The sequence below is a fragment of the Rhinolophus sinicus genome, chromosome 14, assembly GCF_057876585.1.
Source record: "Rhinolophus sinicus isolate RSI-liver-muscle chromosome 14, RSI-T2T, whole genome shotgun sequence".
In the NCBI taxonomy this organism is placed as follows: domain Eukaryota; kingdom Metazoa; phylum Chordata; class Mammalia; order Chiroptera; family Rhinolophidae; genus Rhinolophus; species Rhinolophus sinicus.
This window is the reverse complement of record NC_142514.1, coordinates 148,533,258-149,576,067: the sequence shown is the minus strand read 5'-3', so window position 1 is coordinate 149,576,067 and position 1,042,810 is coordinate 148,533,258. Positions and strand designations below refer to the sequence as shown.

General features: G+C 43.5%; 5 protein-coding genes, 3 long non-coding RNA genes and 1 pseudogene across 34 annotated transcripts; 4 read left to right on the top strand and 5 right to left on the bottom strand.

Moving 5' to 3' along the window:
- Window positions 1–9,171: 9,171 nt before the first annotated feature.
- Window positions 9,172–26,059, top strand: LOC109445524 (uncharacterized). 2 transcript variants are annotated; one of them, XR_012497525.2, is made up of 4 exons: window positions 9,172–9,319; window positions 9,708–9,835; window positions 20,643–20,802; window positions 22,048–26,059. It is a non-coding gene; the product is annotated as an uncharacterized LOC109445524 (long non-coding RNA). The 2 variants fall into 2 exon arrangements; XR_002137049.3 differs by lacking the exon at window positions 9,708–9,835.
- A 5,863-nt stretch (window positions 26,060–31,922) lies between these two features.
- Window positions 31,923–35,273, bottom strand: LOC141572450 (large ribosomal subunit protein uL24 pseudogene; annotated as a pseudogene).
- A 51,947-nt stretch (window positions 35,274–87,220) lies between these two features.
- On the top strand, window positions 87,221–111,853 carry LOC141572238 (uncharacterized). Of its 4 annotated transcripts, none has more exons than XR_016018761.1 (4): window positions 87,221–87,479; window positions 100,705–101,772; window positions 107,499–108,295; window positions 108,425–111,853. It is a non-coding gene; the product is annotated as an uncharacterized LOC141572238 (long non-coding RNA). The 4 variants fall into 4 exon arrangements; XR_016018760.1 differs by lacking the exon at window positions 87,221–87,479 and adding an exon at window positions 100,266–100,568; XR_016018762.1 differs by lacking the exon at window positions 87,221–87,479 and having other exon boundaries at window positions 100,266–101,772; window positions 107,499–107,666; window positions 108,096–108,295.
- An 88,298-nt stretch (window positions 111,854–200,151) lies between these two features.
- Window positions 200,152–206,464, bottom strand: RASSF10 (Ras association domain family member 10). Its single transcript, XM_019729463.3, has one exon. It carries the CDS (start codon window positions 204,774–204,776, stop codon window positions 203,277–203,279), a length of 1,500 nt encoding a protein of 499 aa, XP_019585022.3. The 5' UTR covers window positions 204,777–206,464; the 3' UTR covers window positions 200,152–203,276.
- Window positions 206,465–253,964: 47,500 nt separating this feature from the next.
- TEAD1 (TEA domain transcription factor 1) lies at window positions 253,965–509,553 on the bottom strand. Of its 7 annotated transcripts, none has more exons than XM_074336012.2 (13): window positions 509,138–509,553; window positions 430,561–430,816; window positions 330,609–330,673; window positions 328,161–328,223; window positions 328,009–328,071; window positions 314,302–314,436; window positions 313,064–313,110; window positions 312,136–312,197; window positions 311,044–311,168; window positions 294,185–294,358; window positions 272,019–272,159; window positions 267,815–267,967; window positions 253,965–261,727 (listed from the first exon to the last, which is right to left on the bottom strand). In XM_074336012.2, exons 2-13 carry the CDS (start codon window positions 430,715–430,717, stop codon window positions 261,614–261,616), a joined length of 1,299 nt encoding a protein of 432 aa, XP_074192113.1. In that variant the 5' UTR covers window positions 430,718–430,816; window positions 509,138–509,553; the 3' UTR covers window positions 253,965–261,613. The 7 variants fall into 7 exon arrangements, with proteins under 7 accessions (XP_074192113.1, XP_088647768.1, XP_088647769.1 ...); XM_088791642.1 differs by lacking the exon at window positions 509,138–509,553 and adding an exon at window positions 508,385–508,528; XM_088791643.1 differs by lacking the exon at window positions 509,138–509,553 and adding an exon at window positions 445,287–445,308.
- LOC141572236 (uncharacterized) lies at window positions 329,681–353,357 on the top strand. 2 transcript variants are annotated; one of them, XR_012497518.2, is made up of 4 exons: window positions 329,681–329,819; window positions 329,917–330,052; window positions 330,499–330,594; window positions 351,795–353,357. It is a non-coding gene; the product is annotated as an uncharacterized LOC141572236 (long non-coding RNA). The 2 variants fall into 2 exon arrangements; XR_012497519.2 differs by lacking the exon at window positions 351,795–353,357 and adding an exon at window positions 331,026–333,169.
- Window positions 507,799–669,064, top strand: LOC141572237 (uncharacterized). The gene is made up of 6 exons (XM_088789888.1): window positions 507,799–507,848; window positions 508,506–509,165; window positions 602,231–602,342; window positions 665,121–665,286; window positions 665,948–666,129; window positions 668,576–669,064. The coding sequence occupies exons 1-3, from the start codon at window positions 507,799–507,801 to the stop codon at window positions 602,298–602,300; spliced, it is 780 nt and encodes a 259-aa protein (XP_088646014.1). The 3' UTR covers window positions 602,301–602,342; window positions 665,121–665,286; window positions 665,948–666,129; window positions 668,576–669,064.
- Window positions 622,565–776,682, bottom strand: PARVA (parvin alpha). The gene is made up of 13 exons (XM_019729368.3): window positions 776,264–776,682; window positions 674,144–674,233; window positions 673,992–674,062; window positions 672,292–672,394; window positions 652,085–652,225; window positions 647,890–648,005; window positions 644,306–644,364; window positions 641,886–641,905; window positions 640,432–640,493; window positions 639,447–639,515; window positions 635,779–635,880; window positions 634,959–635,031; window positions 622,565–624,578 (listed from the first exon to the last, which is right to left on the bottom strand). Exons 1-13 carry the CDS (start codon window positions 776,517–776,519, stop codon window positions 624,502–624,504), a joined length of 1,239 nt encoding a protein of 412 aa, XP_019584927.1. The 5' UTR covers window positions 776,520–776,682; the 3' UTR covers window positions 622,565–624,501.
- A 14,265-nt stretch (window positions 776,683–790,947) lies between these two features.
- On the bottom strand, window positions 790,948–994,755 carry MICAL2 (microtubule associated monooxygenase, calponin and LIM domain containing 2). 16 transcript variants are annotated; one of them, XM_074336000.2, is made up of 36 exons: window positions 994,583–994,738; window positions 968,192–968,262; window positions 944,532–944,872; window positions 907,438–907,645; window positions 903,840–903,956; window positions 902,379–902,480; window positions 898,614–898,769; window positions 895,174–895,274; window positions 890,657–890,914; window positions 889,356–889,471; window positions 888,385–888,511; window positions 887,682–887,772; window positions 886,393–886,540; window positions 885,131–885,330; window positions 884,661–884,767; window positions 877,958–878,029; window positions 874,562–874,711; window positions 872,969–873,091; window positions 871,598–871,816; window positions 871,268–871,369; window positions 869,927–870,052; window positions 860,429–860,536; window positions 859,258–859,444; window positions 857,889–857,977; window positions 856,528–856,630; window positions 845,751–845,934; window positions 844,014–844,183; window positions 839,292–839,366; window positions 834,505–834,659; window positions 831,939–833,262; window positions 817,963–818,069; window positions 813,477–813,569; window positions 810,602–810,695; window positions 795,790–795,892; window positions 794,442–794,515; window positions 790,948–791,292 (listed from the first exon to the last, which is right to left on the bottom strand). In XM_074336000.2, exons 3-36 carry the CDS (start codon window positions 944,793–944,795, stop codon window positions 791,108–791,110), a joined length of 5,838 nt encoding a protein of 1,945 aa, XP_074192101.2. In that variant the 5' UTR covers window positions 944,796–944,872; window positions 968,192–968,262; window positions 994,583–994,738; the 3' UTR covers window positions 790,948–791,107. The 16 variants fall into 16 exon arrangements, with proteins under 16 accessions (XP_074192101.2, XP_074192105.2, XP_074192104.2 ...); XM_074336004.2 differs by having other exon boundaries at window positions 795,790–795,889; XM_074336003.2 differs by having other exon boundaries at window positions 831,939–833,259.
- Between the last annotated feature and the right edge of the window lie 48,055 nt (window positions 994,756–1,042,810).

Below are 1,042,810 nucleotides of genomic sequence, written 5' to 3'. Positions count from 1 at the left end.
GTACTTCCTCTCTCAAAGCACTATCACCCTTGTAATTTTTTGTCTTCTCATATACTCTGTGAAGCAGATACCACGCCTGTATAGTTCACTCATGTCTCCTATAGCTATCGAAGTAAGTAGCACATTCACAAAAACAAATATTGTTTGAAAAATGAATAAAAACCAATGAAGAGATGTAAAAGTGAGCTGTACTTGTTCCATGGATACACACAAGATACCTCTTTCCACAGAAAACATAGGAATCACTCCCTTCAGTTACCTGCCCCGCCCCCATCTGAAAAAACTTCCCAAACCATCCTTTCTAAACTAGCAGCCTCCCCATTTCACCCCACCCCTGTCATTCTCTACCCCTTTGTCCGTCTTGAGTTTTTTCTTCTTTTTGACGTTTCTTTGTAACACTTACTACTACCTGATATTTCATTATATATATTCATTCATTTATTATATGTTCCCTGCAATAAGGTCTGTGAGAGAAGGGGTATTTTTACTGCTGTACCTCCCGTACTTAGTATAGTCTCTAGCATATAATAGGTGTATAGATATTAGTTGAATGAATGAGATTGAAGGGAGCAGCACAATTGGGCCACTTTGGACTTCAAGTAGTCTTATCAGACTACAATATAACATCAGAATACAATATAAAATCCACTACAATATAACATAAGGAAAAAAGAATAGACACATTTTTTCTTCATTTTTTTTCTTTCATTAGTTACATTGTTCTTATCACGTATTAGCCATTTTTAGAGTTGCCACTATCAATATTTTTATGTTTTACCCTCTGATAATGAGTAGACAATATGTTTGAATAAAGTATTTCATTGGGTATAAAAAGAAGCAAACTTTTCTGAATATTATAGTGAGAATGTTGCGGGGAGGATTGTTTGTTTTATTTTGTTTTGTTTTGGGTTTTTTTGGTCAGAGAGTCAAACAATAGAGAGTAGGAAGTTGATTTGCCTTTGAGAAAATAAGTTGTTATATCAACTGGATAGTATGCCAGCCTTTAAAATGTTACATATGAAGTTAGACCACAAATATAAAAAAAAAGTTCAAAGAAAATGTTATAAATAATGCTACATGAAAAGTAAGACCCCCATAGTGTACAGAGTGACTATAGTTTTGCAAGATATGTACATAGAAACAAAGTTGTAAGTGTTCATAGAGACATGCCAATCATTTTATTGAAGAGGTTGTAGGACAAACTTTCTGCACTGTTGTTTTTAATAATAAAAATAATTTTTAAAGGAAACCGGGAGAGCCAAATGTCCCAGAACACTTCTTGTGCTCTCCGGCTTCACTTGATGTTATTCAGGTTTTCTCTCCTTCAAGTCACCAGTTATCCACCTTGAAATTGGACAGCCCTTGCGACAACTTGCCCTGGTTGGGCTGGCATCCTTGGAAAATTCCAACATGATCTGCTCTTGAGCCTTGGAGACCTTTTTGGTCTCAATAAACTAATTAAGAAATACCAAGAATTGTATTGTGAAGTTTCAGGTTCAAGATGAAATTCAAAGTAACTTACCGCGTCCCCTTGGTGCTTAGCATTATTTTTATTTTCAGATATTCTCTAGCTTGAATCTCTGCTTCTGGGGAAGACGCTTTGCCACACAGGAACACTGGGAGCTAAGGGATGGCCGCACCCCACACTAAGTCATTGTCTTAATCAAGCGTCCAGTCTGGGCCCCAAAGAGAAAGGTTTATATTTGCCTCGGGGTCTCAGTGACTTCATGCTTCTTAGAGACAGTGGGTTTTAGAGACTGAAGCTGACTAGCTCTTCTGACGTAATCCTTTCCTCATTTACTCCTCTACTCTCTTCCGTTCTCACAGGTGCCATGTTGGCCTCTTGGAAGGTCGATCATGACTCCTGTTTAGTAGCTAACCTTTCCAAGCAGGTGAAGCTAAAAGAGTTGGCAACCTCCCTATTGAAATCACACGTCCTCCCCCACCCCTGCCTAATCCTAAGAGTGAAGGATACATCTGATAAACAACAATTTCATTGTACCAGGGAAAAAGAATACAGGAAGACTCCCAGTCTATTGAATACTTCAGACTGGGTTTCAAGTATCCAGCTGTCTTCATTTGCAAGGCATCAAATATTTTCATATTCCACGAATGGGGCTATTGAACAATGATGAATGAATGAAGTACAATGCAACCATTTTTAGTATGGTAATTGTAATTAAAAGGCAGTGGAATGATAATCTTGTCCCAGCACATCTGAGATCTCCTTTTCATTTTCTCGAAACAATACTTTCTATGTCTGGCTGCAGAGACTTGTTTCTTATTTTCCTCTTGGTGAAGAATAGGTAAGACTTGACACTCTTCTAAAACCAAAGTGCATTTGAAATTGTGGTTTTGGCTAGGCACAATCTTCCCTTTCTCCATTACTTCGTTTGCACATTCTGGGGGATAAAATTTCTGTTCCATATCTAGTGGTAAATTACCATGAACCAAATCTATGTCTTAGGAATGTAATTCTATTATCTATCTATAACTATTTTTTTTTAGTTCAGGATAATTTGTTGTTACTGTTTAAGAAGAGACAGGAAGCATACCTAATAATAAGGACTAACAGTTTTATTGTGCTTACCATATGCCAAGTATTATTCTAAAATGAATGCATGGACTCAACCCAACACAATTGACCCAACAACTCTGGAGGGAAGTCTCTATTTTATCTGCATTTTATAGATGAGGAAAGTGACACAAAGAGAAATTAAATAACTTGTCCAAGATTCCCAGCAAGTAAATGACAGAGCCAGAATTCAAAACTGGGTATCAGATTTCAGAGTCTCTGCTCTCAATCCATGTGCTGTCCTCACAGAAGCAACTATGGGATAGAAGCATTATCCACAAATTTATGGGTGGCCACTGAGGCTTGGGCAGGTAAAGTTATTTGCCCAACATTGCAAAACTGGTGAGCAGCTAATATAGATTTCAACCCAGTCTTCAGGTCTCTTTGGCTCTAATGTCTGTGTTCTTTCCATCCCCCAAATAACGCTGCCTCAGCACTTTTTATTCCAACTGTCCTTTTAAGTATATCGTGGCTTAATTAGACTTGTGTGGGCTAGTGTGAAAATCCAGTCATCTCAAAGAACTTTTTTCCCCCATTACAACATGTTTTCAAACTCCTAAAGGATCGCCTTATAAATGACTGTTTGCAATTCACTACGTCTGAATGTTATGGATTACTCAAAATGAAAAAATAGGATCCTAGTCTAAAATCTTAGGTACCAGTCTTTTGAAAAGGCAAACAAACAGTCCATTTTGTTTCTTATTCTGCAAGCGTCTATCAGGTTGGTTGAACTAGAAAAATGCATGTCCTCTAAAACAAAACAACACAAAACAAGAATAGAAAAACAAAAACCATAAATAACGTTTTAATTTCCCCCCCTGATTCATTACTAACCATGCTTCTAAACTGTGCTTATTCTCTGCAAAGCAAGCAGTGAGAGGCCATTAACTGCAATGCAGAAAGCTTCATTTATTTATTTTTTAAAGCTTCCCTCTCCAAGTTTCTGTTTCCAGGAAAGCTCTTGGTGCACAGTTGAACACACGGGGGAGAGTGCACGACATAAGCTTGCCTTGAGAACGAATCTAAAGATAAAAGCTTCTTGAAAAGCAAGCAGTCAAACCTGATTATCACAGAAGCCCACAGAATAACATATCACTCATATTTTTGTACACATGAAGACCCACAGGGCCTCGTTCGTGTATGTGTTTATTTCTGTTTCTGCAAATTTTAAGCTGAACTGCAACTTCCATGTTCAGCATTAAAGAGGCTTTGCTGTGCTTTGAAATTTGCTGTCATCCATTTCCTGTGCATTATTACTCTTTTGGAGACCGACTCAGCCAATGACAGGGTCCTGCTTGCTCCATCCTGCCTGGGTCATTAGAACCTGATTTATTGAACAATGTTCTTCCTCTCACCATGTGCTGTCCATTAAAAAATATCTATCCTTGAAAACAGCTACAACCCTTACAATGGAAACATTTTAAGTACTGGTGAAAAGACTATGCTTGGGAATCCATTGGTAAAGGAACCGCTCTTATGAGACATTAAAAGGAGCTTATGTGTATTTGAACATTTACTTCACAGAATGCAGACAAAAAAAATTGTAGGACTTCAGATTTAAGAATGCCTGGTATTTTGCCTTTAAATCATTTGAAATCTTATCTATCTATCAATATATATCTATCTATATATCTATATATCTATATATATATGACTAATTAATGTTAATGGAAACATTTCATTTCTATAGCTACATTGTTCAACAAAAAGTTGCTGTTCTCTCTATATATATTTGTTGGTACACTTCTCAAAAATAGTTGTCTATATTTCTGGCCTCTTGTTATTCACTTCAAAAAACTTCCTTATCCTCCCATATACCCATTTTTCTGAATGACAGCCTAAGTCCAATGGCTTTTCTTTAGTCCTCAGTCTCCTTAACTGAACAACACAATGAACAGAGTTTAGTGTTGGAAAAATAATTATCAAGGTTAATTTGACATATATTAGGTGATACGCAAAATAGTATTCTGCTGCGTGGTAATTGTGCATAAATATAAAGCACATATTGTAAAAAGTTTTTCATTGAGTTTTTACAATAAATTTTCATTTTTCAATTGTTCTTTCTGCTTTATTTGATCAAATAGTTAATTTAACTTTATTTAATATCATCTATGTGCTAATCGCCACGCTAAACATTTTTTACATATTATTCCATTTAGTTCTTACACACATGCTAAGATTTTTGTCCTTATTTTACCAATGATGAAACGGAGGCTCAGAATGATTAATTTATTCAAGAGTATATAGCTAATGATGGAGCAAAGATTTGAACCCAACATTGTCAGACAAGAAAGTACTCGCTCCCAGCTGTCAATGCCTACACACAACATCAATTGTGATAGTTTTTCCTGGCACCACAGGCATTTCAATACTCATTAAACATATCCATGTAGCCAATCAGTTGGTCTGGCAGTCAATAAACATTTAAGTGTTATGTGAGATTCCCAGATCAATAAGACACTGTCGCACCCCTCAAGGCAGTCATGGTCATAGACCAATGAGATAGTTATCATAATAGAGAGATGTAGTAAGTGCTTGGAGAGTGCAGAATGATCATAATCAGCCTGGGGAAGTGAGGAACATTGTTAGAAAATGGTTTTGATTTAAATAGAGACTTGAAGGATATATCGTTTGCAAGCAGAGAGGAGATGGACTGGATCAAAGGCAGCTAGGCTCCAGCATCTGGAAGCTGGTGTTACTATGCCTTCAGCTGGCTCTGTCCTTCTCAGATCTCTGGAGTTTGTCTGCGTAACTGGAACACTGGCCAGCCTGTTCTCGTCAAGGAGAACAACATATCTTAGAGATAAGAAGTATCAGATTCTTGGGACTTCATTTTCTGTTAATGCTCTATTCCCTTTCCTCCCTAATACTTTTTCCAGTGGTTCTCAAGGTGGGGCTCCTGGACCGCGGCACCTGGGAACTTGTTAGAAATGCACTAGACCCCACTCTAGACTCACTGAATCAGAAACTCTGTGCGTGGAGCCTAGCAATCTGTTTTAATAAGCCCTCCAGGTGATTCTGCTACGTGCTGGGGTTTGATAACTACTGCTATATACCTGTCTTCTATAAACTTTGGAACAGTAAAGCTAATGTCCCTAAGAAGCGTTGAAGTGTATTGCATCTGTTTTGTTCACCTTGGACACCCAGCATTTAGGCCAGCATGGAACACATAGTAGGTGTTCAATAAATGTTTATGGAACGAAAGAATGAATGAGTAATTAAAAAAGGAATTCCACAAGTGTACAGAAAGCTTCAAGTGCCAATATCCCTAGAAGAACTAACGTAATTCCACTAAATTTTAAATGTGTGATAAGAATGGGAGGGGGCAGAATGTGAGAGTTCCTGGGAGGAAACGAGAATTAACATTTGTTGAGCACTAACTACGTGCAAGGGGCTTTTTAGAGGCTTTCTGATCTTCACCTGAAAGATTAAAACACTGAGGCTCAGAGAGGAAATTTTCCTCGAGTCACACAGCTGGCTGTGGGTGGCACAAACCCAGGGCCCTTACTCTTTCTCCTCTCCATGGTATCTCTAAAGAACACCCCTAGCAGCCAGGGATGGGGCACGTGGAAGCAGAAAGCCCTGAACAGAAAGACAAAGCCCTTCAACCACAACTTTGCCTGTCATCATCACCATCCACCATCCTCTACATATTTGTTCCGGACACTGAGCTAAGCAGAGTCTTTCACCTATTAGCAGTGAGTTCTTAGGCGTTTGATACCATTGCCAGTCTCTTCTTCAGAACCCTCCTTCTCTCCATTGGCCCTGATGTCACACCGTCTCCGTCTTCTCTTGTCTGAATGTGACTTCTCAGCCACCTTCACTGACTGACCTTGAGCGGAGACATCAATTTGCAGTCCTGTCCGCATATGGGCGGGGTGACGTTTCCCCATGCTGGGTCAAATTAAGCTGCCAGCTGCACTCCTGATGTTGCCCTTCATGAATTCCTGTAAGTTTCAGTTTTGCAGTCACATTCACCCCAGAACCCAAAGACTAGTTCCTGGAAAGGGCTTCTCTTTTTCTTCTTTCCCGACTCTTTAAAGACTCCCTGTTTCCCTTAAAATAAAACCTAGCCGGACCATCAGCTCTAATGTGTCTTTTGGAGCAAATATTAATATAAGACTTGATATTATATTATATTAATTATATTATATTATATTATATTATATTATATTATATTATATTATATTATATTATATTATATTATATGCCTGGTATTATAGTAAAATAAGAGTGGGTTTTATATTAATTTTTGCTCCAAAAGACTCATTAGAGCTGATGGTCCGGCTAGGTCTTATTTTCGGGGAAACATGGTTTCTTCCATTCTGGGAGCTTCAATAATATTTTCATGACTTTCCACCTGGCAGTTCCAGCCCTGTGTCTCACTTATCTACCTATTGGATGTTTCACTTGGGTGTCCTGCCCTCACTTTAAATGCAACATGTTTGAACTGAACTCAATTTATTCTCTAACCTTATTCTCCCTCCCAAATTATTACTGGTTCTGTCACTGGCACCACATTCTACTTGTCATCAGGCTTTTAAACCTACCCACTTGAGTACTTAACCTGTCCCTTCCTTTGTAGTTTCTCTCTCTTCTTCCCTCCATCACTCCCTCCTTTCCCCTTTTCCCTCCCTTCCTTCCTTCTTTCTCCTGCCTTCCTCCTTCCTTCCCTCTCTCTCCTTCCTCTTTTCACAAGTATTTATTGAGCACTTACTATGTGCCAGGCCCGCATTGTATTTGCCTAACGGGAACCTACATTTTAGAAGAGAGAGAAAGCCAACAAGCAATCAAATAAGCTAATCATAGCTTGTGACAAGTACAGTAAAATAAATAAACAGGGGGCAATGTAGAGAATAATGAAGGGGGCAGCCAGGAAAGACCTCTCTGAGGAGACGACATTTAAGCTGAGACCTGTGGGTAGCAATGAGTGTGGGAGGGTGGAGTGAGGCTCCATTGGGGGCCGGAGCTTAATGAACTGCTGGGGTAGTGGAGGGGCCAGGAACGAAGTGGGCTGGGGCAGATGATGTGGGACCAGGAGGACAAGTAAGGAGTCTGGAAGCCTTCAGAGAGATTCAGGTGGGGAATGGCCTGGTCTAACTTACATTTAGAGGAATTATAGAGCAGATATTTATCTTTCCAGCTGCTCTCTGGAGAAAGAATTGGAGACACGGGGAAACCTGTGAATTTACCTTTATCTTTCAGCATCTTCCTGATAGGATGTCCTTCTACTGATACTCTCCCTTCCATCAAAAGGGTGAGCGTTAGGTTCTGCACTACTGAATAGCTGTTTCAAAAAAAACAGGGTCTTGGGCATTGGTAATGAGCAACATCAACAACGATAGTAAATCTTATTGAGTGTTACTATGTGCACTCAATATGAGTACTTACATATGTTACAAGTTTTAATGGTCAACGGTACTAGAAGGGGTATCTGATTATTATAATTTCACAAGTAAGAACAGAGAGGTTGATTAAGTTGCCCAAAGTCACACAGTTACTAAGACAAGAAAGACTAAAGAGATCATTTCAAAAAAATAAAAATGGTCAGGCTTTGATTTTTTTCCCCCCCTTAATGTTTTCCATACTCGGAAAATTCAAACTGTATAAAACTATACAAAGTAGAAAGTTAAAGTTTCCCATAATCCTGCCTCTAAGATGTGATTTTTGGACTTTCACTGTGGTTTTGCCCCCAGCAATGTTGGAATACTTCATATTGGCAATGCTGAAAAGTTCTTGAATGCCCAGGTCCTGTGAAGGGGCTGGTCCTCTCTGAGGATGGTTTAGAAACTAAGGGATGTGGAGCCAGTTTCTTACCATCGCTGCTACAGGAAGTAGATGCCAAATTGTTCTGGCTCCAAAAGGAGCCACACCCATTTGGGGTGAAAGAACTTTAGCGAGTTTACATCACTACTTGAAGAATAGGCCAAAAACAGCAGGAGGAGGACAATGAGAGCTTACCTACACCAACAACAGGACATGAAAAAGTCAGAGGCGATAAAGAAAGCAAAACAAAACCTATGAAATATATATAAATCTCTATACTCATCCCCCACCCCTGGACTTCCTGAAACTGCCTCTTTCACGAGAAAGCAATTCACTTCTCACTTGGCCCTCTTCATGTTTTAAAATAAACTTTTAAAAAGGAAAGAAAAAATTCAGATGCGAAATCTGGTAGTTCATTCCTCCTAATTTTCATGTCTCATTAAGAGAGATTATTTGGGCTTCCTCTGTAACGAAAACTACAACTTCAGCAGGAAAACTAATCACAGCACGGCGATATTCTGGTGTCATTGTATAATTCTGAGTAAAAGCTAGAGGTGTTCAAATTTCTAAACCCGACAGTCCAGAGGCAGTTTTCCAAGCGCAGCTAGGCCACGCTCACTGTTGAATAGGAAAACTAATTAGCATCCTGTGTGAACTATCTTGTCTTTTTTTAGGACCGGAAATCAAATGGGAAGGGTTCCCTCCTGTTCCAAGTGAGTTCCAAAAGAATTACTCATGCTCCTTAACCTATGAGTCAGGCAGGAGTCTAGGAGAATGTTTCCAAAACAGGCGGACAATAAGATAAACAAAACCATTGATAATGTGAGAGGCAGGGCTGTCTGGAGCGGCAGGGCTGGATCTGGTCTAGAGCAACAGGACGGTAAACCTGGGATGGCTGAGCTTCCCTGGAGAACCCGTGGATAACGAGCTCAGCAAACCAACTCGGAGCATTTCCTGAAAGTGAATATCCAGGAGGAGGTTTGTTTTCAGATCCTTTATTCAACTTCTTTGACTTATAGAGCACCTTTCCCCCAAGTACAGGAATTATAGCATTTCCCCCCCAAAGTGACTCAAGGGGCTGACTGCCATCACGCTGCACAGCCTGGCTCTCTAAAATCTTTGGCTACCCATGTGTTTTGACATCTCACAACACAGGATATTAATCATTTCTGGACTCTGGGCTTCTTCCCAGTGTCCATGTTTGCCACTGTTGATCTACAGCCAGAAAAATAGCTCTCAAATGACAGAGGCTTTCCCAAATCGAAATATAAAGCAATCGAGAAAGCTCAGCTTCGGAAATAACCCAGCACTGAGCTGGATTGTCTTCTGGGCACGTAAAGGTCAGCCTCCTCTTTTCTCCCTTTAGGAAGGATTCTGAAGCCAGGTCTCCGCTCTGAGCCCCGAGGGCTTATGGGCATCTCCTGAGCAGGGGAGTAAGGAAGAGGACACCGCCCTACCCGCCGGATTCCTCTCATCCCCAGAGAAAATGTCAGGGTGGGTGTGCAGGGTCTGACTAGTGTTTTTCTTCCTCCCCTATTAAACCCACTGGGTACAGAGGCCACGCTGGGGTGAGGGTGGGGTCCGTCCTCCACAACGTAGTCAGCGTGATCGTAAACACTGCTCTGATCAACTCCCTCCTCTTAAAAAGTGTTGAGGGAGCCCTCCCCACACACACCTACAAGAGAAATTCCAAAGTTCTCATCGGCCATCCAAGGCCCTTCACTCCTTGACTCTCTGCCTAACTCTGAGCTTCAGCACCAGCCACTTCCTGTCCCTCTCACCACGCTGGCCTCATAGTTATTTCCTGTGTACTGTCAGCTCCCCTTTCTTTATTCATGCTGCTCCTTCTACCCTGGAATGCCATTCCCCTACCGAGGACCTCCTGCCCAGGCCCTGAAAAATCACTTCTTGGTGCAGGAGGGCCCCTATTCCCACCCTCACTGAATTCCTTGCTTCCTGATCTGTGTTTCCCCTGCACTTATCGGCATGCTCTCTTCTAACAGTTATTATCTGCGTGGGATTGTCCATGTGTCAGCTTTCCCCATTTGACTGTGAGCTCCCTGAGGACAGGCACTCCATCTCCTCTATCTTTGGCTCTTGGAAAACTGACAACGTTTGATTGAATCAAGGGGAATTTTATACATCAGTTATTATACTCTTTGGTATTCAGATAACAGCCCGAAGTTTAAAAGAAGTTGCATTCGAACAATGGTCAGGTTCAATGTGCCCCTTCCTTGAGGCTTTTTGCAATTTCAATCTGACTTGCAATTTCAATCTGACTTTTAGTAACATTCAGCTTGCACCACGAGATTTGTGGTGTTCAGTTTCAAAAGGGTTTCAGAGTGCTCTGATATCTGTGTTCACTTGTTTCAGATAGGGACAGAAAGCATACCTATATTATACTGCAAATTTCTCTTTCACACACACGCACACACACACATACACACACACAGCCCACAGAGATAGAAATTCCGAATGATACATGAATGAGGCTTATGGTATAGAATTTAATATATAATAAAAATTTTAAACGCTATGTAATACAAAAAGCTGATTAGCTAACAGGTGTTTACAGGAAGGCACAGCAGGTCCTCGGCAGGCTAGGTGCTATAACAGGACACCAGAGAAGGCAAATGCGTGGTGTGATTTGGGAAAATGTCACACCTATCTGTCTTCCATCCTTAAACAAGCTTTTGCTCTCCTCAATGTTTGTACATGCTGTTCCTCTGCCTAGAAAGCCTTTGCCCTCTACCCAACCCCTTCATTAAGCAAGTGCCTTCATCCTTCCTCTTTCAGCTTAAACATAACTGCCTCAGAGGGGTCTTTCTAGACACAACCACCTAATATTCTCCATTTCAGCCTTGTTGATATTTCCTTCAAAGCTCTTGCCAATTATTTTATGTTATTATTATTTTATTTTATGTCTGCCTCTCCCATTGGACTGGAAGAAACTTGAAAGGAAAAGGATTCATGTGAGTTTTATTTATTAATGTGTCCACAACACATAGTAGGTGCTCAATAAATACTTTGGGGTGCATGACAGTAGTCTTTTAAACCAACATTTCCCTTGGAACTTGGGGGAGTTGATTTTATTAACTCAGTGCCATTTCCTTTCTGGTCAGCACTGGTCCCACTCCCCCTGAACTTGCTTCCCATGCTCTTATCCTGGGGATACCTCTCATCACCTTCTCCACCGACCACATTCCTATTCAGCTTGCAACACCTTTTCATTCGCCATCTCATTGTGACACTTTCTCTAGGCTGTTAGTTCCTGCTGCTTCTCGCTTCCTTAAACACTTTCATTTTCTTCCACATTTTGCAGTAAAAGAAACAAACATGTTTCTTTGATTACAAAAACTTGAAAATGCTCCTAGAAAACCTTGAGCAACTACCATCTAGGTGTATAAGTTAAAAGTAAAATCCTCCCTTCCCATTCTCATGGTTCCAAGTGACATTTGGTACCACTGAGTTCTTTTCTCTGCATTTACAAATATACATTAAATCCTTTCTTTTCAATAAAAAAGGGGCCATTGTGTACTTTTAGAAAGCAAAAAACAGATCATACAAAAACACTGTGTAGTGACATTTTTCAATTACTATCTCTCATTTTTCACTTCACATTAGAATAGAGAGAGCAACCTTGATTTTTCAATGGCTGATTGTTGGTCCATTGTGTGCTTGTACTGTCACTTAAAAAATCAGTTTCTTGGTGCCTACTTAGCTCCTATTTTTAAAAAGTACAAGCAATACTGAGATAAATCCCCTTATGTATTTGAGTGGCTATCTCTCGGGGATATATTCCTAAGTGTGGAATTATTGTATAAAATGGCATTCTACTCGGTATTTTGATATCTACAGCCTGACTGTCTTCTAAAAAAGGAGTGCCTACAGTCCCATCCATAGTGTGTAAGAAGGTCTTAATCTTCACAGCCATGACTAGGTATTATCACTGTATTTCATGTTTGTTATCTAATTGGTCAAAAACTTTCCTGTATTCAATTGCTGTTGAAACTGAGTGTTTTTCCTATTTAATTTCCACTTGTATCTTTTGTTTGTAAACTATGTTTATATCTGTTGCTTATTTTTAAATTAGTGTGTTCAATTTCATTTTTTCTCTCATTTGTAATGACTTTTTTAAAATTGTGGTAAAATACACATACAACATAAAATTTACCATCTTAACCATTTTAAGTGTACAGTTCAGTGGTATTAGGTACGTTCACTTTGTTGTGCACCTGTCACCACCATCCATCTTCAGAACCGTTTTCACTTTGCAAAACCGAAACTCAGTGCCCATTAAACAACTCTCCATCCTCCTCTCCCCGCCAGCCCTTGATAACCACTACTCTCTTTTCTGTCTCTATGAATCTGACTACTGCCACGACTTTTCCAATAGCATGCATATAAACTTTTGTTTGCTATAGAGGTTAAACATATTTTCCCAGATTTCCAGCTTGCTTTTTGACTTCCCAATATTTCTTGTCATATAGAAGGTGCACATTTTTTAAAGCTTCACATTTTTATGTCAGTAAATATGATCATCGTTTGCTTAATGGCTTTTGAGTTTTATGTTTTGTATGAAGAAACACTTTGCCCTAACATGATCAAGTATTTTCCTGATTTCTTCCAGTAATATAAGTACACTAGTCATGCCTATATTTCAGCACTTCTCCTTTTGTATTCTAATTTATACTAATAACTAGCACTAATGAGAACTGTGTTAAGTTCTATTCGTGTATTATCTCATTTGATTTTTATAACAAGTCGATGAGGTGGGTCCTATTATTATCCTCATTTAATGATGACAAAATTGAGGCTTCCTTGTCACTCCAAAGTGGTAAAGCTGTGATTTGAACTCGAGCCATCTGACTATACTCTAACCACGAAGCTATGAATCTATTTTCTCTGTTAAATGGTGCTTCTCGAGGTTGTTAGTTCTGTCTTATCTGTCTTCCAACTCTAGTGCACAGGTCATCAACAATTATTTTTGGAGTGAATTAATTCTCATTATTTCCACTCAGCATTCCACACACAGCCTCACATACTGCTGTTCCTATCTTTTCCTCCATCATCTCACTGCTCTATGAATTCAGTCTTGACCTTCCTTCTAAGCACAAAGAGCTGCTTCTTTTTCACTGGGAATCAGCTCTGCTGGGCGCTCAGTGAGCTCCTCAAGCAATCCTGCCACTGTCTCAAGGTAATCTGACTGCCTTGTCAAAACATTGCTCCCTTCACAGCGTTCCCCCCTGGGACCACTCCTACTTCATCTTTCTGTCCTCTCTCTTCTTGAAGGAGTAATAAGCATATGCCTTCCTCGCTGGCTCATGGACCATAATTCTATCATTGTCCTTTTCTCTCTGGAGCCCACTCCATCCTTGTATGACTTAATTGATTTCCTGTTGAGTCCCCCTCCTTCCTTAAGACTTTTACAGCCAGGCTCACAGCGTTTATTTCTCCAGCTCCCACCATCTCCCCTAAGGACTCTCACTCTTCTATGGAAGACCTTTTCTATAGTCTGGCCTCAAAACCCTCCATTTTCACAATCAAATATCCTTCCTCTCCTAACATCTCTTACATCAGCCCAGTCCTGACTCCTGATTTAGTCATTGTGAAGATGCTCCTTCCTTATCTGCCTCTCTTGTCTTTCCCCTGCAAGACAGAAGAATTGAATGGGGTCAGCCAGGTTGATGGAGACTCAGATTTCCTGACACCTGCATCTACATGCTGGGGTGGGGTGGGGAGGAGGGCTCAACAAAGAAACAATGGATTCTGCCAGCACTTCTGTCTGGGAGAAAGCTGCCCCTCCAGCCCTCGCCCTGAAGTAGACAATTCAGTTCCTCCCCATATGTCCCTGGTGCCTTTTGAGCTGCTGTCCTGGTGCTGGAGCTCAGAGCGAATGAGTCCATCAGTGAGAAGTCCCTGCATGAGCCCTTTAAGAGGAATGCCTGGGACTCCAGCCACCCTCTGTCTCACTCAGCCACAATCTCCACTGGTTTTCACAGCCAGTGGTTGTGGGGATTTCTCTTCTCAGCACTGGAACCCTGGGCTGGGGACGTGGTATGGGGCTGGGACTCCTCACTCCTCCAGGGGAACCTCCCCAGTGAAGACATGCCTCCTGATTTTTAAACACCACACACAGGTGTGGGACCAGCCCATTCCACATCTCTGCCCCTCGTACCAATCTCGAAGTGGCTTCTTCTGTATATCCTTAGTTGTAGGACTTTGGTTCAGCTAGACTTCAAGAGATTCTCAATAGTGGTTGTTCTGTAGTTTAGTTGTAATTTTGATGTGACCATGACAGGAGGCAAGGACAGCATTTATCTACTCCTCCATCTTGACCGGAAATCCTTCTCATCACCATGTTTAAATTAAGTCTCTAAAGCCACAGTAATCTAGGCCTTTGGAGTTTGGTTTTCCTTGGTCTTCAGCCAGCCACATTTAGCTGCTGCGCTCAGCTGCAGTGCCAATGTCCTGCTTCTGCCTGAAAAATCCACTTTGATCTCATGTCACTGCGCGTTTTTGGTTCTCCTCCTACATCTCTTGCTACTCCTTCCGTTCATTCATTTAACACATTTTTTTATTGAGCATCTATTATATACCACGATGGTGCTAGGTGCTGGGGATACAGTGGTGAACACCACAGGCTTCATCGCTGACCCACTGGCCCCTGAATTGTATAAAGTCTGACAATTAAGTTCGCAAACTTGTTGGAATGATGTTGCTAACATTTTTTTGATATCAGAGGGATTATTCATTATGAATTTGTACCAACTAGACAAACAGTTAACCAAGTTGACTATTTGGAAGTGTTGAAAAGGATACATGAAAAAGTTAGACGACCTGAACTTTTCACCAACAATTCATGGCTCTTGCATCACGACAATGCACTGTCTGTGAGGGAGTTTTTAGCCAGAAAACACATAACTGTATTGGAACACCCTCCCTACTCACCTGATCTGGCCCCCAATGATTTCTTTCTTTACTCGAAGATAAAGGAAATATTGAAAGGAAGACATTTTGATGACATTCAGGACATCAAGGGTAACACAACGACAGTTTTGATGGCCATTCCAGAAAAAGAGTTCCAAAATTGCTTTGAAGTGTGGACTAGGTGCTGGCATTGGTACATAGCTTCCCAAGGGGAGTACTTCGAAGGTGACTGTAGTGATATTCAGCAATGAGGTATGTAGCAATTTTTCTAGGATGAGTTCGCAAACGTAATTGTCAGATCTTGTATGGTCTAAGAGCATAGACATCAGACAAGCAGTTATGTATATTCTCTGTATCAGCTACCGGCTGTGTGTGTGTGTGTGTTTGTATGTGTGTGTGTGTGTTTACATATTTACAGAATGTTATAAAAGCATATACAAAAGGGAGGAAGAGTGGGAGAGGGGAAGTCAAGGAAGGAGAATTGAGGAAGTAATATTTAAAAGCTGAGATCTGCAAGATGTGTGAGGAATGGAGAGATTGGAGAGTTAGCTTCCAGGAAAAGGAAGGAAAATTGTGAAGGCTCTGAGGTGAGAAGGAGCTTGGCAAACTCAATAAACCAAAAGAAGGCCAGTGTAGCTAGAGTGCAGGGAACAAGCTGGTGGGGAAATGAGGCTGGAGCCATGAACGAAGGGCAGAGCGTGCAGGATCTTGTAGGAGCCTGGACAAGGTTTGGGGTTTACTCCCAAGAGCAATGGGCAGCTATTAAAAACCCTCTTTCCCCCTGCCTGTTTCCTCATTTGGGGATGTGCTTCATACACGGGTCTTTGGTGCTCTGTCCTCTCTTGCCCATCCAGTCTCATGTCTGAGTCTCTGGTTGATTCCTGAATCCTAACACCTTCCTGAATTCCAGAACTTTGCCCAGCTACCTGTTAGGATTATCTGCTGGGGTCTCTTGCTGGTACCGCAGACATAAATATTGGAAATCGACCTCATCTTCTTTTTCAAAATCCTTCCTTCTTTTGTATTTTCCATCTTGGTCAATGGCAGCTCCACAGGCCTCCCATCTTCCCGGAATGGAAATGCTGGAATCTCCTTGACTCCCCCTCTTTATTTACTTATTTATTCTGAGGATATAGCAGGGACCAAAGCTGATGGAACTTGCATTTAAATGGGGAGGACCAACAGTAAAGACATCAGGGTATAGCATAATGCCAATTCGTAAATGATAAGTGCTATAAACAAAAACAAAGCAGATAGAAAGTGATTGGGTAGGATACCGCTTATTTGCATCAGAGAAGGTCTCTATGAGGAGGTAGCGTTGAGCAGAAGCCAGAACAACATGGGGGATCTAACCATGTGGATATTTGGGGAAAGACTGTACCAAGTAGAGGGGACAGCGAATGCCCAGGTCCAAGGGAAGCAGCAAAAAAGGTCAGTAGCTGGAATGTATCATGTGATTGGTTGAAAGTAATGAGATGAGGCCAGAGAAGCAGAATTTACAGACTACAGACTATGCTGTAAGGTATGGACAGGGGGTTAACATTTAATTCTAAGTGAGATGAGAAGCCTGCAGAGGGTTTTCCTCAGAAAAGTGACGTGATCTCACATACGAAGACCAACGGGCCCGCTGGCTGCTATGTGACGAATAGATTACTGGGAACAAGGTGAAGCCCTCACAGCATTCCATGTTTTCTCCACATTCACAGGGTCCTGCTCACATCCATCCCCTTCACCCATCCTCAGGGCTACCACCCTAAATGAACCCCTTCCATCTCATACCTGAATTATTACTGGGGTCTCATAAATAATCTGCCTGCATCCTTCTGGATTTATCTTCCAGTTGCACAGATTTGAGCAAGCCATTGCCTTGCTCAAGCCTTCAGTTCCTCCTCACCCTATATGAATGAAGTACAACATTTTTAGCTTTAAATTCAAGGCTCTTCCTTCCTTCCAACCTTATCTCCCACTGCTGCCTTTTACACACCCCAAGCGAAAGTCTTACTGTACTGCTCAGTTCCCCGTTGAAGCTTCTTGCCTTCCACCTCCAAGCATCTGTCCAAGATGTTCCAGCTCCCCATAAAGCATCCTCGCACTATCTCCCATCTCTGGAAGACCCAGATTTCCTGACTCTTTCCTGGTCACCACAGGGAAAAGGGATTTTTCTAGCCTTTGGATTCTTACGACTCTTACACATTTTCACTAACACTACGCATTCTCTACGTGGTTGTAACTCTTTATCATTCACATCTCATCTCTCTCATTAAATTGTAAATTCCTAGACATTAGGGTCCAAGCAATGTATCTATGCACTTTCCATCCACACTGCCTTGCCCAATGTGCATGGGGAGTACATTACAGATGTTTGTCAGATGAATGAATTGCTGGTTCCAGAGTATTTAAGCAGTCTATTTGGAGAGACACAACCAAGTTCCAAACCCATGAAAGTGAACAATTTAAGATAGCGTATAATGGAGGGTAGCACGTAGGGACTGCAGGAATTCAGAAGGGACATCAATAGAAGGTGGACTGATCAGGGAAGAGCTGATAACAGCTGATGTTTCTGGAGTGCATACCATATGCTGGGCTCTAAGCTAAACACTTTACAAGCACTAGCTCCCTCTTCTCAACTATCTTATGCTTGAGGCACTTTATATGATACTACAGATCAGGAAACTGAGGTAGGAAGGTGAAGTCGTTTCCTCCAAGTCATGATACTATGAAATCAGGAGGTTTCATAGGAGGTTTTTAGAGGCAGGACTTGAACCCATGTCTGTCTGACTGGTTAGCCTGTATCAACCACTCCACTTTTCTGTCTTTGAGAATGAATGAAAGACTCTGCTGTGAAAATGGGGTCCGTGTTTTATTTCGTATCTTATTCCAGCATGAATCTGAAGCAACTAAATATGAGCTGAGCCATGCCCGAGAAGATAACTAGGATCTGGAGATGAGATAGGTGTTTCAAGTTAGGGAAGCAGGTATGTGTGGGCTCTAAGGCAGGCCTGAGCAGAAGGAGGAAGCTGACTAAATTGGAGGATGTGTCTAGAGACTCGTTGGGTAGGCAAATGGAGACAATGTGTGAATGGTGTTGAATGCCAACGAGAATTGTTGGGTGTTGATGTGCCAGGACCTAAGGAGGTGTTGTAAGGTTTATGATCATGTCTGGACATAACCCCATTCAAAGAACCTTCACTGGGACAGAGTTTGCACTGAGCAGGCAAAGGAAACTGCGGATTCCCTGAGTAAGCCCTTGTTCCGTGAGAGCTGACAATGTTTTGGGAGCAAAAGCCTATAGGAGGCAAACAAAGCACAGAAAGCTATAACTGGTGGAGAACAGTGGGAATGAAGGAGTGAGAGAACTTCCTAAGGCCGTGGCCATGCAGATGAGTGGGGATGGAGAATAGAGGATGGTGGCCATTTCCAGGTCTGGGGAAGGAGGTTTTTAGAGAAGATTATCCTGGTAATCATATACAGGCTGGGCCATTGAGCAGTCTCTAACATATTTCTGGGGGGTGAGGTGCACTTAAGGCCAAAAAAATCCACCTGCACAGGCAGCAGCATCGTAAAAGAGACTTAGGGGTCTCCGCAGTCAGCAAGCTCAGTGTGAACGAGCTGCTTCACCTTCAAGGAGACAAAGCAACCTGCCTCAAAAGGTGGTCAGTGTCGCACCTCCAGCTCCCAGACTGTATCCCGAGAATTTTGTCAGTTTTGGGGGCCACGCTCTACACTAGCCATTCACAACTGGGAGTGATTTTGACCTTCAAGGGACATTTGACAATGTCTGGAGATATTTTTGGTTTTCACATTGGGAGGGGATGCTACTGACATCTAGTGGGTAGAATCCAGGGATTCTGCTAAACGTCCTACACTGCACAGGGCAGCCTCTTCCCCCCACACACACACACCCCCAACCTCCCCCACCCTCTACACCCTCCCCGCACCCCCACACCACAACAAAGAATTATCCAGACCAAATGTCATTACTGTCAAGCTTGAGAAACTCTGCTCTAGAGAATGAAGATTCCAGAGCATGTAGTGAAGGGAACCATTTTTATAACAGTCATTAGGAGCAGCTGAGGAATCTGGGAGTGTTTATGCTGCAGGAGATTTAGGGAGCTGAGAAATAGCTCAGAAAAGCAGAAAGAACTGAATCGTCCAGAACAACCGCCCAAATTTCTACCATCACTCTCCCTGACTATTGTAATAGGAGTCCAACCAGACCTAATGTCTAGAAGAATAAGAAAGTCATTTTAATCACACACACTTATATAGCATTGACTGTCTTTCAGTCCCTAAGAGCTGTACATATGCCAATATATTTAATTGCCACAACAAACCCATCACAGCCATTTTTCTAATGGGGAGACTGAGGCACCGAGAAGAGGATAAAAAACTTGCATAAGATCACAAATCTTAGTGAGTAGCAGAGCCAGAATTTGAACTCAGGCAGCTGTGCGCTTAACCACTGTGCTGCATTTGAAAGAGCCAGGTCTCGGCTCACATTCCAGCTTTAGTACTTATTAGCTGTGTAACCATGGATATGCTGCTTAACCTCTCTGAGCCTCAGTTTCTTCATCCTAGGGATAATAAGATGCTCCATAGCTGTTTTGTACTGTGATAAATGTAGTTCTCACAACGACTCAAGGAGGTACATATTTATTGCCCTCATTTTACATATGTGAGGACTATATAGCTTAGAGAGGTTGAGGGAATTGCCCTGGGTCACACAGCTAGGAAGTGAAGAGTCAGGATTTAAACCCATCTCTGTCTGGCTCCAGCACGTGTTTTGAACCACAAAGCTATACACTTGCAAGCTTGTGGCGAGGGTGGCATGACAAAGCATATGAAAATTGCCTGGAACATAATAAGCAATTAACAACAGCGGTTTATTATGATGTTACTAATCATAGTTATTATCTTCATGACCAGCTCAATCAGGTGTGCAGATGACAACACAATACTCCAGCCAAAAGAACAAGACTAGCAGAAAATGAGTGGTGCAGTGGTGTGTGTAGCACATAACCCCTCAGCCAGCTATCCCATAATCCTGAGCTTCCGCTTCCCTGCTAAGGTGGTGTCACTTTCGATTCATATGTCTTGCTCTTTGCATAATCTGCTATTCATAGAATAGGAGTGGGAAGAGCAGGGACAGTGTGAGGCTAATCTAATGTTAAGGTTCCATTGCCCATACATTTCATAGAAACCATTTAGTCATAATGTGTGTTTTTTTAAAGATGAATGTAGCGCCTTGTGCAAAACCAGAAGAGTCACCACACACTCCACATTGCACTGTGAATAGAACCACAGCTCACTTGATGGTTAATTCCACCCAGGAAGGATTTAGTTTTAAAACAATTGCCTGATTTCCTTGTAGGGAACACTGTGTGAGTGTTTTCCACAGAGAGGAAGTGACATCTGCTCGCTGGAGGGCTGACAGCACATAGAATCTGCCTGCAATGGATTCTTAAACATGGAATCGTGGCCAAAGGGATATCAGACAGGAAGAGACCAGAGAGCTGCTTGCCGTGATGGAGGTAGGTACAAAGGGCACCGGGCACCCTGGACAGGGGCCCACCAACTGCCTTGTCAGGTGATCAGAGAAACTTTCACAGGAGGGGATATTTGAGCTGGATCTTGAAGGATGAACAGGAGTTTGCCAGGTAAAGGAAGGGGAAAGGTACATAGACAAGCCAGAACAACAGCACTGCAAAAGTTCCGTGCCTGGGAGAACACGGCCACTCCTGAAATGCTTCATGGCTGGTTGTGGCAGGAGCTCAGGGAGTGAGGATGGTGAGGCTGAAAATGTGGGCTGGAGTCAGCTCATGAAGGGCCTGTAGCCCTACGATGCCCTCTGGACAGTGTACTGTAATGGAAAGGATTTCTGGCAGTGCAGGACGAGGAGAAACAACCTGGGGGGTTCGCTGTGAGTCAAACCTGGTTTTGAATCCAAGTTTCATTACGTATTGGCTAGATGACTGAGGACAAGTTACTTTACCCCTCTGAGTCTCAGCATCCACATTTATAAGATGGGGACATGATGCCCCCCCACCTCACAGGGATGTTGTTAGGATGAAACAAGGCGAAGCATAAACTCCTAGCACAGTCATAGCACATTGTAGGCTCTCAGTGACTATTATTTCCCTACTTATTACATAGGTGAGGGGCAGGTATATGGATGGGATTACAAATTATCCAGTTCAACCAGTTGCACACCTAGAGGGAGCAACTTGCATTTGGAAGGTGCATGGGACTAGGAGACAGCTTTTGTCTTGTCAGAGGCACTGATGTGTGATGCTAGGCAAGTCACTAAACCTTCCTGGGCCCCAGCTTCCTTTTCCAAGAAAGAATAAACTGCTCTGTCTACCTCCGAAGTTTGCTTTAAGGAGCAACTGCATATGAAAGCCATATATAAGGAGTAGACAGAACGAAAGTCACCCCTTTGTCCTACACAGACAACAGGCATATTCTAGTTATCTTTTGTGGGGTAGCTAATTTCTGGTACATCTAGGCAAATGTGATTAACAAGGAAAAATTTAATACAGAACCACTCCCTTTTCTGACTCACTAAGTAAATGAGATAATCTTGAATATTGTATTAAAATAAAGAATTTGAAAGTTGAGTTTGATTTTTGGCTGCTCTATGCTAAGCATTTTCATATGCATTTAATCTCCAGTTGAACAAAACGAGGCTGCCAGATGGTTAAGTGATTTGCCTCCAATCACACACAGTTAGTAAGTAGTGAGAATTTGAAACCAGTGCTGCCTGTTTTTACCTGTAGGTGTATTTCCATTGGAGCAAGGGCTGAAACCAGATCCATTTGACTTGATTATAGACGCAAACAATTCTGTCTTCATGGGACCCCATCGTCTCAAGTGAAGTCACCATAACATCCCCAGGAATGCTCCGAACGTCTCGAGGCATCTGAAATACAAGAGTTTCTGGTTTGTCCTGGGCCATGTCACAGCCTAAAATTTAGCAAAACGCAACCTCAGCTAAACAAATGAACCAGTCTCAAATTGTAGAAGGGCCCACAGAACAAAAGATATGGGTGTCACTTGCTGAAAGATAGCTTTCATAGCTTTGAAGCAAAAGAGGAATTCAATTTTTAAAAAAAGTTATGGATTATATTGAGTGGGAAACTTATTTAAATATAAAACAATGACATGAGATGAAAAGGTAAACAACAAACTGAGAAAATATTTGTACCAACGATGATTATTCAACTACATGATATATGAACATGAAGAAGTAACTTGCATGAAAACAAAACAAAAAACAAGATCTCAATAGATCAATACGACCTAGAACATGAAGAAAAAATGTACACAGAACAAAATACAAATATTAAACACTTATCTTGGGAAACATTTTTCTGAGTAGTAATCAAAGAATCATACTGTAAAATAATCTTTAATATCATAGTAACAGGTAATAGTTTTGTATTTCTTAATATTTACTAAGTGCTTAACACATATATATTCACTTAACCCGAAAACCACGTTAGGAGACAGTGCTATTTCCATTTCATAGGGGAGGACACTGAGGCCCTGTGAGGTTTAGAAACTTGCTCAATTCAGACAATAGTTAGGGAACAGCTGAGATTTAAATCCAGATAGTCTGGCTCTTACATCCATGTTACACTTAGGAAATTAACAAAAATAAACATACTTAGAAGTAGGATATTCAGTGTTAGTAAAGTTCTTAAGAGACTCAGTGCCTGTGCCTTTATAAACTGGTACAATTCTTTTGAAAAGCAATATAGTGATAGGTGGCAAGAACCATAAACCTATACCTTTTTGTTCTAGTGAGCTCACTCACTAGAATGTAGATTGAGGAAAGAATTCAACAGAGGCAGAAATCTAGAAGCAGGCAATTGTTCACTGAAGTGTTATCTAAGGCCAGCCCTGTCTAACATAAATATAATTCAAACCACATATGTAATCTAAAATTTTCTAGGAACCATATTAAAAGAGATAAAAAGATACCTGTGAAATTAATTTTAACAATGTCTATTATTTAACCCAGTATATACAAATATTGTAATTTCTATATCAATAATCAATACAAAACACTTTTATTTATTATTTATTAATCATTCGAATTCTGGTGCATATTTTCTACAGTAGCCCCTCTTATCTGCAAGGGATACTTTCCAAGACCCCCAGTGGATAGTACCCCCTGAAACTGTGGATAGTACCAAATCCTATATATGCTATGTTTTTTCCTACACTTACATACCTATGGTACAGTTAATTTCTAAATTAGGCACAGCAAGAGGTTAACAATAATTACTACTAATGAAATAGAACAATCACAAGATACTGTAATAAAAGTTATGTGAATGTGGTCTCTCAGTACAAAATATCTTATTGTACTGCACTCACTCTTCTTCTTGTGACGATGTGAGATGATAAAATGCCTTATTAAGTCAAGAACTTTCACCTTTTCACTTACAGGAAGTGCTTTGTGGCTACTTTTTTGGCATATCGAAATTTCCAGCATCTCCACTCTTGCATTTTGGGGCCATTATTAACTAAAATAAAGGTGACCTAAGCACACGCACTGTGATACTGGGACAGTCGATCTAATACCTGGGAGGGCTACGAAGTGACTAATGGGCGGAGCTCACACAGCTTGGAGATGCTGGACAAAGGGGATGAGTCACACCCAGGGCAGCACAGAGCAGAGGGTGCAAGACGTCATCATGCTCCTCAGAACAGCACTCAATTTAAAACGAATGAATAGCTTATTTCTGGAATCTTCCATTTAATATTTTTGCACCTTGGTGGGCCCTGGGTAACTAAAACCACAGAAAGCAAAATCATAGATGAGGGTGGGGGCTACTGTACTTAAATTACATCTCAATTCAGACTAGAGACATTTCAAGTGCTCAATAGCCACATGAGGTTAGTGGCCACCATATTGAATAGCACAGATACAGAATAGCAGAAAATGGGAAATGGACCATAAGACCTAACAGTGAGGAGAATGGTTTAGAAAACCATGGGATATCAGTCTCTGGAATTGGATAAAGTCATTACCAATAGCAATAATAAAAGCCATAAAGAAATATAGAAAAAGTTTATGCTTTTTTAAGTAAAAGAAAATCTAAGAATATAAAATATTAGGTTAGTAGATATTGAAAATGTGCCTATATGCAGACCATGGTGAAAGATTTTAATGTTGTGTAAACATTAAAATAGTTGTGTTAGCATACTGGGATTTAAGGTTAATTTCTTTGTCCAATTTTCATTTAAATAATCATTCAACATTTATTTCTATTAAGAAACTTTTTTAAACGGAAAAAGGACAATGAAGGAACCTTTCATATACTAACACAAGTATTCAGAGATTCAATTTTTTGTGTTTTTATAAACCATATGTCCTAATACATTTCACAAACTATTTATCATGTGCCTTTATCCATATTTTGGTATTCTCCTGATACGGAATTTGGAATTGGCGATTGCTGGTCTTTTTTGTTTATTTATGTTTATACTCTTAAAAGGGTTGAGTTTCTAAGAAAACCATTCACAAACCTTTGAATAATACTTTATTTGGACAGTGTAATGCTAGGACCATTGTCCACACTTTGTAATATATTTAATACACATTTTTGTGTAATATATTTCTTTTCTTTGAACTAAGTATGAGCTACACTGAAAGCTCACCCGAAGATATCCAGTTTCTGTGTGGATTTCTAGATAGAAACCAATGAATAAAATCCTAGCTACTTCAGAAAAATGTATAAATTTTTATTTCAGCTTTCATTAACACGTCCAGGTCAGAAGGAGAGAAGGAGAGAAGTAGATGAGTTATATAAAGAAGGATGACTGGAACCACGAAAAGGATTCCAAAATAGAATCCAGATTCCCTCCAGAATTCAAATCGACTTCAGAAATGGCTGGTTAGATAAAGAATGCTGACTGGAATCACAGATGGCTGTGATCCTGAACTTGGAGAGGCAACCTTTTCAGAGGCGATGCCATGAGTTTGAGGTCAGAGAAAACAATTCTCTGCCTTCTACTACCTGGTGGAGCTGCGTCTTCACTTCCATATTTGTATACCTGGAGGTCATAATCTCACCCTTAGAGGGAAGGAGGATTCAATAAGAGAAGCTGCTTCTCTAAAGATCTTGGATTCTCAGAGATCATTAGTGGCATACTCTTATTTTACATATGAGGAATGTAAGTCCAGAACGGTGAAAATGGGCTTGGAACCCAGATGTCTTGCTTGAGTCAGGGTTCTTTGAGCACAAATGCTGGACGCCCAGTATCTGGCGTCTGAGTGCTGAGTTCCAGCATTGGCTCTGCTGAGCTCTGACACGGGGACCTTGAAATAGTCGCTTACACTCTCTGTCTCAGTTTCCACACCTGTAAAGTGGGGACAATAACTACCTAATTCAAGACTGAGTGTGGCGTGTGGCGATTAAAAAAAGTCAGACTAAGTATGGTGTCTGGCACCTTGCAAGCTCTCAGGAACTCTTTCCTATTCTTAGCAGTAATTTATGAAACTTTCTTTGAATACTTTCAGAGTTCTCAAACCAATTCTTATAATTGTTCTTATTTTGCACTCAGCATGTATATTTTACTCATTGATTAGTTGACTCTTTAGAGCTTAAATGCCAAGGAACTGAATTTTGGTATTTCATAGAAAAATAAAATAGGGAGTTGGGGAAGGACCATCACTGGACCACCACTAGAGGGAGTATTGGCAGAATTTTGTCTCAGACATTTTGGGGCAGACAAGTTCTGTCTTGGGAGAGGGACTGATGGAAGGAAGGGAAGATGGGGGTTCAGGAAAAAGTTAGGCATGGAGGTGCCATCTTGATGGAGGAGAGCTTGCAAAAAGTGAGCGGGAAGGCAGTGATGCATCCTGGTAATAGCCATCATTTATTGAGCACTTACTGTATGCTAGGCCCTGTGCCGCATCATGATTAGTTTTTGTCTCTGGAAAATGGGAGTAATAATAGTACTTCCTTTGTAAGAGTAGTTGTGAGTACTTAGGAGATACTACGTATCAAATATTGGAGCAGTAGTGCTTGACACATAATATAAAGTTAGTTGTTACTACTATTACTATTAAACCCCTCATGTTCAGATGAGGAAGGCTAACTAGCACGCTCAAAACCATGGAGCTGCTAAATGGGCAGATAGCACCTGTTGTCTGACTCAAAGCCCTTAATTCTCTAGAGTTCCCTAGTCCAGCAGTCTCCCATCGTCCTCCTGCCCACTCCAGCCCCACCTTCAACCTTCAAATAATGGCAGGGTGGGTTCTGCCATCACACAGACCTATATTAGAGCCCTGGCTCTGCCATTCCCTGGCTGTGTGACCTTGGCAAGTCATTTCACCTCCTTACAACTCAGTTTGCTCATCTGTGAAGTGAAGGGTCATATATTTCATAGGGATTTTGTGGGGATTCCATAAATTTTCCAAGTAGCGTGCTTAGCCCAATGTTTGGCACACAAAAAGTACTTGGTGGTATTGTGCCATTATTATAAAGTGGGACCCTGTGTTCTTCTCAAATAAAGTTCCTAACCATTGACGTTTCCATACCTAATGTTTATTCTAAAACAGTCCGCGATAAAAGAAAACTGTTGGAAAGCTGAGCGTGGACAGCTCTCTCCCTCTCTTTGTAATATGCCATTTTCTTAACTCAGCTCTGAATGAAACTATGTGGCCATCTCTTCTGACTTCTGAATTCATCGATGGTGTCAGTCAGTGATGAAATGTCAGAGCACTTGAATCCGACTGTCCCACTGCCATTCTCTGGCTTTCCCTGGGTGAATAGTAACATTTTCAAATGGATAAAAATCTCCAGGCAACGTTACTCTCCTCCTCCAGAGCAGATTTATTACAGAATGGTTGGCATTTCCACATGCTCTGCATTTGTCAGTGTCAGATTCATACGCATTCTTAGGTCTCTATACATATACAAGCATAATTTAAATCTCCAGCGAACAAAGGCTATTTTTCTAACTTGGAGATATTCCAAAAGAGCTTTGCATTTCATCTATCTTTAAATGTTTGTGCAATATAACAGTATGGTAATATCAACTGGTACGGGGAAAGACAGAATAATCAGCTCCCAATAACAGATCATGTGCCGTGTGTCAGGCACTTTTATATACAATATTTTACTTAACTGTGAGATAAGTATGCATTATTCTCAGTCTACAGAAGGGGAAACTGAGGCTCAACAAGATGAGCTACTTGCTCAAAGTCACACTTACATGTATACATGCAAGTCGAACAAGCTAAGAGTGGCAAGGGTGGGACACAAACCGTTCTGATTCCATATCCGATGTCCCTGACATTTTATCACAGCTGCCTCTGCAGGATAGCACTCATTCATTCATTCAAAAACTAATTACTGAGCACCCACTATGTAACAAGCACTATGTGAGGCTCCGATGATATAGCAGTGGGAAATATGAGCAAAATCCCTGCCTCCAAGGAGCTTACTTACATTCTAGTGGACAAACAACACAATTCTGTGACTCAGTGAAAAGTTCGTCTTCGCTGGGTGGAATGGAGGAGGGACAGGGCAGAATACAAGGATGGCTGAGAGTGTGGTTTCTGTTCCTCCCCAGATCACACCAGTGTGGGACATGCCCAGGGTGGGCATTTGGGAAAGGTTTGAGAAGAATGATGGTTCATGAAACCGTGACAGTTCCTAGCAGGTGTCTATTCTCTCTCCCCTGCAATATTTGAGTGGCTGTCATTTTAGGGCTCAGGGTTTTGACAGCACACATTGATTGCTGCTCTAGAGAAAAATATCAATTTATCTTCCTGTTGCTATTATTTTCAAAAACAATATTGCTAGCTACCATTTATTCAACAATTTCTCTGTGTCAAGCGCTGTATTACATTCTTCGTGTGCATTGTCTAATTTAATTTCAAACACTGAAATTGAGATGCAGGGAAGCTAATGAACGGAGAAACTGAGATTTGAACTTGAAGCGCTCCAATTGTAAAGCTCTAGTCCTCTCCCCCCACACCAAGCTGCCCCCCTGTGGTTCCCCACAAGGCTTTGGAACTAATTCATGGTTTGCTCTGTGTCTTCTGTATCTTTGCACCTCAACATGGTCCATATACCAGCAGCATTGGCAGCACCTGGGAGCTCGCTAGAAATGCAGTCTCAGGCCCAGCCTAGACCAACTGAACCAGAATTTGCTTTCTTTCTTTCTTTTTTTTTTTTTAATTTATTGGGGTGACAATTGTTAGTGAAATTACATAGATTTCAGGTGTACAGTTCTGTATTACATCATCTATAAATCCCATTGTATGGTCACCACCCAGAGTCAGTTCTCCTTCCATCACCGTGTATTTGATCCCCCTTTACCCTCATCTCCCACCCCCCACCCCCCTTACCCTCTGGTAAGAATTTGCTTTCTAATGAGACTCCCCACATTCAAGTTTAAGAAACACTCCACGGCATTCCTTGCCAAAAGATATGACATAAACACTCTGAAAGATGGTGGGGTGATACTTCTCTGACTCCAAAAGTTATTTCTAGAATTGAGTTGATGGGTATTGTTAAATTTAATAAGAAGCGAAAGGTTTAAAACTTGTGGTGGCACCTATTAAATAAAATTGGAATGGAAGAACTGCCGAGTGATCTAAGAAGTTAGCTCAAGTAGAAGAGGTGAATTTGTGTTTCACGGATGCTTTCAGAGGCTTTTTAGTGAAGGGGTGCTCGCTGTAAATGACAATTGTTTTTCCCCCAATGGAAATCTAAATCTTATAGACAGAAGTTTGGAGGATAAATAGTGTGTGGGTTGCAGTCCATTAACCTGGATATAGGACAAGGTGTGGTGAACTTGAGCTTTTATCACAGATTTGTCCATTGATTCACTTCATAGTCTTGGGCAAATCATCAGAGCCTTTCTATGTATCTAGTGGTCTTGACCTGGGAAAATTCCGCATAATTGGTGGTTGTTCTTCTGTCATTATAATGATGAAATTGGGAAACTTCTTTTTAAGGCAAGTCTATTAAGTGAGCTAATTTTAAGGAACCTCCCAAATTCATTGGCGCTTCCTAAACTATTTGCTAGTCCCTTCCATCAAGCGACAACCCAATCAATCAAACCATTAAAGAGTATTGGAAGGTTGCCACATGTCTTGGAGTACAAAGGGAATAAGGTTCCTGGGACAGAAAATAGTCATTATGAATCACTTTTCATCTGCTCTTTGTTCTGCAAAAACTAAGCCGGGTGATGAGTAGATAAAGAAGCTGAGATGACAGGATGTGGGCCTCGGGGATTAGGTGGGCGGCAGGGAGAGGACGGTAGTTCTTTTCCTGTTTTCCTACTCGGGTTTGGCCCGACCCCTCTTGCCTGGCAGCCAGAGCAGAATTTCCAAAGGCCTGTCAAGCATCTACCTGTGGAACACAAAGGGAGTTCAGGTGCCACACTAGGAAGGCAGAGGAAGTAGAGACTCAGAGTCATCTTACCTCCTTCTCTCTCCCTTCTATACCCAGTCCTGAATCCTAACCCTTACACCATATCTTTTCTACTCGCCCTCCACATTCCATTCCTTAGTTCGAGCCCTCTATTTTGAGGCCTTCCTAACTTCCAGGACAACTGAAATCCCTTGCTTCCTCCACAATATTTAATGCTCCCCGTTGGTCTCAGAAGTCCCACCACCTTGGCCTAGCATTTGGGATCCTGAATGACATGGCCCCACACCGCCGTTCTAGCCTCTTTTTTTATTGTGGTCCTCTCTTCCCAAGCTCCAGCCATGATGCTGTCATCAGCATGTCCACACCGCCCCACGCGTGTACCCCGCTCCCTGCTTTTGTCCTGACCATTCCACGTAGACTGCTCCTCACCACTCTCCGACCATCAAAATCTTCCTGCTCCCTCCAGTGGGTTTACATTGCATTCGAAGTCTGTGAAGGCTTTCCTAATTTCTACTTATGCCTTATCAGAGTCTGTCTGGCATGATGGCTTATCACAATTGTTTTCTCCTTTGTCAGGCTGTGGGTTCCCTGAGGACAGTGACCATATCAGAACCATTTTTGTGTCATCACAGGCTAACAGAGTCCATGCTTCTACAATGAAGATGATTGCTGGAGAAGGGCCACCACCCATGGGATGCTACAGGGATATACTTAGTATGTATATACCTCACACTAAGGCAGAATGGTGCCATTGCTGTGAGATGCAGGGAAAATGAATTAACCTTTCTGTGCCTGCGTCCTCCTTGGTAAAATGGATAATAATGTCTGCTTCACAGTGTTGTTGCAAGGATGGGAATGAACGAAAGTTCAGGAACATGCAGGTCCTGCTGTGTGAACGTTTGCACTTCTGTGACCTTTATCCTTTCTCTTCCTCCTGCCCCTTCCCTTTGACTTGACCTCCCCTACTAATTCTTCAAATCCCCACTTTGATGTCACATTTTCCTGCAAGTGTTCCCGACTGTCTCACGTCTGTGGGAAGTGCCCCTGACCGGTCTTACAAGACCCTGGCCCTCTTCTGTCACACATTCATGTCACTGTGATGTAATTCCTTGTTAATAAGTCAATAACTAGAGCAAGAACATTAATATTTATTGAGCTTTTACTATGTGCCAGGGATTATGGTAGGTTTTTTTTTTTTCCTGGCACTATTTTCATCCTCACAATGATTCTATGAGACAAGGTTATATTATTTCCGTTTTACAAATGAGGAAACAGGACAAAACAGATTCAGTAAATTGTCCACGATCACTCAGCTAGGGAGTTTCAGGATTGAGCTTCAAACCCAGCTCTGCCTCACTTTGGACTCATATTCTTAATACTGTGCTAAATGGCCTCTGCTCCAATGTACATCGTGCTCTAGAATATGCTACTTTAAAAAAGCAAAAGCTGAAACTGAAACCATGTTTAAAGCAGTGCTGGGTTAATTGATAAGCTCTGTAAGACTCCCCCACCTTTCTCATCGTTCTCTGGTTGGTAGCATGGTCGGGACTAGGAGACTGCTGCAGTTAACTGAGCTCATTAGAAACCCACGGAAGTGAATTAAAGAAACACGACTGGTGCCAGCCTACCTAGCCACATTTTAGGTTCCTGGGGCATATGGGCACCAGCTCATTTAAAAACCATTTTTAACAAAAGCACACAACAGAAATGTTCAGCATATGTTAGAGTAGGTAGAGACTCATGGAATCCTAAATCAACTTGCTTTTTATAGCCATTCAGAGAGGGGCCAATTATCGTGAACCCTTTTTCCTTTCCCTGCATGCACACTGGGGAGAGGCCAGGCTGAGGAGAAGGTGGAGTAGTGCTGTGGGTTGGAGGGTCTCAAGTTCCCAGCCCCCACCCTCTCTCCCACCCACCTGCCACATCGTTTGAAATATGCCGTTACGTCGTCCTTTCTCTCCAAGGCACCACCACCTCTAAACAACACCTCCCAAGAAAGTTTTTTTAAACGATGACATAAGTAATACATGTTAACTAGAAGATAGGTTTTAGTAAAAAAAAAAAAAAAAAAAAAATCCTTACTCCCACTTTCCTAAAGAAAACATTTTGGTGTTTATCTTTCCAGTTATTTTTTTGATAATATATATGATATTATATATATATATATATATATATGATATTATGTATATATAAATACATATTTTTTCACATATGTACCCATACACGTTTACATACATGAATTCCTTTCCTTTCCCAAATTGTGATTATATTAAATATTGTGTAATTTGTTCCCCCATTTACTAGTGCCATTTCTAGTTAATAGAACACATCTACATTGTCTGATTGATTGATATTTTAACAGTTTTTAATGAAAGCTGATATAAGATTACTTTATTCCTACATCTTCTCGATTGTTTCTTCTTTGTATTTGCCCTTTTCCTTTCCTACTTGGAGAGATTTGGCTTTCCGTTCAAGGGTCTTTTGGCAGTCTGTGTCCCGCTTCGATCCAGTGATAACCCCCATGCTGGGGTGAATGCCCCCATGAAGAGTGGTGCCGTTAGCCTCCTCCCACTGCACTCATTTGGCATAGATGACTTATTTCTCCCTGTAACCTTGGATTACTTTGCCAGTTTGCTGCCCTTTGTAATGCCCTTGCACAACCTGAACTTCACCATCCTTCTGAATGAGCACGGATCAAACTTTGTACTTCTGTCTCAGCTCTCTGGAAAGAGAAGAAGACATAATCTTCCTGCGAATGTGGGCAGGTGCATGAAAATACCTTTTAGGGTTCTTGCTCCCGTCAGAAGTCACAAAGGGGTTGAACTTCATTTTGACCATGGGCACTTCAGCAATGGCTGCAGAAGGGAAGAGCTGCATGGTCATTTGTAATGGTGCTATGGCGTTGCATTGTATGGCTCATCATACTTTATTTAACAATCCAGTATTGTTGGATATTTACGTTGTCTGACCAGCTGCTGTTGTCAACAACAGCTCGTGAGACACCCTCAAACACCCCACTCGGAGCATCTGTGCCATTAGTCCTTAAAACAAATTCCCCAGGCACCATATCTTAAAAACAAATTACGAATTACCACTGGGTGTTGTAATCACTCTTTAGTAGCTTGGTGTGAATTAATTTGAAGGCCCCTTTCTGTATAACAGTTATGAGCCTTGAAAAAAAGGATGCTTGTTGAAGGTGAGGGTGGATGGGTGTTCGGGAGAAGTGGGTGGGCAATAGGAGAAAGTATGTCTTGGGGCTTGAAGACATTACTGGAGGAAGGCAGGACTTGGTGACATGGGACTAACTGGGAATTCTAGGGTCAGACAGAGGACGTTGGATTAAAACAAAACAAAATGAAACAAACAAAAATACAGAGAGGAGAGATGGGAAGCCTTCAACATTTGCCTCCTTGGTTTGCAATATCACCAACACCAAACCCTTGGCATGAAATCTTGGAATGGCCATCTTTGTTGGCCTTTTGGAACATATTTTGACAATCAAGAGCCACAAAAATATTCAGACTATATGATTCACTAATAGCCCACCTGGAAATACGTCCTAAGGAATTAACACCAAAGAAACATGAAGCTCTGTGCCCAAAGATGTTCCTTGCAGTTACTTAAGTAACAGAAATGTGTATTTGATGAAAATAGTCAACAGTTAATTATGGTGCACCTACTTGATAAAATAGCATGTAGCCATCTGATACCAGCTGTATGATCTTGGGCAAATTGTTTAATCTCTTCTCTGTTAAATTGGGGTAATAACATTAATTCTTGCACGTGTGTTGTCAGGATTAAATGAGATAATATTGGGAAAGCACCTAGCATGGTGCGTGACACATGATAAGTATTGAACAAATAGCAGCTAAGTACACAAAGAATCTGTTGCACTTATAGAAATGAATGTCATATAAACAAAAAGCTTCCCACATGTACCTGTCAATCATGGAGAACCCCTGCATCTGGAACCTTATATCTATATAACCATATATCAGTGTGGACTTTGTGGGTCCCCAGTTTTAAGACCTGGACACTCAGTTTTGTCAATGCCCTGGGGTGTCAGGCTCTGAGAGTCTGTCCTTACTCTAAATTAACAAAGGCCTGAGGTAGATACTAGAGTGCCAGTATATTGGCTGATTAAGAGTAATATAAATATTATGTGGAACAAAGATACCTGTCTGAGCACAATGATGCTTTTACTCCCCAGAGGCAAGGAGCAGAGGGAGCCAAAACAGAAGCAGAAGCTACAATATGGGGTAAAATTATAGGAAACATCAAACCCTAATGAGAGAAACAACCCAAATGTTCATCAATGTATGAATGAACGAAACAAAATGTGATATACACATGCAATGGAATACCACTCCGCTTTAAAAAGGAAGGGCATTCTGACACATGCTACAATATGGATGAACCTTGAACACATTATGCAAAGTGAAATAAAACAGGCACAAAAGGACAAATACTGTAGGATTCTAGTTATACGAGGGACTGAGAATAGGCAAATTCATAGAGCTAGAAAGTAGAATAGAGGTTCCCACGGGCTGCGTGGAGCATGAATGGGAGTTATTTTTTAATAGGTATAGAGTTTCAGTTTGGGATGATGGTCATGTTCTAAAGACAGATGGTAGAGATGGTTGCACAATATACTTAATATACTTAAGGCCACTGAATTGTACACTAAAAAAGGGTTAAGACAGTAAATTTTTATGTTATATATATTTTATCACAAAGAAAAACTCCCTAAAAACCCAAAACCTAACAAGAGAGGCAGTGCAATGTGGTGGCTAAGAGCATGGGCTCTAATGCCCGACTATCTGGGTCCACAGTCTGCCTCTACCTCTTCACTAGCCATGTGCCAGTAGACAAATTACTTATGCTCTCTGCTATCCATCTGCAAAGTGAGGGCTTAATAACATCTACAGCTCCTAGAGTTGTCATGAGGATTAAAACGAATAGTTCTATGGAAAGTACTTAGTCTTAGAACAATGCTGGGTACATAGTGAGTCCTATATAATTGCTCGCAAAAAAAGAAAAATGCTTTCATGGTTTTTCCTGAGTGATCGTTAAAGTGGGGATCAGATACTCCGTCAGTAGGACTGGCGCGTTATCTTTGTGCGACAGTTTTAGAGAGTCATAAGGTTGCTTGGCAAACATGGAACCAGAAGAAAGGACTTAGAGAACAGTGCATCTAACGTATCCAGCTAAGACAGCCTGCAGAATTGGAAACAGTGAAAACCCAGTGACTAAAGCTCTTTGTCTCCCAAGAGGGCGCTAGGCCGAGTGGCTGGGGCTTGCTCGTGGTCCATTGTCGGCACTTCCAAGGCTCCTCTCCAAAACGTGCGGACATCCCAACTCCCTTGGATGACCTGCCTCTCTCTGCCCCATTCTAACATGGACGGGTCTTTGCAATTTTGTTCCCTGAGCGACTTCTATTTCTCTGGAAGAACACACGGAAAATGACAGCGGCCTGATTTATTGGTGGTTGCAAAACTGCGGGTGAAATATTTTTTCATTCTGTTACTGGAGCTGTAATGGCTGTAAAATTTAAAAAACAGATTTTAAATAAATCATTGTTGCCCAGTATTTTCCCATTTGTAAGCGATTTTCAGTTGGACGTGTCTGCTTGTTCAGAGCACTGCATGCAGCATGAGTAATGAGATGTGAAAGGGATGCTGGATCAGGCCACTGGGTCCCATATTCATTCCAGCCTGTTACCCATCTCTGGATTGTCTTTAAACCCGAAGTGAGTGTAATGAGGGGCTTGATGTGGTGTCGGAATGTCTAATGAGTCCTATTCACTTGCTTTTACACAACGGTAAACAGCTGTTGAACTTCTCCTTCTGAGTGGTTTATTCTTAGTTTTCTATGTCTTGAAGTAACTTTAGAACCAGCAATGCTGTGTGCACACGTGTGTCTGTATGTCCACACCCCTGGGACAGGAGCTGCTGTCACTGCTCTAAGGGTGTGATTCCCAGATGTAGCTCCACCTGAATGAATGGGTGCTCTTAAATCTTTTTTTTTTTTTTTTAATTTTATTGGGGAAGGGGAACAGGACTTTATTGGGGAACAGTGTGTACTTCCAGGCCTTTTTTTCCAAGTCAAGTTGTTGTCCTTTCAGTCTTAGTTGTGGAGGGCGCAGCTCAGCTCCAGGTCCAGTTGCCATTTTTCTAGTTGCAGGGGGCGCAGCCCACCATCCCTTGCAGGACTCGAGGAGTTGAACTGGCAACCTTGTGGTTGAGAGCCCACTGGCCCATGTGGGAATCGAACCGGCAGCCTTCGGAGTTAGGAGCATGGAGCTCTAACTGCCTGAGCCACCGGGACAGCCCTAGGTGCCCTTAAATCTTACCCTACGCTAAACAGGGGCTGATCTTCCTGGATAGTGTTAGAGTCTGAGATGATCTCTACTTCTACGCCTGGCTGGTAAAGAGAGGAAGGCAGCAGCTGAGGCTGGGCTCCCCTAAAGCAGAATAACAGACACTGACAGTCTGTTATTCACACCCCTCCAGGCTAACTGAGCCAAGGTGCTTGGTCAACCTATCTCTGCTTGGGTGTCGGAGGACTTTTTTTTCCAGAACTGCAGCAGGCTGGAAGTGCTGTGGAATTAACACTTCTGGGAGTATCCCTAAAGCAAGGACTCTTGGTAACTGAGGCAGAAATAGCCCAGCTCCCTCACCCCTTGGTTGGGATAATTACAAGACATGTGCTTTATTTTGTTTTCCCAGATGTTTTCCTGTGGGATTAAGTTCCAGTTGCCCACTGTGGTCGCTGGTTCCACACACGCTCCTGACAGGGGGGTCTTCTCCTTGCTGTGTCACTTTCCACACTCCCCTGCTGTCGGTTCTGGAACGTTTCAAATGCACCCATTACAGCTGAATTCCTGTCTCGAGGTCTGCTTCTGGGAGAACCCACCGTAAGATAGATGATATCAGAAAAGAGCACAAGATTTAAAAGTAGAAGATCTGGGCTTCGTCCTGGCGCTGTCACATATCACAGGACTTCAGGTAACCAACTTCAACCTCTTTGAGTTCTAGTTCCCTTAATAATAAAAACCAGATCATAATAAGCCCTATCTCATGCACTGGTCCATGTGTAAAGCCCAAGTGAGAATAAGAAGAGGAGGAGCTGACTAGGAGAAAGTTCTTTAGAGATATTCATCATATTGTTTTAGGTGGCTCTGCCACTTCCCCTATGTCTGCAGAAAGCCCCCCCCCCCCATATTTCTCTACACTCTTCTTCTCCATATTCTTACTAAACCTGTGTACAACTCAGATGAATCAGCGTTGTTATAAAAAAAACTTCAGGATTTTAGCATTTTTTAATGGTTAATTCTTTATGATTATTTTAACCCCGATTTCTTAATATGAAAATTTTCAAACATAAAGAAAAGTTTAAAAAAAAATAAGCCGATAAACCCTGGACCTTGCTTCAATAATTGTAAACATTTTTCCATATTTGTATTAGCTATTGGTCTATCTATCATCGATCTTGCTGTACTATTTGAAATTAATTTCTAGAGCCCATGACACTTTACCCCTAAGCACTTTAGCATACATTTCTCAGCTAGGCCAAGCTCCTGCATGTACAATACCCTTCTTGCACCTAAGCAGATTAGCCTGATTTCTATAATATCATCCAATATTATACCTATATTCAATAGTTCAAATTGTGCCAGGAATGTCTTTTATAGCTTACTTATGTTTTTAGCCAGGATCCACTCTAGGTTCATTGCTGAATACTTTTGCTTAAAAACAACCATCTGGGCTCTGATTCTATGTGTGTGTGTGTGTGTGTGTGTGTGTTATGCTTGTCCCTAAGCATCCTTTTTCAATGAGGCCAGATCAGTGTGTGGCTCTCTGGGCCTTCGGCAACAATGGGACAAACCTGAGCCTTGTCTGGACATGCTCAGCTAGGTCTCCGCTGCCAGCAGCAGAGAGTTCCAAGCAGGTGGTACCTGCCAAGTCTGCCTGGCCATTCACATCAGGGCAGCAATAACCACCTCTGTGGCCATCGGTAGTGGTCACACCTGCCAGACACACACACAGAGGTTCTGCCAGCAGCATCAGTTGTGGGTTGAAGAAGATGGCATCCTGCCCAGCGATTTAACGAGAGATAGATTTTATCCTTTTTGGGGACAAGAAATCATACTACTTGGCAGGTAGAATGCCTATGGAGACAAGTCAGTAGACGCTGTTTTTCCAAATTGCCTGTGTTCCTCTGTCCCTTCCTGTCTTCACAGAGATGTTGAAATAATGGAGACAAAGGATGACGGAGTTTAGAGAGCAAGCAAGAACACAGACCAGAATAATAGTAATAGAGACTAATCCCACATGGAATTCATCTAAATCTTCCCTGCCAAAGCATTCTCCTGTTTCTATACTTCCTATGTTAATTCATGATCCCACCATACAGTCACTCAAACCAGAAATCTTATATCAAGAATGACAAACAGATTTTCACATTCCTGTCAACTCCAGTCAGGTTGTAATGGCTGCCGGGTGCCCCGTGTTGAGGATTCTGAGGCCATGGCAGGGGCAGGGGATGGGTGCGATGGTTAGTGATCTTTGCAAGCAGCATGGGAAGGGGGCTGCAGACACTAGGGCCACATGTATGCTAGGTGACGCTTACGGTCAGCCGAACTCTTCTTTTCTCTCACCTTTCAAATATAGTAGGTCACAGAGTCTTGTTTCTCTAGCTCTGATTCTTTTCTCTCCATCTCTACTGTTCCTTCGTAGTTCTGGCCTCCTTGTTTCTCACCTAGCTGTCTTACTGGGCTCCCTGCCTTTAGGCTCTCTCAGATCTAATCCCTATTGCCCACAGACAATTTTTCTCAGCACATTGCCTCACTGCTCACATCTTCCATTGGCTCCGCACCACTCCCAGGATAAAATCTAAAGTACAGCAAGACATATTAGACCCTTGATGATTTGGTCCCTGTCCATTATTCTGTCTCATTTCCTGTCACGCCGTGACTTCCTCCTTAGGTAAATATTCCAGGCACAACTGCTTTGTACTTCCCAATGGGGCATGCTTCTCCGCGTCCTCCGTGTTTTAACCCAAGCAATTTCCCCTGCCTGATATGCCCTCCTCTGCAGCCCTGGCTCTATGTCTCATCCTTTAACATGCTGATATATATCACCTTTTCTTACTTGGCAAGTGTCTCTCTTTCACCCTCCCAAATCAGATTTAGTGGCTTCTTCTTCCATGTGCTTCTGTAGCATTTCGTGGATCAAGCTATTATTACTTAATTCATTATATTTGCACTTATACATGGTTCATTCATTTATTCATTCAGCAAATGTTTATTGAGCAGCTTCTATATACCAGGCACTGTTCTAGGTGCGGGAGATAGAAAGATAAACCTAACAAAGTCCCTGCTCTTAAGGAGCTTATATTTGTGTGTTTGTGTGTGTGTGTGTGTGTGTGTGTGTGTGCACGTGCATGTTGTGTATACAATATGCAAATAATCAAATCCATAATTTAATATCAGATGAAAGGTTGACAGAAAGTGGGGTGCTGCTTTAGCTAGGCTGGTCATGAAAGACATTTTTGGTCATGTAATCTTTGAGCAGAGATTTGAGTGAAGTGGAGGAGTGAGCCAAACTGACACCTGGGGGAGGTCTGCTGCAAGCAGAGGAAACGGCGCGCAAGTGCCCGGTGTCATTTATGAGGGAGAGCAGGAAGCGAGTGAGGCTGAGGAGGAGTCAGTGTGAGGGACCATATCAGAGTCAAGCTCAGCGAACGAGCAGAGGTGCGGGCTTAGCATGTAGATCCTTCTGGAATAGAATAAGGCCTTTGGAATTATTCTGCCTGAGCACGGCAGTGCCTGATGCATTTTGTGCAGGGAAGTGACATAATCAGCTTTGTTCTTTAAAAGCACCAGGCTGGCTTTTGTGTTGAAAATAGACTGTAGGGATGAGGGTAGAAGCAATACTCCAGGCAGACAGGATGGCATGCACCAGGGTGGGAGCAGTGGTAACAGTGAGGAGAGGATGAATTGCTGGCCGATTTTGAAAGCAGAGCCAGTAGGATTTCCTGACAGCTTGATGGGGAGAGAAAGAATCAGTCAGTCGAAAGTGATTGTAATAAACTGCATGTAAAAATTGGTTCACATGTCACTATGTCTTTCAGTGGTTCTTAACCATCCCTCCCCGACCCCACTTTTCTTAAATGCTGGATACCTTTGAGAATCTAATCAGAGCTATGGATTTTCTCCCTGAAAAATTCACTGTGCGCATACACATAAACAAAAGTGTCTATAATTTCTGAGGGTTCTGGACCCTCTAAATCTCACCCGTGAATACTGAAGTCAGAGTTCCCGCCCTAACCTTTGGGTTCCTTGGAGCTGGCCACGCCATATTCGTCTTTGTTTCCTGAGCCCAGTAACCTGAAGACAGTCACTGCTCAGTAAATGTGCCGGAATGAACCAGTGAAAACTAGCTACTTCTTTATTCTAACTCTTCAATTGTCCTGGCAACAAGGAAGCATGTTCGATGTATACCCTTACCACTAACTGGGAGCTATTATTGCACTGTAATAATAACCAAACCAAACCAACAAACAGAAAAGCTGGAGAGAGGGGAGAAGGAAAATACCAGGCAAGGGAATTACAGCAGGAAAGCATTTTTTAAAATGTGTCTTTCAAAAAACATTGGTGGAGATACATAAGGGAGGAAAACATGTGAGTAAAAATGTAATCATTCTATTGGTAAGGTTGGGACATTTCCACCTGAGCTGCAGGCAGAGGGGGTGGCTTGCTTTAGAATTTCCGTACAAGATGAGAGAGATTCTGGGGTTCTGGCTGCAGCCAAGGCCAGGCCAAGCTCTGAGAAGGAGGGAAGGAAAGAGGGAGGGAGGGAGGGAGGGAGGGAGGGAGGGAGGGAGGGAGGGAGGGAGGGAAGGAAGGAGGGAGGGAGGGAGCACTTTATCCTGAGCTCAGAGCCCATGGTGGGGGGGGGGTGGAGGTGACAGAGAAAGTTCTGATCGGATCAGTGACCCAGAAGCAGGGCAGTTTGAAATGACCACCCTGGCTCTCAGGAGTCAGTTTGGTTGTGAGGACAAATAGATCACATGAAACAAGCGGCCTTCAAGCGGCCTTCTAGAGGGCCCAAGAGGATATTGTCAAGACAATGGCCTTTCTCCCCGTGAATTTAACAGGAACCTTATTTAGAAGTTGAAGGAATCCAGGAGGCAGTCTCCATCTCCTTTTAACTCCTTTTCACAAAAGAGTTAGGAACCATAAAAATAAGCGCAAGCAGCTCTAAATTGTGCAAATTATGCTTGTTATTCCTGAATCTGCCTGTTGAGCATAGCTGATGATTCCAATTTAGCAGGCAGGTATGTAGTCTGGCCCTTCCTCTGCCATAGTTTCTTTCCTCCTGATACTGATCTGTCGCGTTGTTATTACTCCCCTTCCCCTTTACAGGTGAAGGAGATGAGGCTTAGAGAAGTATTCACCGCTAGAAAGTGGTAGAGGAAGAATTGGGACCCAGATGTGGCTGACTCCAGCCTGAGTTGTCTCATTCACTAGGCTGGGCAGCCTTTTTAAATGCCTACATCCTCATCCAGGAGAAAAACAATTAGTCCTTCTTTGTCCTGTGAGTCAGAGGGAGGTTGGAAAGCGCTGCCTGCTCACCCCTTCCCCCCAGCTTACACATCTCATAGAAGAATGCCACAGGAGCCCCACTCCTGGCAGGGATCCAGGCTGGGACAGGCAGCGGCCAGGAAACAGGGCTCTGGCTGCCTGGGTCCTGCTGTTGGCATCTCTTTTGTACCTTCTTTGATAGCTCCTGCTTGAGAAGCCAACTTGGAACATTGCTGCTGTTTGGGGAGGAAGAATGTTCTCATCTTGTCTTTTTCTGGGATGAGGTGGCTGGCCCAGTGGAGACAGCAATCAGAACAGATTAAATTCAGATCGTGTGCATTTTACGACCTACGCCCAGGGGTCCAAGGATTGGTTATAATTTTGGTCTTCATTTTCCAGACATTTTTATTTTGCCTCAAAGTGTAAAAAGACACATGAACTTTTAAAATGATGCACAGCAAAGAGCAAGAGAAGGACATGGGGGCACTCAGGAGAGAAAACTACCTGAGTCTCTAACGCGTCTCTTCTGAGCGTCTTACAGTAAAGACAGAAGAGCTCCCAGACAAGGGGAAAACAAGTCTTAAGAGGCTCTTGTTAGGAAATATGCTGGCACTTGTCATCTACCCAATGGTTCCTAATCCTCTTGCATGAGCTGAAATCCCCTTGAATTGGATTATAAAATTCCTCTTGGTAGGAGGCACTTCTGCTTCAAAATGCAAAGCCCTTGATTGAGAAAGAAAACAAACACTAATTTGAAATTTCTTGCCTTACCAAAGAAGATGTAGGCAGACGCTTGGAAGGAAGCCCGCGCTTGCCTTTTGACCCCTCAGTTCCCAGATGTGTGCTGGGCTCTGAGCCCGCCAGGTGAGGGCAGCATCCTGCCTTCCACGCTCTTCAAGTCAAGCAGCATTTCCACGGGAGCTGCGACTTTGACGTGCTTTAAAAAATTACTTTAAACATTCAGCAATGAGAAAAGAAAGCCTTGTTTAGACACCGAAGACCCTTTTAAACGACCAATTAATTGGATCAAAGCTTCCCTCAGTGCAGGGATAATTGCATGTAACTGGCTAAAGTCTATGACCTGGGATTGGATGGATAAATGTCAGATGGCAACTCAGGGAGATAAGCTGGCAATTGCAAAAGGTTGAGGGCAGTGGCTGGAACATTTTCTCGCTGATGGCAGCTCAGTACTCGCTGTGGAATGTATGATCTTTTCCTAGGCCTGCATCCCACCTCTGATTTGTGTGTCACCTCTGACCTATTTCTGTCACCTCCGATGATTACATCCTGAACTCTATTTCACCTCTTGACTTGTAGTTTGGCAATAGCGTCCCTTAGTTTTCTGAACACGGCTCAGGTATTAGAAGGTGCCCTGGGGCTCTGCTGTGGCTGGAGGTGGGAGAGTTGGGTCTGGGAACAGCTGGGCCTTGGTTGGGAGCAGAGGGGTGTCTCTTAGACCTCATGCCAGCAGCAGGGCACCGGCCGTGGGATGCCATTAAACATCTCAGAGCTCAGCGGTGGGAACAGAGACGTGCTGCTGTTTCGTGGCTTTGTGCTTAATATTGTGCAGGTTTTCTAAAGGGCTGGCGGTTATGTGATTTCTTTTGTCAGCTGTGTTAGGATCTGCGCAAACTGTGGCTGTCTCCATACTCTTAGGGGCCTTTTGATCACAAAGAAAGAGGAATTGTGAGTATCCAGGAGCAGATGGATCAAAGGGTCTCACTCTTACTCAAATCCATGCCACCTACTACCCAGCCTTACCCACCATGTTTCCTGCCCCTGACGCGGACACAGATGTGGCAGGGCTTCCTCAGTAAAGAGTAAATCACAAGCTCATAGTGACACAGTTTTCTCTTGCCTTATCCGGATAAGGATGAAAAAGTTTCTTCCTCTTTCTCAAACACTTGAAAGTTAAGCAAACAGGATTTCTAAACAAAGAGGAACTTCAAACAGAGGATTTGCTGTCATTGCCAGTTCTTTTCTCTCAAAGTGTGTCTACAGCCTTTTTCTGGGAGGGGCAGGGAGACCTGCGTGAGGCCGCTGAGGAGCCACCTCGTCTGTGCCTTGAGAAAGAAAACAGGATGTGGCAGAGCCAGGAGATTCTGGACCCAAGGTTGGGGAGATTCCCAAGTGGCCAGCTCAGATGGGACAAAAATGGATAAGGGAATATAGGCTTTGTTTCAACCGATTCCTGAAAAGAAAAAAAAAGAAAAAGAAAAAGAAAAAAAAAGTCTTTCTCTCTTTTTTCTTATTTTTATAAATTGATAATCCATGTACATGATGCAAAATTTGAAAGCTCCCAAAAAGTAGACAGGGAAAAATCAGTCTTTTTCCCCTCTTCTGGGCCCCAATTAATCTCTGTGGAGGCAACAGTGTGCAGAAGAGACTGGGAATAGGAGACAGTAGTCCAGCACTCAGCTCACAGGCTGGTCTGGGTCAGAGCCTCGCAGGGTGTGAGGAAGGAGGGCTGGCGCTGGGAAAGAACAGAGGAAGCCAGTGCGATGTCATTGGAGGAGGAATGGGCAGCTCATGGGGGTTGACTGGACGTGAGGAGTGGGGTAGGGTGTAAAACGTCAGAAGTGGGGATCCCATGACTAGAGAGTCAGTTAAGAGAGGCAAAGGAGGAGCCTGGCTGAAAAATGGACGGTTGGGACCACACCAGTTGCAGGCTCTGGAAAGTGCAGAGGAGACAGACAAGTACAATGTAGAGTTTAGTTCTCAAAGAGCAGGTGGAGCTTTGCTGGGATTTGTAGGTCAAGTAGGGTTTATGCATGGGTGGCCGTGAAAGGGAGGGCATTCTACAATATGGGAACTACAGGGTCAAAGGGCAGGAGATCAGCTTGAGAGAATAACGGGGACATTCCACTGGGCTGACATATCAGAGTATGCTAGAAAACACAGTTGGACCCGATTATAGACAACTTTGAAAACTGGCCAGAGATATTTAACCTTGAGATGAGACTCATGAATACATTTGGGAAGATGAGGAAAATAAAGAACATGGTTTCCAATGAGATTTTACGTATGTCCTACTAACATCCTATTTGGGCACCTTCTTATCGAAGCTTTCTTTATCCTTCTCTCCAAAAGTTAACCCTTAGTCTTGTGCTTTGTATAAACTTCTGCTTTTCTACTCACTGCACGTGTTGTTAGTATTCATTTACATACCTGGCTTCCCTACTACAGTGTCTTTCGTATTTCTCATTTTTATATGTTTGGAACCACCAACAATAACAGTAGCAACAGTAATAGCTAGTATTTGTTGAGTGCTTACTATGTGCCAGACACAGTTTTATGTGCCTTATTTATTGATAATTCCTTTCAATAACCCTATGAAGCAGATATCTATTATCAGCCCCATTTTATGGATGAGGAGACTAAGGCACAGAGTAATTACTTGCCCAAGGTCATATTGCGGGTAGGAAGGGGCCAGGATTTGAAGCCGAGCAGTTTCACTACAGAACCTATACTCCGCATTATTTTAATAACAATGATTCCCTGGAGATAGAGCCAAGTGTTTTACATGTAATAGGCCACACACTCCCTCAACAACTTTAGGAGGCAGGTCTCATTACTGTTCCCTAGTGGCTGATGAGGAAACTGAGTTTTACGCGATAGCTAAGTCATGAAGGAAGAAAGCAAAGGACCTGGACCCCTGCCCCCAGACTCTTAGACATGATTCCGTACACCCCGGCCTGTGCTCATTAGGTATTTAAGGAATAAATAAATGAATGAAATAGAGGAAGGAGGGAAAAAAATGAAGGAATAAGGGAGGGATGGAGGGAGAAAAAAGGGAGGAAAAAAGGAAAGAATGGAGTGAAGGGAATAGAGGCAAAGAAGTCCAACAGGATATCTCTTACTCAGTTACCTCTTAAAGCCAATCAGTGCTGGTAATGTAAACACTACATCAAGTAAATATTTTGTAAGTGGACTCTGCAATTAAAACATTTAAATCAAAAGACTCCTCACTAATGTGAAACTCCGAAACATCACAAGCTGATGGGGGAAATCCTTGGGGGTAGAAAGACCTTCCTAGAGTCCAGGTATATAATACAGCAATGGACTTAGTTGCCTAAGTCCTGACATACCTCCTTGGAACAGCAAATTATGAGTGTTGGTTACTTAAAAATCACCCATATCTAAAAGACGCCTTCTTTTGAAGCATTTTTTGGTGTTTGGTTGTTCTCAATGGATACTATGAATTTCCTCTATTATTCTATGAGCCAAAGTGACCATCAAGATGAATGAAAACTCAAATGGTTCCCTTTTTTCAGGAGGATGTTTTTTGGTTTTATAAAGTGTGTGTGTGTGTGTGTGTGTGTGTGTGTGTGTGTGTGTGTGTGTCTGCTGCTGTCTGTCTGCCTCAGGAAGAGAGAATTTCTGCAGGGTAGGCAGGCCTGCTGGAGAAATTTTTCTTGGGTTATTCAAGCCATGCCTGGTGGATTTGTCTACCACACAGGAAGGCCTCAGCTTAGCATATTGACAGGAGCCATATTTTCCAAACCCCAAATAGGGGCATGGTGCTGACCAAGCATTGAGTTCTTCTGCTTTATGAATGTAGTCCCGTGAACTTCTCACCAAGACACATCTGTCATTAGTCATTTTACAAATTGCCTTTATGGGAGGTATAATGGCAGGATGTCAGGGCCATACAGGGGTACAGGGACAAGTGACCTTTGGACCCCCCAAAGCCAGGGGTCTTTAAGGAGAGAGGGGTGCGGTCTGCCCCACACAGGGAGCAGGCCTTGGTGACAAAGCATTGCTCAGACTCCTGTGGTTAATGAGCTCACCCTGGGGCCGCCAGGCGGTCTGCTGTGAGCTAGCTGCCAGCCTTTCGGGCTATGAGTCAGCTGTGGGCTGTCATTCATCCAGCGGGGCTAGGCTGTGGGTCCTCAGGAGGCTCCCAAACCCAGCGCGGCAGCCTGCAGCTGGAGAGCAACGGGAAGGCTGCCCTGCCCAGGCCATCCTCCCTGCTTCCCTTCCCTTGATGCAGGGGTGGGGGTGGAGGGGGGAGCAGCTCCGTTGATTAGAATTCAGGGCATTGTGAAGAAGCCCCTTGTCACACCCACAGCCCGCCCACCCCTGCCAGAGAAGGAGAGCACAGCTTTGTAAGGGGACTCCTCGCATACAGAGCGTTTTTTTGAAGCGCTCCAGAGATTTTACTGAATTATTCTCCTTTGTCCTTCATATAATTCCAGTGGCATTAGTCAGCTTAAAGGGTAGCATCTCATCCTACTTCCCTTTCTGCCTGGACATACATACACCCACTAGCTTCTCCCTCCAAACCCTTTTCTTTTTCAGCTCCCAGTTGGTGGTTATTCGGACTGTGCTCTTAACCCTTACATTGGATGAGGTGGAGGGAGGGAAAGAATATACATTGAGGTTTGCTAAGGTAACCACTGTGGCAGGAACGTTTGCATGTTTCATCCTGTTGATTCTTCACCATAGTCCTCCAAGGTAGGACTTATCAGTTTCATAGATGAAGAAACTGAGGGTCAAGCAAGTTATGTAATTTGCTCAAAGTCACAAAGCCACTGAGGGGCAGAGCATGGATTCAAATGGAATTGCTTAAGCCTTGCTAATTCTATTCACAAAGAAGTAGGGTTGTTTGAGGGAATCTCTATTCTTCACATTGTTTTTTGTTTATTTTTTTGCAAAAAAAAAAAAATTCCTTCCCATGTCCCTCACTTGAGAAGACCTTCTCATTGACTGCAGGACCAGGTTCTCGGTCATGGGTTGATTTTTGGCAATGTGATGATACAGTGTTGCAAGTTGCACACAGGGTGTGGTCACCCACTTGACCAGGCTGCATACCAGCCTGGATGATACAGAGAGCCTACAGAAAGCTGAAGATCAGGCAGTCGATCTTTCTCAGTCCTTGGAGTTCTGAGCACAGTCACTGACCAGGAGTGTCCACTCTCTTCTCCTCCACCCCCCCCCCGCCCCAATCTCCACACCTCACACTCCTACCACGGCCTCTAGATCCTCTGCTCTGTGCTCTTTCCTCCATACTCTTCCTACTGGAATTTTCTAAACCAAGGTATATCCACATAGCATCATCTTCTGTTTAAAAACTACCATATGATCCAGCAATTTCCCTCTGTGTATACATCCAAAGAAATGAAATCAGGATTTTGAAGACATATCTGCACTCCCATATTCACAGCAGCATTATAATATAATAGCCAAGGCATGGCTAAGTGTCCATTGATGGATGAATGAATGGAGAAAATGTGGTGAATCCACACAGTGGAATATTATTCAGCCTTAAGAAAGAAGGGAATTCTGTCATTGGCAATAACATGGTTAAAACTGGAGGACATTATGCTAAGTGAAATAAGCCTGACACAAGACGACAAATACTGCATGATCTCACTTAGATGTGGAATCTAAAATAGTTGAACTCGCAGAGTAGAATAGTGGTTGCCAGAGATATGGCAGTAGGGGGCAGGAGGAAGGTGGGAGAAGTGGGGAGATGTTGCTCAAAGATTACCAACTCGTAGTTATGCAAGATGAATGATCTCTGGAGATCTAATGTACAGCACGGTGACTTTAGTTTTAACAATACTATATTGCATACTCGAAGTAGATCTTAAGTTTTCTCACCACCAGGAAAATAAAGGTAACTATGTGAGATGATGGATAGATCCTCCAGCTTGACTGTGGTGATGAATTCACAATGTATATGCATATCAAGACATCACATTGTACACCTTCAATATATACATTTTTTTCCTTGTCAATTATGCCTCAATAAAGCTGAAAGAAAACAACAACAACAACAGCAACTTCCCTGCCTCCCAAACCTATGAGAAAAACTGAAAATCCCTCAGTGAGTCACAGAGGGCCCTTCCCACTCTGCCTCCTTTGCCAGAACCATCGTTAGGCATTTCCTTCCATGCACCAGAGTTAAGCCACTGCAGAGTGTGCTCCCACCCCTAACTGGGCAGCACTTTTTCAGTCCTTCCAGCCTTTGTAGGTATTCTTCCTTCTACCTGGAATGGCCTTCCCTCCTGCTCTGGTGGCAACCTCCTTCAAGAGCCCGCTCAAATGTCTCTTTCTCTGAGAAGACATGCACTTTTCATAACCCATGGTCGGTGCTAACCACGCCCTGGCTCCCTGAATTAGTGCCTGTCTTCTTCAGTAGCCCAGCAGCCCTCAATGACAATGGCAGGATTCGCTGGCGTGTTGCTTTTGCGCCTGAACTGTGTGTAGCAAGTAATTTGCATTATTAATCGTAAAAGCGCTCAAGTTTCTGATGAGCTGCTTTTGTTATAAATTGGAGTGGATTCAACGTTATTCTTATAATAATGTCATTTTCACTCACATGTTTTCTGGAGTAGGCGAGAAAGGGGCGGGGTTGGAGCTAACTTGCTGATAATTGTTCCAAATGTTAAAGAAAAAAGGTTCAGAAGGGATCAACAGATCTTGAGATACATTAGTGGGCTGTGGATAATCCATGATGCAGGCGGGGTGCATATTTGCATGGAGAATTTATTCGTGTGTGTATGTGTATGGGCATGTACATGTGTTGGGGGCAGGGGTGCTTTATATATTCATGTTAAAAAAAATACCCCCGGGGTAAGAGCAGCAATTATTTTCAACATATTGAAGGTTAACTGTGATCAAGATGGAACGATGTGGAAAATAATTGACATAATGTTAAGAGGGGAAAAAAGGCAAAATCTCAAACTATGTATACATTATAAGTCCGTAAAAAAAAAATCAATGCAAATCTGGATGAAAGGCAAGCTAAGAAACAAACAAAAAAAAGCTGTGATTTGTCAGATGGTGAGGAGATATATATACAATGGTTTGTGCAGTAGCTGTCTCGTAGACCCAGGTCTCGTAGACCCACCTTCTGGGTCCACCATCACCCAGGCTGGACAGGGTGTGGTCGGAAACCCTGTAGCTGTTATCAGCCCATCTGTCTAGCTTGATGTTCCCAGAGCTGCAGGGGGTAACAGAGCACACCATCTGCAACCAGTAGACCTGGTGCCCACCCTCCTCAAAGGGATAATGGAAACGAAATTCTTCATGCTGGTGGTTCCTGTTTGAATCAGTCAACAACCCAAGTATGAGTCATCTCAGCCCTCACTTTGTTAATATTTCATCCTTCCCATCATGCGCTGGACCTCCCCTGCCTTTGACCTAGCGCTTGACCTCCCAAGCCCTATGACAGACGTTTGGAATTGCTTGTTTCCCAACCACCAAACCTCCAGAGAGCTTCAGCTTTTTCTCTGAGTGCTCCTTCCCACTCCTTCCTTATGATGAAGGCTGGCTTGCCCCGAGGACACGCACACCCTGCAGCCCTCTCTAGTCTCCGCTGTTGATCCTCCACACCCTGCAGTCTTCGGGTTGGAAAGTATTTGTAACTGTCCTTGTTCCCAAATGCTGCTTCCACAATATTGTTTCTCCACCCTTTGAGGGTCATGCTGCTCAGCTCCACTGCCCTCTTCCTCTCCAAGGTACCATCATTTTCCAGTCCCCCATCATGACTCTTCATCCACTGAAGACTGAAGGTTTATGACTTTCCTATACCCTCCCATCTCGGTTTTCAACCTGGTCGACTGGTATCTGCACGGATGTCTCATCCAACACGTGGCCGCATCCATTTCTTTCTTTTCCTTCCCAGTTAAGTTCCTCCAGAGACTTGTCTCTACTTACTGTCTCCATTTTCCTTACTCCCCTCCCCTCAGCCACTCTAAGCAGGATGCCGGTCCTGCATGCCTTCAGAACACCTACTATTTGGGTCACCAATGACCTCCATGTCATCAAATCCAAGACATTTTTTTCCAGTCTCACCTTACTTATCCTCACAGCAGCAACTGATACTGTTGACCATTCACTCCTAAAAACACTTTTCTCTTGGCATTAAAGACAAAATATTTTCCTGGTTTCTTTCCTAGTTTCCTTGAATGTTTTGCAGGCCTAACCTTCTCATTCTGACCAGCAAATGCGGATGGCCCTCTCCTCTTCTCACTATACAATCTCTTCCTAGGTGATCACATCCTTATCCCTAGCTCACTTCTCTGTAGAGAACATGGCAATTTATATCTCCAAATGCGACCTCTTGTCTGAGTTCCAGGCCCACAGAGCTAACTCTTGATTTGAGTTTTCCATGTGGAAGACTCAAAGGTAGCTCAACCTCAGCAGACCCCAAGCCAAACCCACAGTCTTCCCCACGTAGCTGGGCCTCTTTCAGTGTCCTCTGTCTTAGAGGACAGTCCCATTGTCCATCTAGCTGCACAAGCCAGAAAGCTAAGAATCATTCTTGGTATCTCTGTATCATGCACATCCTATCTGCAATTTATCACCAAGGATTATTTCGTTTCCTTCCTTGAAGTTTCTCCATCTACTCTTTATCTGCAACTCTGTGCCCTAGTCCTAGTCAACATTACCATTTGCAAGGACTATTGCTATAGTTTGGGCTACCCCATATCTAATCCGAGTCCCCCCAGTGCTTTATAGGGCACTGGTAGGCATCTTCTTGAAGTCATCACCTAGTATGTCATCTTATGCTTAAAACCCATGATGACTTTTCATCCGTTTTAGGACAATGACAAAACCCTTCATATGGCCTATAAGTTTCCATTCATTGTCCCCACCCACAATTTCATTCTTTCCTCTCTAGCCTACTTCTTTCTTTTTCCCATTCTCCCTTGTTCCCCTTTGCCACAGGGCCTTTGCATGGCAGTCTCCTCTGTCTGGAATATTCTCCATACCCCTGGCTTAGTTAACTTGTACATATGCTTCACATATCAGGGCAAGCATCACTTTCTCAAGGAAATCTTTCATGACCTCCCCTAAGAGGTCAAATTTCCCTTCAATAAAGTTTCATAACACCCTGCGTGTACTTCTTCATGGCACTAATAGCAATAGACAAGTCTATGTGTCATTGTTTGAGTAGTGGCTTTCTCTCCCACTAACATTAGAGCTCCATGGGGGGTAGGAATCATGTCTGATTTTGATCAACACTGAGTCTTCAACACATACTATAGTACCTCAGCTCCTAATTTAAAATAACAGCCTCCATTACTCTATTTCTTATAGCTTTATTATTTTTCATAGCAGTTATAAATAGCCGTATATGCATGTACTTATTTATTTATCGCCTCACTAGATTGGAAATTTCATAAGGACAGATAATTTACTTGTCACTGATGTATTTTATTCCCAGCATTTAAATAGTAGTGCCCAAAACTACTCTGTAAGTAGTTTTTGCATATATAGTAAGCATTTAATAAATGTTTCTTGTTGAAAGAATAAATGTATTTTGCATAGTAACAAAAACAACTTTCCCCAGCAACAGTACAGTATTTAACTATCCCATCTAACTATTATGTACTTGCATGCCTGTATTTGCCATAAAAAATTCATTAAAGAAGAACTCCTAAATTTACTAAAATGACAAAAGGAGGACATTCAAATAGTGATACAGATCTCACCCATAACGGCAGTGCAATCTTTTAAGTAACTCTTGAGTTATTACTCGTCTCCTTCAGGCTAGGTGTTCTCCTTTTCATAGGCATTGCTGAATTGCCCTTCAAAGGGGTTTTACTAATATTCATAGCCGCTGGTGGAAATGGAAATGCTCATTTTTCCTACCAGAAGGAGGGTTTTCAAAGAACAAACTGGCTATAGTAAAGGTAGATTGAAGAGGGTGGAGAACAGCGGCTGGAAAGCCAATTATCTAGGAGCTGAAATCCTAGGGGAGAATACTGGTATCTACCTTTATGTCTTGTACAATAGAGCAGAGAAATGACAGGCTTAGAATGACGCGACAATCTTCCCAGTTTCCCAAAATCTTACCATGTGGCTTCTTTAGGTGATAGCCAAGGAAATCTAGGTCATTTGCGCCACCTACTGTCCAGATTGGAGAATGGCTGGCCGATGTCAATGCCGGGGGACTTTCGTTTCAAGAGATTTCTATCCAGCTCTCTCTTACCCGTGACTTTCTTCTCCTTTCCTCCTTACAGCACACTTTCTGAGCTATGAATGGACACAAAAGCATGGTTTGAGAGGGTGGCTTTGGGAAAACAGGCGCTCGGAGCTTCCACCCGTGCTTATTTCTGGCAATGTTTGAGCCACCTGTTTCAATTCAATGCGCTCTCAGGTCCAAGTAGGCCCTGGAGTGACAAAGATGAATGAGATGTGATTCTTCTTCCCAAGGATCTCAGAGCCTAGGGGGAAAGTCAGATACAGAACAAATCATTGAAGTGCCAATGTCGTGACAGAGACAATACAGACACGGAGGGAGATGAGAAGTCCATTGGAGGGCTTCAGAGAGGAGATGATATTTCCCTACGCGCTGAAGGACCAGCAAGGGCTCACAGGTGGAAAGGAGGATTACCATGTTCGGCAGATGGACCGGCGTATACAAAAGTAGGGTGGCAAAAACATCTATAGCCTATTCTGGGAGCAGCAAGAAGTTGATAACTACTAAGAGTTTGTTATAGATCCTTGCATGCTTTTGAGATGTGCTTTTATGTGATTATTTGTGGACAGAGGTGCGTGTGTGTGTCTGTGACTTCCTTTCATTTCACTAACCGTTATATTTTAGACATCTCTCCCTGTCGGTGAATCAAGACCTGCAGTGTTCCATTGTGTTGCTCTATCACAGTTCCTCTTTCATGGACGTTTTAGGCGGCTTTCAGCTCTTCACCTTGTCTGCCTATCTTAATGCACATGTGCAGGTATTTCCTAGAAGGGAAGTTGCTGAGTCATTTAAATTTTAAGAAATGTTGCATACGTTTTGCAGAAACGTTGCTACATTTAAATTTTGATTAACATTTTTCAATGGCCTTCCAAAAATGTTCTTCCAGTGTACACTCCTTATGGAGTAGCTAAAGTAAGTCTTGTAAGCTAGTAAGTTTTTCCCTTTTCGGTTTAATCCATGTGCGTAATGTTTTTCTTCCTAAAATCATGATTCTGACAGTAATCCTACATGTATTGAGTGATTTGCTTCTCACGTAGTCATTGCAACAACCTTCTAAGACTGTTGGCATTATCCCCATTTTACAGATGGTAATAACTTGAGGCGTGGAGGAGGTGGGTCATATCCACAGTGCCCCAGGTAGTCAGATCCAGAACTAGAACTCAAGCCTCCGGAATCCTAAAGCTCGTTCTATTGTGTTGCTAGGCAACACTTCTCTCTTTTGGTTTTTGTGCCAATGCTACTTGTTGCCATGGTGCTGCTGGGACAAACAGCAGTGGGTTGTAATTAAGCAGTAAGCTAGAATCTTTGCTCCTAACAGAAAAGGGTCTTTCTGCCCTTATGTGTAGGTGGACAGAGAGGGACAGCTGGATGGGGCTGGCTGGTTATCACGTGAGCTTCAAGTGGGACAGATGTTGGTCTTCACTTCTGTCTGCTTGAAAGCACTCCCCAGGAATGCATGGACAGGATGTCTTGTCCAAAATCAGCATCCATCCTCAGTGTGTGCCTTTTCTACTCAGTCTACAAGAAATAGGGACATGGCTGTAAACAGCGCCCGTTCAGGAATTAGACAGACCTGAGTTCAAATCCTACCTCTGCCATTTTCCTGTAAGTTACCTACATTTTCTGATTCTCAGTTTTCTCATCTGAATGAGGACAGTCATACTCACCTCACAAAGTTCTATGTGTGAATTGAATGAGATAAGGGGCACCAATCACGTAGCCAAATGTTCAACGTTCACTACCATTTTTTAAGTGCTCAGTACATGCAGCCAATGTTAGTATTGTTATTTATATTTTTCACACACCCATTCCTCTTTGGATGCTTTGCAATCATCAAATGGGTTCCCCAACATCCGTAGTATTCCATCACTCAACATGGAGTAGTGGGAATTATAAAATCTCATCATGTTTTTAGACAACAACACTCATAAGCAGATTTTCAGAAGATTTGATGTAGTGAAGTTCTGTACTTCAGAAATGCAGTATTAGCCCCAGGAATGAGTCATCTGTAGTAGGAGGAAAGTGAAACTATTTTTCAAAAAACGACACAATGGAAATTGCACAATCCAAATTACTGCAATTGCCTTTTCAGAGGAATCCAAGGAATTTTTTTTTCTTTCAATTCATTCACTTGACTTTTTGAACATCTATTGTATGTCAGGCCCCATGCAAGGGGTGAAAAGATGAATAGACTATGGCCCTTGCTCCGGGGAGCTCACAGATTAGCAGGGGAGACAGGCATTTAAAACAATTACCGCAATGTGATAGCTGCTATAATGAGATCTGTCGATGGTATTCTAGAGACACAGAGCAGGAAGTCCTTAACATGCCAGGGGGAAGGGTAGTACAGAATACACCACACAGAGCTGGAACCAGCTGAGCAGGCAAACAGGAGCAAAGGCACTTAGAGAGAACGATGGGAAAGCCAGAGAGAGCGTGTTGTGTTCAGATTGGGGCGCAGGCTGCACGCAGGAAGGGGTGAGGAATGAGAGTAAAGAGGCAAGTGTCTGCACCCACATGCAGCAACACTGGCCAGGCCTGGCCCTGCACTGTAGAACTCACCCCTCCTAGAAGCACCCCCTGCCTGCTCCCCTTCTTGCGGTTCTCACAGCTTTAGGCCTCAACCTCCTGTTTGCCCTGTGTCTGCTCCTCACCTTGCTCCTAATCCCTTGCCTTCTTGCCCCATGAGTCATCTTCTTCCTTTGTCTGTCACACCTGACACTCAGATCCTCATCTTTTGCTTCCCTTGCAAAGATGTTTCACCGCCTCTGGACTGTTAGTGTAAAAAAAAAAAAAAAAAAAAAAAAAAAATTCTTGCACTTGGTCTGGTCATTGGTGTAACCCTCAGTAGGCACAGAACCTAATCCTGGTTTTGCCCTGATCATAATATGAATCTCACTCCAGGACAGCCAGGAGGAGTTGTCTCCATGGTGGACAGCACCGATTCCCTTTCCAAGGCTGTGTCCTGAGGACATGGCTCCTCTCCAAGCCCTCTGATGTTGTCAGAGGAGGCAGAGCAAATGCCATTTCTGGCCTATCATTGACCTGGAAGGGAAAGACATAGGTCATCCCACACATGTGGTTTCCATGGAGTCCCAGCTGTGCCTAAGGATGTGACTTTCTGTCCTTCCACCTCTGATTAGCGGGAGAATACCAAGTTGCCTTTCATCTTTTCTCCTGGGACATTGAATCAGTCAGCTACTCCTCCGCAGAATTCTCCTGCTGGCTCAGGGCTCTTCCTTGGAATGGAATTGTCTGCTCTGTGGGTGCAGTTCCGGGAAGGGCTATGAACCCCTCCACGATGAACTGTGCCAGACAACTGAGGACAGATGCTTGCGTGTGGCTGCTGGTCTGGCTGGCCCTCCGGATGCCTCACTAAGTTAATCTACTCTAACAGGGCAGGCTGCAGACTGTATGACTCATGGGGATGCCATGTGCACGGACTAGGGTGTGAATGTCACCTCCTGGGGTTGTGCAATGCAGGGTCCTCCACCCCAAGCTCGGGGGCAGGCCCCCTTCAAGGCTGAGGACATACAAGTGTGTGTGCATGTGGATGGAGTGGGGAGAGGAGCACAGGTATATAGCAGCAGCACACGCACCCTCATGATGGTGTCTGAAGGGACAATGGGATGTTTGGGGGTATCAAGGACTGGGTAGGTCAGACTCCATGATCCATCACCTCCCTTTCCAGCCCCTAGGGATCCCTGTCAAATTCTGTTGAGTCTGGATGGACTCAAGAGCATGAAGTTTACCACAATCATCATTGTATTTAACCTTGGCTGGATGAAGCCTAGGTTCTGGTCTATTTCTGGGACTTCCTGGTTTAGATGAAGATAAAGTGAATTTAGAAACCATCCTTCCTTCACAGCACATAGAAGTACATCTCACTCCTTGTAACCTATTATGAATTTTTTTCTTGAATGTATTATTGAATGAATATATTATTGAACATTAAGCTCCTAAGTATTATTCTTTGGAATGTCCTGTCAGGCAAATGTGGAAAAGTGAAAAGAACCCAAAGTCCTGTTGCACAGTCTAAAAGAAGGTTAGTGAAATTCCAAAATGTCTTTCTATTACCTGCTGTAGGATCTTGGGCAAATTCCTAAAGTCTCCATTTTCTCAAACAGATATAACAATAGTGCCTACCTTAAGGTTGTTCCCAAAATTAATGACATAAGTTACATGTAAAATACTCAGCACTGACCTGGTACAGTAAGCTCTCAGGCATATTAGTTATGATGGTATTGTATTACTTTCATTGATAAAGCATCTGAGTATTTCTCATAAGGGAGCGAAGCTAAATGGACAATTTGGGGCAGTGGCTCTCCTCACTGAACACTGTCTGGGCTATGCACTGGCTAATCTGACATACTCCCATCCCCACCTCTGATTTTAAAAAGTGTAGGTTCAAAGGAATAGCCAGTTGTTGGAGTCAAGCCAGGAATGGGGTCACTGTAGTTGGTGTCTCTCAACTGCCTGAGAGACAACATGTCAGTCTCTCCACTCAAGTCCTGAGCTGAGCCCCATCTGAGCAGCCAGCCAGGAGAGGTCCAGAGAAGAGCTCTGCCTTTGCATCCACTCTTTTCTGCATGAGAAGACTCAACAGCCATGGAAGACCTAACCGTAAGTCTACCCTTGCATTAACAAGAGGGGAAGCAAACGGGAAGGTGTGCTGTATTTCCGGTCTGAGGCCTGGATCTAAGAAAATAGCTTTTATTTTAAGGTCCTTAATGTCAAGAAAGCTTTCTTTGAACTACCCTTGGGTTGGAGAGGTTAGACCTGGCTTCTTTCTACTGCCAGGACAGTAATGCTGTTACCTATTGGTAGCTTAGTACCATTCCCCATCTTACCTACTCTCCCCCAAGCTGTGATTGCCGAAAGCCCAAGTACTAGAATATTCCAGCACTCCTTGCCAGCGTTCTGTGGTAGATTCCGCTGATCAGAGGCACTTACTTGCACACGATTTGGAATGCATAAAATAATTGGAAACCATTGTATCACTTCTCTGGCAGTGATGAATAAACATGTGGCTTTTGCAGATGTGAGGTATCTCAGAGTTCTGCACTTTCCTCTGTGAATCACCACCAGCCTTGGGGCTACAGCCAGCTGTGATCACTGCTAGTTTCCCCTGGCTGCTGGGATTTCCTGCTTCTGAGACCTCATAGAAGTAAATCTGAGAGCCAGCCATGGCTTTCCCTGACGTTTGCTCCTTCAGCCCCTTTCCATTGTTCAGTAAGTATTGAATACGCTGGATTAAACCCCTTCCTGCTTAAAAACCCTAGCAAGGTATTTCAGTTTTCCTGACAAGTAGAAAATGCTTGGCTTGAAAAGTCTTATTGGTAGGATTGAAAACTTAGATTGAGAATGTGAGTCTTATGTCTGCCCCAACAATCCAAAACTGTTCTTTATTTCTGAGAAGTGAAAACAGAAAGAACAGGTCTTCCTGCCCAAAGATATACACCACGCTTTCTATCAATTTAAAACATCTTTTAAAAACGTAAATACCTACCGGGAAACTAATGCCCCATACATTCTTTGATTTGATAATCACCTTATCTAACCCATAACTAATATCACTTCAGGAAAAAGCTTAATTTAATTTTGTGCATAAAGACCATTAAAAATGCATTCACAGTTATCAAAAGCCTGCCCATATTTTCAGCATCCTGACAAATCAAGTTTTGACTTTTTTTGTTGCCTGCTTTGTCTTATCTACAGGCATATATAATTTACACAGTACTAACTATTGTGAAAACACATTTTTATATTCTGCTTTTTGCCCTTAACAGTACATTAATAAGATTTCCATCCTGTTATATAGACTTCCTGTCATATTTAATTCATAATATTTAATTGAGTAGATTGACCGTAATTTACTAACATTTCCCCCCTGTGGCTGAATATTTAGGCAGGTTCTAATTATTTTGTTAGTATGCTTAATACTTTGGTGGACATCTTTTTGCTTCTGTTGATGAATCTCCTCAGGATAAATTCCCACGAGTGGAATTTCTATGCCAGGAAGCCTAACTGCCACCCCTGGAACGGATTTCCACTCTCATCTCACCTAACCCCTCCGTTTTATGCTTGGTTAGTTACTTGAATGGGATAGGAGGGAAAAGGGAGAAGTAATCAGAGAACCTGCAGTTCTAAAGTCAAGCTGACAGATAGGAGAGACTTTGGGCCACCAGAAAGCTGTGTGAAGGGAAATAGTCCTGAGAGATTGGGAAGAAAGATTCCAGGCCTCTGAATTAGTCAGGAGTAGCTAACTGCAGCCACAAAGAGCCCAACATAATGAGTAAATGTATTTCTTACTTAGCAGTAGGCAGGGTTACTCCAGGGACCTCCAGAGTTATTCAGGCTATTTCATCCTGAGGCTTTTCACACTGCTGGGGTCCCTGGTGTCCTCTCCATATAGCCAGCAGATGGAGAGAGAGAGTGAGTACAGTAGTCCCTCCTTATCCACAGTTTCCATTCCTGCAGTTTCAGTTACCTGTGGTCAACCACATCCAAAAAAATTAAATGGAATATTCCAGAAATAAACAATTCATGAGTTTTAAATTGCATGCCATTCTGAGGAGTGTGATGCAATCTCCCGAGTCCCGCTCCATCCCACCCAGGGCAAGAATCATCTCTTCGTCCAGCATATCCACGCGATACCTGTCCATTAGTCATTTAGCAGCCCTCTCAGACATCAGATCCACTATGGAGGTATTGTGGTGCTTGTGCTCAAGTCACCCTTCTTTTACTTAATAATAGCCCCAAAGCACAAGAACAGTAATGCAAGCGATTTGGATTTGCCAAAGAGAAGCCATACAGTGGCTGTTATGTATCGTCAGTAGGTCAATAGTAGCTTAACACATCGTCCCATTACCTGTGTGATTCATTCACCTCATTTCATCTCATCACATAGACATTGTATCACATTACATCATCACGAGAAGAAGAGTGAGGGCAGTACAATATTTTGAGGGAGAGAAACCACATCCACATAACTTTTATGACAGTATGTTGTTATACTTGTCCTATGTTATTATTGGTTATTGCTGTTAATCTCTTACTATACCTACTTTATAGATTAAACTTTGTCACATGTATGTATGCATAGGGAAAAACAGTCTATATAGGGTTCAGTGCTACCCACGGTGTCAGGCCTCCGCTGGGGGACTTAGAACATATCCCCTATGAATAAGGGGAGGTTTTCTGGGTCAGGCGTGTAAGCGGTCTCCATCACTTCTGCTCACATTCCACTGTCCAGAGCCCAAGTCACAAGCTGTCACTCAACTGCAAGGGAAGCATAGCTCAGGTGTATGCTCAGGAGGAAGAGGGAAACATGGATGCTGGGTGCACACAAGCAAGTCCCCGCCAGAGTCCTTTTCAAAAGGGAGCCAATCAAGCCTGAGAACAGGAAGGGCTGGGTGGTGGAGAGAATGGAGCGCTGCTGCTTGCACACACTCTGCATGCAAAATAATGCAGATAGAACGTGCCTTTCCAGATTCTGGCAGTTTTAAGCAATAACTGCTTAGGGTCACACAGTTCCAGGGATTTCCACACACACATCTCCCATTCACCCCCCACCCCCATTCACACAGGAAGAAGGACAAAAGGAGTCACTTTTTCCTTTTTCCTGGATTTTAAGGGAGGCAGGCACTAGTAATATTACATGTTAACTTTCTCTCTTTTCTCCTCCCTCTTTACAGCCTGGTTCCTTCCGTTCTTAAGCTTCATCAGCTGATTCTGTCTCCAGATCTCTTTTTTTCTTTCTGTATAAATTTTCCCCCCCAGTTTTATAGAGAAATAATTGACATATATCACTGTATAAGTCTAAGGTATACAGCATGGTTTGATTTACATAGATTGTGAAATGATTACCAAAATAGGTTCAGTTAACACCCATCTTCTCATATAGATACAATAAAAAGAAAAGAAAGAAAGAAAAAAAAGGAAAACTATTTCTCCTTGTGATAAGTACTCTTAGGATTTACTCTCTAACAACTTTCTTATATATCATACAGACCGTTAAGTATAGTCATCATGTTGTATATCACACCCCTAATACTTGTCTTGCAACTGAAAATCTGTACCTTTTGACCATCTTTTTCTAATTCCCCTTTCTCCACCCTCTACCTCTGGTAACCACAAGCCTGATCTCTTTTTCTATGAGTTTGGTGAGTTTTGTTTGTTTGTTTTTGTTTTAAATTCCATATACGAGCTTATACAGTATTTCTCTTTCTCTGTCTGACTTATTTCACTTGGCATAATGCTTTCAAGATCTATCCGTGTTGCTGCAAATGGCTGGATGTCCTAGTTATTTTATGGTTGAATAATATTCCATTGTATGTATATATATAGGTATATATATATACACACATATATACACATATATGTATATATATGTATGTGTGTGTGTATATATATATGTATATATATGTGTATATATATATATATATATATATATATATATATGTATATATGTATATATATAAATCTTCTTTATCCATTCATCCATCAATGTTGTTTCCATCAGGTTGTTTCCATATCCTGGCTATTGTAAGTAATGCTGCAGTGAACATGGGGGTGCAGGTATTTTTTCGAGTTAGTGTTTTCATTTCCTTTGGCTGTATTCCCAGAAGTGGAATTGCTGGATCATGTTGTAGTGCTATTTTTGATTTTTTCACGATCCTCCATACTGTTTTCTGTAGTGGGTGCACCTGGCTCCAGATCTTTAGTCTCATTTTTCCAGTTTCCTGATCTCAGGTCATCCTTTCCTGCTTACTGGATGTTTATTATGTGCTAGTCATTGTATTAAAAACTTACATATGTAATGGGAAGAAGAAAAACATTGCTGCAGTTTGAGCTCATTAACCTAGAAAGGTGGCAGAAATCCATTAAGGGGGAAACTGTCTTTTTGTGAGGGACAGACCTTAATGGACTTGCTTGGCTATAAAAGCAGAGGCTTCTCTGAGAAGAATCGAACAGAAAGAGGTTTTGCTACAAACAAACATAGATCGGCTATGTCCCTCGGCTGACGGCCGCAGCTCCACTCCAATGTCCCTTTCTTGCAGCTATTCTCTCTGGGTTCTGGTACCTTCTCCCTTCCCTTGTCCCTTCAGGCCTAGAGGTGGTAAATGGTTACTTGTCCTCTTATCCAAGGTGCTTCACCCTAATCCTTTTCAATAATCCTTTCCCTAAACTCTTTTTATTTAACCTGTTGGGTGGAGGGTAACATCAGCGCTCTGCTGGGACCTGAACAATCCAACGCATGGCTTCCTTGCTCACACGATGTGGTCAGGTCCTGGGACTGGACCAGATTGAAAACCAGAGGCAGAAAAGAAAGGGAGGGATCAGATACCAGCCCAGGGCGTAGAATTTGCTCTACTGGGGACAACACTGTCAAAAGCCATGACCCACAGCTCCTCCATGGGTCTCCAGCCCCACCCACCTGTTCCCACCCCTCACCCTCCTGCACCCACACTGCTGCAGCCCCTGCTCCATGCAGCCCCCCCTCCCCCCCCACTAGCAGAGGCTTAGGGCTGGCCGAGTCCCTGCTGTCCCTGCCTGGCAGATATGGGAGACGGACGGATGACACAGGAGGATCTCCTGTTTGCACCACACAAAAGACTGTGTGGTTAGAATCGTAAGGTCTGGGGTTGGAATCCTGAGGGAGGTTTTCTCCAGAAACTTTTTACACATACTTCTGTCACAACAGTGATATTTTAAACAATTACATGAAGAATAACTTTCAATGATAAATGAATTCTGTGGATGGCTAGCACCTAACATTGTTCCTATGGTGACGTGTTTCAAATGTGTGTCAACCAAGTACCAAAGACAAGGAAATGTCCTCCTTTACTAGGTGAGGACAGAACACACACAACCCAGGCCCCTATTATTTATATTGATGCCAAGTGGGAGCCTTGTGGTTCCTGAATAGCATAAAAGCTATCCCTGCCCTTCTCTCTCTCTCCCTCCCTTCTGAGAACTCCCAGCTGCTCTGTTTGGAGACTCAGGGAGGATGGAGTGAATCATTTAGGGAAACCACTGGGCTCCCAGTGGCATGGGCACATCAGTCGAATGATTAACCCCTCACCCCCCATCCCCGCAGACCTGTGGCCTGGAAGTCACTCTGTCAGACTTCTCTCCTTCTCCTCGGACAAATTAGCAATCTAGCAGCGGCTGGAAACACCCTGCCTAGAAGTGAGATTGCTTGGTTTCGGTCTTTTGTGGCTGTGCTGAATTACTCCAAGAGTCCCAGTCCCAGTATTTAAACAGTCATGCCCTGTGGATGAATGATGATCCTCAGAAATGGCACCAGCCCTGGGATGCATCTCACTGGGGGACTTAGATGCTGTGGCCTGACCATACACGTGACCAGGGAGAATTATGTGCAACGAGACAGCACATTTGCAAAGTCTAAATGTTCCCTTGAGCTAGCATTTGAATGGCTGGCTTGTCTTTAAAATGTGTTATAATCAATTTTGTGTTTAAATATGTGTCTGAAATGATAATGGATATCAATAAGTATATGAATGTATCTGCTTAACAAATTGTAAGATTATAAACAAGTTAGAGGCAATGTGACGTAAACAAACAAACAAACATGAGCTTTAGTATTAGACAGACCAGGGTTACAATCCAGGAACTTTTGACTTATCAGCTGTGTGTCCTTGGAAAGGATACTTAACCTCTCTGAGCATTTCCCCTTGATTGTGAAGTAGGAATAATAGCACTTTACTTATCTCACTTGGCTGTAGTAAATATTCAGTGGATCAAGCCTATAAAGTGTCTACTCATTGCCTGGCATATTTGAAGCTGCTCAGTAAACATTCAGGATCTCATCTCAAACATAAATCTATGGAAATTGGCTGCACTTAACTATGAAGAACAGTAGAGGGCAGACTTTACAAAGATATTTGTAAAATATTGTCTTTCAAACCATCTTCAAAGAGGAAGGCCAAAATTTCAGAAATCACTTTCTTAAGTGCTTTGGTTGAAAGCTGCCTCTATCACTACTTTTAATTTCTTGACAGAAATCAGAGCTTTCCTATGTTGCAAGAATTCCAAAGGAGGCTATTGGGCAAAGTTTAACTGACAATTTTCATCACCGTGACATATAATATAATATAATGTAAGACCTGGTCTTATTTTACTATAAGACCGGGCTAATATAATATAATATAATACCGGGTCTTATATTAATTTTTGCTCCAAAAGACGCATTAGAGCTGATTGTCCGGCGAGGTCTTATTTTCGGGGACACACGGTAGCATATCCCATAGCACATGGTTAGCACTCAAAAAGTTTATTGAATTGTATTTTTCAAAATTATTTTATATTTTAAAATATAGCATTTAAATATAAAGAAAATATATATTCATTTTTTAAAACGGTGAATACATAAGCAAAGTAGAAAGATCACCACTCAAAGGCAAACACTAGTTCTATTAGGCATTTTTTGTTTATTTTAATGGCTAAATACTACGCAATCAAGTTATATTCTCCTTTACGTACATTCTAACTCTCAGTTTGTTTTCACTTTTGTTCTATGATAAATAATATTGTCAAAAGAGCAGAAGCACCAACTTATAAATATTTGTATTTATGGTCTCTCTCTTCTCCATGTCACATAATTCACAACATACACCAACTTTTCACTTTCCCACCCAGAACAGTAGGTCCAGAGGAAGACAGTTTTGCTTTGCTGAGCTGGGGAGAGCAGACTTACGAATGGCTGAAGGTATAAGGAGTAGTTTACTAAGAAGGTAGCTGGAGTTGCCCAGAGGAAACAAATATCAGAGAAGTACATAGGCTGTGAGATCGAGAAAATGAGAGAATTGAGCTTTGGGGAGAGAGAGAGAGAGAGAGAGAGAGAGAGAGAGAGGATCAAAGAGGATTTTAGGAAAGTTTTGATGTCGAAACCAGTGTTATACATGCTGGTTAGTGAACTGTTTGTTATCTTTCTGTGCTAAGCTAATTCCCAAACTCAAGTGCAAGCATTTAGAAACTTTTATAGAAATTTGACATTGCTGCAAAACCCAAGTGGACTTGTCTTGCTGAACAGAGTGTGGGCAAGCTGCACACAGATCTCATGCAAAAGGACCACATTACAGCATGCAATATTCATCTGTTATTTTATCAATGGTAACTCAAAAGTTTATACGAGTCTGAGAAAATGTAAGATTAAAAAAAATGAACTCTTCGTATTTTTGAAAGATTAGAAGCCATTTTGATCAACTTTTAAAAGATATGAATTAGATAAACTGACTTGCTTATTTGTCTGATATTTTGATAATTTTAATGATCATACTTCCATGCTAGGAGGTAATGCAGTATATTTTTTTTAATGGCAGATAAGATCTAAGGGCATTAAAAAAAAAGAAACTTGGAAGAACTGACTTTCTACAAATTTTTACAGCATGCTCCATAATGCCACAATAATTATTAATAAAATGATGATCTTGTTACTACATATCTGTAAAAAGTTATTACTGAGTACTTGTCAAATTCGAAAGCACATTTTAAAATTTTATTTTCCATCAACTGAAACCTATGCAAAGACAATTCACAGATTTAGAATCCATTTCTTTTATCAAAAGATAATTTAAATTTAGCCTCAATTCCACAGGCTATTTTGTTGGAACTGGCAACCGTTGAAAGATTGAAAATGAATTTTGAAAATATAGCATCACTTGATTACTTTTGTATAAGTTAAAACCAAGTATCATGTGTTTCCTGAAATTGCTTCAAATCTCTTCTCCTATACTGTCAACAGACCTCTGGGAGACTGATTTCTCTACTATGAGTGTTAGTAAAACAAAATATAAAAAGAGTTTAGGTGTACGTTATCTACTGTAAGTCATGTGTCACCAATCTAACCTAGATTAAACAAGTTAAAGGAAAAAGCAAGCTCAATTTTTACATGAAAAATTTCAAATGCTTATACTATTACAGTATTCTTTCAAAGTGTGAGTGAAGAAGTTTAATATGGATATTTTGGGAGGTTTAATAAGTGCTATTTTGCTCATAATTTTTTGTTTGTTTACATTGTTTAGTTACAATTAAAGAATGCCGAAAGTTATAAGTATAATAATTATTTTCTTTTTTAATCACAAATAGTCATAATTTCAATGTGGAAAGTTCTTATAATTTTTTTCTTATCTCCTATGTTATTCTAGTTCTGATTATATTTCTTGAAATTTAATTCAATGTTTGTTGAATCTAATAATAAAAATTGGACTTGTATTATATGTATTTTTAAATTTTATTTTTGTAATTACTCATTTTTATTGCATTTTATGAAAATATCAGTCCATGACGGATTGGAGATTTTAAAATCCTGGTTCTTCAGCACATGGTTTGAGAAGTACCCATGAAACCACTTCTCAGGGCCCATTAGAGCTTTTCAGTGAGAACCTGCATTAGCAATCGAGGCTTTGGGAAGGCAAAGTTATGCTTTATTTCCATGTAACCCCCTTGCTGAAGGAGCCTTACAGCAGAAGCAGGCTCAGGGTTAGCTGGATCACACATTGTGTCATTCTAAACTTGGACTGCATTTAGTATTATTTCCTCAGAGTTCATTCGAGGAGTGAAACGTTAATATATTAATTTCAAGGTGGGAAATGATAGGTCTCATAAAATTTGTTTGAAAGATTAGAAACAAGAGACACAAGGAGAATAGAGTCCTAAAAGTCAGAAGACCGGAAGTCCAGTGTTAGCTCTGAGTCTCGCCTGCTTTATAACCGGTCAAGACGAACAAGCATCTCCCTTGATCTTGCTTCTTCTACAGGCCACCGTCCCAATTCTCTTTTTGACATGGCCAAAGGTTTCAACATTTCTCAAGAACGGTCTCCCACACTTACCACCTTCCTTCCTGGCTCCCTTTGGGTCTCCCCTCGCCACTAGCCTTACCCTCCCACGGCATGTCTCTCACCCAAGCCCTCTGTTCTCTCTCTCTCTGGCCTTTGGCGTCACTGATTTCCTGTCTCTTGCCTTCTGTGATGCTCTTTTGGTTCTTCTCCTGCTTCTGATTCCTTGTCTTTAATCTCTTTCACTGTCTGCCTTGTTCTCTCTCTACCCTCTAGGAAGGTGTTCCTCAACCCCCTTCTTTGCCAGTCCCTTGGGGACCTCATTCAAACTCACACGTCCCAGGGTTCATCTCTCACACTTATGTAAGTCACATAGCTGCAGATACAACTTTTCCAAAATTCTAACTTTTGCTTCACAGCTCAAATTTTGATACTGATTTTTTTAAAGTCAGTTATTTTCCCTGAAGGGATGGGCTTATTTCATTCATTTTCAAGAAAATATTTGCCAATTACCCAAGTCTAAATGACCATAGTTTATCAGTCCTTCAAGTAAAAGAGGTTCTCCATGAAGAAAAGCAGCTAGTTCAGCTCATATGTCAAGTGATTACACAGTGCTTTGCCTGGTATGCAGTATCCTACTTGCCCTATGGCAGTGTCGTGGCTGAAAAAATAATATGCTTTCTCTTTACATCGAGCCTCAACTAGCCTTTGAGCCTAAAACTATGGTGACTTTGTTTCCTGGATCTCAAATCGGACCACGTGGTTTGCAAAAGGATTTTTAGGCCAATTTGAAACACAAGGGACAGGCTGAAAGGTAGATGTTCTGATGGCTTTGATAGCTTGTGTGACTGACCACGAGAATGCTTGAAATTAGAATTACCTTAAACATCCCTGACATAAGCCACCAATGACACTGGTGAATGCCGAGTGCCTCGAGGAAAAGTAATGGGGAACAGTGAGATCATGTCATTATCCCACTTGGAAACAGGCAAATCCTTGAATGTCAGACGTAGCATGGTCTAATTTAAGTTGACATTCCATAAGGGCGCCTCTTAGAACTGCCTCTGTTAACAAACACCAGACACTGAAATACCAAGTCAAAAAACAGTCTGGTAAAGACCACACCTGCCCTACTCTCTTGCACGCACAGCTGATGAACATTTAGACTAGAAATGCTGGGTAGACTGTTCATCTGCCTAACTTTGGAGGTGGATCTGATATGGTCATGTGATCACAGGTACCACCTGTTGGGGAGACAAGACTCATAATTAATCCATGATTGTTGGACAGGTGAAAAAATGGGGCATTGTTGAGAAGGCGAACTGATTACGGTCTTGGTGCCTCGCCCATCTGGCTGGTTAGAACACATGCTCACCCTGCCATATGGTCCGTAGATGGAGAGAAGGGAGAAGATTACAAGATACCAACGATAAACGGACACTACAGCTTTCCTATGTAGCCAATACGGGAGGGGTCTTATTTTTAAATTTTCTTAAAAATATTCATGAAGAAAAGGGTCTTTAACTTTAGTCCCAATTCTGTCATTGGGATATTTTGAGGTTCTAGCCAAGCATGCCATTTCTCCATTCTCTCAAACAGAAATTGTAAATATTTCTACCCTTTGCCTTTTCGTAATGTGTGTATATTAATTGATGTTTGATGATGGTTGGGGAATTTATGACAGAAATGTCATATATTTAGCTATTATCACTGTATTATTGTAATTTTATCATGTTACTTATTTAATATAAAGGCAATATATAATGTCAACTGAAATTTAGTGGATATATTAGGTGTTAGGCATTTTAAGTGCACTACATGTGCTAACTCATTGAAAGCTTACAAAATCCTACAATATAGGAACTATTTACCATCCTTATTCTGCAGAGGAAGAAAGTGAGGCATAGAGTAATTAAGAGACTCATCCAAGGTCACACAGTTAATAAATGGTGGAGAGCCACCAAATGGTGGACTGGCTGATTCCAAAGCTTGTGTTTTTCAGCATTTTACTTTATTGTAGGTAAAATGCCGTGTTTCCCCGAAAATACTGTAAGACCTAGCTGGACAATCAGCTCTAATGTGTCTTTTGGAGCAAAAATTAATATAAGACCCAGTGTTATGTTATGTTATGTTATGTTATGTTATGTTATGTTATGTTATGTTATACCCAGTCTTATATTAAAGTAAAATAAGACTGGGTCTTATATTTATTTTTGCTCCAAAAGACACATCAGAGCTGATTGTCTGGCTGACGTCTTATTTTCAGGGAAACATGGTGGAAAGAACATAAGAAAAGGAGAAGATTCCCATGGACTTTTTTGTGCTTCAACAGTATCCAAAACAAAGAGCTTACAAGGTTCATTTCTGGTTTGAATGCCCATGATTCTGTATCTCTCTGCTTTCATCCTCCACAGAGAGGAGTGAAGTAGGGGAAAGAGAATTTGTCCCGGATTAGGGAAATCTGGGTCTAAGCCCTGCCTCTACCCATTTAGCCTCTCTTCATTGACCTACACTGTCCTTGGGTTCAAAATGGAAATGATGATCCACCCTTCACAGGAATACTGTAGGAATTAACAAAATGATAGGTATGAATAGTACTTTGTAAACCATCAAGTACTTTGCAACTGTTGGTAATTATTAGCATAATTAGACTATAATTACTCTAAGATACCCATTTGTGGGTTTCTTTCCCACGAAGTTTTCACCCTTTGTGGTGGGAAGGGTGGCCCGTATAGAGGCACTAAAGTTCCAATACCCAGTTATACCCAAGGAGAAAAGAGAATTGTTATTAAGCGCTAATGTGCAATTAGTACTTGAAAATAAGATTAATTGTGCAGGACTTTGTTCCACTAAATGGTACCTCTGTGGCTTACCAAACTTTACATGCTTCAGCGTAGTCAAAGGGGAAACAACAGACATTTCTCCTATTAAGTGATAAAAATGGGAGGAAAGCTGAGTTTGCAATGAGGCTAAAGGGCTGTGCCACTTTAGCAGTGCTACCGATTCTTGTAGGCTGGGACCTAAAAAAGGAATTCAGTTCGCCTCAACTCAACTTGATGCAATAAACTGAGCTTTTTTATTTACTGGACATTGTGCCAGGGGCAAGGGCTACAGAAATGAGTACGACACAGCCTCTGCTTCCAGGAACTCCTAGTTACAGGGAGGACACAGACAGAAACTCGAAGTTAGAGTGTGGGAGGAGTAAGGCTGAAGGAAATCCTAGAGGGGAGCAAAGGCAAGGTTTCTTCTTCAAGGGACTTGTTCTCACTTCAGGAGCAAAGGAGTGGGAGAGATTTATAAGGACAATGAGAAATAAGGCTCTCTTTTTGCTGTTTTTCTCATTCCTAGGGAAGGTCCCTGCCAGCAGGGACTCTGCCATTAGCAAGTGTCTACAGAGAGGTTTTTTTCTCACTATGTCCCACCTTTTTAATGACTATTTTCGTTCCTTCAACTTGAGATGCTGGCCTGATTTTAAAACATTTATTTTTAACAGCTACATCAATGGGAACTTTGAATTTAGTTTTGCTGACGATGTCCTTCTTTGAAAAGTGGAAGAAAGCAAGAAGGTTTACTTGTTCAAAATTTATTTCTGTCAAGAAAAATTGTTGCAAGCCTTTGAAATTCAAAAAGGAAAAACATTATTGGGTGTCCTGTCTAGCGCATCCAGTGGATTCTTTCATATATTTTATCCAGAGTACAAATCTTTAAGTTGTAGAAAAGTTCATGCAAACGATTCTTATCTCTAAAAAGCAAGTTAATTGTGTGGATAGAGTAATTTTGCACCACTTTGCAAATTTATTTCAGCAATATTCCTTATTGCCTACATATGTGTGATTCTTTGAATTATCTTTTGAGCGACTTGTACATCTTACTGATTTCCTCATCCATTAATGAGTTAAGTAAAACTTTTAATATGTGTTCATTTTATGTTTGTATGATAGTCATGATATTTTTCTTTCTTAGAAAAAAAATTATCTTTTAACACTTCTGAGCTAAGAACTCAGAAAGAACTGAGAATTCTCAGAATCTGAGAAAAAACTGGGTGGTGATGTGGGAAGGATAAGAAGGGAAGGAAACTTAAGATGTGTTACATACCTATTAAATATTATGACTATTATGATGGAAGGAGCTCGTACGCAAGTATATAGATGATGTAGTATAGAACTGTACACTTGAAACCCATATGATTTTACTAACAAATGTCACCCCAATAAATTTAATAAAAATTTATAAAAAACATTATTAATATTAAAAGTTAATACCTATTAAATATCAAACCTTTACGGCATCATTTTGTTTAATCCATACAATAGTCTTGTGCCTTTTTATAATGCCTTTTTTTTTTTTTAACCAAGGCCTCCTACTGTTTTCTAAGTTAACCAGGATTATACTGGTGTAGTGATAGGCCATGTTATGGGGTGAATTGTGTCCCCCCAAATTCAGAAGTTTTAGCCCCTAGTACCTCAAAATGGGACCTTATTTGGACACAGTCTTTATAGAGGCAATCCAGGTAAAATGAGGTCACTGGGTGGGCCTTAATCCAGTATACTGGTGTCCTTATAAAAAGGGGACATTTGGACACACATGTACAGAGAGAACATCATGTGAAGATGAAGGCAGAGGTCTGGATGATATATCTACAAGCCAAGGAATGCCAAAAATTGCCAGCAAACACCAAAAGCTAGGCGAGAGGCATGGAACAGATTTTCCCTCACAGCCCACAGAAGGACCCTGCTAACAGTCTGATCTTAGACTTTTAGACTCTGGAACTGAGGCATTAATATCTGTGGCATTGAGCCCTCCGGTTGTGGTTCTTTACTATAGCAGCCCTAGCAAACAAATACAGGCCATTTAAAAATTCTATCTATTTTTCTACTTTAAAGAGTCACTGCTATTTTATTATATGTGTAAGGGACCATCTAGTGCAGTAAGGCCCATTTCTTAGCCAAACCCCATGGTCAGCTCACAAGCTCACAGTGAGATCTCAGTCAAGTCTGAAGCCTGAGCATTGGACAGACATCTTGACGTCAGGTAAAGGGATTTTCAGGCCAGGGGATTTCTGTGTGTGCCACCTCAATGAAAGGACCAACAGCAAGGACATACTACCTCCCTCTCATCAGATTCGGGTGACGAGAAAACTAGCTCCGTCTCAATTCTCACCAGCCTTAATGGAACATATTATCCTCTGCTGCTCTGAAGTTCAGTGGCATTGACTGCATCAAACTGAAGTCACACAACTTATTCTTTCTGGAATGATCCCAAAGAAATGATCCCATGAAAAGGAGCTGAGGTTTTATTGTGTTACAGGGAAGCAAAGAAGGGTACGACCAGCAGTGTGCCCTGAGCTAACCGATGTTTCTAAAGGGCCCCTCTGGCTGCTGAGCAGAGAATGGAGTGGATGGGGGGTATGTTGGGGAGGAGAGAGCAGAAGTGGGGACATCACCCTGGAGGCTGTTACAGTACACTAAGAGAGAAAGGAAGCTGGCTTGGATCTGGAGGCAGTGGTAGAAATGTTAAGAAATAATCAAGCTCAGGATACTTGGAGGGAAAATGGTAGGACTTGCGGAAGAATTGAATGTGGCAGGTACAGGGAAGAGAAAAACCAGGAATGACTCCAATGTTGTTTTTCTTTCCCTGATGAACTAGAGGATAGTCTATGAACCAGGAAGGGAAAGGCTTGGAGGAGGGCTTAGGTTTTTCCCTTCCCTCCTTCCAGGAGACAAGGGAAAAAACTCATGCCCTGGTCTCCTGGAAAGCAGATTCATAGAAGATCAAGTGCTCTTTCTTCCTTTAGATAAACAACGTAAATTATATGCTTGTGACAAAGTGCTATGTGGGCTACCAAGGAAGCTGCCAGTCTCCTATACAGGGCTGGGGGCCAAGTGAAAAGGGCCGTGGGAATTCTAAGTATAAAAGAGAATCCTTCAGCACGCCCTCCGCCCTCCTGGAGGAAGTGTTGTGGGTCCAGAAGCAGGGGCAGGTTGGTAGGAAGCTTTTCAGCCAGAGAGAGCCACTGGGACAGAGAAGGCTGTCTTTGCTCAGGAAGCTAAGGCTTGGAATCCCAGGGGCAGGGATCTCATCCTGGCTCCTCTCTCTGTGGGAAATCCAGTTCCCAACTGGATGTCTTGCTGACACCTTACTTTACTCCACATTTGTGCTGCATGCTTCACCTTCTGTCCTCAGTGTCTACACATAGGAAACACCCAATAAACCTTGCTGAATAAATGAAGAAAATACGTTATGGGTGCAATTATTTCTTTTTATAAACAGGTCAAGAAGTTGGCAAGTAAGTGGATACTGAAGAGATGGTGTGTCTTGATTTCAACAACACATTTGAGAGAACCCTCCTAATATTTTGAGATTATTATAGAAATATTGGAAAATAAATATGGGTTGGATGATAATCTACTTAGAAGAGTTCATTAGTGTTTAATTTATTATACAAAAAGGAAGCTGGTATATGAATTATTGTCCCATATGGGAGGGTAGCAAGTGACCTCCATATGCCTCAGTGTTAAGCCCTGTCCTGTACAACATTTTTAGGAATGACTTGGATTAATATATAGAAGTTAAAAATCATTAAATGTGTAGCTATTTTTAAATTGAGAAGGCTAGTAAATGCCAAAGAGATAAGACTCAAGATTAAAAAATTATCTAAATGGAATTGGATACTGTACCACAACTAATAAGATTATATGTAACAAGAATACGATTCTTTTTAATGTAATAAATAAATGTGAACAAGAAGAGAATAGGGAACTCTTGATTTTTCAGCACTTCATGTGGAAAGGCCTTGGTCTCTATCGAACGTTAATTCAATATCAGCTCACATATCAACTAGGCTGTTCAAAAAAAAAAATCAAATGCAGTATTAGGATGCGTTATAAGAAGTACAATATCTAGAACATAGGAGGTGGAACCTATAGCCTCTGCAATGTTTTGAGTACCTCTAAAGTACTGTCCACAGTTCCAGGGGGTATATTGATAAACCAGGGTTTGCTAATTCTAGTTTTATAGTTTTCTGACTATTAAAGGACTACATGCTTGGGATAAAAAATTTCAAAAATATGAAAAACATAAAAATCACCCACAGTCCCATGACCCAGACACATTTCTTTCTAGGTTTTTTTTCTATGTATAATGTTTCCACTACCAGTATTGTACCATATATGTAATTTTGCCTTATATTTCTTTATATAACATTATATAAAACAGTTTATCAGAAATGAGTAAGCATTTTGGCTCTGGAATCAGATAAGTTACAATTAGAATCTTGGTTCTACCACTTAATTAGTCACTAAGGTTAAGTCACTTAACCTTAGTTTCAACATCTGAAAAGTAAGAATAATAATAGCACCAGTTCAAAGGGTTTGCTGTTCATGTTTCCTATGTCATCATCATCACCATCGTTATAAACTACTTTTCATATTCCTATTTGAAATCAGAGCTTTCTTCCCCCCCCAAACTGATTTCCAGTTTAATGTAAGACAAATTTAGTTTAAAACAAACAAAATCTTTTTAAAAGAAGGGTTTTTGAAAGTATATCAATAAAGAAAAACAATAGTTTAGTATTTTATATAACAGAATCTTACTAGCTTCTTGTGTAGCAGTTTGGATTTGGTCTCTATCATTTTATGGAAGCAAATACATTCCAAAAGGCTTTAATTTCTGCGGTCCCAAGAGAAGACATACTGCAATCAGGGGATGAGCTCCCAAGAACAAGCAGAACTTCTCTGATCTCCCAACCAGAACCTGGCAAGGGGCATAGTTAGTATTTGCTGATGACCTGCAGGGTCAGCCTCTTGGGAAAAGACACCACAGGATGGTGACAATGGAGCTCAAAGAAGTAGAAACACTCCTCCATCTGCTTTTCCTTTGACTTAACATTGCCAAGAAAGTGGGTAAATACGTTGTTTCCCCGAAAATAAGACCTAGCTGGACCATTAGCTCTAATGCGTCTTTTGGAACAAAAATTAATATGCTAAAAAATTTTAGTATAACATAAGACCGGGTATAATATATAATATAATATAATATAATATAATATAATATAATATAATATAATATAATATAATATAATATAATGTAATGTAATATAATAACATAACATAATATAATACCTGGTCTTATTTTAATATAACATAAGACCCAGTATAGTATAGTATAGTATAGTATAGTATAGTATAATATAATATAATACTGGGTCTTATATTAATGTTTGCTCCAAAAGATGCATTCGAGCTGATGGTCCAGCTAGGTCTTATTCTCGGGGAAACACGGTAGAAAGAAGTGAGGACATTTCTGGCCCTGCAGGAATCCCTGGCCATCCTTCTGCTTTGCCTCAAAGACCACCCTCTCCCATTTCCGAACGCCTGTGGACTTCCTAGCAGAGACTGCCTCCAGCCCAGCAAAGGTAATGGGGGGGGATGTCCAGAATGAATGAGCTCACATACTCCCTTTCGCCTGAGGATCTCATTGCCTGCTGCCCCGAACACCTTGTCCTTCCCTCCAACTTCAGAGGAAATATATTCTCAACCCCTCTAAAAAGGCTAATGCTTCTTAGAAGCCCAACACTGATCTTCTCCAGAACAAAGCTTCCACAATTATCATCTCCTTTTTCAGTCATCTCAATCCTTCTTCCTTTTACGATCCTGAAAGCCTTCATGTTAATTTGAGTAAATATTTTCTAATGACTGTGGCAGCCTATTGTAAGAGATCAATGGACACCACACAGGTAACAGATTGTACTGTGTCAACTTTCTCTGAAGCCAACTTCCATATGTGCAATCTCTGCTTCCAGCCACACATCAAATGCAAAACCTGACACTGTAGGTTGGAGGTTGCCTCTAGTGAGGTCTCCTCCTGTCTTTCCAACTCTGTTCAAGTCTACTGATCTTTCCATATTCCAAACTATAGGGTAGGTCAAGACTTAAGATTTTTCAAAAGATGCCATTGCACTTCTAATAAAATACTGACTTCGTACTGTGGCCTACAAGGCCCTCCATGATCTGACTCCTGCTCTCAGCAACCTCATCCGGTACTGCTCTTCCACTTACTCTTTGACCATGTTGATTTCAACAACAGCTCTCCCTGGAGCTGTGGTGACATGAGCAGCCGGAGGTTGGCACGAGCCACCGTGGGCTGCTGAGAGCTGCCACGGGCTGCTGAGAGCTGCCATAAACTGCCACGGGCTGATGTGGGCTACCGTGTGCTGCCACGAGTGGCCAGTGGTCAGCGTGAATGTGCAGCAGCCATCGTGAGTGGCCGGCAGCCGGCGAGAGCTGCTGTGAGCTGCTGTGAGCAGCTGACTGATGACCGGCAAGCGGCTGCCTCAGCCAAGGGGAGTGCAAGGCTCATAATACCAGCATGGGCCAGGGAGCTGTGTCCTACACAACTAGACTGAGAAACAACGGCTTGAACCAGAGTGGGGGGGAGGGAGGTGGAAGAAGAGGGGAAAATCATTAAAAAAAAAAAAATGAAAACAGGATTTCCGGTTAAGATGCTGGAGTAGATAAATGCTCACTTTCTGTCACGACCACATAAAAATTACAACTAAACTACAAAGCAACCATCATTGAGAATCGCCTAAAATCTTGCTGAACCGAAGCCCTGCAACAGAGGACATGCAGAAGAAGCCACCTTGAGACTGGTAGGAGGGGCAGAGATGCAGAACAAGCTGGTCCCACACCTGCCTGGGACCAATTAAAAATTGGAAGGGATATCTCTGCTGGGAAGGTCCCCCCCTGGAGGAGTGATGGGTCCTAGCCCCTCTCCAGCCCAGGGTTCCAGTGCCAGGGAGAGAAGTCCCCATAATTTCTGGCTGTGAAAACCAGCAGAGCTTGTTGTGACTGAGTGAGACAGAGGGCGGCTGGAGTCCCAAGTGCTCCTCTTAAAGGGACATGCAAGGACTTACCGATGGAATCACTGGCTCTGAGCTCCAGCGCTAGGGCAACAGCTGGAGAGATGACATGGACATACTGGGGGGCTAAGGGGAAAACTGAGTTGTCTGGTTTCAGACCGGGGGCTGGAGGGGCAGCTTTCTACTGGATGGAGGAGCTGGCGGAGGCCATTTTTTCATTGTTGAGCCCTCTCCTTTCCTTGTATGCAGACACAGGTGGCTGCTATATCTGAGTCTCCATCAAGCTGGCTAATGCCGTTCATTTGCCATGCCCTGGTGATTTGAGACCCCACCCCACCCAACTTTCAGGCACACCCAAGCTACTTCCTGTGGCTTTTTCATACAAACCACCTGCCTTAACTTATGCTACAGACTTTCTTAGGGTCTCTTACAGGTTCACAGAATCCAGATAAGCAGCACCTGGTTTGAGCGTGTCCTGTGCCTCTGGCTGAGCAGCTCTAAGCCGACAATAGTGGCAGCCAGCCTTCGTTCGCTGCTTGGCCTCTCAAGGCACCTCCTTGCTTTGTGGCTCAAGCCAGGTGGCCCCAGGCAGGGCACAGGCTGCAGCTGAACTTGGCCTGAATTAGGTCCCCACCCAGGTGGCCCTGGGGCTGGCACACCCAATGGCCAACTTTGAACTCAGCTGGAGCATCACGCAGACACCTCTAAGGATGACACACCTAAAGGGCAGACTGGGCAGGCACCACAGCCCTGCTAAAGTGAATCCTGCTCTACAGGGTCAGCCCTTCCACAATCACTCCTTTACTATAGTAACGGCCAATCGTCACAACCAATAAGCCAAAGGTCAATTCCTCCCATTGATGTGCAAAAACAATGACTTGTCCTCCTGTCAACTATAACAGGAGGACATATACACTCCACATAAGAGACACACCTGGAGCACCTGGCTCCGGTGACCAGGGAGACTGTGCCACAGCGCCCCACAGGACACCTACTACATAAGACCACTCTACTATGACCAGGATACATAGCAGCCCTACCTAATACATAGAAACCAACACAAGGAGAAGCCAAAATAGGGGGAGACAAAGAAAGAGGTCCCAAATAAAAGAACAGAATAAATCTCCAGAAAAGGAACTAAACAAAATGAAGATAAGAAACCTACCAGATAGGTGGCCTGATGACTCACTTGGTTAGAGCGCAAGCTCTGAACAACAGGGTTGCCAGTTCAATTCCCACATTGGCCAGTGAGCTGCACCCTTCACAACAAGCTGCTGCTGAGCTTCTGGAGGGGTGGCAAATGGCTCAGTTGGTTAGAATGCGAGCTCTTAACAACAAGGTTGCTGGTACAATTCCCACTTGGGATGGTGGGCTGCGCCCCCTGCAACTAAAGATTGAAAATGGCAATTGGACTTGGAGCTGAGCTAGATTGAAGGACAACAACTTGGAGCTGATGGGCCCTGGGGACACACTCTTCCTCAATAAAATTAAAATAAATAAATAAAATAAAAAATAAATCATTTTTAAAAAAGAAACCTACCACATATAGAGTTCCAAACACTGGTTATAAGGATGCTCAATGGTCTCAGGGAGAACTTCAACAAAGAGATAGAAAACATAAAAATGGGCCACCTGGTGGCTCAGGTGGTGGCTCAGGTGGTTGGAGCACTGTGCTTCTAATGTTGAGGTCACTGGTTCGATTTCCATATGGGCCAGTGAGCTGCGGCCTCTACAGCTAAGATTGTGAACAATGGCTCTCCCTGGAGCGGGGCTGCTGCGAGCAGCCAGAGGTTGGCATGGCCTGCTGCAGGCTGCTGTGTGCTGCCATGGGCTACCATGTGCTTCCAGGAGCAGCTGGTGGCCAACGTGCATGGCCAGCAGCCAGCGTGAGTGGCTGTGGGGTGCTGAGTGCTGCTGTGGGCTACCGTGTGCTGCCATGAGTGGCTGGTGACCAGCATGAGTGGCCTGAGCCGGCAAGAGCTGCTATGAGCTGCTGTGAGCGGCTGATGGACGACCGGCGACCAACTGCCTCAGCCGGGGGAGTGCAAGGCTCATAATACCATCATGGGCCAGGGAGCTGTGTCCTACACAACTAGACTGAGAAACAATGGCTTGAACTGGAGTGGAGCAGGGGGAGGCAGAAAAAGGAGGGGGAAAACATAAAAATGGATGTAGAAAACATAAAAAAAAAACAACTAGTCAGAAATAAAGACAATAATGAACTGAAATGAGTAATGCATTATAGGGAATCAACAGTAGATTAGATGAAGCAGAGGATCGAATCAGTGACTTAGAAGATAAGTTAGCAGAAAACACCCAAACAGAATAGCAAAAGAAAAAAGAATCAAAAGAAAAAAAAAGAAAAAGAGGACAACCACAAGCATACCAACATTCACATTATCGGGGGACCAGAATGCAAAGAAAGAAAGCAAGGGATTCAGAACCTATTTGAAGAAATAATGACTAAAAAGTTTCCTAATCTGGTGAAGGAAATAGACATACAAGCCAAAGGAATGCAGAGAGTCCCAAACTAGATGAACCCAAAGACGCCCACACCAAGACACATTATAATTAAACTGCTAAAGATTAAAGACAAAGAAAGGATCTTAAAGCAGTGAGAGAAAAGCAGTTAGTTACCTACAAGGGAGCTCCCATAAGATTGTCAGCTGATTTCCTAACAGAAACTTTGCAGGCCAGAAGGGATTGGCAGGAACTATTCAAAGTGATGAAAAGCAAGGACCTACAACCAGGATTACTCTACCCAGCAAAGCTATCATTTAGAATCGAAGGACAGATAAAGAGCTTCCCAGACAAGAAAAAGTTAAAGGAGTTCATCACCAACAAACCAGTATTACAACAAATCTTAGAGGGATGTCATTAAAATGGGGAAAAAAATTAAAAATATGAATAATAAAATGGCAATAACTACATACCTATCAATAATTACTTTAAATGTAAATGGATTAAATGTTCCAATCAATAGACATAAGATGGCTTAATGGATAAGAAAACAAGACACATATATATGCTGCCTACTTCGGATCAAAAGACACACACAGAATGAAAGTAAAGGGATAGAAAAAGTTATATCATGAAAATGGAAACTAAGAAACAAAAAGCTGGGGTAGCAATACTTATACCAGACAAAATAGACTTTAAAACAAAGCCTATAGCAAGAGACAAAGAATGACCTGGTATTCTCACTTCCGGGTATTTATCCAGAGTTACCCAAAATACTACCTCTGAGGAGATGTGTTGATCCATACATTCATTGCAGCATTATTTGCAATAGCCAAGATATGAAAGCAATCTGAGCGTCCCTGGATGGATGAATGCATAAAGAAGAGGTGGTTCATATACACAAAGGAATATTACTCAGCCAATAAAAGAATGAAATCTTGCCATCTGTGGCAACATGGATGGATCTAGAGGGTATTGTGCTGAGTGTAGTAAGTCAGACAGTGAAAGACAAATGTCATACGATTTCACTTATAAGAGGAATCTAAAGAACAAAACAAACAAACAAACAGGAACAAATTCATAGATACAGAGGACATTTTGATGGTTGCCAGATGGGAGGAGGGTTAGGGGTGGGTGAAAAAGGGGAAGGGATTAAGAAGTACAAATTGGTTGTTACACAGTAGTCATGGGGATGTAGGGTATAGCATAAGGAATATAATCAATAATATTGTAATAACTATGTATGGTGTCAGATGGGTACTAGATCTGATGGAGTGATAGATGGGAGGGGGGTTGGGGACAGGGTGAAAAAGGTGAAGGAATTAAGAAATACAAATTGGAAGTTACAGATTAGTCATGGGGATGTAAAGTAAAGCATAGGGAATATAGTTAATGATATGGTCATAACTATATAGTGCCAGGTGTGTCGGGGGGATCATTTCTTAAATTATGTAAATGTATAACCATTATGTTGTACACCTGAAATTAATATAAAATAATATTAAATGTCAACTGTAATTGAAAAATTAAAAAGGGGGAAGATATAGGTGAATAAGAGGTTCAAAGTTCCAGGTATAAAAGAATTAAGTAAATAGGATATGCTGTACAACATAAGTTAATAATAATTTGACAGCATTGTATAGTGTCACATGGTTGCTGGACTCACCATGGTGATCACTTCTTTAGGTATATAGATGTTGAATAATTATGGCTTACACCTGAAACTAATATAATATTGTATGTTAGCTATATTTTTAAAAATGTTTTTCTAAAAAAGAAAAAAATGGAAAATGATCTTAAGAAGGAAGTGAGAAAAAAAAAGAAAAAAGAAAACAGTTTTTTTAAGGCAGCCACAGGAATTCTAGCCACTAATCCCAGGCATAGATTGAAAGAAGAGACAGAGATCTAGGAGATTTTGGCTTTTGAGAACTAACCAAAGAAAGCCAAGGTTTCTCTAGCCCTTCTCTGCCAAGAAGCAGTGAATATTTTGGTAAAGAGTTTGTAGGTCATTCTGAAGGAAGAGGAGCCAGAAAAAGAGAGTAAAACAAAATGGCACAATGCACTCTCAGTGGGAGAAGACAGTATATATATTTTTTCTACCTGACTCCCTTGTCTCTTTCTTCCCTCCTCTTTCTATCCACATCACCCTATGACTACCATATCCCATAACCCAGGTCCATCTGGTATTTAGTCTATTTTCTTATCCATACTGATATCGTCATATTCAAATTCACATACATAAAATGGGGGACATTTTTGGTCATTCTTCCTTTGATACAAGAATGAAATTGGTGTTACAGATGTATCTGATTTTGTTGCTTAAAAACACCTTGTGGAAATTCCTTGAAGTCAAGCTGTATAGCTTGTCATCGCCTCAATTGATTCATTTTCATGACTGCACATATTCTATGGATAGGATATACCATCACTTATTCAACCATTCTCCTACTGATAGGCACTCATTGTTTAAAATTTTTTATCATGGAAAATTTCAAACATATACAAATGTAGAGAGTCTAGAATAATAGATCCCATACCCTAGTTTTCATGATTATCAATTCAGGGCCAGCCTTGTTTTTTGTTTGTTTGTTTGTTTGTTTGTTTGTTTGTTTGTTGTTGTTTTTCCTAATACCTCAGTTCACTGTCTTTACCCTCTTGGAATATCTATCAAGGAGCAAATTCCAGACCAATATTTTACGATGGGCATTCACCTTATTTATGTATTTTTGCCACTCTAGGCAAAGCTGCATTAAAGATCCTTACGCATCAATTCTAAGATACTGGCCATTCTATTTCTCTGGGATAGATTTCTAGGAGTGAGTTTGATGGATTGAAGACTATAGATATTTTTAATTTTATGGACATGACTCTAGAATTTTACTTGTTAATGCATGTATCTAACTTTACCAATTCTACTGCAACCATCTGAGGGCAGGACTGTATTTTATGCCTCTTGGTATCGCTGGTCCATGGCATAGGACTTGACAAAATGTGGCAAGTGCCATTACTTCTCTTTTTTGTTGTTGTTGTTTTTCTCCCTCTCTTTTTTCTAAGCACACCACAAATGTCTTCCTACGCAAATACAATAGTCAGTTATGTGACGTTAGGCAAATGCCACTCGATGCTTTTGAGGCTATTTCTTGCCCCATCTCTAATGTGGAGATGTGAGAATAATGTGGGATAATATATGTAAGAGAATATTGAAAGCCAAAAAATGCCGTATGAATACAAGGGGATTTTCTGTTGTTGTTGTTGTTGTCATTGCTATTATTACTTTAAAAATTTTAAGAATTTTTCTAGGGGCATTTGCTTGGCATGAACTTCTTAACAAATAACACTTCCACCCAGCTGAGTTTTTTCTGCCCAGGCTCCTGGGAGGGTGCTCTGCTCAGCACCATGGGAGCATGTTCTTGGTTCACACGGTGGGCAGTGCAGAGCGGGCTGGAATCCCAGCTAGGGTAAGAGAAGCGGGCAGCATGGCAGCTTGGAGCCTCCCCACTTGCTGGTGTGGGCTTCATTTCAAAAGCTCTCAATTCTCCTGAAAATCCCTTTGTACTTCCTTAGTCCCAGTGGCTGAGTCACAATTTTCAGAAGGCCTTAGATATTTGGACAACCTACAGAAGCCCAGGGAAGCCTTCCATTCCATTTGATTATTTATGGATTGCTTCCTGTGTATAAGGCCTTCCATCAGGTCTCGAGGGAAAGATGCGGTCAGGTAGGAAGAGCAGCGGGCAAGGAGTCAGACTGAGGACAGTTCTAGTCCTTGCTTTACTCATGTGCCCATGTTCAAAGCATCCTCTGTGCCTCAGTTTCTACTTTTGTAAATCAAGAATAGTTTTCCTGCTTGCATAGCCATGGGACACCAGTCACACTATATTCTATATGGGTGGTACCTTCTAAATATATGCGTTGAATGGTGCTCTTGGATTTGTGCAAGGCCTACTTATAGGTTTTGTTTCCTCCCCGAGAATTGAAACATAATATATACAGAGGTTCGTATAAACGGTAATCCCTATGTACCTTTTAAATTAGAGGAGTTTCCTCATTGATAACTAATCCTTTTTAGAGCCCCTTTAAACCTAGAGTAATACTGTGGGCAGACTCAGGATGGACTCCGATGGAATTTGGATGTCTTCTGCTCATGACCATAATCGGAAGGCCAGGATATGCTCCTGCTTCAGAGAATGGCACAGAGAGTACAGGTCACCCAGTCTTTGCAAAAGCTTCTCAAGACTCAAGTTGATGACAGTGGCTCGCCTCCTTTGTAGTTCTCTTGCTCTGGCAACATTCCAGATGCCCACAGCTGGTGTTTTGTCAACCACAGGGCACGGTAATCCATGGTCAACCCTAAAACCTGGTGGAATTTCTTGGCTCAGAGATCCAGAGGGCCCTGGAGTCTGGGCAATCTTCTTTGCCCTGCTCAATTGCTGGTTTGAATGAACGTTAAGAATGATTCTCAGATGCAGAACACCGGCAGTGGTCGCTGAAGCTCTTCTCTTTCCATCAGACCCTTCCTAGCACAAACAGAAACTCAGCTCCCTCAAGGAGCACAGGAAAAGTCACCTAAAGTGATAGCCCCATGCAGATGTGTGCATTTGATGTGTTAGTCACTTTGTGTTTACAAAAGCAAGCATGCTTACGCTGGGAGAAGGAAACTGGAAGACCTGCTGCACCTTTTCCTTGAGATTAATGGCTGTGAGATGTTGCAACAAACGTGAACCCCTTCTGGGAAAGGGTGTGCTGCTTACCTTCGGAGCCCGCCAGCATGGTGGTGAATGCTAAGGGAGTGCTCCACACCCTTTTTGTGTAGCTCCTTTCCAACGTGCAGCCTCTCGCTGTAGCATCAGGTTCCAGCCTACAGAGCCCAAGTGGGCTGCTGGACAGAAGGAAATGTTACTTTTCATGTGGTCAACGTGGGCTTCTGTCCAGCAGGAGAACACTGTACGTCCTCTGAGGCTTGCCTCTTTAGTCTTGCAGCTGAGCCAAACGGAGATGCCAGGAAGAAGGTGCTGCCCTCTGGTGTGTGTATCTCTCGTTAGCCAGGGCCAAAGAGACGTCAGCCCGGGAGTGCCTGGTGAAAGGCGCTTTCAGTCCTGGGCACCCGCATTCCCAGTGCGCCTCCAGTCTAACCCGAGAGGGCCTCCCTTTGCAGTTGGAGCAAAATGTCTCTCCTCTCAACACTATGGGAGGCTGGGGTGGAGATGAGGGTGAGCAGAGAAGAAACCCGCAGTTGTGTATATTGTATATTCTATCCCCACTCACAAATGGCTGACTCACCAATGGGACCCTTTCCTGGAATTCCCTCTTCTCACTCACAAAGATTTGAATATCTAGAAACAAAAAAGAAAAAAAATAGTAGGAAAGGGAGAAAAAAAGTACTTTTGGCTTTTCTCCTCTTTGGGAAATTAGCTCTAGTCACACACAATAGAAAGCTCTGTGTACATTGTGCTGACACAATGGGCTGGAAGTGAACCAAACAACCGTATGGATCTCTCTCTCTCTCTCTCTCTCTCTCTCTCTCTCTCTCTCTCTCTCTCTCTGCGTGTGTGTGTGTGTGTGTGTATGTGAATGAATGACTTCCAATGGACTAATAGCCAGTTTTGTTTTGCTCTTTTGGTAAAAAGAAAAGGAAGTGCCTAGTACACAAAGCTGGATGAATAATAAATGTCTTATCTATTCCTGAATACAGATTTCAGAACCAGACAAGAATGGATTCAAATTCCATTTGAGAAATTTGGCAGCTCCTTGACTTTGGCTAATTCACACAATCACCTTGAGGATCAGGTGAGAATTTCTCACCTTTAAAATGGTACTGACAAGCCTGGCTCATAGCTGATAGTGAAGATTAGAGGAGATAGTGTGTGTAAAAGCACCCTAGTGAGTGACGGGAAGGTGAGTCTGGAGAGAGAGGCAGGGACTGCGTGTGGCAGCCTTGGAAGCCGTAAGAAGTATCTTGTCTTTATCCTAAAAGCAATGGGAAATCAAAGAAAGTTTTAAACAAGGTAGTGACTAATGGCTGTGGCATGGAGAAGGCATTGTCAGGAGCAGAAAGGGTCAAGATCAGAGACAGATAGACCATTTGGTTGTTGCAGCAGCCCGAGTGACTACACACATGACCCTCTGTGACCCGAGTGACTTCACACATGACCCTCTGTGACCCGAATGACTTCACACATGACCCTCTGTGACCCGAGTGACTTCACACATGACCCTCTGTGATGTCCTGGTTCTTGGCACTGCACCTGCCACTAATTCCGTAAAAGTGCTTTGACCTTCAGGTTCCCAATGGTGGGCCCACCATTCTTACTAACTTCACTCCTTGGGTCAAGTGTAGCTTTCGTTTGGTTTTGTTAAATCAATATTTATTAAATACCTATCATGTGCTAAGAACTCTACTGGCTGAATATGGAGTTTAATGCAGAGATGGCAAGTAGGTTTCAACTATTCACTAGTAGAGCTCGTGTTGAAAGGGTTCTAGGACCCCACAGTTAAGAGGGCCAGGATTAATTAGTTATGTCTGCTTTGGGTGAGGGAAATGTTGGCAGCATGTGTGTCACATAGTCTCCATCTCTGGCGCGGGGGCTCCCAGCTCCTATATTCTACCCTAGCTCCATCCTAGTTCTGCCCAGACCATATTACCTTCAGACTGCTCCTGCTAGTCTAGATACAGTAGTGGACATCTGTAGTTGTTTGCTGCCTATGAACTATTGAAAAGAGGCGTTCATTTACTGTTGGGACTGTTATACTAGCAGTATGTTAACTGATAGGGACCTCCATGTGGAGAGAGCGTGCCTGATAATGAACACAGAGGAAAGAGGAGATAAAGAGGCTGAAGAGGAGTAATAGTTTGAAGCCCTGGGTCTTGGAACGTATCCCCCACAGATAAGGGGGGCTTACTGTAAAGGCAGTAATTGGAGTAAATGATTTCTGCAAGTTGGGGAGATTTTACAAGAGACGCTCACTCCCACCTAACCTCTGACCTCTGCTGTGGAAAGCTAGAGGGAGAGGATGCAGTGCTCAGGGAAAAGCTGGCGTGGGGTGGGGTGAAGAGCAAGAGTAAGAGGGAGAAAGCACAAAAAAAGAAAAAGAGCATGAAGGCAGCAGATTTGGGAGGAGAAAAACTTACTTAACTTCTAGCATTGCAGAGAGATGTCAATAGGGAATTTACACCAGAACAATCAGTTATTGAATACAGGTAGAAGATGCTTGAATAATTGCAAGTGAAGATGCTAATAATTCTCTGTATTTATTAACAAAAGCCATTCCATCAGATGTGTATTCTGATGTGATGGACCCAGATTAGAATTACCAAATAATAATAATTTTAAAAAGAGATGAGCATCTGAGCATCCAAATACAACCAATATGAAAATATTTTCTTTACCCTAAAAAAGAAGAATTGGATATTAACATCACATCAGGGTTGTACGGTTTTCATTACTTTGTTTAATGTTCCCCTGTGGCTGCAGTGATACGAATGGGAATATTTGCTAGAGACAAAATAGGTGTGGGTCTTCTCCATAATTGACATACTTAGTACAGCTTAGTGAATTGGAGGAGCAGGTGAAACGTATGGAGTCAACTGTTTCATCTATGCTTCATTGATTCATTAATTCATTTACGCACTCAATCAGCCATGTGTGCTGAGAATCAACTGAAATGTGCTTGGCATTGGAGACACAGACATGAGTCAGTTTTCTGTTTTCAGTGAGCCCAGAGTCTAATGGGGAAAGCGACCATGCAAATAAACCAATTATTGCAGTGTGAGATGTGCTGTCATAGTGGAAGGTACAAAGTGTAGAGAGCATAGCCTTGATGGGATAGTATATTCATGAACCTGTAGGAGTTTCCAGGTCGAGGGAATAGGAAGGGGATTCCAGGCAGTGGCAGAAGCATGCCATGTACAAAGTCAGCGAGGTGAGAGGCAGAGCATGTTTGGAGGACCAAGAAATATTTGATATGACTGAAACTTGGATATGGCGAGTAAGAGCCCAGAGTAAGAATGACCTCCTGCATGCAACAATAGCCATTCTCAAACTTGGCTGCACATTGGTTGGGGGGTTTTAAAAATATTGATGTCTGGATCCCAGCCAGGGATTCTGATTTAATTGGTCTGAGTGGCCTGGGCGTTGGCACCTTAAAATCTCCCCAGATGCCTCTAATGTGCAGCCAGGGTTGAAAACCATTGCTCGAGGAGATGGAAAGCTATTGAATAACTTAATCAATTTATATTTTTATAATATTACTTTGGCATCAATATGGAGACCAGAGACTGGTGGCAGGGAGACATATTAGAGATTGATCTCTAATATCACATATATGAGTAGAGAAGATAAAGGCTTTAAACAAGACCTCCACGAAGAAGGAGGGGAGGGAACAGATCTGGAAGATATCAGGGCAGGAGAATTGGTGTGCTGGTGGTGGGGGGTGGGGTGGGGAGGGGGAAACAACAAAAGTGGACGTTCTGATTTCTGGGGTGAATGCTGGTGCCTTCACTGAGATAGGAAATCTGGGAGAGGAAACAGGGTTGGTGCATGCTTAGGTGTTTGGGAAGCAGGATTGGAAATGATCGGTTCAATTTTCCTCTTGTCGGGTTTAAGGCACTTGTCGAAGCTTTTCATCTTTCAAGGCCTAGGCAACACATTATAGGCTTTTCCAGTTGTGTGGATACCACGGATCAGATTGCTCAATATTCATTCCATTCTTCTAGATGCTTTCTGATAATGCAAAGGCTGGAGAGGAAAAGAATCCTCTCTTTGCTGGACCCCAATGCAGCTAGGGTTCTGCATGATATTTAGGCTCTGCCAATCAGATGTATCCTCACGAGGTTCAATAGGGGGAAGTGAAACATGGTGAGGAGGAAGCCAGGCTTCTGTTGCTTCTAGTTCTGCTGACAAGAACGGTCATGCAGGCATTTGCATTTTGAGTCTTTGTTTTTTGTGTGTGGAGACATTTGAACAGAGGTCACAAACTGCCCTCCTCTTACTTTACAAAAGAAAGTGGCACCTGTCATCCCTTCTCCCCCAAATCTTAACATAAGGCTGTTGGTGAAAAATCCTCCTGGTCTCCAAACAAAGGAAGAATTTGCAATATTGCTGTTTATGAAGCCTCCTTTAACCAAGGGACCATTGATTTGTTACTGGGCTCTTCTCCTGCCTGGTATGTATTTCCATCAAGAGAAAAGTGGGGCTTCAAAGTATTAGATTTTGGTACACACTGGGACGTTATAGCTTCAGATCTATTATGGTGTGATGGAGGGGTGATAATTTTCATTTAACCACCTCTCTCAGACATCCCCCTTCTTCTGACAGTAAAGCCCCTTAGAATACAGCCGAATACCAGTGAGTAGTAATGAAAGCAGACTTGCCTCATTTCCTCTCTCACCAATAAACTCAGGGCAAAACTCTACTCTGTCCCTCTGTCTGTCTCTCTGTCCTATAGAATCAGCACACTCAACATCCCAAAAACATGCTGGGAAATACTAATCGCCTAGGAGATGTGCCCTCTGCAATTTTCTCCATTGTCAGGAAGGGAAAAGAGCTTGTTGAGAACTCTCATTCCTCTGGTCCTGACCCATGTCTCATTTGTATATGTTGTATTTCAAGGAAAAGGAGATGGTAAACTTCATGTTTATCTCCCCAAAATACCAATATTATTTGTTAAAGTAAAAGTAACACATGAGAGGTAAGAAGTGTTGTATATTTTTCTGTACACTTATTTAGACTCTTTTGTATTTGCTTATTTTACAATAAGATTATTGGATAACAAATTTAACACTTAGAGACCTGTCACCGGAAATGAAAAGAAGTAAAATCTTCAATTTATATACTTAGTTTTGTTGCAGAAAAAATATTGACTAATCAGTAAAAAATTATAGATTTAAACAATACATTAGTCTAAAATACAATATAAAATGGAATGGAAGTAAAAATTATAAAATGGAAGAAGTGAAAATCACAATGTTAAATGTTAGACAACGAAAAAGATTTGCATATGTATTTTTAAAAGGATAATGGTGAGAATTAAGGTTTATCATAGTTATGTCCCACTGGGTACATTAAAAATATGTCAGCTTAGATTTTTAAATTAGTATTCACAGTGTATCATACACTACATTATTTGCAGCCATTTAACTAATGATGAAATATTTTAGGTGCCAGCTTAAAAATATGCAAATAGGTACATAGTTTTTCCAAAGTTTTTTGGACGGTATGAGAGAAAAATACAAATGCAAAGACCACTTATCTAGGGACAGGTCTACGGACCTTCTTGATAACTTCCACCTTCTCCTTCTAGTCCAGCTGCCCCACCCCGACCACCGGGAGGGGGGAGGGCTGAGCCTGGGTGGGAGCAGAGAATGCAAATTAACTTGAAACTTGGCTGGAGGGCAATGCCCCTGGAAGCCTCAGCCTGCTGCTGAGGACCAGTTTTCAGATACATTCCCAACTAAAACACAAGGAGAGATGTCAGGTCCTTGGCTGTTTGCATTACTCATGCCTACAGTCCCTTCTGTCAGGCTAATCCAGACTTGACAAAAATTAAAAGTGTGGGCATGTCTTGCTGGGATGCGTCACACACATGTCACTCCACCATTTACACATGGCTGACTTTACAACCATTTACAACTTTCAGTTACAAGCAGGAACACGCTAGTTTGTTTATTAATTGCTATTTGGATAAATGTTAAGGGTTTATGACCAGTTGCCTATAATGGAAGAAATGAAAAATGGGTCATTGACATGCTTTTCTCCACCTTCCTTCTTGCCTTGGTCCCCGTCTTGAAGAGTCTCTACTTTACCAGCACACTTCAGGCCACATCTGGCTCTTGTGAATTAAAACGTTTTAAAACCCAGGAGCTTTCACTCACTAAGAGATTTGGAGTGGTCTCCGGGAGACTTCTTGCCTCAAATTGTCTGTCTGTCCATGATTTAGAAACCCCACTGAGATCCTGCCATCTTGAAGTCTTTGTTAGGGAGCCAAAGCCCTTCAGGCAGCTTCTCCAGATGTCAGCGCCTTGGCAACGCCCTGGTTTGAACATGATTTTAATAGCGACTAATTCCCTCGGCTGTGGCATTGCCGCAAAGGGCTCATCGTTTTACAGGCAAGTTTCAACAGTCGTGTAACCAGATGAGAATATTTTCCCAAACAATAGCATTGTGGCAGAAAACAGCTAAGGCGTGTCATGGGGGACAGCTGTGAGGCAGGTAGCAAATGGAAGGTGGGATGAATAACCTACTTGCTGGGGTGGTTACTTGTTTACAGCTTTAATAGTTTCTGAAGGGAAGGGGGCTGTGGGCAACTATGGGCAGATTATTTTTGGTACATTTGTAATGTCCAAGTGGGAGTTTGCACTCAGGGATAATGGCTGCCCGTAGAGTTGGTGTAGATTGTTTAGAGGAGTTATTCCTCAGATCTAAGCCAAGCTTGGAGGGAGGGAAAAGCCACCACCCAGAAGCACTGCTGGGCACACATAAGTCTGAAGCAGCAAATTCATCCTTTGTATTTGATGCGCCATCATGCGATCCTCCTGTCCCCTACACCCACCTGATATGGGTCATCAGAAATCCTGCTGCCCCCTTGGGTAAGCTGGTGGTCCTTTTCTTTAGGATTCTGCTCCATGTGCTCCAGAGGTGGCTGGTGGGTGGGTGGGTATCAAGAAACTGTGCCTGAGGCTGGGATGTTCCGTCTTTGCGAGGTCAACCTCTGAAATCCATGGCATTACTCAAACATCTGTCATTTGCCTCCTAGCCTATTATAAACTAACTCACCAATTCATTTAAACCTACATGGACTCTTGCTGGAGGTTCAGCTTAGGCTGCTTCCAGCAATGTAAAAGCACAGAGGACATGTATGTTGTGGTACTCGCAAAAAGGCCACCTTTTCTTGCATTCATTGCCAATGAGCGTTATCACTCCTTGAAAATCTGCTTTATGGCAGGTTCTTTAAGAAGATCAGTGTGAATTCTTATCTTTGGGCTACCAAGCAAATAGTCTTTTCCCCTTTTCTCCAGATGAAGAAGCTGAGACTCAGTGAGATGACTGAATTTTTCCCGAGTGAGTGGCACCTATGGAGCAGACCCATCTGCCTCAGTACGGAATCTGGGTTGTTTCCACTTCCTTTGCTGCCATAACTCTGTTTTCCCTGAACTTGGGTAAAAAGTCCACAGTCTGACCATATGCCTTGTGATTTTGTAGACTTTGGCCCTTCTGAGTTTTCCCAGCAATAGAGTCCTGTTTGTCTTAGATTCCTTGGGAAGATAGTGGCTCCAGACTGCCACTTCTCTCAGCTGCCCTTCTCTGGAATTTCTTGAGCTTTGCCAAGTTTTCCTTGCATTTCAATGGCCAGGCCAGTGCTCCAGAGGCCAATGTCCTTCTGTTCGTATGATGTAAAGATAAGGAGCGATTTCCGCCTTGGTTTTTAATTCCCAACATTGACCATATTCTAAAATTTTTGAGTTGGAAAGAAGCTTAGGAATCAGCTATTCCAGTGGTACTCAATCTTAGGTGTACATGAGAACCACCTGGAAGGCTTGTGTATTAGGTGTCTATTGCTATATAACACATTCCCCAAAAATGTAGCAGATTAAAATAACAAAAATGTATTCTCTCACACAATTTCTGAGGGTCAGGAATCCAGGAGTGGTTGAGCAGAGTGATTCTGGCTCAAGGTCTCTGATGAGACTGCAATCAAGCTGTTTGTTGGGACGGCAGTCATCTGAAGGTTTAACTGGGGCTGGATGATCTGCTTTCAAAAAGGCTCACTCACATGGCTAGAGGTGAGGTCATTTTTCTTCACCATGTGTACCTCTCCATGAAACTTCCGGAATGTTCTAAAAACCTGGCAGCCAATTTTCCCAAAGTCAATGATCCAAGAAAGATCAAGAGAATAACCAAGGCAGAAGCCACAGTGCATTTTGTAATACAATCTTGGAAGAGACATGCCATAACTTCTGATGCATTTTAATTGTCAGACAGAGCAGCTCTAGTTCAAGGTGGGACAGGTCGACACAAGGATGTGAATTCCAGGAAGTGGGGAAAACTGGGGACTTTCTTGGACTTTGGACAACACAGCTTGTTGAAACACAGATTTCTGGGCCCCAACCCTAGAGTTTCTAATTCAGTAGGTTTGCAATGGGATCCAAGACTTTTCTAACAATTTCCCAGGTATTGCTGGTGCAACTCATCTAGGACACACGCTTTGAGAACCACTGATCTATCCCTTATTCTGATTTTGTAAATGATGTAACTGAGTCTCACAAAAATAGAGAAAAAAGAGAAGCTGAGAAGTATACCGACAATTAATTATCAAACACCTATGAGTTAGGCACTAGTCAGGAGCCTTTATATACATTTTCTTGTTTCATACAACAAATCCTGTGCATTACTCACCATTTCATGAGTGAGGAAACTGAAACTAAGTGAGATTAAGCAACTTGCCCAAATTCACATTCATAGTTACTGACAGGAGACAGGACTGGAACCCAGGTCTCCTGATTCTCAACTCAAAGTCAAAATGCTTTGTATAATCGAAAAGCCCCAAATTTGCTATTCTATCGTAGGTGGAGTTGTTTTCCCTCAAAATGCATTAGCTGTGTTATTATGACTCTATCATACAGGTTAGGAATCACCCTGTAAATTGTACCCATTAAATTCTGCAGCTCATAGACCAAAAATTAACCTTAGTTTCATTGGAAGACTTAGAGAGTCAACATTTGTGGTGCTTTCCATTAGGTTGGTGCAAAAGTAATTGTGATTTAAAAGGTTAAAAATAATCAAGAAAACCACAATTACTTTTGCACCAACCTACTAAGTCTTGTAGAACATGTCTAAGAAACACTGGTCCCAGCAGGGATCCCCAGAGGACTCAACAATTACACCCGTAACCCACAGGACATAACCTCAATCTGTTCGAGTGATGAACTTGCTTGCTGGTCACAGTTCCACCATAATCTTGGGCACATCTCTCAAAAACCCTGTGCCTTTAGTTTATCATTTGTAGACTGGAAAGAGTAAGAATTGCTTCCTTGCCCACCTCATAGGGATATTGTGAGGGTCCAATGAAATAATACACGCAAAGTCTTTGCAAATTGCCAAGTGCCTTGTACATAAATCCTATTGCTGCTAATGCATTTGTCAATCCAGTGTCTGCTTATTTCTGCTCTTTGGTTCTTATCTGCTGTTCTTAAGAATAGGATGCTGGACTTGACGAAAAACCCTTTAGACATTGAGATGACTGTTTGTTTTTTCTTATATAATGTATATTTCTCCAGGCAGAATCAGCTGTAGGGTAAGAATTTTTTAAAAATGAAAAAGAGGGAGAAAACAAACTCTTACTATATGCAGGACCCTGTGCTGGGTACTTCACTTATTTACTCCTTGTAACAAGTCTATAAAGGTGATATCAATATCTCTGTTTTAGATGTAGGAACTGAGGGAAAGAGATATAAGGTCTTTGCTGTAAGTAGGAGAGCCAGGAGTTTACTCTCTTACATTAATCGTACAGGGCCTGGCTCACAGGCGATGCTTAATGAATGAAAACTTTTAAATATTGCTCTCATGCATGTATCGGTGACGAGTGGAACCACCCTCTCACCCTATTGGATGGTCTTGCTGGAATCAGATATTTCGGAAGTAGCCACATGAGAACTTACTAATCCTTTTTTCCCAGCATGGAGCATGGTAGAAAGGCTTTCTCTGGTAGAAGGTGAGATTTCTATTAAGCCTCTTATTGCTGACTTTTCCCTCTATTATGGACAATCCTGGGAGCCAAATTCCCCAATACTGACCACTTGGTAACATTTTAGAACATCCAGAAAGTGCAATGGTCACTAGGCGGCAGCATGGGTTAACTAAGAACCAATGTGCTTTGGGGGCAGGATTAGTAGATGTGCAGATTAGAAAAATTCCATCAACATAGTACCTCTTGATTTCCACAAAATATTTTGAGCCAGATGGAGGAAAGGGAACTGGACCCCGGGAGCTTCAAACAGCTGTTTGAAAATTTTATACTCAAGAAAATATTAATTCAGTGACATGTTATAAGGTTCCATCCTTGATCCTATTCTATGCAACACTTTTATTTGTGCTTTTGTCAAAGGTTAATGACCTGCTTATCAAAGTTAGAGATGACATAAAGCTGGGAGGGATGGAGAGCATGTTGTATAATAGAATAAAGGTTTAAAATAAACATTAGGCAAACTAAGTTACAACTTAACAAATATTAACATTAAATCCACTGCATGGATTCAGTAAAAGCAATTATCATAAAAACAGAAAGGAGAACTGGTTTGTCTGTAGTAATGACTTGGTTATTTTAATTAATCATAATTACAGTCAGTGTTTTGCTTAAGTTCATTTTAGTTAAGAAGGTAGGTAGCTAAAGGGCTCGAGATAATATACCTTATCATATGGTCCCCATAAGTAGTTGGGCTGGGCTGTTGGATGAGCAGGAGAAACGAAGTTGTGAATTTTCAACACAGCTGTATGGTTTCTAGAGGGATATTGACATATCATAATACACAGAAGACGGAAAGTAAAAGTATTAGAGAAATGGACACTGAAAACTTTTGTAGGACTTGGAACTATTCAGTCTGAAGAAGAAAAGAGTTAAAGTAAGGCAGTTATGCTCAAATGGCTGCTGGAAGGGTTAGAGTCAATTGTGGGTCACGTACACCCAGTGCGTAGGTCGTTATGGTCTGCATTATGACCTTCATTCCTGGATCTACTTTATTTCTCAACCTTTTCTTTTTTGTTTTGTATCCTCTTTTTAATTAAAAACTTTTACTGAGGGCCGGCCCGGTGGCTCAGGTGGTTAGAGCTCCATGCTCCTAACTCCGAAGGCTGCCGGTTTGATTCCCACATGGCCCAGTGGGCTCTCAACCACAAGGTTGCCAGTTCAATTCCTTGAGTCCTGCAAGGGATGGTGGGCAGCGCCCCCTGGAACTAAGATTGAACACGGCACCTTGAGCTGAGCTGCCTCCTGGATGGCTCAGTTGGTTGGAGCGCGTCCTCTCAACCACAAGGTTGCCGGTTCGACTCCCGCAAGGGATGGTGGGCTGCGCCCCCTGCAACTATAAAAGGCAACTGGACCTGGAGCTGAGCTGCACCCTCCAAAACTAAGACTGAAAGGACAACAACTTGAAGCTGAACAGCACCCTCCACAACTAATATTGAAAGGACAACAACTTGACTTGGGAAAAAAAAAAAAGTCCTGGAAGTACACACTGTTCCCCAATACAGTCCTGTTCCCCTTCCCCAATAAAATCTTTAAAAAAACAAAACAAAACTGTTACTGAGATGTAACATACCGACAGTAGAGTGCACACTTGTGATGTGTACAGCGTAATGGATTTTTACATATGTATCTACCTGTGTAATCCAGAGCAAGTTTTAGAACAGGTTCTTTTGTACCCCAGAAGTAACCACTATCCTGACCTCTATGACTATAGATTACTTTTATCTGTGATGGAATGACATACTTGTAGGATATATTCTTTTTGTAGAGGCTTTTGTGACCCACATTATTCTGAGAGCTTCAACCATATTATGGGGGAAAGTGGTAGTTCATGATTTTTCATTGCTGCATAGTATTCTGTTGTAGAAATATACTACAATTTATTTATTCAGCCCACTTTGAATGACATTTGGGTTGCTTATAATTGTGGTCTATTTTTATGTGCCCTCTTTTAAGCTATGTTAACTTGTCTTCTTATAAATATTTATAATTTACTTAAAGTAATTTTTTTATATAAATACCTAATGTGCTGAAGAATTAGATCTACTCTGTGTTGCTCCACAGACAGAAACCAGCACTTAGTGTGTTTCTTAGCACATAATAGGTGCTCAACAAAGGTCTGATGGGTTTGATGGATTATTGGTTAATGGCTTAGAACCAATGATTAGAAGTTACATAGGTATACATTTTAGTCCGATTGATAAAGGTTAGCTAGCATGTCCCTAGGTAGATAGGGAGGTAGGTCCCTGGTGGAATAAACAAAGACAGTCATATCCTAAAACTGCAGGTTTTGAAATCACTCCTTCGCTCCAGGATGTAATGTAACAAGGCCTTGAGGTTAATCATAAAATTCATTTTGGCCTGACAAACTGAGCAGATCTGATAGATAAGAGTAGGTTACTTTGAGACAGGTTAGTTAGTATGATTGCTAGGTAGATAGGTAGGTCCCTGGTAAAATAAAGAAAAGACAGCCATATCCTAAAACTTCAGGTTTTGAAATCACTCCTTTGCTCCTGGACATAATGTAACAAGGCCTTGAGGTTAATCATAAAATTCCTTTTGGCCTGACAAACGAGCTGATCTGATAAAGAGTGGGTTACTTTGCTAATTCCTTTAGGATGGGCACGCAGAACAACCCTGGTAGACGAATTTCATTAGAAGGCACCAGTTCCCTTCTTCAAACAAGTTCCCTTCTTCAAACAGCTCCCCTTCCCCAAGCCGGCAAGGGAAGGTATAAAAGTAAGAGCTTTTGCCTCAGTCATGGGGCACCCCCCATTCGGGAACCCCTCCCTCTCGGGAGCTGCAACCTCTTCTCCTGCCTCTAATAAACTATCCTCTTTTTAAAACTTTTTGCCTCTCCCTGGTCCGTGTTTCCATTCTTCGGCTTCACGAGACACGATCCCGGCCCACACTCAGAAACTGCTGACAGATCCAACATCACCTACATCACCTATAAAGAAGAATTTTCTTAACATCAGCCCCCTTGAAACTGGAAAGTGATGAACAATAAAGCAGCAAGTTCCCCTTCTCTTAGAGGGGTGAAAGTAGACGATATGACCCTCCAACAGGGAATTCAGAGTAGTGGACACTGTGGGGGCTCTATCCAGATCTCCCTGGACCCCCTTTGCCATTTCTTGTGCCTCGTTCTCAGCTCCTGTGTTCTTTTATTTCTAATGGCCAAGGATGCCATTGCTGGGAGTGCAGCTCTCTTGCACTTGGATAAACTCTGAGGTGTAGTTTATCTTCAGAGCTCCCCTGTGGCATCAGGCTGAGGCTTGGTCTCCAGTCTCACTCTGGGCTGTCTTCTTTCTCTTCCCTTCCCTGCTCCTCCCATTCTCTTATTGGTTTCTTTCAGCAGTGCTTCCTTAATATATCACTTGGACATGAATCCTTGTCTCAGGATCTGTTTGTAAAGGACCTGACCTAAGATATTTAATGAAGAATGACTTGATCCGATCAATTCTGACAGAGGATAAGTCAGTCCAAATAGTATGGAAATAGGTCAACTTGTCAAGTCCACTGTAGCTGTCTTTTAAAAACCTAGATGATGTCGTCTTGACTGTCTAAAGTCAGGGATCCCTGTTAAAATCTGGAAAAGCTGAGTCATTAGGCAACGCTGGGAAATCAGAAGTGGACCAGCTTGTGGAGAAGGAAAAGAAACTGGAGCAAGATGGGCTAAGAAAATGGTAATGTAGGAACTGACCTCAATGAGGAGCTAATCAATGAGGAGGTAGTCAACAGTACAAATCGCAAGATCCAAATTGGGTGACTAACTCAGACTCCAGCATCTATCTGCAAGGGAAATACGCAGGCTCCATTGGAAATAGCATCAAGGTTCCCTGAGTTTAGACCAGGATCCCAGCTAGTGGCTGGTGGCCAGGATCCAAGGCAAAAGTCTTATCCATGCAGGTTATACATAAAAGTCCGGACCAGGCGAATCTTGTGCCCCACGCAGAACTTGTTAGCAAAACAAAATTCAAACGTCTTATGTTAATGGAGCAGAGATTTCTAATAGGCTCTGTGCTCTGGTTAGGGTTGGAGACAGGGAGAAGGAAACAGGGAAATATCTGTGGGGACTAATGTGTCCTTGGTGCACTACTGGGTACTTTCCATGACCTTGAATCTTCACAACGCCTCTCTGAATAAAGTGTCATTAACCTCATTTTTCAAATGTGGAGAATAAAGCTCCAAGAGGTGAAGTTAAGTGCCCTGTCACTGGTTAGGGCGGAATTCACACACATCAAACAATGGCTAATTGAACAATGCCCTCTGCTGGCCTGTACCAGGGGAGTGGTCCAAATGATGATTGCCACAGGGTGTAAACAGAACTGGCAGAGGTGCCAAACCAGCTTTGTAATAAATGAACAAAATACCTGTCATCCTCAGGGTTGCCCCTTAATGCCAGGTATTGGGAAATAGAGCATTACTTGTCTCAAAGCACTTTTCTAGATCTATAAAAAGTTCCAGAAACTTTCCTTAATTATTCATATAAACTCCTCAATTGGCTTGGGGCGAAGGAGGAGGAAGCAAATTGTGTTAGTCCTTCTATCTGTTACCTTATTTAACCCTCTCAATACCAGTGAAGAAGGTATTAATCTTTTTACTTAAGAGATGGGACTACTGTGGTGGCCAGTTAGCTCAGTTGGTTAGAGCGTGGTGCTAATAACACCAAGGTTGCTGGTTCGATCCCCACATGGACCACTGTGAGCTGCGCCCTCCTTTTAAGAGAGAGAGAGAGAGAGAGAGAGAGAGAGAGAGAGAGAGAGAGAGGACTACTGAGGTCAAAGAACTTGAACTTTCCTAAAATCACACAACCTATAAATGTTTTCTCTGATTCTGAGTCTATGTGAGTTATTCTTTACCTGTGCCTTGCTCTCTGCAGCATTCTTGAAATTATCATGAAATGTATCTTTATGTTGCTGGTTGCTTGGCCTCTATAACTGCTTGTCTGCTAATTGAGGGATTTGTTCCTTGTTCAGGACTTGTGATGACTGTCCTTGCTGTATGTTGCCTAGTCAGGCCACAGCACAGTAGCTCCTTGGGTCCTTGGTCAGTGTAGACAACCAAACATGAAAACTTGGGCTGCAGAGTCTGCTTTCAAATTGAGGATATCCACATAGGTGGTGTATATGTATGAAATACAGATATTTTCAAAGTCTCCTATTATGAGTGTGTGTTACTCTGTGCGTCCAGCACTTCTTCCTTCTTCTAGAAATAGCCCTCCTTCATTTGGAGAACTTTGCCCCCCTCACTCTGGCATGGTCCCCATGGACTGTAGAAGTTGATCCAGGGAATGGACACGTGATCCAAACCAGACCAATCAGAATAGTTCCTTGGGATTTTTTTGAACTGGAGCTGAGAAGAATTTTTCTCAGATGGTAATGCAGGGAAAATAAGAGCCTGGAACTTTGGGGAGCATAGATCCATCTTTGGAGAGAAAATCAGTTTGAGAGGATGAGGTTGCCATGTAGAGAGAAGCAGAGATCCGAAAGAATGAGAGAGAGAGAGCACGTGAGTGATGGAGCGCTGATGGAATCCATCATCCAGTTCTCTAACTTCAGCTCACATGTCACCCCATGGTTATGTGACCCCCAAAATGTCCCCTTGTTCCCAAAGCTAGTCTGAGTCATGTTTCTGTCACTTGCAACCAAGTCTGGTATAATATATTCCATCTTTTTTTTCTATTGCTCATTCTTAGCTTAAAGCTAAGACAGCATATGACTCTGAAATAAGCAATTTTGATTTCAGTTAGGCCTATGGGATTGCTGCAAAGCTAATAGCTTCATCCTTAAGTTTGAAAGTATCCTCGTTTGCTCAAAACAGCCCTGGTTTGTCCTTGTTGCCTTAATTGTTACTCTAGTGCCTCCGTTCAGCTTATAAGGGCCTAACTTGGATGATAAACCATATAGTTACTTTATTTCAGGCTCATCTAAACATTCCCTTTTTGAAGCCTTTTCATACTGCCTCACCCTCAACTTTGAGCCATCATCCTATAAGTGGGAGTCCCTGAGAGACAGAGATAAAGCTCACCTCATCCCTCTGTGTAGCCCAGTGGAGTTTTGTACAGTACCTTGCATACTGTATGAACTCAGCCAGTGTTGGCTGCATTGAGTATTTATGCCTTAAAGTGACTGTTAAACAGACTCACCTAAAAGCAATCAATTTGATTGATGTGCATTAGTGATGACGTGGATTTCTAGTCCTTCAAGTTTGAAGGGAACCTAACATTTATGGGACTTATTGTTATTAGAGAAACTTCGGGTATGTGCTTTCATTTAATTCTCTAAGATAAGTCCTATCTCCATTTCTACAGATTAGGAAATTGATGGTCAAAGAGGGGAAGAGCGTCCCCTTGAACCCGAATGTCCACCGTACCATGGGAGCCTGCACTGTTTCAAGGGTTCACTCCTTCTAAGTGCCAGTCTGCACGGCAGGGGCTGGAAGCTAAATGCTCTACTTCCCACACGTTTTAATAGTTCGGGTTCTGGGTGTGATTTTAGGTCCCCTCCAATCTGATGCTGTGTTCTACTGGCTGGAGAACTGAGTTCATTCCATAGGGTGAGAAGTGGGCACAAAGCTTCCATTTTTCTGGTGCAGGTCATGGCAGAAGCATGAGAGTTCTGGAGACAGCAGACGTACTTTCCCCTCTTTAGTGGCTTCCTGATTGTGGTGGGGGCAGCAGGTCCCTTGAGACGCAGACATGCATTGTGGTTTTGGGTGTCATTCCTAGAAGCTCAGCCTGGAGTCTGTTTCTTCAGTTCTGCCATTGATTCTGTAAAGTTAGTACCCTTACAGCAGGTATAGGGGGAGTTCCCCTTTCTGCAAGCGAACCCTAACATTATGTGAGATTATGTCTGCACATACACAGGGGCATCACAGTTAAGATTCAGGGGAGCAAGATGGATTGATTTTCTTTTCTATAAATACAGAGGGTGCCAAAAAAATGTATACACATTTTCAGAAAGGAAAACTGTATTAAAATTGTAATACTCTGATGCTAAGCGAAATAAGTCAGACAGAAAAAGCAGAGAACCATATGATTTCACAGATATGTGGTATATAAAACAAAAACAACAAAAGAACAAGACAAACAAATGAGAAACAAAAACTCATAGACACAGACAATAGTTTAGTGGTTACCAGAGGGTGAGGGGGGTTTGGGGGTGGGAGATGAGGGTAAGTGGGATCAAATATATGGTGATGGAAGGAGAACTGACTCTGGGTGGTGAACACACAATGGGATTTATAGATGATGTCATACAGAATTGTACACCTGAAATCTATGTAATTTTACTAACAATTGTGACCCCAATAAATTTAAAAATATTTTTTTAATTGTAATACTCAATATAGACCGATAACAAGAGATGAATACAAGTCACATTTGACTCCTGGAATTACAAGAGGTGCTCAACATGGTTACCATCAGCGTCCAGACACTTTTGATTACGGCGAACTACTGCTTGAGCAACGTTGACCAAAGTGTCCACTTGTATACACGTTTTGGCACCCCTGGTATATATGCTTTAATTCTCTTCTTCCCTTTGGTAGTGGAGACAGAGTCTGAAGACCTTCATCCAGGCTTCTGGCCCCTCATGTAATAATATAGAGTTCAATACCTGCTCACTTTCTATTGCCATTTGCCTGGCAGGAGCATGGTCTCTGCCCAGTCTGATTCAGATGACGTCATATGGAAGAAGGAACCAGCATAATCATGATCTGACTGCTGTACTAATGTAACCATGAGAAAATCACCTGGAGCTTTCCTCAGATTTACATATATGTTAAGGTAGAACTTTTTTTTCCCCCTTTATATCAGAATCAAGTGAAGGTATGTGTCTTTTATTTATTTCCTTGAAATAATTTTCTTTAGCATAATCACAGTTTGGTTTCATTCTCACAACTGAGCATTTTTCTTTTCTTGTTTGGGGGGAGGTGACTCGGAGTCATAGAGAAATATTCATCGTTTGGTGTGGTTTTCTTGATTAAAGGAATTGTAAATGGCTATTTGAAAAACTCAAGAAAGGCTTATTCTTGTATTAATATCAGATAAAACTTGTGTCTACAATTCATCTCACAGAGCAATTGGCTATTCTTTAAAAGTTCAAAAACGGTAAAATAAGGAAAATGAGAATAATCATGTCATAAGTCTTAATTAGCACAACATCTCAGGGAATGGGCTGTCCAATCATTAGGGTAAGAAGAAGCATTTTTCTTACTAATTTCTATGTAGTATAATTTTGGCAGACTCCAGAAAGATCCATACATCCAAAGACATTCCACTGCCCTGGCTCACAAATTGCTTTGAATTTCTTTAGGAAGGTGTGATGGTTGATTTTGCTTGTCTTGACTGGGCCTTGGGGTTCCCAGACATTTGGTCAAACATTACTCTGGTGTTTCTGTGCGGTATTTTTGGATGAGAGTAACACTTGAATTGGTAAGTAGGTGGGCCTTATCCAAACAGTTAAAGACCTGAATAGAGCAAAAAGTCTGGCCTTCATCTAAGAAAAAGAATTCTCCTGCCTGACCTCCTTTAAGCTGAGACACTATTGTTTGTTTCGGTTTGTTTGTTTTTTTCCTGCCTTCAAACTGAAACATCTGTTCTTCCTGGGTTTTGAGCCTGCCAGCCTTCAGAATGGAACCACACCATTGGCTCTCCTGGTTCTCCAGCTTGACAAGTCACCTGCAGATCTTGGGACTTCTCAGCTTCCATCATCACGTGAGCCAATTCTTTATGATGTATATGTACTGTAATTATATATATAATATAAATATATTACATTCATATAATATATATAAAAATATTGTATATGTGTATGTACTCGTATGTGTGTATATATACATATGTGTGTGTGTTTGTGTGTGTGTGTGTGTGTGTGTGTGTGTGTGTGTGTATTTACCCTATTGGTTCTCTAGAAAACCCTGATTGACAGAGAAGGGATGAAAAATATATATACCCACACATGCCAGAGTGGAAGCAGGACTCATATCTGCACACTAAGCAATGAGTGACTGATCTCCCTGATTTCATGCCTTTTTCTCCATGCTTTAATGCACAAATGTGTTGGAGCAGACATTATTCTCAACAACACACTCTTCTTTTTCAAACAAAACTAAATAATAGTATGTGTTTTTGCTTGTTTTGTTTCTTAAGAAAAGATGGTTATCTTCATGTTATCTTGGTAATTACAAATTGCTTACACCTGGGAAATTAGTCGCCCAAGGGAGAGGAGGGACCCACTTGAAGGTGGTTATCACAGGGCATTTGCTGCCTGCCCTGCCCTTCCTCTACCATCTTCACATCTTAAGCCTCTCATATCCCTGGCTGCATAACTCCCATCCATCTCCCAGGGTGTGGTGTGACCTCATCAGGAATTTTTGTCTTGACCCCTACAATTCAGTCGGGTGCCTATATCAGACATTGAGGCTCCATCAGATCGCCTGTGATCCTTTTAATATTTCTGTATACCCCTCCCTGGCTTCCTGGCTTCCTTCCATTTTCCCTTTGGAAAGCTTTTGCTTCCTGCAGCCTACACCTGTGACTCTTCTCCAAGGGAGGTGCCCTGGGCCCCCTGGCAGGGGCATGTATAATGTCTGGGGATGGATGTGCCCACCCTTGCAGCAGTCCCTAGCCAATGACTGGCAGAGTGGGAGTCTGAAAGCCCAAGTTCTTCACTCCTTTTGGGACAAACTCTGAGGCCTGGTTTGTACTTCAGAGTTCCCGTTCGAGTGAGCCGGAAGCCACTCTCAGGGAGATTTATGCCTCTAATCTCACCCTTGTTGGTCCTCTTTCCCTTCCCTGTCTTGCTTCCCCCACTCTCTGGTTTTACCTAGGAGCACTACTTGAAAAATTGCTTATCACCAATCTATCAGGGGCCCTACCTAAGATGGTGCCCCTCCTATGTGCTCCCATGGCCCTCTGGGCATTATATAATAGTACTGATCAGGATGAGTTGTAATTAATTCTCTATCCTCTAGCCAGCCACCGCCACTGGACTGGGAGCATTCTGAAGGCGGGACTGTGTTTTGTCCATGGCTATATCTCAGGACTAACTCAGGACCTGCCAATGAACTCAATGAGAGTTTGCGAATGAATGAATGAACCTTGAACCCCAGCTATCTGAACCAATCCCAATAGAAGGTTGACCCCGGGAAAATATCTGGGTACCTCTAGGGAAGCACAGGTTCTGAACAGAAATTGAACTAAATACTTTCCTGCAAATGGAAAGAGAGTGTTAGGGGACGCTGGACACGGGGCCTGGGCCTAGAATAACTGCTTCTTCCACATGCCTTTCTGTGTGTCTTCACCAGCACAGTCTTTGCTTTGGGTTGTGGCTCGCATTTCCCAACAGGTCTTACTCTCAGAAATGTGCAGATCTGTTTTCATCATTTTTAATTCCTCTGCAGCCTCTGTATCCAGCCTAGCAGATTCCGTCACAGCATCGATATTCATCTCTTAGCTTCGAGCTCACTGTTGGCTACTGACCTGCCTCAGAATTCCATCCTGATCTTTGTATCCACCCCATCAGGTCTGCTGACTTGTCCCGAGTCTCCAAGTTGTCCCATAAGCTGTCTTTTCCAGATGGCAGGACCCAAAGTATTGGATTCTAATCACAGCACCCCCAGCCCACTCTGCTGCCCCCTCCCTGTGCCAATCCAGTGTGGAATGTGGTTGTGATCGAGAAGCCCGATCTGTCACCATGGCACCACCATCTCCAGCATGTCCAGGCAGGCCTGGGCAGGTCGCCAGGGTTTTGTTGACATGAAAGGTGGCCCATAGGTTTTCCAGAAGAAACTGTGATGATGTCTTGGTAATGACACTGGCCCAGATGGGAACCTGAGCAGGTTGGAACGCTTTACATGCTTAGTCATTTGGAGTTCGGGAAGATGGTTGGCCACGGACTGATTTTATCCTGAGGGAGGATACCAAGGTCTACTTGTCCAGTTTATTGGGGGTCAGGGTGAGGCATAGAAAGAATAAGTCATATAAAAGAATCAAAGAGCCTGAGAGAAAGAGGGCCCTACTGGAAGGGACGCCCACCACCTCAAGGAGGGGGCCCTCCAAGCAGGTGTAGGAGGGGAGAAGGCCATTGGAAAACGCTATTTGGTTGTAGAGAAAAGATGCCTAAATCTCGTGGACTGAAAAAAAGAAAGTACTTGAAAATGAACTTCGTGAACTCCTGTTCCTTTCCCCATGCTAATGTGGCAGGAGCCATCGTTTTGTCAAACATTCACAGGCAAGCTATGAGCACTTGGGAGTCAGGCGGTGCAGGAAATGATGGTAACCTTGGCTGAGCAATCAAACAGAGGGCAGAGGAGATGTTAATGATTTACAGGCAGGAGGCCTGGGGATTCCTTCCACCGACTCACTGGGATCACAGAACAGGAGCTACAGAAGGAACTGCAAAGATAAAAGGCTCCGTGCAAGGTGATCCCAGGAGGAAGGTCTGGGCAAACAAGTCTGGTTTCAAGTTTTCTCTCTCTTTATCGCTACCATCCTGCCCATTCCAAGTCCTCATCTCTCACACCCGCACACTTGTCAGAGACGCCAAACAAATAAATCTCCTTGCCTTTCTCCTTCCTCCTTTTCTTCAGCAAGGAGTGTCTTCCTTGCACCAGGCATTAGGGAAATAGCAGTAAGCAACGCAGAGCAGAATCTCTGCGCTGTGAAGCCGGTGCTCCAGAAGGAGAACATAGACACACGTATAGCATGTCATAGAGCTGTAAGCCACGGCGAGGAGGGGGAAAGGGAATACTGGTGAAAACAGGTCGGGGAGGGGTCGCATGTTAAAGACAGAGGTCAGGGAAGCTTTGCATTTGACGTTTTTCCTGAGCTCCTTCTCCATGCCAGACATCATGCTAGCCACTGCGTATTCACTGGACGTACATTCCAAATAAAAGGATGTGATTCCCGCCCTTGTAAAGCTTACAGTCTGGCTCCTTTTCTGCACGGCTTGAATCTCCCCTCAGTATGGCTACCCTGGTGATCTCCCTGCAATATGGGGACCATCACATCACCACCGTGCTCAAGGCCCTTTGATGACATTTCAATGCCTTGAGGATCAAATTCTGGCTCCTAAGCGGCTTGAAGCCCTTTGATCTCTGTCCCACCCACGTACCAGTCCAGTGTCCAGTCATGGCCTTCTTTCCCTCTAGCTAGGTAGACACCCAGTCTAATTTCCCTGGAATAGTCCTGCTTCATGCTGTCATCCTGCCATAGTCTGTCACTTTACTTTCAAAAGTGTCTCAGTTTGGACAACACATTATACAGTCACATTCTTTGTAATACACACTCAATGCTTCAGTTGTACAAACTAGCCACTGTTCTTCCCAAACACGTCCTATTCCCAGCTCTGTACTTTGCTCACACTCTCCCCTCAGTCTGGGTTACCCTTTCTTGCCTTACTTGTCTGATGAGACTCTCTTTATCTTTAAAAAGCAACTGAAATGTTACCGTCTCTCTGTTTCCTGGCCTCTCACCACCCTCCCCCCTCCAGTCGACAGCATTATTTGTTCCCTTCTCCTGCTCCTAGAGCAGCCATTCTTTCTCTAGTGCTGTGGGCTATACACCTTCATCTTGGTGTGTCTCCACCTCTGTCCTGGGGTTGGGGCCTGTATCCTGTTCAGCCCCGTGTCTGCAGGGCCTGGCACAGCATCCGATCCCCAGCAGTTTCTGAGTAAGTGTTGATTAGGTTGAATGCACTGAGGGTGAGCTCTAGCTGCAAATAGAATGGCTTAAAGTTTTAAACGCTTTCAAGGAAACTATTAGAACTTGAAGACGGGGTCCACCATGCATTTTCACCCCAATCTGTCACATAATTTCTTCAATGTAGAATCAAGTTGGTGCCCCAACAGTGGATCTCTTGTTGAGCTGCACCTAATGTTCCAACTCACCGGTGCTCACTCACCTGTATTCCATAATGGATCACTCTTCCAGCTCCCCTGCCTCCTGGGGGAGAGCTGTTGTGACATGTACTCTATGTCACACCAAGTCTTTGGTCAGGGGAGCAAAGAAGGATATTCTCAGTCCAAGGACTGGGATAGAAGGGAAGTGAGATGTGGGGTAAAGAGCGGGAGCAAGAAAAAAAGCATCCCTAATCCAAAGCTGACATGAGAACTTTCTAAAAAGGGAACCATCCAAAGGAAAGTTTTGGTATCAGCAGCAAATTTTCAAGCAGCTGTGTCATGCAGGGTGCCATGTGGGGTCTAAGCTCCCGCTCCCCACATAAGAACGCAGGACATGGTGAGGCCAAAAAGGAACACCCACAGAGCCACAGATAGGAGAATCATACCACTATAGTCTCGCTGGCGGCTGGGTTGGAGACACAGGAAGCAGGAGCCACACGATCTGCAATCTGCTGTCCACTTCTCTGCCAACCAACCAACCCCACTGGCTAGCTGCAATCTGCTGTGCTACCTGTAATCCGCACTCGCTAGCTCAGCCACCATCTTCTTGCTAGCCCCCATTTGCTGCTAGCGTAGCCACGGCAGTTATATTAGTGGCCAATGGCTCACTGGTTACAGCTGACGGCCAACTAGCCACAGCTGATGGCCATCCAATCACAGTTGACGGCCATTTACTACCTGAGCCAGCACCTTTCCTTGTGAGGCTGAGAGCCTGGAAACTGCACTCCTGGCTCTGTCCCCACAAGCTGGAAAGACCATGAGCAATTTTATGTTTATCAATCCTGAGAAAGGGAGAACTGTGGAGGAAATTTAACCAATGGCTTTAAAGTTAGGAAACCAATGGTTAGGAGAGGGGATGAGAGGCAATGGAATGAGTACAAAGTACGATGTTTAAATCCTGGCCTACCATTCACGCAGGTGTTGATTTGTTCATTTCTATGCAGTCAGATTCACACAACAAATACAGAGTGCCTCCTTTGGGCCAGGCACTGAGTAGGCGTTCAAAATACAATGGTAAGAAAAATAAAAGACCCAGTCCATGCCTGTCTAGTGAGGAAGTCAGAAGGTAATCAAATGCTCATGAGATAAAAATGCCTGTTTTAAATAGTGATAAGTGCTCTGAAAGAAGCACACACAGCCCTCTACGTGCGTATAACAGTGATGGGAGCAAGTCCAGTCTTGCCTGGGAGAAGAGACGGGTGAGTTGTGAACTGAAGACGGAATAGGAGGCGTGGATGGGGCCAGGAAGATGGGCCTGTGGTGGCTCCCCAGGTGGAGGTAATAGCATGTGGGAAGGTCTTGCGCCAGAGAGAAGCACGGCACACAGAGTTGGTTTAAAGCCCAGAGGGTGACAGGAAAGGAGGACAAGATGAAGCTGAAGAGAGAAGAGTGGACAGATCAGACAGGGCTGCACTGGTTACCTTAGCACAGGTGATCTAAGAGCACAGAACGACAAGGGAAGATTTGTAGCAGTAGGGATGGGAGTGGGGTATGTATGAGTCACCTGATCAGATATATGCTTTGAAAACTTCATTTTAGCTGCAGGGTGAAAAGATTTCGAACTGGAAAGATCCCTTGGAAAGCCACTGCGAGAATACAGACCAGAAATGGGTAGGAGCTTGGACTAAGGAGGGGACCATGCAGCTTCCCATACCCGGAGTCCTTAGTGTGTAATCCTATAAAGGAGATAATGAAACAAAGTTTAGGGTGAGTAAATAGGCAAAGTGGTCTCCCTTCCTCCTGACATTAGACAGGCAGCTGACGCTTGGCCAAGGCTTCTGGGCCTGTTCAGCTCTGCTTTCTGAGATGGTTTTTGTTTTATTCACAGAAGCAACCCTGTGTTTGTACAGGGAAATGGGGACAGGAAGCAGCCCAAGACACATTGTAGAGAAGTTCCTTTCCAAAATATTTTTGAGGTGTAAAAAAAAGAGGACAAACTATATAGATCCCAGCTCTCTGGCTCTCTCTCTCTCACACACACACACCCCAGTGTGAGGTTCCTTGGGTAAAAACTGACATTGGCCTCAACTCGTGCTAGGGAGGGCCAGTGCTCTAGCTAGGAAGACTATTGACTCTGGGGAGTGCTGTTATATCTGAGGCTTCCTTGGAAAAGAAAACCCTTCCTGTCTCTTGCAGCCAACCCAGTAATGAAAGTTGCATAGGGCTGTGATCGGGTAACGCAGATAAAGGCCTCTTGTGTTCATCCCGTGTGTGCAATATCAGGTAACGTGCCCTTCCAAGGAAAATAAAGAGTGGCCATCCTCCAACTCAGCAGAGAAGGAGAAAAAAGCCTCCCCCATTTCATGTGGACAGCTGGAACAAAGGCTTCAGCGCTGGTGAGTTTACAAAGTGCACAGCTCACAGAGACCCACACATTTGCATTAATCAGATGGGGTTACTGTAAGCACAGTCAGAGATGCTTCTGGCTGAAAGGAAAATGTAATTTCATTCTTTTTCCCTCTTAGAGAAACAACCAATGAAGGAAAGCTCATGTTGAAGCACTGACAGTGAATCACTCATTCCTGAAGACGAATCTGGGCAGGGACACTTTGCAAAGCTGACTGTAACTAAATTATTCCTGCCTTAAAAGCCTGCAATCAAGAGGGCCACACTTTCCTTTTCCAAATCATGATGGCATTAACCTCTGCAGCTGGACTGTCAATAAATAGCTTCCCTCAAAGTGTCCCTAGGTTATTTCAGCAAGTCCCCAAAGCAATGCCCCAGTCCAGTGTCTCAGGGCAAACACCTTGGGACAATCCCCTCTTCTTCCTCTCTGGGTTGGCTGCCCACTCATCCCACACTCCCCTACTGTTCCAGCCTTTTGGGAGAGTGCCAGCGACCCTACCAAGGGGACTTCTCTACCCAAAACTATTAGTCAGGAAATATTGGAGGGTTCTGAGCAGAGGAGCGCATGCTCCCCTTACCTTTAACAGGAGCCCATTGTTGCTGTCTTGAAAACAAACTGTAGGGGCGGAGAGTGGCAGCAGGTAGAGCTGTAGAGCTTACTGATATGCAGGTGAGAGATTGATGGCATTTGCACCTGGATAGTGGCAGTGGAGGTGGTGACATGTGGTCGTACTCTGGATATCTCTCTCTCTATATATAGATGACTATTTCTTTAATTATTATTGTATGGATATTTATGTTATTTACCATCCAGGAATATAAGAAACATTATATAATGCTTAAAGATGAGAGAAAAACTAATAAAACATTTTTTTCAATTATAGTTGACATTCAGTATTATTTTATATTAGTTTCAGGTGTACAGCATAATGGATAGATATTTATATAATTTATGGAATGATTTCCCCGATTAGTCTAGTACCCACCTGGCACTATACGTAGTTATTACAATATTATTGACTATATTCCCTAAGCTGTACTTTACATCCCCAAACTATTTTGTAACTACCACATTTACTTCTTAATCGCTTCACCTTTTTCACCCAGCCCCTCAATGCTCCTCCCATCTGGCAATCAGCAGTTTGTTTTCTGTATCTATGAGTCTGTTTCTGTTTTGTTTTCTGTTTGTTTGTTTTGTTCTCTAGAGTCCACATATAAATGAGATCATATGGTATTTGTCTTTCTTTGTCTGACTTAATTCACTATTATAATACCCTCTAGGTCCATCCATATTGTAGTAAATGGTAAATTTTCATTTTTTTTATAGCCAAGCAATATTGCACTGTATACATGTACCACGTCTCTTTATCCAGTCATCTATTAATGGACATTTGGGTTACTTCCATATCTTGGCTATTGTAAATAGTGCTGCAGTGAATGTAGAGGTGCATCTATCTTTTTGAATTAGTGTTTTGGATTTCTTTGGGTAAGGATAAATACCTAGAAGTGAAATTGCTGGATCATAAGGTAGTTCTGTTTTTAATTTTTTGAGGAACTTCCACAGTTTTTCCATAGTGTCTACACCAGTTTGCAATCCCACCAACGGTGCATGAGGGTTCCCTGTTCTCTACACCCTCACCAACACTTGTTTTTTGATTTACTGACGATAGCCATTTTGACAGGTGTGTGGTGGTATCTCATTGTGGTTTTAATTTGCATTTCTCTGATGATTAGTGATATTGAGTATCTTTTCATGTCTGTTGGCATTCTTGGATGTATTTTAAAGATGTAGTATTGCCTAATTGGAAAAGAAAAGAAAAAAAGAAGTTCAGAATAGCTCCAAGGTCCTTGGCTGAGAACTAACATGGACAGAGCTGCCATGAAATGACATCACATTCCTTGAGTAGGAAACTAGCTTCATCCATGCTGCTTGCCTAAATAAGCCCCAAAATTGTTACCTACTAGTTATTCAGCTCAATACTGGGAATGATGAAGGCTGTTTTTCCACCTTATTTATTGAAGATTATATTTACTTGTAGCAAACACAATAGAAGTCACTTGTTACGCCAACAAAGAAAATTTTAAACATATCATTTTTAAAGTAGCAATTGGGCAGGCAAATTTTTTTTATCATAATCTAAGAACTGTAAAAATAAATTATTAAAAGGTGAAGGAAAATCTTTTTTCCAGCTTTATTGACATAAAATTGACATATAACATTGGGTAAATTTAAGTTGTACAATGTGACCATTTGATACAAGTATATATTGTGAAGTATGTACCACAATAAGATTAGTTTACACATCATTTAGCTCATATAATTACCATTTTGTTGTTATGGTGGGAGTACTAAAGCGCTAATCTCATTGCAACCTTCAAGTATACAATAGAGTATTGTTAACTGTACATATAATGTTGTACATTATATCAGAATGTATTCATTTTATACCTAAAAGTTTATACTCTTTGACCAACGTCTCCCCATTTTCCTAGCCCTCAGCTCCTGACACTCACCATTCCTCCTTCTGTTTCTATGAGTAGCCAAGACATTGGAACAACCTAAGCATCCATCATCAATGGATGAATAGATAAAGAAAATGTGTGTGTGTGTGTGTGTGTGTGTGTGTGTGTGTGTGTGTATTTCACCCACAAAAAAAGGAAATTCTCCCATTTGCAATGACATAGATAGACCTTAAAGGCATTCTACTAAGTGAAATAAGCCAGACAGAGAAAAATACTATATATCTCATACTATATGGAAAATCTTTTATTGAAGAATTAAGAAGTATGCACCTACATAGTCTTTGGCTCAATGAGGACATTAAGAGGAAAATTTTTATTGCTAAAAAGCAATAAAAAGAGGAAACAAAACTAAATACCAGTGACCCGGCAAGGGCTGTCCTCGGAGGAAATTTATGGCCTATAATGTTCTTACAATTGGAGAAGAAAGAATAAAAAGTAAGGGAACTAAGGACTTGTCTTCAGGAACAGGTGAAGCAACAATAAACCAATATGAGTTAATTAAAATTTAATTTATTGATTTAATAAAATTAACATTTACATAAAAGCTTATAATAAACCTAAAAGCTGATTCCTTAAAATAGCTAAACGCTTAAGAAACCTAAGTAAGTAAAAAGAGAGAAAACAAAAAAGGGAGATTCAACTCTTCGCAATAAATTCAATAATTTAGAGGGAAAAGCTGACTTCCTGACACAGTACATATTACTAACACCGACCTAAGAGGAGGAAGAGAGAAACTGGAACAGACCAATTACCACTACTTTGAAAGGTGATTAAAGATGTACAATTCAAAATGGCCTCAGAACTATATGAAACTTAAAAGCTTCTGCACAGCAAAAGAAACCATCGACAAAATAAAGAGGCCACCAACTGAATGGGAGAAGATTTTTGCAAATAGTGCCTCCGATAAGGGGCTAATATCCAGAATATACAAGGAACTCATGCAACTCAACAACAAAAAAACAAACAACCCAATTGAAAAATGGGCAGAGGACTTGAAGAGACATTTCTCCAAAGAGGACATACAAATGGCAAATAGACATATGAAAAAATGCTCAACAGCACTAATCATCAGAGAAATGCAAATCAAAACCACAATGAGATATCACCTCACCCCAGTCAGAATGGCTATCATCAACAAGACAAATAGCAACAAGTGTTGGAGAGGCTGTGGAGAAAAAGGAACCCTCATACACTGTTGATGGGAATGCAGACTGGTGCAGCCGTTATGGAAGGCAGTGTGGAGGTTCCTCAAAAAATTACGAATAGAATTGCCATATGACCCAGCAATCCCTCTCCTGAGTATCTACCCAAAAAATCTGAAAACATTTATAGATAAAGACACATGTGCTCCAATGTTCATTGCAGCTTTGTTTACGGTGGCCAAGACATGGAAACAACCAAAATGTCCTTCGATAGATGAATGGATAAAGAAGTTGTGGTATATATACACAATGGAATACTATTCGGCGGTAAGAAAAGATAATATAGGAATATTTGTGACAACATGGATGGATCTTGAGAGTGTAATGCTGAGCGAAATAAGTCATACAGAAAAAGCAGAGAACCATGTGATTTCACTGATATGTGGTATATAAACCAAAAACAACAAAAGAACAAGACAAACAAATGAGAAACAGAAACTCATAGACACAGACAATAGTTTAGTGGTTACCAGAGGGTAAGCGGGATCAAATATATGGTGATGGAAGGAGAACTGACTCTGGGTGGTGAACACACAATAGGATTTATAGATGATGTAATATAGAATTGTACACCTGAATCTATGTAATTTTACTAACAATTGTCACCCCAATAAATTAAAAAAATAAATTTAAAAAAAAATGGCCCCAGAACCAGATGGGTTCATGGGCTGGTAACAAACCGTTGTTTGTTCCTTGTCTCTGTCTTAAAACCCAGCCACACCTCTTGGTTCTCCCACAAGTGACACTTAAATAGTCATATTATTTGAATTCTATTCATTGGTTTTCTGCTTTAAAAATCAACCCGCAGACAAAGAAAACTTAATTAGGATTGTACTACCGTATTCAAACGTTATAAATAATTCGACATGTTAAAATATGGTCATTTGACAAAAATAGGGAGGATATTTTAAGGAGAAAGGTAAATGGCAATGTAAGTGCACTTAACAGAAAGCAAGTGTATAAATGTGTATAAATTTGATGGATCAAGATGTAGCGGTTTAAGTATATTATTTAATGATAATCATCAGAAGAACTCAGAGTAAGACTATCACTTACAAAGGTCAAGAAAGGGAAGAAGGAATGGAAAAGAAAGTGGGAGGTGGAGTAAATATGCTGATTTCACCCTATTTCATATTGAGGAGTCAGTAGATACTACCTAAGATGGATAAATCATAAAATAAAGATCTAAGTATAGAAGTTAAAGTTAGGGGGGTAACGTCCAGAAGTATTCAAAATAGAAACAGTGGAAAGTAGTGACTTCTGGGAAGTGGACTGGTGTAAAAGAGATACAGTACTTTAATTTTATTTTGCACGCTTATGTTCTGTTTGCATTTTTAAAATCAATTCTTATAAATAGCAGCATTCATATATGCATACATAGAAATGGAAGAAAAATGAGCCAACACAATGGGGGACTTTTGGGGAGAGAGAAAGTCCCTGGCTGTGGCATGGCCAAGGAGGAAATTTCATGGGAAGACACCTGATGAGCAGTTTTCAGTTGTTTGTGGTGGGGTGTGCCCTGTGAGTCACACTTCACCACACCCACATAGTCTGCTTTGCTCCCAGATAGATCAGAGGTCCTCAGGAGCTACTGAGTTGGACATCCAGGTGGGCTCTGGGTGAACACAGATGGCACATGTGGATTCTGGAGCTGTCTGACCAGGAGACAGCCAGCACCCTAGTTACACAAAGATGGATCCAACAGTTTCTATCCTGAAGAGTTCCAGGTCTATAGCAGGAGCCAGATATGGAAACAGACTTTTGCTTGGGACTGTTTAAAGATGAAAACAAACTGCCAGGTGAACATGGAAAAGGAAACTCCTGGAAGAGTCAGGGAGGTCACTGTAGAGAAGGTGACCTCTGAGTGAGCGTTGAAGGTTGGAGGTTGTATCTTGCCAAGAGAGAGGTGGCTTGTTCCTGGAATGGTGGGTGGTGGGCGTGGCTAGACTAGAGGTTGTGTGGGGTAGGGAGATTGACACGAAGTAAAGCTAGAATGGTAGGCTGAGGTAGGTCATGATGACACTTGTATATAAGCAAAGAGCCTGGCCATTAGCTGATGGCCAATGAAGAGATGCAAGTGGGAAGATGGCATGACCATCAGATTTGCACTTAGGAAAGATCGCTGTAGTTTCTGACACTTATTAAGGGCACGATTAATATTAGCTGTTATTATTAATACTATTTCAATGGAGTCTTCTTATCTTGGGGTGAGGGAGAAGGCATACAGAAGTTTCTACGTGTGAAAGGAAGCCTAGAGGGACACGGTAGGGCCTATAAGCATAAGGATGCTGTTTGGAATTTTAGTTCAAAAGTAAGGATGATCCTTGGCTACAGTCCTGCTATAAAGGAATAACTATGGCCATTTTGTCCTGCGGTCTGCCTGCTGGCACCACTGAGCTGGGGTAGGGGTGGCAGAGGGGCACAGCAACAGCAGGGACTCTGTAACCAGGAGAAACTGCCTTCATAGAGTGAGTGTGAGCCACTCCCACACTCAGCTATAGGGTCTCATCTCCCCCCAGCCCAACCCCAGCCCTAGGTTTTAAATCATGTTTTCCCAATACAGCTGGCAGCAGCTGCCTTCGTATTTCCTGGGCCTCCTCTCCGCTGACACTTCGTTCCACATGACCACTCTCAGCGGAAGGGCACCGAGAGTCGCCATCTGTGACACAGGCCTATCCAATATACTTTTTAACAGATCAGAGGCCAGGGTTTGTTTTGTTTTGTTCATTGCATGCCAAGCTGTCACCTAGAGCTTAGCGAAGGGTATGAACATACCTATAAATTATCCAGTATTCAAAGGCGATTTTGATATTCCTATCAGGAGCCTCTTTATGCTCAAATGAACAAGCGGTATTTTGCAAAGGTAAGCACTCAGAGGGAGCTGCTAATTATTTGAAACGGGTTCTTGGGTGACTGCAAAAAGCGATCCAAGGAGTGGTTCACCATGGAAGATGAATCTACACTTGCTGGCGGGGGATTCACTTGGGAACTATTTCAAAAAGTAAGAGTGACCCATTGAGTGTTTCATAATTCAGAAGTAGCTCATGTGACCGCAGCAATGGGATTCAAAAGGAACCCAATGGATTTTTGTTTCCCTGATGGGACAGAGAGGTGCCCAAAAGCACTGTTATTATTGAGGGGTTAGGGTGGTGGTGTGAGGGCAGATTGAGTCACAATTGTTGAAGGAGTGGACCCTGCAATGAAATTCTTATTAGGTGTGGGAGAAGGGGACATTTAATCTCAGATCCACCTCCTCGTCCGGCTTTCTCTACTCCTTAGAGCTGGATCTGCTGATGGTTCTCACTACAAGGTCTCAAACTCTGAGCCAATCTCAACAGGCAAAGGCAGAAACTTTCAGTCATTCATCTTTTTATCCGTTCATTTATTCAGCACACAAACACACACAGTGACAGGTATTGTTCAATGCATAAAGGGATAAGAGAATATAGAAGGCATGTTTTATTTCCCCTCAGAGTAGCTCACCAGCTAGAGCTGGACACATAAATAACCTTAATCTTCAATTTTTTCTTCCAGGCCCTGCCCTGCCCCGGAGTTGGTCTCTGCCCAACTCTGGTTTGCTGAACAAATCCTGCCCTATACGCTCCCCATTGCCGCCCTATGCTACCATGAAATGATAGTCCCTTGCACCTAGCTTCCAAGTTATGGGACTGTCTCAAACATAGCAGAATGAAGAAGAGGATGGTCAGAACAATGAAGGAGAAGTGAGAAGGCAAGGTTGTCAAGAGCAGATACAGGGCAGGAACAGAATATGAGATAGGGGAGGGAGGAACGGGGCTCCAGTAGCTCACCCCATATCTGTATATTATCTAAAACTTAAATGTCTAGTGTCATAAAAAAAAAAAAAAGGGTTTTGTATGAGGCCCAATATTTTATAGCAGTCAGGATCAGTGATTTGAAGTCAGGCCAACCTGAATTCAAGCCAGTATTTTTCTTAGACCCAGGTAAACAGGACCCTGCCCTGGTGCCCTCCTCCCTACCCTACACACACATGCACACACACAAACACACTTTAGAGTGACTTTCTTAAAATTTTCTAGGTGCCTCTCTGGTCTATCCACATCCCCTAATCCCAGCTGGGATCTGCACAGGACTTATCCTTGTTTCTCCCTTTGGAGGTTGTCTCTGACCCTCTAGCCCATATGGGGGTCAACCAGATGTCCTCTTTCCCCTTCCTAAGAGAACAGCCTGGTTATTGAATTGCTTCTGCTGGGTCGAATGGTACTTCTTGCATGAGATTGAGCTGCCCATACAGTACTGAATGCTGATTTTGGTACTTTCACTTTTGAACCACAGTGGACATCTGGGCTACCAATGTCCACTGCTGGCCCTCGGGCTTGAGCTGCATGTGTGCCTGTGCTTGGACTCCCCTGTCCCTGTTCTGACCACCGTGCTGGCTCCAGGGTACAGACCCAAGAATGATGGGGTGATGGCAGACTTCCTTTGTACACATCTCCTCAGCTTCATATTATGCAAATCAGCAGTCTTAGGGGGAGAACAGCCTATCTCCTCTGGGGGAGGGGTTTTGAGACCAACTGTCATTCTTACAAGATCAATGGGTCTTCTGATTGGTGACGTTTTCTCCTTTTTCTAAACAGTGTGATAACATGTCCTTCCCTGGGTTGGTTTTGAACTGTGTTGGACCATGCAGACATTCTTGTATTGAATGGACTGCTCTCCTTGCTCTGTCATGGACCCCCTCACCTACCTTAAGAATGACTATCTTGGTTTCACGATTCTTCTTCAATTCTAGTCCATGAATTTGGACCAGAGCATTCAGGGAAAGAGAGAGAGATTAAAATGACCATAAGGAGTTAAGGTTGTGGAGGAAAGAATGGATTTGATAAGAAAACAGTTAAGGAATCAAATTTGTTTTCTTTGGAGAAGAGAAGGCAAATGGGTGGGTTAATTCTCACCTTCACGTATAGGCAATTAGTTCATGCAGGGGATATAGACAAATTATTCCTTATGTCTGCGAAGATAACAAGAGGGAATGAAATTAGGTGAGAGCTGGAGAGATTTCAGAATGATAAAGGATAACTAGAGAAAGCCTTCCCTCTGGAGGACATTGGAAGGGAATTAGACAACCACTCACTCAACCAGTGTTCTCTTGAGATTTGTCAGGAGGTTTTGGGGAGATGGAGACGGGTGAAGTGGGAGGTGCAGGTGCAGTCCCAGCTGTTTTTATCCAGATGTTCAGCCTCAGCAGAAATGTAAAGTACTTAGCTGGTGACCCTGAAGTAGTAACAGTCTTAACACCACCGCCCCCCCCCGCCCCCAGTAGCAAATGGAACTAGGATTTTCAGGGACCATCCTGAGCAGCAGGGCAGCCCTTCTGGACTGTGTGTCTCCCCTTCTCTGACTGTAAAAAGGGATCATAAACTTGCTTTTTGCTCTTTTATGTCTGGGAATAGTTGTTAAGGTTTATACACAAAAATAAGTTCCTTGGAAGATTCAGTCTGTTTCCAACCCACATCAGCCAAATTCCTGCAGATCATGTTCTCGGCACACCAGGTATTCCCACCGTTTCCCAAACATACCCTGCTCCTTACCCCTGGCATCATGTCTGTGTAAAATGAGCTCCCCTACCCTGTCCCCTCTCTATTCTGGCCAATTCCTACTCATCTTTTAAGGCCCAGCTTAAATGCCATTGTCTCTGTGAAATGTTCCCCCACTGCGTCAAGCTGAGTCAGATTGAGTCCTATTTCTGTATACTTCTTTGTCTACACTAGTGTCTCCTCTCTGGACTGAGCTCAATGTGGATCAGAGTTGTGTTTCAGTCAGTCAGTTGGTCAGTCAATTAGCAAATGTTTGTTGGGCACCTACTATGTCACAGGCACATGACAGGGACTACACATACACCCACGAACAAGAGATGGGCTTACTCCCGCTAGGAGCTGACAGTGTGGGTGGGATCCGAACAGATAAAGGGGCAATTACAATTCAATTTGATAAGTAAAAGTCCTATAGATGAAGCATGTGGGAAAGTGTGTTCCAGACAGGGAACGACATGTGTAAATGTTGGCCAGATAGAACGCGGTACATTTAAGGAAGAGAAAGCAGCTCATTATTGCTGGAGGATCATACTGGCAAGAGATGAGGATGGAGAGGAGACCAGGCCCTGCATTATCCTGTGCCTTTTGAGCCCTTTCAGAAGACTAAGAGCAAGGAGGAGCATCTGAAGTGTTTTAAGCAGGGAAGTGACATCCCAGATGTGCACAGTGAAAGAGGATTCTGTCTGCCTTTTGAGGACCAGACAGGCAGGAGATGTTGTTGGAGGCAAGGACAGCAGTTAGGAAGGATCCTGGTGAAATACGGTGGCCTGCTCCAAGAAGGTAGCAGCAGAAATGTAGACAAGTGGGTTGAAGCATCGATTTCACAGGCGGAATGGCCAGTTTGGTGGTTTATTGGACATGGCTACAGGTGGAGGGTACAGGTGGTGATGGAGGGGACGACTCAATGGGAGCGGCTGTGCTTCTTTCTTGAACAATGTTTACTGGAGCTGTGTCAGTTTCCCAGGGCTGTTGTAACCAAGCACCACAAACCAGGTGGCTTCGAACAACAGACATTGATTGTCTCATGGTTCTGGAGGTCAGAAGTCTGCAGTCGAAGTGGTGGCAGTACCACGCGCTTTCTGAAGGCTCTAGGAAGGATCTGTTCCAGGCCTCTCTTAGCTTCTGGGAGCCTCAGGAGTTCTTTGCTCTCTGTGTCTCTTCACATGGCATTTTCCCCATGTTGTGTCTGTGTCCAAATTTTCCCTATGTATAAGGACATAAGTCATTGGGATAGGCCTACTCTATTGCAGTATGACCTCATCTTAATTAATCACATCAGAAACAACGCTATTGTCAAATAAGGTGACATTATGAGGCACTAGGGGATGAAGACTTCGATATATGAATTTGGGAGGGGCACATTCAACCCATATTGGGGGAAGGAGAATCATTCAAGAAGACAAAGGGCTCATGTGGTGGAACAGGTTTGATGATAGAGAGATGAAACCTTGAGTGTGGGGCATGTGGTGTTCAGTAGCCATGTGGAAAATCGAGGAGATGCTTAAAAATTGTTTCATATAGGGGCTGTAGGGCTGCCGGACGGCTGAGTTGGTTAGAGTCCGAGCTCTGAACAACAGGGTTGCCAGTTTGATTCCCACTTGGGCCAATGAGCTACGCCCTCCACAACTAGATTGAAGACAACAAGCTGCTACTGAGCTTCCGGAGGGGTGGCCGGATGGCTCAGTTGGTTAGAGCACGAGTTCTGAACAACAAGGTTGCTGGTTCAATTCCCACACGGGATAGTGGGCTGTGTCCCCTGGAACTAAAGATTGAAAATGGAGACTGAACTTGGAGCTGAGCTGTGCCCTCCACAACTAGATTGAAGGACAATGACTTGGAGCTGATGGGCCCTGGAGAAACACACTGTTCCCCAATATTCCCCAATAAACTAAAAAATTATTTCATATATTGGACTAATGCCCAGGAGAAGGAAGGTATGGGCTGGGCTAGGAGTATAGATTTGAGAGTCTTCAGCATAGAGGGTGGATAAGATGGTGAACCTTTGGAGAAAGTTGGACAACCTGGGGAAAGTGATAAGGAAAATGACCAACTCATCTTTGCAACCCCAGCACCTAGCTCAGCCGGTGCCATTGCTTTCAATGTTGAATTAATAAGGGTCTGATGAAATAAAAATGTTTCTTCCACTCTCCATTAGTTCAAGATAAGAAGGCTTTGCATGAATGATGGCTCCCCCACCTCTGGCTCTGTGACATGAAGGGAGTGTACTTTGTAGGAATGAGAAACAAGCATCCTTAGGTTTCACCTTACATTCACCTGGAGACCAGGTTAGTAAATTTGTTAAAGCCTCCCACCAGGGAAAGCCACAAGGTCAGGGTGAGGGATCCTCGGGTCATGCCCATCTCTTGACTTATAAGAATATGAACAGAGGAGAGGCATATGAGTCTTGCTGTAGCAAGATTTCCCTTTTACTTGAAAATCTTCACCTTTGTCATAAGTCCAGCTTTTCAATAAACTAAATTGAAGTTCCCAAATAAAGCCTTTTCTACACCACCTCCTTTTCCCCCAAATTCAGAGACTGGTCGTAATATGATCTTAGGGGAATTGGAGGCCAAGTGACTCTCCCACCTGGCTGCCCCGAGTGCAAGCTGCAGGGAGGGGGGCTGGGGGAGGTGTACTCATCCGATGGGTGGTTGATCCAGCCGCCTTTGTGCCTGTTGCCTGGTGACGTCCAGAGGCCCCTATCTGAGAACCATACTCTGGCTTGCTATTGGTCCGCTGGTGGCATTTGTTGACAATAGACACATCCCTGGCCCTGGACTCTGAAAGAGACCTGGGAGCTTGGATTTCAGGCTTCAGTGCTTGTCCAGATGCAGTTTTTTAACTCTTCATGTTCCTGGCCAGGAAGGCCCAGCTGCAGCCACTAGAGTAGGTGCGTGTGTCCACCCAGGTCTACAGCACCGTTCTTCTGTGCTTGGGAGTGTGCAGCCAGGCTCGGGGCTTGTGGCAGGACATGGTCTTCTTCCCTTCTCACGTTTTCCTGGGTTTCCTTGTCAGACAGTTTAAACAAACAGATTTTGTTGGCATAACAAGTCATCTGAGCTGAGCTAGGAAAGGCAGTGAATATTATTATTAGCAAGAGAAAAGGTTTGTTTTGTCAATATTCTAGTCTGAAGAATCTGAAAGACCTAAACCTCTTCTTGGAGGTGCCCAGGAATCTGCACATGTGATCCACAGTTTCCTGGGATGGAACTGGAGCTAGACAAGAGAAGAGGCTAGAAAAAGATCCGGGGACTGTTGGTGTGTGTGTGTGTGTGTGTGTGTGTGTGTGTGTGTGTGTGTGTGAACGGGGCAGGAAACCAGACAGAGAAAGGATTCTGGATGCTTCCAAGGTGGACCCTGTTGGATCAGTGAGTAAATCCGCAGCCCAAAGGGGTGATGCCATTTATGGAGTTCAGTTCTCCACTTGGGGAGCACTGGCATCTGGGGTCCTCAGGGAACTCCCTGGACCCTCCCCATGTCTTGATTCCTCCCCATCTTCTGCCTCCAGCACCCTTTAGAGAATGGGTCAGCTGAGGGTCAGGCTGTGACAACCTGAGTCAGAGCAGCTGCAGGGAGGACTAAAGGTTGCCCAGTGAAGGATAGGAGAGTTCTGACTGGTTCCTCAAAGGTCCCAGCTCTGATCGTCTAAACCTGACACTGCTTGGAGGAATGTACAGGCCCAGCCTCCTCATCCCTTTCTCTCCTCCTACCTGTAACAAACCCCCTAACCTATAGGCAGGGAAAACAGAGGATCTTGCAAAGACCAAGTAAGTCTGTGTGTCAGGCATGAGGGGACACTGGGAAACAGGAGGAAGGAGAATGGGCTTCCATCCCCTCTGCTGTAGCCAACTACCCAAGCCCCCAACCTACATTCCAAGAGGAGGTCCCAAGAGGATCTCAAGACAGGAGAGAAAGTACTATGGGTTTCAAGCTGCCAGCTTAAGATTAACTGACCTATGTCTGCAGTAACCAGCACTCCAGAGCAAGTAGGATATGGGCTGGGGCGGAAGGGCCAAGACCCCATGTTCAGGGAGATATGTACCGGGGCCCAGTGACCTGTGAGTCATAGGGATTCTGCTAAGGCCCACTTCTTTTTCTGAAGGGCACTGTTGGGTGGGAGACAGTGAAAGGACCCCTCTCTCCAACAGGGATGTGGATTATATTTATGCTGCTCCTTTCATTTTCTTAGGTCGTTTTTCTGCCATTAACAGTTGCTCCTCGGGGTTTCTAGTATGACTTTCTCTTTTCTGTGCACCTGAGATCTCAGGAAAAGTAGCCATTTATGCCCAATGCAGTTGTAATATGCCCACTGAGAACTCAGTAGTACTTTGCCACCATCAGTTTCCACATCCGTTTAGCGTAAGAACCATAGAAATTGGGCACAGGTATGTTTTAGTTCTACCTCCCCCCACCCCCAGAAAGAGGGGACTGGTTCTAGTTCAAGCACAATCACTTTCAACCATTTCATGGTTTTGATTGTTTGTTCCTTATAAACATTATTGAGAATGGAAGAAGTGTTGGGATAAATATGGTAAGAGCCATTCCAACATTAAAAGTGGAAAGAAGGTGGATTTCACATAGCATAGTTCAGTGACCTTGAAATCAACTCTGAGAAAGATTCTGAAACAAAAATTGTAAGAGAGTTTATTAGCTTGCTAGGGTTGCTGGAATGAAGTACCACAAACTGGTTGGCTTAAACAACAGGAATGTATGGTCTCACAGTTCTGGAGGCTGGAAAGTCTGAGATCACGGTGTCAACAGAATTGGTTCCTTCTGTGGGCTGTGAGGGAGACTCTGTACCATGCTTCTCTCCTAGCATCTGGGGGTTTGCTGGCAACCTTTGGCATTTTTAAGAAGTATCACCCCTATCTCTGCCTTCGTCTTCACATGATGTTCTCCCTGTGTGCATGTCTGCGTCAAAATGTCTCCTTTTTATAAGGATCCCAGTTATACTGGCCCAGGGGCCCATCCTACTACAGTATGAGCTCATCTTAACCAATTACATCAGCAATGACCCTATTCCCAAATAAGGTCACATTCTAAGGTACTGAGGGCTAGGACTCCAACACATGAATTTTGGGGGAACACAACCATAATAGAGAGCTTTTAAGCATTTGGTAAAACAATCAGTCATCTCTAGAAACCAATGTGAGTCTACTAAGAACACACCATATCAGTCTAATCAGATTTCCTGCTGTCACATGGTTAAAGATGAGTAGTCAGATTTACCTGGAGAGATGGGCAGGGGCCAGAGCCCAACCGCCCTTATGGCCACACCAAAGGAAGATGGGCCTTTGCCTGCGTAATGTAAGGTCTGACTTCTCATTTGTTCCAGGGTTTCTAAAATTCAGGAGTGAAATAGTACGACAAGGAAATTAACTCCCAAGTGGCTTCAACGTCAGTTACTAGGATGGCAGTCACCATATGTGTGTGTGTATATGTGTGTGTGTGTGTGTGTACATATATATACATATATATATATACACATACATACATATATTTAGGGAGGCAGTTCTCAGAGTCATTTATAATGAAATCTCTCAATCTTGGAAAACAATCTCCCTACACTTCCTTTGTCATCAGACTACTTCCTTTTAATTTCCAAGCCTCATTTGCACCTCTTCCCACAGAGTCTGTCTGAACCAAAGCAAATCAGTCTTTTCGCCAGGAATAACAGTACAAAGGAGAGTGGGTGGCAGGGCCCGAACGCCCAAGCTCGGGCCTCCATTTCCCGCCATTGTTCCCTCAGTCAGGTTCCCAAACACTCTTTTGGGCTGTCCTGGGGGGAGTTTTTCCAGATAAAAAGTGGCCTGGTTGGCTGCCAGTGATTCAGGCAGGTTCACAGCCTCAAACCTGTTTTATCGCTCATGCTTATCACTGATCATCAGCTGCCAGCAGACAGACAATAGGGGTAAAGAGGCGTCTTGGCTGAGCCAGGTCGTAGGCAGCCCCAAGGGTTTCAGAGGCCTCCACACAACCAGACTCAGGCAGTCTCAGCAGGTTCCTCTAAGTTTCCCGGCTTGGAGTCCTTTCCATATGAAAGCAGCACGGATTCAGTGAGGTCCCTTGGCAATATAGCATTTCCTTGGGGCCCATGCAGCAGAAATGGATCTCTCTGTGTATATTGATTCATCCCTTCTTCAGCCCCATTGTTCGAGAAGCCTGGGACCTCAGCGACTTCAGCCAGCCATTCCAGGGTCCACTGGACAAGGGGCTCCAAAGGAACTTTCAGAAAGTTGTTTTGGGTTGGGTTTGCTTTTCCCGCTGGAAACTTTATTTAACTTAAAAAACAATCCTGACGCTACAACGAGTGAAATCTGAATAAACTCTGAATTGTACAAATGTCAAGTCCCTGAGTTTGCTATTGTACTACAGTTATGCAAAGGTACATATTTTTTCCAGCTTCCTGCGAATCTGTTATTATTTTAAAGTAAAAGCATTATTTAAAAAGTAATCTTGATTGTTTCCCAAAACCCAGTCCATACGCCTTGTCTTTGAAAAGCCATATAGCATAATAGCTGAGAGCACAGGACTTAGGCCAGACAGACCTCCGTTTCAACGCAGGTTTCACGCCTACAAGCTCTGTGACTTTGGGCAAGTTACTTAATCCCTCTGAGCTTGGTTTCCTTATCTAGAAGATAAATCTGTGCTTCCCTGGTGGTGTGAATACAGGACTAAATGAGGTAACTCATGGAAAGCACCTAACAGGATGAATGCTAAAGCACATAATAAATGTTCTTTTAAAACGAATCTATTGAATAGAAGAGGCAAGTATGTGTTTTCAACAAGGTCAGAAAGTCATGTGTGTAGCTGAAAGAATTTTTTTTAGAGGACTCAATGGTGAGTTAAGAGGGCCCACACCTGGACATAATACAAACATGAGTCAAATGCCTGTCGAATTGTTTGAATTCTGTCCTAACTTTTTTCCCTATAAATTGTCCAACGTTTCAGGTTACCTAATGTAGAATTAGATTCAACAGTTAACATCACAGAATAAGCAACATTCCATTTCCATCACAACTAGGAATTGGCTGAAGCCTACCAGCCGGGTGTCTGGGGCTGCGGTGGGGCGGGACGCAGCAGGGGCTGAAAAGTGTTGGGCCCCATTGCTCCCTACCTCCTGAGTGAGAGCTAATTAAGGGAAACAAATGTTTGTGAAATATCTCAGGTATCTGAACTCCAGGAAGAGAAGGGCCACTTTGTCCAGGAGAAGCCTCTTGGCCACCCATCAGTACCTCCTGGAGATACAAGAATCGGTCCTGCAATGCAGGGTCTCAGCTCCCACTCCCCACATAAGAATGCAGGATATGGTGAGGCCAAAAAGGAACAACAACGGAGCCACAGACAGGGGAGTCATACCACTATATTCTCGATGGCGGCTGGTTGGGACACAAAAGCAAACATCCGCCAGCACCCCAAAGAGGGGTCTCCCTACACCCCAGTCTCACTGGCAGCCTGGCGAGACACAGGAAGTAGGATCAACACGGTCCGCAATCTACAATCCACTTGTAACTGCACTTGCTGGCCACAAATCCGCGCCTGCGAGCGTAGCCATGGCAGTTATATTAGTGGCTAACTGGTTACAGCAGATGGCCATCTGATCACAGCTGATGGTCATCTACTACCCGAGCTAGCACCGTGAGGTCGAGAACCTGGAAACTTCTCTCTGGGACTCTGTCCCTACAGATCCCAAAGACAGACAGCTTTTGTCATTCTCTTTCTAGACCTCTTCCCCTTCCCAAGCTCTATGTTCCAGGCATCCTGATGACTCATCATCGCTCATATACCACCTGGGTTTCTCCAAACAGGTAGTCCATATACCTGGGAAGCCCTTCCTTCCATGCACTCCTTTAGTCTCACTCACCTTGGCTGGTTCCATCCCATGCATTTTCAAAGCTTCCAGCAAATGCCGTTGGAGACTTCTCTGCACCACCATTCAGAGGTCATCTCTCCTGTTTTGAACTCTCCCAGCCACAGGTTTAGCTCTTTCTTGCAGCCTTTGCCACGTTAATTCAATATAAATCTACGTGTTTTATGCACCAAGCTCTGTGCTGGGTCTCAGAAATGTAGGCATGGATAACAGAGCATCTGTGTGTTTGTGTGTTGGGGTGAGGATGGGGTGATGGGTGTCAAACAAATAGTCACACAAATAAGTATATATTTGCAAATTGTGATAAGTGCTTTAGGGGAATTAATTACAGCTCTAGTTTAGAAGGGGAAACCAAGAAAGACCCTTCTGAGGAATAAACATTTAAACTGAGACTTGATGGATCAGTTGGGGTTGTCTGTTACCTAAGTGAAGAGTGGGGGTAAGAGCCTTTCATAAAAAACAGTAGATATGAAGCCCACAAGGCCAGAGAATAATGCGGTGTTTGAAGAATTGAAAGGAGACTGGTGAGGAAGCACAGAATGGAACTAGAGTAAGTGAGGATAGTAGGAAGTTCAATCATGGACAACCGGGAAGTCATGATAAACACTTTGAAAAATTTCTCAAGTGCAATAGAAGCCATTAAAGGCTCTTAAACAAGTAAGTAATGTGGTCTGATACGTAATTTTAAATAGTCCTCTGGCTGTTATCTAAAAACAGAAACAAGAGTACAAGTGTGGCTACCAAGAAGACATTGTACCTTCTCCATGGGAGAGATGGTGGTAGCAGAAGGGATGGTGGGAAGAGGAGAGATCCTAGACCTGTTTTGGAGGTCTGGCATTTTATTGGATGTGGAGACTGAGGGAGGTGTTAAAGATGACTCCCAGATTAATGGCTTGGACATCTGAGTGGAAGATGGTGCAACCCAATGAGAAGAGCCATGTTAGAAGAATAGCAAGTTACAGCAGAAATGTCCGAAGAGGAATTTCACATCTACTGTGTTTCCCCGAAAATAAGACCGATCTGGACCATCAGCTCTAATGCGTCTTTTGGAGCAAAAATTAATATAAGACCTGGTCTTGTATAATATAAGACCAGGTATTATATTAAAATAAGATCGGGTCTTATATTAATTTTTGCTCCCAAAGACACATTAGAGCTAATGGTCCGGCTAGGTCTTATTTTTGGGGAAACACGGTGATGTTGAAAGTAGAGGTGTCAAGTAGGCAGTTGGATCTACTGATCTTGACTTCAGAAGAGAGGTCAGGACTGGAGACATACATTTGGAGAACCATCAGCACATAGCTTTAAGTCATGTGAGTGAATGAGATTGCCTCGGACCAAGGTGTAGAAAGTGATGAGAAGAGACATAAAGAGGAGAGGAGAGGGAAGCAGAGGAGAGTTGAGAAAAGATGGAAAGAACGTACAGGCTCAAGCTTCAGAGAACTCAATGTTCTACTTTGTATTAGAATAATCTCTGTTCCTTTGATCTTAGTCAAATTTGTATCCTGGATTTGCTCTTTCAGGGTTTGGCAATGAATTTGAAATTAAAAAATCTGCTTGGCTCTGAATTGTAAGGGATGCTATAAATTCATTCAGCAAACACTGATTGACCATCTACTATGTGCCAGGCACTGTGGTAGAAAATGAGGGTAAAAATATAAGTAAGCCAGTCTCTGCTTTCAGGGATCTCACAGATTCCTGAGGAAAACAGACAGGAAAAGACACCAACATCAGTGACACCTACGTCAATAACAATTAATTGCTCCCGGGGTCCTAGGTATATGCCTAGGGATTTCCATTCACTATTTTACATAATACTGAAGTTGACCCAATGGGTAATATTTTCCTCGTTTTATAGACAAAGGAGATGAGACTAAGCGAGTATAAATTATTTGCATAAGACCACACAATTGGCTGCTGGCAAAGTGAAAATGTGAACTCATCCTTGCCTGGCTCCCACTCCGTGCTCTAAGTATCACCTGAATATTTCTCCAATCTGGTCCCCTCATTCCAGGGGCAGACAGCACCGCTCTCTTATCTCTTGCTTTGGGTTCCTGCCACAGCCTTCTTATAGCTTCCTGCCTCAAATCTCTCCCTGGTTTGATCCATTTTTCACATTGTAGCCAGTGATCTCAAACAACAAATCTTGGGTCTATCCCTTGCTTACAACCCTCAGTGGCACACCACCAACCCTCAGGATGGATCTAAAATTCTAAGCCTGATCTTCCCGGCCCTCCCATTATATCTTGCACATTCCATACTTTAGCAACATTCTCTGCTCCAGCAAGAAGGGGCTGCTAGCAATTTCCTTCCACACAGTTGGCTGCTCCTCAGCTCTGGCCCCCTATTCTTTTGTCCTTCTTGAAAACAGGCTCTCTTCCCACCTTCACCTGGCCAACCTCAACTCATTCATCAAGACTCAACCTGAGCAGAGATCACACAGGAACCCTTCTCAGACCTGCACTCATCATATTGTATGACCACCATCTCCTTATGTGTTGGTTTTTATCACTAGACTGAATTTCATGGGGACAACCAACATTCTTCTTCATCTCCATATCTATCCAGCACCTACCACAGTGTCCAGCAAATAATAGTCACTCAGTAAATACTTGTTTGAATAAATGAATGACTGAATGATTAATTATAAAGCACTAGGATGTATTAAGTGCCAAATGAGTAGAACAGACAATAAGTTTAAGAGAAAGTGGGAAGTGGTCACTTCCAGTTGGGATAGCCCTAGAGGCTTCACAGATAAGAAGAAATTTATGCTGGGCCTTGCAGGATGAGATAACACATGTGAAAGTGCTGGCCCAGTGCTGACCTGCAGTTGGTGTTGAATGAAGGTGAAATGAAGCTGATCTGGCTAGGTGGAAAGAAATGGGCAGGACATTCCATTGGGGCAGGTGCTGGGGGCAAATGTGTTGAGGTGGAAAAATACAAGGCATGTTCAGGAAACAACCAAGAGACCTGTTTAGGGCAAAGGATTTACATCCAGGAAGACAAATAGGTTGGGAGTGTAAGGTAGACAGTGCAGGTTTCTCATAATTTTGTCCAGGGTGGTCAATATACAAGGGCCATAATGTTGCCTACACCTGTCTTTTCCATCAAGGAGGTGTGAATTTGAGCTTAGGGAATCTTTGAAAAATGCAGGCAAAACACTCAAACACTCGGGGTTGTGAGACAGGGGCTGAATGGGGGAGGTATAGGTTAGGTAATCATTTGGTGTCTCTGTAGTGTGAACAGCAGACCAGTGTTCATTTTTCTTTGCCTCTCTAGCTTTGCTTGAATCAGAGAATAACTGAATTGACCTAGGAAAAAAGTTACTTTAAACAGGAAATGCAGTAGGGAGGAGAATGGGAAATCCTCAAATCATGCCAGGAGAGGAAGCAGTCAATACTGGTCGAGCTGAGAAGAATGGGGCCCACTTGCTGTACTTGGCTCCTGGCCTGCTCTTGAGAACACCCTACCTGTAAGATGCTTGATAGCAAAGGATAGTGACAACTGGGCATGTGTCATGGCAGCCACTACCAGCTGTTTGGAGCCAATACCAATAGTATACTGTGTTTGGAGAAGGAAAGCAAAGAATGTAGTTGAGCAACACACAGGAGAGCTCTGTCCCCTCACCAACACGCCCCCCCCCCCCGCCACACACACACACACCTGCATCCTGTGTGTGACTCAAAGGAGATAGCATGCTGTAGCGAAAAAGAAATTGAGCGGGAAGTTCTGAGCCAAGAGCTCATCCACATCTGTGCTATATACCGGCTGCATGGATTTTACAAGCCACTGAAACTCTCTAAGACGTGGTCTTCTTTTTCTTCTGTTGTTGAGGGAGGTGGATTAAGGGTTCCTTCTAGATCTCAAGTTCTACGACTCGTCCATGCTTTGGCTCTGAAAAAGCAAAACCAAAAGGATGTGCGTATATAAAAAAAACTGATTTATGATAAGGACTTGGCAATTATGGAGGCTGGCAAATCCAATATCCCAGGTGGGTTGGCAGCTGAAGATGCAGGCGAGTTGATGCTCCAATTGCAGTCTGAAGGCCGTCCCCTGTGGTACAAGGGAGAGACGATGTTGCAGATGAAGTCTGAAGGCAGGCTCTCTTGCTTGGGGGAGGCCGGTCTTTCTGTTCTATTCAGGCCTTCACCTGATTGGATGAGGCCCAATCACATTAAGGAGGGCCAGCTGCTTTACTCAACGTTCACTGATTTAAACATTAATTTCATCCAAAAATACTCTCACAGAAACACCCAGAATAATATTTGACCAAATATCTGGGTACCCATGGCCTAGCCAAGTCGACACATAAAATTAGTCATTACACTTTGTTATCTAGCCTTAGATTCTATGCCAGATCTCACTCTCAGCCACAAAAGAACATTCCCTATACTGCCCTATATTTTCCATCCCCTAGTCTATTGCTCACATAGTGCCTTCCACCCCATATTTCCTTCCCCATCTATCTCTTAGTTCCATTTATTGAAATCCGACATTTCTTTCACATGTAATTCATTTACCACCTCCTCTTGAAAGCATTGTCACATTCTAGTAAGAAATCTCAGATAATTTCCACAACCTCTGTATGCCTCGGTTTCTTCTTCTGTAAAATAGGGATAATGATTCCTAATAGAGTAGAGTGTATGAGCTAATACATGTAAGATAGAATAGTTGCCTCACTGTCAGGAGTGTTGACTTTTTATTGTTCTCTACTTGTCCCTCATTCCCTACTAGAGATCTGTAAAGAATAGTAAGTGTGGCTGGGGATTTCACAGTTATCTTAAAGGTAATGTGCTTTAAAAACAGACATCTACACGCAGTGACTTTACTTTTGTTCCTCCCTTTCACTTGTAACTCAACAGTCTTAAATTTCTAATGGTTATAAGAATTTTATTCCCCGGGGTTGTAAACACACAACAATGTCTGCTTTCTTTACAGGCATTAAAGGATGTTGAGGGATAATTGTGACCACGTGTGATTTTTATCTTATGCAATGTGGGATTAGTTTTAACAACTGAATCCTTCCTCCCTAGGTTACTAATGAAGCCTTGGGGATAAGCGGCCAGCCAAAATGTTGGCCTGAGGCAAGGTGGAGTGTTCTCACTCTGCCTCTGCTTTCAATGGTGGTCCCCAGTGCCGCTGCCTATTGATGCCTGTGGGTTTAGCGCTCTCAGACATGCTCAAGTCCGAACCTTAAAGGGCTGGCTTTATTGGCTCAGTTACTAGCTGTTTAGCAACTGTATTTCAACAGCCTGTAAACCATTCACTATTGTGGGGAAATGTAAATGAGGGACTCTGAGCCCACAAGGAGCAAATGCCTAATCAAGTGGGTGTCACCCAGGCATGAAGGCCACAGAGATGCAAATGACCAACTTGAGACAAAGAGGCCCCAATTGTCCTGCTTGGATGTCAGAAACCATGATGGGAAGAAATGGGCCAGAGGACCCTTGATGTAGATGGAATCAGAGGGGAGGAAGGGAGGCTCCGCATTATCCTTGGAAATCAAAGTGGAGGTTAAAGACTCCCACATGCTCTTATTGACTACATTTTGGGAGCTATCAGCAAGTCTGGCCCAGTGGAGAATAAAAGCTTTTATTTAAGAGTCCATTTTTCTGGGTTATTTCCCCATATTTGCAACGTGTTTTCTCTCTGGTTGTGTTGTTGCTGGGAACAGCAGTTAGGCCTGTGGAAACTGGCGCCAGGAGAGATCACTGGAGTAGCTGCCTCCCTCCTCACCAGGCTTTGGTGAGGAAGAAAAGGTTCTTAGGATATCCAACAGGTGGAGCAAGCCTCTCAAAGGCCACGTCTGAAAGCCTGGACCTGCTGTAAACCAGCAGAGAGAGATTAACTCGCGGGCCGGGGGCTGAGAAGGCCCTAGTTCCAAGCAATATGAAGTTCCTTATGCGTCTCCTCAATAACCTCTGCAATGTTAAACTTCAAATACCTATCCTCTGGCTCCAATATCCCACAAAATCTTATTTTTATAAACATGTGTGTACTGCCCTTTTTTAGAGTCTAAGCTCATGGAGGGCAGGACTAGCTACATTTTAAGTGCTTACGAGCCACATGTGACGAGCGGCTACCATATTGGACAGTGCAGAGCTAGACAATCCATCAATTTTCCTTATCTCTATAGTAAGGATGATAAAGTAGAATAGGCAAGCAAGCACAATAATGTGTATATTTTAGTGCTCTTGTGACTATAAATGAGAAAGAATACACTAAACACTTAGCAGGTACCTTGCATGCAATAAGAGCTTGTTAAATGTTTGCCTTAGCTCATCTGGGCTGTTATAACAAAGTACTGCAGATTGAGTGGCTTATAAACAACAGAAATTTCTTTCTCACAGTTCTGAAGGCAAGATCAAGGAGCTGGCAGATTCAGTGTCTGGTGAGGGCTCGCTTTCTGGTTCATAGACAGCCGTCTTTTTGCTATGTCCTCACACGGTGGAAGGGTGGTAAGGTTGCTCTCTGAGGCCTCTTTTCTGTGGGCATAAATCCCATACATGAGGCCCCTCCACTCATGACCTAATCACCCCAAAGGTCCTACCTCCTAATAGCATCACAATTAGGGCGGGTGGGGGAGTGGCACATAAACGTGCAGTCTAATGTTAGTCCCATCTCATTCTCTATGGATATTTCACACTTCCTCAAGTAAGGTTACACGTTCTTTGAGCTGAAGAACATTTATAATCTGCTTTTACCTGGTGCTCTTAACCAGGTTTCTCATTTTTCTCATTTCTCAAATTTTCTTAAAATTCTGTTTCTCTCTGCGTATCTACTTTGCTTTCTTCTCCCCACTGACCAGCATCCTTTGTCTACATCATAACTTCCCCCGCCTTTCTTGCTATGACATGACCTTTTGATAAACTATGATGGACTGATAATTGGTTTGGGTTCTCATTATTTCCCAGTTCAAATTTCCAGGAGAGGTAATCTGATTGGCCTGATTAATCTTTTCATGCCAGTTCATGACCTATTTCACCTGAGAATTGTCTGCCTTGGGTTCAGGTGCCCATCTTTGATCTAATCAGCTGTGGCTAGGGATATAACTTCTTATGGTACTTAATATGGCCGCCTGGAAATCAGGGGATGTGCGTGGGGTGGTTTCCCTGAGTGGGGGTGTGGACACACAGTCACTGATTAATAACGCAGTATTCTGTTCCTCTCTGTCACTGGGATTTCCCAGTTGAGCTTATCAGTCTGAGCCTGACAGAAGGAAGGTTTCTTCCCTTACTTACTACTGTCCTTGACCTTTGGGATAGCTTCACCCAAGAGCAGTGCATATAATTGGAATCTGTAGGAACCCTGTTTGCTGGAGGCTGGTTAGGAGCAAGGCAGTACTCAACCTCCCAATGGGAGGGGGCTGCATATTGTCTACCTTCTGTAGTCCCTGAGGAACCCATTCTTGGTCCAGACATTTATTATAACAGATTGATGCAAGTGCTTACTTTGCCAATGTCCCCATAAATCAGGGTTTTTCTAAGTGGAATTTGTGGTGTGAAACTCTCGCATTAGAATCAGTTGGGAATGCTCATCAAAAATGCAGATTCTTAGTCCTGAATGCAGATTCTTAGTCCTGACTGCAGACCTATGGATAAGAAGCCCAGAGAATGTGGCTTAGGAATCTGCATGTTTATAAACTCCACAGGTAAGTACAATGCACAGTGAGTTTAAGAAGCATTGCACTAAACCACCCTGTGAATCTCATCTGCTTCAAACTGTACTGCTCCATTCTCTGGACTTCATGAAAACACTTTAGGACACTGGAGAACCTAGAACTTTTCTAGAACTTTCCAGGTAGTCTAAGGTCCATCCAAATATTCTCAGAAGCAGATATAAATAAGCATGCAGGTTCTGGCCACCATCCCTTCTGACCCAAACCCTGGATTCAATCAGGGAGCACCCAAACTTTACCCCTGACTTGACATTTCCCATGGAACAGCAAAGGGATTTACTTGGTGTTTCTTGTGCAATAAATCAGCACAAATCTCAAGGCACCACCTTGGATAGAGTCCCTCTGGGCCAGTTACCGGAGTCACAGCTCAGTGGGTTAAGCCCACAGAAGCCCCAGGCGGGTAGAAAGCAGTGCAAGTGGGGCTGCCTCTCTGCAAAATCACAATGGAGCCAGTGTTTGCATTAGAGCCAGACAATAACTCTGATTCAAGGGACAGGATGCCAAGCTGAAGGGTGCTCTGGGTAACGGAGAGGACCTGGGCCCCTTTCTTGGCTCAGTTTCTGCCTGGAAATGATTTCACGTTTGTCTTTAATCCTATTTGTCTTTTTTTGATATCTTTAGGAGAGTGAATAAAAATGGTCATCCATTTCTTCCAGGGTAGTCACATATTTTTCATATTTGATCCACGAATGTAGACACTATCTATGCCAACCTGTCCTTGAAGTATATGAGCAAGATACGTGCTTTCTCCAGATTCTGGAGCAAATGAAGTCATGTCCTTAACAATGGGTCAGAATTGACATTCAGCCTTTCTCAGCAGTCGACACTGAGCTCTTTCCGTGATGCCTCGCTGCACTGTATCACAGATTTCCAGCTCTAGTCACTCCACATATTTTAATTTCTACTCTAGGACAGAAACCACCATTTGATTTGTGAACATTTAATGGATTATGTGCTTCCTAGAGAGACTTTCCTCTAAGAATCTGTCTTTAACAGTCTGAGAAGTCTTCAAAGTAGGTCAAAGGTACAAATATGATTCCTATGAGGTATGATCAAACAATACAGTGAATGTTTAAATAAATAAATAAATTATTACAGTAAAAGACACATTACCATTAATCGCCCTCAAAATACTCCCCCTCACTTCAAACACACGTATCCCATCGTTCTTGCCACTTTCTGAAGCAGTTCTGGAAGTCCTCTTCTGGGAGTGCCTTTAGTTGCACTGTCGTGCTGCCTCGATGTCCTGAATTAATTCAAAATGTTTACTTTTCATGGTCATTTTGACTTTGGGGAAGAGCCAGAAGTCGCACAGTGCCAGATCCAGTAAATAAGGTGGATGAGGACACACTGTAATGCTTTTATTTGACAGAGGTTACCACACCAGAAGGGATGTGTGACACGGAGCATTGTCATGATGGAGGATGAAGTAAAGACACTCACGAAAGAGGACTTCCAGAACTGCTTCAGAAAGTGGCAAGAACGATGGGATAAGTGTGTTTGAAGCAAGGGGGAGTATATTTGAGGGGGATTAATGCAATAAGTCTTTTATTGTAATAATTATTTTTTTATTTAAACATTCAACATATTGCTTAATCACACCTTGTATATGGTACCTGCTTATTCACCTAACAGAAAACCTACTATCCTCTCTCTTCCCAGCCTGGAGCTTGGTTAATTATATTTAAGTTTCAGCCTTGCCCTGAATATATCTCACTCTAAAAGGATGGTTATATAGAGAAAAATTAACCTAGGCTTATAAAAATCAACTTTAGCACAAGAGAAGGAGAAAAATGGCCCAATATTCTAGAGTAAAATGTCGATTTTTCTCCCTCTGATGTAGACTTTTTTTGTGTAAAATCAAAATATTTTTAGAAACTATTTGCCTTGTGTTTTCAGGAATTATTATTGAAATTCGCCCATGAAATAGGAACAATTCTTGTTGAAAATAAAACTGGTCAAATTAGAAGTGACTTCATGGAATTTAAAATGCAGTATACATTGCCATCCATTTTGGGTGTAGAAAAATAATAAAATATGACACTGTATGAAAAATATGTTGATGAGAGGATAAACTGAAGAAATTATACTAGAAAATAGAAAAAAAAGATATGTAAATGAGAGATAAAAATAAGCAGAATGAAAAACAGATCCCAGGATCTATCTTCTTAATATTATTGAAGAAGGAAAGCTGAAGCAATAATAAATGAAAATATTCTTGACTTTACAAACAAAATCAACAATCTAATCGAGTGTGTATTCAATGTATTTTATCCAAAATAATCAACAGCTACAAAAATATTGGCAATTAAAAAATATTCCCCAGAAAGAATTATCTAATAAAAAAAAAAAGTGGCTATTGACAAAAAAGAAAACAAAAGATTGGCCTTCCTTAGGCCATCCCCACATAATAATGAATGCCAAGAGGTGAGGAAGAAATGTAGAGATGAGGTTATTACCTATAAATTCAGGAGAATTGTTATCTGGGTGACTTAATAGAAAGATATCTCAGAAATGCAAGAACTAAGAAAATGTTCTTCTCATTCACTCCTCCTGAAGGTTCCCCTGAGAATGCAATGAGTCCAAAGTAAGAGCTTGGGACAAGTAGGAGGAAACTGGAAATAAATATTAAAACCAGTTACACACACACACACACATATATAAACACACACACACACACACACACACACACATTATATATGTGCTGGTAGGGACTTGAATATAAAAATCTGAAATGGATAATTATTTTTAAATTGTTCAGTTAAAATTACTGGAAATGGGGAAAAGGACAAGTAGCTAAGGAAGAACACTTGATTCCTCATTCCACATAAAGAGGAATAAAAAGCTAATGTTTACTTTTTAAGAAAACAATAAATATGGTCTTCTGGTTGTCTATTATCAACTTGCTATCATTCTGCGTGGCTGCAGAGAAGCCACAAACTACCTTTCCTAGAATAGCCTTCCCTGTATGGTTCTGGTTAGATTTTACCTGGGAGAGACACTCTTGAGAAGACTGGAAGGAGAAGTCATTGTTCTTCTGAGACAGTTGTGACCACAAAAGTGGGCAGTTTTGTGATTTTACAGGGTCTTCCCAGGGGGTCCCAAGAATCGCCAGCTTCAGACCTTCTCGCTCAGATCTTGGTGGCAGATTCGCTGACCTTCCAAAGCAGTGCCAGCCCCTAGTTCCTGTATCAAATCTTTCATTCCTGGAATAACCTGACAGTCACTTTCCTGACTAAATCCTGCCTGATACATTTGAATTTAAGAATTGCTTCATAATTTAGCGATCACTCATAGAATTTAAAGCAAGAAGTCTAGTTTCCAAATCATTGAAGAAGGTAAAGCAAACAAAATACTATCCATATAGCAAAAGACAAAGAAAGAAAAGAAAGTAAACAAAGAAGAAGTAAGACATAAAGCAAGATGACAGAAGTGACACCAGGCATAACAGCCATGTCAACAAATGTCAACACTTTTAAACCCCTTTAAAAATATGCAAAGACTCAGGTTGGAGTAAAAACAACAAAGCAATTCAATGATTGCTTACGAAAGATAACTTAAAATGCTATTAGAACGTTGAAAATAAAGAATGGGGTAGGGATATGTCAGGCAAAGGCAAACAAAAAGAAAACAAGAAAGATTTTAAGGTAATAAAGATTAAAAGGAAAACTCAACTTAAAAGATGAACAACTAGTTCATGAATACCTTCTCATGTAAAAAGTTCAAACAATACAGAATTAGATAGAAGTAACGATAACCACTGCTAACACTTTTGTGCATATCCTTTTAGTCTTCTATCATCTATCTCTTGATCATCGTCCTTCCTTTCTTTCTTCCTTCCTCCCTCCCTCCCTACCTCCCTCCGTCCCTCCCTCTGTCTCCCTTTCTTTTTTTCTTTCTTTCTTTCTCTTTCTTTCTTTCTTTCTTTCTTTCTTTCTTTCTTTCTTTCTTTCTTTCTTTCTTTCTTTCTTTCTTTCTTTCTTTCTTTCTTTCTTTCTTTCTTTCCTTCCTTCCTTCCTTCCTCCTTCCTTCCTTCCTTCCTTCCTTCCTTCCTTCCTTCCTTCCTTCCTTTCCTTCTTCCTTTCCTCCCTCCCTCCCTCCCTCCCTTTTTCTCTTTCTCTCTTTCTCTTTCTTCCTTTTCTTTCTCTCTTTCTTTCTCTTTCTTTCTCTCTCTCTCTCTCTCTCTCTCTCTCTCTCTCTCTCTCTCTCTTTCTTTCTTTCTTTCTTTCTTTCTTTTTCCTTCTTTCTTTCATCTATCTATCTATGTCCATCTATGCTGTGTTGACTCTCAGATGCATCTATTCTAAAAAGTACCATTCTTTTCTGTACATCTAAGAAAGGAAAATACTACCAGTTAAATTACAACATGCCAAAAATTGTGAGACACATCCCAATTTCAGACAGTAAAAAATACCTAAATCTTACAATGTATGTATTTCTAATATATTTATTTTTGTATAATTGACTTATTTTATCTATTTATCTACTGTGATTTTTCTCTCTTCTTCTAATGATATGACTTAGGAAATTTTTTCTCTATCAGGTCATAATTATCTACCCCATCAAAAATGCCACATACAATTGCATAATTTGAATGTACCATCATTTCATCATTTATTAATTCTTTCTTCTGAATGTTAAAATTAATATTTAGGTTTTCTCTTTCCTTCCTTCCTTCCTTCCTTCCTTCCTTCCTTCCTTCCTTCCTTCCTTCCTTCCTTCCTTCCTTTTTTTTGCAATGACCACTGTTATACATTCCTGTAGAACATTGTGTTTTTTTAGATTAGATAACTAAGTGTGCATAAGCCCTTTCAAATACAAGCACCTTTAAAACTTGGGTAAATGCTGGCAGATTGTCTTCCACCAAGACGACATCAATTTACATTTCCATCAATACTTGCTTCCTCGTCAAATTTAATTTTTTGCCAACTTGATAAGTTGTTTTTGTGTTCATTTTCCGGATTACCAAAGAGGTTGATCACCTTATGTTTACCGTTTCAGCACAATTTTTCTTCTGTGAGTTAACTTTTTATGTCCTTTGCTCATTTTTCTACTGGAGATTTTTCTTTTCTTAGTGATTTTTGGATATCTTTAGGATTATGGATAATAGTCCATTGATCACTTATGTACCTTGCAAATATTTTCTCCCCTTGCACTGCTTCCATTTTTCACTTTGTTTGATGAAGACAATCATTTGGAGTATTAAATATATGTAATCAATTATGCCAATTTTTTCCTTCACAGATTTTAGCATTGTGTCCTGATTAAAAAATATCTTTTAATTACAAATTATTTAAAGTGTTCTCCTATATACTCTCACAATAAGGAAATGTATCAAACGTTCTAGGGCCACAGTCCTATTGGATTAGGGCCCTGCCCTCATGCCTCATTGAACCTTAATTACCTCCTGAAGACCCTATTTCTAGAGACAGTCACCTTGGGGGTTAGGACTTCCACGTATGAGTTTTGGGGGGGACACGAGTCAGTCTATAGCATTAAGCTTATTATTGATATTTCATAGTGTTTGAAGCTACTGTGAGCAGAGAAAGAACTGTGTGGCAGAGCAGAATGCAGAGGAGGCATGAGGAAGAATAAAAAGTGATCTCTGCCTGTACCTTATAGGGACCCTCTTATTCCAAAAAGGTTTCATTGATTTATTTTCCAAACAATGGCTATACTAACGTACATTTCCACCAACAGAGTCCCTGTTTTCCTACATCCTTGCCATCGCTTTCATTTCTAACATCTTTGCTACACAAATGAGTGAAAACTTGTACCTTGTTTTTATTTGGATTTTCCCGACTGGTAGCGAGGGTGAGCATCTTTCATGTTACTGCTTCTTTCAGTTTTTCTCTTTCTGTGCATTACTTGTTTGTGTCATTTCCCATTTCTCTATTGGGTTGCTGTCTTTTTGTTTTAATTTGTAGACTTTCTTTATATGCATGGGATACAGATACATTGTAAGTTCTCCATGTGCAAATATTTCTTCCATGTTTTGTCTTTTCATATTTTATAAATGATGTCTTCTGATGTGTCAAAGTTTTTCATTTTAATATAGCCATATTTATAACTCTTTTCTTCATGGTAGATATTGTCAAGAAATTCTTCCCCACCCAAGAGCATAAAGATATTGTCATATACTTTATTTGAATAGAATTAAAGGCTTATGTTTTACATTTGGATATTTAATCCTTCTAGGAATTAAAATGAAGTATGAATATAATTTCATTTTTTTACAGTTAGAAATTCAATTGTCCCAACACCATTTATTGACTATTCTGTCCTTTCTGCACTTATTTGCTATATCTCTTCTTTTGTGTTATACGAGATTCCTTTCCTGGAGATTTTAATTTCCAGGCTTTCTACTCTGTTCTTTCAATCTGTTGGTCTCTTCCTGCATCTAGGAGCAACTTGCCATATAATAGGGAGGGTTGTGCACACACACACACACACACACACACACACACAATACTGACTCACACTTTCTGTCTTCTATGTAGGCCTTCGTCCTCATTATTGTAACCTCATTGTTACAAAATGACTGCTGCTTCTCCCGACTTCATGATCATGTTAAAGGAAGAAAGAAAAAGGAAAAGGAAAGAGGAAATGGTGACACCTTTATTAGGAAAACAGAAGCTTTTCCAGAAATCCATCATAGTTGTCTGCTGATGTCTCATGGACCATGACTACCTGTAGTTAAAAGGGGTTCTGTTGCATGGAACACTGTAAATCAGGGTTTGGCAAACGATTGCCCACAGGCCAATCTGGCCTGATGCCTATTTTTGTAAATAAAGTTTTATTAGAACACAGACACCCTCATTCACTTACATAATGTCTATAGCTGCTTTTGCTACAACAGCTAATTAGGTAGGTGCAGCAGACCATATGGCCACAGCTGAAAATGTTTACTAACTGCCCCTTTGTACAAAGTTTGTGGACCCCTAATCAAACGAAGAAGGGGAAAAGGATAGATAAAGAAAAAAAAATCCTACATTTTGTCGGTAGCCAGGGACCCTTGAAGAAAGACTCCCACTCACCCTGAGGAGGGCAAGTTGTCTTAATGCACACATCCCACAAAGAAAAAGACAGATATTTAAAGATAAAAACTAAAGTAAAAAGGCACTTACTGGAATAAATACATACTCGTATATATGACTTCTGGCAATTAAATTCGCAAACTTGTTGCAATGATGTTGCTAACCTTTTTTGATATCAGATGGATTATTCACTATGGATTTGTACCAACTGGACAGTTAACCAAGTTTACTATTTGTAAGTGCTGAAAAGGCTGTGTGGAAAAGTTAGACGACTTGACCTTTTCGCCAACAATTCATTGCTCTTGCATCACAACAATGCACCAGCTCACACAGCACTGTCTGTGAGGGAGTTTTTAGCCATAAACAAATAACTGTATTGGAACACTCTCCCTACTCACCTGATCTGACTCCCAATGACTTCTTTCTTTACCCAAAGATAAAGGAAATATTGAAAGAAGACTTTTTTTTTTTTAATTGGGGAATATTGGGAAACAGTGTGTTTCTCCAGGGCCCATCAGCTCCAAGTCATTGGCCTTCAATCTAGTTGTGGAGGGTGCAGCTCACTGGCCCATGTGGGAATCAAACTGGCAATCCTGATGTTCAGAGCTTGCGCTCTAACCAACTGAGCCATCCGGCCGCTCGAAAGGAAGACATTTTGATGACATTCAGGACATCAAGGGTAATACGATGACAGCTCTGATGACCATTCCAGAAAAAGAGTTCCAAAACTGCTTTGAAGGGTGGACTAGGCACTGGCCTCGGTGAATATCTTCTCAAGGGGAGAACTTCGAAGGTGACCATAGTGATATTCAGCAATGAGGTCTGTAGCACTTTTTCTAGGGTGAGTTCACGACCTTAATTTTCTTACCTCATATACAGTGTCCACGTTCTGCTGGGCAGCAGCCCTGATGTCTGAAGGGCAATGGTTTAATCCTCTAACCCTATTATTTTCCTATCATTTTCTTCTCATTAGGACAGAGGAGAAAGCTCCTCAGGTTTCATAAGTCCTTTCTTGGGTTTGGGAGGAGAGCAGTAAGGGGAGAAGGCTGTGCGAAGCAATCTCTGTTCTCTGTCCTCACCCTGCAATGAAAGGGAAACATAACACCATCTTGCAAGTTACACCAAGAGGAAATAGTTCTCATTGTATCTGTAAGAGTGTGTAGTGGTAGCTGAAAAAGAGATCACAGGATTCTGGAAAATGTGCCCTCTGAGCTTTTGTACAAGTCTTAGTGGCCACTGATAGCTTAGGTTCCCTTTCAGCAGTCTCACTGTATAGATTGTTTTATACCCTTGACTGGCCTGAATGTGGAAGATCAGCCCACGAAACCTGGCAAATGAAGAGTGCTGATCTTGCTGGATCCTAAATAAGAAGAATAAATCCATGTTGGTGTAGCAACTGCTGAAAGCCATTACCTCCCTTGGGCCGGGAAGGGTGTGAGATGGGAGTCATTACAGGAAGCCACAGAAGTTCGCTGTTTAGAGAGAGCTGCCTGCAGGAGCTGTGGTCTCTTCTAGGGGTACAGCCCACAGCAACTCTGAAGGGAGGGGTTGAGGGAAATTGATAGCCTGATGTCACTGTTCTCCCTTCCTCCCATCACCCACCAGTACTTCCCATTGACATTACCCAACAGGAAGCTGGAGGATAAGGAAACTCACTGATGCAGCTCACACAAGCCAGCCCCTGGGTACACAGCAGGGAGGGGAAGGGCGGGAGTGGCTCTGGAGGGACAGGCAGAGGTAACTATCACAGCGGTGGTCCTTAGTTAGCTTGTTGACTGGAAAGAAGACTTGGAGTCCTAAGGTAGATGGGTGTAACTTTTGAACATTTACTTTAGGGCAGGGAACCTGTTATTAAATTTGGGAACTCCAAAACTGCAGAATGTAAAGGATGTTACTATAGGGGGACAAAGGGGGAGGGGGTGGGGGGAGTCAATTTCCCCCTAACTGCCCTAGATCTTCCTGGATATATGGCACACATTTTCTTTTCTTGACTGTCTTAAATAGATTACTTAATTATCTTTTGATACAAACCATTGCTGTTTAGAAGACTGATGATCTTAGTTTTTATTATATGCCAAAAGAATTGTTTCTTTTTCTTTAAAGGGCACTAATTACTAGAATATATCTCTGTGATGTTTGTTCCAGGTCACTGTTTTTTGGTATGTTGTGTGCTTTTCAATATGTTTCATATCTTTTTTTTTTTTTAAGAAAGTTTTATTATAGTTTTTAATATTTGTTGCATCCTCTTGTTTTGTTTTCTTATTCAGGGACTCCTATTAGCTGCATGTTAAATCTTCTTTATCTATCTTCAAATGTTTTCCACTTTCTAATTCTTTTTCTCTCTCTCTTAATTTCAATTTGAGTTTTAAAATGATCTGTTTTGGTTATTCATTCTGTTGGTCCTTCTAGTTTATTCTTCATTTCTAAGAGTATTTTTTTCTTCTATTTATGATTTTTCCTTTGAGTGTTGTCACCTCATTTCTGAGGTTTTTAAATTCTAATTTATGTTGGTTTTTTCATATATGGTTTTCTTCATGTCTTTTGGCTAATTTTGAAATAAAAATTTATGGTTTTGATATTTTCTATGGGTACATCAGTCTAGCATTCTTTCAGTGTCTGTTGGGGATGGTATAATTGTTATTCTCTTTTTTCTTTTGTATATAATATAATATAATGCTTTTGTATTACATTTGACCTCAGTAATTCTCAGTTGCTCATTTTAATGCAAAATTAATTTTCCTGAACTTTTCGAATGGGTCATGGTTCAAGGTAGCTTTATTTTCTGTTGTGTTCAAGTAGTGAAGAGAAAAGCAAATACAAATCTTAAAAAAGTATCTATTGCACTTAGGTCAAATCACTGCTTCCTCCATGGCAGAAGAAATCCAGTGCAACCACTTGCCCCCAGGGTAGAATACCATATTAGGAGTTCAGGGTTGGTCACTACCAACCAGCTGAAAGCTTAGCAGCAGCCAGTCAGCCTTGGTAAGGGCAAATCCATTTTGTTGAGTCCATCACAGCTTCCATCTGTGCAACCATGGTGGCTTTGTTTATGAACCCCTTGAGAAAGCAAGAGGATGGCTGCAGAAGAGGTCAAAGGACATCCATAGGGCAGTGCCATTTGTCTGCCTGTCACCTTCTCACTGATTACTTTTTATGCCATAGGATTTTCCCTGGTTAAGACTCTTCTTATTAAAATTCCAACTCTGAGGCCTATTATGGCGACCACACTAACTTTACCTCTGGTAATTTAATGCTGCTACTTGGCTTCTATTACGCTGCCTGGGCTCTTTGTCCCATATTTAAATTAGTAGGTCAATTTTAAATGCAGCACTTCTTACCACAGAGCCCACTACATTGCTGTTCAAGGATGTTGGGTTTTCTTTCATCAACGCTAAAGGGTAAAAGTTAATGGAAAACTACAGTAACCCTAGAAATCAGGACCACCAAGGCCAATAAGCATATAAATATTAATAATTAAAAGCTACAAATTAAAACAATGAAAAGATACCATTTTTCACCTATGAAGTTGACAGATGTACTTTTAATGAAGCCCTATGTTGATAAAAGTATGAGAATCTTACATACTGCTGGTGCAAGTGGAAATCTGTACAACCTTCTTGGAAAGCAATTTGGCAACATTAAGAGCCTCAAAACCGTCTGAACTTTGACAACCTTGATAAATCAGTTTTACCCCAAGGAATGCATCCTAAGAAAATAATCAGATGCACAGAGAGATATACATACAAGAATTTTCGTTGCATCATTATTTATAATGGGAAATTTTTTAAAAAAGTAAGTTCTAGCAACGGAGGTGGTTAAATAAATTGTGGTACATCTATAGTACATTGAAAAGTACTATGTTCTAGATCTGTGCTGTCCAATATGGCAGGTGCCAGACACATGTGGCTATTGAACACTTGACATGTGGTTAGTCTTAACGAGATGTGCCATAAGTATAAAATACACACTGGAGTTTGAAAGACAGAATAATAATTTAAAAAAAGAAGTTAAAATAACCCTTTGGCAATTTTTTATACTGATTACATGTTGATATGATAATATTTTGGATATATTGGTTAAATAAAATATATTATTAAAATTAATTGGTCCAATTTTTTTTACTTTTTTAATGAAGCTATTAGAAAATTTAAAATTAATATTTGGCTTGCAGGATATATCTATCGGACAATACTGTTCTTGGTAACAAATTACAAAATGGGGAAAAATATGTTTTCAAGCACCATTATGACAGGAAGCTTTTATGGTTTAATATTACGTGCAAATCAGCATGCGAACTTATAATGGGGCAAACTGACATCACGGGCCTTTTGATGAGATATACCAAAAAGAGCACAGCATCACTCAGGAAATATTCCTGCCCAAAACATATGGCCTGAATCTAATCAGGAGGAAACATCAGACAAACCCAAACTGAGGGGCAGTCTAGCCTGTACTCTCTAAATATATCAACATCATAAAAGACAAAGAGAAGCTGAGAAACAATACTAGATTAAAGGAATTTAACAACCAAATGCCACATTTTAAAAAGATGCTCTAAAGAGCATTATTGGGACAATGGGGAAAATCTGAATATGGACTATAAAATCATATTGTCTTAATGTTAAATTTCCTGACTGAGAGTACTGCTTTCAGGACGGCTCACAACTCTCTGGAACTGATACTTCTAATTCTTTGCGTGACTGGCTCCTCCTTATTACTTCTTATTGCTCAGGCCTCAGCCAAAATGCCATGCTCTTAGAGTGCTTCCCTGACCACTCAGGTAACGCCACAACTAGCAACCCCAGCCCCACTCCAATGATGTCTTCTCTCCCTTTTATCATCTTCATAGCACTTAACACGCCAGAAAATATCTTGTTCATTTATTTGTTCCCTTTTTTATTATCAGCCTCCCTGCTTCTAGACGGTAACTTTTATGAAAGCAGAGAATATTACCTGTCTTAGTTATCACTATAGCCTCAGTCTAATAACGGACAGAGAGCAGACATTCAATAAACATTTGTTTAAAAATGTATATCCAGAACGCAGCCTTCTCAAGCTTTCCTCCTAAAGCTTCTCTCTGTAGTGGGTGTGAGCAGCAAATCCCAAAAGGTCAGGGAGCATGGACCTGGAGAGCTCACAGCAAGCCAAAAGTGCGTATGAAATAGTTCTTTTTCTAAAAAGCCAATGTATTATTTTTCTATTGCTGTATAACAACTTACCAGAAACGTGTGTCTTACAACAACACGAATGTATTGTCTCACAGTTTCCATAGGTCAGGAGTCCGGCATGGACTAGCTACGTTCTCTCCTCATTCTCATAAGGAAATGAAGGTGTCCAGCTATCTGTGCCCTCATCCAGAGTCTTGACGGGGGAAAGTTATGTTTCCAAGCTCCCCCCTGGGTGTTAACAGAATTCAGTTCCTGTGGGAACTAAGGTCCCTTCTGTCTTGCTAACTGTAGACCAGTTACTGCTCTTGGTTACTAGAGGCATCTCTCAGCAACTTGCCATGTGGTCCCCTCCACCTCAGCAGTGGAGACCGCCCCTCACCCCCCACCCCCTGCACTTCCCTGTACATCAAATCCCTCTCACGCTGTGAATCTTTCCAACTTCTCCTTATGCTACCAGCCTGAGAAAATGGTTTGCAGTTAAAGGGCTCAGGTGATTATGTCAGGTCCACCTAGATAATCTCCCCATCTTAAGGTAAACTGGCTTTATAATATAACCGAAATCCACAGTTCTGGGAATTGTTCAGGGCATATACACCTGCACCAGAAAACCTTAGGGGACATCTTAGAATTTTGCCTACCACAGTCAAGTTCATTTTCCTGTCTATTTCATTGTATATTTATTTGCTTTGATAAATATGTTTATTTATATTTGTATATAAATATATATATTCATAATATATAGTGTTTATGTATTTGTATTTTATAAATTATATCTTACTTATCTGTATTTATATGTAAACAGCATATAATTATATCATAATATATTACAACTAATTAATATATTCTATTTTATATAAAATAATTTTATTATATCATAATATAGTTATATGTTATAAATAGGAGTTATATACCGGGGTGCCAAAAAAATGTATACAAGTGGACACTTTGGTCAACGTTGCTAAGCAGTAGTTTGCCATAATCAGAAGTGTCTGGACGCTGATGGTAACCACTTTGAGCACCTCTTGTAATTGCAGAAGTCAAACGTGACTTGTGTTCATCTTTTGTATATATTGAGTATTACAATTTTAATAATTTTTTCTTTCTTAAAATATGTGTATTTTTTGGCACCCTCTGTATTTATATACACAATAGTAATGTCTATATAAGATATATATGTATATAATTTGTATAAAACAATATTTAAATAAAATTAACTGGCTAAGAAAATGTAGGATGGCTTCCCTGTGGCATTATGTACCATCTGCCCACCACTGCAGACCCAGTTTGAAAAGCCCAGACAGCATGGCTCCATCAAAGGGTTGCTGTAAGCATCACATGAGGCAACACATGAGAGAAAAAGGAGACCAGCCATGTAGTGGGTGCTCCATCTACTTTTGATGAAGTTGAATCAAAGCCTTAGCCTCCATCACCTGAGAGTGTCCTAGGCTTAGGCAGATGGTGGCAGGAAGCTAGGGCCTGGCAGGCGTGAGGAAAGAGCTATAGCCGCTATTTGCAGAAGGGGAAACAACATGAACTTCTGACGTGGAGTCAGACAGACACAACCTTTCACCCTGTCTCTCCCACTTGCCAGCTTTGTATCCTTAGATCATTAATTTGTTTTTGAATTTTGGCTTCTTCATCTTAAAATGGGGACAATTAGACTTACCTGATAGGCTTGCTCTGTATCAAATGAAATCATGGTTGGAGAAGTTCTCAGTCCAGGGCTCACACTAGAGTAAGGACTCTATAAATGCTTGTGGTTCCAAATCTGGAATTTTCCCCACTGAGCTAAGCGTCTCAGGTAGGGCATTATGTCTCCGCAGGGCTTCTAGCACAAGGCAGATATGTTCCTAGAAGGGGTAAGACCTTCTTAACCTTGGCTCTGTGCTTGGCACCTGCCAGACAAAGAGACAACCCTTTGGTTCTGAGCAGTCAGCCCTGGGGAGGGGAGGGCAGCCCTGGCAGAGAGCTGGCAGCCGAGGAGCCGGTCACCAGGGCAGAGAAGCCTGGGAGTGCAGGGGTGTGTGAGCAAGTCCAGATCAAGGGTGGCTGTCTTTGGGGCTCCGGACTTAGTGGGCAGATCCAGCAGGCCCTGGGACTCCCTGAGGCAATGAAAACTCTCTGCACCCACTTTTCCCAAGGAGTGGTGTCAGTGCGCCACAGGCCAGAGGCCAGAAGCATCCTCCTTCACCCAACTGTCCTGTCATTCCACTTCAACAGCCCTCCCTCCTCTGCCCTCATTTCCTCCCCACGCACTCCCACTCCATCTGCCCTCCTAGCAGATTTCCACTCTGACCTACAAATTCAATGACTCTTATGTGAGGAACTCTCACAACACTTACAAATAATCGTAACCTAGACAGATCCATTTGTCCGTAGGTACAGGTACAAAGTGCTACTGTAGCAGCAAGAAGGACCCCTCAGCCTGGGGCAGGAGAGAAGAGGGGAGGGGAGGGGTCCTCTGGGAGGGACTCCCAGGGGCTCTTCAAGACTGGGCGGGCTTGTACAGCTATAGAGGAGGGGGGCTTCTAGAGGGAATGGGGGTCCACAAACATTCAGGCTGTCCTCTGGACATGGTGCGACTGCAGCTCCCTGCTATTGCTTTAGAATTAGGTGGGGAGAGAGCGGGGGAGGGTTGAGGGCGGGGAAGTGTGGGGGGAGGAAACAAGAGAAGAGGAAAACAGACAGATGTTTTTCTCAATCTTTTTTAGACTGTGAAGAAAGAAAACATCTGTGAGGAGTGTGGTGCGGGTGACGTGAGGAGGTAGTCTAGGGTGTGTGTGTAAGTGTGTGTGAGAGTGAATATGTGTGTATATTTGTGTATAAGTGTGAGTGTAAGTGTGAGTATATATGTGTGTGTCTGTGCATATTTGTCTCTGTGTGTGTGTGATGTGTGAGTGTGTGTGTGTGTGTGTGTGTGTGTGAGAGAGAGAGAGAGAGAGAGAGAAACACGGGGCAGCCAGAGAGCATTTCAAAGTGGATCAAGCAAGAACCAGGCTGACTAGGAAGCAGCCCGGAGTCCCCTCAATGCAGAGATAAGTCATGCCATCTGTCCTGCCTAGGCCACTGAAGGCACCAGTGCAAGCTCTGGGTCCAGGTGTTATTGCCCAAGTTGTCTGTTCTTCGGCCATATCCCTCCCTGTGACAGGCCAAGCCAAAAACAGGCAGGATTTACAACGTCCCCACTACCTCACTACAGAGGCATTTTTGCTAAGATTAGGGCTGGTCAAGTTATGAAGCCAGTGGGTCCAGGGTCATAGTATGTCTTAGGCCTTCTTCTAAGCGCTTTGGATCCCATCAATGACACTGGCTGCCATGGCTGCTGGAAACTGACTCTCAGAAAGAGGAAGGGCCTCCCCAACCCCACCCAAGGCAGGGAGTCTACAGCCCAATAGGAATCCTATGGGACTAAGTTTGTTAGGGTTGTTAGGAGCAGGTCCCAGGTAGAGCAATTGCCCCAACACCTTGCTTACCTGCATGTGTTCTGACCTGAATGGCATAGCCTATAATTAACTATGCTGATCATATTGGCATTAGCAAATCAGCTAATCAAGTCACAGGGTGATTAGTTATAAAACCAAACCAAACAAAACAAAACAAAAATCCTGGGCTTGCAAATTCTTTAGCTCCAACAACAGTAGCTTTTACTCCCACACTTGCCTAGCCCGGGCATTTTGATTTGCCCTCCATCCAGCCTAGAAGAGGGGACTCAGGTGGGTGATCAGGACACCAGGAAGAGGAAAGGGAGGTGGAAGAGAGGGGGGGAGGAAAACGCGTGACCAGATGTTATGCTTCTGAACAAATAATCTGGATGTCATAAATTGAGAGGAATCATGAGATGGGAAGCAGAGTCTCCTATCAGCATAAAAGAGTGAAAGAAGGGAAGGAAAGAGGGTCCCAAAAGATCCGGCTCTGGGACACTGGGAGGGTCTTGTGATTTTTCTCTGATACTTGCCATTCTGCACTGAACGCGATGCATTCTTGGTCCTTGACAACAGGGAAAGGAGGAAGAGGAAGTAAGCACAGCCTGGGCAAAGAAAGTAAGGTAGAGTGGACAACCAAGAAAGATAACCTGCCCTGTGACGCAGCCCAGCAGAAAGCAGCAGAGCAATACAGGTGTGTCCCCCTGCAGTCCTGATGGAAGCTTATTAGAGAGAGAGGAGCTGGGCCGCCAGCCAGCGCTGGGTGTGGAGGAGCGGTCTGGAGTCCCCAGAGGAAGTGTCAGGGGAGATGGGCATCCATGTACCCTCCATACCCGATCACATCGCAGCCACCCACTCCTCTTTCTATGCCGACCCCCTCCGAAGTGGGCCTGTCTGCCTCCGTTTCCTTTCCTTAATTCCCAGGTAGGGCCACACCTCCTCTCTGGGCCAGGGGCCCTGTTCTACATCTCAGTCAGCTGGTGAGGCCCCAATTCCTGACCTAGATTCTGAATGCTCCTCCTCAAGGCTGAAATTGCTTTCCCATCCTGGGCCTGCTGCGGCATTTGCCTGCCCTTGGCTTATCTGGTTAGATCTGCCCCTGCTCACTGCTCAGGCTGAATGGGAAAATTGTCTGTTTGCTACTGTATTCCTGCTGTTCCCCTTGGGGCTAGTTAAACCACTTCCTGAGTCTCTGTATCAGGACAATTTCTAAAACCCCAGGCCATACGGTGTAGACATATGGGCTTTGAAGAATCCAGCACCTGTGAGTGGTGTGACCTTGGGAAAGCTAAAATTTTTACTCCCCAGTTTTTACAAGTGTCAAAGGGGATATAAGACCTACCTCATGGCATGTTGTAAGGATTAAATGAGGTAATCCATGTGAGACACATAGCACCACGCATGGCACATACTCAACTGCCACTAAAAGGCAATCATGAAAGGGTTTAAAGCAATGGGTAAAAGGATGTTTGTTCATTTTTTGGCACTTCATTTTGTGTTCACATATTTCTTATTGCTCTGTTTTCCATGCAGCTCACACTGTCCCCCGCTGGTATTCAGGACCCAAGGGGGGTTTGAAGGGCTCTGAGGTGGGCAGGACAGAGCCCATGCTCCCTGGTACTGGGCAAAGTGGTCCAGGGGGTCCAGCCACCTCTTGGTCACCAAAGGCACAGGTGTTGCTCAGGACATTTGATGTCTCTTAGCACAAGCACAGCCCAGGGAAGAGGAGAAAGCAAGGAAAGGGGATAGAAGGAGTGGGAGGACCCAGGAAATGGGAATGCAGACACCCAACAAGGGCCTCCCTACAAATAGGGCAGAGACAAACCTAAAGGCACTGCTGTGCCAGGACAAATTGCACTTGACAAGACTCCAAATGCCAGGCTGTGCCTCCACCCTCTCTGCTCCACACTTTCAAGACCCATGGGCAGGGCTGGGCTGGAAAGATGCTGCTGTTCCACATTGATGCTATCTGCTCAGCGCTTCGCCCAGCTTCATCAGCCCTGCCAGGCTCCACAGGGCTCTAATTACTCTTCCCAGGAAAAACATGGTTCACAGACGGGGATGGGGATACACGCCATTAGCCTTGGCCCAAGCGTCTGATCCCGGCCTCCCAAAGCACAGAACAACCCCTCATCCCGAGGAAGACAAGCAGAAGAGGGCTGTCAAATCAATAGGTCTGGGGCAAAGAAGGTCACAAAGCAGGTTCCTAGAATGTCCTTCCTCTGGTCTCAAGGTCAGCTTAACTACAGCCGTCATGAGAAGAAGGAGAGGACCCCGCCTGGATAGGAACTGGAACATCGGAATTCCAGGGCTGGCTCTGTCTCAGACTCCTCGTGTGAGACACGGAACTAAACTAACAATGGACCTTCGTGGGCTGAGGCTGTAAGGGAACAAACCATGGCTGAAGGTTACGTCACAGACTCCAAGCACTCAGAGTCTGGGGCCATCTCAGCCTGGACAGCACATGATCACCAGCCTGATGTGGATCAGCTGTGTGTGGCTACAATCAGCTGTGAATGTGCGTCATCTAACCAGACAGCTTGTTAGTACCTGATGTGTGCTCCCCAGTATCGCTTACCTCAGAGGCAAGAGGGGTCGCCTTAAGCCTCACCTGTTTCCCAATCAAGAGAGCCCTCTCTGCAAGAATGGAAGTTCCATGAGGGCACTGAGCTTTATCTGTTTTGTTCACTGCTATATCCACAGTACATAGTAGATAGTCAATAAATATCTGATGAATGAATGAATGAATGAGTGAAGAATGAATGAATGAATGAGTGAAGAATGAATGAATGAATGAGTGAAGAATGAGTGAATGAATGAGTGAAGAATGAATGAATGAATTTCTCCACCTTACAAGGCCAGGCCCACAAGTGTCAGCCTGGAGCCATGGTTGCTACAGAATTCTGCCTCCCCTGTCTACTATAATTGGACACACTTGGCCTCTCCTTAATATCTTCCTCCATCTCTAGACCTTAACTATACATAAAAATTGCCAGAGGAACTTCTAAAAAAAAAAAAAACAACTCGTGGCATTGTATAGTTTTGAAATACCAATTAAACCTGAGTGATCCTACCACGCAGCTGAAGCTGAGAATCGCTGCTCTCGGCACAGGGGAAAGACAGGACAGAATGTCTGTAACACTTTTAGCAACTTTCCCCAACAACACACCCTGCAGCCTTTTCCTGTCACCTTTAAACTGGCAGGTGACCCTCTCTGGAAAGTCCCACCTCCATGTTTCAAGCCTAATTATCTTCCTCAGTATATATTTACCCCAAAGGAAAATCATGCTTCCTTTTCACAGGAAAGCTGGTCTTTTTCTGCTCACTCTCTTTGTTGTGCCTTAGTGGGTGACGTCAAGCCACCCTCTCACCCCCCAAATTCAGTAGGGGACAAGGCTGGGCATCTCTAGATTCACACACACTTCTAAATCCTAAGGGCATAAATGTCACTTTCTCTCACTAACTCTCTCAAATAGACCCACGATTTTTGCAGCTCATCGGGACTGTAAGATACCAGTCCTCTTTTTATTTAGTCTCAATTTCGTCAGTGTCACTTGGTTTGGGCTGATGGAAAGGGAAGAGATTATTCACAGCACCACCTGCTAAGCTGACAACTTCTTACCTTAATAATTCTGCTAAAGAGCCCCCGTTAACTGCCTTGTTTTCTGTATAAACCTGGAAAGGTTAAGGGTTGCTAGACCTATTTTCATTAACCTCTGAGAAGTCCTGCATGGCTATGTTTAGCACCTCTCCCTAGAGCAGGGGTGTCCAAACTTTTTTCAATATTTTTCACCAAGGGCCATATGCGGTAAAATACACAAACAGCCGGGCCACTCACTCGAGGTGAAGTACGTATTGCCTCACCTGGTTTATTTAAGTAAACTAAATATATTTTTGGAATTTGCTGTGGGCCAATAAAAAATGGATCGCAGGCTGCAGTTGGCCCATAGGCCGCAGTTTGGACACCGCTGCTCTAGAGTATGTGGGTACTTCTCCCCTATGTCTTGTTGCTTGTGTCACCTTCCCAAATGTCTACCAGCTGCAGCTCCTGTGGGGCCCACTTCATGTCTCATGGGAGTTTTGCCGATTATACATTTCATGCTTATTTTTCTGTCAGTTACAGACCTTTTGCTTTTCTTTCTCTTTATCCTCCCCATTCTCTTCTAGCCTCTTTCTGCTTTTTCTTCCTTTTTCCCACTTGTGCCTCAGTTATGCTGGAGACCCTCAAAACAAAAGGTGTTTTTGAGCCCTGACTAAAAGCTCAAAATGGTTGTCTCAGTGGCTCCAAAATGCTCTGTGGTCTTGCTTCTTCTGGCTGGACTGGGGACTCTACGCCCAGCTTCAGGCCACTTATATGTTGTAGTCACTTTGGCAAAGGCTGTTGATGCCCCACTCATATAGTCTCTACCCTTTCTACCTCCAGCCTACCTCAACTGCAGCATCTGGCCCCTGGGCCTGGGGGTTTTCTCCAGCTGCTGAGCACACCTGGTGTGGGTCAGGTGCTAGGAATTAACACCTTTCCTCTCCCCCAGGAGCAGCTCTCAACCAGTGACTTATGGGAGCTGGTGGCTAAAGCCCCCATTTCACTGCTTCTTTGGCAGGATAACTCCAAGTGCGTTTTCTACACTGGCTCCCAGACTTGCGCAGAGGGAGGAGGCTCCCCCTCGCCACACCTTCACTGGCTGCCTTTCCTTCCCTGTTAAACTTTTCTACTCCCCTAGTAGTCACTATGCTGGCTCAGGGTATGCTTCTAGGGGAATCCAGACTAAGAAAGGTTCTGAGCGAGAAATGAAAATCCTGTGGGCAGATTGGCAGGACCAGCAGAGGCTAAGTCTGTATTGCATCTCTTGTACGACTATGTAGAGACAGGACATTTTCAAGAGAGAAAACCCAGAAACAGGCATCCAGGAGAGAGTGAAGAGAATTTATTGCTCTCTCTGCTCCTCTTCCTCCTCCTTTCTTTTCTGTTCTTTCACCTCCCTTCCCCTCTTTCTCCACAGCCTCCCATCTTTAGAGTATGGCCCCAGGCTCTGTAACTCAGCCCATTTTTCCTCCCTTTACAGCTCCCAGCTGCAAGCTGACCTGGATGTGGGTGTCTGTCTCCCTTCTCTGCCCTGCAAGTGGCCCTCAAGAGCACCCATCATCTCTGAGCACAGCCCAAAGTGCCAACCTTTGTCTCAGGTCTTTTGGAAAGAAGTCAGCAAAATGATTCACTGATGAAAGAATCCAGTCTTAGGCAATAAACCCAAAGTCAAACCTAGGCATTTTTTCCCCTATTAGATGACAGGAAACCTCTTATCTCTCTGTCAGCTGTGTCAAGAAAGTGACTAACATATTATTTAATATTTGCAGAAGTGATTTAAGGACTTGGGATCGAGGCCACTAAAAATGTACAACAGCAGTGATGGGGGTTGTACAGAAGGAGGGGGTGCCTGTTCCGCCCTCCGAGCACACTGGAATCACACGGGCTGCTTTTTCACTCTATGCATGAGTGCATGCAGAAACCCCACAGGGACTCTCAGATGCATTCTGACTGGGGTATAGGTGACCTGAAGGGGCTGCAGCAAAATCACAGCCATCGAGAGCCACTATTGCTGACTGCTTGATATCGTTGCCCTCAAGGGTATGGGGTGAAGGAAAGGTGAAGGTACCCCTAAGAACTGTGACAGTTCCCCCCTGGACCACTCCTCACGGACCAGGTAGTGTGTGATACCCACCTACCATGTGTGTTCTTGCAGGGGAGGGGAGTTGTACACTGACTTCCATTTCCCCTCCCAGAATGAGCTCGGGGGCCCAGGGGGCTGTCGGGAGGGGTGCTGTGCTGCAGCAGGGCTCCTGGCCCTGTCTGCACGGGGTGGGTCAGAGCAAAGCTGTCCTCTGAGCTCAGGAGCTGGAGGGATGTCTTGCCTGCACGTTCTGCCGACACATTTGAATTTTCTCTGCCAGATAGAATGATTTATTTGTATGTCTTCATCGAGGGCAATTATTTTTTAGCACCTTGCTGGGCCTGTCTCATGAGTGCCTGTCTCACTTGGAGAGAAAGTGAGAAAAACAGCCTCCCTTCTTCTGTCTCATCCAGAAATTCTCTTCTTTCTCTGGCACCATCACACAGAGATGAGGAGTTTGCCTTTTCTCTTGAGAGACACTGATTCACCCATAAAACTCATCAAGGATGGTATTTAAAAAGCACCTCCCTTTTGGAGAGTGTTTTCTTTTTTAGAAAGAAAAAAAATTCAACTCGCCTGCTTTTTAAATGAAAAACAAGTAGCATAAAACTTTGTTCAACAAGTAAACCTAATACTAACCATGTCTTAGATATCCAGATATAAATAGGTGGGTGGGTGAAGAGGAAAAAGGGAGGAAAGGAAAAGAGGCAGAAAGACACAGGACGAGCCCTGGTAACAGAAAAGAATCCATGGAAACTAGGGCAGAGAGACAGAGACAGAGAGACGGCTCTGTCTGACGGGGATGGAGGGGAAGGAGAGGGAGAGCCAGCAGGCAGGGAAAGAGGCGAAAGGCAGGCACATACTAGGTCAGGGGTAGAAAGACACAGGGGAGAGACAGAGAGGGAAGGGACAGGTGCGCAGAGGGCACAACCCCTCTGGAGGCCTCCTGGTTTCCCCAGGAGACCTCTCCTTTCCCCACTCACCAACTTCTTAATTAAGGGTCAGTTCTGGCTTCTGCCACATCCTTGCTAACCCCCACCACTCCCCCACCCGTTTACCTCCACCTTGGACCTCCTCTCCCACTGGCCCTGCTCCTAAAAGGCTTTTACTGGCCAGATGTGCTCCCTCCTTAAATGAGAGCCAGATCTGACACTCTCCTTCCGTGTTACCCACAATGGTGGGGGCCGTGTCCATGGGATATGAGTTCTGGTGTTTATTAGCTGTTACACGTGGGGCACGTCCCTTACCCTCTTTGAGTTTTCACATTTGCAAACTGGCAGTAATAAGAGGTCTTAGCCTGCTCCAAAACTGGCTTCTGGGGTTTTTGTTGGATGTGTCTGTAGGTGTGTGTGCACAGGTGCGTGTCTGTGTATGTATAAGAAATAAGGAACACGAAGACTCACTGTGAGCTGTAAAATTATATACAAATAGGTGTTATTACTCTGGTTCTTCTGCTCTTACTGTCCCGTTTTTCTCTCCTCTGCTTGCTCTTTATCTCACCCCCTGTGAACTGACCTTCTCCAAGACTTGTTTTTATTCTTCTCGGTTCCTAATTTCTCTTTTACTTCCTCTCTCTTATTCTATAGACTCAACTGTCACCCACAATAGATGACTCCCCAAATGACATTTCCAGCCCCCCTCCTCCCCCTCTGGAGCCGCAAGCCAGGCTTCGCTGCCTGTGTGCCTCGGTGGTGCTTCAGATCCAACGTGCCCAGTGGGGCATGCCTAGAACGCCTCCACATGCCCTCAGACTGGCCCTTTCTTCTAGAGGATTGGGACAAACACCATGTCTAAACAAACAAGACTTGGTTTCCAATCCTGACAATTCTGTGGATGTGTTACCTTGCACTAATCTTCGCAGTTGCAATTTGCTCTCCGACAGAATGGGAATAATCAAACCCGACCGAGAAACAGAACGTGGCCTCACAGTGATGAAATGTTAAATGACAGCACAGAGAGGCGTGGCTGAGAGGGCACATCTGGGGCTAGAGATTCTGCAGACACTTCTCAAGCACCAGTGAGTAAGAGGCTGCAGGAGGATGACGCGCCCATTGGCGGGGTGGCAGGCTTAACTCTAGCGAGCTGGTAAAATAACACAGAGGTTAAGAGCCCAGACTCAGGAGCCAAAGGTTGGCTTTACTACTACTTACTAGCTTTGCTGCTTTGGGAAAGATTCTTAACCTCTCTGTGCCTCAGTCTTCTTGCCTGTAAAATGGATTGTCATGAGGTAAAGTCATCAGGTAGATAAATTCATGTGGGCTGCTTGAATAGTGCCTGGCATGAAGAAAGTACCACACCACTGTTTTATTTAACAAAAGCTATGCTGGCTATTAGTGACATTATTTATCAAAAGTTGCATATTCATTTCTTACTCAGGAGGTTTTGGGGGACTTGTGGCAGCTAGAAAATAAGGGGCCTGAGGACAGTCCCCACTGTGTGTCGTGCCAAGTCTTGCTTCACCTCCCTTCATCCTGTAATCCTCTCTCTGCAGGGAGACCAAGCGGGCGCTCATCACCCCCCCCACCCCCCACCCCTGCCTCAGAGTCCTGATGTGAGCTGCTACACGTGAACCCAGGCCAGTGACATCACCAGGCTAGACAGACATGCTTGTGCGGGCAAGAGGATGACGTGAAGGGAAGGATGAAAAGTGCCTCCAGGTCCCAGTTTCCCCAGCCCAGGTGACTCAGGCACATGGCATCATGGGTCACTCCTGGTGCTGTGGCCGGGCCAGCAGGGGTAAGAGAGAAAGAAAACAACAAAAAGGCCTGAGGACTCCAGAATGGGACCGTGGAGGGGCTCATGGCCTGTGAAGGGGCTGGCTTAATCCGAAGAGCAGTGAGGAGAGACAAGAGCAGTTTTAGTCAAGAACAATCTCTCTGGTCCCTGGGTAGAAAATGGGGCTTAGTGTAGGGAGGGATGGGAAACGAGAAGAGCAGGTACAGAGCTGTTGTGGAAGGAAGATACAAAGACCTGAATCTCGGTGTCGGCAGGGGGAGGGGGGGAGGGTCTTGGCTGGCATGACATCTCCAGGACAACAGATGGGAAAGTACTTGGTCGACTGAGACAAGCCCTATGCCTGTCAAAGGGTTGCTTCACCTTGAGGAGACTCCACAAGGAAAGGAGCAAAACTGCAGTATTTATTGCTTCCTTTGACACAAACAGATTGGGTCTGTGCCAGGAGCAGAAGCCAGCAGACCCAGAGAGCAGGCAGATGTGGTGGTGCCTTTGGGGTCCTCACACTTGAGCTGGGGAGGCAGGTGCTCTGGCCGAGGAGACCCCATATTTCCTGCCTCAACCAGGTTCAGGCAAGAGCCAGGGAGGACCTCTAAGTCAGACCAGCCTGAGGTTCTACCCTCTCTACTCCTCACACCGGTCCCCAGAGCAATGGGTGGCATGTAAGTTCAGGTAAATTACTGCCTTATCAAGACTTTTGTCAGCTGGTTGCTTCATCTGCAAAATCGAATGACGATAAGAGAAGGAATAAGTTAAGTGATACGTAAAGCTCCAAGCACAAGGCTGTCACACAGTAAGTGTTCAATTAAATGAGGCACTATGACAATTACTACTTATTATCGAATCTCCACCTGGCTCTTTTCTCTCCTTGTCTTGAATACCGCCAACACTTCCCAGTCTTTCTTCTCCCTCTAAGACTCATTTGAGACACAGTGAAATCCTCCCCTATATGCACAAGAGAACTTAGTGGGGGGGGGGGGGGGAGCGGGGGTCTAAACAAACCATCATAGGTTCCAGGTGTGTAGAGTCTGCTTCCTTCTTTGAATAGATCTACTCTACTGCCAAGCAAGGAATCAGAATCTAAGAAGAAAGGAGCGTCCAGTTATTAAGCGCGGCTCACATCAGGCACGTCACTGCACTACCGGGTGGAATCCTCACACCCCTAGCAGGAAGGATCCTTGCCCTCACTTTACAGTGTGAGGACCGCAAAGGCACCGCCACATCTGCCTGCTCTCAAAATATGAAATGAAATATGGAGAGGTCAGCTGGCATGATTGAAGGTCACACAGAAATAATCAGGGAGGCCAGGGTTAAATGGGGGGCTATCTGATTCCAAAGTCTGGGCTCTTACTTATAACTTCAAATGCCTCATAGAACCTGCTGCCCCTGGGTGAGCTGGAATGACCATCCTTTTGGTTAACAGCCAGAGAAGGAAAATAAGTCATCCCGTTCCACGTGGCCTTCCAAATGGAATCGCCAAAGGAGTAATGTTCAGACCTAACTAACCCAAAGTAGCTGTGTCGGGGGAACAGGGTCACTGTGTGCTTCCAGCCCTTCTCGGTGTGGCCTGGATGCAGCAATGGTTGTAAAATGGAAGGGCTGTGAAAGGAGACGGGCTGAAGATGTGTGTGGGCAGACAGCTATCTGGGCAGCGTCTCCAGTGCACCCAGAGCCCCAGCCCAGCCTTGACCATAGCCAGACTGCAAAGCAGGAGAAATTCCAAGTCAGAAACCCTCTGAAGGGCAGACAGAACACTCCCCACCCTGACTAATGGGACACATAAACTTCATCTGCTCCCATCCCATTCTTCCTAGCTTCCAGTCCTGGGAGGAGTGTCCACAGTTGTCATCGCCAGTGCTTCTGTGTGCAGTTTAGATGTCTCTTCCCCCGCCATGATCTCATTCAGTCACGTGTAGGGGTAGAATCCACAGTCTGGGGTTCGAGTACAAGCTCTGCCATTTACTGGCTATGAGCCTGGGGTAAGTTACTTCCCTCACTACAGCCCTGAGAGATTTTCACTGGGTAGAGGAGGGAATGGCAGAAAATAGTTTTGTATCCCGGTCTGTGTGAGTCCAAATCCAAGCCTCTTTCTAAGGGAGCATGTGGTCCATAGTGAAAGGAAAACCTCAGCAAACAGGGTTTTTGCTCCTACTACCATCTGAAACACAGCTCAGCAAACTCAACCATCAGCCAGTTCAGCACGTTAGGCAGGAGGGCAAACAAAGCTCTCTATGGAGCTAGAATGCACGCTTTCTCTGTCTTGTTCAGGTTCCGTCCCTGAAGACACCCCTGGCTGCATGAGCTGTTCCTTCTCTGTGGGACCCCATGCCATCGTCTGGATAGTGCCTGGTTCAGCACAGACTGGCTGTGGGAAAGCTTTAGCCTTGGGGATGCAGCTTCTCTCTGGGGTGCAAATGCTGACCAGTAATTCAAGGTGGTGGGAATCTGGGGACTGGGGCTGTGACAGCCCAGGTGCCCCTGAGAAAGAGCCCCGTAGGGCACTGGCTGGCTGAGGACCATGCACAAGGCCCGTGGCAATGGGAAACCTTCAGTTCTGAGATATTCCCACCTTGTTTCCTGTACCTGTGAAGGGCTCAAACCAGTGTGACTTCTGGAGACTGGGCTGTGATCCAGCACCCAGCAACATTGCACAAATAGGGTGCCCTTTCTCTCTGACTTGTCCTTCTTGGTCCCCTTTTTCTAGGAGGAGCCGGAGCCACACTTTGCAGTACCTGGTCACAGAGTCCAAAGAGTGGCAGTTTCCTACTCTGCCAAGCACTAGGGATACTATTGTAACAAGACACAACATGGTCGCTGCCCTCTCTGGCGTAGTGAAGAGACATGAGTTGGGGCAAGAGGACCAGGGCTCTCCTCCCAGCCCCAGCATGTACCACCCAGATGATCTCACCCTTTTCTAAACTCTCTGAACCTCAGTTCCCTCAGGTATCAGATATGTGTAATGATGCTTCCCTCATGATTCAAGTGAGTAGAAGGATTTAATCAAATAAAGGCGAAAGCACTTTGCTAATCATAAGGATCATATCAATCTTAGTTATTACTGTTAGTAACGTGAATATTACTCTTACTGGCATTGCTACATTTTTCCATTCAGGAAACTTTCTCTGCCTGACCTGATTATTGTGCCAGAATCTGGGTAAAATTTCCTTTGCTCAGCAGGCTCTGACAATATTGATTGATCTACTCTGGATCATTAGCCTACTTTTTTTTTTTTCGAGACATAAATTCACATACTATACAATTCAACCATTTAAAGTACACAATTCAGTATTTTATAGTACTTTCACAGAGTTGTATAACCTTCACCAAATCCAATTTTAGAACATTTTTATTCCCCCTAAAAAAAACCCTATACTCATTAGCATTCACTCCCATTCTCTCCCATCAACTTCCTCTCCCCACCGTAAGCAACCAATAATCTTTTTGTCTCTGTAGATTTGCCTGTTCTGAACATTTGATAGAAACAGAATCACATAAAATATGGTCTTTTCTGTCTTACTTCTTTCACTTAGCACAATGCTTTCAAGGTTCATCCATGTGGTATTTCATTTTTTTATTGCTGAATACTATCCTATTACATAGATAAAACACATTTTATTTATCCAATCATCAGTTGATAGGCTTTGGGTTATTTATATGTTTGACTATTATAAAAAAATGCTGCTATGCACATTTCATGTAGAAGTTTCTATACAGACATGTTTTCATTTTTCATGGGTATATATCTAAGAGTGGAATTGCTGGGTCACATGGTAACTCCATGTTTAATATTCTGGGGAACTGCCAGGCTGTTTTTCAAAGGAGCTGCACTATTTAACATTCCCACAACCAGTGTACAAGTGTTCCAATTTCTCCACACCCTCACCAACACTTGTTATTATCTGTCTTTTTGATGATAGTCAGCCTAGTAGATATGAAGAGATATCTCACTGTGGTTTTGATGTGCATTTTTCTAATGACTAACGCTGTTGCACATCTTTTCGTGTGCTTATTGGCTATTTGTATATCTTATTCGGAGAAATGTCTATTCAAATCCTTTGCTCATTTTTTAATTGTGTCGCTTATCCCTTTATTCTGAGTAGTGAGTCCTTCACATATTTGGGATACAAGTCCCTTATCAAATACTGATTTGCAAATATTTTCTCCCATTCTATGAGTTGTCTATTCACTTTCTCGGTGGTATTGTTTGTAGTACACAAGTTTTGAAGTTTGATAAAGTCTCAATTTATCTATTGTTCCTTTGGTTGCTTATGCTTTTGGAGTCCATAAGGTCTACTTCTTAAATGGGTTCTGCCTTTTAAAACATATGTCTATTGTTTAAATAAAACTTTGATATTAAATATTTAGCACTAATTCCAAATCAAGAAAAATATCAGTGAATCATCACTATAACCTTAAACAAGTTGCAATAATTAAATAAAACCATTTGGAACCTTCCTGCTATGAAAGAAATGGGGGCAAGGACGGTGTTTCCAAGCTGGCTGGAAGGCGGTTGAGGTGAGCGAAAAGCGGTGTGGGAGTTGGCTGGGAAGGACTGCGGGTAAGGGACATTCCAGGCAGAGAGAACAGTATGTTCAAAGGCTCTGGTGTCCTGTCAAACTTCTTACAGAGTTCCATCAACCCCACGGACCCTCCCAACTGGTAAATGGGAAGGGAAGGGTGAGAAAGGTGGCCTAGGAACCCAGCCCCGGCCTTGCTTGGCCCTTGGAAACAGATGCAGGACAGGTAACAGCCTAGCTTCATTCCTTACCAAGCGCAGTCCCAGTACTTTTCTCACTCCTTTTTCCCTTATGGCAAGTCCCCCTGAAAGTGTTTTGCATTGGGCTAACATAGAGTGGATGCTCAGTACATATCTATGGAATTAATCAATGAATGAATGAATGACCACAGGAACTAGAAACCCCTCCAGAATGACCTCTTTGTTTTCTCAGGGGTTTGTTTTCAGGGTCCTCATGGAACCAGAGTAATATCAAAAGGTTACTCCCCAGGAGACAGAGCAGGAAAAAGACCATCCTTTCTGTCTGTGAGGTGGTATCAGGAGTTCAGGACATGCTCTGCTGTGGAAACGGAAAGGATCCTCAGATGAGCAAGGAGAACGTGGAGGCAGCATGAAGAGCACAAGTAGCTCATGAGATCCGCATTTCAGGGCGGCAGGCAGAGAGATTTATTATAAGGTATCGGCTCATGTGATTACGGAGACGGAGAGTTCCCTCTGTCTCTGTCTGCAAACTGGAGATTCAGCAAAGCCTGAGCCAGAGAGCCAACGGTGGAGATTCCAACCCAAGTCTGAAGGCTTGAGAACCAGGAGCATGGCTTCGGTTTCGGCTCAGGTCATCAGGCAGAGAATCAAGTCAATTTTCCTCTAGTTTTTGTTGTATTCGGACCTTCAGTAACTGGATGAGGCCCACTCACACTGGGGAGGGCCATCTGCTTTACTCAGTCTACAGATTCCAACGCTAATCTCTTCCAGAAACACCCCAACACACACAGAAACAATGTTTAACCAACTATCTGGGCATCTTGTGATCCAGTCAAGTTGACATATAAAATTAACTCTCACGTGGGGGTAGAGAGGCAGGGTGTCAGGAGCACACAGAGCTCATGATTTCACTCTGGACTTCTGATGATGGAGGCAGGGAGCTTGGAGGAGAGCATTTCACAGAGAACAAGGGTCGCTGTAGGGCGCTCTCTTGATTTCTGCTGATGGCAGCCCAAGAGGCTAGGGGAGGGCATTCTTAGTTTGCAGAGGTCAGAGGAGAGAACTCAAGATAGAATCCTGGTGGGAACTTCAAGGTCAGAGCCAGGAAGGTCAAGGCACTCAGGGAAGCAGGCAGTAGTACTTCTCCAACAGAGCAAGGATGATGGGTGGGAGGGCAGGGGTCATCTGCTAGACGATAGGCGTTGCCCAGTGGCTCAAGTTCATAGTATAGGCTATTGTATACCTATGCTATGAGTGGCAGGTGGCGTTGCTATGTTAGTTGTGCTGTGGCCCATGAGGCTTCCTGGATTCTTACCCTCTAAATGAAACCTCCAAATGTTTGTAAAATGTAACTGAAGAGCTATAAATAAAGATGAGTCTAAGTTAGTTTTGACGGATTGCCTTCTCTCCTCATTTGGGTCAAGTTTTCCTGCTTTTTTACGCTCCTGAAAGTTTTTTTTCTTTAGATTTTATTGGGGAAGGGGAACAGGACTTTATTGGGGAACAGTGTGTACTTCCAGGACTTTTTTCCAAGTCAAGTTGTTGTCCTTTCAATCTTAGTTGTGGAGGGCGCAGCTCAGCTCCAAGTCCATTTGCCATTGCTAGTTGCAGGGGGCGCAGCCCACCATCCCTTGAGGGACTCGAGGAATCAAACTGGCAACCTTGTGGTTGAGAGTCCACGCTCCAACCAACTGAGCCATCCGGGAGGCAGCTCAGCTCAAAGTGCCATGTTCAATCTTAGTTGCAGGGGGCACAGCCCACCATCCCTTGCGGGACTTGAGGAGTTGAACCGGCAACCTTGTGCTTGAGAGCCCACTGGCCCATGTGGGAATCGAACCGGCAGCCTTCGGAGTTAGGAGCATGGAGCTCCAACCGCCTGAGCCACCAGGCCAGCCCCTGAAAGTTTTTTTTTTATTGGATACCAGACATTGTAAATTTTATCATGTTGGGTGCAGGATATTTTTATATTCCTATAAATATTCTTGAGCTTTGTTCTAGGATACAGTTAAGTTTCTTGGAAACAGTTTGATACTTTCGGGTCTTGTTTTATGATTCATTAGATTGTTTCAGAGCAATACTCAGTCTAGGGATAATTATTTCCTACTACCGAAGTAAGACCTTCTAGAGTGTTTTACTCAATGCCCCGTGAATTATGCATTTTTCCTCTATGGCTGATTGGAACAGCCCTATTGTGCACTGGGAACTATTCCTTTAATCTTTTTGGATAGTTCTCTCTCCAACCTTTGGTAGTTTTCTCACACATATGTGCTGATCATACCCTGCTAAAACTTGAGGGGGGCTCTCTGCAGATCTAAGGGGTTTCATCTCTGTGAAGCTCTCTCTTCTCTGGTACTTGCCCCTGTAATGCATATTCTAGCTGCCTTAATCACCCTGTTCTCTCACACCATCTCCTCAGCTCAGGAAGCCTGCTGGGCTTAGCTTGGAACCCCCCTCCCTGCGTCATGACCTGGAAAGTCTCCCAAGGCAGTAAGTTCGGGCAATCATTGGGCTCACCAAGTTTGTTTCTTATCTCTCAGGGCTCAGCATCTTTTATTGCCTGCTATCGGTGTCTTGAAAACTTTTGTTTTATGTATTTTGTCTTTTCTCAGTTGTTTCAGAAGGATATACCCAGTCCCTATTATTCCACCTTGGCCAAAAGTGGAGTCTCTTTCCATTTCTTCTCCCTTTTTCTACAATGAGATGTGTGTAGGAAGATTTTTTAGAAATTATCCATAAGCTGTCAAATGATCATGTATGTCATTCTTCATTGGTCCAGATCACCGTACTAATGTGACTGCATTCGATATAAAACAAAACAAAACAAAAAAACAAAGAAAACCAACTCTTTACTCTTCTGGAAGCTTGAAGATTTTTAAAAAGGGTACAACACATGGCCATCAACCTCCAGAAACTCACACTCTAATGAGGCTATGGCTACATTAATAAATAACTCCAGCAAGACTAACCACTCTGCCATCCTAACTGTTGAAAAGCTGATGTGGCACCTCTCCCTGTGGGCTGAGAAGAGGATAGGGTGGGGCCTAAAAGGGGTACACAACCCAGCAAATTCATCCCTAAATTGGAGATTTCAAAAGACTTCCTGATAAATGGAAAGCCATAAATGTATCTGTGATGTTTATCTTCAGAGACTTAGAGGAGCAGCCTGAAAGACGCTAATATAGATGTAATCTTAGTTTCAGTGCAAGGTGGCAGCTGGGTTTGGTGAATCTGAAATTAAAGTCTTCCTGAGGCCCCTGAAAGTGCTATTAATATTCTTGCCTACAGGCAGCTGCAGGGCTCGTTGTTCAGGTGGTTGGTTCACTGAGATGCGGGTGGCAGCCTGTAACATGCGTGGACATGAGGCTTTGGGGGAAGACAGCCTGAGAGTAAAATCCCAGCATTGCTGTTTGCTTTTTCTGTGAGCTGGGGCAAATGAATAGGTCTCTCAGAGCCTCAGTTTCCCCAAGCTATATATTTCTATGACTACTGAAATCACTATATCACACATGAGAAAGTAACATCAGTAACACCTCCTTTTCTGAAGTCCCATTCAAATCATCTACTTTCTGTTAATAGTCCCCTCTCACACAGTAGTATACAATTATTTAGCTTTCAGCTTTCTTATTTCCAAAACATTTTGTGCTTGTCAGGCTCAGGTGTCTTCGCTGAATTTGTATGTTCCCAAATCTCTGAAATCTTTTATTTGCAGACTCGCCTTGGGCTACTTCTAGTGATGGTTACTCTCACGTGTGCCATTTCCATCATCCTTTGGGAGACAACCTGTTTCCAAAGACTGATCTTCATTACAGTGTTTATCACATTTCTTTGTGAATTATTGGCCATTTTCCCTGATTGTCCCACTAGAAGATGAAACTCTTAAAAGCTAGTATTATTCATGTTGGTATGACTGACACCTGCTATATTGAAGAAAACAGTAGGTCCTTTTTGAAATAAGCAATAAACAATGAAGGGACATGGTGTCTGGAGAGGATACACCTGAAATGGATCAGAGGTGGGAGATTAGCGAAGAGCCCTGTTGGGGATAATAATTCAAGTAAAGTTAGTCAGAACACAAAGGACATGCAGGACATCCTTTCTGAAAAGCAACTGTGAAAGAGGCAGTGTGGCAGACAGAAAACAGCACAGACTCCACTAGCAGGTGGGCTTTAGTTCAAACCCTAGCTCTTCAGTGGTTAAAATGTGTGACCTTGGACAAGTGATCACACCTGTCTGAGTTTTAGTTTTATTGACAAAGTAAAAAGGGAGAAGTAATAATGAGTAATAAGATTGTGATAATCATGAATGCGCTTCACCAAATAGTCCTGGCTCTTCTTCTTAAGGTACTTGGTAAGACTGCACTTCCCTTCTTCCTTGATTTCAAGCACGGCTGTACTATTGACTTTGGCCAATGAAATTTGGAAGCCTTTAAATTAGTGCAAGATTTGTCACCGTTTCATCCTCTTACTCTAAAGATTGGGAACATTCCAGAGGTGAAGTCTCCTCACCTGGGTCTCTGAGTGAGTATGAATTGCAACAGAACCCCCACTGACCTACAGAAATAAACCTTTGTTGTTTTAAGCCATTAAGATTTGGGGGTTGTTACTACAGCATAACCAAGCTCATTATTGACTGTTACAAATCTTTATAAATTTTTGAAATAATTAAATGAGATGTTTTAAAAATGTCTGTGTCAATTTTTAAGTCTTTGTGAGCTTGACATTACTGGGTTGAAAAAGTTATTAATGATTTTGCATATGGGGATATTTTTGGTGAAGCAGTAACCCTGTGAAGTCTATCCATAAGACAGCTCCCAGCCTCAATAATTCTCAATTAATTGAGGGGCTTCAGCTTTGTTGGAAAGAAAACACACACACACACACACACACACACACACACACACACGTGTCAAGAGCAAGGCAGTATATACTAGCATAGATATCTAGTGTCGACAATCAGTATTCAGCAAGCTCTAATAAAGTGTGAAATGTGTGGCAAAGGGAGTTAGTAAAGGGAGAGACCAGTTGTAACTAGAGGAAATGGGGAAGGGAGTTTGAGAAAAGCCTTGAAGATGGGTCAGGTATGAACAGATGGAGAATGAAGAAGACAATTTATAAATCTCTAAAAACTCTAAGATACACCTAAAACATCTAAGTCTCGCTCTTCGTGTTGTAATCCTCTAATAAGAAATGAAAAGTTGCATTTTTACTTGTCTTTCCAGGGATATCATCAAAATAGCATGTCTTAGCACAGTTCTTGGCACATAATAAAGACTCAATAAATATTTGTTGATTGAATGCAGGCATGTATGGATGATTGGGCTTTATAGAAAGACAGACCTGGGGTCAAATCTCAGCTCTCTCTCTTACTGTGCAACCTTATAAAGATGATTGATCGTCTCTGTGGTTTACTTTCTACATCTTAGCATAGCTTTATGTTTAAACATGGCACAGTGCTTTGCATAGTGGCAGCTCAATGAAGAGAACAGTCTACTGTTTTTCCATGTTGAAACATAGCTTTCATAATTATCACAGTCAATATTCTTCACAAAGTAGAAATACATTCTTGGCATGAGGGAGCTTTCTAATATATCACTAACATAGAAAATAAGCCAATGAGCATCATTATGCCTACAGTTTTTTCTTTTTGTTGGCTATTTTCTTTAGGATCAGCTCCAAAGTCTGGACTGAGTCACAGGAAATAAACATATTGATGGAAAAATCAACATCTCAAAGGGGTGATACAGGAGGCAGTTCCCAGCCAGTGGTATCATGGAGCATAATTACAAGAGCGCAAATTCAGCTGACGAACTTAGATTGGCTCAAAAGATCTGCTTAGGCTTGTCGGCAGACTGCCTAGCAAAGTTGTTTTCCTGTGAAGACTCGTTCTCAGTTTTAAATTAGTCTTTAGTCTTCCATCCCACCGCTCTCTCCCATCTCCCAAATTTATCACTCTCACCTCTGTGGTTATTTCAATTCCTTATTAGTGAATGATACCATCTGAGGGTAGTACAGCTGGCTGAGGGGTGCTGGTTAATTATTTCCTGTGTAGTGTGTGGGCCCTTCCTTGCTTCTCAGATGCCCCAAGTTCCTTTTCGTATCTTTCTGTACTTAAAGCTTTTCTGTGTTTATCATATAAGTCATAGGTACTGAGTTAAGTTGCAGCAAAGAAGGTAAAGTCCGTAATTCTACAATAGATGACATTTCTAAATATTCTTCTTGTAACTAAACACTGTGTGTGTGTGTGTGTGTGTGTGTGTGTGTGTGTTACTCTCCTGTGTATCCAGTTCATTCAACAATACTTCATATCTACAAGCAAACTCATGATGTACGTTCTCGTATTTGGTCTTTTCCAGAGTTAACTTGGTGAATGGTACCAATCGTCCATCCAGTTGGGCTAAGGCAGAAACCTGGAAGATTTTCTTGATTCCTCTTTTTCCCTCAATACATCCACCCTCTCCACACCCAATCCATCAAATGCTGTAGCATTTCAGCAAGTAAACCACCCTGGAATCAGGCCACTTTTCTCTGTCTCCACCGCCACCACACAGGTTCAAGCCACCATCATCTCTCCCCTGGACTCCTTGGTAAATAAGATCCCTATAACCTCTTTAGTAGAAAAGGACATGTGCAGCTCAGATCCCCCTTCAAGGAAAGACTTACTGTCCAGCTGTGGTGAGTGTAGAAGACAGGCTGCCTCCAACTGTTAGTTTCTGCAGAGTCTGCCAAAGCTACAGACAGCCACCTCGCCCGGGGTCATGCCCTTCCCAGGCATCCCATAGAAGTGGGGGTACAAAAGCCTGGTAACCTCAGCCCAATGAGGCACAACTCTGATTAATAAGACTCCAGAACTTCCCCGCAGCTTAGCTAAGCTTTTGTCTGCTTATCTCGGAGGATCTATCTCAGGGTCTCCTCCTGGAGAACTCAGCCTGAAACACCCTCCATTTCCTCTCTACTCTTTCTGTATACCGCAGCCGTGATGATCTTTCTACAGTGTAAGTTGAATGATATCACTCTCTCACTTAGAACGCTTCAATACTGCCCCATTGCTATAAGGTTAAAGCCCCAAATCTTAAACACAGATATCTGGCCCTCCCTACCCTTCCTTTCTCATCTCATACTCCTCCCTCCCTGTCCATCTGACAACTCAGCCATACGGGCTCCGTTAGTTTCCTGGGGCCCCGGAAGCCAAGTCCCACAGACTGGGTGGCTTAAACAACAAAGGCTGATTCCTGATGCAGGTGAGATCTGAGGCTAGAAGTCCACAAACAAGGTGTTGGCAGGGCCATGCTTCCTCTGAAGACTATAAGAGAATCCTTCCTTGCCTCTTCCTAGCGTTTGTGGTTTGCTGGCAATCTTCGGCGTTCCTTGGCTTGTAGATGCATCACTCCAATCCTCCGTCATCACATGGCCCTCTTGCTGTGTCTCTGTCTTCATATGGCCTTCTTCTTACAAGGACACCTGTCATATCGGATTAGGGGCGTACTCTACTCCAGCGTGACCTCATCTTAACTAATTGCATCTGCAACCACCTATTTCTAAGTAAAGTCATATTCTGAGGTATAGGGATTAGAACACATCTTTCTTTCTTCATCATATCTTTGTTTCAGGGGACACAATTCAACCCAGAACACTGGGTTCATTCATTCAGTCCCTGAAACAAGCCACACTCATCTTGCTTCAGGTCTTTTGTATGTTCTGTCCACAATTTCCCAATTCTTATCCAAGTCCTTCATCCTTTCAATCTCAGTTAAAAACTCATTCTCCTTAGGTAGACTTTTCTATCCCACGGTCCCCTCAACTTAGGTCAGTTCTTCCTACGCACAACATCTCATATTTTCTTTCACATATGACCACTTCTAATTGTATATTTGTTTGAGTAAATTCTTAAAAAATGGCTGTCTCCTCCACTAGCCCATAAGTTCCACGAGAGAAAAGACTATGACTGTCTTGCACACTATTGTATTTCCAATGCTGAGCATGGTGCCTAGCACATAGTAGGTGCACCATAAGTACGATTACGTAATCAGTGATTTCAGAAATCTTTTATCGGACTATTAGGTTTTTTTTTTAGGATTTTTATTGGGGAAGGGTAACAGGACTTTATTGGGGAATAGTGTGCACTTCCAGGACTTTTTTCCAAGTCAAGTCGTTGTCCTTTCAATGTTAGTTGTGGAGGGTGCCGTTCAGCTTCAAGTTGTTATCCTTTTAGTCTTAGTTGTGGAGGGCGCAGCTCAGCTCCAGGTCCAGTTGCTGTTGCTCGTTGCAGGGGGCACAGCCCACCATCCCTTGCGGGAGTCGAAACTGGCAACCTTGTGGTTGAGAGGATGTGCTCCAACCAACTGAGCCATCTGGGAGGCAGCTCAGCTCAAGGTGCCATGTTCAATCTTAGTTGCAGGGGGTGGAGCCCACCATCCCTGCGGGACTCGAGGAATTGAAATGGCAACCTTGTGGTTGAGAGCCCACTGGCCCATGTGGGAATCGAACCGGCAGCCTTCGGAGTTAGGAGCATGTAGCTCCAACCGCCTGAGCCACCGGGCCGGCCCCGGACTATTAGGTTTTATTCCTCCTTATGGTTTTTAAGTCTGAAGTGTCCCTGTTTCCAGGAGCTATGGTGTTCCCCTGACACAGAAAAAACAACTTGCCGAGGAGATGGGGAAGAGGGAGAAAGTCCCAGTGAATGGTGCTTGAAGTTGACCCCAAAGATAGTCCCTTAAAAGAGAGCATATTCCTAGAAGACAGAACCTTCTTCCAGGGGCTACTTACAAGTCTTTGCTATCCGACATAAAAAGAGCGCAAGAGACCTATATTACGTTCTGCAGATGTGAACTTTCCTTCGATTGTGACTCTGCAGAATTCAGGCTTCTCACAGGACCATACCAGAAAGCTTAATGGATAGCAAGGGAGCAACGTGCAATTCCTTAAGTATTCCTCGTAGAGGAGAAAGGATGCCTCATTTATCCAAGTGATACTCTGGAAGGTAGAGCAGGGAAACAGTCCAAATACAGGAAAATAACTACTGAGAGAAGGTTGAGGTTGGCAGAAGTGGAGGAAAAAAGTTCTAGTTAAGATGTTATTTAAATGTACCTATTAAATGAAGGGTGTCTTCTAGTCTATTTTTTGAGTTGAGAGGAGCGAGTAGTTCTTATTTGATGAAATCCCATTTCAGCTCTCTGTGTGCTATGCTTCCCGAAGCTTCCCTTTCCCTCTTGAAGATGTCCTTTGGCTGAGATTCCTTTCCCTCTTGTTTTTCCAGTCAGAGGCTCTTATCTCCTTCTGTCATTAGCCACAGCTATTGTCATCCCATCCTTGGCTGGGACCAAGATTTATCAGCTGACCGCGGCAAAGAAGTTTCCCAGTTGGAGGTATTATCGCACAGTGCTGCAGTGTGCCAGAGTAGAAGCAGGTCTAATAGAAATAATTAACATTCTGAATTCTTTAAAGTTGTTTTTTCACCTTCCCAAGTACATGACCTTTATCATAGAATGCCTCAGGAAGATTGGATTTTTATGGCAGAAAGAATGTAAGAAGACTTACCAAGGTAGTAATTAGCTCTGGCAATCACAATTTAGGCAGCAGGAGAATAGCTTTGCACCCAAGGCTACCATCTTGAGAGATGGTTTTCCAAATTCTTTTGTCTCTCTCTTTAGGTGTCAGGGTCCAAGCCTGGAGGACCTGGTTCAGAGAGTGCTTCCATGAGGTGCAGAAGACACTCTTGTCCTTTGGGAGCCAGCACACTCTATGCAAGAAGAAGTGGAGTAGAAGTAAAATACAGCCCTCTACTTTCTAGCGCAGGAAATGGCGGGAGACAGAAGGCGCCATGGAGGCCGGAGAACAAAGCTATGGGTCTTGTGGGCTTCCTCCTGCCAGGCCAAGGAGCGAGAGGTGTTAGGTAAGTCTAGGAGAGCCAAGAAGCCTGCGCTCTCTGTTCCGCAACCCACTGAAGCCTGGGAGGAGAAGGCTAATTCCCCGCCATCCACGCGGAGCTGAGGGACCACCCTGGTGGCTCAGCAGTCAGCAGAGTCAGGCCCTATGGTTCAACTTTCCGAAGTCATTTTTGGTTCCAGGGTGGTAGAGACAGTCTTCAGAAATACCTGACAGGCCCGCAAAGGAGTTTGCTGGAAGAATCATCATGGCAGGGGTGAGGAATCTCAGTACCCAGGATTACTGAGTAAAATAGTCACTCATGCCAAATGAGAGTCTCATCAGAGGCGTTTCTGATGCCCTAATCCAAGGCCAGGATGAGTCAACCAAAGGTTTCCCCCAGGTCCTGACCAAGCTGAGTGAGGCCAGATCACAAGCACGCTTTCATACAGACCAGAGGAAGCAGGGCATCTGCCCAGAGACCCTGACTCCTCCCCATGGCTGTGAGGTTGCATAAGCCACCACCAGCCCTCACACACACGTCTGGACATATCTTTGGGAACAAAAGAGATGAAGGAAGAATTTTATCTGAGAGACTGAGCAATTTTACCCAAGAGAGTTAATCTAAATAAATGTTAATATTGGGTTTCATTGAGTTAAGCTTTAAGGGGAACACTTAGATTTTCTCTTTGCTAACCAGCTGGGTGTGGGTTTGGGAGGAAGGCTATATTAGATAAAGAAAAATAAAGTATATTTTCTTGGCACATCCAAGTTACAGTGTGAAGCTAATATTCTGCCTCTGATACACAAAAATAAAGAAACCATGAAAGCACTTATCAAAAATCTGCACAATGCTTAAAAAAAACAAGCAGTCAGTTGAGGCAGAGTAAGATGGGTCACATTCCAAAGGCCCCCACAAGCAAGGCTGACTGTAGCTTTCATGACTGCACAAAAATATAGGAAGAAATTCAAGAAGTGAACCAGGATGGTGGATTCCTCCAGCAATTATTCTGTCCTCCACTTGAGAGTGGGGTCCCCACACTCAGTCTTCAATCAGACCCACCTTCTAAGGGTAGATAGTCTGCCCATGGAGGACACCAGGTGATGTCCATGGAAATGAGACCTTCCCATTCCCTTCCCTTCTTTGGTAATACCTGTAGGGGTTATGTCAGCAAAAAGATCTGTTTAAAATGACAAAGCTGCTAACTTAAGCATAAATATTGGCATAGTAGAAAAAAACTAGTATATGATTAAAACAGCCACACACATCTGGTGACCACTACCTGTCCCTCCCCATTAGGACAAGCCGCAGTGACTGGGGCAGTCTCTTCCCTGTTTCTCCTGTAGATTCCTTTCTTTCATTATCCATGTGATTCTTTCCCAGATCTTCTGCAAACTGTGCTGAGCCCTGTTCCATCAAGACCTCAGCTGGTCCACAAGGGCCAGTCCTTCATTGCATCTGGGCTGAAACAATAATAATCAGCAAGCTCTGGGTCCTTCCACCTACAAAGTCTTTATCTCCCATAACTCTCTATCCATCCCTTTTTTGTTTCTATCTGTACAACAAACTCCTATGAGCTGTGGTTCTCCTCCAGTGAAAACCCATTTGGTCAAGTGCCTACTGCCAAAGGTCAAACATCCATTTTCCATCAGGGCTGAACACAACCCTCTTTAACTGCTGGTGGGAGAGGACAACGCCCAGGTTAGGTGCCTCCACTTCCCCAGCCCACTGTTCACAGGTTTTTACTCTGAATTCTGCCTGTGCCAGCCCAGCAGGTTCCCAGGTCCTGGCTGTGTTAGAGAACTGGCCACCAAGTAGTTTCTGATGCATGTGGAAGGCATATCTGGGCCCATCTCACTATTTCCGCTAGTGGGGACAGAGAGGGAAGGGCTGGCTTGGTGGGGTCCTCTCACCCACAAGGCCCAGGCTAATGGCGTTAGCATTAGCCCTTTTCATTAAGAGGGTAATGTGCAATCCAGTCTTCCCAACACAAGGAAATGACAGGGGAGACTCCCACACCCTGCCTGTCTTTGCCCATGATGGTGCAGAGTACCAGGGGTCATCCCTTGAGGAAGCCATAGGGCCATCCATGTTCTCTAGCCAAACTTAGCAGGAGTTCACAGGGACATAGACAGCTGGGCCCCAGGTCGGTCTCTCCTGTCCCACTGGCACATGCGCCCCATGAGAGCTGGAACCTTGCATGTCTTGTTCACTGCTGTGCCCTGGCGCCTTGTGCCATGCCTTCCATGTAGTAGGTACCCAATAGACATCATTGAACAAACAGACGATCAGACAGATGAGCAAAAGAACCATGAGGTTCGGTGCATCTTGAATGCATAAAATCCCATCTGCAAGGGAAGCCTACAGTCAGGCATCCTTTTAAAAAGTCCTCCCATTACACCTTGCCAGTCCCACTCCCTTTTTCAACACATACTGTTTCCTGAAAAAACATCTCTGAATGATGTCTAAGCATTGCCCTTATGCTGGCACCTTTTTTCACCAAAGTCAAGAAAAACTCGTCTATCAAGTTTCTCTTCGTTTGAGCAGAGGCAACTACCTACCGCTTCAAAACCAGGGCTCTCTCAGCAGCAGCTGAGGCTTTCCACCTAATACCACTCCCCTGAGTTGGAGATGGTCTAGTCTTGGCTCTCCCGGCCTCAAACTGCCTGGGGCAAGCCCCATTCTGAGGCCAGGCCCTGGTGGACATCTGAGAGAGGTCACAACTCCCTCTGGATTCTGGCAACTCTCATCTATGCTCCTACGTGGTTCTCTGTCCAAGGGAATCTGTAGGATGTATGGCCAAGAGTCTCACTGGATATTTGACCACAGGAAAGTCTCTTAACTTGGCTAAGCCTCAGTTTTCTTATCTATAAAATTAGAATAACAATGGTGCCTGTCTTATAGGATCATTATGAGAACTAAAGAAGAGGATATATATACAGTACTTAGCACAGTGCTTGCAACGTAGTAAGCTCAATAAATGAGAGCCATTATTATTCCTGTTTGGTGTGGTTTATTCCAGTTCTTTTGTTGTAAAAAACAAAAAAAGACAACCCACAATCTGAAATAAATGGAAAAAGCTCTCTATCACTATGAATTCATTCAACAAAGACTGCCTCAGGGCCCGTGCCAGGTCCTGGCTGGGACAGCGAAGGCCTGCAGGACATCTAAGCTGAGTCTTTAAGTTCGCTGGGCCTTCATGGATGTGGATCCCTGGAATGGCTCACACATACTCTCTGTTTGCATGTCTCACTTTTCGTCTCTAAAACTCAGCCAATGCCCTCCGCCAGTATATTTCCCTGGCTGCACACATCCCAGGCTAGATTCCTTGGGAGACAAATTCTGAGATTAGCATGTAGGAAATTTATAAGGGAGCGCTCTTGGGATGGCTACCTGTGGACGGGAGCAGAAGAAAGCAGACTGGGTAGAGGGAGCGGCTGAGCCGCAATGCAGCCCCAAGAAAGGCCTCAGCCACCGCACGGACCTGTCCCACATTGCAAGGAGTGGGCTAGGCCTGGTGCTCCCAAGTTGGATCAGTCATCGGATGCAAGCTGCCTCTGAGAGATGTGACCTTGGGCGAGACAATTTTCTTCAGCAAAGACAATCCCCAGAGAGGGCTGTCAGTTGCGGGTGATCTCTGGAAGCACACTCTGAAGATGGAGAGTAAACGCTTTCATCCTGAAAGGGGACATGGGTAGCACGACATAGCATCCGCCACATACTCCAGCCTAGATTTTACCAGTAATAATGAGATGTTGATTTCCATCTGCTTGACTCCCAGCTCTCAATTGGTCTATTACATGAGCGGGAAAAGTGGAAAGGAATTGATTAGTCCCGTGAACGCTCCACCCCATTAAAATCTGTGTTGTCCAGATTGGAAGATTCTCGTCTTCTCTTCCATAGCTTCGAGTCTTTTCTTCATTGCTAAGCATTCCTGCTGTCAGGACTAGAAGTCAACCAATGAAGGGGGATTCATGATAAATGTAGTGAATCCAAAAAATGCAAACTAATAATCATGGAATAATGGCCAAAGAGTGGGAGACAGGACAGGAACTGAGCTCATCTCTACATTGGCCTGGGCCTAGTTTAAGACAGTTTTGACACTTCTACTGCTTTTTTTAAGAGAGAGGAGGGCAGGCAGATTTCAGTCTCACCTGCGAGAGCCTTGGGCTGTCCGGTAGATCTGCTGTCATTATCAGTTTGGCACAGTCTATCTTAACAAAATGTAGCTGGTTGTTCTGCTGTCTGTTGGCATGCTCCAACAAGGCCAAATTCGAGACGTCCTGAGCATAAATGCCTATTTGAATGAATGCCGGGATCACACAGTAGATTTGCAAACATGTTCTCAATTATAGGCTGTTCTCAGGATACTGCAGCTGCCTTTCTACCCTAGAAAGAAAATATCTGACTCCAAACTGAGAACTGAACTTGTATCTCAGGCTTATAGCAGATTTTCCTCAAGTTTCTGAGTCCCCAGGATATTTTTCAGATTTGTCATTAGGACCCTTGAAAACTTTTATGAATTTTAAGAATTATAAACAAATCCTAAACTCACTTTAGTAGGTTTATTGTAAGGGCACAGGTGAAGCAATTCTGAAGCTATTGCATATGTGGTTATAGAATTGAGAAATAAGTGAATATATTAATGTTGAGATCCAGGGTTTTCACTATGAAAAAAGGGACATATAATATGGATGGATAAACATATTAAGTAATATGTTAATTAACTAGATGGTGGGACTCCTTTCATAATGCATCCCTATATCAGATCATCATGCTGTACATTTTAAATAGCTTACAATTTTGTTTGTTGATTATATACCTCAATAAAGCTGAAAAGAAAAACAAATATAGGTTGGGAGAAGGCAAGAAATTTCCACGGGTTGGAAATGGAGATATCAGGGTAAAATCATGATTTCTAAAACATGTATATGTATGTGACGATGCGTGTTTTATGTGCACATATGTATGAATATGTGTGTATATCCCCTAGATCTAGCTACCAAAAGGGTCAAGAAGCACACATACCCCTAATGAGCACACCTAGCCCTCAGAGCTTGGTCTCTAATATCATCCCCCCCAAGAGGAAACAGGCTTCTCAGCGAAATGGCTGATTCCAGGGTGAGGTAAGGTAGGGACAAAATGAGCCTAGAGCATCTTATGCCAGAAATGCTCAATAGAGAGAGGAGGAGGGAGGGGGGGCGCTCTACTAAGGCATGTCACAAGGACACGGGAGCCAGATAAGAGCACTCCCGCTGGCCAAATCAATTAAGTACACTAATGAATTATAAAGCATTGGAAAAACACAAGCATTTGTAGCTCTTTACCAATAAAGAATTGATAAATACATAAATGGAGAAGGAAGAGCTCCATTTATGGAGGGCTGCAGTTGGAAAATGCTCATTTTACAACCATCGTGATAAACATAGGATTAGGCAAGACCATCAATGGGAGCAAAGTCTAGGAGGAAAGTTTGAAGAAGCACAGAATATGTGAACCACCTTAGTCTCCACAGATTGTTCATTAGTTACAATCAAGAAAAAAATAGGAACTACAGAGAGGAAAAATCAAACAACACCTCGACCAGGTGATCAAAATTAATATCACCACGATGGACAGACAGACATCATGAGTTTCCAGATGTGACACCCTGAGAAGGGCACCATGTCACCTATGCAGTATCCTGGTCAAGAATATATAACCTGAATTTAATAATGAGGAAACCTCAGATAAACTTACAGAAAAGATCATCCTATTGACACAAAGGGGAGAGGGACTGAATTCTTCAAAAATGTCAAATCATAAAAGACAAAGAATAGACCAAAGAAAAGATGCAAATAAAAAAGACCAAAGACAGACAATAACGAGTGTTAGGGAGGATGTGCAGAAACGGGGACCCTCATACGCGGTTGATGGAATGTAAAATGGTGCAGCTGCTTTGGAAAACACTCTGGCAGTTTCTCAAATTTTCACATTGAGTTACCATGTAACTCAGCAATTCCATTCCTACATATATACCCAAGAGAGATGAGAATGTATGTCCATATAAAAACTTGTACATGCATACTCATAGCAGCACTATTCATAATAGCCAAAACGTATATAATAGGCAAATGTCTATGCATTGATGAATAGATAAATATAATGTGGTATATCCATACGCTATGGGTTATTATTTGGTGGTAGAGAAGAAAAAAATACCAAGACATGCTACAACCCAGATGATCCTTGAAAACATTTCACTATGTGAAAGAAGCCAGTCACAAATGTGCAGAACAGGCAGACCTATAGGGACATAAAGTGGGTTAGTGATTGCCTAGGCTAGGGAAGGAAGGGTAGGGGGTAATTGCTAATGGGGGAAGGGTTTACTTGGGGTGATAAAAATGTTGAAACTTTGGTTGTGATGCTGGTTCCACAATTCTGTCAGTATACTAACAATCATTGAATCTATGCTTTAAATGGATGAATTTTATTGTATGTGAATTATAGCTCAATAAAGATGGTTTTAAAAGTCTCATGTTCTTTATTTAAAACACCTGGAGCAACAATATCTAGCAGTATAATTTATCTCTATAAAGAGAAATTGTTAAAAATAAAGAAATAACACACACACACACACACACACACACACACACGGATTGAGAAGCATGGAGGCCATTTGTGACCTTGGCAGGAGAAGCTTTAGTGGAAAAACGAAGACAGAAAGCAAACTGCCCTGGGTCAGAGGAACGGGAAGTAGATGAGTACGTTTGCAGTGTAGGCAACTCTTTCAAGGAGCTTCCATGTGAAGGAAAGCAGAGAGATGGAATGAAAGCTAAAGAGGCATGTAGGGGCTGGAGAAGATATTTCTTTTCCTTTCTTTCTTTCTTTCTTTCTTTTTTTTTTTTTTAAGCAATGGGTATGTTTGAATCACAATTCCGGACCTCTGCACTGCATTTGGTTGTTATGTTTCTTAAACCTTTTTAGACTACAGTTTTTCTTTCCCAAGTCCCTACTTTGAGTTTTGATGCCAATGTTTTAGGGGAACTAGACCCTCTGTCCTGTAGTAAGTCCCACATTCTAGATTAGTCTTTTTATTTCCTTGTGGTAAAATGTAACTTGCTCGTTCTCCCCCATAAATCTTGTAACCTTGCAGTTGGCTTTAAACATTTGATCCACTTTAAGACTTGGCAATGATGCTCTGAGGTGGTGCTGTGTCTACAAGTTGGACCACATCGGGAAGACACTGCTGACTGCCTGGTCTTGGCAATGCTGGGATTGGTCAGTGGGTCCAGGTGGTTGTCCTGCCCTTCTCCGGGGTACAGCGACCATGAAGGGAATTACCAAAGGTCAAATTAAAAGTCTTCTTCAATCCATTTAGGAACCATTACCTGATTCCCTACCACCTGCCAGCCACTCCATTGAGGAGATGCAGAAATTTAAAAAGGAAAAAATTCCTCCCTGCCCTTGAGAGAACTCAGTGGGAGATAAAAGAAAAAAAGAAAATTGTGAACAGCTCTGGCCTTACCCCATGAATGCCTTCTACCTCGGTAGGTTCACAGACCTCGAAGCACTTACAAGACACAGCCTGGGGGCCAGGTAGAGCTAACATAGTCTCCTAAGATATCCGGGAATTCTGGTCAATGTGAACTTTCCCGTTCTCCCTGGAGGAGTGAGGAGTTTTCTCTAATAACCACAAGGCACCCACAGGCCCAGTCCTCTTTGAATCCCGAATTTGAATTTTGTGTGTGTGTGTGTGTGTGTGTGTGTGTGTGTGTGTGTGTGTGTGTAGCATGAGCAGCAGAAGTTTATTAGTAAAGTAAAGTACACGGCGAGACACGGAAGGGGCTGACCTAAGGGAGGGAAGCAGCGAGTCCCGAAAAGTTTGACGTCCTAATTCAGTGGGCAATGGACATTTTGTTCTGTGTGTCAGATTTTAAAAAGAAAGTCTCACGTCCCATGGAGTGAAAGGGTCTTAAACACAGTTGCTTTAAAATGTCTATGTCTTAAGTACCATAAAGCTACGTGTGAATGGGGAGACAAGTCAGCACTTGGCAAAACTAGAATTTTAGAATTGGGTCAACTCAGCTTTTATGTGCTGCCCAAATGCCTCGCCCTTCCAAGGCTCTCACTCGGCTCAAAGCCCTCAATAAGACTTCTCTCCTTGAATTCAAGAGCATTTTGTATTTTGCTCTGGTGTGTAGGATAAATGAAAATGGGGAGCATAACTCACCACTAGTGCCAACACCTCAGAGAAAGGGTGTCAAGTGTATTCTGAGGTTATCTATCCTTTTTAAAAGAGGCTCTGCCAAGTCACCTGGTGCCAGGTATCCTTGGAGGGGAAGAGAATGGGGGCAGCTGAAGGCTTTGTTTCTGTAGCAGGGTAGACACTCCACTTGGGGCCACTTCTTTCTCAGAGCGTTTCTATTAGGGATACATACACCTTTAGAAAGTGATGAAAGCACTCTGTATTGCAAAAACTCCCTCTGCATTTCTAGCAATGTTTCCTAGCCTGCTCTGTAGTTGGAACAAATTCTTTCCTCACCTGCCCCTCCTTCCCCATTTCTGCTCCTGAATGCCACGCCAGCCCTGGAGACTGAAACAACAAATGACACATCTGCCCTGCTCATGATGGAGAGGAGGAGGCTGTGGTCTCTCCTTAGCAGTCCCACCTACCACCTCCGGACCTCCTCTGTGGAGAGTTCATCCTGGTCCTCACCAGGGGTAAGTGCCTTCCCCACAGGTTGAGTTAATCAGAGTTCCCCAACCAAGTTCCCTTGACTGAAAAGGAGTCTGAAAAGCACAAAGACGGGGGATTTGCCTCCCTCCTCATCTGCACTGGAGCCCAACCAACAAAAGGCCAGAAGCTATCACACCAGTTGCATCATCCCCAGTCACCTAGTTTCACACAGTCTCTTTCTTCTGTTTTGTTGTTAACTTTACATAACTTCGGCTCGTGTACCACATAACTCATTGGGAAGCCTTTGAACTTGTCTGTTTGGCGATGTATAAGAAAATTCTGAAGAATATCCAAATTAAGGAAAATGACAATTCCAATTGCTAGGGGTATAAAGTTAAGGTGAAGCAGGGTGGTCTTGCATATGCTTATATATCTGACATCTATCATCCATGCACACGCTACGAATACCTCCGATGACACTGAAGTGATAGTTGCCGTGGGGAAGTCATCAAAGTCATAGGCGGTCTTTTCCACCAGCCGGTCTCTTTTTTATTATCTTTTATAATAAGACATTTGGATTTATTTGCAGGTTCTTACATTGGGATCATAAATTAATACTTTATTTAAACAAATTGACAAACTCTGAGTCAGATATTCCCCTACTGAATCATGTATGTATCCTTTGCATTAGAAAGAGGGAACAAAAGAGACCTACAAAATCTGAAGCATTATTGAGAACCTTCAATGTGCTCAGTCCTTTTCTAGGGAGGCGGGTGGTCTAGCTCTTCCTACTGCGCCTGGATTCAGATCCTGAGCCAATCAACCACTTGTCTGTCCTCCCAAGTGAGACTCCACTTCCTCACACATAATTAGGCAAGATAACACTTAACACTCATGCAGGTGTTGAGAGACTTAAAAAAGAGAGCATGTGTACAATATTGGCTCCTGGTGGGTGCTCATTTCCAGTTAGTTCTCTTTCCTATCACATTAAAAATTTGGAAGCTTTTTAAGAATTCGTTAAATCAGTACAGCAACTTTGGAACATGAGTTTTGAAGTCCAACTCCCTGAGTTTGAATCCTGCTTCCCTCTCTTATATGTCCTATGACCTTGAACGTGTTCATTATATTTGCTATGCCCCAGTTTCCTTATCTGGAAAACAAGGATAGTGGCAGTACCGATCTCATAGGATCACTGTCGGGTTTAACTGAAATGAACAGTCCCTGGCATATAATAGGTGTTCAATAAATAGTAGCTATTATATTCCAGAAGCTGGGAAATAAGAGCGTTGGAACAAAATTACACTTTGTCATTAGGAAAAACTTGCTCAATTGAAAAGGAAAATACTGTCCCTTTTCCCTAAGAGGAGCAAAACTTCCCCATTAAGGAGGTACTTAGGTTGAAATGTGCTATCAGGAAGCCAAACTTTTGATGGATTGTGGAAAGTTCTGTACAGCACGCAACCTGTGAAATGAAATAGGTTACATTTTTGTAAACTCTTCCCACTCTGAGGAGGTTAGTGCCACTCGGGGTTCCCCAGGGACAATGCCTGCTTTTGTTGGGATTGACATTTAAAAGTGTTTGACTGTTCAGTACACCTTATTTGAAGAGTTGCTTTTACTACAATTTAATGGCAAATTCCACTCTGGATTTCCTGCCAACAAATCTATAAAGCTTTGTTTGAGACTGAAAGCATTCAGAAGTTTTTTTTTTAAAGTGGGAGGTGCTGGGTGTACATGAAAAAGAAAAAGGAAAAAAAGGAGAAGGAGGAGGAGAAGTTCTGTGGGTGTAGGATGAGTGTTTGATGTAAAAACTGGCTGGTTGGCTCCAGAGTCGAGCAATTACAAAAGCTTTTAAAGGACCAAGACGAAGCATGGGGTAGAAGCGCCAGCAGCGCCATCTGCGCCGAGCCTAGAAGACACAGCCCGGGCTCAACAGCTTTGTTCCGGTTCCGAGCTGACGTGATGACAAAGCAGCTTTGAGGACATTCTTATCAGAGAGTGACATTACATAACACCTGCTCTGCATGGCCTGATGCGGCATCACAGGTTGATATCCAAGACTGCACGCGGATGTTAGGCTCAGGAAATAAACGTGTAGTGGTTCTCATGCCGCTGTTCACGGAGGGCACCTGGTTGACGTGCGTTTCGGGCTTATGTCCACAAGGTTGCATTTGCATAAACCCCCTGTATCCATGTTGGAATAACATAGATTAAAAATAAAATTAAAGTGTCCATTAACAGAGGACTTTATAAAAAGATGGATAAATATCATACATATAGTCTTAAGTGAGAAGAGCGGTTGCAAAAGGTTAGTAACTGTATGAAGTAATGTATGTGAATTTTAAAATAAGACTATATTACATGTTATTGACAGAAGCAAAAATGTGTTGAAAAGTACAAAAATTTGCCCAGCAATCCCACATACCAACTTCAGAATAATTAGCTCTGGAGAAGAATGAAGGGATGAACAGGAAGGGAAGGGAAGGGATGGGAGCAGGGCTTTACTTTCAGTTGAAATGTTTTTCTTTAAATCCAAAATAAAGAGATCTAGATAATATGTTAAAATGCTAACCTCTATTACACCTAGGTGAGAGGTACATGGATATCTGTTGTATTTTCTGTTGTTCAAGTATTTCAGAATTAAACATTAATTAAAAATAATGGCATATCTGTATGATGGGATATCATGCAGCCATTAAAAAGAATAAGGGAATTAAATAGGTTATTAGAGAAATATGTAGAAGAAATATTTTAGGTAAAAAACAGGTTTCTGTACAGTATGATCTATTTTTGTTTAACAACACACACACACACACACACACACACACACACACACACACACACACACACACTCTCCTAACCCTTTTCCTGGGCTCCACATATTCGATGCCTGAAATCTCTATTCACATGTTACTAAAGCAATCAAAACACCCTACTGGATCCAAACCAACCTCTTGATCTCACCCCCAAGACATTCTCATCTCCCACTGTTCCCCATTTCAGTACACGACACCATCATCCATCACTCGCGCAGGTGAAAAGCCTAGGAGTTGATGACAATTTCTCCTTTTCTCTCAAGCCCTGCTGGTCCTACCTGCCTAGTCTCTCATCCACCCCTCTCCCCAGTCCATGGTCCCTCATTGGAGGCCTGAAGGATTTTCCCAATCAGCTCTCCTAGCATCAATTGTTGTTCACTACGATCAGCCAGGGTGCTGTTCAATAAAGAAATAAATCACCCCTTACCTAAAACCCATCAATATTTCCATTGTTCTCAACTCCTTAATACAAGTCTGTATCTTTGCCCTGCCCCTGCCTCATCCAGCTCTGTCACCCCCTTCTCCCCTGTACTCGTCGCTCTGGAGTAGTTTCATTTCCCTGGGGGCATCAAGCTCCCTCCAGGGCCACTGGACATGCCGTTCCTCTTGCTTCAAATGCTTGATTCTTTTTTGTTTTGTAATCAGAAATAATCCATACATTTAATTAAAATGTCCACACTGAGGGAAGATCAAATAAATTTGTCTAATTTATTTGTTTAATATTTCATTTATTTATTTAATTCAGCAAACACTTAACTGAATACCAACCATGCTCCCAGACTGGTGCTGGATGTTATGGCTCCCTTGTTTGGCTTTCACACCTCAAGCCCAATTGCTACAAGGTTTACATAAGGGCTTTCACAGATGTACAGGAACATCTGTAGCGGAGCCTACCTCTGCTATGTGATGGGTAGAAATGCACACACTTTTATTTCTCATAGAACAGAAGAACTACTAAAATAAGCCATCTTCTTAGGGAGACAAGGCGAAACAGTTGCCATCCAATCATTTCCCTCTTGCTATAGACAACTACAAGTCCAGAAAACAAGTGATTTTTACCATGTTCCCACTGACCACTTATTCTGCGATTTCTGCATCGACCGTGTTGTAAGTTTACAGCCCTGTTGCTAACTTTGTGTATCTGAAGGACTTGCCTGGAACCTCACTGAGGAGCTTCAGGGTTGCAGCCCAGTGTGAGCAGTTTCTGGGATACACAGACAAGTGCCCAATGCACTGTGTGCCCTGCCTGTCGGAGCTTTCTTGTCTCCTTGGGCAGGGTTCAGATTAATGACTCACTTCAAAATCCTCAAGGCAAAAATCGGCAAGGAAAACACGTCTTTGTAATACCTGAATTCTCTAGGTTGATTATTGATATTAATTCAAGTCAGTTTCTGTTTTTCCTTTTTGTCTTCCTAAAAGACCTGAGCGTACAAGAAAACACTCAGTGAACATCTGACTAATTGTAGATAAATGGGGATAGTTAGGTTAGCATAGCATTTAAAGCATGGGCTTTAGAACCAGAGAAATCTTGCTCAATATGCTCTTTTTTTCATGCCCTGCCTTTTGCTTCCAGACAAACTCCTACTCATCCACCAACACCCACCTTAAATATCACTTCTGGAAAAAATGCCCAATGCAATCAATCTGAGTAAGCAGTTCATTTCTGGGTTCCCAGAGCATGTCTACCTTGTTTATTTTAGCATTTGCCATATTGTCTTATAATTATTTGTTTACTTGTGTGTCTCTCGCATTGAATAAGTAGGTTCTCCGAGGCCAGAGCCATACTTTACTTGGTTTAGTGTGGGGTCTCTCCTATACAATAGTGGTCAAATATGAGCGCTGGTAGTCAATCAGACCTGGGTTCAAGACCCAGCTCCACCTCTTCCTAGTTATTTGACCATGTGAAGTTACTTAATCTCTATAAACCTCTGTTGCATCATCTAAAAGACATCTACCTTTAAGGGTCGTAGAGAAAATTAAATTAGGCACTGCACATAAATGTTTGACATGGTACACACCAAAGAATTTTGAACTCTCATTTTTATTAACTGCATAAATGTTTGTTAGCCAAACTAATAAATGAATGACTCAAACCTCTAATCACGCCTCTTTCATGCAGACCGAAGAAAATGTTGTAGAGAATGTCATTGACATATGTTCACTTTTTTTCATAAAAAATATAGTTAAAAATAGATGGGTGCTGTAAACGGTCACTTGTGAAGGACACCTGTTAGAAGAAAATATGCTAACTTTTCTAAACTGCTCCCTGAGTTATGGTATAAAGGAAACAATTCAAATGCTGAAGGTCTTATAATGCATATTTCAGTCTTCCTGTTTGGGCAAGTGATTTTCTCTGGGAGCCGCAAGAGCCAGCTTAATTAGTGGTCATTAGAATAGATGCAGCTAATTGCACATCACGGAAAAGCATCTCATGTCTATTTTTTTTTTTTCACTTTGTAATCTTCTACCCTTATGTTTCCCCAGCAATTTTTCTGCGTACTCCTGATTGAAGTTGAAAATATAGACACATTTTCATAAAAGTTTGCAGCGTGTCAGCCTGCCTGAGGCGCTTTGTCTTTCCTTAATTATGTTAATAGTAGTACCAATTTCCAGAATGGCCACGGTGTGCTCATCAGACTGTGTGCTACGTGTCAGATATACCTTCTCGTCACCTTTCCCAGAGCTTATCATTGTCTAACATACCAGATAATTTGCGTCTCCGTTATTTCATTATGTATCATCTATCTCTTCTCCCCTCCTAGGAAAGTAAGAGCCTAAGCAGGGATCTTTGTCTGTTTTGTTTCCTAACATATCTCAAGAGATTAGAACAATGACTGGCATACAGTAGATGCTCAATAAACATTTGTTGAATGGACGCATCTTCACACAACCCTGAAGTAGTAGCTAGTATTACCTTTACTTTATTTTCCCTCTCTTCTTCTATCTCCTACCCCACCCACACACTCTGGTTCATGCCATTGTTAATCAGTCTAGTTGTGTAGGACCCAGCTCCCTGGCCCATGCTGGTATTATGAGCCTTGGGCTCCCCCCTGGTGGAGGCAGTCTGTCGCCAGTCATCAGTCGGCCTCTCACAACAGCTCTCCCCAGCTGCCGGCCACTCATGCTGGCTACTGGCCACTCACGCTGGCCACTGGCCTCTCATGGTAGCCCGCAGCAGCACTCAGCAGCCCCACGGCAGCTCACGGCAGCCCATGAGAGTTTATGCCAACTTGGGGCTGCTCATAGCAGCCCAGCTCCAGGGAGAGCTGTTGTTCACAATCTTAGCTGTAGAAGGTGCAGCTCACTGGCCCATGTGGGAATCCAACGGGTGACCTCAGCGTTAGGAGCACGGCGCTCCAACCACCTGAGCCACCGGGCCAGCCCCCATATTACCTTTATTTTAACTGAGGTCCAGAGATATAAAATAAACAACCCATTACAGAGCTAGTAAGTAGCAGCTGTTCCCCCCTGGACTCAGGGTTGTCTGACTCTAGATTCTGTACTTTCTTCACTAGGGAATTCCTTATTGAAATCAAGTCTTTTTCTGGAATACATGCATCCTCTGTGCCTGGGTTGGCTTGAGACAGGATTTGAGATCGTGATTGTGTTGTCAGATCTAGATAAAGAGACAGGTCAGACTGCTGGAGGGGCCTTGGAGCCAGGTTGTCTGATTATAACATGCCCTGATTCTGTACTCTAAGAGAACTTTCTGGTCTTTTCAGAACCCCATTTTTTTCCCCGTGTGCCAAAAGTTAATACAATCTCCTCTGCCTCATACAGATCTCCCAAACTTTCTATGAAGTCTCATGGTGTCTGGGAGAGATTCCAGCTCTTTGGAGAAAGGTGCACTCTAAATGCTAGGTGTTATTAAGTGTTATTAGAGCGATCATTTACTGCTAATTCTTTCCCTTTGATATTCAGTACTAGGCACCTCGGTTCCTGGACCTCTCTAGTCAAAAACTCAAACCTCTTCCATTCCCAGCTCCTTTCTTTTGTGTACTGAAAGTTAAGAAAACATTGGCTGAGTTCCATATTTCCATTCTGAATGTGGATTTTGGTGAATGAGCCAAATGAAGAAACCATGACCAACTGTGGGAGGTTTGGTGTCCTCTCCTCTTATTATCGTGCCTACTTCCTCAGCAAGACCTCCTAATTCCATAGTTTTCGGCTGCTGTTTTCACGTTGATAGCTCCCCAATCAGCATCACCTTCCCACTTCGTTTTCCAAATTCCAAACCCATTTTTGCGACGGCCTCTGGCACACCTCCACCTGGATGTCTGAAAAGCAGCTCATATCCAGCATAGTCAAAGCTCAACTTTTCATACCACCGAGTCTGAACACCCTCTCAGTTCTTTGTCCAAAAATGAATGGAATCTGTCATCTTTTCTCCTCAATTGCCATTTCCTCACCACCGACATTCTGGCATCACATTCTGTCCCAAAGCAGAGCTGCCTCATCCCTCTCTCCTCCCCTCCATGTATACCCCAGCTCTGGACCCACATCATTGCTTACCTCCTCCCTGGTCTTTCTGCACATGGTTTCTTCCCATCACACACAGCTACCACAGCTGTCTTTTGACAGGACAGATCTGATGATATTACACACTCCAACTCTGGGATCTTTAGAACTGGTCCCCAGTCGATCACGCTAACATCATGTGCCCCATCATGTGCTAATATCATGTCCCCATCACCCTCTTCTGTGCATTCCCTATGCTTCACACTCTCTACCCTCCCCTGCAGTGGTCCTCATTTCTTCATGCTTTTGCACACTCTGCTCCACCTGTCTGGAATGCCTTTCTTCCTCTTCGCCACCTGTCATTCACGTACATCTTTTAGGCCCCATCTCTTCTGCTTTTCAAATTCCTCTAGGTGGAGGAACATCCTCCTCTGCAGTTCTGTAGCCCTTTATAAATGCCATCTTATATTAGTCAGGGATCTCTAGAAAAACAGAACCAACAGAATATATGTATATAGGAAGAAATTTATTATAAGGAAATGGCTCGTGGTATAGGGAGGCTGAGAAGCCCCACAATCTGCTGTCTGCGTGGTGGAGACTCAGGAAAGCCAGTGATGTAATTCAGTGCAAGTCCAAAAGCCTGAGAACCGGGAGCACCAAGGGCAAAGCAAGAGCGATGACCCGGCTCAAGCGATCATGCAGGAAAGGATGAATTCCTTCAACTTTTTGTTCTATTCACGCCTTCAGTGGATTGGATGATGCCCACCCACACTTGGGAGGGCAAACTGCTTTACTGAGTCTACCAATTTAATGCTAATTTCATTTGAAACACCCTCCCAGACACACCCAGAAATAATGTTTAGCCAAACATCCGGGCATCTGTGATCCAGTCAAGTTGACACAAAAAGTTAGCCATCACAACTTCTCACACCAGTTCTTAACAACAGCAATCATATAGCACATGTTTTGCCACAGGCACTTTTCTCATCTCTATACACTCATCTAATTTTTGCAACAACCCAAAAAGTAACTGTTATCTTTATCTTCATTTTATGAATCAAGAAACTGAGACCAGAGTTAAGTCACATGATCAAGGTCACCCAGCCAGGAAATAGATTTGCCCAATCAAATCAAGACTGTGCCACAGTCCATGCACGTGACCATTCTCCTTTTTATCTCTCACTGTGAGATTTATGTACCTGTCTAGACAGTAAGTTTATCAGTCTTCCCAACTTTAAAACTTGGATAATTATTACTAACACCTATTTTTCAGGCTTTGGAAGAACATTAACAAAGTTTAGAAAATAGATGAAGATGGCGAAATTAGCAAATCAAATATTAAGCTATTATGATTATCACCGTCAATTATCACAGCAGTCTCCTGACTGTAATCCATCCTTTCAGTCCATCCTTCTCTTTGTTGCCAGGTTAGCCTTCTAGAACACAGAGGAAATAATACAAATCTACGCCCTAAAATCCTTCAGTGAGTCTGTACTGTCTAAAGGACACAATCCAAACTCTTTAGCTACACCTATGGCTCTGCTGGTTGTTTTCTCTACTGTTCCCTTACAGGCAACTTATACTCCACCATATAAATTAACTAGCCCTATTCTGAACACACCAATGACCCTCCTTACGTATTGAATGAACGTCTACTCATTCACGAAGACTTGACTGTATGAAAACCCCTCTGTGAAGCCCACCCTGGCATCTTCAGGCAGAATTAGGCCCACTTTCTTCATGCTGTTACAGCCCCTTGGACATAGTGTTTTATCTGTCACCCCACTATCAAGGAGATTTCACTAATTCAATTTAATGAATTTGTGTAACCAAGTGTCAGCTGGACCTACCGCCTTCATGGATATATTAGTTTCCCAGGACTGCCATAAACACTACAAACGGGGTGGCTTAAAACAACAGTTTTATTGTCTTATAGTTCTGGACGCTAGAAGTCTGAAGTCAAGATGTCAACAGGGCCAAGTTCCTTCGGACAGCTCTAGGGGAGGATCCTCCCTGCCTCTTCTAGCTTCTGGTGTTTGCAGCCGTCCTTGACGTTTCTTGGCTCACAGATGCATTACTCCAGTCACATAGCCATCTTCTCCCTGTGTGTCTTCACGTCATCTCTCCTCTGTGCGTGCCTGTCTCTGTGTCCAAATGTACCCTTTTTATAAGAACACCAGTCATAATGGGTGAGGGCCCACCCTAATAACTTCATTTTAACTTCATTACCTATGTAAAGACCCTCGTGTTATATGGATGCTAAGATTACATTCTAAGGTATTAGGAGTTAGGACTTCAACATACTTTTTTTTTTTTGGGGGGGGGAGACATAATTCACCTCATAACAATAGGAAATTTTACTCATCCAGAACCTTTAATTTTGGACCCTCAGGCAGTGAAAAGTCTTCCAAAGCATTTCTGTGATTCTCATGGCTTACTTCATTCTTTTTCTATATCCTCTCCTGTGTTCAGACACATTGTTTCAGTTCCAACGCATTATTCCCACAACAGCATATCTTCAATATTTTCAATAACTAATCCAATAAGATGAGGAATTCCAAGCATTTAGCAACTTCACTTAATAAGAGGAGCCAGGTGCATCAAGCATCTGCCATTTTTCTCACGGCATCTCTTTCCAGAAGCTTGCTCAGTTTCCAACCCAGGATTCTCCCAAGAGACCTTCTTCATTGCCTCCAGCTCCCTGGGAAACATAGTCCAGTTCTCACCTCCCACCCCCCACTTGTACTGCTTCCCTCACTGACAGCACCCCTGTCAAAGCAGCTTGGCTTCCCCAGCCACCCCTCTCATGCCCAGGATATTAGCAAAGAAAAATGTTGTCCACTTGTTGCATTTTTATTGATCAGTTACATGCTGCCATAAGGCTAGATGCGGATGTTACAACAGAGAGCAAGACAGATATATGCCCTATATATATGAGTGTAGAGTCTGGTGGGAAAGATAACTCTTAAGTGTGTGGTTGAAAGTAGGATGAGTATTATGATAGAGGTTATATATAACAACAATAAAAACAAGTGATACAACTTTATAATGAGGATATACTGTGTGCCAGGCACTGTTCTAGACTGTGAGACATCACTATTCTCATGGAGCTTACATTCTTTTTTTTAATTCATTGGGATGACAATTGTTAGTAAAATTACATAGATTTCAGGTGTACAATTCTGTAATACATCATCTATAAATCCCATTGTGTGTTCACCACCCAGAGTCAGTTCTCCTTCCATCACCATATATTTGATCCCCCTTACCCTCATCTCCCACCCGGAGCTTACATTCTAATGGGAGACACAGACCGATAAAAATGTCAGGTAGCGGTAAGCGTTATGAAGAAAAATCAATCAGGATAAAGGGGGATAAAGCAGTGTAGGAATTGTATTGGTTAGGATAAGTTTCAATTGCAAAAACAGGCAACATCAATAAGGAGGCTTAATATTAGGTTTGCTTGTTTCTCTGAAATCCAGAGGTAGGCAGTTCAAGGTTTTTAGAGTAGTTTCCAGGCTCCCTCTATCTTTCTTCTCTGTCATTTTTAATGTCTTACATCTTCAAGATTGCCTCATTGTGCAAAATGGCTGCAAGAGTACCAGCCATTACATCTGAGGTCCAGAAATGAAGAGGGGGAAAAGGGAGTGAGGGTAAATAGGGGGCACCTCTAAACTAAGTCTGCTTTTTTTTTTTTTTTTAAAGCAATTTGCCAGAAATCTCACCCAACTTCTTCCTCTTAATAGCCAGTTCTAAATGTAAGGGAGACTGGAAAATGCAATTCATCAGCTGTATATAATGCTATCCAGAATATAACCAGAGATTATTCTCAAGAAAGAAGGAAAAAATGGTATGGGATAGATAACTTGCCATATTGCCTTTTTCAGAAAAAGCGTTGCTTAGGCTGACAGCTGAAAGAGGAGTAGGTGTGGCCAGGCCAAGAGGAGGGCAAGGGAAATAGCACTGCTGCAGGTAGAGGCATAGGGGGGCTGATGCACCCCAGAGGGATGGGACCAACTTTGTCTTTTTTCTGCAGTGTCTAGCTTAGAACCTAGCATAGTGCTCATCTCAAGAAGTAGTTGTTGACTAAATATTGGCCACTAATTGGGAGCTTATTCCACCCAATGTGTAATCTCCACCCCCAGAGGAATGCCCCCTTAGTTATTTCCATCCTGCTGACATTAAAGCAAATGACTCTTGGTGAAAACTCATCTGGTGTACAGATACAGACAGGCTGTGCATACAGGTACCCAGAAACCAAGATATGAAGTTATATGTTGCAATAAAACCTGACCACAGCTTCCTAATGAGTCAAGAACACTGCTTCAAGACCAATGCATCTCGCATATTAAGTGTCCTTTGTTGTTTATAGCTGTCTAAGCTTCTGAGGTTGGAATTAAGACAAGGAAATGAGAGAAAACCTGCCCAGCCCTTCCTGTTGATGAAATTCCAATGGAGCCTGGCTCTCTGGTTTGGTGATTATTGAGCCACGTCTGGAAGCTCTGACACTGGGCTAGTCTACTCTTCTGAGCGACCTGGAAAGCTTCGATGGGATGGCACAGAGGAAGACCAAATCAATATGTGCTGCATTCAGAGCCTGGCTCATGCTAGAGGTTCAATAAATACCGGCTCCCTGAATGGTTGGGACAATTGAGAATGGGTTTATAGGAGTATGACATTTGAACTAAGCCATAAAGGGTGAATAGAGGTTCTTGCAAGAGTAGGAAGAAGAGACAGATATCCTTCGAGATGGAAGAAACAGTCTGTGCAAAGGGAAAGAGGAAAACTCAAGTGGTTTAATGATGCTGGGGAGGGTGGAGGTGGGAGATGAGGCTAAGATGTCTTGTGTAGGACAGTGTTAAGATGTCTGGACTTTCTCCAGTGGGTAATAAGGAACTTTTGATGAATGCTGAGCAGGGGAGGGACATGACTAGAATCACAGGCTCATTCATTCCTCTCCTCCCCAATGACAGCTCTAGTGTAAGCCTCCCCTTTAGTCACAACATTGCTTCCACTGAATACCTCTCTCCATTCGTTCACTCAGACTTTTTCTTCTCTCCTTCCCAATTCCTGACATCATCATGGGGGCCTTCAACATCCATGCAGACATAGCTCCCAACCACTATGGCCTCCCATCTTTGATGGCCGTGACCTTCAGCCATTCTCTTTAGCCATGCATTCCCAGAGCCACATCATGGACCTTTTCCACTTTGAGAAGCTCAAAGCCCAGTTGTTCCTTTCCTTTGTCATCCATGAAACAACCAGAAGAATCCAACACATCATTCCCCTGCTTAAAGCTCTTCAATGATTCCCAGGGCATTGCGGGAAAAAAAAAAAAAAAAAAAAAAAAAAAACAACACAAAAAAATACACTCCAAACTCCTTCCCGTGGCCTTCTGGACTCTACATGTCATGGTCTTTCCCTACTTCTCCTATCACATCTTAGGCCACTCTCCCCCTCACCTTTCATTCTTCCTTCCTTGGCCTGTCATCTCTTTACAACTCATTGTATCTCTATCCCCATCACACCAAACTTCCCAAATTCTCATTAATTGCTGTCCTCACCTTTCCACTTCCTACTCACTCCTTAACACTTCATTTCTTAAACAAGAACCCAAAACCACAAACTGTAAGGAGTTTGGGGGCGCTGCTAAATTTGACTCTATTGAAATTAAAGACATTTTCGAGAATGATTCAAGATGGCAGAATAGATAAACACTGTGCCTGTGTCCTCCCATCAACACATTAAAATTACAACTAAATTATAGAACAATCAACCTGGAGAACCATCTGAAGTCTAGCTGAACAGAAGTTTTATAACTAAGGATATAAACAAGAAGCCACATGAGACTGGAAGGAGGCACAAAGACGTGAAACCGGCTGGCCCTAAACCTCTGTGTGGCGGATGAAAATTGGAAGGGATATCTGGGCTGCAGAGGTTCCCCATGGAGGAGCAAGGCACCCCAACCTCCCCAGCCAGGAGTACTGGTTCCAGGAAGAGGAGCCCCCACAACATCTGGCTGTGAAAAACAGCTGGGATTCCAACCGTAGGGATAGGATAGAAGACAGTGGGAAACCCAGCCGTCCTCTTAAAGGGCCCGAGCACAGATTCACTCGCTCGCAGGTACTCACCCTGAGCTCCGGCAGAGGGTCGGTGCCTGGGGTTGGGTGGGGGGCGTCGGAGACATATGGGGTCAGACTGAGGTGTAAGGCCTGGTGGGGCAGAGGCCTGGAGGACAACCAGCATTTTCTCTGCGTGAGGTCGTCCTCCCATGCAGCGGCAGGCAGACGCCATCTTTCCTGTGCTGAGCCCGCCCCCTATGCTTACGGCCAAATCTGAATCTGATTGACTTGATGAGCTCCACAGCTCCACCCTGCTGACTCACTGAGACCCCACCACACCAACTCCCTACCTCAGAAGGCTTTATCCAAGGCTGAACCTTATCCGAGGCAGCAACCAGCAAAAGACGGCAGCAGGCCTTGGTGTGTCCTGGCTTTTTGTGGTGCTACCTCAGGCCCCGTACTGGTGGCAGCTGTCCACAATTTGCAGTGTGGCCTCTCCCACATGCCTCCAGGTCCAACACAGCAGTGACCAAGTGTGGATCACTTTGTAGCTCCTACCATGTAGTCTCTGGCTGGTCACAGGCAGTGAGTGACCTGGGCTGCACTATAGCCCCTCTCAAGAGGCCCAAGAACCAACATACCAGGAGGTTGGCTTCAGACCACAGCAGATCACTGCCCAATTAGCCCCTCAAGTGGCACACCCCAAGGGCAGTCTCAACAGGTACCAAAGCCCACTGGGGCAAATCCCACTCCATGGGGTAGGCCCCCCAGCCCAGTAGCCCATAAGCTGTGGACAAGGCCAAATCCCACAGCCAATCAGCTTAGGGGTCAGTCCCACCCACTGATATGCCAATAGCAATCAAAGCTCAAATATAACAGGTGGGCACACACAAGGGATACAGCTGGAGTACCCGGAGCAGGTGACCAGGGAGACTGTGCCAGGGCCCCACAGAGAATTGACTACATAAGGCCACCCAGCAAGAGATATAGCAGATCTACCTAATACATAAAAACAAATAGAGGCAGTCAAAAGGAGGAAACAAATATGTTCCAAATGAAAGAACAGGAAAAACCACCAGAAAAATAACTAAATAAAATGCAACCTAATAAAATAAATAAAATGCTTGTCTCTGGCAAGCAACCTACCAGAGACAGAGTTCAAAGCAATGGTTATAAGGATGCTCAAGGAACTTAGTAGAACTTCAACAAAGAGATATCAAGTCTATAAAAAGACATAGAAACCATAAAAAAGAACCAGTCAGAGGTGAAGAATACAATAGCTGAAATGAAGAATGTACTAGAAGAAATCACCAGCAGACTACATAAAGCAGAAGATTGAATCAATGATTTGGAAGATAAGGTAGCAGAAAACATCCAATTGGAAGAGCAAAAAGAAAAAAGAATTTTTAAAAAATGAGGATAGGTTAAGATACCTGTGGGACAACATCAAGCACAACAATATTCACATTTCAGGGGTACCAGAAGGAGAAGAGAAAAAGCAAGGGATGGAGAACCTACTTGAAGAAATAATGACTGAAAACTTTCCCAACCTGGTGAAGGAAATAGACATACAAGTCTTGGAAGTGCAGAGAGTCCCAAACAAGATGAACCCAAACAGACCCACACCTAGATACATTATAATTAAAATGGCAAAGGTTAAACAAAGAGAGTATCCTAAACAAAGAGAGAAAGGCAACTTAGTAACTTATAAGGGAGCTTCCAAAAGATTGTCAGCTGATTTCTCAACAGAAACTTTGCAGGACAGAAGGGATTGGCAGGAAACATTCAAAGTGATGAAAAGCAAGGATCTACAACCAAGACTATTCTACCCAGCAAGGCTTTCATTTAAAATTGAAGGACAGATAAAGAATTTCCCAGACAAGAAAGAGCTAAAGGAATTCATCACCACCAAACCAGTATTATAAGGAATGCTAGAGGGCCTTCATTAAAATGAAAAAAAAAAAAAAAAATATATATATATATATATAAGTAATACAATGGCAATAGTTATATATCTATTAACAATTACTTTCAATGTTAATTAATTAAATGCTTTGATCAAAAACATAGGGTGGGTGAATGGACAAGAAAACAATGCTTTACATATGCTGCCTCCAACAGACTCAGTTCAGGTTGAAAGAAACACAGAGACTGAAAGTAAAGGGATGAAAAAGGTAAATCGTGAAAATGGAAATGGAGGGAAAAACACACAAAAAGAGCTGGGATAGCAATACTTAGACCAGATAAAATAGACCTTAAAAGAAAGGCTATAACAAAAGACAAAGAAGGACCCAGTAATCCCACTTCTGGGTATTTTTCTGAAGAAACCCAAAACACTACTTTCAGGGGACCTGTGCATCTTTATGTTCATTGCAGCATTATCTACAATGGCCAAGATGTGGAGGCAGCCTGAGTGTCCGCCAATGGAAGAACGGATAAAGAGGAGGTGGTACATATATACAGCAGAATGTTGCTTGGTCATGGAAGAGAGTGAGTTGTTACCATCTGTGGCGGCATGGATGGACCTGGAGGGTATTGTGCTAAGTGAAATATGTCAGACAGAGAAAGACAGACGCAATGTGATTTCACTTATATGTAGAATCTAAAGAACAAAATAAACAAACACAACAGAAACACACTCATAGATACAAAGAACATTTTGATGGTTGCAGATGGGAGGGGTGTTGAGGGGGTGAATGAAAAATAAAAGGGATTAAGAAGTACAAATTGGTTGTTACAAAGTAGTCATGGGGATGTAGGGTATAGCAGAAGGAATATAATCAATAATATTGTAATAACTATGTATGGTGTCAGATGGGTACTAGATTTATCAGAGTGAAAGATGGGGGTTGGGGGACAGGGTGAAAAATGTGAAGGGACTAAGAAGTACAAATTAGTAGTTATGAAATAGTCACGGGGATGTAAAGTAAAGCATAGAGAATATAGTCAATAATATGATAATGGCTATATGTAGTGTCAAGTGAGTACTAGACTAGTCAGGGGGATCACTTCTTAAATCATACAAATGTCTAAGCACTATGCTGTACACCTGAAATTAATATAAAATAATATTGAATGTTAAGTGTAATTGAAAAATTAAAAAGGGGAGGAATGAAGTGGGATAAAAGTTCAAATTTCCAGGTATAAAACAAATAAGTCATAGGGATGTAATGTACAGCATGGGGAATATAATCGAAAATATTTTGATAGCATAGTAGTGTCAGATGTTCGCTGGACTTACGGTGATCCCTTCCTTAGGTATATAAATGCTGCACAACTATAGTGTACACCTGAAACTGATATAATATTGTATGTTACCTATAGTTTTTAATACAAATCTTTAAAAAAATAAAATTAAAGACGTGTTCAACAATGGATACCAGTTAAAAGATGGAGGACAGATTACAATAAGCTATTTACACTTGCTGTAAGGTAAAAGAAAAGGTAACGTTCAGAACATATAATGAACTCCTACAAATCTATCAGAAAGGGGAGACCCAAAGGAAAAATGGTTGATAACAATGGGCAGTTAACAGAAGGGGAACCCAAAGAACAAGCATATGAACAGCAGCTTCACTAGAAGTCAAAGAAACGCACACTAAAGCAACTTGTAAACAGTAGAAAGTTAGATAGTATCAAGTGCTGGTGAGGCTGTGGGGAAAACGGGAATCTTCACCTCTAATAAATCCCTAACTTGGTGTAGCCCATTCAGGAGAACAACTGAGTAGTTTAGCACTCAAACTTCTGGGTTTTAAACCTTAAATTCTCACATACATCCACCAATTTCTATGTGTGTTCATGCCAACACTGTTTGAGATAGCAAGGACTTGGTAACAACTTAAGTGTCCCTCACGAAGGAATATATCGATTAAAGTGATGGAACACCATGCAGGTCAGAAAATAATTAGATCTACATATTGCAATGTGGAGTATTCACAGGAACGTAATGTCATACGGAAAAAGACATAATGAGCTTTATAGCCCAATAAAGGTCATGTATATTAAACATAAGCACACAGTTTCATTCTATTTTTCAAGGATGCATACACATACGTGAGTAAATGGATTGAGTCAGCACAGTGCTCAACTTCAGGGTTACCATTCAGTTTCCTATGTGAATGGTGCCCTCTGGAGCATGATTTCAGAATGTAACATGAATGGTGCCCCCTGGAGGTGTGCAATATGCAAGCTATGAATACGTAAAATGGTTTGGAAGCTCATGGATTAAACACACTGGAATTGGTGCCTATGGTGGGAGTAAGAAAGAAAATGGGAGTATACGGGAAGAAGGGGAACCTGCCGTGAAATAAGATACAAGAGGGCCCTTGCATGAATAACCTGAATGAACAAAGAGGATCCACTCAATTCTGTGGTCTTAAGGTGGGGGAGGGGGAGGGAAGGGTGGACCTGGGAGAGGGGTCTTGAGCTGGATAACCAGCAACCTAATAAATCCAGTTAAGAAATGTACATTTTAGCCTCAAAACTGTGGGGAATCCTGGAAGAGTCTGAAACAGGAAACGTTTTCATAGGAATGGGTAAGGGGCAGAGGCTGGGATAGTGTCCTTCAAAGTAATCCATGCTCAGTCTCCACATGAGCAGTGGAGTCAGCGTGGCCAAAGACACCCTCAGTCAGGTGTGCCTGCCTGACACAGAAGTCCTCGGAGGGCCCAGCACACCCTCCCTTAACCCTATGTCACCTTCCAGAGTGACTATGAATAGTGCACTGCTGTCTGCCCTGATGGCCAAGGAGTCCATGTTGCTGACGATGCACCTGTGCCCTTGGGGCCTTCAGTCAAGACCTCCATGCTGATACACAGGATATTAATTTTTTGTGAGAATTTTTTTTCATTGGCAAAGACTTCACCTCTCAGACAGATGCCTGGCTATGTATGCAGGAATTTCTCCTCCTTTGTCTTTTCCTAAACCCTCACCTGGAACATACTTATTGGCTCTATGATTTTGAGAAAAATCACTCCACCTCCTGGGTGGCAATACTTGGACAAGATTTGATCATCTCTGAGGCTCTTCCAATACCAACCCTCTGGGACTCGTGAGGGATCTTTTTTTCTGGGTGTGCCAAATACTTCATGGGTATAATGCGCCTGGTGTGACATAACAATTTGGCACAGGTTTTGGAGTCGGGCTTGGGTTAGAATCCTGCATCTGCTACTTACCAACTGGGTGGCCTTGATTTCTTTATCTGTAAACCTAGAGGTTAAAAGTTCTGTCTCATGAGATGAATGCAGAGACAGTACATGTGAAAATACTCAGCACCGGATGTGGCATTTGGAAATTACTCAAAAAAACACATTTTTTTCTCCATCCCTTTCCTATTTACGAGAACACATTTAACAAACATTTTCAGAACAAATTTCACAAATGTCATGATCAAATTTTCTCTTTTCCATAATTTCAGGATGAGCTCAGGTGTGGTATCCTGTCTAGAAAGAAATTCCTAGGAAAATCTAAACTGTTAATTAGAGGCTGTTAATAAACAACTGGGCTTGTGTATTTATTTTGACTTCATTTTTGATACGGCGGGTAAGGAGAAGCACAAAATCACATGCGATGTATGACATCACCTTCTAAGCATAGGAGCTTTTCTGCTTGACTCAAGATGAAATAAGATAATGAATATTTTCTTTTCATAAGTCTGGTTATCTTATTTGTAAATCCCCTTAATCTCGCTCGTGTGGAGTTTTGGCCCCTCCTGCTGAGAGAGAGACCATGCTATTACTAAGCAGTGCTCATGGAAAGCAAGAAAATGGGAAGGAGAGAAGGTGCCATGTCCTCTTAACATTTCTGGGAAGATGACCTGCTCTTTCTATTTTAAGGATCTTTTTAAGTCAGTGGTTGCCAGATCCGGGTTCTTGGGGCCACCAAGAATTAATTCATTAATTTTGATTAAAATATTTTCTTACCAAAATATAGTTATCTAATGAAAGTCAAAGGGTGATGAAATAGGCACTGGCATGCATAGTGGATTGTAATTAGAATAAATCTTTTGAAAAGAAAGCAGTTTGGCAATTAAGTATCAAGCATTTAAATGTTTGTGCTCTTTGAGAATTCTCTTTCTGGGAACCTATCTGATTGGGGGAGGTCTAATTAGGGAAACGTGCACAAAGAAGCTTTTCACAGTGTTATTTTATAACAGTAAAAAATATTGGAATCTTAATAACAGGAGAACAGTTACATGAACTATGGTGCATCCAACAAATGGATGGAGCCATTTACCAAGAGTCAGTGAGAACCTGAGCATAAAAGCACGTATACAATCTCATTAAAATAATATATATTTAAAAAAATAAACAAAATATGAAATAATCACAATTCAAAAGATCTGGAAGGAAATATACCACATTTTGGTAGTGGTAAGCTTTTGGTAACAAGATGTCGAATCATTTTTCTTTCTTTTTACTTACATTGTTTTCAGGTCCACCATAAGGACTATTGTATATCACTTTCCTAATTAGTAAATTGTCATCAGCAGCAGCAGCAGCAACATCTTGTTTTATAAAGAAATAAACAGAAATGCCATATGGAATCTTTTTGGTTTGGTCAGATGGCCAAGAATGGGGTAATTAAGATTAGATACAATAAATTGTATTAATTCCAAAAAAGGATGGGGCTGGCTGGTGAGAAGCCTACTGTGCTTCATACTCGTCTCCCCAGGATTTATTAGCCTTGGAGAACAGGAGAAGGGTTACTTTTCCCAGGGGCACTGAAATCCTAGTGCCGCTGTATTCACTGCCATGCATTCATTTTCATTCTTAGTGCCATGATGATCATAAAAGTGAATGCAATTTTTTAAATGTCTAGCACTTATTACCCACTTTCTAGGCACAGGCACTGTCTTGGTGCTTTTTATACCCATAATTCACCTTTCTCAGGCTTGCAAAATCTCTTAGTAAAAGGAACCATTGTCTCCTTTCCTTTTCCCTCACCTGTTCTCCTTTCTCTTACCCACACAGAGAGTGCCTTTTGAGGATATAATTGATTTGGATAAAAGAAAAAATGGGCAGACGGGGCCACCTTTTGTTATAAAACAAAGGCTGCTTGGTGCCTGAAGAGTTGACTGGAGAGGCATCTTCAGGTGGCCAGGACAGGAAGGTTCTGGAAAGAAGGCACCAGAAAAATTCCCACAGGCCTTCTCCCTGTGATGTGGCTTATTTGCTTTACAGGCTTCAGGCATATTTGCTGACGTCAGCAGCCTGTCAAAGTTTAAAATAATAATAGTGAAAAGGAAAACAGCCCCTTTCTGTCAGGCAGTCCTGTTCTGCCAACTTCTGTGTTCTCTTTTGAGTTAATGAACGTCCAAGAATCACCTCCCCTACCACCCTGGGGGGAAAAAAAAAGCACAATAATTTTAAAACCACTAGGTCAGCCCATTGCCAGCATAAACCATTCAGACAAGTCGCGTTTGTCACACTCTAATGAGGATTTTACCTCTGCCTCAAAAGGAAAGCTATCATTAGGCTTTGTGTTTATGGGATCAAATGATTGTCTAGGGACAGTGGGTTCCTTTCGGTCCCTTCCTCATTTTAATCATGCTCAAGACCAAATACATAGATGTTTTCTGCATCAGACGAAACTAAAAAACCATAATTATGCCAGCTAATGTCTTCTGAAAACATCAATTAAGAAACCGGCCTTTTAATTCCCATTTTACTTGAAAATTTGAAAATATCCACACATGTTGTAATAGCACGGCGGTGGGGGGCGGGGAGGCTGATGGCTGACTCTCAAAAAGAGACAGTCCACGCGGCTTGCGGAGGTCAGGTGAGCAGGCCCCCATTGGCAATAAAGAGACAGAGAATCTCTCCAAGGGAAGAAACTTCTCTATAAAACAAGACCTCTTAAGTTATCTTCACATGTAGTGTTGAAACTGGAGCCAGCCCCTCCTCAGTTAGGTTGATACCAGGCTTCTGCACCAGGCTGGCACCACACACACACCCCATTGTTAACACCTCCTCAGGACAGATTAGATCCCACATTCCTCAGAAGTACTGAGCTCCAGAGGGAACACAGCCAGCAGAGCAGGCTCCTTCCACAGGGGCAACAACTAGCTACAACTGATAAGTTTTCATTGAAATAACTGGACTGATTACACTGAGTCCCCACCAGGGTTCTGGAGAAAGGGAGGGAGGGAAAAAGAGAGAGAGAGAGAGAGAGAGAGAGAGAGAGAGAGAGAGAGAGAGAGAGAGATTGAGAGGTTGCACTTGCATCTCCTGGAGAGTGCAAAGGTGTGAGCCAGACAAGAGTAATTCAAATCATTACCTCACTTTGATATGCTTTTATCTACGGCTGCAGGCTATTGGTAATCAAACTATTCACCTAAGGTGTACTATTAGATGTTTGATTGTATTTTTTCTTTTTCAGGCCTTATCTAAGAAACCCTGGTATTTACACGATTTCAATTTCGGTTTGCGCAAGTAACATTAATTCCTGACCAAAGATCCTGAAGGTAGACTTAGGTTTGAGTAAAATATGTTGAGGTCATGGTTGGTTTTAATCATGTAACTCAGTTCAAAAGCGGAACTCTAACAAAGAGCTTTGCTTTCAAGTCTTAGTTTCAATGGGAGTGCTTATTAAACAGCAAATTTAGTTGTACTTAACTTGAATCCTGGAACTTACCTTTTATTTTTTTCTGAAATAACAGTGATTGAGCGGATGAAGGGGCAATATAAATGAAAGGACAACACGCATACCTTTTGGGAGGCAAATCCCAAAGAGCCAGATTAAATTTTAACCAGAGATTGTGTCTGTCATCTGTATCTCAAAAGGGTTACGTATGGCTTTTGTAACAATAAAAGGTTATTTTGGAAAAAGGATCTCATTTTAACATATACTGTATTTACTAGGAGGAAATACGGGCTTAGACTTCGATACAGTTCAGCCTTTGAAAGAAACTAAAAGGCAAACAATTTAGCAGATGGGTAATTCCCAAATCTGCAGAAATGTAAACAGGCAGGATTTTGGTGCCTATGGATTTTATCAAAGATGTAAGTAAGGCTGAGACCAACACCAGTGCCTCGTCCTCTTTGGCTAGTTTTAACACGTTCACAGTCACAATTAACATTCAAGGAATTTCCTTTTCATCCAAGTGTTTCTTTTAAAAGCATTTTATGCCACAACCTAAAATTCTAGCTGCCATCAGTCCTTCCCATACAGAAGAGTAGTGAAATCCCCATAATACCCTTTTTTCTGTTTTTGAAATTGGGTCGGACTACGTCCTTTTCCCTGGGGCATTTGTTTTCCAACTTAAGGGGTTCTCACCTTCTCCCTCCTTCCTTCCCCGAAAAGAGCTTGGATTGAAGACCAGGCTTCCTCGTGCTACACCCTCCTCTACACTCAACCCGAGCCAGAGGAGCGCCGCTGCCAGGCAGGCGTCCCGAGCCCTTCCCGGCCCCGTCGGAGCGCTGCTGAGGGCCAGACGCCCGGCCCACCCGCAGCCTGGTTTCAAGTCCCCGCCCCGGCTTTACAAGAAAGTGAGATGCGTCCGTCTCCCTCTCGGGCCCTGCTCTTCCTACACAAGGGATTCACACACGGGCACCGAGTCCGAGTCCTGGCTGTGCATAGAGCTCAGCCCCGTGTCCGAGTCCTCGTCGTTGCCAGGACAGCTCTTGGCCAGTCCGCGCGCCTGGTCCACCCACACCTCAGCGCAAGCCTGAGGCCGGGGTTCCCGCGAGGGTGCGCCAGAGCCTGGAGTCCCATCAGGCGCTGTCGTCGGCTCCAACGTGTGCAAAGTCTGGAGAAGGCCCTGCAGCTCCAGCTCCTTGCTGTCCCATTGCTGCTGGCTGTAAGCCAAGTCCGACTTGACCGCCTCCAGGTCCGTGTTGAGCCGGAGCCCGATGTACAGGCTGGTGCTGAGCTGCGTCCGGACCCGCTCCTGCTCCAGCAGCAGCTCGCCGTCGAGGCTGCTCTCCGGCTCCAGGGGCTCCTCGCGCGCTGCGAGCTCCTCCTTGCGCCGCCGCATCCACCTCTGGTTCAGCTCCTCCTGAATCTCGGCCGAGAGGCGCTCGAGCAACTCCTCCTGCTGGTCCCGCTGCTCCTGCAGCCGCAGCAGGTCGTCGCAGCGCCGGGCAAGTTCCTCCAGCGCCGCCGCCTGCGCCTCGCCGTCCAGGGTCGCCGCCGCCGCCGCCTCCGGGTCCTCCCCCCGGCTGGGCCCGTCGAGCTCGGGGCCTGCGCCCACCAAGTAAGTGTCCTGCACGTAGTTGACGCCATGCCGCCGCATGCGGTCCAGATGCACCTTGGCCTCGTAGCGATCGATCTCGCGGTCCAGCTCCCGGAGCCGCTGCACCTGCTGACGGATGGTGTGGTCCTGGGAGAGCACCAAGTGTACCAGCGTCTCCATGCGCTCCACCGATGCACTCTCGGTGGCCCGCGGCGACGACGAGCAGGATGAAGCTGTAGACGAGGAAGTGGACGAACAGGGCGACGACGGCTGCTGCTGGCGCCGCCGATTGAGCTTGGCCAGTTTGCGGAAGGCCTTGCGCACCACCCGCCGCTGCTTCTCCTGGGTCATGGCCGGGCTGGGCCGCGCCGGGACCCCCCGGGCCGAGCAGGGGCGCTCGCGACTGCGCACCACGCGCGCTTCGGCGCTGCGGGGACCGGTGTTGGGCAGCGACGCCTCGCTGCGTACCAGCACGAAGCGCACATTCTCCTGCTCGTCGCCCCAGGCGGCCCAGAGGCGCAAGATGCGCGTCTTGTTGGGCAGGATGCGCTCAAAGCCCCGCCACTTCTCCACAATGCAGTAGCACTGCGGGGGCCCGCACAGCAAGCCCGGAGGCAGCACCTCGTCGTCGTCCTCGTCGTCCTCGTCCAGGGGTTTCGGCAGCTCCCCCGGGCCTGGCGGGTCGCCGGCCGAACCCCGCCGCCGGCCCCGCCGCTGCTTCCGTCGTCGCCGGCTGCCGTCTTCCAGGAGCACCCGCACCACGTCCGAGCAAGTGGTGCGGCGAGAGAGGCCGGACACCAGCTTCTCCTCCTGGCAGATCCACACCGATATCTTCTTCTCCGATGGATCCATGGCGCAACCGGGAAGCAGGTGGCAGGCAGGGCGGGCTGGGCCCCGCTGGAGCCGCAGGGGCAGCGGGCAGCTGGGCAGCTCTGGAATAGGATAGGAGCGCGGGACCCTGGCCCGGGTCAGCACTGGCCCTTCTCCCTCTCTACGCACCGAAGGCAAGCAACCGCGTGGGCTAGAGCGGCTGCGGCTGGGCTCGGCACAGACGGCGCGGTTCCCAGGGCAGTGCCACGGAGCTAGGGCTCCAAAGGCTCTGGCTCTGCCCAAGACTCCCGGGGCCTCCGGGTTTTGCTCCTCCCCACGTGGCTCCTCCCCTTCCCGCCCCCAGCGCCCAGAGCGGCGGCCTGATCTCGGGAGGCGCAGTGCCCAGACCCGCCCCTCAAAGCTTAGCCATGCCAGGCGCGCCCAGTCCGCCCCTCTGCAGCGCTGCCCCCAGTCGGGAGATTTGGCCCCTTCCGCAAACTCGCCGCTAGGCTGCGTGTGGGATCAGAGGACTGGGGAACCCCTGTGCTGCAGAGCCTGGAGCCCGTGCCTAGGCAGGGATGAGCTCTGCGTCCTCCCTTTGCCCAGTGGCTCCTCTCCTTAAGTCTAGAACTTGCTCGACGATGCATCTTGACTTTCCTGGTCCCCAGACCCAGTTCCTGGTCCTTCAAGGTAGGGATGTCTGGGGAGTGCCCCTTGCAGACAGGGAAACCAAGGCATGCGGTGTTTCTCACAGAGACAATTACTGATATTGCATGACCTCCAGCAGGGAGCTGCCTTGAACGTGGACGGCCTTCCAGGCTTCCTTCTCAGGAAGCAATATTTGCTTTTTTAAGGAGAATAAGATGGGGCAGTGTGCTTTGTGAGCAAGTGAAGTATAGATGCACAGTCACAGAAGGATAGGGGTGTGTTCTGAGAAATGCCTCCTTGGGCAATTTTGTGGTTGTGTGAACATCATAGAGCGCCCTTACACAAACCTAGATGGTGTAACCTACTACACACCTGGCCTGTACGGTACAGCCCATTGCTCCTAGGCCACAAGCCTGTACAGCATGTTATTGTACTGAATACTGTAGGCAACTGCAATACAATAAGTGTGTATCTAAAAATAGAAAAAGTACCATAAAATACAGTATAAAAGATTTGAAGTGGTATATCTGTGTAGGGCACTTACCGTGAAGGGAACATGCAGGACTGGAGGTTGCTCTGGGTGAGTCAGTGAGAGTGGAATATGAAGGCCTAGGACATTACTGTTGTCAGTAAAAGGTTGGTGTCACTAATCCAATTCCAACAGGAGTCTCCAGTCTGGGTGTGATAAAAGGACAAACGTTATTCAGGTAAACAGTTTGCAAAACAACGGAACACAGCTTCTACTGGAAACATAAGTGCACTCCAGAAGACAAACAGGAGGCCCACTTATATAAAGTGCCTGCCCTGGGTCCTGATTGGTCCATTTTTATGCAAATGAGGAATCCAAATTTGCTCAGTTTGATTGGACCAAATAGCACTGTCGTGATTGGTTGGATTCACGTGTTCTTATTAGTTATTATGGAGCTGCTCTGATTGGTCAGTGCAGATACAAATAAGGATATAATTGTGCAGCTCTAATTGGACAACAGAGGCAGGTCTCAACCCATTGGTTGAAAGATGATTTGGGGAACACTTTTATGAGGGTTGGCTCACACAGCAAGAACACTGTGCAGAAGTCTGGTTGTTCTGTCTGTGACTTTCCCCTGAAATGCAGAGTGTGTGAGAGGCTCCTGTCAGGAATGGGGGCTAGACTGATTATGAATTGGAACCCAATTAACCACAAGGAGTCCTTGGCAGGTATATTCCTTCTTGGGGTCAACACTGTACACTACTGTAGACTTTATAAACACTGTACACGTAGGCCATACTAAATTTATTAAGCAACATGAGATTAAATCAAGTCAAGCACAAGAGAAAAATGATACAATCAAAAGACTCGGTAAACACAAGATGTCTGATGCTGCTGCGTGTAACAGGGTGTACTGTTTTACAGCAAACCTTTCTTTACAAGTAGAAAGAGTACACTGTAAAATAAATAATGATAAAAAAGTATAGTGTAGTAAGTACATAAACCACTAACATAGTTGTTTATTATCATCATCAAGTATTATGTACTGTACGTAATTGTATGTGCTATACTTTTATACAACTGGCAGCACAGTAGGTTTGTTTACACAAGCATCACCATAAACACGTGAGTAATGGCTACAATGTCAATAGGTGACAGGAATTTTTCAGCTCCATTATAATGTCATGGGACCACTGTTGGATATGAAGTCCATCGTTGACCAAAAACATGGGTTATGTGGTGCATAACTGCATAATGGTCTAGGTTGGAGGGGCACATTCAGAGGCTGCTTCCGGTTCCCTGCAGAGTCATGTCTGTGGCTCCCCACACCGCCTCGGCTTCCCACAGCCTTCTTGGCATGGGGACTCCTGATTCTAGTGAGAGTTTGGGGCCCAGACCCAAGTCACAAGGTCTTTTCCCACATCTCACCTACAGAAAGGGAAGCCTAGTAATTACCGTGACAGTTTCTGGTATTTTCCAGCATCCAGATGTGGTCAAGATAGGAGCCAAATTTCACAGCTCAAGAAAACCAAGGATACAATGCAAATGAGCTTGTTTCATCTTCAGGTGCTGATTATGATGGTCCCTTGTGGGCAGGGCTTGCCTTCAGCTTATCCTTGTGAGCACAGGTTTGATAATGTCCCTCCCTTGCTTCAAGACCTTGGGGGCTCCCCTTTGCCTTCTGAATACAGCACTTTTATTTATTCCCTTATTCACTTGGTAAATATTTATTGACTACCTACTGTGCTTCAGGCACTGTGCTGGGGGTTTGATGATGAACAAGTCACAGCCTGACCTGCAAGGAGCTCACAATCTAGTGGAGAGCACAGCTGAGTAAATGTTTCCCACACAGGGTCTTCTGTGATCTGATGAGGGAGAGCTTGAGGTGCTAGGGGAATGCTGGAATAACATTCAACCGAATCTGTGAGCGTCAAGGAAGGCTTCCCTGGGGAGTGTTGTCTTAGGCAAGACGGGAAGCACCATTTCAGTCTGCCAAAGGAACACCAGATAGAGGGGAGGAGGCAGGCAGCATTCCAGGCAGAAGGAACCGTATGTGCAAAGTCAAGGAATGAAAAGAGCATGGCAATTACTGGAGCTTCCAGGGGTTTAAGGGAGAGGAATGTCTAAGAATGAGGTTGGATGAGTGTGTGAGCATGAGCCGGGTCAGGAAACACCTTTAATTCTATGTGTCGGTATTTGGACCTACCCTAAGGGCAGTGCGAATCCAGACAATGTAGATTCTGAGGTCAGACTGGATTGAGGGGGAATTTCCATCTCCCTAGCATGGTATCAAGGTGGGGGAGGGGGTCCCATAATCTGTCCCAGCCCCCTCCCTCAACTCCTCCCTCTTAAGCCTGGATATCCCTTTCTTCTTCCCCTCTCACACATGATCATTAGGGCTTTGTTATCAGGTGCCATCCCTACTGGATTTCCAGTTCCACAGGGGTAGGGATCATCTGTTTTGCTCACTTTTGAGCCCTCAGCATTTAGCACAATGCCTGGCACATTCTAAGTTCACTCAGTATCTGTTGTAAACAAATGGATGAAGGAATGAGTCCTACATTATAGCAAGTCAACACCTTGCTCATACAGAACAGAATCTGCATCTTAGTGCTTCATACTTTTGTACCTGCTTTCCCCACTAACTAGGATCCCTCTTAACTGGGAAGCTGCTAGTCAGCCTTCAGAAGTTCAGCTCGAAAATCATGTGCTCTGGGAATCCTTTTTCCCCTCCTCCAAGAAGAATTAGTTCTTTGCTCTTCTTCTGCCTCTCTGAATGCAGAGGTTACAATGTGTTGCCATGCATTTATAAATGTCTGTTTTACCCCACAAGACTTAGCTTTTTGAGAGAGTGGATTGACTATCCTATTTATATTTTGCTCCCCAGGACCTAGAGAGTGTCTGGCACATAGTAGGTCCTTGATCTTCCACTGAGATATTGTGCTACCCTCCAGGTTATTATAGTTTCTTTCTAGAGGCAGACAGATTTGTGGAATCCCTGTTTGAGGAATGATACATATGAAATTTATTCTGGGGTAATGAAAAGGTAGAGTGAGGGATCAAGGGATCCTGGGAAGGTTGAAAAAGGTGGGGCTTTAATAAGTGGAGAGAAGGGGTTGAGGATATCCTTGGTGGAAGAAATTACACACATTAAAATGCTAAGGTGGATATGTACATGGTCGTGTACCAGTGTTTTAGAATGGGGGTTCTGGGGGCACCTGCCTAGATTTAAATACCAGCTATAAATTTTCTAAACTTTAATTTCCTCATTGGGGAAAAAAAGGAGAATAATAAAACCTTCCTTATAGATTTGCCATGAACATGAAATGAAATAATGTACAACACATAAAAGATTTCGCACAGTGTATGGCACATAACAAATGCTTAATAAAACATAACTAGCTTTCTCCACAAATTTGATTGGGTACCTACTCAATAAAGGCATTGAAGAGACAACAGTGAACTAGACAGGCATGGTCCCTGCCTTACAGAGCCCCCGGTTAGGACTAGTTTGGGTATTTGTTGAATTAGGAATGTATTTGTTAGATTTGGCTAAGTTATAATAATAAATAGAGCCAAACATATATATTGGCTCAAACACAACAAAGGTTTGTTTTCTCTCACATAATAGTCAAAAGCTGGTATCCTGTTTGGTAGGTGGCTTTATTCCAGATAATGATACAGGGACCCTGGTTCCCTCCATCTTGTGGCCCCAGAATCCCCTAGATTTCATCATCGACATCCAGCCAGAGGAGGAGGGGACACACCCTGTTCTTCAAGGCCTTGGCTGGGAAATGGAGCACACCACTTCTGCTCGCATCTCACTGGCTAGAACCCAGTCACATGGCCACCTGTAACGGCAAGGGAGCCTGGGAAATGCAGTGAGTGTGTCAAAAGAAGAGGAAGTAGATTTTTATAAACAGCTAGCTACCTGCCATAGAACGTTTATAAAAAATGGGAGATGAGGCAGAGAGAGAAGTTCCAAAAGTCTCTAGGTTGCAAACAGGTAGCTAGGCCAAAGGCTAATTCTGGTTGTCTTTGACAGAGCACACCCTTTCTGGGTAGCCATGAACCCAACACTCTCTGTGTCTCATATATGACCCAATTCACATACATTCACAGCACCACCTGACCACTGTAAACATTTGAGTTTGTGACTCTTGCTTCTATGCATCCTCCTAAGATTAAGTATCCCATTTACTGGTAGGGATTTAATGCTATTGATATGCCATGGCTCCCATATCTGTGGTACCTTTCAGATCTCCTGATCTCCAAATATGCATATTCAGCGGCTTGCCTTATACCTTTACTTAGATATCCCCCAAACACCTCAAACATTTGTCAAAAAGATAAGCTGAACCCAACAGCTTTCTTCCCAAACCTGTTCTGACTCCAGAAACTCTGTCTTGGAGAATGGCCTCAGCATTCACCAAGTGAGGCCAGAAACCTGAAGCTCAACCTCCATCACTCACCACCTACCTCCTTTTCCCACAGAAGTTCTATGATGAGGGCAGGGGATTTTATCTGTTTTGTTTTCTGCTTTATCTCCAGTGCCTAGGACATCGACTGGCACCCAGTATGTGTTTGTAGAATGAATGAATGAATGAATTGCCTTAATTTAGACCCTTATTATTTCTTACCTGGATTCTGCACTTTCCCCCACACTACTCTCTTTATCTCTGGTCTTGCCTTTCTCCCATACTCCCTATTGTCCAATGTTTCACGACTCCCTGTTATGTTCAGAATCAAGTCCCAACTCTGCAGCAGAGCCTGTCCACCCTCAGGATCTGATGCCTGCTTTCCTCTCAGCCTGTCCACACCAGCCACCTCCTTGTTCACTCTGCTCTTTCTGACGCCCTGGCTAATTCCTACCCACCCTCCAAGTTTCCACTTAACTGTCACCTCCTCTTCACACCCTTCACTCACAACAGCCTCCAGGAAATAATGCAAATAAAACTGTGCTTTATGAAAATTAATCTACATCAGTAGGTGTGATCCATTGAATTTATGATACGTTTCTGTTAGGAAGAACAATGAGTTGTGGGGGAAGGTAAAGAGTGGACTTAAAAATTCAGACTGTGGGCTGGCCCGGTGGCTCAGGCAGTTGGAGCTCCATGCTCCTAATGCTGAAGGCTGCTGGTTGGATTCCCACATGGGCCAGTGGGCTCTCAACCACAAGGTTGCCAGTTGGACTCCTCGAGTCCCTCAAAGGATGGTGGGCGCTACCTCCTGCAACTAAGATTGAACACGGCACCTTGAGCAGAGCTGCCGCTGAGCTCCCAGGTGGCTCAGTTGGTTGGAGCGTGTCCTCTCAACCACAAGGTTGCCGGTTCGACTCCCCCAAGGGATGGTGGGCTGTGCCCCCTGCAACTGGCAATGGCAACTGGACCTGGAGCTGAGCTGCGCCCTCCACAGCTAAGATTGAAAGGATAATAACTTGACTTGGAAAAAGTCCTGGAAGTACACACTGTTCCCCAATAAAGTCCTGTTCCCCTTCCCCAGTAAAATCTTAAAAACAAAACAAAAACAAAAAAACATCAGACTGTTCTCATTTAAACACTTCAGTACAAACTGAGAAGATGCATCCCAGCACATCATGGACATTTTGGGTCTTCATTCTCAGGGTTGCACTATCCAATACAATAGTCACTAGACACATGTGGCTATTGAGCACTTGAAATGTGGTTATCTGAATTGGGATGTGCTATGAGTATAAAATACACACTAGGTGTCAAGACTCAATACAAAAAAAATTTCTTACTACCTCATTAATAATATGCTATATCACTACATGTTGAAACAACACTATTTTGGAAATATTAGATTAAATTACTGAAACTATTTTACCTTTTTCTTTTTATTTATATATTAATGTGGTTACCAGAAGTTTAAAAATACGGAACTCATGTATTTCCGTTAGACAGTACTGCCTATGGAAAGGCCCAGAAACTTGAGGAGATTGAACTTCTCCATGTGTGGAGTTACCATAAATATCCTAAACAAGTGCATGTGTATCTGGGTTATGGCCATCTCCAGAGGAACCCATTGTATATCTTTTCTGATTTTGTAGTTTGAATGTTTCTTTTTGGTTTACCATGTCCCTTAGAAAAGCTTCTTGCTACAATGTAATCTACTCCCTTTAGGCAGCCTAAGAAGCTTACTCCTGAGTTCCACTCTGCAGTTGGATCCAATGGAAAGTCAAAGTATAAATAAATGGTTGCCTCCCGGACAGGACTTCAGCGTCCTTGATCATCTACCACCCCTCAGCTCTGAGAGAGGGCACATAGATTCAGGCAGTGCTCTGAGCCAGAAAAATACATAGGCTTCCTAATAAGAAAAAATATACAAAATATAATTATAACCTGGCAGAGGCATTCATAAACAGGACATAAAAATACAAAATTCCTAAAAGATAGGATCGATAAATACAACCACATTAAAATTTGAAACTTCTGATTGAAAAAATGCACAAGTCTATCATATCTAATGTTAAAAAGTCCAACAATAACACAGAAGAAAATATTTGCAGCATAAATACTGAAAGGTTAGGATTCAGGATGTATAAACAACTCCCAAAATTTAGTTTAAAAAATATCATGCAACACTATGCAAAATGCATGAAGAGTAGATTACCAGTAGACCACAGAAGAGGAAACAAGTGGCCAAGAAACATGAAATAATACCCAACTGGATCAGGAATCAGGAAAATGTAAATTTAAGTGAAACAAGGTGCCCTTTTTCTGCCAGTAGATTGTCAACATTTAAAAAATGTATAACATCATTGGCCAAGATGAGGGGATATATCCTCTCATATACCACTGGTCTAAGTCAATGTATCTATTTTGGTCATGTCTATTAAAATAAAAATGTGTGTACTCCATGTCCCAGCTATTGGACTTTATAGTATGTACCTTAGAAAAACACATGTGTGCTCAGGAGGCATGTACAGGATGTGTACCATTTCACAGCCTGGTTACATTGAATACATTGTAACAATGGATACATTGAAGTGTTCACCAGCTAGGAAATGGCTGAACAGACTGGGGGATATCCACAATTTGACACCTTGGGAGCAGTTAAAGCCAATAAATTAGATGTATACGTATAGGCTATAACAAACCTCCAAGATGCATTGTTCAGTGCAAAAGGCAAATTTCAGAGTGCTGTGTCAGATGGGATCCCATTTATATGTAAAAATATATACACTAAACACATATACATAAAGTCACACTGTATGTTTTTCAGAGGTACGGATAGCTGTGTACCTGCACAGAGCAAGGCACCCAAGGATACTCCTCAATTTGAAAGCAGTGCACCCCTTCTGGAAGAATAAGATGTTAGTAGAGGGAGAGGATCAAAGAGAAAGTTAGCTTCATCTGCAATGGCTTTACAAGAAGAATTTAGTCACGCATCACTGAATTATGCACTTACAGTGTATAATTTTAAAAAGTGAAAGGGCGTGGGTTGGGATCTCTAAGTTCTGGGTCTGCTTTAGACCTTTCCTTTACCTGAGTGTCTCCTTTCTGCGGCCGCCGCCCCAGGAAAAGTAGCATCTGTTCTCTGTCATCTGAAGGAACGCGCATAACCCACTACTTTGTTTCAGTGCTGTGGAGATTAAGTGTGCTGCTGGCTGAGGAGGAGTCTAGTTAAGTACCTGGTTTGAAAAATGTGCTTCACACCAGATCTTTTCTTTCTCTTGCAAGCGGCCTTTTAAGAAGACAACACAGTTCTCACAGTGGCAACAGAGACCTTTGCTAAATGTCCTCACCTTGGATCTCAAGGGTGGCATGTCATTTGACATCGTGGTTTTTTATTCATTTATCTTCCTAAAACCTAGGAGAGGTAAGACATCGCTCCCTCACTCATGAGACAACTGAGGCCAAGAGGAAGGGATCAGCCAGTTTCCCAGCTCACAAAGCTCTGTGGGAGCTGGTATTTAGTCAGGAATTTCTACCTGTCCAATCTGTCAGTCACAGTTCATGGCAGCTGTGAAACACCCAAAACAGAAACTTCCGCCCTTAATTATTCTGAGCCGTGCAGAAGTGTGACTGGACCTTACTGTCTGAATCAGTTCCTCATAATGATTAACCACAGAAAATAATCCAATTAATGGTGTGTACGGAAACGTTTAGTTGCTCTCAGATGCTTTTGGGAAAACCTGGGAATTGCCACACTCCTCTAAGAGAACCCATTCCTGACCAGATGGAGCTCCCAGCTGGGGCAGAGATGCTGGACTGTCTTGCTTAGGGACACGGCTTCTTACCGTGAGGTTAACAGGCCACCTGCTCAGAATTGCCTGTGGTGTTATTAAAATGTAGGTTCCTGGGCCCCATTCTATACCTAGTGAGTCAGAGTCCCTAGTGGTAGGCCCAGGAATGTGCATTTAAAGCAATCTCCCCAGGGGATTCTTATGCTCACTAAAGCTTGACCCCACCTGCATTAGGAGAAAAGACCCAGAGACAAGAATGCTCTTAGCCAGAATGCTCTTTAGCCATCTTGGCTCCATAGATGGTAATGATATATAAATGACACGCATACACAATAGGGTGGTGGGCAACATATGACAGATGAGAAAGAGATGCCCCTGGGAAGAGAGAGAAGGGAAGAGACAGAGCAGAGCAGGGAGCAGCTGTTCATTCTTTATCCTCTGAAATCTTGTTTTTTCGGTGAAAGCCTAGGTTACAAGGTGATAACATAGAAATGTTTAAGTAAGGGAGTCTAAAGTAGCAGTGACTTCAGCCACCTGAAAGACATTCTGGAAGATATTAAGCATTCTTAGTCTTTGTTCCAACAAAACCAGCCTAGCTCCTGATTCACAAATCATCCTGGGAATATATAGCACTTACAGTCAGAGAGAAGTCTCTCAAACAAAAAGCATCGTCTGTTCAAAAGTCTATGACATCACCAATGAAGATTATGTCAAAAGGGGTTTTGTTTGATTAATTTTCATTATCTGTTGGTACCCAGTTAATGAAAGGTGATACTATTAATGAGTGTGTGAACGGGACAGTGTCTTCGTTGCCACATCTGAAACATTCCCAGCTTTTTCAGGGTAGAATAGCCCTGGCCTAAAGTATGGCCTTTCTTCAACGCAGAGAGATACAAACTCTTTCTCTCCAACTGCCCCAACGCCAAATTATTGTGTGTCAGCTGCTCACCACCGGGACACAATATAAGGCCTGTACTTGAGTTACTCCTATTTAATGTGAGCAAAATGCTAGCTTTCTTTTTGCAGTGAAGTCGATTGAGTTGGACGAAGTTTCAATACCACATTTCTTGGTTTGAAAGCGTGATTGTTTTAGTAGCTGGTGTAACTGCAAAGAACGCGCCAACTCCCTTTAAGAAATATTGTGTAGACGAATTTAAATTTGTTAAATGGAAACTTTCATACAAATAATAAAACCATCTTCATTCACAAGATGTTCTTTTCCCCACTGAGGAAGAAATAGAGACACGTTTCCATTGTCATTGCGTCCTGTCCCGACTGAAAAGGAAGGCTGTGGGCTAGATAAGCAAAAATAGGTTACATCTGGGTAACGCGGCAGCCTCGCCACGCTTGCTGAAGAAGTTCCTCTTTGTTTCACCCCTGAAGCACAGCCTTGTTTTCTTGGGACCATGCTCCGAGTTAAACCTGGGGTAGACTATGGATCCCTTACACTTGATTTGGTGATTGGGAGACCTACACAAATGCAAACCTAGAACACAACTGAACCCTTAATTGCTTAAATCTGTGAATAGGAAGGAAGCCACTCAATCTTCCAAATGTTTTGTCTGGTTGCTTTCTCTTTGAAATCGACTGTTAAACTATAAAATTAAATCACTGAGTTATCAGTCTGTGAGTATTTGCTACTTTGGACTATACGTTAAAGAATTTTACAAAAAAACACACCATACCATAAAAAGTATTGCATCCATTTGATCTAGCCTTCCACTTCTCAGCATGCATATACCCAAAAGGATTGAAAGCAAGGTCTCAGAAAAATATATGTACACCCACGTTCATGGCAGCATGAATCATAATAGCCCCAAAGTGAAGCCACCCAAATGCACATCGATGGATAAATGGAAAAATGAAACGTGTTACATACATATAATTCAGCCTTAAAAAGGAAGGAAATTCTGCATATGCTACAATATAGATGAATCTTAAGGATATCATGCAAAGTGAAGTAAACCAGTCACAAAAAAGACAAATGCTGTCTGATTCCACTCAGATGAGGAACATAGGGTCGTCAAATTCAGAGACAGAAAGTAGAATGGTGGTTGCCAAGGGCCGAGGGGAGGTGGAAGGAGAATTTATTGCTTATAGTTATGGAGTTTCCGTTTTACAAGATAAAAAGAGTTCTGGGGATGGACAGTGGTGATGGTTTCACAATAATGTGAATGTTCTTTAGTGCCACAAACTGTACACTTACGGAAAGATGGTAAATTTCATGTTTTGTACATTTTACTACAATTTAAAGTCATAATAATTTTTAAAAGTAGTTCCGATGTTATGCCAAAGCTCTTATTAAAGGAAACTTCAACTTTTTCAAAGTGTCAATGCTTTCCACATGACTTTCAAAGTAAATATAATATTTCGTTAATTCCATGGGTCTTTCAGGAAACCAAATTTCTGATCACTGTTCATTTGAAGAAAGCCTTGGTTTTCCTTCTGCTTTCACACACTTTCTCCCTTAGCTCCACCTACCAGGAAGCTTTGTTGAAAATGTGTGTTGATCTGTGGCGTTAGTGTTCTGGTCTTTATCAGAAATGTAGGTAAAGAGTTGCAAGCTTTGGTAAGTTTGAAAAATGATATCTGGGTACTGATAAGTCTTTATGTTGAGAGGCTTGTAACTATAAAGCATATTCTTAATAAAATTAATGTTCTACCCAGTTCACAGAGCTGTGCACAGATTAAATGGCACAGGCCTGCTGAAGTGCCTGGAGACAGTTGATATGAACACATGTTGTCATAGTAGATATTTGCTTATTAAACTATAACAAAGAATGGAACTGGATGGACCCAAAGACATTATTGTTGCCCTAATGCTCCCTATTTCCTGGAGGATTAGGTTTCTAAACCGGTCTCTTAGGAGCCACAAAAGCTAGGGCTCTAAATCCCCATTCCTATATCAGCTTGTGAAGCTTCATTGGTTTATATTTTATACATTGGGGCTTTCCTTTCACCCCCAAAAGCTTGAAATCCACTGACCACAAAAATGCATTGCTTGCCTCTGCCCATTTCGTTCCCTCCTTCCTGCTCCCCACTGTTCCAATTCCATATAGGAATGAATGCAGTCATAGGGAGGCTGCATCCATCCTCAGCAGTGGGAATGGACCTAGCACCCCATGACCTAGGCCTGGCCAATTATTACATTCCATCCCCCCTCACAATGATTGATGCAGAGACAGGTACGTGACCTTAAAGGGTGTGGCTAGAGTAAATCTCAGGATTTTTGCTGATAACATTGTCACCCAGATTTTCTCTTTGTGCTATTCTTAAAGGAGGTCATGGCATGTAGCCCCAGGGAACACTTGGCAGCCATTTTGCAACCAAAGGGTCTGCCAAGGTCTGCCTAAGTGTCTTCACTGAGGAAGCAGAGCCAAGAAATGGTGAGAGGGAAATCAGTTCCTGGTTAAGTTGTTTGAGCTAAACCTGAAGCTTTCCAAATCTTTTTGGGCTTTTCCACTCCATGAGCCTGTAAATTCCCTTAATAATTTAAGCCAATATGAGCCAGCATCTTTGTTAGTTAGAACCAAAAACGTCTTGATCCATGTCAAATGGCCCCTTCATTTTACCGATGAAGAAAGTAAGTCCCGTTGATGCTACATGGTTAGTTAAGATGCTACTATCCTAGTCATTTAGAGCATGTGTGGGATGAGTTTGGCAGCCATGAATAAAATAGGAATTCTTTTTATTACTAAGCACTAATTGGATGTGCTCTGAAGCACTGAAACTGATTTTCCTCGTGCTTGACTTCTGGCAATCAATCTCATTGCTTTAGGGCCATTCTGTGTATTATGGGCCCTGACGATTCATTAGAAAGAAGAAAGGATCAATTACTTGGAGAAAGGTGTGCAGATCTCATTTAAGAATTTTATTTAATTTATAGCTAGTTTCTCAGCAACTCAGGATGCTGCTTTGCCATTTCCTCCTAAACTTGTCATGTACTTTCATTTCTTGATAATCATCCCTTATTACCAGGCATTTATTTTTTGAAAGCACAGCCTTACTGCTCTGTCTTCTTCCCTTCTGGGCCACCTCTACAGCTAGGATTTCCAGATTCTGTAGGCTCTTCCCCTGTGAACTCTGAAACGTCTATCATTATTACCTGTATATAACATCTACCTCAACCAAACATTGATCTCATCTTTCCTTGGGACTCTGTTATCTATACCTAACCCTAACATTACTTAAGAAAATGCTCACTGAATCTTGAAGGAAATATCCCCTAATGGAGAGAAAAGAGAGGAATCCACATTTATTGTGCTGGGAGAAGTACTAGATGCTTAACAGATATTCTCACAACCACCCAATGGGAAAGAGGTAGTCTAAAAATAAAGAAACTGAGGGTAGGTGAGTTGTAAGGTTCAGATTCAAACCTACGTGTGTGCAGTTCCAAAGACATTTCCTTCCACTCCTGGCGCTGAGCAACAGGCTTTGCCTTTTTGTGAAAACTCCAAATAACAATGACTACCTGGATCTAGTGTGGAGAGACTGAGGCCTCCTCTAGGTCAAAAGGAGAAGACAATAGAGATGTTTGTCAAGCTTGCCAACGGGGGGAGTGACCGCCCACACACCACGTATTTCCCATGTCTGCTACCTATGCCACAGCTAGTTCTAGAGGTTTCCTAGGAAGACAGATGGACAGGTGCACCAAGAAGTCTAGCTATAAAGTTTGTAAACGCGAATGTGTTGGGAAGAATGGTTTTGCCTAAAGATGAGTTTACATTTGTAGTTTGTGTCTGAGAAAACTGAAAGTCAGGTAGTTAATTATTGTCTACTGGAGGTGAATCACGAGCCAGGGCAGGTGACAAGTTTGGGCCCTGAAATGACCAGTGCACTTCTGTGAATGCACCGGGCATCATACTAGCATCCTTTTTCAGACCAGAATTGACACAATGAAATACGAGAATGTCACCCTCCAGAGTTGACTCATTTAGGAGGAACCACTTCACATGCCACGCCACAAGCTGACTCCCAGGGTCTGTCTGTCAAAGCACACAGTGTGGTATATAAATAAGCAGTGAGAAATGGTCAGTTTTCTCTCTCTGAAGAAATAGGGGCACCAGGAAAGGAGAGAAGGTAGCAAGGTAACTGGCAGGAAAGATACTGTCCCTTTGGAGACATGCATATACCTTAGCTGGGTAGTGGACGATACTGGAAGTGACATGTCTGATGGTTGCAAAGACAGTGGTCCTCACATGGGGTTAGTCAAGATATTCAGAAGGAAAGAGGCTGAATCTGGTCACAGAATGAATGAATGAATAAGCAATGCAGTAGAAATCAGTGCAAATTGTGGATTCATAAAATTGGAGCCACATTTGTCTCATTTCCTCATCTGATGAATATCAATGATTTTCAGTTTTTTGGGGAAGAATCTTTGATTATAGAAGGCAAGGAGGCAGATTTCAGGGGCTTTTGGGGCTGAATGAAACTGGTGGTCCATCACCATAGCCAATGATTTAATCAATCTTGCCTACGTAATAAAACCTTCATAAAACCCCCAGAAGGACTAGATTTGAAGAGCTTCTGGGTTGGTAAACACATGAGGTGCTGGGAGAGTAGCACGCCCAGAGTGGGCATGACAGTATCTGGGTGATGTGAATACCATCCCACCTGGATGCTCTGTAACCAAAGTCAAAAATTTGAAGTTCACCACTGCCACCAATATTTATATAAATTATAAGGGAAGAAAGAAAAAGAGAGAAGAAAGAAGTGTGTGTGTAAAAAGACATCATAACATGTAAGGAAGAAATTGCACAGCTGTGACAGTCCTTGTTTTTGTCGCCGATCATTAGGCAGAGCTGATATTTATAACTTCCTTCCTCCGCTATTCATTCCATGTTTCCTTCCTTTGCTCTCAGCCAGGATATAGACTGGTGCGGGTCGAATGACCTCAATTTTCATTTCTAAAGAGTCTAACTCTTCAGCGGTTCTGCCTGTTTTTCTGTTATGTATGACTATTGTTAATAGTCCTAAGAGGTGCCCCCAACCATCCCCTGGGTTCCAGACTTTATCCTCCATGCCCTCACAGTGAGGCAGCCAGCCAGTTTTTCCCTGGTTATCAGAACTTACCATCCAAGCAGGAAGAATAACTCCCTTCTTTGCCTTTTAGTTTAGTGATCCAATGAGCCCAAGCTGGTTCACTGCAATGGCACGTTGTGTCCCCTCGTGGGAGCACTCTTCCCTTGGGTACTCAGCCCTCCAAAACATCAGAACAAAGTTCTGTAAATGCTTCCATCCCTGGATACTTGGACCTGTGTGTTTTATCTATGAGAAAAACAGAAACATATATTAGTTGCTGATTCAAAGTATATGAGGTCTGGCAATGAAGTTTGCGAACTTGTTGCAACAATGTTGCTAAACTTTTTTGATATCAGAGGGATTATTCATTATGAATTTGTACCAACTGCACAAACAATTAACCAAGTTTACTATTTGGAAGTGCTGAAAAGGCCGTGTGAAAAAGTTAGACGACCTGAACTTTTCGCCAACAATTCTTGGCTTTTGCATCACAACAATGCACCAGCTCACATGGCACTGTCTGTGAGGGAGTTTTTAGCCAGTAAACAAATAACTGTATTGGAACACCCTCCCTACTCACCTGATCTGGCCCCCAATGACTCCTTTCTTTACCTGAAGATAAAGGAAATACCGAAAGGAAGACATTTTGATGACATTCAGGACATCAAGGGTAATACAACAACATCTCTGATGGTCATTCCAGAAAAGAGTTCCAAAATTGCTTTGAAGTGTAGACCAGGCACTGGCGTCAGTGCATAGCTTCCCAAGGGGAGTACTTTGAAGGTGACCATAGTGATATTCAGCAATGAGGTATGCAGCACTTTTTCTAGGATGAGTTCGCGAACTTAATTATCAGACCTCATATGGTTTGGTACCTTTCAGGTCTAAGTCATAAAAGACATTGTGGTTTCTGCCTCTCTCTCAGATCACTTGCTCTGGGGAAGGAAGCTGCCATGTTGTGAGAAAAGATCCAATTAGTGAGGAACTGAAGTTTCCGGCCAACAGCCAGCAAGGAACTAAGGCCTCCAGCTAAGCGACGTGAATGAGGTCAGAAGAGGGTCTTCTAGCCCCAGTCAAGCCTTTGAACACCTACAGTCCTAAATGACAGTTGCCTGCAACCTCATGACATGCTATAAGCCACAACCACTCAGCCAAACCACTCCCAAATTCCCGACCCACAGAAACTGTGAGCTAATACATGTTTGTTGTTTTAAGCCACTAAGGTTTTAGGCAATTTGCTATGTAGAAATAGATAAGCGGTATAAAATTATAGCAGCAACACAGGCTCAGAAGCCTAACGTCGTTCTCAAAATTCCAAAGTTTCTAATCTGGGCCTTGAAAGATGAGTAGGAATCATCTGGGAAGAATGGCAAGAGACACAGCAGATGCAAACATAAGAGAGTACGGGCAGCATTTGAGAACCTTTAAATAGTATGGTTCAGCTGGGAAAAGAATATGTTTAGGAGCAGAAAGAAATGGGTGAGCAGGCTGTCAAAGGCTAATTATGAGGATGATATTTATGTCATTTTTAAGATGTTTGGACTCTAGCCTGTAGGTAAGGAGGAGCCGTTGACCAATAACAATAATGGACCAAGACAGTGAGGAGGATAGATTTTTTTCAATGATATAAGGAAAACAACTCCATGTTTTAATTCTCTTTTTAAAAACGGCTTTACTGAGGTTTAATTAATATACAAATTAATTGCAGATATTTAATGCATACCATTTGATGAGAGTTTGGACATCCAAAAGGACCGCAATCAAGGTACTAACCATATCCAGCACCTTCCAAAGTTTCCTTGTGCGGCTTTGTGTGTGTGTGTGTGTTTGTGTGCATTAAAAACACAACATGAGAGCTACCCTCTTAACAAATTTGAAGCACACAATACAGTATTGTTAACTATAGGCAATTGTATAGCAGGTCTCTAGAATTTACGTAGCATAACTGAAATTTTCTATCTACTGAACATCTCCCTGTCCCCGACCCCCCAGCCCCTGGGAGCCACTGTTGGTTGTTGTGCTTCTATGAGTTTGACTATTTTAGATAAACTCATATTAAGTGTAATCATGAAGTGTTTGTTCTTCTGTGACTTCTGTCGAGGACATCATGCTAAGTAAATGAAGCCAGTCACAGAAAAACAAATGTATCTATTCTTAGATTAAGAATTTATTCTTAGCTTATCAGATGTAGTCCTGGCCCGTCTATTCAGAAATCAGAGGACTTGACACGCATGTCTTTGATTTCTCTTCCCTCAAAGAAAACTTTAGTGTTCTTATTTCAACCTTCCTCCCCTGTCTTCTCTCTCACTGTTCTTCTTCAAATATATTCTACATGTACTCTGGTAAAAAAAATAATAATAAAATAAAATAAAATCCCATTATGTTGACTCAAATGTGCAAAACTCTACACAATTTCTTTTCATTTTCATGTGTCTTTCCACCAACGATTGAAAACCTTGATTTTGCCCATTAAAAGTATCTAGCCTCACTATATTTAAAATAGCTCCCGTGGGTTAAGAGCTCTCAGAGTTTTACCCTTTCTCAACTGCTTTGTCCTTCCCTACCTCCTTCTCCCGTTGGTGCCTGTGGACAGAGGGAGTCCTGGGAGACATGGAGGAACGTCCGCCTACGTTATGTTGCCCCAAACAACTCAATTGTTAAAGGAGCAAAAGATTTGAAGACACTCCACTGAAAAAAGATATGGATGGCAAGCAAATAAGCAAATGAAAAATGCTCGGCAACATCAGTCATTAGGGAAATGCAAATTAACATTACAGTTTGATAGCATTATACACCTATTCGAACGACGTGCATTTTTTACAAATGTATTCAAGTCTGACAGTACTAGATGCTGGCAAGGATGTGGATAAACTGAAACTCTCCTACAACAACCCCACTCACAGGTATTTACCCAAGATAAATGAAAAGCTATGCTCATACAAAAACCAGCACGTAAATGTAGATCATGGCTTTATTTATAATCACCAAAAACTGGAAACAACCCAAATGTCCTTCAACGGATGAATGGGTACAGCAGCTGTGGTGCTTCCCTGCGATAGAACACCACACTGACAGGAAAAAGAAGGAACTACTGATTCCTGCCACACGCAAATGGAATCAAAGTAACATTATTCATAGGTCTAAAGTTACCAAATGATCCTGTCATTTTGAAAATCCATGCTTACCACCTTAAGAGACTTTATAACTACTTATTATTCTTGCACAGCTGTCCTACATGTGGTGAACACGACAAATGTTTGATGATTGTGCCAGAAGGTCTAGAGCTCTTCTCCACTTGTAAAATATAGTGTAAAGATAAAAACAAATGATTGCTATTTTTTTTGTCATTTTGGTATATACTTATATAGTCAATATGTGGTTTTCTGTATATGCCCATATACGTTTTAATTGGAAAGATTTCTGACAGCATTCATTTATCATTAGAGGTGATCAATCATGAATGCAAAGAATTTTTATAAAATCAGACCTAACGGCTTATGAATTTTGCTTAGTTCTTGAGTTTGGGCTACACTCTATTATTAAACATTTTTAATCATCCCAAGTCCCTTTTGTGATGCTACATTTAAAGAAAAGTACAAGTCAATGAAATCTGATATTCAGTCCACATTCCCCTCCCCCACCCTCAAATGATATGAGACCATAGAGATGGATACTTATTAGGAGGCTTATTGCACTGGTCCTGGTGGGAGACTGAGAGCCAGGAGCTGGGTAGGGATGGAGCTGGGTGAGGGTGGAGAGGACGGGACAACGAATGGAGTAGAATGGGCAGAAAAATTATGTGTTCAACAGAGAGAGAGAGAGAGAGAGAGAGAGAGAGAGTAGTCCTGGCAGAAGAGACACTGATTTGTTGGTTGTGTTATTCTCGAAATATAGGACAAGTCTTGGAATTAACACATCAAAAGAATCTATAAGGAAAACCTTTAAAATATAGGATGATCTCTCTTTTTTCTTATTTTTCTTTGTCGTACAGGGGAAGTTTAAGCTCGCTTCAATATGAATTTTTGAGTATAAAAGACTTTTTCTTCCAAGATATTGAGATCCGTGGGCTGTTGAGATCAGGATAAGAGGGAAACGAGGGAAACGGTTCAGGCTGCAACAAGAGATCTGGGTTCAATTGAGGCTTCCGCACCCTGAGGGCTGCCAGACACCCTGAGAGAATAAGGGGCTCCAGGACCACACAGTAGCTTCTTTAGAACAATCATCCACAGGAGAGGGTAGGCTGGAAGCTCCACGCAGGTCTCTTAGCCGTTTGAGCGCCTGAGGTCTGTGGCCAGATTGAGCTCTCTAATCATGGGCTCAGAGGAGAATGATCGCTCATCCATCACCAACAAAATGTTGTTCCTGCACTTCAGAGCGTCCTCTTGTTATTTAAAGGGCGTTTTTTGCCTTCTCAGGTTCCTTTGTCAACAATCCCCAGGAAGAAGGCCAGGCTGCTGCCTGCAGAAATGAATGCAAGCTCACATTTTATTTGCGACGGTTTAATCATTGTCTCGATCACCACTCCAGCGCTGCCTTTGTTTGGAAAGGTGATATGTGGGAACACTTCCCTTTCTATGTGGAAATTCACAGTGGGGCCGAGAGAGTCCAGTGATTAGCAGAACCTTAAAACTCACCTAGAGAAAGAACTTTCCTTGAGCATGTGTGAGTACACTCTAAGGAATTAGGTAGCGTGATAGCAATTATCATCGCAGGTAAAGGAAGACATCTCTACAAATATTTTGACATCTCTGTATACTCACTTCCCCTCCTGCTGGGCCTGTAACACAGACACAGCTATCAAGACAAGCAGGCCAAAAGAAAATGTAAGTTAAAAAAACAAACAAGTGACAACTTTGGGGGGCAGGGAGGATGAGAAACATAGGAGGAAGACAGGGTGGCTCTCTTTCACTTCTCTCTCTTCCCCCCTCTTTCTTTTTTTAAAAATAATTTATTTTTATTTTTTAAATTATAGTTGACATGTAATATTATGTTAGTTTCAGGTGTGCAGCGTAATGGTTAGACCTTTATATAACTTACAAAGTGTTCACCTGGATAAGTCTAGTACCCACCTGACACCTGACACCATATGTAGTTATTACAATATTATTGACTAGATTCTTTACGCTGCACTTTACATCCTCATGACTATTTTGTAACTACCAGTTTGTACTTCTTAATCCCTTCACCTTTTTCACCATCCCCCAACCCCCCCTCCCATCTGGCACCCTCAAAATGGTCTATCTATGACTTTGTTTCTGTTTTGTTAGTTTATTTTGTTCTTTAGATTCCACATGTAAGTGAACTCAGATAATTAAGTTCGCAAACTCATCCTAGAAAAAATGCTACATACCTCATTGGTGAATATCACTATGGTCACCTTCGAAGTTCTCCCCTTAGGAGGCTATACACCAATGCCAGCATCTAGTCCACCCTTCAAAGCAATTTTGGAACTCTTTTCCTGGAATGGCCGTCAGACCTGTCATTGTATTACCCTTGATGTCTTAAATGTCATCAAAATGTCTTCCTTTCAATATTTCTTTTATCTTCAGGTAAAGAAAGAAGTCATTGGGGGCCAGATCAGGTGGTAGGGAGGGTGTTCCAATATAGTTATTTGTTTACTGGCTAAAAACCCTCACAGACCGTGCCGTGTGAGCTGGTGCATTGTCGTGATGCGAGAGCCATGAATTGTTGGAGAAAAGTTCAGGTTGTCTAACTTTTTCATGCAGCCTTTTCAGCACTTCCAAATAGTCAACTTGGTTAACTGTTTGTCCAGTTGGTACAAATTCATAATGAATAATCACTTTGATATCAAAAAAGGATTAGCAACATTGTTGCAACAAGTTCACGAACTTAATTGTCAGACCTTATGGTGTTTGCCTTTCTCTGTCTGACTTACTACAGTCAGCACAATACGCTCTAGGTCCATCCATCATGTTGAAGATGGTAAGATTTCATTCTTTTATGAAATATTCCGAGTAATATTCCATTGTACATATGTACCACCTCTTCTTTATCCATTCATCCATTGATGGACACCCAGGCTGCCTCCACATCTTGCTGCAATGCTGCAATGAACGTACAGATGCACATGGCCCCTCAATGTAGCATTTTGCATTTCTTCATAAATACCAAGAAGTGGGATTACTGGATCCTTCTCTCTGTCTTGTTATAGCCTTTGTTTTAAAGTTTATTTTGTCTGGTATACGTATTGTCACTCAGCTTTTTTGTTGTTGTTGTTGTTTTGTTTCCATTTTCATAAAATATCTTTTCCCATGCCTTTACTTTCAGTCTGTGTGTGCCTTTCAATCTGAAGTGTGTCTCTTGTAGGCAGCACACACATAAGTAACGGTCTTATTTTCTTATCCATTCAGCCACCCTCTGCCTTTTGATTAGATCATTTACTCTATTTAGATTTAAAGTAATTGATAGATAATGTAGTTATTGCCATTTTGTTACTCATATTTTGATTCCCTCTTTTGTTTTTCAAGTATCATTTATCACCCTCTGCATTTATCTTATCCGTGTATTTGTTTTTATTATTATCTGTCTCCTCTCCTAAAATGAAAACTCTGTGAGAGCTTGGCTATTTTCAGTGTTGCTTATCATTGCATCTCCAGGGCCTCGAACAGAAGTAGACATTCAATAATATTTGTTGAATGAATGGAGATGACCCCAAAAGTGGACTCTTAGGAAAGTGGGCCTGGGAAAAGATTTTTGGCTCCAGCTCCATCCAGACCACATCGCTGGAAGGCATTCATTTCCCTTTGTCATACAATTACAGACTCATTTGGAGAAACAAGCATACCTTAGAGCTGCAGCCATGCGCAGGGGTGTTAGTAGCTGTTTATAACTTCTCCTGATCTCAGTCCGAGTGCTCTCCCAAGGACAGGGAGCTAAGATCCCCAGCACTGAGGAGATGGGCATTAAGCGGGGAGAGGGGGGCATTTGGGAGTAGGATAGCTTTGAATGTGTCCATGTCATCCTGGGTTTAGGACCAGCAGGGAAAGTTCCAGAAGCAAGAGCAGAGAGGTGGAAGAGTACCCCATGTAAACTGTACCTATCTGTTTATGAGCTTTCCAGGCAGCTGGGCTCGTGCCTTGGAGAAAATAAAATTTGTTTCTCCTTCTCTGTCTTCTACATCCCTTGGCCCTGGCCTCTGCGGTAGTAGAACGTGGGTTAGATCTGGCTGCCTCATTCATTCACTTATAAATTCATTTAGCCAATGTTTATTGAGCACAAATTTGTGCTGGAAATTATGCCTCTGTGTGTTCTCAAAAGATTCCGTCTTGTGGATTCCAAGAGCTTTTGTGATCTGCTGGGTAAAACATTGCTTTCTAAGGAAGTCACGCTCTGATAGCTGAATAACGTGGAACACGAGCCAGTTTCAAACTGGGATTTGTCTGTATTGCCTGCCACTGTCAACAAATTGTTTCTCAGGCTGATGGATGCTCCTTGACAGGCCTGGGTCGAACCACTGCAGTGAGTTTTGCTAACGTGGGGGGTCTAACGCTGCTGCTTTTGTTGCTGCTTTTTGTTTATTTCTGTTGTTTCTTGCGAGATTGTTTCCCTGTGTGTTTCATAGGTTTGGATTATGGGCTGATGTTCAAGGGTGTTAAATTGTGGGATTTCTATGTAGTCTGGGTTGTAAATGTGTCTTAAAAGAGGTTTTGTTACCAGCTCAGAAGGTTTCTCATGTCAAATTCCTGGAGACTCCCTTGCAACTCAGTGTAAATTTGAACCTCAAATCCCTGCGGGTATAATCCTTTAGTTACAATTGGCTTCTGGTTACAATTTCTCAAAAGGGAAAAAAAAATTTTTTTCTTACCCAGAGCCCTTTAAGATGGGCAGAATTTTTCCAGAATGTACCCTTAAAAGATATTGGCTCTATGCTGAGGTCTGTTTAAGGCCTTGTCCCTGTCCCTGAATGGACAAGGAAACTCAAACTTGACAACTCTGCCCTCAAGGACAGCCAAAGTGTCAGATACTGCTTAGAGCTCCTTTTTTCATCTTCTGCTCCATTTTTGAACCCTGAGCATTTCCTTCCTTTTCCTTGTCCTATTGCAAAAGTGTATTGCAGAAATGGATGTCCATATTTATTACATGTCTGTTCTCCAATGGTTCATAATCCACAACAGACATATTGTTTCAAAACTAAATCAATAGATATTCAAATTGTGCTATGTATAAGTTTCCACGTGGGACACAAAGAGGGATAAAATACTCTGAGCTGTGCATTCTTAGGCAGTTTCACATATATTGCTTTGTTTCATTCTCACAACAATATTATGAGAAAGTTATTATCCCCATTTTTCAGATAAGGAGACTGAGGCTCCAGATGAAGCAGCTTGCTCAAAATTACTTGTCTAGTCAATGAGAGAACTGGCATTAAACCCATGTCTGTCTGACTCCAAAGTCGATGCTCTCCCACTGTGCCATGCTGAGGGTTCAAAGAGAGAAGCCATAACCAGCAAAGAGCTCAATACAATGGAAGAGTAGAAAAATAAAACAACAAAAACTGCACTGCAGGAGATGTTGTAAAGAGTAAGGACATGAGTGGTTGCTGGTGACACAGGCCAGGGGGCTGTGGCTTCAGGGGGACTCCAGTGAGTTGAGAGGAGAGACTTGGCTTCGGCTTTGAAGATATTGTCTCAGTGGAGAATGGGAGAAGCACGTTCTTGACAAAGGGGAGAGCACAAGAAGAGGAGGGGGGAAAACGCACATGCAGGCTACGGTCTCCATGAGCAGACACGCATGATTATGTACAAGTGTGGCTGGAAGACAGGGGAGAAGTTTGAGGCCAAGTTTGGAGGGCCTTGATTGCTAATGGACTCGGGCTCTACTGGGTAGGTAATAAAGAGGCTTTGAAGGCTTTTCGGGGGGAGGAGGTAGCCAAGGCAGTAGTTTAGGACAAATGTAAATAGAAGTCAGTTATAAGATTGGCTGGGAGAGAAGAGAGAAAAAGAGAGAAACTAGTGATCCTGAATTAAAGAGAACAGTAAAAAGCAAATGGAAAATATGGCTAAATAGCCATTCCTCCTACTAAGAGTGCTAAGGACACTCGTTCTTTTTTTTTTTTTTTTTTTTTTTTTTTTTTAAAGATTTTATTGGGGAAGGGGAACAGGACTTTATTGGGGAACAATGGTCAAATTGTTGTCCTTTCAATCTTAGTTGTGGGGGGTTCTGTTCAGCTTCAAGTTGTTGTTCTTTCAGTCTTAGTTGTGGAGGGCGCAGCTCAGCTCCAGGTCCAGTTGCCGTTGCTAGTTGCAGGGGGCACAGCCCACCATCCCTTGCGGGAGTCGAACCGGCAACCATGTGGTTGAGAGGACAGGCTCCAACCAACTGAGCCATCCGGGAGCTCAGCGGCAGCTCAGCTCAAGGTGCCATGTTCAATCTTAGTTGCAGGGGGCGCTGCCCACCATCCCTTGCGGGAGTCGAGGAATTGAACTGGCAACCTTGTGGTTGAGAGCCCGCGCTCCAACCAACTGAGCCATCCGGGAGGCAGCTCAGCTCAAGGTGCCGTGTTCAATCTTAGTTGCAGGGGGCAGAGCCCACCATCCCTTGCGGGACTCGAGGAATTGAACTGGCAACCTTGTGGTTGAGAGCCCACTGGCCCATGTGGGAATCGAACCGGCAGCCTTCGGAGTTAGGAGCACGGAGCTCTAACCGCCTGAGCCACCGGGCCGGCCCAGGACACTCGTTCTTAATTAAGCACCAATTCAATGGGAATTTGAGCTCTTATCAGGGTATAAAGCACTGCCACATTCTACGGACTCAGCACCAGCCAGGCCACTGGGGCTGAGTCCCAGGGGCCAGAGCTGGTCCAGTGAGCAATTAGCCAAAGTTGCCGGGAGAAAGGGGATCCGTGTAGGCCGCTTCTTGGGAAACACACGCTGAATGTCAATGCTGGAAAATCTTGAGTTCTATGTCTAAGCTCATGGGTGAGTATGATACAGAACAGAAGGCAAAGATAAAAGGTGGAAAGACAGGTAGTGAGTGTTAGAGCAAATGGGTCTGAGACTTGTTTTAATTGGTGGTAGGATGCTTAGCACATTGTGGGTCCGCTTAGTTTAAAGACAAGAGGCTAAAATGAGCAGCTTTAACATCTGAGCTGGAAGGAGACATAAAGATTATATCCCCTCCTCTAAACTTCCATGTCTCTGTCACAGCACTTATCATAATGCATCGCAGTTACCTAATTCCATATCTCTCTTCCCCACTAGACGATGTGCTTTCTCTGGGCAGGTACTGTGTCCTATTTATCTACAGTCCTGGCATCTGGTACACATTCCAGCACAGAGCATATGCCCAAGTAAGAGTTAAATTAATGATGGCTTGGGCCAGGGGAGTAGCAGGGAGAGTGGTGAGAATTGGTCAGTTTCTAAATACATTTTTGAAGGTAAAGCCAAATGAATTCCTAATGGATTGGATGTGGAGTATGCAAGCAAGAGTGGAATAAAATGAGTCAAGGTTTTTGGCTTAGGAAACAGGAAGGATAAAGTTACAATCATCTACGATGATGAAGGCTGCAAGTAGGACAGGTTTCAGTGAAAAGATCAGGGGTGCGTGTTTGAACATGCTGATTTGGGGTGTCCATTAGATATCCAAGTGGAGATATCAAGCGGCAGTTGGTTTCTCACGTTTGAAATCTACAAGAGAGGTTTGGACCAAAGATAAAAGTTGGGGAGTCATATGCATAAAGATGGTATAGAAAACCTGAAACTGAGTATTATCACCAAGAGAATGAGTTTAGACAGAGAAAAGGAGAAGTCCAAGGTCTGAGCTCTGGGATATTGCAAAACACCTGGGGAGAAGACACTAGGAAATAAGACTAATAAAGAGGAACCGAGGAGATAGGGAAAAAAAACCAAATGAAAGGAGAATCCTGGAGGCCAAGTTAAAAAAGCATCTCAAGCAGGAGGGAGGGAGCCACTGTATCAAATGCTACTGCTAAGTCAAGCACGATGAGGGGTGAGCGCCGGCCACTGCATTTAGCACGTGGTGTCCTCGATGACCAGGACGAGACCTCGGTGGCTTGCTGGGGGCAGAAGCCCGGGTGGGTTGAGTTTAACATTTTCGCTGCAATGTTTATCTATAGTCAAATGATATTTCCATGCTGCTGACTGTGGCGTTCGACTTTTTAAGAAAGGAAGTTTAGGAAAGCAGATGTACATTTTTCTATATTTTTGTGTTTTTCAAGAATGAATAACAACAGTACATTTTTATACTTGAAAGTAATCATTTATTTTAATAAAATGTAGCACCTTAACTGTACTTACTTAAAAATATAAATACTGTAATTATTTTCTGTGGATGTTTGACACATTTTGGAGAACAAACTTGAAATCAACGCAGCGAAAAGGTTAAACGAGAACAGGTTGAATGGCGTTGGAGACAAGTACAGACAGCTCATTGTAGAGGTGCTATAAGGAGAAGCAAAAAGCTGGGGCAGCAGCTGGGTAAAACGGGGTTAGGGGAAGGCATTTGTTTGTTTGTTCATTTGTTTGTTAAGATGGGAGAAATACCAGCATGTTTGCACACTGATCTGATCCAGTATACTGCAAAGGCTAAGATTTTTAGACAGACCTAAGTTCAAATTCCCAGTCTTCCATCTTCTAGTTATTACTCCTGTGATGGTACTTCGGGAGGTAATTAGGATTAGAAGAGATAATGAGGGTAGCGCTCCCACGAAGGGGATTGGAGGGCTTACAGGGGCCGTTAGAGGGCTAGCTTCCTCGCTCTGTTCTGTCATGTGAAGAGACAGTGAGAAGTCCGAGGTGTGCAAGCCGGAAGAGGGCTCTCCCCAGAATCAGATCATACAGGTACCCTGATCTAGGACTTCCAGCCTCCAGGCCTGTGATAAATACATTTCTGTTGTTTAGGCCACTCAGTCTATTATACTTTATTACAGCAGCCTGGGCAGACTAAGACTGACTCCTGGGGTGACCAGTTAGCTCAGTGGGTTAGAGCGCGGTGCTCTTAACAACAAGGTTGCCGGTTCGATCCCCACATGGGCCACTGTGAGCTGCGCCCTCCACAATTAGACTGAAACAACTACTTGACTTGGACTTGATGGGTCCTGGAAAAACACACTTAAATAAATAAAAGTTAAAAAGAAAAAAAGAGAGACCGACTCCTACTTTGTGAGGCTTTTCCAGATGGTGAGCTCCTCAAAGGTGAAAACTAAATGTATTTCCTTGACTCTTGACAATCGCTATATAGTAGACTCTTAATAAATGCTTTTCAAATAAATACCTGTGCATAAAATACTTCTTAAGCTTTTTGAGCCATAGTTTTACCTTTTAAATGAATGTGATGGCACCCAACTCAGAAGATTAAATAAGATAAGGCACATACAGTGCATAGCAAAGGGCCTTGGTACTTAGTATGTGCTCAGTAAATGGCAGTTTTATTATAAGTGCAATGCCCTCGTTTCACCGATAAGGTGTCTGAGGCCTAGAAAATAGTTTGCACAAGGTTGCAGAGTGAATGACAGAGCAGAGTTAGCTCTTGGACTCAAATTTCTTAACTCTCCACATAACCAGAGAAATCACCTACAAAGCCCAGGTGTGTTCCATGGACAGCGTGTGTTCAAGCCTCTGAAGACTGAGTTGTTGAAACATGTGGATCTGAGGAGTTAATGGCAGCTCTGAAATCTCTGTAACCTCCCTACACGACCAACGTAGGACTTCCTGTCTCATTTTGTTGGGATGCTCAGCAAAAGTGAGATCCTCACACAATGGTCCATGTTTCTCTCACAGCGTTTTCTTGTTTGTTTGTTTTTGTTTTTACTTTTACCAGAATTCTGGTTTTAACGTTTTGGGTAATAATCCTTGTTATTATTTTCATACCTAGGTCAAGGGACAAAACTGTGCCACATTGCTCGTTTTGTTCATTATTAGCTTTTAGATAATTATAAATCTAGATGGCTGATTCTATTAATTATAACTCCAGGTGACAATATATAGATCCAAAATATGTTTCTGGGCAATATTACAAAATTTTACGACGCTGGAACACACCCTCTTTCATCATATTTGTAAACAGATGAATAGTCCTTGTCAGGATGAATGTGGAACATTTAGTCAACCTTTATTAGTGGAGGACTATATCCTTTAATAAGACAGTAAATCTTCAGCAGAGTTTATAGGTTGTCTTTCATCCAAAGACATCAAAGTAAGTTTGCTAACTCTGTGTCATTATTAATCATCCAACCTGCCCAAGGAGGCAAGCGGTGGCTGTTTCAAAGCGAGAAACTGAGGTTCCAAGAAGGCTCTGTGACTTCTTAGGGTCATGAGCAGGGTCATAAGAAAAGAACTGGGCACAGAGCCCAAATTCCTGTCTCTCAGGTCGAGGCCCCAGCCCTCCCCACAAGCTCTCTAAACATGTCCTTTTGATAGAAACTATGGCTTGCTACCTTGATCTATTAAGCAGAAATGAATGCTGGACCCTTCTTCAATGACTTGGGGAAATGAAAGTTTATTTTTAAAGTTACTTCAAGTCATAAAATGCTCAGTTCAGTGTATTAAATAATAACACTGAAATAAGTAAACAGCTTTGTAGTCATAATGATAGTTTGGATTTAAATGGAGCCTGAGCTCTGAAAAGCACTGTAGTTCACAGGCTTCTACAGGTCTTTAGTCATTCTGGCTGCCTCTCTTTTTCTTTCTCACAAGTCTTTTCTCCATGTCTCCTTCACACACACCCTTTTCCTTTTAGGGAGTTATGTCTTCCTATGATCAGGACCGCTCAAGACGAAAGAAAGTCTTTGCTGTCACTGGATATAGAGACCTTCAGGCCGTCTGGAATAGGATGGGGGATCCCATTCCACAAGATCCTCCAACAAGCTCTTATGCAGTTGAGTGTAGATCCAATTTTGCTTGGAGGTCAAGGATGAAAGTTACAAAGACTTATTGGAACGTATCAAACTTTCAAATGGTCCTCTAACTATTCCAGCCACCCTTCTATTTGGATTGGGGCCTTATAACTATTCTGGCCTTATAACTAGTCTGACCACTAAAAGGAAAGTTAGTTGAGAACAGCATTCTCCCTTCACCTCTCAGATTAAGGCTGAGTGACTGTGGAGTGACTTTCCCAATGGTGCAGATACAAGATGGAGGGTAGCTGCCTACCTGACTTCAGGCTTTTAATGAGCAAGACAGAAACCTATGTCAGGTTGACCCCCAGAGATTTTGATTGTGTCAGCTGTTGTTAATTATCCTGACTAGCACAGGAGTTAAATAGTGCCATAACAAAGACATTCAAGATATGTTCATTCGCTTAGCAGTTAGGCTAGAAAGACTGCAATCCATGACATGCAATGGTAAGAAGTTGAGTAAAGCTGGGCCTACAATAATTTGGAAAGCAGACCCTGAGCTGACTGAATTTTTAAGTCTAAGACAAAGGTCAGCAAACTTATCTAAAAGAGCTAGATAGTGAATATTTTCAACTTAATGAGCCATGTATTATAGTTTCTTTTGCAACTACTCAAATCTACCACTGCAGCGTGAAAACCACCATAGACAATATATAAACAAATGAGCATGACTATGTTCCAATAAAACTTTATTTACAGAAACAGGCAGTGTGGTAGATTTAGCCTGTTGGCTGTTATCTGCCCACCCCTGGTCGAGGGGAAGAGTTTGGAAAACAGAATGTTAAGTTTGTGTTGCCATTGGCTGTATTTGACAAGAAATTTCAATAAAGAGATGAGTTCCAAAATTATTGGCTGGTGTGCAAACAGAAATTAAAGAGAGAAGTCAGAAATTTGGGTCTCCGACTTTCCATAAACTGTAAGTGGGCTATGAATTAGCTTAGCTGCCCCCAAAACCCACTCAGATGTGGAGGAAGAGGACAAATGTACAAGGAGAAACCTCCTAGAGAGCAGAGCAGGCTTGGGGTGAGAGAGGTAATATTTGAATAATGATCTGAAAAGAGTGAAGGATGAGCTAGGTGGATAGATGTGGAGAAAACAGAACAACAAGAAAATGCAAAGGCCTGAGGCAGGAATGTGACTCGGACCTTCAAGAAACCATGAGGTTGCCACTGTGGCTGGATTAGAGGGAATGGGGTGGAGGGACAGCAAGAGATGACATCAGAGAGGGAGGGTAGATGGGCCTGGGGGCTCCTGGAGCATAAGTCACACAGGGCCTCGTAGGTAATTTTGAAGATGCTGGCTCTTATTCTGAATGATTTGGGAAGCCAATGAGTGTGTTGAGAGTGTGAACAGGGACACGTTCTGATTTATGTTTTTAAAAGGATCATTCTGGTTGTGGGATTGAGAAACAAAAAACAAAGAGGGGAAAAGATGTAAGCAAGAAACCAGCCAGGAGTCTGTTGCAATAATCCAAGCAAGAGATCATTCATTCATCCACTCACTGAACAATCATTTCTTGGCCACCTCTTAAGAAGACATTGCCAGGGATAATGTTTCAGTTATTGTGGGAGATTTCCTTTAAACAAAAATGCCATATGCATGCTGTGAGGGCCAAGGTTAAATGTGCTAACATGTTGTGAGATCTTCCAGATCTAAAAGTTTGGAAAAATCATGAGAGAAAACTGTCCTGTGAATTGTCCAGTCAAGATGGTGCAGTAGGTAAATGCTGTGCTTACCTTCTCTCATGACCACATCAAAATTACAACTAAACTACAAAACAACCATCATTGAGAATCACCTAAAATCTTGCTGAACTGAAGCCCTACAACTAAGGACATGCAGGAGAATCACCTTGAAACTGGTAGGAGGGTCAGAAATGCAGGACAGGCTAGTGCCACACCTGTGTGTGACCATTACAAATTGGGAGGGATATCTTGGCTGTGGAGGTATCCCCACCCCAGTGGAGTGAGGGGTCCCAGCCACTCCCAAACCCAGGGTTCCAGTGCTGGGGAGAGAAGTTCCCATAATATCTGGTTGTGAAAACCAGTGGAGCTTGTGACTGAGTGAGATGGAGGGTGGCTGGACTTCCAGGCGCTCCTCTTAAAGGGACTGTGCATGAACTTACTCACTAACAGAATCACTTGCTCTGAGTTCCAGCACTGGGGCAGCAACTAGAGAAGCAGCAGAGATATACAATGGGGAACTGAGTTGTCTGGCTTCGGGACAAGTCTGAAGGGGCAGCTTTCTCCTGGAAGGAAGAGCTGGTGGGGGTCATTGTTTCTTTGTTGAGCCCTCCCCTTTCTTAAATGCAGAGGTAGGTGGCTGCAATATCTGTGTCTCCATCAACTGGCTAATGCCATTTGTTCATCACGCCCTGGTGATTCCAGGCCCCACCCCACCCAACTTTCGGGTACACCCAGTGGCTTTTTTGTACAAACCACCTGCCTTGGCTCATGCTGCAGACTTTCCTAGGGTATCTCAAAGGTTTGTGGAACCCAGACAAGCAGCATCTGGCTTGAATGTGTCCTGTACCTCTGGCTGAGCAGCCCTAAGCCCGGTACTAGTGGCAGCCAGCCTTGGTTTATGGCTTGGCTTCTCAAGCACGGCACAGGTGGCAGCCATCTGCAGATTTATTTGTGGCTCCTGCCAGGTGGCCCTGGGTGGGGCACTGGCTGTGGATGAACTTGATCTGCAGCAGGTCCCCTCCCAGTTGGCCCTGGGGTTGGTGCCCCTAGCAGCTAGTTTTGAAGTGAGGTGAAACAGCCACCTCCAAGGATGACACACCCAAGGGGCAAATTGGGCAGGCACCAGAGCCCTGCTGAGGCAGATCCTGCTCTGTAGGGTCAGCCCCTGTTCCACAACTCCTCCACTGTAGTCAAGGCCAGTCCTTACAACCAGTGAGCCTAAGGATCAATCCCTCCCACTGATGTGCAAACAGCAACTAAGGCAGAAGTACAAAAGGAGGGCACATACAACCCACATAAGGGACACACCTGGAGTGTGTGGATCAAGTGACAAGGAAGAATGCACCACTGAGCCCCACAGCACATCTACGATCTAAGGCCACTCTACTAAGACCAGGAAACATAGCAGTCCTAGCTAATACATAGAAACAAACACAGGGAGGCAGCCAAAATGGGTAGACAAAGAACATGCCCCAAACAAAAGAATACAACAGAGCTCCAGAAAAAGAACAAAACAAAGTGGATATAAGTAATCTACCAGATGCAGAGTTCCAAACTCTGGTTGTAAGGGTACTCAATGATCTCAGGGAGAACTTCAACAAAGAGATAGGAAATATAAAAATGGAGATAGAAAACATAAAAAAGAACCAGGCAGAAATAAAGAATACAATAACTGAAATGAAGACTACATTACAGAGAATCAAGAGTAGATTAGATGAAGCAGAGGATCAAATCAGCGATTTAGAAGATAAGGTAGCAGAAAACACCCAGTCAGAACAGCAAAAAGTAAAAAAAGAATCAAAATAATTAAGGAGAGTTTAAGGGGCTTCTGGGACAACCTCAAGCATACAAACATTCACATTATAGGGGTACCAGAAGGAGAAGAGAGAGAACAAGGAATTTAAAACCTATTTGCGGGGGGTGGGGGGTGGGAGATGAGGGTAAGGGGGATTGAATATATGGTGATGGAAGGAGAACTGACTCTGGGTGATGAACACACAATGGGATTTATAGATGATGTAATACAGAATTGTACACCTGAAATCTATGTAATTTTACTAACAATTGTCACCCCAATAAATTTAATTAAAAAAAAAAAAAAAAACAACAACAACAAAAAAAAACCTATTTGAAGAAATAATGACAGAAAACTTCCTTAACCTGGTGAAGGAAATAGGTATACAAGCCCAGGAAGTGCTGTGAATCCCGAACAAAATGAACTCAAAGAGGCCCACACCAAAACACACCATAATTAAAATGCCAAAGATTAAAGACAAAGAGAATTTTAAAAGAAACAAGAGAAAGGCAGATAGTTACCTGCAAGGGAGCTCCCATAAGACTGTCAGTCGATTTCTCCACAGAAACTTTGCAGGCCAGAAGGGATTGACACAAAATATTCAACATGATATTTTGGACCTACAATCAAGATTTACTCTACCCTGCAAATCTATCATTTAGGATTGAAGGACAAATAAAGAGCTTCCCAGATAAGAAAAAGCTAAAGGAATTTATCACCACCAAACTAATATTATAAGGAATATTAGGGGGACTTCTTTAAGATGAAAAATATATATGAATAATAAAATGGGAATAACTACATACCTATCAACAATTACTTTCAGTGGAAATGGATTAAATGCTCCAATCAAAAGAATGGATAAGAAAACAAGACATTTACATATGCTGCCTACAAGAGACTCACTTCAGATCGAAAGACACACACAGACTGAAAGTAAAGTAATGGAAAAAGATATTTCATGAAAATGGAAACAAACAAACAAAAAGCTAGGCTAGCAGTACTCATACCAGACAAAATATACTTTAAAGCAAAGATTATAACTGGAGACAGAAGGACCTAGTAATCCCACTTCTGGGCATTTATCCAAACAAACCCAAAATGCTAATTCAAGGGGACATGCTCATCCATATGTTCATTGCATCATTATTTACGTAAGCCAAGATATGAAGCCAACCTGCATGTCCCTGAATGGATGAATGGATAAAGAAGAGGTGGTACATATATACAATGGAATATTACTCAGCCATAAAACAAAAACAAAACAAAAAAACACCTTGCCATCTGCAACAACATGGATGGACCTAGAGGGTATTTTGCTGAGTGTAGTAAGTCAGACAAGGAAAGACAAATGTCATATGATTTCATTTATAAGTGTAATCTAAACAACAAAATAAAGAAACAAATGAAACAGAAACAAACTCATAGATACAGAGAACATTTTGGGAGCTGCCAGATGGGAGGGGGTTGGGGGCAGGGTGAAAAGGGGAAGAGATTGAGAAATACAAATAGGTATTTACAGTATAGTCATGGAGGTGTAAAGTATGGGAATATAAAGTAGGGAATATAATCAATAATATGGTAATAACTATGTATAGTGCCAGGTGGCTACAAGTTAGGAGGAACACTTCCTAAATTATATAAGTGTCTAACCACTATGCTGCACACCTGAAACTAATATAAAATAATATTAAGTGTCACCTCTAATTGAAAAATTAGAAAGGGGGTGGCGATAAAGAAGAATAAGAGCTTCAAAGTTCCAGGTATAAAACAAATAAGTCTTGGGGATATAATATACAGCAGAGGAAATACAGTCAATAATACTGTGATAGTGTGGTACAGTGTCAGATGGTTGCTGGACTTATCATGGTGATCACTTCTTTAGCATAGGGAATATAATCAATAATGTGATAATAACTCTGTATAGTGCCAGGTGGGTGCTGTTGAACTGTGATGTACACCTGAAACTAATATAATATTGTGTGTTAGCTATATTTTAATAAAAATCTTTTTGAAAAATCATGAGAAAATTTTTCATTTTTTAACACTTGAGAAATTTTTAATAAAAAGCTTTTGCGGCTTATGAATTTGGGGAATGAAAAATAAAATGTTTAAGAGCAGATGACATCTTCCTGATGTTATTTGCTATATTATGCAGTAAGAAAATTTTAATGTACATCTCTTCCCTACCAGGAAATTTAAGCTGTAAACAACTGCAATGTATGATTCTAGATTGGACCCTGAAATGGGGGGAAAAATCTATGAAAGACACTACTGAAACAATTGGCAATGTTGGAATATGGACTGCAGATTAGATAAACGATGTGAAATTTTCTGAATTTTATAACTGCACTGTGTTTATATAATATCCTTGTTCTAGGAAATATAATCTGAAGTATTAAAGGGCACATATACAGAGAAGAGGCACAATGTATACAACTTACCCTCAAATGGTTGAGAAAAAATATGTATAATGCACATATGTGTAATGTATGCACATACAGAGATTGTATATGTATGTGTGTGTATATATAGAGATATATGTATATGTGTATATATGTACCAGACGTGTCAAAAAGATGTATACAAGCGGACACTTTGGTCAATGTTGCTCAAGCAGTAGTTCGCCATTATCAGAAGTGTCTGGACACTGATGGTAACCACTTTGAGCACCTCTTGTAAATGCAGAAGTCAAGTGTGACTTGTATTCATCTTTTGTTATTGGTATATATTATTATAATTTTAATAGTTTTTTCCTTTCTTAAAATGTGTATACGTTTTTCTGGCACCCTCTGTATATATATACACCTATGTATCTATGTGTGCCTATATATGAACAAATATGGCAAAATATTAACAATTAGTGCTTCTGGATAAAGAGTATATAAGGGTTGTAGCTATTATTCTTGAAATCTCCCTACGTTTGAAATTATTTCCCCCAAAAAATGTTTTTTAAAGGTTTTATAAACACTCCAAACTCAATTTCCCCGTCCCCCCCCCCCCACACACACAAAAAAGGACAAAAAACCAGTTAAGCTAGCTAAGCTGTCGAGTCCCCTCCAAAGGAAGAAGTAGAAATATTTCTATCCCAAAGAATATTACAATTTTCATAGGAAAAGGTGGAGGATGCTGAGTCTTCTCTGCTTGAACACTTCCTTTTCCAGCCAGAAGCTGATAAACTTTCTTCTCTCTGTCCACTTGGCCCTGGCATTTCAGAATCATCTCAACCATTTGACATCATTAGTTCTCAAACTTGGCTGCATGTTACAACAACTAGAAGATCTTGAAAAATGACTAATGCTTGGATCCTACCTCCAGAGATTTGGGTGTCTTGGCTATGGGGCGTGGTGGGGGGAGGTGGGCTGGGCATCAGAATTTTTTAGAACTCCCCACGTGGTTCTCCTGTGCAGCCAGTTTGGAGAACCCAGTGACCCACACTGTATTACGCCCCATCCCAAACTGAGCTCAGAGCTTTCTGGGGTCCTGGGTATGCCATAATCCCCCAGGTCTCTGGCCTCATTCTTTGGCGGCAGGGAGCACCTTTCCTTTATTGATGGCTTTGTGTCCCCATCTGGGATGCAGGCTGCAGGGTGCTTGGAAGTGTCCATTCTTGGGGTCCTTGGGCATCACTCATTTTTTCCAGAGTTTCTACAGCCAAGTTCAGAACTTAGGGGAGTAGGTAGGGACTGTTTAGGCATTACTGTGGGAAGGTGGCCTTCTGAAGAGAGATGGTGTGGGGGGAGACTTTTCTTTCAATGGACACCCCTGTTCTATCCTGAACGTCTTGACTTGCTTCTCTAACAGCCCAGAAAACCCAGGTGCAGTGTGTAACACTTATCAGCATCTGCGACTGGTGATCACAGGAAAAGTCCCTGAACAAGCACAGAGTGGTCAAGCAGGGTGGTCTCCAAATCTTTCCTACTGCACAGACAGGCTCTTTGTTCCCTCTCCCCTTTAAGTCACCCTTCTACATTCTTCCACAGGAAGTTGTTTTCACCAGCCTCGGGATGCCAGAGCGGAACAGCCTCTGGCATCGTGGAAGGTACTGCACAGGCACTTTTCATCTCTAATCGCCCCTGGTCACCTATTCAAAAATACATTTTTAAAGCAATGGGAGCAAGTTACTCATTCAAATGCTGTTAACAAATAACAGGATTTAAGTGTGTAATTGGTAGCTACCTGCCTTTGAAAATTTGCCCTTAAGAGTTAAAATTTCTGCTTCACTGGGGATTGGGGGTGGGGATAGGGGAATGTCCTTGTGGGAGGAATTTCCAGTCCCTGGAATTTTATGTCTGATCTCCCTCCCCTGCATCGGAGCTGGAACTCAAGATCCAGCGCGAGATTGCAGGAGAGGGTGGGCTGGGGACAGTCCTGGGGCCTATAAGTGTTCAGCGGCTATACCAGCAACGACTGCTCCCCCACCCCATGCCAGCAGACACCCACCAGGACTTGCTGGATCCCATGTCAGGGGAGTCAGCTTACCAATTACTCTCTGGATCATCATTCCAGGTTGGATGGGATCATAGAGGGCGGAATGAAGAGTTGCTACGGCCCAGGCTAGAGGTGGAGGGCTTCTTGGAGGAAGCCCATCAAGGAAAGGCTGATGGTGCAGTGATGCCATGCCAGAGCTTCCCAGCAAACTCAGCAGGGCCTCTCCTTTTCACTGCAATGGCTGCCTCCAAAGCAGCCGGGAGCCAAAAGCTGGTGGACAGCACCCTCTTCTCCCACCTCTAAAATAATTATTGCTTTTTCTTTGAATAACTATTTCCTGAAGTCCGACCCTATAAGACACCCCACACTAATCGTACCCGCCAGGGAGGCTGCAGAGTCTGGTCCGCAGAGTAAGTGCCCAATAAATGTCAGTGCTCTTCTGTGGTTTAAGAAAATATGAAGGCTGCCAGGGGGTATTAAGAGACAACTTGTGAGTCCTAAAATGGGGTGAGTAATAAGGCCAGTGGATGGGAAGGATGTTAAGTTTACATTAGGGCAGGAAAGGGACCTTACCCGTGTTGGTCAACCCATCACCAAGGATTGACTCTTCTATGGACATGTCCAAGTTTAAAAGACTACTCAGGGTCTAGGAATTCAGAAAATACTTATTGAAAGACACAGTGATGCTAAATTAGAGGTGGGAGAGGGGGTGCAATGAGCCAGGCAAGAGGAAGGAGTAAAGGACTGGAGTTTCAACTTGAGGTGGCTCCTGAGACTGTAGGTAGAAAGCTGGGGAGGCAAAGGGCTGTATGGAATGCCACTCACCCCGCCTCCCTTGGGGTTTCAAAGGGGATTGTGGGGGAGGGAAAAAGGAAAAGAAAGAGGCTGACATAGAAAGAGAAGGAAGATAGAAGTCAGGGTCAAGTTCTCCAGTTCTCTGGCTCTAGTAGTGAAAACAGCAGGCTCTCCTCAGGGGAAATTCGGTCCCCTTAATGTCCCCCTTCCTATTCTGGATTTGACCTCATCAGGCTCCCCACCCTGCCTCACTCCACCCACAGACAGGGACTCAAAGATTATACCTTGAGAGCAAATGCATTCAAGACCCAACCCAGTACTTTACATATCTTACCTCCAAATCTAGAAATCAATGCCTTAGCTCCTCTGATCCTACAGCTGGGCTTTCTCTGCATAAACCTCCTTTCAAAGTTCTTGTTTTGGATCCAGTTGACACTGATCTACATTTTTTGTGATAAGATTTCAATTACATTTGCATTTATCTATTGATTTTCACACCCAGCCTTATTCCAAGAAGGATTGGAGGCAGCTTCTAAAGTTTCAATGTAGTAACTACTTTGATCCATCTGGCTTTTCACCCCTTTTCACAAACAGCTGTAGCCATAGCCACAAAATACAGATTATCTTTCTAGTTTAGTTATAAAACAACATACAAAGCACCTTTGAAATCTGGCACCAAGTTTTAAGACATGTACAGTTTACTTAGTATCCCGAGAAAATTAAAACAGTACGGGACGTCCCGGTCATAGAAAACTATGAGTGATGTTGATACAGGAGAGTTAGCAAGTCCCTAGGTAGACAGGGAGGTCCCTGGTGGAATAAACCAAGACAGTAATATCCTAAAACTTCAGGTTTTGAAATCACTCCTTTGCTCCAGGACATAATGTAACAAGGCCTTGAGGTTAATCATAAAATTCCTTTTGGCCTGACAAATGGAGCAGATCTGATAGGTAAGAGTGGGTTACAGTTGCTAATTCCTTTAGGATGGGCAAGCAGAACAAACCCGGTAGACGAATTTCATTAGAAGGTGCCAGTTCCCTTCTTCAAACAGCTCCCTTCTCCAAACAGGCAAAGGGAAGGTATAAAAGTAAGAGCTTTTGCCTCAGTCATGGGGCACCCACATTCGGGACACCCCCCCCACACACACACACACACACACACTCGGGAGCTGCAACCTCTTCTCCTGCCTCTAATAAACTATCCTGTTTTTAAAACTCTTTGCCTCTCCCTGGTCCGTGTTTACATTCTTCGGCTTCACGAGACACGATCCCGGCCTGCACTCAGAAACTGCCGGCAGATCCAACATCACCTACATCACTGTGGGCGACCTGGGTGGGTTAAGGTTGGAGCTGTTTAAGACATCCAGGTTCCCCCCAGAGTATGGCCCCCCCAGCATGAGGCTGATGCTTGTGCTGGACTTGGATTCAGAGCTTGGGACATCCAGAAGAACCGGCTCCTTGATTCTCTTTCTTTGTTAGGTGCAAAGGAAAAAAGAGGCGAAGAGGTTGTGCTGGAGAGAGGTATTTTGTTCAGACCAGAGGGGAGTTAGAGGAGGAGGGGTTTCTCTCTCTCGAGGAGTCCCTGCAGGGCCCCTCGTTTTGCCAGCTCGGACCTTTTCCCAGCCACACTTCCATCCTGTTTCGCAGGGAGTCAGTTGATCCAGCTGGACCTGTACTCCTGTGCTAAAAGGCCTGTTGGCTGAAGCCCAGACTCAGCAGGGAGGGTTCAGCTTTGCACTGGCGGGCTTGCTATGTGGGGGTCCCACCCTTGAGGGCTCCCACCCTGTGGGAACCTAGCAGGCGCCCCTTCCCACATTCACAGAGGTTGCAACACAAGACTCGCTTCTCTGGTGTTACCTGAGTGAAACCCGAGAAAGCTTCACCTGGGGTTAAGGAGCAGGGCCTGTGCTTTCTGCCTGCGACTCGGGGCCAAATCTGTTCTCTCCTCACCCACAGCGCTACAGAGAACGCAATGGGGGGGGGGGGGACTTTAGCTCATTTTCGTTGTTGGTTATACATTTACATTTAAATGTATACATTTAAAATAGACACCTTTCTTTTGAAAACGTCCGAGAGGGCTTCCAGGAAGCACCGCACGGGGAAGAGATTTAAACATAAAATGAAGCAGCCTCTTTGGCCAGAGCGGAATACTTGCCCACAAATACCTGCTTGAGCACAGAGGAGGGAATAACCTAAGAAATTCCTTTTGTGAGTCCATTCAACACTTGGCATCCATCATCCTATTCGTTTTTCACAACACTATGATGGTCAACCTTGTCACCACTGTTTGACAGATAACAAAATTGAGGCTCAGAGAAATGGAGTAAATGGTCCAAAGACCCACAGTTAGGCAGTGGTAGGATCAGGCTTTGAATCTAGGCTGTGTGATTCGGAGTCCTCAGCTCAGCGCCCCCATATTACGCCTCCTCTGTACTGTTACCGCCCTGAACCATTCAGGCCTGCTTTCCCTAGCTACAAGGCAAAGCCAAATACATGCGAGCAACATGACGCTCACGCCTCACTCTGATTGGCTGAGGAGCCCCGTGTTGGTTGTTTGAATCTTGAATGTTGGTCAGGGAGGCAGGCACTGCCTTTCACATCTGACATGCGTCTCCCATTTGTGGTTGTTGCCTGATTCCAGCATGCACTTGAGTTGGCAATCTCTGTACTACAACATTTCCATTGACTGCGAAAAATTTCAGCTCTGTCTTGCTTTGACACCAGTGTAATTTGAGGCTTGCCTTCGGAGGTCACAAAGTTCTCTAGGCAGCTTCTAATTTTAATCCACTTATATAGAACTTTTATAAAATAATTGGGAATGTGGGAGAGTGGTCACCAAAGACAGTTTTCATTAGGTTTGAATCAATGCTGAGCTTTTCCTGAGAATAACACTGTTTCAGGGGAGAGCAGAGTGAGCTGTTGGATGACAGTAAAAACGAAAAAAGAAAAAAACACACCAACTTTTAAAAAGTCCTTGTTTTGTTTGATGAGAATGTAATCCAGGTTACAGGCCTTGGGTGGATGAGAGTTTTTCTGTTCTCACGCTTCCCCCCAGGGCCTGGGAGAGGGCTGGGGCATAGCCCTGGGGAATTTGTTTCCACCTGACAAAGGCAAGAAAAAAACGGTATTTTCCTGTTTTTTTTTTTTTCTTTTTTAGAGGCAGAATGAATTTATGAGAGTGAGCCTTTTTGAACCCAGGAGAGCAGGGTTCAAATCCACATTTTTCTCACTTCATAGCTGTGTAACCATGAAAAGTTACATCAAAGTACATTTTTGAGTCCAGTTTCCCAGGAGTAAAATGCAGATGAAAATACAGACTTTGCTGGGGCGCTCCAAGGATGAGAGGCAACCTGTAGAAGACAGGACTCCATGCCGGACTCCAGGGATGGCTCTTTGTAGTATGTCTGGCTCTTAGCAGGAGCAGTGTGGCAGGCACTGCACGTCTCTGATGTCACAGTGAAAAGGAACTGCTCTAATTCAACATGGACAGACAGGCTTCATAAGACTAGCAAATGCTGCTTGCCACCTCACCTGATGTGGGACGAGTGTCTGGTTTTCAATGATAAAGAGAAGCAGACAACCCACAGCACGCTCTCCTCGGTCACCCTCCTTCCCCCAACATCAACATTCAGAAAAGTCTCCTTCAAACCCCTAAGTCCTCCTGGGCGAGAAGCCCTTAAGTGGCAGTTTGCTGCCCTCTGCTGTCCAACTGGGAAACTCCCTGGATGTCTTTGGGAGCATTGCCTGCCTTAAATTTAATTCCAAGGAATTTGGGTACCTTGGGTTTGCCCAACCCTTCACCAAGAGTCTTATGATGTAGGGACTCTATTCCCGCTCCCAACACAAGAACACAGGATATGGCAAGGCCAAAAAGGAACACCAATGAAGCCATAGATAAGGGGTTCATACCACTATAGTCTCCTTGGCGGCAGGGTTGGAGACACAAGAAGCAGACTCCACAGGATACGCAATCTGCTGTCGGCATCTCTGCCAACCAATCCTACTTGCTAGTTGCAACCCGCCGTCCATTTCTCTGCCAACCAACCAACAACTTGCTAGCCACAATCTGCACTTGCTAGCTTAGCCACAGCAGTTATATCAGTGGCCAATGGCTAACTGCTTACAGCTGATGACCAACTAGTCCCAGCTGATGGCCATCTACTACCTCAGCCAGCACCTTTCCAGGTGAGGCTGAGAGCCTGGAAACTGCTCTCTGGGACTCTGTCCCCACAAATGTGTTAGTACCAGGACCGGCTACATAATCTGAGGGGCCCAGTGAAAAACGCAGGGCACCTTGTTAGAAAATTTATGAAGAATTTCAAGACAGTGACAACAGAGTACTAAAACCAAGCAATGGGGATTATTATTGAGGGCGGGCCAAGTGCAGCTGCATGCGTGGCATGCAAATAAAGCTGGCCTTTTCTGATTATCACCTGCTCCTGACATTAGACTTCTGATGTGGTCTCAACAGTTCCTTGAGAAACTGAAATTTAGTAGAACATATTTGGGGGAAAAGGCCTCTTCTAATAAGCTACATTGGCGTGGGGGAGGCGTAAGTTTCTCTTGGCTATAATGCGGTAGGTAGCACAAATCTAATCGCTCTCCTGCTTACTATTGGAATTTGAGGGAGGCATCCCCAACCACCAAAAAAAAAAAGAAAAAAAAAAGAAAAAGAAGAAAAATATTATCCCCCACCACCAATTCAGACTCAGGAATTAGATAGAGATTCAAATATCCATTTTATTACAGAACAGCCTATGTTGGACAGAGCTTACCTATAACTAAAGAGTGTGCTAAAATTCACTCTCAAATTTCACTAGGAGAGATCCACACAAATGAGAATGTAGACCAATTGCTGTCACCCGCTAACCCAGTGATTCAGTGCACTTCATGGGGAGAAATAAGGAATAGAACAAGATGCCTAGAGTAACTAGAGGAAAATCTCTCTCTACGGAAACCACGGCAGTGAAGAGAAAGTGTTCTCCCCGTGTTAGTTAGGCACTAACTAGGGAAATAGAAACCGCGTCAAGTATCTACAACAAAGGGTATTGGGTGCCGGGAATTGGTTTCACAGGTGGTGGAGGTTCTGAGAAGCTAAAGCCCAAGGTGAACAGGAATAGGAAATTGCTCCCACTTTCAGGGTGAAGGAGCAAAGGGAAAAGGTGGTGTTCCCAGATTCCCGGGCCAGATCCCTGGTAGAAGCTTGGACCCCCTGTGGGTCCCTCACATAGGAGCTACAGCCACTGCTCTTCCTGAAGTGGAAAGAGACAGGGAGCTAAGGCCTAGGCCCTCCCTTCTTTCCTCCTTGGTCTCCTACCAGTACCTTCCATTGACCGCACTCAGCTGAAAGGCAGCTGACATAGCAGCCAGGAGAGACAACATACAGGGCTCAGTTCCCCTCATTTCAGAGGTGGACAAAGGCAAGAAATGGATCTGAGCACACACGGCCTCAGAAGCCTTTTCCATCCCTCTCCCCGCTCCCTCTTTCTTTCCTGCCTATTAATGCGCAGATTGAAGTCAAGATATTTATGTACATTGGTTGTTACTGTTTTCCGATAAATATTTCATAAAAATCAAATATTGAAACACATTGTAACCACTGACGCCCCTTAGCCCACCTCCACACCTAAGAAGCCCTAAATCCATAGGTAAACTATTAAATCCAGTCAGAACTTTCTTTACCAAGCCACTAGATGTCATATTGATTTCACAGCAGAATTGGGAAGCCCCTGCAAGAGCCCAACACTTGGCCAAAAAAAAATGAACATCTTAATACTTGCCCTTAAAACATCACAGTCAGACTTGTTTATATAATGATTGAATAAGACTTTACTGGACAGACATCACAAAAGGGAAGCAGTGAAAGCACTGGAAAGTGAACAGAAGCAGTTAGATTTTGGTGGAAAGTCCATTTCGGTGGGAAGCACCCTCCACACGTGGAGAGAGAAGTTATAGGACGTGAGCTCCTCATTTCTGCTGTGGTTAGCCAGGGGCCTGGTGTGGGCCATATAGTGTAGGCCATTGGTGGTGCTGGTGGAAAAACAGCTATCTTTTTGGTCCATGAAAACAGAACATTGAGTTTAGGGCAATTACAGCTGCTAAAGGGATCCCCAAATTCTATCTATTCATACCTCTGGCTGACCGCTGGACCACGCATACACACAGCAGATGCACAGCATCTCAGCTGAAGACCAAATGATCTGAAAGAGATTACAGCTGCCACCCAAGAAACAGAGTTTATAGTTAGAGTTCAATCAAGGAAAGCACCTGTTAAAATGAAATGGAAAATATCATAATTGAGAGCCTCCACAATTAACGTTAACAATATATGCAATCCAGTTACCCAACATATGAAGAACCCTCCCCCCCAAAAATGGGATCCATTCTTAAGTGACAAGACGTTATGCTAAGTGAGAAGAATAAAACACAAAGAACTATATGCTGCATGATTCTATTTATGTAAAATTCTGAAAAAGGCAATATCGCAGGCACAGAAAGCAGACCTGTGCTTGCCTGAGGCGGAGAATCAGAGAAGGAGATTAATTGCAAAGGGGTATGAGAAACTTTTGGGGTGATGAACATTTCTATATCTTGATTGTGGTAGTAGTTATACAACTACGTACAATTGCCCAAACTCAACAAATTACACGCTTAAAATGACAGAATTTTACTGCATTATAAATTATACCTCAATAAAGTTGGAGAAAAAATAAACGAAAAACAATCACAGCCAATGGGCTCTTCCTCGTGGCTGCAAGATATCTGTGCATGTTTCAAGTGTCCTTTGTATTCATATCATGGTCCATTACATAAATGAATCAACTTTTTTTTTCTTCAGATTTTTATTGCGGAAGGGGAACAGGACTTTATTGGGGAACAGTGTGTACTTCCAGGACTTTTTTCCAAGTCAAGTTGTGTCCTTTCTGTCTTAGTTGTTGAGGGTGCAGCTCAGCTCCAGGTACAGTTGCTGTTGCTAGTTGCAGGGGGCGCAGCCCACCATCCCTTGGGGGAGTCGAACTGGCAGCCTTGTGGTTGAGAGGACACGCTCCAACCAACTGAGCCATCTGGGAGCTCAGCCGCAGCTCAGCTCAAGGTGCCGTGTTCAATCTTAGTTGCAGGAGGCAGAGCCCACCATCCCTTGAGGGACTCGAGGAGTTGAACCGGCAACCTTGAGAGCCCATTGGCCCATGTGGGAATGGAACCGGCAGCCTTTGGAGTTAGGAGCACGGAGCTCCAACCGCCTGAGCCACTGGGCCGGCCCGAATCAATTTATTTTTTAATTCTACTGTTGCTGGACATTTGCAATGTTTCTTGTTTTCCTTTGATTGGACTAATAGGGCTATAACATTTTTGTACAAATCTGTGGAGCACTTTTGCAAGTATTTCTTATAAACCTAGGTATTAATTTTGTTTGATTATAGATTATAAATGTTTGCCTTTCTTAAGTGATGCTAGATTGTTCTCTAAAGGGGTTGTACCAATTTCCACTTCCACCAGCATGTATGAAAGCTCCATTTCTCCGTATTTTTACCTACACTTGGTATTATCAGATTTAAAAATTTTAAAGCTGCTGGACTAATTTGATTTGAACTTGCATTTCCCTGATAACCAGTGGAGTTGAGTATCTTTTCATGTGTTTGTTTATTGGCCGTACAGATTTCTTTTTTGGGTGGAAAAACTGTCCTGCTTTGGGCACATCATGAGAAGGCAGGGTTCTTTGGAAAAGACAAACATGTTGGGAAAAACAGAAGGTGGCAGGAAAAGAGGGAAACACAATATGAGATGGATGGACTCCAGGAAAGAAGCCATACTCATGAACCTACAGGTGCTGAGCAGGGCTGTGGAGGACAGGACCTTGTGGACATCACTCATTCAGTTTTGCCAGCGGCCGGAGCTGACTCAGCAGTATGTAACACACACCTCTACAATTCAGGATTTAATATCCAGGCAAAGACAACTGGGGATCTTGTGTCCGCCAGACAATGTGCTCCTACAGCTTGGAGGAAATGGTGGTCTAGAGTAGAGAAAGCGGAGGTGCTGGAATGGCCTTGTCAGAAAGTTCAGAGGCAATGCTAAGATGGATTTCTAATTTACTCTGCACCACCTGACTATGTGCCCCAGATGGACAAGAAGACACTTTCTTCACTAAAATAACAGGGAACGCACTAGTGAATGGGGGCACCAGCAGTGCTGAGAAACTCGGGGGTGGCTTGGAGATGGCTAGTAGACCATGGTAAGATCGGGACAAGACAGATGGGTACCCATCAAAAATGTTCCCTGACTGTTTTAATTGTAAAATACTATCATTGGGTGAGAAGATGTCAGCTGTTGCGATGAAATATCACTATCCTTCACTCACCCTTTTGGGAATTAAGCCTGTCCTTAGACCAAGAGCCCCTGATCAAAGGGGAGGCTGGGACACTTGAAGGGTACTGGAATGCCACAGACGGCCATCAAAGGGATCTATAGGCATTTGCCAGAGGATCTACACACTAGGGAAAGAGAAACCGGTATCTTTGTAGGATTACTGGGTGTAGGACCTTGCTGTTTGGTTTAGGACGGGAGTTAGCAAGTTTTTTTCCATAAAGGGCCAGGTAGTAATTATTTTAGGTTTTACAGGTGACAGGGTCTGTTACAACTAATCAACTCTGCCATTGTAGCATGGAAACAGCCATGATAAGTAAATAAATAGTAGTGGCTGTGTTCTTATAAAATTTTATTTACGAAAACAAATAGGCCAGGTTTGGCCCATAGTTCATAATTTCCAGACCCTGGGTCTTAAATACATTTTTTTCCCCCCAGAATTAGGAATCACTTTATTTTTTTAATTAAAAAAGTTTAAATGACAGGTGATGTTCAATATTATTTTGTTAGCTTCAGGTGTACAGCGTAGTGGTTAGACATTTATATAATTTATGAAGTGATCCCCTTGACTAGTCTGGTATCCAGCTGGCACTATACAGTTGTTACATTATTGACTCTGTTCCCTATGCGGCACCTCACATCCCTGTGACTATTTTGTAATTACCAATTTGTATTTCTTAATCCCTTCACTTTTTTCACCCAGCCCCCCTTGAACACAATTTTAATAAAAATTCCATATAAGCTTGAAAATAATGTATAGTCTCCAATTGTTGAGCTCAATACTTTGTTAAATTAGAAAAGCACATTAAATTATTCAAGTCCTCACCTACACTTTTTTTGGTCTGCTTTATACATTTGAAGCTATGCTGTTAGGTGCACAGACTAGAGTTTTATTCTTCCTGGGTAATTGAAATTGTACTGATTGAAACTTGTATCATTTTGAAGTAATCCTCATGAACTCTAGGAATGCTTTTCCCTTGGGCTATACTAGTGTGAGAATAATACAGCTGCAACAGCTTTTGGGGTTTTGCTGCTGTACTTTGTATCCTTTCTGTGCTTTTATATTCTGATTCGTTCCTTACCATTAGCACAGAGCACAGCTTTTAAGTCTCAGCTTTTTGGGAGTCAAAGCCAATGGGAGAATGTTTACTAAAGAAAACGCAGTTAGGATGTCAGCAGCCTGTTACAACCTGGATAAATTTACCATGTGGGGCATTACACAGAACAAAGGTGTCTTGAAGGCAGTTTAAAAAACTCTAAGGCTTCACAGGCTTAAACAACAGTTTTTTTTTTTAATTGGAATTATATCAGTTGCTCACTGCTTACTTAACAGCTAATTTGGCTTTCAATAAACAGTGATGTTTATTAGTCCCCTGCAGCCAGTAAGCCAGGAAGAAATGTTCAGGGGTTCCCGGCAAAGTTGCTTATTCCCTGATCTTACTAAAAGGCTTTACACTTCCCTTGGCTCCTTCAGTCTCTTTACTCAGTGATGTTAGTTTACCGAGTGTGTTCCTCTTTCTGCTGGACTCAAGTTGACTGGAACTGCGGGCACTACCAAAGGATCTTTTTGATGTATCAAAGCTCCTTGCTGTAGAGGAGGTAGAGGGCAAAAGGTGCCACACAGCCAGTGGTAGGGCCAGAACTGCAAGGCAGGGAGCTTTTCCACCTCTAAATTCTTGACATTTACTAGCTTTTATGACCCTAACAAGGGCTCAACTTCTCCAAGCCTCAATTTCCTTATTGGGAATGATTCCTTTATTGAAGAGTAGGCGGGTTAAAGGAAATAATGACCATGAAGGTGCCCGGCATATAAGGCCTCAACAAAATGCTCTACGGTTCCCTTTCCTCTGCCCTGAGTTCACTGGACACCAAACATACCTCTCAAATTGTGGCAGGTGAAAATACGTATCTTCAAAGGAAATGCAACGTTATTTCTCCTCTGTTCCCACTCCTACCACTGCCTCTTGGGATCCGAGATAGGCTTTACCTCATATTTCAAAGAAATGGGGAGAAGGAAGACCCTCTGAGGTCTAGTTCAAACCGAAGGGTCCCAGGATACATTCAGTTCTGTTGTCAGGCGCCCAAGGTCATCGTTGTTTAATAAAGTTCTTGCCCTCCTCAATCCCGATTTCCCCCCCAGCCTTGAGCTGCTTCCACGGATTCTCAGTGAGCCAAAATGCAGGGGCCAAGAGTCCAGGTTTAAGAGACAGAGTAACCTATAAGGCCCGCCACTCATCAGTCATGTCTTTGGATAACCTATCCTTTCGAAGCCTCAGTTGGGGGGTAATAATGTAGTCATCGGGACTGTTGTGAGAATCAAAGGAAACAATGTATACACATTGTACCAACACTTGGCCTGTGCCCAGAGTATAGTAAAAACCTAGGGAATCCAAGGCCTCATTATGCATGTGTGTGCTGCACACACGAATCACGAAGCCCACAGTGATGCTGAGGACAGAGCTAGGGCATCGCAGCTCAACATACAACCCAGCTACTAAGTATGTAAGCACCGTACAGGCAAGAACGGTGCTGTATTGTCTGCTCTGCCCCTGGGCCCTGGCACATGCCCAGCAAGGTGGGTTAACACAAGAAATGCTCAATGGCTGGGCTGGTGTGCTTTTTGGTTCTCCAAGGCCCTACTAAGGTACCATGGTTTCTCAGGGGTGCCTGGGATCCACAGAAAAGCTGTTCTGTAAAACTCGTCAATTTTAATGAAGCACTAAAGAGAGAGACAGATGGACAGACTGACTGACTTGCAGATGTTTTTAAGAAACCCTGCTAGACATAACACCTAACTAACATTCCAACTGCTGAGCTTGGTGGATGCTATCAAAAGGTTCACGGCTTTGACCTTCTTACTCTGTCCTCATATATATAATCACCCACAACACACAAAGCACATTTCATTTTCAACAACATACACTTTTGCAGATAAAAAAGGTGACCCACACTTTCATTTTCTTTATTTTTCATTGATATCGTATGAATACAAAGTTTCTAGAAAGCTACAAAATGTCTACCACTTTATCAAGAAGGCATCAAAATGTGTCACTTTGCAAAGACATGAAAACACCTGCAGGAACTGACACAAAAATAGCATTTTTAGAGTGATGAAATAATTGCACTTAACTGTCATGGATATTAAAGTTATCACACATATGTACCGCGAAAGCTAGAATACATTTTTTTTTTTTACAAAGCACTTTATAAAAAAATTCTCTGCACACAAACCCTATAATTTTCATATAACTATCATACTAAAGATAAATTCACTTTAAAGCCAACACTTAGAACATTTTTAAACAAAAAGGTACCAGTACCTAAACACAGACATTAACAAATACGAGAATACTGTACTGCCAAGAGGTTTAACCAAACGCCTTTTGAAAGTTTCTGCAAATAGGTTAAGAAAACGTGTGTGAGAATTTGCCCCCCACCCCCCATCTCTCCAATCTACCAAAGGGGAACCTTGTTACCCAAAGGGAGGTTCCGTAGCCCACTCCCAGCAGCAGTACAATATCAAAGGAACCACTGACCAGATGAAACGCTTACATCACAAGCCCATTTTATACACATGACATGAAGACACGGACCGTGAAAATCCCATTAAGTCATTTAGAATGTGAACAAACACACGTGGCAAAAACCAATTAATTTACATAAAATTTAAGCATATTAAAGAATTAAAGGCTATTCAGGTTTCTCTTTTTAAATGTTACAAAATTTTTTTTTGTCATTTTTTTTTTTTTAGGCACATACTGTTTTCGTTTTTACTTTATCTGCAGTCATGAGCCTACTGAAAAAGGCCTACAGAAGTGAATCTTTCAAGGAGGTAACAGGGAGATTTTTTTTTTATAGAGGTGCAGTTAATAGCTAATTTACACAGTGAAACTAATCACAGAAAATGACTGATGCACAAAAATGAAAAAAAAAATCAGATTGGTTTCCAATTGATTTACGCCTAGATTCTGTCAGCCTCTTAGAGAAAGGGTAGGGAGAAACAATCTCATAATGGAAGCCAGACGTAAGAGAGTCAACCTGAGTGGTGGAATCTACTGGAATCTGACTCCATTCAATGATGAACGAGTGAGGAACATAAATGCTATTTCAAATACTAAAATGACGTAGTGTGGCATATGACTGACTCAATGTAAATTCACAGAGAATAAAACAAGTTGCGGCTTAGGAAGTAGGACAATAAATACAAATATTTCATCTTATTTAATGGTGCATGACTTCAGTGAAACTATCCTTTGCAATGCAATAAATTTTAAACACAAAATCTTCATTCTTAACAATGTAAGCAATGAGTTTCTGAGAGAAAACTATTGCCAAACAAAGCACAGTAACAGTTGAAAAGAGAAGAGGAAACAAATATTTGACTAATTTCTTCCAAGTTGTGGTATATATAGTACACTGACAGAAAGGGGCTGAATTCAAGCAGCTAACTATAACTTGTGTTGAGTAATTTTTCTTTTCATTTGATTTTTTTTTTTTTTTTTGTAGAAATTTCTATAAATACTCACAACTTGGTGGGGATAGAAATCACTCCTGAAATTTCAGAGCCCAGAGAGGGTGTTCTTAAAGACACCAGATAGAGAGACAGACAGAACATATGCATTAAGAGTTCAGAGGCTAACTTTCAAAGATGTCTGCTGTCATTTTTAAGTCTATATTGGTACAGAAAAATCTTTTTTTCCTTGGCTTTTGTTTGGCTGGTGTTTTTGCCTTCTTGTCCTTTTCATTCCTCTTCCTTACCTATATCAGCTTTCCCAATTTATGCAATGCTTTGATCAAAGCCAACATGGACTTTCAAGGGTTGCCCTTTTGAGGGCTGGAACATTCTTGGAAAATGCCGAATTGTGAATGGTGCTCTTTGGAAGTTTCTCACAGCACATTCATACACAACACTCAGAGTCAACATTTTCGCCCTAAGAAGAACACTTCAATTGTCATGACCCTAACTCATTTTTGTTCTGCACTGGCATCTCAGTTTGAGGCTTCCAACTCTCCAAATGGTATCATCGTGGGAACCAGGTAAGTGCGCACTGTCGTCTGAATGGAAAAGAAAGCCTCCACAGAGACTGAACACGAACGTTAGGAGGAGGACAAGTCTGTCCAGTGGCCGAGAGTCTGTCGTTTGTGTGGAAGTTCCTTCACGCGGATGCAGGGCTGGGTGATGGGTGGAGATGACACGTGGGGTCATCGGCACACACAAACACAAGTTCCTGGGTCCACTCCTGCTGTTGTGTGCTCCCGACGAGTGGTAGTGGGGGGATCTCCATGGCAGACAGACTCCCAGCAGGCAGCGGCCATGTCGTGCTCTTGTGAACAGAGGCTTGTGGTTGGTTACTCATCCCGGTGAACCAAAGGCATTACGGTGATCTCAAAATATTTTTGGTCTCTCTACAAATGATCGTTATTATGGCAGCACTTTTCTAAGCTGGAATCTCAAACCAAAGGCACTTTCATGCTAGAGTGCAGAAGATTCACAAATAGCTAAGTATTTGGTCGTGAATTTAAAAGGCAACATTAAAAGTACAATTTGCTTTTTCATAGTCAACTATGAAGTTGCAAAACCTTTCATTTTGGTATATACATTGACGGTGTGGTCAAAGAGCGACCTTCTGTTCAGTTTCAGCTTTTAGACCAAGTGGTCAGTTGTCTCTAGAACTGGAGAAAAATGGGCTTACCAAACAAAATGCAAACAATTGCTGCTTGTTCTATTTTAAATACTGGGCCAATTAGTCAATGGACATTGAAAACTGGTGTAAGAAAAGGCTGGCGGCACAACTAAGGTATCACTAAGGCACTGCTTACTGGAACGCTTTGGCAGCTCTGAATTTAAAACTCCCTAAAAAAGTAACAGTAGTAAGAGAAATGCTTCCAGCTTACAAAAGGGCTCACAGTTCCGAGGCACCCTTTTGCACTGCACACCCTACACGCAACATCTCAAAGATTTAAGGCTTTTCAGAAATGACTTGTGCAGGGCTTTGCCACAGAAACATCAACATAAAGAAATGAGCGGTGCTGACATATCCTCTTAATGTTACAGGTGTGAACACCAACAGACAAAACTGGTTCTACCCTTCATTAGGACAAGCGTAGTGTACCAGAGCATATACAATATTATACACATTATAGGTACCAGGATTTGAAAAGTTGACTGTCATCTCATATGATTTAAATAATTTATGGTTGTACAAAAACAAACTGCTAAAGCCACTACAGCATTGAAACCTACAGACTTGGGTTTTAAAGTCATCCGGGGACTTGTAACACCAAGTGCTTGGAACGGGGCCTGTTTTTTTGGCTGGTCTGAGTGTGGGACTCTGCTGCTGGGATGCTTAGAAAAGAGACATTTGACTCGGAGCCTGTGGCGGGTAAACTGTCCTCAGAGTAAGCAAAAAGGCTCATCAGATTTCATATCCGCTTGTAAATGCCTCCGAGAGCTCCAGGCAGACAAGGCCTTGTGGGGTGTGAGAAGCAGCATCAGGATGGGGGTGATGCTGTGGCAGAGGGGGCTCTTCATCTCCCTCTCTCTTCTGAACTGGTGCTGTTCGCACATCTGTAGGGATCATGTAAGCCTGAGCACCAAAGAGGAACAACCTCCCCAGAAGAGGCTGAAGAGTAGGCGGCAGGCATCCCAAAGCTTCCCCCTTAATTCTGCCACTAACCAAGCTGTGTGATTTGGGGCAAGTCATCTCCCTTCAGAGCCTCAACTTTCTCATCTACAAAAGGAAGGAGAATAGATCGTGCTCTCTTTGAGCTCAATAAAGAAACAAAAGTTACTATCAGCCCTCTTCTGGAACTGACCCCTCTCTCCTCCATCCCTCCAGATGACAAGACATGTTCCAGAGGCTTTCACGAATTACAAACAGCATTGAGCGTAAGGCAGAAAGTAGAAGCCCAGAGGAAATGTACTGAAATGATGAAAAGTTTGATAATGAGACCCATGAGCTTATGAGAAATAATGAAAATAGCTGGGATTTATTTTTACCCAGTAAACTAAGAGTTAAAGATCAAATTAGAAATGCTCTTTAAATAGGTGTGAGTTGATCAGAGGGATGATGGTGACCAGCTGTTCCCAACTTCCCCAGGGATGAGTGTAAGAATACTTGTGGCAAGAGAGAGTCCGCTGTGAAGTAGAAGTTCTAAAACAGGAAGAAACACAGACACAAGGTCACTTGCGTAATATTCCTACCTGCCTCTTGATGACTTGAAATAGGGAGAGACACTATCTTGGGGGGAAATGGAAGGAAAAAAGAAAATCTCAAATACGGTATTTGTCACCTGTAAGATCCAGAGCAGAGGTTCTCAACTTTTGTGCCCCCTGGGACATTTGGCAATGTCTGAAGTCATTTTGGGTTGTGACAACTGAGGGCAGGGGTGCTACTAGCATCTCGTGAGCAGAGGCCAGGGATGCTGTCAAACCTACAATGCATAGGACAGCTCCACACAACAAAGAATCATCTGGTGCAAAATATCAGCAGTACTGAGGTTGACACTGGTCTAGGGTAGTTTGGACATTCTGGAATTCTAGGACATGTTCTTGAAGAAGTCCTGATTTTATTGTAGGTCTTGCTAAGATGAAAAGAATGCCAACAGACCAGAACCCAGCTCTTCAGCTACTCCATTTAAGTTGTGGAACACTGGCCTCCAATTTCTCCAGTGAAAGCATGAGAGGTCCCTGAATGAAACCTGGTAGTGGAGAGTCACCAGGAGAGGAAGCACCTGGGAGCGAACAGTGAAGACAGAGCCTTGGAAAGGCTTCTTTATGGTTTAGAAAGCTTTACCGACAAAGGGAGGAGAGACTGCCGTAAAGGGCCAAAGACCAAAGACAGATGTGGATTTGATGTTGAACACAAATGCCAACTCAAGGTCTAATATGGGAGAGATGAAGAGGGCCAAGAATTTGGGTGACTGGACCAGTGGATAAGATAGGAAAAATATATGCCCTGGAGAAAACTTGAGAAGAGCAAGACAATAAATAACTTTAATAGATCTTAGAAATGTTTTAGGAGCAAAATGTAATCCTCAAGGTTGTTCATGTAAACCCCCCAAACTCAAATACCAAGGCATTTGGGGGAGGACATTGGTGGTGAACCATCAGAGGGCCCAGGAGACTCTGAGTCAGCAGGCCAGGGTATGCTGTTCTCTGCAGCCAACAGAACTACCTCCTAGCCGGCCTTCTTGGATCTCAGTGTGTTTGTGCTTTGAAAAGTAAATCCCAGGAGTCCTCCTGGCAGCACGGAAGAGACTCATTCCTGGGTGGGTATCAGACACCTCTCCCCTGGAGTTCTGGGATGGCCTGGCTTTGAGCCGTGTAAATCATTTGCCCACCTTCATAGGATCCTGGTCCTGGAAGAGTGGGGGTTCCTTTGAGGGAGGAAGATGCAGGACAGGAGCAAGAGAAGCATCCCTGCTAAAAGGAGCGACCAACAGAAGTTGTAAAGATGATGATCATGGAAGCTTAAGGGCTTGGGCTGAAGAGCAGATGGAAAAGCAGACAACTGGGGCAACCCTTCCAAGTCCCACTTGGAATCAGGAAACAAATGGTAGTCGCTTTACGAGGGAAGATGGGCACCATCCTACTAGTTTATGTACGGGATGCACGTTCCACATGGGGTAGGTTTTGCACATTCTCCCCTGGTCTTCCCAGTGACCAATGGCATGAGTTTGGGAGAGGTCAGCCTTGGTCCAGTGTTCTATTGCCACGAGCAGGCCACGCCCTCATGCTCATGACCACCAGATCCTAACCAATATACAAGCAGGGTCAGAGCAGACAGTGAGACAGGAAAGGGGGTGTATAAGTTACTTGGATGCGATAAAACAAAGTTAAAGTTAGTATTTTCGGGCTTGATATAAAAGTCTTGACATGTTTCACATCTTATGAAACTTATTTCATGGTCTACGGTGTTAACATATTCCTCACAATTACAAAAATGTCACTTTCCTCTGGGAAGTTGGGGGGTATGCCCATTGGGGGTATTTCCCAATGAAGCACTTATGTAAAGAACTCAAGATAGGTGGCTATATCCAACCAACTGTGCCTGCGCCGTGCTTTGGAATATTTGGGTTGGAAAGTTGAATCTCTCCTGGGAAGGGAACACCTCCCAAATGAGCCTGTTTGAAAAGGTCAGAGATAGATAGCTGGGCCTCTTAAACCTCAGTCAAACAAGTACTGTGACTAACTGAGAGATGACAAGAAAATGGATGATGTCCTTGGAGAATATATCGATCTACAGAAACAGATTGAGATATATATACATACATATCAGCACCTAGCAAACTGAGTGACACTAAATAGATGTTCAATAAATATGTGTTGAATAACTATATATGTATATGTGTATATATGTATACACAAACACATAGATACACATATAATCATAGCAGGTTAATATGCATATTGGATCACCAGAAATCAACAATTTATCCACAGGCTGGTGAGGATGCTTGTGAATTTCTGGGAAGCAGAGATGCTAAAACTGAAGAGCCTTTAACTTGTTTGGTTGATGAAATGTTCTCCCAGCCACAGGATTTTCTATACTTTGCAGCTCACAGTGCAGTACTCATGCCAATTTTAATTTTTTTGTTATTAAATTTCAGTGGTTCAAATATTTATGCATCTTAATAAAAAATTTGGTTGTCCATATAAAATATAACTGCACACACAAGACTATAAACATTGTAAGTTTAGATTTTCAGTATTTATCTACTTATTGCAAAAAAAAGCCATCTTTTCTTTTTCATTAAATAATCAATCATCACATTAGTACAATACAATTTTATATTTTTAAATATACTATATATGTTAAGGATAAGGGGTGAAGGTTTCTTCTTTTGTAATACCTGTTCAAGAGTTTAATGGATTAGGAGATTAGTTTTAACCTTGCAAAAAAAGTACAAATTTGTCTCATTAGGATATTTCTACCAAGCATTTCTTAAGGCTATATTTTAACATTTGGTTTCAAAAAAGAAAGAAAAGTTTCATTTAAAAAATAATTTAGTGAATTACATTCTTTCATAACTTCCACCCTAATTAGTTACAAAGATAAGTCTAAAGATTCTTAGTTTTGTGTACTAATTTACATTTATATTTAAAGATTAATTTTACTTGTATCTTAAAACAAGAATTTTATGTTGGAAAAACAAAAGAACTAAATACATTTGTATAAAGGCTGTAAATGTCCCATGGCAAATGCTCTGTCTGAATATTTTCTACCACAATTAGAAACAGGTCTCTGCAGACAGAGACTTGGGTTCTTAAGGTTCACCTTTCCCGAGAAATTGTGGGCTGCAGATCTGAAGAACACATAGAAACAACTCGATTTCTCTTTTTACAACTGTACCAGAACTTCACAGCTACAATGATAGTATGAATACATGAAAAAATGACTTCACTCAAACAGGATTTAGAAAAGTAGGGTGACCTCAGGGTCAGGGGACCACCCCTGCGTGGTGAGGTTTACAGTCATTCAATAATGGAGAGAGTGTGTGTGTGCGCACATATGTGTGTGTGCGTGTATGTGTGTGTGTGTGTGTGTGTGTGTATATACAGGTATCTATATATATAAATAACCATGTTCAGTCCTTTACAAGCCTGTAAATATGATGTTGTGCTCCATGTTCACTATTTGAAACTTCAAATACACAGGCCATGCAGAGGAGAGTTTCTTGTGTATCCCTGTTTGTTACCACCTGTTAAAAAAAAAAAAAGTATATATACATATAAACACCACATGGATGAAAACATATTCCATCTATGCCATGATGACTATGATTTACTTGGAAAAGAACAGTCTAATGTCCAACAAGTGGATTATCAGAGAGCTGTTTGGCCTCACGCTGCCCCCTCTAGCACGACTTCAGGATATGATGGGTCTGACTTGAATCCTGTCTGAGCTGAGTTACCATATGTAAGAAAGACCTTACGGACAGGGTCTCACCCATAATCTGAGCCCCAGAAGAATTAGTGTGGGGTTTTTGGGGGGCCAATTTCTTTACAACAATGACAATTTTCTAGAACTCTGTCCCACGGGACAGTCATTTATCCTCGGAATTGTCTGCCATCTTATTTCTAAACTTGTACTAAATTTGTTTCACAATAGCCAATGACAGACACAAGCTCCATGAGTGGGCTGCCCAGCACTATTAACCAGCAGTGCCTGGTACAGTAAAATATGTGCGGAGTAAAGGAACAGTGGTAGAATCACGTCGAATGGATCATTCTTTACGCTTTGAATTGGGGAGCCTGGTCCAGTTCATGGAGAGCCTCATTCCCCCCACGTACAGGTTGCTTTGCCCAGTTAGTTTCCCCGACCCTTAAAGCATCCAAGTTCATGGTCTCACAGAGCTTGTAAATTTTCCCACCATAGCAGTCTGTACTGTAAATACTTCATAGGTTTGTATGATATTATTTTTAATGTCTATCTCATCTAGTGGACTTTAAGTTCCTGAAGAACAGAGACCACATTTCCCAGTAATTAGTTATCAGTTTACTTTTTGGCACACAACAGTTACTTAATAAATATTTGCTGAATGAAAATTCACATACTAGCCAGCATACATTGACTGCTTAATATGTATCTACTCAGTATGAAATGCTGTATACACATTGTCTCATACAATATTACAACAAGTCTGTACGCAGGTGCTATAGCACTCCCTTTCTGACCGAGAAGGAGGCTGGGGGGTTAATTTGTTTAAGGTTATACAACTGTCAACTAAGAAACCCAGCTCTTCTGATTCTGAAAACCTTTTTCTTAACCATTACGCCATGCTGCTCTAGACAAATGAATTGATACAGTGATGAATTATTTATGTTTTTTTGCCCCTGGGCAATAAAAACTTTTCTCAATACTGGTCCCCACGTGCTTTTCTAGTCTTCCTGCCACTTCCCTCACAGATCAAATACTCCAACCTGCAGGTCTTTCATCCTTGAAACCTCTCTCTTTCTCATCCCCATATCCAAACAAATGCCATGTCCTGCTGCTTTTACCTCCTGCATCGTTCTTGACTCCATCCTCTTTCCACTGCCAAGGTACCACAAGCCTTATCTGGACTTCTCTACCGGGAGCCACGCTGCTCAGCACTAGTCCCACTGGCACACAGCAGCCACCAAAACTTTGTGAGAAATATAAATCTGAGCAGATGCCTGACCACTGCACTGTACACCTGAAGCTGAAGCTGAATAATATTGTATGTCAACTATAATTTAATATATATATAGTTACGGGATATGGAGTACAGCCTAGGGAATAGAGTCAATGGAACTGTAATAGATATTTACAATGTCAGAGGGGCAATAGATTGGGAGACGGGGGTTACCACTTTGTGAGGGGTGAAATGTCTAACTATTACATTGTTTTGTACACCTGAAACTAATAATAAAAAAGTGTATATATATACACACACACACACATTATATCTATATCTATATCTATATCTATATCTATATCTATATCCATATCCATATCCATATCTATATCTATATCTATATCTGAGAACAACACACTCTTGCTTGAAAAGCCTGATGGCCTATTTTAAACTCTAACACTAGGATGAGGAGAACACCTGTTCCATCCCACCAGGCCAAGGAGACCCTGCCCAGGCTGGCAGTTCCTCCCCAGCCAGCTCACTGGTCCTTGCTCTCCCCCCTTTCTCCACAGCAGCCACATGACCCCGTTTTCAGTCCTCCACTTGCCGCCTGCCTCCTATCTGCAGTCGGCTTCCCTATCTTCTCTGCCTATTCTTCTGGCAGGTATCGCTTAAGGCTTCTTCCTCAGGAGAGCATTCCCTGACCTCATGAGCTAGGTCAAAACCTTCCAATACATGCTCTCTTGGCACCATACACCTATCTTTGCAGCCATCGGCCACAGTTTAGTTTCCATTCATTTTGTGATCACTCGAGGAATGCCTGTCTCCCTCACCAGACGCCAGGGTGGCTGCCCTGCCTTTCTAGCCCACAGCACCCCAGCACCTGGCACTTAAGTATATGCCCATGGAATGGCTCCTTTCTTGATAAATCTGAAAAATGTCTGTTTCTCCATCAAGGCAACTTAAACTTCATCTTTTAACATCCCTGAGAACTCCCTACGTCACTCCAAGTACAGGTACCTGCTCAGGTAATTAAACTTCCCTGTACTTCACGATGCCTGTCTTACAAGTATATTACGGCCATTATTGCCTTGTATTGCAATCATTTATTTACATGCCTTTTTTTCCCCTACCAGGCCAAGATTTACTATGAAGACAGTCTTTCTGTCTTATTTGTATTGTATTCCAGCAGCTAGTACATACAATCTCTCCATAGTTTAGCTGAAGGAATTAAAACATTCTTAATAACCTTTGAGGTGGAGAGTACAGATTTGAGCAGTTTGTTTGTAAATAGATGAGGACACAGATCCAGATATTTTAAATGACTTCTCCAAGGTCATAAAGTAGAGCTGGGTCTTAAACCCAAGTCTTCTGATTCTACGCTCATGAAATACTCTGAAAAATGTCTTTTTCATTAATTTAAATCTTAATTTATGCCTATTACTGATTCTATGACCTTGGGTAGGCCTGACATTACTTATCCATAAAATGGGAATAAAAAGGACCTCACAGTTCTGCAGTGAGAATTTTATAATAGAACATTTACAAAAGGTTCAGCACATGCCTGGAACCTCTATGATCTAGCCTACCTGCTCGCCAACTTTCTATGAAAGAATACATCCTGTTTAGGCTTCATGATTGAGATTCTAAAGGAGGAAAGAAAAAAAAAATGTTTCTAGCAGCCTATATGTCTGAACACAACCTCAAAAGACGATAAGAATACCGGGCCTGAGGTTCAGTTGCCGTCTTCCACAGTCTCTGTTTGGATGTCGTCACTAAGGCCCCGCATCTACAGGTTCTCCTCAATTCCTGAATCACCCCAATGAGATCAGCAAGTCTAACCCACCAGCCAGTAAGGTCTGGATCTGGTCTTGTGCACACAGGCTTTGTATCCAATGGATCTAGTAAAACACCTACAACTATGTCCAGCAGCTGCCATCCTGGCCATGTTCCTACATGCCGCCCCGAGGAAGAGCTGCAAAGTGCTCTTTCTCTTGTTATCCGTGAGACGATGTTATTCAACCAATCCAGGAGTGCTGGTTTGATTTCAGCTTTTCTAAAGCTAAAATATACTATTTCTAGCAAATGCTTATTGAGCACTACTAATTCTTTATATCAAAGATGCTTATTTAGTTGCTTAATGATACACTTTGAAATTCATTTAACATGGTGTGTTATCTGGACATCTACGATGCTTAAAATCACATCTCCTAAAAGGAGCATTACTGACAGTTAGATGGACTTTAAATTTTTCCCAGGCCTTATTTTCCTCAGTTATACTCTGTGAGGCAGGGTTTTAGGGACTGAGGACATATTCTTTAACACGTTGCGTACGGATCACGAGAATTTTCGTTTTTTTCTGAGCCATGCGTTAAGGACGGATAACGAGAATTCTTGTTTTTACAGTTGACTCTTTTTATTTTGCATATTTTATTTAATTATTTGTAGACTAATTATTTATAGAATAATTTATAGAATAATTTATTTGTAGAATCTATTATTTATAGAAAAATAATAAATGACATAGAAGCATTTACGCTTTAAAGAGAAGAGTGCATTTTAAAGTAGTTTCTTTTAAAAACCTGCCGGAACAGAGGGGTATGAGGGATTTAAACCCCGCCGTACGCAACGTGTTAAAATGCTGAAACAGGGGTGGCTGGTTAGCTCAGTTGGTTAGAGCGCGGTGCTCTGAACAACAAGGTTGCCGGTTCGATTCCCACATGGGCCACTGTGAGCTGCGCCCTCCACAACTACATTGAAACACTTAAATAAATAAAAGTTAAAAAAAAATGCTGAAACAGACTGAGAACTAGTTTTTAAGAACTAGCTAAGGCTCTTTTCAAGAGAGGTAGGCTGGCTATCCACTCAGTTTTGGTAAATTCCCGAGGCTATTGAATGCCTGCACCAGGATACCACACTCACCTGCTGCTCACCTGAGCAATACGGTGACCTGTTCTTACATACAACAGATAGTACCTGTATGACAGCCAGCAACCCCAAGGACCTGCCAGCACCCCAAACCTTGAACTGCTCAATTTTCGCCAAAGATCATTAGAGAACAGGATACTAATGAATCATAGTTACTAAAGAACATGTCTTCCGAACTTTCCCTCAGATTGCTAGTTTCTAAATTTTAGAGGGACTTGGACACGCTTGAGCATCCACTGAAATTCTCTCCCTGCAATAAATGAAACCCGGCTCATTTACCAATCCCCTAGAGCAAGGATCTCCACCCCGTGTGCAGAAGAACCCCTTGAGGATTCTCATTTTATTAATCTACGGGGGGGCGGGGGGGGTCCAGGCCTCAGAACTTTTAAACACTTCCTGGACCGATCCTAATATGCAGAGGCTTTTAATCTTTAAAGTTTTAAATCTTCATTTCTTTTTCTTTTTCTTTTTTTTTTTTCACATTGGTGTGAGGGAACTGGCTCCTACTGGCTCTTGAAAATTATTATTGCATATTCAGGAATTTCATGAGCTGGACAACCACTGGTAGCTTGAAATTGCCTATGAGGGGGCATTTACACCACAGAAATGAGCAAAAGCTATAAATCAGGGTGTTTCTTTTATGCGGGGGTGGGGGCGGTTTAAGGTAGAGCCTTTTCTTTTTCCTACCAGCACATGACTGATTGAGGACCATGGTCTGTAACAACGCAGGCCTTCAGAAGCCTACTTGACCCTAATATTGTTTTGCTGACCCTTTTAGCAAAATTGCTTCCACCAAGTTTTGTTTGGGCATTTCTCCTTCTGTTTAATCAAAGAATATTATTATTTTTTTCAATGAGCCTTATGAAACTTATTACTATATATCTTATGGGTATATTCTGAGGAGAGCACTATTCTTCATAACCTTCCCAAGTGCCCTAACGAAGCCTCCATGAAAAACTTGTTTTAAAGTGAAATATGAAGCACCCCTCTCCTGCACTACGCACCCAGAATTACCCAGGGGAGCCAGCAAGTGCAGCACCTTTGTTTTTTCCTTTCCCTGCCCATTAAGTTTTGACCATACTTTTCAGCCTCTGGAGAATATTTCTAACCCTTCCTGGTCATGACATTCTATTCTAATTTATATTTCTTCTGGTACTGAGCGTTTATATTTTGCTCTCTTAATGTGTGTTACTTCTTCTAAGACTGCAAATCCTTCACAAAATGAGTCAAGGTATGTTTGAAGTACAAAACCTACTGACTCAGCTTTTGCCTCATTTATGATTTGCACAACACGTTGTTGCTAAGATTCAAACTTGGCCGACACTGGAATTACCCAGGGAACTATAAAAAGTATACATGCAGGGTCCTATCCTCAGAGACCCCGATTCAATGAATATAGGTTGCAATCTTGGCATCAGGATTTTTAGATATCAAGGTCTTTCTCCAGGTCTTTCTCATTTGTAACCAGAATTGAGACCCTCGGACCATGACTTTTTATTACCCCCCTGAATTCCGGTGGTGCCAAGTTTAGAAACCCCAGCCAGATGAGACCCCGTCTCCTCTATACACTTAAGCCGAACCAAGCTCAGGCTTGCCCCTTGGATGTATGAATCCACTGCTGATTGACCGCCTAAGGCCCAGCTCAGCAGCACGGTCCGATCCCTGGCCCCAGCCCCTGTGCCTCTCACATCTACCTTCTTATCTTTCCCCACCAGCCTCATGGCTGAATCTGTCAAAACAGGGAAGAGACAAAACAGTTACCAATAAAATTGTGAAGTTTTCCAAAACACTATTCATCATATATTTTTCTGGTAAGTGTTTGAGCTTGTGGATGAAGTTGATCATGTATTCACACATCGGGGAGCGGTTTATTCGGTATACAAATCGGCCATTCTCAAACCTTGCGTACTCCGTCTGTGAGGGAAAAAGGATTTGAGCAATTTGAGACTTTTAACTTCAAAATACATGAAAAAGAAAGATACTAGTGCCTATAAAAGCATTTTATTTTTTCAATATGAAATATCTGTTATATACTGTACTATTTATGCATTTTATTTAATTTTAAAAAATCCTATCTCCAAATTTAATTCATACTCAGAAACCATTATTTTTCTGGAAATTAAAAAAAAATTTGGAAAAATGATCACTATAAATAAGAGTTGTAGAGATCCTTTTCAGCAAAGGTCAGAAAAAAATATAACCACCTACTTAGTGCTTTTCTACCTGGAGATCTGAGAGAGCAGGCATGCCTAGTTAGAATTCTTCAAAGAGCCCACAGAAAATCTTGTTTTACTGTGATAAGGTCTCCCAGGCCAACAACCAATGCAGCTAATTTCTTGGCTTTAGGAAAAACGACTTCAGACTCACCATGAGCTCCTGACTGTTAGTTATTTATGTCTTTAGTTAAAAAAGAAAGTAAGAAAACACTGGTATATATGCAGTTTGAAGATCCCACTGAAGCACTCAGAAATAAGAAACATACTCCTGGATAACCTTGGATCAAAAAGGAATTAAAAAGGAAATTATAAACTATCTAACGAGTAATGAAAAGGAAAATACATCAAAACTTACGGGACTCCATGAAGCTATACTTGGAGGAAACTTAATGAAGCAGCTTCATGTCTTCATTATTAAAGATGAAAAATTACAGAACAAAATACAGATCTTTAAAAAAAATTTTAAACCCCACAAAATAAACCAAAACCACAAAGAAATCAAAAGAAACCGGGGACAGGAAATTAATAAAGATAAAATCACAAATCGATGTAAAATAGAAATTAAAAATGTAGACAGAATAAATGTAAAAAGGTTTTTTTTAAAAAGACAAAATATACCCTTCACAAGCTTAAGGAGAAAAAAGAAAAGCGACAAAACCATAATTACAGTAGAGATTAAAAGATTTACAAGAGGTTAAGTTCACACAACTCTAAGGGAGAAAAAAAAAAAAAGCAAAGACAACCTAGAGAACAGGATGCTTTCCCAGCAAAACACAAATTGCTGATACTGAACCAAAAAGTAGAAAACTTCAATTGGTCAGTTACAGTGGAAATACCTAGAAAGTTGTTTAGAGACCTATAGACCAAATGGTTTCATGTTAAGTTTTATGTAACCTTTACAGAACAGTTATTTTCAATGTTATTCAAACTACGCCAGACCACAGAAAAGACAGGTGTCCCAATTCTTTTTATGAAACTGATGTATATTCAATAGAGAAATTTGATAAAGAGATTATAAAAAAGTACAGACTAATAATTACTCATGAGATCTAAAAATTGTATGTAAAATAGCAAACAGCATGCATCAATGGAACCAAATTAGAACTTTCTTCAGAAATGCTGTGGTGGTACACACATAGGATATGTATTAACTTGTGAGGTCAACAAATGGGAGAAAAATTGGAGAAAAATCATATAGTAAGAGTTGCTGAAGAGGCATTTGATAAAATATTACAGCTATTAAAAATAAAAACCCTGAATAAAATAAGTATAGAAAGAAATCACTTAAATATAAAATAAAGATCACTTATAAACCAGTAATAAATATAATCCTAAATGGCAAAACTCCAAGACAATTTCCACTAACTTCAGGAAGGATACGAGGACACTATTACTTATACATCAGTATTTCTTTTTACAACTATGTTGGAGATTTTAACAAATGAAAAGGTGAGAAAATAATAATTTTTAAAAACTGGCATAAATGTTGGCAAAAGAGATAACAGATAAAATGCGATGGAAATGCAAATAGTTCTTGATTGGAAAGATTTCATATCAATAATATATTGATTTATCCCAAAATAATATCTAAATCTAATGCAATCACAATTAGAGTGCTCAAATAAGGTTTTTGTTTTGCTTTACATTTTAAAAATAATCTCATTATTAGTAAGAATAAATGCTGGTTACTAGCTTAGAAACTATTTGAAAAAGATTAATGAGATTGACTTCCTCAGCAGATATCAGAACATATTATACAGCCATTGTAATTAAATCAACATGGCACTGGGATGTGTAGAGATAAACAGAGGGTAGAGAGAATAGAAAAACACCAGGAACAGCTCCCAATATATGTGGTCACTTCCAGGGGACAGATCCATTCCGTCAGAAAAGGATGAGTCATTTAATAAATGGTCGATATAAACACCTGTCTATTTGGAAGAAAATAGCAGACTCCCCTTTCATACCAAATGCAAATACATTCTAAATGGATTAAAGGCTCACTTATAAAACTCTACCTGCCACATTCACACTCCTTTCTCCTTGAAAATTCCTGGGATTTCATCAGTCAAACCTTTCGCTGCTCTCTGAACTAATGTAGAGCTTTGGGTGTGTTATCTGAGGACACAATGAAGGATAATTTGAAGTCTGGGAAACCGAGTAACTATTTTCTCACATGTACCTGTCCAGGCAGGAAGTCTACCTACAGATAAGCCCTGACAACAACTGACAACATGGCTATTGGGTAGCAGTGCTTAGCACTAAGCTTCCGCGTTCCCAGCCACGGTCCAGGTAACATTGCTTCCTCCTCCTCAGAAGCGATGAAAGGCACCTGGTTCTACGTCTCCGGCCCTGTCTCACCACACAGCCACCTTTTCACCTGCCCTTCCTTGGGCTTCCCAGACATTGCACTGAGCCAGTCCCCCAGCACCCTCCTCCATTTTTGTCCTCTGCTCCTCTTTTGTGTCTCCCTTCCACTCACCCTAGGGCTGAATGCAGCTCCCCAAATTGAACCCTTATTTCTATGCCCTTGCTCTTCCCTCTCTGCAGCTAGTTCTCTATTGCCATAGCTTTAATTATGCTTAATGGTTAGGATTCCCAATTAATATCTTCAGTCTTAACCTGTATGCCAAATTCTTGCATCTATCATCCCCTACTTCCCCTTGAATTCCTTATTTCCTTATCTGTCCTTCCAAGCATAAAATGTGTGTTCCTCCTCTTGAATCTGAAATATCCAGTTTCTAAGTTCCATTCAAAATGTCTTACTGGATTCCCACTGTCACCATTTTAGTGAAACCCATGACCCCTAAGCTGAAAATGACCATCTAGTCAAATCACCTGTATCCTCTTCTGCCAGCGTAACCCTCTTAACACCATTCTTAGGATGCCCATACTATACTCAGGAAACTGAGGGCCTGCAGCACCCAAATCCTCATTGTTCAGCCCAAGGTCTTAAGAAACACACCCTCCTCCCTCTTTCTCCGCAGTGCATCGTCTCTCTCCCAGGCCTCAGCCCGGCCTTTGTCATCAGGTTGGGCTCCTGGACCTGCGAGATCCAGGACAGCTGTGAATAACAGCGTCTCACTAAACATGGATCGATTGGGTGAGGGTAGCAGACACTGGAAAACACACCTTTCAATGGACTGTCAACTGCAAACATCATTCACACAGAGCAACCGACTCTGAGAAAACGAATATATGAGTTTTGAAAGGGAGGAAGGCATGAAATCACAAAGCCATAAATAGGGATCCTAGTATGTACTGGAATAGACTTAAAATAATTATAATAAAGGGGGTAGAAATGGCAAAGCAATAATACCAATCTCAAGGTATCTGGGTTTTAGAAGGCCAGAGCCTATCAGCTGAACACCACCCTGGCTGTTCTCTACAGGGCCTGGGGGTGCCCTTGGGCCTGGGGGTGGGTGGGAAGGCCTCATCCGATGGACGGCAGCTTCCACACCAGGACACCCCGTGAGAACTCATGTAGGACTGAACACTGCTGGCTGGCCGGCAGGGCAGGGCCGACTTCAGAGTCAGGGAGGGCTGCCACGGGACTTCCTCCTTGCCTTCTTTCAGTTGCTTTCATATCATTCTACCTTTTTAGAAGTAATAGGGGAAAGAAGTGGGAGAAAGGGGGATGGGAAGGAGGAGACACCAAACAAAGTAAAACTCTTTGCCCCAACAAAGCTTTGAAGGACAGCAACAATCTGGCCTTGAATGAAGGTTCTGGTGTACAGAGGCCAACTTACCTCTACTTTTTCTACTACTTGCTTCCCAAAGGAGCAAACTTTGGTGGAACAGGTGACTGTCATATTTTCAGAACTCTCATACTGACTGGTTACACCGTAAAAAGCCCCGGCATCATCTTGAATATTGCAGTTTAAATCGGCCTGTTGGAAAGGAAATGCTGGTAAGGGTTATGCTCTCAAGTCATGGCAACGAGCAGTGACCGGCAGGGTCTGACCTCCATTCTGGCTGAGTAGAGGGCAGAGGTGGTTGGGGAGATGGTGAAGTGATGCTCATCTAGAAAGAAATCCCATAGCTCCTTGGGCATTTTTTGGAAGAGATTGCGATCTTCTTCGTTTCATTTTCTTGCATTCAGTATCAGAATAATGCTGTACCTTTGTAATAAAAGATCCCTGAGGTCTTTGGAAATGTGCAGAAAGCAGTATAGTTGACCCTTGAACACCATGGGAATTTAGGGGCTCCAACAACCGGCACAGTCGAAAATCCATGTACAACTTTTGACTCCCCAACAATGTAACTACTAACAACCTACTGTTGACCATAAGCCTTACTGATAACATAAACAGTCAATTAACACATATTTTGTAAGTTATATGTATTAGATACCATATTCTTACAATAAAGTAAGCTAGAGAAAAGAAAATGTTATTAAAATCATAAGGAAAACACATTTACAGTATTAAAAAACACACCTGTATATAAGTGACAGTATTAAAAAAACACACCTGTATAAGTTCAAACCTGTGTTGTTCAAGGCTTGACTGTATATGAATTGAATTCATATTCACTAATCTTTAGAGACATTTAAAAGCACAGGAGAATCTGTAACTGACTGGCCATTTGTTATATATAAAAACAGAAACTTCATTATAAATTATAGCATCTGGAGGGGAAACGGTTCCTACTAAAGACTGGCTTATAAAGACGGTAAATTAACACAAAGCACCACTCATTTAACACATTTTCATGAGTACCTACTATGTGAGGGGTCATAACAGACAGGTAAGACTGGATTACCACATAATAAAGGAGATATGTACATAAAATAGCTATAATTTAGATAGAAAAATAAGTACCATGTCAAAGGTACCCTGAGTTGAGACCATAGGAGACATTGGTTTCAGCCAGGAGTGTTATTTAAGGGATGGTTAAGATTTACACATGCAGAGAATGGCTGAGGGAACAGTGTGGGCAGAGGACGGCCACAGAGCTTCACTCTCGCTACAGTGCAAAGACTGAGGAGACTGGGAGAAATGAGTTTGGAAATGCAACTAGAGCCCAGGTTGCTGAGGGCTAAATACAGCGTTTGGCTGTATCCTGGAGGAAATGGGGACACCTTGAAAGCTTGAGCACACAGACGTGATGTGATCAGAACTGTGCTTCAGAAAGAAATATCTCAGCGTGGTATAAGGTCCATGGGAGAGGGAGGCTGGGAGGCCGCAGCCTCTACATTGCTGACTGATGGTTCCTTTCCCTTGAATATGTCCTGACCCCTACTGCACACCAGGCACTGGGTGTGGAGCTGGGGGTCAAAGAAAGAGCACAAGCTGAGCCAGTCCCTGCTGTCAGGCGGCCTACGATTTAGTAGGGGGACATCACAACAGAGATAAGCACTCCTGAGAGAGGCACAGAGAGGCATGAGAACAAACAATGGTGGGGAGGGGGCTCTTGGGGTCCAAGAGGCTTACGAGGATGATGCAGCTCAGATCCAAGGAAGAATCGCTGGTCTAGGCAGGCGGTGCATGGGCGGGGAGGGGTGGCCAAAGGGTCCACGGCCGGAAACAATACTAAACAAAGGCTGGAACAGAGAGAGCAAGGGAGAGAGGGTGGCAGGAGGGGTTGGGGCGGAGGCAGGGTTTGGGTCTTACATCCTAAAACCAGAGGGAAGTAGGAGTGGTAAGCATATGGATGGTGAGACAGTGAGGGGTTTGGTCAGACTTGCATTCCAAACAGGCAGCCCTGACCCAAGGCTGGAGGACGCTCTGGAAGAATGAGAGCCCGTGAGGGTTATATAAATAAAGAGGCCACTAGAGCAGTCGAAATGAGAGAGGTTATTTGGACTACTGTGGTGGCTATTAAGACAGAAACAGTTAGGTCTGATATACAAATGAGACTATTTTGAGGTCTGGCACATTTTCACTCATTTTAATACCTTGATAGCACTAACCACCATGAAGACCTGAGCCGGCCCACCGTATTTTGCCGTGTATAATGTGCTCCCGGGTATAATGTGCACCGATGTTTTTGGCCCAAACTTTCAGGGGAAAAAAATCTTTCGTTTCAATTTTTTAAGTCAAATTTTTATTTGTTTACATTTAGGTACTTGTTTTTTGTATTATAAAGGAATTTTAGCATTTTTTTAACATTATGGTACAAGAAATTTTATGCAACAAATAATTACAAAACACAAGAACAGATCATAGTACAAGAAATTTTATGTACCGTTAACAAATTTACGATGTTTACGCATCAAGAGGGCCAACAACTCTTCGTCTTGCAAGTTCATCGTAAGTTCAACAAAACCGATTATTGTATTCCAGGGTATTATTTTGCATGCGAATATCATTATTGATTTCTAGAGTTACACTTTGAACTTATAAGCATAAATAAAAGAGTTAAAAACATTTATATAGATATGGAATTAGTACTATCCAGGTATAGTGAACATCTTTATTTTTCTCTCACATAGTGGGGCAAAAAGGTGCGCATTATACACGGCAAAATACAGTAGTATGCATCTGCATTTGAATTTCTTGAGTTGAGTATCAGGAAAATGTTCATTTCCTTAGGCAAAACTTCGTATCTTCCGACTTCATTATAAAAAGAGCTATATATATTTTATATTCCTTCCCCCTTTCACCTTATGTGCCAAGAAATTCAAAGCTAAATTCAGTGCTCAACTGCAGGTACTTCTAATAGCTGCTAACAACCAGTGTGCAGCTCCTTTGACTGGATTCCAATCTGCTTGTACTTGTCCAGTTTTATATTATCCATAAATTTAGTAACACTCCCTCACATTTTGCTTTGTGGAATTATATATGTGGGCATAAATCATAAATAAATAAAAATACCCAGGTGTGCATTTTTCTCAAGTCAAAGATTTGACATTTGGCTCCAGGAAAGAGCCGCTTAGCAGGAAATAATGGATGTCTTTCCCTAACTGAGATCTGTATCAGAGCTACCCAAGGCTGAAGAGGCCCAGGGGTCTACCTGAGCTCCAGCCTTCAGGGAAGAAAGGTACCAACACATCCTAGGCACACAGGAGCTCTGACTCTGGAATTACCACCTAGCTGCCCACAGGGCACTGAAAGTGGGCCTTCAAGAACTGTCACTGCCTTGTTCTGCCACCAGCTGAGAACACGGGGTTCTGAGAAGCAACTCAGGTGTTCTGCGGCATTGGGACTGCAGTGATGTTCTTCCAGGGATTTATGCTCTTACTACAGTCGGCCCTCTGCATCCGCGGGTTTCGCATTCGCGATTCAACCAACCTCAGATCAAAAATATTCGAAAAAAGTTACATTGTTGCTGGCGTGGACTATGGTAGTTAGGCCTAGGATGGTTGTGTCTGCACTGAACACGTACAGACTTGTTTCTTGTCATTATTCCCTCAACAATACAGTATAACAACTATTTACATTGCGTTTATATTGTATTAGGTATTATAAGTAATCTAGAGATGATTTAAAGTATATGGGAGGGTGTGCTTAGGTCATTTGCAAAAACTAGGCCATTTTATAGAAGGGACTGGAACATCATGGATTTTGGTGTCTGTGGACATTTCTAAAACCAACTTCCTTGGATACCAAGGGATGACTATATGATGATGTAGTTTGTGCCAACAAGTTTTAGCATTTTTAAAAATGTAAATACAGGGCGGCCGGATAGTTCAGTTGGTTAGAGTGCAAGTTCTGAACAGGGTTGCTGGTTCGATTCCCACATGGGCCAGTGAGCTGCACCCTCCACAACTAGATTGAATACAATGAGCTGCTGCTGAGCAGCCAGAGGGGTGGCTGGAGGGTACATTGGTTAGAGCACGAGCTCTTAACAACAAGGTTGCCGGTTCAATTCCCTCATGGGATGGTGGGCTGCACCCCCTGCAACTAAAGATTGAAAATGGCGACTGGACTTGGAGCTGAGCTGCAATTTCCACAACTAGACTGAAGGACGACTTGGAGCTGATGGGCCCTGGAGAAACACACTGTTCCCCAATATTCCCCAATAAAATTAAAAAAAAACACACCAAAACATAAAATGTATAGAATGGTTCCATTTATATTATAAATAAATAAATAAATAAATAAATAAATAAATAAATAAATAAAATGTAAAAACATACATGTGGTAAGTAAAGAAATCAAACTGGAAAAAGGGTGCATATTTTATTTCTATCCCTGAACTTGCCAGCCTCCCCAGAGGGTGACTAGTGTTATCTGATTCTCACATGTCCTGTTAGAGTATTTAGCATTTAGATATTTAAGCATCTACTTTTACTTGTACTTGTCCAGTTTTATATTATCCATAAACTTAGTAACACTTTTTTGCACAAACAGTAATACTCTTCTAAACCTTGCTTTAAAAAAAAATAACGACATTTTTAGAACTCATATAGTACTGATATAGAATATCAGTGTTACAAAAAGCAGCCACTTAAAAACCGAACAGCCCCAGTTCATAGTGGCTGCATACTATTCCATTGCCCAGATGCACCATAATTTAGTACGTGCTTGACTGATGAATACCGTGTTTTCCTGAAAATAAGACCTAGCCGGACAATCAGCTCTAATGTGTCTTTTGGAGCAAAAATTAATATAAGACCCGGTATTATATTATTATATTATATTATATTATATTATATTATATTATATTATATTATATTATACTTGGTCTTACATTATAGTAAAATAAGACTGGCTCTTATATTAATTTTTGCTCCAAAAGACGCATTAGAGATGATTGTCCAGCTAGGTCTTATTTTCGGGGAAACATGGTATTTAGGGTGCATCCCAACAACAGCACAATGTGTATGTGTGGCAGAAAAAGTGCATCAGAAATTACTGTTACTGTCCTTTCTTTCAACCTTAAAAAATTCCCAGCTTTGAAAAAGAGTATTAATGGGCTATAAATACATTGTTAGCTAACATTGTAATTTAAACAAACATCACCATTCTGATGTAATCAAGTTGTTTTGAAAGACTGGTGAGCAATCAAAAGCAGTTTGGTGTTTTTGGCGTCAGGAGTGGAGTGTGGGAAGGAGCACAGGGAAATAAGCAATGTGTGGAGGAGTCAACTGGAGAGTAAATGGAGTAGGTTATTTATTTTTTTAAACCGTCAACCTCCACTTACTGCAGTGATTTAACCAGGAGGGAGGTTCCTTAAGAATTTTACCTCAGTTCCCTCTGCACAATGTTTTGTTTTCTTTCATTGCTTTTAATGCTCCATTTTTCATTTTATGCACTCCTGTGGCATTATTTTTGACAAGCAAAAGATGTGCAATGTAAACAACCTGGACACTAGAGATCTAACGCAAACACAGACATAAATATACCAAACAATCTGTCAATAGACACAACTGAAAAATGTGAACCAAGTTCAGAATGGTATTTACCATTATTTGATGTTTACAAAATTGCTGAAAATTTTTTCACAGCTTTCATGTTTCCATCTCTGTGAGTTTCCATGCTTATGTGACGCTGGTGAAAGGAGCTGTCCCATAGCAGCAGCATACCTAGTAGATTTTTGACACCTCGAGTGGATCATTTTTAAGAACACTCCTTCCTTTACTGTACGAAAGTATTTTCAGTAATAATCAGCACTCTATTTTAACTGTGTTTAAACACGAAAAGTTTAAACACAGAAACTCCCAGTCATAACAGAGAATGACAGAACTGAAATACCTCAAGCTCTGTGTTTTCATCTTCATAGTTACTGTGATATCATTGCTCATGTGTGACTCTACTATTTTACCCTGAGAAGATGCAGCACCACGGAGACTGCAGCTCAAATGATTCCAAACTGTTAAGAACTTATTCTAGAAATGAATACAAGGCCGAGTCCACATGTGTTGTTAAAGCAGTAGTAATACAATGAATAAGTAATATAAGTGTGATAATTTGAAGCATATTATATATATGCACGTATAAATGAAATAAAAACTCAACACACACCTGAAATCTATGTAATTTTACTAACAATTGTCACCCCAATAAATTTAAAAAAACAAAAAAAAACAAAAAACAAAAAAACTCAACACTAATTTCACCAATTGTTCAGGACTTAGGCCAACAAAGGAGAGGAGTTTTTTTTTTTTAATTGATGGCACTGTTTAGAACTGTGGACACATGGGGATAATAAAAATGAAAACAATTTTCAGACGGTTTTGCCATCTAAAATTCTCTATAAACAATGAACTTCCTGATTGCCTGGAACTGAGGCAGACCACGCCCACCATCTCACCTTAGGTTCACCACTGTCCCTTAGATTTCCCAAAATAATGTTAATTAGTTTTAATTGGGAATGGATGACCTGTACTTATAATGACAGGAATGATAAAAGAATGAAACTATTAAAGAATGTACATCATGAAATCCTGGCCTTAGAAACTATCTCAACAAATTATGAGTTTTAAATTTATCCTGGTTATCTTTTTTTACATGAAGTTAAAGTATAATATATATTCAGAGTAATGCACCAATCACAAGATTACAGCTTAATTTTCATAAAGTGAACACACCCATGTAACCATCCCCAGATGAAGAAACAACAGAAGCCCTCCCACCCATGCTCCTTCCAGTAAAATCACCCCCACACCTCACATGGGTAACCTGGATCCTTGTATAACATTATACATGAATTCTGTCTGGTTTTCTGAACTTTAAGTAAGTGTAATCACACAGTGTCGACTTCTTTGTGTTGGCTTCAATCGCTCAGCATCACACCGTGAGACTCCCCCATGCTATTGTGTGTACTTCATTCATCTTTGTTACTGTAGCGTATTCCATTGAACGAAAAATACCACGATCCATTGATTCCACTATTGATGGATATTAGCAGTGTCTTCAAATTGGACCTATTATGAAGAGTGCTACTTGGAACTTTCTTAAATATGCTTTTGACGAACACGTATATACATTTCTGTTCGGTGTTCCTAGGAGTGGAATTGCTGAGTCATTAAGTCTGTGTGCATTTTAGCTTTCACTTAGATAATAGGGACGGACGGTTTCAGAGTTACTATCTTTCCTTTTTCTTTTTTAAGTTTGAGAAAACTGGATTATTGAATTATTAGTGTAAGTTTAATAAGTTAGATTTTAAAAGGCCTCTCAACCAACAGTAAATAACCAATTTGCTATTACAACTACTTTGCAATTACTCTTGAACATGGAAAATAATCATGTAAAGCCGTCCAACCATATCACAGCTGCTCTTCAGGAATTTTCTAGGAGGAGGTATTGATGTAAAACACAATTATCTGTCAGCTGATGACATTATGATGATCCCAGAAAGAAATGCAGTCACTGAATTCCCATGAAGCAAAGGTAATCTCAAAGAAGGAATGCCAGCATTAAATCAACAACAAAGGAGACAAACTCTGTAATGAGCCTGGGAGTCACGCCGTGTTCATTACACACCCTACTGACAGCTCAGAGCACACCTCCATTACAGAATTCTGAATTAAGAAAATGAGAACACAATGTGCTGGTATCAGAGATGCAAACTATTTCTCCTAATCGGTTTTTCTCCGACCACAGGATATTTTCTACAAGCAAATGTATATTTTAAAAAATCTAAGAAATGGGTAAAACCAGCAAACTTATCTTCCCAACAATTTCCAAATTCATACCATATTCTAGCCCTTGGGGACAAGTCAGCCTAAAATATGTAGTTGGTTACGGGCCAGGTTTGGAAGTGTTTAAACACACACACACACACACACACACACACACACACACACACACACACACTTGCAAGTATGGCTGGGTGGGTAGGGCAATTCCAGGTAAACAGGCCCTTCTAAGGAATCTTTGCCCATTTTGTCCTAGAACAGACTACTACGTATGGACTGGGTTCAAAGGCCAACCCAAACAAAAATCCTTTTTACAGTAGCCGGACCTGTCTGTCTTCTGGCTAAATACCTTCAGATACTTTAAGAGAAAACTTACTATGTGCTGGACAGATCTTATTGTTAGGTATCATTAGTTTTCCATTGCTGCTTTAACAAACTACCATGAAATGAGTGGCGTACAACACCACAAATGTATGATCTTATACTTCTGTAGGTCAGACACCTGACATTGGTCTCACAAGCCTAAGATCAAGTTATTGGCAGAACTGGGTTCTTTTCTTGAGGCTCTCTTTCCTTGCCTCTCCGTTTCTAGAGGCCACCTGCATTCCTTGTCTCTTAGCCCCCTCCCCCATGTTCAAAGCCAGCAACCCCAGGCTGAGTCCTTCTCACACTGCCAGCTGTCATCTCTCTAGATCTCGTCTTCTGCCTTCCTCTTCCACTTTTAAGGAACGTTGTAGTTACATTGGGCTCACTCAGATCAAGATATCTTCCCTACCTGCTGACTAGCAACCTTAATTCTCTTTGTCCGTGTAGTGCTTCGTATTCCCAAATACCATGGATAAGGGCTTGGACATGACCCATTAAGGTGCTACCGGCTCCCCTGTAACTTCCACCTACAACTCTGCCTTCCGGAATCATGCAGATCTAAGAACACATCTGTAAGACGATTCTGCAATTTGCTTTCATTTCCCCCTTAGTCTCACCTTTCCTCTCCCCCTTCTCACCTACAACGCTGTTCAGGTGCTATCTGCTCCCCAGGATTCAAGTTTTACGTTTATTTTTATTAAACTCCATCCTCATTTCAGACTTCCCTTTCATCTAGTCCAGATACTGACTCTTCATCTGCCGTTATCTCATCTCAGACATCTGATCACAGCATGGACAGCAGTCACTTCTTTGAGTCTCACTGTCCTCATCTGTCATCACAGAGAAGAACTGCTTCCAACAGTCACCACGGTAATGGGAGGAAATAATGCATATGAAACTCACCTGTACATTGGAATGTGCTAAACAGATGACAACGGTTAATCATACTGATAACCACTCCTAGCAGCTTATTGATTTAAAATACAGACCAGGACAGCGATAAAGACAGAGCCTCAATCACATCTACAGAGGTATGACCCAATGTAAATGGTGGCTCGTAATCAATAAACAAACTAAAAACTGTCTCCACAGGGCCAGTCCGAGCGCCAATGGACACCGATCAGGTGTGCAGCACACATACAACAATGGCTTTTTCCAAACAGAAAAATCAGTAGTTTTTTTGATTTGTGAATTTATGACAAGTCTTAAGTTTGGGGTGTAACTGCTCAAACAGGTACCAAATTACCATCTTTCTCACGGAGATATGATTGAGATATTATAGAATTCTTTCTGGAAACTCACTAATAAATGTGTGTTGAATGAATTTAAAACCTTAGGGTGTATTTGTGGTCCTGGGAAACAATACAAAGCCAAAGGAGAAGCAGGTTACAGGGCTGGACAGAGAAAGCTGCCTGCGTCAGACAGCAAGGAAACAAGAAAACGAAACATCAACTTTTCCCACATTTTCCCTACCTCATCCTTGTCTTACACGCATTACTCCTGTAGCTAAAACATTCCTGTCACCAGACAAGATGTCGGATTGGTTTCTCCCCTATCCCCTCTTATCCAGTTAGCCCACTGATTCACTGATGTGTTCCACTGTTTGACTTCATGCTTTTGAAATTTAAAAAAATTAAAAATGTAATTTTTAATTACATCTTCAAAGAATGATCCTTCCCATTTCATGGGTGAGGAAAAACAAGACCTAGCCGTTATATGGGATCCAGAGCTCTGAGGGGAGGGCTGGGCCAGGAGATCTTCTCTGCAAAACCTCAGGCGGCTGGAAACCTGGCTACAGGGGGCTAAAGTACCGGGAGAGCGTGCGAAGGTTGCTAAGAATGGAATTGCATAACTCAAGCAGAAGAGGTATTTGACTGATGACAACTACTTTGTCAATGGCTTCGGAAGGAAAACGCCTCCTGGAAGGAACAAGGAGGAAGCAGATATAACCCCAAAGGCAGGGTAGAGGGCAGGGGCACCCCGTCTGGAAAGGAGTAGTCTGTGGACACTCCTTTCCCGCCCGCCTCTCCCTTTCACCCTGAGGACTTGGAAGGGCTGGGTGGGAATTACTGAGTTGCAGAAAGAACACATCAAGAGGATAGTCCCTGACAAGAGAGAGTAATAGGCACTGATGGATGCTAGCAGAAGCTGGCATTTTCAAACCACCACTTTGAACCTCTCCTCTTCATCCTCTCTGAGCAATGATCAAAGGACCAAGATTTCAAATTGTGAAGCAATTTTTTCCAATGGCAGCATCTGGCTCCTTGGCAGGCGGCACTGGGAGCTGGTTCTGCTACGGGCAGCGATCCAAGCCTGCCACATGGTGAGGCTCGGCTGGGCAGGGCACCTAGTGGGCCTGGCAGGTGCTCTGCAGGCACCAAAGGACAACTGCTTTGCACTGAGCTGTGAGCGTTAGGCAGAAGTGCCCCGCGAGGCAGTGTTGGCAGGGGGGTCTCTCTGGCAGGGGGCGTCTTTCCAGGAAGCTGGCTACTCCCAAACCCTCCTGCCGGACACATTTGCAAACATCTGCTCCTGGCCAAGACCTCTGAAGCCAGCCCATATAAGCAAACAGAGGCTTGGGGTGGGGGAAGCTGGATGACCATGGGACAATTTCCCAGTAAGGCAACCTGCATTTGGGACCTCGGTAAAGTTGCTCATAGGGAAGCAAGCCTTTGAGTGTGTTCACTGTGGGCCACTGGACCCCGGCCCAGCACAAAGGGACAGCAGCTGTAGTTCTCCTGCCACAGCTGTTTTTAATAAGAATAACAGGAATAAACTCAGCCCCCACTCTTCAAGTTACTTCCCGCTAATTATGGAATATATTTACATCTACAAAATAGGATGTAAACTCCACCAAGTACCCTTTTATTGTGCAGATTGACACCCCTATTTGAATTTCATAAACATTTAGTACTTCAAAGAATATTAAAAGCTTACTCTAATTACGATACGCACTGCTTGAAAGGCTTTCTGTTTGCATTGCAAATTCCTACAAATACCAGTCTTCATTAAGAAAAAATTCAATTACTATCACCCACACAACCTCAGGTAACTGCCACTGGTGGCTTTACACAGTAGCAGGGATGAAAGAGCCCAGGTCTCAGCCCCAAGTACAAAGCAGTTGTACAGGCTGGTTCTGTCCAATGGAGGCAGTTAGAGTCCTGGACGCCCAGCTGAGCTGGCCCTTCACTCACCACAGTGATCAGGTGTGCGAACGTCGGTCCAGGACCACCCGTTCTAAACCAGGAAACAAGATGTTTTTTCTGGTCTGCAGTTTTTGTTCAAGAGTCTTACACAGATCAACAAAATCAACCAACTAACAAGTGCAGAGTTGCCAAATAAAATACAAGTGACCCAGTTAAATTTGATTTTTAGATAAATAACATTGTTTGCTTTAGTACTGTAGATCCTAAAGATTGCATTGGGCATATGTACCCTAAGAAAGTATATGTTGTTTACCTGAAATTGAAATTTAACTGGCCACTTGTATTTTTATTTGCTAAATCTGGCAACTCTCCCAACAATTCACCTTTACTGAAAAGAATAACAAAAATTGGGACTTTAAAAAGACGTCTTATGCTCAAGCTATTTTAAGTGAGAAAAAAATGAGGTTGCCGAATAATATACATAAAGCATAGCTTTTCTTTTTTTCTTTCTTTTCTTTTTCCTTTCTTTCTTTCTCTCTCTCTCCTTCTCTCTCTGTCTCTGTCTCTGTCTCTCTCTCTCTCTCTCTCTCTGTCTCTCTCTCTCTGTCTCTCTCTGTCTCTCTGTCTCTCTCACTCGCTCTCTCTTTTTTTTAGTAAAAACCAATGGTGTTTGTCCAATGTTTGTAGAAGCATATAGAAAGTCCAGGATACGTGGCTGAGGGGGAATCTCACTTTTTCTTCTATGGTCTTTTGAACTGCTGGCACTATTTACAATAAACTTGTATTGCTTTTGTAAAGTAAAAAGTAAATTAAAATGGGGGTGGGTAGGTAGGATGCACCTTGAATCTCCACCAGCACAGGGAGAACAGATTTCACACTTCATCAAAGTGTGAATTTTAGACAACTGACCAAGATCCCTGCGGCGTTTATGACTATGTCCACATAATTCACATATTCCCTGCAAAACTGGGTCTGGAAATAAGCAATCAACTCTTTTATGCCACCTCAACTCTTTCCTTCTCAGGCTTTTCTTGAGGTATGGCTAGAGCGAGAAGCCAGTCATGCCTCCATCAACAAGGCAAATGCTGAGAAGTGCAGGTGTACCGTGTATCTGCTTTCCCCGACCTCTGATTAGCAGCAGCTCTTGGAGGGACAGTGGCTTAGCATCTCAGCCTGTAACCATGGCAGGGAGCAGAATTAAATAGCCCCATCCAGGAAAAGATGGACCCCTGACCTCAGTTTTGTCAGCAACCACTGAGCCAAATGACCCAGGACAGAAAGCATTTAGAGGAACAGCTGTCAGCTGGATTCTCCTATGAGGTCCAGATAACTCCCAATTTAGATTCTGCCTAGATGTCCTGAAGAGTTCAAGGTTAAAAAAATATTTATCCATGGTGGACTGAGGTTAAGGGATTAGGGAAAAAGCAGAGTGAGATTCTGATCCCATTTTCTAGGCTGTCTTGTTCTGCCTTACATTTTCAGGGGATTCAGAAAGGGTCCTTTTAAATAAAGTGACTGTCACAGGGATCAATGTTTCCACCCTCAATCTCACTATTCTTCAGGTTCTGTAAGGTCCAGTGGCTACGGGGACTTCTGTCACCTCCCAATAGGACTGTGCACAAACATCCACTTCCCTTGAAAACTCCTTCCCACCCCTTCCATTGACCGTACTCATTCAAGATTTAGCTCAAATGCCACGTGAGGCCTTCTGGAATGTTCTCAGGCAAAAAGAGTTCTTCCTTCTACCTCTGTGGGGCCACATTTCCATTACACCTCTTGTCCCGTGGTGCTGTATTTATCTGCCTCTTACTCATGTCTATATCCCCAGTTCTCTAGGAGCAAAGTCAAGTTCAGTGAATGTTTGCTGAATGACTGACTCACTAGTGATGTATTTATTGCTAACACAAATGATTAAACTATTTCCACAAGAGCTTAACTCCAGACATAGATTGGAACAGATTTTGTGTGAGTCTCTTGCCTGCCCTTCAGTAAATTCCCTGAAAAAGATTGCCCAACAAACTATCAGATTCCTACTATATCTGCCTATGATATCAGAGCCTGGCTAAGTGGCACTTACAGCACTGATAGATAGCAATTTCTCTAGGTGTACTGAATGAAATAACATAACCTTTCAGATAACAAATTAAAAAAACACACAACTGTTGAAAATCTGCTACATACATTGCCCTGCTGAACACACAATAGCTACAGATAGGATCCCTGCTCCCTGGGGCTGGCCTACAAAGTTTAGGACAAGGGGCTGGAAAACAGGAAGAAAGCAATAACAGACAGCAATAAATGCAGAAAGTGCTAACAAGCTCCAGATATTTTTCTTACAAATCAAACCAAAATGGGCGGATGTACAAGTTTGTTGACTCCCTTATTCCTTTATATAAAATATCAGAACCGGCCTGTCAACAGATGATTTTTCAAACAGACCTTCGGTGAAGATCACCACACAATCCCAGTCTACCCCAAGGGAACTTATTATGTATTAGCCCATAAGTACTTCTGAATATGGTGGTATTTCTTGCTAATAATCTTCCTTCCACTTACGTCATCCCATCACTTAACACTGTTCACATAATTTCAGAACTTAACGTCATTTTGAGATGAGGTAGAAGTAGAGAAATGGAAAACTGAAAGGCCCTTTCCTTATTGATAGTTTAAAACGTGGGGAGAAAATCATTCCGTTTTGCTAACTTCCTTTTTAATAAATTAGCAACAGGAACATTTGGTTCCCAGTGATAGACTCAAGTCTACAAATTCAACCTAAATCATGGAGAATCCAATTAGAACCAATCTGAATCTCCAGAGGGAGTCCATTCAGCCAGTTTACATGTGCGTCTGGTTTCTCCTCCTTTAAAAACAGCCCAGTTGTTTTTTTCTTTGTTTGTTTTTTTAATTTATAGTGCCTGTCATTTTGTCCAACAAATGTGAATTCATTCCTACCAGAATAAAAGCATCTTCTAAAGGCTCCCTCTTGCTTTCCTTTCTCTGTTTTATGAAATCTTCTCATATCTGCTTTGGTTAATAAAACTAGGCTTTCTTTTTCTTCCCCTAGAAAAATAGGTTAAGAAAATAAGTTGAATGACTATAAATATATTATTAATTGTTTACACTGAATGATCATAATTCTAAGAATTTAAAAAAGTAAAACATGGGCAGCCGGTTGGCTCAGTTAGTTAGAGCGCTGTGCTTCTAACACCCAGGCTGCGGGTTCGATTCCCACACAGGCCAGTCAGCTGCACCCTCCACAACTAGAGTGAAAAACAAAGGCTTGACTTGGAGCTGAGTTGCTGGTGGGCGGCTGGCTGGCTCAGTTGGTTAGAGCACAGGGCTCATTACACAAAGACGCCAGTTTGATTCCCACCTGGGCCAGTGAGCTGTGCACTCCATTACTAGGTTGAAAACAACGACTTGACTTGAAGCTGAGCTGCACCCTCCACAACTAGACTGAAAACACACACACACACACACACACACAAAACGACTTGACTTGGAGCTGATGGGTCCTGGAAAAACACACTGTTCCCTAATAAAAATTTAAAAAGAAAAATAAATTAAAATAAAAAAGTAAAACATAAATAACCATAGGGTAGCACCATATATCCTGATTTCTAAGACACTAGTACTTTAATAATCATTTCAAAGAAAAATGAAACATGATATTAGGTTGGTGCAAAAGTAATTGCGATTTAAAAGGTTAAAAATAATTGCAAAAACTGCAATTACTTTTGCACCAACCTAATATTAAATGTATATAAAAAATTTGTTTAACAGGATACCTACCCATAGAGTTTCATGTTCATATTACTTTCTTCTTTTTTATTCCAATCAAATTTGAGACTAAGCCTTCATCATACTAATGATTCTTCTGAATAGTTTTTGGCTATAAGGTTTATAAGTAACATGTTAGTAACATGTGATCTCTTTGAACCACTGTCCCAAAGCTTCACACTCTTGAGCACTGTTAGGACAGAGAATAGAATTTTGAGGCCCCTCCAAAAATAACAGTTTCACTGAATTTCTTATTTGGTTAAATCCATAATTTTGTTTATTTCCTTGAGTAAACTACATGCGTCTGGAAAGGAACTTCTTTTGAAAGTCAGCTCCAGTAGGTGGGTTTTTGTTTTTCAGGATGCATGACTCACACCCACCTCTTCTTGCTTTGGTATTTCTGTGATCAATTCCAAGACAGTTGGCATTTTTATCTTAAATTAGCTGCAGTATCTGCCATTTCACTGGCATCCCAGCCGCATGAATCTCAATGCGGAAACGAAGCTCAGCCCTGTCCATTTGTGGGTGGACGGCTTCCTTTCTTAGGGCCAATCATTGTATTATAAGGAAAAAAGGAAGTATGGCTTTCTGCCACTACCAAATGTTGGCCTCACTTATCTCAAATCTGCTTCCACACTTGTCCTCAATAATGACAATTGTGACGCTGCATCAAACTGTAATTTTTTGGAGACATTTCAATTAGGGATTCAAATTTAAGCTAAAATTTGTACTAGTTGTATACAGTACTACTAGCACAAAGAACTAAGGTGACAAGGAGATGGTGAGATGCCCTTTACACTGGCCAGAGTCACAAAGGGCCGGCGATGGAAACCACATCATGGCTTATTCCTCTGTGGAGGGGAGGGCCAGGCATTTATGAAATTGACTGTAAGAAGCATCCCACTTTTAGAACTGTTGAAATGGGAATAAGTGTGTCTTAGAAGGGAGGGAATACGGTATGTGTAACCTTATTAATAGCTGTTTCCATAGAGAATGAAGAAAGAATAAAGACGTTGAGTAGAAAGAAAAAAGAACTGCAGATGTAGAGGAACTCAAAAAACAAAATGGCAATAGAAAGTTGCTTTCTTTTTAAATTATGCCACGCAAGGCTGATGAAGATACTTGGGGTACTTACTCACTATTTGACTTTAGAAAGCAACTTGGTGATTTACACACATACACATACAGACACATATATATTAAAAGCCATATTATCAATATCTAATTAAATAAGAGTGGTTCAACTATGATATACCCAGTAAATAAGATATCACAGAGTCATTAAAATGGTAACTAGGGATATGATAACATATGGTTACATGGAAGGGTGTTTGATAAAGAAGCAGGGTACCAAATTTAATGCATTCTTTGATTCAAACTACATAAACATGTATTACATTAGGTTATATTTGTGGTGCATTTAGGAATGAATTAAAAATTATCTTTTACCTGGACTGTCTAGAATATTATGATATTGCCTTTGTATTTACAATGTAAGAACTATGCTGCTCTCCCCTCCAAAGGCCGCTAACAGGGAGATATTCCTCTCTCTAGAATCCGTAGGCTGCAACCTGAACTTCCTGGTAACAGAAGTCTATTCACCTTAGCCCCCATGTAAACGTACACCAGAGCATCCTCTAATAACAGGACTTCACAGAGAAACCATGCTGCTTCACTTATCATCACTGGCTTCCATGCAAGTGAAGTTCTGTGAGGTGTTTCTAGCAACAGAGCTGCTCCCTGAAGAGGCCATGCACGGGTTCAGTGGAAAGTGCATGGATGCCAGAGTCCAGCAGATCAGGCATTGATTAGCTGTGTGATTTTGCAGAAGTCACATTGCCTGTCCATGTCTCAGTGTCTTTCCATGTACAATGAGAATAGTCACGTACCTCCCAGGGTAAGCGTGTGCTTAAGCCCGGCACGTGGCTTGGCTAAACAGGAACTTATCAATGGTCATGTTCACACCTGCTGAAAAAGAGAGGCACCCCTGCCCTCCTATTTCTGCAAATCTCTTCTCTTTGTAATTAAATACGGTGCAGAATTAAAATGCACAGGAGTGGATAACAAATAGGCAAGGAGGAAGAGAAAGGAAATAAATAGGGAACTATTACGAGAAGGAAAAGTTAATGAAAACAGAAAAGGCAAAATGCAGAATGAGTCACTGTAAAAAAAATTCTATTACTCTTTTGGCTCAATAATTGTTAAAACCACTGACTGCTCCCTACTGCAGATACAACTGAAGCCTGATTCCTTGTGCTTCCTAATTTTTCTGCCCACCTACGTTTCCTATACAAGTGAAGACCCACCTGCAAAGCACCTGAATGCACATGAACTCAACTGAATGCACCTGGCATGTACCTTGTCGTAATGCTTTCACTCACGAGCCCCCTTTTCTACACGTTCGCTGTCATCTCTGCCTACCTAATACTTGCAGACATAATGATTGGAAGAGGAGGTAACCCCTAACATCTCACTGGTAGGAATGTGAAGTGGTACAATCACCTTGGAAAAGAGTATGGCAGTTTCTTAAAGAGTTAAACGTAGAGTTACCATATGCCCCAGCAATTTCACTCCTAGATAACTATCCAAGAAAAATGAAACCATATGTCCACCCAAAGACTTTAGAGAAGCATTATTCATAGAAGCCTAAAGTCGAAACAATCCACAAGTCTATCAAGTAGTGAACAGAGAAGGAAAATGTGGTATATCCATCCAGTGGGATAGTATTCAGCAATAAAAATGAGCTCACCACTGACTCATGCTACCACACAGACGTACCTCAAAAACGTTATAAGTGAAAGAAGCCAGATGCAAATAACCACACGCCAAATCATTCCATTTACATGAAATGTCCATGAAAGGCAAATCTGTACAGGCAGAAAGTAGGTAAGTAGTTGCCTGGGCTGGGAGCGGGAATAGGGACTGACTGCAAATAGGCACAGGGGGTCTTTTTGGAATCACAGAAATATTCTAAAATTTGGTTGTAGTGACAGTTATACAAGTCTGTACATTTTTCTAAAAACCATTGAATTTTATGAGTAAATTTTATGGTGTGTACATTTTATGGTCCATAAATTACACCTCAATAAGTCTCTTTAAAAAAAATTAAAAAACAGATTTCAGCAGATACACGGCCATTCACAGGGGCCTTCAGATGTCTCACACCATTAACGCATGAGAGGTTATAAGGCTCCCAGGGTAGAGGGGCAGCCACGCTGGCAACCTTGGTTCTGCAATTCATTGATGTTTTGGGGTGCCTGAAACAAGTGGAGTGACCGCTACTTGGCTCACCACCATCCCATTTACCTCAAAGTGTCAACTGGCAAAGAACTGAGGTGTCCAGAGCGTGGCTTACGTGAAGGTACTTCAGGTAGCACTCAGGATTCCTTCAACAGCAAACTCCTGACCTAGTCTAGGCCAACTGAGCCCAGGTTTAACATGGTGGACATTTTGAAAATAGAATTTCAGGAACAATCATATGACCCAATTAATAGCCTGATTTTGACAACCTAGAGGTCTCAGGCACTTTGAGAAAGGAAAAGGGGAGAAGAAAGAAGAGATTGGATAGTGGGTCTCTGTTGAAATATACTGAATTCACATAAAAATAAAAAATCTGCTAAGCAAATTGCTAACACAAAAGATATTTCAAAGAGAGTATTAAACTTATTTAAGAAACACCGATCGGAGACATCTACTGATAACCAAGGATAGATATTCTAAGAGTAATTCACTTTTACATTGGAGGAAGCCAATTATATTTCAAATTTCAGCAAATTGTAAACCTAATAATTCAAATTGTCTTTCTTCATTTAACATAGTTACAACTAAATTTCTTTACAAAGGTTAAGTACTACTAACAACTATACTAAGGAGTGATGTCTTCTATCGTATTCATAGGAGTGCTCAATTTTAATTCTGCAACTCTTAATTCAGTAAACGAATATCTAATTCGGAGTAATTGTTTCTAAATTTGCACATTTCATACTAGGCACCACACTAAACATCTGCAATCTAGACCTCATTATTTGGAGATTCATGACTAAAGGGCCTCATCACTGAAAGCATTTATTAAAATCATCCCAAGCAAAATGGGAAATTTTGGAAGCAAAGCAAAAACAACTTTCTAAGCACTTTCCATTCCACTTTATAGTCAAATAACATGCTAATTATAAAAAAACTTATTATCATTAAAAACCAATGCTGTTTAATTTGGAAGTACTGAAAATGGTTTCTTTTCATCATATCCTATACTTTCTGATTAATTTTAATTAATTTGGGTAGAACAGCCTCTTTTTATAGCCTTCACAATAATGATTCTTATACTTTTTGATCTCAGGATCTGTTTCCAATCTTACAATTTAATGAGGACCTCAAAAAGCTTTTGTTTCTATAGGTTATATCTACCTATATTTGCTGTATTGGAAATTCAAACTGAAAAAATTTTTAAATATTTATCACCTAATTTTGAAAAAATAATAAGCTCATTATAAGTTAACATGTATCTTTTAAAAAAAATTAGACATACTTTTTCAAAAGTAAAAATAAATTAGTGAGAAGGGTAGCATTGTTTATATTTTGCACAACTATTTAATGTGTGGATTAATGGAAATACCTATATTCTCATACCTGCTTCTACATTCAGTTTGTCATGACATGCTTCTTTGGTTGAAGTAAACAAGAAAATCTAGCCTCCCATAAATATGTAACTGGAAAAGTAGAGTATTTTAATAGGCTTTTCAGATAATTGTGGTTATTTTTCTTTGATACTATGCCAAAACTTGACAAGTGAAAGTTGCTCAAAGGTTAGCTGCAGTCTGGATTCTAAAACCATATCAATGAACTTTCATACTCTGATAACATCAAAATCCATTGGCGTATCTTGCACAATCTCAAAAAAAAAATCACATGTTAATATGACCGTGGATCTCATCAGAAAAGTCTTTTACATATTGGGAAGCTGTCAAGTTCACCGACATGTTTGAATACAAGTTTTCCAAAATTCTTATTTTTACTTAAAAGCTCAAATTTTATCTTTGGCAACAAATATTGCCAGTGGTTTTCCTTGATATGGCAGGCAGAGTCACTGCATTCATTTTCACTGTGTACTCTAGGTTCAAGATATAGTAAAATTCATAAAGGACATTCTTGGTGTGATTCGTTCTTTTTTTTTTTTTTTAAACCTGTGTGCATACCAGCCTGATTGAGCTAAGGCTTCAGTAATTTTACCCTATTGCTTCTAAACCACCAGTGTGCATATCAGCAGAGTGCAAAAGGCAAATCATGTCTTAGTGTCATAGTAAAAATAGTTTCAACCTTTTCAACCCACTGAAAGGATACTGAGGAACTGTCTAGGGGTAAGCGGGCCACACTTTGAAAACTGCTGTGTTATCACATAACTGACTCCCAACCACCATTCAAATCACTAGGTGGCAGCCACCAATTTAGAAAGGGGAAATGACTTATTGCTTTTTCTGATTATCCACATGTATTACCCATCCCAAGAACATTAATATAAGTAGAAGGGTATTCCCACATTCAAATTCAATAAGCATGAAAAAAGGAAATTTAGTAACTATACAAGGATGGTAGAAACTAAGCAAACTAAACTTAATAAGTAAACTTCCCTCCAAAGAATTTAAAACCTGAATTTTTCTTTAATTCATCCATTGGTTTCCCCATTTGTTGGGCTTTTTTTGTGTAAGGCACTTGCTTGGTATTGGACACACGGAGAGTCCTCCATTGACGGACCCTGTGGCCAGGGGCCAAAGGATGTGAAACAGCCAGGAAACAGAGCAGAGGCACTAAAATCAAACATGATCCAATTTCAAGTCCCAGATCCCCACCTTAATAGTTCGGTAGCTTGTCGTTTGTAATCTCTGCGTCTCTGTTTCCTTAGTTGGATACGAGGCAAATTCCACTTACCACTGTGAGGACAGGAGGAAATGCATGTAAAGCACGAGTGCAGCTCCCAGCCCCACAGCAGGTATTCAATAAAGAGTTGCCACTGTTATGAATAAGGTCCCCAGAGGCAGCCGGAGTCCAGGGAGGAGTGGGACACACATCCAAATGATTGAGACTCAGCATGGGAACTGATTAACTACAAAACGTGATGGGAGTAAAAGAAAAATCAATGGTCTGCTTAAGTGAGGAAGGTGCTATAATAAAGGAGCCACCATCTCAAGGGAAGGAGAAGTTGGCCTGATGGGAGAGGAAGAGAAGGGGGAAAAGCACATCCAGACACACACAAAAGCTGGGCACACGATGGACAGCAAAGAAAATACCCTGGAACCAGTTCACTTAGGGCCTTTAATGTCATGCTAAGGAGCTCAGATGTTTGGAGCAATTTCCTTTTTATTCTTCTAAAGACTGAGGAATTATAAACACTCAGCGCTAGTAGGTCACCTGGTCTCCTGTTGCATGCCTGGCCTCCCAGTATACACACATTAATACTGACGGCTGCCCTAATGTCTCTGACCCATCAGCAGTCCCCTGGCCCGAGACTGACTAGTGGAGAAGGAAGAGCAAAGTTCCTTTCAGAGGCTGTGAGACGTTAGCAAGCCCCAGCAGCTGGGGAATCTGCACTTATTCTTCTAAAGCACACGTGAGGCACATGCTGGGCAAAGCCATTGTGCGTTCTCTCACATAAAATCTTGAAGCACACAGCTTTATCTTCATCCCAGCCCCATCTTTGCCTCAGGTCCTATGCTCCAGTGGAATTTATAGGTCACTTTACTGAATGGACTGAGAAGAACCAGAAACAGGGTTTAGTGCCCCATGTTTTCCATCATGATTCCAGCCATCTGTGAAGCCTCTCATCATTGCATGAGTGAGCCCTGAAGCCCCAAGTGGCCGCCCATCTCTTGACCTTTGAGATGGGCAGCAAAGGCCACCTAGGTGCATCGTGGGGATGTACCAGAAGGCCAGCATGGGGACAGCCCCTCAGGTGCGAGTCTGTGACCCCTCGGCGATCCCGCAGACGCACATGAGGGTGCAGTCGGTGTGAAGCCACGGCCAGTTGTGCTGCTCCGTCCACACTCATGTAACGGATGCGATCATTCAGACAAAACCACTGAAATCACAGCAAGGTCTTACTCACCCAGAATTTTACGAGGAAGAAGGCATTTTGAGGGCCCTTTCCAAACAGTTCCTTTAAGCCACCTTTCTTTTCAGGAAATTTGTCATAAATCTGACGAATGTCCACTGATTCGAGCAATGGGTCACTGTAAGAATGGTTGGCATGCCCAATGTGCACGAAGAGGTGTTTGTTGTACTGTAAGAAACCAACAGAAACATTCCCATTACAAACCCTTTGATCAACCTGGGACATCCATCTTGAAATGGATAAAGAGCAGTAGTCTTGAAATCCTGGAATTACACCTTGAATAGCCAACGGTCTGTGCCTTTGAAAAAAATGAAGATGTTAAGAAAAGCCATTATAGCTGAGGGTAAAACAGTCAGTTTTTAAAAAAATTAAAGTTGATATATAATATTTTATTAGTTTCAGATGTACAATATAGTGAAACAGTCATTGCCTTTTATTGACAAGGGTATATATTTTCCCAAATGCCTAAAAAAGGCTTTCTGTATACACAGTAGTAAACAATAGCTTAAGTTACCCAACTCCCAAACCAAGAAATAATTCTGTTACCCAGTTTCACCTGACTCAACTGCAAATGACAGCGGTACCCTTTGGAGCCCATTACTTACAGTGTGAGCCCACTAAGTACGTGTGTGGTTAGCTAACATCATCACCCAGAATGCACGTCTCATGCCAGCTCCCCCACCTGCATGGATGCAGCCCACTGAGCAACAGAACCCACATATTTCTTCCAGCAGGAGTAAGAGTGCTGAACCTCTTTCTCACCAGTGCACTTCGTAACCAATCTAAAACTACTCCATAAGGGCTGGTTAATACGTGGTTGTCAGGGCCAAGTTAGAGTCAAGGGCATAGATCCTGGAGAGGATTCATGGTACAGGGCTATGAAGGGCTGGTAACAACACAGACAAACAAACAAACACGGGGTCACTCATTCACACAAAAAGAAAGAAACAACACCACCAGAACCTGGTTAAGACATTTAACTTACGCAGGAAATCCTTTCTTCTCCTTGCTTTGGTATAAGATATGGTAACTGGATCACAAAGGCGTGTGTCCAAACCAGTGGTTCTCACCCAGGCTGCAGCAGAATTACCAAGGAGTATTTAAAAATCACCAGTGCCTGGGCCCCACTCAGGGTAAACTGGAATCCCTGCAGCGAGGGCAAACATTAGTCCTTTTTCATGCTCCTCAGATAAATTCCAATATGCAGCCAAATTTGGGAGCACTAGCCTAGACTCTCTACTCCAGACCTTCCATACCTGCTTCTCTTGCTGCATAGGCCGTAACACCAACCAGATGTGCCCCAGACAAAGATGTCTGGGCTGCCGGGATTCCAGGAAGCTCAGAACCCAATAGGGTTCGTAACCCCATGTCCCTGTTCGCCTAGCAGCCCCTATTCACTTCTCGAGTTTAAACTGGCAATTCTCCAACTAGTGTCCTTCCGATTACTGATCCCATAGGAAATGACAAGTCACAAATAGAAGAAGGCTTGGTCACAGCTGCCTGCCGGGAGTACTGCATACAGGTTAAGGGTATGGGGTCTGGACTCAGCCTGCTCAAGCACAAAACTTTGTGTCCACTGCAAATTAGCTATGACATTGGGCAAGTGCCTTCCCAGTCTCTAAGATGGGGACAACGATGGCCTCTCTTTCCCAGGGTTGCTATCGGGGTTAAATGAGACACTGCTTACGAAGAGCTTACTAGAACTCCTATCCAACAAACAGCAAACTCTCACTAAATGGTAGCTATCATTTCTTTTTATCAAGCTCTCTTGTTTGACAGTCACAGTGTAGACTAGCATATTAAAAGCACTGTGGTAAAGAAACATTTTTTAACTTTGTATAACCCAAAGTTGCCCAAACTCATTTGATCACAAAACCCTGTAAAAATATCCTGAGGATGTGCTAGTTTACATCTGTGACCTGCTGTGGATCTCTGGCTGCGATGCCCAAGGGCACAAGGCCCACCCCTTCACAAGATGCCAGCTGCCCGCAGTGTTACACACACGGGGTGTGGCCAGGGCCTGGCTAAGCCCCTCTCCTGTCCAAAATCAGAGCGATGGACAGCTTCACCACGGCTTCAAAATCCCTCAAAGGTATCAGGTGAAATGACAAAAAAGGGACCCTCTCAAGCTCTGACACGCACCCAGCCTGTTTCAGCTATCTAGTGGCTTTCAGATAGGACTGAGACTGGAAACGACTACGAAAGAACACAGTATGTCGGGGCTGGAAGAGAATGAAAAAGAAAATTAAATAACGAAAAGCCATTGCTGCGCTAGGGAGGTGTGGTTATGGGGTGGGGTCGGGTGGCGTGCCTTTGATCACTTTGTACATTTTCTCCAGTGCTGTCACATCCTCTTTTCAATTACAAGTAAACAAAAGCCCACAGAAACGTATGAGGCACTACTGCTAAGGAGCTTGCAGTCTCATCAGTGGCTAAAAGGAGAAAAAAAAAAACCAGGCAAAGTTGGGGGCACAGACTCTGGGGAAAGGCGACGTGAGATGAGAAGATGCATGAGGGTGTCGTGCCTCGTGTCTGGCTGCTCTGTTCACTCTCTGGTCACCCACCATGACAGGAGCTCAGGCAAAAGCCCCTTCAGTATCCAGACCAACTGGCCATCTGTATGTCTACCCCCCAACCCTTACTAATAACCTCTGCTTGCAGCAAGCTCCCAGCCCTACCCATTTGTCATTACTTGTGCCAGCTGTGGACAGTGAGTGTATAGGAAAGAATGGAACATAAGCAGAGCCTTGGGGACATCTGTGAATGGGACCTGAGTCAGGTGAGCACCAAGTTCTCAGCTCTTCTGCCTCCCCAGCCACTCACAGGTCAGAGCAGAGCCAGCGTGAAGTTAACAAGCAATGAGACTTAAGTCTTTCTACTCTCGACATCGAAAGGTCCTGGCAAGGTACTGTTGGAACTCAAGGATGACAACCCAGACTGCTACATGTCAAGAGGTCAGGAAAACGCACAGAGGGTAGAAGTAGCCACACTTCAATGGGAACCATGAAGACACAGCTGCAAAGCAAGGTGTTGAGTGCAAAGCCCTAAAACTCTGGAGCCAGATAAAAACCTGAAATCTTTTCCTCCTCTGGACAATGGGGATACAATATACCTGCACTACAGAATACATCTGAGGATGGAAGGAAATAACGCACAGAAGATGCTTGGCATAGGGCCTAGCATATAAGAAGTGCTCAATAAGTTGTAGCTGCTGAGGCTACTAATGTGCTGGTGTATTACTATGCGAGATTAACTAGATCCTGGGGCAGGAGCAGAATAACGTTTCTGCTTCAGCTATCCCTTCTGCCTAGCAAAGAAAAAAAATAAACACAAGTAAGCCCAGAGACGGGAGCAGGTGTGAAGTTGAGTGACTGTTCAGATCCATGATTATGGCCCATCCATGACAGGCTCGGGGTGTGGGCCTCTCACCTGCGCCTGATGGACGGAAAAGAACTTCCATCCATTCAGTGTTATGTTCAGCGTGCTTTCTCTACATGTGCCTGAGGTAATCCTTGCCTCACAACGACACTGTACGTGGGTTTTATTAGAATCATTTATAGATGAGGAAATAGATGCTTCAAGATGAACGGACTTGCCTGAGGTCACACATCTCGGAATAGTCGTGGAGTTAAGAATAAAACTTGGATCTGTTAGGGCCCCCGCCTATGCATTTGCTGCAAATATCAACCACACAGTCTCCCAGCAGAAAATGCCTGGACCCTTCTAATGCAGATCTACTTTTTCTGTAAGTTGATTTGAGAAAAAAGGAAGAAGCCAAATAGAGATTTTAAAACTCTAAGATGTTAAATTAGAATTTGGGACAAACATCAATCATGATTCACAGATACATCAGATAGAGCCTTCAAACGTTTCTATTTTGAGGAAATTACCTTTGTCCCAAGTGGCTCAAGTGAACTGAGATGGGGCACACTGTCTTTGCCAAAGGAAATCGGGCCCTGCCTCTCCAAGGCTGGTGACTTTAAACCCAACCCTGACTGCTGGCATCTGAGTGGCTTTATTCCTGCCAAGAGGTGACTCTGTTTCTAAGAATACAAAAGACTAAAGAAGGTGTCCTGGAGACCATAGTAGTGAGACAAACAGATGTCCTTCTCCCCTTAATTCAACCTAGATAGGTCAGGAGTCCCTTTGCCCCCAAATCCAGAAAGCTGAAAAGAAACAAAATCTACCTGACATGTTTGGGTTCAAGTGTTAATGAAATTAAAAATCAAAAAACCACTTGGTGAGGCTCTAACTACAACTTCCCATCCTACCAGTTCTCCTTCTAAAGAGAGAAGGCTAGGGTGGATTCTTTACTTACCTCCCTCCTTCCCAAATAAATCCCATTTTCTTTCCAGCAGTGGTGGTTTTCCCAAAACGGAAGGCAAAACACAAAACCAAGAAAAAAAGGGTAATTCTATTCTATAAGGCAGAAAACAAATATTTGCAAAAAAAAACACCAAACCCCCAAATATTTGGGGTAATATATCAGCAGAAATAGGGTGAATGTCAATGAGTCATGTATTCGTACTAAAAGCCCAAGGCAATTTCCTCAATATCTAAAATAGGGGTTAACACTGGCTTCCATTCATTTACAAAGGCACTCAGTAGATATGTTGATTATCAAGAAATCAATGACAACAACACAAAAGGTACTCACTGTGCTTATTTCTCTTATACATTTCAGAACAAACCAGCACACCTGGCACTGTGCTACGTACAGGGAATCCATGAGCTAATAGTACAAAGCCCCTCTCTTCATAGGCCCTACAGAGGGACTGTATGGAGCTAGCTCACTGCCTCTAGAGTCAGAATCATTTGTTTGCCCATATATAAACATACATGTTCTCAAAGATTCCTATAGAGAAGACTGGGACTAAAGACAGTCAAAATCCTCACTTTTGCATATCACATGACTTAAACCAGCATTTACCTGCTTTTCCGTATGGATGACTTTGTTCTCCAGCATTACACATGCAGTGTTACTCATTAGCAAGGAGAACATCTGTGGAACTCACCTTGGAAATGTGAATCAAGTTACACAAGTTGAAGGTAGCAACTGTGACGAAAACCAGGTTATCCATCACACGTGAGATGTGTAAGATTTCAGAAAACTGACCTTCCTTTCAACTATTCTCAGGTAACCACAAGAGCATACGTTCATGAAATGACGAAGTAAATAAAAAAAGAAAAAGCTGGGGCCCTAACTGAGGAGACAGAGGAACACACTGACCAACAGCTGGGCTGCTGACCTGGAGAGCAGCCAGTGCGGAGTGGGCAAGGAGCTGCAGAGCTCCTGGAGGAATGTCACCAACAGACCTGAGAGAGTCCCTGCCTTATGTGACCACCTGGAGGAGAGTTTGAGAATTCTGTTAGAAATTTTGAGGATGAATTTGTGTAATGTGAAAACTGAACAAATAAAATAAGAGGCAATCACAACCCTACAAAAAACAAATGGCACAATCAAGAAATCGTTCTAATAGATCACACATTAACCACACTGTGTGCAAAACTTACACTGGTTTGCAATATAAACACTGAATGTTAAACCAAAAATTGTGACATAACCACATTGGGAGGGTTACAAGTAAAAGGGGTGGGGGACAAGTGCTAAATTTAGAGTTAACTCCTGAGTTTCCATAGTAAGAAATAAAAAAAAAAAGTCTAAAATTGATGGATAGAGATATATTAGCATGTAATTTAGAAATACAGAGATAACACATGAAGAAACGGCTGATGGGCTGTAAGCAGCTGTCCCTTAGAAGCTGGGAGATGGGGAAACTTGGGGCAGTGGCCTGCTGCTTTTCTATAGGCCATGAATGCGGTTCAACTTTGCTTATATGTAAAGCAGGTTTATTACTTTATTAAATGAAATAGACAGCCAATCAAAACCTATCATGAAACATCATGGAGTTTTTTGAGGCAGGGAAAGAACTCTAAAGGGAACAAAAATATTAAGAGTCGTGCTTCAGGATGTTTATCGAGGTTGGCTACCAGTTCCCTGGACTCAAAAGGCACTTGGTCAGATCACAGAGCCTTCCTACAGCTCAAATACTCAGGACAACCACGCAGAAGCTGGGATCCCTGTCTGCCTGTAGGGCTCACCAGAAAGACCAATGTTACACCGGCAAAATCCTGTCTGGATCAAAACATCCCACCACTCAGCAGCACCGGACATGATCTTAGTATGCTGACTTCTATTTTGACTTGGAGAAATGCACATTTTCTCCTTTTGTTGCTGTAATTCCTCCAGTTCTTCTTCACAGCAGGGACAAAGGTGAATGTAATCCTAAAAACTCAACAAAGTTACTTGCAAAGGGTTATTTAGTTACCCTCGGGATTTCACATTTCCTCCACCCCCAAAGCTGTTCTAAGAGGTTCCTTTTTCTCCTAGTCCCTGGCTTTCCTTCTCTCTGCCGTTGAGGGAGTAGGGCTGAGCTGTCTGGACTCGGGAGTCAGACGGGTCTGGTCTAAAGCCTGGCGATGGCACCACTGCCTCGCTGAGCCATCCAGGATGGGCGATTCTAGCCCTCTCTGCTGCAGTTTCCATATCCATAATGCTGGGATAACAATAATAATGCTTACATCAAAGGAGTGTCACGAGGATTAAATGAGATAATGCATAGGAAATATATAATGCTGTGCCGAGCACGTAGTTTATTATTACTATTATTTTCCCAACTAATGTTTCTTTTCTTCAGATGAGATCATTTGAAACTAAGACTATCCCTCTGACAGCAACAAAATGGAAATACTAAAATTTAATGCAGAAATTAAGAGAAGAAAATTTCAGAAACATTAGGGTGATTCCTATGGTTCCGACACTGCCATTAGCTACTGTAAACTAGGGTGGCTGAGGTGGGGGCACACGGGGCGTGGAGTGATCTGGCCCCTGCTCTTCCCTTACGCTCATCAGAGTCCACTCTGAAGCATGGGAGACTGTGCTTGCAAGTGGGGCTGGGGAGCCTGGGACGGTGCCATCATCACAGATGAGACAAACCAGAATAACACAACTCCCACTGAGGGTTTATTTTCTTTGTTTCTTCTCTCTCTCTCTGTCTCTCTTCCTCTCCCTTTCCCTCGCTCTCTCTTTTTGAAAGGACTGCCAATGCATTGTCCTCCAGAGACCTCTGATGAGGCAGCTCACTTTTTGTGGAAAAGGAAGGAAAAGCCCTATAAATCTGCTGGTTCTTTGGCATCAGGGCAGCTCCCTCGAACACTGCATTACACTGTCTGGCCTGAAGATGGCGGTCTTTTCCTAAATTTATTCCAAAAATTCCAGGTATTTGAAGAACGTAGTTAAAACCTTGAAAAATGACTGCTGTCATATAATACCAAGAAAAAATTATAATCCACTTAGGAATTTAAAGAAACCAAGACAAATCACTCATGTCAAGGGATGATAATGTACAAGTTGGAACACAACAAGGACAAATCACCTACATTGGCTTCCTGTCATGCTCCTGCCAGGACTCTTGGTCCAGACACCCCCAAGGCAGTCTGGGCAACCTGTCATGACCCCTAGTCCCTGCAGGGTGGGGAGTGACTGCGGGGCTGAGCTAAGGAGAGTGACCTGCATGGGAAGGGCTTGCCTGGGCTCCTGCCCCAGCACCAGCCCTGTCCTGGCTATTTAGCCCCAGTGCCACTTCATTTCTTCCCTGTGCTCTTTCCAAAAGAAACATCACTGAAAACAAGAAACTAGGAGCAAGTCAGTCTTTCCTTCCCAGATCTCACACCAGGATGCACTGCCCTCACCCCCACCTCTCACCTCCACCATCATCTCCACAGAGGGGCTGCTGTTAGAAAGAAGTGCAACGTCCCCACAGAAGTGCAGCTGTAAGGAAGAGCCCACTGTGAGTGCGGGGACAGCAACCAGGAAGGCAGGCGGGTGTGGTGCTGACCTGCCAAGGAAAGCAGATGGAGCCTGGCTGGGGCCTCTGTGAAATATCTATAAAACCCAGATTTCCAGATGCTTTCAATTGCCTCATCCCCAAGTGGTAATGAAGAGGGTGAGTGTCCAGAGCAGCTCAGATGCTGAGAATAAACCACCCACTATTATTGTGAGAGGTGCTCGTATGAGCTGACACGACAGCTCAGCAGTCATACAGGACAGGGTGGGAAAACCACGCATACCACAGTGCAACGTCGCCTCCATCACTGGAAGGCACTTATCTCCCGTGTCTCACTGGAAGGCCACACTGGGTAAAATGTATGAGAAAAACCTGGGAGAAACAAACACTGGATATAGCCAGCCATCAGGCCAGCTGTAGCCTTCCTCTGAGAACCGGGAGGGCAAGTGTGCTTTCTGATCATTTATTCTAAGCATGGGATGCAGACATTAACAACACATGGGTTAAAATCCAGGCTCTGCTGGTTTTGAGCTGTGTGGCCTGAGGCAAGCTGCTTAACTATGTGGGCCCTGGCTTCCTCCTCTGAACATAGGGATGACACCTGGTCTGCTCATCTCTAGGGTTCAATGTGAAGGTCAAATGAAACAGTAAACATGCCAGTTCTGTGTGAGCCACAGGGAACTGCACAGATGCAGGTTTGCAGGTTTACTATTAATGAGATCCACACACACGCCATGAGCTGGAGTAGAGGACAGAAACCAGATGTGCCCAAACAGTCATTTCCCATAAATATAGGACCCCACCATGAGATGTAGCGACCACCTCAGCAGCCACTGCAGGGCTTGGAAACTTCTCCAGAGGAAACTTGTCCTTCCCCATCCAGTCCAAGATACAGGCAAGGACCCTGCTGGCAATCTGGAACTTGAACCTTGCTTCTGACCTTATTTCCTTATTTCTCCAACCTACTCCCCATTCAAACCATCTGCCCTGGTTTCTGCCAGAGGTCTCATGCATGTCACTTTTCCTTAGAGTGACGCTGGTCACATTTTCCAAACCAAAGTGAGGATTTGTGGTTTAACAAAAGAATTTTAGCTGACCTGTGCATTTAGGCCTTTGAAAGAAGCTATAAAGATACGAAGATTAAATCATCCTTGGGCCTACATCTGACCAATTGCCTTTATGGAAAACAATAAGGTTATCTGCAGGATCTATATGCAGAACTTCAGTGCAGGCTCCCTGTCATGCGGGGGACCCTGCTCGCTGCGCCATTTATCTTGTGGGTTGGCCTACAGGGTCTCTGCTCCTGCTTCCCACATAAGAACGTACGATATGGCTAGGCCAAAAAGGAACACCCATGGAGCCATAGATAGGGGAGTCATACCACTATAGTCTCACTGGAGGCAGGATCCACCCGACCTGCAACCTGCTGTCTGCTTCTCTGCCTGCCAACCAACCGACTGACCAACCAGCACAGCCACGGCAGTTATATTAGTGGTTAATGGCTAACTGGTTACAGCTGACGGCCAACTAGTCGCAGCTGATGGCCATCTACTACCCAAGTCAGCACCTTTCCACGTGAAGCCGAGAGCCTGGAAACTGCTCTCTGGGACTCTGTGCCCACACTCCCCTAGAGGGGAGAACTTGGGGCTCCTTCAGGCGGTGAAGATTGATGACATACTCCCACATATCCAGGAGGTTCCATGCTTTCCACTGTTCTAGCCAATTAGAAATAGAGACCAGGACATTCCATGCGGCAAAATCCCTTGCCTCCTGGCTGAGAAGTTGCCATCACCCAAGCCTGGGCACCCTTCAGGAATTCTCTCCTCCCATGTAACCCAAGCCAAGTGTCTTTGGTTTGCTCTTTCTACAAATGTCCTAATCACCTTCCTTCACTGGCTGCCCCCTGTGAGCTGATAACAAGCCCTGGCCTCTTCACTTCTCGGGATGGTATTAGGTTGGTGAGAAAGTAATTGTGGTTTTTGCAATTATTTTTAACCTTTTAAACCGCGATTACTTTTGCACCAAACTAATACATAAGTATCATTCTCTGTGAGATTAATACATGGGAAAGCACTTGGTACATGGGAAGATCTCCCTAAATATTGGTTATTGTTGCAACCTTCCCCAAATTCCTCAAACCATGGGCTCTGGATTCAGACAAAGTTCAAATATGCAACCCCACCATCTATGAGCTGGGTGCTGGGCTATTACTTAAACTCTCTGAGTGTCTCTGTTTCCAATATTCATGTCAACAGGTTTCTTTTGAGGACAAAAAAAGAAATAGCATTATCACAAAGGCAATCGTGATTCCTTCTACGTTCCATGACTCTTCCAATTATACCATCCTCGCTTTCAAAAACTCAGTCATTTGCATTATCCTCTTCCTTCTACAAGTAATTATTCCCCATCACCTTTTGATGTCATCCACACAACGTCTCTCCCCTCTGACATTCACTATTTTCTGTCCCCTCGGCCACTGCCTGTGCCCTGGTTTGGTCCCTGTCACCCATTTCCTGGACCAGTAACGTTCCCCTACCACCAGCCCGTTCTCTAACCTGCCAGTCATCATCTGCTGACACACACGTCAGATCCCATCTCTTTAAAAAGGGGGTTAAGGTGGGAGAATATATGTTCGTATTCTGCTTTGCATGTATTAAGATCTCTGGAAAGATTCACAAGAAACCAGTTCCTTACTTGGGGTGGAATAGGAATTAGAAGGAAGAGAAGTCTCCCTCCATTTGTTTAAGACTTTTGACCACGTATGAATTTACTACCTACTCAAAAAAAAAATTTTTTTTTTAATTTAAAAACATTTTCTGGCTCCCACCTGAGTTTCAATAGTGTTGAAATCACCTGCTGTGCAGAACCTCCCAAGCCAAATCCTTTCCGTCTGTCTGGCTGTATTTCCTGCTACATTCCCACAAGGCACTCTGGTTCAAAAACATTTGTGGCGTACTTAACAGGTTCAGGGATGTAGCTAACTGTAGTTGCCACAGTCATACAGTGAGACTAGTCCTATTGTGTCCCCTGGACTGACTGAAGGTGGGGCCGTGATGTCATTTGCCCCGAATCTCACATCACTGGTAAGAATTCAGGTATCAGCCTCCTCATTCCATGAGAATGAACATGTTGTCACAAGAGCACGAGGAGAGAGAAGTTCTCAAGTCGAGGTGGGAGCATTCCTTGCTTCTCTTGTGCCTTGCCCCAAACCTGGAGAAGACTCCCAGAACCACAGGTCGGAAAAGCAGCTCAGAGAAAACCCAGCCCAATGCTCTCCCCAGGGTGAAGGACCTTGCACATCCAGCCTGTGATTGGGGAGCTCATACTTTGGAAGGCAGTTGCTTTTATGTTTAAGTAATTTTTTGTGTCTTCAAAACTACAGTGAAGTGGTTAAAAATACAGAGTGGAGCCCAACCTTGGCACAGCCACGTCCTGGCTGCGGGTCTTGATAAATGTGCCTTTGTGTCTCGGAGCCTCCGTTCCTTCATTGATAGACGGGACATAAGAACAGTACCTGTGTCAACACGCTGGGCACGCCGTGCTTATAACCCCGCTCAGGAAGAGCTAGTGGTGGTCAGTGTTGCTCTCACACATAAAGGTGTTTCTTAGGACGTGAGTGTGCTTTCCCTGTTCTCGTTTGTTCCTGTACCACACTGTGGAACTTTTCTTCTTCAGCGAGACAGTGCTTTTTCAAAACCTAAAGAGACAATGTCCTTGTCCCTCTCTCGCCATCCCAAAGCTCTCCCTTCTCTGGCCGTGTGACTCCGACCTCGCGAAACCCTCACACTCTTTCTGCACATAGTCCCCCTTGTTCTGCCGTCCAGACCACGACAACATCAAACAGACAACCTTGTGCCGGGGAAGTCTGAACAGGCAGGGGTTTGCCAGCTGTGGAGCAGGATGTGGCTGGGCTGAGCTGGGGACGAAGGGGGGCGGCTGGAGGAACCTGCCGTGTCCCAGGGTGGGGTAGAGGAATTCCGCTGGGCTTTATCAGGAAAACCACTCCCCATGCACGCACAGGCTCCCGCTTACAGCTCACCAAGACCAGGCTGTCATCTGTCTAATGCGGCAGCTGCCTCACGCAGTCTCCAGGAACTGGGCCCTGATTAGGGGCAAGGCACTTGTAAATAGCCCACCATGAGTGGAGGATCTTATACTTAACATTTGAAGTCCTTTGATATGCAACACTGAAATCATGTAGAAAGTGTGTTTTCAAGCAGTACTAACCACTTCTAAAACAGTCTTAGTTTTTTAGATCTTCCTTTCTTCACCCTCTGTTGTTTTTCTCTTAGCTTCTAGCAGAGCCAAAGGTAACAGAGAGGAACTGACTTGCTGGTTCTCCACCAATATAAACAACCACCGACTTGGGGAAATGTTGCCATCTGGTTGATACACGATGCAGAGCCAGCAGGGGGCGCACATCCCCCGGAGTGTTCAGCCTTCAGCTCCTCAGTGATGACAGCCCGCTGTAGACTACAGAACAGGCTACTCACTGGGTACAAATGGACCACAATCTTTGGTTACAATCTCAGGATGTGGAATCAGCAGACAGACCTGGATCTGAATCCTATTTCCAACAGCAGCTGGCTGCCTACCACTGGGCCGGCTACGTCAGAGGATTAAATAAGATAAGATACGGCTATCACTACTATTACGGCTGCTGGTAATACTAGTGCTAAGGGTGGCAGAGTCATGACGGAGTCTTTAGTGGTGGCAATGATGACCTATGTGGTCAACTTAAGAGAGAATTTCCAGAACAGTGGTAACTAACGGAGACCACCCTAGACTGAAGACTCGGCAAACGGGGTTCTCCTCTTCGCTTTGCTGCTCCCCAAGCATCCTTTGCGCCTTATCTCCTGTTGGGAGATAGCACACCAGAGAGTTCAAACCTAGCACAGCCATTGATTAGCTGCAAGACATCAATCTCTCCAAACCTCTACTATAGAATGGACTAGAATGATGTACCTTATAGGGCTGTGATGAGGATAAAAGAAATCACTAACGACAAATGGGAAGCACTGCACCCACCTCATTAATGTGTTTCATTTTTGCCACCACTATCTATAACCCCATGATTCCAATACGCCTAAGCCATTACAAAGAAGTAGGGGGAAATGTGCGTGCATGCTTGTATGTAGACAAAGATCTAGTGAATCCAAACGTGAATTCTAGTGACTTCACAAAGGTGACTCTGTTTAGGGACCCTGGATTATGATTCACTTTGTTGGCTTCCTTATCAAATGAACATGCTAATATTCGATGTTAAGTTTTACGTATAGCATATCCACATTTGTTTAAACATACCAGACACATTTATTTTAGATGACTTTAAATCTTCCTATAATTGGAACAAAAATAGAGTAAAATTAAAGTCGGAGAAGCCATGAAAAGTCTTAGAGCCAAAGAACCCACTCTCATGCTACAAATTTTTCAGTGTGACACTACGTTGGTCTTGAAGTGCCATTACACCTTCATTGTAATAGCACTTTGTGTTTGCAAAACACAGAATATATTATATAATTTGGGAAACTGGTGCTTGAGACATTGTCAAAATGCTTTAAATAATTTTGTTAATTCTTCCCCATTTCAATTAATCAATCACCTTTTTTTTCCCCATCAAGGATCTGCTGCTTCCTCTAGCACAAGAACCATAGTTCAAGCACTCACATTTCCACTAAAATCAAATACATGTGCTATTCACAATCTGCCATGAATTCATTTCTATACATTAAACTCATTTGCATATTATTGCAAAATAATGATTTGTAACAGGACTAGTAGAAGTGACATTAACAAGTGAGACTGACGTTATGATTTAGTAAAACAATTTCACAATAGTGGTACAGCTTTAGCTGGCATTATCTGATACACATCATTTAAAGTCATAATACACAAGCCAGAAACATAAATATATATATTATTTTCTGAAATTATACTTTTAAAATCTAAAGAGCAAGTAATTTTCAACTGTGAAGAAGGATCCTTATTCCATATTAGCCCTTAACATTACCTCACATTCTGCGCGTGTATGTATGTGTGTGTACTTGTTTGGCTGGTTATTGCTTGTTTTCTGTACTAGGATGGAGGCTCATGAAAATAAGGACTTAGTTTCCTTTGCTGTTGAATCCCTAACACCTGAAACAGTGGCTGGCATGTAGTGTTTAAAAAATACTTGTTGAATGAATTCTAATTTCTCTCAGCCCCAACTCGTGCCCTCTAAAATATAATTATTTTTTCAAGAGGCCCAAGGGTGTTGACTCCCTCCAGGCCTCCCATTTATTTCAGGACCGTTGACGTCACGTGTTGGAGTCCAATCTATTGAGCCAAGCCTTTTCATTCATCAGGAAAAGGCCAAATCCAGTTGAACCGCTCAGACTATTATGTGTAATCCTGAACATACATGAAACGTTATCTCTGGACTCTATTCCAAGGACTTGGTGGGCTCTGCCTTTAGAACTATCTACCAACTTTCACTTACTGCTTTCATACCCCAGAGTCATAAACTTCTGGAATGTTCTCTCTTCTTCCCATGACCATATCAACCCTCTGCCTCTCAGAGTAAGGGTTACTCCTCAAGGAAGCCTATCTGTTCCCTATTAATCACAGCATTCGATATTCTTCCTTCCTAACAGTCACCACACTTTGCAGTGACCTCTTGTGTGATTACTGTTTCAAGTATGTCTCCTCAGTAGCCGTGACACTCCATAAGGGCGGAGACTGGCTGCGTGTCCCGTACGAGGCCCCTCCTCCGTGTGGCACCTGGCACGTGCAGGTGCTCATGAATGATTATGGAATGGACTAAACGAGTCTATCAGTGATTCACAGTGTGAAGCCCAACAACCACGAACAACAACAGAAAGAACTGGCATCCTGGGTCCCGCTGGTCCTTCACTGAAGAGGGCAGTCACACTGAGGGGCTGTCATGAGCTTTTAAAATAAAAAAAATATTTTTTTCTAACAGTGATAAAATATTCTAATCTTTTAACCAGGGAAACAACGGCCATCTTGGGAATTTTGCTTCCCAGTGCCTTGGAGTTCTAGTCCTAGAAAAAAATTAAAAACTCGTATACAAGCAAAGAGAGATTTGTTCACACAGGAGATAGGCAGACTGAATATACGGTTTAAGAGACCTTTGTAATTGGTGGTGGTTTGCAGTAATATAAAAAAGTATATTGAAACAGAAGATTTGGGCTCCTAGCCCCTACGCTTATTGGCTAAATATCTTGGGTAAGCCATTAATGTGTCTGGGCCTCAGTTTCCTCACCTGTTAAATGGGGAAAACAGAATCTACCTCATGGCACGATGAGGACAGAATGAAATGATCAATGATAAAGTACTCTGTAGGCAATGAGGTGTTACACAAACGAGTTATGAAAAGCAGAAGCATCATCTAGGCCAAAGCAAAGCCTTCAGCCAAAGAATCATCTATACTTCCCAGAAAGAAGTAGCAGCCTAGAATCAAAAAGTAATCTTATTTATTTCAGTGCCCCCACAGATAGGGATTTAAGCCATCACCACCACCCTTCCTGTAAAACCACTTAGCCACTTGAGAAAAGAGTGATCCAGTTGGCCTTCTCTTCCCTGTTTTCTTTCTTTCTTTCTTTTTTGAGGTAAAAGCATTATTATTTTATTTTTCCTCGTTTTTATGAAATTCCTTATTTTCAATAACCTAATTTTCCTATACCTGCCGTGATGGACCCAATCACTGACTTTACATCTCTTTCTTCAGTTTTCCCCCTCATTTTGGAGCAGGCTCTATTTTTGTACCAGCTCCCAGGGTTCACAATTCATAGACAGAAATGTCAGTGGGTTACCCTGGACTCCCCTGAGTCTCCGCTGTGGTGATGGCTGGTGGAAGCCCCTCTGCCCATCCTATCATCACAGGCTTTCCACTGACGTCATGTACAAATACTCCCTCGGGAGGTCACCTGCCATTGTTCAGTATCAGAGTTTAAACACACCGGATACATTTATTTACGACAGATGGTGAATTCATTCATGCCACTTTCTCCTGATTAAGAGAATGATAGCAAAGCAGCAGACACACAGAGAGCCTGGAACCTATGTGCTTTGGGGGGCCCTGGAGATGAGCCGGGTGGATGAGACAACATAGAAAGGAGTTGGTGAAGATCCCAAAGACAAATTCACGATTTCTTCCATTTTTGCCTTGGGCTCACCCACACACAGACGCAGTGCTCATACTCACAGCCAGAGAGGGAGAGTGAGGAAAGGGTCTTGAGCTGGCTGGGTGGGAAAGAAGGGGAGGCTCACATGTGTATGAGGAAAGCTGGGCCTGGCTGAGAAACAATGGGATGATGGGCACTTGATGGGGTGGGGAAGACAACACACAGAGTCCAGATGCCAACCTTACTGGCATTTATGATATTATAGTGCATCGCCTTCTATGTCAAACTGTTAAAAGTACCATCTTGTTACTTGTCCTTAAGAAGATAACGCCTTGCTATCTTGAGAAAACACAGACTTGGAAAGGCAGTATAGAATAAGGGCTAAATGTTTAGGCTTGAGTTTTAAAGACATGAGTCTGAATCTCTAATCCATCAGCTATTAACTGTGTGACTTTAGGGAAATTACTTAACCTCTCTGTTTCCTCATCTATCAGACAACGCCTACCCTTACAAGGTTTTGGTGAGGATCAAACGTGATTGTATACATAAATAGCTCTGCCTTGTACCAGCCATGTGGCAAGGCTCCATAAATGTTAAATTTTACCCAATGTGAAAGCCTAGTAAGGCCCTTCCCTTCAGCTCCAGAACTTCCTGGAGATTCAGGTCCAGAGCATCCATAACCTTTCCCCTCTGAAGTTCTACAGACATGCCAATGGAAATACCTTTTCACGTCATTGAAAGGCTGCTTGGCTATTCCTCCCCAGATCTGTGTTCACACAGGTTATTTGTCGGGCACTGAGGGCAGGGTAAAGGAGTGTGAAGGTGAACAGCGATGGAAGCAAATTCTGGATTCGAGGCACACCTGTCTGAGCACACTCACCGAGTCTGGGTCTCGCTGCTGTTCGAGGAAAGCGGAGAATTCCACCAGGCGAAGTTTGGTTGTGCCAATGGAGCGGCCCTGCCAGGCAGGGACTGAGGGAGCTGGGGCTGACGCAGGCTCAAAACCTGAAAGACCAATCGTCATCTTTAATGCTGGCCACCCGCCTTCCCTTGAGCCACAGGCCAGTACTGGGGCAGGGCCTACAAAATGGACGACCCAGGAGGAAAGGCCAACAGTCTGTTCCACCCATGTCTAGGGGTAGAACTAAGTTAGGCAATGGAGAAATTCTGGCCAAGGATCCCAGAGGCAGTGGCCCAGAGAAGCACAATGCATGTGGCTCCTCACAAAGCCAACTTCAGCTCAGGTTATGGGCTGTGGCATGAGGACACCTAAGCCTGGACAAAGGGGCTGAGCTGGGGATCAAGGCGAGAGGGACTGAAGAGTAGAAATGAAAGCTTGCAAAGATCTCCTGTGAGACTGGCACATGCTGGACTATTCTTGTGTTCATCCCCCTCCTTTCTTAAGACTGAAGTCACCAGCACTATAGAATATTCTCCCAGAACGCTCCACGGTATTAGAGCAGAGCATTTTCAGTTTGTGCCCTACAGCAGAGAGCAGCTCCACCACGTAAATGCTATGTGCATATGTGTGTGGCGGGGAGGGCTGGACAAATTCATGATGTCTAGTTTGCGCTCTCATGGAAGCTCTCCTGTAAAGAAAGGGTAGTGGGAATTGAGACCTATTTATCTAAGAAAGGGTGAAAAACCCTATCTGCCCTCAGGACTGGGATTGCCCAATTCAGCTGTTAATGATGAGGAAGGAACCACAGCCACTTCCCCTTCCAAGGATGACACAGGGTACTAAGTGAAAGTGCTCAGCTTCCTGTTTCCTTAAAAACCCATCTGAAGAGCTGTCAGGAGGTGACCGAGAGAAATGAGGGACCTGGGAGGGGACACACGTGTGACCTTCCTGAGCTCCAGGCTAACCCTGCCTTACAGAAGGTGGGGGCAAGGAGGGGTGTACATGGCTCTGCAAGTCAGGGGGGACATGTGGCTGTGGAACAACAGGAGAGGGAGCCCCACAGAGACTCACCTGGAATGGGGGCTGTGACCGCTGGCTGAATGGGGTAGGCCTGCTGCACGAAGGGCTTGACACTGGGGACAGAAGGATGGAGAGAGTTAGGAACAAAGACTGGAGCAGCAGCTACTCCCCAGGCCTGGCTGTGGCCTCTCGGGGCTAGGGACCAAACCTGGGGTCCTTCCCACTGTGAGGTTCCCTGCCTGCAGGTGGGAGCACAGCCCAGGCAGAGCTCCGCCAAGACAGAAACAGTTACTGTTTCCAATGGAGGCGGGCCAGAGGGTGCTGAGGACTAAACCACCACGCCTCACGCCAGTTCCATGGGACAAGCTAGCCATCTACCTCTTCACCTCTCTTCTTGTCCCTGCAGAGACTAAAGTCAGTGGTCACCATTTCCAGGCAAGGTTTGGCACGTGCTTCAGGCTCTCCTCTAGGCCAAATAGCTCAAGTTCTTTTGAAAATATAGGGGCAAAATTTCCATTCTGCTTTTATCCCTAGACTGCCCCCATCTTCGGGTTTACTGAGCTTGCTTCCCCGGCGCTCAAAGCATCAGCGGGATTTTCTACTAGCTGCCCAACCACAGGGAACGCCAGAACAGGATGGGCTATAGGATGGCATCCATTGCCCTCTCTCTCGGGCAGGCACTTCTCAGGAAGAGCCCAGGCTCTGCCCTTCAAAACCACGAGGGGACAGGGACTCACTTCCTGTTTCCTGCTGGATGATCACTAAATGGAAGGTGGGAGTGAGGTGTTTCCATGTCCCCCGGGTCTGAGTAGTCTCTTTCCTGCTATTGGCCTCAGTAGACAACAAAGGGGGATGACTTCGGTGATTTCAGGTTAAATGTCCCCTCTAAACCCCGAGGCAGTCTGGTCCCAGGAAAACAGTACCCGGGGTGGAGTGTGACCAGCCCCTGCTGTCCACACCAATCCCTCCTCAGACTTACTCTTGCGAAGATCCTGGCTGCCCTGTTTGTATCATTCCCGGCCAGAACTGGAAAGCAAATGCAAGAGGCTTCAGGATTCTGAGTTCATGTCAAAGCACCGTTCAGGATGTCTACACATTGCAACCCCTGCTGAAGAGCAGGTTCAGATCATCTACCAGCTGCAAACTGAGCCTCCCGAAGAGCAGACGTGGTCACTGCTGGGCCTCACATTGGAACCTACGTCCTCGGCCTGGCAACCTAGGGCTCCCTCTCGTTCCTCTTCCAGATAATACCCAAGGACAGCAAACAGGCAGCAGCGTCTGTGTTCTCCTGACATCTGGTAGGTCTGGGTGCACTGCAGAGACTTCACAGATATTTCGTCTGACTGCTCTATTCATACACCCACCCAGCCTTGTCTTTCTTCCTCCATTCAGAAACGCTCCTGTGCAATATTCTGCTCTATAACTCACAGCACCGAGGGCCCAGCCAGGGAAAGGACAAAGCTCAGAACAAGAGGCCGGGAGCTCCAAGCCGCAGTGCAGATACCTCTGCTGTGAAATTTCCTGAGGCTTTTGGTGCCTGCCAACGCCCTGCTGGGGAGGCAGCACTGTGTATAGAGAGGTATAGAGCCCTGGGTTTGAGTTCTGATGTTACTATCTAGATACTTATGACCAAGTTACCCAAAATCTTGTTTTGTTACAAAGTGACCTCAGTTTTCTCATCTGTAAAATGGCAATAACAATAAGGGGCATTTAAGATTATTATGAGGATTAAATAGGATCATAATGTTAGGCTTCTCAACCCTTGGTACATACAAAATGAAACTGTTAATAGAATACTTTGTCCCTTTAAGGGCTAGTTGCCATAAAGTGATCCTGAGGACACAGGAACACAGACCAAGGGCCAGAAAAAAAACAGAGCAGAAGAGATAGATCACAACATAGAAGGGCTCTGGAAAAGTGATACTTAATTCCATATCTTCAAGGACTAAGGATTTCTTCTTCCTCTCTCTCTCTCTCTCTCTCTCTCTCTCTCTCTCTCTCTCTCTCTCTCACACACACACACACACACACACACACACACACACTCCCTGCCTCCTTCCTTTCCTTTCACCCAGCATCAATTTACTACAGGATGGTCTTTTCCCTCTCTTACACCTGACCCAATCACAAGAAGTGCCAGGCAGACAGCGTCATGCTGGCCTACGGTGACCCCATGCCCCTAGGGGCCATCATTTCTAGATTTGGCCTGTGACTCACCCCCGGCGCCCCCGGGAAGGTGGGGCGTGGAATCCCAGGAAGCCCCAGCTTGTTGTGAATGGCAGTGGCCGAGACGATCTGGGCTGACGACATGGCAGCCATATGCTGAAGTGCCTTATCCTTTGCAGTCTGATCCTTGAAGGTGACAGTGACACACAAACTTAATACAGAACGCATGGCTACCAGGCAGCTTACACAGGCACAGCCACGAGCACATGGACTAAAATACAGAGCCACAAAAGAGGCTGGAAAAGCAAACATGCATGAATAAATAAACACAGCCAGAAGGCTAAAACACACTCAACCTACAGTAACTCTGAACATTCACTGAGAACACCGAGTGGCAAGTTCTTTTTTAAAAAAAAATTTTGTTAATCCATTTTCCAACAGAATGGGAAGCCTCTGAGAAGGGCGGACAATGTATTTATTTTTCCAGCTTCCAAAGGGAGAGTTCTCTAATTACTTAACACATTCAAGGTAAAAAAACAACAACAAAAAACGGCCCTGCTTTTTTTCGGGGGGAGTGATTGGGGGGAGAAGAGGCGCAGTTGTGCATCTGGGGTAGGATCATCCAGAGTGTGGGGAGGCCCTGGCTATGTGCGCTGTCAAGGGGCCACAGTCCCAGGAGCTGCTGGAGTCATGCAAGGCCTGGAAGCCCTGGCAGACACCTGGGGGCGGGGCTTAGAAGCAGCGGGGCGGGTAGGGGCGACGTCGGGCCAAGCAGCATGCTGGCGGGGCGCATGCGCTCTCAGGTATCCCCGCCATGGGTCTAAGGCTACAGGGGTTCTTTTGTAGCTGAGGACACGGGATGCTACCAGGTAAGTGGTTTCTCCTTTTTCTAAATTGATCTTTTCTAGAAAAGCCAAGGCTGATAACACAAAGCTAGCCAAAAAGTCTGCCAAGCACAGCTAAAATACAGAATACTCAATTTGGTGAAAATACTTACCATGCTTGTCACCTGGATACAACAATAAACAATTTGTTAAAAGGATTGCGTACAAAGGCAGGGTTATTTTTCTTCTTCAGTTAAAAAATATATATGTATACAAACATACAATACTGGGGTGTAATAAAATGCGTAGGAGTGTGGGGTTTGTTTCTGTTTTTTCACATTTTAGGAGGAATGTATGACCCAGATATCTAGAAGGGCAATTACCGATACCTGCAACAATAAAAAACTACGCCCAACTCCTTAGAGCAGGTTCTGTGGCTTCCCCAGTACAGATGGAGACATGGTCAGACCCCTGGTGGGGGACAGGCCCTCATGATGCAGGCAGGGCTTGCTGCTTGGGAAACATGTCAAGGTTCCTGGGTGCTAGTAGAACGTGTATAAATCTACCTGGCCCAGACTCCATCAAAGCAGGAACAAAACGGTGACATCAAAATAAAAAGAGGACCCTCCACAACTGCCATTCAGAGTTCAGACAGGGAGGAAGGTCAAGGGAAGCTTCAGGTAAGACACTGAGTATCAGTGTAGAGGTGGCTTCAAGGTTTACCCAAAGGTGATGAATAAACACGCTGAAACGCCAAAGGCAAGGCCAAAGGAGAAGGAAAAAAACGAATCAAAGCCTAAAACACAACTACTAGGGGCCTCTAAAAGAGACTGATTTGGTGCTCCCCAAATGGCTTAGACACCACTTTGTCCCGTAACTGCCAGGAATACCATGTGAATTTTCAAAAAGTTTCTATTAACCCTTGAAAAAAGAGCCTAATACTTCATAAATTTTTGTAATATTTTTACACATTTCTCTAGCTCTCAACTGAAGAAATAATGAGCCTCAAGGAACAGTTCTTCAGGGACGCATGCGGTCATTATGAGTATCTGTAAGGTAATGTGCTATCGCTGAATGCCACCATGAGGACCCTGGAAGGCTGAAGGATGATGGGTCCCCAAAAGAATGGTGACTAGAGTGAGGCTTTTGCCGCCTCTGGTCAGATGGCATTCTTCGAGTTGACACTCCATTTGCTAACCTGCTCAATGCTCTAACCTAAAGCTAGCTTTCTCAGGTAACTTTTTAAAAAAGATCTGAAACATTTCAGATACTGAGATGTTGGGAAAAAGACAAATCATTAAGTCTGGAATTTTATGTTAAACTGACTAGGTGTGTGCAAATGCCCTAAAGCCAAACCGAGCCTGACACACACAGATATCAATACCAGTCAATCTATACTTAGCTGGTCCTATGGTTTCACCTGCCACCTGCCCCATCACCCCCTCAGAGGGTAATCCATGTACAACAGACAGAAAACATGGCTTCGTCACACTTACTCCCTTCTCTGTCAAGAGTACCTTGACATCGATTCAAACTGGTTGGTTTCTCTTTGGACCAGTCAGTTTGGACTTCAGCCCCCAAGTCACTTAATCCCTAATGACAGGTTTTCAACACCCTCAAGGTTGACTTCTGAAATTGAATTAGTGGCATAGGTATAATCATAGGTGCCTTCTCCAACAAGGAACAAGCCTTACAACTTCTCCAGGGACCAGACTGGGAGCTGGGAAAATGGCAGCCCAGACTTCCTGCCTACCTGGCTGATGTAAATTGAGGAAAAACTACAAAAGAGCTGTGGGCTTGGCTCTATTCCAAAAGTACGTCATGAGGCTGCTCTTAGACCTGAGAGTTCTGTGTTTATGAAATGCTGATGACAGGGGCGATTCTGCCCGCCCAAATACACAGTGCATTTGTGCACACTTGGGTGGAGTAACTCAGGAATTGAAAGTCCAGGTCCAAGTGGAAATGAGTAGAAATGAGGAAAGGAGAAAAGTCACCAGCTTTGCTGTTTATGTCACACAGCTTCAGAACATGGTCTTTTTCTTTTGTTAAATAAAGTAAGGTGTGACGCTCTTGTTACCCAGCATTCTATGAAGTACCTGAGTGAAAACAAAAGTTCAAAAGCAAAGGAGCAAATCAATTGCTTCTGTCGCACTAACTTGCTGTCAGGAAAAGGCGAACCTGCCAAGACCTGGTTCTACACCAGCCTCTGTCTGACATTAGTGGGTTGTATTATCTTGGGCAAGTCATTTAACACTCTAACTTTCTACAAAATAAAGAGTTGCACTTTTTTCTCTAAAGCCCTTCTGGTGCTAAAAGTATTAGGTTGTACTTTTACTTTTAGGTTGTGCAAAAGTAATTCCGGTTTAGAAGGTTAAAAACAATTGCAAAAACCACAATTACTTTTGCACCAACCTAATATTTGTAGCTATGAGTGTGGGTTCTATTATAAGCAAATACATCTTAATACGTATAGCCAAAAATCCACTAGTGAAAAGAGCAGAATGTTAAAATTTGGGCAGCTCTTGGCCACCTATCCTAATAGAGAAAAAGCCAAGTGTGGAGAGGAAATTTTATCTCAAGTAGAGGTTCTGTCTGCACTTGACCTACCTACTTGAGAATAGGCAATTTTCTGCAAATGGACTAAAATATCTATACCAGTGATTTCCTACCTTTTGTAGTGGAGACACTCTGACTACACATTTAATTTTATAACATCTCCCCTTTATATATAATATACATGATACACATTTACAAATTAAAAGGATTAATATTTTTTTTGTTTAAAATCTAAAGTAACCCTGCAGCTAATAAGCACTGCCAGGGAGATCTCAAAATCAGAACTGAAAGCCTGGCTGTAGACCCACTTATCCTGAAATGGGAGTACGGAATGATGCCAAGCTGAGAGATTTCAATGGAGGGATCTCTAAATTGTCATTTTCGACCTGGAGATACATGGTTGGCTTTGAAGAAATTACAACTCTTAAGAGTCAGAACTGAGTAAATTGTTTCTGTGTCACTCTAGTCTAATATCCTAGATTTTTAAACATTCCACTCTATCTTCACCACTCCCATCCCCAGACTAAAGGGAAAAGTAGGGGGTGGGAGTATTGCTAATCCATCCAAACATTGAAGCTTAAGTAAATTCAAAAATACGTGCTACTTTTGTTCACTATATTAATTTTATTCTAAAATGTTTTCATACCAACATTTCTGAGATGTGGATGAACTGTACGAAGGATGAGCACACTGTTTTATCTTGAAAACTGTTTCAAGTCAATACTGAGTTATCGTTGACGGTATCTTAGATTACAGGAAACACTCTGTATGTGTATGTGTACATATGAGCCTGCATGAACAAGAAAAATGTGTCCCAGGAAAAAGCTTGGACAACTTCACACTGATTCCATATTACTGATTTTAAGCCCCTTTATGAATGAGGCCACAAAAAAAAAGGTGCATGTTTGGGGAAAAGGAAAGAAAAGGCAGATCTTCCTTTTCCAACGGAACACTAACTCAACACTAACACTGACCTAAAATGTGGAAAATGTTTATGGAGCTGACGACATGGGTCTAAGACTGTTTGTTGATGGTGTGCTAGGAACAAATGGCCCATCTGACCTGAGAACGAGGGCAGACCAAGCACTCTAACTCAGGTGCATGTCTCAGTACCCACTTGCCTTTCCTCCTTGTCCAATTTCTGGCATTCCATGGTATCAATGGCCTCACTACCTTAGCCGTCTGGGGACCAGCAGGATGTGTCATGCATAAACGCCTCAGCCCGAAGCCTTTCAGGTTGTTATTGTTACTAAGTAAACAGGCTTTCATATTTCGTATTTCATGAAGCAGAGCAAGGCTGCCACTACAACTCTGGGTTCCACTAACTCCCTCCTTTTAACTGTTAAAATGTACACAATGTTTGGAAAATGTCTACATGTAATATACATGACAGGAAGACAGCTACATCACAAATGCACATCTGGAGTGGTGTGCTACTCCAACTCAAGAACATTTTATGAATCAGTTTCTGGATAGTATGGGAGTCTTGTCCCTCTCACTTCTCTGCTTCCCCAGCTTTTGATGATTCTGGGGGAATCAATTATCTCATAATTTGTAGGCATTAACCATAAAAATCATATTAAAAAGATAATATTAAAAGGTCACACGCTTGCATGTATAATATTATAGCTGTCATGTATCAAATTTTAGTGAAGAGCCTATAAATCAATATATTACAAACAGTTTATTTATTCAGGGGCCATCATTTCATAATTTAAATACTCCAATCTACTTTATTCATGTAGAAGTCCACCAATAAATCAGGAGAAATATATAAAGTAAAAAAAAAAAAAAAAAAAAAAGCAACAACCATGGATTCCAAAGCTTTTGATAGCTATTAAATGTTTTCTCCAAATACACTTTTCCCAGCAATATAAAATGCAGTACAAGAGAGGAAAAGACAGCAATTTGCTTGCAAAATCACTTTTACAGAAAAAGATAAAACACAGAGTATTTCCCTAAAGTAATTTTGCAGATGCTGTTTCTAATCTTGCACTATGTGGATTCACATGACCTCTACAATTATTAGCAGTAGCCCCTGATCAGATAAACATCACACAACTCTATGAGGGTTTTGAAGAAAGGCTGCCGGGCACTTGAATTTTCTAGCCATGATCTCCAATTTGTTTATTATTAGAAAAAGCAGGAGTAAGTACAAAAGGGGGCTATTTCCGTCAGGCAATAGCTCATGCTGAGGAGAGAAGGCACATTCACACTTCTCCTGACTTCCATGTAATGAGGAGCAGTTAATTCATCTTATTGTATTTCCAAATGCCAAAGACTCCATTCACATCAAAGAAGAATGTTTCAAGGCTTTTGCCATTGTTCATTTTTAAATGTATTGAGCTATATTTAGTATTCGGTAATTGTCAATAGTGTTTCCTTTGATTCTGATGTGGGGCTTGGGATTATTCAGGATTGGAGACAGGATCCAAGTGATTGATAGGTATGCCTCACGACTCCACCAGGAACCTCCACCAGGAAGCCGGGAATTTAGATCAGCGAATGCCAGGTCTGGGTGCTGGGGAGAAGGCACCCTTCTCATCTTAGCCCCCTTGCCCTTCTTAAATGACAGCAAGAGGCGGGAGGTAAACCTCCCCCTGAAATATCAGAGGAACCCAAGTAGACAGCAGACTCAAGCTTAGGTCTAGACAAGTACCCCACCATTCATCTTCTCTGTTTAATTAAAACATACAACACAATGAAAAGAGGGCTTGGTGGAGGGGACACAATGCAAAGGCATCCTGAGTCAGGGAAATGAACCCTCACCCTTGACCAGCACCCTTTGGGGAGGCAGCATGCCAGAGAGCCCTGGGATCAGACATGTGAACCTGGGCAAGTCACTTAGTCATCCTGAGACTCTGCTTCCTCATTTATAAAGTGAGGGGAACAACGCCCACCTTCAGGACTGCTCTGAGAAGTGCATCAAGCACTCCCTCTGCAGCGCCCACAGCCTTGCCATGTGGTGAACTTGCAGTCTGTGGGGCCCATGTGACCAACCACCCGGCTGGATCCTGCCTGAGATCTGAAATGCTTAGTGAGCCCTGGTCCTGAATACATAACCTTGGCGCTCACTGTTATTCTAGGGCATTTGTCTACATTAGAGACCCATTAACAATGGGATTTCTCTAGGAAGGGATAAAAATGTAGAATGAGGCTGTTTTAGTCGCCCTTAAAAAGAAAATCCAGACCTGGCTCAGTTCACATGGAAACGTAATGTGTTCAATCCTCTACTTTACACTGAGTTCTGCATCACCACACCACTGATGACAGGTTCTAATTCCATCAGACCCAAGCACGAGAAATTAACTGTCTCCAATCTTAAGTTTTCACTCAGTTACATTAAAAACAAGGTAATGAAAATATCGTTGAGGAGACAGGGTACATGTCATGAATGCAGAAGAACTCCCCAAGGAGAAGGAGATGCCAGGAAAAGCAATGTATCATTTCCCAAATCCCGCGACAAGGCCAAGCATCTTGGTGCTGGCGCCCAGACAAAGGAGGTAGCTGGCCGCCCCAGGCTTTCTCTGCCTTTGCACAGCTAGCAGTCACCTCCTGACAGAGCAGAGTGGCTCAGAGGGCCATGGGGAGCAGCACCAGGTGAAGTGAAGCACGTCTCCCCGGTGGACAGGCCCATTCCTGGATGGTATCAATGGTGACACACCAGGATTCAGCAGTGTGGACTGCAGCACTGCCCCAGCGAAGTTCCTGAACTCCTCAAGAGAATTAAGTCAACAATTTGAACTTGAAGCTCTCTGCTTAGTTGAAGGAATAGCAGATTGGGGAGAATGGCCTGTTCAGAAATCAAATCACACAGGCCATCAGGTCGAGGATGAAGAAAATGGTTCGGGGAGCACATGTAGCTCGTAAATGAGTCACCAGCAAACGGACAGAATCATAGCAGTGCGGGCCTTTTTCTGCTCTGCTGGGATGATGCAGAGTCAGCAAGTACAGGCTTTTCTTCAATACACATCCAAGCTTGACATGAATACGTCTACGCCCTACGATATCTTCCTGCTGAGCTTAGTGCGGAGTGAAGTCTTCCTGTCCTCTCACTACTGTCCTGAATCATGCACTCACCAAAATACCCTCCAGACCATAAGTGGCCTTGTCCATCTTTACAGGAAGAGGAAGCTGGTCTGCAGGGTGGTGGTGGTCTGAGGAGCTCGGCTGGGGCTCCCACAAGCCTCCGAGCCAGCAATACAGGATTGCCTTTCTGCTGCGATTTGGGGAAAGGAGGTCTCTGGGCAGGGCCTGAACAACCTTTCGGGACAATCAAACATATAGTCTCAGAGAAGGAAACTCTTAAGTAGGAACTCTGAGTAGGAAAGAAAACTGCTTAATGCATGGAGAATGCTTTGCATTCTTTCTACAGGCTGGGATAACAAATCCCTGGCGCTTAAAAAAAAAAAAAAAAAAAAAAGAACAGTTAATGACCTTTTGATGAATTAATGTTGAGTGAAATAATTCAAGTAGAGAATAAGGTCTAAATTTTCAGGCCAGTCCTCAGACCATACCAAAGTCTTTTCAGATAGGCTGTTGTCCTCTCACCGCTCAGTTGCAGAGTCCAATGAAGGGCTAAACTACGCAGGGGAAAGGCAGAGATGGAAGACAATGAGTGAAACTGTATGGGTGGTGCTGCTTACAGCTGCAGCTGGTGACACAAGGTCTAAGGGACGTATCTAAGTCAACAGCCTTGGGATTCCTAAATCATGTTCTACAGACCTATAAGCCACTTACACAGTGTAATTGCATAGACCCATTTTCTACTTTATAACTAGAACCAGGCCTAGCTATACAGCTGTGGGTCACCTAAAACCCACCTAGCACCTAAGAGTGGTGGGTCAAAAGGATTTTGTCCGGGCACTGGCCAAACACACGGTACTCCCATCACAGAGAAATGACCCCCCCCCCCAAGCTAAGTTCTCTTCTCGAGCAGCGGTTAGCACTCTGACTTGTTTCTTGGATACTTTAGCCAAAAATATTTTAAAAATAAAACAAAAACCGAAAGTATATGTTTAATGTCCAAAATTCTGGCACTCTTATCCATGCTAGCAGGCATTTCCTTATCCATCCTAGCAGGCTCTTGAATCTGTACTGCACTCTGCTGACCCCTGCACCCTGTTTCCCTGCTGCCCCCATCTCTGCTCCTGGTTCTTTGTCTTCTCACGGCACTCCCTGACCATTTCAGTTATCCCCTAGATTTTCTTGTTCCTTGTATCTCTCCCTCATGTTTGTAGTCTCTGTCCAAAACCATCCCAAAGTGTTGGCCGAGTCTAACTTGGTATAGGCTGCTATAAATTGTGGAGAAAAAGTCTTATGTTGGTGCCAGTGACTTCAGTAGAAATCCACAGTAGACAATGGGTAAAAATCTAGAGTAGTTTTAGGACAAGGGCAAAAGGGGAAGAGATAGTTTTCACTGGAATTGATTTTTCTCAGGGAAACGAATGGCAAGGAAAGACACAATTGGTGGGGGCTTGGGGAGAGGAGGGAGATTGAGACTGTTGTGGAAGGAGGGTGGGCAGAGGAAATGAGGAAAAATAAGAATAAGGTTTTGCCATTAGACTTTGTTCGCTGAAAACAACTTTTTAAAATCTCATCATGAAAATGATAATTTCTCGACAGCACAAACATGAATGTTTCGTATGTCATTCTCTGCACTTTTAAAACTTTTGTTACATTAGAAAATTTAGCAACAACAAAAAGTTCATAGCTAATTTTGATGTACACCCTCAGTTTACTGCCATTACTTTAAGAGGATGCAACCTTTAATAACCCAAGTTGTAAATGCTGCTGTTGAAAAGTTTTCGTGTATACTTTTCAGAATTAATAAGAATAGAACGTTTAAACATAATGGACTCTTTAAAAACAACGAGGAAGAAAGAGTACCCAGCAGTCAGAGAGGACTGGAGGGGGAAGCCCACACCTCTCCCTCAGACTTCACAGCAGCCCCTAAATTGGTCTCCCTGCCTCGTTTTGCCTCTCTCCTACCTAGCCTCCAAAAACTGTGGGGCGATCTTTCCAAAGTGTACATATGAACCACCCCCATGTGCTCCTCACGGCCCACAGATGACCCTCACTCCTGCATGGCATAGGATCCAGGACCTTTCTGTAAGACTCCTCCAGTGGCATTTCCCATTCCATGCACAAACTACACGGCGTTCTTCATGGTTCCCCAAACACCCCCTGTATTTCAGTGGAAATTCTGCCTTCCTCTATGCTCAGTTTTAATGGTACCTCCTCCACGAGGCTTTCTTTAGTTCTCCCTTAATCTTTCACTGTGCAGTCTTTGCACCACTCTGTTAAATTTCTACTGCCGAGTCCCCCGACCTTCCCCCAAGCTGGAGACAATCCACTGGAAATCGTGTATATCCCCCAAATGTAGCCAAAAATAACAGAAAAGTTTAGTGTTCCTGAAGAACACTCTGCTTATTTAACTCTCTATGCCTGACATCTCCTGAAGGGTATACAATGCACTGGATTCTCAATGGAAAGTTTACAGAATTGAATTAAGTCATCATGTCTGTGCTTTTAGAGTTCAAATCTACATGCAAATCTTCAACTTTCACTAAAACAAATTTTGTTATAAAAATTTAAATGACATTAAAGTGCGCATATTTGGGGGTGACCTGGTTCACAAACAAGCCCTTTGAGAACCACGGCAGTTAGCAGAAGCATAAAGCTGACCTTTGGAACTTACTCCAACAGATTTTCAAGAGCGTGACTTTGGTAGCTGGGATGACTCATCCGTAACTGTGACATGAGAATGACCACTCTATTCTTGAGTCTGTTTTCTTCAGACGGATATGGCAGAACAGACTGCAGAACTTAGATAATGCGGAATTTAAAATGGAAAACGAGGGTTACCACGTTACCTGGGAGGGACAGCTGGGAGGCAGCCATCTCCTCTTCTTCTGCCTAAAGCAGTGTGGTTTTTCCAACCTTACTCAACGGAACAGCCAAAGAGGCCATTGCTAAGGATCAGAGTGTGAGCTTTGATTAAAATGACCTTTACTTTTTTATGTATTGAAAGTTTCAAGTACGATTTCAATCTGAAACATGAGTTTTGCCACTTAAAAAGGGCTGGAAAACCATTCGCCTAACAATTCTACCACACCCTTCCCCAGGAAGTGAAGAGAGGCTTATAGGCAGGAGGGAGCCCACGAAGCCACACCTGGCAGTGGCCCCAGGTGTGAGCAAACCTCATATTTAAACTCCAAGGGAGGGCAGGGAAATGGAGCTTGGCGTCAGTCTTCACAGGAGAGCCATAGGCCTTTGTCCACCCCCGAGAACAGAAATCCTGTGGCAAAATGGCGAGCAGCTTGGCTGAGGCAGGCACTGCAAGGACAGGTCCTGAGATGGTCAGTCACCAGCCACCTTCTCCCAGAAGCCTTGCTACATCTTCTCAGGCAAAGCACCACTGTCTTTTTTAAGTTTGGATACTTCCTGCCACCCCCACTGCCCACCCAGAAGCTATCCTTGCTGTCGGTTGGGAGGACTTCAACTTTCTGTAGCAAGTTTATCACGTTGGTTATATGTGGGAGGCAAAGAAGACATGCTTATCAGCTTCCTGACCCCACAACAAACTCAACAAGGATACTCATTCCTGCCTCCCACTAATGTGCTGTTAGACTCCAGAGCTGACCCAGAAAATGCGGATGCAGGGGTGAGGTCTACCTCTCTTACAAGGAAGCCAACAGACCTGAGCCCACTTCCTGGGGATAGCAGGCTAGGAAGAGCAATGAGGGCATCTTTAACACCAAATGCCACGGAAGGTGAAGGCAGCAACGTCTCCTTAGGCAGGTGACAGACAGCCTTATTCTCCTCAATTGTCCTAATGCCCTTAGCGTGGTGACACAGCAGCTCGGCAGATAGGATCACATCACCCCCTAAGTTACTGACAATCACCACAGTGACAGTCAAATTAAATCCACATTTTGACCAAGAGCCCAAAGTAAACAATTTCTTACTTCTAAAATGTGGGTACAGAGGGAAGGCTGGTATCAAGGGCTGCCTGCCTAGATCCAAGAAACTTGAGGGGTGACGGGTTATGTGCTGTATGAAGCCTTCCACTTGAAAACATTCCTCCGTCTCTATTAGATAAAACCCTGTCTGAAAGAGCAGTGGTTTAGGATTCAGAAAGATCTGAGTTCAAATCCTGACTCTGACTCTTAACTAGGCCTGATGGCTTTTGCGAGTAAATTCCTAGAACCCAGGCTGCCTAAATGCTATTCCTCAGAAGCCACATAATGGAGCTTCCTTTGTGGTGTGGGTAAAGGAGAACACACACCAGCGGCTCTGTACCACACTAACTCCTGCCTTTCCATTCCCTCACTGCAGCACGCTCTCCATTCTGCTCGTCCGAGATTCGCTCCACATTTGCTTTTGGCTCTTTCTGCTAACACTTATCCAACAGTGCCCTACATTTCACATTCCCATTTACATGGCCTGCTCCGTGAATAGGGGTTGGCTGTTAACTGCCCACCGTGATGAGCGACACGCCTGGAACACTCAGTTGGTATTAGCTGATGGGAAGAACAAAGGCCTCCATTTTCCCAAGAATAATGTGGTAGGGAGGAAGGAAAGAAACGACAAGAAGATGGAGGTGGTTCTTGGAACTGAAATGCTGAGCCAGTTGCTACTTGACTGCCTCTGTGTCCGCCTCCTCCTCGTGTCTGCCCCCAGAGGAGAGTGAGCCAGGGCTGCGAGTGAGGGGAAGCCTTCTGTTTTGCTTTTTTAAGAACAAATACAAATACAACAGTGTGTTTGTGTGTATGCTATGTATACAGTAATGGCAAAACTGTTTCCAGTGAGGAAGAGTCTGAAAATCGCCATGGAGAAAATGAGTGCTTCCTGTCCCCCACGGGGATCTTCTGAACAGGAGAGCCTCACTTAGAGGGCCTTGGGTCTCGGGCTGCGTACCCTGGAGAGCCTGTGTGAACCACACAGTGTAGAAATAGAGCAATTCATAACATCGCAGACGGAAACACAAAATGGAGGTCTATAAACTTCTTTGTACATCATAAATCCGTTAGCTCAGAGAAACTAGAAACAGAGTCAGAACTTGAGCAAACATTGTGGTAGTTATATCCACATAGAGAGGACTGCACCTTTGGTTAAAAAGCAGGATCGAAGAAGTTATCGTAGTCTTCCAACTGCTCAGCCAGTGCAGCTAAAAGCCAGCCACCATCAGCCACACGTGCGAGCGAGCCAACATGCTGCCCACTGCAGAGGGCACACCAAATGCTCCTTCCTTGTCACTAGGCCTACTCCACAGCCAGCCTCATTTGCATTAAAAAAGTTGGAGGACTTTGGGGGGGGGCGGTCCCAGTGTTCACCACTCAGTGCTGTGAAATTACACTTTGTTCTTTATGTTTAGAACAAACACATACATTTACTTCATGTATGGGAAAATATAGAAGAGAACAAAAAATGGCATATGGGAAAGGCAACAACAGGAGCTACAAATTTGTTTTTTATTATAAAGTAGAACTCCTCTGTGCAAACGATAATCCCTTTGATTTTTAAAACCGGGCATTATAAAGAAAAAGTTGTGGGCTTTACTGCAAATTTTGGAAGGGGAAAAAATGGGAAGTTGCATTTAAAGAACTTCCCATGCCTCAGTTTTTGCTATGAAATATATTTGAAGAGATGGGAAAATGAGGCACACGTAAAAAAAAATTTTAGAGTAAACTAAAGTATAAATGGAATTGCAAACATGGATATTTGATCAGGAGCTTTCCCATCTTTAAAATCCATCTTTTTTTAAAAAAAAGTTTTAAGACCTCAAACTAAATTTCTTTTTTAATAGCTTAGAAAACAGTATTAAGCAACGTGGAAGAAATCTGACAGAAAATACTCTATGTCGGAAGAACATGTAAAAAAATTACATGAAAAAGGCGTATTTTTCATAAGTATGCTTGAAAGTACATCAAAAGCACAAAATAACTTCTAAATATTTTCTAAAAGTAATTACATGATTACCGCTGTGGAAATGATTCTTGTTTATAATTTCTACACCAACTTCGTGTCTCTGAACTTTTTCTCCTCTCCTATCTTGGTGGATATTCGGAGGGTAAAAAAAAATCAGGTTTCTGTGCTGGAAAGTTATTAAGACCAGCTCTCTGCTGCATTTGCATTGTTATTAGGGACATACACACACACACACACTCACACACACACACACATACACACACACTGAGCTTAATGTGAGGCTAGTACAGAAACAGAGAGATTAGACACAAAGAAATGTAAACAGCTCTCACATGCGAGGAAACTAGGTTACAAGAATCCCAGCACCAGGCATTCACCAGTCACCATGGAAAACAGGAAGTGAGATGCATAGCAACCACAAGCCAAAAAGCAGGAAAGCGCATACCTTTAGCTTGGAATGAAAATCACGAGATTTCCTTCTGGCAAGAACCTGAATGTGACTAGACACCTGCAGGGTAGGGGAAGGGAGGAAAACAAAGGAAAAGCCTGTAACCATGGAGATGAAAAGCCCCCTACAACTGGGCAAGCCAGACGTACCTTAATGGCGGCTTGAATTTCTCGAACTTTCTTTCTTGCTAAGACCTGTATATGACTAGACACCTACATTGTTCGGGTTTATGAGGGGAAACAAAACAAAACAAAACAAAACAAAACAAAAAAGGAAATCAAATATAAAATTGCTACTCCTTAGGAGGGTTTGGGGTGGGGTGGGGGAGGGAGGTTATTTGCATCTCAACAAAGCTCTGCAGTTAGGAATACACAGTCCCAGCCAGACACCAAGCCCCCAGCGCTGCTCTAAGCTTTTCAGACTGGGTCATCACTGCAGTGACTTGATTCAGGAGGAAAGTTTAGGCTAATCTAGTTTTTTTCTCACCCGGGAGCAATCATGGGCACGGGATGAGAGGGGGAGAGTGGGATTGTTTTCTTTATAAAATTAAAAAGGTGGGGGTAGAGGTAAATGAAAATATTTATAGCTTCTCAGTATCAGGAGGGAAAATCCCTTTTTCTCAATTTAGAAGAGACGATCCATAAATTAGCACATTCTGCAGAATCAAAAAGCTGAAGCTGTCGGTTGTATTCTGATCTCATTAAGAGGCTCTGGATTCTGTAGCAAATGTTAAAATAATACTGACATGTAAATTAGATCTCAAAGTGAAATGGAAAGACCCAGTTAGCAGAGCATTTTTTTCCCCCTTATAAATATCTTTAATCCTTCCACTCTTTTGGGTATTGACTGGGTGCCAAGTGGATTTACATATTATTACAAAGCGCAAAGTGTGAATACAGCCAGCCAGCCATCCTGTTAAAAATCTGGGTTGAAAACCACACGGATTTGCTGAACAACAAATTCACATTGGAGAGGTATCACCAACTGCTGCCTAAAAACATCCCCAGGATGCCGGAGGGTGGAAACCAAGCCAAGCCTGGCTTCGGAAACAATGACTCCACTGGGTAAACAAATTTGCATCTCTTTCGGAGGGGCTTGGTTAAATTTAGAAGAGTCCCCCATTGAAGGGGGTTGGGCACATGACCAGAGCGCACAGACCAGCAGACAGCCCAGGTCCAGCACTTTCAGTATGTTGGGAATTAGATCTTGTCTGTTTTTACACATTTCAGAAATTTAGAACCTTCCATGTAGAAGTTCAGCGACTCAGCCTGCGAGACAATTACTTCATTTTCAACACTCTAGCAACTCTAAAACACAGGATTTACGACAATGAAAGATCCTTTTATCTTTAACTTTGTCTTGGAGTTTAAATTATTAAATTTTTTTTCCAATTTGCTTTTTTTTTTTTTTTTTTTCTTTTTAAGTACGGAGAAGCAGGATCTCCCCCATCCTCTTCACCTCTCCATCCGGCTCCTGCTTTCACTTGTATTCCCCCAATTTTGTTCTGTGATTCTCTGACTTAAGGAGGACCCCTGGCCACTGTCGGGGAACACCCACCGAACAATGCCCGGCCTCTGCACGCTGGCAGGAGGCCACTTCCCTCCATGCTGACTCAGCAGCCAGGCTCCCGGCTGGGGCACATGTAGCATTCCTGGGGAAAAGCTCTCCCCCGTCATATACACTCATAAAAACAACTCATCACTGAGCAGAGCACTGGAATCGGCTGCTCAGGCTTCAAGAGACCGCGCTGAGCGTGCCTGGTGGTTTCAGTATAGTTTTTAAAATCCACGTCAGATCCATGAGCACAGGTAAACATTAAAAAATAATTTCTTTTTCTGTTAACAACTCACCCGTGAGGTTTGTCTGATTAGTTTTTTCCCTTCCCCTTTCTTTCTCTGTTTTTAGTTAAATACCAATTGCTCATCCATTCCAGTTCTGAACTGGGTCTGAGATGTGGGGCTGCTTTACATCAGAAAGGAAGAGGAGAGCCAGAGCCCTGACAAAGGGCAGAGGAAAATTCCTGACACTGCTCTGCACAAAGGTATTGAAGTTGTAACTTCATTTCAGTCACAGCAGCTACTGACAAAAAGCCATAGCTTAAGGAGCAACAGTTCCCTGGACGCACATCATTCAGTACCATAGTCAGGCCAATACTCACGGCTGCTAGTGTTACTTTTTCACTGAAATGACTCAGACGTAAATTGTTCCAGGATTTTACAATGCGCAAAATCTCACAATTTCATGACGTGCAAGTATATTTGCACCTGTAGCTTTTGCAGTGTTTGCCGATGCACAGTTTGGGAAAGAAGTAAAACTTTTAAAATACAGCACAGGAGCAGTTCATACACTGTCCTTAGCAATAACACTTTCCCACACATGTATAAAAAGAACTCTGGAGACCACTTAGGAAAGGGTCACTGAAATGATGAACAGTGAAAACTGAGCCAATTTAAAACACCAATTTAAATAGCACTGACGTCCTTACAGGGAACTCAAATTGGGGGCTCCTAGGAGCCAAAGCACAGACAGCCACTGCAGCCAAAATGCCTCGTTGGGCCATTCGCTGACATGCACAATTTCCAGGTAGGTTATTTTACCTGTTTTCTGGTCCTCGTCTTCCCTGTCCTGAGTTTGATGTATCTGGCTATCAATTCATTCCTACCTGAAAGAAAGAAGAATTTACAATAAGATGGGTTACCAAAAAAGGCACCTAAAAGCTAAGAACAGAATTCAGAATCAGTTGCAGCTGTAAGCTTATTAACGCTAGAAAAATAAAACAGTAGTGTTTGTAAAATTACTAAGGAAAATTAGGATGAGGGGCATTTAATTATGAACTGTGATCAGCAGTGGAGGATAGGTATGTGCTTTTTTAAAATGTGCCTTTTCGTTTCTTTGCATGCTTGTCTCTAAATGGGTGGTGATTTGTATGCGCCACAAACACGAGGATTAATGTGGGAGTCCACAAACCCGGTTCTGTTTAGTCTTATTTTTCATATTCATTCCTCCTCACTCAGGTTTCTGTTTGTAGTTACCTTCACTTAACAGTCGTTGTAGATACAAAAGAATGAACTGCTGTGACCACGGAAAGCCTACACTAAGAAGTTAACAGCATGAAAGCAGACACCCCCTAAAGGTAGTCACTACCCTGGTAACTAACTATACAGAAGACCCTGTCTTTGAAAAAAAAATGACTCAACCTCCTCAAAGCTTTATAACCTCTGGAGGAAAAAAAAATGCCTAAAAGTATAAACAAATACCTCCTATCCGTACCACACCAGGAGACTGAGAGGTTTCAAACAGATAATCTGACTCTCTGAAGGACTATAATATCATGGGAAAGTATGGCCTCAAAGCTAAGTGGGGGAAATGTAATAATACTACGTGAAGTAGAAACCCACTCATACAAGACATGACTCCAAACTGTAACTATAATCATAACTGTTTGGGTAGTTGTATGATTTGTGTTTGCAGTCTGACTTCCCCGACATACTGGATACCTGAAGAGAGCAAGAGCTTTATCTATCTCATTCCCCAAAGCCTCCCCAGCACCCAGCACACTGTAAATGAGGAAATAACACAGCTTCTGGTGAAAGCGAGTGACCACAACCACCAGATCGCCCCTGGCAGAGTAAAGAACTGGCAGCACTAATGAGGACCCACGTGAGAATGTCCTTATGGAAACCTTGCCTGAGAATTTAAATGCTCCCCCACCGCTGCCTAGAACGTTCCTATAATCATGGTTCCGCCCTCCACCTGCCTATGTTAGGACCATGCAATACACAGTCACCACTGGAAGACAAAGGAATTGTGGAATGTTGGGGCTGGAAGGTACCTTTGGATCATCTATTCCCACTCCTCAAAGTCCTTATTAGCCAAAACCAACACTTCTAGAATTCAGGAAGGAGTCCATTTTAAAACATTTAAGAATAAAAAGACCCTCCTTATCTGTGGCTTCCTGTAACTTTCTCCTCAGATTCTTCTTGTTCTTCCTAACAAGAAACCAAGCTAGTTTCTTATGCACATGACTGCCTTGGCGATGTTAATGACAGCTTTCAGGTCCCCCTGGAGTTGTGTCCTTTGTTATCTGTGACAAGCTTTGGAACTCTCCCCATACATCCTGTGACCATCCTTTGTCTCCTTTCCTTTCCTCGCCTGGAGCCCAGAACTGCGGTGATGTCCCTGCTATGACAGGTCCACAGCAGCCTGGGTCTGTCACCTCTCCTCCTTCATACTCCACTTCCGTCAAGGCAGCATTTGATTTTGTGGGGCCAGAATAAATAGTCAACGTAGGTCAATTTGAACTCCTAGGACTTTTTCATATTGACTACTCCTCAGATATATCCCTACCCCTGTGCGCAGTCTCTTCATGCATAGTTAGGATTTTCAGATCCAAATACAGAATGTTACAGTTTCTTTCTATTGCGTTTCATCCTGTTAAGTAAAGCCTGTCACTCCAGCCGGTCAGGATCGTCTCAGATCCTCACTCTGTGACTGAACTTACCCTTTAACCCTAGGAAAAAGACTTCAAAATTCAGTTTTGAGGACTGCTGCGCTAAGGATTCTCTTTCAAACTTTTGAGAACTACCAATATCTCCTGTAGTGTCATCAGGTCTACTTCTCCATCTCTCAGATGGTTGTAGAGATTTTGCAATTTGTCTCAAAGGCTCACTGATAGCAGAGCCCAGATAGGAGCCCCTAATTACCAGAAGCCAGACCTAAATGACAGTGTCTGCAGATGAGCCGAGCATCCTCCATCTCAGGGCCTCACTGCGCACCCTGCTCAGCGCTGAGCGGCCAGGTCAAAATAAATCCAGGGCTCTGTACTTCTGTACTACATGCAACAATTTCATCTAACCTTGTCCAGACGGCAAAAATGTCTCTTGCCCCCATACTCAGCTTATTTTCTGGGAAAGCAGAAATATCTGGTTAGATGTGACTCATCACCCATATAACTAATTTCTCACGTCTCACGGCGTTTGGTTGAATGGATGTGATCAACATCCAGGACAGCCACATGTGACTATATATCCTGCAGTCTCTGCAGATGACACCCCTTGGAGTTAAACAATGTCAACTCATACTTTGATCACAGTACTTCTAGAAATCGCTACAACGACCCTCATCGAGTGCTGTGTACAGCGTACTATGCTACAGTCACCACGCCACTGAAAGCTCGTCCTAACTCGCATATCCCTGTGCTTCAGGCGAGTACGAGCACCTTTCACAACCCATGTCCTTTCTTTCATACCATGTTTCAAGCCATGACGAATAATTAACTTGAGGTTCCCATGAGTTTCTTCTTGCCTCCATAAGGAATATCACTTATTCACTTTTTAAAATTCAAATTCAACTAATACTAAAGCTGCTACTGTGGTCTAGGCAGTGTTAATCACTTTATTTCATGTGACTTTTTTAATGACCATGAGGGTGACTTTGTGTACAGAGAACACTATTCGCGTTTACCTACTTTTTAAAAATGTATATTTCACTTGTTCAGTTATTAAGAAAAAAACTTAAATACCTTTAAGTTCTAAGTTCAACTCATATGTCTCATAATTTTTACAATCACTTTCAAAGGTCCATTCAAATAATGTTTGGCCCATTTTACAAACCTAAAGTCCTTTAAATATTTAAATCTATGTATTTAGTTTAGAATGTACTTAATTATTTTAAATATTAGAACTGTTTAATTCAACTTATAAAACTTTCCCTTAACCAACTCTTAGAAACCTAATAAATTATCTTCAATGCTCTAATATTGCTTACAAATCTAGTTAAGACTTCAACACTTCCAAAAAGCAAGTCTAAATCAATTAGTGCATGGCACATTTTAATTTGGAAATAAAATATAGGCTAACCTGTTGTATGGGCCAAATTATTTTAAGTAATTTCTTGGACTATCAAATGTGCATAAATCCTTTAAATAAAAAACATTAATACTATAGCTTTAATTCTCTTAAAATCTCCTATTTTCAATTCTAAATTTTCCCAGCACTAAAATATGCTTACCATTAGGGAAGAAAATATGCCATTCCAAATGATTTTGGAGTACCTTTTTGGTTGCTTGGGGTTGTACATATTTTGGGGAAATCAACTAGGTCCTAAATGGATTCTTGTCAGGGACGCTGGCTGATAGGATGCCCTGAGGCCTATTTACATTTCTATAGCACAACCCTCTAAATGGTGTGGATGCATATAGCCCAGAGCCTGGGATTTGAATCATGGTACTAAGGTACAGGATTCCCTTACCAAGGACCGAGAGCTCAGCAGCACCAGCTATCAGTGATGTGACTGGCAGTGGCCCTCTGGCCCACACAGCACGCTCTTGTTTGGTAGCCATGATCAGAATGTTGTGGATTAGAAATGTTACCCCTCACTTCTCTCTCTGTTCCAAAACACACACACACACACACACACACACACACACACACACACGCACACGCACACGCACGCGGTAGTGCTTCCTCCAGCAAGCCTTGCATTGCAGAAAAGATTGTCAACGAAGTTGACTTTCAAGTTAATCATGGTATTCCTAACAAATCAGACAGTCAGTCATGTGGGGACCGTCTACCTGGTGCCTTGTGACACCTGTCTGGTGCATCCGGGACATAAGGAGCGAACAGACAGCCTGCCTGTCCACAGAGAGTCCAACATAAGGGCTAAGATACAAGGGCAAATCAGCTCCAACATCAGACGACTCGTGCCATGAAAGAAGTTCTAGCAACGTGCATGGGTAATTGGCCACAAATAATTCAGAAAAATCTAGAAAGCCTCCCCCAAAGGACTGGAATATAAGCGAGGCCTTTAAGGAGAGATGACATCCTCTCCATCATTTTATAATGGAAAATTTCAGACATACACAAAAGTTGTTTACAGAATGAATTTTACATTGTTGTTGTTGCATTTCAAAATCAATGGCAGGCATAATAACACTTCTCCCTAAAAACTCAATGTGCATGTCCTAACTAGTGATAAGACTGATTTTGACAGGCAGAATGGGGCGGGGGGGGGGGGGGCGAATTGAAGACCATTTTAGACAGAGGATGCAGCATTTCTTTAAATGCCTAAGCAGGAAACTGAGACTCTTTAAAAAAACCACACCCGCTGACCCTTAAACTCCCTTGATCACTGCACACCCTTTCTTTCTGCACCCAGGAGTCTCTGGTCCTCCATTCATAGCATACACAGTATTCATGATTCATCTTCATTATTCTCTATAAATCCTTGTAATAGCTCATAGAGCTGAGTGGCCAAGTCACACTTCACCACTAAGTGTCATTATACTACTGCTTCTATGTGGCATAAAATTCCTTTTAGGAATGCACACCCCATCCTTTCTTTATGTCTGAGATGCTGCGGCTGAAGCTGCCCTTGCTTTTCCCACAGGCAGTCGGCAGCAGCAAAGAGAAACACAGCCTGACCTGCCAGCCACTTTCACACTGTGATCCTAACCAGGCACTGCAATCCAGTTTTTATGTTTTTCTCCTAGATAGTATAACACAGTTGAAAGTCAGCCCATCATCGGCTTCTCCTGCATCCGAGATTGCCGTGACATTTTCTTCTAAAGGGGCAATTCAGAGAGAGGTCCCTGCAGAAAGGCCTGGAGTTTGCACTGTGTTTGCCTTACCCAGACAGAAGACTGGTTAAGGTTGTTGTGGGCTGTGTGTATAATGGGATGTGGCCTCAAGGTCGTGTTTGAGGCACAGCAAATGCAGGGTCTGTGGCTAGAAATTGTAGCCCAGAGACAGTCAGCTTTAACAGCCTAAGAGCCACTTTGCAATTGAATGGAGTCAGAGAGCCACAGAGAAAGAAGTAACAAATGCTCCTCTTCCTTGGCTGCAGCCATGTCTAAGGCAAATTCAGACATGCAGAGAGCTGAGCTGTCCCGGGCCTGGGGAAGGTGCTCTGGCTGTGTACTCTGAGGAAACCTCTGCTGGTCCTCCCTTTGCTGGGAAGGATATGTGAGGATTCCCCACGTTAAAAGAATGAGAATCAGAAAGAAAACACAGCCTTCTCTTGATTGCTAGACCTGTTGTATCAAATGGGCATTGCTGCTATGGTTGCAGACACAGGGTCCTCCACACCCCCTAACAAACCCTAACTCAGTTCAACAGCACTACTGGAATGTTCCTTGCTAAAACCTTGAGCTTTCTGAGCTCTGTACCTGTGTGCCCAATTGCTTTCATGGCCTGTACAGTCCTCACCCATTTCTGCATGTCTGGATTCTGCCCACCTTTCAAATACCTTGTACTTCATGAGTCGTCCAGCTGGAAGATGCCTCCCCTCTCTCTAAATGTCCAGTTCTTGGCCTTGGCCTCTTTGCTGCGGGCCCGTATCCTTCCTGCCTTATAGTCTATCATTTTGGTACATGTCATGGCTCCAACCAGATCATAAAGTCATTGAGAACAAGAACCAATGTCATCCATCTTTGCTTCCTCTTCCCAGGCAGCCCAATTTTTGTGGAATGAGTCATGGTTAGAGGCAGAAAAAGGGCTCCTACATCCTTACAATCCAGTTTGACCCTGAATCATCCACAGAAAGGGAAAAAAGAGAAAAACAGATGACCCAGTGGGAGGAAGCAAAGAAAGATGCCTTCCACAAATGACAGCAGCATGGGGCAGGGCTCTGTCCTTCAACAGGAGACGGAACAGCAGCACCCAACAGAGCAGCTTACAAAGCACATTCCCAGGCAAGATTCTACAAGATGGGGTTAAAATGCTTCCTAGCCACGGACCCTTTTTTATCATCTAAAGGAAAAAGATATCTTAGGACAGCAAAGTCAATAACCAAGAAGCACAGATGTAGGGGGCCCTGTGGGAACCCAGTGGCACCAGTTAGGGACCGTTGTACACAGGGATATGTAGTGACCCTGTCCTCCTAAGGATCTGGGGCTCTTTGTATCTATGGATGTGGCCAGAGGAGGCAGCAAGGTGTCCTTATTAACTAACCAGTGAGGAATTAATAATTAACCTTTGCTTCCATACTACTGCCATTTTCCCAGCAACGCTGGGAAAAAATGAAGGTCTACCAAGTTGGCGAGTCACCCATTAGTCAGACAACAACCGCACCTGCACATACAAAGCACAAGCAACGTGCTAGAATTATGGGGGTAAAAGATGTCATCGCTGCCTTCAAGGAGCTTATATAGGACTGTCACCCATGAGAACAGTGTCAAGCCACCCTATCCTTCCCGAAGCCTCTCATTCATGGCACACAGCACAGCTGTCACGGTCCATTTATCGAATGATTGATTGCATGATGAACGCCTGCCCCCGCCCCACTCCCAGACAGGAAGTTCCACAGGGACACAGACAGAGGTTGGGTTTTACTCATCCCTGCACCCTGGTGCCAAGAAGACCACAGCTCCTCAGGAAGTAGACACTGGTGGAAAGACTGAATGAGAGAGATGGAGAACCAGAGTGGGAGAGAGGTATAAGACTAAGACGGGGTAGAGGGAGGTTCCTGAAGAATAACATTTGAACCATTCCCGGAGTGTTGCTAATGAGGAAGTTTAGACACCAGTGTCTCGGTTAATCCCCATTATAAATCATTGACCAAAAATCAGCACTGATGTGGAAAATCACCAGGAGGGGCCAGGCAGCCTGTTCTGGGTTGTCAGGGCTGGTACTGCATGTTCCTGATCTAAAGGTTTACAAAACGGACTGATGGCCTTCAGGAGGTAAACAGTGGCAAGTCCCTGAAATAACCTGTGTCTGCATCCACCCAGGGGCTTAGAAGGAACAGCTTTAGAAGATTGAATACACAGAGGAAGGCTGTATTAACCCCTGGTTAGTCAGAACTTACTCCTGTTAGCCCTTCAAAATGGCAATAACCCAAGTCCCACCTTCTCGGAGTTCGTATCAGTCAATGGCAACTGATAAGATTATCAAGTGATGGCTCCATAAAACACTGTGTTCTCTTTCATTTTAGTGGGACAGCTTACCACACATTTGTGTTAGACTACAACGGTCAAAAAGAGACCAGCATGAAAAAATGTCTAATGCTATGTATTGACTACAATCCCTCTATGTTGTATAGAAGATATTTTTTGGGGGGGGTACTTATTTCTAGAAGGAAAATATGAAGTAAGTTTTTCTAATGGCTCATTCTCTATGAAGCAATAGATGCTACACAATCACCTTCTTAATCCTCTAATGAATAATTTAGTAAGCCTTAATACTTTATGCCTCTAGTTATTCTTCTTTTTAATCCATCCTACACACAGCTACCTAAAACACAGCTCTGGTTTATCCACTCTACTGCTTCAAGACCTTTAGTGGTGCCCCACCGCCTAGAGTCCGAAGGTCAAACTGCTTTAGTGTAGTATTCAATGTTGTCCAACCATCTTGCCCTAACTTTTTATTTTTCATCACCACAACCCCCCAAACCCCCTAATTCATTTTGCCGCCATCAAAAACTCCATTTTGCCGCCTAGCTCCAGTTCCCTGAACCATTCTGTCTTTCTAAGGTTTTGCTCACAATTGCACTATCCCCTACGACTACCAACCAAAATCCTTCCTGATTCAGCTCAGATGGTATCTCCTCCATGAAACCCCACAGGAAGCATGTGTGAAACATGCACTAAGTACGGAACCTGCGGAGAGGAGGGAGCCAGGGAGCCAGGTGCCTGGAGCTCAGCTCACAGACCAGTGGTTGGAAAAAAACCCACAATATTACAAAGCAAACTGAAACCAAAGACACTGTGAGTTAAAAACAAATCGCTTAGTATATGAGGGAAGCGATGGCTTGACTCTGACGGGGAAAGTAGCATAGATGAACCATTCTGTCCCGGGCGCATAGTGCATTACTTCTGCATGTGTCAGGGCACTGCCCACATTCTGGCTCTCTTAAGAGTTCCTCGTGTAACAGACCATAAGCTCCTTAAAGGCAGAGTCTATGTCTTCAGCATCTTTGGATTTTATACACTCAAGGTGTGCATGGAATTTAATGGAACCTAAGTTTGTTGCCCCCAACAGCAACCTAAATCGACCCCTACCCACACACTGTCAGGTGAGTTTTCACTCATCTTTCATGCTCACATCTGATTATGTTGCTTTTCTGTATTAGTAGGTCCTTGTCAACTATAAGAAAAACATACACTCCTTAGCCTAGTACCCTGTAGAAGACTCCTCTATTCTAGTACAAAAAGCTTCAGAGTTCCCCAAGTCATTGTCATGCTTTTTCATACCTCTATGACCTTGTAAAACCATCTATCCTTAAATGTCCTTTCACATCTCTTTTGCCTGAAAACTCCTATCCATCCCTATGAGCCCTAACTGAAGTACTCCTCCCTGAAGTCTTCCAGGAGCCATCCAAACTGGGTCAGTCATTTCCTCGTTCACATCCTCATGTGCCAAGCATATACCCCTGCTTTTGCTGCACTGCCATTACTTATCTATGGGACTGTTCATTCCCTGTTTAGAATAGTGACTGCTCCATGGCAAGAATCTATCTAATTCTCTGCAACCCCAGATCTGGTACCTATGAAATAGGGACTGACTGACTGACTGAATGAATGAATGAATGAATGGGCTCTCCTTTACTATACGAAGAAAATCAGAAAAAAATGATCTAGAAAGATTATATAAATTGGACAGTAATGACAAAATTACCTGAAATCTATAAGCCCTTGTACAGTTATGACTATTTCAGTGACAGGCAGCACAATTTTCCAGACCTTCGTTCTGCTCTCTTAACTTGACACAAGAAAGACCAACACATGTGCTTTTGCTCCTGACTCCTCTCCCCCGCCACCGACCTCCACATGCCACGGTAATATGGACCTGGTCCAAAAAAAAAGCTAATCTCAACATTAACCCAGGAGAGTCTTGTTAATGAAAAACTTCACTAAGAACACTCTGTTCATTTATTAATTATTTGGCATTAAAGGAGTGTGAAATCCACACGTTCAAAGTGCTAAAAACTGCCAGTCTTTAAAGGAGAATCTCTAATGGTGGCAATGCTGCAGACTTGGTTTTGCTTTTCTGTTTCGGACTCAGATGTATGATTGCCTAGATCTTTTTGGGGGAGCTGGACTTGTGTTATTAGCTATGTGAATGTAAGCGACTTGCTTAACTTCTCTGGATCTCTAATTTCTTCACCTGTAAAATAGGGGATAAAATACGGAACCTGAAGGCTTGTTGCATTAGCAACAACAAATGGCAGTTCTGGCACCTCAAGGTGACTCCAAGTAGTCCTGTAACTATTATGTAATGTCCCTGCACTTGGTTCATGTGTTTTCATGGCTTGAGATAATATACAAGGTTTCCTTCCAGGACGCTGTACCACATGGCATCCAGTATAAACCTACAATGCTACTTTCAGTGTTATTGAAATTGAACATCTTTTCCATGCTATACTGAAAAATGTTTTCAAAATGTTGGCATCATCTTAAATTTTCAAAATGATACGGCCATGATCATTGTTTCCAAGTAAAAGGAGCACTTTATTGTGATATCTTCACATTAACATTAAGAGGGCATCATGCAAGCTACTTACTTGCTACAATAATCTTTTAATTTAGAATAGATTCTTCACTGAATAAAATAGCAGGGATTAGGTTTTTGCCAAGGGCTAAGTGTGGCCAAAATTCTTGTAATTTGTGGCAGATCGTAAAATTATCTCAGTGAACAGGCCGGAGGCATTGCATTAAACAGCATGTCCTCCACTGGGTTTCCAGAATTTAGTTCTTAGTGAGTGTAAAAATACAACTATCACTGGAAGAATTAAGTGTCAACTTCTGCAGCTACTATAGCAGTAGCTACACAACAGTGAATTATGCAAGCATTAAATCAAAATGACACTCACATGGGATTACCCGCTGCTTAGAAAACATGCTCAAGAGAAATCGAACTGTCTAGGCCCTTAGTAATTCTTTTAAAAAGAATATGGAAACCATGATCATAAAGGACATTAAAATATATATATACTCAAACTGGAGAAATTGAAATTTGGGGGTTAAGCATATGAAATAATATGGTTTAGCGGGTAGAGACGAAGCGAGGTGGTAGGAAGCTGGACAGTAACGTGGTGGAAACCTCCTACGTGTCAGCACAGTCCTGATTCCCATTTTACAAATGCTGAGCCTGAAGTTCAAAGAAATGAAGAAACTAACGCGAGTTCCCCATCCCATTAAGTGGTAGAGTCGGGATTTGAAAGCAGCTTTACCTTCCAAGCTCATTATTCCTTAGCTTTAGACCAACTGCTCTGAAAATCATATAATAAATTAACTTGTCATCAGATCACTACTAAGTGTTTAGTAAGAACACAATCTTAGAAGGGGGCACAAACCAACCATGAAGGGGCCTGAACGGCATCTACACCATTTTCAAAGTCCTGCATGTACCATGTTCAAAACAGGATAAAACTTCAACTCCTCTTACTGTGCTCAAGGCCGACATCATGTGGCCCAAGGAACCCCCTCCCCCGTGTTGAATATTTTCTACATAAAAGGCACTGGGCTAAGCACTGCAGGAGATACACGCTAGAATAATACATATCCTCTGCCCTCAAGGAGCTTATAGCTTAGGAGGAGAAATGAGGCGAGACGCCACACAATGGGAATAAAGGGCAGAGTATTAGGAGGAAACGTACTGAAGAATAGTCTGAGGTCAAAGTCCAGAGAGGTTTCTTCCTCTGGTTGCCGTGCTCAGGCCACACCCGACTGGTCTCAAAACTAGGAGTAGCCAGAGGCAACGCTGTCCAGGCCAGTCATTAAGGAGAGCAGTGGCCTATGAAGTGAGCGTTCTATTTTATTTAGACGGTGAACAAGCAAACCAAACAGGTTACGTCCTTAGGTTGAGTTTTAGATTCAGGAGAGTCGACCCATTTTGATTATTCTCCTTTTAAATTTTGAATTACCCAGCTAATGTGCAATATATTCTCCTTTGTAAAAAATCAAAATGTTACCTGTATAAACCCACGTATTTTATCTTTTCTCCTGCCACTCTCTACACGCACTGCCACGTCAGGTTGGGTACCATTCCTTTGTGTGAATGATGCCCCCTTAGCCCTCCCTGCCCTGATGGTCCCATCCAAGCTTGCTGAACACTGATTTCTGAGTTGCCAAGACCCAGTTCAAATGGTCCTTCCTAAGCGCCTGGCAGTGGGCATGCTCGGCCCTCCAGGCTCAGCAGAGTCCATGCAGACATGTAGCACGGTGTGGCCACACAGTGCTCTTCCTGTGAGTGTCTTTGCTCATCTTTGACAAATTATGAGCTTCTTGAAGGCAGGACCCACATCCTGCCCCTGTAGTCCCCCCTTTAACTCCTGGCTCTGTTATTGAGAACGTGCTACTTAATGATACTGCTACTGCGGATTTTAGCCCCTTCCTGAAAGAAAAAATGTTGGAAGAAGTGACATCATGGCACACAGGAGGTGGTGACTGAATGTTTTCTTTGAAGAGGCAGGAAGAGAGGGAGGGAGAAGGAGCAGGAAGAACAGAAAAAGAACTGTGCTGGCAGGCACTGAGATATAAAGAAAAATACAACAGGGTTCCTGCCTTCGAGGAACTCATCGCCTAGCTGAATGCTCATGGAATGCCAAAACCCCCATGGAACCTTTCCTCTTCCTAAGCTCCAAGAAATGGAAGAGGCACCCACAATTAGAACTGCGATCAGGGTGGCAATAAAGGATGGTGAGTGGCTATTTTATTCCCTAGTGGAAAGAAACTAGAAAACTGAAAGCTTCTTTAAAATAAGCTCAATCTACTCTGTTTCTATTCTTGTGATGTTCGGCAATTTCAGATTTCGCATCCTGCCTTAATCCACCAACCACACAGAGGTTAACATTCAGTATTTCAGAGGGAGAAACAAATTTCCTAAGAAACATCTCCACTTTTACCATAGGTAGAATAGGTAACAATGAACCGGATAAGATGCAGATGAGTTGATGTGGCTTCATCTGCAAGCTCATTCACTACACGTCAGTTTGATTTTTAAAGGCAGAGCCCAAGCTACTTATCCTTATGTGGCTCCAGCCCTGAAGGTTGCTTTGAAAAGACATCTCAGAGTGAAATTATCCAGCAAACCCTTGTATGGATAGAAGGTTCCACAAGTCAACAACCGCTTAAGCAGTTTAAACCAACAAGCAAGATGCCCTCTATTTAAATGCTATGAGTGAATCTATTTTAAGCCTTTAAAAATCCTTTGGGCAGGTGTTGAAGCTGTGTACAGACTGAGCCTGTGCAGGCTCTGGGGGCGGGGGAGGGCAAGCTCCACTCTCTATGCAGGCAACATTTTGTTCAGACAATCTTCCTGCAGCAGGTCATGTGACGAAGGCCAAATAAACAGCATCTGGGGATTTTCAATTACAGACCTTCGCCCAGCATGCCTGCACTGTAATCTCTACCAGATGAGGCTCAGGCCTCCCTATTTTCAATAATTCACACATTGTGTACACATAACATGACAATAAGGGCATTCATGGTGCGGCCTGATTCGCAGATCAAAGCTAGCAAAGGGCCAGCTGTAAGATTCGTGCTGCTGGATGATTCGTGCTTTTTGCACAGGCTTGGAAAAACTCTCTGCAGGACCCGGCAAGCCGGCCTCTTTCCTGTGCGGTACGCTGAGCAAACTCTGAGCATGAACTGGGCAAAGCCCCCTGGGATGGCTGGAGTGGCGACCAGTTCCATGTGTATTTGCGAGTACTGGGCAACTGCAAACTCCAGTCTACTCAACAAGCTCCTCTTACAGAGGGGCTTGCCTTGGCCAGTGCATGACCTGTGCAAAAAGCTCTTCCACTCCAGGGAGCAGGTGGTTCTTGAAAACAAACCTGTTCTTAAAAGATAGTGAGGTTCCTGTACTTAATAAACCCTCAGCTAGATGCTCGAGTTTACAAATCCACTGGACGTGTAGATTTCATTTAGCTGTCACACACATACAAGCGACTCAGACACAAACTACACAGAGGTGTATTTTTAATGCATGTCCAGAGCTTTGGGTCTGGGAGATGAAAGAGGACACTGTTGTTATTACTGAAATCCCTATACATTAACACAATTAACTCGTGTGTGTAGACTAATGCATTTAGCCACTGTGTGTGTGTGTGTGTGTGTGTGTGTGTGTGTGTGTGTGTGTGTGTTTACGTACATGCACGGGCACATGAGTGGTTTGAAAGCATTCAGAATTCTCAAGCCTACAACATTCCAAATGTCTATTGCCCTGCAGGGAGGGTTGCAACTGGAGGAAATAAGGACACCACTTCCTCATATAAAGATTTCATACCCTTCAATCAGGGCAGGAACCCGGAGAAAGCCATAATGGTGACTTCCTCAGCAGCAAACACATGCTGCTCACCAGCTGTGGGCTGTGTGTCCTTACCCCTTTTCTCTCTCATTCAGAATGGTTTCCTCTTAATCACAATAATCCCAAAAGTGCTAAAACATATCAATCGTTGGGTAAGCCCTGCCTACAAAGGGCCAGCCGGCTGGCTTTTATAGCCTTGTCCAACAGCAGCTGATACTTCATTCAGTGACAAATCCAATTTAGCAGTTACAAGAGGTTTAGCATCCCTGAAAAAATATTGGGGTTGAGCTGGCATTCTGAAGTCAGCAAATGCTCCACTGCCATATTGTTGCAGAGAGTATTCTGCTGTCATATTTGGATGTCTACAACCGTCTCGCACCTTCTCTACTCTTGCCCCCCATGATTTGATGATGGTGATGGTGGTGGTAGCAGTGGCAACAACAATTCAATCCCTGAATAAACAGGCAACAATCATACTTGGAAACTGACTAAATAATGTGATTTCACTCCCACCCCCACCCCTACCCCCAAACACACACACACACACACACACACACACACACACACACACACACACAGAGAGAGACAAAAAGAGAGTCAGAGAGAGAGAGAGAGAGAGAGAGAGAGAGAGAGAGAGAGAGAGAGGTAATTAGCTCTATTTTTCAAATGGGAATTTCTAATACATTGAAGGAAAAAGCTATGGGGTAAAATTAATTTCACTCTAACCTTTGGATTCTAGGTCAGCTTTGAAGAGTAAAAGGAGACAAAACGTAAAGATTTTACCCTGGGGTTGAAATTTGTCTTATTAAAAACTACTGCAGGACTAACGTGAAGACCTTGTAATTAAATTTTTTACATCTATTTTAAATATCAAAAGGTTAAAACAAAGAAAAGTTTTAAGCCATGATAGATGGAAGCAAAAAAATTGACAAAAAAATCAGTTTTTGAATATTTAATATAATCGAAAGATATATAGTCTTTACAGATAATTATATAAATTCAATTTAAAAGAATATCCACTGACAATAACTTAGGTACTTTAACTATAAAAGGATACACAACCAACAAAATACCATTTTTAAGCAATACCAAAAGGTAATGTACAAAGTAAAATAAAAGGGAAATGATCTAATAGGAACGTGGGCTGATTATTCCTTTAATATTAGACTTTGTAGTCAACAGTTGGTTATTTATCCCAGCTTCAGTTTTAACGATACCAAAAAAGTGACCACAGAGACATCTGGTTTAAAAAAAAAAAAAAGTTTTCAGTGCCATAAATGAGACGCGCGCAATTGTGGTTGGCAAGATATCAACAATGGAATATTCCATACATGGAGTTCTTATTTCATGTGGTTGTAAAACTTTATTCTTTTCTCCGGATTTTTGAAAACATACACTGAAAATTAAAACACAACAAACACCCAAAGCCTGCAGACTAGAGAACACATTTAGCTTCTGTGAATAACAGTCCATTAGATTAATATTTTGTCAATGTCACTTGTCACAACAAAAGCAGCAGCATTTATAATTTACTCTAAAACTGGTTTAATTAAAATTAAAAAAACCACGACAAAGTTATACTGAATTTCATCTGCCGCATTGTAATTACTTACTTTGTAGCTGACTATAAACAGTATTTTATTACATCCACAAAAATGCATTTAAAAACTAACAGCAATTTGCAGACACTGGAAGAACTGAGGGAACAAGTCCTATACTTCTACTTTGAATAGAGAGTTACTTCCTCTTCCTCTATTTAATGTGACATCAGAAAATGAGGACCCATGACCTTTCTCAATCTGAGGGGACCTACAGGTCTGTCCACATTATCTTCTCTTAGAGCAGGACTTGGACTGCTCGAGAACACAGATTTGGCAGAACCAGATCTATGTACCTCCCTCCCAAGACCAAGAAAGAGACTCACTTGGCTCAAATTCAGCAATGAGACAATAGAGGCTGCCAGGCATGATGGATGACTTAAAAGGCTGAAAACCACCATTTGCATCCTCCCAGATAAACAATTAGCTGAAAAAAATTTTTTTTCCCTTGGAGGCAACTTCCAATACTGTTAATATGCCTGGCAGAGGTGAGTTAGTTTAGTGAAATTGTTCTTACTTTAAGAACATTTGTCTAAGACATTTTCTGAAAGTGTCTTACTGGAATGGAAAGAAACAAGTCTTTTATTTTGGATAAAAAACACACAAAGTTTGGAATATTAAAAGTTAGGAAAGGCTTAGAAACTTGTAACTCCTTTAAAGCCAGTATCAAGGTTTTCAATGTTATTTGATTAATTTTTCCATTCCCTCTTTGTTTATTTCAAATCCATGTAACTCTTAAAGGCAGCATAATACAAAAAAAAAAATAATAATAAAAAAAAAATCACTCATTGAACAAGGCAGGCAGGCATAAACACGATTTAAGCATGAAAGAAAGGAAATGGTCTTCACACACAACTGCTGGATAAAAACCGGTAGTTCTGAAACTGCACATGGGCAATTTTATGGAGCTCATGAGGATCCAGGAGGGAATGCTTCAGAAACGAGAAAAATATCTTAAAAGTCAACCTGCATTTTTCTCGAATGAATTTACAGGACAGGGCAAGAGTACCTCCGGAAGTTCACCAAGCCGCCATTAATAAATGAGGCAGCAGTGTGGTTTCCACGGCAACCGAGACTCCAAGTCTCCAGCAAGCTTAGTGCATAACCGCCAACGGTTTCTCCTCAAGTCTCAACTTCCAGTTTCCAGGTGCTGACAAAACCAAACGTACTTTTGAGCCCAGGGAAACAGTGCAGGAGCTTTCAAAAGGGATTCTCATAATGCTGGTTTGGGCAAACGTGGCATGGCAGCATCACAGAACTCTGCAGCTCTATCTTGCTAGAATAGACGCTTGGAACATGATTTTAATGGGAGTTAAGAGTCCCCTGAGAATGTTCCGTGAGTTAAATGTATTTGCTGTAATATTATAATGTGTTATGACAAGTTATATATCATTATAATAGGCTCCCATGATTAATATTAGTCCAACTGGCTTTTTGTTTGCTCTGCAGAAATGATGTGAGGGGTTAGGATAAGCCTGCTCACCAGAATTCGGCACCTGAGGAGCACAGGCTACATCGCTTTAACATGTGTAACCTTGAGGTTTATACTTCTTGAGGTCATGATACATGTTCAAAAGAGACCTTTCTAGACTCCTGCACATGAACAGGGAAGTGAGGAAAAGTACAGGCTCTCTAATGCTGCCATTAACTAGCGACTGAATTTAGGAGAGTTATTGACTTTTTTGAGCCTCAGTTTCCCCAAAGGTCTAATACCCTATTATGCTATGATACTGAGATGACGAGATCTAGCTATGTTTATATTCCTTCTAAACACAAACAGCAGTGGACACGAGAAAGCACTGTCCTCCGATCCTCCACCTTCCATTTCCCTCTGAAATTGAAAGAGCCGAGTCTCCAAGGTCCAAACCAAAGGAAGATGGCACACTTCCCAGCAAATGCAAGTAGCTACAGGAAGGGCCAACCTCTCCAAGAACACAAACCCAACATTCACCAGAGAGTTTCACATGGGGAAAGATGATTGAGGAGAATAAGTACAGCCTATGTGCTAAATAAAGTAGGAGCACACTTCTTAACCAGCATCCGTCCTTGGTCCTTGCCATCTCGAGAGCTGTGCTAAGGGGAGAGAGACGCTCTCTATCGCAGTGGCTTCTAAGCATTCATTATGATTGGCATGATTTGGGGTGGGCACGGAAGAAAGACAAAAGACAGCACTTCTGTCCCCAGAGGGCTTACAATCTACCTATCCCTGGTGTATAAGAGATGCAGGGAGGGGAAAAAATCCACAGGGGCTATATATTTTTAGGGATTTTCCTTATTAATTCTGTTCCTTTTTTTTTCTGTTCACATATGAATAGTCTAGTTTTAACGCCCTCTCTGCATCCACATAACAATGTAACTTCCCACATGACACTCTCACACAAGTACTGACTTTAGCATGTTTTTATGCTAAAAGGCTTTAGCAGACAGTAACAAATTCCTGACAGCTACAACTGATAACTTGAGAAGAGAAATAGTATTCCATTTCAGTTTTCAGACAGGTCTGGCTCAGGGACAAACCAGCTGAAAGACAGGGAGGGTAAATTTCCAGTACAAACTCCTGCTGTAAAACTCTCTCTGTAAAAGCCATAAAGTTACTTTCCAGGGGGAGCAATCAAATATATACCAGAACTCTGAACGCCATTGTGTATCTAATTTCATTCCACTCATGAGGTCACATGTAGGGAGCCACCATGTATGTATAAACTCCCTTAATATGAAGTCTACACCTCATGTTTCTACCTCAGAGAAAAATGAGAGGTTTCTGATGCAAATGGGGCCCCTCTATCCTTCAGGAGATCTGCAGACAGCTGGATATACCTATTAACATCCACAGCACTCCCAAATTACAAGCAGAAGACACAGAGGAGTGCCACCGTGACACACCTGAACCCCAGCTCTTGGCACCAAGGGGCCAACACATGATCATTTACGTCATCAAAATAAAAATAAGTAAAAGTTGACAGAGAGCGAGAGACTGATACTCAGAAACAACCATTGCCATTACATGCATTTTGATTGGCCTTTCTACAATTTAATTAAAGGCCTTTCAGTGTGAGTGAGCAATTGGGAGTATTTATCTAACTTGGTTTATGAAGTAAGTACCTAGCTAGATGAATAGCAGAAGATGAGCTAAGTTTGCTATAGTGCGACAATCAGGCCAAGGATTTAGGTTGCATCCTGCAGACAATGGAAAGTGTCATCAGATGTGCTCATGAAAGAGATGCTTAAACATCCTACCTGGGTTTTGGAAGGATCCTACCTGGGATTGAAGGCTGATCTGAAGGGGCTAAGTGGAGGCAGGGAGATAGGCAAGGAGAACACAGCAGCAATTCAGGTGACAGGTGATGAAAGCCTAAATTTGCCAAGTAAACCTGAAGAAAGCAAGAGAAGGGACCAAGACAAAAGGTAGAACTGCCACATCTTCTTGCCATACTTGGTATGGATGGGAAGGAAGGATTGCAATGTCAGCTGATATTGTTAGCTAAAAGAGAGTAGTCAAATCTTGGAAACAGAGAATACAGGAAAACCAGGAGACCGGAGCAAAGGAGGCAATACGTTTCCTTTTGGGTAATTCCATTTGAGGCCACAAAAGGGTGTCCATGTGGCATCCAGCAAGCAGCTGGGTGTGCAGGGTTGGCGATTAAGAGATTCAAGCTGAGCGGGAGACACAAGTCCCGCCACCAAGAGCCTATTGCTGGAAACTGAGAGCAGCGAACCCTACCCAGGCAAAGTATAAAAGCCAAAGAGAGCTGGGGACAATTCAGGTTGAACAGAGGAAAAGGAATCAGCAGAAGAGGCTGAGAACTAGAAAAGAGAGATGCACTTGGTCCAGTCATATCAGGGAAGGCAAGGATCAAGTTGAAAAAAGAAGAGGGCTAAAAGGCAACCATTTAAACTGCTGTAGAAAGGTCAAGTAGGATGAGAAGTAGGAGGCTGTGTCACGGGACACATTAAATCCCATCTCTTAAATGCTGTAATAAACATCCTCCCAGGCAAACGCCGCTGTGGTTGTGTGTGCTGCCCACCCACCCATCAGTCTGACCTAGGATGTGACATCTGGTTCGGTGACGAGAACTCTCAAGGGGGGGTTCTCAGGATCAAGGGCCCCTTGGGGATTTACACGCCTCATATGGTCTCAAATGCCTGGACTCTGGTCACTGAGCTAGGATGTGGGGGAATGAAAGGAAACAAAACCCAAGAGCAGTTGCTGAAGGGTGTATGACCCTGGAGAGAGTGGGGACAAAGTGGGGCCAGTGTCTAGCAGCCCTTTGGCAGAGTGCGGGAGGTGAGGCGGTAGGGACCACGTTCCCAGACCTACGCAAAGGCTGGCAGGAGGCAGGAGGTGTGTGCGTGGGGTGGGGGTGGGGTGGCGGCGGCTGCAGGGTGATTGTACCCTATGGTCAACTGACTCACCCGCTCATCTCCAACCCCGCACATCCAGCTGCTTGCTGGATGCCACATGGACACCCTTTTGTGCCCTCAAATTCAAATACCCAAAATGAAGCTTACTGCCTCCCTTGCTCCCGTCCTCTGATTTCCTGTATTCCTTGTTTCCAGTCATAGTTTGGCTATGGATACAAGAGTTCAGGAGAAAAATAAAAATCAGTGAAAACAGTTTATGAGAATCAACTGACTACATGGAATTTACAACAAAAGGATCTTGTACTTTATTTGTTTATCAATTGTATGCTACGTGTGACTCATATTAGTAAAAAAAATTTTAATCAACACATATATGTATACATGTGTGTCATGTGTGTCGTGTACATGTGTGGTTTAAAGTATATACCAGCACATCATTGGCTACAACCTCTTAATTCTAGTCATTGCTTCTAAAAGTTTCACCAAAGGGGCAGCAGGTTCCTAAGTTGGCAAAAGATGTCACATTTGAGGATCCAAAGACCACTCCCTTGCCAGGGAGTTTCTCAAGGGGACCTGATCATCTCCCCCAAGTTAGGGACCTCACAATCATGCACGGCTTCCTCTTCTGGCTCCCCATCTTGATGTAATCCTTACAGCATCACTCAACTGCATAAATATCCATCTCTCGGATCCATCTGAACCTCCAACCCTCCCTCCTGCTTTTGCCCTCACCATTTTCTTTCTGATATTTTGAAGTAGCCTTATAACTGCTTTCTTTAACAACCACCTCTCCCAACTCTCACCCTTTCTTACGGTTACAACCATATTGCTTTCTAGCCTGCATCCCCAGCTCTCGTTGCTCCTTACAAACTTCTCGTCATCTTCCAGGAAAGCCTTTCACGACGTGCAAACAGTGCTTTCCTGATCATGCTCACGTTCTCCTGTGCTCACAACCCCGCCATCCTACCATTTGTTTCCACGACCACTTTCTCTACTAGTCGTTAAGATACTAGACGGCAAGGGCTTTTTCCTATAGCCCCTCTATTCCCAGTCCCCAGGACACCATAACCTAGCATATAGGTGATCAATAAACGATAACTGAATGAATGGACCAGAAATATATACAGAGTGGGTACAGTACTGCTTTCTGAAGCTTAGGATCTTCAAAAAAAAATTTTTCTGAAATAAATAAGTCGGAAGAAAAATATTACTAAAAAAATATTATTTGGGACTATTCCCAAGTCTATGAACAGCAACGCTCCAAGGTCTTTCATGAGTTGCTTGTGTAATGCCATGTTTTCTGTCAAGAGAGATTTATAAGCCCCTTTCTCCAGTTTGAGCCATACAGATTTTCTGTTGACAAACCTTTTTATGCCATGTGTGTGGTTTCTCATCTATCCCAAAGCTCATAATTACAAAATATTATCACAAAAACCAACACGCAAACGATGAAAATATTTGCAACCATAAAGTCTGGACTTAGAGGGACTCTCTTAGAAATTTTAGAGAATCAGAGAGGTTTGGCTCCAGAAGGCACTTTAGGGATAATTTCATCCAACAATTTTAACTTGTTTTGCAGATGAGAAGACGAAAGCAGAGAAGCCAGAAGACATGCCCGAGGCCGCACTGCTCCTGAGTTCTAGCGGGGAAGACCTGAGGACTCCTGACTGGGCAGCGCTCATTTCAGAACCACTCTATAATAAACCTTTGTCTTCTATCAACTTTTTACGTAACTGTTCAAATTTATCTTTGAAGTGCCTCTGATCATTAATATTTAGTATGTGCATGAGATAGGTCCTTAACATTGCTTCCAACAGGATTTAAATCCAAAATTCTTCTTAATAAGACAGAAAAGGCTAATCCGGTTTGGAATTAGGTCCCAGAGTCTATTGTGATTACAATTACTTAATCAGAAAGTAAAGGTTGATTCTCCGCCTTGAAGCATCAGGGGCCTTGGAACAATCTTGGAGACCATGGAACATTGTCCACGTTCCATATTACCCAAGGAAAACACAGTGTTTCAAATGCCCCTCCACAGTGGAATCCTGTCTGTCACACATTTCTCCTAAATGTATTCAAAGTTTCACAAAAGGAGGTCCCACATTAACGCAGAACACAGAACTTCTGTTATTAGGATTCGTCGGGATATACCATATGTCACGAAGTAACAGTACTGTTTTCAAAATCCCATAGATTTCAAAGTCCCCCTAGAGAGAGACAATGAATCTTAACTGGATTGAGAATATGGCAGAAATAAGAGGAGGTAAAAAGACTAGTTTTCAGCAAGTCCACAGTGCCTTCTCCCACATGAAAGATGACAGATGCTGTCATTTTGAGCCCTTGCCTTACCCCAAAGACTCATCTATCGGGGCAGCAATGGTCTGCCCCTCGGGCCAGTCTGCACGGATGGGTACCTACAATGTTCTACTAGGGGAGAAATTCTGGTCCTCCACCCCAAATTCCAACCTTAAAAAGTCAGAGTCCTCTCTAGCTAACACTGCTTCTCTGAATCATTCATTCTCTGAATCATTCTCAATGAATAGATCATTCCTTCATCCACAAAACAGCTGAACCAATTAAATTTCAGCTGTTAAGATATACAGAGTAACAAGATTTGAAACGTATTATGCAACCCTCTGTCCTAATAAAACCTCCTTTGTCATTTCTAATTACATCTACATTGAAGCATTTAGGAAAAACACTGGCTAAATCTACACTTATCCTTTTTGATTTTAAGTTTCCTTTATGTCTCCCTTCGACTTTCTTCTTTCTAGACAGAAAGGGCCTAATGTCTTCATCCATCCTTACCAAAGGCAATTCTCAGGATCATTTTCATCGCCAGGAGGTGTGTTTGTCTCTTTATATCCTCTGAGAGGAGCTGCGTGACACTGGGCATGGCGTTCCAGGGACCAACACAAAACAAGATTAGATATTTGTATAAAAATACAGACACCGGATATCTCATAGAAAGGGCAGGTTTGATGGTTTAGAAGAAAGGGTCCTGGTCCAGATGTCAAGAAACCTGGTTCAAATTCCAATTTGAATTTGTCTGAACCTCAGTTTTCTTATATGTAAAAAAGAGTCTGAAGCTCCCTCAATAGAAGAGTTGCGAAGATTGATAAAGAATGTTTCTGTGAAGTCAGCTGGCACAGTACCCGACACATGACACTGTACATGTTAGCTGAATCCTAAATTAGATATAAATAAATTCATTTCTCATCACCATTATTATTTCTCACTCGCATTATTTTAAGTGTGGTCTGCACGCAATCTTTCCCACGGTCAAACAGAAACCAGCCCACGCGTCTCCAACATGCAACACTGCCACGTTCTCTCAATTTAATGAGAGGAGAGAGGACAGTCATTCCTCTACAAGTTTTTGTTTCCCTCAAAGCACCATTGTACCAATAGAAATATTGATCAAAGGACAGCAAAGGGTAATTCACAAAAGAAGAAACACAAATGATTTGATAAAATGAAAAAGGGTTCATCCTCCTATGTAATCAGGTCAATGCAATATAAAACCCCAATAAAACACCCATTTTTACCTATACTGATTAGCTATGTTCCCAAGAGCATATATTGCTATTGGGGGTATATACTGATTCAACTTGCTTAAATAGCAATTTGATTATATGTATCAAAAGCCTTAAAAATAACTTTTTCCCCCTAACATAATTTGGGGATATAATCTAGAATATTGGCACAGGAAGGTGGGAATGGGTTGCGGGGGGCGGGGGGGGAGGGAGAGTTGCTAAGAGATGTTTGTCATAGTTATTATCTTGGTGGGTAACACAGAGAAACAAGCTAAACAACTGAAAATTCAGGAATTGTTAAATAAACTCCCTGACTACAACATCAGTCATTAAAAATTACATTTAACAGAAAAAGCTGATGTTATAAGAAAGCAGGATAAAACATATAGAATGATCACAACTTTGTAAACTAAAAATAAAGTTTTAGGAAGAAAATACATCAAAATGTGAACAGTGGTTGGTTCTGGTTAGTAGGATTATGGGTGGGCTTTCCCCGTTCGTTAATCTACCTTTTTGTTTGGGCAATCCACCTCAGCCCTACACCCACCTGCCAGACAACTGCCTGCGCAGAGGCTGCACCTGGACGCACCTGGACGGGGTGAAGGAGACAGCAGGTAAGAAAGCGAACCAGAGCAGCGCAGGAGTATGGCGGGGGCCAGGGGGGGGGGGAGTTATATGATCAACCCCGTTTCATAACCCTGACTCTCCACAGGTAAAGGTGACTGCATTTTGTCCCATTTTCATGTCTAACACCACTCACAAATCCAAGGACAAGGTGCACTGAGTTCTGAGATGATGCAATTACAGAATACAACTTGTATGCACATGCATTCAAATGGAAGACTGAAAGAAAGCAAGTATTTCTAAATCCAGTCACACTGAATTATCCACCACATTCTCTCTCAGGTCCTCTGGACCTTCAACCATGCAGCCTACAATATAACTCCCCTCCCTCTCTGCCTGGCCAACTCCTACTTCTATGTCAATTCCCCTCTTAGACAGCCCTTGTCTCCAGTAAGTCTGCCCTGACCAAGGGCAGGGGACCAACCGTCCCCATGTCAATGAATATTAATGTATGTTACGGACTAAATTGAGACCCCCACTGTGACTGACTGTTTGGAGACAGGACCTCGAAAGAGGTGATTATGATGCAATGAGGTTATAAGGGTGGGGCCCTAATCTAACACGACTGGTATCCTTGTAAGAAGAGGAAGCGACAGGAGGGATGGGTGCACACGGAGGGAAGGCTGCACAGTGAGCTAAGAAGAGAGGCCTCAGGGGAAACCAAACCTGCTGACACTTGATCTTGGACTTCCAGCCTTCAGAACTGTGAGGGAGTAAGTTGGTTGTTTCAGCCACCAATCTCTGGTCTTTTGTTATAGCCACAAACTAACACAATGTGTCTGTAGCTTCCAAAGAGATTAAAGTCCTAGTAGCCACATCTGCCCTGTCCACTACCCAGGGCCCAGGGCCTGGCACAGAGCAGGGGCTCAAGGAAAAAACAACACATCTTGAAATAAGAAACAACAAATCCTGAGAGTTAGCAGAAACGAAGAATCATTTCAAGCATGCAGCCCCAGAACATGATGGGAGTAAAAACTATTTATATTCTCAACAACGAAGGCAAAAAGAGGGATGAAATGATAACCAACCATGTCAGTCTCTTTTATGCAAACGGCTTTTAAGATATACTTGCGGTGTGGACTCTTGGACCTTATAAATAGGTCATTTGGAGATAATTATGGATAAAAAGTACGTTAATTAAGTTGTGTGCCTTTATGCACTAGGGTATATGCGAGTGCGTCTGGCTTGAGAGTCACCATGGGATGTACAGCCATTAATTAACTTGGGCTTAGTTGTTGAACGGGGAGGGGGAAAAAAGCACACATGAAGGCTGAGCTAGTGGTATTTAAGGAAACGGCATTTCATAATACAACACTTTGCAAAGGTGAGCTCTGCCGCAGGAAAGCAGGTCCACTTATCCTTCCCATGACAAATGGGCCATTACTCTCCACCTTTACCCCACCACATCCACCACATGGCGAAGGCTTATCAAAAGAACCCTTCAGGCAGGGCAACTAGCAGGGGCTGTTTTCTATGGCTTGAAGTCAGAAATTGAAAGGTGATAGAAACTTCCCCTGAAAGACAATGTGCAGAATTAATTTCCAGCTAGCCCACAAAATCTTGGTGAGCTCCTAAACGCAAAAACCTATCCAACCACAAGAGTTAAGACTCTTAATAGAGACTGCTTGTTTTCTGAGGTGCTAAGAGTTAGAGGGAGACTTCATCCACTTTCCCTCCACCCCCAAGCTCGTAGGAAAAAGTGATTTTCTTCTCTCATTCTCCTAATTCTACTTCTTCTGCAAATCCCATTACCTCTTTCTCCAGGTCCCAGGTGCTCTACCCTGAAAGTCCAATAGGTTCCAAGTTAAACTCCCCCTCCCGCAGTGCGATGATCCCAGGTAGGGGTTAGGAGGAACCCACCTGACTGGCCTCATCGACATGACACTCAGTGCCCTGTGACATAGCAAGAAAAGGAACATTTTAAAAGAAGATTATTATTCCTTTCAAACAAAACTCCAAATGGCAGTATTAAGGCATTCATTCAGCCATCCAACAACTTAAAAACCTACTCTGTGCCAACTCTTTTCGTGTGGAGAGATCTGTGTCAGTCAAGTCCACATATAAGTATCTACATTGGTTTCCCGGGCCTGAGGTCCCCAAGTTTGCCTCTTTGCAGAGAAATTCTCTTCTTCCATTTCTAAACCTGCAGGTTACAGAAAAGCAGTACATACTTCCCGACCAGTCATAAGTCAGAAGCCAGGGTTTGTTTGTATAAATGTCACTATTTAAAATCTTGCTGCCAAACAAATTTATTCTCCTACAAGTACGAAAATGTTCTGTAAGTAAAACATGTTAGATCTAGATTGGGTAATAAACTATTGGCATCACCAGCAATCTATCCCAAATCAGTGAAAATCAAATACTGTCTACCATAATGGCAGATCTGCTGCCTTCTAGTAAAAACAAACAAACAAAACACAAGGTTGATTTTACATATAATCACGGCTGATTTGTTGGCACGTTGCAGCCACCCCTCCCTCTGCTACATTCTGAGCTATAACACACTGCTCTGAGTTCTCCACAGGATTACATATAACCTCACAGAGACAAAGGCAATCTTGTGCAACTAGAGGCAGGGTAAAAAAATCACAAAACTCTAAAGTAATTTTCTTTACATACACAGCTGTATTTACTCTCCACCTTTCTGAACTCTCAGAAGGAAGCATCAAAACATAACGTATTTTGCCGTGTACAATGTGCACTTTTTGGCCCAAATTTGTGAGGGAAAAATAAGGATGTGCATTATACATGGGTAGTACTAATTCTGTATCTATATAAATGTTTTTAATTCTTTTACTTATGCTTATAAGTTAAAAGTATAACTCCAGAAATCAATAACGATATCCGTATGCAAAATAATACCCTGGAATATGATAATCGGTTTTGTTGAATTTACAACAAATTTGCAACGACGAAGAGTTCTTGGCCTTCTCTAATGCATAAATATCATAAATTTGTTACTGGTACATAAAATTCCCTGTACCTTGTATCTGTTCTTGTGTTCTGTAATTATTTGTTACATAAAACTTCTTGTACCATAATATGTTAAAAATAAATGCTAAAATCCCTTTATAATACAAAAAACAAGAAACTAAATGTAAACAAATAAACATTTGAATTAAAAAATAAATGAAAGATTATTTTCCCTGAAAATTTGGGCCACAACCATGGCCCAAACTTTTGTATTATACACGGGAGCGCATTATACACGGCAAAATACGGTAGCTTAAATCAGTAACAACTGTCATTATTGAACGCGTGTACGGCTACTGTGCAACACACTTCCCAAACACCTCCCTTCATTATTGTAAAAGTCCTACGAGAGAGGTACTATTATTATTCCCAGTTTACAGATTAGGAAGCTGAGCCTTACATCAATCAGTTCAAGAGCTCACTCAAAGCACACAGCTAATAGATGGCAGAGCTGCGAAGTGAGCCCCGGTCTGTCAGATTGCACTGCCCTTTAGAAGGAGGCTGTGTCAGACGTTCAGAAGGCAAAGCTTCTGTGGGTATCTGTTCCAGCCACTGTCCAGCCTAAGTAATGGATGACCTAAAAAAGATGAATAGTCTGTAAATCAAACACTAGAAAACCTATTCTGCATAACTCATACCTCACCCTCCCCTCTCCAAATGTGAACTGGGGAATTATCTTTCACACCTCTAATGGCTTGTTTTACACCAAGCTGTAATTATCTCTCAATGCTGGTTGCCAGCCACTTGTTGACACGGGCTATGAGACATATTGCTTGATATCTAATTTTATCCAAGTCATTTTTGTTGAATTCAAACTTTACATTCTCATTTCCCCCAAGATGTAACTCTTGCAACGCAATTCAACAAATATTTATTAAGCTGTTACATAATTACAGGTGTCAAGCACACCATGCAGTCCTTGCCCAAGGCTAGCTCCAAGTCTAGTTGGGGAAACCAGGAACCGAATGGGTAAACACCAAGGAGGAGACGGCTCATCTGGTTTGAGAAATTCAGGAAGGCACCTGAAAGGATTCTTGAACAATGAGTGAGAGTTTCTAAAATGGCTATACAGTATTAGACCTTAGAAATAATCGAGTAATTCTGTGTGACTAAAAGAGTAGAGGGGATACACAACAGTAATAAGTTGTGAACATTTTTGTACATGAAAAGCTTTATCCTGCAGGAAAAAGAGAGCCAAAGCTTTTTTTAAGCAACATAGCGACAGGAGTAAATTTAAGTTTCAGGAAGATGAGGCAACTTATCCAAACATTCTGGGGGGTCTAATTTACTAAGTAAGAGGCAAGAAATTTCCACATTTTCAGATTTTATATGCCCAGTTTGTTGGGTTACTAATGATGTATTCCAAAAAGAGCTCTTCATATTTCTCTTTATTATCTTAATTGAGATACAGCATTCTCCTGCTTTGCATATATGAGATTCAAGTTGTACCCTGTGTTTAAACATTTCAGCACACGATGGCCAGCGGGGAGGCAGATCTGCATTTTAGCACATCTCTGTGGGCTAGAACGCAGCGTTCATAATTATGATGATCTGAATTCCCCCAAATCTTTTTCTTTTTTTCCCCAATTCATTGATAAAGTCTTGATTAAAAATACAGACATTTTGTCATCCTGGCTACATTTACCTCATCTCAAAACTCTCCTGACTGGGTGAAAGCTAATGCTGCTTCTTCTGTCTGGTCAATTATTGCACGGACACAAGGGACCAATTAATGCCATCCATAAAAGCCTGAATCATTCTGTCAATTAACGAGAACTAACTATGTCATCAGATATATTACTGGTGAGCGAGTCTATTTGGTTGCAATATGTCTTGAAGGAGAGCAGTATCAAATGAATCACAATTGACTTGGACAACTGCTAGCATAATTTCGGAAGATGAAAAGACAGATGTGGTAGTTATTAGTGGTCCCCTGAGGAATTACAGCCAAGCAATTGTAATGTGCTAAGACTGCACTAGCAGGTGCCTGCAGTACAAATCAGACAGAGGGTTAAATCAATATTTTCAATTTCTTAGGATCAATCTGGTGTTTGAACAAGATGGAAACTTGTTAGCAATTGGCAGGACGTGTAAATGAAAAGTCAAACTTCTTATTATTTGTTAAAAAGGAAGGAGTATACTGCATCATGTCCTTGGCACTAGGTAATGCTTTCATGATCCAGTGGCTGAGGCATTCACTGAGAATCAAAGGGTTCTTAAGTTTTAATAGAGTGTAAAAGCTTAGCTTTATACAGGTTGGACATTCAAGATCTTTAAGAGTGACTGACGGGTCAATAGGAAAGTTTTGAGCGGTGATAACAGTCGAGTTATTAATGATCAGTGCCAAAACCCAAAGAAAACCTTAAGTTCAATGGAAAAAAGAGGAAAACTCAGGTCTTACCAAGAATGCACAGATTAAACACGGCCCTGGGAACATGACTACTTTTCTCTTATTTTACTAAGAATCAGCCTGGCTTTGACCAACGATTTAAGAAAAACTTTATTTTTTTCCCAGTCATCTACATCATATTTATAATCCATCTTGAGTGCCTCGAGTCACTGAATGACTGTCTCTGATAATGTTCCATCTTGGTTTTTGCTTGTTTGCTTGCTTTAAATTTAGGGGTAGACAATCCTTCCTATACCCTCCAAATTAGGAAGATCCAATACATACAAACGGAGGCTAGAATTGTAAACAAATAAAACTTTCAACATAATGCATTTTCTGTGTACATAGTCACCAGCTGAATAATTATTGGGGGGCCGTGTGGTTCAATGGAAGGAGACAGAGCAACGTGAGCGTGAATCTGGAATATGCGGCTTCCTCACTGAGCCTCTGGGCGAGTCACATTATTGCTCTGGGATCGGTTATCCCACAGGCACTAAAACTGGGGCAGGTTTCCTATCTCCTACACCTGTTGGAAGCAGTCAACTCCTGCCTGGCATATCAGTTAGAAGAGCAAGTGCTTTCTTCCTATTTAAAACAAAGTGGTATATTCCAATGAGAAATAAATATTAAGTACAATATGAAAACTAAATATTTAAAGCCAATATAAGTAGTCATAGACAAATTGAGATATTTTCCTTTAGCTTAAAAAAAAAAAAGAAAACCTCTCCAGAATTTGTAAAAACATAAAACTAATTCAAACAAGTAATTCTTGACTATCTTTCCAATTTTTAGTATATGTGCTGCCGAAGCGAGCACAATTCTTGACTATCTAAGAGCAATACGCACCCAAGGAATGTGAAAGGAGGCAGATCTAAGACCAGCTCAGGGTACTGGGGGAATTCAAGGAAAGGAGAAAGCCTTTAGGCAAGGGCTCCAAGGGAAGGGCAGTTTCTACAGGGAAAAAAAAAATCTATGGAAGTGATATTTCAGACAGGCTCTGAAGGATAAGATTTAGACAGGACAAGCTGGAAAGGGATGGGAGGCAGAAAAACAGACAAGGCAGGCTTCATGGAGGAGGGATCTGGAAATTCAGGGAAGGAAAGGGGACGAGGGTGTGCATTTCATGCAGAGAGAGCTACATCTGCCAAAGATATTTCATTTGTGGAACAAAATGCTGGGAACGTGCCTATACCATGGAATAATGGGGAGAAAGGGAGGCCGTCACCTACCTACTACCAGCACCAGGGCCCTGGGGCAGACGACAGAGAGGAGGCAGAAGGCTCAGCCAGAGAAAAGGCAGTAGAGAGAGGGGAATGGAGGGGTGTGTGTGTATGTGTGTGTGTGTGTGTCTTACTCTCCTTACACTTTTGGCTAGTTTTTTGCTTTTACACTGGCCACAATTAGGAACTAAAATTAGGGTGCATGTGTGTGCAAAAAGTAATTATAAATACAATTAGTGTATAATATACATACAATTCACTTATAATTGTGTAAAAACACTATGTGTCCATACATTTGTGTGTATTACACACACTAACAGATTTTGGAAAAGAACGAACACACTCCAGATCCTGTTTCTTATAAACACACACAAGCAGTAGACACCTAAGAAAACATGGGAGGGGGCTGTGTTGTGCAGGGAGGCAGCTGTCCCATGGAGATGAGGCCCTGCCAGTTTGGGTACTATCCCTGCCCCCCTCCAAATATAAAGATTTCTATGCCCAGAGGGAACTGGGTGAAGCCTTTTCTTCAACAGCTTATGACAGGGAAAGGCCAATTCTCAGGTGACTAGGTTTGGGTTGAGCCCTCCTTAGGGACCCGAATTCAGGTGCGGTGGCACCAGCCATGGAGGGCAGCAGCAAATTGCCCAGACAGCCCAATGAATGAAGTATGTCCATAAACAGGGGGCTGCCCACTTCCTGCCAAGACAATACAAGTAGGTATAACGTAAGTTAATACAACATAAGTGGAGAAATAAGACAAGCAGTTCTGATTTTACCAAGGGATTCAGAAATTAAAATAATAATAGAAAAAAAGTAATGCCTTAGAATTTACAGTAGATATTTCTTTTTAGTAAAGAAATGCTCAAGAATTCACAGGAGGAACCAAGTGTCTTGGAATTTGTGCAGAAATATAAGAGTAAGCCGACCGCCCTAAGACACAGCTGGGTCTTCCAACCTCTGGGCGACTTGCTCATCCTACTTTGTTCATCAGGACACCCCCCTGACCCCCCGACCCCTGGGCAGCCTATGCGGGTCTCCACAGGGCAAGCTGTCCTCCGACCTCGTCTGCCCAGTAAGGTGAGGTACAGCTCAGTCTCCAGCATGTTCTTTTCCTTTATTGGGTCACTGTCACCCTACCTACCTCTCTGTCAATTCCCTCCTCCAATTTCAGGAAGACTCATCCTCTATTTCCTAATGACACAGCGGCCTCTCCCACACACTCCTGCAAGGTCCTTTCTCTGATGCTCCCTTGGCCTCCATGTCCTCGCACTTGGCGTCCCTCAATCTCTCCACCCCCAGCTCAGCAAACTTCTCTGATCTTCCCAGTCAGAAATGCCCTTGTGCTGTTTAACAGACAGCTACTGTTTCCCCAAAAATAAGATGTAGCCAGACCATCAGCTCTAATGCATCTTTTGGAGCAAAAATTAATATAAGACCCGGTCTTATTTTAATATAAGACCAGGTATAATATAATATAATATAATTAATATAATATAATATAATAAATATATATAAAATAATATAGTATAGTATAACACCTGGTCTTATTTTACTATAAGACCGGGTCTTATATTAATTTTTGCTCCAAAAGATGCATTAGAGCTGATGGTCCGGCTAGGTCTTATTTTTGGGGAAACATGGTATTAACCACCCCCACCCCCACCCCATGCTCCATCCTTCTGTTAAAAAGCCCTTAAATGTCTTATGGTGAGTGTTATGGAGAAATAAAGATGTCCTCAATAGTCCTATGATGCTAACACACGTGTCCTGTCTCACGAATTATATAATCAATTATAAGTAAGGCACCAAGTACTGTCTTCAGGATATAGCACGTATTCAATATACTCTAACACTTGTAGCTTTCATGATGATTATGAGGCCTGACAATTAGGGCCACAAATTCATCCTAGAAAACGTGCTACATACCTCATTGCTGAATATCATTATGGTCACCTTCGAAGTACTCCCCTTGGGGAGCTATGTACCGACACCAGTGCCTAGTCCACCCTTCAAAGCAATTTTGGAACTCTTTTTCTGGAATGGCCATCAGAACTGTCATCGTATTACCCTTGATGTCCTGAATGTCATCAAAATGTCTTCCCTTCAATATTTCCTTTATCTTCAGGTAAAGAAAGAAGTCACTGAGGGCCAGATCAGTTGAGTAGGGAGGGTGTTCCAATACAGTTATTTGTTTACTGGCTAAAAACTCCCTCACAGACAGTGCCGTGTGAGCTGGTGCATTGTCATGATGCAAGAGCCATGAGTTGTTGGCGAAAAGTTCAGGTTGTCTAACTTTTTCATGCAGCCTTTTCAGCACTTCCAAATAGTCAGCTTGGTTAACTGTTTGTCCAGTTGGTACAAATTCATAATGAATAATCCTCTGAGATCAATAAGAGGTTAGCAACATCGTTGCAACAAGTTTGCAAACTTAATTGTCACACCTGTATCCTGCAAACACCCAAATTCATGCCTAATCTCTACAACGAGGTCGTAAGGGGCCAGCAGAAGCACACCACGTCTGTATGCTTCTTCATCTCCTGTGCAAACAGTGGAGCCTCCAATGGAGAATATGCTCAGAAACACACGGATAAAGAAAGAAAACTATTGGCTGGAGGATCAGGATGAGCACTGTCAGTCAACGTCAAAGTCAGCAAGAATAAGAACTAAACTCAAGGTCTTTTTCTTTGGTTTAGATTTTTTCCTTTGAAAGACAAATATTGGGGTCAGCGATGTTTCATGCTTTAATCACAGTTGGCACTGACTGTTCGGAAGAATTCAGTGGCTGCTCAAGGCACACCCCGAGTCCCTCGGTGACCACAGCCACATGGCACAGCCAGTGGGCTGGGTGAAGACGCGCTGCTTCAGGTGAGGTTTCAGGGATGCTTACACAGAAGGAGGGAGAGGCTGGGACGGCGGGCTCATTTGCTCCTTCAGTCTCTCATGTATTTTCTGAACACTGCCTTGGGCCAGGCACCAAGGAAGGCTCTGAGGATTCAAGGGTAAACAGGAGTCTCTGCCACGCAGAATCATATGCTCTACTGGGGCAAAGTGCTCTGGAGAAAAACCCTGCCTGCTACACTTCGGTCTAGGGGGAGCTCCTCTGACATGTGTGCCCTCTAGCTCCACCATCACTACATTAATCAATCCGGGAGCTAAAACCACAGTAAAGGAGATGGAAAGAGGACGCAGGAAATTTTCCAATATTTAAAAATCCTCATGAGCTTTAAACAGTGAATCTATGCTCCATAAACATTATCATCTGCAGAAACAGTTTCTGGGATATACGTAATAGAATTTAACTAATTTACTCATACTACAACTTGTTCCCAAAAGGGTTTGAGGCAAGTTCCCCACAGCCAGAAAAAAAAAAAAAAAAAAACCAGGGTGAAGAAAACAATTAGGACAAAACAGAAAAAATAAAACAGGAGTAATGTTATATAGAAAAAGTGTAGCAAGAAGAAACAAGGATTCTATATAGGAAAGACTGTGCTGGCACCAGTGAAGGAACTGTGAGTAGAAAAACCATGCACTTGTATTTCTGGTTAGTAAGCACTATAAAGAATATACACATATATCAATTGGTTAAAAAAAAAATCAAAAAAAAAAATCACACTGCCCTGAGGTGGGATTATGTATTGCTTGACTCCAATTCTGTGAAAAGAAAAGCTATGGCTTTAAGAAACTCAACTCCCCAGCCAGCTTTTGAAACCAAGGTTCGGCCAAGAAGAGCCAATAAAAAAGCTGTAACATGAAACCAACCCACACAGCACAAAAAGAAAGGAGAGAGGGCAACGGGTCGCCCTCGAACACACCCTTCTAACTGGGTTCTAGAACAGCAGCTCCCAGTTTGCAAGACAAGAAGCTAATTGACTGGGATGTCTGCTGCATAAGCTATAAAATAAGTACATAAAGAACAATATGAACATACAGCGCCATCAGTTACATAAAAAGGCCTGCTGTCGGACGCCACACTGCGCACCAAACAAGCTGGGCGATTGTTTCAGCAGGCTGCACGGAGGAAGAAGGAATAATTAGCATACTTGTGAATCAAGTGTCCACCAGGAAGAGATCTCCATCCTCGGGCACTGGCAGGGCAACCCTTCAGCACTCAAGAGTCAAGCTGGGGCTTTTAAAGATCTTTATTGACAATCATGATGCAAGGAAATATATTCTTCAGCCAAATAAACCAACAACTGGCTCCACTGTGGCCAGTTCTTCTTCACTGAGTGTCTGTCTGTCTCTCTCTCTCTCTCTCTCTCTCTCTCTCTCTCTCTCTCTCTCTCTCTTTCTTTCTCTCTGTCTCCCTCCCCCCAACACACACACTTCTCTTCTAAAGTTTCACCAACTGCTACTTTCCATTACCAGGAAATGTCATTTTCTCTCACTCATTTTTCATTGGCTAGGGAGAAAACTCCTGCCAAAAAAAGGAGGGGTGGTGACAAAAGCATGAGCTGTCCTGGCACAAAGAGGGCAATACACAATATGAGGTCCATAAACCATAAACGTCTGTCCAGAGAGTTGTGGGGAGGGGGAGTGAATACCTTTGGTCCTAGGATTTCTCTCATTCTCCAACATACTGAATGTGAAAAACCTTTTTTCTTCCTGCTGCAAATCTAAAAATAGGCAAGTGGGATTCCTGGTCTACCACTAGGACAAAACCTATTGATCTGGTGGAATCTGATGCACGTAACCATCTTCAACATAAGCAATAGGAAGCAACAGAATGACCTTACAACCTAGGGTCAGCAGATCTGAGTTCAAATCTCTGCTCTCTTTCTTCAGAGCTGTAACATTTTTAGCAAATCATTAACTTATTTGGGCCTTAATTTTTCTACATGTAAAATACGGATAATGTGTTTTCCTTCTGATAACCTCCCTCCAAGGATTGTTGAGAGAATGAAATGAGACTATGCATATGACTGTCGTGACACAAAAATGATTCCTTAACTTCGTCTATTTGGAAACTCAGAAAAAGCCAGGCACAATCCCAGCATCTCCTGAATGCTTACTGTTTGCCTAGCTGCAGGCAGGTGCCTAGGAGATGCAGAGAATTAAAAGGAGCAGTTCCTGACTGCGAAGTATTCTCAGGCTAGTCAGAGGCAGGATATGTAAGTTTACGGCTAAAGCCAGATTAGCCACAGTTCACTGGAGATAATAAAGTCTAAACGCTTTTCCCTCACCTCTCTTAATTCTTTTGCACTCAAGAAAATCCACTGGGTCCCATGCAGAAGGCTTACAGCCCTAAAAACAATAACAGAATTGATGACTGGCATCTCCCCAGCACCCAGAGGTATTCTCAGAGACAGCGTTGAGAGGCATTCCCTTGTACCCCTTAGTTACTCTATGAATTCAAACCGTAGGGAGCATAGCAGCCCCAAAGGAAATCACATCTGGAGTGACAAAATGACCTTGCTCCCCATCTTCCAACTGAAGAGAAGACTCTGCATGGAATGCCTGGAAGAACCTCCTTCGGGAAACTTCTGAGTCCCAAGCACAGGGATCTGAAATCCAATCTATAATGATACTAATTAATAATGGGTTTTTATATGCCAGGTACAGTGCTAAACCTGATTTCGTCTGATGAAATAAATGACACTCATTATTTCATTTGATGTTCAAAGCAGCCCTGAGAGAGAAGTAATTTTCATAGCTCCATTTTGCAGATGAAGTTAAGGACGTGATAAAGTTAGCTAACGGCCCCTAAGGTTTGCCCAGCTGGTAAGAAGTAAACCATGGTTTGAACCCAAGCAGGCTGATTTCAAATCCCACACGATTTCTTATCACACCTGATTATTGTATTAGTCTGCCTGAAGTCCATTTCCCACTCTGCTGTTCAGGTTTTGAAAACTAATCAGTCTCACTATATTTTTTGTAGACAGACAAAAGACACTATGGATCTACCATCAAACCACAGCTGACAAGGCAAAGTGCAAGCCAACACACAAAGCACCACAAACTATGTTCTTCAAGGAAATATGTTCTCCTGAAAGCTTTGTTAGGATAGGAAAAACAGGACAGAGACCTAGGATAGTCCAGAAAGCTTTAATAATTTGGAGTGGTTAATACATTTTAAAATTCAATCTTACTATGAACAAGAGAATATAGTTAAATAATGTGTTCATTTTTCACCCACTGAATGAGTAAATATTTTTAAAAAGACAATCTTCAGAGCTGGCAAAGGTATATTGAGGTCTCATAGGCACAGCTATCAACCCTTTTAGAAAACAGTTTTGCATGCTGTGCTTCTGGTTTCATATCTAAGAACTTTTTGCCTAACCCAAAGTCATGAAGATTTTTTGACCACGTTTTTGTTCTAGAAGATCAGCTTTTACATTTAGGTCTACAATCCATTTTGAGTTAATTTCTGTATACGGTATGAAGTAAGGGTTTAAAGTAATTTTTTTTTTTTGGGGGGGGGCATATGGCTATCTAATTGTCCTAGCATTACTTGAAAAGACTATTTTTAAAGACTGTCTTCTCTCTTAAATTGCTTTGGCACCTTTATAGAAAAATCAGTTGACAATAAATATAATAGTTTATTTCTAGACTCTCAACTCACTACCATTGATCTATCCTTACTTACATCAGTAACACACCATCTTGATTACTGTAGCTTTAGAGTAAGTTTTGGAGCCCAAAAGTATAATCCTGTATTTTCCTCTTTTTCAAAATTGTTTTCTTTATTCTGGGTCCTCTGCATTTCTGTGCAAATGTTAAGAACAGCTTGTCAATTTCTACCCAAAAAAATCACGCTGGGATTTTTATAGGGATCTCATTGAATCTATAAATCAACTTGGGGAGAATTAACAATATTGAGTCTTCTAATCCATGAACATGGAATACCGCTCTATTTGTTTAGATCTTCTTTAATTTTTTTTCAGTAATGTTTTATAGTTTCCAGAGTGGAAATCTTACCTTTCTTTTGTGAAGTTTATGTCTAAGAATTTTATTTTTGATGCTATTTTGAATGAAATTGTTTTTGTAATTTCATTTTCAGATTGTTTTTTGCTAGTATATACAATTGATTTTTGTATATTGATTTTGTATCCCACATGTTTGCTGAACTATTAGTTCTAATAGATTTGAGAGGTGTGTGTGTGTGTGTGTGTGTGTGTGTGTGTGGTGTATTCCCTAAGATTTTTCTACATACAGGCTCAATTCTTCTGTAAATAAACAGTTTGACTTCTTCCTTTACAGTCTGGATGTCTCTGATGTCTTTCCCTGCAGTACAATTTTGAATAGAAGTGGCAAGAGTGGGCATCACTGCCTTGTTCCAGATCTTAGGAGGAAGCCGTATTCATAATTTGCACAAAATAGTCTACTCATGCTATTATCTTTCATGAAGAAGTTACGAGACAGAGCTGGATAAATATTTTCTTATACTGGTGACCCATGATCACGCACAAATAAAAAACATACTCACGCACTTAAAAAACGTCAGTATGTGCTTTAAATTAAGAACAGAACCCAAACTATCATCTAATAGATAAAATTACTGAAAACTAAATACATGAAAAGGCAGCACTGTCTCATGTAATGATTGTGCAAAGAGGAGACAAGGTGATACAAGGGAAGGCAAACAGATCAGCAGAGTCCAGGAGAAGGTGACATCACAGCTACCTGCGGAACGGCCTCAGGTTAGCCTGGCCCTACCAACTCTCTCCACCGTCCACTCGCCCCAAGGACTGGGAGGGACGGGAGGAAGGGGTCTTAACAATCTGGCCCACAGCCTCTGCCCAGTCACCACCTGAGCCGCCAGGAGTGAGCTGCAGCGGTCTGGAAGAGAAGGACCACCTCCAGTGGGAGCTCTCACGCAGCAATTTTCACACGACAGTAGCTTATCTGAACAAAACAGCCGTACTTCTTTTAAAACCAACTTAGTTCCAGGATGGAAACAATCAGGCAGCATCCAGCACTGTTTGAAAGAACTCACTGGCTCCAAAGATCTTGTTTTCTCTGAAAGGTGAAAGTTTAGATGCCTCAGTAAGAGGCACAGATGGGTGTTCAGAATCTTGACTGTTTGACAAAACTGTCGGCTCTGACACACCCTCACACTCTGTCCTGTAGAAAACTCCCAGCCTCTGTCACAGCACCTGCCTAGAATGACTACTGTTTACACGATGAGACGAGTCTGCAGGCAATGGCTGAGGACCGATGGTTTGCAGGAGCCAGTGCCCGTAGGGTACATCTAGTTCTTTGTAATGTACATATTCTGTCACACGGTGCAATAAATCTGCTAGAAAAAGACAAATGGATGAATAAACAAACGAGGCATTGTAAGTGGAGATTTCATAGAAAATAAATTTAAAAAATGAAAGACTCAAAGGATTTAAAATCTAACCAGAAAAAGGGGGGGAGGGAGTATATGGGCAGAACTAGATCTCATTTCCCTAATTTTACAAAAGTTCCCATTTTCCAGTATCTCAGGGAAATGAAAAGCCAGAACCACTTGTTTCCCCAAGATCTAGAATAAATATTTGTTTGGGGTGGGGCAGGCGGGCCTCCATCTGCTGAAGGGAAAACTGGCAACACTTAGGTGCCCCTCCAGGGCCCTTACTTCCATGTACATGTTTACCACCTTTTAAGGACAATAACTTTTTAGTTCCCATCCGCAGCTCTCACGGCCTCTGTGCCCGCCAGCAACTGTCACTTTTACCTCTGTGGCCCTGTGCCTGTAGCCCAATAAGTGCCAGGTAAATGCATCTGTCTCCTTTCCTCTACTAATGCTATTTTGGACAAGAAAATATGACACTGGACACATTCCATCATAACTTGAGCTTTTGTCACATAAAACATTATACCATGTTTGTCACATGTACATTATACAAGGAATGTGGCATGTCCCAGACTTGCGCCTTTTCCCATACAGAGCTTGGTCTACTATCACAATGGTCTGGAGAAAGAATAAATGACCTATGACACAGAAGCACCTGCTCCTGCTTCCCTCCTGCACTTCCCAACTAGAGAAAGCATCTCTGGATGGAGAGGGGAAGAGGCCAGGGTCTCCTAGGAGGTCCCCGGCATCCCCACCTGTGCAGCAACCTGGGCAATTTTGGCACCTACGCTGCCTCAGAATGTGACTTTCAAATGCCTTCTATGGACCAGCTTCTCAGAGAATTACCTAATTGAAGCTTGAGCACAACTTCGTGAAGCAGGCTTTGCCTATAAAGTGGGAACATTTTATACACAGGGATATCAGAGCTCGGAAGTCAAGTAAACTATCCAAGATCACACAGCTCACAAGTGCCTGCAATTTGGCTTTCCATTAAGAAAAGACCCCGAGGCTCCACATACAAGTCCTGCAAGGTCTTATTAGTCATTAAACATTTCCTAAAGATCTGGAGAGATAGCCTGATTAGCAAGGTGAAGGAGATGCAGGACAGCCGCTCTCTGTCTTCACTGTTACAATCAAAGATGAGTGTGCTGGGGGAGTGAAAACTACAAAACAAGTGAAAAGTGACACATGCAAGAGAAAAAAATATGCTGGTCAATTTCCTATGAAGAATGTTGTCTTGAAATGTAAGAACTACAAATTAAACTGGAGCTAGGTTTGAATTGCTTTTCTAGTTCACTTATTACGTAGTCTGTACAACATGTAATCAGGACCTGCTCTGAAAATTACCCCAATGAGCTTTGAAAAGAGCACGGTCATTAAATAAAATCATGAGATAATTGCATGGTTCTTGGCGTTGGGCGTTACTAATATGGATGCTAATTTTTTCTGTGCAGCCACGCTGATGTCAGATTGACGGTGCCCCGAAAACGGAAGTTCCTTTAGCAGAGCTCCACCACACACCACTCTGCAGCAAGGCTGGGGAAAGCTCTCTGGTCTCTACTTAGCTGAGAGGGGCAGAGCGGATATGCAAAAGGACAGCCCCGGCCCCAGTTCCTGAAAAAAGCATTGGCCTTCTCCAACCTCATGCCTTCTTCCGCCTCCTCCCAGTACACACAGCAAGGCCTTCATCCCACCATCTTCCACTGGATTCCTGTGGAGAAGCTCAGGATCAATGATCTGCGCTCTCAGCCAGGAGGGATGCGGCAGGGTGCGCACAGCACACCACCTGCCTTCCCCAAAGCCTCATCTGGCAGTCTGTGAGGCGTGTACACACGGCTCCTTCAGTAATCCTTTCCACACCTGTTCTACACTTGTGGGAGAAGTGCTCTATACGTTCACCGACAGAGCACCAGTGTGGGAGAAGCTATAGCGCTGGGTGAGACAGAGCAGTTAAGAAGAAAATGGAGGAGGAAGTGCAGAGATGGAAGGAGAGAACAGGAGCTGGAGAGGGTGTAAAGGGGAGGGAGGCAGACAGGTGGGAGGAGGTCACGTGAGAGACTGGGCTCACTCAGGTGTGCGCAGAAACCCTCCGCCAGTGCTCAGCCCATTACTATCTGGCTACAGATTCCACACAGGTTGATCAATAGTTTAAAACTACATGAAAATAGAACTGGGCATTTTCTTTGAAGCCATGTTTCACTTTTCCAATAAGCTTCAATTGAGCATCTATGATGTCCTTAGCACCGCGGAGTCAAAAGATGAAAGTCATTCATTATCCTCCAGAAGAGCTGGCAGCTCAGGGTTCCAGATCACTTGCTGTAAACAGCAAGAAAGGGCTGTTGGGTGTGTGTGTGTGTGTGTGTGTGTGTGTGTGTGTGTGTGTGTTGGAAACAAACACCAGGGGCAAGGACCTATATGATACATAGAAAAGGAGGATGTCTGCATCCAGGTCAAGAGAAAGCAGTGTGAGCGCTGGTCTGTGATATCCCTGACACACAAAGGCCCAGTTCCTCAAACCCAGAGAGCATGAGGTCCCCAAGAACGGGCCTAAGCAGCCAGTCTCCACGAGGCTCACCATGTAACTCGGGCGCTGCTTAGACGGTGAGCTATCGCCACGCGTTCCCCAAAGCACTGAGAGATTTTAAAGATCATGGAACTCTTTAACTTGGGCTCAGCTTCCCAAGCCTAGTTTCCTTTCAATGTGGCAGACAAATTTTGCATGTTGCCAAATGAATCAGAATCCATCAATTGGAGAATATCACACCCAACATACTTGGGGCTTATTAACTTGACACAGCATGGCGTAGTGGTTAAGAGGAGGGACTCTGGAGCCAGACTGCCTGGGTTCAAATCGCAGCTTTTCCACTTACTAGCTTTGGGATTTGACCACCATGTCCCCCAGTTTCTCCAGTCTATTAAACAGGAACATGACAGTACCTATCGCACAAGGTAATCGTGAGGATCAAAACAATTCATCTACATAAAGAGTTATAAAAATGTTATTATGATGACAGAATTTTTGTATAGTGTTTCCTCAATGCACACACAACTAAATGTTTGTGTCCACCCCCCCCATTCATATGTTCAACCCTAATCCACAATGTAACGGTATTTGGAGAAGGGGCCTCTGAGACATCATTAAGTCATGAGGGTGAAGCCCTGGTGTATGAGAATAGTGCCCTTATAAGGAGCTGAAGAGACCAGGGTCTCCCCTTCTGCCACGTGAGGACACAGTGAGGACACAGCGAGGACACAGCGAGGACACGATGAGGATTCGGCAAGGACACGGCGAGGAGATGGCGAGGACACTGTGAGGACACAGCGAGGACACGATGAGGACTCAGCAAGGACACGGCGAGGACACGGTGAGGACACGGCGAGGACACAGCAAGGACACGGCGAGGACACATTGGGGACACGGTGAGGACACGGCGAGGACACAGCGAGGACATGGTGAGGACACAGTGGGGACACGGTGAGGACACTGTGAACCAGGAGGCTGGCCCTCCTCACCAGACACCAAATCTGCTGGTGCCTTGATCTTGGACTTTAACTTCCAGAACTGTGAGAAATCAATTTCTGTTGTATATAAGCCCCCCAGGCTACGGTGTTTTGTTATAGCAGCCCCAACAGACAAAGACAGCACACGTACGGAAACATCAAGATTCTTACACTCAAAAACATTTTCCTTATCACAGAAGGAATTGCGAACATTCTCCCTTGTCTCTTTTGATCCTCCTGTTTTGTAATTATCCTTACTGGATGAAAACTCTGAGTTGCAAACAGGTGAGCCAACTGGGTGGAATCACACAACGAGCGAGTGGCAGACCTGACGCCAGGTTCTGGATCCTCATATGTCCCCCCGGCACTGGGCTACCTCCTCCCCACGTGACACAGGGATTTCCCGTTACATGAGTCTCTCTCGGCCTGGACTAGAGATGAACGGTGTGGACGCTCCCTGGAGTATCTGCTAGGATCCACACACTGTTTACTAACTTCAGATCTGACACACCACAGAAAAAAATTCACTCCTGACTACAACCCTAACCCACGTAGCCAAATGGAATCCAAAGAGGTAAGCTATGAATGAAAGGAGACGTGACCTGCACACCTATTCAGAGGCCACCCTATGGTAGGACTCCCAACGACTATTCTAAATCCAGCGCTACCCGTACACTTCAGTTTTCTCACAAGACAGGAGGCAAACTTCCATCCCCCAAAGACCTTCTAACGACCCCAGAACCCTATACATGAGGTTCTAAATTTCCATTTGCATGCTGAGGGAACTCCCAATGAATGTTCCCATTTTACTCAAGAAATTAAACTAAACTGTGACAGAGGTTAACTTTCCTCTATGTCCACATTATATGATGCAATTATGAATAGAAATATTCTCTCACAGGTGGATACAGCTTTAACAATTTTCAAATGCTTTCAACATGTCTCCTTTCAGGTGATCCAATTAAGCTTTCCTTTTTGTTAAGATCAAGGCTCAGGAAGGTTTCAGGACTAGACCAGAATCACAGGGAAAGAAAATGATAGAACTGGGGCCAGAACTAAAAAAGCTGGACTCCTTGTTTTCACATAAGGAATGGCAAATCACTATACTGAAAGCACCACATGCTACTAAAGCACCAAGTGTTACCTCCTGAACTTCTACTCAATGGCCCATCACACCGGGGCCTTGAAGAAAGTCATCCCGCGTAGAATCTGGCTTTGAATAGCAACAAAGAAATGGGCAAATTGGTGAAAGGGATTTCATCCTCCAGAAGCCCTAGGAATGTACTTCCCCAAGTTCAAGGGCAGACAGGCTAGTGGAGAGGCCAAGGCAAACACTAGAGAAAGCACTTAGAGAGGTACAAAACCCCCCAACACCTCCCTTGCCTCCAAGCCCTTTCTGTTATTAGCCTGGGAGAGACTGATGTACCATATACCTTCCTGGGTTCCTACCTTGACATCCAGACTCACTCTTGCCATCGTATAATTACTCACATTTGATTTCTTTACATTAATGTACATCAGTGACCCACAAAATCATTATCATAATGGACTTATTTTATTTTGGGAAACCAGCACTCATCATCCCACAGCCCTTTCCAAGGCAACAGTTTTCATCTATCTGGGTTCCCTTCTAGTCCTTGTGCCCGGAAACAGTAGCCATAATCACGGAATAGGCACGACTTTGTATTCTACTTTTTTTTTCATGTAATCACATTTCCTCTGTCAACCCAAGCATGTCTCATGACCCTGGCAAGTTACTACTCCAAAGCCTTCTTTTAGGGTGTTTTGATTGCATCACCAATGTAGACAACTGATCTCAAAGAAACTCAGTGACACGTCTGACTTGTAACTCCTAAGGTCTGAGATCATGGTTTGGGTGAGAATGAGAACGCTTTGAGGGTGGGAGGAGAGGACGAAAGGAAAGACAACTGTGCCTTTCTTCTCAGAAGACAAAGTCCTATTAGAGATGAAGATTTGGGATGGCCCATGGGTGGGTGGGGGCAGGGGCGCCTGTGCTCTTAGGCCACACAGCCATCATGCTGCCTACCATAAGGATCAAGCCACTCTCCATTCCCCAGAACAACGGTGTCCTTGGGTTGCAGAAAATTACTGTAGGGCAAGAGCCCTGAGCATATTTCATTCAAACCAGATCATGTCACACCAACATGCTTTCCCACGTATAACATTTGCCATCTGGCTCGGCACTAACGGAAGAGTTTGTATTCCACGGCATGGCACACAGTACCCTCCAAGACCTAACATTCCGCCCCTTTCACCTCTTACCTTCTCTCCTCCCCGCGCAAGCCCTGAGCTCCAACCACCAAGTTGCTGCCCACCTGTCCACTTGTCACTTAGATCTTCCACCTCCAACCCCAAGAAGTATGAGAAACTGTCCGTGCCCTCAAGGAGTTCACAAATCAGGGTAAGAAAACAAAGGTTTTGAGTATATGTTTATCATATAAAAGTCATTAAGCCATTTAGTTGTCTGTGAAACAGTAACAGCATGTGTTTAACCCATCATTTCAAATGGCTTAAAACTGGGCCAATATATGACTAAATAAGATTGCTTCTTAAACCTTTTCTACAAATTTATTGTACTGTGCAATATAACATACATATGTAAAAGTGCATAAGATATAAACATACTGTTTAAGTGGAGGATTATAAAGTGAATACTCATATAGGTGACTCATTTATTATTATTATTATTATTAAGAAAGTAATCCCCTCTTCACAAACCTCAAGGTTTCCTACCAGTGATGATATTGCAACCGTGTAGCCTCTATTACTGGTTCAAGGGGAAGATACTGAAATGCAAACCTTTCTCTTAATTAGCTCCTCATTTGCATTACTCTCAATACCAGACTGTCTGTATTAAAGTCAACATATGTTCAGGTTTTCGAGGACAATCCCCATTCCAAAATTTAGGTTCTCTGGTCTCCATAAATCATCAAAAGCGACCCCAGATTTCTATAGATGTCCCAGATTTCCTGTTGAACCAGAAGGAGCAGTAAAAAACCTTGAACACACCATGAGTGCTAATTTGGGGTTCAAAATATATTTACACTTAATTCTGGCCTATGTTCTGTGTCTGCTTTCTATTTGTAGTTCGCTTGCAAAACCAAAGAGGGTTCAGTTGCTTCATATGGGTCCCAAGTCAGTCCTAAGCTGACTCACATAGATTTTCTCATTTCCACCAGTAAGCATGATAAAGGTTCCAAGCATTTCCGGTGCCATTATAAATTGCATCTGCACATCGCAGCTTGTGAGTGCCGCGGGACAATTTCATACTACTATGGTTCAATGTCTCCCTGATGCCCTCTGAGCTTGAGAAACCCATTGATACTGAATCTCCTTTGACAGCAAAGGCAATTATGAGAGTTCCATGTGAGGAAAGAGGGGAGGGCCCAGGAAGGCACAGACAGAGGGCAGTTCTGAGGGGCTGCACTAGACTGACCCTCCCTAAGTCAAAGGGCTTTCATCTCCCAAGGAGCCGGACGCCCTGACTCTGGGTCATTAGCACCAGCACTGAGATCCAAACCAGACATGTGCCCAGGGAGGCCCCAAAGTGCTACTTCCTCAACTTTTATTTTTTGATACTGAAAAAAAAAAAAAAAATCCTGTATCCTTGGGAAGGGCTTAATGAGATCTGGCCACGTGAGAACTGTTCAAAACGCATCCACTCTTTATACAACTGTTAACAGGGGTTCCAGAGACAATGTGTGTGACCCCAAATTTAACGGAGGCAGAACAATTATTAGTCTAGATACACTCTGGAGCACATCGGTTGTATGATATCATATGATGAACAGTAAGCATACAAATTCATTCTCTCAAAGAGTTTAGGACAAAGGGTAAAAACAAAAGGTGTTTAATGGTTATTAGGCACAACCACCCACCTATATGAAAAGTAATGAGAGCATGTCTCCCAATTTCCTACAGGTTGTCTGCCAAATTCCTGCCTCCTTCATGAGAAGACAGAATCTGCAGTGTTTTCTTTGCCCTACAGATACACCCCATGTCACTATAAACAAACGCCGCTTTCTTTCCAGCTAATAACCACGATGTGTGGGTAAGAAACCTCTCCAGTATAAATCCGTGGGGACAAGGCTGCATTGTGGGCATTAAATAATTATAACAATCTGACATGAGTCAGAGGATTGTTTTTCAATGGCCCTGTTGCACTGCAAACTTTCAAGTCAACCCCAAAGTCTCTTTCCTGGCGCTCTGTCCATGTGCTGGGCTATTGTGAAACAATTCTCATTCTTCATAGTTTGGTCCCATTGCAAGGAGCTGGCAACGTGGGCACTCATGAAATATTAACACGTTACATTGATTTTTTTTTTTAATAAGTGTGGCCAACAGTGGATCAATTATATTACTATGAAAAGCTTTTCATAATTCATTTGAGGGGTATCAAGATCTCATTTCTAGACAGTATACAGATGATGGTCGACAGTTTTAAAGAGGCCGGCGCTCACGCACAGAATACATTAAATGTGACAGACGGAGTAAATACACTGTTCACAGAAGAAGAAAAAAATGTTTAAATCTTGCAAACTGGTTAAAATAGGGTACAACATATCAAGTTAGGAATTATGTCCATGGCAGTCTCTGTCTATAAACACAAATGGAAACACCCCAAAAGCTGGCAACCTATACCCCTTCTGGCTGATGACCCTATGTTTATCCCCGCATCCCTCAAAAGTAAAATTTGCTGATTTTTAGATGATAGAAAAATTATGTCAACCTATCCCTGCTCTGAGGTACCTTTTATTCCAAGAACATTAACAGTTGGCCTGAAGGAACAAGAGTCTTGTGGCTTGTGTGAGCCCACGGAGTGCCTGGCATAAGGTTTTGCCGATCTGGCAGTTGGGAACACGAGAGACTTTTCTCTCTAGTTGTGCGGTGTGCATAAACTTCACATAGGCTGCTCCACCAAAGATGGGAACCCTTCCTCAGACACGGGAACAAACAATAGTCCAAACCAGGAGGCCTCCCGCCATGCTGCCCAGAGAGGGCATCATGACTAGGGAGGGCTAGCAGTTAGTTCTCGGTTCTCTATTTTCACATTATAACACTGTAATGACCGGTGTCCAACTTTGTCTCTTCCACTAAACCATGAGTAGCTCAACAACAAGAACCAGGTGTTATTCATCATGATATCCTTTATCCCGGCAAGAGAGACTTGCACAAAAGATGTAGTAAATGAATAGCCACAGGTTGTAAATTCTCCCTTGCACTCTGGGAGTCTTGCATCTGGCTTGTGTGTACAAATTAAACTTATCCTCTTTCTTGCACTGAGGCATAGCCTCACCAGGAGAGAAAGGTCACTCAAAGGGCTATCTTCCTGATCTCTGTGGGATTAGGGGCCCAACATAGAAACGCTCCAACAAATGTTTTCATTACTTCGGGCCTTGTAAGCCACTAGGAATACCAAAAAAGAGGTGGGGTGAGTAAACTATTGAACCAACCCTGAAATCCCCTGCAAAATAGATATGCAGAAGAAAAGAAACTCCCAGGGACAACTGACAACCTTGGCTCAAGTGTCCTGAAAACTGGACCACATGTAAGAGAACTGTTGGTAGAATGCTTTCCAAAATCCTACGGGGGCTTTGTAGAGGGCCAGCTGGGAATGTGGTCACACAGACACTGGAATGAGAGAGTGATGGCAAGGTGGGCAGTTTGATTTCTATCCGGCCCCAGGTAGGACATAGGTGCAATAGTATTGGAATGATGAGAAAACCACCCAAGGCCTCGCATGGAGGTAGATGGATGGCTCATGAGACATTTGGCTTCAGCCACTCAGTGGCTTCCAGCAAAGAGAGGACAGGACAGTCGCCAGCTTGCTCAGCCTCAACAGAGATCCTGCCTGGGCTCCTCAGAAGCTTCCATCTTCTGAAAAGCTAAAAGGAACTTAATTAGGGCCAAATCAAAACTGAAGTGCTGTATAAAGTAATTTAAGAGGCCTAGGTTTATTTCATGTTAAGGATCTGAACTTACTGCCTCCCTTCTTGCCCCTGAGATAGTGAAGTAACAGAAAGAGTTCACCAACCTGGCAACAATTTATGTGTTGGTGTAGCCAGCACCTGCTCCTCTGATGTGCTCCAGTGCTGAAAACACACACTTCTCTTTTGGTTCCCCCTATGTTCTGAAGAACATATAAAGCAACACACACACACACACACACACACACACACACACACGTACTCTATAAAACTATCAAATACCTATGCTTCTGCCTAGATTACAATTTAGTCTAATCATCACCCAATCGTCAAAACTCCTTATTACTTGGTTACATTTAGCTGCATGTTCCACCTAGAACACACCTGTTACCCGGAACACGAAATCACACCCATGCTAAGTTTTAATTAAGAAGGAAGGTCCAGGGGCAGTCGGTTAGCTCAGCCGGTTAGCGTGCGGTGCTCTTAACAAGGTTGAGGGTTCAATCCCTGCCTGGGCCACTGAGCTGCACCCTCCACTAGATTGAAGACAACAACTTGACTTGGAGCTGATGGGTCCTGGAAAAACACACTTGAGAAAAAAAAAAAAAAGGAACATCCATGCACAAACAGCCAGCCGGTGTTTTACATTTTTGCAGCTTACGTCTATTCCCTTTCTGGGATCTCTTTTCGTCTCCAGATTCCTCTATTTAATATTCACATTTTCTGAATTATTTTAAATGGTTTGTTCAAGTAGGAATAAACATTTTTGAAGAACAAAAATCAAATGGAAAGGATTGAGGTGGGAAGCTTTGTTTACTTCAGAGGCAGCTGGGAATCCTCCCTTTCCCCCAAGGTTCTCCATTGCAAATGAGGGCAGTAGCCTGGCTGTCTGGGAAGGAAGGAAGAAGGAAGACTTCCTGACCCCAGCAGGCCTGTCTGCTGGCTCACTGGGAGAGAGAGACACAGCTTCCATTTTAAAACTCACCCTGTCTGAGATTTGGGGACAGGGGCTCTGGAGCCCACAGAGTGAAACCTACTCTTATCTATAAACAAAAACCAGCTTTGATGTTGGCCAGCTTGCTTGCCTCTTTCCCTTTTCAACTGTGGTTTATCAGCAGCAACATCTCCATTAAGCACTTAGTCAGCAGTCAGCAGCTGTGAGGGGCCCAGTTCTGCACTGGGTGCCTGTTCCTCAGAGAAATGAAGGGGGAAAGCGTGTGCCTTGCCCATGGGGAGGGTGCATTCGTGGGTGTGTGGGTGGGCAGACACACAGACGGTGCTTTGGGACAATCACAGGGCGGCGGGACTGGACATCCCAATTCCCGGCTCTCTTACCGGGTGACAAACTTCCTAACCTGTCTAAACCTCTACGCCCTTCCTGCTGGTGGGGGATGAAATGAGACGACACGTGCAGAGTCTCAAGTGCTGTTGCTTTATTCCTTTACTTGACTTCTGAATCACTTCTGATCCGGACTTCCTCTCTATTACACGGGGGCAGTGCCCTGGCATTCTTGACAGGGACCAGCCCCTGAAACTCTGTCCCAGCCAGGAGTCCCCCTTCCAAGCAGCTCTCTAGACAGGCCAGCAGGGGCTACGGGATGGTGTGTGTGTAAAGGATATCAAGTGAAAACTCTTCGGTGCTGGCCAGAGCTGCTCTCACACACTTTTATGTTGTTCCTACAAGCTTCTAAGGTGCTCCTGGCCACATACATATCGGTTTCAAAGGGGAACAAACTCTCTCTTCAAAAACAGGACCCCATCCTCTGAAGACAGAAGCTCACAACGCACTCCCAGGGTGCCCAGGCCCCACTGTGGCCTCAATACAGGGTTCAACAGCCAGAGAGCAGACTCCGGTCTCTGCCGGACACCCTCCTTCCAGAGAGCAAATAATGACACACGCTGTCGGCAAGGCTGCTTTCCACCTCTCCCCATATGTCAGCTCCGGACACCAGTGAGGGTGGCGGGCAAAAAGAAATAAGAAACAGCTTTCTGAACAGTTTGTGTCAGACTGCTGAGTACTCAGTGAAGGGCCGATGGGGAAAGGAACACCCTCCTTGTAGCACTTCTTCAGGGCCTCAGCCCTGTGGTCAGCACCTCCTAACCTTGTCCAAGAGAGCCAGATCCAGGCTGGACCCCACTCCTCTATGATGGGCGGCAAATCAAGACACCTCCTGCAAGAGGAGGGGATACTAGCCCACCAGCTAAGTCCAAACAAAACCTGGAGGGACCAGGTGAACTTGCAGCTCAGGGTTCCATTACCCAACCTGAAGAAAGGAAGGGCTGGATTACCATCAAGTCCTTACACAAGCTAGCAAAGGAGGTGCAGACTGAGCTCAGAGAAGTGAAGTAGTTCATACAATGTCACACAGCTTTATCACAGAGAGGCCTCTGGGCTCCTCATGGTTCATTTCCAGAAATAAAAAGCACAGTTCTTGGCTGGACTATTATACTGCATATCAGAAGCACCACTGTAAAGAATGGACTGAACACATACACACACATACACACACACTATGGGAAATATTATTTTCCCAGGCCGAAACTTGGGATGCACCATCCACATGGGTAGCCGAAGGGCAGGAGGTGACTCACGGTGTTTCTTTACCTCAGCAGCTCTTCCCTCCCTCTTATCCCCTAATTTGACTCACTTGAAGCTCTCTTAAAGGCAGCTCCCTCAATGGTTAATTGAAAGATGGCATTTCTATAATTTCATAGGGAAAAGAAACATTGAACAGCTCTCCCTAGCATTCTTCCGTCTCTCAAGCATCTAAAGTGACAGAAGCTGCTGCCAGGACTCCCAGGGAGCGCCTGACTTGCCCGCACCCAACCTCTGCAGCTCTAACACCCTCAGCCCAGGGAATGTCCTCCCCAGGACTGAATTCCCCCTTCCGGCCCCAGGCCCGCCTGAGATGTCTGACTCAGCTGCTACCCCAGGCCATGTCTGTCCAAAGAGCCCAATGGTACAGGTTTAGCAGGAGCATTTTGTCACCAAGTCTGCCCATAAATAAATACGCCCTGAGCTCAGACAGACTGTGTGCTCTGAGTCTGGCTTCTGAACATCATGGTCACCAACCCTTTCCTTTATCCCGCGCACCTGCGACCATATGAGCCCTTTTTCCCCAGCCTGGCCAGGTGCCTTCGAAGAGGTCTCATTCTGTTACATCACTGCTGTGTTCGCGGTCTCACTGGGTATAGAGATGACCTACTCTGAAGCTCACTAGGGGTGATTCTCTGGCTCAGTATTCCTCAACCCAAAAAAGTGCTCAGCCACCACCGCCCCAAAGGAAGTGATCCAGTGAAAATGCATGGCTAATTCTCTCTAGTCCTGAGTTTAGAGGATTCGTGCTTAACCAAGAGGAAGTCGAGAAAAAAAATGTGGGCTTCCAGCATCTCCAGCACTAATCTTTCTCTTGATAAACTTGATAAGTTTTGTATTAGACACTATATTTGAAAAAAGAGATTGGGTACCAATACTAATTCAGAATTCTGTTTAAAATTTTTTTGTTCTTTAAAAACTTGTGCCAATGTGAATCTGTCCATCGATTATTACTTGTCACATTTATTACACATCTGTTTATTACAGATACGAAGCTGAGAGTGCCTCCAGGCTATGGACAAAATCTTCATCATTTCCTTCTCCCCAGGGACTGACAGATAGTAAGTGCTCTTTTAACTGCCACCTTTTGGGGATTCTATTGACGACAGGTAAGGATTAGCCCCGTGTGCTAGGATGTACTCTTCCACCCTGCCTACCCAGCCACCTCTCTGTAAACCCCTGATGTCTTGCCTGTCACTCACATTCAATCCCAATGCCCACGCCAGGAAGCCATCAGTGAATAAGTGGTGGCAGGAGGGTCATTCCCCCTCCCCTCCCTGTAAACCCAGGAAGCAATTTTCTCAGTCCACAACCACAAGCCTGAAGCCACAAGCTCAAAAGCCCATGTGCATCATAAAGACAGTATTTCTGAGCAGAGGCCGGCCCTGTGGTTAGCTCTGGCTGGTGTGTAACTGCCGTGTGTCAGACGATCTAGCCAATCATTGGTGTGTGTCAGTATCGACAACCAAACAAACAGTGGCTCGGAGGGCTCTTCTCAGCATAGAGGCAAGAGCTTCACAAAGCAAATGACGCAGAGACCACTTCGGGAGAAGTGACATCTATATCACCCCAGACTCCCCAACATGACGGACTCCCCAAGACCCCCGTTTCCCACACATCTGTCAGTCTATGACAACTGAGGACCTCCATCTCCATCCTGGAACCTTTTTAAAAATATACTTCTCAGAGAAATTTTAGTTTCACAATATTAAGCAGAAGGCACAGAGATGTCCCACGTACCCCACATGCAGCCTCCCCCATGATCAGCACCTCCCACCAGAGGGTACAGTTGTTACAACTGATGAACCTGAACTGACACATCATTATCACCCAAAGTCCACAGTTTACATTAGGGCTCACTGTTGGTGGTGTATGTTTTACAGGTTTGGACAAATTTATAATGACACATGTCCATCCTGGAATCTTTAATGGATTACAACTGGGGCCAAGGCTGCTCCCTACTACCAGTCCAAGACCTCCCAACGATCTCCTCCAAATCACGGCTCCTCTCTCAGGCTGTCTTTCTGTGGGGATCACAGACCTGTTCTCACGGGCCACAGTCGGCAAGAAAGGGGGAGCCATGCTCTGGATCCACCTGCCACTGAAGGGGGGAGGTCACTGGCCCCATGGATGCTGATACTCAGCCATGATCCAGACTTGGAAAGAGCCTGTTGGAAATGCTTCAACAAATTCTCAACAGGAAGGGTTTTCATATCAGATTCCTATGTTCCAAGAAAATGAAAATTCGCTTTTAAGCAAAGGACAGGGGGAATGGGCTTAGCAGCTCATTTAACTAAGAAGTCTTGTTCTAGCAGCTCAGATGACAGCATCACAACTCTACCTCCCACTGGGTTAGCTATTGGTTCTGAGTGACCAGTCCCGTACACATATAGGTGCCTTATGAAAGAAAACTGCCACCATAGTTCCAGACCTCACGTGCTCTCACGACACCATCAGCCATAGGACGTGAGAGTCTCATCCAAACGCTTCAGTGAAAGAGAGCTTTTCTATTCTAGAAGCCCAGAAAAACCTCTCATTACTTCCTTGGCTCTGATTGGGTGACCGATCACCGTGGCCATCAGCTGTCTGACTTACGTAAATCACGGCTCACCTCGGTAGTTGTGAGGGAGGTCACCACCCCCCAAATCACATGAAGGACAAGGGGCGCTTTCAGTAAGAAGAGGAGGGTGCTAAGGAGGCTTACAAAGTCCTCTGCAGCCCTGGGCCGTTTAAGTAGACTCTGGCCACCTCTGTACAAAGGACTCCCAGCCTCACAGACTGTCTTGAAAGCACCCAGCACAGGGAGAGAAATTTAACTGTAGACAGCCACCAGATGAGGAAGAATCAGGCCAGAGGATTTACCTTCTTACAGGACCAGGGAGTAGCTTCTTTAGAGACACAGAACCATCTGAGACCTCTGTGGCCAAAAGCTATGCAAGAACTTGATGAGAAATCCCCATGGTAACTAAATGAGTTCCACAACCCAAATTCCCATGTGTGGAGGGGGCAATTTCCTATACCACCAACAAGCAATTCTTGGACAACAGCAACGTGTGCAAGAATTCAAGTCAATTCTGACACCTATCTACTCAGAGACAGCGTCAGATTCCAGGTGCAGCCCCACAAAACTGTCCCCCACCTCCTCCTGATGCCAGTTGCAGGCCAGGTTGTTACAGTTGTGCTTCTGACCTACTGGCTGCAGACTGGAGGTTCCAAAGACCCCTCCAACTCAAGATGCCAATTGCAAGTTGTTATCTGTACTTCTGACCAACCAGCTATATAAATCAGACCGGCTATAAATCAGAGGTTCCCAAAACCCCTGTTCGCCCTTGAGTTGGATTAACTTGCTAGAATGGCTCACAGAACTCAGAGAAACATCTTACTTACTAGCTTACTGGCTTATTACAAAGGACATAACTCAGGAATGGCCAGATGGGGGAGATACAAAGGGCAAGGTGTGGGGAAAGAATGTGGAGTTTCTATGCCCTCTACAGGCACACCATTCTCCCCAAATCACCAGCTGTTCACCACTCTAGAAGCTCTCCAAACCCTGTCCTCTTGAGTTTTCATGGAGGCTTCATTACATAGCCGCGATTGATTAACTCATTGGCCATCAGTGATTGGTTCAACCTCCAGCCTCTCTCCTGAGGGGATAAAACAGAAAGTTCCAATCTTTTAATTACATGATGGGTTCTCCTGCAGACCAGCCCCCATCCTTAGGTGGGGTTCAAAAGTCACCTCATTAACATAACAAAAGACACCTTGGCCATTCTCAGCGTTTATGAAATTCCAAGGGTTTTGGGAGCTGTGACTCGGGAACTGTGGAAGACCAAATATACCTATATGAGAAATATATTTTGGTCATCTGAGTGACCAAATACATATTTTTCTTATAAATCGCAATACTGCAGTGCCATTATCCACCATGCTTATCAGCATGAAGGCTGCTGCACTGAGAACCAACCCATTGCTGTGACAATGCCAGACCCAAGGAGGTGTAGCACTGCTTCTGGTTACACCAGGAAGCACAGAACTTTCAATCACCAGAAATCCCAAGTCAACACAGACACTCAGAAGCCTGAGAGCGATGCAGAGAGGGAGGAAAACGTGCTTCACCCACAGAGGTCAAGACAAAAGCTTCCTCAGCTCTCTTGTATGCAAGGAGCCCCGAGTTCTCCTTGTACACCCCCCTAATTTGAGAAAATGGGAAAATGTCTCTTGAATTTAAACTGGCCATTTTCCCAGGCGTAAGCCTCAACAGAGAAAATGCTCCAACTTCCATGCATTTTTATCTAAATTCCCAAGCTCTTTCACTTCTAAAAAGCTTTTCTCTGCTAGCAAGCAGTTACTTAGGATTAACACAAGTTATTTATTTGTTTGTTTGTTTATTTATTTATTTACTTATTCATTCCTTCAATTTATTTTGTTGGTCCAAAGAAGACTCTTTCATGCCTCAGGAGCACTTCTACAACATGGCCAACTTGTAAGGCACTGGGCTTGGAACTTATACTCCAAGGTAAAGCCCAGTCCTGGCTGGAGCTGGGACTGAACCAGAGGGTTTCCGTCAGCCTCTCCTGCGTACAGAAGTCTCCACTTCTAAAGAGCTTAGTGGTTGCCCACGCCACCTCCCGTGGTTAAGGCCCAGGAAGTTGGATTTTGGCAGCCCCTCCGTGAGCTTACGTAGCAGCATTGCTTCGAAGAAGAGCAGTATCCCTGGAGGTGAAGGAAGGCTGTGTCTAAGACTGCCGGGGACGTGGGTCCTCTGGCCAGATCAAGAAATACAGTCTTTGAAGATGTGGGGACATGCACACAAAGACACCAACCACATTGGTGACATTCCTCCAGCTGGTGCTTCTTTAATATCTATTAGATACTCAGCTGGGTTCAGAAGTGGGCGGGCGCTGGCGATGAGTGAAACACAATGCCTCACCCTCACTCTCGCTGTCAGTGGGGAGAAGCAGTGGGTTTGAATCTTCCAGGTGCCACAGGCCTCCATGCAGAGGGAGCTACAAGGCTCTGCCACTGAGGAAAGGGTCCACTATGAAGAAGTGGGAAACTGAACACCTAAAAATCCTACTTGTATGACCTATGGGATGTGGTAGGGCCAGGGCTGGATTGTGACAGGATCCATCACTGAGGGTTCACTGTTCTCCCTTCAAAGCCTGTCCCCTCTGGGGTCCTCTGAGTCTCCAGATCTGTTCACTCTTGCGAGGTCAGGAACGGTGTAGCTCTTATCTTTACCACTCTCATTAAGAAAGAAAACCAATGCTGATTCCATATTCAATAAGGACAACTTGGTTTCTGCTTTGGGATGGGTCTCAGGCTCAAAATTAAAACCTCCAGTTCAAAACAGGACTTCACAGCCCCCTTCCTCCTCTTCTAACGAATACGACTGCATTTATTAGAGTTAGCGAGCCTTTCGCCTGTATCTTTCCATCCTCGCAGCCACTTTATGAGATAGGAGCTATTCTTTTCCCCCACTTGACAGAGGAGAAAACTGAAACTTAAAGGTTAGTTTTTTGTTGTTGTTGTTGTTGTGTTTTTTAATTTTATTGGGGAATATTGGGGGACAGTGTGTTTCTCCGGGGCCCATCAGCTCCAAGTCGTTGTTCTTCAGTCTAGTTGTGGAGGGAGCAGCCCAGCTCCAAGTCCATTTGCTGTTTTCAATCTTCAGTTGCAGGGGGCGCAGCCCACCATCCCTTGTGGGAGTTGAACCAGCAACCCCGCTGTTCAGAGCTCCTGCTCTAAGCAACTGAGCCACCGGGCGGCCCCTAGAGGTTTTTGAACACCAAGAATGAAAAAGAAAACATAGTGGACAACTTTAAAGTATGTGTATGAGGATGGGTAAGGGTAGAAATTTTGAAATTGTGCCTGTTCAGGAAATTCAGTAAATCACACGTGTTGCTTTCTCCCTAGTGTCGCAAAGAAGGGAGACTTGGTTACCTCCACCATTTACCAAACAAGAGAGAGAAGGAGTAAGCTAGCACTCTCTGGTCAGTCCCATGCTGGGTGCCTCTTCATTCTCAGCACCTTGGCAAGTTGGCCACTTGTCTCCCTTTTTACAAAGGAGAAAACTGAGGCTTAAAGAAGAGGAAGGAGCAGGTGCATTCACCGGGGCTGCTAGAAATCAAGGAAGTAGCAGCTACTCCCCAAAACAAGTCCGACTTCTGCTTCGCATGGGCCACTTGACCCCCACTGGGGAAGGCTCCAGCGTAGAGCTGAGGACACAGAAATGGTAGAAGTCTGCTGGCGCATTCCATGTCCAATCCCAAGTTCACTCTAGGCACTATTTTATGAGTCTGCGATGACCTGTAATTTCCCTATGTTTGAGGCCAGGATTTGATTATTCCCAAGGGAGACTATTTAAGCATAAACCACTAAAAATAATAACCACGTTACTTAGGAAGGGAGATGAATAGTGCATTTAGAAACAAAAAATAACTTTCCTTCTCATCCTTTCCCTATATTTTCTGAGGCTGTGCATTGTATTCACTTACAAAAAGAAACTTCCTAGTTTTTCCTTTGTCCTCTTCCGTTTTGTATTCAAAGAGGAAAAATCATATCCTTCAGAACTACTTTGTGGGCAAGTAATAAATCCTATCTGGGGCTCTGGCTACTTAGGAGTCTTTGCAGATGGATGAGGGGTACAATCTGCTATCTAGGACGGGCGGCAGGGAGGCAGCAGCCACAGGAACTGCTGACCAGTGAACCTGTCCAGGACTGGTCACTGTCAACACTTCAAAACACTGCCTTACAAGGTAAATTCCAGAAGAAGGCCAGTCATCCACAATGCAGTTTTCCTTGGAATTTTCATAGGTTCTCATGGAAAGGTTCTTTTACCATAAAATGTTACCTGTATATAAACCTTTAGACCTTCCTCACACATGTGACCTAAGGATCGTAATTAGTGTCCATTTATTAATATGTCAATTAACTATGATTAATAACTTCCTATTTGCCAAATTCTATACCTGTATTATTTAATCCTCACCACCACCTTATAGCTTCGGTGCTACTACTCAACCCATTTTACAGATGAGAAAACTGAAACTTGGAGACAGGTTAACTAACTTGCTCAAGTTCACACAGGTAGCCAGGAAGTGGCAGAGCCAAGAGGAAGGCCCTGGACTGTGATTTTAGAACCCACCCAACCACATTAAACCACTGTCTTCAATCATGTGTTATATGCAAAGACATAGTAAGTTATCCTCTTGGGAATGAGTCTTCACAAAGACTGTGTTTTGAGTTGACAGAAACAGAACTATACCTTGTGGCAAAGAAAACACTAAAAGTTGACCAGTTGCATTTTCCTTGAAAAACTCATAGGACTGAAACTTATCTTACTTTGACCAATTCAGCTGTGCATGCAGACATGATGGCTTTGCAAAATAGGACAGCTTTCACCTTGAGGGATTTTATCGTGAAAACTGACACAACATTTCTACCTGTGCTGTTATACTCAGTTTTTTCACATCATTTTTTAAAACAACCTGCAATGCAACCTATAGCCCCAGAAAAACATATTATATTTGATTCTTAGTACACATCACTTATTACTACTTATATTTTGTAATTTTCTTTTCCCAGCCTCAGGATTTTGCCGGGGGGGGGGGGGGGGGGTGGTACCTACCCATTTGTTTGTTCAGCACAACCTGTAATTCTTACACACAATTTCACAGTTGCAGGGATTTTAAAGTACATGTCTGTATGTCTACAAACTAAAAAATATGAGAAAATTCAAACCTGACCTGATCATCGTTACTTATTTTTTACTCAACTCACAGACCACGATGTTTAGATCATTTACAAGGTTAAATGGCCAAAGTTACTTAGGCCAACACTACTACTTGGTTGAACCTACTCGGTTTCCAGCTCAGAAGCTTGAAAGCCAGTTGGAAACTGGTCATGTTTTCACTCAGATTCAGTACCGTCCACTTGGAACCCCAGGCGTAAGGCCCTGCTCTGCTCCTCTTTCAGCCGTACTCCTCCTCTCTAGATGAGGAGTCTTTGAGGGTCAAGGTAAGAGCCCATTCAGTCATCCCCTTTCCTTTTAGACCATGGACCTAGGACCCGAGGCTTCCTAAGTCCCAGGTCAAGAACCCCAATCTACTTCCAGAACCAGTAGAAGCCACTTCCCTGATCTGTTCTCAAAAGGACACTTGTGTCACTGGTGTGTCCCCTCAGGTGCAAGGAATGGCTAAGGGGCAGCTGTTTGGGGGTACAGGGAGTAGAGAAAGGTTTGCTGTGCTGTCTGGGGTATCCACATACACCTATCATTCGATGCAGCCAGGATGGGAAGAGAAGGGGGCAGGGCCCTAAATTTGAAGGTGGTTCTAGGTTATTATGAAGGTATATTTGTCAAAATAGGAGGTTAGAGAATGTTATTTAACAGTTTATTATACCTTGATTTATAACTTTTAAATATTTAGATCTATAGCATATAAGCTTCCACTTATACTCTTGTTCCAGGGTCCATAACTATTAGGGGCAGGTCTGGCTACATTCAAACATGAAAGTGCTGCCATTGTAAATAGATAAATGAAGAAAATCACACAGACCCTCAAAATGTATAAACCGGTCTATTGATTCAGACATTAAAAAACACTCAGCAAAACTCCTAGTGAAAGAATAAAAGAAACTCTATCAAACTACCTAATCAACCTAGAGAAACAACAAATGGAGCTGTGATACTAACTCGATTTTAATAGACCACTTCTTCAGAAGGTACAAGGTGTATCGATCAATGCTTCAACAAGTTCCTGTAACTACTAATCTTTAATCACTCAACGCTTGATTTTGCAGACATCATCTCAAGTTCTAAAACTCCATGGATTGTCTTAAAACTATGATATACAACTATCAAAAGCAAAAAGATCACTATTAAGTCTATCACTCAGAGACATTTGTACCATCTTTAGGATCAAGCATTTTGAAAAGATAAAGAAAAAATTCAATGAGTAAACCTAATAGATCCGAACTTGAGTGCTTCTACATCAAAGATAGTTTGTATAATAATTGTAATACCTTTATAATGGCTAGGATATATGTTACACATTCTTTACTTCCAGGTTCAAAAAGGAATCAGACATCCACAATACATAATTATGACAGAACAACTATAGTGAATTAGACCTGTGCTGTGATTCTCAAGACATGGATTTCTTCCAGTAAAGATTGCCCATCTCATAAACTATAAATGCTCTAATGTCTCTAAATTGATCATATTCAACTGTATCTTAAGAGATAAATAAATAATAACAAGTAGACATGTTAATTGTGATATATACACTTCTCACTATATCCTAAAACAGATGCCAGGTAAGGTCCACCCTTGTTGGACTATTAGAAGATAATCTTTTTTATAATTGAACCAAAATTTGACTGTTTCCATTGTATCGAGGGCCTACAGGACAAATATGCTTCCTCTTGACCCATGAGCATCTTTCATTTATTTTAAATAACTCTCATGTCTTTGCTGAGTCTTAAAAAGCTGAGCCAAATAGCCCTCAATACCTTCAATGATTTTGTGTAGCGTGTGGTTTCCTGTTCTCTTTATTACCTAGGTTGTTTTCCACCGAACACGCTCCATATCTACATTCTCTTTGAAGAGGGCTTTCTTTTGCCCACCCTTGTATCCCCAACACATAGAATGGTACCTGGCACTCAGTACATACAAGAGAGGGAAAGGAGGGTAGAAGAAAATGGGAAGAAAACACCTGACTCCAAGCATAGTCCAATATGGTGATGGTCCTTCTCTCTTCTATTAATATAGCCCGAGATGATATTCACGTTGCTGAAGCCATGTTTATGAACCTACTATAATCTCACAGTCCACAAAATTCACATAGTATTGCCAAATCACATGTTTACCATCTACACTGGGACTTCCGGCAACCCTTATTCCACTGAAATATGTTCTTTCTTAAATGGACCCATCCCTCCAGCATGGGCAGAGTTTTGGACTCTGAATCAGGCCCCGACCGAGCATGCTCCCCCTCTCCAGGTTTCATGTGATCTTGACCAGGACACCATACAAAGGTTGGCCAGGGCGCATGCTAGTGTGGCAACCACCAGGAAATGATCTCCCATTTACCACCTGCTCAGCACCCTGAGGCATTAACCCCACCGCGGCTCAGAATCACAGTCCTCGCATTCAGCCCACTGAATAAACACGTCTCCATTTTTGACAGAGGACATATGATTAAAAATTGTATCAAATGCCTTGTTTATCCTCTAAGTCAAGTGTAGTTTTCTGCTCTATGAGTTTAACAAATTTTTCAAGGAAAGAAAAAAAGCTAGACTAGCTTGCTTGGTATGAGCCGTTCTTAGTGAATCCGTGCTTACGTCCAACTGACCGTCACCAGGGAAAAGCCATACTTCCCAGCCCACAGTACGGGAGTGAAGTGCCCAAGACTGATCTGTTGAATTGGATTCAAAGCCATATTGCGAGCTTAGAAAGCACCTTCCCCCCTCAGAGGTTCCTTAAAAAGTTTTGAAGAACGGGACTATCATAAGGCACAGTCTTTCCACGTTAATACTTTGAAGAGAATGACACTGAGTTAGGTATATAAGCTCTGGCACATGTGCCTAAACATTAAACTCGACCACTTTATCACTGAACCCAAGAAAACCTCAGAAACAGCAGGGCTTCATGATTTTCCTGCACGTAACGAAGGGATCTGATTACACACCTCCACCACCAGATTCTCACCAGCTCCCTGGGGCCAAAGTCGCCTGCCTACACACATCCTAACCAAGCCATTCGCTAGGTGTGGGGAGAACCCCAGCAGCAAACACTGACAGGAGACACTGCACCCATCGTGCCGCCTGACTTCAGGGAAGAGCTGTGCTTGTAAACCAGCAGACCTGGGCTAGCAGGCAGCAACTCCTTAGAACACTGATTTCCGAGCCTTAAAATACAGGTAACAGCCTAGCTTGCAGGGCTGCTGCGAGGGGTACAGGAGACTGCCTTCTGGGAAAGGCCCAGCTCCATGCCGGGGACATGCGGCAGGCACGCAGGAGATGCGATCTCCTTCTCTCCTCCCACCTCCCACCCTTGTTGCAGATGTGACTTAAAGCTGCTAAAAGTCCCAGCATGCTGGGCCACACAGTCGGCACTCAACCCACTCAACCGGAGACAGCGTGAAAATGATCATCTTTGTTGCATGGCTTAAGGAAAGCCACTGCTCCTCTTCCTATTTACTAGCAGGCCACGCGAAGTGGTCTTTTCCTCACGCGTCATCTCCTGAAACCATGTATGCCACAGGTAAGGAGAACAGCTCATTATGACTGAACACAAAGCTGCTCTAATTCACACGCAGGCTTGTCACCCTTCATCCAAGGGCCTTCAGAAACGCCAAGACCCTCAGGGTAGTGAAATTTCCTCGAATGTACAGCCACAGCTGAGAGCACCCTGGGTTTCAAGATGACTAATAATGGAAATGTGCTATAAACAGGGAATATTAAAGAGCTTAGAAAGCCTCTCAGGGAAAAGGGGGGAAAAATCCTCATAATTCAGGGCTTGGTAGAGAGCATGGCAGTTTTCTGGCAAACAAAAAAAAATGTAGGTGAAAATATGAGGCCCTCAAAACTTTTGTATTCACAGAATCCTGAGCCCAGGTTGGTTGTGTTAGGGGAGAAGGCTCCCTGGCTTCTGGCTACCATGGTGTTTTTTTCTATCTTGACAATTCACTTCCCCAACAGGCACGCCGCCAACTCAAATGAGACTCAGAGCAGTGAAAGCCCTTCAGGTAAACAGTGTGATAAGCTAAACTGAAAAACTAGACAATGTTTTTGGACTATGAGGTAGTTGCTATGGAGACAGTTGCTAATTAACTGCTTTCAACCAGGAGAACAAAGGGCTCGGGGCAGGCAGGCCTCTGTATCTCAGAGTGAGCAATGCTTCAAGCCTTGTGCAATCGGCACACGCTCATATCTGGAATACCTGAGACCCGGCTGGGATTGCTACACGCCTAAAGAAATGACAAAAGTGTATTTTCTTCATCTTGACCTGGATGAATAGCACCTGGCGACCAGTACCTCTCGGGGAAGCGAGCTGCACAAGGAAATAAAGATTCGTGGGCACCAACTCACCACCTACCACCTACCAGGCACTTCCATAAATATTGTTTTCCTCCGCATCTGGTGACAAAATTGAACTACGGGAGTGGGGGTCGGGGGGGGGGGGGTAGAGGGGACACAACAACATATAATTGTTTTAAATGATATATTTTACTTTACATTTTTTATTAAAGAAAACAAAACTCATAAATTCAAAGGGGAATAGAGAAATCTCCACTTCTTTGGGACTGTCGTCCTCGTGTGGAAAAAGTGACGGGATATTTCTCAAAAAGAAACCACAAAATCCATCATCATTCCACATTTCTAAGCCCCGTGTAATGTGGACCTGCTATGAATAATAACAAAAAACTTAACTGTAATTTAACTTATCACTAATAGCTTTTCTCCTCTGACACCATCCCACACTGACCCAGCTGCCTTGAATGTGGTCTCATCTTTGGAGGTTAAAATTGGTGCCTTGAGACTGAAATGCTCTGTTCCAAAGGGCTGACCTCTGAGCTACATCCAGTTAAAACCAAAGATCTATGTTTTGTTCAGGAATATTTAAACTCAAGCTCAAAATGCGAAGAAGCCAGTGGAGAAGAACTACCTCTATGTACTCCACAGCAACCCCCGAGGGCTTATTTCAGCCCTCTGCCTAATTTCGGTTTACACTAAATACATCCACATTGAGTAAATGTCAAACTCGGCCAAGCTATGGTGTGATCCATTCTGCCTCTCCAGTGATTGTAAAAAGCACTGATCAATATAGCTTATGAGCCATCCACCTTCATTATCTGAGGCAGAGTCTGGATTAAAGCACAATATGATTCTGAATGGAATACAACAGTATGATTCTCAGTTTGATGCTATGGCAAGGATGCACATGAATCTCTTCACGCAAGTCCAGTCATCGGGCCTCACTGAAATCCATGTAAGAGCAGGCGCTTTGGAAGCACACAGGCTTAGGTTTGCACCACAGCTCCACCTCTACCAGCTGCTCAGCACAGACCTCTTACAGCTTCCATTTCCACATCTGCAAAACAAGAACACTAATACCCACTTCAGAAAGTTACCAGAATCCAGTGAATCAAATGTTTACAACAGTCCCCTGGCCTATGGCAGGTACTCAAGATATTGTGGCTATCAATTAAAGCCTCCATTCATTTACTGATTTTCTTAAAAATGGGATAAAACTGCCAGAAGCCCAGAGTTACTACATCTACAGCCAAATTCACGAAAAGAGAAAAGGAGAGGACTTTGAGGCCGAGTGGGGACCCTTTGCACCCCACCAAGAACTCATTTCTCTCCAAAAAGACCCATCCTCACCAATCACCAGCTACCACGGGAGAGGGTTTCACTACAAGGCAACCTGCAACTATTAGGCCTAATTGTCAAATCAAGCCATTTCTGGGATAAACTCAGTCCTTTCTTGTGAAACCAAGGAGTTAAATTCTTGCTTTGCCGATGGCAGGTTTTTAATAAGGCTTCCAGCACCAGCCCCTCCCAGCCTGGGTTAAATTTCATCAGCCACTGCTCAAGGGCATCTCACCTCTTCTCATTTCAGTCTCTCTCCTCTGTTCCTTCCAGCTGTTCTTCCAGCAATCCCCATCCATCCATCCATCCATCCATCCATCCATCCATCCATCCACACCCTCAAGAGAATTTACTAGCTACCAACTTTGTGCCAGGCGGTGCTGATGCTGAGAACACAAAGGTGTAGCCGCCTCCATTTGCAAGGAGTTCTTAGGCAGTGAGAGATACACAGGAGACTTATAAATCTCTGAGATTGGCCCTGTGGCAGGAGAAGCATGTGGTCCCCAGGGGATCAGATGCCTGAGCACAGTATTCACAGGGGAGCAGGGGACCATTCACTTTCATCAGATTCCCTAATGTTCCGCCACCTCTAAGCTGAGTACAGGGGTCAAGAGGGGGCTTCTGATAGGGAAAGGAAGGTGAGTTGGGGGATGGGAAGAGGAGGAAAGCTGACATTAACTCAGTACATTAAGGGACATTCCCTGATTGACACCAGTTCTACTGCAACTGGCTTACTGCCTCCCACCACCTCATGGGCCTGTCTCTAGCACAACAGGAACCAGAGCTGAGTTTCCTGGCAGTCTCCCCCACTGGTCCGAGAGCTCTCCAACAGCTGAGACTTTATCTAATTGAAATTACTATCTGGAGGACCTACCACAGTGCCTGGCACATAGCTGCTCCATAAAAGCTTGCTACACTGAACTGACACTCCAAGCTCTGACTCATTCCTTCTGCACAGGGCGGCTGCAGGATCTTCCCAGAGGAAACCATTTAGCTCTGGAACTACTGGAGGTAATGGTCTTCAGACGTGGATATTTACATAACAAATGGGCTCTCCAGCCTCAAATCCCTCCTTAAAAGCCTCTTTCACCCAATTTGTAGCCCTGTGCAGGTAAAACTGAGAACACTCCTTTATTAGAAACTGTAATTATTAGCACTATGCATGTATTCCCCTGCAGTGCCCAAGGCCAAAAATACCAAGAAAAACCCTGCAAAACTTTCAACCTTTAGTTATCAATGAAAAATAGAAAGAAAAAAAATTCTTTCTGGCATCTGATAATCTCCCCTCTTTCAAAAAGACTGCATTCTCGATACCCCTACTTTTCACCTTCGACCATGCAGGCCTAGGATATATGTTAACAACAACAACAACATCATTTTTGCTCCAGGAGTAAAGAGTGAAGCACATCAAGAAAAATAGAGACTACAGGGCTTCCCAAGTCACAAGCCGTGTTTGTGTGGAAAGAGTAAAGGCTTAAGAGGACTTGGGTTCAAATTCCAATGTACTCATCTTGGTGAGGCTATCGACCAGTCTCTAAACCCCCCTAAGCCACTCATTTCATTTGTTAAATGGAAATTAATAACTCTTCCTACCAGGATAGTTGGACTCAGGAGATAACATCTGAAAAAGCACTTATCAACTGTAAAGCAGTGTAGGCGACTTTTTTCAGTAGGTGTCAAAAATGAACACGCACACACAGCTGTTGCCAATCTTAGAAACACAAGTATAGCCATGACCATAAAAAGGAACCCGAATAATTTATGGGGATGAAAGTTATAGAACTAGACATCTGACTGGGAATAACAGATATTTAGTCGCTTGAATGATTACTGGAGGTCAAGAAATAGGAAAGACAGTAATTGTTGAGTCTTTTAAAAAATAATTACCCTGAACTAGGTGTGTGATCATTACCAAGCCCCTCAATCATTTCTGTGCCCAGATTCCTTACTGAAAAATGAAAGTAATGAGAGCAGAGTCCCCATGGGGCTGTTAGGAAATTTAAATGAGTCAATATCTGTAAAGTGCTTAGATTAATGCCTGGCTGATAGATAGGTAGATAAATTAACAAATAAATAGTGAATAAATATGTATCTTTTCACTTTTCTATGACATCTATTCAATTTTTGACTCCCCCACAAATGAGGGAGGCCTAGTCTGATACCTCAAAGTTCCCCTGAATGAGTGACCAGATACTAAGCAGTCAAATCCTTCTATTTTAATATGATACTAGCAAGCAGAAAGCCAGATTTATTTACTTATTTTTTTCAGGTGGGGCAGTAGGGGGAGGAGAGAAAAAGCAAAGCGATTCCCAGACTGAGCTTAGACCAACACTGCCTTGCTCACCTCGTAAGTGGGCCGGCACCGCCTCAAGACATCCGACGTTAATCGCCACCTCCACAGAAATGCATGTTCCTTTTACGGAAACAGAGCATTCAAGGTTTTCTAACATTTGTACCAAAGAAGGAGAAACCAGTGCTGATCTGGTGCCAAACTCAACTGTAAATACAAGGTGTTTTTTTTAATTGGTAATTACAGATGAGAACTTTAGACTTTTGGCATACGCACTGTAGACATTCTTGGTTTACATATTTAAATAAATATACCTACCACATGTTCCAATCCTCTTTGTGCATTTAGTTAGTTGTAAACTTGCCTTAGCACCAAGTTCCTACTGTGCGCAGGACAGTGCCTTGCAATGGGGGGGGGGGGGGTGAGGGGAAGATCAGGCCCTGAGGAAGACAGTATAACACCAATCAAATCCTGCTCTTAGGCTCTTAGGGAGCTTCCGGTCTGAGGAAACACAACATCAGCATGTTACAAATCCAAAACCAATATAAGGGAAATCAAAACAGTTAATAAAAAGGTGCTAGAGAAGTTGAGTACTCTTTGAGTTAGAAGAGAAGAAAGAGAAGTCAAGGCAGGATGGAGTGGCCAGGAAAGACCTGGTAGAAGTGAACCTGGAACCAGGAGTCTTCAAAGACAGGAAAGCATGGATAGGCAGGGGGAGGCGGGATATCTACAGGACAGGCATGCATCACCTCCAATCAGCAGTCAGCAAACTTTCACAGCAAACTTTCCTATGTGCCAATCACAGAGTGTGGGTGTAGAAGGCAAGTGTAGGGAAAGCAAAACATAGTCGGCTGGAGCTGAGCCCACCAAGGCAGTAGTGGAAGATAAAAGTTGTAACAGGTACAGTTTATATGTTATGCAAAAACCTTCAGATCTCATACATACACATCACTTAACAAGGGGGATTCTGTTCTGAGAAATGCATCCTTCGGCAATTTCGCCATTGTGCGAGCATCACAGAGTGCACTGACACAAACCTAGATGGCATAGCCTACTACACACCTGGCCTGTATGGTACAGCCTATTGTGCCTAGGCTACAAGCCTGCACAGCATGTCACTGTGCTGAATACTACAGGCAATGATAACATAATGGTAAGCATTTGTGTATCTAAACATAGAAAAGGGACAATGAAAACTCAGTATAACATATAAAAATTGGTACACCTGCATAGGGCACTTACCATGAAAGGAGCTCACAGGCCTGGAAGTTGCTCTGGGTGAGTGAGTGAGTGGGGAGTGAACGTAAGGCTCGGACATCACTGTACAAGACTGTGGACTTTATAAACACTGACCTACAAGCCCTCCCGCTCCCTCCTTCCAACAGGGTTAGGAATAGACACCGAAGCTGTCAGTGCTGTTCCTTGAACATGGATGTGGGCTGGACTGATTGGAAACATCGAGGAGAAAGTGGCGGGGTAGGACATAGATCGCTACAATAGTGACTGCCAGGAGGGAGTGAAAGGCGGCCCGAGGATCAGAAGGAATAAGAAATCAAGATGCAGAGATCAAAAAACATACAGGATTCTCACGGCAGTTTTCATGGTTTTGGCTATTGCATGTTGGAGCTGTGGTCAGATTAAAACACTTTTATGGTATTCATCAAAAAAACAGGGTGTTTAACATGAAGAAGGTATAGAACTGAAGACTCAATATTTGGACTTCAGAAATTTGTTTTTGGTTCCATTGACCCTATGTGACACAAATGGCTCTCTCTAGCACTGAACTGATGGAAAAAATAAAACTTATCTTTACATCATTACAACCTGAAAATATTTCCAAAGTGCAGGGACAGGCTGGCTCCACACTGCCACAGAAAGCTTTTCCTAAAGTGGCAGTGGCACTGCATACTTGTTAAGGTAGCGCCTGTGGACCTGTGTCATTGTACAGGATCTTAGGACCTCAGCGAAGAATTTACAGCAACATACTCTGAAGACCATCAAGCTAGACCTGAATACGCAGAGCTAGGAGACAGGCTCCTCTCTGCTGAAGTAAGGCAATGACTAATTGGGATGCAATCTGTACACTCAAAATTGAGGTGCTGTGAGTGACGGGAAATCTACTGTCAAGTCCCACAGATACTGTTCCCATCACAGAAAATTTAATTCTCCTTCCATTTCTTACAGGAAATTCAGTTCCTGTGGGACCACTGTCATATATGCGGTCCGTCATTCACAAAACTGACATGTGACTCTGCGTGTGCGTGTGTGTGTACATATATATGTATGTGTGTGTATAGATAGATAGATGGATCCATCTCTATATCTATCTATCTATCTATCTATCTATCTATCTACAAGAAATAATCAAACAATACGGTGAATGCTTAAATAAAAAAATTTATTACAGTAAAAGACACATTGCCAGTAATCCTCCTCAAAATACGCCCCCTCACTTTGAACACACATATCCCACCGCTCTTGCCACTTTCGGAAGCAGTTCTGGAAGTCCTCTTTTGTGAGTGTCTTTTAGTTATGCTGTCATGGCTGCCTTGATGTTCTGAATCATTTTGACTTTGGGGAAGAGGGAGAAGTCGCACAGTACCAGATCCGGTGAATAAGGCAGATGAGGACACACCGTAATATTTTAATTTGACAGAAATTGCCATATACCAGAAGTGATGTGTGACATGGAGCGTTGTCATGATGGAGGATGATTGACAGCACACTTTAAAACACACCTGCTTTCAACTGTAGCTCACACCTGACTGACTGCACCAAACAAGTTGAAACTTGTCACACACTGTTACTAAGGTTCGACGCACCACTTCTCATATTGAAGATCCCTGCCTTTCTGTTGGATGGCACTTGGTAGCAGCATTCACCATATTTTGTCATCATAACGGAAAGGCTCCGTGTCACACATCGCTTCTGGTACACGGCAATTTCTGTCAAATAAAAACAAGACAGTGTGTCTTCATTCACCTTATTCACTGGATCTGGCATCGTGAGACTTCCGGCTCTTCCCCAAAGTCAAAATGACCACGAAAGGTAAACGTTTTGAATCGATTCAAGACATTGAGGCAGCCATGACAGCGCAACTAAAGACACTCATGAAACTGCTTCAGAAAGTGGCAAGAACGATGGGATAAGTGTGTTTGATGAGAGGGGGAGTATTTTGAGGGGGATTAATGGCAATGTGTCTTTTACTGTAATGAGTTTTTTAAAATTTAAACATTCACCATATTTTTAGCATGCCTCATATCTATCTATCTATCTATCTATCTATCTATCTATCTATCTATCTATCATCTATCTATCGAGAGAGAGAGAAGGAAATGGAGGGGAGTAGGAGAGGATGAAGAAGAGGAAGAGAAAGAAGAAGGGAATTTCACTTATACGGCAGTGATAGAAAACATGGCTAAAGGCTCATCCAGGTCCTAGGCAATTAGGATTTGGGTGGAGGGAATGGTAAGGAAAAATGGACATGGAAAAGGAGACTGTAGGAATAAGGGGTTGAACAAATATCCCACAGGATTAATCAAAAGGTAGGGTTAACTAGGTTTCAAAGATAAGGGGCTAGGAAAAACAGTACATGGGGCCAAAAAGGAAGCCAGAAAACCAGTAAGGGAAGTTGGTGGGTTCCACTTTTAATATGTGGAGCATTTAGCAGATAAAAGGATATCTGCAAGGGCCACCTGGAAGGGAAATGATAGTCTTTTGCACAGAGATAGTAGTGAAGTTGGCAGAGTGGAAGCAAATCCTAGAAGGAGAAGGAGAACAAAACCTTGATGATAATCAGTTAGTGGAGTCAAGAGGAGGAAGAAAGGCCGCTAAGAGAAGACCGAGAGAAAGCATCTAAGATGTCAAGACTGTTCGTGTAGTTCAAGGGAGTGGAGACTTTCAGGATGAGGGTGGGGATGGGGAGGGTGGGTTGGCATCAGGGATGCAAAAGGTTGCACAAAAATTAAAAAGTCCAAAGACTGAGAAGAGGACACTAGAACTGCCCATGAAGAGGTGTCCAGCATCTCTGAGAGCTCTGGTCTGAGGGCTAACTGCATGTTAAGGTAAAGCCCAAACTGCTACGGGTCCTTTCCCCACACTCTAGGGCTTCCCAAAGATCAGCTAGGAGGAGGACTGATGAATCAGTTTGAAGGAAGAGCAGGGAAAGGTGTTCTGGACACGGTCCCTTTCCTACTTCAAGCCTATTTTGGTGAAGGGTGAAAATCAAGATGTCACCACCCAGAATACCAGCATCAAAGCAAAACCTCCTGCAGGAAACAAAGCAGTTGGTGGTAAATGATACTTTATTCTCAAAAGTTCTCATGACTCATTTATGTTTGCTGAGGTATCAAGAATTACTAAACATCCTAAGTGCTTGTGTAGTCCTCCACGTCTGCAACTTTTCCTTGTACTCCCAAGTAATACAAGGACTTCCCTATAAATGACAAAGCTCAGTGAGACAAACCAGGCTGGTTTTGGTTTTTCGCTTTTTAAAAAAATTTAATGCCACAAACACTGAGTGCCTGCTCTGTACGACCTCCATCTCCATACCACTTTTCATGCTCCCCCAAGTTCCCAGTCTCAGCTAATAGGTTGCTGCCCTTCCTTTAGTATTTGTAAGAGGTAAAGTCATTTCTTTTCTAAGAAATGCAGTGTGATCTTCTTTGCGCCGATATTCTGCCTTCCTGAAATAAATGCCCCCCCCCCCCCCCGTTTCTGTGCCGAAAGAATCTTCAATCTCAGCAGAGCGTTCTTGATACTCTTCCAGAAATGATCACCTCCATCCCCCCAGGGGTTCTCATGTCCCACCCACGGCGAATCAGAATGGCCTGGGCAGCTTCTAATAGAACAATGCCCGCTGCCTCATTAGAGGTTTGATCCAACTGGCTTGGGTGAGGCTGTTTTTGTTTTTGTTCATGCGTTTGTTTGCTTTAAAGCTTCTCAAGTAATTCTAATACGCAGTCTGGGTGTGAATGTGCACACAAATCCCTGGGATCTTGTTAACTGCAGTGTCAGAGTCAGTATGTCTACAGTGGGGGCCTGAGAATCTGCATTTCCAATTAGCTCCCGGGTGATTCGAAGCCTCCGGTCCAAACATCACAGACAGAGGAACAACAGTGTGCAGCCCAGGCCGCTGTGTTTTTTATTAGCTCCCCAAGTGATTCTGATGCACCAAAACACAGTGGAAAGAGAATGAATTGGCTGTGGGGTCCGAATGACCTGGGTTATGGTCCTGGCCCCAGCACATTCTAATTGTGACCATGGCCGAATTACTGATCTGCTTTAAACCTATGACCTTGTATACAACTTGAGCATTACGGATTGAATTGTGCTCCTGCCCCAACAAGATATATTGACGTCCTAATCCCCGGTACCTGAAAGTGAGACCTTATTGGGAAGTAGGACCGTTGCAGGTATAGTTAGCTAAGCTCAGATCATCCTGGAGTAGGGTGAGCCCTTAATGCGATATGACTGGTGTCCTTATAACATCATGAAGACTAGGAACAAACATTATGTGACAGCGGAAGCAGAGACTGGAGCGATACAACCGTAAAACATGGAAAGCCACGGACTTATGGTGACACCGGAAACTTCGAGGGAGGCGTGAATCAGACTCCCCCCAGAGCCTCGAGAGAGAGAGCTTGGCCAGGCTGACACCTTGACTGTACACTTCTTGCCTTCAAACTGTGAGACAGGAAACTTCTAGGGTGTTAAGCCACCCAGTGCATGGTCTTTTGTTAAGCAGCCCTAGTAACCTGATACAACGCACACTGCCATCTCCCTCTCAAGGCTGCTTCGAGACTAAATCAGGCTGCCCAGGAAGGTGCGGTACTGCTGATCCCTGCAGGACAGACTTCCTTTCTTTGTCAGAATTACTGGGGGAAAGCACCAGGCCCTAAGGATCCCCTTTCAAGGAAAAGTCATGCTCAGAGATGTGTTCCGGCACCTGGCCTCGCAGAGGGCTCGCACCGGCTGCAGCCATGGCAGGGCCCATTATGTGTCTGCACACCCGCTCAGGCGTTCCCAGTAGGTCACAGGAGCAGCTCTGCTCTGTCTTGAATGGGAACAATTACAGGCCTGGCTGGGCCTTGGCAGTCCATTCTGGCCCAGTAGGTTCCGACAGGCACCGCGAGGGCCGCACAGAGGGGAACTCAAGGTTCCAGGGCCCTCCTGGCGAGGACCAATCAGCACCATCACGTCAGCCCTGGCCCTAACCCAGACAGGCCCTGCCACAATCTCAAAGGGAGGATATTCCGGGCTCCAAATTACGCAGGGCACTACCTACTCAGCGTACCTTGATTACCCACAAGTCCTCAAAAACATGAAGTATTTTTAGAAACACTTTCATATATGTATATAACAGTAATACACAGAGAACGTTAAAGGTCAGTGCCCACCCTTCACAGCACACCTGCGCTTCATTAAGCTGCTGTGCTTGGTCGCATTCATTGGGTCATCAAATAATCATGAGGGGGCTACGATGTGCCTGTGAACACAGTGAGGGATGTGGCCTCGCTGGGGCCTAAAGAAGTTCGTGGTCTGGGGCAAAGAGGAAAAATAACTGCTTTAATTGCTCAAGAAAAGGCAATGGATTGAATAAAGTATCACTCACACACACACACACACACACACACACACACACACTCACACACACTTCTAGGTAATTTTAAAAATCACTTTATAGATTTTCAATGATATGCAAGACTCTAAATTACAATCCCAATGTTCAATTATGTAAAATAAAATATACAGGCATAGAAAAAAACTGAACAAATATATAACAAAATGTTAAACTGATTAATTTCCAGATGATGGGAATTTGATTTTCACTTTTTATGCTTTTCAATTATTTCTAATGTTAAAATCAGAAGAAAAATAAATGAGCATGTACTTTAAATCTAGTATTCCCAATTATAACTTGCAGTGTAAGATAATTAATTCTATATAAGATAATGGAACTAACCCTTGAGCATTTACCATGCTCCTGGCAATATCGGGGACATTTTACTATGTATCTCATTTACTTCTCATAGCAACTGCACGTGTTCAGTGTAATTGCCCCTATTCAAAGATAAAGAGAGGCTGGGGAACTTGTCCAGAGTTGCTCAGCTAAAACCTAGGCGTCCATATCCAGGCCTGATGTTGTAACACCAGGACATTCTCTAACAGAGCAACACAGTGGGTCCTGAGAACAATTCCGTCTGTCCTTTTCGGCAACCACCATCACAAGGCTTACATCAAAGAAGGAAAACTAAACAAAAAAAACACAACACGTTTGCAGATTTGACTATATTTTTATGTCTAGCCCAAAACTTTGGTCATAGTACTATACAGTACAGTTTAAACTATTTTCCCTTTACTTTCTTTTTCTGGTTACTCTTCTAATAGCTTTTGACCTGCTCCTCCCCCAAACATTTGAGGGGTCAATAACAGTTACCTAGAGAGAAAATGCCCTACAGCAGAGAGGCACTATTTATCTACCAAACAAAGCTTGATGGAAATCTCCCTTAAAAGCACTCACTGGCTTTTGTTCTATTTCTGTACTCACCCAAGAACTCTGTAATCAGTGAGGTGATCTCCAAGTGTCCCCATGCACCTGGAGGAGTGCCCCAAGCACTTGCCCAGTGCCCATCACCCTATTAGGGGCGCTCCGAAGTGCCCACCCATACTTAGTTTCAGGGAACATTCAAATCCGAGTCTCTCGGGCTCATTTTGTTCCCTTGGTATTCTTGTTGTTCCAATGTCTGTAGGTTTCTGTAATTATATGCTGTGGTTCATGGAGAAGTTTTAGTTTAACTTGCTTTATGTGTAATAAACATTTCACCTATGTTCTACAAACAAATAAGACTGCTTGCCTTGTGCTTTTTATTGTCTCCCTAAGGTCACCTCGCTTTATTCTGCCTGTCATTAAGAAAGCACTTTCCTCTACTCCATTATAGTTTTATTATAGAATGAACTTACTTCTCCGATGTAAGAAAATAACTGCTTAGTGAACTGGCTTAAATTGGCCCCAAATATTCAATCAAAAGGCCCTCTCCTGAGGCTGATACTGATTCTTCAACTTTGCAGACATATCTAAGGTGTTCCACTCCCAAGCCCACTGGTCAGAGCTATAACCCATCACTGGTCGGAGCCAGGAAAAAGCCTGCTGACCAGGTACTTCAATCATAAGAAAACTCTGTAAGGAGGATGTGCCCACTCCTGAAACTGACAAGGTCCTTATCAGCACCTTCCAGAAATATCCCATTACTGCCAGAATCTTCAATCAGACCAGGAATTCATCTTCAAAAGCCTGAAGTGTTGAAAGCAACTCACATCATGACAAGAAAGGGTCCTCCAGGCTGACTACAAGGAATGCAGGAGTCCACAATCTGGGAGACACCAGATACCTTCAGTTGGTACGGGTTTCTACAGAAGCCCTATAACAAACTCCCTGAGTTTGTGTTCTTAAAACAGACCACACTTAGGCTGTTCCCTGAAAGTTATAAATTATAGAAGCCAAAGCTAGGCATTTCCTAGGCATGAACCCCACAGAAAGACCCAACAGGAGAGCAGCCATCCCTGGAAAATCTCCTCTACACAGGATGTCCCAACACCCAGTCCGTAACAGCAACCAGGGCACTCAGAGGCAGCCTATAAGAATAATTCTGCTATGAGCAGTTGCATACAAGTCTTTGTGTGGACATATGTTTTCATTTCTCTTGGTAGATACCCACAAGTAGAATTATTCTGTATTTAACATTTTGGGGAACTGCCAGACTGTTTGCCAAAGAAGCTGCACTGTTTTACATTCCCATCAGCAGAGTATGAGGGTTCCATATATGGCCCATCCTTGCCAACACTTGTTGAGGTTTTTCTTTTTGACTATAGTCATCCTAGGAGGTGTGAGGCGCAACCTCGTTGTGGTTTTAATTTGTGTTTCCTTAATGGCTAATGATGCTGAGAATCTCTGCGACTGCCTTTTGGCTCTATATAACTTCTCTGAAGAGATGTCTAGTAAGATCCATTGGCAAAGTGAGGAAAAGTTTGTGTCATTAGGTGAATATATACAAATGTGCTTCTTTTTAAGTTTGAAGTGTCTGAGATTCTTTCATATGGGAAATATAGAAAGAGCAGAACCTGGGGAAATGAAAGGGTGCCCTCACCTACTCCCCTTTGCCACAATGTACTAGAATCACAAAAGTTTTCTTTCTTCCTCAGTACCACTCAGAGATATGGGCAACACATCCCCATTTTCTCTTCAAATGTAAGCTGCTGTTTACTGAGCATCTACTATGTCCAAGGAACATGGAGATAAAGGTGACATGTTAAAAACCTTCAAAATGTTCACTATTAACAGAGGACATGAATCCACATGGTAAACTGACTTGTCCATGTAACCTTGATGTCCAAGGCCTGGGTGTCACAGTCCCCTCAGGTGGGGAGAAAACAAAACCGCAGGCGCCGGCTCTGCTGTGGAGAAAGCTCCACAGCAGAGCGGGCAGGCACTCTAGGCGTAGCAGAGCCCCACACTGGGGACGGGGTTGGCCTGGTGCAGGAGGCTGCAGTGCAGGACTTGCCCCCACCCAGCAGTCGGACGGGACACCCCCCACAGAGGTAACAAGCTGAAACCTGTAGCACACACACACCGCCTCTGCTTAGGCTGGAAGTAGTCACCAGTGATGATGGATTTAAATAGCAGAGCAGGCGCTGAAGTGCCCTGGCCCAACAGATGCTGCAAAACAGCTGGAGGCCACAGCTCCCCCCAGGGGCACGTCTGCTCCTCTGAGCCTGCTAGGTGGGGGCAGTGTCTGTGTACCAGCTGAGACCCAGGAGGGCCCAATTTGGGGCAATACCTCCATCAGCCCAGCTGAGCCCGGCCACACAACCAGCTCGGGTCTCCGGATGCCACGGACTCCTCTGGCTACATATCCATGCTGCAGAAGAGCAGCCCAGGAGACTCTCGGCTCGCGTCTGTTGAAGCTAATTATCAACCTGCTGAATGGCCATCTGGAGGGTGATGTCAAGTGTAATGGCACATTCACCAGGATTCTGGGTTCCTACCTCCCACCTGTTCTGAGCCAAACTCTCAACTGCCTGCTCCCTCTCTCTCTCAGGGCATTGAAAAAGATGTTAGCTACGTACCCAAAAGTTAAATTCGGGTGCCCTGGAAATCATTAAATAATATAAATTATACAGTCCTAGGAAATAATAAAAAGCACTGCCAATAAGAATGACATGGGCCACTACTCACCACGAGCTCGCCATGTGCCAGTACTGGCTAAGGAACTGGTACAAGGCTCCTCGTTTAACTGGCACAAACACTCCACAAGGTAGGTTTCACTGCCCCCATTCTACAGAGAGGAAACTAAAGCTTAGAGAATTCAAGGTCATACAGGCAGAGGGGTAATGATCTAGCCATACAGGCTAGATCTTTCTACCTCCACAGTGAATACACTTCTACACTGTAATTCCACACTGAGGTGGCCAAAATCTCAATTTATCATGGTTGGGTCTCAAAAACATTCAAGTGGTTTACACTGAATATTAGTTAGTTCCTGCTTAAGAAAACAGTGAAAATCACTAGCCTAGAATAGGTTGACTCTAAAACGCCCTCCTTTTTAACTATACAATGTACATACTTGTGTCTTAGCACATATTGCATTTAGTCGATGTTGTTTTTACAATAGTCACCCCTGCAATTCTGTATTCTTCGTGCCCAGCATGTAACCCAGCACAGGAGGTTCTCTCAAAACAGTCTGCTTAGATCTTACTTTAAATATTGACTCAGTCTTAATATATTCCTCACAACTCTGGAAAAATAATCCATGTTCACATTTGGAATGTGTACACTATACCTTTTTAAAAGTGTTTCATTTCTGTGTATTCTCAAATAAATTTTATGGCTATATGTGAAATTTTAAATATTTACTTAATAATATTACCTATCAAAGCTTATTCACCAGTATGTCATCTCTAAGTCAACAGGCTTGTCAAAGATATTTGGAAAATATTTGCTACCCCTTTAAGAATTACAGCTCGTCATCAATTTGCTGACATTTAAAATAATCTTACTTAGATGCCAAGCTTTTATAGTCTCAATATTTTTCTCTGAAGAATACAATTATTTAAAAAATTAAAAAATAAAATGCGTATATTCTTTAATTTTTACATTCTTTAATTTTAAATGCAAACTATATTGGCTTTCTTTTAAAAAAATAAAAATTAGATCAGAAAACTTTATGCAGGTAAAGCAGAGGAAGTTCTATACTATATAACCAGTTCAATCTTCTTTCCTTTACAAAGACTGGAAAACACATGCTTTCAAACTCTTCAAGCTCTCAAATAATTTAAGTTCAATTTTCAATTAGTCTAAAAACAACAACAAAAAACACTCTTTCCTCTACTTAAAAAAAACCCGGCTTTGAAACTCCAGACGTAGAAGTGATGTCCAGCACGTCACTATATTCTCCAGTGCTTCATGGGAAACCTTAAGAAATAGTCCCTCAAACCAGGTATAACACACAGTGACTGGCAAAAATGGATACACAGAATCACAACTGCCTTTCCCCTTCTTTCATAGGAACATTTCACTCAAACGGAGAAGAGAGAAAGTTAGGAGAAAAGATCCCATCAAGTGTAATGTGCAAGTAGCAATATCCCTTTATTTCAAATGACATGCGTGTCTCAAACCCCACAGCCCACCTCTGAGGACAGGGTTGGAGAGCCGGACCCCTGGCTGGCTTTCAGTCTGTTCTCCACCAGCAGCCACTGACTCGCCTAAAACCTAATCAGATCACACCCCTCCCTGCTCAATACCCTGCAATGGCCTCCCGGTCAGAGTGAAAGCCAAAATCCTTACAGAGTTCTGCAGGGCTACAAGCGCTGTGCCCATGACGTAGCTGGCTCATGTCTCACACTTCCCCGCTTGCTGACCCCTGCAGCCCACACTGGCCCTCACAGCTCCCCAAACACACAGGCACACCAGGGCTCTGACGTGTATGCTGCCCTCTGCCTACAGTGCTCTTCCCCAGTCTGCTTGGCCTGTTCCCTCAATCCCTCACCTCCTTCAGGTGCGAATCCTCCTGATATTCCCTCCCGATGCCCGCTTTCTCTGCCTTATTTTCCTCTTTATCACTTTCACTATCTAACACACTTACTTATCTCCCTCCCCCCACTAGATGTCTATCACCCCCATAAATGTAAGCTCCATGAGGTCAGGAATTGTTGCTGGCTTTTGCTCCCTGCAATAAGCCCAGTGCCTACCTAGCGCAGCATCTGACATAGCAGGCACTCGATAAACATCTGTTAAATGAAGGCAATACTGTGAATGGTCATGCCATAGTCCAGAGGTAAGCAAAATCTGACCAGTCCCTACAAACTAGGGTAGCCATATAAAACACAACTATGGCGTGGGATGAACTAAAAATGATTCCTTATCTGCAATTCAAAATTTAACTGGGCATCCTGTATCTTTATTTGCAAAATCTGGCAACTCTACTCCTAAGTCTAGTGAGAGAAGGGTCAAATCTAAGCCATCCAGGTCACCTTGGAGAGGCAGAGGTCCAGGACACAGTCAGAAGATCAAGTGAGAAGCCATTTCCTCTCCTCATACCTTTTTCATGGTGGTCCAGTGGTGATCTGGGTTATGCCAGCTTTGGGTAGAAAAATCAGGCCAGGGCAAGCTGAGAAAGCTGCCAGGCTGAGCTCTCATATTGACCTCTTCTCCCAAAACACAATACCTCCTTTTCCTAAATCCCCATTTGGCTTGGTCTCAGGGCAGCTCAGATGCTCATGTTCCCTCCCACCCTTCTCCGTGACCGTGGAAACCATAAAGACACAGCATAAACAAGTCACCTCTTCCCCTGACCCCTTCACACTCCCATCAGGAACCCAGAGCCTTGGGCTCCCCCGTCCTGGGTCAGAAGACTGTGGCTGAGTTTCTGAGCTCTGTATAGAGCCACAGGCTCACAGAAGAGGATGTTTCTCGTCATTTCTTTGTTACCAGCACGTCACCTTTGCTACAGGCGAGAAAAGACTGAATATATGTGAAAACAATTTAATGCTTAGAATTAAAAAAAAAGTTAGTAAATTCATGAAAATCAAAGTTTCTAAATCTTGGTTTGAACAGTCATTGATTTTTAGATATATGCTCCCCTTGGTTATTCCGAAGTTTCCTGATCCTTTCAATGTGGAAGATCCCTGGGTTCTGTTCCACAGACCAAACCTCAAAGGACCGAAATCTGTGAGTTCCTGGCACCCAAAGTCACGTGGGCTATGGGATCTGGGGAATCGGGGTAAGTAAGGTAGGAGCACCTGGGGTGGAGGTGAGAATTAAGCCTAAAGTAAAGGCTCAGGTAGAAAGATCACATATCCTGGTTTGCCTGGGAGGGGGTCCCAGTTTATTTCTATTTTCCTGGTATTATCATGAACTGCTCCGTTTTATTCTCCAAAGTGTCTTAGTTTGGACATTAAATTATACGGTCATCCTAGGCACAAGCCAAACTGGAAATGACCTCTGTACCCTGGGACTCAAGATCTGTGGGTTAGGAGGGAACAGCCACGTAGGAGCAGCTGTGATCAAGCCGGGCCAGCTCGCCCCCAGACACGGGAAAAAGGCATTTACGGGCAGCAGCATCCACTATGAAAGCTGAGGAGGCCAGGCTGACTCTCCAGATCCCTCCAGCTCTGAATTCTAAGAGAGCAGCTGAGAGAGGTGCTTGTCAGAGCACATGCAGGCCCACACGTCCCCAGTTCCCAGGGACAGGCCAACAGGAGGCCCAGCCTTGGCTCAGAAACATCCTCACATTAGGGTGTCAAGGGACTGAAAAGTCAGGCTTTGATCTGACACACAGAGGATGGGTAGGCCTGCTTCTTCTGACAGGTCATGTGGACTGTCCCTGGGTGTTCTCCAGTCTCCTCACCCTTAGCTTAGGCGGGCCCCAAAAGAGCAAGGTGAAGCAGATTTTGAAAGGGGGCTGGAGCCCTGAGGCTCCAACACAACTGACATGCCCGCCTGGGGCTTAGGCAGCGTGTCACTCTCATCCATGGAAACTGAGTCTACTTCTCACCTGTAGGAGCTACAGTGAACAGGGTGGCTGGTGCCTCACAAATGCAACTACCAAAGGGAGCCAGCCACACTCCCAGGGAGCCTGGAAGGAAGGAAATCACACTTCAGGCCGAGACCAGACTTAGCTTAAGGAAAAGGAGGGAGCCAAACTAGGATCACGGTCTGACCCGTTAACTCCCCCTAGGGAGCCACAGAGGGGAACGTGCCAAGATATTCAGCACCCCGTTAACCTACAAGAAAAGTATCCCCGCTTCCATCAGTACAGGCCAAGAGACAAATATTTCAGCCTACTTAGTATAGTAAAAATGCAGGCATTCAGGCTCCCTGGCTCCAGCATTTGTGAGGTTTCATGTGATGTGGAAGACGCTTACCAAGATGCCCACATACGTGTGAGTTAAGACTTGAGACACTGACTCTTAATGCTTCAAGTGGGTTCTTCCCTTAGCCTTCCTTTCTCTTTGCCTTTTTTGTCTCTTGAACCATCTCACCCACTTTCAAACCTTGAGATGTTATCTTCCAAAATATTCTCAACCTAGAATGCTGAATATCCACGAGCCTGCTGGCCCCCTCCCCATGGAGAACCCCAAAGCCCTGCAGACTCCATACAACTCAAACTCATGGCTCCAGTTCTACCCCTTAAAACCCGTTCTCTCAGGCTGTATATCTTCCTTGTCTCTATAAAGACACAGCTGTCCACGCAGATAAAACACCATCATCTCTCCCCTCGTCATCAAATCCTACCGAGCCTTCTGATCTCTAATATACCTCTAAATACCCGTCTCTAACATACTGATCTAAAATCCCTCTCCCATCCCAGCCCCTCCTTGTCGCTCCTACGGACTGACCTAGTTCAAGTCTGCCTACTCTCTTGCCGGGAGCACTTCAGTGACCTCAGGCTCCGTATGGGTCACCAGGCCTCCAGAATAATTCTCCTCAAACGCTGGTTGAATATCCTGAAAACAAGGGATCCCATCCATCCCTGCCCCTTTCAGGAATGTGCTGCTTATACAGAAAAGTTGCTCTTTAGTGTTCAAATGCAATCGCCTAGCACCGCTACTCCTCAATCTGTCCTCTACCTTTCCCAGCTCCCGAGCCACTCCACGCCATCCATCCTTTTCGGCACTCACACGCTAGCTCTCCCAGACTCCTGACTGTTCTCAGAACACACACGTGTGTTATCATACTTCTCTGCCTTCAGCCCTTTTCCTCTACTTTGACCATCCCTGAGAGGCAGATCAGCCTAACCTGCCTTAGCAGTCAGATGAACATGGGAGTTTTGTGTGTCCTGGCTTCCCCCCTCAGTACCATGTGACCATGGGTGCCATGGTGTGACCTAAACATCTGAAAAGCAGCTCACTGGTTCTCCTCAACATTGAAATGGGAAATCCATAGGTAGATCCTTTGAAAAAATACTGAGACGTGTCAGCAAATTAATGAATCTTAGCAGAGAAGCTCCCTCGAGTTGGCATATGACTTCCAAGTTCTAAAGGAGGAACCACTGGTCACCAGCATGAGACATCCACGGGGCTGATGCAAAGTGTCTGCAGGGACTCACTTCCAGAATGTGAGGGGTTCTAATGCTCAGGCCCCTGTAAAGATGCTGCAAAGAAAGAGAAAAGCTGTCCACCTTGGGCTGACTGTTGGAGCTGAGTTTCCCCAGACACTGCCTAGAAAAAAAGACAGTGCCAGAACTTAAACCCTGGTCTTTGTTAAACTTACTGGGATTTAAAAAGAAAACACACATCTGGTTTAGTGACTCCTAGACACAAAGACTCTGGCCTTTATCACACTAATGATGATTATTCTTTCGTGAAGAACATCTGGCTTGGTGACATCTGAATCTCCAGACCCAAGTTCAACCACATTTTAAGGATAACTAAATTCAGATTTACTTCACAGTCTCGATGTCTATGCCAGGCCCTTTTCACTTAACCTTTACATTAGTTTTCCGAAACCAGCATTCAGCTCCTAGCCCAGAGCTGCCACAGATTCATCGACCTTCTCTATCACCTGATAGCTGAATTAATTAGTATATTCACCTACTTTCTCAGCATTCTCCTCATTCTATCTTTACTGCTATAAAAGTGAAGGAAGAGAGTTGTTATTACAATGTTAGCTAACATTTACTGACTACGTTCAATGGGCCAGGTAGAAAGCTAAGCATATACATATATAGATCAGCTTAACTGAGATAGAATTCATATACCATATAATTCACCCATTTATTCAATTCAGTGATTTTTAGTATATTCACAGAGTTGTGTAAGCATATCCAGAACCAATTTAGAACATAGTAATCATCCAAGAAAGAAACCTACCATGTTTCCCCAAAAAGACCTAGCCGGACAATCAGCTCTAATGCATCTTTTGGAGCAAAAATTAATATAAGACCCGGTCTCCTATAAGACCGGGTCTTATATTATAGAAAAATAAGACCGGGTCTTATATTAATTTTTGCTCCAAAAGACGCATTAGAGCTGGTTGTCCAGCTAGGTCTTATTTTCGGGGAAACATGTATACCCATTAGCAGTTACTCCCCAATTTCTCGCAAATCCTCGTCCTAGGTAACCTCTCATCTACGTCCTGTCTTTCTAGATTTTGGAGGCATTGCACATAAATGAAATCATACTATATGTAGTCCTGTAACTGCCTTCTTTCACATAGCATGTTTTTAAGAGATGTTCATGTTGTAGTATGTCACTCATTTTTAATGCGAAATACTAACCCATTGTATGGCTATACCACATTTTATTTATGCAGTCATCAGTTGACAGACATTTGCGGTGCTTCCAGTTTTTGGCTATTATGAATAATGCTGCTATGAATATTTGTATACAATTTTTGTACGACACATCTGTTTTCATTTCTCTTAGTTTTATACCCATGAGGAGAATAGCTGGATCTTATGATGATTCTATGTTGACCCTTTTGAGAAACTGCCAGGCTGTTTTCCAGCATGGCTGTGCCATTTTATAGTACCACCAGTAATGCATGATGGTTCCCATTTCTTCACATCCACGGCAATACCTACTATTGTCGGTCTTTTTGACTATAGCCATCCTAGTGAATACGAAGTAGTGTCTCACTATGGTTTTAATTTGCAAGTCTTTGGTGCCTAATGATGTTGAGCATTTCTGCATGTGCTTATTTAGCCACTTGCATAACTTTGAAAAGTGTCTGTTCAGATTCTACTTTTTAATTAGATTACTTGTCTTTTTATTAGAGCTGTAAGAGTTCTTTATATACTCTAGATATAAATCCCTTATCAAATTTAAGATTGGAAAAAAACTTTTCTCCTATTCTCTGAGTTGTCTTTTGATTTTCTTGATGGTACCCCTTGAAGCACAAATGTTTTTAACTTTAATGAAGTATCAATTTATTTATTTTTACTTGTATGCTTTTGGTGTCATGTCAAAAAGACATTATTTTGTCCTAGAGTTTTATAGTTTTAGCTCTTATATTTATGTCTGTGATCCACTTTTAGTTAATCATAGTACAGGATGTGAGAAAGGGATCCATCCTCATTCTTGGCATGTGGATATCCAGTAGTCTCCGCACCATTTGTTGAAAAGACACCCCCCCCCCCCCCCCCCGCCTCTGCATTGTCTTGGCACATTTGTTGAAAATCAATTGACTGTAAGTGTGAGGGCTTATTTCTGGACTAATGATTCTATTTTATTGATGTATATGTCTAACTTTATACCACTTCTGCACTATCTTGATTCTGACTGTAGCTTTGTAGTAAGTTTTAAAGTAAGGAAGTGTGAGTCCTCCAACTTTGTTCTTTTTTTTTTTTTTTCAAGATTGTTTTGGCTATTTGGGGTCCCCTGAATTTCCATATGAATGTTAGAACCGGCTTGTCAATTTCTACAAAAAAGGTCAGCGGGGGTTTTGTTAGGGATTATGTTGCCAGCTGTAGATCAATTTAAGGATTATTGCTGTCTTAACAATATTAAGTCTTGTAATCCACAAACATAAAATGTCTTTTAATTTATTTGGGTTTTTAAAATTCAATTAATTTCTTTCAATAATATTTTGTAGTTCTTGGAGTAAAAGTTTTACATTTCTTTGTTACATCTATTTCATGCTATTGTAAGTGGTGTTTTCTTTTTCTTTTTTAAATTGTTTTATTAGTTTCAGGTGTACAAAGCAAAGTAATAGTTAGACATTTATACCCCTCACAAAGTGATAACCTCCCCCCCCATGGTATCATTTTCTTAATTTCATTTTCAGATTGTTCATTGTTAATATATATAGAAATACAATTTATTTTGTGTATTATCTTGCAACCTTGCTGAAATTCTGAGTGATTCACTTAAATATTAGCTGTAATAGTTTATTCCCCCTATATACAAGATCAAATAGAGACAGTTTTACTTCTTTTTTCCAATTTAGATTTCTTATGTTTCATTTTCTTGACTAATTTCTTTGGCTAGAACCTCCAACACAATGTTGAATAGAAGGAGTGAAAGTAGGCCTCCTTGTTTTGTTCCTGACCTTAGAAGGAAAGCACTCAGACTTTTATTAATAAGTATAATGTTACTTGTGCGTTTTCATATGTGTCCTTTTCAGGTGAGGAAGTTCTCTTCTCGTCCTAGTTTGCTGAGTGTTTATATCATGAAGAGACACTGAATTTTGTCAAATGCTTTTTCTAAATCTATTGAGAGGATAATGTGTTTTTGTTCTTCATTCTATTAATATGTATATGATATTAATTAATTTCAGATTTTAAACCAACCTTGCATTCCTGGGATAGATTCCACTTGGCCATGGTATAGGATTCTTTATTTACATGTTGCAGGATCAGTTTGTGAGTATTTTGTTGAGAATTTTGCACCTATATTCGTAAGAGGTTTTAGTCTATGGTTTTCTTTTCTTGTGATGTCTTTGGTTTTGTTGTCAGGATAATACTGCTCTCGGAATGAGTTGTGCATGTGAAACATTTTAATGCATTATCTCATTCAACCCTAGCATCAAAGTTGTGAGATGGGCACTAACATTAGCCCCATTTATCAGATGAGGAAATGGAGGTTCGGGAATATTAACTTGCCCATAGTTACACATCCAGTGAAGTGGCAGAGCCAGGATTTAAAAACCCAGCCAGCCCTCACTCCTGACCCTATGCCCTTAATCACCATGATGAACTTACTCCTATGCGCTGACTGATAAACCTCTATATAAATCAGCCACTAAACAGATTAGTGGCAGGTTAAATGTACACAAACCAGATTGTGTGACCTGGTGGTAAAGGTCTGATAACCTTCCCTAACCTAACATCCTTCTGAACTCCACAGTCATACTTGCTCAGTTCATTGTTCCACTTAAGTGAGTCATTCAGGATCAGCAATGTCATCCTACAACAATCAGCGGCAGAAGTGATGTCCAGACAGCTAACACTAAACCCAGAGTCAGCCTGGGAAAAGTCATGCACACACATGCACACATACACACTATTTAGAGACATCTTGAATAAGCTTACAAACATATTGTGTCAGGTATATACTGCGGGGGGGGGGGGGTTATTGTCAAAGACTTACTTTCTAGGGATATGGTTTCCTACTGTTATAAAAATCAAATCAGCATTTGGTCACCACAATAACAAATCAAGCTCAACAATCCTTTTTAACCAATGAATGTCCCACTTGGGCCGAATCATTGTGATACTAACATAAAATTTAACTAACGTGTTCCCATTCACATCTCAGGCACAGGATCAAGGTTGTTGTAATAGAAAAGTGTCAACACAGGCATGAGGTGCTGTTGGTTCTACCCTAAGTTCTGCTTCACCAGGAAGTTCCTCAAAATACGATGTCCTGATGGAAAATATATTGAGCTCTGTGCCTCAGCTTCTTAGCTATGAAATTGTAATTGTTGCCCTCAATTCATGAGAATGTTATAACTGTGATAACGATACGAATATGGACAAGGACACCTTCTAGAAATAAAACATGGAATTGTTCTTACCAACAACTTTCACTAATTCAAACATTTTTTGAGGGCCTAATGTGCACCAGGTACTATCTAGGGACTGGAGACCAAGATGTGCCAAAGCCCTAGAACCTGCTCTTGAAGAGGATGGAGACACAGACACGCACACTAAAACCGAGTCTGAAAAGCACTTTGAGAAAAGGTTAAATGACTAGCAGTGGAAGCACAAACGAGCAAGCAACTAGCTCTGCCTGTGAAGCTGAGGGAAGGGTGCAGAGAGCAGGGAGATCTTCCCAGGGTCTTGAAGGAACCGTAGAAGTTTACCAGGCAGAAAACAGGAAAAAGTGTGTCCCAGACACCAAGAAAGCCATTCTGGAAAAAAAGAAAGAAAGCCCATTCTCCTTTTTTCATTGTTTGCTTGGAACCAAAACTCTGTTCTACACTAGCAGACAGCAATATAGGGACACTGAGCCCAGAGAACTTCCAATTCCAGTTCTGTCATAACCCAGAGACAGCAGAGAGTGGTGGTCTCTAACAGCTCAGGCCTTGCAGCCAAACTGATAGGGGTTTGTATCTTGGCTTCTGGAATTACTAGTTGTGTGACCCTGGGAAATTTACTTAACCTTTCTGGGCCTTGGTTTCCCCACCTGTGGTATGGGAATAATAGTAGCTATTCGTAAGATTTGCAATGAGGCTTAAATAAACTGAAGTTAAGTGTTTAGAACAGTACCTGGCACACTGTAAGCACTGGATAAATGTCCATTACTATTGTTGTTGTTACTATTATTTTGAATCTCTGTCACAAAGCCTGCCCTGGTCCGTCCAGGCCTTTCAGAGATTTGTCCATTTCAAAAGGCTCTTATCCCAACGCATGTCGTCATCCCACCTGGCAATTCCCTTCACCTAACAACTGTTCACGGTTGCTGTCTCAGGACACATGGGGACTGAGAGAATGCTTCCTAATACACGTGGCTTACAATCCAAGCAACCCAAATAACATCTTCCATAATCAGGATCGTATGGCCATTGCATTTGTGTGTTGCTGTGAGACAGCAAATACAAAGGCACATCCGAATACAGAGATTGCAGTAACAGTTGAATAAACATGCAATCCGATACCTCACATATGGCATGTCATCAGCCCCAGTACCTCCTTCACAATCAAATATGTTTAAGGCTGTGGCTACATTATAGGTACAAGTGTCTTTATCAGGACATTAACATGCACCAAACCTCTCTCAATAAAACCGGTCATAAACAACAATCTCTTCTAAGCTGTCACGGAAGCTACTGTGTTTGTAATAGAACCATTCATCTAAGAGACAGTTGCCAAAGCCTGTCTCAACACAATAGCAAGCGAGTCACAGAGCACAGAGGCAGACCCAGGGAAGAGGGCAGGCACAGAGTGAGTCATTGGGATCTTTGTAAATGGCTGAAAAAACCTCAGCTTATTAACATATGTTAAATATTACCCCGGATGCTGCAAAGCTTTGGGGTGATCAATTACATTTCCCCCACAGCATTCTCTCTTAAGGTAGCCTAAAAGTTCCTCTGGCCTTGGCAAACGGAACAATGTCTATGGAAATTTTCCAGCTAATGACCAATTTCACTGGCTGTGAAAAAAAAAGCTGTAATGCTATAAAAAATAAATAAATAAGTAAATTGAATGTCCAGGACAGCAGGTTTCATTGTCACAACTTTCCGACTGTGTCTAAAAGGCTAAGGAGAGAGGAGTATACCGGTACCGAAACAGATTTTAAAGAAATAATGTCCATATGGGCTTTGAAGAACAAATTTCATTTTTTATTATTTATCTGGAAGTGAAGCATTTGAGAGAAGACAAGGTACGCAGACAGAATAATCTGGAGTGTGTGTATAGCAGGTAAGTATCAAGCAAATGAAACCCTGATTAAACCAAGTGATTATAATCAAATGAGAAATGAGCATTACAGCACACTGGAAAATCTCCAGAGTATTTTCAAACTCTGAAAGCCACCCACCTCTGCCCTAAGTCAATGTAAGTGCAAGACTAGCTGGCCAGGAATCTGTTACAAAGAATAAAATGGTCATACAAAAAAACGACTGACACTTTAAGAAGAGAGGCCCCTAACCCTCCAGGAATAAAGCATGTCCACTCTCAAGTACAAGTTAAACCATAAATTCTGGCTCAGCAGATACATGGCGTGTTAATTCCTGTTAATTCTGGTGTGGCGCTTTGCTGTGAGCGTGTGGACATTGGAAGAAGGGATTTGAATGCTGCCCTCTACCTCTCCCATCCCCATTTTACCATGATACATGAATGTCAGGAAAATACCACTGTGAGTCTGGACAGCTGACTGACAGATCCAGCTGGCTGGGGCACCTGTTGAACTCCCAGACCGATGTCCTAAAATCTATAATAAGAACACCCTGTCCTGTTTCCCCGCCCCAGCACCACCATTCTCTGACCACCTGTCCCCCAAGATCGCTGGCCCAGCCACCCATACGTGGAAGGGAGAGCTCACTCTCCCAACACCACACTCCTGCCCACCATGACCCTGCAGCAGCCTGCCCCCCCCACCCCCCCACCCCCCGCCCCATGAACCCCTGGTAAACAAACATCACACCGAAGTGAACCTGGACAATATGGTTTGTTTTTAATTCGCGGTATTTTCCACATTTCTTTAATGAGTACCCCTTATTCAGAATCAGAGGGGAAAAAATCAACCTGATGTAATTATTTTTTCCCTCCAATTCCAAAAGTAACATATGTTCACTATAAAAAACTCCATTAATACAGAAACATATAATAGAAAAGGAGTGAGTTGCTTATAATCCCTGCGGCAACCACCATTTCTAGGTTGTAAATTCCTTCAGATTTTTTTCTACGATCCTAACCGCACACCGCATCTATATATTTATTTAAATTTAACGAGCTGAAGGTTCTCTAAGATAGAACCTTTACTAAAGAGATCAACACAACACGATCATAATAACAATGCTCGTGATTATTAAAATGCCCACTCTGAGCACCTACGATCAATGGGACACAAATAAGTAAGTATAACAAGAAATTCAGAAGCAATGAGTTCTCAGGTGAAATGCAAGGCCACAGCTACAGAGGAGCACGGAACTGCAGCTCTGGAAGTGGAGTCATGGGGGAAGAGGAGAGAGACAGTCTTGGAAGCCAGGGCTGTGCTACTAAGAACACACAAGTCTGCCCGCTGCCTCCTCCCCTTGGATGCCATGGAGGGCCACTGTTCTGGGGCCTGCCCAGCCTTGCCAGGCAATGGGCTCCCCTCGGTCCCCTCCATCATCTGCAATTCTCATCCAGACAGTTTGCCCTGGGTCTCCCCTCTCCAACCCTTTCTTTGGCAGAAACCCTGAAAGGGGTGAGGGGTCAGTTCAACCAAACACCCCTCTATCTAGGCCAGGGAAGCTGAATTCAAAATATTCTTTCCTACCGTTCCAACAGGCTTTCTTGAATGGGCTTAACCTCACTAAAGCATTCTGTTTAGAATTCAGTTTAAAGCACTTTTTCACCCATAATTGTATTTCTCTCCAGATTGCTGAGAGGTAGGAAGAAATATGTTGATTTCCTCGTTCTGTTCTACAAATGCTGGCAACAACACACAAAGAGCTTATATAGCTGTCCAAAGATAACATCGCAAATAGGTGTAGCAGTTTGGGGCCAGCCAAAGAATTGGGGAGCAAGGAGGTAGGGAATATTAGCATTTTCCTGTGACCCCAATGTTTCTTCCAGCCCACCATTCTGTCACCTGCTCTTCACTAGGTCCATATCATTCACTTATTCCAAACTCTTTCCATTCACATCCAGGGGATCATGTTCTCCTCAAAAACATTCCCCAATATCTGGAGACCTTGGTACATTTATTTACAAATTCACACTTGACGACTGTTAACCGCAACATCAGTGATTAACCAGCCCAATGCTGACGAGCCTCACGGGGTTTGACTTCCTCGTCTCCAGTGGCCATGGCCCATGTCCATATCAGTTGTCCACATTTGTGGCCACACCTCGAAACTCATCACCTGAAACCTCTCCACCTCTCATCTCCAGCACATGACCACAGCCTCCTGCCCCGCCGCCCTCGCCTAAGGAAGGCAGCAGAGCCTCTGAGCAGAGCACACATCACGACTTAGCCCCTCTGGCTTCACCTCGACCCTTTCCTTCCTCACCTAGACCGGGGCGACCCCGCACTCACCAGTACCTTAGTGTCTCAGGGCCCAGCCCTACAAACTGTCAAAATATGAATAAATCCGAATCCTCTGGGGAAATATTATGTAATCATGCCAATGGGTTCCCCAAAAAGTAACACTCTCTGCCTTCATTCCAAATGGATCACAGACTCAAATGTAAAAAAAGAAACAAATCATAAAACTTTTACAACAAAACAGGAGAATTATTTTCAGGAACTAGGACTAGGCAATGAGTTCTTAGACTTGACACCAAAAGAACAGTCCACAAGAGGGAAAATTAAAATACTGGATCTCATCAAAATTTAAAACTTTTACTCTGTGGGAGCCCATGTGAAGAAGATGAAAAGATAAGTGACAGACTAGGAGAAAATATGTGCAAACAACATGTGCAGCAAAGAACTCGTATCTAAAGAACTCCCAAAATGCAACAGTAAAACCATAAATAATCCAATTAGAAAGTGGACAAAAGACATAAACAGATATTTCACGGAAGACAATATACAGATGGCAAATAAGCACATGAAAAGATGTTCAACATCATTAGTCATTAGGGATATGCAAATTAAAACCACATGAGATAGCACCACACACCTATCAGAATGGCTAAAATAAACAGTAGTGACAACACCAAATGCTGGGAGGGGTGCAGAGAATCTAGATTGCAGGTGAAAATGTAAAATGGTAAAGCTGCTCTGTAAAATGGTTGAGCAGTCAATTAAAAAAAAAAAAAATACTAAAGGCACAACTATGATATAACCCAGCAATTACACTCCTGGACAATTAATCCTCAGAAATGAAAACTTAAGTTCACACAAAAACCTGAAAATAAATGGTCTTGGCAGCTTTATTTGTGACCACCAAAAAAGAGAATCAGTACAGATGACCCTGAAGAGGTGAACAGTTAAACACACTGCGGTACACATATATACCAGGGACTACCAGTTAGAAGAAAAAAAGTATTGATACGCGGGACATCCTGGATGAATCTCCAGGGAATTATGCTGAATGGAAGAAAAAAAAGCCAATCCCAAAAGGTTACCATACCATATGATTCCATTATATAATGCATCTGAAAAGACAGTAGTTTAGAAATAGAAGATGAATTAATGATTGCCAGGAGTTAGGGATAAGGTACTGCGAAGCAGGACCGAGGTGGGTATGGTTATGAAAATGGAATGTCAGCAATTGTTGTGGTGTTGGGACTGTTCTGTATTCTCACTGTGGTGGTGGATACCTGAACCTACACAGGTGATAACATTGTACAGAACTTAATACACACACACACACACACACACACACACACACACACACACGTAGAATTGGGGGACTCTGAATAAGATCAGTACACTGCTCAGCAATTCTTTTATCCCTGTTCATCCAGATCCCATTCCCCCATAATATCTCTTCTAAGCTCGCTCTCCTTTTCAGAAGCCCCCCGCCCGCTCAGCCCACATGTCCTTACTCCTTTTCTGAAGAAAGCAATGTGCTCCCTCGACCCCCCACCCATCTGACTATGCATCAGAGTAAAAGAAGGCTCACTCCCTTTCAAGTTTCTTCCGGGTTTCATTCCATCAAATATATCCTCAATTCATAATTTTTCCCCCTCTACTAACCAGATGGCTAAGTCTCTCCCCTATCCTACAATTAGTCTTCCTTTAATTTTTATGCCCTTCAAGATACCATCTCATGGCTCTTTCCATGCATGGCCAAACGTTCCCTCCTGGTACAGAGGGAGCATAAACTGAGTAAGGTAGTTCATTTCCTGCGTTCGAGCCATGCAAGGACTGCTTCAAACGTTGGTCTTGCTCTCTGCTCATTTGTTTCTTTTACCAACTCTGAAAATGTGGTCCTGTCCTCCAGCACCCAGGCTTGTAGCTTAGCCCAGGGGCTCTCAAACCTGGCCGATCACCCAAACTACCCAGAATACAGATTCCCAGACCATACGTATTCAGAGACGCGGACTCAATTGGTTTTCAGTCTGTTTTGCCTTTTTGTTGTTGTTGTTTTTTAAGCTTCTTAAGTACTTCTGATGATGATGGGCAGGCTTGGGGACCACTGATGCATCTCCCTTCTTCTTGACTCCCCCACTCTTCACTCTCCCACTGCCACAGAGACTTTAAAATCCATGCCAGTTTGACCACAAGACACTGTGGGCCTGCATGTGGCAGGCCATTCTCACCCACTCTCACAGCTTTAGGGAGAACTTCTCCGATGGCGAACGCAAACTACCCCTGCAACTGAGTTCTAGGTACAGATTTCCAGCTCCCTGCAGGTCACCTCATCTGGATGGCCACCCAATACCACGAGCACATTCCTCTCCTCTCTACAAACCTGCTTCTCCTGTCTCCACTCCCCATTCCATGTAATAGTCCCACCATCCTCCCTGCTCCCCAGAAGCAGAGCCCTGAAACCATCTTCAACTCCTCCTTCTCTTTCACAAATGACATCCAGTCAGCCAGTCCTGTTGGTTCTATTTCTGGAATGTCCCCACCAACACTGCCCGTACCCTGGTTTAGGCCTCATCCTCTCCCACTGGACTATTGCAAGAGCCACCTAACTTGTGTTCACGCCCTGGGAACTGGCTTCGTAAAACACAGGCTGACTCATGTCATCTCTCCTGAAAAAAATGTCATGGCTTCCCTCTGTCCTCAGAAGGAGCACCGGACACCACGGCGAGGCATTCAAGGTCCTCCATGATACAGTGCCAGCCCACGTTTCCAAGCTCATCTACCATCACCCTCCAGGATACACCCTCATTTCTGAGAGCACCAGAGCTGGGCCCTTTCCGGACTCTGTGCCTTTATCGCACTGTTCCCTTAGGCATGAATGCCCTTCCCGTCCCTCTCTCCTCACAGTAGCAATTCTGAACCAGAAATCACCTAATGTTATATGCAAAAATCCCGTAACTACACACACACATGCATTTTTTCTGCAGAAAAGATCTACAGCTTTCCATAGATTCTCAAATGGGTCTATAATCCAAATTAAGTTAAAAAAACACACACACAAAAACAAAAAAAACAAGTGGCCTTTTCCCACTCAAAGTTAGCTCAGATCACTTCTTTCTGCTTCTCTTCCACTCTTAAATACAGACATCTGCATTCCCCAATCATCAATAATCTCACTTTCCACTGCCCTACCACTAAGCTGTGAATATAATTCTAGTATAGAAAATACTTCCTTCTATGGAAGTACACAATATAGGAAGTACAGAATATACTTCCTTCTGTGTCACTTTGTAGACAGTTGTTGTATTGGTTGGCTTGGTTTCAAACGTCAACTCCACCACTTATTTCTAGGTGACCCTGAATAAGTAACGTGACCTTGGTGGGACTCAGCTTCCTCAACTGTAAAATGGGGATAATCACAGTACCTACCTATATCGTTAGATTGTTGTAAGGAATAAACAGATAACTCATTCCAAAGCAAAGAGAAAGTACCTAGCACATAGTAACTGGTCAAATAGGTCAGCTGTTTTCATTATTTTTGATCTGCTGTCCCCACTGCTGTCAAAGCACAGTGCATGCCGGCCCTCAATGAAAGATTTAGGAATCCATGTTTTCCTCCATCCCAGGGCGCATCCAGCCACTGCTACAACAAAGCATAACTTGGTAATAACTTAACATCCACTTCCTTTTGCTCCACTATGACCAGTTCTTGAGCCATCCTAATTAACTATTTTTTTACCCAGATTGCACAAGGGCTCACACCTTGTCTATAAACCTCCACATGGCCCCCGCACCCTCAACTTCCCAATCAAAGCACTGATGACGTTGGCTTTGCTATTCTCACAGGAACCAAACTATTTCAAAATCCCCCATTACTCATCGGTGCTTAGGACTCTAGAATTAACCCTTGTTCTGCTGCTGTGCCTATTTGGGCAGAAATCTTTCCTACCTCTTGAGCTAACATTTGCCAACACACATAGCAAAAACCGGGGTTTCCTCTTTCTCAATCTAGAAAGACAATTAAATATACAAACATCTTTCCTTTTTTTTTTCCTTTCTCCCTTTCTTTCTATCTAGTTCCTCCAACAGTAGAGGCCCTGGGGCTTAGAAGTTTATTTATTCACCTTCGTTGGTTTCAACTAATAATTCATGTATGCATATATTCAATAAACATTACTGACACCTTCTATGAGTACGTCCCATCAGACAGCAGGGTGGTGGCCCTGCCTTAAGGAGCTTCCAGCCTATTTCTGGCCAATTCACTTGAAATAACGCCCTGCAACACAGATCAGACCAAAAGAGGAAATCAAAGATGCCACATGGTGTTCACATGGAGAAATGGAAAGAACAAGTTCAGCTCAGACCCCAAGGCTCACTTTCGCAAGGCCTGGAGATCCTCTAGGGCTCGGATTATATAGCCATTTCCACATCAGGGCCTTGGGGGTCTCCACAGCCATAGGCCACTTCCTGGTCCTCAAAGATACGTTGTGAAAGTCCACTGTCTTCCAAAGGGATGATCCTGCATTTCCTTGACCAGTTCTCTAGATCATATTTCAGTGTCTTTGCCACATGATTAATTAGTGTAGGCAAACCTGCTTGTATGTGTTCATTCTGATGTCCCCTTGTCAGTGCTGCCACCACCTCATAAAACAGCCCCCTTCCTTCTTCTTTCTTGTGCTTATATGAAGTAGGCAAAGGGCAGATTCCCCGTCCTGTGCTCCCGTGGCTGGCAGAACTCAGGTCGGCAATTGGGGGGGGCTCGCCCAGAGATGCCCTCCTCCTTAACTTCTCTACTCCTTACAACTCAGCTCTCTAAGGCGAACCAGTAGGCCTGGCATCACAGTAAGAAAAGGGCATCCCTGGAGCTGTTGTCATAAGCAAGGACCCTGAAGACATCTGCTCCGAAGAAAAAAGTCATCGCCCAGCAACTGTTCTGCCCAGGCTGCCTGTAGGATCCTAGGGCACCAGAATCTTCCAGACATCTTCCTGGCCACCACCAGGGCCAGCCTTGTGATCTAGGATCCTCCTGCTGTGTTATTTGAGAAGCTTTCTTCCTGCCAGCATTGGGCCAGGTGCCCTGGACAATGGTGGCCAAGAACAGGCTTCAAAAGGCTAAGTGGAAGGTGACCATCTTCAAAGGGCTCTCAGACTTCCCAGAAAGCTCTGGCACACAGCCCTGACCTCAGGTCAGTGTTTCCTGCAAATGAACTTGTGAGGGCTCCATGAGGGCAGGGACCGCGTCTGTCTGGTTCACTGCTGTATCTCTGACAACCCCGAGCCCACGGCTGGAATACAGGTGGCGCTCAATACTGACTTTTTGAATTAATGTTGAATGACCTCCACCAAAGAAGCACAGAGGAAAGAGCCCAGGTTTTGGAGTCAGACAAGTCCTGGGTTTGAAACTCTCCTGTTCTTCCATTTATCCTGGTCCCTTTGTGCAAGCCCCTGTACCCCTCTTAGCCCCAGCTTCCTCATCTACAAGGTGGGGATCAGATCACCCACCTCAAACTGTTGCTGTGAGCTTGTTGTGAGCACTGGAGGGAAATACTATGTAAAGCCTTTTTAACCCAGTCCCTGGCAGGAAGCACTGTTTGGTTTTAGTTCATAAACACTTTTACAGCTCTCACTGTATACCAGGCACTGCTCAAACGTGGGAGGGAGGATCCCAGGTCTCTATTAGTTTGTTTACTTCTTCTAAAAATCCTGTGAAGTAGGATCTAGTTCTATGCCTTTTGCAGCTGACGGAATGGATGCACAGAGGCGGAAAAGCAACGTGCCCCAAGTCTGATGTCTAGAAATCAGGATTCATGTCCATTTCAAAGCCCAAGACGTGAAGTGCTACACTTTTCTGTCTCTAAAGCAAGCAGCGAGTGAACGTCAGCGCCTGTCCCTACCCTGGTTTTGATTATGGGAGAAGATACGTATGTGACCACATTGCCAGACCACGGTTTTCAGTTGCAACAGAAACACATCCGGGTATTCCCGTGGTTCGCTCTTTTGCCGTAGTTTAAATTAAGGTCTGCTCCGGTGAAATTCAATCCCAGACAAGTTTGTTGATCAAGAACTTCTCTTCCATCTTGTCCTCCTGCTACCTCCTCAACAACTACTTCCCAGAAAAAGAGACGCATAGCTATGTATAAATAAGGAAAGGGAAACACAAGGAAAAAGAGTGAGCTTGCAAGCTCTCAGGAACAAATTCAAAGAGGTCTCCTCCTCTTTCTAGTGATCCCTACGAACAGCTGCCACACACAGGGTGCCCAAGGCAGAAGTGACGTGTCCACATGGAGACCAACCACGTACAGTCTCAGCTGCCCCCCAGACCCAGAGAGCAGCGAGAAGCCATCTCTTCAAATGGTCCAAACCTCATCGCAAAGAGCCTGCCATTCTTCCCCTCTATAAGACTGCATCTGTCCTACTGCCAACCACGGAGGAAATTTCATTACCAAAATAAGTCAGCGCTGCACTTGACCTTCCTTCTCCAATGGCTCAGGATTAGTGACATCACAATGTACTCTACAAATGCTGAGAAATATCGCAATAGCCCGCTCAAGTCAAAAACACTTGCTATTTCACTAAAAGACATTAAATTATTTTGATTTTACTCCATGGAATCCCAAATGCTTTCAATGTTTTCACTTTAAAAATGCTCAAGAGAAAAAGTATGCTCTCAGGACCTTAAGCAACCTCGATTCCTGGTCTGGTTTGTGTCCTGATTCACGTACGGTAAGAGGGAGAACAGGCCAGAAGCTAAAAAACAGTAGCTCTGGCCCACACTGCTCACATGACTCCATCCCCAAGTGGCTGGGGCCTCACTGCGGAGTCTCCCAACCCAACCTTTTCTCATCCTCCAAGTAACAAGCAGGTCACAGGAAGCTCCAAGGTACCTGGGGCAGTTCCAGTTACGGGGTCCAGTCTCCACCTTCCATAACCCAGCAACCACATTTCCCTTTCAAAGTAGCAGTAGAAGCAAAGTTCCTTCCTGTTGTCCAAAGAGAGGGAGTGGAAGGCAATGTTTTCTCCCCAAGGCAGCTGCCTGGAGGTGGGGTGGCTTCAGGGCCACCGCAGCAAATGCATCTCCTGCACCCCCAAATCAGGACACATGACCCTGCAGCTATAACTCCTAATGTTGCTTGCTCAAAAGGATAGCCCCATTTTAAATCAGGTTGGTCACCAACATGGTTAGTAAGTGAAGGCTGATTTAAGGAAAAAAAGAATCTACCCACCAAGAACATGCTCTGAGGAAACATTCAGAATCTGATTACCCTGGGTATTAAAGACATGCTCCCACAACTACCGTCAGGTTTGTCAAGGGACTGATCACTCTTACTGAGGAACAAGTCCCCAAATCACAGCATCATAACAGAAGAGTCTCAAGGACCCACAAACATCATCTACTTTACCCTCTTTTCTTACAGGGGAAAAAAACTGAGACGCAGACCCAGTACAGGACTATTCAAGTTCACTACTAGTAGATGACTCAAACCCAAAACTTCTCACCATTCGGTTTCCTAGCCCGCTGCCTCTGATACCCAATCACCAACAAGAGCTCTTATGCAATTATTTTCACACACACAAAAATATTTTTTTGATGGAGCTACAGGCAAATTGTATATCCATCACAGCTGCTACCTCATAAGTACACTCAACAAAGAAAACAAAACTGGAGTTGAAAAAATTAACTTTTGCTTTGAATTATGTTTTCAGTCCTGAGACCTCGTTCCTAAAGGGACAATGCCTTTCCCAGAATTCCTTAGGAGAAAGAAGGGCTGTAGTTATTCCCAAGCAGGATTTCCAATACTAGGCCAATATTTTAGATTATAACAATTTCTGGGTAACAAATGGGAGTTGTACAAGGTAGACTGGCTCGAAGCCACCTTCACTACTTGTAATAAAATCAGCTTCAAAGATGGCTCAAAGATTAAAGTGCTTTTCTCTGTCTTTAGAATGGGGAGGTTGCATTTTTCAGGTCTGAAGAGAAGACCCTGAAAGCAAAGAGCCAGGCTGAGGATCAGGTAGCCTAGGAAAGACACAAACACACAGAAAAATCAAAGGCCCTGAAACTTTCTATCCACAGCAACTGAGATGTTTCCTCTTGAGTCCAATTCACCAGACCCGAAGGAGCTTCTCTGGCTAGAGGATCACACGAGAGCATAAAACAAATGCTGAAGGTTTGGGTTCTCCCCTACCCCACCCCGTGTGTGTGACACTGACAGGCTGAGAGACTCCAATGCTGCAGAAAGCAAAATTTTCCTTGTTTCCATTACATCATCCAAGTTGGAGAGGAGGAGGGTGGGGGGGCACAGCTGGTGGCAGCTGCACTACCATCTGCTCTCTCCTTAGCAGTGTGTGCTAGTTTGAGCTGCAGCCTCCTATGGCTCCTGACAGAGGAGGCTCAGGAGTAAAGGCACAACACCCTATTATGGAAAAGCTCTCAAATTATTTAGAAATAAATCACTCTTGTGATAAGTTAACAACCTCAGGTTGGTGGCTGAGCCGGGTCTCTTTGAGTTTCGGTTATTGGTTTGCATCTCTTTAGACTCAGCTCTAGTATAAACTCTGTCAACTCAATATGCCCCATCAGACAAGTAGAATGTACAAGCAACCACCTGCCATCTGCTTCCCAAAAGGGAGACAGCCACAAAGTACAGGTCTACAGCTGGACACATTATGGAAGGAGCGGGGAATGCCCAAAGCCCGCATGCAAACTCCAGACCACGGATGTGTACGTGCCACTGCCTTTGGCATCCCAAGCCATCTGGGCAACTGCTCTTGCCCTCTTGGGCTCTCATGGAGTTTCCTGCAGAACACACCGCCAGGTGTCCCCTTATAGAAGGGGAGACAGGTGAGAATGGCCGGGGGGGAGGGGTTAATGCCTTGTCTGCCATTCAACTACAAACTGGCAACAAAGCAGCCAACTGGCAGATCAAGCCACGCACATGTTTCACCTGACCTGTACAAGGTTGTGTTAAAAAAAAAAAAGTGCTGGCTTTTTAAAAATGAGTAGATTTCCTATGTAAACGTCTATGATTGCTAGCTCTTCTTGGGGAAAAAAACTATGTGTGTGTGTGTGTTCAATCAAGAGATTTGGCAGCACCATGCCCCCATTTCTAGGTGGCACCAGTCCGTTACCTGTAGCGAGTGGCAGCGCTTCCTCTCAACGGGGTACGCACTCTCAAGAACTAGTCCCCACGTTCACATCTGCATATGCCACTGCAACTATCTGTGTTCCTACCTGGACCTTGAAAGCTTTTGCTATAACGCCACTGAGCAAGGAGAAGGAGAAGAAACCCCAGGGAATGATTTCCCAATGGTCCCTCAGTGACTCTCCTCTTTAGCTGAGCTGTAGTCTGCTGGATGGCCAACTACAGTTCTACGAAGCTCATTCAGCGCAACATAATGAATGGATCTCAGTAGAAGGCGAGTTATAATGATCTTTTACTACGAAAGCAGGTTGCAGCATTTCAAAGGAGCATTCCAAACCACTTACCATACATCTTGCCTTCGTCTGATAAGATGATTTTCCTCCTCCCACATGGTGGATAGATAGCCAAGGCTTCCTGAAAGCTCTGCTCAATATCAGGGCTCCAGACCCCTTCTGCATCGTTGTCAATTGGCTTATCTGCAGAGTCACTCATCCTTTCCATGTTTTCGGCAGGGCTCTCACTGCCGCTCCAGCTGCTGGGCTCAATTTTGGCGGTTGGATTTTCCAAGCCGAAGCCTGGAGCCTTTTCAAGAAAATAAACCTAAGAGAGAAATCAAAAGATAGTGTGATAAGGACAAGGTAGCCACCAACATACTGCTACTGCTCTTGGTAGTTTCATTGCACATTATTCCGTCGGCAGCTTTGCTTGGAGAGCAACTCCTACCAGAAAATATGGAATTTTCAGATCCAAGGGGCTTTTGTTCTTTATGCATCATGCTATACAGAAATGCAATCATCTCAATACAGAAATGCAAAGGCAGATAGAAGCTGGACAATCTTCACGAAGGAGAGAGGAAGTTTTCATGTGAGAATGGTACACATGTTCACAGTGGATCATACAAAACATTTACCCAGTGCCTCCTATCAGGAGCACTTTGCTCACTGATAATCAAATCACCACAGCAGCGCAAGTTGTTTAAAATAAAATCAAGGAAAACAAAAGACGTCTGCCTCACTGTGGCAACTGACATGAGAACTCTGAAATGTTAAACCATTCCGGTATTTGTGACTGAGATCACCCGGATGCAAGATGGTGGCAGCATGGAGGAAGGACGGAGGGCGACTATTTTGTTATCACAAATACACTACTGAGACAGCTCTGCCAGGTGACCTGGACCTGCTAGTCCCAAGCATTTCTCTGTGGGACTTTGACACTGTACAGTCAGGTCACGTTGCCGCTCTCAGCTTCTGGACTGTAACCTTGAAGCAGAGACCAAGTTGTCCCCATTCCTGCCTTCCCTGCAATGGCTACAAGTGGCCAGGACATTTGCAGAAAGAAATGTTTTACACCTATATGGGCACTTCATCCGGCAACCTACTCAGAATTCCTGATTGTAAGAAAATCATGGGGAAGGCTTTCATTTATTTCTCTGTAGCACTGAGATTACAGAACCAAAAGAAATCTTTCTCAAAGATATAGTCCCCTTAAATTATGCATGAAACGTATGGTTTTAAAGAGATAAGCTTTCCAAACAAATGTCAAACGGGCACAAACACCAATGTGAAAATGATCTAATCCAGTACCCCATGCTGTCCGCACACTAACATATCAATATTTCTTTGTTGAAAAGGCATCAGATCATTAATTCAAAGCCTTCTCCAAAAATGAGAAGAATTGCTCCTGCGCACTGATGGAAGAGGGGAGGCACAGGGCCTGAGTAGGGATGGCTTAGTGGGACCACCATTCCCCGCTGTCTGCCCATCAAGTCTGTACAACATTACAACAGAGGCAGCCAGGAGGGGAGCAGGTGCTGGCGGCCTCACCAGGCACCAGGGACCGCTCTGTGTTCCAGTGCAGTCACCTGAGATCAAGCAGCCTGTCTTCTTTCCTTCTCCCTCCCAATTGTATCCCTTTCCCCTGCCCTCCCCCACTGGTGCGTATCAACAGATCCCAGGTGCAGAAACTCTGGGGCACATGAACATTACACAATTAGTGGTATAAATAGTGGGTACTTTTGGCTGCGTACCCTGACAGATTTTTACATTTGGCAGCACCTGGATCAAAGAAACCCTCAGGTTGTCTGCCTTTAAATGCTGCCACGGATCCATCATTCAAAGAAGCTGTCAGCAAAATATTTACTACTTCTTACCAACACATGTACATTGACACAGGACGTTAAAAACTGCCAAATGTTGAGGTATAAATTATGCCACAAGAAAGGGTGTTCATCTGACCCCCAGATGAACCGTGCGATGCCTGCAGTGTGGGTCTTTTGAATTCTCAAATTATTACATTTTTTGTTGGGATCTAAGAGTCTTATAAAACTCAAGCTGTACTCTCCCCTAGAGTCTGTTCTCCAAAGTGGTTCACTGGAGAAATTATGAGAAAACAACTGAATGCTCTGAGAGCAGTGGCTAGTCCACCTTCTCCTTCTCCACCTTCCCCAAAAGAAATCAAAACAATAGACACATACAAAAATACAGGCCAGTCCTGGAGCTCTGGGCAGCTCAGAGCAGTATGAATTCACTCCAGGGAGCCACATTTTAAGATAAACAGTGGATGTCCCCAGCACGCAACCACTGTGGTAGAGGGATGGAATCCAGGCCAGTAAGGGCCAGCTGAAGGGACCACGGGAGCTTTCCTTGCCTAAAAAGAATATTACCATATAACTGGAAGCTTTCAAGTCTCCAGACGAAAACACACCAAAACCTCCTAATTCAATGTGTGAATTCCCTCTAACACGTCTCATTGACTGGCCATCCGTTCTATGCTTGGACGTCACCGATGACAAGGAGCCCACTACCTCCCCCAATACCAACTCCTTTGCACTGACCTACTGAAATTCTTCCATCTCTTAGGCTAAAACCCATGTCCTGGTGAACTTCCACCCACCCATCCTATCCATGCAGGAGGATATCGCTCTCCAAAACACCCACTTAGGTATGACAGGTGCAGCCCCTGGGCTCCTGACTGTCTCCTAGACTAGACATAATTCACATCCCCCCTTGCCCAGCCCTCACGAACACATCCCAGTTTGTCCACAACCCTCAAGAAATGACACTCAGAGGTGGATTGACTGTATGATCCATAAAACTTCTAAGCTCCCACACTCCAAGTGCTGTTTCTGAATTCCCTCTCTTGTGCAATTGGTTTAGGAGCTAAACACAGAAGTTTATATTTATTCCTATTAAATTCCATTATTTTTAGCCTGAGCCCGTGGCCCAAAGCTGGTAAGAGCTTTCTGAATTATAATCGCTATGCTTAGTGTCCTTAGACATTAGAGAATCTCTGAAAAGCCATCTGTCACATGGAGAGAGTGTAAACCCATTCTGTGGAAGTTCTAAGATTCTAGATCAACGTAAGAAAAAAATTTCCTGCTAGTTCAACCAGCGGGAGACTGCCTTCAAGACGAACAGCAGAGTCTTGCAGACAACCCTTTCAAGTTACCTCTACAGCAAGGGTCACAAGCTCTTGGTTGTTTGGGGAATGCAGTACTAGCTAGCATTCATCGACCCATCTACTTAGTAAGCACAGGCACTGTTCTGTTCTAAATGCTCACATGCTTTTATTCATTTACAGCAAAGGGAAGAACTCTGTGTCCAGGCTCTTGCAATTTGGTCAACTGGAGCTTAGCAGGATGGAATTACCTACTCTGGACTAGGGCCAGGACACAACCTCAGAAGCTACCAGATACATAATCCACAGAGTTATACAGACCCTTGGTTTTACAACCCAATTGTAAGATGAGGCCCTGTGTGGGCAGAGAGTTTCCGATCACAAGATTGGGGCTGGCTGAGAAAAGCTCCCCCCCCCCCCGCCCCCGTACTGGATACCGAAATAACCATTCTGGCATTCCTTCCCTCAGGTCCTTCCAGCCCAGCTCAAAATCCACCTCATCCTGGAAACTGTCCTTGTAGCTATCTAGTGGCTCAGAGTATCAGCCACACACTAGGAGTGTCCTGAAAACGTGTGGAACTGGTTAACTACCACGCAACCTACCTGGTTTCCAAATACGTAGCAAGAATCAGCTGCTTATTGCCAACACTACGGTCTAATCGAGTGAATTATGCATAGAATACCTGTGTCTGAAGAGCTGATGTCCTCACCTCCTCATCCATCCTTTGAGCAAAGGAGTTACCTTTCGGTCAATTCACTAAATGAGGAACAACATAGAATTGGGGTGGAGGGGGACATAATATGAAGGCTCCAACTGATCTGGGCTCCAGACCTGGCTTGCCCACTGACCATGCCGTCCAGACTAAAGTCCTTAACCTCTCAGAAGCTCAGGTTTTATTTGTAAAAGTGGAGATAATCAATTCAATTCAATCCCAATACAGAAAAATCACTAAGGGGTGAAGGGACTCTACTCCACAGGCTGCCGTAAAGATTTAGAGATAATGAGCGAAGGTGCTTTCATCTGTAGAACCACAACCAGATGTTCATTTGTTTTCAAGTCCATCATTTCTAGACAGTGGTATGTACCTCGTGATGCCCAATTTCCCACTGCTAATGGGACGCTGCAGAAATGAAGGTACTTCCCTTAATGGTCCCGTTTGGGAAATAAATTTACAAAGGATCCTCTGTCTTAGGTCTTGAGGTGACTAGACAGAAAATTTAAACTGATAAACAAACACTTTTACTTCTAACACTCATCTAAATCTAAACTTACATTCACAGGGTCAATAACTTTCATATTCTAGTTTGGTTCAGGGGAATAATCCCAAACCTAAATGAATGCCTAAAATGAAAGAGAGAAGGGAATTCTTGTTTGCTAAAATTATACTGTGTATCATGTGTGCTTCAGTTTCCATCATTAACATTTTTTTTCCTACAGGTTCCTTTTTTTCCTGAAACTATTCCTACCCACACCATAATAAATTCCAAAAAGAACTATTATCAGAGACCCAAATATTGCTGCTAAGTGCCCCAATAGCCATACTCCCTACATGGATCATCCTTTTACAATTACCCACGGACACTGCCAGCAGGGTAGCATGAGTACAGTGGAATGACATCATTTGTATATTCGACCAATACGCATTAATACTAGCGCCTGGGGGAAGAAGGGAGAGAGACAGTCAAATAAAGGTGCTTCTAACACCAACTCTAATCAAGGAACGTACGAGTACATACAAAGGATATGACATAGGACACAGGAATCTGCTGCTCCTGTCATCTGAGTTCCTATGGGGCTCCCGTAATGTAACCATCTCACCCACTTATGGATGATTTAAGAGCTCTTAAATAAAAGAGTTAGTTTTAACTAACCCTCATGATTAATAAAACACCACCGATCATGAAGGTCACAAAAAAAGCCATCCCGCTTGTTTTCGCCAATGACTTAATACTCTATGAGGCAAGAGGAAAAGAGCTGGACTAGAAGTTAGGACTCTGTCTCCACCTCAGCAACCCAGGACCGCATAATACTTACAGCCCCTGTTGCCTCAGTTTTCACCATTAACTCTGAATGAGGCCAACTTAGTCATTCATCACCTTGTGTTCCCATGGACTCTACACCCCAGTGTCCTGAGGGCAGGGACTGTTACACTCACCACAGTATCCCCAGTACTAGCATAATAAATACTGACATAATAAATACTCAAAGAAAGAAAGACTAAACCCACAACCAGATGACAGGAACACTCTTTGATAACAACATGACTGAACTTATCATCAAGCTTTCCATGAGACGGGACTGAGTTTCAGCTCCCTTTCCATTCCTCACCCTGACTCTGGCCAAGGTCTAATGAGTGGTAAGAGCCCAAAGGATGTCACCAAATTAGGAAGATCTAAGAAGGCAGCCTTAAGCCGGCAGTTTGGATAACCAAGAATTGGCTGTCTGATCCAATTTCTTATTTATTAATCATGATTACTGACAACCAAAAGTCCTTCAGTGTTAAAGGGACAAATATCGTTTGGGTCGCTTAGAAGGTAAACTTCTTCTACCACAAACCTACCTTATTTTGAGATACAATATTGTAAGAGAAGCAGAAGGTGACAGCTCTAAGAAAAACCATACAGGAAGCAAAGTAGTGAGGAGGTAAAGACCAGAAGCCAAAGAAGTGGCCAAGGAAGAAATTCAAAGAGTTGAAAAATGGTAGCAAAGCAAATTTGAGTGAGTTGGTGAATGAAAAAGGCAACATATAGGGAGTGGCACTGAGAAGAAAGCTAAGACAAAAGATTTCTAAGCACTCAGGAGAATGTGGAAGTAGACACAGGTGGGTGCCATTTTAGTGTTTAAAAAAAGAGAATCACATAGTTGGAATGGTATTTGCAGTAGACGATTCAACCAAGCATTTGATGGTTCAAAGGTCACTGAGATCTTAGTGAAAGCCCAAATTTTTCTCAAGAGAAAAACTGCCCTCCAACAAAAAGGGTAGGAAAAGGGAAGCTTTACTTCCAAAGTGAAGTGGTACATGAAATCCAAAGCCAACCACCTCCCTGTGAACCACGTTTCAAGCACTGTATTTGAAGCTTTCACCGATAGGACCTTATTTAATCATTGCAATACCCTCACTGGGTATCATCCCCACCTTATGAGGTCCAGAGGCCTAAAGAAGTTGACCAAAGCCAAATACTTAACAGAATTTGAATGTAAGAATCATTTGTCCTGAGAGAATGTACATTCCATGGGACTGTCAGACACACTACACCCTTACTGGACAGTAGGCTGGAGGCTGGATTTCACAGGGAGAGAATATAGGCAGCGCTCTAGCCTCAGCTCTGTCCATGACCAACACCATCAAGCATAGTCTAATTAATTCCTAATGAATACTGATGATACTGACTCACCTCCCTGGGTAGTTGGGAGGAATGTCAGGCACTAATGATGGTTAATCGCTTTTGCATATGTAAAGTGGGGCAAGTTATTATTTTCCTACCATTTCAGATACTAGCCAAACTTGCTAACAAGTGGCTTGAGAAACACAGGTGAAGATCAGCAGCCTGATTTTGAACGCAGCCTCCAGGGAGGTGGAACTGTAGAACGTAAGTCACTGTCAAAGAGAGAGCAGAACTTTCAGGGAATTCTGACACAGAGAATTGAGGCCACATCTGCCAGTGAGCTTTGGTGTCATATACTCCAATTGCCAACAGGTTCCCTCTAATTTCAGCAAGAAGGAATGGATAATTAGTCCCTCTCATTTTCAAAAATCACTTCCATATCAACAGGCTCCATCAAAAAGCCAAGCCCCTGATGCTGGGCACCCCATTAGAAGACTTAGCATTGCCTTCCTGAGATTCCCTGATTAATTCTCAGCCCTAAGTACGTGCCCAGGTGACAGCTCAAGAAAGGCTTTGATTGATTTCATGCTATGCAGCTCTGTATTACCAGCCTTTAGGGGAATCACCTTCCCCATCCCCTTAATGAATCTGTCAGCCTTTGAGAACAGAAATCCGTGCCTCTTCCTTTCCCCCATCACCACCACCAGTGAAGCTAATCACCGCTCTCCTTCACGAGTAGACTGCATCAGAAGGACATGGCCCTACACTCAGGTCCAGACATCCTGTCCCATCTGACCATTCCAAAGTGAAGGTCTGACATTAACAGTACACTCATGCAGGAAGCATGTGTTGGATGACATGACTTGCAGCCTGAGTCACAGACCCCTGGGAATTGGACAATTTAACCTCAGGAAATATATTTCAAACCCGGAAACCGAAGCTTTTTTCCTGCTCTATGAGAAAAAAAAAAAAATGCCACAAGAGTTAGCAGTAAATAGCTGTCAGTAAGCATTTCAAAAGGAAAACGTGTAAGCCCTTTCCCAGCTATAGCAGTCAAAGAAAGCCCCACAATTAACGCCCCCAATTCCAATGGGTCTGTAGATTGAACATACATGACAAAGACTCACCAATCATATTGCTGACTAAAAACAAAATAAAACAAAACCAATACCCAGAAAATGATACTCTTTAGTCACTACGTTGTGGATACCATCACTTTCTTAGTTGCTAAGAGTCACCACCAGATTATCACGATGCCTTGGCATTTTAAATGATAATTAGTACAAATTCAAAATCAAAAGTAGACAGTTCATATTTTAAATGATATCAACACGCAAGATAAATACATACAATGCGTTTGGCCAATCCTTACGACAAGCATTTCAAGAAGGTCCATCTCGGCCCCATGCCCGAAGGAATGCCTACAAATGGGCCTCATACAATCCGAACGCTGGTTCCCTGGGTGGCAAGTCTATGGGTGGTGCCTGGGGTGTCATCCTTCTTACAAAAGGACAGTGGAGACTCACTCAATGTTTCACAGCTTGTTGCAGGCCAACTTAATGATATGTTGGCTCTGGACTGACTCGAGTCCCAGCAGCTCATCTGCCCAGATGCAGCTCCTTTGGCTGATCCGGAATTCTAATTCTGCTGCATCAGAAAAGGCCCTCTCCGCTCCGCGTACGGCATTTCCCCGAAAATAAGACCTCGCCGGACCATCAGCTCTAATGCGCCTTTTGGAGCAAAAATTAATATAAGACCTGGTTTTATATTATAGTAAAATATGACTGGGTCTTATATTAATTTTTGCTCCAAAAGACGCATTAGAGCTGATGGTCCGGCGAGGTCTTATTTTCGGGGAAACGCAGTGCACGCAGAGAAATGGTCCTGGATCTCCTTCTCCAGCTTCTATGACTTAGGAGGCTCCTCTCATCGTGGCCATTCCCCGTCTACCCTAGACAGCACGCTGGGGTACAGAAGCAACAGGCAAATCCACAATTTACTTCTGATTGGCTAATACGCTAATTAGTAAGGCAAACTGGCCCCAAGATGGTATTTGAAAGTGCTGCAATGTGAAGGCCAAGTCCTGCTCTGGTTCTTGCACTACACGCACAAATGCTCTCTAAAGACCAACTGATCCACATCGATCTATCTCATCAGCACTCGCCTCAGAGGATCCAACATCTACGCGCCAGCAAGTCCAGAAGGAAAAACCTCCTGTTTCCTGTCAACTTAGGGTGACCGAGAACACAATTCATCACAACACACTTGGTCCCTTTCCATCATCTCAACCATCAGAAATCAGGGTATCACTTTTGTGTGAGGGTACTGGGTCGGGCCTATCTGCCTTTTAAATACACATGTCTAATGGATCTAAACATACAGACCCTGACATACTACCCAAGTCATATAGGATTGTTTTCTGAGTCCCAAAACATGATCATGAAACTCCTTGGGAGCAGACATACAGCTTGTGTGACCAGTAGGACCGAGACAGGGGCATGTAGCATTAACACAGGACAAAAGTGAGACAACACAGAACAACAGAGAGAACCAACCTGTTTGTTCCAGTACCTTTCTGATTCCAGTTGCCTTAGAGAAAGTTTATTCCAGGAGCTCTGAATAACTGCTTTTATTAAATTATGCTTTTATGTGAGGGCATGAGCATACTAAGAAACATCCCGTCAGTCACTGGATTTTCTACAAGGATGGTGGGGTATCCATTGCAACATTAAGGTTTCTCTTCACAAAGACCCCAAAGGAAAGTTCAATCATAAACAAAATGCTGTGTGTTTTTTACCTTGTGGTTAGTTGTCTAGGCCTTGGCTTTCCTCAGTGGCTGCCAAGGAGCAGTGAGCCACACTGGCAGGCCCCTCAGAGAAAGCACGGAGGCTATTTTGGTCGGCAAGTTTGGTTTCATTCTTAAACCCACTCTAGGTCCCTACCTCTAGTCCCTTCTTTTTTTTCCTTCTTTTCCCCACTTTTAATTTATGCTATTTTACAGCCTTGCAAGCTGCCTTAAGTTCATTCTGAAACAAGATAGGGTAGAAATATGAATGGGGAAATTATTTCTGTTTTATAATGCCCCCTCCCCCCACCATGTGCCAGGCACTAGAGCTATGAAATAAATGGGTTACCCTCCCTGCCCTCAAGAAGCACCCTTCCAGCAAGGAGACAGATAAGTAAGTTATCCTTCAAGACTTCAAGCCCCTTGGGAGGGAGGCCTGGCCTGCCCTCCCCCCTCTCCCTCCTCAGAACTTCTGCACGTAGCACCTTTGCTCACTCACCACATAGGAATGATTTGTTTACGTGTCTATCACCCTCGTGGGTTTGTGAGATCCGTGCCTTTAATCAGTTTTCGATCCTGGGTGCTTAACAGGATGTCATCGGAAATGCTCCCCCAAAATAATGCTTGAATAGATGCCTAAAATAATGAGTCCATGGGTGAATAAATGAACAACTAAATGAATATAAGATGTCAAAGGAGGAATAAACAAAGTGCCGTTGGAACACAGAAATAGGAGTAGATGCTGTGTCTCGGGTCAACAAGCGCCTCAGGGAGGTGACGTTTAGGCTGGTCTTAAAGCCGGAGTAGGACTCACCGGGCTAATTACCAGAAAAGCACAGGGAGGCCTGTTCAGAAAAGATGTCCATGGAGGAGAAGTGGTGAAGAAAGGGCAAAGTGAGAAAGCAGAATGGTTGGGGCAGAGGCTGGGAAAGTGAGCTCAGTGAGATGGCAAGGGGCCTCACACACTGTGACAAAAGGTTTGGACTGTTTCATACAAAGGCAACAGGGAATTAGGGGGTGAAGAACAAGTAATTTCATAAAGTTGGAATCAGAATTTTTTAATCAAAAGCATTTTCAGTGTGGCCCAAGGCCAGAACAGTTCTCTAGACAAATTCAAGTGTTATAATGTGGCACATCCCTTAAGCATTTCCAATTTATAAAGGCGTTTTAATGCACCATAACATAATGACAGTTTATAAAGGTGTGCTTGTTTAAACAGCCCAGAGCCACAGGATTAACTGTTAGGTACCAAGGCACACAGCTCTTCCAGTAAACACTCATCAGACTTTGCCTTCAAGCACTCTACATTATTTCCCCGGTCCCTAAAGAGGGCTGTGCGGTCATCCCTACACCTAGCCTGGGGACTAGAATGTTTACGCTCACACGGAGACACCCACATCTGTGAATGGCCAGAGTGGAAACAGTACCTAATGCCCCCATGAGCAAATGTACCAACTAACCAAAACTACATGACGTTGTGTGTTCACAAACGTCCACTGGTTCCCAGGGTTCACTGACACAACTGAGTCCCCACCCTTCAAGTGAGAAACATAATCTGCCATTTAATGATGACACAATGATGGAGCAGCTACAAAACAGGTCTTACACAAAGACGGATGCAAATTCAGGGGCCCATTAGAGAACCTGGCTGGAGTAGCACCCAAAGTTGGCCCATCATCCTAGGCTTCTCCCATCGTTTCTGAGGCAACTCATCACTAAGAATACCCACTCATCCCTCACCTCTCAACTGTATCCCCTCCACACCTCTCCACCCCACTAACTCTGCTTCTCTCTTACAGGCAGAAGCTCCCCTCTCTGTGAGCTGGGCTGTCACGTATGCCCCCACATGCCCACTGCTGCCAACAACCTGGTTCTGCCAGGTTCCCAAGTTTGGATATACATCGGGATGACATACGTGACTTCTTAAAAAGAAAGATCCCACCTTGAATGCCAGAAATACTAAATCAGCATCCTTAGGAGATGTATTTGTAGCAAGACTCTCCCAGGCTTTTCCTAAAATGCAAATATAACTTTTATCATACACTCATTTGAGATCTTTCGGCAGATCCCCATCCCCTCCAGGACCCAACTGCATAATAGGGTCCCAAAGCCCTAACTGCCTGATCCCAGCCTGCTTCTCAGTGCCTGTCCAGTCCCTGACCTTCCGGCCAGACCAGCAGTCCAAGGTGCCCAGACACAGCAGGCTGCCTGCTTCATGCCTTCAGCCACCTGGGTCAGATGCTTCTCTCCCCAGTTACTCCACCTAATGAATGTCTATGGTTCCTTTCAAAACGAAAGCAAAGCCACCTACCTCTCCTCCGGGAAGCCTTAGTCATTTCTCCGCTCAGAAAGTCATTTGTGTGTCCCCACGCACCTCAAACAAACTTCCAATACCATACTTGGTACACTTCATCATGATTTCTCTTATGATACTGTCTCGGGGCCGGCCCAGTGGCTCAGGTGGTTGGAGCTCCGTGCTCCTAACGCCGAGGGCTTCCGGTTCGATTCCCACATTGGCCAGTGGGCTCTCAACCACAAGGTTGCCGGTTCAATTCCCACTAGGGATGGTGGGTTCTGCTCCCTGCAACTAGGATTGAACACGGCACCTTGAGCTGAGCTGCCACTGAGCTCCCGGATGGTTCAGCTGGTTGGAGCACGTCCTCTCAACCACAAGGTTGCTGGTTCGACTCCCACAATGGATGGTGGGCTGCACCCCTACAACTAACAATAGCAACTGGACCTGGAGCTGAGCTGTGCCTTCCACAATTAAGACTGAAAGGACAACAACTTGAATTGGAAAAAATCCTGGAAATACACACTGTTCCCCAATAAAGTCCCGCCAATGAAGTCCTGTTCCCCTTCCCCAACAAAATCTTTAAAAAAAGAAAAGAAAAAAGAAAAGATACTGTCTTCCAGCTAATCAGCAAGTTCCTTGGCATTCCTACATTGAACATTTCTCAATACCAGACAAGTTGTTGGAACGCAACTGATGTTTGCTCGATGTTTTCCTTCATGGATATGCCTAGAGTTGCAGGGACCACGCCGTGCATCTGGAGAGTCTATATGGAAAAGCAGTTCAATACACACGTATATAAAACATATGTAGGGTTTTGGAATCCCAAAGAGTTTGAATTTTGAGTTCTCCACTTATTAGCTGTGTCTCAGGATTTTCTTTTGTTTTTGTTTTTTTCTGTGCAAAATGGGAATTAATCATTTTACCTGGTGCAAAAATTAAATGAGCTGATGATCCATGCAAAAGTACAGTTTCTCAAAGTCACAGGCGTTATTACGTACATTACTTATCTGCAGCTTGCATATTAGAAGGCATGTGTACACGCACGTATGTCTTGGAACTGTGCCTGACACAGGTTCTCAAATAACTGTTAAACAAATGTATATAACTGTAATTAATAATTACCGCTAATGTATCTGTCTTTCCTGCTATTCTGCAAATTTTCAGAGGCAGGGACTCTGTCCCATTTATTTCTGTACCTCATCCCCACTCTGGCTCAATAAATTGTTCAATTCAGTTTAACATAAAATATTAATACAATTTTTATGACTATTAAGAAATTCATCCTTGTCTAAGGAATCACAAAGACAGCCTTAGGCATACTCAAGAACAAATTAAAAAACCCACTGGCTTGGAAATCTTCCTCCTGTCTGCAAAACCCTAACTAGCAGGCCTCCAGGCTCAACATTAACTCTTCCGGCCACCACCTCAATGCAGGGCCTGTCGCCTCCTGAGGCACAATCGGAGGTCTTCCTCATGATACCCCCCCCCCCCCCCCCCCCAGTCTGTGGCATCCCAGCCCTGCTGCTCCACCTGGGAGATAGGCAGGCAGCAGGAGCAGGAGCCTGCCTTTTCAGCTCACAGCCAGTTCACCCCCCAGGGGGTTCGGGGGCACAGTCAGGAGATGTGTCAGGTTACCACAAAAATAACAGAGGACCTACACTACACCAGGCAGGCCTGCAGGCCAAGTGCAGGAAGAAAGAGGTGAAAAATAAAGAAGCCCAGGAGAAGAAAAGAAGTAGACATTTGAGTTTGAGAAACAGAGAAACTGGGTTTTAAGTAATGTACTTTAAATTTATAACTACACTCAACATCATTACTACAGCCCCTATAATAACTCATTCATTTAGTATCCAGTCCAGAGCAGCTTATATTTATATTATACTTAACTTTGAATGTGCTTTAAAAAATGTTATTTTAGGGCAAGTGGGGGATGGGTTTTTTTTGGGTAAGTTTGCTTATTTAATGCTCTCTATAAAAGTCAGATTTGGGTCAGTGAAGGTTTTGACAAGTATTCCCATTCAACAAATTCCTGATATTACTCAGCTTTAATTTTTTCAAAACTAAATCCAAACATGACAGAGCTAATTAGGTCTGTTGAAGGAGGGGCAGACCTTTAAGGAAAAAGGCTAGTAAAAAGCATTTATGCATTTTTGTTTTCCTAAAATGAAATCAAAGTTCACTCCCGTGCTGCCCTTTTGCAGGAACCCTGCTGGCTTGATGTGGTCTGACCCAGCCTGGGCACTTCAAATAAAGTTAACTTCAATCACCGGAGCCAGTTAGCAGGTTACTGATTCTCCATCCCCTGTTCTTTCATCTGGTTTTACTCCATATACTGTGCCCCTTTAATTCGCTTCTAGCGACTGTTTTATAAGAGGGTGGGTAAAGACCCAGTTACAAAAAACGATGCCATGCTTCGGCTGGGCAGGTAAACCCCAAAACCAGACCATACACCTGGTGGATGAAGTTTCCCATCGTAATCCCTCAAGTGGGAGACTTGCTGGGAGCGCCCTGGCAGGGGAGGGCAGAGCTCAACTCGAACAGGCGCAGTAGATTCATTCCCAGCCGGAAGGTGTTGAAAAGGACGAAGATTAAAAAAAAATTCCAAACCCCAAAAATGGGTTCTCTACGTTATTTTAAAACAGTTCATTCTGATAGGGAAAGGCGCCCCACTGTCACATTATTTTGTAGTTACTGATTTAGGTTTCCATTTAAAAATCAGAACTATGAGTATTTTAAGGTACAGCAGAGTTCTGAACAGGACTCGATTGCAAATGCTCCAGAAAGCAGGGGTAGGGGATGGGGTGGGGTTCAAAATGACAATTTTTAGTGGCAGCCAGACCAGCAGCTGGTAGACATGCAGACAGGCAGATTCTGTGGGGTTTTTTGTTTGTTGGTTGGTTGAATATTTAAGAAATAACCCTCTCCCAATCAAATCAATAAAAACTTCAGAGAAAGAACTTAACTACCAGCAGAATTTGAGTTCTGTACCTTTAGAAGAAAACCATATAAACAGTGAAATGAACGGCAGTTCCATTCTGGCCTTAAAAACCAGAAACGAGTCTAGTTCCCGGAAGAGAGGATCTCATCCACCTCACTTCTCGTCCTGCGGTCAGAATTCACACAGTTCATGCGGGACACATCACACCGTGCAATTATCAATCAGCATTGCCATTGCTAAAAGATCTTTAGGAACCCTAATTTTTACCATAAAAGCTCTCATTATTATCCCAGTTCTCTTTGCTTGGTCAGCGTGCCTGGTCACTTACAGGAGGATGAGAAAAAACCGGAGACTCAGCTCATCTTTCCCCAGCCGTGTCTCCCAGGGAGCCGTTCGTGACTCCACAGCGCATTGCCACGCCACTGCGCTGGCTGACCAGGTTTAAAATTAGCTGAGCCCTGAAGAGCCACCGGTAACCTTCTGACAAGGTTAGCCAGCAGAGCAGAGCCCGGCTCAGGGAGGGACATTAATAAGAAGCCAAGCGGAGCCTTTCAGCAAGCCCATTAGGGCCTCTCGGAACCCCAGCCGCCTGGGAGCCTCGAGAGGCCGGCTCACCAGGCAGGCTCACTAGCACGAGGAGGCTGAGCCAGGCTCATATTTTTATCCCACCAAGTCAGCAGCTTCCTTCACAGGTGACAAACACAACTCCCGAATGTGTTTCTCCAAGTTTAAATTCTACATACTGGGCTACTGATTATACAGTAATTTTTAAAAGTTTAAACTGGACTTTTAAAATACAATATTTATGGAACACTTCTAATTATAAAGTTAATACTCATAGATGATCCCAAAAGTGGGGCATATAGAAAACCTACAGAGGAGAAAAATAAACTTTCCCCCAGTCCTTCAAACAGTAGTCAGTGTTAACAATGCATTTTGATATATTTTCTTGCACGAACGTATTCTTATTTCCTTTAGTTTTGGGTCCTTTTATTGCCCACCTAACATTTCACATTCAGCATTTTCATGAGTTCTGAAATAGTCTTTGTATTTGTGATTTTTAAGAGGTAGAGTATTCTGTGTTGTGAATATACCATTATGTGGCTGCTTCCCCATCGTCCGACATTTAGATTTTGCCCAACTTTTCGCTAAGGGTAGGGGAAACACCATTGTCATCATTTCCTAAGGACAGAGTCCTAGAGTCCAAGGGCAGGAAAAATGTGAGGCCACTCATGCAGACTGGGGAACCCATGAAGATAAGAACTGGGCCTGTCACACTGCAGGTGTTTCTTGAATAAAGAAAAGTGTCTCAGTACTTTCCAAGCAGACAATCCTCAATTCGAATGTGACACTTTCCAAGCACCTACAGGGAGACCATCAGGCCCAGCACTCAAAGGTCCCCCTGGCAGTGAGATAAAGGCATCGACCTAACACCTCTGAACACCTGTCAAAGGTAACTCAGATGCTGCGCCCCCCACCCCCACCCCCACCCCGGCCTCCGCCAACACCTCACTGGTGCGGCCAGACTGCTTGTTTACAATAGTGAAATACTTCCACACACGCTGGTGAAGAGTCAGTGGCCCAAGCCCGCTGAATGCCCATCCCCACGGCTCCTCACTATCCAACAAGTACAGGTAAGTGCCTCCAGTGCTTTCCGCTGTGTCAACATTCGTTCTGTTCGTTCATTATTTTAAAACCACCCCTGTTCATAGATCTATAACTCAAGACTTGCTTTTTAAATTTTGTTAACCCTCCCCTCCAACCAGCTCTGCAGACACCACCGTTTAAAATCTCAATAATCATCACTTAAGCGCTGTTTCTTAAATTCATTAAACTCCCTCGTATTTTTTTAAAAAAACGAAAGTAGACAATGAACAGGAAGCACTTACTTGCCAAGATACCGAACAGGGGGCGTCTCCCACTAAGTTATTCTCTACAAAGCACAGGGAGGTGGATTAGGCAAAGATGAATGCCATCATCGTAAGAGTCATGGACCTCGTACTAAAAGCAGTGATAGCGATTCCCCCAGGATAAGAGCTATCTGCTTCAATCCCATGAGACTTTGAGGACCCCTCAAATCATCAAGTGTATTCTTAAAAAGCTAAAGCAAAAATGCTGAAATGCTAAAATCTAGGGAAGAAGTAGGAGCATCAAGTAGCGCCTATCCTACGCCCAGACATCTATTATACCGACAAAAGCAGTATCGGGGGGCTGAGCATGTTGCTATGTACTTGGAGGCATGATCTCTACCTTAGCTCTCTTTGCTAAGCTAAACTATTTTCTGGGGGAGGGAACAGGTAACTAGAAAGTGGAACAGAGTTCTGTTTCCTCTAAATATTTGTGTCCACGCTCTACTGGGGAAGCCAGGCTGGAACACAAGCCAGGAAAGGGAAGAAAGACCAACCAGGCGCCTGTCAAATCAGCCTTTGAAAACCAACAAAGTGCTGCTAGCCCGGACCCATTGCTGTCCAGCCCAGCAGCTGGGATGAAGGGCCAGCTGGAATCAAGTCGAAGACAATGCCCACCACATCTCTACTAAAGAAGAATGCACTTCCAATTCCAAGTCACCATGGGAGCTAAAGGATGAGCTGTGGCTTCTCTGCCAAATCAGCAAAATCCTAATTGATGGACACAAAAATATTTGGCTCATAAAATCAAATATAATGGCAAAAGTTTAAGAAAATACCTTGTAGGAGCAACTGGAAATAATATTCACGGCTAATATTTACTCAGCACTACTGTGTGTGAGGCACAGGGGTCAGGAATCTACTCTCATTATTTCTTTGAATCCTCATCACAACTATATGAAGGTAGAGATGTGATATTACTATATCCATTATTCAGATAATGAAGAAAAAGAAGTTTAGAGACATTAAGACATTTGCCCACTTGTCAAATCAAATTCAAACCCAGATCCATCTCACTTTGAGCCAAAGGTCTGTCTTTGCAAGATAGTGAACCTCTCATCACTGGAGGTAATTACAGAAGAGCTGAGAGATGGCTTCACAGGGATGCTGTAGAAGGAACTGGAGTGGGGAGAAAGATTTCAGGGAAAGTCCACTCCAACCTCTGATCTATGACAGATGAAAACAAATTGCCTACTGTGTGCTAGCTTTGCCCTAGGTGCTTATGGGACACGAGGAGTAGGAGAGACCATGTGAATGAAATGAACACGCTGGTAGAGCTGAGATAATGCACAGCCACTCTATTCTTCTGCTCATAATAAAAGGCAGCTGAAAAGCAAAGCCACTGGAGCGTCCAGACTCTGGCCACCATGATCCCAGCAGAGACGGCACATGGCAAGCACTAGTGCTTCCTGCTCCCTCTCCAGAAACACAGAGGCAAGGATGAAAGCCTCGCTACTGCAAGGCAGGGAGGTTTTGTCCTTCATTTTTCAAATTTCCTGCACCTGGATTTTTTTCCAACACAGAGCTAACATTTATGATAAACTGTTCAAATTCATATTAGAAAATACCAAGAACACAATGAGAAAAGGAGAAGAATGGACAAGCCACGCAAGAGAATAAGCATATGATAATATGCATCTTCACTAGGAGGGGAAAAGAATGGGAAATGCAAGCAAGTTTAAGGTGTTATTTTAAACCTAATCAGCAACCCTTTAAGGACAATTAACAACCTCAGTAGTGAATGTGACACAGGGAACATGCCAGTGGTGTTATGGATATGAAGAAGCAAACGCTTAGACTTTTTAGGAGCCTCAGAAGGGTTAGATCCTTTGACCTAGGAATCCCCTCAAACCACAAATTTATCAAAAAGAAAATTCCATGGAAGAAAAACAGTCGGAGCACAAAAGGTATACATTACAGAATCATCTGTAACACTATGAATAGCAGAATGACCAGGAAAATCACAGTACATGAATGCAAAGGAAAACGGTGCATCCATTCACAAGAAAAATGTAAAAGAACAGGCTGAAACAGAACAGAAGATGTTTCTCAAAGAGTATCAATTTAAAAAAGCAAAACACGGGGCCAGCCCGGTGGCTCAGGCGGTTAGAGCTCCATGCTCCTAACTCCGAAGGCTGCCGTCTCGATTCCCACATGGGCCAGTGGGCTCTCAACTACAAGGTTGCCGGTTCAACTCCTCGAGTCCCGCAAGAGATGGTGGGCTCCGCCCCCCAACTAAGATTGAACACAGTACCTTGACCTGAGCTGCCGCTGAGCTCCCAGATGGCTCCGTTGGTTGGAGCACGTCCTCTCAACCACAAGGTTGCCGGTTTCGACTCCTGCAAGGGATGGTGGGCTGTGCCCCCTGCAACTAACAACAGCAACTGGACCTGGATCTGAGCTGCACCCTCCACAACTACTATTGGAAGGATATCAACTTGAATTGGAAAAAAAAAAAAGTCCTGGAAGTACACACTGTTCCCCAATAAAGTCTTGTTCTCCTTCCCCAATAAAATCTTTAAAAAAAAAAGCACAAAAAAACAAAACTGAAAATGAAATTTAAAAAAAAGCAAACACAACATTCTGTGTATATATTATAAAATATGTATATATAAAAATTGTGTATATATATATATGTGTGTATGTGTGTATGTATGTAATTACAACTTTAGTTTTATGCATGTATCTACAGAAATAAAGTGAAAATAAAAAGGAAACATGTAGTTGCCTGTTAGGAGGGTAACATTATAGGGTTTTTTTGTCTTATACTTTTTTAATGTTCTATTTAACAAATGATTCCAAAAATGTTTTAAAGAAAGTTTACGTAAACATCACATACAAGTTGAGGTATTCCATCGAGCACTTGAATACAAAAAGAAAGCTTAGAGGTCAGATATCCATAGATTTTTGAATCTGCTTTATCACCAGGATTCATGCACACAGCACAGACTGTACCTTATTCTACACCTAAGGATTTGATGTCTCCGTAAACACTACAGCAGCAGCAATAGTAGCTAACACTTAGAGTTTATATTCTGTACCTGGCCCTCTTCTAAGCACTTTATATGTGATTCATTTCATCCTCATAACAATCCTATGAGAAAAGTAGAAATGAAGATACTAAGACACAGAGAGAGAACATTAATTGCCCCACATCACTCCAATAGGTGGCAAAGCCAGGATCTGAACGCAGACAGTCTATTTAACTACAAACTAAAATGCCTATTCGATAGACACGTCTGCTGCGCTGTTCCTCTTTTCTGAAATGCCCTTCCTCCCCTTAGTCACCTATGACACACCCCGACATACTTCAGAGGCCAATACAATGGCTACCTCTCGAGCAAAACCTTCCTGGCTCTCCCAGGAAGCATCTGTTTTGTTTCTTCTTAAGTCTCACAGAACTGAAAACATACAACTACTGTTTCACCGATATTGTTTAGTAATCGTCTGAGTCTCATAGACCACAGGTTTGGGGTGGGGAGATGGAGGTAGTCTTTGTATCTCCAGTGACTAGCCCGGTGTCTGGCAGGGAACATGTAATCAATAAGGGAGGGAGCGAGGGATGGACACCTGCATGAGTGACTTCAGGAAAGAAACCAGAGACACTAATGTTTTGGTTGGTGAGTATTTCACACATGCTTGGAGATAAAATAAAATGGGACGTTGACGAGTCTTCAGCCTTAAAAAAGGAAGGGAATTCTGACCCATGTTACAATACGGATGAACCCTGAAGTCATTATGCTAAGTGAAATAACTCACAAAAAGACAAATGACGATATAATTCCACTTATATGAGATCCCTAGAGTCGTCAAACTCATCAAGACAAAAAGTAGAATGGTGGTTGCCTGGAGCTGAGGGGAGAAAGGACCGGGAAGTTATTGTTTAATGGGCACAGAGACTCAAGTTTTCAAGATAAAAACAGTTCTGGAGGTGGATGGTGGTAATGGTAGCAAAACAGTGTGACTGTACTTAATGCCACTGAACTATACACTTAAAATGGTTCAGATGGTAAATTCATGTATGTACATTTTTACCACTATTAAAGTTATAAATAGATGGATAAAGTGGGACCTAAAAGCAATCAGACCAATTCAAAGTATATATCTCTAGGGAAACCCAAACAGCTCTCAGTGCTGGAGCACTCACCCTCCCAAAGACGCTTCACACATACACAGAGATGTCGCCTGCATCTTTCCACGACTTTTCCCCCTCTCCTCCAGGGAGCCTTCCCGGATACCCAAGTCCTGCCTGGTGAGGGGGGAGGGGAGGGAACCTGCAGCATGCTCCCACAGCATCACGCATTGTCCCAGAAACACGTCTGTCTCTCCAGTGTCAAGCTCCATGAAGGCAGCACCTTTATCTTACTTGGGTGTGTCCTCAGGGCCAGGCTTCACACACATCACCTTCAGTAAGTATGGAATTAATTAACTAAATGCCAGAAAAAGGGGGGGCTAGAATACTATTGCGTTTTTCAGAGCTTGCACGCAGGGTTGTCTTCAGGGGTTGTTAACAAGGCAAGTTAACACAGAAAACCCTACGATTTTCTAACCTGAAACTGAAAGGGAAAGGATCCAACCGCAGAGGATTCCCAGACAGGTTCCCGCTGCTGCCACTTCTATTAGAAAACGGGGATTTGTGAGCAAGGTGATTTCCACAATCTACACCCCATGAGCGTTAAAGCTCCAGGCCCATCTTCTGATACTCCAGGCTGAGACTCAGGCGCCAGGCTCGGTGCAGTAGCTTAGACACATCATCGCTTCAAATTTTCTTGAGATCAAGGGAGTATTTTCTTCTTTGCAGGAACAAAAGTTAAAGTTGCAAGTTTGATCGATTTGTCAAGCACCTATTCTTTGGGCTAAAATTAGAGAACATTCTTTAAGGCTATTGAATCTTTATCGATACTGAGGGGTCAGCTCAGAAGTCAGGGACACTAATCGCTGTTCTTTGCCTAGCCCATTTTCCGTTTTTTAAAGCTGCTGGTACATGTACAGCATTTCTTCTTGTGCTTGTTTCTGTCATATAAATTACTTAATTACCCCCTAAAACTGTTCTGCTATACACACCTCCAAGTCTACTCTTGGTGTAGGTTTCACACAGGAGAACAAACTGATGCATTGCTATTCTGCTATGCCATCACCCCCCCTCACTCCCCCCAGTTACTGAACAAACTATAAGAGTGATGCTAAGAGGCAAGCAAAGGCTAGGCTCATCCATACTTGAACCCGACAGTGCAGCAAGCTACCAGAGTATACAGCACCCCAACTGAAAGCACAGATGACTTCTAGCATGACTTAAGTTTAGCTGCAGGGGAAACCCAACGTGGAACATTCACACATTTGAGTTCCTCACAGCTCCAAACAGGTAATGCTGAAATGACACTGTAAATGGGAGATGCACCTGCTCGTGAGATGTCTGGGCCCCCTCAAGACACAAGCAAAGTCTTTGCACGATGCTTAGGTTTTAATTCTCACCCATTCACAAAGAAATATCACAGGTAAAGGATGTTTAAGGATCTGAGATGGGAAGATGAAACTCAGGACATTTTGAAATGTAGATAATGATTACTTGTTTTTTGGTTTTTTTTTTGCTTCGTCATTCGTTTATTTAATCAAACCATCCTTATTATGTGAATTGCGAAGGCAGAGATGTGTCAACTCATAATCTGACTCTGAAGAGCTTAACTTCTGCTGGGTAAGATAAGACACAAATATCCTGTAACATTAAGAAACTTGGGTCTCAGTTTCCTCATCTATAAACAAGGGAGCTAAAAAAGGACTTGTAAGTAGCTTTCAAATGTAAGTTTCTAGTTTTACTCCATTCAGCTGTCTACCAAAACAAGTAGATTTCTGGATTCTATCTTATCTATCTATCTATCTATCTATCTATCTATCTATCTATCTATCTATCTAGATATATCTATCTTCATAGATATATAGATCTGTATATCTCTATCTATATCTGTATCTATGTACTGACAGCATTTTTGAACCTAAAGAAGCAGACTATTTCTGACAGAATAAAATGATGATTTTAAATGTATCCAACTGTTTTATTTTTCTAAAGATTTTTATTGAAATATAGCTAGTATACAGTATTATATTAGCTCAAGATGTACATCAGTTATTCAACATTTATATACCTAAAGAAGTGATCACCACAAGTCCAGCAACCATGTGACACCATTATTACACTATCACAATATTATTGACTATATTCTCTATACTGTACATTACATCCCCATGATTTGTTTTATTCCTGGAAATTTGAACCTCTTATTCCCCTTCACCCTTTTTCCCCTTTTAAAATTTTTCGATTACAATTGACATTCAATATTATTTTATATTAATTTCAGGTGTACAGCATAGTGGTTATACATTTATATAATTTAAGAAGTGGTCCGCCTGACTAGCCTAGTACCCACCTGGCAATACATATAATTATTACCACATTGACTATATTCCCTATGCTTTACTTTACATCCACATGACTATTTTGTAACTATCAATTTGTACTTCTTAATCTTTCCCCCTTTTCACCCACCACCTCAAGCCCCCTCCCTTCTGGCAACTATGAAAATGTTCTCTGGATCTGTGAGTTTCTGTTTGTTTCTTTCGTTCTTTAGATTCCACATATAGGCAAAATCACATTGCATCTGTCTGATATACTCCACTCAGCACAACACTCTCTAGGTCCACCCATGCTGCCGCAGATGGCAAGAACCCATTCCCTTCCCTGACTCAGCAATATTCCATTGTATATATATACCACCTCCTCTTTATCCATTCTTCCATCGACACACAACCAGTCTGCCTCCACTTCTTGCCCATGTAAGCAATGCTGCAATTAACATATATCCCCTTGAAGTAGTTTTGGGTTTCTTCAGATAAATACCCAGAAGTGGAATTACTCGGTCCTTTTTTGTGTCTTGTTATAGCCTTTCTTTTAAAGTCTATTTTGTCTGGTATAAGTATACCTACACCAGCATTATTTATTTTTTTCATTTTCATGAAATATCTTTTTCCATCTCTTTACTTCCAATCTACATGTGTCTTTTGATCTAAAGTCAGTCTTTTGTAGGGAGCACATGTAAGGAGGGTTTTGTTTACTTATCCATTAAGCAACCCTATCTTTTGATTGGAGCATTTAATCCATTTACATCTAAAATAATTGTTGATGAATACGTAGTTGTTGCCATTTTATTATTCATATTTTTAATATTTTTTTCTTTCTATTTTTCCTTTTTAAAGAAGTCCCTCTAAGATTCCTTGTAATACTAGTTTGGTGGTGATGAACTTCTTTAGTTTTTTCTTGTCTGGGAAGTTCTTTATTTGTTCTTCAATTCTAAATGATAGCTTTGCTGGGTAATCTTGGTTGTAGGTCCTTTTGTTCATCACTTTGAATATTTCCTGCAAATCCCTTCTGGCCTGCAAAGTGTCTGTTGAGAAATCAGCTGGCAGTCTTATGGGAGCTCCCTTGTAGGTAACTAACTGTTTTTCTCTTGCTGCTTTTAAGATTCTGTCTTTGTCTTTAATTTTTAGCATTTTAATTATAATGTGTCTTGGTGTGGGGGTCTTTGGGTTCATTTTGTTTGGGATGCTCTGTGTTTCTGGGCTTGTATGTCTGTTTCCTTCACCAGATTAGGGAAGTTTTCAGTCATTATTTCTTCAAATAAGTTTTCAATTCCTCACTCTCTTCTCCTTCGTGTACTCCTATTATGCAAATGTTGGTAAGCTTGATATTGCCCCAGAGGCCCCTTAAACTATCCTCATTTTTTTTTGGATTCTTTTTGCTATTCTGACAGGGTGTTTTCTGCTATGTTAACTTCTAAATCACTGATTCGATCCTCTGCTTCATTTAATCTACTGTGGATTCCCTCTAATGTAGTCTTCATTTCAGTTATTGTATTCTTTATTTCTGACTGGTTCTCTTTTATGTTTTCTATCTCCATTTTCATGTTCCCTATCTCTTTGTTGAAATTCTCCCTGAGACCATTGAGCATCATTGTAACCAGTGTTTGGAATTCTGTGTCTGGTAGGTTGTTTGTCTCCATTTTGTTTAGTTCTTTTTCTGGAGCTTTATTATTCTTTTATTTGGGAAATGTCTCTTTGCCTCCCTATTTTGGCTGCCTTCCTGTGTTTGTTTCTGTGTATTAGGTAAGGCTGCCATGTCTCTCTCTGTCGTGGTAGAGTGTCCTTATGTAGTAGGTGTCCTGTGGGGCTCAGTGGCACAGTCTTCCTGGTCACCTGAGACAGGTGTTCCAGGTGTGTCCCTTGTGTGGGTTGTGTTTGCCCTCCTATTTTAGTTGAGCCTTGGCTGCTATCTGCACATCACCGGGAGGAACTGACCCTCGGGCTCATTGGTTGTGAGGATTGGCCATGACTACAGTGGAGGAGCTGTTGTGTATGGGCTGACCTGTGGAGCAGGATTTGCTTTAGCAGGGCTCTGGTGCCTGCCCAGTCTGTCCTCTGGGTGTGTCGTCTTTGGGGGTGGCCGGGTGATGCTCTGGCTCAGTCCAAAGCTGGCCACTGGGTGTGCCAGCCCCAGGGCCTACCGGGAAGGGCCCTGCTTCAGGCCAAGTTCAGCTACAGCCTGTACCCTGCCCAGCACCACATGGCCTGAGCCACAAAGCAATTTGTAGATTGGTAACACCTGCAATGGGGTTGGAGGTGCCTCAAGAGGCCAAACCACAACCTGAGGCTGGCTGTCGCTAGTGTAGGGCTAGGGGCTGCTCCATAAGAGGTATGAGACAGGCCAATGCCAGATGCTGCTTTTTTGGAGTTTTGTGAACCTTTGAGAAATTTTAGGAAAGTCCACATCATGAGCCAAAACAGGCCATTTGTATGGAAAAGCCACTGGAAGTGACTTGGGTGGGCCCACAAGTTGTGTGGAGTGGGGTCTCAGGGAATCACCAGGGCAAGGCGAACAAAGGGTGTTAGTGAGGTCAATGGAGGCTCAGATATGGAGGCACAGCCATCTGCACGTTGGGAGGAGAGAGGGCTCAATTCAACAAAGAACCAATGTATCCTGCCAGCACTTCTGTCTACCGTGTTTCCCTAAAAATGAGACCCAATCTTATAGTAAAATAAGACCGGGTCTTATATTAATTTTTGCTCCAAAACACGATTAGAGCTGATTGTCTGGTTAGGTCTTATTTTCAAGGAAACACGGTAGAAGAAAGCTTCCCCTCCAGCACTCACTCTGCAGCCAGACAACAGTTCCTCCCTGTAAGTCCCTGGTGCCTTTCAAGCTGCTGCCCCAGTGTTGCAGCTCAGAGCAAGTGAGTCCATCAGTGAGTAAGCCCATGCGCAGGCCCTTTAAGAGGAGCGCCTAGGACTCCAGTCACCCTCCATCTCTCTCAGCCATGATCTCTGCAGATTTTCATAGGCAGAAGGTATGGGGACTTCTCTCCCCAGCACTCCAACCCTTGGCTGGGGAGCCTGGTGTGGGGCTAGGACCCCTCACTCCTCTGGGGAGGACCTTAGGAGGCGTGATATCCCTCCTGATTTTTAATGGTCGTACACAAGTGTGGGACCAGCCCATTCCGTGTTTCTGCCCCTCCTAACAATCTTGAGGTGGCTTCTTCTGTATGTGTTCATGAGAAGAGGCCAGCAGAGCATGTACCTAATCTGCCATCTTGACCAAGAATTCTGTCCAACTGTTTTAAAAGGCACTTTTCAAAAATAGATATTATAAAGGAATTATAAGTAAAATTTTAAAAGAAAACATATTTTCATGCATAACAATTGATTTAAAAGAGAAGCAAGGCCCATTTTTCTATCTCAAAGAAACAATCTTTTTTTTCTCCTGTTTTACCTATGATATTTCTTTGTGAATGGATAAGAATAAAAAATTAAGGTTCTAGCTGGAACCCATTACATTCCATATGACCATCAATTTGATAAAAATTCTAAATGTAATTAATATGTTCAAGCACCATTCAATAAGCTTTGAGGATTATACCTGCATCTGAAACTTGGAATACAACAGTGAATATTCATACACAGATTTATAGAGAGGTTTAAGAGTCATCACTGATAAATTGTACCTTCAAAGGAAGAGAGGTGATCACTTCTATCCCACTTTACAACAGTAGCAATTTGAGTTCAACAAAATATCAAAAATTTTAAATACAAATAATATTTCTAATTCCAGCTCCTTCTTTAAAATAAATTCATTTTTGCTTTAAGATGCATTATTACCATGCAAACCTGTCTTTCCTGAGTACTTTGTTTTAGGTGGAGCAACGGCAAAAGTAGGAAAAAAAAGGTGGAAAAAAAAAACAAAACGCTTTGGTCTTAACAGGCTGTTAAACATGTTCACGTATTCCAGTAAAAGGGAATAATAAATGAGAGAAAGAAAAAAGGATGCATTTGGAATTCCAGGGCATTATGTACTGATTCACTGAAAGGAATCTGAGAAGCAAACTATTTGCCAGAGTAAACAATTGTCACAATCATATTAACATTTTAAAGGATACTTCTGTTCACAATTCACACACACTGATGCAGTGCGTGAGGGGCTGCCTTGTTCACTTCTCTAGATTTCTAGGTAAAGTATGGCCTACAAAGTGCTACTTTGTGGGGCTTCTTCTGCAGGGTTGACTAAGATAGAGAGGTGGTAGGTACCTTGATTATTCGCAGTTTAATTGGGTGTCATATAGCACATAAAAGCATTCATTCAATCGCCTTAAACAGGCATGCAGCCAACTTCAGGTCAGACTGTGCTGGAGAGATAAAGATGAGTAACAAATATGCTCCTCCCTCAAAGATCTCACAGTCCAATGAAAGGCTGATACATCAACACATAAAAGGAATGTAACCCAGTAACTGCACTGATAGAAACATGTGCTGAGAATACAGGGATCATACTGGTGATGGGGCCAGAGGACGTATCACTAATGGTCTCTAGATGTCTGCTTTGGTCACAGATGTAACGCCGGAATCAGAACAGTGCATAGCACATAGTAAGTGCTCAAAAAAATGGTTAAGCGGTAGGGAAGGAAGGGCAGGCAGAAATGTGCCAAGAGACCTGGAGTTTGGTAGGAAGCCTGGCTCTGATGTAGCGGCTTGGGTTTGAACACCCACTCCACCACTTTGTAGCTGTGTACCAGGGCAATGCATTTAATGCTGCCATGCCTCAGTGTCCTCATATGCCCCCTCCTACGGTAGTGATGACGTAACACACACGGAAATGCTTCACCTCTACTCACTGCTACCTTTTGTCTGGGGCAGGGACCAAGAACGACAGAGAACCACCACAGTAGAAGACTTTTTCCCCCCTCTTCTTCTTCCTCTTTCTTTTCTAATCTTCCCTGCAGTGGCCCCTTTCCCCAATGCTAGCTCAGACAAGACTGGGAGTGAATGAACCAAGAAGGAATTGGGAGGGAGAGAGAAAGACAAACCTCTGGCTACCTATGGAGAAAGGAGAAGATGGCCATCCTTTGGCATGGTGCTGACAGTAGTTCTAAACTGGAGTTAAAAAAACAAACAAGGAACTGCTGAGTTAGACACCTAAAAGGTTCCAACTCCTGCTGGATATACTGCTTTTCTGGACTGCCTTGGATTCTGACAATTAGCTGGAATTATTTTCTCCCCATCTCCCTGCATGAATTTCCCTGACTAAATTAAAATAATTGCAGCATGATAACACTTGATCAACACAAAAGACGAAATCAAGCTTTAATATAATCTTAGATATTACATTTTCGGTAAAAACAATATACGGATTTGTGTTTGTGTATCTGTCTATCTAGTTGTGAATGCACGTGTGTGTGTGTGTGTGTGTGTGTGTGTGTACATTCACACACATACGTGTGTCATTTGACTAGGGAGGCAGCAGCGGTAAGCTCTGTCTTCCTCAGAAACCTGCAAGCTCCCCGCTACACAAATGACCAAGTTCCCACCCAACTAAGAAGCCCTGAAATTTCCAAGACGGTGACCACGGCGGTAGGGCTTGAGGTGCTCGAACGCCCTGAGACTGGACCCAGCCCCAAAGGAACCTCTGTCCCTTCCTGAAGAAAAGCTCCCCTTTTCATGAACAAAGGCCTCTGCCCTAACCAGGAGAGTTAAACCTGTTGGAGGGTGGAGGCCAGGGGCCCCAGAGCTGCCTGGGAAATACCAGCCACACCAGGGGAGCCGGAACACTCAGGCTCCTGCCCCTTAGCTCTCTGGGACTAAGAAATGCTGCCAAGTTCACTATCATTCAACTCAACAGGCCTTTACGTAGAAGTGGCTGTGTCCAAAGCCCAGGGCTGAGAGCTTACTTCTTCTCATAGCCCTGTCTTAAGTGTGTTTTACAACAACCCAAAAAAGGTAAGCAGGGTGTGGTTACTCTCATTTCACGGGTGAGGGGTCTGAGACTCAGAAATGCTGATGGAGCCCAAAGCAGGCCCCTAAGTGGGTAAACGAAGGAGCCATCACACTGCCTTCACAACATGAATCTGGCTGAGAGTACTGGCCCAGGGAAAAGAATCTGAGCTCCCAGGTTCTGATTTCAGTTCAGCCTCTGATCTAAGGTTAGTATCAATCATGAGTAGGTATTAACTTTGTGAGCCTGGAGCTCAATGAATAAATAAAGAAAAAAGAGGGCAACTTTTGGTCTGCATCTCACAGAACAGAGTCAGATAAGACCCCGCTATGCAATCATTATTTAACACAATTCTCAAAACAGTGGATGTGTAGTTTTTCTGTCATCAGCTCTCCTAGCAAACATTTCCACTGCCGTCCCTCTTGTCCCCAACTCAGGTTTTCACTGCTGTGGGCATTTACCCACTGTCCCCACGGAATCCTTCCACTGCCTGCCTTTCTTTCTGCAAGACGTCAAGAGTCATCTCAACAATTAGCTCAAGCCCAAATGGTCAAACCCTGAGCGACCTCAGAAGAGTGTCTGAACTTATCTTTACTCACTTGTCTGTTATTCAGTTTTGTCTCTTCGACCTCACTGTAAGCTCCTCACTGCAAGACGCAGCCTAGACTTCTCTACATTCTTTGTCACTGTGATACCACCCCCACCCCCACGCCTTCATCCACAGAGTTAAGTCAAAACAAATATTTACATGGCAGCATTTTCTGGGTACCCGCTAGGTCATGTGTAATAAAATGGAAGTAGGGATGAGGTTGTTAAAGAGAAATCATAGGATATGGTCTCGTCCCCAAGGAACTCACCATCTAGTGAGGACGACAGAGACATAAATGACTGCTGGGATTTGCTGAATCATTTGACACTGGAATTTGCCAGTGACTGGGAGTTGGAAGGGACAGTGGCTATGAAGGATGACAGAGTCTGCTCCTGATACTATCTCAAAGGATATGATGACCAGCTGACTTTAACAAGGTGGAAATTTAATAAGGATAAATGTCAAGTCATGCACTTAGGTCCAAGAAGGAAAAAAAAAAATCAACTCACAAGTATACGGTAGAGGCAATCACATGAGAAAGTCTTAAGGGATTGGGTTGCCCACAAGCTCAGTGACTCAGTGTGACCAGGCTGCTGTAAAAGCTGGTGCACTATTAGGCTGCCCTGCTTAGAAGTGCTACATTCAGACTAAGAAAAGTGAGACCGTCAAGCTGGATCCCAGAGACTATAGAGGGAGGAATGGTCAAAAGTGAGCATATTAAGGCAGCAGACAGAAGTGGGAAGCCACATCCTAAGAGGAATGAGGACACGTGGCTGGAGCATGAATAACTTACAGGGCCATGAGAATCGTCTGTAAACTAGTCCTGCGCTTCACTGTTCGAGTCCCAGGAATAGAGAACAGAAACACAGTTTATCTAAATGAGAAAGGCACTGAGATGAACCTACAAGAATGTTTATTACAGCGTGGTTTATAATTGCCCAAAAATGAGAGGAACCAGGCAAGATATTAAACAAGAGAGAATAAATTACATATCATACTGTGAAATATGTTACCAATTGCAGTGTCAAATATTTACTGAAATGAACAGATATTAGATTCTATTCACCAGAAAATGAAATTACAAAATATTTATAAACAAACAGTGTATTTTGCAAAAATGATAATACACACATCAAAAACTGCACTGAAAACGGTCTGGAAGATGTGTGAAGGTAGCAGCTATCTACGAGTGCTGCAATTATTAAGAGTCACTTTCCTTTTGGCTTCTCTGTATTTTGTTTCCCCATATCTTTTCAACGTTTCATAATGGACATTTATTGCAAATCTGGTAAGAAAAATTTTAGATTTTTCAGAAGAAAAGACCTAAATGGGCTACTAGCATATGAAAACAGGCTTGTGTCGTGTGGCTCCAGCTGGAGAGGAGGGATTAGGATTAATGGGCAGATTCTAGTAGGCCCTACCTGAGCTCAACATAAGAGAATGGTCTGTCAGTGAAATAAAAAGCCCTTGGTTGTAGTGAACTTCCCATCGAAAGAACTGTGTCTGTAGGACACATTAAGACTGTTTGGGAACGCAATGTGGGAGAAGCCTCCATGGAGTTCGGGGTTAGCATCTCCTAACTGACTGTCAAGGTCCCCTCTATATACAGCAAGTCCTCACATAATGTCATTTCATTATAATGCTGATGAGATGCCGTAGAACTTATCTCCTGTCTATGTCTATTAGCCTATGGTAAAATTGCTCTCACTATATGTCATTTTGCTTGAAATTACAGAACCCTTCGATAACGTTAAGTGAGGGCTTACTGTCCTCCAATTCCTTCAACACTGCTTAAGCCATCTGTGCTCCAGAATCCAGAATGCCTCTATTTCTCTCGTATGAGTTCAAATCCTCAGCTAAGCTCATGGGATCTGCCTCTCTGCTCTCTCACCAAATCTAGGCCAAATGGAATACAGTTAAAAAAAAACATTCAACAGGGAATCAAAAGGTTCGGATCCCAGAGGTGCCACCAGAAAGAACATGGCTTTAGACAAGTCACTTACTCTCTAGGAGCCTCAGTTTCTGCGTCTGTAAAATGGCAATAAAATGTATACAACCTCAAAAGGCTTTCCTGACAAGTCAAGGTAAAGTGCTTTGCATGAGTGCTTTGTAAACAAAGGGCTACACAAGCAAGAAACGCTATCTCCTGTTGTGAGAGCATGACACAGAATCTGGATGGCCAACTGTTAGGGCAGCTATAGGGATCCCATTGGATTTAAACCTGACACAACTTTAATTCCAAGAGCCACTGATTCTATACTGGGGCTCAAGCACCACCTCCCTCAGCTTTCCCCTGACTACTGCTCATACCTTAGCATATAACGGTGAAGTTTCCTCCAGCTTCTGAGGATGAGTCTTGCCTTTTCACTATGAATACATGTTCTTCTGAGACTAGCACCAAGGCTTCCGTCGTTATCCACAATCGCTAGTGCTACTGGGAACTCATTAAAGACTTATTGATGACTTGACTGAACCCTAATACAACCCTGCTGTAGTGCAGCCTATGGACCAGTATTATTGGCATAAATGCAGATTCTTTGGATCCACTGAATCAGACTCTGCATCCCCCGTAACCCGTGTGCTCATAAAGGGATCGTGTTGCTGGTCGACAGACAAACTGGTCATTCACCCATTCAACAACTATACATTACGGCCCTACATTGTGCCAGGAACTTTCTAGGCACCGAGTCCTGTTCCAGCCAGATGTCACTAAAAGGTAAGGCTCCTCTAATATTAGAGAGACTCGTCCATTACAGCTGCCTGCGCACAGAAGTCAGCTAAAAACAGTTGAAGAACCTCCAAATCCCCACTCTTCCAACCCTGGGCCAGCTCCTCAAATGCTTTGCAGGTGTCAGAGTGGATATCTCTTCACAAACCCTCAAGAAATCACCCAGACAGTAGCCACCGCCCAGTGGTTTGGGCAGAGCCCCTTTATATTTCTGCAGGTGCTACATTCCAAAAATATTTCTGCTTATAAAGCATGGTAGGAATTCTACACTTAGAGAAGAAAAGAGGTTAAAGAAGGGCCTTATTTTTCCCTGGGGAGAGAAGAGCCTAAAACCTCTCATGGAGAGGTTTACATTTTTAAAATGTATTTATTTTATCAACCACATGCTTGCAAGTCAAACATCCTCTCTAAGACATTTTGCAGACAGAGATATTCTGGGAACACACTAGAAGAAGCTTATTTACTGCCACTATTACAAGACTAGCCCGAAGGGACGAATATCAGATGCTATCTCCTGCTGAAATGACTGTCTGTCTGCCTGGCACCTCAAGGCCAGGTCACAGCTACTTCCAGTCCCTCAAATACCCCCTCCTGGGCCCCACGCACTGCCTCTACCCTACTGGTCCTTCCAATTAGCCCAGGTCACTCCTGATGGGGGAGGGCTGTTGGCTCTATGTGTACCACCGTTTGAGTCTGTAAACTGACAATGGAAAGTACAATTAATATACAGGCACAACATTAATATCAAACATTGCCACAGTGCTGGAAATCCCTGGGGGCTGGTAGGATCCTAGGTAAACACAAACGTTCCGTGTCATTGTCCAAAAGGAAATTCTAAGAACGGATAGGACTCCCGTCAGCCGCAGCTGTCCCTTAGCTCCCTCGTCTGTAATCTTTAATCAAGTCATCCGTGGAGTCACAGGACTTAACAATTAGGAATGCTTTCCACATCTCCCCCAGTTCTCTCCCTTGGCCTGGTAACGGTCTCCTTCCCAACTGTGAGCCCCTTGAGGGCAGGGCCTCTGTCTTGCTTAGCTCAGCGTAAGGTCCCTGGAGCCCCCAGTGACCTGACACATCCAGGTTTTCAGCAAATATTGGTAGCATGATAATTCATTCCCCAAGCACTTAATGAGTGCTGAGTTTCAGGAATACAATATTAAATACCTGAAGATAAAAGAGAAATAAAGAAATGTTGGCCTGTTCAAACAAAACCAGGAAGAAGGACGAGGAAAGCGTGGATGCAAACTCCGATGTGAGGGGTGAGGGAATTCCTGGAGCAGAGCAAGCCAAGGGTAACAGAAATGGAATTTTCTTACCACAGCACCTCACACAGATCAGTCCCGGCCTGCAATTCATTGTGTACTGAATGCATTCCCCACATGGCAGCCTCTTATCCTGCAACTGGCCCAATTTTTCGTCTGTGTTTTGAAACATCAGTATGCTGTGTAGTATGTATTACCTTCTTCCTCAACTGTTTTATTACAAGGAGGACCACAGCTCACAATGGGATGCTCTTTTCATTTTGACTTCATGCGTAACCCCAGCTGTACAGCTGTTAGTGCCGTGTTAGAGAAGAGGGCAGGGGGTCCAGGGGTGTGAGAGCCTGCCACAGATTCTACCCCCCAGGACCCTTCACACCTCTTCCGCCTGGGCTGAAGTTGGGGTGCTCTCATCACCACCCGGTTCCTCTCCCGGGCCCCTCTCTCTCCACCCAGCATCACTGTCCAACAGAAACGCCATGTAAGCCACTCGTGTCGTGATACATAGTCTAGCAGCCTCATTCAAGTAAAAAGAAACAGATAAAATTCATTTCAATAACTTCTTTTGTTAAGCCAACACATCCAAATATTATCAAATCAACCCGTCATCAAAATGGAAAAAAAAAAAAAAACTGTTAATGAGGTATTTTACATTCTCTTTTTGGACTGTCTTCAAAGTCCAGAGATGATTCTACTTACGGCGACTCTCACTTCAGATGACACCTTCCAAGCACCGAACAAACAGCACACGTGGCTGGGTGCCCCGGGCCGCACAGCATGGGCCCAGAGCGAGCACTTCTCACACACGCTTGGGCCTCACAAAGCCTGATGCCGTTGTCTCTGTGCACACAAAGCCTTTGTCCTGGCACCGACTTCTGTTGGATTTGAGAATTGGGAGGCCCCCGTTTTCAGCTGAAAATGACTTTCAGCTCCATCCTTCAAGTCTCACCATAGGTACCACTCCTTCAAGGAAGCCTGCCCTGACTATACAACGCCCCCCACAGTTATGTGGGGGCCCCGCCTCTGTGCCCAGGTACCCTATCACCCACCACCCCTAACATGTCTGTCGTAACCTAAGTGCCTGCTCCGCTGCATTTTCCCCTATTGTATGTTCCTTGAAGACAGGACTGTGAGTTTCATTCACAGCTTGAGCCTTATCTCGCAGCCCAGCACAGGCTTAATAAATATTTGCCAGATGCACAGATGGATGGTTGGATAAATGAATGGAATTCCTCCTAATACAAACTCTCTCTCTCGGCCATAGTTTCCTCATCTGTAAAATCTCCATGGTTCGTTCCAGCTCTGAAAGTCAACAAGGCCATGCACAGAGATTCGTGTCACTTACACCTAGGTAACAGATCAACTAGGACATTTACATTTAGCCCTCATCCGACAACCAGCTCAACCAGCCATCTGACACAGAAAGGAACACTTCTGAGTTTGTAATCAACAGTTTAGTTTACTTTCCTGAACCAGTGCAAAATGGGGCAAAATAAATTGCTTTTACTTCTCCAGAACGTATCCTGTGACCCTCCTGCTATTCCATAGAACACAGAAATGCATGTATTCGCATGTAATTCCTGAAGAGCTTCCCTGTCCAATCACTTATACATTCCTTACATAGAAAATGCTAAATTTTGTCCTTAATGAATAAATGTCATAAAACAAACAAACAAAGAAAAAACTTAAGGTCAGGTTTTAAACTCCAAAAACCTGGTTTCATCACCTTTTTACCAGCCAGCTGCTTGACCATGAACATGTTATTTAACTTCTATGCACCTCAGTTTCCTCATCCATAAAATGGAACAACAATCTAACCAACTCAGAGTTGTCATAATGCCGGAGTGCCTTATATACTGCAAAGGGCCAACAACTGTTAGCTACTACATACACCATTTCTTCTGAAGCATGTCAAAATGGGGTAACAGAGCAACCTACAACCCACACAGCCATGGCCAAGGCCAGGCCAGGGGAAACCCAGTGCGCTTGAGGGTTAACATCAAATAGGCCCAGAATTCACAGCCAGGGGAACTCTGGTAGGAAGCAGCCAAGAAGGGCAGGCTCCCCCAAGAAGGGCAGGCATCCGGCCGCCTGGCCCCACCAGGAGAAGGCGGCAGTGGAAGGCTGCCTACTGGAGCACACAGGACGGCACAAAGGAGCCAGCCTTCCGAGGCTGGACAGGGAGTTTCTGTCCCAGAAGGGCAGGGCTCCCACTAATCCAAGGGTCCTGCCCTCAGTCAGGCCAGGGAGCTGGAGAATGAGCTTTGCTTGCCTTTTCTTTCTTTTTCTTATAGTGTTTCAGAGGTGCCTGAACTTTCCCAAACTGGTTCTGCCGATTTCAAAAAGGAACTAGGTTTGCAAGTACGCGTGCGTATGTATGTGTGTGTGTGTACGCATTTTATGATTTCAGAAGAAAAGCACTTTGCGGTCTGAGAATGAGTCATCAGTAATCCTTGTCAGTTTGCCAGCAGCCTGCCCCTCTTCATTACTAACAGAAAGATAAAAGCTCTTGCACTACATTAGCTGGCATACGCCTCCACAGACAGTACAAATAAATTAATTGTGCCTCATCTCAAACAGCCTGAGAGGTGTGCGGGAGGGGAAAATGCACTCCGTCTTGTTTCATTAACAAATTAAACTGAAATAGAGCCGCGACCATTCTCTTTTTGTATACATACACCCTGCTTGCTATTCCGCCAACATCAGTCTCCTAATAGGCACCCATTTGGGGCAGCATTACCCAAGGAGAGAGTAAGCCCATACACTCCAGACATGGTGTGTCCTTAGCTCCTTCCTGGTCCCTGTGGGGGGAGGAAGAATAATGACCACTCTTAAGAGTTCCTGGGGACCACTCTAGGGGTTCCTGGGGCACAAAAGCCTCCCATCAAATGCTGGGCACTGCTGCAAAAGGAAGGGTGGTTTAATCATTGACCCCAGGCAAACAAACAAACCAGTTCAGTGGCCTGGTATGTACAGCAGAGTGAAAGAGTTTGTCATCAAGCAAACTCTGTAATGCTGAGAATGGCGAGCATTCCAGAAGGAACAAAGTTATTCAAGACCAACTTGAAAAACAAGTTGGACTCCCCTTCACCACACGCTAAGATGACACCCTCAAACATACCTTTCTACTATTCCACGTGAGACATCTGCTTTCGCAGTGCGGTTGAAGGTAATTTCTAACAATGCTGTGATTTTCTTTATCCTCCTTCCGTACCTAGTACATAATTTAGGCAACCCACGTGTTATAAGTTGAAGGAGCATGACTGAAAAGCTGATCCTTTTATGTTTTATCTCCAAAGAGACAAAAACAGTGCTTAGAAGGGGGGGGCGGGGGGGGGCAGGAAATGAGAGGACAGTGGAGGGAATAACAAAGGGGACTCGCACCTCTACTCTCCAAACATCACCCTATTGACTGGTGACTTGAGAGGAAGTTAAGATCATGAACAGCTAATCCAACCGCACAATATGTCCAAAGTATTTAAGGATTTACTATTCAGATGGGCTCTGGGTTGGTTTTTGTTAGTTTGCTTTGGTTTTTTTTTAACTGTAAAACCCAAGAATCTGAAAAATTCTGGACAGAAAACCTGGATAGGTTCCGCCTATAACAAAACCAAGAAATTAAATAAAATCTAAAAAAAATAAGAATAATAAAGCCATACTCAACCTTACCATCATCGGACAAATACCAATCGACCAATGAGGCACCATTAAGCCAAATCTTTGAAAAAATGACAATATCTAATGCAGGCCGAAGTGTTCTAATTGATACCTACCTCCCTGCACTGATGGTGGCATTGTTATCTGGTACAACTCTTTTGGAAACCAATTTGGCAATATCCATCGAGAGCCAAAAAAAAATAAAAAATGGTTGTGCCCTTTAACCCAGAAATCCTGCTCTTGGGGATTCACCCTAAAGAAATAATCTACAATAAGGATGAAACCGTATCTCCAAGCATTACTTATAATAGCACCAAACTGTAAGGAAAAAAGCTAAATGTCCAATAATAGATGAATGGTTAAATGAATTCAGCCTGTGGGATGACAGACTGTAAGACCATTAAGAATCATCTTGAAGACTATGTAACCATTTGGAAAACATTTGCTTAAGGTTTACTGAAAAGAGCAGAATACAAAATTGAGTCTCCATATGATTACAGCTATATAGAAATATGCCTGCATACAGACAAAGGCTAAAAGGAAAAATGAAAACAGTTGTGTTAAGATGGTAAGCTTGTGGGTAAACTCTTTTCTTTTGTTTCATTTCTTTCCTTTATTGTGGTTATAGCCTTTTATCTTGTGAAATAAAGAGAAATCACGGGGTGTATATGCAGCAGCTCAACTCACATTCAAAAGATGAATCAGGAATCTGAGAAACCAATATGCTAGCTTTTGGCATGGTGCAATACCTAGCACGCAAGTCTCTACCCTATGCTTTGCCTGGGTCCTTGCTCTTACATCCCTGCCAGCAGGGCAGGCTGATGAGGAAAGAGATGCTCAGAGAAGCCAGACGACCTACCCAAGGCTGTACGACGCTACGAGATGACAGACACATGATGAGACGTCAGACTATTCTGCTCCACAGCCCTGGCCCAGCACTGTGTGAATCCTATCCACGTGTAGTTCCTAGGCCACTCGCATCCAACTCACCTGCACTGCAGCTTAAAGCACAGATGGTTGGCCCCCACCCAAGCCTAGTGAATCACCGTATCTGGGAGGGAAGCACCTGAATCTGACTTTAACCAGCTGCCCAGGCAATCCTTATGCACAGGGATATTGGAGAACCACTGGTCTAAGAACCATGCAAACAGCTGCCAGATCGAAACACTCCAACTCATATGTCCAACTCCCCCCACCCACCCACCCACCCCCACACACAAAATCTGCTTGATGTGGAAAAACATATTTAGAAACTTATACATGCTCAAATGAGCATTTAACCCTCAGGAGTTAAAATGTTTAAGATGGAAGAACACAAGAGAGTGATCTGTGTTTCTCAGATACTGTTTTCCTGGTGAATTAATTCCTGGGATACCAGACAGTATCCAATTTCACATGACCCATACTTAGCATAGTTCTGGGAACATAGTAAGTGTTCAAAATGCTTGTTGAAACAATGGGTGAATGAATGAAGGAGTGAATGAATGAATGAGCTGCTAGACAGCCTGGGGCTATGTTTAGTATTAATATTGTCTGTTTGTTTGTCTGTCCACGACATGAGAAAGCGCTAGGACATGGGGTGTGGATGGGGTACAGATCACCCGTCTTGTGACAGGGGCTGTGATTCTGGCCACTCATCAATAGTGGCTGAATAAGTGACAGTAAGCACTAGCAAGAGCCAGACAAGTGTAAGTGTCCCTGGACCCAGTCATCTTGTCAGTAAATGGATGCTGTTCTCACAGGAAAAGGGAACGAGGCGGGAGCTTCCTTACTGGGGGCACTGGGCCCAGCGCCTCCACACTCACGTGTCCTCAAGGGAACCACAACTACATCGTGTGGACTAGTAACTAGCAACTACCGTAGGACTAAACGCTTTTCGTGTTTGTAGTCAAACAGGAAAGGTAAGAATAATAAAAGAAATATGTCTAAAATAATGTCCCGTAAAAGATACATGGTCCCAAGAAAACCCGCACTCCAAAGATTGACCGTGCTGAATGCGTGGCTTCCCAGAGGTAGTAGCGCCCAGCCAACCTCAGACAAGTTGCGGACAGGGAGTCACACTTACTGAGGAATCGACCCTTTCACCTGGGGACCCCAGGAGACGGCCTCAGTTGGTCATCTCGGGACCCATCTCTACCTTAAAGCAATAACGGTAGCGCTGATGCCGCCCCATATTACCAGCAACTGCAAACCCTTCAGAATCCAGCAGCTGTGACACGGAGACCACTACAGAGTTCTACTGGTTGTAATCACTGAGAACCCCTCCCTGGGAGCACCTCAGGGGACGCAAGAGTCGCTTTGACCTCAGTCTGGCCAGGGTTCCTATTCTGCCCTCACCATTTGCTGACTGCAAGACCTTCGTCTCTCGAGCCCCAGTTTCCTCATCTATAAATGGGGATAATAATGCTTACCTCATAGAGTTATTTTGAAGATTAAATAAAACAATTTACAGGGCTGGCACACTGTAAAGTTGGAGTAAATGATACCTGTTCCAACACTTACTACAAGCATTATAAAATCTGATCTGAACGCCAGACGTTTCCCCAATGCGCATGGACAGGCTACCTGAATGTGCTGTATTCGCTACTAATTTTTTCCCATTCCACATAAAAACCTTCATGTAGCAACAGAGCATATACTTGTTATTTTTAATAGGCCAGGAATAAGTACCTATTCCTCTCCCTGGGGATCTAACTTTTTAATGATTTCCACATTAGATTTAACATTAAATGCAAATTAATCCACAAAGTCATCTAATTAGAAATTAAACAAGTCATAGATGTTATTCATGATTTAGTTGGAAGAGCAACACGAGATGATGAGAAAAACCCCTCACTAAGAGGAGACGCTGGGGATGACGCCCACCTCGGCCAATTATTGGTTGAGATCTACAAGGTCACTTAGCTAGCTTGGGTCCCCACAAAATGAGGTTAGATTTCAAAAATCCTTTCTTGTCAAAGAAAACAAATCTATAATTCAAATCACTACAGTAAGTAGTTATGGAGAAATAGGTTCTAGGGATGCCAAGACTCAATCATGACTTAAAAAGTTTATCGATTAGGGAAACCACAGCCCGTTCCACCCACCAGCACACCCTGGCTTGCAAAGTGGAAGGGTTTGAATTTTCATTCTAGACAATGCTGCCATATGGTGTATGTTCCGCCAGCCCTGCCATCCCGTTGGGAGGCTGTGTCCTCAACGTTTATTTCCCAAAGCATAATTTTCAAGTCACTGAGTCTCAGAGCCCAGCGCTCAAGACTGGTATAGCTGGTTAAGCTCTTTGCTATTTAAACTATTACCCCGACCCCACCAACCCTGGGCTCCTCCCAGATCAAATTCTGAAAAAGCGGCCAAGATTTCCCTCTGCACTGCTTGTCCTTTTCAGTGTAAAATGATTCTGTCTCTAGCTTGGCCTTTTGACCAAAAGGTAGAAGGGAAAGAGATGCAAAGGTGTTGAGAAGTCGGCTGGAATTAAGCAGGTGTCTAGTGTCTGAGACACCAAGGGGCAGGCACACAGTGTCGTTAGGGATGCCTGCTGCTTGCAGTGACAAGGCACAAGGCTAACTCATCAGCGACATCTCTTCCTCAGGGAGCTCATGGGACCATATCTCACCCTTGTTAATAGGAGTGGTATTTGAGATATTCTCCTTACCTCTCACTGTGTGACAAATACATCCTCCATAGCATGCCACTGCAGTCCCTCCTCCCCTGGGCAGAGGCAAAGACCCCCAGGCCTTCATCATCTCCCCCAGTTTGAGGTGAGCTAAAAGGGGCAGCTGTTCATGGACAGACCCCGAGGAGTGGGCTCAGGATAACCCAGGCCAGGACAGCAAGACCTGTACCGATTCCTGGAAACATCACTGTCAAAGAAAGAGATGGCCTCCCAAGCCCTGGGAATCCCAGAAAGCAACCACAATTCCTAAGTGGTTGTTCAGAAGACCCTCGAACCCCCAAGAACACCCCAAAGTTAAGGAACTGCCCTTAATTGAATGGGATGATACATGTAAAGCATATAGAAGTAAAATTTATACTACTCAGTCCAAATTCGAGTAGGGGAAAATACTTAAGGTAACATTAGGATGGACGTTATTGGAATTTGATGAAATTTCTCCTTTTTAAAAGAGCCTGGATTGCAGTAAAATAAATGTAAAAAATTACCTGATATAGACCACCAGCCTTGGACTATGCTTGAGAACCCTACAGGGATTAGAGAAGTGTATTAATTTAGAGAAGAAAAAAGAAAAGGAACTGGATTCAGAAATAATACCCTCCCATGAAATCAAAATGTTATTCATACAGAACTTCAAACTTGAATTATGCCAATAATTCCACCCCCTAAAAAAGTGGGGGGACATCAAAATCTTTATTGAAGAACTGCATGATTCTATAAACATGATACCAAATCCCCTGTCCCGCAGGGGGTGGTGGGAGGCAAGGGGAGGCATGGGACAATGAGGGAGATGGCCACAGTAATGATACCTGCCCTCTGAAGAGGAGTTTTTCAGCTTCCAAACACTTTCATTTTCACCATCTTCTTTGATGCCCCCAAGGCAGTCCTGGGGGGGAGGCTGATTATCTCTATTTCATGCTTTGAGAGGTGAGGAATGTGCTGAAGGCCCCCCAGCCAGTTAGAGTGTAGCACGCAAGCCCTGGGTCACGTGAGGGCCAAAAGCATCATACATGGACCACTCACTACTCACAAAGAACAGCCGTGATCTTTCCTAGGATGTTCCCAAGTCTCTGTATGAGAAACGGCGGAATGAGGGGGTGGAATTACGAGCTTGAGCTATTACTACAGAGCTGTACTTACCCTACCTCATAGCATGAGGTTAGGGGGGAAGAACGCCACTTCCTCCTTTATCTCCATAAAGATGCAGATGAGACAGGAAGGGTTGTAAGCACTTTATATACATTCACGCATTTTACTCTTACAACAGCGCTGTGAGGTAGATACTCCCGTTAATACCCCATTGTATGATTCAGTAAACAGCGAGGTTAAGTAATGTGCCCACAGGCAAAGAGCTAGAAACCGGTGGGCCAGGAGCCAGCAGTCTGAGCTCAGATGCTATTGTTCCGACCATGAAGCTACAGTGTCTCTCAAGAGGCACCTAATGTCAATGGGCCTGGGATGAGGGGGGGGCGGGGTACAGAACCCTAACAGCTCACGGTTAACACCACACAAAGCTTTCTTAACTTCCGGATGCTTCCAACTTTCAGAAATATGCGGGTCACCACCTTCTCTCCCTCCCTCCTTCCACCTTCCATTATTGGGTTACTGCAGGAGGATCGTGTATTAAGGCAAACACCACTTTGACATAACCTAATAAGCACCCGTCTCCCAGCATTCAGCAAGAATGAATGCTACAGGGCACACGTGCAAACCTGATTCTCGGTCCAGGAGTGATTTCTGTGGGAAGTGTAATTCCATTGTCCACCTCACCCAGCACATCTTATAGCCATAAAACATGAAACCTCCATCAGTCAGGACACCCAGGAATGAAAGGCCCTGCCTCCTAACCTGTGTTTCAGGTACAGCTAGATCCCATCTGCTGACAGAAAATCAAACCTAATCTGATCTTTCCATTTAGAAACACGATACCAAACACACACAGCTGTATGTACAAGGCAGCTTTATAACAGAGACATATAATTGTTCCACATTCAATTCTGCTGGTTACATATTTATTAGTCGAAAATTACTCCCGATATTGTAGCCTATGATCACCATAAACTACATTCATTATAATACTGACTCTATGGCCACACTTGACGGTTAAATGGCTCCCTCTCTAAGGAAGATTTACGAACCTACACAGGAACCTTTTCTGTACAGCAAACTATGGGATGTGGGTTTGTAACTGCATTGTAGGAAACTGAAAAGCAAACTCCACTGTTTAAGATCCCGGCACAGTCACCTGTTAGCAGAAGCTGTGACCTCTGGGGGAGAAGCCATTCAGCCCCTAAGTGGGAACTGAGAGCCAGGTTTTAGATCTATAATGTTCTCTGCTGCTGACTTAGAACAGGGTTGACAACTGTAGCTTACAGGTCCAATCTGGCCCACCATCTGCTTTTATAATATATGGCCCACAAGCTAAGAATGGTTTTCACATGTTTAAATGGTTGAAAATAATCAAAGGAATAATACATTACATAGCATTCATATTTCAGTGTCCACAAGAAACTGTTATTGGAATACAGCCACGTCCATTGGTTTGCATCTTGTCTAATGTCTATGGCTTCTTTCACACCAGCAGAGTTGAGTAGAGGGGACAAGAGACCACCTGGCCTAAGAAGTCAAAATATTTACTAACTGGCCTTTTAGAAAAAGTTTGTACAAATATATGGTGATGGAAGGAGAACTGACTCTGGGTGGTGAACACACAATGGGATTTATCGATGATGTAATACCGAATTGTACACCTGAAATCTATGTAATTTTACTAACAATTGTCACCCCAATAAATTTAAAAAAAAAGAAAAAAAGAAAAAGTTTGCAGATCTGATTTAAAAGCACTACTGGAAATAAGACATTGACAAAACATAAAAAATGTCCAGGAGGAAAATATGGTCACTTCTTGATCAATCGTTCATGTCTAGGGTTCAGACAGAATATGAGGCTGGATGGGGATCCAGTGAGTCTCCTTGTTCTGTGGCTCCAACGCAACCAAAAATGAGGGCAGAGCAGAAAGAATTAACTGGAGCTCCTTCTAGCCCTCAGCGGGAAGCTGACAGGCAGAGTCAGAGAAGGACAGGAAACCCATCCTAAGTCCCTAGGCTATGACCGCTGCCTGTTTTCTAGGGAGGGTGGGCGGGGTGAACTAGGAAGTGGGCACAATATTCCTTTGTCAACATTTTATTTTTATAAAACAGGTGATTTAGGATTATCTTTGTCCTCCTTTCCCCATCTTCTTCATCACCTGTTAATCCAGGAACCCCTAGAGCGGACGGAGGTTGCCAGATTTAGTAAATAAAAATACAAGATGTCCAGTTAAAATTGTAGGGCAGATAAACAACAACCGATTTTTTTATTATAAGTTGGTCCCAAATATTGCTTCTCTAAAATTCAAGTCATGGAATAGACTTACACGATAAAAGTACTGATTATTTTTCTGATATTGAAATTTGACTGGGCACCTGGTATTTTATCTGGCAACCCTACAAACACTCCACATGAGGCAGACTCCTAGACCCCAGCCCTTTCTGGGGAAGACCCTGCATGGCGGGCCCTGTCTCCGGGAGCCCTGCTTGCCCTCACAGGGCGGCCTCCTGGACTCCCCAGTTGGGGGCTGGCCGGCTGCAGCTTCCAGAAACAAGCCTCTCCAGGAGCAGCCAAAGGAAATGCAGCCATCCCTTCCTCCCCTGGACAGGCCAAGTCACCTGACGTGTACATCTCTGGGATGTGGGAGGAAACCAAAGTACCAGGATCCCTGGGCGCAGAGTCTCTTGGTTCCTGGCGAGGTTCATGGTATGCAGTATCCCAGGAGGCGGGAGATGCTGGGCTAGGTAAAGCCCAGGGTTTGGCCTCAGGGAGTCACTGGCTACTTGTGAGGCGGCATCACACAAACCTGGATTAAATGCGCAAATATTATTTCATAACTAGGCCAATCTCTTCCAACTCCTGTTCTGCTTAGGGCTTCTGCTGCTCACCATCACTAGTCCTGCATGTTCTACCACTTAGTTCTTCCTTCTGCCCTGACGCAGCCTGACTATCTCTGCTGACTGGCTTTCTAAAAATTAAATATCTAATTTTTCTGGCCTTCTCTTTATAAACAGTTCAAACAATACGGAAATGTAGGAGGTAGAAAATGAGAGTCCTGACATAACGGTAAATCCTAAATGGTGATTAGCATTTAATGTATAGTCTTCCCCCCAAAATGAATGCATATAAAGACACTATAATGTACTCCTTCTATACACACAGATATTGGAAATAGAAATACACTGTATATACTGATCTATAATCTAACTTTCTCACAATTTCTTTGCCATTTTTCCATAACATTACATAACTCGACCTCATCATTTTCAACAGCTTTATAATATTCACTATGTGGTTTTATTGGCGTTTCTTTAACTGTTCCTTTATTGATGAATGTTTTAAAGTCCCAGTTTGTCACTACACTCAGTGGCATGGTGAGGAAGACCTTGTACATACTTATACAATGCTGCCCTTAGGAGGAATTCTGTGAAGCAGAGCCACCAAGTCACAGGGGACAGCACTCACATTAGATATTTTAATCCCACTGTCAAAATGCCCTTCAGAAAAGCTATGAGGTTTAGACTCCTGCCAGTAGTATACAAAAATTTCCCCAACCCCCACCTCAATCAAGGTTGTTTTTAATCAAAGGAGTTAATACCTTCAGCAAGATAAGGTCTCTGACCCACAAAACTGTCCTTGGCACTAATCCATACTCACCTCGCCAATTCTGCATCTTCAAGAACAACAGGCATAGTTCTATGCTTGCCCAGGGTTCAAGGGCCTCACCAGGGTCAACTCAGGGCTGCACTAGAGGATGAATTACACAGACCTCAAATGAAGACAACTATTCCACAGAGAGGTCCTGAGCTCTGACCACAAAGCAAAGAGATCACAGGTAGGACCCTTGCCAACACGTAGAGAGCCTTAGCTTCTGCAAGACAGACCCCTATGAATGAACAGCTGCTGGAGCTGAAATGTATATCCCCACTCATCATTCTTGTCCTCTAAGGGACTTTGGAAACCACGAGAGCAGAGTCAGGGCCAAGAGCACATATTTTAACAATAGAAGAAAGTTCTCTACAATGAATCCCACTGCCACCAATCAGTGGAGCATAAGAGTTCATGTTACCAGTATCCTTAGGGAAAAACTGTTCTTTGTTATACTTTCAGCATGAACTCTAATGAACACTTTGAGCATCAACATTTTTGTTTAATTTTTTGAAAATATTTCTACCATTCTTCCCTGTCTTCTTAAGCGGCGTTCACTGGACAGAAATACGTTGCTACTTAAGGACCAGTCATAGGACGAACACCCGCATCCCACAGGGCGAGGATGATTGTGTTGACCACTTGATAAAACAGGGCAACGAAGGCGAAAAGAACCCCCGTTTACTACACTTTTTAAATGTGCCTACTATCACGTTTCTCTCTTCCCACATGATCAGCTACCACCTTACCTTCTCTCTCTCGAGCAGATGCCACCTTTCCACTTTAGAGTCATAAATGGCCCCCCTCCAGCCTTTTAGGCTGTGAGCAGACATTAAGCAGGTTAGAACTGCAAACACATTATGAATAAATAGGTAGAGCATAGAGAGAATCACCTGTGAGTCATGTAGCTAAGTTTGAGAAGGTCCCCGGTGAGCTAAGTGGTGAAGTTCTGGTTCACAGACTTTGTGAAACTATAGTACCTACAAGTGCCATCCTTACATCTGATCATGTGCCTTAAAATGGCCTGCAGACAGCTCTGTCACGTCCTTAGTGAAAGGATTTTGTTTTTGACAGAGGCAGGCAGCTGGCGGGCTGCCAAGCAAAACGCATGAGGAAGAGTCGAAGGGTGACCCTACATCTCGGTTCCAGTGTTTTCAAAAGAACGTATCAACTGCTTTCCTCCAGAGAAAGTGAGACAAACATCTAGTCACACAAGTACAGCGCCACAAGTAAACAAGTCTTCTGCTGGCATTAAGCTTCTGCTAAAAAAAAAAAAAAAAAAAAATGCCACAGACATTATTCCTTTTCCTCGTCTGGAAAAATCTCCAACTACAGCCTACAATTTGGAGAGAGTTTTACAAACCGAAACGTTCTTCCGGGGCACAGCAACTGAGACCTACAAGTGTAATATCACATGGTGAAGAGAGTGCTGGGGTCAAGGTCAAGAGATGACCTTGGGCCAGTCACCCGTGCTTTCTCAGCTTGGTTTTCCCATCAATGTGAAACTGGGTGACGCCTGCTCTTCTTCAGAAAAAGAGGGTCACCACGGAGAGTGTGAGGAGATCTAACAGCGGTCAACACTATTCTGATGGAGGTCAGCCAGGCTGCGCCTCTGACCCAAGGCTGGCATGTTCACGAACTACAGGATACGTGCATCGGGGCATCACATCTGGTTCCGCCACACCAGGGGATCTTCAGAGCCCTAGAGGGAGCCAGGTGGGAACTAAAGGAGCTCAGTGAAGTTTCCAATTCAACCATGGCACGTCGCCACCTGGAAGCTCCACTGTCCACGTTAGAAATATCTATGGTAAAAGCTTTTTAACAGCAGAATCACCTTCTGTCAGAGGAAATCTTATATATAACCTCGATATATAAAACAGATAAAAAGTGCAGTTAGAACGTGTTATATTATTTGCTTATTATAAATACAAAAATGAGACTACTCGTGAACATGTTTAAATCTCAAATGAAGCATCTATTTCTCTTTTATTTTGCCTACAATCTAGAGATAATTCTGATTCATATATATGGAGGGTGCCAACAAAATGTATACACATTTTAAGAAAGGAAAAAACTGTATTAAAATTGTAATGCAATGAATGATGCTAGGATTCATTTAATTAACGCCATCTTTTGAGCGAACATCACACTACACATTGCTACTGAAATTCAATTCAACTTTGAAAAGTAATACATAACATCTCTTAAAATGTGTACATTTTTTTGGCACCCCTGGTCATTACAAATAGTACCTATTGAAACTTTTACTTATAGCCTCAGGAATCTACTCAATGAAACTAAATCAGAAACCTGAAGGTAGGACAACAGGAAATTTTTAAAGTTAGGGAACATTTCTTATTAAGAAATGTTCAATTCAGGGGTTTCACCAGACAGTTTAAGCTTTTATTTCTGGAGAAAAACACTGTTAAAATGTATCTTAGAACATAATTCAATGTTCAGTGAGGTCAGCTCTAAAAATCCCCAGATACTTGGTACCAGGTTCTGACTGATATTTATGCAAAATTTCAAAAGAGTCAAATTTATTTTGTTTCGCACATTATGTTCAAACAGTTTCGATTTCATCACTGACACGCTACCAGCCTTTATAAATAAGCCTGGTGAGAACACAAGCCTGTATTGCCTAATGGCGATCACCTAATTTATTTTAAAAGTTTCACCAAGATACACAAGTGACGGCAACCAGATTATGTTTGAGAGATTTAGGCAATGGAGTTTCTTTGTCAGCCAATGTAGAAAAGTGACTTATTACCTATATGAAATATTTGTTGCTCAACCTTTCCTTGAGTGGTCAACAACCTGCAGTATGAAACAGTAAACTCCTAAGAATTATTATCCACAATACTACAAATAATGCATAAAAGTGAAAAGACAATTATCTCAGTCTAAAGTCCATATTGTGTACTACATGTATAGCATCATCCTAAAAGGTGACACCACCTCTAGTAATAGCTGGTACACAAAACAGCATTTCAGTAATTTTTGCTGTTATTGTTCTCACAATACAAAATATTCTTTGCTCCTGTATGTGTCAGTGTTCGAGAGAATGGGTCTTTCTCAGGTTTGCCAGGATAAACACATAAAAAAGCCAGCAAAACGCTGACAACTGTAACAGCCACACTTCCACCGAGATGGATCATAAGAGCATGTGGATCCAGCCTTGGAACTTTCACTACCCAGGGTGAGCACCAGGGCTCTGCTCTACACTACATCACTCTAAAACATCACCAGCTATTTTCACAGAGGACAGTGAGAACTTTGAAGCCATGAGTTCATTTTTCATGTTAGATTAAAACATGGTGGTAGAATTCTAGGATCCTGAAGAACAGGATAAAAGCTTGGGGTCTAGGAAAATGTGAGAAGATTTGGTTCTCAAAAATGGAAATGATTAAAAAAATATGGATTCCCAGAAAGCTCTGTCAGCTCACTCAGCTCCTGCCTCAGCCCTCAAGCCAAGCAACCACTTCAGCTTCAAGAGCAGTGTAATTTAGTCCATTCCACCCTTCTTTCCTTCCCAGAGGATGGAGGTTCTTTTCTTCCATTCCCTCCCTCACTCATTATTCAGTCATTCCGCAGATAGCCATTGGATGTCTACTTTGCAAAGCAAAGGGCTGGGCACAGGTGTGGGGTATGTTTTCATTAGCATCAATTTAATTATACTTTATTTGGAAGAGTTCTGCTATATCCTTGAAGACACCAAAAATAAGTGGCCATCACCAGAACTAGGACTCACTTCTGTTACTAAAACAGTTACAGAGCTTGGCAAATGTTCGCTGTTACTATCACATCCAAACACTTTTACTTGTGCACGTGCGCTCTGAGCTTCTCTGTACCAGGCGGGATATAAAGATAAGATACAGTCCTGCCCTCAAGGGGCTCAGAGGGAGAGAATGGGGTAAATCCAACACAGGAGGACAACGTGATTAATGCTAATGTAACAGTGTGGGGACTAAGGGGAAGGAAGGCAGGCTTAGCTACAGTATCCTGTAGCAGCTGGGAGGGCTTCTGTGAAATGATGTACATGCTTTTCGTCAGAGAGAAGCAAGAGCTGCACAATGGCAAGAGCGGATCCTGGGTAGATGCGGGGGGAGGAGAAGGCATGGAGGCCTAGAGCCGGCTGACTGTGGCTGAAATAGGGGAATACTGGATGGGAGTGGCTGGCCAGGAGGTGGGAAGAGAGGTCCGAGACTTTCTCTTGGGTGATTTTTATGACTGGAGTCACCAGCTGTCACACACCTCCATCACTTGTAACTTCTCAGAGCGGGAAAGAGTGACTCCTCCAGCAAAGTCCACGTACCAAACCGAGAGGTCCCACTGCACGCTCCCTGTGCTTGGCAGGGATGTGTCCAATACACACACCGTCTTCCTCTGGTCTAGGAACACGGAGGGGAGCTCCCCAAACCAACCAACCGCAATGCCGACTCAGCAGTCATGTAAGATAAATACAATAATACATGTCTCTGACTTGGCAGGAGTCAAGTTCTTCTAACATAACTCTTTCCATGCTCTAAAATAAAATCCATGCAGTTTTTTAACAGCACGTCCAGGGTCCCTCTGCTCCCAGGGGATTTGGCGTTTTAACCAATTTGCTTAGAAGATGGCGGTGCAAATTTGCACTGCTTACCCCACGAGCCTGAGTTGGAAAAGGCAGGGAGGCATCTCTGGCTGTCGCGGGAAGAAGTTAGTAAAAAGCAGAACCCAAGCCCATGCAATAGATAGTTTCTCTTGCAGGTCAACGCACGCTGGGAACCGCTCACCCAGCTCTCCCAGAAATGCGATGACTGAATTCCAGGGGCCCCAAACTCAGTCACTCCACAGATATATTCTGAATGCCTTTCACATGCAAAGTGTTGCGGAGAATATAAAGGTGTATGAGCCACCGCCCCTACCGTGCAAGAGCTTATAGTTTAGGAGGAAGAAAGGACACCCACAAGGAACAGTGAAATATGCTGGATGGTGAAAGTGACATTAAGACATTGATGAGCCAAAGGAGGTGAAGATCTCCTTCTGGCAAAGGAAGAACAGGCTGCCAGGAGACTTCCCAAAAAGGTAGTTGCAGAGGAAACCGGAGGTTTTGACAGAGAAAACAGATGGGAAAGGTGGCACTCTGTTCTGAGCACTTGCTATGCCTCACTCCAATCTCCCAACAAACCAGTGGCAGGTGCCATGATCCCAACGGATTGCGCAGGGAAACCCAGGCTCAGCAAGCAAGAGGGACTTGCAGAACGTCACACACATCATGGGTGGCAGAGCCAAGAACCAGCGGCCTCATTCTCTGCTAAGGGAAGCCTTCCTGGTAGATGGAATAGCCTGGTACAGCACATTTGGGAAGTGGTGAGAATGCAGTTTATAGGAGAATACCCAATAGGGCGCCAGGCTAGAAAGATAAAGAGACCGCACTGCAGAAGTCTCATTCTCCAGGCTGAGGAAAACGCGCACATTGGGTGGGTGATGAGGCAGGGAGAGAAGAGGAGGCTTTTGAGAAATCGGTCTGGGATCAGGTGCAGTGACTAAGAGCCACGGGGGCCAGCCAGGTTGGGTTTAAAGCCCAGCTCTGACACCTACGACCGACAGAAAACTTTGGACAAGGTATTTAATTTCTCTGTGCCTCCATTTCCTCATTTATTCAATGGAGATGATACTATACCTACTTCACAGAATTATTGTGAAAATTAAATAAATTGCAAAGTAGTAAGAATAATGGCACCCATAAGAACTGCTACAGAAGTATTATTAGATAATGATGGTGACAGGGATGCAGCGACTTAATTAACCAGATGAGGCACACTGAGGGTGGCAGATTATCTCAGAGACAAGTGGAGTCATGCAGACAAGAGAAGATGGTAAGAGCTTCAGGGAGAATGGAAAGGAAGTATCTGACTCGAGAGCTCAGAGCACTGGGAAGGGGAAGAGAGATGTTTCACGGAGGCTGGCGACCTGGGAGAAAGGCAGTGCTGCAAGAGGGGCCAGTCAGCCATAAAAGACTCAGAGGATTCTCTGCTGGACTCTGCTCCTTGCGCATCCAGGTACACTTCTCTGAGCCTCAAGTCTTCCATCTCTACAATGGGGCTAACAATCTTTCCTTTTCCTATCTTGGCATTGTTGTGAGGATCAAACAGGACGTTAATACAGAAAGCACCGTACAGATGGATAAAAGGCATGAAGCAAAACAAGAGTTGTAGCAAGGGACCAGCCTGGGGCATGAGATCCGGGAGAGACTCTATTTAACCTTGTCCGCCCATGAGTTTCCCAGATAGCACAACTGGGGGTCAATTCTAACATCTTCGCCCTGAACAGCTGAAGGTTGGTACTAGTTCAGGACCTTGACACCTGAGGCTGCCATACACTGAGGATAAAACACACAAAGGGTCTGGCTCACGGGGCAGACCAGGAGGCAGCCCCCAACGCTGACAGCAGAATTCACCATTTCAGGGCACACCAAGGATAAAGGAAATCCAGAGAAAAATAATACCAGTTGGCTCTCCCTCTTCCAGCTCTCCAATTATAAAGCCTGTGAAGAGATCAAAAGAAAGGTTGTGGAGCCAGCCCGAGAGATGAGGGAGAGAAAACTAGCCCTCCAGGGCGGCACCAGGGGCCCTCCAGCACTCGCCTGCCACTCTAACCAAATGTTTGTTCACATTTCCGGCATTAGCTTGTCCCTTGTTGGATAGGATTTCTTATAGAAACTCATCTTTTTTATGGTGATCTTTTTTTTATGGAGATCTTTATGGAAACCATAAAGATCAGCAGCTCATATTCCCACGTAAGTTTTATTTTATCTTCAGTTGGAACTCAGGACCCCAGCCCCAGTCTCTTCTCTGGTAGACCCCAAGCCCCCCTGCCCCCATCACTCACCACAGTAGGCTGGAATGGTTTCCTTAACACAACTCACTCTCCAACTAGCCTGGGGTTCCTGGAAGGTCTTTGAACTAGCCTGAGGTGTTCATTCTTCTCTGAATCCCCACCACCCACCACAGACCCTGTTCACATCATAAACTGAAATTTCACCCCATCTTTCGGAACCCAAAGACAGTGAGAACCCACAGGCAGGACCCACTTCAATTACTCAACTTTCCCCCTGACTCAAAAAAGACTCCACAAAGCAGCACCTCATGCACTGAATGCTGCTGCCCTGTTTGGTTTCCCAAAACCCCATTTCCCAGATCAAAAAAAAAAAAAAAAAAAAAGGCCTAATTTAGGTCTGAGATCTTAGTTTATGTTTTGTTTTAGTTTTATTTGATACAGGTTCTGGAAAAGTAAAAGACCTTATCACTCCAAAATACCGTCACTAAATTCTAAACACTCCAGAACTGTGCATTTTCCCTTCAACCAACTTTTTCGTCAGACTTGCAACAGTTTTGAAGTTGACAAACTGGAGGAAGCCTTTATTTAAAGAAAGAAAGAAAAAAAAGATTTAAGTAAACAGTTCCTAGTGTTCTCTAAGAATTTACACTCTAAGAACACAATCTGTCCACACAAGGATAAATGCAGTTTTATTAAAGAAAACACAACGGGCTTATATACACTCTTCCAGTAGTGTACACTGTATACACAAAGAAGCAAACACAATTCATAGTGCCCACAGTCACCAGTGGGGGACTGCTGTGGTTTTGCACCAACGCTGAACTAGAAGGGGAGCCTGCAGGAGAGACTGACTCCTCACTTTGTCCCTCCCAAGGTAAGTAATCTCTCACTGACCATCAAATAGAGCTCAAGGAGATGACCACAGAATCATGCAGTGGAGTTACTGTGACTGTTTTCAAAATAATTTTTATTAAAGAAACAATCAACTTTATAGATTATAATCTATAAAACCAAGCCCCACAGCACCAAATGCGTTAAAGGCCTCAAATACTATTGGAGTTTCAGTCTATTTCAAATATAGACCTGAAATCATGAACTAAGGAGTTGGAAGTGATTGACCAACTCCATCCAAATATCCCACACTTCTCATCTGAGAGGGAAAATAAATGAGCCAAGAAATACAAGCTCTAGGGCAGCCAGAGGGCTCAGCTGGTTAGAGTGCGAGTTCTGAACAACAGCGTCGCCGGTTCGATTCCCACATGGGCCAGTGAGCTGCGCCCTCCACAACTAGATTGAAGACAACGAGCTGCCTCTGAGCTTCCGGAGGGATGGCCGGATGGCTCAGTTGGTTAGAGCACAAGCTCTCAACAACAAGGTTGCCAGTTCAATTGCCGCATGGGAAGGTGGGCTGTGCCCTCTGCAACTAAAGACTGAAAATGGCAACTGGACTTGGAGCTGAGCTGCGCCCTCCACAACTAGATTGAAGGACAACGACTTGGAGCTGATGGGCCCTGGAGAAGCACACTGTTCCCCAATATTCCCCAATAAAATTTATAAAAAAAAAAAATTCTCCTTCTCAGATCCCACCCGTTAAACAAAGAAAAAAGAAAAAAAAAACAACTTCTAGAAATTCTCCCACCATGGGAGGAAAAGTTTTTTAGATTAGTGTGTCTTTTAAGAACGCTCGCACAAACTAAAATATATGCAAAACTTATTTCCACTGCACTCCACAGATAAAATGTCATTTTTTGTTTAATAACTTAAAAATATATGTTTTTGCAATGTGTTTTATATATACATATATGTTTGTTGCTTGGATTCTCTCACTACTTGAGCATTTTCAAGCACCCAGATGTCAGAGTTATAAAATGAAGATTCTGTTCCTATCCATAAGGAGCTCACAAATTGAGTACTTGTACCTAAAATGAAAAGGTTTAATAAATTTTCAGATTAAAAGACTCCCAAGCCTGTGTTTGATTCAATGGCAGATAACTAATGCTTTCCCTCCAAAGTTCACACATGCACTTTAACCATTTGAATAATTTCTCAAACAGTGAGCTGAATTCAAACTGAGATCCAAGTTCAGACAATTCTATACGAAGCTAATCTTCAACTAGAGGGTGGGGAGTTCTGGTTACTGGGATTTCATTCATTAGAACTCATTTAACAAATATTTATTGAGCACCAAGTGCCTGGAACTTTCTCAACACGGAGCAATTAAACTGGCAAATAAAACAGACATAGAACCTTCCCTTGTGGGGCTTACAATCTAGCAGGGAAGTCAGGTAATCAACAAACTGATTTTACTGAGGGAAATGAACAGGATGCATTTATTCAGCGATTCTGAATAACAAGGAGCTGGGCTGGGGAGCAGAGGGTGTAGGCACCTACCAGATGGGACGGTTCGGTTAGGGAGAGTGTCTCTAAAGATAAAATCCTACAGAAGATACATTCTCATAACTTTCCAAATATCTGTTACAAAGGCTGGTATGACTGTTACTGAAAAATGTTTCTGAATAACTAGTGTGCATATATATGTGTGTGTGTATATATGTATATAGACATATAGACATATATATAGAATTCAGAAAATACAAAAATATTTTTAAAATTAGAATGTGGCTAAACTAATTTATAAACTTAATGGAACCTCAATAAACACTGTTTCTGCAAAATTCTTTGAACTAGACAAAGTGTTTCTAAAATTAAATAGGTACGTAAACTTGTGAGAAGAGCCAGGGGGAAATCTTTAAAAAGGAGAGTAATGAGAAAGGAGAACCTGAATTTATATACATATAAATGTTTGTTTATTTTTTTAATTACAGGGCTATATCAATTAATGCTCCAGGTAGATAGCGGAACATGTATGAATCTAATGTACGCATCCACAGAGAAAAGATGCAATGAACAGTTGAGACAAGCCAAGCATTAAGTAGAAACGTCTGGATCCCTACCTCACTCTTTATACCAGATAAATTCCAGACACATTCAACTGTGTGAAGTATGTTACGTCTTCATTTTTTTAAGTGGAAGACTGTTTTCCAGTACTTTCAGGGTAAGTTAGGCAGTCTTTTTCTGCATGCAAATGAAAAACCTAGACACCAAAAAGGAAGAGTTGCTAAAGCTGATTTAAAATTAATTTCTGCCTGGAAAAGTTACATACACAACAAAGAAAGTCAAAAGGTCAATGACAAACTTAAACATATGTGAAATTACTCCACTCCAGTGTGCCCTGAAGTTTCCCTGAGATCTTAGCAGTGCTTCTCAAATTGCATACTATTCACCTGGAATCTTGTTAAAAATGAAGATTCTAATTGGGCAGGCCTGGAGTTGGGGGGGTCTCAGATTCTGCATTTCTAATAAGCTCACAGGAGATGGCATGTATCTAAATTCTATAGAACATTTCTAGTTAAAGAGACGTGGGGCTAGAACTGCGTAGGACTCAGATATCTCCCAAGAAATCACCTGGGAAGGTTTCCGAACACTCACCCAAGCTTCACCTGTGGCCATCTGAATCTAGATCCAGGGTGAACAGTAGGAATAGTACTTTTGTAAAAACTCCCTGTGTGACAACGATACTCAGCCTGGTTTGAAATCCAGCGCCCGAGATCATCTGAGTCCCTTCCTGCTCTTTCTGTGCTCTGAGTACTACAGAGAGACCTGTCTGAACTGGTAGTTAAAGCCATTCCTTTCATATCCCCAGACCCCACCTGCTCTCCCTCCCTCTCCCCCACCTCACCTTTCTGCAGCTTTGTCCTAACACCGTCTCCGCTCACAACAAAGGCTGACACACGGGAGAGCACAGCAAAGAAGGACCAGGAGCATGGCCAAGTGGCATCTCGCGACGGCTCAGTGGTCACTGTTTAACCACACTACTGGCTATGTGATCCTACGCAAGCTTCCGAATCTCTTAGACTCCACTTCCTCATTTACAAAAACCAAGTTGTTGTTAGGGATAAACAAGCTAACCTGTTGAGAGAACTGTGTAAATTGTAAAGCATCATAGGAACAGTAGTATTTACAAGAGCCTTGATGTCTGAGAACACAAGTCTGAAACCCTCACACCAACATCCCAATAACGTTCCACATCGTGCCCATCCCCCGCCCTTCTCGCCTGTCGCAAGTTAAAGAAAAAAGAGTTCTCCAGGTTTCCACTTTCTAAATATACAAACTAACCTTTATGAACCAAACAGGTAGAACATAACATTTCATATCGAGCCTAAACTAAAAAGGCCTTCAAATGTGTAAAAAAAAAATGCATTACATCTGTTCATGTACATAGTAAGGGTTTTCCAAAACAAATTCTATGTTCTTACACAACCTACTGTTATCTCTCAATGTTAAGTCTCACCTACATTTTCCTCCTTGCTCATTTACACTGCTACACCCTCTCACCCCCCACATCTATCTAGGCAACAGTGGAGGAAGTGGGCATTTTCTCTCAACACCATCCACACAGGCCACACATCTTTACTGGTCTCTTCAAGAGAGACATTTGCTATTTAATCCATTTGCTAATAAAATTCATTGAATTTGGGAGATTCCCTGACAGAGGAAACTGGAAGCACGTGCACCATATACACACTGGATTTATCATCGGGAAGCATCTGCAGAGGGCCACTGAGAGCATGCTTTCCACATTGCTCAGAGATGGGAGGGGAGGAAGTGCAGGGTGGCGCCAGCAGGGAGGCCACTCAGGTATAATGATACACCTGGATCGCCTCTTTCCAGGTGCTCAGCCAACCAGAACTCCTCAGGGCCTGGGGGTGTGACTGGGAAAATTCCTCACTTGCCACACTGGAACCAAGCAACACATAACCTAAATCCACAAGGCACACCAGGCAGCAGAAAAGGCCTAAGTCGGGCTTGGAAATGTTCCAGTCTGAAACACAGGCTAAGGGGTAACCCTTACTGTTACCACGCAATTAGCTAATCATCCAATGCCGCTCCCTCAGCCTGAATCCATACTGGAGGACAGGGTACAGGACGGCCGCCCTGCATGACAGACCGAGCAGACGGCAGGTGCTAGCTACCACACTGAGCTAGCTGCCTTTGCTGAGAGGGGCCTCTCCAGAACACCACACACAGCACACTTCCCAGCAAACTACTTGGCCAGACACCATTTGGTTTCAATTAAAAGAAACCCACTCTCATTAACCTAAGGGACAAAAAAAAAAAAAAAAAAAAAAAAGGTAGGGAACATGGGTTCATTATAAGGCCAAGGAGTCTATCAGAAGACCCCAAATTAGGAACTGCAGGCAGCTCTCATGGGAAATGGAAACCAGGGAATGGAAAACCATCAGGAAATGATACTATTCCCAAGGTCTCTCATCTCCAACTCTGCACAACCGCTTTGTTCTTTGCTCTCTGCCAAGCCCTGTAAGCCCATGCTTCTCTGTACCCGTGGGTCAAACGTCTATTCCCCAGTCAGCTTTCCCCTGAACTCCAGGATGAGCATCAAAGACAAACTAGGATTGCTGTCTCGATCCCCAAATATTTAGGAGACGGGGTTTAACTCAGCTTGGGTCAGATGTCCCCCTTTGATCCAAACATCAGAGAGAAGGTGGGTGAGCTGGCCTAACTATACAGGATATCTACCTGTCCAACACAATTACAAAAAAACAACAATATAAATGACAGCCTAATGAACTCTGACCTGTGTTAAAGCCACAAGGTTTCCAAAGGTACCATCTTAACTTCTTATCATCACTGCAAAGCAGCACAGCTGTATAGCCAGAGCCTCAAATAACAGATAAATGTCTTCTTTGTAGCTTGCTTGTTGGCTGCTTGGGTCAGAGAAAAAAATCATTTTGCTATTATTAAAGAGGAATTTACTTCTGATTCTTCCTTTTGCCTAGAAACAAGCAGAACCTGGCCAATTCATGAAAACGTCCTTGAGACCCTGAATGCACGGCTGAGGGCGAGAGGCAGCCATGGCGGAGACACACGCAGCGCACACACAAACAGAACTGAACTGAAGCCTTCTGAGGCGGACATACAAAAACCAATTTTCCACAGGAAGAACCCATTCAGTGTAAAGGGTAAGCAAGGCTCCTTCCTTACAAAAGCCACTGGGTTTCTCATAAAGTAGCCCCAAAGAGTCCATCCGTTGTGGTCGCCTTCACTGAGGGTAACAAACACATTCCTTACACATCACGGGCTGCTCTGCGTGGTTGCTAATAAGATATCTGTTACAGCAGGCTTACAAATCCATTTACATTGATTTTAATTAATGAATCAATCTCTGGCCCTGAACAACTTGGTCCAGAGACGACAGGCAATTCACGATTCAGTCTGTACTCCCAGTCAAAAGTCTACATTAAAAAGAAGTTAACGCTCAGCTCAATGCAGGACAAATAAAAATAATTGGGTTTGTATCTCTCACAACAAAAGGAGACATCTCTTCCGAGTTTCGATAGTAGCTCTTCACACATTAATAAGAGGAATATATCTTCAGTGATTACACTCACCTCGGACTTGGGTTTTTTTATACAAGCCTGACATCTGGAAAACTGAAGTCAGATATTATGACTCTCAGTCAAACCTCTAACATCAAATGAGCCCAACTTTCTCAAAAAGCTTATCAGAACATTTTAGCCCAGACTGAAGTTGAACAGTTACCCAAACACAAAATCCAAATGACAAGTAAGAACAAAGTGGCACTCACCAGCCTGGCTGTGCTCTGAATCAGCCATGCTTCATTAAAGAGGCAGGCAAACTTTTGCATTTGCTTTTATTTTATCTTTTACAAAGGCTGGAACAGAATTTGACCTTTCTGAGCTACTGCCATCTATGAATTGGAAACAAGCCCAATTTAAAAGACAGCATCAATATATGACTACTCATCATTTCATTATTTTCCCTTCTTTTTCCTAGTCTTTCCACAGGGTTTTGTCTACCCGCTCTATTTTTAGACTTCTATCAGAACTTCCAATGACTCCACACAAACCTAAAACAGAAAAAAAAGTCTAGTTTCAGTCCCATTTTCTCAAATCCCACAGCTAACTAACACCAATTAGCGTAGGAAAAGAACAGAAGAGCTGATAAATGAAAACGCATCACACTCGATTTTAATTTTTTTCAAGATCGAAAAAGTCCATAAATTCACAAGCATAAAGCGGCAACGAGCACAGGTAGACACACCAACCTGCGTGTGCTGTGCTCCGACTTAGCAGCTCAGACAAGCGGAGGCTGCTCATAAAAGAGAATAAATGAAAGTTGCAGCAGACCCATGATATTGGGAGACCACCACTTCACGTTTCTCCCTTACTTTTTAAAATATTCAATGAAACAGTTATGAAATTGATTTTGAAGTCAGTAAGACTGGCCTGAAACACTGCAAAAGAAAGCCCCCCAAAAAAGACCCTGTGTTTACAGGCCCGAGCTCAGGCTGCTGGCAACCGCATGTGTGTCTCTCTCTCTCTCTCTCTCTCTCTCTCTCTCTCCTGAGTGAACATAACAAAGGGAGTTGACACTTCAGCTATACATATGGACTCCAGAGCTCTCTGCCCACAAGTTTTAGGATTCACTGGAACACTGAAGCTCCTCGAAACACTGCCACATGTCTGTTGGGGCATTTCGGCTGACTCGGCCTGCCACCTTCCCTGGCTGGGTTGTGAAGGGCTGCACAGCAGAGCAAGGTATGCCGGCACAGCGTGACATTCAGATCACGGCCACACATTATAACCCGTTTCAGTAAATTGACTCAAGTGCCTTTGTTCCTCAGACATACATCTTCCTACCGCTTCCAAAGTCAGGCAGCAGAACCTAACCACCAGCGCGACTACAGCCAGCACTGGGAGAGGAAGTTATTGAAGCCTGGATTTCCTGCTTTTGCTTGTAGCCAAGAACTATGAGGCTTGTAGTGGTTTCAGGAACTGACTCATCTAATGATTCATGGATAAGATACTGCTTTTAATATGTTTCTGACCTGAAGACTCAGGAACCTCAAAACCCATGTGAACCTATGCTTCAGTCTTATTTGCCAATGACTATTCACAGCAAAACAAACAGGACGACAACGGCTCATGAAACAATTAAAGCATCACGCCAAGGACAGCAAAAGTGGACTGCGGACATCACATGTGAAGCCATGATCAAAAGCCTAATCCGTGGGCTGTGACTTGACAGCGTCCAAACTTCCCAAAAGTGGATAACAGGTGGGATAAGGTTTATTTTTAGATGTCATTCCCCTAGATGTAAAAATAGATTTAGCACCGCAATATTTTAATTCAGGCGCATCTGAGGTTGTGACTCGAAATACCCAAGATGTAAAGCAGCAAGTAGTTCCGGATTTAACTGTTACCAGTTGCAAACCAGGGAGAGATCAGGGTTAACTGAACAATGAGTAATGGGCGATAAAGGACTTACAGTGGAACTCACTCTTTTAAATCATCCTCTACAGAAGACTGCAATTCGGTTATTTCCACCCATCCTCGGACCATTCTCTTCTTCCCTACTACCCCCACACCCACACTCATATAAGAATACACACACACACACACCTGGTACTGAAGAGCAAAGCTCTCTAAAATTACAGACAGGAGCTGGCACCTCTGGCTACTCCCGTGATGTCCCCATGGAATCATTCATTATAGAGAAGTCCCACTAGGGAAAAGGTTTCAATCCTTGCTAGCCCACCAATTCTTGGATTTTCCCCACTCCTCAGTATATGATGTTAAGCACAGGCCCAGTTTCTGGGGTGTCTTCCCGAGTGTTTACCGGTTTTAACGCAAGCCCAGTGGCACAGAGGGAAATGGTGGAAAGAAGAAAGAATGGAAGCTAGTGGGGGAGGGGAGGACAGGAGGAAGCAGTGAGAACAGTTGACCAGGCAAGGCCGAAGTGCAGGGGCTGCCTGGCAGGCGCTGCTCAGCTGGGCTCCTTCCACAGATTTACTGACATGACGTCAGTGGCTCCAGTCCAGTTTTTTCTTTGGTAGCTTTTACCACTTGCCTCCTGAAGTCTCCACTATGTTAGGGAGCAACAGGACCACAATGAAAATTCCCTTTGTGAAACCGAGTTTCCCTCAGGGCACAGAGGCAGGCCTGTGAATTATAGGCTCCTCGCCCTCTCGCTGTGCCCAGAGGAAAGGGGAGGGAATAAGCCCCTATAATGCTACACTTTCCTTAATACAGAGAACCCATTAAATGAAGCTAACTTCCTTTAAAAAATAAATAAATAAAAGGCGTGGGGGTGGGAGGGGGGCGAGGTCAGCAGGGAGTGGGGTCTAAATGAGTATCCAAAATTTCACAGGCCAGGATACTGGTTAATTTCTCAGGGATGTCATGAATGATGACAATTTCAAGACTATTCACTCATTCTGCTGTGAGGCTGTGTTGGCTAGACTGTGAACGCATACGGTTTTGTTTCACCAACAAAGCAAAAACGTATTACTAAAGCTGAAACTCTAGGCCTGAATGGAACCTCTGAAGAAGGCATTACAGCTTGTCTTTAAAATAAGGGTTTTTGATTTTTTTTCAACTTTTTGTTTTTCCTAAGTGCCTGTTCTGTGATACACCAACAAGGGTATAAAACAATTTCCAAGAAGCAAAGATAGGAATTACTAAAAAAAAAAAGTCTAATAGCAGATCTGTTAAACAAAAAACATTCATTTTAGACTTATAGACTTACTGTGTATACCCACAACAGCACAATAGCTGAGTTCCATTTAGGACTCCATTGCATAAATCTGCCTAACATTACAAAGCTTTAAAAATTTTTCAGCTTATAAAATTAATGTATTAGTGATAAATTCTTTAAATGATTAGAAGATTAAATATATTCTGTTTTAAACACTTTAGGAGAGGAAGGTACAAAACTTAACTCAGCAAGTATTTATTCAAACAGATGTGTGTAACCCAAGATGGTCATAGTTTGCAGTCTAAATGGTTCAGAGAGGTAATAAGATAAGGAATTTCTCACCTTCTGGTTATTTAAACTAGGCCGTAGAACAAACTATCGGCCAGCCATGACTGAAGGCAGTGACTTAAAGTCTTCTGTGAAGGTTAAATTAACGTGAGCTTTGGCCCTCAAGATGAGAGTCAAACCATGAACCATCCATGGGGAATCCTTCCGTTGGGCCTTTTTCTTAAGGGAGAAAAGGATACAAAGACAAGCACATGCATTCAAGTGGCAAATGAGAGTCAGAGGGGCCAGGTGTGCAAGGAAACTTTTTCACCATGGACCCACAAGTTGACGTGGTAGACGGGATCCATTTCTGAAGGAGTGGGAGCAGGAAAAAGGCACGCACGTCGTAGCCGTAAAATACCATTTCCCACGAAAAGGAACCAAAACTCTGCAGAAATGGTTCATTTGAAGGCCAAGGATATTCAAAAACAGACTGGACAGCAAGGAAGCTCTCAGAAATGATTAGGGTCATATCAAAAGGTCTCAGGAATCAGTTAAAGAAACTCACACTGGCCACAGATAGTACCATTTGAGCATCACCAAGAAGAGAAACTACCATGGATTCAAAAGCATCCAATCATGTAACATCTGATTGTATAACGATACCCAAACAAAACAAACAAACAAACAAACAAAAAAACCCAGAAACCTGACTTTCCTGTATAAACCAAACCCCGGGTTAACCAAATAATTGATGAGAAAAAGTCACTCTCTATAAGAATTTCTAGCTAATAAATGAAGAAAGAATGAGAGGATTGGACTATTACAATTTACAAAGCCCATGTGAAATAACAGATATGCAGAGATCATAAATCAATGGCTGCTAAGATCATAAACAGAGACACTGCACATTATGGGCCTGGGTCCCCCGGTAGAATACTCGTTACGAAATATTCCTCTCAAAAAAACAAAAAAAATTAAACCTGAATCAGATCAAGCATCTAGAGTCCAATTTATAGGAAATACAGAGGATAGTAGAACATAATAAACAGAACCAGGAGAATGCAACTGCAAAATCAGAATGAGAGAAACTCTACAAGAGAAACAATGAGGCTTTTATAACAAATCAACTGCAAGAAAGAAAAAAAAAAGGACGGAGGAGAGATCTTTAAAGAGTTTTAAGAAACATATTAACCAAATATAACCTGTTGATCTTGTCTGGAACCTGATTTAAACAAACTAACTGTGGGGAAAAAATTATGAGACAATCAAGGAAATCTGAACAGTGACTAGATATTTAATATTAAGGAATTATTATTAAAATGTTCATATGATGGTGTACTTGGTTTTTTGTGTTTTTTTTTAAGAATCGTATTTTTAAAAACATGTACAAAAAATGTATAGATGATCCGGTATGACATCTAGGATTGCTCCACAATAATCTGGTAGGAGAAGAGGCAGGTGTTTAGAATAAACAAAACTGATAACGACTGAAGCTCAGGATGGTGCTCCATGGAGGTCATTACCCTCTACTGGACTGAATTTTTTCCTTAAAAAAAATTTTTGAAAACCTAAAATAAGTAGTCACTGTTCCTGTCCCCCTCCTTCAAGAAAGATGCTAAGGGAAGAAGTACTTGGCCCTTGAATTCATGGCTACTGGGGCATGGTAATCACAATCATAATTACAGTCAGCAGCTCACATCTATGGGACACTTACTTCTCTGCTGGGCATCGCGCTAACCTTCAGCGAGCCCTCACTATAACCCAGGAGAAAGGCATTACTCTGTCCATTGTACAGGTAAAGGAACTGGGCTTCAGAAAGATTAAAGAGGTTGCCCAAGGACAAACAGACAAGTGGATGAAACGCGTGTGATTCCACACGTCCATTCAGCATGATTAGAATCAGAATGAGTTATGTCTTTTTAAAATAGTAACAACTTTTAAGAGGGCTGGTACTTCCATCATCGAAAAGAGTCAATGTTCTCCAGTGTTTAAGACAGCAGAATCAAGAAGTGGTGGCTTTTCTGATGACCATTTTTGGTGAAACCTAGGGAACTGCAGGGGCAGAGTCTCTAAAATCTCAAAGTGGTAAGAGCAGAGGAGAAAGTATGAAAAGTGGAGGGTGTGTGTGTGTAAAAATATGAAAGCAAAAGGGAAACTGTCTGAGGAAAGAGAGAGAAAAACAACAGAGCAGGAAATCCAGCAAGAGGGGAAGCTGGGGAAAAGCTTAAAACTAAACCCAAAGGAGGAAGATAGAAAAGCAAATAAATGAGCTTCTGTCAGACGAGTCCATTCTAGTTGGGACAAACCCTCAGGAACTTGGACAGAGAACTGGAGGGCAGAGGAAGCAGGAGACTGCAGATGGGTTGAAGGGACCAATGAAAAAGCCCACTGTGGGCCATTCACCATATTTCATCCTATTTCACTTTAAACTCACACTCGGGGAGTATTATTATTGTCTTCATTTTTCAGATGGGGAAATGGAGGCCTAAAGAAATTAAATACTTTACCTGATTTCACAGCCAATAAGCAGAACTGGGACTGGAACCAGGGTCTGACTTCAAAGCCATGCTTGCAGGCTACTTTGCTAAATACATCAAGCACCAGAGAACTACACAGAGTTAGGTCAACACCAAAAGCAGAAGGTACCACCAGAAAGGCAGTGGGAAAGAACCTAAGAAAGGGACACGTCCTGGGAAGGAGAAGAGATGAGCACAGGTCTCAGAAACTTCCCATGAGCGTCCCCGACCCCTTGTAGCCCAGAGTCACCAGAACGAGGTGAAAAGGAGGAAAAGACAGTATTGACGAGCCCCCCACTCCCCCCACTCAGATGTCAAAGACGAATAGCAACCCCATTACCAACTCCATTTCAAAGCCCTTAAGGTCTTTTTCAGAGGCTCTGAGCAGGTATTCTCCCCTCCACCCCTGCCACTGCTCAGCAGGTATCACAGCCTAAGACACATTTTCCAGCCAGGTACCCAGGTTAGGGATGGGAGACATTCACCTCATCTACCAGGTTCCCAAGCACTCCCACTATCAAGGAGTGAAGTCAAGGTCACCTGCCTAAACCCTATCCCCAGCATGAAGCCATTTCCATATCCAAGCCTTCAGGGTGACAGAGGGGGTAACTTATTCTGACAGCCTGCCAACAGAGCACATTCCAAAGAAAAAACCAGATAAACTGGCAGGTCCAGTCCCAAGTTTCCAAGCCACCCCCCGACACACACACACACATACATACCTGTAGAGTAGTTTGGATCAACCCAACACCCAATGGTAGCCTTACCCTTTTATTTTCAAAGGCCAGTACAACCAGTCTGAGAGGTGAAGGGTCTCCACAGTCTTTAAGGACTGAACCAAAAGAGAGAGGTAAATAAATCTTGCCCCTTCTCAAGACAAACGACTCTGGTGGGACAGTTCCCCTAGGAAAGGCTTGATTGGGTCACACCCAGCATTTAAGATCTTAGCCAAGTTTGTTTTGAACGTAGAGTAAAATGGGCCACCATGGAACACAAAGCAAAGTATTCTGCACTTGGCCTTTTTTGGGCAGATAGTCCAAGTGAGGGGAAGTCTACTTGTGTTTCAATGTCACACAATCTAGCTTAAATACAGTCAAATGCCACAATAAAACCTGACAGGTGACTTCATATGCAGTCTTTTGTTAGCTGAGCAGCTGTGAAGTCACACAGATCTAGGAACAGGCTTCAAATTTTGGCCCTACCACACTGGCTGTGTGACCTTGGGCAGTTTACTAAAGCTCTCTGACCTCCACTTTCTTCGACTACAAATGGAGCTCCTTGGTTTAAATAAAGTAATGCTGAAGAATGGGCTTAAGGCAGAACCTGGCCGGTCAGCCTTCCTTTCTTATCCAAAATCTCTCAGAGCAGTCCTGGGAATTAGTACAACTGAAAGAAGAGTTATGGTGTGAACACAGCAGAAAACTGCTTCTCCTCCACAAAACCTGGCTTTGGGAGGGGAGTGTGGGGCTGTGGATCGGATGACTCAGATAACAACACACTTCTCCGGGATCTTCCTGCCTAAGGCTCTCACATTTTATCTCTTTCATCTAAAGCTCAGCTCAAAAGCAGGCTAGAGAAGCAGGTAGCCCAGTATCACCTTCCCAGAAAGGGAATCCAAAGATTTTCAAGTGACTTGCCCAAGGTCACAGGGAGACCAATAGTACGGGCTGTCCCACCAAGCCTTCCCTCCACACAGAAATGGAGACACACAGATCCCAGCCGCCGGAGGACCCTCCAATGCCTTCTCCCATCAATCTTCCCCGAAAGGAAACCGTTCTCCAGGCTCTCAACAGCAAAGTCCAGCTGCCATTATTTCACCAAGATCTGAAAGACACTCCAATGGACTGAACACCTGCCCAAGTTACTGCCCAAAGCACAGAACTCAAGGACTCAATAAACAGTGGTGTCCAAAGAACCACCTGGAATTGAGCAGTGTCATTACAACTACTTTCAGTTTTAGGCAAAGTGCTAAAATTTCTTTAATTCCTCCCATTCCACTCCCTTTTCCCTGCCTTATATATTAAGGTACATCACAGGACATCATTACCCACTCTCTCAAAGAACACAGATAAGCAAGGTTGAAACCAAAGACCGTCAAGAGCGCCGAGACCACAGGTTCTGCAACAGAATCAGAAATCCCCAAACTTCACACAGTTAGCAAACCTTTCAGAATTCCACTGGGAAAAACTTCTTCCTACATTAAACTGTGCTGGTCAGAAAGGAAATGAACCAATGCTGAATCATCCCTATGATGATGAGAATTTATTTATTTGTTAATAGGTTAGGAATTGATCCTTAGAGTGGGTTTAAAACAATTTGGCTCCAACGAGCACAGGTTTATAGGGCAAGTTGTTCCCTGAAATTCCCTTCTATTACAGCTGTGGTCTCAGAACAGCTTGGGACACTCCTGCAAGAATAATATTGTCGTGAGCACAACACCAGGGCACCACAAAGGACTCCTGCCTGGATTTTCTCTCCATTCTGCGGAATTAAAGGGAGTCAGCCAGTTTCCTCAACAGTTTCCTATTAGTAGAACGGCCATGCAGTTTACCGTCCAAACCGGGACATTTTGAGAGTACAAAGGGGTGCTAATTATTGAAGAGCAGGCCAAGACAAAAAGCAGAAAGCAGGCCTGCTCCAGGCAAGCAGTTACACAACCACAAGGAAGAGTGAAGGACAACTTTACTCTTCAGAAAACACAAATGGGTAAAAAGTGCCACAAACAGTTATTATGAGTAAGACAGTCAGCATTTGGTGAGAGGATACAGGAACTAGAAAGACCAAATAGAAAATAAGAACAAACTGGGGAGAGCAGCGCCTGAAATGTGAAGTATAAATTAACTTGATTCTAGGGTTGTTTTTTTCCCCCACCTTAAATCAATTTACAAATCAGATTCAATACTTGACTTGTGGCCTCCTGTGCCTTCCAGGTCTCTCTTCCTCACGATCCCCTCGTTTATCCTTTATGATTTAGTTCTTACTGTTTAAAGGATAAGCCATATGGGCAGTTAACACAGTCAACATTTATCACTAAGGAGCGAGTCATTCTACATCACTGAAATCATTCTTTAAAAAGTAAAAAGTCTTCTCTTGGATACTTCTATTGGATACCTTTAGGCGCCTCACTAAAACCGGTAAACTAGAAGAAATGTAAATTCTTACTGGGACATCGCTCTAAAGATCAATCTTCATCACTTGACCACACGTACACGCAGCACGAGTGCTGGGCCATGGGGGTGGGCCTGGCAGACATTGTTCAGTGTGATAACGAGATGCAGTGTTTTTTTTTTTCTATGAGATGTACTCTACATACAAACACACCCTTTAAAAGTACAGTAAGCTCTCACTTAACGTTGTCAATAGGTTCTGCAACTTGAAGCCAAAAGACATATAACGACACCAATTTTATCACAAGCTAATTCATATAAACAAGAGTCAAGTTCCTAGGGCATCTCAGCAATGTTATACCGAAACAAGGTTGAACAACACAACATTATCTGAGGACCTGCTATATATGAATCCGTCGCGTTTAGCAGATTCGCAAGGTTGGGAATCACTGTTTTTAAATGTTTCTCTCTTCAACTGTCAGTTGGCTGCCTCTAAAAGCCCCTATTCCCAACAAGTTTACTCATCCCTCAACAATTTTTGACTTTAATTTTTAACTTAAAGACTGGGAAACCACATAACTAACTTACAGTTCTACATACCCTGGTTGAGACGATAGAAGGTGTCAATAAAATGCAGGTGGTCCCCAGCCCAGGCTCACACAAAGCAATCTTAACTGCTCAAACCAGTCACCGTGAGTGACCCAGGTCAAAAAAAACAAGGGGACACTGATACACTGAAGGGTAGCTGGCGATGTGACCAGAGGCAGCAACAGCTTAGAGTAACCGACTGAAAACACAGGTCTCTACCCACCAGCTTCCAAAAAAGATTGAGCTCACCTACCCAGCAAGTATTAATACCTTGGTACCAACCCAAGTAGACACATCCTCTTAAATATGTAAATACGCTGGCAGAAGGATGGGCTACTATTCAAGCAGGAGTGTTAATTGTTAGTATTTAAATTATATTTAAGGTCCAAAGAAAGGAATCTGATGAAAGGGGCAAAGACTTCCTTCCTGAGCTTGGAACAGGCACTTGCAGGAACAAGGTGGTCTGGGTTTTAACAGCAGTCACACCTACAGCTGTAGCACACTGAGCTAGCGCTGCACTAAACTTCAGCACAGCTTCTATGTCTTCAACGTAGATAAAGCCATGCCCATTTTCCAGATGAGGAAACTGCCGGCACAGACAAGTTAAGCAGCCTACCTGCAACAGGTATTAATTAGTACAAAGGAGGGAGGCAGCAAAGGGAGGGGATGGTACCTCTCCCCACCTCTTGTTCTCTCTCTTCCACCAGGAGCTTCACGCCCTCAGAGCACCAGAGGGGGTTACTCAAAGGAGCTGCCAGCAGGCCCAGGGCCCTAAGCACAGATTCTCTATAAAGAGTTCCTTACAACCACCTTAGAGAACTTTTAGAACCCAATCCCAAAGTTAGGAGTATGGCTTCCACGCAAGAACCAAAGGAGGAGGTTTCCTTTTGGGCAGAGGAAGGCGCACCATGCTACCCACTTTAGAAGCATTTCCATTTAATTCCATTTAATTTGGCAAAGAATGACCTCAAATATGATGGATTTCCTCCACTTTATGAACAGGGGAAGTGTGGTTCAAAGCGATTATGGTCCAGGACTTTATGGGATGCCCCAGCCTCCTGGATTTCAGTCCATTTGCCCAGAGAACAGCAGTCTGGCTCTTCTAAGTAACTCTGCCTCTGTTCTGGCTGTTCCACAAGCGTCCCTGTCCAGGCTGACCTGGCAGGAAATCCGTGAAGACCTGGTATGTAAGATAACATTTGAAGCTGTTATTTACTGAGCACTTACTAATGTCAGGCATACAAGAGGCACTCTATTGGAATTTCCACATGGGGACACCGAGGCTCGAGAGGAAGTGATTTGTCCAATGCTCTAGAACTAGTAAGTGACTGAGCTGAGAGTCCAGCTAAAGTATGTCCAACTCCAAACCCGTGTTTTTAAACCTACATTATTAACCTGCCTTTTTCCAGACGAGAATCAGGAAACTTCCCACTCCCTATGTCACCCAGTTCCCTCCTGCTTCCATCCTTCCCTTTTTCTGCTTTCAATGAATTGCTCACAGCCAAGTTTCAGATCTACACTACATTATTGTCAATACACCTTTAGCACTATTTCAGGTTGAGTTCATTACTCTGGAGAGTGTTTCAGGGAGGTTGTTTGTTTTTTAACAACTTAGCCACACGCTATTCCCAAAATGGCAAAAAAAAAAAAAAAAAAAAAAGGCCTTTCTCTTTAAGGTCTGACTCCAACATCACAGACATGGCCAACCTTTCTTCAGTCCCCACCATTGGGCAACAAAGCTCTTTGGAAATGTCACCACAAGCACTTACCCCACTGAGTGTTTTCCCTTTATACTAGTATTACATAAGGAAATCCGTGCTCCTAAAAACACAAATGTGTAAAAACATGAAAGCCCCTCCCCCTTCCCAATCCACTCCCTCAAAGCAACCAGCCAATAAAATATAATCTCCCAGATCCTTCTGGATAGAGATGTGTATGTGTTTTATCAACTCTAAGACACCACTGACTGAAAGATACAGCACGATGTTCTGAGAAACATTGTTGCAAACAAAACAAACCATCCCAGAAAGCTGATCACTTAGAAGTCGTATTTTATGCATATTGAAACTTTTTAATCATGTCAATCTTGTGCATAAAGAGGAAAGTATAAGCAAAATAAACTGGGTAAGATACACTTAAAACAACTTCTCAGACAGATCAATACCCATGCTTTCAACACACTGTCATATCACCTTCTGTGACAAGAGCACTGGTGACAGCAAGAGCACTCTGCACTCGTTCTGCAGGCTTTGACGGGTGTATGCAACCACAGCATGGGTCATGACCACGGCCTGGCCAGCCGTGATTGTTCAAATATGGAAAAACTCTGCCTCTTGGAACTCATAAACGACGGCATATACAATTTCCCCACAGGATTGTGGCTCCTTTACATGCCTGTTTCTCTTCCTGTCAATTCCACAGGGGCATTTTACTTATCATTCATTGACCACCTTTTGCGGATCACAGTAGTTCCTGTAAATGTTTGAATGGCCAGCGACAAGTAGCAGTTCTATGCAAAATTGGGAGCATCTGGATTTCAAAACGCCTGAGGTGGAGAAAAGGGAGAATGAAAAGCCTTGTACGGTTTATCAGCAGCAGCAGAGTTGTCTCTGGGATGTTGTTAGGATCACCCTTCCTACCCACTCTCTCTGCAGGGTCAAGAGCTGCCATCTGAGGAGCTCTCTGAGCGTCCCCACTACTCAGAAACTACCTCTGCAAGCCGCCAGGCAAGAACTAGTCCTTAAACTCCTCAACAGCAAGCCTGACACACGCATCTGGAAACAACGGCTACATTCCCAAGGCACAACAGATGAGTTCCAAGCACAGAGAAGGGGATTCTGCTCAATGTACTGCTTCTCAGGCACAGAAAGGTGTGACCTTATTTTTGTGCAGCAGTGTCTTTAAAACCAACCAAGAACATTTTAGTGAATTCCATAACGATTCTTAGGTCCATCGCCTGACATATATAAGAGGAGGAAAATCCCATTCAGAGTTAGGAAGGATGGCCAAATTGTGTCTGATTCAATCTGAGGATAAAACTTACGCGTGTCTAGGGCAATGGTTCTCAATTAGAGGTGGACACCACTATGGAGTCTCTCAGAAATACAGAAACGATGCACTTTCCCCCGACCCTCTTAAATCTCCAGGGCTGATGCCCAGGCTGTACAAAGTTCCACAAAGGCTGCAAAGCACACGCTTAAATGGGGACCACTAGTGTGGCAGAGGCTCCCTGGGGCAGGAGTGGAAGGAAAGAGGCTGCCCTGGATATGAGTCAGAACCATCCTGAATCAGCCACGTAAAACGATCCACGTACCATGAATTACAAACCTGGAAGTCAAAATGTGGGAACGGTGAGGCACCTGGAAAGGTGAGTGAGAGAATGCAGGGAGGGTGGGCTGGGAAAAGGGACAGATGGTCTTATGTGGGCTTCCCCAGTGCATGGCACACGTCACGGACACAAATATTTGCTGAACGAGAGTCACATGGCTGACAAGCACATGGTCATGCACATCACCTAATTTCCACTGAGCGACCTACTGTGTGCAGAACATCCAGCTCTGGCAGCTCAGGCAACAGTCACCCACCTTGGCAACCTCCCTCAATCCACAGGGAAAGAGATTTTAGTTTTGCTTCAGCTTCACCTGACATCTGAGTAGAGGTGTTCTAGAAGCATTCGCCTCTAACAATTCCTAGTCATAAAGGAAGCTGCTTCTTGCCTCCAAATCACAGAAAACACTTCCTGTGATATCCAGTTATACAGATGCTAATCATTTTTACATTTTATAATTAAGGCAAAATTCAAAGATGAAAGGATATTAGGGAGATATTTTTAATGAACAAAAATGGAAATCTTTTTATCAAAATAAAAATAATATCGGCTTAGTCTCCCCAGTATTCAAAACAAAAGCAAATTTTGAATTACGGGAATTTCTTGGCTCTGCCAGTGTGAAACGCTATTGAGTAGCTTTGTTTCTGTTTTCCTCTCAATGAAAATACCTGATGAGGTCTTCTAAGTGGCCCAGATTTCAAGACGGGGCTGGGGGCTAAGGACTGACCTTTCCCTCCGCTGACGGCGCTCTTTCTAACTCCAACCACCATTGTCTTCCAAAGGCTTTCACATGAAAAGGCAGTGAGGGAGAAAGGGTTGAAAGAGATTCCACCAAAGGAAGAGATTCCACTCACAATGGTTTCAATAGTTTCGGAATCAGTTAGCCCCCAAGACACCCCCAGCCACAGTGATGGGTGATCTGAAAATGAAGCATATCAAAATGCTATTGATAAGCTAAATTACCAGACAGCTTATCTGAGGCCCACATCCGCCATATGGTGCTCCAACTTCTGCCGCCTGTTGCTGCCACAATAGGCACGCCTACCCAGAAAGCACCACTGGACAGAAACCCAGCAGCAGCGGCATGCAGGAGGGCTACTGTGTTTACCTTTTATTTTGTGCTATCAGCTTTGTGCCTCCCCCTGTTCCAGTAGAGACTTGACACACACACATATGCATTCAAGGTCAAAAATACGCGTTACCTGGAGGACACACGCATGCACAACCCATGTGTGCGCATATACGGGTATATATCAGGTGAACAGAGAGAAAACCAGATGTCAACTTCAGAATCGGAGCTGCCTGGTGGGGGAGGGCGAGCCAGGCAGGCTCCCAGCTAGAGCTGCTAGCAGACAATGCGCTTTTCTCAAAACACTCAGGCGGGCGGGCCTCGGGGAGTGGCTATTTAAAACACTTGGCTCCTTTTATTTCACCACCATGGAAGTGAATTCGGCTCTGAAGTGCCAGAGCAAATGAAGTCATTTGGTTTCCGTGGGCTCCCTTTGCATTCGAGCAGTAGAAGTGAGACCAGACGGAAGTCGGAAGGTCCAGCTAAGTTGTTCTTTCTTCCAATTAAAACTGATTCCACAGAGGATTTGGCGCCTGGGCTTCATTAACTTTTTTTCTTTGAAAAGACACTAAGGTCATATGAAATTTAAAGGACACTGGGCACTGGAATGAAGGCTGCCAAAGACAAGTCCCTTCACAAAATGCCATCAAGTCAAGGTGTAAAGACGCCCAGATAAGGAAATTACCTTCTAAAGGCTCGGTTGGTACACAAGATTAATAGTGATTTTTGTCACATGAATTCATAAGATTTCTGCATTTCTTTCTACTTTCTACTCTCTCTAAAAAGGTTCCTATCTTTGCAGAGACATCATTGATGGTAATGAAATATTCTTTTTTTTTTTTAACTTTACTATTATGGAAAAGACATGGGTTTTCAAAGAGAACTCAGCAACACATAACATCTGGTTATGCAAAAATGCACAAGATGCAGGTTTGGATAGGTGCAATGCAAAAAAAATAAAAATACAAGTTTTTTCCCTAATATTCAGATCGAGTTAACTATGGCATGAAGGCACTCATTTCATCCCCAAAATTACCCACACCTAAGCAGACAACATTCTTGGATGAACTTTTCAAATTTTCTTATACATTCTCAAAAAAAAAAACCAACCTCCTTTCAAGTTAAATTGAGATTGCACTTGAACTCCATCCAAGAGTGGAGCTGAACTGAATTATGATAATTAGAAAGCTGTGCCTATAAAAAAGCAGCGCAGTTCATGCATTTTTTTTTTTAAGTTCATGCCAGAGAATATAAGTTCAATATGTTCTCACATAATTAACATTTCCCACCATTAGGAGCAGTTTTTCAGTTTATATATCAGTAAAAACAACAGAACTCATCATGGCTATATATTCCCAGTCAATATACAAATACAGCTAAACCTGTCAAATGCCTAAAAGCAACCAGGATTTCCCACTGGAAACAAGAGCTTAACTTGTTCATCAGTGAGCTGACGTTTTCTTTTAAACCCATTTCCCAATGCTGGGCACTGTCCCTTAAACTAAAACTGCTAATGAAATCCTAGGACAGAGCCTTAAAAATTAATGTGAAAAAAAGGCAGAAAGCATTGCATCAGGGTAGTAAATACTGATTTGAAACAACTGGGGGAGTAGAAAGGGCTCCGTAACACAATGAGCATGGAGCCTTGCCTTGGCCTGCCATAAAAGTGGGAAAGACAGCCTCTTAGGAACCCCCCCACCCCCATATCCAATCAGAAGAGAGACCAGTGGTTTCACAGTTAGCCAGGACTCCCAGACTATGGAAACTATTTTTTTGAGACTCTTCCCAACCATGCAAAAAGCCAGTGGACAAAAGGAGAACCTAAGAGCTGAGCGTGAGCCACTCTGTAAGGAACTCCGTCCTGAAAACCTACCCTTCAGGGCATCCCATTGGCTTCGAGTAAAATAAAAACACACATTTTGAAATTCTCGTATTCTGTACCACTACGAAGCCCAAATGTATCTGAAGAAATGGCTGACTTTCAACTGTGAGTTCAAATACAGGATAGGGGGTCAAGGAAGCTGGTGATGAGTATGTTACAGACTAAGGACTCTCAATAGTTCACAGCTTTGAAATAAAACAAGATAAAAACCCACACAAAAACACTCCAGATATTTAGATCCAAATATTCTAGCATTCCAGAAACTGTCCCAGAAGAGGGAAGGCACTGAACCTTCCTGATTTCAGAAGTATCCAGTAACTACAATGCAAGAGGGTCTAACCCTAAAACATAAGTGCTTAGGATGAACCTGAATTACTTGATTTTTATCAACCTTTGTGAATATGAAAGAATAAAATATATCACTGATATCGCTCAAACATGATTTGGGATCCAATTTAAATCCCACGGGGTAATCTGTGGCTTCTACAGATAAAGTAAGAAAAAGCATCATGCAACTATAAAAGATTATTCCAGCCATCCGTCAGTCCCCAATAGCCTAAGTTTGTCAAATGGCAAAACGCTTACAATATACTTTTCCAGCCGAGTTCAGAAGTAGGAAATTAGCACTCTGCTGTTCCAGTTACTAAACTCCAAAGGGGAAGCTGTCATGCCCTCAATGTTATCAGCAGAAAGGTGGGCTCTGATTTCCCTGCAGTTCTACAGAAAAAGCTGGACACTTGCTCTGGCCAGCATTCTTCAATCTTTGGAGAAAACAGGCCCCAAAAGTTTTATCATGAAACAGATCCAACCTCTAAGCACAGCTTTCACTCAGCAATATATTTGTTTTCTCCTTTTGCAATCGTTTTATTGGGAACAAGACAGAGTGCCTAAACAAGCTTAGAAGTGTTATCCACCTACTGTCTGTACGGGAACACGGTTGTTTTACATACCCTAGGTCATACATGCAGTTATTTACACCAACCTTTTGGGTGATGAAACACAATTTTCATTTGCAGGCAGTATAATTATGCTCACAATTAACACATAATAACACAAGAGATTAGAGAAGAGTAATCCTACAGATGTGCAGGCTCTTGTACAACTGCCATGTATGAGATATCAATCCTTTTCTGAAGCAAGGATTCTTCAAATATTGTTAATGGCACAACTCGTGTCTTCAAAGGCCTATCTCCAACTGGGATCTACATTCTCTAACTGTTCCTGTTACATACTCTTCTACTGAAAATGTGACAACAAATATGATCTAGACGCAGATGACAGATGACTTCAAGTACATCCTCCCCAAATTTTCCCATTAAGAAATGCCCTCTTATACGTATTTGCTGTTCTGTATTGTCAGAGTCAACAAAATACAAAATTGTTTATAAATGACTGAAGCTCAAGCAGCAAAAACACAGAACATTGTTTTTCCTTATGACTTGCTTGTCCTTTCTCTATGTAAAAAGGATGCCGGCCCCCAAAGCGAGTGTATGAATATATAATTCTTGCTGTATAAATCAAAAGAGGGGTAGAAAAGAGGGGAAGGGAGAAGGAAGCGGACTTCCCCCAGGCTGGACCCTCCCCGACCCTCCCTTCTGTGTAATTAGTTTGCTGCTGGGGCCCAGACACATTGAACCACAATGCAAGGAAGCAGCTCTCCGTGAGAAATTCATTTCAATCTGGTTCAAACTAAGCTAGATTGCCCTCCCTCTTTAAATTAAATTTCATTAAGTATGTGTCGTGGTGAGTCCTGGTTTATGTTTTAGGAAAAGAAGGAAAAACTCTAATAATCTTTCAGGCATATTCTCTGGATGGAGGTCTATTTGTTACTTTATAAAAAATCACACAGAGGAGGACTCTAAACAAAGATTCTTTCCTCTAATATTTTTTTTACTCTCACTGTTAAGGCAAAGTGCCACATTGGTTTTGTTTCAAACTTGTAAAAAGAGAAAAAGAAAGAAAGAAAAGGTATTCCAATACGCCCCTAAAACTGTGGATCAAATAATACTTATCATTAAAGTAAAAATAAAATGGTCTACATTGGCACTTTTATACCATCAGCAAGCACCAGTAATGGATACAGCTTATCAGTTCATTTTTTTATACTAACAACAAATAAAATGGTAAACTCTGCTTAAAACCAGAAACCTGAGAGTTCAACACAGTTGTGCATATAAAGAAATGCTAAACAAAAATATCTGTGACCATTTATGGAAATAGTGAGATTAGAAAAATAAGCCTTTCCCCCGAAAAAGTAATCAACAATTCAAAACCTCACTGTTGACAAAGGTTCAACTAATCCATTTGTCTTTCCTGAGTCACTTTGTAATTAGTTCTACTATTTCCTCCTTAAGAGGAAAGATTCTTACCAAAGTTGGATGTAAGTCTGGCCCTTATAAGCATTCAGATGTGTTTGGGCCCAAAGATCCTGTTATTTACAAAAGGGCACAAACCCAATAATAAAAGGCACAGCCTGAGGTCTGTTCCCCAACCACTTCTTCAGAGTCCCCTAGCAGAGAAGTCCCCCCCTTACCCCCCCCCTCCTCGGAATAAGACACAAGCAAGATCCGTGGCAGGTTGCAGAAAAGGAGTCCACTCCCTGTTTTGACAATGCAAGGAGATCACATTTTCCTGAAGGGAATCTGTCTACTCAGGTGTCCACCTGCAGGTACCCAGCACACCACAAGTGATCAGACCACCTAAACTTCCAGAAACAATCATAGTGAAAGGTGAGGAGGAAGAAACATAGAGGTGTCCTGAACTGATCTGTTCTGCTCCTTTGCCATATCTGCAGCATTTTAAATATTTTTAAACACTATTTTGAAATGATAGATTTTGCAGACTTTTCTGTCCCGAGATCTAGGCTTCCTCCAAGGTACTGTTTTTAAAACACGGCTTTTTTACATTACCTGCTCCTGCAATATCATCTGTCTCTAAGTTTCCAGGACTTACTGAGGTCAATTTTCATTTCTGCAAATCACAGGCAGCCACTTGCTTCTGAGAAGTTAACAAGCCTTCTGAGAAATGCTGGTGGCTGGTATTTCATTGTTTCATAAATATTTTTATACAGTGACACCATTTAACTTTAAATAAATCTTTAAAAAGAAAGAATTAAAAAGCAAAGAAAATTATGATCTGCATTTTATTTCTTTTCGTGGGAGAATCAGGGAGGTTATGAGCTCTCCATTGTTTTCAACTCATTTAAAATGTTGCTTCAGTTTGTAAAAAAATACATTTTTTTTTTTTAAAGGAAACTCATAGAAGTTGAACTTTCTTTAAAGCGGGCCTCTGGACTTTTGAAAACAAGTGTTGCTGCTACGAACAAAGACTAGAAGTGCACCCTGATTTTTCTCCCGTCCTTGGGGATCATTTCTCTTCCAATAAACAAACAAATCCCCCAGTATTTCCTACCGAAGGGAAGTTTTCCAGGGAGAGTCTCCTCCAGGGTTTGGTGGTAACTGCGACTCAGTCTTTTTTGGACACAATGTTTCTGCTGACTCCTGAAAATTTTCCACTTGAATGTGCAATGAAGCAGCGGCGGAGGCAGCAACAGTCCTGGAGAAGCGGCAAAGACAACCGTGCCTGCTTTCATCTTTAAGAAGGAGCGAAACCCCGCCAGCAGCACAAGTCGGAGCAGACCCCGGGCCGGCCTTGGGGGGCTTCGACGCCTGGGGCGGACGGGAAGGCTCTGTAGGGAGGGGGGAAATCGGGCCGGCTTCGGGCTCCAAGGCGGCGCCGGCGGCTCTCCCCGCCCGCGCTCGCTCCGAACTTCTGACTTCTCCGAGAAAAACGTGAAAACGGCCCGAGGATGTGAGGGTGTGCGCGCGTGCGGGCGGGAGAGGGGGGCGCGGGGGGCGCGGCGCGGCCGGCCCGGCGCCTCCAGGGCCGCTGGCGGGGGCCGCCTGTTGCCGCGCGAGCTCCGCAGCGCGCGGCCCAACTTGGCGTCCCGGCAACTCGCGCGGCGGCGCCTGGCCTCTCACCTTGAAGGGGACGCGGGAGGCGGGCGCGGGGGCCCAGCCCCGGCCCTCCGCGTGCCCGCCCGTCCGCCGGCCGCACACAAAGCAGAGCCCCGAGAGAAAGAGCGGCCCGAGCGGGTCGCACCGCTGGGCCCCCGGCGCCCCGTGCGCCCCACGCACCCAGCATCAGCCCCGCGCGCCAACTTACCTCGCGAAGGGAGCAGCCGCAGCGCCCGGTGAGTCCGAGGCAAACTTCGGCGCCGCTTTCCCCGCCCGCAGCTCGGTGCCCGGCTCCCTCCCCAGCTCTCGGTCCCCGGGCTGGGCCACCCCACCCCTGCTTAGCACCGCTCCTGCCCCGGGGCCGGTTGGGCGCACTGGGCTGCTGCCCGCGGCTCCGGGCAAAGGTGGACGGGGTGGGGGGGCTTCACTGCATGGCCTGTCCCCGGACGCGGCCGCCCCGGGACCGGGCCCCGCCGCGCGGACTGGCCCGCAGGGTGGAAGCGAGTCTGCAAAGTGCTTGGTGGGCGCCCGCGGCGGGCGGCGGGGCCGCGGCGGCGGCTGCAGAGGCTCGGCTCGGCTCGGGCGGCGCGGCGCGGCGCGAGCGATGCTAAGAATGTTCGGAATGAGGACAGGAATGAAATGAACGCCAGGACCGAACTCGCTCCGGAGGGGTGGGGCCTCGGTGACGTCATGCGGCCTGCCGCCTGGGGCCGGGGGCGGGGCCTGCCGCCGCCGGTGACGTCATGGGGATTCGGGGCGGGCCCGCCTGGGCCGCCTCGCTGTTGGGGCGCGGGCTCCCCCCCGAGGGGCGTCAGGGCGGAGTCTCGCGCCCACGGAGGAGCGGGGCGCGCGCGGGAGCCGCCCTGCCCCCTCCCGGCGCGGGCTCCCGGCTTTGTCCGGAGCTGGGCGGGGCGGACGGGAGGAGGGCGGCTTGGAGGTGTCTGCGCCCGCGCGGAGATCTCTGGAAACTTGGGTTCCCTCCTTGGGGCGGGCGCCGAGGCTGGAGCTGCCTCAGTTTCCCTCCTCCAGGACGCGGAAGCTCGGGCGGCCGCTTAGGGCGGTCCTGGTCTCGCGGAAATCTGCAAGTCTGGGAAAGAGAAGTTTCTTTTCTGGAAATTCAGGTGGTGGTTCTCCAGCGCGGTGGACGCCTTCCCGGGGCCGGATTCCCAGCCAGCCATTTCTTCCCCTCTTTTCTTTCACTTTATAAAAGTTCAGGGCTCTCTTTCAAGTCGAAGTCGGTCCTATTGTTGGATAGCAGAGAAGGCATAATTACAGAGTTTGTAATAACCCTGCCCTGTTAGCACGGTCTTCTCCAAGTCACTCGAGAAATTAAGTTCACTTATCGCTGTGGGTTGTACTTTTCTAAAGTAATGGGTCAGGTAAAAACGCCCTAATTTTAAAGTGCTACATCGAGCAACTTCACACCTTTCCCTCCCTCCCACCCTTCCTTCCATCCTTCCTTCCTTTTCTCCTTCTCCTCCTCTTCCTCCTTCTTTCTCTCTCTGGATAAACTTCAATAATAAGAGATTTAATTATTTTAATGCTATCTTTGGAGGTAGTGACCCAAAAGTAACATAGTAGAGCCAGTGGGTAAATCAAAAAACAGCTGGGTAAAGTTGACCCACTGTGACAAAACTGTCCAAAGTTGAAGGTAATTGTAATCTGCGATTTCAGTTAGATCAAAATAGCCCGGGCTGGCACTTTGCTCTTCTGTCCAGTGGAGCCTCAGGATAAATAACACCACCAAATTTATGGGCCCCAGGAATCTCCTACATTCATATAACTGGGGAAGGGGGTTGTGACTCACTTTCTACAAAACATAAGTTTTTCTATGTCATTTTTTAATTGAAATTTTTGTTGAAAAAATTGATTCCCATGCAGTTGTAAAAAATAATACAGAGAAATTGTTCAGTTTGCCCAGTTCTCCCCAATGGTAATGTCTTCCAAAACTGTAATATAAAATCACAATCAGGATGTTGACATTGATACAACCCACGGATCTGACATTTCCCCAGTCTTACTTGTACTTATTTGTATGTACCTGTATTTAGGTCTATACAATTTTCTCACCTGTGTGGGTATCTACCACCACGGTGAGATACTAATGCATTTTATCTCTAGTTTGCATGCAGTAATAAGGTGATACAATGAGATTCACAATAATGACCCCAGCCACCTTAGCATTGATTTTTGGAAATGTATAAATGCATAATTAATTTGGGCATTAAAACTGTAGTAGGCATGTCTCCCTCCAAATATCATCTTTTAAAAGCACCTGATAGAGTCTGGTGGCAGTGCCAGCCAAACAATAGGGTTTCTAAGCCACTATTTATTGGCCCGTTGCACTAGGGTACCTTTCAGATTCTAGCTCCCATCTCCCAGCCACCTGGTAATACAAGTTTTCCCATCCCTTACTGAATCATGGAAAAATACCTTGGCCTGGGAGTCAAAGCTCTTCAAGATGTACTGTGACTTCCTGACCAGTATTTTCTTCAGTTTCTCCCATCTATGTGCATATTTTTTCAGACTCATCTTAAAAACCTTTTCTTCCAGGAAGACTACTCAACTAGATACTTCCTCCCTGGAGCCCTCAAAGCTCCATCCGCCAGACACACTACTTGTCTTATGTTCATTACCAGTGTACTGGGATGCCCCGTATCTGAGACCATAGAAAGTGTACTGGGTCTCATTCAGCTAAGCGCACACTGCTCCGGGACCTACAGATAAATGGGAGTAACTCTTGTGTTCTCTCCTCCCTATCTTCCACACATTTTCACTCTCCTCAGCCACCCATAGTTCAGTGCATAGGACCTAAGGGTTTAGGGCCCAGGAGCTATTCACCCAGCATCTAAGAGCAGAACACTAGCTGCCACATGCTGAAATGACAGCAGCTATCTTGTACTATACCCGTACGCAGCACTTGGCATTTTGCATTTGCCATCTCAGTGAATCCTATGGCACCTGTACAAGGTAGCCATTATTAATCCAATTTATCAGGAGAGGAACTGAGGTGTAGGGAAGTTACCTGACTTGCCCATAGTCACAGAGTCAGGAGAGTAGGACCAGGACCTGAATTCCTTCTGTCTTTAGCCCATGTTCATAACCATTGACCTCTATTGCCCCCAAATTGAAATGGATATATATCAAAGCAATAGAATACCAGGCACTGTTCTAAGTACTTTCCATATATTTAACCCTCATAGTCCCCCTTATGAGGTAGGTACTCTATAATTCCTCTCATTTTATAGATGAGCAAGCTGAAGACCAGAGAGGACCAGAAATAATTTGTTTAGGATCATGCAGCTAAAAAGTAGAGTGACAATTCAAACCCAGGCAGTCCAGCTCCAGATATCATGCTCTTAACCTTCCACTCAACCAACCAAATGCAGTACTACACTGAATACAAAAGATCAACTATCTGAGGGGCCTACCCTAATGGTTACTTGTATCACTAATGATACAAGAGAGTTTACCAAGTATTACCAAGGAAGAAACTAACTTGTAACACATTAAGGAAACAATGATGCACTTAATTGTAACAAATCACTCTGCGATAGAAACTGTGAGTCTGCCTTAAGCTAGAAAAAGAGCCAGTGGGTTAGAACTTATCCTAAAGAAGCATCTGGCTCAAGAAGCTAATGCTTTGTAAAAAAGAAAAAGTAAAGATGTATTAATAATAATGATACAATTTATTTCATCCCCTAAGGAAATCTAGCACCTCTTCTTATAGGAGTGTAAATTGGTACAACCTGGAAAAATTTGGTGTTAGCTAGTGAAGTTGAAGATACGCATACTCACTGCATACTCCATAATGATTACACTTCCAGAGTGTTCTACCAAATTTGGGAAACGGAATACAGCCAAGAGAAACTCGTGTACATGTGCACCAGGACACATGTACAAGAATGTTCTCTGGGACATTTTTGTAATAACCCCAAACAAGAAACAACCTAAATGCCCACTAATGGCACAAAAGGTAAATGAATTGTGATATAATCATACAGTGGAATACTACACAGGGTTGAAAATGAATGCAATATATAGCTACATACAACAACATGGATGAATCCTAAAAATATAATATTGAGTCAAAAAAGCATGAACTAAAAGAATCCATGCAGTATAGTTGTGTTTATACAAAGTTCAAAAATAAGCAAGATTTAACAACATTGTTTAGGGATGTATATTTAGGTAGCAAAACTAGAATGAAGGGGGAAAAAACTAGATGGGAGAACATGAAGTAATTACCAATAAATCTGGGGTAGTGGTTATCACTAGGCATAGAGTGTCGTGACAAGAAAGGGAAACGGGAGAGAGGGCTTTCGGAGTGCTGGCAGTGTTATATTTTTGTCTGATCATATGCATATTCAGTATGCTATGCATTTGTCTTAAGCACTCTTTTTTACATATCTATTGTATGTCACAATTTTTAAACATTAAAAATAAAAAAGAGAGCCGCCCATATTCAGACGCCTCCCATGTGTCCAGGGCTTGACTGGTTCTGAATCCTATCCTCTCTCGTATTCTCATAATCCTTTTATTATACATTCTACCCTCTCTTCCAGACCTTCAACTTCACTCTATACTGGATCTTTTCCATTAGCATTTAAACATACACGAGTCTCTCCCTCATCTGAAAAACAGCAAAAGTAACCTTTTATTGTTCTAACCTTATCCCCTACTGTCCTCTCTCCTCCGTTTCACAGCTAAATTTTCTGAAAGGGATTGTCTGGCCTCATTACCTCCATTTTTTTTACTTCCCACTACTCCTTGACCCTCTTCAATTGGGCTTCTGCCTCCATTACTTATTCCATCAAAACAGGCGTTGGTCTAGCCTTCCTGACTCAGTGTAGCTAGCTCAATAGGCCTTTCATCCATGCCATCTTGGATTGTTCAACATCGTTGACCATCCCCTCCCTGAAACAATCTTCTCTCCCTGGCACATTTTTTTTTTTTTCATTTTTCTCCTACTTCTGTGGCTGCTCTATCTCATTTTTCTTTGACCCATTCTATTCTACCTAGCTGTTAAATCTTATAGTCTGCATCCTAGGTTTTTTTCTGTTCTCACTTGCTATCCAGTCTCCAGCAGATTCTAGCTAATTCACTCCTTTGGTTTCAATTACTTATTTGTTTGCTGTTGCTTCAAACATGCACATGCAATCCATATCTCTCCTTAGAACGCCAGATGTATATATTTAATTTCATGCCTGACAACGGCATCTGGATAGCTCAAAAATATGTCAAACAACCTGTACAAAACTATGATCTTCCACTATGAATATGGTCCTCATCAGGTGTTTCCCATTTCTCGGGAAAGCACCAGAAACCTAGATGTCAAACTTGATACATCCCTACCGGCTGACTACCCTTCCAGAGTGTTCTACGAAATTTGGGGAAAGTCAATCTAAGGTCCTGCATGAGCCGACCCCTCCCTACCTTCCCAGGCATCTAGTATCTCTTCCTCCTGATAGGGTGTCCTAGCCCACTGGATAACTTTCAGTTCCTCAGATTTATCGTCTTCCCACAGGGCCCTTGTGTCTGTTAGTACAGATCCTTGGAATGCTTTTCCCTCCTCTTTATCGAATTCATTCCCCTCCTCCTGTTATTAACTCAAATGTTATTTCATCAAGTCAGTTTTTCCTGATCCCCAGGCTTTTATCACATGGTTTCCTATTGTATTAGTTATCTAATACTTGATAACAAATATCTCCAGAATGTAATGTCTTAAACAGTAATAATCAGGCATTATCTCTCATGATTGCTGTGGGTCAGGTGTTTGGGAATGGCTTAGCTGGGTGGTTGTGGCTTGTGGTCTGTCATGAGATTGTAGTCAGATGTCAGTGGGAATGCAGTTACCTGAAGATTGTAGTCAGATATCAGCCAGGAATGCAGTTACTGAAGGTTTGCCTGGGACTAGAGTTCCTGCTTCAAGACTGTTCACTCAGATGGCCGGCAGGTTGGTGCTGGTTTTTTGTCAGAGGACTCAGTTTCTTTATACATGTACCTCTCCATATTTCTTGGGCTTGAGCTTCTTTAAAACATGGTGACTTGAATTCAAAGCCAAGCATTGAGAAAGAAGGGAGGGGAGGAGACGGAGGAAGGGAGGGGAGGGGCAAAGGAAGAGGGAGGGGAGAGGAAAAGGAACAAGGAGAGGGAAAAAATAATTACTCATTTTATGAACTAGCTTCAGAAGCCACATAGCATTATTTCTACCATATCTGTTTGTTAGAAGTGAGTCACTAATTCTGGCCCCTATCCAATGGCAGGGGAATTAGATTCTACTTTTTGGAGGGAGAGTGTCAAAAAAATCTGCAAATGTGTTTTAAAAATCATATCACTTATATTATCCCTTCCTGGACCTATCAAAATCTTAAATTTTACATAACATAGTTACATTATAAAGGTATAGTATATAACTATATAGTACATACTTCTGTGATTATTTGACTAATGCATAGCTTCACATACTAGAACATAAGCTGATGCAACAAGAATCATATCTGCATTGCCTGCCATTTTATTCCTAGTATCTAGCACATTAGCTGGCAATCAGTGTGAAATAAATATGAATAAGTTAATTATATGTAACGCCTGCAACAGCCTGTTTAAGTATCATTCTTTCCATTTTATAGATATGGAAGTGAAATGGTTGGATAACTTCCCCAAGGACCAAACTTTGAATCGAGGTCTCTCTGATATTAAATCAGAACTATTTCTAGGACTCCAGACTTATGACCACAAAAACAGGCGCAGAAGCTACTTTGACCTGAGTAAACAGTCTCCAGTGTTTCCACATTTCCTCATCAAGAAGCCCAGGGATAGCTGATTTGACTTTCCTGGTATATGGATTTATGGACAGGACTATCCCTAAGGGAAGAAAACATTCAGAATATAGTTATGAAAAATTGTTTTCCAAAATAATTGATCCTTGTGAGTGTGTTTATCATGAGCAAAAAGAAGAAAATGTGGAGTTTCTGAAACAAGCTTCCCCTTGGGAGGATCAACCAGAGTCCTCACTGGGAAAACTAGTGCCTCTCAATAAAGAGCAAAATCTTCTATCTGACCGCATGCATCCCTCCACTCCTGTGGAAGGTCTTATCTCCTTCCTCACTAAGGAGAAAGGGGCCATTCAATAGCTGCTCTGTCCAGTGACGGGACCATTAGTTACGTGTGGCTATTTAAGTTAATTACAATTAAATACATTTAAAAAAATTTTAAATTCAGTTCCTCAATCACATTAGCCACATTTCAAGTGCTCAAAAGCCATCATGTAGCCAGTGGCTACTATACTGGGAAGTGCAAACACAGAATGTATGATCACAGAACATTCTGTTGGGCCGTGTTGCTAGAGAACGTAGGTAAGCCTAACCCAGAGAATTCCAAGGCCATGGGGGAAGAGAAACCAACGAGCTGGAGGAATTTATCCACCCCAAATGGAGCTCCAACTCATCCGTAGGAGATGGGCTTCTGGGTGTGGATTTTCCTCTGCTCTCTCATCAGCCCTCTGCCTTTACTCCATCTACCCTGTGAGCTATCAACCTCACTTTAAATAATCACCATCACTCTCCCAACCGGGCCACTCCTTTTGTAGGGACAGAGTCTCAGAGAGCAGTTTCCAGGCTCTCGGCCTCACATGGAAAGGTGCTGGCTCGGTTATTAGATGGACATCAGCTGTAATCAGATGGCCATCAGCTGGGACTAGTTGGCCATCAGATGTTACCGGTTAGCCATTAGCCACTAATATGACTGCGGTGGCTACGCTAGGGGTAAGTTGATTGGTTGGTTGGTTGGTTGGTTGGTTGGTTGACAGAGAAGTGGACGGCAGGTTGTGGGTAGTGTGGCTCCTGCTCCCTGTATCTCCAACCCAGCTGCCAGCGAGAATATAGGGGTATGAATCCCCCATCCATGGCTCTGTTGGTGTTTCTTTTTGGCCTCGCCATATCTTGCATTCTTGTGCAGGGAGCAGGACGAGAGTCCCTGCATGACACATGGCGCAGTGAGCAGGGTGTGGTGTCGGCCAAAACTCTCTGAAAGGTGGTGGAGCAGCTTGTGCTTATGGGCGCTCAGTTTCAGGAAGGCCATGGAGAGCAGTGCTGGGAGCAGGAAACGCAATCTGCCTGGGAGAAACATGACCCCTTGGTGAATTGGTGGTCCTCTGAAGCCTCCGGGTGGCACGCCACCCTGTTGGCCGTGGCAGGCGTCACCTTCCTTTTGGTGATGGTCTGCTGCTGCTGTGGGCTCCTAGAGTTGTGAGTATCTGACACCGAGGCCACCACCCAATCGGTCACCTGGCGCAGTGAGCAGGATTCCGGCCAGGTAGGAATAGAGTCTGACTCTGGGCAGGAGGACGTGTGGCCCCCACACAGTGTATGGTGGTCGGTGGCCACTGTTCTTGGGAGTTGGACCCCCGAGGAGGGGTGGGAGGACATGGATGGCTCTCCAGCCAGCGTGGAGAGGGCCCTGCAGGCTCTGGCTGAGCGGTTGCCCGAGGAGGCGAAGGGGACAGCTGGCCGTGTGGGCTGCATGTTCCTCACCACGTTGCATTGTAACACAGAAGACGCGCTTAATGAAATAGCCCAGGAGTGGGACCAGAGACCCTGCATGACAGCTTGTCTGCTGTCCTGAACCCATTAAGCCTAGGCCTCGCCTGGGACAACACATCTTTTACCCTTCTCTCTGCTTCAAACCATTCCATCTCTGTATTTAGACCAGTCTCTGTCTCCCCCATCTCCGAGTACATGATTTCCCTCCTCCTCAAAGATATTCCCCTCCCCCAACTTCTCCATCAACATGTTTCTGGATTCAATGCCCCTTCACCTCACTGGAGAACTTGCTTCACTAATTATTCTCTCTCGATGATCTTCCGTCTTTCTCTCTCCACCAGCACTGTTTCTTCAGCCTTCAAGTGGGCACAGCTTCCCCAATATTGTCAATAACTTTAATTGACCCTTTGGGTGCACCATCCTCCCTTCCCCTTCATTTCCCTACCAATGGGCTCCAAGAAGCTGCCTGAAGAAAGACTCCACATCCTCACTTCCCACCAAGGGCCTAGCGCTCATCCAACCCAGTTGCCTCCCATTTAATAAAATTTGTTCTGGATTTGGCATTCAGGACTCTCCACAATCAATCCCTGAGCCAATGTCTTACCCATTTTTCTCTTTGTCACCTTCTAACCACACTCATCTCCTCACTGTTCACCACACATGTCTAAAACATTCCTGCCCCTGAATCTTTATTAATATTATCGCTCTTGCCAGAAAGACTTGCTCCATGTACAGCCCCTCCCCCATCATCAGAGGCTGAGCTCAAGTCCCTCCTTCCTGATGAAATCTTGCCGGTGATAAAAGCCCACCGTACTTGTCTGCCTTCCACCACTGAGCACAGATTGCCTGGTGCTACTGTGCACTGTTGAATGCATATTTATCTTCTCTTCCTAGTTGAATTTCAGGGAGCTTCCTGGCAAGAGATTAGCATTCGCATCTTTGCACTCCCAGGAGTTTTTAGATGCAGAATCTTGTACACAATTGAAATATTAGTTGATTGACTCATATACTGACACATCCCATCATCACTTCGAAAGGGGCCAGTGGTAAACCATGCAGCACTATTTTAAATAAATCTCCTGAAAAGAATATTATGAAATGGATACTGTCACAGCTATTAGCTATGTAAATGGTCCGAGGATGAAGGTTGTTCATTAAAACATAATATACCTCTTTGGAAGATCCCAGGACTATGGGCGTGAATGGGTGCCAGGAACTGCAAAGAGCTGTACAGTTGGCAAGCATCATTGCCACTGTTGATGGGTGGGTGAAAAAGAAACTGTTTTTGTTTTTTGTTTTGGTTTCTGTTTGGGGCAGGTAGTGGGGTTAGAGCAGGGAGAAAAGGTGCAGGCTTTGGAGGGAGGCAAAACTTGCCCTGGATCTCAGCCTCATTGCTGACTTAACGTATGAAAGTGGGTAAGTCATCTCTGTTTATATGGTAAAAGGATATCATTGGCCTGAGGAAAGGTTTATGATAAAAATATGAACAATATGATATGTTTATAATTGGTTTTTTAAAAGTATATGTGAATATATATGTATGCACACAAAAAGGACTAGAAAGCTACATGCCAAAATACTATGGATTTTTTTTTCTTGTTTTCTTTGGGTTTTTCTGTTTCTCAAGTTTAAAGCACAGCGACTTTTATAAAGAAGAGCTATTAAAAAAATAAGCTGGGTTAAAGAATTACAATATAAAACCCCCTAAGCCCCTGCGTTTTAAGTAGTTTAAATTATTTCTTTGGGTTTAAAGGTATGTGTGTTTTTCTTTCAACCATCTCAAATATTCAGTAAAGATGAGAGGAAGTTGCGACATGACCCCCTATCACTCCCAAATTCTTTATTGTGTCTTTCCTCCAAACAAGAAAATTCCAGTACACAGGCACAGCTTGGAGATATCGTGGGTTCGGTTCCAGACCGTCACAATAAAGTGAGTATCACAATAAAGCAAGACGTAATCTTTTTGCTGGTGGAGGATCTAGCCTTCAATTTGTAAAAAAAACACAGTGTCTGTGAAGCACAATAAAACAAGGTAAACCTGTATAACCGTACACAACCATCTAAATTAGGAAATTAACACTGACCTCTAATCCTCAGACCTCATTCAGGTTTCCCCAATTATTTAATAGTGGCCTTTATAGCAAAGGATCTAGTCCCAAATTATGTGTTGCATTTCGTTGTCATGTCTCTGTAGTCACCTTTAATATGAGTCAATTCCTCAGCATTTTCTTCAGTTTCATGATTTTAATGGTTTTGAAGATTACAGGTCAGCAATTGTTGTCCCTTTATTGGGGTTTGTGGTAGCCACGTTCTCACCTCCTGGTATTCACGTCCTTGTGTAGTACCCTCCCACTCTGAATTGGGGTGACCCATGCGACCAGTGGACTGCTGCCAAAGTGATGGTATGTGCCTAGAGGCTAGGTCATAAAAGATATTGCAGCTTCTGCCTTGGTCTCTTGCATTGCTTGCTCTGGGGGAAGCCAGACATTGCATCATGAGGACACTCAGATAGCCTTGTAAAGAAGCCCGCACAGAGATGAGCTCAAGGATTTTATTAGCAGCCACACAAACTTGCCAACCATGAGGCGAAGGCACCGTGGAAGTGGATTCTCCAGCAACCTCAGGGGACAGCCTAAGCCAGAGCCACCCATCCAAGCTGCTCCCAAATTCCTGACCCACAGAAACTGTGAAAGATAATGAATACTGTTTTAATCCACAACGTTTGAGGGTAACTTTTGACACAGCAATAGCTAACTGATACAGATTTGTCTGTGTCCTCATGGTCAGATACAAGTTACCCATCTTTAGCAGGCAGACCACAGTAGTGATGCTGTGTTCTTCTGACTGCGTGCTGTCACGCCATGCATGATTTCAATTTGTCACATTATTGGTGATGGTAAGTGAGGTCACCTGATTAAGGTGGTATCTGCCAGGCTTCTCCACTGTAAAGTCACTCTATTTGCATGTCTATAATTAATTAATCTGTGGGAAGTAACTTTGATGCCATCTAACTGTATTGTGTCTCACCAAGCTTTCACTGTATCATTTTTTATATCTGCATACTTGCTTGGACTCCTGTTTTATTTGATGGGTTATAATCCATCACTATCATCATCTTGATGCTCAAATCATGCCATATTTGGTTAGTCAGACCCCCTTCCTCGGGTTTCTGTGTCCTTTTGACATGTCTTCATCATTTTTTGAGCACTTTACAACTTTCTGTCACCAAAAAATACACTCGACACAGGTGATACTTTCCTTGGCCAGCTCTTGAATTAGCCATTTCATCAAAGAGACATGATTCCTTCAAGTGAAGAATGGTTTTTAGAAATAAGGGTCTGGGTACTTAGTGTGCTCATTGCTACTTGTCTCAGTACATCTTAATGGGCGGAGTTAGGTACTATATTAACGTATTCACACCTATACTTACAGCTATATTTCTCTATCTCGTTACATATTCACAACCATGAGTTTACATTGGTACCTCCAATTCCAGTCAATTACCCTTGGATTCAGTTTTCTCTTTTCCACATTTGCAACTCTCTTCTCTAACAATGAGAAAACTGGCTCTCACTATAGTTAATATATGATTTGAACAATCCCCTATTGTAACCAATTTTTCTTCACCACTTCCTGCCTTCCTCCCCCCAACAGGGATGCCCTCATCACCCCTCTTAGTTTCCTAACCTCCACACTGGGGACCTCCTTTTCCAGCCAATCCCATGTGGTGGATTAGCTATCCCAAATGACTCTTTGTATCAATTTCCTATTGATGTGTAACAAACCACCCCGAAAACTTAGTGGCTTAAAACAAAAATAATTTGTTATCTCTCACAACTCTGTGGAGTGGCTGAGGGATTCTGCTTCTCTTGCCTGAGCTCACTCATGCGGCAGCATTCAATTAGTGGTTTGGGTGGAGAATGGCCGTTCTCAGATGTCCTCACTCACATATCTATCTCGGCTGAGATAGCCGCAGTGGCTCGGCCTTTCTCCCCATGTGGTCTTTCATCTAGGTCTTCTTCATGTGATGCTGGAAGCGTTCCAGGAAAGCTAAAGCCGAAAGACCTCTTAAGTCACTTACACCACATTCTGTTTATCAAAGCAAGTCACAGCACAGCCCAGATCCAAGGGGTGGGGAAACAGACCTCACTTCTTGATAGCCAGAGCTAGAGCAGCAAAGTTACATTACAAAAAGCGTACTGATACAGGGAGGCATAATTCACTGGGGCAATTAGCATAATAGTTTGACACACTTTCCTAATTAAATGGTAAAAATATCAGTTGAAATATTAAAAACAAACATTATTCTAAATGTTTTCCTGAACTGGAAAAAAACGCAAAGAATCCACAGGACCCTAAACAAAGTACAAGCAGGAACCTTGGGAGACAAGTGACCCCCAGATTTGTCTCTTCCCCTGAGATTTTCTGTCAACACTGCAGAAATTATCTTTATAGTGATATGAGGCTTGGGGAATAGAAGGAAAAGCTGGGGGCTACAAAAAGCAAGGAATCAAATGTGAGACACTTCCATAAAGCTGGGACCCCACCCTCAGTGTAACGTGAATAAGAGAAACAATCTTATTGGAAAAAGGAGACAGCAAGAAAAACTTGCATACATGTCTCGTCCTTGGTGCCAGATGTTGTAGAAAAGGATCATCTGAAAATTTGTGACCACACACTGAACATCACGTGGGTTTACAGAGTTTTCTGAAAAGAAAAATGCGAGCTGATGGTGTTATTTAAAATGGTCCCCTGTTGTAAGGCCCCTAGTTGGCTGAGAGATGCAAATGTAAATCTTCCCTGGAAAAATTCAAACTGAATTCAGGCTCCTAAGAATTCCTGCAGATGAAGGTCCAACAAAAATGAGAAAATCACTATAAAACAAAATCACAAAACATTAAAAGGCAAGGCATCGTCTGTGAGAATCCACAGACAAAACACAAGACAGTAATAGAGCATTTAGGTGTTCAGATGATAGGCTATAAGACAGACTTTGAAGTGACTGCTGGGTTTTCCCGAAAATAAGACCTAGCCGGACAATCAGCTCTAATGCGTGTTTTGGAGCAAAAATTAATATAAGACCCAGTCTTATTTTACTATTATATAAGATTGGGTCTTTATAATATAATATAATATAATATAATATAATATAATATAATACCGGGTCTTGTATTAATTTTTGCTCCAAAAGACGCATTAGAGCTGATTGTCTAGCTAGATCTTATTTTCAGGGAAACAGGGTAAGTTTAATATGTGTTATGCACTGAATTGTGTCTCCCTCGAACCAGTACTAACCTCTAATGTGACAGTATTTGGAGTAAGGAAATAAATAAGGTTAAAAGAGGTCATAAGGGTGAGGCCCTGACAGAATTAGTGTCTTCATGAGAAAAAACACCAGAAAGCTTGCTCACGCTCCACCATCTGAGGACTCTTTGAGAAGGTTTCATCTGGAAGCCAGGAAGAAAGCTCTCAGCAGGAACCTAACCATTCTGGTATCCTGATCTTGGACTTACAGCCTCCAGGCTGTGAGAACATACTGTCTGTGTTCAAACCACCCAGAGTAGGTATTTTGTTATGGCAGCCTGAGCTAACTAATACAATATACTTAAATAAATACAAGACAAGCTTAAAATACAAGCATGGAATAACTTGGCAGAATTAAGGAAAGTTCACATAGAAATTCTCACGGTTAAAATCTTCATAGTTGAAAGTAAAATACCTACTTGAAAAATAGGTCCCTCCACTGGAAATAGATTCTAGCTCTGAGGAAGAATTAGTGAGCTGAATAATAGACTATGAATTTATATAGACTATAAAGGGATTGAAAATATGAGAAAAACAAGATATGGTGGATATAGTGAGAAGGCCTAGAATATGTCTAGTAATATTTCCAAAAAGAAATGACGGGGATAGGAAAATTGGAGCCCTCACACATTGCTGATGGGAATGGAAAATGGGGCAACCACTTTGGAAGACAGTTTGACTGGTCCTCAAAATCTTAAACATAGAGTTTGTATGTGACCTGGAAATTCCACTACTATGGTAGGTACATATACAATAGAAATGAAAACATGCATCTGTATAAAAACTTATACATAAATGTTCATGGCAGCATATTCACAATAGCCAAAAAATGGAAACAACCCAAATGAAGAATGGATAAATAAAATGTGGTATATCCATACAATAGGATATTATTTGTCAATAAAAAAGAAATGAAGTACAGATATATACAACATGAATGAATCTCAAAAATACGATCATAAGTGAAGTAAGTCAGTAACAAATGATCACATATTGTAGGATTTTATTTATATGAAATGTCCAGAATAGGCAGATATATAGGGAAACAAAATAAATTAGTGGTTTCCTAGGACTAGGCAATAGCAAGTAGGATAGAGATGGGGAGTGACTCGTAACAGGTACAAGGATTCTTTTGGTGGTAAAGTCCTAAAATTAGGTTATGGTCACGGTCCACAATTCTAAATATATGAAAAACTGTGGAACTAAACACTTTATACAGATAAACTTTATGTATATAAATTATATATCAATGAAGCTGTTTAAGATTAGATAAAGAAAATAGGAAAGAGGCAATATTCAAATTCATAATAACTGATAATCTCCCAGAAGTGTTGAAAGCATACATCTTTAAATGCAGGAATTCCAGTAAAACCCAAGCAGGATAAATAAAGATGAAAGCCATACCTAGACCCATCATCACATAACTGAAGCACACCAAGGAAAAAGAGATTCAGGTTTAAAAGCATCCAGAAACGAAAGACCATCATGTATAAAGGAGCAACACTGATCGCTCTCTGACTTCCCAACAGTAGGTCTAAGGAAGCTAGAAGGCAGTAGAGTAACCTCTTCATTGTGCTGAGAGAAAATGAGCTAAAATTCTAAACCATGTATAAACTATATGCATATATATGTATATATATGTATAATAAATTTCAAGAATGGGTTAGAAATTATTAAAATCTTCAGACAGATGCAACTCTAAGAGATTACACCACCCACAGACATTCACGAAAGGAAATTTTAAGAGATGTACCTCAGCCAAAAGGAAAATGAACCCATATGGAAATCAGAGGAGCATGAAGCAATAACACATTTATACATATGTCAGTTACTCTAAGCAAACATTGTATGCAATTTTAAAAATACATTGTCCCATTTGCGGAGAAGTACTGACTAGAATTAAGATACTGGACAATAATGTCATATAAGGTGGGGAAAGAGTTCATGTATCCTAGTAAAATGGTTGATTGCTAATCTCCAAACAGCCAGCTCACCACTTCCAATGTCCATCCCTACTAGATTATGCTGCACCTCGTTTTACAGTATGACCACTGATTTAACCAGATCCAGTCTCACTTTTCTCACTTTAACTCCTGCATTCCAACCTCCTGTTTTAGTTGCACGACTGACTAGGCCTGTTGGAGCAGTTTTTTCTTTAAATATTAAAAACTTAAACAGGCCCATACAAGGATCAAGTTCTTAAAATTGTCTTCATTCCAAACCGTTCTTTTAAATTTTAGAATGCTTTTTTTTTCTTTCTTTTGATTCAAAAACAAAATGTTAATTATATTAAAGTTTAGAAAATTAATGAAAATATAAAGAAAATAAGTATTGCCTATTGTACCATATCAAAAAACTGCCCACTAGACATTTTAAAAACCATTTTAAACTGTTGATAAAATACAACAAATAGGCAATGTAACAATCTTCACTCAGGACTGAAAATTGCTAACATTTTGTCATATTTACTTCTAGACAGTTCCTTACATTTTCATAGCCTAGAATAGATTGCAGATAGAGGCCCACATATCTTATGTCTAAATATTCAAGATCTAAATCAAGTCAACAAACTGTTTAAGTATATTTTACCCTCCTACAATGACAAGTACATTTTTATGACAAAAAAATTATAAAGGTATGCTTTTTTAAGGCTAAAAATTTAATAAATAACAAAGAAAACTTATTTTTAATTATTACTGAGAATGTATGGGAGTTTGCTGATGGGCTTATAATATTTAGATGATTAATAAACTAATATATATAATTTATGAATAGTTATATATTTTTCACAAAATTTATTTTTTTTGCCTCCATTTCACCAAATCACTACTAATATTGTTAAAATAAAAAATTTTTACATACTTTGTCTTCTGTTGATCATAAACCTAAATTAGACAACTTTTATTCAGTCGGGGTTCTTAGTTAATTTTTTGTTAATTTCAGTTTGGGCAACTTCTTTCATCGAGGACAATATCAACTGGAATTATCAGTTAAATTCTTTTTTTTTCTTTTTTCCCCCTCTTTTTAAATTTATTAAATTTATTGGGGTGACAATGGTTAGTAAAATTATGTAAGTTTCAAGAGTTCAATTCTGTATTACATCATCTATGTTTCACATTGTGTGGGGTCACTTTTCCTTCCATCACAATGTATTTGATCCCCTTTTGCCTCTTCTATCACTTTCCCTTATCAGTTAAATTCTTAAAATTTCAGAAACAAAACAAAACATAAAGTTTACGTATCATGTTTGCGGTAATGTGTATTACATGAGAAATACCACAAAATATATTACAAAATATTTTAAGAATATATTAATTGCTGTCACTTATACAGTGATGCTCACAGTCTAATAAAATATTTTCATATAATAGTGTAAAGAATTGTTGCCATTTTTTACATATGTTGATCTTATAGCACTGAACACAAATCCCAAATAAAAGACGTGTGTGCATGTTTTGAAAATTATATTTTTGTGTTTGTTACTATATGAGAAAGTTTAAAGGCAAGGCCAAGGAGATTCACATGTTTCTAAGGTAAGGGTGATACTGTTTCCTTTATTTTCTAAATAAGGGAAACAAAAGATTACTCACCAGTTCAGAACTGTTTTTGACTCCTTCCAAGTTCATTCTTCCTTCCACCTCCTCAGATACCAACACTATCATGAACTTGGTGTGTACAGTTCCAGGTAGCTTTCATATATATTCATGGGTAATATTTGTATTATTTAGGGAATACGTCTTTAAATTCTTACATATGACATCATACTATGTGTCATATTCTGCAACTTGTGTTTTAAAATTAAATTTCTGCGATCTAGACATGTTATATGTAAGAGTCTATTTCATTTGTTTTCACTGTGGATTATATCATATTGTCATATCTTATTTATCCAATTTTGTATTGATGAAACTTCTGTAACTTTTTTTAAAAATGTAACAATGTATCTTGAGGACTGTTTTACACCAATACAAAAAGCTCTTAATTACCCATTTTAAATGCTACATATTTCATTGTATGGATGTAGCTTATTTAATGGCCATTTAGATTTTTTTCAATCTCTTGTATTTCAAACAATACTATAATAAATGACCTTGAGCAAACTTTATTTGGAATTTATGTGTGGATAGTTGCAAGATATATTCTCAAAAGTAGGGTTACTGAGCCAAAAGCTATGTACATTTTTAGTTTTGATAGATATTACCAAGTCACAATTTATATGTTCACCAACAATATGAAAATCCTGTTTCTCCTATCCTTAAAAATTAAACTTTTTATTTGAGCTAATGTTCTGGATTTTAAAAATAGTATCTCCTTGAATCTTTCTTATTGTAAGTTTAAGTAATATGTTTATGTTTTATAGCCAACTGCATATTTTTTCCTGAAAATTGTTCATATCCTTTGCCAATTGTTCTATTGGATTGTTGGGTTTATATTCTAGTTAATTTTGTAAGAGTTTATTATATATTAGGGAAATTAACTCTTTGTAACAGGAATTGCAAATTCATTTTCCCCAATTTTTTGTTTGTCTTTTGACTTTATGATGGTTTTTGTGATGGATAATATTTTAATGAACCAGAATTATCAGTCTTTTATAGCTTTTGTGTTTTATATCATATTTAGAAGGGCCTTCCCACTATTTCATATATTATATTATATTACATTACATTACATTATATATAAACATATATAATATATAACATACATTATATATAAACATATAATATATTGTAGAAATATATAATATATAAACATATATATATACTATATATAAACATATATAATATAAATGTATTACATAAATATTTATAATATATATGATTAGTTTTTATATTTAAACATTTGATTTACCCAAAATTCATTTGGTATGTAAGGCAAGCACTCATTTTTTCCCCCCAGTTGGCCACTCCCTTGTCCCATTAATACAGGGGTGTCCAAACTGCTGCTGCGGGCCAACTGCGGCCCGCAATCCATTTTTAATTGGCCTGCAGCAAATTCCAAAAATATATTTAGTTTACTTAAATAAACCGGGTGAGGCAATACGTACTTCACCTCGAGTGAGTGGCCCGGCTGTTTGTGTATTTTACCGCATATGGCCCTTGGTGAAAAATGTTGAAAACAGTTTGGACACCCCTGCATTAATACATGGTTAAATAGTTTTTGTTTTAGCTACTAATATGTAAATGCCACTTTATAATATGAATTTCCATATTTGTAAATCAGTTTCTGAGTTATTTATAATAGGACACTGATCGATTTGTACATTCCTACACAAATGCTACATTGTTTAAATTACTATAGATTTATATAGATTTGTGTGTGAGGGGATTTTTTTTCTTACTGAATTGTAACTCATATACCATAATATACACAAATCTTAATTTTACAGATAAAATAAAGGTTTATGTGTATATAAACCTATCTAACGAACATTTGGATCAGGATATAGAATATTTCCAGTACTCCAGAAATGTATTTTATGCTCCTTCCCTGTTAATATCCTCAAAATGTAACCGCTATGCTGACATCAATCATTATTGATTTTTTTGCCTGTTTTTGAGTTTCACATATATGGACTCATACAAGATTTCTTCCTTCGTGTCTCTGTTTGCTCAGCTTTGTTATGTTTGTTATGTCTCAAAGATCTATCCATTTTGTTGCATTAAGCAATAATTAGTACTTTTTCATTGCTCTGTAGAATTCTATTGTGTGAAAAACCATAATTTACTGATCTATTTCACTGTTGATACACATTAATGTGCTTTCTGGTTTGGGGATATTGTGAATAATCTTGCTTTGAATATTCTTGGACATGTTTTTTGATGGATATAAATAATTATTTCCGTTGCACATATACTAAGAGATTGAATTGCTAGGTCCTAGAGTACAAGTTTATTCAGATTTAATAGACACTTTCAAACAGTTTTCCATACTGGTTATACAAATTTAAACTTCCTCGGTAGTGTGTGCGCCTGCCCATTTCTTCACATTAGCATCAATAGTTGGTATTCTCTGCTTTTTCGGAGTGGGGTATGGTAGTATCCGATTATGGTTTTAATGTGCATTTCCCAGATTATTGATGATATTGTACAACTTTTCATGTACGAGTATTTATTAGTAATTTGGTTATCCTCTTTTGTGATGCGCTTGTTTAAATTTTAGCTAATTATCGTGAAAGTCATCTAACTTTTACTTAGTGATTGACCAGAAGATATTATGTACTCTGTATAGGATTCCTTTGATGGAGATGGACACTGCAACTATGTTTTCCATGTCCATAGCATGCATTTTCACTCATTCAGTGCTGTGTTTTGATAGGAAATACTTAATTTTAATGAGCTTCAATTTATTATATCTTCCTTCTGAGTGATTGTAATTGATACTGTACTTTTAATTTCATATTTTTTACTTGTTCATTTCTAGTCCCTAGAAAAACAGTTGATTTTTGTGTGTTGATCTTGTATCCTGTGGTTTTGCTGAATTCACTTATTAATTTTAGGGGGTCGGCTTTTTTTTTTTTTTAAGATCCTTGGTATTTTCTGTGTAGATAATTATGTCATCTGCAAATGGGGCCAGTTTAATGTCTTCCTTTCCAATTTGTGTGCATTTTATTTCCATTTATTGCCTTATTTTGCTGGCTAGACCTACCAGTACTATGTTGAACAAGAGTGGTAAAAAGCAAATATTCTTGTCTAGTTCTTGAATTTAGGGGGAAAGCATTTGGTCTTTCACAATTAAATATGATATTAACTGTGCAGTTTTTCTTTTAATAGATATTCTTTATCAACATGAGAAACGTCCTCTTTATCCGTAGTTTGGCTGAGGAAGTGAATTTTGTCAAATATTTGTTTTTGCAGCAATTGATATGATCATAGGGTTTTTCTTCTTTGATCTGTTAATATGGTAGATTACATTAATTGATTTTTCAATATTGAATCCATTTATGTATGTTTTAAATTTCAGCAACATATTATAGTTGTCAATGTAGCGATCTTAAACGTCTTTCATTAGATTTCTTCCTATAGCTTTGATGTTTTTGCTTGTAAATGGTATTCTTTAATTTTATTTTCTAAATGTTTATTATTGGGATGTAGAAAGAAAATTGTTACATATTGACTTTGTATCCAGCAACTTGCTAAATTTACTTAATAATTCCAATAGTTTTTCTGTGGATTCTTTTTTATTTTCTATGTACACAGTCATGTTTTTGTGAATAAGAATAATTCTACTTCTTTCTTCTTTACTGTTCTTTATTTTTATTGGGGTTTCTTGCATTTTTGTACTAATTAGAATCTTCAGTACAAAACTGAGTAAAAGTGGTGATAGTGGGATGTCATTATTTCTGAAATCAGTGTGAAAACATTCAATATTTCACATATTATTTTTGAGTAGGATTTCAACTATAGATTTTTGTGGAATTTTTTCCCCATGTGCAAAATTCAGAACAATTCTTTAAAATACCCTTTAGCCCCACAAATCGTATGAAGACCTGCTACTGTAAACTCTGTGGCTGGTAAAAGAAACATAAACAGTAAAGAATAAGTCATTTACTTTTGATTATGATTGAGAATGCAGCAAATGTTTCAATAGTTTTTAAAGTGTTTTAAATCAAAGTAAAATTTGCATAGAGAAAAATGCACAGATCTTCTGTATATAATTAAATGAATTTTAATATATTAATATATCCAGTACCCTAATCAAGATTTCAAACATTTTATAACCCCCTCAAATTTTATCTTGCCTCCTTTTGGTCACTACACACAGCAGATAGGCAACCATTGTTCTGATTTCTGTCATTGTTTTAGTTTTGCTTTTTCTCAAATTTTACAAATGTCAAATTGTATGCCTGTGTTCTTTTGTGTTCGGCTTATTTGTTCAGCACGATATTTTCACTATACCATAAATTCCATAAATTTTTATTTATCCTCTTATTTGACGAACATTTAAGTTCTTTCTAGATTGGGGTGTAATAAATAAAGCTACTATAAACATTTCCAGAGAAGTTCACTTGTAAACCTAAGTTTTAGTTTTTATTGGAATAATACCTAGGATCCGAATCATTGGGTTATAGATTAAGTCTATGATTAACCATGTGAGAAATTTCAGAACAGTTTATAATAGTGGTAATGCTGTTTTCCATTACCACTTAGCAATATATGAGTTCCAAATGTTCCATATCCTCAACAGCATTTGGTGTTAGTCTTTTTAAATTTTAGCTTTTTCCTTTCTTTTCTTTTTCTCTTCCCCTTCCCTTCCCTGCTCTTTCGCTCTCGCTCTCACTCTCGCTCCCTCTCCTTCTCCTTCTCAATAGCCTTTTCATCAGGTTAAGGAGGTTTTCTTCTGTTCCTAATCTGCTGTGAGGCTGTGTCATGTTACAATTTTATCAAATACTTTTTCTGCATCTATTAAGACACTTGTAGAATTCTCATTTATTTTGTAAATATGATGAATTATATTGATTTATGCTTTGACATATTTATTGAAGCACAATTTACACACCTTAAGTTCACCCATTTTAACTGTACAGTTTGATGAGCTTTAGGAAATGTACAATGTTGTGCAGCCACTGTCACAAACTATCACCAAAAGTTTCCTTGTTGCCTTTTGTAGTTCATACCTATTCTTATTCCAAACTCCAGGCAAACTCTGCAGTGCTTCCTGTCTGTATAATTTTGTTATTTCTAGAAGTTCTGTATCAATGGAATCATGAAATATGTGGCCTTTTTGTGTCCTTTTCCACATGGCAAGGAACTGAGGCTTCCTGCCAACAACCATGTAAATACGCCATCTTTGAAGCAGATTATCTGGTCTCCATCAAACCTCCAGATGACTACAGCCTCAGCTGACATCTTGACTGCAACTTCATGAGGGACTCTGAAAGCCAAATCTACCCATCTGAGCAACTCTCAAACCCCTGATCCATAGTAACTATGAGATAATAAATATTTTTGTTTCACCCATTAAGTATTGAGGTCATTGTGCAACAATAGATAATTAATACACTTGCGTTCCTGGAACAAGTCCAATTAGTCATGATTATCCTTTTGACATATCCCTGAATTCAATTTGCTATTATTTCATATGGAATTATTGTGTTTAGTTTCATGAGAGATAGTGATCTATAATTTTCCTTTTTCTGATGTCCTTTTCAGATTGTGGTATCAAGATTATGCTACTCATAAAATGACTTGACAACTGCATTCACATTTTTATTATCTCAAAGAATTTTTGTAAAATTAGTAGTATTTCTTTATTATGTATTTAGAAGACTTCAAAAGTGAAAACACTTAAACCTGGGGTTCTCGCTGGAGAAAGTTTTAAAATTATAAATGGAATTTCTTTTATAGGTATGGAACTATTCAAAATTTCTATTTCTTATTTCATTTTAACTTTTACTAGTTCAGAAATTTATCCATTTTATTATAATTGTCAAATTCCTTGCTTTAAAGTCATTCGTAATCTCTCATCTTTCGTAGTAAGAGCTGTAGAATTCCTTAAACTTACAGTTTGTGTTGTTTCTATTTTTTCCATCAATCTTTCTATGTATTTATTGATTTTAGTAATTTTTTCAAAGAACTTTAGACTTTATGTTTCTCTATTGTATGTTTGCTTCCCATTTTATTAATTTCCACTACTATCTTTATTATTGCCTTCTTTCTAACTTTATTTGGGTTGATTTCCTGTTCTTTTTCTAGGCTCAAAAGTTGGAAGCTTTCATAATTTATTTTCAAACTTTCTTTTTTTTTGTAATACATACATTTAACATTTTAAATTCTCTCTAGGCATTGCTTTAGCTTTTATCTATAAGTTTTTACATGTAGTATTTTTTGCTATAATTCATTTTTAAATGTTTTCTAATATTTATTGTGATTTCTGATCCATTAGCTATTTAAGTGAGTACTTAATTTGCAAATCTCTAGAGATTTGCTAATACTCTTTTGTAAAATTGATTTATAGTCTAAATTGACTGTTGAGAGAATATATTCTATATTCTTGCTATTCAGAGTGTTGTTTATGAGCCCAACACTATCAGTATTATTTGGGAGCTCCTTGGAAATTCAAAATCTACATTTTGTCAAGATCCTGGTTGATATCTATGCTGACTAAAGTTTAAGAAGTGCTATTCCATATTATTTCAATTTTTACAAATGTGTTGAGATGTACGTTAGATTCACCATATAGTCTATTTTGGTGTATGTTCCACCTGCATTTGAAATAAATGCGTTGTGCAGTGGTTTGGGGTGCTGTTTTATAAATGGTATTAAGTCAAGGTGGTTAATCATAAATTTCAAATATTTTATATCCTTACTGCGTTTTTGTTTGCTGTTGTATAACTTCTTTAAAAAGGCTCATTAAAATGTCCAATTGTAATTGTGGATTTGTGTAGTTCTTTTATTTCTGTTAACTTTTGCTTTATGTATTTTGAAACTATGCTATTGAATGCATATGAGGTCAGACAATTAAGTTCGGAAACTTGTTGCAACGATGTTGCTAACGTTTTTTGATATCAGAGGGATTATTCATTATGAATTTGTACCAACTGGACAAACAGTTAACCAAGTTGACTATTTGGAAGTACTGAAAAGGCTGCGTGAAAAAGTTAGACGACCTGAACTTTTTGCCAACAGTTCATGGCTCTTGCATGACGACAATGCACCAGCTCACAGGGCACTGTCTGCGAGGGAGTTTTTAGCCAGTAAACAAATAACTGTATTGGAACACCCTCCCTACTCCCCTGATCTGGCCCCCAATTACTTCTTTCTTTACTCGAAGATAAAGGAAATATTGAAAGGAAGACATTTTGATGACATTCAGGACATCAAGGGTAATACGACGACAGCTTTGATGGCCATTCCAGAAAGAGTTCCAAAATTGCTTTGAAGGGTGGACTAGGCCCTGGCGTTGGTGCACAGCTGTCCAAGGGGAGTACTTCAAAGGTGACCGTAGTGATATTCAGCAATGAGGCATGTAGCACTTTTTCTTGGATGAGTTCACGAAGTTACTTGTCCGACCTCATACTTGTTTCAAGTTTTTAATCTTCCTGTTTACCTTTTTATATATGAAATTTTCTCTTCACTTTTAGTAATACTTTGTCCTTAGAGTCCTATTTTATGATTTAGAGAGATAGATACATAATAGATGTATCTCTATATATATAGCTTTTAACAGTCCATATGTAGATACAGATCTAGATCAGCTTTCTTTGTGTCAATACTTACATCTTATGTCTTTTTTCTTTATTCTCTTGGTATAAACTTTATATTTAAAAGTTTTTTTTTGTGTGTAAACAGCTTATATTTGGCCTTTCAAAAAATCCAGTCTTTTAGTATTTACTTTTATGTTACAGTTTTTTATTCACTTCTGCTTATTCTCTTCTATTATAAATGTACACTTAGTAATGTAATTGAATTTAAGACTACCATCCTTCTACTTATTTCTGTTTGTCCATTCTTTTTCTTTCTTCTTTATTGCTCTTTCCTTGCCCTCTTTTGGATTTACAAAATATTTTAATTATTACTTTTTTTCTTCTATTAGCCTTTGAGTCTTATATTCTTTTATTATTTAGTAATTACCAAATAAATGACAATATGTCCCCCAATTTATTAAGGTCTACTTTAAATTAATATTTTTGCCACTTCCTGAACAATGAAAGAAATTTATAAGTTTAATTCCACTTTCTCCTTCTCATCTTTTTTGTTGTCACATATTTATTGCTACCTATGTTTTAATCCCCACATGACATCATTTTATTATTTTTCTGAACAGTAAAATTCATTTATATTATCTACATATTTATCCTTTTCAGTGGTCTTTACTTCTTCCTTCAGTTTCATAGTTCAATCTGGGGTCATTTTCATTCACTCTGAAGAATTTTCTTGTAAGTGCAAGTCTTCTGGTGACAAGACTTCTCAGCTTTTGTGTTTTTGAAAAATCTTTAGCTTAGTTTTCAAGGATAAAATTCTAGGTTGGCATACTTCTTTAAAATTTCAAATTTTTAAAGACATCATTCACTGTCTTCTGTCTTTCATAGTTTCTGCTGAAAAGGCAATTGAGTTTTGTTGTTTTCCTTTGAGGATAATGTGCCTTTTTGCCTTCTATTTGCTTGTATTTCACTGTTTCCCTTTGCTTTTCAGAAGTTTGTTTATATTTATTTATTTATATTTATTGAGGTATAATAGTCAAAAGACATTGGAATTCAGCAGTTTGACTGTAGATACAGTTTTCTTTATATTTATCCAACTAGGAGTTTGAAGAACTCTTTTAATCTTTAGTGTGATATACTTCATTAGGCCTGGAAATTTGGAGGCTAGTATATCTTCAGATATTGCCTTTGTTGCTATCTCTTCTCATCTGCTTCTGGGATTTCAATTATATATGTGTTAGATCTTCACATTGTATCCTATACTTCCCATAGTCTCTTCTCCATAATTTCCAGTTTTTTTCCCACTCTGAACTTCAACCTGTATATTTTCCATTCTAGTTCATTAATCCTCTTTTTGCTGTGTTCTAATCTAACCTTAAACCCATCCATTGAATTCTTAATTTTAGTTACACTTTATTTTTTCATGTCTAGAGTTTCCATTTGACTTTTTAAAAAGTTGCCGTTTGTTGAAATTTTCTATCTTTTTGCACATTAGTCATAGTTACTTTAAATGCTTGTTTGATAACTCCAATATCTAATAAACTCTAGATATTTTGCGACTGTTGCAACTCACAGAGAGAAGACCTTACTTCCTACACCACTGACAGTGCTTAACTGATATCTACATTTAAAAAGTATTGCTTAATATGACATCAAAAGCACAGGCAACAAAAGTAAAAATAGTTAAATGATCTGCATTAAAGATGAAAACTGTGCATCAAAGGATACAATCAACAGTGAAAAAGAAATCCAATGGGAGATACACTTGCAAATTATATATATGATAACAAGTTAACATTCAGCATATTTAAAGAACTCCTAAAACTCAACAACAAAAAAACAACCAGATTGAAAAATGGACAAAGGATTTGAATAGACATTTCTCCAAAGAAGACTTGTAAATGGCCAACAAATACATAAAAGATGCTCAACACCACTAATCATTAGGAAAATGCAGTTAAAAACCACAATAAGAAACCAGGTCACACCCATTAGGATGGCTACTATTAAAAAAGCAGAAAATAACAAATGTTTATGAGACAGTAGAGAAATTGGAACCCTTGTGCACTGTTGATGGGAATGTAGAATTGTGCAACTGCTAAGGAAAACAATATGGTGGTTCCTCTAAATGTTAAACGTAGAATTACCATATGACCTGGCAAATTCACTTGTGAGTATATACCCAAAAGAATTAAAAGCAGGGTCTCAGAAAGATATTTGTACACCCAAATTCATAGCAGCACTAGTCACAATAGCCAAAAGGTGGAAGCGACCCAAGTGTCCATTAATGGTTGAATGGAAAAACAAAATTTGATATGTGTATACAATGGAATATTATTCAACCTTAAAAAGAAAGGAAATTCTGACATGCTACAACATAGATAGACTATGCTACAACATAGATGAACCATATCTATGCTACAACATAGATAAACCTTAAAGACTTTATGCTAAGTGAAATAAGCCAGTCACAAAAACAGAAATTCCATTTACATGAGGTATTTAGAATAGTCAAATTCATAGAGACAGAAAGTAGGATGGTGGTTGCCAGGAAAACAATATCCTGGCCGCCAGGGGTGGAGTGGGGACTGGAGACTGATTGAATGGGTATAGAGTTTCAGTTTTGCAAGATGAAAAGAGTCTAGAGATTCCACAACAATGTAAATATGTTTAACACTATTGAACTGTACACTCCAAAATGCTTGGGCTGGCCCGGTGGCTCAGGTGGTTAGAGCTCCATGCCGGTTCGATTCCCACAGGGGCCAGTGGGCTCTCAACCACAAGGTTGCTGGTTCAACTCCTCAAGTCCCGCAAGGGATGGTGGGCTCCGCCCCCTGCAACTAAGATTGAATACAGCCTCTTGAGCTGAGCTGCCGCTGAGCTCCTGGATGGCTCAGTTGGTTGGAGCACATCCTCTCAACCACAAGGTTGCCAGTTCGACTCCCGCAAGGGATGGTGGGCTGTGCCCCCTGCAACTAGAAATGGCAACTGGACCTGGAGCTGAGCTGCGCCCTCCACAACTAAGACTGAAAGGACAATAACTTGAAGCTGAACGGCACCCTCCACAACTAAGATTGGAAGGACAACAACTTGACTTGGAAAAAAGGCCTGGAAGTACACACTGTTCCCCAATAAATGTCCTGTTCCTCTTCCCCAATTAAAAAAAAAAAAAGGAAAATGCTTAAGATGGTAAATTTTATGTTGAATGTATTTTACCACAATATAAAATAATGAAAATCTTAAAATATTAAAAACGTATTATTTAATATATTTGTTGCAACAAAGGTGAGCTTTTAGTAGAGGCTTTTAACACACCAAACTGGAAGGTAATAACATGTTTTTAAAAATATATTAATGTTGTAAATTAATTGATAGGGGTTTTAATGTGAAATGATCCATGCTTTCTTGGATAAATCCAAATTAAGCATGTTGTTTTATTTTTAATAAAATCTGTATTCAATTTGCCAAATTTTAAAAGGACCTGCTTGTGAGTCTAATTTTATTGGACAGATGTGTCTATAGTTTCCTTTTTCTATACCGTCCTTGTCTAGTTTAAGTATCAATATTTTACTAGGATCATAAAATAAATTGGGTATCTTAGAATCTTTTTCTCGTCTTTTGAAAGCTTACATAAGAAATGTTCTCTCTGTTTTTAAAGGTTTGGTAAACTTCACTCATAATACATGGTGCTTTTTGTGAGAGAGAGATTTGGCCATTAATTCAATTTTTTATATAACTATCAGTCTACTCAGGTTTTCCATTTCTTTTAGAGTCAATCTTGGTAATATAGTTTGCTAGATTGGTAATTTAATTTAAATTTTATTAGCATAAACCTCTTCACCATATTCTCTTATGATGAAAATAAAACCTACGGAAACAAGCACTCTTCTGGTTATTACATATACTCAATCAGGTTCCAGAGTTCCAAAATAGTGTACTCAAGCAGCTCTTTTGAGCTTATACACGGCTCTGGTGAAGGGACCAACTCTTAGACTTTCCTGCTCCATCATTTTGCATGCAGTCACTCTGATCTGGACTGGTTTCATCTTTAAGAAAAGCTGAAGCTAGGAACAAGAATGTTGGACAGTCTTCAATTTCACTTTCTCATTGGTATTTCTTGTAAAGCATATCTACTAGCAATTGTTCATATGAAAATGTCTTACCTCACCTTCATTATTTTTTAAAGATTTTTTTTTTTAATTGGGGAAGGGGAACAGGACTTTATTGGGGAACAGTGTGCACTACCAGGGCTTTTTCCAAGTCAAGCTGTTGTCCTTTCAATCTTAGTTGTGGAGGGCACAGCTCAGCTCCAAATCCAGTTGCCGTTGTTAGTTGCAGGAGGTGCAACTAACCCACCCTTGCAGGAGTCGAGGAGTTGAACCCGCAACTTTGTGGTTGAGAGCCCACTGGCCCATGTGGGAATCGAGCCAGCAGCCTTCAGCATTAGGAGCATGGAGCTCCAACCGCCTGAGCCACTGGGCCGGCCCCTCGCCTTTATTTTTGAAAGATAGTTTTTTTATTACAAGATATTTGGTTAACAGGTTTTTGTTTTTTGTGTGTGTTTTTTAAATTTTTAGTATCCTAAATATTTCATTTCGTTGTCTTGTGGCCTCCATTCTTTCTGATAAGTAGTCAACAGTTAATTTTATTGGTGTTGCTTAGTACATGACCAGTAGTTTTTTCTCTTCTTGCTTTCAAGATTTTCTCTGTTTATAATGTGTCTGGATATATGTCTCTTTGTTTTTATCCCACTTAGAGCTTGTTGAGCTTTTTGGACATGTAGGTTAATGTTTGTCATTAAATTTTGGAAATTTTCAGCCATGAAGTTTTTTAGTGTTTTTTTGTCCCTTTCTTTCCCCTCTCTCTGCTATTCCCATTATATATATGATGGTGCATTTAATGGTGTCCCATATTTCTATGAGACTTTCCATTATCTTCTTTTTCTTCTGCGTTCTTTAGATTGCATAACTTCCATTGATGTATCTGCAAATTCGTTGGTTCTTTCTTCTGCCAGTTCAAATCTACTATTGAGCTCCTCTAGTGAATTTTTCATTTTGATTATTGTACTTTTCAACTCCAGAATTCCACTGATTCTTTTAAAAATTTCTAGCTCTTTGTTGATATTCTCTATTTGATGAGACATTGTCATCATACTTTAAAAAAATTATTTTCGTTTCCTTTAGTTCTTTGAACATATTTGTAATAACTGGTTTGTTTTGTATGCTAATCCTACTATCTGCCCTCTTGAATGGAGGATTTTGTTGTCTGCTATTTTTCCTGTATATGGGTCATACTTTCCTGTTTCTTTTCACCTTATAGTTTGTTTGTTTTTTTGTAAAAAATGCAACATTTTAGATTTTATAATGTAGTAATTTGTGCTCCCTTATTATCCCCTTCCCAGGGAGGAGTTGTTCACTTTCTTTGCTTGGTTGTTAGCTTATTTCTGTAGTGACTTGGTTGAACTAATTATGCAAAGTCTATTTCTCTTTTAGTGTGCAGTGTCTAATATACCTATTCAGGTTTTTGCCCTCTGTTTTTATCTTGTAACCTGGATACCTAAGGTCCACTCCTTGGTCAACATAAGTCACTTATTGGTCAAAGGTTATGCTTAAGCTCCCTTAGCCTGTTGGATTCTTTACCATTTACTATTAGATGTACAAGTATGTGGTTTGCAGTCTAATATCACAATTCTGGAAGTTCATTTTTGTACCACATTCAGCGAGGGACTGGTAACTTGGAAGTTCCCTCTCTGATTGCTGCTGAGAGGGTGCAGTCTTATGCACTACACATTCTTCCAGATTGCTAAGAATGAGTGTGATTTCATTTTTAAGCTTGGCCTCTTAGGTGTTGCCTCTAGAGCAGAGCAGCTTATGATTTAGTCAGTGTTTGTTTGTATGTAACCTTCTTCTTGCTCCGTGGAAACTTCACCTTATGTTGATAGGTCTTTGTGTGGCTCAGGGAATGCTTTCAGGTCAGCCCCATCTTCGTCTCTGACTGAGCCAGCATGGGTGCATTCTTGGACATGCACACAGCCTTCCCGACCCCAGAGTTGACTGTGACCCCAGGAAACCTCTTCTTAGCTATCTCTTTATTCTATTAAACTTCTGTCTGCTCTGCTATCTGGCTTGTATAACAGAGCTACCAGCCACCTCTTCATTGTTCTCCACTGATCTTCAATGTTTTCACAGCCTTCTTAGGCATGAAGTTCTCCAGTCTCTGTCCCAAACCGTCAGACTAGTGGAGTTCTTCTCATGGCCTCCCTCCCCCTGGGCATAACTCCGTGCCACTGCACTTGACCTGGGGGTGGAATCCCACTTTTATTTTGGTAACACCCTTGCTGTATAAAAGAACACTGGGAGGTGGGAGAAGGGAAGGGAGTGGCAATCCTTATCTTGGTTTGACCCTCCTGGCGTGGAGACTTGGCTCCATGAGTACATGGAGTGGGGTGGGGGTGATGGAGTCCTAGTATTCTCAGCTCTCCATGCCTAGGGTACAGTTTTACCCTACGAGTGGGAGCCAGATGGAAAAAGGCAGCCCTGGTCCTCTTGGCTATGTCTGCCTGGAATAGAGCTTCTGCAATGCAAGTTTGGTGGTGGGGCAGGAGGGTGGTGTTGGATGCGAAACCCCAGTGGCATACTCCTCCTGGGTTGAACCTACAACTCCAGACCGGGAGATGGGGGAAGAGGGATTTCTCATCTTCTTGCCTGCTTCTTGACAGCGATTGCTCCCTGGAGCTGAACGCCTGAGCTTCTATAACATGGAGCTGGGGGTGAGTAAAGGAGTGGCTGGTAGCTCACTGTTTTAAACAGGATTTAGTAGATTTTCTTGAATGAATGTTTCTCCATTTCCTGTATGTCTTTAGGACAATTTCCAGAGGCTTTAAATTGTTGTTTTCTTAAAATAATCTTCACCAGTTAAATTGTTGTTTTGCTGGGGAGAGGGCCCACTGAGCTCCTTACTCTAGAAGTCCCACCCCCAAAATGATCTTTTAAAAATGGAAACTTAACAATGAATTTCCTGCTCTGAAACTATTTCTCCTCTCGAGCTTAGAGCAGTTGAATGACTCCCAATCTAAAATTCTTAAGCTATGCAACCTATATAATCTAGTTTATCTCTCTAACCTCAGTTTGAGCCAGTTACTTCCTTACTCTTCCACCCCCCATCCCCCGCACATAAGGTCTCTCCCTGTTGCCCAAACATGCCGAGTCCTCTTCTGCCTCAGGACCTACCACATACTTTCATGTGATTGAAAAGCTGTGTCATGCTTTCTTTATCTACCTCTTTCCTACTCGTTGTTCAGAATTCAGCTTAAGCGTCACACTTCAGCAAAGTCCTCTCTTTGTTCCTTTCCACACCTGTAATTTATTAAGAGTTGCTTATTATTCAATAATGTTTCCTTCACTATTTGATTTTAAGCTCCCTGAGAGATGGTTTTCTATTATGCATTCCCAAGGAGCTCAACAAAAACTTGACCAATAGACTGATCCACTGCAGAGCCTCTACACATGGAGAACAATGCTGGATTATCCTGTAATATGAGGTGGGGGAATAACACAATGGTTACTAATATTTAATTTTAGCTTTTTATCTCTTCACAGTTTATGCAGTTATTCCAAGCACTTATGTTTTGGTCATGACATATAGATTCTTTTGGAGTTTGGATGCCCAGTTCCAACACCCTTAAATCAAAGAGACAGCAATGGGATGCATCTTCTAGTACCTCCAATACAAATGGGAGCTTCCCTCTTCCCTCTCTTCCCCAGCTCTCTCTCTGAAATCAAACGAGGCCAGGGCTGCAGGGAACTTGTGGAAGCCAAGACAGTGAATATGCTGACTCATGTCTCCTCCCCGTCATCTCTTTCTTTTGTCTCATGTAGAATTACGAAAACACGTCTGCCTGGTTTATTGGCACAAGTAGACACTTAATAAATTCCTCTTTCCATTTCTTTTCCAGCCCATAGATAATTGTTTTAGTTCTCTTACATACCTATGAGCTCTTTGAGCTCCTGTCATTGTTTATTAGCTCTTGTCCAGTTATCTCTGGAAAATTCTGTAATCATACTTTTGGTTCCATTTGACTCCTAGCCCCCAAAATGGCCACAGTCATGCCAGCCAGTGGCATGGATGGTGTTGGTAGTGTACCTGTGACAAGAAAAGGAGGAACAGTGCATTCAAAAGTGAAATTACTCGTAATTAGAAGAAGCGTATCTCTCTAGTGCCTTGACAGTGCCCAGAAGCCCCATTCAGAATCTCTGCAAATGTCACTGACACTTTTTTTATCCTTTTCTAAATACCACCTGAAATGGTTTTTGAATGATGAAAGAACAATACCTGCTTCTCCTCAAGGACTAGAAAAGTGAGAAAAAATAATTTTCTTACTGAATTTTGTTGCTTTCCTGTTTTGTTTAATCATCGCAAGCGTGGCCACAGAAGGCCTTTCAACAGTATTCAGTGGGAAATGTACAGCACATTATCTTCAGTATGTGCTTCTTCTTTCACTGGATTTTCTAGGGGTCAGGGGGTGTCACCTCCATGTGTACCACTGTTTCTGCCTATGGGAACAGGATGCATTCCAAGCAACTTTCTTATAAGTGGATTTTCAGAATGCCCTGGCTCTGAATTTTAGGAGAACCAATACACTACACAGACACCAAAAGGGACTCATTTCTTTGGGCTTTCTGAGTTTGTTTTTTACTTGACCTTTTTGTTCTATTTCCATTTAAAGTTATTGTTGAATGAAATATAGAAACCAATTCCACTGTAATGAATCGGATTCCTCTGTCACTCTGTGGTACATGCTGTATCTCAGTCGATTGTCGCTTGGCTCAGAGTAGACAATTATCAAATGAACAGATGGATGGTTGAATGAATAAATGAATGAATGAGTAAACAAATGAATAGCTCATCGAGCATAGTTGAAGAGATTGGAAATTTTTAACTGGAGAATATTTAGATAAAACTTGATAATTTCTTCAGAAATTTGAAGGTCTGCATTTGTTTTTTTTTTTAAGATTCAACACATTTATGAGGCAGATGCAGGCAGAACCAAGACACTACATAAAGGTTCATTTCGATATAACAGACATGTACAGAGGACATACTATGTGCCATATTTGGCCCATTGGAAATAGAATCACTAAACAATACAATCCTGTGCTTCTACTTTGGGTCAAGTGGGGATCGGTGGTAATGAGGGCGTTTCTAGAGAGGAAGCAATCTTATTGGGAAATGGGGGCTGGGAACTTGTCTAGAAGTTGTGTTTGCATAATTAGTTCAATTTTAAATTAAATTTTATTTCTATTGGAGTGACTGGGGGAGAGCTAATAATATTTAGGGTGTGTGTGTTGGTAAAGGGTATAGTGGACTCACTTTTTGGTACCATCGCTTATGAGGGTTAATGTTTAATGCTCTATGAACCCGTCCCCTCAAAACCTTTATTTCTTAAGGCAACATGGATGACTTTGATTATTAGGTAAAAGGTCAAGAAGTTCCAAGAAAGAAAGACAAACTTTAATATTTTGAGAATATTTTCCTGCTATTGTATTTGTAAAATAAAAGGAACTTGCTAAATAATTTCTTACCCTTGTGAGAAAATGTACTGTTTTCTGAAACAGTACAATCAGAGATACCCCTACTTTGTTAGATGTCCTGATTGGGTTTGTTTGGACAATGTGGTCACTACATGTATAGGTTTGCAAGGGGCTGACTTCCAGCCATTGTCCAGAATTGCTGAGCCTTTGCCAGGGGGTCTCTGGTGTGTCTTGACCCAAAGTGTTCGAATTAACTCGAGGTGGGGGAAGCAGGCTGATATTTTCCTACTTCTATTAATACCCCAAGGGCCCAGGGAAGGCCTGCAATCTACCAGTTCCTTGAGAATGGCAGGCTGGGGAACTGGAGGCTGTCACATGCTGGAAGCGGGGCCAGCAAGCAAAGGGTGGGCTGTAAGCCCATGAGAATGTCCAGGGCAGGATTGGGAGGAAACCTCAGATAAGAGGGCAGGATTCTGAGTGCTCAGCAGCACGTGATTGACAGTGGGCAGGAAGGGAGGCCTGCAGCTTAAATAATGTTACATAAACTCTCTCAGCGTGAGGCCTTATCAAAGGACCTCCTGGGCAGTGGAGAATTCCACACCTCCAGGAAGGGGGAATGCACATTCCCCAGGGCTGTAGGTCCCCCTTCAGGAGCCATTTGCCCCTCAGCTAGCAGACAGGGCCCTGGACTCCCGCCACCCTTCCATCCGTGGGCACGTCCCGCTTGCCCTCCACCACCTGCCCTGCTATTTCTGACTGGAGGACTGGGAGCCAAGGAAATGCATGTGTAATGAGATTTGCGGCCACATTTTCCACACCCCATCTGGGAACACAAGGCCTGACACACATGTGTGTGCTAGTGGGATTATGACCAGAACATGTGTAATCAGAGCTGCATCCATCGCGGCCACGCTTTGCGCAGTAGGACCTCAGCTTCTATGGCCCTCACGACCCTAACAGCTGCCTTTTCTTATGCTGTTGTCCACGCTGGATTCATTTCAGGTGACATTCAGGTGACAGTAGGACTCTGTGATGATGCCAGAGGCCCTGAGGTGCCTCTACTGAATACATAATCATACCTTGATGCAACCCCAACTTCAGGTAGGGTTCTTAATGAGGATGCTTTTCAAAAGCAATGTTGGTAGTCCAAGGTCAATTTTTGTCTTTTAGATTAGCAACATTTTTTTTTTAAGTGATAATATTCACTTTGGTGAACAAAGAGGGTGAGATGGGTACTACAGGTAGGAGTATATATGAATGAAACTTTTATGAAAAGGAGTTTGCCAGTCTGTCTAAGGAGCCTTAAAAAATTAGAGTTCTGCACAGGTCTGATTACATGCATTCTGTCTCATCACGCACTTTGGGCCAGGAACTAAACAATCTCCTTTAAGGAAATAATCAGCTATATGGACAAACATGTCTGCTGTTTATCCCAGTATTGTTAATGTTAAAATGCGGAAATTCAATTCAGTGTCTAATAATGAAGGAATGGTTAAATTAGTCACATTAAACTTATATGATAGAATATTAGGCTTCCATGAAAAGTGACGTATTTAGAGAAAATACAAAGTTCACAGGAAAGATGGTGCAAATCCTCTTAAATATACATTAAAAGCTCGACTTGATGTGGGAGGAGAACACGTTCAGATATAAATACTAGGTGAGGATTATCAGGGCCACCTAGGAGGTCTACATAATCCATAAATGGGAAAATAAATTCCACAACCTTCTTGGAAGATGGCTGGCAATAGCGATCAAATTTGAAAATGCAAAAACTTTTGTATCTAGGAATTCTACTTTTAGGAACTTATCCTGCAGACACATTTGCATTTGTCTAATGATATATGTACAAGGAAACTTAATACAATATTGTCTTAAAGGCAAAAGCTGGAGCAACCTAAATGTCTACCAGTAGAATGTGGGGTAAATACACTATAGTACAGCTATTAAATGTAGTACATTATTCAGCTCTTAAAAAGAATGAGGCTATTCATATATAGCACTTAGCTATTATAATAGTGCTGTCATGCTATATCCTAAATATATTAAATGAAAAGAGTATGGCACAAAAACTAACATACAACTCATGTGCGTGTGTGTATAAATTTATAGACTATCTCAGGAGGGACATAAAAAGTGGTTAATAATAGTGACGTGAGGAGCAGGATTGAAGGGAACACTTATTATTTACTCTATGTTCTTTCATATTTTTCAAACTTTGTACCATGTAGCATATAACATATTCAGAAATTAATTTTTAAAATTAGAAGTAAAAAAGAAATAGAAATACATTTTAAAATTACTAGAGAAATGCTCATAGTATAAAAATAAATGGGGAAAAGCAGCCACCATATTTATGGTATAATCTCATCTGTTTTCAAAAAAAAATGTACATAGAAAAAAGGCAGAAAAGAACACATCAAAATGACACTGATTGATAGATAAATTGACATTTTTTTCTTAATATTTTTATTTTTGAGGTTTTCCACAATGAGTATATTTGTATATTATTTCTGTAATCAAAACAAAAAACACACACCTTATCTCTGGTTAATGAGATAAAGGGAAACTTACTTTCTTCTTCATTCTTTTGGGTATTTTTTAAATAATAGTTTTGTACTATGCTTAAATCTATAAAAAAGGAGGAGGGGAGGGGAAGGGGCGGAGGGGAAGGGAGAAGAGAAAAAGAGAAGGAGAAGAACAAGAAGCCTGGGTCAGAGTTTCCAAAACTGTGCCTGGGGCCTCTGAGCATGCCTTGCAGAGTGACAGGCATCTGTCCCTGGACACTCTTCTGGCCAGGCTGGGCTTGGTCCCACAGTGACCACCCACTGGCCCTGCAGAGCAAGCGAGAGAGCTTCTGCTTAGTGCTGAGTACCCCTGTCGCCCAATCAATGACCTCTCTGTGCAAGCAGCCACATTTGCTGCTGCAGAGGGACCTAGGGAGTGAGGAGAAGTCCAGTGGGGAGAGTCGGGAGGAGCCAGAAAAACAGAGGCCAAGGGGGAAAGCCAGGCACAGAGTAGGTTCCAGGCTGCAAACATCTGGGGCACAGTGCTTTAGGCTGCTTGGAACACACATTCACCCTTGCTCCTTTACTCTCCAAGGTTGCTTGAGGTTTCTTGAGTATCTCTCTTGCTAGAATTCTTTGCCTCCTCTGTTTCCCAAGGGTTGTGCCTGTCATTCTAGATAGACCATGAGTGCCTACAGCTGTGAAATTCCTGGCACAGAACACTGACCCATTGGAATAGCTGCTTTCCAACCAACAGCAGCCATATAAAAGTAGTGTGCTACACTCAACAGTGTGGAAAAACAGGGCCGAGGAAGGACAACTGCTGCTTACTGCACTGAGGTGGCTGCTTGTCTAGGTTACGTACTGCCTCATCTTCCATTAATAAACTAGACATTGTTAATTTGTGTATTTATTACAATAATTTTTCTGGAAGATGGCTATAAATTATTAGCAAAATTAGTAGCTTATGACAATTTTCAGACGTACAGAAGAAAAGTATCTTGAGGAAGGGACACCTTTTTCCAGTTGGTCATATGGATCAGTAGCAACTCTGTTAGTAAATGCTAAATTCAAATTCAGGAGCTCATCTTGCCCTTGTTCACAAACCAAACCAATGTGCTGTGAAACTCCTGGAGGTTAGCATGTGTGACTGGGCTGTACTATAACGGTAGTCTCAGATGCGTATTTACAGATGCTAAGGAGGCAGGACCATGTGCCTTTTTTTTTTTTTTTTTTTGTGCCTCTTGAATGGGCATAGGAGAGGCTGTCAGTTCTGCCCTCACACTTGGATTTCTAGCTTCCTCAGTTATGAGAACTGCATGCTGATATGCGGATTTCAAAGCAATTATTGAGACCTAAGGGCTCTATTAAGCAGAAATTGCAGCCTGACTCTGCAAGCTTCAGTAACTTGGTCGCTATGGTGTTTAATCCTGACTCGTGGACCCACGTGCTCTCCCAGAGTGCCGAGCGCAGATTCTATGATTGACCACATCTGACTGCTCACATCCTTTGCACCGCGTGTGTGCGTGTGTGTGTATTTGTGTACAAGCATGGGTGCAAGCTCACTCGTGTGCATAATGAATACACATTGAACTTTTAAAATTCTTATTGAAATACTAATATAAATTACTTTTGTCCACATTCAGTTTTAAGGTGGGAAAAACGATTTTGTTCTGCTGAGACAAATGTAGCTGAAATGTGTCAGCCACCTTGGATTGCCGTGATGGGGAAGTGCTTTACTAATGAGGGTCCCTAAGTCTGGGAATGGCCCAAGGTCTACCACATGGGGCTTCTTTCTCTTTCTTTCCTCTCTGCTCTTTACCGCCTTAACTAAGCTATTTGTGCAGAAAGAGCAGGCGGTCACTGAAATCCCAGGACTCCCTTAGTACTCTTGTCTCCTTTAAGGAGATACCGGAGACTCCTTTTCTCACAAAGCCCTCCAAGGCACCGCTCCCTACTATCCTATCTGAGCAACCTAGACCCACTCTCGAATTCTAGACCTGTACATTTTGCTGGTTGCCAAATATCTAAGAGGAAAAAATATATCAAACCTAGTATTTCCAGAAAGTGAACCCATTAGCCACCTCCCTCATTTACCACAACTTTCGTCTCTCCCTATATTCCCTATCTTGGTGCGGTGGCTATGAGAGAACCGAGCAGAATGCCAACTACGGAGAATGCAGTTGACCAAGGGCCCAGCTTCTGTGCTCTAAAATCCATCACTGGGTTTGCACGGAGACCCTACTTTCCATGGGCTGCTCTCAGCAAAGACCACGCATGGCAAGGATTCTAAGGCAGGTCCATTCCTGGGTGACGTGGGACAACTCTGACAATTCGCTTTAACTGAAAAACTCCCTGAGGACCTTGTGGAATCTTCCATAGGCTGCATGGCCGTCTAGGATGCTTTTACCCAAACTTTCTCCCTCACTTCAACACTTAGGGTCTCTTGCATCTGTGGTCTGAGGGCCCTCCCGGGTTTCTACAGCTCCTTTCCTATTTTCTTGGATGAAAATCTTTGCACGTTTAAACCCACCTTGACATCTTTTTCTGAAGGAGCCAGAATAACAAAAGTTGTGCCATGAGAGGTAATAATAGTACAATTGGCCCCTTTTAGTTCTGGTGGATCCAGCAGTTCATCCTCACAGGGATAAATATTTATTCCAAATGTGTGTTTACATCTTCTGCCTCTGGATAGTGTGGTAAGTGCTATGATCCAGGGCTCACATTTACCAGGGACACAGGCAGAGGGATTCTCATGAGCTATGGGGCATTGACATCTAGACCCTCTTTCATCAAAAGACACCATGAAGAGATTGATAAAAATCAAGTCCACACAACGGGGAAAATATATTTGCAATATATGGATCTGATAAGTCTTAGGTACAGGATGTGTGAATTCTTATACACCAATAAGAACAGAAGCAGATAACCCAATAGAAAATTGAGCAAACTATTTGAACAGGCCTTTCACAAAAGACGATATGCAAATGGCCAATCAACATTTGAAAAGGTGTTAACCTCTCCTAGTTATTTGGGAAATGTAACCAAAGCTTCAATGTGATGCCACTCGAAATGGCTACCATGAAAACACCAGACAAGTAACTGGCTTTGAGGACCCTCACACTCCGCTAGTGGAAGTGGATAGTAGAACAATTAGTTTGGAAAACTGACAGTATCTACTACATGGTCCGTACACATTTCCTATGAACAGCAATTGCTTGTGTACCTAAGTTCGCCAACAGAGAGAGCAAGAATGTTCCTAGCAGCACTATTCATAACGCCAATAGCAAGTAATAACACAGTTCTAGATTTTAAGTGCTTACAAACATACAATATCAGTTTAGACTGTTAGAAACCCGAATAGTGGTTATCTCTGGGGGGAGCGTAGTGACTGGACCTGGGCAAGAGGGTGGCTAAGTTATGTTTCATGATCGGAGTGCTTATTACACTGGTGTGCTCACTTCAACAAAATTCATTAAGATATTCTAGGATTTGTGCAACTTCTCTGTATGTTTTGCTTCAATAAAATGTACCAAAAAGTGTGCTTTGTTCCTAAATATTTTTGTGATCAAAAACTAGGAAATACCGACTAGAAAAAGAGAAAATGCAATGTAGACTATTCACTTTGAACCTTATCTCTTTGGCCTTTTCCCTGCACACTCAGATGTCATCTCTAGTCCCTCCTTCAGATAAAATCAGGACCATGATGTTATTTTCTGCACTTTATTTTGTAACTGCTTCTTACAACTTTAAATATATATTCAACTACATACATTGTAAACATCTTTCCGTGGCATAGCCATGGTTTTACCACAAAGGGCGGCTTGTTGTTCATTGAATTGGAGTGCCACTGCCTATATAAAAACACATTTTCCACGTTTAGGTTGTTTCCAGCTTTTCAGTATTATAAACGATAGAGCGGTGACCATTCTTGTACCTAAATCTTTTCCCCACACCCATGATTATTCCTTTAGTCTCAGGTCCTAGAAGTTGAGTGTCTGGGTATCTAAGGTGTGTACACTTTTGAGACTTAGATATCTCACAGCTAATTTTTTAACAACCGTGTAATAATTTGTACAGAGAACGTGCTTTGAAATGGCTCCTATCAGTCAGGTGGTTCTCTGCATCCTGAGAGCCACAGCAGTGATGACAATGACAATGTCAATAATTACCAGGGTACCTATTGTATCAGTCACTTCATTTATTTCCCACCAAAATCCTGGTCAGGTGGTACTAATAGCAGCCTTTTACAAACAACAAGACAGGTTCAAGTGAAGGATCTTATTCAACTTCTTACAAAAGAAAGTCGGATTCAAAGGTAGGCCCATGGACACTCGTCTTATTGGGGAGAGCACTTCAGGGATGGTGTAGATGCCTGACCACTGCACTGTACACCTGAAGCTGAAGCTGAACAATAATGAATGTCAACTACAATTATATATGTATAAATATATATATATAGTCACAAGAAGTGGAGTGCAGCATTAGGAATAGAGACAGTGGAATTGTAATGGCTATATGTGATGTTAGAGGGGTAGTAGATTACGGGAGGAGGGTTATCACTGTGTGAGGGGTATAAATGATAAATGTCTAACTATTACTTTATTTTGTACACCTGAAACTAATAATAATAATAATAATAAAAAGGTAGGCCTGTCCAACACCGAAGCCCTCTCCCCTACCCCATGCTGTTTCCCGGGAAATGGCAAGTCATTTTGCTGAGCTGTACCAGGGAACCCAATTGGACCAGCGATTAAGCTATAATAACAATAGTTACTAATGATCATAGTGAAAGCTAATGCTTAATTTATATTAAAAGACTGGTCAGAAAAAAAAGTAGGATTGAGACAGAAAAAGAAAAGGAGTCTGGGGGGGAGGGGGGAGTTGCATGGGTGGGGGAATTCTGAATCTGATGGAAGTTGCCAGAAGATAAAAAAAAATTGAAATCCTGTGTCAAAAGACTTGTTGATGACATGTCACAAGCTTGTACAAGCCTCCTCAGCCACCAGGGCACCAGGCTGTTTGGCCCCATTCCCCTGGAGTAAGATTGATAAGCACATTCCACTGAGACCAGATGTAGCTGGGAGAGGCCAGGAGCCAGTTTATGAGAAGATACAGAGGGAGTGGAGAGGCTTGTGCAAGCTTTTTGATTGTCTCAGAGTTTTTAATGAAAGGGCAAGGAAGTGAGACTTTTGGGGGATGTTTCAGTGAAACTCTGGATCAAGCTACATCCATTTTTCCATGAAGCTATTAGGGCTGGCTACTCAGAAATAGCTAGAAAACTTTGCATGCGTATATGTATGCGGGAGCACGGAGAGCATAAATGAAGGAAATGCCGTGACTGACAAGTTTGTGAGAAACTGGATGTGTTGCCTTTTGATAATTTGGTCTTAGTTTTTCTCCCTGCTGACTTACATTTTACCACATACTCTACTTGTCAATTTATAGGGTGAGTAGCTTGGACAGGTATAGAGAAGAGTCAACATGCGGAAGTGGGAGAGAAAGCTTTGGAATGCTGCTGATGTAGCTTCTAATCCAAATTTAGCCACAGATTAGTGTCACGTAAGAGTAACAATAGCTAACATGAATTCCAGGATCTGTGCTAAATGAAACTCTGTATCTAATTTAATTTTCAATACCACTCCATCACAAAACATTCTCCTATGGTCTCTGTTTTACAGATGAGGAAACAAGTTCAGAAGGCTTAGGAAACTTACGGCAGATCTCACACAATTTTCTAAGAGGCAGATTTGAACTAAGGCCCATCTAAATCCAATGCACTTCCTCTTCCTAATGGCATGATTTGGAGAGAATTTTTAAAGCTGGGCCTCAGTTTCCTTTTCATTAAAGTGGAAATAAACCCATCTAGTGCATGGCATTGTCTGGAAGTCTAAATTAAATATGGTATTTTAGACCAGAATATGGCACATAATAGGTCCTCAATGAATGTTACTTTTTTTCCCTTCCCAGGGCTTTCAGAAAGGGAGAGGACATATGAAAAGAACAATCCATCTGATAGCTTGGATAAACCTAGATTGGACAGAGCACAATGCTGTAAGTAAGAAGGATCCAGATTCTACTACTGTATTTCCCTGAAAATAAGACCTAGCTGGACAATCAGCTCTAATGCATCTTTTGGAGCAAAAATTTATATAAGACCCAGTATTATATTTATCATATCATATCATATCATATTATATTATATAAGGCCCGATTTATATTATATTATATTATATTATATTATATTATATTATATTATATTATATTATATTATATTTATTATATTATATTCCCGATCTTATATTCTTATATTATATTATGTTATATTATATTATATTATACCCAGTCTTATAGTAAAATAAGACCAGGCCTCATATTAATTTTTGCTCCAAAGACGCATTAGAGCTGATTGTCCAGCTAGGCCTTATTTTCGGGGAAACACGATAAGAGTACTAACAGGATAAAAGGAACTACAAATACAAGGTCTGACATTAAGTTTGTGAACTCATCCTAGAAAAAGTGCTACATACCTCATTGCTGAATATCACTACAGTCACCTTCGAAGTACTCCCCTTGGGAAGCTATGCAGTGATACCAATGCCTAGTCCACCCTTCGAAGCAATTTTGGAACTCTTTTTCTGGAATGGCCATCAGAGCTGTCGTCATATTACCCTTCATGTCCTGAATGTCATCAAAATGTCTTCCTTTCAATATTTCCCTTATCTTCGAGTAAAGAAAGAAGTCATTGGGGGCCAATCAGGTGAGTAGAGAGGGTGTTCCAATACGGTTATTTGCTTACTGGCTAAAAACTCCCTCACAGACAGTGCTGTGTGAGTTGGTGCATTGTGGTGATGCAAAAGCCATGAATTGTTGGTGAAAAGTTCAGGTCATCTAACTTTTTCATGCAGCCTTTTCAGCACTTCCAAATAGTAAACTTGGTTAACTGTTTGTCCATTTGGTACAAATTCATAATGAATAATCCCTCTCATATCAAAAAAGGTTAGTAACATCATTGTTGCCACAATTTCGCGAACTTAATTGTGTACTGACTTGGTATACTCGCAGTGATGATGGTATTGTGCCTAATTGTCAAAAATGGTCCTCTAAAGGACTAAGTACCTTGCCCTAAGTCATATTGCTGGGATTCTCTCTAAGGGTATGAGCATGTTTATATTATTTTTTATTGAGAGAGAACATACCATGAAATTCACCTTTTGAAGTGTACAATTCAGTGGTTTTAGCATATTCACAAAGAAGTGCAACCATAACCGTTAGATAACTCTCGAATTCCAGGATCTTCTTATCGCCCCAAAGAGAATCTCCATAGTCATTAGCAGTCACTCCTCATCCCTCCCTCTCTCCGACCCTGACAACCACTGATGTGCTTTATGTATCTACTGATTTGCCTTTTCTGATCATTTTATAGAAATAGGATCATACGGTGTGTGGCCTTTCATGTCTGGCTTGTTTTACTTAGCATAATGTATCAAAGTTCATCCATATTATAGTGTAAATCAGTATTTCATTCCTTTTTTGACCCAGTAATATCCCATTGTATGGATATATCACATTTTGTTTATCCACTCATCAACTAATGGAAGTTATGATTGTTTCTACTTTTTGGCTATTATGAATAAAGTTACTATAAACATCTGTGTACAAGTTTCTGTGTGGACATATAGTTTGTTATCTTGGGTATATACTTGGGAGTAGAATTGCTGAAAGGGTACTGGATTTTGTCAATGCTTTCTCTGAATCTATTGAGATGAATATGTGGCTTTGTCCTTTATTTTATTAATGTGGTACATTACATTGATGTATTTCATATATTGAACCAACCCCAACCCTGAATTCCTGGGATAAATTCCTCTTTGTCATGATGTATAATCCTTTTTATATCCTCTGGATTTGGTTTGCCACTATCTTGTTCAGGATTTTTGCATCTATGTTTATAAGAGATACAGTTTTCTTTCTTATGATTTCTTGTCTGGCTTTGGTATCAGGGTAACGCTAGCCTTAAAGGATGGAGTAAGAAGTGTTTCTTTCTCTTTTATTATTGTTGAATTGTCTATTTCTTCTTTCAAACCTGTCAGTTTTTGCTTCCTGTATTTTGGGGCTCTGTTGTTAAGTGAATGGATGTTTATAATTGTTTTATATTCTTGATGGAGTGACTCTTTTATTATTATAAAATGTCCTTCTTTATCTCTAGTAACAATTTTTGCCTTAAAGTGAATTTTGTTTGACAATAGTGTAGCCACTCCAGCTCTTTTTTTTACTGTTTGCATGATATGTATCTTTCCCATCCTTTTACTTTAAATCTATTTGAGACTTTGATTGTAAAGTGTGTCTCTTGTAGACAGCATATACTTGGATCATGTTTTTAAATCTGTAATTCCAATCTCTCCCTTTAAGTTGGAGTGTTTAATCCATTTATATTTAATGTAATTACTGATAAAGTAAGATTTGCATTGCCATTTTCTTGTTTTCTACATGTCCTATGTCTTTTGTTGTTCTTTTATTCCTCTACTACTGTCTTCTTTTGTGTTAAAAACCATGTTTCACTGAAAAAAAGACCTAGCCTGACCATCAGCTCTAATGCATCTTTTGAAGCAAAAAAATTAATATAAGACCCAGTCTTATTTTAATATAATACAATATAAGATCAGGTATAATATAATATAATATAATATAATATAATATAATATAATATAATATAATACCAGGTCTTATATGAATTTTTGCTCCAAAAAATGCATTACAGCGGATCATCCAGGTAGGGCTTATTTTCGGGGAAACACGGTAGATATTATATAGTGTATAATTTTAATTCCTTTATTGTTTCTTCTATTCTATTTTTTTCAGTGGTTGCCTTAGGTATTATAATTAATATCTTAACTTATAACAATCTAGTCTGCATTAATACTACCGTAATTACAATAACATACAAAATTGTTACTCTTATGTGGTTCCATTACCTACCCTCTTATTTGTGCTGTTATTTTCATATACAAGGTATGATCAAACAATATGGTGAATGTTTAAATTTTTAAAAATTTTACAGTAAAAGACACATTGCCATTAATCCCCCTCAAAATGCTCCCCCTTACTTTGAACACATTTATCCCATCATTCTTGCCACTTTCTGAAGCAGTTCTGGAAGTCCTCCTTAGTGAGTGTCTTTAGTTGCACTGTCGTGGCTGCCTCAATGTCCTGAATAGATTCAAAATGTTTACCTTTCGTGGTCATTTTGACTTTGGGGAAGAGCCAGAAGTTGCATGGTGCCATATCTGCTGAATAAGATAGATGAGGATGCACTGTAATGTTTTTATTTGACAGAAATTGTCATACCAGAAATGGTGTGTGACATGGAGCCTTTCTGTTGTGATCACAAAATATGGGTAATGCTGCTACTGAGTGCCATCCAATGGAAAGGCAGGTATTTTCAATACAGGAAGTGGTGCATCGAAACTTAGTAAGAGTGTGTGACAAATTTCACCTTGTTACTTGCAGTCGGTTGGGTGTGAGCTACAATTGAGAGAAGGTGTGTTTTAAAGTGTGCCATAAATCATGGATCGCGAACAACACATTAACATGAAATGGGCAAACAATTTCATCTTCCATCATGACAACACTCCATATCACACATCACTTCTGGAACAGCAATTAAATAAGGTGGACGAGGACACACTGTAATGTAAATAAAAACATCACAGTGTGTCCTCATCCACTTTATTCACCGTCTATGGCACCATGCAACTTCTGGCTCTTCCCCAAAGTCAAAATGACCATGAATGTTTTGAATCAATTCAGGACGTTGAGGCAGCCATGACAGCGCAACTAAAGACACTCATGAAAGAGGACTTCCAGAACTGCTTCAGAAAGTGGCAAGAACAATGGGATAAGTGTATTTGAAGTAAAGGGGAATATTTTGAGGAGGATTCATGGCAATGTGTCTTTTACTGTAAATTTTTTTAAATTTAAACATTCAGAGTATTGTTCGATCACACCTTGTAAATTACATCTTTAGACATTGCATGGCCATCAATACAGATTCATAATTATTGCTTTATGTGGGTGTCTCTTAGATAGGAGAAGAGTTACAAACAAAAAACACATTGATATTGCCTTTGATACTTAACTATATCATTATCTTTGACTGTATTGTTACCAGCAATCTATACTTCTTTATGTGTATTCAAGTCACTGTCTAGTATTCTTTCACTTTAGCTTGAAGGGCTCTCTTATTACTTGTTTTGTATAGCGGGTCTTATAATAACAAATTCTCTCAGTCTTTTTTATATTAGAATGTTTTAATTTCACCTTCATTTTTAAAGCAGTTTTGCTATATATAGAATTCTTGGATGAGAGTCTTTTTCTTTCAGCACTTTCAATATATTATCCCACTGCCTTCTGGCTTCTATGGTTCCTGATGAGAAACAGCTATTAATCTTATTGAATATCCCTTATAAGTGATACATTGTTTCTCTTTCTGTTTTCAAGGTTCCCTCTGTTTTTGTCTTTTAACAGTTTGTTGTATGTCTAGGTATGAATCTCTGACTTTATTGGAATTTGTTGGACTTCTTGGAGGTATAGATTAATGTTTTTTCATCAAATATGAGATGTTTTTGGACATTCTTTCAATTATTTTTTCTATCCCTTTCTCTCCTCTCTTGGAACTCCCATTATTAATATATTGGCACACTTGATGGTGTCCCATATGTTTCTGAGGCTATTTTCCTTTTTCTTTTATTCCCATCCCTCAACAATGGGAGAGTGTCAGTGAGACAGACTAGAAGGGGATGCGTATTGATGGAAATTCCTTCTCAGTGGAGGTGTCTACAAGCTCACAAGGCTCTCACATGACCTGCTTGAACATGATGAGTCCAAAGCAAATAGAAGCAGAAAGAGTTCCCATTTTTCCTTTACTCTCCTTGAGCAATCTCCTTAAATTCCATTTCTCCCTAGGACCTCTGAGACTCAAATTCTCTCTTTTCAGTCCAGTCATTTCTTTTGAAGCCTGGGCTTTTGTGTCCAGGAGTTGAGGTTCAGATCCAGATCTGTCTGACTCCAAAGTCTATGGGGTCAGTCTGATTCCAAAGTCTCTTTTCTACTGTTTTTTTTCCCCTCCAGTTTCTCAACATAACTTCCCTCACAGTGACTTAGCTCTTTAGCTTGTGGTGGGGTATGGTGAGAAATGAGGCAGGTGAGGAGAGCTCCCAGGCTGGGACTGGATCAGAAGCTAAAGTCAACTGAATTTATCGTTCAGGCCATGTCTGTCCTGGCTGTGCCTCTTGAAAGGTCTTCTTTGCTTTCTGTGCTCCTGTTTACCAAACCAGGCTCGGAACAATGGAAACCGAGTCTTGAATACTGCCTCTGATGAAGGTGTAGATTGAGGCAATTTTACAGGATAATACGGGGAGGGAGGAAGGGCTCTCCTTTCCTGCTTCCCACTCAGGTAGCTCTACAGATGGACAATGTGGGAAAATGGAGGAGTCCTCTAAGAATTCTAGGAGCCACCCCGTGTAATAGTCAAACAACGGGGAGTCATTTTCATCCTCTCCTTTCCTCTCTTCTTCCTTCTCCTTTCTTTCTTCCTCTCCCAATACTTTTATTCTTCCTTCTCTGTCTCCTTCTCCATACGTTCCTAAATCCAGTAGGCCTTAGTATCTCTCTTTTCCACGCCCCTGCCTTAGTCAAAATCTCATTGCCTTTCCCACCTGGAGAAAACCCTCAACTGGCTCTTAACTGGTCTTTACCTCCAATCCCGAAGTCTCATCTATCCTCCACACCAAATGTGAGAGACAGTTCTAAAACCCAAATCTGTCCAAGTCGATGAGATATTTTGATATATACATTTTCCAACTTCTTTCAGCTACAAACTCATCTTGATTTCTCATAAGTGGTCCTTCCTAAGGTATGTTTTTATTTTTACTAAATTAGCAATGTATCTTTTGACATCCAGTACATTAAAAACAGAACTTTATTTTGGGCTATGGTGGGCCAATACATGAAATGTAACTGACACCCAGGGGTTTATGATGATTGTCAGATCCCAAAGTACCAAAGAAGATGCCGTCATAATGTAGGGTAGGTAAACCGAGTACATAGCTAGTCCCACGCCGTCACTACATGTTTGGCCTAGTTTAAACAGAAAAACCCATCTTGTTTGCACTATTTATAAGAGAATCCCAGCACACAACCTCTTCTTGTTTGCTGGCTGTCTTCGGAACTGCATTTTACTCTTTGTTTGAACCTCCTGGATTTTCTTGGCTAAGAACCACAAAGCTTGTTCTCCCATTTTTCCCTGCAGCACACCTTTCTTGTTTGTGACTGTTTTCAGTCTGATTTTATCTCTGTTCAAACACTGCATGTCAAAATAGCTCAAGGAACTCACCTCCTTGTTATCTTTTGTCCTACAAATGCCCTTTTTCAAGAGACTTTTTGGGAGATTCCAAGCCTAAAATGTCTGTGGAGGGTTCAGACAGTTTAATGTGTGTTGACTAAGAGGGAAAAAAGTAAGGTGTGCGCTGGATCACACTGTGGGGTCTTCATGGACCAGACACAGAGTTGAGTTGAACCTGAAATGTAGGAAAGACTTGCAGTACAGAGGAGAGAGGGGTCAGTCCAGCTTCAGGAAACAAAGTAAGAGGTTCCCTGCCCTAAGGTGAAATGTATGCTGCATTTGTGTAGCACTGAAGAGGTAACCTGATTGGAGCTGTGTATAGGAAATTTGGTAAGGTAGACAAACATGCAGAGCAGTTTTAGAACTTGGAATAGCATCGGGATCCTAGTTCACCATTCCCCTAACTACGTTTCCTAGTACACTAGTGTCTCTCTAAGTATTTTTAATTGAGATACAATTGACATATAACATTATATTAGCTTCAGGTAACAACACAATGATTTGGTATTTGTATTTGTATGTATTGTGAAATGATCTCCACAATAAGTTTAATTAACACCTATATATAACACCATGTATAGTTACAAAATCTTTTTTTGTTGGGATGAGAACTTTTAAAATTTACTCTCTTAACAACTTTCAAATATACCATATAGTGTTATTAATTATAGTCACACTCTAAATATTAATAAATGTCTCCCAATTTAAAAAGTTTAAGAGGTCTTGTAGTCAAATCCGTCTGGTGAATACTGTTAAAGTCATTGTGGAAGGGTGTCTGAAAACCTTCATTAAGTGAATACTATTATGAATCTCCAAATACTATTATGAATCTCTGTAGTATCTGAAGTTTCCGTGCATTATTTAGCCATCAAGTACTGTTTTTAAGAAGATTCAAGCAAACAGTTAAGATAGGATATTCCATGAAATACAGGTTTGTACAATGTTGATCTAATCCAACCCCTTAACCTTTTAAATGTGGCCTTGGGGGAAGAAGTACTTCTTTAAGGTCATACATTAAGTCAGAGACTGTGCTGGAGCTAAAATCTAGGTCTGCTAACCCTAGAACAAGACAAATTGTTGTGGGTCTTGGTTGTCATGTATGTCAGTTGGGGAAAACACTAGATGCTGTGACAAACAAGGCCAAAATTTCAGTTTTGGCTGAACAGAAGTTTATTTTTCATTCATGTGGCAGTCCTGTGAGGGAGTTTGTGGTCAGTGGGCAACTTGCTTCCCTGTGGCTAATCCAAACACAGGACCCTATAATTGTGTGGCACTGCTATCCCCTAGGGCCACAGAGTAGATAGAGCAGCCCTGCTTGCTTTTTAAACGCCCCGGCCCAAGGGGAAGCATACTTTAGTGGTTAAGAGTATGGACTCTGGAATTAGACTTCCTAGGCCGGAATCCCATCTTTGTGATTTATTAGCTGTGTTTCCTCTGAATCACTCAACTACTCTGACCCTCAGTTTCTTCATCTGTAAAATGGGGACAATCCTTACAGGATTGTTATGTGCGGTAAATGAGTTAATGTTTTTCAAATACTTACCTATACCTGGCACACATTATGTGCTTTATAAGTATTTTCTGTATGATAATAAAATGAAAAATAACTCCTGCTCACATTTCATTAGCTATACATGGCTGTAAGTGGAGCTTAGCAACTATTTTCCAGTGACAACTCCACACTCTGGAAGGGGAATTTTTGAAGTTTTGGTAGAGAAAAATCTACCAAAATGTAGCCATCTTTGCCAAACTTAATATTAAAATTTGGATCTGAACAGGTAGATATTGGAAAATTTTAAAGATTTTGAGCAGAGAGGTGAAATAATAACAAAACCCACTCCAGAGACTTTTTTCCTACCTCAAATATCTTTTCAAAAAAATTTGAGTCATTAAAGATGAAATTATTCTAGACAGTGAATATGTCTAATTGAGAATATGTGAATCTTCCATTGTTATGAGGAGTTAAAAATAAAACAAAATAGGATCCTGGATTGAATATGAAACAGTAGGAAAATGCCTTTTCACAAACATTATATTTATATAAATTGTGTATTTTACAAATATCATATATACTAAGCAAATTTAAGATACAGCTAATACAGAACCTACTGAGGAGAGAAATTTTAAATTTTGCAGAGAGAAAACCATGATAATAGGAAATAATTGTATAGAATCTTTATTTATAATTTAATATGTATTTAAAAACTAGTGCTATTTGGTGTGCTGAAGTAATTGCTTTTTTATTGAAAGTTTAAAAGATATTTCATTGGTCCTCACTCAACTTTTCCCGTAAGGTTGTATATTTCTCTAATTTAAATTCTCCTATTATAGAAATAGGAGTTAGAAATAGGCTGTTCACAGTATTCTATTTCTCTCTGCAGGCACATGGTAGGATAGCATGTGCCTGCCCCATTTTCAAGTCAGGCATAGTTATGTGACTTGCCTTGGCCAAAGAAATATGAGTGGCCATCATGGATGTCACTTTCAGGCAGAAGATTGAAGTGTCAGTGTGTGATTTGCCATGTTCCCTTCCTTCCTTCAGATCATGACCTATTATAGCCTTCCTCCCCCTGGGTTAAGTGTTTTCAAAGAATACAGTCCCACTGCCAGTCAGCATTGAACATGCCGCATAAGCAAGAAATAACATTTTGTTATGTTAAGTTCCTAAGACCTGGCAATGTTCACTGCCTCACCACGACCTAACCAATCCTAACTGATACGAGGAACTAAAGACAACTCTCTAGTTCTTTTTGTTGTGGTGGTGGTTGTTTTTGAGATGATTTCACTGTGGTGTGCAGCATATGGATAGAGGCATTGGCTAGAGATAGGAACATATTGCAACAGTCTGAATATCTGTTTCCCCCAAAATTCATATCTTGAAACCTAATGCCTAAATATATTGATTTTGGAGGTGGGACATTTGGGAGGTGCTTCAGTCCTCAGGGTGGAGCCCCCATAAATAAGATTAATGCTCCTATAGAAGAGACCCCATAGAGTTCCCTGGCCCCTTCTGCTACGTGAGGACACAGTGACAAGGTGGTTGTTTATGAACCAGGAAGCAGACCCTCACCAGACTAAGCACCTGACCACCTGAGCACCCTGATCTCCAGCAGCCAGACTCCAGAACTGTGAGGAATAAATTGTCGTTTATAAGCCACCCAGCAGCTTGAATGGTCTAAGACACATATGTTGCATGACAAAGGCCTGACCTAGGCTTTCTAGAGTGGGAACAAAGGACAGTAAAAAGTAAAAGTATTACCCACGTATGTTCTTAAACATCATGCTCTCCATTAGGCTTCAGCCAGGCCTAGATACAGAGGTGACTTGACCTGCCTGTGAATACTTTTTAAAAACCTAAGGCGAATTATGTGTAATTCACTGGACAGTTTGGTTATTGGTTTATTGGATATTATCTAATTGACAGGATTTCTTGCTATCTTGCAGACTGAAATCTCTTTAACACAATAATTATAACTGGACAAATATAGTATTCAGTTTACTCTGAAAGTAATCATGCTGTAACATCAAGCTTTGCTTTTTGCAATCAATGGAGATAATTTTTTCATTATAACAGAAAGAAATACTGATTTTAGGAGCCACAATAGAAAGATAAGTTCCAAAGGAGCCATTATTGGTATAGGCAGCTGATTTCAGAACACTAGGTGTACTGTGTGCTGAATCACAATAAAGTCCTGGGGCCATTTGTGTAGATAAAGGTACTGATGTAAAATATACACCTACCTGAGGGAATTACTGGATGAGCCACGTGCTTCCTAGGTATCAGCAAAAGTACAGAATTGGTTCAGCTGTCTTCTTGGTCTGTAGATCATTAAATTAGGAAAAACTGACTCATCTGATATTCAATATCTAAGATCCAAGTTTAGTATATGGTCACATTATTTCCCCAAATCACCAATGGACATGTATGGGGGGATTAGTCCCTTTTGTTGATGTGATATCTCTTATTTAAAAAATTGCCAAGAAAACTGGGTTGTGAAAGTCTATTCAGAAAATATTTCCTGAGCACATACTTTCCCCATTTATTATAAATAAAACCCTTACTGCAATGAATGTGCTTACTGGAAAATGGAGGGTAGTGAGTGAGAAAGGTATAATTTAAGAGATATGTCTATCTGGTTCCCCTGTACACATTGAAGTTTTTAAAATGCTGCTTTAGAATTCAATTGCCACATAGCTTCTTTATATTTTTAACTTTTTATTGACATCTAGTTGTTTAATTCCAACTTTGCTCTTTTTTCATGTTTGTCTTAGCTCTTCTCAGCTTTTGCATTTTCATATAAATTTTAGATAAAGTATGTCAATTTCTTCCCCTCCCCCACAAAAAACCCATTACTGACACTTTAGTCAGGATGCATGCAATTTATAGATTGATTTGGAGAGTATTGGCATTTTAAAAATATTAAGTCTTCCATTCATGAAAATGGTATATCTTTCCATTTATTCAGATTTCTTTTCATTTCGCCCAATAATGTTTTGTGGTTTTCAGTGTAGAGGTCTTTCATTATATGTATCACTAGATGCTAGATGTTTTTGATGCTACTTTTGGTCGGCTAAAAAATGGTCCCTCAATGATATTGGGTCCTAATTCCTGAAACCTGTAAATGCAACCTTATTTGGCAGAGTCTTTGCAAATGTGATTGGGTTAAGGATCTTGAGGTAAATAGGTTGTCCTGGATTATCGGGATGGGCCCCAAATGCCATCACAGGTGTCCTGATAGAGAGGCAGAGGGTCGATTTAGGCACACAGAGAAGAAAGTCATATGAAGACGGAGCAGACAGAGGTTTGAAGATGCTGGCCTTAAAGATTGGAGTGATGTCAACACGACTACAAGAATGCCAACAGCCTCCAGAAGCTGAAGAGACAAGAACAGATTTCCCCTAGAGTTTCCAGAAGGAATGTGGCACTGCTGACGTCTCGATTTTTGTCCCAATGAAACTGATTTTTGACTTCTGGACTCCAGAACTGTGAGAGTTGTTTTTGTTGTTTTAAGATCCTTCTTCTGGAGTTGGTAAGTGTCTCTAGGTTAAAGAGGCCCCAGGTTCCTTGATACCTCCATATTTCTGTCTTCCTTTCTTCTTTTCTTTCTCCTGTTTTTTCATTTTGTCTCAGTCTGTTATGGTAACATAAACTTTCTCCAAATGCCTGCTGAGCCTTGTTTTTAAAAATATATCTATTTGAAAACAAGGTACCAAATGCTTATTGGAGATTGTGTGTGTGTGTGTGTGTATGTGTGTGTGTGAGAGAGAGAGAGAGAGAGAGAGAGAGAGAGAGAGAAACGTTGTTAGTAGACTTCACTGATTAGGGGTAAACTGGCCATTTTTTTTGAGGGGACATCAAAATGTCTCTGTATATGTAGGTCCTTTCCCTTGAGCATGGGTACACTCCTGGTTTCAAATGTCCTGGGAAGTCTCGTCATTCAGTTTGATGACTTTTCACATTTCTTCAGTATTCAGGCCATTCCTTCTCTTACTTCCTTGAGTTGTTTGCTGAGTTGAGATCATCTCAGCCCGGGGCGGGGGTGGGGGTGGGGGTGGGGTGGGGAAGCGGGTTAGAGTCAGATCAGCTCAATTTCTGGCCCAATCAACTGTGATCAACTGGTCACATAGTGAATAGAACTGCCACTTTTGCACTGAGGCTAAAGTGTTTTTACAAGAGGGCCCTATGAGCATATTCTGCATAAGGCACATTTTTTTAAACATCTTGACTTGCTTTCCTTGAAGCACTTTTGAAAGTTCTGAAATCTCTGTATTTCCAGAGAAACCACTCCTCTTGACTTGGGTAAGTAAGACAATCATCAAGCTCTCTTGGATAATCAGCTTCTTCTTGTCACAGACTTAAAAGTTTTTGTAAGACCCACCAAGAACACAGTCCAGGTGATAAGAGTGTCCATCTGCTCTTGACTGTTAGTCCCTGGCCCCTCTCAAGGCAATGTCATCTGTGGGATTTGCAGGCACAGTAAAATTAGAGTAGAAACTTCCTTTAGTCTTTAGGTGAATTCTGTTAGTTCCCAATTTACATGGAGAGACTTAGGGTTAAGCAGGGTCCTGCTTACTGTGCATATTCTCCAGTATCAACCTGGTCAAGTTGACCAAGAGAGAATAAAATTAGTCAGAGAGACTCTAATCTGAACCAGAGCCACTTACTAGCCGTGTGACCTAGGGCATGTTATTCAAAGTTGGCGGTTCAGTTTCCCCCTATCTTTAAAATGGGAGAATAAAGAAACCTTGTTTTGCTCAATTCTGTGAAAACAGTAACCATGTTAAACACATGGTCATTCTTCCTTACGCTTTTATGTCTTACATAATTCCAGTGACTTGAAGGCATCTTGTAAAGTTTTCACCCCACAGGGAGGGCTAGGACATTCCTGAATCAGGATATCGTGTCTGTGGCACTTGGGTCAATGACAGGTGGGAGCATCATTCATCCAAGATCTGAAATGGATAGTCTGAGGGAGTGACAAGCGAGACAGTATCTTGTAGAAATTAAAAGTTAGACAGTCAATTTGTCAATTCAAAGGAGCTAGGTCAAAAATGAGAAGCTCAGTTGTGTATAAGTTAGACTAAAACTTGAAAACATCAATCATGAGTATAACTTTGAAGTGGGCTTGGGAGGCAGAGTCTGGAGTAATTCCCAGAACCACTTGGTATGGCTCCTCTGCTCCACGGAGGGCATGGCCTGGTGGCTTAAAGGCCGGGTCCTGCAATACATAGACTTATGATTTTTATTTTTGATTTTGATTTTTGCTCTTTTCAGTAAAAAATCTAATGTGTACATAAGTGTGAGGACTGAAAAGTGAAAGCCCACCTCTTCCCAAATGGAATGCAAACATAATATATGCGTTTACATGTATATATACAAAATAGGTTGTTTTTTTTACATAAATGAGATCAATCTGTACATAGCATTAATTTTTATTTAATAATATGTTTTGGCCATTCATTCACTCAACAAATATTGATTGTGCACTATTTTAGGTGACAGATGTGATAGTGAATAAACAGACAGAAATCCTTCTCCCCAAATATCTTTTCATATTGATACATATCATTTATTTTTAGTAGTGGCAAAATTATTTTACATTTTAAAGGCTATTTATTGTTTTCTCTCAGTCTGAGTCTTGCCTTTGCATTTCAAATGGCGTCTTTTAAGCAACAGTTTTAAATTTTGATTAAGTCGAATTTATGATTTTTTTTTCCTTTCATGATTAATGCTTTTGTGGTGTTTTATTTAAGAAAACCTTTGTCTGTTCCAAGACTGTAAAGATTTTATCATGTTTTCCTTTAGCAGTTTAATGGTCTAGCCTTTATGTTATATCTATCCCTTGATTAAGACTTGGCGTGGTCTGACTCATAGAGATTTGTCCAAAAATGGGCAGTCATAACTCAAACTAGTACATGAGAGGCTCCTTACCTTTTGGGGTGGTGAATTTTTGAGATAGAAGTCTGTCGTGCGTGGCAGCCTGCTCGCCGCGCCATCTTTCAGGCGGGACGGCCTGCGGGGTCTCTGCTCCCGCTCCCCACACAAGAACGCAGGATACGGTGAGGCCAAAAAGGAACACCCACGGAGCCATAGGTAGGGGAGTCATACCACTATGGTCTCACTGAAGGCTGGGCCCACCAGACGCGCGACCTGCCATCCGCCTTTCCGCCAACCGACCGATGACTCTCCTCCACTCTCCTCGGCTCTCCTCCGTAGCCGCAGCAGTTATACCAGCGGCCAATCGGCCAACCGGCCACAGCCGACGGCCAATCAGCCACAGCTGAGCCAGCACCTTTCCACGTGAGGCCGAGAGCCTGCAAACCACTCTCTGGGGCTCCGTCCCCACAAGTCTGAGGGGCTGTTGGCTGTCTTTGCTGCCTGAGAAAGAAGCTTATGCAGAAGAAAGCAGAGACAAGAGACAGAAAGAGGCAGGTTCCTGATGTTGTTGGAATACTTGGATGCCGTTGGACCTAAAGCCATATATTCTTGAGCCTTTCAATTACAAGACACAGTAAACCCCTAGTGTGGCCTCAGGCAGTTTGAGTTCTATTAATTTCAACTACAATTGACTTTTATGTGACTAATGAACAAAGTGAGGATGTCGCATAACTTATTTAGTCAGTCCTCTATGGGTGGACATTAAAGTTGCTCCAATGAGGTTTGAACCCCCGGGGCCTGAGGAGAGAGGAGAATAGAGGAAGATTTTGGATACATGGAGGGGCTCTGTTTTGAGGAAGATGCAGTGGATTTCAAAAGAAGAATAAAGTCAGCAATGGGCTGCTTTGGGCCTGTGTAACTAAGCCAAGGAGAGGGGACCGTTTCATCAGACTCTTCTTCATTAGAGGGCTGGAGGCTGCTGCCCAAGGGCAAAGGAGTGGCCAGGGAGAGATGGGTTGTTCCACATGCTTCAGTGCCAGTACCAGGTGAGGGGAGAAGGCAGGGGGGAGGCTGCCGCCATCATGTGTGCTCCTGAGCTGGATGTGGTGGATCCAGCCCTCTCCACAGACCTCTTCCCACCCATACACGAGAGCCGACTTTCAGACCCTGAAACACAAGGTCTTTCTGTGACCTTGAATATAATCTTGAATATAAATAATCATTAGATTAACTTAAAAAGTTTGCAATTCAAAATATGTGACAAAGGTATTATTATTATTATTATTATTATTAAGGCTCATTTGAAAAGTAAGAGTATTCTGGAAATAGAAGAGTACTTCAGCATACGTTTGAGTCAGAAAGATCTCAATGACTCTACTGGATTAAAACCTTAGATGAGTTACTTCTTATGCCTCAGTTTCTTAATGTATAAAATGGGGATAGCAAACACTTCATATCATTGTTGTGAGGATGAAATGAGATCATTTTTGGCCGCATGACACATGGAACAGGGCCAGTGATTGGTATTGGACATTATTACAAGTAAACAAAGGCTCAGAAAAGTAGAGATGTGTCCAAGTTTTCATAACTAGGGCAAGTCCAGAACATCTTGAATGCATGACTTCTGACCCTTGTTCTTTCCATTGAACTACATAGCTTCTGAAAAGTCTTTTAAAAAGACACATGGGGAAGGCACAGTCTAGCCTCTCAGCCAGTGAAGGAAGAGTACGGAGATAATAGGATGTTCTCTAATTCTTTTTCCTTCAGTGTTGGACGGTTTTCCTTTCTCAAACCTTTTTCGAACAGCGGCTTGTTTAGAATGAGAGCCTCACAGGCACTGACCTAACGACACCACAAGATTTCCTACTGCAACGAAGACCTCAACAGAGTTGTGCAACTTCCCAGAGCTCCGGCCCAGGCTCCCCCTAGCGGCCGCTGCGGGACATGCCCAGTACCACTTGGACCAGGAAGCCTTGGCGCCTGTGGAGGAAAGGGGTCACTTACTAAGGCCAGGCAGGACAAACACTTCACAGAACGTACCCGGCTGTGAGGCAATGCTTCCCCAGGGGGAGGACATACATTCTGCTCTGGGATTCCAGGGCTAAGAGGATAAACAGTGGTAGGGGACTGAGCCTTTCATGACCTGGTAGAGTCCTCAGTAGTTCATTCATGTCCCTCAGGGCTGCTGTGCCTTGCAAACTAGCTGAGGGAACATTCCCGTCCAATCTGGACTTGCTCCTAGGGGACTGGCACCAGAGCTCTGTGCCGCCTGTGCCTGTTCTTGGTCACGTATTCACACAAACTCCTGTGTCTGACAGCAGTGCCTCTAATAGATTTTGGTGGAAGCCTGTGCTATGTAATCCTCAGGACAGCCTATGAGCTTGATTCTTCTATTATCCCAGTTGTAGAGATGAGGAGACTGCGATTCAGAGCCCCTACCTCTGCTGCCAAGGACCGCACACCCATGGAATGGAAAAGTTGGCATTCAAACCCATGGCCAAGAACTTCAAAGGCTGTTTCCTTTCTACCCTGCACTGGATCGTATAATTATTTGTTACCTACAGACACCATCGATCATAGAACTGAAGAAAGAACTTGGAATCACAGTAGAGAGAAATGCCTTGTTACCCTCAGTTCTGCTTGTATCTCCTTTCCCTGCTTCTTACCCATCTTTCTCCCTCCCTCCCTATGGTTTGTTCTACACCCTTTCCTTTTATCTAAGGAACACTGCCAAGCCACAATTTCCTGTGTTTTGTCTTATTATCCAGGGAAGAAAGTAGTGTCTGCTGGCCTGATCTGTGACTCCGAGCCATAATTACTTTTGGACTGTTTGAATCCAAAGGGCTGGCTAAACATCTCAAAAAAAATGCCACAGCCTTACGATTCTTTCATCTCCTTGGTAGACGTTAAATAAAAAAGGATTAACATTATTGGAGCACTAATAAGTATCATATTCTGAATATATATATATATATATATATATATATATATATATATGTGTGTGTGTGTGTGTGTGTGTATTAATTGATATACATATGTATGTAAATTTACTCCTCACCACAACTATTTAATGTGGGAATCAGTACTCCCACTATATAGATGAGGAAACTGAGGATCTGATAGGTAAAGTGACCTGTCCAAGGTCACATATCTGAGATACAAGATTTGACATATGAACCCAATCTGTCTGACTACCAGTCTATGTTCTATGTCTTGCATCTCATTTCCCTTTTAAAAACATGTTTTTCTTTTTAAGTCAACTTTAATTAGATATAATTAACTTATATTTTATTATATTAAGATGCCCTCATTTTAAGTGTACAATTTGATGAGTTTTGGCAAATGTATATACTGCCACCACAATCAAAATATAAAATATTTACATTACCTTAGAAGTTCCCTCATATACCTTTGTGGTCAATTCCAGCCCCAACCCAGGTAACCACTAAACTGGTTTCTGTAACTATAGATTAGTTTTGTTTTTTCTAGAACTTCATATAAATGGAATCATATAATATGTACACTTTTAGGTCTGGGCTTTTTTGCTCAGCATAATTCTTTTGAGATTTATGTATGTTGTTTCGTATGTCAGTAGTTTGTTTCTTTTTTATTCCTGAATAGTATTCCATTATGTCGATATACAACAATGCTTATTTATTCACTATTTTTCTTGACAGACATTTGTGTGGCTTCCAATTTTAAACTATTATGAAAAATGCTGCTATGAACATTTGTGTACACTTCTTTGTTTGACATGTATTTATTTCTCTTGGGGAAATCCCTATTAATGGAATGCAAAACTGTATGTAAAGTGTTTAACTTTTAAAAACACTGGCAAACTGGTTTTCAGAGTGGTACCGTTTTACACTCCTACCTACCAGCACTCTTGACGTTTCAGTTGTTCTCATCTTTGTTAACACTTAGTATTGTCAGTTTTTTACATTTTAGTTAATCTAGTTCATGCGTAATGACTTCTCATGATTCTTATTTGCATTTCCCTGCAGATCAGTCATGCTGAGCATACTTTTCACGTGTTTATTGGCTACACACTACAGAGGGTACCAAAAAATGTGTACACATGACTTGTATTCATCTTTTGTTATTGGTATATATTATTACAATTTTAATACAGTTTTTTTTCTTTCTTAAAATGTGTATACATTTTTTGGCACCCTTTGTATATCTTGTTTTGTTAAGTGGCTGTTCAAATCTTTTATCCATTAAAAAAATGTGTTATTGGTCTTTTTCTGAATGAGTTGTAGGAGTTTTTAAAAAATATATTATGGATACAAATCCTTGCAGGGGTGTATGTGTGTGTATGTGTGTATGTGTGTGTGTATTCACACACATATACATATATAAGAATGAATATATAGCTATATGTTATATTTGTGTGTCTGAAACTTGACTAAATTTTTAAAAAATGGTATCTGACAAAGAGCAAGAATTTTTAGTTTTAAGTCCAATTTTTTCATTTTGTTCTTTTGTGCTTAGTACTTTTTTGTGCCTTTGTTATCAAAGAAATCTTTGATGGCCCCTAATTTGCAAAAATTTTTATGTTTAAAATTTTGACTGTTTTAACTTCTTTGTTATATCTATGATAATTTTTGAGTTAATTTCATATATATTTGAGGTAAGGGTCGAGGTCGTGTTTTTCTTAATGGATATTCACTTGTTTTTGTTCCAACACCATTGCTCGAAAAGACAGTTCTTTCCTCACAGAATTACCTTGACAACTTGTTAAAAAATAATTGACCATATATATGTGGGTCTAGCTCTGGACTATCAATTCTGTTTCTTTGGTTTATAGATTTGTCCTTACAATACCATATTATGTTCACTATTGCAGTTTTTATTAGTAAATCTTGGAATCAGGTAGTATAAATCCTTCAAGTTAGTTGTTTTTCAAAATTGTTTTGGCTATTCTATGTTCTTTGTAAATTTTGGAATAAACTTATCAATATCAAAAATAGTCTGCTCATATTTTGATAGGGATCAAGTTAAAGCTATAAATTAAGTGGAGGAGAATTGATATATTAACAACATCGAGTTTTCCAATCCATGAACAGGATATATCTTTGCATTTATTTAGATTTTCTTTATTTTTCTCAGCAATATTTTAGTTTCCATTTTACAAGTCTTTCACGATTTTATTAGATTTATCCCTTAGTAGTATTTTCAAAGGATAGCAAATCACAATCAAATGAAGTTTATTCCTGGAATTCAAGCTTGGTTTTATATTTGTAAATCGATTGATATAATTTATATCAATTTATTTGATAGATATAGGGAAAGTATTTGACAAAATTCAACATCCATTCATTAAAAAAAAATCCACTTCTTGGCAGACTAGGAATAAAGAGAACTTCAACCTGATTAATAGTATCTGTATTAAAAAAAAACCTATATGGTATCTAACAGCATACTTAATGGTGAAAGACTGAATATTCAAAATTTTTGAATGTTATAATGATATTTTAGTTCCTTTTACAATTTTTTGTTGCTAACATATAGAGATGCAGTTGATTTTCATATATTAATTTTGTTTCCTGCAACCATGTTAAACTCACTTGTTAGTTATAATAGGAAGACAATTTAGGATTTTCTAGGTCTACAGTCATGTCATTTGGGATAAACCTAGTTTTACTTCTTTCTTTCCAAACTGTATGTCCTTACTCCAACACCGCCCCCCCCCCCTTTTTGTATTGTCTAGGACCTCTAGTATATTTCCTTGTTCTGAATTATGGGGGAAGATATTCAGTCTTTCACCATTAAATATACTGTTAGATGCTGTATACATTTTTGTTTTCTACTTTATTTTGTTTTGTTTTTTTTAAATAAATACTGCTAATCAAGTCGAAGAAGTTCTCTTCTGTTCCTAGTCTGCTAAGAGTTCTTTTTTTTTAATCATCATGAATGGATGTTGAATTTTGTCAAATAACTTTCCCTACATCTATCAAATGCACCATATTCTGTTAATGTGATAAATTATATCAATTGATTTACAAATATAAAACCAAGCTTGAATTCCAGGAATAAATCCCATTTGATTTGCTATTCTTTAAAAATATTCCTGGATATAATTTGCTAATTGTTTTTGAAGGATTTTGTGTCCATATTCACAAAGAATAGTAATCTGTAGTTTTCCTGTAATGTTGTCGTGTGGGGTGACAGGCGGGGTCTCTGCTCCTACTCCCCACATAAGAACGCAGGACATGGTGAGGCCAAAAAGGAACACCCGTGGAGCCATAGATACGGGAGTCATACCACTATATTCTCGCTGGTGGCTGGGTTGGAGACACAGGAAGCAGGAGCTGCACAATTCTCAACCTTCACTGCTTCGTTTGCAGGCTCAGCCGCCATCTTCTTGCTAGCCCCCATTTTCTTGCTAGCATAGCCACAGCAGTTATATTAGTGGCCAGTGGCTCACTGGTTACAGCTGACGGCCAAGTAGCCACAGCTGATGGGCATCCAATCACAGTTGATGCCCATTTACTACCTGAGCCAGCACCTTTCTATGTGAGGCTGAGAGCCTGGAAACTGCTTTCTGGGGCTCTGTCCCCAAAAATGTCTTTGTCAGGTTTTGGTAACAGGGAATGCTGGCCTCATTTTCTATTCTCTGAAGAGCTTGTGAAGAATTTTTATTATTCCTTCTTGAAATGTTTGAATATTGAATGTAGGATTCGTAAAGGAAGCCATCTGGCCACAGAGATTTCTTTGTGTGAAGGTGTTTATTTTAGACTGCCCAGGCTGCTATAACAAAAATACCATACATGGGTGGCTTAAACAACAAATGTTTATTGCTCATAGGTCTGGAGGTTGGAAAGTCCAAGATCAAGGTGCTGATAGATTCGGTATCCAGTGAGGGCCTGCTTCCTGGTTCATAGGTGACCATCTTTTTAGTTTGTCCTTACCTGGCAGAAAGGGAGAACTCTGGTCTCTTCAGCCCCTTATGAGGACACAAATCCCATTCAGGAAAGTTTCACCCTCATGACCCAATCACCTTTCAAAGCCCTACCTCCAAATGCCATCACATTGAGATTAGGCTTCAACGTATGAATTTTGGGGGGATACATACATTCAGTTCACAGCAGTGTTTAATTATAAACTCAATTTCTTTAATAGGATATAGGTCTATTGAGATTTTCTATGTCTTCTTGAGTCAGTTTTGGTAAGGTGTATTCTTTTAGGGGATTTGTCCATTTCATGTAAGTTGTCAAATTTGTTGACACTATGTTGTTTATATTTCCTTATTATCCTTTTAGTATCTGCAGTATTTATAGTGGTGCTTCCTCTTTCATTCATGAATTGGCACTTTCTGACTACTCCCTTTTATTCTTGAAAAGTCTAGCTAGCGTTTTTCAATTCTATTGATCATTTCAGAGAGTCAGTTTTTACTTTGATTGTCTTTGGCTCCTGTTTATCTGTGTTTTTATTTTATTGCTTCCTGCTCCTGGCTTTACTATTTCTCTCCTTCTACATGTCTTGGATTTAGTTTACTCTTCTTTTTCTAGCTTTTTAAGGTAGAAGCTTAGATCACTGACCTCATTCTTTGCCTGTTCAGAGTTTACGTTTTATCTGCTTGATTTTTCGTAGCCAGTGTTATATAAATATTTTCTCCATTATTGTTCATTCCTTTACTATTTGGGAACACGTTTTGTTTTCTCTACTCTAATATAGACATAGATATTTTGATAGATTTGATAAATAGAACCATACCTTATTCTTCTTTGCATCCTATATAAATATTAACATAGTATTCTGCATGTAGCAGGTACTTGATAAATAATTATTAAAATAAATAATATTTTTGTGTATTTCCAAGCATTAGATATATATGGAGAGTGGGGAAGAGTGCACATAATAGGGGTTGGACTTAATATCCCTGGTTGGTCATCAAAAGTTAGCTCAAACATCATCTTTTCTTGGAAAGAGTTTCCACTGGTGACAGCATTGCTCTCTCATTCAATTTTCTTTATTTTGTAATTATTCCTATTGTTGCACTTATATTATATCATAATATTTAGAAATTAGATTATAGGTTGGTCTCTCCTATTCTAGTCTTAGTTTTTTGACAACAGGGACACTGTCTTGTTCCTTAGTGCCTAGCTCAATACCTGACATATCTGACATATAGAAATAATTCAATAAATGTTTGTTGGGTGAATGAGAGAACAAAAGGCCTTTCTCTACCTCTGGAGTCTGGTGAAACATTCAGAACATATGTAACAATCTGTGCACTCTATTGTGCTATATTTCAGAGAATAAACATGCCGGCCTATTGTATTTTTGAAATACATTTTAAATGGAAAAATGTTCAGCATGTGTTGTAAGTTACTGCTCTCACTCCGAGTAGGGTCCAGAATCAATCACTGTCTAGAACCCAACAGCAAATGGACAACACCGCCGCTCCTCCCCTACCATTTCCTTTGTCTTGAAAGAAAATAACTGGTTTAAATCAAACTAACCTCTCCTGTCTTTGTCCCCAGAGATGAGGACTGTTTCACAAAGAAAGTAGGGGCTGTATCTCCACTGTTTCAGAAATATTGAATTCAGAGTAATCACATAACAGGAAATGTCCCTAAATTCCAGCCAGATCAATTTGTTCCCCCTCCCCAGAGCTATTACCTCAGTCCCCTTGCCAAAGCTCTCAACAAGTCTTCATCGTCTCTTACTTGCTCAGTTCTCTCTGGAGTTTTCCAAGCACTTTCCCACCCATTATCTTTTCTAATTGTCACAACAGCTGCTATATGTTCCAGAGGGCATTGAATGAAGGAAAGAGATCCAGCTCTGGAGCCAGCAGCACTGATTCCACTTCTGCTCTGCCACTTATTGGTGTGTGGCAGTGAGGAAATATCTTCGTCTTGCCTAACCTTGGTTTTCTCATTTGTAAAATGGGGATAATAATACTTACCTCACAGGCTTCTTATGATGGTGAGAGCTAATATGTATAAACCATGTGACATGGTGTTAGGCACGTGATAGGTGCTTGCTATTATTACTGGTAGTTATTATTTTCATGTTGTGTAAATTTGGTAACTATTTTGGGTTCTTGTAGCAATTTAGGGTGAGATTAAACCAGGTGCAGTAAAACAGTGCGGAATCGGCCTTAAATATGCCACCAATTTACTGCCTCCAGCACAATTTTGAATGGTAAGAATAGAAGAAACTTAAGCAAACAAACAAACAAAAAAACAATCTTAGAGCCCCCAACTGCATGGTACAAAAGGAGGCTCCATAACTTAAGAAATAATGGAGTGAAATTAAATCCATCCTGGTATCTACGTAGACTTTATGCTTAAAATGGTTGCTTTGGAGAATGTGGTACTAGTTAACCTGTTTCTATGAATATTCTTTAACAAAAATTGAACTGGCACCTCCTCTGTACTAGATGCTAAGGTAAGAGAGATAAATTAATGAATAAATCAGTAACTGAATGAATCTTTGCTCTCCTACAGAAGGTTGTGCAAAGACCACAGAGGACAGACTCACTAACGCTGTCCAGGAGAACTGGGAAAGGCTCCACAAAAGAGTCTGGAAGGATCTGTTGGGTTTTCCTCAGGTGGTGCCATCACTGTGTTGTGCAGGTGTGAGGACATTTTGTGAAATTCAGCTGTGGGGAGCAGTGGAGTTACAGGGATTAGCTTCGCATCATGGTCAAGTGTTTGCTTTAGAGCTAGACAGAACTAAGTAAGAATCCCAGCTCTGTCACCGATGAGCTAGGGAACTTTAGATAAGTTGGCTCAGTGCTTTTGTTTACTCAGCTTAAACTGGAGATACTAATAATATCTACTTTGGGATTTTAAGGGCTCAACAAACAATTTCCCGTCTCCCCCGTATAGGTTTAAAATAATTAAAGGGGCAGAAATTAGATAGATGGATATTAAAATGTCACTTTACTACTAATAAAACTGTATTCAAAAACTTGGATGCTTAGAAATTATGGGATTCCTATTCTTGCACCCCAACATTAAACATACTCACTAGGCACAGGCAGAAATGGAAACTATAAACCTCTGTCCTGCGGCAGATCTGCTCCACTAAGCTTACTTTGAGACTCAGCCAGCAGACCAAAATGCATTCGTTCTCTAGGTAGGTAGGTCAAAGAGTGGTCCGAGGCGTGGCCGGCTCAAGCATGTCTAGTTCCTTTTCCCAACCAACAAATGATATGAGTGACCCTCCCCAGAGAAAGTGAGAGGCCAAGAGTTTTACTCTAATGGAGATCCTTCCACATGAAAACATGAAGCCAGAGGAAGGGAGGTTGCTTCCAACACCTACAGTAAAGTGTTATGAGGATGAACTATGAGGTATTCAACATACAAAGCACAGTGCCTGGCACAAAGTAAACACTCAAATGTCAGACACCATTGTTGTTGTGATAGCAGATTGTCAGGGCCCAATATATCCTCTGATATCCTCCCACTAAGATATCCATAAAGATATGCAAAAAGAAACACTGGAAGCTAACGAGAAGACCATATGCCAAAGTCTAAAAAGTAATTTCTTCTAGCTATACTGTTGATAAAGACACATATCTGCCCTACTTGTATACTCTCCTTTAGAAAGCATGGAACTCCCTTTTGGGCAGGAGTCTCAGCTGACCCAAAATATTAACAAACCCTATGCAGCTACATCCTTTCTGCATTTGGGGATTCTCTATTGAGCATGATAGGAGTGGTTCTATACGCTCATTTTCATAAATTCTACTCCACACATATCCAGAAGCTACAATTCTCAGGACATGTGATATATTGCCTCTAGAAATGAGTAGCTAGCCAAGGAAAACATTCTGATAGAAATGGTAAGAGTTCTAGGAACGGTGCAATAGGTAGAGGTGGAGTAATGGTGGTGGAAGGGTCCGGGGAAAGGATGTGGTCTTTTATGCTCTATCTGACAAAAAAACTAATGAATGCATCAACCCCAAAGTCAGAGGTAGGGGAGACCCCACCTCAATCTTGCTCAGTCAAGTGAGATGATTGTCACCCCTATTCTAAGTCTAGATCTTAAAGAAAAATACTCCAGTACCCAAGTGTACAGGGAGAGAAACCAATGAGATACCATGGTGTCTACCTGTTGGCAAAAATTGGGCCTTGTTTAAGGGTAAGTCAACAGGAAAAAAAAGGAGCCCCATAAGAATTATCATAGCATAAAAAAATGGAAAGTTATTCTCTAGGCTCAGAGGAAAATCTTGACTCTAAAAATCACTCCAGGAGTCAGAAAAATTTTTGGAAGATATTTGCTTGTTTTTTTCAATAAGATGGAAGAAGTCATGTCTTTCTGAAAAAGGATAAGCAAGCTTTATCAGTAATGGTTTAAGATAAAAAGGGAGCTTGCAAGTGAATTTAAAAAGCAAGACTAATAATAATATCAATGTTGGGCATAATTTAATAAAATTTAATTGTTCCTGAAGAAAAGATTAGAACAAATAAAACAAACATTAAAAAAAATCTAAGTCTTAATGAAAGAAATGATTCTTTAGTGGAATAAAAGACTGGTATTTGGAGATAAATATATTTTAGTTTGTTTCAGTTAAGATTAATATATAACACCTGATGACATTTCTGAATTTTAAGGAAGACAAAAAATTCTGTAATAATCCATGCAAAAACCAAATATGACTCCCCCGCCAAACTCCACATTATCAACAAAGGAACAAAAATTAGACGTCTCTTTGGCAATATTGAATAGCTTAAGAAAATAGAGCAATGTCTGCATGGTTTTGAAAGAAAAAATGTGAATCAATTATTGGTCGGAGAAACCAAGTGAGAGACGAATCTAAAGTAATTCAAGAAAGTTAAATTGTAATATGATAGGACAGGTGGTAAGCATGTGAAAAAAAGTGAACATGTGAACATAAAAACGTAACTGTGTCAGTTAGGGTCCTATCATTAAACAGAAACCATCCAGGCATTTCAAACAGAGGGAATTTGACACAGCCTATTTGTTACTTAGGGGATTGTTGCCCTGAAGACACAAATAGCGCATAACTTCTCTAACTTTAATGTGTATTCAAATCAACTGGGATTTTAAAAAGTGCAGATTCAAATTCAGTAGGTTTGGGATGGAGTCCGAGATTTTGTATTTTTAAGAAGTTTCCAAATAGAGCCAATGCTGCTGGTCCATGAATCACTTTTTGAAAAGCAAGGAAATAAGGGAAGTTGAGGCAACTGGAGATTAGCCTTACCAGGAAGCCATAATTTTCCTTAGAGTTGAAGGAACACTGAAAGTAGAGGCTGTTACTAAAGCCTAGAACTTGGAGCCATCAAGCCGTGGCTGGCAACATGGCCAGGTTTTCCCGATGGAAGCTGGGAACAAGGGGGTGGGGTGGTCTGGCAGAATCTGAAATTACAGTGGAGATGCAGTTGCTGCTGGAGACCCACCTCAAGGCAGAGAGATAGGGAGTAAGTACCCTGGTTTCTCCCCTCCCTTCTAGCCTCTGATCTTGTTCAAATTTTTTTTTTATTAGTTTCCGGTGCACAAAACAATGTAATTGTTAGACATTTATCATTTATATCCCTCACACTGTGTCAACCCCTCTCCCCCCGTCCGTCCACTATCCCTCTGACATCACACACAGCCATCACTTTTCCACTGTCTGCATTCCTAATGCTGTACTCCCCTTCTTGTAACTATATACATAATATATTAACTTGTAGTTGACGTTCATTATTGTTCAGCTTCAGCTTCAGGTGTACAGTGCAGTGATCAGGCATCTACGTCTTCCTTGACGTGGTCTCCCTAACGAGACAAGTTCAAATTTTTCCTACTAGCTGAAACTACCTTCCCCAGCACAGCATGCAGCCTCTCTGGCTCTCTGCTTCTCCCTCTCAGTCATTCTTAAATTTCTGATTCCTTTAATATCGACCAATTAACTTGATCCCAACTTGGTTCCAATTTCTACCTCCAAACAAGTGCATTCAAACGTATCACAAAGTGCTTTCTAGGATCTACCCTCTTGGAGCGGTGCGGTAGGGGGTACATAAGGAGGGAATAGCAAATACAGTTTATATTACTAATAAACAGTTTTTTCTTTTATGCTTATTACACTTTGTAGCTCTTATCTTTCAGTGCCTTGAACACACCAAGCTCTCTCCTGCTTCAAGGCTTCAGCAAAGGCTAATCTCTTACCATTGAATGCTTTTCCTCATAGTCTGTGGCTAGGTAACTCCTGCTCATCATTGAGATCTTAGGTTAAGTGTCTCTTATTAACAAATAGCTCTGCTAACACTCCAGACTAGGTAAGATCTACCTGAAATAATTTTTCATGACATCTTTTCCTTGCTCTTAAATTTCAGTGTGAAATTATATACATTTGTGTGATTATGTTCTATGTCCCCCATTGGGTTGTGAGTTCCATGAGGACAAAAAATTCTGTCAACTTTGTTAAGTGCTATATTTCCCATGCCTGGAAAACTAGACTGGTAAATGGATGTACCTCTCCATCACATTAGTATGAAAAAGCAGGTTGGATGTTTTAGTGGTCAAAGAACATATTCCTGATTTTAATATTTGAGTGTGAATATTGAAATGTGATTTTTTTTGTTTTATTGAGGAAAGGGAACAGGACTTTATTGGGGAACAGTGTGTACTTCCAGGATTTTTTCCAGGTCAAGATATTGTCCTTTCAATCATAGTTGTCGAGGGCGCAGCTCAACTCCAGGTCCAGTTGCCGTTGTTAGTTGCAGGAGGCAGAGCCCACCATCCTTTGCGGGAGTCGAGGAGTCGAACCGGCAACCTTGTGGTTGAGAGCCCACTGGCCCATGTGGGAATCGAACTGACAACCTTTGGCATTAGGAGCATGGAGTTCCAACCGCCTGAGCCACCAGGCCAGCCTGACATGTGATTTTTGGAAGTCATTTCGCTTTGGTGATGAGCTAGTTAATTGGGAATTGATACTATTCTAAACTTTCATAAGTTGCGTCATATATGTATTCACATTAAAGCTGGCCTTTAAAAACAGATAATAGCAACAGTTAGCATTTGTTGAACATTCACTCAATGCCAGACACTGCTGTTTTGTAGACACTATGGCATTTATTCTTCACAACTACCCATGAGATTATTATTCCCATTTTTTTCTGTTGAGGATATTGAAACTCAGAAAGATTGATGTCCTGCAGCTCATACCGTAAGCAGCAGAATGAGGATTAAGACTCATTCTTCCTGTTTTTATCAACCAATGTAACTAACTTTTATAATTTATAAATAACTGGGTTTAAGTTTAGTTTAGTAGGCATTCCCCTCTCCTCCCCCTCCCCCCTTTTCCTATGTGACTCAAGGGAAAATGAGGGAAATGACCTAAGCTGTGAATAGCATAGTATTCAGGAAAATTTCCTGCCTGGGCATAAGGTAAGTAAAGTGGGCACCTGTTTGTGCAGAGGTGTGGCAGCCCCCCTCAAATCCAGTGTGGATATATACACATCTCCCAGCTGCAATGAGCCAAGAGAGGTCTTTGTGGGAAGTTAAATTCAAATTGGAACCATGAGAAAGTTTGGCAGGTCGAATCCAGTGGTGTGCCAGCTCAGAAGAGCTGATTGTGAAATTTTCAAGTATTTTGCAAGCTGGTTATTAAATGCAGCCATTATTAAAAATTAAATTTTATAAACTCATAATTAAAACTGTATTAAAACAAAGATAATAGAAGCTCAAAACTCATCACTTCCTGATTATTTTACTACATTTTACTCTTAACTATGCTCTCGAGTTGTTTATTGCACCAGAATGGTGGAAACACTACACAGCGGCGTGCCACTCTGCCTCTCTTCCTAATTCCATGTTGAGTGATGTCAAGGTCGGTAGCTTGAAATGGTCCACTGTGGAGTACCATGTTTCCCTGAAAATAAGACCTAGCTGGACAATCGGCTCTAATGAGTCTTTTGGAGCAAAAAGTAATATAAGACCCGGTATTATATTATGTTATAGTATGACCGGGTCTTACAGTAAAATAAGACCAGGTATTATATTAATTTTTGCTCCAAAAGACACATTAGAGCTGATTGTCTGGCTAGGTCTTATTTTCGGGGAAACACGGTATTTACACAATGGAAATCAGCAAATGCTGCAAATCAGCCTCCAACCTTCCAAAAGCTGGTTGCTAAACATTTATCAGGACACCCTGGGAAAACAAGTTTCAGAGCCAGGATTGAAAGCACAAGCACAGTACTGAGGAAAACTGCACCTACCTGTGGTTGCTCCCCTCTGTTATTTGGGATAGCCAACGGTTGGGGGCGAGGGGGTAGTGAGGAATGGGTTTTGGTCATTACAAATAGAAATGTTTGAAATAGGTGTTCTTCAGTTAAAAAAGAAAAGAAAAATGTTGACGAGAATGCAGTTATGAAGTAGAAATGAGACACTATTAATATGAACTCAATTGGTAAATGTTTTAGGGCCTAGAAAATCTCATTATATTACACAGTTAGAAATGGGTGGTAGCATTCGTTTTTATTTTAGAGCTAATTGAACTTGAAGGTGATACATGAGGTTTAATCTATGTTTGCAAATTTTACACTTACCACATCCCACTGCTGTCCTGCTGCTGCCTCATTTTCCATGGCTCTGGAAAGCTATAAGACATTTGTGTAAATTTGGGAATGTTCTTGGCTCTTTTTATATTTGCAAAAGGCTCTGGGATGTGTCTAAAGAAATGAGAGTTATTTGTAACAGGTAAAGTTAACTGTCATATAAGGTGGTGGTGGGACTCCTGTTAGAATTATTGTCAGCACTAGAATTTTGGTTGTGCTTGTATAATAGGTTTTCTGTAAGGGCTTTAATTGACATTTGAAATCTGGTTCTTAGCAACCTGGGCAATATGGTAAAGAATTTGAAAGTTTGTGGAAATGTTCGATTTGAATATTTTGGGTGAAAGTTGACTGGCCCTAATGCCTAGTACATATTCCCTGACATGATTTTCCTGGTTGTTTAAAAGTCTTACTTACAAAGTAATTAATTACTAAATGATATGTGCTTATCGGAAAAATTCAGGTAACAGACTATGAATATCTTACAAACTCACAACCCAACACCCCAGAGGCTATATCCCATAAATTATGCAGTTTATGTAGCATTCCACAGTCTTCGATTCATTAGCACTTAGCATATATGTGTAAATATGAAAATTAGGTGTGATCATATTGCTCTGCAATCTGATTGTTGTTCTTTGTAAAAAAATTGTGATATGTTATCATACATATAATGATTGTATAAATGGATGTGTACATTTCAATGAATGATAATTAAATGTGCACCAGTGCAACTTTTACTCAAATTAAGAAATAGAAAATTGCCTGTGCATTAAAAGTTCTCTGTGTCCCTTCATGCTCACAAGCACGTCTCCGTTTTCCATAGGAAACCAATCAGTCTTGCTTTTCTTCATGTTTGATATATATATATATATATATATATATATATATATATATATATACACATACATATATATACATATGTATGTATATATATATATATAGTATTTGAGATATATATATTTGAGATACTATCATATCGAATATCTCATATTTGAGATATATATATAGTATTTTGTTTAGTTTTGACTATTTTGAATGTTATGTGAAAGGAATCACACTGAATGCATTTTTCTGTGACTTTTTTCTTTCATTCAGTATTGTTAATGAGATTCATTCATGTTGTTGCATGTAGCTGTGCTTTATTTATTTTCAATGATGTATAATATTCCGTTGCGTGAATATAAATCAATTTGTTTATCCATTTGTTTAGACATCTGAGTTGTTTCTGGTGTTTCGATGTTATGAATAATGCTATTGTAAGTATTTTATATACATCTCCTGGTGTACGAGGTTGGACAATTAAGTTCGCAAACTCATCCAAGAAAAAGCGCCACATACCTCACTGGTGAATATCACTACAGTCACCTTCTAAGTACTCCCCTTGGGAAGCTATGCACTGACACCAGTGCCTAGTCCACCCTTCAAAGCAGTTTTGGAACTCTTTCTGGAATGACCATCAGAGCTGTCTTCGGATTACCCTTGATGTCCTGCGTGTCATCCAAATGTCTTTCTTTCAATATTTCCTTTATCTTCGGGTAAAGAAAGAAGTCATTGGGGGGCCAGATCAGGTGAGTAGGAAGGGTGTTCCAATCCAGTTATTTGTTTACTGGCTAAAAACTCCCTCACAGACAGTGCCGTGTGAGCTGGTGCATTGTCGTGATGCAAGAGCCATGAATTGTTGGTGAAAAGTTCGGGTCGTCCAACTTTCACACGGCCTTTTCAGCTCTTCCAAATAGTCAACTTGGTTAACTGTTTGTCCAGTTGGTACAAATTCATAATGAATAATCCCTCTGATATCAAAAAAGTTTAGCAACATCGTTACAACAAGTTCACGAACTTAATTGTCAGATGTCGTAAGTATATAAAACTTTTCCTATGCTATGTACCTTGGAGAGGGATTGTTGGATCATAGGTTTTGCACATGTTATCTTTACTAGGCAATCCAAATTATATTCCAAAGTGGTTTTACCAATTTACTCTCTGGCCAATAGTGGATGAGAGGTTTTATTTCTTCACATCTTTGTCAATACTTGGTGTTTTCAGACTTAAAACTTTTTAGCTATATGTAAAATTTTATTGTGGTATTAATTTTCATTTACCTGATTCCTAATGGAGCTAAATTTCTTTTTGCATGATTATTGACCATTTCGGTTTTCTCTTCAGAAAGTGTTTATTCAAGTCATTTATCCATTTTTCTCTTGAATTGTTTGTATTTTATTTAATGATTCTTAAGAATTTACATTTTTCATCAAATCTAAGATGACATTGATTTAAAAATGCACTGCTATTTTATGTTACATTAAGAAAAAAGAACGTTATCAATTAAATAACTTGCCACTGATCATGATATGCACCCAATTTTTGTGATGGTAAATGTGGAAAAATGTGTGCCTTAGGAACAAAAAATATAGTATACTGAGTACCATGCCAGTCATGCAGGTTGCAAATAGCTTTCCTGATTCCTGGCTTGGTTTTTCCCTCTTTTTATGGTTCCTTTGATTTAACTGAAGTTTTAAGATTTAATGAAGTCAAACTTATCTACCTTTTTGACTATGGCTTTTTTCTATATTTTTGTTTGTTTTTAACCTTTCTCATTTAATCTTTCATCTTCCTATAATTAATTTTAGGTATGATCTGAAGTAACGATCCAATAATGTATTTATCATTGTGGCCTATTTGCTTGTGAATGAGTTTGAGTCTGGTTTCTATTCTCTTCCATTATTTGTCAATCTTTGTGTCAATACTGTATTGAATTTCCTGTAGCTTAACCTCTATTAGAGTAAGTCCTCCCTTTGTTCTTCAAGGGCATTTTGGTTATTCTTGACCCTTTACACACATTTATCACACACACACAAAATACTTGCCAAACAAACAAATTGCTAGAACTTTTGATTGCATTGAATCTATAGATAATTTTGAGAAGAAAAGACATCATTATAATGTTGAGTCTTACAATTCATTTATGATATGTATCTCCATTTTGGAGTCGTCCTTATTAATTTCTCTTGATGATGTTTTATGGTTTTCCGAGTGTCTTGCACATTTTCTGTAAGATTTATTCGTGGGTATTTTTTATGCAGTTGAAGCAGTATTTGTGTTTTTATGGGTTGTTGCTATATATAAAATTATATACATTTATACACAAATATAATTGAGGTTTGGATATTGTCTTTGTATTCAGTTATATTTTATTAATTCTAGTTTGTTAATCCTAATAATTTATTTATACATTAGAAATTTTCTACATATAGTCATAACACCTGTGAGTAATATCAACTCTGTTTCTTTTCTTTTCTTTTTTTTTGCTTGCCATAATGCATAATCTAGGATTTCCAGTATAATACTGAATAGAACTGGTAATAGTGGATAGTCTTGTATTAGTCCCAATCCCTCAAACAGTGTACCATATAGTTCAACAGTAAGAATGATGTTTGCTATTTTTTTTTGGAGTTATACTTTATACAGTATTGATTGTTTAAAGGTCTTACAAAGTAATGAATTACTAAGTAATATATGCTTACTGGAAAATTCACACATCACTTTTAAGTTTAATAAGCTCTAAAATAAAAAAAGACTCCATCATTTTTTCTATAACTATTTAATATAATGAGATTGTCTAGACCCTAAAAATTTTTACCAATTGAGTTTATATTGTCTCATTTCTACTTCGTAAGTACATTCTCATCAGCATTTTCCTTTCTTTTTTTTTTTTTTTTTTTAAACTGAGGAACACCTATTCTAAGGTTAATGAATTTCCCTGGGTTCAAAGCCAAGCTTTATGAATAACTGGCTGGATAGTCTTTGGCAAGTTGTTTTACCTCTGTGAATTTTCTCATGAGAAAAAAAGGGATGTCCTGCTCTAGTTTCCCTAATACACAGAGATTGGGACAATGATTAAGTGCCAATACTTTATATGAGAAGTTTAATTCCAGGGTAGCAAGAATGAGTAGAAACGAAAATGAGGCAGGGAACTATGGGAAGCAATGCAAGGTAACACCTTACTACCCCAGCCATTGTCTCATGACTAGCTATGACACAAAGAGAAACAGTTCTCTGCGGGTGAGCCACTCAGCCCGGCAAGACGCCTTCAGATAGGCTGAATGACAACGTGGGTCTCAGAACTAGTCAGTGGGGAGGAGAAGTGAGAGGGATTTTATCCCCCAGCTTTCTGTCTTTCCCTGGGATCAATATTTGCTCCACTGGAAGTTCCCTTTCCTTCGCTCTAGGTTACATTCTCAGGCTTTTTGGCAGCATTTCATCTGAGTTTGGAGGTTATAGGAGGAGACATAAACTCCAAGGTAAGTGACTGCCCAGCCTCAGGTAACACAGCCACAATGTCCTACATGAAGTCCTTTGGCTGAAGTGGTGAGTGAAGTGGAGCAAATGGCTGAGAGTCCAGGAGAGACTGAGAGACTCTGAGGACGTGCATAAAATAGACCAGTTTATGGGGCTGCTACTTTGTTGTGTGGGTTAAATACATTACTAGTTGGAAAATGCTTAGAAAAAGTGCCCGGTACAGAGTGAACTCTCAAATACTACTAGCTAAAATGTAATCCAATGTATTATCTTTTTCTCTATAAACACTGATCTTTGTGAAATGCTTAGAAAAGTCTTCTCTACTCAGTTATTATAAAAATAGCATCCATCTGGATTTTATTTTGGCATATGAAGTGAGGTCAGAATCACGCTTTATGTTTTTCCAAATGACTTGACATCAGTCCAAACACCATGTATTGAATATTCCATATTTTTCCCTTTGCTTTGAAATTTGATTTATAGTATATTAAATTTGCATATTTATTTGCTAATTTACTAACTTTTATTCTGTTCCATTGATATAGCTGTAAAATCTATTGTACTGTTTTAAGAATTGTAGCTTTGAAAATAATGTATTGTAAGACATGTTCCCATTTCTTCTTCTTTTTTTAAAAAAGGATTTTCCTGGCAATTTTCACAGATTTATAATTTTAGATGAAGTTAAGTATCATTTTTTTTTAGTTCTTCTAAAAAAATTCTGCTGGGATTTTGATTGAAAATACATTAAATTTATTGTTTACATTGGGAAAAATTTGTGATGTTGAAATTTACTTTTCAAAAACAAGATATCTCTATTTATTCAAAATTTAATGTTCTTTAGAATCTTGTAGTTTCCAACACATCGCAAACATCTCTTGTTACACTATTCCTAGATAATTTGTAATTTTCTATGGTTGTAAATGGAATGCTCTCTTCTGTATTTTACTTGATTGTTGTTTTATGTCAGAAATCTATTAGCTTTATTTCTAATTTTTCAGGAGCTTTGTTGAGGTAAATTTTATGGTATCGTAGAAGTCACCCATTCAAGTGTTATTTTTCAATACTTTTTAGTAACGTTACTAAATGGTGCAACTATCACCATAAAATGATTTTGGAATAGTTTCTTTCCTCCAATAAGGTCTCTCATGCCTATTTACAGTTAATCCCAGTTCCCATCTCCAGCCACAGGTGAGTATTAATCTACTTTCTGTCTCTAAAAATTTTCTGGACAATTCATATAAAAGAATCATACAGCATGTAGTCTCTTGTGTCTGCCGTTTTAAAATTTAGCATAATGTTTTTCAAGGTTCATCTATGACATAGCATGTGTTAGTAGTTTGTTTCTTGTTATTGTTGAATAATATTCCACTGTATGTTTATACCACATTTTGTCTATCAGTGCTCTGGCGTTGGGCATAGGTTGTTTGCAGTTTTGGACTGTTATGAATAATGCTACTATGAACATTTGCATGAAGTCTTTGTGTGGACATATGGTTTTATTTCTCTTGGGTAGATCATGTAGGAATAGAACTGTTGGGTTTTATGGTAACTTTTTAAGAAACTGCCAAACTGTTTTCCAAAGGGGCTACACTATTTTATGCGTACATTCCCACCAGCCATGTATGAAGGTTCTCTATTTACTTTAAAATATTTATCTTGTATGTGACTATCTTACTGAATAATCTTTTATTGTTTAATACTTTTTCTGTAGATGCTTGGATTAGTATGCCAGTATTGTAAGTGACAGGATAAACTCAAACTAGCTGAAGGAAAAAAGAGAAATGTATTGACTCACGTAGTTAAGGACAAATGATGTGCTGATTATACACAACTAGAATTCAGGGACTTAAATATAATCAGGAGGTCTCTCTATGCTTCTTAATATATATTAGTCTTGAGCATCATAACAGATGATAAATGCTGAATGGACAGATGATAAGTACAGTTTTTCTCCTTTTATTTCTTTTTGTAATAGATTATGTTGATCAATCTTCTGCTTTCGTACCATCCTTGAATCTCTACAATAAATCCCAATTGATCACATGGTTTTATCATTCTATTTATATTGCTATTGTGATTTTATTTATATTGGTATTGCTGCACTGTATTTGCTAATACGTTTAGAATTTTTCTTTCTAAATAAATTGGTGAGCTTGATCGTCTTTGCTTCGTACTATCTTTAACTGTTTTGATGATTGAAACGTTTGTTAGTAAAATGAGTTGGAGAGTTTTCTATATTTTTATGTGGCTTAAAATAACTTAAGTGGAATTGTATATAATAGTTTGTCCTATAGCTTAGATGAAGCTCAGTTCTAAATCCATTTGGACTTAGTGCCATTTGTAATGGTAGATTTCCCGTCATTTTTCAACCACTTTTATAATTGGTCAACCTTTCTACTTCTTCATGGGTTAATGTTTGCAATTTTATTTTGTTAGGAAATTGTCTAGTTCTTGTAGATATTCAAAATTGTGGCTATAGAGTTATGTGATATTCTCTCTTAATTCTTTTATTCTCTATTATGTCTTTGGTTAGAAATTGGTTATACTAATTTACAATTCTACCTAAAATACAAAAGAGTTTCTATTTTTTGTATATTTGAGGTATCAAATGATAAAAAAAATTGCGAAATTGCTGTGTATAAATTTTATCACATTAACTTCCAGTTCCCTGATTATAAATAAACATCAATATATTTTCATGAGTGTTTCAGTTTATGTTCTCTGTCACTGCTGAATGTATGTTCATAACCTTTACCTACCTTAAAAACTTATTTGTGGCTTCTGCTGCTGGTCAAGATGGATTAAGTCCACTACAGCCTCTTTTTTCCACAGATTACAACTAATAACTCGGAATGTAATTTTTTAAAAAAACCTTACTGAAGACTCTGAAAAATAAACAATAATATTCAGATTGGGGAGGGAAGCCAGAACTTGAGCAATCAATAAGGGAATGAATTTCCTGGTTTTGTTTCTCCTTTGTCTTCCAGCTTTAACACTAGGGAGGCCCCCATTATAAAACTGTAAGAGGTATGGACAGCAAAAACTCAGAGAAAACCTTTTCCTTCTGGCAAGAAGAACAAAGGGGAACCTCTGCTGTTTATATTTGAAGTGATTTTCATATAGGCAGCATATAACTGGGGCGCACATTTTTTAATCCAATCTGACAAATTTTGCCTTTTAATTAGGGCAATTAGGTCATTTACATATAATATCATTTCTGATATGGTTAGGTTTGAATATATCATCTTCCTTCCCCCACACACATTTGTCCCATCTGTTCTTTGTTCTTTATTCCCTGTCTTTGTAACTTCTTTTGCATTAATTGAATATATTTTGTGATTCCGTTTTATATCCTATTTTAGGTTATTAGCTATAACTTTTTATTATTTTAGAAGTTGCTTTAGGGTTTATAATGTACATCTTTTACTTACTACATTCTACCCTTCAAGTGATATTACACCACTTCATACATAGCATAAGAACTTATCAATTATATGCCTCCATTTCTTTCCTCCTCAACTTTATGCTGTTTTTGTCACGTGTTTTACTTTTACATGTTATAAAACCCATATTAAATAGTTATTACTTTTGTTTAAAGAGTCAATTACCTTTACATTTGTATAACAAGAGAAAAATCTTACATATTTACCTGCAAGTATGTAGTTACCATTTGTAGTGCTTTTTCTTCTTTTGTGTATATCCATATTTTCATCTGATATATTTTTGCTTTTTCCTGAAGAACTTCTTTTAATATTTCTTGCAGTGTGGGTTAGCTGGTGGTGAATTCTTTCAGCTTTTGAATATATGAAGTCTATTTCACCTTCATTTTGAAAGACATTTTTCCTACATTTAGAATTCTGGGCTGACAGGTTATTTTCTTTCAGCATGTTTAAGATGTTGTCTGTTATCTTCTCACTTGCATTGTTTCTAGCAACTCATCTTTGTTCCCCCACATACTACTTATTGTTTTCCTTTTCAGCTTAATTGAGGAATAATTGATCACTAAAATTATAAGATATTTACAGTGTACATCATGGTGATTTGATATATATATATATATATATGTGTGTGTGTGTGTGTGTGTGTGTGTGTGTGTGTGTGTGTGTGTGTGTGTATGCATTGTGAAGGGATACACACCATCTAGTTAATTAACACATCCATTACCTCACATATTTTATTTTTTTGGCAAGAACGTTTAAGTTCTACTCTCTTAGCAAATTGCATGTATTTTATATTAATACAGTGTTATCAACTGTAGTAACCATATTTTACATTGGATCCTCAGACTTTATTCATTTTATAGCTGAATGTTTGTAACCTTTGTATGGTGTAAGATAATGGACCAATTTCATGCTTTTGCATATGGTTGTCCAAGGCTTTCGCGGTATTCTTAGAATTCTCAGAGACTGTCTGAGTCAGGTAGACTCTTGGAATTCCAGTAAGACTTGAGAGAAAATAAGATAGACTTCTCTGGCACACAACTCTGTTCTTATCACAGTCTGACTGCAAAGAGAAGCTAAACAATATTGGTGTTGGCCACGGAGCTTTTCATAAAGACAGTTACATTATTCCATTGACTTTTTGAATTGTCCTTGTCTTCCCAGAGCATGGCACGGCTGGCAGAATGACCAAAGTGAGGTGCTATGTTTAGATTATTATATGTTAGATAGAGAAGTGTGTAAGAAGGAAAGCTTTTAATAGTTAGATTTAGTTTTCATTTTAATAGTTAGCTTTCATTTTAATAGTTTCACAATTTTGCAAAAAGATAAGATGTGTGCACCAAATAGTGATTTTTCCAGTCATAATAATTTCCCCTTTGAATGTTATTAAGCTTAGTTTCATTAAGGGTGCAACAGGCTGGGCTGAATTTAAATCAACACCCTTGGACTTGAACTGATTGCTCAAGAATCTGGGACCCAGAGAATAGATGGGTCCCGAATAATACTGTCATAAGCATTGAGATTAAATGGATTCACTTTGCCTGTAGCATAGCATTTACAGAAATTATGATGAATTTTAGTTTGTTTCCAGTTTGAACCAGGACTTTCTTGTATAGCTTTTTTGTCTGTTTTTTTTCCTGGAGTTTCCATACCTTTCTGTTTTTGTGTTGAAAAAGGATAATGTGCCTTCGTCTTATAATCCATCTATCTAGCTTCCGTTTTTAAGCACAATTTTCTATTTTATTTTTTCATTATGGAATATATTCCCGAGGGTCAAATATAAGGAATTCTAAAAAAAAAATCCCCTTCCCTTTTTATTCCTATATTTTTTCAGTTCCCACAATAGGTAACCACTGTTAGTTTCTTAATAATCCTTTCATTGAATTTTTATGCGTTTGCCAGCCAATGCACATAAATTTTTTCTCCCCTTTTTACACCAGTGATAACATAAATATTTTTTCTGTGTCTTACTCTTCACTTAACACATCTTGGTGATCTTTTTGTGTCAATCCACAAAGAGCTTTTTCATGTGCTTTTATAGCTGCATGTTTTCATTGTAGTAATAGCCATAGTATATTTAATCCTTTGTTATTGACATGTTAATCTTTGGCTAATGCCAACAACATTACAATGAATAACCCTGTCCATCGGTCATTTTGCATATGGCTAAGTAGAGGATAAATTCCTGAAAGTGAATTTCTGGGTCAAAGGTTATATCCATTTGAATTCTGGTAATTATTGGCAATTGTCCTCTATACAGGTTGTACCAATTAAAACGTCTAATAGAAATGTATGAAAATACATGTTTCCTCAGAGCAGCCTCATTATATACCATTCCAAAATCTTTGGGATTTTTGCTAGTCTGCTGTGTGAGAAATAATATCTAAGTATAGCTTTAGTTTGCATTCCTTTTACTTATGAATAAAATTGAGCATCTTTTCATATGTGCTATGAACTGTTTATATATTTTTTCTGTGAATTTTTCATATCATTATTCAGTTTTTTTAATTGAAGTTTAGTTTTTTTCCACTCTATGTCTAGGACATTTCATAAGAAGGAGAGATTAACCTTCTGCTTTCTTATGAAGTGCAAATATTTTCCTGATTTTTCATTTATCTTTTGTTATTTTGATTATTTAATAAGTTAAATTTTACTTAAATTTTACTTTGGTTATAGTAGGTCTTTTTTGTCTTAAAGTAGTTTTTTTTTGTTTTGGGTTTATTTTTCACTGCTGTCAAATTTAATAGTCTTTATTTGTGGCTTTTCAATTTTGTGTTTTAATTGGAAAGGTCTTACCCATTCCAAGGTCATAAAAAAAATTATTCACTATTTTTTCTACTATTTTATGATTATTTTATTTTACATTTCAAGATTTGATCCTTTGGGATTTATCCTAGTATATGAGATATAGATCTAACTACAGTCTATCCTCATTATTCACAGATTCTGCACCTACAAATTCGTCTACTTGTTAAAATTTGTTACCCCCAATTCAACACTCGCAATGCTTTTGTTATCATTTGTGGACATACAAGAAGTGATGAAACTTTGAGTTGCCTGACACATGTATGTTCCCACCTGAGGTTGAACAAGCGATGCTCTGTCTTCTTGTTTCAGCGCTAGTACTGTAAACAAGTGTCTATTTTGTGGTCTATTTAGATCACATGTTTTGTGTTTCCATGCTGTTTGTTAGTGATTTCTGTGCTGTTTACGGCCCCCACATATAGTGCTAAAGGGCTATCTAGTGCTCTCAAGCAAAAGAAGTCTATAAGGTACCTTCCAGAGGGAAATATGCACGTTAGATAAGCTTTGTTCAGGTGTGAGTTATTGTGCTGTTGGCCATAAATTCAGTGTTAATGAGCAACAGTGTGTACTAATAAGGTAGTTTTTACACAGAAGCACACATAGAACAAGGTATGTATTAGTTGATGAAAATGTTATGACCAGAGACGTGCAGAAACCTAACCCTGTATTTCTCCTAGCAAAAATGGTTCAGTTTTCATGAATTCAGTATTTCAAGCATCTTTATAGGCTATAACTACTGCTAATGAGAATTGACTATATATGGTTTTTCAGGATGGCTGCTAACTGCCCCAACACCATCACTGAATAGTTCACCTTTCCCCACTGATTGGAATATCACCTTTATCATACACTAAAGGCTCATTTCTTATTCTAGTCTATGGGACTGTCGTGCGGGAGACCCTGCTCGCTGCGCCATTTGTCGTGCGGGGCAGCCTGCGGGGTCTCTGGTCCCGCTCCCCACATAAGAACGCAGGATATGGTGAGGCCGAAAAGGAACACCCACGGAGCCATAGGTAGGGGAGTCATACCACTATGGTCTCACTGGAGGCTGGGCCCACCGGACGCGTGACCTGCCGTCGCCTTTCCGCCAACCGACTGACCGACGACTCTCCTCCACTTTCCTCGACTCTCTTCCTCTCTTTCGGCTCTCCTCTTCCGCTCTCCTGGGCTCTCCTCTTCCGCTCTCCTTGGCTCTCCTCTTCCGTTCTCCTCGGCTCTGCTCGGCTCTGCTCGGCTTCTCGGCTTCTCGGCTCCTCGGCAATCCTTCGTAGCCACAGCAGTTATACCAGTGGCCAATCGGCTAACCGGCCACAGCCGACGGCCAATCAGCCACAGCCGACGGCCATTCACCACCCGAGCCAGCACCCTTCCACGTGAGGCCGAGAGCCTGTAAACTACTCTCTGGGGCTCTGTCCCCACAGGGACATTCTGTGAATTTATGTACCAAGACCAACTGGAGCTTTATAAAAGAGTTTTAAAATCTGCTAAGCATAGTTCCCTCTTCATTTCTCTTCTTTTTCTAGTTTTCCTGGATATGTTTTTTGTTTGTTTGTTTTGTTTTGTCTTTCACATAAACTTTAGAATCCCCTTATCTAGTTCTGAAAAACTTATTGGTATTTTTATTGAGTTAATTTGCAAATTAACTCAGGGATAATTGACATCTTTATGATATTCAGTCTCCCTACCCACTCAGGCAAATCTTTCATTTCCTTCAGAAGAGTTTAAAAGTTTTGTTCATATAAGCCTTGCAAATTTCATTATTATTATTAATAGTAGTAGTAATAATAATATTTTTACTACTGTTATTTCTGTGAGATAATCAATCTCAGAAATTTATGTCTGTGGAAGATGGGAAAAATAATGTATGTATTCTGAGCCTAGTTGATAGAATATTTTCACATGAATATTTAATGAGAGAGAAACATACATAACAAACCAATTGTTATGTGCAGTGGAAGGAATGACATGGGGAGATTAATGAAAATGTAGGAAAGGCTTTGTGGATCATTTTGTTTATTGTTATAAATACTTCCAGGGTTTTATTATGTGTCAGGCACTGTTCTGAGTACTTTACAATTATTAATTCATTTAGTCTCACAACAGCCCTGTGAGTATATTATACTCATCACCCCATTTTACAAATGAGGAAACTGAGGTAGGCAGAGGGTTGAGGTTGCACAGCTGGCTGAGGGGGCAGCTACGTTCAGACATAGCCGACTAGCTTTCAGGGCTATGCTCTTAACCAGACGCTGTCCTGAGTTATCTGGAGGAATAATTGGAATGAGGACTAGATTATTATGACCATAAATATTAAAACATCAATGTGTAGAAAATAGGTCACTTGCAGAACAAATCGGAGATTATTATTCATTACTTGAGAAGGCTCGCGTGCAGCCGTTGACACTATGGAGACTGGAACTGGACTGCAATATGGTGAAAGGAGAATCGCCCTTTTTCAAAGAGACAGACCTATGAGAAGGGGCTGGATGAAACGTGGGTCACTTGGTGAGAATCAGTGAGGACACCCGTGGGGCTCTGTGGCAGGCCACATAACCATGGAGGACATTGAATGGTGCTATCTGACCCAACCAATGGAGAGGACATATTGGCACATATAGCCATGATGGGGAGTCATCTCTCTGGATCCTTTCCCCCAAACTCACATTCAGTTAACAACAGAATAATTGACAAACAAATTTGTGAATGATTTTATCTCCAGGAACCCTAAGAAACCTGAAGAAATTCAACTGTCTCTTTCTTTCTTTCTTTTCTTTCTTTCGGAAGGGGAACAGGACTTGATTGGAGAACAGTGTGTACTTCCAGGACTTTTTCCAAGGCAAGTTCTTTCAGTCTTAGTTGTAGAGGGCGTAGCTCAGTTCCAGGTCCAGTTGCCATTGTTAGTTGCAGTGGGCGCAGCCCACCATCCCTTGCGTGAGTCTAAGAATCGAACCAGCAACTTTGTGGTTGAGAGCCCACTGGCCCATGTGGGTATCGAACTGACAGCCTTCAGCACTAGGAACACGGACCTCCAACTGCCTGAGCCACGGGGCTGGCCCCCTCCACTGTTTCTTATTCTCTTCAATGAAGAGAATTGGCTGGTTTAGAGGACTGGGAGGAAACTATGTTACATATAAGCTATAAAGCTATAAAAATGATTTGATCCCTCTCTTTTCATTAGATATGATGGTAGTCAGATGTGTACCCTAAAATTCAGGGTGAAAGATTCCAAAATAGATAAAAAAATAACATAGGCATAAATCTATTGAATTGAAACTGTGGAAAAGAAAAGAATATAGGAAGGTTAAGAAGAGATGAAGACAATTGATGTTAATTTTATACTGATTGTGCTTCCATACTTTATATACATGTTGTGGTTCAAGAATCAATCGAGACAATGACACATAATAGAAAGCCTAGAAACAGACTCATGTATTTATGGAAATTTAATATTCGATAAACATAGCACATCAATGAATAGTGATAGGAACACTGGATATCCACTTAAAAAGTTATAGCCCAAGTTATAGCCCCAAATAGGTTCTAGGTGGAATATGAAGTTAAACATAAAAATAAAATTTTGGAAGGACAAAAATAGAATATTTTATCATTGTGAGTGAGAAAGGACGCAACATTCAGAAGCAATACCAAATTTTAACTTATATCAAATGTTAAAAACTTTTGAGTGACAAACTATATCACATAAACAGCCTAAGTGAAACTTTTTGCCACATTTGTAATAATATTCAGTGTTCCTAAAACCAATAACTAAAAGACAATCCAATAGAAAAAAATAGGCAAAGAAAATGAGCAGGCAAGTCATAGCAAAAATACAAATGGCCAATAATCAATGGAAGTTGCTCAATGTTCCAATAAGCCAGGAAATACAAATTAAATGAACAACAAAATGTTATTTTGTACCTGTGTTTTTAAATGACTTAAAAACTGATAACATCCACTGTCAAAGATGTTAGGAGGCAGGTTCTCAAACAACGACAGAGTGAATTCACTTGACGCAGCATTTTTGGAGTGAAATGTTCTTTTTCTGAGACATAACAATTCAATTTCAAAATAAACATCCAAACAAAGGAGCACAGTGACATGAACTTGGCCTTTGGAGCAAGGTTGCTTGGGGTCTAAATCCTTGCCTGTTCACTTATTCCTCGCTGACTTTTGGGGCAAGTCATTTAACCTCTTTGTTTTTTGGTCTTGTCTGGAAACTGAAAAATGGAATTCTAATAATGGCACTAACCTCAAATATCTGTTTTGAATATTAAATAAGTTAATGCATGTAAAGTACTTATATTAGCATCCGTACCTGAGTGAGTACTCAATCATGATAATTATTTCTGCTATATAAACACAGTGGAGCCAGGATGTTCACTGCAGGATTACTGGGAAAGGTAAAAAAACAAACAAACAAACAAACAAAACACACACTCACAAAAACCCTCCAAAACAGGAAATGACCAAAATGGTTACTTCAATAAAGAAAGGTTAAATAAATACTATTGAAGACCATGTAGGCATTGTAAGAACAAAGGAGACTGGTCATTTATTAGTTGAGCCTTTCTCTATTGAGTTCCTACTATGTTCCAGGTACTGTTCCACCACTGGACATACACTTGTGAATAGGACAAAATCTTTTACTGAAAAGGAAAAGGCTCCGTGAAAAATTGTTCAGAAGCCATTAGGAGAACAATATGCTTAGAATGAATCTCAATGATAAAAACTAATAACCATACAACAAGCTACAGTATGTGGAATGTCGAGGAAGTTATTTGGAAAGATACCTGACACACTACAATTGGTGGCATTTCAGATTGCCTAAAATATGACACAAGCAAGAGTTATCTTGGAGGTAGGATCTATGATTAGGTAGGTATGAGGAGAGACTTCTGTATTTATTCTATATACTTTTATATTGTTTGAAACGTTACTAAGAGAATATAAATGTGACTTACTTGTGTAAGAAAGCAACAGCAACAAACCCTTCAGAGTTTGGGGAGGAGGGCAGTCCAGACCAGCTGAGGACCGTTGCAGTTCCATCCTGAAGCCCAGGTAGACAACTTCACCTTATAAATCTTACCTGAACTCCCTCTGTTCTTACCTTGGCCTGTTGATCTTCCTGTGCTTCTGCCTCAGCCAGTGTTCTTTTGGTTATAAGTAACAGAAACTCACTTGAATTAGCTTAATCACAGAAAGCTGGGGTGGGGGGGTGGGAGAGGAATTACTACAAGAATAGATGGGTTTTGCAGAATCCGAGATGTGACCAGGCCTGAGCAAAGATGCTTTTAGGAGCCAAAGTCAGGATCTTTCAGAGACTGTCTGGCCCTATGTAGTCTCTCACTCTCTCTCTGTTTCCATTCACCTGGTTATTAAGCCATATTTAGGCCAGAAGCAGAAACCTTATCTTAAAAGCCATCTTGTCTTGATCCTGTCTTGCTTTATCTCCTAGGGGCCTGTGATCAGTGGGCCTGGATGGTCTGGATGGCGACCTGGGGCCTAGGTGTGGAGCTGGAGGGCTTAGTCATGCCCTTAAACCCTTTGTCAATGACACTCCCCTGAAGCATCATCCCTCCTATAAAACTCCACACCCCTCTTTCCTAGAGGAGGTTATGATCTTTCCCCTCTGCTCTAGCCTGACCTCCTACAGCTCAAACACGCCAAATCAATTCTAATAGACCAATCTTGGTCTCCCATGACTCGTTCCTCCAGCCATGCCTAACACTAGTCAGTTTATTCCCCCCCCCCTTCTCTCTCTACAGAGGGGGGTTAAAGGCCGCCAAATTATGTCTCTTCAATTCCAGTGACCAACCAGTTCAAGGGACAACAGCCTCTCTGGATCCCAATTCTAAACTCCTGGGAGAGAGAATATGATTTGTTCAGTTTGGGTCACTTAGCCTGGGAGCAAGGAGCAGAGCATGTGTTCAGATAATGCTGTAGCCAAGGGCTATTTTTGTGGCCAAAGGAATGCATCTTCTCTGGAAGGTGGTTTATGGACTGGGCAGATGACTTCATTAGTACAGCTCATTAATGTCATTTTCATGCCATCTTATTCCCTTTATTCTTTTTGTTCTGGTCCTAAAGTCTTCTAAGGTTTTGATGCCCTGTGGTATCAACAAAGCCAGGATGCTGTTTCCCTCCCTAGAAACTACTGTTTCTCCTCAAATGGTTCTTTCTTTGTAAGCTTCTTAGCCTGACTCGCTGAGCATTAATTAGATAGGGCCTCACGAATAAAGCCTACTGGTTTATCTCTTCGCCTTTGGGGATAGACAGGGAAGGTGTCTTTTTGCAGACACTGGGTGTAAGATAAAACATAGAGAAAAATCAACTGTATAACTCCCAGTGTCTCCATTCCCTCCATATCCTAGCCTAATGGCCCTAGGATAAAACAAAGTCTTAACCACCGGAGTTACTACTGTGGACCAAAAAAAAGATGCTGTAATAATTCATAAATTCCTAACTAGCCAAGTCATGGTGGGTCGTTATGCCCCAGGCATATAACTTCTTTAGTAAAAGGTTTATTTTTGCCTTAAGCAAGCCCTGTCCATTGTTTCTGTGCGTCTAGGTTAATGCACCGTTGAAATGCCTCTTTTTAGACCCCTCCTTTAAAAATGTAACCCCCCTCAAGAAAACACATAATCTTAACTATCCTGTAATCCAATCCTGCCTTGCTTTCTCCCACCTTTACATAATCTTTCTCACATCTCCTCCTTAATTTCAAACGCATAAAAGAAACTGCAAAACTGTTATTCTCTGGAGCATTTGAGATCTTGCTCCCTGGCATATGTTGTCAGTTTGGCTCAAATAAACTCTTATAAAAATTCTCTACAGGTTTGGACGTTACTTATGCTGACACTACAGAGAACTCTTCTCAAGTGCTTACCATTCCCTGGTACCCATGCCACTGAGTGGGACAAAAAATCAGAACATGGGGCTCCCTCCTCATGTGGGGAGCATTTCTCAGTATGACTGGCACAATGGTAGATGTTTGGGGTACACACATGTCTCTGCTTGGACAGCTCTAGGCTCGAGCTTCTTTTTTACGGTGGTAACAAGACATTTTTTTTAGGATCTGCTCGTTAGGGGAAAACATGAATATCACGGTTTCTATTTTTAAATGGAAAATCCAATTTCCACCGTCATCATCGATCAGATGGAGCCTTTTCAAAAAACCGGAGGGAATTGTAATGCAGGATTCTACTGAGCTCACCTGGTCTCTAGACTACATTTTAAACAAGGAAGTACTTGAGGAAAATGAAAATGCATTGGGTTTGAGTTCTGTTTCATGGGGAAGGACAAAGAAAGCTGCAGGGGTTGAGAAGATGAGAGGAAGAGGGAATTGGGCAAATTTCTCTGAAGTCATTTTCTTGAGGATGAGAGAAGAGGAACAAGTATAAAGATCAGCTGAAGAAGTGGGGCTCCTTGATCAGATTCTTGTAATGAACTCATCCATAGTGGTGCGTCAAGTGCCTGTCCAATTCAAGGCCAGGGCAGCTGCAGGAAAGAACTGGACAGTGCCAATTCCTGGCTCTTTGAGCAGGGGCGGAGACTTTGCTGCTTCTCTGCACAGCATCCTTGGGCCAACAGCGCTCCATGCATTTTTCTGAGACTTTGGATCATTTGCAATTTGTCCCACAACTCCCACACATTTGTCTCTTAGTGTCCCAAAGCGCTCACTGCTGCAACGTTCCCATAGGAATGTGGACGCCTGCCAAACGACCTCATGAACATTCCATTCATCTCTTTGGCTGGGAGGCAGCAAGGAAGCCAAATTGGCTGGTTGCTTAACTGTTTGGATCCCAAATTCACCCCAAAGTGAATGGCCAAGCGTGTTGGACTTTTTCAACAATCATGAAGGAAAACAGAAGATTAAAAAAAAAGAGAGAAGTATTTATTCGAATGATCCCATCTGAAAAACATCTATTTTTAAAGGTAGCCTAATGAAAACCACATTCCCTGGTTCTCTTTGTTGTGAAATCATCTTCCACCAGAAAGGCATTTTGAAGTAATGAGGTTTTGTGAGGTGTGACTAAAAACAATGTGACTATTTTTTCTTTTTTTCTTTTTTAAGCAAACACAGCGGAATACAGCCATCCAAATAAAGGTTGTTGTCTTCCAAGTAATCTCAGTGGGATATTATCCTGTAATTCCAAGATGCTCAAACATGTGTAAAATTCCTTTTAGGGAATTACTGGCTGAATCTTGCTCTCACTGTTTTGCTTTCTGTTTATCATTCGTTCAGCATGTATTAGATCCCTCCTGTATGCCAAGCATTTTGCCAGGCCCTGGGGACAGAGCGAAGAGGGAGATGCAATCTCATTGAATGTTTGATGTAGGAGGCCCCCAGGGTCCAGTGGAAAGAGTTCGCCTGAATCCCAGTTTAGCCTATGCAGGTTGTGTAACCTCAGGCAACTTTCCTAAATTCTTTGAGTCATGGTGTCCTCATTTCTAAAATAAAGATGGCAAAATCTGCTTCATAGGGTTGCTTTGAGGAGAAAAATCAGATGAAATGTGTAGTAAGTAGCCTGAACAGAGGCTGATACAGAGTAATTGCTCGGCAAATGAGAGTTCTTGGACTTATAATTGAATTGTATAGCGAGTTCAACCATCTTTCTTTTGTACTAGACTCTGAATGCACTTTTGGGAAAACCGATCATTTTATTATTATGTATATGGGTAATACAAGGTACAAAATTCAAAGTGTACAAAAACTTCTTCCTTCCCTTGTTCCTCTGCCACTAATTCTCCTCCCCAGAGATAACCAATAGGACCAGGGTCTTGTGTGTTTCCAGAGTTAACTCTATTTCTTGGCGATAGGTCCATAACAGCACTTGTTCATTCTTGCTGCATCCTTTTGTGAAAGGATTGTATGGCATTCCATTGCCTGGATATATCATAATTGATTTAGCCAGTCCCCTATTGATTAACAGTTGTTTCTAATCTTTGGCCATGACAACAATGTAGCAAATACACTCCTTCTGCTTAGTTTTGACTAAGAATGATGAAACCAAAGATGTACCATAGGCTGTTAAAGCAGCTTTGGGCACTATCATTGGAATAAGGCCTAACTGGTTGGAAGCAGATAATGCTGACCTGATTGGATACATTCTGGATTCTTTTCTCAAAAAACATCTCACTGTTCTATTCCTGGGATACTTATACCACTCCTCTAATGCTACCTATTTGAAAAGTACAGATTCTAGAATACATAGTAATATTACAGGAATGATGGCATTTTAGGTCAGACTCTCTTAAAACCCCAACATAACAGAATAAATACATGGACAAGTTTTTCTTTGGTTGGCACCAAAGAGTCAAGGAGGCAGAGATTCCAGACAGCCTCTCTAGAAACAGCTGTTAGGAAGATTTGCACTCCAATTTGCTGCCTCAGCTTGAAACAGTGAAATGTATTAAAATGTGCCACATCGGTTAACATGGGTTCAATTAGATGAAGTCTGCCAATTTGGAAGGAGGACAAGTGTTCCTTGGTGGCCATCTTTGCAGATGTCCAGGCCTGCACAGACTGTGTGTGGAACTGAATCAGAGAGAATCTATACGTGAGGTTCTGGCACAATCCAAGCACAACGAAAATCTGGGAATTAGCCTTCCTGGATGAATAATTATTTCTGAATCATGAGAAAGGCACACATGAACAGGAGGCAGGGAAATGGAAGTCTTTCTAAGAAGTCTCCTCTGTCAGAGGCGCTCGCGGATCCTCAGATGAGCTCCATGGAAATGAAAACTGGTCCCAACGACATCTTGAGCCAAAGAAAATTCTTAGTTGGGGTTGAAAAAATGTCAGATAAATAGTTTCTCCTTGCTTCTCAGCAGGCCCCAGCTATCACTGCAATCCAGATCTGGCCTCTGAGCAGTTCTGGCAGGTTTATCTTGGACCAGCTGCTGTGATGAAATCGCAGTAATTCCAGGTTTCCCTCAAATCTAGATTGAGCCAAAGGCAATCTGGGCTTCTAGCATTCGGCTTACTTCATTGCCTCTCTCCAATATCTCATCAACTTTCAAGCTTCTGATTTTTTTTTTTTTTTTTTAACTGAGATAGGGGTGGTGGAGGAAGCCCTTCCAGAACAGCCCCGAGATCTGGAAAATGTTTATGTCAGATTAATTCAGGAAACCTACGTGGAACACTAGTAAGTCTATTTCGGTGGGCTACATGGTGTGACACTGACTAACATGGAGTGTGTATCTGACAATATGTTAGTCTATATGCTAGGCTCCCTATGAAATATCTCATTTCATCCAACAACAGCACTATGAGACAGGAACTATTATTCCTATTTTTCCAAAGAGAAAATTGGGTCTTAAAAAGGTTGAGTCCCTTACCTTAGGACTCGCTGCTTATAAGTAGAACCGTCTGGATTTGAATCTGGATGTAGCCGGAATCTCAGACCTCTGCTTGTTCTTGCTATGTTACAGTACTGTCGTCAGCAAGAAGGCCTTATTTGGAGTCCAGGAAAAGAGACTGGGACAAGGAAAACTACAGTGAACAAAAGGGAGGAAACCGAGACCCAGATGAGCGATGGGAGAGGTAAGTGGGTAGAGTGTGCTTACCCTGAGCCCAGCCTCTGAAGATCTTGTGGGTCCTGGGAACCCAGTGGGAGGTTGTGGACAAAAAAAGGGGTTTCTATGGACAGTAACCTCACAGGGTGATCTGATCATAAATTCCTAACAGGGCAAGTCATGGTGGGTCGTCATGCCCCAGACATATAACTTCTTAAGTAAAAGGCTTTTCTTTGCCTTAAGCAAGCCCTGTCCATTGTTTCTGTGCATTTGGTTAGCACAGTTTGAAATGCCTCTTTTCAGACCCCTCCTTCTAAAGCATGACCACCCTCAAGAGGACACATAATCCTTTTAATATGCTATAATCTACCCCCACACATTGTTTTCTCTCACCTTCATGTAATCTTCCTTAAGTTCCCTCCTTAATTCCAAATGCATAAAAGGCACTGCAAACTTATTCTCAGGAGCATTTTAGATCTTGCTTCCCGGCAATTTTCATCAGTTCTGGCTCAAATAAACTCATTAAAATTCTCTAGTTTTGGATGTTTCTTAGGTCCACAAGGTTATTGACCAAATTTCACCAGAAAGTGCTTATTTAAGGAGAAGAACTTCCAGTAACTAACACAGAACCTAAGGTGTCCTGAGAAGTTGCCCATTGCTCCTTGCCCCCAAAGGAAAAGGCGAAAGTTTCCTGAGTGTCTTCAGTGTAGAAGTAGTATGTGCTCTAAAAGGTTCAATTCCAGACACGACGGACCAGGGTGCTGAGAGACCTGCAATGTGACTCACTAGGGCTTAGGGAGGGATGTTTATTGAGTTTCTTATAATTCCTTTAAAACAAGCTTCCTGGGCCAGACAGGCAGCTCACTGCTTAGTGTCCCCCCTGCCCCTCAGAATTCTGGGCTCCCAGGAGGATGGTGGCAGGTCAGTCTTAGAGCACAAAGCGTTCTTAATCCAGAGAGGGAGAGGGACTCTGAGCAGAGTACAACTCAGCAACGTCCAGCAGCTTGTGTTGGTGAAGAAGAGGAGCCACTGGGACTCTGAGCCACAGGACATATCAAGAAGGACACTTCTGAGCAAAGTTGGCCAACAGGTGTCTTTCAGTTTTGCATCTTAGGGCATGTTCTTTGGATCAGCCTGAGGCAGCTCCAGAAGGCCACGAGATACCAGAAGGCTAGTGGTAACGCAGGTCTGACATTCAAAATGGAGGAACTGCTGGATTCTGGAAATGACTCACCAGTGATAAGGACCTGAGGAAAATTCATTATTTAAAAAGAGAAAAGAAGCATTCCGCTTCCCTGACTGTTGGTTCTCCCTGGCACAAGTCTTCAGCTGAGGGAGGGGAGACATTTTAATCTTTGGATTATTTCGTTGGAAACTTAATGTGAGGCATTAAGAGCCAGAAGAAAACGAAACTGCTCAACTTTGCATCTCTTGGTAGGGGAAGGGCAATCCCCACTGAGGAGAGCCAAAAAAAAACAAGGAGAGACAAACAAAAATCGGTCATGACAACTTTTGAGACCTACATATCCACATATGGACATTACATTATGTTTTTTTTTTTTTTTAATTGGTAAGCTAGAACATTCAGTAGGGCGAGAGGCACAGCGATAAGATTGACAGAGAGCGTGGGCTCTGAGTTAGGTGGACCTGAGTTTGTCTTGGGTCTGACACCCATGAGCCATGAGACTTTGGGCAAGTTACTTCTTGTCCCTCAGTGTCATTTTCTTATTTGCCAAATGGAATACAAAAATTATCCTGAATCTTGACCATGAACATTATATATATTCCCAAAATACCTAGCACATTATATGTGCTAAGTTAATGTTAGTTAATAATAACAACAAAAATATCATAATAACCAAAAGGTACCAGATTGTAAGCTCAAGGGTAGAGACTGCCTAGTTCATCTTTGTATCCCCAGCACCCTACGAACTGCTTGGCATATAGTAGGCAACCCCTAAATATTTGTTGCTGGTTTGTTTTGCACCATTTATATGTTAAGTGTTGTTCTAGATACTCTTGGGATTATATAAGTGAGTGAGATGCTGGGTAAAGTCCAACAGACAAGGGTTCAAATCATTTAGTTCTCAATCTCAGTTCTTTTTCACTTGTAAGTCAGAGAAAATAGCATCTACCGGGATCAGAGATAGTAGGTCAGCTCCCCCCAAACCATTCTCCCCTTTTTTCTTGCTGACAGAACCCTGGTTGTATTTCGGGCTTCCTGCTGCCTCTCCGTGACTCTGGGAGACATAATAAATCTTCAGTTTCAGGCCAGTCATTCTGGTGATCTCATTCCCTTTGCCTGTGATTGGTTTAAGGGTGGCCATGAGGCTCAGTCCTGGCCAAGGAGACATGAGGGAATGTCACTAAAGGATGCCAAGAAGTTTCTTTGCTTCAAAAGGAGGAAGAAGACATAAAGGGAAAAACAAAACACTACAGAACAAAACCCTGTTTCTTTTCCGCTGGCTATTGTTGAGGCTGCATGTGAAGCCTGGAACAGAGGCAGCCATCTCAAGCTCCGTGTGGAGAAATGCCAACCCCCTGAGGATGGCAGAGCTGAATGCTGGAAAGAACCTGGGTCCTTGATGAAATCATGGAGCCACTGAATTAACCAGTCCTGAAATTCTTGTTACTAGATGAATCTCCTTACAGTTTAGGCCAGTCAAGTCAGAACTTACACTTTTTTGGAAGTGAAGGTAATCTGGATGATACACTTCTTCATGGACTTGTTAATGTTGGTTCCCCTCACGTCTCCTAGAAAATAGGACATTCACCCACCAAGAATATTGTAGGAGGCAGTTCCTGCCTCGTGTGGAAAATGAGATAGTACCTTTCAAAGTCTGGAATTCTCTGCTTCTGTGCTCTTCAGAGAGAAACTCTGAGAAGCCATTGGAGGGAGTGCCTTAGGGAGACAAGACGTAGCATGGGGCACTAGAAGAAAGACTGCAGGATTGGGAGGCGGAAATGCTGAGCTTGCTCCTGGCTCTTCCATTGCCAACCCTGCAGTTCTGGCTGAATCATAGAAGCTCTTATAACCTCAGTTTTATTAACTGCAAAATGGGGATGAAAGTAGCCCTTACCTCAGAATAAGGATTAGATGAGAAAATGTCAAAGTGCTTTACAACATGAACTCCTATTTATAGACAATTACTCTAAAGAAAAACCCAACACAAAGAACAGACAAGGAAGGCTTGCATTTACTTTACTGGAAACAGAGAGATGAAGTGTATAGACATTTGTTAGGAAGCAAACACTTTGGGCAAAGGGGTGGTCTTCTCCAGGAAAGATTTCATGCCCTCTCTCTCGCCAGCTTTCCCAAACAACACAGCTCTTTTTAAGTGGTTCTAAAGAGCAGCACAGCTGAAAGCAGAGGGAAAAAGAGGAGCCCCTTGGACAGTGGCCTGCAGCCCTGCAGCCACAACTATTAATAGCCTGTCAACCCTTGGAGTGGAGCCCCAGCCCCTCCCTCCCTCCTCGGGAATAGCAGCGGGGTCAGAGCATTGCCTGGTATCGGAAAGAATATGGGTGACCCTGGAGTTCTCCCAGTTAGGGAACTTTTTTCCTGCTGGGGTGGGCCTGGCTGGGCATCTTCCTTCAGAGACCCCAGCCTGAACCGCTGGTCAGGTTCACATTCTGCAAGCATTCATTGACCCCTTTCTGGGTCGTCAGGCCACACATTAGCTGCCTCACACACATGATCTCATTGTACCCTCACAGCAATGAGCAAAGCTATTTTACAGAAACAATCCGGCTCAGAGAGGGGTCATGACCTGTTCAAGGTCATTCAGAAAGGACATTAGGTTCTGGAACCCAACTCGCCTGTCTCCAAGCCAGTGCTCTAACATTTGTGTGACATCGTGAAGTCTGGGAGACTTCTGGGCCTTCAACAAGACCATCCAAACCCCTTTTCATGCTGGCAAGAGGAGCAAGGAGCCTGGGGTAAAGTGAGGAAGAGAGCAAGGAAAAAGCCAGCCTGGCAACTGGACTCTGCGTCAGAGGAACTGACGTGCTTGTCAGCACTGCTCTGGTGGCTCGGGAGCTGTGGGCTCAGGGAGCAGGCTGGGCCCCTTTCCTTCTCTTTGCAAGGTCTCACCTGATCTTATCACTTCCAAGCTTAGAGACCCTCTCTGGTTCCTGAACGCAGGACAAAGACAGTCCCTTAGCTTGATATTCAAGGTCCTTCATAACCCAGCTCCTGTCCTTCTTTCAAAACTTACCCTCTTTGTGCCTTCTGTTCCCATCCAGACATATAATATTGGAAGGTCCCAGGATAGCCATTTTGAGGGCAAGGATTGTGTCTCAGGCCTTTTAGGACACCCAGAGTCTGGTCCAGCATCTGGAGCAGCTGTGATGCTCAGGAACTGCAAGAAGAGCTGTCATGCTTGTCAACTGGGTCCAGATGGCTGGAATAGCAGGGCTGGGGCATGGGATTTGGGGCAAGGAGTCCACAGACAGAGGAAGGCCCCGACTGCCCGTCCGAGCACAGGGCTGATTTCGGGAGACCCTGGGCCTGGGATGCGTCTCTTAGTTAACATGTGCTGGGACTGGAGCGTTGGTGTTGTCTAGGGCATTGGGTCTAGGCTGCTTCCAGAACGAGTCCTTTTTCAATGGGTTGCGCCCAAATATTAGACCATGAGTGTTAGTTTTCCTGGGTTTGGAGGGCAGTTCATCCCATGAAGGAATGAGCATAAACATTTACTGAGTGCCCGCATGGGGCCAGAACGGATGCTGGGAGCTGGTGTCCCAGGAAGCACATGTAGAGAGGAACCAGTCTACCTACGACGTCATTTTTTTCCAACAAAGAATAGGAAATGGGGAGCTTCTTTGTTTGGCCTAGCCTGAGAACTAGTCTCATGAAGCTTATAGATAGAGTGCACCTAGGTTGGCTCCTCTTGTTACCAATACCAGGAGCTCTTATAAGGACAGAAGGGTTTGCTGGGAATGACTGGTCCCACGCTTGGCAGTGAGAACCTTACCCAGTGTACTGCATTCTAGTGCACTGTGGGTGAGGAAGTTCTGAGAGTTATAGGGGGAGTTATCTCTGCAGGACTCAGCTAGGATTCCTCTACTTCCAGCTTCGGTCATTCTCAGCCTTGGATCTTCCTGCTGAGTTTCACTGCGATGGCCCTTCCTTGGACTTGCAGGGAAGTCTCAGCATCTGCAGTGATTGAGTTTGCTATGAGCACAGTCTTAGTGAATTCGTCACCATGGAGGTCAGGTCTGTCTAATCTGTCTGCCTTACAAGTGCCACCCCAAATCCCCAAATGACTTCTCTCCCCATGACCTTGGCACTCAGAGTTTTGGGACCTGGGGGTCTGTGTTCTCAATCGCCATCAGTGTATGCTCCCTCCTGCTGTGGGGCTGGGAAGAGTTAGCCCTTCCTCTGCCTTTGATGGGAAGAGTCATTTCTTTACTATGGCTTCTCTGCTTTGCAGCAATAGCCTCGGGGAGAGCCGAGAGCGTGCGGCATTGCTCTTTGATCACGCCCCACCCTTGGGTGCATATGCTTTTCCACATTCTGGGTCCTCATGGAAACTCTGTGAAGTGGAGATGATCTTCCTCCTATTCTGCAGATGAGAAAAAGACACTAGAAGAGAAGCTGCAACTAGTGGCAAAGATGAAACTGAATTCAAGACGGCTGGCTCTGAATTCAGTTTCTTCCTCAGTACCCAATTCATGTCCGTCGTTTAGCTAATGAGGAGTTGGCCCCTCACCCTGAGGAGAGCACATGCTCAAAGGTTTGCCCTATGTGCCTGTCCCAACCACCAGCTACTTGGAAGCCACTGGATGCCCTTTGAAGAAGTATGTGCTCACCAAGACGTGATGAGCCAAGCCAGGGGGACCTGGGGCTTTGGCTGGTACGTGCTTTGGACCACAGGCCGTCCTGTTCTGCCCTGAGGCTGAGTCATTTCTGGACGTTCACATCGGGTCACTCTATGGTCTCATGTTACTTGTCTTACAGCACTTCTGGGGTTCTTGGGGACCTTCCCCAGCCTTCCTTTAGGAGGACTGGTTTGGTAGGCAACCCATGTCCTGAAACACACTGAGCTCACTTGCTTTTTCATTTTTATTTTCCCTTCTCACTAAGTCCATGCCATTTTCTTCCATGTCCTGTGTTTGTAAGAAAGGAAAGAGCCCTATTTAACGAGAACACATTGTATGCCAGGCACTGTGACACATCATCTCCTTGAATTTAATTCTCATCACAAGCCTGTGAGAGTATATTCCCATTTTTACAGTTCAGGATGGTAACACAGAGGATTTAGTATTTTTCCTTGCACAGCTAATAAGTGGCAAAGCCAGAATTTGAACCTGGGACTTTTAACCATACCTTTTCCATATACCAACTGTCTTCTAAGGAAGTTGGTTCCAACTGTGATGGCCACTTCATCCCCAATTTAAGCTTGAATTCTGCTGTGTCTCCAGCTCTGTGGAGCTTCCCAGGCATCCTGGTTAGTCCTTCTTTCTAGGGACTTTATCTGCTGAGAATCCTAGGCTCTGAGAGCTGAAAGGGACTTCCGAAGTCACCACATCCCTCTCCTCTGGAGCTTGAAGCTCCTGCCTGATCTTCACAGCCTCCTTGGAGGTAAGCAGGACAGAGATTGTTTCCTTGCTTTTTGTATGAGGAAATGTGTTCCGTGAGGGTGTGCTGGCTAGTTCTCTGTTTATTCCCCAGGCCTGCTTTCAAACTTTCTCCATCAGTCTCTGTGCCCCAGGAGGCTGCAACAGCTGGGCTGCCTCGGCCTCTGGCTTCCCTCTGGGAGGCACTGGCAGGCAATTCAAGGGAGGGCCTGAGGAGAAAGAGGGGGTATTCACCCCCCACCCCCACTCCCTCCCGGCCTGGCCTCACTTTGATTTCTCCACTGAAAGCCCTGGTTCCTGTTTGGCGGCTCTTTCTTGTAACTACAGATCTTGTTGGGTCCCGTAAGAGCCCTCTGCTCCTACCCCTGGCATGGTACCCATGCTGCTCCTCTCTTGTGCTTCACCGTCCCTCACTGCTTCCCTCAGGCCTGCCTGCGACTGGGAAAATAGTCCCTTTGTTACATTCTCACTAACAGTCCCATTGTTTATCTTTCTCACTCCTTTGAGTGGCCCTTCCATTTCCTGCAGGGACCCACCTGAGACAGAAGTGAAGTGACCTGCCCGTGGTCCCTCGGCAAATCGGGGGTGGAGCAGGTTCTTGCACATGGGTCTCAGGGCTCCTTGTCTGACAATGCACCTCACTGTGCTACCCGGGCCACCCTGCTCTCCAGCCTAAGCACTTCTGTCCAAGACTGAGCTTCTTAACAGCTTGTCTCTTTACAGCATGTATTCCTGGGCGCACCATTGCCCACCCTCCGTCACTTTTGGGGGACTTTTTCTTAGCTGTTCTCAGGCCAACATTACTGAATGCATGAATACCCCTGGGTCTAGACCCAGCACTTTTTGCCCTGGCTTCACCTTTTCCAGAACTGCTGGCCCTGAGGCAGTTCAGTCCTTCAGGCTAAGGGTCAGAAGTCCAGCCCTTGAGGCCTTTTCTGGCCTGGGGCTCAGCCCTGAACTCCAGGGATTTCCCTGAAGCTTTGGAACTGCCAAGCTCCTGCTCATTAGCTGGGCAGGTGGCCAAGACCACTCCCTGCTGCCTGACGTTGCATAGTGGACACCATGTGGGCCTGTGGGATTGTCTCTTCCCAGGTCCCCCTCATCAAAACCTTGTCTGAGCTTCAGAAACCATTGAGTGCTACCTCCTCCTGACCATCCTCCACGGTTGGACTCCTGGTCCCAGGCCTCTGCCATCATCCACAGTGGCTGAGTTCTGGGAACTCTACCACTCTGAGGGGGACCACAAGTGGCCAGATTTTAGAGCACAAATACTGACATCCCTTAGCCTGGAGGAGGAAGCGAGGCTGAGCACGATGTCAGAACCTCAGGCAAGCAGATTGGACTCAGTGATCAGCACTAATTCCTTTGGGAAAGAAGAGTGCCAGGCTAAAAACAAAAAGTGCCAGGCCAGATAACAGGCAGAAACTCAGGTATATTGGGGGAATGGCAAGAGGCCACTGGGTGTGAGTAAAATACTGTCATTAGGGCGCTGAGAGTCCCCCTGTGGGCTCAGAGCCTGAAGGAGGCTGAACTTACAGGGAGAAGCCTTGTTGCCTGAGATACATAGGGTCCAGGGTTGTGTGTGCGTGTGCTCGTGTGGGAGCAGTGAGGGGGGCCACAGGGACCCAGGCCTGTGCTCCCGGTTTTCTGTTTCCCTTCCTCGCCTCCGTAGAGGTAAGTCCTTACTTCTCCCTCCTGGCTGCTATACCTGAGGCTTTTACACTCATGGCGCCTCCATTGTACATCACCTCGGAAGGCTCCTGCTGCCTCCTCAGTGAGCCACAACAACTGTGGCACATGTAGTGTATAGAGCATGAGTGTGACACATTCCTGTCACTTTTGGGGACATCCCTGGGGAGTGGCAGGGCATTTGGTTTAAATCTTGCCTGGACAACCTCTGGAATTCTTGGAGTGCCCTGAGGAATGAGTGGGAATTTAATCTGCAAAAGGAGCAGCTCTACACAGGGGCCCTGCTTGGGTCAGGGCCCACTGAGGCCTGGGGGTGCACCCCTCTTTCACAGAGGGCCTCCCTGGGGATCCTTCCCCAGAGGTAGCAGGGGACAGGACCCTCGCAGGTCTTGCATGTGTCATAAACAATCCAAAGACTCTGTTTTCCCCAAAGCGCTAGAAGCACTGTGGCTGGTGCAAGGAACACAGGCTTGTGAGTTGTGCAGACCTGGGCTGGAATTTGCCTCCACCCCTTCCAAGCTGTGCAACCTGGGCAACTCATTTCTCACATCTGTAAAATGTGAAAGTAATTACACGTCCCTCAGAGGGTTGTTGTGAAGATTAGGGGAAATGCTTATATACAAAGTAGGTGTTAAAACATTTCAGCAATTTTAATATTGTCCCACACAAATGGAGGGCAATGGAGTCCAAGGGCCCTGGGGCCAGCTTTGCCACCAGTCAGCTCTGCGACCTCGGGCAGACTATTTCCATCTGTGAGCTAGTGGGGCTGGATGAGACTATTCTCAATGCTCTGAGCGGCTAGACCTCGTGAGTTTGCCTTCCCTTTCCAAGCGGCCACAGGTGGGGCTCCTGGGAAGCAGGCTCTGAGGTGGAGGTTTGTTTGCCAGCAAGAGGCATACAGGGGATGATCGCAGGAACACCTGTGAGAGAACACGATACACCTGTCGGGAGCACAGGTCCCAGCACCAACCGCTGTGAGGGACAATACTTATGAGGGAGTGGGAGTGGGCAGGGAGAGAAGCTGAACTGTGAGGCAGCTGCAAGAGTGGTTTCAACACTCAGCTGGGACTCTGAGGATGGGATGGCCCTTCAGAGACATCCTAGAAGGAAGCAAGGTACTGGCACTTGTGCCCACATGGACCAGTTGTTGGTCCCCAGGGGAGGGCCTATAGACTAGGAGCCAGCATCTTCCTTGGCTGAGGCCGATGGCAGAGTGAGAGGCCACAGTAGGGGCGAGGGAGGTGAGGGGCAGGGAGGGGTGCCTGGCTCCTGAGACGTTCTGGGTGAGCTCCGCACCATCCATGAAAAAAGCCATCCCCACCTCTGGACTTTTCTAGAGGAGAGACTTGGTCTGCTGGCTTCTGGGTCTTGGTGCTGGCCTGGCCTGACCTTCCCCAGTAGAGGAGAGTCAGTGTCTATCCCTGCATACTCACCCTCTGCCCGGGGCTGCCAGAAATTCTGCAGGCAAAAGCTGAGGAATCTGAAGCATTTATGACTTAGCAGGATTGTTCCCAAACTGCAGGCTTCTCTAAAGAGCCTTCTGGATTTCATTGTGGTTGCTTCTCCACACTTAGAACCGAGCCAAGGGCTCCCTGGGTCTCACTGTCCAGGGCCGCCTTCTGGCTGCAGGGTCCAGGGGCCTCTGTGAGGTTGGCTGTGTAAATGTGTGGGTGTTTGGAAACCTTGCTGCTGGCCCCAAAGTGAAAAGCACAGAGGCTGGAGTCAGAGGGTCCTGGCCCTTTCCAGAGGGTCATCTTGGCCACACTACTTAACCTCTCTGGGTTTGTGTGTTCATCTCCCACATGGCTTGGTACTACCCTCAGAACCTAGGGTAGTGTCTTTGCTAGAGGAGAACAATTGTTCTACTTGAGCACACAACATGCTTTCTTCTAGTAGGTGTTTCCTTCTCTCGAGTTTGAGTGGTAGCGACTATCTTCTGGTAGATTCTGCCTCCTGCCCCTACCCCATTGCAGTTCATTGGCCCAGGAGTGGGCCTCTGACCTGTGATTAACATCGGGCACTTATTTGGAGACTTGTGTTGGTATCCTAAGCTATAAATTCCGTGCAGCCCCACAATGACAAATGGCTTTCCTTTCTCCATTCCTGCCCTCCCTCCCACTCCACTGCAGACATCGGCGGTCAGTCTAAAGGGGCAGGGTGCTGGATTGATTAGTAATGTCTTCCATAGGTATGTGAGGAGCAGAATAAGCATGCCACTATTTGCCCACCCTGGTCTTACGCTTGTAGGAATAACAATAGCAATAAGAACTCACATCTGCCATGGAGCTTTTGGTTTCAGTGAATGTCCACACTTGCATTCAATCCTCTTGACAAGTACTAGGTTACAGACTGGTCCTGCTGAGTCTGGGATGGTTACTGTCATGGTTAGAGCACTGTGTCAGAAGGAGGCCTGAAATGAGTGTGGTGGGAAAGAGACACTGTTGAGTCAGGCAAGCAGAACCAAGCCCAGTACTCAACCTGTGACAAGTCCCCCTTACATCTCACTATAAGGAGGCTCAAAGAGGTAAAGTGACTTGCCCAATAACACACAGCTAGCAAGTACCAGGGCTGGAACCCAGGTCCTTTGCTCTAAAGAGAACTTTTCAGCGTTTCTGGCTGTACCTAGAAAATGTGCTTGTACCCTCTCCCCTGGGTCTATGCTGGGTCTGTATAACTTGACTGTGAGACATTGAGAAAATCTAAGAGAAGGAGATGGTTGCTATGTATGACTTGCTTTCATTTTTCCCCTGGAAATCCGTTTTGAAATATGAGCTCATTGAGCTATTATAAATATGCGTCCATGTGGCATCTTTCACTTTTCAATCAGCATTTGTGCAGAGGCCGTTGTGAGTAACCTGGGTCATGAATGGAGGAAGCAGAAACGTTCACACATGGGCACAGGCCATGCCAATGGAGCCATTTGCTCTCAGCCGGGTGTTTGGGCTGGGCCTGGACTGTGAGTCAGGACTGCTGTCCTCACGTTTCTTTAGTTCCCCACTGCTGGGTCCAGTGATATTCCCAGTGGCAGATACAAGTGCCAAGCCCCTGACTGGGGGGTGGGAGGTGGTAGGGGAGGATTGGAGAGCATGGGGGCAGGGTTCATGGGCATGCAGCAGCTCAGCAGCCCTGGACATTCTTGGTTATTAAAGACCCAGAGTCCAGCTAGGCACTTTGATGGCAGCGCCCTCTTCCCTGGGTCTCTTATCTACCTAGCTGACAGCCCTGCCTCCAACCCTGCCCGGTTCCCCAATTCCCCAGTGGGGCTCAAAAGGCTGGTCTGTCCAGTTGCCTTTCTGAACGTGTCAGACCAGTCAGTCCCCTCTGTGCAGGGTGCCTCCTCCCCCTGATCTCTAGCCTTGTTTGCTGCCTGGGCTTAGCTCTACCTGGGCTCATCCGCTCCCTCCCTCGCTCCCCTGTGAGATCTCAGCAGTTCTGGCTGCTTTCCAGGAGCCCAGCAGCGGTCAGGTGTCCCAGCCCACCTAGGCCCTTTCCCTCCCTCCAGCCACATGACTTGTGCTCCGCCTGTCTGCTTTCTGCCCAAAGCTGGACAGCCCCCTGATCCCCCACTCCCCCTAACCCCCAGTCCCCTCCAGGACAATGACAGGCCACTGCTTTGCTGGAGAGAAAGTGAGGCTCCCTCAGGCATTCACACCTGCACTTCTTCCCAGAGCACTCCCGATAACCAAGTGTTTGGCAGGAAAAACACAGAACATACCCTCAAAAGAATACCTTTGGAGCTTTGTTCAACCTTTTTTTCCATTCAATTTCAGAGTTTCCTGCAGTCAGTTATGGAAAGCCCCACCACTCCACGTCTGCTAACCAACTGGATAAACACATGAAATAAACTCAATAAGGCATACAGTCCTGAGATATTAAAAGCAACACTGGTCCACAGTTGCAGGCAAACCTCACTGGCATTGCTCTTGACCCCCATCTTCAGCCCTTGTGGCTTGGGGTAGCCAGTATTATAGGAACACGGAGGCAGCAGAAAACTGGAGAGAATCAAGACTTCTGATTCTCAGCTGAAACCTCTTTGAACCTCTGCTTTCTCTTCTATAAAATGGATAAAAATAGCACCTACCTGAGATGTCGCTGAAATGTCTGTGGGAGCGAACACTGTGCCTGGCACATGGTTCGAGTCCAACGAGAGTTTGTCTAAAGCCTGTCAGAATTGCTGGGGTCATCACTGAATCACAGCCGCCTAAGTGGAAAGGGGCTTGTAGCTGAGCATTCCCGAGAGGGAGTATTTGTCCCCTTTTAGAGCATGGGTTCCATTTGACACAACCAAAGGGGGTCTGATCCCAGAGACAAGTGGATGAGCAGGGTCCTAACAGGGATGCTGCTGGAAGGGGTCAAGACCGAGCAGGAGCATGGGCGGAGAAGCAGCCCAGTTCCATCTGGGGTCTGAACTGGTGGCCAGAGGCAGGTTAGCAGGGCTCGGAAGTCACTAACGCATACACACGTGGGGAAGAGGCCATGTTTGTTTTGTCCTTGGCAGTATTCTCCTGTACCTAGCCCCATAGGCAATATTTAAATATTTATTGTACAAATGAAGAATCAATGAATGAATGACAACCTTATCAGTCAGAACCTGGTTGTTTCAGGAATTCCATTTGAAAACAAGGCAAAAGAACAGCTGCTGGCAGGAAGTAAAGGTTCTCTGGCAAACAGATGGGTCTGTCTGGATGAAAAGAGTCAGTGATTGGTCAGGCAGAACAGAACCAGACTCCAGAGGCCCTGAACAGACAAAGGGATTCTGGTCTGTGGACAGCGGGAGCCACTAAAGTTGGTGAGGAAGACGTGCTGAGTTCAAGAGGTTAGAGCCTGAACTCTGGAGCCAGACTGCCCAGGCTCAAAGCCCAGCTCTGATACTTAGGAGGCATGGGACCTGTATCAAGTCACTAAATCTCTCTGCGGCTTCAGTTTTTCTTCTTATTATTATTAGTTTCAGGTGTGTGTCTTCAATTTTTCATATGTAAAATAAAGATGGAAATTGTACCTACCTCATAGGGTTGCTGAGAGAATTAAATGAGATCATGTGTATAAAATGTACATTGTAAGTGCTCAGTTAGTTATTTGAGAGGGGTGTGAGATGGTCTGAGCTGTGTTTCAATAAATGTAAGCAGGGAACATGTGCGGGATGGATTAACCCAAACAGAAACGAGTTAAGAGGCCATTGTAATATCTACGCACCAGAGGATGAGATCCAAATTAGGGGAATCACTGGGGGGCCTGAAGAGCTGGGGCTCAATGCAAAACATTGCTGATTGGCTGTGTTGGAGGAGGTCGTCACGGGAGAGAAGCAGAAAATTCAGAACTCCTTTGTGTGCCTGAGAGCAGGGGTGCCTGGGAAGGAGATGACACCTCTGGATGAGACCAAGGCTGTCTAAAGAAGGAGCAGCTCTAAGGAGGAAAGAACATGAAACAACCAACTTTGATTTCTTGGTGAAGGAAGCGTTAAAGACATAAGGGTGGAGAAAGTGGAAGGAGAGGCCTGCTGAAAAGGTAGGGAATAGGTGTTTGTGGAGATGAAGGCAATTCACGAGAGATGAGAGAGGACTCGAGGAAGCCAGAGGGCACCCAGTGGCAATTAAAGGGTGACTCAGTGGTTAGCTCATGGCGTATCCGTTCTGTGATTTCCTGCAGCAGTTCAATGCTGGGGAACAAGAGTAGAGATGTGTCGTGCGGGGAGGCCTGCGGGGTCTCTGGTCCCACTCCCCACATAAGAACGCAGGACATGGTGAAGCCAAAAAGGAACACCCATGGAGCCATAGATGGGGGAGTCATACCACTATATTCTCTCTGGCAGCTGGGTTGGAGACACAGGAAGGAGGAGCCACACAATTCTCAACCCTCATTGCTCCGCTTGCAGGCTCAGCCACCATCTTCTTGCTAGCCCCCATTTTTTCTGCTAGCGTAGCCACAGCAGTTATATTAGTGGCCAATGGCTCACCGGTTACAGCTGACGGCCAACTAGCCACAGCTGATGGGCATGCAATCACAGCTGATGGCCAATTACTACCTGAGCCAGCACCTGTCTATGTGAGGCCGAGAGCCTGGAAACTGCTTTTTGTGGTTCTGTCCCCACAAGATGCCTACCAGGGGGGCTGACCAAAAGGTGATTTGGAGAAGCAAGGAAACTTTCAGTGTGAGGACAGTCAAAATAACTTGCAGTGGAGCTCAGGCTGGAATTTGGGGTCTTTCACGACTACTTGGAGTCTGTGGAATAAAGACAGTGATTTTTTCAGCAACAAGTTAGAGAAGAAAAATAATGTTGTCTCCATTTGGCTTTAGGGTGAATTGTGTGCTTTTGAAGCACCAAATCTGTATGAAACATGAAATTGCTGATCCTGGAGGCAAATGCCCCTAAAAATTTCAGGCAGCTTGGGCTGGGGTATTTTCTGGGAGAATCTAACAGGGACTTTCAAAGGCATCCGGCACTCTCTCATGCCACTGAATTATTTTAAATGAGCTACATCTGTCACCCACTTTAGGATGGAAGAATCCATTTGGGAAGGGACTGTGTGCTTTCTGATCCCATTTTGTGCATAGAATGGGGCTGAACCCGGAACAGACATTCCAGAAACATTCCTTGACTTGACTACATTCTGATCATGCACAGTTTGGGGCTCCACCCAGGGAGTCGACAGGGATTCTTCTTGTCCCATGGTGTTCGGTGTCCCAGCCACTATGGGTGAGAACACTTCATGAGGGGATAGGAATCGTCATGAAAAGCACAGAAGACAAAGTTCTGTATTTTGACAGATCCCATCGAAAGCATGTAGGTCAGACAGTCAGTCAATCTGTTAGTGCAAATGCGTGGACAGGTGAATGTTATAAAGTAATCTGGCAGGTGCCCTGATTAGAGTGGTTGATGGTGAGCTTGGCCTCTCACAGGCAACGGCAGACTTAGTTATGGGTCTGGACAACACACATTTCCAGTGCGGGATTGTAGGACATTCTGGGAATTAGCTGGGAGAACCAACGACGCAGTAAGTACAGGCTCAGATGCTGCACAGAGAATGCCCCCCCCCCCTCCTGAGTACACCGCATCAACCAGAAACTCCAAACGTCAAGAAATGAGGCGTCTATGCCTCAGTGACCTAGCCTAGCACATGCTCCCTGGCCATCTTCTTATTGTCCATTATTTTAAGCCAAATGTCCCCAGTTCCATGAGAGTTTATATTTCCAATGTCATGACAAATAAGGATAGATGGGGTAACCTCTGAAGCTCAAGTGGAAGGCGGCTTGCTTCCAGGAGCTGCTTTTCAGAAACATGGGCAAATGTTTGCCAAGGGCAGGCACTATTTATATGGGCAGGCGGTGAGGCCATTGTCAGCGTTTCCAGGAAGACATATAAAAGCCTGAGAGTCGTGCAATGCCAGCCCTGGCTCCCATACCGAACAAATGTGTAGCAGATTAAATATCTATTGTCCTGTCCACCTCAATAAAACATGGCACTCTTTAAAGCAGTTACCTTAATGATGTTTGTGTGTCTTGGAATGCCTCCCTGGGCTAACAAATTACATCTGAAGATGTGAAAACATGAAAATCGATAACAAGAAATGAAAAGTCTGTTTCACTGATAAAACATCATTTATCTTAATCATTGGGGCTTCTCAAAATTTTCTAAGTGCCCTTTTAAATGCCAGCATCAAAGCTAGTACCCATGTGTGTGCAGAAAGCCTGGGGGTCAAGGCAAGGATATGGACTGCGAAGGCCACAGATCCTGCTAAAGAGAAGCATCTTTCTGGGGCAGATGCCCACTGGACTGGTTTCCAACCAAAGAGCGCCCAGACGGGGCTTTCCAGGGATATTTCTGGTATTTCGAAATTCCCGGTGAAAATAATATACCTTCCTATGAAAGATATTTCTCAAGACACTAACTGTGAAGCACAAGTGACCCACTTTTGGTAGGCTTTATATAATGTGTAGGCATTATAACAATAATAATTTATGCGAATTAATATGATTGGGAAAATGAAATTATTCTACCTCCAGGAAGCCTCTACCTTGCCCTGTCCCCAGGCTGGATGACAGCATTCCCGCTCCTCCTTCCCCCTCAAATCCACATAGGAATAAAACAGCAGAAGTCTTTCATGGGTGAGAAGGTTGGAAGCACTGGTCCCCAGGGATCAGCTCTCTGGTTGCTAGTCCCCTTTTCCTTTGTTTCACATGTGCAAACTCATCCAGTTTTCCGGTTCTCTTAACTCTTCTCAGAAGACCAAAATGGGGAGTGGTTGGAGATGGTCTAGTGGTTTCTGCCCTCTCAGCAGCCCCAGGGAGGTGAAGTGTTAGGACCGCCCAGCAGGCACTGCCGTTAAAAGCACACCCAGGCTTCCACCACTTGCTTGAGACAAAATTGGGGGCAGGCAGAGGCTCAGTCTCACCTGGTCTCCTTTGCTCTGCAGCTATGACCGTGGTTTGCAGATGGGAAGGGCAGTCTCAGACCTCCATATTGCTGACATATCTTTCTCCAATGTTTTCCTACACAGTGGCTAGAAGACTTACCATACACTGATTCCCATTTATCTTATGGTAAAACCTACAATCCTTTGATCCCTCTAATTTGATACATTTTCTCCCCACTGTACCCTGAGCCATCCTGGCTTTCTGCCAGTTCCTCCAGGGAACCAAGTCGTCTTCTGGCTTGGGATGCTTTCCGTGCTGTTCCTTTGAAAGGCAAGCTCTTCACTTGCGTAACTCAATGATTCAGGTGTTACTTTAAAATGACTCTTTGCCAGAGTTCTGTCTTGACCTTAAAATCCAAATGAGACTTCTTTCATAGTTTTTTGTGCTTCTCCACAGCAGTCATCGCAGTTGTAAGTATAGCAGGTCCTTGAATAACATCGTTCAACTTTGTTTTGTTAGAACGTTGTTAAGAAAAAAAATTGATTCCTGGGCAGGGCTACTGTCTGTATAGAGTTGGCATGTTCTCCCCATGACTGTGTGGGTTTCCTCTGGGTCCTCCAGTTTTTTTCTCATATCCCAGAGATGTACACGTGAGGTGAATTGGTGTGTCTAAACTGTGCCAGTCTGAGTGAGTGTGGGTGTGTGTGATGCAGTCTGGGGTGGGTGCCTGCTTGTGTCCGGAGCTGCTGGGATGGGCTCCGGCCGTCCACAACCCTGAACCGGAATAAGTGGGTTGGAAAGTAATTCTTCTGCTTTTATTAATCTTTCTTAAATGTATATATAGCTCACATTTATTTTGATGTTTAATATTAGAAGTGTTTGGAGTCTTTATGTAGAAGTTTGGTGATTTTTTGTGTGACCAGAAATACATCATAGGAAAACTCTTGTTTATATCAGTTAACCTAGGGTAAAATTGGTTTTGTTATATGTCTTCTTAAAGTTGCAGTTTCCAAGATCCTACCGATGACGTTAAGTGAGGATTTACTGTACCATTGATTTGTGATTGTTTTTTGCATGACTTTCCCATTAGGCTGAGCTGCATGAGTGAGCCTCACTTGCCACTGGACATAGTCTACCTAACACGTTATAGACACTCAGCATATACTTGGTGACTAGATGGCCAAGTGGCTGAATGAATAGAGGGATCTACAGGGGACCCATCCTGCACATTTCTCGGGAGGCAAATAGTCTCCATGGTCAAACGTGACTGGGACATGCTCTATTCTGTCTCCCCTTAGAGAGTCATAGTAGGCGTTAGTGTGGGCAATGTTGAGATGGGCTCCAATGAGAAAACAGAGCAAAACATAAAACCCAAACTGTAGAAAGTGAGTTTAATTTTCTTTCAGCTGTCTCCCAGACTTATTTGAATGTGTCACTTTTTCCCTGAACCTCTATTAAACATCCCGCAGAATGGACAGTAAGAGCTACTTCACTGGTGGCTTCCTACCTGGGGGGCCTGAAACTCTCAAGATTGCCAGGTGGGGGTTGCTCATCCTGCATTGAGCCACCCTGGCAGCTGCCTTGCTGGCACCATGGACACACATGCAAATATTTACATGTGCAATCACCCTAGTAAAGCGGTAGCAGGAGCAAATTTTGGAGCCAGCCTGGATTTATATTTTTCAGGGAAAAAAGAACAATTGAAACTTGGTGTTCGTAGATAGAATCTTTGTGGTCATGACAACGAGCAACTCACGCATACTAACTTGCATTTTGCTGATACCCGCATCTGCAGGTATCGGGGAGCTGGAATGTAGATGGAGGCCCCTCCTCTGGCAAGTCCACTTACCTCCCAGTATTTGCATCTCAGTGCAGGCCTCTTCTTCTTCTCACTTTCCAAAACAACTCTCTTGAATTTCCCAACAGACCTACGTGAATTTTATGAGGGGAGATTGCTTGTAACTTTAACATGGGTGAAGGTTTTAGGACATATCCCTCTTGCATACCTATGATGCTTTATGTAGGTAGGGCTGTATTAACGGCAGTGGATCTCCAGTTACTTTTGGTCACTCCCTCCTTAGGCAGGCAAGACTGCTTGACTCACCGACTCCGTCTAGTCTCATTTTCCAGTGGAAAAATAAATTAGTGATAATTTGGGGAGGAATGGGTTATGTATACATTTGCTCTAGCACTGGAGTATGGATAATTCATATTTGAACCACAATGTATACATCTTAGAGTCTAGTTATTGGAAAATTACAGCCCCAGGATACTGTTGATGCAAATAAGCTTCAGGATACTTTGTAGGGTTAACCAGGCAACCCACCACAAAATAAATAGATAATGATAAAGCTAAGCTAACAGTAATTCATAATTAGAACAGTACCGTTAAGAGTAGCAATTACAAATCACAACCAACTCAGGCAACACTGATGATGTGCTGATAAAGAGTCCTTGTCCCAGAGTTTGGAAATGTCAACTCTGCCTGCACATGTGAAATCCAGGGACTTCTGACTGAGTCAAGGAGCGCCGCGTGGCGGCTGGGCTGGCAGAACACGGCAGGGCACTCAGTCACCTCGAGGACTCTCTTAATGAATTCCAAATTAGCCCTAGTAATACGTACAAATGAAAGCTTAATCAAACTGCACACCACTCACCATAATCATCTAAAGGAGGACTTCAGGATGGCAGGGCACACGAGAATGTTTCTGGTAACACCCCCCCTTACCCCCCACCCCAGTAAGTCTGTCTCTGACTTTGGAAATCACTATGGAGGCAGCAGCACCTCCTTTGGGTAGGGCTTTCATTTCCTAAGTCAGGCAGGCCAGAGATGGGTCCTTGGATTTACAAAGTGCTCAGATTCTCATTTTTTTTCCAGTGTGAAAGGTTTTAATACCCAGTGTAAAATAATCTCCAAGATATAATATTACGTGATAGCAATGTGCCTGATAGTATGTATAATATGCTATTTATGTAAAAAACCCCAACAATTTTATATGTGTGATGATGCTTTTTATGGCTGAAGTATCTCTGGAAGTGAATATAAGAAATGGATCAAAATAGTTGTCTTTAGGGAGGGGTATTGGCTGCTGGGAGGGAGGGGAGAAGGAGGGAGGGAGATTTAGGTTTTTCACTAGATACCCATTTATGCATTTTGAATTTTGCACCATGTATTAACTATTAAAAATATCAATGCATTTAAATTTAGAAAAAAAGAAAAGCCTATAGAGACTAGACTTATCTCAGCTTCTTTTTTTAAAAGAGATGAGGGTTAATTTTGGTTTGTTTATTGTTCTGATGCCATTTTCCTACCTTTAAAACCATGGCCATGCATTGAGCAGCAGAATCTAAAGGAAAACCTCTAAATGAGATGACAGAGTTTTAAAACCAGGCCCAGGTCCAGGGATTCTGGATTGAGGCTAAGACCTCAGTCTTGAAACACTATTTTCTGAGAAATTAGACCTGTTATTAAAAAAAACTTTCCAAGTGTTCTGATGTGTTTTCATCTCAAGTATATAAAGTACAAAAAGGAGTGATCTTAATAAGGGGTCTTGTTACACTTGCAGCTTGAAAACAAAAGACGAAAGACAAAACAAAAGACAAAAACAAAAGACAAAACCAGAGAGAAAGGTTGTACAGCAAAGCATGTTTAAATGAATGCATTCTTCTTATATCATCTCGCTTTAGTATTGCTCAAGGAGGTAAAGCAATGATTTATCTTGATTTCCGATCAGGAATTTAAAAGAGAGCAAACAAATATTATACTACTTAGTATTTCCTAATGAGAAACATAATATTTCATAATTACATGAAAAATAACTATCCTTTTACATAAATGGACACAAGAGAGTACATTGTCATTACATCTTAAATGCTCATTTTGCTGAATAACAGTTCTTTTTTAGAGCAAAATATCTAAAGAAATATGTAGTAGCTCTAAATTTGTTGGGTTCTGAGTTACTGCAGATAGACTGTAGAGTAAGAATTGTTTAGGAGCTGGAAGAAAACGTTTTGGACCACATGGAGGCCTAACTCTGGTGGTGTAGACAGGGTTCAGCCTCAGACTAGAGCAGGGCTTTGTGCAATGGGCGAAAGTAGTGACAAAGCAAGCACAGACTTCTGGAGGCGGGTACACAGGCTGTGTCCATCTGGCATATTTGGGAAGATTCTATAAAGACATATCAGTACAAGTTATTAATTATCCCACAAGCACTTGGTCAATTTACAAAGACTGTAAACCCCACAAGTCCCATCCATCCGTCTGCCTGAGGATATTCCCCTATATGTTAAGTGTGCAAATATTTTCCCCAAGCTTCTTGTCCCCCGAAGTACCCCCCATTTTAGTCCCTTTCCTATTACTACAGGACCTGGCAGCCTGGGACAATTAGAGCCTTGTATTTAAAAGTTGGGTTCACAGAGAGGGGATACAAGTTACCACAAGCCTGTGAGTAGCCCACGCAAGGAAACCACTCGGCTTGGGTCTGAATGACTTACATTTTTCCTCGCTTGAATTAGCTGGTAATTGCATGTAGGCAGACTTAGCCAGAAACGGTCTAAATGATCAATTAGAAAGCAAAAAGGAGTTCCTTTCTTTAAAGTTCAAGGGTCCCTGTTGAAGAGCCCTACTTCCCAAGCCATGCTCACGTGGGCCTGCGCCTAGCTTTCTGTGGTGCAGGCGTATATTATACATTTGCCTAATGATAATGAATCGAGTACTTATTTTGCAGGAAAATATAGGGCACTTCCATTACATGTAATCAAGCAAAAAGGCTGTAAAATGTGCCACTCCATTAATTTTAAACAGAATCCTTTCCAAATGTCACCCTGAAACCAGAGTATGGAGTTATTACAAATCTGAAGGAATTAAGAGTAATTTTCATTTGTACAAAGGAGTTGAGGGACATGACTCCTGCCACACATACACTATTAATTGGGTTAACTTTCATTTGCCAATTTGAGTATGGATCACTAAGCCCTGACCCGGCCTGGTTGGTGGTGGCGTTAGTGGGCCCTGTCTTCTCTGTGGGCACATGTGCACACATACACACACGACAATAGGACGTGCAAAGAATGGGATGTAATTGGCTAGTTATTAGCAAATATGCTGTTCAAAGGGGAAAAAATGCCAACTATTGGCAAGTCACTGAACCTCTCTGAGCCTCAGTTTCCTCATCTGTAACACCTGCTTCAATAGGAGTCGTGAGGATTGAGTTTGAGTACATCAGAGCCCGTACTGTGGTGTCTGATACATGGTTTACACCCCTCAAATGGAAACTCTTATCTTTATTTTCATTTTCTGTGTGGGCCTCTCGGGCCTGAGCGGGTTCCCAAATCACACTGAGGGAAATCTGGACCCGACACCAGGATGGGGATGACCTTCTTAGGCCATTGCTGGGTCAATCCCCAGGGCCTGGGAGGTGTGGGTCAGCCCACTGAGTTACTGAGTATTTCCTTCCTAATTCAGTTCCCACTGTCTCTGAGTTATAGCGGACTGTGGGAGAGCAGAGAGCACGAGACAGGAGTAAGCAGGTGAAGGAGGATTGGAGGATGGTCCCATCTGCCCCTCATTCCACGTTCCGGTACTTGGTGAAGAGGTTGTACAACACTCGCAGTGTGGATTTCAGGTCACAGTTGACAATGTCTGCATAGAAAACAAAAAAATACACAAAGCTTCATTGGGGTCACGTGACCCAAAGTTGGCATCCGTTGTCGTCTTCCGTCTATCACCTCGTGCCCAGCATGGTGCTGGGGGAGGTCACACCCCTTACCCACGGGACATTATTCTGTGCTCTGGAAGAGCTCCCCGTTCTCCTGGGAGACAGGAGCCTCCCCTAGGAGATGACACAGGGCAGGTGGGTGTTGAAGTGTGCAGTGAGAATTCAGGGCATGGGGCTAGCAAGGGGCAGACGTGTTGGGCTGTGGGGTTTCACCTCAATAAAATGAAGCAGGCCCCAGAGCATGCAGCCTTCACCCTGGAAACAGCATCTTGAGAAAAGAGAGGTGCTTGCTGTCCCCTGAGTCTCACCTACCCCCGGGGCCCCTCTCCCACAGAGCTGGCCCTGAGTGGTAGGAAGGAGGGAAGCGTCTGAGGCTACAGCGGGGGAAAGGTGAGTTACGACCAACCTGCCTCACCCTTAGGAAGGGCCCAGAAGCCAACCTGGCAGAGAGTACTCAGTAAACATGTGTCTTCAGGGGCCAGACAGATTCAGAGTAAGGATAGAGCAAGGCAGCTGGGTTTGAGGCTGGGTGTTGGAGGGTATTCAGGAGAGTTCTACCATGGGTTGCCAAGCTTTTAAACAACCATTTCCTGTGTTCCCTCCTTCCCTTCCTTTCATTTAGTCCTCTTCTCGACTGCCCCTCTAACCTCTGCCAGCTCCTCCGCCTTCTCTTCCCCCCACCAAGGCCCCCTCTCTGCTCCTGTGTTTCTGTAGTTTTATCCCTTGGAGGGCTTTCCTCTGAAGAACTGGAGTAGAGAAAACACATTTAAAAAGGAACTCGGCCTACTATTTAGGAATGCATACTAAGGTAATAAAAGTAGAAAAAGAAAAAAAACTATTAAAAAGACAAAAGCCTGATGCCTGTAAAAGTCAGCAGAGTGGTCATCTTTAGGGAAGAGGGAGAGGATTATGTTCAAAAAAGGCGAGTTGGAGGGAACGCGCCGGAGCTGGGTGACATCCCTGAGCTGGGTGGTGGTGGCATGGTGGCTCTCTGGGTAATGTTTCACTAACCTGCACATTTATACTTTATGTTGCTTTCTGGCAATGTGACATTGTTCACAGTAAACATGATTAAAAAGACACCTAAGGGTGCAGAAGGTCAGGTGAGATAAATGATGTTAAGAGAAAACAATGAATGGGATTTCACGGTGGGAGGGATCAGGCTGAGCCTCCTAGAAAGGAGGGGTTGGGGACATGTCAGGACTCTAAGAAGTAACACCCTGGCGAGAGGACTAGGGAGGGATCCTTTAAGCGCGGAGGTGAGTCGTTGGTCAGGCTTGGTTGTGGCTCCCAGGCTTTAGCCTTGGGACCTTTGCAGCTGCCACAGCCAGGTCCTAGGCCCCACAAAGATGAGCACGCATGGGGCCCTAGCCGAGGACCTGGGGAACCTCCTTAGGGCTTCCCCCCACCTCTGGGCCTCCTCCTGTGCGGCCCTCCCCGGTCTCATCCCAGTTGCAGCTGGGCTTGGGCTCTTTCTCCTCCTGGTAGACTAGGGGCTCCCAGGGATCCTGGGAGGCCTGGAGCTCAGTTTCCCTTTCTGTTCCCATGTTGGTTCGTGCATGTATCTGAGCCTCTCTACCTGGGACCCTGCCCAGTGGCTGAGCCCTGCTACCGTCCCCTATTCATGTTGCATCACTCCATGCCCTGTGGGTGGGTTCCTGTCCTCCCCTGACCACTTGGTGTTTGAGTGTTTCTTAAATTCCACTCAAGTCAAAGATTAGGAAGTTACCCCAGGTGGGAACTCCTAGGAAGGCAGAGAGGAGACAAAGTGGGCTCACCAAGGGAGTGAGGGTGAAGGGGCAGGGGGCGGAGTCACTGCAGCAGGCTCCTGCCTGGGCTTCTTAAAGCCTCTTCCCCTCTCCAGTCCGTTCTACCCACTGCAGCTGGACTATGCAGCCTCTGGGGACGGCTGTTTCCAGGGGATGTCAAGGTGCAGCAGAGCCCTGAGTGTCAAACAGCACGGCAGAGAACGCGTTTCCTGACTTGAACACCATTTTGCCACGAAAAACGCGTCTACCGTAGTCAATGCGATTTTGCAACACCCTCAGGGAATTAGCCACGTCCTCTGTAATTACCCACCTTTTGTAAAATCTGCGGCATGTACTGCTGAATCTCCCTGTCCAGGGAGAAGCACAGACACCAGACAGAGGGCTGGGGTAGACTTCTCACAAAGCACAGGTCCACAGAATACCATTTCGCTTCTCCGTTATGTACTGGAAATTTTCAGCACGGGCATTATGCCCAGTGTAACAACAAATAAAACAGATGTTTTTCCATTCACATTGGTCAGGAAGTTTCATGTTAATCAGTTCAATCATTGCACAAGAAATGTCATCTATATGCTGACATATCCCTACAGATTGATACTGGGAAAACTGTCCTGAGGGCAATAAGTGCCTAAAACCTGAAGTATAAGCAGGAGTACTTCCAATCTGTTCCCCGGAAGTCTCCTGTTAAGCAGCTCAAGAAAACACGCAGACATCCTGGCCTGGGCTCTCCCACTGTGTTTCTCCTACCCAGAGATGGGGTGCTCATCGTCTGGCCACTCAAGAGTACTTTTCTCATGGCTTTAGGATGCTGGAGTGGCCTTGCCAGGGACACAGCCCCTCAAGCGACACCAATCTTTCTAGAGGTCCTCCTTAAGCAGTGACCAGGCACGTAGAATAAATGAGAATAAAGGGTGGCTTTTGTTGGCTAGAGCTGATAGTTACCGAGGTTCTGGAATGAGGCATGAGACAGGGACCCAACCAACATCTATCTACACCATCCACCTCTCGGCTCAGAGTTTCCTGTTTTCTCCTCCATCTTCATAAGGAAAGGTGTTCGTTCCCACAAGGTGCTTCCCACTATATAATCACAGCCCCGATCTTTTCGCCCAACTGCAGTTCTGCTTGTTCAGTGCCTAGGTGTCAACGTCAAGGTTTTCAAAGCTGACATCCCTATGTCCCTCCCAAGCATGTTTTTCCTCCTGGGGTCCCCCATGCTGCCGAGGGTGCCCTATATCTAAACATCTGTTCTTTGCACTGCCTTCCAAATGATCTCCCTGGAACAGAGCGCTGATCAAACTCACTTACTGCTGAAGCACCTCCAAAGCTCCCACGCCTTCAGCGTCAAGTCCAAACTTTCTGCCGTGGCATCTAGGCCCTCACATCAGCTTGCTTTATCCCCATCAACCATTACTCAATTCATACTCTTAATGTTCCAGCCAGATAGGTAACTGCTTACATTTATTGTTAGGTGCCAGGTGCTGTGCAGTAGGCGTTGTCACATTTAATCCTGTAATGTGCAGATCTCTAGGAGTTCCATTTTTTATAGACATGAAAATGAGGCTCAGGGGGGTAAGTTGCCCAAGGTCACACAGATAGTAGGATAGGGACCGGACTCAGCCAGAGCTGTCATGGGCTTCAGCCACATGCGATTCTGTCTCAATAACTGAGCCACTCTCCCCTCCCCAGGGAGAACTATCGCACATATCGTCATCCTGTCTGGGATGCCTGCACCTTTATCCTTTTTTAAAAATATTTTTAATTACACATATAGTACAATACAATGTTATATTAGTTTCAGGTGTACAACATAGTGATTAGACATTTATATAATTTACTTATCACCCTGATAAGTCTAGTACCCATGTGATACCAGGCATAATTACAATATTAACTGTATTCCCTAAGCTGTATTTTACATCCCCGTGACTATATTTATAACTTCCAATTTGTACTTAATCCCTTCACCCTTCTCACCCATCCCCCCAACCACCCTCCCATCTAGCAACTATCAACTTATTCTTCACATCTAGGAGTTTGTCTTATTTTCTCATTTATTTTGGTTTTTAGATTCCACATATAAGTGAAATCTGAAGAACTGGAGTAGAGAAAACAAATTATTGGTATTTGTTTTCTTCTGTCTGACTTAATTTCACTTAGCATAATACCCTCTAGGTTCATCCACGCTGTTGCAAATGGCAAGATTTCATTATTTTTCATGGCTGCATTATTATTCTGCATTATTTATATTTCATTATTTTTCATGTATATATGTTCCACCTCTTCTTTACCCATTTATCTATCAATAGACACTTACCCTGTTTCCCCGAAAATAAGGCCTAGCTGGACAATCAGCTCTAATGCATCTAATGCAAAAATTAATAGAAGACCCGGTCTCCTATAAGACCGGGTCTTATATTATAGAAATATAAGACTGGGTCTTCTATTAATTTTTGCTCCAAAAGACGCATTAGAGCTGATTGTCCAGCTGGACCTGATTTTCGGGGAAACACAGTAGGTTGTTTCCTTGGTTATTGTTAATAACGCTGCAGTGAACAAGAGGGTGCACATATCTTTTCAAATTAGTGTTTTGGATTTCTTCAGAGAAATACCCAGGAGTGGAATTGCTGGGTCATGGTAGTTCTAATTTAAATTTTGACTTTTACAGGAACCTCCATGTTGTTGTCCATAGTGTCTGCACCAATTTGTAGTCGTCCCGCAGTGCATGAGGGTGCCCTTTTTTCCACATCCTTGTTAACACTTGTTGTTTGTTGATGTATTGATGACAGCCATTCTGACAGGTGTGAGGTGATCTCATTGTGGTTTTAACTTGCATTTTCCTGATGATTAGTGAAGTGGAGCATCTTTTCATATGTCTATTTGCCATCTGTATGTCCTCTTTGGAGAAATGTCTGCTCAGGTCCTCTGCTCATTTTTCAAATTGACTTGTTTGTTTCTTTGGTGATAAGTTGAAGGAGTTCTTTATATACTTTGGATATTAACCCTTATCAGATGTATCGTTGGGGAAGATTTTCTCCCATTCAGTAGGTTGTCTTTTTGTTGCATTTGATTTCCTTCACAGTACAGAAACTTCCTGTTTGTTTATTTTTCCTTTTGTTTCTCTTGATTGGGACATGCAAAAAAAAGCATTGCTAAGATCAATGTCACAGACTTTACTGCCTATGTTTTCTTCTAGGAGTTTTATGGTTTCAGGTACTTTTTTTTTTTTCTTCCCCTTACCCCCTGCCCCACTGCCAACTCTGAGTCAACCGTTGTTCTCAGTCTAGGATGCGTTTCACTGGCCCATGTTGGTATTAGGAACATTGCTCACTGGCTCACAGCCGCACACAGCAGCCCAGTTCCAGGTCAAGCTGTTGTTGTCAATCTAGCTGTAGAAGGCGGAGTTCACTGGCCCATGTGGAAATCAAACCGGCGACCTCGGTGTTAGGAGCACAGCATTAGGCTCACACCTGAGCCACCCGGCCACCCCTGGTTTCAGGTCTTATACTTAAGTCTTTAATCCATTTTGAGTTTGTTCTTATATATGGTGTAATTGGTGAAGTTTCTTTTTTTTTTGCATCTGGTTTTCTCAGCACCATTTATTGAAGAGGTTGCCTTTATTCCGTTGTATATTCTTGTCTCCATCATCACTAATTAATTGGCAATATAGGAATGGGTTTATTTCTGGGCTCTCTATTCTGTTTCTTTGATCTGTGTGTCTGCTTTTATGCCACTACCATACTACTTTTATTATTATGACCTTGTAGTATAGTTTGATATCAGGTAGTGTGACACCTCCAACTTGTTCTTCTTTCTGTGTGTGTGTCTTTCAATTGCTTTGGCTATTTGGGGTCTTCTGTGGTTCCATATAAATTTTAGGATTATTTATTCTAGTTCTGTGAAAAATACCTATAGTATTTTGACGGATTGCATTGAGTCTGTAGATTGCTTTTGGTAGTATGGACATTTTAATGATGTTCATTCTTATCCATGAGCATGTATATGCTTCCATTTATTTATCTCTTCTTCAATGTCTTATAGTTTTCAGAGTAGAGGTCTTTTACCTCCTTGGTGAAATTTATTCCTAGGTATTTTATTCTTTTTGACGCAATTGGAAATGGGATTGTTTTCTTAATTTTGTTGATAGTTTGCTATTGGTATACAAAATGCAACCGATTTCTGAATATTAACTTTGTATCCTGCTATTTTACTCAATTCATTCATCTAATAGTATTTTGGTGGAATCTTTAGAGTTCTCTCTCTATATGTAGTGTCATGTTATCTGCAAGTAATGACACTTGTACTTCTTTCTTTCCAAATCGGATGAATTTTATTTCTTGTCTGATTGCTGTGGCTAGGACTTCCAGTATTATGTTGAATAAAAGTGGGAATGTGGACATCCTTGTCTTGTTCCTGATGTTAAGGAAAATGCTTTTAGCTTTTCACCATTTAGTATGATGTTAGTTGTGGGTTTGTCATATATGGTCTTCATTATGTTGAGGTATGTTCCATTTGTCCCCACTTTGCTGAGAGTTTTATGATGAATGGATGTTGGATTTTGTCAAATGCTTTTTCTGGATCTATTGATATGATCATATGATTTTTATCCTTCATTTTGTTTATGTGTTGTATCATGTTAATTGATTTGCGGATGTTGAATCAACACTGCATTCCAGGAAGAAATTCCACTTCATCATGGTGTATGATCTCCTTAATGTATTATTGAATATGACTTGCTAATATTTCATTGAAGATTTCTGCATCTATGTTCATCAGGGATATTGGCCTATAATTTTCTTTTTTGTAGTGTCTTCATGTCATTTTGGTTATCAGTAATGCTGGCCTTATAAAATAAATTTGGAAGTCTTCCCTCCTCTTCAACTTTCTGGAATAGTTTGAGAATAGGTATTACTTCTTTGAATGTCTGGTAAAATTCACTTGTGAAGCCATCTGGTCCAAGACTATAATTTGCTGAGGGTTTTTGATTACTGATTTGATTTTGATTACTGACTTGATTTTTGTAGTTAATTTGTTCAGATTTTGTTTATTTCTGATTCAGTCTTGGAATATTGAATGTTTCTAGGAATTAATCTATTTCTTCCAGGTTGTGCAATTTGTTGGCGTATAATTGTTCATAGTATTTTCTTATAATCCTTTGTATTTCTGTGGTGTCAGTTGTCACTTCTCTGTTATTTCTGAATTTATTTGGGTCCACTCTCTTTTTATATTGATGAATCTGGCTAAAGGTTTGCCCATTTTATCTTTTTAAAAAATCAGCTCTTGGTTTCATTGATCTTTGGTATTGTTTTTATAGACTCTGATTCATTTTTATCCACTCTGATTATTATCTCCCTCCTTATACTCACTTTGGGCTTTGTTTGCTGTTCTTTTTCCTAGTTCCTTTAAGTGTAAGGTTAGATTGTTTACTTGAGATTTTTCTTCTTTCTTGAGGTAGGCCTATATTGCTATGAATTTCCCTCTTAGCACTGCTATGGCTGTCCCACAGATTTGGGGTCATTGTGTTTTCATTTTCACGTGTCTCAAGGTATCTTTTGGTTTCTTCCATTATCTTGTTGTTAACCCATTCATTGTCTAGTAATATGCTATTTAGCCTTCATGTGTTTGTGTGTTTTTCAGTTTTCTTCTTTTAATTGATATCTAGTTTCATACCGCTGTGATCAGAAAAGCTTGATATGATTTCAGTCTTCTTAACTTTACTGAGTCTTATTTTGTTGCTTGGCATGATCTATCCTGGAAAATGTTCCATATACACTTGAAAAAAATGTATATTCTTCTGCTTTGGGGTGAAATGTTGTCAAATTATCAATTAAATCCATCTGATCTAATGTGTCATTTAAGGCTACTTTTTCCTTGTTGATTTTCTGTCTGGATGGTCTATCGATTGATGTCAATGGGTTGTTAAAGTCCTCCACTATTATTGTATTACTGTTGATCTCTCCTTTATATCACCAACATTTGCTTTATATATTTAGGTGCTCCTATGTTGGGTACACAGATGTTTACAAGAGTTATGTTGGACTGATCCTTTTATCATAAAATTCCCTTCCTTGTCTTGTTACATACTTTGGTTTAAAGTCTATTTTGTCTGATATAAATACTGCTACCCCAGCTTTTTTTTTCCCCTATTTGCATAAAATATCTTTTTCCGTCCCCTTTCAGTCTGTGTGTGTCTTTCATCTGAAGTGGGTCTCTTATGGGTTGTATACATACTGGTCTTGTTTATTTTATCCATTCAGCTACCCTGTGTCTTTTTTTTTTTTTTTTTTTTTAACAGGACTTTATTGGGGGACAGTGTGTACTTCCAGGGCTTTGTCCAAGTCAAGTTGTTGTCCTTTCAATCTTAGTTGTGGAGGGTGCAGCTCAGCTCCAGGTCCAGTTGCTGTTGTTTGTTGCAGGGGGCGCAGCCCACCATCCCTTGCTGAAGTCGAACCAGCAACCTTGTGGTTGAGAGGACGCACTCCAACCAACTGAACCATCTGGGAGCTCAGAGGCAGCTCAGCTCAAGGTGCTGTGTTCAATCTTAGTTGCAGGGGGCAGAGCCCACCTTCCCTTGGGGGAGTCCAGGAGTGGAACTGGCAACCTTGTGGTTGAGAGCCCACTGGCCCATGTGGGAATCGAACTGGCAGCCTTTGGCGTTAGAAGCCCCGAGCTCCAACCGCCTGAGCCACTGGGCCGGCCTTTTTCTGTGTCTTTTGATTGAATCATTTAGTCCATTTACATTTAAAGTAGTTACCGACAGGTATGTAATTATTGACACTTTATTGTTTTCTGATTGTTTTTGTAGTTTTCCTCTGTTCCTTTATTGTCTTGCTCTCTTCTCTTGTATGTTGATGATTTCCTATAGTGCTGTTTTTTTCTGGATTTTGTTTTGTTCTTTTTCTGGATTTTTGTTCAGTTCTTTCATTTGAGGCATTTCCTCATTTGGCTGACACTCTGTGTTTGTTTCTATGTATTAGGTAGACCTGCTACATCTCTGGGTCTTGGCAGAGTTGCCTTATGTAGTAGGTGTCCTGTAAGGCCCAGTGGTGCAGTCTCCTGGGCCACCTGAGCTGAGTGTTCCAGGGGTGTCCCTTGTGTGTATTTTGTGTGCCCTCGTACTGTAATTGAGCCATTATTGCTGCTGGCACATCAGTGGGTGGGACTGACTCTCAAGCTGGCTGGTTGTGACTATAGCAGACAAGTTGTAATGAGGAGTCACTTTAGTGGGGCTCTGATGCCAGCTGAGTCTGCTCTTTGGCTGTGTCATTTGTGGAGCTGGTTGGGTGGTGCTCTGGTGTGGTGGTCTGAAGCTGCCCACCAGGTGTGTTGGTTCTGGAGCTTCTTGGGAAGGGCATTAGTTCAGATCAAGGAAATCCACCACTTATACCCACCACTCCTCTATCCCACTCTCCAAATAAAAGCCCTAGCTGATCCTTATGGTTTACCCCAATTATCAACATCTCCATCAAACTAACCCCCACCCCAAACAGAAGAGAGCATTACCTCCTCAATTCTGACAACCTCTTAGTTGCACCTCTTTCATGGCAGTTATCATGACTGTCCTTCTATTCTGGTGACTGGGTGCATCTTTTCTCTCCCCTGGGTGGCTGCAAGTACCTTGAGGTCAGGGATGGCTTGCCCCTCTTGGCATATCATGATCAAGGGGGTCTCTGGCCCACTGGACAGTCAGCAAACAAATCCCTCTATGTGGAGGTTTGGGTGAAGGAACTTGGAGCAGACACAGCAACAGGGAGTGAAGGCATGCAATCCCTACTTATCCACTTGCCTTTAAACACCTAGGAATGTGCAAGCAAAGGGCCCACATATGGCATTCTTAATGTTCCAAATTGATATAAACAGAAAATTATCTGTAATACAGCATTGACGCACTAGTGCTTGTAAAATGGAATATTTCAGTAAGTGGTAGAAAATAAACATCTGTACTAAGAAGACTACTGAAGACACGTACCTCCTACATGCACAAATAGATCCAAGTGCCAGCGCAGGAGGGCTGCTGGAGCATTTTGTTCCTTGTGCATTTTTTTTTTTCAGTCTTACATTTTCAACCCAAACCCAACAAATCATCCTTGGGCAGAGCTGGAGTAGGAACAGGACAGGAAAGGCGATTATGCTCAGAGCAGAGCTGCCAGTGAGACTCCTACAGCTTCCCCCTTCCTGACTGGGATACAGCTCTTGGGCAGGTCAGCACCCTGTCCAGGGACTGAAGAACCTGGAAATTAGGCAGAGGGCTGTTCCTACAGCAGCACCTCTGCCCTGTGCCACATCTTGTCAGGCCCTTATTTATCCCTGTGATCCCATGCATGGGATTTCAGATTCTCTTTCTTCACACGACCATGTGGTTTGCAGCTCTCAACAGGATCTCCAGGACTGGGCAGCTGTACCCTGTCCCACTTCCCCTGCAAACGGCAAAGGCTTCAGAAAAGAAACTCTTCTCTCTGCTATCAAACATGAGTCTTGCCCTGTGCCCTGAACACTTGTGTGCAGGAAGAGGGTCTTGCTGGGGGAAGAGCAAAGTACCTTCTGGCCGTGGTTTTGGCTTTTCCAACCCTCCATCTTGCATGAGCTCAAAGGCAAAGGAGACGTTTAAGACCTGGAAAGAGAAATGCAGGGCATATTTAGTTACACACTCATTCTTGGACCCTCGGGGCTCCCAGGACCTGCCCCAGGGAAGCAATAGAGCCAGCATTATAGCCAGAGGGGCAGAGGTCCAGCTAAAATGAGGCCCGAATTTGAAGGAGAAATGAGGCTACCAAAATGGGAAGGCCATGCAGAGTGTGAGCTGCCTGGACCCAGCCTGCTGTTAGCCCTCCTGGAGAAGTTCAAAATCCTCTTCCGGTCCTGCTGTGTTCCTGTGTCAACTGGCAGGACTTTCAACTCAGGGACATTAGTGCACACAGTTGAAAGGATGAGATTGCAAACATGTCCAGGAGGCAGAGAACAGTGTCTGCTTTGCACCAACTGCCCCTTGTCTAGCGTGCAGGCTGTGGCAGCCTATGAGAGGCGTTAGACTGAGTGTGGGTCTTCAGGTCTGATCAGCCTTGCAGCCACTTTCCCTGTCACTTCTGGGGAGATATGAGGTTAGGCTATGGCACGTGGCAGGAGCATATGGTGAGGGCACCGGGGCCAGGCTGGAGAGGGAAGGAAAAGCTATTCACGATGCTTGGTGGTCTGCAGCTAGCTCCTGCCTAGCATGGGCCCTCCTCCACCCAGTGAAGGGGGAGACAGGAAGGTGGGCAGACAGGAAGCTGCTGCCTTTTTCCTGGAAGCCCCAGCATAGGTGTAAGCAGATGAGTTAGGGCCCGTGGACTAGGGCCTCCCTCACATCACCTCCCCTTACCTTCTGTTCAAAGCTGTCCGGGGTCAGGAAGAAGCTGTGCAGGGGCACGAAGTAGCCCTCGAGGAGCCCCATGAGCAGCACCAGGTACACCCCATCTGCAAACTGGAGGGAGAGAGCCAGGTGAAGGCACTGGACCCCTGAGCCCCCCAGCCAAGCCCCATCCAGGGAGCCTGTCATCATCCATGTCGATTGCCCAAAAGCGACACCCCCCGGCAGGTTCCAGGCAGGGGGTGAGGGGCAGTGGCCCGAGGCAGGAGGGTCTGCTCTGCAGCAGGCCTGCCCCATGCGTGCCTGGTCCTGATTTCAGCAGATCCAGGATTTATTTAGCATTGACCATGTACCAAGCCCTGATCGGGCATGGGGACCATAGAGAGGGGTCAGGTGTGGCCCCTGACCTCAAGGAGCTCATAGTCCAATGGGGAGATTGACGTGGAGGAAATGCAGCAGCTAATTTGACGGAGAGAAGCATGTTGGCCTGCGTGAGAGTGACAAAGGTCACTCCCTCCTACTGAAGGCAACAGGGGAGGCTTCTGGAGGAGGCTCTACCTGAATGGAGACCTGAGGGATGAGTGCGAGTTAACTAGGGAGTTAACTAGGGCAGAAGGAGGAGGGAAAGGGGATGTGTAAGGCCAGTGGCATGAGGCTACTAGGGTAACTTTTGCTTTATGAATAGAGAAAGAATTCTAGTGTCATTCAGGCCTGGACATTCCCCCTTCTCACCCCTCTATTATTGCTTGAGAGGCAGCATAGTGTAGTTGTTATGAATGTGGGCTCTGGAGCTAGGTCTCCAGCTCTACTACTTACTGGCTGTGTGACTTGAGCAAGTTATGTAACTTCTCTGTGCCTCATTTTTTTCCTCCTCTGGTAAAATGGGGTTGACTATAGGATAGTATCTACTTCATGGGGTTATGATGAGGACTAAACCGTTAACATGTGTAAAGTGCCTAGAACACTGCTTGGCATGTAGGCAACACTTAATAAATATTAATGATAACAAGTCCTCAAATAACATCATTACCTTTTAACATTGGTAGGAAAAAAATCAATTCCTGGCCGGGTCCACTGTCTGGGTGGAGTTGGCACATTCTCCCCAGGTCTGCATGGGTTTTCTCTGCATACTCATTTCCTCTCACACCCTGCGATGTGTATGTGAGGCGAACTGGTGTATCTACATTGTTCCTATCTGAGTGAGTGTGTCTGTGGGTGTGAGTACGCCCTGCGATGGAAGGGTGTCCTGTCCACAGTGGGTTCCTGCTTTGTGCCTGGAACTGCCAGGACAGGCTCCATCCACCTGCAACTGTGAACTGGAGACTAAGTGGGTTGGAAAATGATTATCTTACTTGTTTTTATTCGTCTTCCTTAAATGTATATATAGCTCACATTTATTTCAATGTTTAATATTATAAGTGTTTGGGGTCTTTATTTAGAAGTTTGGCGATATTTCTGTGACCAGAAATATACTGTAGGAACTTAACTCTTGTTTACATCAATTAACCAATGGGAAAATTGGTTTTGTTAAATGCCATTTCACTTAAAGTTGCACTTTGCAAGAATCTATCTATGATGTTACATGAAGACTTTCTGCATTGCTATTACTATCCGGGCAAACAACAAAGCACGCAGGACACAGCTTACTGGCAGCTCTTGTTGACAAAGCACAGATGTGTGACAAGGGCCCTCACAAGAGGCTTAGAGCACCATCCCTTCCATCAAGGACAGTAGAGGCCCGAGTGGCTGGGAACCTGGCCCAAGGGACAACAGATGCCTAGAGTAAACAGAGGGATGCAGGTCTTCTGCTCAAGGGAGGGTAAGGTGAGTGTGCACTGGGCACTTGGGACAGGCTTTGTGGAGGAGTGGAGGCCTGTGGGACGAGGGAAATTTGGAAGGAGTAGGTGTTCCAGGTATGGAGGATGGCCCGAACAATGATATAGAGGTCAGATACATATCTGATATTCTAGAACCTTTCAAAGAAGGCAGGGCCACCAAATGTTTGTGGGCATAAACAACAGTTGCTAGAGATTGCAGGAGGCCAAAGTTCTTGGAATTATCTTAGGAAACTTTTAAAAAAATCACAAAAAACTAAATTGCCTGGAAAGTGGGTTAGGGCTAGAGTCTGAGCTCTAGTGGGTGATTGGCTGGTGGGACTGTGTCTCAAGCTTTGTTATGGGCATATGACCCTGAGCATGAACTTGACCTGGAAGCAGCTTCCTCCCTGCTTCCATTCATCCAGACTTCAGCTCAGGTGGGTAGGACTTGAGCATGACTCATCCCAGGACACCCCAGGGTGGACAATGTAACAGCAGACCCCAGCATCTGTGTCAAAGTCAAGGCCCTCCCACTGAACTAGTTAACTGGGTCTCATTTTGGCGGTGGCTGGAAGGAGTTGAGAATAATAAGAATCCAATCTGTCAACTCAGGGGAGGACCTTGGGTTAGGGTCAGGGTTACTCACAGCTCTGAGTGCCACTGACTTAGATTGCTCCCACCCCCCGCGGCTTTTTCTGATGACTCGGTGGTAACACCCACAGACAGACACCAAACATGATTAGTAGGGACCCCCTTTCATACACGTGCTGTCCATGAAAATTCAAATGAAAGTTCCAGAGCTCATTCTAGCTCACTTGAGGACACATCACTTTTCCAAGGTGTTCCCTAACTCCCAAAAGAGTATATAAAGCTCATTTCACAGAGTCCAGACACACTCAAACTCAGGCACAGATCCAGGAATTGCTTTTCAAAATAACGGGAGATGCCTATGTGCTCAAAGGAAAACAACACTTTAGAAATTCATCACAAATGAAAGGAGGTTGAGAAACAGAATACATTACACAGCCTTAAAGTATCTCTCAATAAATATTAGTTATTAATTATAAAGGTGGGGAGAGCTTTCCAGTAGGCAAATCTAGTGGGCACCAACTTACCCAAGTGATCAGTTATTATCACCAGTAATGGGACTAATGGACAAAAGTGAGAAGAATATGGCATTACTTAGGTGGCATTGTTACTGAAAATGCATAATCTGAATCTAAGCACAAGGAGAAAAAATTTAGAGACGTTCAATGAATCAAATGGTCTTCACTCTTTAAAAATGACAATGTTATATAAAGACAGGCTGAGGATTTGTTCTATAATAAAAAAACTAAAGAGACATGACAACTAAATGCAGCATGTGAGAATATTAGGATGACAGGAAAAATTTGAATATAGAGTTTTTTTGAACCATATGATATTGTCAGAAGTAGTCAAATATCAGAAATTTCATGTAGTTCAACCTAAATAAATCCATGTATTATATCAATGTTAAAATTACCATTGATTATGGTTATCAAAGAGAATGTACTTGTTCTTTAGAGATAGATGTATGCTGAAGTACTTAGGGTGGAGAGAGAGGAAAAAAACCCCAAATGTGGCCAAAATGTTAACCATTAGTATATGTAGGTGAAGAGTATATAGGTATTCATGATGATATTCTTGCAACTTTTCAAAATAAAAAATTCAGAGAAATTCCAAGCAGTTCACCCCTCTGAGTGGAATAGAATCTCCTTTCTCCTGGAAAGGCTTTAGGGTCAGTGTAGAAAGCCTTCCTGGCAATGCAGGGATGAGACACTTGGAATGGTGGCTGTCAAGCAGGGCCTTGCTCCTTACTCTGCACTTGGGGCTGTCACCTACCTGGGTTTCCAGTTCTGTGACCTCCAGGTTCAGTTTATTCAGGTGCTTGTTCACGAAAGTGATGAGAGTCTAAAAGAGAAGCACAGGGCGGGCACTGAGATGGAGGCTTTCACGAGTGCCAGACCCTGGAGGCCACCACTGTGACTCTACTGTGAGGACAAGGACCTGTGTGATCACACAGGATGAGGTGAGTGAAGGGCACTCATGTGAGCTGATCACTGTGCTAAGCTGAGTGACGGTGAGCAGCCTAGGAGACTCTTCTTCAGGGCCCTCAAGTTCATGGGAAAGGATGGCACCCAGGACTTACAGTCCCACACACTACGTGATTCAAATGACCAGTTTTAGGACTGTGAAAGGAGCAGGGAGCCCCAACAGGGCAGAGTGAGAGGTGGCGGTGTGAGCCCAGGGGCAGGGGGCCAAAGGGAAATTACTGTGTTTCCCCAAAAATAAGACCAGGTCTTATATTAAGGTTTGCTCCAAAAGACGCATTAGGGTTTATGTTCAGGAGATGTTGTCCTGAAAAATCATGCCTAGGGCTTATTTTCCGGTTAGATCTTATTTTGGGGGAAACGCAGTAGGAAGGGGTGCCAGAGAAGAAATTCCACTAGGTCCTTCCTTCCAAGTCCCTTCCTAAGCACAGGGGCCTGTGCCCAGGGAGACAGAGGGAGATCTACGTAGGGAGGCAGGGACAGCTGAGGGTTCAGTGCGGGTGGGAAGACAGGACGCCTGTAGCCTTGGAATCCCCAAGAGATGCTGTCATCCAGTGGGAAAAATAAGAGACTAGATGAGGTATCCCGTGAGAACAAGATAGGTAAAATGGACATCAAGCAAGAAAGCCCCGTGTTTGCAGAGATCTGGTGATGACCCCAATTTCAGGAAGGTGGCGAGCTGCAGGGATGGGTTTTCCTCAAATATTTGCTGTCTCACTCTCCTCCCAGTCCCCTCCTTCCCCCCCCCCCCCCAACCCCAGGCTCTTCTTTCCCACCTTTTTCACCACGTTGAGCTTGTCTGGTGCATGGTCGAACAAGGTGTCAAAGGCATCACGTTCTGAAAAAGAGGGAAATGTCAAGTAGAACAGAGCTGATTCCTGGTGGGAGGCCCACCCCAGGACCTGGCCATGCGTCTTTGAAGGCCACATGGTCAGCTACCGATGGGAACTCTTTGGGGTATGAGGCTGTGCTGGGAACTCTGGAACCTGGGTTTAGGGCAGAAATTTGGGGTTGATTCTTACCTTTGTATGTGTACACGTGTGTGTGTGTGTGTGTGTGTGTGTCCATGTCCATCCGTCTGTCCGTCCACCCACTAGGTCAACCCTCTTCTGGGCTGCGGTTGGGGGCTCTGTCAGGCAGTTTGACTTGGGACTGGTCATTACTCTGCATTCTTTGTGTTCCATTCCATCATGATTTAGTCATGGTTCTAAAGTGTTTCTGAAGCTTTTTGGAGGCTGATTGTTATCCAACTATCAGATCACTCCCTAATTTTCAAAACCAGGACGCCCAAGACAAACATCCTGGTAGAGTGTGTAGATAAGCGGATTGGGAGCCCCGGGGCCCCGACACAGGCTGTGAGCTCCTCCTCTTGAGTGATCTAGTTACTTCAATGCTTTGCACCTCCGTTTCCTCTTCTATTAAATGCCATCTGAGACATGAACTTCCCCCACGTGTGTCATGAGGATGAAAGACGGGACTGTATATGCATGTGCTCTGTAAACTTGGAAGCATCTACCGACCCTAATTGTTATTCACATTATTGGAATAATTCAAAATAGTATCCATAGTAAATACAGGGTCATAGAAAATAGCAAAGCCACGCTCCCTGCAGGGTCTTCTCTTGCTACAGCCTTCATGTTCTCTGAACTGAGAGGTGGAATGGTGGAGGGGCTCTGAGGCAGGGAATGAGAAGAGTCTCTAAGTGGAACCTGGGCTGGGCAGGTTCACGGTCCTGGGGCCTACCTTTTCTACGCTTGCTCCAATGGGTAAATCTGAGACGGCCAGAAAGGTGCTTGAGATCCCTGACATTCAGACTTTATAAACAAACCCCAAATCCTGGGAAATGGGAGAGGCAGGAGGTGTGATGAAGAAAGAGGGAAAAGGCAGCTTCTAGAACATCGGCACAGTGGGGAGAAGGGGCAGTCTGAGGGTATCCATATGCCTCCTTCCTTTACTCTCACCATATGCTTAGACTCCCCTGCAAATGCCCCGCAGCCAGAAGCCCAGCAATGTCAGTGGTCTGGTGACTTGCTTTTAGGACCGTGCAGCTGTGGTTAGTTTCCTCTTCCCACCAGGAAGCTGACCCTCCCTGCCAAACAGCCCTGTCACCAGGCTGGTGTAGACACACTTTCAGGAAGCACATGCAGTGACCATTCTTTCCAGCTGCTACAGAATTAACTAGACCCCCGTGGCAGTCACCAGCAGCAGAGGACAATCTTACGCAACTCACCATGCCTCCCAGAAAGAGCCCTGTAGGAAAAGGAGAAAAACTGTGAATCTTCTCTGCTCGCCCTTGGTGAAAGAGCCCCCAAAGCTTCCTTCCTTGGCATTTTATTCTGCACTAAGTCTCCAATTATTGGTGGTCTTTAGTACATTACCACCTATTTTCCCCTCTGCTGTACTTTGTTTCCACAAAGTCTGGTACAAAAGATGCTTAAAGGACCTTAAATAAAATCACACCATTACTTATAGTTGAGAAAGAATACTGGACTCAGGGGTTCAAGATTCTCAATGACCTTTTAGGAGCAGAGCTCCAGCAGCACCCCAACGTGGAATTTCACTGCCCAGGTTGCTGTGGGCATCTGCTTGGGGAGGTCAGGTTTGTCTCCTTCCTGTCCATCCTGTGATACCCACCAAGTTGTGCCTGCCTTTGACACAGGATAGGTGTTTTCAAAGAGGACAGAAATATGGAACCACACTTATAGCAGTAAAGTACTAAAATCACAAGCATTAAAGACAGACTACTTAGGTTTAAATCCCACAGAGCCATTTGCTTGCTGTGTGACTTTGAGCAAACTACCAAACCTCTCTGGGCACCAGGTCTCTTATCTCTAAAATGAAGATAATGGTACATACCTCAATGGAATGCTATGAGCATTAAATAATTTAATATGTAGAAAGACTTTAGCATAATTCCTAGTATATAGTAAATGCTCAATACATTTTTCTCAATGTTTTTAGTTCTTATTAGATTGGATTATCCCAACTGTGCATCTATCACTCAAATGATGACCCGCAGATGGTATACTGGGAAGAACAGTGAACTTGGAGTTAACTGTTGGCTGGAGATATCACTGGATATCTCCTTCTCCACCTTTGGACTGTGGGGTTTTAGGAGGTATAATCGTTACTTCATGTGTTTTTTACGACCCTCAATAGATACAAAAGTGCTCCATAAACTGTACTGTGTTGTCATTATTAGGAGTTTGCAACCATGTTTATATCTAGGGGGCCAGATGGCAGACAGAAAGACCATAGAAAGCATAATGGGCAATTGACAGCTTGCTCAGAAAACCAAAACTTCACGTTCCCTGGTTCGGAAGTTTCTCCCCGGCCACACTCCTCTCAGATATGCCTTCCTCTTTTCCAGAAAGTGAAATATCAGGCATGGACAAGCCCCGCATAGGGAGGAGAGGGGTGGGCAGGATGGGGAGGAATTCTGTTCCTCTCCCGGCAGCCTGAGCCAGGGCAGCTTTCCTCCCGCCCCTCACAGAACCAAGGCCAAGAATCAGTGTGCCTCAAAGATCAACTGCCCCCTCGGCTGCCACGCCTGGGCCCTCGAGTGACGTGGAGGCTGCCTGATAAGGTCTCTGCAGGCCTTAAACTGGGCACCTGGGGAAGGGCCACTCCACATCTCTGCCCTACCCTGGGCCTGAAATGCCCACACCCCTGCGCCCTTTTTAAGGCACATGCACAGTTGGGTCCAGGCAGGCAGCACCCTGAAACCCCCGCCAGCCATGACTGCATAAGGGGAGCGTCCTAGAGATGGGGCAAGTCTTGGATGGTGTGGGTCAGCGGTGACGGGAAAGGCCCGAGAAGCCGGGAATGAAGGGGAAGGGAAGGAGGGCAGGGCCTTTACCATGTGGAATCCTCACAATCTCTCTGGTTAGGAAATGCTGAGGTCAGAGAGGGCAAGGGACTCACTGGTGAGGAAGCAGCAGAGCCTGGCTTGGAACTCAAGTCGGGCTGGCTCAGAGGGCCCTGCTCTTTTCATTTAGCTCCGATGCAAGGGAACACAGAGGAAAGCTGGGGGTGCAGGGGATGCTGGGAACCAACTCTGCCCGGCTTTGCGTGTGGTCAGGGCTCAGGCCTGCCCAAGTAATCTCACACCCATACACCCAACTGTCCTGCTCTTGCTGCTTAGGACCAAAACCTGTTTTCCCCTCAAACCTCTTACATGTCCTGATATTCCAATTTATTAACGTCAATGAAAAACAACAACAAAAAACACCACTCTCCAGTAGAGAGGGGCTTTCTGGGTCATGGCATGTGACCAAATAAATCAGATTCAGAAAAGGAAGAAAAATGTCCTTTTGAAGGTTAACAATTTAAATTCAACCCCGTATTTATGGTGTGATGATTTCATGCTGGTTGGCTTTTTCGGGCACACTTTTTTCCTGGAGTGCCACAAAATTAGAATTTTTCAATCACTGCTAATTCTCTCTCCCCACTTCCCCACCCAAGTTTGTACCTTAAGCATTGAGAAGCATGTTTTGAATGCATGGAAAAGGCTAAACTATAATCATTGGCTGAAGTCTAATCCCTCTTGCAATCCCAATAAATGAAAACTAAATATCAGCAAATGGACAAATTTCGGAGAAACATCTGTGTTCCATTACAGAATTGCTGGCAACAATGGTGTTGACATACTCTGTGTTACCAGTTATTTCCTCTTGGATTTGCCGAGACTGGAGGATTCCTTCTCGTTTCTGAAACGGGGGTGGGGAGAAAGGGTGGGGGAAGGAGAGAAAAATATGCTTTAGAAAAATATGAAAAACTGATTAGCATTCCTGATACTGAGAACGTTACTGGTGTTTAAGAAATGACTCTGGAGATGAGAGACTGCTAGAAGTGAAACAAGTCCGCTACCTTCCAGGGTCTGGACTGTACCATTTGTACTTAAGTGCAATTAGTGTTTAGTCCAAACAAGTAGGCTGTTTCTTGGATGGTGAATCTTTTCTTTCTTTATTGGAAGACATTCTGCTGGAAGCAAACTGTTTGCCTCCTGGAGTAATCCACAGTAAACCAAATGGAAACGAAGGCCAGGGTGTGTCTGCCTTCCAGCTGGGGCCACAGAGGGAAGCTGAGAAACACATTTAACTAGGGGGCTGGGGTGGAGGAACTGAAGCCAACTTGGAGAATGCAAATAGACAGAAAGGAGGTTCTTTTTGTTTTTGTTTTAATGATATGGGAGCTTTTACATAAGTAGTACAGTCATCAGGCAAATAGTTTACTCTCTGAGAAAAGGTTCACTTTGGAGGCCCACCCGTCTGTCCATCCATCCATCCATCCATCCATCCATCCATCCATCCATCCATCCATCCAACATCTACACCACCTCCTCCCATCAATTCATTCTTTCTTCTTTATTTCACTAATCAGTGTCTTCTATGTACAAAACTGTGTTAGACTTGGAACAAATACTACGGAATGTATGACAGTTTCTGGCTTTGAGGAACTTAGAGTCAAATGGTATAGATGAAGCAGGCATGTGAGAATGGTTTCCCCCAAACAGGGTTTTTGCCTGATTACCCAGCTCAGTTATTAGTAGGGTCCCCCTTGCACTCTCCAAAGTATCATGGGTAATAAATTATGTGGTCACCCTGTGTGGAGAAGAAGTGCTGAATGCAGGACAAGAGTAGGCTCTTTCAGATGGGATGGTCAGGGAAATCTTCCAAGGGGATGGGTCCTTGAGTTGGAACTTAAAGGACATATAGGATCTGGCTGGACATAGAGGAGAGAGGCCATTCTAGGGGGAGGAATGGCCTGAGCAAAAAGGCAGAGTCAGTGGAGTCAAATGTATTCAGAAGGTTGTTTGGAGGGAGGGTGCCATTACTCAATGGGGAGTCAACTGAATGCTGGTGTAAGAGTTTAAAACTCATCGTGTGGGCATGGGAACCAATGAAGGGGTGTTAGGATTCAGGAAGACCTTCCGGCGGCTGTGAGGAGGGAGATTTATTTTATCAGGTCAGTTGCCATTCACGTGGAGGACAGTATGTGCATGGAAAGCAGTAGTCAGCAAATTCATCTTCCACAAAGGTTGAAGTGAGTGTCAAGAAGGACCCTCTAAGCTCTGGTGTCTTAGATGAAACCTGCCTCCTTGACCATCCTGCCCAAACTTCCAGAATCTTCTCTTCACATTCCCAGTAGCCACAGAACGTAGTGTCTTTGCAAAAGTACTTTTACAGATGTAAAGGTAGAGCTGGATAAAGGCCCAGGGGGTATTTGGAATAGATTAAGAAAAATGGACCATCAAAGCAAAAAAGAAAGGGAAACAAAACCATTTAAAGGAGATCTAGTGAGGAGAAATCATAATTTTTCCCCCCAAATTCAGCTTCAACAATGTAAAATTTTCACATGGGGCTGATGGAATCTGTGTCCTTGTCTTATGAAGCCATTCACAGACATGAAACCTCACCTTCAACTTCATGCAGAATTAAATGCAGAATAGAAAAGAAATCTGGATTAAATAAGCCTTCAGACGGTCTCCCGATTCACCTCAATCCATTATTTGTTCCCTACAGAGCTCACTCTGTGGTTCAGTGACTCACAGCCAATTCCGAGTACTGCTTCTCTGCCTGCTTAACTTGATAAAGCAAAACACCCCATAAAATCTGACATGCATTGATGCCGTTTTATATAACGCGTCCTCTTTTCCCCCTCATGCTAACAGAACTGCTTACAGGAGAGATTAAACTGACAACAGCCTTCAGATGGCCCATAATTGAGCTCCAACGAAGGCATGAGACGTGGGCTTGCAGTGACCACTGTTTCAAAATAGCCCCCCCCCCCAACCTCAGATCTTGAATCATAGTTTTAAAAAATATAATGACATGGATTCACACATTATTGATTGGCAAAAATAACATAATAGAGAAGGCCTGGATTCACTAGGGAGATGCTTGTACCAGGATGCTCTGGCTGGCCACATATCCATAGCAGACATGAAATGCTTAGCACCATGCTTGACACAGTGGAGGGCTCAATAAATGAGGCCAATTAGTCCCTTTCAGTCAGCTACACTTAGTGTCTGAACCACACACATTCGTAGTGACGATGGGCTCCTAATAGCCCTCTCTGCTGCTTATCTCTTGGCAGGCAGGGCCAAGGTGTCATATTCCTATTATAGCCCCTTGATGTTTAGCAGGTTTGGTACCCAGACGGTGTAAAAGAAATACTTTTTCATTAGGGCACGACTGAGCAACTGATTGAGCAGCCTCCCCCTGCCCTCTTCCTCTCCCATTAACATCTGATCCCTGGAAGCTCAGCTCGAAGGCCTTTTGTCCTGGAAGCTGGTCTGGCCTGGTCAGGCAAAGCTTACCAGGATAAAACTGGATAAAGGTCTTCCTTACCAAGGGACAGTAGACCTGCCATACTGTTCTGTATTCCAGAACCTTGGATAACCAGGGAGCTGCTTATAAAGGGCGTTCTCCCTTGCAGCATGTTTATTTGGAAAAGAACAGAAACAAGCAAACAAAATGATGACCTTTTGCTAAATGGCATAAAGTTGGAAAATAAAATTGAATTTGAGTGTCTAATGGGGTTAGGAGCAGAGTGAGATAGTCACAGGGAGAACGCACACCCTCACTGTGGAAATTACACAGGCATATGTGAATGGAAACTCCGTCCAACAATCTGGAAAAGATGGCTTGAGATCCCAGCTGTGCTTCACTGGGAGGGTGAACAGTGGCAGTGCCCTCAAAACAGGCATGGCCAGTTGGGGTCTCTCTCAAACATGCATGCACACGTATATATATGCACACTTGCCCTCACATGTGCGGATATCTGTCTCTCCCCAATACCTGTGCATCGTTTGTTTAATCAAAAAATGATTCTCTGTGGCTTGCAGGGCACATGTGTGTGTGCACGTGTGTGCACACACATAGATACATCTTTCCTCCTGATCCTACTATGCACATGTCACAAACATACACCGTCAAACATACGTTACACAGACACCCTCCTGACAAAAACATGTAAACCCCAGGCACATGCCCCACACAAGGCTGTCCCATACACAGCACAGACTCTTCTATCTTTGCACACTTCTCAGGGATAAGCCCACGTACATGGGTAGGCTCACTCCCAGGCCTTCCAACATACAGCGAACCCAAGGACACTCAGCATTCATTCAGCTGCCTTCCTAACAAGCTACCTGGGGTGCCTTAGCTCTCATAGGAACAGCCTCCACAGCTGTTTAAGGGTCCAAATATTTGTAGTGCTTTCTTTCTTACCTGGACCACAACCACTTGGATGGAAACATGGTCTGGGAGTCGGATGGGTGCCCTGAAATACTGGGACAGAGCAACTAGCAGATGCAAGATGGCTACCAGGCTTTTGGCATGAACAGCTGAAATAAAAGATGATTTGAAAATTAGAAAATCTTCTTCAAAGTTCTAGGTAGATATATACAGATATGCACAATGTAGCAGTACCACACCCATGTCCCTTTTATCCCACCCCTAAGGATCAGGGGACACCCTGGGTCATCACAGGGCTCACCCTGGGCTCCCTCATTCTTATCTAGGCTCCATGGAGCTGCTTCTTGGGTCACGTCATTGCTGGCTTCTAAGACAGTGCCTCTCTAATCCAAGGTTCCCATAGACACCCTAACAACTGCTGAATTCTGGATTCAGATCAGCTCTTCCCCACCTCCACGATCTTGTTCACTCTATTCTAATAACCATGGGCATGTCTGCTCTGCTCGCCCCCTCCATTTCCACCTGAAGGTCAACTCCTGTGGTTATGACCACTACCCTTGTCCTAAGGCGCTATTCAAAGTGGCCCTCAGTAAATGCACACTGAGTCAGGAACATGGTGTTACTTCCTTTGTTCAGGGCTGTAGACCCCTGGGGGAAGGGATGAGAGACATCTAAAGGGCTTTGTGGCTCTGAGTCTCAGGTATGGTCAGGGTAGGCAATGTCCCTTGGGGAATACCTGGAAGGGGATGTTTCTGAGCCAGGTGGCTTCTACGGCTACTGAGCAATGTACTGGATGTTAAGCCGTTTACACTAGAGAAGGCGGGGCAACTAGTGGGTTGTAGTTTTCTCAGTAGATGAGAGAAAAAGCCTGTGATGTAATGGGACACACACATGGCTGGGAAGACTGAAGCGTGAGCTCTGACTTGACAACTCTGCCATTTATTTACTGCCTACATGACCTTGCGTTGGCCACTCACAGCCTCTGAGCTTCAACTGCTCATCTTCCCAAATGGGGATAACCATGCCTGTGCAGAAATACAGGTTGTGAGAAGATCCAGAGATAATGTGGGCAAAGCTTCCAGCCCACAGCAGATGCCTAGGAATGGTTGATATTTTTTTACTATAATTTATGAGAAAGTGCCTGGCATCTAGGCAATTAAAGCATGTCGACTTTCTCCCCTTCGTTTCTCATAAAAGGGAAGATTCACCAGATACTTTACCTCCTACAGCTCTCATGGCTCTGCATTACAGGGGGCATTTAAGGAAAGCACAAGAACAAAAAAATGCCCATTTTGTGTACTTAACCTAAACTAGGCCCAGTATCAGGGTGTCCTTCTGTCTGCCCTGGGATTGATGAGTCTGCTCTAACAGAAGCTCTGAGAAATCACCAACGAAAGGAAATGATTCAGACATTCCTTGGGAATTCATTTGAGTTTCTTGTTATCACTGCTGCTTCAGAGAAGGTTTCCCACTATGAACAGCTCAACCCCACCAGCAACCAGCACACGATCTGCTTCTAACGCCGCCTTCCAGAAGAAGTTTTCAGTTCTGGGCTTCTGGGCATTGTCAAAAGTTTCACCCACAGTTACAGCCTCAGAAAAGGCTCCTGGCATGGGACTGATGCATCAGGGATGTCACTGGCGGACAGAGGCGACATCCGGGTTTGCTCTTCTGGTCAGAATTGCCACTCCATCAGCCCCGTTATTGGGGGGTGTAGGGCATTTGCTACCTCTCCCCCTTTTAAGGACAAAACATAATGCTAAAAAAAGCTGTGGTCAAGAAAGTCGTTCTTACACACTAGTGACATTGTATGTCACTTTGGGTGAGCAATACAGAGCTAGATCATAGGCACCACACAAATGTCATTCTTTCAAGGAGTAGTACTCGGTCCTCCTGGCAATTTTTTTTTTCAAAAGAAATACAGTTTCTCTTTCTCTCTCATACACTACATGTACAAAGATGTTAATTATTGTGTAATATATTATCACTGAAAAAAAAATCTGGAAAACAGTATGTCCAATAGCAAGAGGAGAGCTTAGGCCAGTGGTTTTCAATTTTTTAATTATTATTAAGCAGAGAAATCCTTTCTTCTAAAAGCTGTTAGGCAAAACGGATAAAAAAAGTTTAACTGCTCTGGTCCCTGAGTCCTAACTGCAGCCGACCCACAGCTGCTTCTCCTCGCCACCTTTATCCTGCGTGGAAAGACGACGCAATGTCCTTGGAAACGGCCAAGGAAAGTAACGGAGAGGAGGGATGGACGTCCCCCCGAGCTGTGCCTGTTGTCACATTCCTCATGGAAGAAACCACTGCTGCTTGTAAACAGGCCCAGCATTTCTGGCACCCGAGGCATCACAGGGAACTAGCCATCGAGATAATTATTCCCTCCGACCTAGCAATTCATCTCCGTTCTGGAAATCCAGGACAGGAAGAATTCAAGGGAAGCAAAACGAAACACAACCTACGACATTCAACTTGGCACTATCTGGTATTAGCAATAGGCTGGCAAACATCCAAAAAGGCTCAACGTCAGCGTAAGGTTAAGCTAACTACGGGCGACCTACCCCATGACATAGAGCAGCTATCAAAAACGGTAACTACCAGGACCACGTGGGAATACAGAAAATATGTATGACATGCTCTTAAGCGAAAATAACAAAACGCAAGATGTATATGACTTCATCAAGTAAAAATATGCATTGATATGGACAGTCGTGGGCAAAAAATGAAAATAGCCAGAGGAGAGTGGTAGTCTGAGTGTTTATTTTGCTCATACCCATTTCCCTAAGAGAAAGGAAAGTAAACATGAACCAAGAAAAATCATTCAAAGCCAATGATGGTCCCCATGTGGCTTTTAAAAATTCCATTCTTCTAGCTCAGCCTTTCCCAAACGGGGTTCCCTGGTAAGTTAAAGGGTGTTCTGTTTTGTTTGGCAGGGTACGCGGCGATGGTCCATAGTCTCAGGAGTGGGAAACAGGGTCAAACGAAACTAAACAGCGGTCTTCATGAGAGGACTATGATGTTTATGACTTTATGCTTTAGAGTTTCTGACTATTGTGGATTTCCAAAATGCAGACATGTTTCTCAAACTAGTGATCAAGCCCCCCTTTTTTCTCCCCCACTGAACACTATTAGCATTCCTGGGACACAGCATAGATAGCATCTAGGGCCCAGAGTTGTGGTCTCCCCTCCTCCCGGCCCGATATGTTCTACTTAGCAGAGGATGCCCTGTTCTAAGTGCTGTGCTCTGCGAGGCAGCTTATCACCCTGCACAAGCAAAGGTGTAATTATGTTGAAGGAGGCACTTGGTGTCTTGCCTCCCTCCAATGTCAGATGTTAGGTACCTGCTGAAGAGATTGCGACTGACAGCTACTGGGTCTCTAAGTTAGGAGGTGAAGATTCCTTTTTCTTTCCCAAGTTTGAAAGGTATTTTTATGGGGGGGATGTGTCTATTCTAAGTTGCCTAAATTGGATGTAATAAGGTATAGCATTGAGCCCGTTAATACTTAAAACAAAGGCAAAGAACATAATTTAAATCATTTTACCAATATAAATTCATATTTTTATCTATTGCAAAACACAAAACAACTTTGGACTCCCTACGGGAAATAATGTTGTCACCAGTCTGCTGATTTAATGTTGGTTCTGATATGGACTCATTAAGTCCCTATTAGACAACAAGGCCCTTGAGGCAGCAGAAGAATGAATGGTTTATATTTTCTGAAATCCTTGAGCTGTACTAGCTGTCAAAACTGAAATTAAAAATCCTGTTCCAGTGCCTACAATCTCAGCCATATCTTTGCTTTTTCTGGAAAATAAGGGGGTGAGGAGAAAGACGTGGGCTTTGGAACAGAGCCATATTTCTTGCTCCCCAGCTTCTCAGCTGCCTGAATGTAGGGATCTCAGCTCCCCCAAGCCTCTACAAGCTGGAGACAGCCGCATTCTCAAAAGTTTGTCTGGCATGCGTAAGTAGCTCAACAAATATGAGTTTCCTTCCCTTCCCAATCTCACATGAGCTTTCTACAGAAAGCCTTTTATAGGAAAGTGTCCTGGATTTTGACATGTTATTTTTCCCAAAGGTATGTAGGATGAGATGTGTCCTTCCTTAGAAAGATAAATGGGTTTGCACCCACACAGGGCCTGCCAGCTTACTGGATGGCTTCTTGGGGAAACCTCATGGTAGGGACCACAGACATCACTTAACAGTCCCATTTTTCATTGTACAACTCACAGTCCACATTCCACTTGATGCTTCTGGGAGGAAGTTTCAGGGTTTCGTTGATCTTCTCCAGGACAGTTTGCAGCTTTTGCTTCTGAGCAATCTCTGACTGGGTGACCTCAGCAACGTTCAGCTTCTCACTCTCAAGTTTCTCTGGGGTGACAAGGGAAAACACAGCTGTTAGCTGCAGCTACAGACAACCCTAAGTCACATGCATGCACTTACACATTCATGCACTCAACATATACATACACAGGCATACGTTTTATTGTGCTCTACTTTATTGCCCCCCCCCCCAGATACTGTGTTTTTTACAAATCGAAGGCAAAACCCTCCACTAACAAAAAAGATTATGACCCGCTTTGCTTTGGTGACCTGGAACGAAACCCACAGTATCTCTACAGTGTGCCTATACGTGAGGGACACTGCTCCCCCTTTCTCCTGACGGTGGCTATGATAGCACCAGTACCGTGAAAACCTTGTGATGTCTTGAATCCCCAAATTTTAAGATCCCAGGACCTTAGAAGTGGGCATTTAACCGAGTCTGTCATATGTAAACTCTTTTCTATCATTCTGGGGTTTTCGCTCTTCAGTTCTGCCTGCTTCAAGGACGTCTCTGTGCCCCAACTGGATAGCCTTTTGTGCTTCCCCTGGGCATGGGTTATTCTTTATTCAGTGCATTTTGTACATTCCTTGTAGTACAATATGTGTCATGCTAAATTATATTTATCTTTTTTTAAGCACCTTCTTTCCTTTAAAACCCTCCTGGGAGGTAACTTATTTAGTATGTTCTATTTCATCAATTCTAAGACACACATTTTAACAGCCCTGAAATCACGTTGTGTCTTAATATTGATGACATCCTACAATTGCTGTCAAGACGGGTGGAAAATATTAAGACTTATCACTGCTTCCATGGATGAGTGTTTGCTCATAGCTCTGCATAGTGTAGTCACTTCTATGTCTCAATAACCTGACAAAAGCACTTTCAAAAAAGAGAAAATAAAAATTCTAAGCCATAAGAAAGCTTTGCCCAATAGTTTTTTTCCCTTTTGAGTGATACTTAATAGAATCGTGTTTTAAAATCAATGGTTCTTGTATGCAATGGCATAACCCCTTAACACTTAAAATGAGTAGACCGTGTTTTGCTTTTTATTAGTCTAAATTCCTATTTTTGTCTATTAAAAAGAACAACTTTGGACTCCCTAACGAGAAATATGTTGTCTGCTGTTGGACTCACTTAATTTGCCCTAGACAGCTCTTTCAGGATTAATAGAACTGACATTCTGAAACATTTAAAATATCTTTTCCCCTCATTTTTAAGGCTGCCATCAAAGTAATTAAACTTTACAATATATCAATGATTCCCTTATTTCTTACATTATTTATTTTATTTTTAAGTAGCTCTAGCTTCTCCAAATCAAAGGCCCCTTGGGTAACTCTTTGGAGATGGAGGTTGCCCACTGGAGAATTTCTGCAGGTTCTGTGGAGTTACGAATTCTTTTCAGCACTTTAATAGGATGACCTCAAGCTGTTCTTATCTGTAATGGCCTGAACTATTATCTTGCTCTTTAGTTGCTTAAAGCCATCATTCTTTATTTCTCAAGTTCAGGGATTTAACAAGCACATGTCTAAATGTCTTCCTCTTGAATGTTAAACCTTGAAGAGACCCTGTATACCTTTTCCATTTTTAGGTTGTGAATTCTTATCTTGTATCCTCTTCTATTGAAGAAATGACGAGTTGTTTTCATCCTGCATTGCAACTACAATTTTGATAGTTTGGTAGAGGCTGCCGAAGGCGCTAAGTTAAGGAAATTTGTAAAGCCTTATCTTGGCTCAGAGGGAAACACTGCTGGGATAGATTAGTGATGGCTGTCTTCAGAGTGGGCTGTGTGTCTGTGTGTGTGTGTGGGGGGGGGGGTAGGAAGGGGAGCTGTGGCAGCATGAGACACACTTGTTTCCTAGCCCTGTTGTATTACATTATTGCCTATGAATTTTCATATTTATAACCTTCTGTTGGCATTGGATTTCTTAGAGTGAATAGCTTAAGTCTCTGAGTCTGTTTTCTAGGTCAATAACTTTTTTTTTTTTGCACTATTGGTCCATTCTGTTCTCATTCTTTAAAAACTTGGACTTTACACAATATGTCCTGGAACACTCATTGTTTTTCTGTTTCCACCAGTCTTTTAAAGTAGTCTATGATACTAAAATTATAATACATTCTTCCTAAAATTGAAAAAAAAGTCTGTTTTTTTGTTTTGTTTTGTTTTTTTGCATCTGGCATCGTTTGTTCAAAAAGGTTTTTATTGCTTTGCTTCGTTTCTTTGGCATTACTAAATTTTTAGAAAATGTAATTCTGCTTTATTTTTTTCCACTTTTGTTATGCTTTGGGTTTATCTTTTTGCTTTTAATTTTTGTTGCTGCATATTGTATTTTAGGCATTGACATTGGTATTATTTGGATCTGAGAAAGAGAATATCTTGAAGTGACCCTAATGAACAGTTTTAGGTGTGTCCTTCATGCTCAGAATTCACACACAAACAGAGCGTTCTCGCTCAGTTCTCGCTGTTAATGGAAGTCAGATTACCATGTATACAGGTTTCTTTCCCACTCAAACACATATCATGAGTATATTTCTATGTCAATATATATCCTTTTTTCTTTGTAGTATCTCTGACCACTTTCACCCGTGTACTCCACTCCCCACCCCGATGCCTGGTCTCTGACAACCACCAATCTGTTCTCTGTATCTATGAGCGTGGTTTTTTTTGGTGTTAGATTTGGCATATAAGTGAGATCATATGGTATTTTTCTTTCTGTTGTTGCAAATGGCAGGATTTCATTCTTTTTTATGGACAAATTATATTTCATTTTATACACACACACACACCCCACATTTATATGTACATATACATCCATCCATCCACATATACATACACACGTATACCATGTTTCCCTGAAAATAAAACCTAACTGGAAAATAAGCCCTAGCATGATTTTTCAGGATGACATCCCTTGAACATAAGCCCCAATGCGTCTTTTGGAGCAAAAATTAATATAAGACTCGGTCTTGTTTTGGGGGAAACACAGTATATGTACACACACACCATATTTGCTCTGTCCATTCATCTGCTGATGGACATTTAGGTTGTGTCTATGTGCTGGCTATTGTAAATAATGCTGCAAGGAACATGGGGGTGCAGGTATTTTTTCAAGGTTGTGTTTTTGTTTTTTTCAGATAAATACCCAGAAGTGAAGTTCTGGATCATCTGGTAGTTCTATTTTTAATTTTTTGAGGAACTTCCATATTGTTATCTATAGTGGCTGCACCAATTTACATTCCCACATACAGTGCACAAGGGTTCCCTTTTCTCCACATCCTCACCAACACTTATTTCTTGTCTTTTGATCATAGCCATTATAACAGGTGTGAGGTGATAGCTCATTGTGGTTTTGATTTGCGATGATTAGTGATGTTGAATACCTTTTCATGTACCTGTCGGCCATCTGTATGTCTTCTCTGGAAAAGTGTCCATTTAGATCCTCTGCCCATATTTTAATCGAACTTAAAATAACTTACTTTTTTAATCCAACTTACTTTTTTTCTATTGAGTTTTATGGGTTATTTTTGATATTGAGTTATATGGGCTCTTTATATATTTTGGTTATTAACCCTTTATCAGATATATATGAGTTGCAAATATTTTTTTAGGGTGTTGCCTTTTCATTTTGTTGATGGTTTCCTTTGCTGTGCAGAAACTTTTTAGTTTTATGTGTCCCACTTTTTAATTTTTGCTCTCATTGTCTTTGCTTTTGGTGTGAAATCCAAAAAATCATAGCCAAGACCAATGTTAAAAGATTACCACTTATGTTTTCCTCTAAGTGTTTTATGGTTTCAGATCTTATGTTCAAGTCTTTAATCCATTTTGAGTTAGCTCTTGTGCATAGTGTAAGATATTGGTCCAGTTTTATTCTTTTGCATGTGGCTGTCAGTTTTTCCAACACCATTTTTTGAAGGTACTGCATATTCTTGGCTCATTTGTTATAAATTAATTGAACATATAAGTGTGGCTTTATTTCTAGGCTTTCTGTTCGGTTCCATTGATCTATTTTCTGTTTTTATGCCAATACCATACTGTTTTGGCTACTATAGCTATGTAATATAGTTTGAAATCAGGGAGCGTGATGCCTTCAGCTTTCTTTCTTTTTTTTGTTTTAAAGATTTTATTGGGGAAGGGGAACAGGACTTTATTGGGGAACAGTGTGTGCTTTCAGGACTTTTTTTTTCCAAGTCAAGTTGTTGTCCTTTCAATCTTAGTTGTGGAGGATGCCATTCAACTTCAAGTTGTTGTCCTTTCAGTCTTAGTTGTGGAGGGCGCAGCTCAGCTCCAGGTCCAGTTGCCATTGCTAGTTGCAGGGGGCACAGCCCACCATCCCTTGCGGGAGTCAAACCGGCAACCTTGTGGTTGAGAGGATGCGCTCCAACCAACTGAGCCATCCGGGAGCTCAGTGGCAGCTCAGCTCAAGGTGCCGTGTTCGATCTTAGTTGCAAGGGGCACTGCCCACCATCCCTTGTGGGACTCGAGGAATGGAACTGGCAACCTTGTGGTTGAGAGCCCACTGGCCCATGTGGGAATCGAGCCGGCAGCCTTTGGAGTTAGGAGCATGGAGCGCTAACCTCCTGAGCCACCTGGCCGGCCAGCTTGTTTTTTTTCTGTCCAAGAATTCCTTTCACTATTTGGAATCTTTTATGATTCCATACAAATTTTAGGATTTTTGTTCTATTTCTGTGAAAAATTCCAGTGGAATTTTGATAAAGATTGCACTGAATCTGTAGAGTGCTTTGTGTAGTATGGACATTTTAACAGTATTAGTTCTTCCAATCCATGGGCACAAAATATCTTTCCATTTATTTGTGCCTTTGTCAATTTCATTCATAAGTGTTTTATAGTTCTCAGTATACAGATCTTTCACCTCCTTGGTTAAATTTATTCCTTGGTATTTTATTATTTTAATGCAATTGTACATGGGATCAGTTTCTTAATTTCTCCCCCTGATAGTTTATTATTACTGTATAGAAATACAACAGATTTTTGTATATTGATTTTGTATCCTGCAACTTTACTGAATTTGTTTATTAGTTCTAATAGTTTTTTGGTGGGTCCTTTAGGGTTTTCTATATCTAATATCATGTCATCTGCAAATAGTAACAGTTTTATTTCTCCTTTTCTGATTTGCATGATTTAATTTTCTTGCCTACTTGCTCTGGCTAGAACTTCTAATACTATGCTGAATAAAAGTGGCTCGAGTGAGCATCCTTGTCTTGTTCCTGATCTTAGAGGAAAAGCTTTCAACTTTTCACCATTGAGTATGATCTTAGCTGTGGGTTGTTACATATGGTCTTTAGTATTATTATGTTGAGGTATGTCCCCTTTGTACCTATTTTATATGGAGTTTTTATCATGAAAGGATATTGGATTTTGTCAAATGCTTTTTCTGCATCTATTGAAATAATCATATGATTTTATTCTTCATTTTGTTAATGTGGTGTATCACATAGATGTGTGGATGTTGAACCATCCTTGCATCCCTGGAATAAATCCCACTTGATCATGGTGTATGGTCCTTTTAATGTATTGTTGAATTCAGTTTGCTAGTATTTTGTTGAAAAATTTGCTTCTATGTTCATTAGGGATATTGGCCTGTAATTTTCTTTTGCTGTGGCATCCTTGTCTGGTTTTGGTATCAGGGTAACGCTGGTCTCATAAAATGAGATTAGAAGTGTTCCCTTTTCTATTTTTGGGAAGAGTTTGAAAAGAATTTAAATATTTGGTAGAAGTCACCAGTGAAGCCATCTGGTCCTGGGATTTTGTTTGCTGTAAGGTTAATTATTGATTCAATCTCGTTACTAGTAATCTGTTTGCTCAGATTTTCTATTTCTTGATGATTCAGTCTTGTAGGTTGTGTGTTTCTAAAAATTTATCCATTTCTTTTAAGTTGTCCATTTTGTTGGTATATAATTGTTCATAGTAGTCTCTTATGATCCTTTGTATTTCTGTGATATCAGCTGTAATGTCTTCTCTTTCATTTGGTTTCATTTGAGTTCTCTCTCTCTGTCTCTCCCCCTTTTCCTCTTCCTCTCCCTCTCTCCACCTCCTCTTACCCTCCCTCGCTCTCATCTAGCTAAATGCTTGTCAATTTTGTTAATTTTTTTCAAAAATACAGCTTAGTTTCACTGATCTTTTCTAGTGTCTTTTTAGTCTCTATATGTCTCTATATGATATATGTGTCACTCAAACATATATCACATATTGGTGTCTTTCTACATCAATATATATCAATATAACTCTTTCTTTTATCTGATTTATACAACCATTTCCCTATAGATATACACTCAGATTATATCCCACTGTTTTCCTATTTGTAATAAAGTTGTAATAAACATCATGTATGTTTATTGCAACCAATTGATTATTGCTGAAAAAAAGAACAGCTGTTGTCTTACAAGATTATTTTTTTCATGAATACAATCATCTTACCAAATCCTCTTGTTAGTTCTATAGCATTCTTTGGGTATGCCAATAAAATAAAACACATTTCTCTCTATTTTGTAAGCTTATATCACTTATTTCAATTTTATGACATTTTAAAAGATTGAGAACTTCTGCTATTCCTAACCCCTATTTTATTTTTAAAATAATCAACCCTCAAAATTTAAGAGATCCACTCCAATGTTCCTGTAGTTATAGAGTAATTTCACTCAGTGTTGCTAGGAATTTAAAGGTAATTTATTTTTCAAGACTCCTGGTTTTCCTCTTTTTTTTCTTTATCAGGCAAATTTCAACTAGCACTGTGAAAATTTTCTTTTGCAGAAAATTTAGTATTCCAGGAAGTTGTTTCTCTCATGTTTCTATAGTTCTGAATTATTCATCATTAATTTAACTTGTTATAAAGTAGTGAGCATGATTTTTTAAATAGATTGCTTTTAAGAAAATTTTCTCAGGTAGGAATATTTCGTGAATCTTTCATGTGTTTTTGACGTTAGCATCCAAATACACTTTTGGAGAGATTATTTTTAGAAAACAATGAAACAGTATTCAAAAGTTCTGAAGTATCAAGACAGGGAAGAATAAACTCAATTACTCTGAATGGTAGAAGAGCTGAGATGTTCAAATGAACGCAGTTGCCATATAAATCATACTATATTAATGTAACCACTCCTCAAAGTATTAGAATACATAAAATCCTCTTTCCAGCATGAGCAATTTATTAATGTAACCACCCCTCAAAGTATTAGAATACATAAAATCCTCTTTCCAGCATGAGCAATTTGTGAGTTATTATATTTGTGTTTCCAATTATATGGGGAGGGTTAGTTAATATTTCTTAAATTATTGCATCACTGTCAGAGAATTTAGTCTGTAATAATTTGTTGAGACTTACTATGTAGACATAGTCAAATTTTGTAAGTGTTCCATGTGCAGTTGAAAAGAATGAGACTACTCCAGTTTTGGGGTATGGCCGGTTATTTGGACAATTGTATTGTTCAAAGCTTCTCTATACTTACGAGTTTGTTTTTTTTTTTTTTTTTTTTTTTTTTTTTTTTTGGAACAGGACTTTATTGGGGAACAGTGTGTACTTCCAGGACTTTTTTTTCCCAAGTCAAATTGTTGTCCTTTCAATCGTAGTTGTGGAGGGTGCCATTCAGCTTCAAGTTGTTGTCCTTTCAGTCTTAGTTGTGGAGGGCGCAGCTCAGCTCCAGGTCCAGTTGCCATTGCTAGTTGCAGGGGGCACAGCCCACCATCCCTTGAAGGAGTCGAAACCGGCAACCTTGTGGTTGAGAGGACACACTCCAACCAACTGAGCCATCCGGGAGCTCAGTGGCAGCTCAACTCAAGGTGCCATGTTCAATCTTAGTTGCAGGGGGCGGAGCCCACCATCCCTTGCGGGACTCGAGGAATTGAACTGGCAACCTTGTGGTTGAGAGCGCACTGGCCCATGTGGGAATTGAACCGCCAGCCTTCGGAGTTAGGAGCATGGAGCTCTAACTGCCTGAGCCACTGGGCCAGCCCTATACTTATGAACTTTTTAATTAATGTGTTATTAAGAGAAATATGTTAAAAATCTATCACTGTGATGGCAGATTTCTCAGGTTTTTCTTGTAATTTTGATTGTCATTTTTTAATTTTCATATATTTGATGCACAAAAGTGCATTTAGGTATAATATCTATATTTTCCTGGTAACTTTAGTCTCATCTATATGTAGATTCTCTGTAGTAATGCTTTTGCCTTAATGTCTATTTTGTCTGATAGTAAAAGTTACCCCAACTTTCTTTTAACTAGTATTAGTCTAGTATGTATAATTATTTACACTCTTTCAAACTTTCTGTGTCTTCATATATTAAGACAGTCTCTTGTAAATAGCCATAGCAAGATTTTGTTTTGTTTCCTAGTCTGACAGTCTTTGTCATTTAAATGGGTAAAGTCAATTTTCATTGACTGGGTTTACCACTATACTTTAATTCACTTCTACCAACTTATTTTGAACTTTGTAGTATTCTGCTTTTCTGATTTTTTATCCTCCCTTGCATCCTTGCCTTCTTAGGATTAGGGTCTCTACTCCGGCTCATTTCATTTTCTCCCCATTGTTGGTAGGAAGGTTACACACACAGTTTTTATTATTTTAATAATTTTTCTAGAAAATTTATCATGTGTATTTAATGTAATAGAATCTTAATTAGTACCTTTAGCAACACACTAAATAATACAAGGACCTCAGTACACTAACTCCAATCACACTCTTTCGGACTTAAGTGCTATAATTCTTTGGGATTCTGATTCTATCTTAATTTTTTTAAATTAGACATTATTGTGATTGTTTTATATTCATTCAATTATTGCTTCAATCTACCCACCATGGTAATCTTTTCTCATCATTTTTTGTTGCATTTCAGATCTTTCTTTTTGGTTCATTTTCCTTTTTCCTGGAGTATATCTTTTAGAAATTTCTTTTAGTGAGGGCCTGTTGGTATGCTTGTTTAAAATTCTGTCATTTCTCATTTTTAAAAGCAGGGTTTTTTTCTGAGTATAAACTTATAAGTTGACTTTTTTTTTCTCTGCACTTTGAAGATTTTACTTCATTGTCTTTTGGCTGTAATTGTTCCTTATGAAAGACAGCTTTCAGTCTCTTGTTCCATCATCGGTAATCCATCTTCTCTCTTGGCTTTTAATCATTTCTTTGTCTTCAGTGTTCTTAGGTTTCATTATGAAGTCTGCAGGTATAGACTTGTTATTTATGTGGTTTGGGATCCCCTGAGCTTCCAGAATCTGAGAATTCATAACTTTTATCAATTCTAGAAAATTCTCATTCACTATGTCTTCAAATATTGCCTGTACTCTCTTCTCTTTCTCTTCTGCTAGAATTCCAATTAGGCTTATGCTGAATCTTCTTAGAATAATCTCTATGTCTTTTAATTCTCTTTCTATTTTCCATATTATTCTCTCTATACTACATTCTGGGTAATTTCTTTAATTCCATCTTCTAGTTCACCCAATTCCTTCTTTAGCTGTGTCTAATCCCCTGAGATTTCTAATTTCATCATTACTTTTTTTTCATTCCTAGTTCTATTTGGTTCTCTTTCAGATCTACCTGTCCAATTTTGATAGTTACTTGTTCTTTTATCCTTCCAATAGCCTTTAAAACTTTTATTTTGACATATTAAACATACTTTATATTCCATAACTGGTAAATTGCTAATCTATATAGAATTTGTGGGATGAATCTACAGTCTATTGTTTCTGTTGGTGCTTGCTCATTGTAGCTTGTTTCTCATGTTTGGTGATTTCTGATTTTGAGCTCATTTTCTTTGGAATTTTATATCTGGGAGTTCTTTGTGGCCTTGGATTAAAGTTCATTTCTCTAAAAGGACATATTTTTGCTTCTGTCTTGGGGAGCACTGATAAACTGGGACAACTTTTAACTACATTTTCAACTTGGACATTTTAAAGTCACATAAGTACTGTGAATACTAGTCCTAAATCTGTGTGAGTACAGAGATTTGATAAGGAATTATCAAGGGCAGACTTTTATTTTTCTGTTCCTTTCATATCTAACTCTCTCTTTGTGGGACAAGATTTTATAATTTACCCACTGAAAGTATTGCCCATCAGAGATCCTGGCTCTATTTAGGGGTCTCTGATCCAACGCCTGCTCTGACTCTGTCCAGGCTTTGTCTCTTGACCCTTATAATGGCTTATAGCCTGAGGTTTAATGTGTAACCTATTAAACCTCAGGCTATAAGCCATTAGGAATTAAGACATATCTCACTGGATTTACATTTCCTTGTTTTTGGCATTAGAAGAATTTTCTTCTCTTCCATACCAATTTAGCCATGCAATACAAAAATGTGTTTTTAAAGACTTGTCTGGATTTTTAAAGTATGCAGTACACAGAAAGTATACAGAATTTGTCTGGATATCTAGTTAGCTATAATGTTGAACATGAAGATTTTCCTGTTTTATTACATCATCCAAAACACTTATAACAGTGGTGAGAGCCGTCATCTCTGACTTGTATCTAATACCATGTCTTTGATATTTCACCGCTTAATATGTTCACTATTAGGTTTTATATAATGGTCTTTATCATATTTAGGTAGTTTCCTTTTCTTTCTATTTTACTTGGGATAGCTGTTGTAATGGATCAACAATTATTTGACAACTACTAATAGATTCAGTTTTGTTACTGAAATTTACATATGTACTCTACCACTTTTTATAAGATTGATAATATACAAACATTGAAAAAAATTCAAGTTATGAAAATTAAGTCTCCTCTTCTCATGGTAGTCTCAAGTTCTCCAGTCCCATTTTACAGAGACAGTTTATTGTCTACTATTTATAAATAAAATAATAATAAGAGTTTTATCCAGCTTTTGAGCTTTTCAGAGACCAGAAAATGCCTCCTCCAGTTTAAGAATAGCAGTATACATTATCTTAAACTATCCTAGAATCAATGAGTGGTATAGCAGGAAGACCTTAAAGCAGTGCTGTCCAACAGAACTTCTATGATGGAAATGTTCATTTCTGCACTATCCAATATGGTAGCCACTAGACACATTTGGCTATTGAACACTTGAAATGTAGCTGGTGTGTGACTAAGTAAATGCATTTTTTAATGATTTTTAATAGCTACATGTGAATAGGTGCTGCATTGGACTGTTCAGCTGTCCAATGTAGGCCATCTTCTTGGTTTTACAGAAGAGGGATAATAGCTGCAGAGAAATGTTTTAGTGGTAGAACCAAGATTGGAACTCAGATCGTCTTTCTCTTCATTCCTGTTTCAATTTTAGCACAGCTGCTACTTCAGCTGAAGTACTTTTGGGTGTAAGAAAGCAACTCGCAAAACCAATAGGATCAAAACCCTTCAAGACGCTGCTCCTCCTAGATTCATGGGGTAATCCCCATCTGACATCTACCACTCAGTGTCAGCCTGGTGTACGTTAGCTGTTCATTTCCTACCTCACTAGGTTCTCTTAAAGCTTGTCCCATCTATACTGCCACTCCTCTAGTTTGATACCATCATTATCTCACAAGGAGATACTTTGCTGGAGTTTCCTCCATTGCCTCTAAGCAACCCTCCTACTGTTCCTAGGTTACCTTCTTAAAGCCCCCATTTCTGATCTTGTCACTTTGCTCGTAAGCCATCAGTAGTTACATGCTATCAATATGACTTATCACTGACGATATTAACTTAGATCAATTGGCCCAAGTAGTGTCTGTACTACAATCATTGGAAGCCAGTCACTACATACAGTTCAGTCAAGGGAGTTAATCTCTACCTCCTTGAAGGGGTTGTAACTACATAAATTATTTGGAATTATTCTCTAAGGAAGAGTTGTACCTCCTAATTTATTTATTCAGCCATTCATTTATATCAATATGGACTTAAGACTATTTATTTTAGACTTTGGGTTGTAATCTACTGCTGTCATTCTTCTTTTCTTTCTTTCTTTTTGCTCAAATTATTTCATCTTTTTTTGCCACTGGGAGATCTTTCAGGTTGGTCCTGAACACTTTCAACAAGCTGCCCCATAGATTATTATTCTTTTTTCTCAACACCTCTTTTTAGCACAGCAAGCTGCTCCAGGCTCATCTTCTATAGGCCTTGTGTCTAGTCTTCTAGTCCCAGTGTCTGCCACTTCTCCAGACACCCTGGTTTCTATCATTGGACAGCGGGGTTCGAAGCCAAGATCTGGGTTTACATCTGGGCTAGTCACATACCCCACCCCACAGGTCCTGACGATCACCTACCCACTCGCTCCTTTTCTCTACAACACACTCCCTTCACTCACACTGAAATCAACGGGGCTTACCAGCAACACTTGCATTGTGCGGACTAGAATGTTCTCCTTCCTCATGTGGTTGAAATTCTGGTCCTTCCATAAGGCCCCATTCAAGATGCCCCGCTTTCATGATGCCTTCCCTAAGCTCCTACTTGATATTCCACAGCCCTTTGTGCTACAAGGTTGTGAGTTACCTGAAGGCAGCACTGTGACAAATGTACCTTTATAAACCCTAAACTCAGCAGTTAGCATATAGCAAATCCAATGGTTGTTGCTTAATAAACATTTGACCAAGGTCAGTGTAAGATGTACTCTCTAGGGCCTGTCATAGAGAAAAACATATATATACCAAAACAAAACGAAAAACCCTCCTGTAGAACCTTTAGGCCCAAGGGACCCTTTGGTCTCATTCCTTAAGATGCTATTTCCGTCATGTGCCATTGTGAAAATCAGAAGGAAGAGCCTTATGACTTTTATCCCTCAAAACAAGCCTTTTCTGTTCCCGGTACATGCACATGTTCAAAGAGAAGACCCAGTCAAATAAAACATACCATAAGGAAACTCACATAGCCATCTCAAGTCAGGAAACCTCAGTAAGAAACAGGCAGTAGCCCATCGTCAAATGAAATGATTATCTGGCACAGGCACTTTCCCAGAATCCTTCATCTTCTGCCTCTCTCACTCAGTTACATCTATCGCCTAGGTATTAGCGAAGCAAATGTAACAAGGTGACCACAAATGCAACTGCATACCTGAGAGATTGGGAAATTCTGTGACTTTCCTGATGGTCAGAGGATAGCCAGAGGGAACAGAGGATGCTGCCTCTATCAACACCCTGAGAAGTGGCTAATCCTGGGAAAGGAAATGAGGTGAGTTTTTGGCATGGGGTAAGATCTTTCTCTTCCTTCTGAGGTGTGGAAAGGGCTGGAGCCATTGCCATGAGACGGTAGGGGTAGGTGTCAGAAATAAGGCATGCCAAAATGGCCAGCATCTGATTTTTCCCTGGATGCATCATGAGTGGTACAGAGAAAGCTAAGGTCAGGAGGAGCCACTCTTAACACGTTGTGTACAGCGGGGTTTAAATCCCTCATGAAGAGTCTCGTGATCCGTACGCAACGTGTTAAACCAGAAATTGTATCCTCTGGTCCCCCTGGATGATGTTACGGCCCCTTTCTGGAGCTCTCTGGCCCACCTGTAGCTGCACACAGCTCCCAGCACACTGATACTTCCCATCTCCAGCTCTGAAGCTCTCTTTCTCCGCCAGGAGTACAAACGGGAGGTTCTTAATTCCTACACAGGCAATCCTTAACCACAGCGTGATGGGAGCCATAAGATAAACACCCCTTCCTACTACATCTCCTGGGAAGTGTTGTCACCTGGTTTCTCAGAGAGACCCCCGTAGGACTGAGCCCTGGTTGCAAACAGAGTTGCTATCCTTACTAATGCACTGTTAGCTGGTGTTTCTCTCCTCCCCTCTACTTCCCATCGACACCTGCTTTCAGGAAAAGTTACACTCAGTTCTGCTCTTAGGGCAAGAGGGAGACCCCGCGAACAGCGGCAGCAGTGGCCAGCAGGGTTAGGCAGCTCGGAAAGGACGGGAGGGAGGCTGCTCCAGGAGAACCTCACCCACATGCGCAGGGACTCTGAGAAGGGCAAGCATACCAGACACTGCGGTTGAGCAAGTAGCATCTGGCCACACAAAGGAAAACCAGGTACGGTGCTGCCCTCACAGAGCTTGCGATCAGAGAACTCCCAGCCAGTGCTTTTTAGCCAAGTCCACCTGTCGTCTCAGGTATGCTCACCTACTCAAGCTTTCACCTAAACATAACCTTTTGCCAAGAGATTCCACATATCTCTCATCTCTAGGTTCTGAGTCCTTGCTCCATAATATCATCAACATGGCTTCCTGGACTCCAGATCCTGCTGCCTAGTGGCACATCTGGACTCCTGGATTACCTACACACACCTTTTCCATCTTTTTCTAAGTGCCAGTTGTTCACGGTTAGTTTACTAATCCCAAACTTAGCCCCCTCCTATTCTCCATACCCAGCTCAGGGACAATTTGAAGCTGAATTTCTGGAAATGTCATACCTGATTCATCTTAGTGCTATACCTATGCATAGATGTTTGTGCTACAAGTTGCAAGTTAAAACATACTAATAACTTACAGTGAAGATGGTGGAGTAGGTCAACACTGTACTCACCTCCTCCCATGACCACATCAAAATTACCACCAAATTATATGACAGCCATCACTGAGAACCACCTGAAGACCAGCAGAGCAGAAATCCTATAATTAAGGACCTAAAGAAACAGCACACGGAGACTGCTGGAGAGGAGTGACAGGCGTGTTCCACACCCACATGTGGGGGTTAAAAACGGGGAGGGATAGCTCAGCTGCAGAGGTCCCCTGTGAGGAACGAGGGGGTCCCAGCACCAGGAAGAGGAGTCCCCCTAATAGCTGGCTGTGAAAACCAGCAGGGATTGTGTCTGAGTGAGATGCAGGGCTGCTAGAGTCAAAGGCACTCCTCTTGAGGGGTCCACATGTGGACTCACTCGCTCGCAGACTCACTTGCTCAGGGCTCCAGTGGTGGGGCAGCAGCTCATAAAGTGTCAGGAACATACAGGGAGAAACTAAATGGACTAGCTTTAGGGTGAGGGCTGGAAGAGTAGGGGACGGTGCGGCTCTCTCCAGGGATGGAAATGCTGGCAGGCACCATTGTTCCTGTGAGGAGCTTCCCTCTCACCCAGCCAGTCCATTGCAGGTGCGCGCCAAATCTGAGCTTTCCATTAACCTAGCTAATACCATTTGCCTTGCCTGGGCAAATCCATGAGACCCTGCCCCACTCCAACTTGCATACCAAACCTAAACTTCTTCTAGTGGCTCCTCCATGTAACACCCTGCCTCCGCTCACGCTGTGGACTTGCTTAAATTCTCTCAAAGGTCCACAAACCCCAAACAAGCAGTGGTTGGCCTCAGCATGCCCTGTACCTCTTGCTAAGTGGCCCCAAGCACAGCAGAAGGAGCAGCTGGACTCAACCTACATTGTAAATCCCAGCACATGGTCCAAAATCTGGCAGAACTGGTGCCCAGTATTGGCTTGGAACGTACTTTCAACTAAAGCAGGCACAAGCCCAGCACAAGTGGTGAATGGCCTCATCTCACATTGTGGTGCCCACCAGAGTCCCAACCTGCTACCAAGTGGCAGCCAGCCTTGGTTCACAGCATAGCCTCTCCAAAGTGCCTGCAAGCCTAGCACGAGTGGCAACCAACCACAGATAACTTTGTAACTCCCACCAGAAGGCCCCAAGCCTAGCACAAGTGGTGGCTGACTTTGTTTGGCCCACACCAGAGCCACTCCCAAGGGATACACACCGACACACATTCACAAAAGAAGTGAAAAAGAATGACAAAAACATAAACATGGATGGGCTAAGTAAAAATAGTGATTTTAGAATGTGTTCAAACTTAAGTGACCATCAACTTAAAACAGACTGCTATAAACATAGCAGGGCATAGATGAAGTACTTGGTAACCACAAACCAAAACTTTAGAAGAGATATACAAGAAATAAAGACAAAAGAATCCAAACACAACACTATAGAAAAGTCATCGACATGCAAGAGAATAAGAAAGGAACAGAGACTACAAAACCAATCAGAAAACAATGAATAAAAGTGCTCTAACTGTATACCTGTCAGTAATCACGTTAAATGGAAATGGACTAACTGCTCCTATCAAAAGATGTAGGGTGGCTGAATGGATAAGAAAACTAGACCCTTACATATCTGCCCACAAGAGACCTACTTCAGCTGGAAAGTGCACACAGACTCAAAGTAAAGGGATGGAAAAATACATTTCATGCAAATAGAAATGAAAAAAAAAAAAGCTGGGGTAGCAATACTCATATGAGACAAAATGGACTTTAAAACAAAGGCTGTAACAATTGACAAAAAAGAGTATTTTATAATGATAAAGAGATCAATCCAACAAGAGGATATAACTCTTATACACATTTCTGTACCCAATGTAGGCGCACCTAAATATATAAAGCAAATATTGATGGACATAAAACTCCTAGAAGAAAAAAAATAGGCAATAAACTCTTTGACATTGCTCTTAGTAATATATTTTTTTTTTTGGATATGTCTCCACAGGCAAGGGAAACAGAGGCACTACATCAAACTAAAACGTTTTTGCACAGCAAAGGAAACCATCAACAAAATGAAAAGACAACCTAAATGTCCATATTACCCAAAGCAATCTACAGATTCAGTGCAACCCCTATCAAAATACCAATGGCGTTTTTCACAGAACTAGAACTAGAATAAGTAATCCTGAAATTTATATGTAACCACAAAAGACCCGAAATAGCCAAAGCAATCTTGAGAAAGAAGAACTACCTGTTCGTGCTACCTGTTATCACACAAGTCTACAGTAATCAGAATAGCAGGGCACTGGCAGAAAGACGCCTAGATTAATGGAACAGAATAGAGAGCCCAGAAATAAACCCACACCTTGATGGTCAATTAATCTATGAAAAAGGAGGCAAGAATATACAATGGGGTAAAGACAATATCTTCAATAAATTGTATTGAAACAGACACATGCAAAAAAAACAAAAAAAAAGAAGAAAAAAAAAGAAACTAGACGACTTTCTTTTATACCATATGCAACAATAAACTCAAAACATATTAAAGACTTAAATGTAAGACTTAAAACCATAAAACTCCCAGAAGAAAACATGGGCAGTGAACTCTGTGACATCACTCTTAGCAGTATTTATCTGAATATGTCTTCTTGGGCAAGGAAAACAAAAGAAAAAATAAATGGGACTACATCAAACTCAAAAGTTTCTGCACAGAGAAGAAAACCATCAATGAAATGAAAAGACAACCTACTGAATGGGAGAAGATATTTGCCAGTGATACATCCAATAAGGGGTTAATATCCAAAACATAAAAGGAACTCATACAACTTAACATTAAAAAAAAATCCAATTGAAAAATGGGCAGAGGACCTGAGTAGATCTTTCTCTGAAGAGGACACACACATGGCCAATAACATGAAAAGATGCTCAGTGTCACTAATCATCAGGGAAATGCAAATTAAAACCAAAATGAGATATAACTTCCAACCTGTTTGAATAGTTATCATCAACACATCAACAAATAAGTGTTTGATATTTAGGGTATTCCATTTTCTTCAGCATGCTTACTTTCTCCATTCCCACTAACAATTGTCACCCCAATAAACTTTAATTAAAAACAAAACAAAACACAAATAAGTGTTGGCAAGGATGTGGAAAAAAGGAAAACCCTCCTGCACTGTTGGTGGGATTGTAAATTGGTGCAGCCACTATGGAAGATAATAGGGAGGTTCCTCAAAAAATTAAAAAATAGAACTTACATATGACCCAGCAATTCTACTTTTGGGTATTTATCCAAAGAAACACAAAACACTACTTCGAAGGGACATGTGAATCCATATGTTCATTGCAGCATTATTTACAACAGCCAAGATATGGAAGCAAGTGTTCATCAATAGACAACTGGGTAAAGAAGATGTGGTACATATATACAATGGAATATTACTCAGCCATAAAAAAGAATGAAATCTTATTACCATTTATGACAACATGGATGGGCCTAGAGCGTATTACGTTAACTGAAATAAGTCAAAGACAAATACCATATAATTTTGCTTATATGTGGAATGTAAAAAATAAAAAAATATATGAACAAGGAAAACAGAAGCAAACTTGTAGATACAAACTGGTGGTCACCAGATGGGATGGGAGTTGAGGGAATGGGTGAAAGGGATTAAGATGTGCAAATTGGTACTTATAAAGTAGTCACAGGGATGTAAAAGACAGCATAGGGAGTATAGTCAATAATATTGTAATAACTACGTATACTGCCAGGTGGGTATTAGATTTCTCAGAGTGATCGCTTCATAATATATATAGATGTCTAATCACTGTGTTGGGTACTTGAAACTAATATAATAGTGTATGTCAACTGTAATTAGAAAAACACTCATTAATATTGATTTTGAAACACCATTTTTTTTTTTTTTTTTTTTTTTTTAGGTGGGCGCAGCTCACAGTGGCTCATGCGGGCATCGAACAGGCAACCTTGGTGTTATCAGCACCACGTTCTAACCAATTGAGCTAAGCTAACCAACCATCCCTCTAAATACCATTTCTGATAAAAGAAATCAGGGCTCCTTGGAGAAGTAGTTGATTCCAGAGCCAGAGTAAATAAAACATAAGATGGGTCTGGTATATCTTATAATGCTAGAAAGTAAAGAAGTGCTAAGAAAAAAAAATGAGGCAGTGTATTGAAAGTGTCCAGGAGCCAACCTGAAAGAGCTCCCAAGGGTCAAAGCTGGAAGAATATCAGCAAGAAAAATGAATGATGATAGTAGTGGATTATAACGTAAAGTATGAAATAAGTATCCTCGTGTCCATACTGATATAAATAAGTAAATGAGGAATAGGGGACAACGTTTCCTTATAGAAGAATTCCAATTAATAAATGCAGAAGGAATAAGAAGAATAGAAAATCTCCACAAGACCACCACAGTAATAATTGAGGCAGATGTGTTCCACCAATTGAAATTAGTGGGAGCAGTTTAAGGAGAAACAAGATATTTGCAGTCTTAAACTATCTCCCCCCAAACAAACTAATTATAAAGAGAAAAACAGCAACTTTACAGTGAAGAAACCTGGAAGACACTATTGTAACCACATGATCAAATTTAGCATCACTTGTAATAAGATGTTAACATCATGCATTCCCTGACATGCTCCAATGAGAAGGAAATATCACTTCTGTGGTATTCCTCCCCAAAACATATACCTTAATCGAATACCGTGTTTCCCCGAAAATAAGGCCTAACCAGAAAATAAGCCCTAGCATGAGTTTTCAGAATGACATCCCCTGAACATAAGCCCTAATGCGTCTTTTGGAGCAAGACTTAATATAAGACCCGGTCTTATTTTCGGGGAAACACGGTAATCATTTTCTCTTGTCCAAACCTCTGAGGTAGAAGAGAACCATGGGTTCAGGTGCCTAGTAGTGGGCAGTTAAGCATGAAAAGTCTAGAACCTGGAACAGCTTTGGACAAGAGAAAACAGAGAACAGGGAGGGGAGAAATTTATTCAAGATGAATTTGTCCTTTCAACACTAAGATCACCCCTGAATTCTCCTTTCTCTTCCCCACGGCCTTACATTTTCATATGCATAGCTGTGAGCCGACGTGGGGACACATACCTTCACAGAGGTGACAGACACAGAGGCTAACACCACAGACATATATTCCCACACACTTGCACCCAACCTAGACCGGGAAACACAGAAGAACACACACGCATCCATAGGACACAGCGGTACACATACACACGCACTCATACATGTACACAGGTCCACAGGTCACCCAGGTCCATACACACATACTCGTGCTCCTCCCCCCCCCCCCACACGGGTGACAGGTATATAAACACATAAATGTGCCCCCCCCACACACACATCGATATACCTACAGAGGCCACAAGCGCACAATTTCCTGGAGTGGGTGAGGCATGTTTCCCAATATACAGTGGAGTCTGTTCATCTACTCAGCTGATGACCCTCAACTGCTGGGGGCAGCAGACCCAGCTGGTCATTGAGAGCCCTTTGCAATTGCTTCATATAAAACAGATTCTGAGAGGACATCTAAAGCCTCCACTGTCTGTTAACCCACACTGTACACATTCACATTCCATTCTAGGTGAACTGCTGTGAACTGGGAATAACTCCTAACCACGAGTACGTAACCCATCCACCTGCTATGTAAAGAGATGCCCGGCAACATTCAACTCTCCTCTTACCAAAAAGCTTCTGCAAGACTTGTCCATCATATAAATCTTCAGCCAGGTCTTTCACAATGATTCTCTCTCCAACCAACACATCATTAATCCAGTCAATTAATACCTAGAGATAGAGAATAAGAGAACAGTCATGGGGTATGTTTCTATAGACCAGCTTTCTTATCCTGGACAACTGAAATCTAAATGAACTTCAGATTTTGAAAGCAGCAGAACTATCCACATGAGCCACATGTGTGGACAAGTAGCTATAAGTGTGAGCCCCAGAGGCTCTGATAATTTTCAGGTATAAGCCCTTCTCGTGCTGGTGGCACCAGTGTCCCTGCTAATATATTCTGGCCCCCTACCATTCCTTACCCTAATGGCAAGCAACATTCACACAGTGTTTGGCTGTGTGGCTTTGTACCAGCCAAGGAATGGGCTTTGGAGTTACACAAGCTAGCGTTGAAATGCCAGGTTTACCCATGAATGCTGTGATCTACGGCCCTCTGTGTGTGTACCTTCCTGCCCTCTCTTCCTTTGTTTCCTCTCTCCCTCCATCCATCCATCACCCATCCATCCACCCACCATTTATTAATACCTGCTACGTGTCACACTCTGTGCTGGATCCTGAGGGTGCAATGATAAAAAAAAAAAGAGACAGTCTAACCTCGAGAAACTCACCATTTAGTGATGAAGACAGAAGTATCACGGAGGTGACTACAGTGATAGAACCAAATTCAGGGACCCATAACATCACAAAGAGGGGTTGAGTAATAGCACCAGGGTTTACAGAAGGCTCCCTGGAGGACATGCCCCATTTTGCCCCCACCGTGAAGAGTAGGTCGAGGCATCTGGTCAGAGGGGGCTGCATAAGCAAAGGCATGACAGTGGGGAGTGTGGGAAATAAGCACTGTGCGTATGGAAAGCCACCATGAGCAGGTCTGGTGTTTGTGTTTCCGTGTCACTAGGCAGGGGACAATCTGAGGTTGAAGAGGCAGGTAGGGTGTGGAGACACCAAATACCACCACCAGGAGTGTGGGCTTCAACCTGAGGTTGATAGGAAACTGCACGTAGGTTTTCAGCAGGAAAACGATATATTCAACTTGCATCTTGAATGAATCAGTCTGACATCCAGTGCCCTTTTAGGCTTGTGTTAAGTGAAGCTTGGAGAAGTTGAAGAAGAAGAAACAGGATGGGGAATTAGAAGAGGGATGAAATGAACATTTTTCGAGGGATGACCACATGCCAACCCCTGTGCCAGGTGCATTATATATAATATTTCATTTAATCTCCTTTATTTCTGCTTGAATCTCATCTCCCCCACTCAGCTGCGACCATAAACAAACCATTTGGTTTTTCTGAGACAGTTTTATCATCTGTAAAATGCGGATGATAATAATTCCTACTTCACAGCGAGCTTTTGATGAGGGTCCTTGAGAAAAACAGTGAAAGGACTGTGTGAACTATCAGATCCTAGCAAATGAACTTCTTTGCACTAACTTCTTTGCTGCTTCTGATCAACATAATTAATTGGGCATTCATCATGTCCCAGTTTTGTGACATTTATATGTCCACCTACTGGACCAGGAGCTGCTGGCGGGCAGGGATTGCTGTGACTATTCTCTCTGCAGTGGCTCACGTGGTACCTGCACAGGGCAGGTGGTCTAGAGACAGCTGTTCAGCCTGAGAGGCACTGGAAGCCCCTCCTAATGTTTTCTTACCTTCATTAGTTCTTGAAGCTTGGGGTCACTGCGTGAGTTTGGATCCACCATTGTTCGCACTTCATTCTCCTCTTTAAAAAGAAAAGGAAATCAGTGGGGATGGTTCCACTTGAAGGCATCAGGCCACCCCAGAGAAGAAGAGACCCACGTACCCAGCATCGTGTCCTCAGGGTCCAGCTCGAAGGGGATCGGGCTGAGGGGCAGGTTGATGGCGTTCATGCCCTCCTCCTGAAGCTCTGACACTGCAAGGAGAAGCAAGTGCGGGGTCACACTGCAGCCCATTGGCAACACATGAGAAATCAAAGCACTAAGGTTAGATTACAACTGTTGCTCAGCCTGCAATCGATTCCCTGCCTTTCCTTGCAAACAGGACCAAATTGTCCCTTTCCTCTTACTTCTTCCAACTGTCACCTCAGTCCCTTTCCTCAGAGAAACAGGGAGTTCTCTGCTCCTCTCAGAAATGATCTTGGAATAAATGGAAGTGAGGTGGGTACAGATGGCTTTCTTAAGTCTCTGCCTTTCGGCCTTTCGCCTCCTGTTGTCCCTCCTTCAAGAGCTTGCTGTCTGGTCACAGTGGGCACCTGACAGTGGTGGACTGGATGAATGAAGTCACCATGTGAAGGCCACAATTATGTTGTAAGCCATTTCCATCCTTGGCTCAACCCTGCTGTGACCTCTCTCCTGATTTGGCTTCGCTGAGTATTTTTTTTTATTGTGCTACCTCCCCGTTTCACCCCACCCCAGTGCCACTGCTCGACAATGTCTCAGTTTAGCCTCTTCACTGGTCTCTGGTCCTGTGCCTCCGGCTCTAACGAGCTGTGGGCCCTGAGGCCAAGCACCTCACCCCTCTCTCTAGGCCTGTTTCCTCAGCTGAACATACACGGCACCACTGGAGAACCAGCAAGCTCTTCTATGGTTTCCAAATCCTAGTTACCTACAATTCCACTTTCAAGAAAAATAAAAAGAAGTCAATGACCATGAAAGACTTTCAGCCTGAGCCTTTCCCCTTACCCATCTCCTACATGAAGTCTTAGTTAAAAAAAACAACAACAAAAAACAAACAAAAATTCCTACCAGAAAACCCGTTGTGTGATAGACTCTGCTGAGTGCTGACCTTGGATTACCTCTCCTAAAAGTGGTGACTTAAATCCCCTCACCTCTATTCAATTGCAGTTTGGATAATAACTTTTCACCAATTAAGCACAAAAAGACCATTTTCTCTGAAAGCATAGACCAGCAATAGGTCCTTAAAGAGCTAACATGGCAGCTGCAATCAACCTTAATAGAAGCAATGTCCCATCTTTCCATTTTATTTTATTTTTTATTGACTCTGGCTTCACCGATTGCCAGTATATACTTGCAAGAACTCTTAAGCACAAGGCAGCCGCTTACAAAGAGTTCTTTCATATTAGCAAACTCACTGATGGTTGCAGTTGGATGGAGAACGAGATTGCCTAACAAAGAGTGAAACACACTCTACCCCAAAGAGACACGACTAGCATTGTGAAGCTGGTATTTATTCCCGTGGCTGTGGGCCCTTGACATTCATAGGGGATATCAGCCAGTCACCGTCTTGAATCTCCAAATTCACAGATGCCCACCACTATATAATTCTCCCCCATAAAACATAATGAAAAATATAAGCAATATCTTCAAGGCTTAAATGATTCTATAAATATAGGACTGCATTTGCTTTCTAGCGAAGAACAATTGTTTCCTTAGATTTCTATAATTTCTTCTAATATTCCTCCTAGGACTGGCAGTTTGCTTCTTTTCCAGACTATTTCTCACAGAGAAGCAAGATTTCCATTACTTAAACAAGCACAGCTATGCAAATAATGGGCAGTGGAAATCAAGTCATGCTGAAATGTGGGTGCGAGGCTGGGCTTACTAAACAAGGAAGACACTAGCTCCTGGCCAGGACCTTCTCTGTCTACATTCTCCCCAGGTCTGTGCTGTCCAATATGGTAGCCATTAGCCAGTCTTACTCGGATATCTCCTTGTATGTCTATTAAGAGAGGTTTCAAATTTACACAAACAAAACAGAACTCGTGATTTTCAATACTCTCATCCCCACCATAACAACACTGATACAAGACTGTTCTTCCCCTATTCTTATCCTCTTTAGTAAAGGGTCCCACCATATATACAATGGTGTAAGCCAAAATCCGAGGAATTATTTTTAACTTCTTTTTTTTGCTCACATTTAGTAGCCAATACGTTGGCAAGTTTTGTGGGCTCCACCTCCAAACCAGGACCCAATGCCAACTGCTTCTCACCCTCTCCACCACCATCATCCTATTTCAGGCCATCTTTCGCCTGGACAACCAGAACTACCTTCTAACTGGTCTACTGCTTTCTGATCATATTCTACTTCCAATAGCACAATCAGAATAATAAAGATGTAAATAGGGTGATACATTCTCCTGTAGCTTCCCATTATACTCAAAATCAAACCCCGACTCCTAAGACCTATAAGACCCTCTGATTAACTACCTGCCTCCCTCTCATGTTTTCTGTTCTTCAAGCACTCGTCATGATCTGAAATGATCATTATTTACATGTCTTTTATCTATCTCCCCCCACCAGAATGTAAGCTGTGGGAAGACTGGCACTTTTTTCTTGTTTACTATTAGATCCCCAAAGAGGAGCCAGACTTCCTAGATTCAAATCCAGGATCACTTACTAGCTATGTGACCTTCGGCAAGTTCATCGACCTCTTATACCTGTTTCCTTATCTGCAAAATGGGGATGATAATATTGCCTACCTGCTAGGGTTTTTAAGAAGATCAAATGAGTTAATATATGTAACATGCTTAAAAGAGTCCCTGGTACCTGGTAAGTACTATATGAATATATGCTATTATTATTATTACTTAAAATAATACCTTATGCACAGTAAGCACTTAAGAACTATTTGTTAAATAAATGAATAATCAAAACTGTTTAGACCATCCTTCAATAGCACAGGCTATGAGTTGAAGCACAATTTGCCAAAGCAGAATACAGGATGCAAAGAAGGATTCCAGCTTGTCCTCAGGAAAAGTAAATTATATTTTGGCCTGACCCTGTGTGGTATGTGTACATACATGTGCATGTGTGTACATTTCTGGGGCAGCATTTCTAGCTTACATTTTGTAAGCAGGGAAAAGCTGCATCTCTCCTAAGACTGTTGTATAGCCAGAGCCAATTTGTGAATATAGAGATATTTACACCTCTACAGTGCGACTAAAATTCAATATTTGCAGCCAGGACTCCTAAAGGTAGGTCAGAAAGGGATCTCTTTTTACATGGAGATCATTGTTAAAAATGTTTTCAGATGAAAAATCCCCAGTCAGAAACCTCCCCTCAGCCCTGCCTCTTTAATTCACTCACAGAGACAAAACAAACTGGAGAAGAAAGGCTGAGATATGTTTGCAATTGGAAATGTTTTTTTCAGGAAATGATTTGGTACAGGAACATCATTCCCATCCCATTAACTGCTGACTCTGAGCCAACTGTTTGTAAAAGTGAATATGCAAACTGCCCAGTTCAGGCCTGGCCCCGGCCCCATGGGACCGCATTAGTGGCCACTTTCCCAAAACAGCCCGCCTGCTTAGGAGGTTTCATTTCTATTAAACCAAAGCAGGACCCAGCAGAAGCCCCTCGCCAATCCTACACTCTGAAAGAGAAAGAGCTGCAATTGAATTTTCTCAGCATAGAATATGAATATGATGTTTATCCCTTGAACCTCCTCTAACTAAAACTACCGTGTTTCCCCGAAAATAAGACCTAGCTGGACAATCAACTCTAATGCGTCTTTTGGAGCAAAAATTAATATAAGACCTGGTATTATATTATATTATATTATATTATATTATATTATATTATATTATATTATATTATATTATGTAAGACCCGGTCTTATAGTAATAACAAGACCAGGTCTTACATTAATTTTTGCTCCAACAGTTGCATTAGAGCTGACTGTCTGGCTAGGTCTTATTTTCAGGGAAACACGGTAGGTCTGAATGTGCGGCCTTTTGGTGTCTTGCAGCGCCATTGGTCATAACTTAATAAACAGATTAAATGCCCAGCTGAAGGTCGGCTTGGGAAAGCAGGGTGATTGCCTCAACTCCTGAAGTGCTCACCATGAGAGAGGGGACTTTGGCTTTTCTGGAAAATGAAGTCTGACTCTGAGTCCAGCTGTGCAGCAAAAAGAAGTACATGGATGGGCTTTGGAGTTGGAAAGAGTTGGATTTGAATCCTACTTCTATTTTTATCAGCTGTTGGGACCTTACGTAAGTGACTTAACCTGAAATTCAGTCTAAAATAATTCTCTATGAAAAAAAGGGTATAGCTGACACTGCTAGTTTCCGCCCCAATATTTATTTCTTTTTTCCTACGGAAAGAACGCTCATTTTCTAGTATACAACCCTCCCTCCTATGCCTCTAGGTGAGATCCTGATTGGTTTGAGCTAATTTTGATAACCTCTATTTCTTTAGCAGTGATTGGCTCAAGCATTGTCATGTGATACAATTCTCATCAATGAGCCATGAGAGGAAATTTCTAGAAGCTTCTAGAAAAGCTTTCCTCCATTTTAAAGAGAAGCCCAAGGAAGAAAACCTATCGTTCTCCTTCTAACCATTATTGCATTAGGATGTTATTCCTGGATTTGCTGATCCCATTGTTGCCATGAGGTGAGTCAGCCCAAAAGAAAAGCTAATATGCTAAAACTGGCAGAGAAGAAAGAATGAAGGGGTTCTTGATGATACTGTTAAGCCACCATCCCTAAAACTACGCTAGCTTTATATGTCTTGTTATAAGAGATATAATAAGGTCCCTTATTGGTTAAGCCAGCTGAGTCGGCATTTTCTGGGACTTGGATCCTGAACTCCCTAATTAATACATGAGACACTAGGATTATGAAGTTGATGGATGAATACAGTAGGTCTGCAATGAATGATAATTTTCCTTTTATTTTTATCATGAGAAACAGAATAGCTGCAGGCATCTCTTACACTCCAGAAATACGCGTACGTACAGGGACTCAAAGAACACCAGGCAGAAAACAAGTATGGAAGGAAGAATGGACAGAGGTTTCTAAGAGTATGAAAGGGTCCATTTATGCAAGGCCAGTAATTTCATTCACTCAATCAATAAACATTACTGGGCACCCTCCTCTGAGGTAGACCCTGTGCCAGCACAGGGCATTTGACATGGGTTTGCCTCAATCTGCTCATGGGTGGGTGAGGCAGACACATAAAACAACGTGCAGTACGCTGTACTTGCAGGGATAGACGTGTAACGAGAGGGCTGTGGGAGTTCAGAAGGAACAAGGCTAATTTTGGATGGGGACGACTGGGAAGGATTCCCAGAAAGGGGACATTTGAGTTGAACTTGGAAAAATGTAAATTTCATCTGACACAGGTGCCCCACAAAAGGCACATCGGGTATAAAACCAGCAAAGTGTGGACAAACAGGGCAAGTGTTAAGAGAGTGATGATTATGTACGAGCACCAGGAATGTAGGGAGCACACAGGGAAAATGGGGGAAGGAACAGAGGGGCAAATAAGTAAGTGGGGTCCAGCGTGTTAAGGACTGTGAAGTCACCTGTTCCCCAGCACTCCCTGGATCATGCTCCCCATGTCTACAGACAAACAAACAAACAAACAAACAAACAACCTACCGAGGGAGGGCAATAGAACAGCCAGGATATTCTTTCTCCCTTAGCACAAGTGGGCCCCAGTGAGATATACAGTCTGCTTTAGATCCTTATCAGGATTCAGATGATTGCTTTCTGGTCCTCTTGAAAGCTACTAACGCTCCCTTAAATTCAAAATGGCTCAAGGGCCCCCACAGAAGATCTTGGCAGCTAGAGACAACTACAATATTTGATAAGCAAACCCCAACAACTTTTCTTTATGTGAAAAATCAACCTGAAAGAACATCTTCCAAAAAACTACAGCTAATGTCAAATTTAATGGGGAGAAACTAGATACTTACACCCCAAAGATTGGGAACAAGGCAAAGATATCTCCTCTCACCACACCTATTCAAAATCATACTAAAAATCTGAGCTAGTACCATAATATAAGAGAAAGAAATAAAAGGCACACAAGCTGGGAAGGAAGAAATAAAACCATCTTTTTCTGTAGATGATATGACCATAGAAAATCCCAAAGAAAGTATCAAAACAAAATAAAACAATGAAAAGTACCCAAACTCTTAGAACTAATATGCAATTATATAGCAAGGTTGCATGATACAAGGTTAATATACAAAAGCCAATTGTTTTGCTATGTACTAGAAATTAATGATTAGAATTAGAAATTAAAAACACAATTATCATTCACAGTAGCACCAAAAAATGCAATACTTAGGTATAAGTCTAACAAAATATGTACAGGGATATGCAGGAAATTATAAAACTCTGATGAAAGAAATGAAAGAAGTTCTAGATATCATAAATGGAGAGACATTTGGTGTTCATTCATTGGAATGTTAATATCATTAAGATGTCAATTCTTCTCAACTTCATCTATAGATCCAATGCAATCTCAGTCCAAATCACAGTGAGATATTTTGTGGATATTGACAAACTGATTCTAAAATTCACAAAACAAGGCCAAAGATTAGCCAACATACTACTGAGGAAGGATAACAAAGTTGGATAACTGATACTACCAGACCTCAAGTCTTACTATAAAACTACAGTAATTGAGACAGCGTTGTATTGGTGAAAGAATAGACACAGATAAATGAAACAAAGTAGAGAACCCAGAAATGAACCCATATAAATATATTCAACTGATCTTTGACAAAGGAACAAAGGCAATTCAATGCAGAAAGAATAGTCTTACCAACAAATGGTGCTAGAATAATTGGGCATCCATATGAAACATACATATATACACACACATATGAGCAAATCTAGGTGATTTAGGGTTTGGCAATAAGTTTTTACATACAACATCAAAAAGACATCCATGAAAGAAAAACTGATAAGTTGGACTTCATTAATTTCTACTCTGCAAGAAATATTGTGAGGAGAATGAAAAGACTAGCCATAGACTGGGGGAAAATATTTACAAAACCCATATCTGATAAAAGACTTGTATACAAAATATACAAAGAACTCTAAAAACTGAAGAATAAGAAAACAGCGCAACTACAAAATGGACAAGAAATCTGAAGAGTCATGTCACCAAAGAAGACATACAAATGGCAAATAAGCATCATTTTCATTAATGACAAATTAAAACAACAATGAGCTCTCACTACACACTTAATTAAAATGGCTACACTCCAGTAGAAATGAACATACCTTATTCCCAGATCTTGGTTTCTAGTACCAAGAAAGGGAACCAGGGGTCCTTGGAAACATGGCTGATTCTAGGACTGGTGAGGAAATACATAGGAAATATACAAGATGAGTCTGGAAACAGAAAGTAAGGAAGCTGAAACAATTTGAGCAACAAAACAAAGTAGTATTAGATTATAACCTAAACCACAAAACAAATATCCATGAATCCATACTGATATAAATGACTGGATAAATTAATCAATGGGGGAGAGGAGACAAATCTCCTTTGTAGAATTCCAAATAATTGATGTAGATCCTGTGCTCTCAAAGAGGGAGAGCATAAACCCCACACTCCTTAAATGTGAGCTCTGCATAGTAACTTCCTTCCAGGGAGTACAACATAGAAAAGAGGAACAAGAGGAACTTTACAGGGGAGAAATATGACCAACACTACCTCAGCCAGGTGACCATGGTCAACACCACAGTCATAAATCACGGGATTTCACGTGATGAAAATAGCGCTTACTTCTGTGATAGGCCTTCCCCCAAATCCATAACCCTCGCCTAATTCTGAAAAACCATCAGAGAAATTCCATTAGAGGAATTTTAGAGGAACAGCCTAAAAAACACTGATTAGTACGCCTCAAAATTTTCAAAGTCATCAAAAACAATGAAAGTGTGAGAAAATGTCACAGTCAAGAGGAGCCTAAGGAGAAATGATGGCTAAGTGTAATGTGGTGTCCTGCATAGGATTCTGGAACAGAAAAAAGGACGTTAAATAAAAACGAAAGAAATATGAATAACCTATAGGGTTTAATTAGTAATACATCAACGCTGGTTCACAAATTGTAACAAAGGTACCACACTAATAGTAGATGTTAATAAGAGGAAAAACTGGGTGTAGGGCATATGGGACTCTGTACTATCTTTGCAATTTTCCTGTAAAACCTAAAACTATTACTACAATAGTCTATTTAAAAATATTAACCAAAATTTGCTATTTTTCCAACCAAATACCGTGTTTACTGGGGAGGAACCCATGATTTTATGGAACACACATTTCCTTCCATCAGCAAGAAGACAGGTAATTTATCAACCTTTAGCTGAGCTCTATGGAAGCATTAGTACAGGAGGCAAAGCACAAAGACCATTTCAAAGCCCTACAGTTCAAGCTGTACTCTTCCCAAGTGAGAAGCCAGGTTTTCAGGAAGAAGTGCTTGTTTTTTTGTTTGTTTTTGTTTCGTGTGTTTGTTTCCAAGGCTGAGATGAGAAGACAGAGCTTCCTCATAGCTTCAGGAAGCCTGGCAGGGTCATTTCTGTTTTCCCAAGAAGGGGTCTATGCCACTAGTATGACCATCACTGGCGGTACAGTGGTCACTTTACTGATTTCCTCAGGAACTGCTCTGGAAATACCTATCCATGGTTCCTCAGGGGTCTTTACACCATGGGCTTTTGCATTAGTTTTCTATTGCTGTAGTAATAAATTACCATACATGTAGTGGCTTCACACAACACGGAGTTATTATCCTTATGGTTCTACAGGTTAGAAGTCCAACATGGGTCTTACTGGGCTAAATCAAGGTATTGGCAGGGCTATGTTCCTTTCTGGAGGCTCTAGGGGATGATCGATTTTCTTGCCTTTCCTAGTCTCTAGAAGCCACCTGCATTCCTTGGCTTGCAGCACCTTCCTCCATCTTCAAACCAGCAATGTGCGTGTGCGTGTGCGGGGGTGTCAAATCCTTCTCACTCTGCATCACTCTGATCTCTTCCACTTTTAAATACCCTATATGTACACTGGGATACCTGAATAATCCAGGATAATCTCCCTGTTTTAGAGTTATAATAGCTGATTAACAACCTAAATGTAACCAGCAACCTTCATTTGCCTTTGCCATGTAAGATAACATTCACAGATTCCAGGGACTGGGAACTGGACATCTTGGGGGGGGGGGGCATTATTCTGCTTATAAAAGCTTTCCTGGTTAAGGGGACAGGTTCTGTTCTCAATACTCGCCCTTGTCTACAACATTGCGGGTTCACTTTTCCTCTGTATGAGACTGCCAAAAGAAAATGCAAAATCCCAACCCTCTTCATCCCAGCCTTTAAACTAGAGGAGTTTTATTACTTTTAACTAAAAGGATACTTGTTTCAGCAGCCGTAATATAAAGAAAGCATCATGTAAACATGGGAGCCAGCTCGTGGTGGCCTCAGCAGACTGTCAGGGTCTCACCATACTTCCCTCTACTTGATACAGCTATTTAGTCACCAGGGTCTGACATCCAGCCCTTGGAGTGCAGCCAAAAAGGGGAACTTAAAGGCTGGTGTTGTGATGGGAGCTGACAGGGGGATTTACAGTCCTGAGTCTTATCGTTTCCATGAGCGTCTTTGTTTCAGTCAGTTTTATAGTCTCTGCAGAGTTGGAAGGCTGCCAAGGCTGGACATTTATTCGTTGTTCAGCCAAGCACGTGATTCAGCTACCCTCCAATTATAAGTAAGCACAGAGGGAAATGGATGCACCATTGGCTAGTTTTGGGCAGTCAAAACAATCTGAATTGAAACATTGGTGGAGGTCTCAAGTAAGCCATAGGAGTTTAATTGAAATACATCACTGTTCTTTGTCTTTTGCCATGCCATGTCCCGTTATCTCTTTAGATTGAGAACCTGAACCATTTCCATGGTTTTAAAGGTCTGCTCCCACTTGAGCAGAAGGTGGTGTGGATGTGGCATGCTGGGACTTCGTAATGGAAAACGTCAAGCCATTGTGCCTGTGTGTGTGTCCATGTACATTAAGCACTTGTAACAGCCTTGAGGAGTTCACAGGCATTGATCTGGTATGCTGGCTAATTACATGTGAAGGGTGGGTACAGTGAGTGACCCAAGACAGCCAGTGTGGAACTGGTACTACTTCTCCCTTTCATTCGTAAGCATGTGTGGGCATCTCTAGTTCCAGGGGCTGGGCCGGGAGCTATGAACACAAAGATACACAAGCACTTCCTGTCTGGGGTCAGTAGGTTCCTGAAAGGCAGCCACTTGTGGTGGTCCTCAGAGCCCAGCACAAGCCAGGCATACAACAAGCCCTCCACAAGTGCTCAGAGGATGCTGCAGTTAGGAGAGGGAGGGACAAGACGCATACAAAAGTTTGGTAAGGGCCTCCACCCAGTTCTGAACCAAGTCCTGAGAGCAGAGTTCCCTTCCAGGGTGGAGAGAGCAACAGGGGCGTGTGGGATACGCAGAGGCCACTGGAGGCCATAGCGCCCCAGGCACCAGGTGCAGCCTCTGCATCTCACTTGAATTTATCTCTGGGTATCACCTGAGTCAAGTTTCTTCATTTCATTTTCTGTGGCTCTTTGACCTTCACGTCTATGTCGTTATTTATTAACCCTGAACAGATAGTCATTTATCTTTGCAGTGCCTAAATGCTGCCTAAAATGTACCACATCAAGTACTAGTTCACTTGAATTCTCAAGTGGTGAGCTAGGTGGAAACAAAAGCTCTGGATGTGGCTGGTGAGTGAACACAGCATAGTGTTTTATTTGGATCGATTCACTAGAGGTCTAATTCTGGGTTTGTCTGAAGGTCTGTCAGTGGTTTATCCTGAAGGAGTACAGTTTGTATAAATACTCTCTTGAATGAAGAATGATGATGGTGGTAAGAGAACACACACTTACACTGCACTTCCTTTGTACCAGGTATAGATGTGGCAAAAAAAAAAAAAAAAAAAAAAAATATATATATATATATATATATATATATATATATATATATATTCACTTATTTAATCTTCCCAATCTAACAAGTAGGTACCATTATTCTCCCCATTTGACAGATGAGGATACTAAGGCTCAGAGAGGTTATGTAAGCAGACCAAGGCCACACAACTAGAAAGTGGAACCCAGAGTTGATCCCAGGCCAGCTGGCTCCCGAGTTCACATCCTTAACACTACATTGTATGTTGTCTCCATTTTATGTAACAGCTTAAAAAAAATATGTATGTGTGTATGTACGTATGCATGTGTGTATATACGAAGTCTGACAATTAAGTTTGTGAACATATTGCAAAGATGTTGCTAACCTTTTTTGGTATCAGAGGGATTATTCATTATGAATTTGTACCAACTGGACAAACAGTTAACCAAGTTTACTATTTGGAAGTGCTGAAAAGGCTGCATGAAAAAGTTAAACAACCTGAACTTTTCGCCAACAATTCATGGCTTTTGCATCATGACAATGCACCAGCTCACACGGCACTGTGTGAGGGAGCTTTTAGCAAGTAAACAACTAACTGCAGTGGAATACCCTCGCTGCTCACCTGATCTGGCCCCTGATGACTTCTTTACCTAAAGATAAAGGAAATATTGAAAGGAAGACATTTTGATGACATTCAGGACATTAAGGGTAATACGACGACAGCTCTGATGGCCATTCCAGAAAAAGATTTCCAAAATGGCTTTGAAGGGTGGACTAGGCACTGGCGTCGGTGCATAGCTGCCCAAGGGCAGTACTTCGAAGGTAACCATAGTGATATTCAGCAATGAGGTATGTAGCGCTTTGTCTAGGGTGAGTTCGTGAACTTAATTGTCTGACCTCATGTATAACAATGTATATATATATGTATATATATATGGCAATGTCTAAAACGTGGCCACTTCTGCATTCCCACAAAAAACCAGAGGGTCTCATGGGGAATAATCTTGTGTATGCTAAGCCCTATGGGTTGTCTGGTCACTGTACTGGGGCTCAGCTTCTGTGAGGACAGATTAAAAAGGAGGTGATATTTGAGCAGTATTTTTGTTTGTTTTAAATAATGGGTTGATTTATTTCTGGACAGAACGCTCATTTAAGAGAACCTTGAAAATATAAAAAAATAAAACTAAGAGACTATAATCCTACTGCTTAGAGATAAAATGTTAACGTTATATTTTCTTACAAGCTTTTCCATGTTTTATACACACACACTAACATACTGGGTACACGTATAGCCTGCTTTTATAGTGTCACATAATCTCATTATCTTCCGTATGCCGTCAAAAATTTCCCTTTAAATGGCTTTCTCAATCCCTCTTGATGGTACGTACACATTTTGCTACTTAACCGTTCCATAGCTGTGGGACATTTAGGTGGTTTCCAATCTTGGGGAGAGGCGGCTGAGTCTGGAAAGTTGAGTCATTTGCCAGCTATGAAGGGTGAGTGGGACGAGCAAGTGTGAACCGTGGTGCCTCGGGGACCTAGATGTACAGCCCTGTGTGAGAGTCAGGCCACAGGTCTTTCTCCCTCTTTCATGGGCCTTGAGGAAGGTATCATTCAGAAAGTTTAAGAGATTTCCCTGAAAAGTTGCCTAGATGATTCTAACTAACACTTAGCCATCTCCTGTCCCCAGTGTCTCAGTTTGGAGTCGTTTAGAAGCAGGAAGAAATCCTAGGGAAAGGGCTGAGGGGCGAGGAGAGTGACAGAGACATAGGAAAAGCCAATGAAGGGGGTGCACTGACTGAGCTGGTTACCTGTGGGCCACTGAGCCTCAACCCCTACGTGGGCTTTCAGAGGAACTGTGGGGACAGTGCCCCATTAGTTGAGGTCACCCCCCAGGGTACTACCTCTTTGTACTTCTAGGTTGTCGCTTGCTGCCAGCTGAGAGAGCTTCAGAAGCTAGAGCCCTGGGACAGAAAAGGAGAAGTGCCAAAATAAGGTGAGATCCTGCTGTGTGCACCACCACAGCCAGGCTGAAACAAGAGGTAGCTGGGGGGTGCCATGTGCAGTGCGAAAGCAACTGCTATGCTCATCCAGGGATTCGGGGGCCAGGGCCCTCCCTCTGCTTCTCCCAGGAGACCAGGTGGGAGTTAAGAGAGTATATTTTTAAAAACAAATCAGGGAGGGGAACATACTCCTTTTCACCAAGGAAGAAGCAAAGAAGAGTGGATGGGCTGCAGAATCCCGTTCTTCATAATTTGATGCTAAGTCACTGCTGTTCAAAATAAACATTTCCTTAGTCCTGACTCCAACATGCCCATGCTGGAGATTGGGAGGTGAGCAGGACGTGAGTCCTGCCCCTGACCTTGCTCAGGTCTAGTCTGAGAGGACACTAGGTAACAGTCGGTGGGCAGGTTGTTTCTATCAGAGCACGGCACCATCCTGAGAAAACTATGGAAAATCGGGGAAAGGAGGTAATCTGCATTGAGCTCCTGCCACCAGCCCGGCCACGCACCGAGGGTTTCTGTTCATTATTCATTGTCTACAACCCTCCCGGAGAAGAGATGCCGTCTTCTTGGGGACAGTGCGGAGGTTTCGGAACTAGCTCGTCATCATCATACCATCAGAAACATGGTCGTGGGGCTGACGGAAGTCTATGACTCCTTCATGTGATGGAATGGGAACTTGTAAAATGTGCTCTTTCCCTTCCTCCCACCCTTAAGCACTGATTGAGTACCTACTGTATGCCATGTACTATTCTAGGAAAGAACTAACTCTTGCCCTAGGAGTTCAGTCATATACACCCAGAATCTCAGTGGGCTGAGGGCTGACACAGGCATGGCTCCAGGTGACAAGGGAGTACCAGGCTAGCCTTACCAGGGAGAGCTTCATGGAGAAGGCATGTGCCAGACCCTTTTGTGGACAGATCTCTATTCTTCTTTCATCTCACCATTGTTAGTAAATATAAGATTTGACAATTAAGTTCATGAACTTGCCACTGTGTACCTACACTGGCAGCCCTGTACAAACAGCTCGGTAAGATTTCATAACCTTGGTATGTCAGTGTCTCACAGCTGTGTTCATGTTAACGTGTGGCAGTGTCTTGTTGAGTGGTGTTCATTATTGTTATTGCGTGTTTTTGTGTGCCGTCGCGAGAATGTCTGAGCTTGAATTAGAGCAATGAACAAACATTAAATTTCTTGTTAAACTTGGCAAGAGTGGAAGTGAAATCAGGGACATGTTATTCTAACTTTATGGGGATAATGCCATGAAGAAAACGACATTGTACAAATGGATTAAATGTTTTTCTGAAGGGAGAGATCAAGGTTGCCAGTACTGAGCAGAACTGATGAAAACATTGCAAAATTTGTCAAATTGTGTGTCAAAATTGTCAGCTGACTGTGAGAAGCATAGCAGACCAAGTAAACATCAATAGAGAAACAAGAAAATCTTAACCGAAAATCTTGGCATGAGAAAGATGTGTGCAAAAATGGTCCCAAAGGAGCTCACCAATGAACAAAAGCAAAGGAGAGTCAAAGTTTGCCAAGACCTTTTGGAGAGGCAAGATGATGTTTTGGGCTGTGTTATCACTGGTGACAAAACCTGGGTGTACCAATATGACCCTAAAATAAAATGTCAAAGTGCACAATGGAAGTCAGCTAATTCTTCACGACCAAAATAATTCCGTCAGTCCAAAATCAAGAGTCAAAATGATATTGCTAAACTTTTTTGATATGAGGGCTTATTCATTATGAATTTGTACCAATTGGACAAACAGTTAACCAAGTTTACTATTTGGAAGTGCTGAAAAGGCTGCATGAAAAAGATGAAAACAACTTGAACATTTTGCCAACAATTCATGGCTCTTGCATCACGACAATGCACCAGCTCACACGGCACTGTCTGTGAGGGAGTTTTTAGCCAGTAAACAAATAACTGTATTGGAACACCCTCCCTAGTCACCTGATCTGGCCCCCAACAACTTCTTTCTTTACCCAAAGATAAAGGAAATATTGAAAGCAAGACATTTTGATGACATTCCGGACATCAAGGGTAATACGACGATAGCTCTGATGGCCATTCCAGAAAAAGAGTTCCAAAATTGCTTTGAAGGGTGGACTAGGCGCTGGTGTCAGTGCATAGCTTCCCAAGGGGCGTGCTTCGAAGGTGACCATAGTGATATTCAGCAATGAGACATGTAGCACCTCTGCTAGGATGAGTCTGCAAACAGATTTGTCAGATCTCCTATACATCTGTATGCAAATACGAAGAACATCTGTCTCCTTCACTATTTTGAGAGCTCCAAGAGGACTCAGTCCCAGCACTGCAGTGCCAGCACCTGCCACACAATAATTGCTTAATTCATATTTACTGAATCAATGACTAGTGCAGCAATGCTGGCCCCTGGGCAGTCTTCCCCTTCCAGCAGAGTCCCCCAGCCAAATGAACAGCTCTACCTTCTACATCAGAGACAGACATTAAATTTGGTTGGGTCTGGGCTTTAAGAAGAGAACGATAAGGAACCGGAGGCAGCAAAGGAGAGAGTAGAGAGTACAAATGTATGCTGGTTCTGAGACATTTAGTTGGAAGAAGTTTTGCTTATCATTTAGACCTCCCCAGCATTCATGACTAAGTCCTGTCCCAAACTGGAAATCTGTGGACCATCGCACTAAAAGTAACGAAATGCTGCCAGTCGTGCCTCACGAGAGTCATTGCAGCTCTGTTTTGTTTTGTTTTTGTTTTTCCTCTAAACCAACAATCCATGTTGACAGCACATCTGTACAGAGAACCTATTAAAATAAATTGCAGCAAATCAGAGATGCTTTAACTGTCTGTCTGGCATCCCGCTGATTGCATGCCTGACACTTCCACTGCAGCTTCCTTTTGCACAACCTTCCATTTGATTCAATTCCACGGATAATTATTGAGTCTTGACTACGTGCAAGGCAATGCGTTGGGGGTCTCATTCCACTTGCATCTTCCAGGCCCAGAGCATAATTTAACTTATGGACAAAAATAAACACACACAACAGAAGCACAGAGTCACAGAGGCCACCAGAAACCATATAGACTATTTCCAACAAGATAACGTTTTACCCATGTGAGCGAGTGTGGGCTAGCTGGTACCATGTACTCATTCATTTGCATAGTCATTTCACATCACTGCTGAGCAACTTCCCTGGGCCAGGCCTGTGCTGGGTCCTGGGGTCAAAAGGATGAATAAGACCCAGCCTAGAGTACAGCACGGTACCCTGTGGGAGCCAAAGCAGTATCACTTAACTCACTGGGAACTGGAAACCAGGGAGGGCTTCTCAAAGGAGACACTTCATTTGCTTCTTAAACGAGAAGTACGAGTTCACCAGGGGAAGAGGGAGCAAGACATACAAAGGAGCTGGAGACGTGAGAACAGGCACGTTTTTGGGAAGACAGCTGGAGAGTAATGGGTCTGTGGGGTATCAGAGTTAAACCAAGGGCCAGAACATACAAAGTGTGGATTTAATCCTGAAAGCGATGGGGAGCCACTGAAGGATAAGACAAGTAGAGTTCTGCAAGGTTGCAGGAAGGCTGGGGAAAGGTTCCCTAGTGGACGCCTCTAAGCGGAAAACTTCCTGGGATGGGCGGTACAGCAGGATAAGGTAACCTGAGCTGGCCTGGACGCGGGCCAACTCAAGGGAGATTTTGGTTAATCCCAGTTCCGCCTCTTATTTACCTTTCTTTCCTTCTAGAATGGGACTCATAATACTTAGCTCACAGTTTTGTAATGAAGCATAGACAACATAACACACACACAATGCCCAGCCTCGTAGGACATGCCTTAGTAAGTCTCAGTGCCTGTCAGTCTACCCTTCCCCACGTTTCCCACTGTGGGCCTTAGTAACGCATATCAGCAAGGGGAGAGAGGACTGCTCAGAGATGATCTAATAAAACAAGAATGAATTCGGCAAGCCAACAGAGCTCAAAAATAAAGTTGGAGGAGACTAAGAAATTATGATCTATGCCCTTGTCTTGGGTTTCAAACAGATGAAAAGAGACAGGATAGTGAAAGAAATTTTTCAAAAAGGCCCATGATATCCTTTATAAAGCAGGACATTTTGGAGCAAGTGGCATGGTGAAAAGTACCCAGGCAGGTGGAAGAAAGAATATTTTATGAGTGTTATGGAGACTGGAAGGTGGATACTGGAGGAAGGTGGGTATTGTATAGCGATACCATTGGGGGTGACAGCGGTGGCGGTTTTAATGGGCAGTGGTACTGACAGTGGTGACTGTGGTTTAGACGAATTTTTAGGGGTAGGAAAAATGGTGCTCAATGTCTATAGCACTTAGATTGTGGCCTCTAAGTAATAATCCCTTTTCCACAGAGGAATCAGAGCTCTTTGGAAAAATAGATGATTCTAGATCTGAGGCAGAACATATACAAGATGAGACTGGAACAAGTTATTATCAGAAGCCAACAAATTAGTAGGAGTTTCTACTAGGTAAGGTCGTATCAGAGAGGCTTCTACTGGTCAAAGGCAGAAACATTTGAGCACCAATAAGGTTAATACGAGGTCGGACAAGTAAGTTCGTGAACTCACCCTAGAAAAAGTGCTACATACCTCATTGCTGAATACCACTATGGTCCCTTTCAAAGTACTCCCCTTGGGATGCTATGCACCGATGCCAGTGCCTAGTCCACCCTTCAAAGCAATTTTGGAACTCTTTTTCTGGAATGGCCATTGGAGCTGTTGTATTACCCTTGACGTCCTGAATGTCATCCAAATGTCTTCCTTTCAATATTTCCTTTATCTTCAGGTAAAGAAAGAAGTCATTGAGGACCAGGTCAGGTGAGTAGAGAGGGTTTTCCAATACAGTTATTTGTTTACTGGCTAAAAACTCCCTCACAGACAGTACTGTGTGAGCTGGTACATTGTCGTGATGCAAGAGCCATGAATTGTTGGCGAAAAGCTCAGGGTGTTTTCGTCTAACTTTTTTATGCAGCCTTTTCAGCACTTCCAACTAGTAAACTTGGTTATCTGTTTGTCCAGTTGGTACAAACCCATAATGAATAATCCCTCTGGTATCAAAAAAGTTTAGCATCATTGTTTTGACTCTTGATTTGGACTGACGGAACATTTTTGGTTGTGGAGAATTGGCTGACTTCCATTGTGCACTTTGATGCGTTGTTTCAGGGTCATATTGGTACACCCATGTTTCATTACCAGTGATAACACGGCCCAAAACATCGTCTTGCCTCTCCAGAAGGTGTTGGCAAACTTCGACTCTCCTTTGCTTTTGTTCATCAGTAAGCTCCTTTGGGACCATTTTTTGCACACACCTTTCTCATGCCAGGATTTTCAGTTAAGATTTTCCTAACTGTTTCTCTATCGATGTTTACTTGGTCTTCTATGCTTCTCACAGTCAGCCAACGATTTTGACACACAATTCGATGAATTTTTGCAATGTTTTCATCAGTTCTGCTTGTTACTGGCCACCCTGACTTCTCTTCATCGGTGATGCGTTCTCTCCCCTCAGAAAAATGTTTAATCCATTTGTACACTGACATTTTCTTCATGGCATTATCCCCATAAAGTTGGACTAACATGTCCCTGATTTCACTTCCACTCTTGCCAAGTTTAACAAGAAATTTAATGTTTGTTCATTGCTCTAATTCAAGCTCAGACATTCTCACGACAGCACACAAAAACACGCAATAACAATAATGAACACCACTCAGCAAGACACCGCCACACATCGACACGAACACAGCTGTGAGACACTGATATACCAAGGTTATGAAACCTTACAGAGCTGTTTGTACAGTGCGGCCAATGGAAGCGCACAGTGGTAAGTTTGCAAACTTTATTGTCAGACCTTGTGTTTAAATTAATGAGTTAATAATGAAACTAGAAAAATAAAAGAAAACAACACCTCTCTAGTCACCTCAGGCAGATGATAAAAAAACCACTCATTTTTAGAACTGGTAAATAAAGGGAAAAATCGAACAGTTATCAAATGGTACCTGTGGCTGACCATGTATTGAATGAGGGAGTTTATCTTTCTAAAGCATTTTAGCTAATACATGATGATGGCATAAACGAATTAGAACACAACTATTTGGAAACTTGTAATGAATGAATGTGTCTAGGCAATGATGACCAGTGGCTCCTGAGAAATGAAACAACCAGACACAATGCCTCTCTTTGTCTTCTACCCCCAAAGAGACACGCCACCATCAGTCCTAGATCTACCCATTGATTTTCAGGAAACGCAGGGGTCAGAGGAACATGGTACCTGATACCATCAAGATACAATAAGCAAAATCCAGACTGTGGGAAACTATGGGTTTCTTCAATAAGTACATTTCAAGGAATAAAAGAGATCTGAGAAATATCAACCAACGGTAATGCACAGGCCTTATTTTGATCTTGATTCCAACAAACTGTAAAAATAATAAATGAAATCATCAAAATTATGAGACTGAATAGCTGAAGATGTTAAGGAATTATTACATTTTGTCTACATGTCATATGATTGTGTTTTAAAAAAGAATCCTTATCTTTAAGAGTTATAACTGAAACATATATACTGAGATGATATGTCTGGAATTCACTGTAAAAAAATTTTCTGGCAGGGGCTGAGGGTCAGACGAGAGGTATAAACGAAACAAGATTGGCCATGGATTAATCATGGTTGAAGTGGGTGAGGGGTTCATTGAGGGTGGGTTGCACTATTTTTTTCTACTTTTGTATATGTTAGGCATTTTCTATAGTAAGTAGTTCTTGTTTTGTTTTCATGGTACTTAAGAACTAGATTCTGGATGTGGAGAGCAGAAGAAAATCACAAGCTTATTTTGTAACATAAGGAGACAGGTCAGGGAAAGAAACTAAGAATAAGGTTGATCTGGAAAAAATAATGCAACTAATGTGGCAAGTATAGATTAATATTCTTAATATATAATGACTTCATTATAAAAATCCATAATAACAGTCTATCAAAGCCCCTAAGATAAGTTAATGAAATGTATTAAGTGGTAATTTATAGAAAGAAAAAAATATATAAGTAACTAGTAAATATTGGGGAAAATATTCTTCTCCATTGGTCTCCACAGAGATGTAAATGAAACGACAATGAAATGCAAGTCAATAGTAGCCCCGGACCCTCCCAGCACCTTCCTTCCCTCTCACTACCCCAATCAAAGGGCAAATATCAGCTCTGCTTAGGAGCTTCCCAGGGGTCAAAACCTCTGGATCCCTTCAAGTCTCCTGCTTTCCTGCCACAGTTGCTATTCTCTCTGGCTGAGACCTTCAACACAAATGCCTTCCCAGAGGGTGCATATGAGTGAATTTGGGGTTTATACATTCATCAGCTAGAAGCGGGCTGTTAATCTGTGATGAAAGCACTGTGGACCCCACGGGGAGCCAAGTCTCCCCTACACAGCTTCAGGGGAGCCAAGAAAACTCACTCACCATCCCTCCGTCTCCCATGTGGCTAAAAGTTGCTCATAGCTACCCTTTCTACTCCTTTATTAATTGTGGTCTTTTCAGAACTGGGATCAAAGAGCCCAAACTGATGTAACCTTTAACCTGTCAAAATCCATGGGGAGGCATTATAGCCCAACCATAAACCCAAACATGCAAATTTTCAAACCATATTTAATCTGGGTGGAAACTGAGAAAAAAACCTTGCCAAGAACTTGCACGCACATCAATCAAACCCATTTCAGTTCCTGTCTTAATCTATTTATTCCAAACTATTTGGGAGAATTGGAAAGGCCCATTAGGCATTACTGATTACGAGCTCTTAAAGTAAGATATTTGTCCTGCTCATATTGCTGTCACTAATGATAATTACAACACCCTCGCTGCTCCAGCACAGAGTAGAGCTGGCTGTTAGGTCTTAGGAAACACATTTAGCAGCCTAATAGCTACGGAGGCCAAAAGCTTCTTTCTACACTTTCAGAGTGCATGCTTAGATTTACCGTTACGTAGGAGAAGAGGACAGCAAGCAGTAAAATTAGGTAGAGCTTTTCTTTCATAAGTCTTCATCCCTTTATTTCTTTGTTCATCCTCATCTTCTCCCTCCACCCACATGCGTGCACACACACACACACACACACACACACTCTCTTCCTCCCTCCCTCTAGAGCTATGTCTAACAACAGTGCTAGGCTAACGCAAGTCAGGTCCATATTAAAAAAAACCTTCAGAAGAAAGAGGAGGGGACACCTACCATCTCAGAAGCCCAACACCGGAGATGAGCCAGGAGCTGGCCAGGTCACACCCAGCAGAGAACTGACCCCACTGTAGCATATCCAACTTTGTCCAGGCTCTGACCTACCTTTAGGGCAAAGTGCCCCGCAGCCCATGGTCTGGGATTTCAGCCACAGTCATGGTATCTTATGCCCAGAGCTGACCTGTCCCTCTGATGGCCCACACCCCTCTGCTTTCATGCTAATTTTCCAAGGTCTGCAGAGCTATAGGATCTTTTCAACCGTTTCCCGAGGAGAATGTTGCCTGCTCGATACAACTGTCAGCTCAGTGCATTGGTTGAGAACAAGTGGCTGCCTATATAATTTAATATGATGCCACATGAGACTCATAGACCTGCTGCAAAGCAAGCAGGAGTCTGCCTCTCGCCTCTTGGCAACTGGAAATCTGGAGTGCCTGCTTGTTTCAGCTCCATCTGGGTATATACCTCAAGTTACCTGTCAGAGGGGGACTGGGTATTTTCAAGGGGTCAACTGCTGGGGATATTCCCTGGGGGCAGCTGACATTTCTTAGTCCACGCACAGACTCAAGGTCTTAAGCATCTCCTGAGGCAGAGGCAAGTTGTGGGACAGCTGGGTGACTCCAGGCAGCCCTGGACACAGAGCGGCCATGCTGTGTCCCTGAGGCTTTTCTCAATAGTTGTGGGGAACCTGTCCTTTCAGGAGAGAGAAGCTGACCCCGTACGTAGTTAATGAAGACGTGAGAGTGTCTCCACACACATCATAGACATGAATTTATAATCTTAGGCTTGTGTGAAGGACAAGAAGAAAACTTCCCTATATTTGAATACTTGTCACTGTGGCCCTTTGGGTTTGTTGGCTGGTAGGTTTACCGCAAAGCTCTGCCAGGGAGGCAGGCCCTGATACTGTGCACCTGTTTCACTTGTAGACAAAGCAGGGAGGCGAGCCAACACCAGCAGTGGGCTGAATGGATTCCTCAGACACTGGGGCCAGCTCATCTGTGCCCTGGTGGAGCACCCCGGCGAAGACCCAGGGCTGGTTCCCAAGAAGCCACGATGGCCACCACAGTGCTCAGTCCTCCAGGCCCTGTGCCCAAATCACCGTGCCCCAGGGGTGGGGAGAGTCTAGGCAAGGGGAGAGTCAGTCCTAGAGAATGTCTCTGGGCTGGAAAGAGGCCCCACAGCCAGTCAAGCAGGGGATTCTTCCTTCCTGCTCCATCTTACCCCAAAGACCAAGGTGTGGATCGTGCTGGGAAACAATCCTGCAGAGGTACCCAGAGATGCCAAGGGCGCAGGGGCATCAGACACATGCAAGTGGCTACAGACGCATTTTCCCCGGCAAGGGGCTTTATGCCCCGGAAAGAAGGAAGCGGGGTAAGCTTCAGAGGCTGCCCCAGACCCTGCTTTTCAGTCCCCTTGGGCACACTGGCAGCTCCAGTGATGGATGAGGTGTTGTTGTTATGGGGGGCAGGGGACAGGCAGCAGGAGGCTCTCTGGTACACTTTTCCCTTTTGGAAAAGGGTAATACGACTCTAAGGCCCTCCAGACCACCCAAAAGCCCTAGAAGGAGAAATCCTAGAATGTAATGGCTATGCTACCAATGCTCATGTGAAAACAGGGCCCTTTTATAACCATCTGCTTTATACTTATTATCTAAGAGCACAATATTCTTTAAATAGCCAACACCTAAAAGGCATAAAGTATGCACGTTCAGCTAACATTTTTGATTAATAATTATTATGTGGCTAGCATTAAGTTGACCTTGCACACATTATCTCATTTAATCTATGGGATGCAGAATTTATAAGACTGAATTAATGCCGTCCCTGCTGTCGAACACATCAGAGTATGTAAAAGACAAGTCTAGAAATAGCACTGCAGGACTGGACTAAAAGGTTTTGATTCACAGCAAAGGAAATTTAATTAAAGCATGTAATGTCAATTACTGTCATTCATAATCATATTATACCTCCCCAGAAATAACACAGATATAAAAGTCTAGAGTTACCTGCATGTTTGATGTAAATAGGATAAAATTATCTAAGTTCTGAAAATATCCAGATATCAGAAGGAAAAAAAGTATCTCTACCTAGTCTCACGTGGCATCAAATCTCATTAGCTACGGACACGAGCATCCAGCCCCAAGGAAGCCCATCCCTCCTCTGAGCGCAGGTTGTAATGACTTTCGAAGGTGCCTGGAAATCTGGAGTTTAACAGGTCCCTTTTTTTTTTTTTAACCTGCTGTAAATAATCATACCCTTGTTTATTTTGACAAACCTCAGGATAGAGTGGATGCTTTCAACCCAACCCATCCCTTTTTGGACTCTGTACGGTGATGAGGACCAGACCCTTTCATGGGGCAGCTTCAATGTCCAGTGGAAGGAAGGAACCACAGGAAGCACCAGGGCAGAGGAAGCGTGGCACAATTGCCGAGACACAGATAGGCCTGGACAGGTCCGTCCTTTGGCATCTAACACCCTGTCACTTCATTCCCTTGTCCCTTCATCCCTTTTGAAGTGCACACTATTGCCAGACCCTGAGCTGAATAGTGGGGTCACTACAGGGAGCAAGAGAGCACCAAGGTCCTTGCATGCTTGGGGGTGCAGCCCATGGGAGAGATGGTCATGAACTTTGAAAATATACAAATTCATAAATGCAAGGCAAGCTCCACCAAGTCCTAGCGTCTGCATATCCAAAACGGGTTAAATTTAAGAACATCTAGCCCGTGGAGTTACGACAAAGATGAAATGAGTCCATATGTACAAAGTCCTTGGCTTCATACAAATGAATAAAAATTCTACTGCAACGACTAGTACTATTCTTACCACTAATGTGTGGCTTCACCAGTTACTAGCTGTGTGACCTTGGGCAATTTTACTTAACCATGTGTCAGGTTTCCCATCTGTAAAATGGGATGAGAATAATTCCTAAAGAAAAGGATTAAGTTAATATGTAGGAAGTGTTGGGAACAATGCCTGGCACACAGCAGGCGTTTGATAAAAGTGAGTTGCTAGTGGTGATTATTATTTTGCCACAATCTTAAAACATTACGCCATCTCATAATATGCTTACAACCTAACCCAGGGTTTCACAGCAGAGGCTGTGATGTTTTGGACCGGATAAGGCTTTGTTGTGGGGGGTGTCCTGTGCATTACAGGCATTTAGTGGTATCCCTGGCCTCTACCAACGAAATGCCAAGAGCATCCCCCCCACTTCAGTCATGACAACCAAAAATGTCTCCAGACATTGCCTAATGCCCCCTGGGAAAGGGGGGAGGCAAAATCGCCTCCACAGAGAACTACTGGTCTAGCTGGAAAGAATAATGTACCGATTGGAAGAGAGACAATGCAGAGCTACAATCTGTGGTCAGGAGGAAAAAACGAGCAACCGTAAGCCAACGAGGGGAGTCTTTCAACAGAAAGCCAGGGGAGGCCTGCTTCAAAGAGGGGCTGTCAGTGGTGTTTCATGACTATTTTGAATCTATGTCCCTTTTGCTAAACGTAAAAATTGCTTTATTGAGATTGGAGATTTCAAAACAAGCTAAGCATCATGACTAAATCCAAATTAAAGCAACTAGAATACGCTGAATATAATTTTCCATTACATATAGTTCCCTCCTCTCACCAAAATTCTGAGAGCTTCTTGGCCGAATGTCACCCCACAGTGAGTTAGATAATCTGGGGAGAGAAAAAAAGAGGAAGGAGCAGGGAAAGGGAACCTTCCAGGTCACCCATAAAGAACGTTGGAGCAATGTCCACTGACATCTGTGGAGACAAGTCCAAATTTTAACCAAGAGACAGCAAATGAGTTTGCTTTCAAAAGGGACAATGTCTGGTCCACTCTAGCCCTCAGATGCTGTATCCCATCCCATCCCCATGATTGGGACCATTTGAGCCTTATCTCTAACTCAGTCCTGCTTCAGCTTCTAGGAATCAACTTGACCCAACACTGTCTTGGGCTCAACAGCATCATCTTCTGACCCCAATACAGTGTCTCATTCCAGTACTACCCGACAGAATCACAGTCCATCACGTGGGTTCTTGTTGTTGAACTTCAACCTCAGTCCCTGTTGATGAATCTCTGTCCAAGAATGTGCCTGGCACACTATTCCAAGTACCCTGATCAGTACCTGGAGCTAAAACACAACACAAAAGCTGACACTTGCCTTTCTGCACATCTGAGCATCATCCCCCGAATTCCTGCTGCTGTGCTCTGTTTACCCATTGGGACATCTTACCACTTCATCTTGGACCCTTTTTTGCTGCTGTTGATTTGTTGGGACAGTGATCAGAGATTGTTGGACCCCATATTGGCCAGACTGCATCTTCACTGTCAGGCTGTGGGCCAGCAATCTGAGTGCAAGCCTATCCCAAAGGAAGGGTCAGATCAAAGTCCCATTCCTCCCCGTCTTCCTCTTCTGTTGTTGGTAACTGGCCATGCCCCAATATGACCAACAGAAATCACATTACGGGAGTTTGGTTATTTGTGCTGTGTGGTAGGTGAATCAGACTGTAGCCCTGTACATGTGACTCAATTATAATGTACATCTGTGATAAACAAAGCACTCCCATACGCAAGATACCCTGTTAGGTGAGGGAAGGAGAGCTAATGCTTCTTGAAGGTTTATGTTGTACCAGACATTCATTTATGGGCTTTACACAAAAATTTTAACTCACAACCACCCCAAGAGGTAGATATCTTCATTAACTTTTTCTGCATGATGAAGAGAGCCAATAAGGCATCAGGTAGGGATATAAACAGTGGTCCTGCTGACTTTAAAACTAGTGTTCACAAATGGCCTGCAACTTTCCTAAAACCTCTCAAATGTACACAAACCCCAAATAAGCAGTGGTAGGCCTCGGTGTGCCCTGTACCTCTTGCTAAGTGGCCTGAAGCTCTGCACTAGTGGCCGCCGGCCTCGGTTCACAACATAGCCTCTCCCAGGGGCCTCCAAGCCCAGCACAGGTGGATGCCAACTGCAGACCACTTTCTAGCTCCTACCAGGTGACGTTGGCCCAGGCACAGGAAGTGGCTGAACTTAGCTTGCACTGGAGCCAGTCCCAAGAGGCCCCAGAACCAATACACCTAGTGGTTAGCTTCAGACCACTCCAGAGTACCACCCAACCAACTCCACAAAAAAAATACCCAATGGACAGACTCAGTAGGCACCAGAGCCTCGCTAAAGAGAATCCTGCTCTTTGGAGTCAGCCCCCATCCAACAGCTCATCTGCTGTAGTCACGGCCAGTCCTCATGGCCAGTCAGCCTGAGGGACAACCCCACCTACTCATGTGCCAAAAGCAATCAAGGCTCAACTACAACAGGAAGGCACTGATAACCCACACAAGGGACACCACTGGGGACCAGAGGACCCCTGCTACATAAGGCCACTCTGCCAAGACTGGGAGACGTAGCAGATCCCACTAACACACAGAAACAAATGCAGACAGGCAGCCAAAATGAAGAGATAAAGAAACATGTCCCAAATGGAAGAACAGGACAAAATTCCAGAAAAAGAACTGAATGGAATGGAAGCAAGCAATCTACCAGATACTGACTTCAAAACACTGATTATGAGGATGCTTAGTGAACTTAGGGGAAGAATACATGAACTCAGTCAGAACTTCAACAAAGAGACAGAAAACATAAAACAGAACCAGTCAGAAATGAAGAAAACAATAACCGCCATGAAGAATACAATAGATGGAATCAACAACAGATTAGATGAAGCAGAGGTTTGAGTCAGTAATTTAGAAGATAAGGCAGCAGAAAACACCCAATTGGAACAGCAAAAAGAAAAAAGAATAAAAAAATAAGGATAGTTTAAGGGACCTCTGGGACAACATCAAGTGTACCAACATCAGAGGGGCACCAGAAGGAAAATAGAGAGAAAGCAGGTGATTGAACTTATTTGAAGAAATAATGACTGAAAACGTTCCTAACCTGATGGAGGAAATAGACATATAAGTCCAGGAAGCACAGAGAATCCCAAACAAAATGAACCCAAAGAGGCCCACACCAAGACACATCACAATTGAAATGCCCAAGATTAATGACAGAGAGAGAATCTTAAAAGTAGCAAGAGCAAAGCAGTTATTACCTACAAGGAAGCTCCTATAAGATTGTCGGCTAATTTCTCAACAGAAACTTTGCAGGCCAGAAGGGATTAGCATGAAATATTCAAATGGTGAAAAGCAAGGACCTACAACCAAGATTGCTCTACCCAGCAAAGCTATCATTTAGAATCAAAGGACAAATTGTTTCCCAGACAAGAAAAAACTAAAGGAGTTCATCACCACCAAACCAGTATTACAAGAAATGTTAAAGGAACTTCTTTATTAAAAAAGAGAGAGAAAGAGAAATAAAAAATATGAATAAGAAAATATAGCAAGACAAAAATTCTGACTGAAAAGACAAACACATAATAAAAGCAGTGGATTAACCAACTATAAAGCTAGTACAAAAGTTAAAAGGCAAAAGTAGGAAGATCATGTGTAATTACAATAAATTAAGAGATACACAACACACACACACACACACACGAAGTAAAAAATAATGACAAAAACACAAACATGGATGGGGTAAGTAAAAAATAGTAATGATTTTAGAATGTGTTCGAACTTAAGCAACCATCAATTTAAAATCGACTGCTATAAACATAGCTTGGTATATATGAAGCACATGATAACCACCAAATATCTATAAAAGATATATAAGAAATAAAAAGAAAGGAATCCAAACACAACACTATAGAAAGTTGTCAACATACAAGAAAAGAGTGAAAGAGAAGAAGGAACAGAGAAGAACTACAAAAACAATCAGAAAACAATAAAATGGCAATAACTACATCTCTGTCAGTGACTACTTTAAATTTAAATGGACTAAATGCTGCAATAAAAAACACAGGATGGCTGAATGGATAAGAAAACAAGACCCATACATATGAGGCGTACAAGAAACCCACAGACTGAAAGTAAAGGGATAAAAAAATACATTTCATGCAAATGGAAAAAAATAAACAAAAAGCTGAGGTAGCAATACTTGTATCAGACCAAACAGACTAAAGAAAAGGCTATAACAAGTGACAAGAAAGGGCATTTCTTAATGATAAAGGGATCGACCCAACAAGAGGATATAACTCTTGTAAACATTTGTGCACCTAACGTAGGAGCACCTAAATATATAAAGTAAATATTGACAGACATAAAACCTCTAGAAAAAAACATTGGCAATAAACTCTTTGATATTGCTCTTAGTACTTTTTTTGGATATGTCGCCTTGGGCAAGTGAAACAAAAGAAAAAAATAAAGAAATTGGACGACATTAAACTAAAAAGGTTTTGCATAGAGAAGGAAACCATCAACAAAAAAACAACCTAATGAATGGGAGAAGATATTCAGCAATGATACATCTGATAAGAGATTAATATCCAAAATATATAAGGAACTAATACAATTTAATACCAAAAACCCCCAAACAATCCAATTAAAAAATGGGCAGAGCACCTGAATACACATTTCTCTAAAGAGGACATACAGATGGCCAATAACATGAAAAGATGCTTAATGTCACTAATCATCAGAGAAATGCAAATTAAAACCACAATGAGATGTCACCTCACTCCTGTCAGAATGGCTATCACTGATAAATCGACAAACAATAAGTGTTGGTGAGGATGTGGAGAAAAGGGAACCTTTGTGCACTGTTGTTGGGATTGCAAATTGGTGCAGCCACTATGGAAAACAGTATGGAAGTTCCTCAAAAAATTAAAAATAGAACTACCATATGACCCAGAATTCTACTCCTGAGAATTTATTCAAAGAAATCCAAAACACTAATTTAAAAAGATATATGCACACCTATGTTCATTGCAGCATTTTTACAATAGCCAAGATATGGAAGCAACCTAAATGGCCATCAACAGATGACTGGATAAAGAAGAAGTGGTGACTATATACAATGGAATATTACTCAGCCATAAAAAAGAACAAAATCTTAACATTTGCATCAACTTGGATAGACCTAGAGGGTATTATGCTAAGTTAAATGTTAGACAAAGAAAGTCAAATACCATATGATTTCACTTATATATGGAATCTAAAAAACAAAATAAACAAACAAAACCCAGAAACTCATAAATACAGAGGACAAATTGATGGTTGCCAGATGGGAGGGGTTTTGGGGTAGTGCGCAAAAAATGTGAAGAGATTAACAAGTATAAATTGGCAGTTATAGTCACAGGGGTGTAAAGTACATCATAGGGAATATAGTAATAGTGTAATAACTTTTCGTATGATGTCAGATGGGTACTAGACTTATGGGGTGATCCCTTTGTAAATTACATCAATGTCTAATCACTATGTTGTACACCTGAAACTACTATATTATATGTCAACTCTAATTAAGTAAAATGAAAAAAATAAAGTGATTTAGTAGCATTAGCTCCTAGTGGTAGGCAGAATAATGGCCCCTCCTAATATGTCCACATCCTAATCTCCAGGACCTGTGAATATGGAAGCTTACATGGCACAGTGGACTTTGCAGATGTGATTAAAGATACTGAAATGTGGGAAAGTATCCTGAGTTATCCAGCTGGTCTCAATGTAATCATAGGGTATTTGTAAGTGAAGGAGGGAGTGTAAGAGTCAGAGTCAGAGAGAGATATACTGCTGGTTTAGAAAATGAAGAAAGGGGCCCCAAGCCAAGAAATGCAGGCAGCCCCTAGAAAAGGATGGAAAAGGCAAGAGAATGGATTCTCCCCAGAAGCCTCCAGAAAGGCACACAGCCCTGCTGATACACTGATTTTCGCCCAGTGAGTCCCATGTCAGACTTTTAACTTACAGAGCTGTAAGTTAATAAATGTGTATTTTTAAAGCAAAAACAGACACCTTGTATTGATTCCTTAACACCGAGAGTGGTCTTTGTGATGAGTAACTGGAACTCTACAGGTTTCTTTCTAGCCTTTTTCTGTTTTGTTTTCTTTTCCTTTTTATGAATTTTCATAATATACATGGCATCTGCTTTCAGAGCTAGTGACTGAACTCAGAGTGCTCACACAAATTCTCCTCCGCCTCCTCTCCCAGGTTGTCTTCTACTATGAAAATTCAGGTGTGCAGTACTTCGCTCACAGTCACACAGGAAACGAAATGTGAATTCCACAAATACCCTCAACGGGTCTGTGTACAAGTACTTATTGTATCTTTATGGGAACTGCTGCCCCAGGGAGCAAGGGACCAGTGTGACCTCGATTTCCCAGACAAAGTCAATGAACCCAAACAGACTGGGACACTCTGCATGGCTCAGGCCCCTCACTCCCGCTGGGGACACGAGGTATGCATGCCACAGACTGAAGCGTTGGCTACACACCAGTCCTTGCTGGGTGCACGTCTATAGGAGGGACATGGTGTACTGTATTTACAAATTTCACACTTGCACAAAGGACTCCCTCTCCCTCCCCCTTTAATTTTTAACTGATTAGCATTTAAGGCTTTAAAAATACCACACACAAAAATATACACTGGAGATTGTATTTGCTTTTCCCTGCAGTCAGCGGGTGTGGGTGGATAACTAGATTGATCTTTACGTGGATGGGTGGGAAACAATCGTACAGCTGAGTAAAACTGCTACATTTGAGAATTTGAGTAACACACAGAAGGGACCTCATCACCTGTTAGAAGCAGGCACCTGGGCATTCATGGGTCATATTTAGGAGAGAGAAAAGAGACAGAGGAGAGAGGGTTCCCCACCCATTGAATACAACACTGTACTGAAAGCAGCTACTCAGCCCCAATGGAGAGCTACATAAAGAAGCAAATAGCATTCACCCCTGAGACTGAATCTACAGACCTATAGGAGTCACAGCCATGTTCTTACTTTTCTTGTTATTTTTATGAAAAACCTGGCTACCTTTAGAATGTCTAAAATCAACAATAATGAAACAATGAGCCAGAAACCACACAATATACTTTTACGATAGGAAACTTGATGAACTGCACAGACTCTTATCTGATCCTTATAATTGGACAAAATTAACTTCCACATGACCACAATCATTACTGCTGTGGAGTTTCATTGTATTAATATTTTTGTCACTCAACATTTAAAAATATATCTTCCCTCATGTTTACAAAGTGAACATATTTGATATTTTAATAATATAATATTTATCCTAGACTATTACATTTAAGTCATCACACAGTTATTGGTAATTTGGGTTGCTTCAGTATAGGTAGAACTATATTTATATATAGTCTTTTTTCCTAATGTCATTTCCTTGGGAAATATTTCCAAAAGTGGAATTGTTGGATCAGGTCGGAGAATTGTTTTTTTTTCCATTTATTTTACATATCATCACATTGTTCTCTAGGAGAAAAAAAAAAGATAATTTTAATGCCTTCTAAAATATATGAATACATGTTTCCAAAAAGACCTACTTATGTTATATTTTATACTTTTATTTATTTTTGATAACACAATAGGTGTGATATGGTAACTCATAGTTCTTTTAACTTGAATTTATACTAGTACCTCGCTGGGATTTGTTTACAGTGAATGTTTGTCTTGTGTGAATTATCTACTCATATGCTTTGACCATCCGTCCAGTGAAGTCCTGATTGCGCCCTTTAAGATTTATATAAAACTCCCCCAAAGTGTCTGGATATTAAATTCTTAGCTGTTCTGTTTATTGCAACTATTTCCCTAATCTGTTGCTTTTCTTTTTACTTTTTAGTTTTGACTTTCTTCATACAAAAAAAAGGTGGGTTATTTCCAATGTAATTGAACCCATCAAACTTGTCACTGATAATTTCTTGAATTGCTTCAATAGTTAGAAAATTGTCTTTTCTCAACAATTGGGATAAGTATACCATTAAAAAAATTATCTCTCTAAACCATGTGGCATTTGTTGTGGTCGAGGGATACAGTGAGCATATTTTCTGAATCAAAAACTGGAACACGTGATCTCACAAGTGCCAGGATTCTTAGGGGCAAAATGGGACAGAATATTTGCAATTGAGACTGTCCTGGAAAATTGAGGACATATGGCCTCCTTATGTATGGCGTGAGCTGGTATTTAAAGGTACAGTTCCAAGTCTTGCTTTTCTCAGCTCTTATCAACTCTAAGGAACAGAGATTTTCAGCCTGAAGCTCACCTCACTTGAGTCCCGAGCCCAAACCCGCTAGGGCAGGCAGGATGTCAGCAGGGTCAGTCCCACCAGAAGGAAGGGTCTAGAAGGAATTATATTGCGAAAGCCCAGTGTTTGCCCCTCCAGACCTATATCTGCCTTCCCCGCCCTGCTCCCTGCGCCAGAGTAGCTGCATCCATGAGCACGCCTGTCTTCTACCTTAAGTTAGATCAATGGGAAGTGCCCCCCAAGAAGACTGGAGGGAGACGAGCTTGGGGTATGGATTTTCTGATTCCCTTGCTATGGAGTCATCATGACCAAAGGCTCCGTCGGTTGCACAGCCTTCCCCACAACACTATCTGGAATTCGGTAACCACTCAGATCTAGGAGTGGTAACAGCTCCCAGGGTGACTAGCCCAAGTATACTTAGCTTACTCCTTTTAAATACCCCCTTTATTAAGTTCTTTTCAAGTCACACAATTTGAGTCTGCAGGGACTCTGTCCACACACCCAGGAGACACATGTAATCGCAGAGCGCTTTCCCCAGACCCTAGCACTAAGTTGGCAGTTTGTACCAACGGTTACGAGTCTAGTTTTTGTGTAGAAGTAGAGCCCTCGCCTAGACCACAGCCTACTTGTCAATTTTGCCAGCCAATGCCTGGGAGGAAAGGACCTCGCCACTGCTCCCATTAACTGCAGGACCACTCGACCCTGGACAGATCACCAAGCACTGCAATCTAACTGCTCACATTATCTTAAAATTCTGGATTTTTTGTCCTAGGTTTACCCTGTCCCAGCTGTATTCTCTTCCCCCAGGCCGGGGCTAAGATCTCAGAATGTCTCAGGATTCATCTATGTGGCAACAGCCAGAGGCTTCTTTCTTCGGGGGCAACCAGAATGCCAGAGACTACATAACACCTTTAAAAGACACGGCCTGAGTGTCATAATACATAAAAATCCGTTCAGTTACCATAAGCACTGGCTGATAATCGTCTCTACTGCCTACTCTCGGTCTCCCACACCTACGTTAGTGGGGACCCATTTCTTCTTGGTCCTTGAACTTGAGCTCATAGTACTGTTTCAAGTACCTCACAACCCTGCCTAATGCCCTATTGTATGTTTCTATTAACAATCCAGTTCTGCCAAGTCCATACTACTTGGGGGACAACACTGATGTGCTCGCTCTGTGGGGAAACCATGAGCAAAGAGAAGCCAGGGAGCAGGAAATGTAAACCTGCCTCCTTGCAGCTGCCACACAGCCCCAGGAGCGATGACCACTAGGTATAGCTCACCGAGCACCCACAGAGCCAGGCTCAGGACCACGCCGAAAACGACGAGGTGAACAGGAATAGGATCATGAGACAGTCAACTTGGGGCACAGATAACAAAGAAACGGTGACCCACGTGCATGAGATTTGGTAAGGCTTTGGAGCGGGCGCAGGCTCAACCTTGAACTTGAAGGTAGAGAAGAGGAAGCTCAAGTCCAGAGCAAGGTCTTAGGAACGGGAATCAGCAACAATGGTGACTATATTAAGTCACTGTTGGCTGAGGGCATGTGGGAGAGAAAGCAAAAATTATGCTACACCTACTTCCTTCCCAGCACTACTATGCTCCTAACACCCACTAGGAGATATATATGAATATATGTATATATGTATATAGTCATATAAATATGAATCCCCAGGGGGATTCTGGGAAACCATAAAACAGGGTTGAGAAACAGCAGGCATGAATAAAGAAATGAATACACTTAACCCTGTTATTGCCAAAAGCCCAGAATTCAGCTATCTTTGAATCTTACATCTCCGGGAGAAAACTGTCATCCAAGAGAGGAAGCAGTGTCACTCAGAGATGGATGCTTTTAAGAAGTTAAGTCAACAAGATCATGAAACACCTGGCTACAGCTTCCCAATGCCTGTGGAAGCTGCCTTTATTTTATTTAGGGGCTGCGGCAGCCCTCTGCCCTCAACTCTCACAAAGCTTCAGGGCAGGCTCTTGTCCCCTCAGGGAGCCAGGCAAGTCTCTCCTGAGAGCTCTCTGCTCTCAGGCTGCAGGCTGAGAACGCAACTGGTATACCTAAGGACACCTGAGCAGTGTGGGCTTTTTGTTTTTGGCCTGAGGCTTCTGCCCTAACGGTGGCGACCCCTCCCCCCACCCTTTTTAAAGACACTTCAATGTCTTTCCCTGCATTTCTATACCCGTCTTGGGCTCCGTGTCCCTTTTCTTCAGGCACGGACCATCCACCATTCAAGGTGAGACTCTCAATGTCTTCCTCTTAATAGTACTAATACAATAACTTACAAGTGCTTAATGATTTACAATGCTTATACATGTGTCTTATTTAATTCTATAACAACCCTGCTAACTAGGTAGCATGATCTACCTCCAATGGACACTGAGGCTCACAAGTGCCAGGTCCCTTGGCGACAGCACCAGACACTCCCCAAGGTCTAGGACTCCTATCTTCATTCCTAGTTGCTGCCTCCTTATCTCTTCTCACTCACTCAAAAGAATAGGATCAAGCCGTGCTGATGACCTCCTGTCCGTTGATATTGAGTTGGTCTGTGCATCAAATAAAGGCTGGACTAGGCTATGGGGGGTGAGGCCCCCTCCAACTCTGAGCCTCTCTTATTCTATAATCTCACAATCTTTCAACCTACCAGCAATTTTCCACAAAGTAAGTTTCCTCTCTCAATTCCCCCCGACTTACCACATGCTATGTTTTGACACTCAATTACTACTATACATTTTTTGAAGCTAGGCAGTGAACTGGATAGCAATTCCACATCTCCGATTTCCTACAGTGTTCTGGAAAATTGTGTTACATCAGGCAAATGGAAGAGCTAGCAGCAGCAGGAGAAAAAAAAAAAAATCATACAAATGTAACCATTTTTGTTTCATCCTACCTCCCTCAGCGGATTTGGTTGGTGACCTCTCTCTCTGAGTCATGAAAAGATTTAAAACTTGCTCTGATTTACATCTGTAGGAAACAGAGTTTATGTCTTCCATTTTTCTTTCAAAAATTTTTGTTTTCATTCCCAAACCATAGTTTATTCCCGAATTTCTTGATAATACCTCAGGATGAAAATATACATGCATAATAGCTTTTCGGCTTCATGGTGTGGATTAACCAAAACCACTCATTTCCACAAAAGCCTGGAGGCTTTAAGCCAATTACCCCAGAATATATTCTGTGAGATTTCGCTGGGCGGTCCTCTCCTCATCAGTTAAGTCATGGGAAAAGGCTCAGAATCACCAATGATCTCACTTGGAAAGTGACCTGCAAGGAAAAGCATTCGGAAAAAAAAAAAGTTTTCTACCAGAGAGTTTAGAGGCAAGGGGCTATTTTCATTATTTTTGGCATCTGAAGTATGGCAGATGGTCTAATCTTTCACATCTCTATATTCTGAATTCTGTTCCAGAGGAAAAATGAAGAACCACAATTTAGCACAGGTCATGAAGACCAAGTTTATTACTGCAGGCCTAGTCCCAGGCTAGGCCTCTGTGGACCATGGCCACTGCTCTAGTTTCAAGCAACAGATCCCCCCCCTTTCATCCTCCCCTCCCTCCCCAAACTAATTAATTAAAAGAGATTTAAAAAGTAAATGTTGTGGTAGGCAGAATTCTAAAATGGTCCCTCAAGATTTTTTATCCCAATGCTAGGACTATGAGTATGAGGCAATCGTATGTCCTGACAATGCTGAGTTAATCAATAGATTGTCTGGGTGAGCCTAACATCATCACACAAGTCCTTTCAAAATAGAAGCGGAGTACAGCGTTAGGCACAGAGACAGTGGAAATGTAATGGCTGTGTGCAATGTCAGAGGGATAGTGGATGGGGGTGGGGGGTTCACACAGTGTGAGGGATATAAATGATAAACGTCTAAGTATTAAAAAAAAAGAGAGAGAGAGAGTTTTCTCTTATTGGTAACAAGAGGAAGTCAGAGAGCCTAAGGGAAAGGGAAGTCAGAGAGCCTAAGGGAACGACGGGATATGTGCAGGCTCTCTATGGCTGGTGTGCCCGGGGCCACATGGCAAGGAATTGAGAGTGGCGTCTCAGAGCTAAAGGCAGTTCCTGCCAAAAGCCAGCAAGGAACTAGGGACCTCAGGCCGATAGCTACAAGGAAGTGGAGATTGCCAACAAGCTGAATGAGCTTGGAAGAAAATTCTTCCCCAGGATTTCTGGATAAGAGGCCAGTCTCATCAATACCTTGATTTCAGTCTTGTAAGACCCTGAGCAGAGAAACCAGCTCACCTGGACTTCTGACCTACAGAACTGTAAGATAACAAATGGGTGTTGCTTTAAGCTGCTAAGTGTGTGATTATTTGGTATGTAGCAAAACTAATACAGATACCCAGACAAGTCCACAGGCAAAAGAAATACAAATAAGGTCAGACCATAACGGGAAAGACAAAAGCCCCTAGGCAGCAAAACCTTCTCTTCAAGACCCTTTCAGAGACACTTGGATTCTCTCTCCCCTCAGCTTCTCTTTTGATCTTGACCAACTTCCTCTGCTTACATGTGATGAACATGACTGTCAGCCCCAAGCCTGACTGACCCAAAAGGGCCAGAAACCATCACCAACCAAGAAAGTCACTGTGTCCTTAATTCGGATTCCTGAGAGAGAAGCTGGTCACTGGACATTCATTCATTCAGCGAACATTAATTGGGCACATGGAATGTTTTAAGAATTGTTCTGGGTGTTATAGAGACACAGGAAAGGACAAGATAAACTCCTGCTCATAGGGGGTTTGTACATTCTAGTGAAAGGGAGAAACAATGAAAAGGCAAGCAAACATACCAAGGTCTGACAATTAAGTTTGCGAACTTGTTGCAATGATGTTGTTAACCTTTTTTGATATCAGAGGGATTATTCATTATGAATTTGTACCAACTGGATAAACAGTTAACCAAGTTTACTATTTGGAAGTGCTGAAAAGGCTGCATGAAAAAGTTAGACAACCTGAACTTTTCGCCAACAATTCATGGCTCTTGCATCATGACAATGTACCAGCTCACACAACACTGTTTGTGAGGGAGTTTTTAGCCAGTAAACAAATAACTGTATTGGAACACCCTCCCTCCTCACCTGATCTGACCCCCAATGACTTCTTTCTTTACCCGAAGATAAAGGAAATATTGAAAGGAAGACATTTTGATGACATTCAGGACATCAAGGGTAATACGATGACAGCTCTGATGGCAATTCCAGAAAGAGTTCCAAAATTGCTTTGAAGGGTAGACTAGGCACTGGCATTGGTGGTTCCCAAGGGGAGAACTTCAAAAGTGACTGTAGTGATATTCAAGAATGAGGTATGTAGCACTTTTTCTAGGATGCATTCGCGAAATTAATTGTCTGACCACATATATGTTACGCCAGCAATGATAGGTTATAAAGGAAAATAGAGCAGGGCAATGGGATTAAAGAGAAAGAGGAAGTGCTATTTTTAAATATGTGGTCATGGACCCGAGGAGCACTTGAACTGATATTTGAGTGAAGGAGCCATATATACAAATACACGATGGACGGAATATTCAAGAAGAGGAAACAGAAAATGAAAAGGCTTTGGGGTGGAAATTTACTTGGCCCATGAAGGGAACAAGGAGGCCAGTGGAGCTGGAACAGAGAAAGCAAGGAAAGAATGACAGGAAATGAGGTGGGAGAGGAAGCATGGGCGAACACAAGTAAGGCCTATAGGCCACGGTATGGACTTTGGAAATCTACATTAGAGAGTTGAGTGCAAGGTAGTGACATGGGTCAGAGACATGGGCTGTGGGTCAGAGATCCAAACAAGGTCTAAAGCATGGCCTCCCAGGCCTGCCCCTTTAGCTGGGTCCCTGGGTGCCATCATTCCCAAAGAAAGTAGTAATAGGTGAGTTAGACTAGACGTTTACCTCATGCCCCCATCATAGCTAAGACAAACGTTGGTTAATTCAATCATGTTTTGACCACCAGCTAAAATGGAAGCCTGAGGACTAAATGAAGAGTGAAGTCCAGAGGCAGCAATGGATCACTGGTAGGTATAGTGCAAGTGTCTGTACCAAAGGCTCTTCCCTACAAAGGCAGCTGGGCCCTCCTCCCACCTCTCCCACCACATAGTTTTGGAGAAGAATCAGCAGAACCATTGGCCAAGGAGTGGTCCCATTCCCCATCATCCTGTGTCCCAAGGAAGAAGAGCACATGAGGTCACATTCAGCTCAGAAACCAGAATAGGGAACCCGAAGGAGTTACTGTTCATAAAGTGCCCCTGGGAACCAGTAGTATCTCCTCTGCCATCCCCAAACCTGTCCTAAACACAGTCTTACTCAGGCAACCTCTCTTTCCCGGAGACATGAGCCAATCTAGGCTGCATGGTGCTTACCCGAACCCTGTTCTTTCTCAATCTTCCTCTGAACTGGCTGAACCAATCCCTAACCCCAAACTGCCTCTTCTGTCCTCTTTCTTCTCATCCCGGTCCAAGTTTTCATGAAATTTATCCCACAAACATTTATTAAGCACCAGCCTCAGGACACTGTGCAAGGCAGGAGAGAGTAAGCCCTGGGTTCAAAGCTTGATTCTGCCACTGACTAGTTGCCTTAGTTTGGGCAAAAAAACTCAACCTCTTGATCCTTTTCTATGAAATGGAGACAATAATATACTTACCTTGAAAAGGGGTTCAGGGGTTGGGTATAATGTAAGTAAAGTCTGTAGCAAGAAGATGGTCACAAAGTAGGCCCTTAGGACATTTTTACTGAAGAAATGAATGACAGGGTTTGACGTGTATTTGATGATTAGATATTGATGAAGTAACTCTGATGAATGCTTCAGCAGAGGTACAAGGTCTAAGAGTGAATAGGAAACAGAGACATGCTGCTGTCTCTTCCTTTTCCTCCCTCTTTGCCTCCCCAGCACATTCCCACACGGGCTGCCCAACTCCCCTTTTGTGCTTCAGCTTCCATGTTTTCCCCACGCATCTCACTCACGGTAGGTAAATGGCCTCCTCCTACCTTCCCCAAGGGGACTTGGATACCACGCATGGCTTGATGCTCTTTTATCTTCACCCCCACATATCATAATCTCTCTCCACCCTATAAGTCTGCTCTCTAAATTCAGTTCTATTCATGTGAACAAAGCTTCACGGAGCACCTGCTGTGCGCAAGGCAATGTGGGTATAGAGATGAAACACCACGGTCTCCACTCACAGAGCTCATCTTCTAGTGGGGGGACCATTGAGATGGCCAGTTCAGACAGCAGCGTGGTGGCAGCAACAGAGATATGTCCTTGGTACAGGGGCCACATAAAGGCTGATTAAGCTCCACTGAGGCTTGAGAGTTTTGCGGGGAGGCAGGGAAGAGAAGGCTTCTTGGAGGGAGGGACCCAGGAGTTGAGCTTTGAGAATGAATAAGATCTTATCTGGCAGAAAGGGGAGAGGATTATCCTTCCTACATGTGATGTCACCTCTTCCTTCCCAGAGACCCTCTGCCTTTCTCATTCCTTCAGCAGAGTGTTTCTCAGGCAATCTGAAGAAAAGGACTAGTTTCTTTTTTAAATTTCCAAATCATTGTAATACTGATACTTTGCAATATGTGATAAATTACTAGGAAATGTTCAAATGACAAAGCATATGAAATACAGGCCATGCGCTGAGATATCACACCAACGGCAAATTGCTATAAAGTTTCTCCTCCGGTGGTGATGGTAGAACAACATGAATGTACTCGATGCCACTGAGTTGTGCACTGAAAAGTGGTTAAAATGGTAAAATTTATGTTCTGTGTATTTTACTGCAAAAACGTTTCTCTTTCATTTTCATAATATCCCTGTACTTCTTCAGATCAGGTTCTGGTTCCTGCAATAGTCTGTGCAACGTCCTCTGTGGCCTCATCCTCCCAATCAAAAATGTCTTATATATAAGGAAGCTAATTTTCCTGAAACACTGTTTTCACCATGTTCTCATTCTGAAGTATTCAATAGCTCCTGGGGGGCCCCTGGCATCTATTTTAATCCCCCACCTAACTTAAACAGAAGGCTGTGACTACATCACTCATCACTTGCTTTATAACAACGTGACATTTTTATTCCAGGCAGCCAAAGGTTTTCCAAGGCCACTTGTCCCATCCACTCCAGCCCACACTGATCTCTCCATCTCCCGAACTTCTGCTACCCAACATCATCTACACCTGGAGGAGAGACTATCACTGAATGGGCTCTAATTACGTTGTGCCTGACAATGAGCCTGAGACGCAGACCAGTTCTGCTCATTCTCTTCCTCCATTCTTGACACGAGTCCCATAAAAGAGGTGATAAAGTAATTTTTGGTGAGTTGTCAGGTTTGTCAGGTTAATAGTTAGCCTAAGAGAATAACGCTATTTAGCTCAATTATCCTACTGAATTAAGTCTAGCAAATAATATCTTCGTAATATGTGCATCCTCCCTAATCCTCCGAAGAGGAAGATAATGGTACCTATTTTACATTTGAAAACATTGAGACACAGCCAGGAGCGAAGTCAATTGCCCAAGGTCACATAAGTGGTAAGAGGAGAGCAGTATTCAAAATACAATGTCTAACTCTAAACCCCACACAGTTTCCATTATACACCCCAGCTTTTGAAATGGTAACTCTTCCCCAGGTTCTAGGAATGGCCTCTTCACCACCCCTGATGGCCTATGAGAATCTGAACACCCAACATGGCAGCTCAAGCCTTCCGCTAATGCCATGGGCTTGCCCATCCAGAGCCCACAGACACCAACACTTGCTATCACTTCCGAAACAACACTTTTTAGTCCTGGGACTCACGCCCATCATCTTAGAAACAAACTGTTAAGCACCATCAGTCATCTGGCGTATTTGGCTTCCCATCTGTGTTGAACGAGAAGGATGTTTTCAGAAGTGGCCTTTGGTGTGGTCAACGCGCTTTGTTTGTCCCCGTGTTGCAGGGTCTGGGTCTTGGCTAGAGCGAGAGGAGAGGAAGCAGAGGATAGGAACACAGGGATGAATACTTTTTAAGTAGAAAGAAAAGGAAGAGTTCCTAGGGAAAAACAGAACCTACGTGCTCAGAGTGAGAGGGGAACCTTGAGCGATCGCTGTCACAGCTGAGGGAGAGGAGCGCTCCAGGAAGCAGAAAGCTGAAGAGAGATCATGTGAGGTGAAAAAAGACAATCTGGAAATTGGGAGGTCACAGGTAACCTATGCTGGAGCCATTTCAATATGAGCAGAAGCCAGACTGCAGATTGATTCATGAGTGGAAGCCAAAAAGCAGTGCTAGGGATGAGTTTTCAAGACATTGGGTGAATAAGAGAAGAAGAGCAGAGGATTGAGAAGGGATGGGGGGTGGCACTGGGGTTGGGATGACGTTAGAAGCCTGGGGTTTGCCCTAGTCATTTAGACAGATTAAATGATTATCTCCAGAAGCTTTCAGCAGGCCCTTGGCAGGCTCAGGAGAAAGACCTTGTGAGTTGTTTCAGGCTGGAGATTGCTCAGCTGGAGCAGTGAAAGAACAAAAGGGATGGGGGTGGGGGGAACTAAGGATGCTGGAGAATGTGGCTGAAATGATCTGCAACTGACCAGGCTAGATGGGAGGGGACTGAGGATCTGGGAAAAGAAGAGGGTCAGCAGCTCGAGGTTGATGGGCATGTCTTCATGGGAATTACATAGTAGAGACGATGAATGGAAGTTTGTGGTCAGGATGGGAAGTTCAGAGGGCAAGTGTTCAGGATTCCAGACATGAGCATGGAGCAAAGTCACGTGGCAGGGTGGATGGGACAGCCATGGAAGCAGAGAAGACAGAGGAATTATGTGGTTGGTGGACAGGTCAGTAGGGAAGCTGATGAGTTCACCAGAGAGGAAGGCAGGGGTGTGTGACAATTCCAAGTGCTAAAGTCCTGCGTGAGTGCAAAGAAGCATCCAGGGGTTCGTAAAAGATGGGAGCGGGCTAACCAGGCACCTCAGGTTAAAAGGAGACAGGTTTCAAAGGAGTCAGGGGGGACAATGAACTTAAAACCAGGGACGCATGGGAAGAAGGCAGTGTCCAGGGAGACCGGCCCAGATTTCCTGGAAAATGCGTGAGGAATTAGGATGTCCGATATTGGGGAGTTTATTGACAGTAGAGCCAGGACTCCAGAGAGCCTGGTGGAAAGGGATGAGTAAAGAAGTGTGTTAGGAGAAAAGGGAGCTGAACTGGATGGGAATGAAGACACAAAATACATGTGACCGGAGGAGTTGGTCCCATCGCGTGTGGACCCCACATAAAGGGAAAGCAACCCAGAAGACCACTTTGAGAATTGTAGTCCATGGGTAATTTTGGCCCTCACTGCCTCAAGCAGACCTGCAATCAGAAGTCTAGTCACCTGATAGTGGTGGTTACAGCCACAGGCAAAGGCAGCAAGTGTCACAGAGAAGGACAAGAGGCAAAAGTCAGCATGGCCTTGGCAACATAAGCAGAACTCAGGAAAGCGGAGAAGAGGGAGTGAGTGAAAATAAAGGGACTTCATAAAACCTAGTTTATGACTTTGGCTGGAGAATATGCCTCTGAAAGTTTCAAAAGGCATAAATGACTTTATAATCCTAAAAAGCGTGCCGTAAAGGAAAGCATAGGCCTGTCTCAACAAGTTCTTTTCTTCACTGGGCCCATTCGGAGTAGTCAATTCTTTTGTAAACTCAGAAATACATTCTCAGAAATAACGAGGGCCTAGTTCTAATTAATCTGGCCCAGCCTGCAGCTGAGATAGCAATCAAAGCAACGGGAATGCAGAATTTATCCACGCTCCTCAAGCTGCAAACTGCCACTCACTTCTCTCCTTCAGGGAATGGAGGACTGCAAAATTGCTCCATGTCAGTCTGTTGGCCTTGCCCCCTGCCTTTCAAAACAGGATGGAAAAACTGCTTACATGGTATGCTATTTTAACTGGAGGGCACTTGGAAAATCAGAATTTGAGGGCAGCCTGCACATGAGTCTTGAGGCCAACCATGGGTTTATGAAAATGTAGAACAGAGGGCTAATGGCGCTCAGACCTGAGCCATCGAGGTAAGGCAAGCTATTCCTCCGCCTGCCTTCCATTTCTCTATTTTTATCTGTGGGATCAGGCGTGCTGGAGAGAAAAGAGGAGGCCTGGTAACAACAGCTTCCCCGTCATTCTTGGTTACTTACATCTGTGGTCAATTTTCCACACTTTATTCCATAAAAGGTAAACGAGGCACGGTGCTTGCAACAGGATAATCTAAACAATATGAACCATGTTACTGTTAAAGACCATCTGGTTGATCAGGCTCAGCCTCTGACTTTTAACTCCTTGAGGTAAGAAAGATGCCAAACCCAGAGAGGCTGGGCCCTCCTTTGGTCTTTGACTCCAGAATCTTTTCCTCCCTTTTCAAGTCAATTAAAACAAGGACCTCTAAGTTCTCTGCCAGTCCTAATATTCTAGGCTGGCTGCCGGTGAAACTGCGAGCTTTGTGAATGAGCAACTCGCAAAATGCTTCTACCGAATGCCTCTTCTCTTGTTTCTCTTTAAAAGGAAATATTAAAAGCTTAAAAAAAAAAAAAAAAAAAAAAAAAAAGAAAGAAAGAAAAGAAAAAAAAAAAAAAAAGAAAGAAAAGAAAAAAGTAGCACTACACACAACCCGAAGTAAAATACACTCAAGTGCTGGGGTTGCTTCATTTCTGTTTCTCCTACGTAGTAAAGCCAAGGGATCATTTACATAATTTTAATTTTAAAAGGCAACTGACACCAGTGAAGACACAGTAAAGACCATGCTTTGCTTTTATTTGGGCTTACACATTTTCTGGCCATCTGTTGTTCAAGAAAGTTGCAAACTCAAATAAGAGATGGGAAAATTGGAAGTCAGATGGTGTTTTTCATCCTTTGGGTGGGGAGCTAATGATAAGAGATTCCGGGAAAGTTTCAAATGGGCAAGGTCATCACAAAAATGAGACTTGGCCTCCCTTGTAAGGTGCAGCATTTCCACCTGCAGAAGGAATTCAGCATCTGACCTCAAGGTTCAAGTGCATTTTATTCTTCAAGTCAGTCATTAAGAACTCTAGCTTTCCCCAGCGACCTCTAAGGGTATTAAAACCATCAAAAACAATTCAATTTAATACACCTTTTAATATTTTAAGCCATGCCTTGCAGTATTCCATCAGGAAGGCATCTTCCAGTATCACAGCCACAGCACAGCACTCATTTCTAGCTACCGTCTCCTTTGTGTGTAACCACAGATCAGACCTAAGCTGTCAGTTCTATGGAAAAAGGTTTTCAGAGGTTAAGGTAGAAAACAAGCTCAAATACAATGGCTATGCCAGGCTTTAACAGTAACGGCTAAACCCAGCTGTGCTAGAACTACTACTAACTCCCTTTTTCAAAAACATTCTGAAAAATCTCAATGATATAAACAGAAAAAGAAGATTTAAAGCCCAAGGGAAGACCCGTTGGCATCATAGACACATGATAGTATGTGGCTCTTGGTTTGTCAAACCACTTTAAATTCCAGAGGCCTGAATAAAGCAAGTTGTTTTTGTTTTGCCCTGTTGACTTGTCAAACACACTGCAACATCCGTCTTCCCCCATCCACCTTGCAAGCTGCCTCTTCTGGATGCACAGAGCACTGAGTTGAAGGAGTTAATGGTCACCAGGAGAGCCCCTTGGGAGACAAAGCTTCATATCCCATGATCATAAATCTCTTTCAAGGCAAGTCTGAACCAGGACTCCATTCTACTACGGCTCCCCAAATTCAGCATTCATCTTTAATTAGATAAGATGACATTCATCTCTATTTATACTCTCTTCATTTCCCAGCACATTTATCTCCTGAAATGACAACTGGAAAACCCTCCTGTCCTAAACATGCACATTATTTTTTTTTAAAAAGCTCCTGAACAAGGCTGAAGAACTTTAATTAATAGGACTTTTACTGGAATTCACTTTTCATATAAATTCTTAAACATCTGTGAGCAATGTTTTTAAAGCAATAGCAAGAAAGAAACTGAGGGAAAAAACACCATGATTTAATTACTCAATTGTAGTAGTGATTTCACAACCCACTGCAAAGTAGGAAAAAGTTCATGTTAATTGGAAAAATGATTTTATTATGATTCAATGATTGGATATCGATCACATTACAGCTCCTTTGCAGAGCCCTTTCTCTTTGGAGAAATAGGTTCCATCCCTTTTATGATTTTGGTCAAATGGACAGGAGACCCCAGTGTAAACTAGTAGCCTTGCCTCTTTTGAGGACCAGGGTTGTATCCAGAACAGGGGAAGTTGGGAATTCCCAACAACTATGGGATTCAGATGAGTGCTCAGGTTTGGGACCCACAGCAGAAGATGAGAAAAAGTACCCACGGGCAACTGAGGCACTGTGACTAAGTGTTGATAGCACAAAGAGAGGAACAAGAGTCAGAGAAGTCAGTAGAGAGTGAGGTGGGGCACAGGTGGGGTGGGGTGGGGTGAGGTGGGGGTCAGCCCCAGGAGAATCCGGACACAGGCATGATAAGGCCCGGTTGCACAGATGGTGAGAGTTTGGAAGATCTAATACTAGATGGTAAGGCCCTAACATGGGACAGAGGGGCCTGTCAGGACGGATGAGAACACACAGGGTTTTAAAGGAACTGAGATGTGAGTGAAACCACCTGGAAACCAGCAAAGGACTGGAAATGCACGGCAGACACATTAGCAAAGGGGTCTTGCAGGCTGTGAGACCTTCACCTGATTCTAAGCTGTTGAGTTTTTTTCTATTGAAAACAAGACGGATCCCACAGCCACGTGGTGGGCTTGAGCCTTCTGGCTTGGATCTGGGGGTGAGGGTGAGCACACAGGTATTTTGTGGCTCATATCCTGAGATGGGGAGGAGGTAAGCAGGAGTGATGGTCAAAATACTTAACAATGGGCAATATCCGGGCACTGTCCAGTCAGACATGGGAGCGGTCTGACGGCGCCTCTTGTCACAGGATTATGGGAGGGCCCAGCAGGGCCTGGGGAAGAGCAAGGTTGCTTGCAGGGTAGGGGGCACCGGTGGGGATGGGGGGATCAGCTACTTACCAGCCAGTGCAACAATCAACTGCCATGGCTCAGCCAGGGGCGTGGGGCAGACAGGTTACTCCCGCCTCCCACTTGGCAGTTTTTCCCACATTTATGTGAAAGGGACATTGCTTGAGAAAGTAAAATAAGGCCGAGGGTGGAGCCAGGGGAGATTGTTTTTGTCAAATTTCTCTATAAAAGTTTGCTCTGCGGATAAAAGTTTGTGCTTTAGATAGCAGGAATTGTGTCTCTTTGTCTTGGTTGAGAGACAAGAAAGTCACCAACTTCTCCAACCTGTCGGGCAAGTTTGGGGTCCCTTTAGGAGGCAGTCCAGAGGGAGCTTTTGAAGAACACTATAGGGTAATTAATCGGACGGCTAGCCCAAGTGCTCTGTTTATAACCATCCTCTGTCGTAGCCATACAAGATCCTTCTTTCTTGTTTTTAATCTTTAAAGGAAGATATAATGGAAAATAAGTGTGAAATGTAAAGTCATTAGGGACTATACTAAATGTCACGATGAGGGTGAGTAATGCAGCTTAGGCAAAATCTATGTCAAACTCCCCACAGCATGCAGAATCAGGAAAGAAATGAGCTTTGTTTGAGTTTTTCTGCTGGAGGCAGCATGAGCAACTAAGACCTGGATCTCTACTAGGGGCAAGGTGACAAAAAGTACAGCGCTCCTCACCTGAAGAGGAGACTTTTACCCCACTAGGAATGAGGGCAATGGGTGTATTAGAGCTGGTTCCTACTAGCTCTTGATTATTACATTTTCAGGAAATTCATTGAGCCAGTTGTTAAAAACAGCCATTACCACAATTTAAAACATAAACTTATAATTAAATAAATGATGCTTAAAAACAAAGGTGATACAGACTCAAAACTCATCACTTATTTTGTTTCCTATGCTCTTGAGATTATTTACGTTTATAGTATCTATATGGTAGAAATACTACATAATGGTGTGCTGTTGTGTATCTCTTCCCAATTGCATATTCACAAAATTGGACACGGTGGGGGTATTCACACCTTGGAAATCAACAAACTCTACAAGTCAGGGCTTGATTTCTTGTTTTGTTGATTATCTAGAGTTAAGAAAGTGATAGAAGAAATGTCAATAATGCAGATTAAACTTAAAGAGAGTCATATCTGTAATAATTACCGTGCAAATAGTATTTAAAAAAAAGAGGAAAATAATCTCCTAGTATCTGAAGACTATTATCTGATTCAGCAAAGGTGTTCATGTCATTGGTGAATGAGTAAATCCTGACATACTTAGTGCTGAAAGCTGGGAAAGATTAAGGTTTAATAAATGTAATATGCAAAATAGTGAGAAATAGTTTAGCGGATCACGTATCAGATTTAACAACAATAAATGTACTGGGAAAGAGCAGATAGGGATAAAATTCTACTAGTCAAATCATGGTTGAATTGCAACCACAGGTTAGCTATGGATACAAAAAGCTCAACAAAAACATTCTGTGAGAATCAATTGGCTCATGGAATTTAGAAGAAAGAGTCGGATATTTTATTATTATTTGTGAATTGTGCACTACTACTCATCCTTTGTCAGTAAAATTTAAATTTTCATATGCATTCATCCACATACTTTTTTTCCGGAGAGCCAGTTGTTCAATATTTACCAGCACACATTGCAAACTCATGTCTTGGGGAGTGGTTTATTCTTCCCATTCCCACTGCCAAAGGGTTAAAGGGTTAGCATTTTTTTTTAAAAACTCTGAACTTGATTAGATTCTGGATTAATACATGTCACAACTCTCCCTACCAACCCACAGAATTTCCTCCTCCCCCAAATTCCTGAAGCTCCTTCTGTTTTTATTCACTTGGCACTTAGCAAATGCTAGCCCTCTATGTTGGCTTTTACAATTTACAACATTTTAAAAATTTATGCCCCATCTCATTTTAGGACAAAGATTGGTCTCAGAAGCTTTCTCCATGCCTTTTAACGGTGCCTGCGTGGAGTGGGTGCTCAAAAATGTATTCATTCAGTTAGTCAATGGGTAAACATACGTTCATGGATTCTGACCTCTGCACTAGACACTTTGCCAACCCAGGGATTGTAAGATGCATGAACAACTCGTCTGTCCTCAGGGATCTCATAGCCTCATAATGGTGATGGTGATGGTGATGTGATGACAACCAGGGTTTGCTAAGTACCAAATATGTGCCAGATACTATGCCAAGGACTTTGCATGTAATATCTAGACACACCAGTATCTGTGAACATGTGGTTGACTATTCAAAGACGGTACCTTGAGACTGTGCCTTCATCATCTCAGCTCTCAGGACCCCACTCTATTCTGACTTAGTTATGTTGAATGCATGCATGAATGAATGATTGAATGGCCTCGTATTAGCATCTAGCTATCCATCCTTTCTGTTTTTTTCTCTTCTTTCTTCTGCTTATCTTACTTTCCTTTTTCATATGAGGGACTCTATATGGAAAAAGACACTAGAGTGGCCTGAACCTGATATATGAAAGTGAGACTGCTTTCCTAAAACCTGTCATAATCTAGCAATGCCTAATGCGCACAGCTTGAGATGCCACCTTTTACAACCTTCTATGCTCACCTACCATTGCTCTGCAAATTTCCCAATCACCTCATAGAAAGCACTTGGTACCACTTAAAGGGGCTGTTCGGTCTTTAAGGGAGGTCTCATAGGCTGGTAGTGAGCTCTGGCCCAAGTATTGGGAGACTTCTCCCAGGATAAGGGAGACTTGCAGAAGATAGGTGTGAGGTGGGAACTGGCAGCCACATTGGAGATCTCCTCTCTCCGGCCCTGGTCGTTATAGGAGCTTCTAGGGTACACACTGAGACTCGACCCACTCCTGCTCACTGAGAACTGGCAACAGGTTTCCTCACATCTCAGCTGGAGAACCTGATGGGAACTGACTTTTAGCCATGGTGATTCACCTTTTCTCAAAAGAATAAGTTACTAACATGGCAGCTATATTTAAGGTTTTTACCTAAAAACTATAACCTAGATTTGCCCACAGACGCTTCATTCTAATTATTCGGCCCACTTGGTAATCCACATAATGAAAGTGTCTAGATGATGTTTATGCCTTTATGCTCCAAAACTTGCTTTAAAAAAAAAAAAAAATGTGTCTGTGGTGGTAGCAAACATTTCTCAAGCAGATTAAACCCACCCCTGCTCGCTTCAACAGAAAAGGCTGAACATCATGTAACCTTTGCTTCCACCCTGCAAGGCCATCTGTACTGCTGGTAATTGTTGATTTGGGCTAAAATAACCATGTATTCATGTCAATGGTTTTGTTTTTCTGTTTTAGAAAGGGATTTGAACAGGGCTATGAAGACTGGTCAGACTTCACCAGGCAAGGAAATGAGAGGGAAAGAAAGGAAAAGAGACAGTAGATGGAGGGCCGTAGATCTCATGCCAGATTTCATGACACGTTTTTGACCAATTTCACTATATTTAAGCAGTTATCTATTTCAGCTTGCATAGCTAATTTAGCAAGGAGTTATAAATTCCATACAAATGACACATTTTCTTTTATAATTATCGTATTTCCTTTCTCACTTCTTATTTTCTTTCTTTCCACTGTATCAATTAAAATTTTTAAAAAAGAACTTGTTTTATTAGTGTGATTTGTACTTCATTTCTGATCCAATTTTTATTTCCTTTTCATGCTGTGCTTCCACTGATTGCTTTGTTTCTCTTCTAAATTCTTTAAAACGAGACTTCAAAGCCTTTTTTAAAAGTCTAAATAAATTAGGTTGGTGCAAAAGTAATTGCGGTTTTTGCAATTATCTTTAACCTTTTAAACTGCAATTACTGTTGCACCAACCTAATACATTTATTTCCTTATACCATGTTTCCCTGTCTGTCTCCTTGCCCTGACCCCAGAATATCAACTTCTTCCCAGTTACACAGCACCCCCTCACAGTTATGACCTCTCACCTGGACTATTGAAAGAGCCCCCTAATGTATCTGTCTGCTCGTACACTGCCAAACCCCATCAGCTACACAGTGGCCAAGTGATTTGTGGCAAGGCCACCCAGTGGTCACAGCTTGGGCTCTGAAGGCTCAAGACAAGCTGGTTATATATTGTATTGGCTCCTTCACAAACATACTATGTGACCATTTCTGGGCCTTGGTTTACTCAACTGGAAAATGGGCATATTAAAAGTACCTAAGTCATATGGATGTTCTCAGTATTAAATAAGGTCATATATATATATACACACACACACATATATATATATATATGTATTACTTGGAGCAATACTAGGCACATATATTGGCTTAGAAAAATCTCTTAAAATGTACACCACATTGCTTTAAACCCAAATACCCAACTCTGGACCATAAGTGCACTTTGGATCAACCCATGTTAACTCCCCCCTTATTCACCATGCTCCAGTCACATACTGGCCTTTGGCTGTTTCTCAAACCCACTGAGTTCTTTCATATCTCAGGGCCTTTGCACATGCTATTCCCTCTGCCTGGCTTCTTCACTTGGTTTCACTTGGCTAATGACCCAACCTTCAGCTTTCAGCTTAAATGTCATTTCCTAATCTGACTGAGGTCCTGCCCAACCACCCAAACTTTCTTTCCTTTACAGCACTTAGCACAATTTGTAATTATGTATTTATTTGTTGGTGTGCTTGTGGAATACCAATCTCCCCTACTAGACTGTGCACCCCATGAAGCCAGGGGCCATGTTCATTTTAATTAACCACAGCTACCATAGCACATGGGAGCTACTCAATAGCTATCTGCTGAGGGAGTGGGAATGAATGAACAAACCTGGAGGATGAGTACGATCCTTTCTGGAAACTCTTTTGCCTTTTTCTCCAAATAGGTCACGCTAGTTTATTCAAGCTAGTAAAACCTGTCTCTGGCCACAGATTTTACTGGCTTTGACTGGTAATGAAGTAATAACCATTTATTTATCAACACACTTATTGAATAAGTATCTCTTAATGTCTGCCACATTCTTAGCACTAAACAAAAGAAATAGAAAACCTAAAAGCTCCCTCCACTCTCACCCCAACAGGGATATTAGATATATGAGATGTACATAATAACACAGACAATAATTAGATAATATGACAAGGCTGTGAAATTATTTGCCAAAAAAAAAATGATACACTCGAGGAATACATTAAGATGAGAGCAGAGAGATATCACTCAGGGAAAATCACAAAGACGGGAACTTTGGGTGCGTCCTCAGGGTGAATGAGAGGTGAAGAGGAAAAGGACATTCTCTGCCAGAGAAACTACGGCAGGAGTTGGGAAGAGGATAAGGTCAATGTATTGGGGTCGGGGGTGTGGAAGACTGACCTGGTGAGTCACGTTGGGGAGTACAGTCGGGGGACATTGAGGGGTGGAGGAGAGCCTTGAAGAATCCAGTGAGGAGGGAATATGAAAATCCTCATTCTTTCTGATGGCCAATAGCACAGTCATCTTGTCATCCAGCACGTCACCCAGTGTTTTACAGGAGGTTTATATTCAACGGTATAATTGTGAACTAATTATGTTGAATAAAAAATTAAAAACATGTACCGACTCATGTCAGAGGGACTGTTAGGGAAAGTTCTGTCCCTTCCACACATTTTTTAAAGAAGCCACTAATGGATTCTCAGGAGGAGATCTCAAATTTTTAAATACCAGTTACTATAAAGTTTTAGAAATATAGACAAGATTGTATGTTATATAACTCATATTAGGAAGTAAATAAGATGTTCATTTAAAACACCTAATAAGGACAACACGGGGCGGGGGGGGGGGCGGAGAGAGGGAGAGAGAGAGAGAAAGAGAGAAAATCATAGGATTGTCTTATTCAAGAATTTAGTTTAATAAATCATAAATAATACCCTACAAACAGAAAGGGAAGTGTTCCCAAAACAAACAAGTAAGAGCTATCCAACAAAGACAGACAGAACTAGCACGACAAGGGAAATTATTAGGATAGTTCAGTACTTGGATAGAAAAGCATCTATTTTTAAATCTAAGAATTCTTTTGGTGGATGCTGAGAAGGCCATCATTAACATTGATGTCTTATAAGAACTCTTTGAAAGAGGAAGATGAGATTTATTCCTTACGATAAAAAAGATTATAGATTTAAATATGAGTTTCAATATTCTTTTTACTATAGATATGCTAGATAAGGTCTGTCCACTAATATTTTCAGCAATGATGAAAATATTTATTTCTGCATTGTCCAGTACAGTCATGACGAATCAGTCACATGGGGCTACTGTGCACTTAAATATGGCTAATGTGAGGAACTGAACTTTTCTACTTTAATTTTTAATTTTTTGAAGTGTAAGTTTAAATAGCCATGAGCAGCTAGTAGCTAACATAGTGAATAGGAGGGACTTCCCTTTGCAAACACAGGCAGAAGCCAAAGATGCTCTTCTCCTATAGACAAGATTGTATGTTCTGTAACTTACAGTAGGAAGTAAATAAGATCTTCATTTAAAACACCTAATCAGGACAACACTGGGAGAGAGGGTTGAGGGGACAGGGAGAGAGGAGAGAGAAGAGAGAGAGATCATAGGTTTGTCTTATTCATGAATCTAGTTTAATAAATCATATAGTGATTTAGGAAAGGTAATAGTAGAAAATACTGCAGGACAAGATGAGAACGAAATAGAGAATACATACAGGAAAGGTAGCAATAGGATATCACTTTTTTTGCAGATGATATAATAGTGTAAATAGAAAATGCAAGATCAACCAAGTGTATATTAATGATGTAAAGGTAGAAAAGGCAATGAAAACTGGTGCTGTTCCCATACTAAAAAACAAACAAACAAACAAAAAACTTGAGAATTTATATGTCGAGATAAATAAGATATTTAGGGAACTGAAAATTATAAAATCATAATGGGAAAAATAAAATGCCTAAATAAAGTTACATCCACTGCACCTGATTTAGAAAACTTAAGAGTAATATCAGTAACATTAGTCCAAAAAACCAAAAAATAGATTAACATAAGAACAATTAAATCCCTGCTAGAATGCTATAGGATGTAATACATCACTGGCAAAATTAATAAGGAAAAGCAAGTACACACTAATACCAAGGAAGACTGAAGGTGGATATAATAATCAAATTTAAGGATATGTTATAAAATGGTCTTCATCAAAACTGAATTTTGCAGGATCAAAGCCAGGACAAAGATTCTAATAGAATAGTGATTTCACAGATGGATTTAAGCACTTATAAGTCCTTAGGATACAGCAAACAAACAAACAAAAACTAAGAATCACAATAATGAATGTAGAAATCACCATTTAATAAATGCTGGTGGGACAATCTGATATCAATATGAAAAAATGTAGATTATATTCATAACTCACCAAATAGGATAATACTTTCCAAATTGGTCAATGAACTAATTAAACACAGAGAGAGAGGGGGAAAAGAGATAGTGTATTTATTCCAACTGCAGCAGAAAGACAAATTCATTATAATTCAAAAACAAAATAAGGCTGGAGGAAGGTGGATTCAAAATTGTTTTTAAAACTTTTATTTATTTTAAGTGTATTTTTCCAGAACCCATCAGCTCCAAATCAAGTAGTTGTTTCAATCTAGTTGTGGAGGGCGCAGCTCACAGTGGCCCATGTGGGGAATCGAACCAGCAACCTTGTTGTTAAGAGCACCGCACTCTAACCAACTGAGCTAACCGGCCGCCCCGAATTCAAATATTTTAAAGTCTATTTAAAGTCTCCTACATAAAAAGTAACAAAACAAATACAAAATAGGAATCTCATTTTGGGATATAAACATTTTATCATCAGTAATGAGACCCTATTTGACAAATGGCTTAAGAGGGAAAGGGAAAAAGAGAGAGGTAAGGAACAATAACAAGGGGCAACCCTGGGCCTGGTAATTTAGATACTATATGCATTATGCACACTGGGAAATGTAGCTGATGAACCAACACATGGGAAGATGTTCAGTCTAATAATTAAAGAAGTGTGAATAAAATAACTGAATACTTATTTAAAACAATATAAGGTACAATGAAAAACCAACATTGGCAGAGCAGTTGGGATCAAGCATACCCAACAATTGCTGGGGCACTGTAAATTACTCCAGTGTTCTTACAGGCTGTCTGATAATATGGAACAAGAGCTAGAAAACCTTTTGATCCTTAATTCTTATTTGGGACTCTATTCCCAAGGAAATACTCAAAGGGAAAAGAGAGACAGAAAGATGTGCAAACAATGTGAACAAAGTTTCTAACGGCATATCCATAAGAACCAAAATGCAGTTGTTTTAAATGGTCAACCACAAGGGAACAGGTCAAATAAATTCTGTAGAGCAATTCAATGGGATTCTACGAAGTTATTAAGCACTGGAAGTGATCACGTGAGTAGATCTATGGATAGCAAGGTAAAAATGGAATAATTTTAAGTTAAAGAAAAGCATAAGAATGCTTAATGGGGGCACACTGTAAAACATTTCAAATTCTACACAGAAGATGAGGATTATGAATCAAAGCCCTTACTGTACTGGAAGACCCTCCAAATGCAGGGGGAAGTCAGGTTAAAGCAGCAGCATCTGGCTTGCACAGCCACCTGGTAAGGTTTTGGATTCTATCAATAGATCTTGAACTACTCAATCAAGAATGCTCCAGCCCTGACCTGTTCCAATATTTCTAGAGCTGAGATAGTTTAACTTCAAAAGAATATAATCAGAAAAAGATTTGATCAGCCCCAGTATTTTTTGAATACATCCTTTTGGTTTTTCCTCTGATTTTGTTGAAGGAATGGAGTGTACAATATTTGTACAATTACAGTTGAAGCATTTAAGCCTTTGTTTCCCACCAACATGCATCGACGACTAAATGCACTGCAACTAGAGCGTTGCCAGTGAGAGCTTGCTTTGTAACTGCCCTTGCAATCATCACTAGCCTGTCCATAAAACACGGCCCGGGCAGTCCGATATTACTGAGTCGAGATATGCACTGGGGGATATCCTAAAACGCTGTGAAGTCCATTTCAGCAAAACCGTGCTGCAATTACTGCAAAAGCAGGAGATATTAAAAGGCAGATTAAAGAAATCTGTTTGGAGGATTCATCTGGTATTTAGATTTGCAGAGAAAGAATCTGTTAAATGTAGTTGAGAGTCCCCACCTACACTCTCTAGGACACTTCATTTGTTCTCATGCTTTACTGGCCGCGGCCACCCCCACCTCCAACCTGAATTTTCGTCCCATGTCTTTGCCTAGATTTCCTAATAGGATATAATGTGAACATTTCTATTTAGGACTGGGATGTCCGTAATCCCTCTGTTACCATGCTTGGATGTCCTCATCTGTGTCACTCTTTGTAGCTGGGTCAGATCCTCAGTGGCCCTTCTTGCCAGCCCATCTCTTTGCCCGTCCCACATCAAGCAATCCATAACGGCAAGCACCTGAGTCCATCAAAATATAGCACATAGTAAATTCAGGATCGTACCACCTCTCAGAGCTGGTACAGATTGGGGGGGGGGGGGGGAAGTGTCCTAAACACGTTAATATGAACAGGTGGTTGACAGCTGCTTGGGTGGCCATTGATGGAAACAGGAATCTAAGACCTCCTGCAGCTAACTCCTTCCATCCCTGCTGGGAGGAAGTAGGGTATTGTGAAGAGCACAGGCTCTGGAACCTGCTATCTGGACCTGAACGCTGGTTCTGCCACTTACTAGCTGTGTGACCATGGGTGCATTGCTTTGCTGGGCCTCAGTTTTTTCCATCTATAAACTGGGAATAATGATGGTCCTTGCCCCACGAGATTGGTAAACAGATTAAGTGATTTAAGACCTGGAAAGTGCTTAGAACAGTGCCTGGCACTTGTTGGTACTCAATAAATGCTAGCTATTATTGTCATCCTCACCATCCACGAAGAACAAGACTGGGGCTCTGGACCTGAGCCCCCAGAACACATTTACTTCAGGCAGATATGATGGGTCAGCAGAAGCACAGAGGGAGAGAAAAGATCCAGAGTGGAGGGTTGGTTGCCGTTCAGGAGCAAGAGAACAAAACAGTCATGTTAGTGGCAGCACCCCAGACTGAAAATCCAGAAACTTCTATCTCCACGGCCTCTCTTGCTGCCTTAGGCTCTGAGTACCCTTTGGATTCCTTCCTTCTTAAGGTCCAGTTGTCCTGTTGTGGCTGCTCAGGCTGTGATCCGACTTTTCTGCTTTTTCAAAGTTCTTGTCAATATGCATCTTTAAAATAAACTCCCATTAGATCATTGAATAAGACTCTTTGCCTCTCTGAAACTAAGATCAACTAGCTGCGGCTTTTGTTTTCTAAGATGAGGATGTGAGGAACCACTGAAGCTGAGTAAATTCAGGCAAAGCTGGGCCGCCACAGCTCTGACTCCCAGCACAGCGCTCTCTCGAGCGGAACGTCTTCCTGGCTTCAGGTGATACAGCTGCTGTCTTAAGTCTGCTTGCCTCAGACATTTAGACTTCCCTGCCTGTCAGGGGTTGGTAGCACCAATGGTGGCCAGGGTTTTTCCTGCCAAGGTACAGTTCTCTCCATTTTTAAAAATAAATAACAGAAACCAAAGGACGTACATAGGCTTCAGATACGTCTCCGTATGCTCTTTAGCACTCCCATTCCTCCTGTTCCCTAGCCCACTCTGGCTGTGCTGATTCTTTGTCACTGGAACCCCTTATCGGGAAGGCTGAAAGGGACTAAGAATTTAGCTCTGCAGTCATTTCCTTGGGTCTCTGAAAAGCCCCCCCCCCCCCCTTAATTAGCAGCCTCAGCTTCCTCCCTGTCCTGCGTTTCCTCCTGTACCATCGCAAAATCCATTTTACCCCAGTCAATACAACCTCCTTTTTCCCCAGCTAGGAGAATTTATCAACTTGTGTGCTTAAATTTCAACCCAATCATTTGTTCCTTAATGCACACCACCTTCCCCTCCTCCTTAGATCGTCAAAGGCCCATCATGTCCCCATGTTCTAATTTTTTACTCTCATTTGGACTTTCTGGCTCTCAGCCCTTTAGAACCCTTTCTTTTTTCTGCTTCAAATAGTGTCTGGTGTTATAGTATTCTTAGGCTTTTTCTCTGGGTTTCGGGCTGTGATCCAATCCCAAATTGCCTTCCCTTAGTTATGCTTTCTTACCTTTGAAGTCTCTCTGCACTGCTCAACACCATGCAGACTGGTGGCTTCTGTCTTCAAGTCTTACTTTCCACACAAAATGGGTAGAATTTGCTTTTTCCTCATCTTACCTCAACTATAGATCACTCCTAAAGAACCCCTTGGTTGGATATGACACCGAAAAGCACAGGCAACAAAAGCAAAAATACATAAATTGGACTATGTTAAAATTTAAAACTTCTGTGATCAAAGGACACAATCAACAGAGTGAAAAGGCAACCCGTGGATGGAAGAAAATATTTGTAAATTGTGTATCTGATAAGGGGTTAAAATCCAGAATAAATAAAGAACTCCTACAACTGAACAACAAAACATACAACCTGACTAAAAAAAAAAAATGGGCAAAGCACTTGAATAAACATTTCTCCCAAGAAGATACACAAATGGGCAATAAGCACATGTAAAGATGCTTAAGTCATTGATCATTAGGGAAATGCAAATCAAAACAACAATGAGATGCCCATTGGGGTGGCTATTATCAAAAACACAGAAAGCAAGTATTGGCAAGGATGTGGAGAAATTGGGACGCTTGTGCACTGCTGGTGGGAATGTAAAATAGTACAACAGCTATGGAAAACAGTATAATGGTTCCTCAAAAAATTAAAAATAAACTTATCATATGATCCAACAATTCCAATTCTGGGTATATATCCCAAAATCGAAAACAGAGATTTAGATACAACCAGGTTCATAACAGCATTATTTACAATAACCAAAAGGTGGAAGCAACCCAAGTGTCCACTGACGGATGGATAAACAAAACGTGTATATACATATGATGGAACATTATTCAGCCTTAAAAAGGAAGTAAATTCTGACACATGGTACAGCATGGATAAACCTTGAGGACTTTATGCTAAGTGAAATAAGCTGGCCACAGCAAGACAAATATTGCAAGATTCTACTTATATGAGGTATCTAGAGTAGTCAAAATCATAGGGACAGAAAGTAGAACGGTGGTTTCCAGGGGCTGAGGGGAGGAGTAATGGAAAGTTGTTTAAAGGGTATAGAGTTTCAGTTTCGTAAGACGAAAAGAATTCTGGAGATTGGTTGCACAACAATGTGAATGTAGTTAACACTACGGAACTGTAATTAAACATGGTTGAGATGGTAAATTTTTTCTTATGTGTATTTTACCACAATTAAAAAGAAAAAGAATTCCTTTGTCACAGCCTGGTTACTTGAGCAATTCACTTAACTAACTTGGGCAATTTATTCAGTCTCTCCATGGCTCAATTTCCTTATCTGTAAAGGACATTAGTTAGTGTCTACATCAGAGGCCGCTGTGATGATTGAGTAAATTATTACATGTCAACTGTTTATAAGAGTGCCTCGCACGAAATATTGTTCAATGAATGTCAGTTATCACAGCAGTAACAACCATTATTACGTGTGCACAACACTATCCGAAGCAGTTTCCTATGTTATGGCACATAGTCTTCACCCCCCGCAACCTCCACCCCCCAGAAAGCTGCAATTTTACAAATGAGAAAATAGAGGCCCAGAGAGGTTCAGTGATCTGCTTGAGTCACAAAGCCAGTGGGTTGTAGGATAAAGATTAAATTTGGCTCCAATGAGGTCCAGTTGCCTCACAGAGAAGTAAGCAGTCATCACACTGGCTCCAGATCAAGTCAGAACTGGAGCTTATGTCCCAACCATGAACTAGGGGCGGGGGAGGCTGTGGTGGGGATGGCTGAGAAGCTCGGCTCTGCTCCAGGCCAACAACCCACCAGCTAAAGAATCCCAACTGTCTTCGTCCTCCTCCCACACCCATCCTGCCCCAGGGATGAGACCAGCTGGATTCAACAAAAGGAAATAAGACAAAAATGGGAAGCTGATCCCAGAGGTCACCACAGCCCCCAAGCAGATGGAAGAGCAAGATCCAGAGGGGAGGCCTGCGGTCGGGGACTGCCTGGCACTTCGCCATGCCCAGACGAGGGGACAATGGCCATGCCACCCAGCCAGAGACTGGGAGCATCTATGTGTAGGAGGGTGGCCTGTGCTCCCACCATGGATGCTCCCTGGGCCCATGTCAATTTCCTTGGAGAATTTCTGAGAATGGGGCAGGAATTAAGTTCCTGACTTTCTTCAGGGCCCAGAAGGGTGTGCCAACAGGAAACTTCCAATGACTTGCACTTTGGAGGTTATTTTCTTTCAAATAATTGATTTCTCCTCCCTACCCCCCTGTAAATCTTTTAAAACACCCAAACTGGCCTTGGGTGACTTACAGTCACTTCCCATCAGAATCTGGTAGTGGTGGGGTTCCAATCCAGAGGTGACTTGCTGCCCCCTCACTCCCACCCCAGAGCTGCCTGTCTAGAAGGCTATCTGCTGGCTCTAGCCCTTCAAGCAGACTCAGGACAGGATATAAGCAAGAAGGAAGGCTTGACCCTTGAAGGAAAAAGATCCAGAAACAGGATTTTGACATTTGGGAAAGTTTTTTTTCCCCCTCCCGACGTTGGGAGGGGCTCTGTAAATACAAATTTAACTCGGGCCCTTCTCTATGGAGAAAAAGCTCAAATAAATCCTCTCTCAGAGTAAAAATTCCTTCTCTCCTACCAATTGTTTTTTATATTAGGCAAGTAATACATATTCATGGTGGAAAATAAATTAGAAAATGCAGACAGAAAAATTAAAATCACTCCAAACCCTATGTTCCAGATTTAATCATTGCTCACTTATTAGGTATCCATTTCCAGACTTTGTTCAATGCAAACAGAAACATACATATTTTTACATACACAGAGGGTGCCAGAAAAGTATACACATTTTAAGAAAGGAAAAAACTGTATTAAAATTGTAATACTCAATATACACTGATAACAAAAGATGAATACAAGTCATGTGTATACATTTTTTGGCACCCCCAGTATATATTATACATATAAATATGTGTAAATGCTCTTTGAGAAAGTTTCAATTAATATGCTGTGAAAATCATTCCATGTCAATAATATAGAACTGTATTTTTTAATGACATTATAGTATGTTATTATGATATATCATAATTTATTTAACCAGTCTCTTCTTATTAGACATATAGTTTATTTCAAGATTTACACAAGTATGAAAAATGCTGTTAGCTACACAGGGCTTACACCCTTGTCCAATAATTTTTTAAGAATAAACTCCTAAAAGTGGAATTGCTGGATCAAAATGTTTTTGTGATATGCATAAATCTCCCTAACCAGGCTATTTCATTGAAATGCAAGTTTCCTTCAAGTGACAGACTTTTGCACTGTGCTTATAATCTGAACCAGCCCTTGGTTTTCTCAAACACAGTTCTTCGTTATAAGTAATTCCAAAATAAAACTCCTTAAACCCCTTGTCTATGAGCTCATAAATGACTCAGTGGCATTTAAAAGATACACAATTTTATTTTGACTTTAGAAATCCACTAAACAGAGACCCACATGACAGATGTACCAGGATACTTGCCACGCAAAATATATTTGTGCAAAATGAGACTTCACTACCCACCTTCTGATCGCCTCTTATTCTCTGTCTCACCATCTCCCTGCCCTTCTCCCGTTTCTTCTTTCTCCCCTCGTTTATTCCCTCCCTCTTCCTTCCTTCCTCCATCCATCTTTCTTCCTCTCCCTTTCTTTTCAAAATTGTTTCCCTTCTTTCTTTTCCATTCCCTCCCTTGTTTTTCTCTCTTTCTTTTCTTCCTTTTTCCTTCTCTCCTCCTCCTTCCTGAAGCAGCAGGGACTCTTACTTGAAGCAGACAGTGCCAGAGTTGGGCGAAGGCTCCAGCTGCACAGAGAGCTGTATAAGCTGTCTGTGAACTCTTTAGTTTTTGGTATTCATTATTTAAGTTCTGTGGAAATGGGTTAGCTTTGAAGTCTACTGACTCATCCTCCTCTTTAACTTCTTATTTCCTGTAAATGATCCATTAGTTTTTGGCAAGGTTCATGTCACACAGCATTCCCATCAGAAGGGGCTGTTCTACAACCCTGGACAGTTTTAACACTGCCTTTTTGCTGGGGAACTGGAAGCAAGATGGGGATGTGTAGGCTCTGCTTTCTTAAAAGTTGCTTTAACCAGGCCTCACGCTGCTTCAGATTAACAATGTGAAACACATGCTCCATCTGCCTGCTAACTGGTGACAAAGCCATTTATGTTCATAATGGTCAAAATTATTCCACCGATGAAAATTCTTCTAAAGCTAGTTACACAGGCTAGTCAATCAGTTTCACCAAGGGGGAAATTCCCCCTCAATCATTCCACTCTAGACCTCTTTGCCAAAACAGCCAGTTGACCTTGGCATCACGATGTTGAAAGGGCAAACAAGTGCAGATTATAAACAGTTCTCCTAAGTTTTCGAACTTTCTGCCCCGAATAAGGCATGCACAGATGAGTGCCAACAGCTAAGCGGGAAAGGCCACGTATCTTTTCATAAAGATTCAGGGAGCTGTGCGGGACTCTTGGGATTTCAGAGACCAAACAAATCAATTACAAAGCTTCTTCTTTAAGAAAAAAATTAAGTTGGGCTGCAAAAATACTATTATCAGCAAAACGCTAAATCTTTCCTTTTGTTTCCCCTGGCTGATGGGAACAGAAAGATATCCCTTTGATATCACAGCAAATAAAAGTTTGAATTATTGACTGCTCATGTTAATGCTAAATTTTACTACCACCATATTTCAAAATGAAATTATTCTACATCTATGCCTCAAATTAAGATCTGTGATAATATATATTGCAGTCCAGAAAATGTCTTAGGATCAGATGATGTAAAGGCTGATTCCCCTTGAGAGTAAACACTGGCCATTGTTTCTCATTGGCTAAACCTCTCATCTTTCCAAATAAATTTAAGTATTGATGACATCAGGGAGTGTGGCCTAGTTACCAAAGCACATCTGGGGGTGGGATGGGGAAGGAGAGCAATGCCCCTTAATAGTCAAAGTGGTTGATACATCTTAAATGCAGGGTTGTCAAAATACAGCTTTTACCTATGATTTACAGAAATAAAAGACTTAGGAGAAAGCTTTGAATACAGTACACGAAACTTTCCTCTCTTCCCACTCTGCCATGTTGGAATCCTAGTTTCAAGTTTCTCATTCCATCTTTGCCGCCATGGACCCTGGATCCTATCATGTCTTTGGGGATATTCCAGTACCCAAACACCCATCTGTATAATAAGTGCAGCCAGCAGCTCACTTGTCAGAAGTAAATAAATGTTCTCCCCAAGTCCCAACGTCCTCAACACTGGCCTACTGCCCTCAGCACATCATTTCATGGCGGGGGAGGGAGTGAAGGGGGGGATGGGAGATATAGGTGAAAAGCAAAGAGTTAAGCTAGCCTGCCAGTGCCCAGGCGGGGTTCCTGTGTCCAGACTTACATTCTGAAAAGAACAAGACCCTTTCATCTGTGGCATATATTACTTCCTCTGACACCCAGGAAGATTATTCTCCACCCAAAAGCTTTCATGTAGCAAAACTTCACCAAGTGCCACCAGGCCCACGAATGAGAGGTTTGTTAACACCCACCAAGCCAGCCACACCCCACAGAACGCTTCTCCCACCTCACAGATGGGTTCACGGGCCAAACAACATTAAGAATCTAATTCCAGTTTTAAAATGACTCCTCACAATTCCTTTCGCTGCTTATGAAAACAAGATCCAACGTTTGTAAGGACTCATTTGAATATTTTCACTTTCTAAACACAAGCTGGGGGACAAAAAATCCAATTCTCAGCAGACACAAGTCCACTACGCCCCCACCCCCCACCCCCAATCAGAGCATTATGCTCATAGCAAGAACATGATGCAGTAAAAACCATCTCCAAACACTTTCTGATACATTCTCTCATTTAATTTTGCAATTCCTTCATGTTTGCATTTTAATTTCGGTTTTAGAGTCTTAAATTCCTCCAGAGGTGCTAAAATACACAAGAATTTGAAGGATTATTAATAATAACTTGAACCAAAGAGGAGTTTCAGGACCCTTAAAAATATTTAAACCGCTTAAACACCTCGGAATCCACGCACAAAGCGAACTAAGTTTGTTGAATCTTTGGGGAAGTGGGCTGCTGTAAAATGTAAATAATTCCTCATTGGCATCTCTAGCTTTTTTTTTGTTGTTTTACTTTTAAAACTGGAGTGTAAGAGTCACAAACACTGCCAAAGGGAAAATAAACCACTTCTTTTGGGATGAAGTTGCTGACAAAGGTTTGACAAAGAGAAATAATTAAGAGCCCCGTGCTGGCACCGGGTGAGGCTCTGAGCACAGCGAAGTGAACTTGCTGGGGTTGTGCCAGGCAAGACCGCCGTGTGGCCCAAAGGTCCCCAGGGCCCGGCCAAGGGCACAGCACACACCCAGTCCTGAGATCCTCGGCAAGGCAGCTTCTGGAGGGACTTAGGCTATCATGTGAGACATCAGTCCAAGGGGCTCGCACCTCCTCTTTCAGTCATGGTTTTGTGCAGAAATTGCTTTGCTCTCCAGTAACAAACTCTCTCCTGTTTAAGAAAGCTGTTCATGGACCATTAATGTCTTTCAGCTGGGGGCGTGAGTGTCTCCAAGTTTGGTTCTCGGCTCTACCATTTGGCGTTGTCGTCCTCAGACACGGTGGGGAGAGGGCCTTGGGGACAGGGAGCATCCAGTGTTAGCTGCCTGGAGTCTGCCCGATGGCACCTCTCCTGTCCACCCCTGCATTCGCGGGGCCCAAACAGAGGAGATGTATGGGAGGGTCCCACGCAGCTGGATCCAAACCCTGAGAAGGAGGAGTCCACCTCCTTCTGAGAAGTTCCAGCTTAACTTTTCTTTTAAGCTATGCAAAAGTCTTTTGAATACAAACAGTATTAAAGGCTAACAGATACATGTCTGTATTTCCATTGTCTACCAGGAATGCTAGGAAGCTCATGGCCCCAGAAGAGTACGATATTATCATTCTTTTTCATCATTATTATTGATACAATAGACTTGTAATGCCTACAGGTTTCTGTCTTGCGTGATTATCCTTTCCCTTCCCCTGGAGCTCAGTCACGTTTTATGATGGGCAACTATTTTAGATCCTTTTGAGGTGTATTTGGGTGACTGACAAGAGTTCAGTTCTTGAAACTAGACAGAATTTGACTTCCAGCTTTGACAAATCACTTCACGTGCCTGAGTCTCAGTTTCCTCATCTATGAAATGGAGCTAATATCTCTGTAACCGAATAGGCATGGATTATGCTGCTCTAATTCCTCTTGGATGCCCAAAGGCAAATGCCTGCCCCAGGCAGACATCTCCACCCCAATGCCTGGCATGGAGTAGGCACCTAATACATGTGATCTATTGTTGTTATTATTCTTACTGTTAATAGTATCAGCCACAAGAACAAAATAATAGATATTATTGACCTCAGAGAGCAATTTCTAATTCAAGTTTCATTATCTCAAATTAACTCAGCTTTCTTTTTCCTTTTTTTCCCCCCCTCCTCATAGAATTCAAAAAAAGCCGTGAGATTTTTGGCTCCAACTTCTCAGTGATAATTTTGGCTTTAGGAATATCCATTAAGTGCTTCTGATCCAAAGAGAACTATTAATGCTGAAGTGGAGGCAGAAATTGGGAAATCTGAATGAAGTGAAGGTCTGCTGGCGGCTGTAATGAGATCATTTGCTCCTGCAAATATCATTTCTTGGCTATCGGTATCTTTTGTCCTGATTTCTACAGGCAAAGACCTCTGGGGGAAAGAGGCCATTAGGGGCCCACACATGTTTTCAGAACAGGCTGGTACATCCTGTCCTTGCTACAGAGCCTGGCACATCAGTAGCAAAACAGACCTCTCTTTTGACACACTTTCTTTGTGGATCCTGCTGAACCCAAGGCTTACTACAAAAGCTACCTCTGAGCCCTTCCTTCTCTGGGGCTGGGCTGGTGAATTGCTTCCTGGAGCCCCCTGGTGGCCCTTTCCATGTTCCTTCCACATTCTCACACCCCTTTGGGGCAGGGAGAAAGGAGCTTTAAAAGATCCACCCAAGTATTCATCACTGGCATCCATCATCCACTGGGACACCCCATGTTCTTAGGACAAAGGTAACATGCTCTGTGTTAAGGCTGGTATAGACACAGCGCCTCTCTCTTATGTCAGTCATTCACTAAGCATTTCTTGAGCACCTACTGTACGCCAGGTCCCCACTGGGCAGGAGGAATACAGAGAGGATTATGGGTCAATCTCTGCTCTCAAGAAGTTTCCAGCCTAGAGGAAGAGGCAGAGCTGTGACCCAAAAAGGACAATACAAAGAGATGTGCCAAGTTTTGGGGAAACCCTGGGGACAGCACCAGTTTCCTTGGGGAAGTGGGAAAGGGATCAGGGAGGAGGTAAAAGTTAAGCTGGATCTCAGAGTCTTCCTAGGGACCCAGAGTTAGTTGCTAGAGGTTAAGAGAAAACTACAGCTGCCATCGATGATCCACTGAGTTCAAATTTCCGTGTTCAACTCCAGTGGAACCAGGAGAAAAACAGACAATTCCAGTAGAGGGGCGTTCTACAAAATACCAGCCTGAAAACTGACAAGGAAGGTCATCAAAAACAAGGAAAGTCTGAGAAATTGTCGCAGCCAAGAGGAGCTTAAGGAGACGTGACAACTAAATATAATATGCTATCTTGGATAGAATCCTGGAATAGAAAAAGAGCATTATTTGGTAAACACTAAGGAAACCTGAAAAAGTATGAACTTTAGTTCATGATAACGTACCGATATTTGTTCATTAATTGTAACCAATGTGCCATACTCAAGGAAGATGTTAATAATAGGGAAAGCTAGGTGCAGGGCATATGAGAACTCCCTGTATATTCTCACAATTTTTCTGTAAATCTAAAACTGTTCAAAACAATAAAATTTATTTTTAAAAATTCTGTGTTCATCCAAACAGCCAAATTATTGTCCCTGATTGGCTTTATGATAATTAATGTTATAAATGAGAACTTAGAAAACTCATTTATATTCTAGTAACAATACCAACATTTATTGAGTATCTACACCATGCTAGACACTCTAAGTACTTTACATATCTTATCACATTTGAAACTCCACAACAGACATGAACTAGGTACTGTCAGCACCCCCATTTTACAGATGAGAAAAGTAAGGCACAGAGCAGTTAGACAACTTGCCTGTGGTTATATAAGTGGCAGAGTCTGGATTTGAAACCAGGTCTGTCTGCAGCCAGAGTTCAGATGCGTTATAACTTTATTGCCTCCTGACTTTCAATTTCATATATTGATATATCATTGAAAAAGAAGGTTCTGCACTGACTTTGTTTTCTTTTTAATATTTGCAACCACAGCTATACATGGGGGTGGGGCAGCAGGTGGGACTAGGTCAGAGTTGAGTTTTGGGGAGAAGGTTCTGGCAGCCGCAGCGTGAAGGATGGACTGGCGCAGGCACTGGGCCTCTTCAGCCCCGATTTTCTAGCACGGTCTCCAAGAGGAGGAGGAGCAACTAGAGAGAATGAACTTCCCTAAAAGGATAAAGCAAATGCTCTTGCTTAGGAACCCTTTTTATCCAGCCCCAGCCAACCAAACCTCAGGCGTTGCTGAGCCCCTAAATGTGTGCCTGGCCCAGGGCCTGCCTCCAGGAGCTCATTGTCTGCAGACTCCACAGACAGGAGCCAAGTTTAGTAAAGGGAAAGTGAGCGCAGCCCAAGTGTTGAAGCCGTTGGGCCCAGAGCCCTTACCAAGGGAGGGGTCAGGTCTCCGAGGGAGTGGTTCCTGTGAGCTGGGCCCTGAAGACTAGGAAAGGGCAGATGGCGGGACTTAAGCAGGGCCCAAGGCCAGCACAAGGCAATCCCACCCCTCGCTGGAGGGTATGAGGACTGAGAGCCCAGTGTAGCTTCTTCTGCCCTCCCTGATTAATGGAAAGTAGGACTCATTTCCCCAGTGTGCTTGAGAGGCTACGTATCACTATGTATCACCCAGAGGCACATGGAATTTGGTACCCCTAGAGGTTACAGACAACACCAGCAAGTCTCCTAGCCAGTCAACTCACCAAAAGCACAGATACTATCTTCATAGCCTGGCACGCAGTAGGAACCCATCCATAGATGGTAAACTAAACAGTTTAAAATACATGGGTCATAGGTCATATTGAGCGGACTAAACTGGAGTTTAGAATATTTGGTGCCAAATCCTTGGATTTGTTTCCTATGGCTGTTGTAACAAATTACCACATACTTAGTGGCTTAAAACAGCACAGATTTATTATCTCACAATTCTGGCGGTCAGAAGTCAAACTGAGTTTCATTGTGCTAAAATCAAGATATTGGCAGGGCTGCATTCCCTTCTAGAGGCTTTAGGGGAGAATCCATTTCCTTGCCGTTCCATCTCCTAGTGGCCACCTGCATTTCTTGATTTGTGGCCCCTTACACCATCTTCAAAGAAACGATGCATCTCTCTGACCTTCTTCTGTGGTCATCGCGCCCTCTGATGCTTCTGCCTGCCTCTCCCACTTTCAAGGACCCTGTGATTACACTGGACCTTCCTGGACACTCTCCTTTTAAGGCCAGCTGATTAGCAACCTTAATTCCATTTGGACCCTTCATTGTCCTTTGCCAGGGAAGGTAACATATTTCCCGGTTCTGGGGACTAGGACATGGACATTTTGGGGACACCATTATTCAGCCTATTACAAACTTCATCTTTTAAGGTCAGAATTATAGGAGATAACCATTCTTTCTCCAAAACATGAAAATAATAATTACCACTTATCAAGCACCTATTGTGTACCAGGCATCCCACTAGGCACCTTACATAATTTAATTGTATTTAATGTTCAGTGGGGCAGGCACAGTTAATAAATCAGACCATGTCATTCACCTGGCTAAAAATCCCCTAACGGCTTCCCATACGTCTTTGGGAGAAACCCACAGCCTTCCGATGGCCTCGTGGGGTCCTGTGGAATCTAGCCTTGGCCCAACTCCCAGCCCACCTCCCACCAGCCTCCTCTTCACCTCAATGCTTCAGTCACGTGGCTGAAGGTTCACTTCCTTGAACTTCTGTGGCTGCACTTGCTGACCCCTCTTTCCGAAACATTTGTACCCCACATCTTTTTATAGCTGGTCCTCCCTCATTACTCAGATCTCTATCCTATTCCATGCTGTGTCCCCAACTCTTAAAATAGGGCTTAGCATACAGTAGGCACTCAATACACATTTGTAAATGATGCAAAAGTAATTGCGGTTTTCACAATTGTTTTTAACTTTTTAAAATGCAATTACTTTTGCACCAACCTAATAACAAATCTGAATTATGTAAGTGAGGAAATGAAGTGATATGGCCAAGTTCACAGAGCTGGTCAGCTGGAATTCCAACACAGCACGTATTCTACAGCCCAGCCTCTTAAGGAGCACCTCCTACCCTGAGCTCCCCAACAGAGACCCATGGCCCACCAGGGAGATGCAGGGATGAAAACACTGGGTCCAGCTCTCAAGCAGTCCTCTGTTCAGTGAAACAGTGACACAGGCCTGCTGACCGGGCCACCATGTCCGAGTCAATCAGCAAGCATAACTGAGTATGGTCTGCATGCTTGGCCAGAAGGGCTATGAGACAAGGAGAGGACATGGTCACTGCAAACCAGGAATTCCTAATCAAGTGGAGGAAACCAATCTAAAACATGAAACAGTCAGATGCACTTGGAGGTATATGATCCAGGGTTCACTGGTATGACAGGAAGGGCTGCAGGGCCAGACATGTGAGAGCATAATGGGGGCTGCAGTAGCTGGGTTTAACTCGCAGGGCAGGGGAACGCACAAGCAAACGCACAGACCCTAGCACTGGCAGCACACGTGTGGAAGACACTCAGCAGAAGGTGCATAATTGGAACCAGAGGAAAATAAAGTCAAGTCAGAGCCAGACTCTGGAGACCTTAAAAGCTGGACTGAGGAGTCCTGGCAGGTTCTTGAGCAGGAGAGAAGTCTGTGTTTTAGGGAGACTTATTTTAGCAGTGGAAGCCAGCATGGATTGGATAACAGGAAGACCTGCTCTCTACTAGGTGGAGGAGGTGCCAAGCACAAAACACCTCTGCACCGCAAAGCTTTCTGTTGGGCTCTGTTCCTTGGGTTAAGCATTGCCCTTATGCTGAGGGCCTTTAAAAGGGGGAGGGATGACACTCTGAGGGTGATGCAGGGAGAACCCAACATCTCCAGGCCATGAGCATGCTCACTGCTTTCCTCTGTGGTCACGATCACCGGGGCAGCTGGGAACACCTGGGAGGGTATTAGAAGCAACCAAGAGGAGAAAAATTGGGAACTGTGACCTGTAACTGGAGCTATGTAATCCCTTCTTTTTCTAACCCCCAAAGTAAATATTCCCAGTTTCCTGATTTTAGAAAACAACTTGAAAAGCTGGCTAGAAAGAATTTTTGATTCACCAAGCATGTTTCAAATGAAACATTTAAAAATATCCTGTCATGGTTTATCTCCTCTATGCTTCAGCTCCAAAGAATAACAATCTACATTTCTATGGCCTTTCCCTAGCATCAGTTCTACCTATAATGCCTGCGGTAGAAAACTACTTATATGCTATTTTTCCTGAAGACATCCAACGTAGAATCGAGGCTTCAGAAATAAACCTTAAAAAAGAGAAAAAGACGGTTCCAACCTCCAAAGGAATTGATCTTTCCATATTCTAATAATCAGATAAACACCTTTTACATATCTGAATTTTCAGCTCACTTTGCTGTTATTTGTGGGGAACTTAAACAGATGTCATGTTTTCCTACGGGCGATAGCAACAGCAACCCTGAGTGCCATTATCTTAATGTGAAGGAGAAGCCATTGCATCATGGATTCCAGAGACCAAAATCCCAACCACGCTCCCCACATTGAAGAACTCCAAAAATCCCCTGCAGGGCCTCTGAAGAACCAAATGCGGGCATCAGCCATGAACCAGCCAGCCAGCAACAATCTGAAGAGTATTCTAACAATGGGACCAACATCGGAAGATTTCTGTCCCTTGTCATCATATTCCGTCAGGTCCCAGCTATAGATAAGACAAACACGAGAAGGAAGTAGAGAAAGAATGAAAGACCACACCGGGCTCACCGCCTACTCCCTGCAGCCTTTCGCAGGTGCTTGAGTAAGGGGGTGGGCTGAGAGAGGAGGCAGGGAAGAGCATGGAATTGGATGGGAAACTCAAGTTTTGATTTCAGACTGGCCTAGAGATCCATACCTACAATTGAGTCAGGATTACTTAAATGAGACTGTCCTATTAGGCGAAAGAGACTAGAAAGTTGTCAGATCCGCCTAAAATGTCACAGAGCATGTTTTAAGGTGGTGCTTAGGGGGGGAAAAAAGCTTTTTCCTGATTGAACTCCTATGGAAGTCAGCTTATTCAATAAATTTATTATACAATAAAAATTTAAAGAGAAAAGGAATATCATTTTTTGGCTAGCAAATGAACAAAGATGCAACAACAAAATAATGCCCAGTTTTGATGAGAGTGAAGTGAAATAGTTATCTCTGTATACTTCTGGTATGTCTTAGCCCATTCAGGCTGCTATAACAAAATACCATAGATGCATGGCCTATAAGCTAAAGAAATCTATTTCTCATAGTTCTAAAAGCTGGAAGTCCAAGATCATGGCGCCAGCAATATTCAAGCCCTCTTGCTGGCCCATAGCTGGCCCCTTCTTATTGTGTCCTCATATCACGGTGGAAAAGGCTAGGGATCTCTCAGGAATCCCACTCCTGAGGGTGCCACCTCATGACTTAAGCACCTCCCAAGGGTCCCACCTATGAATACATCAGGCGTTAAGAGTTCAACAGATGCATTTTGGGAAGACACAAACATTCAGACTAAAGCATGGTAGGATTCTAAATCAGTACAAATTTTCTTGGACAGAGCCTCTCAAACCATAGTATGCATACAAGTCACCTGGGGGAATCTATTACAATGCAAATTCAGATTCAGGAGGTGTTGGGTGAAGCCCAAGAATATGCATTTCTCACAAAGGATTGAAAGGATTATAACTTTGAGAAGCAATGCCCTGAAGAAAATTTAGCAGTGTATATCAAAAACCTTCAAGTTTTCCTAACTTTTGACCCAGTAATTCCTTGTTAATGCTACATTCTAGGACTAACAAGAAATACACAAAAAGAAAATGCACCCAAAGATGTTTATCACAATATTATATCTACAGTAAAAACTGGATACAACCTAAATATCTGGCAACAGGAAAATTTCTAAATGAATCATGGTAAAGCCATTTGGTGAATAAACAATTTGGTGATAAGTCATTAAATATCAAGTTCTCATGAAATGTTTTATGCTATGGAAAAATATTTGTGACATGCGAATGACAAAATCAAAATACAAAACTGGGGTATAGCGTATATGATGGTCAGTTTTATGTGTCAAGTTGGCTAGGTTATACCATGTTTCCCCGAAAATAAGACCTAACTGGAAAATAAGCCCTAGCATGATTTTTCAGGATGACATCCCCTGAATATAAGCCTTAATGCGTCTTTTGGAGAAAAACTTAATATAACACCTAGTCTTATTTTTGGGGAAACACAGTTATTTAATTAAACACTAGATGTTGCTGTGAAGGTATACTGTAGATGTGGTTATCATCTTTGAGAAAGAAGATTACCATCTATAATATAGGTGGACTTCATCTAATCAGCCTTATGAGCAAAAACTGACAGTTCCCAAAGAATAAGGAATTCTGCCTCAAGACTACAGCATTAACTCCTGCCTGTTTCCAGTTTATGGGGTCTGACAATTAAATTCGCAAACTCATCCTAGAAAAAGTGCTACATACCTCATTGCTGAATGTCACTACAGTCACCTTTGAAGTACTCCCCTTGGGAAGCTGGGCACTGACGCCAGCGCCTAGTCCACCCTTTAAAGCAATTCTGGAACTCTTTTTCTGGAATGGCCATCAGAGCTGTCCTCATATTACCCTTGATGTCCTGAATGTCATCAAAATGTCTTGCTTTCAATATTTCCTTTATCTTTGGGTAAAGAAAGAAGTTTTTGGGGGCCAGATCAGGTGAGTAGGGAGTGTGTTCCAATACAGTTATTTGTTTACTGGCTAAAAACTCCTTCACAGGTAGTGAGGTGTAAGCTGGTGCATTGTCGTGATGCAAGAGCCATGAATTGTTGGCAAAAAGTTCAGGTTGTCTAACTTTTTCATGCAGCCTTTTTAGTACTTCCAAATAGTAAACTTGGTTAACTGTTTGTCCAGTTGGTACAAATTCATAATGAATAAGCTCTCTGATATCAAAAAAGGTTAGCGGCATTGTTTTGACTCTTGATTTGTACTGATGGAACTTTTTTGGTCATGAGTGACTTTCATTGTGCACTTTGACGCTTTGTTTCAGGGTTGTATTGGTACACCCATGTTTCATTACCAGTGATAACACAGCCCAAAACATCATCTTGCCTCTCCAAAAGGTCTTGGTAAACATTGACTCTTCTTTGCTTTTGTTCATTGGTGAGCTCCTTTGGGACCATTTTTGCACATACCTTTCTCATGCCAAGATTTTCACTTAAGATTTTCCTAACTCTTTCTCTATCACTGTTTACTTGGTCTGCTATGCTTCTCACAGTCAGCCAACGATTTTGACGCACAATTCGACAAATTTTTGTGATGTTTTCATCAGTTCTGCTCGTTACTGGCCACCCTGACCTCTCTTCATCAGTGATGCGTTCTCTCCCCTCAGAAAAACGTTTAATTCATTTGTACACTGCCATTTTCTTTGTGGCATTATTCCAATAAACTTAGACTAACATGTCCCTGATTTCACTTCCACTCTTGCCAAGTTTAACAAGAAATTTAATGTTTGTTCATTGCTCTAATTCAAGCTCAGATATTCTTGTGATGGCACACAAAAACATGCAACAACAATAATGAACACCACTCAACAAGACACTGCCACACGTTAACATGAACACAGCTGTGAGACACTGATATACCAAGGTTATGAAACCTTACCGAGCTGTTTGTACAGTGCTGCCAATGTAAGCACATGGTGGTAAGTTCGCAAACTTAATTGTCAGACCTCATATTGGCTTCCTCTAAGGATTTTAGACTTGCCAGTATCCACAATCATGTGAGCCAGCTCCTTAAAATAAATCTGTCTGTCTCTGTCTCTCTCTCTCCACAGACACGTGCATGCATATGTATGTGTACACACATAAATATACCCCGGTGGTTCTGTTTCTCTTGAGAACCCTGATACACAATATGATTCCAATTTTGTAAAAAGTAAAGCTAAAAACATACACAGATGCTTCTCAACTTACAATGAAGTTATGTCCCGATAAACCCATAAGTCAAAATGTCGTAAGTCAAAATGCATTTAGTACGCCTAACCTACGGAACATCATAGCTTAGCCTGGCCTGCCTTATACGTGCTCAGAACACTTACATTAGCCTACAGTTGGGCAAAATCATCCAACGCAAGGAATAGGCTGCAGAGTCTGGGTTGGTCACCCCTGTGACCGTGCAGCTGACTGGGAGCTGCGGCCGCTGCCTCTGCCCAGCGTCACGAGAGAGTATCTTATCTCATATTGCTCAGCTGGGAAAAGATCAAAATTCGAGATATGGTTTCTACTGAATATCACTTTCACACGACCGTAAAGTTGAAAAGTTGGAAGTCGAACCACTGTAAATTGGGAACTATCTGTATATGCATAAATTACATTGAAAAAGCTATGGTCCCATAACTGAGTATATAGTATGATTCTAATTTTATTATTAAAATATTATACATGTGATTAATGAGAACGAATAAAACATATCCAAATATTAACAGTAAAAGGCTATTGTTTAATGTTTCTCTTTGTATTTAATTTCTTTTCTAATTTTTTCCCTATCAGCATATGTTAATTTTGTAATTAGAGAAAACATAATTACAATATGATTTGAATTCAGCAAAGCAATTTCAATGTCCACTAAAAAGTATACTGTGTAATTATAAGCAACCTGGAGAAGAGAACAATTTTCTTTACCATCCTACTTGCTACTCAAGTCAAAAATTATGTTCTTGGCCTTATCTGTTCCAGCCCCACTTTTTTTTTCTTTTTTTGCCCCATTCTGACTCCTGCCCCTTCCTTCACTCTCTTGAATGAAAAACCCACCAGACAGGCAAGGCAGTGACTTTTATTATTCCTGTTTTATAAATGAGGAAACTGAGGCTAAGAGGGTTTAAGTGGTTTGTACTTAGATACCCAGCTGGTAGTTGACAAAGCCCAAATTCCTTCCCTTGTAAACCATAAAACTAGGCACATGTGAGTGACTTTCATTAATATTCCCACATGGACTGTATGAAAACCATGTCAATTACATGATGGGGTCTTCTGCCTGGCCTTCCACAGCATTCCTCAGAAAATGGCTCATTAAACTCCACAAAAGATGCGAATGGCCAGGGTCAAGTCCCAGGACCAAAAAGGCTCTGTGCTCTGTCACATGTCCAAAGCACCCTAGTCAGGGCCTCTGATGACTCAAGCTCCATAGCTGGATGCCTGCAGGGCCACCCTGGCTGCCCCAAATGGGGCCAAATTCAGCACTTTCTTTTCACTCTCAGCAGTCTCTTCAGCCCCCACCTAATTATTGGCACAAGGCCCTGGCCGGCTGCCATCCCCATGCCCATGAAGGGATGGCCCCACTACACAAGATTTAGGATACAGAATAGTACCCACTGCCAGCACCTTCAAGTTCTTGGATTGGGCTCCAGCACCAGGACTTTTCCTCTTCCTTCCTGTTGAGCTTGCCCAGGCTGAGCATACTCTTCCGTTTAGGACTAGATCCTTTTCCTAGGGTCCTGACACCCTCCTTGCTATCCCCAGGGAAATGGACCCTGCTATACCAGCAATCCTGTAACAAATGGGCTGATCTCCCCAAAGATGACCCCTTCACCCCCAAGCACTGGGGCCCCTGAATAGCCTGCTGTATCCTGTAACCCCAAGACCCAAGGATAATTTAGGTTGTTATAATACTCAGTGATTGCTGAACAAACGAATAAACATATTCCACATAGGCCACAACTGGGGTCCTGGTAATTCTCTCTAAGAATGATTAAAGAAAAGATAGCCATATTAAATGGTGAGCCATCTGGGCAGCTGCTGGGGGTACCAGTTTATAAGAAATGCTAAAATATCCCTGGAATAAGTTGGAAATATGGTACCAATTAACTCAGGTTTCCACATGTTGCTTCTCCATAACTGATAAAGTATAAATTGGTCCCACTTCTGCGAAAGATAGTGCACTGTAGTTGGAGGGGATAAAAAAGGCACAGTTCTCTCTGAAAGGTCATTTAGATGAACATGTTTGCACTGGCAAATGTGCGAGCTGCAAGGTACAACTAGAGGCCATGCCACCAACCCCGAAACCAAGTAGCTGACAGGAACCTGAAGTCAGCAGGTCCAGGTCAGCTGGAATGTTGAAACCAAACTAACCTTAGACATTAGAGCTATTTAGTGGGAATAAGTGATATATTGAGTAATTAAATTTTAACTCCTTAACTATATTCTCCCAGACGTTGCTTAGTTCAGAAATTGACATGTAACCCCTTATTTGGAATATAAAGAAACAGGGTTTACCTAAATGTGGACACATACTTCAAATATTTGGATGGTGCCGTCTGGGTGCCAGAATCCCTCGGGCACAGCTGACACTGGCTGGGCACTAGGCAGGTGAGGGGGTACCTAGCATCAGCACGTGAAAGCCCCTGGAATCAGCCCCACTGAGGGTTACCTAGTGTCCTCTCACCCACTAGGGGACTAATCAGGGCACCTTCTCCCCAGCCTGGTGGCCTCAACCTCAAGGGCTCGGGCTGCTCATGGCAAAACTGGAAAAGCAAGAGGATGTCTTCTCTCATTCCTCTCACCGTTAGGATTAATAGTAATGGCCGAGGAAGGGGAGGAGAGGGTGAAGGAGAAGGCAGAGTGGAGTGGGGATTTCACAACGAAGACTTGGAAAAGAGAGAGAAAGGAAACGGAAAAAGTGGACAGGACCTTGGATCTACCCCACACTGGCCTCTGTGGGGAGGGAGGGAGGCAGCTGGGATGTGCTAGTGGGGTGGATGACGTGCTTCAGCACAAAGATTTAATGGGCAGAGCTAACCACGGGTTATAGAGAGGGATTGAGAAATAGTTTATTTCATGTGAATTTCTGAGAAACTTCTCAGCTGTGCCAAGTACATTACAGAAAAATTACCATAAACATCAGAAAATGTGTTCAGGTTTCTGGTACTGAGTTGAGGCCCAGAATGGAGACTAAATAACTGAATCACAAAATCAGAATAGTATTAAACTTTCGGATACAAGGCCAGACCCTGGAGGAAGATAAGCTCCTTCTTAGATATATGTGCATATTTTCTGCAACAAAGCAGAATGTCGACATCTCTTTGAAACCACAGGGAAGGGAAATAGCTCATGGTCTCACATTTATTCAGAGCTTATTATGTGCCAGGCACTGTTCTACATGCTTGACATGTATTAACTCATTGTCTTCCTCACATCATGAGAAAGGTACTCGTAGTATCCCCTTTGGAGAGAGAAGGGGAAGCTTCAGCACAATGAGGTTGAGTGATTTTCAGTTTTCCAAAAGTGACACAGACATTAAGCAAGAGCAGTCCTGTAGAATTTCTTGTGACCAATGGAAAAAATGGAAATTAACTGCATGGTACCCATCAAAATTAGTTTACACATACCGAGCCTTTACCATTTGAGCTATCCATTTTGCCGCTCCATATCCACTGTCTGCTGTGGTCGGGTTGGCTTTGGCCAGTGGATTAGCTCAGGATGTTTATTCCCTGGCTCCCTCCCTGCTGGGCCATGAGTTGGCAGTGACTGACTCTTCTCCAACAGCCACTACTTTCTCCCCAGCTACTGGACATACCCTGTTCTGTTACCCCTTGAGGCCTAAGGATAGTAACTGCTCCCGCTGGTATCAGCACTGGGCTGCTTCATCAGCCTTGGTTTCCTTCACCCCCACCCCCACCTTTGTGAAGGGCTCTTCATGATTCTCTCCAATTACTCCAGGTAGAGTGCCAACTGTTCTCGCCAGGACCTCGACTGATACATGAAATTCTGAGCACTTTATGTGCATTTTTAATGCCGACATCAACCCTACTGGGGGAAATTATTATCCTTATTCTATAGTCGGGGAACTTGAGCATTATAATGGGTTGACTAACTGTCCAAAGTCACACGGCTAATTAAGTGGCAGAACCGGGATTTGACACAGGCAGTTGTACCCCTGTGTCTATGTAACTCCGCTTCACTGCTGTGTGACACTGCCCCTCTCACCTAAGTTGTGTAAAATGTCTTCCCTTACTGGAATATCTTGATTGTTCTGTTTTAGTAAGGGAAAGGAACATGTCTAGTGCCATGTAAGACTTGACTTGTCATCGTGGTTTCCCAGTCCTATTTCTCCCCGGGGTTATTGGTCTACCAGAGGGCAGAAAGGGGAGTTGGTGGTGAATAAGTGCATTTCAAAACCAACACTTATAAAGTACGGGCTGTCGTTCCCATTTCTCAAATGAGTCTATACTGCAGTACAATGATCCCCAGCTTCTTAAGATTCATGACCAGTGTGAACATCAATGCCACAGAAGGTGGGTTGGCCCCAACATTGTCCACTCTCTGTTGTGTGCTGCCAATCACTCTTTTGCGAGAGACTAACAGGAGCTTCTTGAAAAATAAGATCCCAAAGGCAAAAGAAGTTTTGGAAAAAGTATACACTACATCTCATATTGCTGCTGCTTGGGAAATTCAGAGTGTATTAAGCCTTCACATCAAGAAAAGAAGCTCCTTGAACCTAGTTTTCCCCAAATTAATTGGAAAATAGTGTACTTTTGTGTGTGGATACTTATTAATAGCTTTCCTAAATATAAAATTAGGTAAACATTCATTCTAAATTCCTTTACTGTCCATATATTTTAGCTAGTTATAGTTATTTGCCTATAAGGTCACTATATGTTCCGATTATGGTCTTTTGTGTTACTTAAAACTATTGACTGAGAAGGGGAGGGGGTGAAGGGGGGAGCGGACCCAAGGCTTGTTAGGATGGAGTCACCACTATACTCTGCCATCGGCATATACTTAGAAAGAATGCACTTTGGGACACACTGAGAAATCAGTGTCTCATTGATAAATATCTCCCACTGTTATTAAAGAACAAACGGCCCTCAATAAGTCTCTTTAAGGAGAATATAGGTCAACATTTAGTGCCAGACTCCAGCCCAAACTTCCCACATCACTCCTCAGGCCTCACTTTCCCCACACATCACACAAGAATACGGTTAAATGTTTGTGTTCAGCCATCTCGAATTTCCTAAAATCATCCAGATTTCAAAAATTCTTCCCACTTGCCCCATAATTAACAAAAATACGTCAGAAATTCCAATGGGTCCATAGTTTTCACAATTGATTAATTCAAGCTGGCATGTAATACTTACATAAGAGGCTGAAATTGTATGAGAGAGAGGAAAGAGAGAGAGTGAGAGAGAAAGAGAGAGAGAGAGAGAGAGAGAGAGAGAGAGAGAGAGAGAGAGAGAGAGAATGAGAATGAATATAGCTGAAGAAATCATTGGAAATACTCAAGAAAAGTTCCTGTCTCAGTCTGTTCAGGTTACTATAACAAAACACCATAGACGGAGTTGCTTATACACAATAGAAATGTATTTCTCACAGCTTTGGAGGCTGGACGTCCAAGATCAAGCTTGTGTCTGATGAGGACCCACTTCCTGGTGCATAGGACCCTGTCTCTGTGTCCTACATGGAGCAATGGGGCAAGGGTTCTCTCTGGAGCCTTTTTTATAAAGGCGCAAATCTCCCCAAAACTACCTCCCTGAGGCCCCCACTCCTAATACCCTCCCTCGGGGGGTTAGGATTTCAACATATGAATTTTGAGGGGACACAAACATTCAAACCGTAACATTCCCATATACTTGCTACATTATTGATGTATATAGTATTTGGTATGAATTCAGATGTTTTGTTTTTTTGTGTTTTCTTTTTTAAAGATGAGAACCATCAAGTTCATATAAAAGCATCCTCCAGTTCTGGCAGCAGAGGAAAGGGGAAGGACCTAGACAGTGGAGATAACGTGCGTCAGTATGTTCAGACTTTATGCATGGATTTACTTGGCGTTCAATCTAACGTCGTTTGAAATCTGTTCAAAGTAAGACAATTTCATCCTCGTGTCCAAATGAGTATAAAGCAAGAGGAAATATAGATGGCTACGTGCATGGAAAATGTCCAACCTTACCACTAACCAAAGAAATGAAAAACAATTAAAGTTGTTTTCATTAATTGCATTATAATAATGAATGCAGAAAAGGATGTAGTTAAATAGGAACTCTCACAGACTACTGCTGGGAGCACATATTGACACATCCCTGTTAGAAATTGGGTAATATCTATCAAGAAATTTAAAAGGCTTCATATTGTTTGACCCAGTAATTTCATTCTAGGAAATCTACCCTATGGAAATAATATGAAATATGGGAAAATAAATACACTGAAACTATTTACCATCGTATTTTTACCAGGGTAAATAACAGGAAACATACCAAACTCCATGACAGAGGGAATAGGTTGGTAACCTATGATACATCTTCCAGGTGGATTATTATTATAGTCATTAAAGATTATATTCAAGTATTGTTTACAGTAACATTGTAATGGGAACTGTAGTGAGAAAAAAGGAATATATATCTAGACTAAAAAAAAAACACATAGAAAAAAACTGGAAATAAATATGCTACAATGTAAAGTGTCTCTCTAGGTTACTCAGAGTGTGATCAGGTTAGCACCAGTCTCTGAACTGTGTTACATGTGTATCATGGACAAGATAAGAAAATAATTTTATAGTATGCATTTAGAAACTTTTATAATTTGATATTGCTGCAACATCCAAGCACATGTTCACAGAATTGTGTAGTTGGACAGGGTATATACCAGCTCGAATGTCACCAAACTTGAGTGGAGAATTACAGGGTATGCGAGCTGCACAGCAGTCACACACAGTAGGACATCACAGTCCACAAAGGATTAGAAATAAAAAACTGGCCCTTTATCTAGACCACTAGTCTAGGTGGTAGCACTGTAGATAAATACTTTTATCTATATTTTCCAAAATTTTTCTATAATGCTATATTGCTAGTATAAGAAATACCAATATAGTTTATTTTTTAAAGCACAGCAAAAAAAAAGGAAATAAATGGCACTTGACTATTATATATTTGGAAAACGTTCCTATGGAAATGTAAAAACATATACTGAGAGGCAGGATTGCATAGTGGTTAGGACAATAGATTCTAGAGCTGACAACCTGGGTTTGAATCCTGGCTCCACAATTTACTGTGGGCTAGTTGCTCAACCTCTCTGTGCTTCAGTTTATTCATGCATAAAATAGGGAGAATAGAACTTATCACATAGCTATTCAAAGGGTTGGGCAGGATTAAATGAGTCAACATACATAAAGCCTTGCAAAACACTAAACTCTATATAAATGTTCACTATTGTTATTACAAATCATGAGCAGGCGTGACAGCCACAGCCAGACCACATTTCTCAATTTTTTATTTGCACAATGGGTCAAGAGGAACAGTAGAAATAGTAGTAATAGCAAGTAACATTAAGTGCTTTCTGTGTACCAAGTTCCATGCTAAGCACTTGACATGAATTAGCTCTAATTATTAACAACCCAAGAGATTGGTTCTTTTCATCCCCATTTGTAGAAAGGAAAACTGAGACTCAGAGAAATGAAGTGACTTGCCCAGGGTCACCAGGCAACCGTGTTTCCCTGAAAATAAGACCTAGTCAGACAATCAGCTCTAATGTGTTTGTTGGAGCAAAAATTAATATAAGACCCGGTCTTATTTTACTATGATATAAGACCAGGTATAATATAATATAATATAATATAACACAACACAACATAACATAATATAAGACCGGGTCTTATATTAATTTTTGCTCCAAAAGACGCATTAGAGCTGATGGTCTGGCTAGGCCTTATTTTTGGGGAAACACAGTATTAGGTCTGTTTCTCTCCAGGGCACTGGGCTAGGCACAGGAAGACAGGGATCCCTAGAGGCTAGACCTGGAGCCCCTTGAGAGCAGAAATGTACTATGTCTTGTTTCCAGGTGGAGCCAGGGTCACCAACCTATTCAGAAGACCTGGCCAAAAGAAAAATCCAGGACTCATTTCCAGCCAGGGCCTCACTGGGTCCCCCTCACCCAGGCCAGCAAACAGCAGCTGCAGCCTGGTCAGGGTGTTGCACTTAGGGAGTGATTTAAGCCCTGAGGAAGTCAGCTCGTGGAATGTAACAGGAGTATACAGGGGTTCATGAGTCATTCTGCTTCCCCTCCTCGTCGCGGTCCTGGACACCATTTATTATCTTCGTCACTGAGTTTTCTGCTCATGGTTGGTTAGGGGTTGACGGAGCAGCCATCCCTAAAAGGAAGTCAGTCTGTTAACAAGTCCCATCTCTCCCTGCCAAAGGGACTGGAGGCAGAAGGAAGGACGCTGGCAGGACCCAGACGTTTCCAGGCCTGGAGGAATTCAAGGAAGCAGAGGCCCATGCTAGGCTGGTGGAATACTTAGTGACACTGGCTTCAGACATCCGCGTGGGGATGCTTCTCTGTGATTTCCTCCTCCAATGAGAAACCTGGGCTCTCTGCAGCAAACAGCGTCCATTCCAGAAGAGTGTGACATCTCTAAATATTTATCTGAAAGCTGAAGGGAGAAAACAAAAGTCCTTCCTTCAGAGAACAGGAACAGGGAGCCTGGGAGTGAGGAGACAGTTAAAAACACACAAGATTTTGCCTTGCGATTCAGAACATTCTGTCTGTACCAGGAGCCTGAGAATTTGATGCCTAAAAATTTGTGGCCAAGGAAAAAGATGTCCAATAAAATCAGAGGTCAGGATAACTTTTGGTTTCCACCTTCTCTTTTCAAGACCGAATTCTTAACAAGAAATAAGAGTTTTAAACTTTGGGTAGGCGTTTTTCTTCCCTGGTGATTCCTTTTTGGAGAGCAATTTGGTAATATCCTACAAAATTCAAACTTAACAAATATTTGACTCAGCAATTCCACCTCTAAGAATTTATTGTACAGATAAACAGGTATAGAATGCTTTTTTTTTGTTTACAAGCATGTTGAATGCAGCATTTTTTGGAGTAACAAAATATTACAAAAAACTTAAATGTTCATTGAGAAGGAATTGGTTAAGTTTAACTATGGCACGTCCAGGCAGTATATAAAGTTGTTTAAAAAATGAGGTAAGTCCATATGTAAAAGATAGTCAAGACAAAGAGGTTAAGTGGAACAATGTAAACTGCTAAACACTCTTGACAATGGTATTGCAGTTGTATAAAAACAAAATAAGTACATATGCTTGCAAAACAGAACATTTCTGATACTATGCTATTATTATATTATTATACACTGTTGTCACTATTACTATTGCTATTATATTATACTAGACTATACTATAATCTCTAAAGCCTGAGGGTAGGAAAGTGCAAAGGAGCCCTTTTCAGTGTATGTTTCTGGCCTCTTCAAATATTTTGTCATAAACATAAAAATATTTATGTTTAATAAAAATAGAAGTGATAATATCACTGGCTAAACATAAGAGGTAGGTTCCATGACAGCAAAGACACAGCTCTTTTTCTAGGATCTCAGCTGTGTCTGGGAGAGGCTCCTGTCCATGGAATGCCCAATGAGGGCCAGGCCATCCTCTGAACACTTTTTTTTTTTTTCCTCTGAACACTTTTAAAATACCAATTCCTTTCATCTTCACGGCAACCCTATGAGGTGGTCCTAGTAACATCCCATTTTGCATATAAGGAAGCAGGGGTTCAGAGAGACTGAGAAACTTGTCCCGGGTCACACAGCCAGCATGTGGTGGGATCAGGCAGTCTGGTGGGCTCCAGGACCCAGAAATCTCCCCTCCAGGCTGTCTTTCAATAAATGTTTGTTGAACAAACGGACAAACTAGAAATAACTGCCAATACCTTTTAAGACTAGAGAAAAAGTAAATTATTAAACAGTTACTATTGCACTGTTTATTCATCATTGTTAATGATTACTGATGAATGAAAAACAAGTACTATTCAGAAAAGCCAGCTCTGTTACAGCTGGCAAAGCACTGGACTTCAGTATGAAGAGAACCTTCTCTGCCACTTAAAAGCTCAGAGACCTTGGGCAAGTCACTTTACCACTCTGAGCCTCAGTTTCCTCATCTGTAAAACGGGGATGACAAGACCTCCAGGGGTTACTGTAGGGATTAAATGTGACATCATATATGAAAGCCCCTAGGCGCTTGACATCTGTTGAATATGTGCAAGAATGGGAAAAAATGCTGAGGATGGAATAAGTTATGCTCAGAACATTGCCAAACAGACTCGATCTTTCTCAACCTGCTGACTTTTAAAAGTGAATTGAAAAACTTATATTCATATATACTCCAATAACCTGAGGAGGAAATCAGAGTTTTTAATTGTTCTGATCTCGCCTCTAGATTATTGATTTAGGACATTTAATACCATCTCCAAATGCCAGGCTTAATTTGCATCGGGTCGGTAGCTGGGCTGCTGAGCGTTGGCTGTTGATTTTAGGTGGGGACTTGGGAGGGCCGGCAGCCCACCTTCCTCCTGGCCCGCGGCCAGCCCAGAGCTGGCTTTACCTGGGACTCAGGAGGACTGGCCGGCTGAGGAGGCAGCGTCTTTCATGGATTTTCACTGTTTAATTAAAAGTACAGCTGGGGCTGTGCTGTACCTTTCAGCAAGATGTACATCATGGGTTGCACAACTAGCCTGTACTGAGGCCATTTGGCCAAGGCAGAGCCCAGACTTTGGCCAAGTCTCTCCCTTGCTCAGGAAGCCTGTGCGCCTGCCTTTTGAAGGCGCCAGGGCTCATCTTTAGAATATCAATTCTCCAGGCACTAAACGCTGCCTTCTGGGGTATCTCAGAGTCAGAATTCAAAAACTGGCCAGTGACTCCCAAACAGAGTCCCTGAAGACCTCCGTGACAGTACATTCCAGGCTGCTAATCTGTTCTTTAGCAAACATGTTCTGCGCTCTCAGCCCACCCCCATCACTTCATTTACCATCTAGGGGGCTACAGAAAGTCCATCCCTTAACATTTGATTCATGAAAGTCTTCTTTTTTGTTATAATTATTACAGAAAATTTCAAATATACCCCAAAGCAGAGAGACTAGTACTGTATCCTCCCTATACCCACCATTATTGCACAATGAGCAAATCGCGGCCACATTTGTTCATCTACACCTCAGCCCCAACACTGCGATATTTGAAGCCAGTCCTCGACATTTTATCATGCCATCCACACACACTTCAGTACGTATGTCAAAAAGATAAGGACTGTTTTCTTTTTTAACAATAACCACACCGCCATTCTCACAGCCTACAAATGAACAATGGTTCCTTAATGTCATCAAGTCTCCAGTGAGTGATTACATGTTCCAGATTGTCTCATAAATGACTTACAGAAATTGATTTGTTTGACCCAGGATCCAAATAAGGTTCTGGTTCGGTTGTGACTTGTACTGATGGTGGCTGTGGCCTTCTTATCCCCTCTTCCCTTCAACCCCCACCTAGCACCATGGTTTCAGGTGAGGGCGCTCAAAGCCCAGAGACACCTCTGGCTTACATGGCCTTGGACACATAACCAAGCTCTTTAGCTCTCTGCTTCAGCTTCCTTACCTGGAAAATGGGAATAAAAAACATTCCCCATCTCAAGGGGTTATTGTGAGAATTAAATGAAATAAAACAGGGAAAAAGCTTAGAACAGTGCCTGACACAGAGAAAACAATTAATACTAGTTCTCATGGTTGTTCTTTTCTGGAAGACAATGACTTTAATGAAATTCCCAGGCATAGCATCCAGGCAACTAAATACAATTACATGTGGGAAGAAAACTGAGTAAAACCCTGTTCAACGCTCCACATTTTTCTCAGACTTTGAGCCGCTGTTCACAGTGAGGTGGTAGAATGTGCTAGTTAAGAGCAAGTCTTAGGAAACCATGAATGAAACAAAAAAGACATCCTATCGAATGGGAGAAGATATTTGCCAATGATACATTTAATAAGGGGTTAATACCCAAAATATATTTAAAAAACTCATACAACTCAATACCAAAAAAACAAACAACCCAATTAAAAAAATGGGCAAGGACACGAAGAGACATTTCTCTAAAGAGGACAGACGGATGGCCAACACACCTACGAAAAATGTTTAACATCTCACTCCTGTCAGAAAGGCTATCATCAATAAATCAACAAACTGGGCGGCGCGATGGCTCAGTTAGTTAGAGCACGAGCTCTGAACAACAGGGCTGCCAGTTTGATTCCCACATGGGCCAGTGAGCTGCGCCCTCCACAACTAGATTGAAGGACAACGACTTGGAGCTGATGGGCCCTGGAGAAGCACGCTGTTCCCCAATATTCCCAATAAAATAAATAAATAACAATAAATCAACAAACAGTAAGTGTCGGCGAGGATATGGAGAAAAGGGAACCCTTGTACACTGTTGGTGGGATTGCAGACTGGTGCAGCCACTATGGAAAACAGTATGGAGGTTCCTCAAAAATTGAAAATGGAAGTACCATAGGACCTAACAATTCCACTCCTAGGTATCTATCCAAAGAAATCCAAAACACTAATTCAAAAAAAATATATGCACCCCTATGTTTACTGCAGTGCTATTCACAATAGCCAAGATATGGAAACAACTGAAATGCCCATCAATAGACAATTGGGTAAAGAAATTGTGGTACATTTATACAATGGAGTAGTAGTCAGCCATAAAAAAGAATGACATCTTACCATTTGCAACAACATGGATGAACCTAGAGAATATTATGCTACATAAAATAAATCAGACTGAGAGTGACAAATACCATATGATCTCACATGTGGAATCTAAAGAACAGAATAAACGAGCCAAACAAAACAGAAATAGACTCAGAGATATGGAAAAAACAAAACTGATGGTTGCTAGATGGGAGGGGGTGGGGATGAGGGAGAAGGTGAAGGGACTAGAAAGTACAAATTAGTAGTCACAATACAGTCACGGGGATATGAAATACAGTATAGGGAATATAATTAATAATGTTGTAAAGATTATGTAGGGTGCCAGATGGGCACTAGATGTATTAGGGAGACCACTTGTAGGACAATGTAGATGCCTGACCACTGCACGTACTCCTGAAGCTAAAATAGAATAATATTGAATGTCAACTATAATTAAAATACATACATATTTTTTCCACGGGATATAAAGTAAGCATAGGGAATATAGTCAATGGTATCGTAACAGCTATGTACGATGTCAGAAGGGTAGTAGATTGGGAAGGGTTATCACTTTGTGAGGTGTGTAACTGTCTATCACATTGCTTTGTACACCAGAAACGAACTGGAAAAAAAAAAAAGAGCAAGTCTCTGAAGCCAGACTGCCTAGGTTCAAATCCCATGTCTTCCGCTTGCTAGCAATGGCAAAATAATGCATGTATTTGCCAAATCTCATTTCCTTTCCCTCTGGGCAGACAACTACATTTCTTGGCCTCTCTTGCACATAGGTGTGGCCACATAACTGAGTTCTGGCCAGTGGGCAGAACTGATATACATGTCTGTGCCTGGCCCATGAAAACCTCCCCCTGCAGTCTTGTTCTCTTTCTCACCCACTGGCTGATTGGCGAGGACTGAAAGAACCTGGAGGTAGGCAGAGTCATAAGCTAAAAAGGGCCTCGGTCCCTGAGTGACCATGCAGAAGGCAATCCAATCAACAATGATGCCACCGGGTTCCGCTATAAACAAGAAATCAACTTTTATTATGTTAAGTTCATGAGAACTTGGGGTGTATCTGTTACAGCAGCTAGGGTTACCTTAACTAGTGCATTAGTCTAGGCCCTGGGTAAATTACTGGCCTCTCTGTCCTTTATTTTCCTCATCTGTAAGGGGGCAAAGCTGCTAGTAATACGTATTTCATGGGGTTGTTAGGAAGATCAAATAAGTTAATACGTGTAAAGGATCAGCCACATTGCCTGGCCCACAATAGCACGCATAAGTGCTTGCCCCTGAGGCACTTACTAGTATCATTGGTGTTACTATTATTATTTGAAAAATCATGGTATATCATGAAGAATTTCCACATTCCACTTTAAATGTACATGTTTTAAATCTTTGCTGTTTTCCTAGGATGACTTTTTATTTTTTTTTAAACAATTGGGGGCTAAAATTTTATTCCAGCCACACAATTTCCAACTTAATAATGAAAGCCAGTGGTATAGTAAGATTATGACCATTTGCTTAAAAAGCAATATTTCAGGAATATAGTTATTCTGCAAAATGAAATGCACCTAACATAAGATGCAGCATGTCACCGACACTCACTGCCGATGTTAAAAAAGTGGGAGAATGAGACTTCCACAGCGTGCAGCTTTCGGGGTTAGTGGCCAGAGCTCTCACCATGCTCAAGACGGAGGAGATGTGCACTGAACTCTATGGAATTTAAAAAACCAGTTCTCAGAAGATACACACATGGCCGAAAACTCATGAGAAGAAGCTCCACATCACTAGCCATCAGGGCAACGCAAACGGGAAATGAGATACACTCCACACTTACTGGGATGGCTATAATCAAAACGACAGATAACAACAAGCGTTGGTGAGGATGTGGAGACATTGGATCCCTCATACACCTGGTGGGAATGTAAAACGGTGCAGCCCCTTCGGAAAACAGCCTGGCAGTTCTTCATAATGTTAAATTTAAGAGCCACCATATGACTTAGCAATGCCACTCCTGGATATATATATACTCAAGAGAAATGAAAGCATATGTCCACACAAAAACTTGTATTTGAAAAGTCATAGCCATATTATTCTTAATAGCCAAACAGTATAAACAGTCCACCAACTGATGAATGGATAAACAAAATATGGTATATTCATATAATGGAATAATTTTCAGTCATAAAAAAGAAGGAAGTAGATACATGCTACAACATGGATGAAACTTGAAAACACTATGCTAAGTGAAAAAGCCAGTAATAAAAGTCCACATATTGCATGATTCCATTTATATCAAATGTCCAAAAGAGGCAAATCTATAGAGATAGACTATAGATTGGTGGTTACTTGAGAGTGAGGGAATAGGGAAGGAAGAGAGAGTGACTGCTAATGGATATAGGGTTTCTTTCCTGGAGTGACGAAAATGTTCTACAATTGTGTCAATTGTTGCACAATGGTAAACATACTAAGAAAATCATTGAATTATACTGTTTAAATGCGTGAATATCTCAATAAGGCCACAATATTTTTTAAAATATACATTCCTCCATATGGGTCAGACCACCTTTCCTCCGGACTTGAGATGCCATCGTAAACCAGAGCACATTCCCACCTCATCAGAAGGCTTTGGGAGCTTGTGCCCTATGTTAAAATCCAGGATCATCTCTGTGTGCAAGTGACAGCGCCATGACACACACATGCTAATGAGTCTGAAGCTCAGGAGACAGGTCACGGCTGGAAGGGTAGCTCGAGGAGTTACCAGCTCATCTAGGTAAGAGATGAAATTGTCATCCACGCGCCCATGAAAGCTGACAGCCCATTGACACCAATCCTGCACAAATATAACAGTCTGACACCAGAGATACAAGCAGAGTTGTGTTTTGTTTGTTTGTTTGTTTGTTTGTTCCCAAGTAGCATAGGCTAGACCGTGAATTACATCTTCCAAAATCAATAACACTGAAAGGGCTACATAACTGGAAGTCCAAATTACTTAAACTGATGTCATGTCATTTGAAAAACTGACATTCAGACCCTACAAACTGAACGAAAATTGCTATCCAATTCGTGGCCCTGGACTCCTGTTACCCACCTGCTCTAACACCAATTTAAGCAACTGTGAGCTTTGATCTCCGTGGCAGAATGTCTCTCATTTATTGAAGTGTCAGGTCCCAACTGTGCTAACATCCACCCCTGGCAGGGCCATTATAAGGTGTGAAATCTGGGTGCCCATCACCCCAGCTAAGTTCAGCACAGCGACAGTCAGAAGGAACAAATCAGTCTGCCTCTCCCTAGTCATCATGGGAGCCTTGTAATTTACCATAATGACAGGCATGGAGGAAAAGCAGGTAAAATGATCGTTCTGTTCTCCAGGCACTTGGCAATGTGCTGGAGGGGCCACTGAGCCCCTCAACAGGAGCCTCGCAACCCTTAACTAAGGGGCAGTTGCTACTCCTTGCAAGGGGCTATATATCCTGAGTTGCCTTAAAATGAAGTTGTGTTACCCTCGTTCCGTGTTCTGCAAACAGCATCAAAACTGTCTGTTCCTGTTGCCCTGCCTCTCCCAGCTGTCATGATTAACTAATTACCTGTCCTCGGCAGGTCTGTCCCACCAGGCTGGGAGGCAGGGATAGCTCAGCTTTATGGTAAAGGAAAACCCTTCCCCACTGAGAGGAAGGTTTATTCCTAAGCCTGGAGTGTAGGGGGATGAGGTAAGAGGCAAGACCTCGGTTCCTGTGTGAGTGCTGGCTGCCTCACCCACCTACCCACCTCCACTCTATGGGACCCCGCTGCCCCTCACCTACTGAGCTAGGGCCCTCACTTGCCTGCTAAGTTCTGCCAGCTTTTGTCCCCAGGGACCTGAATCTGGGACCCCACCATGGATTCAGATGAGCTTCCCTGATTCAGAACTCAGGCTCCCAGCAGACGCCCAGAGTCTCTGTGCCCTGCCACCTCTGAGCCTGCCTCAGCTGACCTGCAGTGCCCTGCCCCTAAACTGGTGATCGAGGTTGCAGACCCTCTTCCTGACTCCTTTCTCATTTCATCTCCCCACAGGGGCTCCCAGCCTGCCCAGCCAAAGCCACGTGGCCCAAGACAATAACTGCTTTAGGAACAATTGTTTTGAATTGAAAAGTCAATGCAATACTGCAATTGGCAGATTAATTATTCTCCTGATGAGTGTGCTCTGGAATGGCATACGTGCATTCCACTGAGACCCCTGGTATAATTGGGAGCCCTGCCACCTGGGTTTATGTCGCTGAGGGAACAGAAACAGGCTGGCAGCCTTGCCCCTTTGTAGTCGTCCAACGTTATCACCACCCAGATCTGCTGTGTTTTCATGAAGGGCCTCATCCACGCTCCTCAGTGTCAGGAAGTGTTTCTCACAGCATAGAAGAGAGGAGTTGCCTCTGGATTTTCAAGAGATAAGGGAATGAGTGAAGGGAATGGGGCGTATGATTCAACGATGAAAGAAATGCCCTCAACACATCACTCCCAGGGAGGGCGTCTGCCTCCATGGGCGACTGACTCCCCAGAAATACTCCCTGGGGTGCTGGGTGTGATAATTACATGTTCCAACTGGCTCAGAGCTGTTCTTAGGAGATGAAATGAGACACCTGACTACTGCTGCCTAATGCAGGTTGAGGAAACAGCCCCTGAGGCATCAGCCCTGCCCACTCGGTTAAAATTCAACTGAATCTCAGAAGGATCCCAAATCCTGTCCCTTCTCTTGTCCATCTGGGGGCTTCCTCCTCGGCTTCGAGCATTTGTCTCCTAAGGGTCCCTCAACCCTGAGAACCTAAATTTGTCTACCATAGCACTTAGCCTACGGTCTTGCAATTCCTTCCTGTCTGACTGTCTGTGGTTATCAAGTTGTGGGGCAAGTCCAGGAAGTCAGAATTTGGGAGGTGAAGAGGAAATGATCAAGGGAAGGAGGGACTTCTTGCCCAAACCTCCACTGGGTCTCACGAGGGAGTGGTGGGAACTCAGAGGGACTCGGTGGGGGCAGGTGGGGGGGGGGGCTGTGACTCCCTGGGGAGCTACAAGGATGACTATTCCCAAGACAGCCACACCTGGGGACCTGTTATAAGAGAGCAGTCACTGGGTATGACACATGTGGCCATATATGAATGGGAGGATGGCCATAAGAAAATGTTCTGAAAGAAAGGCCTGTCTGGACTAGAGTTTACTTTGAACGCATTACTGGCTGGGCTGGAAATCTACACTCCCCTGACGCCTCACCCTCCCACCCCACCCCACTCCACCATGCACCTCAGGTGTCTTCATCCTGCCAGCCAGAAACTTTCAGCCTAACAACGTCGGTTTACCTTTCAAACAACCTACCAGGAAGACTACCCAGAATCAAAAGCAGTAATTTCTCCCTAATTATCGATTATAAACCATTGGTAGTAAGCAAGCCAGTTGTCAGCTTCTGACTCGATAATTGTACTTCTGGGACTCCATGCAAAAGAAATTATTCTGAATATTAAAAAAAAAAAAAAGCTTAGGCACCACTATTTCTAGAAGAAAAAAATTGGATTAAAAGAAATGGTTAAGTAGATAATAGGACAGTCACTCAATGGAATATTATGCACCTATAAAAAGTATGTATGAAAACATTTGCAATAACATGAAAAATATTTACCGCATAATAAATGAAAAACGATACAGACTATATCTATTTAATATATATGGCATGCTGACAATTATAAAAAAAGGAAGAAGTTATATTGAGGAAGAACAATAGAAATAAATAAATAAAAATTCTAATAGTTATTGCCTCTGGGAGTTGGAACTCTGTGACTGTTTGCATGATTGTTTTCTCTATTTCCCCATAAATCCCATAACCATGGGTCAATTTTATAATGGGAAAGAAAAAAAACTTTTATTCAAAAATATCAGATGCTAAGTGATTTGGTTCATTCTTCTTTCCTTCAAAAGTTCAGAATATTTGTTTAAACTGATTAAGTTTCTGCGTCTTCCATCCGTGGCCTAACATTTCCCTAAGGCTGATCTGAAGGGCAAACAATGACACTAGTCACAGAGGTTTTTTTTTTAAGGCTTTGGCAGGCTGGTGCATTCCAAGCAACTAGAATTATCAGTTAGTGAACACCAGCAGAACCAGACTGTAGGTGAGTCCTATAGTGATCCCCACACCATGCAAACATGTCTCAGGCCCGAACAAAAATGAAACAGCTGCAATGAACAGAGACGAGGCAAAGCTCAGCGAAGGTGTGGCACTGAGCCGTTCTTTCTTTTGGGGGGTTCTTTTCCTTGGTAGGTTGAAGTGAGGAGAGTTACAGTGATGGAACTGTCTTGCAGAGGTAATGACAGTGGCCCTGCCTCTGGATGACTGTCAGGTTTCCTTAACTTTGTACTCAGTGAATAAATGAAGCTGAGATGGGCGGGGGAGGACCCTGGGGCCAACTTTGGGGAATTAGAGGAATTCTGACTCCCTCGTACACATTTGTCTTGTCTCCCCCAAACCTCACAAAGAGGCTGTTTCACCTCAGCCCTTGTTTAGTTCAGCACTCTCACATGAATATGCGTGATGCCATTTCCACAAAGCAAGCTTTCCTGGATGAAACAGAAAATGCCGGCTCCTACACTCAGTGTCCTCACCACCCCTGACTACGTACGGGCCTCCTGGCAGGCTCACTGCCGCCAGTGCACAATCAGTACCCACAGATTCTACGACCCAAACCTCTGGTCTCAGGGGCCTTTGTGTGTTTGTCAAACAACAGGACTAAGTGATAATATCTTTCAGCAAAGAGTAAAGACATTCCTGGGGGGAGAGAGAAGGCAGTTTTATAAGACACACACACACACACACACACACACACACACACACACACACACAGCCAGAAGCGAGGAATCAGGCGACTAGAAGAGTCATCTGAGGTTACAGTAGAATTTGAAGTAACCTGGGGACACCCTTATTTCTTATTCAGTTGGAATAAGATGCCCATTGATGATTCAGGCAGTTCGTTAAGAACCAGTTTAAAGGCACCTGGTAAATACCTGGTGCTGCGCTAGGCACCCAGGGATACAAAATGCGAGCAGAACAAACACACTTCTGTCCTCCTGGAGTCTGCAGGGAAAATGAAAGGGAAGGATGAGGTCCAGGGCCATGGCAGATGAGGCCTCTGACCCTGGGCCTCAGGCAAAGACTTCATTTGGATTTCTTACTGATTTCAGGCTGCAGAATATATTGAAAACTTAACAGACTGTTTACATTTTTTTTAAGTATTTTATTTTTTAAAGTCTTTTAAGTCTTGAAATCATTGTAGCACTTTCCCCAAATGTGTTCTTTTTTCCATGACAGTACGTGGAGATTTTAGATGCTTACAAATGTTTACCTGAGGATCTCGAGAATCCCTTCTCCCGTACTAACGGCTAAAACATAATTACAAACATAATTACAAACCGTGCTTATTAACCAAATAGAGATATTCCGTGAGACAAGGAGACCGATTCCTAATATGGAGGTGTCCTTGGGCCAGGGCCTACTTATCCTGGTTTCCATCTCCTCCTCCCGACACAGAGGTGCCTTCATTAGTGGAAGAAAAGAAAGAGGTCTTTGTGATGATGTCATTCCCAGACCACCCTACACAGACAATAAAACTGAATTTCAGAGAAGCCTGGTGAAATGAGAGTGCAGAAATCACAGAATAGCAGAGCAGCAAGCGCCCTACCAGGTTATTCAGCCTAAGCCCCTGATGTTAGAAATGGGCAAACGGGAAGAGATTTGTCTAAGATGACACAACCAGCTTGTGGTGGGCTCTTTTCACCCAAGTGAAAATGGGGACATTCATTCCATAGAAATCCCAATATCATCATGGGTTCACTGTTACAAGAGGCAGGAGGGTTACAGGAGGAGGACTTAGGACTTACACCGGAGCGTGAGACACACACACCCACAAATGGCTGTCATGCAATACGGCCAGTCCTACAACACAGGTGTGGACAAGGTGGTGTGGGGCCACCGAGAAGGGAGCGTCTCACTCTTCCTGGGGGCGCCACCGAAGGCATCAAGCAGAGGGGGTTAGCTGAGTTGGGTCTTGATGACTGAAGAGGAGTTTATTGTATAGAGAAGGAGAAAAGGTCATTCCAGAAATATGGAACTGCATGTGTGAAGGCTAAAACATGTGAAAGAACGTGATGTGATTAGGGAATAAAGAGTGGTTTGGTGTGGTTAACATGGAGGCTTCCTGAAAGGGAAATAGAGGAAACAAGACGAAGGATCAACAGTGACGGTCTTGAACGTCATGCTAAGAAGTCTGTCCTGGGGACCCATTATCTTTGTGTTTAATAAAATGACATATTGGCAAAAGCATGAAGGGTGGGCTGAACAAAACAGGCTCAGAGGCAGAGAGACTAGTAGGGTAGATACTGCAATATTTCAGGTGGAAAATAAAGATGATACATTTTAAAAAATAAACAATCTCAAAGAAGACAAAGAGCACCTAAGAGGCCCGAATTAAGACAGAGATAATCAGAAGGTAAAATCAGCAGGACTTCATGAGAGATGATTGGACGTGGGGGATGAAATGGAGCAGGGGTGGCAAACTACTGCCCACGGCCATAGCCAGCCTGCCATCTATTTTTTTTCAGCCCGAATGCTAAGAATGGCTTGCACATTTTTAAATGCTGAAAAAGAACAAGAATATTTTTGTAACACATAAAAATTATGTGAAGTTTTAATTTCAGTGCCCATAGCTAAAGTTTTATTGGAGCACAGCCACGCTTGTTTATTTACTTATCATTTAAGGCAATGAGGGCAGAGCTGAGTAGAGACTGGAAAGCCAGCAAAGTCTTAAATATTTACTATTTGTCCTTTAAGGAAAAGTTGCTGGCACTGGACTTATCAAGGGGACCACTTCATATATTATATAAATGCCTAACCACTGCGCTGTACACCTGAAACTAATATAAAATAATATTGAATGTCAACTGTAACATATGTACACATATGTGCTACATATATACGTGTATACACACACACATATCTGTGTATATACATATATATACATATACTTATATATTCATGGGATGCAAAGTACAGCATAGGGAATATAGTCAATGGTATGGTAATAGCTATGCACGGAGTCAGACGGGTAGGAGACTTGGGGGCGGTTTAATCACTTTGTGAGGGGTGTAAACGTCTAATCATTACGTTGTTTTGTACACATGAAACTAATAAAAAATTATAATTTGTAACAAAAAGAGTTGCTGGCCTCTGACATAGCAATAGCTGGTAGGAGGAGGAGTAGAAGCAGATTTGGGCAAGTGGGACAAATAATTCCACGGAGAGCACGTTGGGCTTGAGGATTCTGAGACACATCCAGGAGACGGGCAAAAGATGTATGAGGTATGGTTGAAAAATATGGTGAATGTTTAAATTAAAAAAAAAATTATTACAGTAAAAGATACATTGCCATTAATCCCTCTCAAAATTACTCCTCCTCGCTTTGAACACACTTATCCCATCGTTCTTGCCACTTTCGTGAATGTCTTTAGTTGCACTGTCATGGCTGCCTCCATGTCCTGAATCAATTCAAAATGTTTTCCTCTCATGGTCATTTTGACTTTGGGAAAGAGCCAGAAGTCACACGGTGCCAGATCCGGTGAATACGGTGGATGAGGACCCACTGTCATGTTTTTATTTGACAAGAAATTGCTGTACCAGAAGGGATGTGTGACACGGAGCGTTGTCATGATGGAGGATGAAGTAGACACTCAGGAAAGAGGACTTCCAGAACTGCTTCAGAAAGCGGCAAGAACGATGGGATAAGTGTGTTCGAAGTGAGGGGGAGGTATTTTGAGGGTGATTAATGGCTATGTGTCTTTTACTGTAATAATTTTTCTAAATTTAAACACTCACTGTATTTTTTGATCACACCTCATATCTGGACTACAGGTGAAGCTCTGGATTTGAGAATCATGAATGGACAGATGGTTGTTGAAGCCATGGGAGTAGGAGAGAGAATCTATGAGAGAAAAGAAACAAAGGGCAAAGCAGGTGAAGTCAGAACCCCAGGAAACGCTACTGAGGCGGCAAACAGGTAAGAAAAGCCTGAGAGTCTGAAACAGTCATCAGAGACACTGGGAGCAAATTCGATGCGGATAAATAAGGACAAGGGAGGACAAAAGCTGAAGGAAAAGAGGAAGCTGAATAATGCCAATGCCACCAAGAGCCCAAGCGGAATCAAGGCTGGAAAGGAGACAGTGGGTTTGGAGACCTCGGCTCATGAAGCGTAAACAGGGGGATAGAAGGGACACTCCAGCAGCTTCCACGGCTCCACATTCTCCTGGTTTTCCTCCTCTCATATTAACCACTCCTTTTCAGCCTCTCTCACGGTTTCCTCCTCATCTCCCAACTTCTAGATTCTGGAAAGCCTTCGGGCTCAGTCCTTGGACCTCTTTCTCCTATTTTCTATCCACGCTCCCGTCCTTAATGAATGATCCTATTCAGTTTCATGGCTTTAAATGCACCTATACACGGATATGTCTCCAGCTCAGACCCCGAACACCCCGCTCACAACTAGACTCCTAGAACTGACTGTGAACTCAACATGGCAACTGGAACTCCAGTGGGTACCTCTAACTAAACAGGGCCCAAACGTAGCTCCTGCCCTTTCTCCCCAAACCAGCTCTTCTGCAGAATTCCCCGCCTCAGTTAAAATCAGTTCTGTCATTCCAGTTGTTCAACCCAAAAACCCTGGAGTCATCTTGATTCTACATTCTCACCTTCCATCCAATCTTTCAGTGAATCCTATCCATTATATCCTCAAACTATATCCAGAATTTAATGCTCACCCCCTCCACTGCTACCACTCATCTCCAGACCATGACCATCTCTCACCTGAATCTTTATGGCAGCCTCCTAACTCACCTCCTTGCTTCCACCCCTGCCCCGTCAGTCACTTAACACCATCAGTGATCCTATTAAAGCAAAAGTGTGGCCTTGTTATTTCTCTCTGCAAAACCCTCCAAAATCTCCCCATCTCACTCTGAGCAAAGGCCTTGGCGTCTAGGGCCCTGCACCACCCAATCCACCCTCACTAACTACCTCTGAGACCATACCACCTTCCACAGCTGTGTTCACTCTCTCCTCTAGTTACTGCAACCTCCCCGCTAGTCCTCAACACACCAGGTCCACTCCTGCCCCAAGGCGTTTGAATTTCCCTCGCCTCCAAGATATACATATGTCTCTGTCCCTTACTTGCTTCAGGACTTTACTCAAATATACCCTTCTTAGTGAGGTCTTCTCTATCCATCCTATTTAATTGCCAACCATCCCTCATCCCACAACACTCCATTTCCCTGGCCTGCATTCACTGTATAGCACTTATCACTATTCTAACAAAATACACATATTTTACCAAGTTATCTCTTTATTATCTGTCTTTACTACTAGAATGTAAGCGCCATGAGGGCAGGAATTTTTGTCTGGTTTTTTTTCCTGCCATATTCCAGTACCTAGCACAGTGCTTGCTACATGGTAGGCACTCAATAAATAACTGGTGCAAGGATAGAAATAGTGGATTGGGAAATGACTAGGACATAAGAAAGGGAAAGCCAGGACAACTCTTTCAAGACCTCTGTGAGTAGTGTATGAGGAAACCAGTATCAGGAGATTTTCTTCAAATGGGAAAGACTCAAGCATATTTACAGGATGTTAGGGGAATAAAGCAGCATGAAAAAGACTGAGGATATGAGAAAAAGCATATCTGGCTAAGCCAGTCTGGGAGAAGGGAGAAATGAATGCCTTGGGAGAAAGGGGAAAAGGTACCTCCTTGGAAGGGACTAGGGAAGGAAGGGAGCATGGAAGGAGAGGTACAGATATGGGCTGGGGGTGTGGGGTGAGCAGGGAGTGAAGGGAAATTGTACAAGCTCATACCTGGTACTCAGTTTTCTAGTTCTAGAGAAGAGCTTGAGTGGTGAGGGTTTGAGGAGACACTTTGGAAAATGAGGATGCAAGCTAGATTAGGAGAGAAGAGAAGGACTGCCCAGCCATGCTGAGGATTCTGTTCACTCCAGAAACCATAAATCTGTTTCAGAGTTTGGGGATTTCCCCCAGTTACACTGGACAGGCAGTGAGAACCAAAGTGGTAAGTCTTAGTATTATATGAATTACTAAACCCCTTATGAAACACTTCAGGTACTGGACGAAATGTAAAACTCTGAGGCATAATAAATAAATGGGTAAATGATCAGAATAACCATTGCTGCTGACCTAAATTAGGGCACTGTCAGCTGGCAGATATAATTCAAAATGGAATTCCTGGAAAGAGGAAGTCTTGAGGATAGATCTGGAGGAACAAAGATGAAAAGCAGCCCTTTGGCAAGTGGACTCTGAAAGGCTAGTCTAAGAACTGACACAGGAGAGCCATGTGTGGCATAAATGGTGACTGGAAACCCCAAAGTGAAGAGCCACAAAGAAAAATAGAAGCCTCTTAGCTACAACTCACTAGAAGGGACTCTGATATTTTAAAATGCTGGAATGTGACATTTTAGAAATAGGAGGATCTGACTTGCAAGGAAAAATCCGTAATTTCCAACGGAACCAAAATAGTGTACATGGGCTTCATACATGGGCAACTAGGCTATTTGTAGAACTTGTAGAATCTTCTGCAGTCCATAATGAAAACACTACTTCCAAACTTAAAGACTATGTGAAATTGAGCTGTCAATTTTAATAGCTACTATTATTTGTGCCATGCTCTGCATATTACATACTTTATCTAATTTAAGCCTCACAACCTCCATAAAGGAAATTTTATCCCCATTTTATGGATAAAGAAACAGAAACTTCAAGGGATTGAGGAACTTGTTTTAAATAATAGCAATAAATAAGGAACCAGAAGAGAAATCAAACCCAAATGTGTCTGGTCCCAAAGACCATGCTTTTAACCTCTATTCTCTTTTGCTCTCTCGTGCTATTTTTTTCTTATGAAACACCAGTGATGATGATTCGTTTTAATGTATTCTTGTGAGACTTATAGTCATTCCATGATGTATATTGTACGTGTTCTTAGGAAGACATATTGTGATACAAAATTATTGATCTAAATAGTCTAACTAATGTGTGTTATATCTTTCCAATCTTTATGTCCTACAGTGGTATCAAATAAATGAATAGGCATCCTTGAGCCCAGGAGAATCCTAAGCCAAAGCACTGAAATAATTTGTGGGTAGACCAACATCAGTGATCTCGAGGAATCACGGAGAATGGGAGGTTCTGGAATGCTAGGGGGAAAGTGAAAGAAGGCAGTTTCTGCAAAGCAGAGCTAGCTGTGAGATGGTGCAGAACCTGGACCATCTGGCCTTATTGTTACTGAAGTGATGATTAGTGGGTCCTGACAAGGTAAAGCGCCGAGCACTGAGACCCAGCACACGGTCACCAAAAGCAGGTCATTTCAGACCTGCCCCACTGCCCTCTCTGACTGGGCGCACAGAATCACCACGTGCAGCAGCAAGCAGCTGGAGCTGGGTGATGGGGGCCCCTTCAGGAGAAGCATATGCTCTTCGACCCACCCATTTACATCCCCTGGATTAGCTAATAGACTGAATGACAGACTCAGGACTTAAGCAGTTAAGTATAACAAGGATAAAAATAAGACCTTACACTTGGTTTCAAAAACCCAGTTAAGTAAATCTGAGACCGGGAAGGGAATGATTTAGGAACAACAAACATAAATATCTTTCAGCCGATATTAAGTTCAATGAGAGACAACAGTGTGATGTAGCCACATAGCAAAATAAAGACAAGCAGCCTTGGTTGCATTAATAGAACATCATATCTATGCTAGAACAGAGGTGATACCCCTATTCTAATCGTGACTAGCTAGACTGGACTACTGCTGTACTATGTCCACTTCTGGGCAGCTCACTTTGAGAGGATCTGCTAGTTATTCTCCCCTGCCCGCAGCTCCACTATGATTTATTCTCTGCACTGCTCCGTGCCCTAAGGGAGCTGACCCCTACATACTGCATCACCTAGATTCCCTGGTGACGTCCCACTGGGTCCAGCCAAATGGAAGTACCAGCAAGAGATTCAGGGCAAGGAGAGAGACAACATGCAGAGTCTCCACTGTGCCATGTCTCCCTGCTCCATCTCCACATTTCTAGCAGTGGCTGTGTCCCCCTATAGCTGCAGTTCCTGTCAGGCAGCCCGTCTTCCATGCTCCAGCTCTCAATGGGCTCTGGTTTGCTTCCCTTGTGACACTTCAGGTCTAGAGGTGGTACCAGCTTCCCTCTATCTGCTGCTAGCCCCTAGGCTCCTCTGGTTTCCCTTAACCCTGCCCTCACCTCCATAAATAGTCCCTTCACTACATTATTTTCAAAATTCCAACTAAGTTGACCTTCTGTTTCCTGCGGGGAACCTGACCAAAACTGAAAAGACAGGATGTCAGTGTGCCGTAAAATCATGTCTAGGAGGACCAGCTACAGGAAGAGAGGACGTTTGGCCCAGTGAAGGGAATACTGAAGGAAACAGGCTAATCCACCTGAAAAAAGTGAAAGGGTCACCATCAGACTCATTCTCCTGGCTCCAGGAATACAATACTGTGTTTTCCCGAAAATAAGACCTAACCGGAAAATAAGCCCTAGCATGATTTTTCAGGATGACATCCCCTGAATATAAGCCCTAATGCGTCTTTTGGAGCAAAAAGTAATATAAGACCCGGTATTATTTTGGGGGAAGCACAGTAGTAGTAGATACACAGAGACAAACTTTTTACTTTTACAATAAAGTAAACTTTTCTAAAGAGTTGGCAATGGTAGGGTGAGCGCTCCTGGTAGGTCATGAGCTTCAAAAATTCTGAGTTGTCCAATATTAAGCTAGAGAGCCCATATCAGGAACAGCACAGGAAAAAGTTAGAAGGGTAGTATAGAAAAAGGCTTTCAGAACCAGAATTTCATGATTTATTACCAACTGCATTCTACTCAATGGTTTACCAAAATAACCAAATAGGGGGAAACATTTTGGGGGATGTGTTTTGCTGCTTCTCACTTCAATGCAGAGAATGGAAGGCTAGTCCTTTGTGTCAAGTTTAATAATTCTCAACAATGAAATTCTTTTTAAATTATTTTTTACACTTTAAATCAACTCAGGAACATGAAACTTATTTTACATCTCAGTACCACAGCCTTCAAACGAGTTATTCCCATACCACTGAGCAGTCAAACCATGGGGGAAAAAAAGAAATTTGACCAAGCAACTTCTATCAATGCATCTGACAGACATACTAGTGCTTCTTCAGAACTGTCACCTCATTTATCAAACCAAAAACCAAGATGCAAAATCTGCCCACGAGACAAAACATTTCACAGGCAAACTCTCCTGGAAAAAAATATGATCACTTCAATTTACCAGGGTGGGAAAAAGGAAATGGTTTTTGTGAACTCTTGAGTTCACAGAGGGGTCACAGCCATGATGCGAAGTGTGTGTCTCATCCATTACACAGCGGGACCGGCGGTAAGCCAGCTTTTCACTCATTCATTCAACAAACATTTGATGTTGATCTACTCATTAATAGAGCCCTACTGGGCCCCGGCATGGACAAAAGATCCAGAGGCCAACGCTGCACCAGGACTTCAGCAGGTCTAGGAAACGACCTGATTTCAAAGACCAGTGAAAGACAAAAAATGAGAGGACGGCGCCCAGAAAAGTTTCAGTAGAAACTTGGGAAACGCCAGCTTTCGGGACCTGGGGCCTACAGAAGGATGCCACCCCCGGGCTGGCTGGAGGGCGGGCCGCCTCCTGGGCCCTTGGGCCACGCGGCCCCAGCTCCCCGCCCAGAGCAGGCGTTGCCTGGTCCCAGGCCCCGGGTGCCGCAGCCGGACGCCGCTGGGCTCAGGAGAGCAGCGCCTGAGCGACCACCAGCAGGGCGGTGATGATGGCCCGCGGGACGCGCAGAGCCCCGCCAAGACGTTCCCGGGAAGCGCGCGCACGCGTCGCCGCGCCCCCCTCCAAGCCGGGCACCCGCGGCGCGCTCCCGCCCGGCCCGAGCCCTACCCCGAAGGCCCCAGGTTCCCGGTTCGTGCTGCTTGAGCGGCTGGGCCGCACTCACCCTCCTTGGCTTTCTTCCTCCGGGCCAGAGTCCCTCCGAGTTTCCCCAAGAAGGAGTCATCTTTCTTCCGGGACGGGGGCGACTTCGGAGTGGGGGACTTGGGGACAGAGGGCGACTTTTGCGGAGAGGTGGCCATGGCAGCGGAGCGGGCAGCCGCGGGCCGGTCGGGACGCGGAGCTGGCGCTGGGCGGACGCGGCGGGCGCGGCGGGACTGAGACTGCGGCTTTCCAAACGGAAGCGGAATTATTCCAAGCATTTAAGGCAGCTCGCGCTCGCCTTTCCCTTCCCTCTCTCCCTCCCTCGCGCCGCCCTCCGCCCTGCGAGAAGCTGTGCGCTCGGGCCGTCGCCCCGGCCAGGCCTGCGCCCCTGCCCCTTGACTGCCCAGAGCAAGGAAGATGCCCCACATCGGCCCCTTGTAGGACGCGCGGCTGTGTGTGTGTGTGTGTGTGTGTGTGTGTGTGTGTGTGTCCCTCCAGCTTGGGAGCCTGGAAGCCTCATTTTCCCCTGGTTCTGTGTGTGTGTGTGTGTGTGTCCCACCAGCTTGGGAGCCTGGAAGCCTCATTTCCCCTGGTTCTGAACCCAGCCCAGATCCTCACATAGATCCGGGGTTCAGTGATTGATTGCTGAACCTGTTACTCTGTCTCCCAGTGTCTTGGCCCAACTGCGTGGGGAGGTGCTTGCTCTTACCATGCATTTCTACCTGTACAGTTACTAGGCCTGAGTCTTGTGCCAGGAAAGAGAGTCAACCAAAATGTGTTCACGTCCCACCAACTGGGCACATTGGACTATTCCTGCACTAACCCACGGTTGTACCATAACTGGGCATATCCAACCTCTTCACCCCAACCCAAGACTGAGAAATCTGAAGTCCATGAGCATAGGGCTGAGGCTTCTTAGAGACATCCCTGTTTTGAGCAGCTCAGTGACTTGTGCAAAGGAGGATCACAAGTGTTGGTGGAAACGTGAATGGGAAGGTAGGCCATGGGCTCCTGTGAGAACCCCCGCCCCAAACTTACCCAGCCTAAAAGCAAGAGTGAACCAGACTCACTTGGGATAACAGGAATGACTAAACGGCACGTTTTATTGTGCGTGCCTGCTTTAAGTTGGACTCCTCTGTCTCTCAGACACACATTACTCACACAGCCCCTTGACAATGTGTTTTCTCCAAGTCGCTACAGCTGATTGACCTGACCCAAAGAACTGCTAATGCTTGACTGGAGAAGTCAATCTGATAGTCTCAATCAAGAATCTGAACTAAGCTAGAGAGACGTCAAAGGTGGAGCTCGTAGTGATGAGCATGCAGACTTAAGACTGGGGTGCCCACTTTTAGGCACATGCATACTGATGAGTAGTGAAACAAAAGAATAGAGCCAAGAAGCGTGCTCAAGAAGTCACATGGTCTGAGTAATGTAAAGCTGTGGGGTGTAGCTGCCTGGACCTTGAATTTCTTCCCAGTGCCCACCTGCAGTTCCTCAGAGGGCCAGCTGTGTGTCCTTCCCAGGACACATTCCGAAAGCCTTTTAATAACCCATCAGCCTTTATTAAGCGAATCAGAAAACTAACAAGCAACAATTCTTGAGAACAAAAATGTAGCAAAGATGGTAAATAGATTCAGTGGAGTATGTGTTCATTTTATCTTTGCTTAAGAGTCCTAATTTTACCTTGTTTGAAAACTTACACTTTGGCTGGTGCCTCTTCCTTAACAGAAAGCAGGGAAGTCATGTGACTGCTAAAACTTCCACCCAGGAGCAGTGGAAGATTGCGACACCCACACCCCCCTCCTACCACCACCCTGATCAATCTTAAAGATGTTGAGAAGCCAAAATAGAATTGCATTTTGATTGCATCATCAATCATTCTGTTCAGGATATTGTCTACATAAGGAATCTCCCAAATCTGATCTCCAGCCCTAGGAACTTTGTCAAGGAATCATGAGAAACAATAGCTATGTTTGATTTTGGGCAAGTTGACTCCTGTTTCTGAGTCTCTATTTCTTCATCTACAAAAGGAAATGGTGGAAGAGAATAGTGGTTCTCAAACCCGACTATGCATCACAATTTCTTAGGGGAGTTTGTTACAAACATTCACAGGCCTCATCTTTAGAAATTCTGATTCAATACATTTGAAGTAAAACCAAGAGATAGGTGTTTTGTGACAGAAGTTACATCAGGTGATTTTGATCCCCACAGTGATGTTTGGGCACCTAAAACCACTTCCAGCTCTAACATTCAGTGGATCTCTATTCTTCACCACTTGCTAATATCTGTGTGCAGGGCTTAGGTCCTAAAGATGGCATGATCAAAATTATACTACATGGAGATCTCTTAAATTGCTCACGCATGCTTTCATATACACAACCCTTTTCGGTAATTTTTATGCGTACTGAAGTGTGGAAGAAACTGAGCAAGACTAAAAGGAGGAACAGAGGAAAGTCTTGATTGTTGAATGCTGGCTCCCAGAAAATACCAGCACAGTAAGTTGTGGAGAAGGCAAAAGAGTTTATTGCACACTGTGATAAGGAGAGCCCTGCCTTCACAGAGTCTTAGCAACATCTTGGACTGGGGAAGAGCGTGGGCAAAGTGGGTATATTTATAAGGTTTGGAATCTGGTTTAAGGCAGGTCTTTCAATGAGGTGGTGCTTAGTTAATTTTGGCTAAGGATCGTGATACAGTTGTTCAGGATTAGTGGACATAAGCCCAGGCTTTCAAAGAGTCTTGGAGATTAAAGTCTTTTTAATGCTATCTATTGAAAAGCTTAAGGGTTTTACATTCATTTCAATGAGATCTGAGGGAAAGTTTTTGCGAAGAACCATAAGGTTATTTGTAACTTTTACCTATTCTATGAAATAAAGTCGTGTTGATAAAGACAGGAGAATGGTCAATTTCCATTAATGTACTCATAAGCAGTGCATGATTTTCAGGGTCTCAACGTTACGCAGATGTCTTTTTAGTCAAAGCTTTCTGCCTCTAAGATAATTATTAATCTCTCTTGAAAGCACTAGGGGGAATGGATGGTAAATTATAAATCAGAGCTATTCAAAGTGTAGTCTGAAAACCAATATCGATGAGCAAACTGAGTTATTGGTGCTCAATGATACAAATATACAAAAAGAGTGTAGAAACTTTTACAGTAATTTAATGAAATTTTTATTTGTTCAATTTAAAAATAAAAATTAGAAGCTTATAGTTTTAATGTCTTTTCGTTTTATTTTTCTAATAATTCATTTTTTATTTGGTAAAAATATTGGTCTACGATGGACTGGTCCTTCACCACAGGTTGTTTGAAAAGCACTGTTCAAAAATGCTCATTTGCTTACAGAGTTTATATATACTCCCTTTTGATATTATGCTTTTATAGTCCTTATGGATATGAATTGATCTGGTTTTTATACAAAAGATTAAAAGAGATAATATATGGGGAAAAATGCCTGGCACAGGGCCTAGCCCGGGAGTAGACTGAGTCTAATTCTAGTTATCAGGGACACACACCGCACATTGTTCTTTGATAAGATGCAGAGAAGAACTTGGCACTGGCTCCCTCCAATCGGAAATGGTCTTTACAATTTTGTCCCCACTGATCAGCTGCCCTTCTTGTGCTTGAACATTAGTTAGTCTCATCTTACTCAAAACTTAGATGGTAAGAACAGCTCATAAGTTAAATGTGGGTTCGTGAGACTCCACTGAATCTCTAGGCTAGTCTGTCCTTGAAATTTAGGCCTAGAAACACTGCACAGGGAGAGAATCACCTCAGGTTCCAGTCCTTGTTCAGGGGCTGGGTGACCTCGGACAAATCTCTGCCCTTTCCGTACTTTCATTTCTATCATCAGTAAAGCAAAGCCAAGGCTGTAGCTTATGATCCACAATTTCAATCTAGGTTACACCCAACAAAAATGAGTATATTTGTACACCCAGATACATGTTCTAGAAAGTTCATAGCAGCATCATTCAAATGCCTATTAACAGCTGAATCAATAAACAGTGATAGTCTCACATGGAATATTACACAGTGATGAGAATGGACAATATGCAACCATAATACAAGGAGCAGTAGGGATGGATCACACAAAATGATGTGGGGTAAAAAAAATCAGACACGAAAGAACAGATACTCTGTCGTTCTATTCGTGTAAAATTCAAAGACAGGCAAAACTAATCTCTGATGTTACGAGTCAGGATAGTGATGAGCTCTGGGCAGCGCCACTGGGGCGGAAGGCACGAAGGAAGCTCCTGGGGCGGCTACTGTTCCATTTCTTGATCTGGGTACTGGTTACACTTTGAAAATTCATGGAGTGTGCACTTAATAATTTGAGAAATGTTCTATATGTATTTACTGAAATAGATTGTACTTCAATACAAAATTATAAATTTATCACAAAATGGATCAATGTTTTTATAATAAATTCTTGGTACTACATGCTCTGCAGGGTCCCTTTTATCTCTGTGGTCTCCTTCTCTAACTCCCTCGGTGGCCCACATCACTCAAAAATCCATACATCCCAAATTAGTCCGTCCAGTTCTGACTCCAGCCCTCCCCTTAGGAGACCATTTTTCTAGCTATAAACACGTGCTGCCCTCAGCTATCTCACATTGTTTCAAATCTGGTCCTGTCTTCTTCCCTCAGCCATTCCAGCAGGTGGGCCTTTGTGATTTACAAGGCAGGATCATGTAGTAGTAAAGGCTGGGGGTTCAAATCACCATTCTGCAGCCTAGTATCTGTATAATGTTGTGCAAGATATTTAACCTCTCTGTGCCTCAGTTTTCTCATCATCAGGAGAACAAATGAGTACTTACCTCATCAGATCGGTGGTGGACTAGGAGAGTCAGTGTAAATAAATAACTCAGCTCGGTGCCCAGCAGATAAAAAGCCTTACCTCAATAAATCTTCATTATTACTTTCTCATTTGAGACTAATAAATGATATTATCATTGCCTCTATTTTACAGATGAGTAAATTGAAACCCTGAGAGTTTTAGATTTGATAGCCAGTGACTGAGAGACTAATATTATAGTCCCCAGAATCCGTTCTCCTAAATATCCATAGAACCCACACCGTTCAGCTAGGATTGTGGTCTCTCGGAATAAAGATGGTATTTTCCAGGTAATTGCAGTCACATGACTACACTTTGACCAATGGGCTATAAGCAAAAGTGTTATATGACAGCTTCCAGGAATCTTCGTAACAAATAGATGGGAAATGGCTATTTGGCTTTTTGTACCATCAGACTATGTAATGCAAGCCAACACTCCCACTGAGAACAACTGGAAAGCTGGACAAAATGTCAAGTAAATCTACTTGAGACCAGTGGAAAGCTAAGGAAACTCACAGAGCCAAGATCTTGAAGGAGGAGTTCCAGAAAGGTGAGTCTGTTACTTGGGACTACTTTCCCCTAGTGCATCTGTCATTTTCAGAAGAGGCAGCTGAGAAGCTAAGAGATTGAGCAGTGCAGTTGTCAACCTCATAAGGGTAAGGAGACCAATTTCAGGTGACTCCAGACTTACCTCATCAGATTGTTGATGGACCCTTGCTTTGGTTTGAGACTCCACTCCAGTAGACAAAGAGAAAATAAAGGCATTTACAGTTAAAAAAATTATACACACACACACACACACACACACACATATATATATATGAGAGAGAAAAATCGTTAATAGCAGATTCAAAACAAGGGAAATACTAAAGTATACAGCAGAAGGAAAGTTGTTCCAGATGGAAGCTTGGTAACACATGGAGGACTAAAACACAAATAAAAGGGTAAATATATGAGTGCATCTAAGAGAATATTAACTACATAGAATAACAATAATAATGTCTTATAAGGTTTCAAAATAGATAAATCAAATTAAAATACACAAAACCAAAAGCATTTAAATTGAGAAGTGAAGTTAAGTGTTCTATGGCATTGTCTGGGAAGACGTAAAAGTAACAATTTATATTGGACTTCGATAAATCAGGAATCATGTTGTAACCTCGAGGGTAACCATTAAAACAATACTAAAAGAGTAACTATAACTTCTAAGATAATGGAGAGAAAATTGGAGTCTGTGTGCTCCATTCAGACAGATTTCATAAATTGTATTTGCAAGCTATATCTGTCATATTTATTCTTTTGTATTCTATTTTCTTTTCATTTTGCTGTGTTACTTTTTTTTCTTAAAAACCCAGAATAGAAGTAAACCAAGCATCTCAAATCAAATTAAGGTAAAACTCAAACTGGAAGGGGCTTTCACTGAGAAAAGTGTCACATTTCCCAAATCTGAATACCATCTGTTATGAGTTGAACTGTGTCAACCCCCCCCCCCAAAAAAAAAAGACATGTTGAAGTCCTAACCCCCAGAAACCCAAAATGTGACCTTATTTAGAAATGGGGTCATTGCAGATATAGTTTCTGTTAAAACAACAGCATGTTAGGTCATACTGGAATAGGACGGGCACCTAATCCAGTCAGACCAGTGTCCTTATGAGAAGAAGAGAACTGGGACACAGACATGCACAAAGGAAAGATGACGTGAAGACACGCAGGAAGAAGATGACCACTGGAGTGACGCTGCCATAACCGAGGAACCTCTGGGGCTGCCAGAAGCTGGAAAAGGTAGGCAGCTATGTCCTCTAGAGACCGGGGAGGAAGCATTGCCCAGCAGACACCTTCGTTTTGGACTTCTCGCATCCAGAACTGTGAGAGAAGATATTTCTGTTGTTTTAATCCACCTACTTTGTGGTACTTTGTGATGGTAACCCTAGAAATGAATACACCATCCAAGGAACAAAATGGGAGGCCCCTGACGATCATGAAGAGGGTTTTACGAAAGGTCTGGATCCCAGTTAATAATTAGAGATTGTTTAACCACATCAAAGCAGCGGGGGTGGCAGGGGGGAGGTTAGGGAGAGGAGCCAGCCAGCACGTCTTGGGGACCTCTTTGATCACTGAAAGCAAGGTGTACTCTCAGGATGAAAAGAATGTGTGAGAGATGAAATGGCTCTGAGTGAGAGTCTGCAGTGAGAATTCTCAGTGAGTGTCCTCCTTGGGAACGCTGGGATATTAGCAGTGGTCTTGAAGGCCAGTTCCGCCAGTGAGCACATCCTTCAGGAGTCTTACTTGGCTGGGCTACGGCAGCCCAGATGGCAGGGGTGGGAGGGGACAGAGCTTCTCTGGGTGGACAGAGAAAGTATTGGGGCAGGGAGAGTTTGAACAACCTCAGCCTTATCGCATGGTAGGCCTGAGGGCGGGGATGTTTTTGGAGATCACAAAGGATGGTGCCATTCAAATCACCTCTGAATCACCCATGGGGGAATGTGTCTCAAGTTCTTTGAGACAGGGGAGCAGCTGACCTATCTATCCTTCAGGAGTCCAGTAATGAACTCTAGACATTAGTAGAGGGATTTTCTTACCTGCGCATGAGAACCGAATGCCAACCACCTGTAGAGGTGAAGCTCTAAGATCCATGGCTCCTGCTCGAGGTGTGTAGCGGAGGAACGGAGAACACCCCACAGGGACAGCGGCAGGGGCACAGCTTTCAAGGATAGAGAGCAGCAGTTGTCAGCGACTTCACACCCAGCCAGGCAAGAGTACCAAGGGTCCCAGTGATTCTATTGGTCCATGTCACAGGCCACTGAGATTACTCCCAAGGTCTCCCCTCTCCCTTCCCAGACCCGTGTCATTGGAGGAGCAAGGTCTTCTTTGTCACCTTGTAACCCACCTGGTCCTCTCACATCCACCTGCTGACTTGTGCGTGCTGGAGGAGCAAAAGTTTCTGCTTCTATATTTGCTGGGGAAGATATTAAGGCAATTCCTACTTCAGATGTTTCCTTCGGGATGGGGGGGGGCAAGAAGGGGAGAGGTCAGAAGTATTACATCTAACAGTGAGATGCAACCAAATCACCAGGGCCAGATGGTGTCTTCAGGGTGAACTTGAAGAACTGTTGGCCAAAAGGGTCTGCAAAAGGCTGCACATTTGGTTGGCAGAGGCCAGTTCAGAGAGAGAGTCCCAAAAGAGGGGTGACAATGCTCTGAGAAGTGTGTTTCCTGGCCTAGTTTACTGCTTATATCTCCTCTTGTGGAGACTGCCCATTCTTACCTGTTCTGCTGAGGTCTGAAGTGTTTTTCCTTTTTGTTGCTTCTGCTGTTGGGATTTGAACAGTTTGAGATTCACCATGGTCATTCCAATGACAAATTTATGTCAGAGCCTATTACAGCAGATGGGCTCTTCAAGGAATGTGTGAGGGAGGAAGAGAGGATCAGCCCTTCTTCACAGATGGAGACACTGAGGTACAACTGAGCTGTTCAGCATCATCTACTGAACGGTGGCAGAGCTGGAATTAGAGCCCAGAACTAGCGACTCTTAGCCCAGTTTACTGTGTTTAATATGATTATACTGGTTGATTTTTTTCCTCGAGGTATTGATTTGTTTTCAAATGATATACCGTGTTTCCCTGAAAATAAGACCTAGCTGGACCATCAGCTCTAATGCATATTTTGGAATAAAAATTAATATAAGACCCAGTATATTATATAAAATTATATTATATATTATTATATTATATTCCTGATCTTATATTATAGTAAAATAAGACCAGGTGGGTCTTACATTAATTTTTGTTCTAAAAGACACATTAGAGCTGATGGCCCGACTAGGTCTTATTTTTTGCGGAAACATGTTACTTATGGTTTTGGGACTACTCTATGCACACACACACATTTCCCCCAAATCCTTATGGAAACATTTTCTATTATCCTGGGGATGGGAAGGGGATTGAATTCATGTCCCACCAGCGCATTCGGAGCTGCTCCCTAGTATCAGGTTATTTGTTTTAGTTTCACACAGGACCATGAGAGCCATTGCAGTGACTACTGTCCTGTTCCCCACCCTCCTTGCTCCCCCTCCCCACCCTCTGCACAATCTCCCCAAGAGCCTGCAGAAAGCAACTCACTCTCAGCTAGTCCCCGACACACTCACTCTCTTGGTCCTTCCTCTCCCCTACCCTCCGCCCTGTGCTCTTGGTTCCCTACCCTTGGGACTGGGAATTTAATTATGTAATGCCATGCTTCTCAATTTGGGACAAAAAGGTGTCCTGGGGGTCCATGGCCGTATGTCAGGGGTACCTGGTCACTCTAGATAGACAGGACGCATCTTTCTAGAGTACCATATTTATTGAAAGATGATTGTGAGGAGTGGCAGAGATTAGGTAATTGAACTGTTCTAAACGATTGTTTTCACGTGAGAGCATGTAAGAGGCAGTACATAATACAAAACACTGCCAAGTGGCAGCTTTGGCTTCTATTCCCAGATTTCCCTGAGCGGGGCTCTGCACTGGTGTCATGGGGGAGGGCGGCAATGGGCACTGATCTAGGAAAGGAAGGGAAGGAACAGGTACGCACAAGGCATAAGTCCAGGTGGGGACCAGAAGCGAGGCCGCACAGCCTGACGGTCCCGGGCCCAGGCTTTAGAGGCCGACATCTGGGTCCAGCCCCAGTTCCACTACTGTGTACCTGGACTACCAGGTGAGCTCCTGAGCTTCTGTGTGTCAGTCTTATCATCTCAAAATGAGGTCATGTGGATCTTAAGGATTTGCTTTCAGAATTAGAATAGTGCACGTACAGAGCTTATGACAGCACCTGGCAGGTGAGGCGAGCTGAATTCACAGGATCCGTTACCAGCACCAGGGTTGGAGGGCTCCTCAGGGGAGCCATTACAGCATCGGTTTTGCTTCTTTTTATGTCTATAAATGAGCTGGGAGAGGGAGTGGGCATGGAATTACCACGTGTGCCCTGCGGCTGAGGGACGGTGACTTGCAGCTAACAGATCAGCTAAAGGCTGAGAGTCTGTGACTCTGTGAGCAGGAGGAGGACACATGAGCCCCAAAGGTGGCTGGCCTTTCCTTGGCACTTTTCCCTTGGCATGTTAACGCTTGCAAAACAGGAGCTCGCATCTGCAATTATATTTATTTTGGGTTGGATGTTCAGTGGAAAAAAATGAATCATTTCAAATATTCTATCAGGAGACAAAAGCTTTCAAACAATGGGGGAACACAGCGCAAAATGAAGGGGACCGACCACGTCAGTAATCTGATGTGGCAATTCTGGTGTATGATGAACTCATGTTTTATGAATGTACATACACTAGGTTTAAGAACAGAAAACAGCAACAACTCAGTCCTGAAAGAGGGTGAGTTGAAGGAAGAGGCCAGTACTGTGCAGACGAGAGCATTCTTGTTGAGTGAATGAAATACAACACCAGGCTACACAGGGAAGAAGGTAAGAGAAACAGGAGGTGGCACTTGGCTCGGCTCCATCTCTCCCCTCCCCAGCTCTGAGAATACTTTCTTTGTTGAGAGAATACACCTGAGGTGAGCCTTCTTCATTCCTCCTCTGTTTGAATCCAATTTGCTGGTCAGGTAAGTTCTTTCAGGTGCCCCAGTGGGAATAAAGCATCCAACATAACTCACAGACTCCCACACAAAATCAAAGCTTTGCCCAGGTCCTTCCACTGAAAAGCAAGAAATGAAATGGACGCTGCCCTCAGAGGTGCCAGACCAAGCCCACATGAAAATGTTTTCATTCCTTGGACACAAAACCATTTATTTTTGGTTCATTGGAGTATTTATAGCAATGGACATGTAACATATTTCAATCTACATGACTAGTTCCCAATTGTGGGAATGAATTAATCTTATACAAGCTACTCAGCAATGAGGTTAGAAGATAAACAGTAGCTGAAATAGCACACGCTCCTCTGTACATGAACCTTCCTATTACAATAAACTACTTTGGAGCTCTCCACATCCAACGACTGCCACTCTCTCTGTTGATGTGGCAGCCCCAGCTGCTCCCTGCCACCTCTGCCCTGCTGAGGCACTTGTCTGATCAGCCACCTCGGTGGGACATGCTGCCATTTTCAGTTTGGAAGGAAAAGCCTGTAAATCTGCTTCCTGGGAAGACAGACATTGCTGAATTGTTATTGGCCTCCAGAATGCAGAAAACATCAATTTCACTGCAGCTCATCAGAGCTGGAAACACCTGCCACTTCCTTTCTCAGCTGCAATTAACATGCGGCATCTCAGCATCGATTCCAAGCAGCCTGACACTGCCATAGTCAAGGTTTAAATGAAACAGTTCAACCTGATATTATTTTTCACAGTTTTAGAAACACAAACTTACCCATTTTTATTGCCAAAGAAGCACTGCAATAGTTGGGGATGTAAGTCTTTATGCTTGGGATAAATGTGAAAATAGGTTGGGGCTTACAATAACAATAGTTCTTTATCTTTGTATTTATTTGGGAGTGGTACTTTGTGGAGCAACAAACTTCTTTCTATATCCTAGCACCTAGCACAGGGCTGCAGAACCCCATGGGTATTCAAAAAATGTTTATTAAACAGATAAGTAAGTGGTTTGGGAGAACAAGCTTCAGAACTGTCCCCTGGGTCCAACTTTTGTAAAATTCTGAACTTATAACTATCATGAACCCTTGGGTTTAACTTAGAAGTGGGGTGAGACTACGAAATACGACCTGAGGCTGGGGCTTTCTGTCTGGGAGTCTTCAATTGTTCAGACTTCATCACAAGTGTTCTTTCATGAGACAGTGAAGGCTCTGCCTGTGTTCATCATAAGCCTACTCACGTTGTATACAAAGAAACTGTCTTTAAAAATGTACAATATTATACATTTTGAGGGTCTTAGAACATTCTCTATTGTGAAGAAGGAATAGAATCATTTAAAATAGTTCAACAGCCACGATATTTGTGTCCTTTTGGAAGGATCATTGAAATTGTCTTTATATAGTATGGGTTAAGTATGAGGTTTATGTTTTAACACGTTGCGTACGGATCACGAGAATCTTCGTTTTTTTCTGAGCCGTGCGTTAAGGACGGATAACGAGATTTCTCGTTTTTACTGTTGACTCTTTTTACTTTGCACATTTTATTGAATTATTTGGGTTTCGTTAATAACAAAGGAAGCTGCTTTCTGCAGTATCACACCCGGAGGGATTACTAACATCATAGGAGAGTAAATCCTAAAAAATTCCATAGAAAAATAATAAATGACATAGAAGCATTTACGCTTTAAAGAGAAGAGTGCATTTTAAAGTAGTTTCTTTTAAAAACCTGCCGGAACAGAGGGGTATGAGGGATTTAAACCCCGCCGTACGCAACGTGTTAACTTGGCCAGATAAGACATAGCCACAGAACACAGTCTTTGGAAGAGAAAATAAACTAATTGCTTCTTTCAGCTATTAACGGAATACTAAGGCCAAGAACCACCTTCTTTGTTGGCCCTCTTGGGAGAATCTTCCTTTTAGATGGAAATAGAACAAATTAAAATAAGTAGCAATTAATTCTTTTGCACAATAACAACTCCGATACCGTGTTTCCCTGAAAATAAGACCTAACCGGAAAATAAGCCCTGGCATGATTTTTCAGGATGACATCCCCTGAACATAAGCCCTAATGCGTCTTTTGGAGCAAAAATTAATGTAAGACCTGGTCTTATTTTTGGGGAAACATGGTACTACACAGTTGAGCATCATCTGTTAAATGTATGCAAGCATCCAGTAGTACACTTTTATATAACTGATAGAAAAGATGGGGCTTGAATATTTCTACATATTCTAGAATGAAAATTTAAGTTATGCACCCCCTTCTTAAAATGAGTTAACATTCCTACACAGCTGTTGTCTTACCTCTAAATGCCTGATGGCTGAAAAAACTATTTTGACTATCTCCATAAATCTAATACAATACAACACACTGCCCCAAGGATCTGGGTTATTTGTATATTAAATAGCTTATATACCAATATCTTAGTGATAATAGGTCTTCTCCAAATTATAACACAGGAAAACTGAATTATGAGGAAATCATGTTAGCAATTTCCACCAATCATACAAATAAAAATAGATAGCCATAAGTGGCACCAATTTCATAGATAAATAGATGATAGATAGATAAATAGATAACTTGTACATATTTCCTAATAATACCATGCAGGCACTATAAGACCTGATTCTGAAAGAAAAAGGAAGGGAAAGGAAGGGAGAGAAGGAGAGAGAGGGAGAGAGAGAGGGAGAGAGAGAGAGAGAGAGAGAGAGAGAGAGAGAGAGAGAGGAGAAGAAAGAAAAAAGAAAGAAAGAAAGAAAGAAAGAAAGAAAGAGAAAGAAAGAAAGAAAGAAAGAAAGAAAGAAAGAAAGAAAGAAAGAAAGAAAGAAAGAAAGAGAAAGGAAAAGAAAGGAAAAGGGGTAAAAACCCTACAACTTTAGGAACTTGATAGCCCATAGAAAGCTTGCATTTTAATACCACTCAGAACATTGGCTGACTCCAGAAACTCAGTTACACTTCTAATTTCTGGCTTGTCAGCTGGCCAGTTCAATGTACACAGACAGCATTTTAGACGGAAACAGTTCATGGGTAAACTTATATTGAGGAAAGTTAGGCCTCCAGTGAGAGCCCACTGCTGCAAAGCACCTTTTTTTTCACTGACACACTTAAACACTTGCAGAAATGAGATAGGCCAAACACACAACAAAGGGGTTCTTTAGCCTGTCTCTTGCCAATGACAGACTGAATCTTCAAAGAATCCCATTGAGGGAAGAAAACAATCACTTTATGACAACAGATCATCCTTTTGAAATCTTTTCTTTGATTCCGTATGAACCATCAAAATGTCCCAGAAATCCCATGTCAGTGCACAAACTCCATCTCCCAGCTTTCTTTGCCTTTTGAAAAAATGTCATAACAAATCCATGACCCATTGGCAAATAGGGTCACGGCACTCAACTTCACCTTGAAGTCAGATGTGGTTTTGTCCTTGTCCCATAGGGCTCCTGGGCCATCCCTGCAGAGTCTCAGAGGCACTTCTCTGTTTGGACCTAAGAAGACCACCATTGGGAGGTATACTTGCCTTGGGTCACTAGTAAGTTTTCAGTAGCAGCACCAACCTCACCCATATTTTATCAACACGTGAGTTTCCCTTTTTGCCATTACCAACAGTTATAAAAAAGCACTTCAAAATTATTCGTTTTCTAAAAACGCCTTTCAGTATGTTCCAGGGGCTATAGGACAATGCTCTGAGAATAAAAAAAGCTTTTCTACACCAACAGTATTTGGTGAAAACTCAGGATCCTGCCGGTATGAAGTTAAGGCTTTATTTCCCTTTTTCTTTCTTTTTAAAAATAAAATTAAGGCTCCAATGTTCTATTAAACTCTCATTGCATATGTATATTATATTAAGGCTTATAAATACACCTGGTAAATTAAATTCACCCTGGATTGAATTAACACCTGCTATATGAGTTATTTGCTTTCTGTAATCAGTAATCTCAAGGTTTCTCCTCTTTCTCTGGAAACGCAATTTAAATATTAACCTAATCTTTAAACTGCTGCTGCTTCCTTCTGACATTTGGAAACCAGTCATCCATGCAAAAAAGGCAAATATGGATATATTAATGAAAAGGCAGCTTCTTTAAAATCTTAAGATGTGTAAAAAATCTTAAGATGTGTAACTCAACGAATTGGGAAGACAAATGATGAAAGCAGCAGGAAAGTCAATCTCCGTGTCACTTTCTAGAGAAAACAATGCTGGTGATCTGCCAAGTCACCTCCAATCAGAGACCTGCTGAATTTGACTGCCGATTTCAAAAGCGTCTTTGTATTTTCTTCATTATAATCTCTGGAAGGATCTGGGGAAGCTGAAGCACATATGACAGAATTTTAATTTTTAAAAACATTACAGGAGTGTATAACTTAAGTTGCGGGTATAACAAATCCTGCAAAAGGAACTAGGAGTGTGTGAGGTGTGCTTGGCCGGATCCGGTCTTCAGCTTCCTTCAAGGGAGGGGGGACCCCTGGGCCTGTTCACGTCCTGCTCAGCTGATAGCCCCTGGAGAATATGAAGCTTTCAAAGTGCTGGTCTTCCGCTTTTTCTTTTATACGTTGTTCCTCTAAGGAATTCACGAGTTTGTCCCTCTGCTCAATCACTTGCATCATCTCGGTGAATATTTCTCGCTCCTCAATTAGATCTTTCTCATCTTTCTGGCTCTCTGAAAAAAAAGAAAGAAAGAAAAACACTGGCCATCAGGTAAGATTTGGCCCCAGGAGAACTCTGAACCTGGGCATTCTTGATTGTTCTGGACTTGTTCTGCCCTTTAATTTTCACAGAGAAAACCAGGAAATGAATGGAACACCAGGGAACCAGCTTCAATGCCACAGATTAGAAAGGTGGGTGCTTTGTGCTACAGTCAGCTCAGTTTCCGTCTTGAGAATATATAGTGACAGGGGAGAACCCCTGTGTGAGAAAAAGAAGTTAATACCAGCCAAGCCCTACCAAGTCCTCCAACCTCCCCTCCCCCGCAAAAAAACAAACAAACAAAAAAACCCCACAAAACAAGACAAAAGCTGTTTTTCCTAAACATGTCTGAGCTACAGCAAGAAAAGTTTCTAAGTAAACTGTCTGCATCAATGGCTACTATTGCCATGACGAGAATCCTTTTTTCATTTGTAGCTAATGACACATTGCAGCCCTTTGGATAGAGACCAGGCAGAAGCAGAGTGAGGCTATGGCTGGCCAGTTGCAGGACATTTCCAGACTGAGACTATACTTTTCAGTTGTGCCTTTCAGAGTATGTGGCCTTCTTCCTAAACAGCGGGAGGCATCCAATTGCCTGGGGCGATCAGATTGTTATAAAAGCTAGGGAAAGAGGAAGAAACAGGTACTGCAGTGATGACTTTTTGACATTCAAATAGGATTTTAAAGCCAGATTTCTGTCTCATCAACCAGATTATTGCCTTAGAAGAGGAATTCATAAGTTCAAAGGAAAGCTAGAGAGCCCCTTCCATTTAACACATGGGGGGCGGGGGTGGTGAGCTCCATCCCTAGTAGAGAAGGTGCCCCTGCGTCACATCAGGCTAAGTTCTGAGGCAGGGTCAGGAAGAAGGTACCTATGACAACAGAAATAAAAAGATGTCATTCCCTTTGCACCTTATGTTTTATGGGAGGGTGAGAGCCTGCCTATGCTCGTCTCTCCATCCTGGGCCTTAGAAGACCTCGAGGTGGCAGGAAATGTCCTATCATTTGATGGGAACAATGGAGGCCCAAGGACTCTCACCCTGCTCCTTTATCAGAAGCCTGGGAAGAAGCCAGCTGCAAGGGCGTCCTGTGTGTAAACATGGGGTAGGACTCTGGTTGGGCATTGAAGTAGGGAGTGAAGGTGGCCCCCCAGATCTCCATCTGCTCTGTATGGCGTGGGTGGAGCCCAGAAGTGTCACTTGGCCCAGAACTGCCAAATGTAGCTGGCCAGTGGGCCTGCCCTGGGGTTCCCCCATGATGAGGAGTGAAGTGGCCCCCCAGTGGAGACTGTATTGTAGAATGACTGGCCAAGCGGAATGGAGGACGTGCTGAGGAGAGTCTGAGTGGGCCAGGGACCATTACCAGGCTCCAAGCAGGTTGAGAGAGTGGCAGGCTGTGGATTACCCCAGCCACACACCTTAGCTGCAAATGCCAGCAGAGAGAGTGGCAGCCTGACGACAGGAGACAGCTGTGTGGGGATGCAATGAATCAGTGCAACCCACTTAGATTCCTAATGCCGAAGTCACACAAACCTGTCTCCCACCATTACCTGGCAGTCAGCTTAGGGAGAAAAGCAGGAGGAAGGGGTGGCCACCTGCAAGACTGAACATTGTCATCCCAAAGAGACTAAGCATCTCCTTCAGGGACTGTTTAAAATATTGCATCAGACTAAGTTTACCAGAGAGAGATAAATAAAGTTTTTTTTTGTGTTTTTTTTTTTTTTTTGCTAATTAGTGGGATGAAGCTTTTGTGGAAGATGAGCTCAGTTACAGACAAGATGAAGAAGTTACTCTTCATTTATTTATTATTATTATTTTTTTGTATACCTGAGAGAAGTGAGAAAATGTATGACCATCATTCCTTAGTAAGAATTTTTTAAAGAAAGAATCAAAGGTGGCTAATAGAGTCTTGGTATTTTTTATTACCTAGAAACAGAGCTAATTAAAAATGTTATCAGATGTATAAATCAACTATACACTATGATTTATTAATTTAGGTATATTCCAGTGTTGGCGATACTTATTTGATAATCAACAGAGAAAAAAATTTTAAATTCCTCTGTTAATTTGGCTTGTCATTGTTGGACCCATCTGAGCCCCTTCCAACAAATAAAAGAAGACGTTTACCACTTTCATCTGTCCTGTGTAGTGCAGCCCTATAAGGATTTTGTTAGAAATAGAATTCTGTTGCTCTAAAAAAACAAATCACTACTATACATGGGAAAAAACAGGAGACCCTGAGTATATGGTGATCTGTTCTTTACCTTGGGCATGCTTTTGAATTTCTCAGACTTCATTTTCTAATCTGTAAAATGGGGATGAAATGACCTAAATAAAAATATTCATGATGATGATGTCTAATATTTACTAAGTGCTTGCCCTGTACCAGGCAGCCCCATAGGTAGGTGCAATGTTTGGTCCATGAGGTATAAAGAAATTATTTAACATGTCCTTTGAGACCTAGGTCTTAGTGTGAGAAAGCCAGGCAGGGATCTGGCCTCACAAACACACAGACACAAAACAGAGTGAATATAATATGCTTAGCTGGCTGGAGCCAATGAATGCATAAATCAGTATATCGTTTCAATTGAGTTTATTTCAATTCTCTGTCCTTTATGGTGAAAACAGTCTTCTCACATGTGATGCCCTGGGCCCACCCATGTTGGGAAGGGTGTCTCCTTTACCATGTCCTCTGCCATTACCTCTCCCAGAGCACCTGTGTCGTGGCCCTCATCTCACTGTGCGACAATTACTTCCCTGGGTGTTGGTCTACATAGTGAGACCATAGGGCAGAGTTGATCTCCATAAGCCAGAGCCACACTAGATTCTCCCCCGAATATTTGTTAAACGAATGCATGGATGGGAGAAAGGATGCGTGAATAAATAACTTTGTTCCCATCAGCACTTGGGATGGAGTGAAGTTCTGCTGTCACGGCCCAAGTGAACAAAGCTACATGGGGACCTCCCGGGCTGGTAGTGGGAGAAGGAAAGCTGGCTTTGGGCTCCACCTTGACCCCCAGGCAGGAAGCGCACTCTGCTCTGCGATTTGCAGCACGCTCTCCTCAAGTGTTTTTCTGGGGAAAACTGTCTTTAACAAGGACCCAAAACATATCACCATACTCACCCTCCTTGAGCATTTTCTTTCTTAATTTCTGCTCCAGTCTGCTTTGGTGATCTTCTAATTCTAATTCTTGGGCCCTGGGGGGTGAGAAAATGTTCCAACTTTGTAAATACTAGAGATTTGTGTGACACCTTAGTAAATAAACCCACTGACAGTAGCCACTGCTTTCTTCTTTATTATTAGGTTGGTGCAAAAGTAATTGCGGTTTTTGCAATTATTGTTAACCTTTTAAACCGCAATTACTTTTGCATCAACCTAATAAAACTGGGCTCTTGGAATATCTCTAAACTGCAAGCCTTGCTGCTGCTGGGGTCACTGATGGTGCCGAGAAGTGCTGCGGAGACATGTTGAGCTCAAGAGATGATGGAGAGCAGCTGAAGATTGTGAGGCAAACTCCGTAGGATTTTGGAAAGCCACGCGGGCTACCCTGTAGCGATGGATCATGAAGAAATGACTAGAACAGTCCAGGGGGGAAGCAACCATAACCTGGAACTCATCTCTCTTTGTAATTTGTTCCTCCAGGAAAAGAATACAGTTAGCAAACACCCAGACTCTCATATTTAGCCAAGCAATTATCAGTAATAAAGGCGAACTTTTGATTTTCCTGTTGACGTGGTTGTCTTTTTTCTCACCTGGTTCAGAATCCAGCCAGGGGAGAGGAATAGAATGTATCACACTTCCAAGACCCCCAAAAATGTCTCTCAGGATTGGGGTGAAAATGAAATGAAACAGCTGAAGTGAAAGCACCCAGTACAACTTATGGCTCTTAGTTGCTTTATACGAAATGTTACTTTCTTTCCCTCTAGAATGGTGACAGGTACAGTGACCTTCAACTTTTTCAGACTGTGTTGAGATCCATCTCGACTTTCTAATCTCCAAATCAGGCTGCTCCCTTCATTCAGAGGGAACATCCAGACAGAGTTCAGTCCTTCAATCCATTAAAGCCACAAAGAAGTGCCCAGGCAGCTCTCGCCAAGCAAGCCTTTTCCATGGTTCACACTCAGAGGCCAGACACATGCTTCCTTATTGCAGGTGTGTGACCTCAGGTGGCTCCCCCTGGTCTGGGTGACAAGGATGGACTGAAAATACATTATCCAAATACCCTCCAGCTCCAGACCCATTACCTGAAATCTATTTTAGACATAGGACTCCGTAGAATAGACAACTGAAAATTCTCTGCTCTAACGCCAGCATGATATGCAAGACATCACATATCAGTTTGCCTCAATCACAATTGTGTATGCATAAGGAGAAAAAATCCTGGGAGTGCAACCTAGGAGGGGGAGCCATCCCACTCCCGACCCCCCCCCCCATGATTTTAGGACTCGCTGTTATCTGTTGCCTTACTTACATGATCAGTAGCTCCGACTCATATCGCATTAATTTATTCTTCTCCAGAACCAGCTTAAACCATTCCTGCAAAAGCTGTGCTTCATCCTGTGTGCCTGAATCTGCTTAAGAAATCAACGGCAAATGGGTTAGATTGGCGTTTCTCTCCACATGATCAAACTGCTTTGGAGCTACTTTAGCGGACAATGTTTGTAGCGAAAAGGGCTCAGCAGGCAGCAGCCCCATAACAGCCTGTTGATGCCTCAAGGTCATGGGCATGACAAATAAAACGCACCTGTGTATGCGCTGGGGGCGGTCCCCTGGGACATTTAGGGCATGAATACTTCAGTTCCAAGGTCATATACCCTTGATAATGTTCTGGCACCAATGACCCTTCTCCTGCCTACTTGTATGTTCTCCATAAACCTTCTGTGTTTGGCCATCACATCCTTCACCAAAGAAAACCCTAATAACCATGCTGGTTACTCTCTCCGTCTCCTCCTTTTCCTCCCCAAATCAAATGCCTACCGAGTGCCCAGGTGGGGTGAGGCTCTCTTCATGGGGCAGAGAAGCTCACACCACATTTGGTCATAAAGGAGTGCTGATTGGCAGTTTGATTTTTTGCAAAAAGAAAAGGCAAACCATGGGGGAAATGTTATTAGCTTTGAGACACATAGGAAGAAAGTTATATCCATATATTCTTGTAACTTAGATTTTGACCTTTATTAAACAGAAGAATACTGATGAGAAAACTGACACCGCTTTTGGATATTCAATGTTAGATGCTAAATATTGAGATACTAAAAGGTTAAAGTCTGGATATATTTGAGAAGTAGCAACATTGAGATGGCTTTCTAGCATTTCACCCTGAAATGAGAACACAGGCAAAGCTTATGGCCATTCTAGAAGGATTTATACTGGAGGGTCCTGTAGGCAGAAGGAGAAGCGATGCTGACAGAAGATATGTGTGACTTTGGGCAAGTTGTTTAACCTCTTGGAGGCTCTGTTTCTTGGTTAAACTGAGCAATAAGACACACAGGTAATAATAATAATGAGTTACTGTTTATTATGTAATTATTATGTGCCAGTCAATGCGCTATGTGCCTTACATGCAGCATCTCATTTAATCCTCACAACAAACTCACCAGTCAGCTCCCATATTATCACCACTTGACAGGTGAAGAAACAGAGGTTTAAAAGATTAACTTGCTTAAGCTCACAGTAAGTGGCAGAGCCAGGGCTTCAACTCAAGTGAGCCTTATCCTAAGCCCGTGCTTTTCCCTGCTTGTGTAGCATTCCGTCCTGTCTCCTTCCCTCTCTCTCCCTCTCCTTCTCATAGGTGTGTAAAGTAAATAACGCCTCTCGCACATTTTGTTGCACATAGCAAGTCATCCATAAAAGTGAGTTCCCTTTTCTCCCTGTCTCCCTGACCTCCTTTTTATTGATAAGGAAAACAGGGTCCAGAGAGATTTATATGCAATGCCCCAAATTACATATTTAGTGTTCAAACTATTGCTACAGTGCAGATCTTAACTTCTGTTGAATTCATTCATTCATTCATTCATTCATTCATTCATTCAATAGCACCTATTTATGAAATAGGTGTTGGGTACTCCCTTAGGTACTGGAGATATACTGATAGATAATGCTACAAATCAGAAGAAATTTGGAGATTGTGAGGCATACTACCTGCTAAAAAAGGGTATTTATTGTTAGATAATCTTTTGGATCAGATGAACCCAAAGAGCTAGAATAAAACAGAACATTAGAAAACTGTTACCACAACAAAGCAGCAAAAAGGACTCTGGGAATACAAAGAAGGGAGTGTTTTCCTGGTCAGGGCATGAGGTTGGGCTTCCCAAGGGAGGAGGTGTTTGAACTGGGACATGGAAGAATGGATAACACTCTGAGAGGAAATAATGAGGATGGGAGAGGACTTATTCAAGAAGAGGCAATAAATGAGCAAAGATGAGGGAATGGGCCAGAAGGTGGTGGAGACAGAGATTGGGAAGAGCAAAGGGGTATGGGGGGGGGGGGGCGATCTCATCATAGAGGTCCCGGAACATCATGCTAAGGCTCACGTGCGTTATGCTATAGATACAAAGGGGCACTAAAGGTGGTTGAGTGGGAGAGTGATATGTGGTGTTTCATAAAGGAAGGATTGAAGAGGGGAGAAAGGAAGGAGGGAAACGAGTGTGATGTTATCCTTTCTTAGGTTTCTAGAATGAATGAATGAAGCAAAGATTGATCGGAGTTAGGAGCACGGAGCTCTAACCGCCTGAGCCACCGGGCCGGCCCCAAGGCTAACATCTTTGTGGTGCTGAAGGACAGGGATGAATAAACATTGGCTCTAGCTCTTCAGGAAACTGGGAGCTTGCAGTCCAGTGGGGGGAAACCAACACTACATGGCCAAATAGAACACAATGCACCCCCTTGCTATGCAACACAGAAGAAAAGCAACTAATCTCGGGTGGAGGAAGTGGGGACAAGCCTCAGAGAGGAGACAGCAGGTGAGCTCGTCCTAAATGGACGAGTAAGAGTTTTCCAGGGAGAGGAAGTGAAGAACAAGGAATTCCAGGGCATTCGTTCTTGAATAAAAGGATGAAGTATATAGACTAGGGATCATATATGACACAGAAGTGAAGAGCATACACTTTAAACTCAGATCTGGGATCAAACTTCCATCCTTTACCTACCACTACTACGTGGGGGCTTGAGCATGTCACCTCCCTGAAGCTCAGTCTCCTCATCTTTATGAAGGTCTGTGCACTCACAGACCTGAACCCAGCCCTGGCACATAGTATAAGCTCAATGCATGGTAATGGTCATAGGGGCACAGAGGAATTCCCGCTGCCTCCCTCCCACTTCAGCCTCCCACTCCCTCCGTTGATGGTAGAATTCCCTGCTGCCTAAGAAGCCCACTGCAGGGCTGTGTACTCAAAGTATTGCAAACTTGTCTCTGGAGGAAAATAGAGAACACATCTATGTATTTTACATGCAAGACATTCAGACATTTTAAGACAGGTCTCATGATCCACTGAAGTGTTCTTTTTTCAGAGCCAGTACCTCCAGGTTATTTATCGCTTTGTCGTAAAAGGGCTGCCCACCTCTGCTTGCCCTCTAATTTCCCAGGATACTGGGAAATGCAGAATCAAAATATCAACAGCCCAGAGTAGCGAGACCCCTCTCACACCGTCACCCTGTGCCCTGGGGTTGCAGAATTCTTTTCAGCAGCCATGTCTTCAATGGGCTCTTACTAACTTGCCAACAAATAATGGTCTTTCCACACCCGTGGTGATGAAGTCTGAGGACTTCCTGTTCTATGTATGCAACTGATCATGTTATTAACCTAATTCAAGACTTTATGTGCTACTTGTTAAATATCATCTTGTTTATTTTGTTCTATCAGGGGGAAATCTTGTGAGTATTTTATCCATCTGACACATTTCTCCTAGGTTTGGGATTTCTGCAGAATTGATAAATGGGCATCCTGTAGCTTATGTGATATTGAAAAACAAAATGTCAGATGGGACTGGACCAAGAACAGAGTCATCTGGCCCATGAGGGACCTCCTCAGCCTTTGGGTGAGACTGTTCTATAGACTCTAAATGCACCCAACTGGTATCATCCAACCCACATTTCTACGTCTTGTCCATTAGGCTGTGATAGGAAATTTTGGTAACAAAATAATTTCCTGAAATCAAGTTTCACAATGTCTGCCATGTCCATTGGTACTACAAACCTCACAACTCCACCCAGAAAAGGAAATCCCATTTTTCACAGCTTCTCAGTAAACACCACTGGTACCTTAGTAATCTCTAAATGTCTTTCTAAATATTCACAATTTCTTTAATAATCCTTTCTAGAATTTTGACAAGGATCAGAATTCATGTTTCTTTCCCATGTGAAAAGTAGAAAATGTACTCATCTCTAGTCTTACGGCTCTGGAATTCTTCATGAGTTTTCAAAGACTGAGGTTTTATCTGCAAGTTCTTTCAACACCAGGGGGCTAACTCAGTTCATTCAACAAATTCGGATTGAGTAATGCCACATCCCAGACACCATGTAAGTATCATCTTTCCCCTGGGCTTAGAAACCTGAATTCATGTTCCCCCATTTGTTCTCACCTATCCAGATTTCACCTCCTCTTCTAGATAGCTGTTTAACATTTCTAGATTGAGGATCATTTGCCTTGAAAAAGAAAACAGAAAAGCTGCGAGTTGAAAATCCTGCTTTCCCCCATCATGTAACATTATACCATCTGCCCCAGCACGAGGCCTAGCCTTTCCTTGTTCCCAATCCAAGAGAAACAGCATTATTTTGCTGTCTTTAGAGTGTTTTTTGTTGTTGTTTTTCAGATTCAGCCTCTTTGCTGCATTATACCCACATGTTCTAGGCAGATTTCTTTCCCCCTGAATTACATGTCCCTTTTTCAATCTTATGTATTCTTCTAAAATCTGGTCCATTAGAGAGTTCCCTGTGTAGTCACACTGATTTCTATTGATGCTCTATTCACCAAACACAGGTTGAATTGAATTAGTTTCCTTTTTTCAAAGGAATAATTTGCAATTCTGTAGTGTACCGTTCATTGTTTTACAGTCGTCCTTTCCTTGTTAGTCAAAAATCTCTTTTGGGGATCTTTGAACATGGATTCATGCCCAGGTTCCTAGGAAATCGGCCTTCCCGAAGCACTGGGCACAGGTGACTGTGCCGAGCTTAGGCTTGCCCTGCTCTCAAGCCCAATCATGTACTGAGACTTTGCCCCACGATTTCCATTAACTCACTACCATCCACCAGACAGCTTCCTTACAGTAGGTCCTGAGGAAGCCTAGACCCGCATTGCCCCGCACTGTAGATGCAGTGGAGGGAATGACAGAAGGCCTGGGCTTTGAGGTCAAGCAGACCTGTCTCAGCCACTCATGAATGTGTGACCTTGGGCCAGTAATCTCACATCTCTGCCTCCGTCTCTTCCTGTGAAAAATGGGGATGATATAGTACCTGCTTCATAATTGGTTATGGGGATGAAATGAGACGATGCGTGTAAAATGCTTACCATAGTGCTTGGCACATAGTAAACATTCAATAAACTGTCCCATTGTTACGGCTTTGTGGTTTCTTCCAGTGTGTAGCTCTACATAAGGCCACATAAATTACTTTCTGTTCATCTTTAAAACTCAGCTAGAGCGTAATCTCTGACTTGATTATACATGCCTAAACTTTACCTTGTAACTTCACTCGAGGTTAATAAAAACTCTTAAATCATTCTTCCTCTTTTTTGGCCCCATATAAACGCAAAGGTCATACGACTGGCTGGTTGGTCAGCACCTGCTTGGGAAGCCTGGAGTACTCCGTGCCTGCATAGGTTGTTGGCTCAGCCATGTCTCCATCTGGTCCCACGGCTGCTGCTGAACTGAAAGGCCTTTCAGGGCAGAGATGTGATTCCTACATCTGGGAACCAGGATGCAGCTAGAATGGTGTGGCCAGAAGGCAAGCAGCCCCTGGCTGGGACTAGAATACCTCGGTTACCCAACCCTCACTGCCAGCCCCGTTCATGTCTGCCATCGACTGGTTCTATATTAGCTCCTGTGCCCTCATACGATGCTTTTTCCTAGACAAAATGCAAGGTTTCCACTTGCTCAGGTGAAACAAGGTAATCAAAACTCCATACACAACAACTTTTTATTAATGGAGTTCTTTAAATTGACCCACTTTCCCCTGAGTGAGCTCTCAAAAATACAAAGCAAATTTGGTTACTCTTTATCGAAATTCTTCAACAATTTCTCACAGTCAAGTTCAAATCAGCTACCCTATCAACACTCAGTCCCTGCTTACATTAGGCACTTTATGGTCAATAACGTTTTTCCCCAATGAATAATAGCAGAATAAATGAACAATCTGTTCTTTAAAGTCATGGCTTTTTAACCCTTTCCTTTTGTCGGTAATGGTGAATACTTCTCTGATTGTGTATTGGTGTGTGGTTTTTCCAAGTTGGGTCTTGTTTTGCTGTCTGGTTTTCAAATATCTAATTCTTCAGATGTGATTTCCTGTCTCCTTAGAGTCTGCGAGAAGTCCTAGTTTGGTGTTTGCTGCAATTTTGTCAATGTCCTCAACATCCTTACTGGTGGTGATCTGGGGCAGGAAAGTGCATGAGAGCAATTGCAGCCAGAACCCTCGGTGCAGTGTGCAGGCCGTCTCCCCGAGAGCGGCTGTGTTTCAGCCCGTCTCTTGTTCTCCGGCCTCCGGTCAGCTCTAACCTTTGTGCTCATCCATAGACATATTTCAGTGAAGTCTCTGACCAGGCCTTCTGTACTCACTACTCTGGGGCCACTGACATCCCACAGGCTCTCACGTATGATGGTGATAATCCAGAAAGCTGCACTGTGGGTCCGGCCTCATTCAGTCCTGACAAAGCCAGGATGCTGGAAGCTAGTTCATGACTCCATTCAGGGAGCCGGAGGCTGCAGCTGAAAAACGAAAATTCTAGTCCTTCCTTTTTTAAACACTTTTTTTTTTTTTTTTTGGTTCTGTTTTGCTTTTAGCTACGTATCTATTTATCATAAAGTTTTTCTTGCTTTTGAATTTTATTGAAATGACGTCATACTGTATGTAGTCTTCCAAAACTTGCTTGTTTTAAATTCCGTATTATGTTTCTAAAATGCATCCACGTTGCCATTCAGAATTTTCACTGCTGGGTATGTACTATTCAGTTGTAGATGCCACAGTTAACAATACTGTAATTTATCTGTTTTCTTGTTAACGGATATCTAAGTTGTTCTTAGTGTTTTGCTGTTAGGAAAATGCTGCTGCAAATATTCTCGTGTATGTCTTTTGGTCCATGTGGGCAAGAGTTTCTCTAGAATATACATTTCAGCAATGAAATTCTTGAGTAGTAGTGTATACAAATGTTCAATTTTACAGCATGAAGCCAAATTGTTTTCCAAAGAGTTGTGATTTTTTACACTCCCGGTAACGTTGAATGAGAGTTTCCCTTGTTTCTCATCCCTGCCAAAAATGTAGTATTATAACACTTTATAAGTTTTGATAATTTAAAATAGTTTATCATTGTAGTCTTAATTAACATTTTCCTAATTAGCAGTGAATATTTTACTGTGAAATGTATATTTGCATCATTTGCCTTTTTTTATAGTGAGTTGCTTGCCTACATTTTATTGATTTGTAAGAGTTCTTTACATAGAATACTGCTTCTTTTTTTATTGTATTTGTTGCCAATCTTTTCCAAATCAGTAGCTTTTCCTTTCTTTCTCTTTTTTATTTTTTAATATTGTTACAGACTACCAACATGAGGTTAAAAAAAAAAATTCTTTTTAACTTTTCAGTTTCGTTTTTCATATTAAAGTTTTTAAAATCTTTATGAAATTGATTTGTTTGTATTGTGTTGGCTATTTGTTTTTATGGTGTATGCATGGTAAGGCTCAATTTCATTTTTTCCTGTATGGAAACCCCGTTGTCCCAGAATCACTTACTTCCTGCAATCTGCAATGCTATATAGCAGGCTTACATCAGGTTTTCATGTACGAGTATGTGAGATAACGTGTGGGTCTTTTGGTGGCTTTCAGTAAAGTATTAAAATTGGCTTCATAAAGGTTATGCATACTTTTTGTTAGATTTATTCCATAATGTTAACATTATGCTAATGTTAGTGATATCTTCTTTGTTATTCCATTTTCTAACTGCTTGATGCTGAGATATAAAAAAGCAATTGCTTTTTACATTTTGCTCTTATATCCAATAATCGTCAATAGGCACTTATTTTTAATAATTTATTTGTACTTTCTTTTGGGTGTTCCATGTGGATAATCCTATCATCTGAAAAAAACAAAAATGTGTTTGTTCCTTTCCAAGCCTTATGCCATTTTTTCCCTGTCTTACTATATTGGCTAGGATCTCCTGTCCAATGTTGAAGAAGTGATGGTAGGCACCCTTCTCTTATTGCTGATTTTTAAAAAAACATTTCTAATAATTTATCATTCAACAAAATGATGCTGGTGGTAGGATTTTGGAAGATATCCTTCAAATTAAGAATGTTCTATCCTGTTCTATTCCTTTTTTGCTAAAAATTTTTTTAAATCCCAAATGAGTACTGACTTTTGTCAAATGATTTTTCTTTTTCTATTAAAAAAGACCATATGGTTTTCATTTTTAATGTTAATATGGTGATTGTTAAATCACCCTTAGATTGCCAAATTTTGAAATGAATTAGATTACATGTCCATTATATTATTTTACCTTTTTGAATATTTGCTATACTGTCGTTATATGTGCTCCTTTCATTTCTAATTTATTTATTTCTGTCTTCTATCTTATATTTTTAAATCAATGTAAGAGATTGACTCTAGCCTTTTATTAGTCTTTTGAAAGAACCAACATGTGGTTTGCTTGATCCTTCTATTTTATCTTTATTCTGTATATCATTTACTCCTGCTCATACGTTTATTATTTTCTTTCTTTGGGTTTATTTGACTTTCCTTTTTCTAAATTAAATTGGACACTTAGCTCATTAATTTTCAGACTTTCTTCTTTTCTAATAAAAGTATTTAAGGCAATACCCCTAAGCCCCACATCCACTGCATCCCATGAGTTTTGATCAACTGTTTCCTTTTTCATAGTTAGTATATTTAAATTTCCAAGTATTTACTTTTTGTCTTTGATTCATGAAGAATGTATATTTTTAGTCTCCAAATGTATGGTTTTAAAAAATATCTTTTGGTTATTGATCTCTAAGTTAATAACATTGTAGTATAGAATGGGGTCTACATAATATAGCTTCTCTGAGATTTACTTTGTGAACTAATATGGTCAATTTTTATAAATCACCATGCAAAACTGAGAAGAATATACATTCTCTAATTTGGGGGTAAAGGGTTTTATAAGTGTCCATTACATTAAGGTTTTTAGTTGTGTAAGGCCATGGTGTAGGGTACATAACCCTGAGGCCTCAACGACCCTGGAATCCACACAATGGAAAGGACCCAAGTCATCTTCAGGAAGAGAATCTTAGCCTCATTTATAGTGGGCCCATCTGTGTTATAAGGCCACTGACTTTCTACTGGGTGGCTGCTGAGGCTGGAAACAGGTGAACACATAATAAATAGATTACTGACATCTGAGTGAGACAGTCTGTCATAGGCCTCACACATCCTTGTTTATCTTTGCTGAATGTGCCGAAATGCAAGATCTCACCATTCTCTGACGCTGAGCCATTCCTACAACTGGTCAGGCAGGCAATTCAGTAGTGGGTCAGGATACCACAGCATGACTACTGTGAAACTCCGTGCTTCCAGGGAAAGGGGGACTGGCTTGTTTGCTGCTTGCTATAAAAGCTGCTGAGTTCTTTGCCGTGAGTTCCTCAGCTATGGCACAATCCACTGTGTGCACAGCTGCCATCTGAACCTATCAGGTCACACCACAGGACTTGAGTTGTACAGGGCAACTTGTACTCTGCAGCCACTCGTGTTGTTTCCCGTACCATGAGTAATAAACTTGCTGCTCTGATGCATTGCATTTCACTGTTCACTTCAGCACTTATAGAGTTGTGGCAAATCCATCCAAACTCTTACTCACGTAGCCCTCAACTTTGAAGTCCTGTTACTCCTGGGCATTCTCTATGAGGTTGGAGTTCTTTTCTGACCATAAGCCATTGTATTATATGGTGAAATAATATTATCTGTGCTTCCAGTTTTATGGCCACCCTGTATTCAGACGATCAGACTCCTCTAGGATCAGAGAAGAATCTCAACCCTTTCTCTGCTCTGCTGACCTTTGAGGGCACAGCCATCAGCCACTCACAATGGCTGACAAGCCTTGGACTCACTACCTTGCAGTACAGGTAGGGAACAAATCATTGTGGAAGGAAGGTGACCTAAAGGATGTCCATTCCCTGAAATTTGTCCCCAAATTATGGCAGAATGTCAGAGAGGCATGTCTTAGAACCAGAGTGTCTGCTGTTACTGAATTGGGTGATTTGGATAACAGTATGAGTCTACACCTACACTGAGCTCCTCTACAGACCCAGCACTTGGAATTCATGTATTGCATATATTTTAGAAACTAGTTTAAATCTCTTCTAGGGAGTTATAAATGAATGTGAATGGATACATGAATAAATACAACCTGAGAAATCACTGACCATTCGGCTCTTATGGTCAATATCACTTCATATTGATAGGAATATGAAAGAAAAGAAAAGGGCTTAATCATTTTGAACACCGATTATATGCCAGGCAGTCTTTTTAGGTGCTTTACTGACATTATTTCACTTAGTCTTGTTTTTATACCATCCCTATCAGGTTGATATTATTAGTCCATTTTACAGGTGAGAAAGTTTGGCAAGAGGTAAATAATTGTTGTATAATAACCACATTGGGATTCAAATTTAGGAGTGTCTGACTTTAACTGAATTATAGAGTTGTGGCAAACCAACTCGAATTCCTTGCTGTTTAGCCATCAATTTTGGAGCGTTGTTACTCCTGGCCATTCTCTATGAAAGGCATCAGGATTCAGACTCAGGAGCATCTGATTCTGTTAGAATACACAGATATTCTAATATCTGTGTTCTTTTCAGGACACCTCACCATTACATTATCCAGGAAATTATTATTCCTTCTGTTCCTCAGCAGCCGTCAAGATAAAAACTACAGAGTGTAAGCCAAACTACTTCCCTCTTCCTGGCTAGATTTTCATTGCACTTTCTCTCGTTATAATGTGTGCTCCTGCTGCCACCTGCTGGCAGCCTTGCACATTCTGATTTTTCTTTATAAATCTATCTTTTGAAGGAGAAGCCATCTGTTTCTAAAAAAAAAAAAAAGAAAGAAAGACAAAGAAAAAAAGCAAGAAGTTCAATGCAGATGACCAGGTGATAAACCTTCCCTGAAGCTGGTAAAGTTATAAGGGAGGAATAGTTCCCATACACCTCCTCTGGGGATAAATACTTTCTCCTTCAAAGTCACTCTGTTTTCATCACATTTCATCTGTCTCCAGGTATGGAAAGAAAGCACAAATTCCTTTATCCAGATCATCTAAATATGAATGGTGGTCTCTTGATAAATTGGGGTATTTCATGGCCCCGGTACACAACACTGCCACCATGTTGACAACCAACAAACCAGTAGGTAACAGAGCCTTGACCAAAAACAGTCTAAATGACTGGCAAAGCTCATGTTGGTCTCCTTACAGAAGGTGGGGACCAGGGCAATCAGGTGACAGCCAGGACCACCAGGGGAATTCATTCCACAGTGAGCGTGTGCATGTACGTGTACACACACACACACACACACACACACCCTACAGAACATGATGACTTTTCTTCTGGGATGGATTGCTGGATTTTTGTTTTTCTTTGTTTCCCTTTCCTTCACAAAATGGTGAAAAACCCTTCCTGGGGGTGGGGAAGCTTATTTCTGACCGTTGGGAGAAAAGAAAACAGGAATTGTTGTCATGACAATTAGTAGCTCATCAAAGCCTCATTTTGCTCATCAGCCATCATTGGCCTCCATCCTGCACCCCCGCACGTTCTTCTAATTCAATGCTCACCTAATGAATAACTCCTAGGAACAAAAGACCCTTTCAGGCTGGCACACATAATTATTACAGGAGACTTGCATAACTGTCGCAGACTACTCATGTTTTCAGGCCTGTCTCTAAATTTGGTTATTCACAACCTTTATAACTCAATATTATTGCCTAACTGTGATCATTTTCTAATTATCCTAATAATACCTATTAAATAATTCCCATTAAATTACTTAAACCAGAGCAGCACAGGCCAGCTCAAATACAACTTAACCTAATAAGCATTGGTCATTCATTAAGCACAGGGTAATCTCTTAAAAAGGGCTGAATAGAATATTAAACCGTAAAGGAATATCATTATTGCACAAATGTTATTACAAGTTAGAGTGTATTAATTTGGATGCCTGGTTTGCACATCTCCCATTTGGTTTCCTTTGGGGCCGCTCTTCTTGACTTGACTCTTAGTCTTCAGCCCCTGGTTGATCTGTATCTGTCACTCACAGAAGGACAATCAAGGACAAAAAGGCCCATAAACTTCACAGGGGAATTAAATTACCAAGGATATAAAGAAAATGAATGAAATCCATCTTCTGGCAAGTTAGCACACCTTTGAAAACACGACAAACTGGCTTCGTTTCTTCAGCTGATAACTCAACATAGCCTTTCTTTATATTCGAGGTGAGGGAGATTTTCAGAAACTTTAAAAATTTGCTTTCTAGAATTTGAATCTCAAGCAGTAAAGATTAGGATGTCAATTCTTTAAAAGCGTATGTGTGTGGATGTGGGGACAGAGTCCCAGAGAGCGGTTTTCAGGCTCTCGGCCTCACGTGGAAAGGTGCTGGCTCAGTTATTAGATGGCCATCCGCTGTGGCTGGGTGGCCACCAGCTGTTACCGGTTAGCTATTAGCCACTAATACAACTGCCGTGGCTACGCTAGGGGGTGTGTGGGTGGGTTGGTTGGCAGAGAAGCCGACAGCAGATTGCGGATCGTGTGGCTCCTGCTTCCTGTGTCTCCAGCGAGAATATAGTGGTATGACTCCCCTATCTATGGCTCCATTGGTGTTCCTTTTTGGCCTCACCATGTCCTGCGTTCTTGTACAGCGAGCGGGAGCTGAGACCCTGTATTACAGTGGATATTTAATATTATTTTGTAAAGTAATATCAAGTAGCATTTATTGAATGCCTGTAATGTGATAGACACTCTGGAAGACACTTTGCCCACCAATACCCTTAATTCTCAAAATGACGTGGTAATGTGGAGACTATTCGCTCCATTTTTCAGATAAGGAATCTGGGGCCAGAGAAGTTAAGTGATTTTTCTAGGACCACACAGCCTAAGTGCAATGAAACAGAATTTGAACTCAATGTTCTTTGATGCCTGGAATTCTACTTGCCCACTACGTCACACTGCCTCTCTAGCAAATGGAAACATGTCCTAGCTGTGCCGGGTTAGCCTTTTTATTTTTAAGGTTCCCACTGAGATCAGTGGATTCCTAAAGAAAAGTACCAGAGCTTTCTTGATCGGGACTGTGACCAAACATCAAACAAGTGCAGTTCATTGTACCAAAGTTTCTAGCAGCAGCTATAAAGACAAGCAGTGCCTCTCACTCCAGGCAGCAAGAAACAGGTATCACTTTTGTAATGAAGCCCATTTCTGGTGAATGGATTTGAGTTTTCTTTGCAAGGAAAAGAATAGCGTATTTTAGTAAGAAAAGGAACAAATATTTATTAACTATCTATCCCATCCACCCCACAGTTAGGCGCTATGCTAGGGCTTCCATATAAATTGTTTTAGCCAATCCTTACCACACATCCAAGAAACAGACCTGCTTACCACTCTTACTGTACCAAGAAGGAAACTGAGGCGCAGAGGGGGTAAAGGCAGACCCCAAAATTCCCCTTATTTCAAGAGACAACTTAACCATACAGCTAATCAAACTGAAACCACAGGCCCCTCACTTGGATGGGCCATTGCGAGGCTCTGGGAGCCGTCCCCACAGTATTGTAGGCATGACTTTGTCATACGGCCTTCGCAGGTGCTTCTCCCTCTGCCAGAACGATCTCCTCACCTCATTCGTTAACTCCTGTTCTTCCTCTGGGTCTCATCTTAATAGATCACCTCTTCCAGAAAGCCTCGCCTGACTGCCTCTCTCCCCAGGATCAGTTAGGAACCTCTTGATTCTGTTCCCATTGCACCCTAATGCTTGTTCCTATAACAGCACTTGTCCTCTTGTATTGTGGTTTATTTCTTTGCATATCTGTGTCGCTCAACGGACTGTAAACTTCTCAAAGGCAGAAACTGTGTCACACTCATCATTATAGACCCACCATTTTCATGACCAACACATGGTAGGCCTTTACCAGGTAAATTCTGTTTGAATCAGAGAATCCAAAGCTATCAATGGAATAATTAATATTTAGTGTCAGACAATGTGCTAATTCATATATATGTATGAATTATATATACGTTGCTTGATACACACACACACACACACACACACACACACACACACACACACATATATGTATCCTGTTTCCCTGAAAATAAGACCTAGCCAGACAATCAGATCTAATGCATCTTTTGGAGCAAAAATTAATATAAGACCTGGTATTATATTATACTATATTCTATTCTATTCTATTCTATTCTATTCTATTCTATTCTATTCTATTCTATTCTATTCTATTCTATAAGACTGGGACTTATAGTAAAATAAGACAGTATTATATTAATTTTTGCTCCAAAAGATGCATTAGAACTGATTGTCTGGGTAGGTCTTATTTTTTGGGAAACACAGTATATATAACATATATATGTAATTTCTTTTTTAATCCCTACATCAGCTCTATATGGTAGAAAACTACTATTATCCCCATTTTAGAGGACAAAAGTTCATAAAGATTTAGAACGTGACTGGCCCAAGGTCATCCAGTGAGCAAAGGGAGAAACCAGGATTTTGACTCCTAGTCTGGGTTATGAATCACTACCAACGTTGCTTGAATGCCCAAATATTTCTCCTGAATTTATCTTAACCCATGAATTTCAAAGAACATTTCTACTAGCAGTGGACAACTGGGCAGACCAGAAACCCAGTGACAAGGCCCTCAGGCGGACTGGTACCCCTAGTAATTCCAAAAGGGACTGCCAGGTTGATTGTGAAAGTGTGAAGCACTGTGGATTTAGCGCCGTCTGTCTATGCTGACACACCCACAGGGAGTGACAAAGTCTCACTGTTTTGCCCAGATGGTTAGACCAGCACTATACTCAGACCAGAGACCTGGGCCCAGGTTTTCCAGAAGCCTACCTGCTTCTCCTCTGAGCGCCTTCTCCAGCCTCACACCCTGGATCTCGGAAGCCCTCTGTCGTTCCTCCACTTCCTCCAGCTGCCTCTGGATGGCCTGCAATGCCAGGATTTTCCGTCACATGGGGACTTTCAATATGCTGAGTCACAGGAGGGGGCCCATTCTGCCATGTACTTTCCAAGAGGAAGAAGCCCTTTAATTTGTGATGTCACTTCCTTGGTTAATTGGATCAGGACCTCCAAATCCCCAAACAACCAGAACTCGACATTTTCCTTCGTTAGTATGAGAACATAAAGCAAGGAGTCTGTGGATCAGCGCAGTCTGCCCCCAAGTAGATGTTAAAATGGTCCCCTTTGACGAGGCCCATCCCACAGATGTGCTCTTAGGCAGACGCTGCTCAGCTAGGTGGGCGGTGACCATGGCTCCTGGAACTCAGAGCCTCAGCCTCTGACTGTGTCATGGCAGAACCACCAGAGCTGCAGCCACTACTCAGAGTAGGACAGTTTGCCTATTCCAGAGGCAAACACAGAGCATGCTTACATTCCATTTTCCCAATAAGAGCCAGTAGAGACCTCCAAGAAGCTGGTCTGGAGCAGGAGACCGGGGCCAACTCCTGGGGCTGGGTGTTTCTTTCTTGGTTTGTCTGGCTCCTGTTCTCAGCTACAGATTGTACCTATTCTTTCATTGCGCCACGGGACTAAATGCCCAGGGGCCTTTTACTGTGCAAGCGTATGGTGGCTTTGTTACTAGCAGGTTATTAAGACACAAGATATTTGTCCCATTAAGGGACAACCTCACACCCTCCGTAGATTCACCATTGGCACCTATCGGTGTTTGGGCCATGACTGGGTTTGCATTTTCACGTTTACTTTCTCTACTAGCTAGTCCTCTCTTGTGTATATTAGAAAGGAAAACAAAGGGAAAGCCTTTCCTATGTACATGTTGTTCCTCATGTCAATTTTCTCTGCTTTCAGACGCCATGTTGCCAAAAGGCACCTCTCTTGGCAGAACAGACTTTGCACCTGGCAGACTAGGTATATTAAAGAAACTGGCAGTTGTTGGGGCAGGTAGAATGTGTGTGTTCTTCTTCCTCTATCTTACTCCAGCTCTGCTCACTCTGCTTCCTCCTTAATGCCAAATTTTTAAGTCTCCCCTGGATTCAGGGGTACAATTGCCAAAGCACCTCCAACCCTATGCAGAGACCTGAGCAGGGTTGGGGCTTGAGCAGCCACCTGGCTCTTCTTGTGCCAGCTAAGAGTGCTTAAGCCCCAAACATAAAATCTGAACTAGATGGGAATGCTATCTAAAACTACTTGTAATTTCATGCCCACTTCCTCTCTGTGTTTCTTTTAGGAATAATTATATCTTTATAAATCCATCTCTTGCTGGCATAGTGTAGAATTGCCAAAGGAAGGGAAACATTTAAATAACTTTATTACTGATTACTTTGCAATTATGGCTATGTGGTTGTTATGGACTGAGTAGAATCCCCCCAAATTCTTATGTTGAAACCCTAACTGCCAAAGTGACTGTGTTTGAAGACAGGGCCTTAAAGGAGGTAAAAAAGGTTTAATGAGGTCTTGAGGGCAGGGCCCTAATCTGATACGACTGGTGTCCTCATAAGAAGAGACACCAGAGATTGATCTGTCTTTCTCTTTCTCTGCATGTGCACAGAAAAGCAGGCCACGTGAGGACACAACAAGGCGGCTGTCTATAAGCTAGGAAGAGAGTCCTCACCAGAAACCAACCCTGAAGGCTACTTGATCTTGGACTTTCAGCCTCCAGAACTGTGAGAGAACAAATTTCTGTTGTTTAATCACCCACTCTCTGGTATGTTATGGCAGCCCAAGCTGGCTAATATAGTGGTCATTCTTTAGAAACTAAGGATGAAAATCTCAAAGACTAACAAGGGCTTCAAAATAGAACTCAAAAGGCCATTGTAATTCTTCTCTTATCACTACCTACTATCTGAAAATATAAGGAGAGGACATTGCTAATTGCCAATCCATATCAAAAAGACTTATCTTGTTCTCAGAAGGCAAAGAAACCTGTTTCAGAAGTTGAGAGTGGACAGAGGGGGTTGATGGGAATTTTCCCTGTCCACTGGTAGCTCTCAAGTCAGCCACTATGAGGGGTAAGGGAGGTTAGGTTCATTGACTTCCGTCCTGTCAGAAACAACATACAGGTCTACATGGTCAGATAAAGGGGATAACTGGAGAAAAGGATATAAGCATATACTGGATTAATATGAGTGGTTATCCTAAGTCCTTTTGTCCTAAAACCTAACTGTTCTTCAAGGATAGCTTTGGGGTCCTCAGGGAGAGGGAGAATACCTTGACTTTCTGCTTTATGTTGCCTGTCTGTGATAGAGGTGGGCAGATCCACTTGGGCAGAAATGTTTACTGTATGCCAGGAAATGGGATTGGAATGCTGGATGCTTATGGTTTCAACGAATTTTGAAATAGAGGCAGCCCCTAATAGTTGTGACTTTAGCAAAGACACTCTCAGGAAGATGGAAGAAGGCTGTGCCCTCACAGAGGACAAAACTAAGGCCACTGCTACAAGGACAAAGTCAAGATCTGGGATGGTTCCCAAAGCCATGTGTTGGCTGTCATTTCAGGCTCAGTTTGCTGGAAACATGCCTGCAGATGGCCTGGAAGTGGGCCAGCTCAATAGCTGGGCTCTCCAAGCCCCAGGGTCCCACCAAGGATTGAACCAGGATCTTTAGAATGGCCACACACCTGGTGGCTCAGAGAAGGGGAATTGTCTTTCTCCAGCCCGCTTCCCTCAGTGCAATACACAGACTTCCAAAGGGCTTTCAGGTCCAGATTCCCAGGATCCCAGACCCCCTCACTCATCTCAAGGTTATTTTCTGACCTGAGCTTTATGAAGCCTTTTCAACTCTTCTTGCTTAACCAGTTGTTTTGTTGCTTTTTCCAGCTTCCTTCTTCTTCTAAGTGTCTTCTCCTCCTATAAAAACCAACAGAGAAGAAAAAAATTCATGTTTGAGAAGAATGGGGTTGAAATGTATCAAATACTGTCATAGGCTTCTGCCCTCTCCAACCAAACCACTTCTTAGCTTCTAGAACAATGACATCCAATAGAACCTTCTGCAGTGGTTGAAATGTCCTATATTCGTGCTGTCTAAAAGGTGGAAGCCACCAGCCACATGTGGCTGTTGGATACTTGAAATGAGGCTAGTGTGATTAAGAAATTTAATTTAAAATTTTATTTCATTTTAATGGGTTTAAGTGTAAACTTAAATCACCACATGTGGCTAGAAGGTACCAGATTGGGAAACTGGTGTGTGTGTGTGTGTGTGTAGGGAGTAGCTTTATAGAGCACTGACTTGGTTGGTTCAGTTGAAGGAAGGAATAATATAAAAATTATACTCTATATAGGTGTTCCCAGAAGGCCCAGGGATGATGATGAGCCTGGGACAAACACACACACACACACACACACACACACACACACACACACATAGACACACACACACACACACACACACACACACACACACTACCTGAAAACAAGTTAACAGCTTTAAATAGTCCTTAGGTTGGGTCTACACGGCCTAATTAAACTTAAACCTGGGAATAGAGGAGCATATCTAAATCAAATTAAAGGGTTTCTTGGCTGGAGAGAGGCATAAGATTGCTTCTCTTCCCCACTTCACTTTGCTTGTACAAATACATCATTAATGTCACTGGGTTCTCTGTGTGCCTGGGCTTGTAAAATACAGAACTTTCCAAATTGATGCTTTTAAAATAGATGTCTAGATCGTAATGGTGTCACTTCCAGGTTTTAGATACCAGAGAAAGAAGAAGTAGCAGTGAGGCCAGCTCCACATATTTAAAAGTTCAGGAGATACTTCTGACCGGAGAAACAGCAGATGATAATGGTTAAGCACTGGGCCCCGGAGCATACAAAGCTGGCATCCATCCCCAGCTGAGCTGCGTGAACTTCAGTATGTCACACACTTTCTGAACTTCAGTGTCCTCTTCAGAGACATGAGTACGATTTAATGCCTACCTTGTAGGGATGTAATAAGGATTAAATGAGATAAGGTGGATCAAGCCCTTTGCAGAATACTTGAAAAATATATATGATAGCTATTCAGTAAGTACCATTTATATTATTATTAGTAGTATGATTATTATATTATAAATTAGCATAATTATATATTTTTTACTACAATCTATTATTTTCATCTATTATATGTGTGTTGGGGTGTAACAGTATATATATATTATATGTGTACGTGTGTAGGAGTATATATATATTATACATATGTGTACATCCTAGATATACAAAATAAGTGTTCAAATTGGGCTAGTCTTATTATGCATTTGCTTTCTCTGAGAATACACACCAATTTTCTACATTAGGGTGAGGATTAAAGCATGCTAGAGATTCCTTTTTAATGCTGGCAGAAACAAATATGGAATTAGAAAATTGTTACAGCTAGGCTGGTGACTGGGTATTCAATAACTGTGGTTGAACTGAATGTTTGCCCATTAAAAGGACCATAAATTTATACATGAGGAATAGACCTAACAGGGCTGACCCCAGATACTGCCAGAGGACTCTGAGTCCATAACAGAGGTTAGAGATTGTGCCTGAAAAGCATGTGTCTTTCCAGGGCTTCTTGGATCATTGTCATTCTGTCATCCATTCCCTAGAGAGACCATCACTCTCCTTAGGAAAGCATCCAGCTTCAGGGTTCAGAATGTCTATAGATCATTGGTGAAAACATCTATCTCAATGATGAAACTTGATTTTTCTAGAATTCTTACGATCTAGAATCCTAAAGATCTCATCCTTGGAAGGAAATTTTGCCTCTCAGAACTCAAACTTATTCCATATAATATCGTCTCTATCTCTAGGGGGTGACTTCCAGATTGACTGCCAACCACTTTGAACAGAGGTTCTGGGCCATTTGGGTGGGGGAACCCCTCTATTAGGCAGCCGGGACCTTTCTGGAAATGCTGGGGAGGGGGGCGTGGTAGAGATCACTGGTAGTTGTCATCCAGAGATAGTCTAACTTAGTCTATGGGGAGTCAGCTCATTTACTTAGCAAATATCTCTCGAGTTTACAATCTACTAACCTACGTAGTAACACCCAGTATTTATTGAGTGCTATGTACCAGACACTGTACTGATTACCTCACATGCATCATCTTATTTAGTCCTCAAATTTAACCTTACAGGTAAGGATATCAAAACTCAGAGAGGTTAAATAACTTGCCCTAGGTGACACAATTAGTAATTTGACCTTCCCTGTGCCAAATACTGTCCAGGCACATCAATGATCTCTGCTTTAGAGAAATGGCAAAGTTTTCCTCCAAATTAAGACCATTTTTAATACAATTCCAAGGGAGGATGCTTCAACAGCACTGTGCCGTCTTAGCACTTCCCAGCAGCAAAGCTGCCAAAACCCAACTGTTTTATCAAAAGTCAGCAAAACAGAACCTAGAGGAGGAAAGAAACTCCTTTGTGGCTTTTCATTAAAAGATGTTGACATAGAAATGAAGGATGATTTATTAACGCTCATATAGCCTTACGATGTGCCAGGCACAGTTCTTATATCCTCAGTGATGGTGATGACGATACAGAGAGGAAAAGAAAGACTAAGGACTAAAGAAAAAAAGATGCTCCAGTCTCTCAGACCCAGCCATTGGTTTGGGAGTAGAAGCCTTGGGGGGTGCGGCAAAGCAATGAGAAGAGGTGGCGTGTGCATATCCTGTCTCCAGTTTTCTGTGCAAAGCTTCATTGAGCGACGTGGGCTCTGGCCCACATGTCTGGGGACACACCTGTATGGGACAGAAGGGAGAAGGCAACTAGGGGGGGAAAAACTCCCTTCGTCCCTTCTATGTGAGCCCTTGGGAAATCGTAAAGAAATAACCATTTGGCCACCTTCCCTTCCTGCCAAGAGCAAGCCATATCAGAAACCAGGTGAAGGAGGAGAGCTGAAGTGATGCCTGGCTTTGTTCTGGGCCAGCAGGGCACAGGGGCTATCTGCAACATTTGCCCTAAATATCACTGTCTTGCTATTTTGACATATTTGGGCCACGCCATTCTCTTATTTTCCAAGAGTGTCAGGATGGCTGATGCTGGGGCCTCTGCCTCATTTGAATACAGAAATAACTCAGGGTCACTCAAGGGGTAAGAGGGGCAGTAAGGAAATCCCCGAAATCAACACAAAACAGAATTAATTTATGTTGAGTAACAAACTAATCAGAGACACCTAGTTAGAAAAGTAAGAGTCCATCCATATTCTCTCATTCTTTCATATTCTCTCTCTCTCTCTCTCTCTCTCTCTCTCTCTCTCTCTCTCTCTCTCTCTCTCTCTCTCTCTCTCTCTCTCACACACACACACACACACACACACTCATGCCATGTCCCAGCCTCCTCCTGACTTGCTCCAGGCAGGGCCGTGGGGAGCTGGAACCCCTGAGTGACTTGAGATGACGCCAACGCTCCCAGTGCCAGATATGGAAAAGTTGACTCTAAGTAAATAAATTTGGTTCTCTCCCCTTCTCTTCAGATCCTCACTGCTCCAAAAAATAAACACTGCCAGAGCAGTGAACTGTGTCTCTGTCCACCCGGGAATCATTTTAGGTCCAGCCATTCAGTGCCCCAGCCCCAGTGAAACTGCTCTAGCCCCAGTGGATAAAGAAAACAATAGTGAGCTTTGGTCATGGGACGTGTGTCTCTGTGTATGTGACAGATACATTTAAAGACATATAACAATTTTTGCGTTTTCAAATCTATGGGCATGGGAGTCGTTTAGCGTGTTCACCAGCAATATTAATGCTCATTAAGCAAGAAGGAGACCTGCCATCTCCCCTGCCAGCCCCGGCTAGTTCCTTCCACAGCAGGGATCCTTGAAGTATCCATGTCTACATGCAACCGCATGGTTCATTTCATATTTCTGATTAGAATAAACATAACATTTTCCATGCAATCTGCCTCGAGTGCTTCTTAAATGAAGCTGTGCTTCCCCCAGAGACATATGCATCTGCTTGTTGTAATTTTTTCGATAGTTTGCTTGTTGGACCACAAATTAAACCCACTGTAAGAGCTGCAGTCACCAAATGGTTTCAAGTAAATACGTGTTATTTTTCCCCTTTTCAATTTTACATCTCTGAGAAAGGCAAGCTTATAAAAATTAACAATAACAACAAGAAAGAGATAATTTTTGGGGCAGTCCAGGTAGAAAGAGCAGTTGCTGTCAGATGCAATGAAACGTGATCCTCCTAACGAAACCACTGCAGCTGGAGCCCACATTGGGTCTGAAATCTGGATGGTAAACAGCCCCACAAGCCAAGGCCCTTTTTGGTTTGCCAAGTGTTGTTACCTTTGACTGCAAAGAAAGCTGGGGATCAAATTCTTCATCTGCAGAGGAGGAGGTGGTGGAAGAGGCAGGCTCTGTCACCTGCGCCCTGATGGGGACGCGCTTGGGACCTGAAATGAGAACAGAAGAACTCACTGAACTCGTAGCTTCTTTTCTTGCTTAGTGACCCAAAGCTGCCTCTCCCTCCTCTCCTCTAGCCCCATTCCCTCCCTCCCTGCCCTCCCCTCACTGCACCTGCCGTGAGCCTGAGGCGGCAGTACCTAAGGGCAACTGAAAATTTGGCCCTCCATGTTAATTACATCTCTGGGTCCCTGCCAAGAGCTTTGCAGCTCTCTCTTCACGTTAAAAATAAAGGTATTATGCAGAAATCAATTAATTCCTTAAACACCATTTATATGGTGTATTGCTTAGAACGCATTCAGAGATGAAATCTATTATTAAAATGCTTGTCTGAAGTTAGCTGAGTTACCTAAATGCTTGTGTAAGGTTTGTTCTGCAGAGTAATTGAATGCAAAAAAGTCAGAGCCAGCTCTTAAACAAATCGCCCTTCTGCGGCTCACAGCATCTGGCACCCATTTTTACTACATGACATCTGCTCAGTGTAAAAGAGCTGGCGTCAGAATGTCTGGTCATAGAAAAAAAAAAATCCCAAATGTAATCAGAAGCAAAAGGACTCTAAGCCTAAGGTTTTATCACATAGTCTCATGCAACATAAATATTTCATTAATTATGGCTAAACAAATGCCACTTTTATTTTCCCAACTTGCAGATATTATCACATCATTGAAGTGATGATTCAAATGCCAGGAAAAGCGGTTTAAGATAGGGAGGGCTCCACAATGCAGGGCCCGCGGGAGAGCTGAAGTCGACGGGAGATGCCAACCTCCGAACAAGAGGTAGATGGTCCGAGGCAGCAAAGTGCTCATGTTCACGAGCATCTCTTTGTGATCTGGCTGTGGACCATGTGTGATAAAGTCTTCCAGGTGCCACAGGAGGCTTTTATTCTTCTCAGCAAAAACATCTGCCCCTACACATCAACCTGATGCCGAGTTAACGATTAATATCTGGATGAACGCACTCTAAACACTGACTATCAGAACTAGCTAGGACTCCGTGACAGGAAATGCACTATTCTTTACACTACCACAGCAGCTTATACCTGAACAGAAATAGGTGTTGGGTGGGGAGGAAGGTGGAGAAGCAATTCCAAGCCAACTGACAATTCTGGTCTGCCTTTCTTTCTCTCCATAACTTTCAACTATTTACCCCAGTGGGAGAGGCCAAGTTTTTAAAAAATAATCATTTTAACCTCCAGGACCACATTTACATATGCTGTTATTCAAAGCAAAATAATGCAAAACATCTATAGAAGAACATGGTGTCTCTGGGGAGGGAGTTATTTGCTTTCCACTTTAATTTGCCAGATGGGAAAGCTCAGGTGAAGATAGAATCAGGGAGCTGCATGATAATGGAGGAGTCATTGTCAGGGTTGAACTGAGATTGTTTCCCAGCTGCAGCCAAAAATTACCACTGAATACTTGAGAGTGTGTGAGCTTGAGGAACTTTTACCTCCCTGAGTCTCTGGGGAATCATGATTTCTAACGTGCAGATTTGTTGTGCAAGATTAAAGATAATCAATGTAAAGAGTCTAGCACAGTGCCTGGCTCATTGGAGGTACTTAAATAAATGTTATCAGCATCAGTAGCAGTCACTGCTTCATCATTATCAATGACCCAAATTAACAATACTGCAATATTAATAAAACTGCCTGATTAACCTTTCTTTAGTGGAAGAAGTATAATAACCTAAGGTTGAAACTTTTTCTAACTCTCAATAACAAATTTAATATTTCCACTGAATTTCATTTTGAAACCAAGGAGAAAATGTTTCCAAATATAATATATTTCTTAGACTTCTGGCAAAGGTATATAAAGTTATGTATGTGCCTCTGCACCTCTTCCCCTTAAGCCTCTTCCATCATAGAACTATCCATTCTAGGAGTTTACTGTTCATTTGCAAAGTTTAAAAAATTTGGCAGCATTATTTCACTCTGGCTAAAACAGAGTGACAGATTCTAGAATTGATCTCCCACCACAAAGCCCTAGAAGTCAGGACAAAATATATAAAGCAGCTGTTTCCAGGCCCTGGAAAACAGGCAATGCAGAGCTGTGATAAAGGTAAGAACAGAAGCAAATGAGGTCAGCCCCACAATTGCAACAGCTTCCTCTGTCTAGAGGCACTTCCTTCTAGACTACAGTACAGGTAAGAAGAACCTTAACAGAGCATAGCTGATGCATTTGGTTGAAAAGACAGAGATCAAAGTTTGGGCAGGCTGGGGCAGCTGGAATGTGTGAGGGAGAGTGCTGGAGAGGCGGGAGCTTGCAGAAGAAGAAAAAAAAAACAACTTCAGAAATGAACATAGAGATTCTCTTGAGTCTATTGCTTAATAGTAAACCATAGGTACATAGAGAGAAATGGCTTGAAGTTGGGCAAATAACTGCTAGGGAGTTATAGGCTAAATAATTTCTAAAGCTTTTGCAGGACTGGGAAATGTTCAAGTTCTGTCCATCCAGGGCAGAACAGACACTGGGGGCATTAGGAGAGACCACAGAAAGACTTCCACTTTAGTAGTAGGGATAATTGAGCTCTAGAATAAAAGTTATCATAGACTCATCGAAATAAGCCTAAACACAAGCCTTTAAAGAAATAAATTGATCTGCAAGTACTTTACTGCCTCTCCATACATTTATTTCCTACTTAATATTCTTTAAATGAATAAACAAAACCTAGACACTCTATATAATGTAATAGTCACAAAATCTAGCAGCTACCAGGATTCCCCCAAAATAAGACCTAAACGGAAAATAAGCCCTAGCATGATTTTTCAGGATGACATCCCCTGAACATAAGCCCTAATGCATCTTTTGGAGCAAACCTTAGTATAAGACCCAGTCTTATTTTTGGGGAAACACAGTAGTAAACAATTACTAAAAAAACAAAACAAAACAAACAAACAAAAAACCATCACAGGACAATGAGTCTGGTAATCAAGAGAAAAATCAATCAATAAAAGCAGACTCAGAAATGACAGAAAAGGCAGAAATAGCAGACAGGATTTAAAAGTAGCTGTTGTAAAAGTGCTCAAGATTTTAAAAGAAAACATGAACAGAATGAGAAGTAAAAAGTATTTTAAAAGAACCAAATGGCCCGTATATAGATAAAAAATACAAAATCTGAAATAAAAATTTCACCAGATCAGCTTAACTAATGGTAGATTAAAAACTGTAGAGGAAAATATTAAATAATAGCTATAGAAATTATCCAAATGAAACACAGAGAAAAAAAGACTGAAAAAATAAACAGAATCACAGTGATCTGTGGGACAATATCAAGGGATCTAAAATACATGTGATTGGAGTGCCAGAGGAGATAGGAGGAGACAGGAACAGAGAAAAGTAGTTATGGCATAACAATGCTCACACGTGAACTTAATAAAAATTATTAATCCACGATTCCAAGAAGCTCAATAAACCATAAGCAGGGTGAACACAAATAAAATCACAGAGATATATATGTTTTCTTAAAAGCAGAGAAAAATGACACATTGCATACAGAAAAACAAAGAATGTCCACGGATATCTCATCAGAACCTAAATAAGCCAAGACAATGGAACATCATTAAAATTGTGAAAGAAAAGCCTGTCAATTTATAATTTAGTGAAACAACCCATTCAAAATGAAGTAAAAGTGAAGGCTTTTTTTAGAAAATAAAAAAGCTAGGATGATTTGTTGTAAGCAGACATGCAAACAAAAAAAATGCTAAAAGAAATTCTGTAGCAGAAGGAATATGAGGTCGGACAATTAAGTTTGCGAACTCATCCTAGAAAAAGTGCTACATACCTCACTGCTGAATATCACTACGGTCACCTTTGAAGTACTCCCTTGGTAAACTGCACCGATGCCAGCACCTAGTCAACCCTTCAAAGCAATTTTGGAACTCTTTTTCTGGAATGGCTATCACAACTGTCATTGTATTACCCTTGATGTCCTGAATGTCATCAAAATGTCTTCCTTTCAATATTTCCCCTATCTTCGGGTAAAGAAACAAGTCATTGGGGGCCAGATCAGGTGAGTAGGGAGGGTGTTCCAATACAGTTATTTGTTTACTGGCTAAAAACTCCTTCACAGGTAGTGAGGTGTAAGCTGGTGCATTGTCGTGATGCAAGAGCCATGAATTGTTGGCAAAAAGTTCAGGTTGTCTAACTTCTTCATGCAGCCTTTTCAGCACTTCCAAATAGTCAAATTGGTTAACTGTTTGTCCAGTTGGTACAAATTCATAATGAATAATCCCTCTGATATAGAAAAAGATTAGCAACATCATTACAACAAGTTCTCAAACTTAATTATCTGACCTCACATACCAAGTGGAATGAAGAGCTCCAGTAATGGTAAATATAATTTTTCTTTGTGGTTTTTAATGTCTTTTAAAGATAATTGACTATTTAATGTAAGATAGCAGGAAATAACAAGAAATACATATATTGGTCTCTGTCTCTGGTTCTCACTAATATTTGGTCTTTGACCCCAGTTCCTGACAGTGCTCCTAAAATCTTGTAATTTACTGAAAAGAATGTCTGACATAGAACTCATAAGTCCCGTGGAATTTCCTGGGTTATAGGAGTGACTTTTGTTCTAACGAGGAGACTCTTTATGGGTTCCTGAATGAGGGCTGGTCACTAGAAAGAACAAGCCATGATCGGAAGAGTGGAACTTTTAATCCTATCCTCCAAGCTCCAGAGAGAGGAGAGGGGCTGGAAAACAAGTTAATAATCGATCATGCCTATGTGATAAAGCCTCCATAAAAACTCCTAAAGAACAGACTTCAGAGAGCTTCTGGCTTGGTGAACATGTCCATGTGCTGGGAGGGTGGTGCACACCAACTCCATGGGGACAGAAGCTCCTTCACTGGGGACCATTCTTGATTTCGCCGTATGTATCTCTTCATCAGGCTAGTCATCTGTTTCCTTTATTATATCCTTTGTAACACACTGGTAAGTATAAGTAAGTGTTTTTCTGAGTTCTGTACCATTCTAGCAAAATACTGAACACAAGGAGGAGTTTGTGGGGACCTCTATTTATAGCTGGCTGGTTAGAAGTACAGATGACAAACTGTAAGGGTATAGAAGATTTGAGTAACACTACTAATAAATTTGACCTAAGTGATAAGTATATACAGAGCAACACCCCCCAATAACTAGAGAATATACATTCTGTTCTAGAGCACATGGAACGTTTACTAAATTGGTGCTATGCCAAGCCATAAAGCAAGTATTAACAAAATTCAAAGGACTGAAGTCATACATAGTATATCTTCTGACAACAGTGAGATTAAGCTAGTAATAAGTAATTTAAAAATAAAACTAGAAAATCTCAAAATGGAAAATTAAGCAATACTTTTCTAAGAATCTATGGATCAAAGAACTGAAAATAATTTAAACTGATGATAAAAATATGGCAAAACAAAATGCCTAGGATGCAGCTAATGCAGTGGTTAGAAGAAAATTTAGAGCTTTAAATATACACATTATGCAAAGAAAAGTTGAGAATTAATGCTGTAAGATCTACCACCAATTGAACCTAAAGAAACTAAAAGGAAAAAGATAATGAAGATGAGAAGAGATTATGAAAGACAATAAAGATGAAGCAGAAATAAAACAGAAAATTAACAAAGCAAAAATTTGGTTCTTTAAAAAGACAAATAAAATTGATAACCTCCTTAGAAGAATGACTAAGAAAAAAGAGACAGAAAACACAAATTACCATTATTGGAAATGAAAAAGTCCTAGGGTATTAAAAGAAGGTATTATATAAACTATTTTATGACGATTTGAAATTTTAGATAAAATGGAGTAATTTATTGAAAAACACGATTTACCCAAACTGACATAAGAATAGAAAATCTGAATAATTATATGTCTATTAAAGAAACTGAAACCATAATTAGAAACCATTTTAGAAAGAAAATTTTAGGCTAGATGACAGCATTAGTGTAAAAATGTTTAAAAAAGAAATACCAATTTATTTTTAAAACTCTTTCGGAGAATAGATCAAGACGGAATCCTTCCCAACCTGTGTTACAAGGCTAGCATAAGTTTGATAACAAAACCTGACAAGGATATTGCAAGAAGGAAAAATTTTAGAACAATGTCTCTCACGAACATAGGTGCAAAACTACTAAAAACAGTTAGCAAAACCAATACAGTGAGAAAAATATAATACATTATGACCAAGTTGGGTTTACCCAAGGAACTCAGTAATGGTTTAACGTTTTCAAAATCAAACGTAATCCATGTAATTCAGCACATTATTGATTAAAGTAAAAAAAAAAATTATCTCATTAAATGTAGAAAAACATAGTAAGCTGGCTTAAGGAAAAATGTAATTCTATCAAAAGCAAAAAGTTGTATTCAATACATTTAATAGAAAAACATTTTACACTACTTCAGTTTTAAAATTTAAATTAACATGAAATAAAATTAAAAATTCAGTTCTTCATTAACACTAGCCATATCTGAATTGTGAAATAGTGGCTACCATATTGGGCAGTGCTGTTCTAGAAGGTAACACAGAACAACATATTTATGATCTCAGGAAAGATTTCATAAACAGGATACGAAGTCAATAATACAGGAAACTATCGATAAATTTGGCTTCATTAAAGTAAGTACTTCTTTTCATCAAAAGACGCTTTCGGAGAGTGAAAAAGTGAGCCAAACAGTGAGAGAAGATATTTACAATACGTATATCTGAGAGAGGACTTATATCCAAAATCTAACTGGATTACAAATCAATAAGGAAAGGGCTATCTACACAAGAAAAGCATGGGCAAAACATTTCATACAAGACAATATCTAAATAAGCATTTGAAAAGTAATGTGACATCATTATCAGGTAAATGCACATTAAAACCACTACACCTCCATAAAAATGGCGACATCGAAAAACCAAAACTGAGACTGTCAAGTGTTAGCAAGGATGTGGGTCAGTGGGGAGCTCTTATTTCCTGGAGGGCATACACAGTGGCACAACCACTTTGGAAAACTGACAATATTTTCTAAAGCAAACCATACATGTCTACCCCATAACCTATCAATTCCATTGCCAGGTATATAACTGACAAAGTTTCTCCCTTTGAACAAACTTCAGCCAAGCTCCTCTGGAGCTGTTTTTTTGACTAGGCCTTAACCTTGGCCTATAAAAACTACAGACCCTCACCATAAAGTATTTAGCCCACTCACTTCTTCCTACATTAAAAGACTTAAATACTAGCACAGTTTCTAACAGCTCAAGGCCCCTTCCCGAGGAGGGGCCTCGCCCTCCTTAAAGTACCTACTTGAGAGAACTCAAGGGTGACAAAAAAATGTAGCTAATGCTCTAGCTAACACATTCAAACAGGCCCCTGACCACCCCCCTTTCTTAGAGTTCACTATCATAAAAAGGGCTTAGAGTTGAGAATCCTTCCTCTGTCCCTTTGAGATGTGTGAGTATATGTATCTCCTACCCTTCAGGAGTGTCTTTCTCAAGAATCTGAAAGCCAGTCCTTTAAAGTGCAACCATCAGGAAGGATAGGGCCACTCTTCCCCAGTCTCGGTGGGAGGAGAGTCCTAACCTCAATAATTGCCAGCTAACAGATACAGCGGGCCTGATCAGCACTTACACTGGCCAGCCCTTAGTAACGTTTCACTTCTTTGTCTGCGGAGCCCTCCATTCAGCCCCTCTCCCTACTCCCTCATTCTCCCTATAAAACACCAAGCCACTTCTGTAAAAATCAAAGCGGAGTTCAGTTCATGCTGGGCTGTCTTCCCTGTCACAACAGTATACTGTAATTAAAATTTGTCCTTATTACTTTGACTAGTTATCTGGCTTTGTTTTATCTTTGACAATACTCAACAGAAAGGACATGTAGGAGTGCTCAAAGCTGCCTCACTCACAATAAAAACTGGGAACAACCTAAGTACCCAGCAACAGAATCCACAAATAAACTGTGGTATAGTCATACAAGGAAATAAAAAAATGTAGCAATGGAAAAGAATGAACCACTGCTACATTTAACTATTTAGATAAATCACTGCCTCAACATACATACCATGTGTAATGAAACAAGTCATGCACAAAGGAGTACATACTTGTATTAGTTCTCTATTGTTGTGGAAGCCGTGTACACCAATTTAGCAGCTCACAATGGCACCCATTTATTATCTCAAAGTTGTGTAGGTCACAAGTGCACACACAACTCAGCTGGGTCCTCTGCTCATCGTCTTCCAACGCTGCAATCAAGGTGTCTGCTGGGCTGGCTTCTCATCTGCAGCTTAGGGTTCTCTTCCAGCTCATTCTGGTTGTTGGCAGAATTCAGTTCCTAGTGTAGTACGTGGGGACCATTTTCTTGCTGGCTGTCAGATGGAGGTCGATCTTAGCTCCTAGAGGCCTGTTCCCAGGCCTTCACAATAAGACAGTTTACTTCTATGGAGTCAGCAGGATTGTGTCTTTCTCACGCTTCAAATGTCTGACCTCAGGAAGGGCCCAGACCTTGGTAACAGTTAACCTGATTAGGTTAGGCCTACCCAGGATAATCTCCCTTTTGATTAACTCAAAGTCAATTGGTTTGAAACTCAATTACATTTGCAAAATCCCATAAACTAATCACAGCAGTGAAACCATCATATTCATATTCCCACCAATACTCAAGAGGACAAGATAATACTGGGTAAGCACATCAGGGACGGGAAGCGTGGGGTCCTCTTAGAATTCTGCCTACAATACTGAATGCTATAATTTTTATAAAGTCAAAAAACTATGAAAGTAATCTAAGATGATAAAAGTCAGACGGTAAGTACTTTTGTTTCGTGGCACCTATATTTGGGAAGAAGCACCCGGGAGGCTTCCGAGTGCTGCCCATGTTCTGTCTCTTGATCTCAGACGTGATTACACAAATGTGCCCTTTGTAAAAATTCATCATGTGTGTATGCTATATTTGTGTACTTTATTGTATGTATGCTACACTGAAATAAAAGGTTTATTCAAAAAATAGAGAGGTTCTCAAGTGTCTTCTTTCATTTACATAAGGATAATAATTAGCATTAAAAGTGTTTGTATAAAATAGGCACTTGCAAGTACTTGAAATCAGTTTACATCCCTAAATAACTTAAACGCTCTGAGAAGTTTATGTACATTATTAATTTTCCTAGAAAGTTGTATAAATAAGACAGATTAAACTTCAGCAGGCTCTTATTTGAGGGATGATAAATTCAAGATACTACAATTTGAATGACTTTTAAATTTCTCACTTTCAATTTGAATACTGTTTTCTCTCTCCATTGCACGGAAGTACACAGCTACAAGCTAAATGTGTAAAGAACAGTGTCGATGTGTGTGTGTTTGGTGGGTTGGGCAGGGGCACGGGAATGAAAGCAGCTAATGGGCCTAATCAATAGGGTGGGTAAAATCTTAACATTCTTATGATACTTCCTAAAAACGTCTGAGAAAAACACAAAGCTCATCTATGATATGGGCCCAGGTATTCTTTCCAGAGATGGTCAGCCTTCACCTAATTCCATTCTCTACACTCGTATTCTGTTCCAAGCCAAAGAAATCTCACCATTTACTAAGGAACATACAAGTAGCTGTCCATGATAACTAAATTAGGAAAATACATTTACCCCAACTCATTAAAATCAGCACATACGGAAGTCATATAAATGTGATATAAATAAGCTAAAGGCCAATCTTACCTATGTATTTGATGCAAAATCTTACATATTAGGAAATAGAGCAGAGAAGAATAGTAAAATAATAAAACATCATGACCAAGTGGTATTTATTTCACCAATGCAAAGATGGTTCAATATCAGTAAATCTATTACATAGTTCGTATTAGTCAAACTGAGGAGAAAAAATCACACAGTCATCTTTAAAAGTGCTGAAATGATGTTTGATAAAATTCAACATCCATTTGTGATAAAAGTAGAGTTGACCCTGTTTAGAGATTAGGGGCACCCACCACCCATGCAGTAGAAAATTGGCATATAACTTAAATCACATACTTGGATTCCCAATTACCAGTTAACCCTTGAACAACATGAGTTTGAACTGCTTGGGTCAACAGAAAAAAAAAAATGTGTATAAATGAACCTGTGCAGTTCAAACCCACATTGTTCAAGGGTCAACTATACTTTTAATAAAATAGGATAAGATGACTATTTCCTTAAAATTATTAAATATATCTGGGTCAACCCAGGAGCCAGCATCATGATTAAATGGGAAAACATTATTATCATTAATGAGACATATTCTCATTAAGGTTAGGAATGTAATAAGGAAACCATTATCACTACCTTTATTTAATAGTGTTCTGGAGATTCTGAAAACCAAAGAAACTAAGGAAACAAAATAAATTAGACACACACAACTTTGAAACAAGAGGTAATATTATTATTTGCACATTATGATTGTACACTTGGGGAGGACACAGGAAAATTCACTGAAAAACTTTTACAAGCAAAGAGATTCAGTAAAATGGATGGGTATAAAATTACTACACGGGAACCAATAACTTTCATATACACAAATACAGTAGCAAGATAAAAATATTTTATTTACAATAGCAAAAAACCCCTAAACATATATAGCAATAAATATGCAAGAGTTATGTGATATAAAGTTTAGAATACTCCTGAGGGTCACCAAAAAAAGATATGAACAAATGGAAAGTCAAGTCATGTCATAAGATTGTAAATTCTTGCTAAGTTAGTTTATAAACTTAACTCAATCTCACAAAAGTACTCACAGGATTTTTTTTTTTTTTGATTCATATCCAAGCTGATACTAAGTTCATATCAAACAAGCAAGAAGAGCCAGGAAATTTTTGAAAGAGAAGATCAATAGTAGAATACTCTTCCTACCTGAGAGTATAATACAGAAATATATATATATATATATATAAATTAAAACAGTGTGATACTGATACATAACAGACAACTCAATAGAATATAATAGATGGTGTAGAAATCAATCCAAATACAAGAATTTGATGTATGATCAAGATGTCATCTCACATAAGAGAGCAAAAAGATGGATTAGTCACTAAATTATTAGGATAGCCAGGGAGATATCTCAAAAAAAAAAATAAGGTTGGATCCATATCTCATATTTCATACTAGGATAATTACTTGATGTAAATATTTAAATGCAAAAAATTAAAAATAGAAGACTAGAAGAAACTGTAAGAAAATTATTCTATAAACTTGGATGAAACTCTTTCTGAACTATTACATAAAGCCCAGAAGCCATAAAATGAAAAATTGCTTATAACTACTATACAAAAATAAAAATGTATACTCGTATGACAAAAACCACCATAAACAAAGTTAAACATAAACAAGAAACTGGGAAACGTATTTGTAATTCATATCACAAAATAGGGCTGACTTTCCCTTTAAATAGAATCCCTACATATCATTAAGAAAAATACCAACAACCCAACAGACAACTAGATAAAGAACAGAAACGATAGCTCACAGAAAAGGATATACAAACAACTCTTTAATATATGAAAAGATGCTCAATCACCAATCAGATTGGTAAAGATTAAAAACAAAAAATAGGTTGGGTAACACACTGGTTAATGCAAGCATAGAAACAGCACTCTCATACTTTGTTGCTGGGAGTATAAACCGGCATCACTTTGATGGGGGACAATTTGGAACTATCCATCAAAATTGTCAGTTCACATGTCCTTTGTTCCACCATTTCCATTTCTAGGAATTTATCCTACAGATACATTCATACATATGCCAAATGGCCTAAGTTCTTAATTATCATGTACTGTTTGCAATAGCAAAAGATTTAAAATGACTTAAACTTTCCATCATAGGGGATTTGCTATATGTAATAAATTATGGTACATGTACGTAATGGAATACCATGCAGTTCTAAAACAAAGAAAGGAAAAAGGTCTTTATGTTCTAATATGGAATGACCTCCAAAATGAAATTAACAGAACAAAAAAAAGTGTGTACAATATGCTAGTATGCTTTCTGTGAAAAAAGAAAGAATATCATATGTAAATTTGCTTATATATTTACAAATTTTGTCTGGAAGAAAGCCTAAGAACCTAATAATAGCATCTGTCATCAGGCATTGGACCTGGATGGCTCAGGGACAGGAAAGGGAGACAGGACATCCTGTGCCTTTTGTACTCTTTTGTTTTGAACCATGTGAGTGTACTATCTATCAAAAAATGCACAACACATTAAGGTTTACGATGTGCTATAAAGAGTGTAGTTATAATTCAGCCTGTCCATGCTTATCCTAAACTTGGCTGAAAACAAAGTCTCTGGTTAATCTATATAGCTTGTTGATTAAGGCACCAAAGGAGAGAAATAATTTTTGCTTGAAAACTAAAGTTCCAAAATAAAAGTTAAATAAGAAAATAAAACATTAAAAAAATAAAGAAAAACAAAGTAGCTCAACAATAAGGATAGTAGAATCACAGTTTGTTTAAAGTAATCAAACACATAATAACAAAAAAGAAATCATGTGAGTTTTAATTAAACTGTCTTTAAGGATATATACCAAAACTTTGGCAAAGCGGGGGGGAAGAGAATTCATGTTTCTTTTTTTTTAGATATTTCCATATTGTTGAATTATTCTGATTCTTTGAGGTATTAATTAATCTTATAATTTAAAATTATAAACAGATTTAAACATAAAAAGCCTAAGGGTCCATTGGTAACCAAATATACATAAACATGTTTAAGCTAGTAATAAAAAAAAATATAAGTTCAAAAGAGGAACCATTTTTTGATTAGTAAAATAGCAACATTTTAAAAATATGATACTCAGTGCAGAGTCTGGTGAAAAGGGTACTCTTAAGCATTAGTGGTAGAATATAAACTGGTACCTTTCCCTTGTTTTAATGGACGTTCACATCATACAGTTGTAAGAAATAACACAGATCGCATGTAGCCTTTACCCGTAGTGTTCTCTTTTAAAGAACAATTTGTCAGTGTAAGTTAAGAACCTTGAAAATATTCACATTTTCATCCAACAATCCCATTTCTTGGAACTGTTAAGTCCGGGAATCTTTCACCCCTCAGAAAGACAGAGACACACACGATAATGCAAGTCACACAGCGAGGTTTATTTCCAGCTAGCTGGGGTCCCTGTCTCTGCCAGACGCAGCGGGTTTTAACAAGGACCCCAGCTAGCTGGAAATAAACCTCGCTGTGTGACTTGCATTATCGTGTGTGTCTCTGTATTTCTGAGGGGTGAAAGATTCCCGGACTTAACATTTGGGGGCTCGTCCAGGATCATCCCGCCCTCAGAGAAACAGACAACTCCCGATACCGAGGTTTACATAGGGAACCGCGGTAAGAGGTAAGGCCTTAAAAAAGTAATTCAAAGGAAAAGAAAAGCTAAATGAAAAAAATGTCCATTTAATACTATATGTCAAATATAAATATATTCATATATAATTTATATAATATACATGCATATATATCTATAAGTTAAACAGTAAGAAAACAGTTCATCAAATGATAACACAGCTACTAGATAGAATGTTCTACAGCCATTAAATCACATTTATGTAGACTCTGAGGTAATTGGCTTAATATCTATAATATAATGCTGATTTTAAAAGATACAACATTTTACGTACAACTTAGTAAAAAATATTCATACATGGACAATGAGTGGGAAAGTGGTGCAATCATGGTTAATCCTTTGTCTCTTTCAAAACTTTCTATAACATAATTTCAAATTTAATTTTTTTCAGATTTTTCAAATTCAAATGTTCCTACTTTCATCAGAATTTAATATGAAAAGCAAAACCAAGTGAAAGATGCCTGCTTATTAATCCAATAAGGATAACTAACTGCCCAGCATGAACTGTAGACTTTCGTTAGGTAAGAGCCACTTACTTGCATCTCGCTGTAGAGGAGGATGGATCCTCTGCCCCAGGCGGGTGCTACTGAAAAGCTGCACCTGCTTCTCCAGGGGCTGTGCATTGTCCATAGGCAGCACCTTCCCCTTGGGGCTGTTAAAGAAGTCCTGGAGGTCCTTTCTTGGTTTGGATTCTTGGAGGAAACTCTCAAAAGATTTGTCTTTGAGTCTGAGGGAAGAAAAGACTGAGGGTCTTTTCTTTGGAACCCGAGAAGCATCCGGGAAGGTCTCTTGCAAACTCACTTTCTCGAAGAGGGTGGGGACATCTTCCATCTTGTTGCAGGGTGGGGATGGGAATGCAGGAAACATCTTGGATGGCCGGCTAGGCAAACTATGGGTGCGGAGGATAGGGTCTGGAGGGCCAGGGTCTGAGGGCTGGGCAGCCTTGGCTGTTGGGCTGCGCAAGGAGAAGAAGGCTGAGGCCTTGCTTGCCACGTTTCTCCTGGGGGACTGCGGGTCCCAGTTTTTATTGGAGCCGATTTTCGGGAGGCTGAATGAGTGAGTGCAAGTGGGTGGATGGATGGTGGGCAAAATCTTTGATTCTGGTTTGGCCCAGACCTTCCTCCCACCTTCGGAGTTGGGGAGCAGGGGCTCCAGAGACCTTCGGATGGCATTTGCTATGAGCCGCAGTGGGGACTTGGGTGGAGCCACGCTTCGCTCCCCTGGAGTCCTTTCAGCTGGGGTCCCCATCTTCTCCTGAGTCTCTGTCTGGGCTGGCAGGGTCTCTCTCACTGTCTGAGGGAGGAGCAAGGGGCGAACTGGTTTCAGCACACGGCCTCCTTTACCATTCTCAGCACTTTTCTGGGAAAGCTGTGCCCCAGCTTCCAGGCGCAAGCCCTCAGGGTTAGAGTCAGTCCAATCCAGCAAACTGGTCTTCTGCTCCTGAGTGAGAACCAACTTCTTTAAGCCCAACTTCGCCCCCTCTGCGAGCTCTGACCCACCCTCCTCTCCCCTCCTGGGATCAGTGCTCCTGTCTCTTGAGTCCTCTCCAGCCCTGGGAGACATCTCTGGGTCTGGCAAACATCCTTCCTTCCCCCCAATGGGGTGTGGGCCTCTATGGATGCTTCTGGTGTCCCCAAGAGGGGCCTCTGCTTCCTGACACCCAACAGAAGCCATATCTGCAGGGCTAGGTGTCCTGGGGCTTGTGAGGCCTTCTCCGCCAGGCCTCACCAGGCAGTATTCTGCCCGCTCCAGCACTTGGCCGTGAGGCAGATATAGAGGGATTTCCTTCGGTATTCCTTGGGCTCTGGCTCGCCTCAGAAAGATTGGGGTGGAAGGACTGAAATGACCTCTTGAGACCTGCTGGGCAAAATATAGCAGTGATTTAGAAATTTCCAGCATTGATATATATAAGGAAGGCATATCTCAGTCTATAGCCCACTCCCTCCATCTCTCCAGATTTCATATACTCAAAGTCAAAAAGAATTCTTCCTGGGATGATTTCAGAGAGCCACTCTTTGTTCAAGTGGCTTCCTTGAGACCTGCTGGGATCTGCCTGGAGCTCCTGTGTCCACATTGAGCAAAGGCTTTTCTGGGTCTTTATTAGGTGCATAAGAAGCCAGAAGGGAAGGCAAAGGCATCGACAAGTTCCTGAGCCAGTGAAGGGAGGGCTGGCTTGGCCCCTGTGGGTGGTCAGACACATAGGGAGGACAGATGCCCTGTGGCTTGCTCAATCATGGTCTCTACCAACAAGGACATTGCACCCACATCTACATTCCTCCAACTACCAAGAAACCAAGGCTTCTTCCTTGGAATCTATTGAGGCAAGGAGAGACAGCTACCCTTCTAGGCTGGAGCTGTGGTGGCAGAATGGCCCTTAGGACCTTTCAATGACTTTTAAAACCTGACTCATGCCTCGTACCACTGAGAAATTAGACATTTCTAGCATGGCCCTTGGCCAAGGAAGATCATAGGTAGACTCTAGAAGGCGTGGCTGTGCCCTACCAAGAGCTCTGGCCGAGGGGCAGGTCATGAGACAGGAGCTTCACAAGGGCATGTACTCCTCTGTCTGTGTACTCTCTCTACTTCCCACACCGTAGAGCAGGGTCTGGCAGGTCATGAAGGCCTGGTAAGTTCATGTTGAAGGAAAGAGTCTAACTCTGTGTTTCTCAGTGATGCCATTTTCTACTCAAGGAGGCTATTGCTTCCAAGGTTCTCAGCTGCTTCCAAAGGCACCCTCACGTGTGTGCCTGCCGTCCTGCAGCTGCCAGCTCCTCACACCCTTGGCGAGGTCCTCCAGGGCACAGCGTATGTCCTAGCATCTCTGCATCCCATAGCCCAGCCAGGATTCCATACCGTGGAAAGTTTGCTGAGTGAGTGAGTGGCTGTGCCCTTGGAGCTGGCTGAGAAGGGGGAGGAAGAGCTTTTGTGAAAGGGACTCATGAAGGAGGGGTGGGGTGGACTCTTGACAGAGCAGCTCACCAGCTCTGGCTTTGCACTTGGGTGACCTAAGAGTGCTAAGAATTCGGAGTTAAGTGTGGAAGTAGGGGGAGTAGAGGCAGCTCACTTTCATAACACCTGTGCAGGGCCCTGAGGGGCACTTACCTGAGGTGGGAAGGAACAATCCAGAGGATGCCCTGGGACACTGCCTGAAGAAGATGGTGGGGAAGACGAAGCGGAAGACAATGGGGAAGGAGATAGAGAAGGAGACACTTCCTTTGGAGGCAACACAGTTCTTTTGTTGTTCATTGATGTCAAACCTACCAAGGAAAGAACATGTTCTCCATTACAGAATTGTTATTGTCTTATTTTACCATGAAAAGAGGAGGTTTTAAGTGAAGCGCCAACTCTATAAAGGCAGTCAGAGGGAGGAAGATGTCAGAGATGGATTTGAGGCCCCGGTGCCCACAGATTGGGACTTGGAGGAATGCGTGTAGGAGTGGCAGTTTCTGTGAGGAAAAGGGGTCCCAGGATCAAAAGTCTAAGAACCATTGTGTTTCACACTCATGTGAGAATATTCCTGAGAGATGAAACAGGAAACCCCAAGGTGTTTCTTAGAAACGGAATCTACCACTAAAGTTCCCCTAAAGCCATCACGACTGGGGCTGGGGACTGCGTTAAATCACTTAGTCAATAAACCACCTGGCCTCTTCCCACAGAGGCTGTGGGCGCGGACAGGTGAGGCAGTCACTGCGAATGAAACGGGCTCTTCCTTCTCACATGTGCGCCAAGGGTCTCTCAGATGAGATGGTTAGTTTGAGATTTTAAGAGAACACAAGAGAGGGAAGTTAGAGCGAATATCAAATCATTTGAAGCATATGGAATGCCAAGCTCCTGTTGGGCAGGGAACAAACAAGATGCAGTGTATGTGTTCAGAGCAGCATGAGGAAGGATTGTGGACCTCCTGGAGGATGAGCCGAATTCTGAACTGTGAAAGCTGAAATCAATGTCACCTGACAGCAGAATTCTGACAGACGTAGCCTATAAGATCAATCTCGTGCTCTCTCTCACCATCTCTCATGAGTGCACATATGCACACACACGTGCACACATACCTTAAATCTAAAATCTCAAGTCTTTTGTTCTCATATTGGACCATTTTAGTAATCTACCCTCCAAGGGATTCAGAAAATGCCATGCTCTATTTCGGATTTGCCCACTCAGGGTCTGACCCTTCGACCCAGCTCTTCCATGAACCCTCCTAGCACATAAAGGCTGCCCGGGACCACTGTCTCTAACTACCCATTCCCGTTGGACTCCCTGCTTCTGGCCGCTCAGCTGACTCATTCCAATTTTCCTCTGAGGTGGCCAGTCTTCAGATTTTAGCTTACTTCCTACCTCAACCCGATCCCCTGGCCTCAGTTTTCCCCAAAGCTCTGGGTGAGAGGCTTCTCCCCTGGGACCCCCCAGGCCAGGCCAAACCCAAACCCAATCTGTGACCCAAGAAGCATTCCTTTAAGACCCATTCACACAAGGGACCACGCAAAGGGATTTTCAGTATTCTGTCCTGCTTTCCTCATACACACATGCAAGCATATCAAAGCAGGTATCCCAGTCCTGGGCTCTGAAAAGATGGCCACCGCACACATATCGTCAGCCAGTTCCCAAAGGGAAGCCTCCAGAATGTTTCAGAGGGAAAAGGTAACTCAGGGAAACAGCTCTGAGGGTGGCAGGAAGATGCTGCTGGAGAGAAAGACCGCTGGCTGCCAGGAGCTGACACCGGGAGGTGGCTGGTCGGCCTTCCTGTTACCCAAACCCCCATCTCAGCCTGTGAACCTCCATCTCAGCCCACAGTGAGATGGTTCAAGCCTAAAAAGGCAAAAGTTGTGAGTCAGTTATTGCCTTGCTTCCTGTCCTGGACTTGCCAAATTCCTGCCAAATTCCTTCTTCTCCTCTTCCTCGCCCCCTCATTCTTTTCTTTCTGCCACCTCCTGGATCAAAATTCTGAACTTCTCCCAAAGGCCCATTAGCTCAACAAACTGCCTTTTTGTTCCCCTAAGGAGCTCTCAGGGAACCTTCTGACATGGAGCCAGGGACACCTTGGCAATCAAGCCTGACAGGACAGCCTTGGGGTTCACAAGGTCATGACCCAGGAGCTGCTCCCTCTCTTCACCTTTCTCTAATCCCCACCCCCCACCCCACACACTCATTCCTCACACACTGTCTCCAGGAGAACTTGGGGAAGGCTTGAGGAGAGGGGGCTAACAAAACACCTGCCATTCAAGCCTCTGCTTGGGAGGTGGGTGCTGCCCTGGAGGGGAAGGCGAGGCCAGAGCACAGCTGAGAGGTGACAGGGAGTCGCCCTTGCCTGAGGTGGCTGATGTTTCTTCAGAGAATGGTAAGGGGAGCCTGGAACCCATATCCTTTACACCCACACCAGCTGCCTGACACGGAGCAACTTTCTTACCCCCCCCCCGCCCCCCTGTTTCCTTAACTGAAAAACAAGAAGTCAACTGCTGCTTCAGGGGAGAGTGAAGAAATGAGCGAAAAAGGGGTGTCCATTGCAGGATGTAAAGTGCTACACACTAGCTAAATATTAATTCCATCCCCTTCCTTTCCTCCCATGCACACAAGTGGTATCTAGTAAAGATACTGCTGAGCCGCTGACCCATTCTAGAGGGGGCTGCACACCCACCCCGGCCTGGATTTCTCTAACTCGTGGGCCCAGCAACTCCTCATTCATTAACTCAGACCCTTCTCTGTTGACACTTTCTTTTAATTAAAACCTGGTATGGCCCAGCCAGGGCCACCCTGCCATGTGCAGGCGCCTCCATACTGGGTACCACTGGTCCTTCTGGTCCTTTTGTGAAAAGAGCGTTGATGAGCAGACGGGGGCCTGGATTACAGCCCCATATCCTGTCTGGGTCAGGTGCCTGTTCTCTGGGTCCTCTGGCAATTGTGACCTTCCCCTTGATCTTAGAGGTCATCCTGATGAACATGGTCAGCTGGAGTTCTAACATCAGTCACACAGAACCAGCCCTTGATAGGGGAATGAATGGCCAGAGGGGATGGTGCCCCATGTTCTGTTCCCTACTACAGGACCAGCCTTATCACTGGGGTTTCCTTTGGGGAAAAATGAAAATGACCAAAAAGATGGCTCTAGTGGCTTTCAGCCCTGGGGATTTTCACAGACTGGGATACTGGGGTGCAGCTTCCCAGAATTTTGAGCTTAGGCAATGGCTCAAATCTTCCCAAAGTCTTGGAGCACCCTCTAGGGGTGGCAGCCTGCACAGGCCTCAACCCACGGGCTGTATCTGTTCCTCCACTCAGTCTAACCTGCTTAGTTGCTGCTTCATTTGTTTGCTCTCTATTCAGACATTCATTGGCTCACTCATTCATTCATTCAGGAAAGAAGGACTGGGCGCCTTCTTTACCCCAGGCCCATGCTAGGCACCAGGACCACAGAAGTGATTCAAACTCAAGGCCTGCCCTCAAACAGCTTCTACGTCCACGTGAGAACCAACGTGACATTCCTGGGATAAGTAGACACAGCTGAGGTCCCAGGCCCATCCCAGAAACCCCACTGCCGGTTAGCAGTCCCCTCTGTCCTGTGCCTCCTTCAGCACCCTGACCTTGCCGGGAGGGTCCCCCACCAGACTCCCGACTCTCACCCCAGACTGGGAATTTCTCAAGGGTAAGGATGAACCCCTTGCACTAGTGGCATTCAGTAAAGTTGACCGGAAGCACTGGGATGGACTCTGCACCCAAAGAGCAGAAATGGACCCACCCATAGAAGCAGAAATTCCCGTGACTGGGGGAGAGGCTGTGGTGGGGCAATAAATGAGACGACTTGTGAAAAGGGCCTGGCCCAGGCCTTCAGTAAACATTAACTGGCTCCTTCTCCTCACTCTCACTGCCTAGGCTGCAAGACGATTCAAGAGCTATTATAGGTTGTCCCCAGGTGAAGTGCCCTGCCCAAGTGTGCAGCCCTGGTCCAGCTCCAGAGGCACCCATTGTCCCAGTCTGACCCAAGTGAAAGGGGCCGAGGGTCTGGGGGTTGTCAGGAGAATGACTCACTGGCGAGGAGTCAGCGCTGACTCAGAAGGAAGGAGTCAACTAAACCAGCATTCTGTTCCAACTACAACAATGTTTCTTTTTTAGAAACTCTTGTCTAACCCAAGGCTTTCCTGGGTCCACCTCTCCTAGAGCAAGGCCCAGGGAAGGGCGTGGAGGCAGGAGGAGGTGGAAGGTAGCAATGGACTTGGAATCAGATGAAGAGTCCCTGCCCTTCTCCCACAATCAGAGGGAATCACTGCTCTCTAATTGCTGCAGTGCCAGCAATGGGGGTATCCCCGGAAATGCTGTACAACTGTGTGCACGGTCACTGCGCCCCCTGGTGGAAGCCTGCTGCCTTGGTACCCGCCGCAGGCCCTGGTCCACGCCCACCCTGCTCTTCCCTGGGATGCTAGGACCAGAGTCTGCTCAGGAAGAGAGCACAGCAGTGTGTATTTGTGCATTTGTGCATGCTTGCATGCATGCACGTGTGTGTTTCTTCCTTCACTGCTTTGCCTGCAATTGCATGAAGCTAAGCTGATTCCCCCAGCCCAACTCCAGGGTACTAAATCAAAACATACAGAGACCCTGCATCTCAGTTTCCTCATGTTTCAAAAGGTTTGGAGCTGATGTGCTAAGGTCCCTTCCAAGTGTTAACTGTACAGTTCTAAGACTCCATGATTCCAGAGTGGGGAGTGCGGGGCTACCCACAATTCTTCCTCTAGTCAGCAGCGAAAATAGGGTCAACCTTATATTTCTTTCCTTGCCCCTCACATGTAGGAAGCTAGGTCAGAGAGGACATGTAAGGAATGAGAACAGCTGCCCTGAGAATTAGTCAGAGAACTCCTGCCCACCCCCACCCTCACCCCCACCTCACCCCTAGAGAGCTCATGACTCACTCGACTGGAATTTTCTTCTCCAGCTCTGGTATTTGCTGGCTGTTGGAGAATGGAAGCTGTTGGCCCTTTGCAGAGCTGTAGTGGAAAAAAGAAAGGGTCAGGGAAGATCGGGAGGGCGGAAGTCTGTTAAATGTGTAGAATAAACAGAAAATTTTCTCCTATGGTCAATTTACCAAAAGTTAATCATTCAATAATCATAACTGACTGAGCCCCTTCTTTCCCGCAGACTTTACCTTCCTATTTCTATAACATACACCTCTAATTTCTCATTCATTCTTTCACCAAATATTTTTTGAGACTCTGCTATGGGACAGGTACCGCAACCTTTTAGAAAATGCTTCAAATTATGAGCCATCATTCTAACTTACCCATCATTAATAAATGTATATGTTTACATGTCTATATGCATACATGTATACACATACATATATGCTCATATACATACGTGCATATACACACACACTTTTTTTTTTTTTAGCACAGCAGTTCTAAAAAGCTGAAGTCTCACATCAGCGTCCCGTTTACTCGTATGTAATAGACAAAACCAGAGCTGCTCTCCTTGAAGTCTGGAAGCTGCAGAAAGCTCTATCCCCTCTGCCCCTTCCCCTCAGAGCCTGGAAAACCCTTTGGGAACCTATTTTAACTGAATCTCTGGACAATCCATTGCCATGAACCTCCTCTTGGCGTCAGTTCCAATGCAAACACATTTGCAGGAGGCTGTGAACAGTGTACTGGAGACACAGCTGGGCCTTGAGAATTAGCTGAGCAAAATGAACATCACGTGCAGAAGAACATTCCCACATTGGGCCCTCAGATTGGGCCTCAGCTCCAGGTCCCTGTGGTGGCTCCTTCACAGCCTTGAGACAAAGAGCGGGGATGATGCATGCCTGACTGCTCACACAGGTGGGACCAGCAGGCATGAGAGAAAGCACACGGAGTGAAGTGGGTGTGGAAGGAGGGTAGGGCAGACTTGCCTGTAGTGCTTTCTGAGTCCAAGGCCCAGCTGACACAGCCTCCTCTCCCTCTGGAGAAAGTCCTAGATTCCACTCCACTCCCTGCCAATGCTCAGAGCTGGGCATCAACTCTTACCAGCTAGGCTGTGCCGTGCAGGGTGTCAACCACTGCCTGGGTGCTTCCTTTCCTCAGACAAGATCCTTCAGCTCCTTAGATTCTTGGTGCCCCTCGCTCCCATACTCTATCTGGAGATGCTTTGAGCCTGCTCAGTCAGGCGGGTTCCCAATCCCACAGGCCTGCTTTCGTAATCACGCCCATGGGTTCGAGGGGAGCCTGTGTGGACAGGCTCGGGGTGCAGTCTCCCCATTTCCCATTACATGATGAACAGTCTGCCTACAGTTTTGGTCCACTTCCTCCCACCAAGTGCAGGTCAGTATTTTCCATGCTGGCTGTTTTGTACAAGGAGCAAGCAGCCCTCAAACAAGCTGCAGACTTCCGATCAAAGTTAACCTCTTAATCACCTAGTGGGGAAATTAAGAAACAGAACAGTGCTGAAACCTCTTACTGCTTCTCCTCAGCTTTTCACATTGTAGAATGGAATTGATTGGAAATGGCTAATGCTCATGAGAGATTTTTCTATCACTGATGTTCATAGGCCACACGTGCACACATTTCTGTCATGAGAGGTGGGTAGTAATAGGTGCCACAATAGGGTGGGTAGTAATTTGATCCGATAATTTTGAGCCGAATAAAGCAGGGCTGTACCCTTCTTTGTAGCTTGTATTTTACTTATAGTGACTTTATTTATTCATATTTATTTTAAGGGAGTACTTCTGGAGCTCTTAGTGCATGACCTGCTACAAAAGGAGTGAGAGAGTACCATATGCCACATGGTACAGATATCATTTTATTGTTACAAACTAGTAGTGTCCCTTATAGGCCATTGGAATATCCTGTTATCAAATTATTGCCAGAAAAAAAAAAAAAGGACAATTGCCAATTTTTCTAAATCAGAGTAATTTGGGGGCAGATTGCCCTCCTAACACTAACTGGCTTATGTCCAAGAACCCAATGCACTAGTCGATTCATTTAGTTGCTTAGGCATGCATTTCACAACTAACTCATCCATGCAGGCCTCTAGGACGCTGCTCTTTTGTGACGCCCATAGTACAGGACTTGGTTGGCCCTCCTGCATGAAAGTACCTGGGATGCTGATATAAAATGCAGACACTTGCCCCAGTCTAGACCCACTGAATCTGAATCTCTAAAGGTGGGAAGCTAGGAACATGACTTTTCAACAAGGTTTTTAAGAATCACTAAACTAGGTGTTTATTGAGCATTTTCTATTTCCTTGATAACACAGCTCTATTTCCAACCACTATCTTGGGCAGGCTGCACAGTAAAGAACTTTGGGGAGGCAATAGTTTCCTTGATGAGCTGAGGTAGTCCCAGAGTCTTTTGGCCAAATTGTGTCAAAATATATATAACATAAAAATGACCATTTTAGTCATTTGTAAGTGCCATTAAGGACATTGTTGTGCAACCATCACCACCATCCATCTCCAGAACTTTTTTTTCATCCCAAACTGAAACTCTGTACCCATGAAACAATATCTCCCCATCCACCCTTCCCCCCCAGCTCCTGGTAACCTCCATTCTACTTTCTGTCTATATGACTTTGACTAGTTTAGGTGCCTCATACAAGTGGAATAATAAATATTTGTCATTTTGTGTCTGACTTATGTCACTTAGGTTAATGTATGTTGTAGCATGTATCAGAATTTCCTTCCTTTTTAAGTCTGAATAAATGTCATTGTGTGGACATGGCACAATTTGTTTATCTACTCAGCTGCTGATGGACAGTTGGGTCATTGCCCCCCTTTTGGTGAATAATACTGCTATGAGCATGTTGTACAAACCAGGATTTTTTAAAGCAATACCCTGGTCTTGCCCAGCATTTCCTTGGCTCACCTCTGAGCCATTTATCCAGGTGAAAATTGTGAATAATGAAGCTCCCTAACACCCACAACAGGATGTCAACCCTACGTTACCTGGTAAAGCGATGGCTTCACCACAACCACAACACGAAACAACCCTTAGACTATGCCAGGGATTTTAAGCTTACAAAGTGGTCTGCGCAGCAGCAATCAAAACCATGATGGGTAAAGATGAAATTGATTGCTTGACAACCATGAGGTCTATCCAATTCTCTGTCTATATTTTATTTTGGAATTAAACTGGGCTGTCAGAAACAAAATGCTTTGGCCACACTGCCTTGTTCTTTCAACCCAACCTCACCCCCCTGGGAGAATTGCTCTTGTCTAGTCATGTTTTGTTGTCCTACCTTCACCTGCTAGCAAAGGATCCTGTAAGAAACAGTCTTGGAGTAACTACGGATGCATATTTTGCAGAGACACTGTTCAAGACACGATATAATACACCTCTTAATATCATCTATCTGACATGAGCTGGAAATTTTCTACAGAGTGAAGCATTAGGAAAAGTGGCACTTGCTCTGAGACCTGCTGCTGTGAACCAATATTTTTTCCCCTCATGAACAATGAAAATAATTACCTATTTCCTTTTTAACTCTGGCTGCCAGGAAATTCGGGATGAAATGTACGATTCTACTAGCACAACTGTTTCGGACTATAGTCTTCCTCTCTGGAGTCTATACCTCCTAAACTGGTTTTGTTAACCTTGATCTTGAGGCTTTATCTTTCATTTATACAGATATACAATTTTGGTTTATGTCGTTCTTGTGAATTGCCTAAAATCCCCTGGCAATTGAGGAGAGAGGAGAAATGGAGGGAAGGAATGAAAGGCAGGCAGGCCTCCTATTTATAAATGAGGCTGGAGCCCAGAGAGACGGAGGTGGAAATTCTGCTCTCAGCCACCAGAGGGAAGTGCAGGACAAGCTGAGCTCTGGTTGGCACCGGGCAGCTTAGGCGATCCCTCCCGCTGGTGGCAACTTTGTTAGTCCGTTCTTCCCACCCAGAGATCACGATTTGCTGTTGACTGGATCAAAATACTCTATTCAAGGCCACCTGTGTTAAAACGGCTGGGCTTCTAAGGACAACTACTTCTTAGGGGGACCCAGCACTGGGCCACACTGCTTACTAGCTGGGAGACCTTGGCAAAGCACTCAGTTCATTTGCTTGCCTGTAACCTTAGGCTCTATTATACTACTTAGCTCACGGGGATGAAATGGGGTCAGGCATGGGAAAAACCCTGCCCATTACAGGTGCTCAGTGCATGTGCATTTAGCATTGTGTGGGCAATTTAGTGCATTCCACAAGTCCCAAGCCCTGGTCACGGCCCTGCGCTGCCAGCAAGTAGCACCAGGGAAGCTGTGCTACCCAGGAGCTATACGTGGTCCAATAGCAGCTGAGCCCACTTCCCTTCCCTGGTGGGCTATGGAATGCCAGAGGGGCCCCAAAGGAGATATTCACAAAGGAGGCAGAAGGGAGACTGCTCCACACAAGAGGGTCCTGTGACACACAAAGCCAGCCAGTTCCCTCTGCCACCTCCTTATCTGAGATTCCAAAGCTTTTCATAGAGATGGACGCCAGGCCTGCATCCAGTCCCTTCACCCCCACTTGCATCACAACCCTCAAAAGTCCCAGCCCCCCTGCTTCCGAACCTGAGGGTAAAACCTCCTCCCACCTGGTCCTCCGTGAGGAAAAACTGGCTATGGGGCTCTCTACTCCCTCCCATGTCTCAGGATCAAGTGTGCCTGTCTCTTGCTCAGCCAGGCTCTCTGCTCACCATGCAGAGCTCTGGGTTCCTCAGGGCACTGCGGAGAGATTGCCCTGGTCAGGGCCTCCCTCAGGGAGGTGTGCCGGGTGAGAGGCTTCTGCAGGAGTGGGGGTTCCGGCCGCCGGGGTCTGTCTCCACCAGAGTCCTCACTGCTGCCGCAGTCCAACTCTACCTCAGAGCTGGAAGGAAGGAAGGAAGGGAGAGTGTGTGAGTGAGGAGCCCTGCAATTCACCCTCCACACCCACACTGTGCTCTGCCCACCACTGCAGCCAGCAGACCACGGGGTTCTGGGCCAAGGGAAGTGGTTTAGTTACTTCCATACTCAGCACCAGCCTCAGGCTTTGTTATGAGCTGAGCTCTGTTTCCTACAATTCATATTAAGTCCTGACCCCTAGTACCTCAGAATGTGACTGCACTTAGAGACAGGGTCTTTAAAAAGGTAAATAAGTTAAAATGAAGTCACTAGGGTGGGCCTAAATCCAATGTGACTGGTGTCCTTACAAGAGGAGGAAATTAGGACACAGATCGGTATAGTAAGAAAATGCCATGTGAACCTGAAGACAGCTATCTAAACATAAACCCAGGAGAGGAGCCTGGAACAGATCCTTCCCCTCACACCCTCAGAAGGAACCAACCCGGCTGACACCTTGATCTCAGACTTCCAGCTTCCAGAACTGAGAAAACAAATCTCTGTTGTTTAAGCCACCTAGTCTGTGGTACTTTATGGCAACTTTAACAAGTGAATACAAGTGTGGGTCAGAGCAGGAGAAAGAAGCCCAGCAAATGTGTGATGAAGTATTGGTGTGAAGGCTGGTCCTCTCACCTTCAACCGTATCCAGACATAACTCTTAAGCTCTCCGGGGTAAAATGAGCACATCTTTAGGGACCTGGTCCTAACCTTCAGGCACTTAAATTCTGCTTGCCTCCCCTGGGATTGGATGGGGGAATGGAAAAGACTACCTGGGGGTGGGGGGAGTGGGAATATTTAACCTGGGTCTCAAATGACTGGCAGGAATTTAAGTGGCAGGGGAAGTGGAAACAGGATGTGCTAGGCAGTGGGGACATTGCAAGCACAGTCCCTGGTGACAAAGCACAGAACCTGACGGGCAGTGACATTTTAGTGAATATATAAATATTTACTCTCTCTCTATATATAAGCCCAGGATGCTTCTTTATATGAGGTCTCTGCCTATTGCCCCCTACATGCTTTGGTGAACTATCCATCAGACCGCCCAAGTCCGCTGGTCATGGTATCCCAGTTCTGTTCACCAATTAGCCCCAGAGGTGGGCATGTGACATGGGTGGAACCAGTTGGAGCCCTACCTTGAAATCTTGATATATAGACATTCATTCATGAATGTGTGCTGAGGCCCTCATTAACCAGAGTCCCACATGGAGACAGCCTCTCTGTGTGTTGTAATCTGAGTGCAGAGGGACAGCAGCTATTTGCATCTCTGGCTCCAACTTCACTTGAAGTGAGTACCACCCTTGCACTTCCCCATCAGATGAACCAATGTACCTGCTTTGTTATTTAAACTAGTTTGCGTTGTTCTACAGTTTATGTATTAAGCTTTTGATCTTACAACTCCCTTTGCGACAGGTGCTAGAATTGTCCCCATTTTACAGATGAGGAAACGGAGGCAGAAGGAGGTCATACTGCAAGTGAGCAGACAGAAGACCAGCTCCTGAATGCTGCCCCCCTTGCCCAAGCCATTCTGCCCTCATCCTGCAATGGCCTGAGCATACCTGCTGTCATCGCTGGTGACCAGGACACAGACAGCCAGCACGTCCTGCCCAACCACTTCCTCTCCAGGACTGATCCTCACTGAGGTCCACTCGGAAGGCAGGGGAGAGGTGACTCCACCTTCCACATCACTGGTCTCTGGCTCCGGGACACTCTTGGGCTTCTTGGGGGAGGTTGGCTCATCTGCTGAGAGGAGAAGAGGGTCTAGAGAGATGGTGGGCATGAACAGCCCCGCAGGGCACCTGCTCCTCCTCCAGAGGCTTGGGCAGGCTGCTAGTAGGGCCAGGAATATGTCCCTGTTTCTCCACTCCCTCCCCGTAACAGAGATGTGTTGTCCCGTGACCTTGCAGTCCTTCTCACTAGAGTGGGGGGGGGGGTGCCTCCCTGCCCAACTGACGTGAGGCATCGCCATGAAGCTTGCTTTAACCAGTGGAAATTAGTGGATGCAACGTGATTGGCAGCTATAAATGACCTAGCTGTTTGGCTTGTCCACTCACACGCCTGCTACTTTGCCATAAAAAGAGCTTGTCCCAGATGGTCACTGCCCTGGTACGGATTGGTCCCCAATTGCGGGCACATGGAACAGAGCTGGAGCCAACCTGCGGCCTGGAGCCTGGCCTGGCCAATTCCATGGGAGCTCAGCCCACCCTCAGACCTGCAGCTTTAAGCAGAGCCACCCAGTCAACCCACAGACCCATCAAGAAGGAAAAGAAATGCTACAAGCCACTGAAATTTCGGAGGCTTGTTACACAGAGTCACTGTAGCAGAGACCTGATTCTATACTTGGCTTATATCTGAGCACAGGTATGTGTGCTTGTGAGCTGCATATATAAATATTTATTGACAGATGCTACGGATCCAGGCCCGTGCTGTAGATTTGGAGACGAATCAGGCATGGTCTCTGCCTTCAAGGATCTCTTTCTGCCCCACAGAGCAGATTAGGCATGTTCACAAATATCGACAATAGAAGGTAGACCATCTAAGCATGAGGCCGACACAAGGCGGAAGGGGAGGCTGGTCTGACTTCAGTCCAGTAAGTGCTTTCACTTGAAAGCACCATTTTAACAAGGGCTTGAGGATGAGCAGCATTTGAACAAACAGAGAAGGGAGAGGTGGCTCTCCAGGGAGTGGACGTCTGTGAGCAAAAGCAACATGGGGAAGCACTGCCAGCTGCATGGGAACAGAAAAGAAGCCCATGCAGCTGGAGGGCAGGAGGGTACATAAAAGAAACCAGTGGGACATGATGGCATTGACATCAACCAAAAAGGACCTCGAATGGCAAGGTGAACAGTGGGTTTCACTCCAAGAGCAAGCACAGAATGGCTGGAAGAAGGGGCGGGCATTATCAGGTTTCCCTCCTAGAAAGATTGTTCCAGCTGCAGAGTGGAAGACAGACTGGAAGAACCACAAGGCGTGGGGAGGGAGACCAGTGAGGAGACCTACAGGCCGAGAACGTGCACCCAGAGAAGAGGAAAGTGAGGGAGTCGACAGCAGCCTGGCAGGACGGAGCAGCTGCAGGCAGAGATCTGTGCCAGGCTGCACTGGCACCAGACCTGTGTCCCCCACACCTCAGGAACCAGGCACACCTGCAAGGAACACCCCCTGGGTCCGCTTCTCTCCTTCCTCCTCCTAGAGTTGGCTTTGCTCACCCAGGAACAGGGTGAGGGCTCAGCGTGGCTTCCTGGGCTTCCGGAGGGGCGGGGACACGGCTGCCTGAGGATCCCTCAGTCCTGCAGGGCCGCGGCCAGCCTCGCTCCCAGTGGAGCAAGGGCAGGGGCTGGGGGCACTGGGAGGTGGAGACTTTATAGACAAGAAGCTGATGCTTCTTCTGGTCACCACCTTGCCCAGGCAAAGGCCGCAAAGGAGGACATCCCTCCTTCCGCCCCCCAAGTCCTGGGCCACAGGCTACAGCTGGGTCTCTGGGGTTCAGTGCCAGTCCTCCAGCTTCTACTTCCAGACACCTCTTTTCATCCCCGAGGGCTCCTGCCCGCACGCACGTACCGGCAGTGCTAGTTCCAGTGGTACGCGTGCTAGTAATAGAAGTGATCTAAAGGCAATAAAGCAGTACCAGCTGGTCATCCAATGCCCACGTGCCCGTTTAGCACTTCATGTCCATCACCTCTAACATCCCAGCAACCGGAAAGGACAGCACTGTCATCTTCACCGCATGAATGGAAGAAGATGGAGTCCGGAGAAAACCTCAGCCAGGGCTGTGCAGTGAGTCAACTGGATTCGCTGCCGCTGGGGCACAGCGCAGCCCCAGGTGAGGGACCAGGCTGGTCACCGGTACTGCCTGGCTCAGGCCTGGCTGCTCTTTGCCCTAGACTTTGTCTTAAGTTACCTGCGGTCAGGTAACAGGGAGAATCCAGGACTACCGTGGGGCTGGGGGGCTGCCGGGGGCGGAGGTACATGGGGTGGGGGTGAGAACAATCCAGCAGCTCCCAGGCCAGCTGCCCCTGGCCTCCCTGAGGGAAGCAGGGCTGCTCAGAGCTGAGCATCTGTTTCCTGTCAGTGCTCAGGCCAGACACCTGCTTCAGGGCACAAGATGAGACTCAAGAGGCAGAGCCAGGCCATGTGGTTGTCTGGGGAAGTGCCTGTCCTCGCAAGGCCACTCCCAGCAGCCACGCCCTGAGGCCCTTTTCTGGCTAGGCTGGGGCTGCAGTCAGGTGAAGACCCCTACCCTGTTCTGCTGGTGAAATTGTCCCTATTTCTACCCAAGCCTAGAAACCCGTCCACTCTCGCCCAGAACCCAGGGAGACAACAGAGCAACCTGTTCTCCTGTGTATCGTTATTTTACAGATTGAAGATCGTGCCCTTTGGAAGGCAAAATGGAAGCAAAATCAAAACTCTCTTCCCCACTCAGTCAAAGGGCTCTGTGGAGACAACAGGACTCACAGCGTCATACGTTTCTTTCAGGTACTCCCTCCTGTGCCATGAACCGACGCCAGCAAGACCTTTCCCAGCCCAAGCCAACTGCAGACTCCCCAGTCTGAGGTCCAGGCCAGAAGGCAGGGCCTGACATTCCTTTAATTCTACAAGTATTTATTGAGGGCCCACTATGTGCCAAGCGCTATGTCACCTGTTGGGGAAATGAATGTTCAAAAGAAACAAAGATCCCTGCCCTTGAGGAGCTTACGTCGTAGCAAGTGGGAAAACATAAACAAACAATACACATGATTAATAAGCGAGTTATATAATATGGGTATGGAAATACTGGGCATGGGTAGAGTTGGGAAAAAAGGATCAGAAGAGTGGGGCTGTAGGTTGCAGTGTTAAAGGGGGTCTCACTGGGAGGGAGACAGGGGAACAGAGATTTGAATAAATCAACCATATAGACGCTGAGGAAGGGTGTTCCCGGCAGAGGGAACAGCCAGTGCAGAGGCTCTAAGACAGAGTGTGCCTGGCATTCAAGTAGGTCAGCGAGGCTGGGACACAGTGTGAGAGAGCAGGTCTAGGCCATGGGGGCCAGTCCACATCGAGCTGAGTCCACTGCAAAACTAAAGCGAAACTAAAACTCCTGTTGGCAGGTGACAGGAGGGATGGCGGTGCCAGAGCTGAGGCCGCGGTGTCTGAAGGAGGTGACCAGTTACCTTCAAGAGGCTGCGGTCATCAGAAAACGAGAGAAAAATCGATATTGCCACCCAGTGTGCACTGATACCTCTGTTTAGTCTCCAACCTGAAGATGAACCGTCCGGCGCTCTGAGCCCCACCTGATCTAGAATGCCTGAAGAAAGTCTCCCTCAGGGCGTCCCTGCTGCACAAAGCCCTATGCCTGAGGCATTGGGAGCCCCAAGGGACAGACGGGGCTTGTCCGATGGCACTGAGTCAGTACAAAGGGTCTTTGGCCATGTGCAGGGCTCTTCCCAGGGCCAAGGCTCTCCTGAGAACAGCACCTGACTCCTGGCCTGGGCCCGTGGGACTCTCTGTTCCTTTACAGTTGAAGATGCTGCTCTAATCACTTCCCTGATATCAGAGAACTCCTTTAATATCAGCACCAACGTCAAGGTTGCCACAAGGAGGTGAAGGGCGTCCGAGGGGTAGCACATGAAGCGCTTGGCCCCGCGCCTGGCACGGAGGAAACGCTCTGTCAATAACAGCTGGCCCCGGGGCAGGAAAAGAAGAGTCACTGCTTTCACTTATTTAAGGAATTAAAGAAAAAGTTACAAAAGTGAATGAGTTCACAGAAATAAAGAACAGCCCACCCACTCTGCTTGTCCCACTTACTCTGTTTAATATTCTGGTTGCACGGAGATTTGTTCCTTTGGCTGGATGATTTCTTTAGGATCAGTTCCCTGGGGTAGGATTACTGGACCAAGAGGTCAGAGCCCTTTATGGATCTTAATAATTGTTGCCATATTGCTTTCCAGAAAACGTTGTCCCCGTTTATTTTTACTCAATACTAGTTATTAAGTTCATACTTTTTTTTTCTTTTTTTTTACAATCTACTCTTTTTTTCTTTACGAATTCAGTGGGTACAGTCTAATTAGTGTATCTCCCTTTGAAAGCCAAGTAAGAACATTTTTGTAAATGCTTGCTTTTTCATTTTAGCATTTACTTTTAAAAGGTGCTTAAGTGTGAACTGTCTATGCATGGCTTTTGCCCATTTATCATTGAGTCTTTAAAAAACAAATATTAACCGATCCCCTACTCTGTGCAAGGTGCCTGGAAACACCTGGTTTGCACAGACTTGTTAAATGCTGTAGCAACGGATGTCTTCATTATCACATCTAATTCAGACTTTTCTCCATTCTGACTTTCTATTGAATATTTTCATTTTATTGTAATACTTTAAGTTTTTTAAATGTAGGTAGATTTATGTCATGGTTTTCCTCTGTAATTTTTTTCTTCACAGGTTTTAAAGCTTAGAAACCTCCCACCCTGTGATCCAATCAATAGTTAATCCTATTTAATTCCATTATTTTACTTTTTTGATTTTAAGTCTTTAATCCAGTGTTCCTGGAATAAAGACTATTCTACCAAACACTTAATGCAGAATGTAATGTGCAACACAAAAAACTACGCCCAAACAAACGAAACACCCATTTCAAATAGGTAGGGGAAGCCCGACCTGGGCAAAGTTAATTAAGCTTCTTGACTGGAGAATTCCTCAGAGACTTGAACACACTAACCAAACTGTGGATCTCTAAGGTTTGGGAGAACTGGCATGATGAGGATAAAACATTTCGCAAATGCTGTGACTATGGAACCCTTTCTTCACAAAGCATCTCGTGGAGCTAGCATGCCATTGCCACACTTTGGAAAATGTTGCTTTAACCCAACTTCAAATCAAAAAATCAAAACCAAACTATGAGCTCCATGAAAGCAAGGACGTTTGTTTGTTTCATTCCCTGCTACATGCCCAGCACAGCACAGACGCTCAGTAAGGATCAGTGAACAAATGAGTGCATGTACAAATGAACAAAACAAATCAAGTCTAGTACACAACACGGAGATCCACACGCGTACAGTCCAAGACGTAGGGAGGGGCAGGGACTTTGTGTGGTTCACTGCTGCATCCCTAGGACCTAGAATATGCCCAGAGCATGGTAGGCATTCCACAAATACTTGAACAGATCAATGAATAAAAGAATGAGTCACTTGCCTAGCCCAGCTCCTGACCTCACTCCCTAGCGCCTTTCCTTTCATGAAAGGGGAAGAGTATCTCACCTGGGTAAGAGTGCAGACCCCTGGTCATGACCTCAAGCAGCTCTGAGGGCAGTTCCAGATGCCTGCAGCTGGGCGGAGAGGCCCAGGGCCCCAGAAATACCCCTTTGGAGAGGCATGAGCCCTTGTGAAGTGCACAGATGCGTTTTCATACCAGTGTCAGAAGCCTAGCTACATCCAGCCTGGCAATGGCAGGCATCCCATCCTAGGGAGGCTGAGGACCAGACTTCTGGAGGCAAGAGGGGCTTCCCTTAAGGACATCCTGGAGTTGAGCCAGAGCCTGCCACACCTGTGAGCAGAGCCTTGCAGCCTAAAGCACTGAGTAACTAGAGCCTTTGCGGGCAGAACAGGTCTCTTAGGATCACAAATGGCTCTCCATCTGGATGACCACACCTGCCAGGCTCACTGCCATCCTGAAATCAATGTCCAGTCCTTCCTCCTTACCTTTCACCCATCACTCAGCAGGATCAGCATGACACTTGCAAGAGCAACCTTTGTTATATAGAAACCTAAATTAGTGCACGGTTCCTAAGTAAAGCTTTCCTATAGGTCCATGGCTTGGATGATGGGGGAAATGGGTGCAACAGCTGGGGTGACACTGACCTCACCAGCTATGTCCAGCATCTAGAACAGAAAGTACCATGAGTTTTCAAGAAAGAGACCCCAAAGCCTGGCCCAGGAGCATTGGTGACTTTTTCCAAATATTACCTTTGGGTAATATTTCCTTTGAGTGCCCAGCACAGCCCCAGAGAGTCCCACGTCACCACAAGTGCAAGTCCCGCCAGCAGTTTAGGGAAGACTGACCCCCTAAACCAACCCGTGTTTCAGGTTTGAGCAGCTTCCATGGCAAAGAAGAGAGGAAACAATGAGCTTTATAAAGAACCATATTTATTTTCATTTACAGCATCAAATACCATAAATAAAACTAAACATTGTTTGCTGTGTGCAAAATACAGGGTTCCATGTGGCACTGTGAATGACTACCAAAGGTCACAAACATGCATTTCCATGAAATAGGGGAGGCTAGCTACAGAGGAGGCTGAGAGGGGAGGAGGGCACTCTTTGGTTGCCATTCTATAAAGGGAGGGAGACTCTGCAAGAGAAGATAAGACAAGAGCAATGACTTGGTACTGGCTGGGATCTGCACCGATGCAGTGAGTAATGCAGCATGCAGGGCGGTACACACACGCCGAGAGGTCAGCATGGCTCTGGGTCACATGCAGGACAGACAGCAGCTGTAGCCAGAGACCACGAGGCCTGGCTCCACCGTACGCGGTGTGCTGTTTCTCTGTGAAAGCACTCTGAATGCCCCGCTGCTCTATGTAATGAGTCAGTGGGGGGAAGTGGGTTTTGAGCAGAGCCATGAAACTGGCCGCTCCATGCCTGGGGTTGAAGTGAGTCATTTCTCAAAGCCATCCCTGGCCTGTGACGATGATATACTCTAGTTGCAGCTTCTACATCATCGGGGGCTTTATGAGCCAAGAGAGATAAGAAGAGGCACTGCAAAACCCTTGGATCTATAGTGCAGGCTGCAGTAGAGAAAGGATTTGCTAGGGAAATTGGGATGATGTAGTATTCAACCTACAGAGCATGGGTCAGGCTGCTGATGAAACTTGGGAGTATTTTTTCTTTTTTAAATCCCTCCAAAGAGAGTCATTTAATCTCTCCAAAGAGAGATAATATTATTGATCAATGGTATTAATAATCTTTATATTGGAACCAATTTAAGAAGATGCTTATAGGCATGTGCTTTTTCAGAGGCTGCTAGACAAAGGAGTTCTTTTCAAAGGTGACAGAGCCCTCCCCATGGTACTGTCTCACAGTCAGGGTTCTCCCTCCCAGGAAGGTCAGCGGCTTCGGAAATGCAACTGCAAAAGCATGTGCGCAGGCCACAAAGGGAACAGAGGGCAGGCGGGGCATGCTCCTGGCACAGACTGGGCTGCCGGCTCATAGGTAAGTAGAATCACAAACGGCTTTCGAACTGAACACCACCCCACGCTGTTCACCGACCATGCCATTGAAATGAGTCCGTTAGTATGCAAGACACTCGCAGTTAGCACAACCAGTACCACGGCGGGGAGGACAGGATGCGGAAAGAGGCTTAGGGGTTAGTCCCACTCTCTGAAAATCGGCAAGAAAACCAGTCACCTCAGAGCAGAAGTGTGTCAGCCAAGAAGTGGGTGTAGCACTGGAAGGCTGAAATGAACTGATGGCCACAGTGTAAGGTTGGAAAGAGAGAGACAGAAAAGAGAATTTAGTTTGGGGAGAAAAAGGAAAACAGCTGGCAGTAAGAGAAGACATGGGAGTTGAAAATAAGGCAACCATTAAAAAAGGGGAAACTTGCCCAAACAAGTCACTGCTTGCTTAGGACAGATGAACCTTTCTGGCGGTGACCAGCTACTTAGCTGCAAGAGCATAAGAGTGGATGTGTGTGGCTTGCACACACCAACACTCCATTGCTCTCCATTCAGGGCTCCACGTACCCCCAATTTCCTCTCTGCCCCAATTTTACTCTAGTGTCTCACATTCACTCTTGAACCCATTGTGGATGCTTAGAGGCATCTGCCCCTTGGGATCCACGGGGGGTTTGGTGCTGCCCACCAGAAAGGTTCGAAGTCTCAGGGCATACAAACATCTCAGGCTTCTGACAGGCACACCCTGTCTCACCAGATTAATTCAAACCAGTCTCTTTATGGCCATAAGTGACATTCTCAGAGATTCCAACTCTGGCTTCATGGAGCATTCCACAGAGTATGTCAGCCCACCCTGAGCTGATGGTAATAACAATAGCATGGCTATGCTTGTGTTCACATCACAACCTCGAGAATTTACTTTCTGGAATCAAACATAAAATGAATGAAGGGCTCCTCCCACCATGCTGAACATTCAAATCCCAGCAAAAATTTGGAAGAACACAATGCAAGTCATCAGCCTGAGAACAGTTCCAACAAGGACAGAAGGGCCAGTTGCCATGGACTTGGCCACAGCCATGCCCAGTTTTACCCAAGGACCTCAGGGAAGTGTTTGTAGAAATGTGTTCCCCCTTCTTCCCACCCTATAGAAATTTGTCATCTCAAAGCCCCCAAGAGCTCTGGCTCCAAACCCACACCAGGCTGCACCCTACTTAATCGAGAGGAGACCTCTGGAGTAACAAGTGCATGGAGCTGTCTCTGGCCCAGCAACTGAAGACACCTTTTCCTATCAGCCTCTCCATTGTTCAACCAGACCCAGCAGCTGTGCATGACCAGGCAGAGGGGAGCAGCAGGGAGCTGTGGCCTCCTCCAGATGCCCAGAGCAAAGAATGCAGGTAGTCTCAGTGACTGTTTTTGCCCTTAATAGGGCATATCTCTTTGCATTCATCAATAAACAGCTTCCACTCCCAGCTTCCTCTGCCCATCAAGACTCAGGGGAGCTTCTCCCTGGAGGTCAGACACATTCCTTTGCTGGGACAGTGTGAAAATAAATGGTTTCTGACTGTTTTGACCAAATATGCATGGTGGCCGAGTGGCTAAGCAGCCAGCATGTCTGTAAGCAGTGCTCACTGGGTAGGTCACACTTCCAGAAATAATACCCTGAGGTGGTAACAAATGCTCTCAGTCCCAAAAGACGTGGTGTGAGAGGGCAGATTCTTCCCTCAGCCTGACCATTATAGACCCTAATTGGCCTTGGCTCAGACTGCAGCCTGGGCTGGGGACCTGACTGGGAGCCCCAGGGGTCCCAGCTCCTGGGCCACCAGCGGATACAGCGCCTCTTCAGCACGTATTGCATCCGCCTGAGGGAGCCCTGCGTGGGCAGGTGCCTGTGGGCTTTTGCTGCAGTGCTCATTAGTGGGGAGGGAAAAGGCATGTTTGTAGCAATCTGCTCAAAACCCCCATGGTTCTATGTCTCCTGGCTGTGACTTGGTATGGGAGGGAACTTTAAGCTACTATTTTACATCATAAAAAGGGAGCAAAAGTCTATCTCCCTCTGGGAGGACATGTAACAGCCAACTACACACTGCCATGTGCTTTTGTATATTTAATTCTACTTTGTCCTTCTACTCTTTTCTCATAAGAGATTATGCTTTCATGTTGCAAAAAATTGCCTCCTCCTGACAAGTAGCATCCACGTACATAAATCAAAAGGCACTGGTCAGGAGATGGCACACTCATTTTTGTTTATGTAAAAGCTGAAATCATGAATGTTGCAGGCAGTGATTATTACCATGTTTTCCCCAAAATAAGACCTAGCCGGACGATCAGCTCTAATGCGTCTTTTGGAGCAAAAATTAATATAAGGCCCGGTCTTATTTTACTGTAACACTGGGTCTTATAATATAATATAATAGGGTCTTATATTATATTATATTATACCCAGTCTTATATTAATAAGACCAGGTCTTATATTAATTTTTGCTCCAAAAGACGCATTAGAGCTGATTGTCCGGCTAGGTCTTATTTTGGGGGAAACAGGGTACAACTGCCTGTAGTATAGAAGGGGTTTGTAATACCAATTATAAACTTCAAACCTGTGTTTTGAAAAATTGACACACATAGTAAAAACAATGCTTTCTCTTGGCTTATTAAAAGTTAAAAATTGAAATGTAAACCTAGAAATACGGCTCGCTTTGGTATAAAAGAAGTACAAATCTATTCTTTTAAAAAAATCCTTCATGTGGTGCTGGCCCCAGCACCATGAGCCACCGGCTGGTGCAGGTGGCCAATGTGAACCTCTTTGGCTTACGGATTGCAGAACGCTCGGCTTCCTGACCAGCGCCTTCGCTAACTACAAACACATCACCATCTACCCTGGAAATGTGAAGGCCCTTTGGGGCGGCCGCCCATCAGTGGAGCTTGACCGGCAAGCACCTGAGCAGCCAGTCACGGATGCTCTGGAGGGACGCCTCAGACTCCCGGTACATGGAACCCAGGACCTCCGAGAACACCCACAGGAGGGGCAGCCCGAGGCTTAGGAGCTCGTACGTGTAGCAGTAGTTGTAAGCATTGTCCCTGAAATGCTGGCCGGCGGCGCGCAGGAGTCCCCGAATCCAGTTAAGCAGGCTCCGGGGAATGTGAAGCAGGCCCCATGGCATGAGAGGCCAGCTTAGCACCTTCCTAAAGGAGGAAGTGGTGATACCTGGGGGGCTGCCTGCTGGTGAGCCAATGGCAGCAGCTGCACAAGAGCTTTCCGTGGGAGGGTCTCGCCGAGGGGCTTCTTGCTCCTTCCACATCCCCTCCTCCTGAGAAAGATCAAAGGGAGGGTATTTAATCCATGATACTCACAGAGACCTCTTAAACGAAGCTGACGGAGAGAACCAATAAAAATAGAACTTGGCAGGCCCAGTGCCCTCTCCCCTCCCCCCCAATAATCTCAAGGCCCATGTACTGCTGAAGGGGGGACTGAATATGGGCGTGACTCTCCTGGGGGGGCAGATTGACTATAGAGCTCAATGAGCCTTCAAAACCCCTGTCCTTTGACTCCGCAATCCTATTATTGATTTATCCTAAGTGAATAATTTGAAATATAGGTAAGGATGTGCACACAGAGATGTTCGATGTAAAAATATGTATAAGGTAAAAATATTGAACAATACAAACGCCCACCAATATGGGGCTCGTTAAATAAATTACCTACCATTTTTTTACAGGCATCAAAAATTATGCTCCAAAAGAATGTTTAATGTTGTGGGAAACTGTTCTCAATACAGTGTTAGTGAAAAAGGAAGGATATAAAACTATAGCAATAGGATTGCAACGAGGTTAAAATACATTCACATAGAAAGAAGTCTGAAAGGAAATGTTACAGAATAACTATGGTTTTCTCAGGATAGAGTGATGATGGGTGATTTACCTTTCTTTATATATTGTCATTTATTTACCCATTTTTCTACATTAAGCCTATATTAATGAGTAATTGGAAAAAAGCTGTTATGTCGTGGGTCTTTGCTGGTGGTGGTGATGAATCAAGCAGTGGAAGGTATTGCTAGGAGCTGCCAGAGGGGGCGCTATAAGGAGCCGTCCATACATCCAGCAGGCTTGTCACTTTGATGACATTCAAGAACTTGGGGAAAGGACTTGGAAACCATGGTAAAGGTCGGCTCCATACCAGGCATCCCTGCAAACGTTGTCCTGTGGTCACATGGGGGGAGTGTGGGGAAAAGACACGACACGGAGGACCATGAGGGGAGGACCATGAGGGGATGAACTTTTGCGTGGCTGAACATATGGTTTCATCCCTGGCGGACAGGAAAGCTCTTCTGGGCTTCTCATGAGAGGCCAGCACAGCCACTCACCTGGGAGCTGGCATCTGGTGGGACATACCCCAGAGGCCAGCTGAACAGACTGAGGCAAAGGGACCCTTCACACCGGGGAGAAGAGCCCTCTTCTTCCTCCGTCTCTCTAGGGCCAGAAACCTTCGTCTAACATGGAAGAACCCTTGAAAACCATCTCCTATCAAGGGGCCTTCCATTTCACGAGCCCTTTCAAGACAAAACGCACCTCTCTTTGTTGCTTCAACTCTGCCCGTCTCTTTCGTTGCTGAGTATTGGTTTTACAGTGAGTGAAATGAGGCTTGCAGAAAAACTTGCCTGTGAAAAGAAACACACACGCACAAAGGTTTTCCTCTTGCGAGCCAGAGGCATGGCAGACAGAAGGCAAGTGCTCACCACTGTCTAGGTCAGAAAACGCCGATAATGGAAACAAACCCATGACAGCTCATACTTGGGAAGTGGTTTCTGTCACTTGTATTAAAGAAGTGGCACTGGGATGAAGCACAGGACACTTTGCTGCCTCAGAGGCAGGCTGCAGCCACAGGGACTCCCAGGGATGGGGCTGAAACCCTCGGATACTTCCCAAACCAAAGCGAGGCCAAGTCTCTTCCCAAAGCCAGTTGCCAAGCAGCAAAATGGACAGCTCTGAACAGCAGCAATATTTTTGGCTTCTTTTTCTGGGACCCCTAAGGGTGGGAAAGGCTCAGAACAGATGGCAGCAGTGATGGGGAGGCAAAGCCCAGAAGAGACACATACTGGGCCACTGGCCACTGCCCAGGACTATTGGGCGCCTTCCAGAAAAGCTTTCTTTGCTCACCGTTACAACAATAACAAGTGATGGGAATAATGATTACAATAGGAAAAATTTATGTAGGCCTCAGTATACCAGGTACTATTCTAAATACTTCCCATGATTTAACTCATCAACCCTCACAACAACCTTACGAGCTAAGTATTATTACTATTATTATTATTATTATTATTATTATTATTATTATTTTACAGATGGGGAAACTGAGTGACCAGGAGGTTAGAGGACAGAACCTGGAAGTTTTGTTTGAGGGTATGAAATCACGAGCAATGTGTTATACTGCTTCTCATATTGAACAGTGCAAATATCAAGTGCTGAAAACTGGAAAATAATCACTCATTCCAATGAGTGCAATTCCTTCATCGATAACCTCTGATTGGCCACTTGTCAGAACAGATGTTACTACTATGGTTTTTCTAATAATATAGACTTTATAAATAACATTCATATGCCATCCTTTATTGAACCCTTATTACGTGAGTGGTGCGGTGCTGGGCATGTGTTTCTCGACCACACAGGGGTGATGGAAGGTGGTGAGACTACATAAGAAAACGTACACAAAGCTCTTGGCACACAGCAGGCACCCTCCACGGTCGGTACACCAGCACTGGCAGCTTCATCTTCCCCCAGGAGCTCCTGCCCACCATAGGCAGCCTCTCTCTCTAGAGGAGCTCCCTCCCACCTTCCTGAACAGCTTTCCTGAAGGAAGACACTGTACTCCCCGGAAGCATTGGGCATCCTGGAGCCTCCAGAGGGACCAACGCTGTCCCTGGGGGAACAGGGTTACCTTCATCACCATCGAAGGCGTAGGCGGCCAGGCGCAAGGTGGTAGCACACACACTGCAGCGGAAACACTCTCGGTGGAAGAAGTGGCCCTCTGCGCTCAGCCGCTCCATCACGTACACGCGCTTCTTACAGAAGTAACAGGTGTCACTGCCACCCAGGTTCAGAGGAAACACCTTTCGAATAGTTTCCTGGGGGGGCACAGGGCATCCAGAGAGAAGAGCAGTGTGTTAGGGCTTGTGCTGCATCTTCAAATGTGAGGCTTAGGCTTTTAGAAATTCCAACCTGAATCACGGGGAGCTCCTGGGCTCCTGTTTGCTGCTCATGTCACTGCAGGCACTGCAGCAACGAATGAGTGTGGGAATATATGCTCCCAACACACACCCAAAACCTGCAGTGCTGCTGCGAATGGTGCGTCCAGGCATAAGGCAGGTCTGGGACGGGCTGTGCCCTAAGCTGGCCACTCAGGTTTTGGGAGTGATGCCTCCTGGTCTAATGCAGTGGGCACCCCTCGCAAATATACCTGCCCAGTGAAGCTCTCCCCAGGACTCTGTCCCAGGGGTTAGTGTTTGCCTGGGTCTCGAGGGAGGTCACTGACTTAGGTTAGGAAAGATTTTGGCATCAGAACTGTTCAACAGAATGGCAGAAAAAGGAGAAGCTGTGTCCCAGGACCCACCAGGCAGCCAGTCAATTTTCTAAATGCAAGGGGGGAGAGAGCCAGGGCTAGGGCAGGGGGCACCTGGGTCATTCCAGGGGCATGTGCCAAAAGGAAACCAAAGGAACTGTCAGCTCAGCTCACTAGGGATGGCGGGAGAGGCCTCACTTGGAGAAGGGGAGAAATCAAAGGAAAATGGTGCTTCTCTATTACTGAATTCTGAATCCAGTGCAAAAGGGCTACTTAGCTTGGACACTAAATATTGATAGTAAGGGATGTCTGACTATGTGGACGGCCTGGTCTGGCCTTTTCACTGAGTTCTCCAGAGCCCCAGACAGCAGGGAAGATGCTTTGCCTTGTGCAACCACCCCCAAGGGAGCCTAGTGAGGTTTGTCTTTAAGGAAATACAGCCTCCCTCCAACTCTGCTCTGACTCAGCCCCTCTTGTTCAGGGGAAGGGGCGCCTCGGAAGGGCCAGGGCCAGTATCTGTGGTCAAAGGCTGAGGGGTGTGTGTCCTTACCAGGTCTGGAGAGGTGGCCTGGGCCTTAGGTCTGTGATCGTTCATGTACAGATTGACCAGGACTTCAGCTGCGGCCCCTATTCCGCTGGACACTTTCCCTACCGTCAGCTACCCCAAGAGCAGAGGTAGAAGAGACAGAGACAAAGGTAAGGCCAGTTAGCACTGAGAAGGAAAACACAGACAGGCTGGATGTGGGAGAGGGCTCCACACCCACATGCAAACAGCACCCGACATCCTGGGAGAGGTAAAACCAGCCAGGAGCAGGCAGGGGAGCTCTGGAGCTGGAGCAGAGGACAGAAATGGAAGCCTATAGCCCTGGGTGGGCCAGGTGACTCAGAACTACATTCGCTGGGGGCTTTCAGGAGTCAATCGAGTTTCTCGGTGCACAGGCAGGGTAAACAAATCGAGAGAGAGGAAGAAGCTATCGACCACCACTCAGCAAATAAATGCAAGATTCAGGACTTGACTCTGGCCTCCTGACCCCCACCCGGGCACCTCCACACAGCCTCTCTCATCAGCAGCTGGGACAGCTTGGATTGCTTGGCCCAGTCACCACTGCAAAAGTGCATTTGCACCTGTGTCACCAAAGCCTCCAAAGCCTGAGAGGCACAGAAGCCGAGCAAAGGTGACAACGAGCTAAGGAACCAAGACCTCACAGATAGACAGCTGAAGGGTTAGGACCCTTCTCTACCATGAGCTGATTCTGAGACCAGGCACAAAGCTCTCCACTGAGCTCAGTTTTCTCGTCTAGTAAAATGGGATGGGAATGAAGCCGGCCCCCAGTGGGCAGGTGGAGGTGGCAGTGCCCAGAGGGCCCCGGAGCTGGTGCCAGGAACAGCCAGCCCAGAGTGGGGCGGGGGCAGTTCCATGTGGGCCCCAGGGACCACAGCCTGATGGGGTGTGGATGCCTGTGTCCCTGAGGGCATCATAGCTCATGCCTGCCTGCCTCTAAGTGCCTGGATCCCCTGCAATGTGTCCAGGAGCTAGGGAAGGGGTAGGAGCTGGCAGCCTAAGCAGACATGGCACAATTACACATGCACCCCCAACAAACCCAGCCTGCTCCCCCTTCCCCCACCAGCTCTGAAAAACCACCTGAGAACGCTGCAGTCTCCTCTGCAGGGAAACAAACATGCACAGGATGAGAGTCTGTAAATGCTGTTCCTGACCCCATGACCCTGGAGGGAGGGAGGCACCAGACACTCCCCAGCCTCTGGGAGATACAGCAGAGAGTGCTGCAACCGGGCCCTCTGCACAGGCTGATGGCCATTCCAAGGACCTGTGTGTGGGTGAAGAAAGCCCTCAAGCTAAATCCAAGACTACTTTTGGAAGGCCACATCGAATTCCAGAACCGAAAGCCTCAAATATACAGCAGGAAGTTCAGGGAACAGCAAAGCAAATGGCAGCAGAGGCTCCCACCGCTCCCACCTCCTGGTAGTGGTGCCCATGCTCAGAAACTGAGACCAACTCATTGGATTCCAGCAAAAGCACAGGGACCACAAGGAATTGAATGGGAGGGGGTGCCAAACAGGCTGGGGAGAAGGACGACCCTGAGATACTCCCTTTCTCATTAAGATGGCCCCAACCTAACGGCAACTTTGGATCTGTCACTTCAGACTGCATGTGGCTCTGGGGGACGGTAGAGAATGTGGCTGTAGGCCTGCCAGGGGAGTCTGATCCTACGACTCAGACAGATGGGACCTCCTGACTTTATAAAGCCTGCCCCTTCCCAGGAGAAGCAGCTGCCAGGCCGGTCACTCCTCTGCTCCCAGCCCGTCCCACAAGCTGGCCCAGCCTGGGAGAGATCAGGAGTCCACTTCCAAGCATACTTTGCCATTTTCAAGATTTCACAAATGCCAAGAAACTTGGCTCCTACTTTCAAGAAATGTTCAGGTGTACCGGCTTAGGACAATACACCAGTGTTTGCCCGATGTTCCATCTCCCTGAAGCCCCCAACACAGGCCCCTCAGAGAGGGCTGTAGAATACTAAGTACTTCCTGGGTTTCTATCAAAATAAAAAAGGGAGGTCAGATTTACCTCCCTGCCCACACTGCCCTTGTGTGGCCGCCTCCACTGGCCGGGGTGTGGACTGGCTCTGTGGTGCTTCTCCACAAAGGCACCAGGGCAATGTTGAGCACCCATGGGCAAGTATTGCCTCCCCTGAGTTAGCAGAGATTGAGACTATACTTTCTGGGGCTTATAATACAAGTCCCTAATGAGACCTTATTAACTAAGCTAATAAGCACTTGTGCTCTGAGCTTGTGCACAATCCTGACTCAGGGAGCGATCCCAGAAGCATGCAGAGGGGTTGGGAGATGGCTGGCGGGTGTTGCCCAAACACATCTGCAGTTTTGAGCTGGCTCAGTTGTCCTACCAGCAGGGCACTATCCAGTCACCTGGCCAGGGGATGAAGGGTGAAGACCACACCTGGTCTTTCATTACGGGCCCAAAAGATTCCTTTCTCCCAGTTGCGTCTGCACCCTCTCTGTGTGACAGCGGCTTTCTTAAGAATAATGAAATGAAAGCATCCTTAAGGAAATCAGCAGTGGGTCTCCTACATACCCGTCCCAACCTGACGGAAACCATCCCAGAATCCCCAGTGGCCAATACCAAGAGTTGCATGGGGGACTTCCTGGAAGGGTCACAAGGAGACCAGGTGATGGAGAACTTGTCTCAAGGGGTGAGAGGGGGCCCTGTAAGCCCACCCTAAAGACCAGAGAGAAGGTGAACATGACTGTTGGGATGTGGGTTATCTTGTTTCCTGACACCGTGAGAGTCAGGACGTGACCAGCTGGACTTGTGCGAGCTCAGTGCTCCTCACACTCTCAGTGCCAAATGACCAGTTTTTGCTTCTTCTTTTTAACCTCTAATCCCTTGGGGCCTGAAACTTTTGAATACGATACAAGGGGGTGACTAGGCATACGATCACACACTTGGCTGTGTGGCGATGTCACATTGTCCTGCAAGTGTGTAATGCTTGCTCTCACTTGCTGTGCTCATTGGGTCCTCAGACCACTGCCTGCTCGTGGACCACTCTTTGAGTAGCACTGCTCTAGTTGACTGGGAAATTACCAGGCTCTCGGGATCCTGAGAAAGACAGATGCTCCACTCATGGAGAAACGTCCAGAAAACTCAGCCTGGTATTGACCCCAGAGAAAGATCCTCAGGTTCTCAACAAGGGGAGATTCATGCACTGAAAGGCAAGTCACACATGTTCTTGGGGAGGGTTGGTCAAGAGGGGACCTTACGATGTGGCTGGGAATCGTATGTCCAAATGCAAAGTTGGCCAATCTGATGATTTGGTTAAAAATGATCATGATATATGGTGATGGAAGGAGAACTGACTCTGGGTGATGAACACACAATGGGATTTATAGATGATGTAATACAGAATTGTACACCTGAAATCTATGTAATTTTACTAACAATTGTCACCCCAATAAATTTAATTAAAAAAAAAAAACAGAGAAAAAAAAAAAAAAATGATCATGTCCCAGTCACTAGTTTTATAAGAACTGGTAATTTTGGAGAGTATGGGACGTTTGTTTTTTTTTTTTTTTTTTTTTTGCAACCCTTTAGGTATCTTTTAATATTTTGTCAAATTAAAGAATTGGGGTATTTCGCATTACCTTTCCTTCACTGTGCATTCTAATTATTTTTCAGCTGATTAGTTAGAGCATGTTGGAATGGTTTAACAATTCAGGAGGTCCATTATCTCACATTATATTAGATTAACCTCACATACACCATTCCCCTCTGGGAGCCTCAGCTTTCTCATCTGTAAAATGGGGAGATGTAAAATCACCACCATCCTAGCAGGGGTGCCAAAGAGAGTCATTAAAGAATCTGGGCTGTGTCTCACATGGCACTGGGCTCCCAGCAGGATGCATTATTGACACCATGAGCACTTGGAAGACAGTTAACAAGTCCAAAGTGCCACCATTGGTGCAGCTTCACATTTCCATGTTCTAGGACTTCTTTTCCTCTCTGAGATGGCCTATACTAGGGGAACTCCCAGTGGCTTGGATTCTGGGAGTAAGAATGATGTGATCCACCAAGGACGAGTGCACTGGCTTCTCTCCCCTGAGTAAACCCAGATACTAACATGGTGATGTATTTTGTCATAAGCACCATCGCCAGAGGCTGCAGAAGATGGCTGCACCTCCACAAACAGGCATTCCTGAGGCAATTCTGTCACTCCCAGCTCAGAATATGGTTCTTGACTGGATGTTGGAGCTTTTCTCACCCTTCTCCAACCTGGCCCACCTTATCTCTGGTTTGCATCCCCTTATGTCATGACCCTGCCATGGTCCTCTCCACACTCCTGGCTCAGGAAGCAGGCTCCTGGACCCTTGTATGTCCAAACGATGGTACCTTCCCCCCTTGGGCTTGGAACTCAGGCGTCCAGGCTGTACTTCTCCACAGAGCTGGGCCACCTGTGACCACCTGGCCTGCTGTGAGCATCATGACGCTCACACGGGTCAGGCAGGGTGAGAGTGGAGCGTCCAGGGCCTCAGAGTTGGGGGTTCATGAGAGGGGGAGCTTTCCATAGGCAGGGCCAGAAGATGTCTCCTGGGCCTGCAAGGACATTCCTCACTGAGGAGTCCCTACATGAGAAACATCAGAGGACAGGCTGGTGGACCTGAGTGTTCAGCCATATGCCAACGGTAACGGAAAGGGAGGAAAAGGATGGAAACCTCCTTTTGGGAAAGGGTCTGGATGTTCCATGCTCAGAGCTGAGACACACAGACCTTTGGGACTGTGACTTCACCGTGGGAACCCATATCTGTGCTTTTGTCCCCTGGTGCCAGAAACCGTGCTGCTGATTACAGGCACATATCTACCCTCATGGCCCTTGTAAGGTGGGTCGTATAACCCCCTTCGCAACCAGAGCTGCTGAGATTCAAGGCGACTCTAAATCACCTGAGGCAGCACTGAGGTTCCTAAGTGGTTCGGTTAGAAATAGAAACCTAAAAGTGACTTCTTTGCCTTTAGAAAGAGAGGCATCAACATGCACTTTGGGCAAATGAGCTTCCTTCCAGAATTCTCCTCCACTTGGGAAAGAGCATATTTACTGGATACTTCAGGCATTTTCGCCATAGGCTAGGTCGTTGCATCACTCCAGTCACCCTCAGCAGTAGCTGCTGTCGCCTCCATTCTACAGATTAGGATACAAAGGTGCGGAGAAGTCCAAGGTCCCACAGTACTTGACGTTCTGCCCCCAAGTGTGACTCCAAGCACATAACCTTCTCCCTACAATACCCTGCTTCCCTGAGACATACCAGCACTGTGCATATTAAAAGCCCCCCAGGCTGGGATGCGTGCCGGACACCATCCAAAAAGCCGCCTGGCTCTACCCCTGGGACACAGAAAAGAACAATGAGGTTGGAGGCAGCCTTGAGACCTATCCGGCGACAGATGAAACAAAGGCAGGTTACCCAGCCAAAACGGCCCAGCTTCCCTCTAATATGCAAATATATAGAGTAAACCCTGCAAATCCAGTTCTAAAACAAACACCCCCAAGAGTAGAGAAAGCTCCTTTTGCAATGTACATTGCTCTTCTGACCTAGGAGGACCAAACCACAGTTCCCCGCCCAGTGAGGCCATCCTTCTCAGTCACTTGTACAGACATTCAGCCGCCATCTTTGCTCACCAGCCTATGGCAGAGGCCAAATGGGCAGCGGCCTCCCTTCTTAAGGAAAGAAATTAATTCATAGATGATTGGGGGTTGATACCATTACAGGCTGGTTTGATGGGATGGATGAGTCAAATGGTGCTGAGAACACAAAACTGGACATGACTCCATAGTCTAAGGTCTTGAAAGATAAGACTCTGGGGTAAGGATCTGGGCCATAAATGAGAGGTCCCCAAGATTCCCTGTAATTGTTCAGGCCAGAAAACAAACAAACAAACAAAAACCCAGCAGGATCACTCTGAACTTTAAGGCGCAATGTCAATGTGAGAGGGTGGGCAAGTGTAATCTGAAGGCAGCTTTGGTGACCCACGTTTGCGTGCCTGTGAGTAACACTTGCTCCTCGTGGCATGTTTGGCTACGTGTGTTCTCATGAGGAAGTGACTGATTATCCCTGGGTCCTCAGAATTGTCGTGTAGGGCTTTAGGGCAGGAACAGAGACATGCAGCCTGCCAGGAGGTCACCAAGGACTAAGCATCAGTTTCCAAGTGCACTTTCCTTCCTCTGGCTCCCCTGAATTGAGGCAAACTTGGGTGACTAGGCAATGAGAGCAGCCCATAGTCTGTTGAGAAGAAGCATTAAGACCCCATGCTCTTTCCAGGAGGGAGGTTCCCTCAGTTCTACCAAAACTGAATGAAACTGTGTCACTGCATTGTCACCTACTTTAAGAGGCAGCTAATTGTGTTCTCAGAGGAGACCATCACTCTGGCCGTTCTGCATGTGCAAAACCCAGTGTTGAATCAATGGTGGAGTGGGGTTGGGAGGGAGAGAAGTCGGGGGTGGGGGTGGGGTGGGGAGTGCAGCTGGCAATATCCTCTCCCAGAAGCTCACCATTCTGCCTCTCACTGCCTGCAATGACTTCACAGTGAGATCTGGAGGAGTCAGTGGGTATCGAGTCCAAGCTGGGTCGTTTTAACAAATGGAGAAACTAAGGCACAGAGAGGGTAAGTGACTTGCCAAGTGTCCTAGGGTGTCCCTTTCTAAGCGCTCTCCAATCATTCCCGGACACACTGAAAGGCACATCAGGGTGGAAACTATTAAAATAGCCCAAGTACACCACTAGCTGATGGCCAACACTGGCTTAGGAGATGGGATTCCCAAACAAAACAAAACAGGGGGCGATTGTTCTAGCACAGCCTGGGAGAAATAAGGAACAAGCTGTAGAGGTGGGGGCCAGGGGACCTGGTGGGCCGTCCCGAAGCCCTCCCTGTGCCTGGGTGTGAGGCTCTGCATGGACATAGCTGCTGGGCTGCTCCATCTGAGGAGGCCTCCATTCACCCTTGACCTCCATGGCCCAGAGGAGAGAACACGGGGCTGGAGGCAGGAGCCCCGGGCCCTAGTCTCCTCCCCATACCTTTGTTTTCTCTTCTGTGGCTCTGCTCCTGCTCAGTTTGCACTTTCCCTCTTGCTACCCCATTACAATGACTACTCTTCTCCCACACGCCAGGGCCCTGTAATCTGCTTTAATTTTTCCATATAAGGATCATCTTACATAATTTACTTCTATATCATATTATTGTTGGTTATTTCCCGCTGCTGGGAGGCAAGCCTCATCAGGGCAGGAAGGTAACTCCTAGTCATTGATGCAAATCCCAAGAGCCTGAAGTACGTGACATGGAGCTGTCGTTCAACAAGTATTTGTCAAATTAATACATGTTTACACATTGGCTTAATGAGTGACGTTGGTTTAAAGCTGCTTGAATAAGCCAGTGAAGCAGCCAGGGCCTTGGTGGAGTGTGCTGAGGATATAACAGGGGTATGCCCAGTGACAGGAAGTGTCTGTCACACCCGGAACCCCACATGTCCCCAGGCATGCTGCCTCTTGCTGTCACCTAGAGAACTAATGCCTACTGTAAACCACAGCAGGGAATTGGGAAGTGTGGTGGCTTTTCTCATCCCAGCTCTGCCTTCAGCTCTGAGCAGATAGTGACTCAGCCAGGTCTTCCCGAGGATGAAAGAAAAGCAGAGGCAAAGAAGGACCGCAACCAGGGCCAGCCAGAGAGGGGCTGGGCCAGAGACAAGCGAGGTGTGGGCCCTGTTACCCAGCCAGGAGCACGAGCCACTGCCTGTCTGTGCCCAGGGGCCTCACCCCTCTCATCACCCTGTCAAGGGTGACAGTGACCTTTTCCGCAGCAGGAAGTACTCCCCAGGAAAGGGCAAACAGGCTGCTCTGAAGCCCTGGAGACGATGATGACAAAAATGCCAGACTCCACCCATACAGCTCACTATCGCATGAGCCAGTAATCACTTTCTTATTGATGAGAAAACAGAGGCCCAGACAGGCCGGCAGACTGAAGGTCAAACAGCTGGCCAAAGGGTGACCTGGAACAGGACGCCAGGCATCTCAGCCTTGGCTACTGTCAGTGGAGTTGAAGACAGAAAGTGCTTGTGTTTCTCTATGTCACCTCCTGCTGTCTTGCCAGGGTTGTGTCACAGCCATGTTGGAAGCCTTGCTCCTTTCTTGGAGACTCGACTTGCACTCTTTTACCCACAGTGGTGAGGATCGATGGGTTGGGACCCCCAGCTACATACCAAGAGACAACTCCTAATTTTCCACTAATGCAACAGCAGGGAGCTGGTTTGTGCATCAGACTTAAGCATGGAAACAAACGATCAATAAGTCTGATAGGGAGATATCAGCACCCCCTGCTGAGCCTAGGTGGGAACTAGACAGACTGGATGTGCTCAGAGGAGCGCAGTCTGTGGGGAAGGGACGCCAAACCTACTTCCCTGAGCAAAAGCTAAAGAAGTGGGCTTCGTCCGTTTTCAGGCTCGTCCATTCCAGGGGCCAAGCTTTCCAGGAGGCTGCCTCTCTCCCAGCCTGGCCTGGTAGTGTTTTCAGAATATTAGGTACGAGGAGGACAAGTGAAAAACATGAAAAGTGCCCCAGAACCCAAATTTAATAATTGTTTATGGTGCATTTCATTATCAACTTAACCAGAGTTAGCTCCCCACTTCCTTCCACCTTTCCTCCAAGCCAACTTCTGCACGGCTACCTGAGTCATCCTTCTAGAGCACAGAGCAGATCCTTTAGTTGCTCTTTATAAGAGGATAGAAGGAAATTCCATAACACGACAAGAGTGGGTTCACCTTCACACTCATTCTCTGGACCCCCATAAATACTTTTACCCGCAAATTCAAGTCTCACCAGAGTTCTGACTTTCCATTCATGCAAGTCCTGTCTGCCTTCCTTAGCACATGCGGGAGGGACCCTTTCTAAAACACTCTCTCCTTACACTTCTGTCCAGTCCATCATCCGGTACAACCTTCAACACTCGACCCCCATGTTACCTCCTCTGTGACTCCTCCAAGGCTTTTCCCTTTTGGGTTTCTACAACCTTGCCTTTTACGCCTCTCATAGACTCAGTGAATAGTATTGTATTAGGCTCACCAGGTGAAACTGCCATTTTGTTAGGTCAAGAACAATGAAATATTGGCAATTTCCTATGGTAAAAAGTTACTTATTTCTATTCTAATGTGCTGCCTGCCATCTCAACTGTAGTAAGGGAACTGTACCACATCCTCCTTGCTGCTTCAGCACCTGGCATGGTGGTTGGCACACAGTAGGTGCCCAACGAATGCGTGCTGGATGGGCGAGCACTGCCAGATGAGTTTTTGTGTGCTGCCTGTTGTGCTATATTGCTGGATCCAACACAAAAACAAAACCCCATCCAGGACTGTTGTGAAGTATCTCACAAATTTTCATGTCAGCCAAGCCAAGCTCCAGATGTTGGCGCCGATCGAGCAGAGCAGGAGACCGTCTCAGAACATGCGGGGGTTGGGGGAAGCTAATTGTTCAGGACAACTACCTTTCTGGCAGGAGAAACAGAGTCAACAGTCGATGGATTGGAAGTGGCAGCTGGATCAGGAGATGGAAGGCAGGAGGGAGAAGACGGAGGAGGAGTATGAGACAGGCCTTTAGAGAGGAGTTTATTCTGCACAGAACAGAAACAGAGGAAACCATGATTATCCCTGGGGAAAGGGACCGTGACGCTGGGCTCAATGATGCAGCCCTATGCCCACATATTCAAGGAGGGGAACGGACATCCAGGCCTGCGTCTCAGGACAAAACCGAAGCTTCTGTCTTTGGAGCCCAGCAGGATTGCCTAGTTCCTGGTTACGTTTTCTGCTAAAACGGTTCCGACTCCCTTGGCACACCAAAACAGCTGGAGAAGAGCCACGTGTGCCTGCCTGTGTCTGCCGCAGGTACCAGCACTAACTCTCAAAGCCCTCACTCTGGAACTTGGTATAAAGTGCCAGCTGCAAATGTAGGAAAGGAGAATCCTGAGCTGTTTGGGGACAGATGGCCCGAGCTGGGGCCTCTGCAGCCTCCCGGCACCTAAACATGAACTAAATAAATGCAAAGAATCCTTCCTATGTCAATGACTGCCGGATAGCAGAGGGCACAGGTTTGGAGGAGACTGAGAGGAGGCAGCAGGGGACGTATGTTCTAGAGACCAGGCTTGCTGCAAGCAAGGGGGCACCTTACATATATAAGTGCCACGGGACCTTACATCAATTCTTTCATCTCCTTGCGTGCACATACTCTTCTTTTCAGCAAGTTTCTAATTAAGTACCTGGCTTGGAGGGGGCTGTGCTTGGTATTCTAAGGCAAAGCCATTCTTGGCTCGATGCTGCCTTTTGGGAAAGCAGAGTGCAGGTTATGCATGTGGTTGACCTCCTCATCAGTGTCTTCCAGATCAGATCAGGCCACAGGGAGATTTCCCCACCAGGCCCCAAAATGTCATGAGCAACTGGTTTGCTGTCACCTTAAAGGCACTGTAATGTGATTCTTGCAACTGACCAGCTTTCCCTCTTTGTGTTGGCCCTTAGGAAGCTCAGTGTCTACTCAGAAGCTATCTAGCATCTAACAGCATGTGTTTTTCTTCAGTAATGTTTTCCTTTGATCTGAGCCTACTTTTCTGCCTTGGTTTTCCCTTTGTCCTGAGTTAGCTACTTACTTTGAACGTTCTCATTTGTGTCTTTTTAAGATACCAGCTTGAATTCTTTAGTGGCTAGACCAATGAATTGTGCCTCATGCTATGAAAGCAGGAGGAAGGAGGAAATGGGCTCCAGAGACTGATTCAAGGTCACCTCACTGAATTTTCAATGTCTGGGTTCCTGCGGGCTCTGAAAGCCCCCCTGTTTACCTGCGGGAAATCCCCGTGTCCAAACATGGAGGCAAGGTGAGCCGCCTTCTCCTTAATGTTCTTTTTGTGAAATTCCCTGTTGGCCATGTTCTGAGCCCTCTTCTGCAGTCAAGGTGAGAAAGGAGAGAAAGAAAAAAAAGACATAGTGGCAGAGACCGGGATGGTTAGCTCCCGGAGAGAGGCAGGAGGCAGTCAGGCAGGGGTGTCTCACTCATACCACACATAGGACAGGGAGACAGGACACAGGCAGTAAGAGAAGGAACCCACCCTGGGCAGGCGGAGGGACGGGGGAATGGAAGGCAGAGACAGGGCAAAGGGCGCGGCTTTCACCTGGAGAATCTTCTCCTCCACTAGCTGCAGCCGCCGCAGCACCCCAGAAAGGGCCAGCGCTCCCTGGCAGGTAGGAGGCAGGGCAGCACGATTTTCTGGGCCCCCCAGCTGCAGGTCAGACTTGGCTCTAGCTCTCCATGGCCGGCTCGGGCACTCTCCATCAGCAGACACTTGATTTAGCTCTCGGAGCACATGCCCCGTCACAACCACCAAGGGGAACTGGGAGAGAAGGAAAATCAAGCTTCCTTCCCTACTGTGGCCCTTTCACAGCCCCCCTAACAAGAGGACTCCCCATGAGGACCAGGGACCAAGGGCACACGAGGGGCCACCTTGAGTGAGATTCCAAACTCCCAGCAGGCCCTGCCCTCCTACCACCCACATCACAATCACCTGACCTCCTCCTTTTATTTACTTTTCATTTTTCTTTTGTAAATTAACACCTTATGGTGAATAATATTATGCAAACCTGACATCCTCCTTAACAATAAATAGTCCTGGGCCTCACCCCAGACCCAGCGAATCAAAACCTGTACAAGCCTGGTTGTCAATCCTAGATACACACTGACATCACCTAGGGTACTTTCAAAAAACAACCCGAGACTGGAACTGACTAACAGAGATTCTAAGTTCATTGGTCTTGGGGTGGGTACCTGATATTGGTTTTTTTTATACCCTTTTTCATGGGAAAACTAAATTGCTCCTGAGGTAATGCTTACACATGCAGACATAAAACCACTGCCTTATGTCCACACTGACCTCATTCAACCTCCACCGGAAGCAACACGAGATTTCTCATGCTGATCAGACATCTTTGAATGCTGTGGTCAATTATAGTGATGCTGTTCAAATTCCACATGCAGAGATGCTAGCTGGGAAAAGCCACAGCCCGTGGCTACAGCTTGCCTCCCTGCCCACCAGGCAGGCCCTCGTCTGCCCCACACCCCAGCCTGACCCCTTCAATGTGTGCAGCCAATTGGACCCCTGAGCCCAGTCCACCATCACTGCCACTTTTTCATCAGTTTAGAAATCAGCCTATATAAGTGGTCTGCAACTAAAGCTAAGTGTTCCAGGGGTATCAGACAAAACCCTGTGGTGTGGTCTGTTTTCTCCCCAAGCAAATAAAGCACCAAGGGCAAAGCAGCTGGTCAGTCGATACCCCTGACTGGCTGAAGAATCAGTGGCATGTATTTCAAGATGCTGCATACTTCGTTCTTCTTACCTATAAGGGTAGTGAGCTCAAGTTGGGTCTGCCTTCCCAAAGAACCCACAATCAGCCCTACTTGGGGTGTGCAGAGGACAACCGAGCCCACCCGCCAGCATCAAAGTCCCCTCTGGCTTCCCCAAGACCCCATCTATTGGAAGGAGCCCTACCTGCCTTTTCAGAGGAGGCGATGGGCTGGGTGTGGGCTCCTCTGGCTTGAGACAGCGAGAGTTAACAGGAGGGTCAGAAGATGAGCACAGGACAGGCTTACCTATCCCCGAGACATGGCATTCCTGGGAGGAAGAAGGTGAGTCCGAAAAAGCAGCCGCAGGAAACATGAAGGAAAAGCTGAGTCAGACTGAGACACTTGGAGGGAGGAGAAGAAGAGAGGCCGGGAGGGAGAGTTTGCAGGTACAGGGAGAGAGCATTGCACCGAGCTCCTGCAAGCTGGGCCCGACCAGGAGACCTGAACCCTGGCTCTCTGCCCATGTTGACAGCAAGTCCCGGAGTCCCCGATTTTAGGACAGTGTGTGGATCTATGGAAGGTTTTCTTTTGGCTCAGACCGGGGCACTGGGCAGGCACTGTCAGAGCCCACTCCAGGCCAGGGCCAGCCCTGGAGTCCTTCCAGAAATGGAAAAGCTTCCTGCCCACTAGAGGACGGAGTGCTACAGTCCTTCTGACAGAAGACAGCCCTCGGCAACACTTGGGAACTGCAAGGGACCAAGCCTCCAGCAGGGGTAATTCAGAAAAAAATTCAGAGTTACAAGTCCCTGGAAAATGGTCCCCTTATAATAAAACCTGGCTTCATGGGGAAGTTGGATTGTCCAGGAGGGGCATGGTCCACATCGGGAGAAAAAAACTGTCTGTGATCATCTCGATGCCCAATTAATCAAGAGTCTGTCTTCTTCCTGAGAGGAACCTATTTCTGTCACGTGACAGGTACTCTCTAAAGAAAAACCAAACCCTTTGTCTCAAGCTTTAGTAATATGACAATGGCATCCCAGAGGAATTCGGAGGTGCAAACTGAACCATGCAGCACAGACTTCAAGCCAGGGTCTGAGAGGTCAGCTCAGTCTGCTGCCTGATGGCTGCTGTGACTGCCTTCAGCCTCCCACAGACCCTGATCAGGCACACAGCCCTGCCAATCTGACCCAAGGGAACGGAAGAAGGTTACCATGGGTACACCTGGGAGGTTGGTCCTCCTTTCCGGCAGACCCACTAGGAGCTAAAACCCATGACTCAGTTTCCCCTTGTTTGGACAGGTCTCTTCACCATGGACTAAGTGATCTTCCACGCATCTAGCACCTCTAACGCTCCCTCCAGCTGCCCTGTCTCATGGATGGCTGCAAACCAAGTCATGGTTGCAAAGCAAAACCAAATTAGGGGAAGGATTTCATCTCCACTGCAGAACAGGCACTGACAAACTAGTCCTCAGGCCAAATCTGACCTGCTGCCTGTTTTTGTAAATACAGTTTTATTGCAACACAGCCATGTGCATTTATTTAGGTATTGTCTATGGCTGCTTTCATGCTACAATGGCAGAGTTGAGTAGTTGCAAGAGAAGTCAGGCGGCCCCCGAAACCTAAACTGTTTGCTATCTGGCCCCTTTTACAAAAGTACAAACTCATGCTCCAGGAGAAGGCTCACCTGAGCCAGGCCTGGCTGGTATACCTGAAATCCATCACTAGCCTGAATATGTCTGCTGGCTTCTCAGTTCTGGTCACCAAGAAGGCAGGTCCCGTGAACATTTGATAGGACTCACCTGCTTCAGGAGTGAGGGGTTCCGAGAGCTCTCCTCAAACTTGGCCAGCAGCTGACTTGCCATGGACTTGACTTTGTTCTGATTTCCACCTTCTTTACTACTGCCGTCTTCTTGATTAGAGCCCAAGCTCCGGCTGGAAAATGCTGAAGGCTGCAAAGGCCAAATTGGTGCATTGGTTTTTGGGTCCCAGAACCTATAGGATATCGGGGGGTGGGGGGGGGGCTGGTGGCCGAGGGCACGGGACTAGTTTCCTGAAGAAGGATGCCCTCGATGGTCTGAGGAAATGAGACAGAAGCAGCAGGTGATGCCCAATGGAGACAATGTCACAGGAGGGGACGCATCTTCCCAAAGATGGGCACACCCATACTTGGGAGCCAGACCATTAGGATTTGAATCGTGACTTTTACTTCCCAGACCAGTGACCTTGGCAATTTAATTTCTCTGAGATTTTCTCAGCTGTAAAGTGGGAGCATAACCCACTTCACGTGGTTGTTGCAAAAATAAAATACAATAACGAAGTAGTGGGCAAAATTGTTCTCAAAATACATCATGTGGCTGCCAAGAGGTGAACCAGGAGGGATGAAGGAAACAAGAGGGGTGTCAGTCAGGCAAGGCACAGACTTTGATTTCTTTCTGCTCTCTCCTTTGCACCCAACTCCCAACTTTAACCTGTTCTGCTCTGTTGGTGCTACCTTTTTAAAAAAAAACTTCTAATTTTGAAATAATTTTAGACTTAAGTTACAAAGATAGCACAGATGGCTCTACATACCCTCCCCCAGCTGCATCTAATATGACACTGCTATCATAACAAGGAAATGATCACTGGTCTGATCCCATTAACTATAGACTTGATGTGGATTATACTAGTTTTCCCACTGATGCTCTTTTTTGGTTCCGGGATACAATTCAGGATCCCACATGACAATTAGTGATTATGTCTTCTTAGTCTCCTCCCCTCTGTAACGGTTTCTCTATCTTCCTTTGTCTTTCATGAACTTGAGGATTTTGGAGGGGACTGGTCAGCTATTTTGACCGAAGTCCCTTCATCTGTGTTGGTCTGACATTTTCTCATGATTAGACTGGGGTTATTGATTTTGGAGAAGAATGTCACAGAGGTGAAGTGCTCTTCTCATGGGTACATGACATCGATGTGACTAACCACTGGTGAGATGTTGGCTGTGACCACTTGGTTATGCTGTTTCTACAGTGGAGTTCCATGTAAGATTTCTTTAGCTCGTCTGCTAAATATTGCACTCGGAAAACCAGCAGTGTTCCTGGAATGCCTGTTCCCCCACACCATAGGATCTGCACCCCAGGCCCTGGAAGTGCAAATGGCACTGTCATGTCAAGGAGACAGTCCGATTTCCCGAGGAGACAACAAATCTCCCTCAGGAACAGACCGGAACAGACTGTTTTTAAGACAACAGAGATATATGCACTTAGAAGAAATTCATGGGAAGCAGCCAGCTATATAGTCAATTGTTTTTTTAAAAAGATCCTTAAGACTAGCAGCCCCGTGGGAAACACTGTATGCACAGCCACTCTGAAATGCTGGACAAACACAAACCAGTCACTCCCCACTTCAAAGGGGGAAATGTAACTGCATAGCAGTACAGGCTCGAGTGCAAAGGGGGCCGAGCTCACTGGGCTGGTCACTGTTTGTTCAAGGCCAAAGTTGGCTAAGATAGGGGGTCACGCAGACAGCACTCCCCGACATGAATGTGCCCATGAAGCACTGGGGCTCCTTCAAAACCAGATCGGGTTCATTGGTCCGGGTGGCCCCTGAGCCTGCATTTCTAACCAGCTGCCAGGTGATGCTGACGCTGCTGCGTCTTGGACCATCCTTGGAGTAGCAAGAATTGAGAATTCTTGTTTGGTTAAATCTCACCTGGAAGCAAAAACAACTGGCCTGGAAAATGGCCCAGAGCCACCTTAGAAGGGGCAGGTGCAACCAGATTTCTTCCCACACTCCGCTCCTGTGTGCTGCTATCAACAGAAACAGCACAAACACCCCCTCAAATAAGCCATGGATGAAAAACAGGAGAAGACTTCCACCCGAGACAAGGTATATCCAAGGGAAGTTTCTCAGAGGAGGCTGTAGCAAATTACAGACACCTCCGGCAAGAGCCACCCCCTGTAACGGGGGAAATGGGACGTCTCTCCTTCCCTGTTCATCAGCCTCTGCCTCCTCCTCTCAGTTATCTCTGTATTCACTGGCTTCTAGCTCATACCAGAGCCAAGAGATAGGGAAGCAACCGCTCTTGAAGGGATCACCCAAAGAAGTTCTAGAAAAGATTCGGACAAGGGTGATTTCAACTCATGGGATAAAATGAGTTTGTGCACATTTTAAGATATGAACTGTATTCCTGGTTTTCGTAATCAGTGCTTCCCTCTGAACATCCCAGAGCAGGGGGTGGGCAGTAGGCATCTCCCCACTCCCCCAAGGTGGGCCGCGGGGCTCTGTTTGTTATAAAGTTCACTGTTGTGAAAGCCAGTGTCCGCACCCCGGTCAAGGCTTCCACATGACGCAAGTCACAGACATGAACAACAATGTTAGATAAATACACAGCAGTAACACCTCTTCAACCATATAAGACAGAAGTCTTTTCTAAGTCCTGAAACTCGGATGTCAGTGCATCATACAGACGATTCCACAGGGCTACTTGTCATAATTATGACAGCAACCAGCAGGCTAGCTAAAGCTGGCACCCTATAGTTCACCGACAAAATCGGCTTGCTTTCGTGGGACTAGAATGGCTTTTTCCCATGAAATGTACATCTCAGGTCTCTTTCAAGAGCTGCCTGGGGAAGCGGAACTGATAGTCTCTTTTTCTGCTGATCAATTTTACAGTAGCAGGAGAAAGATTCCTGCCCAGTTTTCACAAAGTAGCCTGTGATTTTCTTCTTTCACCAGCAGGTGGCACTTATGGGCGCTGGGACATTGGCCTTGAAAACTAAATGTGCAGAAAACACAAAAGGTAGAAACACGACTGAGAGAGAAAAGTGGGACAGCTGGTACCTCTTTACGACTCCCTACTAACAGTGATTATACATTGATTAACATAGGTTCCAGACATCATGCTTAGTGTGTTATATAACGTCTTCTTATTTCATCTTTAAAAATCCTGCCAAGTTTCCTAAGTTTCCAATGTATCATCTGTATTGTACAGACATGAGCCCCACCCTGGGAGGTTCTGTTTCTCACGGTTACATAGAGAGTAAGTAGTGGAGCAAAAATCAGAACCTGTCTATTTTTCCATCAAGCCACGCTTGGAACTGAGTGGTTCATGAGAGAGGAAAGGAAGAAGGGCTAATGAAGATGCCTAAGTGGGGCGGGCCTGTGGCCACTGGCTGTCAGGCAAAGGGACTTTGTCTAAACCGACACCGCACACGAACCTCGTACAAGTTGTTGAAGCCCTTCCGTCTCCGTTTGTTCATGTCATTGTTCTCTCCGGTCTGGCTGTCCACCTGCAATGGCCAAGAAAGCACGGTGAGCTCAGGACTCTCAGGACCGCGCTTCCACTACTACTCTGAGTGGTCACTGGGCAGACAGCCCTGCCCAACCTGGAGACAGATGGCTGTCAAATACCCTTCGACATGACTAATGCTATCACGGAGTTCTGTTCAGGTGTAGTGGAGGGAGCCTCCCTCCACCTGGGGAGCCAGAGGTTCTGTCATGGGGTGGGAATCACAGTCCCAAATCATGTGGAAACATGCCAAAGCACAAAGCCTCCCTCCGACATAGCAGGGCAGGGATTGTCTCCGTTGTCAGTGCGACCTTGGGCTCAGGGCAGTCACAGCCAGGCCTGCTGAAGCCCCTCGGGGTACTGCCTTACAGAGACCACCTCCTACTAGGAGATGGCACTGACTCACCTGGAAGGCAGGATTCTGGGGACTCAGAGCAGCTAGCTGCCCAGGGATTAGACGGCAAATTACGTCTGCCATTCAGTCACCATCACAGCTATCAGCACACGATATTTTATTAAGATCAAAGAAGCACCAGATATGGCCTGAACATTACGGTGAGGATACAGCCCTGTTTGCCCAGGACTGTTTTGATGTATTGCTTCCCCCACCCTAGTGTAATTAGTTATCGTGCCCCCTTTCACTCTCAAAAATTTGGTTTAGACAATAAATTACACGGTTACCCTACCAATAACCCTTTATAATTGACTTTCTGCTGCCCGAATATGGACACTTAAATCTGGAGAAACTCACGCTCCCTCCCCAAGACCACTGCATCCCCTCTGCAAGGAACACCAAAGGGCCACCCATTGTCAGGCTTGTCTCCTCAAGGGAATGAATGGGACTGCACAAGTTGAGCTGATGCTATGGGCCTGGGCCTGGGGGACTGGACTGAGTGCTTCCTCTGCACCCTGCAGGGTAAGCCCATTCTTCACACTGGGGTTCAACCTCTCTTCCACCAGTCTCCAGCTGGGGACATCTCCAAATGGCCAGCCCCCTGAGGACCATGGACCCATCCCTGTCAACTATGCATCCCTCCTGCTCGGAGCCTCCTCACTCTCAGAGGGTCCTCCATAGCAGGCCCAGATGAAATCCCAGCCTTTATTCCACTTAGGATGCAGTAAGAAGGGCTGCTGGCTACTCTCTCCCCTCAAACCCAGGCGTACAGCCCAATCAGTCCCATGCATCCCGAACTTGCCCAACCACAAGAGATGTTTTACCTCCCAGTTGTTCTGGAACCACAATAACAATAATTTTGGAGATTATTATATGATAATATGTAACAACAAGAATAACAACATTGGAGCCCCTCACACACAGTCCGCTACGTACTCACTTGCTTCCAACAGAAAGCACCTGCTTCCCCAGTTCTTACACTCCCCTGCTCCCTCTTCATATTTACCAGAATCTTTAATATTTTTAAAGACAAGATCAACCACAGTTTAGCTATTGATACTCGTTTAAAAATTCGACTCTTCTCTTGCCCAGGCGGCGAAACACAACAGATCAAAAGGCCCTGCTTTCCCTTTAACATTTTCCTCAGCTTCCAATAAATCATTATTCTGTGAATGGAAATTATTTCAACCCCAAGACTTGGGCAAGCACCAAGAGAAACAGATGACCTTATTTGCAACAATGTTGGGCCTTAGAGGCACAGGCTGCCTGGGCCCCCAACTCCAAGGCCTGTGAACGCCTCGCTGGCCTGGAGACCGGAGCCTAAGACAGTACAGGACGGCCTACCCAACAAAGACAACACGTGGTGCATAATCTTAGGGTTTTCTGTTGTTTTTTTGTTTCTGCCTTAAGGGAGGACGGGGCTATTCCCTCAAAGAGCAACGCGTCTTATTCTCTCTTCTGCATTCAACAACCCCGGGTGTGACTATTCGAACAATCAGAGCCTGTATAGATCCAAACCCAGTAATGTCAGCCATAGGTGCACAGAAAGCACTCCTGGGGGAAGTGTGCCCAGGAGCGGCACCTAAGAAGACCCCCAGATCCTTCAGGGGGAATCAAGGAAGTGGGTGGAGGCAACCACAGCTCCTCTGCTTCAGTCTGACCCCCGGGACAATAAAATGCAATCCCTACATATCCAGTTTCTACTCTTCCTTATGGGTTTATCATGGAAGCACTGATTCTCAACTAAGAACGAGGTTAAAACAAAAAGGTGGAGAAATGCAAACCTGAAGATGCACCTAATTTTTTCTTATCTGTGTGTCATTGTTTCGGAGCCAAAGCTGCCTCAGTACCCCCATCTCCTCGGGTTCTATTTTGCTCTACAAATAATTGGGGTACAAGAAGAAGAAAATACTTATTGTGCCCAGTCTGAGAGAGCATGAGAATAAATCAATGACATTCTTTTTTTCCCCTATTAATTTGTTCCATCCTTTTCTTCACCCTCAAAACACTTTCTTATTGTGATTTCCCAATGATTTGAAATATTCTGTATATATATCAAAAGACATTTATTAAACTAATTGGTGTCTCTATTTAAAAAAAAAGACCTATATCTGCCAATCTGATCATTTATTTGATTAGCACAAAATAACCATGTTCCCATACTTCCTGACTTGATTTTAGTCCAAAGCAAACAAACTTTATATAGTTAGCCCGTGTAACCTAATCCTGAAGACATTTAGATCTGGGTCATAAGAAGACATTGGCCATTACAGGCAATGGGCTCCAAGAGGAGAACTCAGCATAAAGAGGCACTCAGTGAATGTGTGTTGAGTGGATGGATGGAGGCAGCCCTTTCCTACATAGCGCCCCCTGGCCCTTTGGAGAGTGTTTGTGCAGGATGGGCAAGAAGAGGAGAGATGGGAGGGGGACCCGGGCTACCCAGACCAAACACTGACATTAGTCAGGCTTTGTGATTCCCACTCTACCACGGGGACTGGGGTCAGAATCAGTCAGCCGAGAAGGACCAATACCCTGGGGCCACCGACCTGGCTTCTGGGATGGGCTTTTCATGGACAAATGACAACACCTATGCTGTGTTGTCCTCCAAGGAGTGGGCTTAGAATGGAGAAAACCAAGCTCAGGCACCCTGAGTACATATGTACTATAATGTGTGTAATGGCCAAAGTGGCCATAAATACAGGCATTACCCACGTGTGGCAGGTCTAGGACAGTAAGGACAGAGACCACATATGTATGTTCAGGCGCCACCTGTAGTACATGGTAAGAGCTCTGGAGTCCCCAGGAATTGTCACTTGCCACGAGGCTTTTAGAGGCTGACCAGGATCAGAGGCAGGTCTGCAGAAGCAGACTAAGGGCTTCTGACGAGGAAAGTATAATCCCAAGCTCTTCCGTTCCCAGGCATGGGCTACCTGGTCTTCAGAGCTAATCAATCAAACCCCAATAGTTATCACTCACCAGAGGAACAACCCTCTTGGAGGATGGGTAGGAGTTATTTTCTAAGTGTGAACAGGTCCTTGGTGGAGGAAGAAGTCTTTTTTTAAAAAAACTATTTTTTTAAATTATTTATTTCTTTTTCAATTACAGTTGACATTCAATATTATTTTATATTAGTTTCAGGTGGACAGCATAGGGGTTAGACATTTTTATAATTTATGCAGTGATCCCCCCCAATTAGTCAGGTACCCACCTGGCACTATACACAGTTGACTACAAATATTTACTCTATTCTCTGTGCTGTACTTTACAGCCCCGTGACTATTTTGTAACTACCCATTTGTATTTCTTAATCCCTTCACCTTTTTCACCCAGCTCCCAACCCCCCTCCCCTCTGGCAACCATCAGTTTGTTCTCTGTATCTGAGTCCGTTTCTGTTTTGTTTTGTTTGTTCAGGTTTGTTGTTGTTGTTCTTTTAGATTCCACATATAACTGAGATCATATGTGACAACATGGATGGACCTGGAGGGTCTTATGCTAAGTGAAATAAATAAGTCAGACTGGGAAAAAGCATTATTTTGCCTAATGTCGATCAGTATTGCTGGGATTTTGATATTATCAAGATTAGGGATGAGAGAAAAATTTAACAGCAACAGTGAAAACTAGGAGGGAGAGAGTTTTTGAAGATTGGCTCAGAAGAGAAACAATGAACCCTCTTCAAACTAAGATGCCACACTGTGAACAAATGTGGGCTGCTCAATGCCCATATCATGATGCCCCTCCGGAAGTTAGTGAAGGGGCAGGAGATCGGTGTGAGGCCAACTACAGAAGCACTTATATGGACAGATACTGTGCGTGCACTGTGGTGGAGAATCATGCAAGCGTGGCCTGGTCTGCATCCCTAGTCCATAGGGGCACGTGACCTGGGGCACTAAAGGTTGCGTATCTAATTGCACTGGTATCTTCTGGGTGTAACTGTGTGTGTGTGTGTGCGCGCGCGCGCGCGCGCAGTTTTCATAGTCTCCTTTGCAGATAGCCTGACCTATGGAAAATGATTGGACTAGGTAGTCTTTGCTTGTGAGAAATGTCAAGACCAAAGAGCATTGCAAATAAGTTTCCCAAACTAAAACATAGCCAGATACAAGAAGACATAAGGTCGAATGGCGAGAAGGTACTTTGTGTGTGGCCAATCACTGCACTGGCTCTGAGTGGTGGACAATATGATGGGGTATTTCAGTGACCCATGGCCTTACTAACTCTCATCCCACCTAGAGGAAGCATTCAACTGGTTTTAGGAGAAAGAGAAGGACAAATAATGGCCATGCCAAGCACTTAACTTGAATGACCTAATCTCTCTACCTATCTGAAGAGCAGGGCGAGTTTGGGGCATTAAATGGGGCTGTGAGAGGGAGCAGATCTGTGGCTCTTCACCCTCTGATGATGGACAGCCCACGGAGGAGACAGGACAAGGTTCACAATTGGCCAGTGCTGGCCAGGCAGAGCCCACCTGCTCCCCTGCATTTTCTAGCAGAGCCAGAGGACAGTGAAGCATGGGAAGAGGCCCCAGCAGCCCCAAGGGCCTGGCTGGCCTTGCTGAAGGCTGACCTTTGACCATTCCCACCTCCTGAGCCAGAGCTGCTGGCCAGGCTGTTTCAATTCCGTCATTCTGTAAACAGAGGTGTGGTGAGTGAAAGGTTTAAACAATCCTCTCCAGTGCCTCCTTCTGTTCCCAGCTGTGGGCTATGTGTGGGGAGAAACCAGGTGAATGGAGAAAGGCGGTAAATGCTTGGCTCAGAGAGCTTCTAGAAAGGCTGCACAGGCTTGCTTGGGATGGGGCAGCCCAAAGTGGGGTCCTTCAGAGGAAACACGCCTGGGCTAGGGTGGAATAAGCCTATGGCTAGTCTCTAGAAGACAGCTTTTGCTCAGTGGGACCTGTGGTGGGTGATGAGGTCCTTACAGAGCTTCTGAATGGGGCAGCTCGGGGAGCAGAGGGGGACAGAGTGGTTGGGGGCAGCTCAGCCTTTTAGCTGCTCAGCTGAAAACCCTGGCAGACCTGTACACCTTCTTCCCAGCCCTCGCCTGGCTCGCCCATTCCTTGCTACAGACAGGGCGTGGCAGAGCATTAAGGATCCTTTCCCACTCCTGGAGTTAGCACAACTGCTTGCAACATTCCAGGGAGTGCAGACCTCAATGGAAAAAGTGACCACTGCTCACACAGCTGACAGAAAGGAGGACACATGGCCCAGCCCCACCCTGGGCGGAGGGGCTGGCAGGATATGGCACGACTGGCCAGAGGTTAAAAGACTGTCAGCAACCTAGGGAGACTGAGACATGTAAAGGCCTGCAGCCCTTTAGGAGGACTGTCCTGCCACTCTGGGGAGGGAGGGCACGCTCTGTGCCAGTACTTGCAACCCAACATCTCCGGGCCTCCTTTTTTAAATCTATAAAATGAGCACAATAAGCCAGATAACTTGTACTATCCCTTCCAGAGAGATGCCATCATTTAGATAAAATGAATTTCTCATTAGGCCCATAGTTCCCAAACTGGGTACCAAGGCACCCATGGCACCACACTCAACTCACACAGGAGCCACAGGACGTTTTCACTTTTCTAGGGAAACATGATGAAGTCTGTCATACACCTTGCAAAATACCCCAACCGAGTTCTATGGACGTAAGAAATGGAACTTCTAGGTATTTCTGTTGATCTAGGGGCACGGTGAAAGAATTATTAAGACCCTAAGGATGCCTTCTGTCAGGAAAGGTTGGAAACCTCCTTAGTGGGCCCTGAGCTCTTCAAAGGCAAGAACCATAGAGTATTCATCTCTGTCTGTGTTCTCCCCTCGTCAAAAACAAACAAAAAATTGAGCCCTATTGTTGGCATACAGTAGAGCCCAATAAACGTTTGTTGAATGAATGAATAGAAAGAAAATAATGAAATAGAATGTGTAAATGTAGCAAGACCACGTGCCTCTACCGCTAAATGGCCATTGTGTTCCAGATCTGAAAAAGCCCAAAGGAGAGATCATCGCCTCCTCCCCCCTTGGGGGGCAGAGCTGCACGGCTGTGACCTTCCTATAACCACTTTAAGTCAATGAAGCAGCCACACGGGGCTGGGGGAATTGCCAAAAACACAGTTACTAAACTGAATTTTACTCACGTCTTTGGTGAGCACTTTATCTACGTAATTTATCAGCCCAAACAGACGAAGAGAACATGACATTCTCCAATCTCCTTGGCCCATCCATGTGCAACGAGAAACAAAAATCAGGCCGAGACTTACTCGTGGAGTCCTCTTCCTTGGAAATGTCAGGTTCAGATAGTTATGAGAAAGGGATGATTTGGCCATGCCGAGGTCAGCATTTTCTCCATAGTTCTTGCCCCAAGAATCTGTCAGAAGTAAAAGTATAACTGAGATTTGGATCCTGCTAGAGCTACCCCAGGAGGTATCATTGCTAGAAGGTCCCTCCAAAATAATCGCCCCACTAAAGGTGTAAATGGCCCATGCAGGGGGCTGATGCAGTGACCTACAGTGACCTCCCAGCGGGCAGGGGTCACATAGCACCTGCCAGACACACTCACACACACTGGTCTGAGTGGGTAGAGTCCACCTCTATTTGGCCTCAAAGTCAAAGGGAAAGCACGGGTCAGTCCCAGAACAGAGGACATCAGTGTGACGAGCAGCCAGACATGGCCATAGGGCAGAGTTGGCTCAAGGGCCAAGCAAAGCCTGGTCCCAAAGCAGATCCTTACCCACAGGCCTCAGCGGGGTGCCCCGGAAGAGCTCGTAGAACTTGGAGAGGTACATGACCATGCTGAGCTTATCGGGCTCCTGAGCTGATGCCATCTCTTTGCCTGTGGTCACTGGGGGGATGCCAAACTCACGCTCGGCCACGTCAAATGCCAGCTGGTTGTTCTCTACAACGTCATCTTCATTCAAAGAGTCAAAGTTGCTAGAGAATCAAAACAAGGTGCAATTCAGAGAGAGGAGGCAGAGGTGGAGGGAAGGCAAGGAGCAGTGACCCCAATCCCTTCCCCCAATTACCTCCCCCACCCCGCTCCCCAGGGAGGCTCAGCCAAGAGAAAATGCTAACCCTGTCTTTCTCACTCAGGATGGGACAAAATCAGATTTGGGCCATGACAATGTCATCGCTGCCTGGGTTGACAATAATCAGAAAATTATTTATACCACTTTGGAAAATGTGTGAGCTACTTTAAAATAGTTCCTTTATGTTCTTTTCCTTTTAATTACAAAACTAACATGGGCTTCTGGTGAAAATAAACAGAAAAAATCAAGTTATAAAATAACAAGTGCGAGTCCCACTGCCTTCTCAAGGCAACCTTACTTTCTAAAGTTACCAATTGATAACCCTTTGGTAGGTTCCCTTTGGATGAATTTGCTCATGGGTGTGAGGTTACACTACACACATTGGTTTAAATACATCAATAGATGTATTGTGCTTTCAATATCACAAAGTAGTTCCACAAACATAATACAATGTGCCTAATAAATCTGACATTATTTTCAAGGTATAAATGAAACAAACTCAGTGAAGGTAAGTGGTTCGCCCAGTGGTACAGAGCAGAGCTAATTGATCCTCGTCTCAAATCTAATTCTTTTGGCTGTAAACCCTCACATTGGTCCCCAGAATTAAGTCTTGCTTGTAATTCCTCTCTTGACAGTGGATCTCCAAGGTGTAAATGCTCAAATTTCCCAAGTGTGATGATGAGTGGGCAAGGGGGACAAGTGTAATCACTGAGCCTGAGTCACTTTTGCTCCTCACATATTAGGAATACAGATCAAACAAGTTGCAGGCAGAGCAACCAGTGCAAACGGACAAAAAATAAAAAATAAATGAGAAAAACTCAAATTGAAAATATGCAAAAAGGAATGAGAAATTCTGAACCAAGTTCTGAAGATTCTGCATCTAGTAGAACAGCCCTGGTTTTCCTTGTCTCCAGGGTCCCCTTGGGCCGTGAGGGGCTTGGAGGTCCACCCTGGGCCCCAGACTCACATCAGCTCAGGCCGGAAGTGGTGGATAATGGCACACAGGGCCAGGCCACTCCGCCAGGATGTGGTCAGGTCAGTAACGTTGACATGCTGGTAGCCCTCAGTCTGCTGCTGGCACCAGGTTAACAGCTTGCTGGGCCGGATGTCTGACTCTGCAGTAAGGGGAGACAGATGGTGGTAAAGTGCTCTGAGGAAATCTCAACAGCCCACCTGTGGTCCTCCTCTGACTGCCATCATGGCTGGGGACCAGGAGAAACAGCACCAAGGCAAGGGGCCCTGTCAAGAGCACGATGGGAGGGCAGGATGCTGGGATAGAAAGCGTGCTCTCTTGCAGCAAAGAGTCCCTAAGACCCGCTCTGGCCAGGCCCCCATTAGAGGCTAGGAACACAGAGGCGAGGATGGCACGGACTCTGCCAACGTCTCATCCAAGGGGGAGACAGACACGGAAGTGGGTGATGATGACACAGTGTTGCAATGGCAGAGAAGCAGGGTGCTGGGGGAGCCTGTGAGCAGGTCTGCTCTGCGTCTGCTGGGGCAGGGGAACTCGCCAAAAAGAGTCACAAAGGAGGGAGGCTTAAGCTGCTTCTTGAAAAATGTCTAGCAATTCAGCAAGCAGAAGAAGGCATTCCAGGAAAACAGACAGGACTGCCATGGCAAAGACTCTAGAAAAACCTGCCGTGTTTGTGTAAGATGGTTGACGACAGGGGTGGCAGCAGTGGGTGGGGAGGGAGGTAAGGGAGGAATGGTTGGTAAGGCCGAGTTTGCCCAACAGCAGGGAGGACGCAAGGTGTGGGCAGGCGATGGAAGACAGAGAGGCCTTCAAGCAGGATGGTGACCTGAGCAAAGCCTAATGGTTGCTGAGGAATTATTCATGTAATTATCCTTTCCGTCTGGGCACCGACCTTGTGCACTATACTGTGCCAGGCCCTGGAAGATCAGGAAAAGAGTGGAACACATGGAGCTTGTTAACTAGTGGGGAGATAAGATCCTCGTACTGGAAACAGAAGGGGGAAAAAAGCAAGTCCCAGCGACGTAATTCCACAGTTCACTTCAACGTGCTAAGCGCTTGCCACATACTGACTCCTTTATGAGGATTATACTGTAGGGTGTCAATGCCCTGATTTTACAAGAGGAAACTCACATATAGAGGAGAGGAGCCTGGCTAAGGTCACACAGGTCATCGGAGCAGAGCCAGGCGGGCTTTAGGACTCATGCCCCCATGGCCACCCAGCAGGCCTCCTACCCAAAAATCCCTCCCAGTGGCCTCGCCGGGGTCCCAGGAAGGTCGCTTACCCCGCCTAGAGAGGCCGACGGATCTCCGCATTGAGCCCAGCCTCTCGAGAGGGGATTGGTGCAGCTCTTTAGTGATGTACAAATGCTTCACCTACAAGTAAGAGAGACCACACAGCTGACCACCTGTGCTTCCCTAAATTCTAGTCTCAGGGCCTCTGAACCTGACCCACTCTTTTCTCCTACCACTGGACCTTCAGCAAGGGAACCCAGGCCACCTGAGACACAGAGCAATGACCTCAATTATCCACCCAAATGTGGAAGAACTCAAGTGTAAATATATGTCGTTGGCTAATTTTTAAAATTCATACCCTTCTTTGTGCTGTTGACTAAAGAGTTTGGGGGGGTATGGCTCTGAGTCAAGGGGAGGAAAACAATGGACTCTAGGACCGCGGACGGAAAGGACTTGATATTCAGCCAAGTAGATTATTTGAGAGAGGTATGCTTACCTACACACATGCACGGTGACACACCTATGTACATATGTGGACATGGACTTACATGTTTTTTTAATTCTCCCATGTGGGCTAGAGAGAAGCTGACTCTGTGTTTCTCTCATGGCTCTCCTAGAGAGAGGAACTGGTCCCACCTTTGAGTCAAGAGGCATTGGTGGCCTTGGTCCCAGGGATGAGCCAAGGTTTTAGGTGACCCCTCCTTCCCACTGCTCAGTGCAGGGTGACCAGACAGAGCCCCAGGGAAGGACTACCTGATGGGGCCGGACACAGTTGGAGTTGAGGTTTGGGTACCGCGTCCCCGGGTCCAGCGTGTACTGCTCAAAGTTCTTGTTGATGTTCTCTGGGGTTGTTTGAGGTAACAGCCGATACAGACTTTCTCTGGAGGGAGGCAGAGTCCAGGGTCAGCGACTGCTCTTGAAGCCTCAGGCCTTTATTCCCCCCTCTCTCCCCCACTCCCCTTCCCGGCTCTCAAGGGCTTCTTAGATGTGTTTGTATAACCCTTCTGTGCAACGCCTGGCCCTTGTGGTTTTTGAGATCTGCAAAGTAGGGGAGGTTCAAAGGGGCCGAGAGGAGGCACGAGGGAGTCCAGGAGACGGCAATGCTGGCCTCCTCCCCCTGGCAGAGCTGGCAGCACAGCGACCTGTGGTTTTGCTCTAACTGCCACTCAGCCACGCTGCCTCCTGTGGCCTGCCCCCCATGACCACAGGTCTCCACACCCAAGACCAGCAAAAGCCTGTCCCCAGCCAACAGCCCTGACTTCTCCCAGTCCACCAGCTGTCACAGACACGTGGCAACAGCAGGGGCCTGGGAGGGAGCCCAGGATCTCAGCACGGGAAGAGGCCCGGGAGGTCAGACATCCCAGCTCCCTACAGGGCAGGACACTCAGCATTTCACTAGAAAAGTTCCCTAAACCTCTTCTGGTGCCTGTGACTGAGCAGTGCAGGGAACCCCACCTTCCAGGCCAGCCCAGAGGAAGATTTCTCTTCAGCATCTAGTACTAGGTCCTGGCTCTCTGAGAAAGTCACTGAAGGAGGTAGACCATGGTAGAGGAAGTTTCCTTGGGGACCCCAAAGATCAAATCAAGCCACATATGGGAAAGCCGATGAGAGGATACAGGCTCCAGGTTCATCCAGGAGCCGCCTAATGCCAGCCTCACTCCCTCTCCTACCTGTGCTTTAACCTGGCCCTGTCCCCAGCCGGGAGCCCTGCTAGCGATCCTCACCTTTCAGCCAGCAGCTCCAGGGGAGGAGCCCCCAGGTCCCAGCTCTTTACCATCCATGCCGTGTCAAAGGCGGCGAGGAAGCCACGGGCACAGCCTGTACCCATGGGCCAAAAGGGCTGCAAAAGAAAACAGGCAAAATTCCTATTGATTCTAAGGATTCCTTGTGTGCTTTCCCATTCTGTCCAGCACTTGCCGACTGCCAGGCCCATGCGAGGCCTGGGGGGAGAGAGGTGATGGGGCAGCCCGCTAGGTTTCACCACAAATACAAATATCTGTGGCGTGAAGGGTGCTGTGACACAGGAACAGCAAAACTGCTTTGGGGCTCACAAAAGGTGAAGGCAAATTCCAATCCTTAGGAAGGGAGATGGAAATTGGGACTGCTTCATAAAAGATCCGCATTTATGCTGATTTTAAAGAATGGACAGTGTTCTGATCTTGTGCGTTTCAGGAGTAGTGAGCAAAACAAAAATAGTGGGCAAAGGCGGGGTTGCTGGAAATGACGGAGGCTGATGGAAGAATAGGCCCTCTGGCTTGGGTATAGCAGAGGTCATGGGAGCAGAGTCCTGAGTGGTAACACTGAGAAGTGGGGTGCGGGGCTGGGGCTCTGAGTGCTTCACCAAGGAGCTTAGGTTACACACAGCCCACACACAAGGACTCATTCACCAAGCACTGTTCTAACTTAACCGTCCCATGTGCACCCAAAGTGTGGTTTGGGATTTGAGGCTTAACTTGGGATAAATACATAAACACTTTTTGGTTAGGGCTTACATTAAAGATAAAAATGTATCCCCTCTGAAAGCATGTATTTAACCTAAGGGTCCTAGCATGTGCCAATTTTCTGGGAAGAAGTTTGAGCAGGGAGGCAGTGAAGAGAAACTGGACTTTGGGCCCACGTGCCTTTCGTGTATCTTATACAATCTCTGTGTTGAAAGGCCACAAAGATCCAGCCACATGAGGAGGCAGTCTTGGCCTAGCTGAGGGCCCACATGCTCTGAGAAAAAGGGCCGTGAAGTCCAGACCCGGGCCGCCTAATTTTGTACTTCAACAAAGAGGTCCGCCCAGAACAACCCCACAGTGGGAGAGAAAGCTCTCTCGCTGATACGCAGGCAGAACTGGCTCTCCTCTGAGTTTAGTGAAAGGGCAGGCTCCTAGGCCAGGATGGGCTTGCCAGAGTCCTGCCAACTGGCTGAGGGCCTGTCCTTCCCCAGCTGCACGACAGCAGATGCCGCCAGCCGAAGCATAAATGCAGGAAAGCAGCCTGTCTCCGCATAGGGCGTAGGGGCACCAAATGTCGGCAGTACCTCAAGCAAGCTGTCGCCCACCAGGGCCACGAGCAGCTGGTGTGACTGACGCTCCCGCACCAGGGCTGCGTTCTCTGAGGCGTACATGGAGGTGAAGTCGAACATAGCCACGTCAGGCTGCCCGTAATGGTTCATGGCAAAGTCTAAAGACGGCAGCTGGTAATTGGTGGCAAAGTCTGCCGCTTCCCGGGCGTAAGAAAGCAGGTGGTCCTGGTTCACGTTCTCTGCACACAGCAGCCTCTCTGTGTCGATGTAGTCCTGGGGGTGGGGGTGGGGGTGGGGGGAGAGAACAGGAACACAGTGCGGCAGCCTGAATTCATCGCATTCAGACCCACTTCTTCACAGACGGGCTCGGAGTGGGCGTGTACAGTGAGGCTCATCAACACAGAAATAGGAAATCAGGGCCAAGGGGACAAAGAGGAACCAAATCAGCCATCTGTGAGGATTAACAGAGCTGTGATTAAGCATCAAACTTGGCTTTGAGCTTCCTGGCACCCGGGGCAAAAGGGAAATGTGATATATTACAGGGCTCTCTTATCAAAAAGAAGGAAGCATAGAAATTCCCAAGGGGAGGCAATTTTTTCCTGGCACTAAATTCTAAAAGAACGGTCTCACGTAGGGATTTCAACAGAGAACACTGTGTTGTAATGAACAGTGTACTTAAAAAACAGTCTTGCAGCAAATGTAGAAGCATATGTCCTGTGGCTGGTTCTCATGATAATGTCAGTAAAAATCAATGACAAAAGAGCGAGTAAAAGAGTGATTGATTGTATAATGGACTAAGCGAGGCTAGTGTGGTCCAGATATGCTGTGTGGAGCAGTCCGAAACGACCAGAAGAGAAATGGGTACTTGACAGAATGCAAACTTTCTCTCCAGAATCAGTCCCCCTTTTCCTGACAGACGGGGGCTACTCAGGGTCTGCTTGGCTTTCACAGTGTTCACTGTTCTAGAGGGTTAGGGTACCCACCCGGAGGGACACCGCTGGTGAACTGCAGGAAGCCTGTCTCCCAAGGTCAACCCTGTCCGTCGTGCAGCTAAAGAAACTAAAAGACTGTCTTTCCCAAAAGCTGACACAGAAAGTGCCCATCCCTGGGCGGGAGACAAGGGGAAGACAGGGACCAGTGTGTATAAGATATAAGACCAACACAGGCCTCGGGTCGTCAAGAGCAAGAGGTCAAATTCCCTTCTGCTGTTTAATGAGTGCATAACTTTGGAAAAGTTATGGAACTCTTCTGTGTTTCGATTTTTCTTACTTATGAAATAGGAATAAGAAAATCTAATTCACAGAGCCCTGGGAGGACAAACTGAGACTCTTACTAAATGCCCAGGCTGACGCCTGGCATGTGGGAAGTGCTCAACGAATGGAACTCCTGTCACTAATAGTAAGGTGGCACGAAATGCAGCTTATGGTGAAGCTGGCACCTGGACCCCCCCAAGGTGCCAGCAAGAGCATTTACGAAGGGCTTAGATGGCTCAGCCTCAGCTGTAGAGTGACCTGCTGGGTCAATTTTCCCAATCGCCATGATTTCAAATACCTGTTCTGGGAATTCTGATATTTCCAAACCCAAACCGCGTCACCCAAATTGCACCCAGCATTGGCCCAAGACATTTTGTAAGGTCATGGTGTGCAGGCTGGAGCTCCTGTTACTGGCTTTTCTTTCTCATACCTGTTCCTACAGTCACATGATCACTTTCCCCCCTTGAAGTGTGGAGATGAGATGGGAAAGAGTGAATGGATAGGTCTCAAAAATCCCCATTCTCAAACATGCTTCAAGCACCTGAGGTGGACCAGGTGACAGGTGAATGTGGACACTGTACAAGAAAGGTAATGCCTGGTGCCGATGCCCCAAACAGGAGTGCAGGGACCTGGCAAAGGGAGCAGACAGACCTGTACACTATACTGGGATGACAGCCCACCTGGCCCGGGGCTGCTCGGAGAAGCCATGGGGCTTTGTAGGGCAGGAGGTCCCAGGCAAGTGGGTGGATGGCAGAAGTAGACAAGAGAGAAAAAAGTGGGAATGGGGATATAAGGAACATGAGTAGGCCCAGGGAAGCAGTTCTAAATTCAGATAAAGGCAGAGGAATGAATTTGGGGTTCCATTTTCCACAGGCCTAGGGTGCTGAAGAGGCTGGATCCTAGATAGAGAGGTGGGGAAGTAGAGGGAGGCAGCAAAAATGAGCAAAGCTGGGTAATACAATAGGAAGAATAGTCACCCCAAGGGTTGAGCTGGAAAGAGGCTGTAGACCAGAAGCAAAAGTCAGGCAGTGCCTGTCCAGTGCTTCAAACGAGGGTGGACTCAGCCTCAGGGAACCTCCTGTGACATGTGTCTGTCTCACACACCTGGCAGCCAAGCTTCCACCATGAGGAGATCAAGCCTGCTGTGAGCAGGAATCCTAGTCTGCATGGACGTGGGCCACCCTCCTTGTGGGGAAAGCAAGACGGGCACAGCTGGGAGCCCAGATGCACAGTTTCTTGAGCAGAAACTTTCCTCTCCTTTCAGGAACCATAGAAGGAAGCCCAGAGATCAGCAGGAATAGATGAGGAAGCCGGTCCGTCAAGTCACAAGAACAACCACTGGCTCCACACCTTCTGTGTGCCTCTAGGTAGATGCTGACCCAAACAGGGAGAGGAAAAGAGAGAGGACTTGCCGTTCCTCTGGGAGCAAGAGAAGAATGCTAGTTTAAGTGGCTCAGGGACGATGGGCCAGCTCCCAACTTGTGCGAATGATAGAGAGCCTGGCTAGACATCTACAGACTCAGGCCAGAGCTCTTGAACCAACTGGGTACCCAGTTCTCCCATGTCCCGTTTTCCCAAGTGTAGCCTCTGGCCTCCAATTTCTAGACAGGAGTTCCTGTCTTACACCCAGAGGCTTCTCAGCACCAGCTCAGAAGGAGCCACCAGTGTCTCTGCAGGAGAAGGAAGCCTTGGTGAGGAAGCATGCGACTGAGATGTACTGCCAGCTGCCCCGTAGTTAGGATGGATGGGAGCAGAGTGTGTCATGCTCACCCGCCGGGGCCATGCAGAGAACCTGAGACAGGTGTGGAGGGGCTGTGACAACTGCCAAGCCATCGAGTCCCCAAGAGCAACATGTCGTGACCTGGACAAACGCCTTGGGACGACCGAGGGAACCTTAGCATTCCAGACGACTGGAGCACTCAGCCGGTGAAACAGGAAACCCAAATCACACTTTGCCTGATGCCCCAGGGGAGGGCTGACAAAAGCCTCCCCAGCCTCTGCAAAGATGCCCACTGCACCTATCCCCCTGGACCCCAAATGGTTCTTCACTATCTGACACAGGCAACATGGCAGAGGAGCAACTTCAGGAGGGACACCCGTGGAGCAGAGGGGAGAGGGAACATCAGCTTGCCTCCCCCAGACCGGGTCAGCAGTGGGGCATCAGATGCTGAGCCGATTGCTCACACATCTGCTGGCTGTGCTCAGCTTCATTCACATGTCCAGCAACTCAGGCTTTCAACAAAGACCTGACCAACGCAGAGAAGGCCCAAGGGAGGGCTGGGTTACTAATGCCACCTGGCAGGCTGCCAGCACAAGCCGGCGAGAAGACAGGCACATTCTTCTCTGACAAGCAGCAATGAATGGTCACCGTGCTGCCTGGGCTGTAGGCCCACGCCCAGAGAGCAGGCTGACCTCGGACGGCCTGGTCCTTATCTTGAGGCCATAGCAGTGGCAGGAACAGGGGCTCTGGAAAGGTTGAACACCTGACCAAAGCAGCTTCCAGCCCAGGGCCCACCACGGCATGGTCCTTCCTGCCAACCCTGCTCTCTGTGTAAGCAGGAAAATGCAGAGGCCAGGAAGCCAGCAGGACAAAAAAGCAGGTGTCCAAACCAGGTAGAGAAGTTATAAAGGGAAATCTCTAAACCCCTACATGCCAGGAACGGAGCTATGGACTCTGAATACGTTTTTAAACGACTCTTCCCAACAACCCTTTCAGGCAGAAACTATTACTCGTATTCTGCAGATGAGAAGACTGAGGTTCAGAAAGGTCAGCTTTGTCACCGTCCTGAGTTAATACCCGGCAGGGCCAGGTATTTTGAAGTCTTTTTAGCTGCAATAATAGAGCTTCTCCGCCATACCATGACAAGGAGGCCACAGCGTGAATTTCACAAGTGAAAGTGTCTCTGTGTCCCACTAAGACAAGGAGCCCCCATCTGCCTCCAAATGACGTTTGATCTCCCAGAAAAGCAGGCAGGGCTGAATGAGACGTGGGGACGGAAACGACTCAGCTGATCTCTTGGGAGTAATACCTGGGTAAGGGGCTCAGCACCCCTGCCCACAGCTCTGCGGAAACATGCCTGTGTGTATTGGTGTGGGTTCCTTCATCCAACACTCATGCAGCACCAAGGAGGAGGAGAGTGGTGGGCAGTGGGTCCTTCCCTGTTGCCCCCTTGCTCAGTTTCTGGCAGGATGATGTCTGCTCCTACACGTGCTGATGCCGCCAAGCCCAGGTCACAAAGGGAAAGACAGTTAGGACCTCATCGCCAAAGGGATACATACATTGATAATGACCCCTTTGTCCAGCAGGCTCTGCTTCTTGGCGGTCATGACAAAGTAGTGGGTGCAGTCCTTGTAGTAAACAATGTTCTCAAGATCAATCCCTGAAAAGAGAAGTGTTCACAGACTCAGTCAGTATCGCTTCCTCAGCGCCCAGTGGGTCAGGAGCCCTGCTTTGCCTCCTTATCTACCTGTGGAATAGCATGTGAGACAAGTGTTGGAGAGAGACGGGGCTGGAAAAGGGAAACCCGAGTACCAGGATTTACCCAGGTCAGCACGGCTAGCTCCTACAGTCCCACCGGACACTACTGCTTTCCTTTTCAATTGAGATGTAATCGACATGTAACATTGTGTAAGTTTAAGGTGTACAACATGTTGGTTTGATACATTTATGTTTTATAATACGATTAAGGCACTATTTCTTTTCAAATGAAACAATTCTTAGGGGCCGTGGACCAGTATTTCCAACTTAGAGCTGAGCAAGTGCTACTCGGGGCACAGCAGCCACGCAACGATGGGGCCAGGATTTGAACCCTGGACTATCTGATTGCAAGTCCCACCCACCAACCCTCCATACGGCCAGAGATGCAAAGAGCTGAGTGAATTCTCCAAAGATTATGCGAAGTGATGTTTCTAACCATTTCCTTGCTGTGTGTGAAAACCCAAATGCCCCGGGAGGAGCACCTCAGGTTAGAGGGCTGGGCTGTATCTTTTTGCACTTTCCACCAATTGCAGAAACTTTATAGATTGGCTTTCTGCATTTAAAACAATGCTGTGAGATGCTTAGCTCAGTGGTTCTCAAAGTGGGGTCCCTGGCTAGCAGTATCAGCACCATCTGAGAATTTGTAGGAAATGCAAATGATCAGGGCCCAACCCAGACCTACTGAAACGCTGGGGGTTTCAGTAGGGGACCAGCAATTCGTGGTTTAACAAGCCCCACAGGTGAGCCTGATTCACGCTCAAGTTTCAGAGCCACTGGCTTAGATTCTTTGAAGAGAGAAAGGAAGAGATGCATGGCCGCTTATCAGAGTCAACACAGAGGTGTACGGGGTAACCATGGGAACCCCTTTATTACCATTAAATAGGAAACAGCCATCAGTGCAGAGGCACCCCCTTCCCGCAGAGGAAATTCATCCGAGTCACTGTGTGATGGGCACTGGTGTAAAACAATGGCCAAAGGTGACGAGGACAGCAAAGTTTAAAGGAAGCTCATTGAAACATTTGGAAAAACACACTCAATGTCCTATCATAATTTATATTGGGTGACCTGTTTAAGTATTTTCTTGGTTTTTGAGGGGAAGGGAGTGTTAGAGAGCTGTTAAATTATACAAAGGGACATAATATGCCGGAAGGAAATACCTTTTTTTATTTAAATAAGATAATGCAACTGTGGTGAAATTCAGAGGGTCATGCAATGGGCAAACATCACTGTGGCCAGTGAGAGGCAGAGTCTGGCTCAACAACGAATCCCATTCCTAGAAAACTATCTTATCCAAATAATGCACCAGAAGCAGTTTTGGCTGTAACAATAAATAAATGAAAGGTCTAAGTCAGAGGCCAGCAAACTTTTTTCTGTAAAGGGCCAGATAGTAAATATTTTGGGCTTTGTGGGGCATTAACAACTACTCATGGTGGAGCAGCCACTGGCAACAGTGTAAACAAGTGGGCATGCTGTGTTCCCCTAAACCTTTATTTATGGACATTGAAACTTGAATTTCACATAACATTCAACTTTGTCACACAATATTCTTTTGATTTTTCTTCGCCATTCAAAAATATTAAAACCATTCTTAGCTTGAAGGCAATACAAAAACATGTGGACAGCCGGTTTGCCACCCATGGTTTAAATGCTTAAGCAGTGACAATACAGTCACTTAATGAGCTGTTGTGCCCAAACCAACCATCAGGAGAACTAGGCTGCAATATGGATAGTATTTAAAATGTGATACTACATGAGAGAAGCAGAATAGCAAGGAGTACTGCTGTGGGGACAGAGCCAGGAGAGCGGTTTCCAGGCTCTCGACCTCACGTGGAAAGGTGCTGGCTCAGGTAGTAGATGGCCATCAGCTGTAATTATTTGGCCATCAGCTTTAACCAGTGAGCCATTAGCTACTAATATAACTGCTGTGGCTGAGCTGGCAAGCGCAGATTGCGGCTAGCAAGTGTGGTTAGCAAGCGGATTGTGGATAGTGTTGATCCTACTTCCTGTCTCTCATCCAGCCGCCAGTTAGACTGGGGTGCAGGAAGACCCCTCGATGGGGTCCTGGCAGATGTTTGCTTTTGTGTCTTGACCAGCCACCAGCGAGAATATAGTGGTATGACTCCCCATCTATGGCCCCGTGCGTGTTCCTTTTCAGCTTCACCATATTCTGTCTCCACCCGCCAAGAGCAGGACCAGAGACCCTGCATTACAATTGCACTATGATGAGAGCTACTAGATCCATGTAAAAAGAAAGGATGCAGGTGGAAAATTACCTAAAAGGAGACTATTCATGAGCTAGGTGGTGCTGGGTGTGGATGATCTATTTTTAGTGTAAAGATTTAACACTGTTGTTACATTGCCTTTTCCAGGAGAAATATAAATTTTTAAATCAAGTTAAAAACGAAAAAAAAATCTGGAATTTACTTAATTGGGAGCAGGTGTTTCATCCCTCACTTTCTTCTCACCCTGCTTTATTTCCCCCCACCATCCTTATAGACCACTTGGCGTGTTAGTTATTTGTTTAATGACGGTCTTCTCCCCTCATAGAATGTAAGCTCTAAGAGTGGGGTTTTTTTGGTTTGGCCACTGTTCTATCTCACATCCTTGAACAGCATTTGGCACTCAGTAGGCATTCAATACATATTTGTTGAATAAATAAACGGATACTTTCTTTCCTCAAGGCCCACGCCTGGGGGACAACTGATGCCCCTGGGTGAGGGTCATGCTCCCCAGTACTCTCTGGACACCCTCAGGAGGAAGGGCAGGCAGCGCACTGCACAAAAGCACCTACGCTTTTCCAGGGACCACTCACAGGTTACTGGCTGCCCACTCACAGCGCTCCCTGAGTCTCATGCTGACCTCTGGCCGTATGCCAACAAGCATGCATTAACATGGTTAATGTGGGTGTCCCTCCCCGGACAGAGCCACTCGGGTGGGGACCGTGTCTGCTACGACTTTATATCCCACACCATTGAGTACGAGCACACAATGAGCATTCAGTAACTGTCTCCTGAATAAATAAATGTGTATCTATATTCATGAACAACATGGAGAACTTGCCCTCAAGAAGCCCTCTTGTCCTCAGAGGAATCCTGCCCATCATTATCCTAAGGGGAAATCTCTGCTTCCACTTCATCAGACTGAGTCTCCCAGTCCCAAGAGCTAGAAAAGCCAGATGCTCCTTGGGTCACTTTAGGAAGCGTGGACAATGGCCTGGTTTGGAGAGAGGTGATGGTCTCACCTGTTTCTTCCTTGAGGTCCTGGAAAAATTTCTGATTGAAGATGAAAGCCACGCCACTAATCTCTTCCACCTTGGCCTCAGCTGTGCTGTTTCTGTTTATGAAGTTGGCGGTGATTGCAATAGCCAACTTCCCACGGAATTCTTTTCTTCTGAACCCTGCATGAGGAAAAGGGAAGACGTGGGTCTTTCTTCTGGATTTGGTGGGCAAACTGAAAAAGATTACTGAGAAAACTATTCTCAGACGCTAATGAAACCAGAATTCTGAGTGTCTAGAGAACAGGGGCAGGCAGAAACGCCGAGGTTTGCACGCGAGGAAGAAACATCACCAGAGGTCTTTCTACATCAGTGGGACTTGTCCCGTTTCTTAAATCTACAGGACCCATTATCATGGTTAGATTTTGACAAACTAAAGGCTAAACAATGTTCTCCAACAGGTAATCACAGGGTCACCCTGTTAACGATGTGTTAGGCATTGTGGCTAGGTACATTCATGAAAGACCCACATGCACTTGCAACTTAGACAATTAAACTACTTTGTCAGCACTTTTCATGTTTTTTTTTTCCTTTGAAAAGTAGGATTATAAAATTGAATTCCTGTGGAACAGGAATATGAACAAATTTTCTTTCTATCTCAGGTCCACAATGGCTGGCACTTAGTACACACTAAGTAATTGTATGATGAATAGATGGCATTCTAACTTGCAATTAATTTAGTACAGTGATTCCTTGGGGTTCTTATAGGTTTCAATGGTTTACATTAAAATTGCTTTCTAATGGTGGTAAGAACTATGTACCCAATTACAATGTGGATTCCACCCCCCTCTCCCCATACGCACACACCAACCAGCAATTCTAGGACACCAGCTGGGGGTTCTATAATTCATCTCAACTCTGACACAGTCTCCCCAGAGACATCGGATTCTAGTGGTAAAGGGCTCAGTACCATCAGACTGCCCCCCACTTCAGATGCCAATTGCAAGCCCATGTTTCTGACCAACCAGCTATGGATGGGAGTTTCCAAGGAGCCTCTGCTTGGGTTCGATTAATTTGCTAGAGCTCACGACTTAGAGAAGCATTTTACTTACTAGATAACTCAGGGAGAGTCAGATGAAGAGATGCATAGGGCAAGGTATGCGGAAAGGGTTCTGAGCTTCCACCCCCCTTGGAGCACACCACTTTCCCTAAATAGCTACTTGTTTACCAACACAGAAGCTCTCTAAACCATCTTCCTTTTGCGTGTTAATGGAGGCATCATCACTTAGGCATGGCTGATCAAATCATTGGCCATTTGCTATGTTACTCCACCCTCACAACCCTTTCAGGGGGTCAGGGGCGGGACTGAACAAGCCTCTAATCACGTGGTTGGCTCCCCTGGCAACCAGTCCCCGCCTCATCTTTAGGGGATTTCCAAAATCACCTTATTAACATACACTCAGGTGTGGTGGAAAGGGGCTTGTTATGAATAACAAGACACCCATTTCACCTTTATGGCGCTGCAGAGATTTTAGAAGCTAAGAGCGAGAGATCAAATATTGTAACAAGATGCTCCCACTGCTCTTATCAGGAAATTCCAAAGGTTTTGGGAGCTCTGTCCCACAAAGGGATGAAGATCCAATATATATTCCTTATTATAAATCATAATCTCGCAGGTGGTCACACAGAAAATAAGTAGCAGGTGGTCACATTTCAGTGCACCATCTTCTAATTCTTTTCAGCATCTTGAATTTTCCGTCTGACCCAGACACTGTTGTTTACTTAACTCAAGGCACTCATCATACTAGCAGACTCACTGGCCTTAACCTTTGTCTTCAGACACCTTTGGGAATTCCTCTCACATTCCCTCACCACGCAATCAAGCTCATGCTGATTCCCAAATTCCTCTGTCAAAAATGCCTTTGACTAAAAATCTTGGGTTTCTATTCAATACTATTAAGTTGTTCTTCATGAGACCTTAGTCAAAATGGTCAGGAATGCCCATTATTTGCCTGACCACTGCACTGGACACCTGAAGCTGAATAATATTGTATGTCAGCTATAATTTAACACACACACACACACACACACACACACACACATATATATATATATATATATATATATATATTAGTCACAGGTTATGGAGTACAACATAGGGAATAGTCAATGGAATTGTAACAGCTATATACGATGTCAGAGGGGTAGTAGATTGGGGAGGGGGGTTATCACTTTATGAGGGAGGAAATGGCTAACTAGTACATTGTTTTGTACTCCTGAAACCAAAAAAGAAAGAAAGAAAAAATAAGAAAGAAAGAAAGAAAGAAAGAAAGAAAGAAAGAAAGAAAGAAAGAAAGAAAGAAAGAAAGAAAGAAAGAAATGCCCATTATTCTCTGCTATTTTTTAACTGGGGGTGATTGGCCTCCAAGGAAGGGCTTTTAGCAAAATGTGGAGACATTTCTGGTTGCCACAACTGGGGTTGCTACTGGTGTCTAGTGGGTAGAGATTAGGGGTGTCACCAAGCATCCTACAATGTCTTGGGGACAGTCCTCAAGACAAAGAATTATATGGCCCCAAATGTCAATAGTGCCAATTGAGAAACCCTGCTCTAGTCTACAGTTTTGGTCCTGAGATGCTGAAATGGCTCTCTTTCTTCTCACCCTTCTTTTCATGTTCATGAAAAGCCAAACTATACTCGAGCTGAGCATGGGTCCTGGATTTTCAAATATTCAGACTTACAGTTTCCTCAAGCCATCAAAACAGCCCCATAAACTAACAGCGCAACATTCAGATTGGCAGCTTAAAAGTCCTTTGTCAGGTATTGGTTGTTGATGGCAGGGGGCAGGGAGTAGGTAGGAAGTGATGAGAGGAAAAGCACTGGATGCATAACAAGTGGGAGGGGGCTTGGCTGGCCCACCTCACATCCTGAATTCTCTAACATCAGCCCCATTTCAGGGTACCTCAGAGAAGGTGCCTTCCCAGTCAGACATCTGCAGACTGCAGCCCTTGAGCAGGGCAAGCTCGAAAAGCAGACCTGTCCCCAGTCGAAGCAATGACATGTGGAACTACTTTATGCACAATCCATGTCTCAAATTAGTACAGTTAGTGCAAATTAATACAACCTATGTATCAGCTAATCTTGGGGCTGGGGTGGAGGTGATTGAAGGCATGTCCTGGCAACTGGGCACCTCTCTCAACCTAACTAGATCCTACCCCCAAGAAAACATCGTTATGCTTTCAAATTGAGAACCTAGAGAAGCATGGTTTTTGCACTTTGACAGTTTGGGCAAAACTGCCCAGCAGTGAAGGTGCTTAAAAGTTATGAAAAGAGATGGGTTCCTCCTTCTGGAGTATTATAGTTGACTGTAAACCAATTCCATTAATAGTATAAAAAGTGCTTCTCTTAGTTAGATCAAGTGTGAAAGTGCTTAGTACTATGGCTTGTACATTGGCAGGTGTTCAACAAATGTATGTCGGTTTTTTTCCCTTTTAATTTCCATGGCACTTTATAAAGCATTTTTTACATGAGTGTTTTTCCAACCCTTATAACAATGCTCTAAGAGCATTCTATGTTGCACATTTTACAGTTGGGAAAACTGAAGTTCAGAGAGAATTAAATAGCTGCTCTCTAAATGCTCAGCCTCAGGCATCAGAGGGCTGTCTGCCCTTCTATCAAGACCTTCAACTAGCTCTGGCATCTGTCATCTTGCCCTCTCTTCTCCACCCCGTTCCAGACACACCCCCTCCCACTCCCTTCTCCCCACCCTCAGCCCTAAGAAAAAGAGTCATTACCTTCCAATGTGTTCCTGCGGCCATCGGCACCAATGATGACATCAAACTCAAACTCTGACAGAGAGTGGTCTGCAGGGAGGAATTCTGCCCGCCAGCCAATTTCTATCAGGACAGAAAAATGAGGTGAGTTGCAGAGATAGGTGGGAAGAGAGGGTGACTACACCCCCCTCTGTGTTACCCAGGAGAAATAGGCAATGCCACCAGGTATTGGCACGCCAGACACAGGCTCCAGATGAAAGACGTGGAGTGGTCCAGATTCACATTCAAATCTGGAGTCCTTCTGGCTTTAGTTTCAGTTCAATGCAGAACAGGGTAAACCAGCAGCACCAACTCCATGCCTGGTTTTACCGGTTTCTATAAAAGTGGAGAGTCTATCCTCAGTGGTTCTCAAACCAGTCTCACTTGAGCCTTACTTTTCTCAATAGATTCTACCATGTTCTCTTCAAATTCCTGATGTTCTTCAGTGACCTCCCATTGCTAAACAGACCCCAAAGGATGTGTAATGAAACCAGTTTGAATTCTTATTTCATTCTGCTCAAAATGTTCTGTTGTGTAGCACACACTCTGTGAAACCATTTTTAGGTGAAACATTGCTGATTACTCATAATTAGGATTTCACATCCACAAGAGGTCTGGGAAAGGTAAGAGCACACAGGTCTCTGGAAGTTAAATAATGGATGCCCTGCTACAAAAGCCAACTAACGCCTTCCCTAAATTCTCAATATTCTGGGCAGATGACAGGAGAAATCAGAGTTGTAATCAGTGTGAAGCTACCAAGGTCTGTGGCACTAAACTGGCTCAAAACTGAAAGCCCTGCCCAGGCAGGAGAAGATTTCGATAAGTAAGACGCAGAGGCACCATGAACACACTCTCTGACCACGGTGTATATAAGGATCAGAATTTACAAAAACATACTTTTAAAAAGGAACAAAAATTACTAAATAAGACATAACCACAATGGGTGAATTTTGTGATTTGCAAATTATAGTTCAAAAAGTTTTCATATATTATACACCAAATAATATTTTGAACATTTATTTCACATTTGGTCTAGAAACTACACTTTCTTTACTGGATTTTAAACACAGCATATAGGTACAAGTGTATCCACATATCTATGTGTGTACATGCATAGCTTGAAGAGCACGTGAATGAATTTCATTCACGTGAACCAAATCTATGCCTTCTATCCTACTTCCTGATTAGACTTCATTTGACAAAATACCGCCTCCTAGTGGCAGGGTAACCAAATTACAGGTTTAATGGCTTACTAATAAATCCCCTGGGAGGTGAAGAGCAAACCTAAAGTGACCGCAATGGTCAAAAAAGGTAAAATATCTTTTGATGGAATTATGCCCCCAATACGAATAACTCTTACAGAAACATCCTCTGAGAGTTGCAAATGTGATTTCCATTTTGCAATAACTGATTTCTAGACAGAAAAGGAAAATTATACAGTACTCTGATTTTCTTGATCTTCAGGAGGCTCTAGAACCTTCACAAACTCCACATTCACATGGATTTCAACTCCCAATATCAGGGCCACCTTGAATAGGATGAGCTGCAACTGACGAATACCTGTTAGAAAGGAGGGGGAAATGAGGTGACTGTCAATAGCAATGTCTGAGCATCTCTTGTATACAGAACATTATATAGTCACTGCTCAGTGAGCTCTGAGTATAGCAGCACACCAATAATGGTCATTATGGAGAGTGAACTGTGTGCCAAACATTCTGTTTTCTCATTTCACCCTTATGGTGACCCTCTGGGATAATTATTTTCATTTTATAGATGAGAAATTGAGGCTAAATGAGGCTAAGTGACTTGCTCAAGATGACACAGTTGCCAACTAGAATGTGGACCCAGATCTGTCTGATTCTAAGACTGTGCTCTAGTCGTTAGATAATGCTATAAGGATAGAGGCTGTCTCTTTCCTGTGTCCTTCCTGAGTTGGGTGGTGGTTTTGATAAGATAAAGATGGGAAGAGGAGTAAACAGAGAGAGAGAAAATAAAGGGCCATAAGTAAAATCAGGTATCACTTGGCTCATTCTGTGTGGGACGTGGCCTAAGCTCTTAGCCATCAGGGTAAGGAGAAGGTAGGCGGGGCTGGGTGAGTGGGGGAGTTATCTCCACAAAGCTGGACTTATGGTTCTTGACTCCTACCCACTATCCTAAACTCCTCCAATGAGTGGCACCCTGTTTCTCTATTTTGTTCCCTGCCTTTCAGCACAAATGGCTATGCCTCCAAATATTTTTCTTCAGAGCACAAAGTTTCAAACTTTCTGTGGGTCTCTGCGTTTTATGGGCTTCACTCATGTAACATTTATTGAACATCTACCATGAGACAGGTGCTATGCTAGGCCCAGGAGATATGGAACACCCCCAGTAATGGAGGAAACACAGGTAAACAGAATGGGGCAGGGCATGGTGGTTGGGGAGCAGAGGACTGGCAGAACAGTCCTGAAAGCCAAGAGAGGAGGAACCAAGAATATCAATTCTCACAAAGAGATTAAGGAATATGAAGACTAAAGGAGGTCAGTCACTTGGGAGTTAGGAAGATTCTGGAGACTTTGGTGAAAATCTCTTTAGCTCAGTGGCGGGGGAGAAATCAGACTGCAATGGAAGGAGGCATGAATGGATAGTATAGACAAAGTCTACATCTCTTCTTTCTAGAATAAATACTTTGAAGTAGAGATAACAGAGGACTGGAGAGGCATTGTGAGATAAGGAGCAGGAAGACTAAGTGATGGGGCAGGTGAAAAGGAGAAAAGGAATCCAAGAGGGACTAGAGTTGGAGAGGAGGTAGCCAGCTCTGCCTCTGACCTTGGGTTGACAGGAAGGAATGGGGTCCTGGATGGAGGTGAATGCAGGAGGAAGAAGAAGGGGTTGGAAGGGGGAGTGCCCCCCAGTTCTTCTCATCCCCAGAGCATAGGAAGGAGAGCATCTGTTAAGAATGAGGAAGCTGTGGTGGAGGTTTGGAACAGCCATGGTGGGAACTGGAGGAAGATGCAGACACAGGACACGTTGAAAACTGCTGAGCAATGCTGAAGTTCGGGACACAGCTGGGGCTGGAGACCACGGTCGGTCTGAAAGGAAGCCAATCAGCTGGGGCTTAAAGAATCCAATGCCTGGAAACAGGCATTGGAGGAAGCCTGGCCTCTCCTTATAGTTTCAAGGTTCCTAGTCTATCTGGTTCCAGCACATAATAGGTGCTCAATAAATTCTCCCTGCTCTCTTTTCACAGGTATTGGAGGTGCTTTTGACAATGATCACTCTGAATGTTTGAATCTCAGTTCCAGAATCCTGCCAGTGTTTCTGTACACTGGGATATTTCCAAGGACTAGGGGTTAAATGGGAACCCCACCAATGGGGCAGAGAGGGGCTCCTGGCCTAGAAGGCAGCCCAACAGGCCTGGGGCCCTCACAAGACTTCCTGGTGCCCAGCTAAGCCTGATGAGAAAGTGGTGCTCAATGTTATTGTTCTAAATTGGTAACCAATATACATTCTTCTGTGGGTGGTAGACTATATCCTGAAAGCTGACACTGCAGCTTTCTGGGCAGATCCAAATTACTTTCCAAAGGACTCCTGGAATTTTCTCATGTCAGAGCAGAATAAACTCTGGGGCCACTGCTGGTAAGTTCTCCTGTATCTGAACTAAATTATATCTTATGTGGCTAACAATTCCTTCCAGTCATTCCCTCTTGAACCCCATCCTTTCCCATCAGTTCTGGTCCTCATAAAACATGGCCGTCAGGGTTCCCCTCCCACCCATGGGTTGAGAGACTATAACTCTGAATTCTGAAGTTTGGGCACACTGGCTGCTTTTTGCTCACTGTACACCATTGGATAGAAAGCATTTCCTGAGCACCTACCGGGTTTCCCCGAAAATAAGACTGGGTCGCGTATTAAGTTTTGCTCCGAAAGACACATTAGGGCTTATGTTCAGGGGATGTCCTCCTGAAAAATCATGCTAGGGCTTATTTTCCGGTTAGGTCTTATTTTGGGGGAAACACGGTACTACGTGCCTGGCACAGTGATAAGTACATTATGAGCTGACCTTATTTAATCCTCTCAGCAATCCTGGTAGGCAGGCATTAATGACATTTATGGGAAATTAAACTGGGGCTTGAAGAAGGTAAGGAATTTGATCCAAGTCACACAGAAAAGGGACAAGACAGATTTTGGACCCAAGTCTGTTCAAATCCTTGAACTCTCCCATAGTATTAATCCCCCTGACTTTCGGGTAATGGTTACTATATATAAATGGCTGAAGACCTCCTCCTGCACAGGGTGAGGAGAGAGGCAGCTGTCCCGAAGCCCGTCTGTGCAGATCTTGCCTTGAGAGACCCAGGCTTGAGGAACTCTGGAGCAGAAGTGTGCCTGCTCTCACCTCACCCCACCTAGGCATCCAGGAATGGCCCAGGACTGGAAATCCATGTCCTCTATTTCCTCTCCTTTTCTGGATAAACCCCCATCATGATGCCCCCTCTCTTTCTAAAGCTCAAGAAAACTTGGTACCAGATCTCTCAACTGTGTCATTTGTCTGCCATGGTTCTCCAGAACCAGCAACACAATGTCCAAACTCCTCTGCCCAAGAGGCCCTCAACAACCTGACCCATTTAATGCTTTTCTGCGGCTCGCTCTTCTGAACTCCTCTAGCAAGTCTGACTACTCTATTAAAGCACATTTTACTATTGACAAAACTCTCAGGGAGTTCTCTGAGAGGGCAGACTATATTACTTACCTCTACCTCTGTTTTCCATCCTTCATTCATTCAACAGAAGTTTATTGAGCAACTTCTATGTGTCAAGCACTTTTTTATGCCTTGGAGATAGTCTGGTGAGCAAGGCATGCCACAGTCTCTGACCTCACGGTGTTTACAGCCTGGTGGGTCATAGCACAGGGCCTGGCACAAGGCACAAATATCTGCCAGTTCGAAGTGTGGAGCCCTGAGGGACTTGCAATATGGAACGTGCTGGGGACTCCTCAATGTGGAGAGACTGTGTCCCACCCAGGGTCAGCCCCTCCCCTCATGGGGTGCCTCATCGGCTCTACTCACTGATGTGGTCGATGGAGCCAGCACAGAACTTCCCATAGAACTTCTTGGCTCCCAGGCCCCGCAAGTCATGGATGGTGAAAGGCCAGAGGTGCAGCACGTTGTTCCGGGAGAAGGTATCTCTCTTCTCCACCACGACCACTTTGGCCCCTAGGTAGGCAAGTTCAATGGCAGTGCGCAAACCACATGGTCCTCCCCCAACGATGAGACACTACAGAAGTGAGAGAGGAGAGAGACACTCAGTGACCCCTAGCATTGTAGATACAAACTCCTTGTTAACAATGTAATTGAGGAGCATACCCCCAACCACCTAAATCAAGTAAGTGCAAACAAAGCACTTGTTAGGACTTGCCATTCATCAATCCCATGCACATTACCTGTGGGCCTACTGTGCACCGGGCACTGTGCCAAACCCTGTGAGGGACACAGAGGTAAAGGAACTTGGGGGGAAGCACAGTAAGACACACGTGGGGTTCAGAGTCAGACTGAACTGGGATTAAATCTCTGGCATTTGACCGCTTAGTCTTCTCAGCTGTGAAATGCATCTGCTACTCTTTCCTTGTAGGGTTATTGAAAATAAGATTGCTTTTCAAAAGCTTATGGTGCAACCTTGTGACCTTTGATTAAGTAATGATGTCTTAGATATGACATCAAAAGCATAAGCAACAAAAGAAGAAAGAGATAAATTTGACTTCATCGAAATTAAAAATTTTTGTACTTCAAAGACCACTACGAAGAAAGTGAAAAGACAACCCACGGATGGGAGAAAATATCTGCAAATCATATGTCTGATAAAAGACTAATATCAAAAATATGTAAAGAATTTTACAAGTTAACAATACAAAGACAAGTAACCCAATTAAAGAATGGGCAGATAATCCGAATAGATACATTTGCAAAGATGATATACGCATGGCCAATAAGCACATAAAAAGATGCTCAACATCACTAGTCACAGGAAATGCAAATAAAAGCCACAATATGATGCTACTTCATACCCACTAGGATGGGTATATTAAAAAAAACAGACAACCACAAGTGTTGGTGAGGATGTGTAGAAATTGAAAGCCTCATTCATTGCTGGTTGGAACATAAAACGGTGCAGATCCTTGGGAACAGTCTGGCTAGTCCTCAAAAAGTTAAACATAGAGTTACCATGAGACCCAACAACTCTCCTGCTAGGTATATACCTAAGAAACATGAAAATGTATGTCCACACAAAAACTTGTACACAAATGTTCACAGCAGCATTATTCATAACAGCCAAAACAACATACGTGCCCATTAATTGACGAAGAAACAAAATGTGGTATAGCTACACAATAGAATATTATTCAGCTATAAAAAGGAATGAAGTGCTAACATATGGATGAACCTTGAAAACATTATGCTAAGTGAAAGAAACCAGAAACAAAAGGACACATATTGTATGATTCCACTTACATGAAATGTACAGAATAGGCAAATCCATAGAGACAGAGAGTAGATTAGTTGTTGCAAGTAAATGGGGGAGGGGAGTTTGGGAAATGACTGCTGATGCATATGGGATTTCTTTTTAGGGGGATAAAATGTTCTAGAATTAGATAGTGATGGTGGTTGCACACATTTGTGAATATACTAAAACCATTGAACTATATACTTTAGATTTTATTTTTTTTATTGGGGCAGGGGAACAGGACTTTATTGGGGAACAGTGTGTACTTCCAGGACGTTTTTCCAAGTCAAGTTGTTGTTCTTTCAATCATAGTTGTGGAGGGTGCTGTTCAGCTTCAAGTTATTGTCCTTTCAGTCTTAGTTGTGGAGGGCGCAGCTCAGCTCCAGTTCCAGTTGCCTTTGCTAGTTGCAGGGGGCGCAGCCCACCATCCCTTGCGGGAGTCGAACCGGCAACCTTGTGGTTGAGAGGACGTGCTCCAACCAACTGAGCCATCCGGGAGCTCAGCGGCAGCTCAGCTCAAGGTGCAGTGTTCAATCTTAGTTGCAGGGGGCGCTGCCCACCATCCCTTGCGGGACTCGAGGAATTGAACTGACAACCTTGTGGTTGAGAGCCCACTGGCCCATGTGGGAATCGAACCGGCAGCCTTCGGAGTTAGGAGCATGGAGCGCTAACTGCCTGAGCCACCCGGCCAGCCCGAACTATATACTTTAAAAGGGTGAATGTTGTGGCATGTGAGTTAGGTCTTAATAAAATCATTGAATGAGAAAAAAGCATGTGGTTCCAAGTTTGACACATGCTAATAAAGATGTTGTTATTCTTAATGCTGAGATCTAGTCCCAGGCACTTTCAGTCTAGGTAAATTCAGACTTGTGAAACAAACAACTAGAACCCCATGTGGCTAGTTCTATTTGGATCGCAGAAGGGGAAAAGCTAATCCTGCCTGGGAAGCTGGAAAAGGCTTCACAGAGATCTTTAAAAATGATCATCACCACCGTCTCCTCCTCCGTCTCCTCCTCCGTCTCCTCCTCCTCCTCCTCCTCCTCCCCCTCCCCCTCCCCCTCCCCCTCCCCCTCCTCCATCACAGCCTACATGTGTTGAGCATCACTGTATGCCAGACACTGGGGTAAGTGCTTTATGTGTTTTAGCTCTTAATCCTTACAACAAATCTAAGAGGCAGTAACTATAATTATCCCCCTTCCACAGAAGAAAAACTGAGGCACAAAGCAGCTAAGTATCTGGCCCATAGTTTCACAGATTGAAAGGAACAGAGGCAGGATTCAGACCCAGGTGGTTTCACTCCAGAGCCCACCATGCTGTACTGCTTCTGGCTTGCCAGGAATAAAAAGAAGAAACAACATTTCAGCCCATTCAAAAAGAAAAGGAAAGAACTTCAAGGTTGAGGGAGAGAGGGATATTGTGTGGGAAGGGAAGGGAAGGGGAGAAAAGGGATGCGAGTTAGTGGAGAGCCAGATGGTGAAGGTCTTAAGTGCCAGGAAAAGTACTAAGGCCTTGGTCCTGTAGGCACTGGTGGAGAGACAAAACAGGATCTTGTCCAAGTGCCATGCTAAGTTGCAATGGACAGAGTGATGTTGAACAAGATAAGAGTCCTGCCCAAGGAAGCTACAGCCATTTAGGAGAGAAAGTAAGACACATAATGACCCAGCTACTTATACTGGGCCAAAGCCCTTTACTCCAACCAAGTCTTATAAGGAGCACCAGTACTATTTAAAAACAGAGGAAAACTACAGTTTTCAGGCAGAACGAGTCAGAAACACCTGTACACAGTGCCCTGCCCTACTCCCGGGCAGCCCCTGAAGCAGCTTCCTGAGGCAAGAGTTCACCTGTGTGTGTGTGGGGGGGTGGGTTGTGTGTGGGGGTCTAAATAACTGAGGATAGCCCAGCAAGGCAAGAGGGAAGGAGGTCTGCACCCACACCTCACTGCTAGACATTGCAGAGGCATCCGGAAATTTCCATCCTGCTCTGGATCAAACCTTATCTTACAGAAAAGCACTCGCCTTCCCCTAGCAAATGTTCCATCATCCAGTTATCACCCGGCAGGGGCCTCCAGTGTCTCAAAGGGAAAGCACAAACAAGCGTATCAAAGCTTCCACACCACAATCAGTGTGGCTTACTGGTTGGAACCTTCCAGAAAGTCTGTGGAAACCCCATGGGGGAAATGTAGTCACCGCTGAGATACAGCTCACTCCAGCAACCTCGAGGGAGCGGGTGTGCAAATCCCTCTGCTTCCTAAATGATGGGAGCTGACTGGAGAGAACCCACTCCCCCCAGCCCAGCTTCACGTCTTATCTCACACCCCACACAGCCCGGACATAGGCAGACCATGACAGGCATTCCACAGCAAGGCTCCCAACCCCAACGCTTGTGAGGTTGGCTTTGGGGTTAAGTCTGGATTCACTGCATTTCTTTATAGTTAGTGCATCTTTTCCTGTTTGCCGAGTTCTGTCACTCTAGGGCCAGGGATGGAGAGGGGGTGGGAGGATGTGGGGTGAGCAAGGGCAGGAAGAGAAGGAGGGGAGTCCTGCATCCTTCCATCCACCAGGCCTGACCCAGCACTGCTCCCAAAACGAGGCAGGACATCGCCTTCCCACCAGCTGGGGGGCTGCTGTGCGTTTTTTGTGCGAACAGTAGCCAGAGGACTGTTTCTGACCCTCACCCCCCACCCCCTCAACTAAACCTGAAATCCCATTGGCGAAAGCTCAGTTTTCCCACCACCCTGGGCCCCAGCACATACTTCGGGCCTGAAATTTCAGAGACGCCAGTCATACCATAATCTAAAGTCAAAGTAAATACCAGTGGGTCTAATTATATAAAGGGAGAAAATTCGGTGCAGATGTTATCAAGACAGGAGAGAAGGCGGTTGGCAGGGGCCAGGCCAGTTCCTCTCGGAACACTCTTGTTATGATTAACATGGGAACTCGGAGTTCTGACAAGAGGCCGAAAACGGCGGCTGCTACACGCGTGCGTAGAGGAGCCGGAGAGGAGGGCTTCCCCAGCATGCCCACACTGATGCTGCACACGCCACGGACGCAAAGAGTGTGGTAACTCCACCCCAAGCAGATCTCCACCTTTCCCAGACCCGGCCGCACTATCACTGCTGAGGACTGATTCCCCGGAAAGAAAATTCTTCATTAAAACTCGGCCCTAACGCCTGTTTCCCTAAGCCCCAAATTATGCTGTGCGTTCCTCCCACTCGCTCTGTCCTTAGTGCTACCCCAGAACTAAGCTGCATGTGTTGGAACGATCTCCGTCTGATGCCCAGCTCAGCATTTCTGTATGCCCGGAGCCAGCACAGGGCCTGGCACACAGGAGGCCTCAATAAACAGCTGATAGATGAATGATCTTCCCACACCCTCACCGCCCACCCAGGGCTGGCGCCCCGTCCCTAACCGGGATGCTCAGGGCATGTCAATCAGGGTTTATGTCTGCAGATTCCCACCCAGGCTGGGGGAGCCGGGGTCTGCCAAGGCCACCAGGATCACAGACGTCAGCAGATCTGTGTGCTCAGGCGACATAAATTTATTACCCGGTGGGGAACAGGGCAGATCCAACACCATCAGGAAGTACATTGTAGAGATAAGCTTGGCAGTACTTAGGCTTCCACATTCGCAGAGAGAGACAAACACCACATGGAAAAATCAGCTTTTTATTATCAAAGGGTGGGAAGAGGGGACAAGGGGACTGGCCCACAGTCAAGCCCTGAGGCTAGCGTGGCCCCAGCTCACACAGACTCCTGCACCATCCCAGGGGAGTCCTGCAACCACTACCCACCTCTTGGTGACATGACACATCTCTCAATCCACAAGTGGGTGGGGGTACTGGGACCATGCCAGGAATGTTAATAGGATTCCGTCCCCAGAAGAAGCCGCCAAGGGGCCCAGGGACTCAGCCAGGGGTTGGCAATCTCGAGACATGATTTCCAGCTCTGAACTCTGCCTCTGATTTCCTTGGGAGCTTGTGGCGCGGACACTCCAGTGAGGTGGAGCGCCACAGCCAGCACGTGGAGGCAGCAAGCAGGTGAGGTCTACGTTCACTAACTAACTTTACTGGGCTCTGCGCCCCATTGACAAGGACGATTATCGTGTCAAAATGTCTCACCCCCACTCTGCACTTGCCACGGGCCAGGCACAGTCCTAATCGCTTTGTGCATTTCATCTTTCCAACTACCCTGTGAAGGCGTGCCATCATCAGCATCTCCACTTTGTAACTGAGGAAACTGAGGCATAGAAAAGCTCAGCAGTTTGCTCTAGGTACCTTTATTATCCCCATTGTTGAGCTAAGAAATGGACGCGAGAGAGGGTCAGAAACGTCTCCAAGATCACACAACCAGTATATGATCAAGTTTGGATCCCAACTTAGGCAGTGTGGGCCTCAGGCCCGTGCTTGGAACTGCCTGTCTGACAGGACAGCCTGACCTCGGGGGGTGTGGTCAATGAAGTGAGTGCACAGTGGCCTCCGGAACGGAGCTGGGGTTCAGGCTGAGTGCATGGGCCTCTGTGCAGAAGGCCTAAGCTTGCGTCTGCATCTGGGCTGAACTGTTCTGCTTTCCTGGGATGGAAGTTTACAGGCCACATGGAGCTAGAGCCCATGCACACACTGGGAAGCCACTCTGGCAGGTGCCACGGCAGCGAGGAAGGGGGGGGTTGGGCATGGACAGTGCAAGCCTTCTCTGGTGCCCAGGCAGCGAGAGGAGCCAAGTAACACAAGGTCATGCGTGGTGCTGTTTCCCTGGTAGCACTGGTCCTCCCAGCATGCTGACCCGCAGGCCATCTCCCCGGGCATTGCTCTGGTTCCAGGGACGTGCCACCACACTTCCTGCTGTGGCTTCCCAGCCTCACTGGCTCTCAGGATAAGGTGCTTATCTAAACCCAGGCAGGAAGGCCCTGACTGTTACTGGGTTACCATGAGTAAAAACAGTTCACTTCAGAATCACAGGGCTGAGAGTTTTCAAATCCAAGGGGCTAATCACATGCTATCATGGGGGGGCTTGGCTTCATAGCCCCACCCTGCAGGACTGCGCTGAGGGAGCTCAAGAAAGATGCAACCACCTAAGGTTCTACATATGAAGGAGTCTGTGCAAGGGGGGTGGCCAGATGAAGACTTTTCATGGGGACTTTAAGGGCTGCTCTGGGTGGGGAGGTAAATCCCGTCTGACTTGACGTGGCCCTGTCCGGGTCCGACTCTCCTGTTTCTTGGTCACACCCAGTTATTCCTGAATAACAGTTACACACAACTTACCTACCTCAGAAACTTAGAAAGGAAATAGAAAAAGGTATCCTGTTCTCTCTGCCTGCTCTTAAAACAAATCCTTCTGAGAAACATTCCATCCCTCTCTGCCCCTCCCTTTCAGCCTGAGCTGGTATTCTCCTCTTATGAACAATTGTAACCAGTGACACAGGGTCTGCATTTTGGGGGACAGTCTCATTTGCAAACATTCTGCCCCTGGGCCCTGCAAGTACACTCGTATAGGACCTTTGGTTTGACACTTGTAAGTACAGCCCTCAGGCTCTCCTGCCTGTCTCTGGGTACTGCTCCTACCTCACAGAATGAGTTCCCTAAAGTCAGGGTCTGTGTGCCACCCCCCCTTAGCTCCCCCACCAGTGGTCTCTTCCCAGGAGAGACCAACAAGCAGCAGCTTAGCGAGTCCAGGACTCCTTTCACTTCAGATGTCAAAGTACGTAATCAACAACGCCAATTCCGTCCCACCTTTGTTGGCACCTGTACATCGCCTATTAGGAAGAGCAATAGTAATCATAGTATTTATAATAGCAATCATAAAAGCCAGAGCCACCACTTACTGGCTGCTTATAATGTGCACGAACTGTGCTAAGCACTCCCTAAGAAATGCATCTCTTTGCATTCCTAGAACAACCCTGACTTAGGCATATTCGCCGCCATGCGGCAGATCAGAAAACTGGAGCGTGGGAAGGTTAAAGGGCTTGACCACAGGTGAGACCCTAATCTCTGATGCCAGAGTCCATGCTTGAGATCACAATGCTGTATTAATTCTTCCAGGTTTCCTTGGGGGCATTCCGTAGTAGAGTATTCATATGTTCCCTCCTCAACGAAGATCTGTAAGGACCAGTGAGACCATGTGGTAGAGGACGCAGGAGAAGGCTCAGGAAACAGTCCCTTTGGGGACTAAGGAAGAAGAACAGAGACAATGAACACTACAGTGTTTGGGACTACCTGTGACGACTGGAGGGATTTGTTGGAGTCATGGGTTGGTGATTTTGGTCAAGAAAGTGTCTCTGCAGGAGATGGCCCATGAGTGGAGAATTGCAGCTGGGGATTTGGAGAAACAGAAGAAATGGCACGCTGAGGTCTAGGCTGAGAAAGGGGAAGGTGGTTTGGCGGGAGTGGCAGCCCTGGTTGAGGTAAGGGGAGTGTGGTGCTGAGAAATGGTGAGAAGGATGAAACCAGACAGGGGAGGGAGCGGGAGCCAGATCGTGGAGTGTCTGGGCTGTCTGACTGAAGGGTCTGAACTTTCCCCCCTTTGGTTATTTTGGGGTTGGAGTACAATGAAACTGCTAGTTTAGGATAACTGGTTCCAGAGCAGTAACACAGATGGTAAGAAGAGAGACGAGACACTAGAGGTAAAGAAACCAGTTGTAGCCGCATTTGAAACAGTCGGTCCACTCTCTTGAATGTCTCCCCTCCTCACTGAGCACAGATGCTCAGGTGCGTTGGCTGGTCCCCTCATCTTCCTGACCTCTACACTTGGGAGTGCCTGGGGCTGTCTCGGTCCACTTCCCTTCTTGACCTTTATTTTACATCATTCACTTCCATGGCCTGAAATACCATCTGTATGTAGATGATGCTCAAAATTATCCCCAACCCCACAGCTCCCAGACTCTTATAACCAACAGCCCACTGACATTCCCAGATGCTCTAATAAGCATCTCACATGTAACAGATCCACAATCAAACTTCTGATCACCCAGCCCTCCCCTCCCCAAAAGCCCTGCTCCTCTCCTAGTCATTGCCATCTTGGTAAATGCAGATCCACTTTCCACTTTTCCAGCTCCTTGGACTGAAAATCTAGAATCAACATTGATTCCTTTCCTCTCACAACCCATAATAAATCCACAACCAATCCACCAATAAATCCTATAGACTCCACCTTCATAGATCCAGAATTCAACCAGTTTCACCCCTTCCATGCTGCCACTCTGATCCAAGATACTGTCATCCCTCCGCTGCTCTGATCTGAGGTCCCACCTGGTCTGCCTGCTTCCACTCATGGACCCTTGTAGTCCAACCCCCCACAGCACATGAGTGGTCCTTCTAAAGTCAGATCGTGTCACCCCATGGCACACGGAACTCAAAATCAGATCTTATCATGGCCTTGACATCCCATATGACCTTGCCCTCCAACTTCCCTTCTGTCTTTGGCCCCAACAACTCTCCCCTCTCTCTCTGCACTCCAGCATTAATGTACTCACTAAGCACACACAGGGTTTCCACTTGCTTTGCCTTCTGCCTGGAACCTTCTTTCCCTAAATACACACACACACATGCACATGCACACACACACACACACACACACACACATATGTATATATATTTAATACAAAAGTATATATACATACATATACTAATATTAAAAAAATATATTGCAGAAAATATATAGGCCTAGTTTTACATTTCTTCATATTAATATCCACCTATAACAACATTTTAAATGTTTATAAATATTTCCAGCATCTGCTTGTGTATTTTTCCATTGTGGGCTTTTTGTTGTGTTTTTAATCTAGCAGCTTTACAATATTTTCCCCAACATTTTATTATAAAATTTTTTGAATACACAGAAAAGTTGAAAGAATTCTTGTGAACACATAGATACCCAGCACCTAGATTCTAAAATTAGATGTTACTTTTCTTGTTTTATCACATATCTCTTCTTCCATCCCTCTACCCATTCATCAATTTACCTAGTATTTTGGTGCATTTCAACTAAATTGCAGAATCAGTACATTTCTTCCCAAACACTCCAGGCTGCATATCATTAACTAGAGTTCCATATTGTTCAAGCTGTTTTTTTTAAAGGTAAAACTTACATCCAATGAATGCACATATCTTATACATACCACTTGCTGGGACAGTTTACGACATATTTTACTTCTTAAAGCATCAGTTTTCTCCCTAGCAGTGCTCTTCCTTCCGGTCAGTCCCGTGGCTTATTATTCCCTGGGCTCTGGTGCGTTGCTATCAGCAAGCAGCTTCTAGCCAGTGTGGGGGGTGGGTGGGGGGGATGGTGGGGGCTGACCAGCCAGCTGTCTTGGCTCCCTTCCCTTCCTTTGGGAGAGCAAAAGTCACATGGTCTTCTAAGACCCCAAAGTAGGGTGTGGAGGCATCACACATTCCTTTAGCAGGAACAGGAAAGAGCTTTCTGAGATGGGCTGAGTCCAGATGGATTCAAAGCTAAAAGCTCTAGGGCCAGTTATAATCCATATGTGGGGAAAAAAGTAGAGCTAAGATACACAAACAATCTAGCATCCAGAAATAGAGAGACTAGTCCATTTTTATCACTTTCTCTTTTTGGTCACTCAGTAAGCTTTTGCTTTTACAAGCTCTGAGCTCAGTCAGGTAGGGGTCCCCACGTTACAGTGATAATAGCCAGCACTCACAGTCCTTTATTCACAACAACCCAAGCCCATGGTGCCATTTTCATAGCTGTAACTATGAAGAGATGGAGCCAGGATTGAAACCCAGGTGGCTGGCTCCAGAGACCATGCCTTTCACCAGTGGGCCATAGAGACCACTGGCGGTAGTCAGGGAGTGGGAGATGGCAGACGAGGTATCCACGTGGTCCTCCATTGCTCCACTTCTCAGTGAGTTTTAATTAGTTTTCAAGTCTGTCTATCTGACTTCCTATGACCTCCTCAAAAGTAGAGGCATGTCTGGCTCACCTCTGCATCCCAAACAACTAGTCTGGCACAGGTAAGTACTCAGTGATAATTAGTAAAAAGAGGCAAGAGTACTTGGAAGGCCCTGGTGGGCCAGCACCCTTGGAGGCCAATTTGGGGTGGTAGCTGTGACAGCAGCAGTTACTGGCAGGATCCAGTAGGAAAACTACAACAATGGCAGGATTCCCCTTTCTGGCCAGGACTTAGTGACTCCCGGAAGGGACCAACATCATGGGTAAGTTAATCCAAGAGGAAAGGCAGAGTGCAGGTGGAACATCCACTGACCTATACGTTCCCAGTTCAGATGACAATCTGTCAATCCACCCTATGACAAACATTTCCACTCAACAGGTACCATGACCTGGGCCACCTGAGGTCAAGAGAAGCATCTACTGAGTATCTTACATATGCCAGCCCTGCAGCAGATGCTTTAAATGCACTAACTCATGTGCATTGTGAAAGTGGCATGGCCTTTCCAGTCTGAGTCTCAGAGGTGACATGACTCAGTAGAGCTGGCATTTGTTGAGCTCTGCCTGTGTGGTGTCAAGCACTGATCTAAGTGCTTCCTATGTGTCAATGCATTCAAACATCATGACATCCCAAGATTAGGAAACCAAGACACAGAATGGTTAAGTTGAGTGTCCAAGTTCACATCACGGTTAGGAAGGAGGAACAGGCATTTGGAATCAAGCGTCTAGCGCCCAACACAAACTCAGAGCTGCTATGTTCCCCGTGCCTCTGAGCACCCAGCTAATCAAGGGCAGAGCCAGGGGTCAGTACCATGTCCTCATGACTCCAGCATCCAGCCCTTCCTTCCACATTGCCCACTCTGCCACCTTCCTCCCAAGTGTTAGAGCCCACTGTCCCTTTCTGGCCCGTTGTCTCTCCGTCTTGGGTACTGTGACTCCTCTATCGGTGCCACCTCATCCCAAGGCCACAGGCAAGGCTGACCCGATCAGTGGATAGCATCCTTGCCCTGCCTGGCCTCTACAGAAAGGCCACTCTGGGCCCGGTGATGGATCTGCATGAGGCCAGGTACTCCTGCCACATCACAGGTTCCTGAGGTTTGCAAAGGAGAGACTATTTGCCTGAGCCCAGAAGCTATTTCTGCTGCCAGCCCAGTGAGGGCCCAAGGAGCACAAGGCTACTTCTGCCAGCCCACAGCCAAATCTGTACCAGATAACAACCCCACCAAGAGCCCTGGAGTGTTCCCCGAAGGAGGTGGCAGGTAAGAATGAAAATGCTCTGAGAACTCACTGTAAGAGTATGCTGTCTCCTTCACTTTTTCCTTTCAGAGTCTCTAGCCCCGGAGGGAGGTGCTGTACCAATAGCACCTAGGGGGCTAGGCTTAGTCCAGGTATGCAAACAGGAATAGATTCATCAGCCCTCCACGGAACACCACTGAGAAACTACATCCAGCGGTGAAGTGAGGGGCTGGGTTCTGAAACAGGCAGTCCATTTACCAGCTGTGTGACTTACAGCACAGCAGCTTATTACACTCAAGGTACTTGACCTCGCTTTCTTCAAGCTAAGAGAGAAATAGGGGTAGTTCCTACCAACTAGGGTGGTTACGAGGATGGAGCCAATGAACCGCAGACTTGTTCATAAAAGAGCCTAGCACAGGACATGGTGAGCATTCAGTAAATGGCAGCCATGTCCAACAGCTCCTCTCCTCCCGCCCTCCCTTCCTCCTGAGGAGGAGTCCTAGAAGTGAAATCAGCATTCCGGCCTCTACGAGCTCATGGTCCAGTCCGTTTAGGGATACGGATGCTGTGATCCCACCAGTTCAAAGGCTATGGTTTGCAATTTTTGAGGGGAGCGAGGGCGGCAGACGTACTGCTTTTATCAGGGTATCTTCAAACATGTTGGATGAGCCTCAACTAGAGCCTGGGCCCCAGGAGGCTGCTGGCCTGTGGTCTGCTCTACCAGTGAGTTGCCCTGTGAACCCCGAGCTCACAGGTACATGCACTGTCCGACGCAGAAGGGACTTTAGATCAGGGGTTGGCACACTTTTTCTGAAAAGAGTCAGATAGTAAATATTTTAGACTTTTCCCCAACCGTTGGCTTTGATAAGTCTGTCTGATGTGTCCTTCCCTGTAACTCCTTGCCCTTGAGGGGTCCAAGAAGGCCTTTATGGTAGCCCAGACGCCATTTTCAGTATCTCCGGAAGTCTGAAAGAGCTTCCTTGCCACTCTTGCTGTCTGGGACACCCTCACCCAGATCTTTGCACTGGATGCCTTCTCACCACTCAGATCTCAGCTCAGACATCACGTTCCTTGGAGATACCGTCCCAACCCCACCCCATTTCCTCTATCACATCCCCCTATTCATTTTCTGCACAGTGCTTGTCACAACACTAAATCTCTGTTTTATTTGTTAACTAGCTCACTGTGTGTCTCTCCCTCTAGAACGTGAGCTCCACCAAGGCAGGGGATACCTGGCTGTATCCCCAGGGGCCAGAATAGTCCCCAACCCACAGGAGGAATGTTGCCAAATGAATAAATGAATTAAATCAAATCATACCTTTACCCCAAATCAGGATGAGTGCAGAGGCTAACTGAAATATCACGGCCAATATTTACCATGACATGCTGTCTTGGGGCTTGACACATATTATCTATTAAATGAGGCAGAAACTAACTTATGAGATAGGAACTCATTTATCTCCCTACTTCTGATGAGGACACTGAGGGTAAGGTCCCACTGCTCAAAGACACTTATTTATTAAGAGGTAGAACTAAATCTCAAACCCAGAGCTGTCCAACTCTGGGCCCCACGCTACTGACGGCTACTCTTACCTAACTTTACCTGGTATTACGTCAATTTGGCGTGAATCCAGTTTATCTGTGGCTGACTATAAATGCTGAGAGGCAGTGAAGTACCTATGAACTTACTACATATGGAGGGAAGAGATTATCTACTATATGTAAATTTGTTTGTGAAACTATTTTGAGGCATAGTTTTGGGGAGAATAAAGGGAATCAAAGTTGCACAGAGGTGGGGATTTTCTCATCTTTTACCAATGAAACAGCTAGGCTCCCGTGGAGGAAACAATCTCAGACGTCACAAAGGCATTTAGAGGTGACAGCAAATCCTAAAGTTTCCCAAGGGAAAATCCATTTAATTATTGCACCTTGATCCTTCTCCTGTGGGAGGGATACATATCTAGTACCCAATCCACAGAAGACGGTGATACAGGAAAGTCCCTAACCTGGATATGGCTCTCCAGCTCCAGAAGATAAACCCCAGTGTATTTATATAGACGTCTTCCCAGCAAAGGAGCTTGAAGCCCTCACAGGTGACAGGAGAAAACTGAGTCCTTCCCAGCATCTCTCACATGCCTTCCAGGCCAGGGAACTCCTTCTCACTAGTGCAGCGTAGTTTCGACTCTACTTGCAGCTGCCACAAAAGAACTGAGTAAACTTGCTCGGAAGCTCTTGATAACTTCCAAGTGGGTCACCTTACACTATAAAGTGGCTTGTAATTAAAATATTTCAAAACTGTGACTAGATCAGTGTCTAGACATTGGGAAACTCCAATCCTACACATCCTGCCCACCCATGATTACAACCCGCCCAAGAACATGTTATGTTTTCTTTATCAGAGCATCTTTAAGGACATATTTCTGGAAAGCCTCTCCTCACGGCCTGCTGAGAGCTGCTTGGGAATTCTTTCTGCCACCAAGAGGAAGGCATGCCTGGGCATCTAGGGGACCTGCTCTGTGGAAGCAAGCCTGGGCCAGTGGAATGGCTATGGCATCATCTCCAGGCTGGCTGAGGAAGTCCACATAAGGAAGACGGGACTTCCGGGATCCTGGTGTATTGGCTATAACCCTCCCGGCAGAACAAACAAACTGCTTCCCCAGCTCACACATGGGGTGGTGGTGGTGGTAAGGGGGCTGGAGGATGAGGCAGATGGTTTAAGCTCTGCTGAACTATTAAATGGAAAATAAGGCATCTGAAAACCCCTATCCTAGCTCCCTGTAATACCTGATCCTACCCATAAGCCAAGGAGAAAAGGGTATGTGTCATTCATTTGTTCCTTCATTCATTCATAAAGCACTTAATGAACACCTTTCGTTAGGCAGCATGTTGGGTGCTGGGGAAATAGAGATGGACACGTCACGTTTCCTGACCACAGGTAGTTCCTCTTCAGAAAAAAAGAAAAAAAGACACTGAAGGTTCCTGAGCAAGCTGGAGTTCACCAACCATACACATGGAGGGGTCAGGAAAGAAAAGAGGCAGGGACTTGGAAGGAAGCCACTCACAGGCTGGGTGAAGCGGTGGGAATAGAAAGGGAGGTTGGAGGAGACACAGTCCATAAAGGTTAAGGGATTACAAAGTTGAGTAAGGGGGTAGAAGTAGGAAGTGAAACTGACTCAGATTCTCAGAGTGGGAGGGTGATACCACTGTGAACTAATATTGAAAGTCAGAGGGAAGAATAAATTTAGGGAGTGGGAGGGGAAAGGAAGGGTGAAATTATAAATTCAGCTTTCAATTTGTTGAGTGTCAAGTATCACAGAAAATCCAGAAAGGCATGTGGACAGGCCATTAGTTGATCCAGAGATCCAACAGAGTAAAAGATACAGATTTTAAAACAATAATAGTAACTTCTATTTAGTGGAGGTCTACTATGTATCAGGTATGGTACATGTCAATCTCATTTCATCCTAACTAGAAACCTATAAAGTAGGAAATATTGTGCCCATTTCACAGATGAGGAAATGGAGACTCTGAAATGTTAAATCACCTGACTGTGGTCACAGGTACCTGACTCTGGTCATTTATGCTCTTCCTAAGATGCCCTAGGGCCTCCGATTTTGGAGTCACTGCCCATAAGAGAGGATTACATCATCCAAGGTGACAATGTCCAGTAGAACCAGTGGACACTTTGGGTCAGATCATTTTTGTTGTTGTTGCAGGGGCTGTCCTGTGGATTGCAGGATGTTTAGCATCATCCCTGGCCTCTCCTAACTAGATGTTAATAGCACCTCCCTCTCCCCTGAGCACAACAATCAAAAATGTCTCTAAATATTGCCAAATGTCCCTGCAGAATTGGGGGAAGGCAAAATTGCCACTAGTTAAGAACCATTGCAACAGAAATCTAATGTGAGCCACACATGTAATTTTAAATTTTCTGGTAGCCACATTTTTTGCGGGGGGAGGTAAAACAAAACAAAACAAAAAAAAACAGGTAAAATTAATTTTAGTAATATATTTTATGTAATTCAATACATCCAAAATATTATCAGTTCAACACGTAATCAACATTAAAAGTATTAATGAGTTACTATGCAATTTTTTCATACTAACTCTTTGAATCAAGCATGTATTTTACAATTTGGACTGGCCACGTTTCAAGTGCCCCGGCCATGTGTCTAGTGGCTCCCACACTGGACAGCACAGATTTAGAGGAAGAAAGAAGAGCTCAGCCACATTTGTGAACAGTGCAGACACAGGAGCAAAAGGCAACAGTGCGCAATGGTCAGAAGGTGTAATAGAGAACTTCTGGGGATGCTGGTAGTTCAAGCTTCTCCTGTCACCTCTGAGAACTGCCTCTCCCCACCGGCAACCCACCTACCCCAAGGGATCGGGGGTTGGGACCAGTGGGGTGGGACAAGTGGGTACTGAAGGAAGGTATCTATCTGGTGAGGAGAGGCGAAGGGGAAGTGAGAGCGAGCCCAGGGAGGGGCCCTGGAAAGCCCATCCAGGCAGGCTTCGGGGAGGCACAGGGGCCTTAAATGAAGGCTGCACTGACTTCGGCGAGGGAGGCAGAGAGGTGAGGAGCAGGGCAGCTACAGACTACTCATCCCCAATCAGGAAACACCTAGTCAGCTCTAAGAGCAGTTGCTGACGCAGGGCTGATTCCAGCCGCAGTAACCACTGAAACAAAGCCCTAAAACCACAGCTTCTGAGTCAATCTCGAGTCAGATCTAGAAAATCAAGGCCCCTGCCTGGGACCGCTCAGCAACGATCAGCACATCTCTGGGGTAATTCACAGGGGAGGGCTGGGGGCTTGCCACTGTCTGGACTTCTTTTAGTCACTCATTTGGCCATGACCACCCTGACAGGAGCATTACTGTTCCCAGATGGAGACATATATAGGACCACACTTGTAGACACAGCCAGGGTCAGGAGGCATTACTGATTATTTAAAAAAAAACTAAAAAAAAAAACTGGACTGAAGCATATAATTCAAAAATAAAACTAAGAGATGGTCCCCCCTTGAAACATTAACTAATCAATGTTTCTATAGGGAACAAGGAACAGAAAACCCTCTACAGTTATAAAGCAAACAGCATCATGGGATTAAGAGGCAGGAAGAAGACACAGGGAAGGCAATGGGGCAGAAAGAGGCTGGAGGTGATGGAGACAGAAGGGGCAGGGCTCCGGCCATGGGTGGAAAGCAGGAAATTGCTGTCCACCTCTATTCTTCTGCTCTCTGAGTCTGGCACTGGGTCTCAGATTCTCTAAGGAGAAATGCCACTCACCACTGAGTCTCCTCTTAGGAGAATTGGCACAGTGGTAAATCAGGGACACTACCAGATCGCCTCGAGGGCCAGGGTTAGAGGGCAGCTGGGGTGCACAGCCCCGCTACGGTGCACAGCCCCACTACCCATGGGCCTCGGGGGCTGAGCCCCTCCAGCCGGGCTCCACCCTCTGAGCGGGCAGCTCCAGAAGGGAACCTCCTCTTAGCTGCTGTCTGGGGTTCTATCCCCCCTGACCTGCCTCTCAGAAGCAATCAGCTCGCACTCCCCATACTCCTACCAGGCACCTGAGCTCAAGAGAGGCACATTCTCTTGTACCATCTCCCCTAACAGGAGCTGTCATCCTCATTTTGCAGGTAGATAAACTGAGGCCCAGAGACTGAACGCCAAGCTGTGTTCTTTCTACTCTGTAACAGGCAGAATGAAGAGGGTGTGTGTGTGTGTGTGTGTGTGAGAGAGACATAATAACCTTAAAGAGGAAGGTTACATACAGTATTTATACACATACACACACAGTGTATGTGAAAAGAGCTTTATAAATTATAAAGCACTTTTACAAACGATAGTTATTACATTTACTTTTAATACAGATAATACATTGTCCTCTAGACAAGCTTATGGACCTCTTTCAAAGAGACTAAAGCCCACTTACAGAGTTCCTCTTATGTTAATCAACTAAGCCAAAAAAAAACACACCCATGTCTAACCTCTGCTTCATCCCTGCGTAGGCAAGGTCTTGTTTGTTTTTCAAAACCCACTTTTTAAGCACTGGAGAACTCTCTGCCTCTTCCCACCATTTCCAGCAAAAGCACAGGCCCCAGTTACTCCCATAAAGGAGGGACTCCCTGCAGCTGCCTAGAGGGCCTCCACCTCCCACGCTAAGTGGGTAGGACAGGAAACCCTACTCATGCTAGGAACGGGGCCTTAGTCAAAGCAACTGGACCCGCCTTCTAGTTGCAGGACTCCTCTGCTAAGCACCTACTATGTGCTTGGGAGGATAGGCTGAAGACGGTGTAGAGTTTCAAAGTCTTTGGCAGGATTTTGGAAACAGGACTGCAGGTGGGTTGGGATTCCAGCTGCAGCAGCTCAGAGGAAGCATGGCGGGGTGCAAGGGTGTCACGCTTTGCTTTCTCCAGGCCTCAGGGGTCCTAAAGCTTCTCCTGTTTTCACACCATGCTTATGGGCTTGGGTATCCTTGCTGCCCCCCCTGGGAGAGTTGAGCAGCGCAGCCAGGCCCTATTCTCCAGCCTCAGTTTGCTCATCCGTGGAACGGCACCAGTAATAGCTATACACATCGGAGAGCTGCCAGGGGGCTCCAATCCAGCCCTGGGCTACACAGCAGGGCATGGCTCCGAGATGGCCAGATTCTGTCACCCGGACCGGAAGGAAACGGGAAAGGCTTAGAACGAAAGGAAAGCCCATGGGCAAGGAAGGTCTTCTGTGTGGGGAAGTGCTCTGGAACTAGTAAAGTGTGACTATTTCTCCACTGTTCCTTTCTGCACTAAATAGTAATGGTTTTTATTCCAGCAGCCACTATTTACTGAGCGCCCACGGCTTTCTCTCCAGCATCTACAACACTGCCATTATGGTCCTGTTGAATGAAAGCTAATCATTGTTCTCAGCCCTTTACAAACATGTCATATAAGTAAGAGGAATCTTGAGGGAGGCAGGTAAGGAGCCCTTCCTTTGGCCATCAGCCTTTTTATAACTTTCTAGGCCACATGAAGCTTTCCTGCCTCTCCTCTTGCCCTGAGAGCTCCTAAGGCAGAAAGATTCAGAAGGCCCAGCTAACTGGAGAGATTCTGAGCACCTAGAGGCTGAGGCTTAATGGGCAATTAAAGACTAGAGGGCCCAGTAGGGGTGGTTACCACTGTTGTTATCAGCCCCCAAATTAAACTCCACTCAATCCCCATCCGCGACAGACTGATGTGAGGGATCCCTAGAGCCACTCCGCCAAGCTCATTCTTGTGTCAGGACAAAAACAGGAAGGCCAGCAGTGGGCTTGGTTTAATACAACGTCTGGAATGTATTTGTGAAACCTCTTAGAGAGCCCAGACAATTTCATCACGAAACCCAAATGTCACACATTCTCTGGGACAGACAATGGGGAAGGACACTCAGGAGCTAGGTGTCCTGCAGACAGACAGAAAATGGCCCTTATCTCTCCTGACCTAGAATCTCAGAGAAGCAGCTGAGCACCAACTCTGCAGCCTCGGTAGGTAGGTATGCCAGGAGGTTAGGGCCTGCAGGGAAGCCTTCCTCTGGGACACAGACACTCATACTTAACCACTAGGCAGAAGGTGAACAAGAAGCAGCTCAGAGGGCAGGAGGAAGCCAAGGGATAAAGACCCCCGCTGTCCAGATTCCTTTTCCCCTGACAAACGGTAATAATGGCCATGATGTGTCAGGCACTGTTCTGAGTGCTTTATGTATATTAATTTATACAGGTCTCACAGTCACCCAATTAGTTGGGTACCATTATCTTCCCCATTTTACAAGTGAAGACATTGAGGCACAGAGAGGTTAAGTTACACGCCAAAAGTCACACAGCCTAAGTGAGATGCAAACCTAGGTTGGTCTGACCCCAGAAACCAGGCTCACAGGCACAGCTCCACTGTCCCACTTCTTGGCATGAAGAAGTGAGAGCCTTGAGGGCAGTCTGTCTCCGTAGAACCCTTGGAACACCTAACTCCTACGTCCTGGGGCAAAAGGTCCCCTTTCACCTCAACAGTCCCCGCCAGCATCCTACCAGCGATATTGAAGACACAAGACACACCATCAACCCCTCTTGCCTCAACTTGGTCTCAGAAACATTTTTTCCTCCCACTCCATTCTCTCAGAGGCCTATGCAGAGCATAGGTGGTTAGTTGTGGGCTCGGAGCTGGAGTGGAGACCCTATGTCTGGGCTGGTACAGGGAGGAGGGCATGCAGAGTATAGACAATTTTCCTCCCCTGCTATTCTCCAAATGGGGGCCCATCAGGCTGAGACTCTCGCCATCACTTTAACAAATAGTGCAGTGATCAGCCGGGCACACCATACATTTTCCCCTCCTCTGAAAATTGAGTTGGAATAGTCTATCACTTCAAGGACCAGGACAGTTAAACAACCGAAAAACAAAACCACAGTATATGTCATCTGGACTCAGTGACCACAAAGGCTTTTTTGATTCAGAGCTTAATTAAGAAAAACAAGAAAGGAGCAGGATATGGTTTCATGATGGCATCGAGCCACTTCCCCCACCCCCATTCCTAACTTCCTGTACAAAGAAGCATTCCGTCACTTTAGCACCTTCTCACCAAGACAACAATAGGCTCCATTTTTTCCACCTAAGAACAGTCATCATGAAACAACAGATGGAGAAGCAGTAAGAGTGGACGTGGGTCTGCAGGGCCACCAAGGACAATGATTAATGGGTTTCCCAGGTCTGCTATCAGCTGTCCCAGACGCTAAGTGTAGGGACTGTTCTAAGAACATGTTCCACCAAAGGCCCTCTCACAGGCACTCCAGGGATCAGGGAATCGGCCTACGCATTCCCAACCCGTGAGCTCAGCCTGGAGGTGAGCCAGGGAAAGCCAAGGTGGACGGCGGGAAGGCCGGAAAAGTCTGAGAGCCTCTGGTTCTCACTGCTGCTCCGGGAAAGGAGACGGGCAGTCCTGCGGGCATGAAGACACCAGCTCTGACTGGAACGACAACGGACTGTCTGGTTTGGCCTTAATTAAAAGAGAGAGACAGGATATAACACATTTAAGCTCTCTTAGAGAGGCCGTAGAGGCCTTAGAGAGGCCATCTACTAAAACCTCCCATATCACACATGAGGAGACACACACAGTAGGGAGGAAGGGAGAGGGGAATTGATGTATTTGAGGACTTCGTACATGTTAGAAATTATTCTTGTGTTAAAGCCAGTAAGGTATACTTTCATATTGCTGCTTTACACATGAGGAAATTGGGACTCAAGCTACTAACGTGATTGGCCCAGGGTCACAAAGTAGTAACTGGAGGAGCCGCGATTTGAGCCAGGTGCCCCCTGGGTTCTTCCCTACAGGCCCCCTTGCCGCAGACAGACAGGCCCCAGGCAGCACAGACAGGCCCCAAGCAGCTCTTGACCCCTCGCTCCTAGATATTGTATCAGACCAGGGATTATTAACCATTTCTATGCCACGGGTCACTTTGGAAGCCCAGTGAAGTCTATGAATACCTTCTCAGAATAATATCTTTAAACACATAAAACTAAATGTTAACATATTCAACACACATAATGATATATTAAATAAGATCTAGTTGCAGGTCTAATACCTTATATAATTTCTGAATAAGTGTAAATAGAGATTGAGATATCTGTAACAACTGCAAAGATAAATGAAAATGTCTGTGATTTCCATTGGTGACAAAGTCACAAGCTGCCTACTTTCATGATTGGGGGAAGTGCAACATTTTAGTTAGAGGTTAGCGAAAATAAAGATTTTTTCCCCCCGCATCCAAGTTCACAGACTCCTAAAATTAAAAAAACTTCTTAACACTACAGATGGCAAATAAACACATGAAAAGATGTTCCCATCCTATGTCATCAAGCAAATGCAAATTAAAACAACAGTGAGATACCACTACAGGTCTGTTAGAATGGCCAAAATCTGGAACGCAGACAACGCCAAGTGTAGAGCAAGAGGAACTCTCACTCATTGCTGGTGGGCATGCAAAACAGGACCAGCCTCTTTGGATGACAGTTTGGTGGTTTCTTACAAAACTAAACGTACTTCACCATATGATCCAACAATGAGCCTCCTTGGTATTGTCCCAACGAATTTGAAAAGTTATGTCCACACAAGAACCTGCACAAGGATATTTATAGCAGCTTTACTCATAATTACCACGACTTGGAAGCAACCAAAATGTCCTTCAGTAGGACAATGAATAAACAAACTGCGGTATAATACATCCAGACAATGGAAGATTATTCAGCCCTAAAGAGAAATGAGCTACTAATTCATGAAAAGACAGTGAGGAAACTTAAATGCATATGACTCTGTGAAAGAAGCCAATCTGAAAAGGCTACCTATTATATGATTCCAACTATAAGACATTCTGGAAAAGAATGTCAAAAAACTATGGAGAAAGTAAAAAAAAAAAAATGGTTGCCAGGGGTTTGGGCAGAGGGATGGATGCATAGGCAGAGCACAGAGGCTTTTCAGGGCAAAGACAATTCTCTGTATGATGCCATAATGCTGGATACCTTGCATTATACATTTGTCCAAACCCACAGAATGTACACCATCAAGAGGGAACTGTCATGTAAACTATGGACTGTGGGTGATTATAATGTATTGATGTAGGTTCATCAGTTGTCATAATGTACTCTGCAGGAGGCTGGGCAACAGCATAGGGGAAATCTCTGTTCTTTCCCCTCAATTTTGCTGTGAACTTAAACCTTTAGGGTGAGATAGTAAGTTACCACTTACTGAATGCTTACAGTGTTGTGGGCTCCCTACTAATAGCTAACTTACAACAACTCTTTGAAGTGGGTAAGACTGCATTCAATTCACAGATTTGAAAATTTGGGTTTCAAAGTTGACTCTTAAATATAGTTAGACACATGTACCTGGTACACATTTGAGTTCCTGGATTATTATAATGGGAGATTTTGCAAAGCAAGCTGTTAACTTGAAACTATTTTACTTGAAACTCCCTGTTTTAAATCTGTGTAAACAACACAAAATAAATGAGATGTTGAAGCCAATATAAGCCTGCAAATGCCATCCTTAACCCCAAATGTCCAACTACTACATCCATCCGAAGTTTCATGGTACCAGGATGTTAACTGAGAACCTCTAATAAGCAAACACTCAAATGTGAAGTTCTGAAATGGTCAATTCATAAATACAGAGTGATGCTGTTGCTCACCTTAAACATTTCAGGCAGCATTTCTTTTGAAAATAAAGGTAAGAATAATGTCTGTGCCCCCTGTATCCTTAACACCCAATACTAAGGTTGAAGACATGGTGTGGTTCGAGGTACGATGGACTTCAGATCTTTCTGAGAGTCACTGCCTACACAAAAGTCCGCAAACAAAGGTCTCTCACCTGGGCACTAAGGTCTGGGACCCTGGTTTTAAGCATTCTTGCATTCTTGCATTCTTCCATTTATCCCCTGAAATTCCTGAATTGATTGCCTGACATTCTAGACAAGTGATGGAATTCATTGAAATTATTGCCTGAAATTCCAGGCAACGCCTTTATCCCAATTAAGCCTCTGTTTCCTCATTTGTAAAGTGGGGATGATCATGTCAGCCCTTTGACCTCCCAGAGTTGTGGTGGAAATCAAATAAGATACTGAATGCAAAACCGCTTTGTAAGCAGAAAAGCTTTATACGATTGCGACAGATCGCTAAATTCTTTTGAACGATCAAGTCGTTCAATGTGATCTGGAGCCCTAGAGTAAATCTGACCGGGAGAAATACCAGAGGCTCCTAAAGCACTGGCAGGGATCATAAATCCATGCCACCCGCACCTGTCGCCGAGTTCGGCAGCATCAGCAGAGAGGCCAGGACGTGCTCTTTATGGAAAACCTCCCTGCCAAGAAAATTATGACAACACTGGGAGAGTTGAACCTGTTAATCCTTAGGTTTATAATTCCTTGCAAAGAAGCATAACCCACATTCTCCCCTCCTTCAGGGACCAGGGCTCATGGCTATCCCTCGGCGCCTCTGTAAAGAGAAGCATTTCAAAGAGATGGTGACTTCCCATGTCCAGTGTGTGAAAGAGGCCCCGAGGACGAGGATGCAGCGTTAACCACAGTCTGGGCTCACTCCAAGAACCCCAGTGACCCTGGAAACAGCATTTCTACTGGCGCAGTGGGAATACCTGTAAAGCCAGATGACAGTGGGGTGGGAATAAGAGGGAGACGAAGCCATGGGAGCCAGGAGGACAGAGATGATGTTCCCCAGGAGTTTGGTCGAGAAGGGAAGAAGAAACAGAGCTGATGATACCTGGTTTTCGTGAGGAGGAGGAGAGGTACTTAAAGGGACAGGACAGAAGGATACAGAGGCAGATAAAGGATGGCAACGACTTAGACAGAAAACAGGCTGGTCTTTTTAAAAGGCTGTCCCAGCAGCTCTAAGATGCTGAGCAGTGAGTCATCAGAGCTTGGTGGAGACCATCCTGTTGAGCTCTGCTCCTTTCTCCAGCAGTGCCAGGCCGCCCTCGAAGACAGCACCGAGTTAGCGTCAGACCTTCTAAGGAAGGACTTTGAGAAGCTGCTAAAGACGACCGCACAGAGAGAACACGGGCTGCAGCTGGGTGAGAAAATGAAGGCAAGGGGAGGCGAGGCTGATGGGTCGGTAGAAAAGGGAGGAGCTTTCAACCAAGGATGAAAACCTAGGTTGGCAGCAGGTTTGGTGACAGTGACACAGTGACAGAAGCAGCAGCTTAGAGTTGTTGTGAGAGAGGAGCATTCCAAATGAGAGTTTAGGTGGAGAGTTTGGAGGGGGCAAACTCCTGAGTGTGTGCCTGGGAAGGGTTGCTGGGGTGACGTGGGAGGTGGAAGCTGTAAGGGTTGGGGGCCTCTGAGGAGAGGGTTTTCAGTAGGTTGGACCCTGGAAATGTAGGAACGCTGGCCAGATGCAGTGAGGAGGAGCAGCTGAGAGCAGAGGGGAACGTGGCTAGCAGAGGGCAGGTGAGAAGGGAGTTCTGGAACACAGGGCTGGTGAGGTAGGAGACGAGCAGTATGGACAGGGCACCAGGCCAAGCTGAAGGTGGAACTGTCACTTAGCACAGTGCTTGGGAGCCAGGAATTGAAGCAAAGAGCCACAGTCAACTCTGTGCTCGGAAGGACGCTGCTGCAGGGATTGGTGGCTGGGCTGGAGGGGAGTGAAGGCTCTGAGAGCTCAGAGACTGGAGTCACTTGGGTAAGAGAGCAGGGCCTTCACCAAAATGGGGGCAGTGGGGAGGGAGGGAAGGGGAAGAATATGAATAAACGTGCAAAGGAAGGTGCAGCAGGACCGGGTGGAGACCAGACGGGAGTCCTGCGTGACTGCAGGGTTTTGAGGTTTCAGGACTTGAAGAAACAGAGAGAAGCAGGTTTCAGAAAGAAGATGGTGAATGTGGTTTCATGGTGCCCGAAGGCCATCCTGGAGATGTCCGTGAGGCACCTAAGTGAGGCCATAGTGTGCAAGAGGGAGGTAAGGGCCCGAGATACGAATGTAGACAGTCATCTTCATGAGGGGGAGACAGCTGAGCGTAGCTGAGATTTCCCTCAGGAAGCATACCCAGCAGAAGCAAAAGGAGTCAGAGAAAAGCCCTTGGCAAACACTACATGTGTCCCATGGAAAAGGAGAAAGAACATGAAGGCAACTTTAAAATGTAGGTCAAAAAAAGATGTCACCAATCCCATAGGATAGTTTTAAGGAGAAGGAGAAGCATTAACGGTTACCAGGACCTTAAATGCTTTATGAGCATTGGGCATAGAACCCTCAGCCCAACCCTATGAGACAGTAACTTATTATTATTATTTCCATGTCATAGATGAAGACACAGAGGCTCCGGGAGGCAAGGTCACACTACGTAGTTAGTGAGCAATGGAGCTGGTACTCCAAATGAGTTCCTGGAATAAAACCTAAACTTACTACAATGGACTGCAATGAAGGGAAGGCCCTTCCACGATCTGCCTCCTGCCTACCCACACCCCCAACCTCATCTCACACCACTCTCACACTTGCTCTCTGCACTCCAGTCCCCTCTTGGCTGCCTGGCTGCTTCTTCCACCAGGCCAAGAGCTTTAGCTTTCCCACCTCAGGGCCTTTGCACTCACTGGCCTCTCTGAACAACCAGTCTTTGCTGGCTGGCTGCTTCTCACCTGCAGATCGCAGCTTAAATGTCACCTCTCTGACACCCTGTCTAGAATCAACTTCCCTCCCCAGGTCTCCCTATCACAACAGCCATAACACAGTGTCCTTCTTGGGATGACATGGTCCAAGTATCTTTGTGTGTTTCTGTTGTCTCCCAACTGGACAGGAAGAAAACTCCAGCAGTGCCGGGGCCTTCTCCACTGTCTTCAGCCTTTTGTCTGGTACCCAGCACAGAGAACTGGCACTTAGATGGCAGTCATTCAATGAATGAGGGAATGCGTAAATTAATGAAAAATACTCCTTCTTGGGTAGTGTTACGTGCTATGGACATTCAGGAGGATTCCCTCCCTCTGAGGAGACTGAACCAGAATGCCCAGGCCTGCCCCAATCTGGACAACAAGGCTGGTTTCAGCCCATCCCTCGTCTGCTGGTCTATGGGGAAAGAACAAGCAGCTCCTCTAAGACGTGACAAGCACAGGATGCAATAAATTCCTTCAGCTTGAGACGGTTGTTATTCACAGATGGGAGAGACTTTGGTCTACCTTTACTTTTTTCACCTCTGAGATTTCATAATTCCTTTCATGAGGAAGTCAGATCACGTGACTCTCAGCTCAAAAGTCTCCTGTGACTTTACATCTCATTCAGAGTAAAAGTCCTTCCAGTGGCTTTAAGGCCCACAGACCTGGGCCCCCCACTCCCCTCCTAGACCCATATCTTCCCACATCCAGCCTTGCTCCTTCCAGCCACATTGGGCTCTTGCTGTTTCGAGAACACACTGAGCACACTCACTTGTCAGTATCTGTGCCTGCTGTTGTTTCTTCGTCTAGAAATCTCTTCCCTCTAAGAGTCACATGTTCACTTCTTCTAGGTCTCTGCTCAAATGTCACCATCTCATAGAAGCCTTCCCAGCACATGCAACATAAAACTGTGACCCACCTCTGCTTGGGGCAGCCACGTCTTCCTCACTTTGCCTTGTTTTCTTCCCAACACCACTGCCACCACACACATACGTGCACGTCCCCCATGCTCACACACTCAGGCCACACACACTTGTTTATTGTCTCTCACTGAGAAGAATGTAAACTCTAAGAGGGCAGGGATTTTGTCTGTTTCCTTTACTGCTGTATCCCTGATGCCTGGCACATAGCAGACATTCAAAACGACTTTTTGAATGAATTAATAATTGTGAAAATTTTGACTCAGAGTTGGCAATTTGAAAAATTAGAGTAAGTGGAAACAGCATGGTGGTTCCTCAAAAAGTTAGACACAGAATTACCATATGACTCAGCACTCTACTCTTCTGTATATGCCCAGAACAATTAAAAACACGAACCCAAGCAGATACTCTCAACAGTGGTCATGGTAGCATTATTCCAATAGCCAAAAGGTGGAAATAACCCAAGTGTCCCTCAACAGATGAATGGAGAAGCAAAATGTGGTCTATACATATAATGGAGTATTTTTCAGCCTTAAAGAGGAAGGGAATTCTGACTCATGCTACCACATGAATGAACCTTAAGGACATTTTGCTAAGTGAGAAGCCAATCACAGAAGCACAGTGTCTGCTTCCACTTATATAAGGAACCTAGAATCGTCCAATTCCTTAGAGACAGAGGGTAAAATGGTGTTTGCCAGGGACTGGAAGGGGAGCGTGAGGAATTATTGTTTAATGGGTACAGTTTGAGAAGTTTCAGTTTGAGATGATGAAAAAAGTTTGAAAGATGGATGGTGTGATGATTACATGACACTGTGAATGTACTTAATGCCACTGAACTGTATACTTAAAAATGGTTAAAATGGTAAATTTTATGTGATGTATATTTTACCAAAATTTTAAAAAATCCATACTTGTTTCAGTTATTAGAAAACTTTTAAGTCTGACTGGAATAACCTGGGTATGCAAATCTACTTTTTCAGCTGTAAATTTTATGAAATCTAAATACAGATTAAGTATTTCTGATTCACGTTTAGCATTCAAATTAAGATGTGCTAATAGAGTAAAATAGAGACCAGATTTCAATGGCCTAGAACAAAAATGTAAAATATCCTACTAATAACTTTCATAGTGATTGCACATTGAAATTATAGTATTTTTTTATTTGTTGGGTTAAATAAAATATATTATTAAAATTGAAAAAAGAATTCTGTTCTGCTAAATACTGCCACATGGATGAATCTTAAAAAGATCTTGCTAAGTGACTCCACTTTTGAAATATCTAGAATAGGAAAATTTATGGAAACAAAGTAGATTAGAAGTTACCAGGTGCTGGGGAGAGGAGAGAATAGGGAAGTATTGCTTACAGAGGTTGTTTTGGGCAATGAAAAGTTTTGCAAATAAAAAATGGTGATGATTGCACAACACTGTGTGAATATAATTACTGTCACTGAATTATACACTAAAAATGGCAATTTTTATGTTGTATATATATTTTACAACAATAAAAAACATATCAGGAATGCAAAGAAAAAAAAAAGAAAGAAAGAAAAGAAGAAGAGTAAATGAAAGAGTTCCTTTTCTTAAAGCAAGAGAGAGCATGACATGGCCAGTTAGCTCAGTTGGTTAGAGCGTGGTGCTAATAACACACCAAGGTTGCTGGTTTGAACCCCTCATGGGCCACTGTGAGCTGCGCCCTCCTTAAAAAAAAAAAAAGGCAATGGAGAGTAATAAACTGTTACAGAGTAAACATCGGTGTGCTGGCTCCTCGGGTAAAGGGGTAAAGGAAACTCTCCCGACTTGTTCTATAGATTTGGACGTAAAGGAATTGTCCCAGGTACGTTTCTCAGATTTAGACAGCTTTCCATGGAGAGAGGATCTAAGAATAAAACTGTTGCCACTGCTGAATTCCCATGGACAAACCTTCGCTGACAGCTTGCTGCCTTGTATTTATATCTTGTATAGCTCATAAGAGGACAAGCGGTATATGCCAGGTGGCAGTAGAATATGTTACATACAGCTGAAGGCTCTGAACAGGTTCTGAAGTTACAGCATATTTGGTTTTTCTTTCCAAGATGCTGCGTAGAAGTTTAAGCTGAGTAGTTTTTATGTAATACAATTTTATATATCATACATCAAAGAATACATGTATATACTATTAGATTTACAACTCACTCCCCCTCAGCACACACTTCTTTAACTGTATGTTAGACAGTACAATATTTTTCTTGGTGTATATGTTAAATGTATTCTATAGAGAGCTGATAGCTCATAGCTGACAGTCCAACACCGCCTGAGGTTTGCAAGGCCTCCCTCCCTTATCTCTTACAAAAACTCATTTGCTAAAAGGCCAGGGAGGAAAAGATCCAATTGCTTGAACCTGCAGGCATTTGGTTCTCTTATACACAGTTTGAGTTCTTCTTCAGCCCAGTCCTGCTTCCCCCCCAGTTCCTTTCATAGGTGTTGATGGCGAATGAACATTTTCCTCGACGAATACATTCTAAGCATCTGCTTTTGAAGAACTCAACCTGAGGCAAATACCTACTGTGCATCAGACTTTATCCTAGGTGCTGGGGAATCAGCAAAGACTATGTAGACAAAAAGTCCTTCCCCCATGGAGTTAGTATCTTAATGGGGTTCCTGGGAACGCCCTGGCCCACGTGATAAGGCAATGTGTGCAGCTAGAGCAGCCCCTACCTTCTTCCTGCCTCTGAAGCAGATGTAACGGCTGCTTTAGAGGGGAAGATGGCTATCATCTTGTGACAACAAAGTGACAAGCATGAGGGAAAAGCCTAGAGCTGCACTACGCAATTTGAAATCCATGAGACACATGTGGCTATTTGAGCATTTGAAAGGTGGCTCATCTGAGGTGAGATGGACAGTAAAACACACACAGAATTTCAGAGACTTAATGCAAAAAGAACATAAACTATCACAATGATATTTTTTTATATTGACTACATGTTGAAATGCTAGTATTGTGGATATGTTAGGTTTAATAAAATATATTATTAAAATCAATCTCACCATTTCTTTGCCCTTTGTAAATGTAACTACTAGAACATTTTAAATTATGTATGTGGCTTGCATTATACTTTTATTGGACAGCCCTGGCCTAGAGAATTGCAGAGGATATAGCCACTAAACCTGCAGCCACCATGTCTCTCCTGACATCTGGGTAAAAAACAACTTATTTGTTGAAGTCTCTGAAGTCAGTTTTCAGTTACTTGCAGCTGAGTTCAGGCCTCATGGACTCAGAGGGAGAACAACCTAAAGGCTGGGCCCAGTGAACCGCCCAGGACCTGAGCTGTGGCGGCCGGAGGCTGAACTCAGCCTGGAGCCTCACCCAGCTAAGTAGGAGGTAAACAGATATATTAACACAAAGCAAAAAAATTCCCTCCCATGGAATACACTGATCTCCAACGTTTTTTTTGTGTGTGTGTGTGGAAAAAAGCAAAGCAGAGAATGGATCTCGGATGAGCAGGAAAGAGGGCAGCCGGGGGATCCCTCCCAGTCTGGGAAGCAGAGCATGAAATGGCTTCATGGTTTCCTCTTGCCCTGCCCCGCGTACACATTTATTTGGATAATCTTAGCCAGAGATTCCCTAAGGCTTTGTGCAACCCTGGGTGGGCCAGGAACTGCAAGAGGGTTTTCTTTTTTTCTCTAAGAAAAAGAAGGTCCAACCCTTCAGCCTCCCAGGCCTATTCGCCAATTTCCTGTGCCCCTTGGAAGCTCCACAAATAGCCAGATGCTAGTCGAGGCCCAGACAAGGCTGCGGTCATCGTCCTCAGACCACAGGGAAAGGAAGCTCAGGGAGCAATGCTCCGATGCCAATTTGGACAGATGCTTAAATAAGGCAATAAAGGGATTGGCTGGTACTGGCTTCTGCAAAGCCACTATCAAGGCTTGGAAGTACCAGGACTCACCCAGTACAGCTCTAGAAAGAAGGACTATGTATGTTATACTACATAGCACACTATCTGTCCAGCTCCAGACAGAAGCCTCTTGAGCTGCAGAGTTCATTTATCTAGTCCCTGAGCAGCTTCCCTGTCCAAGCCCTGGGCTGGGTGCTCAAGACACAGGGATGAGCCAGACATAGGCCCTGTCCACAGGTTGCTCATGGTGAGTGTGAAAGAGGAAAGAAGAAGGAGAAAAAAGCAGCAATGAGGGGCGCTGATCCGTGAGATCTGGTAGGACTAGAGTCTGGGAGCCCACGTGGAGCCCCAGACCCAGACTGGGGTGGGATACAGAAGGAAGTGGAAAAGAGTTCCGGGAGGACTCCCCAGAGGAGGTGATGCTTGCTTAAACTCAATCATAAAGAGAACGACTTAGCCAGGCCTGGAACAGGACCCCTTTTCAGCAGCACAAACAGTACTGGGCTCTCAAAGATCATCCCTAGGCCAGGGCTCTAACAGCTCCCATTCTCTGATGAAATATAGTCTACACTCGTATTTGTTCTTCTTTTAAAGAGCATTCACCTTATGGGATAGAGCGAACTTCTTAATGAAACCATGTATATGCAACAATGTTCTCAATTACAAAGCACTGAGCAATGTTGGGTGGTAACAGCGATGCGGTGACTGTGATTGTTACAGGGTGGCAGCATCCCCACCATATTCCTGCTACACTGCTCTCACTCAGTGGCCCCGTTCAAGGTCACCCAGCCCAGATTCCAGGACTCAGAACGTGTCCATCCCAATGCCGCCTCAGCAAGGCCAAGGAAATCCAAGTAGCCAACATGTTGCTTTTTAGAGAAGAACTCTCTTTAGCATCCTCCAGCTAAGGAAGGAGTGGCTGCTGGAAGAACCCCCAGGAAGAGACTTTGCCAATGCCTATAGTATCCGTAATGCAATGCACGTAGCCTTTACTCTGAAATTCTCACAATCTATCCTGTAGCAACACTTTCCTGTGCATACAAAGCATGTACGTCTGAGGAAGTATACTGCAGCACTGTTTAAAACGGCAATAGACTGGAAACAATCCAAGCAGGTAAATAAATTGTGATCTAGCCACAAAATGGGAAGCCATAAAAAGCTGTGAAATAATAAATGGGTTAGAGCCCGATGTACTGATATAAAAAAATCTCCAAGATACATTTTTGAGTGAAGAAAGCAAGATACACAATAAATACGTTAAAAAAAATAACTCCATTAAAAATAAGGGGGACGCATATATCCATATGCACTCACGCACACACATGTAAGCGTGCACATGTAGAGACTTCCAGGAAGAATACACTGGAAATGGGACAGTGGTTGCTTCTAGGGAGTGGGCCTGGGGGCCTGTGGAAGACACTCGACAGCGTATTTTCTTGCCCTGCTTGAATTATTTTTCTATGGTGAGCATGCATTTCTTTTTTAATTAAAGAAAACTAATTGGTCATTTTCTTAAAAAGACACAGAGGTCTTTTTCATACATGTATTTATCAAATGAACCACAGTGAACCCAGATCAACCATTTCTTATGAAGACAGCCAAAGATGAGCTTTTTTCAACTCAGTTTAATATTGTTAGGAATTGGTTTTACTCAAGCTCATATGTAATATCCAACACACACCTTCATGCCAACCCCACACACTCCATGTGAAGTTGTGATGCTAAGGGGAGCAAAGAACACCACTGAATTGATCACCTGGGCATGACCATGTCTAACGTAGCAGTGCCAGGAGTCCACTGTCAGGTAAGTGGACAAATGAAGGGTTCGTCTAAGCTTTTTTTGTTCAACTGGAACAGAATTTCACACCCCGGAGACTATCGTCTGCTCTACCGGTTTTGTCTGCAACTGTCCATATTAGGCAAAGCGGTACTTGGCACGCATGGCCCAGTGGTGCAGTGGGGCCTGGCTTTGGGGGCTGCGGTGGATGATTTCAGAGGTCCGGAATGTCAGATAGGCTTATCTAGGCCAGGAGATAGCAGCCTTCTGCTCCCAGCTCCAGCCCTCCCAATCTCCCACCCAGCCTCCCTGCTTCCCTCTGCAGCTCAGAAACCACAGCATGAGTTGGGCCGCATGCATTTGGCAGCCTTGGCTATAACCCCACTGAGGTGCCACTGCAGAGGCAAAAATGAGCAGGGGTCATGTTCAGGAGCAAAAGGTGTGGGGTGACCCTGCTGGATGCTCACAAAATACAGACATTTCCCTTCCACAGGTGAATGCAAGAGTTTTCATTATACAGGCTAGCCCCACGTTTGCTGGTGACAAAAGAGTCCATGATTCATTTCCTGCACGCGTGTTTTGATGACAGTGCTGTACAAATGCCTTCTGGCCTGAATTGGTTACTCATAATTATTGAGCCACACTAGGGAGGGTGGTGGCAAGAACCCTGGAGTGGGAATCGGGGCTCATACTCAATGGTCCTCCAGGTCTTCTGTTTGACTGCAGGACTCCCTCTTCACAATCTGGCCCCTGGAGGGCTTTCTCTCTGGTCTCCTCCTGCCATCCATCCATTCAGCTCTCTCTGGCTCTCACCCTCTCACATGTCCCCACATGCACCTTCATTCCCATTTCATGAACACACTCTGCGTAGATTTGATCTCTCTGCCTGTGTTCCCTCTAGCTCTTTCCTCAGCAACGTATGGCTAACTCCTATTCATCTGTCAAGCCCCAAATCATACCTCCTCTTCCAGGAAGGATTCCCAGACTATCCCAGTCACCCATAATCCTGCAGAATAGTGTACGCACCTCTCTCACAACACTCAGGATATTGATGATAATAATGGCTAAACATTTACTGATCACTTGCTATGTACTAGGCAGCATTCTACTTAGTCATCACAGCAAGTCCATGAAATACCCTTATTATCCTCATTTTACAGAGAATGCTACTGGGGATCAGAGATTTATTTTAGTAGGTTGTTGAAGGCCATAGAGCTATTAAGTGGCTGATGGGTGCCTAGATAAATGCCTGGCTCTAGTAGCTGCTCAATAATTATTCAACTCATAAACCATTAAGTGAATAAATGATTAAGTGACGGAAATAATGGCATTTCTGTCTCTTCTATAGAAAGTTCAAGTAAGAACCACTTCTTATTAATCTTTCAAGCCATCTCCCCTGTTAAACGCCTGCTAAGGTATAGAGCACTGGAAATATGTAATGAATGAGTAAACAAAAGTATATATGAGCAAACCAGTAAACAGAGCCCAAATCCTGGCAATGCCGCCCATTAGTTTTAGCTAAATAGCTTGTTTGTCACCCATGAAACGCAGAGATTATACACAACAGTCTCTCAAGTACCTTCTAGCATTAAAGGTACATATAAAATAAATGATAAGACTCCGATTTTGTGATTATAGTAATTCCCATACCTAATTATGTATTGCATTTTCTTCTGGGTTGTTTTTCCCAGGAACGTTACACAACTGAAAGTGGCTTATGATCCAGGTCCTCTCCTAATACAGAGCCCATTATTAGTCCTGACAGAGTTCATTTGGCCTGATCTTTAGTTCACTCCATTCTTATCCACACGGACCACGCCCAGGGAAAGAATTACTAAGTGCCTGACCAAACCCTCAGAAATAATAATCAATAATACACAATCATTCCAAGTTAGATTCTGTAACTGGCATCTAAGTCACTGCGTTGGTCACGTTGCATTCCTTCTCCCTATCCCCTGGCACCTGTCACAGAAGCCGTCATTTCCAAATAGCGGTCGTTAATCTGCGCCCACCATCAACACACACACACACACACAGCTGGCAGGAAGGCAATAGCACAGTCTTAGCACATGGTAGGGGCTGATAAATACTCATGAAATTCTGAAGCTCAGATCCACTGCAGTTGGTGCTGAGCTGTGTCCACATCAACACCAAGTGGGAGCTCTGGCTGAACTCCATTCATGCTCACCCTACCTGTGGCTACGTGTGCCACCTGTGTGCCCTGGCGGCGTGATCAGCTAACGTCCAGCATTTCTTGTTGGGCCGATGCTCAGTGTCAATGACTCACCGAAGGACACCTACATGAGGGGTGTGAGCAAGACAGCGCCTGTTCATGTCGCAAGAGTGGGGGGGACCACTTTCTCTGTTTTGCTCGACTCACAACAAGGAGTATAAGCTGAGCACTAACCATCCACAGGCGAGGGCCAGGATGGAGAGGGCCTGTGCCATAACTGGAATGCAAACCAATAGTCACTGTAGAGGCACCTGTTGTTTATCTGTCTTGCACCTTCACGTCCCTGGGGACCTGCTCCTCCCTCCTGTCAATCATGTGATGCTTGAAAGGGCTGCCAAAGATAGTGGCAGCCAGCTCCGTTGCCTTTGGCCACAATAACTGGCCCAGAAGTGAGCCTATTGGAATCCTTCGCTGAGATTTTATTTCAATATCAAGCAGGCAGATATAGCTCTGGGTCACAGCGCTATCAAGATATGGACTAGAGGCTAGCAACATGGAGAAAATCTGTTTGCAGGAGAGAAGAATAGCACCCAAACAGAGCTAAACGTTCAAGAGCTAGATGGAAGAAAAGAGGATGGGACAGATTTTGGATGTCTGGACCTTCCTGTTTACATGAACTGTTGATTTCCCTGTTTTCTTTAGGTTAGTTTGAGCAGCCTACGTGGCCTAGCACAGTCATGACGACGCTTAGAGTGCATTTTCAAATGCATTTCCTACTCTCCAGGTCGTTTTCATGAGATGGGCTACCACACATTTCCAGTGTCTTTGTTCCTCCTCCTAAGCAAGGTGTAAAAATTCCCGGGCAAGAGTCACTCTTACTCAGCATCACTAACTAAAGATGTTCATTCTTTCCCTTTGGATCTCAGGCATCAATGGTGGCCTGCCAACCACAGGATGTGACGACTCTTTTATTTCAAGCCATCAAATCTTATAAAATAGGGCCTGGCCAGACAGGTGATTTTTGAAAGAAAGACATTTGCGTGGTGGTCAGCCCTCCATTCCATCCCTTTGCTGGCTGACTCCCTCTGAAGGTCTGTCTTCAGATTGCCAGGCGAGTTCTCTCAGCAGGTAGAAACTGTTAAGTGTACGAGGCAATGACAAGTGGAACTAATAAGACCTCGGAAAACCTTCCCTGAGAAAACCTATTGCAGTCCAGCCACCTGACTTCTAGGGGAACTTTTTAAAAGAAAGCCACTTTATATAATTACTGAGAAGGGTAATGTTTTTAAAGCTAAAAGCTCCCTTCCGGCCCCAAGTCTGAAGAGCTGCCCAGTGAATTATGAACCATGAAGTTACAACTAGGAAGGGAGGTGCTGGGTGGGGGTGGCACCCAGGAAGCTGACTTCACTCCTTTCTCCCGCTCTTTTTCTGTAACTCTTCCATCTCCTCTGTGTATGGCTGAAGCTTGGCAGGTTATGGGCAGGCACTGCCTGGACAGCGAGTATGCTCTGGGCTGAAGCGATCGGTCTGTTGCATCCTGATGCAATGCTCTTTCCATGCGCTGTACAGTTGTACATCCCAGGCTCCGAGGAGCTTGGCAGCTGTCTCCCCTGGGGGCCAGGGAGAGCAGCCATATCCCACGGTGGACTCAACGGCTCCTCATCACCAAAACAAACACACAACAGTCCTGATCGCCATGGAGAGTTCAATCCTCTTGTCTGGGATTGGCACCGACTAGAATTCCAAGGGCTCTGACTGAGCTATCTCCTGTGAGGTCTAAATACAGCACACTCACTTTTAACTTAAACATACGGCCTGGACCAGTGCCCAGGGCTGACAGCCCCCAAGGCCCAGAAGGGAAGTCTTGACTTTTGGCTGCCCATTCAGCGATGGGCATTGCAGAGATAGCAGAGATGTGATGTGCTGGTCAGCCACATGTTCACAGATGTTGCTTATGGCCAAACAGTGGGGGAAGTCATCAGCTTGTGGAGGTTTAACTATAAGGATGATACTGAGCAGAGAAATGCATTCTGGGGAAGGGGGTGGGGAGAGGGAGAATGGGGAAGTGTGAGGAGGAAAAGAGAGGCAGGAAAAGGCAGTAAGGACCAAAGACCTGTTTCTTAGCCAGTGAAAGCCAGGGGATCTTTCTAAAACGTTTGCTCTCAGAGACCACAACTCTCTAATTATGCCTCTCCCTGGAATTTAGGGCTCAGTCCCTAGAATCAGATAGACCAAGGTTGTTGTCTAATTGTGTGATCTTGGGCAAGAACATTGACTTCTCAGTTTCCATATCTCTAAAATGGCCCAATGGACTACTGTGGGTGTTCAATGTGTACGTAAAGTGCCTAGCACATCAGAGTTGCTCAATAAATAGTAGCTACTAGAAGTAGTAGTAGAAGTAGGAAAATGTCAGCCTTGGAGAGGGTATTGTCTCTGCTTTGAAGAGAGTGCAAGAGTTGCTGAGGCCAGAACATTAAGGTGGAAACACCCAACCAGGATAAGTTGGACAGGTACAGACAAAGGAAACCTTCAACTGAGCAAGACATTCAAACACACCCATACCTGTTAAGAACCTTAAAATGTTAAAATGGCGACAGCTTCCTACCCTCTCAACAAGGGTAAGCAACGTCCACACAGGGGTTCCCTTACCTTGGTGTTCATACATGACTTCCCTCGCTTATATTCTTTGTGGGATCCACGCTTGTCCAATTTGTACCACAGGGCTTTGGCCTTCCAGGTGGTCACCTTGGACTTGAGCTTGGAATAAAAGTTTCTGTGGTCTAGAGGGTCCAGGTCCAGGTGTCGTGTGAGGATGTTGAAGGCCTGGAGGGTCCCTTTGCATGTGGAGGCCTGGACAAAGTTCTCGAAAACCTGCCCAGCGTGGAGCTGCTTCTCGTCCTCGTTTTCCCCCATGTTTCAGGAGCCGTGTGGAGCAGTGGTGTGGAGAGGATGCAGGAGGACACCATGAAGTACCGGGAGAGACGTCACACCTGCAAAGGTAGGTGGAGGCAGAGGTGAGCTCTGAGGGTGGGGTGGGGATGGGGGCTGGGAGGCAAAAATAAAACTCCTTTAAGATACTAAGCGTAAGACTTGATACTAAACACAAAAAATCTATAGCAAATGTACAGTCATACCTTCTAAACTGGTAATGCTGCCTTGCTATCGTGTTTCCCCGAAAATAAGACCTAGCCACACCATCAGCTCTAATGCATCTTTTGGAGCCAAAATTAATATAAGATCCGGTCTTACATTATATAAAACCCAGTCTTATATTATCGTAAAATAAGACCGGGTCTTATATTAATTTTGGCTCCAAAAGACACATTAGAGCTGATGGTCCGGCGAGGTGTTATTTTTGGGGAAACATGGTAGCAACGTCTTTCTCCCTAACACCCCACTCTTCCCGCTGGGTGAAGAGAACCAAAGCTATACCATGGCTGAGGTCAGCATTCCTTGGTCAATTTTGCTATGAGCCAGATGGTTCGAGATATAGTAACTAGTGAAAGGGAAAAAACAGAAAAGTCTCTAGATTTAGCACCATTAAAAACCTGTAACTCTTGCTGCAAATTGGTCAACGAATATAATGTAACCTGGCTACCTGATATTAGTACACAGACCAAAACAAATCCAAGCACATGCCTCCCTGGGTTTCAGGACCACCTTACCTATGGTTAGACATCAATTTTTAAGTCTTCTTTTGCTGGTTACCAGAGCGCAGGTCTTCCCACTATACAGACGACAGACAGCAACTTCTCAAAACCTCTCTCTATCCCTGTCATCTGCTGAAAGCACAGCATTTGTCCCCATCAGACATAAGAGACAGACAGGACGACACATGGGTCTCCGCCTGACGTACACAAGGAGCCTGGGCTTTGGAAGCCCAAGCTGTGAGCTATTTGGAACAAGTGCTTAGGCTGATGGAAGGAAAAATGCGATGGGTGTTCATTCGCGTCACAAAAATAGCTTGCCTGGGTTTTGGCCATCGTCCTTTCTCTCTGTACCACTCTAACCTCAGGCATTTTTTAGGAAAGTCATTTAAGTTTCAAAGGAACAAAAATAAAATTAGAGCTGATTTTCTAAAGCACTATTTTTCCAGAATCCAAAGCTAGTGCAAGAAGACAAGCATAGAGGAGCTAGGGCCGGCCCAGCTGTCAGGAGGGCTTGAGAGGGTCTGTAAATAAGAAGATACAGCGCAGCGAGCTCCCTCAGACAGAGGCCTGGCAGAAGGAGACCAGCAAACAGAGACAAGGCCCTCAGGCTGGGCGACTTCCTAATTTCCAGATGGGAATGCTATTATGGGTGCATTTGGATTGGACCGGCTTTATAATACTAAAAGCAGAGACCCGTGTTTATCTTCTTCCTTAATCCTTTATTTATTCATTCAGCAACAATTGCTAGTGTTTTAGCAAGAGCCATGTATCACCCTAGGTGCTGGTGATAGAGATGGGCCCTAGGGAGGAAGACAGGCCAGGCCCATAAAGAGTTGATTACAAGACAATAGGCAAGGGCTTGTAGAATATGAACACAGTGCCTGCAAGCCCAGGGCAAGTGTCCAACCATGGAGTCCATAGGCACGTGAGAGGGAAAGGCCAAAATGCTACAATTTTAGGAACGAGATGATTTTATTAGAAGACTGGGGAACGGACATTTCAGGTGAAGAAAACACCACACTAAAGTGTGAGTCTGGGAAGAGCCAGTACAATTGCATAATGACAGCAAGTTCAAGGTGTCAGGAATTAAGGACTCATGACAAGGGGTGGGGTGGGGTGGGGAATGTCTTCCAGGGCAGATCGTGGAGGGCACCTGACTTCTCTAGTGGGCTGTGGGGTGCAGGAGATGAAGCAGGAGCTGAGAAAAGTCTTTGGGAAGAGGAGCCAGCAGAGGGTAGACTGGAGAAGGAGGCAGCTAGGGGGCTGCCCAGGAGACAATGAGGAAAGCAGCTGGGAGAGCAACGGGAAAAGCTCTCATGTGAATATTATATGGCAGCCTGGCTGGGCACCACCTATAAGGAGCAGCCTGCTGGGAGAAGACAAGCTCTCCAGACACCAGACACTGAGATGCTGACGGGTGAGGGGCACAGCATAGGACCCCTCCCTTTCCTCTTTCCCTGGAAGCTTCCAATATGCCTGGCACCATAGTCGGCTGAAGGGAGAATAGCACATTCCCTGCTCCAGACCTAGCCGAGTCGTACTCCTCAGCCAGGCCTCCATTCTTCATGAGAACTTACGTGGCTGCTCTGGTCCCCACAGCTCAACAAGTTCAACAGACTTGGAAAGCTGGCTCTGAGTTTGGCCTGGCACTGAGAAAACACGGAGTCACAGATGCTCTCTCAGCTTCTTCAATGTCCCCAGTGCTCACTGTGGCATCACTCACATACACACTGCCTCCTCCTGTCCCCTCACCGCCCCCATCCCCAGCCAAGACTTGCCACCCAGACAGCATAACAGAGAGCAAGACCAATTTGCTTCTCAGAGTGTATTAACATCCTCGGTCTTCATCTTTGGAACCACTTCCCCGCTCAGCATTGAACAAAGGCTACAGTAGCTGATTGGCAAATGCAAAGCTACTTGAATTCAACTGGTGTCCTGCAGTCCTTGCTGAGGGTGGGCCGGTGGTACAGAGAAAACCACAGGCTTCGGGGCTATTGGAGCCCAAGTCCAAAGCTCTGCTCAGCCCCTCGCTGGCCTCACACAAGCCATGCAAATTCTGAGCCTCAGTTTCAGGTAAGAATCTGCACCTTGCAGGGTTGCTATGAGATACACGTGTGATAGCAGAGCCTGGCCCGGGGAGGCACTCAGTAGATGTGGAAATGAACACTGCATCCAGCACATGGGTGTGTTTATATCTGGGGAAGGCACCAGTTTGAAAAACAGTTTTGTAAATCAATCCTCCAAGTTGCCATCTCCTCCTTGTCTAAAATGGTAAACTGTTTAGAGTTATCAAGCCAGACCTGACTGCCAGAGAGTCATTTACAAACTGGAAGAACCTGTCTCCTCCCAATCCCAGCTGCCTCCCCTCCTCCCCGCAAAAGGAAAATGAACAACTTAATCTTAGGGATCCAGTGGAAAGAGCCAAAGGTGGTGCTGAGGGCGCTGGGTGGGCGTGGGAGCTCCAGGAACTAGCTCTTATCTAGAGTAAGATAAGGGAGGTGGAGGGAGACGGCCAGACAGGAGGAGATAAGAGCTGCCTGGACGGTACCCACCCCGGTACCAGGCTCAGACCTGCCTCCCTGGGTCTAAAGGGTCTGGTCTCAACCTTTAACATCAGTTTTCCAATTTAAGTCAAGACCTTAAAGTGACTCTAACACTCACGCGGGGTAGGTTTCCTCACAGAATAACATCAGAATATTTAGAGTCTGGCAAACCTGGAGGAGAATCTGGTCCCATGCACTTGTCAGCTGTGTGAACCTTGGCAAACTATCTAATCTATCTCAGCCTATGTTCTCATCTGTAAAATGGGGATAATAATACTCATTTCCCAGGGTTGTAAGGGTTAAATTCGGTCATGTAGGTGATGAATTCAGCGCTTTGTGGCTACATGATAACGAGCATTCATTACAATTCTTCAAATGGCCCAAACCTCATCAAACTAAAAGGAACATACCATATTTTGCCATGCATAATGCTCACTTTTTTGCCCAAATTTGTGAGGGAAAAATAAGGATGTGCATTATACATGGGTAGTACTAATTGTGTATCTATATAAATGTTTTTAATTCTTTCATTTATGCTTATGAGTTAAAAGTGTAACTTTAGAAATCAATAATGATATCTGTATGCAAAATAATACCCTGGAATATGATAATTGGTTTTGTTGAACTTACAATGAAATGGCAAGGACGAAGAGTTCTTGGCCTTCTATGATGCGTAAATATTGTAAATTTGCTATTAGTGCATACATTTTTTGGTATCTTGTATCTGTTCTTGTGTTTCGTAATTATTTGTTGCATAAAATTGTACCATAATGTTAAAATATTTTTAAAAACACATGCCAAAATTCCTCTACAATACAAACAAGTACCTACATGTAAACAAATAAAAATTTGAATTAAAAAAATTAAAATGAAAGATTTTCTTCCCTGAAAAGTTTGGGCCAAAAACATGGGTGCGCATTATATAGGGCAAAATATGGTAATTTATACCACTGGGACTAACTTCTCAGGTCAAGGAATGAAGTGCTGTAAAGTTAGAGGCTTTCAATTCAGAACATCTGGGTTCAAATCCACTTCCTAGCTAAGTCACATTGGACACCTTACCTAACTTCTGAGTTTTAAGTTCCCCATATATACAGTTCCCCATATATACAGGAGGAAATTTGAGTAATAAACTGAAAATATACATGACACAAGGTGGTTTTGTAAATGAACTAAGTCATTTTGTAAATGACTTAGAAAGACTGAGTCTGAGCTTCAAGCCTTTTCTTCCAGAAACTGGCATGTGATACTTTTGGTGGGTACCCCTTTTTCCCCCAAAAGGAGAAGATCAAGAATTAGTTAAACCAGAGGCCCCTGGGTAATAGCTCGTGTTAAACATTTCCTTGTCAACCACTACCCAGCTGTTGCCTTTTTGGAGTTTGATCTGAAATATAAATAACCAACTACCCAAAAATATGAAAGGTTTCTGCATTTTCTGGGAAGAAACAAGACGTGATGCTTTAGTTTCCAAGAATAGCCTTGAAGCAATTTGTTTTTTGCCAACTGGAGTCCCTTATTTGCGGTTCTGCCTGTGTGACTTCATGAGTCACAAAGCAACTCCCTTCCCCTGCCTCTGGCTGCTACAAAGTAAAACTCAGGGCCTCAGATTGTCAGCGACAACACTGGTAATGGGCTCAGCCCATGGCATGTGGGAGACAAGTTCAAAGTTTTTGTGGAGTCCCTGAGTACCTCCCAAATCAGAGAAGGAGTCCGTCATGCAGGGTCTCTGGTCCCACCCCGGTTCTCGGCAGGTGGACACAGAGTATGGTGAGGCCAAAAAGGAACACCAATGGAGCCATGGATGGGGGTTCATACCACTGTATTTTCACTGGCGGCTGGGGTGGAGACACAGGAAGCAGGAGCCACACGATCTGCAACCTGCCGTCCTCTTCTCTGCCAAATAACCAACAACCCAACCCCTTGCTAGCGTAGCCACGGCAGTTATATTAGTGGCCAATGGCTAACTGGTTACAGTTGATGGCCACCCAGCCACAGCTGATGGCCATCTACTACCCAAGCCAGCACCTTTCCATGTGAAGCCGAGAGCCTGGAAACTGCTCTCTGGGACTCTGTCCCCACAAAGCCTCCTGGCCCAAGAGTTGCCAGTACAGTCACATTTAGGACTCTCACAACTTCTTCCTTCTCTGAGCCTCATCACCTGCCAAATGGCATCAAACTGTGTGACCAGGAGGTAGATAAATGGCGGAATGCTATAAAAACTTAAGAAGGGCTAGAGAGACCCTGGGCCGAACCTTCCTACAAAGCAGCAGTTTGACCCAGGAGAAAAGCTCAGCCTTCAACCCCACCCTCAAGACTCACAGATAAGATATGTTTCAGGGTAAATGCAATCTAAAAACCAAACCCTCCTGCCACTGACACTGCCAGGCTCCTCATTCCAACTTACCATCTCCCAGGTTTACCTCACTAAGAGGCCCCCGGGCAGGGCCAGTTACTTCAGCAACGAACTGGGTGTGTACACCCCCATGCGTGCACTCACAGAGTGGTCAGAAGGACTAAAAGCTTCAACTCTGTGCCTTAGACACAGAAGACCCTCAGTTGTGGCGACCTGGAGCCAGCCAGGGCCTCAGCAGTGGCAAACACCTCCCACACAGGCTGCATCTCTGCAGAGCCCAACAGGGGCTGAACGTCTGCTTCACAGAGAATGACTGCAGATGTCATCTTCTCACCCGGCCCAGGGATGCCGGCTTTCCATCTACATGGGCATGTGGCAACCGACTTGAACCAAAAAGGGTTGGGAAGGGACTGAAAGGGCTCCCTTGTCCTCCTTGTAATCCTCTTCCAGCCAGGGGTCCCCAGCCTTCCTTTGGTCATCTCTGTAGATGGAGAGTGCCCTGCCTCCTGGGGCAGCAGACTCCACCCTTGCCTTCTCTGACTAGAAGGCAGCCTCCGTGAGATCGACACTGTCTCTCCCACAGGTCCTCTCTGTTCCTGGTTTTAGCCCTTGAGATCACCCACAGTAAGTCAAAGCCCTTCTGTGTGGGTTAAACGCAGACGTGCAGCCTCCTTACACACTCCATCTGGGGCCCCCACTAGGAAAGGCTTATGGAAACATCCAAGAGACAAACTGAAAACCCAAACAGGTTCCCAGTCTGCAGCAAGGGGTAGACAGTGCCTTCTGTCTAGGCTGCCCTCTATCTATACTGCCCCGGGGTGGGGAGCTCCGGAAAGAGGCTCCAGGTCCACTGCACGCCCTGGCCTTCAATGCCATCCTCAGCTGAGGGCCCAAGGCCATTTGACCCTTGCCCTTCTGGCCCCAGCCGTCTCCTCACTTTTTCTCAATAGAGTTGACTACATTGGTCTGGCTTAAAGTGACCTCACACATTTCCACTTCCTCACCTCTGTCATGGAATCATTCACAGTAACAGACCCTCCACCCCCACTTCCCAATGAGTCAGAGACCTGCACGTTGACCAGTCACAGCGCCAGGAAGGAGCTCTTTCACCGGCCTTATCCTAAGGAGTCCTCACAACAAGTCTGTAGGGTGGGGTGGTTTCTCTCTCTCTCCCTCTCTCTCTCTCTCTCTCTCTCTCTCTCTCTCTCTCTCTCTCTCTATTTGTAGTCTATAAGAAAGGCCTTAGGGGGGAAAAAGTCATTCTAGTACTTGCCCATCTCTCTTTTCTGTAATGCAAATATAAGTTTGCCAAATGCTGTTCCTATTATGTATGTGTGTGTACACATATATGCATGCATGTACATGTATATATGTATGTGTGTATAGCTATGCATGTGCATACATGTATGCATGTACATGCATGTATATATGCATGTATATATACACATGCATGTGTATATATATCTGTGTGTATGCACATATATATGCATGCATGTATATATATTGTGTGCACATGTGTATGTATGTATAAGTGTGTATGTGTGTGCACACACACACATACATGTACACACACACGCACTTTAAACATTTTACCATAAGGATTTCTAGCTAGTGCTCTATATTTCCTCTTGCATCAGTAAACCTCACTTCAAGAATTTTCTAGAAGAAGCCAAGCCTTTGAGGTGGCAGAACTCTGGCCTGGGCATGGGGAGACTGAGCTTGCCGTTCTCACTGCCCTCATGATGACACCGATAGCCGCACTGCTCAGCTGCTCAGTGCCGGGGCCCGGCCCAGCCCCTTTCCATCCGTGATCTCATTTACCCATCCTTGTTGGACAGAAGAAAAGACAGACTTACAGAGGTCAGAACCTCCTCAGTATCCCATAGGTAGTGAGTGGGGAGGCTGTGAAATGGGCCTGGTTCCCTCTACTTCAAAAACCCACACTCTTAGCCACAGATCAGTCTGAACCGTGCAGACAGAAACCACATGGCCCGTTCTGCAGCTGCCGGGTAAATTACATGGGTTCAGTCTGTCGTCTCTAGGTTCTTTTGGGCTCCGAGCATCTTCAAATGTCAACAACAGGGCGTGGTTTCATGCATCACGGTGCAACCAAACAATCAAGTATTAGGCACTCCGTTAAACATAATATTTATAAAGACACTGGATCCATGGGGAAATGCTTATGCCCTAATGCAGAGCGAAAAGAGCGGGATACAATTTCAGGGTCTCAATACACTCCAAGTCCATAAAGTAATATCTATAGGGGAATTGAAACAAGCCAAATGTGGCAGTGGTTATGTGTGAGGGATGGTATTTCAAATGATTTTTGTTTTTTAGCATTATGCTTTTCTGTATTTCCCAATTTTCTACCAGGAGCATGCACAACTTTTATAACCCCTTCCTGTATACACATTCCAAGTCCAGGGGTCTTCTCTCCCTGACTAGACTGAGGGTCTCGCCAAGCGGAGATGGGCTTCTGCATCTTATCTTCCTCAGGTCTAACAAGTGCTAGGTCCCGTGTGGCCCTACCACACTAACAGTGCTATTTTTCTCCAGAAAAGGGCCATCCTGCAAGAAGCCCTGACATGTTTGCTTAATGAATTGGCTTCCATTCTAGCAGGTCGGAGACGAGGTGCCAAGGCAGCTCTGCTCTCCGGGTCACAGGCCCTCACGTCCAGTGCGCAGGCCCCTTTCCAGGGGGCTATGCTGGGAAATGGGGAAGCCGATGCCTTTGACCCAATCTCAGCTGTGCACACAGGACCCATTGCCAGTGAACCCACAAGAAAGAAACCTGCATACCTGGCTATGGGCCAAGAGGTCACAAAATAACGTACATCTCAACACACACACACTGAATCCATTTTGCCAACAAAAACTGAGTCTATTCTGCATGTACCCTGCATTATCTTTACCACAGATTGGGTGCCTAGGAAAACTGTAAATTCCCATTTCCAGAAGGCCAAGCTTCCTTAAAAATAATGGTGGAAGGTACCCAGCATAAGCAAATTCACAGAGACAGAAAGCAGAATGGTGATTACCCCTAGAAGGGGATGGGGCAAGGGAGAAATGAAATAATTTTTAGCCTTCTTTTTTGGTAAGTCTCACTCTTCCTTCCAAATCTCATTTGACCCCAGGAAGCCTATGAAAGCTCAGCTCTGCCAAGTTGCAAATTTTTATCTCTTGTTCTGCCATTCCCAGGCTCCCCTCACTGATGCCTCCCTCCTCCCCCCACCACACCCCACCCTGGCATCTGTGAAATCTTCAACACCCCAGGAAAGGTTGAGGACCAGCTCCCTGGTCCTGTCTCCCAGGGCCTACCTTCCATTTCCTGGAGAGAACAGTCTTGTGCTCCAATGGGCCCTGCGTATGCTGTCAGTAGAATGCAGCTCCCTGAAAGCAGGGACCGATTCCCTGCAGTGGACCGATTCCCTAAAAGCTCCCCAAGGACAAGTCAGATCAGCCCGGATCTGTTGGACTTGTCATCAGGTTCAAATGAGTGCAAACAGTGGCTGTGTAATTGATGAGACCTCTGCCCTTCAAAGTCAGGGAGTGGCACATTTCTCATTGACTAACATCAATTTCAGGGACACTGGGTATGTATCCTTTCTGATATTAGGAGAATCCTGTTGTAAGGCAAAGACACTTCTCCACTGAAAAAAATCCAGTAAGTCTAACATTACATACCATCCTCACTGTTGTTAAGCAGGGTGCATGGATGTGATCGAATTTCACCTCACTAATGACCTCTATTCACCTCACTCTTCCTTCAAGGTCCTCTTCTCTAAATACTCCCACCTCCTTAGCCACAACCCTTTCCCAAAATGGGTTGGCTCCCTCCCATAGGAGCCTGTACTTACCTCAATGATAGTAAGTTATTCTGTGTTGAAATCAATTTTTTTATTTTCTTACTCCCAGTTCCTAGCACAAGGTCCTGTCTCTATACAGTAAGTGCTAAATAAGCAAATGAATGAATGTTCAATCCTGGGGACTATAATCATTGTTGACATTTATGAAGTCTCAAGCGATGTGTTAAGAGCTTTACATGTATTAAATAAGTTAATCATTGTAACAAACCAAGACATTACTAGATACTATGATTATCCCCATTTTTAGCAAAGGTAGCAACTTGCTCAAGGCCACATGTCAGAAGTGGTGAACTCGTGACTTGAAGCCTGATAGCCGGAGTTCAGAGGCCACATCCTAAAATAGCACACCCCTTGTGCTCCCTGGCAAAGTGGATGGAAGCACTCAAGTGTTGCTGTGAACACGACATCAGGGACATGGTCTATGGTGCAGACCCTTTAACTCATGGTACACCCCTACCTTTCTTTCATCAAACTCCAAAATGCTAGGTTCTGGAGTGATGAGATCTCAATACAATATCAGATGAGGACAGTGGCTAACATGCCCGTAACGTTCAGCTGAGAGGTGACTTTCAAGCCTTGGTGGGTATCGCAGAGATAGGCTAGCTGACCACCAGATGCGTGGCTCCTTCCTCCTGAGCACTTCCTGGCAGCTATGTGACCCCACATGACCAGGTTCCAGGTAATAGAATGTGAGCGGAAGTGACCTGTGCTGCTTCTAGGACCAACCATAAGAACCTCCCCTGGCGAACCTCTACGCGCTTCCCACTCCTGCCAGAGCACAGCAGCCTTGAAACCACACGTCGGAGACGGCAAAGTCAGGAGAAGAAAGGAGCCAGACCCCCCGGATGCCCACCTGGAGGAAAGCCCTCCATGACCATGAACATTTGGACTTTACCTGTGCGAGAAATAAACAGAAAATATGTGAAGTCGCTGAGACTTGAGGATTTATCTGTTAGGCAGGAAACATCAGCTTAACTAACACAGGAGGAAAACCACAGCATGGTGGGCATGTCAAATTGGTCCCTGTCAGAAAATACTCCCTCCCAATAAGAAGACTGATCACACAGGATTAACGTCCCTCTCACTGTCACCCATCCCTGTTGTGGGCCAACTTCCCAAACATCCAGTTCTGTCATATCTTCCCTTCCATTAGAACCACGCTATCCTTGAAAAGTTGCCTGACCCCCCCAGAAAGAAACTTGCCCAGCCTTCTACCGGAGCACCTCACATACCTACATATACCCTATGTTGAAAACACACATCACTTCCCTATTTGAAATGGAATAAGACAGGAGAATAGAACGGGTAGGCTAGTGTATTTCCTGGGTTTCCATAACCCCCTGAGCTCTCAGCTGAGTCCCTGGAAGCCAGTGTGGTGTGGTGGAAAGAATGTGGACTTCTGAGTCACTGAGCACTCCCTGAGCAGTCATAAACAAGAGTCCCTGCGAGAATTACATGAAGGCACCTCTTATGGCGCAGGTTCACAGATGTGTCATTAACTGTCCTTCTGGCACACTGCCCTGGGGACAACTCCCACCACCAGGAAATATCCCAACCCAAAGCGAGACTGAAATTGGTGTATTTTTACACAGATGGCAAGGGCAGCTCATTCTCCCCTTAGCCACCCTATGCTGACACGGGGCAGCTAAAAGCTTATTTCCACCAAGTCTTTGCCCAGCACATCCTTCACGTCGCTCCCCACGTGAACCTTTGTATCGAGATGGCACTACCTCTCCCGACTTGCCGAAATTAGGCCTCAGGGACTTGAACCCTAGTGATTAGTCTGGAAGAGAGAGAGGGATGCTGGGGAGGAGGCCTAGAAGTCATGGCAAAGTGAACTTAAAAAGGATTTTGCGATGATGCCTGCTCACTCTGCACACAGCGCCACACCCAGGAGGCTGGGACAGCGGCAGAGCACGTGAACTCGGGAAGCTCACAGCCCAGGTGTGTCTCATGGAATCTGCCTTTCAAAGCACCCCCCGCCCCCATTTTGAAGAATTGTGCCAAGCGACCACATTTTTCAAATAAAAAAACACAAAAAACAAAAAACGGGGGTGGGGGGGGGGAGTTGGAACTCATTGCCTGACAAAAGTCTTTTGGTTTTTTCTGGCTTGTGAATTTACCCATGTGAAGCCATTTTCAAAAATGTGCACGAGTTCAACCACAGTTAGATCCATATTTGCTTTTACTGGAGAAAATAAAATGGCACTCTCCCTCCTTCCCTTCACAGCCTAGGTTCCCAACGGAAGAGTCTAGCCTGGCAGTGTCCATTTTCTCACCTACACTTACCCTGCACCACCTACACCACCATCTCATTTCCACACACACACATAACCCACCCCAGGCATTATGTCCAAGGTCACCCCAGTTCTCTGTTGCTAAATCCAGTCATCACTTATGGGACCTTATCTTACTCAGAGTCTCTGCCCATTTTCAGTCTTTACAAACTTGTCTCTCTCTCTGCCCCTGAACTTTTGCTGTGTCCCAAGGTTCTGATCTTCATCCTCTTCTAACTGTCAAGGACCTAAACACCCCTGTGGCTCAACCAGCATCTATACCTTGACTACCCACCAAGCTATCCCTCCTATGTAGCTCTCTCCCTGTTGCATTCCACGCCCTCCTGTCAACTGCCAGCTACACATTTCCCCTGACTCTCTAGCGGACGTCACAAGCAGTCAACTTACCTTTCACCCCCACCTGTTTCCCCCCTGCATCTCCAACCTCAATGACAGCACCATCTATCTGCTTATAAGTCACCTTTTCTGAACCCCTTTCCCTCATCTCCCAGAGCCAGCCAGTCACCAAGTCCTCATACCGCTCCATCTACTGCCTCCTGTCCTGTCCTTCCGTCGTGCTCTTACCTGAAACTCTCAAAATCTCCTCGTAAATGCCTTTTCTACTTCCAGATCACCTCTCTCCGATCCACCAGCCTACGCCTCAAACTGCTGCCAGAGAGAACTTTATATTAAAAATGCACACAGGTTCGATTCCTGTTTCAAATCCTTTAACAGTTCCCTGACAGTCTTCAGGGTGAAGTCCAAATAACTTAGTAAAGCAAACAAAACCCATCATGATTCTCCTCCCCTTGCCTGCTCTCCAGCCTGTCCTCTCATCACTTCCCCCACCTCTCCTACTCTAGACTTACTGAGCCAGCCGCTGTTCCCTAACAAACTGAACTCTTTCGCACCCCCTCCCTGTGCCTTTGCTTAGGCAGGGCCCTCTACCTACAATGCCCATCCAGACTCTGTTTACTTGGTAAAATGCCGGACAGCTTTAGAACAGAAACGTCAAAGGCGGCTGTGTCAGGAGTCCTGGTTTGGCCTCTGGAGTCAAGCAGACTGGTTGCAAACCTCACCTGCTACTTACTCGGTGTGTGAGCCCCGATGAGTTGTCTAACCACTTTGAACCTCAGTTTCTTCATCAATAAAACGGGGATAATAATAGTCCTGACCCCTGGGTTACGTGACGATGAAGTGCAACGACGCCTGGCTAGGCAGTATTTTTGGCTGCACTGGTCTTTGAAGCCCCACCTCGGCTTCCCCTCACCTCCTTTTCCCACACGTACTCTGTGGAGCGTCCAATGATGGTTTCATACATACTGTCGCTTTTATCTACTTGTGGGTCTGCCTGCCTCACCAGACAGTGAGCGCTCTGATGCCAGAGGTTGCATGTCCCGGGGCCTGGCCCCTGTGCCCCTGGCAATGGGCAATGGTGGATACTCAATAGTCATGCTTGTTGGTAAAATCTAATCAAGAAGAGCACAAAACCCAGGCTATGTGGTGGCTTGAATTGTGACTGCCTTTGCTTCTCACCAGAACCAGAACTACTGCAGGAGCCTCCTAATTAGTCTTCACGTCCCATCTTCCCATCTCTTGGGCACTACCTCCATCCTGCACGCAAACCCCTCACGGCTCCCTACACCCCACAGTATAAGTCTAGACTCCCTTACTGGGCTCATCAGTCCTCACCATGCAGCCCCCATTTCCTTGATAGGTTCCATTCCTCAAGGTATTAGGGCTCCCCTGGGGCTGCCCCTTCAGACCTCCATATCCGGCCTCTGCCTTCCTCTTCCCACCCCACTCAAATCTTACCCATCCTCTGAAGCAGAGTCAGGCTACACAGTACTAATTGAAGACCTACTGTGTGCTGTCTCCCGTATGAGCATCACAACATATTCGAGGAATCAAATTCAAACTAATAAATGTTGGTAAGAGCTGCAGTTGAGGCGGGTACCAAGATGTGTGGGCACAGAGACGGGAGGTGGCGTGACTGACAGCATGAAGAGAAGCTCACGGAAGCAGTGAAAGCAGAGCTGGATCCTAAGGAAAGAGCTGCCGTTTTCAAGCACAAAGCTTCCCTATCCCTTACTGACCTTTTTTTCCCCATGTGTTCTTCTAACTCCGGGAGTCTATGCCAGAGGTCAGCAAATCTGGCTCTAAGGCAGACTCACCAGACGAGTCCAAAAAGGCAGCTTCCTGGGCCCACTTGCGAGCAGAATCTCTACAGCCTGAGGTCCAAGGGGAAAACGTTTTTGACTCCCCAGGGAAGTCTGGGGACCGGCCAGGTTTAGCAATCACTAACCACACTTGCTTCCATTCATTCCCATTACTGAGGGCCTACACCGGGCGCAGGACCTCGAGCGGCACTGTAGGTACCAGGTGAGCAAGTGCTTTGCTGCTTCTGGGAAATTAATTACTGTCTGATGAGTAGACAAAGAATTATAACACAGGGGTCACACAGGGCATAGACCACACTATTTGGCACTTCATTTAGCTTTGAACCCAACCCATTTTTTATGCACCAATCTTGTCTGGACAACTAGTATACAAACTTCTTAAGGAAAAGCCTGGTGTCTTGTGTTTCTTTTCTCTTTCCCGGAGTACTCAGCTCTGTTCTGCGTGAGCACTTGGCATTCAATCTATATTTAAGATTCAAACAATTCAACTTTATGTACTATGTCCCTTTTTGACTAATTCACCCATTAACAAGTTGTCTACTGATTTTTATCTTTATAATTTCAGTGCCAGTGGGGTGTCTGCTCCTAATAGGTAGTTAGTATAAGTTAGTTGAATGAATGATTGTTTAGTAGTAAAAATGTGTTTTGGGAGGGATGGAACAGCTTACCTTGTAGCACCTCTAGAGTTTACTTAAAAGACTTCCAAATTTTCCTTTGAATTATAGGCCTTTAATTTCAGGATTAATTTCCTGATATGCAATTATACAGGCTTTGTTGTTTATATGTCATTAATGTTATTAGCAATGTAAATAATACCTCTCTGGATCTCAGCAGTCCTGCGGCCTCTGTGTGGGGGTGCCCCAGGCAGGAAAAGGATAGATGCTTATCCATTCCTTCCATTCAGCCATCCACCCACCCAGCCAGCAGTCCAGCCGGCCACGCCCCTCAACCCAGCCTCCACACAAGGGCCTCCTGTAAACTGCATTCAGCCTTTATGAGCAGGTGTGTGCACCTACATGGCAGGTAAACCCTTCCTGAGTCAGAAAAGTTTCATGGGCTGTTCAAAGCCTACTGATGTGTCAACATACTTGGGAAGCCAGGATCTATGATTTCAATATAAAATCTCCAATGCAGCTAAGAAGCAGCACAGCAAAGCAAGAACACCCATCTGGAGGTTCTCGGGAGACATGTCTAAGCATGGGACATTCAGTCACGTGGGGAGTGGGCGGGGCAAGCTGAGGGAGCCAGCAGAACGGACTCTACCCTGTTTCCTCTGGGCCCACATTCCCAGTGGTTTGCTGATGGTATTGTTGTTTGTTTGTGGATTTGCTTTAATCCTCCAAACAGGACTCATAGTCTTGAGGAGGGGAATTTCTGGATGTAGATCAAAGATCATCTGGCCCTCCCTCCAGGCCCCCAGCTTAGGAGATGACAGCTCTGTAACTCCCTCTGCACCAAGAACCAGAGGCATCTTTCCTGGCGTGCATACCAGATCCTGCGAGCTGACAGCACACAGGCAGCTCAGCCTGAGACCTGTTCACTTCTGTTGTGCTTCTGCTGGAAAATAGGAGGCTTTACTTGCTGGTGATTTATTTGTTCATATATTCATCCCCCAGATACCGATTACCACGTGCCAGGCAATGTGCTAAATGAACACAGCTTAACGGTTATCAAATACAACTCGGGACTGACAGGGTGAGACAGCTCTGAGAACGCATGTCTTGCCTTCACCAGGACCCACCCAAGGGGATCTCTGCCGTGTCAAATATGTTGATATCTGGAGGCAGTTCAGAGGTCTGAGCAGAAGTGAGAGAGGACAGTTTGGGCCACTTCCTTAATGTGCAGAGGAAGTGAAGTCTCCTGAAACTCTTTTCCCCAAAGCACTATGACACCGGTTAAGATTCTGGACAGTAAATACAGAAAGGCTTCTCTGATAAGACACAAGAGAACCAGTCCCTAAAATACACTCAACTGCTGAACTCGCTTCTGAGGAGATTGTTGGCTTGACAGGTTGGACTTCACATTCCAGGATGAGACATACAGCCCTGGGGTTTGACAGTCCTGTAACATTGGACTGCTGGTAATGGCCATGGGGCTGGCACCGGGGACAGTGTGGACCTGTAGGGCAGCAGAGGTCTGAGGAGAAGGGGGCTCAGCTCTCCAGGTGACACTCAAAGGCCGTGTTCCTGTGCGCTCAGAGATGCTTGGACAAGCACTCCAGGACCACTGACTGCCTTGACCATTGCCCCATTCAGTGGGTCAAAATTCTCCTCCCTGATCCAAAGCCCAACAGCCAGCAGTCTCAGGGGAGAGGACGGTAGAAGGTGTGACCGAGCTGGTGAATTTTCTGTGGCAGTTAAGAAGACAGGCCTCCCATTAGCCCTATGTAGTAAATTTGTGTCAGCTCAATAAAGATGCTGGACCAAAGATGCTCTTGGTGTTCAGGCTTATGTTCTGAAACACACATTCACTAACATAGGCAGCAGCTATCCCCAAAAGGATTTTCTCTTTCTCAATAAAGCGATGAAACCCAGCAGCTACAAGAGATGGACTGTGACATGAGACCAAGAAACCTTTGCCTTTAAATCACTCTGGGGTTTTTGTTCCCTTCTTCTCCATAAAGGACGAGTCGGGCTCAAAGGTCAGTTTCCAAAACTGATTTCCTAGGTTAGACCTTAGCAAGGGATTCAGTAAAGAGGAGACAGACGAGCGTTCCCAGAGGGCTCTCTCGCTTCACCATTACCCTCCCCACTCAAAAGACTTGATGTTTTTAAGGATTCTTCTGGCTCATTCTCACGGCAAATAATCTACTTCCTGGATAGTTCTGCCTTGCAAATATCCTCCTTAAAAACAGCTATATTTTTTCATTGGTCATTATTTTTAAGTAGCCTTCTCACCCCACACCCTCAGCTCCTACAGAATTATTGTGTGGCCCTGTCTGGAACACAAAACCCTCCCTGGAGACACACTCTGCACATGAACTCACAAGGGTGTTTGCTATCAGCTTATTTGGCAAAAGGAATCTAAGACATTTTAAATATGAACTGGCGTGTGGTCCATCCCACCCCCATGCCTTCACCCCATCAATAAACACTTCCACGGGTACGTGAGACACAAAAAATAGAAAATGAACACAAACTGTCTGAAAATGCGCCCCACCCACATTACCACAGGGAAAGGTACGTCCGGTGCCTGGAGAATTCTAGCTAGAGAATCTTTTCTGGTCTCTACTGATGTGTCTTTCAAGGACTCTCACATAATTAGCATTTTACAAAGCCTTTGACAGTCGGGTTCCAAACCCCCCTCCTCTTACCCCAACTTATCTCTCAACTGAATGTTCCACTCCTACCCTCCTCAGAGAGGACACAAGCATGTCACTCCTCCTCACTTCCAAATACCTAAATAAGCCTTTCATACCCCCGTACCTTTTACTGGAAAACCTCCTTCTCTGCTTAGCAAACTCCTATTTAGTCTTCAATATCCAAGTCCCACAGCACCGGCATGGTGTAATATTCCCGTATGATGCACTCTTCTCAGTGTTTCCAGAGCACTTGGCATGTCTCCCTATAATAATACTTAGAACGGAGACTGTGACTCTGTCCACATCTGTCCTGCCGCCAGGTCAGGCCACAAGCTCCTGGGAATAAAGGGACTAGATCTTATTCACCTTTGTATCCCCATGACCAAGCCCAGGGCCTGGCACTTAGACGACCCGCAATAAATGCTTCATGCCTCAATCAGCACCCAGCCCAGTGAGCCCCAGCCCTTCCTTCTCTGTGCAGAGAGGTCATGTGAAACATAAAACGAGAAAACGCTTTGGGAGTCAGACACCTTGCATCTTGTGGGCAGGTTATTTAACCTGCCTCAATTTTCTCCTCAACACAATAAATAGCCATGCCTACCCTTCAGAGTGCTGCTGTGAGGAACTAACAAGATTAAATATGTAAACCCAGTGCCTTCCCAATGGAAAGAGCTCAAGATACATTTCCTTGAGCTCAGTAGGAAATGCTGAGCCAAAGGGGGCCCTATAGAAAAAAAGTAAATGGCTTCCGTCCGGGTCACATGTCATCGACACAGTGATGGGATGGCCAGCCTCTACCCAAAGAGCCCTCTATGGAAGCAAGGGATGTGAAGCCTGCATTCAGTCCTTGCCCTTAGCTTGAGAGTCTCAAAACAAGGGCTCCTTAGCAACCAAGGTGATTTTTATCTGAATAACAAACCACAAAAGGCCATTACTGCTGAGGCTGTGCCATCACAGCCTTCATTTCCTGCCTTGAATTAATCTTTCACCCCAAGACATACCATAAAACAGAATAATGCTGACTCAACAGCATTAAGTCACTAAGTACGAGTCAAACAGCCTGCACATGGGAAGCCTCAGCCTCTCCACGACGTTGCACCCTCGTTTTATTAGGCCTCAATAAACAATGAGGTGGGAGCAGTGGGGCCCTGCTCACACCTAAGACAACCAAGCTCAGGGTCAAAGAGAGGTGTGGAAAGTGTGGTGGCTGAACACGTGTGAGGAGGCAGCTTGGTGCTGGGGAAAGAGCCACTTCACGCAATGCTTATAATTTCCCCGGTTGGGAATCAGGAGACTTGACTGCCATCTCAGTTCCACCACCCACTTGCTTCATGGGTTTGGTTAAGTCATGTCTCTGGATCTCAGTTTCTTTACCCGTAAAATAGGAGAGTTAAATTAGATGATTTGTAAGTTCTTTCTAGCTTTACTGCTTTAAGATCAAAAATCTTAGAGACAGATCCGCAGTCGTTTCCGCTTTCTGTGCTGGTTGTCTGTCTGAGATATCCAACTGAGCAGCCTTTTACCAACACGAGGACCTTGATTGCTGCTGAGTGTCGGGTCGCCCTGAGCATAAAGCCTGGCCAGGGAGGTAAAAGATGAACTCGGAGCCATATGCTTAAGAGCTTATCGATGACCCTCTGATCAAGCAACTCAACCCAGTCCCGGTACCTTGGGCATCAAGAGATCGGCTATCTCAATGTGGAAGAAAAAGGGGTGCTAGGGAAAGAAACCTCACAGGGTGATCTGATCATAAATTCCTAACAGGGCAGGTCATGGTGGGTCGTCATGCCCCAGGTGTCTGACTTCGTCAGTGAAAGGCTGATCTTTGCCGTAAGCAAGCCCTGTGCATTGTTCCTGTGCATCCAGCTTAACACACCTTGGCAATGCCTCTTCTCAGACCCCTTCTTCTAAAGCATGACCACCTTCAAGAGAGCACAAACTTTTAACTATCCTGTAATCCAACTCCCACCTTGCTTTCTCCCACCTGCGTGTCATCTTGCTTACATTCTCTCCTTAATTCCAAATGCATAAAAGATGCTGCAAACTGTCATTTCTTGGAAGCATTTATCTCAGTCTGTTGAGATCTTGCTTCTACACGTATACTCTACTTCATTCATATACATTTTTATAGTATTTCTGTACAGGTTTGGACACTCTTACATTGATACCAACCCCCCCTAAACATCTGGGCTGGCTTCTTTCCACTCAAGGATCTTCCCCAGTCCCCTCCTATCTCAACCTACACCCAGTAGGTCCCCAACACTCTTTCAGAACATTAGACTTTTCCCCATGCTGCTTGGCAGGAGACTAGGGCAGCAACAAGCAGTTCTTATTTGCACTCAGGCATACCTCAGGGTGGGGCAGGGGAGAGGTGGCAAAGCTACAAAGGCCACAAGAAAAGTGTTTATAGAACCATACTCTGACAATGTGAGGAGTAGGTGACCTGGAGGAGAAAACAGTGCTAATTGTAAAGAGAGATAGAGTGGGTACTGAGAACCAGAGAAGTCTAAGAGGTTCCTTTAAGATGCCACAACTCTCTATGCCCCCCTATTTCCTTAATAAGAAATCTGAGGGCAGGTAAAGTTCTGTGACTGGCCCAAGGCCATGCAGCTAAACTGTGAGCAACCAACTCTAGAACGTGGGCCTTTGGTCTAAGCCGGCTCTTTTTTCCACTCTACACTGTTGACCTCAAGAATCTAATTAGGTTGCTCTAATGAGGCCAGCTGGATCCCCTGCAGACTCTAAGCAACATGACCCAAGTGTCACTTAGGGAAAGAGCAGGCCCGGCAAGTATTTTGATAACTGTCTCCCCTGCCCCATATGTTCCTTCCCAAGCTGGCACGGCCCATGTGTTCTTTCTTCAGCCCTCACCACAAACTCTTGGGGAGTTCAGATGTCAGTGAGATGGGAGAGGTGTCTTTCTTGTTGCTACAAACCTTAAATATCTAAGATAACCCACAATGACCGTCTTCCTCCATCTGGAAGAGGCTGGTGAGGAAGAGTGGCATGGGTGATGGAATTAATTCCCTGGATGTCTGACCTGATTAGGCCAAGAGTATCCATTCGTGGGCAGTTAGATGGGTCATCTGAAGGTTTGTGACAACAAGCAATAAGATCAGCCACCGTCAGGGGCCTTTCAAAGATCAATGTTAGACAGATCGTCTCAGCACCGGGAGCAGGAAGCTCTGAGTAAAAGATTCAAGGAATTAATTATTTAGTGTGCATGACCCAGTTCCCGGAGGTGACGCTGGGTGAGAAGAGAACTCACCAGTTCCTTATCGTGGCAAGAAATTCAAATACTTCTCAGAGTAGTGTTCCTTTGCTGCCAAAGAGGATCTATTTATGGTTAAGTGTGGCCAAAAAAAAAAAAAAAAAAAAGGGGAATACAATAGCCAAAGTTCACTCATTCAACAAATATGTATTGAGCTCCTCTTATGTCCTAGGCCCTCAGGGGATTTACATATGATTGGAGCATAGTAGAAAGATCAGAATTTATAAAGAGGCGGCTGGACTATGTCCCAGCTCAGCCCATAGGCAGATACATTACCCTGGGCAGGTTACAGCCCAAGTCAAATTTCTCATCTGCAAAATGGGCGTAAATCCACCTGCCTTATTATGAAGATGAAATGATCTTTATAAATGTAAATTGCAATGTAAACCTAAGATGTAAACAATAATGATATAACACTGTACGCTTTCCCTGCCCTAGAGAAGTTTATAACCTGGTCATGTTTTGGAAAATAATCCAAGGTGCCTATTAGGCAAACATCACATTCTCTGTAATCTGGGCAAATTGTATGTTTCAACTTGTCAGTGTCTCAAGATGGAGACTGCGATCGGTCCCAGCCCCTCCGTCTGTATGCCCAGGAAGTTGCAAAAAGGGGTAGAGTACAAACGGAATGAGTAGCCAGCACCTACCTGGCCCTGCATCCAGCCTCCAATGAGTGAATGACCAGGAGAGTCCCAAGATGCAAAGAGGGGGAAAAGACCCACTGAAAGTGTGGTCAATCAGAAACAAGAAAACAAAAAATCACTTGAGGGAGAAGCCAGCCAGAAATGCACACACTTCCCTCTCTGTACACATTTCAGAGCATGATGGCATTCAGTGTCCATTGCCTCTGTGGATGCACGCTACAGTCTGTTTCTCCAGGAGACAGGATGGATTTTCAGGCCACTGCAGACGGGCTAAGCAGGACCTCTTTGCCCAGACACTAAGAATCAGAATTATTGGAGCAGCTTTCCCTTTGGTCCAGTCAAGCCCTTCTCATTCTGCTGGTCACAACTGTCAAAATGGACTCATTACCCCAGCAGGCCAGCCTCTAAATGTCCAGACGTGCCCACCTGCTACCCCTCCCCGGGTTGCCCCTAGGCTCCAGCCTCTGGGTCACCCCTGAGGCTCTCTCCCCTTCCCTTCTCCTTTTCTCCCTTCCTCCATCAAGGCCCTGCCCTGGTCTCACAGAACCAGGAAAATTCCTAGAGGGCAGGGACAGTTTTATGCATTTCTACATTCCCTCTCACTCAAGGTATTCACTAAATTCTTTACCTTCCTGTCAATGCAGAATGACGGTCCGCAAATGTTCTCTGATGGCTGTATACAGAATGGAGGCAGAGGAAGGGGGAGCAGGAGTGGAAAGAACACTAGACTGGAAGTCCAGGGCCTGCGTTTCAATTCTCCATTTGGCACCAGTTAGTTATATAATCTTGAGAAAGTATCTTCAGGGCAGGCCTCAGTTTCCCTATCTGGTAATGAGGGGTTTGCTCTAAATTATCTCTTGGGTTCTCTCTAATTATAAAAATTGGTATTGCAGAAACCAGACTAGCCTGGGCCACAGGAGATGTGGGTTCTGGTCCTTATTAGGCCTGGGACGAGGTAGCTGACTGCTTAGACCTCAGCCTCTATGTCTATAAAATAAATAAGAATGATGTGACTACCCCTCCCAGGGTGCAAGGCTCCCACGAGACACTGAGACAGAACTTCATGAGCAGTAAGCCCTGAAGAAACCTCAGGGTTTGAACTTCTTGAATCAACAAACAGCTGCTGACCCCCTGCCATATGGCTGTACTGTGCCGCCAGGATGGCGCTGCCTGGCTCAGACAGGAAGGTTGGAGGACAGGTGCTTGCCCTCGAGGCTCCCACAGCTGGTGAGTGAGACAGACAAGGGAAGAAACCTTAACTCAGCCAGTGATGGGTCTGAAGTCTGAACAAACCGCTACAGGAGCGTCAAGGAAGAAGAGGCGTTGACTTTGTCGGGGGAAGTGAGGGAAGCTTCTTTGAGGGAACGGCATGTCCCGGATGTGGAGCTCTGTCCCAGGAGTTGGGAAACTGGCACCAGGGCAGAGAGGGGAGGCAGAAGCGGAGGCTCTGGGATGTGAGGCTGAGGTCAGACTGCTGGCCTGGAAGGCCAAGAGCAGAGCCACTGTCGGGTCTTCGAGGAAGGTCTCTGGCAGCATTGCGGAGAACAGAGCAGAGGGACAGCGTGAGGCTAGCGAGCAGTGGGAAGACTCTTACAATAGTTCACGAGGATGACTGAGCAAAAACAAGCCATTACTGATCTCTGCCGATACCTTAGCCTTGTAGACCCTCCGCTACATGGACCCGCTGAATCTACAGAAAGATGTCAACTGGTTTGTTCTCCTCAGAATGAAACCCAAGCAGAGGAAGATGCTGCAATCACATTTTCAAATCTTGGACAAATGGTCTACAGTGCTCTCTCTGCAGTCACTCCCTACAGAAGCTGCCTGGCCAGATTCTTGCCTTGGCACAGATCGGGGCCAGCAGGAGACTGAAACATCATCAGAGTCGGGACCAGAGTCAGGGCAGCTGGCCTGCTGGTCTTCCTTAGAGGATGAGGGGACAGAAATCCCACCCACCCAAAGACCACGGAGTTAGACAGGTTTTCATGTCCCCAAACAGGCTCAGTCTCTATCCCTGCCTGCCATCCTCTTCTGACAATGTAGGAGGGCTGTGCCACCTTGGAGGCTGTAGGTAAAGACAGGGCTTTCACTAGCCATTGTTTCTCCAAATGGGCTCACGGTCACTTGGGCTTGAAGAAAGAGTGCAAATGCCCCTGCCCTTTCCAAAGCCTGAAGCCAGTCCCCCAAGAGCGACTCAATAGCATAGAAGATCCACTGTGACTTACTTGATTCTCAGGCATCGCAGTGACGGAAGTCCCCTCCTTCCAGGACGAGCCGTGCACAGATGGCCATGTTCCTTTAAAAACAAGAACCCAACAATGAACGTCAGCTCTTTTATCTTATATTACAGCCTCATATCTTCTCTCAGCCAAGAAGGCCCACATGCTTGTACACTTTGTCCCTTAATAACACGTTAGCCAATAGGAGGAAACTTCTCTCTGTGCTCCAAGGTTTGCATGTGAACAAAGGAATTGTGAGACGATCAAACCAATTTTATTGTCTGCCACTGTCTGGGCACCCTAAGGGCTTATCACACCTCTATACAAAGGCTTGCAGAGAAAGTGAAAAGGATCTGGAAAAAAATGCTTTATTAGGCACTTTAGTAGAAACAGAAAATGCCAGAATTTCTAAGCTTAGGACATGGGACAAATAAATCAAGCTGATGTAAAAACTCCATAACAAGTCAACAATGTAAAATCTGTTACATTTCCCAAGGTGGAAAGGTCCAAAATGCTAAATAAACAAGGAAGTTATAAAACTGGGCTACTTGATCATGGCTGAGTTTCCTAAACAAATTATTATTTTGGCTTCTGATGACCACCCAAATGATTTGGTTACATCTTACTGCTTTTGTAGAAAATGCCTCTCCGCCTGCTTGGGAAATGGAGCCCAGAGTCACAAGGCATTTCTAAGGATTTACTTTCACAATTCTAAATTTCTAAGAGGTAGCCTCAAGAAGACGAAACGAGCACAGATGTGAAATTTGAGACCTGCAAGAGGCAGTACCCATACTCCTTGGATACATACACTTTTGCTAAGTAGGGCGGTGTGCCTACTTGCCCACATGAACACACAAGTGTTCTTTCTCACACACAAAGGCTTGCCTTTAAAACACTGTTCAGAATTATCAGACTATTCGTGGGAAAGGAGCTCTTTCCTGAGCACCGGCCGTACGTGGAATGAGCACTGTTAGAGACTAGACATACTATGTCTCCTCACAGACACGAACAGAGGCTTGGAGAGCAGAAGGCATGTGCCCAGGCCCCATGGCATGGCAGGATTGGAGCCCAGGTCCGGCTGACCGGTGCTCATAGTCCATCCCCCCTGCTGAGGTGAGAGGTGTGCTAGCTGCACACCCCGTGAGCTGCCTGGCAGGCTCTCAGGGCAGCCACCTGGGCAGAAGCTGCCATCAGCTCTGTCATCATCATCATTATCAAGCCACACCTCTCTAGCCCACGGCAGCTGACAAACAGGCTGGCCCACCTTGGTTACATTCTGTCAGCCCTGTGCAGTCTGGAGCCAAGAGTCAGACAGGCTGGAGGCCTCCACTTCTCTGCTCCCTGATTCTCAAGAGAAGCTTCTGGGCGCAGTGGAAGGGGGCGCTGGACATCCTGGCACAGAATTTACTGTCAGTCTAACCAGGTTTGAGAACCAGGGACCTCCACACACTCCCTAGATCTCAGGAACAGAAGCCCCACCTCAGGGGACATTGTTGCCCCCCGAGGAGATTGCCGAGACCAGCAGCAGGGAAATGGGGGCTCTCTGAGGTTCTGCTTGAGTTGTCTGCATGGTGGGTGCATATTGGCGTTTCTGGCCAGTCTACAAGGGCTGACGACAGGCCTGGGTACACTGTGACCTAGCCACTCCAAGGGCCAACTCATACCCTCTGTCTGACCAATAGCCAAACAGACTTTGAGCTCCCTTTAAAACTCCAGTAAACCAGAAAGTCCTAGGGCCCAGTACCATCCCTCCCTTAGAGGAGTCTCAGTTTCCTCATCTGTAAAATGAGAAGCTTGAACTAATTTGTGATTTCCTCACCAAAGATCCCTTCTAGCTGCCCCTTTCCATGGGCCTGGCTTTTAGAGATATCTTCAAAACTAGTCAATCCTTCAAAGGAAGGAGAGGGTTTAATTCATGCGTAGGCATTGCGATGGGTGGTTAGCGTGAGCTATCTCAGATAATCCTCCCAGCAACCCCATGAGGCAGGTAGTACAGTCATGTCACAGAGGGGGAAACTGAGGCATGGTGCAGCCAAGTGCCACCTTGCCTAGAGGCTCAATCAGCAATGACCACAGCAGCCTGGGACTCAAGAGTCGAGCTGGCCTACTCCATGCCTGTGCTGGCTCCCTGATAAAATGTTTGCTTTGTAATCAATCAGAATGGAGAAACAAGTCTCCTCTTGGATTTGCCATCTTGCCACTTCCAAGCAAAGAAGCATGAGGTGTCCAGGCACCTGTGGGCCTGAGTTGGGTGGTGCAGAAAAGGTTTCCTGTGAGCTTGAGTGGCCTCATGGATCCTGAGGAACATGAAAAGAACTCAAGGGACCTTCTTCTCTGCTGTTCCCCAAGCCTAGCTCCATAGAAGTGAGGTCTTCACCAAGGGACACCAAGCAGTTGGAACAGGGCCTGGCATCTACTGGGCACTCCACCAATATGTGATGAATGGGGGAATGAAGAAATCCAGAGCTTATGCACTGAAGGCTTATTCAAGAACCTTTGGTGTGAGACACATCAAGACCAGTTCAGAACCACAAATCCGGCCCCTCAGCTACGTGCACCAAGCAGGGGTCTCCACACCCCAAGCCAGCAGACAGAGGATGAAGGCACAGATGCTCAGCCAGGTCTGCTCTTCGTCCCAGTCACCAAAGGAGCTTCTGATAGAGCAAGAGAAGTGTCAGAATGCAGAGGCTGCTCAAAGTGATCCTAAACTCAGGCCCTGGAATCAAGCAAACCTGGCTTCCTATCCCAGTTCTGTCACTTTAAATGAGTCAAGTGACCCTGGGCAAGCCAGATAATTTCCATGAGCCTCAGTTTCTTATCTAAAAATAGGGATAATGTTAGTGTTTACTCCATGGGGCTGTTTTGAAGATGAAATGAGATAACGCTGTAAAGGACATAGCCCAGTGTGTCGTTCAGAGTCACTGCTTGTAGCTGACATCTGTTGTTATTGTCTGCATCAGAGTGGGTGGTGAGGAGCACATCTGGAGTCCTCTGCTTGGGTTCAACACCAGATCCCCCACGAGCTAGCTGTGTGACCTTGGGCAAATTGCTTAACTTCTCTGTGCCTCAGCTTCCTGATACATAAAATGGGGTTGATTGTGAAGATGAAATGAGTTATGTAGGTAAAGAGCTTAGAATAATGTCTGGCACAAAGTAAGCATGCAATAAAAGTCAGGTTATTTTTACTTATTAATATTATTAGCTTCTTTCTACCTTTGTTCTGATAATAGATTCCACCCCATGTTCTACTCCCCAGATAAAAGGTGGGCATGGGACTCAAGATAGGTTCATCAGAGTATCTTTCCTTCTTGGCCACATTGATGGGTGCAAATGGTGTGTGCGTGCTCCAATCTGGACCAAGTACCAAAATGAAAAATCCCAGGGCTTGGTTCTCTTGGGTCAAGTGAGGGCTGTGCAGGGTTAGCTGGGAGCTGTCTGCAGCCAGGGACCACTGAACAGAGGGTGCTGGTCCAGGGATGCTGAGGTCACCTCGTCTCTTTCTGAGGCTGGATTTTGAAGTTCCTTCTTAGAGTTTCTGAGCCTCCCCTAGAACCTTCCAAGGCATCCCATTTTTGCTTAAGTTCCTGTCACTTGACACCAAAAGAGCTCTGCCCAACAACAGCATTCCATGATTCTCTGCGTTATCATCACTAAATCCCACTGAGGAAGAAGAGCCAGCTGTGCATTCAGGGAGACCCAGTTAGCCAGGGAAAAACAAACATGAGAAGCAAGGGGTCTCTACAAACTGAAGTGAAGAGGAGGCCACTGCAAGCCCTGGACCAATGTCTTTCCTGGGAGAGGAAGGAGTTGGAACCAAAAAACTGAAGAGCCCAGTCCCGAGGTTCCGAGGTTCCGGCTGGGAACCCAGCCTCAGATGTGCGCCCCCGCCCTTGCCATGAGCAAGGTACAATCACAACGATTGACACATAGCACTGTGCTAAACAATGTTATCTTTGCTTTGTTCCCTTCTCTAGCCACCTTCAGGGCTGGCACCCAAAGACGGTCTATTCCTGGACCTCCAAGCCTTCTACTAGCACCCTCTCAATTCCCTCCAGGAAAAGAAGCTCCACCTTCAGTTGTGTTTTAAAGGGTTTTAGAGAAACAGAAACAAAAAAATGTACCCCTGGCCTGCTAACAAAAACAAAGCCCCAAACCACACTGATGGCCGCCCCATCTCCTGCAGCGTTAGCTGTGGGGTGAACCCAAGCATGAGCACCCACAGCCGTCTTCTTCCAAAGGCCCTGCGAACCCACGCCAAGGTCTGCACAGGCGTAAACTAAATAGCCAGTGGGGTGAGGACTCTACAGACACAAATCGCAGCTGGGATAAGGGGAGACTCCGTTGGAGAAAGAAGTGGCAGCTTCCAACATTGGATGGAGAGAAACTGGAAACCATGATCTGAAACGATGTGAAAATCATCCTGACCACAGTAATGTCAAGAGCAGCCACCCTTGGCAGGCCAGAGGCTGTACCTGTGGGTCTGGGGAAGTTCAGTAAGCGACCCACTAACCCCCACAGGACACACACAATGCCACACACGGCCCGGAACCTGCCTGCCAGCTAGTGGCTTTTCTCTTTGTTTCCCAGCAACCAGCTTCACGGGGTGGCTGCCTCAGTCACGAGGGATTATCCAGACAGGTATTTCCCTTACTTTTTCTTTTCACAGCTTTATGCTCTGCTATTTAAAAATAAATAGATAAATGAAAAGGAACTGGTGGATTTCCCCTCAGGGCATGATTTGGTTTCGTGCTCCCTGGCTGGGTGTGAGGTTGGAGTCACGCTGCCCTGCCCTGCCTGGTATTGGGAGTGGTATGCAGTACACTGCAAGGGATCCAGGGGCAAGCCTGCAATCTGAGAGGGGATGGAGTGCTCAAGGGGTCTCATTTCCTGCTCCCCTAACACCCCCGCAACTTGGTTCTCCTTACACCAGCCCGGAAAGATCATTCACGGGGCATCTGTGGCGTGTCCTCACTAGGACTGTGAAGAATACCAGAAACATGGGGATGGGTCTGCATGTGGGCAGCAGAGGCACTGGAAGGAAGAGCATTGCCTCCAGCCTCACTGCCCACACTGTCCTGGGACCTTGCACAAGTCCTTTCGGCACTGAGGCTCGTTCGCTCCCCTTGGGGGATGAGGTCTACCTCATACAGCTAGGGTGTGAATTAAATAAGACAATACATGTCAAAGACTATTTAAGGCTGCCACCTGTTAGCCATTTAATACAAGCCAGGAACTGTGTGCTAAGTGCTCTGTGTGAACTATTTCAGCGGATCCTTACCACTTCCCTGTGAGGGAGGCATCATATCCTCAAGCTCAAATGAGGAAACAGACTCAGAAATCAAAGCCCCTACCCAAAGTCACACAGCTCGTGAGCACCGGAGCCAGGAACGACACCCAGGCCAGTCAGACTCCACTGCTCTAATCTGTGTTCTGCTGCCTGCTGTATGGCAGTTGCTCCAAACACATTACATAACATGTAAATGCTGAGCTGGGGGCTGCTGGCTCTCCACCCAGGAGGCATATGGAGAAGGGGGCTGAGTTTTGGCTGAGAGGGTTTAGGAAGCCTTTCTGAAGCAAGAAGTGCTGAATCTCAGTTTTGCAGGATGAGGATGGATAAAGGCAAAAGAGAAGGAAGACACTGCAGACTGAAAAAAAACCAACAACAACAATAACAACAACAACAAAAGAGCTGGAGGCAGGGATGACCCAGGCAGATGGGCAGAGCATGGCAGCAGAGACTGGCCAGGCTGGAACTGGAACAAAGTGGAGCCTGGCCTTAGTGAGGGATGGGCCATCTTGGGGGCCATTCTACCTGGGATCTTTTCCACCCACACCCCGAGAGGCTCTTGCATCTGCTCCTTTGGTCACATAATCACCATGGAGAGAATCAAGAACCACGACTACAAAGGCCCAACAGCCCCTCTCTCCCCACAGCAGGCTCAGAACCCAACTCAATGAGCAGGGGTTTTTGCCAGCAGCCAGCCTGTGTGGCAGGGCCAAGCTGCCAGGCCCAGATTCCAACCGAAGCTCTGGGATGCCAGGAATCCTCATGCTGCCCTATGCACGTAAGTTATCACCACCATCAGCCTGGCATTAAGGTTCCCAGGAAGGAAAAGATGCAAAAATGAGGCCTCAGGACATGAGCCAGGTCCCTACCTCATGGGACTTCACACTCCTCACACCTGCTGGGACGGTGTAGGTACTTCCTTAATAACCTCTTGTTGAGCTGAACTACACAGAAGATTCTTCCACTTAGGAACAAATCAGGAGCTTGATACATCTGGATTAAAGTCTGTCCTGGAGCCCGTGGTTTAGTCCCGCCTTAGCTGGAAGGACCATTTGCCTGTTTGCTTTCAGGAGATGAAGTGCCCCGACCCCCACAGTCTCTGCTTCAACCTCTCTCCCCGCACCCCAGCAGTCCCTGCACCCTGGACTCCATCCCTAGTGTCTGTCCCTCCTCCAGGGTGAAGCTGAGGGGATCCCAACCTCCTCCACCTCCATCTGCAGGTTCCCCCAGCGTGTGGCTGTGCCTGGGCACTGCTCCAAATGTTTAAAGCTACACTGCCCTCCCCACTGTCTCCACTCCCCACCAAGCCCAGAGTGCAGAGTCTCGGCCCAGACCTCAGACCCATGGAGAAGGGAAAATGGGAGTGGGGATGATTTAAGCAACTCTGATCATTGGCTCACCTCCAGCCCACCCTCGGGTGCTTTTCTGGAAGTAACAGGACCTGGAGGAGGGAGGAGGATAAAAGCAGAACTGGATAAAGCTCTGTTGGTTCCATGGTCTCCTCCCAACCCTCATCAGGAGACGGGCAAAGGGGCAACAATGAAACGGCTTTGGGGGGGTGGTCATTCGGAGCTTCCTGGGCTGGGTACAAGGACACCCATTTCTTCATCTTCCACCCACAAGTCTACGGGCAAATCAGTTACCTCTGTAGAGCCCCAGTCCCCTTACCTATTAAATGAAGACAGTAACCAATGACCACATACGAAGACTGTGAATACTCAGTGAAAAATGAACGTGCTTAGCAAACTGTAAACACCCTTAGAAATAGCAGACATTTTTCGTAATCCTGGGAGGTAAGAAATTCAGGTTAGACTATGTGGCTTGAAGGGAAAAGAAGACCTAGGAATCCATTCCATTTGGCGAACTTCTTTCCACACATTCTAGGACAAGACACAAGTCTCCAGGTATTTAAAAAGCACTGATGGAGACCTATTTCCTGGTCTAAAGGACTCAGTCCAGTGAAGGGTAGAGCTCCACCCACATTTCTACAATAAGGCAAAACGAAATGTGTTACTGAGGGAATCACACAGACAGGATGGGGCATTTCATTCTGGCCTCATAGATCAGCGGAGGCTTTTATAACATATTATAACAGAACAATTATTAGCATAATAACTATGAGTGCTTGCTGTGGCCCAGGCAATCCTAAGTATTTACATGGCCATTTCATTTAGTTCGCATGAAACCCTGTGAGTGGGTTCACAGATAACAAAACTGAGGTACAAAGAAATTCACTCCTATGTTGGCCTTATAGCTGGGAAGTGGTAGAGCTGGGGTTTAAACCCACCAGGCTCTGCTCCTCTAGTACTCAAGGAGCTGGGTCAACCAAGACAGGTCTCAGACAGACTCTGTGTGACTAAAAGGCTCTGATAAGGCCTGCAGCGATAAATCACTGAGGGGCAGAGTTGACTCACCCACGGCCTCTCCTGCCCATGGCAGCTCTGACTACTGGCCCAGGGTCCCCCATCGGACACTGCCTCTGGTCTGTCCTGGAAGTTGGCCATGCCTTTAACTCCCAAGGCTCCATGTGGGCACCAAATATCAAAGGAGATTGATGTACATACCTATATGTCAATGTATATTTACATAACAGATTACCCATAGACTAATTGTTCTTATTATAAAAGGTAGTTCAATATCAGAGGGAGAAATACTCTCAAATCCCAGCTCTGCTAGTCAAGGCTGTGTGACCTTGGGCAAATCTGAGCCTCTCTGAGCCTCAGCTTCCTCCTGTGTGAGATGTGGGTAACAGTGCTTGTCTCAGGCAGTCACTGCAAAGATGAAAGGGGATAATATGTCTAGTGCAGCACCTGGCACACCATAGGCTTGATAGATAATGGTTGAATTGGATGACTTTACAAAGGATTTCCACTGGAAAATCATTTTCTTCACAATAATATTCAGCGGTACTAGTGGTACTTTTCGCTAGCATTCATCCGCCACTAAGCTAAATCCGTTACATGCATTACCTCATTTAATCCTTAAAGGATCCTTTAGTCCTTTGACTTAGCTTCGGGACAACAGCAAGGATATGTCCAGCATGTTGCTCTTACTCACACACACGTATATACGGAGAGAGAGAGAGACGGTCAAACAAGCTAATATTTATTAGGCACTTAATATATGCCAGGCACTGTTCTCAGTATTCTGCATTCAGTAACCTATTTCATCTTCTCAAAAATGTGCCTGGAAGGTAAGGACAACTTTGTCCCCATTTTACCAATGCGGAGCTTGAGGACGGAGAGGTTAAGTACCTTGCCCAAGGTCACTTAGTCAGGATTCAAACCCAGGGCTCACATCCTTAAGCTCTACACTATATGAAAATAATGAAAGAAAAGTCACAGTGTGACTGTGTAACCAACCCCCAAACCCCAAATGCTAAGAACTTCAGTGTGTTGCTTGTCAATCCCCCTCCAGCCAAACCTTGCCACCATTCCCTTTCTGCCAGGATCCACTGTCACCCTCACCCCGTCCCTCTGCTCCTGCGCCCTAGCTCTGTCCCCCCTATGCACAGGCGGGAAGTATCAAACTAGTGAAGTTTTTAAAGCCCTGGTCATCTCCTCCTGGGGTCTTAGTCTTATCCCCTATGGCTCATCCTGTGCACGGCCACGAGGGTCGTCTTCCCATACATGGCACTCTTCTGCTCAAGAGCACTCACAGGCTCCCTGCTGCCTAGAGCTGAAGACTCTATGGGTCCAAGAGGAACACCTGGGGATTCAAGATCCCCACTATTTGGCCTGGCCTCCTTCCCTGTGGCCCTGGGCTCCTCACTTGCTGGCTTACAAGTCCCAGCGACAAGGCTGGTCATTGAGGCCTTTCCTGACCACGTATTTAAAATGACAGCCCTCCGCCATCTGCTTCCCTCCACCTGCACCCAGCACAGCCTGTTTTCTTCCTGTGGCAGTTCACCCACCTCTCATCACCTGGCCTCGGACCTTTACCTTGTTCACTGTCTCTCCCTCCACACAGCAAGGGATTTTGTCCTGGTTTTCTTTTTCCCTGCTGTAACCACAGCGCCCAGAACAGGTTCTGGCACAGAGTAAGGACGCATAAATAGTGAATAAATAAATGAGTAGACATTTAAAATGCCTAAGCAGAAAATACCCAAACAGAAAAATGAAGGGTTCTCATGCCTCTGGCCTCCCTCTCTACTCCTGAGGACATGTGTGGAGGACAAGCAGCAGATGCCCAGATTAAATGTCTGGAGGCCAAAGCCCTTCCTTCCCATCCTCCCTAGGATTTACAACAAGAGTTGCCCCTGAGACTCTGGGCCCTCATCCTCCGTGTTCTGAACTTACACACACACAAACAACACACACACACTTTTTTCCTCTCTCTCTCTTTCTCTCTCTGTCATCTTGAAGGTTGTCTGTATCAGTTCTAAACTCATCTGCCCAGCCTCATTTCCTTCTACCCACCTTCAAAGTGGGCCGTTTCCCATTTCTCCCGAATTTGACACCCACTAGAGATGCTCTCTTCTTCCTCCCACTTACCCATCTGCACTTCGTCTACCCTTCAAGATCCAGAGCAAAGGCAGCCTCCGTCTCACCCTCCTCCACCCCCTCCTCCAGGAAGCTTTCCACCCCCTGTCCAGCCCCTAGAAAACACTCCCTGCACCCACTGCTGTCTCCCCCAGTCATATGGAAATTAGTCATGAACTACCTTGTGACTTGCCTTCTCTAACTGAGCTAAACTCTTAAATCTCCTCTTACTTAATTTTTTAAAACGCGTATGTCTTGTTTTCCTAAGTATCCTTTGAACACTTTAGGAGGAGAGGCTGGGCCTTAAACCATATTGTCACTCCCTTGGCAGACAGCCTAGGGCACACAGTAGGTGTTCAATGTATGCTTCTCAATTAACTGCCCAAGGTAAATAAGTCACCTTCCTAATCAGGTTACTTCCTCAATTATAGAAACCTGGACTGGCTTTTCCCAACGCCATGAATTTTTTCTTCAGGGCCTGCCCTGACTTAGGTTATCTACAAACCCATCCGCCATGGGCTTGTGCTTTCAAAGGGTGTTAGATCCATTCTAATTGCACTCCCTGAACTGGGCAGACGAGTATGACTGGAAAAGAAATGCTATGTAAACTCCCATAGGTCTCAAAAAGGAAAGTACATAGTTGTTCCAGGCAAACCCAGACATTCAGAGAGTTTCAATTTCCTCAAATATTGGAGTTCAACAGAAGGTGGAAACATGGTATAAGTGTTAGGTGGGTCACAGCAGAAAACCAGCACTTGAGGCCCAGCTCAAAGTAAACTGAGATTACGACAAAGGGTCAAAATCTCCAATTACTAGTGAGCTTCAAGGAGATGTCAGATAGGAAGGACGGGTCCTTGTTTACCGAAGACCCTCCAGGTGTGGGACCATGCAAGCTCTAAAGGAGGTTCCCCTTGTGTCCCCACTGCAAGGTAAGTAAGCTGTGACTAGCCCAGTTCACACCTGAGGAACTAACTGAGGTCAATATGGCAGCACGAGGCAGACCAATGACTCAACCAGGTAAGTCAAACTCCACAGCGTGACAATCAGGACGCCCAGATTATCTATGCTTTCAAAATGTTCGAATAGGAAATACAGTCACTAGCTTTAAAAATAAAAAAAGCACAGAAGGTCACAGGAAATGTGTCCTTCCTACTCCTGGCCCTGTCTCCCCAGTCTGTCCCCACTCTAAGACAGACAATCATTATTGTTAGTTGCTTGTACCTGTCTCTGTATACATACACATGCACTATATATGCAATGCAAATACAAATAAATATAGATTCTCTTCTTTATATAACTGGTAGCAGACTGTACACATTTCTCTGGGCCCACTCTCATCTTCTAAAGGAATGGACTTGGAGTAGGGCAAGGTGAATAGAGCATCTCTTCATAACTAAAAACAAGTGCATCTGTGTGACAAGCCCATGAAACAAAGGAAGGGAATGTTCTGGAGACCACTAGTGTAAGGAGAACCGAGTCACCATGGACACCACTGATCCGCTGCTGACCCAGGCTCCAGGCCAACCAGAGAAGGGCTCTGGTGGTTGGGGCAGGTGGAGAATCACCCACCCTGACAGTTGTGGCTGCCCCACTGACTAAAAGCTCTGACTGGCCTCGCTGAGCGTTTCATCTTCCAGAAGAGAGAGGAAGCATCCATAGAAACAGGACAACTAGCCTAATTCCCATGGCAATGCTCAAGTGGGTAGTGACCAGAAGGACACAGGGACTATAGAGGAAAAGCAATCGTTTCCTCTGAAACGTGAGACCAAGAGGGGGAAGTTGGTGCCTGAGACTCTAAGAAAACAGACTTCAAATGGGTGGGAGAAGAGAAGGGCTGAGTTTGAGGAAGTAAATGATTCAGACTCTCTGAAATGCAATTCTAGCTTTGTAATTGGGAGGAGGGGTGGGGAGGAGGGAGGAGTAGGGGGATGGGAGGGAGAGGCAGAAGGAAGAGGCAGAGAAGGAGGGAAGAGGGGGCCTTTTAGGAAGTGGGCAGTTCACCATAATTGTTGAAAGCTGGACGCAGGAGCAAACTGATTAGATTCTAATTCCCCCTCGACCCCTTCCCAGCTATGAAATTTGGAGTAAGTCAACTAACCCCTCTGTGCCTTAATTTCCTCACTGGTAAGTGGGGAGAATGACAATATCGACCTCATGGGGTTGGCACGAGAATTAAATGAGTTAATATTTACAAAGCCCTGACCCCAGTCTTGGCTCACTGTAACTGCTCTGTAAGTGGTACAGAATAGGAGCCATGTGGTTGCACAGGAAAGCCTTGTTAAAAAGTGCAGCGCCATCACGAGGAGAAGGAGGCATAACCACAGAAGACCCTGAGACAGTGATACAGGGCCCGTCCCAGAGTGTCAGCCAGAGGAGGCAAGCCTGGGACCAGCTGAGATTGCACAACATGTCCCAGGGGGCAGGCAGGTTTAATAGTGGGTGGTCATATTGCGCCAAGAGGTCCAGAGGCATAAAGGGTCCCGAGACATTGGACCTTGGCTCCCACACAGGGTACATCATAGCCACTGTCAAAAAGAGTTACTGACAAGTAAAGATCAAATGTGGAGACAAGACAGAAAGCTGAGATGGGAGAAGAGCTTGGTTTTTCCAAAAGGATATTTAGATACTTTCAATGACTTCAAGTCCCCTGGCCCAGAACATTGGAAATTCTTGCAGATGAGGCCACTGAACTGCCTGTTGCATCACTGTGGGGTGGCTAGGGAATACCTGAAAGTAGTCATGGAGACCTCTGGGAACTGAGAACACGTGATGTCAAGACCTCACTTCTTTCTGTGATAGGATACCTGACGGTTGATGGAGAATTGCAATAGACTTGGCATATCTAGATTCAAGAAGGCAACTGGTCACAGGTCAGAAAAGCAAAAGGGCAAAGACTTAGGCAAGGGGCAGCTTGGACTACCATTCCCAAAGTGAGCCAATTAAAGAGCATGTCGGGGGCTCCCTCGTGATGAGCATTTTGTCAGTGACTTGAGTGATGCTATGGAAGGCACGCTTGAATAGGATCCTGAAAGAGCTCAACGGAACAGCGTTGCACGGAATTGAACAAATAGAAATTTAACAGGAATGGTTGTTCTGAATCAGACGGGAACAGAACAGACGCTCTCCATTTAAATTCTAAAGCCACATACGTCCTAGGACACAGGCGAAGCAGCTTACCAACACCACATGTTAAACAAATCTGGTCAGCAATAATAATGTCAGTGAGTCAACGGTGTGATATAGCTGCCAGAAAAGCTGATGCAATCTTGGGCTGCATTAAGAGGAGTAGAAGGAACTGAACTAGGGAGGTGATAGCTCCCTTCCTCTGCTGTGGTCACAACACACCTCAAATACCATATATGGTCTGGGCATTGCCCTTGCTGTATTAGAATATCGGATTTTGTTCAGAGAAGAACCACAGGGCAGGTAAAAAGATCTGATCCTACATCATGGGTGGTTAATCTGGAAGAAGACTCAGGAGAGAACAAAAGGGCTGTTTTTAAATATCATATTTCACTAATTAGAAGATGTAACTTTTGTTTTCAATTATGAAATGTCTGAAGGCAGAATGTACCTTACAATTCCCTATCATCTAACAATGTCTCTAGGCCAGGATGCAGCTGTAGCATAGTTGTCATTGCCTCATTTCCATTGTCACATGGAAATTTGACTGTTATTCTTGTGGCATATCTGGACAACAGTCACCCCCAATATTTCAGGAGACGAAACATCTAAGGACCATTTGAGGAAAGAATGTGAATCCTGGGTCTTGACTAAAAACACCCCATTGGCACCTTCTGATAAAATCAAGAAAGAAACATCATCAAAACTTAAATAATGGGTATCAGCAACTAGAAAAAAAAAATTCCAGAGACAAGAGAGATTAAGAAATACATCACCACTTTACCAGAATATAAGAACGTGCCAAAAAACCACATTGATGACTCTGAGTCAAAAAGTGATTCAGAACAAGGACTTGGATTCTGCAAGTGAAAAACTTTAGAAATGCCATAACCAATTCGTTTTCCTTTTTATGTGCATGCAAGAGTGATATGGAATGAAAATGTAGGTCTAAATTCTAAAATAATTATTTCAGTAAATATAAAATAAAACTTTCAAGTGATAACAAGACATGGTTCCACAGTTTAATTGGAGGCACTTTTTCTTTCTTACCAATAAAATAATGGCACATCTTCTAATTGATGGTATCATAGATTTAATTTTTAAAAATAGTATGTGAAGAGCTGTCCTGTGGAAGAGAGATGAGACCCCCATTCTCTATGACATTAAGGAGGAAGAACTGGGAACAAATGCCAGAAGCTATGGGAAGCCATCAGGGAGGTGACAAGAGGAGCTGTCCAAAGAAGGAACGAGTCACCTCCAATCTGCCCAGGCTGGAACAGCCTTGCGGTTCTGAGGTCTGATTCGAAGACCTCACCGTGCAGAGGAAGGCATCACACTTTCTTTGTTGCACACGTAGGTGCTTTGACTGAACCATTTTCTTAAAAAGTCACCAGTTAAGGGTAAAAGACACTTAGGGAACAGGACTAACTGGGAGGCCTGCGGCAGAGAGGAGCACTGCCCACATCTGTGCTCTAAGCCTTTTGTGGGCCAGTTCGGGAAAGGGTCAGAGGGGAGGAGGCCACCTACCTGTGTGCCGAGCCCCTGTGCACATTGCCCCATTTAATCCTCACAGCCACCCTGTGAGATAAGAATTATCACACCCATCTCACAGAAGAGAAACTTGAAGCTTAGAGAAAGTTAAGTGGCTTGCCCAAGCTTTCATAGCGACTCTGAAAACCGCGATCCATCTGTGACAAATAGAGGAAACTCTGGAAGTTTTGGTTGGCAGAATGAATGACTTGAGTGATCAATTGATCAATCAATCAATGAACCAACTTGGTCTCATATTGGTAGAACTGATGCTAGGAGAACAGAGACGAAAGCCATTTCAGTAGCCCCCACCCCCATCAATAGCTTCACGGGCACTAAACTCATGCCGTTTGCCGTTTGCCGTTTGCAGGAGCAATTTATTCCATCACAGAAAGCAAGGGTTTTTCTGAGACATCATTTATGGCAGAGAACAGGTGCCAGCGGCCCTGCTCAAATGTCAAAGCTGCAAGCACACCAGGTTGCCATGTCTCCCACCTGCTAGGTTAATACTGGAGCCGGCGGAAGCTGAGCTCAGCTTTTGGCCCCTCCTCATGACCAGGATGTCCACGGGGCTGGGGGAAAAGCTGAGAAACAGCCAACCCACAAATGTGTTCCAGCTGTCAGGTGACATCAAGTCCGGCCCCAGTCCACCAGCATGCTCAAGCCTCCTCCTTTACTGGGAAGTAAACTCTAAGTGTGCACCAGAGACCCAGGGCAGGACACACCTGCAGCGGGTATTCAGGTGCTTAGGAGACCACGGAAGGGAGAAGCCATCATTTCAGATCATGGCCACAATACTTGGCGAGAGCAGTTCTGATGCTTACATAACGGATTCTAACAAAGGAGGAGGGGATCACCTGCGTTCCTGTCCCATCCCAGCTTTGCTGCCTCATCCACACACAGGCAACTCCTGCTCCATAGGCACCGCCCCTCCCAGGGGTTCATTCCTCTCAAACTAACCTTGAGGAAGGAGAATGAGCGGGACAGAGGCCTTAGCTTATAGTGAGGTGGTGCAATGTGAGGCAGTCACCATTTTCTAAAAAGGACAGAGCCGCCGAAGCTCAGAGCAGGCACACGTGGTGGCACAGAAAGTGACAGATGTCCCATTTTCTAAGACCCTAACTGAGGAGTTCTAAAATGGGCTGTTCTCCTTCTAAACTGAAAGACGGGACCTCCCACACTGACTCTCTTCACACAGAAGGCTGCGGCCAAACCCGGACACAGACCAGGCCTTATCTGGGTCCAGCCTTAACTGACCCCTCCTGCCCCACCCCCCACCATTCCCTACTCCCCACACACTCCTTGGTCCAGATAACAGCTGCTGTCTGGTCAGTGTACACGTCCAATTTATGGAGGGCAGTGCAGGCCGCCTGACTCCCCCACAAGTTGATCTGCCTGAAGGATAGCTCTGACCACTCCTCTCCAATGGCTTCCCACTGTCTGCTTGGTGAGGGTCAGGCCCCACCCCCAGCATTCAGGGCTAGCCTTATTCCAGCCTTAACTTCCACAGTTTCCCTAAACAGCCCCCACATTTCCACCATGTGGCACCCTGAATGTACCCTCACTTTTCCACATCTCTTTGTGCTATCCCTCTGCCTATCTCTGCCTATGGAAATCCCTCCTATCTTCCAAGGCCCATCTCAATGACCAAGTGCCACCTTCTCCAGGAAATCTGCCCCAGTTCCCACATACTGTGTGACTCTCCAAAGCACATTCTGTGCTCTGTCTTGATGTGCAAGCATCAGTGAGCTTATCTGCTGCACCTCCCTCCATGAGTTAGATGAGCTCTGTGCTCCTGTCATTCCTCACGGCACCCCCAGCACGGCAGCTGCCCCTGCTGTGAGCTCAGCAGCCTTGGCCAGGGGTACTTGCTTGCCCTGCCAGCACCCTATTACACCCCTTTCTGATTCCTTCCTCCACCTATTCCCAGATGACTCATCCCCCATTCTCTCAAGGTTCAGCTCTGAGCTGACAGCTAATCAGAGATAAACTAATCTCTTTTGTCCTTCCCAGTTAAAAAAAAAAAAAAAAATATATATATATATATATATATATATATACACACACACATATATATGTGTATACATATATATGTGTTTATACATATATATTTGTGTATATATACATATATATGTATATATACATATATGTGTGTATATATACATATATACATATACATATATATACATATATACACACATATATATGTGTGTGTATATATATATATTCTTTTTTTTTTTTTTGCATGAAGGCGTTCTCTGGAGACAGGGACTGAAAACAAAGGTGGGAATTATAGGCCCCAAAGGCTCTGGGGGAGGTATTTTTGGTGAGGAAAGATCTTGTATCACATGGTCGTGTAAACCAGTGCTACAAACACATACATCCTAAATTCAAAGAATGGGAAAGTGGTTAGAAAGGGGGTGGGGAGTGGGTGAGGCTCTGTCCTTCAAAAGGGAAGGCCAGCTGTAAGCAGGTCTGCCGGAGACTGACCACAGGATCACAACCGGGATGGAGAATAATAGACTTGACTGAAACCTGGCTGGGTGACCTTGAGCAAGGAACTGCACCCCCAGGCCTCTGCTCAGTATCAAGAACCCCGTGAGCCTAAGCTTCCCCATAGGTAAAACAAGGTGGCAAGAGTGAGAACTGGATACCAGAGGGCCCTTCCCATCTGACATCCCAGGATTCTGTGACTCATGGCCCCCACCTCTTTCTCCCTCCCAGGAAGTCAGTATCATTTCCAACTGTACTACTAGTTCCACTCCCTCTTCACCTTGAGCCCCACCTGAGTTCAAAGGGAAAGAAACCACTGAAGATCTCCCAGCCAATCAGCAGGTAGAATGGGTCTCTCCCACCACAGGTGGAAGGAAGGGGGAAGGTGTTGGTTTCTGTGGACACAGAAATGCTACTCTCATTCACACCATCTGTCTCAGCCCAGAAAAAGACAGTCAGCTTGTTGCCTTTGCGTCTCTGACCTACCTTTTTAAGAGATTACAACTGCCTGCCAAATTTAAATGCTACCCTAAAATCAGGACATATAAGGTCTCTCTGTCTGGATCTGAAGGGTTTCAAAATGGGTATAGTGGGAGCGGTGAAGAATGAAACTTGGAAGCTACGTAGACTGTATTGTGCAGCCATGCCAATTAAAGATCTTCAAAAATAGCCTCTCTCTTCTCTCATGCTGAAGATAAAGATGAAGTTTCAGCAATAAACAGACATCTGCTAGGAGCTTCTGAAGAGATGACAACATAAGGACCTCAGAGAGCCGCCAGAAACAGCCCAGAGTCCTCTCCAAGCCGCCAGCAGCTTCCCGCTCAACAATGGTGGAAGGGTGGGGGCAAAGGGACAGAGAAGGAGGTGACGCTGAGAGGCTGGGGAGATTGGGAGACGAGGCTCTCCATAAGCAGGAGGACATAGGGGAAGGCAGTGGTAGAAAATGGAGAACGGGCTGCCTTCTGCAAGGAAATAAAAGCTCAGGGACCCACTGAGAGGATTTCCAGGAAGCCATCCAGAGGGTACCATGCCAATGTCATTCATCCTGTAAATGGGTCACTCCTTCGAAGTAGAAAAAACATGACATTTTGGAGAGCCAACCTACGCTGTGCCCTTCGCAAACATTTTAATTTCATCTCTACATCAATCATTGGAGAGAGGTATAAATACTTCCCTTTTACAGACTAAAATACTAGAGATCATGGACTTGCTAAGGCCACATAGCTAGGATTCGAACCCAGGTCTGTCTTAGTGCAATGTCTGTTTGTTTGTTTGTGTGTTTGTGCCTCTATCATCTGCACGTAGAACATGCCTCTGAGGTTTATTCTCAGTGCCCAGACTCTCTACACCCACAAATCTAACACAACGAGATTCCTAAAGGGGAGAGGTAGCAAAGTAGGGTGGAGGGGCAATAGTTGAGCTTTGGCTAATTCAAATAACTGCCGAGTCTTGGCAGCCCTGTAGGCTGTGCCACGTCACATGCTGGTTGCTACCCAGGAGGCCTGAGGAGGAGCAAAGGGAGAAACGGGCACAAAGTTATGCCTACGGATCCACAGGAGACTGGGACAGCAGGTGCTCCTGAGGAAGAGAACCCAGAGATGAAGGACAGGGGAAGGAAGGCTTCCTTTTCATTCAATTCCCTTTGCACTGACTATTTTACCACGCTTCCATTTATGTGTGTGGGTGCATACCACACATCTGTGCGCGTGTGCCGGGGCGCGTACCACGCATCTGTGCGCGTGTGCGGGGGAGCATACCACGCATCTGTGCGCGTGTGCCGGGGCGCGTACCACGCATCTGTGCGCGTGTGCAGGGGCGCGTACCACGCATCTGTGCGCGTGTGCGGGGGAGCATACCACGCATCTGTGCGCGTGTGCCGGGGTGCGTACCACGCATCTGTGCGCGTGTGCCGGGGTGCGTACCACGCATCTGTGCACGTGTACGGGGTGCGTACCACGCATCTGTGCGTACCATGCATTTATGTAAGTATGTGGGGGTGAGTACCCTGTATCTATATATGTGTGTGGGTGGGTGAGTCATTTTTAAGAGAGCCCAAAATGTCAGATACAAGATAACAGACACACCCAAGCTGGAGGTGGAAACCTGGACCAAGCAGGAACTTTTGGGTCCCCTGGTTATACCAAGCCTGGAATCCAGAAGAAACCTGAGACTTTAGCCGGAGCCCCCTCCTTCTTTCACAACAGAAATGTGCCACAACTCCAGGCAAAGGGCTGAGAAGCTCTCCCAGCATGGACCTCAGAGTCCCCAAGGCCATATCTGGTTTCAGGAGCCTCAAAGGACATTCCCTAAGGAGAGAGATTGACTGAATCCTCTCCCTGAGAATCTAGAAAGAGGCCTTCCTGACCCTCTGCTTAATCATCTATTCTTTTCCCTTTCATCCAGCTCTCAGACTCCTCCCTCCTCCCAGCAGGGAGCTCCTGACTCTTATTACCTTTGTTTGCATCAAGTTGTGAAAAGCCCAGCTGTCCGGATATATGGAGTGTCAGCACCCTGACTTTACAGCAGCCATGGCCCCCCACCTTCTGCTTCCCTGGGATGAACAGCTGTCCAACAGAAGGGTCAGCAGCTCTGCCAGGGCCCCAGCAAACTCTAGACACAATGTGCTCCAGGGAGCAGTTCTCCTTAGTGACCAAAAGTCCAAGTGACGCTTTTCCAGGCACTTCTTCCGTACATCTCATCCTCCTGACCCCGGACACAAGTTAAACCCTGAGAGCCTGCAAGTCTATACCAACACAGTCAGTATTTAGATAAGTAGCCAAGGCCAGACATTCAGAGTCGTGAGAGCAAAGACATAGTTTCCACATCTTAACACATTGATACTACAGTGGCCAGGCCAGAACGGGATGTCCCTAGACTCCCACTCCCATCTCTGACGGCCGAGCTTCTGGACTCGGTGTGTCAGGAGCTTGGGCCTGCAAATGTCCCATAAACCTGCTGTTGCGGCAGCTCAGGGACCAGGGGCTGCCACCCAACTCCTTGTTGCCCCCCAACTCCTTGCTGCCCCCTCCTCTTGCTGCCAGCAGAAAGGGTATCTGTACTGGACATCCCCCACTGCCCAGGAAGGAGAAGAACCTGAGCCTCAAACCAGGAGGAAATAAGTCACTGTTCTTGGGCCTGCCTTTATTTCCAGATTTCCCAAAGAGAAATCTGACCAAACCTTGGAAGGAAATACAAGTGCTACAAGGTATCTGGGCGGCAACTGGGAGGAGGGGATTGAGGATGGGAAATTACACCGACTTTCAGGGAAGAGAAATACTAGTACAAATAAAAAACACACACTAAAAATCCCAATCCCAAGAGCGTCAGCACCATCCATCCACACACAGCACTCCCTGCCATCCGCCACGGAGACAGGACAGGTTTTCCTGTGATGATCATGCTATTTAGATGCGTAGATGGGGACAAAGCAATTGCATGTAAGAAACGCTACCATGCCTGGTATTTACAAAAGGCTCTTCTTTGGGGGCACAGGGATGGGCGCTTCCTCAACAGCTGATAAAGAAAGGAAGCTTCTTAAAAATCAGACTCCATGGTGACATGATCCTGCATCAAAGGTCTGTTTGCGACCAGAGAGCCCATGTCCCCTTCTATCCCTGCCAGCTCTGAGTTTCTGAGACCAGATGATTAGAACGGAGGAGGCTTATCAGCACAGACCAGACTAGCCATGTTTTCTACCTCTGGGGAGGATACAGGGAGGAAAACAGAAAATGGTGGAGGGAGGGGTCAGGGCCCCCCAAAGTGAGGTGACCGAGATGTTTGGCTATTAGTCACTTTCCCAGGAAGACAAGACTGGCCATCTGAGCCTGGAGCTTTGCCCTGCCTGCTTTGTCTTAACATACTACGTCATCCTGTCTTTCTCGGATAGCTCAACTTCCCTGAGTAAAAATAAATAAATAAATGAATGAATGAATGAATGAATGAATAAATAAATAAATAAAATGAAAAAATCAAAATTGGAAGCCTAACATTAGAACAATTTCACACTGAAGAAATCAAAATGAAATTTTCAGGAAGGAAGGGGAGGAAATAGAATGGGAGAGAAGGTGGGGCTACATGGGTTTTCATAGCTTGCCATCTCCTCAGCCCCAGCTTTCCTTGTTTTCGAACTTTTAGGAAGTCCAGGTATGTTCTCTAAAATAATATCATACAATAAAATAAGTAAATATCAAAATTCCAGTGGCTCAGTGACCTTATCCACACATATACCTGTACCAAATGCATGTGTAATTTTGTCTACCCATCCAAATCAGTTACAGGAAGATCTCTTTTTTAGGAGGAAAAAACCCAAATTTGGGTTTTTCATTAGAAAAATAAAGTATTTTTATTATAAAAATTTTGGGGAAATACTGAGAAGTAAAAGATAAAGGAAAACAATCAACCCTAGCCTGACATCCAGAGAGAAAGACTTAATATTTTGGTGTATTTCTGCCTAGTGGAAAAGACCATCTACGGTTAAGAAGAATGACGAGGAGGAGAATGAGGAGGGGAAAAGAACCCCTTCAGTGAAGGGCTGTTTGCAGAGAGGGGTCCTTGCTGGGGGCAGGGGGGTCAGAAGAAGTCTATCAGAGTGCCCAGCACCCTGAGGAGACGAACAGGGAGTCAGGCGTGGAGCTCGTTATCCAGGGAGGGAGCATACCTTTTCCTTTCCCCTGAGTCTCGGGTCTCCTTCGCTAGGACCCCACAGACGTGCCTGTGGTGATACTATTATATCTTTACCACAAATTCAGATAAGACACTGAAAGGTCAACTGTTCATATTCTGTCACAACCTGCCAGTTGCAGATGCATCATGAGTTGAGAAAGGCTCCACAATGCGCCCAGGTGTGAGGTAGGTTAGAGAAGTTTCCTGAAGGCACAAGGGAGGACGTACTGTCCAGAGAGAGGACAAAGAGAGAGGTATACAGTGTTCTCCTCGCCGCCCAAATGCCAAGTGTGTGGGTCATAACATGGTAATCCCTGTGGCTGGGTAAGTGAGGATTCAAAGCTCCGGCACAAATGACCTCAGTCCCTGTGAGTCTCACATGTGACCTGGGGAGGCCAGTTGCTGATCAGGGCACAAATGTGGCTGGCTGGGCTCCCCACCACAAACCAGAGCGGCTCAAGTAACACAGCAAATAGTTCTTTTATTATTTCAGGATGTTTACAGACTGACGTTTGCTGAGAAAACATCCACACACGAGCAAGTCATCTTTTTTTAAAAACCACTTATCTAAACACAGGCACGGGCAGTCATACAGAGACACGACAGGGTTCATTCATTCAAAATGCATTTCCTGAGTGGCTAGGACACAACTGGACAGATGTTCAGTGGGTGTCAGCCCCAGCACAGACCCAGCGCTGGGGATCCAGCATGGCACAGAAGCCAGCTCCACTCTCCAGGGGTTTGCTGTCCAACGGAGGAGATGGGCACGTAAAATGGAAGAGTAACGGTTGGCTAAAAAGGGAGACACTGCTCTAGCTTAAAATAGGCTTAAAGGCACTAATGACCAAATGCAGCATACAGACTTTGTCTACATCCTGATTCGATCAAGGGAACCTGAATATAGACAGATGAGACCCCCAAAATTACTGTTAATTCTGTTATATGCAATAATGGCAGTGTGGTATGAAAGAGACTGTCCTTTCTAAAATACATGCATACACACACACACACACACACACACACACACCTATATATTATATAGGGGCAAAATGACATATCAGAGATTTGCTGTAAAATATTTCAGGAAGAACACAAGGAAAGAAATAGGGAGAGAGAGAGAGAGAGAGAGAGAGAGAGAGAGAGAGAGAGAGAGAGAGGATATGAAACCAGTCTGACATAATCTTGATGACTATTGAAGGTGGATAATGAATATATGGGGCTCGTTATATTATTCTCTCTATTTTTATGTTTGAAAATGATGATATTTTTAAATAGAGGACTGCAATACATCATGGTGGATATCCTAATGAAGACTGGCATTAAGTCTAAGGGAATACAGAGCAAAGAGAATTTGTGAGAACCAGAAAATAAATCTGCCAAGTTCACGAGTTTTAAATGACATTTCATAGTGGAATGGGAACACATATTCACAAATACTTGCAGCAGGTCCCTGAAAAACATTTCTTTCTACCTCATTGCGTTATAACGTTGATGAGATGCCAAAGGAACTTAACCCTTGCTTAAATCAATTAGCCTATGATAAAGTGGTTTCACTATACATTGTTTCACTTAAAGTCACAGAACCTAATGATGACATTAAGTGAGGACTTACTGTACAATATAAGGTAGGGAATAGTAAGCACAGCAGGGGAGCTGCACATACCAAACCCCCAGAGTTCAGAGGATGGCCACAAAGTTTTTCTCCTTCCCTTAGTGTTTAATTCACCACACAGACCTCTCTCAAGCAGACAAGGCCAGAATCCTAGGTTGGTTACTCACTAGCTGTGTGATAGGGGCAAGTTTTAACCTGAGTCTCAGTTTTCTCAACTGTAAAATGGGAACGACCCCACCTACTTCTTCAGAGGGCTAATGTGGGGATCAAATAATATAAAGAATAGAAAGACCCAGCATAATGAACAGTATTCCATTTCCTGGCTCATTAAATACCAGAGACCCTTAGCCCTGGGAGGACTTCAAAGATTAGCAACATGCAGTCCAAATCTTCTTATACGCATACCCCACCCCTTCCTCCAGAGTCAGGGCTCACCACTAAGAAGGCAGGACTTCTAGCCTTCATTAGTAGGCAGTGAAAGGGGCAGGCCCATGACTGGGACACACACCCAGATGGGGGTGTAGACATGAGTGGAGAGAACAGAGACACACCCCAAACCTAGGCAGAGAGGGATCACCCAGCTGTTCGTCTGCTCCTTGCAGCTCCAGGGAATGGGCCTCCAATGCCCACAGTTACAACCAGCCTTAGTCCTTGAGCTGATTCATGCTAGAGCGTAACTGGTTGGGTTATTAAAATAGTCACAGGAATGTAAAGTACAGCATAGGGTATATCGTCAACAATATTATAATAACTACCCAAAAATAAGACCTAGCCAGGCAGTCAGCTCTAATGTGTCTTTTGGAGCAAAAATTAGCATAAGACCCGGTGTTACATAATATAATATAAGACCGGGTCTTATATTAATTTTTGCTCCAAAAGATGCAGTAGAGCTGATTGTCTGGCTAGTATGTATATGGTTTCAGATAGGCGCTAGGCTTATTAGGTGATCACTTTGTAAAGCATATAAATGTCTAATCACTATGTTGTACACCTGAACTAATGTAATATTGTATGTTAACTGTAATTGAAAAATAAATAAATAAAAAAAAGCTTTTTACAAGCTTGCTACCCTTCACACACACACACACACACACACACACACACACACACACACAGAGTCTCAGGCCCCTCCCTAAAGATATAAATTAACAAATAAACAAATAAATTAATAAAAATACATGTAACTGGTTAGTATTAAGCTAATCGTGATTCTTTTTTTAGAAGAAGGGGATGAGCAGAAAGCCAGAGCCCAGGGCCTGAAGAAGGAAGGAGGTAGGGATAAAAGTGATGTCATTTTTTTATGAAGGTATAAAAATTGTATTGTAATTTTTTACTCCAATTGTAACTCTCAGTCACCTTGTAACTATAAATGGTATACTCCAACACCTACTACCCGCCCCCGCCCCCCAAAAAATAACTTCTAAGGTAGAGCTTATTTCAGCTAACACAGTACTCCACGACCATCCCAGAAATCAACTGTCAGAGGTGAGACCAAGTCCATGGCAGAGGCACGCTTCCCCTCAAAATAGCACCCAAACAGTCAATTCCTTCCTATCCTAGCGTGGCCAACACCAGCCATCACCCTTGACTGGAGGACCGCTGGACAAGGGATCTGAGGTTAAACAACCTAGGATAACATGGGTCAGGTTCAAGCGCTTTACCAAAGAAGCGTCCCCCGACTCTTTGGACAGAATCTTTTCAGAGACCTGGAGCCTCCAGTCAGCACACGGTAGGGCCATGATCCTGCAGCACAGCACCCCACGTTCCACAGCCACGGGACACTGGGCAGAGCACTGGACTGAGCTCCAGCAGAGCTAAGGCGGGCTTAAACCCTGGCTCAGCCACCTTCTGTGTGACTGTGGGCAATCACCCTACCTTAGTCTGTTTCCCCATCTCTAAAATCGGGAGGGCAAAACTGCGTTTTTGGAGAGTAACCATGAAATCGGCTAGAAAGTGCCACAGGGGAGGACCAGTTCCCCCAGTAGGCACTTAATAAATCTGTCTTCTGTCTGCCTAAAGGCGAGTTCTTACTGCCATTAGAGTCTCCAGAGCATCCGGTGCGCTACCCTGGAGACTTGAGGCCCACTTGTTGGTCCATTTGCCCTGGGAAGGGGACAGGAACACAGCTGGCACAGGTGCCAGGGCACCCAGGCATGCAAAAGTCAGAGGGCCCACCTGCCACTGGCTTTCTTACCTTGGGACTGTGTCAGAAGGGTCGGGTTAGTGACTTCACCTTCACCTAAACCACTGAAGATTGTAGTTGAGCAGGCAAGACTGACGACTGCAAGAGGGTCTGCAGGCTACTGAATGCCCCTCCTCCCCCGCAGGGCCTGATGCGCCTCCAAATAAAAGCTCTTTGGCTTTAAGAACCCAGGCTTCAGAATAAACAATGTGGAAGGAGACACACGTTTACTCTGGTTTCAACACGCCTCTTCGCCATCCAGCAAAGGCCATTCCCAGCTCTGCTGGCCTAGGATAAAGTTAACCCCACCTGCTCCAGATCAGTGGTGGCAGAGGCTGCGGACAAGACCCCACTTCTCCCCAGGGCCAGTAGGGCACCTGCAAGGTGGGCGCCGCGGACGCCCCGGCAGGGGTGCCCCTGGGCCTGGGGTGAGCTAGGGTAGCTGTGGGGCGCGCGGCGCCGACAGGACAGCGCCGCGGCCGCTCTGGCCACCGCCACGGCCCCCGGCCCCAGACCCGGTCCCAACCAGCAGGCAGCCAGGCCACTGACATTTGGCCCAACTTAACTTCCTGTTGTTAAGGAGGGAGGGAGAGGGAGGGGGCCAGTGAAATGTGAGGAAAGAACGTGAAAGGCGCGGAGCCCAAATCGTGGGAAGCAAAGTTTGGGGATGATCTTCCTCCCTGGTGGCAGGCGGTACTGCTGGCGCATCGCGCCCACTCCATGTTGACGTTTGGCGATTTTCTGGGCTTAGAATTGCCGCGTTTGGCTGTTGAGGGGCAGAGTAAGAGGTAGTTCAGGGTGCGGATGGAAGGCTTTCATTGTATTCGAATCCGTTCAGAGACCGATCCCCGCAGCGCCACCTGCTCGCCCCGCGCCGAGCCGGGTGAATTTGAGGCGGGAGATGCTGCGGCCGCACCTGACCCTCCCGGGCACGGGCCAGAGTTTGGAGTCCAGTCTCTACTGGCACGACTCCCACTCGCGCCTGCCCGCCCGCCCTCCCCGAAGCCCTGCGCGGTCCCTGCCTTACCGAGAGCCGCGCTGGCCACTGTGCCTCGGGCTAGTTCCTGCCTTTGCCTCGGACGGCGGGCGCAGAGATCGGGAACCGCAGGCCGCCTGCGGAGCTGGGAGCGAGCAAGGCGGCCCCAAGCAGGCTTAGCCCTGCGAGCTCCCGCAGTTCTGCGCTGCGCGGCCCGTGGGGCTGGGAGTCGCCCCCATCGGCAGCGCGGCCAATGACAGAGCAGCCGGGACGCGACTCCGCCCCTGGCCCAAGGGCTGCAACCAATGGCAACGCGGCGCGGAGCCCACCCGCTCCCGGCCCGCCCCGCCCCTGGGGGCCAGCTGTCACCGCGGCTGCTGCGGGCGCACGTGGGCTGCAGCTGGACCACCAGCTCAGGGAGGGGCCTGGCGCTCCCACCTTGACCAGCACACGTCTGAGACCAGTGGAGGGCTGATAGGGGCGGGGCGTGGTGATGCTGCGAGATGAAAACCCAGGTGCTGGTATTCTAGTGTCAAGGGAGAGGCAAGGGCTGGGCCTCATGCTCCTCCCCGGCCTAGGCAACTGGAAAGCAAGCCTCGTCGTCCCCTTGTGGACTTGGGAAAGCAGCATAGCACTTTCAGTACCGGCTGTGGACCTCCCTCCTTGCTTTGCATCTTGACCACCCTGGGCTTCAGCGAACCCCCTGCCAGCTGATAGGCTCTTCCCCTCACTTGGACTGCCTTTACTTAGAATAAAGCTGGTGGGAAGAGGAGGAGTGGTGCAGACCACCTATGTTACCTAAGAACCCTCTTCTCCAGGCTGTCAAATGGCTGGCTGCCTTAATCTCTGCTCTGCCCCTTCCTGAGTTGCCCATCGCCCACAGCTCCAGGAGCACCAATCACAGAAAACACAGCATGAATGGTGTGGGCCCTAGTGAGGGGTGTGAAGCAGCTTTGCAAACTGTAAATGCTGCAAACACCTTGCAGTGATCATGAGACAAGGATCCCATGGGCAGGAGTCATGTCTTGCTCACTCGGGGCACCCAGGGCCCATCATGGGCTTGGCCCAATGTAGGCATCAATAAATGTTCTTGGAACTGAGCTGAGCCAGGGGAGGGGAACAGGCAGGCTTGGGCAGTGAGAAAATAGCATTGTGGCTCCAGGCTGCTGGAATTTCCACTGCACCAGACCACCTTTTCCCTGGAAAGACTATGTTCCCTTGCCAAGTAAGTACAAACAAAGCAGTTTGCCCCCATCAAACGTGGGGCTTGTGTTTTTTTCTCTACTCCTTACCACGTGATACTGCTCCAGGACTTTTGGCTTTTCCCAGGGATTGTCCTACCTGGAAGCTCTCTTAGCATCTTTGGAGTTCGATCAACTTCATTTAGATGAACTTTCAGTAAAAGCTGTCCCTGCTCAGTTTGCAAGACTCAGTCAGCAGTGACTTGCAGAGGGCAGCTCTCAACTCTGATGGAACTCTGCCTGTGATGCCAGTGGATGGAGTGTTGTCTATGCACATTATCTCCTTTAATCCTGGCAATGGCTCTACAAGGTATGTGTTCCTATTATCGTCCCTTTTACAGATATGGAAACTGAGACTCAGTGAGGTAAAGCAACTTGTCAAGGTCACATGGTTAATAAGTGTTCAAGTCTGGATGTGAGCCCAGAGCCATCTGATTCTAGAACCTGCTTGTCTAACCACTGTGCACTAGGACCTCTACAGCCCTGCCCATACCTCTAGAGTGCTGGACAGGCCAGATCTATTTCTGAAGGACCTGCTCTGGGGCCTGACCTGCCCAAACATTCTGTTGCAATCAGGAGTGGGCACTGTCAGAGACAGAAGATGAGAGCAGCATGGCCCTGCCTTATGTACAGTGAAACAGAAAAGCTGAGACAGAGAGGAGCTTCAGCAACCAGCATTACCTCTGCCGCCAGCACAAGGCCTCACCGGACACAATGCCTCTTGCTTCTGGTCTAGGCCTGAAACACCCATGTTGGCAATGGAGATGGAGACAGGTCACTCATTTATTGCACAAATGCTATTGTGAGGTGGATGTGGTTCCTGCATTCACGTAACTCACAATACAGCTGATAAATAATCAGAAGTACATGGTACTATGGGAGCTGTGTTCTTGATTACTTTTATTTTTTATGATTCCCATCAACTTATCTATAGCGCAATGTTCTCCAAGTTAAACAAATTTAACACTACTTCAGGAACACTGTAGGCCAACTAAGTTTTACAGAGATAGCATTGCTCAGTACAGAAGTTCTAGGAGTTCAAAAACTAAAGCTTTCCAGTGTGTTCCTAGGACCCCTGCCTCCTCTCCCCCTCCTACTCCCACGCTTTCTAACTCAGGGACTTAGGTAAAAAAGACTCTTGCTGAGGGGTGAGATTTTCCTTGGATATAGGGTAAGCTGGGAGCTGCTGAGGGCTAACATGACAGGGAGGTAAGCCTCTTGAGCCAGTGGTCAGAGCCCCTCACACAAGCACCCTTGCTGGCTATTTCCCTGGGGGGTGGAGAGAAATGGGGACAGGAGGTCACAACTCCCCCTCTTCTGAACAAAGCAGTAACCATAGGCTATCCTGTGTCTGGGAGTTTATAAAATGAAGATATTCAAAGGAAAAAATCATGCAATGTTAGAATAGACCTTAGAGGAAATATCTAAGCCCCTCACTTAACAAATTAAAGAGATAAATTTTTAAAAAATGGAACTCCAGAGAAGAAAGGCACCTGTGAGCATCACCGAGTGTGGGAGTGGGTTCCAGGTTTCCAATGCCCCTGCCTTGCTCTTAGCATGTCAGGCAAACTCAGTTTCTTTATGCCGCCGCCCAGTATTCTATATTTAATAACAACCTCTTCCCAGCCCACTCTCCTAGGATGGCAAATGCGTGCATGTGAAGGTTGTCTGGGAGATGCAGATGGCCACATTAGCATCAGAGGAAGAGAGAGAAGGAAGGCTCAGATTCATCCCTAATAATACCTGCATCTCAGACTGGAAGCAATGGGTCTCAACACCAGCACGTGTGCCTCCCCCTGAAAGAATTCCAGGTGGTGTTCCCCAACAGCACTGGTTATCCACCTGATGGAGTTCCAAGAGGGCCCTGCAGCCGTGTTAGACTTGGCTTCTTTTTATTTCCAGTCCAGCAGTTTGCTTGAAGAACGGTCAGAAATGAACTAAGTGGATTCCTGATGCAGAGATTTTCCTTAGAAAACCTGTAGAAAATCCAGGGTGCTTCTCACAGCATTTGAGTGTCAGGGAAAGGAGTGGCAGGGAAAGGAGTTACCCCCTGTGCCTCCCCTTCCAAATGAAAAAGGGTCTATGTCCTCTGACCTCTTCCTCACGGGCAAATATTCCAGGAAGAGGTAAAATGCCCAAGCTGCTATCTAAGCGCTTTAGGCGTTCAGGAAGAGGAAGGCTGCTATCTGTCGAGTCCAGTGACCTTGTTAAATGAAGAGAAAAGGCCCGAGGCCACCTTGGGAACTATCTTGGAGAAGGACTTTCTAAGCCAGGAAACAGAAACATTTGGAACTCCTGCAAACAGACTCAGGCTTGTGTGAGAAGCAAGATCCCTGGGGATCTTGTTGCAGCTGTTATCATCCTGATAGGCCACAGAATGCACCGTTTTTCATGGATAAGACATAGACACGTGTTCAAGGTCACTAGAAACTCATCAGGCCTACACACTTACAGTGGATTTTCCAGAGACAGTTTGGGCAAGAAATGGTACCTGTCAAAGTCAGACATGCCCCCAGAGAAGGCACCACAGCACTTTGGAGAATATGTGCATGTTGGCAGCAATGATGAGAAAATCAGTGCTGGAAAGCTGAGGTGATGTGCCAACCAGAGCAAATAGAGGCGGACAGAAAGTGGGTGTGCAGAACAAAAGAGGAAGAAACACAGGGTCACAAAAGTAGCCTAGCCCCAGCCCCAAGTAGCCTGGTGACACACACACACACAGCCAATTGTGAAATCCAAGGGCATAATTCTGGCCCCTAGAGACACAAGAAACTAAACAATGCCACAAAAACCACTGCACCATACGGAGGGCTGGGCCACACCTGCAGCCCAGGCAGACTCCCGTTCATGCAAACCTGACGCCCATTCTAGAACATACTGCTATAATTGAATGGCGCTAAGGAGGCAACTCCTGAACCCTCCACAGAGCAACTGGCCAGGGGCAAGGATGAGGGTACTCTTCTTTATTCTAGCCCATGGAGCGGATTCACTCAAGCTTATCTGTCTATCCATCCATCATACCATTTCCCTGAAAATAAGACCTAGCCGGACAATCAGCTCTAATGCGTCTTTTGGAGCAAAAATTAATATAAGACCCGGTATTATTTTACTATAATATAAGACCTGGTATAATATAATATAATATAATATAATATAATATAATATAATATAATACCGGGTCTTATATTAATTTTTGCTCCAAAAGACGCATTAGAGCTGATTGTCCAGCTGGGTCTTATTTTCGGGGAAACACGGTATATCCAACCCATAAATATGTACAGTACAGTTATCCTAAGCGATATCATAGCTGAGTAGTTAGCAGCACCGACTCTGAAGTCAAGATACCTGAGTGTGATCCCAGCTCTGCTACTTATTGTGTGACCTTGGACAAATGACTTAACCTCTCTGTGTAGCAGCTTCCTCATCTGTAATAGGGGCACAGTAAGAGGGAACTATGTGTGTAGAACAGTGCCTGATACATAGTAAATGATATATAAAGGTTTTTACATAAAATAGATTGGGGGCTTATATTAATAAGGGTATAGAGAAGAAGAGTTGATAAGAGGCATTGTTTGAGCCACTCCAGGTCAGGGACATAAGCACTCCCACCACTAAGGTTGTGTGTATATCTCTCAACCACATTTTGAGGTGGATTCTATTATCACCCATACCTTGGAGATGAGAAGGTGGAATCTTGGAGGAGTGACATCACTCTCCCAAGGTCTGTTAGGAGCCAGCATATATATGGCAGGGTGAATCTGACTGGCTGATTCCTGAGTCTGTGCTCTTTCTAACCTCCTGGCTACAAGACTGGACAGAGCCCCCAGGCCTGGACAGCTGTATTGCCTCAGCAGTGACTGATCCAACAGACATGTATTTGGTCCAACCAGATTTCTTCTCAGGATCAGCATTTAGATGTACTAGCGAGAGAAGCTCTGTCTTTCCGTGGAAGTCAGGGTTACCGGTAAATACATTCCACAGGCAGTAGAGGGGATCTGACTACAATAGAAGAGAAAGAGATGCCTGTGACTGAAGAGTCCAGAAGTAAAAGCTCCAGCCGTCTTTCTTTGCAATTCTCCTGGCTCTGTGCTCCTCTGTGTTGGCTTTGTCTTCAGGCTGGTTTTCCTCATTGTAGCCAGTGCCAAGAGCTCTTGTTGCTGCAAGCTACCTGACACAAAAGAGAACATTTCTGACCCAGCATTCCAAGCTGGAGTCCTGAGATCCACTCTGAATGGATTGGGTCAGTGCCCACTTGAACCCATGCCATAGCTGGAGGACGAGAATGTGCTGGCTGGCGCTAGACCTGGGGTGGGCTCAGCTTCCCCTGAGACGCACAGGCTGCATGGGAGAGAAGTAGACACCTGAATGAAAGTCGAGTACAGTTAGGAAGAGAGGAGGGGGTATAAATGGTTCTATGTTGGGTAGATATAGCAGATGCCGCTGGTTTCCCTATGTGCCACTGACTTTCTATTGCAAGCACCTAGGGCACTCTGCATGTGGGTTTTCTCTTGCTTCAGCAGTAAGCTCAGACAGTGCACAGGACTCGCCAGACTCTGGGAGAACAACCTTCAAGCAAGGGTGGGCAAGAGTTGGTGAATACATACTCCAGATGTCTCACCACTCAGGTGGAGTATCTTGAAGGTGTGTGCTATGTCTGTCTCTCTCTCTCTCTCTCTCTCTCTCTCTCTCTCTCTCTCTCTCTCTCTCTCTGTTAAGAGGAACCTACTTAAAAACAATCTGCAAAGCAAGGTGTTTGTACCTCCTACCCACTGTTTCTCCAATGGGCCTGGACCACAGCCATTGACTTGGGCCCAAATGAACTCACTGAATTGATGCTTTTTCCCTCTTGGAAAGTTATGTCACCCTGACCTCCTCTCCTATTGTTGACTCCACACTCCCACCCCATCCACAAGCCAGTTCCCATTAAGCTTTTCTCTAGGTTCAGTGCATTTTGTAGCAGTTAAATACATTTTAATTAAAGTTAAATTTCTGCCCAACTGCTTTTCTTTTCAAATCTCTCCCCTGGAAGCAGCTTGGATGGCAAGAGACTACCCAGAGCAGCCCAGCCTCTAATCCATTCAGAAGGCATCATTCTTCCCCTTGTCAAATAAATGGGGGCTGTAGGGGCACTGAGAGTATTACCACGCTGGAGCTGGCGCCCCCGAATAGAAGAGCCTGACCCTGTTTCACAAGTCAAGTGCTGGTGGCAAACGCTCAGACTCCAACACCCTGGCTTCCAACCTGTGCTTTCCCAATCTTGTGACTTTGAGCAAGCCAGGTGAGGGAGTGAATGACCTTTACTTAGTGAGAACAGAGTGTAGATCAGATGAGATGACATACACGAAGGTATAGTATTGGCCAATTAAGTGTTAGTTACTTCCCCCCTTTTTGTGAGTGTGGTGGCTTTGTATTGTAGCAACTTACTAAGCTAGAACTGGGTTTCCCAGAACTCCCTTTCTTGGATGGTTCCAAGTGAGGCCTGGCCATAAGGGACATGTGCACAAGATTAGGAAGGTGGAAGTGACAGCAGGCTGTGCACTAGAAAGGTCGGTGCAGGGCCCCAGGCACTGCCGTGGAGCGCCCGTGTTGTTGGTGGGGCAGCAGCCAGGCACCTGGACACAGCCTCCTCCAGCTCACACTGGTCCTCCTCCTCCTCCTCCACTGAGCCCAGGGCCCGGGCGTACGCTGCAACTCGGGAAAGGTCCAAGTTGCTTCTAAGGGTCACTGGTTGTCAAGGGTGAAGGTGATGAGAAACAGACACCAATTCTAGCTTCTCCTCGGGGATTCCAGGTCTTCTGAGTTCCAGTTTGCTCTTGATTTCTCTTACTTCACAGCCAAGTTTTCTTCTCAGCTGCCAACCCTGCTGACTGACTCAACTTCAGGCTCACCTAGGGTTTCCAGGCGGGAAGTCCCACCCATTCTCAGGAATTTCTTTTTGCTTTCCCTTTCCCGAATCCCAAGATATAAACTGTTTTCTGTTCTCCATGATGAGTCGTTTCCACAAAGTAATGGCCAATACTACCAACCACCCGGGTTCAAGGAGCCGATTTCCCCAATTTCCTGACCAACTTTTCTCGGGATTCGGGAATGGAAAAGTGAAAAAAATTCCCCAGAATGGGCAGAATTCCTGCCCGGAAACCCTAGGCTCAGCAGTGGACATGGAGGCAACAGCATTCCGTAGGCCTGTTCACCAGCTCCCACAATTATTTGAACTCTAATTGCTATAATAATCCCTTATTCCACATCACATTAATGGTTCTGCTTTCTTGATCAAATCCTGATTCAATAAGCAAAAAAAAAACACCACCAAACACTGCTTCTCAGATACCTACAATGGGCCCATATGTGACCTTATTAGTCTTCAAAACACCCACATGGGATTACTTCTAAGGGTTACTGATTAACCTCATTACGTCCATTTTACACTCAGTGTGTTAGTCAGGTTTCTCCTGAGAAGCAGCACCAAAAGGAGATAGATAGATAGATAGATAGATAGATAGATAGATAGATAGATAGATAGATAGATATAAATAGATGATAGATGGATATTTATTAGGGGGAATTTGCCCATGTGATTATGGAGGCTGAGAAGTTCTACAGTCTGCCATCTGTAAGCTGGAGACGCAGGAAAGCTGGTGATGTAGTTCTAGTCCAAGTCTGAAGGCCTGAGAACTGGGGGAGCCAGTGGTGTGAGCCCCAGTCCAAGGGCAGGAGAAGATCAATGTTCAGCCGAAGCAGTTAGGCTGACAGAGTGAATTTTCCTTTCTTCTGCCTTTTTGTCCTATTTAGATACTCAAAGGATTGGGTGATAACCCACCCACAACGCAGAGGGACATTAGCTTTACTCAATCCCCAGATCCAAATGCTAATCTCATCAAGAAACACCAACACAGACACACCCAGAAATAACATTTAACCAAATATCCGGGTATCCTGTGGTTCCGGTCAAGCTGACACATAGAATGAACCATCACACTCGGAGAAACCGAAGATCAAGGAGGTTAAAGACCATGTCCTAGTAACTGGTAGAACTAGGATTCAAAGCCTGCTCTGTCTCCCTCTTGTGCCTGACTTCTTGTCACTGAGTCACCCTGGAACAGAAGCACATATCTCATTCGCTATAAAAGTACTGAAAATATGATATGTACTTATTAGAAATAGGAAAGACTCTGAAACATATTGGTTTAAAATGTTTAAGATACCAAAGACACGGCGACAAAAAGAGATGGACTTATCACCAAAGATGTACAAACACTGTCAAGAGGGACTAAGCGGTGGACCTGCTGTTCATGGGGTAAGTCGCACGTTAGGCAAACTGGTTGAGGTCATGTCTCAGCTGAATGGGACCGATCCCTCTCTGTACAGGCCTGTCTGAAAAGAAATTTGACTTCTGGCAGAAAACAAATGCAATAGCTGTTTCTTTACACAGTTCACAACTCAGCACCCTCCCACTGGCCAACAATCCTTGAGCGTCCAACTCGGAGAAAATCAAAGAGGCATTTGAGGGCTGCTCTGGGTTTGTGCCCGAGAGTCGCAGGATCCCAGGACAAAGCGGGAAGGCATGGCCGCAGTGGCCCTCTAAGAATGCCTGAGAGGCCAGCCCTTGAGGTTTGCTATTTCCCTGAGGACCGAGGGAAGCATCTTAGAACAGGCTGTGGCTGCCCTGTGGACATCATGCAACAAAGCAGATTTATGTTGCATGGTTCACTCAGGGCCGAGTGGGAGGAAAGGCACCCGGAGAGGGGCAGAGAGAGGCTCAGGAAAGAGATGCATTGGGTTGCCAGCCCATGGGATGCAGCACATCTCTCCCCATTCCTCCCTCATCCCTCCTGTCCTGGGGCACTATGCCTGCTGTCCTCCTCCAAAGGACCCTCCCCCTTCCTCCCCTCATGAGGACTGTCACTCCCTTTCGACTGTGCTCTCTCTAGGTCACCACCTGGAGAAGTCTTCCTTACGTGGTTCATGCTCCTTCCACATTCTGCACTTACCTGGGAAGGTCCACATCTTCTCTAGGTGTTTCTTACACGTCTATAACATCTCTTTCAGAGGGGGCTGTACCTCAAACCTCTTTTGCTTCTGTTTATTAAAATTAGGTCTTATCCTTTTTCAATCAAAGCTGTGCCCAATCAAAAAGAAGAACATAAAAAATATAGCTAATCGCCTCACCCAGAGATGCGGAGCGGCAATACCTAGGTGACTGTGCATCTGTTCACATTATCAATATATGCACCTAGGAAATCATGTAGCTGTAGACACAGTATGAGAGAGGATTACGAATTTGGGCTTTGTAGTTAAATCAGCTTGGGTTAGAATCTCAAATCTAGCTGTGTGACCTTGGATAAATTAATTAGTCTCTCTGAACCTCAGTTTTCTCTTTTGTAAAATGGGGATAGTAAAGTTATAAAGTTGCCATAGGGTGTTCTAAGGATTAAATGACATGACCCACATAAAACCCAATAAGGATGGGATATAAAAGTCATTGTGTGTGTGTGTGTGTGTGTGTGTGTGTGTGTGTGTGTGTGTTAAAATACACATAACAAAAAGTTCACCATTTCAAGGTATAAAACTCAATAGCATTTAGTAAACTTACAATATTGTGCAACTATCACCACTATCTAGTTCCAGAACATTTTTATCACCCCAAAAGGAAACTCCACACCCTTTAGGCTGTCACTCTCCATTCCCCTCTCCCCTACCTCCTGACAGCCACTAATCTGCTTTCAATCTCTATGGAAAATCACTTTCTCTTCAGCTTTTGTCTCTCTTTTACTTTTTTCCTGACAGCTTGGTTAACCTCTCTCATCAAACAATCCAAATAAAACTTTTAAAAAGGAAACAAACAGAAACAAATAAAAATAAAAAACCAAACATATAAAATGTTTCGGCACATCTCCTCGAGCCAGTGGCCTAACAGTCTCATCAAACCTGTTGAAGAGCGATGGACCCACACTGGATCTGTCTGCATCTTCCAGGCTCACTCATCCTAAACCCTGTAACCTGACTCTTGTTAGGGTGACACCCTCCCAGTTGTCAAATCCATGTTCTATGTCCAGCTTTCATCCTCCTGAATTATTATGCACCACATGATACTGTGGACCATTCCCCCTACTGGAAACCCTTTTTCCTTTGATTCCAAAGCCACTTGTCCTATCTCTCTGGCCACTCATCTCAGTCTCGCCTACTGGTAAGCGCGCCTGCTCTTCTTCCTCCACATATCACATCCATTGCCCCTGCTTCAGCTACCATACAGATACTGACGACTTCCAGCTCTTTCCTGGATTCCAAATTCATATGTCCATCTTCCCATTGGACTCCTAAATTGGACTCCTCAAGACGTGTCAAATTCAACACGTCCTAAATGAATTCTCCAAAACCTAGTTCACGATGTATATTCTTAATCTCACTAATGGTATACAAACAATCCTATTTCTTAAACTAGAAATTTCAGAGTCCTCTGTGGTTCTTCTCTTTTTCTAAATCTTCTTTTCCAACTAGATAAAAATCCTGTCAATATTATAGTTCAGAAACATCTTTTGAGTCCCGTTCCTCCTATCCTTATTGCCACTGTCTTAGTTTAGGTTCCTAACACCTCTTTTCTTGACAGCTACAATAACGTTTTCTTTTTGGTCACATATGTCCTTTCCATAACTGTCAGAATTATATTCTTAGGATACAAAAGTGATTGTGTCATTCTCCTATTTAGATATCTTCATTTCTCCTAGAAAATACAGCTGAACTTCTCACCCTTACCCTCAGCTCTCAGACATACCTGGATCTGTCACAAATTTTCTGCTCTCCACCATAGGCTTCTAAGTGAAGCTGCCTCCAATTCCTGGCCCCAGCAGTGGGACACATGACTCAGCTGAGCCAATTAGCTGTCACAACCTCTCTAGTCTCAGTCATTGGTTCAAGCCCAAGTCAGAGCCAATGAGATGCAATTCTGGGCTTTTATTTGAGCTGCAAGGAATCAGACCTCTTCTTTGCACTGGACATGAAGAAAGAAGGTACAGAGACCGGAACTACTGCAACTTGCAACTGAGGGGAACCTGAGAATGGAGCCATCACTGGGGAAAGAGGAAAACCTCACCCTGGTGACATCTTTTGAGACCTGGATCAAATTCTACCCAAAAATACATTCCCTCCCACACACTTTTTGTTTTCTTAAAATAGTTTAAGTTGGTTTTGTGTTACTTGCAAACTAAACTCCCTACTCATTACCATTTGGGCTAGTGTTCCCCAAATTTTGCCAAACATTAGAATCACCTGAGGACCATTTAAAACTCCCACTGCCAAGTAAATTATAACATCTGGGGGTTACATCTGAGCCAAGCATCAGTAATATTTAAAGATCTTATGTTGATAATATATAGAGAGAACCCCAAAGATTCCAGCAAAAAATTATTAGAACTGATAAATGAATTCAGTAAAGTAGCAGGATACAAAATTAATATTTAGAAATCTGTTGCATTTTTATACACCAATAACAAACTATCAGAAAGAGAAATTAAGAAAACAATCCCATTTATAATTGCATCAAAAAAAAAAAATACCCAAGAATAAGTTTAACCAAGGAGGTGAAAGACATCTGTACTCAGAAAATTATAAGACATTGAAGAAGGAAATTGAAGAAGATACAAATAAATGGAAGCATATGCCATGCTCATGGATAGGAAGGACTAACATCATTAAAATGTCCACACTACCCAAAGCAATCTATAGATTTAATGCAATCCCTACAAAATGCCAAGGGCATTTTTTCACAGTATTGGAACGAATAGTCCTAAAATTTATATGGAACCACAAAGACCCCAAAGAGCCACAGTAATCTTGAGAAAGAAGAACAAATTTGGAGGTACCACACTACCTGATATCAAACTATACTAATAGACTATATTAATCAAAACTGCATGGTACTGGTATAAAAACAAACACAGATCAACGGAACAGAATAGAAAGCCTAGAAATAAATCCATGCCTGTACGGTCAATTAATCTATGACAAAGGCGGCAATAATATACAATTGGGTAAGGACAGTGTCTTCAATAAATGGTGTTGGGAAAACTGAACAGATACATGCAAAAAATCAAATAAAACTAGACCACGTTCTTACACCACATACAAGAATAAACTCACACTGGATTAAAGAATTAAATGTAAGACCTGAAACCATAAAACTCCTAGAAGAAAGCATAGGTAGTAAACTCTTTGACATTGCTCTTAGTAATATTTTTTAAAATATATCTTCTTGGACAAGGGGAACAAAAGAAAAAATAAACAGGACTATATCAAACTAAAAAGTTTTTACACAGCAAAGGAAACCATCAATAAAACTAAAAGACAACCTACTGAATAGGAGAAGATATTTGCCAATGATACATCTGATAAGGGGTTAATATCCAAAATTTATTAAAAAAAAACTCATACAACTTAACAACAAAACAAACAAACAATCCAATTTAAAAAATGAGCAGAGGGCCTGAGTAGACATTTCTCCAAAGAGGACATGAAGATGGTCAACAGACATAAGAAAAAATGCTCAATTGTTGCTAATCATCAGAGAAATGCAAATTAACACCACAATGAGATAGCAGCTCATACCTATCAGAATGGGTATCCTCAGTAAATCAACAAACAAGTGTCAAGGATGTGGAGAAAAGGGAACCCTCAAGCACTGCTGGTGGGAATGGAATTGGTGCAGCCATTATGAAAAACAGTATGGAGGTTCCTCAAAAAATTGAAAAATAGAACTACTGTATGACTCAGCAATTCCTCTTCTGGGTATCTATCTGAAGAAATCCAAAACACTAATTTGAAAAGGTATGTGCACCCCTATGTTCACTGCAGCACTATTTACAATCACCAATACATGGAAGCAACCTAAGTGTCTATCAATAGATGATTGGATAAGGAAGATGTGGCACATATATACTATGGAATATTAACCATAAAAAGCAATGAAATCTTGGGGTGGCCGGTTAGCTCAGTTGGTTAGAGCGTGTGCTCTTAGCAACAAGGTTGCCGGTTCGATTCCCACATGGGATGGTGGGCTGTGGCCCCTGCAACTAGATTGAAAATGGCGACTGGACTTGGAGCTGAGCTGCGGACAATGACTTGACTTGGAGTTGATGGGTCCTGGAAAAAACGCACTGTTACCCAATTAAAAAGAAAAAAAAAAAAAGGTTCTAGATTTTCTTTAAAAAAAAAAAAGCAATGAAATCTTATCATTTGCGACACACTGGATGGACATAGAGGGCATTAGGTTAAGTGAAATAAGTCAGACAGAGAAAGACAAATACCATATGATTTTACTTATATGTGGAATCTAAAGAACAAAATAAATGAACAAAACAGAAACAGACTCATAGATACAGAGAACAAACTAATGGTTGCCAGCGGGGAGGGGGGTTAGGGAGCTGGGTGAAAAACGTGAAGGGTTTAAAAAGTACAAGTTGGCAGCTACAAAATAGGCAAGGGAATGTGAAGTACAGCATAAGGAATATAGTGAATAATATTGTAATAACTATATATAGTGCCAGGTGGGTACTAGACTTATCCAGGGAGGATCATTTTGTGAGTTATATAAATGTCTAACCACCATGCTGTACACCTGAAACTAATAAAATATTGAGTGTCAACTATAATTGAAAAATAATTTTTTTTTTAGATCTCACGATTCCAATGCACAGTGAAGATTGGGAACCACTGCTTTAAGCAAAGCAAGCTGCTTCCTCTGTGCTTCCCCAGCTCCCTGCCCACCAACTCCCCAGAGCTCTTTTCATACTGTATTATTGGCCTGCCTCCCTCTTTGGATTCTCAGCATCTTAATGGCAGATTCACGTCTTTATCCTTCTGCCTTGCACATGATAGGTTCTCAGCAAGTGCTAAACAATGAATGAATGAATGAATGAATGAATGAATGAATGGGACAAGGCCATGACTTCTTGTTTTGTATTTTTTCGTTCAAGGCACCCTATACTGAATACAAGTTTAAGAATGTTCAGTCTTTGGAGACAGAGTGCTTTCCCCAAATTCTGGTTCGATATAACCCAAGCTAAACTCCATTTCTCAGTGCCTCCTTTCCTCATCTATAAAATGTAAATAATAATAGCATTTACATTACAGTGATGTCTGGATTTCATAAGTTAATACATATGAAATTCTTAGAACATTGTTTGGTATATAATAAATACACAATAAATATCAGTTCCTTCCCTCCCTCCCTCCCTCCCTCCCTCCCTCCCTCCCTCCCTCCCTCCCTCCCTTCCTTCCTTCCTTCCTTCCAGATTACCAATAATCATAGACTTCCTGGGTTGGCTAAGAGGTGAATGGGAGGTGAGGTGGGGCAGAGAGTGAAGGTAGATGACTCCTTGCAGAATCTCATATGACTAGAAGGGGACACACAGTGGGAACAGGCTGAAGAGAGGGTGGTTTCTGGTGTTGTCATTTTCTAAACTGAAAGCCTGAGCATGTTTAGATGCTGAAAGAAAGAGCCAGGTGACAGTAGCCACTGAAATGTCAAGAGGAGCAGATTCAACACCTGATAGAGCCAGATCACAGGAGATAGCCAGAGACCTGATGGGGAAGGCTGTCTGGAGACCAGAGGAATCACAGAAAGGACGGGTGCAGAGATATTCACACCTGTATGTGCTTTGGATGTCGTTTTGCTTTGTGTGCAGTGTGTTAATTGAGGTGTATTTTGTTCAGGTGGCTGGAAGTTTACAGTGCTGGGGTGGTGAGCCAATTACGGCATGGAGGCAGAACAAAAGACTGGTAAAGTTCTCAGCATTGCTGGGCTGGCCCTGCCCACAATGCCAACAGCGCACAAGCAAGTGTTTTTGGAGCGACCTGAATAGAGCCTGTTATTTGGACTGAGGCGGTAAAGGGCTATTGTTTTGTATTATTCATGGAAGAGAATTCGGTCTGTTTTAAAGAAACTCTTACTGCCTGAGGGGAAGAGAAAGCACTTTCTCATGAAGGCGGCTTTATAATAGGATTCATTGTAATAAAACTTTACCTGTACAGACTTTGTCTTTAAAAACCTATGTGCTTATATATTTGTTAGCAGAGGGTTTGCAGTGTTCTCTGCTGTTTGAGAGAGAGAGGCAGTAAGCATTCAGCTAAGGACGTCCTTGAAAGCATCACTCCCCCTCTGCAGCTCTCAGTATTCTTTTCTGTAAAAGAATAGCGTGAGCCTGGGGCCTCCCTGCTCCCTTCCATCACCACGCATTCACTGAGCTCCTAACAGATGCAGGATAGGTGCTGCAGGGTCCACTGAGACAAACAAAACCTGATGAAGCCATAGGCCCTAACCTCAGCTAATTTGCAGTTTTGCAGGGAAATTATAACCCAAATCACTGTGTTGTAGTTCAGGTTTCATGTTTCATTGAAACACTTTCCCTGACTTTGTTCCATTTTCCTACCACTTCCAGGAAGATCTCTCTGAAGCACGTGTCCCATCTGGGTGCTGCCCACCAGCGCCATAACTCAGCAGGCAGTCCCATGCCTTGTTTTCTTTATTCGTGCTATACTCTCCTCACACTCAACTTCTTCCAAACTCCTATTCCACCTTCAAGGCCCATCTCCTTGCTTTCTCTGTACCCACCCCTTTGGCAGAATGAATTGCTCCTTCCCACTGTTCTATCGTATACAATTTTTTAACACACCTCAGTTTCAGCATTTATCAGAGGATGGTCATTTACCTGTCTGTCTACAAGCTCCCATATTGGGGAGGGACAGACCTTAATTATTTCGTTTCCTCCGTACCTGGCACTTAGCTAGTGCTGAATCAGTGATAATGAAGTCATTGAATGTCATAGGTGAGAAGTGTGTTAAGAGAGGCACAATCTCTAGAAAAACTCCTGGATATAAATATAAGGGCAAAAACATTTCTGCCTTTTGCTTTCCCAAGCCATAGCCATGTATTTGGAGGAAGCTTGAAGACCAAATACCTGGGGTGGGGGTAATATTTCAAACATAAGGACACAAAGTATAACGCACCAAACACTCATGTACCCACCACACAGCTTTAACAAATTCTTGTCATTTTGCTACACTTGCTTCAGATAGTTTTCTTTTTTAAAGGCATATTATTGTTAATGCATGCTCAGCACCTCAAAGGGATCCATTCCCTTTCCTCATGAATTTTGTGTTTATCTTTCTAACGTATGTTTTTATACTTTTACTACATAGGCATATATTTCTAAACAATGTTTCGTACTGTGTTTCATATTTTAAAACATACTAACTTGATATAAACTCACACTACATGTATGAAATTACAATTTGTTTTCCCCTTAAGATGTTTTCGAGATTTATCCATGTTTTATTTGAGATTTATTCATGAGAATACGCTAATTTCTTTTGACTGTTGAATAGCATTCCAGTAAGTGAATATATCACATTTTATTTGCTTATCCCCGTTGATAGACATTTTCTTTTTTTGCTATCATAATAGATATCACAAAAACCTCCTTGTATATGTCTCCTTGTGTATATATAAGAGAGTTTCTCCTATATATCTAGACTTGGTATTGCTGGGTCATAGGGAATATTCACTTTTAACTTCACTAGGTAGTATCCCATTGCTACCCAAAGTGGTTTTACCAATTTACTCTCATCAGTGCTGTCCACTGTTGGTATTGTCACACTTCCAAAGTCTTGCCAATCTGATGGGGATAAAAATGATATCTGATTATGATTTTATTTTATTTTGTATTTTTTGCAAAATGTGTCTTTGTATTTGTTTGCATTTTTAAAAGATTTGTATTAAAATATAGCTAACACACAATATGATATTAGTTTCAGAGGTACATCATAGTTATTCAACAGCACCCACCTGGCACTGTGCAGAGTTATTACCACATTACTGATCATATTCCCTATGCTAAAGAAGTGATCACCATAAGCCCAGCAACCATCCGACACTGCACCACGCTATCACAGTATTATTGCCTGTATTTCCTGTGCTGCACATTACATGCCCAAGACTTATTTGTTTTATACCTGGAACTTTGAACCTCTTATTCTTCTTTATTTTTTCCTCCTTTTTAAAACTTTTTCAATTAGAGTTGACATTATTATTTTATATTAGTTTTAGGTATACAACATAGAGGTTAGACATTTACATAATTTAGGAAATGATCCCCCTGAATGGTACCTACTATGCATAATTATTACCATATTATTAATTATATTCCCTGTAATTTACATCTCCATGAGTATTTTGTAACTACCGTCGAATTATGATTTTAATTTGCATTTCCCCAATTACTGCAAAGGTGAAGCTTCTTACGTTTATAGGGCATTTGGGTGTCATTTATTTGTGAATTTCCCATTTATAGCCTTTGTTTTTTGTTCTACTGGGTGACATTTTCCTTGTTGATTATAGGAATTCTTTATATATTCTGGGTATAGTCTGTGACTTGTCTTTTTATTTGGTTTATTGTGTCTTTTCTTAAACATAAGTTTTAATCTTAACGTAGGCAAATTTATTGTTTCCTTTATGACCTGCGGGTTTGTTGTTGTGCTGTTACTCTCTTCTTTAAAAAATATTTTCTTACCCCAATGTCACAAATATATTCTCTTATATTTACATCCTCTTCCAAAAAGTCTTAACATTCTACTTTTGTGTATGTGTGTTCTATCTTGAATTTTAACTTTTCCATATGGATAATTGATTACCCAACACTGTTTATTGAATGGTTTATCCTTCTCCTATTATGTCGCCTCTTTCATATATCAGGTATTCAGGTACACGTGGGTCTATTTCTGGGCTCTCTGTTCTATCCTATTGGTCTATTTGCTGATTCCTGCACTAATTCCTTCATACCAATGGTTTCATAATAGGTCTTAAGAATTGGCAGGGTCAGTCTCTCCTTCTTGCTTTTGAAAATCATTTAAGCCATTCTTTGGCCTTCTTGCTTCCATATGAATTTTAGAATCAGCTTGTAAAGGTCTAGGAAAATCCTTATTGAGATTTTGATTGCATTTCATTAAATTATATATTGATTTGAGAGAAATTCTCATCTTTATGGTACTGAATCTTCAATCCACAAATCACATAAAGCTCTCCATATATTCATGTTTCCTTTCTTGTAGGATATGGCAATGAACCCCAGAACATCATTCTCAAAGGAATCAATCCCGAATGAAAGAGTAAAGAACATCTGAGAAAGCTATCACTGTGTGTGGGCAGAGCCAAGCCAGCAGGAAATGAAAGCACGCTGCTCCAACTGACTGCCAAGGTTTGGCTAATCCAGAGCCGGCAAACAAGCTCCCGCTGCCTAATCCCACTTAGGCAGGTACTGCTGTTCCACCATAACAGGTCCTCTGAGCCTCGGGTTCTCAGCTTTCTTTCCCACCTGGAACTTTAAGCAAGCCCCTAAATTAGTTAGAGCTGGCACACTGAGTGAAACTAGACTAAACCTTTCTAAGCAGACAGGCATTTGCTAGGATCCTATGACAACCCAATGCTGGTGGCTCCAAGGGACTTTGCAGGCCTGCACAGGGCTCTGAGCTTGCTGTCTTCCACAAACACAACTACAGGCACATCAGACACAGAACCTCCTCCAATTATTGAGATTGCATTCCCCTTGCCGAAAACAGTAGGTTTTAGGCAAACCAATTAGCTGAGTAGACTGAATGGAGATGTACTTTGCCACAGGATCTGGTTTTGACTTTTCATTCCAGCCACCAGGCTACTCTGTGTTTTTAAGTGTACAGAATCCCTTGAAATCTAATCCCTGATTACCTGGCAGTAGAAGCTCTTTATTTCCTTTTATTACACATTTTATGGAAACAAATTATTATAATATCTTGTGAAAAGATTACAACAGAGGCTTGTTTAAGGATCCCTGCCTTGCTCCCTTCTGGACCTTTGCATCTGTCACACAGTAGGTGCTTACCTGATGCAGATTTGAGTTGTTAAATATCCATTAAGTATCTATCATATGTTATGCACTGGGCTAAGTGCTTAAAAGATATGAACCCTTTTTGTCTTCATTATAGAGGCATTATCAGCTCCATTTTGAGATGAGAAATAAAGGTTCAGGTTGCTAAAGTGACTCATCCGATGAAGGTCACACAGCCAGTAAATGATCGAATTGTGAGCAGAACTCTATCTACCTGTGACTGTAGAATCCAGGTCCAGTGCCATGTACCCACTTCTGCCTATTATGGGAAGGAAGGGAAGAAATGGAAGCAAAGAGAGAGATGGGCAGGGAGAGACAGTGGAAGAACGAGATGGGAAGGAGGACGCTGAGAGAGAGGAGGGAGGCTGGTGGCGTTAAAGGCTTCAGGCTTCCTCCTCCCTTTCCCAGGGTCTGCACCCTGGGTTCCTGGGAGTCTAGAAGCCCCATTATGACAGTCTTGCCTGAGTGCTGTTGTTTGTCCCTCGGAGGAAAGAGAGGAGAAGGAGAGCAGACTTTCACAGATGAGGATCCTCTCTGAAGGAAGAGACACATTCTTTGAGGTCTGGTGCGTGTAGGGGAGAATCCTGAGCCCAATTACTGAGGTACTCCCGCCCTTTATGATGGGGACAGAAAAACCATAGCAACCTCATGACCTCTGTAGGCTGGGAGAGCGGCTCAGCTAGAGACCAAAGGGATTAATATCAGGAGATGATCAGATGAGTATAAATTGGTTCAACATTAAAAAAAAAATCTCCAGAATATAGAAACTATGCATCTCTAGGAGTGGAACTCAGGAAATTTTCTTTCCTGTATTTAACATGTTGTGTACGGCGGGGTTTAAATCCCACGTGAAGATTCTCGTGATCCATACGCAACATGTTAAACATGCTATTATATGTATGTATTGCTGTGGATATAATGCCTTTTTGTCTGATTTGTCAGATGTTGTTCCCAGATCACCCCCACCTCTCAGTGGATGGATGGGAAGGGTATGTAGGTGCAGAGGACGTGGCTGTGGGCATGGAGAGGCCGTTACAGGGAGGGGCTGGCAGTCTTGTGGGCACAGACGCTCAGGTGAGCTACATAACGTGCCATTACATAAGGCACGTTGCAGGGGCATTACCTCAGCCAGGAAGGAAGCACTCAAGACTTCTGACTTCACTCTCAACTGCTCCTTGCCTGCTCCCAGAACTCTTCCTTTGCCTGATGGAGGCTGAAGGAGTTCTATGAAGCCATCTCTTCCCCCAGGCTCTCTGGGGGTATGGGCTTAATTAAAAACAAGTCCAGTTCTCCCTCAATAGGAAATAGGGCAGACAGGATGTTGGTGCCAAAGCAAGCCAAAACCCCAGTCGGCATGGGAGGCATCCACAAGCTTCCTGTCGTGGTCCACTGGGCTCAGCTACAAGGCCTGCTGGGACGGGGGCAGCACGGGCTGGGGTTCTCAGGGGAGTTGACTGGTGGTAGACCTGGCAGGGGCTCCTGGGCATGTGGCTGGGGCTCTGCCAGGAAGAGTCTCCGGTATTTGTCAAGAATATTTGTCCTCGGGTGGGCAGCAGCATCTTGCTCCTGAGGGGCTTCCTGTTTCAAACTTCCTGTTTGAAACAGGAAGTAGTTTGAGATTCAGGAACAGGATCTGGCTTATAAGAGGAAAGGTGGGAGACATTAGCAATACTTTAGCATCCCAGCCAAATGGGATCCAGGGAACTCCCTGTGTCACTGGGGAGCCTATGAGAATCAGAGCAGGAGTTTCGTCACTCAGACTGGCTGGTGAAAGGCTAGAGCTGAGAAGATAGGCGAGGGCCCAAGGAAAAGGCTTCCGCAGGAGCACGTGGCTCATGAACACGGATCTAAATCCTTCCTCTTTCACTGCACAGATGAGGTGCCCACTGTGGGTCAGGCCTGGTTTCCCACAACTGGGTCGTGGGCCTGGGCAGAGCTAAACAGGAGAGTTCAAATTTGATCTGCAGTTAGGCCTTGTGAGGGCAAGCAGAGACTGACACCTTCCCCCTCACTGTATGAGTAATAAAGTGAGACTCTCAACTTGAACCTGTGAATCATCTGACTTTACCCTCCACGGCACCTGGTATTGACAAAGCACTTGGCTGGTGTTGACCTATCTGTTCACTTCTGAAATCAGACAATTGCATTTCCTCATTCCCATGCTGAAGAGTCCTTAGAAAAATAAGACAGGAAACCAAGGCCCAGCAGGGTAAAAGGTACCAGCTAATACATACCAAGTAGGCTACTTCCTCCCCTCCTGGCCCTTGGCAGGCAGTGATCACCGTGCAGTCACTGCATTCTTTCCCACTGAGCCCAGGGGAGAGGACAGTGCTCAGCAGGGGCCTGCTGGTCTTCCTATCCAGTCGCTCAGCCTTTACCATTCCCTGTGTGATTACGTGAGCAGCCAGGGACAGAAAGCAGTGCTGTAAGGAAGAAGGGACCATGGAAAACAAAAATGTTGGTCTCTGTTATCCTTTGCCCAAATAATGCTGTGCTACTATGGTAGATTTTATTTCCCAAAGATGGTCCCAACACTATCTCCCATCCTACATTCTCTTTTGAAATGTGATCTTGTTATTTCTCCTTCAAGAGGTGGCATCTATTTCTTTACCCTCTCGAATCTGGGAGGATGTTATGACTGTTTTGATCAATAAAATATGGAAGAAGTCATAGCATACCAGAGCTAGCATAGTTCTTAACTGGCTCGGAAGCTTCCCTTTTCTGCTTCTTGGAACCGAGAGGCCATGTTATAAAAAAAGTCATGCCACATAGAAAGGTCATGTGCACGCAATAGTCCCAGCTGAGCCCCAAGATGACAGCCAGCATCAAGCACCAGCCATCTGCATAGGCCATTTCAGATGCCCAGTCTAGTTGAAACTTCAGATGACTTCAGCCTCAGCTGACACCTGACTATAATCATATGAAAGACCCCAAGTGGGAATTGACCAGCTGAGATTAATCAATGCACAGAACCATAGAACATCATAATAAGTTAGTATATAATAAATTGTTTTAAGCTGCTAATTTGGGGGTGGTTGTTACTCAGCAATAGATAGGAAGAGAAACAGACTCCCCCAACACGTATGCCATAAGTAACTGCCGTATATTATTTCCCATGAGTCTAGTTGCTCATGTGTCTTCAGTCTGTTGGCAGGTTGGCTAGGGGCTGGCTGGTCTGAGGTGGCCTCAGCTGGGGCAGCTCAGATCTTTCTATGTGATCTCTCATTCCCCAGCAGGCTGACCGAGGCTCTTCTCATGGCAGTATCAGGGGTTTAATAGACAGAGTAGAAGAAGACACAGGCTTAAGACCTAAGTCTGGAAATGGCACATTATGACTTCCACTAAATATTATTCAAAGCAAATCTCAAGGCCAGAGCATATTCAAAGGGTGGGGAAATGGATTCTATCTCTTGATGGGAGGAGCTACAAAGTCACATTACGGGGTGTGCATATTGGGAGGAGTGGAGAATTGTGGCTATTGTTGCAATCTATCCCAATATCTAATGAGGATATTAAGAAGTTTGCTGGGGCTTGTGAGATAGAAATCCCTCTTCTGTTTTGACTGACATCTTTAGTGAAATCTCCGTCACTCAGTGTTACTCTTCATTATTTTAACTTTCCAGCTTATACATGGAGGTAAGGAGAGAACGGACCATGAGGAGGAGTTTTTGGATGGCCAGCCACACTTGTCAAACTACTCCAGCGGTTTCCAAATGGTGCTCTGTGAAGCCCAGGGCTTCTGTGGTGGCTTCTGTGGTGGCTTCTCAGTGGCTGTCAGGAGGGGAATGGTGTGTATAAGTGTGAGGTCCCCTCCTTAACTAGGGCAGCTCTGTTCTCTCTTGTGATTTCCACTGGAGAAATGTTATGCAACTTTGAATAACATAAAAGAAAAAGTTTGAAAGTCCACTGAATTAGCCCAACCACCCCATGTTGTAGAAAGGGAAAAGTCTTAGTGAAGTCAAGGGTCCACTCCAACTTATTCAGCAAAGGAGTTCTTGGCTGGTACTATGCCCCCCATCTGCTGACCTGCCATTCAATCCAAAGCTAATTTTCCTACCTCACTCTCCCCTGCTCTCACTTAGTTCCACATGGGAGAAGATTGCTGTAGCTTAGTGGGTAGGGGAAAAACTAAGGCAAGCAGAAGGGATAGTCTAACTCCTTTTCAATGTTCTACTTCCCCAACAAGGAGATCATTCATACATAGTGCTTGTGCCCTAAGCCTCAGTGACCCCTGTACACACACACACACACACACACACACACTCACACACCCTCACATGGCCCTTACAAAACTTGATCCCCAGAACCACAGACAATTCAGGCATCATACTGGCAGGTAGGCTGGGCTGGCTGGTCAACCCCAGGGTGGCACAGGGCACACACAGTAGAGTTGACCCCTCCAAGGGCAGATGGAGCTCCATTTGGGAGAAAAGCTCATTTCCCAGGAGAAATGACTGGTCTTGCTTGGAGCCTGTGATCTTCTTGTTCTCCTTCTCTTGTGTTAATTCCATTTCTTTCCAAGTTTGTTTTTTTCCTAAGGACTTGGGCTATTTATAGCTCCTCCTAAGCCCTTTCCAGTCTGTTTCCTGTTCAAGTACTGCATTAGTCACCAGAAAGTGTCTCAGACAATCTCCGCGTGCCTGCCTGATCAGACTCACAGCGGGTCCCAGTGGGCAGGGGGCAAGCAGGACAAGGAAGCTGGGGACGGAGACAGAGGGAGCATCTCGTCCTTCATCCTCTGTGACATGAAGCCCCGAGACCTTATGGCTTCCCGGTGTTTCCTTAGCCCTTGGAGACACAGAAACTCTGCACAGGCACCTCCATTTAGCTGCATATTTTTGCCATTACTTGATGACCTATTTGCATGCAGCTCCATGCAGAGAATTTCCTCCCAAGCCATATACGGTGATTTCATTGCACCACAAACTGAGGTTTCCGTTTGCAGTCAGTGATAGATGCGCCTCTGCCTTCATCCTGCCTGTCCCCACATCCCTCCCTGTTACTGTAGGCTGCCGAGGCTGCTCTGAGCCCTCTCCAAGCTATGGTGTCACCGAGAATGTATGGTCCCAGGAACTTACCAGCTTCATCTGAAGGAAGGGCCCCTGATCTGAGCTGAGCTTTTGTATCCACAGGCCCAGGGAGCAGTAACGTCTTAGGTCAAGGGGAGAAAAGGGAAATTTTAGACAGGTGAGTGGGTGAAGGGGACAGTAACCAAGCCCTCCCTGCCTTTCACCTTTTCATGCCTTTGTTCATGTAGTTCCCTTGTCTGAAATGTAACACATCCTGGATGGGGGAGAACGTATCAAGGGATCCATTTCTGGAAATCTTCAGCAGGCCACCAACATCTCCTGGCAGCCCCTGGCCACCTTGACAGCTTTGATCAATGTCTACGCATCCCTAGTGAAGGAGGTGAGTGCAGGGTTTCTGACTCTGCCTTGCTGGGGACAGAGGACGGAAAGGTAGAGAGAAGTCTGAGCTTCTATTTGCACAGCAAGTCATCAGGTGTCCAGTAGCCCAGAGACTCAGGTCTTTCTAACTTTAACCTCCTCACTCCTCAAGCCCCACAAGGGCTCATGTACTTTGAACAAAGCTCTGGAGGGCTTCAGACACAATTCACTTCAGGCTCTCCTCAGAGATAGTGGCCTTCTCCCACTATGATAGTCCCAGTGTCAGGGTGAAAGGACCACCAAATAAATACAAGACAGTCGCTGAGCACCTGCTCTGTGCCAACCAGCCTGCCAAGTTCTACAGAGACAAACACTCCAAACACCCAGAAACGGTCTTGGTGAGAAGGTGCCTACGTACAAACAACCTTCCTGTCTAACTCAGAGAACTGGCGTGCACACCAGCACCCTGAGCAGAGGAGGAGGAAGAGGAGGAAATTAGCTGTGAGATGTGCATGCCAGGCGCCAGCAGACCCAGGCCTATCAGAACAAATCCTGAGCTATGATACATACCAGCAATCTGTACCACTATTTTGATTCCTGTTCTGTTCTCATCCTGGGGAATTTATTACAGGCTGTCTCCCCACAGAGCACGCTCAATTACATCCCTGGGAGTGCAAGAGTCCAGAAGATGCAATCAGAGATGGCTGAGTCAGGCTTAGTCAAGGGTAAGATTTCTTCTGCCAGAGCTGGAGGCCTTGGGACTGACTCCCAAGGGATGAGTGATCCAGGAGCCGGATGGGGACATGAGGACCAAGTAGGGACGTGTCTCTTCTGGGATCATATGCTAGGTTCTGAAACAGAGAGCATGAAATGATGAAACCCTCATCCAAGCTCCTATTAAATGAGGCCCTCTTCCATTTTTTAAGTGATGAATATTAACACACATACAGAAAAGTGCACAGATTATCCATTCTAATAAATAACTATAGAGCAAAGGTCCATGTACTCACCACTCATATCCAGAAATAAAATACTGCCAGCACTCTGAAGACCCCTACGTGTCCCTACCTGATCTTGCTTTCCCTCCCCCCCCTAGACTTTTATAGCATTTACTTCTTTTTCTTTTAGTTTTCTGACTTGTTTGCATCTCTAAAGAAAATAGTTTTATTTTGTCTGTTTCGAGCTATTAATATATATGAATAGAATTGTATTTGGGGGATTTTGTGTGCCTGGTTTCTTTTGCTCGGTTATGTTTATGAGATTCATCCATGTTGTAGTGTGTAGCTGTAGTGCATTCTTTTTCATGGCTATATAGTATTCCAGTGTGCGGATAGTCCATGTTTATTTAGACATACTTCGGTTGATAAACATGTAGATTGTTTCTAGGTTTTGACTCTTATGAGCAATGCTGCAATGAGCATTCTTAGTATGTATATCCTGGTGCAAATATGCATGTATTTCTCCAGGGTTTATATCTGGAAGTAGAATTGCTGGGTTATCAGATATGTGAGTCTTTACCTTTACTAGATAATAACAAGTGGCTTTCCAAGTGATTGCACTCCCTCTTGCTCTCTGTCTCCCTGTTGCACAATTGTAGCAGCGATGCTGAGGAAAGGAGACCCTGGTTCAGAATCGCTGGTCCCACAGAAATAGCTCCAGGGGAAGAACTTTTGCTGAGAAATCATATCCACGCCTGCCTTTGTGTCTTCCTCTGTCTGACTTACGGTGCAAGCCGTCTCCTGCCTCACTCCCAGCCTCTGCTGTTGCAGCTCCCCATAGTAAGCCCATGACTCCCCAACCTGAGGTTCTCTTCACTGTGGTTCCCAGGTTAGTGGAGTCAAGGACATGGGGGGCACTTGTCATCTGAAGTAGTTCAAGGGTATTGGGACACCAGCCACCAAACCAGAAGCAAAAGGAGAATATACAGGGCAGGGGTCTGAGCAGCGCTGGTGGCAAGATGGAACTGTCATGTCTGGGACCATGATGGTGCCTCATGGAATCCTGGGACAAGCAGGGAGGAGGGGTGCAGGGGTCCTCACTGGCCCCGAGATTCGGGGGCAGACCCAGGACTGCCTTCAGCATAGCCTATCACTTATAAATCTCATATTGCAGCAAAAATGCAACTTGACTACTCTTAAACAAAGAGGGGAATTTATTGGCTTGTGATAAAATATAATGACAGCCCTGCCTTCAGGAGAAGCTGGATCCAGAAACTCTAACGATGTTGTCAATGGAATATCTTACCTCTGCTTTAGGAAAGTCAGTAGTTGCTAAGAAGTGGTAAGACGAAGGGGCAGAGAAAAGATATGTTTCTGGAATAGGAATGGAAACAAATAACCCTGGCTGAGGCCAGGCCTCAGCAGGATGTATAACTGAGGACAACCCAGAGAGTAATCCTCTGTGTCTGGAGACAGCAGGTGCCCCAGAGTTCCTAGTGCCACTTTCTGAAGCTTGATGATTGGCAGACTCACAACACTATAAAGGCATGTTTGAATCCTCAGGTTCCTGAAAAAATAATGTATTTTTATTCTGAGCATCTGATGGTACAAGGTCGGACAATTAAGTTTGTGAACTTGTTCCAAAGATGTTACTAACCTTTTTTGATATCAGAGGGATTATTCGTTATGAATTTGTACCAACTGGAGAAACAGCTAACCAAGTTTACTATTTGGAAGTGCTGAAAAGGCTGCGTGAAAAGTTAGATGGCCTGAACTTTTTGCGAACAATTCATGGCTCTTGCATCACGACAATGCACCAGCTCACACAGCACTGTCTGAGAGGGAGTTTTTAGCCAGTAAACAAATAACTGCATTGGAACAACCCCCCTATTCACCTGATCTGGCCCCCAATGACTTCTTTCTTTACCCGAAGATAAAGGAAATATTGAAAAGAAGACACTGTGATTGACATTCAGGACATCAAGGGTAATACGATGACCGTTCTGATGGCCATCCCAGAAAAAGAGTTCCAAAATTGCTGTGAAGGGTGAACTAGGCACTGGCGTCGGTACATAGCTTCCCAAGGGGAGAACTTCGAAGGTGACTGTAGTGATATTCAGCAGTGAGGTATGTAGCACTTTTTCTAGGATGAGTTGGCGAACTTAATGGACTGTCCAACCTTCGTACTCTCAGCGAGGAAAGGAAGAAGATGAATGTTCCTACTAGACATGAAAATTTTGAACATATTTTCTTTACTAGAAACTGGGAACTGAGGTCTGATTTGAGATTTGGCACTACTTCCAGGTAGGTAAGGAAATGTATGTTCCAACACAGTCAGAATTTCTGTGGTGTATGAACCAAAGGGACAGAATACTTGAACTCAGGTGTATCTTAGAAACCTTAGAGGTACAGTAGCTACACTAATTTTTAATAACATTTATTCATTTTTAATACAAAAAAAAAAAAAGTAAAAACCAATTTGTCCAAAACCCCACTGACGAGATAACCTCTGACATTTTTCAACACTAATACCTCTGCATGTTATTTATACAGAAAGCTATAAAGTGAAAAAGCTAAATCCTTTTCCTGAGCACCCACCCCCTCCTTCCCACAAGGACCCACTAGTCAGACTTTATTACGCGCTTTCTAGAAAATCATTTCTTCAGCAGCCAGACGCAGAGTAAAGGAGGACTGGAGAATTGCTCTCTTAGCTGTCCCACCTAAATGAAGGGAGACGCAAAGCATTCCAGGCCCCCTGGCCCCCTTCCCTCGCAGGCCTGCTGCTCTGGCTGCAGGTGATACAGACTCAGCTACGTGGCTCCAGGTAACCTCCCCAGGGGGCCGGCTACACTGAACCGCCACCGCCAGCCCCACCCTCGCCATTCACCTAAGCATCCCCTTCTGAGGAAGCTAAAGCAGGCGGAGATTTACTGAATGAGAATGGCCTAAAGGGAAAGGTTTTCCTACTGATGACATGTCTGGAGCTGTAGAACATCTTCTCTCTGTTTTTTCCATGGTGATTCATCCAGGAATCCTCAGCGACAGCCTGCTAGGGACGATGCCCTCATTTTCCCCACGCTTTGATCAGGGTTACACAACCCTGTGCTGATTTCTGCTTGCTGAAAAGCCTCCTCACTATCCCCTTGCCACCGGTCCCCAAACCTTGGGGAGGAAGACTGAATATTGCCTGGGGTTTCCACTACCATGAAATCCTTTTTCTTACACATCAAGTCATGTGTAGCCACAAGCATGCCTTTGCCTAGCGCTGTACCTGGAGGAAAAGCGCAGGGTTCTCAAAAATCCTCATTCTTCATTCATTATACAATTACTGAGAGTTTACCATATACTAGGCACTGTGCTAGACGTTTAGAACCTTTGTATTAGGGCTTAAAAGATAGCCAAGTTCTCCTGAGGCTGAGAGAGAAAACAATGGGCTCAGAGGTACAAATGTCTAAGGGGAAATGACTCCTTATGATTAAATTCCAGAGTAAGTGAAGGCCAGTGGCAAGAACCAAGCTGGAAAGGTAAATGGGGCTCAATAATGAAGGACCATGAATCCCAAGATCATCAATTTGGACTTTATTTTAAAGGCTGTGGGAACCTTTGAAGGTTTTGAGTAGGAGAACTGAATCATTCAGGGACCCAGCAGGAAGAAATGGTACACTCAGATGAGGACATTAATAGGTGTTAAATGTAGGGGCTATTTACTAAGGTTTGGGCAGTGTACAGCAAAACTATAAAGTATAATGTTATACCTGCAGCAAGCAACAGGGGGGCTATTAGGCAGGAGGGGGTGCAAGGAAGGAGCAGTGGCTATGAGTCATGCAAAAGTCCCCTTGCAAGGAATTGTGGCCTTTGCTTGGGGTGCATGCAGAGTGAGGGAGCCGGGGTATGAAGACTCCAACCTCACTCCCCACCCCTTTGGACCTCCTGCAAGTACTCCCCATTGGCTAAAACCAACCAGAGGCCAGAATCCAAAGGACCCTCCTAGGGACACTGAAAGCTTAACATCACCCAGTTCCCAAGCTCCACCCAGTCCCCCACCTCCTCAAAGAACAAGAAAAGCAATGTCGTGCCTACAATACTGGCAGACCCTAATCTGCCATTCTGTATTACTCAGGACTTTCGATGGTGAGTGTAAATTTTGACTTTGGCTTCTAAGAAGTATGTGATACATATGAGGATGGGGAGACCGAAACATAGTCTAAAACAGTAAGACAACTTCAGAAAGCTTTGTGAGCAGGGTCTCCAGGAGGGCCCTCTGCTCCCCCTAGAGAAATCCAATTGCCCTACCCACAAAGAGGTGGCATTGCTAGGCTGCTGGCTGCTGTCTGCAGTTGCCCTGGCGATGATGGTTTGTGTATATGAGGAGGGTGCTCATGGGTACTTGCTGGGTATCTGTATAAGGAGGCTGGACTTTCCCACCATGATGCATTCCTGCAAAAATCATTTCATAACGTAATTTGTCAAAATTTCCCAGAGGAACAGCATTTGTTCTCCTTGAGGGGTGGTGTTCATGTTCCTGACTAAAGATACAGCCAGAGATCATAAGTGTGAACAACAATCTGCCATGAGTAGAAGACACAAGTGCCCACATATCCTCAGGGAGTCCTAGGGCTCAGATGATGCTTCAGGCCTCACCATCACAAGATCATTTCACTCCACATAAAGCCCCATGTACCGTGGTCATTCGTTCTCTCCTCCATTCGTTTGAGGGCTGTGGGGATCACTGTGGTTCACTTCCAACTTCAGTTCCACTTCAGATGGTTACTTTTCTAAGCCAGCATTATGGGTGTAGTCCCCCAAAAAGATATGTTGACATTCTAACCCCTACCACCTTAGAATGTGACCTTATTTGGAAATAGGGTCTTTACAGAGGTTATCGAGCTAAATGAGCTCATTAAGGTAGGTCTCATCCTCTAAGTGGTGTCCTTATAAAAAGGGGGACTTTGGACAGACAGACATGCACAGAGGGAAGGTGATGTGAAGACACAGGGAGACGGCCATGTGAAGATGGGGGGTCAGAGAGATGCATCTATAGGCCAAGGAATGCCAAGAATTTGGGGCAAACGACCAGAAGCTAAGAAGAGACAAGGAAGGATTCCCCTACAGCTTTTAAAGGGAGCACGGCTCTACTGACCCCATGATTTTGGACTTCTAGCCTCCGGAATTGTGAGACAATTAATTTCTATTGCTTTACGTCACCTAGTAAGTGGTACTCTATTATGGCAACCCCAGGAAACCAATACAGCCGACGATGGTGATCTCACCCTCTTGGCCCAATCCTGGCAAAGGAGCTGTAAGGGGAAGACTGCCAGGCTGGATTCTGAGAAAGGGTTCCACTTCTCTCTCTCCACATACCTGGATATGACTCTGGGGATTACTGCAATCACCGTGCTGTGAGCCTAAAGGGCAAAGCCCTCGCTGAGGAGGGCAGAGAATGGATGGAAAGGGCCTGGGACTGAGGATCTTGCTGAGCGGCCGTTCCAGCCAAGCTGGAGTGTGCCCAGCTCCTGCACCTTCTGTCATGTGAGATAACATGTTTCCTTGTAGTTTAAGGCAAAAGGTGAACTAAAGTCTCCTCACTGACACAGGTCCTCCATGTGTGGCTCGACTGTCACCTGTGGTCAGCACTTCTCCCTGCCACCTCCGTCACGCTTACTGGGCCTCCAGCTCCCTCCCAACCTCTATTCTGTATGTCAGCATTGACTGTGGTGGATTGTTTGCAAAGATGGCTGCAATAGTTCCTCCTAGCCTGTACACTTTGCAATGTGACATTGCCTCTCCTGCCATCAAAGGTGGAGCTTATTTCTCCCTCCCTTGAATCCAGGCTTGGCCATGTGACCTGTCCTGCCCAACAGGAATGAGCAAACCCTAGCAGTGTGACGCCAGAGCTCCAGAAGCTTCAGAAACATTAGTGAATCAGGGCTTGCTCGTTTGGCTGCAGTTGGAACCCTGGGACCATAATGCAAATGGGCCCGAGCTCCTAGCCTGCTGCAAAGGCCATGTGGAAGAGAGCAGAGGCACTCCAGGTGACAGCACTACCTGCCAGGTGTGCGAGTAGGGCCATCCTGGATCATCCAACTTTAATCAATTGCCCATAACTGCAGCCACATGAATGATCCCAGGTGAGACCAGCAGAAAATCCAATGAGCTAAGCCCAGCCTGAATTGCTGACCCACAGAACCATGAGCAAATAAAATGGCTACTGTTTTAACTTCCTAAGTTTGGGGGGTGATTTGGTCCCAGCAATAGCTACCGGGTACACTGATAGGCAATCTCCATTCTGGCACAACCTCTGAGGCTCATGCTCATTCCAGGCACTGGCAAGGCACCGCAGGTACAATCATGAGAAAGAACAGACCTGGTCTCTGCTCTCGTGGGCGCACTTATGATATTATAATATGCCAGGCACTGAGCAGATAGCTTTTTTAGATCTATTAACCCACGTGAGAATGTTACAGTTATTGTCACTATCTTCCTGTTGAGGAAACGGAATCTCAGAGAAGGTAACAAAATTGCCAAATATTATAATGTTTTTCAAAGGCAGCTGCAACAGTATCTGCAGTCTGGTACATTTATTAGAACCTTGCCACTCCCCATCAAGAGGCAGAATCTAATTCGCCTCTTGGATCTGGGTGGGCTTATGATTTGATTGTAAACTAATAGAATGCAATAGAAGGGACACTGCATGACTGCTGAGGTTAAGTCATAAAAGAAGCTTTAAGTTCTACTTTATGAGCTGGGGCCCTTGCCTTTGAAGCCCCGAGCTTCCCCACAAGGTAGCCATGTTGCATGTGGGTGACAGCTCCTGCTGAGGGCCCGGCTGACAGCCAGCCACATGAAATTCAAAATGATTCTAGTCACCAGCTGCTGAGTCATCAAAATGATTCTAGTCACCAGCTGCCCAGCCTTTGAATCCCCAGCACCACCACCCTTAAGGGCCAGAAATCACAGGTCAGAGAGAAGTTGTTCTCACTGTTCTCTGTCCAACCGACCAAATGCACGAGCATAACACAATGGTTGTTTTACACCACTAAACTTTGGGGTGATTTGTTATGCAGCAATGATAATACAACACCTAAGGTTACTCAACTAGATAACAGGAAGGGGAATGAGGTCAGACTTTGAACCCTTATAATTTAACTCCAGAGCCCAAACTCTTAACCACTATCCCTTCCACTCTTCCCCTTGGCAAGCCTTTCGCTCTCATGCTCCTCAGCTTCCTCCCCAGAACGGAAGCTGGGCTCCCCTGACATGTCTTCATGAGAAACCAATCCATTCCCCACGTGCTGAGCTCAAAGAGTGACCAGGAAAGGAACAGGCACGCTTCTTACTCTACTGCTTGCTTCCAGGCCACCACCTCCAAGTCTTCTGTTTGGAAGTTCAGTCCCCTCCCTTGCTTCAGTTCCATGACAACACTCTCCCAACCCTTAGGACACAGCCCCACCATCCTTGATGATTTCAGTTCCTGCTTGCTTTGCTCCCCATTGAACTGCATATGAAAATGCACCTACTATGGGTCAGGCACACAGTGGGGATACAAAGTACAATGAGCTCTGCATTCGTTTTCTACGGCTTTGTAACAAATTGCCACAAACTTAGTGGCTTAAAACAATACATTTATTATCTTACAGTCCTGGAGATTGGAAGCCCAAAATGGGTTTCACTGGGATAAATCTAGGTGTCTGCAGGACTGCATTCCTCCTGGAGAGTCTAGAAGAGAATCCATTCTCTTGCTTTTCTAGCTTCTACAGGCTGCCTGCATTTCTTGTCACATAGCCCCTTCCTTCAAAGCCACCAGCATAGTATCATCAAACCCTTATGACTTTCCTGCCTCTCTTCCACGTGTAAGGACCCTTGAGATTACACTGGGCACACCTGATTGCCCAGGAAAATTTCCCGATCTCAAGATTCTTAATCACATCTGCAAAGTCCCTTTTGCATGTAAGATGACATGCTCACAGGTTCTGGGGGTTAGGACGTGGACATCTTTGGGAGGCCATCATTCTGCCTACTACAAACTCTTTGAAGGAAATATATGACCTATGTTCCAAATGGTCCTTTCTGGGAAAATGAATGGAGGGTCCCACATCTAGATGACCATGTGCCTGGCTAGAACAAGAGCTGAGGCTTCCTGACGTTGTTTATCAGTGAAGAGAACCTGGGGCCCCCAGCGATGGTATACACAAACATTGAAAGAGAGCCTGGGGAGACCCTGTAACACCAGAGCAGTTACTTTTAGGCAGTGGTCAGCATCTCATCTGTGGTACATTATTCCCATAATTGGGTCTATGGCCTCATCAGGATTGGGTGGAAGGTGAGTCCTGAGGAGCCCGTTCCCTCTGGCACCAAAAGAGGTAGAAAGTTCTGGAAGCCCAGTCAACAATCAGACAAGGCAAGGCTGAGAAGCAATCCCGGTGTGGAGAAGACAGCTTCTCCCAGACTGGCCTGGGCAGCCCTCACCAGGAAGGACCCGCTGGGGGAAGGACAGTCCTACTGACCGAGCACATTCTGTGCCAAGCTCTGTGTTCTGCCCTCCGCTGAACAATATGAACCTTGTGTGGTAGGTACTTTTAATCCCCAGGTTGGAGACGGGGGCGGGGAGTGAGTCTTAGCAACACTGGAAAGTCAGCCCAGCCATGGCCACTGCCAGGGGCGGAGCTGGCATGCTAGCACAGTGGCGCCAGAGCCAGGTCCCTGCGCTCAGACACCTGCTGAGAGGGCTGCAGCTGCACCCTTCAGGCTGCTTACATCATGACTGCTGATTTTTTTCCTCTTGACTCGGCTCTGACTGAAATAGACCAGAGGAGGGAGGCACTGCGGCCCCCACTGCCACAATTAAAGCTATAACTGTTGCCAGGGGGGTGAAACTGCTGACCTTAACCAGCCATGAGTGAAATGGTGCTGCAAAGCCAGGGGACACGGCGTGCACCGGGAGCGCTCACCCCAGGCACCAGGGTGGCGGGTACTACGTGCTCCCAGCTTCATCGCCTTTGGGGCCTCGGATTTCACATTCCCAGTGACACAGACCTTCCTGGACCAACTTGAGGGCCCTCAGAACACTCTGAACTGCTCATTGTTTACCCAAGTGGCTGCAGTGCGCTTTACAGGGTTAATCACGGTGCAACTGTGAGCGTTAGAAGTGGAGAGACTGAAGCACCTCGAGGCCTGCATCTAAACCGGGACTCAGAAACCAGAGAGCAGGCCGTGGTTTGAACAGCAGTGGTGGTAGTGAATACTTCCCGAATAACAGTCTGACTTTTCCTCTGTGTTGGCCCTGCCATTTGTGACCAGGTGAGCAGTGGGTGGATGGCAGGGCTCAGAGTTCTGGATGTCAGGAGGTTGACTGGTGGTAGAAAGCACTCTCATCCACTCCTCAGATCTGGTGGTTCACCTGCCGGAATAAACACCTCACGTTCTCACTTGGCCACCTACACAGAATGGGGGTTCACTTCCATGGGTGGTTTTCCTAAGACGCTGGTTTTCATAAGCCCCCAAACAACAGGTGTTAAAGTTTTTGTTGTGTGTTAGTTTTTTTTGACAGTGTGGGATTGTATGTCACCTTTTCTTTCTAAGTGACATTGACAGTTACCTGAGTCCCAGCAGCCCACTGAGGGTTTCACAGATGAAGAAATCCATTCTGTTCTTTTCTTTAATAAAGTTGTCACCCAAACCGTTTTCCCTTCAACTCTCCCTTATAAAATATGTCAAGCCATGGTATTTTAAGAATGATATTGACGTGCATAGACCTCAGTGATAAATGAGTTGGGGACAGATTATTGGACTAGAAATTGACAGGAATGTGAAATTTTCTACAGAACTCTAATTTTGGTACTTTAAATTTTTTTGGGGGAAATGAAACAGCATTTATATACAATTGCCTTTTCCTAGGCATTTAGCTTTTATTTTTGAATGTTCTATTTCGAAATTTCCAAAAATTCCTTAAAGAGGTGAGGCTGCTAGAAGAAGAAAAGATGAGAGAAAGAACCAGCCTGACTACAGTGGACTGAGAATATGTGTTAGCTGAGTGAGTGGATGGGTGGATGGGTGGGTGGGTGAATGAATGAATGAAATTATTATCAAGCAGTGAATCTAAGTGATCCTTGCTCCTCCCTCCCCTCATTGTCCCCTGCAAAATAGTATCCAGACATCTCATGTGCTTCACCCAAACACCCACTGTTCAGGCCTCAGGGATTGGGAACTACCTCGGGCTCAGGCCAGAGCAGTGGCTGCTGTGGGCCAGATACCCTGAAGCAGCCACCAGCCCTTCCCCACCTGGGCACTGCTGGTTTGTCAAGCCCCCGTGTGGTTCCCTCCTAGGCTCCTCAGAGAACCCTTCCAAGGCAGAGTGGGGATCATTCCTGTTGTACCCTTGGGGTCCCACACCTAGGACCAAAAGGGGCGTGGCTGCCAGCTGGAGGAGGGGCCGTCGGGATCCACAACGGGACATCGCTGTGGCTTGGCCGCCCCAAGCTTGGGGGAGCTGAGTGAGTGCAGTGTCCCAGCCAGTTTCCCAGTCTTTATAAACTCACTCCCCAACGACACTTGTACACTTTGTTTTCTCTCTCCACTGGGCAAGAAAACTATCGAACTTTGACTTGTAGATTAAATTAGGAGAATGATAAGAAAATGGTATGTCCATTTGCAAATGCCACATCCCCTTTGTCTCAGACTCTGGTAGCATCCCCTAGGGGTATGAGACCCCCACTTCCTCATCTCTCTCTCAGGTAAGCACTGCCCTTACCTGCAGTGCTTAGAGAGGGTGGTCCCCATCTCCTCTGGCGGGTGGGACCGCACACTGCACTCCGCCTTCAGTGCCACACCCCGCACCCTGATCCTAAGAGTTATGGGAGCGGGCAAAGTCAGTAGAGTCATTTTTCCCCCAAATCCAGGGGCCTCTACTTTTCGCTGCTATTCACTGGAAAATTTGGGCAGAGGAGCAGAATGAGAACTGGTTAAATGTATCAATCCTCACTTAAATCCACTGATTCTTTTTCTACCTAAAAACTCTGAGCAGGAAGAACGGATCTGCATGTTGCTGGGGGAGGAGGGTTTCAAAACTTGCAAGCTGCAGAGACTTGCTAAGAGTCTCAAAAGAGTAAACCTAACTTATCGAGGGGCAGAGACCCAGGCAAGCCCTTCAGGGTGACTAGGATGGCACTCATATGTGAGTGACAGCCAAGAGAAATGGTGACATTCATCTTGGAAAGCATGTGGGTGGCCACTGTTTTCAAACCTCTGCATGACTCTGATGGGGGAAGGGGAGTGGGAGTGTTCAGAGGGGCCCTACAAGGGAGGACACAGGAAGTCCGCATGGTGGTGGAGAGCAGCAAGCTGGGGAAGAGCCAGTAGTCAGGAGCCACCCAGACAGAGGCCAGGCTGGCCTGTGCGGTGGTGAGTTCCGTGCCCCTGGAAGCATCCAAATATCCATTCATTCGTTTACTCCATCAACATACAGTATTGAGGTCCAGCAACAATCTGAGTGCCAGACAGGCAAGATTCCTACTGTCATGGAGCTTACATTTTAGTGGGAAATACAAACCACAAAAAACCATAAAAGAAAAAAACACAAAATACATATTCAGTAGCGATAGGGTTACGAAAAAAAAAAAAAAAAAGAATAGGGCTGTGGGAGAGAGCATGCTGGGTGTCTCCTTTAGGTGGGGTGGTAGGGGTGAATAGCAAACAGAAGCAGAATGGCCTCTTGGCAAGGGAGGTGTTAAGGAAGCACCAGGTGGAGGCCTTTGAAATTCCTTCCATCCTAAGTCCACAATCTCATATAATACTACTGGCCCATTCATTCATTAATGACCACGCCGGACTCCTCCCCAGACGGTGGATATGGCTAAAGACACCTTGAACCAAGCCCCACATGGGTACCTGTCTGGGGCCAGGGGTCCCAGGCATGGTGGGATGGTGGCTTCCCCTGTCTCCCATCTGCCACCTCCTCGCATTCTGCCTGCCTCATAGGCTTGATTGCGTAACTGCTGGGCCTGCATTTAGAACCTAGCGCAGCGTGGAGCTTGTAAATCTTCTCTCACATCATGAAATGCCAGCAATTTCACAGCCAGGGATTCCTGTTCTCATAAAGTCCCCACACTAGCAGCCTTGCATCTAAAAGTGTCCTCCGACTGAGGAATTGATGTCATAGCGGCTCTGGAGCCAAACACGGGGCCAGCAGCCTCCACCACCTGCTTGGCTCCTCCAAAGCCCCCAGAAGTGAAGGTGGTGATTGCCAGGCCAGAGCTGGGGCTCTGCCTGCAATGTGACCCTCGCGTATGTCTCCCGTTGGAGCAGAGGGACAGAAATGGCAGCCCCACAGTGGGAACTGAGGCCGTATTTATATATGAGACTATTTGAGGGGAAAACACACTTCTAAGTAATAGGTGCAGTTGTAATCCATGTGAGGAAACATTCACTTATATTTATATTTGTCAGTGACTCTCAACCTTGGCTCCTGTTACAATGGCCTGTGGAGTGTTTAAAAGATAGACTTACAGAGAGAGGTAATTGCCACCCATGGAGATTCTGACCCAGTAGAATCTAGACTCTACAAAGGGGCCCCTGCATCTGTATGTTCCACAGGTAAAGATTTGATACCTAATTCATCAGAAAAACAGAAAACAGACAAGAAGGACATGTGGCAGCCTTCTAAAATGGTCCCCACTGAGCCCCCCTTCCTAGTGTTCAGACCCTTGTGTAATCCGCTCCCCTTGAAAGTGGGCTGGACCTACGGATTCACCTCGGTGAGTAGAACAGTACACAAAATAATGGACTGTCACTTCCAAGATGAGTTTACAAAGAGACTATGGATGCTGTTTGGGTGCCCTCTCTCCTCTGCTCTCAGGGAAGTCAGCCACCATGTTGCAAACTGTCCTATGGAGAGACCCATGTGACAGGAAATTGGTGTTCCCAACCAACAGCCAGCGAGGACTCGAGGCCTTCCAGCAGCCACAGGAGTGAGCTTGGAAATGCGTTCTCTGCCAGTGGAGCCCTGAGATGGCTGCTGTCCCACTGACACATTGATAGCAGCCTTGTGTGTGACACAAAGGCGTGCAGAAAAGTGCTCCCAGATTCCTGACCCACAGAAACGTTGAGATAATAAGCACATCTCATTTGAAGCTGTTATGTTTTCAGGATAATTTGTGAGGCAGCAATAGATAACCCAGACAGACATAAGTAACAAGACATTAATAGTGGTTTATCTCTGGATAATGGGATTATGAGTGATCTGTGTTTTCTTCCTTTTGCTCATGTATATTTTCTAATTTTTTTATGTTACCCTAGATTGTATTCAAAATAAAAACAAAATCATTTTCAAATTATGTTCAAAAAAACTTGTAGAGTAAACCAGAGGAGAAAATCTTTGTGACCTTATGTTAGGTTAAGCTTTCTTAGACAAGTCACCAAAAAAGGTGATCCAAAAGAAGATAAATCATCTTCTTTTATCAAAGTTAAAAACTTTTGGTCTTCAACAAATATCATTTTAAAAATATGAAAGACAAACCTCAGCCTGGGAGGAAAGATTTGCAAATCATATATCTGATAAGGACTTGTTTTCAGACTCTATAAAGCATAATAAGATAAACAACCCAATTAAAAAATAAGCAAAAGATTTGAGTAGATATTTCTCCAAGGAAGATACACAAATGGCTAATAAGCACATGAAAAGATGCTCAACATCATTAGTTATTAAGAAAAGGTGAATTCAAACCACAAAGAGATACCAATACATACATATTAGAATGGCTATAATCAAAATGGCAAGTGTTGGCGAGGACGTGAAAAAAGTATAACTTTATACATTGTTGGTGTAAATGTAAAATGGTGCAGCCAATTTGGAAAACACTTTGCTGGTTTCTTGAAAAGTTAAATATAAGCTTCCCATATGACCCACTCCTAGGAACCTACCCAAGAGAAATAAAACCATGTCCACACTTGTAGGCAAATATTCATAGCAGTATTATTCTTAATAGGCAAAAACTAGAAACAATCCAAATTTCCACGGACAGATGAATGGACGAACAAAACGTGGTATATCCTTACAATGAAATACTACCCCACAATAACAAGGAACAAAGTCCTGACTCATGCTATAGCATCACTGGACCACAAAACAGTATGCTAGTTGAGAGAAGCCACACAGAAAAGAATACCTACTGTATGATTCTGCTTATAGGAAATGTCCAGCAGAAGCAAATCTATAGAGACAGCAAGTAGATCAGTGATTGTCTGAGGATGGAATGGGAGTGAGTTTGACAGCAAATGAATATGAGGCAATGTTTTGCGGTGACAAAAATGTTCTAAAGCTGGATTGCGGGAATGGTTGCACGACTATATAAACTTATTTAAAATCACTGAATTATATACTTACAATGGGTAAGTTTTATGTTATGTAAATTATACCTCAATTAAGCTGTAAAAAAGTTATATTTATAACCTTGGAACCGAGTAATTTCATGTCAAGGGCATAATCAGAAATGTACACGAAGACTTACGTCTAGTATACTCATAACAGTGTTTGTTTGTCTGTTTTTTAAGTTAATGAAAAAGTAGAAGCAACCTGAATGCTTAGTAATAGATAATAAATGGTTACTAAGTGGTAATCCACTTGACAGAATAGTATGCAGCCATTAAAAAAGGTCTTTACAAATCATTTGTAATAACCTGAGGAAATGCTTAGGATAGAGTAAAAAGTTGTCCTTATGGCCAGATTTCTCTGAGAGTAAAAAGAGTCTATATATAAATGTTCATTTTTAAACCTAGTTGAATTTGTTCTGTGAATGTATGTGTCTATATATACAGCATAACCAGATGCATATATGAATATAGTTTTTTTTTTCCTTCTGGATACTTATAAATAGTAAACTGCTGGTGACTATATAAGTAATTTCTGTTTTCTTTTTTGTTCTTCATTATCTTTCCTGATTTTTTTTTCCCCAGAAAGCATGTATTCATTTTAAAATCTGGGGGAAAAATGTTTAAATAAAGGAAAACAATGGCAGGTCTCTCTTCTCCTGGTCAGAGGAGAGATTACGGTTTCCTCAACAAAACGATGTAGAAGGCCTATTAGCAGCTGCAGATATAAATGGCTGTGAGCTCACCTGGAGATTTCTGTCAGTCCCATTCATCCCTCCTTGGACTTATCAGCCTGTCAGAGAGGGAGGAAGAGGGCAGGGCCTAATGCAAGGATACATCCCTCATCATTAGCCAAGAGGAAGAGGGGCTCCTGACATGGCCTCCAGGGCTGGTTTCTTTGTCACTGCAGGATGACAGGTAGGAAAAGGAACAATGACCTTATAAACAGATGCATGAAACTTAATAGAAACTGCTGGAAATCCAGGTCTACAAGCTGTGGCACCATAAAGAAAGCCTAAACTTGGGGGACAGAGAGACCAGGGTTTGAAACCTGGCTCAGCAATGGAAGCCATGCTCTGTGGGGTCTGGGACAAGCTACCAATCTCCACAGAATCTCAGTTTCCCCACCTGTAAAGTGGAGACAGTGGGAGTGCTTATTTCTAAAGTGGAAATCTGTATCATGGGTTAGTAAGATTCAAGGAATAGAAGGGTTGTGTTAGTTCCCAAGGCTGCTGTAACAAATTAGCACAATTGTTGACTTAAAACAACAAGAGAAATGTATTCTCTCGAGTTCTGGAGGCTACAAGTCTCAAGGTATTAGCAGGGCCGGGCTCTCTCCACCGGCTCTGGGGATGACCCTTCTGGCTTGTTAATGGCAGAATTCCCAATGACTAGAACAGTCGCTAGTACATGCTAGATGCTCAATACAATTTGTACAAAGAGCAGACTGGTTAATCATTCAGAGGACAGTGGGTTCTTTTTTGTTTCGTTTTATGATAACCTCTTTTTTCCTTAAAACAAAGGGACACATATTCATTTTATAAAATATCAAAAACACACACAAGTAGAAAGATCAAAACATACCAGAATCATACCTTTTACAGATAAATTACTGCTAATATTTTTTATAATAGCTATCCAATATTTATATAGTAATGTTTTTTAAAAACATCATACCGTAAACAAATTTATGTAACCTAATTTGTACACCTAAGATTTTATAAATGCAGCAGTCCCCCTTTATCCACAAGGGATACGTTCCAAGACCCCCAGTGGATGCCTGAAACAGCAGATAGTACTGCACCCTACACATACTATGTTTTTTCCTATACATACCTACTTATGATAAAGTTTAATAAATTAGGTACATAGATGAACAACAATAACTAATAATAAAGTAGAACAATTATAACAATATACCATCATAAAAGTTATGTGAATGTGGTTGTCATGCAGGGTCTCAGCTCCTGCTCCCCGTACAGAACGCAGGACATGGTGAGGCCAAAAGAGAACAACAACAGAGCTATAGATAGGGGGTCATACCACTATATTCTCGCTGGCCGCTGGGCAAGACACAGAAGGTAGGATCCATCCGCATCTGCCATTCGCGCTTGCTAACCCCACTTGTTGGCCGCAATCTGCCGTCTGCTTCTCTGCCAACCAACCAACCCCCTAGCGTAGCCGTGGCAGTTATATTAGTGGCTAATGGCTAACCTGTAACAGCTGGTGGCCACCCAGCCACAGTGGATGGCCATCTGATTACAGCTGATGACCATCTACTACCCGAGCCAGCACCTTTCCACGTGAGGGCGAGAGCCTGGAAACTGCTCTCTCTGGGACTCTGTCCCCACAGTGGTCTCTCTCTCAAAATTTCTTGGTGTACTGTACTCACCCTTCTTCTTGTGATGAGGGGAGATGATACAGCGCCTATGTGATGAGATGCAGTGAGGTGAATGACGGAGGCATTGTGACGACGCGTTAGGCTACTAGTGACCCACGGACAAGTTACAGCTTCTCTTCGGCACATCCAGGTCGCCAGCATCACTACTCCTGCACTTTGGGGCCCTTATTAAGTAAAATAAGGGTGACTTGAACATATACACTGTGCTACCGAGACAGTTGACCTGACATCCAAGACAGCTAATAAGAGACTAACAGGGGGAGCGTAGTGTTTACGTCTGGGGCGGGATGAAGCAGGACTCGCGAGATTTCATCACGCTCCTCAAAATGGAGTGCAATGTAAAATTTACGAATTGCTTATTTCTGGATTTTTCCATTCCATATTTTGGGACTGTGACTGACTACAGGTAACTGAAACCACAGAAGGCAAAACCATGGAGAAGGAAGGACTACTACATCTTTCTGAATCATTATATATTATCCCAGCTTTCTTTCTTTCCCTTTCTCATTTCCCCATCAGCATTTCCTGGGGTCACCTTGCACGAACTAACTGCATTCAACTTTTTGTGCCAGGTGTTAATTTTAGGGGATTAAGATACATATTATTAAAGAATGTGTCTAAACAGTGAAGCACACACACACACACACACACACACACACACACACCACAGGGGCACATTTGTGGCCAGCAGCACACGTACTCTGAGTGCCACTCTCCCCAACTTCCCCCACTCCCCCCACGCCCACAGGTGAGGCAACCGTGTCAGGTTCAAAGTCTCGGGGGCCTGGAATCCGGCATTAAAGGACATCAGGAGGCAAGACCTAAAAGGGCAGCTGGGATATAGGCAGGACAGGATGCACATGTGTGTGCAGAGAGTGTGCACAGGCCCGAGTGCCATTGTGAATTTAGGTCAATGATAGCTCTCCTCTGCTCCTTACCTGGAGACTCAGAGCCTCTGGGCCATCTAGAATGCTCTCACATAAATTACTGTGCATTTACCATGTGGTCGATGCCTCTTAGATGTAGTACCTTGAAGCAGTGAAAAGCCTGATTCCTGAACATGAGCTGGAAGGCATCACTCAGGCAAGGTCTATGAGCTGCGCCCAGAGTGGCAGACCCCACCTGGTGGTGGGCTGCGTCTCCCCAAGACCGTCGGGCCCTGCTCAGTGCAGGTCCAAGGATGGCGCTTCACTGACTTGAGCAGGGAGGCACTAGGGAGGCAGAATCCACTCCAGGCCTCGGCCACCTCTGAGATAGTTCTCTGGGCTCAGACCTGCCAGTTAAAGCCCTTGAAGATGAAAGGGAAAGGCTTTGCCAAGCGAGATGAAAGCCAAGCGCAAGTGGTGTTTCACAGCCTCCTAAAGGGAGGATTCTTGGTGCTCCTTATTATGCTCAATTAAGAGCTTGTAATTACAGAAACCCAGAGAGATTCTCACAGAGGATAGCCACTTGGCCTTGGTTTTCACTCCTGACGTGCTCTGACAAATCACGTTTTCATCTCCCCACCAGCAGGCATCTGCGGAACACACTAATTGCCCTGGTCTTCTGGCAACAGGCCGCACCCACCCCCGGACCAGAGCCTGCATACCTGCCCTCTCCACGGGCCAGGAGCCCCTGAGCCTTAGCTGTCTGTCAGACCAGAGCCTAAAAGCACTGGACAGAGCAGCCCTCGTCCTTCAGCCATGTGCACATGGAGGGGCATGAGGAGTGGAGGTGTCCATGGCAGGGGGGACCCCTGACTGACAAGCTGCATCTAGCCTGTTCTGTGCTCAGCAGCCCAGCTCATCACCCCACGGGAAGGAAAGGAAATGCCCAGTCACACACCACATATTTCATTTATTTCCTTACTGCCTATCTTCCCCTATAAGAATGTAAGCTCCACGAAGGAGAGCTGGCATTAGTAATTTCCTGCAGCTACAACAAATTCCCACAGGGGTTTAAAACCACAAAAGTTTTATCATCTTACAATTCTGAAGGTCGGAAGTTTTACTGGGCTAAAGTCAAGGGCAAGGCTGCATTCTTTTCTGGAGGCTCCAGGGGAGAATCCGTGTTCTTGTCGTTTCTGGTCTCTATAGGCCAATCACATTCCTTGGCTTGTGGTCCCCTCCGTCTTCGAAGCCATCATTCAGATCACGCTGGTTCATTATCACATGTCCTCTCTGACTACCTCTCCTGCCTCCCTCTTCCACTTAGCAGGACCCTTGAGATTTCGTTGGGCCACTCGGGTAATCCAAGATAATATCCCTATCTTCTGGTCAGCTGATTAATGATCTTAATTCTTCCTTACCATGTAACATAATATATTTACTGATTCTGGGGATTAGGACATGGGCATCTTGGAGGGGAGGGCTCCATCATTCTACCTACCACAGGGTTTATTGTCTCTTGTTCATTGCTGTATTCCCAGTGTTTGGCACATAGTAGGCCCCCTGTAAATACTTGTTGAATGAATAAGTGAATGAATAAATCACTAAGAATAATATTTAATATCATAGTAAACAGTAATTGTGCTTACTAAGTGCCAGGCACTATTCAAAGTGCTTTATGTATATTAACTCATTTAGTCTCCAACAGTTTTATGAGGTACATTTTATTATTATTATCTGTATTCTAATGGAGGCACAGAGGAGTTGCCTGCCCCAGGCTACACAGCTAGTGAGTGGTGAACCTGGGATCTGACCTCAGATTTTTTGAGCATTTGTCTCACTGGCCCTGACTGGGCACGTTACATTTCAAGTCTCATTTCATCCTCATGAGAGACCAGGAGGAAGATGGTCAGAATGTGAACCCTGATCTTGGGCACGGAATGAAGTCTCCCAGTTAACGATTCTGAGGCATTCTGTGGCTCAGTGGTTGGGGCAATGGATTGCACATTGCTTCTTGAGTCTCTTTTGATTCCAATCAGACCAGGACCCAGCACCACCACGAGTGCTCATGTTCCCACCATGAGGCCGTGCTCCTGCTTCGGACCCTGCTCTCTGGTTCTGTTCCTACTTTATATAACTAGCACCCAGGGCCCCGGCAGGCCTGTAGCAGACCATGACCTTCACCTCTAGCTGAACCCGACAGCTGTAACTCCTGGAAGCCTGTCTTCCTTCCGGGGGACAGGAGCCTACTTCAAACCTCACCTAGAGCTGACGTTGCGCTGCCCATTTTATTGATGACAATTCTGGGGACCCCCATAGCTGGTCCCCATCCATGTTTTGCATGTGCAAGAGCTGCTTGCTCTCTGTATGCTGGCCCGTCACTGGCCCCCGTGACAGGCTGCCCTTCCAGAGCCCCCTCCCTAGCCCCTTAATTTCCCCTGCTAGCCTGTTCTTCAAGGACATGAACACATAGGAAACCCCCAGACACGGGCTTCAGCTTCCCCCAGCTCTTCGGGAAGAGTGTTGCTCAGGCAGGGAGGTGGCCCTGTCCCCTCTCACTTGCATCATAACCTTTGCAATCAAAGCCAAGAAGAGTGAAACATGCTTGTACCGGCCAGCACAGTGGGGCACTGCATTTTCTGTTCCCGCCAGCACATTTTTCTAGGTCAGTGTCAGATCAGAGATATCCAATACCACGTGTCCCAACTTTTTATTTGAAAACAGATAAGTTGCTCTCCAAAATAAATAGGGTTTACAATAAAGCCTGGAGAAACCTCCATCTGAAACACACTCAGTGAACAGGAAGGACAGACAATTTGTGGCTTGACAGCTGTAAACCCAACACCAGCCCCAGCTCCAGCCCTAGGAGGATAGGCCAGGTTGGGGAGAACAGGTGTATACACACATGTACATTGATGTGTGCCTGTACATGTGTACACACATGCACCTGTATTTGCACAAATATGCATGTTTCTTTAAGGGTCTCTGGGAGATTATCATGCATATGTAAATAGGGAGGGTTATACATGTATACGTGTGTGTGTGTGTGTGTACCAGGCATGTGCCCATAGGTGTGTGTGTGTGTTTCTGCCTGATGATTTTGCACCCAGCCCTGCTTCTCAGATACCTGGTCCTCTCTATAGACACTTTCCTCCTCTCCTCACTGCTACCTCCAGTCTTAGCCCTCATCCTGTTACTGAATAAAGTGCTGGGGTTCAGATATCGATATGCTGTAAATGCATCCCCTCCATCCTATCTCCTCTCGGTGCTCACCCACTGCCCACTCACATTAGACGTGGTCATATAGGCCAACTGAGGTCTATTTCTGGTTACCGTGTTGGGATCCAGCAATTTGAGCTCACCGTTTGTTAACAGCGCTTGGTGAATGGCACCTTGGGCTGCCCCAGGAAGGCCTCTTGTGTCACATCTTGTTGATGGTCACCTTGACTTCAGGATCTCGCTCAAAGACCCTCCTACTGGCGCTGCCACCACAATCTTCCCTAAGTTCTGCCTGTTTCTTAGCCCACGACCCCAGCTGCCTGGGAACCACCTGCTTCACCAAACTCAAGCAACTCAGCCTGACTTCCAAGAGCTGAGTGATTTCCTTAGCAAACCCTCCTGGTTTCTCCAGGAAAACCTCAGGAGGGCTGCCCCTCACTGGGTGTTAGGTCAGGCTCCTCCCTTCCCAACCTCTAAGCCTGCCTTTGCTCCTGCCAGTCTCCTGCCACCACAACATTCTCTGCTGCCACTTCTCTGCCATCAGCTCTGCCAGTCCACACCCTACGTTGCTTTTCAACCAGTTCTACTCTCCCCCCTCCCCCCATGAGGCCTTCTCAAATAAACCTCCCAAACCACGAAACGCCTTATCCGTTGGGCACGGTGTCACTGGATGACACACTGCCCTGTGTATTACCTAAGAATTGTTTTCAGGTTGCTTCATGGCACTTATCTCGCCTTCCCACCTAGATTGCAATCTCCTTCTAGGTAAGAGTCAAACCCTGTGCTCTCTTTGAAAGCTGTGGAACCCGACACAGGTTGGACACAGCATAGATGAGTGATAAGGGTTTGTGGGTGAGTGGATGCAAGACACAGTTGGGATGGAGGTGGTCAGGTCATAAAACTGTGTGCCAGGCACTGGTCCAGTGACTCATCTACCCTACCGCATTTAATCCTCCCATAACCACGGAGCTGGGTAACAGTATCTCCGTTCCATAGATGAGAAAACGAAGCCAGACAGAGGCTAAGTGACTTCTCCTTAGTAAATGGTAAGGTCAGCGTTTAATCCTCGGTCTTCCAACTGCACTTCCTTGTTACTTTGCAACAACCGTATCAGTGGAAGACTGTGCACTAGAGAGTCAAGAACTTTCTGAAATTCTAAAGCACACCCTGCCCCGAAAAAGTGCAAGTAAGCACTAGATCAGTGCTGTCCAATAGAACTTTCTGCGATGATGGAAACGTTCATTTTTATGCTGTCCAATATGGCAGCCCCTACCCACAGGCAGCCATTCAATACCTGAAATGTGGCTCGGATAACTAATGACCTGGATTTTAAATTTTATTTTATTTTAATTAATTTAAATTTAAATAGTCACCTGTGACTAGTGGCTATCATATATTGGACAGCATAGCCCTAGGTGACTGCTTCCAAACCATATTCATGCTGAGCAAATACAGGAAATAATAATCATATAATTAATGAGGCTGCTTGTTAGTGGGGGGCAACAGGCTCAAGGAGTCCTGCCCTCCGTCCCCACCCCGCCGCCCTGAGGGTTATGATCCTGAGGGTCAGTGTTACAATAAACTTGTAATCCATTCCAGACACACCAGCTCTTAATGATGGGCACGTTCCCCGCCAGCTCCAGCCCCTAAGCCGAGGGCACTGAAATCACCGTGGCTATGAGAAATCCCAGCATAGGAAGTGCGCAGGACCTTGTCAGGCCTTGCATGACATCCTGTACCTCCATTTCCCACATAGTCAGTGCCAGGCCCTAGACAGAGCTGGGGTACAAAATGTGACTCAGAGCCCAGCCTCACGGATCTCAGGCCACAGTAATGAACAGAGCCTTCCTGGCCTTTCACCATCAAGGAGACTGCAGCCCCATAGTTGTTGGAAAGCAGGACCCTGGTCACAGCAACAGAACCCAAGGCCAGCTCTGGCCCTGTGGGAGGGGAGCCC

Excerpts from the sequence above, each read along its gene's own strand:
- MICAL2 (XM_074336000.2), bottom strand. The coding sequence starts at position 944,795 with ATGGGGGAAAACGAGGACGAGAAGCAGCTCCACGCTGGGCAGGTTTTC. Across the intron at positions 885,331-886,392 it reads CACTTCCGGCCTGAGCTGAT|CAACTTTGACTCTTTGAATG; the intron begins GTGAGTCTGGGG and ends TTGATTCTCTAG. Across the intron at positions 871,817-872,968 it reads CGCCTCCTCTGAAAAGGCAG|TTCCCCTTGGTGGTTGTGAC; the intron begins GTAGGGCTCCTT and ends CTTCTCTCCCAG.
- LOC141572237 (XM_088789888.1), top strand. The coding sequence starts at position 507,799 with ATGATAGATTTTGCAGACTTTTCTGTCCCGAGATCTAGGCTTCCTCCA. Across the intron at positions 507,849-508,505 it reads AGATCTAGGCTTCCTCCAAG|CAGCGGCGGAGGCAGCAACA; the intron begins GTACTGTTTTTA and ends TGTGCAATGAAG. Across the intron at positions 509,166-602,230 it reads GGGAGCAGCCGCAGCGCCCG|TACTGTCGTCAGCAAGAAGG; the intron begins GTGAGTCCGAGG and ends GCTATGTTACAG.
- PARVA (XM_019729368.3), bottom strand. The coding sequence starts at position 776,519 with ATGCTTGGAATAATTCCGCTTCCGTTTGGAAAGCCGCAGTCTCAGTCC. Across the intron at positions 674,234-776,263 it reads GAGGAAGAAAGCCAAGGAGG|TGTCAGAGCTTCAGGAGGAG; the intron begins GTGAGTGCGGCC and ends TTCTCCTTGCAG. Across the intron at positions 652,226-672,291 it reads AGTCTTGCAGAAGCTTTTTG|AGAAACTTGAGAGTGAGAAG; the intron begins GTAAGAGGAGAG and ends TTGTCACCCCAG.
- TEAD1 (XM_074336012.2), bottom strand. The coding sequence starts at position 430,717 with ATGGAAAGGATGAGTGACTCTGCAGATAAGCCAATTGACAACGATGCA. Across the intron at positions 294,359-311,043 it reads AGCAGCGAGACCCAGACTCG|TACAACAAACACCTCTTCGT; the intron begins GTGAGTGTGCTC and ends GGTTTCTTACAG. Across the intron at positions 261,728-267,814 it reads AAAACTTCACAATTTTATTG|GTGGTAACAAACAGGGATAC; the intron begins GTAACTGTTTTG and ends TTTTTTTAACAG.
- RASSF10 (XM_019729463.3), bottom strand. The coding sequence starts at position 204,776 with ATGGATCCATCGGAGAAGAAGATATCGGTGTGGATCTGCCAGGAGGAG.